We start from the raw sequence: 1,153,433 nt of genomic DNA, 5'->3' as shown, positions 1-1,153,433 counted from the left end.
TATTATAGCTCTTTTAAGAACTGATAGCACTGAACAAAGTCATAGCAATGAGAGAAAGATTGTGGATTAGGTAGGGAATCGGGACTTTTTCCACAATATTTAGGGTCTCACAGTCTGCCTTGTGGCATCCATATCAGCCACATTAATATGTTGCTAGTGGCTTTTTCAAATATTTAAAAGCAGTACTCTAGCATTTACTGCTGCCTGATACAGTAAAGCACCATTCCTGTTAACACAATATTTAGGGGTTCACAGCCTGGCTTTTGTCATCCATGAGATAGGACCATGCTTCACCAATAGGTGCTCTGGAGAAAATAGCATATAAGAGAGAAAGAACTCCGGCATACTATCCCAAACAAGAAAAATAGTCAAGAATATGTAATCAATTTGTATATTTAATTCAAAGAAAAAAACAGTCCAGACGAGTTAACGTTTTCGACCATATTTGGTCTTCCTCAGACAGGACTTATCTGTTTTGAACAGGAAAGCAAGATATAAGTTTAAGATTCCCTGAAAAATGTCATATACAATATCAACAAGGGAAAGGAAATCCATAGGGGTAGCACATAATGAAAATTAAGACTAGACAGCTGTCCATATATGGTGGCTACGTGGTCATAGATGAAAGTGACAGTCTTCAAGTTAAAGGGAACGGAAAATGCAGGTGGAGGTGAGATTAAAAATGAATTACCTTGGTAAATAGTATGACTACTTGGTATACGTATGGAGATGCAGCATTGAAAGAGGCATGAATCCTTGGTATGAGAGTCGATAAGGTGAGGCTCGGCTTGTATTAATTGGATGTAGTCATCCACAATGTAACATCATGCAAAAGGTTCAATGGACCATGTCCCAAGGTGGCCCAAAGTGACCGGCTTTATGAGCCCTACTATGAATAGACATAAATAATATAAATAATGCCATAAATTGATTACTTATAGTTAAAGTGATAAATCAAATATATACTTATATTTTGCCAGAGGGGACTCAATGGGGGAGGAGGGATAGGCAATGAAGGTCTAGTGGCCTCAAAAAGAATAGCCTCAAAGGCCTGGTAAGTCATTTAGACAATCTAATGTGAGACAAAAAGCAAGACTTTAATAAGACATAGCAAGAGGATCAAGGCAAAAATAAAAATGGCAACATACCAGTAGGGTTAATGGCTGGCTTCTGTAGGGCTAGTGTGAGTATAGCATAGGAATATGGTATAGTTATCAGCCTCAGAAAAACCTATGTGTGGATGGATATAATAGAAACTAAAGTTTGAAGTGGGTATTAGATTGCTCAGGCATATAATAGTTAAAGACACCGCATACCTGGGGCAAGGGTCTGCCTGGTGTGCATAAAGGATGTCATCCACGGGTATATGGCTGTATAAAACAAGGAGTGTACGTGAACCTTTTGCATGATGTTACATTGTGGATGACTACATCCAATTAATAGTAAGTGACCTTATTTGCTTTTTTATGGGCGGATATACATCCTTTGTTATGCAATGGTCATTGGGACTGATTATTATACTACTTTCCTTAAATACAGCAAGCCGAGCCTCACCTTATAGACTCTCATACCAAGGATTCATGCCTCTTTCAATGCTGCATCTCCATACGTATACCAAGTAGTCATACTATTTACCAAGGTAACTCATTTTTAATCTCACCTCCACCTGCATTTTCCGTTCCCTTTAACTTGAAGACTGTCACTTTCATCTATGACCACGTAGCCACCACATATGGACAGCTGTCTAGTCTTAATTTTCATTTTGTGATACCCCTATGGATTTCCTTTCCCTTGTTGATATTGTATATGACATTTTTCATGGAATCTTAAACTTATATCTTGCTTTCCTGTTCAAAACAGATAAGTCCTGTCTGAGGAAGACCAAATATGGTCGAAAACGTTAACTCGTATGGACTGTTTTTTTCTTTGAAATAAATATACAAATTGATTACATATTCTTGACTATTTTCCTTGTTTGGGGTAGTATGCCGGAGTTCTTTCTCTCTCATATGACTTTTGTCATCCGTCCACACCAGCCACATTAATGCGTTGCTAGTGGCCTTTGCAAATACAAAGCAGAACTCTGCCATTTAGTGCTGCCAGATACACTAAATGCACCTTTTATGTTTTCACTATATTTAGGTGTTCACAGCCTGACCTGTGCCATCCGGCCATATGAATACGTTGCTAGTGGCTTTTGCAAATAGGTATGAAGCAGTACACTAGCATTTACTGCTGCCTAATACAGTAAAGCACTGTTCGTGTTTCCACAATATTTAGGGGTTCACAGTCTGACTTGTGCTGTCCATCAACATCAGCCACGTTAATAAGTTGCTAGTGGTCTTTGCAAATACAAAGCGGGACTCTACCATTTTGTGCTGCCTGATACACTAAACGCACCTCTCCTAATACGCCTTGGAGGTGCAGACCTACCTGTCTGATACTGTGATATCAGAGCGTGTTTTCAGCAGGGCCAGAGGTGGCCCAGTAACATATGTTTGGGAGGGACTGCTTTTACTTATGCATTTGGGTGTTCCCTCCCTCATTGAGACTCAGATAGAGGAATACATATTCCATTGCAGTTTACAATGTGCCCATTGTAGCTTTGGGCTTTACTCTCCACCTCTTCCTCCTCCATGTCATTCTGTTGACCTCAATTCAAGTTTTCTGAGGCCCTTCATCAGTTGTCATCAACAGTAATTGTAAATTGCTATCGAATATGTAGCTCCCATCTCAGTCACAATGGGACAACTCATGACAAGGCTCTTCAATGACCAATGTTAGTTTGGTAGGAGTACTGTCCTGGTTTCTCCATTGCATAATGTGCAAAGTGTTTACAAAAATTAGCCCTATGGGCTGAGTCATGGTTTATCCAGGAAGGAAACGGTTTTATATGCAAAGGGGTGGATGTTAACAGCAGTAGACAAAATCAACATTTTGGGAGAATTTAGTTTGATTTGCTCTCATATGGAGGGATTAGAAACAGTGGAGGAATGCAGTCCTTTAATCCGTGTAAGTCTGTCTGCATTTTCTGTGGAGAGGCGTGAGTGCCAATCAGTGATGATTGCCCCAGCAGAACTGAAAACACCCTCTGACATAAACTAGCAGCCAGGCAGGCCAGCACCTCCAAGGTGTATAAGGAGAGGTCAGGCCTAGTGTTCAGCTTGGACACCCAAAAATTAATGGGACCTGAAGAGACAGAAATGGTGCAGATATGATCACTTAAGTATAGAGTTGAGCGCGGTTCGCGGTTCGAGATTCTCCAGTTCGCAGCTCCAGTGATTTTGGGGGCTGTTCTAGATAGAACTAGAACTCGAGCTTTTTGCTAAAGCTCAATAGTTCTAGATACGTTCGAGAACGGTTCTAGCAGCAAAAAGCAGGGCTTTTTACAGCTACAGTGTGCAGGAGCCATCACTGGCAGCCTGCCAGAAGCTGGTAACCAAGATAAACATCGGGTATCCAAGCAAAGCGCTTTGGTTAGTAACCCGATGTTTATCCTAGTTACGCGGCATGTACACATACATACACACACACACACACACACACACACACACACACACACACAAACACGTCCACAGCCATGCCGTCGACGACACTGACGTCCTCCTGGCACTCTGCACACATCGTCCCGCTAGGCTCCGCCCACCTTGCACTCTGCACACATTACCCCGCTAGGCTCCACCCACCTGTCACTCTGCACACATGGTCCCGCTCGGCTTACCTGCGGTGATGAAGTCCCGACCTCAGAGCTGTCACTGTCCTCCATGGCCGCCGCTTGTCACATCACCTTCTCTCGCTTCCGACCCGAGACTGACTAGCGGTGACGTCACGGGCCTCTCGCGATACTTGGCTGTGAAGGCGGCGGTCATTGAACTCAGTGACAGGTGCTGTCAGCAGTGCAGGAGATCAGCGCAGGTAATGTACCTCGCTGACAGCAGCACTTGTCATGCCCTGCAGTGACCTGGGCTGACCCATTGATGTTAGCTCAGGTCACTGCACTGCTCTCCCAGCCAATGGGGAACATCCTGCTCTTCATTGACTGGGACAGTGTGGATCGTCATGGCAACCCCTTGGATTACACCAGACCTGGATTTGTTTTTCTTTCTAATAAATTGGTTAAAGAGGGAATGTTTTGGGGAAGATTTTTTCAAATAAAAATGTGTTTGTCGTCTATTTTTTTTTATTACTGACTGGGTGGGTGATGTCGGGTATCTGATAGACGCCTGACCTCACCAACCCCAGGGCTTGATGCCAGGTGACATTACACATCTGGTATTAACCCCATATATTACCCCGTTTGCAACCGCACCAGGGCGCGGGATGAGCTGGGGCAAAGCACCAGGATTGGCACATCTAATGCATGCGCCACTTCTGGGGCGGCTGCGGCCTGCTATTTTTAGGCTGGGGAGAGTCCAATAACCATGGACCTCCCTAGTCTGAGAATATCAGACCCCAGCTATCTGCTTTACCTTGGCTGGTGATCCAATTTTGGGGGGACCCCTATGTGTTTTTTTTTTTTAATTATTTATTTAATTTAAAATAACAGCGTGGGGTGCCCTCAGTTTTGGATTACTAGCCAAGGTGAGGTTGCCAGCTGTGGTCTGCAGGCTGCAGCCGTTTGCTTTACCCTAGCTGGCTACAAAAATAGGGGGAACCCTTTGTCATTATTTTTTTTTTCATTTTTTTGGCTAAATACAAAGCTAAGCACCCCTTAGTGCCACATGAAAGGCACCAAAGGGTGCAAAATTACAAAATGCAGGAGAGTGGGACATGATGTGTCTTTCTGCCATTATAATGACAGAAAAGACTGATATGAAGTGCACAAGCACAAGAAAATCACCAGAGCGCTCTACGCTGTGAAAAGCAGTAGAAAATGGCACTGGAGTGAACATGTGACCGCCTCATGTAGGATGAAGCTATGGATCCTGGGTAAATTTATGCATTTACCCTCCTTCAGTTTTTTTGCAGTACACAAAAAAAACGGAAGGCACACGGATGACAACAGATGACATACGGACCGTCTACGGAACGGAAACGGATGCCACACGGATGCACCCGTGAAAAAAAACGGACTGTTTTTTGCAGACCGCAAAAATGGATCGGTCGTGTTAATGTAGCCTTATTCTGATCTGCCGTTTATAAACAGCAGGCAGAAATAAGTGAATAACGCCCCCCTGGGCTAGCTGAGACCCTGGAGATCATGATTCAGGACGTTTTTTCCGGTCCCCGCTCACGTGATCACAGGTATACACCGTACACCGATGATCACGTTACAGTAAATGACAGCGCCGGTAAAAAATTATTTATCTCCCATCTGGCATGAACAAACATGATAAATCTCCTACCCGGTCCCCCGGTGTCGCCAAAGTGCCCCCCCTGATGCCCTCCTAGAAATCCAAGATGGCCGCGCGCACAGCAGCGCGCCGGCCACATTCACCCTACTCCTCTGATTTCTGTCGCATGTGCCATGACACATGCAACAGAAAACTCCTCCCCAGGCCCTGCCAGGTCATCCCCTATAACCCCACCGGTGATCCCCGGTGTCCCACGGTACCTGTGCATCGTTAATCCCCCCACGGCCCTCTCCTTCACAATAGACGCTGCCGCATGCACAGAGCGGCTGTCAGCTCAGCTTCATGTGTTCAGACACAGTGAGTGGTGGTTATGCATCTGTAAGCTAAATGGGTGGCACGGTGGCTCAGTGGTTAGCACTGCAGTCTTGCAGCGCTGAGGTCCTGGGTTCAATTCCCACCAAGGACACCATCTGCAAGGAGTTTGTATGTTCTCCCCGTGTTTGCGTGGGTTTCCTCCGGGTACTCCGGTTTCCTCCCACACTCCAAAGACATACAGCGCTATGGAATTAATAATGTATATAAATGAATAAATTATTATTATTACTGCAATGTCCTGCTCATGAGGTAAGGAACATAATTGATCAGGAGAGCTATATACTACATTTCCAAATGGAGGGATTTGCTTTTATAGTTTCCCTGCTGAACGACTACCAAACATGAGAGTCCGTTATTCGCCACAATAAAACACATCTAAATAGCGAGCTCTGTTGTTAAGTATTCATTCAGCTGGATAACTGAACTTAAAGGGGTATTCCATCTCCAAGATCCTATCCCCAATATATAGTAGGTGGAATAGCAATAATATCAGCAAATACCAATATTTGGAAATGTAGAATAGTTCTCCTGATTAGACATGCCCTTACCTCATGAGCAGGGCATTGCAGCTTTGGTAGCAACCATTACGACATGGACTCTGCTGCTGTGGACCCGGGGAGAGTGAGTGCAGATTCATTGCACCCACACTCCTCACAAGAAGGGTCTGCACTCCTAGAAATGGGGGATACGTTCTCTGAGTGTCTCCCCCCCCGATATTCTAGATGGTCCAGAGTCGTCGTGGGACCCCTTTATTTTTTTTCTTACAATAAATTGGTGAAAGAGGAAATGTTTTGGGGACTGTTTTTTCAAATAAATTTCTTTTGTCGATTTTTTTTTTTTTTGTTAGTACTGACAGTTTATGATGTTGGGTATATAATAGACGCCATGACATCACAAACTGCTGGGCTTGATGTCAGGTGACCTTACAGCTAGTATCAACCCGATTTATTACCCCGTTTGCCACTGCACCAGGGCACGGGATGAGCTGGGGTGAAGCGCCAGGATTGGCGCATCTAGTGGATGCGCCACGTCTGTGGTGCCTGCGGCCTGCTATTTTTAGGCTGTGAAGGCCAAATAACTATGGACCTTCCCACCCTGAGAATACGAGACCACAGCTGTCCGCTTTACCTTGGCTGGTGATCCAATTTGGGGGGGACCCTACTTTTATTGTGTAATTATTAATATTTATAAAATAATTATAAAAAAGAGCCTGAGGGGACCTCCACATTGGATCCCCAACCACGGTAAAGCTGCCAGCTGTGGTTTTCAGGCTACAGCCGTCTGCTTTACCCTAGCTGGCTATCAAAAATGGGGGGACCCAACGTCATTTTTTTTTTACTATTTTGTTAAATAGAAAAAATTAATGGGCTTCCCTGTATTTTGATTGCCAACCAAGGTAACGGCAGGCAGACAGGGGTGGCAACCCATAGCTCTCTGCTTTATCTGCGCTGAGAATCAAAAATACCGCGGAGCGCTACGTCATTTTTTTTAAAGATTTATTTTTACAGCACTGTAATGTCCAGCAATCAAAATACAGGGAAGCCCATTTTGTTTTTAGTTATTTAAATAAATAATTAAAAAAAATATATATGGGCTCCCGCTGCATTTTTTGTATTGCTAGCTAAGGGTAATCCAAGCAGCTACTGGCTGCTAACCCCCACTGCTTGGTGTTACCTTCACTGGCAATGGAAAATCCAGGGAAGCATTTTTTATTTTTTTTGCAAAAAACTACAAAAAAAGGACGTGAGCTTCGCCATATTTTTGTATGCTAGCCAGGTATAGCAGGCAGGTGCTGGAAGAGTAGGATACAGCGCCAGAAGATGGCGCTTCTATGAAAGTGCCATTTTCTGAGGCGGCTGCAGACTGCAATTCGCAGCAGTGGGGCCCAGAAAGCTCAGGCCAACCTGTGCTGCGGATTCCAATCCCCAGCTGCCTAGTTGTACCTGGCTGGACACAAAAATGGGGCGAAGCCTACGTCATTTGTTTTCTAATTATTTCATGAAATTCATGAAATAATAAAAAAAGGGCTTCCCTTTATTTTTGGTTCCCAGCCGGGTACAAATAGGCAACTGGGGGTTGGGGTCAGCCGTACCTACCTGCTGTACCTGGCTAGCATACAAAAATATGGTGAAGCCCACGTCATTTTTTCAGGGGGCAAAAAACTTCTGCATACAGTCCTGGATGGAGTATGCTGAGCCTTGTAGTTCTGCAGCTGCTGTCTGTCTGTATGGAGAAGAGCAGACAGCAGCTGCAGAACTACAAGGCTCAGCATACTCCATCCAGGACTGAATTGTAATTGAGATTTTTTAAAATAAAAAATCCCCAATAAACCAGCGCTGATAAGAGGTTTTTTTATTAATATTTTATACTTTTTATTGCTATCCTTGTTTTAGACACAAATTTATTCAAAACAATTCACACAATAGAACAAGGAAAAAGAAAGAAGAATAATCCACATATGGTAGAAATAAAAATAAAAGTAAAAATAAAGAATAAGTAATTGATAGTGCAGCAAACAGATACCAGGTGTCTGGTTGCAGTACCCTGGCCGGTAGTAGAGCAATTATTAAATCTAGTATAGTATATTAAGTTTAAAAACGTGGGCACGTAGCTCGACTCGATGACATGAAAACTTAGGGAGGAATGGCCGAAATGGGCACTAATATGGCGCATCTTCTGAAGTGAAGATGAGCTTACTTAATGCATGTACACCAACTCATACTCCGGCTTACTGTTTTTTTTATTTTTTTAACTTCTCAAGTAGGTATGGCAAGACAGGGTATGTTTTGAGAAATTTCTGAACATTTAGCTTCATGGGTTACGCCCTTTGTAGGTGCAGCAGGGAGAGCCACTGATCGGTCTGTTCTTTTATATCTTGCCACAGGTCTGCTGCACTTTTGTGGTTTCAGACCTAAATAGATCAGCTTCAGCAGAGCGTGTTGCCGCACAGCTCCCTGCTTGGCAGTGATGGTGAGAGTAATTCAGCAGAGGATGAAGAGCAGGAGGCAAAGGAGGGGAGACAGGAAGTGGCATATGAGAAGGCGGAAACACTGGTAGTAGTTGGGCCCGCTGTTCTTGGTGTGTGTAGCATGTGTCATGTTCCAGTTTGTGACTTTGTCCCAGCCTCCACCTGGTTCACCCAGTTGGCCATGAGAGATATGTATCATCCCTGTCCACAATAACTTGTCTACATTTTTGTTTTGTTGTTAGGTGGACCTTCTCGGTTACGACATTTGTCAGAGCACGGTTGAGATTATTTAACACGTGCTTGTGTAACGCAGGGACAGCACAGGGGGAAAAACTGTGGCGGCTGGAAACACTATATCGTGGGGCAGCCGCAGCCAAGAGATCACGAAAACATTGTGTTCCCACAAGCCTAAACTGCAACATCTCCATGGCTAGCAATTTGGCAATGTGCGAGTTTAGGGTTTGTGCCTGTGGGTACGTGGCTGCGTATTTACGCTTCCTTTCCAAGATCTCAGGAACAGACAACTGGACGCTATGCTTGACAAGCAAGTGGATGTGGTTGATATTTGCTGTTTCTGTGTTATTGCTGCTTAGCAGATTGTGAAGGACGTAGCACAGGCAACATGACAGTGGTTTGACCCGCAGACACAAATTTGGTACCCTGGTGTTCTGACCACCTACTGTCTGTCTGCAGTTTCCAATTCCATGTCTGCTCTCTATTTGACAGTGAAAAGAGTCAGCCTGGCTTCACTAACACTATGACAGAGAGGTGCTCAGAAGGAAAATTGAAATCCAGTAGAAAAATCGAGCTTCAGCACATTCATGAAAGAAAATAATATGAAACAGAAATTCTCTGCAAGTGATTTTATTGCAAGGCAAAAAGGGTTTTCAAAAATAAACCGACATTAGAGCTTTTATCAAGGTAGTGCTAGCAAAGGGATATAAAGGCTATATGAATTAGAACGTGGTTGTTGAATTTGCCTAGCACTGCAATAGCACACATAAATGTAACCCCTGGACCCCTGCCACGCTAAGCGCGTACTGATGTCTCACATATAGTACTACTTGAGACGCCACCGGCGAATCACGTTTTTCTGCCATTACACCATTCCATTTTCCCGGCTGGGATTACCGCCAAGGCTAGCTTTGTATTCTGCCACAAAATATTGGCACCATCACTCCTTTTTACATTCCAATGGTTTTTCTCAAGCACAACACAATCTGATCTGAGTGTGGGGCCCTGATTTCCATTACATGGTTCATGAAAACCTGGATATTTCCTCATTTATTTGCTTTGCAACTACATATTTACCACTAGGATTTCCACTGGACCCCTGCCACACTAAGCGCGTACTGATGTCTCACATATAGTACTACTTGCGACGCCACCGGCGAAATACGTTCTGCTTCATATAGCATATGCTCTCTCCCTTTGCTAGCACTACCTTGATAAAAGCTCAATGAGCTGAAATGTCGGTTTATTTTTGAAAACCCTTTTTGCCTTGGAAAAAAATCACTTGCAGAGAATTTCTGTTTCATATTATTTTCTTTTATGAGTGTGCCGAAACTCGTTTTTTCTACTCTGTATTTGAAACTTAACTTGTCAAAACTGAACTTCTTCTATTCCCTCCACCGTGTAACCTCCCCTCTCTGTGTGTGGTACCACGATAATAACTCCTAGGCCGCAGGCTCGCTGTCTGGGGTTATTCTCAACACCGATCTCTCCTTCACCTCCTATATACAATCTCTTGATCGCTCCTGTCACTTTCACCTCAAGAACATCTCTAGAATCTGCCCCTTTCTTACCATGGAAACTACAAAATTCCTCACCGTGGCCCTGATCCACTCCCGCCTTGACTACTGCAATTCTTTATTAATTGGTTTCTCTGTTATGAATGGTGTTTCTGGTGACTTCATCTGGTTGTGAAGAGGTTAAGATTCTTCCCGAGGATGCTTTTGGGCTCCCTCTAGTGACAATGCTGGAAGTGTGTCAGGTTCTTTGCTTGTCACTAAGACAGGTGTGGGGCCTGGCTCTAATACCAGTGGGCCCATCATGTCCAGCCCTTGTGTATCTAGCTCCAGTTAACATGTCTTGAACACCTAGTGCTCTTGTCATGTCGGCCGTGTGCCTGTGATCCCCTGGATACTTTTTCAGTGTGCTCCAGCTTGTTATTTCCCTTGGAAATCTCCAGTGCTGTGTCTGCTTTTTTAGGTATAATTTTTGGGTTTTTTTTCCTAGTAATCTTGATCTTGCTTTTTGTGCCTGGGATAAGTACTTTGTCTTTTTTTCTGTGACTGAATGGTTTTCATGCATTTTTCTCTTGTGTGCAATGTTTATTTGATTCTATTCAAATTAGTTTTGAAATGCTATGGAAGCTGTTCATTCTCGGTGAAAAAACTCATAGGGAAGTTTTTTCTCTCTGTTTTAACATGGTTCTGCTTTTTCTTTTGCTCAGATATGCATTTATGTATCATTGTGCTCCCACAGATTATTATTGCTGAGAATCCAGTGAAGGTTTTTTTCCATCATTTTTGCATATTTACTTTTGTTGTACTTAATATTTCACTTCTATGTACTTCTCACTATTAGTCCTGCTGGACATGGAATAATTTTCTGCCTATGGAAGTTGCTACTAAGTCATTTTTTGCGACAACCTCTTTGGATGCTAATCCTGCATTGTGTCCTGCACAATAGTTCCTTAATGTAGTGAGTGGAGGATCGGTGGTCATAAGGGAATTTTGATCATCTGGAGTTGGTATATATTAGGGGTTTGCAGGAAGCACCCAGTGATCTATCCTATCCTTTGTGTCTTAGTTAGCAGGGCCTCTCTTTGCTCAAGTCTTTTCCTATCAACTGTATATTGCTTGCTTCTTATATCATCAATATATGATGGGGGCTTTATCTGTCTCTTTGGGACTGCTCTGAGGCAAGTTAGGATTCCTTTCTTCATCTTTGAGGTTAGCTAGTTTCTTAGGCATTGACAAGACATCTAGGTAGAGTAGACATGTTTCACCGCTATTTCTAGCTGTGTATATATAGTCAGGGGGTTGCTACCAGTTAGTTTCCAACTACTATTGTGCTCTAATTTTGGGGTTTACCTTTTTTTACTTCTGGACTCTTGGGTTGCCTCTATCCATGGATAGGGAAGGGGTTTACCCTTGAATGGGATCTTTACAGGAATGTCAGCGGTCTCCTGATCATAACATTTCCCCCAAACTAGACTCTCTCCTATACAGTCCATCCTTAATGCTGTAGCCAGGGGCACCTATCTGGCTAACCATTACTCGGATGCTTCTGTTCTGTGCCAGTCATTGAACTGGTTGCCCATATTTCACGGGATCCAATTCAAATTGCTTGTTCTCACCCACAAAGCTCTTCACACTTCGGCACCCCCTACATCTCCACCCTTATATCTGTATATCACCACAAAGCTCTCGACAGTGCGGTGCACAATACATCTCCACCCTCATCTCTATCACCTTACCCATTCTCTACTCTCCGCAAACAACTTTCGACTTTTATCCACACTAATCCAAACTTCCCACTTCCGGATCCAAGACTTCTCCCGAGCTGCACCAATCCTCTGGAATGCTCTGGCTCAAGAAACCAGGACGAACCACAACTTAATCAGCTTCAGACGCTCCCTAAAAACACATCTTTTTAGGGCGGCCTATCACACTCCCTAATCGAATTAAATTCACATAGTCCCTCCACGACTTTTCATAACATAACTCTCCATCAAATTCCACTGCACCCAAAAGCATCTCAAAGATTGGTTGACTGGTTCAGGCAGTCTTTATCTATCCTCCATTTCTTTGAGATGCTTGGATTATTTTTTGAAATGAGCAGTGCACCTGTACCTTGTCCGACCCACCTCATTGTAGATGTAAGCTCTCACGAGCAGGGTTGTCTTTTTTTGCTTTAATTATTGTATTTGCTATAACTGTTACTTGCTTGTATATGAGCCTCTGAATTGTAAAGCACTGCGGAATATGTTGGCGCTATAGAAATAAAGATTATTATTATTACTGGGGTGCTTGGCTGCCATGTGGTTCTGCATACTGGTGGTGCTCAGGCTGCCTTTGTCCTAACCTCTTCTCAACTTGGTATGGCAGATGCCACAGGCTACAATGGTTTCTCTAAAGGATTTTGAGGAAAAAAAACATCCAGACAACGGCTGATTGCCCCCTTGCTCTTACTAGGGCCACAGAGGGGGTGCCCTTTAGAACAGTTGACCCAGTTCTCACTCTGGGAAAACCACTACCCCTTGGTACCTGTGTTGGTGCTACATATCCATCTTCCTGTGTGATGGTGTGCTTGCTATACATTTCAACACTCCAGGTCAGATCACTGGACACACCATCGACCACCTCATCTTCCATTTTATCCTCCTTCCCAGTTCAGATTGTAGGCTGATCTGATTGCAACTGTGTCTCATCATCATCATCATCAGTCTCCATCTCTGGAGACAGTAAATCATGTTCCTTAAACTGGCTTTCTTCTGGCCGTAGGTCCTCAAATACTTGTGCATCAATGCACATCACCTCCTTACGTCCCTCTTCAATGCTGCACGGTGAGAGGCCAAAGCCAACCAAAGGATAGGTACAAATCAGATCCTCAGAGGGGCCAAGCTTTGGGTCATATGTCTCATGTGACTGATGATGGGGGGGGAGGAAGGAGGATCAGGTTGAGGATTGGATGGGCCAGCCTTCGGTGTATTTACAGTACACTGTGTGGTCATGGAAGATTTGTTGCTGCTTGAGAAATGTAAAGAGCTTGTTGTCTGCCATCCAAGACAGAATCTGCTCTCGCTATTCTGGCTTACACTCATATTTGCATTCCAGACTGGGAAATTTGAGGAGGAGGAGGGTAAAAACCCAATGCCACAATGGGGGCATTGTAAACTGCTATGGAATATGTATTCCATCATCTGAGTCTCAATGGGGGAGGGACTGCCAAATGTATAAGTAAGAGCAGACCCTCCCAAATATACAGTAAGTTACTGGGCCACTTCAGGGCCCTCACCAAACTAAGCTTTCCTGACACCTGCAGGCCCTCTGAAAACTTGAATTGAGGGCCGCAGAATGACATGGAGGATGAGGAGGAGGGTAAAGCCCAAGGCTACATTGGGCGCATTGTAAACTGCTATGGAACGTGTATTCCACTACGTGAGTCTCAATGAGGGAGGGACCACCCAAAATGTATGTTACAGGAACACTTGAGGCCCCTCAGGTGAAAGATCAACATCATACCAACGGGCACGTTCTAGCTGGCCTTGTAAAGTGCTGGGGAATAGGTAACTAGAAATTATGTATATCAAAAAAGTCTGTGGAGCCTCTGTTAGGAGTCTACTAGGCATTGCTCCCACCTAGCCAGAATCCTACTCCACACTGATGAGGGGCAATACCCTGAAACAGCTGTCTGTGGATGGATACCTGGCCTTGGTATTTCCCTTGTCATATCTTTAAACTTGTCAAAGAGTTGGATATTGACTAAAAGGGCCACTTAATATGGTGGTTATGGTGGTTTCCTAAAAAGAGCAACTCCTTGACTAGGTCCTTCCCGGAGGGATATCTGGCTAGTTTCTGTGTCGAGACTCCTAACAGAAGCTCCATGGAATCTTTTGATTTGCATATTTCCCAGGGGGCAATGCACCTAGGATTTCACTGTATTGAGCGCCCTTATTGGCTGCCAACAGTGTTTTCTCTGGCTGGTCTCCCCGAGATCAGTGATTGTTTTGTCTTGGTAGAAATTATGTATGACAGATGAACCTACAAAATGTATGTCAGGGCCCTCCAAACTGTAAAAGTAAAAAAAAAAAGTTCAAGCTCTTTGTGTGAACAAATGCTAAAATGGATATTTTTTTCTAGTTTATTTAGCCTTATATACAAGTGATTATGCAGGAAAAACTGTTTCTTAACCTTTTTGGCCTGTAAAATGCAATTTCGGTTAGGTTTGGTCGGTGTTCTTGTGCCTCTGTATAAGTGGCGTAATACTGTGACATGCTTATTCCAAGAAACCATATGTGAGTCAGAAATGCATGCAGCATATTCTCCAGACTCTCCCCATTCAGTTTCATCACTTTCCCATCCATTGCATCTTTTTCCTCAGACCCCAGACCTCTTTGTTGGGTCCAGCAGAAAATTACTCGCATTTTCCATTGACTTGCATTGTACTCGCCAATCAGAACGAATATGCGAGAATTAGCAAAGTACTTGTTATGAGTCTAGCAATTACTAATATTACAGTACTCGCTCATCTCTAGACATAAGCTATCGCAATGAGGCAGGTAAGTATAAGCAAGTTAAATGGAAGAAGTTGGTGCATGTTATTATGTTGCTGGGCTGCACCATAGAGGTCTTGAATCCAAAATTGGCTCTTTGGGCAAAAAGGGGCAATTCGCATGTCTCCATTCACTATTTGGGAATAGGGATTTACAGTATGAATTCTTTGAATGGATACAATATATGTGAATATCCATCAAGATATTCCGGAGCACTTCACTATTAAATGGAGATATGTACTGACGATAAAGACATTGCAAAGGAACACATATGTCAACAGTGAAAGGAGGAGTGAGGGTCCTGCTCCCAGACTTACAATCTCTAAGTGATATGTCACCACCGGAGTCCGCTCCATCGACTTCTGCTCTGATCGCCAGGCGATGCCGTGTTCCTGCCATGGATGGTGCTGGTGATGGGAGAGAAGTCGATGCCAGCGGCGCTCGTGGGCGCAGGCTCAGCTCATTCACTGGTCTGGGTTTCTTGGGGATCTGCATTGCCACTGGCTGACTGTAGGTGGCGGGTGTCTCCCAGCTGAGGTACCATCATTCAGCTACAGCCTATGGGAAGACACCACACCCTTTTTAATTCCCCTCCTGTCTGCTGACCACTGCCAGAGATAGTTCTGAAAATTCTGGCTCTTGTCTCGTCCTGTGATTTCGTGTGCTGATTACCGCTTGTTTCCTGACTACCCTCCTGCCTGCTGTTTTTGTACCTCACTGTCCGATCCGGTTTTGACCTCTGCTTTTTTCTGATTACGTCCTTGCCTGCTGATTCTGTCCCTGTTCTGCAATTCCTGGTTTGACCCTGCCTGATGACTACTCTCTCAGACTGCAGCCTTCCACAGGTAGTGATCTCCAGGGCCCTGTGTAATTCCCAATCCCTGTATAGGGGTTAAAGGGTTTCAGGGTTCTGGGGGTCCTGCTTGGTGAGTGACTTCCCTCTAGACTGTCCATTACAGCCTGTCTGAGTCTGTGGATCCAGGCAGGCGTTACACTAAGGAAATGCATGAGGGGGGACAGAAAAGGTAACAAGCTTGTCATGTGTTTTGACATCATATAAAAACCTATGGAGTAGGAATTATTCATGTCATCAAGGGTAGTGCAATCCAGAAAACTGTCACAGCGCAAGAGAAGTCTTGACAATTGAAGTGGGAGGTGTGGATCATAGAGCGTGTTACTCTTAGATCAGTTGTAGAATGAAGGGCACAGATAGGATAATAGAGAGAGATGATTTGGTAGATGTAGGGCGGTGCAGAACTGTGGAGAGCTTTGTGGATGAGAGAGAAGTTTATATTGTACCCTGTAGTGGATGGGTAACTAGTGCAATGACTGGCACAAGGTTGAGGTATCGGTGCGGTTGCTGAACAAGAATTCCTTCCTGGCTGCAGCACTCAGGACAGATTGGAGAAGATAAGCTTTTCTTAGAGAAAGATCATCAGTAGACAGTTGCAGTAGTTCAGGTGAGAGTGAGTAAGAGCGATATTAAGAGTTTTTGCAGTTTCAAAGGTGAGAAAAGGTTGGATTTCGGAAATGTTTTTCAGGTGCAGGTGACATGAGTTAGTGATTGGATATAGGGAATAAAGGAAAGTTCTCTTGGAAATGTAACCCCAAGACAGTGAGTGGACAGTGAGTGTGCTGCTTGGGAGTTATGGTTGAACCACTTAACGAAATTGCAATATCGGGTATAGACAGCTGAGTAAATGGGAAAAGCCTGAAAAGTTTAGTTTTACCAGGAAAATCATATTGTAGTGGAGATCCTGGCTAGGCTTTAAGTTTCAGTGAAGGGTTAGAAAGTGAGTTATGGACAAAATCATAGAATCATAGAATGTTAGGCGGGCTTTGCACGCTGCGACATCGGTAACAATGTGTTACCGATGCTGCAGCGATAGTCCCGCCCCCGTCGCACGTGCAATATCTAGTGAAAGCTGCTGTAGCGATTATTATCGCTACGGCAGCTTTACACGCACATACCTGCCGTGCGACGTCCCTCTGGCCGGCGACCCGCCTCCTTCCTTAGGGGGCGGGTCGTGCGGCGTCACAGTGACGTCACACGGCAGGCGGCCAATTGAAGTGGAGGGGCGGAGATGAGCAGGATGTAAACATCCCGCCCACCTCCGTCCTTCTCATTGCAGCCGGGAGGCACGAGGCAGGTAAGGTGAATTTCCTCGCTCCTGCGGCTTCACACACAGCGATGTGTGCGGCCGCAGGAACGATGAACTACATCGTACCTGTCGCTCCCCCGGCATTATGGAAATGTCGGAGGCTGCAGCGATGATACGATAACGACGCTTTTGCGCTCGTTCATCGTATCATCTAGGATTTACACACTACGACATCGCAAGTGACGCCGGATGTGCGTCACTTTCGATTTGACCCCACAGACATCGCACCTGCGATGTCGTAGTGTGCAAAGCCGCCCTTAGAGTTGGACGGGACCTCCATGGTTATCAGGTCCAACCCCCTGCTTAATGCAGGATTCATTAAATCATCTCAGACACATGTCTGTCCAGCCTGATCTGGGTCGTTTAATCCAAGCGGTATCAGGATATTGGATCCTCTCACACCAAAGCCCCTGCATCACTTACCTTGTTTTTTTCTGGAGCTCAAGGATAACCTCCCCAACTCTTTTTCAACAGACCCTAAACCTTTTTACCTTTAAGGAAAGCTGGTGTCTGTATTTGATGCTCTGGCTACATATGTCTGGTTCTGAGATCCAACATGTGGGTCTGATCATATTGATAGAGCAAAGAGATCTGAGTCTTGGCTTTTTCCTACCTCTTTACGATTTTGATCTCTCCTCTGTACACTTCTTTTTTGAGGCCTTAGGGCTCCTGTATGATTAACCCGACCGAGTAGCTTTCGCTGAAAATAATCTAATTGCACTGTGTCAGAGGCGACGTCCTGCCAAGGTTTATTCAATGAAGTTTCGGAATAGGGCCACATTCATGCAGTGGAATCACCAGGTCCTTCACTGTTGGTTTTGCTGCCGACTCTGTAATCAGGTTAAGGACATGTTGGTTCATTCCCCTTCTCTTCAAAATTTTGATTCTGCCAATCTATCCGGATAGGTGTTGCCACAAATGCAGACAGGTACACATGGATAATGCTTCATCTTCTCCTGAAACTTGTGCATTTGTTACTTGTACTGAGCAGCCCATGCTGATTGGGGGAACTTGCCCCATCAAATTCAAGGGATCAAACAAGACAAGTTGGTTTTTAGTAACCACTGTGGAAAGTCTGGATCTTCAGAGGTCTTCCTGTCCAAGCCAATTGCCACCAGAGAGATGGAAGTGTCTTTTGATACAGGTATTTCACTGAGAGTCTGCAAAACTACTGCTACGTTTGTTTATTCTGTTTGGCTTCATGCCGTTATTGATTGTAGTTCTGCAGAAAAATTAGTTGACGCCATGGTGGCAGAGGTTCTTGGTTTTTATTTGCTAAAATTGTATTTCAATACGGATCACTGCTATTGACGGTGACATCACTAAGAAGGTGGCCCTGCTTGTTGTAGCTTTACATTGTGAATCTTTGTCTTTCTTTGTCCTTGAAAACCTCTCGTCGGCGGTGCTTTGAAGCATGCTTTGGTTGCGTAAACATAACCCGGTCATAAACTGGAACAGTGTAATATTGTGTGCTGGAGCCCTGCATGAATGGAAAGATGTATGTCCTTATCTGAAAACCTGTCTAAAGCCATACCCAATTTTTTACCTTTTGTATTAAAAAATTTTGCTGCTGTATTTCCTGTGTCCAAATCTGAAGAAATACCCCACACAGTGATTATGAATGTCCTATAGGCCTGGTACCAAACTCCCACCTTTGGAATGATTAAATATATAATCTTACTGGTCCCTAACATGAGGCAAAGAATCAATATATAGTGGAATGTCTGCAAAAAGGATTTATCAGACTATCGATGTCACCAGTAGACCCCAATTAATAATTTGTTCATAAAAAAAATGGTGGTTTCAGGTCATGTATTGACTACCATAAGCTCAATGCAATTACTGTAAAGACTCGGAATCCTCTGCCACTCATCCCTGATCTCTATAACCAGCTTTTAGGAGCCCGTTAAAATAACAAACTTGATCTTAGGGATGAGTATGACCTGATCTGTATCAGAGAAGATGAGTGGAAGATGGCATTTAGAACACCGGAGGAGCACTAGGAGTGTCTGGTGATTACTTTTGGGCTCAGTAATGCACTGGTTGTCTTTCAAAATGTTGTTAATGACATATTCAGAAATATCAGTCGTGAGTATGTGGTCATGTCTGGTTAACATCTTGATTTAGTCACTGGATATTATTTGCACATCTGAGATGCACATACTGTGTACTTTAAGGACTCAAAGACAATTCCTTATTTGCAGAATTTGAAAAATGTGCTTTATATGTGGGGAATTAAATTGTCTAGGATATATTTTGTCTGCTAAAGTCTTCCGCATAAACCCCTCTAATGTTCCACCCAATACGGAGTTCGTGCAATCTAAGTCTCTAAAGCCTGCTTTACATGTTACGATTTAGCATACTATTTCGTATACGATCGTAACCGCCCCCATCGTATGTGCGGCATGTTCAATTTGTTGAACGTGTCGCACAAACCAGTAACCCCCCCCATCACACGTACTTACCCGTCCATACGACCTCGATGTGGGCGGCGAACATCCACTTCCTGGAGTGGGAGGGACGTTCGGCGTCACGCGGCAGCCGGCCAATGGAAGTGGAGGGGCTGAGATGGGCGGGACATAAACATCCCGCCCACCTCCTTCCTTCCGCATAGCCAGCGGGAGCCGTGGGATGCAGCTAAGATCTGTTCATCGTTTTCTTAGAGTTCCATGATTCTGTGCTTGAAGATCACCTTGAAATAAACAATCCCTCCAATTGGTAACTAGGAATTTTTGATGGCCAACCATAGTTAAAGAATTTAAGGAATATGTACTTCTTTGTCAAACTTGTGCCAAAGCCATGACATCTCGAACCCATACCTACAAATGTCTGCAACCCATACCAACCCCTAGGAGTCCTTGGACCCACCTCTCCTTGGACTTCTTTGTTGACCTCCACACTCATACAGAAAGACTTGCATCTGGGTGGTGGTTGACAATTTCAATAAATAGTGTCATTTTGTTTCTCTGTATGGATTGCATAACTTGCATATTCTCTCATCTCTTGGCATCACAGACTTGGACCTATCTTGGATCACTTCATATTTCAATGACAGGACATTCAGCATCTCCCAATGTCACACAATTTCTTCATCTTGCCCCTTATCTGGTAGTGTTCAAGAAGGTTCCATTCTTGGACTCCTCTTCTTTTCTAGCTACACATTTGGACTGGGAAAGATCATAGAGTCCCACGGCTTTCAGTATCACCTCTATGCTGATAATACACAGGTCTACCTCTCTGGACCGGATACCACCTCATTATTAACTAGAATCCCGCAATGTCTGTCTGCTATTTCATCATTTTTCTACACTCAATTTCTAAAACTTTATGTGGAAAAAACAGATTACATTATCTTTCCTCCTTATAACTCAACCCTTCCAACCGATCGATGCATCATAGTCAATGGCTGCTCACTCCACCCAGTCATGCAAGCTTACTTTCTAAGGGATTTGTTGACACGGCTATCTCATTTAAGGAAGATATCCAAGCCCTTTCTACTTTCTGCCGATTCCAACAAAAAAATATTTCCCGGATCCATAATAATATAAAAAAATGAATTACAGTAAACCAAAAATATTGATCTTGATTGGAACGAAGTGTTAATCCAGAAGGATAAAAAAAATCTGATAAATACAAAAACAAATTCCCACTTTTATCACCCAGTATAGCCGTCAATTCCAGGATATTGAAACATTTTTAACAAAAATATTGCAGTTCTTTATCAGGATAATATACTTGGTAGTGCTTTAGGTAAGGGACAAAGGATGGCTGCCTATAGAGGTAATAGCATTGGCAACATCCTTTCTCCTAGTCTTTTTGTGAAAGCAGGAGATCAGAAAAAACGTGGTTATCTACCACAGGTTTTTTCAATTGTGGTAGAAATTCCAGGTTTCTCCCTTGATACATTCTCATTGGCTGGCCATGCTTTTAAATGTATCCAAAAAGGAAAAGTCCACAGCACCCTGGTTAAAAAACTTAAGTGCCTGTGCAACAGCACAATCAGCACCTCAGGAGCGCACGTCCATGCTTGACAAAGACCAACAGGTCGAAACGTTGCTGTTACACAACTGATGGAATAAAGAAATTGTATGATTTTTCACCCGGAGGAGCATTGTCATCCTTATTATTGGCATGCTTTTAAATGTGTCTGTAGAGCTGTAATCTAGTATCTACGATTAATTGTGCAAAAGGCACCGGAAACGCGTCAGAGAAACGTCTTCCACAAGCCAAGAAGGTTGTTTTTAACCTTGTCTGAAAAAAAGGAATATATTTTTTGGTAGTTTGGTAGTATCCTCATAATTTTTCCTTTGGAAATATTTTTTCTACATTTTACTGCACAGGGCTGCAGCATATATAAGGACTACACTTTATATGCGGAGAAGGACTTCATATCCATTTGTGGTGAGTCTTATCTGCACTTTTGTCTCTTTTTTTCTGTTCATCTTAACAGTAATTTTCCACGATACAGCAGGGAGGAGCGAGCATCGCATTTCTAGAATTCCAATCACGGGAACGTTGCGTCATCAACGCAGAACATTAGCAGCAGTTCAAGTGCTAGAAGCAATTTCTGTGAAGTTTGGTACAATTTTTTTAAACCACTGCATGCACAAGCAGAACAGAGGAGAAGTCTGACACATAGTGAACGACCGGAGAGGATGGTGCAGGAGTATCTAGAGTAGAGAAAAGCAAAGATCGAAAAATGTTAAAATTGTATGATCTTTGGGTGGATTGGATCGGGATTCGACATCGAAACATTTACTGGAAAAGTTGGTGATCTTCCCAAGGATAAGTAAATGTTCAGATGACAAAAAACACCCTCTTCCTGCCTATCACAGCCATGTCAAGTATTGGAACGGATGTGATTGGCCATGTTAAATAAAAAAGGACGCAAAAGGGTTAAAGCAGTACATACCAAGTCTCCGCACTGCTGCAGTGCTACTTCCAGGTCTGCTAATTATCCCTCATCCATAATCAATACTTTCCCCATCCAACGGCATCTCTGATTGGCTGCTGTTGGACCACGCCCCCACCTTATGAGAAAGTGTCTGTGATTGGTTAAAATGACACATGCTGTATCCATATACTGGTGATAAGGCGGCTTTCACACTACATTTTTTTAACATGCGTCATCATGAACATTTTTTGCTGTAAAAGGGGATCCTGCTTTTACAGCAAAAAAATGCATGCAAACGCATGTGTTATTTTGCAGGATCCTGTCACTTTAAGTTTATGGGTGGGCATTGGAGTCGTGATCAGGAGTCAGTGGAACTGAACGTGATAGACTGGGAGCCGGCTTCGGAGGCTCATAACCAAGGTAAACATCGGGTAACTGGCTTGGATACCCGATGTTTACATTGGTTACGAACATCCGCAGGTGCTAGGAGCCGGGCTGCCTGCTCCCTGCACACGTAACCAACGTAAACATCGGGTAACTAAGAGAAGCGCTTTGCTTGGTTACCCGATATTTATCTTGGTTACGAGTGTCCACAGCTCTCAGGCAGGGGAGAGAGAGGCAGAGAGAGACAGAGATGGAGGGTGAGAGAGAAACTGATCACCCGAGGCTGGTTTCTGGGCATGCTCAGTAGAGCAAGCAGGATCCTGTCTATCAGCATGCCAGCGTTCACATGCGTTTGCGTGCAGTATAGTCAGGATCCAGCAATTTGCAGTATTTGGACGCAGCTCAAATACTATTTTCAGAAAATAAATACAAGATTCATTGCTTGGAAATTCAGAGACATGTTATCAGTAGTTTATAGGATAAAAGAACAATTTACACTTTACTCACAAATATAAAGAGAAAAATTAGAAAAACTGAAATTTTTGCAGTGGTCTCTTCATTTTTGCCATATATATATATATATATATATATATATATATAAATATATATATACACACACACAATATATATAGTTGTATAAAAAATGTAATTAAAAAAATGACGTAGCGCTCTGTTGTATTTTTGATTCTCAGCGCACATAAAGCAGACGGCTAGGGGCTGCCACCCCCATCTGCCTGGCGTTACCTTGGCTGGCAATTAACGTACAGGGAAGCCCCTTTTTTATTATTTTTTTAGTTATTTATAAAAATAATTTAAAAAAATGTGTGGGCTGCGGCTGCATTTTCTATTGCTAGCTAAGGGTAATCCAAACAGCTGCTGGCTGCTAACCCCCACTGCTTGATGTTACATTCACTGGCAATGGAAAATCCAGGGAACCCCTTTTTTAATTTTTTTGCCAAAAAGCTAAAAAATATTACGTGGTCTTCACCATATTTTTGTATGCTAGCCAGGTACAGCAGGCAGGTACAGGCTGCCCAAACCCCCAGCTGCCTATATGTAAACGGCTGGAAACCAAAAATATAGAGAAGTTCTTTTTTTAATTATGTTATGAAATAATTAAAAAAAAAACTATGTGGGCTTCGCCCAATTTTTGTGTCCAGCCAGGTACAACTAGGCATCTGGGGTCTGGAATCCGCAGCGAAGGGTGGCCCAAGATTTCTGGGCTTACCCCGCTGCGAATTGCAGTCCGCAGCCACCCCAGAAAATGGCGCTTTCATAGAAGCGCCATCTTCTGGTGCTGTATCCAACTCTACCAGTGGCCCTGGTGTCGGGTGGCATGCTGCGTAATAAGGGGTTAACACCAGTTGGTACAAAGCCTGAGATTCTTAATGTCAGGCCAAGTTTGACCCAGCCATTAAGAATCTCCAATAAAGGGTTAAAAAAAGACACCACACAGAGAAAAAATACTTTATTAAAAATACACAGACACATTTAGGGACTTCATGTTTATTACACGGCGCTCGCTGAGTATACCAAAAGTACTGAGTGCTCTGGCGAGGACCAAGTACCGGCGAGCATGCTGACACTACAGGACCTTGAATGACGTCATAGTCATGTGACCAGTCTGTAGCAAATGAGATCATACAACATTCACACGTGACTGGTTACATGCTATGACATCAGAGGTCCTTTGCTTACCGGACGGAACTGCGATGATTATACTTGAAAACAGAAGCGGCCGGAGACAGAGGACACGTCGCAGGACCTATGAGTATAAAGACAATGTTTATTATTGACAGTATTCTTTATTTTACAGCCCCCTGCTGCCTTTTACTCAGCCCCCAGACCAATTTGTAGGATTCAGCAGAAAATTAATCGCATTTCCCATTGACTTGCATTGGATTCGCTACTCATAACAAGTACCCGAGTATTACGACCTACTTGTTACAACTATAGCAAGTCCAAGCATTTCACTACTCGCTCATCCCTAACTATAAATAATAATTTTAAAAAATGGGTGTGCGGTGTGGGTCCCGAAAGCTGGGGACTGGTATTCTCAGGCTGGGGAGACCCATGGTTATTGGGAACCCCCCAGCCTAAAAGAAGCAGCCTGAGGCCATTCAGAATTTTCCCATCCATTAGATGCAACAATCCCAGCACTTTCCCCATCTCTTCCCAATTGCCCTGGTGTGGTGGCAATCAGGGTAATAAAGTATTAACAACAGCCCACAGCTGCCACTAAGCCCTAGATTAGGAATGAGAGGTATCTATGAGACCCCCAATTACTAATCTGTAAGTGAAAATAAATAAACACAAACACCAAAAAAATCCTTTATTTGAAATAAAGTAAAATAAAATAAAAAAACACCCTCCTTCCCCACTTTATTAACCTCTAAAATACTCATGTAGGTCCAACATAATCCAGACAAGGTCACTGAGTTCACTGAGGTCCCCTATGGTTAGGTTACCTGCGGTCATAGGTATAGAGCCATGGGAACGTTCAGCTATGACCCCATCTAGCCTGAGTTATGACACCGCTGATTCTGCAGCTCAGTCTCTGCCTGAAGCTCACAGCAGTCAGTCATGTTCCATGATCGTGCTGCACCTTCAGATTTAGCAGAGCTGGAAGCGTTGTGGGAGCTTGTGTGGATTACGTTGGACTTGGGTGTTTTGGGGGTTAACAAATTGGTGAAAGCGGGTGATTTTTATTTTTTTTTAAATAAAGGATTTTTCTGTGCATTTGTGTTTATTACTTTTTCCTTATAGGATTCATGGTGGAGGGTCTCATAGACCCTTAACCATCACTAATCCAAGGCTTAGTGCCAGCTGCGGGCTGCCATTAACTCCATATTACCCTGCTTGCCACTGTAGCAGGACAATCAGGAAGAGGCCGGAAAAGTGCTTGGATTGTCATTTATAATAAATGCAACAATCCTGGGTGGCTGCAGACTGTTTTTTTAGGCTGGAGGACCCAATTAAACTTGGAGGGAACCGCTTATCATTTTTTAAATTATTTATTTATTTAAATAGTTATAAAAAGCTGCATGTGGTTCCTCTTATTTTATACACAGCCACGATAAGCGCATGAAGTCATGGCTTTATCTGTGAAGGTATCAATACAGGGGTGACCCTACTCCAATATATATTTCTTTTTACAGTACAAAAGAAATGCAGACAGGTGACTTAATTAAGTCACTGAATTCATTGAAGTCATCTAACGTCAGGTGATGTGTGGTCACAGGGAAGCACCATTGGAACCTCCAGTGCAACAAACCTCATGTCACCGCTGATCATGCAGCTCTTTCTCTGCTTGAAGCTCACAGAGGTCGGTCATGTTATAAGATCACGAGCCAAACTTTCAGATGTAGCAGAGCTGGAAGCGGCAAGGAACCTCATAGTGTGAATTGCGTTGGACATGGGCATTTTGGATGTTAAAAAATTGATAAAAGAGGGGTGTTTTAAAAAAAATAAATAAATAAATAAAAATTATTTTTCTGTGTTTGTGTTTATTTCTTTTTACTTACAATATTAGCCATGGGGAGTTCTCAGAGACACACTACCCACCATAAATCCAGGGCTTAGTGGCAGCTTTGGGCTCCTATTATCCCCTTATCCCAATTGCCATAGCAAAAGGGTAACTGGAAACAGCTGGGTAAAGGGCTGGGATTGTTGAATTTAATTGATGCAACAAATCTGGGAGGCTGCAGGCTGCTATTTTTAGGTTGATGGGAGGCTAGTAAGCATGGGTCTCCCCAGCCTGAGAATAGCAGCCCCCAGCTGTTGAGCTTTATCTTGGCTTGGTATCAAATTTGGGGGTCACCGCAAGTCAGTTTTTTAAATTATTTATGTATATTTTTTTTTTGTAAAAAAGCTGCATGCGGTTTCTTTTATTTTGATACACAGCCACGATAAGCGCACGGCTGTGGGCTGCAGCCTATAACCATGACTTTATCTCCTCTTACATAGCTTCATTCACCAATTTGTTTACATAAGAAAAAAGGGAATGCTCTTGATGCCCCTTTGTCATGGTGCGCAAGATAATCAAGACGTTCACCACCCATAGTACTGCAACTAATCTCCTGAATGTGGATCACAGTGGAAAATTGACAAAACATTACAATGCAGGTTAGTCTGGATGGTGGATAAGCCACCTCAATCCTGTTCTAGAGATGTTCAAGCCATCCTGCAGACTCAGGGTGCATCAGTGTCAGCGCAAACTATCCGTCCACATCTGAATGACATGAAACGCTATGGAGGAGGCCTAGGTGGGCCCTAACTAGACAAAAAAAAGGCAAAATGTAGGTGAGTAACCAAAATCCTTCTGAGAAAGCTTCTTATGGACAGATGAGAACAAGATAGAGCTTTTTGGTAAAGCATATCATTCTACTGATTACTGAAAAATGAATGAGGCCTACAAAGTAAAGTACACAGCACCTGCAGTCACATACTGGGGAAGTCAGAGATGTTTCAGGATTGTTTTCTTTATGCAAAAAACTGTGAATAAAAAAAGCAATAGGTTTTTACTGAATTTACATAGATGAGATGACAAAAAGTGGTCGTTCGCCTTGTGTGGTTGTGCAACCCACAACCAGTAACTAAACGTGAACAGCCACTGCAGGATCCACACACCCAAGAGGGTGTAGAAGACGCACAGGAACCAGATAAAAATGTAGAGTGAAACCTGCGCTGTTCTTCATTAGGTAATCCACCAAAAATTGGGGTTGTTTTCTTCCCTCTGGCACTGAGGGTCTTGTCTGTGTGCAAGACATCATGAAATCTGAAGATTACCAAAGGATTTTGGGCAGGATTTTGGAGTGCTCAAGGTCAGAAAGCTGGGTACAGTCCTAGATGAGGGGTCTTCCGGCAGGAAAATGAGCCTAAACACTTCAAGAAGCCCCAAACATGGATGGAAATAAAGCGATGGAGAATTCTGAAGTGGCCGTAGTGAGTCTTGATCTAAACCCGATAGACACCTGTGGAGAGATATTAAAATTGCCAGTGGGAGAAGACGCCTTCAAATATGAGTCCTGAAGCAGGTTATAAGGGCTTGTCCACTTGCATACCGCTTCTGATGTGAGAGCATCGGAAGCGGTATGCTAATGACCATCTGCAGCGGGTGTCAGTCAAGGGTCATGCGACTGTGATGCGATCTTGTGATCGCGTCACAGGAGTGGAGAAGATGGAGGTAGCACTTTCTCCCCATCTCCTCCATTATCTGTGTCTGTGCGCACCGCACTCCAGTCACATAACATGCGAGTCCAGTGCGATATTACACACGCATGAGCCGAGGCTCAGTGCAAAACGCAGCATGCTGAGATTGCACTGAGAGCACGATTCATGCCATAGAAAATTAAGCAGAGGACACTGCACCATAGATTAATACTGGTACGAGTGCAATCCGATTTTTTTATCGGATCGCACTCGTACATGAAAATCCCAAGTGGACATTAGTCCTAAAGAAGAGTCCGAGATTCCAGGTGAGAGGAGTAAGAAGCTTGTGGACAAATATAGGAAGCAACTGATTGAAGTTATTTATTCCAAAGAGTGCAACCAAATATTAAGCTGAGGGTGCCAGCTATTTTGTCCTTGACATTTTTGGGGATTTATGTGAAATTATGTCCAATTTGCTTTTTTTTCCTCTGTTTTTTTTTGTTGTTACAAAAAAACACAGAAACGAAATAAACATGTATATACAGTGCCTTGCGAAAGTATTCAGCCCCTTGAATTTTTTAACCTTATCCCCCATTTCAGGCTTGAAATATAAAGATAAAAATGTTAATGTTCTGGTGACGAATCAACAACAAGTGGACACAATTGTGAAGTTGAACAAAATTCATTGATTATTTTAAACTTTTATAAAAATAAATAACTGAAATTTGTGGCGTGCAATATTATTCACCCCCTTTACTTTCAGTGCAGTAAACTCACTCCAGAAGTTGATTGAGGATCTCTGAATGATAAATATAAGCCCCCTGTGTGTAATCTAGTCTCGGTATATATGCCCCTGCTCTGTGATAGTCTCAGTGTTCTGTGTAAAGCACAGAGAGCATCATGAAGACCAAGGAACACAACAGGCAGGTCCGTGATACTGTTGTGGAGACGTTTAAAGCCAGATTTGGTTACAAAAAGATTTCCACAACTTTAAACATCCCAAGGAGCACTGTGCAACTGATCATATTGAAATGGAAGGAGTATCATACCCCTGCAAATCTACCAAGACCCGGCCGTCCATCCAAACTGTCCTCTCCACAAGAAAAAGACTGATCAGAGATGCAGCCAAGAGACTCATGATCCCTCTATATGAACTGCAGAGTTCTACAGCTGAGGAGGGAGAGTCTGTCCATAGGACAACAATCAGTCATATACTGCACAAATCTGGCCTTTATGGAAGAGAGGCAAGAAGAAAGCCATTTCTCAAAGATATCCATAAAAAGTGTCATTTAAAGTTTTCCACAAGCCACCTGGAGACACCAAACATGTGGAAGAAGGGGCTCTGCTCAGATGAAACCAAAATCAAACTATTTGGGCACAATACCAAACGATATGTTTGGTGTAAAAGCAACACAGCTCATCACCCTGAACACACCATCCCCACTGTCATACATGGTGGTGGCAGCATCATGGTTTTTAAAAGAGTAGGGAAACAATGACACATACCATCAGGTTCCATAAGAAATGTTCTTTATTTATTCCAAGGGTGCAGGTAAAAAGCAGGAGGAGAGCTGGGTGTGGATCCCCTCAGGACGGGACGATGGCCATTTCGTGCTGAACAGCATAATCGTTTGGCCCTGCTTTTCTTCAGCAGGGACAGGGAAGATGGTTAAAGATTAAAGATTTCCAAAACTTTAAACATCCCAAGAAGCACTGTGCAAGCGATCATATTGAAATGGAAGGAGCATCATACCACTGCAAATCTACCAAGACCCGGCCGTCCATCAAAACGTTCATCTCAAAAAAGGAGAAGACTGATCAGAGATGCAGCCAAGAGGCCCATGAGCACTCTGGATGAACTGCAGCTGAGGTGGGAGAGTATGTCCATCGGAGAACAATCAGTCATACACTGCACGAATCTGGCCTTTATGGAAGAGTGACAAGGAGAAAGACATTCTCAAAAAGATTCATTAAAAGTGCCATTTACAGTTTGCCATGTGTAAGAAGGTGCTCTGGTCAGATGAAACCAAAATCAAACTATTTGGGCACAATGCCAGACAATATTTTTGTCATAAAAGCAATACAGCTCATCCCCCTAAACACACCATCCCCACTGTCAAACATGGTGGTGGCAGCATTATGGTTTGGGCCTGCTTTTCTTCAGCAGGGACAGAAAAGATGGTTAAAATTGATGAGAAGATGAATGGAGCCAAATACAGGACTATTCTTGAAGAAAACCTGTTGGAGTCTGCAAAAGACCTGAGACGGGGATGGAGATTTGTCTTCCAATAAGACAATGATCTCAAACATGAAGTGTACCGCCCCAGGGCTATGGGGTACTCAGTCACGGGCAGTGTATTTACTGGGACAGTTCACTGGGTGGCCGTTGCCTGGTTCCATGACCCTGGGGGTCGCTTTAAAAGGGGGTTTATTTACAGAGGAAATGTAATAAAAGTTTTTGTCGTGACGCCACCTGTGGTGTGCGGCCAGGTAGGGGGCCGCCGCTACACCGCTACAGGGTTCTTCTTACCGATGGAGTCACTCCCCACAGGCGGAGTGGGTGCCCCGGATGGAAGACCAGCTGGCTGATAGTGGGCCGTGGGCACCAGAGCGTGGGACGGCATCGCTGGTAAATAATGGAAACGAGGCAAGAGCTTTGTTTCAGGTGTTTACTCACTGGTTAGGAGATTGCCCGAGAGTGTCCTGATTCACTGCTGGTAAGTCTCTGGCTATCCGGTGCAAGTTCCATGCGGTAACCGGGGTCAGTGTAAATGTCCTGTTTGTCCTCGCTATCAAGTGACTGGCAGAAGGAACCTGGGCCGAGCGACAACTCACAGGCCCCAGGCTCAACAATGGCAAGATAAGCTGTGTGTCCCACCAGCCCTGCTGCTCTCCTGAACCCAGTCTAGTCTCAGGGAACTTCCCTCCAGCAAAGCTCACTATGTGTCATGGCTACCTTGGCTACCTCCTCTTATACCCCACATAGCACCTGCCCCCAAGTGGTTGTCCTGGTGACCAGGAAGTCCGATACTGCTCGATGGTTAACTCTCCCTGTCCACCCCAGTCCACTCCCCCTGTGGGGAAAGCACCTAACTGCATGTGAAATGTTTCTGGTGTGAGCACCAGCAAACCACCTGTCACTTACCCCAGATAGATACTGCTCCTTAGCTCAATTATAGTACCCTGTAGTGGCCAGAGCCTCAGGGGCGCTACAAAAGCAAAATCAACAATAAAATGGTTCACAAATAAACGTATCCAGGTGTTAGAATGGCCAAGTCACAGTCCAGACCTGAACCCAATCGAGAATCTGTGGAAAGAGCTGAAAACTGCTTTTCACAAACGCCTCCATCCAACCTCACTCAGCTCCAGATGTTTACAAAGGAAAAAAGGGCGAGAATTTCAACCTCTCCATGTGCAAAACTGATAGACACATTCCCCAAGAGACTTGTGCTGTAATCGCAGCAAAAGGGGGCGCTACAAAGTATTAACTTAAAGGGGACAAAAAATATTGCACGCCCCAATTTTCAGTTTTTTATTTTTTACAAATTTAAAATAAGTAATAAATTTCATTCAACTTCACAATTGGGTCCCATTTGTTGGTGATTTTTCACCAGAACATTAAAATTTTCATCGTTATGTTTGAAGCCTGAAATGTAGGAAAACGTTGAAAAATTCAAGGGGGCCTAATACTTTCGCAAGGCACTGTAAGAAAACGTAACAATGCAATCATTTTCTGAGAGAGATATTTTATTTTCTGGAACAATTTCAAGGGTACCAACACTTTTCACCATGACATGACATGAATATATTTAAAATTAAAAAAATAACATATTTGTTATTGCTGCATTTGTAAAACTCTGATTTCTGAAAATATAAAAAAAAAAAATCTGATAAAAAAAACTATGTAATGAGAAAAATTAATGCCCAGAATTTCGGTAAACAACACCAAAAAAATGTAATAAGAGGCGATCAAAACACGATCTATCCCACTGTGATAACAATAAAAAAAAATCAGGGACCAAAAACAAGCCGTCATACAGCTGCATATCCCAGAAACTGAAAAATGTATGTCTTGGAATTATATTTTTTTTTCACCATTTAAGGCCTGTTTCACACATCAGTGAAAAACACAGACATTCTTCACTGATGTGTTAAACACGCATGTGTCCCTCCATGTGCCGTGATTCACCATACACGGGAGTTGTCCTTGTGGAATTCGTGCTCTGTGTTCTGTGATTGCACATGGACATAAAGAGCTCCTGCTCTTCGTGGTGCTGAAGAGCCCCATGGTGCAGCATTCTGCCACCATTCTCTCACCTCTGCATCTGCTTCCGGGTCCTCTGTGTCGTGTATTCACAAATGTGCACAACACTAATGAGCCGGCCAGGAAGCTGCAGAGAGCAGAGGCACAACACAGCGTCGCTGGGGAAGGTGAGTATGAAATGCTTTTTATTTTCAATGTCCATGTTTCTCTGCTACGTGTTTCAAGGATCACACCATAGTGATCAGTGATCACAGAAAAAAACGGACATGTCTCCATGCAGAGCACACGGACACGCATGACGCCGCATGGAGACATGGTCAGTGAAAAATGATTGATGTGTGAGCCGACCCATTGATTATATTGGGTATGCGTATGTCCGTGATTCTGGTACGTATAAAAGCTAGCACATACATACCAGAATCACTGACGTGTGAAACAGGCTTAAAAGAAACAAAACTAGAATATTTGTACGTCTGCAATTTTACTGACCTGAAAAATCATACCACCAGCTCAATTTTACCATAGAATGAATGCTATAAATAAAAAAAATAAAATTTCAAAATTGCACTATTTTCGCCATTTTGCCACACTTTACATTTTTTTCCTCCCTCTTTCCGCTAAATAACATGATAAAACTGATGATGTATTCAAAAGTCCAACTCGTCCTGAAAAAAGAAGCTTTCAGATGGTTATTTTGTAGAAAAAATAAAAATTAACGACTCTTGTTATAAAGAGAAGAAAAAAAATCAAAGCGCAAAATGGGAGATCGTGTGGTCGGAAGCAATCAAGTCCCAAAAATTTCAGATAAATCTGTTTTCCTGATGGAGTTTGTGCAAATCTGTCTAAATTGATTTTTGGTCAGAATATTTTGAATATTGAACTATTATAATAATATGCAGGGACTATAGAAATAATCAGACATAATTTACTATGACAATAAAAATTATTTGAAAGAAGAATTTACAAATTTCATTTTGAGGGGTTTTTTTAATTTAAAAACCCTAACAAAATCAAAGTTAAAATTCTGAGTATTTCTAGCCGAGCTTCCACTTACCAGGACTATTTGAGATGTTGACCCAGTTTCTAGCAATTTTCATACTTTATAGTGTTATAAATTGAGCCTAAAAGTGGATAAACACAAAAGGTGTAAGATTATGGTGGGACAGACACTGAACTAATGATTATCTGCTGAATGATAATTACCAACACGGCCACACACATATTAGCTCATTTTGGAGATTATAGTCACTCAAACTAGCAATTTGTGATGAAGGACACTGGGTGATGGATGAACAATCTTACTGGAAATGTCCTTACAATGATAGATCTTTCATGGACAAAAGATCTTTCACCCAACGATGAGACTAAAATATTCAAACAATCATAACTTTATTTCAGAATATGGTCAATTAAACTATTGTCATCCTTAAAGTTAATCCGGCAAACTCACAATCAACCATTTTGGTTGAAATCATCTATTTTTGTTGAAATGACCCATTTTGACTGAAATCACTAATTTTAGTTTTAATTATCTATTTTGTTTGAAATCACCCATTTTAGTTGAAATGACCAGTTTTTTTTTAGAAATCACCCACTTTGGTTGAAATCACCAATTTTTGGTAGAAATCACCCATTTTCCCACAACTCACCAATTTTAATGTGTAAGGTTATTTTACTTGTATCTTTCAGCATTTAGACACAACAGCTTTGTCATGGCTCTCCTGATCTCGGTGCTCCTCAAACTGTAGATGATGGGATTAAACAGTGGGGTCAATACCGTATTAAAGAATGATAAAGCCTTATTGAGATTTACATATGACTTTCCTGGAATCATATAGAGAATAATGAGTGTCCCGTAATATATTGAAACAACAGTCAGATGTGCGCTACAGGTAGAGAAGGCTTTCTGCTTACCCGTAGAGGAGGAAATCTGGAGAATAGCTCTCAAAATGCAGCTATAACTAGAGATGATGAAGATAATCTGAAAAAGCACAAAAGCAATGGTCACAATAGATGCTTCAATTTTCACAGCTATTGAGTCTGAGCAAGAAAGCGTAATGATAGGAGCAAGGTCACAGAAAAAATGGTCAATGACGTTCTTGTAACAAAACTTCAGCTGCAGCACACTCATGTCAATTATAGAAGCACAAAAACAGCCGGAAGCCCATGACCCGAGGGCCAAATAGTACGGGAGCCGACGGTTCATAATGGCAGTGTAATGCAGAGGGTTACAGATGGCTAAGTATCGATCGTAGGACATGACAGTCAGAAGACTACATTCAGTCACAGCTGAGGCCCCAAAGAAAAATAACTGTATGAGACAACCTCGGAAAGAAATATGGCTTCCATTCTTTATTATTACATGCATGGAATTAGGGGCAACGTTTGTGCTGATCAGCAAATCACATAACGAGAGTTGGCCAAGAAAAAAGTTCACGGGTGATTGGAGAGAGTGGTTGGTGGACACCAGAAGAAAAATCAACACATTTCCAATAACTGTACCCAGGTAAACCACAAAGACCAGCAACAGAAGGAGAGCGTGGTACTGGTGGAGATCATGGAAGCCCAACAGGAAGAAATCACTAATGATGGTTTTATTAAACATTCTGTAAGAGTTTGTTCTGAAAACTACAAAATCTTTTAGAAATTTGTTTTTAAAAAGTTGACAAAATGTCTCATACTATGATCAATTACCAGTTACTCTGAGTTCCACCATCAATTCTTTAAATTGTGTTACTTTGTCCTTATTCTGTGGAGAGAAGGGTTCTGTCTTTATTCATCGTCTGCTGATTTCATTGTCAAAGCCATATTTTACAGACAAACCTGAGACTGCAATACAGCGAGTTTATATAATCTGAACTCCATGGAGAGCCTCCAGTTCTGGGCATATAAAAAAACCTTAGGGGTTTTCAAAGTATTCCCTAGCTGCATTATTAATATCTCAGTCTTGAAGAAATAAGAATAATATTATCTGGAAAGTTAAGTTACGAGTTTGTACTAAACACAAACTTTACTAAAAAGTAAGTGTTTGAGTTTGGAGATCGGATGACCACTGAAGTGAGCAGGGCTGTGTTCGGGTACACTCGGAGCTCAGCCCAGTGTGAGCCACTTGCAGTGTTTAAACAGTGCGCACTAAAGGTAACAACTAGAGATGAGCGAACTGGTCCCGGTTCGGCTCGAGGTCGGTTCGCCGAACGGAGCTCCCGTTCGAGTTCGGCTCGTTGAACGTTCGACGAACCGAACTCGAACTGCATAGGAAACAATGGCAGGCAATCACAAACACAGAAAAACACCTAGAAAACACCCTCAAAGGTGTCCAAAAGGTGACAAACAACTCACAACACAACACAAACACATGGGAAAGTGACAAGGACATATACTCATGCGAAAACAAAACAGCTGGACAAGGAAAAAGAGGAGGACACACAGATATATGAGTATATGCAAGGAAACATCGATTCCATTATTGTGCAACTTGAGCCCTGCTCATTTTAGGCTTCCAATCTTGATAAATTGCCTGAGCTCGCCACCTACGCCTTGGGGATCTTGTCGTGTCCTGCAGCCAGCGTTCTCTCGGAACCTGTCTTCAGTGCTGCTGGGGGTCTGCTGGCAGATAAGCACATGTGTCTGTCCACTGACAATGTGGACATGGCTCTCAGAGGACTTTTCTTCCCCTGGGTCAGCCAGGGGAGGCGAAATGCACGTGTATTTTTGAGAGTGCTTCATGCAAAGCATCTTTTTCATTTTGAAAAGGGGGGTCAAGTGATGTCAGTCAAGTGCGGTGTGTGTGGCCCAATTAGTGGCAACGAGGGAGACTGTGGTTGGAGTCCCCTCGCTTTTGAAAAAAGAACCAAGATGAACAAGTCATGGCTCTCAGAGGACTTTTCTTCCCCTGGGTCATCCAGGGGACGGGAAAGGCACGCGTATTTTTGAGAGTGCTTCATGCCAAGCATCTTTTTCTTTTTCAAAAGGGGGGGTCAACTGATGCCAGTCAAGTGGGGTGTGTGTGGCCCAATTAGTGGCAACGAGGGAGACTGTGGTTGGAGTCCCCTCGCTGTGTTTCTAAAAGAACCAAGATGAACAAGTCATGGCTCTCAGAGGACTTTTCTTCCCCTGGGTCAGCCAGGGGACGGGAAAGGCACGCGTATTTTTGAGAGTGCTTCATGCCAAGCATCTTTTTCTTTTTCAAAAGGGAAGGTCAACTGATGCCAGTCAAGTGGGGTGTGTGTGGCCCAGTTAGTGGAAACGAGGGAGACTGTGGTTGGAGTTCCCTCGCTGTGTTTCTAAAAGAACCAAGATGAACAAGTCATGGCTCTCAGAGGACTTTTCTTCCCCTGGGTCATCCAGGGGACAGGAAAGGCACGCGTATTTTTGAGAGTGCTTCATGCCAAGCATCTTTTTCTTTTTCAAAAGGGGGGGTCAACTGATGCCAGTCAAGTGGGGTGTGTGTGGCCAAATTAGTGGCAACGAGGGAGACTGTGGTTGGAGTCCCCTCGCTGTGTTTCTAAAAGAACCAAGATGAACAAGTCATGGCTCTCAGAGGACTTTTCTTCCCCTGGGTCAGCCAGGGGACGGGAAAGGCACGCGTATTTTTGAGAGTGCTTCATGCCAAGCATCTTTTTCTTTTTCAAAAGGGAAGGTCAACTGATGCCAGTCAAGTGGGGTGTGTGTGGCCCAGTTAGTGGAAACGAGGGAGACTGTGGTTGGAGTCCCCTCGCTGTGTTTCTAAAAGAACCAAGATGAACAAGTCATGGCTCTCAGAGGACTTTTCTCCCCCTGGGTCATCCAGGGGACGGGAAAGGCACGCGTATTTTTGAGAGTGCTTCATGCCAAGCATCTTTTTCTTTTTAAAAAGGGGGGGTCAACTGATGCCAGTCAAGTGGGGTGTGTGTGGCCCAATTAGTGGCAACGAGGGAGACTGTGGTTGGAGTCCCCTCGCTGTGTTTCTAAAAGAACCAAGATGAACAAGTCATGGCTCTCAGAGGACTTTTATTCCCCTGGGTCAGCCAGGGGATGGGAAAGGCACGCGTATTTTTGAGAGTGCTTCATGCCAAGCATCTTTTTCTTTTTCAAAAGGGAAGGTCAACTGATGCCAGTCAAGTGGGGTGTGTGTGGCCAAATTAGTGGCAACGAGGGAGACTGTGGTTGGAGTCCCCTCGCTGTGTTTCTAAAGGAACCAAGATGAACAAGTCATGGCTCTCAGAGGACTTTTCTTCCCCTGGGTTAGCCAGGGGACGGGAAAGGCACGCGTATTTTTGAGAGTGCTTCATGCCAAGCATCTTTTTCTTTTTCAAAAGGGAAGGTCAACTGATGCCAGTCAAGTGGGGTGTGTGTGGCCCAGTTAGTGGAAACGAGGGAGACTGTGGTTGGAGTCCCCTCGCTGTGTTTCTAAAAGAACCAAGATGAACAAGTCATGGCTCTCAGAGGACTTTTCTTCCCCTGGGTCATCCAGGGGACGGGAAAGGCACGCGTATTTTTGAGAGTGCTTCATGCCAAGCATCTTTTTCTTTTTCAAAAGGGGGGGTCAACTGATGCCAGTCAAGTGGGGTGTGTGTGGCCCAATTAGCGGCAACGAGGGAGACTGTGGTTGGAGTCCCCTCGCTGTGTTTCTAAAAGAACCAAGATGAACAAGTCATGGCTCTCAGAGGACTTTTCTTCCCCTGGGTCAGCCAGGGGACGGGAAAGGCACGTGTATTTTTGAGAGTGCTTCATGCCAAGCATCTTTTTCTTTTTCAAAAGGGAAGGTCAACTGATGCCAGTCAAGTGGGGTGTGTGTGGCCCAATTAGTGGCAACGAGGGAGACTGTGGTTGGAGTCCCCTTACTGTGTTTTACATGCTTTTAGAAGGGCATGACATGGCTTAGAGGTTGACTTTCAGCATCTGGAAACTGTTGGCTACCAAAATGCTGCCTTTCCAACCTTTTTAACCGAGGATTTTCGAGACCTTATGCCCATCGCAGTGCCCCAAGAGCCGATGCCCAGGCGCCACTCCTTCTCCAACAAAGGCGTGCACGCGCTACACCAGCATGTTGCACTAAACATCACTGATTCCTTGAGAAACTCTGTGTGACAGGGTGCATTTCACCACAGATAATTGGCCCAGTAAGCATGGACAGGGGCGTTACATGTCGCTGACTGGGCAATGGGTTACTGTGGGGAGAGATGGAGAAGGGTCTGCTGTACAAGTCTTGCCGTCCCCACGAGTTGTGTCAATCCTTCTTCTGTATGTAGAAGTTAATACACTGCTTCTGCCTCTTCAACCTCGTGTGGGTCCTCCACCTTGGCGCAAACCCTGTGTGGTCAGGCCACCCTTCCTTGTAACTGCGCACAAGCACTACCACACACCTCCTTACTATGCTGGCAGCAGAGCTCAATGCCATCAGGCGGTCAAAGGTTTACTTTGAAATGTATGGGAAATGTGAGTCACACCGCTGAGAAGTTGTGGACGGTTAGCTCTGGAGACCGAGTTTCATCAATGGTTGTCTCCACTCAACCAGCAGCCAGGGAAGGCCGGGTGTGACAATGATGCAAACATGGGTGCGGCCCTTCGCTGTGACAATGTGACACACGTGCCTTGTGTGGTTCACGTGTTGAACCTGGTTGTCCAGCAATTTTTAAAGCACTATCCTGGCCCACATGGCCTTCTGCAGAGAGCACGGTGTAATGCCTTCCTTGATCCACACACTCAGATGGGCTGTAAATGATAGGCTAGAGCGAAGCCACTCACCAAGCAGGACCCCTAGAACCCTGAAACCCTTTAACCCCTATACAGGGATTAGGAATTGCACAGGGTCCAAGGTGATTAATACCTGTGGAAGGCTGCAGTTCCAGAGAATAGTAGTCAGGCAGGGTCAAAACATTAATTGAGGAACAGGAACAGAATGGGACGGCCAGGACTTAATCAGAAAACAAGCAGAGGTGAAATGCGGATCGGCCAACAAGGTACATAAACAGCAAGCAGGAAAAGTAGTCAGGTAACAAGCACACAAAATCATAAAACTGAACTGGGGGTAAAAGCAGAGCTATGTCTGGCAGTGGTCTGCAGACAGGATGGGCATAAAAAAGGGTGTGGTGTCTTCCCATTGGTTGTAGCTGAATGATGGTACTTCATCTGTGAGATACCCACCAGCTACATTCAGCCAGAGATTCTGCATCTGTCAAGGTAATGCAGCCCAGTGGGTGAGCATAACCTGCGTCCACCTGCGCCGCTGGCATCGACTCCTCTCCCATCATCAGCACTATGCATGAAAGGAACACGTTGTCACCTGGCGACCGGAGTACAAATTGACGGAGCGTACTCCGTTGGTGACTTAACAGCCGTGTGCGGCAATGATGCAAACCTGGCTGCGGGCCATCGTCAGGGCAATGTGACACACGTGCCTTGTATGGCTCACGTGTTGAACCTAATTCTCCAGCAATTTTTAAAACACCATCCCGGCCTACATGGCCTTGTGCAGCGGGCACGCTCGCTATGTGCTCACTTCCATCGTGCGCACACAGCAGCTCAACAACTTTCATCGCTCCGAAATTCTTAGGGTCTGGCAGTTAAACGCCGGAAATGCGATGTGCCCACATGCAGGAATTTGAATCTGCACATATTGCAGCATTTGTGGCAGCACCGCAGAGCCCTGCTGAAATACGTTATGACATATAGCCTGGGATAACTTGATCCAGAGGTGGTGCAGATCACGCTGCTGGAGTGGTGTCAGATCAAGGACCTATGCACCCTTCTACACAGTTTACAAATGTCGACGAAGATGTTTAGCACTGGCAATGTCATTCTCAGCGTGACAATTCTGGTCATCTACATGATGGAGCACACTGTAAGCATTATTCGGAGTCAGGTGTTGGGACAAGAGGAAGGGGAGGAAGTACAGGAGGAGTCATATGCGGAAGGGATAACAAGATCTACGAGGTCCAGATGGTCAGCGGCACCTATGCGGCATTCATGGTGAGGGAGAGGGATTAACAAGGGCGCATAGTATCAGCAAAAAGTGTTAAGGAAGGTGCAGGAGCCCATGAAGAAATGGAGGACGAACTTGCGATGGGCATGGAAGACTCAGCAGATGAGTGAGAGCTTGCTCACATTTCGGTTGTCTGAGGTTGTGGGGAGAGGGCAGAGGAAGGAGGCACGATTCTCACCTCTCTGCCACCAACACACCAAGGACTTGGTCCTCCTGGATGCACAAGACACATGAGCGCCTTCTTGCTGCACCACCTACAACATGACCCTCGGATTGTACGAATTCAAAGTAATGCTAACTACTGGGTTGCCACACTGTTAGATCCCCGGTACAAGACAAAATTTGGCGAAATAATTCCTGCCATAGAAATGGACGCACGTATACAGGAGTATCTGCAGAATGTGGTACGCAATCTTAGATCTGCTTTTCCACTAAACACCAGTGCTGCACAGAGTGAATCTCAACGCTTTGTCATGGATAGGAGGAAATGGTCTTTTACTTGTCCACATCGGAGGGACCGAGGGCTGGCTGCTGTGCTGAGATGCCGTTGAGTACGGTGTCCCTGCAGAGTTGCACTTTTGGTCATATACCAAAATGAGTTGAAAAAGGACAGATGCTGGTGGAAAGGGGAACAGGTGTGTTGGAAAGGGGAAAAAAGTTTTGGTCCGTGGATTTAGTGGTTAAGCAACAGTAACATTTGATGAAGAAACACCATCTGTTACAGTGGGACTGGCAGATTTGGATAAAGTGGTATATAATCTGTGACCGCTATATAACGAAAATTAATAAGAAAAGAAAGAGAAAGGTATATATCCCCATCAGCAGTCAGTGTCCACCGTGCTCCCAGTTGGAAAAGGAGAGGTTGGCAACTGGAAGGTTTGGTGGAGGATACAGAGCTGTGTGGCTATGAAACTAATAGTAGCCTGAACCGAGTTAGACGCCATTCGGATCTGGAGACTGGGAGCCCTGTTAGCGTCACAGGGTCCACATGCCCACCCAGCCCAGGAACTCCCTGTTAACATCACAGGGGCCATTGAGTACGCTGACCGTGTGCGTAGGGGCCACACCTGTGGACAGCAGGCGCATCAGCAGCAGCAGGCCTGTTAATGCCACTGGGCTGCACAAGCAGGACTGGTAGGACAGGAGCTGGTCTTAACCGTTCTGCGTTACCAACTGTGGTGGTGGCCTGCATCGACACCCTATCCCTGCCTACCTCTGGCCTAAAGCCGCAATGGGTTCAACACATGGAGGTGTGCTCTTTCGGAGCATAATAGAAGAATGCGCACCTCCTTGTTGGCTCCAGCCCCTTTTATAACCTGGGTCCGCCCCAAACCAGGGTGAACCACAATGCACCTCCTGGAGACAAAAGTAGAGTGACACGTCATGAGTGTGCAATGCAGGCAGAGGTGCTGCAAATATCTTTCCACTAGTTTGACTACACAAAAGTCCAATAGCCACGTTTAGGATGCCACTAGGTACACTGAGTGTTTGCTAGTATAATGGCTTAGTTATAATGAGTTGGAGTGTGCAATGCAGGCAGAGGTGCTGCAAATGTCTTTGCACTAGTGGGACTATACAGAAGTCCAATAGCCACGTTTAGGATGCCACTAGGTACACTGACTGTTTGCTAGTATAATGGCTTAGTTAAAAAGAGTTTGAGTGTGCAATGCAGGCAGACATGCTGCAAATATCTTTCCACTAGTGTGACTACACAAAAGTCCAATAGCCACGTTTAGGATGCCACTAGGTACACTGAGTGTTTGCTAGTATAATGGCTTAGTTATCATGAGTTGGAGTGTGCAGAGGACAGGAGGGTACAGTGCCAGGATTGTGGGGCTCTGGGTAGAGGAATGGAAGCCTGCCTTTCTATTCCCTCCTCATGGGGAAATGCAGCGACGAAATCCCTGACCTTGGCTACACAGACGCTGTGTCTGTTTTTTAGGACCTGTCACCTATGGCTCTGACCCTGCCGGTTTGAGCCCTTAAAAGGACTGCTATAAAGTGCTCTCCCTAAGCTGTCCAGCGCTGTGTATGGAGCGCATACAGCTGTATCGGCGATAGGACAAAGGACGGAGCTGCGACAGTGATGTCTGACACCAAAGACGCAGAAGAGATAATGGCGTCCGGACGGGCAGATACTCGTTTTTATAATGCAGGGACATGTGACATGGACATCCTATCACACATGCCGTTGCTTCTCTGGCTACAAGTCCACTTAGCTGTGTGTGTGTCTGGGATTGGCTGACATGCTGGCCCGCCCCACAAGATGCGCGCGCTTAGGGAAGGAAGACAAGGAAAAAAAAAAAAAAATGGTGATCGCCATTATACATACAGCAGTGATCTGAAGGCGCTGTTCACGCACACTATACACTGAAATTTCATAATAGTGTGAGTCACAGAGTGACTTACACTATTACAGCGGAAAGCCAGCTAGGAATTAGCTGTTTTTTTGCTGCTAGAACCGTTCTCGAACGTTTCTAGAGCTATCGAGCTTTTGCAAAAAGCTCGAGTTCTAGTTCGATCTAGAACAGGCCCCAAAATCACTCGAGCCTAGAACTGGAGAACCTCGAACCGCGAACCGCGCTCAACTCTAGTAACAACAGAATTATCAGATGTAGTGTGCACCAAAACAATAATGGAGCAATCCCGCTTATCTGCCCCCGGAAGTTGCATGGCTACATAGGTTGAAAAAACCTAGGTCCATTGAAGTAACTAGTGATGAGTGAATGCATTTGTCACTGTTCGCTATTCGCAGAATAGTGCGGTATTCGGGATACTCATTGTATAGCAAGTAATGGTGTATTTGCTTCACTATATTTGGATGTCCCGTCCAGCAGGTTTGGCACCTGATTTGCAGCAACTTCTCATGCTGGGCTTCTTAACCAATCACAGTAATGCCGCAGCCATCTTGATTGGGGCATAACTGTGATTGGTTGGCCACACAGTGTCATAGGGTCTATAAAAGCCCTTCTGCCGCCATTTTGCACACATTACATTGCCAGTGTCACTCTCCAAGTTCTTCATACTCACCAATCACCAGTGCGGTGCGGCTGTCACACTGCTCCCGCTGCCTCTCATTCTTCTTCCCTACCCGCTCATAAGGATCATACATATTCACTGCATCCTCTCATTTGGCTCATACATATTCACTGCTTCTCCTAACCACCGGCGTCTGTGATTGGTTGCAGTTAGACCCGCCCCCACACTGAATGACAGCTATCTGACTGCAACCAATCAAAGACACAGGTGGGCGGGTCTATATTGTACAGTAAAATAAATAAATAAATAATTAAAAAAACGGAATGCAATCTCCCCTAATTCTGACACCCAGCCAAGATAAAGCCTCACAGGTGAGGGTTGGTATTCTCAAGCTGGGCAGACCCACATTATTGGGAGCCCCCCAGCCTAAAAATGTCATCCAGCAGCCACCCAGAAATGCTGCATTCATTAGATTTGAAAGTCTTGGTACTTTAGGCAGCTCATACCGATTGCCCTGATGCGATGGCAATCGGGGAAATGAGAGGTTAATAACAGCGCACAGCTGTCATCAAGCCCAGAATTCTTGGTTAGAAGAGGTCTACAATGAGACCCCCATCACTAATAGAATTCTTGATTGGAAGGGGTCTACAATGAGACCACCATCACTAATCCTATAAGTTAAAAGAAATACACATACATCGAGAAAAATCCTTTGTTTGGAATTAAATATAAAACCACCCTCTTTCACCACTTTTATAACCCGAAAACACCCAAGTCTGACGTAATCCACATGAGGCCCTATGACGGTCCTGGCTCTGCTACATCCGAGCTTGAAGAGGCCAAAATCATGTCCGATGTCTCCAGACTCCGGGAAACACTGACAAGAAGGACCTGGCTGGCAGCAATGATGTCACTCAGTTCACTGTCACTGTTAAAGTGCAAGTGGGGAGCGGGACATTGACATGCACTTTAACAGTGACAGTGCCATCTGGCGAGTGCGGGCCAACCCGCACCTCAATACTGGTGCTGTCACTGTTAAAGTGCTAGTGGGGAGTGGGACATGACTTCACACTTTAACAGTGGCAGTGCCACACCTTACAAATATATATTTACTATAGACTCACATTAGGTACTATATAAAATCTTCATTACACAGTAGTCATTTATCTATAAGGGCTGAGGAACATGTAACAGTGCTGCCCCAGGGCTATGGGGTACTCGGTCCCGGGCCGTATATGTACGGGGATGCTGTATCACGGGTGTGCTATGGCCGTTGCTCAGTTCCATGACTCTGGGGGGTAGTTTTAAAAGGGATTTATTTACAGGGGAGTTGAAAGAGTTTATATCGTGACGCCACTTGCGGGTTGCGGCTAAGTAGTTGGAGCCAGCGCTGCACAGTTTATGGCCACTGGGGCTGGTGGAGATGGCAGCTGAGATGTTGGGCCCTCTGCAAGTAGGGCTGAGCCCCAGTGTGTAAAAGATAGGATGCGGCGTTGAAATAACGGAGACCATACGATGGGAATGCAGTGCAACTCTGACTTTACTCACAGCAGATGGTGTCACTGGACGGCTGGTTCAGACCCCTGGTCCCTGTACTCCCAGTGCTGGTGTGGTACCCTGATGGCTTCTTTCCCCTGCACTTCTTTGTTGTTTTATGGAACCCCATAGCTTGGAGCATCTGTGGGTCCTCTCCTGTTGGTCATCAGGCTCTGGTCCATACGGCGTGCAGTGTGAACCCTGTCGGGTCGGTGTTCTGTTCCGGTCCCTGGCTCAATCGTTACTGCTGGTGCCCCCGGATTCTTGGGTCAGTGAGGTCCATGAAGGTCCCCTCACTGTGCATGTATTTGTCAGGCAGCTTGAAGTGTTTATCTAACTTAGGGCCCTGTGCCCCGTCGGTGCCTTTGTTCTAGGGGTACCTTGTTGTACCCTCCCTGGCAACCACTCTCCTGTAGCAGTCAGGCTACCGTTACACAACCCAGTGCAGAAACACATCCGTCTCCTGAAGCTGTAACTACTGACCGAGCTGTCGTCCATCTCCTCACCACCAGGTTGTTGGCTAGTGGACTGGACTGGCTCCACCCCTAGGTGGCTATCCATTGGGTCCCCAAATAGTCAGTCATCCCTATCTGGGTGAGGGAACTGAGGATGTTATGTGTTTTGATTGGTACCGGCATTGAGCTTCCAGGTCCCTGGGGGTAGGCCAGGCATCAATAACCGGATGTGGTACCTAGTAATGCCCTGAATGGTTCAGGGGAGCTACATTCCCCCTTAGTTAAACACAACACGTCCACGGGATGCAAAGAAGTAACATAATTAATTTTGTTTTTAAACTTTAAAACTTTTAAACCATTAACATTCTTCTCACGCAGGGAAGGCATTGCTTTAACGTTGCCAAATTGTTGAGCACCCCTCACATCAACCACCACCCAAAGGTCCTGATCCCCAAAACCCCTAGGAGAGAGGTCACCAGTTTCCATGTCGACCGGGTCTCGGCCGACTCTCCCGCAGACCCTTCCTGCAAGCTTTTCCTTCTCCTGGTTGGTGGTGTCAATGGAAGTCAATGTGGAAAAGTTGTACCCTGGTTTTAGGCACAACTGGTGCAACTATTTACACTGCGAAAGTTTGAGTCATTCCCAGTCCAATGACCAGTGGTCTATTTTTATCAAAAACTATGCAATATTCAACATTTTTCACATTATTTAAACTTTATAACTCTATGTACCTAAGGACATTGTTTTACACATTTCCTGTAAACCTCTACTCTCTGTATCTAAGTGGGGGCTGACCAAAGTTGCTACGAGTGGATCTATGTAACCCTGGTGTTTCAGCTGCTCCTTCCTGTGTTCTAGGGTCTACTGCAAGTGTTTTGCTACTGGTTGTAGGTGAACGAGGCAATTGTCTGAGTTTTCTTAGTCTCACTGTTGAACTGGCTGACATACTGTTTGGAGGTTCCTCTGGAACTGGAACTGTTTCTACTTTGGGTTGTGGGAACTTGATTGCTGGCACGATTATCGCTCCATTGTACTGAGGCAAATTTTCGGGAAAGTCTCACAGTATGGTATGTAATACTCTCTCTTCTCAGCCACTTGAGTTGTACAGGGTTCTTTGTCTGAAGGTTTCAATGATTCTGGGCATTTCTTCAATTTAACCCTTGAAACAGTCGAAGTTTTCTCTTTATCCTTGCTGATTAAGCAGGTTTTCTGGTTGTCAAAATTAGAAGGTCGTACAGTATAGGGTTCTTTTTTCCATTGATCATCAAGTTTGTGAACTTTCCTTTTTCTCTTTAGGACTATTTCTCCAGGTGTCAAAGAAAGAGCGTGTGCTTTTTTGTTATAGTCATTCTCTTGTATTCCCAACTTTGGCTAAGACTTTGCTCAACTTGTTCCTGGAATCTTTTGTACTGTGTTTGATGATTAGAGTCCCAATCTTCATCTGGTGAATTGATTTCTTGGATCTCAACTTCCATTTCAAGATCTACTGGCAATCTTCCTGGTCTTGCATGTATCAGGTAGGCTGGTGTACATTTAGTGGAACTCACAGGGATGTTGTTGTACATGTCCACTAAGTCAGGTAGCTTTTCCAGGCACATGTTTCCTTCTTCTAGTGGCAGGGTTTTTAACAAGTTGATCACTAAGTGGTTCATTTTCTCGCACATTTTGTTTGTTTGTGCATGGTAGGCTGCAGTACGAATCTTTTTACAGCCGTACAGGGTACAGAATTCTCAGAATATTTCGGCTTCAAAAGCATGACCTTGATCCATCAATACCTGTTTTAGGTATCCATGAGGTCTACAAAAGTGAGCCTGAAAGGCTTATGCTGCAGTGCTTGCCGTTAAGTCCTTTTCAGGTACGACCACTGCGAATCTGGAATAGTGACTGTTATTATCTTTCCTCCTCAAAGCACAAGGACCACAGTTTCTGCACCATTCTTCTATAGTGGTTCTCATTCCAATCCAATAGAATTGATCACGCAGCAATGCTTCCAGCTTCTTCAACCCAAAATGTCATGCTCGATCATGGTACGCTTCCAAGACTAACTGGACATGGGCTTTTGGTATCACCACTTGACATACAGTTTTAGGAGTTTTAGGGTTAGTAAAGCTTCGGAACAATTTACCTCGATGGAGCCTACTTCTCTCTTTCCACAACCATTCGGCTTCTAATGGCGCTTCAGGACCTGGGTATGCATCTGTTTGAGCTATCAACTCCTTGATTAATCTCACCGCAGGGTCATTGTCTTGTGCTTCCTTCCAACCATGGTAAGGTAGCAAATCGAATGTGGTTTCTTGGCACATGCTGTGAGGTTGTTGATTGTGGAGGTCACTGGGATGGTGAAAGGCTGGCAACTCAATTTCCTCTAACTCATCTGCGTCTTCCCCTTCGTCTGACAGGTCAAGCATCCTGGATAGCGCATCCGGTACTTGTTGGTAAAGTCATAGTTTGCCAGTCGAGCCACCCAGCATTGTTCCAGTGCACCAAGCTTTGCTGTATCCAGATGAGTCAGGGGATTATTGTCCGTGAAGACAGTGAACTTCACAGCTGCAAGGTGGTGTTTAAATGTTTCTGTTACTGCCGAGACCAAGGACAGGACCTCCAGCTTGAAGGAGCTGTAGTTTTCGGGATTCCTTTAAGTAGGACGGAGCTTCCTGCTCACGTAGGCAATTACTTTTTCTTTTCCATTCTGCGCTTGAGACAGCACACCTCCCAATCCCACATTGCTGGCATCGGTATACAGCTCAAAGGGGAGGTGATAATCAGGATACGCCAGAATCTCATCTCCTGTCAGGGCCAACTTCATCTGTCTGAAGGAATTTTATTTTCCCTAACCACATTAAAATGGAGGACCAGAAGTCTTGCCCTTCTTGGCCTTCCTACCAGGAGTTCTTTCAAGGTTGCTGCCATTTTTGTGTAGCTCTTTATGAACCTCCGGTAGTATCCTACCAGGCCTAGGAACTGATGTATGTACCTCTTTAACGGTGGTCAGTCTTGGCCAACTCTTGATGGCTGTAATCTTTTCTGGGTCTGGTGCCACACCTTTTTTGCTGACCACATACCCGAGGTACTGGACCCTGGGTTTCAATAGATGACACTTGGACGGTTTCAACTTGATCCCGTACCCTGATATGGCTTTGAATACCTCAGCAAGATGTTCAAGATGTAACTCATAGGTTTTTGAGTATACGATCACATCATCCAGGTAGAGCAGTACAGTCTCAAAGTTGTGGTGTCCTAGACATCATTCCATTAGCCTCTGGAACGTTCCTGGCGCATTACACAGTGCAAACGACATGCTGTTGAATGCACATAGGTCCATTGGTCTGCAGTCTTCTCCCGATCCTCTTTGGCAGCAGAGACCTTCCAGTAGCCACTGGTGAGATTTAGGGTATTATTATTATTATTATTATTATGTATTATATAGCTCCATTCATTCCATGGTGCTTTACAAATGCAAAAGGGTATTCATAAAAACTAGTACAACAATCATTAACAGTACAAAATAGACTGGTACAGGAGGAGAGAAGGGATTGGCTGAATGGTGAAGCTGGGGAATAGCGAGGGGAGAGGTGGATTAAGCGGCCTGCAGAGTTCAGTATAGTTTGGAGTGGTGCAAGATTATTGGAAGGGAGGCCAGGGAGCAGGAGGTTGTGTGGCGCCCTGGCCTAGTCAGGTCGTCACAGATAACATACAAACACCCCACCCCCATTAGACAGGGACACCAGCCAAACACAAAACCCTTGTTGCCTCCCTCCAGGGTCTGATGTCCACACCAGGTGGGGCGGAGCTAAGCGGTTGGCTCCACCCACCGAGGAGTTCACAGGCCTGGAGGCGGGAAAAGTGTCAGTTAGAAGTGAGAGTTGAGAGTTTTGCAGTGAAGTGAGACGAGTAAGCACTTGGGTGTCTGAATTTGTGGCCCAGGCACTGACAGCAAGGTTGGCAGACGGTGGTGGCCGTCTGCAGGACTGGTGGAGCAACGCAGAACCGTAGGACCGGGTACAGGCGACGGCCCGCCGGTACCGACCGGGGAGCGAATTGAAGCCAGCACACACAGGCAAGGCCATCGGACCCCGACCAGGCTTGGAGCCGCCGACAATAGTCAGATCCGAATGTGACTGAAACCCCAGGGGTTTCACAACAGCAAAAGTCCCGATTGAAGGCAACTGCCCACACCGTGAGGGTATACAGCTACCGCCTAAGGCTAGAGACCCAAGGGCCAGCGCCTGCGGGCAAACGGGCTCCTCCGGTACCCATACACCGGGGAGCGGACTACCGTTGGGAATCCATAGTAGTCAGAAGAAGAACATCAAGGTGCAGGGAAAGACAGCCGCCATCACCTGTCCGGGGAGAGACACTGCAGCCGGCTGCGGGACCCGTCCATCCAGTCGTTTGGTTTACCAAGGACTTTGTACCTTTCTTGCTGAGTGAGTACACCCGTGCCATCCGGCACCACGCCGCGCTGCCCCTGCAACCCTGCACCTCACCGTCCCTGCCTCCCCGTCACATCACCGGGCCCCGGGACCACCGACCCCTATCCACGGAGGGGGAAAACAACATCCCAGCTGCTGCCTACCATCGCTCCCGAGATCCCCATCACCAGCAGCGGTGGTGCCCATCTTCACCACGACCCGTGGGTGGCATCACGGACTAAATCCCCCAAACCAACCACCCCTTTCACTCACGGGCAAGGAGCGCCGCTCGAGTCCCCGGATCCGGCCCACCGCTCGAGCCACCGAGCAGCCATCGCAGTAGCGCCGGACCCGAGCGTTAGCGAGCGCGCGGCGGCAGTGTCCTCCCCGCCCGCGACAACTTGGCGTCACGAACAGGATTGAACCCCTCTACTTACCAGTAGAAGTGCGCCTTGTGATCTCCGCCGGCGGTGTCCGGCTGAAAATTTTGAAGCGCCGCCATCTTGGCGCGAAAATCTCCCGCTCGAGCGTCTTATCCGAGCAGGAAAGGCGTGAAAGCGAAGCCCCGCCCCCAGCAAACGGAAGTGCTGAAGAGTACCAAGGGGGCGCGAGAGTATGTCTGCCTGATGTAGCCGAGGATATAAAAGCGGGGACGCCAGGACTCTGCAAAGCTAATCGGTTCCTGGAAGCAGCTTGCAACATGTCCGCACCATCTGAGAGGCCCGAGTCATTTCTTCACACTCACCTCACGTGACCAGTCTACATTCTAGCTATTTAAAAGTTATCATGCTTTTATGATAAAAAGTATTTTTAATATTGTACATGAATAAATATTGATTTTAGGAGTTTTCTTTGGTTTTCTGAAGGACAGAATAGGCCATCCTCCTACATACCGGTCACGCCAATTAGATGGGCCTTGTCGTCTTATTCCTGGGGATTGACCATGGCCCCAGGGATTGGTGGTTTAAAGGACACCGGCGTGCGAAGTGGCCAGCTTTGTGTCTACGGTTGCAGATGGGTTGCCCAAACAAGTTATAGAAATCGCTGCTCCTCCCTCTGGATGACGGAATCCTCCCTCCTCGCATCCATGGGATGTCCTCTGGGCAGTCGGCTAGCTAGATCTTCTCTGCCGGTTTGGCCTCGGGCTGGAGCTGCATCACTTTCAAGATCATAGCCATATCCTTGCTCAACTGCTGCACCTGGGAGCACAATCAACTAGAGCACCAGGGGGCACTGACTGGATTTTAGTCTCTATCAAAGTTAAGGAAGGGAGCTCCACTTGCAGAAGTGAAGTGCTAGCTTGCCATGATCGGGGGGCAGAGTCTGTGGTCTCAAAGGACTGCAGGGCTTTTATGGTCCAGTCTTTTATAACAACAAAGTCTACATTTGGGTGTTCCAAGGACCACAAGTGCAGGAACTGTTCAACCATCATCTTGTTCCCTTCTGGATCACCGATGGGGTCTACATGCTGCTTTCAATCTCAAGGCATAGTCTCTGATACAGTCCTGGGACCGCTGTTTACAGTTATAAAATACCATTCTTAGCTCTGCTTCTGTAGGGGTTTCAAAAACAATTTTGTGCTTTTCAAAGATGGTGTTCACTAAGCACCGAACGGCATATGACCAGGTCTCTACTTCCTGCTCCGCCGCACCCGTTAGCTGTCCAAGCACTACAGAGGCTCTTTTCCTGCCGGTCATCGCATACATGTCCAATACAGTACAGATTTTATTTTTAAATCCGAGTAAAGCGTCTGGTTTGCCGTCATAATGGGGCAGCCACGCCACTCCCGGGACGTATGGCAGGGGGATTGGCTTGATCGGTGCCACCACTTCGGCTCCAGGAGCGGCCACTTGTGCTACGTGATCAGATTCCACTGCATTCCCGTCACCTTGCACTACTGGAGCAGGCCCCACTGCACTTCTGTCGTCTGGCGCTTGCATCTTTCCCGTCCCCCTTGGTCATTCTCACCACTCTAAGGTAGACTGGAGCACTTCGGGAACTTCTAGGTCAGGGCACTCCCTCCTTCCGCCCGCGCTTGCAGGAGTTGTGGGCGGGATCCGTTTTTCGCACCTTTTTCACCACAGTGATGGTGCAGCCAGTTTTTCACAGATGATAAAATGGCAGTAGTTGCTCAAAAAATAGTCCGTAAGGCGCACGTCACCCGTGTTAACGGGTTAAGTCCATATCCTGTCCGAGACGTCAAGAAAAGCTATGCTGCCCCAGGGCTATGGGGTACTCGGTCCCAGGCCATATATGTACGGGAATGCAGTGTCACGGGTGTGCTATGGCCGTTACTCAGTTCCATGACTCTGAGGGTAGCTTTTAAAAGGGGTTTATTTACATGGGAGTTGAAAGAGTTTATATTGTGATGCCACTTGCGGGTTGCGGCTAAGTAGTTGGAGCCAACGCTACACAGTCTATGGCCACTGGGGCTGGTGGTGATGGCAGCTGAGATGTTGGGCCCTCCACAAGTAGGGCTGAGCTCCAGGGTGTAGATGATGGGGTGCGGCGTGGACAGAACGGAGACCACATGATGGGAATGCAATGCAACTCTGACTTTACTCACAGCAGATGGTGTCGCTGGATGGCTGGTTCAGACCCCTGGTCCCTGTAGTCCCAGTGCCGGTGTGGTACCTTTATGGCTTCTTTCCACTGTACCTCTCTGTCGTTTTGTGGAACCCCATAGCTTGGAGCATCTGGGGGTCCCCTCCTGTTGATCGTTAGGCTCTGGTCCGTACGGCGGGCAGTGTGAACCCTGTCGGGTGGTGTTCTGTTTCAGTCCCTGGCTCAATCGTTACTGCTGGTGCCCCCGGATTCTTGGGTCAGTGAGGTCCGTGAAGGTCCTCTCACTGTTCAGGTATTTGTCAGGCAGCTTGAAGCGTTCACCTAACCTAGGGACCTGTGCCTCGTCATTGCCTTGGTTCCAGTGGTACCTCATCGTGCCCTCCTTGCAACCACTCTCCTGTACCAGTCAGGCTACTGTTACACGACCCGGTGCAGAGACACGTCCGTCTCCTAAAGCTCTAACTACTGACTGACCTGTCATCCGTCTCCTCCCCACCGGGTTGTTGGCTAGTGGACTGGACTGGCTCCACCCCTAGGTGGCCATCCATTGGGTCCCCAACTAGTTAGTCATCCCTACCTGTGTGAGGGAACTGAGGATGTTATGTGTTTTGATTGGTACCGGCATTGAGCTTCCAGATCCCTGGGGTAGGCCCTGCATCAGTAACCGGATGCAGTACTTAGTAGTGTCCTGGAGGGTTTAGGGCCGTTACATAACTCTATCTATCACCATTGTGGATGTGATAGGTGATTGTGTGACGCCCTGACCTATCAAGTCATCACAGGGTATTGTGCAATCTGTCCTTCTGTGCAATATCCACCTCCTCCTTGGTTACATGTCCCCAACTTATGGTGTTGCCAATACCAGCCAATTAAAATCCTAGGAACACTCTGCACTACACCCACCAGACAGACCAGTGGACAGTTTGATTGGAATATGGTCGCCCACTTGGGGGGTTGGTAAGGGGAGGTCAGGAGTGTCAGGAGTAGGTCAGTGGAGCATAGGAAGTGAAGGAGAGAGGAGGTCAGGAGCTGGGTTCCTTGGAAGTAACTAGGTGGCAGATGGTGGTCTGGGTCTGGTAGGAGCTGGACCCCCGGTCGCAGGGGATCGTGATAAGGGGCACGGAACTGTCGAGGAGGACAGCCAGCGGCTTTGTACCATCACCGGGCTGGGACCAGGGCATGACGGGGTACGTGGACCCTAGTCAGGGAGAAGCTTCAAGCAACCTGACAATTCACCCGATGAGAACAAAGCCTTCAAGACCTGCTCTCCATCCGCTCCAGAATCTGGGTACTGTTTCCACAAAAACAGTTCAGAAAATCCCAAGCATGAACCCTGAGAGCAAGCTCCCACAGTTAGCCACACTAGGGAATGGGACCCGAATAGTATTACACTATAGGGGCCAACTAGTAAGAGAACGCAGTGCCAAGGAAAGGTCACGGATCATCAGGCAACACCAGTGAGAACGGGACCCAAACTAGCTCCACTCGGCGGCAGCGGTGTCCAGAACTTTGGTTTACCAAGTTGTCGGTGTCAGCTTTATGGCCTGATTGAGTACACTATTGACCCTTTCAACCCCAACGGCACTTCTCAACCCCATCACCGAGTCCCGGGGCATCCCCCCTACTCGTGGAGGGTCGCTACATCTGGCTGCCCCCGTCATCGCCCCCGGGGAGCCCCCAACGGAAGCAGTGGTACTCCACCTTACCACACACCATGGGTGGCGTCATGAACTTTCACTATACAATCCCCTGTAAATACCCCCAACATTTGAGTAGCCGCACGACCCCGGGTCCGGACGCCCGTCGAGCCACTGCGGATCCTGATCCGAGCAGCTGATGTGGGGGCGGCTCACCTCAAATTTCTGGCCTCACGAACAGGATACGAGCAGGACCCACTTACCTGGGTGATGTGCTCCCTGAAGACCAAAAACCGCGAGTCGAGATTCCGTTTTCCACCAATTCCGCCATCTTCCGCCATCTTTTGGCGTGAAAACATCATCTTCCCTGCGAAAGCGCACGAAGCCGAAGTCCCGTCTTTCGTCCTGAGTGTGAGGCCGGAACCGAAAGTTTAAAGAGGGCCACAGCATCGAAGAGAGTGCTGAGTGAATATCAAGGGGGCGTGACGGCATGTAACTACAGCGGAAGAGAAGCAGGGACTCCAGGACTCTGGCATAACGTTCCTGGACAGCGCAGAGGCAAGATGGCGGAGCGAAGCTGGACACCGGAACGTGCTGTTCCCGGGAACGCGACCTGGATCGAAGAAGAGACTGAGCAGCTGTGCAGGAGAATGCGGACGCAGTTCCTGTTTAAACTGGACCACTGGAGGGAAGAGATGAGAAGCCTGGCGATGGCGGTGCGAGCCCATGAGATTGAGATCCCATGTGAAGAGAGGATAAGCAGTTACCCAATCACTGATGATTGCACTAATCCGGCCGATGCGGCTGAAGGATCCGGACCATCCCCGCTCCTGGTGAGCACTCCGCCGCCGCCACAACCCTATCCTTGGCGGACGCCGAGCTGCCTACTTCTACCCCGGGTGCAGAACCTTCAGCTCCTATATACGAAGCTCCAGCTGCAGAAACCCTGCTTCCGTCCCTTGACCCAGTCACGACAGCGGTCACCCCGACACCAGCCAGACTAGACTCGGCCGCATTACCGACCCCGTCCTTAGAGGTGGAGCATCCGGACTCTGCAACCCCGGCTGCGGAGCAGTCGGTTTCTCTATTTACTATGACGGAGGTGGAGCCTGAAGAGCTGCCGGTTCCACCCTTTTGAGCTGCCGCAGATCCGGATCCTAACAGCCCGGCTGCTGACGTGGGGGTGGCACAATTGTGCTGTCACAGATGAAAGATAAAGGATATCTCATGTTATTTCCAATACTGGAGTGGTGAGAGGTTACTGCAGGGTCAAATTACTGACAGCCAATGATGTGCATAGGGCGGGGTTGAACAGTGAGGCCGGGAAGTGCCAGCTCTGACTGTGATCTTCAGCAATCAAGCACAGGAATAGAGATGAGCGAACCAGTCCCGGTTCGGCTCGAGGCCGGTTCGCCGAACGGAGGTCCCGTTCGAGTTCGTCTCGTCGAACGTTCGACGTACCGAACTCGAACTGCATAGGAAACAATGGCAGGCAATCACAAACACAGAAAAACACCCAGAAAACACCCTCAAAGGTGTCCAAAAGGTGACAAACAACTCAAACACATGGGAAAGTGACAAGTACATATACTCATGCGAAAACAAAAGAGCTGGACAAAGAAAAAGAGGAGACACAGATATAGGCATGGCACGCCCTTCTAAAGTCATGTAAAACACCGCAAGGTGACTCCAAGCGTAGTCTCCCTTTTTTCCAAAAATTGGGCCACACACACACCCACCCCTTCAGTGGCAGCAGTTGTGCCCCAGTTGTACACTTCACAGCTAGATTTGCATCAAGCACATTCAAAAATATGCCATAATTAACCGTCCCCAGGATGACACCAGGGTAGGTAGCAAAGTCTTTCCTGATCCCAGCTCTGTTCATCTTGGCTCCTTTTAAAAAACACAGCAAGCAAGGGTTACTCCAAGCGGAGTCTCCCTTTTTTCCAAAAATTGGGCCACACAGACACTAACCCCTTCAGTGGCAGCACTTGTGCCCCAGTTGTACACTTCAAAGCTAGATTTGCATCAAGCACATTCAAAAATACGCCATAATTAACCGTTCCCAGGATGACACCGGGGTAGGTAGCAAAGTCTTTCCTGATCCCAGCTCTGTTCATCTTGGCTTCTTTTAAAAACAATGTAAGCAAGGGTTACTCCAAGCAGAGTCTTCCTTTTTTTCCAAAAATTGGGCCACACAGACACTCACCCCTTCAGTGGCAGCACTTGGGCCCTAGTTGCAAACAGGATGTTTTGATTTGCATCAAGCACATTCAAAAATACGCCATAATTAACCGTCCCAGCATGACACCGGGGTAGGTAGATAAAGTCTTTGCTGAACCAAGACTTGTTCATCTTGGCTTCTTTTAAAAACAATGTAAGCAAGGGTTACTCCAAACGGAGTCTCCCTTTTTTCCAAAAATTGTGCCCCACACACACCCACCCATTCAGTGGCAGCACTTGTGCCCTAGTTGTACACTTCACAGCTAGATTTGCATCAAGCACATTCCAAATCCACAAGCATTTACTCTCCCCAGGATGACACAGGGGTTGTAAATTCCTTGTGGATCCATGACTTGTTCATTTTGATAAACGTCAGTCTGTCCACATTGTCACTGGACAGACGCGTGCGCTTATCTGTCAGCACACACCCAGCAGCACTGAAGACACGATCAGAGACAAAGCTGGCAGCTGGACACGACAAAATCTCCAAGACGTAAGTTGCGAGCTCTGGCCATTTTTCTAGGTTTGAAGCTTAAAAGGAGCAAGGCTCCAGTTGCACAGTCATGGCATCGATGTTCATTTGGAGATACTCCTGTATCATCCTCTCCAGCCGTTGACTATCTGTCAGACTTGTTGTCTCTGGTGGCCTTGAAAAGGAGGGTCTAAAAAAATTATGAAAAGATTCCATAAAATTGCTGTTACCAGCACCAGATACGGTGCTACTGGTACGTGTAGACTGTTGAAGATGACGAGACCGTCCCATGTTTGTCAAGTTACAACTGGGAGATTCACTCCCTGCACCTGCACGGTTGTTTGGTGGAAAAGCGGATCTAAGATCGAGTAACAGCTTCTGCTGATACTCCTGCATACGTGCGTCCCTTTCTATGGCTGGAATTATGTCACAAAATTTGGACTTGTACCGGGGATCTAATAGTGTGGCAAGCCAGTTGTCATCATCACTTCTAATTTTGACAATACGAGGGTCATGTTGGAGGTAGTGCAACAAGAAGGCACTCATGTGTCTTGCGCAGCCATGCAGACCAAGTCCACGCTGTGTTTGTGGCATAGAGATGCTAACCGTTCTTTCTTCCTCTGACATCTCCCCCCAACCTCTTTCAACTGAAATTTAGCCAAGGTCTCCCTCATCTGCTGAGTCTTCCATGTCCATGGACAGTTCGTCCTCCATTTCTTCATGTCCTCCTGCACCTTCCTCAACATCTCGCCTGCTACCATGCGCCCTTGTTGATCCCTGTCCCCCATGCTCCCATGCCTGCCGCGTTGGTGATGATGAACGTCTGGACCTTGGTGATGTTGTTGTGTCTTGCGCATATGAATCCTCCTGTAGTTCCTCCCCTTCCTGTTGTCCCACCCCCTGACTCCGAATAGTGTTTAGCGTGTGTTCCAGCATGTAAATGCCTGGAATCGTCATGCTGATAATGGCATTGTCAGCGCTAAACATATTCATCGCCATGTCGAAACTGTGCAGAAGGGTGCATAGGTCCTTGATCTGAGACCACTCCATCAGGGTGATCTGCCCCACCTCTGCATCTCGTTGGCCCAGGCTATACGTCATGACGTATTGCACCAGGGCACGGCGGTGCTGCCACAGTCGCTGTAACATGTGGAGAGTTGAATTCCAGCGTGTCGCCACATCGCATTTCAGGCGATGAACCGGCAGGCCGAAAGACTTCTGGAGCGATGCAAGTCGCTCAGCTGCGGCGCTTGAACGGCGGAAGTGAGCAGACAGTTTTAGTGACCTGTTCAGAAGGCCATCTAGGCCGGGATACTGTGTTAAAAATTGCTGCACGACAAGGTTCAACACGTGAGCCATACAAGGTACGTGTGTCACCTTGCCCAGGCAAAGGGCCGCACCCAGGTTTGCAGCATTGTCGCACACGGCCTTACCAGGCTGCAGGTTCAGTGGAGACAACCATTTATTAAACTCTGACCGCAGAGCTGACCACAACTCCTCAGCTGTGTGACTCTTATTCCCAAGACATGTCAAGCTAAAGACCGCCTGATGCCGTTGCGCTCTGCTGCCAGCATAGTAATGAGGGGTGCGTGATTCCTTCTGTGCAGTGAGAACGCTGGTGGCCTGACCAGGCAGGCTTGGGGCGGAGGTGGAGGACCCAGATGAGGTGGAGGATGCAGAAGCAGTGGCGGAACTTGGACAGACAGAGGATTGACACACAAGTCGTGGGGACAGCAAAACTTGTGCAGCAGACCCTTCACCATCTATCACCATAGTTACCCAGTGCCCAGTCAGCGACATGTAACGTCCCTGTCCATGCTTACTGGTCCAAGTATTGGTGGTGAAATGCACCCGTTCACACACAGAGTTTCTCAATGAAGCGGTGATGTTGTGTGCGACATGCTGGTGTAGCGCGGGCACGCCTTTCTTAGAGAAGTAGTGGCGACTAGGCATCTGGTACTGGGGCACAGCGACAGACATAAGGTCTCTAAAATCCTGTGTGTCCACTAGGCGGAAAGGCAGCATTTCGGTAGCCAAGAGCTTACAGAGGGATAGAGTCAACCTCTTAGCTTTGTCATGGGTCGCAGGAAGTGGCCTTTTATTTGACCACATCTGAGGGACAGAGATCTGGCTGCTGTGTGTAGACGGTGTTGAGTAGGGTGTCTCTGGAAAAATGCAGGTTTGTGAGGAAAGTGCAGGCGGAGACATGATGTTGCCTTCATCCAAAGTTGGTGCTATCGATGTCTGAGAGAGCTGTACACACTCACTTGTTTCCCCTTCCAAACCAACTGACGACCTACCAAGCAAACTGCCTGTTGCGGTTACAGTGGTGGAAGTTGTGGGTGGAAAAACAGGTGTGACAGCTGTCTCCACAGTCCTAGAAGATGACTAGCGCGCGGATGCACTGGAAGGGGCAGGCGGTGGATGGTTCGCTCCGCTAGGCCGCATTGCAGCACGGTAAGCTTCCCACCGGGCCATATGATATTTATTCATGTGACGATTCATGGAAGAAGTTGTCAAACTACTGAGGTTTTGACCTCTACTAAGAGAACCATGACAAATTTTACAGATCACATAATTTGGGCGATCTTTTGCTATGTCAAAAAAGGACCAGGCTAGGCAAGGCTTAGAGGCCATGCGACCTGTTGATCCACCCCGAATAATGCTCAGAGGCAGAGTGGTGGCTGAGGATGCAGTTGTAGACGTGCTACCAGTGCTCCGACTCTGTCCAGGAAGGCGCAAGGTAACGTCGTCGGTTGCATCCTCCTCCACCGCCTCTGTTGACCTCCTAGAGTGCCTGACTGGGGGTTGACAGTAGGTGGGATCTAGAACTTCATCATCAATTGTTGTGTTTGCACTCCCCTCCCCCTCAGACCGAGCCTCTTCTTGCCCTGACCGAATATTTAAGTTGTCATCCCAATCGGGTATCTGCGTCTCATCGTCATCAGTATGTTCCTCATTGTCTATAACCACAGGTGTTACAGTTTGTGACAAAGGGTCAACATTATGCTCAGAAACTTGGTCCTCACGGCCTGAATCAGAGTCACAAAGGTTCTGGGCATCACTGCAGACCATTTCCTGTTCTGTACTCACTGTAGCTTGGGAGCAGACCTCTGATTCCCAGGCTATAGTGTGACTGAACAGCTCTGCAGACTCAGCCATCTCAGTTCCACCATACTGTGCAGGGCTGATGGAGACTTCAGAGCTGGGAGAAAGCAAGTGTGATTGGGATGACAACTCAGAGGACTGGTGTTTTTTGGATGCGGTACTTGAAGTGGCTGAGAGGGCACTTGTTGGACCACTTGAGATCCATTCAAGCATTTTCCTTTTTTGCCCATCATCTACCTTTCTTCCTGTTGTTCGTGTCCGTAAAAAAGGGAGCACATCGGTTTGTCCACGGTAAGTAGTAGACATCTTACTTTTGCTGGTAGATGGTCTATCTTCAGCAGATGATAATGGAGCTTTGCCACCTTCCCCACGGACAAAACCTTTTTTGCCTTTTCCACCACGCCTCTTCCCCTTTCCACCAGCATCTGTCATTTTGCCACTCATGTTGATTGCGACAAGATTGTGGACTGAAAATGTGGTAGTAAAAATTGAGAGGTGGTGTAGATTGCAGTGGTGGTCTAGCTTTATTAACAGCAGAATAATAAAGAATAAATATCCCTGACAATGCAACTACGGCCCTTAAACTGGCAGCAAAAATTGCTAGTATAATGGCTTAGTTATAATGAGTTGGAGTGTGCAATGCAGGCAGACGCGCTCTGCAAATGTCTTTGCACTAGTGGGACTATAGCAAAGTCCAATAGCCACGTATAGGATGCCACTAGGTACACTGAGTGTTTGCTAGTATAATGGCTTAGTTATAATGAGTTGGAGTGTACAATGCAGGCAGAGGTGCTCTGCAAATGTCTTTGCACTAGTGGGACTAGACAACAGTCCAATAGCCACGTATAGGATGCCACTAGGTACACTGAGTGTTTGCTAGTATAATGGCTTAGTTATCATGAGTTGGAGTGTGCAATGCAGGCAGACGCGCTCTGCAAATGTCTTTGCACTAGTGGGACTATAGCAAAGTCCAATAGCCACGTATAGGATGCCACTAGGTACACTGAGTGTTAGCTAGTATAATGGCTTAGTTATAATGAGTTGGAGTGTGCAATGCAGGCAGAGGTGCTCTGCAAATGTCTTTCCACTAGTGTGACTAGACAACAGTACAATACCCACGTATAGGATGCCACTAGGTACACTGAGTGTTTGCTAGTATAATGGCTTAGTTATAATGAGTTGGAGTGTGCAATGCAGGCAGACGCGCTCTGCAAATGTCTTTGCACTAGTGGGACTATAGCAAAGTCCAATAGCCACGTATAGGATGCCACTAGGTACACTGAGTGTTAGCTAGTATAAAGGCTTAGTTATAATGAGTTGGAGTGTGCAATGCAGGCAGACGCGCTCTGCAAATGTCTTTGCACTAGTGTGACTATAGCAAAGTCCAATAGCCACGTTTAGGATGCCACTAGGTACACTGAGTGTTTGCTAGTATAATGGCTTAGTTATAATGAGTTGGAGTGTGCAATGCAGGCAGAGGTGCTGCAAATGTCTTTGCACTAGTGGGACTATAGCAAAGTCCAATAGCCACGTTTAGGATGCCACTAGGTACACTGAGTGTTTGCTAGTATAATGGCTTAGTTATCATGAGTTGGAGTGTGTAGAGGACAGGAGGGTACAGTGCCAGGATTGTGGGGCTCTGGGTAGAGGAATGGAAGCCTGCCTTTCTATTCCCTCCTAATAGGGAAATGCAGGGAGGAAATCCCTGACCTTGGCTACACAGACGCTGTCGCTGTTTTTTAGGACCTGTCACCTTAACTCTGACCCTGCCGGTTTGAGCCCTTAAAAGGACTGCTAGAAAGTGCTCTCCCTAAGCTGTCCAGCGCTGTGTATGGAGCGCATACAGCTGTATCAGCGATAGGACAAAGGACGGAGCTGCGACAGTGATGTCTGACACCAAGGACGCAGAAGGCAGATAATGGCGTCCTGGAGGAAAATGTCCGGTTTTATAATGCAGGGACATGTGACATGGACATCCTATCACACATGCCGTTGCTTCTCTGGCTAAAAGTCCACTTAGCTGTGTGTGTGTCTGGGATTGGCTGACATGCTGGCCCGCCCCACTACACGCGCGCGCTTAGGGAAGGAAGACAAGGAAAAAAAAAAAAAATGGCGATCGCCATTATAGAAACAGCAGTGATCTGAAGGCGCTGTTCCCGCACACTATACACTGAAATGTCATAATAGTGTGATTCACAGAGTGACTTACACTATTACAGCGGAAAGCCAGCTAGGAATTAGCTGTTTTTTTGCTGCTAGAACCGTTCTCGAACGTTTCTAGAACTATCGAGCTTTTGCAAAAAGCTCGAGTTCTAGTTCGATCTAGAACAGGCCCCAAAATCACTCGAGCCTAGAACTGGAGAACCTCGAACCACGCTCAACTCTACACAGGAAGCTGTCACGGTTGCTTGGGCTGCTGGTAAAAAAAGTGGGTGAAGAGAATAAAGTGATAATTCATGAGGAACAAAAGTTTGAAACAAGAAAACGGGTAGGGGTGTTTTAGATGACCATACAGCTTAGATTAGCTGAAAAAAATGTTATAGTTTATGGTCGGACAACTTCTTTAAGGGGTACTTTGCACGCTGCGACATCGCTAGCCGATTGTAGCAATGCCGAGCGCAATAGTCCCCGCCCCCGTCGCAGATGCGATCTCTTGTGATAGCTGCCGTAGCGAACATTATCGCTACGGCAGCTTCACATGCACTTACCTGCCCTGCGACGTCGCTCTGGCCGGCAACCCACCTCCTTCTTAAGGGGGCGGGTCATCCAGCGTCACAGCGATGTCACACGGCAAGCGGCCAATAGAAGTGTTACGAGGGGGACCCGGGGAAGCGTGCCAAGATGGGAAATGGACTGCTTCCGCCGGTCAAGGTCCACTATGCAGTGTAAGGGACCGCCGCTATGGTGGGTGAAGAGTGAGCGGGTTGCTGCTAGCGATCGTCTGGAATGCCACAGACGATCTTTGTACACCGATCTGCCCTAACCCGTGAGGGTTGTATGGCACAGATCTCACGGCTCGGTGTACCTGTTGCACGGGGAAGCACAGAGGTGCCCACGCACGTGTGCCAGTGGAAGTCACGAGAATATGGCACGAGGGTAGCACAGAGGTGCCCACGCACGTGTGCTTTCAATAACCAGGTGAGTTCAAAGGAGACTTGAGGAGCTCACCTGGGACAGGAACATGGCCTGTTGACGGGGGTACTGCCGGAGCAGCAAGGCAGGAACACGGCCTGCAAACGAGGTACTGCCGGAGCAGCAAGGGCCAAGCCCACAAGAGACAGTAATGCCTGAGCAGTGGCGTGGCAGCACGCTGCCAGACATCCAAACATAGAAGGACGGTCGCGCGCCGCCATGATGGCAGGGGGAGCTTTTAAGGAGGTGCAGCTCCACCCGAGGGCGGGCGCGAGGCGGAGATGACGGACTTGACCCAATCAGGGTCCACGACGTCCCAGCCTGGCCAGTCAGGATTCACCACGTCACCAGCCTTGTCATCAAGCCGTGTGACGTCAGTGAGCGAATCAGGACCCACCACGCATTGCACATGCTCACCCTCCTGCCTCTGGGAAATAGAGGCGGGATCCTCGGTCTCACAATGTGCAGAGATAACGGGAATCTCACTGCTTCCCTGAGCAGTAAACCTCTGCACATTGCGCAGCCTCGCAGACCTTCGGGGCCGCTGAGCAGGAGAGTCTGCGGCAGGCCAGGAATGGGAGACCGCTTCACTTCTTGCAACAGGAGAACCACTAGGTGTCACCCTTCTGCTGCCTCTCTGAGAAGGTACCTCCTGCACACTGCGCAGTCTGGCAGACCTTCGGCGCTGCTGAGCAGGAATGCTCGTGGCAGGCAAGGAATGGGAGACTGCCTCAGTCCTTGCCTCAGGAGAGCCACGAGATGTAACATTACCCCCCCGTCTAGGCCCCCCCCCGTCCGTGCTCGAAGGCCGCTATCAAACCCGGGGCGCGGATATGATCCTCCAACTCCCAGGATCTATGCTCTGGACCACGGCCGGCCCACTCCACGAGGTAGTACCTCTTGCCCTGTATGACTTTTGTCTCCACAAGTTTTGCCACCTCAGGGTCGTCGGACGGGGAGTCGGTTTGAGCCGGCAGGGACCCCGAGAATTTATTAAGTCGTACGGGTTTCAGGAGGGACACGTGAAAGGTGTTGGCTATAGCCCAGCGTGGAGGGAGCTGGAGTCGATATGCCACTGGGTTTACCTGCTGTAGTACTTTAAACGGACCCAGATACCTAGGGGCGAGTTTGGCTGCCTGTACCCGTAGGTTACCATTTTTAGAGGACAGCCATACTAGGTCACCAGGGGCGAAGGATGGTGCAGGGCGGCAGCGAACATCAGCCGTTGTCACCATCCGGTCTTTAGCCCTTTTAAGAGCCTCTTGGGTGACATCCCAGATCTCCCGGGCCTTGGTCGCCCAATCCTCCACTCTAGTATCGGGTGACGTAATGGGCATCGGAACCGGGATTCTGGGATGTTGTCCGTTATTGAGTAGGAACGGAGTCTGGCCAGAGGATTCATGGACCGAATTGTTAATGGCAAATTCGGCCCAAGGAAGGAGGTTAGCCCAGTTGTCGTGGTGCGCGGATATAAAATGGCGGAGGTAAGTTACAAAGGTCTGATTAGTCCTCTCCACTAGTCCATTGGTCTCGGGATGGTATGCGGAGGAGATGTTCAGCTCTATCTGCAGGAGCTTACAGAGCTCTCTCCAGAAGTGAGACGCGAACTGGGGACACCGGTCGCTCACCACCTTGTCAGGCATGCCATGCAACCTAAATACATGCCGAATGAACAAGGTGGCGAGAGCACGTGACGTCGGGAGTCGTGGGAGAGGCACCAAGTGGACCATTTTAGAGAAGTGGTCCGTGATGACCCATACGACCCTGTGCCCTGCTGACTTGGGCAGATCTCCCAGGAAGTCCATCCCTACCACTTCCCAGGGACGATCCGGCACTGGCAGTGGGTGAAGAAGACCTGCCGGTCTCTGCCGGGACGGCTTATTCCGAGCACACAACATACAGGTTCCCACATATTCCTGTATGTCCTGGGGTAGTCTCGGCCACCAATAATGCCTGGTCACCAGGTCTCTGGTCCTTTTGACCCCGAAGTGACCCCCGACCTTGGAGGCATGGGCCCACGATAGCACCTCGTTCCGTAGTTCAGGGGGAACGAGGGTTTTGCCAGGTGGCACCTGGTCCAAAGAAGTGGGAGTGACCATCCTCAAGCTGTCCGGGGGTAGTATAAGACGAGGCTCCTCCTCGTCGTTCTCCAACACAACCATACAACGTGACAAGGCATCGGCCCGTACGTTCTTCTCACCGGCCAGGTGGCGGATAATAAAGCGTAACCGGGAGAAGAATAAAGACCAACGGGCCTGCCTTGGGTTCAGGCGTTGTGCTGTCTGGAGGTATGTGAGGTTTTTGTGGTCAGAAAAAACCTCAAATGGATGCTTCGCACCCTCCAGGAGATGCCGCCATTCCTGGAATGCTAGTTTCATCGCCAGTAACTCCCTATCCCCTATGGAGTAGTTCCTCTCGGCCGGAGAAAAGGTCTTTGAGAAAAAGAAACACGGATGTTTCCTTCCTCGTTCGTTTTTCTGGTACAGGACTGCACCTGCACCGACCGAAGAGGCGTCTACCTCCAGTAGGAAGGGTTTGGAGATGTCTGGACGATGAAGGATGGGAGCTCTGGAGAAGTGAGTTTTGAGAGTGTGAAATGCCTCTACCGTTTCCCGTGTCCATGCTTTGGGATTAGCGCCCTTGCGGGTAAGGGCAATGATGGGTGCTGCCACCGTCGAGAAGTTGGGAATGAACTGGCGATAATAATTGATAAACCCCAAGAATCGCTGGATCGCCTTCAGCGAGCGGGGCTCAGGCCAGTTCATCACTGTCTCCAACTTCCCCGGATCCATTGCTAACCCCTGACTGGACACTATGTACCCCAGGAACGGCAAGGATTCCTGTTCAAAAATGCACTTTTCCAGCTTAGCATATAACGAATGGGTGCGGAGCCTCTTAAGTACTCGGATGACATCCCTCCGATGGGTGGTAAGATCGGGGGAGAAGATAAGAATGTCATCCAGGTATGCAACCACGGAAAGATACAAATCCCGGAAAATGTCATTCACAAAGTCTTGAAATACGGCGGGGGCATTGCAGAGTCCGAAGGGCATTACTAGATACTCGTAGTGACCGTCCCTGGTGTTAAAGGCGGTCTTCCACTCATCGCCCTTTCGGACTCGCACTAGATTATACGCCCCGCGTAGATCCAGCTTTGTGAAGACCTTTGCCCCGCGGAATCGATCAAATAGCTCAGTAATGAGGGGCAAAGGGTATTTGTTCTTGATTGTGATTGCATTTAATCCCCTGTAATCGATACAGGGGCGCAGATCCCCTTCCTTCTTCTGCACAAAAAAGAACCCTGCACCAGCCGGTGAAATAGACTTGCGAATGAACCCCTTCGCCAGGCTGTCCTGAATATATTTGGACATAGCCTCCGTCTCTGGAGCAGAGAGTGGATACACTCTGCCCCTGGGGGGCTCGGAGCCTGGCTTCAGGTCTATTCGGCAATCATATGGCCGGTGGGGAGGAAGAGTATCTGCGGCCCTTTTGGAAAAGACATCCCTGTAGGCCTCATAAGGTGTCGGTAAACCCGGCCCCTCAGTATTCCCTGAGGACCCAACCGACCTAATGGTAGCGGGTGGTTCGGTAGTCACGAGGTGCTCTCTACAGGATCCTGCCCAGGATGAGATCTCCCCTGTTGCCCAGTTGAGTATAGGAGCATGCTGTCTCAACAAGGGAAGACCCAGTAGGATCTCATCCGTCCCCCCTGGAAGCACCAGGAAGGACACCTGCTCATGGTGTCCCGGTGGTACATCCATCCTGAGAGGGATGGTGATCTGGGTGATAGGATCGAGTAGTATGGACCCGTCGACTACCCGGACCCTGAGTGGCTTGGGCAACAGAACCAGGGGAACTGAGTATCGGGTTGCCAGGGAGGTCGAGATGAAATTGCCTTCAGCGCCTGAGTCCAAGCAAGCCAGGGCAGAGAAGAGAGTAGTGCCGAACTGCAACTGGGTGCTGATAACCTAGAGAGAGAAGTAGCGTCTAGAGTCCCCCCTCTGATAGAAACTAGACGCTGTCTTTTCCCGACGGTTTGGGACATCGGGTAGCTATGTGTCCCCTCTGCCCACAGGAAAAGCAGATGACACAAGACCAAGAACCTGGGGCAGAGGAGACCACCTTGGACACCTCCATTGACTCCACGGAGTCGCCTACAGGACTGGCTGGGGAACGTGTCTGATGGAAGACGGGAGTCAGACGCTTTTTAGGCCGAGAAGACGTGGGTGCTGAAGAGACCTCGAGCCTTTGCTCCGCCTGGCGGATGTCTATGCGAGAGGCAACCTGAATCAAGGACTCTAAAGTGGCAGGCACCTCACGTGTGGCCAGTGCGTCTTTGACAAACCCTGCCAGGCCCTCCCAAAACACAGGGACAAGGACCTTATCCGGCCAGTCCAGCTCTGCGGCCAGTGTCCTAAAATGTACAGCAAAGTCCCCGACTGAAGCAGACCCTTGCCGAAGTCGTAGGAGGCGCAGCGCGGAATCGTGGGTGACTTGAGGCCCGAGGAACACCATTCTCATGGCCCCAAGATAAGCTGCTAAGTTATTCACCACACGATCTCCGCGCTCCCACAACGGCGTGGACCACTTCAGCGCTCTTCCTGTGAGCAGGGACTGGACGAAGGCTACCTTCGCCTTCTCGGTAGCGTAAAGAGTCGCGGACAGCTCTAAGTAGGTGGTAACCTGGTTTAAAAAACCACGGCACTCAGAGCTGTTGCCGCTAAAGCGCTCTGGAAGCGCAAGGCGAGGAGACCTTCCGCCCAATAGCACAGCCTGGGTAGCCGCCTGGGTGGCGACTGTCGTCAGAGTAGTCTTATCGGAGGAAGACTGCTCCACTGCTGCCAATCGTGACTCCAACTGCTGCACATAACACAGCAACTGCTGCTGCTCTTCAGCCATAGCCAGACCTTTGGCGCGACCGTAATGTTACGAGGGGGACCCGGGGAAGCGTGCCAAGATGGGAAATAGACTGCTTCCGCCGGTCAAGTTCCACTGTGCAGTGTAAGGGACCGCCGCTATGGTGGGTGAAGAGTGAGCGGGTTGCTGCTAGCGATCATCTGGAATGTCACAGACGATCTATGTACACCGATCTGCCCTAACCCGTGAGGGTTGTATGGCACAGATCTCACGGCTCGGTGTACCTGTTGCACGGGGAAGCACAGAGGTGCCCACGCACGTGTGCCAGTGGAAGTCACGAGAATATGGCACGAGGGTAGCACAGAGGTGCCCACGCACGTGTGCTTTCAATAACCAGGTGAGTCCAAAGGAGACTTGAGGAGCTCACCTGGGACAGGAACATGGCCTGTTGACGGGGGTACTGCCGGAGCAGCAAGGCAGGAACACGGCCTGCAAACGAGGTACTGCCGGAGCAGCAAGGGCCAAGCCCACAAGAGACAGTAATGCCTGAGCAGTGGCGTGGCAGCACACTGCCAGACATCCAAACATAGAAGGACGGTCGCGCGCCGCCATGATGGCAGGGGGAGCTTTTAAGGAGGTGCAGCTCCACCCGAGGGCGGGCGCGAGGCGGAGATGACGGACTTGACCCAATCAGGGTCCACGACGTCCCAGCCTGGCCAGTCAGGATTCACCACGTCACCAGCCTTGTCATCAAGCCGTGTGACGTCAGTGAGCGAATCAGGACCCACCACGCATTGCACATGCTCACCCTCCTGCCTCTGGGAAATAGAGGCGGGATCCTCGGTCTCACAATGTGCAGAGATAACGGGAATCTCACTGCTTCCCTGAGCAGTAAACCTCTGCACATTGCGCAGCCTCGCAGACCTTCGGGGCTGCTGAGCAGGAGAGTCTGCGGCAGGCCAGGAATGGGAGACCGCTTCACTCCTTGCAACAGGAGAACCACTAGGTGTCACCCTTCTGCTGCCTCTCTGAGAAGGTATCTCCTGCACACTGCGCAGTCTGGCAGACCTTCGGCACTGCTGAGCAGGAATGCTCGTGGCAGGCAAGGAATGGGAGACTGCCTCAGTCCTTGCCTCAGGAGAGCCACGAGATGTAACAAGAAGTGGAGGGGCGGAGATGAGCGGGGCGTAAACATCCCGCCCACCTGCTTCCTTCCTCATTGTAGGCGGGACGCAGGTAAGGAGATGTTCCTCGCTCCTGCGGCTTCATACACAGCGATGTGTGCTGCCACAGGAACGAGGAACAACATCGTACCTGTCGCTGCAGCGAAATTATGGAAATGACCGACACTACACAAATCACCGATTGACGACGCTTTTGCGATCATTTATCGGTGCATCTAGGCTTTACACGTTGCGACGTCGTTACTGGTGCTGGATGTGCGTCACTTTCGTACCCCTACGTCTTGGAGATGCAAGTGTGAAGTTTGGATCATAAAGCATCTTAATCTTAGATCACTTGCAGAACAGAGGGCACAGGTAGGGTTATAGAAAGAGAAAAGTAGGAAATGAAGGGCAGTGCAGAACTGTGGAGAGCTTTGTGGGTGAGAGAGATAAAGTTATACAGTATTCTGTAGTAGATGGTTAACTAGTGCAATGACTGGCACAAGGTGAAGGCATCAGTGTAGTGGCTGAACAAGAATGTCTTCCTGGCTGCAGCAGTTTGGACGGTTTGAGAAGAAAAAGTTTGGTTAGAGGGCGATCGATCAGTAGAGAGTTTGCAGTAGCCCAAGTGAGCATGAATAAGAGTGATAGTATGAGTTTTTGCAGTTTGAAAGGTGAGAAAAGGTTGGATTCTGGAAATGTTTTTAAGATGCAGGTGACATGAGTGAGGAACTGATTGTGTACCACCCTGCGGCCTCGGCTGCGACCGCCGAGCAGTTCGGGTCCGTGCTCGTACTGATGGCGGTGGATCGAGCCTCTCACGGACCCGGGGGTCACGCCGCTCTGAAAGGGGAGGCTGGCGCTGCACGCGGCGGATGCGGGGATGCTGGTGTTGGGGTGGTTTTCGTGATGCCACCCACGGGTTGTAGTGATATTAGACACCACCGCTGCGGTAAAGATGGTGGGGCTCCCGGGAGAGATGGCAGGGTGCAGCTTGGTTGTTAACCCCTCCGTGGGTAGGGGCGGTGTGTCCCAGGGCCCGGTAGCGGGGGAGCTGCGGTGCGGGGCGCCGTGCTGCAGTGCGGTGCGATGCTGTGGTACTCACAATTAAGTCACTCAGAGGCGCTGGTAAACCAAACAAGGTGGAAGACAGATGGCCCACGGCCGGCTGCAGCACTGGACGGTGTGATAGGGTCCTCCTTTCTCCTGCACCTAAGCTTGTGTGGACCACAGTGCCTAAGCACGGGTGGTCCGCTCCCCGGCGGGTATGTCGTGGGAGTTCCTTTGCCCGCAGGCGCTGGCCCTCGGGTCTATAGCCTCTGGCGGTGGCTGTTATCCAGTCAGTTTTGGGCTGTTGCCGTCAATCGGGACTTTGAGTGGGAAAGGACCCCGTGAGGTCCAGACCTCAATCAGTTAATTTGAGTAAATGGTGACCTACGGCCTAGTCAGGGTCTGAGTACCCTTCCTGGTGCTCCGGTAGACTGCTGGCTCCCCAGTTCGGGTCCGGTGGGCTCCAACCCAGCTCCGGTCCCTACAGTTCCACCGGTCGTGTTCCCGAGCTCCTGCAAGCGGCCCCTGCCGTCTGCCTGCCTGACTGTGTATCGGTCCTGGGCTCCGACCCAGGCCCCGAGCAGCGCTGTGTGTCACACGTCTGAACTCCTCCACTACCACTTACTAGCTCAAACTGAACTACTGTTTTTCCTGTCTCAGCCCAGCAGACTCCTCGGTGGGTGTGTCTTTCCGCCTGACTCCGCCCACCTGGCACATGTCTAGCACTGAGAGAGGCAATCAGGTCTTGATTGACGGGTGTTATCTTCCTAGTGTGTGGGGGTTGTGTGGTGTGTGTAATGACCTGTGACCCCTGGGCTCCAGGGAATCACAATTGGATATAGAGAATAAAAGAAAATTCTGTTTCAAGTATAACCCCAAGACAGTGAGTGTGTTGCTTGGGAATTATGGCTTAACCACTTAACAAAATTGCAATATCAGGCATAGGTAGCTTAGTACAAGGAAAAAACCTGAAAAGCTTAGTTTTATCTCGATAAATGTAATGTAGTGGGGATCCTGGCTAGGCTTATATCCCTGGTCATGGTAAAAGCTTCAGTAAAGAGTTAGACCATAATTTGTAGACAGAATCATAGAATGTTAGAGGTGGAAGGGACCTCCAGAGTAATTGTTTCCAACCCCCTGCTTTATGCAGGATTCTCTTAACCATCTCAGACAGATTTCTGTCCAGGCTGACCTGAGTCAGTTAGCCCAAGGTCTTGCAAAGCAGATTCAGCATCTTGAATCCACTCAGGTCTAAATCCCCTGTACCCCCAATCATTTTTCAAGTGACCATAACTTTTTCCTTTAAGGAAAGCTGTCACCTGTATTTGAGGCTCTGGCTACATACCTCTGGTTCTGAGATCCAGCTTGTGGGTCTCATCATATCACTACTGCAGGAAAACTCCTAGGCTTGGCCCTTTCCCTACCTCTGGATGATCCTGAATTCTCCTTTGTAGACTTGTTTTTTTTGAGACCCCAGGGATCCTGTATGATTAACCTAACTGAATAGCTTTTATGGAAAATAAACTAACTGCACTCAGTTAGCCAAAGGCAATGTCTTGCACTGGAATATTTGATCTTCCCCAGACTCACTCTGCTCCTCCCCACCCTCACTCTGCTCTTCCCCAACCTCACCCTGTTCCTCCTTAGCCTCACCCTGCTCCTCCCTAGCCTCACTCTGCTCCTCCCCAACCTCACCCTGCACTTCCCCAGCCTCATTCCGCTTCTCCCCAGTCTCAAGCTGATCTTCCCTAGCCTCACTCTTTTTCTCCTCAGCCTCACTCTGCTCCTCCCCAGCCTCATAATGCTCCTCTTTAGCTTCACACTGCCCTTCCCAGCCTCACTCTGCTCTCCTTCAGCTTCCCCTTGCTCTTCCACAGCCTCACCCTGCTCTTCCCCAGCCTTATCCTGTTTCTCCTTAGCCTTACTCTGCTCCTCCTCAGCCTCACTTTGCTCTTCCCCAGCCTCACAATGCTACTCTTCAGCCACGCTCTGCTCTTCCCTAGCTTCACTCTGCTCTTCTCCAGCCTCACTCTGCTCCTCTTCAGCCTCACTCTGCTCTTCCCCAGCCTCACTCTGCTCTTCCCCAGCCTCACGCTGCTCTTCCCCAGCCTCACGCTGCTCCTCCCCAGCCTCACCCTGCTGCTCGTCAGCTTCACACTGCTCCTCTCCAGCCTCACACTGCTCCTCTCCAGTCTCACCCTGCTCCTCCCTAGCCTCACCCTGCTCGTCCCCAGCCTCACCTCTGCGCCTCCCCAGCCTTATCCAGCTCTTCTTCAGCCTCACCCTTCTCATTCTCAGCCCAACCGTTTTTAGAGGATCTTCTTCCAACGGCTATGAAAATGCCAAAAGTCACAAATGTATCTTGTCTTAATGAATCGTAGCCCCTAGGTCCTAATTTTGCTAATGCTGAAGATTAGTTTGTCACAGACAGGAAAGCCATAAATAAATATTTTTTTTTATTTAAATATACATGACAATTCTTCTTAATCCAGAAAATTCAGATCAGCTACATGAATTCTTAAAATGTCCCTTTTTTTACACACTTCTTTCATGTCATATGACAGGGTTTCTGCAAACCATGTAATATGAAAAAATGACTAAAAGAACAAGGGATGTTTAGTTTGCAAAAAAGAAAGCTGAGAGGAGATTTAATAGCGGTCTACAAATATCTGAAAGGAAGTCAAAGGTAGAGGGAACAACCCTATTCTCATTAGCATAAAGTACAAGAGGCAATGGGATGAAACTAAAAGGAAGGAGATTCAGATTAGACATTAGGAAAAACTTTCTGACAGTGAGGGCAGAGAGTGGAACAGGCTACCACGGGAGGTAGTGAGGGTAGTCAGCTATTGGAACAGGTGGCCATGGGAGGCAATGAGGGCAGTCAGGGATTAGAACAGACTACCACGGGAGGTGGTGAGCTCTGCATCAATGGAAATCTTCAAGTGGAAACTGGATAAACATATAGCTGTGATGATTTAGGAAAGTCTGCACTCGCACGGGTTTGGACCTGATGGCCCTTGAGGTCCCTTCCAACTCTACCATTTTATGTTTCCTTGTTATAGTTAACCAATATTAGACCCATACACATCATCTGAATCCAGTGAACTATTTTTTGTTTTGCTTTTAGACCCCAGAACTAACAATCTTTTCTGGTTTTGGATAGTAGAGATGTTGATTTAAAAAAAAAAAATAAAAAAAAAAATTATATGGTGGAAACATTTAATTTTTTGAATAGCTGTTTCAATACTCCACTTTCTCATCTGTGCACCCCATAACAACACGGCATGTTTTTGTCACATTTATTTCCAGGCAGGAAACTACGTAATTTGCAACATAGCATTTTAGACTATAGGGGGATATAAACAAATGATCATTTTTCACTATCATGTGCACTTAACCTTGGTTTTCCTGGGATGGTTTGGAGCTGCTGGTGTTGAGAGGAGCCATTAGATCAAATACTTAATTTACCTCTGGACATAAAGGACTGTGAGAAGTGTGTTCAATGAAATTGTTTCTCTATACATAAGCCAGTCAGACTTCAGAGAACCCAAGATGGCCCAAGATGACATCATAGACCTGCCCATCAGCTTCATTGCAGAGAACATCATAAACGTGCCCATTAGCATCACCGCAGATATACTCAGATGCCATCATTATGACGCCCACTAATCAGCTCATGTACAAACATATTGTTCAACCCACTGACCAATGAACACATCCAGGCATGCCCACTGTAGAGCTGACCATACCCCTTTCCTAGGTTTTATAAGTCCTTGTACTTGGAATAAATCAGTCTGTTCTGGGCCAACCTCGATCGAGGAAAGATGAATATCCGACTGTGTGTGTCTGATGTCATTTTTTAAGCATGCACTTGATCCAACATTAATTAGAATCAGGCAGTAGGCAACGAGTGAACAATGGTTAAGTGTTCACCCTAACAAAATGGCGCCCAACGTGGGGCATCAAACATAGACGCCCAAAGACTCTTGGAATCGGCAATTAGAATGGCAGGATGAGCTACACACCTTGAGGCAGGAGTTTGATCACCTCCTAACCCAAAGCATGGTAAGTCTGCTGATTTTTATAATCTGTAGTCTTCCCTGTGTGATCTCGGGGTGTGTGGCACTGATTGCCTGACTGTGTCCGGTGTTCAGGGGCTCTGTAGCCGGCAGACGGGCCTTACGGCTGTTGGCCATATTGATTGCGGAAGAACTGTCACGTGTTTAGTTGCCTGCTGCCTGTTGTGTGCTGTCTAGAGGGGAGATTGACTGGTAGTTAGGAGAACAAGTGGGTTTTCGATCGGTGTTTGGAAACGTGGAGGACACTCCATGTGGTACAGTTTGTGGTTGTTGCCTGTGATATGTTTTATGGTTCTGGTGGAGATTTAAATAGAGTTTTGACTCAAGGCCTAGAGTGAATGACTTGGCTCGAGGTGTAGTAAATTCAGTTTTGGTTCAAGGCCTAGAGTGAGTGACTCAGCCTAGTAAATTGAGTTTTTGGCATGTGGTCTAGAGTGAATGACTTGACACGAGGCCTAGTAAATAGAGTTTTGGCTTCAGGCCTAGAGTGAGTGACTCAGCTCGAGGTACATTGAGTTTTGGCAGGAGGCCTGCTATTTTTGAAAAATATGAAGTGTTTTTGTGAACTGTGTGAAACAGAAATCAGATAGGGATGGATAGTAAAGCTGGGTTCACACTAAGCGACAGCGACAATGACGTCGCTGTTAGGTCACCATTTTCGGTCACGTAACAGCGACCTTGTAAGTCGCTGTTATGATCGCTGCTTAGCTGTCAAACACAGCAGAAGCAGCGATCATAACGTCGCTGTGCTACATGTGCAGAGAGCAGGGAGCCGCGCTTAGCGCTGGCTCCTTGCTCTCCTAGGTACAGTACACATCGGGTTAATTAACCCGATGTGTGCTGCAGCTACATGTCACAGTGCAGAGAGCAGGGAGCCGCGCGCACTGCTTAGCGCTGGCTCCTTGCTCTCCTTGCTACAGTATACATCGGGTTAATTACCCGATGCGTACTGCAGCCACATGTGCACAGAGCAGGAGCCGGTACTGGCAGCAAGAGCGGAGGCTGGTAACAAAGGTAAATATCGGGTAACCAGGGAAAGGTCTTCCCTTGGTTACCCGATGTTTACGCTGGTTACAGCTTACCGCAGCTGCCAGTGCCGGCTCCTGCTCGCTTCATTTCGTCGCTCTCTCGCTGTCACACACAGCGATGTGTGTGTCACAGCAGGAGAGTGACGACCAAAAAATGAAGCTGGACATTCAGCAACGACCGGCGACCTCACAGCAGGGGCCAGGTCGTTGCTGGATGTCACACACAGCGACGGGACGTCGCTGCAACGTCACAGAAAATGGTGACGTAGCAGCGACGTCGTTGTCGTTGTCGCTGTGTGTGACACCAGCTTTAGTGTGTGCTGCAAACTCTAGGTTTTCTTTAGTGTTTTCAGTTGTGAGTCATCTCCTATGTCTTTTTGTTTGTTGGTGTATTTTATCTTGGTCTGCATAGAAAAAGATAAATTGATGTAGTTGTGTCGTATTGGCACTAGGCCAAATTCAGATGGCAAATTAGACCCATGTACATCAGTTGAGACTCATGAAAAGTCATGTTAAACAATGTAATAAGCTTATGAAGTAATGTGGAATGGCACAAGGGGAGCGGTCACAGTGTGGAAGAAATTGTTTTGAAGGAAAAATGTGTTTTGGAAGACAATGGATTGTTATCTGCTGCTTGTGCATGGGGAACGGTTTCTAAAAGTTTATATAGTGTCTATATAGAGAGAATTGGGTAGAAGGAGAATGGAAAAAAAAGACAGAGTTTCGAGTTATGTATATTACAAATATGTACCTTGTGAGCGACCACCACCATATAATGGCAATGGTGTGGTGTGGGTCTTTTCTAGCTGTGACCGGAAAAATCCGGATGAGAGTGAACTTTGTTGTGGATGTGGAGACTCTAGGCCGCAATACTGTGATAAACCATGTGCTATTCCTGGTGGCAGCCATTTTAAATCAGATCTTAAAAGGGTGGCTGAGGCATGGTTAAGACAAAGAAAGGAAGTGAGTGGGGGATGTGTGAAGAAGACCATGTGCTGTGTTAATGTTTGAACAATAGACTGGGTGGACTACTACATATTTAGACATAAAAATAGGTGTTTTTATCAATAATTAGAGTAAGATCATGGACATATGTATATGTATATGTACAGACTACAGAAAATAGGGGAGAAAGAGTTTGAGCAGATGTGAGATGTGAGGTCAGTTTTCCTTTTTCCCTTGCCACATGCTCCTACAGATGCAAAATAGTGGATGAAGCACACGTTGATTGAGACAAAGACAGAGAGTAAGTGGGGGGATATGTAAGGTAACCAGTAGACCATAGTTTGTTTGAATGTCTGAACAATGGATTGGATGGTGTGCTACATAATTGGACAGAAAAATTAGTGTTTTTAACTGTAGTTGGACCACGATTGTGGATATGTGTATATCTGTGTATGTATAAATAAAGACTATAGAATATAGGGGGAGGATAGTTTGAGAAGTAAAATCAGTTTCTCCTTCCCCTCTCCCACATGCTTCAACCACCCTTAACCGGGCATTACATGCTGCGACATCGCTAGCGATGTCGCGAGCGATAGCACCCGCCCACATCGGTGGCGCATCACGGGGTGATCGCTGCTGTAGCAATCAATGTCACTACGGCAGCGTCACACGCATTTACCTTTTCACCGATGTTGCTGTGGCCGCCGAACAATCTCTCCTGTACGGGGGAGGTTCGTTCGGCATCACAGCGGCATCACTAAGCGGCTGCCCAATAGAAGCGGAGGGGCAGAGATGAGTGGCCGGGACATCCCGCCCACCTCCTTCCTTACTCATTGCCGGCGACTGCAGGTACAATGTTGTTCCTCGTTCCTGCGGTGTCACACATAGCGATGTTTGCTGCCTCAGAAACGACAAACAACTTGCGTTCCAAATGAGGAATGATTTTTTAAAAATGAACGACGTGTACACGATGAACGATTTGACACCTTTTTGCGATCGTTACTGATGTGCGTCACCAAAACCGTGACCCCGACGATATTTCGTTAGCGATATCGTTGTGTTTAAATGAGCCTTTAGAAAAAGAAACCATGTGCTTTTCTTGCAGTGGCCAATTTGTTAGTAAATCAGCTGCTGTGTGGAGCCATCTTTCTTTAACCCTCAGTGAAGTTGACAAAACGGCACCCACCGAATAACACATGAAGTGTTAGTAACAGTTTATAGTACTAAAAGATTGAATATTGAATGATTGTGTAGTTGGCTGTGGAAGACACTTAAGATGGATACAGTGTGCATGTTGGATAAAGGTGAAGTAGATGGAATGAGTATTTGCATTGTAAGTCTAAGGGATCAAAATATGTTAAAGTCCATAGCAATACTTAAAATAATAGATTAAAGAAAGCAATAAAAAAAAGGAGAAAGAGATAAGAAAAACCTTAAATAAATGTACCTTAAAAACAGATCTGATGGGAAAAAAAGATAAATAAATATTCCAGTTGTGAATGGGGAAAATGAGTGTGAGATGCATGGTCTTCCAAAGCTGTTGAAAATGGGAGAGGGGGAAGGTTTAAACTTCCAAAACTTGTAGAACAGGATTTTTGTCTCACCTTAAAGGGGGTTTACTGTAAAAGAGGAGCCCAAACATGGTAAAAAAAAAAAAGAAAACGACTTTTCTCTACATTTAAATAATTAATTGTAAATTATATTGGAAAAAGTAATAAAACATTTTTTTTATTTTACTAATTTTATCCTAAAAGAATAAAATTAATTGCGGACATGTTTGGATTTATTAATAGATACTGGAGCATAGAAGTCTGTTAGTCAGATAATTTTCTATGGCAAATCAGCACTTTATGGTGATTTTCTTGGAAAATTAATTTATATTTCATACATCTGTTCCCAGATGGCCAGTATTTAATTGTTCTAGATTCTTTTATCCCTTCATGGGTATAAAGAAGTTACAGCATACGGTATCACAAAGATGCCGACAATTCGCTGATAATGTCCTCAGTTTTGTAAATATGGACGTTTCTATATCCAGAGGTTGTGTGGCATTAGTTATGATAATAATCTTTATTAATAATCTAATGTATTAATAATTACAATAATTTGGTTTAAGGTATGTGGATGATTTATTGCATTCTGTGTTTAAGATATTTAATGTCTTGAATCATCTGTTTTCTTTTTATAGAAAGAAAGATTGTAATGCAGATTTCTGTGGTTCAAGCGAAGGTTGAAAAGTCATTGAAATGGTTTTCCATTATAAGGTTACACATAACACAATATTTATGATGTTCCTGATTAGGTACAATCTACACAATGTGACTTTTATGCCTAAATGTAGAACTCTGGTGCCAAACAGTTTTTGAATCTAATTATGTTTTGGATAAGGGGAGAAAGATGATGTGAAAAGTCACACATATTTTTAAATTATTAATTTGTTCATCGATTGAGTTTTTCTATGAAGTTGTCTTTATATTTATATCTGTAATGAAGGATACAGCAGACACACATACTGTATATCTCATGGTTGCTCTGATGTAACAAGAATTGACAGGTTTTGAACATGTCTCAGATGAGCCCATTGCTAATGCAGATTGATTTTTTCCATAGATGGATCCAGATACCAAGATGCTGGTTGATTCTACACTGGATATGCTGAGGTTACGCAAAATGAGGTAGTAGAAATCGAACCACTCGCTCCTCTCCCATCGGAATAGAAGAATGAAATGAAGATTTGTGATCGCTGTGGTTCATAGAGCAGAAAGGGGTAAGATAGTCAAATGTGGATATAGGTAGCAGATCTTTTCTAATGTGACGTGATAAACCTATAAAGACCGTAGAGTGGGTATGAGCCCAGGAGAAGGCTCTCCTGTTATCAAAGGAGCTGGTGACTGATGGAGCCGGAGGATATGCTCGCACAGGTGCATATAGCAAAGAAGCAGTGAACGGGCTTAGAGGTGAGAGTCTTTTGCCAATGCAGAACAGTACCATACCTTGGTGGCACCTGTCACTTCTGTGACATTTGTCACTCCTTGTGTTCTTAAATCCCTACAGCTGACTGAGGAAGGTCTGTGGATAAAAGGCAGTAAGCTTTCTCTGCCATGAGTTCTCTACTCAATAATGGCCCAGGTAACCAATGAACCCACGTGACAAAGACCGTTATCAGTGTGGTGGTGGACAAGATATGTGCGGCACCACTGCTCAATACCCAGGTGGTCAGAAACACCCAGTCCTGTAAGACCTGTCTTTAATACAAGGTAGAAAAAGACCTCATAAAAACACACCACTCTTCCGTTCTACTGCTCCGGTGATTGCAGACTAGTCATATAAACCTACAGGTGGCTAGTAAGAGATTGTGCATCATGTCTGAATTTCTTTTCAGGGTTGCTCTGAAACATATCCAGTATGGATAACATTACTGCTGAAAAACTTATGATGGTAGTGGTATGAAAAATTTGAGTTCCTAAAAGCGGAAAAAGTACATAGCAGAGATTATTATAGAGATCTTACAGTATCTGGGGATTAGCGGCTTTCCAAACTCCTCACCGTCCATAGAGCCTTGGAAATGTGGAAAGGCTGAATGGAACATCCAAATGTAACAATCCATAAGATAGTGGTGGACGCTGACAAATCATGTAACAAATGCTTGTTTTACTTTTTCTTAATAAGTAGATCCTTATATAAAATACTTTTAGTTTAGCACCTGGAGCTTGATTATATTTCCCATAGATGCAGTGTGATATCCTGACCAGTGATGTACTAGCCTTATACAACTGCCTATACAGTATGATAGACATGTGTATTCTCCAATTCCAGATAATAAATCAATGTCAGGAGCATGTGGTCTCAAGCCAGGAGACTGGGTGATCCTAAAAGACAAGTGAGAAACAGCCATGAGTCAAAATCAGATGGGTCAATCCAACTTTTCCCCGATCACAGGAACTTTCATGAAGCTTGAGGGAAAATCCATCTGAAGACAACAGCCACATTAAAGAGTCATCATACCAGCAGAATGAGGGTCAAACACACATAGTGTTGGATTATCTCACATAAAACCTTATGGAGAATTTCTGGATTGTGGATGATATATGGAAAATAACCATGATAAGGGAACAATCGGAACAGGAAGATTAAACAAATAAGGACTCATAGTAGGAAAAACATTATCTGACCTGAACCAACCAATTAGTTTAAGGGTTTAAGTAATTTTAAGAATAACACACACCTGTATGCAACTGGTATTGATCTATTTGATGAAGCTGTAAAAGTGCTACTCTATGTTACTGAAGGTAATCGGATCCATGTGTAAGGGAAAAAGCTGCCAAAGATCTCTGGTCATGGAATACAGAACTGAGACAGGAAGAGACTCATTAGTGCTTTGATACAATTATGTGTATTCAGGTAGGAAAGTCCCGATGACGTGGGTAGTGTGCTCCTGATATACCGAGAATTGGTCATGGAAGAAAGCAAAGGCTTTGCATTGTTTATCTTACGGAAAGCTTAAAAGGGTAGGAGATACACATTTGGGCTGATGTGTTAGAGGCCCACAGTAGGATAAGAAGGTTAATATAGTATTTAGGGGGACTGTTGAAGAGAGCCATTAGATCAAATACTCAATTAACCTATGGACATAGAGGTCTGTGAGAAGTGTGTTCAATGAAATCGATTCTCTATACATAAGCCAGTCACTCTTCAGAGAACCCAAGATGGCCCCCGATTACATCATACACCTGCCCATCAGCATCATCGCAGAGGATTTTATAGACCTGCCTACTACGAGGGAGACCCAAGGAAGCGTGCCAAGATGGGAAATGGACAGCTTCCGCCGGTCAAGGTCCACTGTGCGGTGTAAGGGACCGCTGCTATGGTCAGGAAAGAGTGAGCGGGTTGCTACTAGTGATCGTCTGGAATGTCACAGACGATCTATGTACACCGGTCCGCCGTAACCCGTGAGGGTTGTATGGCTCGGGGCTCCTCGATCGGTGTACGTGTTGCACGGGGATGCACAGAGGTGCCTACGCACGCGTGCCAGCGGGAGTCACAAGATATGGCACGAGGGTAGCACAGAGGTGCCCACGCACGTGTGCTTTCAATAACCAGGTGAGTCCGGTGGAGACTCGAGGAGCTCACCTGGGACAGGGACACGGCCTGTCGAAGGAGATACTGCCGGAGCAGCAAGGCAGGAACACGGCCTGTTGAAGGAGATACTGCCGGAGCAGCAAGGCAGGAACACGGCCTGCAAACCAGGTGCTGCCTAAGCAGCAAGGGCCAAGTCCACAAAAGACAATAATGCCTGAGCAGTGGCGTGGCAGCACGCTGCCAGACATCCAAACATAGAAGGATGGTCGCGCACCGCCATGATGGCAGGGGGAGCTTTTAAGGAGGTGTAGCTCCACCCAAGGGCGGGCGCGAGACGGGCGTGACCCAATCAGGGTTCGTGACGTCCTGGCCCAGCCAGTCAGGATTCAGCACATCACCAGCCTCGTCATGGGGCCGTGTGATATCAGTGAGCGAATCAGAAGACGTCACGTGGAGCACATGCTCATCCTCCTGCCTCTGGGTCATAAAGGCGGGATCCTCGGTTTCACAATGTGCAGAGACATGGGAAGTCTTGCTGCTTCCCTGAGCATCTATTCTTTGCACACTGCACAACCTCCCAGAGCCTCCGTGATGCTGAGCAGGAGAGCTCGTGGCAGGCAAGGGATGGGAGACCGCTCCATTCCTTGCAAGGGGAGAACCACTAGGTGTCACCCTTCTGCTGTGTCTCTGAGGAGGCAACTCCTGCAGACTGCGCAGTCTCCCAGACCTTTGGCGCTGCTGAGCAGGAGCGCTCATGGCAGACAAGGAATGGGGGACCACCTCATTCCTTGCAACAAGAGAGCCACGACGTGTAACATTACCCCCCCGTCTAGGGCCCCCCCCCGCCTGCGCTCGAAGGCTGCCACCAAACCCGGGGCGTGGACATGCTCCTCCAATTCCCAGGACCTATGCTCCGGGCCACGACCGACCCACTCCACGAGGAAGTATCTCTTGCCCTGTACAATTTTTGTTCTTACTAGCTTCGCTACTTCAGGGTCGTCGGACGAAAAGCCAACCTGGGACAGCAGAGACCCTGAGGTTTTAGGTCGTACGGGTTTCAGAAGAGATACATGAAAAGTATTAGAAATAGCCCAGCATGGAGGGAGCTGGAGTCGATATACCGCCAGGGTTACCCGCTCTATTACTGTAAACGGACCCAGGTACCTAGGAGCGAACTCGGCTGTCTGTACCGGAAGGTTAATATGTTTAGAAGACAGCCACACTAGGTCACCAGGTGCGAAAGATGGCACAGGATGTGGAAGACCCGCAGGCCTCCGCCTGAACGGTTTATTATACGCACACGACATACGGACTCCCATATTCTTCTGTACATCCTGGGCTACCGCCGGCCCCCAATAATGCCTGACCCCTAGGTCTCTGGTCCCGTCGACCCCGAAGTGGGCCCCAACTTTGGAGGCATGATCCCATGACAGCACACCGTTCCGTGATTCAGAGGAAGTGAGGGTCTTACCAGGTGGCACCTGGTCTTGGGAAGTGGAAATGACCCTCCTCATGCTGATTGAAGGTGAAACAAGACACTGACTTTCTTCCGAAGGTTTCAAACATCGGGTAGCTACATGTCCCTCCTGCCCACAGGCAAAGCAAATGGCCGACGGCCGAGAACCTGTGGTAGAGGAGACCACTTTGGAGACTTCCATTGGCTCCACAGAGTCATCAACAGAGCTGGCTGGGAGACCGGTCTGGTGGGGAAGGGGAGTCAGAGGCTCTATAGACCAGGTAGACGTGGGTGCCGAAGAGACCTCGAGCCTCCGCTCCGCGTGGCGGATGTCTATGCGAGAGGCAAGCCGAATCAAGGACTCTAAGGTGGTCGGCACGTCACGCGTGGCCAGTGCGTCTTTGACGAACCCTGCCAGACCCTCCCAGAACACAGGGACCAGGACTTTATCTGGCCAGTCCAGCTCTGCGGCGAGTGTCCTGAATTGTACTGCAAAGTCCCCGACTGAAGTGGACCTTTGCCGAAGGCGTAGGAGCCGCAGCGCGGAGTCGTGGGTGACTTGAGGCCCGAGGAACACCTTTCTCATGGCCTCAAGATAAACTGGAAGGTGATTCACCACCCGATCTCCGCGCTCCCACAACGGCGTGGACCATTTTAGCGCTTTCCCTGTGATCAGGGACTGGACGAAGGCTACCTTCGCCTTCTCAGTAGCGTAATCAGTTGCGGACAACTCCAAGTAGGTGGTAACCTGGTTTATGAAACCACGGCACTCAGAGCTGTCCCCGCTGAAGCGCTCTGGGAGTGCAAGGCGAGGCGACCTTCCGCACAATTCCACAGCCTGAGTAGCCGCCTGGGTGGCGACTGTTGCTAGAGCAGCCTTATCGGGGGAAGACCGCTCCACTGCTGCCAATCGTGACTCCAACTTCTGCACATAACGCAGCAACTGCTGCTGCTCTTCCGCCATAGCCAGACCTTTGGCGTGACCGTAATGTTACGAGGGAGACCCGGGGAAGCGTGCCAAGATGGGAAATGGACAGCTTCCGCTGGTCAAGGTCCACTGTGCGGTGTAAGGGACCGCTGCTATGGTCAGGAAAGAGTGAGCGGGTTGCTACTAGTGATCGTCTGGAATGTCACAGACGATCTATATACACCGGTCCGCCGTAACCCGTGAGGGTTGTATGGCTCGGGGCTTCTCGATCGGTATACGTGTTGCACGGGGACGCACAGAAGTGCCTACGCACGTGTGCCAGCGGGAGTCACAAGATATGGCACGAGGGTAGAACAGAGGTGCCCACGCACGTGTGCTTTCAATAACCAGGTGAGTCCGTTGAAGACTCGAGGAGCTCACCTGGGACAGGGACACGGCCTGTCGAAGGAGATACTGCCGGAGCAACAAGGCAGGAACACGGCCTGCTGAAGGAGTTACTGCCGGAGCAGCAAGGCAGGAACACGGCCTGCCGAAGGAGATACTGCCGGAGCAGCAAGGCAGGAACACGGCCTGCAAACCAGGTGCTGCCTAAGCAGCAAGGGCCAAGTCCACAAAAGACAATAATGCCTGAGCAGTGGCGTGGCAGCACGCTGCCAGACATCCAAACATAGAAGGACGGTCGCGCACCGCCATGATGGCAGGGGGAGCTTTTAAGGAGGTGTAGCTCCACCCAAGGGTGGGCGTGACCCAATCAGGGTTCGTGACGTCCTGGCCCAGCCAGTCAGGATTCAGCACATCACCAGCCTCGTCATGGGGCCGTGTGATATCAGTGAGCGAATCAGAAGACGTCACGTGGAGCACATGCTCATCCTCCTGCCTCTGGATCATAAAGGCGGGATCCTCGGTTTCACAATGTGCAGAGACATGGGAAGTCTTGCTGCTTCCCCGAGCATCTATTCTTTGCACACTGCGCAACCTCCCAGAGCCTCCATGATGCTGAGCAGGAGAGCTCGTGGCAGGCAAGGGATGGGAGACCACTCCATTCCTTGCAAGGGGAGAACCACTAGGTGTCACCCTTCTGCTGTGTCTCTGAGGAGGCAACTCCTGCAGACTGCGCAGTCTCCCAGACCTTTGGCGCTGTTGAGCAGGAGGGCTCGTGGCAGACAAGGAATGGGGGACCACCTCATTCCTTGCAACAAGAGAGCCATGACGTGTAACACCTGCCCATCAGCATCACTGAAGATCCACTTAGATGACATCATTATGACGCCCACCAATCAGCTCATGGACTAACACATTGTTCAACCCACTGACCAATGAACACATCGGGGCATGCCCACTGTAAAGCCGACCATGCCCCTTTCCTAGGTGTTATAAGTAGGGATGATCGAATACTTCAAATATTTGGCTATGCCTATATCCAACGAATAGGTCGCCGCTATTCGACTATTTGCGAATATTCGATGCGCAATGTAAGTCTATGGGAAACCCGAATAGTTGCCGAATAGCAACTATTCGGGCTTCCCATAGACTTACATTGCGCATCGAATATTCGCATAGCAGCGACCTATTCATCGAATATTCGCAAAGCCGAATATTGCCGAATATTTGTGATAATCGATCATCCCTAGAAATCCTTGCACTTGGAATAAATCAGTCTGTTCTGGGCCAACCTCGATCGAGGAAAGATGAATATCCGACTGTGTGTGTCTGGTGTCATTTTTCAAGCATGCACTCGATGCAACATTAATTAGAATCAGGCAGTAGACAATGAGTAAACCTTAGTTAAGTGTTCACCCTAACACTGGTACCCAGTGTCGGACTGGCTACCGGAGGAAACTCCAGTAAGGCCAGGCCTGGATTCAGGTACCTGCATTGCACTCTGGAGCTCTCACCTGAGCTCCAGAGTGCAAGTGCAGCCTAGACTGTACCGCAAGCGCTGAGTGATTGATTCCCCGGCACTTGCGGTTCAGTTAATAACATCTGTAGACAGGCCGGGCTGAAGTTCAGAGTTCAGTTAGAGCACCGGTGATATAGATCCTACACTCTACACTGACTGCTTGCATGGGGATTACGTGTAGCGGTGTGTTGCCATAATAAGGAATAGCAGCATATTGGACACGACGTCCAAACCACTGCGTTGTGTGGCACAAGCACAGTGGATGGCTTGATAGAAATTCCATGTCCTCCGTGCTTTTCTCCTCCAAAGCGTAAACTGACCAGCAGCGCAGCTTCCCTAGATGCAGCTTGTCAATTTATGCTGTGGAGACGCAAGTGTCCTCAACTGGGAAAACAGTCTCTGCTGCCTCATTAGTGAATAGATCCATCTTGGGTTTCACGTGAATCACGTATTTCGGAGATGTAGATGGAAACCCTGATGTAAGCGCTCAGCATAAAGCACAGGATGACTGTGAACTGATCCAAAATGTTCTTTTTCCCAAATTGTCACCAAGTAGCATTCAATTAACCCCAAAAAAACACAAATCCCCACTCAGATCCATCATCGACTAATGGAAATAAAGGGGGCTTACACGTTACTAGTAGCACAAAAGCTCTTGAAAAATACTATGGCTCCTCCTTCAAAAAAAGATTGGTAAAACCTGCGCTCCCAATCCAAATGCTCCCTTACCTATCTGAGCCCCACAATGTGACCATCTCACACTTGGCATCCACATGTTTGCCATTGTCATTGTTATAGTGAGGAGAGCACACTAAAATGTATGTGGTGAAGGTTTACACAAGCACGAGCTGGGCACAATGTATGGGCACTACAATGTACTGGGCACAACAAGGGCTTATTTGCAATTTTAATTCTGCAGCTTTCACTGTGTTTGACACAATGGGTGTTTTCCAGAGACTAAATAATCACTACACCCGAAGATGAATTCCCACAGGGGTGTAACTTCCAAAATTTTGTGATTTGTGAGGGATTTCTTCTGTTCAGGCACTTAGAGGCTCTGCAAGTCGAGTCTGCAAACTATTCTAGGAAAATCTCTGGGAAATTGTGTAACACATTATGGGGTCTTCTTTTACCTTTTCCCTTTGTGAAAATTGGAAATCTGGGGTTAAAACTAGAGATGAGCGAACCGGTCGCGGTTCGGCTAGTGCTTGGTTCGCCGAACGGAGGTCGCGTTCGAGTTCGGTTCGAAGAAGCACTCGAACCGCTTAGGAAATAATGGGAGGCAATCAGAAACACATAAAAACATCTAGAAAACACCCACAAAGGTGTCCAAAAGATGACAAACAACTCTCAACACAACACAAACACATGGGAAAGTGACAAGGACATATTCTCATGCGAAAACAAAACAGCATACGAGCACAAAGAGGACGAGATACAGATATAGGCATGGCATGCACTTCTAAAATCATGTAAAACACCGCAAGGTGACTCCAAGCAGAGTCTCCCTTTTTTCCAAAAATTGGGCCACACAGACACCCCTTCAGTGGCAGCACTTGTGCCCCAGTTGTACACTTCACAGGTAGATTGGCATCAAGCATATTCCAAAATACGCCATCCTTAACCGTCCCCAGGATGACACCGGGGTAGGTAGCAAAGTCTTTGCTGATCCCAGATCTGTTCATCTTGCATCATTGTTAGAAACACTGCAAGCAAGGGTTACTCCAAGCAGAGTCTCCCTTTTTTTCCAAAAATTGGGCCACACAGACACCCCATCAGTGGCAACAGTTGTGCCCCAATTGTACACTTCACAGGTAGATTTGCATCAAGCACATATAAAATCCACAAGCATTTACTCTCCCCAGGATGACACAGGGGTAGTAAATTCCTTGTGGATCCATGACTTGTTCATCTTGATGAACGTTAGTCTGTCCACATTGTCACTGGACAGACGCGTGCGCTTATCTGTCAGCACACACCCAGCAGCACTGAAGACACGTTCAGAGACAACGCTGGCAGCTGGACACAACAAGATCTCCAAGGCGTAAGTGGAGAGCTCTGGACATTTTTCAAGATTTGAAGCCCAAAATGAGCAAGGCTCCAGTTGCACAGTCATGGCATCGATGTTCATTTGGAGATACTCCTGTATCATCCTCTCCAGCCGTTGACTATGTGTCAGACTTGTTGTCTCTGGTGGCCTTGCAAAGGATGGTCTAAAAAAATTATGAAACGATTCAATAAAATTGCTGTTACCAGCACCAGATACGGTCCTACTGGTACGGGTAGACTGTTGAAGATGACGAGACCGTCCCATGTTTGTCAAGTTACAACTGGGAGATTCACTCCATCCACCATGGTTGTTTGGTGGAAAAGCCGAGCTAAGATCGAGTAACAGCTTCTGCTGATACTCCTGCATACGTGCGTCCCTTTCTATGGCTGGAATTATGTCACAAAATTTGGACTTGTACCGGGGATCTAATAGTGTGGCAAGCCAGTAGTCATCATCAGTTCTAATTTTGACAATATGAGTGTCATGTTTTAGTTAGTGCAGCAAGAAGGCGCTCATGTGTCTTGCGCAGCCATGCGGACCAAGTCCACGCTGTGTTTGTGGCATAGAGGTGCTTTCTTCCTCTGACATCTCCCCCCAACCTCTTTCAACAGAAATTTAACCAAGGTCTCCCTCATCCGCTGAGTCCTCCATTTCTTCATGTTCTCCTGCACCTTCCTCAAAATTTTGCCTGCTACCATGCGCCCTTGTTGATCCCTGTCCCCCATGGTCCCATGCCTGCCGTGTTGGTGATGATGAATGTCTGGACCTTGGTGATGTTGTGTCTTGCGCATGTGAATCCTCCTGTAGTTCCTCCCCTTCCTGTTGTCCCACCCCCTGACTCCGAATAGTGTTTAGCGTGTGCTCCAGCATGTAAATGACTGGAATTGTCATGCTGATAATGGCATTGTCAGCGCTAAACATATTCGTCGCCATGTCGAAACTGTGCAGAAGGGTGCATAGGTCCTTGATCTGAGACCACTACATCAGGGTGATCTGCCCCACCTCTGCATCTCGTTGGCCCAGGCTATATATCATGACGTATTGCACCAGGGCTCGGCGGTGCTGCCACAGTCGCTGTAAGATGTGGAGAGTCGATTTCCAGCGTGTCGGCACATCGCATTTCAGGCGATGAACCGGCAGGCCGAAAGACTTCTGTAGCGATGCAAGTTGCTCAGCTGCGGCAGTTGAACGGCAGAAGTGAGCAGACAGTTTTAGTGCCCTGTTCAGAAGGCCATCTAGGCCGGGATAGTGTGTTAAAAATTGCTGGAGAACAAGGTTCAACACATGAGCCATACAAGGTACGTGTGTCACCTTGCCTAGGCGAAGGGCCGCACCGAGGTTTACAGCATTGTCGCACACGGCCTTACTAGGCTGCAGATTGAGTGGAGACAACCATTTACCAAACTCAGTCTCCAGAACTGCCCACAACTCAGCCGCTGTGTGACTCTTATTTCCAAGACATTTCAAGATAAAGACCGCCTGATGCCGTAGCGCTCTGCTGCAAGCATAGTAATGAAGGGTGCGTGATTCCTTCTGTGCAGTTACAACGCTGGTGGCCTGACCAGGCAGGCTTGGGGCGGAGGTGGAGGACCCAGACGAGGTTGAGGAGACAGAAGCATTCATGGAACTAAGACAGAAAGAGGATTGACGCACAAGTCATGGGGACGGCAAGACTTGTTCAGCAGACCCTTCTCCATCTATCACCATAGTTGCCCAGTGCCCAGTCAGCGACATGTATCGTCCCTGTCCATGCTTACTGGTCCAAGTATCGGTGGTGAAATGCACCCGTTGACACACAGAGTTTCTCAAGGAAGCGGTGATATTGTGTGCGACTTGCTGGTGTAGTGCACGCACACCTTTCTTAGAGAAGTAGTGGCGACTGGGCATCTGGTACTGGGGCACAGCGACGGACATAAGGTCTCGAAAATCCTGTGTGTCCACCAGGCGGAAAGGCAGCATTTCGGTAGCCAAGAGCTTACAGAGGGATAAAGTCAACCTCTTAGGTTTGTCATGGGTCGCAGGAAATGGCCTTTTATTTGTCCACATCTGAGGGACAGAGATCTGGCTGCTGTGTGTAGACGGTGGTGAGTAGGGTGTCCCTGGAAAAATGCAGGTTTGCGAGGAAAGTGCAGGCGTAGATATGATGTTGCCTTCATCCAACGTTGGTGCTATCGATGTCTGAGAGAGCTGTACACACACACTTGTTTCCCCTTCCAAACCAACTGACGACCTACCAAGCAAACTGTCTGTTTCGGTTACAGTGGGGGAAGTTGTGCGTGGAAAACCAGGGGTGACAGCTGTCCCCACAGTCCTAGAAGATGAAGAGCGCGCGGATGCACTGGAAGGGGAAGGCGGTGGTTGGTCCGCTCGCTAGGCCGCATTGCAGCACGGTGAGCTTTCAACTGGGACATATGATATTTATTCATGTGACGATTCATGGAAGAAGTTGTCAAACTGCTGAGGTTTTGGCCTCTACTTACAGATTCCCAACAAATTTTACAGATCACATGATTTGGGCGATCCTTTGAAAGGTCAAAAAAGGACCAGGCTAGGCAAGGCTTAGAGGGCATGCGACCTGCTGAGCCCCCCTGACTAGTGCTCAGAGGCAGAGTGATGGTTGAGGATGCAGTTGTAGACGTGCTACCAGTGCTCCGACTCTGTCCAGGAAGGCGCAAGGTAACTTCATCGTCAGTTGTTCCCCCCTCCACCGCCTCTGTTGACCTCCTCGAGTGCCTGACTGTGGGTTGACAAGAGGTGGTATCTAGAACTTCCTCATCAAGCGTTGTGTTTGCACTCCCCTCACCCTCAGACCTAGCCTCTTCCTGCCCTGACCGAATATTTAAGTTGTCATCCCAATCTGGTATCTGCGTCTCATCGTCATCAATATGTTCCTCATTGTCTCTACCAACAGGTGTTACAGTTTGTGACAAAGGGTCAACATTATGCTCAGAAACTTGGTCCTCACGGCCTGAATCAGAGTCACAAAGGTTCTGGGCATCACTGCAGACCATTTCCTGGTCTGTACTCACTGTAGCTTGGGAGCATACCTCTGATTGCCAGGCTATAGTGTGACTGAACAGCTCGGCAGACTCAGCCATCTCTGATCCACCATACTGTGCAGGGCGGATGGAGACTTGAGAGCTGGGAGAAAGCAAATGTGATTGGGATGACAACTCAGAGGGCTGGGTTTTTTTGGATGCGGTAGTTGAGGTGGAGGAGAGGGCACTTGTTGGAGCACTTGAGAGCCATTCAAGCATGTGCTTTTTTTGTGCATCATCTACCTTTGTTCCAGTTGTTTTGTTCCGTAAAAAAGGGAGCACATCGGATTGTCCACGGAAAGTAGTAGACATCTTACTTTTGCTGGAAGATGGCCTATCTTCAGCAGATGTTAATGTAGATTTGCCACTTTCCCCACGGACACAAACTTTTTTTCCTTTTCCAAACGCCTGTTCCCCTTTCCACCAGCATCTGTCATTTTGCCACTCATTTTGATAGCAACAAGATTGTCCACTTAACATGTGGTAGTAAAAATTGAGAGGGGGTGTAAATTGCAGCGGTGGTCTAGCTTTATTGACAGCTGAAGAACCAACACTGACTATCCCTGACAATGCAACTATAGCCCTAAAACTAGCAGCACTGTTTGCTATAAAATTAGCGTAGCTAAATGTGCTGGAGGGTAGAAAGCAGAGGTGGTGGGACTTGCTTGGCACAAGTGGAACACTAAATTTGTATAGCAGACACTTTTTGGATGCCACTTATGTTCAGCACTGTTTGCTATAACAATAGTGTAGCAAAATGTGCTGGAGGGTAGAATGCAGAGGTGGTGGAACTTGCTTGGCACAAATGGGACACAAATGGAGTACAACAGCCACTTTTTGGATGCCACTAAATTTCTGCTGTGTTTGCGAGTATAATAGCTTAATAAAAGTGAGCAGGAGGGTGCAATGCACAGGTGCTGCAGATTGCTTGGCACAAGTGGCACAATAATGGAGTACAGCAGCCACTCTTTGGATGGCACTAACTGGCAGAACTCTTTTCAAGTAAAATGGCTTTGCAAAAATGTGCATGAGGGTACAGTGGCCGGGTTGTGGGTCAGTGTAGAGGAAAGGAAGCCTCACTTTCTATCCCTCCTAATGGTGAAATGCAGCAAGGAACTCCCTGACCTTCGGTACACAGACGCTGTTATACAGCGTTTCCACGGACCTGACTGTCACCTATGGCTCTGAGCCGGATGAAATAAGCCCTGAAAAGGGCTGAATTAAACTTCTATCCCTAATCTATAGAGCGCTGTGTGTAGAGCATACACAGCAGGATCGGCGCCAGGAGCTGCGTCAGCGGTGACTTACACCCAGACGCAGAAGGCAGATAATGGCGTCCAGACGGGAAAATGGCTGTATTTATAATGCAAGTACATGTGACATGGACAGCCTATGACACATGCCCTTGCTTGTCTGGCAAAAAGTCCACTTAGCTGTGTGTGTGTCTGGGATTGGCCATGCTGGCCCGCCCCACTACACGCGTGCTTAGGGAAGGAAGAAAAAAAAAAAATGACGATCGCCATTATCCCAGCAGCAGTGATCTAAACGCGCAGTCCCCGCACACTATACGCTGAAAATTGATAATAGTGTGAGTCACAGAGTGTGAGTCACTTACACTATTACAGCGGAAAGCCAGCTAGTAATTAGCTAGGCTTTCGGCTGATCGAACAGTTCTCGAGCGTAACTCGAGCTAACGAACTTTTAGCAAAAAGCTCGAGTTCTAGAATAACCCCCAAAATCACTCGAACCGCGAACTGGAGAACCACAAACCACGAACCGTGCTCAACTTTAGTTAAAACAACATTTTAGTGGTAAATATGTACCGTAATTATTTTTTGTTCACCGCCCAAACACAAATTTCAGGGCCCCATACTAACAAAATTTTCGGGCCCCCTTGAGACTTCACCCAGCTCTGCCTCCACCCCTAAAACCTTCCACAGTCTCACTGCCATTCTTGAATACACACACACACACACACACACACACACAGACACACACACACACACAGTCATGGCCTAAAATGTTAGCACCCTTGAAGTCATTCCAAAAAATGAAGTATCTCCCTCAGAAAATGAATAATACACCCCCTACACCACCCTTCTACATAATACACACTCTACACCCCCCCTCTACATAATATCTCACCCATACTACCCCTATGTATAATATCCTCCCACACATTGCCCCTTTGTATAATATACCCCTACGCAATGCCCTGCTGTATATCTATCCCACACACACTGCCCCTATGTATAATATCCCCCCACACACTGCCCCTATGTATAATATCCACCACACATACACATGGCTTGTCTATATATGCCCTACACAATCCCTCTCTGTATAATATTCTTCACACACTCTGCTCCTTTGTATAATACCTCACCACACACATACACAATGCCCCCTGTATAATATCCCACACACAAGCTGCCCATTTGTATAATATCCCACATACACACACTGTCTCTCTGTATAGCATCCCCCCACACACACTGACCCTCTGTGTAATACACACACTGCCCCTCTGTATAATACACACACACACTGCCCCTCTGTATAATACACACACACAGTCATGGACACAAATATTAGCATCCTTGAAACTATTCCGGAAAATGAAGTATTTCCATCAGAAAATTAATAATACTCTTCTCCATAATACAACCCCCCCTTATCTATAATATCCTCCCACACACATTGCCCCTATGAATAATATACCCCAACACAATGTTCCACTGTATATCTCTCCCACACACTGCCTCCCTGTATAATATCCTCCACACTGCTCCTATGTATATTATCAACCCACACACACTACCCCTCTCTATAATATCCCACACACACACTGCCCCTCTATATGATATCTCTCACATGCGCTGCCCCTCTGTATACTATCCACACACACTGCCCCTCTGTATAATACACCACACACACTACTCCTCTATATAGCATAACCCATGCACACTAACCCTTTGTGTAATATACACACAAACTGCCACTCCGTATATTATACACAAACACACTACCCATCTGTATAATATACACACACATACAGGAACATACACAGGCATATATTATATATACATATAGGCACTTATACTATTTATGTACAGAGATACATATACTATATACACACATCCTATATACATTCACATACACATATACTATATATACACAGCCATATGCACAATTCTATAAAGTACAAGCAACATAAGTATGTAAAAGCAAACAAACATATTCAACAAGTATATACTCATCTCTCTGTTTCTTCATAAGTTTGTAATGACTCGTGGAGTTATTACTGCACTTCCTTTCCTGCTGTGGATGTGCAGCCTCCATCTTCCCGTTGTCTCCTCAGCTCTGAGCCTCACTCCTGCAGGAATCAGCTCCTCCTTGGCTGCAGCTGCCATCCTCTCCTGAGTGATGAGTCTTGGCATCTTCTTCCCCATGCTGTCAGCCAGGGGATTGTACTGCAGAGCACTGAGCAGAGCTCAGAGCTGCAGAGTACTTTTCTTAAGAAGGGCCTCTTACTGGTTCCGGGACCCATCAGGCTCACCAGTTTCGTGGTGAGTCAGCCGGACCCTGTGTTCTATAGTATCCCTTTACTTGTGAGGGACCCCTTGCCCTCTGGGTCCCGCACCAGCTATATTTCCGAAACTGAGTCGCAGAGTGATGACCTCATCATACTGCTGCGCTCTAGGCCTGATGACGCGGCACTCTGTTCTGCTCCACTCACCTTGTCTGCAGCACGTGGCTAATTTGCATGCGATGCCTCTGAAGAGCGTTGCCTACAACATAGCAATGTGTTGTAGTGGCCAAAGCGACATTGCCGGGCCCCTCTGCTGTGGCTGTGACTGGGGCCCGAAGAGGCTTAACAAAGCTAAGTAATTACCCCAGGCCTGACCAGGCACCCCTCTTCACCAGGCCCCCCTACACCAATCATGGTTGAAATGCCCTGATGGTGGACCTGTCTCTAAGTCATTGCTGGCCCTATAGTGCTTTTTACCTGTCCCATACTAATTCTCTACAATGTGGCTTCTCGACAGCCACGAGAGCCGCATATCTCCTGGCTGCCTGCCCATTGAAATATATAGTGATAGCCTTTTCCTGCTCTATAAACAAAAGATTCATTTTTGTAAAGCTTGAACAAAAGCCTGTATAATTGAGTACTCGATTTGTGAAATTAGAACACCTGTTTTGGATCCTTAAAAAAAGGATAATTATTTCACTACTAGTTCAGTTTACTTTAAAGTGCGTCTGAGTCCCTCTGTGAATAAGGTTGCAACAAAATGCAATAAAGCAAATCCTTTAATGAAAATAGATGTGTAATACTCAGAGGTTTCTTTGGAGTGGATTAAACCCCTTTAAAGCTCTTTACTGCAAATACAGCTGTACTAATGGCCAAGTGACTTCCACCTGTCCGCCTAGAACAGTTGGTAACCAGCAGCAAATAACAGAGTAATATGCTACTTAAAGAAGTTGTCCAGTTACCAGAACTGATTTTTTTTTTTTTTATAAATCTTGCTAATATGTGGCTCTCTACACATCTATTATGTTTTTTCAGCAATATTACCTTTTATTGTGCTCTAGCAGCACATCCTCATTTCTGGCTCCAGCTCTGATGCGGTTAATCTCTCTTCTGACTTCCTGGGTTCAGTTCCTAAAACTCCCATAATTCTTTGTGGCTCTAGGGCTGTATCTAACACACCCACTCAGCTCTCCTCTCCACCCAAAGACTCTTCCCTGCCTCTTTCCAGTGTGGATGCACTGAAAGCAATCACAGCAGAGACAGCAGAAGCTCCCAGCTCTGCACAACCCAGGGAAGAAAGCGTCTATCTTCTGCTTGTTCTCATATAGTTCATAGTCTGTGTGTTTACATAAATTATGATTATTAGCCGGCGCAACATGTGAAAAAAAAAATCGGGGGAAAAAAAAAAAGGAAGGGGTCATGAGATTGCTTTTTTTACCTCTTGCCTAGTCTGTGTGTCGTACGTATTATCCGTGTGGCATGCATTTTGCAGGCTACTTTCACGTTGCCGTTTTTTGCCTGTCAGCAAACAACCGCAAACCGCATATGACCGGATCCCGTGGATTAAATGTGCAACGCATGCAACCGTTATTTTACCGGATCCTTCTGCAGCGTGAAACAGAATTTATCGGCCGGCGCTGGAGTCAGCTGACTCCTGATCTCACAGCCCGCACACGCTGCAATGGATGCAAGTTAACAGCAGTCACTGCCTGCTGTCGATCACATGTGACCGTGTGCGGGCTGTGTGTACAGGAGTTCAGCTGAGTTCAGATCAGCTGACTCCAGTGTCGGCCGATTAGGCTGGGGCCACACGGGGATTACTGCGATCCCCTCGCATGACACTCGGCTCACGCTGGCAGTACAGCAGAGCTGAGTGTCATGCGTGTGTCCCTGCGAGTGACGTCCGACTGTGTGAGCGGACCTCAGCTGTAGGGAGCGGTCCAGCTCTCAGGAGGGGCAAGCCAGCACTGCGGAGGGGCGGGTGGGCCGGCACTGAGGAGGGGTGGGAGGGATTTCTCTCCCTCTCTCCTACGTAGTCGGCTATTGCGATTCTCACTCTGCACTTGCGGTACACCGATGTACCGCAAGTGCAGTGCGATTTTTCTCTCATCCCATACACTTGAATGGGTAAAAGAGAAAGATTCTTGTATTACAATTGCAGCATGCTGTGATTGTTTTTTTCGGTTCGATTAGGGCTGGGAAAATAATTGCTCATGTGCGCTGATACACAGGCTAATATTGGTCCAAAAGGAATGCGATGTTTTATCGCACTCCACTCGCACCGTTTTTCTCGCCGTGTGGCTTAGGCCTTACTTGTTCTATGTCCCCCTGCATCCATCGCAGCGTGTGCGGGCTGCATCCATCGCAGCATGTGCGGGCTGGAGTTCAGCTGAGTTCAGATCAGCTGACTCCAGTGCTGGACTGAACTCAGGTGACCTCACAGCCCTCACACGCTGCGATGGATGCAGGGGGACACAGAACAAGTAATCGGCTGACACTGGAGTCATTTGATTACTTGTTCTGCTGGCACTGTGGTCAGGAGTAGGCATGAGTGAGCAGTAAAATGTACTGGTGCTCGATGGGCGAAGCCCATGTCGATTTTTTTTAAAAAATTAATTAAAATAAAAAACAAAAACATAAAAACAAAACAAAACAAACACATAACCCTAACCTAGGGTTAGGGGTAAAAAAAAAAGTGTTGGCTCCCGCAGCATTTTCTATTGCTAAGGGTAACCCAAGCAGTTGCTGGCTGCTAACCCTCGCTGCTTGGTGTTACCTTCACTGGCAATGGAAAATCCAGGGAAGCCTTTTTTTTTTATAAAGGTTTTTGCCTAAAAACTTTTTTAAGAAAATGATGTGGGCTTCACCATATTTTTTTTACGCTAGCGAGGTACAGCAGGCAGGTACGGGCTGCCCCCAACCCCCAGCTGCCTATTTGTACCCGGCTGGGAACCAAAAATATAGGGAAGCCCTTTTTTTTTAAATTATTTCATGAATTTCATGAAATAATTTAAAAAAAAAAAATTACGTGGGCTTCGCTCATTTTTTTGTGCCCAGCCAGGTACAAATAGGCAGCTGGGGATTGAAATCCGCAGCACAGGGTGGCCCAAGCTTTTTTAATTGCAGTCCACAGCCGCCCCAGAAAATGGCGCTTTCATAGAAGCGCCATCTTCTGGCACTGTATCCAACTCTTTCAGTGGCCCTGGTGGCATGTGGCTCGCGTGGTAATAAGGGGTTAATACCAGCTATGTTTTACCAGCTGGTATAAAGTCCGAGATTCTTAATGTCAGGCCAAGTTTGACCCGGCCATTAAGAATCTCCAATAAAAAGTTAAAAAAAAAAAAAAAAGACATCACACAGAGAAAAATACTTTATTAGAAATAAATGCACAGACACATTAGGGACTCCATGTTTATTACTCCCTCTCACCCCTCCACGATCGAGAGATTTCTGTACTGACCATGCCAGGAGAGAGAGAGAGAGAGAGAGAGAGAGGGGGAAAAGAGAGAAAGGGAGGGAAAAGAGAGAGGGAGGGAAAAGAGAGAGGGAGGGACAAGAGAGAGAGGGGGGAGAGAGAGAGGGAAAAGAAAGAGGGAGGGAAAAGAGAGAGAGGGGAGAGAGAGAGAGGGAAAAGAGGGGGGAGAGGGGGAAGAGAGGAGGGGGAGAAAAGAGGGGTGGGAGAAGAGGGTGGGGGGAGAGAAGAGAGGGGGGGAGAGGGAGGGGGAGATAAGAGAGGGGGGGAGAGAGGTGCTCTGTAACCAACTTGCTCCACTCTGTGACTTCTGCTGCATAGGACCCACTTTTTCCACTCTCACCTGCACAATAAGTCCCAGAGTGGAGCAAGATAGTGACATATAGCATCTGGTCACCTGCACAACAAGTCCCAGAGTGGAGCAAGATAGTGACAGATAGCACACTATGTGTCAGAGCAGAGCATGTCACCAACTGTCTCCACTCTGGGACTTGTTGTTCAGGTCACCGGATGCTACATTTCACTAACTGTCTCCACTCTGGGACTTGTTGTGCAGGTGAGAGTGGAGAAAGTTGGTACTATGCAGCAGAAGTCCCAGAGTGGAGCAAGCTAGTGACATGTATCATCCGGTCACCTGCACAACAAGTCCCAGAGTGGAGCAAGATAGTGACAGATAGCACACTATGTGTAAGAGCAGAGCATGTCACCAACTGTCTCCACTATGGGACTAGTTGTGCAGGTGACCGGATGCTACATGTCACTAACTGTCTCCACTCTGGGACTTGTTGTGCAGGTGACCGGGTGCTACATGTCACTAACTGTCTCCACTCTGGGACTTGTTGTGCAGATGACCAGATGCTACATGTCACTAACTGTTTCCACTCTGGGACTTGTTGTGCAGGTGACCGGAACCTACATGTCACTAACTGTTACCACTCTGGGACTTGTTGTGCAGGTGACCGGATGCTACATGTCACTAACTGTCTCCACTCTGGGACTTGTTGTGCAGGTGACAGAGTGGAGCAAATTGGTCCCATGCAGCTTCCTTTCACCTGTGCTGCTTGTAGGAGCACATGATCACACTGCTGACACAACAGGCTCTTCTGACAGCTGAGAAGTGCACAGCGGGCGGATAGTGTGATCACATACTTGCGTGACAGGGGGAATTTCAGCTGAAGAACACCCCCTGTACTCTACACTGGCGCCCTGTACCTCCCACATCTGACGGATGCTAAGCAGCGCGCTCTGTCTTCACCCCTCCACACTGGAGCCCTCCAGAACCTCCCCTCGATGCTGGGCTGTGATGTGCAGTAGTTGTCGCGGGCGGAGGAGGGGACGCCGCGCTCTCCCACTGCTTGGGTCCGGCTGCTGCTGCTGCTGCTCGGTGGTGGCTCGAGCGGTGGGCCAGATCCCGGGGACTCGAGCGGCGTTCGTCGCCCGTGAGTGAAAAGGGGATTGATTGTGGGGATTTATTGTCCGTGACGCCACCCACGGTTGTGGTGATTTTGGTGACACCACCGCTGCTCTAGATGGGGATCCCGGGAGCGATGACAGGGAGCAGCGTTGTTGGTAGTTCTCCCCTCCGTGGGTATGGGGTTGGTTGTCCCGGGGCCTGGTGATGGGGTAGGTAGGGATGGATGACAGGCGGGTTGTGGGGCCTGGTGAGGTGCAGGGTCGCGGGGGCAGCGCTGTGCCGCACGGCACGGTGGTACTCACTCAGCCAATGATGAACACGCAGTTCTCGGTAAAACACACGGCTGGATGGACGGGTCCCACAGACGGCTGCGGTTGTTTCTCCCAGCAGGTTGATGGTGACTGCCTTTTCCTGCACCTGTGTACTGTTTAGTTCCGATGGGTTCCCACCGGTAACCCGCTCCCCGACTTGGATATTGGCCGGAGGAGCCCCTTTTGCCCGCAGGCGCTGGCCCTGAGAAATGGTAGCTTTGGCGGTGCTGTGTTTCCCTTTGACGGTTGGACTGTTGCCTTCTTTCGGGACTTGGTTGCTGGGAAACCCAGGAGGTTCCCTTCGCTAACAGATTTGGCAAATTCACGGCGACTCCTTGCCTTGCCGAGGTCCGCAATCCCCTGCCAGATGGTGCTGACCTCTCTTCGTGTACCGGTCCGGTACCGCCGGGCCACCTCCCGTCCACGGCCCTTTTGGTAACTCCGACAGGCCACTCCTGCAGACGGTCACCACCGTCTGCCAACCTTGCTGATCCGTCCGGGCCACACACCCGGACCTACTTCAGGCTGCTCCACTACAACTTCACTTCCTTCCACTTTCACCTCCACTACTAAACTGCCTGCCTTTTCCCGCCTCCAGGACTGTGAACTCCTCGGCAGGCAGGGACAAACCGCCTGGCCCCGCCCCCTGGTGTGATCATCAGCCCCTGGAGGAAGGCAACAAGGATTTTAGTCTGACTTCGGTGTGCCTGACCGGGAGTGTGGGGTGTGTTGTGTTGTTCTCTGTGGCCCCTGGCTTGTCCAGGGTGCCACATTCCCCCTTAGTTAAATGCAGACCATCCGCGGGCTGCCCGTCCATCACCGGTTTTATTTTCACAACTGAAAAATATAAGAAAAACGGTAACACACACTACAAGTATAATAACATCTTCCCACATCGGGAGGTACTCTTACTTAAACGTTGCAAACGGTAACAGTTATGGCTTCCGCTCTCTCCCACCCAAGCAACCTGGCCCTGATGCTGCCTCTAGCAAACCGGCAGCACCCCTTGACCCCAGTCCTGCACAAGTTGCCCGAGCGGGTTCTGTCCTTTCCAGGGGACCCACGTCCATGGGGAACCCCTGGAATCCCCCAGAGGATCGCCACCGGTTCCGGTGGTGGCTGGGCCCCAGCCTGCTCCACTGTGGGCCCTTCCTCCAATCTGCCTCTCCGGAGGCGGCAATGGTGAAAGCGTAACATAACATTTTATTTACAAGCCACAAGTTTTTGGTTGCCCTGCTAGTTCTCGGGCTAGTTCGTAGTAGTTTCTACGCACAAAGAGGGGTCCCAACGGGGACAACGGTGCCGGCAACGACCGGTTTCAAATCAAGGTTGACAATCAGGTAACTCTTCGGTAAATCATTCCTTATCATTCTCAAAACTTCAAACAGTACTTTTAACACTGGTGGTCCCAACGGGGGACAACTTGCAACGGGACTCCGCTGCCGCTCCTTTTCACATAAATGCGGGCATGCACATCTGCATTTCCTGCTCAGGAGCCAGGCCCACCTGGGTGCCCTCGGCGCCGGCTATGACCGGCCTCTCATACTGCCGTGGGCCCCACCGATCAGTGGCCTGCTCTGGGTCGGCCTGCGTGGGGGACAGGCCCAGCCGGAGTCCCTCCGTGGCGGCTACGACCAACACCTTCAGCAAATAGGGACCCCGCTGTGACATGGTCTGCTCTGCTGCTTGGCAGCTACATTCCCGCCGTGCCTCAGCTGAGGCCGGAGGTCTGGGAGCGGTCAACGTGACTTGCGGTGCTAGCTTCTGAGCGAGGACCGCCTTCGTTGCGGCCGAGCGGACTGCCGGAGCCGTCGTCATCTCCGTCGCGGCCATGCTCGGGGCCGGAGGGGACGTTGTTCGCGGTGCTGGGGCGATGGTGACGGCAAGGCCGGAGGGCCCAGGAACTGGGTCCTTCCCCGTAGATGGTACGGGCTCCGCTGCCCCCGACTGAGGCAGCGGGTCGGTCGGGGCGTGGGCTGCGGACACAGGCGACGAGGGAGACGGTGTGGTGGACGGGAGCAGGCCGGGCCCCTCAGCCGCAGTGGCCGTTTTCTGTGGGACATAGGGGCGTGGGTCGCTTACCTGCTCCTCCAGGATTATCTCCACTTCGCGCGCCCATACAATTGCAGCCATGCCCTTCATCCCCGACGTCCACTTCGCCAGCATGAAGTGGATCTGGGCCTGGGTCTTCCGACACATCCTGCCGCGTTGGGGTCCAGGAATGGGTTTCTGCAGAGTCCTGGTGTCCCTGCACTCCACAGCTTCAGCTACATGCGGCCGGCCACCATTCTTCCCCCTTCGTTTCTTTTCGGCTCCTCCTCTACAGGGGCGGGGTTTTGGCCTTCGCGCCTCCACTGTTCGAGGAGACGCTCGAGCGGAAATTCTTCGCGCCCAAAATGGCGGCTTCTTGAAATTTTCGGCCGGACACCTCCGGCGGTCACAAGGCGCACCTTTACCGAACGGCAGAGCGGTAAGATCCTTTTCGTGATGCCAAGTTGTCGCGGGCGGAGGAGGGGACGCCGCGCTCTCCCACTGCTCGGGTCCGGCTGCTGCTGCTGCTGCTGCTCGGTGGTGGCTCTAGCGGTGGGCCGGATCCCGGGGACTCGAGCGGCGTTCGTCGCCCGTGAGTGAAAAGGGGATTGATTGTGGGGATTTATTGTCCGTGACGCTACCCACGGTTGTGGTGATTTTGGTGACACCACTGCTGCTCTAGACGGGGATCCCGGGAGCGATGACAGGGAGCAGCGTTGTTGGTAGTTCTCCCCTCCGTGGGTAGGGGGTTGGTTGTCCTGGGGCCCGGTGATGGGGTAGGTAGGGATGGATGACAGGCGGGTTGTGGGGCCTGGTGAGGTGCAGGGTCGCGGGGGCAGCGCTGTGCCGCACGGCACGGTGGTACTCACTCAGCCAATGATGAAGACGCAGTTCTCGGTAAAACACACGGCTGGATGGACGGGTCCCACAGACGGCTGCGGTTGTTTCTCCCGGCAGGTTGATGGTGACTGCCTTTCCTTGCACCTGTGTACTGTTTAGTTCCGATGGGTTCCCACCGGTAACCCGCTTCCCGACTTGAATATGGGCCGGAGGAGCCCCTTTTGCCCGCAGGTGCTGGTCCTGAGAAATAGTAGCTTTGGCGGTGCTGTGTTTCCCTTTCACGGTTCGACTGTTGCCTTCTTTCGGGACTTGGTTGCTGGGAAACCCAGGAGGTTCCCTTCGCTAACGGATTTTGCAAATTCACGGCGACTCCTAGCCTTGCCGGGGTCCGCAATCCCCTGCCAGATGGTGCTGACCTCTCTTCGTGTACCGGTCCGGTACCGCCGGGCCACCGCCCATCCACGGCCCTTTTGGTAACTCCGACAGGCCACTCCTGCAGACGGTCACCACCGTCTGCCAACCTTGCTGATCCGTCCGGGCCACACACCCGGACCTACTTCAGGCTGCTCCACTACAACTTCACTTCCTTCCACTTTCACCTCCACTACTAAACTGCCTGCCTTTTCCCACCTCCAGGACTGTGAACTCCTCGGCAGGCAGGGACAAACCGCCTGGCCCCGCCCCCTGGTGTGATCATCAGCCCCTGGAGGAAGGCAACAAGGATTTTAGTCTGACTTCGGTGTGCCTGACCGGGAGTGTGGGGTGTGTTGTGTTGTTCTCTGTGGCCCCTGGCTTGTCCAGGGCGCCACATAGTCACCGCCCACAGCCCTGTCAATCAATGTGAGTGGCGCCAGCATCCTCTGACGTAACCGTCAAGTCTGAGTGTCCGGAACTTGACGGGATGTAAGAGGATACTAGCGGCCGCAGCACCAGGGGGTCATGTGACTGACACTGAGTGGGCAGGATAGCGCCACTCAGTGCCCAAACTGCAAATAGAGGCCAATGCAGAAAACACCTATAATGGTAAATTACACTCATAGAGAAAATTTAAAAAATGAGTGAACCACCCCTTTAAAAACATACATGTAAAAACTATCACAAAATTATCCCTTTTTGGGGCACATGCCTGCCTTGTTGGTGTTTACACTCCCTGACAGAAGTCCTTTGGCTTAGCCATGTTATGTAAATAAAGGCTTATAACCTGACTTTAACCCCTTCATGACCAGTGACGGATCTATCCGTCATGGATCGTGTGAGGTTAATCCCCGCCCCCTGCCTTGGGCAGGTCGCGACGATCCGCGCACATATCAGCTGTTTTCAACAGCTGACATGTGTGCCTGCATGTTACGAGTGGAATCGCAATCCACCCATAACATTGAACCCCTTACATCTCGCTGCCAAAGTCTGGTAGCAAGATGTATATGCGCGCGGCCATTACTTTTACTTATCGCCGCCCCCACTGGAAGTCACATGCATGATCACATGACTTTCGGTGGTTGCCATGGTAGCACAGGGTCCTATGATGACGTCTGTAGGTAACATGAGTCACTTTCTGTTTCACTCGGCCCGGAGCTGAGTGAAGCAATAACTTAGCATATCTGCTGTTTACAGCTGTATAGCTGTGATCAGAAGATAGGCCAGAGCGATCGGATTATTGATCTATATAGCCCCCTAGGGGGACTAGTAAAATAAAGAAAAAAAAAAAAAAGTTTAAAAAATAAAAAAAAATAAAAAAACCTAAAAATTCAAATCACCCCCCTTTCGCCCCATTGAAAATTAAAGGATTAAAAAAATAACAAATATACACATATTTGGTATCACCGCATTCATAAATGCCCGATCTATCAAACTGCAAAATCAATTAATCTGATCAGTAAACGGCATAGCGGCAAAACAATTCCAACCGCCAAAATGTCATTTTTTAGTCGCCGCATGTTTTGCACAAAATGCAATAACAGGCGACCAAAATGTAATATCTGCGCAAAAATTGAACCATTAGAAACATCAGCTCAAGACACAAAAAATAAGCCATCACTGAGCTATAGATCCCGAAAAATGAGAACGCTACGGGTTTTGGAAAATGGCACAAAACGTGTGCCACTTTTATTAGACAAAATTGTTAGATACAACTAAACCTATACATGTTTGATGTCTGCAAACTCGCACCAACCTCAGGCATTCCAGTGACAAATCAGTTTTACCATATAGTGAACACGATGAATAAAATATCCCAATAACTATTGTGCAATCACACTTTTTTTGCAGTTTTTCCACACTTGGAATTTTTTTGCTGTTTTCCAGTACACTATATGGTAAAACCTATGGTTTCATTTAAAAGTACAACTTGTCCCGCAAAAAATCAAGCCCTCATATGGCAAGATTGACAGAAAAATAAAAAAGTTAAGTCTCTCGGAAGAATGGGAGCAAAAAAAAAACAACGCAAAAACAGAAAACGCTCTGGGGCTGAAGGGATTAAATTCATCCATTGGTTTTAGAAATTACTCTTTTGAAGGCTGAAACCCTCCCAAATTTGGACTAGTTTTTGAAAATAAAGTTGCTGCAAAGCTGAAATATTGATCCTTTAATCAACACAGAAAGGTCAGATTTTGGCCAGACAAAGGTTTTGTCGCCTTGTCAAATAATGCACCAAATTCTAGTTTACATCCTTACCTGTGCTCACTAAATGAATGGTTAATTAGTGGGTGTGTATAAAAAGAAACCCAGCACCCCAGACCTTCACTTTAACTGCAACTTGACCTCTGAGAACATGCCAAAAAATCCACCCTGCGACCAAAGCCTTGATTACTAAGAGGCTGAAATACAGATCCACTGCAGAGGTAGCTGGCAGCTTTATTGTGCCTCAGCATCAAGTACAAAAATGAGAAACAGTTTTGAAGAGACTGGACATGTTTTTGACAAGCCCAGGTCCGGCAGACCCCGCAAGACAACTGCTCAGGAGAAATGTTTGTTGGTTAGAAAATCCAAAGCCAGCCCCTCTTCTGCAGCAGAGCTCCAAAAGGCCTGGTCACCTCAAGTCCCTGTGTCAACTAGAACAGTTTGCAGGATTCTGTCTCGAAATGGCCTCCATGGTCGAATCAGTGCCCAGAAGCCAGCACTAAACAAAAGACAATTAAAAAAAAGTGTGTCATTTTCCAAGTCCCACAGCCTGCTAAACACACGGATGCTGGAAAAGTGGCAGAAGGTGGATTTCTCTGATGAATCTTTATGTTGAATTACACCACAGCCGCCACAAATACTGCAGGAGACCTACTGACTGGAGCCTGTATGGATCCAGAAAACAGTTACGTTTGGTGGTGGAAAGATCATGGTCTGGGATTACATTCAGTATGGGGGTGTGCAAAACATTTAGAAGGTGGAAGGCAATATTAATAGCCTAAAATATCAAGAAGCATTAGCTACCTCCTACATTTCCTATCATAAATGGGGTCAAATTCTGCAGCAGGATGGTGCTCCATCTCATACATCCATCTCTACAACAAAGCTCCTCCTGGCAAAGAAGATCAAGGTGCTCAAGGACTGGCCAGCCCAGTCACCAGACATGACCATCATTGAGCATGTTTGGGCTAGTATGAAAGAGGAGGCTTGGAAGACAAAACCAAATAATGTAGATGAACTCTGGGAGGCATGTAAGACTGCATTCTCTGCTATTCCTGATGAATTCATCAATAAATTGTATGAATCATTGTTGAACCGCATGGATGCAGTGCTTCAAGCTCATGGAAGTCACACAAAATATTAAATATGGCTCTAATAGCACCACAACTTCATTCACCAATGTTATGCAACATATCTTTGTATTAGAAGTTAATTATTTGTTTGAATTTCACATTATTTTCTGTGGGCGCCAAAACTTTTGTCTTGCCAAAATCTGACCTTTCTGCGTTCATTAAATGATCAATATTTCAGCTTTGCAGCAACTTTATTTTCATAACCTAAACCAAATTTGGGAGGGTTTCAGCTTTCAAAAGAGTAATTTATAAAACCAATGGATGAATTTAAAGTCAGGTTATAAGCTTTTATTTACATAACATGGATAAGCGACAGGAGTTCTGTCATGGAGTGTATACTCGGGCAGTGGAAACGGATGAAGCTGTGGCTTTTTCACTTTTTTTGGTACAAAAATTGCCACACTCACTAATGCAAGGACTGCAAGCATCACATCATTTTTCTACATTCTTTTAACATGCACTATCCCCAAGTTGCAGATTAAGTCCATGCATCCCGAGGCTCATATCTGCAGTAGGCTGGGCAGTTTCTATTTTTGACTGCTTAGCTTAATAATATAACTGTAACTACTACTATCCTCTTATATGACACTAAAAAGATGTGCAGTTTAGTATGTAGCTACATTATTGCCGCATAATGTAAAAGGAGGTCGTTTAGTACCTCTAGCAGCCAATGAAGATGACATATATGATGTAGAACATTGCTCATCAATGATGGAAAATGAAACTGCTAATGTTCTCATGTTATTATTGATCAACCATCTGCTAATCCAGATCTTGAACTCTTTGTAGATGACACCATATACCACCTGGATGGGCGATTCTGCACCAGGTATGCAACAGTATCAAAACATCAAGTATTCCGAGCTGAACCATTATTTCCTCATATGTCACCTCACGGTTAGTGGAATTTTCCTCTGTCCCATTCAGTGGACCTTACTTGATGCAACACCTCAATAATAATGGGCTTTTTAGTTTGTCTTTTATAGTCAGTTACTCACCAATCTTGTCATTCAGAGCTTTTCATGAACATAGAGATAGAAAATATCCCAAAGCATATTCTACCAAGCTTATGAGGACTGTAATGCTCTTCGACACTCCTGGAATGCCCAAAGGTAATTCCATAAATACTGCGCTAGGAGAGAGAACTGCTCATCCAAGATGTCCACAGCGATGGAATCGCACAGAAGTTGCCCCAACTCTGTATTTGCAACCAGTTAGTGGACAGATCTACCGTCTTACCAAGAAATACAGGGAAATTACAGAAGAGAGAAACTGAAATGTAAGGGCAAACCGGTCCATACCGCACTGCAGTGGGAAGATTGACTATAACCGGTATTTACCACAAGAACAGTAAAAACTGGGATTCATCCATTGAGATAATACCTCACCAATGTGCTACAGAGACCATTGAATGTGAACATTTGCCCACTCAAGTCAGTTACAATGATGAACTGCAGTCAGGTGGAGACCCCAGTGGGGACGACAAGCAACAGATAGTCTTCTGAGTGACAGTTTCAGACAGTTGGACAAAAAACTTTTGGTTATGCAATAATTGTTGCAACCGCTGTGTTGGTGGCCGGTCTCAGACCATCTTGAATGGGAAAATGCTGGTGTGGACATCCTGGGCTGGGGGGTTACATTTGGTCTGTGGTTATGAGGCCGATTGGATATTCTCCCGAATTCTCTGAAACGCCTTTGGTAGAGAAATGAACATTTAGTTCACGAGCAGCAGCTCTGGTGACATTTCTGTAGTCATCAGCCAACTGCACGCTCCATCCAAACCTGCGACATTGTGCTATGTGATAAAACTACACATTTTAGAGTGGCCTTTTATTGTGGCCAGTCTAAGGGGTACTTTGCACACTACGACATCGCAGGTGCGATGTCGGTGGGGTCATATCGAAAGTGACGCACTTCTTCCGTTGCTCTCGACATCGTAGTGTGTAAATCTTAGATGATACGATTAACGAGCGCAAAAGCATCGTAATCGTATCATCGGTGTAGCGTCGGCGAATTCCATAATTATGCTGACGCGACAGTCCAATGTTGTTCCTCGCTCCAGCGGCAGCACACATTGCTGTGTGTGAAGTCGCAGGAGCGAGGAACATTTCCTACCTGCGTCACCGCGGCTCCCGTCGACTATGCGGAAGGAAGGAGCTGGGTGGGATATTTACATCCAGCTCATCTCCACCCCTCCGCTCCTGTTGGCTGCCTGCCGTATGACATCGCAGTGACGCCGCACGACCTGCCCCCTTAATAAGGAGGCGGTTCGCCGGCCAGAGCGACGTCGCAGGGCAGGTAAGTGCATGTGAAGCTGCCGCAGCGATAATGTTCGCTACGGCAGCTATCACAAGGATATCGCAGCTGCGACAGGGGCGGGGACTATTGCGCTCGGCATCGCAGCATCGGCTTGCGATGTCGTAGCGTGCAAAGTACCCCTAAGACTCACCTGTGCAATAATCATGATGTCTAATCAGCATCTGGATATGCCACACCTGTGAGGTGGAGGATTATCCCCACAGAGCAGAAGCTGTCACTAATACAGATTTACACAAAGTTGTGAACAATATTAGAGAGAAAAAGAAAAGGCCTTTGGAGAACAAAATAAAAGTCATAGATCGCAGAGTTCAGCTCATGATAAATGGGAGCAAAAACAAAAGTGTTTTATTTGTACTTTGTTCAGGAGATATACAGGTATATGCCCCTTAAGGACTATGGATAAGCATGGATACTTTTTTGTGTATACCTTAAAAGAGGTGTGAATGTTGCCTAACGTTGATGATAGGCATTGGATAGAAGCAGGTTTATAGCTGGGCAGCCGCTGATTGAATGGTAATTTAGTGAACAATTCTTTACACACAGAGCTGTATATATTTTAGCCCATGTTCGTTGGCCACTGGTCAAGATGACCAATGACAATGGATGATGAAGAATAAACTTACTGGCACTATTCTCTGTAAGAAAGATCATTCTTGCAAAAAATACATATCATCCATAGAAATAATTTTTTTCTTTCTCACAGATTAAAACTTTCAATATCAACTTCAACTCAGAAGATGAAGAATGACAATTGTTGAGGTTAAGGAATCAGTTGTTCTTAAATGTCACCTGAGTCATGTTCTTTATGGTTGAGGTGTCCTTTTGCATCAACTTTCAAGAAATTTAGGAAAAACCTTCTCATCTCAACTCCAATTATCAGTCTAAAACATTCAAACAATGATAACTTCATTTCAGGATATGGTCAACTAAATGATGGTCATCCTTCAAGTCAACCCCACAAAGTCAAAACCACCAATTTTGGTTGAAATCACCCATTTTCCCACAACTCATCAAGATGAATGTGTAAGGCCATTTCACTTGTATCTTTTCGCATTTAGACACAACAGCTTTGTCATGGCTCTCCTGATCTCGGTGCTCCTCAAACTATAGATGATGGGATTGAAGAGTGGAGTCACCACCGTATTCAAGAAGGATAAAGCCTTATTGAGATTTATATAGTTCTCTCCTGGAATCATATAGAGAATAATGAGTGTCCCGTAATATATTGAAACAACAGTCAGATGAGCGCTACAAGTGGAGAAGGCTTTCTGCTTCCCCGTAGAGGAGGAAATCTGGAGAATAGCTCTCAAAATGCAACTATAACTCAAAATGATGAAGAAAATCTGAAAAATCCCGAAAGCAATGGTCACAATGGAAACTTCAATCCTCACAACTATTGAGTCTGAGCAAGAAAGTGCAATGAGAGGAGCAAGGTCACAGAAAAAATGGTCAATGACGTTCTTGTAACAAAAGTTCAGCTGAAGCACACTCACGTGGATTATGGAGGAGCAAAAACAGCCAGAAGCCCATGACCAAAGGGCCAAATAGTAAGGGAGCCGACGGTTCATAATGGCAGTGTAATGTAGAGGGTTACAGATGGCTAAGTATCGATCGTAGGACATGACGGTCAGAAGACTACATTCAATCACAGCTGAGGCCCCAAAGAAAAATAACTGTAGGACACAACCTCGGAAAGAAATATGGCTTCCATTCTTTAATATTACATGCATAGAATTAGGGGCAACGTTTGTGCTGATCAGCAAATCACATAACGAGAGTTGGCCAAGAAAAAAGTTCACGGGTGATTGGAGAGAGTGGTTGGTGGACACCAGAAGAAATATCAACACATTTCCAATAACTGTACCCAGGTAAACCACAAAGACCAGAAACAGAAGGAGAGCGTGGTACTGGTGGAGGTTCTGGAAGCCCATCAGGAAGAATTCACTAATGATGGTTTTATTAAACATTCTGTAAGAGTTTGTTCTAAAAACTACAAAAACATTTTAGAAATATTGTTTTAGAAAGTTGACTAAAATGTCTATAATCAATTACCTGTTACTCTTTGTCCCATCAGTTCTATTAAATTGTAATATTTTGTCCTTATTCAGCGCAGTAGAGAGAAGGGTCCTGTCTTTATTCATTATCTGCTGATTCCAATGTCAAAACCATATTGTATAGACAAACATGAGACTGTAATACAGCGAGTTTATATAATCTGAGCTCCACAGAGATACGCCATTCCGAGCCAGAAAACAGAACCTCAGGGGTTTTAGTAGTATTCCCTAACTGCATTAATTAATGTCTCAGTCTTGGAGAAATAAGGATCATTTTATCTTATCAATAAGATCTCATGTAATTGTTTATCAAAATATGTTCCTCTTGAATACTTAAGAAGATGAATGTTTCTAATAGTAAATAATAATAATAATAATAATAATAATAATAATAATAATAATAATAATAATAATAATGTTAATAATAATAATAATAATTTTAGTTATATAGCACCAACATATTCCAGAGCAGTTTACAGTTAAATGGAGATAAGTACAGACAATAAAGACATTGCATAAAATATATTTCAAATAGAAAAGGAAGAGTGAGGGTCCTGCTCCCAAACAATCTATAAGGAAATGCATTGGGTAGGGGCACAAAAATGGTAACAAGTGCTTGCCATGTATGGTCCAGCCATCATTACAAAAAATAGACTTTTTAAAATAAGCTATTGATTTGGGGAATGCAATTCAAATGCGCATAAACCATCATAATTGTCTGTAGTCAAATATCTGCATTCATAAATTGTCCACAGAGACCAAAATACTTTTTGATCAAATAGATCAAATAGGAAGAAGACTAATTTTATTGAGGAACTTTAAATATGTATAGCCAGTCTCTTGGATGCAGGGGTGGGATTCAAATTTTTAACGATAGGTTCTGTGTTTGTGTGTAGGGAAGCCCCACCCATTTTAAAAAACACACCCCGTTTAAGCCACACCCATTTCAAGCCACACCCATTATTCAAACATATATGAATAAGGGTGCAGTCTGACGGCTGTTGAAAATAGGGGCGACATTGGAATGCTTCATGTTCTGGCTGGCGACTCTCGACCCGCGTGTGAAAGCTGCATGCATTTCAACTGTAAAGCTGTTTAAGAAGTTAGCGCTGGTGGGTGTCACTGTCACAGCGCATCCCTGCTACGGCCAATAGCTCCTCTCAGTCCCCAATAAGTGTCAAGTTACCACCCGCGCTGCTCCTCACTGATCTCTGCCATCACAGCCGCGCTCATTGCAGGGATGAGTGAGTGAAGAGCAGGGCTGGCTCCACCTTTTTGTGGGCCCCGGGCAAAAGAGTTTCAGTGGGCCCCATGCACACGCAGACACGCACATACAGAGATACATACACATACAGGCATACGTACATATACATATTTAAAGAAAAATTCAGAAAAATACACATCTAAACAAACAAAACCATAAACAGTCATATACACTTACATACAAAGATATACACATAATACATACAAACACAGACACATTAGAGGTATTTTTAATGTGGGGAATCCAGCAGCAGCCTCACTCACCTCTCACGCTTGTCTCCTGTCCAGCTCCTTCCAAATGTGTGGCTGTGATGTGACAGCACTATGCAGTCCCCATGTATCAGCATTATGCAGCCTCCAAGTGCCAGCATTATGCAGCCTCCAAGTGCCAGCATTATGCAGCCTCCATGTGCCAGCATTATGTAGCCCTATAGTCGTCTGGCCAACGTGATTACATACTCACTTCCTCCCTGTTCCCCCTCTTCCGGTCTCCTCAGCTTGTCCACTGTTCTGCTGCCGCTCTGACAGCATAGGACATAAGCACGCACAGTAATGACGTCATCAGGCTCCTCTGTGCGACAAATGCTGCTGGAGAAATTAATGACCGAGGAAGCACGCCGTATCCTCTATCGTCATTGCTTTCAATTGCATCTGGGATGCTGATACAATTGAAAGTGCGGTCCTCAGTGGAGGGGGGGGTTGAAGAGCACAGACACTACAGAGCAGACTGTGCGTGGGCCACGGCATCAGCGAGAGAACTGGATCGCGGTTCTGTGATCTTCCTAGTTCGGGGAACTGGCTACTATTTTAACAACCGGTTCCACCAAACCAGCTGAATCCCACCCCTGCCTGGAGGTATTTTAAAGGGGCATATTCTTCTAATGTTAATCAAGCTGCAAGCAAGAACATATATATATATATATATATATATATATATATATATATCTGGATCCAGACGGATCCTGACGGATAAGCAAGTGGTAGCTAACCAACCAGATATCGTGACAGTAGGCAAGGGTCAGAAGACAGCAATGATAATAGATGTGGCAGTGCCTATTGACAGTAACACAGAAAGAAGGAATATGAGAAGCTGGAGAAATACCAGGGCCTTAAAGAACAACTGGAGAAGATGTGGAAGGTGAAGGTGATTCCAGTGGTGATAGAAGCACTTGCAGCAGTTACCCCTAAGTTGGAAAAATGGCTGCAATAGATTCCAGGAGCAACATCTGAACTCTCTGTACAGAAAAGCGCAGTGCTGGGAACAACTAAGATCCTGAGCAGAACCCTCAAACTCCCAGGCCTCTGGTAGAGAACCTGAGAAGGAGGAAGGACAAATAACCACCCACAGGGGATGAGAAGGTAATATATATATATATATATATATATATATATATATATATATATATATATATATATATATATATATATATATATATAAATATATATATATATATATATATATATATATATATATATATATATATATATATACAGTTAGGTCCAGAAATATTTGGACAGTGACACAAGTTTTGTTATTTTAGCTGTTTACAAAAACATGTTCAGAAATACAATTATATATATAATATGGGCTGAAAGTGCACACTCCCAGCTGCAATATGAGAGTTTTCACATCCAAATCGGAGAAAGGGTTTAGGAATCATAGCTTTGTAATGCATAGCCTCCTCTTTTTCAAGGGACCAAAAGTAATTGAACAAGGGACTCTAAGGGCTGCAATTAACTCTGAAGGCGTCTCCCTCGTTAACCTGTAATCAATGAAGTAGTTAAAAGGTCTGGGGTTGATTACAGGTGTGTGGTTTTGCATTTGGAAGCTGTTGCTGTGACCAGACAACATGCGGTCTAAGGAACTCTCAATTGAGGTGAAGCAGAACATCCTGAGGCTGAAAAAAAATAAAAAATCCATCAGAGAGATAGCAGACATGCTTGGAGTAGCAAAATCAACAGTCGGGTACATTCTGAGAAAAAAGGAATTGACTGGTGAGCTTGGGAACTCAAAAAGGCCTGGGCGTCCACGGATGACAACAGTGGTGGATGATCGCCGCATACTTTCTTTGGTGAAGAAGAACCCGTTCACAACATCAACTGAAGTCCAGAACACTCTCAGTGAAGTAGGTGTATCTGTCTCTAAGTCAACAGTAAAGAGAAGACTCCATGAAAGTAAATACAAAGGAATGCAAACCATTCATCAATTCCAAAAATAGACAGGCCAAAGTTAAATTTGCTGAAAAACACCTCATGAAGCCAGCTCAGTTCTGGAAAAGTATTCTATGGACAGATGAGACAAAGATCAACCTGTACCAGAATGATGGGAAGAAAAAAGTTTGGAGAAGAAAGGGAACAGCACATGATCCAAGGCACACCACATCCTCTGTAAAACATGGTGGAGGCAACGTGATGGCATGGGCATGCATGGCTTTCAATGGCACTGGGTCACTTGTGTTTATTGATGACATAACAGCAGACAAGAGTAGCCGGATGAATTCTGAAGTGTACCGGGATATACTTTCAGCCCAGATTCAGCCAAATGCCGCAAAGTCGATCAGACGGCGCTTCATAGTACAGATGGACAATGACCCCAAGCATACAGCCAAAGCTACCCAGGAGTTCATGAGTGCAAAAAAGTGGAACATTCTGCAATGGCCAAGTCAATCACCAGATCTTAACTCAATTGAGCATGTATTTCACTTGCTCAAATCCAGACTTAAGACGGAAAGACCCACAAACAAGCAAGACCTGAAGGCTGCGGCTGTAAAGGCCTGGCAAAGCATTAAGAAGGAGGAAACCCAGCGTTTGGTGATGTCCATGGGTTCCAGACTTAAGGCAGTGATTGCCTCCAAAGGATTCGCAACAAAATATTGAAAATAAAAATATTTTGTTTGGGTTTGGTTTATTTGTCCAATTACTTTTGACCTCCTAAAATGTGGAGTGTTTGTAAAGAAATGTGACAATTCCTACAATTTCTATCAGATATTTTTGTTCAAACCTTCAAATTAAACGTTAGAATCTGCACTTGAATTCTGTTGTAGAGGTTTCATTTCAAATCCAATGTGGTGGCATGCAGAGCCCAACTCGCCAAAATTGTGTCACTGTCCAAATATTTCTGGACCTAACTGTATATATATATATATATATATATATATATATATATATATATATATATATATATATATATGTAAATATTTCATCATTTTAAATTGAGCTGAATCAGCATGAATCACTAAATGTCAGTTACAGGGGGACTGGCAGATTAGGATAAGGTGGTATATATCCCAATCGGCAGTCGGGGTCCACCGTGCTCCCAGATGGTAAAGAAGCTGCTGACAACCAGTGAACCATGTTCATGCCACAAAGTCCACACAGCCAGACCAGTAACACCCCTGTTAACACCACAGGGGTCCTGAGCTACACTTTCCATGCACGTAAGTGGCACACCAATTGACAGGTGGCGCAGCAGCCACAGCCCAGTTAACCCTCGGATGGGATTAATGTGCCTGAAAGGCGCTTCTCTTTTACTTTCATTTCTCCCTCCTCACCAGATTTTCAGGAATTCCCCTCTCTCCAGGTCGTCTCCTGGTTCTAGCTGCTGTGTGAAACCTGATACCACAGTTGGTCTGCAGAGCTTTAGGAGGGCAGATATACCTGTGCTGGCTTCTCAGGCTCATTGTTCCCAAACACATCACACTTTATAAGGTTGCTCTTGCTCTTTGCTCCGCAAATGTGTTTTTTCTGGGAAAACTTCATTATCTAATTGTGAATAATTATGTGTGTAATATTATTTTAGGTGCCTTGAAATTATGTTTTTTTGCCAAATTCTTCTATTTTTAATAACCGTTAAGTGTTATAACTGGGGGTTATTTGGTGGGAGTTTTGAAATGTGTGTATTTCAGAGTTATTACTTTTATGTTGAGTAAATGGGTTTCTTTTGCACCTGATAATGTGTAGTCTCTTTTATTGCATCCCTATGAAGGTCTCTGATCACTTTTAGATCACTGAAATTGCAAAAATTAGATATTATAGGTTTTTGTCTAGCCTGCGCCTGACAGGCACAATATTCCCACTCATTATTAAAGATACTGTTCTCACCAGAGGGTTAACTCCACTGGGCTGCCTGTGCAGGCCTGGATGGTAGGAGGAAGCCCGGCGCTTGACCCTAATAGGCTGAGCCACGGGTGTCTTGGCAAGTCAAGCACCGGACCACTATCCCTGCCTACCGCTTTCAGACCTAAGGCTATGGCCGCAAGGAGCTTTACACATGGAGGTGTGCTATCATAGAGCATGCATGAAGACTGTGCACCTTCATGCTGTCTCCAGCCCCAATATCACCTAGGGTCTGCCCCAAATCCAGGGTAGACCACAATGGTGCCTCCAGGGCCAAATGCAGAGTGCTACATCATCAGTAACGTCACCTATCTGGAACTGCCACGTCACTGATGATACAATGGCAGCACCGCCCCAACACCTCACCAGTCATCGTCTGACAACCAATGGTGGGGTGCCAGGTCATAGGGGCGGGCCTCCGTGAGCCAGTCCAGAGTGGCCACATCATCAGGACACCTGATGCCCACTGGCCTATCATGACCTGCCACCTCACGGACATGCCCAGCGAAGTCCTTACCGGACTTAGCCTCCAATGCACTAAGTGCCTTAGCATGCTCAGTAGCCTGAACAACGGACTTAGCCTCGGAAATCAGACTATCAGCTTGAGCATGCTCAGTAGCCTGAACAACGGACTTGGCCTTGAAATCAGACTTGAGCATGCTCAGTAGGCACAACACAGGACTTAGACACAGATCGAAGTCCAAGTACCTGTGCAAAGTGGCTTTTCGCACTAAGTGTGGGAGCATGCTCAGTAGCCTGAACTGAGGACTTTTGAGTGCTGTTATTTTGGGAATCTTCATATTTTCTGTATCCACAACACTACATGAGCCTTCATCAGCCAGTATATGTCTAAGTGATGAATAAGAAGGACCAGATGAATAAGAAGGATCAGACTAAAAGCTGGAAAAGGGAAAAGTTAGATTAATGAAGTGATGAGATAATCCTGTTAAGCAGATGTGGTTTTAATTCATGTAAAAATTTGGGAGTTTGGTATTAATCAGATCATCAAGGGTAGTGCAATCCAGAAAACAGTTACAGTACAAGAGAGCAGTCTTGGAGATGTAAGTGGAAGATTTGGATCTTAGAAAGTGATGGGCAAACCCGGACTGTAAAAGTCTGGATTTGAGCCTTTTCAAAGGTACCCAGGTTTCAGACCAGGGCCCAGTATTCAAGGTATTTTATCTGGATACGGCGCTCAATAAATTTTTTAAAAAAAGGAAAAATAAGAAAATAAGAATGAGCGAGTGTGTCATACTTACCGAGGCTCTGTTCCAACTGTATACTGTTTCCTTGGCCTTTCCTTTACATTCTGAGCCTCTCTCTAGGCTCATCCACATGCAATGCTTTGCCCGCCCACCAGCCAGCTTGGCGTCTGTGATGGGCTGTAGTCAGATGTGCCCCCAGCCTTTGTGACAACGTTTAACTGCAACCAATCACAGGTGCTCTCTATGGGTCAGTATCGTGGTATAAAAATAAATTAAAATATTTGGCATAGGGTCCTCAGAATGGGAAGGTCTATGCTTATTAGACAGCCCCCTCCTTTAGGTGCGACAAGCCCAGCACTTTACCCAGCTCTTCTCGATTGCCCTGGTGAGGTGGCAATGGGGTAATAGCAGGGGTTAATAACAGCTCACAGCTGCCACCAAGTCCTAGATTAGTAATGGGAGGCATCTATGAGACACCCCCATTACTAATCTGTAAGTGAAAGTAAATAAACACAAACACCAAAGAACCCCCTATATTTTAAATAAAATACAACAAAACACCCTCTTTCACCACTTTATTAACCCCCAAAATGCCCCTACAGGTCCAATGTAATCCACATGAGGTGCCACAACAATTCCGTTCATCTACATCTGAATTACAGCGCACTATCATGTAATGTATCAGCAAGCTGTAACTGCAGGCAGAGAATGAGCTGCGATCAGTGGTGATGTCACTCAGGGTAGTTGTGGTCATAGCAGAAAGAGGACTGTGGGATCCTTTTTCCTGTGACCGCGGCTAACCTGAGTGACATCACCGCTGATCATGGCTCATTTGCTGCCAAGAGCTCACAGCAGGCAGTCATGTTCTATAATCGCGCGCTGTGACTCAGATGTAGAAGGAACCTCATGTGGATTATGTGGGACTGCAGGGATGTTTTGGGTGTTAATTAAGTGGTGAAAGAGAGTGATTTTTGTATTTTATTCCAAATAGAGGATTTTTTTGGTGTTTGTGTTTATTTACTTTCACTTACAGACTAATGATGGGGGGGGTCTCATAGACCCTCCCCATTACTAATTCAAGGTTTTTTTGCAGTTGTGGGCTGTTAATAACCCATTCTATTACCCCAATTGCCACCACACCAGGACAATCGGGAAGAGCCGGGCAAGCCGCAAAACTTGTCACATCTAATGCATGGAACAATCCCGGACAGCTACTGGCTGATATTTTTAGGCTAGAATCCAGCCTAATAACCGTAGGACTCACCAATCTGAGAATACCAGCCCCCAGCTGTCGGGCTTTATCTTGGCTGGGTATCAAAGTTGGGGGGGACTGCACATCGTTTTTTAAAAATATTTAATAAAATTTAAAAAAGCTGCGTGCGGTTCCTCTTATGTTCATACACAGACAAGATGAGTGCATGGCTGGGTATTGTGCCCTTTAATCATGGGCATTATCTGTGCTGGGTCTCATAATACGGGGGACCCTACGCCAATTTTTTTAAATTTATTTGTACTGTACGATATAGACGCACACAGCGCCTGTGACTGGAACCAGTCAGCTGACATGCTTCCACTCAGGGCTCCACCTCTAACTGTAACCAATCACATTCACCGGTGTGCAGGGCTTTCCCTGTGAATATTCAATGACGGTAAATTATCGGTGAATAATCAGCCTGGAAGCAGTGTAATACCATGACGGATGTTCGATAACTAAAGCACGGAAATTACTTTCCCCCCATCCCTTCTACCAACATTTATAATTACCGAATTCTGGTCCCCATAGACTTATAAGTGGTTGGAATTAGAGATGAGCGATGTTCAAGGTTCGAGGTTCGCCAATTTCATGTTCGAGTGATTTTGGGGAGTGCTCGAGATCGAACTCAAGCTTTTTGCAAAAGCTTGACAGCTTGAGTTACGTTCGAAAACGGTTGGATCACCAAAAGTAGGGCTTTTTACAGCTACAGTGTGCAGGGAGCCATCGCTGGCAGCCTGCAGTAAGCTGGTAACCAAGATAAATATCGGGTATCCAAGCAAAGCGCTTTGCTTGGTAACCCGATATTTACCCTGGTTACGTGTGCAGGGAGCCGACACTTCCCCGCTCGGCTCCGCCCCCTCCTGCACTCGGCATGTACACACACACACACTCACACTCACCTGTCCCCAGCCATGCAGTCCCCGGCACTGACGTCCTCAGCGCCACATGGCCCTGCGAGGCTCCACCCTCCTCGCACTCCACACACATGGGCCCGCTCGGCTCCACCCACCTCGCACTCCGCACACATTACTCCGCTTGGCTACACCCACCTTTCACTCCACTGCCCGCACACATTACCCTGCTTGGCTCCACTCACCTCGCAGTCCGCACACATTACCCCGCTTGGCTCCACCCACCTCGCACTCCGCACACATTACCCTGCTCGGCTTACCTGCGGTGATGAAGTCCCGCCCTCCCGACCTCAGCGCTGTCACTGTCCTCCATGGCCGCCGTTTGTCACATCTCCTCTCACTGCCGACCCGAGACTGTGACTAGCGGTGACGTCATGGGCTCCTGCGATACATGGCTGTGAAGGCGGCGATCATTGAAGTCAGTGACAGCTCTGCTATCAGCAGTGCAGAAGATCATCACCGCAGGTAATGTACCTCGCTCCTGACAGCAGCACTTGTCATGCCCTGCAGTGACCTGGGCTGACCTATTGATGTTAGCTCAAGTCACTGCATTGCTCTCCCAGCCAATGGGGAACATTATGTTCTTCATTGACTGGGACATTGACTATGGTATGGATCGTCATGGGAAGCCCTTGGATTACAGCAGACCTGGATTTGTTTTTCTTTCTAATAAATTGGTGAAAGAGGGAATGTTTTGGGGAGTGTTTTTTTCAAATAAAAATGTGTTTGTCGTCTATTTATTTTTTATTACTGACTGGGTTGGTGATGTCGGGTATCTGATAGATGCCTGACCTCATGAACCCCAGGGCTTGATGCCAGGTGACATTACACATCTGGTATTAACCCCATATATTACCCCGTTTGCCACCGCACCAAGGCACGGGATGAGCTGGGGTGAAGCACCAGGACTGGCGCATCTAATGGATGCGCCACTTCTGGGGGAGCTGCGGCCTGCTATATTTAGGCTGGGGAGAGTCCAATAACCATGGACCTCCCTAGTCTGAGAATATCAGACCCCAGCTGTCCGCTTTACATTGGCTGGTGATCCAATTTTGGGGGGACCCTCACGTGTTTTTTTTTAAAAATTATTTATTTAATTTAAAATAACAGCGTGGGGTGCCCTCAGTTTTGGATTACCAGCCAAGGTGAAGCTGCCAGCTGTGGTCTGCAGGCTGCAGCCATCTGCTTTACCTTAGCTGGCTATCAAAAATAGGGGGAACCTTACATCATTTTTTTTTTAAATGTATTTATTTTTTTGGCTAAATACAAGGCTAAGCACCCCTTAGTGCCACATGAGAGGCACCAAACCGTGCAAAATTACAAAATGCAGGAGAGTATGACATTATGTGTCTTTCTGCCATTATAATGACAGAAAAGACTGATATGAAGTGCACAAGCACAAGAAAATCACCAGAGCGCTCTACGCTGTGAAAAGCAGTAGAAAATGGCACTGGAATGAACATGTGACCGCCTCATGTAGGGTGAAGCTATGGATCCTGGGTAAATTTATGTATTTTCTCTCCTTCAGTTTTTTTGCAGTACACAAAAAAAACGGAAGGCACACGGATGACAAACAGATGACATACGGACCGTCTACGGAACAGAAACGGATGCCACACAGATGCACCCGTGAAAAAAACGGACCGTTTTTTGTGGACCGCATAAACGGATCCGTCGTGTGAATGTAGCTTTATTCTGATCTGCCGTTTATAAACAGCAGGCAGAAATAAGTGAATAGCGCCCCCCAGTGTCAGAAAATCTCCGGTGTTTCAGGGGGTAGCTGAGATCCCGGAGATCATGATTCAGGCCGGTTTTTCAGCTCCCTGCTCACATGATCACCTGTATACACCGTATACCGATGATCACGTTACAGTAAATGACAGCGCCGGTAAAAAATTATTTATCTCCCATCTGGCATAAAAAAAGATGTCAGATGAGAGATAAATCTCCTCCTCAATCCCTCCGGTCCCCTGGTGTCGCCAAAGTGCCCCCCCCGACCCCCTCCCCGTCCCAATCCAAGATGGCCGCGCACAGCAGCAGGCCAGCCGCATTCACCCTACTCCTCTGGTTTCTGTCGCATGTGCCATGACACATGCGACAGAAAACTCCTCCCCAGGCCCTGCCAGGTCACCCCCTATAATCCACCGGTGTTCTCCGGTGTCCCACGGTACCTGTGCAGCGTTGATCCCCCGCGGCCCCCTCCTTCACAATAGACGCTGCCGCATGCACAGAGCGGCTGTCAGCTCAGCTTTCTGTGTGCAGACACAGTGAGTGGTGGTAACCATGCATCTGTAAGCTACTGCAATGCCCTGCTCATGAGGTAAGGAACATTGTTGACCAGGAGAGCTATACTACATTTCCAAATGGAGGTATTTGATTTTATAGTTGCCCTGCTGAACGACTACCAAACATGAGAGTCCGTTATACGCCACAAGAAAACATGTCTAAATAGCGAGCTCTGTTGTTTAGTATTCATTCAGCTGGATAACTGGACTTAAAGGGGTATCCCATCTCCAAGATCCTATCCCAAATATATAGTAGGTGGAATAGCAATAGTATCAGCAAATACCAATATTTGGAAATGTAGAATAGTTCTCCTGTTTAGGCATGCCCTTACCTCATGAGCAGGGCATTGTAGCCTTGGTAGCAACAGTTACGACATGGACTCTGCTGCTATGGACCCTGGGAGAGTGGGTGCAGATTCATTGCACCCACACTCCTCACATGGAGGGTCTGCACTCCTAGAAAATGGGGGATACGTTCCCTGAGCATGTCCCCCCATATTCTAGAAGGTCCAGAGTCATCGTAGGACCCCCTTATTTTTTTTCCTTACAATAAATTGGTGAAAGAGGGAATGTTTTGGGGAGTGTTTTTTCAAATACATTTTTTTTTGTCTATGTTTTTGTTAGTACTGACAGTTTGTGATGTCGGGTATCTGATAGACGCCATGACATCACAAACTGCTGGGCTTGATGTCAGGTGACCTTACAGCTAGTATCAACCCCATTTATTACCCCGTTTGCCACTGCACCAGGGCACGGGATGAGCTGAGGTGAAGCCCCAGGATTGGCGCATCTAGTGGATGCACCACTTCTGGGGCACCTGTGGCCTGCTATTTTTACAAAAAAAAGACAGTTTGCGCTCTGATAATGCTAAAGTATGGAAACCATGAATGTGTGAACATGGACCTGCATTACTGCTAAGGAAAATCTAAGAAAAATGAGACATTTAGCATATAGAAATGGCCATTTGTATATCTGCCCAGTTGCCCCTTCACGGCATATCTCGTAACTGGGTATCTAACGCTATTCTGAAGCCTCTCTCTGGGTTAAAAACCTCCTGGGTATGGGCACGTAGGAACCTGTTATATAGAATGAGATTACCTGTGGGTACTGGGGGAGGGGTGCACGGTCAGAAGGTATGACCCTCTTGATATAGACAAAAAAGACTGCCTGCACTCAGCCTCATCAACCTGACGTGTGAACAGGCGCATAACTGAACATGACATAAAATACAAAAAAAAGACAGTTTGCGCTCTGATAATGCTAAAGTATGGAAACCATGAATGTGTGAACATGGACCTGCATTACTGCTAAAAAAAATCTAAGAAAATTGAGACATTTAGGTTGATGAGGCTGAGTGCAGGCAGTCTTTTTTGGCCTGCTATTTTTAGGCTGTGAAGGGCCAATAACGATGGACCTTCCCACCCTGAGAATACCAGACCACAGCTGTCCGCTTTACCTTGGCTGTTGATCCAATTTGGTGGGGGCCCTACTTTTTTTTGTAATAATTAATATTTATAAAATAATTATAAAACAAGAGCCTGGGGTGACCTCCACATTGGATCCCCAACCACGGTAAAGCTGCCAGCTGTGGTTTTCAGGCTACAGCCTTCTGCTTTACCCTAGCTGGCTATCAAAAATGGGGGGACCAACCGTCATTTTTTTTTTAACTATTTTTTTAAATAAAAAAAATTAATGGGCTTCCCTGTATTTTGATTGCCAGCCAAGGTAACGCCAGGCAGATGGTGGTGGCAACCCGTAGCTGTCTGCTTTATCTGCGCTGAGAATCAAAAATACCGCGGAGCGCTACGTCATTTTTTTTTAAAGATTTATTTTTACAGCACTGTGATGTCAGACAATCGAAATACAGGGAAGCCCATTTTGTTTTTAGTTATTTAAATAAATAATTAAAAAAAAAATATATATGGGCTCCCGCCGCATTTTTTGTGTTGCTAGCTAAGGGTAATCCAAGCAGCTACTGGCTGCTAACCCCCACTGCTTGATGTTACCTTCACTGGCAATGGAAAATCCAGGGAAGCATTTTTTATTTTGTTTTTTGCCAAAAGAACTACAAAAAAAATGACGTGTGCTTCGCCATATTTTTGTATGCTAGCCATAGTACAGCAGGCAGGTACGGCTGCCCCCAAGCCCCAGCTGCCTATTTGTACCCGTCTGGGAGCTAAAAATATAGGGAAACCCTTTTTCTAATTATTTCATGAATGTCATGGTTAGTCTGAGCTTTCTAGGCCCCCCTGCTGCAAAATGCATTCCGCAGCCGCCCCAGAAAATGGCGCTCTCATAGAAGCACCATCTTCTGGTGCTGTATCCAACTCTTCCGGCAGCCCTGAAGCCGGGTGGCTCGCTGGGTAATAATGAGTTAATACTAGCTTTGTTTTACTTGCTAGTATTAAGTCAGAGATTTTTAATGTCAGGTAAGTTTGACCCAGCCATTGAGAATATCCATTAAAGGGTTAAAAAAAAGACACCACACAGAGAAAAAATACTTTTATAGAAATAAATACACAGACACTGTTAGAGACTCCATGTGTATTACTCCCTCTTATCCCTCCACGATCCATGGTCTTGTCTTCTTTCTCCTTCCTCCCATGCAGCTCTGCTCCATCAGCAGCACTGCATGGGAGAAAGATGCTGCTGCTCCCCATGCAGGCTTTTCACTCCGTAAGTGATCAGTGCTGCTGGTTGTTAGCGGTAACGTCACCGCTGACAGACGGGTTACCATAGCAATGGTGCTCCAATCACAGGATTCCCGGTGCCGCTACGTGTTCTTAGCGGTGACGTCACCGCTAACAGGCGCGTTGCTGTGGCAATGGTGATCTCTGTTATTGACCGGCTGTGTCAGCCGTTCAATAATGGAACGGGGAAGCAGAACGGGGAGTAAACCGTGTGCCACAGTATGTCGCCGGTACACGGCGATACACAAACGTGCACCGTGTACCGGAGAGATGCAATGACAGGACCTAGCATGACGTCAAAGCCATGTGACCAGTCTGTAGCCAATGAGATAATAGACACGTGACTGGTCACATGCTATTTTGACGTTACGATAGGTCCTGTTATCACTGCTGGTTACCGGGAGGACGCAGCGATTACCGATGGAAAAGCGGCAGGAGACAGAGTGCAGGATGGATCGCGGGGACAGGTAAGTGTTATGGCAATAGTTATTAACTGTATGTGTACATTTATAATGTGTTTTTATGTGTTTATGATTGTCTCCCATTGTTTTCAATGGGGTTTGAGAGGTTCGTCGAACGGTTCGTCGAACGGGGTACCGTTCGACGAACCGAACTCGAACTCTAGGGGGGTGGCTCATCTCTAGTTGGAATCCAGACCGGAATTAGATTTGAAAATCCAGTTAACATGAACCCGCCAGTCCCACTTATCTGTGAGTCCGATTATCACTAATTATAGAGCATGTTAATCTTAGATTAGTTGCAGAATGGAGGGCACAGGTAGGGTGATAGACAGAGATGAGTAGGAGATGTAGGATGGTGCCGAACTGTGGATAGCTTTGTGAGTGAGAGAGATAAGTTTATAATGAACTCTATAGTGGATGTTTAACTAGTGCAATTGTGTTGCCCTGGCCTTTAAGGTCGTCACAGGGTATTATGCAATCTGCCCTTCTGCATGACATCCATCTCCTCCTTTGTTACGGGTCCCTGACCTTCGGTGTTGCTAAGAGCAAGCTAATCAAAATCCTAGGAACATTCTGCACCACAACCACCAGACACACCACTGGACAGCCTGAATGGAATAGGGCTGGCAACTAGGGGAGTGGTTAGGGTAGGTCAGGATTGTCAGGAGACAGAGTGGTAGAGTGGTGACTCTCGAGAGGAGAGGTCAGGAGCTGGGCTCCTCGTGTACTAGGTGGCAGACGTTGGTCTGGGCCTGGTAGCAGCTGGAACCCTGGTTGTAGGGGATCGTGACAGGGGGCACAGAACTGCTGAGGAGGGCAGCCGGCAGCCTTGTGCCATATCAAGGGCAGGAGCCAGGGCACGACGGGGTACGTGGAAGTTGCTTCAAGCGTCCTGGTAATTCACCAGACGAGGACGGAGCCTTCAAGATCCGTTCTCCATTCGCTCTAAAATCGGGGTACTAGCGCAACGAGGGGGATAGGACTTTCCCAATAAATAGTCCAGAAAATTCCAAGCGTGAACCCTGAGAGCAAGCTCACCCCGTTAGCCATATGGGTGAGCGGGACCCGATTAGTTCCACACTAAACGGGCCAACTAGAAGACAATGTGCCAAGGCAAAGGTCATGGACCAACAAGCAACACCAAAGGGCACGGGATGAAGGTGTGTTCCCTCCCTGCTGCAGCGGTGCTCAGAACTTTGGTTTAAAAGTTGTCGGTGTCAGCGTTATTGGACTGAGTGAGTACGCAGTGACCCTTACCTCACCTACGATACCCTCCACCAGTATCACCTAGCCCCGGGGCATCCCCCCTACCCACGGAGGGTCTAAACACCTAGCTTCCATCTCTTTGCCACCGGGTGCTCCCAACGGCAGCTGTGGTATCCCACCTTACCACACACCATGGGTGGCGTCACGAACTTTAACCGTACAGTCCCTTGTAAACATCCCCACTTTTTATTTCGAGTGGGCACATGACCCCCGGTCCAGAGAACCCCTCGAGCCACCGCAGATCCGGATCTGAGCAGTACCGGCTGCTGACACGGGGGCGGTACATCTCAAAAAATTGGCGTCACGAACAGGATACGAGCAGGACCCACTTACCTGGGTGACATGCGCCTTGAAGCCGAACACCGCGAGTCAAAATACCTTTTCTCGCCAATTCCGCCATTTTTCGCTATCTTTTCGCGCCAAAACGCCATCATCCCCGTGATAGCACGTGAAGCAGAAGCCTCGCCCTTCATCTTGCGTGTGAGGCCGGAACCGGAAGTTCTCAGAGGGCCACAGCGCACGAAAGAGTGCTGAGTGAAAACCGAGGGGGCGTGCCGGAATATAACTAAATTATAGCAGAAGTGAAGCAGGGACGCCAGGACTCTGCGATAACGTTCCTGGACCACGCAGAGGAAAGATGGCAGGTGAGACTAGTCACTGGAGCGTGCTGTTCCCGGGACCGCGACATGGATAGAAGAGGAGACGGAGCAGCTATGCAGGAGAATGCGGATGCAGTGCCTGTTTATACTGAACCACTGGACGGTTTAGATGAGGAGCCTGGCGATGGCAGTGCGAGCCCGTGAGATGGAAGTCCCACGAGAAGAGAGGGTAAGCTGTTTCCCAGTCCCTTTAGATTACCCTAATCCGGCCACTGCGGCTGAGGGATCCGGACCACCCCCGCTCGCGGTGAGCATACCACCGTCACACACCCCGTCCTCGGCAGATGCTGAGCTGCCACACCAACCCCAGCAGCGGAGCCTTCAGTGTCTTCAAAGAAAGCTCCAGCTACAGAAACCACAGTGCTGTTCTTCTTTCCTGCCATGACAGCGGTCATCTGGACCAAGGCCAGACCAGACCCGGCCATATCACTGGGCCCATCCTCAGAGGCGGAGCACCTGGACCCTGCAACCCCGGCTGCGGAGCAGTCAGTTCTTCTACATGCAGATGTGGAAGTGGGACCTACAAAACCACCGGTTCCACTGCAGCGCGGTATCCTGACAGTTGTTGGGGCCGCAAGAGTCCACCTAAAGCCAGAGCCAGCTAGGGAGCTGGGGCCGGACACTGACGCTCCCTACTGGGAACGATATAACAACAATTGCAAGCTGAAATTACCACACGAAACCGGCGACACACCACTGGACAGCCTGAATGAAATAGGGCTGGCCACTAAGGGGGTTGGTTATGGTAGGTCAGGAGTGTCAGGAGACAAAGTGGTAGAGTGGTGACTCTCGAGAGGAGAGGTCAGGAGCTGGGCTCCTCGTGTACTAGGTGGTAGACGTTGGTCTGGGCTTGATAGGAGCTGGAACCCTGGTCGCAGGGGATTGTGACAAGGAACTGCCGAGGAGGGCAGCCAGCGGCCTTGTGCCATCTCCGGGCAGGGGCCAGGGCACACCGGGGTACGTAGACCCTAGGCCGGGAAGTAGCTTCAAGCATCCTGGTAATTCACCCGACGAGGACTGAGCCTTCAAGATCCGTTCTCCCCCCGCTCCAAAATCGGGGTACTAGTGCAATGACTGGGATATGACTTTCCCACTACATGGTCCAGAAAATCCCAAGCATGAACACTGAGAGTAAGCTCACTACGTTAGCCATACGGGTGAGCGGCACTCGATTAGTTCCACACTAAAGTGGCCAACTAGAAGACAAGGTGCCAAGGCAAAGGTCACGGACTAACAAGCAACACCAAAGGGCATGGGATCCAGGCGTGCTCCCTCCCTGCTGCAGCGGTGCTCAGAACTTTGGTTTACAAGTTGTCGGTGTCAGCGTTATTGGACTGAGTGAATACGCAGTGACCCTTACCTCCACTACGGTACTCTCCGCCAGCATCACTGAGCCCCAGGGCATCCCCCCTATACACGGAGGCTCTAAACACCTGGCTGCCATCCCATCACCACCGGGTGCTCCCAGCGGCAGCGGTGGTATCCCACCTTACCACACACCATGGGTGGCATCACGAACTTTAACCGTACAGTCCCCTGTAAATACCCACCCTTTTTATTTCGAGTGGCCGCACACCCCCGGGTCCAGAGAACGCCTCGAGCCACCGCGGATCCAGATCCGAGCAGTACCGGCTGCTGACATGGGAGTGGTACACAATGACTGGCACAAGGTGGAGGCATCCATGTAGTGGTTGAACAAGAATTCCTTTCTGATTGCAGCACTCTGGACGGATTGGAGAAGAGAAGTTTTGGTCAGAGGGAGACCGATCAGCAGAGTTGTAGTAGTCTAAGTGAGCATGAATAAAAGCGATATTATGAGTTTTTCCAGTTTGAGAAAAGGTTGGATTCCAGAGATGTTTTTAAAATGCAGGTGACATGTGGTAGGAAGTGATTAGATATAAGTAATAAAAGAAAATTCTATTTCAAATTCTGTGTTATTAGTAACATCAACAACAGTAGCAACAGCAGCCACAACAAAAGTGTCACAGACTGCAATAACGCGAGATAAAAGGAGAACACTGAAAACTACACCATCGCCTAGTCTGTACAGTTTGCGACTGGGGTGGAAAAGTCATCCATGACTTGTTCATCTTGATGAAAGTTGGGTTGTCGACACTTTCAGGGGACATTCGAATGTGCTTATCTGTCAGGACAACACCAGCAGCACAGAAGACACAATCTGAGAGAACGCTGGCTGGAGGCATGACAAAACCTCCAAGCCTTGACTGGCGAGCTCAGGCCACTCTTCAATTTCTGAAGACTAAAATGCAAAAAGGTTGAAACCATTCTGATGGAATAGATATTGAGTTGTAGTTACTCAGGCATGATCCTCTCCAGTCATTCTCTTATGTGTCATTCTCTTTTGCTGATGCATGAGGATGGTCTAAAAAATGTATGACACAACTCACAGAAATGGCTTCTACCACTTAAACTGCTGCTAATGTTTCCGCAATGGTGACTAAACATTACCGGGGTTGTAAGTCTAGAACTGCGATGCACACTATGTACCTCACTGCTGTCTTGGGAAAACCCCTCTTAAGATTGTGTGCAAACTTGATTCGATACTCCAGTGTGCATGTGTCCATTTCCAGGGGATTGAGCTTCTGGCAAAATTTGCTCTTGTATCATGAATCTAATAGAGTGGCAACCCAGTAGTCAGCACTATTTGTAATCATAACAATATTGGCATCATGTTGCTGATCGTACAGCAAGAAGGTGCTCATGTGTCGGATGCTTCCATGAGGTCCAAATCCATGATGTGTTGGTGGCAGAGTACAACTCAGCTTACTTCCTTCAACACTCCCCACCATCTACGGAAAATAGAGAGGGAATCAATATATTCTTTATCTCCTGATTGTTACGTGCTCATCACCTCTTCCTCCTTGTCCTCCTCCATTTATTTCTCCCCTTCTGCATCTTCATTTCAAATTTGTCTGGTGCCAAGAGCCCCTCAATCACTGTACTCCACCATACCATGCCACTCAGCTGTGCAATTGTCGCGGGCGGAGGGGACGCGCTCGCCACGCTCGGGTCCGGGGCTTCTGCTGCTGCTGCTCGGTGGCTCGAGCTGTGGACCGGACATGGGGACTCGAGCAGCGCTCCTCACCCATGAGTGAAAAGGGGGTGGTTTGGTTAGGGAGATTGTTCGTGACTCCACCCATGGGTCGTGGTGATAATGGCACCACCGCTGCTGGTAACGGGGATCCCGGTAGAGATGGTAGGGTGCAGCTGAGATGTTGTCCCCTCCATGGGTAGGGGGTTTGGCATTCCCGGGGCCCAGTGGTGGTGACGGGGAGGCTGGATGGCTGGGGTGCAGGGACCGCGCGGCGCAGTGCCGGACGGCACTGGTGTACTCACTCAGACAATTACTGACAGAGTCTCTGGTAAACCAAAACAGCCGGATGGACCGGTCCCGCAGCCGGCTGCAGCGTTGTTGTTGTGCTCTCCCCAGACGGCTGATGGTGGCTGTCTTTCCCTGCACCTTTTAGAATGTTCTTGACTCCTGTGGTTGCCCACCGGTAGTCCGCTCCCCGTCGTATAGGTGCCGTAGGAGCCCGTTTGGCCCGCAGGCACTGGCCCTTGGATCTCTAGCCTGTGGCGGTGGCTGTATAGCCTCTCTGGGTGGACGGTTGCCTTCAATCGGGACTTGGTAGTTGGGAAACCCCTGGGGTTCAGGTCACATTCGGAGTTGACTATTGACGGCGGCTCCAAGCCTGGTCGGGGTCCAATGGCCCTGCCTTTGTGCTTAGCTTCACTCCGTTCCCCGGTCCAGTACCGGCGGGCCGACGCCCGACCCCGGTCCTTATGGCTCTGCGGAGTTCCACTAACTCCTGCAGACGGCCACCACCGTCTGCCAACCTTGCTGTCAGTGTCTGGGCTCCAACCCAGACACCCAAGTGTTCACTCCTCTCACTTTCACCTCCAAGACTGAACTGCACTTTTCCCGCCTCCAGGCCTGTGAACTCCTCGGTGGGTGGGGCCAACCGCCTGGCTCCACCCCACCTGGTGTGGACATCAGACCCTGGAGGGAGGCAACAAGGGTTTTGTGTTTGGCTGGTGTGACTGCCTAGGGTGGGGGTGTGTGTATTTCTATGTATGTGACTACCTGGCTAGTCCAGGGCGTCACATTCCCCCTTGGTAAAATGCAGACCGTCCGCGGGCTGCCCGTCCATCACCGGTTTTAAGTTTCAAAACTGTAAAAAGATAAATAACATGGTAAAGCGATAAAGCATAAAACATAAGCATATTTTTCAAATCTTCCCTGACGGGAGGTGCATTGCTTTAATGTTTCAAACATTTTTATTAAACGGACGGGTTCACGGTCATCCGCTCTCCCACCCAAATAACCTGATCCTTGATGGTGCCCCTAAGAAATGGGCAGCACCCCTTTACCCCAGTCCAGATCCAGGTTACGCGAGCGGGAACGGGTGCGGTGTCTCGCACCCGACTGTCACTTCAGGGAACCCCATGTCCAGGGGGACCCCTGAGCCCTGGAGGATGGCCACCGCTCCTGGTGGTGGCCGGGCCCCAGCCTCCTCTGCTGCGGGCCCTTCCTCCAATCTGCCTCTCCGGAGGCGGCATGGACGGAAAACGGCCCACTAAATTATTTATAGGCCCACAAGTTCGTGGGTGGCCTGCCAGTTCTCGGCTATGTCCATGAGCAGTTTCTCATGCATATGGTAAACACATAGGGTCCCTCTGGGGACAACTTGCCAGCAACGGCCGGAATAATCAAGTAGACAATCAGATGAATCTGCGGTTGGATTATTTTTCATTCATTCGGCTAAGGATCCCAAGAGGGACAACAGGGTGCAACGGCGGACCGCTGCCACTATTGCTCACTTCCGTACTCCTCACCCGGCTCCAGGTGAAGAAACATGGGTTCCAGCCCCTCCAGCGCATGGCAGGCGCAACGAGGAAGGGCTGCCCGGCATCCATTATTTCCGCTCCGAGGGATGTAAGTGGCCTCCATGTCATACAAGCCGAAGATTCCCTCCTCCTCTGAGACAGGCTCTGTGTCAGCCCCCGAGCCGCTGTCATCTGACTCCAGGGGGCTAATGACGGGACCCGGCAGGACAGCAATGGTTTCTAACTGAGCCCAGACTTGTGGTTCCTCAGTGGCAAGCGATCCGTCATCGGTCTGTGTACGGAGGCTCGCCATCGGTACTTCTAAGTCAACCGCTCCAGCTATTGGTTGGCTGGCGTCCTCTCGGGCCTCCAGGCCCTGGCGGGACAGCACGGACTCCGCCACCTCCATCGGTGACGGCGGCCTGAGCGGGGTGTACGGGCGGCCAGCACAGGCAATGGAGCGGGCCCTGCTGGGGCCAGGGATAGACCGAGTCCTTCAGCCGCAGTGGCCAGTCCTTCAGGGACACAAGAGCGTGGGTCACTCACCAGCTCCTTTAGTATGGCCTCTATTTCATGCACCCGCATGACTGCAGCCAGCTCCTCCATCTCAGTGGTCCAGCAATCCAGCAGGTCCCATACTTGGGCCCCGTTACAATAGCACAACAGCATCACTTGGGTTTTCAGCCACGGCGCCGTCCCGGGGGCAGGTTCCGGAGACTCAGGCCTCTCAGGTGGTGCGGACATGTTGCAAGCTGCTTTCAGGAACCGGGTATGTTGCAGAGTCCTGGCGTCCCCGCTTTTCATGCCCTCGGCTACATTAGACAGGCTTTCACCCGCCCCCCTTGGTTCTTTCTACCACATCCGCTTGCTTCGCTTTTGCGCCTTCCCTGCTCGGGGAAGACGCTCGAGCGGGAGATTTTCGCGCCAAAGATGGCGGCGCTTTCAATTTTTCAGCCGGATGCCGCCGGCGGGGACCACAAGGCGCACTTCTACTGGTAAGTAGATTGGTTCTATCCTGTTCGCAGATGCCGAGTTGTCGCGGGTGGAGGGGACGCGCTCGCCATGCTCGGGTCTGGGGCTTCTGCTGCTGCTGCTCGGTGGCTCAAGCGGTGGACCGGACCCGGGGACTCAAGCAGCGCTCCTCACCCGTGAGTGAAAGGGGGTGGTTTGGTTAGGGAGATTGTTTGTAACGCCACCCACGGGTCGTGGTGATAATGGCACCACCGCTGCTGGTAACAGGGATCCCGGGAGAGATGGTAGGGTGCAGCTGAGATGTTGTCGCCTCCGTGGGTAGGGGGTTTGGCGTTCCCGGGGCCCTGTTGTGGTGACGGGGAGGCTGGATGGCTGGGGTGCAGGGACTGTGCGGCGCGGTGCCGGACGGCACTGGTGTACTCACTCAGACAATCACTAACAGAGTCTCTGGTAAACCAAAACGGCCGGATGGATGGGTCCCACAGCCGGGTGCAGCGTTGTTGTTGTGCTCTGCCCGGACGGCTGATGGTGGCTGTCTTTCCCTGCACCTTTTAGAATGTTCTTGACGCCTGTGGTTGCCCACCGGTAGTCCGTTCACCAACATATAGGTGCCGTAGGAGCCCGTTTTGCCCGCAGGCGCTGGCCCTTGGATGTCTAGCCTGTGGCGGTGGCTGTATATCCTCTCTGGGTCGACGGTTGCCTTCAATCGGGACTTGGTAGTTGGGAAACCCCTGGGGTTCCTGTCACATTCGGATTTCACTATTGGCGGCGGCTCCAAGCCTGGTCGGGGTCCGATGGCCCTGCCTGTGTGCTTAGCTTCACTCCGTTCCCCGGTCCGGTACCGGCGGGCCGACTCCCGACCCCGGTGCTTACGGCTCTGCGGAGTTCCACTAACTCCTGCAGACGGCCACCACCGTCTGCCAACCTTGTTGTCAGTGTCTGGGCTCCAACCCAGACACCCAAGTGTTCACTTCTTTCACTGAACTGCACTTTTCCCGCCTCCAGGCCTGTGAACTCCTCGGTGGGTGGGACCAACCGCCTGGCTCCGCCCCACCTGGTGTGGACATCAGACCCTGGAGGGAGGCAACAAGGGTTTTGTGTTTGGCTGGTGTGACTGCCTAGGGTGGGTGTCTTGCTATGTATGTGACTACTTGGCTAGTCCAGGGCGTCACACAACCACAGTCTGGACCTTAAAGATATTGGTATTCCGCATCCTTGTCTGCTTCCTCTTTTCCTCTGGTACCACCAACTCTTCCTGCAGACTATTCAAAGGGTTTTTTGATGGCTGGAATAGTGATGTTGATAATGGCATAGTCAGCGCTAACCATCCTAGTAGCCATATTGAAACTGCAGAAGGGTGCAGAAATCCTTCATTTGTGCTTATTCTGTAGGTGTCATCTGCCTCATGACCTAACTGCATTCGCCCAGGCTATGCTGCATGACACACTGCACCAGAGCTCGTTGCTGCAACATGTGCAGAGTGGAATTCCACCATGTCACCACATCAAATATCAACCGGTTAATCAGTAGGCAAAAAAACCTTGTAGCGTTGCAATTCGATGAGCCGCGGGGTAGAAACTGCAGAAGTGTGCACTCTGCAACTGTGTTTTCTGTAGCAACGCATACAGTCCTTTATAGTGGCCTAAATTGTGGCCTAGAATCTGCTGTACAACCAGGTTTAGGATGTGAGCCATGCAAGGTATGTCTGTGAGGTTGCCCCTGCGTAGGGCTGCCACCAGATTCGCACCTATATAGCACATAGCCTTATCTGGCTCCAGGTTCAGTGGATCATCATTTCTGAAACTCGGTCCGGATAGCAGTCCACAACTCTATAGCTGTGTAACTGCGTTCTCCAATGCATTTTAATTTCAGCATTGCCTGATTGCAGTGAGCCCTGGCTGCCCAGTACGGAGGTGGGAGGATTCTCTCAGCACTGTTGGAATGCATGCCCCATTAAAGATGGGGTTGAGGGTGCAGGTGGAGGCCCTAGAGGAGGTCGAGGAGGTGTGAGAACACTTACTATGGTAATGGAGGAGACCAAAGCCACAGATGCAGTTGATGGAGTGGCCAGTGGTTGGCACGGCTGTTTATCAGCACAGTAACATTCCCAGAATAACACATGTTGCATGCAAATGTTCCAGTTAATGCGTGTAGCAGTCAAAATATTGAAATTTCTGCCTCTACTGGGCAGTTTTTTAAAAAGTTGGCAGATAACATAACTTGGGCCATCCTTTGCAGTCTCAGAAAAGGCCCAGGCTAGGTAACCATTGCCGCCCATGTAAACTACAGACCCGTGACCGCTGCCAGTCACACCCAGAATTGTGGTTGAGGATGCAGTGCTTGTCGTGGTTGTATCACTCCATGTCTGTCCATTATGCCCCAATGTAAACTCCTAGTCTTCCTCCTCCACCACCTCCTCTGCTGAGCTACTTAGCTGTGTGCCTCTAAGCTCACAATAAGTTGTATCTAGAACCTCATTGTCATCCTTTCCGTTATCCCACTCCTTGTCCTGGGAGTCACCCTCCTGCCTTGACAGCACAGTATAATACACGTGTGCTTCAGGTATTTTAGTCTCATCATGATCACCTCCAGCCCTGAGGGTTAAGTCGGGTGATTAAGGGTCTGGATTCTGCTCAGACCCTACTTTGTCCAACCCTACACCCAACTGACAAAGATTTATGACATCGGTGTAGATGCTTTCCTCCTCTTGAGTCCTTGAATCTTTGGAGCAGACCTCTGATGCCCATGGTATATAATGTGTAAACAACTTTGCAGACTTGTCCATCTGTGGTTCCCTGCAGTCTTTTGAGCGGTTTTAGAGTTGGGATGTGGGGGAAACACGTGTAATTGGGGTGCTACCTTTGTGGGCTGTACTGTGTGTGATGTTGAGGTGGAGGAAGAGGAGAAGAGGCCACTTGCAGTGCTTGCATTTCTATGTAGCACTTGATGTTTCTAGGCCTCATCTACAAGTCATACCGCTGTACAGCTGCCAAAGAAAAGGAGTCCAGTAGCCTGTCCATTCATAGAAGTTGTCATTTGTTTTTGGATAGGATGAGCTGGTCTTTGTCCAGTAGAGCTTTCAGTAAAATTAGCACCTACCCCATCTTCACCTTGAACACTAAGCTTATTCCCTCTTCCACCATAACCTAAGGATTTCCTACTCATGTTTGATAAACCCTTTCCTTTTTTTCACCCATATTTCACAACCCTAGACGCACACCTGCAAGTCAACTGTCACTATATCAGCAATCATTTATTTATTTGCTGAGTTTTTCAGGACCACAGAATTATCAATCACTATGTCCTGAAATGTCTATTGTAGCAGGCCACAGGACTACAGACTTATCTATCGAAATTTAGATGCTGAAATTTCAATTGCTGGCAGGAGCACAGATTTAGCAAACAGTATTTAGATGTTGAAATGTCTATTTGCAGCAGGGGTGCAGAGTTATGAATTTGTGTTTATCTTCAGTGATATATATTCGACAGCAGCACCCTCCCCAATCTGTAGCAGTCTTAAAATGGTGAAAACACCACATGTCTGATTTGTGATGTCTGCCTGGGACCACAGACTCAGGATGGACTAGAGGCCATCCGCCCACTAAGCAGGATACTGAGATGAACGATGTTCGAGGTTCGAGGTTCGCCAATTTCATGTTCGAGTGATTTTGGGGGTGCTTGAGATCTAACTCGAACTCAAGCTTTTTGCTAAAAGCTCGACAGCTTGAGTTACGTTTGAGAATGGTTCGATCACGAAAAGCAGGGCTTTTTACAGCTACAGGGAGGGAGTCATCGCTGGCAGCCTGCGGTAAGATGGTAACCAATGTAAATATCAGGTATCTAAGCAAAGCGCTTTGCTTGGTAACCCGATATTTACCCTGGTTACGTGTGCAGGGAGCCGACACTTCCCCGCTCGCCTCCGCCCCCTCCTGCACTCGGCATGTACACACACACTCTCACTCACCTGTCTGCAGCCATGCAGTTCCCGGCACTGACGTCCTCAGCGCCCCGCTAGGCTCCACTTACCTTGCACTCCGCCGCCTGCACACATGGCCCCGCTAGGCTCCACCCACCTTGCACTCCGCACACATTACCCCGCTTGGCTCCACCCACCTCACACTCCACACACATTACCCTGCTTGGCTCCACCCACCTCACACTCCGCACACATTACCCTGCTTGGCTCCACCCACCTCGCACTCCGCACACATTACCCCGCTTAGCTCCACCTACCTCACACTCTGCACACATTACCCCGCTTGGCTCCACCCACCTCGCACTCCGCACACATTACCCTGCTCGGCTTACCTGCGGTGATGAAGTCCCGCCCTCCCGACTTCAGCTCTGTCACTGTTCTCCATGGCCGCCGCTTGTCACATCTCCTACTCTCGCTGCCGACCTGAGACTGTGACTAGCGGTGACGTTACAGGCTCCCGCGATACATGATTGTGAAGGCGGCGGTCATTGAAGTCAGTGACAGCTCTGCTATCAGCACTGCAGGATATCGTCACCGCAGGTAATGTACCTCGCTCCTGACAGCAGCACTCGTCATGCCCTGCAGTGACCTGGGCTGACCTATTGATGTTAGCTCAGGTCACTGCATTGCTCTCCCAGCCAATATGGAACATTCTGTTCTTCATTGACTGGGACAGTGACTATGGTTGGATCGTTATGGGAACCCCTTGGATTACAGCAGACCTGGATTTGTTTTTCTTTCTAATAAATTGGTGAAAGAGGGAATGTGTTGGGCAGTGTTTTTTCAAATAAAAATGTGTTTGTCCTCTATTTTTTTTTATTACTGACTGGGTTGGTGATGTCGGGTATCTGATCTGATTTTTTAACTGCATGAGAGGACACACACAAGCTAGGGACCCCAACGTAGAGAAATACTTTGGCGTAGTGTTGGGGCTCTATTGCTTTGATCAATTCAATAGCTAAATTTCTCTTTATTCATATGTTCATGGCAGTAATGCAGGTTCCATTTTTCACATTTTCACTCTTACATATAGCTATTGGATTTTTCATGTCAGTATTCACACAGCAGTTTCTGCTATTACATGTATTCCCCTTGCATAGTCACTGGTGTGCATACCTTATCTCCATATAGTGATGTTGTTTTAGGTTTTTTGCACCCCGTTCAGACTTAGAATGGTGATCCAAAAGTTATTCCTTATTTGTTAGTAGTTTTTCGTTTGTGAACCCGGCCCCACCCACACCTGCCACATCATACGCACACATAGCCTGGGTCTCAGCTTCCCATACATGGTAAGATTTTTTAACTGCATGAGAGGACACACACAAGCTAGGGACCCCAACGTAGAGAAATACTTTGGCGCAGTGTTGGGGCTCTATTGCATTGATCAATTCGATAAATTTCTCTTGATTCATATGTTCATGGCAGTAATGCAGATTCCATTTTTCACATTTTCACTCTTACATATAGCTATTGGATTTTTCATGTCAGTATTCAAACAGCAGTTTCTGCTATTTCATGTATTCCCCTTACATAGTCACTGGTGTGCATACCTTATCTCCATATAGGGTATCTGATAGATGCCTGACCTCACGAACCCCAGGGCTTGATGCCAGGTGACATTACACATCTGGTATTAACTAGAGTTGAGCGCGGTTCGCGGTTCGAGGTTCTCCAGTTCTAGGCTCGAGTGATTTTGGGGCCTGTTCTAGATCGAACTAGAACTCGAGCTTTTTGCAAAAGCTCGATAGTTCTAGATACGTTCGATAATGGTTCTAGCAGCAAAAAAACAGCTAATTCCTAGCTGGCTTTCCGCTGTAATAGTGTAAGTCACTCTGTGACTCACACTATTATGAAATTTCAGTGTATAGTGTGCGTGAACAGCGCCTTCAGATCACTCCTGTTTGTAAAATGGCGATCGCCATTTTTTTTTTTTTTTCCCTTGTCTTCCTTCCCTAAGCGCGCGCGTGTAGTGGGGAGGGCCATTATGGCAGCCAATCCCAGACACACACACAACTAAGTGGAATTTTAGCCAGAGAAGCAACGGCATGTGTGATAGGATGTCCATGTCACATGTTCCTGCATTATAAAACCGGACATTTTCCTCCAGGACGCCATTATCTCTTCTGCGTCCTTGGTGTCAGACATCACTGGCGCAGCTCCGTCCTGAGTCCTATCGCCGATACTGCTGTATGCGCTCCATACACAGCGCTAGACAGCTTAGGGATAGCACTTTCCATCAGTCCTTTTAAGGGCTCGTACCGGCAGGGTCAGAGAGCCATAGGTGACAGGTCCTGAAAACAGAGACAGCGTCTGTGTAGCTAAGGTCAGGGATTTCGTCGCTGCATTTCCCCATTAGGAGGGATAGAAAGGCAGGCTTCCATTCCTCTACCCAGAGCCCCACAACCCTGGCACTGTACCCTCCTGTCCTCTGCACACTCCAACTCATTATAACTAAGCCATTATACTAGCAAACACTCAGTGTACCTAGTGGCATCCTAAACGTGGCTATTGGACTTTTGTCTAGTCCCACTAGTGCAAAGATATTTGCAGCACGTCTGCCTGCATTGCACACTCAAACTCATTATAACTAAGCCATTATACTAGCAAACACTCAGTGTACCTAGTGGCATCCTAAACGTGGCTATTGGACTTTTGTCTAGTCCCACTAGTGCAAAGACATTTGCAGCACGTCTGCCTGCATTGCACACTCAAACTCATTATAACTAAGCCATTATACTAGCAAACACTCAGTGTACCTAGTGGCATCCTAAACGTGGCTATTGGACTTTGCTATAGTCCCACTAGTGCAAAGATATTTGCAGCACCTCTGCCTGCATTGCACACTCCAACTCATTATAACTAAGCCATTATACTAGCAAACACTCAGTGTACCTAGTGGCATCCTAAACGTGGCTATTGGACTTTTGTCTAGTCACACTAGTGCAAAGACATTTGCAGCACGTCTGCCTGCATTGCACACTCAAACTCATTATAACTAAGCCATTATACTAGCAAACACTCAGTGTACCTAGTGGCATCCTAAACGTGGCTATTGGACTTTGCTATAGTCCCACTAGTGCAAAGATATTTGCAGCACCTCTGCCTGCATTGCACACTCCAACTCATTATAACTAAGCCATTATACTAGCAAACACTCAGTGTACCTAGTGGCATCCTAAACGTGGCTATTGGACTTTTGTCTAGTCACACTAGTGCAAAGATATTTGCAGCACCTCTGCCTGCATTGCACACTCAAACTCATTATAACTAAGCCATTATACTAGCAAACACTCAGTGTACCTAGTGGCATCCTAAACGTGGCTATTGGACTTTTGTCTAGTCCCACTAGTGCAAAGACATTTGCAGCACGTCTGCCTGCATTGCACACTCAAACTCATTATAACTAAGCCATTATACTAGCAAACACTCAGTGTACCTAGTGGCATCCTAAACGTGGCTATTGGACTTTGCTATAGTCCCACTAGTGCAAAGATATTTGCAGCACCTCTGCCTGCATTGCACACTCCAACTCATTATAACTAAGCCATTATACTAGCAAACACTCAGTGTACCTAGTGGCATCCTAAACGTGGCTATTGGACTTTTGTCTAGTCACACTAGTGCAAAGACATTTGCAGCACGTCTGCCTGCATTGCACACTCAAACTCATTATAACTAAGCCATTATACTAGCAAACACTCAGTGTACCTAGTGGCATCCTAAACGTGGCTATTGGACTTTTGTCTAGTCCCACTAGTGCAAAGACATTTGCAGCACGTCTGCCTGCATTGCACACTCAAACTCATTATAACTAAGCCATTATACTAGCAAACACTCAGTGTACCTAGTGGCATCCTAAACGTGGCTATTGGACTTTGCTATAGTCCCACTAGTGCAAAGATATTTGCAGCACCTCTACCTGCATTGCACACTCCAACTCATTATAACTAAGCCATTATACTAGCAAACACTCAGTGTACCTAGTGGCATCCTAAACGTGGCTATTGGACTTTTGTCTAGTCACACTAGTGCAAAGATATTTGCAGCACCTCTGCCTGCATTGCACACTCAAACTCATTGTTACTAAGCCATTATACTAGCAAACACTCAGTGTACCTAGTGGCATTCTAAACGTGGCTATTGGACTTTGCTATAGTCCCACTAGTGCAAAGATATTTGCAGCACCTCTGCCTGCATTGCACAGTCCCTGAAAATAAAGGTAGCGCATATGAGAAGCACCCGTGGGACAAAGTTTGTTACAGCGTATTAAAAACTGCTCACCTGATTGAGTTGTGCGCCCTCGCACAACCTCGGTGATATCATATAATTCCTCTGGAGGATGGTGGGTTATCTCGGCTGGTGTTATCCGATGTTAGGCTGAGTGAACCTGGGGAGATGACCGCTCCTGGTTCCTAGTTCCCCGACTCATAGGATCCTGGAACTAATTGCGGCCGTTTGTCTTCCCTCTAGGGTTATTTGGGAGGATTAAGATCCATTGTTTTCAGCAGCTCTGAGCCGGAATCCCTTAAGGGAGTGAAGGCATGTAGATAGATAAAACCGGTCCTTTGAGTGCTAATAGATCTATTATCTCAGGTTTTCTTTGTGAATAATTATGCTTTATTTGTGAGAATTAGATTAAAACAAATAAAGCTCTTGTTATCACAACGCGTTTCAGCAAGATAAACTTGCCATCATCAGGTGTCAATGGTGAAGCCTAGTCAGACCAACAGCCACTGCACCCCAACGCGTTTCGTAGTCCCTTGAAAAAGACTACGAAACGCGTTGGGGTGCGGTGGCTGTTGGTCTGACTAGGCTTCACCATGGGTAAGTAACCATGCTCCTTCTAATAATCGGCATGTTTATCTCCATTAGGATTGTAACACTAATTCTTACATGCCGTCATTGTGCCTCTATCCTTATCTCCCATGGTGATGGCTCAGACCTGATCAGCCTTTTGCTCTGAAACCTTTCTTCTATCTTCCTGTCTTTACTTATAACTTATAACTTTGGATTATTGTTCAAGTCTTTTTAAAAATTGGTCTTTTATACTTAATAAAATTTATATTGTTATACTTGAACTGTCCTTGTTTGAATTGATTTCTTTTCAAACCTATGATGTTGGTCATTTATTCCCTCTTAGTTCTCTCAGTGCTCAGGGAATTCCTTGCTGCATTTGATCATTAGGAGGGATAGAAAGTGAGGCTTCTTTTACTGTCCTGGTACCCACAGAACACGGCCCCTGTACCCACCTGTCCACTTTTGCCACGCTAATTAATTTGCACAAAGAGCTGACTCTTTTTCTGCCTTCCTAAAATTGTCTGGAATACTAAGTTAGTGTTCCTTTGCTGCCAAGCAAGGTACAACACATGTGCATTCTACACTCCTTTCCATTTCTGGAATGCAATTATTAACTGCAGGTAGTCCAGGCAATCTGTGACGAAGGTGCAGGCATGGATATAATGTAGCCTGCATCCAATGATGGTTCTCTCGATGTCTGACAGCTCAACAATACCTTCTGTTTCCACTTCCAAAACAAGTGATGACCTGCCAATCACACTCCCTGTTGCGGGTTAAGGAGTGGAAGTTCAGTGTGAAAAACCATGTGTGACTGCTGTCCCCACAGTCACAGAGGATGAAGAGCATGCAGATGCACTTGATGGGGCAGGCGGTGGTTGCACAGGCACGCTTGGCCGCATTGTAGCACAGTGAAATTCACATTGCGACTTATGCTTCATTTTAAGTCGTGTACAGGGTGGGCTCCCCAGTATGCAGCAAAACCAGGCAAAAGGAAAAGGACTCTAGTCAGTTGGGTTGATAAATGATTGTTTAACTTTACCAAAACAAACAATAAGAACCATGCATACAATTAAAATAATTGAACAATCTATTCTGTTGCCTACTACCTGCTAATCCCTCTGTGTAGCAGTAATTGTGTGTTTGTGCGTGTGTGTGTGTGTGTGTGTGTGTGTGTGTGCGAACACGACTTACCAGTGGCGCATCACAAGAGCTTACAAGTTATCTACCTAAACATAGACAAAACACATGACCCCCCCCTGAATACCCTTGTTAGCTGAAGCCTCACAGATAATGCAGATGATAACAGTGTGAATGCAAACCACACAGCTCTGCAACACAGTCATGGAAATCTTGAAAAGCAACAGTCAATGCAAACATGTGTTGCTGTCCCTCTATGATTTAAACTGTACGTGACAATTTGACAGTGCAGAGGCAGCAAGTCTTATTGTCTATATAGTCGGCCTACCCAGAACAGATATGTGTTTTGCTAATAAAACAAAGTGTTGCGTGCCCGCATTATTGTTTGGGCACAGCCTACCGTACCCGGGTACTGTGATGTCCAGTTGCCAGAAATACAGACTTTACGCTCCTCTCACGGTAAACAGTATAGACAGCACTGTAAGAATGTTGGTCTGTGGCACAGGATGCTGCTCACTGACGTTACAGTGCTCATCATCAAAGTACAACACAACTCCCCTCACAATTGAACGAAGTGTTTCCGCGGTGGCTCCTTGCTGTAACACACACCTTTAGCTTTTCCTTCTGTTCATAGACAGCATCTCCAAGTCCACACCCGAAGAGCAATTTCATATTGCTATAGTGACCAAACAAAGGCAGATCCAAAATAACAGCAGCCCCTTGTGTGTAGTCTGCAACAATGCATGCAATGAACGGCAAATAAGCATATTGCGTTGACAGTTGCTAAAGCTGAGCAATACACCTTCACGCTGTCAATTCATATCCATGTGATACTTCATGGAGGAAGTACTCAAAAGTGTGAGTTTTTGCCTTCTACTTACAGATTGTTGACAAATCTTACAGATTACATGACTTTGGTGATCCTTTGCGATGTCCAAAAATTCACAGGCTAGGAAAGGCTTACAGCCCATGCGACCTGCATAGCCAACACGACTCCTGCTCAGAGTCAAAGTTGTGGTACAGGATTCAGTTGTTGACGTGCTTCCAGTACTTTGTCTCTGGCCAGGAAGACGCAACGTAACCTCGTCGTCAGTAGCATCCTCCTCCACCTCCTCTGCTGACCTCATCGACTGGCTGACTTTGGTTTGACAGTAAGTGTTGTCTCCAACCTCATCAATAACCCTGTGTGTTTTCATTCCCCTCATCCTGAGTCCTCCGAGACAACCTCTTCCTGCCCTGACCGAATAGTAAAGTTGTCCTTCCAATCAGGTATCTGTGCTCCTCATCATGTTCCCCATTGTCTCCACCAGGAGGATTTAATTTTTGGAAATGAGGGTGTAGATTAGGCACAGCACCTTCTTCATCGGGGCCTGGATCCCAGTCACAAAGCTTCAGGCTATTTGCGCAGATCATTTCCCCTGTCTCATGGAACTCGCTACCTCAACACGTTAGATTATATGCTACACACGCAAGCTTCAAACTGAATCTGAAAACTCATCTGTTCAGAAATGACTATAACCTTCAATGACACCACCACCATACGTACTTGACGCTCAACCTAAACAACTCCTACTGTCTCCTCCCAAAAATCCTTTAGAATGTAATCCGGCAAGGGCAGGGCCCTCTTCCCTCTGTACCAGTCTGTCTATAGTTACTTGTATATGTATTCTGTATGTAACCCCCTTCTCATGTACAGCACCATGGAATCAATGGTGCTCTATAAATCAATAATAATAAAAATAATAATAACTTCCTTGTCTGTACTCATTGCAGCTTTGGAGCAGACCTCTGATTCCCAGGCTATAGTGCGACTGAACAGCTATGCAAACTCAACCATCTCTGTCACCCCATACTCAGCAGGGCTGGTGGAAACTTGAGAGCTGTTAGGAAGCAAGTGCGATTGGATTGACACCACAGAGGAATGGAGTATTTGGGATCTTGAAATTGGGGTGGAGGAGAGGCCACTTTATGGAGCAATTCAGATCCATTGAAGCAGCTGCTGATTTGGCCTCATCTACATTTGTTAGCGATGGTCGTGTCCATGAAAAAAAGGGATCATATCAGATTATCCATGGGAAGAAGTACACCTGTTCTTTTGGATGGTATTTGTTGTTACAAAACGGTGACGCCTTAAACGCAAGCAGCCTGCTGCGGTTTCAGTTGCGCCCAGGCATCAGCTGCCATTTAGGTTTGTGCCTCGGGTTGTCCAGCTGGCTGCTTTCTCCTCCACGTGTAAGTGTGGAGAGGCAGCTAGTGCGCATGTGTGTGCCGATTTACCCCAGCCGCAGCCTAACTCCAGTGTTTCGCCTAGTGAGTATGCTCAGCCTGACTGTGCCATTCCTGAGGCTAAGTCTTCATTTCGGGCTACAGCGCATGCTCCCACAATTAGTGCGAAAAGCCTCTTTGCACAGGTACTTACACTCCGTGCCGGGTCTAAGTCCTGTGTTGGGCATAGACACCATGCTACAGCTGATAGTCTTTTTTCAGAGACTGTATTTCATGCAACTGACCATGGTCAGGCACTTACTGCATCAGAAACTAGGTCCGGTAATGAACTCTTTGGCCCTGCCCCTGATGTGGGGGGCCCATTTAGACCACAGGGCATCAGGTGTCCTGACGATGTGGCCAGGCCACTCCCAAATGGCTTGCAGAGGCCCGCCCCTATGACTTGTCACCTCATTATTGATGGTCAGACGATGACTGGTGAGGTGTTTGGGTCATGACAGCCAGGAGGTCATCATTGAAGTTGCGATTCCAAATAGGACTCTAGTTATGCCACTCATGACGTATCACTCTGCTTTTGTCTCCAGGAGGTGCATTGTGGTCCACCCTTGTTTGTGGCGGACCAAGGTTATAAAAGGGGCTGGAGACAACAAGGAGGTGCGCAGTCTTCTATTATGCTCCGAAAGAGCACACCTCCATGTGTTGAACCCATTGCGGCTTTAGGCCAGAGGTAGGCAGGGATAGGGCGTCGATGCAGGCCGCCACCACAGTTGGTAACGCAGAACGGTTAAGACCAGCTCCTGTCCTACCAGTCCTGTTTGTGCAGCCCAGTGGCATTAACAGGCCTGCTGCTGCTGATGCGCCTGCTGTCCACAGGTGTGGCCCCAATGCACACGGTCAGCATCCTGAATGGCCCCTGTGATGTTAACAGGGAGTTCCTGGGCTGGGTGGGCGTGTGGACCCTGTTACGCTAACAGGGCTCCCAGTCTCAAGATCCGAGTGGCGTCTAACTTGGTTCAGGCTACTATTAGTTTCATAGCCACACAGCTCTGTATCCTCCACCGAACCTTCCAGTTGCCAACCTCTCCTTTTCCATCTGGGAGCACGGTGGACACGGACTGCTGATGGGGATATATACCTTTCTCTTTCTTTTCTTATTAATTTTCGTTATATAGCGGTAACATACTATATACCACCTTATCCAAATCTGCCAGTCCCACCGTAACAGATGGTGTTTCTTCATCAAATGTTACTTTTGCTTAACCACCAAACCCACGGACCAAAACTTTTTCCCCTTTCCAACACACCTGTTCCCCTTTCCACCAGCATCTGTCCTTTTTCAACTCATTTTGTATATGACCAAAAGTGCAACTCTGCAGGGACACCGTACTCAATGGCATCTCAGCACAACAACCAGCCCTCGGTCCCTCAGATGTGGACAAGTAAAAGACCATTTCCTCCTATCCATGACAAAGCGTTGAGATTCACTCTGTGCAGCACTGGTGTTTAGTGGAAAAGCAGATCGAAGATTGCGTAACACCTTCTGAAGATACTCCTGTACACGTGCGTCCCTTTATATGGCAGGAATTATTTCGCCAAATTTTGTCTTGTACCGGGGATCTAACAGTGTGGCAACCCAGTAGTTAGCATTACTTCGAATTCCTACAATCCGAGGGTCATGTTGTAGGTAGTGCAGCAAGAAGACACTTATGTGTCTTGTGCATCCAGGAGGACCAAGTCCTTGGTGTGTTGGTGGCAGAGAGGTGAGAATCGTGCCTCCTTCCTCTGCCCTCTCCCCCCAACCTCGCACAACCGAAATGTGAGCAAGCTCTCACTCATCTGCTGAGTCTTCCATGCCCATCGCAAGTTCGTCCTCCATTTCTTCATGGCTCCTGCACCTTCCTCAACAATTTTTGCTGATACTATGCGCCCTTGTTAATCCCTATCCCCCACCATAACTGCTGCCTAGGTGCCGCTTACCGTATGGACCTTGTAGATCTTATTATCCCTTCTGCATATGACTCCTCCTGTACTTCCTCACCTTCCTCTTGGACCAATACCTGACTCCGAATAATGCTTACAGTGTGCTCCATCATGTAGATGACCAGAATTGTCACGCTGAGAATGGCATTGCCAGTGCTAAACATCTTCGTCGACATTTGGAAACTTTGTAGAAGGGTGCATAGGTCCTTGATCTGACACCACTCCAGCAGCGTGATCTGCACCACCTCTGGATCAAGTTAGCTCAGGGTATACGTCATACCGTATTTCAGCAGGGCTCTGCTGTGCTGCCACACACGCTGCAACATGTGCAGATTCCAATTCCTGCGTGTCCGAACATCGCATTTCCGGCGTTTAACCGCCAGACCCTAAGACTTCCGGAGCGATGACAGTTGTTGTGCTGCTGGGTGCGAAGGATGAAAGTGAGCACACAGCAGCGTGCCCGCTGCACAAGGCCATGTAGGCCGGGATGGTATTTTAAAAATTGCTGGACAACCAGGTTCAACACGTGAGCCATACAAGGCACGTGTGTCACATTGCCCTGAAGAAGGGTCGCAGACTGGTTTGCATCATTGTCGCACCCGACCTTCCCTGACTGCTGGTTGACTGTAGACAACCATTGATGAAACTCGGTCTCACTCTCCAGAGCTAACCGTCCACAATTCCTCAGCGGTGTCTCACATTTCCCCTACATTTCAAAGTAAACATTTGACCGCCTGATGGCCTTGAGCTCTGCTGCCAGCATAGTAAGGAGGTGTGTGGGATTCCTTGGGCGCAGTTACAAGGAAGGGTGGCCTGACCACACAGGGTTTGGGCCGAGGCGGAGGACCCACACGAGGTTGAGGAGGCAGAAGCAATGGAGGAACTTGTACATACAGAGGAAGGATTGACACACAAGTCGTGGGGACGGCAAGACTTTTACAGCAAACCCTTCTCCATCTCTCACCATAGTTACCCAGTGCCCAGTCAGCAACATGTAACTCCCCTGTCCATGCTTACTGGTCCAAGTATCTGTGTTGAAATGCACCCTGTCACACACAGAGTTTCTCAAGGAATTGGTAAGGTTGTGTGCGACCTACTGTGGTAGCGCGGGCACGCCTTTCTTGGAGAAGGAGTGACGACTGGCCATCGGCTCTTGGGGCACTGCAATGGGCATAAGGTCTCGAAAATCCTCGGTCTCAAAAGGGTGTAAAGGCAGCCTTTCTGTTGCCAACAAGTTGCAGATGATGAAACTCAACCTCTTAGGCATGTCATGCCCTTCGAAAATCATGTAAAACATAGCGAGGGGACTCCAACCACAGTCTCCCTCGTTGCCACTAATTGGGCCACACACACCCCACTTGACTGGCATCAGTTGACCCCCCCTTTTGAAAAAGAAAAAGATGCTTTGCATGAAGCACTCTCAAAAATACGCGTGCCTTTCCCGTCCCCTGGCTGACCCAGGGGAAGAAAAGTCCTCTGAGAGCCATGACTTGTTCATCTTGGTTCTTTTAGAAACACAGCGAGGGGACTCCAACCACAGTCTCCCTCGTTGCCACTAATTGGGCCACACACACCCCACTTGACTGGCATCAGTAAACCCCCCCTTTTGAAAAAGAAAAAGATGCTTTGCATGAAGCACTCTCAAAAATACGCGTGCCTTTCCCGTCCCCTGGCTGACCCAGGGGAAGAAAAGTCCTCTGAGAGCCATGACTTGTTCATCTTGGTTCTTTTAGAAACACAGCGAGGGGACTCCAACCACAGTCTCCCTCGTTGCCACTAATTGGGCCACACACACCCCACTTGACTGGCATCAGTTGACCCCCCCTTTTGAAAAAGAAAAAGATGCTTTGCATGAAGCACTCTCAAAAATACGCGTGCCTTTCCCGTCCCCTGGATGACCCAGGGGAAGAAAAGTCCTCTGAGAGCCATGACTTGTTCATCTTGGTTCTTTTAGAAACACAGCGAGGGGACTCCAACCACAGTCTCTCTCGTTGCCACTAATTGGGCCACACACACCCCACTTGACTGGCATCAGTTGACCCCCCTTTTTAAAAAGAAAAAGATGCTTTGCATGAAGCACTCTCAAAAATGCGCGTGCCTTTCTCGTCCCCTGGCTGACCCAGGGGAAGAAAAGTCCTCTGAGAGCCATGACTTGTTCATCTTGCTTCTTTTCGGAAACAGCGAGGGGACTCCAACCACAGTCTCCCTCATTGCCACTAATTGGGCACACACACCCCACTTGACTGGCATCAGTTGACCCCCCTTTTGAAAAAGAAAAAGATGCTTTGCATGAAGCACTCTCAAAAATACGCGTGCCTTTCCCGTCCCCTGGCTGACCCAGGGGAAGAAAAGTCCTCTGAGAGCCATGACTTGTTCATCTTGGTTCTTTTAGAAACACAGCGAGGGGACTCCAACCACAGTCTCTCTCGTTGCCACTAATTGGGCCACACACACCCCACTTGACTGGCATCAGTTGACCCCCCTTTTCAAAAAGAAAAAGATGCTTTGCATGAAGCACTCTCAAAAATACGCGTGCCTTTCCCGTCCCCTGGCTGACCCAGGGGAAGAAAAGTCCTCTGAGAGCCATGACTTGTTCATCTTGGTTCTTTTAGAAATCCAGCGAGGGGACTCCAACCACAGTCTCCCTCGTTGCCACTAATTGGGCCACACACACCCCACTTGACTGGCATCAGTTGACCCCCCCTTTTGAAAAAGAAAAAGATGCTTTGCATGAAGCACTCTCAAAAATACGCGTGCCTTTCCCTTCCCCTGGCTGAGCCAGGGGAAGAAAAGTCCTCTGAGAGCCATGACTTGTTCATCTTGGTTCTTTTAGAAACACAGCGAGGGGACTCCAACCACAGTCTCCCTCGTTGCCACTAATTGGGCCACACACACCCCACTTGACTGGCATCAGTTGAGCCCCCTTTTGAAAAAGAAAAAGATGCTTTGCATGAAGCACTCTCAAAAATACGCGTGCCTTTCCCGTCCCCTGGCTGACCCAGGGGAAGAAAAGTCCTCTGAGAGCCATGACTTGTTCATCTTGGTTCTTTTAGAAACACAGCGAGGGGACTCCAACCACAGTCTCCCTCGTTGCCACTAATTGGGCCACACACACCCCACTTGACTGGCATCAGTTGACCCCCCCTTTTGAAAAAGAAAAAGATGCTTTGCATGAAGCACTCTCAAAAATACGCGTGCCTTTCCCATCCCCTGGATGACCCAGGGGAAGAAAAGTCCTCTGAGAGCCATGACTTGTTCATCTTGGTTCTTTTACAAACACAGCGAGGGGACTCCAACCACAGTCTCTCTCGTTGCCACTAATTGGGCCACACACACCCCACTTGACTGGCATCAGTTGACCCCCCTTTTTAAAAAGAAAAAGATGCTTTGCATGAAGCACTCTCAAAAATGCGCGTGCCTTTCTCGTCCCCTGGCTGACCCAGGGGAAGAAAAGTCCTCTGAGAGCCATGACTTGTTCATCTTGCTTCTTTTCGGAAACAGCGAGGGGACTCCAACCACAGTCTCCCTCATTGCCACTAATTGGGCACACACACCCCACTTGACTGGCATCAGTTGACCCCCCTTTTGAAAAAGAAAAAGATGCTTTGCATGAAGCACTCTCAAAAATACGCGTGCCTTTCCCGTCCCCTGGCTGACCCAGGGGAAGAAAAGTCCTCTGAGAGCCATGACTTGTTCATCTTGGTTCTTTTAGAAACACAGTGAGGGGACTCCAACCACAGTCTCTCTCGTTGCCACTAATTGGGCCACACACACCCCACTTGACTGGCATCAGTTGACCCCCCTTTTCAAAAAGAAAAAGATGCTTTGCATGAAGCACTCTCAAAAATACGCGTGCCTTTCCCGTCCCCTGGCTGACCCAGGGGAAGAAAAGTCCTCTGAGAGCCATGACTTGTTCATCTTGGTTCTTTTAGAAACCCAGCGAGGGGACTCCAACCACAGTCTCCCTCGTTGCCACTAATTGGGCCACACACACCCCACTTGACTGGCATCAGTTGACCCCCCCTTTTGAAAAAGAAAAAGATGCTTTGCATGAAGCACTCTCAAAAATACGCGTGCCTTTCCCTTCCCCTGGCTGACCCAGGGGAAGAAAAGTCCTCTGAGAGCCATGACTTGTTCATCTTGGTTCTTTTAGAAACACAGCGAGGGGACTCCAACCACAGTCTCCCTCGTTGCCACTAATTGGGCCACACACACCCCACTTGACTGGCATCAGTTGAGCCCCCTTTTGAAAAAGAAAAAGATGCTTTGCATGAAGCACTCTCAAAAATACGCGTGCCTTTCCCGTCCCCTGGCTGACCCAGGGGAAGAAAAGTCCTCTGAGAGCCATGACTTGTTCATCTTGGTTCTTTTAGAAACACAGCGAGGGGACTCCAACCACAGTCTCCCTCGTTGCCACTAATTGGGCCACACACACCCCACTTGACTGGCATCAGTTGACCCCCCCTTTTGAAAAAGAAAAAGATGCTTTGCATGAAGCACTCTCAAAAATACGCGTGCCTTTCCCGTCCCCTGGATGACCCAGGGGAAGAAAAGTCCTCTGAGAGCCATGACTTGTTCATCTTGGTTCTTTTAGAAACACAGCGAGGGGACTCCAACCACAGTCTCTCTCGTTGCCACTAATTGGGCCACACACACCCCACTTGACTGGCATCAGTTGACCCCCCTTTTTAAAAAGAAAAAGATGCTTTGCATGAAGCACTCTCAAAAATGCGCGTGCCTTTCCCGTCCCCTGGCTGACCCAGGGGAAGAAAAGTCCTCTGAGAGCCATGACTTGTTCATCTTGCTTCTTTTCGGAAACAGCGAGGGGACTCCAACCACAGTGTCCCTCATTGCCACTAATTGGGCACACACACCCCACTTGACTGGCATCAGTTGACCCCCCTTTTGAAAAAGAAAAAGATGCTTTGCATGAAGCACTCTCAAAAATACGCGTGCCTTTCCCGTCCCCTGGCTGACCCAGGGGAAGAAAAGTCCTCTGAGAGCCATGAATTGTTCATCTTGGTTCTTTTAGAAACACAGCGAGGGGACTCCAACCACAGTCTCTCTCGTTGCCACTAATTGGGCCACACACACCCCACTTGACTGGCATCAGTTGACCCCCCCTTTTCAAAAAGAAAAAGATGCTTTGCATGAAGCACTCTCAAAAATACGCGTGCCTTTCCCGTCCCCTGGCTGACCCAGGGGAAGAAAAGTCCTCTGAGAGCCATGACTTGTTCATCTTGGTTCTTTTAGAAACCCAGCGAGGGGACTCCAACCACAGTCTCCCTCGTTGCCAATAATTGGGCCACACACACCCCTCTTGACTGGCATCAGTTGACCCCCCCTTTTGAAAAAGAAAAAGATGCTTTGCATGAAGCACTCTCAAAAATACGCGTGCCTTTCCCGTCCCCTGGCTGACCCAGGGGAAGAAAAGTCCTCTGAGAGCCATGACTTGTTCATCTTGGTTCTTTTAGAAACACAGCGAGGGGACTCCAACCACAGTCTCCCTCGTTGCCACTAATTGGGCCACACACACCCCACTTGACTGGCATCAGTTGACCCCCCCTTTTGAAAAAGATGCTTGGCATGAAGCACTCTCAAAAATACGCGTGCCTTTCCCGTCCCCTGGATGACCCAGGGGAAGAAAAGTCCTCTGAGAGCCATGACTTGTTCATCTTGGTTCTTTTAGAAACACAGCGAGGGGACTCCAACCACAGTCTCTCTCGTTGCCACTAATTGGGCCACACACACCCCACTTGACTGGCATCAGTTGACCCCCCTTTTGAAAAAGAAAAAGATGCTTTGCATGAAGCACTCTCAAAAATACGCGTGCCTTTCCCGTCCCCTGGCTGACCCAGGAAAAGAAAAGTCCTCTGAGAGCCATGACTTGTTCATCTTGGTTCTTTTCGGAAACACAGCGAGGGGACTCCAACCACAGTCTCCCTAATTGCCACTAATTGGGCTACACACACCCCACTTTACTGGCATCAGTTGACCCCCCTTTTGAAAAAGAAAAAGATGCTTTGCATGAAGCACTCTCAAAAATACGCGTGCCTTTCCCGTCCCCTGGCTGACCCAGGGGAAGAAAAGTCCTCTGAGAGCCATGACTTGTTCATCTTGGTTCTTTTAGAAACACAGCGAGGGGACTCCAACCACAGTCTCTCTCGTTGCCACTAATTGGGCCACACACACCCCACTTGACTGGCATCAGTTGACCCCCCTTTTGAAAAAGAAAAAGATGCTTTGCATGAAGCACTCTCAAAAATACGCGTGCCTTTCCCGTCCCCTGGCTGACCCAGGGGAAGAAAAGTCCTCTGAGAGCCATGACTTGTTCATCTTGGTTCTTTTAGAAACCCAGCGAGGGGACTCCAACCACAGTCTCCCTCGTTGCCAATAATTGGGCCACACACACCCCACTTGACTGGCATCAGTTGACCCCCCCTTTTGAAAAAGAAAAAGATGCTTTGCATGAAGCACTCTCAAAAATACGCGTGCCTTTCCCGTCCCCTGGCTGACCCAGGGGAAGAAAAGTCCTCTGAGAGCCATGACTTGTTCATCTTGGTTCTTTTAGAAACACAGCGAGGGGACTCCAACCACAGTCTCCCTCGTTGCCACTAATTGGGCCACACACACCCCACTTGACTGGCATCAGTTGACCCCCCCTTTTGAAAAAGAAAAAGATGCTTGGCATGAAGCACTCTCAAAAATACGCGTGCCTTTCCCGTCCCCTGGATGACCCAGGGGAAGAAAAGTCCTCTGAGAGCCATGACTTGTTCATCTTGGTTCTTTTAGAAACACAGCGAGGGGACTCCAACCACAGTCTCCCTCGTTGCCACTAATTGGGCCACACACACCCCACTTGACTGGCATCAGTTGACCCCCCGTTTTGAAAAGAAAAAGATGCTTGGCATGAAGCACTCTCAAAAATACGCGTGCCTTTCCCATCCCCTGGCTGACCCAGGGGAAGAAAAGTCCTCTGAGAGCCATGACTTGTTCATCTTGGTTCTTTTCGGAAACACAGCGAGGGGACTCCAACCACAGTCTCCCTCATTGCCACTAATTGGGCCACACACACCCCACTTGACTGGCATCAGTTGACCCCCCTTTTGAAAAAGAAAAAGATGCTTTGCATGAAGCACTCTCAAAAATACGCGTGCCTTTCCCGTCCCCTGGCTGACCCAGGGGAAGAAAAGTCCTCTGAGAGCCATGACTTGTTCATCTTGGTTCTTTTAGAAACACAGCGAGGGGACTCCAACCACAGTCTCTCTCGTTGCCACTAATTGGGCCACACACACCCCACTTGACTGGCATCAGTGGACCCCCCTTTTGAAAAAGAAAAAGATGCTTTGCATGAAGCACTCTCAAAAATACGCGTGCCTTTCCCATCCCCTGGCTGACCCAGGGGAAGAAAAGTCCTCTGAGAGCCATGACTTGTTCATCTTGGTTCTTTTTGGAAACACAGCGAGGGGACTCCAACCACAGTCTCCCTTGTTGCCACTAATTGGGCCACACACACCCCACTTGACTGGCATCAGTTGACCCGCCCTTTTGAAAAAGAAAAAGATGCTTGGCATGAAGCACTCTCAAAAATACGCGTGCCTTTCCCGTCCCCTGGATGACCCAGGGGAAGAAAAGTCCTCTGAGAGCCATGACTTGTTCATCTTGGTTCTTTTAGAAACACAGCGAGGGGACTCCAACCACAGTCTCTCTCGTTGCCACTAATTGGGCCACACACACCCCACTTGACTGCCATCAGTTGACCCCCCTTTTGAAAAAGATAAAGATGCTTTGCATGAAGCACTCTCAAAAATACGCGTGCCTTTCGCCTTCCCTGCAGAAACTAAAAAGTGGGGAGACAAAGGGCGCAATAGGGTCTTACCCGATATAACAAGTGGTGATAGGAAAGGAACAGTAACACTCACCTGATAGGGTTGTGCCAGTCACAACTCCTTCAAAAGCATGTGAGTGTCCGTGTGATTCAAGCAGCGGCCCCGTATAACAATATAGAATGTTGATTATATATAGAGGGAACCACGGGTATATGCCGCGCTTAAAAACCACTGAAGTGGAAATGATGTGAAAATTTCTCTTTTATTTACAGCATTCCTACGCGTTTCAGAGACAAAGACCGTCTCCTTCTTCAGGGAAAAAAGATTTCTTTTTACCCTGAAGAAGGAGACGGTCTTTGTCTCTGAAACGCGTAGGAATGCTGTAAATAAAAGAGAAATTTTCACATCATTTCCACTTCAGTGGTTTTTAAGCACGGCATATACCCGTGGTTCCCTCTATATATAATCAACTTTCGCCTCCCCTGGCTGACCCAGGGGAAGAAAAGTCCTCTGAGAGCCATGTCCACATTGTCAGTGGACAGACACGTGTGCTTATCTGCCAGCAGACCCCCAGCAGCACTGAAGACAGGTTCCGAGAGAACGCTGGCTGCAGGACACGACAAGATTCCCAAGGCGTACGTGGCGAGCTCAGGCAATTTATCCAGATTGGAAGCCTAAAATGAGCAGGGCTCAAGTTGCACAATAATGGCATCGATGTTTCCTTGCATATACTCATATATCTGTGTGTTCTGTGTGTCCTCCTCTTTTTCCTTGTCCAGCTCTTTTGTTTTCACATGAGTATATGTCCTTGTCACTTTCCCATGTGTTTGTGTTGTGTTGTGAGTTGTTTGTCACCTTTTGGACACCTTTGAGGGTGTTTTCTAGGTGTTTTTATGTGTTTGTGAATGCCTGCCATTGTTTCCTATGCGGTTCGAGTTCGGTTCGTCGAACGTTCGACGAACCGAACTCGAACGGGACCTCCGTTCGGCGAACCGACCTCGAGCCGAACCGGGACCGGTTCGCTCATCTCTAGTATTAACCCCATATATTACCCCGTTTGCCACCGCACCAGGGCACGGGAAGAGCTGGGGTGAAGCACCAGGATTGGATCATCTAATGGATGCGCCACTTATGGCTGGTGATCCAATTTTGGGGGGACCGCCACGTGTTGTTGTTTTTTTTTTTAATTATTTATTTAATTTAAAATAACAGCGTGGGGTGCCCTCAGTTTTGGATTACCAGCCAAGGTGAAGCTGATGTGTCTTTCTGCCATTATAATGACAGAAAAGACTGATATGAAGTGCACAAGCACAAGAAAATCACCAGAGCGCTCTACGCTGTGAAAAGCAGTAGAAAATGGCACTGGAGTGAACATGTGACCGCCTCATGTAGGTTGAAGCTATGGATCCTGAGTAAATTTATGTATTTTCCTACCTTCAGTTTTTTTGCAGTATGAAAAAAAATGGAAGGCACACGGATGACAAACGGATGACGCTGATAGACGCTGCCACATGCACAGAGCGGCTGTCAGCTCAGCTTCCTGTGTTCAGACACAGTGAGTGGCGATAACCATGCATCTGTAATCTACTGCAATGCCCTGCTCATGAGGAAAGTGTCACGCTCCCCGGCTCCTCGGCCATGCTCCCCGGCTCCCCTGCCATGCTCCCCGGCTCCCCTGCCTTGCTCACCGGCTCCCCTGCCATGCGTCCCCCGCTCCACAGCCTCCATGCCCCATCACCTGCGGTCCCCAGGCAGCCCGGTCCCCGCTCCCGGCGCCCGGCGGCAACTCTGATCCAGCCCGGCACTCCTGCCTCCTGTGCACTGCTCCCTGCTCTGGCTTCTGTCACCCGGGCCTCGCGCATGCGCATTAGGGCGCGCGCGCGGTCATTGACCCTCTCTTAAAGGGCCAGTGTCCTCCAACAGGATATTGAAGTATCAGGTACAGGGTATATAGGGGGATCCTTTCCAAGTGGGCGGGGCCTGTTCTTCGTGTTTGCTAAGCTAGGAGTCAGGTCTCCTTGTGTCTTGTGCCATACTTACCTATCTCTCTCGTAGAGTCGCTCCTGCCACGCCAACCGGTCCTGACGATACCCGAACCCCGAACGGTGACTGTCTGCCATCCCCTCAGTTCCTACCATCTCCGATCCCTGCGGTGACCCACCTTCTCGCTCCGTTGGTTCCGGATTCTGCCTGACGTCATCTCGGCCTCCGAACCTGAGCTCCGTCACCCGGACTACCATCAGAGACCCCGTGGTCCCAGGGACTTCTTCACTCCACTCCTCTGCACGGACTGTCCTGCTACCTGTAGTGCTCCGGTGTTCAGCCCAGTGGATCCACCTCCTGGGTCTGCGCGTCCACCTGGTCCTAACAGTAAGAACAGGCCATGGATCCCGCCGAAGCACTAGCGGCCCAGCTGGGCACCTTGCAGCAAGAACTCGTACGACAGCGCGAGACCCAGTCCCGCATGCTGGCCTTCATGTCCTCGGTGGATACCCGCCTGAACACGCTGCAAACAACTGCCACGTCCCTGGCATCTCAGGCTTCTACTGCACAGTCCACGGCCACGGTTCCTGTGGTGGCTACCTCGGAAGCTTCTAAACTCCGCTTGGCCTCTCCACCCCGTTATGCCGGAGATCCCAAGACCTGCAGAGGATTCTTAAATCAGTGCTCCCTCCATTTCAAGCTGCTTCCGCACCTGTTTGCCTCCGACCAAGCCAAGGTGGCGTTTGTGATGTCCCATCTAGAGGGTGAGGCACTGGCCTGGATGAACCCCTTGTGGGAACAGGATGACCCTTTAACTACCAACATCCAGGACTTCCTGCAGGCGTTTAGAACCACCTTTGACGAACCCGGCCGTGCCGCCGCATCCGCCTCATCACTCCTCAGGCTACGTCAGGGAACCATGACGGTGGGGCAGTATGCCATCCGCTTCCGCACCTTGGCCTCAGAATTGGGGTGGAACAATGAAGCTCTCACCGCCGCCTTCTGGGAAGGACTCTCCGGTCGTATTAAGGACGAGCTGGCGGGCCGCGATGTTCCTTCCACACTGGATGCTCTAATATAACTAGCCACCCGCGTGGACCTCAGATTCCAGGAACGATCCAAAGAGGTATCCCGCGAGAGACGTCCAATACGGCATTCCTCTCCTCCGCAGAAGCCCGTCGTACCTCAGTCGGCATCGTCTGGCGTCTCTGTCCACGAACCCATGCAGATTGATCGTCTGAGGCAGTCCGACCAACGCCGAGCAGAACGGCTCGCTAAGGGTCTCTGCTTCTACTGCGGAGAGGGCACACACCTGCTACGTTCCTGTCCAGAGAGACCGGGAAACTCCAAAGCCTAGGGTTGGTAGGAGAGGCCACCCTAGGTGCTGGGACTCTCTCAGACCCGGTTACGTGGACTGTTCAACTGACAACAGGAGAGACGCGGTTCACGGCCGAGGCGTACCTCGATTCCGGGGCAGCAGGCAATTTCATCCAGCAGGCAACGGTGGACAAGTACCAGGTGCCTGTTACTCCACTCGACAAACCCCTCGTGATTGCCTCTGTGGATGGGAGACCCCTCTCTGACACCATCTCGTGGATCACCAAGTCGGTAGAATTACGTATCGGTGCCCTGCACACCGAGAACATCACTCTCTACGTCCTCCCACACATGTCTCATCAAATCCTGCTGGGACTCCCCTGGTTACGGACACACGAACCGTCAGTCAGCTGGCGTACTGGTGAAGTTACCCGATGGGGCTCCTCTTGCCACGAGAACTGCCTGAAGACCATACTGCCTATCCGACGACCTCCGGTTCCGGAGTCCCTACCAGGACTGCCCTCGGCCTATTGGTCCTTCGCGGACGTCTTTGATAAAAAGGAGTCAGAGGTACTGCCGCCACATCGTCCTTACGACTGTGCCATCGACCTACTCCCGGGAACTACACCACCTCGAGGACGGATATATCCTTTGTAGAGTTGAGCACGGTTCGAGGTTCGATGTTCTCCAGTTCTAGGCTCGAGTGATTTTGGGGCCTGTTCTAGATTGAACTAGAACTCGAGCTTTTTGCAAAAGCTCGATAGTTCTAGATACGTTCGAGAACGGTTCTAGCAGCAAAAAAACAGCTAATTCCTAGCTGGCTTTCCGCTGTAAAAGTGTAAGTCACTCTGTGACTCACACTATTATGAAATTTCAGTGTATAGTGTGCGGGAACAGCGCCTTCAGATCACTGCTGTTTGTATAATGGCGATCGCCTTTTTTTTTTTTTTTTTCTTGTCTTCCTTCCCTAAGCGCGCGCGTGTTGTGGGGAGGGCCAGCATGTCAGCCAATCCCAGACACACACACAGCTAAGTGGACTTTTAGCCAGAGAAGCAACGGCATGTGTGATAGGATGTCCATGTCACATGTCCATGCATTATAAAACCGGACATTTTCCTCCAGGACGCCATTATCTGCCTTCTGCGTCCTTGGTGTCAGACATCACTGGCGCAGCTCCGTCCTGAGTCCTATCGCTGATACAGCTGTATGCGCTCCATACACAGCGCTGGACAGCTTAGGGATAGAACTTTCTATCAGTCCTTTTAAGGGCTCGTACCGGCAGGGTCAGAGCCATAGGTGACAGGTCCTGAAAACAGAGACAGCGTCTGTGTAGCTAAGGTCAGGGATTTTGTCGCTGCATTTCCCCATTAGGAGGGAATAGAAAGGCAGGCTTCCATTCCTCTCCCCAGACCCACAACCCTGCCACTGTACCCTCCTGCCCTTTGCACACTCAAACTCATTGTTACTAAGCCATTATACTAGCAAACACTCAGTGTACCTAGTGGCATCCTAAACGTGGCTATTGGACTTTGCTATAGTCCCACTAGTGCAAAGATATTTGCAGCACCTCTGCCTGCATTGCACACTCCAACTCATTATAACTAAGCCATTATACTAGCAAACAGTCAGTGTACCTAGTGGCATCCTAAACGTGGCTATTGGACTTTGCTATAGTCCCACTAGTGCAAAGATATTTGCAGCACCTCTGCCTGCATTGCACACTCTAACTCATTATAACTAAGCCATTATACTAGCAAACACTCAGTGTACCTAGTGGCATCCTAAACGTGGCTATTGGACTTTGTCTAGTCACACTAGTGCAAAGATATTTGCAGCACCTCTACCTGCATTGCACACTCCAACTCATTATAACTAAGCCATTATACTAGCAAACACTCAGTGTACCTAGTGGCATCCTAAACGTGGCTATTGGACTTCTGTATAGTCCCACTAGTGCAAAGACATTTGCAGCACCTCTGCCTGCATTGCACACTCCAACTCATTATAGCTAAGCCATTATACTAGCAAACACTCAGTGTACCTAGTGGCATCCTAAACGTGGCTATTGGACTTTTGTCTAGTCACACTAGTGCAAAGATATTTGCAGCACCTCTACCTGCATTGCACACTCCAACTCATATAACTAAGCCATTATACTAGCAAACACTCAGTGTACCTAGTGGCGTCCTAAACGTGGCTATTGGACTTCTGTATAGTCCCACTAGTGCAAAGACATTTGCAGCACCTCTGCCTGCATTGCACACTCCAACTCATTATAACTAAGCCATTATACTAGCAAACACTCAGTGTACCTAGTGGCGTCCTAAACGTGGCTATTGGACTTCTGTATAGTCCCACTAGTGCAAAGACATTTGCAGCACGTCTGCCTGCATTGCACACTCCAACTCATTATAACTAAGCCATTATACTAGCAATTGATGCTGCCAGTTTAAGGGCCGTAGTTGCATTGTCAGGGATATTTATTCTTTATTATTCTGCTGTTAATAAAGCTAGACCACCGCTGCAATCTACACCACCTCTCAATTTTTACTACCACATTTTCAGTGCACAATCTTGTCGCAATCAACATGAGTGGCAAAATGACAGATGCTGGTGGAAAGAGGAAGAGGCGTGGTGGAAAAGGAAAAAAAGGGTTTGTCCGTGGGGAAGGTGGCAAAGCTCCATTATCATCTGCTGAAGATAGACCATCTACCAGCAAAAGTAAGATGTCTACTACTTACCGTGGACAATCCGATGTGCTCCCTTTTTTACGGACACGAACAACAGGAACAAAGATAGATGATGGCCAAAAAAGGAAAATGCTTGAATGGATCTCAAGTGGTCCAACAAGTGCCCTCTCAGCCACTTCAAGTACCGCATCCAAAAAACACCAGTCCTCTGAGTTGTCATCCCAATCAAACTTGATTTCTCCTAGCTCTGAAGTCTCCATCAGCCCTGCACAGTATGGTGGAACTGAGATGGCTGAGTCTGCAGAGCTGTTCAGTCACACTATAGCCTGGGAATCAGAGGTCTGCTCCCAAGCTACAGTGAGTACAGAACAGGAAATGGTCTGCAGTGATGCCCAGAACCTTTGTGACTCTGATTCAGGCCGTGAGGACCAAGTTTATGAGCATAATGTTGACCCTTTGTCACAAACTTTAACACCTGTGGTTATAGACAATGAGGAACATACTGATGAAGATGAGACGCAGATACCCGATTGGGATGACAACTTAAATATTCGAGTGAAAACTGTGGAAAAAGAAAGCGCAATAGGGTCTTACCCTAATATATATAGGGTGAGGCAAAGAGTAATACTACTCACCAATTCGGGTTGTGACAGTCACAACACCTATAGCAGCATGTAACACCAAGTCCCGGCAGCGGTCCCCATGAGGCAGATAACAGAGAGTAGTAGAGACGGGTTTCACAGCCACGCCAAAGGACTACTGGATTCTTTTCAGATTAATGTTTCTTTTATTTCATGCGCAGGTCAAGTCTACGCGTTTCAGGAGAACACAGCTCCCTTCTTCAGGACAAACCAGCAAAGAATCATCAAATCACCAAATCAAAAATTTTGATGATTCTTTGCTGGTTTGTCCTGAAGAAGGGAGCTGTGTTCTCCTGAAACGCGTAGACTTGACCTGTGCATGAAATAAAAGAAACATTAATCTGAAAAGAATCCAGTAGTCCTTTGGCGCGGCTGTGAAACCCGTCTCTACTACTCTCTGTTAACTTAAATATTCGGTCAGGGCAAGAAGAGGCTCGGTCTGAGGGGGAGGGGAGTGCAAACACAACAATTGATGATGAAGTTCTAGATCCCACCTACTGTCAACCCACAGTCAGGCACTCGAGGAGGTCAACAGAGGTGGTGGAGGAGGATGCAACTCATGACGAAGTTACCTTGCGCCTTCCTGGACACAGTCGGAGTACTGGTAGCACGTCTACAACTGCATCCTCAGCCACCACTCTGCCTCTGAGCATTATTCGGGGTGGATCAACAGGTCGCATGGCTCTAAGCCTTGTCTAGCCTGGTCCTTTTTTGACATAGAAAAAGATCGCCCAAATTATGTGATCTGTAAAATTTGTCATGGTTCTCTTAGTAGAGGTCAAAACCTCAGCAGTTTGACAACTTCTTCCATGAATCATCACATGAATAAATATCATATGTCCCGGTGGGAAGCTCACCGTGCTGCAATGCGGCCTAGCGGAGCGAACCATCCACCGCCTGCCCCTTCCAGTGCATCCGCGCGCTCGTCATCTTCTAGGACTGTGGGGACAGCTGTCACACCTGTTTTTCCACCCACAACTTCCACCACTGTAACCGCAACAGGCAGTTTGCTTGGTGGGTCGTCAGTTGGTTTGGAAGGGGAAACAAATGAGTGTGTACAGCTCTCTCAGACATCGATAGCACCAACATTGGATGAAGGCAACATTATGTCTCCGCCTGCACTTTCCTCACAAACCTGCATTTTTCCAGGGACACCCTACTCAACACCGTCTACACACAGCAGCCAGATCTCTGTCCCTCAGATGTGGTCAAATAAAAGGCCACTTCCTGCGACCCATGACAAAGCTAAGAGGTTGACTCTATCCCTCTGTAAGCTGTTGGCTACCGAAATGCTGCCTTTCCGCCTAGTGGACACACAGGATTTTAGAGACCTTATGTCTGTCGCTGTGCCCCAGTACCAGATGCCTAGTCGCCACTACTTCTCTAAGAAAGGTGTGCCCGCGCTACACCAGCATGTCGCACACAACATCACCGCTTCCTTGAGAAACTCTGTGTGTGAACGGGTGCATTTCACCACCGATACTTGGACCAGTAAGCATGGACAGGGACGTTACATGTCGCTGACTGGGCACTGGGTAACTATGGTGATAGATGGTGAAGGGTCTGCTGCACAAGTCTTGCCGTCCCCACGACTTGTGTGTCAATCCTCTGTCTGTCCAAGTTCCGCCAATGCTTCTGCATCCTCCACCTCATCTGGGTCCTCCACCTCCGCCCCAAGCCTGCCTGGTCAGGCCACCAGCGTTCTCACTGCGCAGAAGGAATCACGCACCCCTCATTACTATGCTGGCAGCAGAGCGCAACGGCATCAGGCGGTCTTTAGCTTGACATGTCTTGGGAATAAGAGTCACACAGCTGAGGAGTTGTGGTCAGCTCTGCGGTCCGAGTTTAATAAATGGTTGTCTCCGCTCAACCTGCAGCCTGGTAAGGCCGTGTGCGACAATGCTGCAAACCTGGGTGCGGCCCTTCGCCTGGGCAAGGTGTCACACGTGCCTTGTATGGCAAACGTGTTGAACCTTGTTGTCCAGCAATTTTTAACACACTATCCCGGCCTAGATGGCATTCTGAACAGGGCACGAAAACTGTCTGCTCACTTCCGCCGTTCAAGCGCCGCAGCTGAGCGACTTGCATCGCTCCAGAAGTCTTTCGGCCTGCCGGTTCATCGCCTGAAATGCGATGTGGCGACACGCTGGAATTCAACTCTCCACATGTTACAGCGACTGTGGCAGCACTGCCGAGCCCTGGTGCAATACATCATGACGTATAGCCTGGGCCAACGAGATGCAGAGGTGGGGCAGATCACCCTGATGGAGTGGTCTCAGATCAAGGACCTATGCACCCTTCTGCACAGTTTCGACATGGCGACGAATATGTTTAGCGCTGACAATGCCATTATCAGCATGACAATTCCAGTCATTTACATGCTGGAGCACACGCTAAACACTATTCGGAGTCAGGGGGTGGGACAACAGGAAGGGGAGGAACTACAGGAGGATTCATATGCGCAAGGGACAACAACATCACCAAGGTCCAGACGTTCATCATCACCAAGGCGCCAGGCATGGGACCATGGGGGACAGGGATCAACAAGGGCGCATGGTAGCAGGCGAAATGTTGAGGAAGGTGCAGGACAACATGAAGAAATGGAGGACGAACTGTCCATGGACATGGAAGACTCAGCGGATGAGGGAGACCTTGGTCAAATTTCTGTTGAAAGAGGTTGGGGGGAGATGTCAGAGGAAGAAAGAACGGTTAGCACCTCTATGCCACAAACACAGCGTGGACTTGGTCCGCATGGCTGCACAAGACACATGAGTGCCTTCTTGTTGCACTACCTCCAACATGACCCTCGTATTGTCAAAATTAGAAGTGATGATGACTACTGGATTGCCACACTATTAGATCCCCGGTACAAGTCCAAATTTTGTGACATAATTCCAGCCATAGAAAGGGACGGACGTATGCAGGAGTATCAGCAGAAGCTGTTACTCGATCTTAGCTTGGCTTTTCCACCAAACAACCGTGCAGGTGCAGGGAGTGATTCTCCCAGTTGTAACTTGCCAAACATGGGACGGTCTCGTCATCTTCAACAGTCTACCCATACCAGTAGCACCATATCTGGTGCTGGTAACAGCAATTTTATGGAATCTTTTCATAATTTTTTTAGACCCTCCTTTGCAAGGCCACCAGAGACAACAAGTCTGACACATAGTCAACGGCTGGAGAGGATGATACAGGAGTATCTCCAAATGAACATCGATGCCATGACTTTGCAAATGGAGCCTTGCTCATTTTGGGCTTCAAATCTAGAAAAATGGCCAGAGCTATCCAGTTACGCCTTGGAAATTTTGTCGTCGTGTCCAGCTGCCAGCGTTGTCTCTGAACGTGTCTTCAGTGCTGCTGGGTGTGTGCTGACAGATAAGCGCACGCGTCTTTCCAGTGACAATGTGGACAGACTGACGTTCATCAAAATGAACAAGTCATGGATCCAGAAGGAATTTACTACCCCTGTGTCATCCTGGGGAGAGTAAATGCTTGTGGATTTGGAATGTGCTTGATGCAAATCAAAACATCCTGTTTGCAACTAGGGCACAACTGCTGCCACTGAAGGGGTGGGTGTGTGTGGGGCCCAATTTTTGGAAAAAAGGGAGACTCCGCTTGGAGTAACCCTTGCTTGCTGTGTTTTTTAAAAGGAGCCAAGATGAACAGAGCTGGGATCAGGAAAGACTTTGCTACCTACCCTGGTGTCATCCTGGGGACGGTTAATTATGGTGTATTTTTGAATGTGCTTGATGCAAATCTAGCTGTGAAGTGTACAACTGGGGCACAACTGCTGCCACTGAAGGGGTGGGTGTGTGTGGGGCCCAATTTTTGGAAAAAAGGAGACTCCGCTTGGAGTAACCCTTGCTTGCTGTGTTTTTTAAAAGGAGCCAAGATGAACAGAGCTGGGATCAGGAAAGACTTTGCTACCTACCCTGGTGTCATCCTGGGGACGGTTAATTATGGCGTATTTTTGAATGTGCTTGATGCAAATCTAGCTGTGAAGTGTACAACTGGGGCACAACTGCTGCCACTGAAGGGGTGGGTGTGTGTGGGGCCCAATTTTTGGAAAAAAGGGAGACTCCGCTTGGAGTCACCTTGCGGTGTTTTACATGATTTTAGAAGGGCGTGCCATGCCTATATCTGTGTCTCCTCCTCTTTTTCCTTGTCCTGCTCTTTTGTTTTCACATGAGTATATGTCCTTGTCACTTTCCCATGTGTTTGTGTTGTGTTGTGAGTTGTTTGTCACCTTTTGGACACCTTTGAGGGTGTTTTCTAGGTGTTCTTATGTGTTTGTGAATGCCTGCCATTGTGTCCTATGCAGTTCGAGTTCGGTTCGTCGAACGTTCGACGAACCGAACTCGAACGGGACCTCCGTTCGGCGAACCGACCTCGAGCCGAACCGGGACCGGTTCGCTCATCTCTAATCCTTTGTCCCCTGCTGAAACAAGAGCCATGTCTGCCTACATCACTGAGAACCTGGCAAGGGGATTCATCCGGAGATCCTCCTCTCCTGCTGGAGCAGGCTTCTTCTTTGTTAAGAAGAAAGAGGGCGACCTGCGCCCATGCATTGACTACCGGGGATTGCACCAAATCACCGTGAAAAATAAATACCCCCTGCCGCTCATCCGTGAATTGTTTGATCGGCTTAGAGGAGCTCGTGTGTTTACCAAGTTGGATCTTCGGGGTGCCTACAACCTGGTCTGCATCCGCTCTGGGGACGAATGGAAGACCGCATTCATTACTCGTGATGGGCACAATGAATACTGTGTGATGCCCTTCGGCCTGTGTAACGCACCAGCAGTCTTTCAGGAATTGGTGAACGACGTGTTCCGGGACCTTCTCTACGTCTGTGTGGTGGTATATCTGGATGACATCCTGGTCTTCTCTCCGGACCTCCAGACCCACAGAGAGAACGTGCAGCTGGTACTACAAAGACTGAGAGAGAATTGTCAGTACGCCAAGTACGAGAAGTGTGTCTTCGAGCAGTCTTCTCTTCCCTTCCTGGGTTACGTAATCTCCGATACCGGTCTGCAGATGGACCCAAAGAAGGTATCTTCCATTCTCAACTGGCCCCCTCCTTCCGGACTGAAGGCAATCCAACGGTTTCTTGGATTTGCAAACTATTACCGTCAGTTTATCCCTCACTTCTCTGCCCTGACTGCGCCTCTCTCCGCCTTGACCAAAAAGGGGGCTAATCCGAAGGACTGGTCACCTGCGGCAAACGCCGCGTTTGGCTCCCTGAAACAGGCATTTGCTTCCTCTCCTGTGCTCCACCGTCCTGAGTTAAACCGACAGTTCACCTTGGAGGTGGATGCCTCCTCCTCGGGAGCCGGAGCAGTGCTCATGCAGAAGTCCTCCTCCGGGAAGATGGTTACTTGTGGTTTCTACTCCAAGAGCTTCTCCGCGCCTGAACGCAACTACACCATCGGTGACCGAGAGCTATTAGCAGTCAAACTGGCTCTGGAGGAGTGGCGCTACCTTCTGGAGGGAGCAGTGTACCCCGTGATCATTTACACGGACCACAAGAACCTGGAATACCTGCGGTCCGCTCAGCGACTGAACCCACACCAAGCCAGGTGGTCCTTGTTCTTTGCCAGGTTCGATTTTCAGCTCCATTTTCGGCCCGCGGACAAGAATGTGTCAGCAGATGCCTTGTCCAGGTCATTCATGCCCATGGAACAGGAGGAGGAGACGTCTCAGCCCATCATCTGCCCAAGTAAAATCGTTCCGGTGGCCCTTGTCACCCTGGCCCAGATACCGCCCGGGAAGACCTATGTCTCTGAAACTGACAGACAAAAAGTGTTGCACTGGGGCCATGCCTCGAAAATAGCCGGCTGTGCTGATCAGAAGAGAACATGGAGTACAATTGTACGTCACTACTGGTGGCCATCCCTTCGCACGGATGTCGCGTCTTTTGTCTCAGCCTGCTCCTCTTGTGCCAGGAACAAGACGCCCAAACACCTGCCATATGGTCGCCTTCTGCCTCTGCCTATTCCCTCCGTTCCATGGCAACACATTGCAATGGACTTTAGAACAGACTTGCCCTTGTCCGCCGGACACACAGTCATATGGGTCGTGGTGGATCGGTTCTCCAAAATGGCTCATTTCGTCCCTATGGCTGGACTTCCCTCTGCCCAGGAACTCGCTGACGCCTACATCCAGCACATCTTCCGGTTGCATGGCTTTCCATCACACATTGTGTCCGACAGAGGAACTCAGTTTACCTCCTGCTTCTGGAGGGCCCTCTGCAGACATCTGGGAGTGACTCTGGACTTTTCTTCAGCCTACCATCCTCAGTCGAATGGCCAAGTGGAACGAGTCAATCAGATCCTGACCTCCTTCTTACGTCACTATGTTAATACCCATCACGATGACTGGTCCACGCTTCTTCCTTGGGCTGAATTCTCCCATAACCACCACGTCAGTGAGTCCTCCTCCATGTCGTTTACGGACTTCAGCCTTCCGTCCCATTACCTGTATCCTCTTCCTCGGATGTCCCTGCTGCTGATGCTGTAGTCCCTGACTTTACAACAATTTGGGACTCTGTCAAGACGTCCCTTGGACGTGCTTCCCTACAGATGAAGAGACACGCAGACAAGAGGCGTCTGGATCCTCCGTGTTTCTCTCCAGGAGATCTGGTCTGGCTTGCTTCCAAGTACGTCCGATTGAAGCTACCATCATACAAGCTGGGTCCTCGCTACATCAGGCCGCTGAAGGTCATCAGCAAGATAAATGAGGTCTCCTACAAGCTGCAGCTCCCGGCCACGATGAGGATACCCAACTCCTTCCACATCTCCCTGCTCAAGCCGGTTGTCCTTGGTCCCTTCTCCGCTGCTGCCAGTTCTGCTCCTCCTCCTATTGCTGATGATGACATCTATGCGGTAAGGGATATCGTGGCCATGAAGACCGTGCGGGGCCGACAGTTCTTCCTGGTGGACTGGGCTGGGTATGGTCCTGAGGATAGGTCCTGGGAACCCCGGGAGAATGTGGGTACTCCCCTGATACGTGCCTTCCTGTCCCGGTTGCGGGGAGGGGGGCATGGGGGAGGGGGTACTGTCACGCTCCCCGGCTCCTCGGCCATGCTCCCCGGCTCCCCTGCCATGCTCCCCGGCTCCCCTGCCTTGCTCACCGGCTCCCCTGCCATGCGTCCCCCGCTCCACAGCCTCCATGCCCCATCACCTGCGGTCCCCAGGCAGCCCGGTCCCCGCTCCCGGCGCCCGGCGGCAACTCTGATCCAGCCCGGCACTCCTGCCTCCTGTGCACTGCTCCCTGCTCTGGCTTCTGTCACCCGGGCCTCGCGCATGCGCATTAGGGCACGCGCGCGGTCATTGACCCTCTCTTAAAGGGCCAGTGTCCTCCAACAGGATATTGAAGTATCAGGTACAGGGTATATAGGGGGATCCTTTCCAAGTGGGCGGGGCCTGTTCTTCGTGTTTGCTAAGCTAGGAGTCAGGTCTCCTTGTGTCTTGTGCCATACTTACCTATCTCTCTCGTAGAGTCGCTCCTGCCACGCCAACCGGTCCTGACGATACCCGAACCCCGAACGGTGACTGTCTGCCATCCCGTCAGTTCCTACCATCTCCGATCCCTGCGGTGACCCACCTTCTCGCTCCGTTGGTTCCGGATTCTGCCTGACGTCATCTCGGCCTCCGAACCTGAGCTCCGTCACCCGGACTACCATCAGAGACCCCGTGGTCCCAGGGGTCTTCACTCCACTCCTCTGCACGGACTGTCCTGCTACCTGTAGTGCTCCAGCTACCGGGCACCTTGCCCTCGGTGAGGTGTTCAGCCCAGTGGATCCACCTCCTGGGTCTGCCCGTCCACTTGGTCCTAACAGTAAGGAACATAGTTGACCAGGAGAGCTATACTACATTTCCAAATGGAGGGATTTGCTATTTCTGTTGCCCTGCTGAATGACTACCAAACATGAGAGTCCGTTATACGCCACAAGAAAACATGTCTAAATAGCGAGCTCTGTTGTTTAGTATTCATTCAGCTGGATAACTGGACTTAAAGGGGTATTCCATCTCCAAGATCCTATCCCCAATATATAGTAGGTGGAATAGCAATAATATCAGCAAATACCAATATTTGGAAATGTAGAATAGTTCTCCTGATTAGGCATGCCCTTACCTCATGAGCAGGGCATTGCAGCTTTGGTAGCAACAGTTACAACATGGACTCTGCTGCTGTGGACCCGGGGAGAGTGGGTGCAGATTCATTGCACCTACACTCCTCACATGGAGGGTCTCCACTCCTAGAAAATGGGGGATACGTTCCCTGAGCATGTCCCCCCATATTCTAGATAGTCCAGAGTCATTGTGGGACCCCTTATTTTTTTTCCTTACAATAAATTGGTGAAAGTGGGAATGTTTTGGGGAGTGTTTTTTCAAATACTTTTTTTTGTCTATTTTTTTTGTTAGCACTGACAGTTTGTGATGTCGGGTATCTGATAGACGCCATGACATCACAAACTGCTGGGCTTGATGTCAGGTGACCTTACAGCTAGTATAAACCCCATTTATTACTCCGTTTGCCACTGCACCAGGGCACGGGATGAGCTGGGGTGAAGCGCCAGGATTGGAGCATCTAGTGGATGCGCCACTTTTGGGGTGCCTGTGGCCTGCTATTTTTAGGCTGTGAAGTGCCAATAACTATGGACCTTCCCACCCTCAGAATACCAGACCACAGCTGTCCACTTTACCTTGGCTGGTGATCCAATTTGGGGGGACCCTACTTTTTTTTTGTAATTATTAATATTTATAAAATATTTATAAAATAAAGAGCCTGAGGTGACCTCCACATTGGATCCCCACCACGGTAAAGCTGCCAGCTGTGGTTTTCAGGCTACAGCCTTATGCTTTACCCTAGCTGGCTATCAAAAATGGGGGGACCCATTGTCCTTTTTTTTTTAACTATTTTTTTAAATAAAAAAAATTAATGGGCTTCCCTGTATTTTGATTACCAGCCAAGGTAACGCCATGCAGATGGGGGTGGCAACCCGTAGCTGTCTGCTTTATCTGCGCTGAGAATCAAAAATACCACTGAGCGCTACGTCATTTTTTTAAAGATTTATTTTTACAGCACTGTGATGTCAGGCAATCAAAATACAGGGAAGCCCTTTTTGTTTTTAGTTATTTAAATAAATAATTAAAAAAAATATATATGGGCTCCCGCTGCATTTTTTGTATTGCTAGCTAAGGGTAATCCAAGCAGCTACTGGCTGCTAACCTACACTGCTTGGTGTTACCTTCACTGCAATTGAAAATCCAGGGAAGCATTTTTTTTTTGCCAAAAAACTACAAAAAAAATTTACGTGAGCTTTGCCATATTTTTGTATGCTAGCCAGGTACTGCAGGCACCTACGGTCTGCCCCCAACCCCCAGCTCCCTATTTGTACCCAGCTGGGAACTACAAATATAAGGAAACCTATTTTTTTTTTTGTTATTTAAATAAATAATTAAAAAAAAAAATATGTGGGCTTTTTTTTATTAAGCATTTTTATATTTTTTGCCAAAAAACTACAAAAAAATGACGTGAGCTTCGCCATATTTTTGTATGCTAGCCAGGTACAGCAGGCAGGTACGGCTGCCCCCAACCCCCAGCTGCCTATTTGTACTTGGCTGGGAACGAAAAAAATATAGGGATCCCCTGTTTTAATTATTTCATGAATTTCATGAAATAATTTAAAAAAAAAATGACATGGGCTTCGCCCCATTTTTGTGTCCAGCCGGGTACAACTAGGCAGCTGGGGATTGGAACCGCAGCACAGGTTAGCCCGAGCTTTCTGTGCCCCTCTGCTGCGAATTGCAGTCCACAGCCGCCCCAGAAAATGGTGCTCTCACAGAAGCATCCAACACTATATGTCCAACACTTCCAGCTGCCCTGATGCCGGTGGCTCGCTGGGTAATAATGAGTTAATACTGGCTTTGTTTGACTAGCTAGTATTAAGCCAGAGATTCTCAATATCAGGCAAGTTTGACCCGGCCATTAAGATTCTCCAATAAAGGGTTAAAAAAAGACACCACACAGAGAAAAAATACTTTAATAGACAGAAATACACAGACACACTTAGAGACTCCATGTTTATTACTCCCTCTTATCCCTCCACGATCCATGGTCTTCTGTCTTCTTTCTCCTTCCTCCCATGCAGCTCTGCTCCATCAGCAGCACTGCATGGGAGAAAGACGCTGCTGCTCCCCATGCAGGCTTTTCACTCCATGAGTGATCAGTGCTGCTGGCTGTTAGCGATAACGTCACCGCTGACAGACGGGTTACCATAGCAATGGTGCTCCGATCACGTGATTCCCGTTGCCGCTGCGTGTTGCTAGCGGTGACGTCACCGCTAACAGGTGCATTGCTATGGCAACGGTGATCTCCGTTATTGACCGGCTGTGTCAGCCAGTCAATAACGGAACGGAGAAGCAGAACGGGGAGTCGACCGTGTGCCAGAGCATGTTGCCGGTACACAGCGATACACAAACGTGCACCGTGTACCGGAGAGATGCAATGACAGGACCTAGCATGACGTCAAAACCATGTGACCAGTCTGTAGCCAATGAGATAATAGACACGTGACTGGTCACATGCTATTTTGATGTCACGATAGGTCCTGTCATCACTTCTGGTTACCGGGAGGATGCAGTGATTATCCGATGGAAAAGCTGCGGGAGACAGAGTACAGGACGCATCGCGGGGACAGGTAAGTGTTATGGCAATGTTTATTAACTGTATGTGTATATTTATAATGTGTTTTTATGTGTTTGTGATTGCCTCCCATTGTTTTCAATGGGGTTCGAGAGGTTCGTCGAACGGCTCGTCGAACGGTTCGTCGAACGGGGTACTGTTCGGCGAACCCAACCAAACTCGAACTCTAGGGGGGTGGTTCATCTCTAATCCTGAGTACACCAAAACCCTTTAACCCCTGTACAGGGATCTGGAATTACAACAAGGTCCAGGAGATCGTTACTTATGGAAGGCTGCAAAGCAGAGAAGAGTAGTCGTCATGCAGGGTCAAAACCATGAGGTACAAAAAGGGACAGAATTGTCAGGCAAGAGCGTAGTCAGTAAATCAGGCTAATGTCAAACAGGAGATGGCAGCAAAGTACAAAACACGGCAGGCAGGAGAGTCATTAGTAAACAGGCAGAGGTCAAAAACACAGGGATGAAAGTTCAAGAGCAGGGTGTGGACCAGAGGCACAGCATTTAATTGCAAGACTATGTCTGGTGGCGACAAGCAGACACGAGGAGGAATAAAAGGGTGAGGTGCCTTCCCATTGGCCATGACTGAAAGAAGATAACTTCAGCTGGAAGGCACACACTCCAAGAGTCAGCCAGTGGTACTGCAGATCCCAGCAAAACCCAGCTTAGTGGATGGGTGGAGCCTGCGTTAACCATAGCCACTGGTACTGACTCCTCCCCTATCACCAGCACTGCCCACAACAAGAATACGGTGGCACCAGGTGATCAAAGCAGAAGTCGCAGTAGAAGACTGGTGGAGACGTGACATTACCCCCACTTCCACGAGGGGCCTCCGGACCCTCAATGCCTGGCTTGTTGGGGAATTGGAAGTGAAACTGCTTGATTAGGCTCTTAGCATGAACATCACTTGCTGGGACCCATTATCTCTCCTCTGGGCCATAACTCCTCCAATGTACAAGATATTGTACCGCCCCTCTAACAATACAAGAATAAAGGATTCTTTCTACTTCCTACTCAAAATTACCATTAGCTAAAACAGGGGGATAGAAAATAGATGCTACAAGGGTGGCCCATGCATTAGTAGAGATATTTAGCAGGGTGGGTTTCCCAAGGAGGATAGGTCGGATCAGGAAACACAATTCACAGGGAGTTATTGCTTGCTCTGTGGAGCTGGTCCGGGGTCTGGCCAGTGTTCACCTCCAAATACCACCAACAGATGAACAGAATCTGAAAGCAGTTCAACGGGACCCTAACAACTGTTAATTTGTGCTTACTTGGAGGCGGAGATGGGACTGGGAAGAAGCTCTGATAAAGTTCTTATTTCCTTACCATCAGGAGCTGCAGGCTTCTACCGGCTTTTCCCCGTTCAGACCCTAATATAGCGGGCATGCTTTGGGCCTGCTGGACTTGGTGCAAGAACACTGGAAAAAACGGTCAGATGCTGTGGGGTGCCAGTGCTCCACTATGTTAGGCTGTTGCGAGAGAGGATATAACACTTTTGGCAGCTTTCTTGGGTGCACATAGAATTACAAGGGGAAAACCTACTACGGAGTTCAACATAGGCCAGCAAGTGATGGTACTGATTCCCAACCACCATGATAAGTTGCAGCCCAACTGGGAGGGTCCCTACACCATAGTCAACAAGAAGGGTGCAGTAACCTATCAGGAAGCGTTCAACCCCCACCCCACCCAAACTAAGAGGATTCGTATTAACCAATTAAAAGTGTACCAGGCCAGAGATTCATGTGCGGAAGCAATAAGCTGTCTCCCTCAAGATGCTTCAGAACCCAGTCCCCTCCTGTGCTTGATACAGCACACTAAAGAGAAATGAGGGTTGGAGCAGGTCACCTTAGGGGATCACTTCTCCCAGGCCAATCCAGTCAACTACGAAGTTTGTTAGATCAGCATCATTGACTCTTCTTTAACCAGCCTAGCTTAACTACTCTGACTGACCATTTGATGGACACTGGGACTGTAAGGTGAATTGAACAGCCGCTGTACCAAATGGCACCCGATGTTCAGCAGATGATTTGGAAGGGAGTGGATGAAATGTTAAAAGTGGGAATGGTAGTCCTGTCATGCAGTCTTGGGCGGCCTACGCAATCTTTGTCAAAAAAGGACCAGAACATAAGGTGCTTTGTAGACTACCAGAGGCTGAATGAGTTAACTATCACCGATGCATACCCTATGCCCTGAATAGATGATTTGTTAGACGAGATCGGGGGAGTGACATTTGTGCCAAGCCTAGATCTCCTTAAAGGCTACTGGCAGTTCCCTTTGACATTGGGTGCCCAGGAGCATTCAGCCCTCCTCACCCCCATTAGTTTGTTCCAATTTATGGTTATGCCATTTGGAAAGAGAAATGTGCCAGATACCTTTCTCCCTGGCTTATCTGGATGATATTGCCATATTTGATTTATGGAAACACAAAAGTACCGTAATTAATTCGATCAAAAAACGGAGTGACGAGAAAAAAAAATCAAAACTCCAGAACTGAGGTTTTCATCTGCTGCAACAACACAAAAAAATCCATAAGAGATGATCAATGCATCATATCTATCCCACCGTAATATCAATAACAAATTCTGCTCTGGAAGCAAAAGCAATCTGTCATTCAGCTCCATATTCAGAAAACTGAAAACCTTATGCTGAAGTCTGATTTTTTTTTTTTCACCTTTTACAGTAAATGAAACAAAAAGTTTGCATGTTTGGTGCCTCCATAATTGTATTGACCTGGAGAATCATATTACCAGGTCATTTCTACTGTAAAAAAATCACAGCAAAGGACATAAATTCAGAAAAAATATAAAAAAAAACTCACCAGAAAAAGCCACCAGCCAGCATGGGTCAAATGACAGATGCACTTGCGGGATGTTTTAACCTACTCGTCACTGGGCCGGGGGTGCAGATCCTCTGTGTCGTTAGAGGGTGACTTGACCCGGTTCTGTTTCCCCGAGGCGTACAGGTAGGGAAGGATGGCGGTTGACGGGAGGCAGGAATGGAGGATGGGGTGGTAGTGACGGTTAGGAAAGTCTTTTAGGATAATCGTGATGCCACCTGTGGTACGCGGCCAGGTATGCGGCCGCCACTGCAGGGTCTTTCACCAGGGCAGATGCTGGGGTGCAGCTGGGATGGTGTCACTCCCCACAGGTGGAGCGGGATTATCCCAGGGAGGATGGTGGAGGATGGGGGTGGTGGTAGTCCCCGTTGTCACCGCAGCGCTGGGCGACGACATTGGCAAAGGAGAGGCAGAGACAGGGGCTGCGGTTCCAGGTCTTTTTACTCACAAGTAATTCAGGCGCTGCCCCAGAGACCGTTCTCTGCCATGATGGGCTCCAGCCGATCCCGGATCCATGAAAGGTCAAGTCTGGTGTGTATTTCAGCCTGAGAGCTCTTTCCTCTTTTGATGCGCTTAGTATCGAACCCCGGTGGCGTGAAACACCTGGGGATCCCGATGTCAGTAAGTGTCCTGTTCTGTATGCTGATAGCGCGGTTGTGTTATGGGGCTGGTCCTCAACTCCGGATCCTATATGCTATTTGGCTACAGAATCATGGAATTGGTCCGGTGACTGTTCTAGCCGTTAACTGTGACCCTTGCAGAGTTGGCAGACAACGTGAAGTATGCCTGCCCTAGGATTCTGTATCCTGACAGCGCTAGTCCTGTGGAAGCAGCTGTTCTGCTTCTCCCCAGGGACTGTGTTGAACGCCTTGGCCCACAGAGCCGCTCGCGGCACGTCCGCTCTGCTCTGTGTCTGAAGCTGTTCTCCTCCTGTGGTAGTTGTGTTGTGTGTTTCAAGCTGTTGCTCCCAGCCTCTGTCACCGGCTGGATCACTTCTCTCACCAGGTAATCCTGCTCTTCCCACTTTCTGCTCCTCACTCTCCCCTCGCAGTTGCTTCTCCCTGTCCCTGAGTCCCCAGTACAATGGATCTGAGGAGCCTCTGGTGTGGTGGCATCCTGTAAACCCACCGCTGTAGTGACCCCCTACTGTGATCCCACTCTGGCCCGGTCCACAATGGGGAGGGAAACCCAATGTTACTGTATGTTTTGTGTGAGTGGAAACCGGTACTGACCTTCCCTGGACCCAGGAGAAGTACTAAACCCTAATGGGGGTACAGTACCCTGTGGCGACTGAATCCTCAGGGGCGCCACACAGCCGGCCCCCTTTCATAAAGGTGGGAGGAAAACAGGTGCAGAATACTGATGAGACAACAACTGACAGTTTACCAACTCATGGAGGGGGTGGTTGCTGGTTTTAGATACGGACACTAATGAGGTTTACATAGGGCGCCAGTCACACAGGTATGTGCAATGCAGCCTATGGATGATGCCCATACTATTAGATCAGGTGGGCCTAGCACTATATAAGTGCATCAACAGAATGCAGCCGGGTCCTTTGGGCTGTCTGTCCTGTGGGGTGCACTTATTTAGTGCTGAACAGCACGCCTGATCTAATAGTGTGGGCATCATCAATAAGATGCAAGCCAAACAGTGTGCATTGCATGTACCTATGTGACTGGTGCCCTATGTAAACCTCATTAGTGAGCATGTCTTCTTTCATTTTTACTGTAAAATGAATGCTATAAATAAATAATAAAAAAAAACAGAAAAAAAAATATGAATTGCTCTTTTTTTTGCTATTTCGTTAAACTTGATATTTTTTTCCTGCTTTCCACCATATACATGATACAACTGATTATGCAATCCAAAACTGCAACTCATCCTAAAACAATGTAGCTCTCCCATGGGTATGTCACCGGAAAAAAAGTTATGGAGAAAAAAAGAAAAGAAAATTCAAAATTGCGAGGTCCGGTGCCATAAAGGCACAGTCCATGCGCATCCAGCCAATTTAATGTAAACCTGTTTTCCTGAGTGAGTTTCAGCACATCTGTAAACATTTATTTTTGGCAGATTATCATTACACTTAGGGGTACTTTGCATGTTGCGACATCGCTACTGCGATATCGTCGGAGTCAAATCGAAAGTGACGCACATCCGGCGCCGGTAACGACGTTGCAACGTGTAAAGCCTAGATGCACTGATAATCGATCGCTAAAGCGTCGTAAATCGGTAATCTGTGTAGCGTCGGTCATTTTCATAATGTCGCACCAATAGGAGATACGATGTTGTTCCTCGTTCCTGCGGTAGCACACATCGCTGTGTATGAAGCCGCAGGAGCAAGGAACATCTCCTTACCTGCGTCCACCGGCTATGCGGAAGGAAAGAGGTGGGCGGGATGTTTACGTCCCACTCATCTCCGCCCCTCCGCTTCTATTGGCCGCCTGCCGTGTGACATCGCTGTGATGCCACACGACCCGCCCCCTTAGGATTGAGGCGGGTCGCCAGCCAGAGAGACGTCGCAGGGCAGGTAAGTGCGTGTGAAGCTGCCGTAGCGATAATGTTCTCTACGGCAGCTATCACTATATATCGCATGTGCGGGGGCGCGGACTATCACGCTCGGCATCGCTAGCCGATGCTAGCGATGTCGCAACGTGCAAAGTACCCCTTACACTACCATAACAATATGCAGTGACTATAGAAATAAGAATCAGTAATAATTTACCATGCCAATAAAAATGATTTAAATGAGTATATACAAATTTCATTTTTAGTAGATTTAAAAAAAAAAAAAATAAATTAAAAAAAATGCAAAAGCAGACGTCAAATTGTTCAATATTTATAGCAGTGCTTCCATTTACCAGACATATTTCATGTGTTGATTCAGCTTTTATCATGTTTGATACCTTATGGTGTTGGAAATTATGCCTAAAATTGGCCAATCACATAGGGGTAAGACTATGGTATGACAGCCATTGCATGTATCTGATGAATGATAGTAACACCAACCCAGTCACACACATTTTAGCTCATTTTGTTGAGTTTCTTAAACTAACGATATATGAAGAAGGACACTAAGGGATGAATGACAATCTTACTGGAAATGTTTTTACAAAGATTGATCTTTCATGGACAAAAGACCTTTCACCAGACGATCAGACTAAAATATTCAAACAATCATAACCTCATTCCAGGATATGGTCAATTTAATTATCATCATCTTTAAAGATAACCCTACAAACTCGAAATCACCCATTTTGGTTGAAATCTCCCATTTTGGTTGAAATCTCCCATTTTCACAAAACTTATCAAGTTTAATGTGTAAGGCCATTTCACTTGTATCTTTCAGCATTTAGACACAACAGCTTTGTCATGGCTCTCCTGATCTCGGTGCTCCTCAAACTATAGATGATGGGATTGAAGAGTGGGGTCACCACCGTATTCAAGAAGGATAAAGCCTTATTGAGATTTACATATGACTTTCCTGGAATCATATAGAGAATAATGAGTGTCCCGTAATATATTGAAACAACAGTCAGATGTGCGCTACAGGTAGAGAAGGCTTTCTGCCTACCCAAAGAAGAGGAAATCTGGAGAATAGATCGCAAGATGCAGATGTAACTAACAATGATGAAGAAAAACTGAAAAAGCCCAAAAACTAAAGTCACAATGGAAACTTCAATCCTCACAACTGCTGGGTCTGAGCAGGAGAGCTCAATGATAGGACCAAGGTCACAGAAAAAATGGTCAATGACGTTCTTGTAGCAAAACTTCAGCTGAAGCACAATTAAGTCAGTAATGGAAGCACAAATACAACCGGATATCCATGACCAAAGGGCCAAATAGCAAGGAAGTCGGAAATTCATAGTAGATGTGTAATGTAGAGGGTTACAGATGGCTAAGTATCGATCGTAGGACATGACGGTCAGAAGACTACATTCAATCACAGCTGAGGCCCCAAAGAAAAATAACTGTATGAGACAACCCTGGAAAGAAATATGGCTTCCATTCTTTAATATTACATGCATTGAATTGGGGGCAACATTTGTGCTGATCAGCAAATCACATAACGAGAGTTGACCAAGAAAAAAGTTCACGGGTGATTGGAGAGAGTGGTTGGTGGACACCAGAAGAAATATCAACACATTTCCAATAACTGTACCCAGGTAAACCACAAGGACCAGCAACAGAAGGAGAGCGTGGTACTGGTGGAGATTCTGGAAGCCCATCAGGAAGAATTCACTCAAAAAGGTTTTATTGACCATTCTGTAAACATTTGTTCTTAAAACTGCAAAATAGTAATTTACTTTTAAAACGTTGGAGAGAATATTGCATAGTTTAACTATAGAATAATTTGTAGTCAGTATCAATTACCTGCTACTCCTTGGTCTGTTAGCGCCTTGGAATTTCATTCTTCTGGTAAATCTTCTTAATGAAGTGCGTTGGGAGGGGTCCGTTTTTAGTTAATCGCCCGCTGTATAATCTAATAGAGAAACACTTGATATTGCAGGAAAACTCAATTTATATACAAGCAGAATCAGGACTCCTTGGAGATTTGCCAATTACTTAAATATTAACTAGACCTTAGGGGACTTTATTACAGTATATGTGCATATTATTTTTGTAATTAATATTCCAGTCTTAAAAAAATACTAATATCACATGTACTGGGGTATTTCATAATGTAATTATTTACCCAAATTTAAAATTTAAAAATGCTATATTTCCCTTAAAGTGATTTTTTTTTATTAAATTTAATTTTCTTCCTAAATGCGAAGTTTAGCTACGTTCTACATAGCGAGTTTTTGTGAAAACGTTTTTACCAATTTGCTGCTGCAGAGTTTATTTGTAGATGTTGCTCCATCAAATCATTGCACAGCAAACATCCAGGTTCAGACAGAAGGGCTTCTGTGATTGGCTGCCCAAGTCACATGTCCATGTGCATATAAATCACTGACATGGTGCGTTGGCACAATTTTGTGAATGTCGAATGTTAGGAAAGGTGCTGCTCCTGGGGCTGCTAGACAGTGAGCTTAGTTAGGGGTTTAATGCTAGGCCGTTGAAATAGATAGGAGAGCGATAGTTTAGAATAGGGACGTGCAGTGTAGGGAGAGCTGTGTGCCACAAGTTGGCACATTTCATGATTGAAATACGGATTGGTATATGTAGTGCCTGATAAAGAGTTACCAGTAAAGTATGATAATAAGTATTGCTACATATTACTGCCTGCTCAAAAGTATGCAAACACAGTTATAGGTATAGTTAATTGTTAGTGCCTGGCCTAAATAGTAGCTAGGGAAATATTTAAAAAGTGGCTCTTGGCAATTTTATTTGCCTGGTCAAAATTCTGCAAACTTAGTTATAGGTATTGTTACTTGTTAATGCCTGGCACAAAAAAGTTACTAGGGAAGTATCTAAAAAGTGTTTTTTGGCAATTTTAATTGCCTGCCAAAAATTTCACAAGCAGTTATAGGTATTCTTACTTGTTAGTGCCTGGCTTTGAAAAGTTGCTAAAGAAGTATCTAAAAAGTGGTTCTTGGCAAATTTAATTGCCTGGTCAAAATTCTGTAAACTCAATTTTAGGTATTGTTGCTTGTTAGTGCTTAGCCTAAAAAAAGTGTTTCTTTGCAACTTTAATTGCATGCTCAAAATTATGCAGTGAAGTATATGTATTGTTATTGTTAGTGGTGACTGCTGAAAATTTACTATTGAACAAGCTAAAAAGGTCTTCTTGTCACTTCACTGTGCCTGCTCCATATTACGCAGTGAACCGTTTTAGTAGGTGGTGGTACTTAATATTGCCTTCACAATATTGCTAACTCACGCAGTAAATAAATAATTTATCCTTTCTGTCAGGTGTCTGACATGTGTGGGCGTAGGGCTGTGAAACATCTGATTGATAGGGGATTGTACATTAACCATCAGAGGTAAGTACTAATGAGGTTGTTGTGGAAGGGGAAATATGTGGGGTGTTGGAGTTGTATGTGTGGCAAGTTCTGTTAGTCAAAGGTCTAGTGAGCAAATGGCAGCTCATCCTTTCCCCTAGAAATTAGAACAACTTCTGTTACTGGACAGCCTAGTCCTCTAGATTTCAATGGCAGGTGCACATCGCTTCAACTTCAAAATGAGGCTGATAAACAGCAGTTGCTAGAGTGGATGGAAAGTGCTGCATCAAGTGGCCTCTCCTCTTCTTCCACCTCAACATCACACACATTTCATTCCCAGAGGTGCCACCTCAATTACACCTTTTTTCGCCCGTGTCACATATCTAGGATTTTGGTGTGTGTTGGTGTTGCTTGCACTGGTGTTCCAGGTTCCAGGGGGTAGGTCCTGCATCCTGGTGAGGATGCAGTTCCATGTAGTGCCCTGAATGTCTCAGGGGCGCTACAGATGCGCTGCTGCAAAAGGCATGGTAATTGTGTGCTTGCTTCCACCATTCGCACACATGGCTATTCAACTTGCAATGCTACAAATGTCTTTTTGCTTATTGGTTAACCAGTTGATATACAATGTGCCGACACAGTGGAATTCCACTCTACACATGATGCAATGACTGTGGCAGAAGTAGAATGTCCTGGTGCACTATACTTTAAGGCATAGCCGGGGACTATGCAGTACTAATATGGGGCAAATCTCAATTGATAACTCAGCACCCTCCTGTACAGTTTCAAATTGGCTAGAAAGATGGTTAGCGCTGAAGATACTATCATCAGCATCACTAATACGCTAATCTACCTGTTGGAGCACACTTTGAATAGTCTGCGGGAGGAGGTGGGGTTTCAGAGGAAGTGAAGGAAGCAGAGGAGGATGAGGAAGGGATACTATTTCCTGTAAGGTCTGGACATTCGTCGCATAGGCAAGTGTAATGGGAGGATGAAGTCCATCTGTTAGGGTGAGCTCATGGTAACAGACAAACAGGTAGTGAAGGTGCAGGAGCCGAGGAACAAAAGGAGGAGGAAGAGGTGATGGGCACAGAAAACTCAGGAGATAAAGAAGATTTTGATCCAGTCTCTTTTGTCCATGCTTGGTGGGAGGGGACAGAGGAGGCAAGTTTGAGTGTTACTCCACCACTACCACCAACACAACCTGGACTTTGACCTCATGGAATTGTCCAACATGAGAGCACGTTCTAGCTGCACTATCTGCAATATGATGTCCATATTGTTGGTATTAGAAATAGTGCTGACCACTGGGTTGCCACTGTGTTAGATCCACAGCACAAGAGTAAATTTAGCAAGATGCTTCCCCCCCATAAAGGAAGATATGGATCTTGGAGTATTGAAACAAGCTTGTAGACCATCTTAACAATAGTTTTCCACAAGACAGCAGAGAGGCACACCACGTGTATCGCAGTTCTAGAATTCCAATCACGGGAACGTTGCATTTTCAATGCAGAAACATTAGCAGCAGTAGCTGAAGTGGCAGAAGCAATTTCTGTGAGGGTTGGCGCACATTTTGAGACCATCGCTGAACCAGCAGAACAGAGTAGAAGTCTTAAACACAGTTAACGACTGGAGAGGATGGTGCTGGCGCATCTAGAGCTTAATATGGATGCCATTAGGGGGCAACTGGACCCTTTTGCATTTTGGTCTTCAAAAATGGAAGAGTGGCCTGAGCTTGCCAGTCAATCAAATAGGCACTCTCAAGGGTTAAATTTCATATAAAAAAACAAACAAAGATATTCCAAAGATATAAATATATAATTGTTATTTGTTAAAAAACATACACAATTTAAAAACATACATAAAAGACAAAGAGAGGGGAAACATGGTAAGAAATTATATGATGGGTGGCCAAAATGATGTATATATATATAGAGGTGGACTGGTCTACTGCATCAATTAGAACATGAAAGCAGGGAAATCTGAACTAGGCTCAATAAAAAGTTAATATAGTCATGAAAGACAGGTAAAAAACAATTCTTCTGACAAAATAATTTATTCAAGATCAGTATAAACATTTAACCCTGTAAAAATATATATATATATCTCAATAAATAATCCTGACCATAAGGGATATAGGAAAAGAGATCAAATAAAGATATAAAAAACAAAAAGGATTTATTTATTAATGCTGATCATGAATGAGTGCTGCCTATATATTCCATCCTGCCCCATGTGACATATAAGAACGGTAGTAAATAGATCGTGCAGGCAGACAAAAAAGTTTAACACAGACCACTTCATATAATTTATTCCAAAATAGTTTTTGAACATGTGACTTTTTGGCAACTAGGTGGCTTTCATCAGACAACTAGTATCATTAACTGGCCAGAGTGGAATGTCAAGCTAGCTGTATCCACCGCTATGCTGCATGGCAAGCATGATAGTGGTGGATACCGCTGCCTTGACATTCCCCTCTGGCCACTTAATGATACTAGTGTTCAACACTGTTCAAAATATTCAAAAACTATTTTGGAATAAATTATATGAAATTTAACCCCTGAGAGTGCCTTGTACCTATTTGATTGACTTACGGTTTGGAAACCAACAAGTGCACCTTGATATACCTCCACCATTTGGCTGTACCTTATCCTGTTACATGAGCTTGCCAGCAAAGCCTTGGACTTTTTGGCCTGCTCATCAGCCAGCATTCTCTTAGAATGTGTCTTCAGTGCAGCTGTCACTAAATAGATGGATTAGCACATCTGACTGTCCCCTGAAAGTGTAGGCGATTGGGTAGTGCTAGGTGTTATGATCCGGCGTCGCCATAGCCGCAAGCAGCCTGCTGCGGTTCCTGTTGCGCCCAGGCGCCGGCTGCCGTTTTTGGCCGTGCCTCGGGTCATCCAGTTGGCTGCTTCTTCCACCACGTCTGAGTGTGGAGAGGCGGTTAGTGCGCATTCGTGCGCCGATTTACCCCAGCCAGAGTCCAAGTCTGGTGTTTTGCCTAGTGAGCATGCTCAGCCTGATTGTGTCATTTCTGAGACTAAGTCCTCAGTTCAGGCTACTGAGCATGCTCTCACAATTAACCCTAACAGCCTGTTTGCACAGGCACTTGGACTTCGTGCTGTGTCTAAGTTCTGGGATGTGCCTACTGAGCATGCTCAGGCAGATAGTCTGATTTCTGAGTCTGTTATTCAGGCTACTGAGCATGCTCAGGCACTTAATGCATCAGAGGCTAGGTCCAGTAAGGCCCTCACTGAGCATGTCCGTGAGGTGGCAGGCCCTGATAGGGCAGAGGGTGTCAGGTGTCCTGATGACGTTGCCACTCTGGACTGGCTTGCAGAGGCCCGCCCCTATGATCTGGCACCTCACCATTGGTCGTCAGATGATGACTGGTGAAGTGTTTGGGGCGTGGCTGACATGAGGTCATCAATGACATGGCAGCTCCAGATAGGCCGCTGGTGATGTCGCTGATGATATGCACTCTGCTATTGGACCTTGGTGGTTCCACCATGGGTTTGGGATGGATCTAGGTTATAAAAGGGGCTGGAGACAACATGGAGGTGCGCAGTCTTCATTTAGAGTTCATGGTGGCATAAGCTTTGTTGGAAGTGGTAGGTAGTGCTAGGCGAACAGTGCCTGTCACGCCAAGATTCGTGTCTCAGCACATCAGGGTCAGGCGCCGTGCCTCCTTGCTGCCGTTCCAGTTGTGCTATAGCAGTCCAGTGGCGTTAACTGGACTGCAGCTGCTGTGTCACCTGTCCGTTTGCGCCTCCTACGCACACGGACAGCATACCTGTTGCGTTACTTGTCCGGTTGTGTTCTCTACGCACACGGACAGCATACCTGCTGCGTCACCTGTCCAAGAGTGCCCTCTACGCACACGGAAGGCATATTTCAGAACCCCTGTGGAGTTAACAGGGTGTTCCTGGATTGGGTGTGTGAACCCTATTTCTCTTCTCGGCTTCCCAGTCAAATGCTACTGGTGGCACTACCTGGTCTGACGTGTCCTTCACACACGTGGCCAGTCGAGTGGTGACCAGAAACGCTAATCAAAGGACTGCTCGGCCTGACGTGTCTTACACACGTGGCTGACAGGGTGCTGTTGCAGCGGTCTTCTCGGTCAACGCTGTTTACCATCCGGCCTGACATGGTCCCTACACACGTGGTCAGAGTAGTACCCGCTCCACCGAAACGCTAACTGGGTTGTCATCTGTTTTGACGTGTACCTACACACGTGACCGGTTACCAGGTCTCCTGGGTTATCTCTGAGTCATCAGCTCTATAGTCTTCGCCTAACCCACAGGGTGCCAGCAGCTCCATTGCCATCTGGAGCACGGTGGGCCCCGACTGGCGATTGGGACATATACCCCCTGGTCCTAATATGCCGGTCCCCCCAAAGGACCTCTGATGATTGTGTTCCACTTTCTTGTTGTTTTTTCTGCTTTAGTACTATGCATGATTCCTATTTTGTCTGTGTTGAGTTCTTGGTGGAATGTGATCATTCCCTGCTGGGAGTGTCTGTATATTTAGCTCCATGATTCTGCAAGGTATTGTGTTTGTCATGCTTGGTATTAATTCAGTCCCTCATCTGTTTTAGTGTTTTTGGATCCCAGTAAAATCAGAGTGCTGATACAGTGGGGGAGAGGTTGTGTGACCTCAGGATTTTTCTATATCAGATGTGCTGGTATATATTAGGAGTTTTAGGGCTGCAGACAGTTGCTCTTTTTTATCCTTTCCTATAAAGATAGTTTGGGAATCACATTTGCTTAAATCGGTCTTTCCTGGCTTTGTATTGTGTTTTTCTATATCACCGTAGCCCTTACATGTGGGGGGCTATTTATCTATCTTTGGGGACTGTGCCGAGGCAGATTATCTTTCTTAATCTCACAGATAGAGATATATTTTGTTCTCCGGCTTTGTCGAGGCGTCCAGGTCATCGTAAGCTCACCCCACGGCTACTTCTAGTTGTGTGTCAGGATTAGGTCTGCAGTCCGTTAAGTTTCCAGCAACTCTGTTACCTTTTTGGGATTCCGCATTTTTTTGATCTTCCTTGGTCCCTGAATCATAACACTGCTGCTTATTCTCAATATGTGCTGTATAGAGACCTGAGATCACGTCTGTGTGTGCTGTGTATAGGAGACATCATAGCAGTGTCACGGGGGGCTGTCTGATAATAAAACCTAAAGGAATATCAGACAGTCAGGGTCCACCGTGCAAAGACTCTGCTGAAGACTATGGCAGAGTGCAATACCTCTGTTAAACTCACAGAGGAATATAATTAGTAAATAAGGCAATTCCTCCCTTACTTGGAGGGTGTGTGGAATGGTCTCTGTTAATGATCACAGAGACAAAAGCAGTGAGTGTGAAATGGCACCTACCTAGGTCCGTTCCTCTAGTGGTGCCAGGAGACGGACAGCAGCGTAAGCCGCACAAAGCTCCTACCTGCGTTCGCTCCACTAGTGTGCGAGGACACGAACCACTAGATATGGCACCTGCCTAGGTCCGCTCCTCTAGTGGTGCAAAAGAGATGGACAGCAGCACAAGCCGCACAAAGCTCCTACCTCTGTTCGCTCCCCTAGTGTGCGAGGATACGAACAACTGCCAGACGCAGTATAAGGAACGTTACCCTAGCGGCAACATCCACCTACGAGTAGAATCACAAGGCCCAGCCGGACCATGTGCCTCAGGCACCTGCCTATGTCCGCTCCACTAAGAGGTAAGGATACGGACAGCAGCCGAAGCTGTAAGGTATAAGAACACTACCCTGCCGGTAGCGCTCACCTAACATTGACAGAGAGATGCCTAGAGGGACGTGCACAGAGCGTCTACTCTCATGCATGAACCAAGAGGACTGAGAGCCAGGCGGCGTGCATCAGGGTCTTATATAGACTCTGTGCCTCATCCAAGATGGAGGACACCAGAGCTAATCCGCTGCCAGAATGACAGCAATGACGTCACGCTGAGCTATCACCGAGCAAAGCGTCACAAGCACATGACCAGCGACCAATCGGCATAGAAGGTGTCAGAGACATGTGACCACGTGTCACAAGCACATGACCAGCGGCCAATCAGCTTAGAAGGTGTCAGAGACATGTGACCTCGTGTCAGTGATGATGTCACCCGCACATGTGCAATGGCTCCAAGATAGGACTTAGTCTCCAGCGCTTGCACATGTGCAGTAGCAAGAAATCCAAACATAGTCTCCAGAGCCACAGCAACCGTAACAAGCAGCTTGTCTCCACCCACTAGCTCAGAGACAGCTGACAAATAGTGATGGAGCCTACAGTGAGATTAACTGGGGAGAAATCATATAATGGCCAGAAATTAATCAATCTTTCCTTATGTATATACATATGACAGTTTATTCTGAAAAGTCACCTGAAATGATAGGTGCACCTTAACAGTGTATGCAAAATAACTGTATTCATTATTCTTAGTATTAGATATGATTATGATATAAGTATACAGCCATGTTTCACATGCAGGTTTCTTGGTGACCTGAGGGAACTTCAGAACCTGCTGTTATTATGGCTTCCTTATTATTATATTATGGACAATATAGTTGTAAGGGTCCCTCATAATGACAGTAGATTGATTCCATGATGGCAATAAAATAGGTTTCTCCAGAGAAACACTACAAGGCCCAGTAACTAAATCAGCTTTCTAAATGCCTCCTTGATGTCTTTATTTCTCAGACTGTATATGATTGGATTCAGCAATGGTGTCACCACAGTGTAGAATAGAGAGACAACCTTATTAATAGTCAATGAAACTCCTTTTGTGGGAATCATGTAAATAGTGATTAACGTCCCATAGAACAAGCAGACGACGGTCAAGTGAGAACTACAAGTAGAGAAAACTTTCTTCCTCTGTATATCGGATGAGAGGCTGAGGATGGTGTTGACGATGCATCCATAGGATGTTACGGTCATGACAGAGGGTAAAATCATAACTAACACACTCATATAAAAAACCTCCATCTCCACCGTCAATGTTTCTGAACACGAAAGTTGTATTATTGGGGCAAAATCACAAAAGAAATGGTCTATAATATTTGGTCCACAGAATTCCAGTCCAAAGAGGGATAATGTGGTCACAAGAATAAGTGAAGCCCCCAAAAACCAAGAAAGCAGAATCATTTTTAAAAACAAGGCAAAAGTCATGATTGTGGCATAGCGTAGAGGGTTACAGATAGCCAGATACCTGTCATAAGCCATTACTGCTAGTATAAGACACTCAATGGACTCGGAGAATCCAAAGATATAAAACTGGGTGATACAACTTGAGAAAGACATGATCAATCCATCGGAAGTTATACAGGCAAGAGTGTTAGGAACAATGTCTGTAGTGAGCAAAATATCAGATATGGACAGCTGTGTAAGGAAGAAGTACATCGGAGTGTGGAGGGTCCTGCTCATGGACACAAGGGCGATGATCAAGAGATTCCCACAAATTGTCACACAGTAAACCACAAGAAGCAGAATGAAGAGTGGGATCTTGAAATTCTGTATATTTGTGAATCCGAGAAGAAATATTTCTTTCACTGAGGTGTAGTTTCTTTCATCCATTGCCTGAAAAGAAATAAAACCAAAATGTGGAATAAAACTATACTCGTTACTCAACTCAATGACTCATTGACAGAGGCCTCTGTGTGACCGTGTCATGGATACTATGGGGCCGAATAGGACACAACTACACAGTCACTTTCATAGCCTGACCCGATATGTCTCCATAATATTAGAATAGGACCGAGATGAGAGTTACACCTTGATGTGGTATCGGGGCACACGTAAATTTGGCACCTTTATTTGCTAAGTAACTCAAATTTTTCCTTCACTGGTTTTCCTGACCGGATATGTGCAAGACCTAAAAAGACTAAATAATATCTTTTATAGATACATCTGAAAAATCTTGAATGACAGCAGTAGGATTGAGATCTGAGTATTGTGCTCTTAGCTGACCTCTGCTCCTGAACTGCCTATACAAGCCGCCTGTAATGGTCAAGAAATTCTTCTAGCTTAGCACTTAATACTCAAGAAATCCTTCTTATCCATATTGCTGATGCTCATTGTCATTGTGTGAACTATAATTCTGTGATGATGCAGAACTGATGGTCCCAGCACATGGAAAGGAAAGATCGACATATACTTTGTAGTTTAGACTTCAGAAGAGATGAGTGGATCAATTCACACAGGATTGAAGTTGAGTCAAACTTCTTGAAATTTGCAGTTTCATGAAAATTCAAATATTTTGAGATTACGTTCGCAATTCACCAAAAAATAAAAAAGAACTTGTCCAGCACCATTCTTACAATTCGAAAGCATGATAGGGCAGGCAAACATTACTGAATTGTCACATGTGCCTCCCATAATGTTCAGCAGCTACAACATCTTATGGATTCTCCTATACTGTACAGTGGTGGTCACTACTTAGACCATCACAGATCAGTGATTCCCATTGAATCATGGTTGTTACAGCAAAAACTTTTTACATCAACAGTAATTCCCTCTTTTTTGTAGAGTGTAATCTCTTATGGTAAATATGGTTCTCTGTCTCCTGCACATTGTAAGCTCTTATGGTCATCAGGTCCTGTTTCTTTCTCTCCAAAGTAGAATGTCAGCTGTTATGATCAGTGGGGTACTCTATTTCTTGTCGATTTTAAGCTCTTATGATCAGGGGGTCTTCTGTCTCTCTCTCTCCGGTAGAGTGTCTGCTCTTATGGTCAGTAAAGTCCTCTCTATCCTTTAAAGTGTAAGCTCTTAGGGTCGAGGGGGTCCTCTCTCACTCTCTCTCCAGTAGAGTGTAAGCTCTTATGGTCAGCAGGGTCTTATCTCTCCTTTAGAGTTTCAGCTCTTATGGTCAACAGGGTTTTTTCTCTCTCCTGTAGAGTGTCAGCTCTTATGGTCTGGTCAGCAGGGTCTTCTCTCTCCTCTAGAGTAGAAGCTCTTACAGTAAGCAGGATCCTCACTCTCCTGTAGAGTATAAGCTCTTATGGCCAGCAGGGTCCTCTCTCTCTCTCCTGTAGAGTGTAATCTCTTATGGTAATCAGAGTCCTCGCTCCCCTGTAGAGTGTCAGCTCTTATGGTCAGTGGGGTTTTCTCTCTCCTGTAGAGTGTAAGTTCTTATGATCAGTGGGGTCTTCTCTCTCTTCTCTTTGTTATGTGTATTTTACATGTGATTACAAGCTCTCCAGTATTGAAATTTGCAAAAATGTATACTCAGTGAATTCTATTTTGGAAGAAAATTTAGACTTCAAACCTTGGATCATCTTCCACTATCAAAAGTCTGTAAGACTCTACACTATTAGTATTTTAAATCTATTTTTTTTTCAAAAATAAGAAACTTTTCATAAAGTCTTAATAGAAAATTTCTTGACACTTGTGAAGACAGCTTAAGTGGCATTCCTAAAGCTGCAGACTACACAACATATTTCTAGTGGAGTAGGGTAGTGTGCAAGCTCCCGAGTCAAAGCAAGTTTTTTTTTTTCCCATAAAACCTGAAGTAACACATATTAAAACAAATAACACCTCTTTAGAAATTATTTATGCCCTCAGAGTCTACTTTCCAAATGTATAAATTCTTTCTTTGTCCGAGTTCCCACCAAAAAATAGTGAGCATGCTCATGTAATCCAAATGACTGAGTCCCCTTCTCTTCTGTGCACGGAGCGGACCAGCAGAGGCAGCACAAGGCAGCCATGTCATTACGGTACTGTGCCAGGATGCTAACGTCTTGTAGAACGTAGGATGGTGGGGTCTACGGCTCCCACATGTTAGTGTCATATTTATGCCTATACAGATCAATATAGAGCTTTCCGGGAGATCAGAGGCACTAAACTAGAAGTCTTGGTCATGTGCGCTAACATGGGCCTTAGGTGGTAACTTTGGCACTGATATGTTTATTTCTTTTTTTCTTTTAAATTTTGCATCCGGGAAAGGCCTCTTTCCATTTTCACACTCGACACTGACCTCTTATTTTTGTCGGCTCCGCTTGGTTGCTTAAATAAAGTAAAATGCAAGCAGTGGAAAGAGAAAAACACAGGACTTTACGAACGGACAACACGCAAGATGCATGGGAGCAAAAAGCACAAAAACATTGGGAAAAAAATATTGTAAAGAAATAAAGAGAAAAAATAACTGAACTGACTGCACAGGTGACCGTGACGTTCCGTTGTAAGGTCAGTCATCAAGAACATGAATAAATCAATATAAAACTGACCTGCTGATTTGTAGTTTTATACAATGGATAGAAATGGCATGTTGTCTCAGCATTTGGAAAGAAAGAACGTGAAGGGTTGAATCTGAACGTGCTTTATAGCCTACATGTAAGTGCCATAGGGAACAGCCTTAATGCTCCTGTGAATGGCAGAGATTACACTAAAGACATAAGAATAATTATTCTTATTACGAATTCTTTGAGATGCAGAAATAAATATTGCATTTCACAATTTTTTATTTTTTTTTAATATGCGAGTGGCTGCTGATAAGTCTTTGGCTTTGTGATTTTTTTTGTTTCTATGGTAACGAATATTACATCACATGAAAGTTTTATGTGTATAATATATGTTTTCAAAATTTTGTGTTTGTTGCTTATGGCAACAGTGTTCTACGCATGCAAGAATACAAAATGGCGGCGTCTAATGCGATATTCACAGCAACTGAGAGCAGAGGAGGGATAAAATTCTTGTTTCTACAAGGAAAGTCCATGGCGGATATTCATGGAGATATCTCGCAGGCATTGGAGGATCAATGTCCTTCAGATTACACACTTAAGAACTGGGTTGCCAATTTTACAAGAGGTCACTTCAGCACCAATGATGAGGAACACCGTGGACGAGCGAGAGTGGTTGTTGTTCTGGAGATCGTTGATGTTGTGCACAACCTCATACTGGAGAATCCACCAATTTCAGCCAAAGCAATAGCAGACATCATGGGGATTTCCCGGGAACGTGTTTGTGTTATTATATCCATGAACATTTGGACATGAGGAAGCGATCTGAAGTAGAATTATCACCACATAGTGAAAGACATTTCCTTTTGATAACCATTATTACATTTTGGATATTCTTGCTTTTTTCTAAAAATTACTTTTAAAAAAAAAACTACTTTATCCATTTAGTGGACTGGTCACACAAGCTGGGAGAGGGGACTCAATTCTCGTTTTCTTGTCTATCCCATGCAGGTTTCTCATCCAGTAATTGCTAGCCCTGTCTCTTGCTGTATCTTTTGTGTTTTTAATTTTGTAGTTCTCACAATTTTTGCATAATAAAATATAAAAAAAAAATTCTAGTACTTTCTTGGTTTTCGTTCTTCTTGTTCTCCCTGTATACAGCCTTGTATAGTGTACTCAGGACTTCTACTTTATTAGCGCTTGTAGCCACTTTTAAAAGGGTCACACAAAGAAAGGAAAAGTTCCCTCCTAACAGTAAGCCAATAGGAGCCTAATGCGGGCTTCACACGGTACGATCTACCGTGCGATTGCACGAGCGATCGTACCCGCCCCCGTCGTTTGTGCGTCACGGGCAATTAGTTGCCCGTGGCGCACAAAGTCGTTAACCCCCTGTCACACGTACTTACCTCCCGGGAGACGTCGCTGTGGGTGGCGAACATCCACTTCCTGAAGGGGGAGGGACATTCGGCGTCACAGCGTTGTCACACGGCAGCCGGCCAATAGAAGCGAAGGGAGGGAGATGAGCGGGACGTAAACATCCCGCCCACCTCCTTCCTTCTGCATTGCCGGCGGGACGCAGGTAGGCTGTGTTCGACGTTCCCGGGGTGTCACACGGAGCGACGTGTGCTGCCACGGGAACGATAAACAACCTGACGGGCGATTTTTTTGAAAGTGAGCGACGTGTCAACGATGAACGAGAAGGTGAGTATTTCTGCTCGTTCACCGCTTTCACACGCTACGATATATCAGACGATGCCGGATGTGCGTCACTACCGACGTGACCCTGACGACCTATCGCCCGATGCATTGTACCATGTGACGCCCGCATTAGGGGCATCAAGAGAGATGTGAAACTTCCTGGCACATCAAAGTTATTGAATCACCATGACATTGGAAGTTATATGAATGAGAAAAGACTGTCTGGAACACCAATGTGTGTGAACTAGGTGCTAGCTTAAAAAACACATAACAATAGTAAAATGAAAAAGCTGCACACTAAACACTATATTATAAGGAAATATTGGTAAAGCATTATTAGGTTACCGAATGTTAAGAGATTACCCTGTCGTGGTATTTGAGCACAATTGCATTGATTAATACATTTGCTAAATATCTCTTCTCAAATCTCAAATTCAGCATGAGCCTTGCCCATTGAGATTCAAGTTCAGATTCCCAAACACTTTTTTCAAAGTTGGTAAAATTCAGCCTTTGCTTGGTAACTGTTCACATTTACACTATTGCATAAACTATCCACTTCTGGCCCCATCACAGCCATGTCAAGTATTGGTATTGAGTCGCCCTCCACAGCGCTGCAGCGGCCGCCTCCGGGACACTGCAGGGATTTCTCCTTGGGGCCTCTCTGGCAACAGGTAGGTAGATTGTTTACTTCTGAGTCGTGAAGCCACTCTCAGAATTTGCGGTCAGAAGGATGGGTGACCGCCACTGCAGTTTAACGAGCGTCTGGGGCTGATGATGTCTGCAGTCTAGTGGTGTGCCCCCCCATCAAGAGTGAGGCTGTCCTAAGGTGCTCGGGTGTATGTGTGTAGAACAACAGGTCGCAGAATAACTCAAGCACAGTCCAAGGTGTCTTTCAATTTGTTTACTCACGTTCTAGTGTTTTTGTGAGGTAGCCCGGGTGATGCTGAGGTAGACCAGAGAGAATCAGATATTCTTTCAGACCGGTCTAGGGGTTACTGTCAACTTGCCTTCCTAGCCCTTCTTGTTTGGAATAACCCCTGACTTGAAGTACTGCAGGATTCATCCAGGGAAGTCGCAACTGCCTTTTCTCCCCTTTCTGGCCTGTTTGCCAGCAGCGTGAACCAAGGTAAGATGGCTCCAGGCTCGATCCCCCTTATGGGCCCTCTCGTTGCGGCTGAGGCTTGGACTCTGTTTGGATGGTGAGGCACATTCAGTACCATCACCAGCAAGTGTAGCAGCTCGAATAAATGGATTTCTCCTCTAGGGACCTGTTTCCCCATGCGGGCCTGGTCACTGGCAGCCCCCGTACTCGACCACCTCTTCTCTAGGTGTCTTTCAGACTGACTACTGGGTAGCCGTTCTCCCCCGCCGACAGCCACTACATGTGCAGGGTCTGACTAATGTCTCCACACGACTGTGTCCCTTTTTTACGACCACACACTGCGCTTGTTCACTTCAGACTGGCTCACTACTCCCTCCCCTCTGTGCTTGCCTCTGCCACCTAGCTTCCAGGCCCTCCCCTACACCCCCAGCTGAGATGTGGAGGAACGCCCCCTCTTGGGTCTGCTCAAGGGTCCCCACTAAAGGTGTTGGAGACCTGGCCATTATGTGTCTGTGCGTACACACCCTATTCCTGCCTTTAGGATTACCTGAAAGCACTGATCCAGCATGGGTGCAGTAGTCAGTGGTGCCTGACCAGGTCAGGGGCTCCACAGTATGGCTGTGATTGGTCAGAGAAATTACTGTAAAAAAGGAAGCAAAATGGTTAAAGCAGGACATACCATTCTCCTTGTGGCTGTAACCGTACTTCAGGGTCCGCCCATTATCACTCATGCATATTCACTGCTTCCACCACCCACTGTCTGAGACAGCATCTGTGATTGGCTGCAGTCAGACTGCCAGCATGCTAGCATTTCTGATTCTGATTGGTTGCCCTCACAGTAAATGTCTGTCTACCAAAGTGAAGTAAAAATAAATAAAATTATGGTGCTCAGTCCCCCATATATTTATACCCAGCCTAATCCTACAGCTACTGGCTGCAGCCCCCAGCTGTGCGAGTTATCTTGGCTTTGTAGCAAAATATGGGGGACCACATGCAGCTTTTTATATTATTTCAATAAATAGTTTTAAAAAAACAGCTTGCATTCACCTAGCTTTAATACTCAGCCAAAATAAAGCAGACAGCTGTAGGCTGGTATTCTCAGGCTAGAGAGGCCCATGGTTATTGGGCTTCCTCCAGCCTAAACATAATGTGATGCCCCAGGGGTGATGAACCTGTTCGGGGATGCCACAGGTTTTGTAAAGGCTTGCAACAGGTAATGTCAGTTATTTTAAATGTCGTGACGCCACTCACGGCTTGCAGTCAGGGATGTGGATGACCGGCGCTGCAGTTTTGCGAGCGTCTGGGGCTGATGATGTCTTCTGCCAGTTGATGTAGCCTCCCCTGAGTGAGGCAGGCCCCAGGGGCTTGAGTGAGCAGGGTAGCAGGGTCCCGGAATAACTCAGGCAGAGTCCAAAAGTCTTTTAACTGGTTTTTACTCACTTCAAGATGTTATGTTGAGCTGACCCGGGCGATGCTGCAATCAACCAGGTACAACCAGGTCTCCTTCAGACCAGTCTGAGGGTAACTGTTAGCTTGCCTTCCTAGCACTTCTATGTTCGGATACCCCCTGACTTGAAGTACCATGGGGGTCTATCCAGGGAGTTGCAACAGCCTTTTCTCCCCTGTGTTTGGCCCGTTTGCCGGCAGCGTGGACCAGGTGAGATGGCTTCGGGCCCTGTCTCCTTATGGGTCTCTGCGTTGCTGCTGAGGCTTGGACTCTGTGTGGTTGGTGAGGTACTTGTAGTTCCCCTCACCGGCCAGGTTTAGCAGATAATTAAACTGGAGTCTGCTCTAGGGACCTCTTCCTTGTACATGCCTAGTCACCAGGAGCACCTTCTATATTATATATAGTGTGAGAGAAATAGAACTAAGCAATAGCACAGGGGACAAGAACTAAGGAATAATAGTAAATCTCAGATTCAACATGAGCCAACAGTGTGGTACAGCTAAATAGGCGAACACAATTATGGGATGTATCAAGACGAGCATTAAATCTAGATCAAGAGAGGTAATCATTCCCCTATACTCTGCCCTGGTCAGACCCCACCTGGAATACTGTATACAGTTCTGGAATTCAAGAAAGACATCTGTTGTGAATACATTTTCCAGTTTGGGGCTCCCTCTAGTGGTCAATGCTGGTGGTGCAGTTGACTTGTGCAATGAGAGCCACACACCTGTGGAAGACTGGCAATCAGGCCTTTCAGATTGGGACTATCTAACTGAGTAGATTTCTCCTGTCACTTGCCGGTGCTCAATTGATTTCCTGTGTGTTAAGGACATTCTGTAACCAGCTCTGCTCACTTCCAGAACTCCTCTCAAGATAAGTTGGTCTTGGTACCTCTGCTTATTGTTTCCAGTTTCTTGTTGTTTTTTTCTGTTTTGATACTATTGCTTGATTTCTATTTGCCTGTGTGGAGTTCCTGGTGGAATTGGATCATTCCCTGCTGGGAGTGTCTGTATACCCAGCTCCATGATTCTGTAATGTATTGTGTTTTGTCATGATTGGTATTAAATTCAGTCCCTCATCTATATTAGTGTTTTTGGATCCCAGGAACATCAGAGTACTAATATAGTGGGGGAGAGGCCGCGTGGTCTCAGGGTTTTTCCATGTCAGGCATGCTGAGGTTTGTTAGGGTTTTTATGGATGCAGTCAGTACTCTTTCCTATCCTTTCCTATAAAGATAGTTTGGGCCTCATCTTTGCTGAATCTGTTTTCTAGCTTTGTATTGTGTTTTCCTATATCACCGTAGTCTTTACATGTGGGGGACTATCTATATCTTTGAGGATTGCTCCGAGGCAGATTAGCTTTTCAATATTTCTATCTGGAAGAATATTTAGTTCTCCGGCTGTGTCGAGACAACTAGATCATCGTAGGCTCGTCACACGGCTACGGTTGAGTGTCAGGATTAGGTCTACAGTCCGTTAAGGTTCCAGCCACCCTGGTTACTTTTTGAGTGTCCGCATTTTTTGATTCTCCTCGGTTCCTGAATCATAACAGACATCGATATATTGGAGCAAGTCCAGAGAAGAGCAGCTAAGATGGTAGAAGGTCTGCAAACTATGTCCTATGAAGAGCAGCTGTAAGAACTAGGAATCTTTAGTTTGCAAAAATATTTTTTATGGGGTCCATGTTTTTTTAATTTTGTGACCCCTGCATATTAAGGTATATTGGGGAATTCATGCCAACAATAGCGTTAGCTAAACTGATCCCTGTGCTGTTTTCTAGTTGATGGTGATTTATTGCTTGCTGTTTCTTGTGCTGTTATTTCCTCCCTGTTCTTTATTTCTTCCTTATCACATAATGTCAAATATTTCTATGTGCTAACTGTGTAATACAGTTTTTGGTTTTCCCTTTTGTCTATATCTGTGGGTTCAACCACTCCTTTCCCAGTCCTACCCTGGGTGAGGTACTGAGGGTATAAGATCAGGAATTACCAGGAGCAGGGCAAGGAGTGTGGCCCAGACATCTTCACCATTAGCGGTATTTATGGTTTTAGGGACATCTAAGGCCCCCTAGCTTGAGGGCAAGTTTAGGAGCCATGAACCCCTGTTATCCCCTCACACCCCATGACAACCTTTCTTTGGGGAAAATTTAAGCTGCTGTATTGCATTCTTCCTCTCCTCTATGACATGTTTGGTGCTTTGTGAAAGGCAATATCCTAAGAAGACTGCCATTTACTGACAAAACTGTAGTTTGTTCTTAGAGGTATTACATACCTGTACTGTCGGGAAACACAAAAGGAAGATATTTGACTCTGACATGAGATTCATTCAGTACAGCAAGCAATAAATTATCCACACACTATGAATAAAAGCAACACAATCTCCTAATATGGAGGAGTATATTTTTGCAAACTTGAGGATATTGTTGCAGTCCACATAGCACTATTCTATAGCCCCATTGGTTCAGAGAAAAAAACAGTTGAAATAATTTTGTGGTAATTAAAACAAATATGATACTTACATTTCCTCATTGGCTCTAATTTTCAAGATCCAGAGGAGGTTGTAATTTTTATAGCACCTTTCATACCGGTGTGGCGCCCCAGGACCTGGTCGCCACAACAGCATTGCCCTTCCAAAGGGTTAATGCTGAGCCTGGAGGTAATTGGGAGGTCCATTGGCCAGCAAGTTTAACATCCAATGCAGTTCTCCCTCCGGCCAGCAGGGGGAGCTCTGAACCTGGAATTCCAGGGAGCATTCCTCAAGTCTGACCTGAGGGAGGAAGTAGTAGTCAGTCTGTAGAGAGAAGTGATAGCGAGCAGACGCAGAGTGGGCTGTCCTGTGGATCTGGGGCCTAGAGCTGGAGCAGCTTGGCCCAGGGACGCAGGAGTAGCAGAGAGGCAGAGAAGAGACTCGGACATCGGAGTCTGTGGCCACCAGGGCTTAAAATATTCCCTGGTAGCCGAATCCGAAGGGCAGGAGAGCTGCAAGCACCTGACCCATAAACAGCCCGAAGGTACAGCTGCAGCATCAGGGCCCGGTGAGGACTCCAGTAGAGAAGCACCAGAGAGGGCCTGTGCAGCCTGCTACAGAGGGAAAGGAACGTACCACCGGTCCCAGCAGCAAGAGGGCCATTGCTAGATCCAGAGAGAAGGGTCCTATCATAGTAAAGAAAAGAACAGGAGTAGGCCTCATACTCAGCTGGCCAGAAAGATCACCCCAAGTACTTCCAGGCCGACCGGATCCCCTTCACCACCTGTGACGGTCTCCCAGGACTGGACTGTTCCTAAAGTAAAAGAGGAGAAGGTAAAGAGACTGTTGTTTGTGCCTGGTTCTTTCATTGCCTGTCGGCCCTGCACCGTGTTATCCACACAACACCATAGACTTTCACGAGCACTAACAGTGTCCCCGGGGCACCGCTCCACCTGTGGGGAGCAGTACCACCATTGCTGCCGTATCATCACCCCGGAGGCCTCCCACAGCAGCGGCGGCTTAATAGCCGCAAACCACAGGTGGCGTCACGAACCAAATACTGTAATTGCTCCCAAGTCACCAGCCATATTAAAACTGACACCCACCAGGGCCACGGAGTCGGGCCCCGCCACCACTGACAATCCCCGGACTAGTCCGGCCCGGCACCGGGTGTCCAATAGCCCTGGGGTGGGCGAGTCACCGGCTTATAGAAAATTTGTCTTTATTATATCATCATCATTATTGGATTGTTAGTAACTAGTCTATCACATCATCTATTTAGTCTATTGAGCCTTCAGTATTCTATTATCTTAGGGCGAACAATCAAAAACATCAACACAGCTTTAATGACGTAATCCTAATTACAGATGCATCACCTAATTTTATAAATGCTCTCTGTGTAAGGTATACAGTTTTGGGATTTCTTAGCTTAGTTTCTTAGCATATTGACATATTTCTATACTTTTTTCCGATATGTTTATTTCTTGCATTAACAAAGTAGATAGTTTTGCCCCACATTCGGAGAAGTCACTCTTTCATCACAAAGTCAAAACCTGAATACCAATATAAGGAAAGCCGACAACTCGTATTTTGGCTGCAGAATACGAGATCAGGACAAGAGTTTGGCTCCAGGCATAAGTTTCAAAAGATGTGAATCACATCTTACCCATTGGTTGCATGCGAAGAGGCAATCTATGGTATTTTTAGTCCCAATGATCTGGAGAGAGCCAACCAATCCAAACCTTCCATCTTTAATACACCCAATACCAGTTACAAAAGAACCACTGGTTACAAAACCTCCAGAAAAAAATTCAGTCAAGTGAGAAAAAGAGGTTTCTTGTAGTGATGAGCGAATATATTTGGCACTATTCGATACTCACTCGAATATCAAGGTATTCATGAGTTTTGAGTCTCCACCACAGCATGTTAGGCGCTTCATTTTCAGCTACTAAACATGCCGGGATTGCCTGTCAATCACAGTAATGCTGTGGCCATCTTTGCTACTGGCATTACTTCGATTAAAAGGAGCAGTAAAAAAAATTACTTCAGGTCATAAAAGTGTCTTTAATTGGCTCCTCTCAAACTAGCTGTCTGGGTAAGGAAGTGTAGTGCAAAAATAAATACATTATTGAAAAAAATGTCATAGGGTCCCCTTTATATTGATATCTAGTGCAGATAAAGCAAATGGCTACAGGCTGCAGCCCCCAGCTGTCCACGTTATCTTGGCTGTGTATGAAAATACAAGGGACCCGATGTGTTTTTTTTTAATTAATTTAAATTTTAATATTTTAATATTTTGATACCCAGCCAAAGTAAAGCAGACAGCTGGGGGCTGCTATTCTCATGCTGGATAGGCTCATTGTTATTGGGCCCATCCCAGGTTAAAAGTAGCAGCCCACAAAATTGTCACATTTATTAGATGCACTAATTACCCAGCGCAGATAAAGCAGAAAGCTACAGGTTGCAGGCCCAGCTGTGTGTAATATCTTGGATGTGTTTAAAAATACGAGGGACCAATGCTGATTTTTTAAATTATTTAAATAAATAATTTAAAAGATTGGCGTGCGGTGCCCCCCAATTTTAATACCCAGCCAAGATAACTCAGGAAGCTGGGGGCTTGTAATTTTATGCTGGAGAAAGACATGGTTATTGGGCCCTCCCCAGCTTAAAAATAGCAGCCCACAGCTGCCCTGGAATTGTCGCACCCAATTCTGGAGTTTTATCTGGGTCATCCTGATTTACCTGATACGGTGGCAATCGGGGTAATATAAGTGCTTAACGACAGTTGTGATTTGTCAAAAAATAAAAGCTACCATCAAGCCCTTCATTGGTAATAGAGAGGGGTCTATGAGAACTCCTCATTACCAACCATATAAGTAAAAAGAAAAAAAAACACAAACACAGAAACATCCTTTATTCTAAGTAAAAACAAATAAAACACACTCTCTTTCACCAAATTATTAACCCCCAAACCACCCCCGCATGTCCAACATAATCAACACAATATCTCACTATGATCTGGGCTCTGCTAAATTCAGAAGATGCAGTGATGGAAAACGCAACCGATGACTGCAGCTTCTGGGACACACTGAGAGAAGCAGGCTATCCGACTGTGAGAAGCAATGATGTCAGATCACTCCGAAATCTCACAGAATTGGAAGATGAGTCAGGAATGTCAAAGAACTGGAAGACGTCTCCAAGGAAAAGCAGTATATGCAAAATGAGCCAGGAATCTCACAGAACTGGAAGATGAACCAGGAATGTCAAAGAACTGGAAGACATCTCCAAGGAGGAGCAGTACATGCAAAACAAGCCAGGAATCTCACAGAATTGGAAGATGAGCCAGGAATCTCACAGAACTGGAAGACGTCTCCAAGGAGGAGCAGTACATGCAAAATGAGCCAGGAATCTCACAGAACTGGAAGATGAGCCAGGAATCTCACAGAACTGGAAGACATCTCCAGGGAGGAGCAGTGCATGCAAAATGAGCCAGGAAGCTCACAGAATTGGAAGATGAGCAAGGAATCTCACAGAACTGGAAGACGTCTCCAAGGAGGTGCAGTACATGCAAAAGGAGCCAGGAATCTCACAGAACTGGAAGATGAGCCAGGAATCTCAAAGAACTGGAAGACATCTCCAGGGAGGAGCAGTGCATGCAAAATGAGCCAGGGATCTCACAGAACTGGAAGATGAGCCAGGAATCTCACAGAACTGGAAGACATCTCCAGGGAGGAGCAGTGCATGCAAAATGAGCCAGGAAGCTCACAGAATTGGAAGATGAGCAAGGAATCTCACAGAACTGGAAGACGTCTCCAGGGAGGAGCAGTAAATGCAAAATGAGCCAGGAATCTCACAGAACTAGAAGATGAGCCAGGAATCTCACAGAACTGGAAGACATCTCCAGGGAGGAGCAGTGCATGCAAAATGAGCCAGGAATCTCACAGAACTGGAAGATGAGCCAGGAATCTCACAGAACTGGAAGACATCTCCAGGGAGGAGCAGTGCATGCAAAATGAGCCAGGAATCTCACAGAATTGGAAGATGAGCAAGGAATCTCACAGAACTGGAAGACGTCTCCAAGTAAGAATGGATGAAAATCCCTCGAACAAGAAATGAAAGACTCTTGGCAGCTGCAAAAATAATTTATAAGCGGTGATACTTGTCAAAGGGGGGAGCAACTAGGTTCTAACAATGCAGGGTGCCCAAAATTTTGCATCTGTCCATTTTAATATTTTTGTAAATTTTAAAAGGTAAAAGATGAAAACGTATATTTTTTGCCTCAAATATGAAGGAAATATCATCTTCAACTTCATGCCTTTTAGAGACCATTTCATCTTCAACTTGCTTAACTGTTCACAGTAACAGTAATTTTTACCAGGGGTGTCCAAACTTTTACATGCCTCGGTACATCACATGTCGGGGAAAGGTTAAAACGTTTACAAATATTAACAAAGACATGTGAGTGTCTAGAAGTCAGTGATAGGAACCAGGATTCACTTTGACATACCAGGATGAGTCACAAATAGGGATGATTGAATATCCCAAATACTCGGCAATATTCGGCTTCGCGAATATCTGATGAATAGTTCGCCGCTATGCGAATATTCGATGCGCAATGTAAGTCTATGGCAAGCCCGAATAGTTATTATTCGGCAACTATTTGGGTTTTCCATAGACTTACATTACGCATCGAATATTCGCAAATCGTCGAATAGTGGCGACCTATTTGGCGAATATGTGCGTTGCCGAAGTTTTGCGGTATTCGATCATCCCTAGTCACAAACTGTGCAGACCAAAAGGTCCGGTAATGATTTCTCTATCACAGTAGATTAGAAGAGTAATCCGATGACCCTCGGGGTCTGACCACAATGGGGAATGTAGTTTGCTTCTTTCTATGCATTTTGAACCATCATTTCTGGATTAATTAGGTATTGAGCTTGTATCGCTATTAAGAAGTCATCTTCAAGGCTTTTCCTGCCTATTTTAATTAATGATTACTATAATTCCATAAAGACCAGTTGTTTACACCTTTACATTTCCCAGTTGGGGTCTTTATTGGATTTCCCATGGTACCACTATGCTTGTGATATTACTGTACGTTCATCTATAAAGGTGATTCCACAAGAGACCCGTAATACATTTCACCAATAAAAAAGAAGAACATGAAAATCACATATTCGACTTGAGTAGGACGGAGTTTCTTCCGGGAAATTATTTGGTAACTTTTTTATGATTTAATATTTTAGATAAATATAGATTATTTCATTTTATTATTTTATTATTTTTTGCTGTTAGACTTTTGTTATTATGGTTACTTTTAGTTTATTTTAAGATAAAATTATATAATATATATTTATTCAGTTACGTGTTTTATCAAACCTACAAATTTACTTAATTTTGGGAGTTTAATATTATAAAATAGAGAAACATGTTCTAAAATTCAGGAAATTTTGCAAAGTGAAAAATAATAAAATTTTATTCATCTAATACCTGACAGAGATTGAATATATATATTTTTTTTAAATGTGGACTAGATATCGCAAACTGTCATTGTATACTGAATTTTATTTTAACAAATATACATTTTGCCTCCAAACAAATCACTAGAGAACTTGCCCGGCTCCATTTACCACTGAAGCAAAAGAAAGTGGGTTATCGGCATTTTGTGCTGCCATACAGGCCTCCCCATTGTGTCCTGCAGTTGTGACATCTAGCGGATTCTCATACCTTGTACAGTGGTGGTCAGTACCTGCGAAATCACAGATCAGTGGTTCCTAGTGGAGCACAGTTGAGAAACTGAGTATTTTCCTCACTTCTAGAGACTCAGGGTAAGTCTTTCTCATATGTAAAGTGTAAATGCTTACCAGGATCCTCTTTCTCGACTGTAGATTGCCAGCTCCTAAGGTCAGCAGTGTTGTTTCTCTCTCTCCTGTAAAGTGTAATCAGTTATAGATAGTGCGGTCTTCTCTCTCCTATAGAGTGTAAACTCTTACTGTCAGCAGGATTCTCTCTCTTTCCTATAACGTGTAAGTTTATAAAGTCAGTGGAGTCCTCTCTCTCCTGTAGAGTATAAGTTCTTATGGTGAATGGGATCCTCTCTATTTCTACTGTAGAGTGTAAGCTCCTATGGTCAGGGACGTCCTCTCTCTCTCCTGTAGAGTGTAAGGTCTTATCGTCAGCAGAATCCTCTCTCTCCCGTTGAGTGTAAGCTCTTATGGTCAGCAGGGTCTCCTTTCTCTCCTTTAGAGTATGAGCTCATATGGTCAGCGAAGTCCTCTCTCTCTCCTGTAGAGTGTAAGCTCTTATGGTCAGCGGGGTCCTCTCTCCTGTAGAGTGTAAGCTCTTATGGTCAGTGGGGTCTTCTCTCTTTCCAGTAGAGTGTAAGCTCTTATGGTCAATGGGGTCTCCTTTCTCTCCTTTAGAGTATGAGCTCTTATGATTAGTGGGGTCCTCTGTCTGCTGTAAGGTGAAAGCTTTTATGGTCAGCGGAGTCCTCTCTTTCTCCTGTAGAGTGTAAGCTCTTATTATCAGCAGGGTCCTCTACCTCTCCTGTAGAGTGTAAGCTCTTATGGTCAGAGGCGTCCTCTCTCTCTCCTGTAGAGTGTAAGCTCTTATCGTCAGCGGAGTCCTCTCTCTCTCCTGTAGAGTGTAAGCTCTTATGGTCAGCGGGGTCCTCTCCTGTAGAGTGTAAGCTCTTATGGTCAGCGGGGTCCTCTCTCTCCTGTAGAGTGTAAGCTCTTATGGTCAACGGGGTCTCCTTTCTCTCCTTTAGAGTATGAGCTCTTATGATCAGTGGGGTCCTCTGTCGAGTGTAAGCTCTTATGGTCAGCAGGATCCTCTCTTTCTCCTGTAGAGTGTAAGCTCTTATGATCAGCAGGATCCTCTCCCTCTCCTGTAAAGTGTAAGCTTTTATGGTCAGAGGTGTCCTCTCTCTCTCCTGTAGAGTGTAAGCTCATATGGTCAGCAGGGTCCTTTATCTGCTGTAGGGTGTAAGCTCTTATCATCATTGGGGATCCTATCTAGAGATGAACAAACCCGTGTAAGTTCGGGTTCAGCGGGTTCAGCCGACTTTTTGGTAAAGTTCTGTTCTGAACTTGACAGGAATCTCATTGGAAGTCACTGATTGCACAGTTTGGGTCTCCGTCCACATTCAACCAATTATAAACAGAGCCCTTCCGGGAGAGGGATTGCATTTTTTTTTCGTTCACACTACATCTGATAACGTTACCCCCCATTGCGAGCCATTCAAACACTGCATGTGGCTTGCACTAGGCTGAGCACCAAGCTCGTAGTCCTGAGCACTGAGTACAAGTACTTGAGCACAGCGCTGCTCTCTTGAGTGGTTTGCATACGCAAAGCACCCAAACTCTGAACTCAAACAATGATTTATTTTAAAAGCCTGTGTTCAGTATGAGCACCGAACTTTAAAGTTTGCGTCTGCTCATCTCCACCCCCTCTTTCTCTCTTCTCTCTCTCTCTCCTCTCTTCCCTCTCCTCTCTCTTCTCTCTCTCTTCTCTCTCTCTCCCTCTCTCTCTTTCTCTCTTTCTCTCTATCTCTCTCTCCTCTCTTCTCTCTCCTTTCTCTCTTCTCTCTCTTCTCTCTCTGTCTTCTCTCTTCTTTCTCTCTTCTCTCCTCTCTCTCTCTCTCTCTTTCTCTCTCTCTTTCTCTCTCTTTTCTCTCTCCTTTCTCTCTCTCTCTCTTCTCTCTCTCCCTCTCGCTCTCTCCTCCATCCCACACATTTTTCCAAGCATTTACAAAACATTCAGTCTTGAGATTAACACAAATGTATTTTCTAAATTCAAACTTGAGGAACAATTTGTAAAGTCAGAAAATGTAATTTCCAAAAGATCCACTCATCTCCATAAATAACTAATAGACAACACATGTAATTTTGGAATTTCATAGATATTGGGCCCTTGTGTCAAAAATTATATACACCTAAAGTAATGTGGGGGCAGAGGAGGGCGACCAAGAAAAATAAAACTAAGCTCATTAACAGCTTCACTCCTGAGAGATTTTACGTTTTCCATTTTTGTTTTTTGCCCCCCTTCTTCCGAGAGCCGTAACTTTTTTATTTTTCCATCAATCTTGCCATATAAGGCCTTATTTTTTTGCGATACTATTAAACGTTTTACCATATAGTGGACTGGAAAACGTCAAAAGAAATTCCAAGTATAGAAAAACTGCAAAAAAAAGTGCAATTGCACAACTGTTTTTGGGATATTTTATTTCCCGTGTTCACTATATGGTAAAACTGATGAGTCGGTGTGATTCCTCAGGTCAGTAAGACTTTTAAGACATCAAACATGTATAGAATAAATATAGAGAACTGAGTTTTATATGGCCAAGCATATCTCCAGAAGGAAAATTAATAACTAGTACACCCATATAGATAAACAGGTATTTATTACAAAATTCCACATACAAAGCAGGGGTACTGTTAATAAAAAAACAGGTTATCAAATATAAGAAGGTGAAGGGTTAAAGAACAATCAGAGATCACCCTTCCAAGGGCCCGGACAGCGTTAATCAAGTATTCTGCATAGGTGAATGTACCGCACACCCCAAAGGGAAAAGTCACATTGTATGGCCTACCAATTATGTCTAGAGGCACAGAGAAAAGCCCATGGGTTGTGCAGGGGTTAGAGCAACAGCTTACCCATATCAGGTTCCTATGCAGTAGCCGTGTCCAGGGTCCAGTAAAGAGGGGGAGAAACGACCCGACGCGTTTCGCTTAGTTGCTTCCTCGGGGGGCGGTGTGACCCTATCTGATGTATCCCATCTATTTATATTCATCATGATTATTTGCAGACCGTCGCCGTCTGATTGCCGCATGCGCCGTGACTGTGCCTGCCACGCGCGCGTCACTTCCGGGTCTCCCGGCGGAAGTGACGTTCACAAGGGGAACGTCACTTCCTGCCGATCGGAGCTCCTCAGTGCGCGCGCGCATGCAAGGCAGCACAGGGCATGCGAAGCGCGCGCGGCCATCTTGAGTAAGGGTAGGAGCCCTTTTATGAATACCGATGTTATTTGCCCGGAGTGGGGGGAGATATAGCGTCATCGTCAGGACGTATCAAGTCAGGGCGGCCACCCTTAGGATGCTGGTAACATCCCAGTATAAAAATCGGCACATGTCCAAAGTTACAGACGAAGGGGGGGGAGGAGAGATAAGTCACGTCACAGTCAGGTAAAAATAGGAGGGAGGATGCAAATATGTTAATCACAGTACCACCATGGTACCCGCAGTGGGAAGGAAGCTGGTAGGAATACTATATAAAAGAGAGGGAGAATCATCCGGATCAACCGCACATCCCGACCCATATAGAAAGTAACATATGGACATACACCTTGTCCACAATTAGAGCCGAGGCACGAGCACAAAATCTAGGGTATCATACCAAGTGGTCCGGGATCATGTGAATCACATGTAAATATAATAATCATTACTGATCCCAGGTCACAATGCACATCCACCCTCATGTGCCGGTACTGCAGCAGAAAAAACACACACATGGATCAGGGACATGAGAGCAGACCCGAAAGAGACCACCAAATCAATAGACATTCATAGAAAGAATATTTTATCGTCATACAAAAAAGGGGGTCAACTAGACCATACACTCCATGTGGTAAATATATCATACCGCATACTCCACACAATCAATAATTGACATAAAACATGACAGATATCTCCAATGTAATATCCACAGAACAAAAAATAATAAAGAGTTAGTTATTTGCTTATTAGTACTATCATTTTCAACAGATACAATTATGAATCACTGCAAATATACATATAAGATGGTCCAGGCATGGGTGTTCATTGCCAAAGGTGAGAATCCATGAACTTGGCCGCAGATGGTATGAAGAGGATGAAGCTTAATATCTCCACGTCATATGATCCAATGTGGCAGGGCAATCAGCGCATGTGGATACATGGGAAATAGTTTTATGGGTCACATCTCGGAAAAAAGAGAAAAAAGGAAAAAAGAAGGGAATTAAAATCACAATAAAATTAAAAACAGCGGGACACAGAAAAAGAGTGAACCGCCACCAGAGAGACCTGTTGCAATTCTACAAAAATGAGGAAAAACTCATTTTCTCATTCAAACCGGATGGTGATAGGGTGCCCAAACGCACTATCCAGCTACATTCCCGTTGGGACAACATCTTGGTGTAGTCACCGCCTCTGGTCCCCAGATGAACGACATCAATGCCCCTGACTCTGAACTCTTTGGGATTGCACCCATGTTCCAATTTATGGTGTCGGGGCAGAGTCTTCATCTGGGGATCCTCGAGACTGATGTCCACCGCAGCCAAGATGCCCCTCACATGCTCACGTGTACGGAACCTCAGTTCACGTGTGGTGAGACCCACATAGATCTTGCCGCAACCACATGTGGCATAATATATAACATTGCTTGTCCGGCAGGTAATATGATGTTGTATTGTAAATTCAGTATTGCCGTCGGCTGAAGAAAAAGAAAATGCCCTCACCATATTACGACAAGCAATGCAAGAGCCACATGGGAAGAATCCCTTCACAGGTTCCCCCCCACCAAAAATACGAGGTATACTGGCCACATAGTGGCTCTGAACCAACCTATCGCGCAAGTTGGGTGCACGTCTGGAAGTCACCAAGGGAGTAGGTGGTAAATAATCCCCAATGGATGGATCCATTTTCAGGACACCCCAATGACGTCTAAGTATTGTACACATCTCCTGCCAACGATCATTAAAAGTAGAGATGAAACGTACGGGCGGAAAAGACTCATCCCTTTGTTTAAGTTTAGGCACCAGAAGGTCGGTGCGTATTGCCTGTCGTGCACGTCCAAAACCACGGCGCACACTCCTCCCACTATAACCTCTAGATGTAAATCTCTCCCGGAGGTCCTGGGCCTGCTCCTTAAAAAGGGCATCAGTTGAGCAAACCCTTTTTGCCCTCAAATATTGCCCAACCGGGATTGCAGAGATCGTGGAGGGAGTGTGCGCCGAGGACGCATGCAGTAGGCTATTAACAGATGTTTCCTTACGACATATGGTTGTCTGGATCGAGCAGTCAGGATGCACCATGATACGAATATCCAAAAAATCTATAATTTGTTTATCACAATTATAAGTAAGTTTAATGTTAAAATCATTAGAATTCAAAGCATGAATAAATAATGAAAAATCAGAAAAAGTGCCCTTCCAAAAAATCAAAATATCATCAATATAACGGAGCCAGCACTGCGCCTGGGACACGGCGGACACGCCCTCGCCGAAAACCTCCCTCTCCCAATACCCCAGAAAGAGGTTTGCGTACGAGGGCGCGCACGCCGCGCCCATCGCAGTGCCCCGCTCCTGTAGAAAAAAACGATCTTTAAATAAAAAATAATTGTGAGTTAAAATAAATGAAAGTAACTCCAAAATTAGTTCGACCAATGGTGCATCCAGACTGCTCATCTCCAAAAAGAATCTCACCGCCCGCAGTCCATGTTCGTGTTTTATCGAGGAGTAGAGTGACTCCACGTCCACTGTGGCCAAAATGACGTCAGGGTCCACAAAGATCCCATCGATCTGCCGCAGGACGTCCATGGTGTCCCTGACATAGGAGGGCAAAGTCTGAACCAAGGGATGCAGGTAATATTCAATAAACCTGCAAACCGGCTCAGACAGCCCCCCAATGCCAGAGACAATGGGACGCCCCGGGGGGACCAGGGGGTCTTTGTGGACTTTGGGTAATAGATAGAAAGTAGGGATCTTGGGGTTCCTTACTAGTAGTCCATCCATGATTTTTTTGGGGATGATCCCCTTCTGAAAGGCCAGATCAACAATGACAAAAAGATCCGCCATGTAATTATTCGTTGGGTTGGAGGCTAAGGAGGAATAGGATGATCTATCCCTCAACTGCCTAAAGGCTTCCCGTTCGTACATCTTAACGGGCCAGAGCACCACATTCCCACCTTTATCTGCTGGTTTAATAACCACATCAGGCAGATTACTTAGTTCCTTAAGGGCTCTCCTCTGTGCAGCCGTCAGATTATCCTTCCCTCTACCACTACCATCCAGGCTTTTAAGCGCTACCTAGCTAAAGGACTCATTCCAAGAGGGCTGCGAGTCCAGGTGTTTCCCTCCTTCAGTGTGGAGGATGAGGACATTAAGGGGGAGTGGGAGGATCTGGCCACTAAATGTTCTAGGGGCTTCATGGGGCTGTTGATAAAAATGAATGATAGAACCCTATCTAAACTAGAGGGTGATATTGAGGATCTTAAAAAGGACCTCTCTGTGAAACTATCTGAGGACTCCCTTAAGAAATTAAACACTGATTTGGAGAAATCATTTACAAAATGGGAGAAGGATATAATTGAAGCTAAAACTAAAAAATACAAACGTGACATGGGAGATTATCGGAGTAACTTTGTATACAAATGGAAACACTCCCAAAAGAGGAGGAAACCCTCTCAATTCTCCAATCAAATTAGATCTTCTTCAGTGTCCTCTCTTTCATCAATGGATGAGGATGGATCTGACAAGAGAGGCTTTATGACCCCCTTTATGAGTAAATGGAATTCTAACAAAATGAAGCAATCTGTAGTGGCCGCTACAAAAAGAAAGATTACTCCTCCTGAACCCATTGATAAGAAGAGTAGGAACAAAACTAATAACTTGGAGGTAATTAATCTCTCAGGCATTACACTCACTGGGCCCCAAATTGAGGTTTTGGAATTGGGGCTGTCCTTTGTTCCTAACTGTTCCTTCAATTACTTTACAGCACTGAAGGATCTGAACCTATTTTCGCGCAAGTTGGTGTTACAAAAATTACACGCAAATAAGGATGTACAAGGAGCCAACAGTGATACAGTGGAGAGTGAGGCATTGGCCATCTTGGAGGAGTTGGATGATCCCTCCCCCTCTGTCAGTAAGGGCAGTTTCCCAAAATCCATCTACCCGAGGTCGACCACTTTTCCACCTTTTTCCCTGTGCCCAGCCGTTGAGATTTTCCACAAACTGGTGGCTAAGGATCTTAAAAGCCTGGATGGTAGTGGTAGAGGGAAGGATAATCTGACGGCTGGACAGAGGAGAGCCCTTAAGGAACTAAGTAATCTGCCTGATGTGGTTATTAAACCAGCAGATAAAGGTGGGAATGTGGTGCTCTGGCCCGTTAAGATGTACGAACGGGAAGCCTTTAGGCAGTTGAGGGATAGATCATCCTATTCCTCCTTAGCCTCCAACCCAACGAATAATTACATGGCGGATCTTTTTGTCATTGTTGATCTGGCCTTTCAGAAGGGGATCATCCCCAAAAAAATCATGGATGGACTACTAGTAAGGAACCCCAAGATCCCTACTTTCTATCTATTACCCAAAGTCCACAAAGACCCCCTGGTCCCCCCGGGGCGTCCCATTGTCTCTGGCATTGGGGGGCTGTCTGAGCCGGTTTGCAGGTTTATTGAATATTACCTGCATCCCTTGGTTCAGACTTTGCCCTCCTATGTCAGGGACACCATGGACGTCCTGCGGCAGATCGATGGGATCTTTGTGGACCCTGACGTCATTTTGGCCACAGTGGACGTGGAGTCACTCTACTCCTCGATAAAACACGAACATGGACTGCGGGCGGTGAGATTCTTTTTGGAGATGAGCAGTCTGGATGCACCATTGGTCGAACTAATTTTGGAGTTACTTTCATTTATTTTAACTCACAATTATTTTTTATTTAAAGATCGTTTTTTTCTACAGGAGCGGGGCACTGCGATGGGCGCGGCGTGCGCGCCCTCGTACGCAAACCTCTTTCTGGGGTATTGGGAGAGGGAGGTTTTCGGCGAGGGCGTGTCCGCCGTGTCCCAGGCGCAGTGCTGGCTCCGTTATATTGATGATATTTTGATTTTTTGGAAGGGCACTTTTTCTGATTTTTCATTATTTATTCATGCTTTGAATTCTAATGATTTTAACATTAAACTTACTTATAATTGTGATAAACAAATTATAGATTTTTTGGATATTCGTATCATGGTGCATCCTGACTGCTCGATCCAGACAACCATATGTCGTAAGGAAACATCTGTTAATAGCCTACTGCATGCGTCCTCGGCGCACACTCCCTCCACGATCTCTGCAATCCCGGTTGGGCAATATTTGAGGGCAAAAAGGGTTTGCTCAACTGATGCCCTTTTTAAGGAGCAGGCCCAGGACCTCCGGGAGAGATTTACATCTAGAGGTTATAGTGGGAGGAGTGTGCGCCGTGGTTTTGGACGTGCACGACAGGCAATACGCACCGACCTTCTGGTGCCTAAACTTAAACAAAGGGATGAGTCTTTTCCGCCCGTACGTTTCATCTCTACTTTTAATGATCGTTGGCAGGAGATGTGTACAATACTTAGACGTCATTGGGGTGTCCTGAAAATGGATCCATCCATTGGGGATTATTTACCACCTACTCCCTTGGTGACTTCCAGACGTGCACCCAACTTGCGCGATAGGTTGGTTCAGAGCCACTATGTGGCCAGTATACCTCGTATTTTTGGTGGGGGGGAACCTGTGAAGGGATTCTTCCCATGTGGCTCTTGCATTGCTTGTCGTAATATGGTGAGGGCATTTTCTTTTTCTTCAGCCGACGGCAATACTGAATTTACAATACAACATCATATTACCTGCCGGACAAGCAATGTTATATATTATGCCACATGTGGTTGCGGCAAGATCTATGTGGGTCTCACCACACGTGAACTGAGGTTCCGTACACGTGAGCATGTGAGGGGCATCTTGGCTGCGGTGGACATCAGTCTCGAGGATCCCCAGATGAAGACTCTGCCCCGACACCATAAATTGGAACATGGGTGCAATCCCAAAGAGTTCAGAGTCAGGGGCATTGATGTCGTTCATCTGGGGACCAGAGGCGGTGACTACACCAAGATGTTGTCCCAACGGGAATGTAGCTGGATAGTGCGTTTGGGCACCCTATCACCATCCGGTTTGAATGAGAAAATGAGTTTTTCCTCATTTTTGTAGAATTGCAACAGGTCTCTCTGGTGGCGGTTCACTCTTTTTCTGTGTCCCGCTGTTTTTAATTTTATTGTGATTTTAATTCCCTTCTTTTTTCCTTTTTTCTCTTTTTTCCGAGATGTGACCCATAAAACTATTTCCCATGTATCCACATGCGCTGATTGCCCTGCCACATTGGATCATATGACGTGGAGATATTAAGCTTCATCCTCTTCATACCATCTGCGGCCAAGTTCATGGATTCTCACCTTTGGCAATAAACACCCATGCCTGGACCATCTTATATGTATATTTGCAGTGATTCATAATTGTATCTGTTGAAAATGATAGTACTAATAAGCAAATAACTAACTCTTTATTATTTTTTGTTCTGTGGATATTACATTGGAGATATCTGTCATGTTTTATGTCAATTATTGATTGTGTGGAGTATGCGGTATGATATATTTACCACATGGAGTGTATGGTCTAGTTGACCCCCTTTTTTGTATGACGATAAAATATTCTTTCTATGAATGTCTATTGATTTGGTGGTCTCTTTCGGGTCTGCTCTCATGTCCCTGATCCATGTGTGTGTTTTTTCTGCTGCAGTACCGGCACATGAGGGTGGATGTGCATTGTGACCTGGGATCAGTAATGATTATTATATTTACATGTGATTCACATGATCCCGGACCACTTGGTATGATACCCTAGATTTTGTGCTCGTGCCTCGGCTCTAATTGTGGACAAGGTGTATGTCCATATGTTACTTTCTATATGGGTCGGGATGTGCGGTTGATCCGGATGATTCTCCCTCTCTTTTATATAGTATTCCTACCAGCTTCCTTCCCACTGCGGGTACCATGGTGGTACTGTGATTAACATATTTGCATCCTCCCTCCTATTTTTACCTGACTGTGACGTGACTTATCTCTCCTCCCCCCCCTTCGTCTGTAACTTTGGACATGTGCCGATTTTTATACTGGGATGTTACCAGCATCCTAAGGGTGGCCGCCCTGACTTGATACGTCCTGACGATGACGCTATATCTCCCCCCACTCCGGGCAAATAACATCGGTATTCATAAAAGGGCTCCTACCCTTACTCAAGATGGCCGCGCGCGCTTCGCATGCCCTGTGCTGCCTTGCATGCGTGCGCGCACTGAGGAGCTCCGATCGGCAGGAAGTGACGTTCCCCTTGTGAACGTCACTTCCGCCGGGAGACCCGGAAGTGACGCGCGCGTGGCAGGCACAGTCACGGCGCATGCGGCAATCAGACGGCGACGGTCTGCAAATAATCATGATGAATATAAATAGATGGGATACATCAGATAGGGTCACACCGCCCCCCGAGGAAGCAACTAAGCGAAACGCGTCGGGTCGTTTCTCCCCCTCTTTACTGGACCCTGGACACGGCTACTGCATAGGAACCTGATATGGGTAAGCTGTTGCTCTAACCCCTGCACAACCCATGGGCTTTTCTCTGTGCCTCTAGACATAATTGGTAGGCCATACAATGTGACTTTTCCCTTTGGGGTGTGCGGTACATTCACCTATGCAGAATACTTGATTAACGCTGTCCGGGCCCTTGGAAGGGTGATCTCTGATTGTTCTTTAACCCTTCACCTTCTTATATTTGATAACCTGTTTTTTTATTAACAGTACCCCTGCTTTGTATGTGGAATTTTGTAATAAATACCTGTTTATCTATATGGGTGTACTAGTTATTAATTTTCCTTCTGGAGATATGCTTGGCCATATAAAACTCAGTTCTCTATATTTATTCATTGCTATTTTGAGTGGCCCTTTATCTTGCATTGATTTTCCATCTGTCACCTTATCTTTTTGATCAAACATGTATAGGTTTACTCTTATCTAAGGGGTTAAAATAAATTCAGACATTTGGCACACTTTTTGTGCAATTTTCCGAAAACCGTAGAGTTTTCATTTTTTGGGATCTATGGCTCAGTGATGGATTATTTTTTGCGTCTTCAGCTGACATTTTTAATGGTACTATTTTTGCGCAAATGCTACATTTTGATCGCGTATAATTATTATGTTATTATTTGACCTTGCTTTAGATCTCTGACAAGTGCTTTATAGTTTACCACGACCGGCTTCACGGTTTTCTCAGGTCTGAATGTACATTACAGAAATTGTTATACTAAAATTAACAAGGTTTCATCGTCGTCGTAGATGAGGATTATTTATGAGAAGAACATTAAAGTATGGAATCCTCGACTTTAAAATATTCTGTAGTAGATTTGTTTAATAAAACTTTTCGGAAGAATAAACAATATTAGTAGTTATCGGCACTAGATTTCTGAAGCTAAAATGTTGATGATTGGATGAATCTGATTTGAAGTCAGGAAGAACTTTTTCTTCTGTTAGGCTTTTAACATTCACCTCATTGAAAGATTTTCCATCCTCTCGATTAACACTGCAGAATATTTATTTAATATGATGGAGCCCTGTATTTTTTTCAACCTTATCCGTTTTTTAAGATTGAAATTGATTAAATTTGTTTTTAAATTCCCTAAGTACATAAACACATTTACGAGAAAGAAAAATAAAAATAACCAAATAAAGTAAAATTTAATGTACTCTTTTTAATCTTTTTTTTCCATTTTAGCTAAATTAATATTTATGATATTTCTACAGGTCAAGTCTTTCACAGCCCAACAATTTGATAACATTACACTGTTTTACTAATATTAACTCATATGGAATATAAAAATTATTTAAAAAATAAAACGAGCTCAGTGACTGTAATATTTCTTTCCGGATTTCAAGACTTCCAAAATGTAAGTATTTACCTATTTCTTATCTTGCTGGTCATCTACTGTGTGACCGTATGTGGAAACCTCCTGATCATTCTGGTGGTGTCCTCCAGCCGATCGCTCCACTCTCCTATGTTCTTCTTCCTCACACAACTCTCCTTCTCAGATATTCTCCTCTCCACCACCATCGTACCCAACATGCTCCACATAATTTTGTATGAGGGAAGTTCTGTGTCTCTTGTCGGATGTTTGGCACAATATTACTTTTTTTCGATCTCAGAGATATTAGAAACCTTCATCTTGATCATGATGTCCTATGACCGGTATCAGGCCATCTGTCATCCTCTACATTACACCTCCGTCATGGACCTCACATTTTGTCTAAAGTCCTTTCTGCTGTCTTGGTTGATAACTTTGTTGGTGATTTTGGTGATCTCTATAACCATGAGTTATTTGTGGTTCTGTGGACCAAACATCATTGACCATTTCTTCTGTGATAGAGACCCGATTCTTGAACTTTCCTGCTCAGACACTTTTATAGTAAAGGCAGAAAGTATGTTCCTTATGGTGCCACTTGCAATCTGCCCATTTACTGTGATTATTGTCTTCTACATCTACATTATCTCCGCCATACTGAAGATCCCATCTACAACGGGGCGGAAGAAGACCTTCTCCACCTGCAGCTCACACCTGGCTGTGGTGGCCTTGCATTATGGATCCACAATTAGCATCTACTTTTTTCCAAACACGGTTAATGTAAAGAAAGTCGTGTCCCTGTTCTACACCGTGGTTACACCATTTCTTAATCCTATTATATATAGTTTAAATAATAGAGATATCACTCAGGCTTTCAAAAACTTCTTTACTAAAATGTCTACTGTATTTCTGGTAAGTTGTCTCTCTTTCTTGAATATGAAGTACAAATAATCTACTTTCTATGTTTTGGAAACTAAAAATATTTTCATTTTCCCATGAGTTAGGGTTTATTTTTAAGTTCAGGAATGGTAAGTGGGAAGATTGGTGAATTGAACAATTTGCATCAAAGGTATATTAAAAATTTCAAATTCCTTATGATTTACTTATGTATGTACTTATTTCAAAATTAAGCTTGAGTTTTAAACATGGGGGTCCTTATTAATGATGGGCGAGTAATATGATGCTCGAGTGTTCGATACTCGTAATGATAAGTGAACACTACCATGCTTGAGTGCTCTTTACTCAAGTTGAGCAGGTCAGACCCTTGGATGGGGTCAACTTGAGTAATGAGTATAATGGAAGTCAATGATTGGGCAGTCTGTCTCTTTCCCCACTTCCTTTTTTTATTTAGATATCAGTGTAGGGACCCACAAACAAGAGGACCCGTGAAGTGGGTTGTGGGCTACCGTATTTTGGCCATAATACCAACCAATACCTTATATATATTTTATATATGTTTTTTGCACATAACATTTTCTACAGGATGAAGCCAGACCCTTATTTATTGGCGTTCCCGTCCCTGTATGGTGCACTTGGATAGTACTGGCACAGCCCACCTGGTCAAATAGTATGGGCGTGACTAATAGGCTGCTAACCAGTTACTGTGCACCTACATGTGTGAACGACACCCTATACAAGCCACTTGTGGGCAATTTTGATCATGCAGCAATCGCCCCCTTCATGAATTTGAAGTGTGTGAGTGATTTGCTTTTCTTGCACCTGTGATGCCTCCACCTCTTTGGATGTTTGGCTGCATCCTTCTCACATACAGACAGCCATAAATAGAGCGTTTCCAGGGGAAGGGAAGGTTTTTTTCTATTTTTGGACACATTACATCGTATTTCTGGGTGTTATGGTGCTGCTCATCCAGGTAGTTTGCATTTTTGTTGATCAGGTTTTAAATGGATTCATCAGTCGATAAGATCTGTATTTCTTTCTGTGATTGATCTACAGGAAGTTACCAGTTTTTACACTTTTTTTTTGTTTAATCCTCGGTGTTTTTTTGTGAATTGATGCCATGATAGCTGACCCAAATTTTTATAGTTTTTGCTCTGGATAGCCCTCTGAATAATTTTACGTTTTGACCCTGGTTTAATCACTCCTGAAATGACCCAAACTACTCTTTTGACTACTTCATTTAGCAATCCATACAAAAATGATCTCTTTATTGAGAGCTGTGTGCAGGTTTGGGTTAATTCTCAGTAACTAAACATTATGGAACTTTATGGACAGGCAAGATATGTCTGGATGCATGCAGGCAGTAACATTAACTGCACTGTCAACAGTTAGTGATACACAAGAATCCTAGCCACTGCTCAGTACTCGATTGTGCAAGAGAGTGCTTGGGTATGGACGGTACTCGGCCAAGTTCCGCGGGTGCTCAGATGTGTTGTTTATGAAACATCGAACAAAAAGCACAGACTTGTTTGAGTGAATAATGGGAGCCGCCATCCCAGTGAGAGACACTTGCCGTCTCTGAATAGGTCACACTGAGGGTAAACAGAATGCTGTGTGTGGGTGGCGAGCCAAACTAGCCAATCATTTAGTTCCATTTTACTCGTTACTCGAGTTGAGCCCATCCGAGCATCTAACCAGCTTGACTCAAATAAAGTGTTCTTGAGCATTGTAGTGTTTCATCATCATTTCGAGTACTGAGCTCCAAACACTGTACTGATCGCCCATCATTAGCAACAGTGGTATGTTTGAGCTGGTGCAAACTGGCTATTATCGTATTTAGATGGCTCTCAGAGGAAGAGTTTGTCTCTGAGTCCTCATTGCTATTTCCGCCTCCTTAAGAATTGCAAAGTATGGATGTTTGCTGCAATGGGGTTTGAAAGCTTTTGAACCATTTAGATTTCTCCATATTTCTACACAGATTTGACTTAACACTACATCAGATTTCCCAAAATTACTAAAAGTAGAACAAGAGATTCAAATCAAATAAATAATTCAAAACCATTAGACTTGGTCATTTTTTTTTATAAGGGAAGTGGTTGAATGTCACATGTCTGTGAGAGGCACAATTATGGAAAATACGTGTAGTAGATATTCGAGTCTGGTATTTTTATTCATCGGGATGAAAATCAGGTGTGAATAGGCAAACTTTTTTATTTAAAAAAAATAAAAAATAGAGATCTATCTAAATCTGATCTTCACAATTAATGTTTGTGGAAGTATATCATAGCAAGAACAAAACGCATTTCTGAGGATCTCAGAAAAACGTGATGATTTTCATTAGTCTTGAAAAGATTACAGTAACCATCTCTAAAGAGTTAGGACTTCATTAATTTACAGACAAGCTGTGTACAAATGGAGGAAGCTAAAGACTCTTAAGCAAGAGCAGGACGTATATTAATCCGTGAGGTCACAAAGGAACTCAAGGTAACCTCTAAGCAACTAAAGGCCTCTCTCGCACTAGATAATGTTCATGTTCAGGAATCTAATATCAAGAAGACACTGAACAAAAAGGGTGTACATGGCAAAATTGCAGGGAGAAAGCCACTGCTTTTCAAAAATAATATTGCTGCCAATCTGCAGTTTGTTAGCAAACACCTATAATCCAGAACACTGTTTTAACAATATTTTGTGGATGAAATAGAGATTTTTGGTTTAAATGAGAAATGCAGTTTTTTAACAAAGAAAAACACTGCATTATGCATAAAAACTCAAACTATCTGTGGTACACATTGGTGGTAGTGTCACGGATTGGGCCCATTTTGCTGCAACGGGGCCAGGACAGCAGCTATCATTGCTGGAACAGTGAAATCCTAATTATACAAAGAAATTCTAAAGGAAAATATCAAGACGTCTCTTCCTGAGCTCAATCACGAGAAAATGTTTTTAATGAAGGAAGGCAATGACCCAAAGCACACAAGGTATACTACAAGAAAATGGTTAAAGTCACAAAATTAAAGTTTTGGAAGGGCCAAGTCAAAGTCCTGCTGAGTAGATTTAAGGAAATTTAGCAAATTCCTCCGTACAAAATCAGTCTGTTATTTTGGTTGTTTTCCGCCATGAACTGCTCTCCTCGGGTCCTTCCACAACATTTCTACTGGACTAAGGTCAGGACTTTGACTTGGCAATTCCAAAACGTTAGCTTTGTTCGTCTTTAACCATTCTTTTATAGAATGACTTGATGCTTTGGGTCGTTGTGTTGCTGTATGACCAGCATTGTCTAGAGATCCATCTGATAGACAGTTCTGATAATTTCATTTAGCATTTGCTAATAAAATTCAGATGTCATTGTCCCATAAACCACCCCCATGTTTCACAGATGAAATGAAGTAGGTGTACTGTAATGCAGTATTTTTCTTTCTTCACACATAATGTTTCACATTGAAAGCAAAAAACGTTATAAAGGATAGTCTCATCCACACATAAAACATTATTCTAATTGCCTCTTAGTGTAGGTGAAGAGCAGGGGACAGGGCTCCTAGACTAGACCTCAGGCTTGGTGACTCTAGCTATCGCTGATCCCATAGTTACCACTGATGGTGAGGATATCTAGGCCGCCTTCCTTACCCTGCTCCTGACCAGCCCTGATCTTATACCCCAACCCGTGGGGAGGGGGCTGAGGCTCAGAGTGATTAAGCCAACAGAAATCAACAAACAGGGAAAACCAAACCTCTATCTTATGGCACACACGCACGCAGAGGTATAAGACAAAAAGAGCTTAGAGGGAAAATAAGAGCAGGGAGGAAACAACAAGAGAATGAGAGAACTCCACAACATAACCGCGCACAAAGTAATACAATCACCAGAAAGACTGGGATATAACAGCACACAGCAAAAGCTATAGTCGGCATGGAAAGACAGGCTATACCAGGGGTCTCAAACTCAGCTGGGTGTATGGGCCGCATATAGAAAAAAAAATGCATTATTTGCAGGACAAAGTGAACATTTTTAATGAATCCATGTTTTTTTTTCTATACATCTTGGATCACTTTTGTAAACATTTTTCGCTTGTTTATTATAACAAACGTGCACTTTTTTTGTTAAGTTTATATACAGAAAAGCATTTTTAATGTAAATAAAAAAAGTCATGCTTTAGGATTTTTTTTTTTTTTTACATTTTATCACCTTCTTGTAATTGTTTTACAATTAGCAGCATCATATAGTAATCTTAGCCAAAATCTTGTAGTAATGTGCCCATCCGTGTGCCCTGTAGTAAGGTGCTCATCCTTGTGGTATTGTGCCCAGTAGTATAGTGCCCATCCTTGTGCCCTGTAGTATTGTGCCCAGTAATATTGTTCCAATCCTTGTAGTATTGTGCTAATCCTTGTAGTATTGTGCTCTGTAGTATTCTGCCAATTCCCGTAGTATTGTGGCCATCCCTGTAGTATTCAGCCTATCCCTGTAGTATTCAGCCCATCCCTGTAGTATTCTGGCCATCCCTGTAGTATTCTGGCCATCCCTGTAGTATTCTGCCCATCCCTGTAGTATTTTGCCCATCCCTGTAGTATTCTGCCCATCCCTGTAGTATTCTGCCCATCCCTGTAGTATTGTGGCCATCCCTGTAGTATTGTGGCCATCCCTGTAGTATTCTGCCCACCCTTGTAGTATTGTGGCAATCCCTGTAATATTCTGCCCATCCTTGTAGTATTGTGGCCATCCCTGTAGTATTGTGGCCATCCTTGTAGTATTCTGCCCATCCCTGTAGTATTGTGGCCATCTCTGTAGTATTGTGGCCATCCCTGTAGTATTCTGTCCATCCCTGTAGTATTCTGCCCATCCCTGTAGTATTCTGCCCATCCCTGTAGTATTGTGGCCATCCCAGTAGTATTCTGCCCACCCTTGTAGTATTGTGGCCATCCCTGTAGTATTCTGCCCATCCCTGTCGTATTGTGGCGATCCCTGTAGTATTCTGCCCACCCTTGTAGTATTTTTGCCATCCCTGTAATATTCTGCCCATCATTGTAGTATTGTGGCCATCCCTGTAGTATTGTGGCCATCCCTGTAGTATTCTGCCCATCCCTGTAGTATTCTGCCCATCCCTGTAGTATTCTGCCCACCCTTGTAGTATTGTGGCCATCCCTGTAGTATTCTGCCCACCCTTGTAGTATTGTGGCCATCCCTGTAGTATTCTGCCCACCCTTGTAGTTTTGTGGCCATCCCTGTAGCATTCTGCCCACCCTTGTAGTATTGTGGCCATCCCTGTAGTATTCTACCCACCCTTGTAGTATTGTGGCCATCCCTGTAGTATTCTGCCCACCCTTGTAGTATTGTGGCCATCCCTGTAGTATTCTGCCCATCCTTTAGTAATACGCAAACAAAAAAAAAATCTCCTCACCTTTCCTCCGTTCCCTGTGTGCCCACGATCAGTACTTGCAGAGTTTTGGATGCAGCATGCTTCAGCTGCGTCCAAAACCCTGCTATGTATGGTAAAAGCACAGTGGGCATGGGATTTCTAAAAATCCCATGCCCACTGTGCGTGTACGGCCCGCAGTGAAAACGGAACTGCGGTGTGGCTTCCAGAGGCCGCAGCATGTGAATTTATGCTGCGGCGTCTGAAGCGTCCTCCCTAGGCAGAGCACAGCGAGGAGACCGCAGCGGCCCGAACCCCTGATCGCAGGCACGGGCAGCTGCGGTCTCCTAAGGAGTAGACTTGCGGCCCCGCCGATCAGGACGCACTGTGTCCAGCACGCAGCGGGTCCTGAACTTGAGCACGTACCTTACCTGCTTGTCGCGGCCCGTGATGATCGCGGCTCTGTGCTGAGGGTTGACGCCGGCAGGAACTTCACTGCATTTGAATCCATTTGCGGTGCAGCACAGAGGAGCTGTGTCTGGACCAATGGCTGCTGCCTGCCAATCAGATGCAAGGAAGTGACGTCGCTGTATGACGTCACCTCCTTGCATCTGATTGGCAGACAGCAGCAGCAACTGGGATAGAACTGACAGCTCCTTGCGCGGCACCGCAGATGGATTCAAATGCAGTAAAGTTCCTGCCGGCGCCGACCCTCAGCATAGAGCTGCGATTTGTCACGGGGTCTGCGGGCCGCATGCGGCCCGCGGGCCGCGTGTTTGAGACCCCTGGGCTATACCATTTTAAAAAGGTGGGAAGAGATTGTGATAGATTTCCCTCAAATGATTCAAGAGATAACCAGCAGGCTAGCAGAAATTACGAACTGTTAGCCCGATCACTACACCGCTGGTCAACATCAAAGAGACATTAACCTTTTTTAATAATTCTTTTTTGGGGAGGAGGTGGGGAGAGTAATTCTTTGGGGAAGATAGTATTTGTTTTACATTTCTTTTTTTTGTGTGTCTATTTTTGAGGAGGGATTTTTTTTTAAAAAAATCACATTACTTTTTATTATTGATTTTTTTAATTTGGGCGATTTTTTTTTTCCCCTTTGTTTATGAATATAAGTGACATAACTGTCTTGAAGCTTTAACTCCAGGAAAAAAAAAGAAGGAACCAGCAGGGGAAGGAGCAAGAAGAGGAGGAAGTGGAGTAGGTTCAGGTGTATGTGGCGGCTTCGGTGGAAAAGAAGGCAGAGGAAAAGGAGGTGGCAGCAAATAATTTATTTATTGAGTTTTCAATGTGCATAAATTGTTGATACATTGCGGCCATGATGACCCTCCCTCTGGAGCTGTGGCCAATGCAACCACTGCATTGTTTAATTCCTCATTCTCCTACACCACCCAAGTCTTCTACCAAAGAGTTTAAGAGCAGCCTGCTGTCATTTACTCATGCCTGTGCTGAAGTTGGGGGTGCAGGTATTACTCTGACCTGATGAGAAGGAGGTGTAGGAAGCAGAGTAGTAGGAGGAAACAACACTGACTGACAAACATCCAGTGATAAGAGGTGATGGTAGGACACATGCTTGAACACCTGGTGCCCCACTATGTTTACCAAGAGTGCAGTTAAAGAGATATACTGTCCTTCCCATGTTTACTGGTCGAAGTATCCATAGTTACCTGGACCTTTCCATTTATCTCTGCTGAGTGTGTACCGCCCTGCGAGGGCTTGGCCGCTCCCTTCCCGGGCCGAGCCGCTCGAGGTCCGGGCTCGGGTTGTCGGTGGCTCGAGCGCCTCCGGACCGGGGACGACGTCGCTCTGTTAAGGGGAGGCAGTGGGGTGGTGGTGTGGGACGAGGTTCGCAGCCGGTGGCCGTATTGTCGTTGGACGGGTCATGACGCCACCCACGGGTCATGGTAACGGGATGCACCACTGCTGCGGCGAGAGTGAAGGGGGCTCCCAGGATCGATGTTGAGGGCGCAGCCTGGATGTTAGCCCCTCCGTGGGTAGGGGCGGTGTGTCCCAGGGCCCGGTGGGACGGGCGATGATGTTGGGGTGCAGGGTGCCGTGCTGCGGTGCGGTGTCATGCCCGGATGGCACTGGTGTACTCACTATTAATTCGCACTCGGAGTCACTGGTAAACCAAAGTTCGGGTATGGTCGGGTCCCACAGCCGGCTGCTTGTGTCCCTTGTGAGGCTGATTGTGGCCCCTTTCCCTTGCACCTTCTGTTTTGACTTTTGGCTCCCCTGCCTGGGCAGTGGTAGCCCGCTACCCGGCGTTTAGCTGCCCGAAGAACCCTCGGTTGCCGCAGGCGCTGGCCCATCAGATGTTTGGCCCTTGGCGGTGGCTCTAACCCGGTATCGGTGGGCTGTTGCCTTCTTTCAGGACTTTGGGTGAGGATGAACCCGTGAGGTCCAGACTGCAATCAGCGAATTTGCCTAAACTAGGTGGCTTCTAAGCTAGGACGGGGTCTGAGTATACGGTTACTGGTGCTCCGATTAGCTGTTGACTCCCCGGTTCAGGTCCAGCGGGCTCCAACCCTGGCCCGGTCCGTACGGTTCCGTGAGTCGCTATACCGGTACTCCAGCAGGCGGCCACCACCGTCTGCCTGCCTGACGTTACGGGAATCCCAGGCTCCAACCAGGGTCCCTGACAGTTTCTCTCCTTCCTCCTCCTGTCACTCTCCACACTTCATTCCTACTAACTACCAACTAACAACTAACCACTTTTTGTATTTCCTGCCTCAGGACAGTAGTCTCCTCGGTGGGCGTGCCTTTCCGTCTGACTCCGCCCACCTGGTGTGTCCTACTGGCCCTGAGGGAGGCATCAGGTCTCCCTCTCGGGTGACGGGTGTGTCCTCACAAGGGATGGGTGTGTGTGTGTGGTGTGGTGGGTGTTGTTACCTGTGACCTCTGGGGTCCAGGGCATCACAAGTGGACAGCAGATTTTTTCTGCCACATGTGTGAGCAGAGAAGGGTTAACACACCTGAAAAAATAGTGGCGACTGGGATCAACGTAGTGTGGTAAAGGCACAGACAACATTTGTTAGAAACTGTCCATCTCCACCAGCCTGAATAGCAGTATTTCAAAGGCAAGTATTTTAGAAAAGGCTGTCATTCAGGGCCAGGGCTTTTGAAAGGCTAATGGAGTATTTCCTCTTTCTATCAAGGGTTTGGGGGATGGAGGCTGCAAACGTCCATGGGACAGCGTGGATATAGTAGGTGATGTTGATGGTGCTGTTGCTGCCGCATCATGTGCTTACAGGGAGGAAGGCGGCCCTGGTGATCATGAATGCATGCAAGATGCAGACACCGCCACTGAAGAGGTCAACACCACAGAAGAATAGGGAACAAGGAGATGCTGGAGGTCTTTCTTGGTTTCTCAGGAAACTACTTCACTGTATCTCGTGCTTGGATGTCAGATGATGCATCAAGCAGGTGTTGCTCAGGTTGAGAAGATTTTTCCCTAACTTCAGGCAATGACAGCATATCTTGCAAACAACCACTTTCTTGTCATCAGCACATTTCCAGAAGAAATGCCATGCCAAGGATTTCTATTGAGCTGGCTTTGCTGGGAGGTTTTTACTGGCATCATGGTTGATAGAAGCTGACTTACTGGCTATGGGCTTTCCACAGGGCTTTTGCCCCATGCTACCTCTTTTGCTATGCTGCTGTTTTGTCTACCTAAACACCTTCTCTTCATTGGAACTCACTCTTATGGCATTCGCTCCAATTGGGGTAAAGCACTGGTGATCTGCAGACTGTGTCCACTAGCCCTCCCGATGACTCACCCTCCTAGACGAAGTGTCGCCTGAACGTGGGCACATAGCATAATAATGAGAAATTTGGCACTACAGCAACATTTTTGTGAAGTATATGGGAGTTCAAAATACTTACTATACCCTTAAATAAAATCTCTGAGTGGTCTAGTTTCCAAAATGGGGTCACTTGTGGGGGCTCTCTGCTGTTTAGGCATCATTGGGGCACTGCAAATGCAACATGGTGCCCACAATTTATGCCAGCTTTTCCAAAATTCAAATAGTGGTCCTTCCATTCCGAGCCTTCCCGTTTATCAAAACAGAGATTTCAGACCACATATGGGCTGTCGCTACACACATAAGAAATTGGATAACAAATTGCAGGATCCTTTTTGGTGTTCCTTCTTGAAAAAGTGAGAAATTTGGTGCAAAAGTAACGTTTGTTTTTTTTAAAAAAAAAAATGAAAATGTTCAATATGACGACCTAAGATTATCAAATTCTGTGAAGTATCTGTGGGTTCAAAATACTCACTATACCACTGGTAAAATCCATGACGGGGATAGATGTAGCGCCCCTGAAGCCATCAGGGAGCTTTAAGGTACTGCATCCCCACAAGGATGCAGGGCCTATCTCCAGGGACCCAGAAGACCAGTTCCGCTAACACCAAAACATTCTAGTTAATCCCTGTTTTCATCCCTAAATTCCCCAAAGACTGGTGACAGACTAGGGTTGGACCCAATGGATGGCCACCTAGGGGTGGAGCTGATCCATTCTACTAGACAACCAGGTGGGAGGGGGCAGACAGTGGAGAGACAGTTAGTCAGTGACAGTGAGAGTGAATGGAAGCACTGACAGGAGTGTGACAGTGACCTCAGGGCCCAGGTGTGTGGTTGCCGGTGGAGTACGGTGGAGTACTCCTGGAAACATGGCACCAACGGGGTACAGAAACCTAGGTCAGGCAAATGCTCCAGGCAGACCTGATAAAATCTGCACAGCTAGGGACCATCAAGGACCTCACTGACCTTGAAGACACCGGGACACCGTAGCAATGGGAAAACCGGGGACCCAGACCAGAGAAACTGACCCCACAGGGTTGACGCTACCGTCATAAAGACTACAGTTGAGAGACTACCAGGAGGGGACCCCAGATGCTCCAAGCCATGGGGACCAACCAACCAGAGACAGGTGCAGGGGAAAAAAGCCACCAGGTCACTACACCGGCACTGGGACTAAGAGGACCAGCGGTTAAGACCAGCCTTCCTTGGGTGACCAGTTTCTAATCTACTGTGAGTAAAGGAACCAGTTACACTGCAACCCCTTGTGTGGCCTACCTTCTTTCTACACCCATCAACATCACCCATCCTCTGGGGCCTGGCCCTGCTTCTGGAGGGACCAACATCCAGGCTGCCTTTATCACCAGACCCAGTAGCGAGAACTGTGGAGCGGCGGCTCCTCTAAATTGCCGCAACCCGCAAGTGACATCACGTTATAAACTTTCATCTAATCTCCCCTGTAAATATATCCCTTGTAAAAAAATTGTCCCCAGAGTCACGGAACCAGGCAACAGCCACCCAGTAACATCTCCTCAGCAGTACACCGCCGGGGACCGAGTACCCCATAGCCCTGGGCGACACATAGATTCCATAATGGGGTCATATGTATAGGAGCTCCACTGTTTAGGCACCTCAAGGGCTCTTCAAATGCGACATGGCATGCCCTAATGATTCCAGCCAATTTTACAGTCAAGTGGCAGTCCTTCCCTTTCGAGCACTGCTATGCACCCAAACAGTTGATTTCCATCACATATGAGTTATCAGAGCACTCAGAATAAATTCCACAACAAATTGTATAGTGCATTTTCTAGTTTTACACTTGTGAAAAAAAGTTTGCTGGTTGAAATAACAATTTTGTGGTAAAAATGTATTTTTTTATTTTCATGGCTCAACGTTATAAAATTCTGTTAAGCGCATTGGGGCTCAAGGTGCTCACCAAACATCTAGATAAATTCCTAAGTGGGTTTAGTTTCCAAAATGGGGTCACTTGTGGGGGGTTTCTTATGTTTAGGTATCTTGGGATCCTACAAATGCAACCTTGTAACCACAATCTTTTACACTGTGTGCAGAATTATTTGGCAAATGAGTATTTTGGCCACATGATACTTTTTATGCATGTTGTCCTACTCCAAGCTGTATAGGCATGAGGGCCAACTACCAATTAAGTAAATCAGGTGATGTGCACCTTTGTAATGAGGAGGGGTGCGGTGTAATGACATCAAAACCCTATATAAGGGGTGCATACTTATTAGGCAACTTCTTTTCCTTTGGCAAAATGGGTCAGAAGAGAGATTTGACGGGCTCTGAAAAGTCCACAATTGTGAGATGTCTTGCAGAGGGATGCAGCAGTCTTGAAATTGCCAAACTTTTGAAGCGTGATCACCGAACAATCAAGTGTTTCATGGTAAATAGTCAACAGGGTCGCACGAAGCGTGCGGGGCAAAAAAGGCACAAAACAACTGCCCATGAATTGAATAAAATACAGCGTGAAGCTGCCAAGATGCCATTTGCCACCAGTTTGGCCATATTTCAGAGCTGCAACGTTACTGGAGTATCAAAAAGCACAAGGTGTGCCACACTCAGGGACATGGCCAAGGTAAGAAAGGCTGAAAACCACCACCTTTGTACAAGAAACATAAGATAAAACTTCAAGACTGGGCCAAGAAATATCTTAAGACTGATTTTTCACAGGTTTTATGGACTGATGAAATGAGAGTGACTGTTGATGGGCAGATGGATGGTCCAGAGGCTGGATCAGTAAAGGGCAGAGAGCTCCACTATGACTCAGACACCAGCAAGGTGGAGGTGGGCACTGGTATGGACTGGGATCATCAAAGATGAACTTGTGGGACCTTTTCGGGTTGAGGATGGAGTGAAGTTCAACTCCCAGACCTACTGCCAGTTTCTGGAAGACAACTTCTTCAAGCAGTGGTACAGAAAGAAGTCAGTATCGTTCAAGAAAAACATAATTTTCATGCAGGACAATGCTCTATCACATGCATCCAACTACACCACATCGTGGCTGGCCAGTAAAGGTCTAAAAGATGAAAAAATAATTTCATTGCCCCCTTGTTTCCCTGATCTGAACCCCTTTGAGAACCTGTGGTCCCTCATAAAATGTGAGATCTACAGGGAGGGAAAACAGTCCACCTCTGGGAGCAGTGTCTGGAGGCTGTGGTGGCTGCTGCACGCAACGTGGATCGTAAACAGATCAAGCAATGACAGAATCTATGGATGGTCGGCTGCTGAGTGTCATCAGAAAGAAAGGTGGCTATATTGGTCACTAATTTTTGGGGTTTTGTTTTTGCATGTCAGAAATGTTTATTTCTATATGTTGTACAGTTATATTGGTTTACCTGGTGACAATAAACAAGTGAGATGGGAATAAATTTGGGTTTTATTAAGTTGCCTAATAATTCTGCACAGTAATAGTTACCTGCACAAACAGAATCCTCCTAAGATAGCCAAATCTAAAAAAAAAAACTCCAACTGCCAAAAATATTAAGCTTTGATATTTATGAGTCTTTTGGGTGATTGATAACATAGTTGTTGATCAATAATAAAAAAATCCTCTAAAATACAACTTGCCTAATAATTCTGCACACGGTGTACAGCCAAATTTTTATTCCAAATTCAAATATTGCTCCTTCCATTCTGAGCCCTGCCTTTTGTCCAAAAAGAAATTTCTGAGTACATGTGGGTTATCACTGCGCTCATAAGAAAGTGAGTAACAAACTGAAGGGTCCACTTATTGGTTTCGCTTCTTAGAAAAGTGAGAGATTTGGAGCTAAAGCAGCATTTTTGTTAAAAAAAAAATGAAAATGTTTAATATAACAGATTAAGGTTATCAAATTCTGTGAAGCACCTGTGGGTTCAAAATGACCACTATACCCCTAGATAAAATCCTTGTGTGGTCTAGTTTTCAAAATAGGGTCACTTGTGGGAGGTTTCTTCTGTTTAGGCACCTTAGGGGCCCTGCAAATGCAACATGGTGCCTACATTCTATTTCAGCTAAAATTGTGTTCCAAAATGTAAACATTGCTCCATATGTGGGGTTTCAGCGCTCAGAAATTAACTGGTCCATTTTGTTGCATTATTTCCAAATTTTCAATTTTTTCACAAGTAAAAGTGAAAATTATTGTGCTAAATTTACCTCTAACATGAAGTCCAATATGACAAGAAAAAAATATCTCAGAATCACTAAGATCTGTTGAAGCGTTCCAGAGTTATTACATAACGTGACAGAGGTCAGATTTCTAAAATTTGGTCTGGTCATTCCCCTATACTGTTTAAGTAGAAAAGAGTGATTTGGTTATTGGTCTTTGACATCCTCTAAGCTGCTGCTAGTTTGATTATGGACTCATTCTTACTCCCTGGTCCCCTTTTTTAATGAAAATCTGTCACCAGGTTTTTGCCACCTGAATTGGGAGCAGCAAATAAAGGAAAAGAGACCCTGGTTCCCGCCATGTGTCATTTACTGGGATGCGTAGTGTAGCTTTTATAAAATCAGTTTAATCAGCAGGAGATTATCATTAGAGGACTACTTGGTGTGCTGTCAGGTAGTCCAGCAGATGTATGAGTTGGTTATAACCATGATCTACTTTCAAATTTCTGCTATATCTCTAGCAAAGAAAACATTAATTGTATCAAAATAACAGCTAGCAGGCCAATAACTGATACAACACTGGAATCAGGGTCTCTGTCTCTACATTATACTTCTCTCAGATGGGGGAGCAAAAACCTGCTGACAGATTTCCCTTTAAATTGAGTTTGGTTACTATCAAGTATACTGCACAAGTTACATTTCACTTGAATGCAGGTTTTGTGGTCCTTGCACCATAAAGTAACTTTGTGTATGGTGACCACTTAAATATATTATGTGCCAGCCCCTATTGCTTTATGCATGCCTATGGGATTTACTATATGTATATTGTCATTGGTGTGGTTGAGTGCTGTGCAGGTCTATATAGTTTCACACCCACTTAGGGCAGCCAATATCTGTGCTGCTTTCCCACAGCGGGATGGACCTGGGGCATGTGCTTGCCAAATAGGGCACCTTTTCTGCTGAGTGGCAGGTCACATGATCGTCATGTGACTGCCTTACCATGACAGGGTGTATTGGGGGCATGAATCTTCTTTAGGAGACGCTCCTTCAGCTATGAAACGCTGCCAGATCACATGATTGTCACGTGATGGGATTTGGGGGCGTGTCATAGGCAGGAAGTAACTGTGTGTTCTAGTTCCTGATCTCTATAACTATGGCGTGAGTTCCAACATGGTTGCAGGCGTGCAATACCACCTGTTGGTGATTGATTGGATTATTGTGGGTGACCTGAAGAGGAGTAGGCTATGGGTAGATATCGCTGACTCAGGTGAGATTTTTGTCTATACTAGACCCCACCATTTAGTACCAGGCTTGTGATTAGCTTACTGGCTATTAGCCCATTGTAGTTTTGAGGTGCAGCTTCTCCCCTCATGATCAAGATTAGGAAAATGCGTCAGAAGGCTCGAGGGTGAGACGCAGGGTCAGTGGTAATGAGGGCTGCTGATCTTGGTACAGCACAGGTTGTAAATTACTGTTTTTTGTCTTCTGCACTGCCTGTAAAAAGCACCAGACTGAGGAACACTTAACTCTTGTCTTGGGATCTGGCAAGCACTACACTAGGTAAACCAAATGTGAAAGTCCAAAAATAGTGTCTGTGTGTGCCACCACTGCCTCTTCCTCCATGCTTCATGGTAGGCAATTTCCTGTCCATGACATAGTTGTAAAGGCCTCCCACTCAGCACCTGTTGGTGCATATTTTCAACCACAATCAGCAACTATTATCCATTTCCTTGTCCCAAGGCAGTATCCAGCTGTCTTTCTCCTTGGCCTTAGAACGCAAGCGTAAGTATGCATCCACCCACAGGCCCAAAAATTAAACGGTCACATTTCCAAACTGCTTGCCCTGGAAATGTTGCCATTTAGACTAGTGCACACTGAGGCTTTCTGCAACTTAATGATCTATTGGTGGTGGCTATGTCTCGGTACTCGGTCCTCAGCTACCACTATTTATTGCAGTGTACCATCCCCGCTGTACACAGAAAGTGTCCCATAACATCAATTGTGCTCTCATCAACGCAGTTACTTGGAAGGTCAACTTAAGCACCAACATATAGACAAGTGCTTGTGGCCAAGGATGCTATATTTCTCTGACAACATACTGTGTGAGCCTGGTGGAGGTCGGGACCATGTCAGAGCCTGGGATGGCACATGTATTTCCAATGCCTAGAACTGCGGACCCTAGTTTTATCAGGGTTTCCCTCCCCTTCTACATCAGTTCCTACACCTCCTTCTCCTCCTCATCCTCCATCTCTAACTTGTGGCCCATATCAGTCCTAAGCCGGAAGGACTGCAGCACTGCCTTGGTGAAGTGGTAACAGGCTCTGCTTTTTTTAGGTGACAAATAGCACACAGCCACAGAGTTGTTGAAAGGTCTACAAGAGCAGACAGCTCTGTGTTCCATTCAACTGATCCTCTAACTAGGCATGGTTATGTGTGATAATGGCTGTAAACTAGTAGTGGCTCTGAAGCTTGGCAAGGTGCCACACGTTCCATTCCTGGCCCGTGTGCTCAACTTAGTGGTTCGACGCTTTATGAAACCCTACCAGGATATACCTGAGCTACTTGTCAATGTACATCGCATGTGCGCTCATTTTTGCAAGTCACCAGCCTGGCAGTGCTGCAGTAGACCTTGCAAGTGCCAGTTCATCGACTTGTTTGTGAACTGTCCAAGCTCTGGAACTCAACATTGCATATTTTGGCAAGTTTTTGTGAGCAGCAGAGGACAGCAGTTGAGTACTAGCTATAACATGCCCGTCGGTACTCCGGTCAGCCTCTGCATATAAGAATTTACAAGTGACCATGGATGTCTGACATCTGTGCTGGTTTCCAAAAGTTTGATTACTCAACTAAGATGGTGAGCAGTGATGACACTATAATCAGCTGATACTTGCAAATCAAATCACAGATGGTTCAAATTTGCAAAGAAATGAGGATTTAAAAAAAAAAAATCTACTCAAATTCAAACCTCTGTAGATTTATCAGCTCTCCGTTATTCAGAAGGATTTGACCCTTTCAGGGCAATTGAATTCCTGGTAGCACTTTCAATTTGCAGAAAAATATTTCTCTACAAGTTTAATTTTTTGGCAAAATTTGGCAAAATTATAGCCCCCAATTCCAAAAGATTTGTTTATTACTAGGTGAAGTCATCAAGGATGTTCAGCAGAATGGAGAATAGGAGAAATGGAAAAAGTTGGAGGCAGAGAAAAAAGGCTATTTATGGAGAATAATTGGAGACATAGATAGTAGGTCAGAGAAACCGCGCATGAGCCAAACATACAATAATGGTGACCAAGAAGACTTACGAGCATCAAACATGTAAGAAATGTGTCTATTTTCTGCATCTTGGAAAACTGGTTGTGATTTAGTTGTTATTGGAGCATTATCTAATACAGATATAATTATGGAGATGTTTGCTTTTAATTGACAATTATTAGAATTCCTTAAACACTAATTATTTAAACCACTCAATATCCCATTAGGGCCATTATTGGATTCCCCATGATGATGCGACTTCGTTCTATCATTGTACGCTCATCTATAAAAGCGATGCCACATAATAACATGACAAGATGCCTGCCATACGACTCACAGAAGATAATATTATATTCATTGGATACATTTCTCTCCTGGAAAACTTTATAAAATCAATCTTTAGATTTTTTAAAAGATAACTTGCATTCAAGATTCTATCATTTTTATTTTCACATTTAGTCATGATCAATAAAGCAGTGGATCCTGATTTCCTATTTTACTTAATTTTCATTGCAGTTTAATTACATGTAATATAAGAAAAAATTCCAGGATTCACACATTTTGGGAGCATGAAATTAGTAATGATCTATTCATCTAGAATCTGATGGGATTTCTTTACTCGAGTAAACCTTTAACTGTAAGCCAATTACATTTACAATATATTTGTTACATATATTATTTTTGCAGAAATCACTGGTCAGACCACATATGGAATATTGTGTGTAAGTTTTACAACTGGGTGCATGGAATGACCAACAATAGATACTTGACTTATTCATTTGTTCTAATTGTTTGTTAGGGTGGATTGTCAATAGTACAAAAGTGGTCTCACACTCAGCTAACCTGTTTGATGAGGTTGGACTGATCTAGAAAGTGCAGGTCCTCTTTCTGTAACATGCAATAGACTTTACTTGTAATAGACTGGAGTCTGGTAGTACAACAAACAGTGGCTCAGTTCCATTTAAAATTGGATTGGGTTGCAAGATGAGGAAAAGATTTTAGGTAAAGTATGGAACTGTGTCTTGCAAACCATAAACTGGAACTCAATAGAATTGCTATGGGCAAATCAACAAAGAATTCACTTGACTTGGTGCTCAAATTGAGGAACATTTCACTGGTGACAAAGACATGGCCTGTACATAGTCTGGTCTCTCCTAGAACATAGTCTGGTCTCGGCTTGTACTTAGTTTGGTCTTTTTTGTAGTTATATAAGGATGAGAAAGCTGGACGATAAAGGAACAAGACAGAAGAAGAATCAAAGTTTTCAAAATGTATTGATGGAGAAGGATGTTATGAATACCATGGTATGTAAGAAGAACTATCAAATCCATTTTGGAACAAATCAAGCCAGACATATCATTCAAAGAAAAGATCACCAAGTGATGACTTGCCTAGTTCGAACACATCATATGAAGAGAGCAATCACTGGAGGAGGACATCATGGTCAGAAAAACAGAAGGATCAAAGTGAAGAGAAAGACCAGCAACCCATTGGCTTGATACTATCAAGAGAACCTGAGGAAAACCTTAGTGGATCTATCTAGGCTGCACAAGATCGACCTTCCTACAGAGCGCTCATCCATCAAGTCACCATGGCTCGAGATCAAGCAGAAGACCATTAAATAAAGGAATAAAAAATTCTAAGAGCTTTAACTTATTTAATTTTTCATCAATATAGTAATATGAGTGCTTGGGTTTTGCAGGATGAATTTTATGTTTTAATGATGTCATCCTTTTTTCATCTAATGTAAAGGAAAGCGGGAAACAAATTCCAAGTTCGGTGAAATCGCAAAAGAAGGCAATTCTGTAATTTGTTTTTATTTATAGCATTTATTTTACCGCAAATGTGAGCAGGTCTTATCATATGCCAGATCTGTGTGATAATGCAGATGCAAAATATGTAAAGTTTTTATTTTATTTCAATAGTAATAAAAAAATTCAGAAACATCTGATGACTGAATAATTCAGCCATCATCTGCCGGCAAAGATGCGAGTGCAGTGTGCGAGCCAGCATCAGAGGCAAATAGACGACATATGACAGACATATCTTGTCATTAAATTCAAAACACTTCCTATAGGATAAATAATCCAGCCGAAAAAATTACTTAAAAAAACCCTATTTTTGTTAGAGCATATTTTATTCTATTTTTTTTTTTATTAACAATTAGATTAAAAATACAATTAATATATAAAACTATGGAGCCTCTAATGCAAAAAACACGCAGAAAAAGGCTACCAGGATTTAAATGAGTTTTCAAATGACTATAATAATATGAGATTTTTGATTAATTAATATCTTGTCATTAGTCTTTAAGGGGTTAAAGCAGATTTTCATTTACCGTATCATAGATTGATATTCTCCACTGTAAAAACAGTGTGACACAATTTTGTTATGAGTCATTGAACAAGTTAAGTGGCTGCTTCTTAGCAAGATATTTTTTCTATTGTATTTATTAAGAAGAAATGCTTAGACAGGGGTATTATATATATTTTTACTCACATATTTGAAGTCAAGATTTTCCTTGAATAATAAAAGAGTTTTCCACTACTAATGTGACCCCCTTTCATTTGGCCTAACTATTCCTAACACTTTCCTAATATTCATCTGCTACGCACCCTGCTCCTGTAAGCTGATCTTTCTGTGGTGCGTATATCCATATCGGAAAAACTGAGCAGGGCACATCACTAATAGGGGCAGGGCCACCTCTTGGTGAGTGATGACTTGCATACCCAGATCTTACTATACTATCCTCTTAGCCTGATTTTCAGTGCTGAGCTTTCTTGTGACAAGCGCTGCAATGTGCAGATCGTGCAATGGGATATACTATCTAATAATCAATACATCACAACACTTTTCACATGAAAGCACTGCATGAAAGCAGGCTGAGAGTAGAGTGAAGTGTGATCTGGGCAAGCAAGCTGTCATTTACAGAGAGGCAGCCTTAGCTGCACCAGTGCCCTGCTCAGATTGTCTAATTCTGACCTCCAGACAGTAAGGATCAAAGCTAATACAACAGCATGAGACTATATGTGCTGCAGAGAGAAGAGCTGACCAGGGCGGGGTAGGTAGCAGAAGCATATTAGGAAAGTGTTAGTTAGGAATAGTTAGGACAAATGAAAATGTGTCACATTAGTAGTGGAAACCTCTTTAATCATTAGAATCTGCCTCATAGAGGTTTTTAAATCAATATTCTAGAATTATTTACATAGTTATATAGTTAAATAGGTTAAAAAAGGACTCTGGTCCATCTAGTTCAACGTCCTTCTCCTATTATATATTTTGTCACTACATAATTTATAACCGACAATTGTTGTTTACTTTGATACTTTCTTATTCAATCTTGTTATCTATGTAACTAATGTAATTCTATCAAACAGTTCATGGTTTTCTATTAATTTATTTTTTTCAAAATTCTTTCATTTCAGTATTAAAGTAAATTAAAAGATAAAGGAAATAAACAATTGTAATATATACTGTATGTTTATATCCTATTTATGTAGGTCAAATTCATCACAGCCCATCAAATTTGATTGAATTAAAAATGTGCAATTAGTTCATATGGAAGATGAATACTATAGGAAAAATATTACAAGCTCGGTGACTATAATATTTCTTTCTGGATTTCAAGAATTTCATAACCTAAGAATATTCCTATTTCTTATCTTGCTCACCATCTACTGTGTGACTGTATGTGGAAACGTCCTGATCATTCTGGTAGTATCCTCCAGCCGATCGCTCCACTCTCCCATGTTCTTCTTACTCACACAACTCTCCTTCTCAGATATTCTCCTCTCCACCACCATCGTACCCAACATGCTTCATATAATTCTATATGAGGGAAGTTCTGTGTCTCTTATTGGATGTTTGACTCAATATTTCTTTTTTTCTGCCTCTGGGATATTAGAAACCTTCATCTTGACGATGATGTCCTATGACCGGTATCAGGCCATCTGTCACCCTTTACATTACACCTCAGTCATTGACCTCACATTTTGTGTACGGTTCTTTTTCCTATCTTGGTTGATCATTTTGGTGGTAATATTCACTCTTTCACTAACCATGAGTTATTTATGGTTCTGTGGACCAAACGTTATTGACCATTTCTTCTGTGATAGGGACCCGATTCTTGAACTTTCCTGCTCAGATACTTTTATAATTGAGGCAGAAAGTATGTTCTTCATGATACCACTAGCAATCTGCCCATTCATTGTAATTATTGTCTCATACATCTACATTATTTCCACCATACTGAAGATTTCATCTACAACGGGCGGAAGAAGACCTTCTCCACCTGCAGCTCTCACCTGGATGTGGTGGCCATGCATTATGGATCTGCAATGAGCATCTACCTGTTTCCTAATTCGGTTATTGTAAAGAAAATTCTGTCACTATTGTATACAGTAGTGACACCATTTATTAATCCTATAATATACAGTCTCAGTAATAAAGATATCACTCAGGCTTATAGAAACATTTTGAGTAAAATGTCTACCACATTTCTAATGGGTTGGCCTCCGACTTTGAGTACAAGGTACTCATAACTTTCAAGAATAAACAATTGTGTTTTCCCGAGGCATTAAGATAGGAATTTAGCCTTCTAGCAATTAGTTTTTTCTTGTCATTTATTACAGTAGAATTTTATTAATTGTTAGTGAGAATCTGGTTTTGTGAACAATTTGTATTAAAGATGTCATAAAAGTGTCATATTTCCTATGGTCCACCAAGTGACCTAGTTTAAATTACACTTTGGTTTTTCACATCGGTCCTTATCCTTTTTTCACCTCATTCCCTACACTTATCCCTACACTTATGGAGCTGGAAGCTTATGGTTAAGGACCAAACCTGTAAATGGCAAAATCAAAACAAAAATGCCCTTTGCCAGGAATTCCAGGAGATCTGCTATGACAAAAGACCTCTGAGGAAATCCTCAATATTGAAAATCACTCCAATATCCACTGGCAAACCCCCTGGATGTTACAGGGGGCTGTCTGATAATAAAACCTAAAGGAGTATCAGACAGTCAGGGTCCACCGTGCAAAGACTCTGCTGCAGACTATGGCAGAGTGCAATACCTCTGTTAAACTCACAGAGGAATATAATTAGTAAATAAGGCAATTCCTTCCTTACTTGGAGGGTGTGTGGAATGGTCTCTGTTAATAATCACAGAGACAAAGGCAGTGAGTGTGAAATGGCACCTACCTAGGTCCGTTCCTCTAGTGGTGCCAGGAGACGGACAGCAGCGTAAGCCGCACAAAGTTCCTACCTGCGTTCGCTCCACTAGTGTGCGAGGACACGAACCACTAGATATGGCACCTGCCTAGGTCCGCTCTTCTAGTGGTGCAAAAGAGACGAACAGTAGCGTAAACCGCACAAAGCTCCTACCTGCGTTCGCTCCACTAGTGTGCAAGGACACGAACCACTAGATATGGCACCTGCCTAGGTCCGCTCTTCTAGTGGTGCAAAAGAGACAGACAGCAGCATAAGCCGCACAAAGCTCCTACCTCTGTTCGCTCCCCTAGTGTGCGAGGATACGAACAACTGCCAGACGCAGTATAAGGAACGTTACCCTAGCGGCAACGTCCACCTACGAGTAGAATCACAAGACCCAGCCGGACCATGTGCCTCAGGCACCTGCCTATGTCCGCTCCCCTAAGAGGTAAGGATATGGACTGCAGTCGAATCTGTAAGGTATAAGAACGCTACCCTGACAGTAGCGCTCACCTAGCATAGACAGAGAGATGCCTAGAAGAACGTGCACAGAGCGTCTACTCTCATGCATGAACCAAGAGGACTGAGCGCCGTGCGGCGTGCGTCAGGGTCTTATATAGACTCTGTGCCTCATCCAAGATGGAGGACACCAGAGCCAATCCGTTGCCAGAACGACAGGAATGACGTCACGCTGGCCTATCACTGAGCAAAGCGTCACAAGCACATGACCAGCGACCAATCGGCATAGAAGGTGTCAGAGACATGTGACCTCGTGTCAGCGATGATGTCACCCGCACATGTGCAATGGCTCCAAGATAGGACTTAGTCTCCAGCGCTTGCACATGTGCAGTAGCAAGAAATCTGGACATAGTCTCCAGTGCTCGCACATGTGCAGTAGCAAGAAATCTGGACATAGACTCCAGTGCCACAGCAACCGTAACAGTACCTCCCCCTCAAGGGCCCCCCTCCCAGCAACGCAGGTAATCGGCAACTAAGTCGGGAGCATGGACAGCCTCCTCAGGCTCCCAAGAGCGATGTTCCGGGCCGTAACCCTCCCAATCTATCAAGAAGAACCTGCACCCTCTAACCATCTTAGAACCAACTATGGCTCGTACCTCATAGCTAGAGCGAGAGGAATCAGAGGCAGGAGAGTGCACTTCATGAGCGTGAGGTAAAATAGCCGGCTTTAGCAGTGAGACATGGAATTTGTCATGGATCCTAAGATGCACGGGTAACTTCAATTGGTAGACTACAGGATTTACCTGTCGAAGAACCTCATAAGGACCCAGGAAGCGAGGAGCAAATTTGACAGAGCTCACTCTAAGTCTCACGTGTTTTGCAGAGAGCCACACAAAGTCCCCCGGAGAAAAGACAGGAGCCGGGCGACGAAACCGATCGGACACCGTCTTCATACGATCCTTAGCTGCTTGGATCGACTCTTGAGCCCAATCCAAAACCTCTCTGGCATTAGTTGCCCAGTCGGCCACAAGAGGAGGAAATGCAGCAGCGGGAAACGGTACCGGTACCCTAGGGTGTTGCCCATTATTGAGTACGAACGGTGTCTGCCCAGTGGCCTCAGCCAGCGAATTGTTAAGGGCAAATTCTGCCCAGGGTAGGAGGGAGGACCAGTTATCGTGGTTCTCAGCAACAAAGTGTCAAAGGTATATAATCATGGATTGATTGGTACGCTCAACCAAACCATTGGTCTCCGAATGGTATGCCGAAGAGAGATTCAACTCAATTTGCAGAAGGCTACAAAGATCTCGCCAGAAACGGGAAGCAAATTGCGGGCCTCTATCACAAATGATACGATCTGGCATCCCGTGAAGCCTAAAGACATGCTTGAGGAATAGTTTGGCTAGTACCCTGGAAGATGGGATTCTCGATAACGGTACGAGATGAACCATCCGGGAGAAATGGTCCGTAATGACCCACACAAATCTATGTCCCTATGAACACGGAAGATCACCCACAAAGTCCATGCCTACCACCTCCCATGGTCTATCTGGCACTGGTAAAGGATGCAAGAGCCCAGCCGGTCTCTGCCGTAATGGATGGTTGCGAGCACACGAGTAGCAGGAACCGACATATCTCTTGACGTGGCTGGCTAAGTGTGGCCACCAATACCACCTCTCCAGTAACTCTCGTGTCCGCCTAAAACCAAAATGCCCACCCACCTTTGAGGTGTGGGCCCACGACACTATATCATTCTGTCGATCAGGCGGAACAAAGGTCTTGCCCGGTGGGATTTGGTCTAACGTCACAGGGGAGAGCGTATGAAAAACCCTGGAGGGAAGGATAAGACGAGGTTCGTCAATCTCTTCATGGGTAGAAACCATAGAGCAAGACAGGGCGTCTGCCTTGTTATTCTTACTTCCAGACAGATAGTTGATGGAGAAGTGAAAGCGGGAGAAAAACAAGGACCAGCGGGCTTGGCGAGGATTCAAACGCTGAGCGGTTTGTAAGTACGTCAGATTCTTATGGTCTGTATAGACCTGGAAAGGATGTTTCGCTCCTTCCAGCAAGTGACGCCACTCCTCCAAGGCAAATCTCAGGGCGAGCAGTTCCCTATCCCCAATGGTATAGTTTCTTTCTGTCGGTGAAAAGGTTTTAGCAAAGAAGAAACACGGCCTTTTTCTATCTGCACTGTTCTTTTGATACAAGACCGCACCACCACCCACTGAAGAGGCATCAACCTCCAAGAGGAAGGGCTTATTCTCATCGGGTCTTTGAAGAATGGGAGCAGTTGAAAAGTGTCTTTTTACTGCCTCAAAAGCCTGAGATGTCTCAGTAGACCAGACTTTGGGATTAGCACCTTTCTTAGTCAAGGCCACCAAAGGGGCCCCCAAAGTAGAAAAATGGGGTATGAACTGCCTGTAATAATTTATGAATCCTAAGAAGCGTTGCACCGCCTTCAAGGAATGAGGTTCGGACCATTCCAGGACAGCAGAAAGCTTCGCAGGATCCATAGCCAGACCCTCTTGTGAGATAATGTAGCCCAAAAAAGGCAAGGATGACTGCTCGAATACACATTTTTCAAGTTTAGCAAACAATGAGTGCTCCCTTAAACGGGAAAGGACACGAACGACATCCTGACGATGAGTCTCCAGATCAGGAGAAAAAATCAGGATGTCGTCCAGATACACCACTACAGAGGATAACAGTAAATCCCTGAACACATCGTTTACGAAGTCCTGAAATACTGCGGGTGCATTACAAAAACCAAAAGGCATGACGAGGTATTCATAGCGACCGTCTCGGGTGCCTTAACGACCCATGACGTACTAGGTACGTCATGGATCATGTGCCGGTAAGCCCCGCCCCCTGCCGCCGGCAAGCGGCGGCGAGACGCGCACATATCAGCTGTTATCAACAGCTGATATTTGTGCCTGCTAGCCGCGGGTGGAATCGCTTCCACCCGCGGCCATTAACCCCTTACATTTCGCTGCCAAAGTCTTGGCAGCGATATGTATATGGGCGCCGCCATGACAGTGACTTACCCCGCCCCCACCGGAAGTCACGTGACATGATCACGTGACTTTCGGTGGTTGCCATGGTAGCACAGGGTCATGTGATGACGCCTGTAGCTAACATGAGTCACTTCCTCTCAATGCCGGAATACAGCCGGCATTGAAAGTGAAGCAGCAAATCTGCAGTTCTCAGCTCTGTAGCTGAGATCTGCAGATAGTGCAGAGCGATCTGATTGCTGATCGCAATAGCCCCCTAGGGGGACTAGTAAAATAAAAAAAAAAAATAAAAAAAAAAAGTTTTAAAAAATTAAAAAAAATAAAAAAACCTAAAAGTTCAAATCACCCCCCTTTCACCCCATTGAAAATTAAAGGGTTAAAAAAATAAAAAATACACACATATTTGGTATCGCCACGTTCAGAAATGCCCGATCTAACAAAATATAAAATCAATGAATCTGATCAGTAAACGGCGTAGCAGCAAAAAAATTCCAAACGCCAAAATTACGTTTTTTGGTCGCCGCAAATTTTGCACAAAATGCAATAACAGGCGATCAAAAGGTAGCATCTGTGCAAAAATGGTACCGTTAAGAACGTCAGGTCGAGACGCAAAAAATAAGCCATCACTGAGCCTCAGATCCTGAAAAATGAGAATGCTACAGGTTTTGGAAAATGGCGCAAAACGTGCGCCACGTTTTTTGGACAAGCTTGTGAATTTTTTTTAACCCCTTAGATACAAGTAAACCTATACATGTTTGGTGTCTACAAACTCGCACCGACCTGAGGCATCATACCCATACATCAGTTTTACCATATAGTGAACACGGTGAATAAAATATCCCAAAAACTATTGTACAATCCAACTTTTTTTGAAATTTTTCCGGACTTGGAATTTTTTTGCCGTTTTCGGGTACACTATATGGTAAAACTTATGGCTTCATTTAAAAGGACAACTCGTCCCGCAAAAAACAAGCCCTCATTTGGCAAGATTGATGGAAAAAAAAAAAGTTACGCCTCTCGGAAGAAGGGGAGCAAAAAACAAAAACGCAAAAACGGAAAGTGCCCGGGGGCTGAAGGGGTTAAAAGCGGTCTTCCATTCGTCACCCTCTCGAATTCGTACAAAGTTATACGCACCCCGAAGATCCAACTTCGTAAAAACTTGAGCTCCCCTCAGTCTGTCAAAGAGCTCCGAAATTAAAGGTAACGGGTATTTGTTCTTTATTGTGATTGCGTTGAGACCCCTGTAATCTATGCAGGGACGCAAATCACCCTCTTTCTTCCGAACAAAGAAAAACCCAGCTCCCGCGGGAGATACAGACTTACAAATGAACCCCTTCTCTAAACTCTCTCTTATATAGGTCGACATGACCTCCGACTCAGGTATCGACAAGGGGTAAACCCTGCCCTTAGGTGGAACCGAACCTGGGATAAGGTCTATGGCACAGTCATACGGCCTATGGGGTGGAAGAACCTCAGCACCCTGTTTGGAGAACACGTCAGCGAAATCCAAATAGGGTGTAGGTATGGGAGAGAGATCAGTTGATGCAACCGCAACGACCTTAGGTGGTAAGGGAAGACATCGGGACTGACATTTCGAACCCCAACTAATAATGCTGTCGGACTCCCAGTCAATGTGAGGAGCATGAGTCCGAAGCCATGGGAGACCCAGAAGGACGTCGTCTATACCCTCAGGCAAAACAATAAAAGAAATCTCCTCTATGTGACCCTGAGACAGGGAAAGGCGCAAGGGAACTGTCCTCAATGTAATGGAGTCAGACAACATAGTTCCATTAACAACACGGACAGGAATAGGCGCCTCTAACATGATAGAGGGAATATTGTGTCTCTTTACAAATCCTGAGGACACAAAAGTCCCGTCAGCTCCGGAATCCACAAAAGCCATAATAGGCCATGTATTCTCAGAGAATGAGAGCTAACCTGGGAAACTACACTTAGAGGGTGCAGAAGACATCTCTAGTAACCCCCCTCTAATGGTTACTAGGCCTGGGAGTTTCCATGACGGCTAGGACACTTGTTGGCATAGTGCCCAGCCTGACGACATACGTAACATATAGGAGGACCAGACTTGCGTAGTCTGGAGGACGTATGACCTAACTCCATAGGAGTGGGAGATGTTTCAGATGCTGAGGAAGATGGTAGTGGACCCTCAACAACTGGAATAGCCCGATGCTTAGGGCGTGAGGAAGAGACCTCGAGTCTACTTTCCCTATGGCGTATGTCGATCCTCGTTGCTACTGTGTAGAGATGAGCGAACCGGTCCCGGTTCGGCTCGAGGCCGGTTCGCCGAACGGAGGTCTCGTTCGAGTTCGGCTCGTCGAACGTTCGACGAACCGAACTCGAGCCAATAGGAAACAATGGCAGGCAATCACAAACACAGAAAAACACCTAGAAAACACCCTCAAAGGTGTCCAAAAGGTGACAAACAACTCACAACACATGGGAAAGTGACAAGGACATATACTCATGTGAAAACAAAAGAGCTGGACAAGGAAAAAGAGGAGGACACACAGATAGATGAGTATATGCAAGGAAACATCGATTCCATTATTGTGCAACTTGAGCCCTGCTCATTTTAGGCTTCCAATCTTGATAAATTGCCTGAGCTCGCCACGTACGCCTTGGGGATCTTGTCGTGTCCTGCAGCCAGCGTTCTCTCGGAACCTGTCTTCAGTGCTGCTGGGGGTCTGCTGACAGATAAGCACACATGTCTGTCCACTGACAATGTGGACATGGCTCTCAGAGGACTTTTCTTCCCCTGGGTCAGCCAGGGGACGGGAAAGGCACGCGTATTTTGGAGAGTGCTTCATGCAGAGCATCTTTTTCTTTTTCAAAAGGGGGGTCAACCGATGCCAGTCAAGTGGGGTGTGTGTGGCCCAGTTAGTGGCAACGAAGGAGACTGTGGTTGGAGTCCCCTCGCTGTGTTTCTAAAAGAACCAAGATGAACAAGTCATGGCTCTCAGAGGACTTTTCTTCCCCTGGGTCAGCCAGGGGACGGGAAAGGCACGCGTATTTTTGAGAGTGCTTCATGCAAAGCATCTTTTTCATTTTGAAAAGGGGCATCAACCGATGTCAGTCAAGTGGGGTGTGTGTGGCCCAATTAGTGTCAACGAGGGAGACTGTGGTTGGAGTCCCCTCGCTGTTTCTAAAAGAACCAAAATGAACAAGTCATGGCTCTCAGAGGACTTTTCTTCCCCTGGGTCAGCCAGGGGACGGGAAAGGCACGCGTATTTTTGAGAGTGCTTCATGCAAAGCATCTTTTTCTTTTTCAAAAGGGGGCTCAACCGATGCCAGTCAAGTGGGGTGTGTGTGGCCCAGTTAGTGTCAACGAGGGAGACTGTGGTTGGAGTCCCCTCGCTGTGTTTCTAAAAGAACCAAGATGAACAAGTCATGGCTCTCAGAGGACTTTTCTTCCCCTGGGTCAGCCAGGGGATGGGAAAGGCACGCGTATTTTTGAGAGTGCTTCATGCAAAGCATCTTTTTCATTTTGAAAAGGGGCATCAACCGATGTCAGTCAAGTGGGGTGTGTGTGGCCCAATTCGTGTCAACGAGGGAGACTGTGGTTGGAGTCCCCTCGCTGTGTTTCTAAAAGAACCAAGATGAACAAGTCATGGCTCTCAGAGGACTTTTCTTCCCCTGGGTCAGCCAGGGGACGGGAAAGGCACGCGTATTTTTGAGAGTGCTTCATGCAAAGCATCTTTTTCATTTTGAAAAGGGGCATCAACCGATGTCAGTCAAGTGGGGTGTGTGTGGCCCAATTAGTGTCAACGAGGGAGACTGAGGTTGGAGTCCCCTCGCTGTGTTTCTAAAAGAACCAAGATGAACAAGTCATGGCTCTCAGAGGACTTTTCTTCCCCTGGGTCAGCCAGGGGACGGGAAAGGCACGCGTATTTTTGAGAGTGCTTCATGCAAAGCATCTTTTTCATTTTGAAAAGGGGCATCAACCGATGTCAGTCAAGTGGGGTGTGTGTGGCCCAATTAGTGTCAACGAGGGAGACTGTGGTTGGAGTCCCCTCGCTGTTTCTAAAAGAACCAAAATGAACAAGTCATGGCTCTCAGAGGACTTTTCTTCCCCTGGGTCAGCCAGGGGACGGGAAAGGCACGCGTATTTTTGAGAGTGCTTCATGCAAAGCATCTTTTTCTTTTTCAAAAGGGGGCTCAACCGATGCCAGTCAAGTGGGGTGTGTGTGGCCCAGTTAGTGGCAACGAGGGAGACTGTGGTTGGAGTCCCCTCGCTGTGTTTCTAAAAGAACCAAGATGAACAAGTCATGGCTCTCAGAGGACATTTCTTCCCCTGGGTCAGCCAGGGGACGGGAAAGGCACGCGTATTTTTGAGAGTGCTTCATGCAAAGCATCTTTTTCATTTTGAAAAGGGGCATCAACCGATGTCAGTCAAGTGGGGTGTGTGTGGCCCAATTCGTGTCAACGAGGGAGACTGTGGTTGGAGTCCCCTCGCTGTGTTTCTAAAAGAACCAAGATGAACAAGTCATGGCTCTCAGAGGACTTTTCTTCCCCTGGGTCAGCCAGGGGACGGGAAAGGCACGCGTATTTTTGAGAGTGCTTCATGCAAAGCATCTTTTTCATTTTGAAAAGGGGCATCAACCGATGTCAGTCAAGTGGGGTGTGTGTGGCCCAATTAGTGTCAACGAGGGAGACTGTGGTTGGAGTCCCCTCGCTGTGTTTCTAAAAGAACCAAGATGAACAAGTCATGGCTCTCAGAGGACTTTTCTTCCCCTGGGTCAGCCAGGGGACGGGAAAGGCACGCGTATTTTGAGAGTGCTTCATGCAAAGCATCTTTTTCATTTTGAAAAGGGGCATCAACCGATGTCAGTCAAGTGGGGTGTGCGTGGCCCAGTTAGTGGAAACGAGGGAGACTGTGGTTGGAGTCCCCTCGCTGTGTTTCTAAAAGAACCAAGATGAACAAGTCATGGCTCTCAGAGGACTTTTCTTCCCCTGGGTCAGCCAGGGGACGGGAAAGGCACGCGTATTTTTGAGAGTGCTTCATGCAAAGCATCTTTTTCATTTTGAAAAGGGGCATCAACCGATGTCAGTCAAGTGGGGTGTGTGTGGCCCAATTAGTGGCAACGAGGGAGACTGTGGTTGGAGTCCCCTCGCTGTGTTTCTAAAAGAACCAAGATGAACAAGTCATGGCTTTCAGAGGACTTTTCTTCCCCTGGGTCAGCCAGGGGACGGGAAAGGCACGCGTATTTTTGAGAGTGCTTCATACAAAGCATCTTTTTCATTTTGAAAAGGGGCATCAACCGATGTCAGTCAAGTGGGGTGTGTGTGGCCCAATTAGTGGCAACGAGGGAGACTGTGGTTGGAGTCCCCTCGCTGTGTTTCTAAAAGAACCAAGATGAACAAGTCATGGCTTTCAGAGGACTTTTCTTCCCCTGGGTCAGCCAGGGGACGAGAAAGGCACGCGTATTTTTGAGAGTGCTTCATACAAAGCATCTTTTTCATTTTGAAAAGGGGCATCAACCGATGTCAGTCAAGTGGGGTGTGTGTGGCCCAATTAGTGTCAACGAGGGAGACTGTGGTTGGAGTCCCCTCGCTGTGTTTCTAAAAGAACCAAGATGAACAAGTCATGGCTCTCAGAGGACTTTTCTTCCCCTGGGTCAGCCAGGGGACGGGAAAGGCACGCGTATTTTTGAGAGTGCTTCATGCAAAGCATCTTTTTCATTTTGAAAAGGGGCATCAACCGATGTCAGTCAAGTGGGGTGTGTGTGGCCCAATTAGTGTCAACGAGGGAGACTGTGGTTGGAGTCCCCTCGCTGTGTTTCTAAAAGAACCAAGATGAACAAGTCATGGCTCTCAGAGGACTTTTCTTCCCCTGGGTCAGCCAGGGGACGGGAAAGGCACGCGTATTTTTGAGAGTGCTTCATGCAAAGCATCTTTTTCATCTTGAAAATTGGGTCAACTGGTACCAGTCAAGTGGGGTGTGCGTGGCCCAGTTAGTGGAAACGAGGGAGACTGTGGTTGGAGTCCCCTCGCTGTGTTTCTAAAAGAACCAAGATGAACAAGTCATGGCTCTCAGAGGACTTTTCTTCCCCTGGGTCAGCCAGGGGACGGGAAAGGCACGCGTATTTTTGAGAGTGCTTCATGCAAAGCATCTTTTTCATTTTGAAAAGGGGCATCAACCGATGTCAGTCAAGTGGGGTGTGTGTGGCCCAATTAGTGTCAACGAGGGAGACTGTGGTTGGAGTCCCCTCGCTGTGTTTCTAAAAGAACCAAGATGAACAAGTCATGGCTTTCAGAGGACTTTTCTTCCCCTGGGTCAGCCAGGGGACGGGAAAGGCACGCGTATTTTTGAGAGTGCTTCATGCAAAGCATCTTTTTCATTTTGAAAAGGGGCATCAACCGATGTCAGTCAAGTGGGGTGTGTGTGGCCCAATTAGTGTCAACGAGGGAGACTGTGGTTGGAGTCCCCTCGCTGTGTTTCTAAAAGAACCAAGATGAACAAGTCATGGCTCTCAGAGGACTTTTCTTCCCCTGGGTCAGCCAGGGGACGGGAAAGGCACGCGTATTTTTGAGAGTGCTTCATGCAAAGCATCTTTTTCATTTTGAAAAGGGGCATCAACCGATGTCAGTCAAGTGGGGTGTGTGTGGCCCAATTAGTGTCAACGAGGGAGACTGTGGTTGGAGTCCCCTCGCTGTGTTTCTAAAAGAACCAAGATGAACAAGTCATGGCTCTCAGAGGACTTTTCTTCCCCTGGGTCAGCCAGGGGACGGGAAAGGCACGCGTATTTTTGAGAGTGCTTCATGCAAAGCATCTTTTTCATTTTGAAAAGGGGCATCAACCGATGTCAGTCAAGTGGGGTGTGTGTGGCCCAATTAGTGTCAACGAGGGAGACTGTGGTTGGAGTCCCCTCGCTGTGTTTCTAAAAGAACCAAGATGAACAAGTCATGGCTCTCAGAGGACTTTTCTTCCCCTGGATCAGCCAGGGGACGGGAAAGGCACGCGTATTTTTGAGAGTGCTTCATGCAAAGCATCTTTTTCATCTTGAAAATTGGGTCAACTGGTGCCAGTCAAGTGGGGTGTGTGTGGCCCAGTTAGTGGAAACGAGGGAGACTGTGGTTGGAGTCCCCTCGCTGTGTTTCTAAAAGAACCAAGATGAACAAGTCATGGCTCTCAGAGGACTTTTCTTCCCCTGGGTCAGCCAGGGGACGGGAAAGGCACGCGTATTTTTGAGAGTGCTTCATGCAAAGCATCTTTTTCATTTTGAAAAGGGGCATAAACCGATGTCAGTCAAGTGGGGTGTGTGTGGCCCAATTAATGGCAACGAGGGAGACTGTGGTTGGAGTCCCCTCGCTGTGTTTCTAAAAGAACCAAGATGAACAAGTCATGGCTTTCAGAGGACTTTTCTTCCCCTGGGTCAGCCAGGGGACGGGAAAGGCACGCGTATTTTTGAGAGTGCTTCATGCAAAGCATCTTTTTCATTTTGAAAAGGGGCATCAACCGATGTCAGTCAAGTGGGGTGTGTGTGGCCCAATTAGTGTCAACGAGGGAGACTGTGGTTGGAGTCCCCTCGCTGTGTTTCTAAAAGAACCAAGATGAACAAGTCATGGCTCTCAGAGGACTTTTCTTCCCCTGGGTCAGCCAGGGGACGGGAAAGGCACGCGTATTTTTGAGAGTGCTTCATGCAAAGCATCTTTTTCATTTAGAAAAGGGGCATCAACCGATGTCAGTCAAGTGGGGTGTGTGTGGCCCAATTAGTGTCAACGAGGGAGACTGTGGTTGGAGTCCCCTCGCTGTGTTTCTAAAAGAACCAAGATGAACAAGTCATGGCTCTCAGAGGACTTTTCTTCCCCTGGGTCAGCCAGGGGACGGGAAAGGCACGCGTATTTTTGAGAGTGCTTCATGCAAAGCATCTTTTTCATTTTGAAAAGGGGCATCAACCGATGTCAGTCAAGTGGGGTGTGTGTGGCCCAATTAGTGTCAACGAGGGAGACTGTGGTTGGAGTCCCCTCGCTGTGTTTCTAAAAGAACCAAGATGAACAAGTCATGGCTCTCAGAGGACTTTTCTTCCCCTGGGTCAGCCAGGGGACAGGAAAGGCACGCGTATTTTTGAGAGTGCTTCATGCAAAGCATCTTTTTCATTTTGAAAAGGGGCATCAACCGATGTCAGTCAAGTGGGGTGTGTGGCCCAATTAGTGGCAACGAGGGAGACTGTGGTTGGAGTCCCCTCGCTGTGTTTCTAAAAGAACCAAGATGAACAAGTCATGGCTTTCAGAGGACTTTTCTTCCCCTGGGTCAGCCAGGGGACGGGAAAGGCACGCGTATTTTTGAGAGTGCTTCATGCAAAGCATCTTTTTCATTTTGAAAAGGGGCATCAACCGATGTCAGTCAAGTGGGGTGTGTGTGGCCCAATTAGTGTCAACGAGGGAGACTGTGGTTGGAGTCCCCTCGCTGTGTTTCTAAAAGAACCAAGATGAACAAGTCATGGCTCTCAGAGGACTTTTCTTCCCCTGGGTCAGCCAGGGGACGGGAAAGGCACGCGTATTTTTGAGAGTGCTTCATGCAAAGCATCTTTTTCATTTTGAAAAGGGGCATCAACCGATGTCAGTCAAGTGGGGTGTGTGTGGCCCAATTAGTGTCAACGAGGGAGACTGTGGTTGGAGTCCCCTCGCTGTGTTTCTAAAAGAACCAAGATGAACAAGTCATGGCTCTCAGAGGACTTTTCTTCCCCTGGATCAGCCAGGGGACGGGAAAGGCACGCGTATTTTTGAGAGTGCTTCATGCAAAGCATCTTTTTCATCTTGAAAATTGGGTCAACTGGTGCCAGTCAAGTGGGGTGTGTGTGGCCCAGTTAGTGGAAACGAGGGAGACTGTGGTTGGAGTCCCCTCGCTGTGTTTCTAAAAGAACCAAGATGAACAAGTCATGGCTCTCAGAGGACTTTTCTTCCCCTGGGTCAGCCAGGGGACGGGAAAGGCACGCGTATTTTTGAGAGTGCTTCATGCAAAGCATCTTTTTCATTTTGAAAAGGGGCATAAACCGATGTCAGTCAAGTGGGGTGTGTGTGGCCCAATTAATGGCAACGAGGGAGACTGTGGTTGGAGTCCCCTCGCTGTGTTTCTAAAAGAACCAAGATGAACAAGTCATGGCTTTCAGAGGACTTTTCTTCCCCTGGGTCAGCCAGGGGACGGGAAAGGCACGCGTATTTTTGAGAGTGCTTCATGCAAAGCATCTTTTTCATTTTGAAAAGGGGCATCAACCGATGTCAGTCAAGTGGGGTGTGTGTGGCCCAATTAGTGTCAACGAGGGAGACTGTGGTTGGAGTCCCCTCGCTGTGTTTCTAAAAGAACCAAGATGAACAAGTCATGGCTCTCAGAGGACTTTTCTTCCCCTGGGTCAGCCAGGGGACGGGAAAGGCACGCGTATTTTTGAGAGTGCTTCATGCAAAGCATCTTTTTCATTTAGAAAAGGGGCATCAACCGATGTCAGTCAAGTGGGGTGTGTGTGGCCCAATTAGTGTCAACGAGGGAGACTGTGGTTGGAGTCCCCTCGCTGTGTTTCTAAAAGAACCAAGATGAACAAGTCATGGCTCTCAGAGGACTTTTCTTCCCCTGGGTCAGCCAGGGGACGGGAAAGGCACGCGTATTTTTGAGAGTGCTTCATGCAAAGCATCTTTTTCATTTTGAAAAGGGGCATCAACCGATGTCAGTCAAGTGGGGTGTGTGTGGCCCAATTAGTGTCAACGAGGGAGACTGTGGTTGGAGTCCCCTCGCTGTGTTTCTAAAAGAACCAAGATGAACAAGTCATGGCTCTCAGAGGACTTTTCTTCCCCTGGGTCAGCCAGGGGACAGGAAAGGCACGCGTATTTTTGAGAGTGCTTCATGCAAAGCATCTTTTTCATTTTGAAAAGGGGCATCAACCGATGTCAGTCAAGTGGGGTGTGTGGCCCAATTAGTGGCAACGAGGGAGACTGTGGTTGGAGTCCCCTCGCTGTGTTTCTAAAAGAACCAAGATGAACAAGTCATGGCTTTCAGAGGACTTTTCTTCCCCTGGGTCAGCCAGGGGACGGGAAAGGCACGCGTATTTTTGAGAGTGCTTCATGCAAAGCATCTTTTTCATTTTGAAAAGGGGCATCAACCGATGTCAGTCAAGTGGGGTGTGTGTGGCCCAATTAGTGTCAACGAGGGAGACTGTGGTTGGAGTCCCCTCGCTGTGTTTCTAAAAGAACCAAGATGAACAAGTCATGGCTCTCAGAGGACTTTTCTTTCCCTGGGTCAGCCAGGGGACGGGAAAGGCACGCATATTTTTGAGCGTGCTTCATGCAAAGCATCTTTTTCATTTTGAAAAGGGGCATCAACCGATGTCAGTCAAGTGGGGTGTGTGTGGCCCAATTAGTGTCAACGAGGGAGACTGTGGTTGGAGTCCCCTCGCTGTGTTTCTAAAAGAACCAAGATGAACAAGTCATGGCTCTCAGAGGACTTTTCTTCCCCTGGATCAGCCAGGGGACGGGAAAGGCACGCGTATTTTTGAGAGTGCTTCATGCAAAGCATCTTTTTCATCTTGAAAATTGGGTCAACTGGTGCCAGTCAAGTGGGGTGTGTGTGGCCCAGTTAGTGGAAACGAGGGAGACTGTGGTTGCAGTCCCCTCGCTGTGTTTCTAAAAGAACCAAGATGAACAAGTCATGGCTCTCAGAGGACTTTTCTTCCCCTGGGTCAGCCAGGGGACGGGAAAGGCACGCGTATTTTTGAGAGTGCTTCATGCAAAGCATCTTTTTCATTTTGAAAAGGGGCATAAACCGATGTCAGTCAAGTGGGGTGTGTGTGGCCCAATTAATGGCAACGAGGGAGACTGTGGTTGGAGTCCCCTCGCTGTGTTTCTAAAAGAACCAAGATGAACAAGTCATGGCTTTCAGAGGACTTTTCTTCCCCTGGGTCAGCCAGGGGACGGGAAAGGCACGCGTATTTTTGAGAGTGCTTCATGCAAAGCATCTTTTTCATTTTGAAAAGGGGCATCAACCGATGTCAGTCAAGTGGGGTGTGTGTGGCCCAATTAGTGTCAACGAGGGAGACTGTGGTTGGAGTCCCCTCGCTGTGTTTCTAAAAGAACCAAGATGAACAAGTCATGGCTCTCAGAGGACTTTTCTTCCCCTGGGTCAGCCAGGGGACGGGAAAGGCACGCGTATTTTTGAGAGTGCTTCATGCAAAGCATCTTTTTCATTTTGAAAAGGGGCATCAACCGATGTCAGTCAAGTGGGGTGTGTGTGGCCCAATTAGTGTCAACGAGGGAGACTGTGGTTGGAGTCCCCTCGCTGTGTTTCTAAAAGAACCAAGATGAACAAGTCATGGCTCTCAGAGGACTTTTCTTCCCCTGGGTCAGCCAGGGGACGGGAAAGGCACGCGTATTTTTGAGAGTGCTTCATGCAAAGCATCTTTTTCATTTTGAAAAGGGGCATCAACCGATGTCAGTCAAGTGGGGTGTGTGTGGCCCAATTAGTGTCAACGAGGGAGACTGTGGTTGGAGTCCCCTCGCTGTGTTTCTAAAAGAACCAAGATGAACAAGTCATGGCTCTCAGAGGACTTTTCTTCCCCTGGGTCAGCCAGGGGACAGGAAAGGCACGTGTATTTTTGAGAGTGCTTCATGCAAAGCATCTTTTTCATTTTGAAAAGGGGCATCAACCGATGTCAGTCAAGTGGGGTGTGTGGCCCAATTAGTGGCAATGAGGGAGACTGTGGTTGGAGTCCCCTCGCTGTGTTTCTAAAAGAACCAAGATGAACAAGTCATGGCTTTCAGAGGACTTTTCTTCCCCTGGGTCAGCCAGGGGACGGGAAAGGCACGCGTATTTTTGAGAGTGCTTCATGCAAAGCATCTTTTTCATTTTGAAAAGGGGCATCAACCGATGTCAGTCAAGTGGGGTGTGTGTGGCCCAATTAGTGTCAACGAGGGAGACTGTGGTTGGAGTCCCCTCGCTGTGTTTCTAAAAGAACCAAGATGAACAAGTCATGGCTTTCAGAGGACTTTTCTTCCCCTGGGTCAGCCAGGGGACGGGAAAGGCACGCGTATTTTTGAGAGTGCTTCATGCAAAGCATCTTTTTCATTTTGAAAAGGGGCATCAACCGATGTCAGTCAAGTGGGGTGTGTGTGGCCCAATTAGTGTCAACGAAGGAGACTGTGGTTGGAGTCCCCTCGCTGTGTTTCTAAAAGAACCAAGATGAACAAGTCATGGCTTTCAGAGGACTTTTCTTCCCCTGGGTCAGCCAGGGGACGGGAAAGGCACGCGTATTTTTGAGAGTGCTTCATGCAAAGCATCTTTTTCTTTTTCAAAAGGGGGCTCAACCGATGCCAGTCAAGTGGGGTGTGTGTGGCCCAGTTAGTGGCAACGAGGGAGACTGTGGTTGGAGTCCCCTCACTGTGTTTCTAAAAGAACCAAGATAAACAAGTCATGGCTCTCAGAGGACTTTTCTACCCCTGGGTCAGCCAGGGGACGGGAAAGGCACGCGTATTTTTGAGAGTGCTTCATGCAAAGCATCTTTTTCATTTTGAAAAGGGGCATCAACCGATGTCAGTCAAGTGGGGTGTGTGTGGCCCAATTCGTGTCAACGAGGGAGACTGTGGTTGGAGTCCCCTCGCTGTGTTTCTAAAAGAACCAAGATGAACAAGTCATGGCTCTCAGAGGACTTTTCTTCCCCTGGGTCAGCCAGGGGACGGGAAAGGCACGCGTATTTTTGAGAGTGCTTCATGCAAAGCATCTTTTTCATTTTGAAAAGGGGCATCAACCGATGTCAGTCAAGTGGGGTGTGTGTGGCCCAATTAGTGTCAACGAGGGAGACTGTGGTTGGAGTCCCCTCGCTGTGTTTCTAAAAGAACGAAGATGAACAAGTCATGGCTCTCAGAGGACTTTTCTTCCCCTGGGTCAGCCAGGGGACAGGAAAGGCACGCGTATTTTTGAGAGTGCTTCATGCAAAGCATCTTTTTCATTTTGAAAAGGGGCATCAACCGATGTCAGTCAAGCGGGGTGTGCGTGGCCCAGTTAGTGGAAACGAGGGAGACTGTGGTTGGAGTCCCCTCGCTGTGTTTCTAAAAGAACCAAGATGAACAAGTCATGGCTCTCAGAGGACTTTTCTTCCCCTGGGTCAGCCAGGGGACGGGAAAGGCACGCGTATTTTTGAGAGTGCTTCATGCAAAGCATCTTTTTCATTTTGAAAAGGGGCATCAACCGATGTTAGTCAAGTGGGGTGTGTGTGGCCCAATTAGTGGCAACGAGGGAGACTGTGGTTGGAGTCCCCTCGCTGTGTTTCTAAAAGAACCAAGATGAACAAGTCATGGCTTTCAGAGGACTTTTCTTCCCCTGGGTCAGCCAGGGGACGGGAAAGGCACGCGTATTTTTGAGAGTGCTTCATACAAAGCATCTTTTTCATTTTGAAAAGGGGCATCAACCGATGTCAGTCAAGTGGGGTGTGTGTGGCCCAATTAGTGGCAACGAGGGAGACTGTGGTTGGAGTCCCCTCGCTGTGTTTCTAAAAGAACCAAGATGAACAAGTCATGGCTTTCAGAGGACTTTTCTTCCCCTGGGTCAGCCAGGGGACGGGAAAGGCACGCGTATTTTTGAGAGTGCTTCATGCAAAGCATCTTTTTCATTTTGAAAAGGGGCATCAACCGATGTCAGTCAAGTGGGGTGTGTGTGGCCCAATTAGTGTCAACGAGGGAGACTGTGGTTGGAGTCCCCTCGCTGTGTTTCTAAAAGAGCCAAGATGAACAAGTCATGGCTCTCAGAGGACTTTTCTTCCCCTGGGTCAGCCAGGGGACGGGAAAGGCACGCGTATTTTTGAGAGTGCTTCATGCAAAGCATCTTTTTCATTTTGAAAAGGGGCATCAACCGATGTCAGTCAAGTGGGGTGTGTGTGGCCCAATTAGTGTCAACGAGGGAGACTGTGGTTGGAGTCCCCTCGCTGTGTTTCTAAAAGAACCAAGATGAACAAGTCATGGCTCTCAGAGGACTTTTCTTCCCCTGGGTCAGCCAGGGGACGGGAAAGGCACGCGTATTTTTGAGAGTGCTTCATGCAAAGCATCTTTTTCATTTTGAAAAGGGGCATCAACCGATGTCAGTCAAGTGGGGTGTGTGTGGCCCAATTAGTGTCAACGAGGGAGACTGTGGTTGGAGTCCCCTCGCTGTGTTTCTAAAAGAACCAAGATGAACAAGTCATGGCTCTCAGAGGACTTTTCTTCCCCTTGGTCAGCCAGGGGACGGGAAAGGCACGCGTATTTTTGAGAGTGCTTCATGCAAAGCATCTTTTTCATCTTGAAAATTGGGTCAACTGGTGCCAGTCAAGTGGGGTGTGTGTGGCCCAGTTAGTGGAAACGAGGGAGACTGTGGTTGGAGTCCCCTCGCTGTGTTTCTAAAAGAACCAAGATGAACAAGTCATGGCTCTCAGAGGACTTTTCTTCCCCTGGGTCAGCCAGGGGACGGGAAAGGCACGCGTATTTTTGAGAGTGCTTCATGCAAAGCATCTTTTTCATTTTGAAAAGGGGCATAAACCGATGTCAGTCAAGTGGGGTGTGTGTGGCCCAATTAATGGCAACGAGGGAGACTGTGGTTGGAGTCCCCTCGCTGTGTTTCTAAAAGAACCAAGATGAACAAGTCATGGCTTTCAGAGGACTTTTCTTCCCCTGGGTCAGCCAGGGGACGGGAAAGGCACGCGTATTTTTGAGAGTGCTTCATGCAAAGCATCTTTTTCATTTTGAAAAGGGGCATCAACCGATGTCAGTCAAGTGGGGTGTGTGTGGCCCAATTAGTGTCAACGAGGGAGACTGTGGTTGGAGTCCCCTCGCTGTGTTTCTAAAAGAACCAAGATGAACAAGTCATGGCTCTCAGAGGACTTTTCTTCCCCTGGGTCAGCCAGGGGACGGGAAAGGCACGCGTATTTTTGAGAGTGCTTCATGCAAAGCATCTTTTTCATTTTGAAAAGGGGCATCAACCGATGTCAGTCAAGTGGGGTGTGTGTGGCCCAATTAGTGTCAACGAGGGAGACTGTGGTTGGAGTCCCCTCGCTGTGTTTCTAAAAGAACCAAGATGAACAAGTCATGGCTCTCAGAGGACTTTTCTTCCCCTGGGTCAGCCAGGGGACGGGAAAGGCACGCGTATTTTTGAGAGTGCTTCATGCAAAGCATCTTTTTCATTTTGAAAAGGGGCATCAACCGATGTCAGTCAAGTGGGGTGTGTGTGGCCCAATTAGTGTCAACGAGGGAGACTGTGGTTGGAGTCCCCTCGCTGTGTTTCTAAAAGAACCAAGATGAACAAGTCATGGCTCTCAGAGGACTTTTCTTCCCCTGGGTCAGCCAGGGGACAGGAAAGGCACGCGTATTTTTGAGAGTGCTTCATGCAAAGCATCTTTTTCATTTTGAAAAGGGGCATCAACCGATGTCAGTCAAGTGGGGTGTGTGGCCCAATTAGTGGCAACGAGGGAGACTGTGGTTGGAGTCCCCTCGCTGTGTTTCTAAAAGAACCAAGATGAACAAGTCATGGCTTTCAGAGGACTTTTCTTCCCCTGGGTCAGCCAGGGGACGGGAAAGGCACGCGTATTTTTGAGAGTGCTTCATGCAAAGCATCTTTTTCATTTTGAAAAGGGGCATCAACCGATGTCAGTCAAGTGGGGTGTGTGTGGCCCAATTAGTGTCAACGAGGGAGACTGTGGTTGGAGTCCCCTCGCTGTGTTTCTAAAAGAACCAAGATGAACAAGTCATGGCTTTCAGAGGACTTTTCTTCCCCTGGGTCAGCCAGGGGACGGGAAAGGCACGCGTATTTTTGAGAGTGCTTCATGCAAAGCATCTTTTTCATTTTGAAAAGGGGCCTCAACCGATGTTAGTCAAGTGGGGTGTGTGTGGCCCAATTAGTGTCAACGAGGGAGACTGTGGTTGGAGTCCCCTCGCTGTGTTTCTAAAAGAACCAAGATGAACAAGTCATGGCTCTCAGAGGACTTTTCTTCCCCTGGGTCAGCCAGGGGACGGGAAAGGCACGCGTATTTTTGAGAGTGCTTCATGCAAAGCATCTTTTTCATTTTGAAAAGGGGCATCAACCGATGTCAGTCAAGTGGGGTGTGTGTGGCCCAATTAGTGTCAACGAGGGAGACTGTGGTTGGAGTCTCCTCGCTGTGTTTCTAAAAGAACCAAGATGAACAAGTCATGGCTCTCAGAGGACTTTTCTTCCCCTGGGTCAGCCAGGGGACGGGAAAGGCACGCGTATTTTTGAGAGTGCTTCATGCAAAGCATCTTTTTCATTTTGAAAAGGGGCATCAACCGATGTCAGTCAAGTGGGGTGTGTGTGGCCCAATTAGTGTCAACGAGGGAGACTGTGGTTGGAGTCCCCTCGCTGTGTTTCTAAAAGAACCAAGATGAACAAGTCATGGCTTTCAGAGGACTTTTCTTCCCCTGGGTCAGCCAGGGGACGGGAAAGGCACGCGTATTTTTGAGAGTGCTTCATGCAAAGCATCTTTTTCTTTTTCAAAAGGGGGCTCAACCGATGCCAGTCAAGTGGGGTGTGTGTGGCCCAGTTAGTGCCAACGAGGGAGACTGTGGTTGGAGTCCCCTCGCTGTGTTTCTAAAAGAACCAAGATGAACAAGTCATGGCTCTCAGAGGACTTTTCTTCCCCTGGGTCAGCCAGGGGACGGGAAAGGCACGCGTATTTTTGAGAGTGCTTCATGCAAAGCATCTTTTTCATTTTGAAAAGGGGCATCAACCGATGTCAGTCAAGTGGGGTGTGTGTGGCCCAATTAGTGTCAACGAGGGAGACTGTGGTTGGAGTCCCCTCGCTGTGTTTCTAAAAGAACCAAGATGAACAAGTCATGGCTCTCAGAGGACTTTTCCTCCCCTGGGTCAGCCAGGGGACGGGAAAGGCACGCGTATTTTTGAGAGTGCTTCATGCAAAGCATCTTTTTCATTTTGAAAAGGGGCATCAACCGATGTCAGTCAAGTGGGGTGTGTGTGGCCCAATTAGTGTCAACGAGGGAGACTGTGGTTGGAGTCCCCTCGCTGTGTTTCTAAAAGAACGAAGATGAACAAGTCATGGCTCTCAGAGGACTTTTCTTCCCCTGGGTCAGCCAGGGGACAGGAAAGGCACGCGTATTTTTGAGAGTGCTTCATGCAAAGCATCTTTTTCATTTTGAAAAGGGGCATCAACCGATGTCAGTCAAGTGGGGTGTGCGTGGCCCAGTTAGTGGAAACGAGGGAGACTGTGGTTGGAGTCCCCTCGCTGTGTTTCTAAAAGAACCAAGATGAACAAGTCATGGCTCTCAGAGGACTTTTCTTCCCCTGGGTCAGCCAGGGGACGGGAAAGGCACGCGTATTTTTGAGAGTGCTTCATGCAAAGCATCTTTTTCATTTTGAAAAGGGGCATCAACCGATGTTAGTCAAGTGGGGTGTGTGTGGCCCAATTAGTGGCAACGAGGGAGACTGTGGTTGGAGTCCCCTCGCTGTGTTTCTAAAAGAACCAAGATGAACAAGTCATGGCTCTCAGAGGACTTTTCTTCCCCGGGGTCAGCCAGGGGACGGGAAAGGCACGCGTATTTTTGAGAGTGCTTCATACAAAGCATCTTTTTCATTTTGAAAAGGGGCATCAACCGATGTCAGTCAAGTGGGGTGTGTGTGGCCCAATTAGTGTCAACGAGGGAGACTGTGGTTGGAGTCCCCTCGCTGTGTTTCTAAAAGAACCAAGATGAACAAGTCATGGCTTTCAGAGGACTTTTCTTCCCCTGGGTCAGCCAGGGGACGGGAAAGGCACGCGTATTTTTGAGAGTGCTTCATACAAAGCATCTTTTTCATTTTGAAAAGGGGCATCAACCGATGTCAGTCAAGTGGGGTGTGTGTGGCCCAATTAGTGTCAACGAGGGAGACTGTGGTTGGAGTCCCCTCGCTGTGTTTCTAAAAGAACCAAGATGAACAAGTCATGGCTCTCAGAGGACTTTTCTTCCCCTGGGTCAGCCAGGGGACGGGAAAGGCACGCGTATTTTTGAGAGTGCTTCATGCAAAGCATCTTTTTCATTTTGAAAAGGGGCATCAACCGATGTCAGTCAAGTGGGGTGTGTGTGGCCCAATTAGTGTCAACGAGGGAGACTGTGGTTGGAGTCCCCTCGCTGTGTTTCTAAAAGAACCAAGATGAACAAGTCATGGCTCTCAGAGGACTTTTCTTTCCCTGGGTCAGCCAGGGGACGGGAAAGGCACGCGTATTTTTGAGAGTGCTTCATGCAAAGCGTCTTTTTCATCTTGAAAATTGGGTCAACTGGTACCAGTCAAGTGGGGTGTGCGTGGCCCAGTTAGTGGAAACGAGGGAGACTGTGGTTGGAGTCCCCTTGCTGTGTTTCTAAAAGAACCAAGATGAACAAGTCATGGCTCTCAGAGGACTTTTCTTCCCCTGGGTCAGCCAGGGGACGGGAAAGGCACGCGCATTTTTGAGAGTGCTTCATGCAAAGCATCTTTTTCATTTTGAAAAGGGGCATCAACCGATGTCAGTCAAGTGGGGTGTGTGTGGCCCAATTAGTGGCAACGAGGGAGACTGTGGTTGGAGTCCCCTCGCTGTGTTTCTAAAAGAACCAAGATGAACAAGTCATGGCTCTCAGAGGACTTTTCTTCCCCTGGGTCAGCCAGGGGACGGGAAAGGCACGCGTATTTTTGAGAGTGCTTCATGCAAAGCATCTTTTTCATTTTGAAAAGGGTCATCAACCGATGTGAGTCAAGTGGGGTGTGTGTGGCCCAATTAGTGTCAACGAGGGAGACTGTGGTTGGAGTCCCCTCACTGTGTTTCTAAAAGAACCAAGATGAACAAGTCATGGCTCTAAGAGGACTTTTCTTCCCCTGGGTCAGCCAGGGGACGGGAAAGGCACGCGTATTTTTGAGAGTGCTTCATGCAAAGCATCTTTTTCATTTTGAAAAGGGGCATCAACCGATGTCAGTCAAGTGGGGTGTGTGTGGCCCAATTAGTGTCAACGAGGGAGACTGTGGTTGGAGTCCCCTCGCTGTGTTTCTAAAAGAACCAAGATGAACAAGTCATGGCTCTCAGAGGACTTTTCTTCCCCTGGGTCAGCCAGGGGACGGGAAAGGCACGCGTATTTTTGAGAGTACTTCATGCAAAGCATCTTTTTCATTTTGAAAAGGGGCATCAACCGATGTCAGTCAAGTGGGGTGTGTGTGGCCCAATTAGTGTCAACGAGGGAGACTGTGGTTGGAGTCCCCTCGCTGTGTTTCTAAAAGAACCAAGATGAACAAGTCATGGCTCTCAGAGGACTTTTCTTCCCCTGGGTCAGCCAGGGGATGGGAAAGGCACGCGTATTTTTGAGAGTGCTTCATGCAAAGCATCTTTTTCATTTTGAAAAGGGGCATCAACCGATGTCAGTCAAGTGGGGTGTGTGTGGTCCAATTAGTGTCAACGAGGGAGACTGTGGTTGGAGTCCCCTCGCTGTGTTTCTAAAAGAACCAAGATGAACAAGTCATGGCTCTCAGAGGACTTTTCTTCCCCTGGGTCAGCCAGGGGACAGGAAAGGCACGCGTATTTTTGAGAGTGCTTCATGCAAAGCATCTTTTTCATTTTGAAAAGGGGCATCAACCGATGTCAGTCAAGTGGGGTGTGTGTGGCCAATTAGTGGCAACGAGGGAGACTGTGGTTGGAGTCCCCTCGCTGTGTTTCTAAAAGAACCAAGATGAACAAGTCATGGCTTTCAGAGGACTTTTCTTCCCCTGGGTCAGCCAGGGGACGGGAAAGGCACGCGTATTTTTGAGAGTGCTTCATGCAAAGCATCTTTTTCATTTTGAAAAGGGGCCTCAACCGATGTTAGTCAAGTGGGGTGTGTGTGGCCCAATTAGTGTCAACGAGGGAGACTGTGGTTGGAGTCCCCTCGCTGTGTTTCTAAAAGAACCAAGATGAACAAGTCATGGCTCTCAGAGGACTTTTCTTCCCCTGGGTCAGCCAGGGGACGGGAAAGGCACGCGTATTTTTGAGAGTGCTTCATGCAAAGCATCTTTTTCATTTTGAAAAGGGGCATCAACCGATGTCAGTCAAGTGGGGTGTGTGTGGCCCAATTAGTGTCAACGAGGGAGACTGTGGTTGGAGTCTCCTCGCTGTGTTTCTAAAAGAACCAAGATGAACAAGTCATGGCTCTCAGAGGACTTTTCTTCCCCTGGGTCAGCCAGGGGACGGGAAAGGCACGCGTATTTTTGAGAGTGCTTCATGCAAAGCATCTTTTTCATTTTGAAAAGGGGCATCAACCGATGTCAGTCAAGTGGGGTGTGTGTGGCCCAATTAGTGTCAACGAGGGAGACTGTGGTTGGAGTCCCCTCGCTGTGTTTCTAAAAGAACCAAGATGAACAAGTCATGGCTTTCAGAGGACTTTTCTTCCCCTGGGTCAGCCAGGGGACGGGAAAGGCACGCGTATTTTTGAGAGTGCTTCATGCAAAGCATCTTTTTCTTTTTCAAAAGGGGGCTCAACCGATGCCAGTCAAGTGGGGTGTGTGTGGCCCAGTTAGTGGCAACGAGGGAGATTGTGGTTGGAGTCCCCTCGCTGTGTTTCTAAAAGAACCAAGATGAACAAGTCATGGCTCTCAGAGGACTTTTCTTCCCCTGGGTCAGCCAGGGGACGGGAAAGGCACGCGTATTTTTGAGAGTGCTTCATGCAAAGCATCTTTTTCATTTTGAAAAGGGGCATCAACCGATGTCAGTCAAGTGGGGTGTGTGTGGCCCAATTAGTGTCAACGAGGGAGACTGTGGTTGGAGTCCCCTCGCTGTGTTTCTAAAAGAATGAAGATGAACAAGTCATGGCTCTCAGAGGACTTTTCTTCCCCTGGGTCAGCCAGGGGACAGGAAAGGCACGCGTATTTTTGAGAGTGCTTCATGCAAAGCATCTTTTTCATTTTGAAAAGGGGCATCAACCGATGTCAGTCAAGTGGGGTGTGCGTGGCCCAGTTAGTGGAAACGAGGGAGACTGTGGTTGGAGTCCCCTCGCTGTGTTTCTAAAAGAACCAAGATGAACAAGTCATGGCTCTCAGAGGACTTTTCTTCCCCTGGGTCAGCCAGGGGACGGGAAAGGCACGCGTATTTTTGAGAGTGCTTCATGCAAAGCATCTTTTTCATTTTGAAAAGGGGCATCAACCGATGTTAGTCAAGTGGGGTGTGTGTGGCCCAATTAGTGGCAACGAGGGAGACTGTGGTTGGAGTCCCCTCGCTGTGTTTCTAAAAGAACCAAGATGAACAAGTCATGGCTTTCAGAGGACTTTTCTTCCCCTGGGTCAGCCAGGGGACGGGAAAGGCACGCGTATTTTTGAGAGTGCTTCATACAAAGCATCTTTTTCATTTTGAAAAGGGGCATCAACCGATGTCAGTCAAGTGGGGTGTGTGTGGCCCAATTAGTGTCAACGAGGGAGACTGTGGTTGGAGTCCCCTCGCTGTGTTTCTAAAAGAACCAAGATGAACAAGTCATGGCTCTCAGAGGACTTTTCTTCCCCTGGGTCAGCCAGGGGACGGGAAAGGCACGCGTATTTTTGAGAGTGCTTCATGCAAAGCATCTTTTTCATTTTGAAAAGGGGCATCAACCGATGTCAGTCAAGTGGGGTGTGTGTGGCCCAATTAGTGTCAACGAGGGAGACTGTGGTTGGAGTCCCCTCGCTGTGTTTCTAAAAGAACCAAGATGAACAAGTCATGGCTCTCAGAGGACTTTTCTTCCCCTGGGTCAGCCAGGGGATGGGAAAGGCACGCGTATTTTTGAGAGTGCTTCATGCAAAGCATCTTTTTCATCTTGAAAATTGGGTCAACTGGTACCAGTCAAGTGGGGTGTGCGTGGCCCAGTTAGTGGAAACGAGGGAGACTGTGGTTGGAGTCCCCTTGCTGTGTTTCTAAAAGAACCAAGATGAACAAGTCATGGCTCTCAGAGGACTTTTCTTCCCCTGGGTCAGCCAGGGGACGGGAAAGGCACGCGCATTTTTGAGAGTGCTTCATGCAAAGCATCTTTTTCATTTTGAAAAGGGGCATCAACCGATGTCAGTCAAGTGGGGTGTGTGTGGCCCAATTAGTGGCAACGAGGGAGACTGTGGTTGGAGTCCCCTCGCTGTGTTTCTAAAAGAACCAAGATGAACAAGTCATGGCTCTCAGAGGACTTTTCTTCCCCTGGGTCAGCCAGGGGACGGGAAAGGCACGCGTATTTTTGAGAGTGCTTCATGCAAAGCATCTTTTTCATTTTGAAAAGGGGCATCAACCGATGTCAGTCAAGTGGGGTGTGTGTGGCCCAATTAGTGTCAACGAGGGAGACTGTGGTTGGAGTCCCCTCACTGTGTTTCTAAAAGAACCAAGATGAACAAGTCATGGCTCTCAGAGGACTTTTCTTCCCCTGGATCAGCCAGGGGACGGGAAAGGCACGCGTATTTTGGAGAGTGCTTCATGCAAAGCATCTTTTTCATCTTGAAAATTGGGTCAACTGGTGCCAGTCAAGTGGGGTGTGTGTGGCCCAGTTAGTGGAAACGAGGGAGACTGTGGTTGGAGTCCCCTCGCTGTGTTTCTAAAAGAACCAAGATGAACAAGTCATGGCTCTCAGAGGACTTTTCTTCCCCTGGGTCAGCCAGGGGACGGGAAAGGCACGCGCATTTTTGAGAGTGCTTCATGCAAAGCATCTTTTTCATTTTGAAAAGGGGCATCAACCGATGTCAGTCAAGTGGGGTGTGTGTGGCCCAATTAGTGGCAACGAGGGAGACTGTGGTTGGAGTCCCCTCGCTGTGTTTCTAAAAGAACCAAGATGAACAAGTCATGGCTTTCAGAGGACTTTTCTTTCCCTGGGTCAGCCAGGGGACGGGAAAGGCACGCGTATTTTTGAGAGTGCTTCATGCAAAGCATCTTTTTCATTTTGAAAAGGGGCATCAACCGATGTCAGTCAAGTGGGGTGTGTGTGGCCCAATTAGTGTCAACGAGGGAGACTGTGGTTGGAGTCCCCTCGCTGTGTTTCTAAAAGAACCAAGATGAACAAGTCATGGCTCTCAGAGGACTTTTCTTCCCCTGGGTCAGCCAGGGGACGGGAAAGGCACGCGTATTTTTGAGAGTACTTCATGCAAAGCATCTTTTTCATTTTGAAAAGGGGCATCAACCGATGTCAGTCAAGTGGGGTGTGTGTGGCCCAATTAGTGTCAACGAGGGAGACTGTGGTTGGAGTCCCCTCGCTGTGTTTCTAAAAGAACCAAGATGAACAAGTCATGGCTCTCAGAGGACTTTTCTTCCCCTGGGTCAGCCAGGGGTTGGGAAAGGCACGCGTATTTTTGAGAGTGCTTCATGCAAAGCATCTTTTTCATTTTGAAAAGGGGCATCAACCGATGTCAGTCAAGTGGGGTGTGTGTGGCCCAATTAGTGTCAACGAGGGAGACTGTGGTTGAAGTCCCCTCGCTGTGTTTCTAAAAGAACCAAGATGAACAAGTCATGGCTCTCAGAGGACTTTTCTTCCCCTGGGTCAGCCAGGGGACGGGAAAGGCACGCGTATTTTTGAGAGTGCTTCATGCAAAGCATCTTTTTCATTTTGAAAAGGGGCATCAACCGATGTCAGTCAAGTGGGGTGTGTGTGGCCCAATTAGTGTCAACGAGGGAGACTGTGGTTGGAGTCCCCTCGCTGTGTTTCTAAAAGAACCAAGATGAACAAGTCATGGCTCTCAGAGGACTTTTCTTCCCCTGGGTCAGCCAGGAGACGGGAAAGGCACGCGTATTTTTGAGAGTGCTTCATGCAAAGCATCTTTTTCATTTTGAAAAGGGGCATCAACCGATGTCAGTCAAGTGGGGTGTGTGTGGCCCAATTAGTGTCAACGAGGGAGACTGTGGTTGGAGTCCCCTCGCTGTGTTTCTAAAAGAACCAAGATGAACAAGTCATGGCTTTCAGAGGACTTTTCTTCCCCTGGGTCAGCCAGGGGACGGGAAAGGCACGCGTATTTTTGAGAGTGCTTCATGCAAAGCATCTTTTTCTTTTTCAAAAGGGGCATCAACCGATGTCAGTCAAGTGGGGTGTGTGTGGCCCAATTAGTGTCAACGAGGGAGACTGTGGTTGGAGTCCCCTCGCTGTGTTTCTAAAAGAACCAAGATGAACAAGTCATGGCTCTCAGAGGACTTTTCTTCCCCTGGGTCAGCCAGGGGACGGGAAAGGCACGCGTATTTTTGAGAGTGCTTCATGCAAAGCATCTTTTTCATTTTGAAAAGGGGCATCAACCGATGTCAGTCAAGTGGGGTGTGTGTGGCCCAATTAGTGTCAACGAGGGAGACTGTGGTTGGAGTCCCCTCGCTGTGTTTCTAAAAGAACCAAGATGAACAAGTCATGGCTTTCAGAGGACTTTTCTTCCCCTGGGTCAGCCAGGGGACGGGAAAGGCACGCGTATTTTTGAGAGTGCTTCATGCAAAGCATCTTTTTCTTTTTCAAAAGGGGCATCAACCGATGCCAGTCAAGTGGGGTGTGTGTGGCACAGTTAGTGGAAACGAGGGAGACTGTGGTTGGAGTCCCCTCGCTGTGTTTTACATGCTTTTAGAAGGGCATGACATGGCTTGGAGGTTGACTTTCAGCATCTGCAAACTGTTGGCTACCAAAATGCTGCCTTTCCAACACCTGTGGTTATAGACAATGAGGAACATACTGATGAAGATGAGATGCAGATACCCGATTGGGATCACAACTTAAATATTCGGTCAGGGCAAGAAGAGGCTCGTTCTGAGGGGGAGGGGAGTGCAAACACAACAATTGATGATGAAGTTCTAGATCCCACCTACTGTCAACCCACAGTCAGACACTCGAGGAGGTCAACAGAGGCGGTGGAGGAGGATGCAACCGACGACGAAGTTACCTTGCGCCTTCCTGGACAGAGTCGGAGCACTGGTAGCACGTCTACAACTGCATCCTCAGCCACCACTCTGCCTCTGAGCATTATTCGGGGTGGATCAACAGGTCACATGGCCTCTAAGCCTTGCCTAGCCTGGTCCTTTTTTGACATAGAAAAAGATCGCCCAAATTATGTGATCTGTAAAATTTGTCATGGTTCTCTTAGTAGAGGTCAAAACCTCAGCAGTATGACAACTTCTTCCATGAATCGTCACATGAATAAATATCATATGGCCCGGTGGGAAGCTCACCGTGCTGCAATGCGGCCTAGCGGAGCGAACCATCCACCGCCTGCCCCTTCCAGTGCATCCGCGCGCTCGTCATCTTCTAGGACTGTGGGGACAGCTGTCACACCTGTTTTTCCACCCACAACTTCCACCACTGTAACCGCAACAGGCAGTTTGCTTGGTAGGTCGTCAGTTTGTTTGGAAGGGGAAACAAGTGAGTGTGTACAGCTCTCTCAGACATCGATAGCACCAACGTTGGATGAAGGCAACATCATGTCTCCGCCTGCACTTTCCTCACAAACCTGCATTTTTCCAGGGACACCCTACTCAACACCGTCTACACACAGCAGCCAGATCTCTGTCCCTCAGATGTGGTCAAATAAAAGGCCACTTCCTGCGACCCATGACAAAGCGAAGAGGTTGACTCTATCCCTCTGTAAGCTGTTGGCTACCGAAATGCTGCCTTTCCGCCTAGTGGACACACAGGATTTTAGAGACCTTATGTCTGTCGCTGTGATCCAGTACAAGATGCCCAATCACCACTGTTTCTCCAAGAACAGCGTGCCCGCGCTACACCAGCATGTCGCACACAACATCACCACTTCCTTGAGAAACTCTGTGTGCGACAGGGTGCATTTCAACACAGATACTTGGACCAGTAAGCATAGACAGGGTCATGTCACTGACTGGGCACTGGCAAACTATGGTGAGAGATGGAGAAGGGTCTGCTGTCCAAGTCTTGCCGTCCCCACGAGTTGTTTCAATCCTTCTTCTGTATGTAGAAGTTAATACACTGCTTCTGCCTCTTCAACCTCGTGTGGATCCTCCACCTTGGCGCAAACCCTGTGTGGTCAGGCCACCCTTCCTTGTAACTGCGCACAAGGACTACCACACACCTCCTTACTATGCTGGCAGCAGAGCTCAATGCCATCAGGCGGTCAAAGTTTTACTTTGAAATGTATGGGAAATGTGAGTCACACCGCTGAGAAGTTGTGGACGGTTAGCTCTGGATACCGAGTTTCATCAATGGTTGTCTCCACTCAACCAGCAGCCAGGGAAGGCCGGGTGCGACAATGATGCAAACATGGGTGCGGCCCTTCGCTGTGACAATGTGACACACATGGCTTGTGTGGTTCACGTGTTGATCCTGGTTGTCCAGCAATTTTTAAAGCACTATCCTGGACCACATGGCCTTCTGCAGAGAGCACGGTGTAACGCCTTCCTTGATCCACACACTCAGATGGGCTGTTAATGATAGGCTAGAGGGAAGCCACTCACCAAGCAGGACCCCTAGAACCCTGAAACCCTTTAACCCCTATACAGGGATTAGGAATTGCACAGGGCCCAAGGTGATTAATACCTGTGGAAGGCTGCAGTTCCAGAGAATAGTAGTCAGGCAGGGTCAAAACATTAATTGAGGAACAGGAACAGAATGGGACGGCCAGGACTTAATCAGAAAACAAGCAGAGGTGAAATGCGGATCGGCCAACAAGGTACATAAACAGCAAGCAGGAAAAGTAGTCAGGTAACAAGCACACAAAATCATAAAACTGAACTGGGGGTAAAATTAACCAGAGGTTCATAGCTATGTCTGGCAGTGGTCTGCAGACAGGAGGGGCATAAAAAAGGGTGTGGTGTCTTCCCATTGGTTGTAGCTGAATGATGGTATTTCATCTGTGAGATACCCACCAGCTACATTCAGCCAGAGATTCTGCATCTGTCAAGGTAATGCAGCCCAGTGGGTGAGCATAACCTGCGTCCACCTGCGCCGCTGGCATCGACTCCTCTCCCATCATCAGCACTATTCATGAAAGGAACACGTTGTCACCTGGCGACCGGAGTACAAATTGCCGGAGCGGACTCCGTTGGTGACTTAACAGCCGTGTGCGGCAATGATGCAAACCTGGCTGCGGGCCATCGTCAGGGCAATGTGACACACGTGCCTTGTATGGCTCACGTGTTGAACCGAATTCTCCAGCAATTTTTAAAACACCATCCCGGCCTACATGGCCTTGTGCAGCGGGCACGCTCGCTATGTGCTCACTTCCATCGTGCGAACACAGCAGCTCAACAACTTTCATCACTCCGGAAGTCTTAGGGTCTGGCAGTTAAACGCCGGAAATGCGATGTTCCGACACGCAGGAATTGGAATCTGCACATGTTGGAGCGTGTGTGGCAGCACCGCAGAGCCCTGCTGAAATACGGTATGACATATAGCCTGGGATAACTTGATCAAGAGGTGGTGCAGATCACGCTGCTGGAGTGGTGTCAGATCAAGGACCTATGCACCCTGCTACACAGTTTACAAATGTCGACGAAGATGTTTAGCACTGGCAATGTCATTCTCAGCGTGACAATTCTGGTCATCTACATGATGGAGCACACTGTAATTATTATTCGGAGTCAGGTGTTGGGACAAGAGGAAGGGGAGGAAGTACAGGAGGAGTCATATGCGGAAGGGATAACAAGATCTACGAGGTCCAGATGGTCAGCGGCACCTATGCGGCATTCATGGTGAGGGAGAGGGATTAACAAGGGCGCATAGTATCAGCAAAAAGTGTTGATGAAAGTGCAGGAGCCCATGAAGAAATGGAGGACGAACTGGCGATGGGCATGGAAGACTCAGCAGATGAGTGAGAGCTTGCTCACATTTCGGTTGTGCGAGGTTGTGGGGAGAGGGCAGAGGAAGGAGGCACGATTCTCACCTCTCTGCCACCAACACACCAAGGACTTGGTCCTCCTGGATGCACAAGACACATGAGCGCCTTCTTGCTGCACTGCCTACAACATGACCCTCGGATTGTACGAATTCGAAGTAATCCTGACTACTGGGTTGCCACACTGTTAGATCCCCGGTACAAGACAAAATTTGGCGAAATAATTCCTGCCATAGAAATGGACGCACGTATACAGGAGTATCTGCAGAAGGTGGTACGCAATCTTAGATCTGCTTTTCCACTAAACACCAGTGCTGCACAGAGTGAATCTCAACGCTTTGTCATGGATAGGAGGAAATGGTCTTTTACTTGTCCACATCTGAGGGACCGAGGGCTGGCTGCTGTGCTGAGATGGCGTTGAGTACGGTGTCCCTGCAGAGTTGCACTTTTGGTCATATACCAAAATGAGTTGAAAAACGACAGATGCTGGTGGAAAGGGGAACAGGTGTGTTGGAAAGGGGAAAAAAGTTTTGGTCCTTGGATTTGGTGGTTAAGCAACTGTAACATTTGCTGAAGAAACACCATCTGTTACAGTGGGACTGGCAGATTTGGATAAGGTGGTATATACTATGTTACCGCTATATAACGAAAATTAATAAGAAAAGAAAGAGAAAGGTATATATCCCCATCAGCAGTCAGTGTCCACCGTGCTCCCAGATGGAAAAGGAGAGGTTGGCAACTTGAAGGTTTGGTGGAGGATACAGAGCTGTGTGGCTATGAAACTAATAGTAGCCTGAACCAAGTTAGACGCCACTCGGATCTGGAGACTGTGAGCCCTGTTAGCGTCACAGGGTCCACACGCCCACCCAGCCCAGGAACTCCCTGTTAACAACACAGGGGCCATTCAGTACGCTGACCGTGTGCGTAGGGGCCACACCTGTGGACAGCAGGCGCATCAGCAGCAGCAGGCCTGTTAATGTCACTGGGCTGCACAAGCAGGACTGGTAGGACAGGAGCTGGTCTTAACTGTTCTGCGTTACCAACTGTGGTGGCGTCCTGCATCAACGCCCTATCCCTGCCTACCTCTGGCCTAAAGCCGCAATGGGTTCAACACATGGAGGTGTGCTCTTTCGTAGCATAATAGAAGACTGCGCACCTCTTTGTTGGCTCCAGCCCCTTTTATAACCTGGGTCCGCCCCAAACCAGGGTGAACCACAATGCACCTCCTGGAGACAAAAGTAGAGTGACACGTCATGAGTGGCATAACTAGCGTCCTATTTGGAAACGCAACTTCAATGATGACCTCATGGCTGCCATGACCCAAACACCTCACCAGTCATCGTCTGAGCATCAATAATGCGGTGACAAGTCATAGGTGTGGGCCTCTGCAAGCCATTTGGGAGGACACCTGATGCCCTGTGGTCTATATGGGACCCCCACATCAGGGCCAGGGCCAAAGAGTTCATTACCGGACCTAGTCTCTGATGCAGGAAGTGCCTGAGCATGCTCAGTAGCATGAAATACAGTCTCTGAAAAAAGACTATCAGCTTTAGCATGGTGTCTATGCCCAAAACAGGACTTAGACCCGGCACGGAATGCAAGCACCTGTGCAAAGAGGCTTTTCACACTTAGTGTGGGAGCATGCGCTGTATCCCGAAATGAAAACTTAGCGTCAGGAATGGCACAGTCAGGCTGAGCATACTCACTAGGCGAAACACTGTAGTTAGGCTGCAGCTGGGGTACATCGGCACACGCATGCGCACTAGCTGCCTCTCCACACTTAGACGTGGAGGGGAAATTGCTCTTGGAGATGCTGTCTATGAACAGAAGGAAAAGCTAAAGGAAGCCTGACTTTCTATCCCTCCGAATTATGAAATGCAGCAATGAATTACATGAGTTTGCTATAACATTAGCGTAGCAAAATGTGCATGAGGGTGTCATGTAGAGGTGCTATAAATAGCTTGTCACCAGTGGGGCACTAATGGAATACAACAGCCAGTTCTATGATGCCACTAAATGGCAGTATTTTTTGCTATCATTATAGCTTATTAAAAACAGAGCAGGAGGGTGTCATGCAGAGGTGCTGCACATAGATTTGCAGTAGTGTGACTACACAAAAGTCCAATAGCCACGTTTAGGATGCCACTAGGTACACTGACTGTTTGCTAGTATAATGGCTTAGTTAAAAAGAGTTGGAGTGTGCAGTGCAGGCAGACGTGCTCTGCAAATGTCTTTGCACTAGTGGGACTATAGCAAAGTCCAATAGCCACGTTTAGGATGCCACTAGGTACATTGAGTGTTTGCTAGTATAATGGCTTAGTTTAAAAAAGTTGGAGTGTGCAATGCAGGCAGACGTGCTTCAAATATCTTTACAATAGTGTGACTAGACAAAAGTCCAATAGCCACGTTTAGGATGCCACTAGGTACACTGAGTGTTTGCTAGTATAATGGCTTAGTTATAATGAGTTGGAGTGTGCAACGCAGGCAGACGTGCTGCAAATGTCTTTACAATAGTGTGAATAGACAAAAGTACAATAGCCACGTTTAGGATGCCACTAGGTACACTGAGTGTTTGCTAGTATAATGGCTTAGTTTAAAAAAGTTGGAGTGTGCAATGCAGGCAGACGTGCTGCAAATATCTTTGCAATAGTGTGACTAGACAGAAGTACAATAGCCACGTTTAGGATGCCACTAGGTACACTGAGTGTTTGCTAGTATAATGGCTTAGTTTAAAAAAGTTGGAGTGTGCAATGCAGGCAGACGTGCTGCAAATATCTTTACAATAGTGTGAATAGACAAAAGTACAATAGCCACGTTTAGGATGCCACTAGGTACACTGAGTGTTTGCTAGTATAATGGCTTAGTTTAAAAAAGTTGGAGTGTGCAATGCAGGCAGACGTGCTCTGCAAATGTCTTTGCACTAGTGGGACTATAGCAAAGTCCAATAGCCACGTTTAGGATGCCACTAGGTACACTGAGTGTTTGCTAGTATAATGGCTTAGTTATAATGAGTTGGAGTGTGCAGAGGACAGGAGGGTACAGTGCCAGGATTGTGGGGCTCTGGGTAGAGGAATGGAAGCCTGCCTTTCTATTCCCTCCTAATGGTGAAATGCAGCGACGAAATCCCTGACCTTGGCTACACAGACGCTGTTGCTGTTTTCAGGACCTGTCACCTATGGCTCTGACCCTGCCGGTTTGAGCCCTTAAAAGGACTGCTAGAAAGTGCTCACCCTAAGCTGTCTAACGCTGTGTATGGAGCGCATACAGCTGTATCAGCGATAGGACTCAGGAGGACGGAGTGATGTCTGACACCAAGGACGCAGAAGAGATAATGGCGTCCTGGAGGAAAATGTCCGGTTTTATAATGCAGGGACATGTGACATGGACATCCTATCACACATGCCGTTGCTTCTCTGGCTAAAAGTCCACTTAGCTGTGTGTGTGTCTGGGTTTGGCTGACATGCTGGCCCGCCCCACTACACGTGCGCGCTTAGGGAAGGAAGACAAGAAAAAAAAAAAAAAATGGCGATTATAGAAACAGCAGTGATCTGAAGGCGCTGTTCCCGCACACTATACACTGAAATGTCATAATAGTGTGAGTCACAGAGTGACTTACACTATTACAGCAGAAACCAAGCTAGGATTTAGCTGGTTTTTTTTGCTAGAACCGTTCTCGAACATTTCTAGAACTATCGAGCTTTTGCAAAAAGCTCGAGTTCTAGTTCGATCTAGAACAGGCCCCAAAATCACTCGAGCCTAGAACTGGAGAACCTCGAACCACGAACCGCGCTCAACTCTACTACTGTGATCAAGTCTTCCAGAGAAGCAGGGACCTCACGAGTAGCAAGAGCATCCTTGACATAGCCAGCCAACCCTCTCCAGAAGATAGGAATCAACACCTTCTCTGGCCAATCTAGTTCTTCCACCAGAGTTCTAAAAGCAATGGCATAAGAACTAGGGGATAACGAACCCTGAGATAGATCTAAGAGTCTCAGGGCCGCATCATGGGTAACCTGCGGACCCATGAATACCACCTTAAGAGCATCAAAAAAGTCTTGATGTCTCAGAGTAACCACATCAGAGCGCTCCCATAGGGGAGTCGCCCATTCTAAGGCTTTGTCCTGAAGTAAGGAGATGATAAAGCCTACTCTGGACCTCTCCGTAGAGAAGCGAGAAGAGTTGACCTCTAGGTGTATCTGACACTGACTAATGAAACCACGACATGATCTGGCATCGCCAGAATATCTGTTTGGCAGAGCAAGTCGAGGATCATGTGCAGATGTCACCGTGGTCTGAGGTTTATCCTCTATACTCTTGAGCCACGACTCAAGTACTTGTATGTAATGGTGTAACTGCTGATATTCTGCCATAACTGCCAGACCCTTGGCTCAGTCCTAATGTTACAGGGGGCTGTCTGATAATAAAACCTAAAGGAGTATCAGACAGTCAGTGTCCACCGTGCAAAGACTCTGCGGCAGACTATGGCAGAGTGCAATACCTCTGTTAAACTCACAGAGGAATATAATTAGTAAATAAGGCAATTCCTCCCTTACTTGGAGGGTGTGTGGAATGGTCTCTGTTAATAATCACAGAGACAAAGGCAGTGAGTGTGTAATGGCACCTACCTAGGTCCGCTCTTCTAGTGGTGCAAAAGAGACGGACAGCAGCGTAAGCCGCACAAAGCTCCTACCTGCGTTCGCTCCACTAGTGTGCGAGGACATGAACCACTAGATATGGCACCTGCCTAGGTCCGCTCTTCTAGTGGTGCAAAAGAGACGGACAGCAGCATAAGCCGCACAAAGCTCCTACCTCTGTTCGCTCCCCTAGTGTGCGAGGATACGAACAACTGCCAGACGCAGTATAAGGAACGTTACCCTAGCGGCAACGTCCACCTACGAGTAGAATCACAAGGCCCAGCCAGACCATGTGCCTCAGGCACCTGCCTATGTCCGCTCCCCTAAGAGGTAATTATACGGACAGCAGCCGAAGCTGTAAGGTATAAGAACGCTACCCTGCCGGTAGCGCTCACCTAGCATAGACAGAGAGATGCCTAGAAAAACGTGCACAGAGCTTCTACTCTCATGCATGAACCAAGAGGACTGAGCGCCGTGCATGGAGAAGATTAAAGACAACCAGAGACTGAAGAAAGGCCATAACTGTCATATAGATGTCTTGTATTCTATTTTTATCATGATGCAATTGTTGCAATGTAGTTTTTCGCTTATGATTATGCATCAGTTTAGAGTTATTCAAATATATTAAACAGTATATTGAAGCTTAGATATTTATTTCAAGTTCTATTAAAAAAAATTGTAAATAATTTATTTATTACAAGGCTGCTGCATGGAGCAATAGGACAGCAAGGCAGTACCTGCAGAGGAAATGTAGAATTCTACCTTGACCATTCAGGTACATAAACTGCTTGAATAAGCCAGAAACTGGGGTAAAGAGGCTGGTTCTCTGCTCTGAGTTACAGATAAGGTTCTTTAATTCAACCATTATTTTATGATGTCATACATTTAAAGTTCATTTCTACAACATTGCCAAAAAAAATAAATTGCTAAACTACATTTTCTTAAAAACAGCATATATGGCAATAAATGTAGATACATAAATAATCTAGATATGATTGATTATTGGGCCCCCCCCAGCTTAAAAATGCAGCCTGCAGCCGCACCGGAAATGTTGCATCTAGTAGATGCAAAAATTCCGGATCATTACCAGGCTCATCCCAATTGTCTTGGTGCGGTGGCAATCGGGGTAATATAAGAGTGTAATGACAGCTGTGATTTGTAAAAAAAAAAAAAATCACATCTGCCACAAAACTCTGGATTAGTAATGGGGAGGGGTTTATGAGACTCCACCTCTACTTACCCTGTATATCAAAAGAAATAAACGCAAAACACAGAAAAAAATCCTTTATTTAAAGAAAACACTCTCTTTCTTCAATGTTTTAACACACAAAATATCCCAGGCCTGACATAATCCACACCATGATGTACAACGATGATCTCAGCTCTGCTATATACTGAAGTTGCAATGCAAGGGTACATTAGAGAACATGGCCCCCAGCTGTGGCTTCAAGTAGATAATGACTGAGCTTTAGCTGTGAGCAGTGACATCACTGAGTTTATCTATGGTCACAGCTGGAAGTTCCCACAGTACCCCACCTGTGACCAAAGGTGACCTCACCTCAGGTAAACTCATTGACTCAATGAAACCTGCATCTCCTGGCAGAAAACTGCATTTTTTTGCTAAGAGATGCAGATTTGGTGCTGGAATTTATACACCAAATTCCTGCACCAATACTGCATCTCCTGGCAAAAAAAAGTATCAAAATACAATGCACAAAAAAACATATTGTATGCATATTTGTATGCTGTCTCGGTACATGGCAAATGTACTTTCTTTCTTGCAGAAAACTGGTGCAGCTACTTCAGCACTAAATTTGCATTTCCTGGCAGGAAACCACACTGAAACAGTGGCAAAACTTTTTTTTTTGTGCTTTTTTGCTAGGAGATGCAGATTTAATGCCACTTTACACGCTGCTGTATCGGTACCGATATCGCTAGCGTGGGTACCCGCCCCCATCGGTTGTGCGACACAGGCAAATCACAACCCGTGGCGCACAACATCGCCCAGACCCGTCACACTACTTAACTGCCTAGTGACGTCTCTGTGACCGCCAAACCACCTCCTTTCTAAGGGGGCGGTCTGTGCGGCATCACAGCGACGTCACTTAGCGGTTGCCCAATAGAAGCGGAGGGGCAGAGATGAGCGGGCGGAACATCCCGCCCACCTCCTTCCTTCCTCATTGCGAGCGGGATAAAGGTATCTGAGGTTCCTCGTTCCTGCTGTGTCACACATAGCGATGTGTGCTGCCGCAGGAACGATGAACAACATAGTTACTGCAGCAGCAACGATAATTGAGATTAGGGGGGCATGTCACCGATGAGCGATTTTGAACGTTTTTGCGATGGTTCAAAATCGCTCATAGGTTTCAAACACAACGACATCGCTAATGCGGCTGGATGTGCGTCACAAAATCCGTGACCCAACGACATTGCATTAGCGATGTCGTAGCGTGTAAAGCGGCCTTTAGTGCTGAAATTTATACACCAAATTCTTACTTGAAGTCTGCATCTCCTGGCAAAAAAACACATCATAAACGCTTCAAAACGGCATTGTGTTTTGATGCATTTTTGTGACAGGAGCTGCAGTATTGATATAGGAATTTATTGTATAAATTTCAGCACCAAATCTGCATCTCTTGGCCAACAAATGTGTTTTTCTGCCAGTAGATGCAGAGACCATAGGTAAACTCAGTGACGTCAGTTTTTGCCTGGAGCCACAGACGGCGGTCATGTTATCCAATGAGCCCTTGTTCAATATGTATCAAAGACGAGATCATCATGTGATGTCATGGTGTAGATTTTGTCGGACCTGGGTGTTTTGGAGGTTAATTGGATTAAGAAAGCGTATTTCATTTTTTTTTTTTATTAAATAAAGGAATTTTCTCTATTTTTGCATTTATTTCTTTTGTTTTACAAGCTTAGCAATGGGGAGGGGTCTCATAGATCCCTCCCCATTACTAATCAATAGTTTATTGGCAGCTGGGAAATTTTACAAATCACAGCTGTCATTAACCCCTTATATTACCCCAATTTCCACCGCACCAGGACAATTAGAATGAGCCAGGTAAAGCATTGGAATTGTCACTTCTAATAAATGCGACAATTTCGGGGTGGCTGCGAGCTGCTATTTTTAGGCTGGGGGAGGCCCAATAACCATGAGCCTTTACAGCCTGAGAATACCAACCCCTGGTTGTCGGCTTTTTCTTGGCTTGGTATGAAAATTTGGGGGCCGAATGTCCTTTTTTTAAATTATTTATTTAAATTATTAAAAAAGCTGCATGAGATCCCTTAGATTTTTATACACAGCAAAGATAAGCACACACTGGGGGCTGCAGCCTGTAGCCATCAGCTTTATCTGCACTGGCTATCACGATATGTGTGACCCTACACCACTTTTTATATTTATTTATTTTTACTCCACTATAGGGACGCAGACAACTTTTGTGATTCCAAACAATCACAGACGCAGTCACAGAGAGTGGGAGCGCTGTCTGACTGCAACCACTCACAGGCACTATACTGATGGTGGGCAGGGAAAACATTGATTATGCATGAGAGCTAATGATCAGACATGAAAGCAGTGTTACAGCTGCAGGGAATGCCAGTAAGTATAACTGTACTGTTTCATTTTATATTTTTTTCTCTATATTTTTTTACAAATTTCTAGCATTATCCGGGTGGCCGAACCCAAACAGTAACACAGACTTTAATTAGAAATCTGTGTTCAGGGTCCGTTCACGGACACTAGATGCCGATATGGACCGCAAACTTTACCATTCAGATTTGCTCATCCCTATCAATGAGGACAAGCTCAGAATAATGTAGAAAAGAAAGAAAAGACCTAGAAGGGGGAACATTAAGTAACAAGGAAGTAAGTGTAAAGGCCACATCTCTCACTAAGCAACATCGCTAGCAACATCGCTGCTGAGGCATGACTTTTGTGACGTAGCAGCGATGTTGCTAGCGATGTTGCTGTGTGTGACATCCAGCAACAACCTTGCCCCTGCTTTGAGGTCGCTGGTTGTTGCTGAATGTCCTGGACCATTTTTTAGTTGTTGCTCTCCCGCTGTGAAGCACACATCGCTCTGTGTGTGACAGTGACAGAGCAACAACTAAATGTGCAGTGAGCAGGGAGACGACTTCTGCGGACACTGGCAACCAATGTAATTATTGGGTAACCAAGAAGCCCTTTCCTTGGCTACCCAATATTTACCTTCATTACCAGCATCCGCCACTCTTACGCTATCAGTGCCGGCTCCCTGCTCCCTGCACAGATAGCCAGACTACACATCGGGTAATTAACTCGATGTGTACTGTGGCTAGGAGTGCAGGGAGCCAGCGCTAAGCGGTGTGCACTGGTAACCAAGTTAAATATCGGGTTGGTTATCCGATATTTACCTTAGTTACTAAGCCCAGCATCGCTTCCACGCGTCGCTGCTGGCTGAGGGCTGGTCACTGGTTGCTGGTGAGATCTGCCTGTTTGACAGCTCACCAGCAACCCGTGTAGCGACGCTTCAGCGATCCCTGCCAGGTCAGGTTGCTGGTCGGATCGCTGGAGCATCGCTTAGTGGGATGGTACCTTAAGGGTCAGTGAGGAAAAATTTTGTGTAATGTGGAAAGCAGAGGAGAGGTCAAGAAGGAGTAGCATTGAGTAATGAAGAAGGCGAAGGAAGGGTCTAGACACAAAGCACAAAGTAATGTAGAAGGCAGAGGACCAGTCTGAAAGTAGGACCACAGAGTAATGTAGATGTCAGAGGACAAGACTAGATGGAGAAGCACACAAAAATGTAGAAGACAGAGGACCAGTCTAAAAGTAGTACCACACTGTTAGGTAATTTGGCTTTAGCAGTTAACAGATAATTAGTGACCTTGTTATGGCAGTTTCAGGAAAGCAGTGAGGTCAAAGGTTAATTTTAGATGGTCATGATTGATATTTGTTCAAGAAATTTAAAGGCAAAATAAAATTAAATATTAATCCAACAGAAAGAGGTTAGACTCATAGAATGGTAGAGTTGGAAGGGACCTCAAGGGCCATCGGGTCCAACCCCCTGCGATTGCAGATTTTCTTAAATCATCCCAGCTATATGTGTATCCAGCTTCTGCTTGAAGATTTCTATTGATGGAGAGCTCACCACCTCCCGTGGTAGCCTGTTCAATTCTCTGACTGCCCTCGCTGCCTCCCATGGTCACCTGTTCCACTCTCTGACTGCCCTCACTGTCAGAAAGTTTTTCCTAATGTCTAATCTGAATCTCCTTCCTTTTAGTTTCATCCCATTGCTTCCTGTACTTCCTTGTGCTAATGAGAATAGGGTAGTTCCCTCTGCACTGTGACTACTTTTCAGATATTTGTAGACCGCTATTAAGTCTCCTCTCAGCCTTCTCTTTTACAAATTAAACATCCCCAGTTCTTTTGTCCGTTCTTCATAGGCCATGGTTTGCAGACCTTCTACCATCTTGGTTGCTCTTCTCTGGCCTTGCTCCAATATATTGATGTCTTTCTTGAATTGGGGTCCAGAACTGTACACAGTATTCCAGGTGGGGTCTGACCAGGGCAGAGTATAGGGGAATAATGACCTCTCTTGATCTAGATTCAATGCTTGTCTTGATACATCCCAGAATTTTGTTGGTTGCTCTCAATGTGAGGGAAAAATGGCAAATCAATCCAAGGAGTGCAGATAGATTAAGTTGTACACCTGAAGTAGGCTAGATGCAGCTGAAATGCATAGTGTTTTCTAAATAAAAAATATATATTTTTTTACATAACTTTTAATCTATTAGCACTCATTTGCTGAATTTGCCTCTTTTCCTTATGTTGGGAGTGCTTTCTATCTGTTGTTTTGTTTTTTTTTCTTTCATTTTATCTTGCACTACTAGAACTCTCCATGAAGGATTTTTCCACAGTATACAGGTTGTCTGCACCTACTGGAATCCACTTTAGTTCATTTGGAGTTGTGTTTATGTGGCGCCCCTGAGGCTTCCGTCGCCACAGGAACATTGCACCACAGCCAGAGGTGTGATGTCCTTTCCTGGGTAAGGAAAGGCGTAAACGCCGGTCCACAGGCAAATCTGCACTACACCCATTGTTAGGTACACACAGGGACAAGGGACAGTGGCAGCTACCCTCCCATGCTGCATGCTGGGAGGGGCCGTAAGACCCATCCCTGCTTCCATAGGGTAGAGCTTAGCAACTGGGTGGGAGGAGCCAGCCGAGAGTAGAGTAGAAAGAGGAAGGTCAAGTGTAGTCAGAAGTCTGCGGGAGGCAGAGGAGGCAGATAGTCTGCAGAGTGAGTTGAAGTTGACGTGAGAGAGTTGGGAGCTGAAGTAAGGAGGAGAGCTGAGAGGAGTAAGAAGAGTAATGCTCTAGTCAGTCAGGAGCAAGAAGGAGAAAGTGACGCTTCCTGGTGAAGACCCTGGGGCCCGGCTAGGCCCAGGTGACACCAAGCAGAACAGAGGGGATTCCAGGGCCACAGACATCTTTCAGGCTAGTGGCCTGTTCCACAGAACAATCAGGTGCAGGGATCAAGCTGCACACAGGGGACAGTCCCTAGAAAGTGGAGGAAGAGAACTCAATTCCAAAGGTAAAAACCGAGGCCCAGGGTAGTTGCAAGCACCCCGGGCCACAGCCCACAGCAGAACCTCTGGAAAGGGGGTAGAACACCCAGTAGGAAAACCCCTGGCCCGGAAGCTATAGTGGAGGCCAAGCCAGGTTCATCCAGTAAAGACAAGGCTTAGAAGTCAGCTGAAGAAAGGAACACAATAGAGGGGTGCACCGGCTTTCGCCCCCAGATCTACCCAGGATTGGCGGAGGTCCCTGACAGTGGGTTCCAGCAGTCCAACGGCACCAGTGTACACCAGCCAGGAACTGTGAGTAAAGACCTTGAAACTGCACCCCCTGGTGTTGTCTCCGTTATTTCACTGCATAGACTTCTATCACTACATCGACACTTACAAGCACCAACTGTTGCCCCGGGGCACCGCTCCACCTGTGGGGAGCAGGACTATCCAAGCTGCCATTCCATCAGCCCCGGAGGCCCCATACAGCAGCGGCGGCTTAATAGCCACAAACCACAGGTGGCGTCACGAATATTAACTTTAATCACCCCCAACACTGAAGCCATATTAATTGACTCCCGCCAGGGTCATGGAGTTGGGCCCCGCCACCACTGACGACCCCCCGGACTAGTCCAGCCCGGCACCGGGTGTCCCATAGCCCTGGGGTGGGCGAGTCATTTACAGTACACCTTTGTCAGGTGTGAACTTTCTTTTCAAATGGTTTTGTATGCTTAAGCCCTTCTTGACCTTGCCATTTTCCAATTTTGCACTTTTATTTTTTCTTCTTCTACTTCCAAGAGCCATAATATAGCGCCCCTGAGACCATCAGGGTGCTACAAAGTACTGCATCTCCCACCAGGATGCAGGGCCTACCCCCTTAGGGACCCAGAACCCCTCTGCCCCGGTACCATCAAAAACACAGGTCATTCCAGTTTTCCCTCCCCAACATTCCCCCTGTCACGGGGTCCTTCTCCCATATCACACAATCAACAGAGCAAGGCTCCTAATATATGAACAGACATAGGATGATACACAATCCACAATATTCCACCCTCACAACCTCTCCCTCCTTCTGAATAAGTGAATATGCCATGAGGTCTACACAGACCTCTGGCCATCTCACTTAAGTCCATGTTGCTCAGCTGTGGATAGTCTATGGTTCTTCTTGCTGGGACAGTCTATCAGCAGTCTGGTGTTGGCTTCCACGCTTGTATTGGATGGAGAAGCTATAGGTAGTCCCTTGCACAGCGATAGGGTTGGAAGGACAAGCTTCCCTTTGTGTCCTCCTTCACTCAAACTGTGTTTCCTGCACTCACAAATCGGCATTGTAGATCTCCCACATCATTTCCAAGGAGAATATCTGCAGGCAGGCCGCTCATCACCCCAACCACACATTGCTTGACTCCAAAGCCAAAGTCCAGATTCACAGTCACCTTTGGGTTATTCCTTTTTTGTCCTCCAGCCAATTCAATAACAATCTCTGGTCCATGACGTATCGCCTCTCGCCGAACCACTCGGGGATCAGCTATTGTGAGAAATGCTCCGGACTCACAAAATCCAATGACTCTCTGTCCACCCAGCACAACCTCCTGTAAGTGCTTCCTTTGATGGTAGTTCGGCTGTAGAGAATGAACAGTTCGATTTGGTGCAAGGTCATTCCTCAATCGACCAGCAGGGGAAGTATTTTGCAAATGCCCAGGCTGCCCACATCAATAACATCTCCTCTGCATCGTGCTCCTTCCAGTGTGCATTCTGCAGAAGGCAGTAGGAAAACCTGGTGACAAAGGCCGGAGGCCATACACTCCAAACGGGGCATCTATGGTGCAGGGGTCAGCGGTACACTCCGGTAGAGGTGGTGGTAACTCTTCCTCAGGCGGGATGGAATGCACAAAATGCACCGGATGAGATAGAGGTGTGTGGGGGTCCCTCTGAATCCTTGCGGGACAACTGGATTGCAGGTGCCCATGTTGTCCACACCCATAACATCTCCTCTCTGTGATTCTCCCAGGGCGTAGTCAGAACTGTTGGGGCCCAGGATTGGGAGCCGTGGTTGTCATCGGCCTGCTGCTGGGTGAAGGGGCAGATGTAACTGGAGAGGGCAGGAGTGCAGGAGCAGGCTGTGGCTTATTGTCCAGAAGCGCCCTCCATCGAGGTCGGATAGTAAGGGCCTCATCTGCCAGTGCTGCCGCTCCATCCAAGGTGCACGGCATGCGTTCTCTGACCCATTCCTGTATTTATGAAGGACACTTGGAAAGAAATTGTTCTATAAGAAATACCTGTATAACATCTTCCACAGGGAAGGCGTCTTCTGCTTCCAGCCATCTCCGACATTGGTGAGACATCTCATGGGCATACATCCTAAACGATCCCCCCATGGTGCATGGGAGGTCTCGGAACTGTGCCCTATGTGAGTCTGGGGTGATAGCATGGTAATCCAGGATAGTCCGCTTTACAATGTTGTAATCCCGGTTCTGCTGTGAGTAGAGATGAGCGAACCGGTCGCGGTTCGGCTCGAGTTCGGTTCACCGAACGGGCGTCTCGTTTGAGTTCGGTTCGGCGAACATTCAACGAACCGAACTCGAACCGCATAGGAAACAATAGGAGGCAATCACAAACACATAAAAACACATTATAAATGTACACATACAGTTAATAAACATTGCCATAACACTTACCGGTCCCCGCGATCCCTCCTGCACTCTGTCTCCTGCCGCTATTCCATCCGATGATCGCTGAATCCTCCCGGTAACCAGCACTGCCAGCAGTGATGCAGGACCTATCGTGACGTGAAAAATAGCCATGTGACCAGTCACGTGCCTGTTTTCTCATTGGCTACAGACTGGTCACATGACTATGACGCGTCATGTAGGACCTGTCATTGCATCTCTCTGTTACACGGTGCACGTTTGTGTATCGCCGTATACCGGCGACATGCTCTAGCTCGACTCCCCGCTCTGCTTCCCCGTTCCCTTAAGGTACCGTCACACTAAGCGACACTCCAGCGATCCCACCAGCAACCTGACCTGGCAGGGATCGCTGGAGCGTCACTGCACGGGTTGCTGGTGAGCTGTCACACAGGCAGATCTCACCAGCAACCAGTTACCAGCCCCCAGCCAGCAGAACACGTGGAAGCGATGCTGCGCTTGGTAACTAAGGTAAATATCGGGTAACCAACCCGATATTTACCTTGGTTACCAGCGCACACCGCTTAGCGCTGGCTCCCTGCACTCCTAGTTACAGTACACAGCGGGTTAATTTAACCCGATGTGTAGTCTGGCTATGTGTGCAGGGGGCTGGCACTGGCAGCGTGAGAGTGGCGGATGCTGGTAACCACGGTAAATATCGGGTAACCAAGGAAAGGGCTTCTGGGTTACCCGATGTTTACCGTAGTTACCAGTGTCCGCAGAAGCCGGCTCCTGACCGGCTGACACAGCCGGTCAATCACGGAGATCACCGTTGCCATAGCAACGCGCTTGATAGCGGTGACGGGGACGTCCCGCTACCAGCACGCAGCGGCACCGGAATCACATGATCGGAGCAGCGACCCGTGCCACCGCTTACAGCCGGGAGCCTGTGGTCACTCTCACAAAGTGATTTCTGCACGGAGCACAGCGTCTTCCCCCATGCAGCTGTGCTGTCTGATGGAGCAGAGCTGCATGTGTTGAAGGGGAAAGAAGACAGAAGAGCAGGATCGTGGAGGGGTGACAGGGGGTAAAAAGGATGGAGTCTCTAATGTGTCTGTGTATTTATTTCTATTAAAGTATTTTTTCTCTGTGTGGTGTTTTTTTTAACCCTTTATTGGAGATTCTTATTGGCCGGGTCAAACGTGCCTGACATTAAGAATCTCTGGCTTAATACTGGCTAGTAAAACAAAGCCAGTATTAACTCATGATTACTCAACAAGCCACCCGGCTCCAGGGCTGTTGGAAGAGTTGGATACAGCGCCAGATGATGGCGCTTCTATGAGAGCGCCATTTTCTGGGGCGGCTGCGGACTGCAATTCACAGCAGAGGGGCCCAGAAACCTCGGGCTAACCTGTGCTGTGGATTCCAATGCCCAGCTGCCTAGTTGTACCCGGCTGGACACAAAAATGGGGCGAAGCCTACGTCGTTTTTTTTTTTTTTTTTTTTTAATTATTTCCTAAAATTCATGAATTAATTAAAAAAAGGGCTTCCCTATATTTTTAGTTCCCAACCGGGTACAAATAGGCAGCTGGGGGTTGGTGGCAGCCCGTACCTGCCTGCTGTACCTGGCTAGCATACAAAAATATGGCGAAGCACACGTCCTTTTTTTTGGAGTTTTTTGGCAAAAAAAATAAAAAATGCTTCCCTGGATTTTCCATTGCCAGTGAAGGTAACACCAAGCAGTGGGGGTTAGCAGCCAGTAGCTGCTTGGATTACCCTTAGCTAGCAATACAAAAAATGCAGCGGGAGCCCATATATATTTTTTTTAATTATTTATTTAAATAACTAAAAACAAAAAGGGCTTCCCTGTATTTTGATTGCCTGACATGACAGTACTGTAAAAATAAATCTTTATAAAAAATGACGTAGCACTCCGCGGTATTTTTGATTCTCAGCGCAGATAAAGCAGACAGCTACGGGTTGCCACCCCCATCTGCCTGGCGTTACCTTGGTTGGCAATCAAAATACAGGGAAGCCCATTAATTTTTTTTATTTAAAAAATAGTTAAAAAAAAAATGATGTTGGGTCCCCCCATTTTTGATAGCCAGCTAGGGTAAAGCAGACGGCTGTAGCCTGAAAACCACAGCTGGCAGCTTTACCGTGGTTGGGGATCCAATGTGGAGGTAACCCCAGGCTCTTTTTTTATAATTATTTTATAAATAATAATAATTACAAAAAAAAAGTAGGGTCCCCCCCAAATTGGATCACCAGCCAAGGTAAAGCGGACAGCTGTGGTCTGGTATTCTCAGGGTGGGAAGGTCCATAGTTATTGGGCCTTAACAGCCTAAAAGTAGCAGGCCGCAGGTGCCCCAGAAGTGGCACATGCACTAGATGCGCCACTCCTGGCGCTTCACCCCAGCTCATCCCGTGCCCTGGTGCAGTGGCAAACGGGGTAATAAATGGGGTTGATACTAGTTGTAAAGTCACCTGACATCAAGCCCAGCAGTTTGTGATGTCATGGCGTCTATTAGATACCCGACATCATAAACTGTCAGAACTAACAAAAAAAAATCGACAAAAAAATGTATTTGAAAGAAAACTCCCCAAAACATTCCCTCTTTCACAAATTTATTGTAAGGAAAAAACGTGAACGTATCCCCCATTTTCTAGGAGTGCAGACCCTCCATGTGAGGAGTGTGGGTGCAAACAATCTGCACCCACTCTCCCCGGGTCCACAGCAGCAGAGTCCATGTTGTAACAGTTGCTACCAAAGCTGCAATGCCCTGCTCATGAGGTAAGGGCATGCCTAATCAGGAGAACTATTCTACATTTCCAAATATTGGTATTTGCTGATATTATTGCTATTCCACCTACTATATATTGGGGATAGGATCTTGGAGATGGAATACCCCTTTAAGTCCAGTTATCCAGCTGAATGAATACTAAACAACAGAGCTCGCTATTTAGATGTGTTTTCTTGTGGTGTATAACGGACTCTCATGTTTGGTAGTCATTCAGCAGGGCAACTATAAAATCAAATGCCTCCATTTGGAAATGTAGTATATAGCTCTCCTGATCAACTATGTTCCTTACCTCATGAGCAGGGCATTGCAGTAATAATAATAATTTATTCATTTATTTAGCGCTATTAATTCCATAGCGCTTTGCATACATTGCGAACACTGTCCCCATTGGGGCTCACAATCTAAATTCCCTATCTGTATGTCTTTGGAGTGTGGGAGGAAACCCACGCAAACACGGGGAGAACATACAAACTCCTTGCAAATGGTGTGCTTGGTGGGAATTGAACCCAGGAGTTCAGCGCTGCAAGACTGCAGTGCTAACCACTGAGCCACCACAAGACTGCAGTGCTAACCACTGAGCCACCGTGCCGCCCATTTAGCTTACAGATGCATAACCACCACTCACTGTGTCTGAACACAGGAAGCTGAGCTGACAGCCTCTCTGTGCATGCGGCAGCGTCTATTGTGAAGGAGAGGGCCGCGGGGGATCAACGCTGCACAGGTACCGTGAGACACCGGGGAACACCGGTGGGGTTATAGGGGGTGACCTGGCAGGGCCTGGGGAGGAGTTTTCTGTCGCATGTGTCATGGCACATGCGACAGAAATCAGAGGAGTAGGGTGAATGCGGCCGGCGCGCTGCTGTGCGCGCGGCCATCTTGGATTTCTGGTAGGGCATCAGGGGGGGCACTTTGGCGACACCGGGGGACCGGAGGGGACCGGGGAGGAGATTTATCATGTTTGTTCATGCCAGATGGGACATAAATAATTTTTTACCGACACTGTCATTTACTGTAACGTGATCATCGGTGTACGGTGTATACCTGTGATCACGTGAGCGGGGACCGGAAAAACTGTCCTGAATCATGATCTCCAGGGTCTCAGCTACCCCTGAAACTCCGGAGATTTTCTGACGCTGGGGGGCGTTATTCACTTATTTCTGCCTGCTGTTTATAAACGGCAGATCAGAATAAGGCTACATTCACACGACCGATCCATTTTTGCAGTCTGCAAAAAACAGTCCGTTTTTTTTCACGGTTGCATCCGTGTGGCATCCGTTTCCATTCCGTAGACGGTCCGTATGTCATCTGTTTGTCATCCGTGTGCCTTCCGGTTTTTTTTGCCTACTGCAAAAAAACTGAAGGAGGGAAAATACATAAATTTACCCAGGATCCATAGCTTCAACCTACATGAGGCGGTCACATGTTCACTCCAGTGCCATTTCCTACTGCTTTTCACAGCGTAGAGCGCTCTGGTGATTTTCTTGTGCTTGTGCACTTCATATCAGTCTTTTCTGTCATTATAATGGCAGAAAGACACATAATGTCCCACTCTCCTGCATTTTGTAATTTTGCACCCTTTGGTGCCTTTCATGTGGCACTAAGGGGTGCTTAGCTTTGTATTTAGCCAAAAAAATGAAAAAAAAAAATGACATAGGGTTCACCCTATTTTTGTAGTAAGCTAGGGTAAAGCAGACGGCTGCAGCCTGCAGACCACAGCTGGCAACCTCACCTTGGCTGGTAATCCAAAACTGAGGGCACTCCACGCTGTTATTTTAAATTAAATAAATAATTAAAAAAAAAAACACGTAGGGGTCCCCCCAAAATTGGATCACCAGCCAAGGTAAAGCAGACAACTGGGGTCTGATATTCTCAGACTAGGGAGGTCCATGGTTGGACTCTCCCCAGCCTAAAAATAGCAGGCCGCAGCCGCCCCAGAAGTGGCGCATCCATTAGATGCGCCAATCCTGGTGCTTCGCCCCAGCTCATCCCGTGCCCTGGTGCGGTGGCAAACGGGGTAATATATAGGGTTAATACCAGATGTGTAATGTCACCTGGCACCAAGCCCTGGGGTTGGTGAGGTCAGGCGTCTATCAGATACCCGACATCACCAACCCAGTCAGTAATAAAAAAAAATAGACAACAAACACATTTTTATTTGAAAAAACACTCCCCAATACATTCCCTCTTTAACCAATTTATTAGAAAGAAAAACAAATCCAGGTCTGGTGTAATCCAAGGGGTTGCCATGACGATCCACACTGTCCCAGTCAATGAAGAGCAGGATGTTCCCCATTGGCTGGGAGAGCAGTGCAGTGACCTGAGCTAACATCAATGGGTCAGCCCAGGTCACTGCAGAGGATGACAAGTGCTGCTGTCAGCGAGGTACATTACCTGTGATGATCTCCTGCACACTGAGAGCACCTGTCACTGAGTTCAATGACCGCCGCCTTCACAGCCAAGTATCGCGAGAGGCCCGTGACGTCACCGCTAGTCAGTCTCGGGTCGGAAGCGAGAGAAGGTGATGTGACAAGCGGCGGCCATGGAGGACAGTGACAGCGCTGAGGTTGGGACTTCATCACCGCAGGTAAGCCAAGCGGGACCATGTGTGCAGAGTGCCAGGTGGACGGAGCCTAGCGGGGTAATGTGTGTAGAGTGCCAGGTGGGCAGAGCCTAGCGGGGTAATGTGTGCAGAGTGTCAGGTGGGTGGAGCTTAGCGGGACCATGTGTGCAGAGTGTCAGGTGGGCGGAGCCTAGCTAGACCATGTGTGCAGAATGTCAGGTGGGCGGAGCCTAGCGGGACCGTGTGTGCAGAGTGTCAGGTGGGCGGAGCCTAGCAGGACCATGTGTGCAGAGTGCCAGGTGGGTGGAGCCTAGCGGGGTAATGTGTGAAGAGTGCCAGGTGGGCGGAGCCTAGCAGTGCCATGTGTGCAGAGTGCCAGGTGGGCGGAGCCTAGCGGGGTAATGTGTGCAGAGTGCCAGGTGGGCGGAGCCTAGCAGTGCCATGTGTGCAGAGTGCCAGGTGGGCGGAGCCTAGCGGGACCATGTGTGCAGAGTGTCAGGTGGGCGGAGCCTAGCTAGACCATGTGTGCAGAATGTCAGGTGGGCGGAGCCTAGCGGGACCGTGTGTGCAGAGTGTCAGGTGGGCGGAGCCTAGCAGGACCATGTGTGCAGAGTGCCAGGTGGGTGGAGCCTAGCGGGGTAATGTGTGCAGAGTGCCAGGTGGGCGGAGTCTAGCAGTGCCATGTGTGCAGAGTGCCAGGTGGGCGGAGCCTAGCGGGGTAGTGGGTGCAGAGTGTCAGGTGGGTGGAGCCTAGTGGTACCATGTGTGCAGAGTGTCAGGTGGGCGGAGCCTAGCGGGACCATTTGTGCAGAGTGTCAGGTGAGCGGAGCCTAGCGGGGTAATGTGTGCAGAGTGCCAGGTGGGCGGAGCCTAGCAGTGCCATGTGTGCAGAGTGCCAGGTGGGCGGAGCCTACTGGGGTAATGTGTGTGTGTCGCCCTGGACAAGCCAGGGGCCACAGGTAACAACACAAACACCCCCACCCCCAGTATTTAACAGCAGACACCCCCAGTGAAACCTGATTCCTTCCCTCGGGTTCAGACAGACACACTAGGTGGGCGGAGTCAAGCAGATAGGCAAACCCACCAAAGAGTCTAGCTGGCCTGAGGCAGGAAGCAGGTTCAGACAAGTCTAGGAGAGGAAGAGAGAGGAGGTCTGTAGAGAGGCAGACGCAGACTGGGGCCTAGGTTGGAGCCTAGGGCCCCCGTGTAGAGAGTGAGGCAGACGGTAGTGGCCGTCTGCAGGGAGCCGGGCAGACAGTTGGTGGAACCGCAGGTAGCCGGGGCTGGGCGGTGGCCCACCGGTACTGAATCGGGGAGCCAGCTGAAAACCGGAGCGCAGGAGGAGCGTACGGAAGGTGCAGGAAAGGACTTACATTACCAACCTGGAGTCAGGGGAAAAACACCGCAGCCGCCTGTGGGACCCGTCCATCCAGCCGTTTGTTTCAGCAGAGACTCTGTGTGCATCATTGGGCTGATTGAGTACCACCGTGCCGTGCGGCACAGCGCTGCCCCCTGCGACCTTGCACCTCACCAGGCCCCGTAACCTGCCTGCCTTCCATCCCTACCCCATCACCGGGCCCCGGGACAACCAACCCCCTACCCACGGAGGGGAGAACTAACAACAAACCTGCTCCCTGTCACCGGTCCCGGGATCCCCATCCAGAGCAGCGGTGGTGTCACCATTATCACCACAGCCGTGGGTGGCACGGACAATAAATCACCACAATCAATCCAATCCCCACCCTTTTCACTCACGGGCGAGGAGTGCTGCTCAAGTCCCCGGGATCCGGCCCACCGCTCGAGCCACCACTGAGCAGCAGCAGCAGCGGCCGGACCCGAGCAGTGGGAGAGCGCAGCGTCCCCTCCTCCGCCCGTGACATGTGCAGAGTGCCAGGTGGGCGGAGCCTAGCGGGACCATGTGTGCAGAGTGTCAGGTGGGCAGAGCCTAGCGGGACCATGTGTGCAGAGTGTCAGGTGGGCGGAGCCTAGCGGGACCATGTGTGCAGAGCGTCAGGTGAGTGGAGCCTAGCGGGACCATGTGTGCAGAGTGCCAGGTGGGCGGACCCTAGCGGGGTAATGTGTGCAGAGTGCCAGGTGGGCGAAGCCTATCGGGACCATGTGTGCAGAGTGTCAGGTGGGCGGAGCCTAGCGGGACCATGTGTGCAGAGTGTCAGGTGGGCGGAGCATAGTGGGACCATGTGTGCAGAGTGCCAGGTGGGCGGAGCCTAGCGGGGTAATGTTTGCAGAGTGCCAGGTGGGCGGAGCCTAGCCGTGTCATGTGTGCAAAGTGCCAGGTAGGTGGAGCCTAGCGGGGTAATATGTGCAGAGTGCCAGGTGGGCGGAGCCTAGCAGTGCCATGTGTGCAGAGTGCCAGGTGGGCGGAGCCTAGCAGTGCCATGTGTGCAGAGTGGCAGGTGGGCGGAGCCCAGCGGGACCATGTGTGCAGAGTGTCAGGTGGGCGGAGCCTAGCGGGACCATGTGTGCAGAGTGCCAGGTGGGCGGAGCCATGTGTGCTGGCGGCGGAGTGCGAAGTGGGTGAAGCCTAGCGAGGTCATGTGGCGCTGAGGACGTCAGTGTCGTGGACTGCATGGCTGGGGACAGGTGAGTTTGAGTGTGTGTGTGTGTGTGTATGTATGTGTACATGCCGCGTGCAGGAGGGGGCGGAGCGAGCTGAGCGGGGAAGTGTCGGCTTCCTGCACACGTAACTAGGATAAATATCGGGTTACTAACCAAAGCGCTTTGCTTGGATACCCGATGTTTATCTTGGTTACCAGCTTCTGGCAGGCTGCCAGCGATGGCTCCTGCACACTGTAGCTGTAAAAAGCCCTGCTTTTTGCTGCTAGAACCGTTCTCGAACGTAACTAGAACTATCGAACTTCAGCAAAAAGCTCAAGTTCTAGTTCGATCTAGAACACCCCCCAAAATCACTCGAACTGCGAACTGGAGAACCTCGAACCGCGCTCAACTCTAGCTGTGAGTCAATGGTGTGATAAGCCTCTGCCAGGCTTCCGTTCAGGAGTCCCACCAACAATCGCATCCAGCCAGAGTGGGGAACCTCAATCATGACACACTGCTGCTCAAAGTCCTTGAAGAACCCTTCCACATCTCCAGAAGGCTCATCAAATGGCTTGAAGTCTGCCCGGGTGATCCATACAGGCTCCCGGATCACTGGGTTTATGCTCCAACTCACATTACTCCCTCTGTCGGACTCCATTGCTCCTTGTCTCCTCTTTGCTCGGTGAGCAGCCTGCTCCTTATATTACTGAGATACACCGGGGCCAAGAGCTGCCATCTCTTCGTCGAACCACACCACCCACTGGCTTTTGGGGCAGGGATTCCCGACCCCAGTGCTTATCCGTCAGACATCTGGGAGGAGGTGGACTGGCTCCCACCCACAAGTAGATCAATTAAGGCATTTTTACTCAGTCCCTGGTAGCTCAGGCCCAGATCTTTGGCTCTCTCCTTTAGACTGGAAGCAGTCCAGTTTCTGTACTCACTCTGTTGGTGGATCCCCATTAGGCTGCGCTCTGTTGAACCCCCTGCTGCCACCAGTTGTCATGGGGTCCTTCTCCCATATCACACAATCAACAGAGCAAGACTCCTAAAATATGAACAGACACAAGATGATGCACAATCCACAATATTCCGCTATCATACCCCCATATAATTGTTCTTAGCTAGGGTGGGACCATGGATGGCCGCCTAGAGATGGAGCCACTCCAGTCCAATAGTTGACCCGGATTAGGGGCAGACTGTGAAGAGTAGTCAGGGCACAGGCAGACAGTAGACAGAGAAGGAGAAGGAAGTCTGCGGTTAAAGGGAGCAGACGTAGAGAGTTGGAAGTTGACAGTGGAGGTGTAGAGGTGTGACTGAGCAACGTCCTGACTCGGGTTGATGGTGATTTGGTACCCAGGAGAGGTGGTTACCAGTGGAGTACATTGGAGTACTCCCGGAACTACGTACCGATGAGGTACAGGACCCTAGGACAGGAAAGAGCTTCAAGCTGACCTGTTAACACCTGCACAGCTAAGGGGACCATCAAGGACCTTGCTGACCCTAAAGAATCCAAAGACTCAGAAGCAAAGGGAGAACCAGGGACAGGACCAGAGACTTCAGCCCCAAAGGGTTCATGCTACCGTCAGACGGACAGAGGTGGACAAACCACACAATGAGGACCCCCAATGTTCTATACCACGGGGACTCACTTACCAGACTGGCACTGGGACAAAGGGGACCTGGAGGCGAAACGTTCGACGAAACAACTCGAACCCCATTAAAAACAATGGCAGGCAAACACAAACACATAAAAACACATTATACATGTACACATACAGTTAATAAACATTGCCATTACACTTACAGGTCCCAGCAACGAATCCTGCACTCAGTCTTCCGCCGCTTTTCCTTCTGATAATCGCTGCGTCCTTCTGGTAACCAGCACTGATGATAGGTCCTATCGTGACATCAAAATAGCATGTGACCAGTCACATGTCTATTATCTCATTGGCTACAGACTGGTCACATGGCTATGACTTCATGCTAGGTCCTGTCAGTGCATGTCTCCGGTACGCGGTGATCATTCCAGCATCTCCATGTACCGGCGAAATGCTCTGGCACATGGTCGGCGTTCCTGCATGTGGGCGCTCTTTACAGAGTCAGCCACATGCAGGGATTGGCTGCCAGCGCCGGTAAAAGCGGCCCCAGGAATCAGGTGATTAGAGATTGTCGTTGCTATAGTAACGGTGGCAGCGGTGACGTCACCGCTTACAGCCCGCAGACTCTGTTCACTCACTGGGTGATTAAACGGAGCAGCAGCGTTCTTCCTCCCATGCAGTGCTGTCTGATGTAGCAGAGCTGCATGGGTTGAAGGAGAAAGAAAACAGAAGACCAGGATCGTGGAGGGCTGACAGGGAGTAATAAACATAGAGTCTCTAAGTGTGTCTGTGTATTTATTTCTATTAAAGTATTTTTTCTCTGTGTGGTGTCTTTATTGTAACCCTTTATTGGAGATTCTTAATGGCCGGGTCAAGCTTTCCTGACATTAAGAATCTCTGGCTCAATACTAGCTAGTAAAACAAAGCTAGTTTTAACCCTTAATTACCCACCAAGCTACCCGGCTTCAGGGCTGTTGGAAGAGTTGGATACAGCGCCAGATGATGGCACTTCTATGAAAGCGCCATTTTCTGGGGTGGCTGTGGACTGCAATTTTCAGCAGAGGGGCCCAGAAAGCTCGGGCCAACCTGTGCTGCGGATTCCAATCCCAGCTGCCTAGTTGTACCTGGCTGGACACAAAAATGGGGCGAAGCCTATGTCTATTTTTTTTTTAATTACTTCATGAAATTCATGAAAAAAAATAAAAAAAGGGCTTCCCTATTTTTTTAGTTCCCAGCCGGGTACAAATAGGCAGCTGGGTGTTTAGGGCAGCCACACCTGCCTGCTGTACCTGGCTGGCATACAAAAATATGTCAAAGCCCATGTCATTTTTTGGGGGGGAAAAAACTCCTGCATACAGTCCTGGATGGAGTATGCTGAGCCTTGTAGTTCTGCAGCTGCTGTCTGCTCTCCTCCATACAGACAGCAGACAGCAGCTGCATAACTACAAGGCTCAGCGTACTCCATCCAGGACTGTATGCAGGAGTTTTTTGCCCCCCATAAAAATTACGTGGGCTTCGCCATGTTTTTGTATGCTAGCCAGGTACAGAAGGAAGCTACGGGCTGCCCCCAACCTTCAGCTGCCTATTTGTACCCAGCTGGGAACCAAAAATATAGGGAAGCCCTTTTTTTTAATTAGTTCATGAATTTCATGAAATAATTAAAAAAAAAATGACGTGGGCTTCTCCCAATTTTTGTGTCCAGCCAGGTACAACTAGGCAGCTGGGGATTGAAACCCGCACCTCAGGGTGCCCAAGCTTTCTGGGCACCCCTGCTCCGAATTGCAGTCCGCAGCCGCCCCAGAAAACAGCGCTTTCATAGAAGCGCCATTTTCTGCGCTGTATCCAACTCTTCCAGCTGCCCTGGTGACGGGTGGCTCGCTGGGTAATAATGGGGTTAAGGCTAGCTGTATATTATCAACTGGCCCTAAGCCCGAAATTCATGTTGTCATGCCAATATTAGATATGGCCACCATGAATTTCTAGTACAGATAAAAAAAACACAACATACAGGAAAATAATTTTATTAGAAATAAAACACAACACAATTAGTGACTCCATCTTTATTGAAATAAAGAACCCCCTCTGCAGTAATCCTGGGTTAAGGGTCCCGCGCCATCCAATCCGGATCCAATATCATCTGATCGGTTTGCTGGAAGGCAAAGCGATCAGATGATGTGTCAGGTTCCAGGACCTGAATCACATGACACAGCAGCTGATTGTATAAACGACTTTTATACAATCAGCTAATGCATCAGTGCAAAAAAAAACTAAACAAACTACTCATTTCTGTTCAGACTCCTGTCTGACAGCAGCAGCTGATAGTTTAGCCGGCCGGGCAGTAAAAAGCTGGCCTCACCGCTCGACTTTTAGTGTCAGCTGATTCCGTCAGATGACCGCATCAGCTGATCATTGCCAGGTCTGCGAGAGAGAAAAGAGAGAGAAAATAGAAGAGAGAGAGAGGGAAAGAAGAGAGAGAGAGAAGAGAGGAGAGAGAGAAGAGTAGAGAAGAGCGAGAATAAAAGAGAGTGAGCGGAGAGAGAGAGAAGAGAGGGAAGAGAGAGAAGAGGAAAGAAGAGAGAGAGAAGAGAGAGAGAGAAAAGAGCGAGGGAAGAGAGCGAGAGAATAGAGAGAGAAGAGAGAGGAGAGAGAGGAGAGAGCGGGAGAAAAAGAGAGAAAGAGAGAGAAAGAGAGAGAAAAAGAGAGAAAAAGAGAGAGAGAGAAAAAGTGAGAGAGAAAAAGAGAGAGAGAGAACAAGAGAGAGAACAAGAGAGAGAGAATAAGAGAGAGATAACAAGAGAAAGAGAAAAAGAGAGAGAAAGAGAACAAGAGAGAGAAAGAAAAGAGAGAAAGAAGAGAGAGGAAGAAATAGAGAAGAAGAGAGAAAGAGAGAAATAGAGAGAAAGAGAGAGAGAGAGAAAGAAAGAGACAGAGAACAAGAGAGAGAAAGAGAGAGAAGAGAGAGAGAGAGAGAGAGGAGAGAGCAATGCAGCCTCATTCCATGAACTGCTCCGATTTTAGAGGTGTGGCGCGCGGCTCACAGCTAATGTCCGTCTCCTCCCCTCAGTGCATAATTAAATTAAATTAAATTATAATTATAAATAAATAATAATAATTTAAAATTAAAAATAAATAAAATTCTTTACCAGGACGGCCAGGACTCGAACTCATGTACTAATGCTTCTTAGGCGAGAGCTCTATCCATTGAGCCACTGTCTTTAATGAGAAACATAGGCAGATTTGGTAATCTTGACGTCTGCATTGCAGACTAAAGTCTCCGGTGACTTCAGGTGCTACGTGGAGAGGACACAGAGCGCTCCCTGTCATCTTCATGTAGCAGAGCTGACAGTGTCGTGTGGATTATTTCGGACCTGGATTGTTGTTTGGGGATTAATAAAGAGGTAAATGAGGGTTTTTTTGTCTTTGATTTCCAAATAAAGGATTTTTCGCTGTGTGGGTTTTTTTACTTTCACTTACAGTTTAATCATGGAAGGTGTCTCGGGGAGACGCCTGCCATGATTAACTACATATTACCCCAATTGCCACCACACCAGGGCAATTCAGGATGAGCAAACTATTAGTCTGAGGGCAATTCGGGATGAGCTCCTTATTACCCTGAGGGCAATTCGGGATGAGCTGGGTAGAGTCCCGGGACTGCCGCATCTAATGGATGCGGCAATTCCGGGGGGCTGCCTGCTGATATTGTTAGGGTGGTGGGCTCCCAATAACGTGGCACTCCCCATCCTGACAATACCAGCCTCCAGCCGTGTGGCTTTATCCTGGCTGGTATCAAATTATGGGGGAACCGCAATCTTTTTTTTTAATTACTATTTATTTATTTATTTTACTGCACCCGCTGGCGGCTTTTAATGGTTGCAGTGAGACAGCTGTCACTCATCGTGGGGGTGTGTCTGACTGCAACCAATTATGGGCGCCGGTGGGCGGGGAAAGCATGGAATAACTGATTGGATAATGAAGCGGCAGCCATTATCAAAAGAGGAAAAGCCGCCACAGATTTGTGACAGCCGTGCAGCAAAGTGCCCGTGATGGGTGAGTAGGAAAGAGAGAGGGATTGTGCTGGGGATGCAGGACGCATGCAAACACGCAATGTGCGCACATACTTACTGTGAAAAGCCACGCTTTTGGTGATCAAACTATTCTCGAACGTAACTCGAACTGCCGAACTTTTAGCATATCGTTCGAGTTCATCGAACGACTCGAACACCGCCCCAAATCACTCGAACATGAAATTGGCAAACCGTTTGACTCGAATATCGCTCATCTCTATTCATTATTATAAGTTATTCGCAAAATAGTGTGGTATTTGTGCTATTTATTGTATAGCGAGTAATGGTGTATTCACCTCGATATATTCGGATGTCTCGCCCAGCCGTTTTGGCAGCTGATTTGCAGCCACTAAACATGCTGGGCTTCTTAAGCAATCACAGTATTGCCGCAGCTATCTTGGCTGTAGCATTACTGTGATTGGCTGGCCATCGCCATTTTGTGCACAGTACATTGCCAGCATGGCCATGGCCATGGCCATGGCCATCGCCAAGCAATTCATACTCTCCGATCACAGGCGTAAGGGGCTGTCACACTGCTCCCCCTGTCTTTCATTCTTCTTTCCTACTCGCTCATTAGCCTCATCACATATTCACTGCTTTCCCCGCACAACGGTGGCCGTGATTGGTTGCAGTCAGACCTGCCCCTGTGCTGAGTGACAGCTCTCTGACTGCAACCAATCACAGCCGCCAGTGAGCGGATGTATATAGTACAGTAAAAGAAATAAATAATTTAAAAAAACATTGTGCGGTCCCCCACAATTTTGATATCCAGCCAAGATAAAGCCTTACAGCTGAGGGCTGGTATTCTCAGGCTGAAGAGACCCACTTTTTTGGGAACCCCTCCAGCCTATAAATATCAACCAGCAGACGCCCGGAATTTCCGCATCCATTAGATGTGACAGTCCAAGAACTTTACCTGACTCATCCTGAATGCCCTGGCGTGGTGGGTAAAGAGGGAGTTAATGGCAGCCCATAGCAGCCACTATAGCAGCCACTAAGTCCTAAATTAATCACGGCAGGCATCGATGAGACACCCCCCGATGATTAATCTGTAAGTGAAAGTAAATTAATACAAACACCAAAAAAATCTTTTATTTGGAATAAAATACAAAGCCCCCCTCTTTCACGACTTTATTAACCTCAAAACACCCAAGTCTTAGTTAATCCACATGAGGTCCCATGACGGTCCTGGCTCTGCTATATCCAAGCCTGGAGAGGCCGAAAACATGTCCGATCTTTCCAGGCTCCAGGAAACACTGACAAAAAGGACCCGGCTGGAAGCAGTGATGTCACTCAGTTCATTGGCTGTCATATCCAGGTTCCCACAGTATGACCTCTGGTGACCTGAAGCACTCTGGCCTAGTCCCGAACCCTGCCAGTACTTTAATAGTGAGAGTGCCAGCATGGGGTGCGGGCTGCCCCGCACTCCCTGGATGGCATTTTCAGGGTTAAACTGCGGTGCTTATCCCCCTCCTCGCCAGCACTTCTACACTGACAATGTCATCCAGGGAGAGTAGTAATCATGGCCCACCATCTGCTGTGAGCTGGGTGTGTCTCAGCAGCTCCTCCTGGCAGAGCACACAGCTCTGAAAGGAGGAGCTACCGAGGTCAGTACATGCTGTGGCAAGTGGTGATAACAGCCTGCCAACTGCTGTGAGCCGGTGTGTCTCTGCAGCCCCTCCCAGCAGAGCACACAGCTCTACCAGGAGAAGCTGTTGAGGATTGAGGTCAGTAAATGCTGTGGCGAGCTGTGACCCGATCCTCACAGTATGGCATGTGTCGTGGCCGTGATGTCACGGGGATGTTCGTTCTGAGTGACATGTCAGCAGATTGCACCGCTCACTTTATTTGCGGCCTGAACCTCACAAAGGGCAGTCTTATTCTTTGGTGCTTTCTATGAGCATTAAATGTAGCAGTGCTGGAAGCATCAAGGCTGGAACCTCAAGTAGATTATGTCGGACCTGCAGGTGTGTATGGGGGGTTAATAAAGTGGTGAAAGAGGGTGCTTTTTGTATTTTATTCCAAATAAAGGATTTCTTGGTGTTTGTGTATATTTTCTTTCACTTACAGATTAATGAAGAGTGCTGTCTTAGAGAGACATGTCATAATTATTCTAGGACTTAGTGGCGGCTATGGGCTGCCATCAACTCCTTATTACCCCGATTGCCACCGCACCAGAATGCCACTATCTAGGTTAAAACCTCCATGTCTGGGCAGCTAGACTCCTAGTCAGTTTTTTGTATAAGATGGGAATAAAGCCAAACAAAAAAGTTTGAGATAAAGCTAAATATCTGGTCTTAGAGGACAACTGAAGGCAAGTACAATGTATCATTGTTGGTAAGAGGAATAGTCACAAGCCAAACACATAATAGTAATAATGAACTAGGAGACTTAGGTGCATACATCAGGCCAAATAATATAGTTTGTATGTTTTTGCACCTTAGACCTTTGTTTTTCACTTAGGTCATGTTAACAATCTCTATTTAAAAATTAATTATGGAGGCGTTTGCTGCTTAATTGTATTGCCAGTTACTGTAATTCCTTAACGACTAATTATTTACACAGATTTCCCAGATGGGTTCATTATTGGATTCCCCATGATGCTACTATGTAGTTGATTTACTGTTTGTTTATCTATAAAATGGATAATAGTTATATGATAACACCAACAAAGCCTAAAATACATCTCACCGAAAGAAATAACATTTTGCTCTATTTTGACTATATTTTTTTCCTGGAAGTTTTTTGGAAGAGTTTATTGATTAAACCTTTAGAATTTAAAACTTAGAATCTGCAATCAGCGATGATTTTCTTCAGGATTCACTCATGATCAGTGAACAAAGGACAAAGATTTCCTGAGTTTTATATTTCTAAACGGGTTTATCCACAAAAAGCAGAAAATCTTCCCATATTCACAACATTTTGCAAAGAGCACAAATTCTTTTATTTTATCCATGTAAAATCTGATGGCTTTTTATAACCTCTACTAAGCATTAAACTGTAAGTGAATTTTGATTTATAATATATGATTTACACCTACAGAGGGGAAAAGAAGGATTTGATTCAATGCCAATTTTGCACATTTCCCACCTACAAAGAATGGAGAGGTCTGTAATTTTTATCATAGGTAACTTCAACTGTGACAGACATAATAGATACATCCAGAAGATCCCATTGTATGGTTTTGGGGATGTCACTGGGCAACATTGAGTTTTAGCTCCCTCCAAAGATTTTCTATTGGGTTCAGGTCTGGAGGCTGTCTAGGCCTCTACAGGACCTTGAAATGCTTCTTACGGAGTCACTACTTAGTTGCCTTGGCCTTGTGTTTTGGGTCATTGTAATGTCCTTTTTGCAGAAAAGCACTATTAAAGTATGATGTTTCCATCCCTATGCTTCACAGTTGGGATAATGTTCTTGAGTTGTATTCATCCTTCTTCTTCCACCAAAAGTGGAGTTGATACCAAAATGTTCTTTTTTTTTCTCATCTGACCACATGATCTTCTCCCATGCCTCCTCTGGATCATACAGATGGTCATTGGTTAACTTCAAAGGGGCCTGGACATGAGCTAACATGAACAGGGGGACCTTGTGTGCCCTGTAGGATTTTAATCCATGATGGCGTAGTGTGTTACTAACTATAATATTTGAGATTGTGGTCCCAGCTCTCTTCAGGTGATTGACCAGGTTCTTCCATGTAGTTCTGGGCTGCTTTCTGACCTTGCTCATAATCATCCTTACGCCACAAGGCGAGATGTTCCACGGAGCCCCAAACTAAGTAAGATTGACAGTCATCTTGTTTTTTTTCCATCATCTAATAATTGAGGCAACAGTTGTTGCCTTCTCACCAAGCTAATTGACCATTGTCCTGTAGCTCACACAGCCTTGTGCAGGTCTACAGTTTTGTCTCTGGTGTCCTTAGACAGATATTTGGTCTTGGCCATGGTGGAGAGATTGGAGTTTAATTGATTGACTGTGTGGAGAGGTGTATTTTATACAGTTAATGAGCGCTAACAAGTGCAAGTAATGCTGGCAATGAGGGCCGAGTAGGAGGGCTTGTTAAAGCAAAACAACAGGTCTGTTAGTAGATGATCAAATACTTATTTCATGCAATAAATGCCAATTAATTACTTAAAAATCATAGCATGGGATTTTCTGGATTTAATTTTATTTTGTATTTTGTGGATTTTATTTTGGATTCTGTCTGCCACAGTTGAATTGTACCTACGAAAGCGATAGTGTATCCAATACTTATTTTCACCACTGTATTAAATATGCACACTTAGACAAATTGAAGTTCTATCGATTAAGTTTTTAACGTTCTGCATATGGAATGAGGTTGGACAAATTAACAAAATCCACAGCTGGCAGCTCCTTTTGCAATTGCCGGCCAAAGATGTTCTAGATGTGTGTGATGGGAAAAATATCTGCTGTGGATGCTGGAAGCTATGGTAGGACATTTCAGCCTAACGGGCTACTATTATTACCTTAAGCAATACACAGTCTGGCATAGACTGTTGAAAAATGGTTCTTGGTACACATTTTTGAAGCGCCCTTACCACTGGATCCACTAACAAATGAATGTAATGCCGGACTGTTTGCCTACCTAGATTGAAAATTAAAGAAGTCTGGCTATTGCACATTATATAACCCCACAACATAATACAGGTAGGGGTGCAGGTGTAACGTTCCCTTGTGAAGGACTTTTCATGGTGTTGCCCCCGTGGTCTAATCATATTAGAAAAATGGGACTTAGTGATCCCTTATGTACTACAAGTGAAATTATACATCACATATTTTCAGTTACAGGTGTTCCACTGATCTCATACCTCAGCTCTCAAAGGCTAATATGTTCAAAAGCTCCTAAGACACTTCCACATTTTCTCATGAAGGACTCTTCATGGTGTTGTCCACATAGTAAGAAAAAAAAGGGACAAATTGCTCAAGATAATAAACCTCCATAGCCTTTGACATTTGGGGCATGTGGTTTTCGGACACCTGTGCATGAGCATCTGTCTCATATCCTAATGTCGTGCAAACATCTTCCAATGTCTGTGTAGAAACTGTGAAATGTTTGAGGCTCGGTTTATGATGTCTAATTTCACTTGCCGTGCAGACTGGATAACTAACCAACAATCTTTAAATTTGACTTGAGGTTAACTAAAAAAAAGAGTCCTCCGTGAGGAAAAGTCACACAAGTTCTACTTCTGGTATTAAGATGTCGGGGGAAGTGGAGGCATAATGTATGGTAGTAGGACCACTATAATCTTCATTCTAGGTATACAGACGTTATATTGATTTGGTGATATTGCAATTTCTTCAAAGTGTGCCGGGAACCATTTTTTCACCAAGACAATACCTGGCTGCTTGATATTCATGGCACTGTCTATAGTTTGAATGACCTAAATGTCTACAATGATCACAGCATCTCCAGACTTTTCTCCATCTGGGACATAATTGATTGGCAATTATAAAGTGAGCTGCCAGCAGTGGATCTTGATGATTGACACTCCCAAATGCATTCAGTATGGCAGAACTTTCCTCAAATAACCATTAATAACCTAATTCTGAGTGAATCAAGATGTATTGAAAGTGTGGTTTCCAAGTTTTCTTCATTTGTACGTAAATACTATGTCTATTCATCCTGTTTTTCAGTTATAATGTGGCTTTTCAGGCTTAGTTTTGCATGGCAGGAACAGATAGGTATGGGAAGGTGGGCTGAGATATAGGAGCACAGCACCTGAAAAGTAGTTAGCAAAGAGAAACAATAAAAAAATAAAGTAGGCTCATGACTCCTCTTATGCATCCACAAGTACAGGGATCGAAAAACTCAGAAGTTTGTCGAAAACGTGGTGCCCTTTTTGCGCCAATTTCGTGACCTGTAGCTTTCTTATTTTTCGGGATATGGGGCTCAGTGATGGCTTATTTTTTGCATCTCAAGCTGACATTTTTAATGGTACCATTTTTGTTGAGATACTACATATATATCGCCTGTTATTGCATTTTGCACAAAATTTATGACAACCAAAAAATGTAATTTTGGCGTTTGGAATTTTTGATTTTTGAATTGATTTTATAATTTGATAGATTGAGAGTTTCTGAACACAAGAATACCAAATGTGTGTATATTTTTTATTTTTTTAACCCTGTAATTTTCAATGGGGCAAATAAAGAGTAATATGAAGGGTTTTTTTATTTTTTATTTTTTTAAAACTTTTTTTTATTTAATTATTTTACTAGTTTCCCTAGGATTGTAAGGACCAACAGTCTGATCACTCTTTTACTTCTCCTGATCAGAGAAGCATCGCTCTGATCAGGAGAACTACTCAGTTCTTGTTACAGCTGCTGCTCTTCCGGCTGTAACAGGAAATACATCATGATAGCAACAGGAGTCATCACAGGAACCACCTCTACCATGACAACCATCGGCTCCCCATCATCGTGTTACAGGGCCTCTAATGGCGGCGGCAAGGACAGGTGGGTTCCCAGCTACAGGCATATAAATCCCGCTGTCATATATTGACAGCACGATTTAAGGGCTTAACAGGCGTGGGTGGTTCATAGATCCACCTGAGCCTGTGAGGCACACATGTCTGCTGTACAAATCAGCAGACATGTGGGGAGACCTCCACCGGCTCACCGCAGCAGCTGGTGGTGATCATTCCTTTATGATTTAGGATGTACCGTCATGTCCTTGGTCATGAAGGGGTTAAGTACCTAGTGCCCTAAAATATTTGTTTTTATATGTACAGTATGTGAAAAGCTAGAAAAATGATAGATACAATCCTTCTTATTATTATTGGTACCCATGCAAATTAAGTACATGGGGAATATCTCCTCAAAAAAAAAGAATCAACTGAAACAGCTTTGTTGCATCGAGCACTCGTGTCAACTGCAAAGGAGCAAATGACAAACAACAATTTTAAACAAAAAACAATGAGAGAGAAAAATAGAAAAACCTAACGCTGCTGTGACGCTGGTATTGGCCTTTACATTAAATAAATATTCAAACATATTGAGCCTCGCTTGTGGTAAATCACAAATGAGAATAACTTGTCATAAATTGTCAGTGCCCATGGGACATGAATTTGCCAATGAATGATGACTTCAGAGTTTTATTGTTGTATTATTTTGGACCCCTAATTAAAAAGTCCTGAATATATAACTTTGGTACATTCCATTCCATTTATTTCTGAAGATTTTGTACAATCTATGAAAAAATTGAAGGAGTGCCAATAATGGTGAGCTGCACTATAAATGCTGGATATATAAAAAGATAGACAGAATTTATGGAATAGATAGAACACATAGAATAGATAGATGAATTGGTATAGTGTCACGGTTCCACCTCCCCGTCCACAGGGCTACAGGGCAGAGCCTTTTCCCAGGCCTCACTTCCGGAGCTTAAATGCTTTAAAAACTGACATCTCCAGTGAACCAGCGCCGGCTATAAGCTTAGCGCTGCTTTGCCTGTGATTCCTGTAAGTGTTATCCTGATCCATATGCTCCTGTGCCCCCGTGCCCTGTCTGTGTTCCATCCCCTAGTCGTCCCTCCATTCCTCTGTCACCTCTCCCACCTCCCCACTCGGTTGCTTCCTCTGGTACTAACCTCGGTCTGACTTCAACCCCACTTCTGCTCGTTCCTCCGGTCCTTCTTCTGCCCGTACTGTGCTTGACCCGGCGTGCCTGACCATTCCTCGCATGCCCCGCTGCTCGGCTCCCCAGCTGTGCTGTGAGGCAGTGTACAAGCACACACTGTGTATCCATTTCCTGGTTCTTGTTTGTCCATGTAATGTCTTCTGCTGCAGAGCTCCGGCTCCTCCTGATGGCAGCTTGACAGATAGATATATGGATAGAGAGATAGCTAGATACCTTGTACAACTACTTAGCAGAATTAATGACTATTTTTAGCAAAATAAATTATTTGGGGTCCCCCTTAATCATCAAAATGTAGTGATAGTGGAGAAGGATGATATCAATATCATCGATGGCAAGAAGAACAAACAAATCCATTTTGGAACAAATCAAACCAGACATGTCACTTGAAGCAAGAATTACCGAGCTATGACTTGCCTACTTTGGAATTACCATACGAAGAGAGCAATCACCAGAGAAGGACATCATGGTAGGATAAATACAAGGAACAAATCGAAGAGGAAGACCAGCAATCCAATGGCTTGATACTATAAAGATAACGGTGAATTGGACCCTAGTGGATCTATTTAGGCTGCACAAGATCAATCATCCTACAGAGTGCTTATCCATCAAGTTGGCATGGCTCGACTTCGAGCTGAAAGTCGTTAAATAGATGAATAAATATTTCCAATATCTGTAAGTTTTTTATTTTTCTGTTAATATAGCAATATGAGGACTTTTTTTTTTGCAGGATATATTCTACCATTTTCTGATGCCATCCCTTTTTTCATATGATGTAATGTAAAGAGGGAAAAAGTTCCAAGTGCGGTGAAATAGCACAAAAATCAATTCTGCAATAGTTTTTTTTATGATCTATTTATTTACAGAGTTTATTTCACCGTAATTGTGAGCTGGCCTTTTCATTTTCCAGGTCAGTGTGATTATGCAGATGCCAAATATGTAAAGTTTTTACTTTATTCAAATAGTAATACAAAATTCTGAAATATGTGATTGACTAATTGAGCCACCATCTCCTGACAAACATGTGGGTGCAGTGTGCGCGCCAGCATCAGAGGCAGAGACTACTTATGACAGACGTAGCTTGTCATTATTCTTTAAGGGGTTAAAAAATATTTCACTTTACATCATCACACATTGATATTCTCTACTGTAAAATCAGTGTGACACAATTTTGTTATAATTATATTTATAAAGATGAATTACTTTATCCATGGGTAATATTTTCACTCCAATATTTGGAGTCAGGAACATTTTTTTTTCTGTAATATTAAAGAAGTATTAATGTGACCCCCTTTCATTTGGCCTAACTATTCCTAACTAACACTTTCCTAACATACTTCTGTTACCTACCCTGCTCCTGTAAGCTGATCTTTCTGTGGTGCGTATATACGAATTGGAAAAACTGAACAGGGCACAACACTAGTGGGGGCAGGGCCACCTCTCTGTGAGTGACAGCTTGAATGCCAAGATCACACTTTACTCTCCTCTTAGCCTGCTTTTCAGTGCTGAGCTTTCCTATGACAAGCGCTGTGATGTGCAGATCGTGCAATGTGATATACTATTTAATAATCCATGCATCACAGTGTTTATCACATGAAAGCACTGCATGAAAGCAGGCTGAGAGGAGAATGACGCGTGATCTGGGCATGCGTGCCCAGACTACTGTCACTCACAGAGGGGCAGCCCTGCCTCCTCCAGTAATCTGCCCTGCTCAGTTTTTCCAATTCTGGTCTCCAGACATAAAGGATCAAAGCTAAAATAACAGCAAGAAAATATATGTGCTGCAGAGAGATGAGCTAACAGAAGAAGGGTAGGTAGAAGAGGTGTATTAGGAAAGTGTTAGTTAGGAATAGTAAGGACAAATGAACGGGGTCACATTAGTAGTGGAAACCTCTTTAATCATTAGAATCTGCTTCATAAATTAGGTTTTTTTCTTCCATGCTCTATAATTATTTGATATTTTATTATTAACCCCTTCAACCCCGGCCGATTTTCCATTTTCCCGTGTGTTTTTTTTGCCCCCCTTCTTCTGAGAGCCGCAATTTTCTATTTTTCCATCAATCTTGCCATATGTGGACTTGTTTTTTGCGGGATGAGTTGTACTTTGAAATCATGTGTTTTATCATACAATGTACTGGAAAATGGCAAGAAATTATGAGCTGATGTTTTAAATGGTACCAATCTTGCGCAAATGCTGAAAATTTTGATCGCCTGTAATTGCATTTTGTGAAAAATTTGTGGCGACCAAAAAAATGTTATTTTTGGTGTTTGCAATTTTTTTTGCCGCTACGCTACTTACTGATCAGATTAATTAATATTTTATTTTGATAGAGTCTGAACACTGCAACACTAAATATGTGTATATTTTTTTATTTTTTTAAATTTCAACCTTTTTTTAACTTTTCTTTATTTTACTGATCCCCTATGAGACTATAAAGATCAGCAGTCTGATCGCTTGTTCATTTCTGTAGATCACAGCTGCAGAGCTCTGATCTCCAGAAAAGCTGGTCTCCTTTAACAGACGACGCTATGCCATGATAACTACAAGAGTCATCACATGACCCTGTGCTACTATGGCAAGCAACTTCTCCCCGTGATCACGTCACAGGGTCTCCGATGGCAGTGGGTAAATGCACTTTACCTGCTGCAGCAATTTACATCGCGCTGTCACATCGCGCAATCTAAGGAGTTAATAGGTGCAGGTGGATTGCTGATCTACCCAAGCCTGGTAGCTGCACATGTCAGCTGTTCAAATCAGCTGATATGTGCAGGACTCACCACCGGCTCACCGCAGCAGCCGGTGGTGACTACCTTGGCATGAACTATGATGCACATAGTACGTCATGTGTCGTAAAGAGGTCAAATCTTGTTATCTATTTACCTATGTAATTTTATCATTTTCGTATTTGAGTAAATAAATCTTCAATACATATAACATAGAATAATATTAATAACTAGAAGGTGGCCCGATTCTAACGCATCGGGCATTCTAGAATTGATTGTATAGTTAATGTATGATTTTTGTTATATATATATAGAGGTTGTTGTGTGTAGTTGCTAAGTGTTTGTGTAGGGCGCTGTAAATGTTCTGGGTGTTTTCTGGATGTGGGAGTGTGTGAGAGCGGTGTTGTTTGTGTGTTGCGTTGTGTTTTGCGTTGTTTGTGGAGCTCTGTGTGTCTGCAGCGTTGTGTGTGTGTGGTGCTGTGTGTGTTGCGCGGTTTGTGTGGGTGTGGGGTGCGTGTGTGTGTTTTGGGGAAGGTATGTTTTGTGCAGTGTGTGTGTGTTGTGCGGTGTGTGTATATTTGTGTCTGCCGCGGTGTTTGTGGGTTGGGTGTTGTGTGTGTGCGGCGTTGTCTGTGTGTGGGTGTCTGTGTAAGACGGTGTTGGGGTTCCCAGTGTGTGTGTGGTGTGTTGTGCGGAGCGCGTGTGGCAGTGTGTGTGTGTTTTGGGGGGAGGTGTGCACCCCCATCGTGCTCCATCCCCCATGCTGCGCACCCCCATCGTGCTTCATCCCCCATGCTGCGCACCCCCATCGTGCTCCATCCCCCATGCTGCACACCCCCCATCGTGCTCTATCCTCCATGCTGCGCACCCCCTATCGTGCTCCATCCCCCATGCTGCACACCCCCCATCGTGCTTCATTCCTCATGCTTCGCACCCCCCATCGTGCGCCATCCCCCATGCTGCGCACCCCCTATCGTGCTCCATCCCCCATGCTGCACACCCCCCATCGTGCTCCATCCCCATGCTATAATAGTCTTCCTATTATACTCAGAGAGGAGTATAATAGGAGGACTATAATAGGAGGAGTAGTCCTGAGGAAAGAGGAGTATAATGGGAGTAGTACTCCTGGGGAAAGAGGAGTATAATGGGAGGAGTAGTCCTGGGGGGAGGTGTATAGGTGCCCAACGTGTGCCGGGGCGGGGCCGAGCGGGCTAATGTGTGGTGGGGCGGGGCCGAGCGGGCCACCGGGGGCGGGTCCAAGTGGGCCACCGGGGCGGGGCCAAGCGGGCCGCCGGGGACGGGGGCCGAGCGTGCCAATGTGTGCCGGGGTGGGGCAGAGTGGGCAAACGTGTGCCGGGGGCGGGGCCAGGCAGGCGAGGCATCAGCATATGCCGGCTCCCTGCACATGTGTACCGGGAGCCAGTGTACTCTGGTAACCATGATACACATCGGGTAACTAAGGGAAGCGCTTCCTATAGTTACCCGATGTGTATCATGGTTACCAGCATACACCGGCTCCGTCACGATCCCAGCATCGCAAGGTTGTGTCTGGGCTGGGTTGCCGGTGTGGACTCCTGGGAGTGCACTGCAGCAGTCACCTGGGAGTCGGGGCTTCGTTAGAATTCAGGGGAAGGGGCGTGGCCGAGCGGGCGATGCATGCGGAGGGCAGGGGTGAGCGGCCAATCCATGCGGGGGGCGGGGCCAGGCCGAGGCTAGCGGCCAATCCGTGGGGGGTGGCGGGGCCAGGCCGAGCCCAGCTGCCAATCCGACGGTTGTCACTGTAACGACACAATTTTGGAGCAAGACAGACAGACAGAATAAGGCAATTATATATATATATATAGATAATTTGAATAAACAGTTCATGGTTTTCTATTAATTTCATTTTTTTCCAAATTCTTTCATTTCAACATTAAAATAAATTAACAAATAAAATAAACAATTGTAATATATATGTTTATATGCTATTTATGTAGATCAAATCCACCAAAACCCATCAAATTGATTGAACTGAAAATGTGCAATTAGTTCATATGGAAGATGACAACTATATGAAAAATATTTCAAGCTCGGTGACTATAATATTTCTTTCTGGATTTAAAGAATTTCATAACCTAAAAATATTTATATTTCTTATCTTTCTGATCATCTACTGTGTGACCGTATGTGGAAACCTCCTGACCATTCTGGTGGTGTCCTCCAGCCGATCTCTCCACTCTCCCATGTTCTTCTTCCTCACACAACTCTCCTTCTCAGATATTCTCCTCTCCACCACCATCGTACCCAACATGCTCCACATAAGTTTGTATGAGGGAAGTTCTGTGTCTCTTATCGGATGTTTGACACAATTTTACTTTTTTTCAGCCTCTGGGATATTAGAAACTCTCATCTTGACTGTGATGTCCTATGACCGGTATCAGGCCATCTGTCACCCTCTACATTACACCTCAGTCATTGACCTCACATTTTGTGTACGGTTCTTTTTGGTATCTTGGATGATCATTTTGGTGGTAATATTTGTCCTTTCAGTAACTGTGAGTTATTTGTGGTTCTGTGGACCAAACGTCATTGACTATTTCTTCTGTGATAGAGACCCGATTCTTCAACTTTCTTGCTCAGATACTTTTATAATTGAGGCAGAAAGTATGTTCCTTATGGTGTCACTAGCAATCTGCCCATTTTCTGTGATTATTGTCTCATATATCTACATTATCTCAACCATACTAAAGATCCCTTCTACAACGGGGCGGAAGAAGACCTTCTCCACCTGCAGCTCTCACCTGTCTGTGGTGGCCATGTATTATGGATCTGCAATGAGCATCTACCTGTTTCCTAATTCAGTTAATATAAAAAAATATCTCTCCCTGTTGTACACTGTGGTTACACCAGTTCTTAATCCTATAATATACAGTCTCAGTAATAGAGATATCACTCAGGCTTATAAAAGCCTCACGAGTAAAATGTCTACCACATTTCTAATGGGTTGGCTTCCGTCGTTAAACGTAAAGTACAAATAACTAAGTAATAGACAGTTTTGATTTTCCAAGGCATTACAATGGGATTTTGACCCCCTAAGAAAATTAAGAAAAAATCTTATAATTTGTTACAGTAGAGTTTCTTAATTGTTAGTGAGAATCTCTGGTTTTGGGAACAATTTGTATTAAAGATGTAATAAAAGTGTCATGTTTTCTATGGTCCACCAGGTGACCTACTTTAAATTACACTTTGGTCTTAAATAACTGGTCGCCACATTCCCTACACTTATGGAGCTGAAAGGTTAAGGTTAAGGACCAAAACTGTAAAAGGCAAAATTAAAACAAAAATAACCTTTGCCGTGAATTCCAGGAGGTCTCCACCCCTTGGATTCAATGCTTTATAGTGATCGCTGCATCTAAGTGATGAACATTGACATTTTACTTCCATTTTAAACCTTACAACATGATTACTTGAGACTACTTTAATATAAGACAACCAGAGACTGAAGAAAGGCCATAACTGTCATGTAGATGTCTTGTATTCTATCTTCTCCTCCTAACCTAATCATTGCATGTTAGTTTTTTACTTAAAAAGGTTGTCCAGTTACCAAAACTGATTCTTTTTCTCATAAATCCTGCTAATATTTGCCTCTAAATACATACATTGTTTTTTTTTATCAATATTACCTTTTACCATTCTGTGGCTCCAATTCTGATGCGGTTAATCAACAACATTCTCTCTCCTAACTTCCTGGGTTAAATTATTACAATTTCCATGATGCTTTGCAGTTGCCTGTAAACTAGCACCTTTCACACACACACTCAGAACTCCACCGAAACCACTACCTGTCCTCTTTCCTGTATCTGCAACCTGCTATATCTTGTTACATAGTTACACAGGTTGACAAAAGACCTAGGTCCATGTAGTTCAACATTCTCCCACAAGCTGAAGCTTGACATTGAGTGCTGCTTCTCAGTTACTTGTACCCAGAATACCCAAGTCCTTCTCCTGTTCTGTAGTCCTGAGTTTACTTCCATTTAATATATATGCAGCTATAGGATTACTCTGTCCTAGGTGAATTACTTTACATGTATAAACAGTAAATCTCATTTGCCAAGTATCTGCCCATTCTGACATCTTACCCAGATCATTTTGTAATAATGTACTTCCAAGGTCAGTTTTTAATATCCTACATAGTTTGGTGTCATCAGCAAAGACTGACACTTTACTATCAATCCCATCCACAAAGTCATTAGCCTCTTAGCGATTTATGATGTACTGGGTACGTCATGGCTCACTGGTACTTAAGGACCCATGGCGTACTCAGTATGTCATAGTGAAATAGCGGTCCCAAAGCCCCGGCAGCTGTGATTGGTGTACAAAAACCGAAGATTCGGGAAAGAGGGGACCTCTGCCTAACCTCAGGAGGGGTGGTGTCTCCTCCCCGGACGTACGGAGGCTGTGATTGGCTGACGAACACCACTCAGCCAATCACAGCCACTATAAGGTTTCAGCCATTGAAAATGGTTAAAACATTGAAATCCAGCCATGATCAGTGCAGCTATAGCACTGATCATTGGCTAGAGCTGGGTGACCTCAATTTCACCCTCCCCCAGCTCTTATTGGAGAGACCAGCCTTGTGACAGATCTCTCCTATCACCATGGATCTAGGGCCGGTGACCTGTAGGTGACCGCTCTCCTCAGCTTAACTCCATCCGTGGAAGCTGAGGAGAGCGATCCCTGTGCGTGCCCCATCGGTAAGTTATTGCCACTGCCCCGATCCACTGCTGCCAACGATCAGCCGCTGCCGCAGCAGTCACTGGCCCGATCTGCTGCCACTGCCCCCGATCTGTCGCCGCCACTGCCCCGAATCTGCTGCCACTGGCCCTGATCCACCACCGCCCTCCTCCATCTGCTGCCCTCCTCCATCCACCACTACTCTCCCCATCAGCCTCTGCCCCCTACCCGATCTGCTGCCCACTCTCTCCCATCCTGTGCTGCCCCTTCTCACCCTCCCCGATCTATTGCCTCCTTCATCTTGGCTCACAAAAACATGCTGCCATACAGCTCCATCAATCAAAAATAAACAAGCTATAGATTTCAGAATACAGCAATGCAAATGCTTTTCTTTCCTATAAAATAGTTCTTCGGATGTAAAACCTTTAAAACAAAAAAAATGTACAATTGTGGTATTACTGTAATCATACTGAATAAAGCTGTATAATCGTTTTTAGGACACGATGAACTATTTCTAAAATTGCTGTTTTTTCATGATTCTGCCTCACAAAATTAGTAATAGAAAGCAAGAAAAAAATATGTGGCCTAAAATGGTACCAATAAAAACTCCAACTCATCCCGCAAAAAAACAAGCCCTCACATGATTCTGTCAGCAGAAAAATAAAAAAAAAATAGCCTTCTAAATTCAGTGATGCAAAAGCATGTACTTTATGAAAAAGCATTTTTAGTGTGATAGTCGCCAAACATAAAAAAATATAAACTTCACATCAAAGTTACATAGTTACTAAGGTTGAAAAAAGACCTAGGTCCATCTAGTTCAATCTTCCTCCACCAGTTCTACATTTAGTCACTAAGTCATTTATAACCAACAATGTTGTGTGTACTGAGGAAATCATCCAGCCCTGATATAAAGTTGTTATAGTATCTGTCATTACTACCTCTTGTGATCGGCATTCCACAGTCTGACTGCTCTAACTGTAAAGAACCCTTTCCTATTTAGCTGCCGGAATCGCTTTTCTTCCACTCGCAGAGAGTGCCCCCTGGTCCTTAGTATTGTCTTCAGAAGAAATAAGTCATGTGCCAGTCCTTTATATTGACCACACATGTATTTATACATATAAATGAGATCTCCTCTGAGACGTCTTTTTTCTAAGCTAAACATATCTAACTTTTTCAACCTGTCATCATACGGGCGACCTCCATTCCTCATCATATGGGAGGCCTCCATTCCTCATCATACGGGCGGCCTCCATTACTCATCATACAGGCGGCCTCCATTTCTCATCATATGGGAGGCCTCCATTCCTTGTAGTAGTCTAGTTGCCTGCCTTTGAACTGACTCTAACTTCTGAATGTCCTTTTTAAAATGTGGAGCCCAAAACTGGACCCCATATTCCAGATGTGGCCTTACAAGTGATTTATAGAGGGGTAACAATACTTTGGGATCACGGGATCTAATCTCTCTTTTTATACACCCTAGAATCTTGTTTGCTTTAGCAGCTGCTGCTTGACATTGATGCTGCTGCTCAGCTTATTTGTAATGAGAATACCCAAGTCCTTCTCCTGTTCTGTAGTCCCAACTTTACTTCCATTTAATGTATACGCAGCTATAGGATTACTCCGTCCTCGGTGCATTACTTTACATTCATCAACATTAAATCTCATTTGCCAAGTATCTGCCCATTCTGACATCTTATCCAGATCTTTTTGTAATATTATACTATCAAGTTCAGTTTTTAATATCCTACATAGTTTGGTGTCATCAGCAAAGACTGACACTGTACTATCAATCCCATCCACAAGGTCATTAATAAAGAGATTAAAAAGAATTGGTCCTAGCACAGATCCCTGCAGCCCCCACTGCTGACTATAGCCCATGTAGAGAATGTTCCATTTATGACTACTCTTTGTTTCCTATCATAGTATCATAGTTTTTAAGGTTGAAGGGAGACTCTAAGTCCATCTAGTTCAACCCGTAGCCTAACATGTTGATCCAGAGGAAGGCAAAAAAAAAACAAAACAAAAAACAAAAAAAAAACCCCAATGTGACAAACAAGTTCCAATGGGGGAAAAAAATGTCCTTCCTTCGTCCACATCCGGCAATCAGACTAGTTCCCTGGATCAATACCCTGTCATAAAATCTAATATACATAACTGGTAATATTAAATTTTTCAAGAAAGGCATCCAGGCTCTGCTTAAATGTTAGCAGTGAATCACTCATTACAACATCATGCGGCAGAGAGTTCCACAGTCTCACTGCTCGTACAGTAAAGAATCCTCGTCTGTGATTATGATTAAACCTTCTTTCCTCAAGACGTAGCGGATGCCCCCGTGTTCCAGTCGCAGGCCTAGGTGTAAAAAGATCTTTGGAAAGGTCTCTGTACTGTCCCCTCATATATTTATACATTGTGATTAGATCCCCCCTAAGCCTTCGTTTTTCCTGTCTTGGTATTGCAGCCCACCCATTCCTCTAATAATCTTGGTCGCTCTTCTCTGCACCCTCTCCAGTTCAGCTATGTCCTTCTTATATATCGGTGACCAGAATTGTACACAGTATATAAGTGCGGTCGCACTAGTGACTTGTACAGAGGTAGAACTATATTTTTTTCATGAACACTTATACCTCTTTTAATACATCCTATTATTTTATTAGCCCTGGCAGCAGTTGCCTGACACTGTCCACTAAAGTGAAGTTTACCATCCACCCATACACCCAAGTCTTTTTCTGTGTCTGTTTTACCCAGTGTTCTACAATTAAGTACATAATCATAAATGTTATTTCCTCTACCCAAGTGCATGACCTTACATTTATCTACATTAAACTTCAATTGCCACTTCTCAGCCCAATTCTCCAATTTACATAAATCTCCCTGTAATATAAAATTATCCTCCTCTGTATTGATTACCCTGCAGAGTTTAGTATCATCTGCAAATATTGAAATTCTACTCTGCATGCCCCCAACAAGGTCATTTATAAATATGTTGAAAAGAAGCTGGCCCAATACTGACCCCTGTGGTACCCCACTATGAACTGAGACCCAGTCCGAGTACGTACCATTAATAACCACCCTTTGTTTCCTATCACTGAGCCAGTTTTTAACCCAGTTACACATATTTTCCCCTATCCCCATTATTCTCATTTTATGTACCAACCTTTTGTGTGGCACCGTATCAAAAGCTTTTGAAAAGTCCATATACACAACATCCACTGCATTTCCCTGTTCCAGGCTTGAACTTACCTCTTCATAGAAGCTGATCAAATTAGTTTGACAGGATCGATCCCTCATAAACCCATGTTGATACTCTGTCATAAGGTTATTTTTCTTGAGATAATCCAGTATAGCATCTCTCAAGAACCCCTCAAGGATTTTACCAACCGTAGAGGTTAAACTTACCGGCCTATAATTTCCCGGCTCAGTTTTTGTCCCCTTTTTGAATATTGGCACCACATTTGCTATGCGCCAGTCCTGCGGTACCGACCCTGTTATTAGGGAATCTGTGAAGATTAAAAATAATGGTCTATCTATCACAGAACTCAATTCCTGTAGTACTCTGGGGTGTATGCATCCGGGCCCGGAGATTTGTCAATCTTAGTGATTTCGAGGCGGCGGCGTACTTCCTGCTGGGTTAAGCAGGTAATATTCAAGGGTGAATTTATGGCATCACTGATCATGTCATCTGCCATGGCATTTTCTTTTATAAAAACCGTAGAAAAAAATTCATTCAGCAGGTTGGCTTTACCCTCATCCCCTTCCACCATTTCACCAAGACTATTTTTAAGGGGGCCAACACTATCGCTTTTCAGTTTTTTACTGTTTATGTAGTTAAAGAATATTTTAGGATTATTTTTCCTATCTTTTAGCCAATTCCTTACCCAGTTGCATATAGTTTCCCCTAGTCCTTGCTTCTGGAGCTTTAGTATAAGGCTATTATGTGGTACAGTATCAAATGCCTTTGCAAAGTCCAAATAAATCACATCAGTTGCATTACCAATATCCAGGTTTGCACTTAACCCCTCATAGAACCCCAACAGATTGGTTAGACATGACTTATCTTTCATGAATCCATGCTGTCTGTCAGTTATTATATTATTTTCTGCAACATATTTTTGCATGTCATCCCTTAAAATGCCCTCAAAAACTTTGCATACTACTGATGTCAGGCTTACTGGACGGTAGTTGCCTGGATCTACCCTCTTACCTTTCTTAAATATTGGTACCACATCAGCAATCCTCCAATCCTGAAGCACGAACCCTGTTACAAGCGAGTCTAAAAAGATGAGATACAGCGGTCTGTCAATTACGGAGCTCAATTCCCTCAATATTCGTGGATGAATGCCATCTGGCCCTGGGGATTTGTCAATGTTTAATTTTCTCAGACATAGGCGTACTTCTTCTTGTGTTAAATTAATTATATCGGGTGGTGAACTTTGATTTTTCACTTGTTGAATAATGCCTGGTACAGTCAGTTCCTTGGTGAACACAGATGAGAAATGCCTATTTAATATCTCAGTCTTTTGTTTGTCCTCTAAAACTAACTTGTTATTATATTTTAAGGGGCCAATACTATCCTTTGTTTTCCTTTTGGCATTAATGTATTTATAAAAGATTTTGGGATTTATTTTAATGTCATTGGCGATTTTTGTTTCAGTAGCTAGTTTTGCTTGTTTGATTTCTTTTTTGCATTGCCTATTGATATCTTTATACTCCTGCAATGCTATTTCTGTATTCTCAGCCTTCAAGATTTTAAACGCCCTTTGTTTTTGTTTTATTATACTTTGTACAGTTTTATTTATCCATAGTGGTTTCTTTTTATTCCGGGACGTTTTATTACCAGAGGGTATAAGTTTATTACAGGATTCTAGCAGTAATAATAATAATAATTTATTCATTTATATAGCGCTATTAATTCCATAGCGCTTTACATACATCAGTATATCCTTAAACTTTCCCCATTTATGTTCAGTATCCCCAGTTACCATGACTTTGTCCCAATCTATACATTTAATCTCTTCCCTTAATTTGTTGAAATCAGCTTTTCCTAAAATTCCAGGTTTTAGAATTTCCCCTTTGAAATGTTCTATTGAATATTACGTTGAAGCTTACCATATTATGATCGCTGGTGCCCAAGTGCTCCCGGACCTGTAGATCTGAAATTGTATCCGGTCTATTTGACAGGTTCAAATCTAGCAAATTTTCTCCCCTCGTCGGTTCATCTACCATCGCTGTAATTGTACTGACAATAAATGCACCTAATCATTTATATCGCATGAGGAACGTAAATAAATACAGCCAATTCTTAAACCACTATTGATTTGTTCATGCTGCCTCTCAAATATTGCAGTATGGCGTGGCTCATATTTATCCTGCACTCTACGCTGAGCGATTACACCAGGCATTACGTGTAAAGGTGCGTGCCGACAATCAGGAACAGCAGTGTTTTCAGTGGGTCCAAAACACTGCGTTATACAATATGAGCACAGTAGAAGGGATTTATAGAAAGCTGTCGATTGTATTGAATTGATGATGCCCTACAACTTTGTAATTCACTTTTTTCCTCTATCTTGTTCCATTTTCAAGATAAAAATTCTAATTCCATTGTTTTCCACCAGGTGGTGCTATAGGTGATTTCATTGCGTAGCGCATGGATTACTTTACTATACCTAGACACCACGTCTATGCCTATAGCTGTCGCCGTTCTCAAGTTAATGGCGGTGGACAGGATATGGGTGGACACTGTATAAACTGCTTGAATAAGCCAGAAATGGGGGAGTACAGAGACTGATTGTCTATTCTTACAGATGGGGTGCTTTAATTGAACCATTCCTTTATGATATCATACATATGTATACTCGGCTTCAAAATACAACCTTTTAAAAAACAATTTAACAACATTGCTAAAGAAAAAAAAGAAAATACATTTCTAAAGTTCATTTTCTTAAACATAATACGTTTATATGCTATATGTGTCCTGGATTTGCTTTGTTTGAAAGCAGTATAATTAAGTGTAATTAGATATAATCAAATAATATTTCTTTTCTGTGGTTGATTTCAAGTATAGTTGTGTTGAGGGCGCATACTATCATTTTTACAGTATGTGGCGTAGGTAGCGCAAACCGCACTGCAGCTTGCAGGTTACTTGTTTTAGTGAGTGAGAAATGGCCCCCAGGCTCTTGATCTGGTGGTAAATCAAACGCAAACAATGTGAATCCGTCCATAAATTTTTCATGATCTATTGTCAGAGTGCTATCAGACTTTTTCTTTCTTGATATATGGGCACGAGCCAATTACTCTCTGATGGTTAAATCAACATTGGAATTCAGCTGGAATAAGCAAGTAGGAATTTGTTGGCCATCCAGGTATAGATCCACAGGATTCATGATTAGAGTTGAGCGATGTTCGGCTCGAACCGTTTGCCAATTTCAAATTCGAGTGATTTTGGTCGGAGTTCAAGTTGTTTGATGAACTCGAACGATTTGCTTCAAGTTCGGCAGTTCAAGTTACGTTCGATAACGGTTCAACCACAAAAAACGTGGCTTTTCAAAGTAAGGCTATGTGCGCACGTTGCGTATCTGCATGCGTCCTGCATCCCCAGCACATTCCCTCTCTCTTTTCTACTCACCGAGCACGGGCGCCTCACTGCACGGCTGTCACAAAGCTCCGGCGGCTTTTCCTCTTTTGAAAATGTCTGCCGCTTCATTATTCAATCTGGTATTCCCTGCTTTCCCCGTCCACCGGCGCCCATGATTGGCTGCAGTCAGACACGCTCCCACGATGAGTGACAGCAGTCTCATTGCAACCAATCACAGCCGCCGGCAGGCGGGTCTATATCGTACAGTAAAATAAATAAATAAACAATAATAAAAAAAAAAAATGTGGTTTCCGCCAATTTTGATACGAGCCAGGATAAAGCCATATGGCTGAAGGCTGGTATTGTCAGGATGGGGAGCGCCCCATTATGGGGAGCCCACCACCCTAACAATATCAGCCAGCAGCCGTCCGGAATTGCCGCATCAATTAGATGCGACAGTCCCAGGACTCTACCCCACTCATCCCGAATTGCCCTGGTGCGGTGGCAATCGAGGTAATAATGGGTTAATCATAGCAGGCGTCTCCCCGAGACACCTTAATGATTAACCTGTAAGTGAAAGTAAATAAACACACAATGAAAAATTCTTTATTTGGAATAAAAGACAAAAAAAACCCTCTTTCACCATTTTATTAAAATCCCCAAATACACCTCCAGGTCCGACGTAATCCACAGAGGTCCCACGACGCATCCAGCTCTGCTACATGAAGCTGACAAGAGCGGCAGTAGAACACGAGTGCTCTGTGTCACGTCCATGCAGCAACTGAAGTGAATTGCGCTGTCAGTGGGGACGTCACTGAGGTAATGCCTGCGTGGGCGGTGATGATTGGGGCGAAGGTGCCTACGTGTGTGTGGTGATAGATGATGTGGTAGTGCCGGTGTTTGCTCGCCCATCCGCCCACCATCCATCCATCCGTCCACCAATCCGTCCATTCATCCGCCCATCCGTCCATCCATCCGCCCATCCGTCCATCCACCCATCCGTCCGCCCATCCGCCCATCCATCCGCCCAACCGCCCATCCATCCATCCTTGCAGCTGAACAATCTGCTTCTGGATTCTCTACTTCAATATAGAGGTCAAGATTACCAAATCTTACTATGCTTTTCATTAGAGGCAGTGGCTCAATGGTTAGCGCTACTGCCTAAGGAGAATTAGTTCATGATTTCGAGTCCCGGCCGTCCCAGTAAAGAATTTAATTTATTTTAAATTATAATTATTATTTATTTATAGGTATAATTTAATTTAATTATGCACTGAGGGGAGAAACTGGACATCAGCTGTGAGCCGCGGGACACACCTCTAAAATCGGAGCAGTTCAGAATGAGGCTGCATTGCTCTTCTCTCTCCTCTCTCTTCTCTCTTTCTCTCTCTCTCTCTCCCTCTCTCTCCCCTCTCTCTTCTCTCTCTCTTTTCTCCTCTCTCTCTTCTCTCTCTCACTCTTCTCTTTCCTCTCTCTATCCTCTCTCTCTCACTTCTCTCCTCTTCTCTCTCTCTCTCACCCTCTCTCTTCTTTTTTCTCTCTCTTTTCTCTCTCTTTTCTCTCTCTCTCAGACCTGGTGATGATCAGCTGATGCGGTAACCAGACGGAATCAGCAGACACTATAAGTTGAGCGGTGAGGCCGGCTTTTTACGGCCGGCTAAACTATCAGCTGCTGCTGTCGGACAGGAGTCTGCGCAAGAATTGTGTAGTTTTGGGTTTTTTTGCAGTCATGCATCAGCTGATTGTATAAAAGCCATTTATACAATCAGCTGCTGTGTCACGTGATTCAGGCCCTTGAACCGATCAGATGATATTGGATCCGGATTGGACGGCGCGAGACCCTTGACCCAGGGGGGGTTCTTTATTTCAATAAAGATGGAGTCACTAATTGTGTTGTGTTTTTTTTATCTGAACTAAAAATTCATGGTGGCCATGTCTAATATTAGCGTGACACCATGAATTTCGGGCTTAAGGCCTGTTGATCATATACAGCTAGCCCTAACCTCATTATTACCCAGTGAGACACCCGTCACCAGTGGAACTAAAAGAGTTGGATACAGCGCTAGAAGATGTCTCTTCTATGAAAGCGCCATTTTCTAAGGTGGCTGTGGACTGCAATTCGCAGCAGGGGTGCCCAGAAAGCTTGGGCACCCTGCGCTGAAATTCCAATCCACAGCTGCCTAGTTGTACCTGGCTGGACACAAAAATTGGGTGAATCCAGCGTCATTTTTTTGTTTTAATTATTTCATGAAATTCATGCAATAAAAAAAAAAAGGGCTTCCCTATATTTTTGGTTCCCAGCCAGGTACAAATAGGCAGCTGGGGGTTGGGGGCAGCCCGTAGCTGCCTGCTGTACCTGGCTAGCATAGAAAAACATGGCGAAGCCCACATAATTTTTTTGGGGGGGCAAAAACCTCCTGCATACAGTCCTGAATGCAGAATGCTGAGCCTTCTAGTTCTGCAGCTGCTGTCTGCTGTCTGTATGGAGGAGAGCAGACAGCAGCTGCAGAACTACAGTACAAGGCTTAGTATCCTCCATCCAGGACTGTATGCTGGAGGGAGAGGCAGGGGGAGAAGAACTGCAAGGCTCAGAACACTTCATCCACTAGTGTATGCAGGAGAGCAGACAGCAGCTGCAGAACTACAAGGCTCAGCAAACCCCATCCAGGACTGTATGCTGGAGTTTTTTGCCCACCAAAAAATGACGTGGGCTTTGCCATACTTTTGCATGCTAGCCAGGTACATCAGGCAGGTACGGCTTCCCCCAACCCCCAGCTGCCTATTTGTACCTGGCTGGGAACTAAAACAATAGGGAAGCCCTTTTTGTAATTATTTCATGAATTTCATGAAATAATTAAAAAAAAAACGACATGGGCTTCGCCCCATTTTGTGTCCAGCCAGGTACAACTAGGCAGCTGGGGATTGGAATCCACAGGACAGGTTGGCCCGAGCTTTCTGGGCCCCTCTGCTGTGAATTGCAGTCCACAGCCACCCCAGAAAATGGAGCTTTCATAGAAGTGCCATCATCTGATGCTGTATCCAACTGTTCCAGCAGCCTTGTAGCCTGGTGGCTTGCTGGGTAATAATGGATTAATACTAGCTTTGTTTTACTAGCTAGTATTAAGCCAGAGATTCTTAATGTCAGGCAAGTTTGACCCGGCTATTAAGAATCTCCAATAAAGGGTTAAAAAAAAGACACACAGAGAAAAAATACTTTAATAGAAATACATACACAGACATACTTAGAGACTCCATGTTTATTACTCCCTCTCACCCTTTCACGATCCTGGTCTTCTGTCTTCTTTCTCCTTTAACCCATGCAGCTTTGCTACATCAGACAGCGCTGCATGGGAGGAAGACGCTGCTGCTCCCGTGCAGTCTAATCACTCAGTGAGTGAGCAGAGGCTGGTGGTTGTAAGCGGTGACGTCACCGCTGCCACCGTTGGTAAAGTAACTATACTATACGGGTTACTATAGCAGCGGTGCTTCGATCACCTGATTCCCGGGTGTCGCAATTTACCGGCTGTGACAGCCAGTCCTTGCATGTGGGCTGACTCTTTAAAGAGCGCCCACATGCAGGAACGAGGAAGCCGACCATGTGCCAGAGCATTTCGCCGGTACACAGAGATGCTGTAACGAGCGCCGCGTACCGGAGAGATGCACTGACAGGACCTAGCAAGACGTCTAGCCATGTGTCCAGTCTTTAGCCAATGAGATAATTGACACGTAACTGGTCACATGTTATGACGACGTCACGGAAGGTCCTATTATCAGTGCTGGTTACCAGGAGGACGCAGCATATATCGGAAGGAAAAGCGGCGGGAGACAGAGTGCAGGACACGTTGCGGGGACCTGTAAGTATAATGGCAATGTTTATTAACTGTATGTGTACATGTGTAATGTGTTTGCATGTGTTTGTGTTTGCCTGCCATTGTTTTCAATGGGGTTCGAAGGTGCTCATCGAACGTTCACCGAACTAAGCCGCCGTTCGACGAACTGAACAGAACTCGAACACTGGGGGGGTGGCTACATCTTTATTCACGATATAATGAGGAAAACACATTTGATTTTTATTGAATGAACCGCTAAAGACTTCATTATCTACGAAGCCCAATATAACAGCTTTTGGTATTTGCCCCAAGAGGAGGTGATTCACGTGCCAGCAGGAATACTGAATACTTTCATACATGCCCTGTCAATAGTGGATTTGGTTATCGCGGATAGTGGGGCCTGTCTTTGACCTATATGGACAGCTGGAGAAACTTCCCCTCTCTTTACATAGAGAGATGCATGTAAGATCTGCAGTTTAAACGGGTTCTGATCAGCTGACCTCAAACAGAAAGTGTCCCTATTTCTTGACAACTTGATCTTGAAGTCGAGGCCATTCAGTGTGAGCTTTGGCTGATTAAATACATCTCCAAAAATCGGGCCCTAGAGATCTAGTCTTAGGCCCCCTTCACACGTCTGTTTCCTCATGTGCCAGAGACAGGGGCACACATAGACCCATTAAAAACAATGGGTCTGCGCACACATACATGTTTTGCTATGGACCATGTGTACGTGTGGAACATACGTGTGCCCGTGTGCTCGACACGTAGACATGTCCATTTTTCTTCGGCATCACGGTTGTCACACAACCCGCATACGGACTGCACGGATATGATACATGTGAAACGCACCCGAGAAAACACACGTGTTTGTAAAAAAAAATTCTATACTCCCCTTCTCCAGCCCTGCTGTCTCTGTCACTGCTGTCACTTGCTTCTGACCCTGGCTCATTATGATCATTGAATATTCACTCCACTGCAGGCCGGAAGCAGCAGCAGCGGGGAGTCGGCAGGACCGGAGACAGAAGATCAGCACCACGGACAGCGATGCCAGGGACAGGTGAGTTGAAAGTTCTGGTTCTCCGTGTGTTATCACGGATAACACATGGAGAACACACGTTGTGCCTTAAAAATGGCACACGGAGGACAATACACAGCTTTGACACGTCCGTGAAAAACGTGCGTGATTTTCATGGACGTGTGAAGGGGGCCTTAGAGTGGTCAGTTATACAAGCTCTTTTGACAAATCCAGCAATTGGGCCATCCAAGACCCGATCAGTATGATACCAGCACTGTCATATATATATCTCTATATAAAAATATAGCGGTAAACTGCATTGATACACCCTATAGCTGTAGAGGTTATCTGGTTGTGAGATAAGGCGATCTCCCAGAGTGATGTTGACCTGCTTAAAAAGAGTTGCCAGAGGGTAGTTTATAATCGCCACACAAGCTGCGGCGAGTATAGCTGTATTATCTTGTTTGACAATTCAGTAATATATGTACAGTAGCGTGTTGTTCAGATCATAATAATATTCACTGCTTCCCGATATAAAAAATTCCAGGGGGGCATTGTCTGCAATAGGTTTATCTTCTACAAAGAGTGATTTCTCAATACTTGTTTGTGCTGGAGGGAGGTCAAAAATATCCAGTTCTGATTTTGCACACTCTACGAAAGCATCGTGTACGAAAGCCATTATAGCTGCTTAGAAGATGTCGTCCACAGACCGTCTTAATCTTGCTTCACGGTTTCATCTCTTAGTAGTATTTTTATTCATGAGCATTGGGGGCTGTGAATTGCACTCACATCTTTTTCTTTTTTGTTGTTTTTTAGAAACATAAACTATGCCGGAGACCTCCTGTGGGGGTGTGTTTATCCGATTCATTATGGCTGATGAGAGGGTTGTGACCACATCTTTAGCAATGTTTTTTGACAGCAGTCTTCACATGAGGGTTCACTATTTCTAGACCCTTTCTGAAAAGGGATACGGTTCTTCTAAAAAGACCTTTCCATTCTCGAATTTAACAGGGGTGCCCTGATTGGATAATACAGAGATTGTTACAGAATAAAAATGTTGTTTGCATAGAGGTACATAAACGGGTCTTGTGTACTAAACAGTAACAATTTCACTGCTCTTACCAGTTACCATAACAGTTCTAAGACGTTGCACATAGCTGTCCTCTATAACTTGGTGTTGGATTATATCTGTGTACACATTTAATTCGTTTGCCTCAGAAGTGTGTTATTTACAGAGGCTTCAATATAGGGTGGTAGGCCTAAAATACGTGACAGCTTCGGTCCTAGAGAAAATTGTATTGTCGGTGAATCCATCATGGTAGCACTTCTCTTCACCTCATGGTCTCAAAATTTAAACCCATCGGTTGCCACCTTCAAAACTTCAATACATCAATACGCTCATTGATGGCTCATAAGATCTCACTGAGGCTGATGTCGGCTTCTCCATATTAACTATAGGGGGCTTTACACGCAGCGACATCGCTAGGGATGTCGCTCGTGAAAGCACCCCCCCCACGTCGTTTGTGCGTCACAGGCAAATCACTGCCCGTGGCGCACAATATCGTTAGGACCTGTCACACGTACTTACCTGCCTAGTGACATCGCTGTGGCCAGTGAATCACCTCATTTCTAAGGGGGCGGTTTGTGCGGCGTCACAGCGACGTGACACGGCAGGTGGCCAATAGAAGCGGAGGGGCGGAGAGCAGCCGAAAGAAAGCGATGCCCACCTCGTTGTCAGAGGACGCAGGAATGCTGTTGTTCGTCGGTCCCGGGGTGTCACACGTAGTGATGTGTGCTGCCCCAGGAACGACCAACAATCTGCGTCCAAAAGCAGCAACGATATTTGGGATTAGAACGATGTGTCAACGATCAACGATAAGGTGAGTATTTTTGATCGTTAGCGGTCGTTCGTACGTGTCACACGCAATGACGTTGCTAACGAGGCCGGATGCGCGTTACGAATTCCGTGACCCCAACGACATCTCGTTAGCGATGTTTTTGCGTGTAACGGGGCCTTAAGTCTCTAATGTGTCTGTGTGTATGTATTATATGTATTTATGTATGTCAGTGTATATGTGTATAGATTTATGTCTCTTTATATGTATTTTTTTTTAATTTGTCTTTAAATATGTTTGTATACGTATGCCTGTATGTGTATGTATCTGTGTAGGTGCGTGTGCATAAGGCCTACAAAAACCTGCAGCCGACCCTGTTTATTCCCTTGCAAATTCCAGTAAGATGGGGATCAAGCCAAATGAAGAACATTTGAGATAAAGCTAAATATCTGGACTTAGAGGACAACTGAAGGCAAGTACAATGAATATTGTTGGTAAGAAGAATAGTCACAAGCAAATACATTGTAGTAATGAAAAAAGAGAGATCAGCTCACCCAGATCAATGGAGACTCCGATGAGAGACAGGTGCACGGTAATGCCGGCCCGGCCAGGGAACTCCAGGAAAAGAGAAAGAATCCAGCACTCGTGTCCAGGATATATATGTAAAACTTGATTTTTATTCAAAATTCCATAAAAAATAGATATAGATCATATCCAAAGGTATAAAAAATCCCCATGAGATATGAGATGAGATGACAAGGATTATGTGTTTCGAGCTACATGCTCATAATCTCAATCCATCCATCCATGGATTGAGATTAAGAGCATGTAGCTCGAAACGCGTAATCCTTGTCATCTCATCTCATATCTCATGGGGATTTTTTATACCTTTGGATATGATCTATATCTATTTTTTATGGAATTTTGAATAAAAATCAAGTTTTACATATATATCCTGGACACGAGTGCTGGATTCTTTCTCTTTTCCTATTGTAATAATGAACTAGGAGAGTTGGGTGCATAAATAATGCCAATTAACATAATTTGCATGTTTTTGCTCCTTAGACCATTGTTTTTTAACTTAGTCAGATCATGCTACCAACCTCTATTTAAGAATTAATTATGGAGGTGTTTACAGCTCAATTTTATTTCTAGTTACTTTAATTCCTTAAAGACTAATTATTTAAACAGATTTCCCAGATGGGTTCATTACTGGATTCCCCATGATGCCACCATGTAGTTGATTTAGTGTCCGTTTATCTATAAAATGGATAATAGTCATATGATAACCGCCTAAAATACATCTGATTGACAATGAAAACCACATTTGTCTATATTTTGGCTATATTTCTTTCCTGGGAATTTTTGGAAGAGTTTATTGAGTAAACCTTTAGAATTTTAAGCTGACTGCAATCAGCGATGATTTTTGTCAGGATTCACTCATGATCAGTAAACAAAGGACAAAGATTTCCTGATTTTTATATTTCTAAACGGGTTCATCCACACAAAGCAGAAAATCTTCCCATATTCACAACATTTTGCAAAGAGCACAAATTGTTTTTTCTTTCCATCTAAAACCTGATGGCTTTTTATAACCTCAACTAAGTATTAAACTGTAAGTGAATTGTGATTTATAATATATGATTTACACCTACAGTGGGGAAAAGAAGGATTTGATCCTCGGCCAGTTTTGCACATTTTCCACCTGCAAAGAATGAAGAGGTCTGCAATTTTTCTCATAGGTAACTTCAGCTGTGATGGACAGGATAAACAAAAAAACAAAAAATCCCATTGTACGATTTAAAAATAATTAATTTGCATTTTATTACATGAAATAAATATTTGAGACAATAGAAAAACAAAACTTAATATTTAGTACAAACCTTTGTTTGCAGTTACAGAGATCAGACATTTCCAGTAGATCTTGACCACGTTTACACACTCTGCAGCAGAGATTTTTGTCCATTCAGAGCTTTTCCAGATCTTTCAGGTCACTTCTCCATACAGATCTTCTCCAGGTCTTTCAGGTCACTCCTCTATACAGATACAGATCTTCTTTAGGTCTTTCAGGTCATTCCTTCATACAGATCTTCTCCAGTTCTTTCAGGTCACTCCTCCATATAGATCTTCTCCAGATCTTTCAGGTCACTCCTCCATACAGATCTTTCAGGTCACTCCTCCATTCAGATATTCTCCAGGTCTTTCAGGTCACTCCTCTATACAGATCTTCTTTAGGTCTTTCAGGTCATTCCTTCATACAGATCTTCTCCAGTTCTTTCAGGTCACTCCTCCATATAGATCTTCTCCAGATCTTTCATGTCACTCCTCCATACAGATCTTTCAGGTCACTCCTCCATTCAGATATTCTCCAGATCTTTCAGGTCACTCCTCTATACAGATTTTCTGTAGATCTTTTAGGTCTCAAGGTTGTCGCTGAAAACCTTTGATTTTCAGCTCCCTCCACAGATTTTCTATTGGGCTCAGGTCTGGCTACATCACTCCAGGACCTTGAAATGCTTCTTTTGGATCCACGCCTTAGTTGCCCCAGCTGTGTGTTTCGGGTCATTGTCATTCTGAAAGACCCAGCCATAATCCATCTTTAATGCTCTTAATGAGGGAAGGAGGTTGTTGGCCAAAATCATGCGATAAATGACCCCATCCATCCTCCCTTCAATATGGCATGGGCTTACATGAACAGGGGGACCTTGTGTGTCCTGCAGAATTTTAATCCATGACAGCATAGTGTGTTACTAACTATAATCTTAGAGATTGTGATCCCAGCTTTCTTCAGGTCATTGACCAGGTCCTTCCATGTAGTTCTTAGCTGATCACTGACCATTCACAGAATCATATTTACCTAACAAGGCAAGATAGAGCATGGAGCCTCAGAAAAAGGAAGATTGATAGTCATTTTGTGTTTTTTTTTTTCATTTTCTAATAATTGTGCCAACAGTTGTGGCCTTCTCACCAAGCTAATTGCCTATTGTCCTGTAGCCCCTCCCAGCTTGTGCAGGTCTACAGTTTTGTCTCTGGTGTCCTCAGACAGATCTCTGGTTTTGGCCATACAGGAGAAATTCGAGTGTGATTGATTGAGTGTGTGGACAGGTGTATTTTATACAAATAATGGGTTCAAACAGATGGAATTAATACAGGTAATGAGTGCAAAGTAGGAGCTTCATAAAAAAAAACAACATGTCTGGTTAGTAGATGACTAAATATTATTTCATTTAATAAAATGCTTTTAAATTATTTAAAAATCATACAATGCGATGTTCTGGATTTTTTTTTATTCTTTCACAGTTGAATTATACAAACGATAAAAATTACAGAACTCTCTTTTCTTTGTAGATGTGAAAACTTGCCAAATCAGCAGCGCATCAAATACTTATTTTCCACACTTAGATACATTGAAGTTCTATTTAGGTTATTAATGTTAATGCCATATCGATCAGGTTGGACAAATCATCAAAATCCACCGCTGGCGGCTCCCTTTTGCGATTGCTGGTGAAAGATGTTCTAGATGTGTGTGATGGGAAAAAAAAGTCTGGATATTGGAAGCTATGGTAGGATGTTTCAGACTAGCGGGCTGCTATTATTATCTTAAATAATATACATCCTAGCATAAGCTGTTGAAAAATGGTTCTTGGTACACATTTTTGAAGTCCCTTACTACTGGATCAACTAACAAATCAATGTAATGCCGGACGGTTTGCCTACCTAGATTGAAAGCTAAAGAAGTTTGGCTGTTTTACATTATATAACCCCACAACATAATACAGGTAGTGGTACAGGTGCGATGTTCCCTTGTGAAGAACTTTTCATGGTGTGGCCCACGCAATCTCATCATGTTAGAAAAATGGGACTTAGTGATCCTTTCTGTTCTACAAGGGAAATTGTACATCACATATTTCCAGTTACAGGTGTTCCACTGATCTCGTACCTCAACTCTCAAAAGCATATGTTCAAAAACTACTAAAAGACTTTCACATTCTCTCATGAAGGACTCTTCATGGCATTGTCCACATAGTCTCCAGGCCAATATATTTTTATATTTTAATTCAAGAAAAAAATTGGTCTAATTGCTCATGAAAATAAATTTACATTCCAACCTCTGATGTTATCTTGCTCGGCAGAATAATATCCTTTGACATTGGTGGCATGAGGTTTTTGGACACCTGTACATGAGCGTCTGTCTCATAGCCTAAAGTTATGCAAACACCTACTGATGTCTGTGTAGAAACTGTGTGATGTTTGAGGCTCGGTTTACGATGTCTAATTTCACTTGCAGTGCAGAATGGATCCCTAAACAACAATCTATAAATTTGACAAGACCTCATGATTAAAAAAAGAGTCCTCCAACTGGAAAAGTCACACAAGTTCTACTCCTGGTATTAAGATGTGGGGGGCATCATGTATGGTAGCAGGACCCCTCTAATCTTCATTCCAGGTACTCTGGCTATTCGATCTTACATTGATTTGCTAATATGGTAATTTCTTCAAAGTGTGCAAGGAACCATTTTTCACCAAAACAATACCAAGCGGCATGATATTCATTTTACTGTAAATAGTCTGAATGGCCTAAAGGCCCAGTCACACACAACAACTTACCAGCGATCCTTACAACGATACGACCTGATAAGGATCACTGGTAAGTCACTGGGAGGTCGCTGGTGAGATGTCACACAGTTAGACCTTACCAACGATGCAGTAACGATCAGCGACCTGTATATATCTCGGCGGGCGTTGAGACCGTGTTAGGAGGTCATTGGTAAGTGCCAAACACAGTGATGTATCCTGCTTAGCAGGACATCGCCTTTGAAGAAAATAGTCCGGACCATTCAGCAACGACTAGTGATCTCACAGCAGGGGCCTGATCGCTGGTAGGTGTCACACATAACGAGATCGCTGGTGAGATCGTTGCTGCGTCACAAACTGTGACTCAGCAACAATCTCGTTAGCGAGCTCGTTGTTTCTGACGGGGCCTTAAATGTCTACCATAGTCACAGCATCTCCAGACTTTTCTCCATCTCGGACATAATTGGTTGGCAATTATAAAGTGTGCTGCCAGCAGTGGATCTTGATGATTTACACTCCCAAATGCATTCACCATGGCAAAACTTCCCTCAAATAACTATTAATAACTTAATTCTGAATGAATCAAGATTGAAAGTGGTTTTATTTCAAGTTGTCCTCATTTGCATATAAGTAATATGTCTATTCATCCTGTTTTGTCAATTATTTTTTGGATTTTCAAGTTTGGTTTTGCAATTTTAAAGTTAGTAAGTGTTTATTACAAATGTCTACTGTTGACAACTACCCCTTTTCCCCGAAAATAAAACCTACCCCGAAAATAAACTTCAATAGAGTTTTGGGTCTATTTTAGAATGCTTAAAATATAAGCCCTACTCGACAAATAAGCTCTAGTTAAGGTTCCATAAGGAAGTGTCCAAGCAGATAAAAATTTAAAAAATACAGCAGAACTCTTCATCAAAGAAAGCAGACACCCCCAAAATAAAGCAGACACCCCCTAAAAAAATGCACTTTCCAGACCCCAAACAATTACAGTTGGCAAGTCACGATGGTGGATGGCCTCTCACACAGAGATCTGCGTTGCTGTCAGGTTCCTCTCTATTCCAGCAGCATTGCACTATATATCTCACACACAGATCGGGTACCAGTATCACTCCGCATGAGTGTCCAGTCCCCAGGGGGAGCCAATCACTGTGGAACGCAGGGGAACCTGATAGGAAAGCAGGTGTGTAAGTGAGAGCCCATTCATTTGTCAACTGTAATTGTTTGGAGCCTGATAAGTGTAATTCTTTTAGAATCTGTTTGGGCTTTTTGGGGTAAACTTAGCACTACGTAGAGAAGAATACATTTAAGCAGGTAAATATGGTCTGTAACCACCACTATAGAACTGGCTGTGCACCATGAGAATAGCGGATCAGAGAAGAAAGTGAGCATCTGAACCAAAAATAGGATTAACACAAAATGTTAATGTTCCAGAATGTTATCACATGATTATATTAGAATATATGTTATTTTTCTGTTCAAGAATAAATGTGGATTGTTGTTCATGGGAAAATATAAAACATCACCTGAAAATAAGTCCTAGCTCATATTTTGGAACAAAAAAAAAAGTAATATTAGACTCTGTCTTATTTTCGGGGACCCATGGTACCAACTCAACAACTGGGTTCTACTGTCAGTCATGGTGCAAGCCGCCGCACTGAGCAGGTCGCAGGGGTATTCAGCTTTTCATCCTTTCATTTCTTAATGCTGTGATGACTGATTTATTAATCAGGTTAAGAGGTCATATGATTTTAGGAAATAATTGATCGTTTCCTGTATTATACGTATGAAGATGAATTTTTAATGCTCACCGCTGCTGTTGAGATGTGATTGGGAGTTGACGTGGACCTATTGAACCCCTGGTGGGGACCCAGACTTAGCCATTAGTAGGAGGGGCTTAACTAAGCACCTACCATGAGGCAGACGCTAGGCACCTCTCCCAGGGCAGTGACCGGGATTATGGCAGCTGTCCCCGAGGACAGGAGACGGATTCAGGTATGGACTCAGGTGGAGGCAAGTACAGGCGTGATAGCTGAGGCAGACAGGAAAGTGGGTACAGACTGGTATGGTGGGCACAGTAGGGACAGATAGGTATGGGAAGGCGGACTCAGGTATAGGTAAAGAGTACAGGAGCACAGGACCTGATAAGTAGCAAGATACAATTAGAAAATAAAGTAGAATTACCACTCCTCTTATGGATCCACAGATACTGGGAGAGCTCGGAACATGTATTTTAAAGGATTTGAATAATATAATACATTTTTGGATATTACTATATACAAACTATTCACACAATGTGCTATTTCTCTTCATTGGAGAGTAGTCACCAGTAATCCTATAAGATACAGACTTGGTATATACTGTACCTCTTACTTTGTCCATAACTTGGATGTGATCCAATAAGACTATAGTCCATTATAACTACAGCCCATGTAGGTGCACAGGGCTAATGGACAACACCCATAGGTATACATAAACTAATAGGTTTCTCATGTGACACTGTAAATTGGCCAATATTCTGATCTTTGATAGGCATATTTATGGTATTATAGTGATGGCCCTTTGAATATATACTATATATATATATATATATATTTATATATATATATATATATAAATATATATATATATATATTGGCCATTAACAGTGCAACATTGGATTATGATATTAGTGTGTCACTAGTGCACATCTAGCCCATATTGCAGTGCTAGATGAGTGTATTAATTATATATCATGATTGTTGTTACTATAGACTATCTGTGATGCCGTTATATCTGTAAGGTGATTGCATTGCACCCTCTTGTGCCATATCATTGCTATCATTGCAGTCATACCAGGAACTCTTGTTTTGTGTTTATTGCTTTAATTCACGTGGTCTGTTCACCTTCTGATCAATAAATAAATACATGTTATCACTTGCAATCAGGACGCTTGGTCGTTTTGTCTCTATAATTTAATTTGTTTGTACAGCTATTTATCAGCATTAATGACTAGTTTTAAAAAAAAAAAAATGATGTGGGGGTCTCCTCCAATTTTCATAACCAGTACCGGTACAGCGGCAGCTTTAAGCTGCAACTCAGCTGTCTCTTGGCTGGTTTTTAAAACTAGAGAGGATCCCACACTGATTTTTTTTTAATTATTTGAACAAATAATAGAAAAAAGCATAGGGTCCCAGACATCTTGTGGCTGATATTTTTAGTGTGTGAAGGGACATTTTTTTGGCTCTTCCCAGCCAAAAAATTGCAGCCTGCAGTTGCCATAGAGGTGGCGCATTGATTAGATGCGCCAAATTTGGCGGTGTACTTGGCTCTTCTCATTGCTCTGGTGCGGAGGCAAATGGAGTAATATATGGGGTCGATGCCAGATGTGAATTGCCAACTGACAATAAGCTCTCGTATTAGTAATGAGTGGGCATCTCTCAGACTCCCCCATTACTAATCCAGAAGAAATTTAAAACATCTTTTTATTTGAACAAAGACTCTCAATTACAGCACTCGTTCATCTATTTATTTAAAAGGTATATAAAAATAAAGTCATTTGTAATCCATAGCAATGTAACACGATGATCCCCGAATCTAAAAGACATGAAAACAGATAATGACTAAAGAAATAAAAATGATAAATAATAAACCCTAAAATATCAGCCCCCAGTTGACCCTATGCCAATTTTTTTTTAATTATGTGTTCAAATAATTAAAAAAAACAGAGTGGGATCCCCTCTATTTTTCAAAACCTGCAAAGGGACAGCTGAAAGCTCACAAATGTCACACGTATGTCAAATGGACGTGTCACGTGGACATACGGACAGCACATGGATGACACACGGATGACACAAACGATCACACTGATGGCCATATGGATGGCCAAAACGGACCATGCAACAATGCTTTTTTAAACAGATGTCTGAAGGGGGCCTTAGACCATTTTTCTACAATATTGCTACAGAATCTTTTTTTTACTTGACTTTCAATGTTATCAATTGTGTAACAATGTCATTTAACCAATTTGAGTCTCTGAGTAAAACACAATAAATTCTAATATTAAATAAATAATAATATAATTATATAATAATATAAATAATAATAACTGCTAATAACTGCTAATAACTAATAATAATAATAATAATAATAATAATAAAAATAATAAGTGAGTAAATCCTTTATATTTATTCTGAATTATTGAATTTCCAAATTAAAATAAATGTACATCCTTTTTGTGCAGGTAAAATTCATCAAGGCCCATCAATTTGATTGAACTGAAAATGTGCAATTAGTTCATATGGAAGATGACATTTATCTGAAAAATACAACCAGCTCGGTGACTATAATATTTCTTTCTGGATTTCAAGAAGTTCATAACTTAAAAGCATTCCTATTCCTAATTTTGCTGGTCATCTACTGTGTGACCGTATGTGGAAACCTCCTGATCATTCTGGTGGTGTCCTCCAGCCGATCACTCCACTCTCCCATGTACTTGTTCCTCACACAACTCTCCTTCTCAGATATTCTCCTCTCTACCACGATCGTACCCAACATGCTCCACATAATTCTATATGAGGGAAGTTCTGTGTCTCTTATCGGATGTTTGACTCGATTTTACTTTTTTTCAATCTCTGGGATGTTAGAAACTCTCATCTTGACCGTGATGTCCTATGACCGGTATCAGGCCATCTGTCACCCTCTACATTACACCTCGGTCATGGACCTAACATTTTGTCTAAGGTCCATTTTGTTGTCTTGGTTGATAATTTTGGTGGTAATATTGGTGATTTCGGTCACCATGAGTTATTTGTGGTTCTGTGGACCAAACATCATTGACCATTTCTTCTGCGATAGGGACCCGATTCTTGAACTTTCCTGCTCAGATACCTTCATAGTAAAAGCAGAAAGTATGTTCTTTATGATACCACTAGCAATCTGCCCCTTTACTGTGATTATTGTCTCATACATCTACATTATCTCCACCATACTGAAGATTCCTTCTACAACGGGGCGGCAGAAGACCTTCTCCACCTGCAGCTCTCACCTGGCCGTTGTGTCTATCTATTATGGATCAACAATTACTATCTACTTATTTCCAAACACGGTTAATGTAAAAAAAATTCTCTCCCTGTTGTACACGGTAGTGACACCACTTCTTAATCCTATAATATACAGTCTAAGTAATAGAGATATCACTCAGGCTTTAATAAACCTCCTGAATAAAATCTCCACCACATTTCTGGTGGGTTGGCAGCTTCCTAAGTTGCCTGTAAGGTACAAATAATTCTAGATATGAAACAGTTTTGATTTTGCGGCAATTTCAGATATGTTTTTAGTTTTTCCTGTTTCTGAGTTTTAATTATTCTTTGTTGTTACACATACTGTAGCTTGATTTAACTCTTCATAGGAGGATATGTAACTTTTTAACAATTTGTATTGAAGATATATTAATGATGATAATATTAACAGTAATAATAATAATAATATTAAGAATTAGTGATGGTCGAAAAGTAAGATATTCGGGTTCAGATTATTTGTGTCGAAAATTTTGTAATATTTGTATATTCCTATCGAATAACGAACATAATGCAAGGAGATCTGGGAGGCTGTAAAAATGCTGCCATGGATGAAAAAGTGCTGAAACTGAATGGGAACAGCATGGGAAATATGTCTGGATGGATCTGTGACTGACAGCTATTTTCTGGAAATAATTTTATCAGAGCATTACTTCACCTTTATGGAGGGAAAATAAAAGCTTCAAAACCAAATCTACATTGCATTTCATAGGAAAAAATGTTCATAAACATTCATTCCTGAATAATGACTTGTATGTTAGGCAAAATAAAATAGAGACAAAAAACTCCTCTCCTTTAGCCTATGTGCTTTTAATCTTGAAAAAAAAGCTCGTGAGATATTAACTAGGGATGAGCGAGTATGCTCGCCGCTACTCTGTGCTTGCCAGAGCATCTCAGTGCTTGTTATACTTGGCGAGCTCCAAGTGAGATGAACCGGTGAGATGCTCAGGTAGATGCTCGGCTCCCACTCCCTTCATGTTTGCGCTGTTTACAGAGTCAGCCCACATGCAGGGATTGGCTGTCACACACTGTAATGGTACAGCCATGTTGGTTGTGGCATTACTGTGATTGTCTGGCTGCACAGCATCATCAGCTCTGTATGACTGGCTGATGGTGCTGTGCTCAGCAGTGTGATCCGAAGTCAGCTAGTGTAGGGGGAAAGGTACTGCTGAGCTGGGACAGATTTAGTGTGTGTCTTTGGTAGTGTAGGTACTAGGTAACATGACGTCACCGCTGCCACCGCTGCCATAGTAACCTACTGAGCGGGTTACTATAGCATCGGTGATCTCCGATCACCTGATTACTTGGGCCGCTATTCAGGAGCCATAGGAGTTAACTCCCTGTTCACCGGCGCCGCTATTCAGCGGCTCATGCAGGAGCCACTGAATAGCGGTGCCGGGAATCAACTGATCGGAGATCACCGTTGCTATAATAACCCGCTCGTTCAGTTACTATGGCAAGGGTGGCAGTGGTGATGTCATCGCCTACTAACCCGCAGTCTCTGCTCACTCATTGAGTGATTACACAGCACGGGGAGCAGAAGCGTTCCCTCCCATGTTTTATGATATAGTAGAGCTGCATGGGTTGAAGAAGACAGAAGACAAGGATCGTGGAGGGGTCAGAGGGAGTACTAAAGATGGAGTCCCCAAGTGTGTCTGTGTATTTATTTCTAATAAAGTATTTTTTTTCTATGTGGTGTCTTTTTTTAACTTTTTATTGGAGATTCTTAATGGCCAGGTAAAACTTGGCCTGACATTAAGAATCTCAGGCTTAATACCAGCTGGTAAACCAAAGCAGGTATTAACCCCTTACTACCCAGGGCCACTGGGAGAGTTAGGTACAGCGCCAGAAGCTGGCGCTTCTATGAATGCAACATTTTCTGGGGCAGCTGCAGACTGCAATTCGCAGTGGAGGGCCCAGAAAGCTTGGGCTACCCTGGCTGCGGCTTCCAATCCCCAGCTGCCTAATTGTACCTGGCTGGACACAAAAATTGGGTGAAGCCCACATCAATTTTTTTCTAATTATTTCATAAAATTCATGAAATAATTAAAAAAGGGCTTCCCTATATTTTTGTTTCCCCGCTGGGTACAAATAGGTAAGTAGGGGTTGGGGGCAGTCCGTACCTGTCTGCTGTACCTGCCTAGCATACAAAAATATGGCGAAGCCCACGTCTTTTTTTTTTTTTTTTAATTTTTTGGAAAAAAAAAACCTAAAAAAGGGCTTCCCTGGATTTTACATTGCCAGTGAAGGTAACACCAAACAGTGGGGGTTAGCTGCCAGTAGCTGCTTGGGTTACCCTTAGCTAGTAATGAAAAGTGCAGCAGGAGCCCACGCATTTTTATTTTTTTTTTGTGTTTGTTATGTGTTTGGGTTTTTTCTTTTATTTTTTAATGACTTTAAAAAAAAAAATTGACATGGGCTTTGCTGTTGTTTTGTATGTACCGGAAGGCAAAGCGATCAGATGTATAAGGTTCAAGGACCTGAATCACATGATATTTCAGCTGATTGTATAAACTGCTTTTAAACAATCAGTTGATGCACTAATAGAAAAACAAACTATACACCTCTGTGCAGACTCCCGTCTGATCGCTCCTAGACCCGCCGGTAATCAGCTGATGCGGTCACCTGACAACCTGACAGCATCAGCTGATCATTTAAACTGACTGGGCGGTAAAAAGCCCTATGTTCACTGCTGGACTTAAATGATCAGCTGATGCTCTCAGGTGACTGCATCAGCTGATCACCGGCAGGTCCCGGAGCAATCAGACATGTCCCGGGAGTCTGCAGACAAGGTGATATTATATTTTTTTCTACTTTTCACTTTCGATTTCGCTTAGCAGTGAATGTACAGGAGAGAGAAGCTGCCGCACATATGCTACTAAGCGAAAGTGCATGTCACACGGGAGGAGGAACACAGGATTCTTCCTCCCCCTAATACAAAGACAACATTGCTCACAGCAGTGACCTGGGACTCAGAAAAGCTTACAGGGGTCTTCGCCATGCTGCTCCCATGTCATTTGAACACTGTTCTCATACATTCGTGACATTTTTAGGCTTTCTGCAGACCGCTGGGGGTGCAGCAGGAAAAATGCTTGAGTTTCCCATAGGTTAACATTGGGCTCGTTGCTTGGGTCGAGCACCCGAGCATTTCAATATGCTTGATCCGAGCATCGAGCACCCGAATATTTTACTGCTCGCTCATCTCTAATATTAACATTTTACTTCTTTATCTGGTGTGTGACATGGTCAGACACCTCCTGTTTAATTTATAAATAGCTGTATTACTCCACTCTAGACTGGATTGTAATTAGGACTGTTTGGCTGTTTATTTCTCCAGCAGGTCTAAAAATGCAGCCAAAAATCTTTCCTTTCAATGACACAAGCTGCCCTAACAGTAACTCCACACACTGTGCACACAATGGCCTCTGCAGAACATTTTTTTTTTGGCCTTCTCCTCTACTATATCAAGTTATCTTGTGGCCCTCAGCCATAATTTTTTAAGAGCCCGCAGGAGCCCCTCATTCTTACATTTGGGAAGGCTCCCTCTCATACATTTGATAGGGCCACATGGTGGCTCGGTGATTATCACTGCAGTTGCTTTACACACTGTGCAAAAAATGGGGTTTTTGTATCCTATTATTTTTTGTTGGGGGGGAACTTCTCCTCCTCCTCCATCACCACCATATAGAAATAATAATCATGTGGCCCTCAACCATAATTTTTGGATGGCAATAAGGCATTCCTCTCTCATACATTTGGCAGGACACACAGGTGACCCTGGGAGGGCCTGGGAGAAATTTTGGAGGGCCCTCAGTCATACATAATTTAATTTTTATTTACATAGCTCCAAACATATTCCCCAGCTATGGCGAGCCCTTCTGTATTCAGGTCAAAATTTGGCATCAAAATTGATGAAATGGTGTCCGCATTCAAAACTGGCTGTCAAATTTTGAACCAACCTCAGGTGGTCCTCAATCATACAATAAGGAGGGTCCTCTCATACATTTGGTAGGGCAGCATGGTGACTAAGTCAATAGCACTAGAGATGAGCGAACCTTTTAAGGCTCGGTTTGCTGACCCCCCCCCCCCCGAACATATACTACATTTGCCAAATCATTCATTGAACCGAACCCGAACCTTTATCGAACCTTTCCGAACCCCAATGCATTCAATAGGAGTCCAAACTTAAGGCAGGGAAAACACCTTTAGGGGGATCGAAAAGTTTCCAAAACAGCAAAAATACGTTTTAAAGTGCAGCACCAATGTTTTTGCATAGCTATTAGCTTCCTAGACTATTGAAATAAGAAATATAGAGGTGGATGAGAGACAGGTGTGGGTCTGGTGCTCCCATACACCTGCCAGTTCAGACAAGAGACAACTTGGAGTCCCATCTTGGAGTCTCAACATTTGAAAACCTTTCAGGCAAACAGCAGTAGTGCAGCATCAATTGTCCTCCTCCCCATAGTGTCCTTGCACAGCAGGGAGATATGGTTCATGCAACACACAGGCTGTGGCCCGGCATTTTAATTTTAAACATGCAGACATGCTTGAGTGACCAGTCTACGTCACTTACTCCAAGAAGACTGGCACGACCCATAAGACAAAACTTTCAGACCCATTTTGTAGTCTCAAAATTCAAAATCCTTTCAGGCAGACAGCAGTAGAGTAGCATCAATTGACCCCCTCCCCATAGGGCCTTAAAAGAGCAGGGGGGTATTGTTCATGCTACACATAGGCTGTGGCCCGGCATTTTAAATTTAAGAATGAAGACATTACTGAGTGGCAGGTATAGGCCTTTTGCTCCCAGAAGACTGGCACAACCCACAAGACACAACTTTGAGACCCATCTTGGGAGTATCGACATTTAAAAACCTTTCAGACAGACATCAGTACCATAGCATCAATTGCCCCCCTCCCCCTAGTGTCTCAGATATGTGGCACACACCTTTCCCTACACTGCACGTACCTGTTCTAAACTATCGCTTTCCAATCTACCTCATCTACCTAGCATTAAACCCCAAGCTAAGCTCACTGTCTAGCAGCACTGGTGGGAGTACCAGCGGCAGCACCTTCCCTAACATTTCACACTCACAATGTGGTGCCAACAGAACATTGTCAGAAATTTATATGCAGAGGGACATGTGACTAAAGCCCGCTACACACGCTTCAATATATCTCACAATCTGTCGTTGGGGTCAAGTTGTAAGTGACGCACATCCGGCATCGTTTGTGAGGTATCTGCGTGTGACATCTACTTGCGATCAGGATTGAACGCAAAACCGTTGATCGCAAACACATCGTATCATTCTCTAGAATTGAGCGTTTTGTTGCACGAACCTAGTCAATTGTAACGTGTGACATCCCTCATACGATTTTGGTGTCTGATGCTATGTGCGCAGGTGTGCGCTCTGCACCGCAGCTTAAAAAAGGTCCGCTTCAGAGCGCAGCTGAAAAGCTGCGTTCTGAAGCGCCTCACAATGTCTGTCAGTCACTAATCTCTGTCAGTCGGTCACTATCTCTGTCCCTCACTTTCTGTCCATGTCAGTCTATCCCCCTCTCTCATATACTCACCGATCCCCGATCCCCGGCGCTGCACGGCGTTCACACTGCTCCGGCGGCTTTTACTGTTTTGAAAAAGCCGGCCGCCCATTAAACAATCTCGTATTCCCTGCTTAACCCGCCCACCGGCGCCTATGATTGGTTGCAGTGAGACACGCCCCCACGCTGAGTGACAGGTGTCACACTGCACCCAATCACAGCAGCCGGTGGGCGTGTCTATACTGTGTAGTGAAATAAATAATTAAATAATTAAAAAAAACGGCGTGCGGTTCCCCCCAATTTTAAAACCAGCCAGATAAAGCCATACGGCTGAAGGCTGGTATTCTCAGGATGGGGAGCTCCACGTTATGGGGAGCCCCCCAGCCTAACAATATCAGCCAACAGCCGCCCAGAATTGCCGCATACATTATATGCGACAGTTCTGGGACTGTACCCGGCTCTTCCCGATTTGCCCTGGTGCGTTGGCAAATCGGGGTAATAAGGAGTTATTGGAAGCCCATAGCTGCCAATAAGTCCTAGATTAATCATGTCAGGCGTCTATGAGACACCCTCCATGATTAATCTGTAAATTACAGTAAATAAACACACACACCCGAAAAAATCCTTTATTAGAAATAAAAACACAAACATATACCCTGGTTCACCACTTTAATCAGCCCCAAAAAGCCCTCCATGTCCGGCGGAATCCAGGATGCTCCAGCGTCGCTTCCAGCGCTGCTGCATGGAGGTGACCGGAGCTGCAGCAGACACAGCCGCTCCGGTCACCTCCACACAGCAAATGAAGACAGCCGCGCGATCAGCTGCTGTCACTGAGGTTACCCGCGGCCACTGGATCCAGCGGTGGCCGCGGGTAACCTCAGTGACAGCTCAGCTGATCGCGCTACTCACCGCCGCTCCTATCACCTCCACGCAGCAACTGAGGTGAGTAGCGCGATCAGCTGAGCTGTCACTGAGGTTACCCGCGGCCACCGCTGGATCCAGTGACAGCGGGTAACCTCAGTGACAGCAGCTGATCGCGCGGCTGTCTTCATTACCTGCGTGGAGGTGACCGGAGCGGCTGTGTCTGCTGCAGCTCCGGTCACCTCCATGCAGCAGCGCTGGAAGCGACGCTGGAGCATCCTGGATTCCGCCGGACATGGAGGGCTTTTTGGGGCTGATTAAAGTGGTGAACCAGGGTATATGTTTGTGTTCTTATTTCTAATAAAGGATTTTTCGGGTGTGTGTGTTTATTTACTGTAATTTACAGATTAATCATGGAGGGTGTCTCATAGACGCCTGACATGATTAATCTAGGACTTATTGGCAGCTATGGGCTGCCAATAACTCCTTATTACCCCGATTTGCCAACGCACCAGGGCAAATCGGGAAGAGCCGGGTACAGTCCCAGAACTGTCGCATATAATGTATGCGGCAATTCTGGGCGGCTGTTGGCTGATATTGTTAGGCTGGGAGGCTCCCCATAACGTGGAGCTCCCCATCCTGAGAATACCAGCCTTCAGCCGTATGGCTTTATCTGGCTGGTTTTAAAATTGGGGGGAACCGCACGCCGTTTTTTTTAATTATTTAATTATTTATTTCACTACACAGTATAGACCCGCCCACCGGCTGCTGTGATTGGGTGCAGTGTGACACCTGTCACTCATCGTGGGGGCGTGTCTCACTGTAACCAATCATAGGCGCCGGTGGGCGGGGAAAGCAGGGAATACGAAATTGTTTAATGGGCGGCCGGCTTTTTCAAAACAGTAAAAGCCGCCGGAGCAGTGTGAACGCCGTGCAGCGCCGGGGATCGGGGATCGTGAGTATGAGAGAGGGCTGCTAACTTCAGTAATTTAGGAGATTAGCGGTCACCGGTGAGTTCTTCACTGGTGACCGCTAATCAGGACGCAACACAGACAGAACCGCAGCATGACCGTGAAGTCGGGTGAAGTTCACCCGAGTTCATTCTGATCGTGCGGCTCTGTCTGTGGCTGCTGTCATCTGCCATTCAGATCTGCTACATGGCTGTCTGTGTCTGCTGTTAGCGGCCATGTAGCAGAGCTGAATGGCAGATGACATAGTAAAAACACATCCCTACACATTACACACGCTTGTCAAGTCAATAAATAAAAAAAAAAAAAGGTTCCCAATGCATACGTCACAGAACACATGATCTAAAGGATCGCACATAACATTGATCAATTTAACATAGACTACTAACGCTCGTGTGACAGCAAATGAATGACCAATGTGAAATCTCATAAGATCCCATATGCAACCTGGGCGTGTCACATCGCAAATGCGATTGTACAACTAATTGCAACGTGTAAAGTGGGCTTTAGGCAGCCAAAATTGGCAAACCTTTACCAAACAGATTTGCTCATCTCTAGTTAGCAGTCACTTGATATACTGCACATAAGATGGTATCTGTGGATCCGGTTGTGAATGTCATCCGAGTGGGTGCTGGTGTGGAGCTCCCTCTGGTGGCCAGAAATGGTAATGAAGCTAAGTCTTAATTTGTCACTCAAACAGGTGTTGGTATTAATTGGGAATCCTGGAAGTCCTATTGCTGACCAGCCTAGTGTATACAGAAGAGCAGTTTCTGCTTAGCTGCTGCCGGTGATGAATGTTTGCTTCTGCCTCTGACGATGATTTGGGGTTCGTCCTTCAGTTTCCTCTATTTATCCTGCGCCAGAACTCAATCCAGATAAGTCTGCAGCTTTTCTTTTCCTAATTGCTGGTTTTGCACTTAAAGGTGTTTGTGTTTTTTTGCGATTTTGTTCTGTGTTTGTTTTTTTGTATGTGAGGATCTGGCTCTCTGCCATTTTTGAGAGGGCAGTTCCGTCAGCAAGAAAGGGAGTTTCTACCTGTTTTGATTATTTGCACTTTTGAATATTATTTGTTCTGTGATTTTGTTTCTTCCCATTATAGCTGCAGTTCTAGAGTACCTGATATAGTGGGGGAAAGACCGTGTGGTTGAAGGGCCTTTTTTCTATCAGGAGTTTGGTATTTTTTGCAGGGTTTTTTGCTGGCCGCAATCAGTTATCTTTCCTGTCCTGTTGTATCTAGTAAGTCGGGTCTCACCTTTGCTAATCTATATTTTCTATCTGTGTACTGGGTTTTCTTACATCACCATCGTTACATGTTGGGGGCTTGCTATTCCTTTGGGGACTGCTCCGAGGCAAGTTAGGATTCCTCATTTCTATCTTTGAGGTGTAGCTAGTTTCTCCGGCAGCATTGAGGTGTCTAGGTGTGTTAGGAACATCCCACTGCTACTTCTAGTGTTGTCCAATAGATAGGAGATTGTCATCAGCTTAGTTTCCAACTACTCTTGTGGTTTTTGTTTTTTCCTGATTAATGGAATTTTTTGTGTTCGTCCACGGTTACCAGTTCATAACAGTATCACCGGCCACACAAAAAAAAGGTACTCAAAAGAAGGAATTTTTTTTATTCTGTATATTTTTCCTCCTATTCTTTGGGTTCTGTGGAAGATCTTTTTCTGGCATGGATATTAACCAGTTGTCTGATCGTGTTGAGCATCTTGCTTCTGAGGTTCAGGGTATATCGGCTTATCTTAGACAGACTTCTGTTGTAGAACCTAAAATTCCAGCTCCTGAATTGTTTTCGGGGAATAGGTCTAAATTCCTGAACTTTAAAAATAATAGTACATTGTTTTTTGCCCTAAGACCTAAGTCCTCAGAGAGTCCCGTGCAGCAGGTTAGGATTATCATCTCCTTGTTGCGCGGTGACCCTCAGGACTAGGCCTTTTCCTTGGTTCAAGTTGAACCGATTCTTGGTGATGTGGATTCCTTTTTTGAGGCCCTGGGATTGTTGTGTGACAAACCTAATGTTGTGGATCAGGCTGAGAAGGCCTTGATGTCATTGATCCAGGTTCAGGATACCGCTGACATTTTTTGCCAGAGATTCAGAAAGTGGGCGGTCCTTACCAAATGGAATTATGATGCTCCTGCGACACTTTTTTGGAAGGGTCTTGTGGATACTGTGAAAGATGTTATGGTGGGATTTCCTATCCCTTTGGATCTCGATGTGTCTATGACCTTAGCCATTCAAATTGATAGACATTTACGTGAGCGCAAAACGATACATGCAAATGTATTGCTTGCGGAACAGTCTTCAGAGTCTATGCAGTGTGATAGGGTTCTCTCTAATGCTGAGCGGCAGGATTTTAGATGGAGAAACAAATTGTGTTTCTATTGTGGAGATTCTTCTCACACTAGCTCTGTCTGCCCTAAACGAGAAAAGAGATTTGCTCATTCATTTACTGTGGGTACTGTGCAACCTAAATTTCTTTTGTCAGTCTTTTTAATTTGCTCGTTATCTCGTTTTCTGCTATGGCTTTTCTTAATTTAGGGGCCACAGTGAACTTAAGGGATTTTGGGTTTGCTAAAAGTTGTGGCTTTCCCATGGTTCCTTTGCAAACTCCTATTCCTTTAAGGGGCATTAATGCTACTTACTCCCTTAGCTGAGAATAAACCCCAATTTTGGACTCAGGTGACTATGAGGGTTGCACCAGCTCATCAGGAGGATTGTAAATTTTTGGTACTACACAACTTGCATGATATTTTGGTGCTGGGATTCCCTTGGCTGCAGACCCATAATCCAGTTCTAGATTGGAGATCCTTATCTGTTGTTAGTTGGGGTTGTCAATGTGTGCATAATGACCTTTCTGTGTTGTCTATTTCTGCTCAGACACATGATGTACCTGAATATTTGTCAGACTTCCTTGACGTGTTCAATGAGACTGGATCTGATTCCTTGCCTTCCATAGGGAGTGTGATTGTGCCATTAACTTAATGCCAGGTTGCAAATTTTCTAAGGAACGGATCAATTTGTCTGTGCCCAAACATGATGCTATGAGAACCTATATTAAGGAGTTATTGGAAAAAGGTCATATTAGACCGCCATCTTCACCCCTGGGTGCCATTTTTTTTTGTGTCCAAGAAGGATGGGTCGTTGAGACCTTGTATTGACTATTGCCTCCTTATAAAATCACTGTTAAATATAAGTATCCTTTTTCCCTGATGTCAGATCTGTTTTCCAGAGTTAAGGGGGCTAAATGGTTTATTACACTTGATCTTAAGGGGGCATACAGTCTCATTCGAATTAAGGAGCGTGATGAATGGAAGACTGCTGTTAATACACCTGAGGGGCATTTTGAGTACCTAGGGATGCCTTTTGGGCTCATTAATGCCCCCTCCATCTTCCAGTCATTCATAAATGATATTTTCTGGGAACTAATTGGTAAATTTCTGATCATCTATTTGGATGATATTTTGTTTTTTTCTGATGATTGGGACTCTCATTTTGAGCAAGTTTGGACTGTTTTTCAGGTACTTAAGAACAATTCATTGGACGTTAAGGGGTTAAAATGTCTCTTTGGCGTGCAGAAAATGTTCTTTATTGGGGTTTATTTTGTCCCCGTCTTCTATTGAAATGGATCCGGTCAAGGTTCAGGCCATTCATGACTGGGTTCAGCCAACCTCTTTGAAATCCCTTCAGAAATTTTTGGGTTTTGCAAATTTCTACCGTAAATTTACAGGCAATTTTTCTAGTATTGTTAAGCCTTTAACGGATTTGACCAAAAAGGAGCTGTTGTTAAGAATTGGACCCCAGAGGCCATTATGGCCTTCCAGGAGCTTAAAAAGAGGATCACTTCTGTCCCAGTCTTGAAGCAACCTGATGTTTCTCTTCCGTTTCAAGTGGAGATAGATGCATCAGAGATTGGAGCAGGTGCTGTTTTGACTCAAAGAGATCCTATAACTTCCAAACTAAAGCCTTGCGCCTTCTTCTCTCGGAAATTTTCTCCTTCTGAACGAAATTATGATGTGGGTAATCGGGAATTATTGGCAATGAAGTGGGCTTTTGAAGAATGCAGACATTGCTTGGAGGGGACGAGACATCAAATTGTGGTGCTCACTCATCATAAGAATCTGACCTATCTTGAATCTGCCAAGAGACTGAATCCCAAGCAGGCCAGGTGGGCTCTATTTTTTACGCGTTTTGATTTTGTGGTCTCTTTTCTACTGGGCACCAAGAATATTAAAGCAGATGCCCTCTCGAGAATTTTCTTTGCTGATTCTCTTGATGTTACTGAGCCATCTACCATCCTGAGTGAAGGTGTGGTCCTCTCTGCCATTTTGCCCGATTTAATGTTAGCACTTGAGAGGTTTCAGGGGGGCAAACCACACTGCACTTGCACTTGGCAAGGCTTTATGACCAACAGAGGAGAGCATTAGCTGAATTGCAGATACAGAATAATAATGATAATAATTTTTATTTATAGCGTCATATGGGCTGTCATAAAATGTTTGCATGGCCCATGAGTGCACGTGGCCTTCACTCATACACTTGGGAGGACCCTCATATGGGCCTCTACCAGAAATTTGGGATGGTCTTTTCTCACTCCTACATTTCGGAGGGCTCACAGGTGGTCCTCCACTAGAAATTTAAAAGGGCCGTTACTCATACATTTGGGAGTGCCCTCACTCCTATACATTTGGGAGGAATCCTTAACTTGAGTTTGTATACTGGATGTATTTAGTAAAGACTTGATTTTTTTATCATTATCCCTCCCAACACCCGGGCCAGTGTCAGTAAAATTGAGCTCAGAATCTACAGATTAATTTAGGATCTGTAAACAATAAATACAGTCTAAATTCCCCAATGTGTCATCCCTCTCTGTGTGTTGCATTCAGGGCCTGTTTGTTACAGCCGAGTTTAACTAGTGTCAGTAAAATGGATGAAAGAAGCAAGAGATTACTTTAGGCATACCTCCCAACTTTTAAAGAAGGAAAAGAGGGACAAAGTTTGCGGCGCGCGTAGCGCGCCGCGGCAAATTTTTAGGCCACGCCCCCTAACCACACCCATTTCACAGTCACGCCCATATCCACACCCATTCAGCACAAACACGCAGGCAGCCGGCGGGCCTCCAGCACGGACACGCAGGCAGCCGGCGGGCCTCCAGCACGGACACGCAAGCAGCCGGCGGGCCTCCAGCACGGACACGCAGGCAGCCGGCGGGCCTCCAGCACGGACACGCAGGCAGCCACAGTGAGGCGGCCGGTCGCCTTCACAGACAGGCGGCCGGCCGCCTTCACAGACAGGCGGCGGGCCGCCCGCACAGACAGGCGGCGGGGGGCGCCCGCACAGACAGGCGGCAGGGGGGCGCCCGCACAGACAGGCGGCAGGGGGGCGCCCGCACAGACAGGCGGCAGGGGGGCGCCCGCACAGACAGGCGGCAGGGGGGCGCCCGCACAGACAGGCGGCAGGGGGGCGCCCGCACAGACAGGCGGCAGGGGGGCGCCCGCACAGACAGGCGGCAGGGGGGCGCCCGCACAGACAGGCGGCAGGGGGGCGCCCGCACAGACAGGCGGCGGGGGGTGCCCGCACAGACAGGCGGCGGGGGGCGCCCGCACAGACAGGTGGCGGGGGGCGCCCGCACAGACAGGCGGCAGGGGGGCGCCCGCACAGACAGGCGGCAGGGGGGCGCCCGCACAGACAGGCGGCAGGGGGGCGCCCGCACAGACAGGCGGCAGGGGGGCGCCCGCACAGACAGGCGGCAGGGGGGCGCCCGCACAGACAGGCGGCAGGGGGGCGCCCGCACAGACAGGCGGCAGGGGGGCGCCCGCACAGACAGGCGGCAGGGGGGCGCCCGCACAGACAGGCGGCAGGGGGGCGCCCGCACAGACAGGCGGCAAGGGGGCGCCCGCACAGACAGGCGGCAGGGGGGCGCCCGCACAGACAGGCGGCAAGGGGGCGCCCGCACAGACAGGCGGCAGGGGGGCGCCCGCACAGACAGGCGGCGGGGGGTGCCCGCACAGACAGGCGGCGGGGGGCGCCCGCACAGACAGGTGGCGGGCCGACCGCACAGACAGGCGGCCGGCCGACCGCACAGACAGGCTCCGGCCGGGGGTGAGGGGGGAGGGAGGGAAATCAGCGCTGGGGAGATTAGTTTACTGTACCAGCAGCAGCACAGGCAGCGCTCCTCTCTATGCCACGTCTACTAGGATGGTAGGAGGGAAAAGCAGGGAGGCGGAGAGAGAGTGGGTGGGCGGAGCCCGGGAGCCGGCCGTCCCGCCCGTGGCAACGGGACAAACAACGTAAAGCGTGAAAGTCCCGCTGTATCCGGGACGGTTGGGAGGTATGCAGCATGTTAGAATGTGTACATAAGATCCCGCTGGTGGTGGCCGCAGCTTATAGGCCCCAAATCTGGTGACAGGTTCCCTTTAAAGTGAACCTGTCAGGTGCAATATGCAGTGAGAACCACGGGCAGTTCTGGGTGTATATTGCTAATCCCTGCCTAACCGTCCCTGTATACACTAGCATAGATAAAGAGATCAAGAACAAATATTTTTAAAGATCTTATATCTTATGCTAATGAGCGCGGGGACTAGTCACAAGGGCGTTACTTCACTTGGCTAGTCGGCTCGCATAGCATGTTAGCATGTTATTACGCCCCTGTGTGAGTACTAACACGCTATATGAGCCGACTAGCCAAGTGAAGTAACGCCCTTGGGACTAGTCCCCGCGCTAATTAGCATAAGATATAAGCTCTTTAAAAATACTTTTTCTATAGATGCCTTTATCTATGCTAGTGTATACAGGGACAGTTAGGGAGGGATTAGCAATATATACCCAGAACTGCTCCTGGCTCTGAGTGCAGATTGCACCTGATAGGTTCCCTTTAAAGGGAAACTGTCACCAGAAATTTAGCAAAAAAAATAAAAGATTCCCCTCTGCAGCTCCTGGGATGAATTCTGGAAAGGTTCCTGTTGTTATTGTGCCCCCTTTGAGACCTAAAATAATACTTTATGAAGTCTTACCTTTTTGTATGCAAATCTGTTTTTATGGTCACGGGGGCGGGCTGCCTGGCGTCCGTTATTCCCCCTCCTGCCGTTGTACGCCGTCCCCCATTGCTCATTTCCATACATGAGGACGCCTTCCTCATGTAACTGTCCTCCTGAAGTTTTGTGCATGCCCAGTGCCACTCTCGCGGGCGTAAGCACTGTGCAAAGTGTGAACGCTTTTGAGGTGATTGCGCAGGCGCGAGATTATGGGCGGCGCTGTGATTGTCATCAGCAGCGTCATCCAAGTACCCGCCCATAATCTCATGCCCGCGCTTCCCACTCTGCCTCCACCGTTATGCGCAAGCACTGTCCATATGAACCATGTTACCTATTACCATGGGCGCGAGATTATGGGCGGCGCTGTGATTGTCATCAGCAGCGTCATCCAAGTACCCGCCCATAATCTCGTGCCCGCGCTTCTCACTCTGCCTCCACCGTTATGCGCAAGCACTGGCCATATGAACCACGTTACCTATTACCGTGGGCGCGAGATTATGGGCGGCGCTGTGATTGTCATCAGCAAAGTCATCCAAGTACCCGCCCATAATCTCGTGCCCGCGCTTCTCACTCTGCCTCCACCGTTATGCGCAAGCACTGGCCATATGAACCACGTTACCTATTACCATGGGCGCGAGATTATGGGCGGCACTGTGATTGTCATCAGCAAAGTCATCCAAGTACCCACCCATAATCTCGTGCCCACGCTTCTCACTCTGCCTCCACCGTTATGCGCAAGCACTGGCCATATGAACCACGTTACCTATTACCATGGGCGCGAGATTATGGGCGGCGCTGTGATTGTCATCAGCAAAGTCACCCAAGTACCCGCCCATAATCTCGTGCAAGCAGTAATAGGTAACATGGTTCATATGGCCAGCACTTGCGCATAACGGTGGAGTCAGAGGGAAAAGTGTGGGCACGAGATTATGGGCGGGTACTTGGTTAACGCTGCTGATGACAATCACAGCGCCGCCCATAATCTCGTGCCTGCGCAATCACCTGAAAAAGCGTTCACATGCGCAAAACTTCGGGAGGACAGTTACATGAGGAAGGCGTCCTTGTGTATGTAAATGAGCAATGGGGGACTGCGTAAAGCGGCAGGAGGGGGAATAACGGACGCCAGACAGCCCGCCCCCGTGACCATAAAAACACATTTGCATACAAAAAGGTAAGACTTCATAAAGTATTTTTGTAGGTCTCAAAGGGGGCACAATAACAACAGGAACCTTTCTAGAAGCAGCCCAGGAGCTGCAGAGGGGAATCTTTTATTTTTATTGTGAAATTTCTGCTGACATGTTCCCTTTAACTGGTAGGGCAGCCAGGATAAAGCAGAGCTGAAGCTGTTGGGAAGCTAGGACCCAGCAGCTCTGCTCCACAGGCAGGAGACCACTGATCGGTAATAGAAGCCTGCAGATGTCACTCTGCATAGGTTATTGTCACTGCTATCTGCAGGAGAGAGAAGTGCTGATTGCACGGTCTCCTCAGCTTCCTGACTCCCCGCGTGTCTGCAGCAGTGAGAAGCCGCACACGGGGAGTCAGAGAACAGCTGCAGACAAACGCAGGCTCCGGGACTGGGGGGGGTCGGCTCTGCTGCAGGGGGGGGGGGTCGCTCTGCTGCAGGGGGGTCGCTCTGCTGCAGGGGGTGATTCATACCTCAGCAGCAGTCACAGGAGTAGGTGCGCGCTCGGCTCTGTAATGAATAGAAGGGAGAAACAGCGAGGCGGGGCTACAGTGGGTGGGTGGAGCCGGGACAAACAGCCTCACGGGCGGGACCCGGGATCAAAGGCTCAGAAGAGGGACTGTCCCGCTGTATCCGGGACGGTTGGGAGGTATGCTTTAGGGTCTGTAAAATTAATCTTCAACACCATGTTGTGCATTTGATGTGAGCTTTCTCCAGGATAGGAGCCTTAAGTGTTGGTTTGCTCTAAGCACAATCCCGGTGACTTCTGCCACACCCACAACCAGAGTGATCCACAGCTTCTCGAAAGAAAGAGTGTTTTCTTGGCTATGCTCCTGATGAGAACTAATCTGATTAATCCCCCTACTAGGAAAGAGTGTAAGAGACAGATAAAGGAAGATGGGGAAACCAAAACTCCGACACACTGCAAGCTCACAGGAACAAACAAAGAGAGACTCAGGAAAAAAGTAAGAGCAGGAAGGTAGCAATAAAAAGACAACAAGGATAAACTTCATAACCCCACACTGCAACAAAGTACTGCATATACATCAGATAGTCTTGATAACAACAACTCACCAGACCAGCTTAGATAAACTATAGCTAGCATAGAAAGAAAGATCTAACCAACATATATGGGAGGGAAGCAAATATGATTGGTTCTCCTACAACATGTGATCAAAGGAGATTAACAAGCATACCAGCAGATATTAACTCTTGCAAGCCTGCCTGGGAACTATCAATCTGTTGCTCGACACCTGAGGCAACCTGTGCTGATGACAGACATCAGAAATGTTATCAGCCACAGTGTAAGAATCTGGAGTTTATCTAAAAATAAGGAGCGCTAATAGTGTAGCACCAGATGGACAGTACAGTATATAGAGGATATACACTCACCTAGTATAGTTGTGAAAGTCACAACTACTGATAAGCATGAGATAATGGCGTCTGCTACAGCCCCACTTGGATTAGCGTTCAAAGAGAAGTGTGGAAGGGATTAACGCCGCGCATCAGCCAATATGAAATTGTAGAGTAGTTGATGAAAGATAACGTTCTTTTTATTTCATCAGTCTACGCGTTTCAAGGTCAAATACCTCTTCCTCAGGACCAGTACATCAACAAAGGCGTTTTGTTGATGTACTGGTCCTGAGGAAGAGGTCTTTGACCTCGAAACGCGTAGACTGATGAAATAAAAAGAAAGTTATCTTTCATCAACTACTCTACAGTTTCATATTGGCTGATGCGCGGCGTTAACCCTTTCCACACTTCTCTTTGAACGAGAATCTGGAGTTTGAAAGTTTGAACAGATTTCGCCACTATGACAGTTGGCGATGTTTTTAAAATATTCCATGTGACAATAAACCTCAGACTTTGACTTACATCCTTGCACATATCAAGAGAAAAGCAAAGGTAAGTATTAGTGATGAGCAAGCACCACTATGCATGGCTGCTTTGTACTTGTAACAAGCAGTTGGAGGTTCAGGCGGGCTCCACTCATGTACCTAGTATAATGGAAGTCAATGGGAAACTCAAGCATTTTTCTGGAAGATCATCCCTAGTAAGGAAAAATGTATTTCTAGGTTACTGCACTACACTGGATGTGATATGTACTAAACTAATTTAAAATTCTACAATAAGAAAAGAACCAGTCGGTCAGCTGAAGTTCCCCACCACAACCACCTCCGCATAACTCCTGTAAGGCAGAGTACTTAATTGTTCCTACTTAGCCAGTATTGTGGTTAATTCCCCGGCAAACTCTAGCAAGACGGGGATCAAGCCAAACGAAAAAGTTGTAGATGAAGCTAAATATCCAGTTTTGGAGGACGATTGCAGGCGGGTACCATGTATCATTGATGGTAAGTCACAATTCAAATACATAGTAATAATGAACAATGAGAGTGCATAAATCACGCCAAATAATATAATATAATTTGTACATTTTTTCACCTTTGGCCATTGTTTTTACATAGTCAGGTCATGTTAACAATCTCTATTTAAATTAAATAATTCTGAAGGTGTTTGCTGATTAATGTTATGACCGGTTATTGTAATTCTTTAAAGATTAATTATTTACACAGATTTCTCAGATGGGTTCACTCTTGCATTCCCCATGATGCCACCATGTAGACGATTTACTGTTTGTTTATAAAAGGGATCATAGTCATATGATGACAGAAAGCCTAAAATACACCTCACCAACAAAAACGTAACATTTGGCTATATTTTGGCTTTATTTCTTTCCTGGAATTTTTGGAAGAGTTTATTAATTAAACCTTTAGAATTTTACACTGAATCTGCAATCAGCGATGATTTTCTTCAGGATTTAGTCATGATCAGTGAACAACGGACAAAGATTTCCTGAGTTTTATATTTCTAAATGGGTTTATCCACAAAAAGCAGAAAATGTTCCCATATTCACAACATTTTGCAAAGAGCACAAATTCTTTTTTCTTTCCATCTAAAACCTGACGGCTTTTTCTAACCTCTACTAAGCATTAAACTGTAATGGAATTCTGAATTATAATACATGAGTTAGATATGTTAAGTATGAACACTTAGACACCTTGAAATTCTATTAATTAGATTATTAATGTTCTGCCATGTTTATTGAACTTGGAAAATCATCAAAATCCACTGCTGGCAGCTCCCTCTGCAATTGCCGGTCAATGATGTCCTAGATGTGCTTAATTGGTAGATAAGTCTTTGGATCCTGTGAACTTCAGTAGGACATTCAGCCATACAAGCTGATCCTATTAACATACAGTCTGGCAATGAGTGTTGAAAATAGGTTTTTGGGACACATTGGAGAAGTGACTTTACCTTTAGATCACCACCAAATCAATGTAACCCCGGACTGTGAGTGCACCTAGATGAAGACTAAAGGAGTTTGCCTGTTGTACATTATATAACCCACAACATAACACAGGTGTTAATACTGGTGTTATGATCCCTTATCAAGGACTTTTCATAGTGTTGTCCACATGGTCTCAACATATTATAAAAACGGTAGGTAGGGATCCATCGAATACATCCAGTTACAGGTGTTCTACTGAGCTTATACCTCAGCTCTCAATAGCTATTATGTTGAAAATATCCTAAGACACTTTCACATTCTCTCATGCACGACTCTTCATGGCATTGTCCACATAGCCTCCAGCCCAATGTCTTTTATGATTTCATCCAAGAAAAAATATGCGACTAATTTCTGATGAAGATAGAGCTCGATTTGAGCCTCCTTTCCCATCTTGCTCTGCACAGTATTAGCCTCTGACAATGGTGGCATGAGGTCAATGGATACCTGTACATGAGCGTCTGTCTCATAGCCTAATGTTGTGCAAACATCTTCTGATGGTTTGTGTAGAAACTGGGTGATGTCTGAGGCTCGGATTGAGATTTATAGTTTCCCTTGCAGTACAGAAGGGATCAGTTACTGACAGTCTTTAAATTTGACAAGATGCTTGGTTAACGCCAAAACAATCCTCCATGAGGGAATGTCACACCGTTTCCAGTCTTGGTATTATAGTATGAGTGGGCATAATGTATGGGAGAATGTCATGCGATGTTTGATTCCAAACTCATTAGGTTCCACGGCAGCAACAGGCTCTGTTCACACTGCAGAGTCTGATAAGCAACCTGATAACTCCTAGTTCTTCAGCCAGAACTGGGCGTTGGCTGTTTCATGTGCACTGTTCCTCAGTCATGCAGGAGTTAATTCTTGCTGAGCTTGGTAACTCAGCTAGGAGTTCAGGTTGCTAATTACTAATCTCAGCCTTTCTATATGAGATCCAGGAACCTGCTATTCAGTGATGATAATAGTTCAGCTTTGCTACAGGGAATACTGGTTCCATTATAGTGATCCAGAAACTGGTGATCTGTTGTGTGCTTCTGTGTGGTGTGGTAATATTCCTGCTGATAGGTTATTTTCTCCCTGTGTTTTATTTCCTCCTGGGTTCGTATTGTCTCACCCCTGTGTCTAATTTCAGTGTGCATGTGTTTTGTTTTTTCCTTGTCTGTGGTATTTGTGGGGTTTGCTTCTCTGGTCCTGGCCCTCTCCTGAGGTGGGGGAGAGAGATGTCAGTTCATGGTTTGGACAGGAGTTAGGGTCATGCTGGCAGTCCAGACAAAGCTACCATCAAACCTACCTCTGGGATAAGGGATAGCACATGGTCCCCAGTCTGAGGGTAAGTCTAGAGGTTCCTTCTCCAGTTACCCTTAGACTCCCGTAACAGAGCATGGCTCCTCTAATCATTCATTCCATGGACACTATCAGCTTGACATTACATTGATTTAGTGATATAGCAATTACTCCAAAGTGTGCCATGAACCATTTATTACCAAGGCCATGCCAGGCTATTTTTGGTTCGGGCGACAGTAAACAGTCTTCATGGACTAAATGTATACCATGGTCACAGCATCTCCAGACTTGTCTCCCATTGTGCACATCTGGGACACAATTGGTTGGCAATTACAAAGTACGCCAGTAGTAGATCTTGATGATATACATTTTCAAATGCATTTAGCATGGAAGAACATTCCTCAAATAATCATTAATAACTTAATTCTGAATGAATCTTGATGTTTGATAATGTTGTTTCCAAGTTTTCCTTATATGCAGATACATAATATGTCTATTCCTCCTATAGGTCCAATAATTCCATTTCTTTCCTTCTTTGGTTTTGCAATTTCAATGTTAAGAAGTTTATATTACAAATGTCTACTGTTATGAAAACCACCAGCTCAAAAACTGGGCTTCTACTGCAAGTCATGGTGCAAGCCACCCCAACTGAGAAGGTCCCAGGGATATTCAGTTCTTCATCCCTTCACTTCTTCATGCTGTGATGACTGATTTATTCAACAAGTTAAGAAGAGGTCGTATGATTTTATGGACTAATTGACGTTTTCCAGCATTAGACTCCTGAAGATGAATTTTTGGTCCAGGGATGTATTTTGCTTCACATACTTGGAGCTAAAAAAATTTTTTTTTGCTTGATAAGAAGAATTTTCATCTACCTCATAGAAGATGTTTCCGAATTATCGCTATAGAATATTTTGCTTGATTTGAGGCTTCAATCCTATTTACTGTCATTTTACCAATTTGAGTCTCTGAGGAAAAACAATTTAAACAATAATTATAATAAGTGAATACATTCTTCATGTGTTATTCTAAATTATTGCATTTACATATTAAAAGTACATTTATATCTCAATTATGTAGGTAAAATTAATCAGAACCCATCAATTTGATTGAATTGAAATTGTGCAATTAGTTCATATGGAAGATGAAAATTGTATGGAAAATATAACCAGCTCGGTGACTATAATATTTCTCTCCGGATTTCAGGAATTTCACAACTGAAGAATATTCTTATTTGTTGCTTTGCTGGTCATCTACTGTGTGACCGTATGTGCAATCATTCGGGTGGTGTCCTCCAGCCGATCGCTCCACTCTCCTATGTTCTTCTTCCTCACACAACTCTCCTTCTCAGATATTCTCCACTCCACCACCATCGTACCCAACATGCTCCATATAGTTTTGTATGAGGGAAGAGCTGTGTCTCTTAACGGATGTTTGGCACAATATTACTTTTTTTCGATCTCAGACATCTTGGAAACTCTCATCTTGACCGTTATCAGGCCATCTGTCACCCTCTACATTACACCTTGGTCATGGACCTCACATTTTGTCTAAGGTCCATTTTGCTGTTTTGGTTGATCATTTTGGTAGTAATATTGATCATTTCAGTGACGATGAGTTATTTGTGGTTCTGTGGACCAAACATCATTGACCATTTCTTCTGTGATAGGGACCCGATTCTTGAACTCTCCTGCTCAGATATCTCGATAATAAAAGAAGAAACTATGTTCTTTATGATACCACTAACAATCTGCCCATTTTCTGTGATTATTTTCTCCTACATCTACATTATCTCCACCATACTGAAGATTTCATCTACGATGGGGCGGCAGAAGACCTTCTCCACCTGCAGCTCTCACCTGGCCGTCGTGTCTACCTATTATTGATCAACAATTACTATCTACTTATTTCCCAACACAGTAAATGCAAAAAAAATTCTCTCTCTCTGTTGTACACGGTAGTGACACCACTTCTTAATCCTATAATATACAGTCTTAGTAATAGAGATCTCACTCAGGCTTTAATAAACCTCCTGAATAAAATCTCCAACCCATTTCTGGTGGGTTGGCAGCTTCCTAGTTGCCTGTAAGGTACAAATAATTCTAGATATGAAACAGTTTGGATTATTTCAGATATTTTTAGTTTTTTATGTTTCTGTGTTTTAGTTTGCTTTGTTATATGTAGCTTTATTAACTTTTCATAGGAGCATATGTGACTATATTTTACAATTTGTATTAAAGATATGGTAATAATAATAATAATAATAATAATAAAAAACAACAATATTATTAATGTAACATTGTATCTGGTTTATTAGGCTATTTTTATGTTATTTTAGTCTTTGGCCGAAAAAAAAATTGCAGCCTGCTGAGAGTGAATGTGTAAATCAGATGAGACCCACCTATTCAAGTCAATGGGTGTGAGAAAAAAATCAGACACCACACGGGCCATTCTAGTGTCATGCCTTTTTATGGTTAGATTATTATTTTGTAGTACAGAACACTGTAAAAGGTCCTGTAAATGATGTCAAGTGAATAATGGCTGCTGAGAAAAAAAAACGGATTGTACATGGACAGCACAAGGACAGCACAAAAAAAGCACATAGATGACAAGAGGGAAAAAAAATTGTACCACTTTTCTGGATGAGAATGAGACCAATTTTTTGTATTCTATTACTAGTGATTAGCGAGGTAGTGATGGGCGATCCCCCCCGATGGTCGGGATCGGGAGACTCGCCCGATCATTTTGTAAAGATCGAGATCGCGATTGAGATAACACGAACTTGTGTCCGATCAACAATCTTAGGCTTTACAGTTATGTGATTGGGCGGGGGGGGGGCTGTAAAATAAAGAATATCGTTAATAATAAATATTGTCATTATACTTAAAGGTCCCGCAGACTCTGTCTCCCTGCCGTTTCTGCTTCTGATCATTGCTGTGCCCCCGAGTTACAAGATCTTATGTGAAGTCATAGCCATGTGACCTTTCTGGTTTGAATGTTGTACAGACATTGGCTACAGACTGGTCACATGGCTATGACGTCATCGAAGGTCCTTAACTGAACTTTGACTGTCACTGTGCTAGTGTCACATTGGCATCACCCGGTAAGGCCGCACACTCTGCTGACAGAAGCGGTTGGCTGCAAGTCTTTCCATGCAGCTGAGGCGCTCGTGTCTGGAGACTGTCAGTCCGTGCAGGGTGATGCCCATGTGAGACTGCACGAGTCATGTGCAAGTGTCAGCCTTCTTCTCACTCTGTATAGACGCTGTCTGTGCACAGTGAGGAAGCAGAGCTAAAAATTCTCTCCCTGTGGATTGCGTGAGACTAAGGATTGTTTTTATAATTAAGGATGCAGTCTTTAAATTTTTTTTGTTTTATTTCTAATAATAAATGATAATAATAAAAAATTCTCTGTGTTGTGTTTTTTTCTACTGTTTACTAGAGATTCATGGTGGCCATGTTTAATTTGGCGTGACACGATTAATTTCGGGCTTAGTACCATTTGAGAATGCAAAGCTGGTATTGCCCCTATATTACCCAGCGAGCCACCCAGCACCTGGGCCGCTGGACGAGCTGGGTAAAACGCCTGGAATTGGTGCTAAAAAACAATGTGCCATTTCCAGGGGCTGCTGTGGGCTACTGAGAATCCCAGCCCCCAGCTTCCCTGGTTTTACCTGACTAGCGATCACAATAAGGTGGGAGTCCACACATTTTTTCTTAATAGTTTTTTTAAATAACTTAAGAAAAAATTAATGGGCTTCTCTGTATTTTGATTGCCAGCCAACGTAAAGCCAGCCATGCTTTATCTGCGCTGAGAATCAAAAATCAAAAATACCATGAAGTGCTACGTCATTTTTTTTTATTTTTTTTTTGTACAACTATATAGTATGTGTGTGTGTGTATATATATATATATATATATATATAGATAGATATATAGATATATATATATATATATATATATATACATCTCTGCTAAAAATTAAGAGACCACTGCAAAATTTGGTTGTCAAATTTAGAAGAAGGGAAAACATGTACAATAGGGCCTCAGAATACAATTTTTCCCATTAATAAAGAGTGGGACTCCTAAACCAGTAAGGTATATGCACTATGTGCAAGGGCTGCCAAAAATTAGAAAGAGTGACTCCAATACACCATGGAAGACACATAAAGGAGGTCCTCAGAAAACTATGAAGTGTCAGAAGATGTTTTTTGTCATCCGTCACCAACTGCCATGGCAGCGCCTCAGGTTCTTGCACACGTCCTGCAAACTTCACTGATGGTATTGAGTAGAGTTGAGCGCGGTTCGTGGTTCGAGGTTCTCCAGTTCGGGGCTCGAGTGATTTTGGGGGCTGTTCGAGATCGAACTAGAACTCGAGCTTTTTGCAAAAGCTCGATAGTTCTAGATACGTTCGAGAACGGTTCTAGCAGCAAAAAGCAGGGCTTTTTACAGCTAGAGTGTGCAGGAGCCATCGCTGGCAGCCTGCCAGAAGCTGGTAACCAAGATAAACATCGGGTATCCAAGCAAAACGCTTTGGTTAGTAACCCGATGTTTATCTTAGTTACGTGCAGGAAGCCCACACTTTCCCGCTCAGCTCGCTCCTCCCCCTCCTGCCCGCGGCATGTACACACACACACACACACACACACACACACAGACGGTCCCGCTCGGCTTACCTGCGGTCGGCCCGGGGGCAGCAGTCCTTGGCACTGGAAACTGTGCCTGCCGGCCCTTTAAGGCCACTGTGTTCTCCTGCATTGAGCATCATCTGTGGGCGGAGCTACCGCCCGGCGTCCTGCTTGGTCGCACAGATGAAGGAGTCACAGTGCCAGCCAGCGACCCCCAGCACATCGCTTCCCTCCGGCGCTGTGTGGGCCCCATCTGCACCGTGACCTGATCAGTATGTGGGACATCACTCCCTCCCCGCCCCTCCCTGTCCCCCCGTGCGTGTGTGGGCCCCGCAGAGCCGTGTGTTATGCCCCCGGAGCCGCGTGTGTGGGCCCCGCAGAGCAAGGTGTGTGTTTGTATGTATGCATGCAGCAGAGCAGTATGCGTGTCTATATGTATGTATGTATGCAGCAGAGCAGTATGCGTGTCTGTATGTATATATGCAGCAGAGCAGTATGCGTGTCTGTATGTATGTATATATGCAGCAGAGCAGTATGCGTGTCTATATGTATGTATATATGCAGCAGAGCAGTATGCGTGTCTGTATGTATGTATGCATGAAGCAGAGCAGTATGCGTGTCTATATGTATGTATATATGCAGCAGAGCAATATGCGTGTCTGTATGTATGTATATATGCAGCAGAGCAGTATGCGTGTCTATATGTATGTATATATGCAGCAGAGCAGTATGCGTGTCTGTATGTATGTATGTATATATGCAGCAGAGCAGTATGCGTGTCTGTATGTATGTATGTATGTATGCAGCAGAGCAGTATGCGTGTCTATATGTATGTATGTATGTATGCAGCAGAGCAGTATGCGTGTCTGTATGTATGTATGTATGCAGCAGAGCAGTATGCGTGTCTGTATGTATGTATGTATGCATGCAGCAGAGCAGTATGCGTGTCTGTATGTATGTATGTATATATGCAGCAGAGCAGAATGCGTGTCTGTATGTATGTATGTATGTATGCAGCAGAGCAGTATGCGTGTCTATATGTATGTATGTATGCAGCAGAGCAGTATGCGTGTCTATATGTATGTATGTATATATGCAGCAAAGCAGTATGCGTGTCTGTATGTATGTATGTATATATGCAGCAGAGCAGTATGCGTGTCTATATGTATGTATGTATGCAGCAGAGCAGTATGCGTGTCTATATGTATGTATGTATGCAGCAGAGCAGTATGCGTGTCTGTATGTATGCATGTATGTATGCAGCAGAGCAGTATGCGTGTCTATATGTATGTATGTATGCAGCAGAGCAGTATGCGTGTCTGTATGTATGTATGTATATATGCAGCAGAGCAGTATGCGTGTCTATATGTATGTATGCAGCAGAGCAGTATGCGTGTCTATATGTATGTATGTATGCAGCAGAGCAGTATGCGTGTCTGTATGTATGCATGTATGTATGCAGCAGAGCAGTATGTGTGTCTATATGTATGTATGTATGCAGCAGAGCAGTATGCGTGTCTGTATGTATGTATGTATATATGCAGCAGAGCAGTATGCGTGTCTATATGTATGTATGTATGCAGCAGAGCAGTATGCGTGTCTGTATGTATGTATATATGCAGCAGAGCAGTATGCGTGTCTGTATGTATGTATATATGCAGCAGAGCAGTATGCGTGTCTGTATGTATGTATATATGCAGCAGAGCAGTATGCGTGTCTGTATGTATGTATGTATATATGCAGCAGAGCAGTATGCGTGTCTGTATGTATGTATATATGCAGCAGAGTAGTATGCGTGTCTGTATGTATGTATATATGCAGCAGAGCAGTATGCGTGTCTGTATGTATGTATATATGCAGCAGAGCAGTATGCGTGTCTGTATGTATGTATATATGCAGCAGAGCAGTATGCGTGTCTATGTATGTATGTATATATGTAGCAAAGTAGTATGCATGTCTGTATGTATGCATGTATGTGTGCAGCAGAGCAGTATGCGTGTCTGTATGTATGTATATATATATATGCAGCAGAGCAGTATGCGTGTCTGTATGTATGTATATATATATGCAGCAGAGCAGTATACGTGTCTGTATGTATGTATATATGTAGCAGAGTAGTATGCGTGTCTGTCTGTATATATATATGCAGCAGAGCAATATGCGTGTCTGTCTGTATGTATGCATGTATGTATGCAGCAGAGCAGTATACGTGTCTGTATGTATGTATGTATATATGCAGCAGAGCAGTATGCGTGTCTGTATGTATGTATGTATATATGCAGCAGAGCAGTATGCGTGTCTGTATGTATGTATGTATATATGCAGCAGAGTAGTATGCGTGTCTGTATGTATGTATGTATGCAGCAGAGCAGTATGCGTGTCTGTATGTATGTATATATGCAGCAGAGCAGTATGCGTGTCTGTATGTATGTATGTATGCAGCAGAGCAGTATGCGTGTCTGTATGTATGTATATATGCAGCAGAGCAGTATGCGTGTCTGTATGTATGTATATATGCAGCAGAGCAGTATGCGTTTCTGTATGTATGTATATATGCAGCAGAGCAGTATGCGTGTCTATATGTATGTATATATGCAGCAGAGCAGTATGCGTGTCTGTATGTATGTATATATGCAGCAGAGCAGTATGCGTGTCTGTATGTATGTATATATGCAGCAGAGCAGTATGCGTGTCTGTATGTATGTATATATGCAGCAGAGCAGTATGCGTGTCTGTATGTATGTATATATGCAGCAGAGCAGTATGCGTGTCTGTATGTATGTATGTATATATGCAGCAGAGCAGTATGCGTGTCTGTATGTATGTATATATCCAGCAGAGCAGTATACGTGTCTGTATGTATGTATATATGCAGCAGAGCAGTATGCGTGTCTGTATGTATGTATATATGCAGCAGAGCAGTATGCGTGTCTATAAGTATGTATGTATATATGCAGCAGAGCAGTATGCGTGTCTGTATGTATGTATATATGCAGCAGAGCAGTATGCGTGTCTGTATGTATGTATGTATATATGTAGCAAAGTAGTATGCATGTCTGTATGTATGTATATATGCAGCAGAGCAGTATGCGTGTCTGTATGTATGTATATATGCAGCAGAGCAGTATGCGTGTCTGTATGTATGTATATATGTAGCAAAGTAGTATGCATGTCTGTATGTATGTATATATGCAGCAGAGCAGTATGTGTGTCTATATTTATGTATATATGCAGCAGAGCAGTATGCGTGTCTGTATGTATGTATATATGCAGCAGAGCAGTATGCGTGTCTGTATGTATGTATATATGCAGCAGAGCAGTATGCGTGTCTGTATGTATGTATATATGCAGCAGAGCAGTATGCGTGTCTGTATGTATGTATATATGCAGCAGAGCAGTATGCGTGTCTGTATGTATGTATGTATATATGCAGCAGAGCAGTATGCGTGTCTGTATGTATGTATATATGCAGCAGAGCAGTATACGTGTCTGTATGTATGTATATATGCAGCAGAGCAGTATGCGTGTCTGTATGTATGTATATATGCAGCAGAGCAGTATGCGTGTCTGTATGTATGTATATATGCAGCAGAGCAGTATGCGTGTCTGTATGTATGTATGTATATATGTAGCAAAGTAGTATGCATGTCTGTATGTATGTATATATGCAGCAGAGCAGTATGCGTGTCTGTATGTATGTATATATGCAGCAGAGCAGTATGCGTGTCTGTATGTATGTATATATGTAGCAAAGTAGTATGCATGTCTGTATGTATGTATATATATATATGCAGCAGAGCAAAATGCGTGTCTATATGTATGTATGTATGCAGCAGAGCAGTATACGTGTCTGTATGTATGTATATATGCAGCAGAGCAATATGCGTGTCTGTCTGTATGTATGTATATATGCAGCAGAGCAGTATGCGTGTCTGTATGTATGTATATATGCAGCAGAGCAGTATGCGTGTCTATATGTATGTATGTATGCAGCAGAGCAGTATACGTGTCTGTATGTATGTATGTTTATATGCAGCAGAGCAGTATGCGTGTCTGTATGTATGTATATATATATGCAGCAGAGCAATATGCGTGTCTGTCTGTATGTATGCATGTATATATGCAGCAGAGCAGTATACGTGTCTGTATGTATGTATGTATATATGCAGCAGAGCAGTATGCGTGTCTGTATGTATGTATATATGCAGCAGAGCAGTATGCGTGTATGTATGTATATATGCAGCAGAGCAGTGTGCGTGTCTGTATGTATGTATGTATGTATGCAGCAGAGCAATATGCGTGTCTGTCTGTATGCATGTATATATGCAGCAGAGCAGTATGCGTGTATGTATGTATATATGCAGCAGAGCAGTGTGTGTGTCTGTATGTATGTATGTATGTATGCAGCAGAGCAGTGTGCGTGTCTGTATGTATGTATGTATATATGCAGCAGAGCAGTATGCGTGTCTGTATGTATGTATGTATATATGCAGCAGAGCAGTATGCGTGTCTGTATGTATGTATGTATATATGCAGCAGAGCAGTATGCGTGTCTGTATGTATGTATATATGCAGCAGAGCAGTATGCGTTTCTGTATGTATGTATATATGCAGCAGAGCAGTATGCGTGTCTATATGTATGTATATATGCAGCAGAGCAGTATGCGTGTCTGTATGTATGTATATATGCAGCAGAGCAGTATGCGTGTCTGTATGTATGTATATATGCAGCAGAGCAGTATGCGTGTCTGTATGTATGTATATATGCAGCAGAGCAGTATGCGTGTCTGTATGTATGTATATATGCAGCAGAGCAGTATGCGTGTCTGTATGTATGTATGTATATATGCAGCAGAGCAGTATGCGTGTCTGTATGTATGTATATATCCAGCAGAGCAGTATACGTGTCTGTATGTATGTATATATGCAGCAGAGCAGTATGCGTGTCTGTATGTATGTATATATGCAGCAGAGCAGTATGCGTGTCTATAAGTATGTATGTATATATGCAGCAGAGCAGTATGCGTGTCTGTATGTATGTATATATGCAGCAGAGCAGTATGCGTGTCTGTATGTATGTATGTATATATGTAGCAAAGTAGTATGCATGTCTGTATGTATGTATATATGCAGCAGAGCAGTATGCGTGTCTGTATGTATGTATATATGCAGCAGAGCAGTATGCGTGTCTGTATGTATGTATATATGTAGCAAAGTAGTATGCATGTCTGTATGTATGTATATATGCAGCAGAGCAGTATGTGTGTCTATATTTATGTATATATGCAGCAGAGCAGTATGCGTGTCTGTATGTATGTATATATGCAGCAGAGCAGTATGCGTGTCTGTATGTATGTATATATGCAGCAGAGCAGTATGCGTGTCTGTATGTATGTATATATGCAGCAGAGCAGTATGCGTGTCTGTATGTATGTATATATGCAGCAGAGCAGTATGCGTGTCTGTATGTATGTATGTATATATGCAGCAGAGCAGTATGCGTGTCTGTATGTATGTATATATGCAGCAGAGCAGTATACGTGTCTGTATGTATGTATATATGCAGCAGAGCAGTATGCGTGTCTGTATGTATGTATATATGCAGCAGAGCAGTATGCGTGTCTGTATGTATGTATATATGCAGCAGAGCAGTATGCGTGTCTGTATGTATGTATGTATATATGTAGCAAAGTAGTATGCATGTCTGTATGTATGTATATATGCAGCAGAGCAGTATGCGTGTCTGTATGTATGTATATATGCAGCAGAGCAGTATGCGTGTCTGTATGTATGTATATATGTAGCAAAGTAGTATGCATCACTGTATGTATGTATATATATATGCAGCAGAGCAAAATGCGTGTCTATATGTATGTATGTATGCAGCAGAGCAGTATACGTGTCTGTATGTATGTATATATGCAGCAGAGCAATATGCGTGTCTGTCTGTATGTATGTATATATGCAGCAGAGCAGTATGCGTGTCTGTATGTATGTATGTATATATGCAGCAGAGCAGTATGCGTGTCTATATGTATGTATGTATGCAGCAGAGCAGTATACGTGTCTGTATGTATGTATGTATATATGCAGCAGAGCAGTATGCGTGTCTGTATGTATGTATATATATATGCAGCAGAGCAATATGCGTGTCTGTCTGTATGTATGCATGTATATATGCAGCAGAGCAGTATGCGTGTCTATATGTATGTATGTATGTATGCAGCAGAGCAGTATGCGTGTCTATATGTATGTATGTATGCAGCAGAGCAGTATGCGTGTCTGTATGTATGTATGTATGCATGCAGCAGAGCAGTATGCGTGTCTGTATGTATGTATGTATATATGCAGCAGAGCAGAATGCGTGTCTGTATGTATGTATGTATGTATGCAGCAGAGCAGTATGCGTGTCTATATGTATGTATGTATGCAGCAGAGCAGTATGCGTGTCTATATGTATGTATGTATATATGCAGCAAAGCAGTATGCGTGTCTGTATGTATGTATGTATATATGCAGCAGAGCAGTATGCGTGTCTATATGTATGTATGTATGCAGCAGAGCAGTATGCGTGTCTATATGTATGTATGTATGCAGCAGAGCAGTATGCGTGTCTGTATGTATGCATGTATGTATGCAGCAGAGCAGTATGCGTGTCTATATGTATGTATGTATGCAGCAGAGCAGTATGCGTGTCTGTATGTATGTATGTATATATGCAGCAGAGCAGTATGCGTGTCTATATGTATGTATGCAGCAGAGCAGTATGCGTGTCTATATGTATGTATGTATGCAGCAGAGCAGTATGCGTGTCTGTATGTATGCATGTATGTATGCAGCAGAGCAGTATGTGTGTCTATATGTATGTATGTATGCAGCAGAGCAGTATGCGTGTCTGTATGTATGTATGTATATATGCAGCAGAGCAGTATGCGTGTCTATATGTATGTATGTATGCAGCAGAGCAGTATGCGTGTCTGTATGTATGTATATATGCAGCAGAGCAGTATGCGTGTCTGTATGTATGTATATATGCAGCAGAGCAGTATGCGTGTCTGTATGTATGTATATATGCAGCAGAGCAGTATGCGTGTCTGTATGTATGTATGTATATATGCAGCAGAGCAGTATGCGTGTCTATATGTATGTATGTATGCAGCAGAGCAGTATGCGTGTCTGTATGTATGTATATATGCAGCAGAGTAGTATGCGTGTCTGTATGTATGTATATATGCAGCAGAGCAGTATGCGTGTCTGTATGTATGTATATATGCAGCAGAGCAGTATGCGTGTCTATGTATGTATGTATATATGTAGCAAAGTAGTATGCATGTCTGTATGTATGCATGTATGTGTGCAGCAGAGCAGTATGCGTGTCTTTATGTATGTATATATATATATGCAGCAGAGCAGTATGCGTGTCTGTATGTATGTATATATATATGCAGCAGAGCAGTATACGTGTCTGTATGTATGTATATATGTAGCAGAGTAGTATGCGTGTCTGTCTGTATATATATATGCAGCAGAGCAATATGCGTGTCTGTCTGTATGTATGCATGTATGTATGCAGCAGAGCAGTATACGTGTCTGTATGTATGTATGTATATATGCAGCAGAGCAGTATGCGTGTCTGTATGTATGTATGTATATATGCAGCAGAGCAGTATGCGTGTCTGTATGTATGTATATATGCAGCAGAGCAGTATGCGTTTCTGTATGTATGTATATATGCAGCAGAGCAGTATGCGTGTCTATATGTATGTATATATGCAGCAGAGCAGTATGCGTGTCTGTATGTATGTATATATGCAGCAGAGCAGTATGCGTGTCTGTATGTATGTATATATGCAGCAGAGCAGTATGCGTGTCTGTATGTATGTATATATGCAGCAGAGCAGTATGCGTGTCTGTATGTATGTATATATGCAGCAGAGCAGTATGCGTGTCTGTATGTATGTATGTATATATGCAGCAGAGCAGTATGCGTGTCTGTATGTATGTATATATCCAGCAGAGCAGTATACGTGTCTGTATGTATGTATATATGCAGCAGAGCAGTATGCGTGTCTGTATGTATGTATATATGCAGCAGAGCAGTATGCGTGTCTATAAGTATGTATGTATATATGCAGCAGAGCAGTATGCGTGTCTGTATGTATGTATATATGCAGCAGAGCAGTATGCGTGTCTGTATGTATGTATGTATATATGTAGCAAAGTAGTATGCATGTCTGTATGTATGTATATATGCAGCAGAGCAGTATGCGTGTCTGTATGTATGTATATATGCAGCAGAGCAGTATGCGTGTCTGTATGTATGTATATATGTAGCAAAGTAGTATGCATGTCTGTATGTATGTATATATGCAGCAGAGCAGTATGTGTGTCTATATTTATGTATATATGCAGCAGAGCAGTATGCGTGTCTGTATGTATGTATATATGCAGCAGAGCAGTATGCGTGTCTGTATGTATGTATATATGCAGCAGAGCAGTATGCGTGTCTGTATGTATGTATATATGCAGCAGAGCAGTATGCGTGTCTGTATGTATGTATATATGCAGCAGAGCAGTATGCGTGTCTGTATGTATGTATGTATATATGCAGCAGAGCAGTATGCGTGTCTGTATGTATGTATATATGCAGCAGAGCAGTATACGTGTCTGTATGTATGTATATATGCAGCAGAGCAGTATGCGTGTCTGTATGTATGTATATATGCAGCAGAGCAGTATGCGTGTCTGTATGTATGTATATATGCAGCAGAGCAGTATGCGTGTCTGTATGTATGTATGTATATATGTAGCAAAGTAGTATGCATGTCTGTATGTATGTATATATGCAGCAGAGCAGTATGCGTGTCTGTATGTATGTATATATGCAGCAGAGCAGTATGCGTGTCTGTATGTATGTATATATGTAGCAAAGTAGTATGCATGTCTGTATGTATGTATATATATATATGCAGCAGAGCAAAATGCGTGTCTATATGTATGTATGTATGCAGCAGAGCAGTATACGTGTCTGTATGTATGTATATATGCAGCAGAGCAATATGCGTGTCTGTCTGTATGTATGTATATATGCAGCAGAGCAGTATGCGTGTCTGTATGTATGTATGTATATATGCAGCAGAGCAGTATGCGTGTCTATATGTATGTATGTATGCAGCAGAGCAGTATACGTGTCTGTATGTATGTATGTATATATGCAGCAGAGCAGTATGCGTGTCTGTATGTATGTATATATATATGCAGCAGAGCAATATGCGTGTCTGTCTGTATGTATGCATGTATATATGCAGCAGAGCAGTATACGTGTCTGTATGTATGTATGTATATATGCAGCAGAGCAGTATGCGTGTCTGTATGTATGTATATATGCAGCAGAGCAGTATGCGTGTATGTATGTATATATGCAGCAGAGCAGTGTGCGTGTCTGTATGTATGTATGTATGTATGCAGCAGAGCAATATGCGTGTCTGTCTGTATGCATGTATATATGCAGCAGAGCAGTATGCGTGTATGTATGTATATATGCAGCAGAGCAGTGTGCGTGTCTGTATGTATGTATGTATGTATGCAGCAGAGCAGTGTGCGTGTCTGTATGTATGTATGTATATATGCAGCAGAGCAGTATGCGTGTCTGTATGTATGCATGTATATATGCAGCAGAGCAGTATGCGTGTCTGTATGTATGTATGTATGCAGCAGAGCAGTATATGTGTCTGTATGTATGTATGTATATATGCAGCAGAGCAGTATGCGTGTCTGTATGTATGCATGTATGTATGCAGCAGAGCAGTATATGTGTCTGTATGTATGTATATATGCAGCAGAGCAGTATGCATGTCTGTATGCATGTATATATGCAGCAGAGCAGTATGCATGTCTGTATGCATGTATATATATGCAGCAGAGCAGTATGCGTGTCTGTATGTATGCATGTATGCATGCAGCAGAGCAGTATGCGTGTCTGTATGTATGTATGTATATATGCAGCAGAGCAGTATGCGTGTCTGTATGTATGTATGTATGTATGCAGCAGAGCAGTATGCGTGTCTATATGTATGTATGTATGCAGCAGAGCAGTATGCGTGTCTATATGTATGTATGTATGCAGCAGAGCAGTATGCGTGTCTATATGTATGTATGTATATATGCAGCAGAGCAGTATGCGTGTCTATATGTATGTATATATATATGCAGCAGAGCAGTATGCGTGTCTATATCTATGTATGTATATATGCAGCAGAGCAGTATGCGTGTCTATATGTATGTATGTATGCAGCAGAGCAGTATGCGTGTCTATATGTATGTATGTATGCAGCAGAGCAGTATGCGTGTCTGTATGTATGTATATATGCAGCAGAGCAGTATGCGTGTCTATATGTATGTATGTATGCAGCAGAGCAGTATGCGTGTCTGTATGTATGTATGTATATATGCAGCAGAGCAGTATGCGTGTCTGTATGTATGCATGCAGCAGAGCAGTATGCGTGTCTGTATGTATGTATGTATATATGCAGCAGAGCAGTATGCGTGTCTGTATGTATGTATGTATGTATGCAGCAGAGCAGTATGCGTGTCTATATGTATGTATGTATGCAGCAGAGCAGTATGCGTGTCTGTATGTATGCATGTATGTATGCAGCAGAGCAGTATGCGTGTCTATATGTATGTATGTATGCAGCAGAGCAGTATGCGTGTCTGTATGTATGTATGTATGTATATATGCAGCAGAGCAGTATGCGTGTATGTATGTATATATGCAGCAGAGCAGTATGCGTGTCTGTATGTATGCATGTATGTATGCAGCAAAGCAGTATGTGTGTCTATATGTATGTATGTATGCAGGAGAGCAGTATGCGTGTCTGTATGTATGTATGTATATATGCAGCAGAGCAGTATGCGTGTCTGTATGTATGTATATATGCAGCAGAGCAGTATGCGTGTCTGTATGTATGTATATATGCAGCAGAGCAGTATGCGTGTCTGTATGTATGTATATATGCAGCAGAGCAGTATGCGTGTCTGTATGTATGTATATATGCAGCAGAGCTGTATGCGTGTCTGTATGTATGTATGTATATATGCAGCAGAGCAGTATGCGTGTCTGTATGTATGTATATATGCAGCAGAGTAGTATGCGTGTCTGTATGTATGTATGTATATATGCAGCAGAGCAGTATGCGTGTCTGTATGTATGTATATATGCAGCAGAGCAGTATGCGTGTCTGTCTGTATGTATGTATGCATGTATGTATGCAGCAGAGCAGTATGCGTGTCTGTATGTATGTATGCAGCAGAGCAGTGTGTGTGTGTGTCTGTATGTATGTATGCAGCAGAGCAGTATGTGTGTCTGTCTGTATGTATGTATGCAGCAGAGCAGTGTGTGTGTGTGTCTGTATGTATGCAGCAGAGCAGTATGTGTGTCTGTCTATATGTATGTATGTAGCAGAGCAGTGTGTGTGTGTCTGTCTATATGTATGTATGCATGCAGAGCAGTATGTGTGTGTCTGTATGTATGTATGCAGCATAGCAGTGTGTGTCTCTGTATGTATGCATGTATGATGTGTATCTATGTATGTCAGTGTATATGACTGTATAGATTTGTCTGTTTATATGTATTTTTGTGAGTTTGTCTTTAAATATGTATATGTACGTGTATATATCTGTGTATGTGTGTGTGTCTGCGTGTGTATGGGACCCACTGAGACTCTTCCGCCCGGGGCCCACAAAAACCTGGAGCCGGCTCTGCCTGCGGTGATGAAGTCCCGCCATCCCGACCTCAGCGCTGTCACTGTCCTCCATGGTCGCCGCTTGTCACATCACCTTCTCTCGCTTCCGACCCGAGACTGACTAGCGGTGACGTCACGGGCCTCTCGCGATTCTTGGCTGTGAAGGCGGCGGTCATTGAACTTAGTGACAGGGGCTGTCAGCAGTGCTGGAGATCAGCGCAGGTAATGTACCTCGCTGACAGCAGCACTTGTCATGCCCTGCAGTGACCTGGGCTGACCCATTGATGTTAGCTCAGGTCACTGCACTGCTCTCCCAGCCAATGGGGAACATTCTGCTCTTCATTGACTGGGACAGTGTGGATCGTCATGGCAACCCCTTGGATTACACCAGACCTGGTTTTCTTTTTCTTTCTAATAAATTGGTTAAAGAGGGAATGTTTTGGGGAGTGTTTTTTCAAATAAAAATGTGTTTGTTGTCTATTTTTTTTATTACTGACTGGGTTGGTGATGTCGGGTATCTGATAGACGCCTGACCTCACCAACCCCAGGGCTTGATGCCAGGTGACATTACACACCTGGTATTAACCCCATATATTACCCCGTTTGCCACCGCACCAGGGGCGCGGGATGAGCTGGGGCGAAGCACCAGGATTGGCGCATCTAATGGATGCGCCACTTCTGGGGCGGCTGCGGCCTGCTATTTTTAGGCTGGGGAGAGTCCAATAACCATAGACCTCCCTAGTCTGAGAATATCAGGCCCCAGCTGTCTGCTTTACCTTGGCTGGTGATCCAATTTTGGGGGACCCCTACGTGTTTTTTTTTTTAATTATTTATTTAATTTAAAATAACAGCGTGGGGTGCCCTCAGTTTTGGATTACCAGCCAAGGTGAGGTTGCCAGCTGTGGTCTGCAGGCTGCAGCCGTCTGCTTTACCCTAGCTGGCTACAAAACTAGGGGGAACCCTACGTCATTTTTTTTTCATTTTTTTGGCTAAATACAAAGCTAAGCACCCCTTAGTGCCACATGAAAGGCACCAAAGGGTGCTCCACTTTTTCTCCACTTTTTCTCCATTTTTTTCTCCACTTTTTCTCCACTTTTTCTACATTTTTTTTCTCCATTTTTTCTCCATTTTTTCTCCACTTTTTCTTCACTTTTTCTCCACTTTTTATCCATATTTTCTCCACTTTTTCTCCACTTTTTCTCCACTTTTTATCCATTTTTTTCTCCATTTTTTCTCCACTTTTTCTCCATTTTTACTCCACTTTTTCTCCACTTTTTCTCCATTTTTTTCTCTACTTTTTCTTCACTTTTTCTCCACTTTTTCTCCATTTTTTCTCCACTTTTTCTCCACTTTTTCTCCATTTTTTTCTCCACATTTTCTCCACATTTTCTCCACTTTTTCTCCACTTTTTCTCCACTTTTTCTCCACTTTTTCTCCATTTTTTTCTCCACTTTTTCTCCACTTTTTCTCCACTTTTTCTCCATTTTTTTCTCCACTTTTTCTCCACTTTTTCTCCATTTTTTTCTCCACTTTTTCTCCACTTTTTCTTTGTTCTTTTTCTATGGTCGGTCTACCCATTAGCTCTGCCATGCATACTGTAGCTCTACACCTACTGCACATGTTACTTCATGATTGACATCTCTTTCGTACCAGAGCTGTCTAAGCCTACTCTGACCCCATATTTGTCATTACTATATTGTCCTTGTACTGTATTATGACATTTGTATCATGTGTTTCATTTCTTGCTGTGTTGCAATTTTTTTGCTGCATCCCAATTGTACCTCTACATTGTTCGAGTTTATGTTATTGTTCTCTCACTCTTATGTGATACTGATTATTGTCATTTTTCATGATTACATGCAGATAAGTCCAATCTGACGAAGGCTGAGGCTGAAACGTCATTTGTAACTTGTTTTGGACAAAAACATATATGCTTATGAAAAATTTTTTTTTCTTAATACGGACCAATAAAGAGTGATTTTGCATTACTATCCGTTGTGACTTACTGACTTAGTCTGGGAGATTTAGAGTGCCGAGGTTACTCACTAATTTTATCTATTATTACCTCTGAGCACCTATATACCAGTGAGCAGAGCTTCCTCTACAGTAGTTCTCCTGATTAGGCATGCCCTTACCTCATGAGCAGGGCATTGCAGCTTTGGTAGCAACCATTACGACATGGACTCTGCTGCTGTGGACCCAGGGAGAGTGAGTGCAGATTCATTGCACCCACACTCCTCACATGAAGGGTCCGCACTCCTAGAAAATGGGGGATACGTTCCCTGAGTGTCTCCCCCCCATATTCTAGACGGTCCAGAGTCGTCGTGGGACCCCTTTATTTTTTTTTCTTACAATAAATTGGTGAAAGAGGAAATGTTTTGGGGACTGTTTTTTCAAATAAATTTCTTTTGTCGATTTTTTTTTTTTTTTGTTAGTACTGACAGTTTATGATGTTGGGTATCTAATAGATGCCATGACATCACAAACTGCTGGGCTTGATCTCAGGTGACTTTACAGCTAGTATCAACCCGATTTATTACCCCGTTTGCCACTGCACCAGGGCACGGGATGAGCTGGGGTGAAGCGCCAGGATTGGCGCATCTAGTGGATGCGCCACGTCTGGGGTGCCTGCGGCCTGCTATTTTTAGGCTGTGAAGGCCCAATAACTATGGACCTTCCCACCCTGAGAATACCAGACCACAGCTGTCCGCTTTACCTTGGCTGGTGATCCAATTTGGGGGGGACCCTACTTTTATTGTGTAATTATTAATATTTATAAAATAATTATAAAAAAGAGCCTGAGGGGACCTCCACATTGGATCTCCAACCACGGTAAAGCTGCCAGCTGTGGTTTTCAGGCTACAGCCGTCTGCTTTACCCTAGCTGGCTATCAAAAATGGGGGGACCCAACGTCATTTTTTTTTTTAACCATTTTTTAAATAGAAAAAATTAATGGGCTTCCCTGTATTTTGATTGCCAACCAAGGTAACGGCAGGCAGATGGGGGTGGCAACCCATAGCTGTCTGCTTTATCTGCGCTGAGAATCAAAAATACCGCGGAGCGCTACGTCATTTTTTTAAAGATTTATTTTTACAGCACTGTGATGTCTAGCAATCAAAATACAGGGAAGCCCATTTTATTTTTAGTTATTTAAATAAATAATTAAAAAAAATATATATGGGCTCCCGCTGCATTTTTTGTATTGCTAGCTAAGGGTAATCCAAGCAGCTACTGGCGGCTAACCCCCACTGCTTGGTGTTACCTTCACTGGCAATGGAAAATCCAGGGAAGCATTTTTTATTTTTTTTGCCAAAAAACTACAAAAAAAGGACGTGAGCTTCGCCATATTTTTGTATGCTAGCCAGGTACAGCAGGCAGCCACGGGCTGCCTCCAACCCCCAGTTGCCTATTTGTACCCGGCTGGGAACCAAAAATATAGGGAAGCCCGTTTTTTTTTAATTATTTCACTTATTTCATGAAATAATTAAAAAACAAATGACGTGGGCTTCGCCCCATTTTTATGTCCAGCCGGGTACAACTAGGCAGCTGGGGATTGGAATCCGCAGCACAGGTTAGCCCGAGGTTTCTGGGCCCCTCTACTGCGGATTTCAGTCCGCAGCCGCCCCAGAAAATGGCGCTCTCATAGAAGCGCCATCATCTGGCGCTGTATCCAATTCTTCCAACAGCCCTGGAGCCGGGTGGCTTGTTGGGTAATTATGAGTTAATACTGGCTTTGTTTTACTAGCCAGTATTAAGCCAGAGATTCTTAATGTCAGGCACGTTTGACCCGGCCATTAAGAATCTCCAATAAAGGGTTAAAAAAAACACCACACAGAGAAAAAATACTTCAATAGAAATAAATACACAGACACATTAGAGACTCCATCTTTATTACCCCCTGTCAGCCCTCCACGATCCTGCTCTTCTGTCTTCTTTCTTTCTAGTGTAGTAGTAGTGACGATTGTAGTGAGGATGAGATTCACCAGCTCATCACTTGGGGCTGGGGAACCTCCATCCTCACTACAATCCTCACTAGTGTAGTAGTAGTGACGATTGTAGTGAGGATGAGATTCACCAGCTCATCACTTGGGGCTGGGGAACCTCCATCCTCACTACAATGCTCACTACAATCCTCACTAGTGTAGTAGTAGTGACGATTGTAGTGAGGATAAGGTTCACCAGCTCATCACTTGGGGCTGGGGAACCTCCATCCTCACTACAATGCTCACTACAATCCTCACTAGTGTAGTAGTAGTGACGATTGTAGTGAGGATAAGGTTCACCAGCTCATCACTTGGGGCTGGGGAACCTCCATCCTCACTACAATGCTCACTACAATCGTGCAGCCTTCACTCCGTGAGTGATCAGTGCTGGCTGTCAGCGGTAACAGCGGTAACGCTGACAGACGCGTTACCATAGCAACGGTGCTCTCGGAGCCGCGGTTAGCGGTGACATCACCGCTAACTGCGTTGCTATGGCAACGGTGATCTCCGTTAATGACTGGCTGTGACAGCCGGTCCCTAACGGAACGGGGAGTCGACCATGTGCTAGAGCATGTCGCCGGTACACAGCGATACACATATGTGCACCGTGTACCGGAGAGATGCACTCGCAGGTCCTACATGACGTGTCATAGTCATGTGACCAGTCTGTAGCCAATGAGATAATAGCCACGTGACTGGTCACATGGCTATTCTGACGTCACGACAGGTCCTGCATCTCTGCTGGCAGTGCCGGTCACGGGAGGATTCAGCGATCATCGGATGGAATAGCGGCAGGAGACAGAGTGCAGAAGGGATCGCGAGGACCGGTAAGTGTTATGGCAATGTTTATTAACTGTTTGTGTACATTTATCATGCATTTTTATGTGTTTGTGATTGCCTCCCATTCTAGCCTATACGTTCGAGTTCAGTTCGTCGAACGTTCGACGAACCGAACTCGAACGGGACCCCCGTTCGGCGATCCGACCTCGAGCCGAACCGGGACCGGTTCGCTCATCTCTAGTATTGAGCAGTGCAGGAAGACACAAGCGTCAACACAAAGGCTAGTTTCTCTTCTATGGGTTAGCAAAAGTTATTACTTTGCTGGTCTTCGATGTTTAACTCTTTTACATGCTGTAATGCACTGAAGATGGCATGTTCCCTGAGTTTTTCCAGCAAGATGGTGCACCATCACATTATGGGTGTCAGGTCCAAGCATGAACATGAACAGTGTCCTGGAACGTGAATTGGTCATCGTGGGCCAGTTGAATGGCCACCAAGGTCTCCCGATCTGACCCCGTTAGACTTTTATCTTTGGGGTCATCTGAGGGCAATTGTCTATGCTGGGAAGATACAAGATGTGCAGTATCTAAAACAATGGATACTGGAAGCCTGTGCTGGCATTTCTTCTGCGGTGTTGCTATCAGTGTGTCAAGAGTGGGAGAAGAGGTTTGCATTGACAATCCAACACAATGGGCAGCACTTTGAACACATTTTATAAGTAGTCATAAAAGTGTAAATAACTAATGAATGAATAAAGTTACATTAAAACTAAGCACACCATTGTTTTTCTTGTGAAATTCTCAGTAAGTTTGATGTGTTACATGACCCTCTTCCCATTGGAAAAAATAAAGTTGGATCCAAAATGGCCAACTTCAAAATGGCCGCCATGGTCACCATCCATCTTGAAAAGTTTCCCCCCTCCCATATACTAATGAGCCACAAACAGGAAGTTGATATCACCAACCATTCCCATTTTGTTTTGGTGTATCCATATAATTGGCCCACCCTGTAAATGCTGCTGCAGCACTGCCAGACAAGCAGCCACATCTGTCTTGCAGAAATGGGCATACACACGGCGTACCTTCATGTGTAGCTCAGGTAAATCTGGAGAGTTTTTCTGAACTCATTGAACCACTAAGTTTAGCCCTTGATCCAGGCATGGTATGTGTGTGAATTTGCCAAGCATTAGATCCGCCATCAGGTTACAGCCATTATCACACATGACCTTGCTTGTTTGTAGGCTCAGCGGCCAGTGCCACATATGTCTGGTTTCTGAGAGCTTTCGTTAACTCTGTGATCTGCTGTTTATCACTTAAAGAAATTCTATTCAGCAGAGCCTGTTGCTGCTTCACAGAGGCAATGCTGCAGTGCTACCAGCTTCTGACTGATATGGATGATAATTTAGAGATGGAGGATGAGGAGGAGGAAGGGGGCAAGAACTGGTACAGGATGTTGGGGAAACCCTGCTGGTTATATGGCTTGCAATTATAGGTATCAGTAGCAAGTGTGCCGCCCTATGGTGCGACTTTATTGTAGCCACCACCACAGGGTTCACCCAGTGTGCCATCAGGGAAAAGTTTCATCCATGGCTATATGCACTTGTCCATGTGTCGGTGATTAAGTGGACCTTCCCAGTAACTGCATTGGTGATATAGGACTTGTGTTTGTGTAAAGTGGGTATGGCACTAAAGGAGAAATATTGGCCTTAGAACTTGCAGTGTGTGTGCTCTGGGGAGCAGTTGCCTACTTTCTACCTTCTTCCAGATGCCCCAATGGTTTCCAAGTGGACCGGTGATACTTTCTGTTAGTGCCTGTTGTGGTCCTGCAGATCCTTCCCAATCTCTGTTGCTGTACTCACTCTGCATGGCACCTTCCCAAATTGGATCAGTGATTTTATTGTCCAAAACTATGTCTTCCACTTCTGCACTCTGGTCCTCTTCCTGACTTATTGACATAACATCACTTGTTGGCAAATGTGTCTCACCATGATCTAGCTCTTAAAACACTAATTGCTGTTCCCCACGATTGTCTTCTTCTGACTGTGGCTGCTCAAATATTTGGGCATCATTACACATCATTTCTTCATATCTCCCTTGAAATGTGCAGTGCGAAAGGCCAGAAACAATACATGGAAATGTAAAGAGCTTCTTGGAGTGTTGGAGTACTTGTCTTCTGGTACTCATCATGGTTTGAAAAACAACGATTTGGGAGATAATTTTGTGTTTCAGACTCTTTACAAGTGAATCTGAACCGTGTGGAAGACAGGAAAAGAAAGCAAGTCGGAGTCATATTCCAATTTTTTGAATATAAAATGTATAATTTTTATTATTAAATATTCATAAAATATACACAAAGCATTGTTACAGGGGGAGATAAAGTGCAGAAGAAAGGATGGCAATTACCGCGGAAATAGGAAAAGTCTGCGAGCACAATTCCAATATAATAGCGTTCACCCTGTAGAGGCGCTAAGCAAACTGGAACAATTGTATTTCAATATTATTGTATTCAAGGGAGGCCTCACATTAGTACCTGACAATTGCAGAGTATATATCTTTATAAAGGCTCTCGCTCCCACACACATGGACATAAGCACAAACACTTTTATGTTAGATAACACGGTCAACCAATGGAGATGTTCAGCAGGCTGAAACAAGTATTTTTAATTATAGTTGTGCTATGCCACGGATGTCGGGGGAGACCTTGTATCAGTACCTAGCATAATACAGAATATATGACTTTATAAAGGCTCTCCCTCCCACACACATGGACATAAGCACAGACACTTCTGTGGTAGATGACACGGTTAACCACTGGGGGCAGGCTACATGCGGTAATAAGCGACGGTACAAAGGTCAATTGTGCTCACCCATAATGATTGTTCCGGCTGGTAAGCACTGTCTGGGGGCTCATGACAGTGTTACATTTAGGGTATGTGCGCACTAGGCGTTTTTTTCACGCTGCATTTTTATGTGCGTTTTTGTCTCAAAAAACGCACCCGCGGCTAAAAAAACGCGACAAAAACGCATGCGTTTTTACCGCGATTTGGTGCGTTTTTTGCTGCGTTTTTGCTCACTGCGTTTTTAATCAGTGCAAAATGCCATTAAAGATTGTTGATGAAAAAAAAAAAGGTCTGATGTCATTTCCTTCTTCAAAATGTTCATTGTATGCAGGAGAGCAGACAGCTGCAGAACTAGTGTATGCAGGAGAGCAGACAGCAGCTGCAGAACTACAAGGCTCAGCATCCTCCATCCAGGACTGTATGCAGGAGTTTTTTCCCAAAAAGAAAAGAAAAATGACATGGGCTTCGCTATATTTTTGTATGCTAGCCAGGTACAGCAGGCAGATACAGGCTGCCCCCAATCCCCAGCTGCCTATTTGTACCCGGCTGGGAATCAAAAATATAGGGAAGCCCTTTTTTTTTTTATTTCATGAATTTCAAGAAATAATTAAAAAAAAAAATGACATAGGCTTCGCCCAATTTTTGAGTCCAGCCAGGTACAAATAGGCAGCTGGGGATTGGAATCCGCAGTGCAGAGTGCCCATGCTTTCTGGGCACCCCCGCTGCGAATTGCAGTCCGCAGCCGCCCCAGAAAATGGCGCTTTTATAGAAGCGCCATCTTCTGGCGCTGTATCCAACTCTTCCAGCTGCCCTGGTGACTGTGGCTCGCTGGGTAATAATGGAGTTAGGGCTAGCTGTATATTATCAGCTGGCCCTAAGCCCGAAATTCATGGTGTCACGCCAATATTAGACATGGCCACCATGAATTTCTAGTAATGATAAAAAAAAACACAACACACAGAAAAATATTTTTATTAGAAATAAAACACAACACAATTAGTGTCTCCATCTTTATTGAAATAAAGAACCCCCCTCCGCAGTAATCCTGGGTCAACGGTCCCACGCCGTCCAATCCGGATCCAATATCATCTGATCGGTTTGCTGGAAGGCAAAGCGATCAGATGATGTGTCAGGTTCTAGGGGCTGAAGCACATCACAGAGCAGCTGATTGTATAAAAGCCAATTATACAATCAGCTGAAGCATCAGTGCAAAAAAAAATAAAAAATAAATAAATACTCACGTCTGTGCTGATTACCGGCAGCTCCTGGAGCGATCGGATGAGAGTCTGATCCTGTCCCATCACTGCAGGAGCTGCCGGTAATCAGCTGATGAAGTCTCCTGACGGCAGGATCAGCTGATAGCCGGCCGGGCGTGAAAAAGCCGGTGACACCGCGAGAATTACGATCAGATGATGCGTCAGGTGACTGCATCAGGTGATCCGCCGCCAGGTCCTGCAAGCTTCGTACGTGCCCCGGGGAGACTGCACACAGCCAAAGCGGCGGTACCGGGACAGGAGCTGGGAATGGGCATGGCACCGGGACCCTGCAGACAGGTGAGTATATATGACATTTTTTTCTTCTACTGTTCACTTTTGTTTTCGCCGCTGCCTCCACCTCCCGCCCAGACATGGCACCGCACGGAGCTGACATGGTACCGGGCGGGTTGTGGATGCAGCGGTGACGGTACCGGGAGGATTCCTGCTTCTGTGTTTACCAACAGAAGGAATCCTCTTCCTGTACACGTCACTTTACTGCCCACCCCTTGCGTTTATAGCTGCATTTTTAGACATAGAAACGCAGCTATATGCGTTTTTCATTGGGTTGTTGAACATCTCATTGAACTCAATGGGTGAAAAACGCAGTGAAAAACGCAGAAATAATTGACATGCTGCATTTTTGTGGTCACCACAAAAACGCAGCTACAAAAAAACGCTGTGTGCGGACAGCACTTCTGAAAACCCATAGACATTGCTGGGGAAGCAATGTCACTGCGTTTTCAGCACAAAAACGCGGTAAAAAACGCCGCTAAAAACGCAGCAAAAATGCCTAGTCCGCACAAGGCCTTAGGCTGATGTTTTTTGCTTTTTTTTGTGGAAATTTCGGAAATTTGGTGAAGTTTAGAAAATTTTGCAATTTTCAAACTTTTAAATTTTTTGCCCATAAATCCGAGAGATATGTCACACAAAATAATTACTAAATAACACAAAATAATTGCTAAATAATAAATAATTTCCCACGTGCCTACTTTACACCAGCACAATTTTCAAAAGTTTTTTTTTTCTGTTAGGAAGTTACAAGGGTCAAAGTTCATCAGCAATTTCTAATTTTTCCAGCAAAATTTACAAAACTTTTTTTTTTTTGTGACCACATCACATTTGAAGTGACTTTGAGAGGCCTAGGTGACAGAAAATACCAAAAAGTGACACCATTATAAAAACTGCACCCCTAGCACTGCTCAAAACTACATCCAAGAAGTTTATTAACCCTTTAGGTGCTTTACAGGAACCAAAACAATGTGGAAGGAAACAATGAAAATGATATTTTTTTACACAAAAATATTAATTTAGCCATATAATTTTGCAATTTAACAAGGGTATCATAAAAAATTGCAGCATAAAATTTATTGTGCAATTTCTCCTGAGTACAGTGATACCTTATATGTGGTGGAAATCCATTGTTTGGGCGCACGGCAGGGCTCAGAAGAGAAGGAGCACCATTCGAATTTTTTAAAGCAAAATTAGCTGGAATCATTATCGGATGCTATATTGCGTTTGGAGAGCCTCTGAGGTGCCTAACAGTGGAAATCTCCCACCAGTAACCCCAATTTGGAATCTAGACCCCCCCAAGGAACCTACGTAGATGTGTACTCAGCACTTTGAACCCCCAGGTGCTTCAGTGAATTTCATAATGTTGCACCGTGAAAAAAATGACCACAAAAATGTTCTCTAAAGGCTACTTTACACACTGCGATATCGGTCCCGATATCGCTAGTGTGGGTACCCGCCCCCATCTGTTGCGCGACACGGGCAAATCGCTGCCCGTGTCTCACAACAGCCGTCACACATACTTACCTGTCCGGCGACGTCGCTGTGACGGGCGAACCGCCTCCTTTCTAAGGGGGCGGTCCGTGCGGCGTCACAGCGACGTCACTGAAGCGTCACTGAACCGCCGCCCAATAGCAGCGGAGCGGCGGAGATGAGCGGGACGTAACATCCCGCCCACCTCCTTCCTTCCTCATAGCGGCCGGGAGGCAGGTAGCAAGAGCTTCCTCGCTCCTGCGGCGTCACACGCAGCGATGTGTGCTGCCGCAGGAACGAGGAACAACTTCGTTACTGCTGCTGTAACGATAATTGAGACTGGACCCCCGTGTCGCCGATTAGCGATTTTGCATGTTTTTGCAACGATGCAAAATCGCTTATCGGTGTCACATGCAACGGCATCGCTAATGCGGCCGGATGTGCGTCACAAAATCCGTGACCCCAACGACTCCGCATTAGCGATGTCGCAGCGTGTAAAGCCCGCTTTAGTCTCTATTTTTTCATTTTCACAAGACAACAGGATAAAATGGACCTCAAAATGTGTTGGGAAATTTCTCCTGAGTATTTTGATACCCCATATATGGGGGGAAACCACTGTTTAGGCACATGGAGAGAGGGGAGCCAGCACGATCTGAAAATGGCATGCATCATATAAAAAGTGCAAATTCACAGATTTATTCCAACTGTACTGTAATATAAATGAGATTTTTAGCAAATAATTGATCAATTCTTTGAGCCACCCCTGCCAACGTCACGGCAAATCTCAATAGGGGGGTCCTACTCTACATTCTGTATTTCATGTGCCATGCGGCCTCCTAGATAAAGTTAAAAGCAGAACCATAATGGAGCACACATACCTGTAACCTGTATATATAACCGCTTCTATGTTGCAAAAGAGGCAATTGTGGATAGAGGCCAGCCCAGGTCCCAGCATGTGGAGCAAGCTCTGCACATACCAGGACTATATCAGAACTGACCCTCTCAGTGCCAGACAGCAACCATTGATAAAGGCGGACCAGATCCAAGATGGTGCTTAATTAGCATTGCCTGTGGAAAGGGGTGAGGTAACTGAATCTGAACAGCTACCAACAGGAGGAATACATTGCAAACCAAGATCAGGCGTGCATGGCATGGTGGTGACCGGCCACCAGAATTTGTAGCATAACTACGACCAAACAGAGAGAGAGGGGAGCCAGCACGATCTGAAATTGGCATGCATTATATAAAAAGTGAAAATTCACAGATTTATTCCAACTGTACTATAATAAAAAAAAATGAGATTTTTAGCAAATAATTGATCAATACCTGTATATATAACCGCTTCTATGTTGCAAAAGAGGCGATTAATTAGCAATGCCCCTTCTTGGATCTAGTCGGCCTTTATCAATGGTTGCTGTCTGGCACTGGGAGGGTCAGTTCTGATATAGTCCTGGTATGTGTAGAGCTTGCTCCACATGCTGGGACCTGGGCTGGTCTCTATCCACAATTGCCTCTTTTGCAACATGGAAGCGGCTATATACAGGTTACAGGTATGTGTGCTCCATTATGGTTCTGCTTTTAACTTTATCTAGGAGGCCGCATGGCACATGAAATACAGAATATAGAGTAGGACCCCCCTATTGAGATTTGCCGTGACGTTGGCAGGGGTGGCTCAAAAAATTGATCAATTATTTGCTAAAAATCTCATTTTTTTTTTATTATAGTACAGTTGGAATAAATCTGTGAATTTTCACTTTTTATATGATGCATGCCAATTTCAGATCGTGCTGGCTCCTTTTTCTCTGTTTAGGCACATGGCAGGGCTCAGAAGACAAAAAAAACACCAATTGAATTTTCAAATGCAAAATTGGAATCATGAACAGACGCCACGTTGCATTTGTAGAGCCCTGATCTGTCTAAACAGTGGAAACCCCCCCATATGTGACCCCCCAGGGAAAAAGGGTGTGTGGGGTGTGTGTAAAAAAACAAAAAACCCTAAAATTTGTGTGTGTGTTTCTGTAAATCTATTTTCTTTGAATAGAAAAATCCTAGAAAGAAAAAGAGAAAATTGAAAAGAGATTAAAATTTAGTAACACAAAGAAACATGCTACATGGATGTCCGTAAAAAACAAAAAAAAAGTCATGTCTAAAATTGAGCACGGATGCAGATTTGTGATGTGCATCACGGATCAGCGCTCAGCGGCTTGCAGGACACACGGACAGGTGGGGTGCAAAAAGCGACGGGGGATGACGGACAAAAAAGTTTCCTGCCCATAATTGTGCATGGATGCCGATCTGTGATGTGCATCACGGATCAGCGGCTGCAGGATGTATGGACAGATAGGGTGCAGAAAAGGATGGGGGATTACACAAAAAAAATGATTCTCACAGGACCAGGAAAATCAGTGACCAAAGGAACTCTGCAGCAGGCAGCTAGATAGAGGCACTCACAGGCAGGTGAGTTCAGACGGATGAAGACCTCAGACGACCTGGCAGGAGGATCCAGAAAGCAGCTGCAGCAGGAAATTGGACGTCAGAGGGGGAAAGGAGAAGTTGAGGGGAGGGGGAATGGAGGTGCGGGGGACAAAAGAGGAAATGGTGGGAGGGGCGGGGACAGGAGAAGCCATGGGAAGGGGAGGAGGGGGATACTGAGAGATCAGAGGAGGGACAGTACTTGCGGCAGTGGCAGAGATCGGGCAATTAAGCAGTGACACCAGTGTCAAATCACATGTCCCAGCAGAGTCCCACCCCAAACTGGCTGGGTGAGGGCTCTCCAGGCCAAAACAAGCCTTGGTAGAGACGTCATCGCCAGGTCAGCCTGCCCCCCTGCATGCTGATTGGAGCAATTGTGCATCAAAGCACAATTGCTCCAATCAGTGCAGCAGGGGGGGGGAGGGGGCACTGTGTTTGCTGGCCTCCAGCCAATGATTGGTGCTCCTGAAGCACCGACCATAGCAGGATCGCACTATTTTAAGCAATTATTTTGCGTGAAATAGTGCAATTGTTGTGATTGGCAATTCAGATTTGAACAGCCAATCCCAATGATCATACATGGGGGATTGCAATGCCACCCCTCCAAGCCAAGCAAAGGTCTCCTGCTGTAAGAAAAGGCAGGGGGCATCATTTGAAAGCCGTTGCTATAGACATGGCAATCAAATGAATTTTAGACAGTAAAGTTACGTCCCTAGTCGTTAAGTCACGTAAAAATAGGACGCAACTTTACTACCCGCGGTCATGAAGGGTGTCACGGGGTCCTTCTCCCATATCACACAATCCCATATCACACAATCAACAGAGCGAGAGATGGCTGTAAAATCCAAAGAGCATTTATTTCAAGCAAATCAAATGGTCCATAAAATAATCCACAAAACAGAGGGTAAAATTAGTCCAGTAACACAAATATAGTCCGGTAACCGATAAATATCCAGGTCTCTCTCAGAAGCCAGTTTCTCCCAGAGGTTCAATCTTCCTGCTTCACTCTTGAAGTTCTCAAACAGACTGCCCAATTCTTCAGGTAAGCAGAGAGTTTAGGTGGATCTCACGCCCCCCTCCCCCGACTTAGGAACAAAAGCCTGGCAGGGGAGGAATTAAACCTGCAAATGGGACAATGTACACACAAGGGACACAGAATGGACAGTGAACCACGCCCAAACATCAACCCACACAAAATGGTACACAAGCCACAATATTGTGTTGGGACAAGTTCACAATGTGTGATCCTGCTCTAGATCTTAAGTGGGCAAATATTAGTAAGAATAATTAAGCATAGTCAAACATTTCTTCATAAATACATCAAATAATAATGTTCTTATACATTTGTAATTATAATTGATTAGACGTTTTATCATATTATTATTGAAGTAGTTGTAAATTGATGTGAATTTCAATTTTTATAAGTTTTATTTTAATCAATATTTATACAGGTTGTAATGTTAAAAAAAAATTAGATAAATATTGTTACTTTAATTCTTACATAGTCCGCAAAATATTTTTTAATTAAGGATGCTACTTGCTAGATTTAATTAACATTGCGATTAACATATAAAAAAAAGAGATCAGATAGAACTATTCCTAGAACTAAAAAGTTTGCTAATTTTCATATCTCTTTCTTTTCCTAAATAAATCTTTTCTTTCCGCAAATCAACAGATATTTCATCACCGCAGACTGGATCTCTTTGTTTCTTAGACTGTATATCATGGGGTTTAGAAGGGGGGTAACCACAATGTAAAGAAGAGAAAACAACTTATTTATAGTCATTGAGCGTCCTCTGTAGGGGACCATGTAGATGACGAGCATGGAGCCGTAATACGTAGAAACAACCACCAAGTGAGAGCTACAAGTGGAGAAAGTTTTTTGCCGACCCGATGTGGAAGAAATTCCAAAAATGGTGATAAAAATATAAACATAAGTGATAATAACAAACAAAAATGGCAAAATAATTATTGGAAAACAAAGAAAAATCATTTCAATGTCAAGAACAGTTGTATCTGAGCAAGAAAGATCTAAAATAGGGGCATAGTCACAGAAGAAATGGTTAATCACATTCGACCCACAGAAGTCTAAACCACATACAAGAACAAGTGATATAAGCACTAACGTGAAGCTGAGTATCCAGGAGGAGACGATCAGGCCGTATCTCAGCTTCCGATTCATCATTGACATATAATGTAGAGGTTTACAGATGGCCAAGTACCGGTCATACGACATGGCCGTGAGCAAGAAACACTCCGCACTGACTGTTCCTCCATACAAAAAAAATTGGGTTAAACACTCAACATAAGGTATAAGACTCCCATCCCTTATAATTACATCCAGCATTTTAGGAACCACGCTGGTTACAAGGATTATATCTGACAGTGACAAATGTCCGAGGAAGAAGTACATGGGAGAATGCAGACGTTGGCTGGTGGACACCAGGAAAATGATGAAGAGGTTTTCACACATGGTCACACAATACGTGAGAAGAACAATGGAGAAGAAAGGCAACTTGTAATCATCCAGCTCCGGGAATCCCAGTATAAGAAACTCAATAACGGTGGTAGCGTTAACTGCATGAACTTGCATAATTAATTATTATTTGGAATCACCTTTCAGTGTTTTCATCATATCAAAGCAATAATGAATGTGTTCCTTGCTCCCATTAAAGCAGAAACAGTCGTCACAATCCCAACTGTCACAATCTAAAACACAGTAATAAAAAAACCATGATGTTTAGCATATCCTAGTGATTGGGAGGGAAAAATGTCTGTGTGGTCTATGGTGTAAAGGGTGCTTTACACGCTCCGACATCGCTAGCAATGGCTAGCAATTTCGAGCGCGATAGCACCCTCCCCCGTCGTTCGTGCGACATTTGGTGATCGGTGCCGTAGCAAACATTATCGCTACGGCAGCGTCACACGCACATACCTTCTCAGTGACGTCGCTGTGACCACTGAACAGTCCCTCCTTCAAGGGGTAGGTGCGTTCGTTGTCATAGCGATGTCACAGCGGTGTCACTGAGTGGCCGCCCAATAGCAGAGGAGGGGCGGACATGAGCGGCCGAAACATGCCACCCACCTCATTCCTTCCTCATTGCCGGTGGACGCAGGTAAGGAGATGTTCATTGTTCCTGCAGTGTCACACATAGCGATGAACGACGAACAACCAGTGGCATGCACCACCAATGATATTATGAAAAGGAGCGCCGTGTCAACGATCAACGATTTTTGACTATTTTGCAATCGTTGATCGTTGCTCCTTGCTGTCACATGCTGCGATGTCGCTAACGGCGCCGGATGTGTGTCACTAACAACGTGACACCAACGATATATCGTTAGCGATGTCACAGCGTGTAAAGCACCCTTAAGGGGAAAACTTTTCTCCTTGAAGAGACTGACAAACCAAACTCCTGCCAGTGAGGAGTCATATAGCTGCAATGCTCCTCTGGGAAATATGAAAATTGTCTCCTCAGGGAGGAAGGAGACAAACTTTAGCGCCACCTATTGGAAGTAGCAATCCTAAAAGTCAACATTAACTCTTTATTGAGCCTTGTCATATGACTTAAGCCTGCTTTACACCTTACAATTAAGCATACGATATCGTATGCGATCGTACCCGCCCCCATCGTATGTGCGACACGGTCAATTTGTTGAATGTGTCGCACAATCCAATTAACCCCCAGTCACACGTACTTACCCGTCCATATGACCTCGATGTGGGCGGCGGACATCCACTTCCTGGAGTGGGAGGGACGTTCGGCGTCACATCGACGTCACACTGCAGCCGGCCAATTTGTTGCCCGTGTCGCACAATGTCGTTAACCCCCGTCACTCGTACTTACCTCCCGAATGACCTCGCTGTGGGCGGTGAACATCCACTTCCTGAAGGGGGAGGGATGTTCGGCGTCACAGCGACGTCACACAGAGGCCGGCCAATAGTAGCTGAGGGGCAGGGATGAGTGGGACGTAACATCCCGCCCACCTCCTTCCTTCAGCATTGCTGGCGGGATGTAGTTAAGCTGTGTTCATCGTTCCCGGGGTGTCACACGGAGCGATGTGTGCTGCCCCGGAAACGCTGAACAACCGGACCATAGAAGGACGTTCAATTTTTAGAAAATGAGTGTAGTGTCAACAAGCAACGATAAGGTGAGTATTTTTGCTCATTTACCGTCGCTCGTAGCTGTCACACGCTACGATATATCAAACGGTGCCGGATGTGTGTCACTTACGACGTGACCCTGACGACTTATTGTAAGATATATCGTAGCATGTAAAGCGGCCTTAAGTCATATGACAAGGCTTGTTAAATGGTCACTTTTGACTTTAAGATTGCTACTTCCAATAGGTGGCGCTAGAGTTCGTCTCCTTCCTCCCTGAAGAGACAATTTGTCTGGTCTGTGGTGTTAACTGGAAATAATTTACTAGTCACATCAGATTACTAAAAAGAATAGACAAAGTTCATCATTTTCATCTCAATCAGATCTTCTGCCATTGGATTTCCACCATGAAAACTATCAGGAATGGATAATCATAGAAGTTGTTGGTATAAGCTCCAGGCACAGATTCCTTATATTTTGAGAGATGAAAATCTTCTATTAAATAAAGAAAGTTAATTTTAAATTTAATTTTATTAAGAGATCTTGGAATAATTTTCACAATTAAATTAAAAACATTACAGCATGTGATCACAGCTTATTCTTTCTGTGACGTAAAACATTTCCCTTCCTGGTTTAAAAAAAATGTTTTACTGCAATGAAAGAATAATTTGCAATCCAGTGCCATAATGTTTGTATATTTTTAAATTCCCCCTTTGCCCAGAGAATATGGTGTGATCAGACCGTGCCCCTGCATGGTCAGACACGGCCATTACACAGTATATGGCAGGGACACATGTATAAGATTATCTCAGTGCAGGAATATTTTAATGTTCAATTGTATAAATATGTAATATTTAATATGTAAACATATTAAAATATCAATACAAAAATTCTAAAAAAAATTTAAAATATATATTTAACACAAAAGCATTTTGCAAGCCTTAATTTTCTGATGATAGTTTATTTCTAAGCAGCATTCTTGCCATGTGCAAGATACATTTGTGGCGCCCTGGACTAGCCAGGTCATCACAAATAACACACAAACACCTCCACCCCCATTAGACAGGGACATCAGCCAAACACAAAAACCTTGTTGCCTCCCTCCAGTGTCTTATGTCCACACCAGGTGGGGCGGAGCCAAGTGGTTGACCCCACCCACCAAGGCGTTCACAGGCCTGGAGAAGGGAAAAGTGACAGCTAGAGGTTGGAGGATGAAGTGAGAGGAGCAAGCACTTGGGTGTCTGGGTTTGTGGCCCAGGCACTGACAGCAAGGTTGGCAGATGGTGGTGGCCGTCTGCAGGAGTGGTGGAGCAACGCGGAACCGTAGGACCGGGGTCGGGCGTTGGCCCGCCGTTACCGACTGGGGAGCGAAGTGAAGCCAGCACACACAGGCAGGGCCATCGGACCCCGACCAGGCTTGGAGCCGCCGACAATAGTCAAATCCGAATGTGACTGGAACCCCAGGGTTTTTCTAACAGCAAAAGTTCCGATTGAAGGCAACCGCCCACACCGTGAGGGTATACAGCTATCGCCTAAGGCTAGAGACCCAAGGGCCAGCGCCTGCGGGCAAACGAGCTCCTCCGGTACCCATACACCGGGGAGCGGACTACCGTTGGAGATCCATAGTAGTCAAACGAGAACATCAAGGTGCAGGGAAAGACAGCCACCATCACCTGTCCGGGGAGAGACACGGCAGCTGGCTGCGCGACCCGTCCATCTAGCCGTTTGGTTTACCCAGGACTTTGTACATTTCTTACTGAGTGAGTACACCTGTGCCATCCGGCACTGCGCCGTGCTGTCCCTGCAACCCTGCACCTCACCAACCCTGCCTCCCCGTCACATCACCGGGCCCCGGGACCACCGACCCCTACCCACGGAGGGGGAAAACAACATCCCAGCTGCTCCCTACCATCGCTCCCGGGATCCCCATCACCAGCAGCGGTGGTGCCCATATTCACCACGACCCGTGGGTGGCGTCACGGACTAAATCCCCCAAACCAACCACCCTTTTCACTCACGGGCGAGGAGCGCTGCTCGAGTCCACAGATCCGGCCCACCGCTCGAGCCACCGAGCAGCAGCAGCTCATTTTCCCCCTCCGTGGTTAGGGGTTGGTGGTCCCGGGGCCCGGTGAGGTGACGGGGAGGCAGGGTTGGCAAGGTGCAGGGTCGCCTGGACTGTGCAGCGCGGTGCCGGATGGCACGGTTGTACTCACTCAGCCACAAATGTACGCAAAGTCTCTGGTAAACCAAACGGCTGGATGGACGGGTCCCGCAGCCGGCTGCTGTGGCTTCTCCCGGATGGTTGGTGGTGGCTGCCTTTCCCTGCACCTTTGTGTATGTTCGGTCCCAATGGCTTCCCAATGGTAACCCGCTCCTCAGCGTGTATATGTGCCGGAGGAGCCCTTTTGCTCGCAGGCTCTGGCCCTTGGAACTCTAGCTGTGGTGGTTGCTGTATTTCCTTCTTCTGGTCGGACGGTTACCTTCTATCGGGTCTTGGATGTTAGAAAACCCCTTGGGTTCCGGTCACTAACAGATTTGACCTCTTAACGGCGACTCCAAGCCTGGTCGGGGTCCGCAGGCCCTGCCGGTGTGTGCTGGCTTCACTTCGCTCCCCGCTTCGGTACCGGCGGGCCACCGCCCGACCCCGGTCCTACGGTTCTGCGTTGATCTGCCTCTCCTGCAGATGGCCACCACCATCTGCCAACCTTGCTCTTAGTGCCTGGGCCACACACCCGGACACCGTCAGTTTACTCCTCCACTACTACTTCACTCCTTTCACTTGCACTTCCCTAACTGATCTGACTTCCTTTTCCCGCCTCCAGGACTTTGAACTCCTCAGTGGGTGGGGCCAACCGCCTGGCTCCACCCCACCTGGTGTGGACATCAGCCCCTGGAGGGAGGCAACAAGGATTTTGTGTCTGGCTGATGTGCCTGTTTTGGGGTGGGGGTGTGTGTTGTAGTACCTGTGACGACCTGGCTAGTCCAGGGCGCCACATGACCTCATGAGATATCCCATAGCACAACTGACATCACAGGAATCACAGGAATCACAGCTTGTGGCTCAACTGCATGTTTGGAAGTTGCTGGTTTGATTCTTGGGGGATGAAGATAAAGAATGTTTTTATGATTCTATGAAAAAAAGATGATTATTTGCAAAAAAGAAGGCTGAAAGGAGAACTAATAGCGGTCTACAAATATCTGAAAGAAAGTCACAGTGCAGAGGGAACCACCCTGTTCTCATTAGCAAAAGTATGTACAAGAAGCAATGGGATGATACTAAAAGGGAGGCGATTCAGATTAGACATTAGGAAAACCTTTCAGGCTGTGAGGGCAGTCAGGGAGTGGAACAGGCGATAACGGGAGGTAGTGAAGGCAGTCAGAGAGTGGAACAGGCTACCACGGGAGGCAGTGAGAGCAGTCACAGAGTAAAACAAGCTACTGCGAGAGGTAGTGAGGGCAGTCAGAGAGTGGAACAGGTAACCATGGGAGGTAGTGAGGGCAGTCAGAGAGTGGAAAAGGCTACCATGGGAGGCAGTGAGGGCAGTCAGAGAGTGGAACAGGCAACCACGGGAGGTAGTGAGGGCAGTCAGAGAGTGGAACAGGTGGCCGCGGGAGGTAGTGAGGGCAGTCAGAGAGTGGAACAGGCTACAACGGGAGGTAGTGAGGGCAGTCAGAGAGTGGAACAGGCAACCACGGGAGGTAGTGAGGGCAGTCAGAGAGTGGAAAAGGCTACCATGGGAGGCAGTGAGGGCAGTCAGAGAGTGGAACAGGCAACCACGGGAGGTAGTGAGGGCAGTCAGAGAGTGGAACAGGCAACCATGGGAGGTAGTGAGGGCAGTCAGAGAGTGGAAAAGGCTACCATGGGAGGCAGTGAGGGCAGTCAGAGAGTGGAACAGGCAACCACGGGAGGTAGTGAGGGCAGTCAGAGAGTGGAACAGGTGGCCGCGGGAGGTAGTGAGGGCAGTCAGAGAGTGGAACAAGCTACAACGGGAGGAAGTGAGGGCCGTCAGAGAGTGGAACAGGCTACAACGGGAGGTAGTGAGGGCAGTCAGAGAGTGGAACAGGCTACAACGGGAGGTAGTGAGAGCAGTCAGAGAGTGGAATAGGCTACAATGGGAGGTAGTGAGAGCAGTCAGAGAGTGGAACAGGCAACCATGGGAGGTAGTGAGGGCAGTCAGAGAGTGGAAAAGGCTACCATGGGAGGCAGTGAGGGCAGTCAGAGAGTGGAACAGGCAACCACGGGAGGTAGTGAGGGCAGTCAGAGAGTGGAACAGGTGGCCGCGGGAGGTAGTGAGGGCAGTCAGAGAGTGGAACAGGCTACAACGGGAGGTAGTGAGGGCAGTCAGAGAGTGGAACAGGCAACCACGGGAGGTAGTGTGGGCCGTCAGAGAGTGGAACAGGCTACAACGGGAGGTAGTGAGGGCAGTCAGAGAGTGGAACAGGCTACAACGGGAGGTAGTGAGGGCAGTCAGAGAGTGGAATAGGCTACAATGGGAGGTAGTGAGGGCAGTCAGAGAGTGGAACAGGCTTCAACGGGAGGTAGTGAGGGCAGTCAGAGATTGGAACAAGCTACAGCGAGAGGTAGTGAGGGCAGTCAGAGATTGGAACAAGCTACAGCGAGAGGTAGTGAGGGCAGTCAGAGAATGGAATAGGAGACCACGGAAGGTGGTGAGGGCAGTCAGAGAGTGGAACAGGCAAACACGGGAGGTAGTGAGGGCAGTCAGAGAGTGGAACAAGCTACAACGGGAGGTAGTGAGGGCAGTCAGAGAGTGGAACAGGCTACAACGGGAGGTAGTGAGGGCAGTCAGAGAGTGGAACAGGCTACAACGGGAGGTAGTGAGGGCAGTCAGAGAGTGGAATAGGCTACAATAGGAGGTAGTGAGGGCAGTCAGAGAGTGGAACAGGCTTCAACGGGAGGTAGTGAGGGCAGTCAGAGATTGGAACAAGCTACAGCGAGAGGTAGTGAGGGCAGTCAGAGATTGGAACAAGCTACAGCGAGAGGTAGTGAGGGCAGTCAGAGAATGGAATAGGAGACCACGGAAGGTGGTGAGGGCAGTCAGAGAGTGGAACAGGCAACCACGGGAGGTAGTGAGGGCAGTCAGAGAGTGGAACAAGCTACAACGGGAGGTAGTGAGGGCAGTCAGAGAGTGGAACAGGCTACAACGGGAGGTAGTGAGGGCAGTCAGAGAGTGGAATAGGCTACAATGGGAGGTAGTGAGGGCAGTCAGAGAGTGGAACAGGCTTCAACGGGAGGTAGTGAGGGCAGTCAGAGATTGGAACAAGCTACAGCGAGAGGTAGTGAGGGCAGTCAGAAATTGGAACAAGCTACAGCGAGAGGTAGTGAGGGCAGTCAGAGAATGGAATAGGAGACCACGGAAGGTGGTGAGGGCAGTCAGAGAGTGGAACAGGCAACCACGGGAGGTAGTGAGGGCAGTCAGAGAGTGGAACAAGCTACAACGGGAGGAAGTGAGGGCCGTCAGAGAGTGGAACAAGCTACAACGGGAGGTAGTGAGGGCAGTCAGAGAGTGGAACAGGCTACAACGGGAGGTAGTGAGGGCAGTCAGAGAATGGAATAGGCCACCACGGGAGGTAGTGAGGGCGGTCAGAGAATGGAATAGGCGACCACGGGAGGTAGTGAGGGCGGTCAGAGAATGGAATAGGCGACCACGGGAGGTGGTGAGCTCTCCATCAATGGAAATCTTAAAGCGGAAGCTGGATAAACATATAGCTGGGATGATTTAGTTAAACCTGCACTCGCAGGGGGTTGGACCTGATGGCCCTAGAGGTCCTTTCCACCTTTATCATTCTATGATTCTATGAATAATAGAACATATTTTAGACAGTAGTTGACTCAGAGGGAAGTTTTCAGTCTTGTAACTGTTCTGGTTCATTATTTTGATGCGTTTAAGTGGTGATTATTTGTCAAACAAGAGCTTTTGGGCAGGAAGGGCTCAAAATGTTGAATTTCTTTTTTATTTTTTTATTAACAGATAGTTGGTGAACTAAATGTGTAGAACTTTGGTCAATGCGGATGGCCTCAGATGTGCAGACTGCACACAAAACTAATCTTTTATGTATAAAGGAGGCAGCGCCCATTCCTCATAGTCACAGATATAACGTGAGATATTATAAGGTCTTGTTACAAAAATCCATTATGTGATGACATATATCACTTCTACGTCTCATGAGTTTTGTTCTCACCTTCTTGTGTAATCTGGAAATAGTAATTTCTCAGTCTCCAGCCTTCATTACTGACGTGGATAATCCAAGCCTCTTAGTAAATTTCACCTGTAAAGATATAATCTCAGAAGGTGACATTGATGTATTTGGTCACGGATCCCTTACCCTTATCATCCTTCTTTACGATACGTTCACCCCCGATCACTACAGAACTATTATGTATGCACCAGAGAAGGTGCTATTTTATAGAGCTGGCACAATGGGAAAGGGGCCCTTGGGAGTCATTTACTCGTTCATTCGTTAATTAGTTACCATCAGGTCAATTTTTATTATTTTCATAATTTGTAATTGTCAAAGTAATTGGATGATGAGAATTTATTCCACCCGGTACCTAAAAATCATCCATGGACCAAATGTATAGCTCATTTCTAAATTAAATCTGAGTTATTTTGCAAATCTTTGTTTTTATTGATTATAATTTATTATTTTGTTTTATAACCATTCATTAATTTCCAGTTTGGTTGACTGCTAATCGAATCCATTGACTTTTCCCACTATGATCTTCACTATGCTCTCATATCACAATATTAGGAAATGTATTTTCTCTTGGTATTTTTTAAGATATCCCCCTACTTTCAGCCATAAAGTGTATATCACATTGATACTTGCTTTTTGGAACAAATTGTGGATTTTAAAAAACTAAAAAAAAAATTCTAATTCTTAGGCGCAGCCAGACTTTTACAGCTGTACAATAAAGAAAATATCAACCGGAGCTTTCTAACCTGTAAAGCGGCTGTGAACAGCTGGCAGACATTGGGGTTTTGCAATTGCCTCAAACAATTGTTTGACTTTGATCTTTTACACTCATAAAACACTTCTTCATAGCGGTGGGATACATGGATTAGGGAGTAAAACTGTTGTTTCTTCCTTCATAAAATCAAATACTTTTTAATAAGCAAACTAAAAACCAGCAGCTGTAATCTCAGCCACATTACAGTAACTACCTGCACATTCTGTCTGGTCTTCCTATTATGGAAATTGAATTCATTTTTATGGTTGTTACTCACCTTGTCCAGCTCAATTGTGGGGTTCACCATCTTCATTTTGCTTCAATTAGCTCCCTCTCCTCTTCTGCTGCCTTCCTCCACTCTTCTGCTGCCTCCCTCTGCTCTTCTGCCGCCTCCCTCCACTCTTCTGCCACCTTCCTCCGCTGTTCTGCCGCCTCCCTCCGCTCTTCTGCCGCCTCCCTCCGCTCTTCTGCCGCCTCCCTCTGCTTTTCTGCCAGCTCCCTCTACTCTTCTTCCGGCTCCCTCTGCTCTTTTGCCAGTTCCCTCTGCTCTTTGGTTGGCTCTCTGCTGGCTCCATCTGCTCTTCTGCTGGCTCCCTATGCTCTTCTAATGGCTCTCTCTGCTCTTCGGCCAGCTCTCTCTGCTCTTCTGCTGCCTCCCTCTGCTCTTCTGCTGCCTCCCTCCACTCTTCTGCCAGTTCCCTTTGCTATTCTGCTGGCTCCCTCTGATCTTCTACTGGCTGTGTCTGCTCTTCAGTTGGCTCCCTGTGCTGTTCTGCTGGCTCAGTATGCTCTTCTGCTGGCTCCCTCTGCTCTTCTTCTGCCTCCCTTCACTCTTCTGCCAGTTCCCTTTGCTCTTCTTCTGGCTCCCTCTGATCTTCTACTGGCTGTGTCTGCTCTTCAGTTTGCTCCCTGTGCTGTTCTGCTGGCTCAGTATGTTCTTCTGATGGCTCCCTCTGCTCTTCTGCTGCCTCCTTTCGCTCTTCTACCAGTTCCCTTTGCTCTTCTGCTGGCTCCCTCTGATCTTCTACTCACTGTGTCTGCTCTTCAGTTTGCTCCCTGTGCTGTTCTGCCGGCTAAGTATGCTCTTCTGCTGGCTCCCTCTGCTCTTCTGCTGCCTCCCTTCGCTCTTCTACCAGTTCCCTTTGCTCTTCCGGCGGCTCCCTCTGCTCTTCTGCTGCCTCCCTTCGCTCTTCTACCAGTTCCCTTTGCTCTTCCGGCGGCTCCCTCTGCTCTTCTACCAGCTTCCTTTGTTCTTTAGTTGGTTCCCACTACTCCTCTGTCAGCTCCCACTGCTCTTTATTTTGCTCCCTCTGCTCTTATACCAGGTCACTGGACTCTACCACACTATTTACACATTCTGCATCAGACTTTAACCTATTTTTCTTTACCTCATTGCTGACTAGTCTGGTGTGCTGCTTCACTCTACTTCATAAGTCTCTCTATGCTAATTTTTTATTTTCCTAGTGAACTTCTGATTTTCTCCCCCTCAGTGTCCATAGTTTCTATTGTTATATCTGGTTGCACTGCTGCACATGCTGTAGTGCAATCATTTACTACTTGGAATTGCTCAACCTGACAAAAAACGTTAAAGACAGAGCTCCCCAGGTGAAAAACAACATTAACCCCTTCACGACCGGCCAATTTTTCACTTTCTGTTTTTTATTTCGCCATTCTTTTTCTGAGAGACGTAACTTTTTTATTTTTCAGTCAATATGGTCATCTGTGGGCTCATTTTGTGCGGAACGAGCTGTACTTTTAAATGAAACCATAGGTTTTACCATATAGTGTACTGGAAAATGGCAAAAAAATTCCAAATGCAGAAAAATTGCAAAAAAAGTGCGATAGCACTATTGTTTTTGAGATATTTTATTCACTGTGTTCACTATATGGTACAACTGATGTGTGGGTGTGATGCCTCAGGTCAGTGCGAGTTCGTAGACACCAAACATGTATAGGTTTACTTTTATATAAGGGGTTAAATAAAAATCGGAAGTTTGTCCGAAAAAAGTGGCGCACGTTTTACACCATATTCCGTGGCCCGTAGCGTTCTCATTTTTTGGGATCTATGGCTGTGATGGCTTATTTTTTGCATCTTGAGCAGTCGTTTTTAACAGTATTATATTTGCGTAGATGCTACTTTTTGATCGCCTCTTATTGCATTTTGCGCTAAAAATGTGGCGACAAAAATCCGTCGTTTTGGCGTTTGGAATTTTTTTGCCGCTACGCCGTATACTGATCAGATTAATTGATTTTATATTTAGAAAGATCGGGCATTTCTGAACGCGGCGATACCAAATGTGTGTATATTTTTTTATTTTTTTAACCCTTTAATTTTCAATGGGGCGAATGGGGGGTGATTTGAACTTTTAGGTTTATTTGTTTTTTTTTAATTTTTTTAAAACTTGTTTTTTAACTTTTTTTTTTTATTTTACTAGTCCCCCTAGGGGGCTATTGCGACCAGCATTCCGATCGCTCTGCACTATCTGCTGATCACAGCTACATAGCTCACTTTCTTTTTTACTGGGCCGCAGGCACAGCGAAAGTGAAAGCAATTCATGTGTAGTACAGGAGTCATCACATGACCCTGTGCTACCATGACAACTACCGGAAGTCACGTGATCGCGTCACGTGACTTCCGGTATCGGGCTGCAGGTAAAAGTTTACCACGATTGCGCTTATAATGGCGCTGTCACATATTGACAGCGCCATTTAAGGGGTTAAACGGCATGAGCAGATAACAATTCTGCTCGTGCCTAGCAGGCACACATCTCAGCTGTGAAAATCAGCTGAGATGTGCGCCGATCACAGCATGCTGCCGCCGGCAGACCGCGGGCAGTAACGTTATGACCGCTAGGACGTAATTTTACTGCCCGCGGTCGTTAAGGGGTTAATATTAAAAGAGTAAAAAAATAATACAAATCTACAGTTGTGGAGGTTAGCAATCATGACTGCAGCATCAAGAAAACGTTTTCATTTTCCATTTCCAACACTAAATATTTGATGGGACTTACAGAATTGGTCAAATTATATTTTTTCCATTTATTTGTGAAAATATCGACAATTTGGTGAAAATTTTTCTAATTTTGTTATTTTCAAAATTTCATTTGTTATTCCTTGAAACCAGAGAGTTATGTCATACAAAATAAATCCAAGCAAAGGAAGAAAGGTGGCATCTCACCATGAGGTTTTTCAGCTTTATTCAAAGCATGTGAATTACAGCAGGTGGAGCAGGGCTCCTGAGTACTAGGTGGCAGACGTTGGTCTTGGCCTGGTAGGAGCTGGAACCCCGGTCGAAGGGGTTAGTGTCAGGGGGCACGGACAGCCAAGGAGGGAAGCCGGCAGCTTTGAGCTATCACCGGGCAGGGGCCAGGACACGATGGGGTACGTGGACCCTAGGCCGGGAAGTAGCTTCACGCGTTCCGGTAATTTACCCGACGGGGGTGAAGACTTCAAGATTCATCCCCAACCCGCTCTAAAATCGGGGTACTAGCGCACCTATGGGATAGGACTTTCCCAATACAGTCCAAAGAAATCTCACGCGTGAACCCTGAGAGTAAGCTCACTCCGTTAGGCATACGGATGAGCAGGACCCGAGGAGTTTTATACCCAAGGGTCCAAACAAAGATAAAGGTCCCAAGGACAGGGCCACAGGCTAACAGCAACACCAAGGGCACGGACCCAAGTGTGCTCCCTACAAGCTGCAGTGGTGCTCAGAATTCTGGTTTACAAGCTGTCGGTGTTGTTATTCCTGAACTGAGTGAGTACACTGAAAACCCCTGTTCCTATCTCCCACGGCACCCAAACGCCAACCATCCAACGGGCCCCGGGACACAAACCCCCTACCCACGGAGGGGTTAAACATCAGGCTGCCAAACCACCGTCACCGGGTTCCCCAACGGCAGCGGTAATCCCTCACATTACCATGCACCGTGGGTGGCGTCACGAACTTCCTATCTCCCTTGTACATATCCCCCCTCTTCTTTTAATTTGAGTGTCCGCACGGACCCCCCGGATCTGGAGACCCCTCGAGCCACCGCGGCTCCGGATCCGAGCGGCTCAGCCGCTGACATGGGGGCGGTACATGTGCCTTGTCCGGACCTGTGTGTGGATGATCTGATGTGGTTGTCAACAAGAAACATTAAGTTTAAGGTGCCTTCACTTAAATTAGGACCTCAGTATATTGGTCCATTCTGGATCACTGCTATCATTAATCCCCTGGTTTCCACCTGGTGTCACCCGCATCCTCCCAGATTCATAATGTTTTTCATAAATCCAGGTTAAATAAATTTGTGGGTTTGTGAGCCCCTCTTTCCTTACCTTCCCTCCATTTCTAGTTGGAGGGTCATTGGACTTTCAGGCATCTAAGATCATTGATTCTCGTTTTGTTTGCCGTTCATTACAGTACTTGGTTCACTGGCACGGTTATAGTCCTGAGGAGAAGACTTTGGTACCAGCCTTAGATATCCATGTGGAACATCTGGTAAGGTAATGTCATTGTCTTTATCCAGAGAGGCCAGCTCTTGAGGGTCCAGGTGCCCCTCTTAGCAGAAGGGGTACTGTCACACACAGTTTTGCACAAACTTTGCCGACTGCCATGGGTGAAAAAAAGACTGATCCAAGTTCACTCTTTCTCCACCAATTCTACATTGTGTTATTCTGGATTATTTATACAAAAAGACAGACAACACTCCCTGACATGCAGTGTGAAAAGGTGCCGAACTGAACATGACATATAATGACAAAAAAGACAGTTGCACTCTAAAATGCTAAAGCATGCAAACCATGAATGTAAGAACATATACATGCATTACTGCTAAAGAAAATCTAAGAAAAAAGTGAGATATTTAGTATACAAAAATGACCATTTCTATATTTGCCCAGTAGCCACTTCAAGGCAATTTCATATTACTGGATACCTACACAGAGGAGCTTCAGTTCAGTGTAGGCACCCAGTAATATGAGATTGCCTTGACGTGGCTACTGGGCAAATATAGAAATGGTTAATTTTGTATACTAAATATCTAATTATTTTCTTAGATGTCCTTAAGAAGTAATGCCTGTCTCTATTCTTACATTCATGGTTTGCATACTTTAGCATTTCAGAGTGCAAATGTCTTTTTTCTGTCTCTGGATTAAGTACAATTAGAGATAAGTGGACCTGTTGAAGCTCGGGTTTGCCAGGTTCAGCCACACTTTAGATAAAGTTCTGTTCAAGACCCGAACTGGACGTGAACTTGACCCCAGAGGCTGAACCCCATTGCAAGTCCCTGATTGAGCAATTCTTGTCTACACCAATATACAGCCAGCCATAAAATTACCATTTCCGTGGGAGGGAGAGTTTTTATTTTTTTGTACACACTACATCTGAAAATGCTCTTGTTATTCCCAGCGCGAGCGTTTCAGAAACTGCAAGAGGCTCAAACAGGGCCGAGCGCGGAGTGTACTTGAGCACACTGTTGTTGGTTTGCATAAGTAAAGCACTCGAACTCCAAACTCAAAATCTGATTTTTTTGTGAAGTCCATGCTTGAAACGAACCCCAAATTTTACAGTTCGAGTTCACTCCTCTCTATCTAAAATCATTAAGGCCGTTTTTTTCTGAGAAAAGCATCTGGCCCTTTTGTAAGTGCAGATATAATATTTTGTGTTAGGACGTTACAGCCTAATAACGCTAAAGCGGGATTTACACGTTGCGACATCGGCAATGAGATATCGTCAGGGTCACGTAGTTAGTGACGTACATCCGGTGCCGTTACCGACATCGTAGCGTGTAACGCAAATGAGGGACGATTAACGATAACAAAAACGTCAAAAATCGTTGCTCGTTGTCACATCGCTCATTTCCTTAATATCGCTGCTGCGACAGGTACGATGTTGTTTGTCGTTCCTGTGGCAGCATACATCACTATGTGTGACACCGCAGGAGCGACAAACATCTCCTTACCTGCCTCCACCGGAAAAGGAGGAAGGAAGGAGGTGGGCGGCATGTTCCGGCCGCTCATCTCCGCCCCTCGTTTTCTATTGGGCGGCGGTTCAGTGACGCTACTGTGACGTCGCTGTGATGCTGAACGAACCGCCCCTTAGAAAGGAAGCGGATCGCTGGTCATAGCGACGTCGCAGAGCAGGTAAGTGAATGTGACGCTGCCGTAGCGATAATGTTCGCTACGGCAGCGATCACCACATATCGGCCATACGACGGGGGCGGGTGCTATCGCGCTCGGCATCGCTAGCATCGGCTAGCGATGTCGCAGCGTGTAAAGCACACTTAACTGTAAAGAACCCTTTCCTGTACTGCAGACATTCCTTAGAATTTTCCATATATCTTAAGAAAATGCGTTAAAGCCACACACACATTATAAAGTCACACAGAAATTATACCTATAGATGTAAAGGACATTGAATGTGACAAATGACACTTACTCTTGCTATTGGGTTCCCTCAGAGTATCAAAAACTTTTGAAGTTCCCAAAAGTTGGATATCTTATTATAGACTTTTCTTCAAGTAATGCTAAAAGAAATGCTTCTGTCTGCATTAGCGGTTTTATAATGAGATGACTGATCTAGTGTTATCATCATTTTTAGTAGTTGAGGGGGCAGGATGCTTTCAAAAACGTAAAGGCGGGAAGTCTATCTGTGTTCTCATCCCATTTTAGTATACATTAGTATAGAATGGCTGCTTACTTCAGAGCCCCAGTAAATGGGGTATTTGCTCTGGGAGGGCTGTTCACTATAATGATTAGAGTTGAGCGCGGTTCGTGGTTCGAGGTTCTCCAGTCCTAGGCTCGAGTGATTTTGGGGCCTGTTCTAGATCGAACTAGAACTCGAGCTTTTTGCAAAAGCTCGATAGTTCTAGAAACGTTCGAGAACGGTTCTAGCAGCAAAAAAACAGCTAAATCCTAGCTGGATTTCCGCTGTAATAGTGTAAGTCACTCTGTGACTCACACTATTATGAAATTTCAGTGTATAGTGTGCGTGAACAGCGCCTTCAGATCACTGCTGTTTGTATAATGGTATAATTTTTTTTTTTTTTCTTGTCTTCCTTCCCTAAGCGCGCGCGTCTTGTAAGGCGGGCCAGCATGTCAGCCAATCCCAGACACACACACAGCTAAGTGGACTTTGAGCCAGAGAAGCAACGGCATGTGTGATAGGATCTGCATGTCACATGTCCCTGCATTATAAAACCGGACATTTTCTTCACGGACGCCATTATCTGCCTTCTGCGTCTTTGGTGTCAGACATCACTGTCGCAGCTCCGTCCTCCTGAGTCCTATCGCCGATACAGCTGTATGCGATGCATACACAGCGTTAGACAGCATAGGGAGAGCACTTTATAGCAGTCCTTTTAAGGGCTCAAATCGGCAGGGTCAGAGTTAAGGTGACAGGTCCTGAAAACAGCGCCAGCGTCTGTGCAAACAAGGTCAGGGATTTCCTCCCTGCATTTCACCATTAGGAGGGAATAGAAAGGCAGGCTTCCATTCCTCTACCCAGAGCACCACAATCCTGGCACTGTACCCTCCTGTCCTCTGCACACTCCAACTCATTATAACTAAGCCATTATACTAGCAAACACTCAGTGTACCTAGTGGCATCCTATACGTGGCTATTGGACTTTGCTATAGTCCCACTAGTGCAAAGACATTTGCAGCACCTCTGCCTGCATTGCACACTCAAACTCATAACTAAGCCATTATACTAGCAAACACTCAGTGTACCTAGTGGCATCCTAAACGTGGCTATTGGACTTTGCTATAGTCACACTAGTGCCAAGACATTTGCAGAGTGCATCTGCCTGCGTTGCACACTCCAACTAATTATAACTAAGCCATTATACTAGCAAACACTCAGTGTACCTAGTGGCATCCTATACGTGGCTATTGGACTTTGCTATAGTCCCACTAGTGCCAAGACATTTGCAGAGCGCATCTGCCTGCGTTGCACACTCCAACTAATTATAACTAAGCCATTATACTAGCAAACACTCAGTGTACCTAGTGGCATCCTATACGTGGCTATTGGACTTTGCTATAGTCCCACTAGTGCCAAGACATTTGCAGAGCGCATCTGCCTGCGTTGCACACTCCAACTCATTATAACTAAGCCATTATACTAGCAAACACTCAGTGTACCTAGTGGCATCCTATACGTGGCTATTGGACTTTGCTATAGTCCCACTAGTGCCAAGACATTTGCAGAGCGCATCTGCCTGCGTTGCACACTCCAACTCATTATAACTAAGCCATTAAACTAGCAAACACTCAGTGTACCTAGTGGCATCCTATACGTGGCTATTGGACTTTGCTATAGTCCCACTAGTGCCAAGACATTTGCAGAGCGCATCTGCCTGCGTTGCACACTCCAACTAATTATAACTAAGCCATTATACTAGCAAACACTCAGTGTACCTAGTGGCATCCTATACGTGGCTATTGAACTTTGCTATAGTCCCACTAGTGCCAAGACATTTGCAGAGCGCATCTGCCTGCGTTGCACACTCCAACTCATTATAACTAAGTTGCATTGTCAGGGATATTTATTCTTTATTATTCTGCTGTTAATAAAGCTAGACCACCACTGCAATCTTCACCACCTCTCAATTTTTACTACCACATTTTCAGTCCACAATCTTGTCGCAATCAACATGAGTGGCAGAATGACAGATGCTGGTGGAAAGGGGAAGAGGCGTGGTGGAAAAGGCAAAAAAGGTTTTGTCCGTGGGGAAGGTGGCAAAGCTCCATTATCATCTGCTGAAGATAGACCATCCACCAGCAAAAGTAAGATGTCTACTACTTACCGTGGACAATCCGATGTGCTCCCTTTTTTACGGACACGAACAACAGGAACAAAGGTAGATGATGGGCAAAAAAGGAAAATGCTTGAATGGATCTCAAGTGGTCCAACAAGTGCCCTCTCAGCCACTTCAAGTACCGCATCCAAAAAACACCAGTCCTCTGAGTTGTCATCCCAATCACACTTGATTTCTCCCAGCTCTGAAGTCTCCATCAGCCCTGCACAGTATGGTGGAACTGAGATGGCTGAGTCTGCAGAGCTGTTCAGTCACACTATACCCTTGGAATCAGAGGTCTGCTCCCAAGCTACAGTGAGTACAGAACAGGAAATGGTCTGCAGTGATGCCCAGAACCTTTGTGACTCTGATTCAGGCCGTGAGGACCAAGTTTCTGAGCATAATGTTGACCCTTTGTCACAAACTGTAACACCTGTGGTTATAGACAATGAGGAACATACTGATGAAGATGAGACGCAGATACCAAATTGGGATGACAACTTAAATATTCGGTCAGGGCAAGAAGAGGCTCGGTCTGAGGGGGAGGGGAGTGCAAACACAACAATTGATGATGACGTTCTAGATCCCACCTACTGTCAACCCCCAGTCAGGCACTCGAGGAGGTCAACAGAGGCGGTGGAGGAGGATGCAACCGACGACGAAGTTACCTTGCGCCTTCCTGGACAGAGTCGGAGCACTGGTAGCACGTCTACAACTGCATCCTCAGCCACCACTCTGCCTATGAGCATTATTCGGGGTGGATCAACAGGTCGCATGGCCTCTAAGCCTTGCCTAGCCTGGTCCTTTTTTGACATAGAAAAAGATCGCCCAAATCATGTGATATGTAACATTTGTCATGATTCTCTTAGTAGAGGTCAAAACCTCAGCAGTTTGACAACTTCTTCCATGAATCGTCACATGAATAAATATCATAGGTCCCGGTGGGAAGCTCACCGTGCTGCAATGCGGCCTAGCGGAGCGAACCATCCACCGCCCGCCCCTTCCAGTGCATCCGCGCGCTCTTCATCTTCTAGGACTGTGGGGACAACTGTCACACCTGTTTTTCCACGCAAAACTTCCACCACTGTAACCGCAACAGGCAGTTTGCTTGTAAGGTCGTCAGTTGGTTTGGAAGGGGAAACAAGTGAGTGTGTACAGCTCTCTCAGACATCGATAGCACCAACGTTGGATGAAGGCAACATCATGTCTCCGCCTGCACTTTCCTCACAAACCTGCATTTTTCCAGGGACACCCTACTCAACACCGTCTACACACAGCAGCCAGATCTCTGTCCCTCAGATGTGGTCAAATAAAAGGCCACTTCCTGCGACCCATGACAAAGCTAAGAGGTTGACTCTATCCCTCTGTAAGCTGTTGGCTACCGAAATGCTGCCTTTCCGCCTAGTGGACACACAGGATTTTAGAGACCTTATGTCTGTCGCTGTGCCCCAGTACCAGATGCCTAGTCGCCACTACTTCTCTAAGAAAGGTGTGCCCACGCTACACCAGCATGTCGCACACAACATCACCGCTTCCTTGAGAAACTCTGTGTGTGAACGGGTGCATTTCACCACCGATACTTGGACCAGTAAGCATGGACAGGGACATTACATGTCGCTGACTGGGCACTGGGTAACTATGGTGATAGATGGTGAAGGGTCTGCTGCACAAGTCTTGCCGTCCCCACGACTTGTGTGTCAATCCTCTGTCTGTCCAAGTTCCGCCACAGCTTCTGCATCCTCCACCTCATCTGGGTCCTCCACCTCCGCCCCAAGCCTGCCTGGTCAGGCCACCAGCGTTCTCACTGCGCAGAAGGAATCACGCACCCCTCATTACTATGCTGGCAGCAGAGCGCAACGGCATCAGGCGGTCTTTAGCTTGACATGTCTTGGGAATAAGAGTCACACAGCTGAGGAGTTGTGGTCAGCTCTGCGGTCCGAGTTTAATAAATGGTTGTCTCCACTCAACCTGCAGCCTGGTAAGGCCGTGTGTGACAATGCTGCAAACCTGGGTGCGGCACTTCGCCTGGGCAAGGTGACACACGTACCTTGTATGGCTCACGTGTTGAACCTTGTCGTCCAGCAATTTTTAACACACTATCCCGGCCTAGATGGCCTTCTGAACAGGGCACGAAAACTGTCAGCTCACTTCCGCCGTTCAAGCGCCGCAGCAGAGCGACTTGCATCGCTCCAGAAGTCTTTCGGCCTGCCGGTTCATCGCCTGAAATGCGATGTGGCGACACGCTGTAATTCAACTCTCCACATGTTACAGCGACTGTGGCAGCACCGCAGAGCCCTGGTGCAATACGTCATGACGTATAGCCTGGGCCAATGAGATGCAGAGGTAAGGCAGATCACCCTGATGGAGTGGTCTCAGATCAAGGACCTATGCACCCTTCTGCACAGTTTCGACATGGCGACGAATATGTTTAGCGCTGACAATGCCATTATCAGCATGACGATTCCAGTCATTTACATGCTGGAGCACACGCTAAACACTATTCGGAGTCAGGGGGTGGGACAACATGAAGGGGAGGAACTACAGGAGGATTCATATGCGCAAGGGACAACAACATCACCAAGGTCCAGACGTTCATCATCACCAACGCAGCAGGCATGGGACCATGGGGGACAGGGATCGACAAGGGCGCATAGTAGCAGGCGAAATGTTGAGCAAGGTGCAGGAGAACATGAAGAAATGGAGGACGAACTGTCCATGGACATGGAAGACTCAGCGGATGAGGGAGACCTTGGTCAAATTTCAGTTGAAAGAGGTTGGGGGGAGATGTCAGAGGAAGAAAGAACGGGTAGCACCTCTATGCCACAAACACAGCGTGGACTTGGTCCGCATGGCTGCGCAAGACACATGAGTGCCTTTTTGTTGCACTACCTCCAACATGACAGTCGTATTGTCAAAATTAGAAGTGATGATGACTACTGGATTGCCACACTATTAGATCCCCGGTACAAGTCCAAATTTTGTGACATAATTCCAGCCATAGAAAGAGACGCACGTATGCAGGAGTATCAGCAGAAGCTGTTACTTGATCTTAGCTCGGCTTTTCCACCAAACAACCGTGCAGGTGCAGGGAGGGAATCTCCCAGTTGTAACTTGACAAACATGGGACGGTCTCGTCATCTTCAACAGTCTACCCGTACCAGTAGGACCGTATCTGGTGCCGGTAACAGCAATTTTATGGAATCTTTTCATAATTTTTTTAGACCCTCTTTTGCAAGGCCACCAGAGACAACAAGTCTGACACATACTCAACGGCTGGAGAGGATAATACAGGAGTATCTCCAAATGAACATCGATGCCATGACTGTGCAACTGGAGCCTTGCTCCTTTTATGCTTCAAACCTAGAAAAATGGCCAGAGCTCGCAACTTACGCCTTGGAGATTTTGTCGTGTCCAGCTGCCAGCGTTGTCTCTGAACGTGTATTCAGTGCTGCTGGGTGTGTGCTGACAGATAAGCGCACGCGTCTGTCCAGTGACAATGTGGACAGACTGACGTTCATCAAAATGAACAAGTCATGGATCCAGAAGGAATTTACTACCCCTGTGTCATCCTGGGGAGAGTAAATGCTTGTTGATTTTGAATGTGCTTGATGCAAATCAAAACATCCTGTTTGCAACTAGGGCACAAGTCCTGCCACTGATGGGGTGGGTGTCTGTGTGGGGCCCAATTTTTGGAAAAAAGGGAGGCTCCGCTTGGAGTAACCCTTGCTTGCTGTGTTTTTAAAAGAAGCCAAGATGAACAGAGCTGGGATCAGGAAAGACTTTGCTACCTACCCTGGTGTCATCCTGGGGACGGATAAGAATGGCGTATTTTTGAATGTGCTTGATGCAAATGTAGCTGTGAAGTGTACAACTGGGGCACAACTGCTGCCACTGAAGGGGTGGGTGTGTGTGGGGCCCAATTTTTGGAAAAAAGGGAGACTCCGCTTGGAGTAACCCTTGCTTACATTGTTTTTAAAAGAAGCCAAGATGAACAAGTCATGGGTCAGCAAAGACTTTATCTACCTACCCCGGTGTCATCCTGGGGACGGATAAGAATGGCGTATTTTTGAATGTGCTTGATGCAAATCAAAACATCCTGTTTGCAACTAGGGCACAAGTGCTGCCACTGATGGGGTGGGTGTCTGTGTGGCCCAATTTTTGGAAAAAAGGGAGGCTCCGCTTGGAGTAACCCTTGCTTGCTGTGTTTTTAAAAGAAGCCAAGATGAACAGAGCTGGGATCAGGAAAGACTTTGCTACCTACCCCGGTGTCATCCTGGGGACGGATAAGAATGGCTTATTTTTGAATGTGCTTGATGCAAATCTAGCTGTGAATTGTACAACTGGGGCCCAACTGCTGCCACTGAATGGGTGGGTGTGTGTGGGGCCCAATTTTTGGAAAAAAAGGGAGACTACGCTTGGAGTCACCTTGCGGTGTTTTACATGATTTTAGAATGGCGTGCCATGCATATATCTGTGTGTCCTCCTCTTTTTCCTTGTCCAGCTGTTTTGTTTTCGCATGAGTATATGTCCTTGTCACTTTCCCATGTGTTTGAGTTGTTTGTCACCTTTTGGACACCTTTGAGGGTGTTTTCTAGGTGTTTTACTGTGTTTGTGATTGCCTGCCATTGTTTCCTATTGGCTCGAGTTCGGTTCGTCGAACGTTCGACGAGCCGAACTCGAACGGGACCTCCGTTCGGCGAACCGACCTCGAGCCGAACCGGGACCGGTTCGCTCATCTCTAATAATGATACAAACGGAGTCACTGTTTCCGCTAATGTAGGGATTCCCCCCTGTGGCTCGAGGACCCATGATACTTGGCTCGGAGCTATCTTACAGATTAGTGCTTAAGCACCATGTCTTGCAAACGTCTATGAAGACCACGTCTGCCAATGGTGACTTTTGTGAGTAGCCTGAAACAGAAGACCAGATCTGAATGGGGGAAAGTTAGGAACCCCTGGATCTTGATATACTGCCTCGGTGAGATTTCTGCTTAAAAGCTTTGACTGTCAGTGTACTAGTGACGGGGTCTCAATGTGTCACTACTGTGAGAGGGTTGAATATGTCTTGTAACCCTCTTTAAGAGCTGAATATGGAACTCAAGGTCAGAAAGGTCGGGCACCTCTGCTCTAATGCATCATTTTCATCTGTATACAACTTTTGCAGGAGGACAGGATGAAACAGTCGACAACATCTTCCCACCTCATTTAGGCTTATAAGGCAAAAAATGATGTACGAGAGAGCATACAATGACTCCATCTTTTCGTTATAGTAAACAGCCCCATTAGCACGTATGCCCATATCTCATTTTGTTGGGTCTCAGATGGAAGTCCCAATGGAGCCACTGAATGTAGGGCCAGATGTGACATTCAAAATGCAGCAATTATTTTAAAAGGCAATAATCGGAGAAAGAAGTGTCTTTTGCTGTGTTGCTGCGGATGCCGTCGGCACTCAGCAGAATGATGAATGTCTTTGCTGTGTCGGGATAGACCTAAACACCACCCTATACCTGGAACCCTTCCCGGGGCTAGATCCATCCTGCGACATGGACCATGCTATGGACTTAACCAGTTTAGTGGAGCTTCCTGCGCCCTCTTCATTTGTTGGTGGATCTCACCCTGGATTGTGCGGCCCACCATTTACCCACTAGCCTTCTGCAGTTACCTGCTGGTTTACCCCACTAGTCTCCAGCGGTACATATGTGGTCACAGTAAGTTTATACCGCTATCTGTAAATGGTGTGCGCTTCACCTATTGTAGATTTACCTCCTGGCTGAGTAGATCTTTTAACCCTGTATGGTACAATATTCAGACCAGAGTCGTCATAATTTAGTTTTTGGGATTTATGCATACCCTGATGTATACAACATCCGTAGACTGATAAGCGCAGCAGCATTTATATATTTTTTCTTATTTTTTAATACATCTTTGGCACTTTGACAGGAGTGGTCCATGCTGCTATTCACTTCAGTCTCTGGATACACTGGTTTTTTTTTTACATTTGGGCACGGACACTGTTTTCCCAGTTCAATATTTTTTAAGACCAGTAACGTTCTCATTTTACAGGATCTGGGGCTATGTGATAGCTACATTTTTGACATTCTGAGAGGACATTTTTAATTATATGATTCTTGGGTAGATGCGATGTTCGGATCGAGACTAAAGCGGGCTTTACACGCTATGAGATTGCTACAGCGATCTCGTTGGGGTCACGGATTTTGTGACGCACATCCGGCCGCCGTAGCGATCTCCTGTGTGACTCCTAGGAGCAATTTTGGATTGTTGCAAAAATTTCCAAAATCGCTCCTCGTTGACATGGGAGTCCATTCCCAAATATCGCTGCTGTCGCATTGGCGAAGTTGATCCTCGCTACGTGTGACGCCGCGGGAACGAGGAACCTCTCCTTACCTGCCACACGCCAGAAATGAGGAAGGAAGGAGGTGGGCGGGATGTTCGTCCCGCTCATCTCCGCCCCTTTGCTTTGATTGGCCGGCCGCTTAGTGACGTTGCGGTGACGTCGCTGTGATGCCGAACATCACTCCCCCTTGAGGGAGGGATTATTCAGCAGTCACAGCAACGTCGCCGACCAGGTAAGTGCGTGTGACGCTGCCATAGCGATAATGTTCGCTGCGGCAGCGATCACCAAATATCGGCATAACAATAGGGGCGGGTGCTATCACGCTCGCCATCGCTAGCAGCGGTTAGCGATGTCGCAGTGTGTAAAGCACGCTTTACTGTTTTTTAAGCTGTCAAAAAAAAATCATAATTCTGGAATTTTGATTTTTTTTTCATTACGCCCTTTACCTATTTAGATTATTTTATTTTATATTTTGATAGCTCTGGCATTTCTGATGTGGCAATACCAAATATGTGTATTTTTTATTTTATTGCACTGTTTTATTTTGAATAGGGCAAGAGAAAGATGATTTAAACTTTTGAGTTTTTTTATTTCATATTTTTAAAAACGTTTTTACACTTTTTATTGTTTTTACTTGTCCCCTTAAGGAGCTTAAACCTGAAGTACTCTCATCACTTCTGCTGCACAGAGCAGGGTTTTATCATCAGCATTAGCGTCCGCACCAGCATCAGCATCAGTGTCAGCATCACAGCACCAGCCACTGCCTCAGCATCAACCTCAGCATCAGCATCAGCACCAACCACAGCCACAGCCTCAGCCACAGCCTCAGTGTCAGCGTCAGCATCAGCACCAGCCTCAGCCTCAGCATCAGCATCAGTGTCACTACCAGCCACAGCCTCAGCATCAGTGTCACCACCAGCCACAGCATCAGCATCAGTGTCAGCATCACAGCACCAACCACTGCCTCAGCATCAACCTCAGCATCAGCATCAGCACCAACCACAGCCACAGCCTCAGCCACAGCCTCAGCATCAGCATCAGCATCAGCACCAGCCTCAGCCTCAGCATCAGTGTCACCACCAGCCACAGCCTCAGCATCAGTGTCTGCATCAGCACCAGCCTCAGCCTCAGCATCAGCGTCAGCACCAACCACAGCCACAGCCTCAGCCACAGCCTCAGCATCAGCATCAGCATTAGCACCAGCCTCAGCCTCAGCATCAGCATCAGCACCAGCCAAAGCCTCAGCATCAACCTCAGCATCAGCATCAGTGTCACCACCAGCCACAGCCTCAGCTTCAGTGTCTGGATCAGTGTCAGCACCAGCCTCAGCATCAACATCAGCACCAGCATCAGCATCCGCATCAGCATCACAGCACCAGCCACAGACTCCGCTTCAGACTCAGTATCAGCACCAGCCACAGCCTCAGCATCAGACTCAGCACCAGCCACAGCCTCAGCATCAGACTCAGCACCAGCCACAGCCTCAGCATCAGACTCAGCACCAGCCACAGCCTCAGCATCAGCGTCAGCAAAAAAAAAACCCTAAGTAAGACCCGAAATATATAGAGCAGAGGCTCTTACTCAAAAACTTGGAAAAAACCTACACGGTGGAATGAGTTTAAGGAGCCAAGAATTTCTACAATAAAATAGAAATCTTTATTACAATATTATTAAAAACAGGAATTTAAAAAGAAGGGTACACTGACAGAGGATCGAGGTTGTCAAAAATGTAGAAAATACAGATACAATTTGTCACGCTCTCCGGGTCCCCTGCTCTGCTCCCCGGCTCACCTGCCACGCTCCCCGGCTTCCCTGCTTCTCTCCCCGGTCTCCAGCCTCCATTGCCTGCGGTCTCCAGGCGGCCCGGTCCCCGCTCCCGGCGCCCGTCGGCTACTCAGCCCCAGCCCGGCTCTCCTGCTTCCTGCTTACCGCTCCCTGCCCTGGCTTCTGGCACCCGGGCCTCGCGCATGCGCATTAGGGCGCGCGCGCGGTCATTGACCCTTTCTTAAAGGGCCAGCGTCCACTGACAGGAAATTGAACACACAGGTACAGGGTATAAAGGGGTTTAGTGTCCAAGTGGGCGGGGCCTGTTCTTCGTGTTTCCTAAGCTAGGAGTCAGGTCTCCTTGTGTCTCTGTGCCATACTTACCTATCTCTCTTCTAGAGCCGCTCCTCCCTCGCCATCCGGTCCTGCCAATTCCCGAACGCTGACTATCTGCCATCCCGTCAGTCCGTTCCATCTCTGATCCCTGTGGTGACCCGTCCTCTCGCTCCATCGGTTCCGGACTCTGCCTGACAACATCTCGGCCTCCGAACCTGAGCTCCGTCACCCGGACTACCATCAGTGACTCCGTGGTCCCAGGGACTTCTCCATTCCACTCTTGTGCACGGACTGTCCTGCTACCCGTAGTGCTCCGGCTACCGGACCCCTTGCCTTCATCAAGGAGTTCGGCCCAGTGGATCCACCTCCTGGGTCTGCCCGTCCACCTGGCCCTAACAGTAAGAACAGGCCATGGATCCCGCCCAAGCACTAGCGGCCTTGCAGGAGGAACTCACACGCCAGCGTGAGACCCAGACCCGCATGCTGAACTTCATGACTTCAGTGGACGCCCGCCTGAACACGCTGCAAGCGTCAGTCACATCTTCGGCATCTCGAGCTTCCACTGGACAATCCACGGCCACAGCTCCCGTGGCAGCCTCCTCGGATGCTTCCAGGCTTCGTCTGGCCCCACCACCCCGGTACGCCGGAGATCCCAAGACCTGCAGGGGATTCATAAACCAATGCTCCCTCCATTTCAAGCAGCTGCCGCACTTGTTTGCCTCCGACCAAGCCAAGGTCGCGTTCATGATGTCCCATCTAGAGGGTGAGGCGCTGGCCTGGATGAACCCCTTGTGGGAGAAGGAGGATCCGGTGACCACCAACATCCAGGAGTTCCTGCAGGCATTCCGTGGCACCTTTGACGAGCCCGGACGCGCCTCCGCGTCTGCCTCATCTCTCCTCCGGCTACGTCAGGGGACTCTGACGGTGGGTCAATATGCCATCCGTTTTCGCACCTTGGCTTCGGAACTCGGGTGGAACAATGAGGCTCTAACCGCCGCCTTCTGGGAAGGTCTCTCGGGTCGAATTAAAGATGAGCTGGCTGGTCGTGACGTGCCGTCCACCCTGGATGCCCTGATTGCCCTAGCGACTCGAGTGGATCTTCGTTTTCAGGAACGATCCAAAGAGGTGTCCCGTGAGAGACGTCCGATACGGCATTCCTCTCCTCCGCAGAAGCCCGCCGTACTTCAGTCAACGTCATCTGGTGTCTCCGTCCACGAGCCCATGCAGATCGACCGTTTGCGGCAGTCTGAACAACGCCGAGCAGAACGGCTCGCCAAGGGCCTCTGCTTCTACTGCGGAGAGGGCACACACCTTCTACGCTCCTGTCCAGAGAGGCCGGGAAACTCCAAAGCCTAGGGTTGGTAGGAGAGGCCACCCTAGGTGCTGGGACTCTCTCAGATCCGGTTACGTGGACAGTTCAAGTGACAATGGGAGAGACGCGGTTCACGGCCGAGGCATACCTTGATTCCGGGGTAGCAGGCAATTTCATCCAGCAGGCCACGGTGGACAAGTACCAGGTGCCTGTTACTCCACTCGACAAACCCCTAGTGATTGCCTCGGTGGATGGGAGACCCCTCTCTGATACCATCTCGTGGATCACCAAGCCGGTGGAACTACGTATCGGTGCCCTGCACACCGAGAACATCGCTCTCTACGTCCTACCACACATGTCTCATCAAATCCTGCTGGGACTCCCCTGGTTACGGACACAGGAACCCTCAGTCAGCTGGGGTACTGGTGAAATCACCCGATGGGGCTCCTCTTGCCACGAGAACTGTCTGAAGACTATTCAACCCATCCGACGACCTCCGGTTCCAGAGTCCCTACCGGGACTGCCCTCGGCCTATTGGTCCTTTGCGGACGTCTTTGACAAAAAGGAGTCAGAGGTACTGCCGCCACATCGTCCTTACGATTGTGCCATCGACCTGCTCCTGGGAACTACACCACCTCGAGGACGGATATATCCGCTGTCTCCTGCCGAAACAAGGGCCATGTCTACCTACATCACGGAGAACCTGGCAAGGGGATTCATTCGGAGATCCTCCTCTCCTGCTGGAGCAGGCTTCTTCTTCGTTAAGAAGAAAGAGGGCGACCTACGCCCATGCATTGACTACCGGGGATTGAACCAAATCACCGTGAAAAATAAATATCCCCTGCCGCTCATCCCCGAATTGTTTGATCGGCTTAGAGGAGCTCGTGTGTTTACCAAGTTGGATCTTCGGGGTGCCTACAACTTGGTCCGCATCCGCTCTGGGGACGAATGGAAGACCGCGTTCAATACCCGTGATGGGCACTATGAATACTGTGTGATGCCCTTTGGCCTGTGTAACGCACCAGCAGTCTTTCAGGAATTGGTGAACGACGTGTTCCGGGACCTTCTCTACATCTGTGTGGTGGTGTATCTTGATGACATCCTGGTCTTTTCTCCGGACCTCCAGACCCACAGAGAGAACGTGCAGCTGGTACTACAACGACTGAGGGACAATCGTCTGTACGCCAAGTACGAGAAGTGTGTCTTCGAGCAGTCTTCTCTTCCCTTCCTGGGTTACGTAATCTCCGATACCGGACTGCAGATGGATCTGAAGAAGGTCTCTTCCATTCTCAACTGGCCCCCTCCTTCTGGTCTGAAGGCAATCCAACGCTTTCTGGGATTCGCAAACTATTACCGCCAGTTCATCCCTCACTTCTCGGCTCTGACTGCTCCTCTCTCCGCCTTGACCAAGAAGGGGGCTAATCCAAAGGACTGGTCACCTGCGGCCGATGCCGCATTTGGCTCTCTGAAGCGGGCATTTGCCTCCTCCCCTGTGCTCCACCGTCCGGAGTTAAACCGACAGTTCACCTTGGAGGTGGATGCCTCCTCCTCAGGAGCCGGAGCAGTGCTCATGCAGAAGTCCTCCTCCGGAAAGATGGTGACTTGCGGTTTCTTCTCCAAGAGCTTCTCAGCGCCTGAACGCAACTACACCATTGGTGACCGAGAGCTATTGGCAGTCAAACTGGCTCTGGAGTAATGGCGCTACCTTCTAGAGGGAGCAGTGTACCCCGTGATCATTTACACGGACCACAAGAACCTGGAATACCTGCAGTCCGCTCAGCGACTGAACCCACGGCAAGCCAGGTGGTCCTTGTTCTTTGCCAGGTTCGATTTCCAGCTCCATTTCCGACCTGCGGACAAGAATGTACGCGCAGATGCCTTGTCCAGGTCATTCCTGCCCATGGAAAAGGAGGAGGAGACATCCCAGCCCATCATCTGCCCTAGTAAAATCATTCCGGTGGCCCCTGTCACCCTGGCCCAGATACCGCCCGGAAAGACCTATGTCTCTGAGACTGACAGGCAAAAAGTGTTGCACTGGGGCCATGCCTCGAAAACAGCCGGCCATGCTGGTCAGAAGAGAACATGGAGTACGATTGTCCGTCATTACTGGTGGCCATCCCTTCGCACGGACGTCGCTTCTTTTGTCTCAGCCTGCTCCTCTTGTGCCAGGAACAAGACGCCTAAACATCTGCCATATGGCCGTCTTCTGCCTCTGCCTATACCCTCAGTTCCGTGGCAACACATTGCGATGGACTCTATTACGGACTTGCCCCTGTCCTCCGGACACACAGTCATATGGGTCGTGGTGGATCGGTTCTCCAAAATGGCTCATTTCGTCCCTATGGCTGGACTGCCCTCTGCCCAGGAACTCGCTGACGCCTACATACAGCACATCTTCCGGTTGCATGGCTTTCCATCACACATTGTGTCCGACAGAGGAACCCAGTTCACCTCCCGCTTCTGGAGGGCTCTCTGCAAACATCTGGGAGTGACTCTGGACTTTTCTTCAGCCTACCATCCTCAGTCGAATGGCCAAGTGGAACGAGTCAATCAGATCTTGACCTCCTTCTTACGTCACTACGTCAACGCCCATCATGACGACTGGTCCACGCTTCTTCCTTGGGCTGAATTCTCCCATAACCACCACGTCAGTGAGTCCTCCTCCAGCTCTCCCTTCCATGTCGTTTACGGACTTCAGCCTTCCGTCCCATTACCTGTATCCTCTTCCTCGGATGTCCCTGCTGCTGATGCTGTAGCCCGTGACTTTGCAACAATTTGGGACTCTGTCAAGGCGTCCCTTGGACGTGCTTCCCTGCGGATGAAGAGACACGCAGACAAGAGGCGTCTGGACCCTCCGTGTTTCTCTCCAGGAGATCTCGTCTGGCTTGCTTCCAAGTACGTCCGATTGAAGCTACCATCCTACAAGCTGGGTCCTCGCTACATCGGGCCGTTTAAAGTCCTCAGCAAGATCAATGAGGTCTCCTACAAACTGCAGCTCCCGGCCACGATGAGGATACCCAACTCCTTCCACGTCTCCCTGCTCAAGCCGGTTGTCCTTGGTCCCTTCTCCGCTGCTGCCAGTTCGGCTCCTCCTCCTATTGCCGATGATGACATCTATGCGGTAAGGGATATCGTGGCCATGAAAACCGTACGGGGCCGACAGTTCTTCCTGGTGGACTGGGCAGGGTATGGCCCTGAGGATAGGTCCTGGGAGCCCCGGGAGAATGTGGGTACTCCTCTGATCCGTGCCTTCCTGTCCCGGTTGCGGGGAGGGGGGCGTGGGGGGGGTACTGTCACGCTCTCCGGGTCCCCTGCTCTGCTCCCCGGCTCACCTGCCACGCTCCCCGGCTTCCCTGCTTCTCTCCCCGGTCTCCAGCCTCCATTGCCTGCGGTCTCCAGGCGGCCCGGTCCCCGCTCCCGGCGCCCGTCGGCTACTCAGCCCCAGCCCGGCTCTCCTGCTTCCTGCTTACCGCTCCCTGCCCTGGCTTCTGGCACCCGGGCCTCGCGCATGCGCATTAGGGCGCGCGCGCGGTCATTGACCCTTTCTTAAAGGGCCAGCGTCCACTGACAGGAAATTGAACACACAGGTACAGGGTATAAAGGGGTTTAGTGTCCAAGTGGGCGGGGCCTGTTCTTCGTGTTTCCTAAGCTAGGAGTCAGGTCTCCTTGTGTCTCTGTGCCATACTTACCTATCTCTCTTCTAGAGCCGCTCCTGCCTTGCCATCCGGTCCTGCCAATTCCCGAACGCTGACTATCTGCCATCCCGTCAGTCCGTTCCATCTCTGATCCCTGTGGTGACCCGTCCTCTCGCTCCATCGGTTCCGGACTCTGCCTGACAACATCTCGGCCTCCGAACCTGAGCTCCGTCACCCGGACTACCATCAGTGACTCCGTGGTCCCAGGGACTTCTCCATTCCACTCTTGTGCACGGACTGTCCTGCTACCCGTAGTGCTCCGGCTACCGGACCCCTTGCCTTCATCAAGGAGTTCGGCCCAGTGGATCCACCTCCTGGGTCTGCCCGTCCACCTGGCCCTAACACAATTGTATAGACAAGTAATATCAGAGCACACAGAAAATAATAGAATGTGAAATAAATCTATCTCTGGGAGGGAAAGGTGAATGTTCAAGAAAAAAAAACACAAAAGTGCTGAAAAACAAATAAACAAGCAGAATACTGCTGAACATACACTGATGTACAAAATAGACCCTTCTTAAACAGATTAAATAACACCAAAAGAGAAGGAGGTTTATTTCAAAGGAGACCGAAAGGTCTATGCTGGTGTGAATTTCCACAGGGATGATAACGGTGATCCTGGGAGAAAAAGGTAAGATGACTGGAATAAGAACAAACAGGACTTAGAAAAAAAAAAATTCAATCAAAGACAGAGATTGGCAGTTAAAAGGGTTAATGTATAAAGTCCCTGCTGCCACACAAAAAACTTTTGACAATACATATACACTCACCAAATTTGGTAAATTGTGGGGCCAGCAGAACAGTTACAAAGGAAATTGTTTCCAAAAAAAAAAGACAAGGAGAAAGCAATGAGCATAAAGGGTAACACCAAGAAGGTGAACCAAGTTGAAATCCAGCTATAGAAAGACAACCAGGATAATACCTACGGAAATGCGTTTGATCGAATAAAAGACAACCAGGAAGCAAAAGAAGTACCCCTACGCGCGTTTCGTGTCTAACGTCTTTTGGCTTCCTGGTTGTCTTTTTTTTATTCGAGCACACGCATTTCCGTAGGTATTATCCTGGTTGTCTTTCTATAGCTGGATTTCAACTTGGTTCACCTTCTTGGTGTTACCCTTTATGCTCATTGCTTTCTCCTTGTCTTTCTTTTTTGGAAACAATTTCCTTTGTAACTGTTCTGCTGGCCCCACAATTTACCAAATTTGGTGAGTGTATATGTATTGTCAAAAGTTTTTTGTGTGGCAGCAGGGACTTTATACATTAACCCTTTTAACTGCCAATCTCTGTCTTTGATTGAAATTTTTTTTTTCTAAGTCCTGTTTGTTCTTATTCCAGTCATCTTACCTTTTTCTCCCAGGATCACCGTTATTATCCCTGTGGAAATTCACACCAGCATAGACCTTTCGGTCTCCTTTGAAATAAACCTCCTTCTCTTTTGGTATTATTTAATCTCTTTAAGGAGGGTCTATTTTGTACATCAGTGTATGTTCAGCAGTATTCTGCTTGTTTATTTGTTTTCCAGCACTTTTGTGCGTTTTTTTTCTTGAACATTCACCTTTCCCTCCCAGAGATAGATTTATTTCACATTCTATTATTTTCTGTGTGCTCTGATATTACTTGTCTATACAATTGTATCTGTGTTTTCTACATTTTTGACAACATCGATCCTCTGTCAGTGTACCCTTCTTTTTAAATTCCTGTTTTTATCAACCTCAGCATCAGCATCAGCGTCAGCACCAGCCACCGCCTCAGCATCAGTGTCAGCATCAGCATCAGCACCAGCCTCAGCCTCACCATCAGTGTCAGCATCAGCGTGAGCACCAGCCTCAGCATCGGCGTCAGCACCAGCCTCAGCCTCAGCATCAGCGTCAGCACCAGCATCAGCGTCAGCATCAGCATCGCAGCACCAGCCACAGCCTCAGCATCAGACTCAGCATCAGCATCTGTGTCAGCACCAGCCTCAGCCTCAGCATCAGCGTCAGCACCAACCACAGCCTCAGCATCAGCATCAGCACCAGCCACAGCATCAGCATCAGCGTCAGCCTCAGCCTCAGCGTCAGCGTCAGCACCAGCCTCAGCATCAGCATCAGCACCAGCATCAGCGTCAGCATCAGCATTAGCATCACAGCACAAGCTACAGCCTCAGCATCAGACTCAGAATCAGCATCAGAGTCAGTACCAGCCACAGCCTCAGCATCAATGTCAGCATCAGCATCAGCATCAGCATCAGCATCAGCCATGTGTCTTATTTCACACACATATATAGCTTGGTCCCTTGCTTCCCATACAGAGCAAGTTTTTAACTGCAGGTGAGGTTACACATAGGTTAGGGACCCCAAAAATAGAGATTACCTTGGCGTTTGGTTTTGGGGCTCCTTTGCATTGATCAATACAATGGCTAAATATCTCTCATTCCTATTTTTCATAGCAGTTATGCAGATACCATTTTCACATTTTTCACTTATTTCACATAGTCCATTGTATTTTTCAGTCTAGTATTCCTATAGCAGTTATGCTTTTCATTATTCCCCTATACATTGTGACTGGTGTGCAACTCTTTATCCTATTGTTTAGTTGTATATTTTTGAGTCTTGCACCCTTTTCACACCATTGGTGTTCCAGACATTCATTCTTTAGTTAGTATGCACTTTTTGTCTGAGAACCCTGCCCCACCCATAGCCATGTGTCTTATTTTACACACATATATAGCTTGGTCCCTTGCTTCCCATACAGAGCAAGTTTTTAACTGCAGGTGAGGTTACATATAGGTTAGGGACCCCAAAAATAGAGATTACCTTGGCGTTTGGTTTTGGGGCTCCTTTGCATTGATCAATACAATGGCTAAATATCTCTCATTCCTATTTTTCATAGCAGTTATGCAGATACCATTTTCACATTTTTCACTTATTTCACATAGTCCATTGTATTTTTCAGTCTAGTATTCCTATAGCAGTTATGCTTTTCATTATTCCCCTATACATTGTGACTGGTGTGCAACTCTTTATCCTATTGTTTAGTTGTATATTTTTGAGTCTTGCACCCTGTTCACACCATTGGTGTTCCAGACATTCATTCTTTAGTTAGCATCAGCATCAGCGTCACCACCAGCCACAGCATCAGCATCAGTGTCAGCATCAGCGTCAACACCAGCCTCAGCCTCACCATCAGCGTTAGCATCAGCGTCAGCACCAGCCTCAGCATCGGCGTCAGCACCAGCCTCAGCCTCAGCATCAGTGTCAGCACCAGCATCAGCGTCAGCATCAGCATCACAGCACCAGCCACAGCCTCAGCATCAGACTCAGCATCAGCACCAGCCACAGCCTCAGCATCAACCTCAGCATCAGCATCTGTGTCAGCACCAGCCACAGCCTCAGCATCAGTGTCAGCATCAGTGTCAGCACCAGCCTCTGCCTCAGCCTCAGCATCAGCGTCAACACCAATCACAGCCTCAACATCAGCGTCAGCACCAGCCACAGCATCAGCATCAGCGTCAGCCTCAGCCTCAGCGTCAGTGTCAGCATCAGCCTCAGCATCAGACTCAGAATCAGCATCAGCACCAGCCACAGCCTCAGCATCAACCTCAGCATCAGTGTCAGAATCAGCCACAGCCTCAGCATCAGTGTCAGCGTCAACACCAGCCTCAGCCTCAGCCTCAGCATCAGCGTCAGTGTCAGCACCAGCCACAGCCTAAGCATCAGCATTAGCGTCAGTGTCAGCACCAGCCTCAGCCTCAGCATCAGCGTCAGTGTCAGCACCAGCCACAGCCTCAGCATCAGCGTCAGCACCAGCCTCAGCCTCAACCTCAGCATCAGCGTCAGCATCAGCGTCAGCATCAGCGTCAGCACCAGCCACAACATCAGCGTCAGCATCAGCACCAGCCTCAGCCTCAGCCTCAGCATCAGCCACAGCCTCAGCATCAGCGTCAGCATTAGCATCAGCGTCAGCATCAACATCAGCTTCAGCATCAGCCTCAGCATTAGGCTCAGCATCATCCTCAGCATCGTCAGCACCAGCATCGGCATTAGTGTCAGCAACAGCCTCAGCATTAGTGTCAGTCAGTATCAGCATAAGTGTTAGCACTGCTCTGCACAGCAGAAACATCACTACATCATGACAGTGACAGGTGTCATCAGCTGACCCTCATCTTTCATGACAACTCATCTGCACCCCAAGAACACATCACGGGGCAAGTGATTGGGGTGGGAAATGACACATGTCAACGTGCATTAAATCTCACTGTCAGAGATTCATAGTCGGATTCAAGTGGTTAACAGGAGTGGTTAAATCTGCTCTCACCTGTTAGCTGCAAATGTTGGCTGATGAGCTGACGTCAGAGAAATATACAGGCATGCTTCATGAGCAAACATTAACCCCTTTACCCTGAGTGATTTTCCGTTTTTCCGTTTGTTTGTTTTTTTGTGTTAATCTTGCCATTTAAGGGCTTATTTTTTGTGGGACAAGTGGTACTTTTAAATAAAACCATGAGTTTTACAATACACTGTACTGGAAAATGGCAAACAAAAATTCCAAGTGCTGAAAAAGTGCAAAAAAAATTACAATTGCACAATTGTTTTTGGGGTATTTTATTCATCGTGTTCACTGTATGGTAACACTAATGTGTCAGTGTGATGACCTAGGTCGGTACGAGTTCGTAGACACCAAACATGTATAGGTTTACTTTTAGCTAAGGGGGTTAAAAAAAATCAGAAGTTTGTCCAAAAAAAGTAGCGGATCTGACTCGCCCGCCCCAGGGCCTTAGGTGACTCGGTGTCGGGCCGGACTAGTCCAGGGTAGTCAGTGGTGGCGGGGCCCGACTCCGTGACCCTGGCGGAGTCAATTAATGTGGCAGATGGGGGAGATAATGATGGGAGTTATAGTTTATTGAAATTCGTGACGCCACCTGTGGAATTGTGCGGCTATGGAGCCGCAGCTGCTGGAAGGGACCTCCGGGGCTAATGTTATGGCAGCTGAGGTGTTTCTTACATAGTTACATAGTTACTTAGGTTGAAAAAAGACCTAGGTCCATCTAGTTCACTCTTCCTCCACCAGTTCTACATTTAGTCACTAAGTCATTTATAACCAACAATGTTTTGTACTGAGGAAATCATCCAGCCCTTTTTTAAAAGCTGTTATAGTATCTGCCATTACTACCTCTTGTGGTAGTGTATTCCACAGTCTGACCGCTCTAACTGTAAAGAACCCTTTCCTATTTAGCTGTCGGAATCGCTTTTCTTCCACTCGCAGTGAGTGCCCCCTGGTCCTTAGTACTGTCTTTGGAAGGAATAAGTCATGTGCCAGTCCTTTATATTGACCACACATGTATTTATACATATAAATGAGATCTCCTCTGAGACGTCTTTTTTCTAAGCTAAACATATCTAACTTTTTCAACCTGTCATCATATGGGAGGCCTTCCATTCCTTGTAATAGTCTAGTTGCCGCCTTTGAACTGACTCTAACTTCTGAATGTCCTTTTTAAAATGTGGAGCCCAAAACTGGATCCCGTATTCCAGATGTGGCCTTACAAGTGATTTATAGAGGGGTAACAATACGTTGGGATCACGGGATCTAATCTCTCTTTTTATACACCCTAGAATCTTGTTGGCTTTAGCAGCTGCTGCCTGACATTGAGAGCTGCTGCTCAGCTTATTTGTAATGAGAATACCCAAGCCCTTCTCCTGTTCTGTAGTCCCGAGTTTACTTCCATTTAATGTATACGCAGCTATAGGATTACTCCGTCCTAGGTGCATTACTTTACATTTATCAACATTAAATCTCATTTGCCAAGTATCTGCCCATTCTGACATCTTATCCAGATCTTTTTGTAATATTATACTATCAAGGTCAGTTTTTAATATCCTACATAGTTTGGTGTCATCGGCAAAGACTGACACTTTACTATCAATCCCATCCACAAGGTCATTAATAAAGAGAGTAAAAAGAATCGGTCCAAGTACAGATCCCTGCGGCCCCCCACTGCTCCCAGTACAGATCCTTGCGGCCCCCACTGCTCCCAGCACAGATCCCTGCGGCCCCCACTGCTCCCAGTACAGATCCCTGCGGCCCCCACTGCTCCCAGTACAGATCCCTGCGGCCCCCACTGTTCCCAGTACAGATCCCTGCGGCACCCGACTGCTGACTATGGCCCATTTAGAGAATGTACCATTTATGACTACTCTGTGTTTCCTATCTTTTAGCCAATTCCTTACCCAGTTGCATATTGTGTCCCCTAGTCCTTGCTTCTGGAGCTTTAGTATAAGGCTATTATGTGGTACAGTATAAAATGCCTTTGCAAAGTCCAAATAAATCCCATCAGCTGCATTACCAATATCCAGGTTTGCACTTACCCCCTCATAGAACCCCAACAGATTGGTTAGACACGACTTATCTTTCATGAATCCATGCTGTTTGTCAGTTATCATATTATTTTCTGCAATATATTTTTTCATGTCATCCTTTAAAATGCCCTCAAAAACTTTGCATACTACTGATGTCAGGCTTACTGGACGGTAGTTGCCTGGATCTACCCTCTTACCTTTCTTAAATATCGGTACCACATCAGCAATCCTCCAATCCTGAGGCACCAACCCTGTTACAAGCGAGTCTAAAAAGATGAGATACACAGGTGCTCCCCACAGGTGGAGCGGGTACCCCGAGGCAACCTTTGTAAAAGTCTATGGTGTTTGTAGATGAGTTGCAGGGCCGACATGGCAGTGGAAAGGAACAGACAAAGACAATGATTTATTTTACCTTCTCCTTTACTTGTCCTCAGTCGGTGACCTCCAGGGAGTCTGTTACAGTTGGTAGCGGTGATCCGGTAGCCTGGAAGCAGTCAGTGAACTCTCACTGGCCAGGTAAGTAATGAGGCCTGCTCCCTACATTCTGTCTAGGTGGGCAGGGTCTCGCTGCTTCAGCAATGCTGAGACCTGTTCTGTTGCTCTCTGAGGTAATTTATTACCTCCCCCGTATGGCGGGCTGCATGGACTGTCACAGGTGACGCTCTTCCTATCCTGGCTCCAAGTCCTGGCTCCACAGCTGCGCCTCCGGGTGTGGGATGGACGGAGACCTGCAGTCCTCTTGTCCTCTGGATATGACCACCGGTACTCGAGTGGCCCCGAACTCCGGTATTCGGTTTTTCAGCAAAGACGTCGGGGTGGGCTGGCTGCGCTCCACTCCCCAATGTTCTTCTTCTCTTTGCCTTGCTGTGGACTGTGTTTTTCCTGGGCTCCCAGCTCACACACCACACTACTAGAGTTCCTTCCTCATTGAACTCTCCTCACAGACTGACTGACTCCTCCCCCAGGTCAGAGCTTAGGTACTCTCCCTGGAACTCCAGGTTCAGAGCTCTCTCTGCTGGCCCAGGGGAGAAACTGTGTTGGATGATGGTACTTACTGGTCAATGGACTTCCCCAACTACCCCCAGGCTCAGCATTAACCCTTTTGAGGAGGGCAACACTGCTGTGGCAACCAGACCGCTGGGGCGCCACAGATCCACCCATGCCTGACAGCTGCATATATCAGCTGTTCAAATCAGCTGAAATGTTCAGGACTCACCGCCAGCTCACCGCAGCAGCCAGCAGTGATTATAATGACATTAGCCATTACTGTACGTATCCAGTACTTCCAGTGTCTTAAAGAGGTTAAAAGGAAAGACACGAACTTCAATGTACCAGTATATCTAAGGTAGTGAAAGTGTTAAAGGCTTCCACCCATGTCGGACATTTCCACTCATCCAGGTTCCATACCTATATTGGGTTTTAGGGTCCCTGAGTGGCTGCAGCATTGAAATTGAGAATTAATAGCAAAGAATTCCAACACTCACTTTTCAGGAGGTAAAGAGCAGGTAAAAACACTTGTTAGCATTTACCTTAAGGTTAGAATCACATCAGCATAGAAACAAAATCAGTAGTTTTTTCTCCAGAAAGGTTGGATGATTTTTTTTCTGCATTTTTATACGCATGCCGTCCACGTGCAAAGCATTTTTTCAGCAGCTTTAATTACACTATGTAACATGATTTTTGTTCCCCGGGAATAAATGTAATTTCTTAATTGGTTATATCATAAATACATGGAAAAATGTATTAGCCTGCAAAAACTTTGATTTTGTGGTCAGGGCATCAAAAATTTTCTTCGGAGTGCGCTGATGCCCCACTTGTGGTCAGAAACCTCTGTTTGGACAAATAGGAGGACTAGGAACAGAAGACGCAATATTTGAATTTTGGAACACAAATGTGTCTGAAGTAGATTGCGGGCACCATGTTGCATTTGCCGGACCCTGACGTAACTAGACAGCAGAATTTGATAATATTAGGCCATCATATTTAAAATTTTAATTTTTTGTGACAAAAATATTGCTTTAGCGCCAAATTTCTCCATTTTTAAAGTGATAACGCCAAAAGTGGAACCCGGGGTTTGTTACCCACTTTCTTATCAGTGTGGTGATGCCCCATATGTAGTCAGAAACCTCTGTTTGGACAAATGAGAAGGCTCAGAACGGAAGGAGAAATATTTGAAATTTGGAAATCAAAATTGGCTGAAAAAGATTTCCGGTACCATATTGTTACCATGTTGTAGGGCCCCTAAGCTACCTAAACAACAGAAAACCCCTTTAAGTGACCCCATTTTGGCAACTGGACCCCTCAAGGAATTTATCTAGATGTTGGCTGAGAGCTTTGAACCCCCGGGGAATTTACAGAATTTTATAACGTTGAACCATGAAAATAAAAAATAAATTTTTTTACCACAAAATTCTTACTTCAACCAGGTAGCTTTTTTTCTACAAGGGTAACAGGAAAAAATGCACCATACAATTTATTGTGCAATTTCTCCTCAGTACCTCAAATGTGGTGGAAATCAAGTATTTGGGTGCACGGCATGGCTCGGAAGGCAAGGAGCACCAAATGAATTTTGGAAAAGATGTAATAAATAAATTGCAGGCACTATGTCGCATTTGCAGGGCTCCTCGGGTACCTTTACAGCAGAAATCCCCACAAGTGACCCAATTTTGGAAAGTAGACCCCTCAAGGATTTTATTTGGTGGTGTAGATCACATTTTTAATCCACAGGTACTTCACTAAAATATTTTTGTAGCACCAAATTTCTCACTTTTAGGCTATGTGCCCATGATCCGGGTTCAGGCAGCTGTGGACTTCAGCTCTATTCTCTTTAAGGAGAATACTCTCGTCTCCACAGCATAAATTGACATGCTCAAGAAGCCACTTCGCAGGTCAGTTTATACTGTGGAGAAAAGAAGCACAGTGGGCAGGATATTTCTAAAAATTCTTCCACTGTACTTGTACTGCAGAAAACAAAATGATGGATGCAGCAATAACACTCTGCGTCCAAAATGCTGCAAACCCTGATTGTAAGCAGACAGCCTTAAAAGCTAGGATGGATGGATGGATCGAGAGATGTCAAACATATACAGTATATAATGTCCCACCTCTCTAGATACCTAAGCTGGCAGTCTTTAGTGACTTTCATGTGGCACTAAAGGGTGTTTAGACTTGTATTTAGCAAAAAAAAAATTAACAAAACAACGTTGGGTCCCCCCATTTTTGATAGCCAGCTAGGGTAAAGCAGACGCCTGCAGCCTTCAAACCACAGCTTACAGCTTTACCTTGGCAGGTGATTCAAAACGGATGGCACTCCAGTCTGTTTTTTTTTAATTATTTAGAAATAAATAATAAAAAAAAAACATGAGGTCCCCCAAATTGGATTACCAGCCAAGGTAAAGTGGACAGCTGTCGTCTGGCATTCTCAGGGTAGGAAGAGACATGGTTATTTTGCTCTTCCCAGCCTAAGAATAGCAGGCCGCAGCCATCCCAAAAGTGGCGCATCCATTAGACGTGCCAATCCTGGCACTTCGTCCTGGCTCATGCAGTTGCCCTGGTGTGGTGGCAAATGGGGTAATATATGGGGTTGATATCAGCTGTTATGTCACCTGGCATCAAGTACAGCAATTAGTGATATCATATCATCAGTCAGATCCCTGAGATTACTAACTATCGCTAATAAAAAATAAAGACAAAGCAAAATTTTATTTGAAAAAACACTCCCCAACACAATCCATATTTCACCAATTTGAAAATAAAAACAAAAAAGCCAGTCTGTATTAATCCATTTTGGAGCTTCCTCAACGATTCTGGACCGTCCACAATATTGGGGCATGTGTGGCACCCCTGATCTGGTCAGGCACCACTGAGTACTGCACCCATGCTGGGACAGTGCTTCCAGGTAATTCCAAAGGCCAAAAAGAGGTATGTACGCACAGACACATAGCAACCAGGTCTCCCACACTATTAGACGGGACTCTTGGGCAGTCCCTAAAGGGGTCTGGCCTTCAATTCTTGTCAAGGGGTGTAGTGGAGGGGCTGGAAGCTAAGCTGCAGAGGCTGTCAGGAAAGAAGTGGAGCGAGCCAGTCTGGAAGCAGTGAGCGGCGGCTGCTAGGAGATGCAGACGCGCGCACAAGCTAGTCAGACCCTGCACGTGAAGGAGCCATTAGCGGGGGAGAACGGTTACCAGGCAGTTAGTCAGAAAGACACCTAGAGAGAGGCAGTCGAGTACGGGGACTGCTGGTGACTAGGCACGCACTGGGAACAGGTCCCTAGAGTAGACGTCCATTTATTGATCTGCTAAACCTGCCCGTGAGGGGACTAGAGATATCTCACCAACCATACAGAGTCCGAGCCTCAGCAGTAGCGCAGGGACCTTTAAGGGAACAGAGCTTGACGCCATCTCACCTGGTCCATGCTGCCGGCAAACGGGCCAAAAAGGGAGAAAAGGCAGTAGCGACTCCCTGGATAGACCCCACGGTAGTTCAAGTCAGGGGTTATCCGAACAAAGAAGTTCTAGGAAGGTGAGCTAATGGTTACCCCAGATCGGCCTGAAGGAGTTCCTATTTCCACCTGGTTTGTCTCAGCATCGCCTTGGTTACCTCACGATAACAGCAAAAGTGAGTAAAAACAAGTTGAAAGACTTTCTGGACTGAGCCTGAGTTATTCTGAGACCTGTTGTTCTACACACCCGAGCCCCTGGGGCCAGCCTCACTCACGGGAGGCCACACCATCCGACTACAGACTCCATCAGCCCCACACGCTCGTTAAAATTGCAGTGGCGGTCACCCATATCCCTGACCGCAAACCGTGAGTAGCGTCACGTATACATACAAAACCGACATACCTGTTGCCAGAAATACCAAAAGAAGACCCTGTGGCTTCCCTGAAGGTGGAATGATGTCCCTGGGATGATTACTACAGGTGGGCTTCCCACATGCTCAACGAATGCTTCCCCCATTTTCTGAAAGTGCAGCACTGCATGTGAGCAGTGTGGATGCAGTGACCTGAGAATACTTTATTTACACTGCCCCGGTCCAACCGAGGGCAGAGTGACCTGCAGTAAGCTCAGTGTATCTGCTTGCAAGGAGCTGGCTGACAGCTGCTGTCATCGGATTCAACCACATCTTTTCAGAAGGAGGAGGAGGGATCTCAGGGGTTCATTGCTGCAAAAAGAAATAGGGAGCGAAGTGGGTGATGATGGGTGACGTTTGGGGACAGAGGGTGACTTGGCTGGACCTGGGGATGAGTTTTATGTCGCATGTGACATGACAACGCATAACATTATTATTGCGACAGAAATCAGAAGAGAAGGATGAATGCAGCATGTGCACCGCAATCTTAGATCATCGGGAGGGGGAAGGGGATGGTAACCAGGTGTGGGGGAGCACTTTGGCCACATCGTGGGACCAGGGGAGGAGATTTATCTCCTATCTAACATGTTTGATCATGGCAGGTGGGAGAGATATCATTTTTTACCGGCGCTGTCATTTACTGTAACGTGACAATCTTGATATGGTGTATACCAATGATCACATGACCAGGGACCAAAAAAATCACCCCAAATCATGATATCCAGGGTCTCAGCTACCCCGCAGTAGCTGAAAGCGTAGACATTTTCCGACTATTAACTTTTTTCTTCCCACCGTTTATAAACGCCTGATCAGAATAAGTACCCTTTTCTGCCGCCGTTTATTTCCGTAAGTCTATCATTTTGGGGTGAAGAAAAACTACAAATGTTTGGGTTTAGGTTCATAAGAAAAAGAAAATACAATATATTTCAAACCGTTAGCATATTTCAATCAAAATACCAATAGAAAGAGGAAAAGGGACCTAGAAATGATTACTTTTGCGAGAATATCAAGAGTATGTCAGTTCACGTTCACGCATTGATCCCCCATGTAGTCCCAATCATGTTTGAATTGCAGTTTCACAAGTAGCAACATTCAGAATGCAGGATATCTTGCTGAAAGCGCTCTCCTTGCTCCTCTGAAGAGGCTCCTATGTTGTGTTTGAGTCTATCAAGATAGGCATCAAGGATATAGACTTTTAGAGACCTCGTGCAGCACATATCGATAAAGGTTTTCACCAGATTCTCAACCGATGCAACTGTGTCAGGCGGGGGCACGCAGACCACGGCAGGGGAGGCTACTCGAGGTGCTCGGATCTGGGATCGTGGCTGTGGCTCGAGGGGCAGCCGGTTTGGGGTTCGCGCAGCAGTCCGACGCCCACAACTGTAATAAAGGGGGGTATTTACAGGGGAAAAGTTTGTCAGTGATGCCACCCATGGGTTGTGGTGATTTGTTGGTAACACCGCCGCTGCCTTTGTGTGGGTCGCCCGGGGCTGATGGAGTGGGGCAGCAGGATGGTATCCCCTCCACGGGTAGGGGAGGTGTAGTCCCAGTGCCCAGGTGCAGGTGGTGTGCACTGCTGGGGTGCCGTCTGTAGGTTAGACCAGATGACACCGGTGTACTCACTGTTTAGAAATAAACCACACAAGTCCAGGTAGTAAACAAAGTGCCGGATACCGGTAGCCTCCGGAGGGGTGTGCTCGAGTCCCACACACCGGTTGACAGGACAGGGGCCCTTCCTCCTGCACTTCTGTATTTTGTCTCCTGTGTTGACTAGTCCACATGAAACAGGGTAAGTCTGCTCCTGGTGTCTTTGCTGTGGGAGCTGTGGCCCGCGAGATCTGACCCTTGGGATTTTTGCAGGCACTTGCAGACACCCTATCCCCTGTGCTGGGCTTCCATCTCGCTCTCTGGGCTTACTGGTGGGACAAGATATGGAATCTTGTCCCCTGCTGGTTAATTGACAAGGGGCTTGAAGCTGTCCTCGCCCTAGGGTCCAGGCACCCCGACTGTGCACGGCCTCCGGACCAGATTCCCGCTGTCGGCACCGGTGGGCTCCAACCCTGCCCCGGTCCACTTAAGGTCTCCCGTGACCGGATCTCCGTCGCCTATGGCCCTGCTCTGCCATCTGCCACCTAGTCAGTAGTCTGGTATTCCAGGGGCTCCGACCCCTGACCACCCCGTCACTTCACTCCTCTCACTTCTACTGTCAGCACTGAACTCCTTCACTGTCTGACTCAGACTGAGATTCCACACTAACTGACTTATTCCCTCCCCTGTCACCTCAGAACCCCTAGGTGGGCGTCACCATCTGCCTGGTCCTGCCCAGTGGTGTGTCCCTGTTGGCCTTGGGGGGGTGTCTAGGGTTTTATGGCTGGTGTTGGTACCTGTGTGGGATGTGTTGGTGGGCAAGGAAGAGAGAGTCCTGCATCAGTAGGACGGATGCAGTCTCCAGTGACAACCTGGTTTTGCCAGAGCGTCACACAACATACTGTAGTTTTCAGCTTTATGACTTCAAAGGAAGCCTATAACAACATAAAACTGATCCATGCTTATTTGCCTTTTTTATTTTATGATGTTGAGTAACTCTTGACACTTTATAACTTGATTTGAGGGCCAGCGTATACTTTTGCTTTGAATGCTTTGGGAAGAAATCTTGTAGATACTTGAACGCCCCCGATTCCTAGTCCAAAACTGTGACTAATTGTTTCATTAGGCCTAGTCTGATGTGCAAAGGTGGCATTAGCGCTTTCCATTGTCTACAAGTGGCTCCCATTTAAGGTTTCTCACAGGAAACGCTGTACATTCAGGCCAATGTTGTCTATGGTAGTGTGCTGTAGTGTCCCTGCAATCCCAAACACAAAGAAAGCATGCAAACGTAGTATACACTACTAGAAGACCCATTCAGAATGCAAGCGTTTCAAAATCTCCAAATACATCCCATCCATATTCCTCTTATTTGGATGCATTTAAAAATCTCTTCACATTTTCATAGTCTTCTTCAAGCTTTGCTGAATGGGCAAAGGGAAGAGAAGGAGACTTATTACCATTATGGAGTAATGCTTTGAACCTTGTAAAGTCTGGAATCCTGAAGTCCTGGACATCGTTCATACTCTGGTTACCATGAAAGGAGAAAACCAATCTTATCAGACTAATGAAACAGACAGTGATGTGCGGTTCACATGAACAATGACATTAGAATATAGTGAGTTTATTATTGGATGAAATAAGTGTTATAAAATCAATGTGACAGTCACAAAAAGCAAAGTTTCGGGGTTACATCGACTTTTTCGAACATAAGTAATCCACAATTAAACACCTTAAACTGAGGAACACATTTTTTTGTGTAATTTACAGGAGTTTCCTATGCCACAGAATTGCAATGTATCCATAAAAATCAAATACTGTACTATGACATCCAATTTTTTTTGCACTCAAAGAAATATATCAAACGCAATTTTTAATTTTTTTTTATCATTCTGCATTGCTATGAGGGAAAAAAAACATTCAACGGCAGTGCTTCATTAAAAACCATTGGTTTGAGTGCTATGGAATAAACAATCGGATAAAACCCGTCTGATTTATACTGTGGTGTGAGCGAGCGCTAACTCCTACCGAGCAGAATGAGGAAAGTGAAATACCTGTGTGATCACAATTCAAGAAAACACCCCAATTCAAGAAAGACATCAATATATTGGAGCAAGTACAGACAAGAGCAACCAAGATTGTAGAAAGTCTGCAAACCATGGCCTATGAAGACCGGCTAAAAGAACTAGGAAAGTTTAGTTTGAAAAAGAGAAGGCTGAGAGGAGACTTAATAGTGGTCTACAAATATCTAAAAGGTAGACACAGTGCAGAGGGAACTACTCAATTCTCATTAGCACAAGGAAGTACAAGAAGTAATGGGATGAAACTAAAAGGAAGAAGATTCAGATCAGACATTAGGAAAAACTTTCTGATAGTGATGGCAGTCAAAGAGTGGAACAGGCGACCACGGGAGGTAGTAAAGGCAGTCAGAGAGTGGAACAGGTGGCGACGGAAGGTGGTGAGCTCTCCATCCATTAGGAAAACGTGCACTTGCAGGGGGTTGAACCCAATGTCCCTTGAGGTCCCTTCCAACTCTACCATTGTATCATTATATGATCACTTCCCTGCTGTGTAAATGTAAATATAATGTATCTTTTAAAGATGCATTAGAGAAGGGCTGGGTCACTGGCGAAGCCAGAGTACCCTGTGTGTCACACATAACTAGTATCATATCAACACCCAGGAATGAACCATTAAAATGTAACCTTCATTTTAAATTTTATTTAAAAAATCAATTGTACAAATGAAAAAATCATGTTATTTATGCACATTAGACAAGGTAGAAAGACCAAAATATCTAATTATTTGAAGGTCCAAAGATATTTTGCTTATGAGCCTTTTAAATTCCTGCTTAATATCGCTATTACGTAGACTATATATCATAGGGTTGAGAAGTGGAGTTACAGCTGTGTAAAATAGGGAGAGGAATTTCTTCACATTTTCCGAATTTGGAAATACATAGATACAAATAATGGTTCCGTAATATAAAGACACCACAGTCAGGTGGGAGCTGCAGGTGGAGAAGGTCTTCTGCCGTCCAGTCACAGATGGGATCTTCAGTATGGCGGAGATAATATATGCATAAGAAACCATAATCACAGTAAAAGGGCACAGTGCAAAGGGTGCTGCTAATATCATGGTTTCTATTTTCATGAGGAATGTGTCTGAGCAGGAAAGTTCAAGGATTGGATACAAATCACAGAAGAAGTGGTCAATGATGTTCGGTCCACAGAACTGTAACTGATTCATTGGCACAGAAAGACTTAATACACCAACAAACATCATCACCCAACAGAAAACAACAGCTTTTTTACAAAATGTGAAAGTCATGATCGACGTGTAGTGTAGAGGGTGACAGATGGCCTGATACCGGTCATAGGACATCACGGCCAGGAGAAGACATTCCAAGGCTTCAGATGCGACATAGAGATAAAACTGTATCAAACAGCCAATAAAAGACACAGACGTTCCCTCATACAGCACAGTGTGGAGCATGTTGGGAGCAATAAGGGAAGTGAGTAGAATATCTGAGAAGGAGAGTTGTGTCAGGAAGAAGTACATGGGAGAGTGGAGCAATCGGCTGGAGGACACCACCAGAATGATCAGGAGGTTTCCACATACGGTCACACAGTAGATGATAAGCAGGAGAAGAAGGAAGCAAATCCTAAAATTTTGTAAATTCTGAAATCCTAAGAGAATGATTTTAGTTATCGTACTGGAATTGCTGAAATGCATATTAAGGAATACAGCCTAATCTCTGAAATCTAAGAGAAAAACAAGTAAATTATGGAAATTCTCCCCGTCTTCTTCTAGAGTGAAAGAGGTGATCGGGACAAGATGGACTTTCATTTCCCATATTACAAATTGTAATTTATAAATTAGAAATATAAAAATTGTATATGAATATTGTTCTGCTTACCTTTCTAAAAACAAGTTAATGGTCTGAGTAAATATATTATAATTTTCGTTTTTAACTCAAATCATTGACTTTTTTGCTCTGTTTGAGAGGTTGTGACCAACTCCTTTTCTTAGTAATAGATGCCATGGTTAGAGGATAACTTTCTTCTGGAAATCTCACATTGGTATATATGGTATAGGATTAGGAAGAGTTTTTAACTTTGTGAGAAAACTGCAAAGATTAAGAAATTATTTCAAAGTGAAAAGTTGTTATGTTTCCCCAAGTCTCTGTGTGGGGAGGGTTCGGATGGGCTTTGGATGGTATTCGTTGTAATGTAATACATTATTTATATTTTTTTTTGCAAAATAGAAAAAAAGAAAATACAAAACAATCAGAAAACAGTGTAGTAAAGTCTTAAGAAAAGAAATTATAATGTGTTCCTTAAACGTTTAGAGATAATTGCCATAAATCTCCGGGGTACATTGAATAGGAAATGCACATGGATATACTGTATATTGCTTAGTAAAAAAGGAAGATGATGAGCTGAAGATCTTGAGTCTTCTGGTGTCACAGAGTTAGTTCATTCTTGTCTGAGAATATAACAGACACAAGATTATTACTGGGAATCCTTTATATAGAGGAAACATTACAAGAATAGTGCAAGAAAGCCTCGGAGATTTCACTAATGGTCTCTGGTGGCAAAAGTCACATCACTAAACTTCAGAAGAAAAAGTAAAAAAATAAAGTTTCTTTTTGTTCTTTGTTACAACACTAACCTTAGCCTTTATGGATCTCTGAATATAAAAATAACGATAAATTTGGAAAAATGTTCAAGAAATGTCACAAGACTATTTTACCTTATGACCCCCTCATACACTCTCCCTGCTTTATTCTAACCACAGCATTGATATATTAATCACATTATCATGTATGAAGTAATAGTTCCACATGTATTGAACAGGCTTAGGACCTGCATGTGCACATACTGTCTGTGTTATACAGCCGGCATCTGCTGGTAATAGCATCAATTACAAATAACTCCAATCATTGCTTTTTAACAATATACATGTGAGTCTTTGAAAGAGGCATTTAAATAGATTTATAACCAATCCACTTTTACGGACTTCATTGTAACATTTTGCCTCCCCCAGAGATGCAAGTCTGGAATGCCTCCATCAGTACCTTCAGAGTTCTACTATAAATCCCAGCCTGGGCTGAACTTAGAAGATTTACTGTTATTTTGTTCTGAAAAGGATTAAGGACTCTTTCTTTTTTGGCTAAGATTACTCATAGCCTTAATCACAGCTGCGGCATCTTGCCATCAAGCCCTTCTGCTTTGTCTACCCACTCCTGGATTTACTTCATGCCAGTGATAGAATCTCTATACTGACCACTTTGAAGGAGCCTGTGTCTATAATAGCTGGTGTTGTTTCAGTTGCAGCTGTAAAGGTACCTGCAGAATGAACCTAGCAGTGTTATTTGTCGTGTCTTTCCCCACCCCGTTTGACTTAGTTTGATTATGTTGTTTTATTGTAGCATTGGAACTAATGTCTCGCTGGCTTACACATTCATTAGGGTAAGTTCAGGGTCAGTGAGGGCCTAGACATGTAATAGCATATGGGGTGAAGGACCCATCTAATGACATTAGGGAGCTCAGGGAGCAGTGACAGGTGAGTGTGAGGGGGTGACTAGGGATGGGCGAGCATGCTCGCCAGTACTTGGTGCTCACCCGAGCATCTCAGTACTCGAGATACTCGGCGAGCTCCAATTACCAGCAAGATGCTCATGCACATGCTCGGCTGCCCTTCCCTGCATAATGGTTCTCTTTACAGAGTCAGCCCACATGCAGGGATTGGCTGCCACACACTGTAATGCCACAGCCATGTTGGTTGTGGCATTACAGTGATTGGCTGGCTGCACAGCATCATCAGGTCTGCATAAGGATATACATGGTGATATGTCGCAGACATTGGGGGATCGATGCCCTTCATATTCCACAGTTAAGATCTGGGTTGCCAAATTTAAAATGGGCCACTTTAGCACGACTGATAAGTAACGTCCTAGACGACCAAGAGTGGTTGTTGTTCCAGAGATCGTCAATGCTGTGCACAACCTCATGCTGGAGAATCCATGAATTTCATCTAAAGCAATAGCAGACATCATGGGGATTTCCTGTGAATGTGTTTGTGTCATTATCCATGAACATTTGGACATGAGGCAGCAATCTGCAAAGTGGATCCAAAATGATTGACAACAGATCAGAGAAGCAGCGAGTGAAAACGTCCTTGTTCATTTGTCAGCATTTACGGACTGATAAAAACCTCCTGGATCGACTGGTCACTATGGATTAGACCTGGATTTATTTGTATGACCCTGAAAACAAGGAGCAGTCAAAAGAGTGGAGGCACAGTGGTGGGTCTCCTCATCCACAGAAATTCAGGGTGCAAAAATCAGCCACTAATTTCATGGCGTCTGTGTTCTGGGATAAGGAAGACGTACTGCCAGTGGACTACCTTCAAAAGGGTTCCACCATTAATGTGAACCAACTGAAGGCAGCTCCAAAGGAATCTTGTTCCTACAAGACAACGCCTCCGCTCACACTGCACAAGCGACCACAGCAAAACTGCCAGAGCTGGGCTTCAAGCTGGTGACCACCCACCTTATTCACCAGATCTAGCTCCCTCCAACAATCATCTATTTCCAAACCTAAAGAAACCCCTTAAGGGTACCAAATTTTCCACAATTTCTGATGCCATGGCTACCAAGGATGCCTGGTTTGAGGCACAACCGAAATCCTTCTTATCCTAGGCTTACAGAACCTTGAATACCATCGTAAAAAGTTTTGACATCAGTGGAGAGTATGTGGAATAAATGTAAAGTTTCATCATCCTATCTCATTTTTTTCTAGGTAGAGCCATAGACTTATCAGCAGCCCCTCGTAGACAAGGTAGAAAGAACAAAAAAAATCAAATTATTTGAAGATCCAAAGACATTTTTTTATGAGCCTTTTAAATTTCTGCTTAATATCTCTATTACGTAGACTATATATCATAGGGTTGAGGAGTGGAGTTACAGTTGTGTAAAACAGGGAGAGAATTTTCTTCACATTCTCAGAATTCGGAAATAAATAGATACAAATAATGGATCCGTAATATAAAGATACCACAGTCAGGTGGGAGCTGCAGGTGGAGAAGGTCTTCTGCCGGCCGATTACAGATGGGATCTTAAGTATACCGGAGATAATATATGCATAAGAAACCATAATCACAGTAAAAGGGCACAGTGCAAAGGGTGTTGCCAATATCATGTCTTCTATTTTCATGATGAATGTGTCTGAGCAGGAAAGCTCAAGGATTGGATCGAAATCACAGAAGAAGTGGTCAATGATATTCGGTCCACAGAACTGTAATTGATTCATTAGCAGTGAAAGATTCAATACACCACCAAACATCATCACCCAACACAAGAGAACAGCTTTTTTACAAAATGTGAAAGTCATGATCGACGTGTAGTGTAGAGGGTGACAGATGGCCTGATACCGGTCATAGGACATCACGGCCAGGAGAAGACATTCCAAGGCTTCAGATGCGACATAGAGATAAAACTGTATCAAACAGCCAATAAAAGACACAGAAGTTCCCTCATACAGCACAACGTGGAGCATGTTGGGAGCAATAATGGAAGTGAGTAGAAAATCTGAGAAGGAGAGTAGTGTGAGAAAGAAGTACATGGGAGAGTGGAGCAATCGGCTGGAGGACACCACCACAATGATCAGGAGGTTTCCACAAACGGTCACACAGTACATGATAAGCAGGAGAAGAAGGAAGCAAATCTTAAAATTTTGTAAATTCTGAAATCCTAAGAGAATGATTTTAGTTATCGTGCTGGAATTGCTGAAATACATTTTTAGGAATACAGCCTAATCTCTGAAATCTACGAGAAAAAACAATTAAATTATGAAATTCTCCCCGTCTTCTTCTAGAGTGAAAGAGAGGGGATCGGGACAAGATGGACTTTCATTTCCCATATTACAAATTGTAATTTATAAATTAGAAATATAGAAATTGTATATGAATATTGTTCTGCTTACCTTTTTAAAAACAAGTTAATGTTTGAGTAAAAATATTCTACTTTTCCTTTTTTAACTCAAATCACTAACTTGTTTTGCTCTGTTTGGAGGATTTTGTGATAGCTTAGTAATTTCATCTGTTCGAGAGGTTGTGACCAACTCTTTCTCTTAACAATAGAAGCTATAGTTAGAGGATAACTTTCTTCTGGAAATCTCACATTGGTATATATGGTTCAATATAGATGACAGAGAAAAGCGGGTTTATGCCGCGCTAAAAACCACTAATGCTGGTGTATTTAAAAATGTCTTTCTTTTATTTTACAGTCCGACGCGTTTCAGAGACATTGCCTGTCTTCTTCTTCAGGGAAAAAGAAATTATACAGACACTACTAAACTGAACACTTTTAAAGGAGTCCATACTGCCACGTTTACGGCTATGACCTCATCCACCCCCTAGAAGTCAGGGTGGTGACCCATACACACGTGGAGAGGTGCAACGTCATAGAAGAAAAAAAAAGGGAAAAAAAGAGGAGGAAAGCTTTACATTACATGTCATGATACAAACAATAAAGGAATATATAATCTCCAAAATAAAGTTTTGTGTCTTAGATCTCCAGAAAAAAAATGTTTGAAAGGAAGGAGAAAAATGTCGGTTTAAAAATATATAAACGTAATAAAAGGAAAAAACTGGACTAGTTCTGCGTGAACCCGTGTACTTTGGCCTGGGGAATCGAGGTGCGACCTTAAACATTACACTTTCATTGTATTTTCAATCTTTAACGTGTCACAAGATGAATATGAGATGTTGCTGCAAGCTCAAAAATTGACTACTATGTGAAGGTGAAAGAATAGGAAGACTTTTCAGTCGCCTATGAATGTGTTTGCAGACATACATTAGAAGTGAAAAAATCAAAAAACCCGTTTAATGCCTAATTTGTGCAAAGAAGATACATTTTAGGATGATTCCATTAAAACAGAAGGAGGGGGCTTGAGAAACATTATAAGGGATCATAGTGAAATGCCACTGTAAGTGGGATGAAGACTAGGTGCAGGGAAAAAATTCATAGAAAGCAGAAACTGATGTAGGAGTTAGCGGAGGACAAAGAGAGGGAGAGCGCATGCGTGGGAAGAGACGGAGCGAGTTTCAGAACAGCCGGAGGTGAATAGTGTTCAGAACCGTGGAAAAAAAGGTTACTGCACCTGCGCGCGGAGAAAGTACAGCATAGTGAGGGTAATGAGAGGTCAGGACCGTGGGAACAAAGCGGGATGCGCTTGCGCAAAGTGATATAAAGGGAAAAAAACTACGTGTGCATAGATAAGTGAGGTGCAAAGCAAAACATCAGTCAAGGGAAAAAAAAACAAGAAACCGGGGCAGCAATATAATAAGAGTTCAAGCTGTATGAGAATAGTGCAGGGGGTGCCTGCATGAAAAAGCCTAAAAAAGACCTATTTATATTTTTATTTCTATTAGTGACCTGGCCGAATATGGGGCTTGTATGGGAAACTGGACAACATGTAGGGGAAGAAAATGGGAAAAGGATTAGGAGGGGGAAAAAATGGGGGGGGGATGTAAATACGCTAGAGTGGTATTAAGAATATAAATATGTAGAGACAATTTAGTATAAAAACGTATAGGGCATATAGATGCGCTGGAGTCTTGATTAGTTATTCTTGGTGAAGGAATGCTCAACCATTATTTATTATAGCATTGCGTATAGGGTTATCCTATCTTCTAGGCCCTGGACAAATGCCTTATTTTTTAGTATGTTAGTGCTCTTCTCATTCCACATCTCTTTTGCAGCACTTGGTAGAATGGCGTTACTGTTTTGGGATCCATAGTACTTTCTATGCAGTTGGTCCATGTTTGAGGCCCAGACCCCTCTAATTGCAATTTGGTGTTAGTGGTTGCTTTGTCTACAACACTGTCGTTGGACATGCACCACCACCATTAACTATGGTGGTTACCCTGTCTATAATACAGACAATAGGCATGCCCCCCTTTGGTAATCATCTATTCCTTATCTGTAATGGGTTGTAAGGTTACTTTGGTCCGCAACATCCTTTGTGGTTTACAGTGGTTGTCCTGTTTATAATACCATCCCTGGGCATGCACCGCCTTAGTAATCGTGAATTACAGTGGCTGTACTGTCTGTAATATTGTTGCTAGGCATGCACCGCGTTAGTAACCGTCATTTATTTATCCTGACAGGGTCTGTAGGGCTTAGGTGGTTCCTGTTCATTATATTGTTACCAGACAGGAACTTAACCTAATACATTATGGCTGGTTGACTCTGTTTACAATATGTTGCTGGACAGATTCTGCCTCATAACCGCCCATCATCCATTCGGGTAAGGTTGTTCTTGTCTGTAATATTGTCGCCGGACAAGAACTGCCGTTAGTGAAGGTCACCTATTTTCTATTACCTGGTTCTTACCTTCTATCTGGATCAGTTAAGGATATTGTTGTGGGATGTGTTTTCATCCTATACTTGCCATATATCTCCCTGTAACTCTCTGTATAATCCTATCAGGTCTGCTCTTTAGGTATGTGTCTGTTATGTTACGCTTTATTGCTTATAATTATCACATTCCATGGGTCTGTCTTTTATGTCATCACATTATTTGGCAAATCACCTCTACAATAGAAATAATGGGATCTCCTCTGCGGCTCTGCGTTTGGGAGATAGTGTTACCTTCACTATTTTCTATGTATACACTAAGAGTCTTTGGTTGCTGTATCACGCAGGTGCACAACTTTATTTACATGCTGCCATATAAACTGGTGCCTATGACACGCCCAGCCCCAGTGCCTTAGGCGATACTCGGAACCGGGCCGGACTAGTCCGGGGATGTCAGCGGTGGTGGGACCCGGCTCCATGACCCTGGCAGTGTCTTTTCTAATAAAGGTAATGATGATGGGAGTTATATTTATAATTAAATAAAGTTTGGGACGCCACCTGTGGTTTTGCGGCTATGTGGGTCGCTGCTGCACTGCATTTTCCCCGGGGCAGCTGGTAATGGCACAGCTGGTGTGTTTTGGCTCCCCATAGGTTGAGCGGGACCCCATTTGTGACCAAATCCCTCCACCGTGAGATGTTGCTTGTGGAACAAGACCATAGGGGGTGTCTGGCGCCCTTCCCCTAAGTCTCTGGGATTCTCCCTTCAGCGTCATCTGGGTCGAGCAGGATCCCAGAGTCTTCACGTATAACCGGTCTCTTCACAACTCTCTAACCCTCTCTGTCACTATCACTATTAACTGTCTTTTTCCTGACTCTGACTGGAATCAACTCGAGCTGACTGGAACTAACTGGACCTACATGCCTTCTTCTTGCATCTCCCCTCCTGCCAGGCTCCACCCCCTTCCCAACAGTGCACGGGGCTTAAGTGCCATAATCAGAATACCGGTCGACGAGCATTAATGGGACCTGCCCCGGCCCTGATCTAATGTGTGAGCTAACAATTGCTTGTCTGCAGGTTTTTGGTACGTGAAAAGGTAAATGGCCCCTTTCTTACCCAGGATGGGGCACCACACCTCTAGCTGAGGTGCAGTACCTCTGTGGTGACAGTAGCCTCAGAGGCACCACATCTACATTGGTGTGCTTGCAGCTATAGTGATAAGGCGCATGTGTAAAACAGGGCCACCAGCATTTCCGCCCTTAATCCTGGACTTAGTTGATTACACCGGCGCACCCGTTCTTCCCGCTCTGCTGGATGCCGTACGTCCACCGGCTGATTATTTTTGGTAATGTCATCATCTATTTATATTGTATCTGTATTCCAATCACTCACCTGGTACTGACGAAGCCGTAGTTAGCGGCGACATGCGTCGAGCTGTCTCTGTCCCTTCTTATCAAGCCCCGGGCCACTGAGTATTGCATGCTTTACAGGCGCAACTATCTGCCCATCACTTAAGCACTTGACTTTATTTTTGCCATGTGTCTCAATGCTGTATCTCTTGCATAGAGTTTTTACATATAGGGTGCTCTTGGATGCGTATTCTGACTGACTGTGTCAGACTACTTTCTGCCATGGATTTTACCCCTTCATGCCACTGATGTCTGCATATACTGATTTCTGTACCACACTCATCGTGTTCTGATTGTTTGGATAGACGCCTCTGGTTGGGAGTTCCCTTCTCAGGTTGTCTACTTGCATAGTTGGGGCTACCTGACTTTAATTAATATTAGCACCCTCATACCTTTACAGTGGGGCTTGCATGGCGTTATTCTGTTCTTTCTGGGACCGTTTATTTTTCTACTATTGCTATAGTTGTTGGATATCCACTGCATTGTGTGTTTCCTATGGGTCAGCTGTTTGTGATGTTTTTGTTTTTCGGATGTGCACATGTCCTTGAGTGTTTTTTATATAATAAAGAGTTATTATCATCTATACCGGTGTGCACAAATCTTTTTGCAGAGCTCTTTTTTTTTGGTTGCTTGTACATTTTTTGTACAATTGTGGCAACCTTTTAAATTTATTTGCTTTATTGGCAAAATGTGCACCCTGTTTTCTATTTATAAATCACACCTAGTGGCCACATGTTTGGCAATACTGCAGTGAGGAAGCCCACTTAATTTACAGGATGCAGGTCTCCAGAAACACGAGCTGGGCACAATGTATGGGCCCTATAATGGCGTATTTGCAATTTTCACTCAGCAATATCCATTGCTGCTTGTTTCTGGAAAACACCCATAGAGGTAAACTTTTCACTCTACCTGTGAGTATTTTCCCAGAAGGATGTAATTTCCAAAATGTTTTCACTTGAGGAAGTTTCTAATCTTCTGACAATTAATTAGGCACTTAGGGGTTCTGTACATGGAGTCTTCAAACTATTCTAGAAAATCTGTGCTCCAAGCAAATAACGCTTCTTCAGTCCTCAGTCTCACCTTGTGGCTAAGCAGTACTGTATAACCACACGTGGAGTATTGCTACATCTACCAGATATTGTATAACAAATGTGTATGCTATTTTTACCCATTTCCTCATGTAAAAATATAAAATCTGGAGCTACGGCAACATTTTTGTGGTAAAAATGTATTTATGTTTTCTTAACCATCCAGCAGTCAAAAATTCTGAGAAACTTCTGGGGTGTTAATAATCACATGCTCCTATATAAATTCAATGAGAGGTGTAGTTTGTACAATGGGGTCACTTATGGGGGTGATTGCTGTTCTTTCTCCTCAGGAGCTCTGCCAATGTGAAAGGGCACCTAGAAACCATAAAAGCAAAATCTAAGCTATATTATGGTGCTCCTTCTCTTCTGAGCTTACACTGTGCCTGAAAAGTAGTAGCTAGTTACATGTAAAGTATTGTGGAACTCAATAGATATTACACCAAAAAACTAGGTGCTAACATTTTAGCATAAAAATAATTATTCTTTCTTTACCTCCCAATGGTATAATATTCTGTAAAGCACATGTGGTGTCAACATGTTCCCTGCACCCCCAGATAAATTAATTGAGGGTTGTAGTTTGCAAAATAGGGTAATTTAGGGGGCTCTGCTTTTGTGGCATGTCATGGCCTTTGCCAATATGATATGGTACCCTTAAACAATTCCAGCAATATCTGCACTCCAATACTGCGCTTCTTCCCTTCTGAATTTACCCTGTGTCTCAAAAGTAGTTTTTGACCGCATATTAGCATACTCGGGAAAACCTGCTTAACAAATTATACCATTCATCTTCTCATATTACTGCTATTGAAACATAAAAATTGGAGTCAAAGAAGCATTTTATTGGAAAAAAAATTAGATTTTTTCATTTACTTAACCCAATGTTATACAATTCTGTGAATCGCCAGTGGGATAGAAAGGTTCTCTACACCCTTACTTGAATCCTTGAGAAGAGTAGTTTTCAAAATGTGGTTAATTCTAGGGGATTTCCACTGTTTAGGCAAATCAGGGGCACTACAAATGGCATAAGGTGTCCTCTATCTGTGCAAGCCATTTTTGTGCTCCAAAGGTAAAATGATTGATTTTCCCTTCCACGCCCTGTGTGTGCCCAAATAGTAGTTTTACATCATATACAACACATATGCAATATAAGTGTTTCTGAGAAGACATTGCACTGAATGGTCCATTTTCCCCTGTTACCCCTGTGAAAATAAAAAATGTGATGCTAAAGCAACCTGGAAAAATGTCTTTTATTATTTCCGTGGCTCAATTTTATAAAATGCTGTGCAAGGTTCTCACCACACACCTAAATACATTTTTGGAGCTTTGTCGTTTCCTAAATGGGATCACTTGTGGGGGTTTGCACTGTTTAGACAAATCAGGAACTCTGCTAAAATGACATGCATCCACTATCTATTTCAGGCAATTTTGTGCTTAAAAAGTCAAATAGCTCTCTTCCCCTGGCAAGCCAAGCCATGCCCCCATATAGGGAATCTTTTTAACCAGGAAAAATCAAAAACTAAGAAGAGAGAGTGAAAATAGGGTTTTACCAGATAAGGTAAGTGTTACGAACCGGCGCCGCCATAGCCGCAAGCAGCCTGCTGCGGTTCCTGTTGCGCCCAGGCACCGGCTGCCGTTCTTGGCCGTGCCTCGGGTCGTCCAGTTGGCTGTTCCTTCCACCACGTTTAAGTGTGGAGAGGCGGCTAGTGCGCATGCGTGCGCCGATTTACCCCAGCCAGAGTTTAAGCCCAGTGTTTTGCCTAGTGAGCATGCTCAGCCTGATTGTGTTATGTCTGAGACTAAGTCCTCAGTTCAGGCTACTGAGCATGCTCCCACAATTAACCCTAAAAGCCTCTTTGCACAGGTACTTGGACTTCGTGCTGTGTCTAAGTTCTGGGATGTGCCTACTGAGCATGCTCAAACTGATAGTCTGCTTTCTGAGCCTGTTGCTCAGGCTACTGGGCATGCTCAGGCACTTAGTGCACCAGAGGCTAGGTCCGGTAAGGACCTCACTGAGCATGTCCGTGAGGTGGCAGGCCCTGATAGGACAGAGGGTGTCAGGTGTCCTGATGACGTGGCAACTCCGGACTGGCTCGCAGAGGCCCGCCCCTATGATCTGGCACCGCAGTATTGGTCGTCAGACGATGACTGGTGAAGTGTTTGGGGCGTGGCTGCCATGAGGTCATCAATGACGTGGCGGTTCCGATAGGTCGCATGTGACGACACTGATGACATGGCACTCTGCTATTGGACCTTGGTGGTTCCACCCTGGGTTTGGGGCGGACCCAGGTTATAAAAGGGGCTGGAGACAACATGGAGGTGCGCAGTCTTCACTTTTGCTCAGTCAGAGCACACCTCCATGTTAGAGCCTCATTGCGGCATAAGCCTATGTTGGGACGCGGTAGGTAGGGTTAGGCGAACGGAGCCTGTCACGCCAAGATTCGTGGCTCGGCACATCAGGGTCAGGTGCTGTGCTTCCCTCCTGCTGTTCCAGTCTTGCTATAGCAGCCCAGTGGCGTTAACTGGGCTGTGGCTGCTGTGCTTTTTGTCCGATTGTGCCCCCTACGCACACGAACAACGCACCTGCTGCGCCACCTGTCCGATTGTGCCTCCTACACACATGGACAACGCACCTGCTGCGCCACCTGTCCGATTGTGCCACCTACGCACACGGACAACGCACCTGCTGCTCCACCTGTCCGGTTGTGCCCCCTACGCGCACGGACAGCGTACCCCAGGACCCCTGTGGAGTTAACAGGGTGTTCCTTATCCTCCTCGGCTTCCCGGTCAACACTACTGGTGTACCCATCTGGCCTGACGTGTCCTACACTCACGTGGCCAGGCGAGAGGTGGCCATAAACGCTAATCAGAGGACCGCTCAGCCTGACGTGTCCTACACACGTGGCCGACAGGGCACTTTGTGGCGGTCTTCCGGTCAACGCTACCTGGTTACCACCCGACCTGATGTGTTTCCTGCATACGTGGTTGGTGTAGCGCTAGGTGCACCAAAACGCTAATCGGGTTGTCGTCCCGTCTGACGTGTCCCAACACACGTGACCGGTTCCCAGAGTTCCTGGGTTATCTCAGAGCCATCCAGCTCTATAGTCTCCGCCTAACCCTCAGGTGCCAGCAGCTCCTTTGTCATCTGGAGCACGGTGGGCCCCGACTGGCGATTAGGATATATACCCCCTGGTCCTAATCTGCCGGTCCCCCCATAACAGTAAGACTGCGCCAGGGTCTGGCTGGCATGGCGGAGATGGAGCAGCTACGTCAGTTCATGCTGCAGCTTGATGCCAGAGTGAGGGCTCTGGAGAACTCTGCTCTTGATGCTGATATGGATGATGTGGTGGCTCAAGCGGCTGCAATGGTGTCAGTCACCAAGCCTACTCCAACCCTCCCTCACCTCTCGCTGCCCAACAAGTTTACGGGGAACAGCAAGACATGTAGGGGATTTGTGAACCAGTGCACAGTCCATCTAGAGCTGTTGGCTGCACGGTTTCCTACAGAGAGGTTGAAGGTGGGGTTTATCATCTCCTTGCTCTCTGATAGAGCACTGGAGTGGGCTACACCATTGTGGGAGAGGAATGACCCCGTAGTACAGGACTCTAAGGAGTTTTTGGAATCCTTGCGACAAGTGTTCCTGGGGCCTCAGGTCACTCACGACTCGGCCCTAGAGCTACTGACTTTGGAGCAGGGGCGTACCTCCTCAAGTCAATATGCTGTGAGTTTCAGGACACTTGCTGCAGAATTGGGGTGGTCAGAGAGGACTCTCATTCCACTGTTCTGGAGGGGATTAGCCTCGCACGTGAAGGACGCATTAGCGTCGCGTGAGGTACCAACTACCCTTGAGGGCCTCATGACTCTGGCTACCCGCATTGACCTGCGGACCTCCGAACATCAGCTGGAGCGCAGGTCAGAGGGTCGTTCAGCCACTGTAGTGGTCTCTCCTACTGCACCTCCCTTAGAGGACATCTCTGTCCCTATGGACATCGCTAGGGTTGGTGTTGCTAGGTCTTCGAGTCGCAAGGGCATTTCCTGTTTCGCTTGTGGGCAGTATGGTCATTATGCCAACCGTTGCCCAAAGCGTCAGGGTAAGCGACCGCGATTGGTGACCATAGCTGAAGGTAGACTGGACTCTGCGTCATCCATTAGGGTGACGTTTCCCGCGTCCATTTCCTTTAAGGGGTCAACATAGTCCTCCAGCTCCTTTGTCATCTGGAGCACGGTGGGCCCCGACTGGCGATTAGGATATATACCCCCTGGTCCTAATCTGCCGGTCCCCCCGTAACAGTAAGGTTATGAAAGAAATAACACTCACCCTGCTGGGCTGTGAAAGTCACAACCCGTATGAAGGCTTGAAATAGGTAGCGGTTGCTACAGCCCCACGTGAGTTAATATTCGGTGCTGGATAGAAAAAAGCAGGGTTAATGCCGCGCTACTGCCAATAATGGAAAATTGTTGATAAATAATATATTCTTTTATTCAATAGGACTGAAACAAAAGAATATATTATTTATCAACACTTTTCCATTATTGGCGGTAGCGCGACGTTTACCCCGCTTCTTTCTATCTATCACCGAATAATCAGGAAAAATTGCACAAATAATTGTTTAGTCTTTTTTATTTTGGTACTTTTGCGAAAATGCTAAATTTGGGTCCAAAACAATAATTATGTTTGAAAAAGTAAAGTTTAATTTCTTACTTCCACACCTACAAGTTTAATAAACCCTGAATGGAGTTTTGAGGAACTTAAGGGGTTTTGTTTTCAAAATGTTGTCACTTTTGCATATTTCTTTGTCACCGAGGCCTTTCAAAGTCACTTCATATGTGATGTGGTTCCTAAAAATTTGGTTTTGAAAATTTTGTTGTAAAAATGATAAATCGTTGATAAACCTTTAGCCTTTCTAGATTATTAACAAAAATTACAATATATTTAAAAAATGATGCTGATGTAAAGTAGACATGTGGCAAATGTTATTTATTAGGAAATGTGTGTAATATAACTATGTATGAAATACTAAGCCCTCTGGCTGGGCTCTGGATATGGGGAGATAGAAGGGAGAGTGCGGGCGCAGATCTCAGTGAGGATGTTAGAGTTCAATTTCACACATATAAAAATATATTGCTCACCTTTCTCAGGTCTTTATAGGGCTTATAAAAAGACTTCAGTAGTTCTTGTGTAAATCTGGTCTGCAGCTTTGCCACGGAGTATCAGACATCACACAGGGCGGGTCTGTCAAGAGCAATCAGTTACATAGAGAAAACCCAATTTGTTGCCCGGTGCTCACAGAATTATTTCAAAATCCTTATTCTTTCAGAATTTTTATTGATTTCAAAGATATAAAACAATATCCGTCTGTTTGTCCACATCAAATCACAACCCCTTTTAGGCTACTGTAACGTTCAGTCCAGAGGTGGATCCACGGGACCGTGCACCGGACTCCCCCAGAGAAACAACCAGGAGCGAACCTCTATACAGGGACTGTCTGGCTGCCTTCCCAGAGTTCCTAGATGCACAGCAGCCGGGACACAAATGAGTTCGGGTTTGGTGTCCTGCAGATGTCCGTACGGGATATGGCGACTAGTCCAATGGTAGCCGTGGGCAGGACGGATGACAGGAACCGGGTATGGGTGCCGAGTGGAAACAGCAGACGGAGTCCAATCAAGCAAGGAGTGCAGGCTTGATGTGGCCAGATGGAATCCAGAACTACTGACGGATACGGGCTGGCGGAGGATGACGGGATCCACAGCTAATGGTCACACTCGGGTCGGCAGTCGGACACTGTGGGCAGAGACAGGGTTAAACTGGATACTAAGCACAGAGGGACCTGAACATCTAGTGCAAGAGACAGACTACAAGAACACATTGAACAGGCACCGCCCACAAGAAAAAGGAAGTCTTATATACCCTGTACCTGTAATCAGCCATATCCTGTTTCAGTGACGCTGACCCTTTAAGAAGAGGTGAGTGAGCGCGCCCACGCCCTAGTGCGCATGCGCGAGGCCCGAGTGCCAGAGATCAGCACAGGATGCAGCGGAGATAGCGGAGGAGATGCAGGGAGGCTGGAAGCTGAGTCCCGGACCGCAGCGGGATGCCGGGGCCGACAGGCGGGGAGCACGGAGGCCGCACAGGAGGGAAAGCGGGGGGAAGCAGCCGCAACCAGGGTGCCCGGGGACCGGATCGGTGAGTGACGGGCGGCGCCGGGATCCCGGGAGCATGACAGCTACAATATCAAACAAGTAACAAGTAGCCTTCCTCAGGTACATTACAAGCATAACTGGGAAGTTTTTAAAGACAAAAGGTTTGTTTACTCAAGTTTCTTTCTTAATTGATTAATTAATTGAGTAAACACACCCAGGATTTGATTGGTATCTCACATTCAAGGGTGGATTCTTCCACATTCTCCATATAAAAAATTGTCACTTTCTTATAAATATTCTATATTGTTACTATATTAAAATGAGGGTCATTATAAATTTCCTAGTGACCATTAACACACTTAACAAATTATTAAAATTCCTATGATTTCTTAAAATATCATAAAAAAGGGTATTAGTAACACAAAAAATGTGGAATAAAAACTTAGTTATATTATCCCAAAATGTGTTCATCTGTCGAAGTGCGGGATCGAACCAGGCCTCAAATCTGCTTCTCTAGGAGCCGCTTGCTACAATGTGTACTATTGGAGTTGTTGATTATAAACAAGCAGTTACAGGACAATAAACTAGTACAGAGGAACCTCGGGTAATGAGTAACCCAGTTAGCGATTATTTCGCGTAACAAGCAAAGCTTGCTGTAAATTTGTGACTCCATTTACAAGCAAGCTTTGCTGTACGAGCAAAATACTCACCGCAAACACTTCTGGTTCCGTAGATCCAACGTGCTCTAACCCGCTCATGCAGTCTGCACAAACACACAGAAGCATCACAAAAAACACACACACAAACACGCACGCACACATTATGCTCACCTTACCTTCCGTTACATCGCCGGCCTCATGGTTCTTGTAGTTCGCCGCTACAGGATGTGAATCGGGTAACCATCACGATGAGGGAGGAACTTCCGCTGCCAGCCACTACTCAAAGGCAGTGCGCTGGCCAATCAAAAGCAAGCAGCTCCTGGCCTTGACGTCAGCGCTCTGCCAGCGGAAGTTCCTCCCTCGCCGCAATGGTTACCCGATTCACATCCTGTACCGGCAAACTGCAAGATCCAGGAGGCCGGCGATGGAACGGAAGGTAAGGTGAGCATAATATGTGTGTGCGTGTTTGTATGTGTTTGTGTATGTGTGGAATGGCACAATAGGGGACTAGGATGGGACATTTAACAAGTTATGGAACGAATTGTCAGCATTGCAATGATTTCCTATGGGAAACCTTGCTTTGCTGAATGAGTAACTTGGATAACAAGCGCACTCCCATAATGGATTGTTCTCGTAAACCAAGGTTCCACTGTATTTCCTAAGAAAATCTCAACTGAACTAGTGAAAGCTCCCATGAAATGGACATTCTAAATGTTTTCTAATTTATTATTTAAGCCTTCTGGATGTAAACAATGAAGTTTGTACATCCAGAATGCTTCTTTACTATTAAGAAATTGTACCCTATTTGGTGCAGTAACTGGGATATGCCCCACTGGGGTCAGGTGGATATAATTTTTTTCCCATGGTTAAAGAGATGGTGGCGTGATAGGCTTTGTGTAAGTAGCTCGCTCTTTGGATTATACCTGTGTCCATTTAGATAACAATCAAATCCTGGGTGTGTTTACTCAATTAATAAATAAATTAAGAAAGAAACTTGAGTAAACAAACCTTTTGTCTATAAAAACTTCCCAGTTATGCTTGTAATGTTACCTGAGGAAGGCTGCTTGTTTGATATTGTAGCCGAAACGCGTTGTGATTTGATGTGGACCAACAGATGGATATTGTTTTATACCTTTGAATTCAATAAAAATTCTGAAAGAATACAAGGAAAAAAAAAATGCACGGTTTCGCTGCGCTGCTCAGAAAGGTAGTGATAAGGTTATTTGGGATGTAGATTTATTAATTATTTACATGCCACTACGCGTTTCGGGGGTACAACCTCCCCCTTCCTCAGGTAGCAGTAAAATGCAGGAAAATCAAATCTTAAATACACAAACTGGATGAAGAGAAAAAAAAAAAAAAGAGAATCCTTATTCCCTTAATCAGATTGAATCCCCATCGGGGTGGGATCATTCAGACAATTAGTTGATTAGGAAGGCTCTCCCCTAGAAGATACCGATCGTTTGCATTCATAAAAAAACAATTGTATATACGGGTTTACAAAAAACACCAATACATAATGAAATAAAATGTGCATTAAAAACATTGATAATAGACAATAAATGTGTATTTTGCCTCCATTTGGTGCAATGCATGTGTAATGCCATATTGGCAATATGGAGAGTGACTAAAAAACAGGAAGGTTACTGTTAGTTAAAAAAGCGATGATATAAAATCAATATAGAGACCCAACTGATTTTCCATGTGAATTTTCATAAAAAAGACTGTTTTGGATACAAAATTCTTTCGGAAAGATTAAAAAGCTATATAGGTAAAAATAAATTGGAAAGGAACTTTTGATAAAAATGTTGTTCCCCATCGGAGACTAAATTAAATTATTTGACTGGAGCTGACATACCAATATACGTTAAAAGAAGGGTAAATTCATATGGAGAAAATTATATGGAGAAAATTATAATTAGTTAGTATAAGAATATAAAAGGGGGAAAATGGAGGATTGGAAAAGGAAGGAAAGATGAATCCAAAAGAGGGAAAGAAAAAAAAAAAAAATATGAAACCAAATGAGGGGAAGAAAAAAAAAAAAAAGGAGGAAAATGAAACCAAAATAGGGAAAAAAAAATGATAAAAAAATGATATCAAAAGAGAGACAAAAAAAAAATATATAAAATTAATATGAAACCAAAAGAGGGAAGAGGTCCAAGAGAGTGAAAAAAAAAAGAGGAAAATGAAAACAAATTGAAACCAAAATAGGGGAAAAAAAGGGGAAAAAAGAGGAAAATGAAACCAAAATAGGGAAAAGAAAAAAAAAAGAGGTATAATAAATAGTTCATTCCCTATGCAACAATGTGGGGATTGGGTGGTTAAATATTGAATTAATGATTTTCAAATATGAGTTTTCAAATTAAGGTTTTTTCTGTAATGGTATTCTGATCCCTCTTATTTAGACCTATTTTACTCGCTCCGTCATTATATTTAGACCTTCAGGATGTAGGGTGGCTAGTTGAAATATCCAAAAGGATTCCCGCTCCACTAGCTTCCAGTATCTGTCCATATTATCTGTCATGATTTCTTCAATGATTACTGTTTTAAAGGTGTCACTGTCCTTATTGTGTTCACACAAAAAATGTTTTGATAGACTGTGTGTAAGTAGACCATGGTGGATGTTGTATCTGTGACCATTTAGCCTGTTGTGTAACATTTGTGTTGTACGACCTACGTATTGTAGGCCGCAGGGACATTCCAACAGATAGATCACATAGGAGGTGGTACAGGTAAGGTGTTGCTTTATAGAAAATTCTTCCCCCGTGATGTTGGACTTGAATAAATGTGTACCTTGTTTCAGTGTTTTACAACATAGGCACCTTGGTTGGCCACAGCGGAAATTCCCTACTGGTTTTTTGATGTCTGACTCCTTCAGGGACACGGTAGATTTCTCATTAAATATTTTACTAGGGGCAATCATGCTTTTTAAATTTCTGTTTCTACGGAACACTACCTTCGGTTTATTGGGTAGGATCCCCGAGAGAATTTTGCCATTTTTCAGGATATACCAATATCTGCTTACCAGCTCCTTTACCTTTCTGTATGAATCAGTGTAAGTGGTTACCAGGCAGCTCTTGTAACCAGTGTTTGCCCTACTCTCCTCCAGGCCCCTTTCCTCAATCTTGGACAGGCACTTGTCCTGATCCAATTTCGAACTTTTCTGAAAGGCATCAGCCAATATTTTACTAGGATAGCCTTTGCTCCTAAATCTGGTCCGTAATATTTTGGCTTCGGCTCTAAAGGATTCCACATTCGTACAGTTCTTCCTAATACGCCAGTATTGGCTGTACGGAATATTCCTGATCCAGGTGAGAAGGTGACTGCTGGAAAACTCTAGATAACTGTTGACATCCACCTTTTTAAAGAAAGTTGAAGTTTCAATGGTGGATGTTTCATTGAATTGGATATTTAGATCCAAGAATTGGATAGAGTCTCAGGAGATGGTGGCTGTAAAACTTAGTCCCCACTCATTCTGGTTTAGTGAGTTGATGAAGGTTACCGCACTCTCCTCGGACCCTGACCAAATAAAAAACAGGTCATCTATGAACCTGCGATAGAAGGTTATGTTCCCCATGGCTAGAGGGGACCGTGTGATGTGGAGGGACTCGAAACACCCCATGTATAAATTAGCATAACTCGGGGCGAATCTCGTCCCCATCGTACAGCCCCTCAACTGACGGTAAATATTGCCCTCAAAAGTGAAAATGTTATGGTTTAGTATGAACTCAATAGATTGTAGGATGAACTCCCTCTGTGGAGATGGGAGGGTGTTATCCGCAGCCAAATTGGAGTCCACACTCTTCAACCCAAGCCCATGGTCTATATTTGAATATAGTGCGGATACATCTAGGGTGAAGAACAGGCAGTTGGGAGTTGCGGGGAGTGTTTTAAGAAGGCTGATTAAATGAGAAGAGTCCCTAAGATGGGAGTCTAGTCGGCCCACATATTTTTGTAAAAATAAATCAATGTAATGTGATAAGTTTGCCGTGATGGAGTTGATTCCAGATATTATTGGTCTGCCCGGTGGGTTGGTTAGGGACTTGTGAATTTTTGGGAGAAAATAATAATGAGGTAAGGAGTAGTGTTTGATCTCTAAATATTGCTTCTCTCTCTTGTTTAGGATCCTCTCCTCACTTGCCTTTTTAATCAGGATTTTATAATGACGAAAATACTCACAAGATGGATCTTTTTCTAGGGCTTCATAATATTTACTGTCCTCCAGCTGTTTTGTCCCTTCCTTAATGTACCAGTCTCTATCCATCAACACCACCCCACCCCCTTTGTCTGCACTCTTTATGACCAAATTATGGTTATTTTTGAGGGAATTTATAGCCATCCTTTCCTCCCCTGATAGGTTGTCTCGTTTGTAATGGCAGCGGAATTCTCTGATGTCTTTGAGTAATAGCTGATGGAACGTTTCTATATTGTTACCCCTGTGATGGTGAGGATAGAAGTTCCTGTTCCCTTTGACCTGTACATGTACATATGTGTCCAATATTTCACCATCAGTGTTTTTCTTAGTTGGGCCCTTCTGTTTGGATTGAATCATAAAGTGTCTCTGTAGAGTGAGTTTTCGCACAAACTCATTTATATCCAGAAAAAGGCGAAATGTATTGGTGTTGCTGGATGGACAAAATGATAGTCCTCTTTTCAATAATGTGATTTCCCCTTGATTTAACTGGTAATTGGAAAGGTTGAAAATCCCTTTGTCCTGTTGATCTATATGGGTTGGGTTGCTGGCTTTTTCATTGGGGTTGGATTTATCCCTAATTCCACTCCCACCTCCCCCTCGGCAGCCTCTTCTCTTGTTTTTCTTTTTATTCGAACTTTTGATGGTATTGATTGAAAAAACTCAGTAATCTTTTTATCGGTGGCCCCCTGGGAGGTGATGGACACATTGAGGTTCTGTTTAGTAATTTGTTCCCCTGGGTTAATTTGGGTTATTCCTATGGTGCTGTGGTTTGGTTCTCTCTGCACCCGAATAGGATCCTCTAAGGATAGGGAGGGTATAACGCTATTGGTAGAGATTTGATTTCTCTGGGAATTTGAGGAATCAGAACTGGTTAGTTCTTGGGTACCATGAACGGTTAAGATGGAGGAATTCATTAGATCCACAATTTCGGGGTCAATTCCCGCCTCATCCGTTTCTGATGTATCTGGTAGTTCCTTCGCTATGTTACTGTAAGTGGGTCTCATAGGTACATTATGGTTCCTCAAATTATTATTAGTGGTTTTGTGTTTGTTGGAATTTAAGAACACTCTGGTTAATACAGATGTGTTCTCCTCGCCCCCATCGATCGGTAGGTGGGCCATGGTTAACCCAGATGCCCTGGGCAACACAGTGTCCTGGGAGACCCTGGGGGTTCGGACCCTATTTGGTGTGACGTTAGTTTCTGAGTTATTGTAGTTTCGAAAATTAAACCTTGGTGGGTGACGAGGACCACTGTGTCTCGAGTGATTATTAAAATTATTAGAATTACTAAAATTACCCCTCCTTGTGCCCACCTGTGGAACCCAGGGAATTTTGTTTTGGGGTGGATCATTGGGGACCTTGACCCCCTGTCCCACCTTAGGATTAGTTTTGATGTACTTTCTACTGTGGTCCCAGGGAGGTGCCTGAGGGGATTAATAGTCCTGCCTATCCCTACTTAAGCCCGCTACACACGCTTCAATATATCTCACAATCCGTCGTTGGGGTCAAGTTGTAAGTGACGCACATCCGGCATCGTTTGTGAGGTATCTGCGTGTGACATCTACTTGCGATCAGGATTGAACGCAAAACCGTTGATCGCAAACACATCGTATCATTCTCTAGAATTGAGCGTTTTGTTGCACGAACCTAGTCAATTGTAACGTGTGACATCCCTCATACGATTTTGGTGTCTGATGCAATGTGCACAGGTGTGCGCTCTGCACCGCAGCTTAAAAAAGGTCCGCTTCAGAGCGCAGCTGAAAAGCTGCGTTCTGAAGCGCCTCACAATGTCTGTCAGTCACTAATCTCTGTCAGTCGGTCACTATCTCTGTCCCTCACTCTCTGTCCATGTCAGTCTATCCTCCTCTCTCATATACTCACCGATCCCCGATCCCCGGCGCTGCACGGCGTTCACACTGCTCCGGCGGCTTTTACTGTTTTGAAAAAGCCGGCCGCCCATTAAACAATCTCGTATTCCCTGCTTTACCCGCCCACCGGCGCCTATGATTGGTTACAGTGAGACACGCCCCCACTCTGAGTGACAGGTGTCACACTGCACCCAATCACAGCAGCCGGTGGGCGGGTCTATACTGTGTAGTGAAATAAATAATTAAATAATTAATTAAAACGGCGTGCGGTTCCCCCCAATTTTAAAACCAGCCAGATAAAGCCATACGGCTGAAGGCTGGTATTCTCAGGATGGGGAGCTCCACGTTATGGGGAGCCCCCCAGCCTAACAATCTCAGCCAACAGCCGCCCAGAATTGCCGCATACATTATATGCGACAGTTCTGGGACTGTACCCGGCTCTTCCCGATTTGCCCTGGTGCGTTGGCAAATCGGGGTAATAAGGAGTTATTGGCAGCCCATAGCTGCCAATAAGTCCTAGATTAATCATGTTAAGCATCTATGAGACACCCTCCATGATTAATCTGTAAATTACAGTAAATAAACACACACGCCCGAAAAAATCCTTTATTAGAAATAAAAAACACAAACATATACCCTGGTTCACCACTTTAATCAGCCCCAAAAAGCCCTCCTTGTCCGGCGTAATCCAGGATGCTCCAGCGTCGCTTCCAGCGCTGCTGCATGGAGGTGACCGGAGCTGCAGCAGACACAGCCGCTCCGGTCACCTCCACACAGCAAATGAAGACAGCCGCGCGATCAGCTGAGCTGTCACTGAGGTTACCCGCTGTCACTGGATCCAGCGGTGGCCGCGGGTAACCTCAGTGACAGCAGCTGATCGCGCGGCTGTCTTCATTACCTGCGTGGAGGTGACCGGAGCGGCTGTGTCTTCTGCAGCTCCTGTCACCTCCATGCAGCAGAGCTGGAAGCGACGCTGGAGCATCCTGGATTACGCCGGACAAGGAGGGCTTTTTGGGGCTGATTAAAGTGGTGAACCAGGGTATATGTTTGTGTTTTTATTTCTGATAAAGGATTTTTTCGGGTGTGTGTGTTTATTTACTGTAATTTACAGATTAATCATGGAGGGTGTCTCATAGACGCTTAACATGATTAATCTAGGACTTATTGGCAGCTATGGGCTGCCAATAACTCCTTATTACCCCGATTTGCCAACGCACCAGGGCAAATCGGGAAGAGCCGGGTACAGTCCCAGAACTGTCGCATATAATGGAGACCCTTTGCTGCTCCTCCAAAAATTTGGATACCCAGATCCTCAGGCAGAGCCCGTAACTGAAATAAAAAAAGAGAGAGAGGGCGCTCCTGTGTGAGATCTTAATGTACCGAGGTATGTACAATGTGAGGTGCACACTCACCTGATAGTGTTGTACGTCAGGTACAACACTGATAGTGGTATTGAAGGGGGATCGCAAGTTCACTGCTCCTTGTCAGCAGGGATCCAGTCCTCCTGACTCCGCAGGACTCTGCTCACACGATCGGGGTTTCCACGTGCAGTGTGCAGCCGCCGGACCGGCGTCTGATAGCAGCTCCTCCTCCGGGTCGGATGGTCCCGTGATCACAGATGCAGTGATTCCCCAGCCCCTGGTGTTAGATTCAAACGGATAGTACGATCCTGGTTCTGGCTGCAGCAGCCCCGTGAGCTCCCATAGGGAGATAAAGATGCAAGGAAAAAAAAAAAAATGCACGGTTTCGCTGCGCTGCTCAGAAAGGTAGTGATAAGGTTATTTGGGATGTAGATTTATTAATTATTTACATGCCACTACGCGTTTCGGGGGTACAACCTCCCCCTTCCTCAGGTAGCAGTAAAATGCAGGAAAATCAAATCTTAAATACACAAACTGGATGAAGAGAAAAAAAAAAAAAAAAAAAGAGAATCCTTATTCCCTTAATCAGATTGAATCCCCATCGGGGTGGGATCATTCAGACAATTAGTTGATTAGGAAGGCTCTCCCCTAGAAGATACCGATCTTTTGCATTCATAAAAAAACAATGGTATATACGGGTTTACAAAAAACACCAATACATAATGAAATAAAATGTGCATTAAAAACATTGATAATAGACAATAAATGTGTATTTTGCCTCCTTTGGTGCAATGCATGTGTGATGCCATATTGGCAATATGGGGAGTGACTAAAAAACAGGAAGGTTACTGTTAGTTAAAAAAGCGATGATATAAAATCAATATAGAGACCCAACTGATTTTCCATGTGAATTTTCATAAAAAAGACTTTTGGATAAAAAATTCTTTCGGAAAGATTAAAAAGCTATATATGTAAAAATAAATTGGAAAGGAACTTTTGATAAAAATGTTGTTCCCCATCGGAGACTAAATTAAATTATTTGACTGGAGCTGACATACCAATATACGTTAAAAGAAGGGTAAATTCATATGGAGAAAATTATATGGAGAAAATTATAATTAGTTAGTATAAGAATATAAAAGGGGGAAAATGGAGGATTGGAAAAGGAAGGAAAGATGAATCCAAAAGAGGGAAAGAGAAAAAAAAAAAATATGAAACCAAAAGAGGGGAAGAAAAAAAAAAAAAAAAAGGAGGAAAATGAAACCAAAATAGGGAAAAAAAAAAAAACTGAGAAAAAATGATAAAAAAAATGATATCAAAAGAGAGACAAAAAAAAAATATAAAAAATTAATATGAAACCAAAAGAGGGAAGAAAAAAAAAAAAAAAAAAAAGAGAAAAGAGGTCCAAGAGAGAGAAAAAGAAAAAAAAAGAGGAAAATGAAACCAAAATAGGGAAAAAAAAAAAAAAAAAAAGAGGTATAATAAATAGTTCATTCCCTATGCAACAATGTGGGGATTGGGTGGTTAAATATTGAATTAATGATTTTCAAATATGAGTTTTCAAATTAAGGTTTTTTCTGTAATGGTATTCTGATCCCTCTTATTTAGACCTATTTTACTCGCTCCGTCATTATATTTAGACCTTCAGGATGTAGGGTGGCTAGTTTAAATATCCAAAAGGATTCCCGCTCCACTAGCTTCCAGTATCTGTCCATATTATCTGTCATGATTTCTTCAATGATTACTGTTTTAAAGGTGTCACTGTCCTTATTGTGTTCACACAAAAAATGTTTTGATAGACTGTGTGTAAGTAGACCATGGTGGATGTTGTATCTGTGACCATTTAGCCTGTTGTGTAACATTTGTTTTGTACGACCTACGTATTGTAGGCCGCAGGGACATTCCAACAGATAGATCACATAGGAGGTGGTACAGGTAAGGTGTTGCTTTATAGAAAATTCTTCCCCCGTGATGTTGGACTTGAATAAATGTGTACCTTGTTTCAGTGTTTTACAACATAGGCACCTTGGTTGGCCACAGCGGAAATTCCCTACTGGATTTTTGATGTCTGACTCCTTCAGGGACACGGTAGATTTCTCATTAAATATTTTACTAGGGGGAATCATGCTTTTTAAATTTCTGTTTCTACGGAACACTACCTTCGGTTTATTGGGTAGGATCCCCGAGAGAATTTTGTCATTTTTCAGGATATACCAATATCTGCTTACCAGCTCCTTTACCTTTCTGTATGAATCAGTGTAAGTGGTTACCAGGCAGCTCTTGTAACCAGTGTTTGCCCTACTCTCCTCCAGGCCCCTTTCCTCAATCTTGGACAGGCACTTGTCCTGATCCAATTTCGAACTTTTCTGAAAGGCATCAGCCAATATTTTACTAGGATAGCCTTTGCTCCTAAATCTGGTCCGTAATATTTTGGCTTCGGCTCTAAAGGATTCCACACTCGTACAGTTCTTCCTAATACGCCAGTATTGGCCGTACGGAATATTCCTGATCCAGGTGGGAAGGTGACTGCTGGAAAACTCTAGATAACTGTTGACATCCACCTTTTTAAAGAAAGTTGAAGTTTCAATGGTGGATGTTTCATTGAATTGGATATTTAGATCCAAGAATTGGATAGAGTCTCGGGAGATGGTGGCTGTAAAACTTAGTCCCCACTCATTCTGGTTTAGTGAGTTGATGAAGGTTACCGCACTCTCGGAGCGAGCGAGTAAAATAGGTCTAAATAAGAGGGATCAGAATACCATTACAGAAAAAACCTTAATTTGAAAACTCATATTTGAAAATCATTAATTCAATATTTAACCACCCAATCCCCACATTGTTGCATAGGGAATGAACTATTTATTATACCTCTTTTTTTTTTTTTTCCCTATTTTGGTTTCATTTTCCTCTTTTTTCCCCTTTTTTTTCCCTATTTTGATTTCAATTTGTTTTCATTTTACTCTTTTTTTTTTTCTCTCTCTCTTGGACCTCTTTTCTCTTTTTTTTTTTTTCTTTCTTTTCCCCTCTTTTGTTTTTTTTTTTTTTTCTTCCCTCTTTTGGTTTCATATTAATTTTATATATTTTTTTTTTGTCTCTCTTTTGATATCATTTTTTTTATCATTTTTTCTCAATTTCTTTTTTTTTTTTTCCCTATTTTGGTTTCATTTTCCTCCTTTTTTTTTTTTTTTTTTTTTTCTTCCCCTCTTTTGGATTCATCTTTCCTTCCTTTTCCAATCCTCCATTTTCCCCCTTTTATATTCTTATACTAACTAATTATAATTTTCTCCAAATATTTTTCTCCATATGAATTTACCCTATTTTTAACGTATATTGGTATGTCAGCTCCAGTCAAATAATTTAATTTAGTCTCCGATGGGGAACAACATTTTTATCAAAAGTTCCTTTCCAATTTATTTTTACCTATATAGCTTCTTAATCTTTCCGAAAGAATTTTTTATCCAAAAGTCTTTTTTATGAAAATTCACATGGAAAATCAGTTGGGTCTCTATATTGATTTTATATCATCGCTTTTTTAACTAACAGAAACCTTCCTGTTTTTTAGTCACTCCCCATATTGCCAATATGGCATCACACATGCATTGCACCAAATGGAGGCAAAATACACATTTATTGTCTATTATCAATGTTTTTAATGCACATTTTATTTCATTATGTATTGGTGTTTTTTGTAAACCCGTATATACCATTGTTTTTTTATGAATGCAAAAGATCGGTATCTTCTAGGGGAGAGCCTTCCTAATCAACTAATTGTCTGAATGATCCCACCCCGATGGGGATTCAATCTGATTAAGGGAATAAGGATTCTCTTTTTTTTTTTTTTTTTTTTCTCTTCATCCAGTTTGTGTATTTAAGATTTGATTTTCCTGCATTTTACTGCTACCTGAGGAAGGGGGAGGTTGTACCCCCGAAACGCGTAGTGGCATGTAAATAATTAATAAATCTACATCCCAAATAACCTTATCACTACCTTTCTGAGCAGCGCAGCGAAACCGTGAATTTTTTTTTTTCCTTGCATCTTTATCTCCCTATGGGAGCTCACGGGGCTGCTGCAGCCAGAACCAGGATCGTACTATCCGTTTGAATCTAACACCAGGGGCTGGGGAATCACCGCATCTGTGATCACGGGACCATCCGACCCGGAGGAGGAGCTGCTATCAGACGCCGGTCTGGCGGCTGCACACTGCACGTGGAAACCCCGATCGTGTGAGCAGAGTCCTGCGGAGTCAGGAGGACAGGATCCCTGCTGACAAGGAGTGGTGAACTTGCGATCCCCCTTCAATACCACTATCAGTGTTGTACCTGACGTACAACACTATCAGGTGAGTGTGCACCTCACATTGTACATACCTCGGTACATTAAGATCCCACACAGGAGCGCCCTCTCTCTCTTTTTTAAATTCTGAAAGAATAAGAATTTTGAAATAATTCTGGGAGCGCCGGCCAACAAACTGGGATTTTTCTATGGAACTGATGTAATATGATTTAAGGGCATAAAAATTAAAATCTGAAAAATTTCAATATGTTCACATTTTTGTCAAATGTTTGATATTTTCATGAATAAACGCAAATTATATCAATGAAAATTTATCAATATAATGAAGTACAACATGACAAGAGAAAAACAGTATCAGAAATAATGGGATTTGTTGAAGCGTTCCAGCGTTATTACCAAATAAACTGACATTGGTTAGAAATAGAAATTTGGCCTGGCCAGGAAGATGACAATAAACTTGGGGTGTACGAGTTAACAAAATTATGTTTGCTAGTGTGGCATACTGAAAAACAGCCCCACACCATGATGTTCCCACCTAGAAACTTCACTGGTGGTATGGTGTTAAAGGTCTCTAAACATGTTGTGTAATACGACATCCAAATACCGGTAGACTATATTCTCCCAGTATTAAACACACACTTGTCTAAAAGTTGTTGAGCAAATTTTAAACACTCTTGAACTTGATTTTTGTTCAGCAACGGAGTCTCACCTGGTGAGCGTGCATAAAGGCGGTGGAGGAGGAGTGCATAAAGGCGGTGGAGGAGGAGTGCATAAAGGCGGTGGAGGGGAAGTGCAGTCTGTGGAGCATTACTTGTTTTCTTTTAAACAAATGTACCTTCTGTTTCCAGGTCTTTCTGAAGTTCTCCATAGAAGGGTTCTCGGCACTTGGACAACTCTTCTGATAATTTCTTTTACTCTTCTGTCTGATATTGTGGGGAGCACCTGGTTATGGTGGGGTTTTGGTGAAACTATGCTCTTTCCACTTTCAATAACAATGCTCACTGGAGCCTTCAGTAGTTCACAAATTCTTCCATAACCAATGCCGTCAGTATGTTTTGCACAATATGGTTGTGAAAGTCTTGACACAGCTCATTGGTTTTACCCATCATAATATGTTTCTTGTGTGGCATCTTGGTAATGAGACATCTTTTTATCGGCCATCAGTTGAAACGGCTGATATTATTTTTCACTAAGTGGCAGGATTGCTTTCTAATTGCGGATACATTTCAGCTGGTGTCAGGACTTTCCGTGGCTTTTTACACCTCTTCCTTTTCTGCATTTGTTGAATACTTTTTCCCTGTGTCATTTTTCATTATTACACATCACTGCATTTATGGACATCTATGGTTTGATTTCTTCGTTTGTGTGGATTAAATGGGTTCTTACCAACATCTGGTGAGAATTTTAGGTCAATGGAAGCACCTTTAGAAATATGTTTACTTAAAAAAATGATGACGTGTTCAATACTTATTGTATATAAATTGCAAAACAAAAACATTTCCTGATTAAATAATATTTTCCGTATATATTGCATTCTGCTGTCTACATGATAACTATTGTAATAGGCCAATAAATCAACCTATCTAAAGTGTGCAAGACATTTTTCCTTCAGCTTATTAAATTCCTGCTTAATATCTCTGTTACGTAGACTATATATTATAGGGTTGAGGAGTGGAGTTACAGCCGTGTAAAACAGGGAGAGGATTTTCTTCACTTTTTTCGTATTTGGAAATAAATAGATACAAATAATGGATCCATAATATAAAGACACCACAGCCAGGTGGGAGCTGCAGGTGGAGAAGGTCTTCTGCCGCCCAGTCACAGATGGGATCTTCATAATGGTGATGATAATGTACAGATATGAGACCACAATCACAAGGAATGGACAGACTACTGTTGGTGCAGCCAGTATCATGTCTTCTATTTTTATAAGAAATGTGTCCGTGCAGGAAAGTTCCAGAATGGGGTCTAAATCACAGAAGAAATGGTCAACGATGTTTGGTCCACAGAACTGTAATTGGCTGATTTTTACTGTTAAATGCAATGTGACAGCAAACATCATCACCCAACAAAGGAGAGTGGCTTTTATACAAAATGTGAGAGTCATGACTGAGGTGTAGTGTAGCGGGTGACAGATGGCCTGATACCGGTCATAGGACATGACGCTCAGGAAAAAACATTCTAAAGATTCCGATGCTGAAAAAAAGTAAAATTGTATTAAACATCTGATAAAAGACACGGAACTTCCCTCATACAGCACAATGTGGAGTGTGTTGGGTACGATGGTGGTGGAGAGGAGAATATCTGAGAAGGAGAGTTGTGTGAGGAAGAAGTACATGGGAGAGTGGAGCGATCGGCTGGAGGACACCACCAGAATGATCAGGAGGTTTCCACATACGGTCACACAGTAGATGACAAGTAGCGGAAGAAAGAAACCCATTTTAAAACTTTGTAAATTTCGAAATCCCAAAAGCAGAAATTCAGTCACCACGTTGGAATGATTGTATTGCATCTTCAGCAGGATGAATTTCTCCGAAAGACAGAGTTACTTTGTTCCTCACCTTGATTTAGCTTCTTCTTGAAAGAGGAATTTCTATAATCAAGTTATTTGGATGATGGAAATCAGCTGTACAAAACAATATAAAATTATGGAAATAATTACTTAAACCTTTAAAGAGAGAAATATAACTAATAATTATTATTTTGTATCTAAACTGTCACACAGGACATTGCATGTTAATGTAGTATATACATCACCTCAGTCCTAAGCCGGTGGAATCACCACTCGTGGTGGATCACATAAATAAAGCCTAATGCCCTGAGAGTCACAAATAGAATTAATATTAAAAAGATTACGATAGAAAACTGAATTCACAGAGTGCAGATGAGATAAGAAGCTGAAGGTAATCATGATATTTCTGAGTCTAACAGCGTCATTTCTTCTTGTCTGGGAAAGAATCTAAAATATGGCATCTCTTATATAGACGAAATATTATAAGCGTGCCAGAATAAAAGCCAGGGAGAATTCTCTAATACTCCCTGGAGAGAACAGTCTTTAGACATTTCAGAATATGAAAGTAAAAAAGAAAAAACAAATGTTTATGGATATTTTCTACAGTCACAGTAAAAAATGGTTTTAAACTTAAATAATAAGGATAAGACCCTTAGAAAATAATAGAAAAACCTCTACCAACAAACACACAGACAAAAAAAGTGTTTTTTTCAATATTAAAGGGAAACTTTCAGCAGGTGTTTGAATCATAGAATCATAGAATATTAGAGTTGGAATGGGACTCCTGGGTCATCTGGTCCAACCCCCTGCTCAAAGCAGGATTCACTAAATCATCCCAGACAGATGTCCGTCCAACCTCTTTTTAAAGACTTCCATTGAAGGAGAACTCACAACCTCCCGTGGCAGCCTGTTCCACTCATTGATCACTCTCACTGTCAAAAAGTTTTTTTTTCTAATATCTAATCTGTGTCTCCTCCCCATCAGTTTCATCATATTGCTTTTAGTCTTTCCTTGTGAAAATGAGAATAAAACTGAACCCTCTACAGTGTGACAGCCTTTAAAATATATGTAGACAGCTATTAAGTCTCCTCTCAGTCTTCTCTTTTGCAAGCTAAACAATCCTAAATCCTGTAACCGTTCCTCATAGGACATGGTTTGTAGACCAGTCACCATTCTGATCACTCTTCTCTGAACTTGCTCCAGTTTGTTGATGTCTTTTTAAAATGTGGTGCCCAGAACTGGACACAATATTCCAGATGAGGTCTGACCGGAGAGGAGTAAGGGGGGATAATGACTTCACGTGATCTAGACTGTATGCGTCTGTTAATACATCCAAGAATGGTGTTTGCCTTTTTTGCTGCTGCGTCACACTGTTGACTCCTGTGCAGTCTTTTATCTATTAGTATACCTAAGTCTTTTTCACACATGCTGTTGGATAGCTCTATTCCTCCCATGCTGTATATGCTCTTTTCATTATTCTTGCCAAGATGTATGACTTTGCATTTCTCCCTGTTAATAAACATTCTATTAGTTGCTGCCCATTGTTCCAGCTTGTTTAGATCTTGTTGAATCCTCTCTCTTCTCTAGTATTAGCTACTCCTCCTAGCTTTGTGTCATCAGCAAATTTAATCAGTTTATCCTTAATACCTTCATCTAAATCATTGATAAAGATGTTGAACAACACTGGGCCCAGGACAGAGCCCTGTGGTACCCCACTTGAAACAGTCTTCCAACTGGATGTGCAGCCATTTATGACCCCTCTTTGACTCCGATCACTAAGCCAGTTATGAATCCATCTAACAGTTGCCTTCTCCATTCCACACTTGGTCATTTTTTCCATAACGATTGTATGAGATACTTTGTCAAATACTTTGCTGAAGTCAAGATATACTATATCTACTGCATTTCTCTGATCCACCCAGTCAGTGATTCTGTCATAGAAGGAAATTAAGTTAGTCTGACATGACTTATTAGTTACAAACCCATGCTGGCTCTGGTTAATCACTTCATTCTCATCCAGGTGCTTGCATAAATGTTGTTTAATAATTTGTTCCAAGATCTTTCCTGGTGTGGAAGTCAGGTTCACAGGCCTGTAGTTCCCTGGGTCCACCGTCTTCCTTTTTTTGAAGATAGGGACAACATTTGCTCTTCTCCAGTCTTCTGGAACTTCTCCTGTTCTCCAAGAATTTTCAAAAATTATGAAGAGTGGTTCTAATATTTCTTCTGCTAATTCCTTCAGTGCTCTGGAGTGTAATTCATCTGGTCCTGGGGATTTGAATTCATTAATGTTAGCTGAGTATTCCCTCACTATCTCTTTGTTTATTGATGGCCTGGATTTTTCTAATCCTACAATAGAATAGTGAATAGAATAGTAAAGATCAGTTGATTTTACTATTACTTTTTCAGAGAAAACAGATGCAAAAAAACTATTTAAAAGTTCGGCCTTCTCAACATCATTTTTTACAACTTCACCATTTTCATCCTGTAAAATTCCTATAACATCTTTGACTTTTCTTTTATTTTTGACATAACTCCAAAATCCTTTTTTATTGCTTTTGACATCTCTTGCAAGTCTTATTTCATTATCAGCTTTGGCTAATCTGATGCGTGCCCTGCAGGTTTTGCAGACGGTGTTAAACTGGTGTCACACATAACGACGACGACAACGACGTCGCTGCAACGTCACCATATTCTGTGACGTTGCAGTGACCTCAACAGCGACGTCACTGTGTGTGACACATAACAACGATCAGACCCCTGCTGCGAAATCGCTGCTCGCTCCTGAATGCTCCAGGTCATTTTTTGATCGCTGCTATCCCGCTGCGCCATGCTGATAAGCTGATAATCCTTGTGTTTGACACCGCAGCAGGGACGCTACGCTACGTCTGAAACCACACAATGACCGTCGACGTCGCTTGATCGCTGCTCCGTCGCTGCTTTTTATAACATGTTTGACAGCTTACTAACGATCATCTATGGTCGCTGCTACGTCACAGAATATGGTGACGTTGCAGCGACGTCGTTGTCGTCGTCGTTATGTGTGACACCAGCTTTATATTCTTCTTTAGATATGCCTCCCTCTTTCCATTTAATGAACATTTCTTTTTTCCTTTTTAGCATGTGTATAAGTTCTGTGTTCATCCAACCTGATTTCCTTAAATGTTTTTTATTCTTCCCTCTGTTAGCTATGCTTTTGCTATGCAATCTGAAGACAACATGCTGTAGGGGTTAACACACAGATTTTAGCCATGCTTCTTTTATCAAGGGCCCTGGTGTTGTTCCAATCCAATGTTCATTTTAGAACCAGGAGATTATCATTGCCCTGGCTACTTAGCTTGCATTTCTTAGTCCTGCTGTAATTAGCAGCTCATTGTCTATAGACATTGTATACAGAGCCTGATGTGGGCGGGGGCGTCTCTCTCAGCTCTCCTGCATGGCTAAATCAAAAAAACTTTGATTGTGTCAGAATGGCTGCACCCAGTAATGTAAGTGTCACGTCGCTGGTTTCAGAGACTCTTTGACTGCATTTTGCCGCTCTCAGATGAAGTAGAAAAGCTTTTAAAACTTTCATTAATGGCAGAGAGGTATTAAAGGGGTATTCTCAAGTTATTATACTGCTTAAACTAAACAAGAAAAATAAGTAAGTTTGCAATTGAATTTGCTATCTGTTGTCATTCTCCTGCAATGAGAGGTGTAATCTTTCTCAGTGTATGGCTGGTTTACATAGAGCTTGGCCATTTGTGACTGACGAGACCCTGGCCAGGAGTACGTAATATTTAGATTCCAAGAACGTGGTTTCAAGATAGGATTCTCCTGTCTTGGCTGTCAAGTATATGTTTTATATACCTCCATCCACATTCCAATTAGACATATCCAGATTTGCCTAATTCACATATTTTGTGAGGCCTCACACATCAAGTCATCACATGACCGTATGCATATGTATCGCTTACTTCCAGTCACATGCACACCAGCCCTGAGCATCAACATCAGAGAATCCTTACATTGTGTGAACTGTGTGACGTGAGGATTCACAAGTCTACAGCCAGAAATAACGACTGCTGAATTCTCCACCGAAAGTTAAGCAACATTTTTTAACGAAGGTATCGATAGCGTTTCCTGTAATCCAAATGAGCATTGAGTATTAGGGATATTGGATTTCATGGATGAAATCTGAAAAATCTTGACAGGAAAAACAGAGAACAGAGAAACAAAGAAAAAAGAAAGCCTTGTGACAGCAGGAGCTTATGGGTGTTAAAATATGAGCAGAATATTGCAGATATTTATGGAGAATGAAATGTTTGTACACCATTGCATGACATGGCTGGTAATTTCAAATGTGTAGCACCCCTGAATATATCAGGGTGCTACAGGGAACTGCATTCTTTTCCCCAGGGTGCAGGACCTACCCCCTCAGGGTTCCAAGTTCCCAGAAACCGGTGTCACCTCCATCAGCATCACAAACCCCAACCAACACCTCACGTCATGACCTGTCAGATACACCAGTGGGTTGATCTAGCTGGAACAGGACCACCCACCTAGGGGTCAGGCAGACTGGTAGGAGGGACAAAGTGAGTTGAGAGAGAGCCCTCAAAGTGAGAGGAGCTGGGGAGTTATCTCCTGGGGAGCTAGAAGGACCGATGTTGGGTCACAGACAGTGGTCCAGGACCAGAGGAGTCTGTGACCGGTTTCAGGGACATCGGTCTGGGGAGTGACAGACGCGGTCTGGGAGGGACTGCAGGCACCAGAGAGGGACCCACAGAGCTGACTGGTACTGAGTACAATGGGCTACAGGACTCTAGGTCAGGAGCCAATTCAACATCCTGACAATTAACCCGCAGAGCAAGGGGACCGTCAGGGACCTTCACAGAGCTCAGAGACTGAGGGAATAAGCACAACGCAGGGTACAGGGTTTACCAGAAAAAGCAACCCACTGAAGTCCCAAGTGCCAGCCCTTAGGAGCAGACTTCAGTTAAAAACTGAATAACTGGACCTTAAAGCATCAAGCTATAAGGACCCACACGGACACAAAACTGTGCACGGAGGCAGGCTCCAGATCACTAAGTGAAACCGTTGGGACCAGGTACTTGGATGGGCTCACCGCAGCGGCAGCAACACTCAGAGACTTTGGTTTACCTCCAGCGTGTGTGTCTCCTTTATGAACCTAATCCAGCACCTCGAATATCCACAGTAAGTACCCTGGTCCCCTGCACCCTGCTCTCCCAAATAACTACCCACACCATGACCCCAGGGCCTTCCCTACCTGCGGAGGGACTGACATCTGGCTTCTTAACCCCATCTGCCCTGGTACTCCTTACAGAAGCGGTGGTACTCCCATTACCACAACCCGCAGGTGGCGTCACGAACTTATCCCCTTTAAATACCCCCTTTATATGGATCAAAGTGTCTGCCAAGCCGGGTCTGGATCCCCCTCGAGCCACGATCCCGGATCTGAGCAGCCCGACTAACACCGAGGTGGCACACTTTGAATCTTGCCTGGCGTCACAAACAGGATAAGGACTGGACCTATTAACTTCGGTGACATATGCCTTACAGAACTGTTCTAAACTGTGCTGTGACTTTCCATTTGAGTTGCCGCCATTTTTGCCCGCCATTTTTGGCGCTTAAAAACAACAACTGCACCATCATCCCTGCAAAAGGGCGCAAAACTGGAGCTCCGCCCCTTGGGAGTAACAGGATGTGAGGGCGGAGATTGGCGGAGGGACACCAAGACTCTGCCCAAAAGTTCCTGGAACAGAGAGCCACAGTATGTCGATGCCAGGAGACTTGTCACCTGAGCGCTCTGCTCCCGGAACGGCTACCTGGATCGAGGAGGAGACAGATCGGCTCTGCAGGAGGATGCGTACGCAGTTCCTATTCATGTTGGATGACTGGAGGATCAAGATGAGGAGTGTGGCCGTGGTGGTGCGGGCCCGTGAAGTGGAAGACCTGCATGTGGAGCGGGTAAGCAGAAACCCAGTTCCGGTTTATCCAGAAATGCTTCAATTGCTTTTTATCACAGCATTTAGAGAATGAAACAGCCAGGGATGGTGCATGGACCATCCCTTGTTGTGATATCCAGAGCTCAGCTATAGCTTATGCCAGGAGAGATCGTGTATACATAGATCTTGTGCCTTCATGATCACCATAAGTTTCCATCATAGGTCATGAACCCATATGAAAAACATGACATATATTTTCATCAAAGGCCATGAAATGGTTAAAAAAGTACATTAAACTACACATGGCAGGCACATAGATATGAATGATATATATCCCCTTTACAGCCTAGGATGTTTATATACATCCTAGGTCGGCAGTCTTTGATGTTGGCTTAAGGGAGGAGCCTACATCTATCCCCATATATGTCAGCTGATCTGATCAGCTGATCTATGCAGCTAACAGGCGTGGGTGGATCAGAGATCGGAGATCCACCCATGCCTGTTAAACCCTTGGATTTTTTTGTCAATCTCTGACAGCACCCTCTGCCTCACTCCAGCAGGGATTGGACTGTTTCCCTCAGACATCGGCAGCCCCATGATGTGATCACGGGGCACCAATGGGTGTTTATGACAGCGCGGAGTCAGATGACGACCTCAATTGCTGTAATAACTCACTTACTGTGAATGCTGGCAGAGCATCGGCACTCACAATAGATCAGCATTTTTGCTGGTCAGAGGGATGCTGAAGCATCACTCTGATCAGCAGAAGTAATCAGACAGTCATAAATCCCCTTAGGGGGATTCATAAAATCTATTAAAACTGTAAAGAAAAAGTTTTAAAAAATGTGAAAAAATATTAAAAAAAAAATTCGAATCATCCCGTTTTTGCCCCACTGAAATTAAACAATAATAAAAAAAATACACATATTTGGTATTGCCAAGTTCACAAATGTCCGATCTATCAAAATATAAAATTAATTAATCTTATCGGTAAAGGGTGTAGTGAGAAAAAATCAAAAGGCCATTTTTTTTGGTCATCACAACACTGCATTAAAATGCAATAACAGGCAAAAAAACATTGCATCTACTGAGGAATCACACTGCCAGGTCAGTTTTACCATATAGTGAACATTTTTAGCGTTTTTTAAACAATATTGAGGCAGAATGAATGGTGTCATTCAAAAGGACAACTCATCCTACAAAAAAATTAAGCCCACATATGGCACCCAGTGTTTTAACCATTTACCAACACAGTAAATTGAAGGATAAGAGAAGGAAAAAGGGACTAAACCTATGGAGTCCCTGAGAAGCCCTGGAGAACTTGTTCATACCTGACAACAGAGGGTTTGATGCCATAACTTTTTGGGCGCCAAAGTTCCACATCGACTGACCCTCTCTCTGCAGGATAAACGAAAAAGCTGTGGACAAACAAGCGCCAATAGGGTCTTACCCCAAAGAGTGTAGGGTGGGGAGGGGGGAGTAATGCTACTCACCAGATGTGGATGTGAGAGTCACAACCACTATAATAGCATGTACAATCGATCCACGGCTGCAGCCACCCAGTGGCAGAAAACAGAGAACAATAGAGAAGGGTGTTTAAATGCCGCGCCAACAGATCACTCGTTCAGATAGTCAGACCAATGTCACTTTATTTTCATCCAGGTCTACACGTTTTAGGAGCACCTGCTCCCTTCCTCAGGACCGTCAGGTTACAAATAACATCAAATCTCAATTTGATGTTATTTGTAACCTGACGGTCCTGAGGAAGGGAGCAGGTGCTCCTGAAACGCGTAGACCTGGATGAAAATAAAGTGACATTGGTCTGACTATCTGAACGAGTGATCTGTTGGCGCGGCATTTAAACACCCTTCTCTATTGTTCTCTGTCCTCTCTCTGCAGGAGAAAGAGAGTGTCAGCCAACATGGAAAGGGGACGCCCAAAAATGTATGGCGTCACACCTTCCGTTGTCAGGTAGGAACAAGTTCTTCAGGGCTTCTTAGGCAATCCATAGGGTTAGTCCCTTTTCCCTGCAATTTACTGTGTTGGTAAATGATCAAAATACTAGGTGCTATATCATTTTAATGTACACTGATAAAGATAATCGGTTTTATTCAGTTTTTGAGGTTTTCGCGAATCACATTTATTACTCAGACCGCTTAAATTATTATTTGGAAGTTTTTAAAGCCCTCATATGGCTATAATAATGGAAAAATAAAAAAGTTATGGCTCTTAGAAGAAGGGGAGGAAAAAAGAAAACAAAAAATAGAAAATCGGAGGGTGAATGGGACATACTTAGTGCCTTCTGTGTGCAGTTTTCTGTACTTGTCACTAAATAAAAAAATGGGGAAAAATGATGTGGGGTCCAGCATTTTTTCCCAACCAGCCGAGGTAAAGTAGACAGCTGTGGGCTGATATTATCAGGCTGGGAAGGTCCATGGATATTTTCTCCATTTCAGTCTAAAAAAAGCTAGCGGGCAGCTGCTCCAGAATTTGTGCAGCACATTGGCTGCACCAATTTTGGCACTTTCTCAGACTGTTAATGATTATCTTAATGCCCCGTTACACGCAACGAAATCGCTAACGAGATGCCGTTGGGGTCACGGAATTTGTGATGCACATCCTACCTTGTTAGCGACGTCGTTGCGTGTGACACCTACGAGCGTCTCCGAACGATTGCAAAAGTAGCAAAATCATTGATCGTTGACACATTGTTCATTTTCAAAATATTGTTCGTCGTTTAGAAGGCAGCAGACATATTGCTACATTTGACAACCTGCCAATGACGAACAACATTGTTAGTGCATCCGTCATCAGTAGAGTTGAGCGCGGTTCGCGGTTCGAGGTTCGCCAGTTCACGGTTCAAGTGATTTTGGGGGCTGTTCTAGATCGAACTGGAACTCGAGCTTTTTGCTAAAGCTCGATAGTTCTAGTTACGTTCGAGAACGGTTCTAGCAGCAAAAAGCCAAGCTAATTCCTAGCTGGCTTTCCGCTGTAATAGTTTAATCACTCTGTGTCTCACACTATTATGAAATTTCAGCGTATAGTGTGCGGGAACAGCGCATTCAGATCACTGCTGCTGCGATCGCCATTTTTTTTTTTTCTGATCTTCCTTCCCTCCCTAAGCGCGCGTGTAGTGGGGCGGGCCAGCATGTCAGCCAATCCTAGACACACACACAGCTAAGTGGACTTTTGCCAGACAAGCAAGGGCATGTGTCATAGGCTGTCCATGTCACATGCCCTTACATTATAAAAACGGCCATTTTCCCGTCTGGACACCATTATCTGCCTTCTGCATCTGGGTGTCAGTCACCGCTGGTGCAGCTCCTGTCTCTGATACTGCTGTGTACGCTCTACACACAGCGCTATATAGAATAGGGATAGAAGTTTCTATCAGTCCTTGTAAAGGCTAATTCCAGCAGGCTCAGAGCCATAGGTGACAGTCAGGTCCGTGGAAAGAGGTTTTAACAGCTACAGATAAGAGCATCTGTGTAGCTAAGGTCAGGGAGTTCCTTGCTGCATTTCCCCATTAAGAGGGATATAAAGTGAGGCTTCCTTCCCTGTCCACTGACCCACAACCGGCCACTGTACCCTCCTGCCCTTTGCACACTCAAGCTCATTGTTACTAAGCCATTATACTAGCAAACACTGAGGAAAGTTAGTGGCATCCTAAAAGTGGCAGTTGGACTTCCATTAGTGTCCCACTGGTGCAAATCTATTTCCAGCACCTCTGCATTGCACACTCAAGCTCATTGTTACTAAGCCATTATACTAGCAAACACTGAGGAAATTTAGTGGCATCCTAAAAGTGGCAGTTGGACTTCCATTAGTGTCCCACTGGTGCAAATCTATTTCCAGCACCTCTGCATTGCACACTCAAGCTCACTTTTACTAAGCTATTATACTAGCAAACTGTGCTGCCATTTTAAGGGCCAGAGTTTCATTGTCCGGGATAGTTATTGTTGTTTATTCTGCTGTCAGTAAAGGTAGACCACCGCTGCAATCTACACCACCTCTCAATTTTTACTACCACATTTTAAGTGGACATTCTTGTCGCTAGCAAAATGAGTGGCAAAATGACAGATGCTGGTGGAAAGGGGAACAAATGTGTTGTTAAAGGAAAAAAATGAGTTTCTGTCCGTGGGGAAGGTGGCAAAGCGCCATTACCATCTGCTGAAGATAGACCATCTTCCAGCAAAAGTAAGATGTCTACTACTTTTCGTGGACAATCGGATGTGCTCCCTTTTTTACGAACACGAACAACTGGAACAAAGGTAGATGTTGCCCAAAAAAAGAAAATGCTTGAATGGATCTCAAGTGGTCCAACAAGTGCCCTCTCCTCCACCTCAACTACCGCATCCAAAAAACACTAGTCCTCTGAGTTGTCATCCCAATCACACTTGCTTTCTCCCAGCTCTCAAGTCTCAATCCGCCCTGCACAGTATGGTGGAGCAGAGATGGCTGAGTCTGCAGAGCTGTTCAGTCACACTATAGCATGGGAATCAGAGGTCTGCTCCCAAGCTACAGTGAGTACAGACCAGAAAATGGTCTGCAGTGATGCCCAGAACCTTTGTAACTCAGATTCAGGCCGTGAGGAACAACTTTCTGAGCATAATGTTGACCGTTGTTCACCAACTGTAACACCTGTTGTTATAGACAATTAGGAACATATTGATGACGATGAGACGCAGATACCAGATTGGGATGACAACCTAAATATTCGGCCAGGGCAGGAAGAGGCTCGGTCTGAGGGTGAGGGGAGTGCAAACACAACAATTGATGAGGAAGTTCTAGATCCCACCTACTGTCAACCCATAGTCAGGCACTCAAGGAGGTCAACAGAGGCAATGGAGGAGGATGCAACTGATGACGAAGTTACCTCGCACCTTCCTGGACAGAGGAGGAGTACTGGTAGCACGTCTACAACTGCATCCTCAGCCACCACTCTGCCTCTGAGCACTAGTCGGGGTAGATCAGCAGGTCGCATGCCCTCTAAGCCTTTCCTAGCCTGGTCCTTTTTGACCTTGCAAAGGATCGCCCAAATCATGTGATCTGTAAAATTTGTTGGGAATCTGTTAGTAGAGGTTTTTTCCTCAGCAGTTTGACAACTTCTTCCATGAATCGTCACATGAATAAATATCATATGTCCCAGTGAGAAGCTCACCGTGCTCGAATGTGGCCTAGCGGAGCGGACCATCCACCGCCTGCCCTTTCCAGTGCATCCACGTCCTCTTCATCTTCTAGGACTGTGGGGACAGCTGTCACACCTGGTTTTCCACGCACAACTTCCACCACTGTAACCGCAACAGGCATTTTGCTTCGTAGGTCGTCAGTTGGTTTGGAAGGGGAAACAAGTACGTGTGTACAGCTCTCTCAGCATCAATAGCACCAACGTTGGATGAAGGCAACATCATGTCTCCGCCTGCACTTTCCTCACAAACCTGCATTTTTCCAGGGACACCATACTCACCACCATCTCCACAATGCAGCCAGATCTCTGTCCCTCAGAAGTGGACAAATAAAAGGCCATTTCCTGCGACTCATGACAAAGCTAAGAGGTTGACTTTATCCCTCTGTGAGCTCTTGGCTACCGAAATGCTGCCTTTCCGCCTGGTGGACACACAGGATTTTAGAGACCTTATGTCTGTCGCTGTGCCCCAGTACCAGATGCCCAGTCGCCACTACTTCTCTAAGAAAGGTGTGCCTGCGCTACACCAGCATATCGCACACAATATCACCGCTTCCTTGAGAAACTCTGTGTGTGAACGTGTGCATTTCACCACAGATACTTGGACCAGTAAGCATGGACAGGGATTATACATGTCGCTGACTGGGCACTGGGTAACTATGGTGATAGATGGTGAAGGGTCTGCTGCACAAGTCTTGCCGTCCCCACGACTTGTGTGTCAATCCTCTGTCTGTCCAAGTTCCTCCACTGCTTCTGCCTCTTCAACCTCGTCTGGGTCCTCCACCTCCGTCCCAAGCCTGCCTGGTCAGGCCACCAGCGTTGCAACTGCGCAGAAGGAATCACGCACACCTCATTACTATGCTGGCAGCAGAGCGCAACGGCATCAGGTGGTCTTTGTCTTGAAATGTCTTGGAACTAAGAGTCAGACAGCGACTGAGTTGTGGGCAGCTCTGGAGACTGAGTTTGGTAAATGGTTGTCTCCACTCAACCTGCAGCCTGGTAAAGCCGTGTGCGACAATGCTGTAAACCTGGGTGCGGCCCTTCCCCTGGGCAAGGTGACACACGTACCTTGTATGGCTCATGTGTTGAACCTTGTTGTCCAGCAATTTTTAACACACTATCCCGGCCTAGATGGCCTTCTGACCAGGGCACAAAAACTGTCTGCTCACTTCCGCCGTTCAACCGCCGCAGCTGAGCGACTTGCATCGCTCCAGAAGTCTTTCGGCCTGCCGGTTCATCGCCTTAAATGCGATGTGGCGATACGCTGGAATTCGACTCTCTACATGTTACAGTGACTGTGGCCGCACCTCCGAGAACTGGTGCAATACGTCATGATGTATAGCCTGGGCCAACGAGATGCAGAGGTGGGGCAGATCACCCTGATGGAGTGGTCTCAGATCAAGGACCTATGCACCCTTCTGCACAGTTTCGACATGGCGACGAATATGTTTAGCACTGACAATGCCATTATCAGCATGACAATTCCAGTCATTTACATGCTGGAGCACACACTAAACACTATACGGAGTCAGGGGGTGGGACAACAGGAAGGGGAGGAACTACAGGAGGATTCATATGCGCAAGGGACAACAACATCACCAAGGTCCAGACGTTCATCATCACCAACGCGGCAGGCATGGGTCCATGGGGGACAGGGATCAACAAGGGCGCATGGTAGCAGGCAAAATGTTGAGGAAGGTGTAGGAGAACATGAAGAACTGGAGGACGAACTGTCCATGGACATGGAAGACTCAGCGGATGAGGGAGACCTTGGTCAAATTTCAGTTGAAAGAGATTGGGGGGAGATGTCAGAGGAAGAAAGAACGGTTAGCACCTCTATGCCACCAACACAGTGTGGACTTGGTCCGCATGGCTGCGCCAGACACATGAGTGCCTTCTTGCTGCACTACCTCCAACATGACCCTCGTATTGTCAATATTAGAAGTGATGATGAGTACTGGCTTGCCACACTATTAGATCCCCGGTACAAGTCCAAATGTTGTGACATAATTTCAGCCATAGAAAGGGACGCACATATGCAGGAGTATCAGTAAAAGCTGTTACTCGATCTTAACTCAGCTTTTCCACAAAACACGCGTGGTGCAGGGAGTGAATCTGCCAGTTGTAACTCGACAAACATGGGACGGTCTCGTCATCTTCAACAGTCTAACTGTACCAGCAGCACCGTATCTGGTGCTGGTAACAGCAATTTTATTGAATCTTTTCATAATTTTTTTAGACCATCCTTTGCAAGGCCACCAGAGACAACAAGTCTGACACATAGTCAACGGCTGGAGAGGATGATACAGGAATGTCTCCAAATGAACATCGATGCCATGACTTTGCAACTGGAGCCTTGCTCATTTTGGGCTTCAAATCTTGAAAAATGGCCAGAGCTCTACACTTACGCCTTGGAGATTTTGTCGTGTCCAGCTGCCAGCGTTGTCTCTAAACGTGTCTTCAGTGCTGCTGGGTGTGTGCTGACAGATAAGCGCACACGTCTGTCCAGTGACAATGTGGACAGACTAACGCTCATCAAAATGAACAAATCATGGATCCACAAGGAATTTACTACCCCTGTGTCATCCTGGGGAGAGTAAATGCTTGTGGATTTGGAATGTTGTTGATGCAAATCTACCTGTGAAGTGTACAACTAGGGCACAAGTGCTGCCACTGATGGGGTGTCTGTGTGGCCCAATTTTTGGAAAAAAGAGAGACTCCGCTTGGAGTAACCCTTGCTTGCTGTGTTTTTAAAAAGGAGCCAAGATGAACAAGTCATGGTTCAGCAAAGACTTTGCTACCTACCCCGGGGTCATCCTGGGAAGGGTTAAGGATGGCGTAATTTTGAATGTTGTTGATGCAAATCTACCTGTGAAGTGTACAACTAGGGCACAAGTGCTGCCACTGATGGGGTGGGTGTCTGTGTGGCCCAATTTTTGGAAAAAAGGGAGACTCCGCTTGGAGTAACCCTTGCTTGCAGTGTTTCTAAAAATGATCCAAGATGAACAGATCTGGGATCAGCAAAGACTTTGCTATCCACCCCGGTGCCATCCTGGGGATAGGGTATTTTTGAATGTGCTTGATTCAACTCTACCTGTCCAGTTTGCAACTGGGGCACAAGTGCTGCTACTGAAGTGGTGTCTGTGGGGCCCAATTTTTGGAAAAAAGGGAGACTCTGCTTGGAGTCTCCTTGCGGTATTATACATGATTTTAGAAGCGCGTGCCATGCCTATATCTGTGTCTCCTCCTCTTATTCCTTTTCTAGCTCCTTTGTTTTCGCATGAGTATATGTCCTTGTCACTTTCCCATGTGTTTGTGTTGTGTTGTGAGTTGTTTGTCACCTTTTGGACACCTTTGAGGGTGTTTTCTAGGTGTTTTTATGTGTTTGTGATTGCCTCACATTGTTTCGTATGCGGTTCGAGTGGTTTGCCGAACCGGTTCGCCAAACCAAACTCGAACGAGACCTCCGTTCGGCAAACCGAACTCGAGCCGAACCGCGTCCGGTTCGCTCATCTCTAGTCATCAGTGACGTGGGCGTGTCGTTACGAGCAATGCTCCACGCCTCCTCTGCTCTGATTGGTGTCACGCCAGGGTGTATGCTATGGACAATTATACGCCTCTGACGTTGCTGGAATCGTTGGGAGGAATGCTGCGTGACAGTGTCCACAAGACTGCCTTGGTCAAACAATATATCGCTGAACGATGTAGCGTCATTTATGAGATGTGTACGTGTGACCGCTACAAAACGACCTATGAGTGATCTCGGCAAATCGTAACAACGATCTGGGGGTGTCGCATTGCTAACGAGATCGCTACTGATATCATTGCATGTAAAGCGGCCTTTAGGATAGAGAAAACAGTGGTAATATTTATTGTGGTTGTTGTTAGCTGTATAATGTCAGCTGGCATCAAGCCCACGAGTTAGTAAGGGAGAAGTATCTATCAGAAAGAGACGGGAAAAGCACCAGAATTAGCACATCTAATGTTATACGCCAATTTTGAAGCAGCTGCAGTATTGTATTTTCAGGCTAGCAAAGGCCAAATAACCTTGGCTCTTCCCAGCCTGATAATATCAGTCCCCAGCTGTCTGCTGTACTCTGGCCAGTTATCAAAAATAGTGGAGACCCCTCGTTAATTTTTTAAATGATTTATTTAGTTAATTCCTAGCAGCAACCTGGGATTCAGATGTATCCGGGCATCTTCTCCATGCTGTTCCCATTCAATTTGAGCATTGTCTCCATCTATTTCAGTGATTTTCCTGCCCTCAGCCCTCCAGTTAGGATTCTTTGTAAAAATGTTTAGGCTTCCCATTAATTTCAATTATGTCTGTTGCTTGAGTTGTGCCCATCTGAGTGTCCAACCTGCTCGATTTGAGTACCAAGCACTCGAGCATTGTAGTGCCCTCTCATCAATTATGATAACCATGAAATTTTTGGTATTTCAGGAGACCATCATCCACCCGTCATCAAGACAGTGAAGTATTTTGCAAAGAAACCTCTTGATAGATTTATAATAATAATAATAATAATAATAATAATAATAATAATATTTGTATTTATGTAACTGATAGGGAACCCTACTTCAACAACAACTTTTTTTCTTCATTTTTATCTTATTTTTAATTTTAACCACTTTTTTTTGTACTTTCCTTCTTCCAAGTGTTTGATTTTTTTTCTACCATCAACAGCACAGTGACATGTGGAAACCATAAATAAAAATTCCAGGGTTATTATTTTTTATTTGCATTACATTCTGTATATATAATGACTAAAGTTAAATACATTTCTTAATATGTTCATAAAGAGCAAAACCTTCAGTGACCCTTTTAACCTTGGATCCTCTGGAATGTGTCCCTTGGATGTATGCTGAACCCTTGGATTTCCCTTGGATGTATGCTTCTGAACCTTGGATCCTCTGGAATGTGTCCCTTGGATGTATGCTGCTACCCACAGCTATCTGGATATGTTAAAAAGAGGAGGACTGGAGCAAAAATGCTGAATCAATGTCAAAAGTTTTATTATAGAGAAATTCAAAGTGCAAAGTGATCACTCCTCACTTTCCCCCATGATGAAGCGGCAATCGATGTGCTGATAGCCGCAAAACGCGCGTCGGGCCCCCTGCCACCGGACACAGGTAATATGCTCCCCTCCACGAGCAATTATGCCCAGCTCATTTCCAATACCTGACCTTACCTTATACGCTTCCATGCCTCCCTGGACATATCCATCTGTCTCCTTTATGAATTAGTACACTTACTGTTTTAACCAGTGTCAGCTGCTTAACAGACATTTTCCTGCCACCATTTTTTGGCCAAAACTTCAGTGCTTTTACTAACATCTTGCACTTGGTTGGAGGTTGTTTACCCCTTTCCCCTACAGGGTTCACTCTCTCCTAGGGACAACCACCCCTTGATTTTGACCCACATCCTACTTAGGTTTACTGGTCATAGGGTCCGTTGTCTCTTACCTGAATCACACTATCTGCATTTTAACTATAAACCCTGCTCTCTCCCTCCTCCCTTTTACTGGCCACTACTGACAATACCGTCTCCACTGTTTACAGTGGTTTATCTTTCTGGGATAGCAACTTTACACAGGTGTACCCCTTACACATCTAGTCTTTATTGCCCAGGGCATCAACCCGCATTACTTAATTCATCCACTTTCTATTTACCATTGTATGTCAGGTACTCAGGAGCCTTTACTATTGGATCATTTTTGCCTGTTTGTCTGTACCCGGCTACTGTTTTTGTCTATACAATCTGTCCCCCATCATCTTTTTTCCATGTATAATTACAAATGTGATTTATTGTATGGCACTTTGCACTTTGAATTTCTCTATAAAAAACTTTTGACATTGATTCAGCATATTTGCTGCAGTCCTCCTCTTTTTATCATGTTCTCCGAGCTGCTGTGAACCCGTTGTGGCCTGTCCACCGGGTTTCTTTTCCTGTAGTTTATATTTCCAATGGAATGTAGAATTCTCAGCTATCTGAATATACAGTATATCTGTGATCACCTTTGTAACCTAGGACTGGTATTATATGCACCTACTGTCAGGCGGCCACTACCTGTCTGGGAATTGGTACAGCTATGTCTGGAGATGAACACTGTATGCAATCTATTACGGACAGGCTTGGTGCAACAAACATTGACAAGGATTTGATTGATGTCTCAAAGTCTGTTCCTAAACGTGTTGTTTATACAAGGGGCCGGCTTCTGGAGCTGCGCAGGCTAATATCTTCTCCTGCAGTGGGTAGACCACGTGTCCCATGTGAGATAAGGAGACCTTTCAGAGGTTGCAGAGCGGGCAAAAAACTTAAGGCAAGGTGAAGACGGTTTAAACCTGTGGTCCCGTCCATCATCATGGGGAATGTTCAATCACTGGGAAATAAGTCTGATGAACTGCTGGCATTAATTCGGACCCAGAGGGAGTACAAGGAATGCAGTTTGATGTGTTTTACTGAAACTTGGTTACATGGAGAGATCCCTGACTCAAGTGTTTCAGTACCAGGATTTCACATGGTCCGGGCTGATAGAGACATTATGAAGAGTGGCAAAAAAAAGGGTGGAGGAGTTATACTCTACATAAACAATGGATGGTGCAATCAGGGGCATGTGACAGTAAGGGAGCGCCATTGTTGTCCGAACATTGAACTGCTAGCCGTTGGCCTCAGACCTTACTATATTCCTAGAGAATTCTCACTGGTAACTGCAATAGTGTTGTACATACCACCATCAGCAAACCATGAGGCTGCAGGAGAAGAGCTGTCAGGAGTCATTGCTCGGCTCCAGATGAAACACCCCAACTCGCTTACTGTAATCTCTGGGGATTTTAATCGGGCTAAAATTTCAACTGCTTTACCTAAATTCTATCAATTTGTTAAATGTACAACACCTGACAAAATAACTTTGGATTTACTTTATGCTAATGTCAAGAATGCTTATTCATGGTCTGCCCTGCCCCCCTTGGGGAAATCCGATCCCAATCTTATACTATTGTCACCAGTTTACCAACCTGTTGTTTGTAAACAGCTGCTACAATTAAAACAATTAGAATGTGGAATCCAACAAATGAACAGTTTTTACAGGATTGCTTTCATCTTACAGACTGGGATGTGTTGCTTGGGACAATGGACGAGTATACAAATGTTAATGAAGTGGTTGGTAGAGAGACTGACTACATTAACTTCTGCACTGATATGTTGGTGCCTGTTAAAAAGATTAGGTGTTTTGCAAATAACAAGCCATGGATAACAAAAGATTTGAAGCATTTGCTCAACATGAAAAAAAGGCATTTAAATTAGGTGACAAAGAGGAAATTAAAATGATACAGCATGACTTGAAGTATAAAATAAAGGAGGTCCAGGAAGTCTTCAGAATTAAACTTGAAACTAAACTGTCCCACAATAATTCCAGGGAGGTTTGGTCAGGAATGAAATTACTGACTGGGCTTAACGTGAGGTCTGAGCATGGGGGAGGGGAACTGGACAAAGCTAATAAGATGAATGAGTATTTCAATAGATTTAGCAATACATGTGTAACACCAACTGACAGAGGATGTGATTCTGGCGCAAATTCTGCAACATTGATATTGGAGGATGAGCAGACTAATTTCAGAGTCTCTGAAAATGATGTGAGGAGGCAGTTTAAGTCACTTAACATTGGTAAAGCTGCAGGGCCAGATGGACTCAGTCCACGTGTCCTTAAAGTGTGTGCAGACCAGCTGTGTACGGTCTTTACACACCTATTTAATGGAAGTCTACAAATACAGAGGGTACCAGTGTTATGGAAAACCTCCTGTCTGGTTCCGGTACCCAAGACTACTTCTCCTGCAACCCTAAATGACTATCGTCCTGTAGCCTTAACATCTCATGCTATGAAGGCCTTGGAAAGATTAGTGCTTGCTCACTTGAGTCCGAGGGTGAGGGCTTTCATTGATCCCCTACAGTTTGCTTACCGGCATAGATTGGGGGTGGACGATGCTATTCTTTCTCTGTTACATACTGTACATTCATTTTTGGAGAAGGACGGAACCACTGTGCGAGCGATGTTCTTCGATTTCTCGAGTGCATTTAACACCCTGCAGCCACTTTTACTACACAAAAAGATGACTGATATGAAGGTGGAGGAAGGGATGAGAAATTGGATAACTGACTACCTATCAGATCGGCCCCAGTTTGTACAGATGGGAGCAGTTGTGTCTAGCAGATTATTGAGCAGTGTAGGTGCCCCTCAGGGAACGGTGCTAGCGTCCTTTCTATTCACACTGTATACATCAGACTTTCAGTATAAATCTGATTTTTGCCACCTTCAAAAATTCTCAGATGACTCCGTGGTGGTCGGATGTATTAGGGTGGACCAGAGGGATGAGGAATATAGAAGGGTGGTGTCGAATTTTGTGGATTGGTGCCATGGTAACTATCTACAACTAAATGTTAAGAAACCTAAGGAGTTGTTGGCCAACTATAGCAGGAGAAAGATGGAATGTACCGATCACTATTGCTGGTCAGGAGGGGAGCAGGGGGAGAGTTACAAATATTTGGGGGTCCACCTGGATAGCAAACTGGACTAGAGATGCTACTCAGAGAGGGTTTACAAGAAGGGGATGAGCAGATTGTATTTCCTAAGGAAACTGAGGTCTTTTAATGTGTGCAGCAAAATGTTAGAAATGTTCTACCGGCCTGTAGTGGCGAGTGCCATCTTTTTTGCACTCATATGCTGGGGCAGTAGTATGCGGGTCTCTGATGCTAATAAGCTGAATAAGCTTATCAAGAAGGCAAGCTCCGCTGGTGGCTGCAATCTGGACTCTTTTGAGGAGGTCGTGGAGAGAAGAACTCTGGAAAAGTGTATGGCGATTATGAATAATAATGCACATCCATTATATGAGCTGTTCATGAGACAGAAGAGACCTTCAGTAACCGGCGAATCCTTCTGAGGTGTAAGAAGGAGAAATATCGGAAATCATTTGTGCCAACTGCTATGGGAATGTACAACAATAACATTAGTGTTACATCTTCAAGGTGAATGTCTACTTTATTTCTACTTTCAGTTCACCCGCTGTGTATGACCTAATCTAATGTATAATGTTCTTCTGTCACCTCTACTGTCTTGTCAATTAGTAATTCATGTTATTATTTAAGTTGTGCTGCTGTGATACCATAATTTCCCAATCAATAAAGTGTATCGTATCGTATCATATCGTAACCTAATTAAAGGCTGCCTGTCATGCAATGAAAAAGAGAAAAGCCTCAATATGTGTAATAATAATAATAATAATAATAATAATAATAATGTTAACAACTTTCCTATCTTAGGTATAAAGGGAAAACAATAGTATTTGGCTTCTTAAAAAAATTGTTTCAATAAGTCAAAGGTAGCATGGCTAATTCATGCATACAAGAACAGTCAGGGAGAGTGAAAGCTAAGAATAAATGTAACCAAAATAATTCCCCTATTTCTGTTATCCATTAATGGTTCAGGTGAGAGAGGTCAATACTTAGTTACAAGAATCAAGAAAACATTGGAAAAACCTTGTTTGATAGACCTGCCTCCGGATGGCTACCCAAAGAGGACAAGCGCTTAAACCATGCCTTAGAAAGATCCTTAAAAGGTAACCTACCGGCAGGATTTTCCTATATATACTGCAGGCAGTACCATACTTGGGCTAGGATGGTAAATCACACCTTCAATTTCCAGATTGGATGTTTAATTGCAGAAAATATTGTCCCAAAAGGACCAGAAATGAATGCTTTCCCCTATTCTTTATTTAAATTTCATGCCAATGCAAATGTTGGCAGTCATGCATATTGCTATTGTGATCTCTTCATTAACACCTTCACACTAGGTGATTTTCCCATTTTTCATTTTTTTGCTCCACTTCTTTTGAGAGCCGTAACTTTTTTTTATCTTTCTGTAAATCTTGCCATATGAAGGCTTATTTTTTGCGAGTAAAGTAGTATTTTTGAATGAAACCATTTGTTTTACCATATAGTGTACTGAAAGACTGAAAAGAAAAATTGCAAGTGCTGTGAAATTGCAAAAAAAGTGCAATTGCACAATTGTTTTGAGGTAATTTATTCATCCTGTTCACGATATGGTAAACTGACATGTCAGTGTGATACTTCAGGATGGTACAAGTTTGTAGACACCAAATATATATAGGTTTACTTTTACCTAAGGGGTTAACAAAAAATCAGAAGTTTATCCAAAAAAAGAGTTGCGCTTTTGGTGTGATTTTTTACAACCCGTAGTGATCTCATTTTTCAGGGGCTCAGTGATGGCTTATTTTTTGCATCTCAAGCTGATGTTTTTGATGGTACCATTTTTTTCAGATATACTTTTCTGATTGTCTGATATTGCATTTTAATTCAATGTTGCAGTGAATGAAAAAACATAATTTTGGAGTTTGACATTTTTTGGGCGCTACGTCGTGTACCAATCAGATTTATTGATTTTACATTTTGATAGACTAGGCGTTACTGAATGTGAAGATACCAAATGTGTGCATATTTTTTTAATTTTTTTATTATTTAATGTTTTTGTATGCTAGCGAGGTACAGCAGGCAGCTATGGGCTGCCCCCAACCCCCAGCTACCTAGTTATACCTGGCTGGGAACCAAAAATATAGGGAAGCCCTTTTTTTTTATTTATTTCATGAATTTCATGAAATAATTAAAAAAAGAAATGACATGGGCTTCACCTAATTTTTGTGTCAAGCCAGGTACAACTAGGCAGCTGGGGAATGGAATCCGCAGCTCAGGGTGCCCAAGCTTTCTGGGCACCCCTGCTGTGAATTGCAATCCGCAGCCACCCCAGAAAATGGTGCTTTCATAGAGGCGCCATCTTCTGGCGCTGTATCCAACTCCTCCAGCTGCCCTGGTGAGGGGGGGCTCGCTGGGTAATAATGGGGTTAGGGCTAGCTGTATATTATCAATTGGCCCTAAGCCCGAAATTCACGGTGTCATTCCAATATTAGACATGGCCACCATGAATTTCTAGTACAGATAAAAAAAACACAACACACAGAAAAATATTTTTATTAGAAATAAAACACAACACAATTATTGACTCCATCTTTATTGAAATAAAGAACCCCCCTCCACAGTAATCCTTGGTCAAGGGTCCAGCGCCGTCCAATCCGGATCCAATATCATCTGATCGGTTTGCTGGAAGGCAAAGCGATCAGATTATGTGTCAGGTTCAAGGGCCTGAATCACATGACACAGCAGCTGATTGTATAAATGGCTTTTATACAATCAGCTGATGCATCAGTACAAAAAAACAAACAAACTACACACTTCTGTGCAGACTCCTGTCCGACAGCAGCAGCTGAAAGTTTAGCCGTCCAGGCGGTAAAAAGCCGGCCTCACCGCTCGACTTATAGTGTCAGCTGATCCCGTCAGGTGACCGCATCAGCTGATCATCGCCAGGTCTGAGAGAGAGAGAGAGAAAAGCGAGAGAGAAGAGAGAGGAGAGAGAAAAGAGAGAGAAAAGAGAGAGAGAGAAGAGAGAGAGAAGAGAGAGAGAGAAGAGAGAGAAAAGAGAGGAGAGAGAGAAGAGAGAGGGAGGGAGGAGAGAGAAGAAAGAGAGAAGAGGAGAGAAGAGGAGAGAAGAGAGAAAGAGAGAGATATGAGAGAGGAGAGAGAGAGAGAAGAGAGAGGAGAGAGAAGAGAGAGAGAGAAGAGAGGGAGGAGAGTCAAGAGAGAGAAGAGAGAGCGGAGAGAGCAATGCAGCCTCATTCCGTGAACTGCTCTGATTTTAGAGGTTTGTCCGGTGATTCACAGCTCATGTCTGGCTCCTCCCCTCAGTGCATATTTAAATTAAATTATAATTACAAATAATAATTATAATTTAAAAATAAAAATAAATTAAATTCTTTACTGGGATGGCCAGGACTCGAACTCATGAACTAGTTCTCCTTAGGCTGTAGCTCAACCCATTGAGCCACTGTCTTTAATAAAATGAATTGGAAGATTTGGTATTCTTGACCTCTGTATTTCAGTAGAGAATCCAGACGTGTATTATTCAGCTACAAAGAGGAGAGAGAGAGGGAAAGAGAAAGAGAGAGAAAAAGAGAGAGAGAGAAAAAGAGAGAGAAAAAGAGAGAGAAAGAGAGAGAGGGAGAAAGAGAGACAAAGAGAGAGAGAGAGAGAAAGAGAGAGAGAGAGAAAAAGAGAGAAAAAGACAGAAAAAGACAGAGAAAGAGAGAGAGAGAGGGAGAGAGAAAGAGAGAAAAAGAGAGAAAAAGAGAAAAAGAGAGAGAGAGAAAAAGAGAGAGAGAAGAGAGAGAAGAGAAAAGAGAGAGAGAAGAGAGAGTGAAGAGAGAAAGGAGAGAGCAATACAGCCTCATTCCGTGAACTGCTCCGATTTTAGAGATGTGTCCCGCGGCTCAAAGCTGATGTCCGGCTCCTCCCCTGATTGTATAGTTAAAATAAGTTATAATTATAAATAAATAATAATTATAAATGAATTAAATTCTTTACCGGGACAGCTGGGACTTGAACTCGTGAACTAATTCTCCTTAGGCAGTATGTCTACCCATTGAGCCACTGCCTCTAATAAAAAGCATAGGAAGATTTGGTAATCTTGACCTCTGTATTGCAGTAGAGAATCCAGAAGTGGATTATTCAGCTACATAGAGTAGAGAGCAATGTTAGTTGCTGCGTGGAGCTGACACAGAGCGCTCGTGTTCTACGGCGCTCCCTGTCAGCTTCATGTAGCAGAGCTAAAAGCAACGTGTGGAATACTTCGGACCTGGATTGTTGTTTGGGGATTAATAAAGAGGTAAATTAGGTTTTTTTCTGTCTTTTATTCCAAATAAAGGATTTTTCGTTGTGTATGTTTATTTACTTTCACTTACACGTTAATCATGGAAGGTATCTCGGGGAGACTCCTGTCATGATTAACCTAACCTTACTACCCCAATTGCCACTGCACCAGGGCAATTCGGGATGATCCGGGTAGAGTCCAGGGACTGTCGCATTTAATAGATGCGGCAATTACGTGTGGCTGCTGGCTTATACTGTTAGGGTGGTTGGCTCCCCATAACGTGGCGCTCTCCATCCTGACAATACCTGCCTCCAGCTGTGTGGCTTTATCTTGGCTGACATCAAAATTGGGGGGAACCGCAGGTTTTTTTTATTATTTATTTATTTATTTTACTGCACGATATACACCCGCCCGGCGGAGGCTGTGATTGGATGTAGTGAAGCAGCTGTCACTCAGCGTGGGGACGTGTCTGACTGCAACCAATCATGGGCGCCAATAGGCGGGGAAAGCACGGAATAACTAATTGAATAATGAAGTGACAGCCATTTTCAAAAGAGTAAAAGACGCCGGAGCTTTGTGACAGCCGTGAAAGCACCGCGCCCGTGATCGGTGAATAGGAAAGAGGGAGGGATTGTGCCGGGGATGCAGGACGCATGCAAATACAGAACGTGTGCACATAGCCTTACTGTGAAAAGCCACGCTTTTGGAGATCGAACCGTTATCGAACAGTAACTTGAACGGCTGAACTTGAAGCAAATCATTCGAGTTCATCGAAAAACTCGAACACCGCCCAAAATCACTCAAATTTGAAATTGGCGAATGGTTCAAATCGAACATCGCTCATCTCTAGTCCTGAATCGAGGGTCCTGCGATGTCCAATCCGGATCCAATATCATCTGATTGGTTTGCTGAAACCAAGAACCTGAATCACATGACACATCAGCTGATTGTATAAAAGCCATTTATACAATCAGCTGATGCATCAGTAGAAAAAAAAAAACTACACGCTTCTGTGCAGACTCCCATCCGATCACTGGAGGACCCGACGGTAATCAGCTGATGTGGTCACCTGAAAGCATCAGCTGATAGTTTAAGCCAGCCGGGCGGTAAAAAGCAACCCTCACCGCTGGACTTATACGATCAGCTGATGTCGTCAGGTGACCGCATTAGCTGATCACCGCCAGGTCCATCAGAAGTGTCCCGGAAGTCTGCAGACAGGTGAATATGATATTTTTTTTTCTACTGTTCACATTTGATTTCACAGCTGCTTCCACCTCCTGTCTGGACATGGCGCCGGACGGGAGGTGGAATCAGGGGTGGCGGTACTGGGAGGATCCACTCTTCTGTGTTTACCAACACAAGGAATCCTTTTCCTGTACACGTGATTGTACTACCCAACCCTTGCATTTATAGCTGCGTTTATAGTCATAGAAATGCATACGGTAAGTTCACACACTGCAGTTTTTTTGATGCTGCGTTTTTGTGCGTTTTTTCCCACAAAAACGCACAAAAATGCAGCATCTTAAAAAACGCATCAAAGAATGCGGTTTTATGCATGTTTGGCTGCGTTTTGCTGCGTTTTTGCTCACTGCGTTTTTATGCATTTTTAAAGACGGTTGAAAAAAAAAAAGTCTGATGTCATTTCCTTCTTTAATATGTTCTTCATTCTCCACTAGTGTATGCAGGAGAGCAGACAGCTGAAGAACAAGGCTCAGCATGCTCCATCCAGGAATGTATGCTGGAGGCAGAGGCAGGGAGAGCAGACCTACAAGGCTCAGCATACTTCATCCACTAGTGTATGGAGGAGAGCAGACAGCAGCTGCAGAACTACAAGGCTCAGCATCCTCCATCCAGGACTGTATGCTGGAGGGAGAGGCAGGAGTAGCAGAACCGCAAGGCTCAGCATACTCCATCCACTAGTGTATGCAGGAGAGCAGACAGCAGCTGCAGAACTACAAGGCTCAGCATGCTGCATCCAGGACTGTATGCTGGAGGGAGAGACAGGGGGAGCAGAACTACAAGGCTCAGCATGCTCCATTCACTAGTGTATGCAGGAGAGCAGACAGAAGCTGCAGGAGTTTTTTGCCACCCAAAAAAAATACTTGGGCTTCGTCTTTTTTTTGTATGCTAGCCAGGTACAGCAGGCAGCTATGGGCTTCCCCCAACCCCCAGCTGCCTATTTGTACCCAGCTGGGAACCAAAATATAGGGAAGCCTTCTGGGTACCCCCGCTGCGAATTGCAGTCCGCAGCCACCCCAGAAAATGGCGGTTTCATAGAAGCGCCATCTTCTGGCTCTATATCCAACTTTTCCAGCTGCCCTGGTGACGGGTGGCTCACTTGGTAATTATGGGGTTAGGGCTAGCTGTATATTATAAGCTGGCCCTAAGCCCAAAATTCATGGTGTCACGCCCATATTCAACATGGCCACCATGAATTTCTAGTACAGATAAAAAAAAACACAACACACAGAAAAATATTTTTATTAGAAATAAAACACAACACAATTAGTGACTCCATCTTTATTGAAATAAAGAACTCCCCTCCGCAGTAATCCTGGGTCAAGGGTCCCGCACCGTCCAATCCAGATCCAATATCATTTGATCGGGTTGCTGGAAGGCATACCGATCAGATGATATGTCAGGTTTAAGGGCCTGAATCACATGACACATCAGCTGATTGTATAAATGGCTTTTATACAATCAGCTGATGCATCAGTACAAAAAAACAAACAAACTACACACTTCTGTGCAGACTCCTGTCCGACAGCAGCAGCTGAAAGTTTAAGCCGTCCGGGCGGTAAAAAGCCAGCCTCACCGCTGCACTTATACTGTCAGCTGATTCCTTCAGGTGACCGCATCAGCTGATCATTGCCAGGTCCTGCAGCCATCGGACGTGTCCAGGGAGTCTGCACACAGCCGGAGCAGGGTGTGGTGGTACTGGGAAGAGGAGCTGGGAGTGGACATGTCGGGAGTCTGCAGACAGGTGAATATGATATATTTTTTTTTCTACTGTTCACTTTTGATTTCGCAGCTGCTTCCACCTCCTGTCCGGACATGGTGCTGCATGGGAGCGAACATGGCGCCGGATGGGAGGTGGAAGCAGGGGTGGCGGTACCGGGAGGATTCACACTTCTGTGTTTATCAACAGAAGGAATCCTCTTCCTGTACATGTGATTGTACTACCCACCCATCGCGTTTATAGCTGTATTTATAGTCATAGAAATGCTTAGGGTCCCGTCACTCATAGCGACGCACCAACGATCCGACGAGTGATGCGACCTGGCAGGGATCATTGGTGCATCGCTACATGGTCGCTGGTGAGCTCTAAATAAGGCAGATCACCATAGCGATCAGCGACCAGTGTAACGACGCTGTGCTTGGTAACCAGGATACACATCGGGTTACTAAGCATACGCTTTGCTTGGATACCTGATATTTACCCTGGTTACCAGCGTAGGCTGCTCCCAGGCTGCCAGCACTGGTTCCCTGCAAACGTAGCCAGGGTACACCTCAAGTTACTAAGCAAAGCGCTTTGCTTGGATACCCGATATGTACCCTGGCTACCAGCTTACCGCAGGCTGCCAGCGCTGGCTCCCTGCACATGTAGCTGTAAAAAGCTACAGTTCGCTTTTGGTGATCGAACCATTATCGAACATAACCTTGAACTCTCGAACGTTAATCAAATTGTCTGAGTTCATCGAACGACTTGGACATCGCCAAAAACAACTTGAATTTGAAATTGGCGAACGGTTCGATTCGAACAACGCTCATCTCTAATAGAAACAACTATAAGTAGCAGGGGCAGGTGAAAAAAAATAAATTCAAGTACACGCATGTGTTGACTCCAGCCCAAATTTAATAAAGACATCACAATCGCAATGCGCATGCGCGGCCAACATCAGTAATGGCATGAAATTTAAATAAGGAAAAGAGGGCAAGCCAGGAGGTCAAAGGAGGAGGAATTTACACAGAGGACCCACAAAGTCCCGCACCACTGTAAACCTCAATCACAGAATTCACTAATTTCTGGACCTTTGAGAAAGTTATTTTCTACAATCAAAGATCCAATGTGGAAACTGATGGTATGACTGGATTACCTATCCTAGCGCAGGTAAGGGAGGTGTACTGCCCCCTGTGTCTGCGGCTGAGCCACTCGGATCCAGACCCGCGGTGGCTTTAGGGGTCTCCGGACCCGGGAGGGGGGTCGTGCGGACACTCGAAGTGAATAGGGGGGAATTGTGTACCGGGTAGTTGGAAGTTTGTGATGCCACCCACGGTGCGTGGTAAGATGGAGTACCACCGGTGCTGTTGGGAGTGCCTGGTGGCGGTGGTATGGCAGCAAGGTGTTTAACCCCTCCATGGGTAGGGGGTTGTGCCCTGGGGCTCGGTGATGGCAGTAAAGGGGTGCCGTTAGGAGAGGAAAGGGTTTCTGCGTACTCACTCAGTCCAAGAATACTGACAGCGACAGCTTGTAAACCAGATTTCTGAGCACCACTGCAGCAAGGAGGGAGCACGCTTGGATCCGTGCCCTTGGTGTTGCTTGTTAGCCTGTGATCTTTTCCTTGGCACTTTCTTCACTGTTTGGACCCTGTAGTGTGGAACTAGTCGGGTTCCGCTCACCCATATGGCTAACGGAGTGAGCTTGCTTTCAGGGTTCACGCTTGGGATTTGATGAACTGTGTTTTTGGGAAAGTCCTATCCCCTCGTTGCACTAGTACCCCGATTTTGGAGTGGGTGAGGGATGAATCTTGAAGACTTCACCCCGTCGGGTAAATTACCAGGATCCATGAAGCTACTTCCTGGCCTAGGGTTTACGTATCCCGTCGTGCCCTGGCCCCTGCCCGGAGATGGCTCAAGGTCGCCGGTTGCCCTCCTCGGCAGGTCCGTGCCCCTTGACATGATCCCCTGCGACCAGGGTTCCAGTTCCTACCAGGCCCAGACCAACGTCTGCCACCTAGTATTCTACAAGGAGCCCAGCTCCTGACCTCTTTTCTCTTCTCCTTTTTAACACTTCTCCTTACTAACACTTCTGACTTTCCCCTACCAACCCCCCAAGTGGGTGGCCCTATTCCCTTCAGGCCCCCCAATGGTGTGTCTGGCGGCTGTGGTGCAAGTGTTCCTAGGGTTTTGATTGGCTTTGATCTTAGCAACACCAAAGAACAGGGATCCGTAACCAAGGAGGATGTGGCTACTGTGCAGAAGGGCAGGTTTCACAATACCCTGTGACGATAGGCCAGGGCGTCACACACTGCCTGTACTTTATACAGGAAAATCCTGCTGGTTGGTTCCCTTTAAAATTAAAGTGCGGTACTTTCTATCTTTGACTTAGGGTTTAATAAACATCTAATTTTGATAACCAGAAAGAAGGGGCTGTTTAAACATAGATGATGTTAAATATTAGAGATGACACATTGTCTGACAATCGTATTTGCCAGCTTTAATTAATCTTTTTTAAAGATTTGATTCAAAGATTTGATTTCAAATTCTCCAATTGCCCTTAAAAGACAAAACATTCTGCACTCCTCTAGGACTGCACGGAGCTCCATTTAAGCTCTTTAATGTGAACACAGGCTTAGTAATATTATATTGAACTCCACATTTATGGCTACAAGAAAACAAATGGTAATTGCTCTTCACAAGTGTTTTGTCACACAATAACTGTACAGTATATTCAATTTTTTGGGGGGCTTTTGCTCCATAAATTTACTCTTAAGCAATAGCATCCTCTACTTATCCAGATTCACCCTAAAATGGCTGTTGCATTCACAGCCATGGTTGTAATACAGACAATGATAGTCCAATAATTAGCTTTGCAATATAGCATGTGATGCATAAGCTATAATTCATTCTAGAAGGTCATAGGCAGCTGCGCTTACACGAAGCCTCCTCCTCCTGATGCCATTTTCTGCACTGCGCAAAAAGGCAGCAAATATTTTGGAAAGTTGGATTGCAAATTGTTTTAATTCACTGTATCTAGTGAATTTTCTAACATTTAACTTGAATTCAATTAGCAAAGAATCAATTTGCTCATCTCTGCTGTAGAATGTATCCCTTGGTTGCTAATCTAATTATCTGCTGTACTTGATGGGCATTTAAGACAAAGCAAAAAATCATCACATTTTAAGAGCATTTGATATTTTGCTCTTGAGCTTTTGAAATTCCTGCTTAATATCTCTATTACTTAGACTGTAGATCATAGGATTGAGAAGGGGAGTTATAACAGTGTAGAGCATAGATAGAATCTTCTTAATATTTTCCGCATTTGGAAATAAATAGATACTGAGAAGTGACCCATAATATAAAGACACCACCGCCAGGTGAGAGCTGCAGGTGGAGAAGGTCTTCTGCCGTCCGGTCACAGATGGGATCTTCAGTATGGTGGTGATAATATAAGCATAAGAAACCATAATCACGGTAAAGGGACACAGTGCAAAGGGTACGGCCAATATCATGTCTTCTACTTTCATGAGAAATGTGTCTGAGCAGGAAAGTTCAAGGATTGGATCTAAATCACAGAAGAAGTGGTCAATGATGTTTCGTCCGCAGAACCACAAATAACTCATGGTTATGGAAAGAGCCAAAATAACAACAAATATCATCACCCAACACAAGAGAACGGCTTTTATACAAAATGAGAAAGTCATGACTGAGGTGTAGTGTAGAGGGTGACAGATGGCCTGATACCGGTCATAGGACATGACGGCCAGGAGAAGACATTCTAATGTTTCTGAGGCTGAAAAAAAAAAAATTGTATCAAACATCCAATAAAAGATACAGAACTTCCCTCATACAATACAATGTGGAGCATGTTGGGTACGATGGTGGTAGTGAGTAAAATGTCCATAGAAGAGAGTTGCGTGAGGAAGAAGTACATGGGAGAGTAGAGCGATCGGCTGGAGGACACCACCAGAATGATCAGGAGGTTTCCACATATAGTCACAAAAAAGATGATCAACAGGAGAAGAAAAAAAGAAATTCTAAAACTTTGTAAATTCTGAAATCCTAACAGCACAATTTCAGTTACTGTGTTGGAATAGTTGAACGGCATATTCTGGGGGAGGAATATTGTAATAGAAGATAAACATTAAACCCAGGAAATGTTACGAATAATTTGTTTAATTTGGATAATAGGATTCTTTCTGGAACTGAAATACAAAAGTACAATATAGGATTAGTAAACTAAAATAGAAATGTTTCAAATATGTCTAAAGAAAAAAACTGAATTATAAAAATGTTATTCTGCCTACCTTTCTAGGGAAAATATTAAAATTTTGTATAATAAAATAAATATATAAATGTGCAAAATATCTTAACTGCAAATATATGAAAGTGAATTTGACAAAGTTTAAGTATAATATTTCACACTGCAATCATTAAAAACCCTAATAATTATAATGAATTCTGTAATGCTGAAGAAAAAAGATTTTTTTTCAACTAGAGATTCTTCAAAGTTTTGGAAAATAATTCAATGGCCGATTAGTAAATGTCTCTTATGCGAGAAATATATATGCATTCACGGTACATAGTCAAGAGGAAGATTAAGACCAGAGGATTTTGATTCTTCTTTGTGTAACAAAGCAAAATAATGTCTTCTTGACTGAAAATGCACCAGACATAAGATTATTATTGGGCCTCCGTTTTATAGAGAAAATCTTACGAAGACGCCGTAACCAAAGCCGCGGAGATTTCACTAATGGTCTCTGGTGGGAACAGTCAGATTTATTATAACATTGATTTCAAAGATTAATAAAACTAAAATAGAGTTAGTAAATGTTTCCAGATATTTTACCTTAAGAATAGTAAAATGCCTCACACACTTTTATTGTAATTCTATTGTATTATTAACCCCTTTACAACAGCTGTCGGATTAAAACGGTGGTAGTAAAGAGTACTTATTCTGATCCTCCATTTTACAACGGCAGAAAAAAAGTGAATAGTGCCTCCTAGCATCAGGAAATCTCCGGGGTTTCAGCTATTGGGGGTACTTGAGATCCTGGAGATCGTGATTCCGGCCGTTTTATTCTGGTCCCCGGTCACTTGATCATCGGTATACGCCATATAAAGATGATCACGTTACAGTATATGGCGACACCAGTAAAAAATGATTTATCGCCCACCTGGCATGATCAAACATGTCAGATAAGAGATAAATCTTCTCCCCGGGTCCCTTCTGGTCCCTCGGTGTCGCCAAAGATCCCCCCCTCCAACCAGTTATCGATCTTCCAAGATTTCAGCCGCACTAGTGGCACGTCGGGGGCATTCATCCTCCTCTTCTGATTTCTGTTGTAACAGAAAACTCTTCCCAGGTCCAGCCAGGTCACCCCCTATAACCATGCCGGTATTCCTTGGTGTCCCCATTACCTGATGCAGTGTTGATCCCAGCAATCCCTCCCCCTCCTTCTCAAAAGATGTTGGCCGCATGTGCAGGCAGCAGCTGTAAATTGGCTTCTTGCATTCAGTGATGCTAAGCTTAATGCAGCTCACACTGCCATGCTGTGGACCCAGGGATAGCATCCCCACATCTCACATGGAGAGTCTGAACGTCCAGAAAATGGGGGATATGTTCCGTGAACGTGTCCCCCATATTCTGGAAGGTCCAGAATCATTATGGGACCTCCAAAGTTGATTACTGTGGACCGGATTTTTTTTTCTTTTCAATAAAATTGGTGAAAGATGGAATGTATTTGGGCGTGTTTTTTTCAAATAATTTTTTTTTTGTCATATATTTTTTGTTACTGACAGTTAGTGAATTCGGGGATCTGATAGACACCGTGATATCACTAACTGCTGGGCTTGACACCAGGTGACATTGGTATCAACCCCTTATAGTACCCTGTTTGCCACAGCACTAGGGCAACGGGTTAAGCTGGGGAGAAGCACCAGAGTTGGCACATCTAATGGATGTGCTGATTCTGGTGCAGTTGTGGCCTGCTATTTTTAGACTAGGAAGGGCCAAATAACCATCGCCCTTCCCACCCTATAAATACCAGACCACAGCTGTCTGTTTTACCTTGGCTGGTAATCCAATTTGAGAGGGGGGGGCTACTTTTTTTAATTAGTTATTTATTTATAAATAATTAAAAAAAAAAACAGCAAGTGGTGCCTTCCATTTTGGATTAACAGCAAAGCTGCCAGATGTGGTCTGCAGGCTGCAGCCATCTGCTTTACACTAGCTGGCTATCAAAAATGGGGGGACCCAACGTCTTTTTTTTAATTATTTATTTATTTTTTGGCTAAATACAATTCTAAGCACCCTTTAGGGACACATAAAAGTCACCAAAGGGTGCCAGCTTATAATATGCAGGGGTTGGACATTATATATGTGTTTGACATCCATCCATCCATCCTAACTTCTTAGGCTATGTGCCCACGATCAGCGTTTGCAGTGTTTTGGACGCAGAGTGTTTTCACTGCGTCCATATTGCTGTGTTGTGCAGTACAAGTGTATGGCGCCCCTGAGGCTTCAGTTGCTAAAGGGCATTGCTTTTCATTCAAAGTGCGATGCTTGGACTCGGGTGATTAAGGAGTTAATCGCTGGTGTTGTTTTCTTACTTATAAAACATCTAGCTATGACTCACCACTTACACAGGAAGCTAGACAGTCTGAGGAATTTCAGGTTACCTGGGCAACAGCCACTAAGTCATACCAAGGGTGGGGGCACAGAGTGAAGTGAGAAACACACAAACTGAATCTAGTCAGAAAGGTCTGAGACTCTGTACAACACAGTCGCTGGAGAGAGTGCTGCTTGAGAGCTTGTCCTGCTAGAACCAGCCAGACTGGAAGAGGACGAGAGGCAGCCGGTGGAGATAGTGAGACAGAGGAAAGAACTTGGTAGCTGAGATCAAGCCTAACTGTTCCTACAGTGCCAGCGCAGTCAGGGTGCAGAGCCCTCGGTTGGGGAAACCTTCATGGACTTTAACACATCTGCATTGAATGGGGATTTCATGTCCCATCGCCTACTACCCACTTTCCCGGAGCACAGCGACATATAGGATTCAGGGTCGGGTTTACAGCCAGGCCCCAAGGTGAGGACCCACATCACCTGCACATGGGACGGGACACTTACCACCGACAGCAGGGTCCCTAAATTGCTTCAGGCTACGGGGAAGCATGTGTCAGTGCAAAGAGGAAGGTCTCACACATTTCCACAGACACTGGTGATTGCATCCAATTAATCTGGAACCGGCTGGAGACCATCTATAGCGGCGGAAAGCGGCACCTCCGAGGAGCTTTAAGAGCTGTGAATAAAAATAAATTTGAACCGTAGCAACTGTGTTTTCCTTGTCATTGCCGGTGCCACCGCCCTGTGCTTCGGCACCATCAGCTGTCCCCATCGCCCTCATCCTTCCTGGGGCTCGCTCCACCTGTGGGGAGTTTGACTATGTGAGCTGTGTTAACATCAGCACCGGAGGAGAGCAACATCTCGCAGTGGTGGTTAATCCCTGGCTGCACACCACGGGTTGCGCTGCAAAGCATCCCCCATTCCCATCCAACACTGCTCCTGGGAGAGTAAAAATCGCAGGAAGGGTCAGCGGCAGAGGAGGCGGAGACCCCAGTCACCACTGCAACAGGTGACACACTTCCCAGGGACCCTTCACACCCTCCTTCCATCCCCCTTTACATCTTGCACCTGCTTGTCTGTCTTTTACATGTAGCCGACGGGGCCATGGAGCCAGGTCAGGCGAGTCACAGCAACCTTACAAAACCACTGGCCAGGTGACAAGTAACCCCATAGGCCCCGTGGTGCACTACAAGTAAAGTGGAAGGATATTTAGAACTCTCCTGCCCATGGTGTTTCTTTTCTCTGCAGCATAAACTGACCTGAGATGCAACATGTCAATTTATGCTGTGGAGATGAGAGTGTTCTCAATGGTGAAGAATAGAGCTAAAGTTCAACTGCGTTCTCCTGTGGACAATACTCGCATCTCTATAGGAGGGCTGACACTGTGTACTAGACGTGGTGTAGCCAGATCGTGGGCACATAGCCTAACAGTGACAAATTTGGTGTTACTGCAACATTTTTATGAAGTACCTGTAGATTCAAAATGCTCACTATACCCCTGAATAAAGTCACTGAGGGGTTTAGTTTCCAAAATGGGATTATTTGTGGGGGTTTCTGCTGTATCGGTTCCCTAGGGGCTCTGCAAACGTGACATGGTGCCCGCAATTTGTCAACTTTTCCAAAATTCAAATTGTGCTCCTGCCATTCTGAGCCCTACCTTTTGTTCAGTGGCTTTTGGCCACATTTTGGGTAGCCCTGTGCACATAAGAAATTGGATAAACTGTGGGGTCCGCTTTTTGATGTTTCCTCTTTAAAAAGTGAGAAATTTGGTGCTAAAGCAACATTTTTGTGAAAAAAAGGAAAATTTTCAATATGACGGCCTAATGTTATCAAATTCTGTAAAGTATCTCTGAGTTCAAGTTCATAATGCTCACTGTACCCCTAGATAATATCCTTGAGGGGTCTAGTTTCCAAAATGGGGTCACTTATGAGAGGTCTCTGCTGTTTATGTATCTTAGGAGCCCTGCAAATGCAACACGGTGCCCGCAATCTATTTCATATAAATTTGTGTTGCAAAATTCAAATATTGCTCCTTCTGTTCCGAGCCCTCCCATTTGTGCAACAGCGCGTTCAGAAGAATTTGGGTAACACATTTTGTTTTCCATTTTGTTGTGTTATTTCTTATAAAAGTGAATAAATACATTGGAGCTAGAGCAGCATTTTTAGGTAAAATTATATATATTTTTTTCTTTTTTTTTTCCACATTGCCTTAAGGCCATGTCACACTAAGCAACATCGCTGCTGAGGCATGACTTTGTGACGTACCAGCGATGTTGCTAGTGATGTCGCTGTGTGTGACATCCAGCAACAACCTGGCCCCTGCTGTGAGGTCGTTGGTTGTTGCTGAATGTCCTGGGCCATTATTTAGTTGTTGCTGTCCTGCTGTGAAGCACAGATCGCTGTGTGTGACAGCGAGACAGCAACAACTAAATGTGCAGGCAGCAGGAGCCGGCTTCTGCGGACGCTGGTAACCAATGTAAATATCGGGTAACCAAGAAGCCCTTACCTTGGTTACCCGATATTTACCTTCGTTACCAGTGTCCACCGCTCTCACACTGTCAGTGCCGGCTCCCTGTTCCCTGCATACGTAGCTGGAGTACACATCGGGTAATTAAGCCGATGTGTACTCTGGCTAGGAGTGCAGGGAGCCAGCGCTAAGCGGTGTGCGCTGGTAACCAAGGTAAATATTGGGTTGGTTACCCGATATTTTTTCTTAGTTACCAAGCGGAGCATGCTTCCACGCGTTGCTGCTGGCTGGGGGCTGGTCACTGGTTGCTGGTGAGATCTGCCTGTTTGACAGCTCACCAGCAACCCGTGTAGCAACGCTCCAGCGATCCCTGCCAGGTCAGGTTGCTGGTGGGATCGCTGGAGCATCGCTTAGTGTGATGGTACCTTTAGGCCCTGGGAAGCATCTGAAGGGTTAATAAACTTCTTGGATGTGGTTTGGAGTATTTTGAAGAGTGCAGTTTTTAGAATTGTGTCATTTTTGGTTATTTTCTGACACCTAGGCCTCTCAAAGTCACTTTAACACTAAAAGTCCCAGAAATTTCGAGCTCCCCCCTTAAGTCCGGAAAGAGGGTCAAATGACATACAATAAACTGAATAGAACTAACTAGAAACTAAATGGCTAAACTCAATGGAAAACAACAATCTCCTGTGGTGCGACAGTAATAGCCTTAATTACAGAACAAAAGTCAGTGATTATCGGATGTTAGGTAAAATCCTTCAGGTCATTCGACCTGTCTCTGGGTTCCAAAGGTAAAAATGTTAAATAACCCCTCTCTGGGACTTCTAGTGTTAAATGTGATGTGGTCCCTAAGAAAATGATTTTGTAAATTTTGTTGAAAAAATGGGAAATTGTTGATGAACTTTGACCCCTTCTAACTTCCTGATCTCAATAAATTTAGTTTCAAAAATTGCTCTGATGTAAAGTAGAGATGTGGAAATCTAATTTATTAACAATTTTATGTGACAGAACGCTCTGATTTAAAAATTAAAATTTGAAAATTGCAAAATTTTAAAAATTTTCATCAAATATCTGATTTTAGTAAAAGAAAATAATATCTTCCTCAATTTATAACTATCCTGAACTGCAATATGTCACAAAAAGACAAAGTCACAATCACCAGGACCGGGGTCACTCATTAACTTCATGCATATACATTGTTTCACCTGCCCATTGTCAGTTCCGTCGTCTGTGATTGGTTGCAGTCAGACCGTGCCTCCACCTTGTGTGACAGTGTGTCTGACTGCTTGTAATTATGCACGCTGTGCATTTGTCCCTATATTGGATATTGGTGTAAAAATAAACAAATACAGTAAATAAAAATATTGGTGTAGTGTTCCCTCATGTTATAATGCCTAGCACAAATAAAGCATACGGCTAAAGGCTGCAGCCCCCAGCAGTGTGCTTATCTTGGCTTTGGATCAAAATAACGTGAGGGGAGGTCACTGAGTTAATGAGGTCACCTGATCTCAACCAATCACAGACGCATGAACTGCAAGTGGGTGGGGGAAGAAGTGCCCATGCTTGAGGTTAATGAGCTGCTCTGAAAGTAGTGTTACAGCCGCGTTGAGACTGGTAATGCTTCATCATATCCCAGTGATTCTGAGAATGCTTTTTTCAAAACATGTTGTACTTTATGATAGTAGTAAATTTTGGTCAATATTATTTGTGTATATTTATAAAAAATGCCTATGTGAGAGTCAATATCCAAAAGAGAAAGCATTTGAAAACTGCACCCCTCAAGTTCTTAAAAATACATTTAGAAAGCAGAACTGGAAAACAAAAAATAGCAAATACGATCTTACCCAAGTGGGACGAGGATAGGTCACAGATACTGCTCACCTTAAATCACATAAAAGTTTACTTGGATTGTCCCTTCATACATGGCAGTGGGCCGGTAACCCTTTCATTACCATTTTATATTTAAAAATAGAAGTTTCTTAATCCTTTAAATGCATCACAGGAAAAAAGAAAGGAAGAAGGGGAAAAAAAAATCTTTTTTTCCCATAAAAATGTTGCTTTAGCCCCAAATTTTGCATATTTAAATTGGTCATTTGTAGTGATGGGTGAACCAGGACTAATGATCTGGGTCCAGCAACTCAGGTGATTAAAAAAATAAATAAAGGGAAATTAAAGAAAAAAAGGGGAAAGTGGACACGTTCTACTTTCAGAGTCTCTCTCGCGGCTGTATACTGCTTCCAGGCCGCTCAAGCTACTTCTGGGGTCACTCATTAACCTCATGCATATGTGTACCGCCCTGAGAGGGGCCCGGCTGCTTCCTCTGCTTGCTTAGGCCAAGCCGCTCGAGGTCCGGGCTCGGGTTCTCGGTGGCACGAGCGCCTCCGGACCGGGAACCACGTTGCTCTTGTTAAGGGGAGGCGGTAGAGGGGTGGTGGTTGTGTAACAGGTCGTGACGCCACCCACGAGTCGTGGTGACGGGGGATGCACCATCGCTGTGGCTGAAGTGATGGCGGGCTCATCCGGGATCAGTGTTGCGGCCGCAGCTGAGATGTTAGCCCCTCCGTGGGTAGGGGCGGTGTGTCCCGGGGCCCGGTGGGGGACTGTAAGGGCTAATGTTGTCGTCGGGGTGCAGGGCGCTGTGCCGCGGTGTGGCGTCATGCCCGGATGGCACTGGTGTACTCACGATTGATTGACGCTCAGAGTCACTGGTAAACCAAAGTTCGGAAGTTGTCGGTCCCCGCGGCCGGCTGCTGATGTCCCCTGTGGGGTTGATGGTGGCCCCTTTTCCCATGCACCTCTGGATGTTTGTGTTTTGGTCCCCCCTGCCTAAGCAGTGATAGCCCGCTCCCCGGCGTTGAGCTGCCGGAGGAGCCCTCGGTTGCCCGCAGGCGCTGGCCCGTCGGGTGTTTGGCCCTTGGCGGTGGCGCTCACCCGGTCTTGGTGGGCTTTTGCCTTCTTTCGGGACTTTGGGTGTGGATGAACCCATGAAGTCTGGTTAGCAATCAGTCAATTTGCCTATACTCAGTGGCTTCTAAGCTAGGACGGGGTCTGAGTACCCTTCTGTTGGTGCTCCGGTACACAGTTGACTCCCCGGTTCGGGACCGGTAGGCTCCAACCCACTCCCGGTCCGTACGGTTCCGCCGGTTGCTGTACCGGCACTTCTGCAGACGGCCACCACCGTCTGCCTGCCTGACGTTTACAAGGGGGCCCAGGCTCCTACCCGGGTCCCTGACAGCTGCTCCACTATCACTCACTATCAACTCAAAACTTCTCTGTTTGAACTTTCTGCCCCAGGACAGTAGTCTCCTTGGTGGGCATGCCTTTAAACCTTACTCCGCGCACCTGGTGTGCTCTACTAGTCCTGAGGGAGGCATCAGGTCTCCCTTTCGGGTGACATGTGTGTGACCTCACAGGGGATGGGGGGTGAGTGTGTATGTGGCTGATGCAATTACCTGTGACCCCTGGGGTCTAGGGCGTCAGATATGCAGTGCTTTCCTTGTTCATTGAGAGTCAAGGAGTCTGTGATTGGTTGCATTCAGACATGCCCCAACCCTTTGTGACAGTGTGTCTGACTCCTTTCAATCAAAGAGGCTGTCTGTGTGTCTATATTGTTGTATAAATAAATGATCAAAAAAATTGACTAAAGGCCGCTTTACATGCTATGACATCGCAATAGCTATTGCTAGCGATGTCTAGCGCGAAAGCATTCGCCCCCATCGTACATGCGATATCGTGTGATCGCTGCCGTAGCGAACATTATCGCTACGGCAGCGTCACACGCACATACCTGCTCTGCAACGTTGCTGTGACCGGCGAACCGCCTCCTTTCTAAGAGGCCAGTTCGTTCAGCGTCATAGCGACGTCACAGCAGCTTCACCGAACCGCAGCCCAATAGAAGCGGAGGGGCGGAGATTAGCGGGACGTAACATCCTGCCCACCTCCTTCCTTCCTCATTGTGGCCAGACGCAGGTAAGGTGAGGTTCCTTGTTCCTGCGGTGTCACACATAGCGATGTGTGCTGCCGCAGGAGTGACGAACTACTTCGTACACCGAGCAGCAGCAATATTCGAGAATAGGGGGGCATGTCACCGATGAGCGATTTTGACCATTTTTGAGACAATGCAAAATCGCTCATAGGTGTCACACGCAACGACATCGCTAAAGTGGCCGGATGTGCGTCACAAATTCCGTGACCCCAACGAGATCGCTTGAGCGATGTCGCAGCGTGTAAAGCGGCCTTTAGGCCCCCATATTATGATACCCAGCACAAATTATGCATATAGCTATAGACTTCAGCCCCCAGCTTTGTGCTTATCTTGGCTGTGTATTAAGATAAGAGGGACAGCTTTTGACTTTTTAAAATTATTTAAATAAATCATTTTTAAAAACGGTGTGCGGTCCCCTCAATTTTGATACCCATCCATGATAAAACCAACAGCTGTGGGCTGGTATTCTTAGGCTAGGGAGGCTCATGCTTATTGGACATTACTAAGCCTAAAACTAACAGAATGCAGCTGCCCAGGATTGTTGCATCCATTAGATGTGATAATCCTGAAACTTTACCCATCTTATCCATATTGCCCTGGTGCGGTGGCAATTAGAGTAATAAGGGGTTTATAACAGCTCACAGTTGCCACTAACCCCTAAATTAGAAATCGGAGGTGTATATGAGACCCATTGTTAATCTGTAAGTGAAAATAAACGCAAAAAACAAAAAAATCATTCATTTGAAATAAAATACAAAAAACACAAGTCACTGAGTTCACATACCTGCAGCTCCTTGTTGAAAACCACAATTTGTTGTTAGGAGATGCAGATTTGGTGCTGAAATTTCTACATCTTATTCCTGCACCCAATCTACACCTCCTGGCAAAAAAACAAACAAGTGAAAACACCATGTGGTTTTGATGTGATAGTGATGGGATTTTTTTTGTCAGGCAACGTAGACTGGATACAGGAATGTGAAAAAATTTCAATTTCAAATCTGCATCTCTTGGCCAAAAATACACAAAAACAGTTTTGAAGCTGTTCCGGTGAATTTCTTGCCAGGTGGTGCAAATTTGGAGCTCAAACCTGGTGCAGACATTTCCAACCCAAATTTGTACCTCCTGGCAGAAAACCGCACCGAAATAGCGTGAAAACTGATTTTTGCTAAGAAATGCAAATTTGGTGCCAACATTTTTACATCATATTCCTGCACCCAATCTCCACCTCGTCACAAAAAATTGCATCAAAACCACATGCATTATGACGTGGCATTGATATGATTTTTGACAGAAGGTGTAGATTGAGTGCAGGAATATGGTGTAAAAATTTCACCACCAAATCTGTATCTCTTGGCAAAAAACATGGTTTTCTGCTAGGAGATGCAGGTCTGTGAACTCAGTAATCTCACTGAGATCACTGAATTTAATGAGGTTATCTGAGGTCAGGATGCCTGCGGTCACAGGTAGAGGACCGTGGGAACCTCTAGCTGTAACTGCAAATAAACTGAGTGACATCAGTGCTTATCACTGTGGTCAGTATATTTCTGAAGCCTACAGCGGGCGGACATGTTCTGTGTCCAAGCACTGCCACTTCGGTAATTTAGCAGTGCTGGAATTGTCATGGGACATTGTGTGGATTACATTGCACTTGAATATTTTGGGGGATAATGAACGGGTTAGAGAGGGTTTTTTATATGTTATATCAAATAAAGGATTTTTCCGGTGTTAGTGTTTATTTGTTTACTTACAGTTTAGTAACAAAAAGCTGGATGATTTACGCAGTATACACAACATTGTCAGTTATACATGATTTAGTGTCAAAATATTTAATTGGTGGAGGAAAGTTGAACTAGATTGAACTAGGTCTTTTTTCAACCTATGTAACTATGGGTACTTTTCCACTTGCATACAGTTTCAGATGCAAGAGCATTGGAAGCGTTATGCTAATGAACCTCTGCTGCGTGCGTCAACCGGAGGTCATGCGACTGTGATGTGATCTTGCGATCATGTCACAGATGCAGAGAAGAGGGAGAGAGAGCACTTTCTCCCCATCTCCTCCGCTGTCTGTCTCTGCGTGCAATGCACTGCAGTCACATAACATGCGAGTGCGGTGCAATGTTTCACACACTCCCATAGACTTGTATGAGGGTGCGTGAACTGAGGCTTGCTGCCAAACACAGCATGCTGCGATTGCACTGAGAGCATTATTTGTAATGAAGAAAAATAATCAAGAGAAAACTGCCTCATTGATTAACACTTGTGCGAGTAAAAACTGATGTTTTATCGGATCGCACTCGCACATAAAAATCGCAAGTGGAACACTACCCTATGGGGGAGTGTTGAACTTAAGGGATGCGACAATCCTGGGCAGCTGAAGGCTGCTTTTTTTAAGCTGGGGGGCCCAATAACCACGGGCCTCCCCAACCTGAAAATACTGGCCCCCAGCTGTCAGCTTTATCATGGCTGGGTATCCAAATTGGAGGGCCTGCATGCTGTTTTTTCAATTATTTATTTAAATAATTAAAAAAGCTACATGCGGTTCCACAAGGCCAAGATAAACACATGGCATTGGGCTGCAGCCTGTAGCAGTATTCTTTATTAGTGCTGGATATCATAATATGGGGGGACCCTATGCCAATTTTATATATTTTACACCACTGTAGGGGGACACACAGGTGGGAGCGCATCTGACTACAACAAATCAGAGATGCAGAGACTGTCAGTGGGTGGAAAAAGTAATGAATGTGCAAGAAGAATTTTGAGTAGCCCAAGAAGTTGCTTTACAGCCGGATTGGAGACTGTTAAGTGTAATGCACCTTCTTCAATCTCCCTATCCCTGCTATTCCCAATTTAAAACAACAGATTCTGGTCCCCTTAGATTTATTTGGGGGCCGGCATCCAGCCAGGTATCCGGGATCAATTTTGGGCTTAAATCTGTTTGTTTGTTTACATCTGGTTAGACCTGCTGATCCCGGCTATCTGAGAGTCCACCCATCACTAGTCATAGGAAAAAATTGACAACCTAGTTTCTTGTGCAATTTCTCCTCAGTACACCAATAACCCATACAGTGAAATGTAAAAAATGTGTGCGCCCCAGGTAAAAATTACTATTATTGTGAACAGTTCAGCAAATTGAAGATGATGTAATCTCGAAAAGTCATAAAGTTAAAGATAATACCTATCCTTTGTATTTTAGGCCAATATATATATATATATATATATACAGTCATATGAAAAAGTTTGGGCACCCCTATTAATGTTAACCTTTTTTCTTTATAACATTTTGGGTTTTTGCAACAGCTATTTCAGTTTCATATATCTAATAACTGATGGACTGAGTAATATTTCTGGATTGAAATGAGGTTTATTGTACTAATAGAAAATGTGCAATCCGCATTTAAACAAAATTTGACCGGTGCAAAAGTATGGGCACCCTTATCAATTTCTTGATTTGAACACTCCTAACTACTTTTTACTGACTTACTAAAGCACTAAATTGGTTTTGTAACCTCATTGAGCGTTGAACTTCATAGGCAGGTGTATCCAATCATGAGAAAAGGTATTTAAGGTGGCCACTTGCAAGTTGTTCTCCTATTTGAATCTCCTATGAAGAGTGGCATCATGGGCTCCTCTAAACAACTCTCAAATGATCTGAAAACAAAAATTATTCAACATAGTTGTTCAGGGGAAGGTACAAAAAGTTGTCTCAGAGATTTAAACTGTCAGTTTCCACTGTGAGGAAAATAGTAAGGAAATGGAAGAACACAGGTACAGTTCTTGTTAAGCCCAGAAGTGGCAGGCCAAGAAAAATATCAGAAAGGCAGAGGAGAAGAATGGTGAGAACAGTCAAGGACAATCCACAGACCACCTCCAAAGACCTGCAGCATCATCTTGATGCAGATGGTGTCACTGTGCATCGGTCAACAATACAGCGCACGTTGCACAAGGAGAAGCTGTATGGGAGAGTGATGCGAAAGAAGCCATTTCTTCAAGCACGCCACAAACAGTCGCCTAAGGTATGCAAAAGCACATTTGGACAAGCCAGTTACATTTTGGAAGAAGTTCCTGTGGACTGATGAAACAAAGATTGAGTTGTTTGGTCATACATAAAGGCGTTATGCATGGAGGCAAAAAAACACGGCATTCCAAGAAAAGCACTTGCTGCCCAGAGTAAAATTTGGTGGAGGTTCCATCATGCTTTGGGGCTGTGTGGCCAATGCCGGCACCGGGAATGTTGTTAAAGTTGAGGGTCGCATGGATTCAACTCAGTATCAGCAGATTCTTGACAATAATGTGCAAGAATCAGTGAAAAAGTTGAAGTTACGCAGGGGATGGATATTTCAGCAAGGCAATGATCCAAAACACCGCTCCAAATCTACTCAGGCATTCATGCAGAGGAACAATTACAATGTTCTGGAATGGCCATCCCAGTCCCCAGACCTGAATATCATTGAAAATCTGTGGGATGATTTGAAGCGTGCTGTCCTGCTCGGCGACCATCAAACTTAACTGAACTGGAATTGTTTTGTAAACAGGAATGGTCAAATATGCCTTCATCCAGGATCCAGGAACTCATTAAGAGCTACAGGAAGCGACTAGAGGCTGTGATTACTGCAAAAGGAGGATCTACAAAATATTAATGTCACTTTTATGTTGAGGTGCCCATACTTTTGCACCGGTCAAATTTTGTTTAAATGCGGATTGCACATTTTCTGTTTGTACAATAAACCTCATTTCAATCCAGAAATATTACTCAGTCCATCAGTTATTAGATATATGACACTGAAATAGCAAAAACCCAAATAGTTATAAAGAAAAAAGGTTAACATTAATAGGGGTGCCCAAACTTTTCATATGACTGTGTATATATATATTTTATATATATATATATATATATATATATATATATATATATATATATATATATATATATATACACATACATATACACACACACCTTTATTGTATCTTACATTTTTAACTTAACAAAAAAAGGAAAATGGGCTGATGTAAAAGTTAGTAGCACCGCCTTTGGGAAGTATCCCAGCTTGTAAACGCTTTTAGTAGCAGCCAACAGTCTTTGAATTGTTGCTTAAAGGATTTTCATCCACTCTTCAGTTTAAAAGTCTTTTAGTTCTGTGAAATTCCTGGCTCATCTTGCATAAATTGCTCTTTTGAGGTCTAGCCATCGATTCAATGATGATCAGATCAGAGGACTTTCAGGGCCATTGTAACTTTTTGACTTTTGAAACTCAAAATCAGATGGCATAGATAGCGGACACCATGTTGTGTTTGTGTGCCGCCCCCACATCAGCAGCTGAGCTGCTCGGATCCGCAGTAGGTCGAGGGGCACCCAGACCCAGGGGTCGTGCGGCCACTCAAATAAAGTGGGGGGTTATTTACAGGGGATTGTGTTTAGAGTTCGTGACGCCACCCGTTGTGTGCAGTAATGTGGAGTAACACTGCTGCAGCTGGGAGTACCTGGGGCGATGGCATGAGTAGCTAGGCATTTTAACCCCTCCACAGGTAGGAGGGAAGCCCCAGGACTCGGTTGGTAAACCAAAGTTATGGACACCGCTGCCGCTGAGGTGAGCTAGTTTGGGTCCCATCCCCACTGGTATTGCCTGGTGATCCATGACCTTCCTCCTGGCACTAAGTTCACTTGTCAGTTGGTCCCGGTAGTGTAGAACTAGTCAGGTCCCGCTCCCCAGTGTGGCTAACTGAGGGAGCTTGCTCTCAGGGTTCACACTTGGGATTTCCTGGACAGTTTTAGTCAAAAGTCATATCCCCCTCGTTGCGCTAGTACCTCAATTTTGGAGCGGGTGGAGAGCGGATCTTGAAAGCTCCGTTCTCGTCGGGTAAATTGTCAGGTTGCCTGAAGCTACTCCTGCCCTGGTCACCCTGGTCCCAGCCCGGGGATGGTACAAAGCTGCCGGCTGTCCTCCTCGACAGTTCCGTGCCCCTTGTCGTGATCTTCTGCGACCGGGGGTCCATCTCCTACTAGGCCCAGACCAACGTCTGCCACCTAGTTGCTTCCAAGGTGCCCGTTTCCTGACCTCCTCTCTCCTTATCTGACTCTCTCACTGACTGACTCTTGACACTCCTGACCTCCCCTTACCAACCCCCAAGTGGGCGACCCTATTCCACTCAGGCTGTCCACTGGTGTGTCTGGTGGGTGTGGTACAGAGTGTTCCTAGAATTTTAATTAGCTGATTTTGGCAACACCATTAGTTAGGGACCCGTAACCAAAAAGGAGTTTGATATTGCACAGGAGGGCAGATTGCACAATACGCTGTGACGACCTGATAGGCCAGGGCATCACATTTGCACAGTCCCAGATGTGCCTTCACAGTGGAAACCCCAAGAGACATCCTTTTTAAACTGCCAAGTACTTTATCTAGATGTTCTTTGAAGACCTTGAATCCCCAGGTGCTTTTCAGTATTTTTTAACATTCTTCCTTGAAAATAAAAAATCATATTTTTCCCCCAAAAATTTTGTTTTAACCCTATTCTTTTTTTATTTTCATGAGAGTGAAAGTAAAACATGAAGGATACAATTTGTTCTATAAGTTTTCTTAAATATTCCAATATCTCAATGTGGTGGAAAACTACTGTTTGGACGCACGGCAGGGCTCAGAAAGGAAGGAGAATCATTTGATTTTTGGATTACAGAATTGGCTGAAATAGATATTGGACACCATGTTGTGTTTGCAGGGTCCCTGATGTGCCTAAATGGTGAAAATTCCCCACAAGTGACAACATTTTTGAAACTAAACCTGTAAAGCAATGTATCCAGTTGTTTGGTCTGCACTTTGAACCCACAGGTGCTTCCAAGAAATTTAGAATGTTGAGAATGAAAGAGGAAAAATACATTTTCTGCTAAAAGAGATTGCTTTAGCCACAGTTTTGCTTTTTTTTTTTTTTTACAAAGGTAACAGGAAAAAATCCACCACACAATAGAATGTGCAATTTTCTTGATTTCTTCTGACACCTCGTATTTGGTGGAAAAATCGTAATTTGGGCACAAGGCAGGACTTGAAAGGGAAGGAACACCATTTGACTTTTGGAGTGTAAACTTCGGTTGAATAGAAAGTGAATGACATGTCGCTTTTGCAGAACCACTGAAGTGCTTAAACATTATAAAAACACCACAAATTAGTCCATTTTGGAAACTACAACTCCTGAGAATTTTATCTAGTGGAGGATGAGCATCTTAAACGCAAAGGTGCTTAACAGAATTTTAAAATATTGGACCATAGAAATGAAAAATTATTTTTTTCCCCAAAAAATGTAGATTTACAACAAATTTTTCATTTTTACAACCGTAACAAGAGAAAATGTACCACATACGTTGTTTTACAATTTCTCCTGAGTAAAGTGATACCTTATATGTGGATAAAAACTATTTGGGTACACGGCAGGGCTCAGAAGGGAAGTAGGCCTATTTAATTTTTGGAGCGCAAATTTTCTGAAAAAGATTGTGAACACTGTGTTGTACTTGGAGAACTGTCAAGGTTGTAAAACAGCAGAAACCTCCCCAAAGGTGACACCATTTTGAAAACGACACCCCTCAAGGAATTTATCTGGTGTGTGGTGAGATTTTTTAACCCATTGGTGCCTCACAATTTTACAATATGAAAATTAAATATTACTTTTCTTCCAGCAAAAGTGATGCTGAAGGCCAAAATTTTAAATTTTGCTGAAGCATAGCAGAAGAAAAAGGACCACAAAATTCGTTACACAATTATTTCTGAGCACAGCAAAACCTATATGTGATTGGAAACTACTACTTTTCAAACACAGTGAAAGCTCAAAAGCAAGAATATCCATAAAAATAGATTTATATCATAATCAGAAAAGAATATATAAAGGAAATACCAATATGTTTTAATTGGCACATATCCACTATTTAAGAATTTAAATAAAAGGAGAAACATGTGGACAAAGGTGCATATAAAGTTTAAAACATGAGTTTTATTAGATGTTAAAAATATACATACAAAAAAAAATGAAACAAAAAACAGAAGGACAATAGAAATGCCATGGACTGGTGGAATATAATACTAGGATCACAATATACAGTCATATGAAAAAGTTTGGGCACCCCTATTAATGTTAACCTTTTTTCTTTATAACAATTTGGGTTTTTGCTATTTCAGTTTCATATATCTAATTACTGATGGACTGAGGAATATTTCTGGATTGAAATGAGGTTATTGTACTAACAGAAAATGTGCAACCGCATTTAAACAAAATTTGACCGGTGCAAAAGAATGGGCACCTCAACATAAAAGTGACATTAATATTTTGTAGATCCTCCTTTTGCAAACATAACAGCCTCTAGTCGCTTCCTGTAGCTTTGAGGCCCGCAACACACATCCGTTGAAAACGTGCGTGTTTGGTCAGTTTCCGTACATACCGGAGATACGGCCAAACGTGCACATATGTTAATGTATGATGAAACTCACACAAGCGTTTTTTTAGTTTGTCCGAGTGATCGTGTGCGTTCCACGTATTTGCCTCCGTTTGGCATGGAAGCATGTTCGTTTTTGAGACGGAGCACGCACACACGGACATAATGTTAGCCTATGGGAGTCCCAATAAAACGTTCCTTGCACGGATGTGTGTTTATGTTGTCCGTGAGAAATGTTCTTGTGTGATGCAAAATGTCGTTACTACTAGAGATGAGCGAACCGGTCCCGGTTCGGCTCGAGGTCGGCTCGCCGAACGGAGGTCCCGTTCGAGTTCGGTTCGTCGAACGTTCGACGAACCGAACTCGAACTGCATAGGAAAAAATGGCAGGCAATCACAAACACATAAAAACACCTAGAAAACACCCTCAAAGGTGTCCAAAAGGTGACAAACAACTCAAACACATGGGAAAGTGACAAGGACATATACTCATGCGAAAACAAAACAGCTGGACAAGGAAAAAGAGGAGGACACACAGATATATGAGTATATGCAAGGAAACATTGATTCCATTATTGTGCAACTTGAGCCCTGCTCATTTTAGGCTTCCAATCTGGATAAATTGCCTGAGCTCGCCACGTACGCCTTGGGGTTCTTGTCGTGTCCTGCAGCCAGCGTTCTCTCGGAACCTGTCTACAGTGCTGCTGGGGGTCTGCTGGCAGATAAGCACACGTGTCTGTCCACTGACAATGTGGACATGGCTCTCAGAGGACTTTTCTTCCCCTGGGTCAGCCAGGGGACGGGAAAGGCACGCGTATTTTTAGAGTGCTTCATGCAAAGCATCTGTTTCTTATTCAAAAGGGGGGTCAACCCATGCCAGTCAAGTGGGGTGTGTGTGGCCCAGTTAGTGGAAACGAGGAAGACTGTGGTTGGAGTCCCCTCGCTGTGTTTCTAAAAGAACCAAGATGAACAAGTCATGGCTCTCAGAGGACTTTTCTTCCCCTGGGTCAGCCAGGGGACGGGAAAGGCACGCGAATTTTTGAGAGAGCTTCATGCAAAGCATCTGTTTCTTATTCAAAAGGGGGGTCAACCCATGCCAGTCAAGTGGGGTGTGTGTGGCCCAGTTAGTGGCAACGAGGGAGACTGTGGTTGGAGTCCCCTCGCTGTGTTTCTAAAAGAACCAAGATGAACAAGTCATGGCTCTCAGAGGACTTTTCTTCCCCTGGGTCAGCCAGGGGACGGCAAAGGCACGCGTATTTTTGAGAGTGCTTCATGCAAAGCATCTGTTTCTTATTCAAAAGGGGGGTCAACCCATGCCAGTCAAGTGGGGTGTGTGTGGCCCAGTTAGTGGCAACGAGGGAGACTGTGGTTGGAGTCCCCTCGCTGTGTTTCTAAAAGAACCAAGATGAACAAGTCATGGCTCTCAGAGGACTTTTCTTTTCCTGGGTCAGCCAGGGGACGGCAAAGGCACGCGTATTTTTGAGAGTGCTTCATGCAAAACATCTTTTTCTTTTTCAAAAGGGGGCTCAACCGATGCCAGTCAAGTGGGGTGTGTGTGGCCCAGTGAGTGACAACGAGGGAGACTGTGGTTGGAGTCCCCTCGCTGTGTTTCTAAAAGAACTAAGATGAACAAGTCATGGCTCTCAGAGGACTTTTCTTCCCCTGGGTCAGCCAGGGGACGGGAAAGGCACGCATATTTTTGAGAGTGCTTCATGCAAAGCATCTGTTTCTTATTCAAAAGGGGGGTCAACCCATGCCAGTCAAGTGGGGTGTGTGTGGCCCAGTTAGTGGCAACGAGGGAGACTTTGGTTGGCGTCCCCTCGCTGTGTTTTACATGCTTTTAGAAGGGCATGACATGGCTTAGAGGTTGACTTTCAGCATCTGGAAAATGTTGGCTACCAAAATGCTGCCTTTCCAACCTTTTTAACCGAGGATTTACGAGACCTTATGCCCATCGCAGTGCCCCAAGAGCCGATGCCCAGGCGCCACTCCTGCTCCAACAAAGGCGTGCACGCGCTACACCAGCATGTCGCACTAAACATCACTGATTCCTTGAGAAACTCTGTGTGACAGGGTGCATTTCACCACAGATAATTGGCCCAGTAAGCATGGACAGGGGCGTTACATGTCGCTGACTGGGCAATGGGTTACTGTGGGGAGAGATGGAGAAGGGTCTGCTGTACAAGTCTTGCCATCCCCACGAGTTGTTTCAATCCTTCTTCTGTATGTAGAAGTTAATACACTGCTTCTGCCTCTTCAACCTCGTGTGGGTCCTCCACCTTGGCGCAAACCCTGTGTGGTCAGGCCACCCTTCCTTGTAACTGCGCACAAGGAATACCACACACCTCCTTACTATGCTGGCAGCAGAGCTCAATGCCATCAGGCGGTCAAAGGTTTACTTTGAAATGTATGGGAAATGTGAGTCACACCGCTGAGAAGTTGTGGACGGTTAGCTCTGGAGACCGAGTTTCATCAATGGTTGTCTCCACTCAACCAGCAGCCAGGGAAGGCCGGGTGCGACAATTATGCAAACATGGGTGCGGCCCTTCGCTGTGACAATGTGACACACGTGCCTTGTGTGGTTCACGTGTTGAACCTGGTTGTCCAGCAATTTTTAAAGCACTATCCTGGCCCACATGGCCTTCTGCAGAGAGCACGGTGTAACGCCTTCCTTGATCCACACACTCAGATGGGCTGTAAATGTTAGGCTAGAGGGAAGCCACTCACCAAGCAGGACCCCTAGAACCCTGAAACCCTTTAACCCCTATACAGGGATTAGGAATTACACAGGGCCCAAGGTGATTAATACCTGTGGAAGGCTGCAGTTCCAGAGAATAGTAGTCAGGCAGGGTCAAAACATTAATTGAGGAACAGGAACAGAATGGGACGGCCAGGACTTAATCAGAAAACAAGCAGAGGTGAAATGCGGATCGGCCAACAAGGTACATAAACAGCAAGCAGGAAACGTAGTCAGGTAACAAGCACACAAAATCATAAAACTGAACTGGGGGTAAAAGTAACTAGAGGTTCATAGCTATGTCTGGCAGTGGTCTGCAGACAGGATGGGCATAAAAAAGGGTGTGGTGTCTTCCCATTGGTTGTAGCTGAATGATGGTATTTCATCTGTGAGATACCCACCAGCTACATTCAGCCAGAGATTCTGCATCTGTCAAGGTAATGCAGCCCAGTGGGTGAGCATAACCTGCGTCCACCTGCGCCGCTGGCATCGACTCCTCTCCCATCATCAGCACTATGCATGAAAGGAACACGTTGTCACCTGGCGACCGGAGTACAAATTGACTGAGCGTACTCCGTTGGTGACTTAACAGCCGTGTGCGGCAATGATGCAAACCTGGCTGTGGGCCATCGTCAGGGCAATGTGACACACGTGCCTTGTATGGCTCACGTGTTGAACCGAATTCTCCAGCAATTTTTAAAACACCATCCCGGCCTACATGGCCTTGTGCAGCCGGCACGCTCGCTATGTGCTCACTTCCATCGTGCGTACACAGCAGCTCAACAACTTTCGTCGCTACAGAAGTCTTTAGGTCTGATGGTTAAACGCCTGAAATGCGATGTGCCCACACGCAGGAATTTGAATCTGCACATGTTGCAGCGTTTGTGGCAGCACCGCCGAACCCTGCTGCAATACGTTATGACATATAGCCTGGGATAACTTGATCCAGAGGTGGTGCAGATCACGCTGCTGGAGTGGTGTCAGATCAAGGACATATGCACCCTTCTACACAGTTTACAAATGTCGACGAATATGTTTAACACTGGCAATGTCATTCTCAGCGTGACAATTCTGGTCATCTACAGGATGGAGCACACTGTAATTATTATTCGGAGTCAGGTGTTGGGACAAGAGGAAGGGGAGGAAGTACAGGAGGAGTCATATGCGGAAGGGATAACAAGATCTACGAGGTCCAGATGGACAGCGGCACCTAGGCGGCAGTCATGGTGAGGGAGAGGGATTAACAAGGGCGCATAGTATCAGCAAAAAGTGTTGAGGAAGGTGCAGGAGCCCATGAAGAAATGGAGGACGAACTGGCGATGGGCATGGAAGACTCAGCAGATGAGTGACAGCTTGCTCACATTTCGGTTGTGCGAGGTTGGGGAGAGAGGGCAGAGGAAGGAGGCACGATTCTCACCTCTCTGCCATCAACACACCAAGGACTTGGTCCTCCTGGATGCACAAGACACATGAGCGCCTTCTTGCTGCACTACCTACAACATGACCCTCGGATTGTACGAATTCAAAGTAATCCTGAATACTGGGTTGCCACACTGTTAGATCCCCGGGACATGACAAAATTTGGCGAAATAATTCCTGCCATAGAAAGGGACGCACGTGTACAGGAGTATCTTCAGAAGGTGGTACGCAATCTTAGATCTGCTTTTCCACTAAACACCAGTGCTGCACAGAGTGAATCTCAACGCTTTGTCATGGATAGGAGGAAATGGTCTTTTACTTGTCCACATCTGAGGGACCGAGGGATGGCTGCTGTGCTGAGATGGCGTTGAGTACGGTGTCCCTGCAGAGTTGCACTTTTGGTCATATACAAAATGAGTTGAAAAAGGACAGATGCGGGTGAAAAGGGGAACAGGTGTGTTGGAAAGGGGAAAAAAGTTTTGGTCCGTGGGTTTGGTGGTTAAGCAAAAGTAACATTTGATGAAGAAACACCATCTGTTACGGTGGGACTGGCAGATTTGGATAAGGTGGTATATACTATGTTACCGCTATATAACGAAAACTAATAAGAAAAGAAAGATAAAGGTATATATCCCCATCAGCAGTCAGTGTCCACCGTGCTCCCAGATGGAAAAGGAGAGGTTGGCAACTGGAAGGTTAGGTGGAGGATACAGATCTGTGTGGCTATGAAACTAATAGTAGCCTGAACCAAGTTAGACGCCACTCGGATCTTCAGACTGGGAGCCCTGTTAGCGTCACAGGGTCCACATGCCCACCCAGCCCAGGAACTCCCTGTTAACATCACAGGGGCCATTCAGTATGCTGACCGTGTGCATTGGGGCCACACCTGTGAACAGCAGGCGCATCAGCAGCAGCAGGCCTGTTAATGCCACTGGGCTGCACAAGCAGGACTTGTAGGACAGGAGCTGGTCTTAACCGTTCTGCGTTACCAACTGTGGTGGCGGCCTGCATCAACGCCCTATCCCTGCCTACCTCTGGCCTAAAGCCACAATGGGTTCAACACATGGAGGTGTGCTCTTTCGGAGCATAATAGAAGACTGCGCACCTCCTTGTTGTCTCCAGCACCTTCTATAACCTGGGTCCGCCCCAAACCAGGGTGAACCACAATGCACCTCCTGGAGACAAAAGCAGAGAGACACGTCATGAGTGGCATAACTAGCGTCCTATTTGGAAACGCAACTTCAATGATGACCTCATGGCTGCCACGACACAAACACCTCACCAGTCAACGTCTGACCATCAATAATGAGGTGACAAGTCATAGGGGCGGGCCTCTGCAAGCCATTTGGGAGTGGCCTGGCCACATCGTCAGGACACCTGATGCCCTGTGGTCTATATAGGCCCCCCCACATCAGGGGCAGGGCCAAAGAGTTCATTACCGGACCTAGTCTCTGATGCAGTAAGTGCCTGAGCATGGTCAGTTGCATGAAATAGAGTCTCTGAAAAAAGACTATCAGCTTTAGCATGGTGTCTAGGCACAAAACAGGACTTAGACCCGGCACGGAATGCAAGTACCTGTGCAAAGAGGCTTTTCACACTAAGTGTGGGAGCATGCGCTGTATCCCGAAATGAAGACTTAGCGTCAGGAATGGCACAGTCAGGCTGAGCATACTCACTAGGCGAAACACTGTAGTTAGACTGCAGGTGGGGTAAATCGGCACACGCATGCGCACTAGCTGCCTCGCCACACTTAAACGTGGAGGAGAAATTGCTCTTCGGGTGTGGACTTGGAGATGCTGTCTATGAACAGAAGGAAAAGCTAAAGAAAGCCTCACTTTATATCCCTCCGAATTATCAAATGCAGCAATGAATTCCCTGAGTTTGCTATAACATTAGCGTAGCAAAATGTGCATGAGGGTGTGATGTAGAGGTGCTAGAAATAGCTTGTCACCAGTGGGGCACTAATGGAATACAACAGCCAGTTCTATGATGCCACTAAATGGCAGTATTTTTTGCTATCATTATAGTTTATTAAAAACAGAGCAGGAGGGTGTCATGCAGAGGTGCTGCACATAGATTTGCACCAGTGGGGCATTAATGGAGTACAACAGCCACTTCTTGTATGACACTAAGTTTAGTCAATTTTTGGTATTATAATGTATTAGTAACAATGAGTTTGAGTGTGCAATGCAGGCAGACGTGCTGCAAATATCTTTCCACTAGTGTGACTAGACAAAAGTCCAATAGCCACGTTTAGGATGCCACTAGGTACACTGACTGTTTGCTAGTATAATGGCTTAGTTAAAAAGAGTTTGAGTGTGCAATGCAGGCAGACGTGCTGCAAATATCTTTGCACTAGTGTGACTAGACAAAAGTACAATAGCCACGTTTAGGATGCCACTAGGTACACTGACTGTTTGCTAGTATAATGGCTTAGTTAAAAAAAGTTTGAGTGTGCAATGCAGGCAGACGTGCTGCAAATATCTTTGCACTAGTGTGACTAGACAAAAGTACAATAGCCACGTTTAGGATGCCACTAGGTACACTGACTGTTTGCTAGTATAATGGATTAGTTAAAAAGAGTTTGAGTGTGCAATGCAGGCAGACGTGCTGCAAATGTCTTTGCACTAGTGTGACTAGACAAAAGTACAATAGCCACGTTTAGAATGCCACTAGGTACACTGACTGTTTGCTAGTATAATGGCTTAGTTAAAAAGAGTTGGAGTGTGCAATGCAGGCAGACGTGCTGCAAATATCTTTGCACTAATGTGACTAGACAAAAGTACAATAGCCACGTTTAGGATGCCACTAGGTACACTGACTGTTTGCTAGTATAATGGCTTAGTTAAAAAGAGTTTGAGTGTGCAATGCAGCAGACGTGCTGCAAATATCTTTGCACTAGTGTGACTACACAAAAGTACAATAGCCACGTTTAGGATGCCACTAGGTACACTGACTGTTTGCTAGTATAATGACTTAGTTAAAAAGAGTTGGAGTGTGCAATGCAGGCAGACGTGCTGCAAATATCTTTGCACTACTGGGACTATAGCAAAGTCCAATAGCCACGTTTAGGATGCCACTAGGTACACTGACTGTTTGCTAGTAGAATGGCTTAGTTAAAAAGAGTTGGAGGTGTGCAATGCAGGCAGACGTGCTGCAAATATCTTTGCACTAGTGTGACTAGACAAAAGTCCAATAGCCACGTTTAGGATGCCACTAGGTACACTGACTGTTTGCTAGTATAATGGCTTAGTTAAAAAGAGTTTGAGTGTGCAATGCAGGCATACGTGCTGCAAATATCTTTACAATAGTGTGACTAGACAAAAGTACAATAGCCACGTTTAGGATGCCACTAGGTACACTGAGTGTTTGCTAGTATAATGGCTTAGTTAAAAAAAGTTTGAGTGTGCAATGCAGGTAGAGGTGCTGCAAATGTCTTTGCACTAGTGTGACTAGACAAAAGTCCAATAGCCACGTACAGGATGCCACTAGGTACACTGACTGTTTTCTAGTATAATGGCTTAGTTAAAAAGAGTTTGAGTGTGCAATGCAGGCAGACGTGCTGCAAATGTCTTTGCACTAGTGTGACTAGACAAAAGTCCAATAGCCACGTTTAGGATGCCACTAGGTACACTGACTGTTTGCTAGTATAATGGCTTAGTTAAAAAGACTTTGAGTGTGCAATGCAGGCATACGTGCTGCAAATATCTTTACAATAGTGTGACTAGACAAAAGTACAATAGCCACGTTTAGGATGCCACTAGGTACACTGACTGTTTGCTAGTATAATGGCTTAGTTAAAAAAAGTTTGAGTGTGCAATGCAGGTAGAGGTGCTGCAAATGTCTTTGCACTAGTGTGACTAGACAAAAGTCCAATAGCCACGTACAGGATGCCACTAGGTACACTGACTGTTTTCTAGTATAATGGCTTAGTTAAAAAGAGTTTGAGTGTGCAATGCAGGCAGACGTGCTGCAAATGTCTTTGCACTAGTGTGACTAGACAAAAGTACAATAGCCACGTTTAGGATGCCACTAGGTACACTGACTGTTTGCCAGTATAATGGCTTAGTTAAAAAGAGTTTGAGTGTGCAATGCAGGCAGACGTGCTGCAAATATCTTTGCACTAGTGTGACTAGACAAAAGTCCAATAGCCACGTTTAGGATGCCACTAGGTACACTGACTGTTTGCTAGTATAATGGCTTAGTTAAAAAGAGTTTGAGTGTGCAATGCAGGCAGACGTGCTGCAAATATCTTTGCACTAGTGTGACTAGACAAAAGTACAATAGCCACGTTTAGGATGCCACTAGGTACACTGACTGTTTGCTAGTATAATGGCTTAGTTAAAAAAAGTTTGAGTGTGCAATGCAGGCAGACGTGCTGCAAATATCTTTGCACTAGTGTGACTAGACAAAAGTACAATAGCCACGTTTAGGATGCCACTAGGTACACTGACTGTTTGCTAGTATAATGGCTTAGTTAAAAAGAGTTGGAGTGTGCAATGCAGGTAGAGGTGCTGCAAATGTCTTTGCACTAGTGTGACTAGACAAAAGTCCAATAGCCACGTTTAGGATGCCACTAGGTACACTGACTGTTTGCTAGTATAATGGCTTAGTTAAAAAGAGTTTGAGTGTGCAATGCAGGTAGAGGTGCTGCAAATGTCTTTGCACTAGTGGGGCTATAGCAAAGTCCAATAGCCACGTTTAGGATGCCACTAGGTACACTGACTGTTTGCTAGTATAATGGATTAGTTAAAAAGAGTTTGAGTGTGCAATGCAGGCAGACGTGCTGCAAATGTCTTTGCACTAGTGTGACTAGACAAAAGTACAATAGCCACGTTTAGGATGCCACTAGGTACACTGACTGTTTGCTAGTATAATGGCTTAGTTAAAAAGAGTTGGAGTGTGCAATGCAGGCAGACGTGCTGCAAATATCTTTGCACTAATGTGACTAGACAAAAGTACAATAGCCACGTTTAGGATGCCACTAGGTACACTGACTGTTTGCTAGTATAATGGCTTAGTTAAAAAGAGTTTGAGTGTGCAATGCAGCAGACGTGCTGCAAATATCTTTGCACTAGTGTGACTACACAAAAGTACAATAGCCACGTTTAGGATGCCACTAGGTACACTGACTGTTTGCTAGTATAATGACTTAGTTAAAAAGAGTTGGAGTGTGCAATGCAGGCAGACGTGCTGCAAATATCTTTGCACTACTGGGACTATAGCAAAGTCCAATAGCCACGTTTAGGATGCCACTAGGTACACTGACTGTTTGCTAGTAGAATGGCTTAGTTAAAAAGAGTTGGAGGTGTGCAATGCAGGCAGACGTGCTGCAAATATCTTTGCACTAGTGTGACTAGACAAAAGTCCAATAGCCACGTTTAGGATGCCACTAGGTACACTGACTGTTTGCTAGTATAATGGCTTAGTTAAAAAGAGTTTGAGTGTGCAATGCAGGCATACGTGCTGCAAATATCTTTACAATAGTGTGACTAGACAAAAGTACAATAGCCACGTTTAGGATGCCACTAGGTACACTGAGTGTTTGCTAGTATAATGGCTTAGTTAAAAAAAGTTTGAGTGTGCAATGCAGGTAGAGGTGCTGCAAATGTCTTTGCACTAGTGTGACTAGACAAAAGTCCAATAGCCACGTACAGGATGCCACTAGGTACACTGACTGTTTTCTAGTATAATGGCTTAGTTAAAAAGAGTTTGAGTGTGCAATGCAGGCAGACGTGCTGCAAATGTCTTTGCACTAGTGTGACTAGACAAAAGTCCAATAGCCACGTTTAGGATGCCACTAGGTACACTGACTGTTTGCTAGTATAATGGCTTAGTTAAAAAGAGTTTGAGTGTGCAATGCAGGCATACGTGCTGCAAATATCTTTACAATAGTGTGACTAGACAAAAGTACAATAGCCACGTTTAGGATGCCACTAGGTACACTGACTGTTTGCTAGTATAATGGCTTAGTTAAAAAAAGTTTGAGTGTGCAATGCAGGTAGAGGTGCTGCAAATGTCTTTGCACTAGTGTGACTAGACAAAAGTCCAATAGCCACGTACAGGATGCCACTAGGTACACTGACTGTTTTCTAGTATAATGGCTTAGTTAAAAAGAGTTTGAGTGTGCAATGCAGGCAGACGTGCTGCAAATGTCTTTGCACTAGTGTGACTAGACAAAAGTACAATAGCCACGTTTAGGATGCCACTAGGTACACTGACTGTTTGCCAGTATAATGGCTTAGTTAAAAAGAGTTTGAGTGTGCAATGCAGGCAGACGTGCTGCAAATATCTTTGCACTAGTGTTACTAGACAAAAGTCCAATAGCCACGTTTAGGATGCCACTAGGTACACTGACTGTTCGCTAGTATAATGGCTTAGTTAAAAAGAGTTGGAGTGTGCAATGCAGGCAGACGTGCTGCAAATATCTTTGCACTACTGGGACTATAGCAAAGTCCAATAGCCACGTTTAGGATGCCACTAGGTACACTGACTGTTTGCTAGTATAATGGCTTAGTTAAAAAGAGTTTGAGTGTGCAATGCAGGCAGACGTGCTGCAAATATCTTTGCACTAGTGTGACTAGACAAAAGTACAATAGCCACGTTTAGGATGCCACTAGGTACACTGACTGTTTGCCAGTATAATGGCTTAGTTAAAAAGAGTTTGAGTGTGCAATGCAGGCAGACGTGCTGCAAATATCTTTGCACTAGTGTGACTAGACAAAAGTCCAATAGCCACGTTTAGGATGCCACTAGGTACACTGACTGTTTGCTAGTAAAATGGCTTAGTTAAAAAGAGTTTGAGTGTGCAATGCAGGTAGAGGTGCTGCAAATGTCTTTGCACTAGTGGGACTATAGCAAAGTCCAATAGCCACGTTTAGGAGGCCACTAGGTATACTGACTGTTTGCTAGTATAATGGCTTAGTTAAAAAGAGTTTGAGTGTGCAATGCAGGCAGACGTGCTGCAAATGTCTTTGCACTAGTGTGACTAGACAAAAGTACAATAGCCACGTTTAGGATGCCACTAGGTACACTGACTGTTTGCTAGTATAATGGCTTAGTTAAAAAGAGTTTGAGTGTGCAATGCAGGCAGACGTGCTGCAAATATCTTTGCACTAGTGTGACTAGACAAAAGTACAATAGCCACGTTTAGGATGCCACTAGGTACACTGACTGTTTGCTAGTATAATGGCTTAGTTAAAAAGAGTTTGAGTGTGCAATGCAGGCAGACGTGCTGCAAATATCTTTGCACTAGTGTGACTAGACAAAAGTACAATAGCCACGTTTAGGATGCCACTAGGTACACTGACTGTTTGCTAGTATAATGGCTTAGTTAAAAAGAGTTGGAGTGTGCAATGCAGGTAGAGGTGCTGCAAATGTCTTTGCACTACTGGGACTATAGGAAAGTCCAATAGCCACGTTTAGGATGCCACTAGGTACACTGACTGTTTGCTAGTATAATGGCTTAGTTAAAAAGAGTTTGAGTGTGCAATGCAGGTAAAGGTGCTGCAAATGTCTTTGCACTAGTGGGACTATAGCAAAGTCCAATAGCCACGTTTAGGATGCCACTAGCTACACTGACTGTTTGCTAGTATAATGGCTTAGTTAAAAAGAGTTTGAGTGTGCAATGCAGGCAGACGTGCTGCAAATGTCTTTGCACTAGTGGGACTATAGCAAAGTCCAATAGCCACGTTTAGGATGCCACTAGCTACACTGACTGTTTGCTAGTATAATGGCTTAGTTAAAAAGAGTTGGAGTGTGCAATGCAGGCAGACGTGCTGCAAATGTCTTTGCACTAGTGTGACTAGACAAAAGTACAATAGCCACGTTTAGGATGCCACTAGGTACACTGACTGTTTGTTAGTATAATGGCTTAGTTATAATGAGTTGGAGTGTGTAGAGGACAGGAGGGTACAGTGCCAGGATTGTGGGTCTGGGTAGAGGAATGGAAGCCTGCCTTTCTATTCCCTCTTAATGGGGAAATGCAGCGACGAAATCCCTGACCTTTGCTACACAGACGCTGTCGCTGTTTTCAGTACCTGTCACCTTAACTCTGACCCTGCCCGTACGAGCCCTTAAAAGGACTAATAGATAGTGCTATCCCTATGCTGTCCAGCGTATCCAATATCGGCGATAGGACTCAGGACGGAGCTGCGCCAGTGATGTCTGACACCAAGGACGCAGAAGAGATAATGGCGTGCTGGAGGAAAATGTCCGGTTTTATAATGCAGGGACATGTGACATGGACATCCTATCACACATGCCGTTGCTTCTCTGGCTAAAAGTCCAATTAGCTGTGTGTGTGTCTGGGATTGGCTGACATGCTGGCCCGCCCCACAAGACGCGCGCGCTTAGGGAAGGAAGACAAGGAAAAAAAAAAAAAATGGCGCCATTATACAAACAGGAGTGATCTGAAGGCGCTGTTCACGCACACTATACACTGAAATGTCATAATAGTGTGAGTCACAGAGTGACTTACACTATTACAGCGGAAAGCCAGCTAGGAATTAGCTGTTTTTTTGCTGCTAGAACCGTTCTCGAACGTTTCTAGAACTATCGAGCTTTTGCAAAAAGCTCGAGTTCTAGTTCGATCTAGAACAGGCCCCAAAATCACTCGAGCCTAGAACTGGAGAACCACGAACCACGAACCGCGCTCAACTCTAGTTACTACATGTCGGAAGACATAGTAGCGGGATGAGAATGAACTCGGGTGAACTTCACCCGACTTCATTGTCATGCCACGGCTCGGTCTGTGTGCCATGTACTGATTAGCGGTCACCTGTGAAGAATTCCCTGGTGCGTTGGCAAATCGGGGTAATAAGGAGTTATTGGCAGCCCATAGCTGCCAATAAGTCCTAGATTAATCATGTCAGGCGTCATGTCACGAAAAAATCCTTTATTTATTTTTTATTTCTAATAAATGATTTTTTCAGTTGTGTGTGTTTATTTACTGTAATTTACAGATTAATCATGGAAGGAATCTCGGGGAGACGCCTGACATGATTAATCTAGGACTTATTGGCAGCTATGGGCTGCCAATAACTCCTTATTACCCCGATTTGCCAACGCACCAGGGCAAATCGGGAAGAGCCGGGTACAGTCCCAGAACTGTCGCATATAATGTATGCGGCAATTCTGGGCATCTGATGGCTGATATTGTTAGGCTGGGGGGCTCCCCATAACGTGGAGCTCCCCATCCTGAGAATACCAGCCTGCAGCCGTATGGCTTTATTTGGCTGGAATTAAAATAGGGGGGGACCGCACTCCGGATTTTTTAATTATTTATTTATTTATTTCACTGCACAGTATAGACACGCCCACTGGCTGCTGTGATTGGGTGCAGTGACACAGCTATCACTCAGCGTGTGGGCGTGTCTCACTGCAACCAATCATATTTGCCGGTAGGCGGTGAAAGCAGTGAATACCAGATTGTTTAATGAGCGGCCGGCTTTTTCAAAAGAGGAAAAGCCGCCGGAGCAGTGTGAACGCCGTGCAGCGCCGGGGATCGGGGATCGGTGAGTATGAGAGAGGGGGGAACACTTCAGTTACTCGGTGGATTAGCGGTCACCGGTGAATCCTTCACAGGTGATCGCTAATCAGTACATGGCACACAGACAGAGCCGCGGCATGACAATGAAGTCGGGTGAAGTTCACCCGAGTTCATTCTCAGCGCGTGGCTCTGTCTGCTGTCAGCCGGCATGTATCAACGACATTTAACATCACACACGGACATTTCACACGGACAACACACACACACACGTCAGTTAAGTTTCACACGCACACACGGCCATTCCACACGCACACGTGGTTACAATACGCCGGACACACAGCCACCACACGTGCGTTATTTACGGACCAAAAAATGGATTACGGACGTGAAAAATGGCCCGTATCACACGTGCGCTGTTTTCAAGGATGTGTGGTTTAGGCCTTAATGAGTTCCTGGATCCTGGATTCCAGTTCAGTTAAGTTTGATGTTAGCCGAGCAGGACAGCCGCTTCACATCATCCCACAGATGTTCAATGATATTCAGGTCTGGGGACTGGGATGGCCATTCCAGAACATTGTCATTGTTCCTCTGCATGAATGCCTGAGTAGATTTGGAGCGGTGTTTTGGATCATTGTCTTGCTGAAATATCCATCTCCTGCGTAACTTCAACTTTGTCACTGATTCGTGCACATTATTGTCAAGAATCTGCTGATACTGAGTTGAATCCATGCAACCCTCAACTTTAACAAGATTCCCAGTGCCGGAATTGGCCACACAGCCCCAAAGCATGATGGAACCTCCACCAAATTTTACTGTGGGCAGCAAGTGCTTTTCTTGGAATGCCGTGTTTTTTTGCCTCCATGCATAATGCCTTTTTGTATGACCAAACAACTCAATATTTGTTTCATCAGTCCACAGGACCTTCTTCCAAAATGTAACTGGCTTGTCCAAATGTGCTTTTGCATACCTCAGGCGACTGTTTGTGGCGTGCTTGCAGAAATGGCATCTTTCGCATCACTCTCCCATATAGCTTCTCCTTGTACAACGTGCGCTGTATTGTTGACCGATGCACATTGACACCATCTTCATCAAGATGATGCTGCAGGTCTTTGGAGGTGGTCTGTGGATAGTCCTTGACTGTTCTCACCATTCTTCTCCTCTGCCTTTCTGATATTTTTCTTGGCCTGCCACTTCTGGGCTTAACAAGAACTGTACCTGTGTTCTTCCATTTCCTTACTATTTTCCTCACAGTGGAAACTGAAAGTTTAAATCTCTGAGACAACTTTTTGCATCCTTCCTCTGAACAACTATGTTGAATAATTTTTGTTTTCAGATCATTTGAGAGTTGTTTTGAGGAGCCCATGATGCCACTCTTCATAGGAGATTCAAATAGGAGAACAACTTGCAAGTGGCCACCTTAAATACCTTTTCTCATGATTGGATACACCTGCCTATGAAGTTCAAAGCACAATGATGTTACAAAACCAATTTAGTGCTTTAGTAAGTCAGTAAAAAGTAGTTAGGAGTGTTCAAATCAAGAAATTGATAAGGGTGCCCATACTTTTGCATCGGTCAAATTTTGTTTAAATGCGGATTGCACATTTTCTATTAGTACAATAAACCTCATTTCAATCCAGAAATATTACTCAGTCCATCAGTTATTAGATATATGAAACTGAAATAGCTGTTGCAAAAACCCAAATTGTTATAAAGAAAAAAAGTTAACATTAATAAGGGTGCACAAACTTCATATGACTGTAGATAGTTATATGATGAAAAAAAATCACAATATGAATACAGAAAAGGCAATTATTGCTGTATCTCATGTAAAACCCCAATGTGAACATCAAAAGATCTCCAAAAGGTGATATGGGCATGTGACGTAAGAGAAGAATAAAATCGGGGGGGTTAGACTACAAACAAACTGGTGGGGTTCTTTAACTGGACTCAAAATCTAATAGCAGTAAAACAGCAGTGGATCCAGTGTGACAATCATTGCAGGTAAAGAATCAGTGCTATCCAGATCATGCAATATAATATTACCTTAAAGGACTAGTGAAGAGTGCAGGTGACCCCACCTGGATACCCCAACGCGCGTTTCGCAGAAGCCATACCTGTTATTATCCGGAACCATGGAATATCACATTAGATCATTGGCAAAAAGGTGACAAGAGCATTGGCAACTAATCTGGCTGCCATGCCCTTACTAACCATCAACACTACAAGTAGCTGAGGGGTGAACTAACATCCTATGCACCGCAAACCCAGCCGTAGAACTAGCTATCCAAAAGGAAGGAAGGATTAATAACTCTCTGCCTCAGAAATAGACCACAAAAAGTATAGCATGCCCCCCACATTCAAAGACTACCGTGATATAGGAAAATACAATACACAGATGGATCATAGGATTAACAAAGGTGAGGCCCCACTAACTAAATAGGAAAGGATAGGAAAGAGGTTGATAGTGGCCAGAGAAAAACCCTACAAAAAACCCAAATACCTGATAGTACAAAAAGGTCCTCAGATCGCACGATCTGAACTCCGTCTTATATCAGGCGCTCTTTTCAAACCAATGAACAGAAAACAGGAACAATTACAAATTCAAGAAGCAACAAACACATGGAGTTATAGGAGCAAAACTCCAAACATAGCTGCAGGGAGCTTCCCAGCTAAGCAACTGAGAGGCAAGATTTTTGCATGCAAATAAACTGACAATAACCACAATAATTGACAACTCAGATAAGAACAAAAGAACAAAAACAACATAAGAAAGAATCAAGCGTGGGGGGCGTGACCGGATGCTGAACTGAACAGACGTCTGAGACTTGTGCTCCCTGACCACCAACCTTTAAAGCGGCTCAAAGCAAGGCAATCTGACTGGAGGAGGCTGTAAATCACAGATAAGTGCAGCTGAAGTGCAGGGGAACAGATCGGTATAGACATGGTGCGGGGGAGGAAGAAGGGGCAGAAGCCAGGCAAAGTTTCTGTCTTTGAAGTTGCTGGTAATACAATCCAAGATGGCCCCCGTTGTTTGCCTCATGGAGGAGATAGCAGCACTGATAATAGTGATGGTGCCCTTCAGCGTCCAGGACTGAGGAGTGGGTCACAGCGTGATTCTCACACTCTTAATGGAGCCCCTTTATCATTAAACACACAGTGTTATCAGTCAGCCCTGCAGTCTCTGACCTTCTCTCCTGCAGGAGGTGTTAGCAGCCTGCAGATTCACAGCCACCAAGCACAGCCCTGGTTAACCCTTCATGCTCCCCTAACAAAAGCTACAACTCAGCCCCTGTCACTGAGGATATACTGAGGTCTGTGATGTCAGAGCTGAAGCAAGCCATCCACGCAGATATAACCTCAGTAGTTACCATGCTTAATAAGGAAATCACACAGATTGGTGACAGAAACTCACATATAGAGGGGAAACTAAAGGAGTACACCACAGCGCACAATCAGCTAATAGATGCGCATAATGAGGCGGACGATGAGATTACAGCCCTAAAACTGAAAATCGCGGATCTCGAAGACCGATCCAGACGCAATAACTTACGTTTCAGAGGGATTCCTGAGAACGTGCCCGCGGACGCACTGACAGAGTTCTTAACGGACTTTTTTACAGCACTAGTGCCGTCAGTAGAGCAGAGGGATCTACTGATTGATAGGGCGCACCGGATCCCCAAACCCAAATCCGTTCCCAGCTCCGCACCACGGGACGTGATCGCCAGACTGCACTTCTATCATTTTAAAGAGGCAGTAACCAAGGCGGCGGCAGCAAACAAGCAAGAACGTCCAGAAAGATTCCAGAACATCCTGGTGTTCACCGACCTGTCTGCGGACACTCTGAATAGAAGGCGGGAATTCTCATCCACAACCAAGATCCTGCACGACAATAACATCACCTACAAATGGGGATACCCGGTAAAGCTCATCGTGATGAAAAATGGAGTCACACACGTCCTTGTGTCCCCCAGAGAGGCTATGACCCTGCTCCAAGACTGGTCCCTAACATCTGTGGACGAAGATACCAGCTCCCCGCTAAAGAAGAGACCCCCGATGCTGAACAAGGAATGGTCCTGAACAGGGACACCTTCATCCCATTCTCTATTTTGATGCCACTTTCCTTTTTGATGCCACTCTTTGATTTGATTGGCAGGTTGGAGGGGCACGAGAATAACGTTTAGTTTTTTTTCTCGTTTTATTCTCACCCCCCATTGATACTGGATAGGGACGAATATCCAGTTGGTTCACGTAGAACCGGATTCTGAATTGTAACCTGTTGTAAGTACTGTTTGCACCCTAACCCTTTGCTTCCCTTACCATTACCTTGTACTTGGTGACATATTGATTTCTGTTTTTTCTTCTTTTATTACTATATCTGATGGTATTTAAAATTTCAACTATTAATGTGAAAGGTTTGAACAGCCCCTTTAAGAGATCATTATTGTGGAAAGAGGCCCAGACGCTTAAAGCGGACATATTATGTGTCCAAGAGACTCATCTAAACAGCGAGGACGCACATAGACTAAAACACCAGCATTACCCCCACATCTATGCCTCACACGCAGTGAAAAAGAAAAGAGGCGTAACGATTGCGATAAAGAACACTACAGCTCATTGATAAAATCCTAGATGACGAGGGCAGATATGTGATACTTATATGCAATATCAATAATAAGACATACACAATCACATCTATATACGCACCTAATTCAGGACAAATCACCTTTATTAGAGAACTTATGACCAAATTATCCAAAATAAAACAAGGATTGCTACTAATCTGCGGAGACTTCAATATCGTCCCGATCCCCAATATAGACAAATCCTGGTGCTCCAAGAAAACATCCCAGTCCCATGCGCTGTCCCAATGCCTCCTGTCAGAAGAATTGTACGACACGTGGAGGGTCCTTCACGCCTCCGAACGGGACTACACATTTTACTCACATCCACATAAAATATACTCCAGAATTGACCTAATAGTGGTGTATAAGTGGCTCCTGCAAAATATACAATCGGCCCAAATAGGGAACATAACCTGGTCGGACCATGCCCCTATGTCATGCCAAATAAGAGAGACATATAATAACCCAACATATTCCCCATGGAGAATTAATAACCACTTAATATCCTCAGATAGTATCAAATCCCAAATCAAAGACCTGTTACAGGAATATTTTGATATTAATAGCACCCCAGACATGTCCCCGACCACAGTGTGGTGCGCCCACAAGGCGTACATAAGAGGACGGCTAATACAGATAACAGCACAACACAAAAAGCTAAGAATGCGACAGATAGAGGAACTTCACAAAAGTATAGCATCATTAGAGGATGCCCATAAAAACAGCCCCTCACCCGCTATATACAAAGACCTACAAAAGTAGGTCCTCCTCACTCTACAACCTCAAAGAAGACAACCTCACCCCACAACCCAGCGCTGAACTCATTAATAACTTCCTAAATAGAATATCACTACCCAAAATCCCAGAGGACAAACTGACGGCAATAAACCAACCCATAAGCCAAATAGAAATCCAACAAGCCATCCAAACATCTAAGAATAACAAATCCCCAGGACCGGAAGGGATAACTAACGAATACTTCAAGACATTTCATCAAATATTGTCACAACACCTATTACTAGTCTTCCAGAATATATTTGAAACAGGCCAAATACGAGATGAGATGCTCCAGGCGACCATAGTCCCCCTCCCCAAACCAGGTAAAACCCCCGACCAAACCAATAGCTTCAGGCCGATATCCCTACTGAATACCGACCTCAAGCTATACTCCAAAATCCTGGCAGGTCGGATCTCCGTGTAATGCCCTCCCTGGTGCACAGAGAACAGATTGGGTTTATTAAATCCAGACAGACGCTGGATGGCACCAGACGGATGATTGACCTCATCAGTGTGGCGGGGAGAGGCCGGACGCCTGCTCTGCTCCTAGCACTGGACGCGGAGAAGGCCTTCGATCGGGTGCATTGGGGCTATCTATTTGAGGTTTTATCCAGATTCGGATTTACTGGCAGCATTTTTAATGCAATTACTTTATTATACTGTCATCCATCAGCGTCAGTTTTTGTCTCTGGAATGATGTCGGACAAGTTCCCTGTCACAAATGGGACGAGACAAGGGTGTCCGCTATCGGCCCTCATATTCGCCTTGGCGATTGAACCTTTAGCGGAAAAAATCCGATCTCACCCAGTAATATCAGGAATCCAGGTGGACCGGACAGAACACAAAATAGGTCTGTTTGCGGACGACATCATTCTAGCGATAACAAACCCCACAGAGTCATTACCGGCAGCAATGCAAATCATTGATCTGTTCTCTAGAATCTCATATTATAAACTAAACACGTCCAAATGTCAGGTATTAAACCTAACCCCATCCACAACGTACCCCAAAAAATTCCAGAACAAGTACCCCTTCAATTGGAATAACGATAGTATTGAGTATCTAGGTATCCGGCTAACACTCTCGGCAGATAAAATGCTCTCTCTGAATTATGAGTCCCTGAGGAGGAAAATCCAAGCTGACATATTAAGAATGAAGAGACACGAGCTATCGTGGATGGGCAGGATTGCATCAGTGAAGATGTTCATTCTCCCGCAGATATTGTATCTGTTCCGCAATCTCCCCATCATATTCCCAATGAAAATACTAAAAGAGATACAAGCCATCCTCTCCAAACATATATGGCAGGGATAACAGCCCCGAGTCCAGGCGGACACACTTTACACCCCTATGAGTAAGGGGGGCCTGGGATACCCCTCAGTGGTCCGCTACTACAGAGCCGCATTATTCGAGCAGCTACGCTTCATGTGGAACGATGAGGATGACCGGCACTGGATAGCCATTGAGAAATATCTGATTGGAGCCTCCAGTGTCTCCGCCTTCTTCCATGCACACCACACTTTAATCCCTGGTAGGAATTGTAACATATCCCCAACCATAGACGCGACCCTGGAGCTATGGAAGATGTTAACTAATAAATTAGGCCTTATACAAATCGCACTCCTTAAGGCCCCCATAGAGACACTGGAGCATTGTATCCCTGACCTAAAGCTTAAAAACTGGAAACTATGCCAAATCACATGTATTGGGAATCTGTATGATGGGGAGGAACTAATCCCCTTCTCATCATTGCGAGATACATTCAATGTACCACAAAGGGACTTCTACAAATATCTGCAGATCCGACACTTCCTCTATGGAAGGAAGGAGCAGATGACTGCACCGCCATCTAAGCTGTACTCTATGCTACTGACCCCCACCACACAGAGGAAAGCATTGTCTATAAGCTATGATTGTATGCTAGAGAACACCCTGCCCTCGCTAACCACATACCTGCAAAAATGGGAAAGAGACTTACACTGTACCTTCACACCGGATCAATGGCGAGCATCCTTCCTAATTATTGGAAGCCAATCTAAATGCACTAACCACATAGAAAACGCAAGGAAACTATTATATAGGTGGTATCTCACCCCCTATAGACTATCTAAGATGTTCCACAATTCCCCGGACACGTGCTGGAGATGTGGAGACCCCGGCGCAGACATGTTACACATATGGTGGAAATGTAGTAATGTCAGACGTCTGTGGGAAGCAATAAATCATTTAATATTTCAGATTTGTGGTGTAGGAATAACGCTGTCCGCACAGCAGGCGCTGCTCGCCATCGATCTGGACTCACTCCCCTATGAGATCCGCACAGTGATTGTACTTATCATTGTGGCCACAAGACTCAAAATCGCAAGTTACTGGAAAACCCCCCAATGCCCCGCACTAACCGAAGTCATCTCACTGATCAATGAGAACTGCCTATCCAAGAAGATACTCGCTTCATCCAACAATAACATAGCGCTATTCTATAAGAAATGGAACTACTGGTTATCCTTCCAATTAAATACTGTTATCAAATGAATCTACAGATGTATATATGAAGAATGTGACCCGGAAATTGATGTGATATCACCATTCCCCCATCCCCTTCTCCCCCCCCCCTCCCTTGTTTAATACCCATATTATTGTGATTTTTGTTGATAACGGGATGACAATATGATGTATGATGTAACATCTGACATTAATTACTAATAAAAAGTTATGGTTTAAAAAAAAAAAAAAAAAGAAAGAATCAAGCACTTAAGGCTGCTTTACATGGTACGACCGATTGTCAATCGATCGTACCCGCCCCCGTCCTTTTTGCGTCACGGGCAAATCGCTGCCCGTGTCGCACAAAGTCAGTAACCCCCGTCACACATACTTACCTCTCGTGCGACCACGCTGTGGGCGGCGAACGTCCACTTCCTGGAGTGGGAGGGACGTTCGGCGTCATAGCGACGTAACACGGCCGCCGGCCAATAGAAGCGGAGGGGCGGAGATGAGCAGGATGTAAACATCCCGCCCGCCTCCTTCCTTCCACATAGAGCTGGCGGCGGCCGCGGGAGGCAGGTGAGCTGCTCATCGTTCCCGGGGTGTCACACGGAGCGGCGTGTGCTACCATGGAAACGATGATCAACTAAATTAAACGATATTATGGAACCTAGCGAGCAGTACACGACTCACGATTTGTGAGCGATACTGCGTCGCTAGGAGGTGTCACACAGGCCGGCATCGCCAGCGATGCCGGATGTGCGTCACAAAAACCGTGACCCCGACGATCTATCGCACAATAGATTGTCTGGTGTAAAGCAGCCTTTATCTGGGGTAGATGTGGTCAGAAGCAAGATGAAAAGGCTGGTAAGCTACAGGACAATGATAACCGGCTCAGACTGACAGGAGGCCAAGGTTTAAATAGGCAGAGAGTTAGCAATGGAAACGCCCATTGCTCCAGCACACCTGGTCTCTGTGCAAACCATTCCTGGCCACAAGAGGGAGCCTCACAGCAGCAAAAGCAAAACTGACATTCCCAACACCTACCATTGAACAAATTCATAGGTTGTGAGGACACAACCCCCACCAGATCAGCACACAGTAATTGAGTAATACTTGTTTCCTCACAGATGAGACCCTATTTGTACTTGTGTTTTCTTTAGTGTCTTCCCTTATACTTCCCTTTATCTGATGATAAACTCGAGTGGGGACATGATTTTTGTGGGTTTAATACAAGCTTTTATTAATGGCTTTAAGGGTACATAACATTTTGGATCAGTTCACATTTATCCTGTACTCTCTGCTGAGTACATACATTAGGGTTTCTGCCTAAATCTACAAAATACTAAAACTCACAAAAAATTTATTTACTAATGAGGCCAATGAGATACTCTAGACTCTGTGTGGCTTCTGTTCTGCACTATCTGGATTTTAAAATGTACACAAAAGACGTGGTTGACCACACTTTTATGCATGGGCACTGCCAGATCATAGGCTACAGAAAGCTCAAAGTATTTCTATCTGCATCATCATCATTATATGGAATCAGGGGTTCTATCTGAATCATGTATTTCGGAGGTCACATGTAAACCCCAATATAAGCACTCAACATAAAGCGCAGGATAAATGTGAGCTGAGCCTTACTGCTATACTGTATATTGAAGGCAGAATAAACATTTTTTTGCTACGCCATACACTCTGGTATAAGTGAAAAGATGGCTTTAGTCTACCGGTAAGTGTGATTACAGTGATACGAGACTTAAAACTTTTTTTACAATTAGCTACTATCTTGGAATGAGTGAACCCGAACTGTAAAGTTCGAGGTTCATACCAAACACCAGGTGTCTAAGTTTTGGACCCAAACACAACCTTTTACATGTACGTCAGGTTCCTGTTCAAGTTTGTCTTCTGAATAAAGCTTGTTGAAATACGGAAGAGCAGCCAATCAGCAAGCTTTATTAGTGTGGCTACATTCAGCTCCATCACAGCCATGTCAAATATGACATAGCTGGGGTTTACCAGTGAACCACTTGAAGAAAAATAATAATAATAAAAAATAGCATTGGTTACTGTCCTATTTGATGTGGGTAAAACAAACAACTATGGGCTACAACCCCCAGTGGTCTGCTTTATCATGGCTGGTTATAAAAATAGAGGGGATCCCATGACGTTTTTTTAAATATTTAAATAAATAACTTTAAAAAAAAGTGTGGATTTCCCCTACTTTTAATTATCAGACACAATAAAGCGGACAGCTCGGGCCTATGGGGTTGCGTGACATGGTGGTGCAGCAGTCTTACAGACCTGCAGGGAGTTCACCAGTGGTCATAGTTGGTACCATGGGAGCCCCAGCTGTGAACTTCAGTGACCTGACTGACGTCACTGCTTTTCACAGTTGGAGACTCCCCTGCTGACCTCAGTATGTCCCAGAGGCTGCCGTGACTAGACATGTTTTCTGTCACTGCAGCCTCTGCATGTAGCAGAGTGGAGGATCATTGTGGGATGTTATTGTTGATTACATCGGACCCAAAGAGGATGTTTTCGGGCTTAATCTATGTGTGAAAGAAGGTGTATTTGTGTTTATTTCTATTGACTTAACGGGTTATTAATGGGGGTGTCACATAGATGCATCTCCATTACTTACCAAGGGTTTGAAGGCAACTATGATTTTTAATAAATCACAGCTATCATCAACCCAATATATTACCCCAACTGCGACTGTGCCAGGGCAATCTAGAAGAGATGGTTAAAGCGCCATAATTGGCACATCTAATGGATACACCAATTCTGGGGTGGCTGCAGGCTGCTATTTTTAGGCTTGAAGGGACCAAAATTCCATTACTCTTCAAACCCTGATAATAACAACCGCTATGAAACATTCTTTCCTGTATAATGGCTTCTATATAAGGCAAAATTAAAAATAGAAAAAATATGCCTCCTCAACTAACCAACTCAATGATATGTCTGCCCCTGGGTAAGAAGTTAAAAAAACACATTTTGCCTCGCTGCTCAATTCTCCTTTCACCCCCGCTGCTCCTGACTGCTGTCTGATTCTCTATGCCTTTATTGCTCTGATTCTAAGGCTTAGTGTTGACTCTAGACCAGTACTTTTGGAGTTTACTTTGCATACTATGTGGCCTACTGATCGAGAGAAGACCTGGCCAAAAGTGAACACTGGGCAGGATGTGCGGCGCAGCTTAGAGTTGGACAGTGGGCATTGGAGCAATGGGTTGTGTTGTAAATATGTTTTCCAGTTCAGAGCTCTCTCTTGTGGTCAGTGCTGGCAGTGCAGTTGATGTGTGGAATGGAAGCGACACACCTGCAGAGGACTGGCAATCAGGGTCTGACTGGGCTATTTAACTTAGTAGCTTTCTCTTGTTCCTTGCCAGTGGTCAAATTCTCCTGTGAGTCCAGGACATTCTGCAACCAGCTCTGCTCACTTCCAGAACTTCCCTCAGATAAGTGGTCTTGTACCTTTGTTATTTGTTTACCATCTTTTGTTGTTGTTCTGCTTTGATACTATGCATGATTCCTATTTTGCCTGTGTGGAGTTCATGGTGGAATGGGATCATTCCCTGCTGGGAGTGTCTGTATACTTAGCTCTAAGATTCTGCAAGATTTGTGTTTTGTCATGCTTGGTATTATTCAGTTACTCATCTGTATTAGTGTTTTTTGGATCCCAGTAACATCTGAGTGCTGGTAGAATGGGAGAGAGGTTTAGTAACCTCAGGATTTTTCCATATCAGTAGTGCTGGTATTTATTAGGGTTTTTACATCTGCAGACAGTTGTTCTTTCCTATCCTTTTCTATAAAGATAGTTTGGGCCTCACCTTTGCTGAAATCGGTCCTTTCTGGCTTTGTATTGTGTTCTTCTATATCACCGTAGTCTTTACATGTGGGGGGCTATCTATTTATCATGGGAACTACTCCGAGGCAGATTAGTTTTCTTATATTTCTATCTGTGAGATTATTTAGTTATCCGGCTTTGTCGAGGTGACCAGGTCATCGTAGGCACACCCCACGGCTACTGTTAGTTGTGTGTTAGGTCTGCAGTCCGTTAAGTTTCCAACCACTCTGTTACCTTTTGGTATTCCCCATTATTTAACCCCATAGCGACGGCCTAACATCTCAAGACGTCGGAAAAACAGGGTACTTATTCTGTTCCGACATCTTGAGACGTCAGGCCGGAAAAAGCTTGTAGCGCCCCCCAGTGACGAAAAATCTCGGGGGTTTCAGCTACCGGAGGTAGCTGAGACCCCCAAGATTATGAATCGGGGTGTTTTTTTTGGACCCCGATAATGTGATCGCCGATATACACCGTATACCGCCGGTCACATTAAAAAAAAAAAAAATGGCAAATAATACTGATTTCTTTCTCATCTGACATGATCAAACATGTCAGATGATAAAGAAATATAAGCCCCTAGTGCCCCCCAAAGCCCCCGGTACCGGAGAAATCAACCCCCACCCCCCCACCCCCACCGGACATCCAAAATGGCGCCGACGCGCGGCGAAAACTGCCGCCGCCGGCTCTGCATTCATTTCCCTCTGATCTGAAATGATCAAACATTTCAGATCGGAGGGAAATGTCCTCCCCCTGATCCCTCCTCCGGTACACCGGAGATCTCTGGTCCCCCGGAGCACCCTCCGGTTCTCCAGAGCCGCCCCCCCCCCTCCCCTCCGGAGCATGCAAGATGGCGCCGACGCGCGCTGAAAACTGCTGCTGCCGCTGCCAGTGCATTCATTTCCCTCTGATCTGAAATGATCAAACATTTCAGATCGGAGGGAAATGTCCTACCCCTGACCCCTCCTCCGGTCCACCGGAGCCCTCTAGTTTACCCGAGCCCCCTACGGTTCTCTAGAGCGCTCCCCCTCCCCCCCCTCCGGAGCATGCAAGATTGCGGCGCACAGCGCGTGGCCGCATTCATCCTGCTCTTTCTGCCGCATGTGACACGTCACATGCGGCAGAAAGTTGTCCCCAGGTCCCGCCGTCACCCCCCCAGCCCCCGGTTTTATGTTACCTGGCTGCTGGTGATCCGTCCCCGCGATCACGCCGCCTCCTTCTTGAAAGCTGGCGGCGCATGCGCAGACAGCGGCTGTCAGCTGGAACCCTGCAAGCAGGGACGCTGACATCGCTGCTGCACTGTGGACCGGGGGAGGGTGAGTGCAGTGATCTGCAGCCACACTCCTCACATGGAGAGGCTGCTGTTCCAGAATATGGGGGGTACGTTCTGTGAGCGTGCCCCTCATATTCTGGAATGAGGTTACTGCAGGTCACTCTGCCCTAAGTTGGACCTGGGCAGTGTGAGTGCAGTATTCTCAGATTACTGCACCCACACTGCTCATGGAGAGCTTGCGCTTCCAGAAAATGGAGGATACGTTCCCTGAACGTGCCCCCCATATTCTAGAAGGTCCAGAGTCACCGAGGGACCTCCAAAATGGATTACAGCGACCAAAATTTATTTATTTTCAATAAATTGGTGAAAGAGGAATGTTTCGGGGAGTTTTTTTTTCAAATAAATTTTTTTTTTTGTCTTTATTTATTTCTATTACTTGACTGGGTTAGTGATGTCGGGTATCTGTTTAGATGCCGTGACATCACTAACCCCAGGGCTTGATGCCAGGTGACATTACAGCTGGTATCAACCCCGTATATTACCCCGTTTGCCACCGCACCAGGGCGCGGGATGAGCTGGAGCGAAGCGCCAGGATTGGCGCATCTAATGGAGGGCTAAATGCAAGGCAAATGTAATTTTGGGGGGCTAAATGCAAGGCTAGGCACCCTTTAGTGCCACATGAAAGGCACTAAAGGGCGCCAGCTTAGAATATGCAGGGGGGTGGGACGTTATATATGTTTGACATCTATCCATTCATCCATTGTAGCATTTTAGGCTGTGTGCCCACAATCAGGGTTTGCAGCGTTTTGGGTGCAGAGTGGTTTTCCCTGCATCCATAGCGCTGCATTGTGCAGTAGAAGCACAGTGGAAGGATTTTTAGAAATCTCATGCCCACTGGGCTTCTTTTCTCCGCAGCATAAACCGACCTGTGGTGCAGCTTCCCGAGCCTCAGCATGTCAATTTATGCTGCGGAGACAAGAGTGTTCTCTGCAGGTAGCCTAGAGCTCCACAGCAGCCTGAACCCAAATCGTGGGCATGGGCAGCTGCGTTCTCCCGTGGACAACACTCACATCTCTGCAGGAAGGTTGACACTCTGTACTAGACGCCGTGTCGCTGGATCATGGCCACATAGCCTAAAAGTGAGAAATTTGTTGCTGCAGCAACATTTTTGTGAAGTACCTGTGGATTCAAAATGCTTACTATACTCCTGAATAAAATCCAGTTTCCAAAATGGGGTCACTTGTGGGGGGTTTCTGCTGTATAGGTACCCAAGGGGCCCTGCTAATGTGACATGGTGCCCGCAATTTATTTCAACTTTTCCAGAATTCAAATGGTGCTCCTTCCATTCCAAGCCCTCCCATTTATCCAAACAGAGGTTTTTGGCCACATGTGGGGTATCCCTGTGCTCATACGACATTGGATAACAAGCTGTGGGGTCCACGGTTTGTTGTTGCCTCTTGAAAAAGTAAGAAATATGATGCTAAAGCAACATTTTTGTGAAAAAAATGAAAATTTTCAATATGGCAACCTAAGCTTATCAAATTCTGTGAAGTACTCTTGGATTCAAACTGCTCACTATACACCTAGATAAAAGCCTTGAGGTGTCTTGTTTCCAGAATGGAGTCACTTGTGGGGGACCGCCACTGTTTAGGCACCTTAGGGGCTTTCCAAATGCAACATAGCGTCCGCCAATGATTCCAGCCAATTGTGCAGTCAAATGGCGCTCCTTCCCTCCCGGGCCCTGCTGTGCACCCAAACAGTTGATTTTCATCACACATAAGGTATCAGCATACTCAGGAGAAATTGCACAATAAATTTTATGCTGAATTTTTTCCTTTTACACTTGTGAAAAAAAAACCTACCTGGTTGAAGTAACAATTTTGTGGTAAAAATGTATTATTTTATTTTCACAGCTCAACATTATAAACTTCTGTGAAGCACCTGAGGGTTCAGAGTACTCACCAAAGATCTAGATAAATTCCTTCAGGGGTCTATTTTCCAAAATGGGGCCACTTGTGGGGGATCTCCACTGTTTAGGCACCTCAGGGGCTCTCCTAATGCAACATAGCGTACGCTATTGATGCCAGCCAATTTTGCAGTCAAATGGCACACCTTCCCTTCCGAGCCCTGTCATGCGCCCAAACAGTTGATTTCCACCACATGTAAGGTATCGCCAAACTCAGGTGAAATTGCACAATAAATTTCATGGTGATTTTTTTCCTGTTACCCTTGTGAAAAAAAAAGCTACCTGGTTGAAATAACAATTTTGTGGTAAAATTTTATTTTTTTATTTTCATGGCTCAACGTTATAAATTCTGTGAAGCACCTGGGGGTTCAGGGTACTCACCAAACATCTAGATAAATTCCTTGAGGGGCCTAGTTTCCAAAATGGGGTCACTTGTGCGGGGTTTCTGCTGTTTAGGTACCTTAGGGGACCTCCAAATGTGACATGGTGCCCGCAATCTTTTTCAGCCAAATTTCCTTTCCAAAATTCAAATATTGCTCCTTTCGTTCCAAGCCCTCCCATTTGTCCAAACAAAGGTTTCAGACCACATGTGAGGTATCACCGCGCTCATAAAAAAGTGGTTAACAAACCTTGAGGTCAAATTTTTGGAATTACCTCTTGAAAAAGTGAGAAAATTGATGCTAATGCAACATTTTTGAGAAAATTTATTAAAATTTTCAATATGACAACGTAACGTTAACAAAATCTGTGAAGTACCTGTGGATCTAAAATGCTCACTATACCCCTAGATAGAAGCCTTGAGGGGTCTAGTTTCCAAAATGGTGTCACTTGTGAGGGGTTTCTTCTGTTTAGGTACCTTAGCGGACCTGTAAATGCAACAAGGTGCCCGCAATCTATTTCAGCCAAATTTGCTTTCCAAAATTCAAATATTGCTCCTTCTGTTCCGAGCCCTCCCATTTGTCCAAACAGAGGTTTCTGACCACGTGTGGGGTGTCGGCGCGCTCATAAGAAAGTGGGGAACAAGTTTTGGGGTCCATTTTGTTGTGTTATTTCCTCTAAAAGTGAATAAATTTGGGTTAGAGCAACATTTTTAGGTAAAATTTAATTTTTGCTTTTTTTCATTCCACACTGCTTTTGTTCATGTGAAGCACCTGAAGGGTTTATAAACTTCTTAAATGTGGTTTTGAGTACTTTGGGGGGTGCAGTTTTTAGAATGGTGTCACTTTTGGGTATTTTCTATCATCTAGGCCTCTCAAAGTCACTTCAAATGTGATGTGGTCCCTAAAAAAATGGTTTTGTAAATTTTGATGTAAAAATGAGAAATCGCTGATAAACTTTGAACCCCTCTAACTTCCTAACAAAAAAAAATTTTGTTTCCAAAATTGTGCTGATGTAAAGTAGACATGTGGGAAATGTTATTTATTAACTATTTTGTGTCACAGAAATCTCTGGTTTAATGGTATAAAAATTCAAAAGTTGAAAATTGCTAAATTTTTAAAATTTTTGCCAAAATTCAATTTTTTTCATAAATAAACGCAAAAAATATTGTCCTAAATTTGGTACTAACATGAAGTCCAATATGTGACGAAAAAACAATCTCAAAAGTACCAGGATCCGTTGAAGCGTTCCAGAGTTTTAACCTCATGAAGTGACACTGGTTAGAATTGCAAAATTTGGTCTGGTCATTAAGGTGAAAATTAGCTCCGTCACTAAGGGGTTAATCCTTCCCGGTCCCTGAATCATAACAGTGTTGGCTAGAAAGGCGAGCAGCGAGGTGAGTATGACTAGTTGTTATTTTTCACATTTTACTTTTATTATGCTTTGGAGACTGCATAGATGTCAGAGTATATCAAGGTACTTTCAATTTGCGGAGAATAAATTATCTACAAAATGATTTTCTTATGAAAATCAGCGTCAATAAGCGAGTTAGAATTTTGCAGGATCTGCTCAACTCTAATCAATAACATCGTTATGCATGTTGTTTGGAGAATTCCCACTGTTGACCTTAGTTTGGTTTCCTTGGGAAGGGGGGATCTATCTAAACTCTGATTTAGACAACAGTTTCAAAAGCTTTGAATTCACCCCCAAAAAATGACCTATTTTCCTGTGCCCTACATTGTTTAAGTCAATTAAAGGATGTATTAATTAGATTACATTATTTTTAGAACCTTACACTCTCCTACTTGAACTTTGAGGTTTAAAGCTTTAACCACAGAGGAACGCTTTAAAATGTTTCAATCTACTTTTCTGTCTAAAGACATATTGATCAGCCATATAGGCCATCTAGGCCAGAGCAGCAGTAGAAAACTTTATTCTACATCTGCAGTATTATTTATTGTAATGCTCATCAATCTACTAGAATCAAACCAAAAATATGTTTTAAAGTTACTAACTGTCATTTTTGAATCTTCCTTAGATTCCTCTCTGCAGATTACTCCATGGATATAATTGATTGTCCTATTAACGTGTCTATAATTCATTCTTACCAACCATTTGTGCTTGAAATTGTTTAAGTGTAATGCTGAGTGTAAGAGGACAACTGACGAGCGAAGCAACACAAAGGGAACACCGGGGAATATGTACAATGGAAGGCTTTGGTGATAGGGAGAGGGAAGTGGGGTCACCTATTAATACTCACCTGAGTCTGATCACTGTCCTATCTAACATCCCTTAATGGGTCTGTCCCCCCCTGCATCATCAAGTGCCGAGGCCCGTTTTCACCCTGAACTCACCTTGATTAGTGTGAAAGCCAGTGACACACTAGTCTTACTACTGCAAAAAACAACAACATGAGGATACTAAGACAAATGGGTGGGGAAAGACACAACAAAAAGCACTCCACAATTTCTCCACCAGAAAACTTCTCAGATGCAAACAGCAATTAAAACCTCAGCTTCTCCAGAGACAGGCACCTTCAAAGTGGTAAGCATAGGAAAACTATAATTGGCATGGAGTTAAGCCAGGAGTGGGTAAATATAGTGGAAGAAAGTGGTGATGAGATGCTTCACCTATGATTAAGGCTATGAATCTCAGCCAGAAGGGAAATGGTCCTTAATCCCCTCAGCATTAAATGAAAGTAAATCCACTCAACATAACAGTTAAATGGAATCAAATTAAGCATTGACATCTATTGAAGCAAAATCCTTCACAGGTGACTGTGACACACTTGTGACATTATGATTCTAAATAGTTTTCTAAAAAGTCACAACAAATTTATTTTTTTCCTTTTCATAAAGATATTGACAATGTAACAATAATTGCCATAATTGCATTCCTGAATTATGAGGATTATTATCATGACTTTAGTTTCTTGACCGCTTTTTTGATGTCTTTATTTCGTAAACAGTAAATTATAGGATTTGCTAAAGGTGTCAGCACAGTGTAGATAATGGAAAGGATTTTACGTATAACAATAGAATTTCCTTTTTCTGGGATCAAATATATAGAAAATAGTGTCCCATAAAATAGGGACACCACAGCCAGGTGGGAACCACAGGTGGAGAAGGCTTTTTTTCTTCCAGTGATGGATTGGATAACGAGGATTGTGCGGACGATATAAATATAAGAGATTACCACTATAAAAAATGGGCACACGATGAGAGAGAAGCCAATGAACAGAGATAATAGCTTAATTTTTAGAATATTTGAACATGATAACTTTAAGACAGGATCAAAGTCACAAAAGAAGTGATCAATAACATTTGACCGACAAAAATGAAGTTGGGACAAATTTACAGTTTGGAATGATGTAACAGTGACGCTTAACAGCCAAGATGTTAGAATATATTTCCAGCAAAGATTAGAATTCATTATTGAATGATAGTGTAAAGGGTGACATATGGCCAGATACCGGTCATAGGACATCACTGTTAAGAAAAGGCATTCAGAACATTCAGAGGACAAAAAGCAAACTAATTGTGTGATACATCCAACAAGATTGAGGTCCCATCCCTCAGGACCATGAGAAGCATGTTCGGGACAATATCCGAGGTGATGATGATGTCCGATGTGGTAAGTTGTGTCAGGAAGAAGTACATTGGGCAGTGGAGGTTCCTGCTGTAGGACACCAGAGAAATGACTATAAAGTTCCCACAGATTGTTGTGATGTACATTAAGAGAAGAAAGAAAAAAAATACAATTCTGAAATTATGGATTCCTGGAAATCCAAGGAGGATGATTGTGGTCACATTATTCTCCATTTCCGATAAGAATGAGATACTACTAGAAAAGAAAGGGAAGCTGTAAGAAAAGGCTGCTTTACATGCAGCAACATTGCTAGCAATAATACCCGCCCCATCGTTTGTGCGTCATGAGCAAATCGCTGCCTGTGGCGAACAATATCGCCGGTACGCGTCACATGAACTTACCTTCCTACCGATGTCGCTGTGGCCGGCGAACAATCTCTTTTTTTAAGTGGGAGGTTCGTGCGGCATCAACGTGACATCACATAGCAGGCCACCCATAGACGCGAAGGGGCGGAGAGCAGCCAAATAAACGTCACTCCTAGAGTTGAGCGCGGTTCGCGGTTCGCAGTTCTCCAGTTCGCGGTTCGAGTGATATTGGGGGCTGTTCTAGATCGAACTAGAACTCGAGCTTTTTGCTAAAGTTCGATAGTTCTAGTTACGTTCGAGAACGGTTCTAGCAGCAAAAAGCAGGGCTTTTTACAGCTACAGTGTGCAGGAGCCATCGCTGGCAGCCTGCCAGAAGCTGGTAACCAAGATAAACGTCGGGTATCCAACCAAAGCGCTTTGGTTAGTAACCCGATATTTATCCTAGTTACGTGTGCAGGAAGCCGACACTTCCCCGCTCAGCTCGCTCCGCCCCCTCCTGCACGCGGCATGTACACATACATACACACACACACACTCACACTCACCTGTCCCCAGCCATGCAGTCCACGACACTGACGTCCTCAGCGCCACATGACCCCGCTAGGCTCCACCCACTTCGCACTCCGCCGCCAGCACACATGGCTCCGCCCACCTGGAACTCTGCACACATGGTCCCGCTAGGCACCGCCCACCTGACACTCTGCACACATGGTCCCGCTAGACTCCGCCCACCTGGCACTCTGCACACATTACCTCGCTAGGCTCCACCCACCTGGCACTCTGCACACATTACCCCACTAGGCTCCACCCACCTGGCACTCTGCACACATGGTCCCGCTCGGCTTACCTGTAGTGATGAAGGCCCGACCTCAGCGCTGTCACTGTCCTCCATGGCCGCCGCTTGTCACATCACCTTCTCTCGCTTCCGATCCGAGACTGACTAGCTGTGACGTCACGGGCCGCTCGCGATACTTGGCTGTGAAGATGATTGAAGTCAGTGTGCAGGAGATCATCACAGGTAATGTACCTCGCTGACAGCAGCACTTGTCATCCCCTGCAGTGACCTGGGCTGACCCATTGATGTTAGCTCAGGTCACTGCACTGCTCTCCCAGCCAATGGGGAACATCCTGCTCTTCATTGACTGGGACTGTGTGGATCGTCTCTTGGGAACCCCTTGGATTACACCAGACCTGGATTTGTTTTTCTTTCTAGTAAATTGGTGAAAGAGGGAATGTATTGGGCAGTGTTTTTTCAAATAAAAATGTATTTGTCATCTATTTTTTTTTATTACTGACTGGGTTGGTGATGTCGGGTACCTGATAGACGCCTGACCTCACCAACCCCAGGGCTTGATGCCAGGTGACATTACACATCTGGTATTAACCCCATATATTACCCCGTTTGCCACCGCACCAGGGCACGGGATGAGCTGGGGCGAAGCACCAGGATTGGCGCATCTAATGGATGCGAAACATCTGGGGCGGCTGCGGCCTGCTATTTTTAGGCTGGGGAGAGTCCAATAACCATGTACCTCCCTAGTCTGAGAAAATCAGACCCCAGCTGTCTGCTTTACCTTGGCTGGTGATCCAATTTTGGGGGGACCCCTACGTGTTTTTTTTTTTTAATTATTTATTTAATTTAAAATAACAGCGTGGGGTGCCCTCAGTTTTGGACTACCAGCCAAGGTTTCAAAGTTTCATAGTTTCATAGTTTTTAAGGTTGAAGGGAGACTCTAAGTCTATCTAGTTCAACCTGTAGCCTAACATGTTGATCCAGAGGAAGGCAAAAAAACCCCAATGTGTCAAATAAGCTCCAATGGGGAAAAAAATTCCTTCCTGACTCCACATACGGCAATCAGACTAGTTCCCTGGATCAACACCCTGTCATAAAATCTAATATACATAACTGGTAATATTAAATTTTTCAAGAAAGGCATCCAGGCTCTGCTTAATGTTAGTAGTGAATCACATCATGCGGCAGAGAGCTCCATAGTCTCACTGCTCGTACAGTAAAGAATCCTCATCTGTGATTATGATTAAACATTCTTTCCTCAAGACTTAGCGGATGCCCCCTGTTCCAGTCGCAGGCCTAGGTGTAAAGAGATCTTTGGAAAGGTCTCTGTACTGTCCCCTCATATATTTATACATTGTGATTAGATCCCCCTAAGCCTTTGTTTTTCCTAACTAACTAACCCCAAGTTTAATAACCTGTCTTGGTATTGCAGCCCCCCCCATTCCTCTAATAATCTTGGTCTCTCTTCTATCTACCTGTAAGATTATGCTATTTTTAACCTATACTTTTGCTATCAAGAAAAGCATCCATTCCTCTCTTAAATTCATTCAGTGAGTTGGCCATCACCACTTCCTCAGGAAGAGAGTTCCAGAGCCTCACTGCTCTTACCGTGAAGAACCCTCTTCTATGCTGATGTAGGAATTTTCTTTCCTCCAATCGAAAAGAATGCCCCCTTGTTCTTGTCATAGTCCTTGGTACAAACAGATCATGGGAGAGATCTCTATATGGCCCTCTGATATATTTGTACATATTTATTAGGTCTCTCCTAAGTCTTCTCTTTTCTAGAGTAAATAGACCTAATTTTGATAACCTTTCCGTGTATTGTAATGCACCCATTCCATTTATTATTTTAGTAGCCCGCCTCTGAACCCTTTCAAGTTCAGTAATGTCTTTCTTCAGCACCGGCGCCCAAAATTGCACACAATACTCCAAGTGTGGTCTGACGAGTGATTTGTACAGAGGGAGAACGATGTTTTCATCTCGTGCCCCCAGACCTCTTCTAATGCATCCCATCACCCTATTTGCTTTGGTGGCTGCTGCCTGACACTGGGCACTCCAATTTAGATTCTTATTCACTAAGATGCCTAAGTCTTTTTCCATGTCTGATTTCCCCAGCAGTTTCCCATTTAGTAAGTAATCGTAGCATCTGTTTCTCCTTCCCATGTGCATAACCTTACACTTATCTGTGTTAAACCTCATTTGCCATTTTTCAGCCCAATTCTCCAATTTACTCAAATCCATCTGTAGTTGCAAACTGTCCTCCTTTGTGTTAACTACCTTACATAGTTTTGTATCATCTGCAAATACTGATATTTTACTCTGTAAACCATCCACCAGATCATTAATAAATATATTAAATAGTAGGGGGCCCAATACAGACCCATGTGGCACCCCACTAGTAACCCTGGCCCAATCTGAGTATGCGCCATTAATAACCACTCTTTGTTTTCTACCACTAAGCCAGCTACCTACCCATCTACACACATTTTCCCCGAGCCCAAGCTTTCTCATTTTACTTAGCAGTCTTTTATGTGGGACAGTGTCAAATGCTTTACCGAAGTGGAGATAAATGACATCCAATGCTTCTCCTCGGTCCATGTGAGAGCTTACATCCTCATAGAAGCTGATCAGGTTAGTTTGACAGGAGCGATCCTTCATAAATCCATGTTGATATGGAGTTAAACAGTTATTAACATTGAGACATTCCATAATAGTATCCCTTAAAAACCCTTCAAACATTTTACCCACAACAGATGTTAAGCTTACCGGCCTATAGTTTCCAGGTTCCCTTTTGCACCCTTTTTTGAATATTGGTACCACATTTGCTAGCCGCCAATCCAGTGGAACAGACCCAGTTTCTATAGAGTCTTTAAATAAAAGGAACAGAGGCCTGTCTATCACATTACTTAACTCCCTTAATACCCGAGGGTGAATGCCATCAGGGCCTGGTGATTTGTCAATTTTAATGTTACTAAGTCGGTTCTGCACTTCTTCCTGGGTTAGGCAGGTCATACTTAATGGGGCATTTACATGATCACTCTGCATTTCCCCTGGCATATGCTTTTCCTGTGTGAACACAGTTGAGAAAAAAGTATTTAAAACATTTGCTTTTCCCACATCACTTTCTATGATTTTACCCTCATTATTCTTTAAAGGGCCAACACCATCAATTTTAATCTTTTTTCTGTTTATATAATTAAAGAATAGTTTGGGATTTCTTTTGCTTTCCTTAGCAATGAGTCTCTCAGTTTCTACTTTTGCTAAATATATTTGTTTTTTACACATTTTATTTTTTTCTCTATATATTTTTAATGCTTCCTCGCTGCCTTCTTGTTTTAGCTTTTTAAATGCCTTTTTCTTATTATTCATTGCCCCTTTTACATCCTTATTTAGCCACATTGGTTTTCTCCTGTTCCTCGCCCTCTTATTTCCGTATGGTATGGCTTGCTCGCAGTGGGTGTTTAATACCGATTTAAAAATTTCCCACTTATTTTCTGTGCTCCCATTTTTGAGGACATTGTCCCAATCAATTTGGCGAAGGTCTTCTCTAAGCTGATCAAACTTTGCTTTGCTGAAATTCAGCATTTTTGTAACCCCCCTCCAAGGCACCTTACTGAAGGACAAGTGGAATTGTATTATATTGTGGTCACTATTCCCTAGGTGAGGCTGCCAGCTGTGGTCTGCAGGCTGCAGCCGTCTGCTTTACCCTAGCTGGCTACAAAAATAGAGGGAACCCTACGTCATTTTTTTTTTAATTTTTTTGGCTAAATACAAAGCTAAGCACCCCTTAATGCCACATGAAAGGCACCAAAGGGTGCAAAATTACAAAATGCAGGAGAGTGGGACATTATGTGTCTTTCTGCCATTATAATGACAGAAAAGACTGATATGAAGTGCACAAGCAAAAGAAAATCACCAGAGCGCTCTACGCTGTGAAAAGCAGTAGAAAATGGCACTGGAGTGAACATGTGACCGCCTCATGTAGGATGAAGCTATGGATCCTGGGTAAATTTATGTATTTTCCCTCCTTTAATTTTATTTGCAGTACGCAAAAAAACCGGAAGGCACACGGATGACAAACAGATGACATACGGACCGTCTACGGAACGGAAACGGATGCCACACGGATGCACCCGTGAAAAAAAACGGACTGTTTTTTGCAGACCGCAAAAATGGATTGGTCATGTTAATGTAGCCTTATTCTGATCTGCCGTTTATAAACAGCAGGCAGAAATAAGTGAATAACGCCCCCCAGCGTCAGAAAATCTCCGGGGTTTCAGGCGTAGCTGAGACCCTGGAGATCCTGATTCAGGACGGTTTTTCCGGTCCCCGCTCACGTGATCACAGGTATACACCGTACACCGATGATCACGTTACAGTAAATGACAGCGCCGGTAAAAAATTATTTATCTCCCATCTGGCATGAACAAACATGATAAATCTCCTCCCCGGTCCCCTCCGGTCCCCCGGTGTCGCCAAAGTGCCCCCCCTGATGCCCTCCCAGAAATCCAAGATGACCGCGCACACAGCAGCACGCCGGCCGCATTCACCCTACTCCTCTGATTTCTGTCGCATGTGCCATGACACATGCGACAGAAAACTCCTCCCCAGGCCCTGCCAGGTCACCCCCTATAACCCCACCGGTGTTCCCCGGTGTCCCACAGTACCTGTGCAGCGTTGATCCCCCACGGCCCTCTCCTTCACAATAGACGCTGCCGCATGCACAGAGCGGCTGTCAGCTCAGCTTCCTGTGTTCAGACACAGTGTGTGGTGGTTATGCATCTGTAAGCTAAATGGGTGGCACGGTGGCTCAGTGGTTAGCACTGCAGTCTTGCAGCGCTGAAGTCCAAGGACACCATCTGCAAGGAGTTTGTATGTTCTCCCCGTGTTTGCGTGGGTTTCCTCCGGGTACTCTGGTTTCCTCCCACACTCCAAAGATATACAGATAGGGAATTTAGATTGTGAGCCCCAATGGGGACAGTGTTCCCAATGTATGCAAAGCGCTATAGAATTAATAGCACTGAATAAATTATTATTATTACTGCAATGCCCTGCTCATGAGGTAAGGAAAATAGTTGATCAGGAGAGCTATACTACATTTCCAAATGGAGGTATTTGATTTTATAGTTGCCCTGCTGAATGACTACCAAACATGAGAGTCCGTTATATGCCACAAAAAAATACATCTAAATAGCAAACTCTGTTGTTTAGTATTCATTCAGCTGGATAACTTGTCTTAAAGGGGTATTCCATCTCCAAGATCCTATCCCCAATATACAGTAGGTGGAATAGCAATAATATCAGCAAATAGCAAGATTTGGAAATGTAGAATAGTTCTCCTGATTAGGCATGCCCTTACCTCATGATGAGCAGAGCATTGCAGCTTTGGTAGCAACCGTTACGACATGGACTCTGCTCTTGTGGACCCGGGGAGAGTGAGTGCAGATTCATTGCACCCACACTCCACACATGGAAGGTCTGCACTCCTAGAAAATGGGGGATACGTTCCCTGAGTGTCTCCCCCCATATTCTAGACAGTCCAGAGTCGTCGTGAGACCCCCTTATTTTTCTTACAATAAATTGGTGAAAGAGGGAATGTTTTGGGGAGTTTTTTTTCAAATAATTTTTTTTTGTCGATTTTTTTTGTTAGTACTGACAGTTTGTGATGTCAGGTATCTGACAGACGCCATGACATCACAAACTGCTGGGCTTGATGTCAGGTGACTTTACAGCTAGTATCAACCCCATTTATTACCCCGTATGCCACTGCACCAGGGCACGGGATGAGCTGTGGTGAAGCGCCAGGATTGGCGCATCTAGTGGATGCGCCACGTCTAAGGTGCCTGCGGCCTGCTATTTTTAGGCTGTGAAGGCCCAATAACTATGGACCTTCCCACCCTGAGAATACCGGACCACAGCTGTCCGCTTTACCTTGGCTGATGATCCAATTTGGGGGGAACCCTACTTTTTTTGTAATTATTAATATTTATAAAATAATTATAAAAAAAAGAGCCTGGGGTGACCTCCATATTGGATCCCCAACCACGGTAAAGCTGCCAGCTGTAGTTTTCAGGCTACAGCCGTCTGCTTTACCCTAGCTGGCTATCAAAAATGGGGGGACCAAACATCATTTTTTTTAAACTATTTTTTAAATAGAAAAAATTAATGGGCTTCCCTGTATTTTGATTGCCAGCCAAGGTAACGCCAGGCAGATGGGGTTGGCAACCCATAGCTGTCTGCTTTATCTGCACTGAGAATCAAAAATACCGCGGAGCGCTACGTTATTTTTTTTAAAGATTTATTTTTACTGCACTGTCATGTCAGGCAATCAAAATACAGGGAAGCCCTTTTTGTTTTTAGTTATTTAAATAAATAATGAAAAAATATATATATGGGCTCCCGCTGAATTTTTTGTATTGCTAGCTAAGGGTAATCCAAGCAGCTACTGGCTGCTAACCCCCACTGCTTGGTGTTACCTTCACTGGCAATGGAAAATCCAGGGAAGCATTTTTTATTTTTTTTGCCAAAAAACTACAAAAAAAATGACGGGCGCTTCGCCATATTTTTGTATGCTATCCAGGTACAGCAGGCAGGTACGGCTGCCCCCAACCCCCGGCTGCCTATTTGTACCCGACTGGGAACTAAAAATATAGGGAAGCCCTTTTTTTACTTAATTCATGAATTTTAGGAAATAATTAAAAAAAAACAAAAAAAACCGACGTAGGCTTCGCTCCATTTTTGTGTCCAGCCGGGTACAACTAGGCAGCTGGGGATTGGAATCCACAGCACAGGTTAGCCCGAGCTTTCTGGGCCCCTCTGCTGCAGATTGCAGTCCGCAGCCGCCCCAGAAAATGGCGCTCTCATAGAAGCGCCATCATCTGGCGCTGTATCCAACTCTTCCAACAGCCCTGAAGCCGGGTGGCTTGTTGTGTAATCATGAGTTAATACTGGCTTTGTTTTACTAGCCAGTATTAAGTCAGAGATTCTTAATGTCAGGCAAGTTTGACCCGGCCAATAAGAATCTCCAATAAAGGGTTAAAAAAAAACACCACACAGAAAAAAAATACTTTAATAGAAATAAATACACAGACACATTAGACACTCCATCTTTATTACCCCCTGTCACCTCTCCACGATCCTGCTCTTCTGTCTTCTTTCCCCTTCAACACATGCAGCTCTACTACATCAGACAGCACAGCTGCATGGGGGAAGACGCTGTGCTCCGTGCAGAAATCACTCTATGAGAGTGACCACAGGCTCCCGGTGGCACGGGTTGCCATAGCAACGCTGCTCCGATCACGTGATTCCGGTGCCGCTGCATGCTGGTAGCGGGATGTCCCCGTCACCGCTACCAAGCGCGTTGCTATGGCAACGGTGATCTCCGTGATTGACCGGCTGTGTCAGCCGGTCAGGAGCCGGCTTCTGCGGACGCTGGTAACTACAGTAAACATTGGGTAACCAAGAAGCCCTTTCCTTGGTTACCCGATGTTTACCGTAGTTACCAGCGTCCGCCGCTCTTACGCTGCCAGTGCCAGCCCCCTGCACACATAGCCAGACTACACATCGGGTTAAATTAACCCGATGTGTACTCTGGCTAGGAGTGCAGGGGAGCTAGCGCTAAGCGGTGTGCGCTGGTAACCAAGGTAAATATCGGGTTGGTTACCCGATATTTACCTTAGTTACCAGGTGCAGCATTGCTTCCACGCGTGCTGCTGGCTGGGGTCTGTGGTCACTGGTTGCTGGTGAGATCTGCCTGTGTGACAGCTCACCAGCAACCCGTGTAGTGATGCTCCAGCGATCCCTGCCAGGTCAGGTTGCTGGTGGGATCGCTGGAGCGTCACTTAGTGTGACGGTACCTTAAGGGAACGGGGAAGCAGAGCGGGGAGTCGACCGTGTGCTAGAGCATGTCGCCGGTACACGGCGATACACAAACATGCACCGTGTAACAGAGAGATGCAATGACAGGTCCTACATAACGCGCCATAGTCATGTGACCAGTCTGTAGGCAATGAGATAACAGACACGTGACTGGTCACATGGCTATTTTGACGTCACGATAGGTCCTGCATCACTGCTGGCAGTGCTGGTCACCGGGAGGATTCAGCGATCATCGGATGGAATAGCGGCAGGAGACAGAGTGCAGGAGGGATCGCGGGGACCTGTAAGTGTTATGGCAATGTTTATTAACTGTATGTCTACATTTATAATGTGTTTTTATGTGTTTGTGATTGCCTGCCATTGTTTCCTATGCGGTTCGAGTTCGGTGCGTCGAACGTTCGCCGAACCGAACTCAAGCCGAACCACGGCCGGTTCGCTCATCTCTAGTCACTCCCTCCTCGTTGCCGGAGGACGCAGGTATGGCATTGTTCGTCGTTCCTGGGTTGTCACACGTAGCGATGTGTGCTGCCTCAGGAACGACGAACAACCTGCGTCACAAACGAGCAACGATATTTTGAAAATGAACGACGTGTCAACAATCAACGATTTGGTGAGTATTTGGGATCATTAGCAGTCGCTCATAACTGTCACACACAATGACGTCGCTAACGAGGCCGGATGTGCGTCACGAATTCCGTGACCCCAGCGACATCTCGTTAGCGATGTCGTTGCATGTAACGGGGCCTTAAGGTGAATGAAAAATAAAATATTTTGCAGGATTCTTGTGGATTTTTCAATGTTTACTCTTCACTTACAAAAACCCTTCCTTCACCAGAACAATGTATATTACAGTGATACAACCTGACTACTAGAGAGGAGCAAAATGTACAAGTGGAATTTTACAAAAAATCTGCATCCACTTATTTTGTGAGGAGCAGAGAGTCCAGAGATGTGAACAGCACTGATAGGCAAGTAGTCCAACGCTTGATGCATGTTACTCGAAAATATCACAGTGAGTACCCGAGCACCCCGATGTATCGAGCCGTGGCGAGCATGCATGCACATCATTAGTGAGCGATAATATGAGTATATGATTTTTTTATATTTTTTTACTTATTATAGTGATGAGCGAGTACTACCATGCTCGGGGACTCGGTACTCGTAATGAGCAGTTGGACATTCGGATGGGTGCAACTCATGTATAAAATATAATGGAGGTCAATGGGGAACTCAAGCATTTTTCTGGAAGATCTTTGAAAAATTCTGAAATTTCCCACTCACTTCCATTATTCTTGGTACAGGAGTCAAGCCGCTCCGAGCATTAAACTGCTCATTACAAGTACCAAGCACTCAAGCATGGCAGTGCTCACTCATCACTAGTTATGAGTACCGAGCACTAAAGCATGCCAGTGCTAACTTATCACTAGTTACGAATAAAGAGCACTCAAGCATGGTAGTGCTCATTCATCACTAGTTATAAGTACAGAGCACCGGAGCATGGTAGTGCCTGCTCATCACTAGTTACCAGTACAGAGCACCCGAGCATGGTAGTGCTCATTCATCACTAGTTATAAGTACAGAGCACCCGAGCATGGTAGTGCCCACTCATCACTAGTTACCAGTACTGAGCACCCGAGCATGGTAGTGCCCGTTCATCACTAGTTACCAGTACTGAGCACCTGAGCATGGTAGTGCCCGCTCATCACTAGTTACCAGTACTGAGCACCCGAGCATGGTAGTGCCCGCTCATCACTAGTTACCAGTACTGAGCACCCGAGCATGGTAGTGCTCATTCATCACTAGTTATAAGTACAGAGCACCCGAGCATGGTAGTGCCTGCTCATCACTAGTTACGGGTACTGAGCACCTGAGCATGGTAGTGCCCGCTCATCACTAGTTACCAGTACTGAGCACCTGAGCATGGTAGTGCCCGCTCATCACTAGTAACCAGTACTGAGCACCTGAGCATGGTAGTGCCCGCTCATCACTAGTTACCAGTACTGAGCACCCGAGCATGGTAGTGCCCGCTCATCACTAGTTACGAGTACTAAGCACCTGAGCATGGTAGTGCCCGCTCATCACTAGTTATGAGTACCAAGCTCCCGAGCATAGTAGTGCCTACTCATCACTAGTTACGATTATCGAGCACCATGGTAGTGCCCGCTCATCACTAGTTACAAGTACCAAGCACCTGAGCAAGGTAGTGCCTGTTCATCACTAGTTACCAGTACTGAGCACCCGAGCATGGTAGTGCCCGCTCATCACTAGTTACCAGTACTGAGCACCCGAGCATGGTAGTGCCCGCTCATCACTAGTTACCAGTACTGAGCACTCGAGCATGGTAGTGCCCACTCATCACTAGTTACCAGTACTGAGCACCCGAGCATGGTAGTGCCCGCTCATCACTAGTTACCAGTACTGAGCACCCGAGCATGGTAGTGCCCGCTCATCACTAGTTACCAGTACTGAGCACTCGAGCATGGTAGTGCCCGCTCATCACTAGTTACCAGTACTGAGCACCCGAGCATGGTAGTGCCCGCTCATCACTAGTTACCAGTACTGAGCACTCGAGCATGGTAGTGCCCGCTCATCACTAGTTACCAGTACTGAGCACTCGAGCATGGTAGTGCCCGCTCATCACTAGTTACCAGTACTGAGCACCTGAGCATGGTAGTGCGCGCTCATCACTAGTTACCAGTACTGAGCACCCGAGCATGGTAGTGCCCGCTCATCACTAGTTACCAGTACTGAGCACCTGAGCATGGTAGTGCCCACTCATCACTAGTTACCAGTACTGAGCACCCGAGCATGGTAGTGCCCGCTCATCACTAGTTACCAGTACTGAGCACCTGAGCATGGTAGTGCCCGCTCATCACTAGTTACCAGTACAGAGCACCTGAGCATGGTAGTGCCCGCTCATCACTAGTTACCAGTACTGAGCACCCGAGCATGGTAGTGCCCGCTCATCACTAGTTACCAGTATTGAGCACCTGAGCATGGTAGTGCCCGCTCATCACTAGTTACCAGTACTGAGCACCCGAGCATGGTAGTGCCCGCTCATCACTAGTTACCAGTACTGAGCACTCGAGCATGGTAGTGCCCGCTCATTACTAGTTACCAGTACTGAACACCTGAGCATGGTAGTGTCCGCTCATCACTAGTTACCAGTACTGAGCACCCGAGCATGGTAGTGCCCGCTCATCACTAATTACCAGTACAGAGCACCCGAGCATGGTAGTGCCCGCTCATCACTAGTTACCAGTACTGAGCACCTGAGCATGGTAGTGCCCACTCATCACTAGTTACCAGTACAGAGCACCCGAGCATGGTAGTGCCCGCTCATCACTAATTACCAGTACAGAGCACCCGAGCATGGTAGTGCCCGCTCATCACTAATTACCAGTACTGAGCACCCGAGCATGGTAGTGCCCGCTCATCACTAGTTACCAGTACTGAGCACCTGAGCATTCCTGGTTATTACATTTCTTATGCTTCGAGGTCTGTTTATACCCCAAGCATAAAAAGAGATCTGTTTCTGAAGAATAACATCTCTGAAAATAAAAATTACAGAGAAAATCTATGAAAATTGGAAACTTTGAATAATGCTTTATTTGCTCAACTCTATTGTCTACCACCTAGTCATATAGCTCCAAAAGTTGGAATATTCTTCAAATACGTATTTGTTCTTATCCCGGGAGCCTTAGAACATTCAGTCTGCAATGCTTCCCTATGACCTCACAATCCCTCTTTATTAAGTCTGAAATTTATGGAAATTGGTGGTGATTGGTAACCTTCATAGTATGCAAAATAAATCACTTATCCCCAAACTGTATTGTCAATAATTTTTGAGAATTGAGTATTTTTCACAGTAAACACAATATACTCTTAGGTCTTTTTCCAGAATTTTAATTTCTGAAAAAAAAAATTACAAGATCTCAATGAGTATACTAAGGTTAAAGATTACAAATGTTCCTCTCAAATCTGCTGTAATTAACAAAAAATGAAGGATACGATATGCCCGTCAAAGAAAACCTGGATGTGAGACTTTTACTACAGTGAACACTCTGCGTTCGGCACTGTAGATGAAGAGGTGTCATGGCTGGCAATAGTTTTAGGATGATTGGGATTTTTGGCGCCGTCTTGTCAAAGAAAATTTGTGTCTGCTCTTTAATAGCTCGGAAAGAGAAATCAGCCATGTTTGACCACTCTGGCTACAGGCTCGCACAATTGGTCAGCATCTACTCTGTGGATGCAACCCAAAAGACAATGTTTTAAGTTGAGATCCCTGTCTAGGTGATGGCCGCGATTCTTTTAGGACCTGATAAACTAAAGTTTTAGCATCTTAAGAATCAATTTTGTATTGTCGCCTTCTGAAAGACTTTATAATGACAGCTTAGACAGTGTGTCCACCCATATCCTGTCCACCACCATTAACTTGAGAACGGCGGCAGCTATAGGCATAGAAGTGGTGTCTAGGTATAGTAAAGTAACCATGCGCTACGCAATAAAACCACCTATAGCGCCACCTGGGGGAAAACATCGGAGTTAGCATTTTTATCTCGAAAACAGAACAAGATAGAGAAAAAACGTGAATTAGAAAGTTGCAGGGCATCATCAATTCAATACGAATCAACACCTTGCATACAGAAATGCTATGATATGAAACCCATGACCTCCCCAACACACTGAATGCTGGAAACGCATATGTCGCTCATTTAACTTTGATGCTCAAGGTGGCCACCGTCAGCTGCAATGCACATCTGGCCTCTGCACAGCATACTGTATCTGGCTGCAATGCACATCTGCACAGCATACTGTATCTTGCTGCAATGCACATCTGCACTCTGCACAGCATACTGTATCTTGCTGCAATGCACATCTGGCCTCTGCACAGCATACTGTATCTGGCTGCAATGCACATCTGGGCTCTGCACAGCATACTGTATCTGGCTGCAATGCACATCTGGCCTCTGCACAGCATACTGTATCTTGCTACAATGCACATCTGGCCTCTGCACAGCATACTGTATCTGGCTGCAATGCACATCTGGGCTCTGCACAGCATACTGTATCTGGCTGCAATGCACATCTGGGCTCTGCACAGCATACTGTATCTTGCTACAATGCACATCTGGCCTCTGCACAGCATGCTGTATCTTGCTGCAATGCACATCTGGCTCTGCACAGCATACTGTATCTTGCTGCAATGTACATCTGGCCTCTGCACAGCATACTGTATCTTGCTGTAATGCACATCTGGCCTCTGCACAGCATACTGTATCTTGCTACAATGCACATCTGGCCTCTGCACAGCATACTGTATCTTGCTGCAATGCACATCTGGCCTCTGCACAGCATACTGTATCTTGCTACAATGCACATCTGGCCTCTGCACAGCATACTGTATCTTGCTGCAATGCACATCTGGACTCTGCACAGCATACTGTATCTTGCTGCACTGCACATCTGGCCTCTGCACAGCATACTGTATCTGGCTGCAATGCACATCTGGCCTCTGCACAGCATACTGTATCTTGCTGCAATGCACATCTGGCCTCTGCACAGCATACTGTATCTTGCTGCACTGCACATCTGGCCTCTGCACAGCATACTGTATCTGGCTGCAATGCACATCTGGCCTCTGCACAGCATACTGTATCTTGCTGCAATGCACATCTGGCCTCTGCACAGCATACTGTATCTTGCTACAATGCACATCTGGCCTCTGCACAGCATACTGTATCTTGCTGCAATGCACATCTGGACTCTGCACAGCATACTGTATCTTGCTGCAATGCACATCTGGCCTCTGCACAGCATACTGTATCTTGCTGCACTGCACATCTGGCCTCTGCACAGCATACTGTATCTGGCTGCAATGCACATCTGGCCTCTGCACAGCATACTGTATCTTGCTACAATGCACATCTCGCCTCTGCACAGCATACTGTATCTTGCTGCAATGCACATCTGGTCTCTGCACAGCATACTGTATCTTGCTGCAATGCACATCTGGACTCTGCACAGCATACTGTATCTTGCTGCAATGCACATCTGGCCTCTGCACAGCATACTGTATCTTGCTGCAATGCACATCTGGCTCTGCACAGCATACTGTATCCGGCTGCAATGCACATCTGGCCTCTGCACAGCATACTGTATCCTGCTGCAATGCACATCTGGCCTCTGCACAGCATACTGTATCCTGCTGCAATGCACATCTGGCCTCTGCACAGCATACTGTATCCTGCTGCAATGCACATCTGGACTCTGCACAGCATACTGTATCTTGCTGCAATGCACATCTGGACTCTGCACAGCATACTGTATCTGGCTGCAATGCACATCTGGCCTCTGCACAGCATACTGTATCTTGCTGCAATGCATATCTGGCTCTGCACAGCATACTGTATCCTGCTGCAATGCACATCTGGCCTCTGCACAGCATACTGTATCCTGCTGCAATGCACATCTGGACTCTGCACAGCATACTGTATCTGGCTGCAATGCACATCTGGCCTCTGCACAGCATACTGTATCCTGCTGCAATGCACATCTGGCCTCTGCACAGCATACTGTATCCTGCTGCAATGCACATCTGGCCTCTGCACAGCATACTGTGTCTTGCTGCAATGCACATCTGGACTCTGCACAGCATACTGTATCTTGCTGCAATGCACATCTGGCCTCTGCACAGCATACTGTATCTTGCTGCAATGCACATCTGGCCTCTGCACAGCATACTGTATCTGGCTGCAATGTACATCTGGGCTCTGCACAGCATACTGTATCTGGCTGCAATGCACATCTGGCCTCTGCACAGCATACTGTATCTTGCTGCAATGCACATCTGGGCTCTGCACAGCATACTGTATCTGGCTGCAATGCACATCTGGCCTCTGCACAGCATACTGTATCTGGCTGCAATGCACATCTGGCCTCTGCACAGCATACTGTATCTTGCTGCAATGCACATCTGGGCTCTGCACAGCATACTGTATCTGGCTGCAATGCACATCTGGACTCTGCACAGCATACTGTATCTTGCTGCAATGCACATCTGGCCTCTGCACAGCATACTGTATCTGGCTGCAATGCACATCTGGCCTCTGCACAGCATACTGTATCTTGCTGCAATGCACATCTGGCCTCTGCACAGCATACTGTATCTTGCTGCAATGCACATCTGGCCTCTGCACAGCATACTGTATCTGGCTGCAATGTACATCTGGGCTCTGCACAGCATACTGTATCTTGCTGCAATGCACATCTGGCCTCTGCACAGCATACTGTATCCTGCTGCAATGCACATCTGGCCTCTGCACAGCATACTGTATCCTGCTGCAATGCACATCTGGCCTCTGCACAGCATACTGTATCTGGCTGCAATGCACATCTGGCCTCTGCACAGCATACTGTATCTTGCTGCAATGCACATCTGGGCTCTGCACAGCATACTGTATCTGGCTGCAATGCACATCTGGCCTCTGCACAGCATACTGTATCTGGCTGCAATGCACATCTGGCCTCTGCACAGCATACTGTATCTTGCTGCAATGCACATCTGGGCTCTGCACAGCATACTGTATCTGGCTGCAATGCACATCTGGACTCTGCACAGCATACTGTATCTTGCTGCAATGCACATCTGGCCTCTGCACAGCATACTGTATCTGGCTGCAATGCACATCTGGCCTCTGCACAGCATACTGTATCTTGCTGCAATGCACATCTGGCCTCTGCACAGCATACTGTATCTGGCTGCAATGTACATCTGGGCTCTGCACAGCATACTGTATCTGGCTGCAATGCACATCTGGCCTCTGCACAGCATACTGTATCTTGCTGCAATGCACATCTGGGCTCTGCACAGCATACTGTATCTGGCTGCAATGCACATCTGGCCTCTGCACAGCATACTGTATCTGGCTGCAATGCACATCTGGCCTCTGCACAGCATACTGTATCTTGCTGCAATGCACATCTGGGCTCTGCACAGCATACTGTATCTGGCTGCAATGCACATCTGGACTCTGCACAGCATACTGTATCTTGCTGCAATGCACATCTGGCCTCTGCACAGCATACTGTATCTGGCTGCAATGCACATCTGGCCTCTGCACAGCATACTGTATCTTGCTGCAATGCACATCTGGCCTCTGCACAGCATACTGTATCCTGCTGCAATGCACATCTGGCCTCTGCACAGCATACTGTATCTGGCTGCAATGCACATCTGGCCTCTGGACAGCATACTGTATCTTGCTGCAATGCACATCTGGCCTCTGCACAGCATACTGTATCCTGCTGCAATGCACATCTGGCCTCTGCACAGCATACTGTATCCTGCTGCAATGCACATCTGGCCTCTGCACAGCATACTGTATCTGGCTGCAATGCACATCTGGCCTCTGCACAGCATACTGTATCCTGCTGCAATGCACATCTGGCCTCTGCACAGCATACTGTATCTTGCTGCAATGCACATCTGGCCTCTGCACAGCATACTGTATCTGGCTGCAATGCACATCTGGCCTCTGCACAGCATACTGTATCTTGCTGCAATGCACATCTGGACTCTGCACAGCATACTGTATCTGGCTGCAATGCACATCTGGCCTCTGCACAGCATACTGTATCTGGCTGCAATGCACATCTGGCCTCTGCACAGCATACTGTATCTTGCGGCACGCTGTGTAATATGGTAGGTGACACGTTTGCACAAGCATCTGTGATACGTGGTGGTAGGTCCTGCAATGTTGGTGGAGGGGTCGCAAACACCTGCTGTTTGATGTGACCTCACAGAAAGAAGTCCAATGGGGTCAGGTCAGGTGAGCGGAGGCCACTCCACACAGCTCCATACCCAATGACTTGTAGGAAGGTCTCCATGAGGTGTCGCTTCACGTCCGCAGCCTTGTGAGGTTTACACCTTCTAATCATAGCATTTCTGTGCAAGGTGTCGATTTGTATTGAATTGTTGATGTCCTACAATTTTTTATATCACTTTTTTTCTCTATCTCATTCTGTTTTCGAGATAAAAATGCTAACTCCGTTGTTTTCCACCAGGTGGTGCTATAGGTGGTTTCATTGCTTAGCGCATGGCTACTTTACTATACCTAGACACCACTTCTATGCCTATAGCTGCCGGTGTTCTCAAGTTTATGGCGGTGGACAGGATATGGGTGGACACACTGTATATAGGTGCGGTGTATACAGGATATGGGTGGACACACTGTATATAGGTGCGGTGTATACAGGATATGGGTGGACACACTGTATATAGGTGTGGTGTATACAGGATATGGGGGGGACACACTGTATATAGGTGTGGTGTATACAGGATATGGGTGGACATACTGTATATAGGTGTGGTGTATACAGGATATGGGTGGACACGCTGTATATAGGTGCGTTGTATACAGGATATGGGTGGACACACTGTATAGAGGTGCGGTGTATACAGGATATGGGTGGACACACTGTATATAGGTGCGGTGTATACAGGATATGGGTGGACACACTGTATATAGGTGTGGTGTATACAGGATATGGGTGGACATACTGTATATAGGTGTGGTGTATACAGGATATGGGTGGACATACTGTATATAGGTGTGGTGTATACAGGATATGGGTGGACATACTGTATATAGGTGCGTTGTATACAGGATATGGGTGGACACACTGTATAGAGGTGCGGTGTATACAGGATATGGGTGGACACACTGTATATAGGTGCGGTGTATACAGGATATGGGTGGACACACTGTATAGAGGTGCGGTGTATACAGGATATGGGTGGACACATTGTATATAGGTGCAGTGTATACAGGATATGGGTGGACACACTGTATATAGGTGCGGTGTATACAGGATATGGGTAGACACGCTGTATATAGGTGCGGTGTATACAGAATATGGGTGGACACACTGTATAGAGGTGCGGTGTATACAGGATATGGGTGGACACATTGTATATAGGTGCAGTGTATACAGGATATGGGTGGAGACACTGTATAGAGGGGCGGTGTATACAGGATATGGGTGGACACATTGTATATAGGTGCGGTGTATACAGGATATGGGTGGACGCACTGTATATAGGTGCGGTGTATACAGGAGATGGGTGGACACACTGTATATAGGTGCGGTGTATACAGGATATGGGTGGACACACTGTATAGAGGGGCGGTGTATACAGGATATGGGTGGACACATTGTATATAGGTGTGGTGTATACAGGATATGGGTGGACACACTGTATATAGGTGCAGTGTATACAGGATATGGGTGTACACACTGTATATAGGTGCGGTGTATACAGGAGATGGGTGGACACACTGTATAGAGGTGCGGTGTATACAGGATATGGGTGGACACACTGTATATAGGTGCGGTGTATACAGGATATGGGTGGTCACGCTGTATATAGGTGCGGTGTATACAGGATATGGGTGGAGACACTGTATAGAGGGGCGGTGTATACAGGATATGGGTGGAGACACTGTATAGAGGGGCGGTGTATACAGGATATGGGTGGGCACACTGTATATAGGTGCGGTGTATACAGGGTATGGGTGGACACACTGTATATAGGTGCGGTGTATACAGGATATGGGTGGAGACACTGTATAGAGGGGCGGTGTATACAGGATATGGGTGGAGACACTGTATAGAGGGGCGGTGTATACAGGATATGGGTGGACACACTGTATATAGGTGCGGTGTATACAGGATATAGGTGGACACACTGTATATAGGTGCGGTGTATACAGGATATGGGTGGACACGCTGTATATAGGTGCGGTGTATACAGGATATGGGTGGACACACTGTATATAGGTGCGGTGTATACAGGATATGGGTGGACACGCTGTATATAGGTGCGGTGTATACAGGATATGGGTGGACACGCTGTATATAGGTGCGGTGTATACAGGATATGGGTGGACACACTGTATATAGGTGCGGTGTATACAGGATATGGGTGGACACGCTGTATATAGGTGCGGTGTATACAGGATATGGGTGGACACGCTGTATATAGGTGCGGTGTATACAGGATACGGGTGGACACACTGTATAGAGGTGCGGTGTATACAGGATATGGGTGGACACACTGTATATAGGTGCGGTGTATACAGGATATGGGTGGACACACTGTATAGAGGTGCGGTGTATACAGGATATGGGTGGACACACTGTATATAGGTGCGGTGTATACAGGATATGGGTGGACACACTGTATAGTCAATGGTGGCTGATGGCAAATGCGAGACCTTTTGTTCGGTGAATGTGAACCTTGTAAAAAAAGCTAATGACCCTGAAAATCTCATTTTACAGCTTACTAAGGAAAAGATAGGGATAATTATTGATCAACTTACAGTCTAGATTGAATGGAGACATAGAGATATCTGTCTGTTCATCCATAAACCACTCGAGCATCTCTTAGATGAAAAATTTATCAGAGGTAATATCTGCTGGATTCTGTATCTGTGAAATAAGAATAGAGTATTAGGCTGTATGCACTCGTTGTGTTTTTGCTGCATTTTTTCTTCCAGATTTTCACTAATGTGCAAGGCAATCCTTAGGGGTACTTTGCACGTTGCGACATTGCTACTGCGATATCGTCGGGTCAAATCGAAAGTGACGCACATCCGGCGCTGGTAACGACGTTGCAACGTGTAAAGCCTAGAAGCACCGATAAACGATCGCAAAAGCACCGAAAATCGGTGATCTGTGTAGCGTCGGTCATTTCCATAATTTTGCTGTAGTGACAGGTATGATGTTGTTCCTCGTTCCTGTGGCAGCACACATCGCTGTGTATAAAGCTGCAGGAGCGAGGAACATCCCCTTATCTGCGTCCCGCCTGCAATGAGGAAGGAAGGAGGTGGGCGGGATGTTTACATCCCGCTCATCTCCGCCCCTCTGCTTCTATTGGCTGCCTGCTGGCAAGACAGGTACTGGTAGTGGGGGACTCAATTATTAGGGGGACAGATAGGGCAATCTGTCACAAAGACAGGGATCGCCGAACAGTGTGTTGTCTTCCTGGCGCTCGAGTTCGGCACATCGCTGATCGGGTTGACAGATTACTGGGAGGGGCTGGGGAGGACCCAGCGGTCATTGTACACATTGGCACAAATGACAAAGTTAGAGGTAGGTGGAAGGTCCTTAAAGATGATTTCAGGGAATTAGGTTGTAAGCTTAAAGCATGGACCTCAAAGGTGGTATTTTCGGAAATACTACCTGTTCCACGAGCCACACCAGAGAGGCAAAGAGAGATCAGGGAGGTTAACAGGTGGCTCAGGAATTGGTGTAGGAAAGAGGGTTTTGGATTCCTGGAGAATTGGGCCGACTTTTCAGTTGGCTACAGATTCTATGCTAGGGATGGGCTGCATCTTAATGGGGAGGGTGCAGCTCTGCTGGGGCAGAAAATGGCTAGAAGGTTGGAGGAGTGTTTAAACTAGGAATGGGGGGCGAGGGTATTCACTTTATAGAAGGGGAATGTAGTGCAGATAGTGACCAGGGCACAAGTAATGAAATTGGGGGTGGTACGGGGGGAAGGGTTAGGACAGTTAATACAGTAAGCAGGAATACAGGTACAGAGTCATACGTAACGTGCATGTACACTAATGCCCGAAGCCTCACAAATAAGGTGGAGGAATTAGAATTAATATTGTTGGAAGAAAATTATGATATAGTGGGGATATCAGAGACATGGCTGGATGAGAGCTATGACTGGGCTGTTAATTTACAGGGTTATAGCCTATTCAGGAATGACCGTACAAATAAGCGAGGGGGAGGGGTGTGTCTATATGTAAAATCATCCTTAAAACCCATCCTGCGTGACAACATATGTGAGGGTACTGAGAATGTAGAGTCCCTATGGGTGGAGATAAGGGGGGGGGGATGAATAATAAAATACTGATAGGGGTGTGTTATAAGGCGCCGAATATTATGGAAGAGGTAGAGAATCTCCTCATAAAGCAAATTGATAAAGCAGCGAGTCTTGGAGAGGTAATTATTATGGGGGACTTTAACTAGCCTGATATACATTGGGGGACAGAAACTTGCAGTTCCAGCAAAGGAAATAGATTTTTGATAACAATGAAAGATAATTACCTTTCACAAATGGTACAGGACCCCACAAGAGGGGGAGCACTACTAGACCTTGTACTAACCAATAGGCCAGACCGCATATCAAATATACAAGTTGGGGGTTACTTGGGGAATAGTGATCACAAAATAATAAGTTTTCATGTATTCTTTAGTAAGATGTCTAGTAGAGGGGCTACAAGGACACTAAACTTCAGGAAAGCAAATTTTAAACGGTTGAGAGATGATCTTAGTGCAATAAACTGGGATGATGTACTAAGTAATAAAAGTACCCAAAGCAAATGGGAGACTTTTATGAGCATCCTGAATAGGGCTTGTGCAGAAAATATACCCTATGGGAACAAACATGCTAGAAATAGGAGGAAACCCCTATGGCTAAATAGAGCTGTAAGGGAAGCAATAAAAGAAAAACAGAAAGCCTTAAAAGAATTAAAGAGGGTAGGTAGTGATGAGGCATTATATAATTATAGAAAATTAAATAAAATATGTAAAAAGCAAATTAAGTTAGCTAAGTTTGAGACAGAGAGACTCATTGCGAGAGAAAGTAAAAATAATCCTAAAATATTCTTTAACTACATAAACAGTAAAAAACTGAAAAGCGATAGTGTTGGCCCCCTTAAAAATAGTCTTGGTGAAATGGTGGAAGGGGATGAGGGTAAAGCCAACCTGCTGAATGACTTTTTTTCTACGGTTTTTATACAAGAAAATGCCATGGCAGATGACATGACCAGTGATACCATAAATTCACCCTTGAATATTACCTGCTTAACCCAGCAGGAAGTACGCCGCCGCCTCGAAATCACTAAGGTTGACAAATCTCCGGGCCCGGATGGCTACACCCCAGAGTACTACAGGAATTGAGTTCTGTGATAGATAGACCATTATTTTTAATCTTCTCAGATTCCTTAATAACAGGGTCGGTACCGCAGGACTGGCGCATGCAAATGTGGTGCCAATATTCAAAAAGGGGACAAAAACTGAGCCGGGAAATTATAGGCCGGTAAGTTTAACCTCTACGGTTGGTAAAATCCTTGAGGGTTTCTTGAGAGATGCTATACTGGAGTATCTCAAGAAAAATAACCTTATGACAGAGTATCAACATGGGTTTATGAGGGATCGATCCTGTCACACTGATCAGCTTCTATGAAGAGGTAAGTTCAAGTCTGGACCAGGGAAATGCAGTGGATGTTGTGTATATGGACTTTTCAAAAGCTTTTGATACGGTGCCACACAAAAGGTTGGTACATAAAATGAGAATAATGGGGATAGGGGAAAATATGTGTAACTGGGTTAAAAACTGGCTCAGTGATAGGAAACAAAGGGTGGTTATTAATGGTACGTACTCGGACTGGGTCTCAGTTCATAGTGGGGTACCACAGGGGTCAGTATTGGGCCCGCTTCTTTTCAACATATTTATAAATGACCTTGTTGGGGGCATGCGGAGTAGAATTTCAATATTTGCAGATGATACTAAACTCTGCAGGGTAATCAATACAGAGAAGGATAATTTTATATTACAGGGAGATTTATGTAAATTGGAGGATTGGGCTGAGAAGTGGCAATTGAAGTGTAATGTAGATAGATGTAAGGTCATGCACTTGGCTAGAGGAAATAACATTTATGATTATGTACTTAATTGTAGAACACTGGGTAAAACAGACACAGAAAAAGACTTGGGTGTATGGGGGGATGGTAAACTTCACTTTAGTGGCCAGTGTCAGGCAACTGCTGCCAGGGCTAATAAAATAATGGGATGTATTAAAAGAGGTATAAGTGTTCATGAAAAAAATATAGTTCTACCTCTGTACAAGTCACTAGTGCGACCGCACTTATATACTGTGTACAATTCTGCTCACCGATATATAAGAAGGACATAGCTGAACTGGAGAGGGTGCAGAGAAGAGCGACCAAGATTATTAGAGGAATGGATGGGCTGCAATACCAAGACAGGAAAAGCGAAGGCTTAGGGGGGATCTAATCACAATGTATAAATATATGAGGGGACAGTACAGAGACCTTTCCAAAGATCTCTTTACACCTAGGCCTGCGACTGGAACACGGGGGCATCCACTACGTCTTGAGGAAAGAAGATTTAATCATAATCACAGACGAGGATTCTTTACTGTACGAGCAGTGAGACTATGGAACTCTCTGCCGCATGATGTTGTAATGAGTGATTCACTACTAACATTTAAGCAGAGCCTGGACGCCTTTCTTGAAAAATGTAATATTACCAGTTATGTATATTAGATTTTATGACAGGGTATTGATCCAGGGAATAGTCTGATTGCCGGATGTGGAGTCAGGAAGGACATTTTTTCCCCATTGGAATTTGTTTGCCACATTGGGGCGTTTTTTTTGCCTTCCTCTGGATCAACATGTTAGGCTACGGGTTGAACTAGATGGACTTAGAGTCTCCCTTCAACCTTAAAAACTATGATACTATGAAACTATGATACTATGCTGTGTGACATCGCTATGATGCCGCACGACCCGCCCCCTTAAGAAGGAGGCAAGTCACAGGCCAGAGCAACCTCGCAGGGCAGGTAAGTCCATGTGAAGCTGCCGTAGCGATAATATTCGCTACGGCAGCTATCACAAGAGATCACAACTGTGACGGGGCGGGGACTATCGCGCTCGGCATCGCTACAATCGGCTAGCGATGTCACAGCGTGCAAAGTACCCCTTGCAATATAGTACAAAAATGTATAAGAATTCTGAAGCACCGTGCACACGTTCAGGATTTTTACCTTGCAGATTTGGTTGCAGAAAAAAATCTGTAGCATGTCAATTCTTTCTCCATTTTTGGCTGCATTTTGACCGTTGAAAGCAATGAAAGGATAAAGCCTAAAAAATGAATAAAAAAAATAATTGCAGCAAAAAAAAACCTGGCAAATCGCTGCAAAAATGTGCGTTTTTGCTCCAGCGTTTTTCCTGCTAGAAAATGCAGATTTGGTGCAGAAATTTCTGCAACGAAGTCTGCAATGTGTGCATTGCCTTAGAGCCTAAGAACAGATCTTCCTGATTTAAGGCATATATTATATGTTATATCTATTTGTTCTAGGATCGCAATAATAATCAATGTGATATTTTTCTCCTAAAATACAGAGGTGCTAGAAAGTTTGTAAACCTTTCAGAATTTCCCATACTTCTGCTCATAAAGTTAACCTTAAGCTAAATCGCATGTTCAATAAAGCCCTAAAGCTGAATAAAAGTATTAAATTATAGAAATGAATTACAAATTTTTGATTTTGTCATATTTTTAAATGAAGATAATAATCCAATTTAAGATTCTGTAAATAGTAAAGGTTTGTGAACCATTAGGATTACCAGATTACTTAAAGGTAAAATTAAAGTCTGGTGTTTCCAATTAATATGATGAAAATCAGATGTGAGTGGACGACCAGTGTTATATACAGAACAGGGATCTATGAGAGTCTGATCATTATCACTTTTGTTGATGTGTATCATGGCCCAAGCGAGGAAACAAGATGAGGACCTTAGAAGAAGAATTATTGGAGTCTGGGCTAGAAAAGGTTACAAAACCTTCTCTAATAATTGTGGACTCCAAAATCCACAATCAGACAGATCATGTGCAAAGAGTGGAAATTCAAGATCATTATTATTCTCAACCAACAAAGAAAACTTCAGTAGCAAGGTGCATAATCCTCGGGCAGCCCGGTGGCTCAATAATGTCATGCTAGGTATGGGGGAAGTATCATGCGTATGGTGACAGAGAAGGGAAGGGAAATCCTGTGTGTAGTGAAGAGGGAGATGATGACACCTGACCAAACTTTCTGCTGGCTCCCCTGACCACCCTAGAAAGGTTCTGCCCCTATGCACCGAGCCGGATACCTGATCTTGCAAACCCTGAACAACTTAGGCGGACTTTACACGCTGCAACATCGCTAGCATTGGCTAGCGATGTCGAAAGCAATAGCACCCGCCCCCGGCATACATACGATATCTGGTGATAGCTGCCATAACAAACATTATCGCTATGGCAGCTTCACACTCACATACCTTGTCGGCGACGTCGCGGAGACTGCCGAACAATCCCTCCCGCAAGGGGGAGGAACGTTCGACGTCACCGCAACGTCAATAAGCGGCCGGCCAATAGAAGCGGTAGGGTGGAGATGAGCGGGACATAACATCCCGCCCACCTCCTTCGTTCCGCATTGCCGGCAGGACGCAGGTAAGGAGATGTTTGTCGTTCCTGCGGTGTCACACACAGTGGTGTGTGGTGCTGCAGGAACGACAAACAACATTGTACCGGCAGCAGTAACGATATTATGGAATGGAGCGACGTGTCACCGATCACCGATTTTTGATGTTTTTGAGATCGGTAATCGTCGCTCCTAGGGTTTACACGGTGCGCTGCCAGATGTGCGTCACTAACGACGTGACCATGACGATATATCGTTACCGATGTTGCAACATTTTAAGCCTGCCTTAGGCTACTTTCACATTTCCATTGTTTCAAATGAGAGAGAGAGAGAGAATTATTTTACACCAGAAAGGAATTTACACATTTGAGCATGCTCGGTTGCTAAAAGACCAATACTTCATCAAAATCCGTCATTTGACAGATTCCGACGGATCCAGCGTCCATAGGCTTCCATTACAACACACAACGGATGCCAACGGATCCATCGCTGTCCGTTTTTTGGACGCACCATCCATCCGATGGTCAGTCAATCCACGATTGATCAGTCATGCAACGGATGCAACGCAAGGCCATCAGTCGCATTCCATCGTTAATATAAGTCTATGGGGAAAAAACTGAATCCTGCAAAAAATTTTGCAGGATACCATATTTTCTCAAGGAAATGGATTGTGACTGATGGAAAAAGACTGAAGTGTGAAAGTTAGGAAGACTCAGGGAGAGATGCAGCAATGAACCACAAAGTTTCTTCAGATGGATGCAAGCTGACTGCTTGCATCCAGGGCCTGTGTAGGTTTCTAAGTCTACCACCAGCAAAAAGCAAGGGAAAATAGAGTATTTAAAGACACATGGGAAGTGCCAATGAATAATAGATGAAATGTGAGGAAATCCACAAGGTCCTAAAGAGAAAAGGGATAAACCCCAAGCAGTGAAAAAAGGGATAGTCAGGGAGCAGCTTGTGTAGCCAAACATTGCAAACTTTTACAGCTGGACACTATAGAACTGTATGTCAAGCGGGACACACCTGTGACAAGTAATCAGCGCTGGGGTTCTGGGCTCAAATCCCACCAAGGACAACATCTGCAAGAAGTTTGTGTGTTCTCCCTGTGTTTTTTTGGCTTTCCTCTGGGTTCTCCTTTTTTTTCTCACACTCTAAAGAAATGCTGATGGGGAATTTTGATTTTGATCCCCAAAGGGGACAATGATGATACTGTATGTATAGCCCTGCAGAATATGATGGCGGTATATCGGCAAAGTATCATAATAATAATAAAAAAAATAATAAGGCACAAAATCGCAAATAACCCAAGGTTATCTCTCAGCAACTAAAGGCCTCTTTGTAGAGATGATCAAACATGCCAATAGATTAATTTGAAAAATCTCGTATACTTTACAAAGGCATTCAATTCTAAGTTATTCAATGCAAATTGAATACTCCTTATTATGCTCTTGGGGTTTTGTTTTAGTCAAAGCATAAAAAACTTAACACTCAAAACAAAGGTTCACACACTTTTGTCAGACATTTGGTACTGAGTCTTTTTACTAACATTTTTGAAGGAAAATTTTGATTTTTTTTTTGTCTACATTTAGGGATTGTGTAAAAATCTGATCTAGTTTTAGGAAATATTTATGCAGAAATATAGAAAGCCCTGAGGGATTCACAAACATTTTAGCACCACTGGATTTATCTAAAGGTATTTCCTAAATAAGGGAAATGTTTCCTCTAACGTCTTCAGCTAATATTATGGTGAGACGTGATCCAAGGGTCAACAACTGCAAATACTGCCTGATAGTATACTCAGCCACTGTGGATTTTAATGACTGAATTTAACAAAAATAGGTTTCAACCCCCAGAAAAAAAAGAAATACCTTATTTTTAATTCCATTTTCAATAGCAATAAAAATCACAAAACTTAATGTCAGATTTATTCCAAGAGACACCAATGCCTGTCGTCTCCAGGAGCTGAGCCCTGAGGAGCAATTATGATATAATTACCTGTCAGGTTGAATTTATATAATACAGAGATAGAAAACCTGCATTGAAGGAAACACCGCGATTTAAAGTGCTCATCCCCACGTACTGGAAAAAATGCATGCACAATCGAGGACGCGTTGGGAATCAGTCATCCTTTACACTTACGAGAACGAGAAAATGGATCTGTAATTGGTGAAGTGATGGAAGCAGAATGGCCGATGTTCTGGCTTTTATCAGCTGCTCGGTAATTCCCTGAACATCTCCATCCCCTGTGGATCCTGTTAATGAGTTGTGAGCTCCTGAGACCCATGGGATACATGTCAATTCAACAATTATTTGGAACAATGATCCATTAATAAATTGCCTCTTCATGTACTATATCTTTGGTTAAGTGAATATATTAGTAGGAATGAAATGTGGTGTTACGTCATTGTATAAAAAGTTCCTGCAGCTAGGGGAGCGTGGGTGGTGTTAGATCATGTACATGATATGACCCACTACCAGGGTTATTATGATAGGGTTGTCAGGCCATAGATATCACAGATATCATGGCGAGTGTGTTTTGAATGAAATTTGGAAGATAATAGGTTGCTGATTGGAAAATGATCAAAAGTCTCAATCTCACATTATGAAACAGTTGAGAACGTTTTTCAGATTCCAGGTCAAAGAGTTTCAAGAGAAACCAATAAATTAATAATGACAAAAACTACTGTTTCAAATTTAGCAGGGAATTTGAGTCACGTAACATTATTCAATGGGAATTGATAGTTCATTATTACGCGCCTAATGGTGGGGTGTAAAAAGAAAATGTAATACCTCAGTGCTCACCTGTCCCACAACCACCGTCTGATCTTCTGATCCAGACTTATTTTCGCCATCACCCAACGTCCTTTTTAAACATCTTTACTACCTGTCATCGATTCTACCGGTGAATAGGCCTTTAACATCATGACTCATGCTGGGACTGCATGACATCACTTAAAAATGTCACCAAAGGCCACATCAACACTCGGAAACACTGTAAAAGTGGAACTGTTACTGCGCTGCTTGAGATACGACACACATACAAAAGTATAATGCAAGGTGGTTTAATTCAGCGCATTTCGAAGTGTACCCCACTGATCATACTGGTGGATTTCCTGATGAAGAAGTGTGGTTACAATTTGAACCGTGTTGAAGTAAACCTCTCCTGGATGTGTGTCGTATCTCCGGCAGCACAGTAACAGTTCCACTTTTACAGTGTACTTTCTTAGCATGTGGGCTCTGCAGCAGCTGGTTACAGGCTTTACTTCTGGTTGTTTGATACACAACCCAATAAGGTGAGCACATTTCTTTATTACTTTCATTACATGTTAGTGAATAAGACCCTACTGCGCTCTTTTCACGCCAGCTTTTTACAAAGGCCACATCAAGGCTGAGACCTCAGAGACCCTTTTGGCACTAAAAGCTAAGTAAGAATCGCCAAAGAGGAGAAAAGAAGAGACCAGGTCGAACAGACCATTCGATGGTAGATGCCGGTGATGGCAAGACAAATGAGCACATTCTTAGCCACTGAAGCAAAACACATATGTCGCGGGCGGAGGAGGGGACGCTGCGCTCTCCCACTGCTCGGGTCCGGCTGCTGCTGCTGCTCGGTGGTGGCTCGAGCGGTGGGCCGGATCCCGGGGACTCGAGCGGCGTTCCTCGTCCGTGAGGGAAAAGGGTGGGGATTTGATTGTGGGGATTTGGTTATTGTCCACGACGCCACCCACGGTTGTGGTGAGATTGGTGACACCACCGCTGCTCTGGACGGGGAAACCCGGGAGCGATGACAGGGAGCAGCCAGGATGTTAGTTCTCCCCTCCGTGGGTAGGGGGTTGGTTGTCCCGGGGCCCGGTGATGGGGTAGGGATGGATGGCAGGCGGGTTACGGGGCCTGGTGAGGTGCAGGGTCGCGGGAGCAGCGCTGTGCCACACGGCACGGTGGTACTCACTCAGCCAATGATGAGGACACAGTTCTCGGTAAAACACACGGCTGGATGGACGGGTCCCACAGACGGCTGCGGTGTTGTTTCTCCCGGCAGGTTGATGGTGACTGCCTTTCCCTCCACCTATGTACGGTAGATGGTTCCAATGGGTTCCCACCAGTAACCCGCTCCCCAGCTTGGATATGGGCTGGAGGAGCCCCTTTTGCCCGCAGGCGCTGGCCCTGGGAACTTTAGCCTTGGCGGTGACTGTGTTTCCCTCTCTCGGTTGGACGGTTGCCTTCTGTCGGGACTTGGCTGCTGGGAAACCCAGGAGGTTCCCTTCGCTAATGGATTTGGCAAATTCACGGCGACTCCTAGCCTTGACGGGGTCCGTAAGCCCCTGCCAGATGGTGCTGACTTCTCTTTGTGTACCGGTCCGATACCGTCGGGCCACCGCCCGTCCACGGTCCTTACGGTAATCTCGGATAGGCCACTCCTGCAGACGGTCACCACCGTCTGCCAACCTTGCTGATCCGTCCGGGCCACACACCCGGACCAACTTCAGGCTGCTTAACTGCCACTTCACTTCCTCCCACTTTCACTTCAAAACCTAATCTTAACTCTGCTCCGCACTCAAGCTCTGCCTGAGCTAAAACTGACTACAGTTTCCTGCCTCCAGGACTGTGAACTCCTCGGTGGGCGGGACCAACCGCCTGGCTCCACCCCCTGGTGTGATCATCAGCCCCTGGAGGAAGGCAACAAGGGTTTTGTGTCTGACTTAGGTATTATAATTATAGATAATAGGAATGAATAGCATTAAGCTGGAGTATGATGCCAAGTCTCATTTAACAATAAGACATATGTTGAGATTAGAGACAGAATAAATCAGACTTTGGATATACAAATAGCATATTCTAAGAAAAGTACGTACGTGCAAGAGAATAACAATTCTAGGGAACCAAGTTATCACCATAGCAAATAGTAAATGTGGAATAGAACATCAATTACTCATACTTAGTTATATAACTGTTCAGACAAAACTTATATAAGCAGACAAAATGGTGAACAGGACAAAATGGCTTCTCTAACAGTGCCTGACCGGGAGTGTGGGGTGTGTTGGTGTTGTTCTCTTTGGCCCCTGGCTTGTCCAGGGCGCCACACATACATATGGTAAAAAATAGGAATAACGTTTGGAACACCATTCTAAGTCTGAACTGGGTGCAAAAACCTAAAAAAACATCACTATGGGGAGATAAGGTATGCACACCAGTGACTATGGAAGGGGAATACATGAAATAGCAGAAACTGCTGTGTGAATACTGACTTGAAAAATCCAATAGCTATATGCAAGAGTGAATATGTGAAAAATGGAATCTGCATTACTGCCATGAACATATGAATCAAGAGAAATTTAGCTACTGAATTGATCAATGCAATAGACCCCAACACTACGCCAAAGTATTTCTCTACGTTGGGCTCCCTAGCTTGTGTGTGTCCTCTCATGCAGTTAAAAAACCTACCGTGTATGGGAAGCTGAGACCCAGGCTATTTATGCGTATGATATGGATTGGCAATAGGTGTGGTTGGGGAGGGTTCACAAACGAAAAAATACATACATATGGTGACATTTATTTTTTGAGACAATAGAAACGTTCCTCGCCATACAGATATATCCGGTGTAGTGATGATAGCTGTGCTCCTCAAATATTGTACCGCACTGAGGTAACCTATGGTGTAAAGGTACAGCAGCAGTTATGTTGGTGTCTGCTAAATCTGTGTTTCTTCAAGCAGGTTATACCAGATCAGGGAATGCAATCCACGGTGAAGTATAGCATACCCTTTGGAGCTGGTCCAGGGTCTGATCAGTGTTTATCCCAAAGGCAACAGAAAATCTACTATGATAGGTGTACCCAGCCTCGGGAATTCAATGTGGGCCATCAAGTGATGGTACTTATTCACATCCTCGATGACAAGTTGCAGGGTCCCCACACCATAGTAGGCAAAAAGGGGAGGAAGTCATCTCATTAGGTTGCATTCGACCCCAACACACCCAAACTAAAAGGATTCACATTAAATAAAGACAAGCATACTAGGCCAGAGATACATTTGCAGTAGCTATATTCTGTCTCCTTACAGATGCCTCAGAACCCAATCCTCTTTAGGACCTGTTACCGCACACCAAAAAAAAAGAAGGGATGAGCAAGCTGTAGAGACATGTGTACCGCCCCCATGCCAGCGGCCGAGCCGCTCGGATCCGGAACCGCGGTGGCTCGAGGGGTCTCCAGACCCAGGGGTTGGTGCGGTCACTTGAGTTTGAAAAGGGGAGTTAGAAGTTTGTGACGTCACCCACGGTGCGTGGTAAGGTGGGATACCACCGCTGCTGTTAGGGAAAGGGGGAGCCCGGTGGCGATGGTGTGGCAGCAAGGTGTTTAACCCCTCCATGGGTATGGGGTTTGTGCCCCGGGGGCCAGTGTTGGTAGTGGCGGTGTGGGGTGCCGTTGGGAAGGAAGGGGTTTCTGCGTACTCACTCAGTCCAAGAATACTGACACCCACAGCTTGTAAACCAGAATTCTGAGCACCGCTGCAGCCAGGAGGGAGCATGCTTGGGTCTGTGTCCTTGGTGTTGCTTGTTAGCCTGTGACCTTTTCCATGGCACCTTGTTCACTGTTTGGACCCTTTAGTGTGGAACTAGTCGGGTCCCGCTCACCCGTATGGCTAATGGAGTGAGCTTGCTCTCAGGGTTCATGCTTGGGATTTGGTGGACTGTGTCAGGGACAGTCCTATCCTATCAGTGCGCTAGTACCCCGATTTTGGAGCGGGTGAGGGATGAATCTTGAAGGCTTCACCCCCGTCGGGTAAATTACCAGGATGCTTGAAGCTACTTCCCGGCCTAGGGCCTGCATACCCCGTCGTGCCCTGGCCCCTGCCCGGAGATAGCTCAAGGCCACCGGCTGCCCTCCTCGGCAATCTGTGCCCCTTGACACGATCCCCTGTGACTGGGGTTCCATCTCCTACCAGGCCAAGACCAACGTCTGCCACCTAGTACTCAAGGAGCCCTGCTCCAGCCTGGTGACCTCTCCCTCTCAGAGAGTCACCACTCTACCTCCTACTCCTTCCACTCCTTTCTCCATTTTCCTTTCACTTTTGCACCTTCCCCCACCAACCCCCCAAGTGGGCGTCCCTATTCCCTTCAGGCCCCCCATGGTGTGTCTGGTGGGTATGATGTAAAGTGTTTATAGGGTTTTGGCTGGCTAAGCTCTTAGCAACACCAAAAGACCAGGACCCGTAACCAAGTAGGATTGGATACTGTGCAGAAGGGAAGATTGCACAATACCCTGTGACGACCTGATAGGCCAGGGCATCACACACGAGGGTCATTATGTGTTCTTGTCCACTGGTTTAGCTGTCTTGAGAAAGTTTTCATGGACCAGGGCTCATCCCACTGAATGCTAACACTTCTTTTCTGTGGGCAAAACACTACTCAGACAACACAGGGTGAGTGAACCACACATTGGTAAGACATTATTAGTTAGTCTGTGGCCCTGTCCCTGGCACCTTCTTCTCTGCTGGACCCGTGGGTATAAAACTCTTTGGGTCCCACTCACCCGTGTGGCTAATGGAGTGAGCTTGCTCTCAGGGTTCACGTGTAGGATTTCTTTGGACTGTAGTGGGAAAGTCCTATCCTATCGGTGCGCTAGTACCCTGATTTTGGAGCGGGTTGGGGATGACACTTGAAGTCTTCACCCCCGTCGGGTAAATTACCGGAATGCGTGAAGCTACTTTCCGGGCTGGCTTCCACGTACCCCGTCGTGCCCTGGACCCTGCCCGGTGATAGCTCAAGGCCGCCGGCTGCCCTCCTCGGCAGTCCGTGCCCCTTGACACTGCCCCTGTGACCGGGTTCCAGCTCCTACCGGGCACAGACCAACGTCTGCCACCTAGTATACAGGAGCTCTCCTCCGTGGCCTCTCCTCACGAGATACACCTCACCTCCTCTCTCCTCTCTCTAAACTCCACTCTCTACTGTCACTGTCCTCACTTCCTCCTCACGAACCCCCCATGTGGGCGGCCCTATTCCCTTCAGGCCCCCCAATGGTGTGTCTGGTAGGTAAAAGTGGGAAGTGTTCCTAGGATTTCGATTGGCTAAGCTGTTAGCAACACCAAAGGACCAGGATCCGTAACCAAGGAGGGTGGATACTGTGCAGAAGGGCAGATTGCACAATACCCTGTGATGACCTGATAGGCCAGGGCGTCACATTTGTAAACCATTCAGGAAGGGAAGTTCCAATTGGAGATGGCTGAGGTTCAGTATGTAGGACATAGAGTAGGAGGTGGTAGGATAAAGCCTGAGCCAACCAAAGTGGAATCAATAACTAAGTGGCTCGGCTCTGCAACCAAAAGCAAATTCAAGCATTCTTTAGTACCACAGGATATTACTGAAGAATAATCCAGGGGTACAGTACTACAGCTAAGCCCTTAACTGACCTAACGACAAAAACATTTTGGAGGCAGGTAGAATGAACTGACCTTTGTGAACAGACTTTTGTGTAGCTCAAGAAAGCCCTGGAGAGGACCCTGTTCTGCCTGGGGCCGATTACACCAAGAGATTCCTGGTGCAGACTGATGCATCAGACAGTGGGTTGGGCACTGTCCATAATCAGATGAATGGCAAACGGCAGGAATATCCAGTGGTGTACCATTCAAGGAAACAGGTAGATAGAGAGAAACAGTGCGTCACCATAGAATAGGAATGCTTGACCATTGTCTGGGCACTAAACAAAAAGGTTACTGTATGTGTATGGGAGGGAAGTCACCATAAAACCTGACCCCAATCCATTGTCCAGCAAACAGCCTGTTCCCTTCTATTCTCCATACAGCCTGCATCCCTCTATCTGACACAGCCTGCACCCTTATGCACAACATAGCATGCACCCCTCTATTCCACATTGCCTGCACCCCTCTATCCCACATTGCCTGCACCCCTCTATCCCACACAGCCTGCACCCTTCTATCATACACAGCCTGTCCTCCTCTATCGCACACAGCCTGCATACCTCAATTTCCCAAACAACTTGTGCCCCTCTATCTTACACAGACTATGCTCCTCTATTGCCCAAAACCTTTGCCCTACTATGCCACACACAGCCTGTGCCCCTTGATCCCCTACAGCCTGTGCTCCTCTACTGCTCACAGTCTTCACCCCTCTATCTCTCACAGCCTGCACCCCTCTATACCACACACAGCCTGCACCTCTCTATCCCCCATACAGCCTGCACCCTTCTATTCGACACACAGCTTGCACCCCTCTATTCCACACACAGCTTGCACCTCTCTATCCCCCGTACAGCCTGTACTTTTCTATCCCACACACAGCTTGCACCCCTCTATTCCACACACAGCCTGCACCCCTCTATCCCCTGTACAGCCTGTACTCCTCTATCCCACACACAGCCTATGTCGCTATAGCCACCATAGCCTGAACCCCTCTATCCCACTTAACCTGCACCCTTCTATTCCTCACAGCCTGCACTCCTTTATCACCCACACCATGCACCCCCATATACCACACAGCCTGCCTCCCTATATACCACATAGACTGTGCCTCCATATACCACAGTTTGTACCCCTCTATCCCACACAGCCTGCATCACTCCATCCCAAACAGCCTGCAGCCATCTATACCACACAGCCAGCACCCCTGTATACCAAATAGTCTGTGCCCCTCCACAGCCTGCACTTCTCTATCCCCAAAGCCTGCACCCCCATATTCCACACAGCCTGCCCTCCCATATATCACAGAGACTGCACCCCTCTCTCCCCCACACAACCTGTACTTCTCTATATATCACAGCCCCATCTATACAACACAGCTTACACCAATCTATCCCACAATTCCTGCACTCCTCTGTACCAAACACAGCATATACCCCTTTATCCCACACAACCTGCACCCCTCTATGTTACACAGCCTGCACCTCCATATTCCACACAGCCTGTACCCCATATTTACCACAGAGACTGCACCCCTCTATCCCACATAGCCTGCAACCCTATATTGCCCACAGCCTGGGCCCCATACAGTATATAGCACAGAGACTGCACCCCTCTATCTTACACATCCTGCACCTCTCTATTCCACACAGCCTGCACCTCTCTATCACGCAGTCTGTACCACTCTATACAACACTGCCTGGCCTTCTCTATCCCACAAAGCCTACACCCCTCTATCAAACACAGCCAGCACCACTCTATCTCAAACAGCCTGCGTCTCTCTATACCGCACAGCCTGTGTCCTTCTATCCTACACAGCCTAGTATATATGGAGTGCAGGCTGTGCGCCCTTCTTTCCCACACAGCCTGCACCCCATATATACCACAGAGACTGTACCCCTCTATCCCACACAGACTGCACCCCTCTATACCACATAGCCTGCAGATCTCTATTGCACAGACCCTGATCCTTTCTATCCCTCAAGGCATGCATTCCTCTGTACCAAACACAGCATACACAACTTTATTGCACAAAACCTGCCGCACCCCCTATTCCACCCCATATATACCACAGAGACTGCAGCACTCAATCCCACACAGCCTGCACAGCTCTTTCCCATGCAGCCTACACTCCTCTATCCCACACACAGTTTGTACCCCTCTATACCAAACTTACTATATACCTCTACAGTTAGGTCCAGAAATATTTGGCCAGTGACACAATTTTGGCGAGTTGGGCTCTGCATGCCACCACATTGGATTTGAAATGAAACCTCTACAACAGAATTCAAGTGCAGATTGTAACGTTTAATTTGAAGGTTTGAACAAAAATATCTGATAGAAATTGTAGGAATTGTCACATTTCTTTACAAACACTCCACATTTTAGGAGGTCAAAAGTAATTGGACAAATAAACCAAACCCAAACAAAATATTTTTATTTTCAATATTTTGTTGCGAATCCTTTGGAGGCAATCACTGCCTTAAGTCTGGAACCCATGGACATCACCAAACGCTGGGTTTCCTCCTTCTTAGTGCTTTGCCAGGCCTTTACAGCCGCAGCCTTCAGGTCTTGCTTGTTTGTGGGTCTTTCCGTCTTAAGTCTGGATTTGAGCAAGTGAAATGCATGCTCAATTGGGATAAGATCTGGTGATTGACTTGGCCATTGCAGAATGTTCCACTTTTTTGCACTCATGAACTCCTGGGTAGCTTTGGCTGTATGCTTGGGGTCATTGTCCATCTGCACTATGAAGCGCCGTCCGATCACCTTTGTGGCATTTGGCTGAATCTGGGCTGAAAGTATATCCCGGTACACTTCAGAATTCATCCGGCTACTCTTGTCTGCTGTTATGTCATCAATAAACACAAGTGACCCAGTGCCATTGAAAGCCATGCATGCCCATGCCATCACGTTGCCTCCACCATGTTTTACAGAGGATGTGGTGTGCCTTAGATCATGTGCCGTTCCCTTTCTTCTCCAAACTTTTTTCTTCCCATCATTCTGGTACAGGTTGATCTTTGTCTCATCTGTCCATAGAATACTTTTCCAGAACTGAGCTGGCTTCATGAGGTGTTTTTCAGCAAATGTAACTCTGGCCTGTCTATTTTTGGAATTGATGAATGGTTTGCATCTAGATGTGAACCCTTTGTATTTACTTTCATGGAGTCTTCTCTTTACTGGTGACTTAGAGACAGATACACCTACTTCACTGAGAGTGTTCTGGACTTCAGTTGATGTTGTGAACGGGTTCTTCTTCACCAAAGAAAGTATGCGGCGATCATCCACCACTGTTGTCATCCGTGGACGCCCAGGCCTTTTTGAGTTCCCAAGCTCACCAGTCAATTCCTTTTTTCTCAGAATGTACCCGACTGTTGATTTTGCTACTCGAAGCATGTCTGCTATCTCTCTGATGGATTTTTTCTATTTTTTCAGCCTCAGGATGTTCTGCTTCACCTCAATTGAGAGTTCCTTAGACCGCATGTTGTCTGGTCACAGCAACAGCTTCCAAATGCAAAACCACACACCTGTAATCAACCCCAGACCTTTTAACTACTTCATTGATTACAGGTTAACGAGGGAGACGCCTTCAGAGTTAATTGCAGCCCTTAGAGTCCCTTGTCCAATTACTTTTGGTCCCTTGAAAAAGAGGAGGCTATGCATTACAGAGCTATGATTCCTAAACCCTTTCTCCGATTTGGATGTGAAAACTCTCATATTGCAGCTCGGAGTGTGCACTTTCAGCCCATATTATATATATAATTGTATTTCTGAACATGTTTTTGTAAACAGCTAAAATAACAAAACTTGTGTCACTGTCCAAATATTTCTGGACCTAACTGTATATCACACAGCCTGCACCCCTCTATCCCACACAGCCTGCATCCCTCTATTCCACACAGCCTGCACCCCTCTATCCCACACAGCCTGCATCCCTCTATTCCACACAGCCTGCACCCATCTATTCTACAGAGCCTGCATTCCTCTATCTCACATAGCTTGCACCCCTTTATACCACACACCCTGCACTCCTCTATCCCGCACAGACTGCACCTCTCTATCCCACACAGCCTGCACCACTCTACACCACACAACATGCACCATTCTATCCCACACAGCCTGCACCCATCTACAGTACATAGCCTTCACCCCTCTACATTATAAAGCCTGCACCTCTCTCTACCAAACATCCTGCAGCTTTCTATCCCACAGATCCTACACCAAGGGTAAACTCCACAACCACACACAACAGGTTTCACACCAGGTAGTCTGGATCACCACACAACCCCATGCCAACTAATATAAACTTTAGCTGGCATAGGTGGCAGGCTCTAGCCAGCATATATATGAGGGGAGATGCTGTGATTGGCTCCCCCAAAACCGGTGAATAAAGGAGATAATCAAGCAGACTAGCAAACATTAGTTCTTGCTAGCCTGACGATGAACTACTTCTCTGCAGGTCAACACCTTAGTCTGCCTACGTATATCACAGACCTCAGAGAAGTTATCAGGTGGAGTGACAGAATCTGTAGTTTGAAGGAAACATGACACCACCATAAAAGTCGGCAAAGTTTGGAAAATCTCCATTTGCCCTCCATGTGTCGCGGGCGGGGAGGGGATGCTGCGCTCACCACGCTCGGGTCCGGCGGTGCTGCTACTGCTGCTCGGTGGCTCGAGCGGTGGGCCGGATCCAGGGACTCGAGCGGTGCTCCTCGCCCGTGAGTGAAAGGGGAATAGTTTTTGGGGTTTGGGAAATCGGTCCGTGACGCCACCCACGGTTTGGGGTGAGGTTGGGGACACCACCGCTGCTCTGGACGGGGATCCTGGGAGCGATGACAGGGAGCAGCCGAGATGTTTCTCTCCACTACGTGGGTAGGGGGTTTTGGTGGTCCCGGGGCCCGGTGATGGTGACTGTATGGTGGATGGCAGGGTTTGGCGAGGTGCAGGGTCGCGGGGGGCAGCGCAGTGCCAGATGGCACGGTGGTACTCACTCAGCCAATAACGTAGACGGAGTCTCTGGTAAAACAAACGGCAGGATGGACAGGTCCCACAGCCGTCTGCGGTGGTCACTCTCGGTAAGTTGGCGGTGACTGTCTCTCCCTGCACCTGTGATGTGTTTTCGGCTCCGATGGCTTCCCACCGGTAACCCGCTCCCCAGCGGTGTATTTGCCAGAGGAGCCCTTTTTGCCCGCAGGCTCTGGCCCTGGGAACTCTAGCTGTGGCGGTAGCTGTATTTCCCTTCACGGTTGAGCGGTTTCCTTCAGTCGGGTCTTTGCTGCTGGGAAACCCCGGAGGTTCCCGTTGCTGACGGATTTGACTGGTTTAACGGCGACTCCAAGCCTGGTCGCGGTCCGTAGGCCCTGCCGAATGGTGCTGGCTTCTCTTCGCTCCCCGGTTCGGTACCGGCGGGCCACCGCCCATCCCTGGTCCTTACGGTTATGCGTCAATCGGCCTCTCTTGCAGACGGTCACCACCGTCTGCCAACCTTGCTCTTGGGTGCCCGGGCCACGTACCCGGACACGGTCAGTCTGATTTTGCTCCTCAACTACCACTTCACTCAACTCCAACTTCTTTCTGACCTCCTTTTCCCGCCTCCAGGACTGTGAACTCCTCAGTGGGTGGGGTCAACCACCTGGCTCCACCCCACCTGGTGTGGACATCAGCCCCTGGAGGGAGGCAACAAGGATTTGCGTGTGTGACTGATGTGCCTAACCGGGGTGTGGGGTGTGTTGTTGCAGTACCTGTGACGTCCTGGCTTGTCCAGGGCGCCACATTCCCCCTTGGTTAAACGCAGACCGTCCACGGGCTGCCTGTCCATCAACGGTTTTATTTTGTAACTGTAGAAAAAGGGGAAAAACATATAAAACATTTAAACATAAGCATATCATAAATCTTCCCTTACGGGAGGCACTTTCTTAAACGTTGCTAACGGTAGTCAATTGTATTAACGGTAACGGCTTACGCTCTCCCCCCACCCAAACAAACTGGCCCTGATGCTGCCCGTAAGATGTGGGCAGCACCCCTTGCCCCAGTCCATCACCAGGCTGCCTGAGCGGGTACGGTCCCTTTTAGGGGACCCACGTCCATGGGGGACCCCTGACCCCCGGAGGATGGCCACCGGTCCAGGTGGTGACCGGACCCCAGACTACTCTGCTGCGGGCCCTTCCTCCAATCTGCCTCTCCGGAGGCGGTCACGGAATAAAGCAAATATATTTACATGCCACAAGTTTGTGGTTGCCCTGCAAGTTCTCGGGCGTGTCCGTAAGCAGTTTCTTACGCAAACGGTGCAGAAAGTCCCTACGGGGACTAGTTGCCGGCAACGGCCGGTTCAATCAAGGTTGCAAATCAGATAAACTTCGGTTGATTACTTTTCTTATCATTCGGTTACTTATTCATTTACTCACTTAACAATGGTACTGGTGGTCCCAACGGGGACAACTTGCAGTGGAGGACCGCTGCCTCACTTCAGGTCCACCCCACAGACCGGGGGAGGGGGCTGAGCTGGTGCTTGGGGCCCCTGGCCTCCTCTCAGCCTAGCGTCCAGGGCAAGCCAGCCCCTCTCCCCACAGTGCCGGGTATATGTGACGAGGTCACCGGGGAGCAGGTTGTGGCCCGGGTGGTCCTCCCGCAGGTGGGCATTCACATCCCTTCGGGCCACAAAAACTTCGGCCTCCAGGCCCGGCTAAAAGATGAATCCGTATCCCCTACGGACATCGAATCTCCTCACTTGCCCCTCATATCTTGGGCTACGTACCCGGAAAGAGGCTCTGCGGAGGCTCTCCTTCTCCTGGATGGTGCGGGCTACCAGCTCCGCTTTCCTCTTCTCCCTCTCCGCAATCTCTCGGCCCAGCGGGGTCGGCTCCCTGTCCCAGTAAGGGCCTGCTGCGGGCCCCTGCGCGCAGGTCAGGCCCCGCAAGACTTCCTTTACGCTGCCAATTACTGGCGTTCTGGGTGGAAGGTCCCGCGGTGTCATGGCCTGGGGTGCTGCCTCACAGCGACGACCTGGCGCAGCCTCAGCCGAGGCATGGGGGATGGGTACAGGGGTCCTCTCCCGCTTGACCTCCGCCTCTTCCTGCACGGGACGGGCTGCCAGAGTCGGTATGGGACCAGGCACGGTCACTACATGTGCCTCCGGTATATCTCCGCTGACGGGCTCGGTCTTCGGCAGCTTCCAGGGAAGCGGTTCAGGGCGGCCACAGGCTTCGGCTGCAGGTCGGTCCGCTTGGACGGATAGGCAGGGTACCGCTACCGGTTGCGGTGGTAGCGGGCCTAGTGGCAGGGCAGCAGCAGCCAACACAGGCAGCGGGGGAGGCAGCAGGGCGAGCGGGCGTAGACCGGGCCCCTCAGCCGCGACGACCGACCCGATAGGGATACAGGGGCGTTGGTCGCTTACCCGCTCTTCCAAAACTTCCTCCTCCTCGCGTCTCCGTATGGCCGCCACCACATCCGCCATGTCGGCCTCCCACTCCTCCAAGAGGAGCTGCATGCGGATCTGCAGACGGCTACTCAGCTGGACGTTCCGGACCTCCACCAACGCCGCGGTGCCGGGCGCGGGTTCTACGGTGTTGCTGGTCGGACATTGCATCTCGGCAGCGGCGCTTTCCAGGAACCAAGTATCGCCGCAGAGTCCTGGCGTCTCTGCTTTTATAGCCGTGGTTCACATGTGGCCGGACGCCATCCGTGCCCCCTTGGTTTCTTTCCGGCACCTCCTCTTCAGGGGCGGAGCTTCGACTTTCGCGCCTCCACTGCTTGGGAAGACGCTCGAGCGAGGAACTTTTCGCGCCCAAGATGGCGGCTTCTGAAAATTTTCGGCCGAACACCTCCGGCGGGACACAAGGCGCACTTCCACCAGACGGTAGAACGGTAAGATCCTGTTCGTGACGCCAAGTTGTCGTGGGCGGGGGGTGGACACTGCGCTCACCACGCTCGGGTCCGGCGCTGCTGCTCGGTGGCTCGAGCGGTGGGCCGGATCTGGGGACTTGAGCAGCGCTCCTCGCCCGTGAGTAAAAGGGGAATAGTTTTTGGGGTTTGGGAAGTCGGTCCGTGACGCCACCCACGGTTTGTGGTGAGGTTGGGGACACCACCGCTGCTCTGGACGGGGATCCCGGGAGCGATGACAGGGAGCAGCCGAGATGTTTCTCTCCCCTCCATGGGCAGGGGGTTTTGGTGGTCCCGGGGCCCGGTGATGGTGACTGAAAGGTGGATGGCAGGGTTTGGCGAGGTGCAGGGTCACGGGGGGTAGCACAGTGCCAGACGGCACGGTGGTACTCACTCAGCCAATAACGTAGACGGAGTCTCTGGTAAAACAAATGGCTGGATAGACGGGTCCCGCAGCCAGCTGCGGTGGTCACTCCCGGTAGGTTGGCGGTGACTGTCTCTCCCTGCACCTGTGATGTGTTTTCAGCTGCGATGGCTTCCCACCAGTAACCCGCTCCCCAGCGGTGTATATGCCAGAGGAGCCCCTTTTTGCCCGCAGGCTCTGGCCCTGGGAACTCTAGCTGTGGCGGTAGCTGTATTTCCCTTCACGGTTGAGCAGTTGCCTTCAGTCGGGTCTTTGCTGCTGGGAAACTCCGGAGGTTCCCGTCGCTGACGGATTTGACCGGTTTAACGGCGACTCCAAGCCTGGTCGGGGTCCGTAGGCCCTGCCGAATGGTGCTGGCTTCGCTCCCCGGTTCAGTACCGGCGGGCCACCGCCCGTCCCCGGTCCTTACGGTTATGCGTCAATCGGCCTCTCCTGCAGACGGTCAACACCATCTGCCAACCTTGCTCTTGGGTGCCCGGGCCACATACCCGGACACGGTCAGTCTGCTTTTGCTCCTCAACTACCACTTCACTCAACTCCAACTTCTTTCTGACCTCCTTTTCCTGCCTCCAGGACTGTGAACTCCTCAGTGGGTGGGGCCAACCACCTGGCTCCACCCCACCTGGTGTGGACATCAGCCCCTGGAGGGAGGCAACAAGGATTTGCGTGTGTGACTGATGTGACTAACCGGAGTGTGGGGTGTGTTGTTGCAGTACCTGTGACGTCCTGGCTTGTCCAGGGCGCCACACATGCATTATATTGTACAGTCATTAGGGTCATTGCAATTACAATATTGCAAAAAAAAAGCCCTTATGCAAATATGTTGATGTGTATAAATGTAAGAGAAAATGAGTGCTGTGACTCACCAAATGTTGACAGACCTACTGATCTGAAATTAATGGCCTGTTTAAATCTAATTTGCCACTGAAAATAGAAACAATTGACTTTTCTCATTGATTTCCCCTTAGACATGTCAGCACCATGAACTCTTCAGAGGATGAAGATCCTCAGGGGTTTATCCAGCAGCTTATAAGAAGCAGAACATCAGCTGTTGTGTCTAATCCGGCTTCGCTTTATCATCTCCAGCTCATTATTTATTCACATGGGAACTGGTTAGAATAAAAACTGCTTTTTCCTTATATTACCGGTGTCAGTTGATGTCTCTGCTTGGATTGTGGTGCACATTTATGACCGGTCTAGGATGGTTTGGCTGAGGTTTCTTCTTTTGGAGAGTATTTCACACAATGTTAAAGCCTTGCACCAGATCAGTGTCATATGTGGTGGTGCTGTCCTACGGAGGACTCTGTGACTAAAGTGTACGGAGGTCACTTTTAATGACCCGCGTTGAAAAAAATTGCAGAAATCGAGAATATTGAGATTAGTATATGGATCTGTGAAAAAAATTTGTATACATTTTCTAATTGTGAAATGTAACCAATAGAAAATGGTGACAAGTAAATAGTAATTAGATTTAATTTTAAAAAAGAATTGTGTCTCCTCTTCAAAACAAATCCATCACCTCCTCCAGACTCAGTCTTCATAACCTAAGGGTGGAAGACATCTTTAGAGTCTGACAGCGGGAGAAGAAACTTTCCTCTACTTCATCACCCCAACATCGAATGTTGGAGAATGGACAGGAGGAGGTGTCCTAGAAGAAACATAGCAAATATATATTTAGGGTATGAATATGAAATATGCCTGAAATATGAGGAAATGCTTAAAAAAAATACTCAAAAAATGCTCGAGGGACCATTCTTATTCATTTCTTTTGTAAATCCACTTTGTCATTCGTATGTTCAGTCTTCTGACCATTTTTTTTCTCTTTTAGGTTTTCATACCCACCTGGAGGGGAAGAACAAAAACTGTATGTCCCTTGTGTGAAGGGTCTCCTGATAAAAAATGCTTCCAACTAAGAAACTAGGAGAGTTGAGATAAATAATTCTTAACTTTATGAATTACTTTAAAACTTTGGATAGGACAATTTTGGAAATTTTATTAATTTAAATATAGCAATATAGCAAAATGGTAGTCAGTGGGCCTTCATTTTGCTGCATTCTGAGATTCAGGAAGAGGTCTCCTTGGTTCTCTCCATACTTGTTCTGCTTCAGCTCGATCCTCCAAGAACATCAATTTTAGCCTTCTTCTCCATCCAGGGTCCTCTCTTCTGAGGAGTAGACTTAACAATGAAAGCATGAAATGGCTCCTCTTTCACAGATGGTTTCTGCTGGGTAAAAAAACATAATAATTGAGGAACTTTTACCCTTAAAACGTTAAAAAAAAAATCTGTTCTAAGCTTTTAGGTTTTTCTGACTGTGGTTGATTACATTTCAATATATGTCTATAGAAATGCAATATTTCATTGTCCTTTGAAAATCGGCTTTAAATAAGAAATGGAAAGGAACAATGTTACCACAATCCTTCTTCTTGGATTTCCCGGTCTTCATAATATTAGGATTCTGGTATTTCTGATTATATTGATTATTTACCTTACAACAATTTGTGGGAACCTCTTGGTTATCACTCTGGTGTCCTACAGCAGGAACCTCCACTGCCCCATGTACTTCTTCCTGACACAACTCACCATATCAGACCTCATGATCAGCTCAGATATTGCTCTGACCATGCTTCCTATGATCCTGCACAATGGCTCCTTCATAACAATTTCACAATGTATGACTCAGTTGTATTTCTTTGGGTCTTCTGAAGCTTCAGAATGTCTTCTGTTGACTGTAATGTCTTACGATAGATATCTGGCCATATGTCATCCTCTCCATTATGGTTCTATAATGAGTCCTATGCTTTGCCTGAAATTAATCATCATATCCTGGATAGTTAGTTTTTCTGTAGCTTTAATCATAACAGGTAATGTGTCCCAGCTTCAGTTCTGCCGTTCGGAGGTCATCGATCACTTCTTTTGTGATTTAGATCCTGTAATGAGAATATCTTGCTCAAATATATTGAAGGCTAAGTTTTTGTCAACCGTTCTGAGCTTTCCGATAATAACTTGTCCATTCCTAATAGTGGTGATCTCTTATGTGCATATTGTCCGCACAATCCTCAAGATTCAGTCCATAAGCCATAAGAAAAAAGCCTTCTCCACCTGCGGTTCCCATCTGACAGTAGTGTCCATATTTTATGGCACCCTGGTCACTATTTATTTAATACCTGAAAGTGAAAAATCTGTTGATTTACACAAAATACTGTCTCTTGCATACACTGTGATTACTCCATTAACCAACCCTGTGATATACTGCTTAAGAAACAAAGACATCAAGAATGCCTGCAAAAATATCCTTTGAAAAAGAGTCTTCTAGTTTGGTTTCCAAGATGCCGCCACCATCATCATGCGTAGGCCTGAAGAAGCTGATTCATCATCAATGCTTGTAGGACTCATCATACAAATATGGACAATGCTTGGAAATGGTACCACATTATGCACATTCATTTTGCTGAAAACATTTATCACTCCAATAGATGATGTATAAGATGTAGGTTACTTATTTGCAGGTCAGGTTAGTAGTAAAGAAATGGAAGTAACCAAACTGCAAGGAGCTTATTGTGTAGTGTAGACTCAACTTGGTATGTTGTGTTAATGTATATAAATTGCCTCTTCACAGAGGAAGAGGGCTTAAATTTTGGTGCTACCTGTGGAGACATGAGGATCAGGGTATGCTCTGGTATGCTGGCTTGGCTGTCTTCATAAATACTGCACAGATCGGGGCTCATCCCACTATACACTCATTCTCCTTCCCTGTGGGCAAAGGACTACTCTGACAAAACAGGGTGAGGGAACCACAGATTGGACTTTATTGGTCACCAACAGGCAAAAAATATCATATTGGTCCCAGCAAAATACAAGAAGCTAAAAGTAACAGAGTCTCACCCTTTTGCTGGCCCACCAAGGATTAGAATCTTTGTGATTTAGGAGCTTTCAGGGCTAAATATCCCAACCAGCAGCACCCCTATTTAAGTGGGCACCCACTGAGAGGAGATAGCAGTAATCTTTGGAAAATTTGTAGCCAGGCAACCAAATTTTGCTAACCCGGGTTCTCATGTGGATTTGTGGCCTCAGCGCTGAGCAGTGAAGCATTTCTGTAACCCTTCAGCTGTATCCATGCATCCTAGGCTGAGATCCAGTAGAATTAATTTTTAATCAGTTCTGTGATCCTCCATCTGGAACCATAACTCATAGACTGAAATCCTGTACAATATCAGAAGTGAAGCAGTTCTTTGATCCTCCAGCTGGAACCATAGCTCCTAAGCTCAGGAAACATAGAATTTTCCACTGGTGACAGAAGAAAGACTCTTTTATGCCATTCAGTTCTTAATTCAAGGGTAATGGGTCTTGCATAATTGGTTGGAGATGACTGCTTTCTAATTGCTTTCTAGTTCTATCCAACTGCAAAATTTTCCTTTGAATTATGTAGTCAAAGGGTCTGAGGCAATAGACATTTAGCAGACAATACGCATTTAATGGACAATAGGGCACTGATCAGTCTGACATGACACTATTGCTAATTTCTATACATTTGGCCTAATTAAGACCAGTTCACCCTCCACACAAGTGGTGAGTAGAGATGAGCGAACCGGTCGCGGTTCGGCTCGAGTTTGGTTCACCTAACAGAGGTCGCATTCAAGTTCGGTTCGGCGAACCGGTTCGGTGAACCACTCGAACCCCATAGGAAACAATGGGAGGCAATCACAAACCCATAAAAACACCTAGAAAACACCCTCAAAGGTGTCCAAAAGATGACAAACAACTCACAACACAACACAAACACATGGGAAAGTGACAAGAACAAATTCTCATGCGAAAAAAAAACAGCGTTACCAGGAAAAAGAGGACGAGACACAGATATAAGCATGGCATGTCCTTCTAAAATCATGTAAAACACCGCAAGGTGACTCCAAGCGGAGTCTCCCTTTTTTCCAAAAGTTGGGCCACACAGACACCCCTTCAGTGGCAGCACCTGTGCCCCAGTCGTACACTTCACAGGTAGATTTGCATCAAGCACATTCAAAAATACACAATCCTTAACCGTCCCCAGGATGACACTGGGGTAGGTAGCAAAGTCTTTGCTGAACCATGACTTGTTCATCTTGGCTCCTTTTTAAAAACACAGCAGGGGTTACTCCAAGCGGAGTCTCCCTTTTTTCCAAAAATTGGGCCACACAGACACCCACCCCTTCAGTGGCAGCACTTGTGCCCCAGTTGTACACATGACAGGTAGATTTGCATCAAGCACATTCAAAGTACACAAGCATTTACTCTCCCCAGGATGACACAGGGGTAGTAAATTCCTTGCGGATCCATGACTTGTTCATTTTGATGAACGTTAGTCTGTCCACATTGTCACTGGACCGACGCGTGCGCTTGTCTGTCAGCACACACCCAGCAGCACTGAAGACACGTTCAGAGACAACGCTGGCAGCTGGACACGACAAGATCTCCAAGGCGTAAGTGGAGAGCTCTGGCCATTTTTCAAGATTTGAAGCCCAAAATGAGCAAGGCTCCATTTGCAAAGTCATGGCATCGATGTTCATTTGGAGATACTCCTGTATCATCCTCTCCAGCCGTTGACTATGTGTCAGACTTGCTGTCTCTGGTGGCCTTGCAAAGGAGGGTCTAAAAAAATTATGAAACGATTCAATAAAATTGCTGTTACCAGCACCAGATACGGTGCTGCTGGTACGGTTAGACTGTTGAAGATGACGAGACCGTCCCATGTTTGTCAAATAACGACTGGGAGATTCACTCCATGCTCCACGGTTGTTTGGTGGAAAAGCCAAGCTAAGATTGAGTAACAGCTTCTGCTGATACTCCTGCATACGTGCGTCCCTTTCTATGGCTGGAATTATGTCACAAAATTTGGGCTTGTACCGGGGATCTAATAGTGTGGCAAGCCAGTAGTCATCATCACTTCTAATTTTGACAATACGAGGGTCATGTTGGAGGTAGTGCAGCAAGAAGGCTCTCATGTGTCTTGCGCAGCCATGCGGACCAGGTCCACGCTGTGTTTGTAGAGATAAAAATATAGCGCATATGAGAAGCACCCGTGGAGTGATTTCTGTATATTTATATTATAGAATTGCTCACCTGGTTAGGTTGTGCGCCCTCGCACAACCCCGGTGTTAGATGTATAATTCCTCTGGGGGATGAGGGACTCTCTCAGCTGGCGTTATCCGTTGTTTTGCTGCGTGGATCCAGGTTTGTTGCCGCTGCTGGCTTCAGATTGACCGACTTTTTGAATCCTGGAGCTCTGTGCGGACCTGTGTCCTCCCGCTGTTAGTTCAAATAATCTGATGGATTCTATTACTCACAGCAGCTCTACCCGGATTCCGTTATGGAAGTAGGCATATAGAAAAAAGATTCTGGTCTTTGTGAGCGCTAGTAATAGATCTTTGGTCTTTGATCTTTTAAGAAATTTGGCTTTATTATTAATAACATAAAGCTCTTGTATTAACACAACGCGTTTTAGCAAGATACACTTGCCATCCTCAGGTGTAACAAGAGCACTTCACACACATTAAATTTATATACGCTGTGTTTGTGCCATAGAGGTGCTAACCGTTCTTTCTTCCTCTGACATCTCCCCCCAACCTCTTTCAACTGAAATTTGACCAAGGTCTCCCTCATCTGCTGAGTATTCCATGTCCATGGACAGTTCGTCCTCCATTTCTTCATGTTCTCCTGCACCTTCATCAACATTTCGCCTGCTACCATGTGCCCTTGTTGATCCCTGTCCCCCATGGTCCCATGCCTGCCGCCTTGGTGATGATGAATGTCTGGACCTTGGTGATGTTGTTGTCGTTTGTTCATATGAATCCTCCTGTAGTTCCTCCCCTTCCTGTTATCCCACCCCCTGACTCCGAATAGTGTTTAGCATGTGCTCCAGCATGTAAATGACTGGAATTGTCATGCTGATAATGGCATTGTCAGTGCTAAACATATTCGTCGCCATGTCGAAACTGTGCAGAAGGGTTTAATAGGTCCTTGATCTGAGACCCCTCCATCATGGTGATCTGCCCCACCACTGCATCTCGTTGGCCCAGGCCATACATCATGACGTATTGCACCAGTGCTCTGCGGTGCTGCCACAGTCGCTGTAACATGTGGAGAGTCGAATTCCAGCGTGTCGGCACATCGCATTTCAGGCGATGAACCGACAGGCCAAAAGACTTCTGGAGCGATGCAAGTCGCTCAGCAGCGGTGGTTGAACGGCGGAAGTGAGCAGACAGTTTTCGTGCCCTGGTCAGAAGGCCATCTAGGCCGGGATAGTGTGTTAAAAATTGCTGGACAACAAGGTTCAACACGTGAGCCATACAAGGCACGTGTGTCACCTTGCCCAGGCGAAGGGCCGCACCCAGGTTTGCAGCATTGTCGCACACGGCCTTACCAGGCTGCAGGTTGAGTGGAGACAACCATTTACGAAACTCAGTCTCCAGAGCTGCCCACAATTCAGCCGCTGTGTGACTCTTATTTCCAAGACATTTCAAGATAAAGACCGCCTGATGCCATTGCGCTCTGCTGCCTGCATAGTAATGAGGGTTGCGTGTTTCCTTCTGCGCAGTTAGAACGCTGGTGGCCTGACCAGGCAGGCTTGGGGCGGAGGTGGAGGACCCAGACGAGGTTGAGGAGGCAGAAGCAGTGGAGGAACTTGGATAGACAGAGGATTGACAAACAGGTCGTGGGGACAGCAAGACTTGTTCAGCAGACCCTTCACCATCTATCACCATAGTTACCCAGTGCTCAGTCAGCGACATGTAACATCCCTGTCCATGCTTACTGGTCCAAGTATCTGTGGTGAAATGCACCCGTTCACACACAGAGGTTCTCAAGGAAGCGGTGATGTTGTGTGCGACATGCTGGTGTAGCGCGGGCACATCTTTCTTAGAGAAGTAGTGGCGACTGGGCATCTGGTACTGGGTCATAGTGACAGACATAAGGTCTCTAAAATCCTGTGTGTCCACCAGGCAGAAAGGCAGCATTTCGATAGCCAAGAGCTTACAGAGGGATAAAGTCAACCTCTTAGCTTTGTCATGGGTCGCAGGAAATGGCCTTTTATTTGTCCACATCTGAGGGACAGAGATCTGGCTGCTGTGTGTAGACGGTGGTGAGTAGGGTGTCCCTGTAAAAATGCAGGTTTGTGAGGAAAGTGCAGGCGTAGACATGATGTTGCCTTCATCCAACGTTGGTGCAATCAATGTCTGAGAGACCTGTACACCTGAACTTGTTTCCCCTTCCAAACCAACTGACAACCTACCAAGCAAACTGCCTGTTGCGGTTACAGTGTTGGAAGGTGTGCGTGGAAAACAAGGTGTGACAGCTGTCCCCACAGTCCTAAAAGATGAAGAGCGCGCAGAAGGGGCAGGCGGTGGATGGTTCGCTCTGCTAGGCCGCATTGCAGCACGGTGAGCTTCCCACTGGGACATATGATATTTATTCATGTGACGATTCATGGAAGAAGTTTTCAAACTCCTGAGCTTTTGCCCTCTACTAACAGAATCACGACAAATTTTACATATCACATGATTTGGGCGATCTTTTTCTATGTCAAAAAAGGTCCAGGCTAGGCAAGGCTTAGAGAGCATGCGACCTGCTGAGCCCCCCCGACTAGTGCTCAGAGGCAGAGTGGTGGCTGAGGATGCAGTTGTGGATGTGCTACCAGTACTCCGAATCTGTCCAGGAAGGCGCAAGGTAACTTCCTCGTCAGTAGCATCCTCCTCCACCGCCTCTGTTGACCTCCTCAAGTGCCTGACTGTGGGTTGACAGTAGGTGGGATCTAGAACTTCCTCATCAAGCGTTGTGTTTGCACTCCTCTCACCCTCAGACCGAGCCTCTTCCTGACGTGAACCAATATTACAATATAAGTTGTCATCCCAATCTGGTATCTGCGCCTCATCGTCATCAGTATGTTCCTTATTGTCTATAACAACAGGTGTTACAGTTTGTGAATAAGGGTCAACATTATGATCAGAAACTTGGTGCTCACGGCCTGAATCTGAGTCACAAAGGTTCTGGGCATCACTGCAGACCATTTCCTGGTCTGTACTCACTGTAGCTTGGGAGCAGACCTCTGATTCCCAGGCTATAGTGTGACTGAACAGCTCTTCAGACTCAGCCATCTCTGTTCAACCATACTTTGCAGGGCGGATGGAGACTTCAGAGCTGGGAGGAAGCAAGTGTGATTGGGATGACAACTCAGAGGACTGGTGTTTTTTGGATGCGGTAGTTGAGGTGGCGGTGAGGGCATTTGTTGGACCACTTGAGATCCATTCAAGCATTTTCCTTTTTTGGCCATCATCTACCTTTGTTCCAGTTGTTCGTGTCCGTAAAAAAGGGAGCACATCGGATTGTCCATGGTAAGTAGTAGACATCTTACTTTTGCTGGAAGATGGTCTATCTTCAGCAGATGTTAATGGAGCTTTGCCACCTTCCCCACGGACAAACCCTTTTTTTCCTTTTCCGTCAAGCCTCTTCCCCTTTCCCCCAGCATCTGTCCTTTTGTCATTCATTTTGATTGCGACAAGATTGTGCACTTAAAATGTGGTAGTGAAAATTGAGAGGTGGTGTAGATTGCAGCGGTGGTCTTGCTTTATTAATAGCAGAATAAACAACAATAACTATCCCTGAGAATGCAACTACGGCCCTTAAACTGGCAGCATAGTTTGCTATTCGAATGACTTAGTAACAATGAGTTTGAGTTTGCAATGCAGAGGTGCTGCAAATAGATTTGCACTAGTGGGACACTAATGGAAGTCGAACAGCCACTTTTAGGATGCCACTAAGTTTATTCAGTGTTTGCTAGTATAATGGCTTAGTAACAATGAGTTTGAGTGTGGAATGCAGAGGTGCTGCAAATAGATTTGCACTAGTGGGACACTAATGAAAGTCCAACAGCCACTTTTAGGATGCCACTAAGTTTACTCAGTGTTTGTTAGTATAATGGCTTAGTAACAATGAGTTTGAGTGTGCAATGCAGAGGTGCTGCAAATAGATTTTCACTAGTGGGACACTAATGGAAGTCCAACAGCCACTTTTAGGATGCCACCAATATTACTCAGTATTTGCTAGTATAATGGCTTAGTAACAATGAGCTTGAGTGTGCAAAGGGCAGGAGGGTACAGTGGCAGGGTTGTGGGTCTGTGTACAGGAAAGGAAGCCTCACTTTCTATCCCTCCTAATGGTGAAATGCAGCAAGGAACTCCCTGACCTTAGCTACACAGACGCTCTTATTTGTAGCTGTTAAAATCTGTTTCCACAGACCTGACTGTCACCTATGGCTCTGAGCCTGCTGTTATTAGCCCTTGCAAGGGCTAAAAGAAACTTCTATCCCTATTTTGTATAGCGCTGTGTGTTGAGCGTACACAGCAGTATCGGAGACAGGAGCTACGCCAGCGGTGACTGACACCCAGACGCAGAAGGCAGATAATGGCGTCCGGACGGGCAGATACCCGTTTTTATAATGCAGGGACATGTGACATGGACATCCTATCATACATGCCGTTGCTTCTCTGGCTAAAAGTCCACTTAGCTGTGTGTGTGTCTGGGATTGGCTGACATGCTGGCCCGCCCCACTACACGCGCGCGCTTAGGGAAGGAAGACAAGGAAAAAAAAAAAAAAATGGCGATCGCCATTATCCCAGCAGCAGTGATCTGAATGCGCTGTTCCCGCACACTATACGCTGAAATGTCATAATAGTGTGAGTCACAGCTTGGCTTTTTGCTGCTAGAACCATTCTGGAACGTAACTAGAACTATCGAGCTTTAGCAAAAAGCTCGAGTTCTAGTTCGATCTAGAACAGCCCCCAAAATCACTCGAACCGTGAACTGGAGAACCACGAACCACGAACCGTGCTCAACTCTAATCTTAAGATGAATGGCATCATTAGGGTATATTAAGGAGAATGGCAGCGTGGGGGGTATATTAAGAAAAGTGGCAGCATGTGGGAGTATATAAAGGGGAGTGGCAACATGATGGTAGATTAAGGAGAGTGTCAGTGTGACGCCCTGGCAAAACCAGGTAGTCACAAAAGGTGTACATCCTCCTTGCTTCCATCAAAAACCCACACTCAGGTACAATGCACAGCCATTAAACCCTAGCCACCAACTCATGATAATAGGGACACAGCAGTGTGCGGGATCAGGCGGATGAGAACTCCCACCTAGGGGTCCTGAGGTGTCAGGGGCGGGAAGTCAGTCAGTCAGTGACAAGAGAGCAGTTTGGACAGTTGAAGTGAGAGGAACAAAGTGTGCAGTGGAGTCAGGGTAGGAGCCCTTCACTACCTGGCTAGGTGGCAGACAGTGAACAGGGCCACAGGCGACGGAGATCCGGTCGCGGGAAACTTTAAGTGGACCGGGGCAGGGTTGTAGCCCGCCGGTGCCGACAGCAGGAATCCGGTCCAGGGGCCGTGCACATTCGGGGTGCCTGGACCCTAGGACAAGGAAGGTTGCAAGCCCCTTTCTTAATTGACCAGCTGGGGACAAGGTTTCAGGCCTTGTTCCACAGAAGCCCAGAGAGCGAAACGGAAGCCCAACTCGGGGGATAGGGTGTCCGTCAGAACCCACTGAGATCCCAAGGGTCAGATTTTGCGGGCCACTACTCCCAAATACACACAGAACCAGGAGTGGACTTCTCCGTTCCATGCGAAGTCATCCAAAAGGAAAGACAAACACAGCATGCAGGAGGAAGGGACACCTGTTCAATAACCCAAGTGTGGGACCCGAATGCACCCTCCAACGGCAGCCAGTCACCGGAAACTTGGTTTACTACTGGATTTGTGTGAAATTACTGAACTGCGAGTGCACCATTGACCCCCGGTCCAACCCGGTGCTGCACAACTCCATCAGCCCCGAGCGTCCCATCAGCAGGTAGCGGTGGTGTCACCATCCCTAACCGCAACCCACGGGTGGCGTCACAGACACAACACTTCCCCTGTAAATATACCCTTTCCTACAGTTGTGAGGACGGGCGGCCATGCGAACCCGGGTCCGGTCACTACTCGAGCTGTAGCAGTGAACCCGGATCCCAGCAGGCCCCCAAGGGAAGCGGCAGCGGCCCCCGCCCATAACAACCCGAACCTGGCGTCACAAACAGGATTCCTACCCCATCTGTCGATGACGTGCGCCTTGCTTTAAATTCTGTGAACTGTAGGAAACTTTTGAACTGCCGCCATCTTGCCCGCTATCTTTGGTGCCAAAACAACAGCGCCGTCATCTTCTTCCCCAAAAAAGGCCGCAAAGTTGAAGCCCCGCCCCCTGGGAACATGGGCGGAAACTGGTGACTCCCAAAAGCAGGAAGTTGCAAAGGACAGTGGGTCCCGCAAGACTACTGTCGAAAAACCAAGGGGGAAAGAGGAAGAATGTCGGAACCCAATGGCGATGGTGGAGCGGTAGCTCCCGTAGCGGTGCAGGATGATGGAGACGCGGCAGGCCCTGCTCCGGTCGCAAGAGTAGTGGAGCCTGCGGTCCTGGCGGTTACACAAGTTATGCCAATTACCTTACTTTACGTGCCCGGTGCTGCCTGGCTGCTCCAGTACGATGGCCGACCCAATGCCCTCCAGGTATTTAAGAAAAAGATATGTACTGTCCTTGATATGTACGCAATGACAAGCAAGCAGTGGGCATCGGTGGTGCTCGGACAACTGACCGGCGCCGCCGAGCAGGAGGTAGAAACCTGGACTGATGAAGATCGGGCCTCAGTAGCCGCCATTTTTGACAAGCTGCAAGTAGCCTTCGAGACCCGCACAGAGGCGGAATTAAGGATGCAGTTTTACAACTGCCTGCAGCGTCCACAGGACAGTATCAGAGACTATGCCCTGAGGCTACAGACCGCCTTGCGCACTCTGAGGCAGGTAGATTCTATCAATGAGCCGGAGAGAAATAAAATGCTGGTGGAGCAGTTCCTGCAAGGGCTGGGGTCAGCGGAGGACCGTAAGCAGCTGCGTTTGTGGGCCCTGGAGCATCTGGACTAAAGTCCACTTTACACACAACGACATCACTAATGAGATGTCGTTGGGGGTCACGGAAATCGTGATGCACATCCGGCCTCATTAGCAACGTCGTTGCGTGTGACACGGATGAGCGATTGCTAACCAGCAAAAATACTCACCTTATCGTTGCTCATTGACACGCTGTCCAGTTCCCATCGTTATCGTTGCTGTTTCAGGATGCAGGCTGTTCTTCGTTCCTGCGGCAGCACACATCTCTATGTGTGACACCGCAGGAGCGACGAACCTCACCTTACCTGCAGCCGCCGGCAATGAGGAAGGAAGGAGGTGGGCGTCCCGCTCATCTCCGCCCCTCCGCTTCGATTGGGCGGCCGCTTGGTGAAGTCGCTGTGATGCCGAACGAACCGCCCCCTTAGAAAGGAGGTGGATCGCCAGTCACAGCAACGTCGCTAGGCAGGTAAGTAGTGTGACGGGGGCTAGCGATGTTGTGCGCCACGGGCAGCGATTTGCCTGTGACGCACAACCGATGGGGGTGGTTAAGCACGCTAGAGATCTCGCTAGCAAGATCGCACCGTGTAAAGCTGCATTTAGACTTTGTGGTCCTAGAAGATAAAGCCTCAAGGCTTTACAAACTCTGGAAGCTAATGACTCTGTACTACAGTCCTGGCCAGCTGATACTTCCCACTTGGTGGTGAAGCCTTCACTATTAGCCCTGCCAGCACCAGCAGTCTTAACAACACCCCCTGGAGTTCTCGGTGACCTGTCATCCCAAGTTCAACAGCTGAGCAAGGACGTCACCAGGATCCTCGAGGCCATGCAGCTCCAGCCAAAGACCAAGGCGGCGGGGAAGATCCAGCTCGCCAATACCCCTGAGGACATCCCCTGGATGCAGAGAAAGAGCAACAACTGGTATGGACAGCCTATCTTTTACAGATCCAACAAGACTGGCCACTACTCCCGCCGGTGTCCTTTAACCTTTGTCAGGCTGCATAGTTTTGCCAAAATTTCTCGACCCCTTATCTTGGAAGGGGGTGGAGATATTTTATATAAATTTGGCCAATATATTCTGGACCAAAACTGCTGAGATCTCACAAAATTTCAGCCCTCTACAGCTTTTCGGAAAAAAAAATTATTGCAATTTAAAAAGGGAATAGTTACAATTGTTACGAAGGTTAAACAAGCAACCCCTGAGGCCAAGGGCCAATTCTCAGGAATAGATCCACAAGGCCCAGCTGATTGGCGGGAGCGGTATGTCGGAGGCCACCCCATCATCTCCCTTACTGTAGACGAGATCCCGACGCTTGCGCTCCTGGACACTGGCTCGCAGGTAACGAATATACCCTGTGTATTGTATAAGCGTTACTGGTCTGATGATGATCTCACCCCACCAGATTCTGGCCTTACTATTATTGTGGTCAATGGACTTCCAATGACCCAAGTGGGGTTTAAGGAGGTGACTCTTAAGGTGGGGCAAGTGGTGTTAGAGCATCAAGGACTTATAGTGGTGCAGAATGACCCTAGTGACCGTAAACCGAATATGGTCCTAGGGACTAATGTGATTAAAAAGTGAATGGGGGAAGTATAACTTTTATTGCAACAGCTGTCTGCCATGGCAGGAGTGGACTGGCAGAGGGCTCTGCAATGTCAAAGCCGGGCCCTCCTGCAGCAGCAACAGGTGAATCTATCGGGTGGAGAGATTGGTGGTGTGCGAGTGATGGATGTAGCACCTCTTGTAGTGCCTCCGTGAAGTGAGATGATGATCTGGTGTAGGGCAGCAGTAGGTACCCGTGGACAGGATTATCAGGCAGTGGTGGAGCCCCTGCCTTCAGAGCACTGGCCCACAGTTTTGGCAGCCAGAGGAGTAATTAATGTCCGAAAGGTGAGAGTGCGCATGAGAGTGATGAATTGTGGAGAGGAAGAGGTTAAGCTACCCAGATATGCCACCATTGCTAAACTATTCAAAGTAGATGCACATGCCATCCAAGCCGCTGCATCCCCAATCACTGCACCCCAATTAGCCAGTGACAGTTCATCAAATCAGTCGGAGGAGTCGTGTCGAGACCTACATGTAGGTACTGACTCCACACCTTCGCATCACAAGGAGGGGGTCTAAAGGGTAGTGCAGGAGTACGAGCAGGTCTTCAGTAAACACACGTTAGACTTTGGGAGAATCAAAGGGGTCCAACACTACATCCCCACAGGTACACATCCACCTATCAAGGAGAGGTATAGGCCGATACCACCTGCACATTACCAGTGTGCCAAAGATATGTGTGATGCCCTAGCGCCGCCAGGTGGTAACAGAAGAACATTACACCCCACATAACACCATCCCACACAAAGTAACATCAGCAACAAAATCCTAGCCACCCTCCTCAGGGTAAGAAGGACACACCAGTGGGCAGGACCAGGAGGATTAAGAGCACCCACCTATGGGTCTTGAGGATCCGGGGGCGGGAACCAATGAGTTGGAGTTGAGTTCAGGTTGAGTTGGCAGAAAGTGTCAGAGAAGTGAAGAGAGGAGAATTGAAGCCTGAAGTCAAGCTGAGCCTAGTGAAGGGTAGCCAGGGTAGTGGTCCTGGTCTACTGGCTAGGTGGCAAGCCGTGAACCATGTCCAAAAGGCGACGGGAGTCCGGTCGCGGGAAATCCAAAGTGGACCAGGGCAGCGTTGGAGCCCGCCGGTACCGACAGCGGAGATCCGGTCCGAAAACCGTGCACAGGCGGGGTACCTGGACCCTAGTTAGAAGACAGTTGCAGGCCCCTTCTCTAATTCTTCAGGCCCGGAGAAAGGTTCCAAACATTGCTCCAGAAGTGTTAGCCCAGATAGAGCGGAAAAACAGCCCACCGTGGGGGATAGGGTATCCGCAAACACCAACTGAGATCCCAAGGGTCAGTTTTCGCGGGCACGTCTCCCAACCAGAAAATACCGGGAGCCGACTTCCCTGTTCCATACAGAGTTGTCCAGAAGTGAGAAAGGAATAGAGTGCCGGAGGAAGGGACATCGGTACATCAGCCGGGTGTGGGACCCGAGTACACACGGACGCGGCAGCCGGCCATTGACACCTTGGTTTACCAACAAACTTGTGTGTAATTATTCCACAGTGAGTACACCAACATTCGCCACCTCCGGCCTACATCACTCACCGTGTCCTGGACACTGAGCCTCGGGGCATCCAACCCTACCCACGGAGGGGTTAACATCCAGCTGCCATCCTATCGCCCTGGGTGCCCCACAACGGCAGCGGTGGTATTACACCTTACCACACACTGTGGGTGGTGTCACAAAATATCCACAGCAATCCCCGTACATATATGCCTCCCTATTATTTGAGTGTCCGCGCGACCCCTGGGTCCAGAGATCCCTCGAGCCACTGCGGATCTGGATCCGAGCAGCCCGGCTGCTGCTGAAGTGGGGGCGGCACACCTCAAAACCTGGCGTCACGAACATGATTGTAACCCATCCACCTACCTGGTGGAAGTGTGCCTTGTTTTGGACTGTAAACGGTGCTGCGTTTGAAAATTTTTCGACAGCCGCCATTTTATCGCCATTTTTGGGCACGAAAAACAACAAGCCCGATGTCTTCATCCCCGGAAAAGGGGCGCAAAGTTAAAGCCCTGCCCCCTGGGAACGCGAGCGGAAGTTGGTGAGTTCCCAGACAGAAAATGAAAATGACAATGGGTCCCGAGATACTGCTGTCGAAAAACCAAGGGGGAGGACAGAAAAAGCGGCATGTGACACAAGGAGATAAAAGGTAGGGACACCAAGACTTTGCCAAATCCTGTTCCTAGAAAAGCAAGCGGCAGGATGTCTCAGGGTTCCGACAAACAGCAAGTGGAGAGGCCCATTCCCGGGACCGCCGACTGGATTGAAGCACAGACGGAAAGGATGTGTCGGAGGATCCAGGCCCATGCGCATTTTCTCATGATGCAGTGGACGACCGAGATGAAGGGACTGGCTGCAGCGGTCCAGCGCGCGAGTTGGAGATGGCCTCGGAGAAGCGGGTAAGCGGTGACCCACGCCCCTATGTTCCTCAGGAACTGGCCGTACAGGCTGAGGGGCCCGGTCTGCACCCGGCCGCCATGTCACCTCCCTCGCCGCCACCCGTGTCCGCGGCCAGTACCCCGATTGGCTCACTACCCTAAGCAACGGCAGCGGAACCCGTCATATTTACCGGGGAGACCACAGCCAGGGGGATCTCAGGCCCCAGTCCGGAAGACATCCCCTCCGCCCCCAAGCCAGGCCGCAGCATCAGAGACGTCACCCTCGGCTTCGGCAGCCCGCCCGGCTGCGACGAAGATGACGACAGCCCCGGCAGTCCACCCGGCCGCGATGGATATAACGACGGCCCCGGCAGTCGGCCCAGCCGCACCAGAGGCGGTGCCCACCCAGAAGCCACCCGCGGCAGCCACGCAAGTTGCTACCTAGTGCCCGGTCCTGGCTGTGGAGCAGCCGGGATGTACCTGCAGGGCAGCAGAGAAGGCCAGCGAAGCATGGGGACCTCAGCAGAGTGAGAGGCTGGTTGTAGCCGGCACCGAGGGCAACCATGTGGGCCAAGTCCCTGAGCAGGAGGAAGAGCATGGAACCCTTGCCCTGTACTGGGAGCGACAAAGGAGACAATTAAAGCAGGAGATTGCCACCCGGGAAAGCGGAAAGCCGAGGTGCTGCCACGCACCTTTCAAGAGAAAGATAATCTCCGGCAGGCTACTCTCCGGGGGAGGGGCCCGACCCACCGAGGGCAAGTACGCCACTTCAACCCCCAAAAGGGATGGCGGTTTATCTATGAGCTGGGCCTGGATTCCGAGAGCTTCGTGTCCTGGAGGGATGTGGCCCCTCATCTGCCCATAGGTCACCCGGACTGTGAGTTGGAGCCCGGGGACCTGGTGAGTTACACTCTCCATTGTGGAGAAAGGGGGTGGTTCGCCCTGGATGTTAAGAAGTGGGAGGTGGTCAATGGGCAGCCATGTTCTCAGCACCCCTCACAGCCCCCTGTTACCAAGTAAGCAGCAGATGGTAGCGGTTCCCGGCTACCTGTTCAATTGTTCAGCTTAACCCTGTTTTCCTAGTTAAATATGGACCAAGACTTTAGGACTGGTGAGGTCACCCCAAAAACTTTCTTGAGTCCTGAACATAACCCTCACTCAATTTCTTGTTTATCATTCACCTGCACGGCCTCTGGAGAGGCAGATTGGAGGAAAGGCCTGTAATGGAGTAGACCAAGGCCCAGCCACTAGTAAAACCGGTGGCTAACCTCCAGGCCAAGGGTCCCCGGACTATGGGCCCTTGTGATGGACTGCCGGGTAAGGAAGTTTTTACCCGGACCGTGTAGGCCTTACCCGGAACTCCTCTGGACTGGAAAAGGGGTGCCCACCATTCTTAGCGCTGGCACCAAGGAACCAGGTTGTTTGGGTGTCGGGTGAGGAAGAAGGGAGTGTTGTTTTTTCCATGTTTTTGCAACGTTAAAAGAAATGTGCCTCCCATAAAGGGAAGAAATGTTTAAAATGTTTTTCTAATTTTCCCGTTCTTTCAGAAAAATAAACGTCAGTGGTTGGACAGCCCGTGGACGGGCTGTATTCAACCAAGGGGGAATGTGACGCCCAGGTGCCACCAGGTGATCACAGAAGAACATTACACCCCACATAACACCATCCCACACAAGGTAACGCGGATTGGGAGTGCCCACCTAGGGGTCTTGAGGATCCGGGGGCGGAAACCAGGGAGTTGGAGTTGAGTTCAGATTGAGTTGCCAGAAAGTGTCAGAGAAGTGAAGACAGGAGAAGTCAAGCTGAGCCTAGTGAAGGGTAGCCAGGGTAGTGGCCCTGGTCTACTAGCTAGGTGGCAAGCCGTGAACCATGTCCAAAGGTGACGGGAGTCCAGTCGCTGGAAATCCAAAGTGGACTGGGGCAGGGTTGGAGCCCGTCGGTACCGACAGCGGAGATCCGGTTCGAAAACCATGCATAGGCGGGGTAACTGGACCCTAGTTAGAAGATGGTTGCAAGCCCCTTGCTCCAAAAGTGTTAGCCCAGATACAGCGAAACAGCAGCCCACTGCAGGGGATAGGGTATTCGCAAACACCCACTGAGATCCCAAGGGTCAGTTTTCGTGGGCACGTCTCCCAACCAGAAAATACCGGGAGCAGACTTCCCCATTCCATACGGAGTTGTCCATAATTAGGAAAGTAACAGGGTGCTGGAGGAAGGGACATCGGTACATCAGCCGGGTGTGGAACCCGAGTACACCCGGACGCGGCATCCGGCCTCTGACACCTTGGTTTACCAACAGACTTGTGTGTAATTATTCCACAGTGAGTACACCAACATTCCCCGGTCCGGCCCGCTGCGCCACCTCCGGCCTATATCACTCACCGTGTCCTGGACACTGAGCCTCGGGGCATCCACCTCTACCCATGGAGGGGTTAAAATCCAGCTGCCATGCCGGGGCGCTCCAGGTGCCCCAGAATGGCAACGGTGGTATTACACCTTATCACACACCGTGGGTGGCGTCACGAAATATCCACAGCAATCTCCGTACATATACACCTCCCTTTTAGAGATGAGCGATGCTCAATTCGAACCGTTCGCCAATTTCAAATTTGAGTGATTTTGGGGGGTGTTCGAGTCGTTCGACGAACTCGAACGATTTGCTTCAAGTTCGGCAGTTCGAGTTACCATTCGATAACGGATCGATCACCAAAAGCTAAGCTTTTCACAGTAAGGCTATGTGTGCACGTTAGAAAACCACATAAACTGTACCTCTAAAAATAATATCTTTATTAATAGTATTGATTTAAAATATAGGCTTCGGCAGCCCCTGTTGCTCCGTTCTAACAAAATATCAAGTTTATAGACCGGATTATTTATCCGGCGAAGAACCTACATCTAACGCTATTGTGTATTACATGTAGTTTGTCTTAACACACTTTACACCTGGTTTTTGGTGGTGGACACAAGCCAGTAGAAAATAGGGATAGTGAGGGCCAGCCATCTGGAGCGGGGGGGGGGTCCTTAACATTATGACACCCTCCGCTGATAGGAAGGGTCATCTAAGAATCTAGATTAGTTTCTACAAAACCCGATACCTATCACTGATCTATTACTCATTCCCTCACGCCTTTCTATTTTTCAACTAAGCTTTCACTCACTTTGTATTTGTTTATTGTTGTCTGAAAGACATATGGTGTCTATATTTTAAATCAATACTATTAATAAAGATATTATTTTTAGAGGTACAGTTTATGTGGTTTTCTGGTTAATCTACCTCGATTATTATTAGCTGTGGTTTACGTATGTGCGCACGTTGCATGCGTCCTGTGTCCTCAGCACAATCCCTCTTACTTTTTTACTCAACGATCCCTAGAGGGGCGCTGCACGGCTGTCACAAAGCTCCGGCAGCTTTTGCTCTTTTGAAAATACCGGCCGCTAATTATTCAATCTGGTATTCCCTGCTTTCCCCGCCCACCAGCGCCCATGATTGGTTGCAGTCAGACATGCCCCCAAGCTGAGTGACAGCTGTCTCACTGCAACCAATCACAGCCGCCGGTGGGAGGGTCTATATCGTGTAGTAAAATAAATAAATAAATAGTAAAAAAAAACAAAACCTGCGTTTCCCCCCAATTTTGATGCCATCCAAGATAAAGCCACACGACTGGAGGCTGGTATTGTCAGGATGGGGAGCACCACGTTTTGGGGAGCCCACCACCCTAACAATATCAGCCAGCAGCCGCCCGGAATTGCATCCATGCGAGCAGTTTGGACAGTTGAAGTGAGAGGAGCGAAGTGTGCAGTGGAGTCAGCGTAGGAGACATTCACTACCTGGCTAGGTGGCAGACAGTGAACAGGGCCACAGGCAATGGAGATCCGGTCGCGGGAAACCTTAAGTGGACCGGGGCAGGGTTGTAGACCGCCGGTGCTGACAGCGGGAATCCGGTCTGAAGACCGTGCCACAGTCGGGGTGCCTGGACCCTAGGATGAGGAAGGTTGCAAGCTCCCTTGTTAATTGACCAGCCGGGGACAAGGTTTCAGGCCTTGTTCCACAGAAGCCCAGAGAGCGAAACGGAAGCCCAACACGGGGGATGGGGTGTCCGTCAGAACCCACTGAGATCCCAAGGGTCAGATTTCGTGGGCCACAGCTCCCAAATACACACAGAACTAGGAGTGGACTTCTCTGTTCCATGCGAAGTCGTCCAAAAGGAAAGACAAACACAGCATGCAGGAGGAAGGGACACCTGTTCACTAACCTGGGTGTGGGACCCGAATGCACCCTCCAATGGCAGCTGGTCACTGAAAACTTGGTTTACTACTGGATTTGTGTGAAATTACTGAACTGTGAGTACACCATTGACCCCCGATCCAACTCTGCGCGCCATCTCCAGCAGCCATCACTCCCGTGTTCTGACCTCGGGCCCCGGGACTACACCTCCCCTACCCGTGGAGGGGATTCCATCTTGCTGTCCTGCTCCATCAGCCCCGGGCGCCCCATCACCAGGCAGCAACGGTGTCACCATCCCTCACCGCAACCCACGGGTGGCGTCACAGACACAACACTTCCCCTGTAAATATCCCCTTTCCGACTGTTGTAGGGACGGGCGGCCGTGCGAGCCCGGGTCAGGTCACCACTAGTGATGAGCGAGTATGCTTGTTACTACTCGGTACTCGCACGAGTATCACTGTACTCGGGCAACTCGGCGGGTACCGAGTAATTTCGCAATACTCGTGCTGTACTCGTGGTCTTCATCCCTGCATGTTGGCGCTCTTTAGAGAGCCAGCCCTCATGCAGGGATTGGCTGGCAGACCACTGCAATGCCACAGCCCTGTTAGTTGTGGAATTGCAGTGATTGGCCGGCCCGCACAGCGTGACCGAGCCTTTATACCGGCGGGCGCACTGTGCTCTGCACACAGCCATCTCATATTCCCTGCTTTCCCCACCCACAGGCGCCTATGATTGGTTGCAGTGAGACACGCCCCCACGCTGAGTGACAGGTGTCTCACTGCACCCAATCACAGCAGCCGGTGGGCGTGTCTATACTGTGCAGTAAAATAAATAAATAATTAAAAATACCGGCGTGCGGTCCCCCCAATTTTAATACCAGCCAGATAAAGCCATACAGCTGAAGGCTGGTATTCTCAGGATGGGGAGCCCCACGTTATGGGGAGCCCCTCAGCCTAACAATATCAGTCAGCAGCCGCCCAGATTTGCCGCATACATTAGATGCGACAGTTCTGGGACTGTACCCGGCTCTTCCCGATTTACCCTAGTGCGTTGGCAAATCGGGGTAATAAGGAGTTAATGGCAGCCCATAGCTGCCACTAAATCCTAGATTAATCATGTCAGGCGTCTCCCCAAGATTCCTTCCATGATTAATCTGTAAATTACAGTTAAAAAACACACACACCCGAAAAATCCTTTATTAGAAATAAAAAACAATAACAAAGTCCCTCATCACCAATTTATTAACCCCGACAAACTCTCCATGTCCGGCGTAATCCACGGACCTCCAGCGTCGCGTCCAGCTCTGCTGCATGCAGGTGACAGGAGCTGCAGAATACACCGCCGCTCCTGTCAGCTTCACACAGCAACTGAGGTGAGTAGCGCGATCAGCTGCTGTCAGTCAGGTAACTCACGGCCACCGCTGGATCCAGCGGTGGCCGCGATTAACCTCAGTGACAGCTCAGCTGATCGCGCTACTCACCGCCGCACCGGTCAGCTCCATGCAGCAACTGAGGTGAGTAGCGCGATCAGCTGCGGTCAGTCAGGTAACTCACGGCCACCGCTGGATCCAGCGGTGGCCGCGATTAACCTCAGAGACAGCTCAGCTGATCGCGCTACTCACTGCCGCACCGGTCAGCTCCATGCAGCAACTGAGGTGAGTAACGCGATCAGCTGCTGTCAGTCAGGTAACTCACGGCCACCGCTGGATCCAGCGGTGGCCGCGATTAACCTCAGTGACAGCTCAGCTGATCGCTATACTCACCTCAGTTGCTGTATGGAGCTGACCGGTGCGGCGGTCAGTAGTGCGATCATTTGAGCTGGCACTGAGGTTACCCGCGGCCACCGCTGCATCCACCACTGGATCCAGGTAACCTCAGTGACAGCTCAGCTGATCGCTATACTCACCTCAGTTGCTGCGTGGAGCTGACCGGTGCGGCGGTGAGTAGCGCGATCAGCTGAGCTGTCACTGAAGTTACCCGCGGCCACCGCTGCATCCACCGCTGGATCCAGGTAACCTCAGTGACAGCAGCTGATCGCGCGGCTGTCTTCAGTTGCTGTGTGAAGCTGACAAGAGCGGCGGTGTATTCTGCAGCTCCTGTCACCTGCATGCAGCACAGCTGGATGCGACGCTGGAGGACTGTGGATTACGCCGGACATGGAGGGTTTGTTGGGGTTAATAAATTGGTGATGAGGGACTTTGTTAGTGTTTTTTATTTCTAATAAAGGTTTTTTCGGGTGTGTGTGTTTTTTAACTGTAATTTACAGATTGATCATGGAAGGAATCTCGGGGAGACGCCTGACATGATTAATCTAGGATTTAGTGGCAGCTATGGGCTGCCATTAACTCCTTATTACCCCGATTTGCCAACGCACTAGGGTAAATCGGGAAGAGCCGGGTACAGTCCCAGAACTGTCGCATATAATGTATGCGGCAATTCTGGGCGGCTGCTGACTGATATTGTTAGGCTGGGGAGCTCCCCATAACGTGGAGCTCCCCATCCTGAGAATACCAGCCTTCAGTCGTATGGCTTTATCTGGCTGGTATTAAAATTGGGGGGACCGCACGCCGTTTTTTTTAATTATTTATTTATTTATTTCACTGCACAGTATACACACGCCCACCGGCTGCTGTGATTGGGTGCAGTGAGACACCTGTCACTCAGCGTGGGGGCGTGTCTCACTGCAACCAATCATAGGCGCCGAAAAGCAGGAAAGCAGGGAATACGAGATTGTTTAATGAGCGGCCGGCTTTTTCAAAAGAGGAAAAGCCGCCGGAGTTTAGTGAACAGCTGTGCAGCGCCGCGGCAGTGATCGGGGAACGATAAGTAAGAGAGAGGGGGGAGACTGACCGACAGACTGTGAGAGGGGGACAGACAAGACAGAGAGAGACAGACAGAGCGAGACCGACCGACGGGAGATAGAATGAAAAAAAATGACCGACATCGCTAGTAAAAAGCACAAAACGTGCGTTTTGGACATCGGAGTGCCACACGTTTTACGTAAAATCTTTCATGTATTAATCTCAAAAAGTAACATACACCAGCTCTATCTCACTATTGGGTATGTGCCCTTAACATTTCCGCCATGAAAATTCATTTTGGTGTCATTTTGGAAGGTTTTCTGGTGAGTCCGTAAAAATGGTGTAAAACTCGGACAAAATTGTTCACAGCTGTGACTTTTGAGTGATAAATGCTTCAAGGGGTCTTCCCCATGCTGTTGCCATGTCATTTGAGCACTCTTCTGAGACTTTTGTGACATTTTTAGGGTTTCTACATGCTGCCGGGGGTCATTTCAGAAAAATACTCGAGTCTCCCATAGGATAACATTGGGCTCGGTGCTCGGGCCGAGTACACGAGTATCTTGGGATGCTCGGCCCGAGCCTCGAGCACCCGAGCTTTTTGGTACTCGCTCATCACTAGTCACCACTCAAGCCACAGCAGTGAACCCAGAATCAAGCAGGCCCCCGAGAGAAGCGGCAGCGGCCCCCGCCCGCAACATCAGCATGGGGGGGTATATTGAGGAGAGTGCTAGTGTGGCAGATATATTAAGGAGAGTGGCAGTGGGGGGTACATTAAGGATAGTGGTAGCGTAGGGGTATATTAAGGAAAGATGCAGCAGGGGGGGTATATTAAGGAGAGTGGCAGTGTGGGAGGTATATTAAGGAGAGTTCCAGTGTGGCAGATATATTAAGGAGAGTGACAGTGTGAGGGTATATTAAGGATAGTGGCAGCATAGGGGTATATTAAGGAGAGATGCAGCATGGGGGATATATTAAGGAGAGTGGCAGCATGAGGGTATATTAAGGAGAGTGGCAGCATAGGGGGTACATTAAGGAGAGTGGCAGCAAAGTGGGTATATTAAGGAGAGTGGCTGCTTGGGGGTATATTAAGGAGGGTAGCAGCATGGGGGTATATTACGGTGAGTGGAAGCTTAGGGGGGTATATTAAAGAGATTGCCAGTGTGGCAGGTATATTAAGGAGAGTGTCAGCATTGGGGATATATTAAGGAGTAGTAGCATGGGGGTATATTAAGGAGAGTGGCTGTGTGGGCAGTATATTAAGGAGAGTGGCAGCATGGGGGTATATTAAGGAGAGTGGCAGCATGGGGGTGTATTATGAAGAGGGGCAGCATGCGGAGATAATTTGGATAAGGGCAGTGTGTATATGGGTAGAGATATTTTGTGAAGGAAGTACAGCAATTATTTATTCAGGGTTGCAGCATGGGAAATATTCATATTAATGGGTCAGAATAATGATACTTTTATTTTTAAAGGCACTGTGTCAGGAAGTGCTGCTGAAAAGGAAAGAGCGAGGTCTTCAGAGACGAGCTGAGGGTATCAAATCTCCCAATGGCGTCTGTACTACATGAATATAAAAGGAACAGGAACGACTCTGATCAGAGACTGTCATCTATCATAGTATCATAGTGTGGAGACACGGGGCTCAGTGGGTGCTCTCGTCCACTAAAACCCGCCGCCTTTAGAAAGACAGCGTGGCTCAGGGCTCATCCCACCTGAACGCCGGCCTCCTTAACCGTGGGCGTAACACTACTCAGACAACACAGGGTGAGGGAACCACAATAATTAGACTTTATTGGATCCCCAAAATATTAACGGCACATAGCACATAACCAGCAAAACACACAAATGTAACAGGCAACAGAGTCTCACCCTTCCGCTGGCTCACCAGGGATTTAGAATGTCCATGGCTCAGAGCTTCCAGGGCCGCTTACTCCAATCCAGCAGCACCCCGCTTTCGGCGGGCACCCACCGAGAAAGGAATAGCACCAGATTTAGAAAGCTGTGTGAGGTTTGTAAAGTCTGTAGCCAGATGACCGGATTGTGCCAACCTGAGTGTCCTCCTTAGGTAGTCCTGATATGATGTTACAATCCTGGCAGCCGGAGTCGAAATTCCTACACTGTGGATATGGTCTCCAACCGGAACCGGAGTCCCTAGATTGAAGCCATAAGATATCCTGATCCTCTAGTCAGCTCCAAAGAGCTTAGACTGGATCCATCAGCATCCATCAACCACCTGGTGGCTTAAAGAAGTCCCTTTTATAGCCACAGCCTTCCACTTAGATACACTGCGTCCTCATCGATTGGTTGGACAAGAGCGCCTCTCCCATTGGATGAATCTCAAGCTGCATGGACAATGTTCATCCAAATGATGTCTACAGAAAGACTGAAGATATCTACATGGAGTCTGCAAGTCACAGACTCAACAATGGCTACTAAGGTAATCACATTAGCAATACACAACTACAATACAATGGTTACTGGAAAAGTCTGGAGAACAATATGTCTGGCTTTCAGTGGCCAACACAATTACATTGAGTCAACAAGAGTCTTGTAAAAACAATGAGGGACTTCTCCCCCGTCTATAGACAATCTATCATGCTGTCTGGCTGAATTTTAAAAAACTTTAACCCATGAGAGTCCATGTCGTCACACATAGTATCATAGTTTTTAAGGTTGAAGGGAGACTCTAAGGGGCACTTTGCACACTACGACATCGCAAGCCGATGCTGTGATGCCGAGTGCGATAGTCCCCGCCCCCGTCGAAGCTGCGATATCAAGGTGATAGCTGCCGTAGCGAACATTATCGCTACGGCAGCTTCACATGCACTCACCTGCCTTGCGACATCGCTCTGGCCGGCGAACCGCCTCCTTAATAAGGGGGCTGGTCCTGCAGCATCATAGCGACGACACATGGCAGGCGGCCAATAGAAGTGGAGGGGTGGAGATAAGCGGGACGTAAACATCCCGCCCACCTCCTTCATTCCGCATAGCCGGCGTGAGCCGCAGGTAGATGTTCCTCGCTCCTGCGACTTCACACACAGCGATATGTGCTGCCGCAGGAACGAGGAACAACATCGTAACATCGGTCTTTCCCAATTCATGGAAATGACCGACGCTACACCGATGATACGATTACGACGCTTCTGCGCTCGTTAATCATATCATAAAGGATTTACACACTACAATATCGCCTGTGATGCCGGATGTGCGTCACTTTCAATTTGACCCCACCGACATCGCAACTGCGATGTCGTAGTGTGCAAAGTGCCCCTAAGTCCATCTAGTTCAACCCGTAGCTTAACATGTTGATGTGGCGCCCCAGGACCTGGTCGCCACAACAGCATTGCTCCTCCAAAGGGTTAATGCTGAGCCTGGAGGTAATTGGGGAAATCATTGGCCAGTAGGTACCAACATCCAACGCAGTTTCTCCGTCAGGCCAGCAGAGGGAGCTCTGAACCTGGAGTTCCAGGGAGCATTCCTCAAGCCTGACCTGAGGGAGGACTTAGTGTTCAGTCTGTGAGGAGAGTCCAGAGAGTGAAGACGCAGAGTAGTGCTGTCCTGTGGACTGGGGCCTGGAGCTGGAATAGCTTGGCCCAGTGAAGCAGGATTGGCAGAAAGGCGCAGAGGAGAACTAGACATCGGAGTCTGTGGCCGCCAGGGCCTAAAATCCTACCTGGTAGCTGAATCCGAAGGGCAGGAGGACTGCAAGTCTCCTGGACCCAAAACGAACCTAAGGTGCAGCTGCATTACCAGGGCCCGGTGCGGACCCCGGAGGGGAAGCATCAGAGAGGGTCTGCGCAACCTATCCTAAGAAAAAGGGATGAACCACCGGTCCCAGCAGGAAGAGGGACGTTGCTACATCCAGAGTGCAGGGTCCTGTAAAAACAAAGGAAGAACAGGGAGTAGGCCTCATACTCAGCTGGCCAAAAAGATACCTCAGTTACTTCCAGGCCGGCCGGAGCCCTCTACCACCTGTATCGGTCTCCCAGGACTAACCGTTTGCACAGTAAAAGAGGAGAAGGTAAAGAGACTGTTGTTTGTGTCCGGTCCTTTCACCGCCTTGTCGGCCCTGCACTACACCGCAACTACATCGACACTTACAAGCACCAACAGTTGCCCCGGGGCACCGCTCCACCTGTGGGGAGCAGAACCATCCAAGCTGCCATTACATCAGCCCTGGAGGCCCTATGCAGCAGTGGCGGCTTAATAGCCGCAAACCACAGGTGGCGTCACGAATATAAACTTTAGCAATCACCCCCAACACTGAAGACATATTAATTGACTCCCGCCAGGGTCACGGAGTCGGGCCCAGCCACCACTGACGACCCCCGGACTAGTCCGGCCCGGCACCGGGTGTCCCATAGCCTTGGGGTGGGTGAGTCAACTTTGGCGTCACGAACAGGATAACGTGCCCGGCCCCCACCGGGTACTGTGCGCCTGAAGGACTGTGTTTAAGGACTGCTTTACTGTGAAAAACAGCCACAGCTTGCAAAGTGCGGGAAGAAGGGGGGCGTGCCCAAAAAAGAGCGCGAAGGAAGCGCGCCATCAGAGCGGAGGGTGGTTAACCCCGCGCTACCCAGAAGAGATTTGAAAAAGAGAGTGGAGCCTGGTAAGGTCTACTAAGGGGGAAGAAAGATGTCCAACGCCGAGCAAGGGCAGGTGCGTGCTGTAGCCCAAGACGTCGCGGCACCGGCTGATGCACTACCAGTCGTCGTCGCCCCAGCCTAGCTGCAGCGCCCGTAATGGCGCTCACCATGCCATACCTTCCGGGAGCGGACTAGCTACCGCAGTATTCCGGGGAGTCACATACCCTGAGCGATTTCAGAGAAAGGCTGCACAGCTTGTTTAGAGTGTATGCTTTGACTGAGAGCCAGAAGGTGGGCATATTAATGGGGCAGCTAGCTGGCGCGGCCCAGCGTGAAGTGAAGTCCTGGCCTGGCACAGATAAAGGGACAGCAACCCAGATACTGGCTAAGTTAAAGAGTACTTTTGACACCCGCACCGCAGCAGAAATAAAAATGAGATTCTTTGGGTGCAAATAACGGGCCACAGACAGCATAAGGGACTATGCCTTAAACTTGCAGGAGGCCCTGAAAGCAATTAAACAGGTGGACCCAGAGAGTGTACGTGAAGAAGACAAACTCCTAACTGAGCAGTTCATAGAGGGGCTCCTGTCAGACGCCCACAGGACACAGCTGCGTATCATGGTCCTGCAGAACCCTGCTCTGGAATTTGCAAAGTTTAAGGACCAGGCCATCCGGGTACTGAGAGAATCTACACCGAATGACACAGTACCCCTTCGGCCTCTTGCTATCACATACCCAGAGGTGGTGCCTGCAACACGAGCCGCTGCAGGGGCTGAGGCGCAGACCATGGATAGAGATCCCGCTGCGGAGCTGAGACAACAGGTCCAAGAACTGACAAAGACTGTGGCTGCCCTTGCAAAGACCGTGCAGTCTCTACAAATGACCCCACCGCCGATGAGAATCGAGTTGGCCTCCAGTCCAGATGACGTCCCGTGGATGCGACAAAGGAGGATTCCGCCGACCAGAGGAAAAGATACAGACCGGTATGATTCTGCTGGACAACCGATCTGCCGCCGCTGCAGCCAGGCGGGCCACTTAGCAAGGCACTGTCCTTTAAATGGGCCGAACCTGGGGCCAGGAGCCAACCCCCAGGTGTAAGGAAGCCCGGCTCAACTCCCAGTCGCAGCAAGTATGTGGGAGGACGACCGCTCCTTCCTATTGTGCTGGATGGGATCCCTCTGAATGCCCTCCTGGATACGGGGTCCCAGGTAACAACCATCCCTTATAAACTGTACAAAAGATATTGGGCTGATTCAGACATTGACCATGGCCCAGATGATGATTTAACAATTGTGGCCAGTAATGGTCAGCCCTTGCCTCAAATTAGGTATAAGGAAGTAACCATTAAAGTGGGGCGGGTAGAATTGCCATGTCAGGGGATGATAATTGTAGATATTGATCGCAAGGAATCTAACCCACTGCTAACCATTGGTACAAATGTGATGGAAAATTGTCTTGCCGAAGTGATAATTTTGTTGCAACAGGCGTCTGAAACTGCCAGCTCCGGGCAGCAGCGTGCCCTACAGAGGGAGATCAGAGCCCTGATGAGGAGGCAGCAGGTAGAGCTGGCCGGAGGAGAAATTGGCAGTGTGAGGATAAGTGACCCCCTCCCCATTGCAATACCCCCAAGAAGTGAAATGTTGATATGGTGTCAGGCAGCAATAGGCCTCAAGGGTCAAGACTACCAGGCCCTGGTGGAACCTGTGTATTCAGAAAGTAGGCCTGGAGTCCTGATAGCCAGAGGGGTAGCAGACGTCCGCAAGGGGAGAGTGCCCGTCCGCGTCCTGAATTGTGGGGAGGAGGTAGCCAAATTGCCCCGGTACGCCACTGTAGCAAAACTGTACACTGTCAGTAACAATACCATCAAAGCAGTGGAACCCTTGATCCCGTCCGACCAGGCGGAAGACAATGGCTCCAAGGGACAGCTAGAGGACTGGTGCCAAAAATTGCATGTGGGCACCGACACCACCCCCTCACACCAAAAGCATGGGGTTTACCGGGTGGTACAGGAATACGAGCGGGTCTTCAGCAAACACCCCCTAGATTTTGGGCAGGTAAAAGGGGTTAAACATCAAATCCCCACTGGTGACCATCATCCCATTAAAGAGAGATACCGCCCTGTACCCCCAGCACAGTATCAGCGTGCCAAAGAAATGTTATGGGAAATGAAGGAGGCTGGGGTTATCAGAGATAGTTGTAGCCCCTGGGCAGCTCCACTAGTGCTCGTAAAGAAAAAAGATGGTACAATGAGAATGTGTGTAGATTACAGGCAAATTAACCGCATTACACATAAAGATGCTTATCCACTACCCAAAATAGAAGAATCATTAGCAGCTTTGAAATCAGCTAACTATTTCTCCACCTTGGATCTCACCAGTGGGTATTGGCAGGTTCCTGTGGCAGAGGCGGACAAGGAGAAGACTGCATTCACGACACCAATGGGCCTCTGCGAGTTCAACTGTATGCCATTCAGGCTCTGCAACGCCCCAGGGACATTCCAAAGGTTGATGGAGTTCTGCTTGGGCTTGAAACCGTGCTATTGTACCTGGATGATGTCATAGTCTACTCCAAGACTTATGAAGACCACCTGAGGCACTTAGCAGAAGTGTTCGAGTCCTTGTCAGAGCATGGCCTGAAGATAAAGCCGTCCAAATGTCACCTCTTGAAACCAAAAGGTACAGTACCTGGGTCATGTGGTCAGCGCAGAAGGTGTGGCACTTGATCCGGAGAAAGTCACCGTAATCAAGGACTGGCCAAGACCCACCACGGTAAAAGAGGTGCGGCAGTTCCTTGGGCTGGTGGGCTACTACCGAAGGTTCATAGATGGTTTCACAAAGATAGCAGCGCCTCTTCAAGATCTCCTGGTGGGCCAGCCAAAGAAGGCTAAGAAGCAAAGCCCTCCATTTGAATGGAACAGCCAAATAGAAACATCTTTTGTCCGGCTGAAAATGGCTCTCACTGGAGAAGAAATTCTGGCCTACCCTGACTACAGCCAGCCGTTTGTACTGTACACAGACGCCAGCAATGTGGGATTGGGAGCAGTTCTGTCCCAGGTGCAGGGAGGCAGAGAGAAGGTGATAGCTTACGCCAGTGGGAAGCTTCGTCCCACAGAAAGGAATCCAGAAAACTACAGTTTCTTCAAGCTGAAGTTCCTCGCGATTGTCTGGGCAGTGACTGACCGCTTCAAGCACTATCTGGCATCGGCCAAGTTTACCATCTTCACGGACAACAATCCGTTGACTCACCTGGCAACAGCTAAGCTAGGTGCACTAGAACAGCGATGGATGGCTCGACTGTCCAACTTTGACTTTACCATCAAGTACCGGGCTGGCAAGAAGAATAACAATGCTGATGCGCTGTCCAGAATGCCTCACTTACCCGAGTCTGGAGAAGACCTGGATGAACTGGAAGAGATAGAGATACCAGCTTTCCATGGACAAGGTGTCTCCCAGTGTGAGCATGCTGTAAGAAGAAAGCGCTCGAGTCAGCAAGAGGTTTCTATCAACCCATTACTCCACCATAAATGGGAAGAAACCCAGGACAGTGACCCGGCCGTCCAATTAGTTAAAGAAAAGCTGGCACAAGCCGAAACCAATCTTGGTCCCGATGCTCCACAAGAAGCTCAACAGCTGTGGGAAAACTGTTTCTCTACAAAGGCAAGCTCTGCAAGAGATATGTCAACTGGCGAACGAATGAACTCGTCTGGCAGATAGTGGTCCCACAGAGGGATGCTCCAATGGTCCTAGCAGCTTACCATGACAGAGCAGGACACTTCGGGTGGAAGAAGTTGGAGGTCCTACTCCGAGATTGGTTCTACTGGGTGCACATGAGAAAGGCAGTCGAGAAGTGGTGCAGAGACTGTGGTCCATGTAACCTGAGGCGGAAGGATGATACCAGCCAGAGGTCTCCCCTACAGCCAATTGTCACGAAGCAGCCCCTAGAGTTGGTGGCCCTGGACCACGTGAAACTAACACCAAGCCGGTCAGGCTATGTCTACGCCCTTACCCTAGTGGACCATTACTCTCGTTTCCTGGTAGTAGTGCCTGTGAAAGACCAAACAGCCAGAACAGCAGCTCGAGCATTTCAAGCATACTTATGTCGACCTCACGGTTATCCTGAAAGGGTACTGACTGATCAAGGTCCTGCATTCGAGGCTGAAGTGTTCCAAGAGTTCTGTAACATGTACGGCTGTAAGAAAATAAGAACAACACCGTACCACCCCCAAACCAATGGATTGTGCGAGAAAATGAACCATGTGGTTATTGATTTGCTCAAGACTCTACCTCTGGAAGAAAGAAACCAATGGCCAGAGAAGTTACCAGATCTAGTGGACTTGTACAATAATATCCCAGTAAATTCGACCAACTGCAGCCCTGCTTACCTGATGAGAGCAAGACCTGGCAAGTTACCTGAAGACTTGGAGATGTGAACTGTGTCACCTGAAGTGGTTCAAGAGATAGAAGATTGGGATACAGAGCGACAACAACAGTACCGCAAAGTTCAGGAATGCGTGGAAAAGAACCTATCCCAAGCCAGAATGAGACAAGAAAAGAACTACAATCAAACAGCCCCAGCAACTCCCTTAGCACCTGGAGAACAGGTCCTCAAGAAAAAGCGGAGGGCGCATAAATTAGATGACCAGTGGGAGAATGAACCCTACACCATTATTCCCTCCAACTTTGACAATAGTAAGGTATGCCTCATAAGCAAAGATGAAGGCAAGACCTATCAAGCAGTTTCTAGAGACCGCCTGAAAGTGTGCCCTGAACGGTGCAAAATCCAAAAGGAAGTAGAAGTACAAGAAAGTCCCCAAATTCAAGAAAAAGAGGAAGAGATGATCCAAACAATCCTTGGAAAATTCCCTAAAACATGGACCCAAATAAATAATGCTATAGTGGTACCAGTATTGACATTCCCGTAAATGGTTGAACCAGCAGCAGAAGAGGTCCTGGATCCACCTGAAGACAAGTCGGTCCCAACAATAGATGTCCCGCCAGCAGTGGAACAGGAGAATCAACCCCCTGCCAGTGGTGAACCTGTCATACCCTTGGCGAATCTAAGACTCCGTAGGCAACCATCACGCATACCTATCAGGGTTAGGCCTACCAGTAGCACTGAAGTAGCAGACACTCCAAGTAGTCAGGGACAAACACCAGAGCTACGCAGGTCCCAACGCAGCACTCGGGGACAGCCCCCTCCAAGGTAAAGAACATAGAAAATAGAATACCTAACAGCGTGTATATAGTTATTTAAAATGTCTCGTATAAAATGCTTTTTATTTCAGGTGAATAAGTAAATGGACAATTGGGCCACTGGACTATGGGCGGCCAACACTTTAATTGTTTATAGTTACACCAGTGTGCTCAACACCCCAGAAGAAAAACCCGTCCGGCGTGCATAGAGTGGGGTCATCAATGCTCTGACGCACGCCCAGAGCCTACGTTGGGGGTTTTATCGCGGCGGGTCCCCCATGGAGCAGTGTATTGGACACCCGGCAGGGAGCCACACTAGGCTCATTATAGTTGTTATTTAAGTTGTAACGTTTAAGAAAATGTGCCTCCCACCATGGGATGAAATGTTCAAATATTCTTGTTTTTTTTTTGTTTCCTCAGTCCGGGAGTACTGGTTTTAACTAAGGGGGAGTGTGGCGCCCCAGGACCTGGTCGCCACAACAGCATTGCCCCTCCAAAGGGTTAATGCTGAGCCTGGAGGTAATTAGGGAAATCATTGGCCAGTAGGTACCAACATCCAACGTAGTTTCTCCGTCAGGCCAGCAGAGGGAGCTCTGAACCTGGAGTTCCAGGGAGCATTTCTCGAGCCTGACCTGAGGGAGGACTTAGTGTGCGGTCTGTGAGGAGAGTCCAGAGAGTGAAGACGCAGAGTAGTGCTGTCCTGTGGACTGGGGCCTGGAGCTGGAATAGCTTGGCCCAGTGAGGCAGGATTGGCAGAGAGGCGCAGAGGAGAACTAGACATCGGAGTCTGTGGCCGCCAGGGCCTAAAATCCTACCTGGTAGCCGAATCCGAAGGGCAGGAGGACTGCAAGTCTCCTGGCCCCAAAACGAACCTAAGGTGCAGCTGCATCACCAGGGCCCGGTGCGGACCCCGGAGGGGAAGCATCAGAGAGGGTTTGCACAGCCTATCCTAAGAAAAAGGGACAAACCACCGGTCCCAGCAGGAAGAGGGACGTTGCTACATCCAGAGTGCAGGGTCCTGTAAAAACAAAGGAAGAACAGGGAGTAGGCCTCATATTCAGCTGGCCAAAAAGATACCTCAGTTACTTCCAGGCCGGCCGGAGCCCTCTACCACCTGTAACGGTCTCCCAGGACTAACCATTTACCCAGTAAAAGAGGAGAAGGTAAAGAGACTGTTGTTTGTGTCCGGTCCTTTCACCGCCCTGTCGGCCCTGCACTACACCGCAACTACATCGACACTTACAAGCACCAACAGTTGCCCCGGGGCACCGATCCACCTGTGGGGAGCAGGACCATCCAAGCTGCCATTACATAAGCCCCGGAGGCCCCATGCAGCAGCGGCGGCTTAATAGCCGCAAACCACAGGTGGCGTCACGAATATAAACTATAACAATCACCCCCAACACCGAAGACATATTAATTGACTCCCGCCAGGGTCACGGAGTCGGGTCCAGCCACCACTGACGACCCCCGGACTAGTCCGGCCCGGCACCGGGTGTCCCATAGCCCTGGGGTGGGCGAGTCATTGATCCAGAGGAAGGCAAAAAAAAAACAAAAAAACAATGTGGCACACAAGCTCAAATGGGGAAAAAAATTCCTTCCTTCGTCCACATACGGCAATCAGACTAGTTCCATGGATCAACACCCTGTCATAAAATCTAATATACATAACTGGTAATATTACATTTTTCAAGAAAGGCGTCCAGGCTCTGCTTAAATGTTAGTAGTGAATCACTCATTACAACATCATGCGGCAGAGAGTTCCATAGTCTCACTGCTCGTACAGTAAAGAATCCTCGTCTGTGATTATGATCAAACCTTCTTTCCTCAAGACGTAAGGTCTCTGTACTGTCCCCTCATATATTTATACATTGTGATTAGATCCCCCCTAAGCCTTCGTTTAATAACCTGTCTTGGTAGTGCAGCCCCCCCATTCCTCTAATAATCTTGGTGGCTCTTCTCTGCACCCTCTCCAGTTCAGCTATGTCCTTCTTATATATCGGTGACCAGAATTGTACACAGTATTCTACGTGCGGTCGCACTAGTGACTTGTACAGAGGTAGAACTATATTTTTTTCATGAACACTTATACCTCTTTTAATACATCCCATTATTTTATTAGCCCTGGCAGCAGCTGCCTGACACTGGCCACTAAAGTGAAGTTTACCATCCACCCATACACCCAAGTCTTTTTCTGTGCCTGTTTTACCCAGTGTTCTACAATTAAGTACAGAATTATACATTTTATTTCCTCTACCCAAGTGCATAACCTTACATTTATCTACATTAAACTTCAATTGCCGCTTCTCAGCCCAATCCTCCAATTTACATAAATTTCCCTGTAATATAAAATTATCCTCCTCTGTATTGATTACCCTGCAGAGTTTAGTATCATCTGCAAATATTGAAATTCTACTCCGCATGCCCCCAACAAGATTATTAATAAATATGTTGAAATGAAGCGGGCCCAATACTGACCCCTGTGGTACCCCACTATGACCTGAGACCCAGTCCGAGTACGTACCATTAATAACCACCAATATCTGTAAGATACCTCGATGTAAATATTTATTTGTGATGCTGCCTGTGTGTTATCAGTGCTGTGGTCCTTGTATGGTCCGCAGTTCGATAATTATTGATAACAACAACTCTCAGCATCTCCTTACATTATTAAGGTCAAATTGAAAGTCGTAGGTTAATACAATCCAATTGTACATGGGGCTAAGCATTGTTCATGTACTGACGTTAGTTTTGACGCTGCAGTCATGTGCTGATGGTGGGTTTGGTGCTGCATTCTTGTGCTGATGATGATTGTGGTGCTGCATTTGTGTGCTGATGGGGGTTCTGATGCTACATTTATGTGCTAATGGGGGTTCTGGTGCTACATTCATGTGCTGATGGGAGTTCTGGTGCTACATTCATGTGCATCTGGTGTCCTGATACTACATTCATGTGCTGATGAGTGTTCTAATACTACATTCTTGTGCTGATGGGGGATCTGGTGCTACATTCATGTGCTGATGGTGGTTCTGATGCTACATTCAGGTGTCGGGGGTGGTTTTGGTGCGGCATTCATGTGCTGATGGAGGTTCTGGTGCAGCATTCATGTGCTGATGGTGGTTCTGGTGCGGCATTTATTTGCTGATGGTGGTTTTGGTGCGGCATTCATGTGCTGATGGTGGTTCCGGTGCAGCATTCATGTGCTGATGGAGGTTCTGGTGCAGCATTCATGTGCTGATGGTGGTTCTGGTGCGGCATTTATTTGCTGATGGTGGTTTTGGTGCAGCATTCATGTGCTGATGGTGGTTCCGGTGCAGCATTCATGTGCTGATGGAGGTTCTGGTGCAGCATTCATGTGCTGATGGTGGTTCTGGTGCGACATTCATGTGCTGATGTTTGTTCTGAAGTTACATTGATGTGCTGGTTGGGGTTCCGATGCAGCATTCATGTGCTGATGGGGGTTCTGGTGCGGCATTTATTTGCTGATGGTGGTTCTGGTGCAGCATTCAAGTGCTGATGGTGGTTCTGGTGCGGCATTCATGTGCTGATGGTGGTTCTCAAGTTACATTCATGTGCTGGTTGGGGTTTCGATGCGGCATTCATGTGCTGATGGGGGTTCTGGTGCGGCATTTATTTGCTGATGGGGGTTCTGGTGCAGCATTCAAGTGCTGAAGGTGGCTCTGGTGTGCCATTCATGTGCTGATGGGGGTTCTGAACTTGACAATCCAAAGCAAGTTTCATGGCTATGTTAAAGGCAAGCTTAAAAATAATCAAACGTTTGTTTTGAGATTATGAGGAGAATTTCTCAAGATTTTACTCAGTTTCTGCTCCAAAAAAAGTGTAAGGGTAAGTCCGCACAGTGCGTTTTTCGTGGCAGTTTTGCGCGTTTTTCAGGTGCGTTTTTACTCAGAAAACTGCATGACTTTGCTTCCCCAGCAAAGTCTATGAGTTTTCATTTTTGCTGTCTGCACACAGCGTTTTTTTAGCTGCGTTTTTGTGGTGCCCACAATTGTAAGTGCAATTATTTTTGTGTTTTTCACTGCGTTTTCCACCCATTGAGTTCAATGAGATGTTCAAAAATGCAATGAAAACAGCAAATTGCAAATATAGCTGCGTTTTAGTGCATTTCTATGACTAAAATCGCAGCTATAAACGCAAGGGGTGGGTAGTAAAGGGACATGTACAGGAAGAGGATTCCTTCTGTCAGTAAATACAGAAGCGTGAATCCTCCTGGTACCGTCACCACCGCTTCCACCTCCAGTCCTGTGCATGTATGCTGCCGTGCGGCGCCATGTCTGGGCGGGAGGTGGAGGCAGCTGCGAAAACAAAAGTGAACAGTAGAAAAAAAAATGTCATACTCACCTGTCTGCAGACTCACAGTGCCATGCCCGCTCCAAGCTCCTCTCCTGGTACTGCCGCTCCGGCTGTGTGCAGACGGCCCGGACAGCTCCGATAGCTGCAGGACCTGGCGATAGATCACCTGATGCAGTCACCTGACGCATCAGCTGATCGTAAGTCTCGCGGTGACGCCGGCGCCCAGCCGGCTTAATCTGTCAGCGGATGCCGTCAGGAGACTTCATCACTGATTACCGGCAGCTCCTACAGAGATCGGACGGGATCAGACTCCGCTCCAGGAGCTGCCGGTAATCAGCACATAAGTGAGTATTGTTTTTTTTTTTGTTTTTTTTTGCACTGATGCATCAGCTGATTGTATAAACAGCTTTTATACAATCAGCTGATGTGTAATGTGATTCACATCCTAGAACCTAACACATCATCTGATCGCTTTGCCTTCCAGTAAACCGATCAGATGATATTGGATCCGGATTGGACGACGCGGGACCCTTGACCCAGGATTACTGCGGAGGGGGTTCTTCATTTCAATAAAGATGGAGTCACTAATTGTGTTGTGTTTTATTTCTAATAAAAATATTTTTCTGTGTGTTGTGTTTTTTTTTATCTTTACTAGAAATTCATGGTGGCCATGTCTAATATTGGCATGACACCATGAATTTCGGGCTTAGGGCCAGCTGATAATATACAGCTAGCCCTAACCCCATTATTACCCAGCGAGCCACCCGGCATCAGGGCCACTGGAAGAGTTGGATACAGCGGCAGAAGATGGCGCTTCTATGAAAGCGCCATTTTCTGGGGTGGCTGCGGACTGCAATTTGCAGCAGGGGTACCCAGAAAGCTTGGGCACCCTGCTCTGCGGATTCCAATCCCCAGCTTCCTAGTTGTATTTGGCTGGACTCAAAAATTGGGCAAAGCCTACGTCTTTTTCTTTTTTAATTATTTCATGAAATTCATAGTTTCATAGTTTTTAAGGTTGAAGGGAGACTCTAAGTCCATCTAGTTCAACCCGTAGCCTAACATGTTGATCCAGAGGAAGGCAAAAAAACCCCAATGTGTCAAATAAGCTCCAATGGGGAAAAAAATTCCTTCCTGACTCCACATACGGCAATCAGACTAGTTCCCTGGATCAATACCCTGTCATAAAATCTAATATACATAACTGGTAATATTATATTTTTCAAGAAAGGCGTCCAGGCTCTGATTAAATGTTAGTAGTGAATCACTCATTACAACACCATGTGGCAGAGAGTTCCATAGTCTCACTGCTCGTACAGTAAAGAATCCTTGTCTGTGGTTATGATTAAACCTTCTTTCCTCGAGACGTAGCGGATGCTCCCGTGTTCCAGTCGCAGGTGTAAAGAGATCTTTGGAAAGGTCTCTGTACTGTCCCCTCATATGTTTATACATTGTGATTAGATCCCCCCTAAGCCTTTGTTTTTCCAAACTAAATAACCCCAAGTTTAATAACCTGTCTTAGTGTTGCAGCCCACCCATTCCTCTAATAATCTAGGTCGCTCTTCTATCTACCTGTAAGATTATGCTATTTATAACCTTCTATACTTTTGCTATCAAGAAAAGCCTCCATTCCTCTCATACATTCATTCAGTGAGTTGGCCATCACCACTTCCTCAGGAAGAGAGTTCCAGAGCCTCACTGCTCTTACCGTGAAGAACCCTCTTCTATGCTGATGTAGGAATTTTCTTTCCTCCAAATCGAAGAGAATGCCCCCTTGTTCTTGTCATAGTCCTTGGTACAAACAGATCATGGGAGAGATCTCTATATGGCCCTCTGATATATTTGTACATATTTATTAGGTCTCCCCTAAGTCTTCTCTTTTCTAGAGTAAATAGACCTAATTTTGATAACCTTTCTGTGTATTGTAATGCACCCACTCCATTTATTATTTTAGTAGCCCGCCTCTGAACCCTTTCAAGTTCAGTAATGTCTTCCTTGAGCACCGGTGCCCAAAATTGCACACAATACTCCAAGTGTGGTCTGACGAGTGATTTGTACAGAGGGAGAACGATGTTTTCATCTCGTGCCCCCAGACCTCTTCTAATGCATCCTATCACCCTATTTGCTTTGGTGGCTGCTGCCTGACACTGGGCACTCCAATTTAGATTCTTATTCACTAAGATGCCTAAGTCTTTTTCCATGTCTGATTTCCCCAGCGGTTTCCCATTTAGTAAGTAATCGTAGCATCTGTTTCTCCTTCCCATGTGCATAACCTTACACTTATCTGTGTTACACCTCATTTGCCATTTTTCAGCCCAATTCTCCAATTTACTCAACTCCATCTGTAGTTGCAAACTGTCCTCCTTTGTGTTAACTACCTTACATAGTTTTGTATCATCTGCAAATACTGATATTTTACTCTGTAAACCATCCACCAGATCATTAATAAATATATTAAATAGTAGGGCGCCCAATACAGACCCCTGTAGCACCCCACTAGTGACCCTGGCCCAATCTGAGTATGTGCCATTAATAACCACTCTTTGTTTTCTACCACTAAGCCAGCTACCTACCCATCTACACACATTTTCCCCGAGCCCAAGCTTTCTCATTTTACTTAGCAGTCTTTTATGTGGGACAGTGTCAAATGCTTTACCGAAGTGGAGATAAATGACATCCAATGATTCTCCTCGGTCCATGTGAGAGCTTACATCCTCATAGAAGCTGATCAGGTTAGTGTGACAGGAGCGATCCTTCATAAATCCATGTTGATATGGAGTTAAACAATTATTAACATTGAGATATCCCATAATGGCATCCCTTAAAAACCCCTCAAACATTTTACCCACAACAGATGTTAAGCTTACCGGCCTATAGTTTCCAGGTTCCCTTTTACACCCTTTTTTGAATATTGGTACCACATTTGCTAGCCGCCAATCCAGTGGAACAGACCCGGTTTCTATAGAGTCTTTAAATATAAGGAATAGAGGCCTGTCTATCACATTACTTAACTCCCTTAATACCCGAGGGTGAATGCCATCAGGGCCTGGTGAATTAATGAAATAAAAAATGAAAAAAAGGGCTTCCCTATATTTTTGGTTCCCAGCCGGGTACAAATAGGCAGCTGGGGGTTGGGGGCAGCCCGTACCTGCCTGCTGTACCTGGCTAGCATACAAAAATATGGCGAAGCCCACATCATTTTTTTTGTTTGGGGGGGCAAAGAAATCCTGCATACAGTCCTGGAAGGAGGATGCTGAGCCTTGTAGTTCGACAGCTGCTGTCTGCTCTCCTGCATACACTATTGGATGGAGGATGCTGAGCCATGTAGTTCTGCAGCTGCTGTATGCTATCCTGCCTACACTAGTGAATAGAGGATGCTGAGCCTTGTAGTTCTGCAGCTGCTGGCTGCTCTCCTGCATTCACTAGTGGATGGAGTATGCTGAGCCTTAAAGTTTTGCTCCCCGTGCCTCTCCCCCAGCATACAGTCCTGGATGGAGCATGCTGAGCCTTGTAGTTCTGCAGCTGTCTGCTCTCCTGCATACACTAGTGGAGAATGAAGAACATATGGAAGAAGGAAATGACATCAGACCTTTTTTTTTTTCCCAACAATGTTCACTGATAAAAAAAACGCAGAAAAACGCAGTAAGCAAAAACGCAGCAAAACGCAGCCAAAACGCACCAAAACGCGTCATGCATTTTTTCACGCGTTTTTTTTAAAGACGCTGCGTTTCTGTGCGTTTTTAGCGCTAAAAAACGCACAAAAACACAGCGTCAAAAAAACGCAGTGTGTGCACATATGTTAAATTAGGCTATGTTTACACATTTTTTTAAGCAGAATATCTCCAAATCCTCCTCCAATATTTGGTTCTAGTGATATATCCATGTGAGTACCCCTTACATGACGCTGACTGTTCACATTCTCTTGATGTCTGATGCCTCTTTTTGTTATAAAAAATACAAACTGCTCTTGCTTCTGGTGTCTATAAATGTCTGCATCTGTGACATCACATGTGTAAAGCGCTATGGAATTAATAGCGCTATATAAATGAATAAAATTATTATTATTAATTATTATTATCACATCAGCAGCGCTGCAGCCAATCAGTTAGCTGCTGAGCTTCTTGATTGGTTGTAGCATTGTCATTGTGATGTGACATCAGCGCTGGAGACAATAGCAGACATGGCGAGAGTGAATAAAATAAACAGACAATGAAGGGAATGGGTTTCTAAAGCTGGAAAACCTAAGGGTATGTGCAGACAAGGGTTTTTAAACCCAAGCAACACCGCCGAGTTTCTAAAGCAGAAGATGCTGAAATCCGTGGCATTTTTTTTTCCTGACCCATCTTCTGTGTAGTTTTAAGGCCGCTTTACACGCTGCGATATCGCTAGCGTGGGTACCCGACCCCATCGTTTGTGCGTCAAGGGCAAATCGCTGCCCGTGGCGCACAACATCGCCCAGACCCATCACACTAATTACCTGCCTAGCGACGTTGCTGTGACCGGCGATCCGCCTTTTTTCTAAGGGGACGGTTCGTGCGGCGTCACAGCGACGTCACTAAGCGGCCGCCCAATCAAAGCGGAGAGGCGGAGATTAGCGGGATGTAACATCCCGCCCACCTCCTTCCTTCCGCATTGTGGGCGGCGGCAGGTAAGGTGAGGTTCCTCATTCCTGCGGCGTCACACGGAGCGATGTGTGCTGCTGCAGAAACGACGAACTACATCGTACACGCAGCAGCAACAATATTCGAGAATGAACCCCCATGTCACCGATGAGCGATATTGAACGTTTTTGCGACGATTCAAAATCACTCATAGGTGTCACACGCAACGACTTCGCTAATGCAGCCGGATGTGCGTCACAAATTCCGTGACCCCAACGACATCTCATTAGCGATGTCGTAGCGTGTAAAGCGGCCTTTACAGTCATTTCCTGGATATTTTTTGACCGTCTTTGGATTTTCTTTTCTTTTCTTTCAGTGTTTCCCATTGTTTTTGTCACATATTTTTTACTGCGCTTTTAAGAAAAAGCGATGGTACACAACAAAAGCCGTCTGGGCATCTCCCGAGCCTTCCCATTGTAAAGTACAGAGCCTCTTCTGACTGGAAAAACCAGAAGAATGGGGCGAACACTTCTTTTAACCACTTGGTGGTTTTAGGAACCTGAAGTGGTTAAAAAAATGATCAGAAGTCTGAACCTGTGCACAGCGAGTAGAAGCAGATGGTCATTCATTTGTATATTTTTCATAGTGGTTTCCATGGTGGGATCTGCCTCCAAAAATTTTATTGCACCTTCCCTAAGTGGTATGTGTCCAAAATTAGCACCAGTGAAATATTATTATTATTTATTTATAGAGCACCATTGATTCCATGGTGCTGTGTACATGACAAGGGGGTTACATACAGAATACATATACAAAAAAAATATAAGTTCCTAATCACCTATCTGTAGAATAGGTGATCAATATTAGTCCAAGGGGATCTGATTTTGCATGCCTGCCATCAGCTACAGTGAATACCGACACAGATCAAAAAAGACAACCGTACATAGCACCAACATAAATGAGTACATATATCACAATTAAATAATAGAGAGGTGTATGGGATGTAAGGATATAGAACGCCCTACGAAAAAATACATGAGAGACACAGAATTGTAGAAAAAATTCTATGAAAACCGATGAGGTCAAAAAACTATTGGTTAAAAAAGAGACCAGCACAAAGGCAGTATAAACCAGAAGAAGAGGCCTGGACCTGGAGGACTTGCCCGCACTTGTGATGCCCTGGGGTTGGGTGTCTCTTCTTAGCAGGTGACTAATCCTTTCACCACTTAAACTATTTGTTTTACAAATGGTTGCCGCTTGGAGTGTGTGCAACATGTGCTAAGGCCACCGGTGCTTTATGTGCTTATTCCCTTTCGCACACTGTTGTTTGCACATACCGCACATGGTGTCCTCTCCTTTTGATTACATTTTACTTTACACTAGGCTGACAGTTACATTCATGCCTCATCACTAGAGATGAGCGAACCAGTCGTGGTTCGGCTCGAGTTTGGTTCGTCGAACGGAGGTCCCGTTCGAGTTCAGTTCGTCGAACATTCGACGAACCGAACTCGAACCGCATAGGAAACAATGGCAGGCAACCACAAACACATAAAAACACCTAGAAAACACCCTCAAAGGTGTCCAAAAGGTGACAAACAACTCACAACACAACATAAACACATGGGAAAGTGACAAGGACATATACTCATGCGAAAACAAAACAGCTGGACAAGGAAAAAGAGGAGGACACACAGATATATGAGTATATGCAAGGAAACGTCGATGCCATTACTGTGCAACTTGAGCCCTGCTCATTTTAAGCTTCCCATCTGGATAAATTGCCTGAGCTCACCACGTATGCCTTGGGGATCTTGTCGTGTCCTGCAGCCAGCGTTCTCTCGGAACCTGTCTTCAGTGCTGCTGGGGGTCTGCTGGCAGATAAGCACACGCGTCTGTCCACTGACAATGTGGACATGGCTCTCAGAGGACTTTTCTTCCCCTGGCTCAGCCAGGGGAGGCGAAAGGCACGCGTATTTTTGAGAGTGCTTCATGCAAAGCATCTTTTTCTTTTTCAAAAGGGGGGTCAACTGATGCCAGTCAAGTGGGGTGTGTGTGGCCCAATTAGTGGCAACGAAGGAGACTGTGGTGGGAGTCCCCTCGCTGTGTTTCTAAAAGAACCAAGATGAACAAGTCATGGCTCTCAGAGGACTTTTCTTCCCCTGGGTCATCCAGGGGACGGGAAAGGCACGCGTATTTTTGAGAGTGCTTCACGCAAAGCATCTTTTTCTTTTTCAAAAGGGGGGTCAACTGATGCCAGTCAAGTGGGGTGTGTGTGGCCCAATTAGTGGCAACGAGGGAGACTGTGGTTGGAGTCCCCTCGCTGTGTTTCTAAAAGAACCAAGATGAACAAGTCATGGCTCTCAGAGGACTTTTCTTCCCCTGGGTCATCCAGGGGACGGGAAAGGCACGTGTATTTTTGAGAGTGCTTCATGCAAAGCATCTTTTTCTTTTTCAAAAGGGGGGTCAACTGATGCCAGTCAAGTGGGGTGTGTGTGGCCCAGTTAGTGGAAACGAGGGAGACTGTGGTTGGAGTCCCCTCGCTGTGTTTGTAAAAGAACCAAGATGAACAAGTCATGGCTCTCAGAGGACTTCTCTTCCCCTGGGTCATCCAGGGGAGGTGAAAGGCACGCGTATTTTTGAGAGTGCTTCATGCAAAGCATCTTTTTCTTTTTCAAAAGGGGAGTCAACTGATGCCAGTCAAGTGGGGTGTGTGTGGCCCAATTAGTGGCAACGAGGGAGACTGTAGTGGGAGTCCCCTCGCTGTGTTTGTAAAAGAACCAAGATGAACAAGTCTTGGCTCTCAGAGGACTTCTCTTCCCCTGGGTCATCCAGGGGAGGTGAAAGGCATGCGTATTTTTGAGAGTGCTTCATGCAAAGCATCTTTCTCTTTTTCACAAGGGGGTCAACTGATGCCAGTCAAGTGGGGTGTGTGTGGCCCAATTAGTGGCAACGAGGGAGACTGTGGTCGGAGTCCCCTCGCTGTGTTTTACATGCTTTTCGAAGGGCATGACATGCCTAAGAGGTTGAGTTTCAGCATCTGCAACTTGTTGGCTACAGAAAGGCTGCCTTACACCCTTTTGAGACCGAGGATATTCGAGACCTTATGCCCATTGCAGTGCCCCAAGAGCCGATGGCCAGTCGTCACTCCTTCTCCAAGAAAGGCGTGCCCGCGCTACCACAGCAGGTTGCACACATCATCATCCTTGAGAAACTCTGTGTGTGACAGGGTGCATTTCACCATAGATACTTGGACCAGTAAGCATGGACAGGGGAGTTACATGTTGCTGACTGGGCACTGGGTAACTATGGTGAGAGATGGAGAAGGGTCTGCTGTACAAGTCTTTCCGTCCCCACGAGTTGTGTACTTTAATCCTTCCTCTGTATGTACAAGTTCCTCCACTGCTTCTGCCTCATCAACCTCGTGTTGTTCCTGCACCTCAGCCCAAACCCTGTGTGGTCAGGCCACCCTTCCTTGTAACTGCGCCCAAGGAATCCCACACACCTCCTTACTATGCTGGCAGGAGAGCTCAAGGCCATCAGGCGGTCAAATGTTTACTTTGAAATGTAGGGGAAATGTGAGACACCGCTGAGGAATTGTGGACGGTTAGCTCTGGAGAGTGAGACCGAGTTTCATCAATGCTTGTCTCCACTCAACCAGCAGCCAGGGAATGCCGGGTGCGACAATGATGCTAAACAGTCTGCGGTCCTTCTTTAGGGCTATGTGACACACGTGCCTTGTATGGCTCACGTGTTGAATCCGAATCTCCAGCAATTTTTAAAACACTATCCCGGCCTACATGTCCTTCTATCGAGGGCACGGTGTAACGCCTGCCTGGATTTAAACACTCAGACGGGCTGTAAAGGATAGGCTAGAGGGAACCCACTCACCAAGCTGGACCCCCAGAAACCTGAAACCCTTTAATCCCTATACAGTGATGTTGAATGACACAGGGCCCAAGTTGATCAATACCTGTGGAAGGCTGCAGTTCCAGAGAATAGTAGTCATGCAGGGTCAAAACATTAATTGAGGAACAGGAACAGAATGGGACGGCCAGGACTTAATCAGAAAACAAGCAGAGGTGAAATGCGGATCGGCCAACGAGGTACATAAACAGCAAGCAGGAAAAGTAGTCAGGTAACAAGCACACAAACTCATAAAACTGAACTGGGGGTAACAGTAACCAGAGGTCATAGCTTTGTCTGGCAGTGGTCTGCAGACAGGAGGGGCCTAAAAAAGGGTGTGGTGTCTTCCCATTGGTTGTAGCTGAATGATGGTACTTCATCTGTGAGATACCCACCACCTACATTCAGCCTGTGGTTCTGTATCTGTCATGATAACGCAACCCAGTGGGTGACCATAACCTGCGTCCACCTGCGCCGCTGGCATCGACTCCTTTCCCATCATCAGCACTATGCACGAAAGGAACATGGTGTCACCTGGCGACCGGAGTACATTGATTGAGTGGACTATGGTGGTGACTCAGCCGTGTGCGGCAATGATGCAAACCTGTCTGCGGCCCTTCGTCAGGGCAATGTGACACACGGGCCTTGTATGGCTCACGTGTTGAATCTGATTCTCCAGCAATTTTTAAAATACCATCCCGGCCTACATGGCCTTGTGCAGCGGGCACCCTGCTATGTGCTCACTTTCATCCTTCGCACCCAGCAGCTCAACAACTTTCATCGCTCCTGAAGTCTTAGGGTCTGGCGGTTAAACGCCGGAAATGCGATGTTCCGACACGCAGGAATTGGAATCTGCACATGTTGCAGGTCTGTGGCAGCACCGCAGAGCCCTGCTGAAATATGGTATGACGTATACCCTGGGCTAACTTGATCCAGAGGTGGTGCAGATCACGCTGCTGGAGTGGTGTCAGATCAAGGACCTATGCACCCTTCTACACAGTTTACAAATGTCGACGAAGATATTTAGCACTGGCGATGCCATTCTCAGCGTGACAATTCTGGTCATCTACATGATGGAGCACACTGTAATTATTATTCGGAGTCAGGTGTTGGGACAAGAGGAAGGGGAGGAAGTACAGGAGGAGTCATATGCGGAAGGGATAACAAGATCTACGAGGTCCAGATGGTCAGAGGCACCTAGGCGGCAGTCATGGTGAGGGAGAGGGATTAACAAGGGCGCATAGTATCAGCAAAAAGTGTTGAGGAAGGTGCGGGAGCCCATGAAGAAATGATGGATGAATTTGCGATGGGCATGGAAGACTCAGCAGATGAGAGAGCTTGCTCACATTTCGGTTGTGCGAGGTTAGGGGGAGAGGGCAGAGGAAGGAGGCACGATTCTCACCTCCCTGCCACCAACACACCAAGGACTTGGTCCTCCTGGATGCACAAGACACATGAGCGGCTTCTTGCTGCACTACCTACAACATGACCCTCGGATTGTACGAATTCGAAGTAATGCAAACTACTGGGTTGCCACACTGTTAGATCCCCGGTACAAGACAAAATTTGGCGAAATAATTCCTGCCATAGAAAGGGACGCACGTATACAGGAGTATCTGCAGAATGTGGTACGCAATCTTAGATCTGCTTTTCCACTAAACACCAGTGCTGCACAGAGTGAATCTCAACGCTTTGTCATGGATAGGAGGAAATGGTCTTTTACTTGTCCACATCGGAGGGACCGAGGGCTGGCTGCTGTGCTGAGATGGCGTTGAGTACGGTGTCCCTGCAGAGTTGCACTTTTGGTCATATACCAAAATGAGTTGAAAAAGGACAGATGCTGGTGGAAAGGGGAACAGGCGTGTTGGAAAGGGGAAAAAAGTTTTTGTCCGTGGATTTGGTGGTTAAGCAAAAGTAACATTTAATGAAGAAACACCATCTGTTATGGTGGGACTGGCAGATTTGGAGAAGGTGGTATATACTATGTTACCGCTATATAACGAAAATTAATAAGAAAAGAAAGAGAAAGGTATATAACCCCATCAGCAGTCAATGTCCACCGTGCTCCCAGATGGAAAAGGAGAGGATGGCAACTGGAAGGTTAGGTGGAGGATACAGAGCTGTGTGGCTATGAAACTAATAGTAGCCTGAACCAAGTTAGACGCCACTCGGATCTGGAGACTGGGAGCCCTGTTAGCGTCACAGGGTCCACATGCCCACCCAGCCCAGGAACTCCCTGTTAACATCACAGGGGCCATTGAGTACGCTGACCGTGTGCATTGGGGCCACACCTGTGGACAGCAGGCGCATCAGCAGCAGCAGGCTTTTTAATGCCACTGGGCTGCACAAGCAGGACTGGTAGGACAGGAGCTGGTCTTAACCGATCTGCGTTACCAACTGTGGTGGCGGCCTGCATCGACGCCCTATCCTTGCCTACCTCTGGCCTAAAGCCGCAATGGGTTCAACACATGGAGGTGTGCTCTTTCGGAGCATAATAGAAGACTGTGCACCTCCTTGTTGGCTCCAGCCCGTTTTATAACCTGGGTCCGCCCCAAACCAGGGTGGACCACAATGCACCTCCTGGACACAAAAGCAGAGTGACACGTCATGAGTGGCATAACTAGCGTCCTATTTGGAACCGCAACTTCAATAATGACCTCATGGCTGCCACGACACAAACACCTCACCAGTCATCGTCTGACCATCAATAATGAGGTGACAAGTCATAGGGGCGGGCCTCTGCAAGCCATTTGGGAGCGGCCTGGCCACATCGTCAGGACACCTGATGCCCTGTGGTCTATATGGGCCCCCCACATCAGGGGCAGGGCCAAAGAGTTCATTACCGGACCTAGTCTCTGATGCAGTAAGGGTCTGAGCATGCTCAGTAGCATGAAATACAGTCTCTGAAAAAAGACTATCAGCTTTAGCATGGTGTCTAGGCACAAAACAGGACTTAGACCCGGCACGGAATGCAAGTACCTGTGCAAAGAGGCTTTTCACACTTAGTGTGGGAGCATGCGCTGTATCCCGAAATGAAGACTTAGCCTCAGGAATGGCACAGTCAGGCTGAGCATACTCACTAGAAACACTGTAATTATGCTGCAGCTGGGGTACATCGGCACACGCATGCGCACTAGCTGCCTCTCCACACTTACACGTGGAGGAGAAATTGCTCTTCGGGTGTGGACTTGGAGATGCTGTCTATGAACAGAAGGAAAAGCTAAAGGAAGCCTCACTTTATATCCCTCCGAATTATCAAATGCAGCAATGAATTCCCTGAGTTTGCTATAAAATTAGCAAAATGTGCATGAGGGTGTCATGCAGAGGTGCTGCACATAAAAGTGGCTGTTGGACTTCCATTAGTGTCCCACTGGTGCAAATCTATGATGCTACTAAGTTCACTGAGTGTTTGCTAGTATAATGGCTTAGTAACAATGAGTTTGAGTGTGCAATGCAGGCAGACGTGCTGCAAATATCTGTGCACTTGTGGGACAATACAGAAGTCCAACAGCCACGTTTATGATGCCACTAAGTTCCCTCAGTGTGTGCTAGTATAATGGCTTAGTAACAATGAGCTGGAGTGTGCAAAGGGCAGGAGGGTACAGTGGCAGGGTTTTGGGTCTCTGGGTAGAGGAAAGGAAGCCTGCTTTTCTATCCCTTCTAATGGGGAAATGCAGCGAAGAAATCCCTGACCTTAGCTACACAGACGCTGTCATCTTGTGTAGCTGTTAAACTCTGTTTTCAGGACCTGTCACTTATGGCTTTGACCCTGCCGGTATTAGCCCTTAAAAGGACTGATAGAAACTTCTATCCCTATTCTGTACAGCGCTGTGTATGGAGCGTACACAGCAGTATCGGAGACAGGAGCTGCGCCAGTGATGTCTGACACCAAGGACGCAGAAGGCAGATAATGGCGTGCTGGAGGAAAATGTCCGTTTTTATAATGCAGGGACATGTGACATGGACATCCTATCACACATGCCGTTGCTTCTCTGGCTAAAAGTCCACTTAGCTGTGTGTGTGTCTGGGATTGGCTGACATGCTGGCCCTCCCCACTACACGTGCGCGCTTAGGGAAGGAAGACAAGGAAAAAAAAAAATTCATACAGCAGTGATCTGAATGCGCTGTTCCCGCACACTATACGCTGAAATGTCATAATAGTGTGAGTCACAGAGTGACTTACACTATTACAGTGGAAAGCCAGCTAGGAATTAGCTGGTCTTTTTGCTGCTAGAACCGTTCTCGAACGTATCTAGAACTATCGAGCTTTAACAAAAAGCTCGAGTTCTAGTTCGATCTAGAACAGCCCCCAAAATCACTCGAGCCGCGAACTGGAGAACCTCGAACCGCGAACCGCGCTCAACTCTTCTCATCACCTGTTCCCCAGTCCTGCATTTTCCACTTGTAATAACATGTGATATACACACATTATACGGCAGAACTGTGTCTTTTCTCCTGGTCATATATTTTCATTAAACCGTGTGCAGAATTATTAGGCAAGTTGTATTTTAGAGGATTTTTTTATTATTGATCAACAACTATGTTCTCAATCACCCAAAAGACTCATAAATTTCAAAGCTTAATATTTTTGGCAGTTGGAGGGGTTCTTTAGATTTGGCTATCTTAGGAGGATATCTGTTTGTGCAGGTAACTATTACTGTGCAGAATTATTAGGCAACGTAATAAAAGCCAAATGTATTCCCATCTCACTTGTTTATCTTCACCAGGTAAACCAATATAACTGCACAAAATTTAGAAATAAACATTTCTGACATGAAATAACAAAACCCAAAAAAATGAGTGCCCAATAAAGCCCCCTTTCTTTCTGATGACACTCCGCAGCCTACCATCCATAGATTCTGTCATTGCTTCATCTGTTTACGATCCACATTGCGTGCAGCAGCCACCACAGCCTCCAGACACTGCTCCCAGAGGTGGACTGTTTTCCCTCCCTGTAGATCTCACATTTTATGAGGGACCACATGTTCTCTATGGGGTTTAGATCAGGTGAACAAGGGGGTCATGTCATTATTTGTCCATCTTTTAGACCTTTACTGGCCAGCCACACTGTGGAGTAGTTGGATGCATGTGATGGAGCATGTTTTTCTTTAACGATACCGACTTCTACCTGTACCACTGCTTGAAGAAGTTGTCTTCCAAAAACTGGCAGTAGGTCTGGGAGTTGAGCTTCACTCCATCCTCAACCCGAAAAGGTCCCACAAGTCCATCTTTCATGATACCAGCCCATACCAGTGCCCACCTCCACCTTGCTGGCGTCTGAGTCGGAGTGGAGCTCTCTGCCCTTTACTGATCCAGCCTCTGGTCCATCCATCTGCCCATCAAGAGTCCCTCTCATTTCATCAGTCCATAAAACCTTTGAAAAATCAGTCTTAAGATATTTTTTGGCCCAGTCTTGACGTTTTATCTTATGTTCCTGTACCGCCCCCGTAGCAGCGACTGAGCCACTCAGATCCGGAGCCGTGGTGGCTCGAGGGGTCTCTGGACCCAGGGATTCCACGCCGTCACTTGAATTAAAAGGAGTGGAAGAGTATGTACACGGGATTAGGAATTAGGGATTCGTGACGCCACCCACGATGCGTGGTAAATTGAGGTACCACCACTGCTGTTGGGGACGCCCGGTTGTGGTGGTATGGCAGCTAGGTGTTTTAACCCCTCCGTGGGTAGGGGTTTTTTTGCCCCGGGAGCCCAGTGATGGTGGAGTAGGGGTGCCTTTGGGGATTAGGAGAAGGGTGCTCAGTGTACTCATGAAGTGGCCGCGGGTAAGACCGCGGCTGAGTTCCCATAATCTGCGCCAACAAAATCCCCACGCTCAGATTTTATGCAAGGGTACATTTCTTTACTGGTAAACATTTCAATGACACACGCAGCTGGCTTAGCAGCACACATAACCAGAGTTTGCTATCCGAGTCTCTAACTTCGGACACACGGCACAGAACACAAAAAAACCCAGCAATGATAAACAAGAATTCTGTCCCTGACTTGCCCTATGGGTTACATTACCAGTCCAAAACACAAGGAGGGAGGGCTCCCACGTAGCAGGCCTGGACTCCGGGTAAACGGCGGCGACTCCAAGGAGCAGAGATGGGGAAATCTTCAGCCCTCTCGTCAGAGGACTAGCTTACAGTCTCTTGGAATGGAGGAAGGAGACGGTCCGGAGGTCCCTTGAATCCAGTATCACATCTGCAGCAGTTCTGGCAATCCCTCACACGTCAGCGATGAGGGCAGTCCGAGGCAGGTCTGCTCTGATACAGCTCCAGTGGCTCAGTGAGCTTTTTCCCGCACTTTTTTCCTGTACAACCAGTGTTTGAGGGAGGGGATCAGATTTTACAGTGTCCGCCCCTCGAGCAATTTCAGCACTTGTCCACAAGGTGGCAGCACCATCCTGTGTAATGTCAGTCTCCATGTCCTTTTCAGTCAAAAAACAGTCAGAGCTGTTCGCCTCATTACATATCCCCCCACTGAAAGGTTTGCAGTCCCTGTCAACATTCACAGGTTCCAGAGCAGCAAGGACTGAGGCTGTGGCAGGGGGAGGCTGAGAAGCGGGCCATACATACTGGTCCCTATAAGACTGCCCAGGAGGAACCCCGGCAGTGGTGTGGGTAGTACGCCGCAGAGGTTGATTTCCCTCCACTCTATCACCGGTTACACTCTCTACCTCCGTCAGTTCCCTAGAGGGAGGGCCAGTCTGCGCAGGCGGGTAACCAGTCCCGGAGTCAACAAGGTCACTATGTTGAGTAATGTCAATGGTGTCAGTCCTGTCAGCAGTGTCGTCCTCACCGGGTACTGTGGTCAGGGAGTCAGGCTGGGATCGGCAGGGGCGCAACATATTCCCTTGCAAGGTGCGAGAGTTGCTGCTATCTTCGCCCCGGACTCTGTACACATGACCATCGGGGTAGGGGCGCTCAACTACCCGATAGACTTCAGCTTCCCACTTAGCTCGGAGTTTTCCTTGAGGCTTCTTAATACGAACCAGGACTAGCTGTCCTACTTCTAAGGGTTCTTCCTGTATGGGGAGAGGGTCAGCATGTCTCTGGCCCCGGATTTGTTGGTCTACCAGTCGGTATACAGTTTCCATCTTCTGACGATGAGTGTGTAGCCAGGATGGATAGGTACTGCCGGTATTTTTTTCAGGACTGGTCAGGTTTAGGTTATGGACGCCTTTTCCTGGGCGGCCAAAGAGAAGGGTGTGTGGGGTAAAACCCGTCACGGAGTGGACTTGATTGTTGTAGGCCCACACTAGATCCGGAAGGAATTGGGGCCATTGGTCTTTCTTGTCATCGGCTAAGGTGCGGATCAACTGGAGTAGAGTCCGGTTAAAGCGCTCACACGCACCATTCCCCTGTGGGTGGTAAGGGGTGGTTCTGGACTTCTGGATCCCATACATCCGATGCAGCTCCTCGATAATTTGACCTTCAAAACAAGCCCCCTGATCAGAGTGCAACCTCTCCGGACACCCATAGACCTGGATGAACTGTCGACAGATGGCCCGCGCAGCTGACTCGGCAGTCTGATCTTTGGTAGCAACAGCAACTGCGAATTTTGTGAAATGGTCTACCATAACCAGACAGTATTGGTAGCCACCACTCGCCGTCCCAATCGACAGGTAGTCCACCATCAACAGCTCAAGGGGCCGGGATGTCTCAACTGTTTGGACAGGTGCACACTGCTCAGCGGACTTGTAAAGCTCACAGGTGCGACAGGCTTGGCAGACATCTTCAACCAGCTTGCGGAGTCCCGGACAGTAGATGGACTGTTGGACCCACCAGAAGGTCTTGTCTATTCCAAAGTGGCCGTTCCTCTTGTGTGCTTCTCCCACCATCTCACGGGCCATTTGGGCCGGCACTACAACCTGTAGACACTCCTCCAGCATGTGGGATAGGAAGATCCTCCGGTATAGCACTCCTTCTCTCAGAATCAGATGATCCCATTGGCTGAGCAGGGTCAGGGTACTGGTGGACAGTCGTGACCGTGTGTCAGAGGACGGCTTCTGCTGCTGCTTCACCCATTGTTTGAGTAGGGCACATTCAGCATTCTGGTCCTGGATTCTGCACCATTCCTGTGGGGACAGTGGGGACCCTACTGGAGTGCCAGCCTCATCCACAGCATACTGGCGGCAATCCATCATCTGCCGGGCTAATCTTGTGAAGTCAGGCATCTCGTCTCCTTCCAGCTCTTCGTCCCGGTCCTTAGTGGGCGAGGGGGATGTCCTTCTGGACAGGCTGTCCGCATTCTGATTTTCAGCCCCAGCTCTATATTTAATCTTGTAGTTAAACTTGGAGAGCCGAGCCATCCATCGCTGCTCCATAGCCCCAAGTTTTGCATTTTCTAAGTGGGACAACGGGTTGTTGTCCGTCAGGACTAGTACTTCTGCCCCCATCAGATATCCAGCAAATTTCTCAGTCATTGCCCACATCAAGGCCAACAGCTCCAGCTGGAATGAACTGTAATTGGTGGGATTCTTTTCACCTTCATGTAGGGACCTACTGGCATAGGCTACAACACGTTCCTTGCCTTCTTGTACCTGTGAGAGTACTGCCCCCAGACCCTGTAGGCTGGCGTCAGTATGTAATTGAAAGGGCAGGGTGTAATCTGCATATGCCAGGATGGGGGACGACGTCAAGGCACCCTTTAGAGCTTGGAAAGACTCTTCTTGGGTAGGCCCCCAATTGATGCGGCGTACTCTGGGACTGTTGGTAGTCCCTCGAAGCAGGTCATGCAGTGGTGCGGCAAGCCGGGCGAAGTTCTTGACGAACCGACGGTAGTAGCCTGCCAGTCCCAGGAAAGCCCGGACCTCCTTGACAGTTGTGGGCTGTGGCCAGTCCCGTACAGCGGCTATTTTCTCCGGCGATGGTTGTACACCTTCGGCCGAGATCCTGTGGCCCAGGTAATCGATCTCCTGCTGTAGAAGGTGGCACTTGCTGGGTTTCAACTTCAGGCCATGTTCCCTTAGCCTCTGGAATACGCGGCCCAGCTTCTGTAGATGTTCTTCGAACGTGGTTGAATAGACCACAATGTCATCAAGGTAGATGAGGGTGAAGTCGAAATTGAAGTCTCCCAGGCAGCGCTCCATCAGCCTCTGGAAAGTTCCTGGCGCATTGTTCAGGCCGAAGGGCATCCTGTCAAACTCGTACAGACCCATGGGTAGGATGAAAGCGGTCTTTTCTCTGTCCTTTTCGCTCATGGGTACCTGCCAATAGCCGCTGGCCAGATCCAGGGAGGAAAAATACTTGGCTTTCTTCAGAGCCGTCAGGGATTCTTCGATCCTCGGCAAAGGGTATGAGTCCCGGGTGGTGCAAGCATTCAGGCGGCGGTAGTCCACACAGAACCTCAGGGATCAGTCTTTCTTTTTAACTATTACCACCGGTGCAGCCCAGGGGCTCTGGCTCTCTCGTACCACTCCGGCATGGAGCATGGAATTCAGGAGGCTTTTCACTTCTTGGTATTGCTGGGGTGGTATCTGCCGGTATCTCTCACGGATAGGAGAAGCGTTACCCGTAGGGATCTCGTGTTGGATACTGGTGGTGCATCCAAAGTCGGTGTCATGCCGGGCAAAGGACGCCTTGTGTTCCTGTAGTAGTTTTTCCACCCGTGACACTTCCTGTTTAGAGTATTGGGATGTATCCAGCTGACACTTCTCTAGCAGCTCCTTTCCAGCTTCAGTGTCATCTGTGGCGGTAGCCATGGCAGAAACAGTCACTGTCCAGTCTCCCTCTGTCGATGGGGCAAACTGGAAGGGGCCCCTGGGATTCACCTCTGTAGGTAGGGCGTAGACTCTGGCGAGCTGTGTCCCCGCTTCTAGGTCGACGCCTACACTAGCCGTATTGCTCAGACAGACAGGGATCCTTCCCCTCCTCATGACAGCCAGACTGCGAGCGACTAATGGGTTCAATTTTCCCTCCCTCGGGGTTTGCGGCTCAATCAGTACCTCCACGCCTTCAAGCGGTCTTGTGGTGCTAAGGGGTAGCAAGATAATTGTCTCCTTTTCAGCCGGTAAGGTGATCCTAGTGTGGCGAGGCACGGTGATAGTGGCTATGGGCCGTTGTTCCTCTGCCATTTGCTGTAGGCTTCAGGCCCGAACCACTCTTTGGAATGCTCGGCGGGTGGCCCCGTGTGTGGTAACTTCCTGCCAGTACTTGGGTCCCCGCTTGGTAAACAATACCAGGTCCAGGTCTTTCAGGATGTTCATCCCAATAATCATGAGCGTGTCCGAACCAAAGCCTTCTTTGACCACGATTATCCCCCTCTTCCCGAGGTCCTGTCCACACATTTCGGTGCTCATCCAAGCTACTCCCGTTACTGGAATGGGTAGATTATTGGCCGCTTTGATCTTGATGACGGTATTCGGGTCATAAGCAGCCCGTGGTTGTAGATATTTCTCGTAAAACTGTTCTGAGATGGTGGACACCTGGGATCCAGTATCCATTAGTCCTTGCACGGCAACTCCCTCTAGCATTACTTTCAGTGTAGGGCTGTTTGATGCAAGCTTGCTCCTTTGTTGGCTCCTTTTCTCCGTGGTCTTCCCGGTCGAGTGAGCCTCCTCAGCCGGGGTGTCTAGTTTAAAGGTGCCCGCTGTTGAGAGGCACGGCTTGGCGGTTCTAGTGAATAGGCCTGGGGTTCCATCCGCTGTTTCGAGTGAAACTCCGCTTGCTGGGGTGTTTGAGAGTCCATTCGATGGAACGGCTGCGGGTCGGGTTGTAAGAAGTTCTGGGGGCAACCGTTTGCTCTGTGACGGGGGTCACCACATGTCCAGCACTTCTCCATAGGCCGGCTAGGTTGCCGTCTCACTTGCCTATCCGCCTGTTGGTCTAATGTGAGCTGCAGCACCTGCTTCTGTAAATCCGCCACCATCTGCTTCAGTTCCTCTGTGTCGCTGTTCGGAGTATTTGTACTGTACATGGATCTGCAAGTAGCGGTATAAGTCTCTGTTCCCGTAACAGGTCCTCTAGAACTTTCTATGGCTTCTTGTTTAACCTCAGCAAATGTAAGGGCTGGATTTATCCGGAGTAAGTCCTGCAATGAGCGGTTGAGATACGGATCTCTCAGTCCTATTACGAATTGGCCCCTCAGCACCAGGTCGCGGGAGGCTGTACCAGCTAGATTTTCTCCATTTTTGCAGGCTTGTTCCAGCAGTACTTGGAGGGCGTTCGCATATCGAGGAATGTCCTCCCACTCGAGCTGTGTACGCTGGAAGAACATGTAGCGCAGTGTTCCCAGGTATCTGGTCGGACCATAGGTGTTCTCTAGCACCCGCACCAAGTCATCTAATGTACGCTGGCCCCTCACCGTCTCCAGTCTGACCGTCGTCCATGCTTCCCCCTCTAATGTCAGCATAGCCATTTCCGCTAAGGTCTTAGGGTCAGCATTATACATTTGCCCCACTATCCTAAGTTGTAACGCCCATTCAGGTACAGGGTAATTCCGTCCATTAAACTTTCTCACTTGATTTACAATAGACGCTGGAGGAGCTGTCTGACTATAAGCTACCACCGGGAGAGGATTTTGCTGGTCACAGATCCTGCCGACTACGCCAGATGAAGTGGCCGCGGGTAAGACCGCGGCTGAGTTCCCATAATCTGCGCCAACAAAATCCCCACGCTCAGATTTTATGCAAGGTAAACATTTCAATGACACACGCAGCTGGCTTAGCAGCACACATAACCAGAGTTTGCTATCCGAGTCTCTAACTTCGGACACACGGCACAGAACACAAAAAAACCCAGCAATGATAAACAAGAATTTTGTCCCTGACTTGCCCTATGGGTTACATTACCAGTCCAAAACACAAGGAGGGAGGGCTCCCACGTAACAGGCCTGGACTCCGGGTAAACGGCAGCGACTCCAAGGAGCAGAGATGGGGAAATCTTCAGCCCTCTCGCCAGAGGACTAGCATACAGTCTTGGAATGGAGGAAGGAGACGGTCCGGAGGTCCCTTGAATCCAGTATCACATCTGCAGCAGTTCTGGCAATCCCTCACACGTCAGCAATGAGGGCAGTCCGAGGCAGGTCTGCTCTGATACAGCTCCAGTGGCTCAGTGAGCTTTTTCCCGCACTTTTTTCCTGTACAACCAGTGTTTGAGGGAGGGGATCACATTTTACAGTGTCCGCCCCTCGAGCAATTTCAGCACTTGTCCACAAGGTGGCAGCACCATCCTGTGTAATGTCAATCTCCATGTCCTTTTCAGTCAAAAAAAAGTCAGAGCTGTTCGCCTCATTACACTCACTCAGTCCAGAAATAATCACACCGACAGCTTGTAAACCAAAATTCCGAGCACCACTGCAGCTGGGAGGGAGCACGCTTGGGTCTGTGCCCCTTGGTGTTGAGGTTAGTCTGTTGCCTTCTCCTTGGCACCTTTGTTTTCCTCGTTTGGACCCTCAAGCCTAAAACTTTTCGGGTCCCGCTCACCCGTATGGCTAACGGAATGAGCTTGCTCTCAGGGTTCACGCGTAGGATTTCTTTGGGCTGTAAGGGGAAAGTCCTATCCGATCGGTGTGCTAATACCTCGATTTTGGAGCGGGTTGGGTATGACTCCTGAAGTCTTCTCCCCCGTCGGGTAGATTGCCGGGACGTGTGGAGCTACTTCCCAGCCTAGAGTCCACGTACCCCGTCGTGCCCTGGCCCCTGCCCGATGATAGCTCAGGGCCACCGGCCGCCCTCCTCGGCAGTCCGTGCCCCCTGACACTATCCCCTGCGACCGGGGATCCAGCTCCTACCAGGCCCAGACCAACATCTGCCACCTAGTACTCAGGAGCCCTGCTCCTCCGGTGACCTCTCCTCCCAAGAGTCACTTCTCTCTCCTCTGCTCACTCCAGTCAACTCTGCTCAACTGACACCTTTTCCACTTTCCCCTACGAACCTCACATATGAGCGGCCCTATTCCCTTCAGACCCCCCAATGGTGTGTCTGGTGGGTACAGTGTAAAGTTTTCCTAGGGTTTTGATTGGCTTTAGCTGTTTGCAACACCAAAGGACCAGGACCCGTAACCAAGGAGGAGTGGATACTGTGCTGGAGGGCAGATTTCAAATACCCTGTGACGACCTGATAGGCCAGGGTATCACATTTTTTGTGCAAAGGTGGTGGTTTTTCAGCCTTCCTTACCTTGGTAATGTCCCTGAGTATGGCACACTTTGTGCTTTTTGATACTCCAGTAATGTTGTCGCTCTTAAATATGGCCAAACTGGTGGCAAATGGCATCTTGGCAGCTTCACGCTTGATTTTCCTCAATTCATGGGCAGTTATTTTGTGCTTTTCTTGCCCAACACGCTTCTTGCGACCCTGTTGGCTATTTGCTATGAAACTCTTGATTGTTCGGTGATCATGCTTCAAAAGTTTGGCAATTTCAAGACTGCTGCATCCCTCTGCAAGACAGCTCCCAATTTTGGACTTTTCAGAGCTCGTCCAATCTCTCTTCTGACCCATTTTGCCAAAAGAAAGGAAGTTGCCTAATAATTAAGCACACCTTATATAGGGTGTTGATGCCATTACACCGCACCCCTCCTCATTACAGAGAGGCACATCACCTGATTTACTTAATTGGTAGTTGGCTCTCAGCCTATACAGCTTGGAGTAGGACGACATGTATAAAAAGTATCATGTGATAACAATACTCATTTGCCTAATAATTCTGCACACAGTGTATTTACCAACCAAATTGTCACAATTTCTGCTATTTATTGTTCCTGGACTGTTTACCATATGTACGGAGTCTTTGCCTTCATGTTTTGCATTACATGTGATGCCCTCCTTGTTACGGTTGCTGTGGCACTGGAGACTATGTTCGGATTTCTTGCTACTGCACATGTGCAAGCGCTGGAGACTAAGTCCTATCTTGGAGCCATTGCACATGTGCGGGTGACATCATCGCTGACACGAGGTCACATGTCTCTGACACCTTCTAAGCTGATTGGCAGCTGGCCATGTGCTTGTGACATGTGGTCACATGTCTCTGACACCTTCTATGCTGATTGGTCGCTGGTCATGTGCTTGTGACCCTTTGCTCGGTGATAGGCCAGCGTGACGTCATTGCTGTCATTCTGGCAGCGGATTGACTCTGGTGTCCTCCATCTTGGATGAGGCACAAAGTCTATATAAGACCCTGAAGCAAGCCGCCCGGCGCTCAGTCCTCTTAGTTCATGCATGAGAGTAGATGCTCTGTGCACGTCCCTCTAGGTATCTCTTTGTCTATGCTAGACAAGCGCTACCAGCAGGGTAGCGTTCTTATACCTTACAGCTTCGGCTGCAATCCGTATCCTTACATCTTAGTGGAGCAGACATAGGCAGGTGCCTGAGGCACATGGTCCGGCTGGGCCTTGTGATTCTACTCGTAGGTGGACATTGCCGCTAGGGTAACGTTCCTTATACTGCGTCTGGCAGTTGTTCGTATCCTCGCACACTAGGGGAGTGAACATAGGTAGGAGCTTTGTGCGGCTTGTGCTGCTGTCCGTCTCTTTTGCACCACTAGTGGAGCGGACCCAGGCAGGTGCCATATCTAGTGGTTCGTGTCCTCGCACACTAGTGGAGCGAACGCAGGTAGGAGCTTTGTGCGGCTTACGCTGCTGTCCGTCTCCTGGCACCGCTAGAGGAACGGACCTAGGTAGGTGCCATTTCACACTCACTGCTTTTGTCTCTGTGACCATTAACAGAGACCATACCACACACCCTCCAAGTAAGGGAGGAATTGCTTTATTTCCTAATTATATTCCTCTGTGAGTTTAACAGAGGTATTGCACTCTGCACTTGTGCTATTACTATTTACAGTGGCACACTTATATACCCCTTATCCTCTGCCATAGTCTGCAGCAGAGTCTTTGCACGGTGGACCCTGACTGTCTGATATTCCTTTGGGTTTTATTATCAGACAGCCCCCCGTAACATTAGGACTGAGCCAAGGGTCTGGCAGTTATGGCAGAATATCAGCAGTTACACCGTTACATACAAGTACTTGAGTCGCGGCTCAAGACTATTGAGGATAAACCTCAGACCATGGTGACATCTGCACATGATCCTCGACTTGCTCTGCCAAACAGGTATTCTGGCGATGCCAGATCATGTTGTGGTTTCATTAGTCAGTGTCAGATACACCTAGAGGTCAACTCTTCTCGCTTCTCTACGGAGAGGTCTAGAGTAGGCTTTTCCTTACTTCAGGACAAAGCCTTAGAATTGGCGACTCCCCTATGGGAGCGCTCTGATGTGGTTACTCTGAGACATCAAGACTTTCTTGAAGCTCTTAAAGCGGTATTCATGAGTCCGCAGGTTACCCATGATGCGGCCCTGAGACTGTTAGATCTATCTCAGGGTTCGTTATCCACTAGTTCTTATGCAATTGCTTTTAGAACTCTGGTGGCAGAATTAGATTGGCCAGAGAAGGTGTTGATTCCTATCTTCTGGAGAGGGTTGGCAGGCTATGTCAAGGATGCTCTTGCTACTCGTGAGGTCCCTGCTTCTCTGGAGGACTTGATCACAGTAGCAACGAGGATCGACGTACGCCATAGGGAACATAGACTCGAGGTCTCTTCCTCACGCCCTAAGCATCGGGCTATTCCAGTTGTTGAGGGTCAACTACCATCCTCCTCAGCATCTGAACCATCTCCCACTCCTATGGAGTTAGGTCATACGTCCTCAGACTACGCAAGTCTGGTCCTCCTATATGTTACGTATGTCGTCAGGCTGGGCACTATGATAACAAGTGTCCTAACCGTCAGGGAAACTCCCAGGCCTAGTAACCATTAGAGGGGGGTTACTAGAGACGTCTTCTGCACCCTCTAAGTGTAGTATCCCAGGTCAGCTCTCATTCTCTGGGAATACATGGCCTATTATGGCTTTTGTGGATTCCGGAGCTGACGAGACTTTTGTGTCGTCAGGATTTGTAAAGAGACACAATATTCCCTCTATCATGTTAGAGGCGCCTATTCCTGTCCGTGTTGTTAATGGGACTATGTTGTCTGACTCCATTACATTGAGGACAGTTCCCTTGCGCCTTTCCCTGCCTCAGGGTCACATAGAGGAGATTTCTTTTCTTGTTTTGCCTGAGGGTATAGACGACGTCCTTCTGGGTCTCCCATGGCTTCGGACTCATGCTCCTCACATTGACTGGGAGTCCGACAGCATTATTAGTTGGGGTTCGAAATGTCAATCCCGATGTCTTCCCTTACCAACTAAGGTTGTTGCGGTTGCATCAACTGATCTCTCTCCCATACCTACACCCTATTTAGATTTCGCTGACGTGTTCTCCAAACAGGGTGCTGAGGTTCTTCCACCTCATAGGCCGTATGACTGTGCCATAGACCTTATCCCAGGTTCGGTTCCACCTAAGGGCAGGGTTTACCCCCTGTCAATACCTGAGTCGGAGGCCATGTCAACCTATATAAGAGAGAGTTTAGATAAGGGGTTCATTCGTAAGTCTGTCTCTCCCGCGGAAGCTGGGTTTTTCTTTGTTCGGAAGAAAGAGGGTGATTTGCGTCCCTGCATAGATTACAAGGGTCTCAACGCAATCACAATAAAGAACAAATACCCGTTACCTTTAATTTCAGAGCTCTTTCAAAGACTGAGGGGAGCTCAGGTTTTTACAAAGTTGGATCTGCGGGGTGCGTATAACTTGGTACGAATTCGAGAGGGTGACGAATGGAAGACCGCTTTTAACACCCGAGACGGTCACTATGAATACCTAGTCATGCCTTTTGGTTTATGTAATGCACCCGCAGTATTTCAGGACTTCGTAAACGATGTGTTCAGGGATTTACTGTTATCCTCCGTCGTGGTGTATCTGGACGACATCCTGATTTTTTCTCCTGATCTGGAGACTCATCGTCAGGATGTCGTTCGTGTCCTTTCCCGTTTAAGGGAGCACTCATTGTTTGCTAAACTCGAAAAGTGTGTATTCGAGCAGTCATCCTTGCCTTTTTTGGGTTACATTATCTCACAAGAGGGTCTGGCTATGGATCCTGCGAAGCTCTCTGCTGTCCTGGAATGGTCCGAACCTCATTCCTTGAAGACGGTGCAACGCTTCTTAGGATTCATAAATTATTACCGGCAGTTCATACCCCATTTCTCCACTTTGGTGGCCCCTTTGGTGGCCTTGACTAAGAAAGGTGCTAATCCAAAAGTCTGGTCTTCTGAGACATCCCAGGCTTTTGAGGCAGTAAAAAGACACTTTTCAACTGCTCCCGTTCTTCAAAGACCCGATGAGAATAAGCCCTTCCTCTTGGAGGTTGATGCCTCTTCAGTGGGTGCTGGTGCGGTCTTGTGTCAAAAGAACGGTGTAGGCAGAAAAAGGCCGTGTTTCTTCTTTGCTAAAACTTTTTCACCGGCAGAGAGAAACTATACCATTGGGGATAGGTAACTGCTCGCCTTCAGATTAGCCTTGGAGGAGTGGCGTCACTTGCTAGAAGGAGCGAAACATCCTTTCCAGGTCTATACAGACCATAAGTATCTGACGTACTTACAAACCGCTCAGCGTCTGAATCCTCGCCAAGCCCGCTGGTCCTTGTTTTTCTCCCGCTTTCACTTCTCCATCAACTATCTGTCTGGGAGTAAGAATAACAAGGCAGACACCCTGTCTCGCTCTATGGTTTCTACCCAGGAAGAGATTGACGAACCTCGTCTTATCCTTCCCTTCAGGGTTTTTCATACGCTCTCCCCTGTGACGTTAGACCAAATCCCACCCGGCAAGACCTTTGTTCCGCCGGATCGACAGAATGATATACTGTCGTGGGCCCACACCTCAAAGGTGGGTGGGCATTTTGGTATTAGACGGACACGAGAGTTACTCGAGAGGTGGTATTGGTGGCCACACTTAGCCAGCCACGTCAAGAGATATGTCGGTTCCTGCTACTCGTGTGCTCGCAACCGTCTGTTACGGCAGAGACCGGCTGGGCTCTTGCATCCTTTACCAGTGCCAGATAGACCATGGGAGGTGGTAGGCATGGACTTTGTGGGTGATCTTCCGTGTTCACAGGGACATAGATTTGTGTGGGTCATTACGGACCATTTCTCCCGGATGGTTCATCTCGTACCGTTATCGAGAATCCCATCTTCCAGGGTACTAGCCAAACTATTCCTCAAGCATGTCTTTAGGCTTCACGGGATGCCAGATCGTATCATTTGTGATAGAGGTCCGCAATTTCCTTCCCGTTTCTGGCAAGATCTTTGTAGCCTTCTGCAAATTGAGTTGAATCTCTCTTCGGCATACCATCCGAGACCAATGGTTTGGTTGAGCGTACCAATCAATCCATGATTATATAACTTCGACACTTTGTTGCTGAGAACCACGATAACTGGTCCTCCCTCCTACCCTGGGCAGAATTTGCCCTTAACAATTCGCTGGCTGAGGCTACTGGGCAGACACCGTTCGTACTCAATAATGGGCAACACCCTAGGGTACCGGTACCGCTTCCCGCTGCTGCACCTTCTCCTCTTGTGGCCGACTGGGCAACTAATGCCAGAGAGGTTTGGGATGGGACTCAAGAGTCGATCCAAGCAGCTAAGGACCGTATGAAGAAAGTGTCCGATCGGTTTCGTTGCCCGGCTCCTGTCTTTTCTCCGGGGGACTTTGTGTGGCTCTCTGCAAAACACGTGAAACTTAGAGTGAGGTCTGTCAAATTTGCTCCTCGCTTCCTGGGTCCTTATGAGGTTCTTCGACAGGTAAATCCTGTAGTCTACCAATTGAAGTTACCCGTCCATCTTAGGATCCATGACAAATTCCATGTCTCACTGCTAAAGCCGGCTATTTTACCTCACGCTCGTGAAGTGCACTCTCCTGACTCTGATTCCTCTTGCTCTAGCTATGAGGTACGAGCCATAGTTGGTTCTAAGATGGTTAGAGGACGCAGGTTCTTCTTGATAGAGTGGGAGGACTATGGCCCGGAACATCGCTCTTGGGAGCCTGAGGACGCTGTCCATGCTCCCGACTTAGTTGCCGATTATCTGCGTCACCGGGAGGGGGGCCCATGAGGGGGAGGTACTGTTACGGTTGCTGTGGCACTGGAGACTATGTTCGGATTTCTTGCTACTGCACATGTGCAAGCGCTGGAGACTAAGTCCTATCTTGGAGCCATTGCACATGTGCGAGTGACATCATCGCTGACACGAGGTCACATGTCTCTGACACCTTCTAAGCTGATTGGCCGCTGGCCATGTGCTTGTGACACGTGGTCACATGTCTCTGACACCTTCTATGCCGATTGGTCGCTGGTCATGTGCTTGTGACGCCTTGCTCGGTGATAGGCCAGCGTGACGTCATTCCTGTCGTTCTGGCAGCGGATTGACTCTTGTGTCCTCCATCTTGGATGAGGCACAAAGTCTATATAAGACCCTGACGCACCCCACCCGGCGCTCAGTCCTCTTGGTTCATGCATGAGAGTAGACGCTCTGTGCACGTCCCTCTAGGCATCTCTCTGTCTATGCTAGGTGAGCGCTACCGGCAGGGTAGCATTCTTATACCTTACAGCTTCGGCTGCGGTCCGTATCCTTACATATTAGTGGAGCGGACATAGGCAGGTGCCTGAGGCACATGGTTCTATTCGTAGGTGGACGTTGCCGCTAGGGTAACGTTCCTTATACTGCGTCTGGCAGTTGTTCGTATCCTCGCACACTAGGGGAGCGAACATAGGTAGGAGCTTTGTGCGGCTTATGCTGCTGTCCGTCTCTTTTGCACCACTAGAAGAGCGGACCTAGGCAGGTGCCATATCTAGTGGTTCGTGTCCTCGCACACTAGTGGAGTGAACGCAGGTAGGAGCTTTGTGCGGCTTACGCTGCTGTCCGTCTCCTGGCACCGCTAGAGGAACGGACCTAGGTAGGTGCCATTTCACATTCACTGCTTTTGTCTCTGTGACCATTAACAGAGACCATTCCACACACCCTCCAAGTAAGGAAGGAATTGCTTTATTTCCTAATTATATTCCTCTGTGAGTTTAACAGCGGTATTGCACTCTGCACTTGTGCTATTACTATTTACAGTGGCACACTTATATACCCCTTATCCTCTGCCATAGTCTGCAGCAGAGTCTTTGCACGGTGGACCCTGACTGTCTGATATTCCTTTGGGTTTTATTATCAGACAGCCCCCCGTAACACTTCTCTTCTGGTTTATACTGCCTTTGTGGTGGTCTCTTTTTTAACCAATAATTTGTTTTTTGATCTCATCGGTTTTCGTAGAATTTTTTTTTTTATCTCCCATCAGCTACAGTGCCTTGTGAAAGTATTCATCCCCCTTAATTTTTTCAATCTTTTCCCACATCTCAAGATTCAAACATAAAGATAAAATGTTAATGTTATGGGGAAGAATCAACAACAAGTGGACACAATTGTGAAGATGAATGAAACTTATTGCTTATTTTAAACTTTTGTAAAGAATAATAAACTGAAAATTGGGTCGTGCAATATTATTATTATAATGCACCTGCTCTGTGATCGTCTCAGTGTTCTGTTTAAAGCGCAGATACTGTGTTTTTCCAAAAATAAGACACTGTCATTGCCCCCAAAAAAGCGCTTGGGCTTATTTTTGTAGGTCTTATTCTTGGAGAGACACGGCTTGGGGTAAGTTTACCCCACCAAAAAAACAGAACCCCCCCCCCCCCCCTTCCCAGGAGACTCATACTTACCAGACCTCGGTGAGCTGAGTGATTCCGAAGTCCTCCCTGTGATCTCCGCCATCCGCTGCCAGCAAGTATGCTGAATGCTGCCTCCTGCTGCTGGATGGACACACACAAACTGATAACACAGACACTCATACACACATCAGATATCACACACACACACACACTCCATCCAGCGGTACAGAGTGCGTCCGTTAGGTTATACCTGTCAGGAGCACGTACATTCTGGTGACACGCCCGCCCCAGGGCCGGGGGCACTCGGACCCGGGCCAGCCTAGTCCGGGGATGTCAGTGGCGGCGGGGGTCCGGCTCCGTGACCCTGGCGGTGTCTTTAAATAATAAAGGGAGAGCAATGATGGGATAAGTAATATTCGTGACGCCACCTGAGGTTTTTGCAGTTTTGAGGCCGCCGCTGCTGGGCGGCACTCCCGATGCTGGTGTTGTGGCAGCTGAGGTGTTTCTTTCTCCCCACAGGTGGAGTGGTACCCCGGGGCGACTGTTATTAAAGTCTATGGTGGATGTTGATAGGGCACAGTAAAAAGCAGACGACAAGAGGCTTTAAAGTCAAGATGTTTTACTCACAGTTGGTTCCAATACTGCAGCTGACCGGTTACCCCGTGGTGTGCAAGGATTCACTGTCGTGGGCCTCCGCCGATCCCGAATAGTTCAAGGGTCAGTACCGGTGCACCCCTAAATGTGTCCTTCCTGGCCGTCTCTTAGCGCTGATGTCGCGGGCGGAGGAGGGGAGGCTGCGCTCACCCACTGCTCGGGTCCGGCTGCTGCTCGGTGGTGGCTCGAGCGGTGGGCCGGATCCAGGGGACTCGAGCGGCATTCCTCGCCCGTGAGTGAAAGGGGGTGGTTTGGTTTGGTTTGGGGAAATTGTCCGTGACGCCACCCACGGTTGTGGTGAGGTTGTGACACCACCGCTGCTCTGGACGGGGGATCCCGGGAGCGGTGGCAGGGAGCAACTTGGATGTTGGTTCTCCCCTCCGTGGGTAGGGGGGGTTGGTTGTCCTGGGGCCCGGTGAGGGAGGTAGGGAATGGATGACAGGCGGGTTACGGGGCCTGGTGAGGTGCAGGGTCGCGGGGGGCAGCGCGGTGCCGCACGGCACGGTGGTACTCACTCAGCCAGTAATTCACACGGAGTCTCTGGTCAAACAAACGGCTGGATGGACGGGTCCCACAGACGCCTGCGGTGTTTCTCCTCCCGACAGGTTGATGGTGACTGCCTTTCCCTGCACCTGTGTTGTGTTTATAGTTCCAATGGCTTCCCACCCGTAACCCGCTCCCCAGCTTGTGATGGATGCTGAGGGAGCCCCTTTTGTCTGCAGGCTCTGGCCCTGGGAACTGTAGCCTTGGCGGTGACTGTGTTTCCCTCTACGGTGTGAGCTGTCGCCTTTAATCAGGTCTTGACTGCTCGGAAACCCCGGAGGTTCCCTTCGCTAACGGATTTGACCAGTTTAACGGCAACTCCTAGCCTGGTCGGGGTCCGTAAGCCCTGCTGGAAGGTGCTGGCTTCTCTTTGCTCTCCGATCCGGTGCCGTCAGGCCACCGCCCGTCCACGGTCCTTACGGTTCGCTCCAATCAGCCTCTCCTGCAGACGGTCACCACCGTCTGCCAACCTTGCTGTTCCGTCCGGGCCACACACCCGGACGCCTGCAGTCTCCTCTGCTGCCACTTCACTTCACTTCACTACTCCTCAAACTCCAAACTCTATCTGAAACTCTTTTCCCGCCTCCAGGACTGTGAACTCCTCTGTGGGCGGGACCAACCGCCTGGCCCACCCCCTGGTGTGGACATCAGCCCCTGGAGGAAGGCAACAAGGATTTTGTGTTTGACTTCGGTGTGTCTAGCCGGGGTGTGGGGTGTGTTGGTGTAGTTCTGTGACGACCTGGCTTGCCCAGGGTGCCACACTGACCTTTGATAAACTGCCCTGCGCCTCCACCATCGACCCCTGTCCTAAGGGTGGCTGACCGTGGTCCTTTTGAAGCCTCCCTCGCAGAGGATGGGTGGCATGTTGTGGCCTCGGGTGCCTACAGCAATCACCCAGGCTGTCGGATTGCTAAATGTCTTCCTTCTTGAAGCCTAGGGACCGTCCCCGTTGTTTCAGCCAGATTCCTCCACCAAGGTGTTTTTGGTGGAACAAGCCCACGTAGGCCTCTCGCATATCCGTGGCACTCTGGAACCCCTTTTTTCGGTGTCACCTGGGTCTAGCCGGACCCCAGGGTCTTCACCATGAACCACAGCTACTTACTCCTTCTGTCTCCACTCCTGACTGACTGGACTTCCTGTCAATTGTCAATTCTCTCTGACTGAAAAATCACTCTGACCAGATCTGGCTGGTTCTAACCGGTTCTCCAACTCCCTCACTACTCCACTGACTCCTCCCACACTCCCTATGCCAGGCTCCACCCCTTCAGGACAGTGAATGGGACTTAAGGCTCCATAACCAGGTATACTGGTCGCTGCTTCTCAGCATTAATGGGGTACCTGCCTTAAACCGTGACCCAGTGTGTGCCCTAACAATTGGTGTGTGCAGGTTGTCTGTGAACTGGTAGATAACCCCCTTTCTTACCCAGGATGGGATATCACACCTCAAGCTGAGGTGCAGTACCTCTGTGGGGACAGAAGCCTCAGGGGCGCCACACTAGCATCTTCCCTCGACCGCAAGGACGGGAAGAAGTCACGTGTCCCTTGCGCTCCACCACACGGCTTCTCAGAATCGGTATCACTGGATCTGGTGAGTGTGTGTGAGCGATCTGAAGGGCGATTGTGTGTGGGTTGTGATGTGTGATTGTGTGTGGGTTATGTGTGCGAGGGTGCGATTGTGACGCCCTGGGCAAGCCAGGGGTCACAGGTCACAACACCACCACACCCCACACTCCAGGTAGGCACATCACAGCTAAACTACAAATCCTTGTTGCCTTCCTCCAGAGGCTGATGATTCACACCAGGGGGTGGGCCAGGCGGTTGGCTCCGCCCACCAAGGAGATCACAGCTCTGGAGGCGGGAAGGACCAGGCAGATAGAGTCAGGGAGGAGGAAGTGGAAGGAGTGAAGGAGTAAACAAGTAGTGAAAGTAGAAAAGTGGAAAGGAAGAAAAGCCTGAAGGGTCCAGCTTTGTGTAGGGCCAGATCAGCAAGGTCAGCGACGGCGGTGACTGTCTGGAGTGGGACCGTTTGGAAGTTCCTGGAAGGACCCCGTCGGCTGTGTGCCCGGTGGTCTGGAGCAGTGTTCCGAAGGACAGTCAGCACCAGGGCAGGGGCCTCTCGGACCCCGGCAAGGCTAGGAGTCGCCAAATTTGCCGAATCCGTCAGTGAAGGGGACGTAGATCCCCCAGCAACCAAGTCCCGATTGAAGGCAACAGCCCAACCTGAAGCAGAGAGACGCCGCCACCGCCAAGGCACCAGTTTCTCAGGGCCAGCGCCTGCAGGCAAAGTGTAGAGCTCCTCCGGCCCAGATTGTAGTCGGGGAGCGGGTAACCGGAGGGAATCCACCGCTACCACAAGTCAACCATAGGTGCAAGGAAGAGGGACATCACCGTCACCTACCGGGAGTGCAGGTGCAGCCATCTGTGGGACCGTCCTACCAGCCGTGTGGTTTACCGTACAAACTGTGTCCGTGTCTCAGGCTGAGTGAGTACCACAGTGCCGCAAGGCACAGCGCTGCCCCCGCGTCCCTGCGCCCACCAGGCCCCGCACCTCACAAACCATCACCGGGCCCCGGGATCACCAACCCCTGCCCACGGAGGGGCAACACAACACCTGGCTGCTCCGCATCACCATCCCCGGGATCCCCGCATTGAGCAGCGGTGGTGAAATCACCACAACCGTGGGTGGCGTCACGAACTATAACAATCCCCGCACCCAACAGACCCCTTTCACTCACGGGCGAGGAGTGCCGCTCGAGAAACCCCCGGGATCCGGCCTACGGCTCGAGCCACCACTGAGCAGCGATGGCCGCCGGACCCGAGCAGAAGGGGTGAGCGCGGTGTGCTGACACCCTCCTCCCCGCCCGCGACACGATCACTACAGGTCCTGCTGCTCAGCATCTGGTCAGTGTGATTGCGGGGTGCCCGCTGTCTATAATGAAGTCTCATGCACTATCTGTAACCTTTTTTATCTACCCGGACACTTCATTATTGAACCGCGACTACGGTTTATACTTAAGCCTTGCTCCGAAAATGCTTAAAATCCCGGATATTGCTTATTTTTGGGGGGAGGGCTTATTTTAGGAAAAACATGGTAGGATCATGAAGACCAAGGAACACAACAGGCAGGTCTGTGATACTGTTTGTTGTGGAGAAGTTTAAAGTCGGATTTGGTTACAAAAAGATTTCCAAAACCTTAAACATCCCAAGAAGCCCTGTGCAAGCGATCATACTGAAATGGATGGAGTATCATACCACTGCAAATCTACCAAGACCCGGCCGTCCATCCAAACTGTCATCTCACACAAGGAGAAGACTGAGCAGAGATGCAGCCAAGAGGCCCATGATCCCTCTGGATGAACTGCAGAGATCTACAGCTGAGGTGGGAGAGTCTGTCCATAGCACAACAATCAGTCTACACTGCACAAATCTGGCCTTTATGGGAGAGTGGCAAGAAGAAAGCCATTTCTCAAAGATATCTACAAAAAGTGTTGTTTAACACTAGAACTACTGAGGTAGTCATTTTGACTACTTTGCACTATGTATTTCTATATAGGTGTCACAAGTCCAGTAGTTCTAGTGTTAAAGTTTGCCACAAGCCGCCTGGAGACACCAAACATGTGGAAGAAGATGCTTTGCTCAGATGAAACCAAAGTCAAACTATTCAAGCACAATGCCAAACAATATGTGCCCAACACAGCTCATCACCCTGAACACACCATCCCCACTGTCAAACATGGTGGTGGCAGCATCATGGTTTGGGCCTGCTTTTCGTCAGCAGGGACAGGGAAGATGGTAAAATTGATGGGAAGATGGATGGAGCCAAATGCAGGATCATTCTTGAAGAAAACCTGTTGGAGTCTGCAAAAGACCTGAGACTGGGACGGAGATTTGTCTTCCAACAAGACAATGATCCCAAACATAAAGCAAAATCTACAATGGAATGGTTCACAAATAACCGTATCCAGGTGTTAGAATGGCCAAGTCACAGCCCAGACCTGAACCCAATCGAGAATCTGTGGAAGGAGCTGACAACTGCTGTTCACAAACGCCTCCAACCAACCTCACTCAGCTCCAGCTGTTTACACAGGAAGAATGGGCGAGAATTTCAGCCTCTCCATGTGCAAAAAACAACTTTAAAGATTTTCCGGACTGAGCCTGAGTTATTCTGGAACCTGTTGTTCTACACCCCCAAGCCCCTGGGGCCAGCCTCACTCACGGGAGGACTTACCATCAGACTGCAGACACTATCAGCCCCAGGCGTTCGTTAAACCTGCAGTGGCGGTCACCCATATCCCTGACCGCAAACCGTGAGTGGCGTCACAACTCAAAAAAAGTAACCTGACATACCTGTTGCCAGACGTACCAAAGTGAAGACCCTGTGGCGTCCCGGAACGTAGATTGGCGGCCCGGAGGCGACTGCTGCAGGTGGGCGACACACTTGCACAGTGCCTCCATGACAGTGACTTGCACAGTGCCTCCATGACAATGACCTGCACAGTGCCCCCATAATAACAGCGATATCCACAGTGCCCCCATAATAACAGCGATATCCACAGTGCCCCCATAATAACAGCGATATCCACAGTGCCCCCATAATAACAGCGATATCCACAGTGCCCCCATAATAACAGCGATATCCACAGTGCCCCCATAATAACAGCGATATCCACAGTGCCCCCATAATAACAGCGATATCCACAGTGCCCCCATAATAACAGCAATATCCACAGTGCCTCCATAGTAACAGCGATATCCACAGTGCCCCCATAATAACAGTGATAGCCACAGTGCCCCCATAATAACAGCGATATCCACAGTGCCCCCATAATAACAGTGATAGCCACAGTGCCCCCATAATAACAGCGACATCCACAGTGCCCCCATAATAACAGTGATATCCACAGTGCCCCATAATAACAGCGATATCCACAGTGCCCCATAATAACAGTGATATCCACAGTGCCCCCATAATAACAGCGATATCCTCAGCGCCCCCCTAATAACAGCGATATCCTCAGCGCCCCCATAATAACAGCGATATCCACAGTGCCCCCATAATAACAGTGATATCCACAGTGCCCCATAATAACAGCGATATCCACAGTGCCCCATAATAACAGCGATATCCACAGTGCCCCATAATAACAGCGATATCCACAGTGCCCCCATAATAACATTGACATCCACAGTGCCCCCATAATAACAGCGATATCCACAGTGCCCCCATAATAACAGTGATATCCACAGTGCCCCCATAATAACAGCTATATCCACAGTGCCCCCATAATAACAGCGATATCCACAGTGCCCCCATAATAACAGCGATATCCACAGTGCCCCCATAATAACAGCGATATCCACAGTGCCTCCATAATAACAGCGATATCCACAGTGCCTCCATAATAACAGTGATATCCACAGTGCCTCCATAATAACAGTGATCCACAATGCCCCCATAATAACAGCAATATCCACAGTGCCCCCATAATAACAGCGACATCCACAGTGCCCCCATAATAACAGTGATATCCACAGTGCCCCCATAATAACAGTGATATCCACAGTGCCCCCATAATAACAGCGATATCCACAGTGCCCCCATAATAACAGTGATATCCACAGTGCCCCATAATAACAGTGATATCCACAGTGCCCCATAATAACAGCGATATCCACAGTGCCCTCATAATAACAGTGATATCCACAGTGCCCCATAATAACAGCGATATCCACAGTGCCCCCATAATAACAGCAACATCCACAGTGCCCCCATAATAACAGTGATATCCACAGTGCCACCATAATAACAGCGATATCCACAGTGCCCCCATAATAACAGCGATATCCACAGTGTCCCCATAATAACAGTGATATCCACAGTGCTCCATAATAACAGCGACATCCACAGTGCCCCCATAATAACAGTGATATCCACAGTGCTCCATAATAACAGCGAGATCCACAGTGCCCCCATAATAACAGCAATATCCACAGTGCCCCCATAATAACAGCGACATCCACAGTGCCCCCATAATAACAGTGATATCCACAGTGACCCCATAATAACAGCGATATCCACAGTGCCCCCATAATAACAGTGATATCCACAGTGCCCCCATAATAACAGCGATATTCACAGTGCCCCCATAATAACAGCGACATCCACAGCGCCCCCATAATAACAGCGACATCCACAGTGCCCCCATAATAACAGTGATATCCACAGTGACCCCATAATAACAGCGATATCCACAGTGCCTCCATAATAACAGTGATATCCACAGTGACCCCATAATAACAGCGATATCCACAGTGCCCCCATAATAACAGCGATATCCACAGTGCCCCCATAATAACAGCAATATCCACAGTGCCCCCATAATAACAGCGACATTCACAGTGCCCCCATAATAACAGCGATATCCACAGTGCCCCCATAATAACAGCGATATCCACAGTGCCCCCATAATAACAGCGATATCCACAGTGCCCCCATAATAACAGCGATATCCACAGTGCCCCCATAATAACAGCGATATCCACAGTGCCCCCATAATAACAGCGATATCCACAGTGCCCCCATAATAACAGTGATATCCACAGTGCCCCCATAATAACAGTGATATCCACAGTGCCCCCATAATAACAGTGATACCCACAGTGCCCCCATAATAACAGTGATATCCACAGTGCCCCCATAATAACAGTGATATCCACAGTGCCCCCATAATAACAGTGATATCCACAGTGCCCCCATAATAACAGTGATATCCACAGTGCCCCCATAATAACAGTGATACCCACAGTGCCCCCATAATAACAGTGATATCCACAGTGCCCCCATAATAATAGCGACACCCACAGTGCCTCCATAATAACAGCGATATCCACAGTGCCCCCATAATAACAGTGATATCCACAGTGCCCCATAATAACAGCGATATCCACAGTGCCCCATAATAACAGCGATATCCACAGTGCCCCCATAATAACAGTGATATCCACAGTGCCCCCATAATAACAGCGACATCCACAGTGCCCCCATAATAACAGCAATATCCACAGTGCCCCCATAATAACAGCGACATTCACAGTGCCCCCATAATAACAGCGATATCCACAGTGCCCCCATAATAACAGCGACATTCACAGTGCCCCCATAATAACAGCGATATCCACAGTGCCCCCATAATAACAGCGATATCCACAGTGCCCCCATAATAACAGCGATATCCACAGTGCCCCCATAATAACAGCGATATCCACAGTGCCCCCATAATAACAGTGATATCCACAGTGCCCCCATAATAACAGTGATATCCACAGTGCCCCCATAATAACAGTGATACCCACAGTGCCCCCATAATAACAGTGATATCCACAGTGCCCCCATAATAACAGTGATATCCACAGTGCCCCCATAATAACAGTGATATCCACAGTGCCCCCATAATAACAGTGATATCCACAGTGCCCCCATAATAACAGTGATACCCACAGTGCCCCCATAATAACAGTGATATCCACAGTGCCCCCATAATAATAGCGACACCCACAGTGCCTCCATAATAACAGCGATATCCACAGTGCCCCCATAATAACAGTGATATCCACAGTGCCCCATAATAACAGCGATATCCACAGTGCCCCATAATAACAGCGATATCCACAGTGCCCCCATAATAACAGCGATATCCACAGTGCCCCCATAATAACAGCGATATCCACAGTGCCCCCATAATAACAGCGATATCCACAGTGCCCCCATAATAACAGCGATATCCACAGTGCCCTCATAATAACAGTGATATCCACAGTGCCCCCATAATAACAGTGATATCCACAGTGCCCCCATAATAACAGCGATATCCACAGTGCCCCCATAATAACAGCGATATCCACAGTGCCCCCATAATAACAGCGATATCCACAGTGCCCCCATAATAACAGCGATATCCTCAGCGCCCCCATAATAACAGCGATATCCACAGTGCCCCCATAATAACAGCGATATCCACAGTGCCCCCATAATAACAGCGATATCCTCAGCGCCCCCATAATAACAGCGATATCCACAGTGCCCCCATAATAACAGCGATATCCACAGTGCCCCCATAATAACAGCGATATCCACAGTGCCCCCATAATAACAGCGATATCCACAGTGCCCCCATAATAACAGAGATATCCACAGTGCCCCCATAATAACAGCGATATCCTCAGCGCCCCCATAATAACAGCGATATCCACAGTGCCCCCATAATAACAGCGATATCCACAGTGCCCCCATAATAACAGCGATATCCACAGTGCCCCCATAATAACAGCGATATCCTCAGCGCCCCCCTAATAACAGCGATATCCTCAGCGCCCCCATAATAAGGCTATGTTCGCACGTTGCGTTTTTTACCGCGTTTCTGCAGCGTTTTTGGCTGCAGCGTTTTTGCGCTAAAACGCATGCATTTTTGATTTCCAGCAAAGTCTATGGGAAAAGCAGAAATCCTGTCTCCACTTTGCTTTTTGTTCAGCAGCGTTTAATTTGCATATTTGTGGTCAAAAACCATGCTGAAAAAGAAGCAGCATGTCAGTTGTTTTTGCCATTTCTGCAGCGTTTCCTTAACATTGGAGTCAATGAGAAATGTCAAAAAGCAACCAAAATCACAATTCCTGCGTTTTTCATGCTTTTTACCTGCTTTTCCACTGCGTTTTTGGCTCCAAAAACGCATGCTTTTCTGGCATAAAATTAATGGGTTCTAATGTTCCTTTACACACACAATAACCGAAAATTTAAATGCTAAAAAATAATAAACTTTAGCTATTTTTCTGTTAAAATGTGCATAACCACTATTATTACATTTAAATTGATAATTTCCCATTTAATTTTATTAAAAGTTAATTTTATAATTTTTTTCTCTTTTTTCAATCTTTTTGACTATTTCAACTTTATTTCTCAGTGTCTTGATCTCAAAAACGCATCTGCAGAAACGCAGGTGAAAACGCAGGTAAAAAGCGCTAAAAACGCACTAAAAACGCGGTAAAAACGCATGCGTTTTTAGCGCTAAAAAATTGTCAAAAGCCATTTGGTCAAAAACCAAGGGAAGGAAAACATGCAGAATAAACTGCAGGTACACCGACGCAACGTGCGCACATAGCCTCACAGTGATTTCTTGTTGTCCTTTGTATATGAGTCTTTCAGATGTGAGGATAATTGAAGTTTTGCGCACCAGCACTACTATGAGGGGGGTTGGAGGGGTGTGACGGGACAGGGGGGCTGAAGAGGAGTGGGGTTTTACTTGGAACAGACTCCTCACAAATGGACCCAGGTGAGTTTGATTACCAATATATCAAAATGACTGACTCGCACATTCAACAAGTGTGAATAGGTGTCAGCTGAGAACACATTATAACTACAAAACACATACAGCTGCACTATAAAATGCTAACAATGTATAAGGGAACTCTGGCATTGCATAACTGCTATAGGAATATATGACTAGTGATGAGCGAGTATGCTTGTTACTACTCGGTACTCGCACAAGTATCACTGTACTCGGGCTACTCGGCGGGGACCGAGTAATCTCGCGATACTCGTGCTGTACTCGTGGTCTTCATTTCTGCATGTTGGCGCTCTTTTGAGAGCCAGCCCTCATGCAGGGATTGGCTGGCAGACCACTGCAATGCCACAGCCCTGTTAGTTGTGGAATTGCAGTGATTGGCCAGCCTGCACAGCGTGACCGAGCCTTTATACCGGCCGGCGCGCTGTGCTCTGCTCACAGCTATCCAGACAGTCAGTGCAGGGAGAGTGTCGCTGATTCAGGGAAAGCTTTGCGGCCCTTTATAGTTAGTTCCGGAGCAGGGCTGCAAACAGTGTGACCAAAAGTCCTTCTCAGGACTATTCTAGTTGTATACAGGCAGGCAGGGTATAGCCAGGTCGGAGTACAGTAGCAGAGTCCTTCTCAGGACTATTGTTGCTATATACAGGCAGGGTATAGCCAGGTCTGAATACAGGCTAGTGACCAGAAGAGTCCTTGTCAGGACTATTGTACCAGTATACAGGCAGGCAGGCAGGCAGGCAGGGTATATAGCCATTCCTAGTGGTGACCGTATACCAGCCTTCATCATATCTGGGGCTGGTGTACACAGTCTAAAACAGTCCAGATAGTGTCTGACTTGTCTGTAATTGTCACTCCCCAAAAAAACCTGTTAGGTTCTTAGTGCGTCCGTGCTTGCATTTAAAAACCGCACGTGTGTGCCTGTCGGTGGCAGCGTACAGGTGCACGATTTGCACAAACTTTGATATAACGCCCAAGTCTAGTGAATACACGTCAGCACAGCATTGCAAAATGCGCAAGGGCGTTGGCAAGGAACAAGGAAGTGGACGTGATGGTGGTGCAGGCAGAGGCCGAGGTCGTGGGCAAGCTCTAATTTCGCCAGAACAAAGGGCCACATCTAGTCGCTCGCACGTCCTGTCCCAAATTCTTGGGGACCGCAGCAGTACACCGCTCTTGAACCAAGACCAGTGTCAACAGGTTGTTAGTTGGATAGCAGATAATGCTTCCAGTCAGATTGGCACCACCACAAACACTCTGTCTTCCACACGGTCAAGTGTCAGTAGCCGTGATACTGCACCGCACATTTCTGAACCTGATCCTCCTTCCTACCACCAGGCTGAGTACACGTCCTCCTCGGACATTAATGATCCCACACTTGGACACTCGGAAGAGCTGTTCACGTTTCCATTCACACATTCTGGCCTCTCGCCAGCTCATATTGAAGTCGGTCATGAGGAGATCGTATGTACAGATGCCCAAATATTTGAGCAGCCACGTTCTCACGAAGTTGGCAACGTGTCTCAACAAGTGGTGGACGATGATGAGACACAATTGTCAGGAAGTCAGGAGGAGGAGCAGGGTGCGGAAGAGGAAGACGACGTGGTGGATGATCCAGTAACTGACCCAACCTGGCAGGAGGATATGCAGAGCGAGGACAGCAGTGCACAGGGGGAGGGAGGCGTAGCATCCCAACAGGCAGTAAGAAGCAGGGTGGTGGCCCCAGGCAGAAGTCAGGCAACCGTTCCCCGGAACAACACGATGACACAAGGTGCCTGTACAAATGTTAGGTCTTCCCGAGTCTGGCAGTTTTTTAAGTTGGCTCCAGATGATTCTAAAAAGGCCATTTGCAACACCTGCCGTGCCAGCATCAGCAGGGGTACCAAAACTAGCAGCCTGACCACCACCAGCATGATCAGGCACATGTCAGCCAAGCACCCGACTTTGTGGGAAGTACAACAGAGTCGAGGAGCAGTGCTTGCTGATGTCACTGCTACGTCTTCGCTGGTTGTGCATGCGAGCCAATCCCCTGTCCATGCTGCCTGCGAACAAGCCTCCTCCACTCCTGCACCTGCAGTTGCCTACGCAGAAAGAACACCATCATCAAGCACGTCCTTGTCCCAGCGCAGCGTTCAGTTATCCATTCAGCAAACCTTTGAACGCAGGCGCAAATACACTGCCAACACCCCACATGCCACAGTTCTAAATGCTAACATTTCGCGACTGCTTGCGCTGGAAATGTTGCCTTTTAGGCTGGTGGAGACAGAAGCATTCCGCGACCTGATGGCGGCAGCTGTCCCACGTTACTCGGTCCCCAGCCGCCACTATTTCTCCCAGTGTGCCGTCCCCGCGTTGCATAACCACGTGTCACAAAACATCACACGTGCCCTGAACAACGCTGTTTCACCCAAAGTCCACCTAACCACAGACACGTGGACAAGTGCTTGTGGGCAAGGCCGCTACATCTCGTTGACGGCACACTGGGTTAATATTGTGGAAGCTGGGACCCAGTCTGAGCGAGGGACGGAACACGTCCTTCCCACACCAAGGTTTGCAGGCCCTACCTCAGTCAGTGTTTCACCCACACTCTACAGCTCCGGAATGTCATGCTCTTCAGCCTCCTCCTCCTGCGCATCCTCATCCACTGTACCTTCCACACCAGTCCCAAGCTGGAAGCACTGCAGCACTGCCTCGACGAAGCGGCAACAGGCTGTGCTGAAGCTAATCTGCATAGGTGACAAACCCCACAATGCAGAAGAGCTGTGGACAGCTCTGAAACAGCAGGCAGATCACTGGCTCACACCTCTGAACCTAAAGCCAGGAAAGGTCGTGTGTGACAATGGCCAGAACCTGGTGGCGGCTTTGAGGCGAGGCCAGCTGACACATGTTCCATGCGTGGCCCATGTGCTCAACCTCGTGGTTCAGCGGTTTCTAAAGTCATACCCAGAGCTGTCTGATCTGCTGGTAAAAGTTCGCCGCCTGTCTGCACATTTTCGAAAGTCACCTACTGCTTCAGCCGGCCTTGCCGGCTTTCAGCGCAGTTTGCATCTTCCGGCTCACAGAGTGGTGTGTGATGTCCCCACGCGTTGGAATTCAACTCTGCACATGTTGGTCAGGATATGTGAGCAGAAGAGGGCAGTTGTTGAGTACCTGCATCACCTAAGCCGTCGGGAAATGGGTCAAACTCCACACATAACACCTGAGGAGTGGAGATGGATGTCAGACCTATGTACCATCCTCCAAAACTTTGAGGACTCCACCAAGATGGTGAGTGGTGATGACGCCATTATTAGCGTCACCATACCGCTACTCTGCCTTCTAAAACGGTCTCTGCTGAAAAACAAACATGATGCATTGCAGGCGGAGCGCGATGAGTTGCAGCAAGAAACAGTAGTGGGTGTGGGTGATAACACACAGCCCAGCCTCGTCTCATCACAACGTGCAGTGGAGGACTATGACGAGGAGGAGGATGAAGACATGGAGCAAATCTCCGGCCAAATTGAGGATATGACATGCACACCAGTCATATCCTCGGTTCAGCGTGGCTGGCCAGAGGACAGGGTAGATGAGGAGGAGGAGGAGGAGGAGGAGGAGGACAGCATGTTCAGTCATCTTGTTGGTCAGGCTACTGAAGTCCTGGCTGTTAAGAGTCTGGCGCACATGGCTGACTTTATGGTAAGCTGCCTGTCTCGTGACCCTCGCGTTAAGAACATCTTGGCCGACAATCATTACTGGTTGGTAACACTGTTAGACCCACGCTACAAGGAGAACTTTTTGTCTCTTATTCCCGTGGAGGAGAGGTCAACCAAAATGCAGCAGTTCCGGAAGGCCATAGTCACGGAAGTAGGCAAAGCATTCCCCTCACAAAACGCTAGCGGCATAGGTCAGGAATCAGTGGACAACCGAGGCGTACAGCCGAGAGAGGCACAAGTCCAATCCGCCAGAGGTAGGGGAACAGTCTTTAAGATGTGGGACAGTTTTCTCAGCCCCTCACGTACCACAGCCCCTGAGGTGCGGGGTAGTGCCACAAGAAATCCTAAGTTTGCCCAGATGCTGAAGGAGTACCTTGCAGATCGAACAACTGTACTCCGACATTCCTCTGTGCCTTACAATTATTGGGTTTCCAAGCTGGACACGTGGCATGAATTGGCTCTCTACGCCTTGGAAGTCCTGGCCTGCCCTGCCGCTAGCGTTTTGTCAGAGCGTGTTTTTAGTGCCGCAGGTGGAATCATTACAGATAAACGCACCCGCCTGTCAACTGAAAATGCTGACAGGCTGACTCTGATCAAGATGAACAAGGGTTGGATTGGGCCAGACTTCACCACACCACCAGCAAATGAGAGCGGAATTTAAAGTTTGCCATGTACCTCCACTCACCCATGGGTACACACTTCTGGACTTTGGATAATCGCTGGACTGCTCCTCCTTCTCCTCATGCGCCACCATGATGACCGTTACAAATTGCAATACTTAGGCCTTTGTTTCAGGTATACCCCCAGTGGTAAATTTTTTCGCCCATTCTTTGCAGAATGGACATTACAACGACAGGAGACCCTCTCCTTTGCAATGGGAACAATGTTTTGAGGCCCTCATGCACGTCTCTACCCAGGGACAACGTGGAGCCTCCCAATTTTTGGCTGCCCTGCCTAAGGGCTATACTATAATACACCCAGTTCCTGACAATGGACAATTAATGTTTTGAGGCCCTCATGCACGTCTCTACCCAGGGACAACGTGGAGCCTCCCAATTTTTGGCTGCCCTGCCTAAGGGCTATACTATAATACACCCAGTTCCTGACAATGGACACTTAATGTTTTGAGGCCCTCATGCACGTCTCTACCCAGGGACAACGTGGAGCCTCCCAATTTTTGGCTGCCCTGCCAAAGGGCTATACTACAATAGACCCACTTCCTTCCAATGGGCAATTCAGGTTTACAGGCCCTCATGCACGTCTCTATCATGGGACAACGTGGAGCCTCCCAATTTTTGGCTGCCCTGCCAAAGGGCTATACTACAATAGACCCACTTCCTTACAATGGGCACTTCAGGTTTCCAGGCCCTCATGCACGTCTCTATCCAGGGACAACGTGGAGCCTCCCAATTTTTGGCTGCCCTGCCTAAGGGCTATACTATAATACACCCACTTCCTGACAATGGACACTTAATGTTTTGAGGCCCTCATGCACGTCTCTACCCAGGGACAACGTGGAGCCTCCCAATTTTTGGCTGCCCTGCCTAAGGGCTATACTATAATACACCCAGTTCCTGACAATGGACACTTAATGTTTTGAGGCCCTCATGCACGTCTCTACCCAGGGACAACGTGGAGCCTCCCAATTTTTGGCTGCCCTGCCTAAGGGCTATACTATAATACACCCAGTTCCTGACAATGGACACTTAATGTTTTGAGGCCCTCATGCACGTCTCTACCCAGGGACAACGTGGAGCCTCCCAATTTTTGGCTGCCCTGCCTAAGGGCTATACTATAATACACCCAGTTCCTTACAATGGGCACTTCAAGTTTACAGGCCCTCATGCACGTCTCTACCCAGGGACAACGTGGAGCCTCCCAATTTTTGGCTGCCCTGCCAAAGGGCTATACTATAATACACCCACTTCCTTACAATGGGCACTTCAAGTTTACAGGCCCTCATGCACGTCTCTATCCAGGGACAATGTGGAGCCTCTCAATTTTTGGCTGCCCTGCCAAAGGGCTATACTATAATACACCCACTTCCTTACAATGGGCACTTCAAGTTTACAGGCCCTCATGCACGTCTCTATCCAGGGACAATGTGGAGCCTCTCAATTTTTGCCTGCCCTGCCAAAGGGCTATACTACCATAGACCCACTTCCTTACAATGGGCACTTCAGGTTTACAGGCCATCATGCACGTCTCTATCCAGGGACAACGTGGAGCCTCTCAATTCTTGGCTGCCCTGCCTAAGGGCTATACTAAAATAGACCCACTTCCTTACAATGGGCACTTCAAGTTTACAGGCCATCATGCACGTCTCTATCCAGGGACAACGTGGAGCCTCCCAATTTTTGGCTGCCCTGCCAAAGGGCTATACTACAATAGACCCACTTCCTTACAATGGGCACTTCAGGTTTACAGGCCCTCATGCACGTCTCTACCCAGGGACAAGGTGGAGCCTCCCAATTTTTGGCTGCCCTGCCAAAGGGCTATACTGAAATAGACCCACTTCCTTCCAATGGGCACTTCAGGTTTACAGGCCCTCATGCACGTCTGTATGCAGGGGCATTGGTGAACCTCACAATTTTGGACTGCCCTGGCAAAGGAAAATACTACAAAGACTCACTTCCTCAAAATGGGCACATTAGACTCAGAGGCCTTTATGTACGTCTCTTCTCAGGGACATCGGAGTGCCACACAATGTTTTCACGTAAAATCTTTCATGTATTAATCTCAAAAAGTAACATACACCAGCTCTATCTCACTATTGGGTATGTGCCCTTAACATTTCCGCCATGAAAAATCATTTTGGGGTCATTTTGGAAGGTTTTCTGGTGAGTCCGTAAAAATGGCGTGAAACGCGGACAAAATTGTTCACAGCTGTGACTTTTGAGTGATAAATGCTTCAAGGGGTCTTCCCCATGCTGTTGCCATGTCATTTGAGCACTCTTCTGAGACTTTTGTGACATTTTTAGGGTTTCTCCATGCTGCCGGGGGGTCATTTCACAAAAATACTCGGGTCTCCCATAGGATAACATTGGGCTCGTTGCTCGGCCCGAGTACACGAGTATCTTGGGATGCTCGGCCCGAGCCTCGAGCACCCGAGCTTTTTAGTACTCGCTCATCACTATATATGACAAAAGACATACTTAGCTTATGTATTGGCCAATGCATGTGAGACCGGTCACCATCGGCAAGCTGATCTCAATATACCGGGACCCTTAGTCGGGCTTTGCACGTTGCGACATCGCAAGCTGATGCTGCGATGTCGCACGCAATAGTCCCCGCCCCTGTCGCAGGTACGATAACTTGTGATAGCTGGCATAGCGATAATTATCGCTACGCCAGCTTCACATGCATTCACCTGCCCTGCGACCGTCGCTCTGGCTGGCGACCCGCCTCCTTCCTAAGGGGGCGGGTTGTGCGGCGTCACAGCGACGTCACACGGCAGGCGGCCAATGGCGGCGGAGGGGCGGAGATGAACAGGATGTAAACATCTCGCCACCTCCTTCCTTCCGTATAGCCGCTGGCGGCAGGTAAGGAGATGTTCCTCGCTCCTGCGGCTTCACACAGTGATGTGTGCTGCCGCAGGAACGAGGAACTACATCATACCTGTCGCGGCACCGGCATTATGGAAATGTCGGAGCCTGCACCGATGATACGATAACGACGCTTTTGCGCTCGTTCATCGTATCATCTAGGATTTGCACACTACGACATCGCAAGTGACGCCGGATGTGCGTCACTTTCGATTTGGACCCACCGACATCGCACCTGCGATGTCGTAGTGTGCAAAGCCGCCCCAAGTCTAATGCCTCTATCTGGGTTATAAAACCTACATGTCTGGGCAGAAAGAATCCAGCAATAAAGGGAGGGTCCCAGTATATGAGATTACTGTGCCATTGGATTCCAGGCTCACATGCATTGGCCAATACATAAGCTAAGTATTTCTTTTTTTCATATATTCCTATAGCAGTAATGCAATGCCAGAGTCCCCTTATTCATTGTGAGCATTCTAGAGTGCAGCTATATATGTTTTGGATTTTGATTACCAAGAGACTGCAGGAGGGTTCAGCTCCTTTATTTAAATCTTTATTTTTTATATAGCGCTAACATATTCCGCAGCGCTTTACATACATCAGAAAAACTGTCCCCATTGGGGCTCACAATCTAAATTCCCTATCTGTATGTATTTGGAGTGTGGGAGGAAACCCACGCAAACACGAGGAGAACATACAAACGCCTTGCAGGTGTTGTCCTTGGTGGAATTCAAACCCAGGACCCCAGTGCTGCAAGGCTGTAGTGCTAACCACTGAGCCACCGTGCCGCCTGCTCCTATTTTTATTCTCAGGTGATAGTTGGAGCGCTTGTGGAGGTAAGTTTTTTAGTCCCATTTTCTTGTGTTGTTGCTGTGCAGCATCCTTTGCTGCTTTGTGTGCAGGGAGAAGTGGCCTCGAGACACAAGAGTGGTACCTGTGTCGCGGGCGGCGGGGCGCTGCGCTCGCTAACGCTTGGGTCCGGCGCTGCTGCTCGGTAGCTCGAGCGGTGGTCCGGATCCGGGGACACGAGCGGCGCTCCTCGCCCGTGAGTGAAAGGAGGGGGGGAAGTCGTTTGGTTTGGGGATTTGGTCCGTGACGCCACCCACGGGTTGTGGTGAGGTTGGGCACCACCGCTGTTGGTGACGGGGGTCCCAGGAGCGATAGTAGAGAGCAGCTGGGATGTTGTGTTCCCCCCTCTGTGGGTAGGGGTTGGTGGTCCCGGGGCCTGGTGAGGTGACGGGGAGGCAGGGTTGGCAAGGTGCAGGGTCGCCTGGACTGTGCAGCGCGGTGCCGGAAGGCACGGTTGTACTCACTCAGCCACAAATGTACGCAAAGTCTCTGGTAAACCAAACGGCTGGATGGACGGGTCCCGCAGCCGGCTGCTGTGGCTTCTCCTGGACGGTTGGTGGTGGCTGCCTTTCCCTGCACCTATGTGTAAGTTCGGCTACGATGGCTTCCCACCGGTAACCCGCTCCCCAGCATATATATGTGCCGGAGGAGCCCTTTTGCCTGCAGGCTCTGGCCCTCGGAACTCTAGCTGTGGCGGTAGCTGTATTTCCTTTTACTGGTCGGACGGTTGCCTTCTATCGGGTCTTGGCTGCTAGGAAACTCCTGGGGTTCCGGTCACTGACGGATTTGACCTTTAACAGCGACTCCAAGCCTGGTCGGGGTCCGCAGACCCTGCCTGTGTGTGCTGGCTTCACTTCGCTCCCCGGTTCGGTACCGGCGGGCCGCCGCCCGACCTCGGTCCTACGGTTCCGCGTTGATTCGCCTCTCCTTCAGACGGCCACCACCGTCTGCCAACCTTGATTTTAGTGCCCGGGCCACACACCCGGACACCGTCAGTTTACTCCTCCACTACTCTTCAGTCCTCACACTTACACTTCCCTAACTGATCTGACTTCCTTTTCCTGACTCCAGGACTGTGAACTCCTCAGTGGGTGGGGCCAACCGCCTGGCTCCACCCCACCTGGTGTGGACATCAGCCCCTCGAGGGAGGCAACAAGGATTTTGTGTCTGGCTGATGTGCCTGTCTCGGGGTTGGGGGTATGTTCTGCAGTACCTGTGATGACCTGGCTAGTCCAGGGTGTAACACCTGCAGGGTAGAATAGTCTGGAGCCTTGGGGGCTTTGCTCACATTGGGGAATGGCCTTGAGCTGTGAGGGCTGTACATGCAGGGCAGAGGGGATGTACCTGCAGGATGGAGTGGCCTGGAGCCACGGGGGCTGTGCCTGAAGAGTGCAGTGGAATGGAGCCGTGGGGGCTGTACCTGCAGAGTGCAGTGGCCTAAAGCCGTGGGGGCTGTGCCTACAGGGCGGAGTGGCCTGGAGCTGTGGGGGCTGTGCCTGCAGGATGGAGTGGCCTGGAGCCGTGGGGGCTGTACCTGCAGAGTGCAGTGGCCTAAAGCCGTGGGGGCTGTGCCTACAGGGCGGAGTGGCCTGGAGCTGTGGGGGCTGTACCTGCAGGATGGAGTGGCCTGGAGCTGTGGGGGCTGTGCCTGCAGAGTGCAGTGGCCTGGAGCCGTGGGGGCTGTACCTGCAGGGCAGAGTGGCCTTGAGCTGTGAGGGCTGTACCTGCAGGGCAGAGTGGCCTGGAGCCACGGGGGCTGTACCTGCAGGATGGAGTGGCCTGGAGCTGTGGGGGCTGTGCCTGCAGGATGGAGTGGCCTGGAGCTGTGGGGGCTGTGCCTGCAGAGTGCAGTGGCCTGAAGCTGTGGGGGCTGTACCTGCAGGGCGGAGTGGCCTTGAGCTGTGGGGCTGTGTCTGCAGGGCGGAGTGGCCTGGATCCACGGGGGCTGTACCTGCAGGATGGAGTGGCCTGGAGCTCTGGGGGCTGTACCTGCAGGGCGGAGTGGTCTGGAGCCGTGGAGGCTGTGCCTGCAGGATGGAGTGGCCTGGAGTTGTGGGGGTTGTGCCTGCAGGGCAGAGTGGCCTGGAGCTGTGGGGGCTGTGCCTGCAGGGCAGAGTGGCCTTGAGCTGTGGGGGCTGTGCCTGCAGGGCAGAGTGGCATGGAGCCGCGGGGGCTGTGCCTGCAGAGTGCAGTGGCCAGGAGCCATGGGGGCTGTGCCTGCAGGGAAGAGTGGCCTGTAGCCGCGGGGGCTGTGCCTGCAGGATGCAGTGGCCTGGAGCAGTGGGAGCTACAGGGTGCCGGAGAGCTCCCCCTACTGGTGCACTCTGGCACTGGTCGCCACACCTTTTAGGTTATAAAATTGGTTTCCACTGAGAGGTTCGTTGTGACCTGACTGTGTGCTGAGCCTAATGTTCAATTTTCTAAATTTTCTCCTTCAGGCATTAGATCAATGTACAATTTTTGGATTTGTGATTCATGTGTTTTACTACAGTCTTAGTCTAGTATGGGGGAAAATGTGTGAGGTGGGAGAACAGTGCCTCCATGACAGGGACTTGCACAGTGCCTCCATGACAGGGACTTGCACAGTGCCTCCATGACAGGGACCTGCACAGTGCCTCCATGACAGTCACTTGTGTGGCGCTCCTGACCTGGTCAGGCGCCACTGGGTACTACACCCATGCTGGGACAGAGCTGCCAGCTAAATTCCAAAGGCCAGAATGGGATGTGTACGCACAGACACATAGCAACCAGGTCTCCAACACCATTAGATGGGACCCTTGGGCAGTCCCCAAAAGGGGGCTGGCTTACAATTCTTGTCAAGGGGTGTAGTGGAGGGCCTAGAAGCTAGGTTGCAGAGGCAGTCACGGAAAGTAGGATGAGTGAGCCAGTCTGCTAGTGAAGCGCTGTGGTTGCTAGGAGTTAATAGCTTTTGCAGCATGTAGTTTGAGCCTCACGACTCATCCTGTCTCCTTAATGAGCAGGTGGCTACACACACGGGCAGGTCCCCATGACAACCCAAGGGGAGGGGTGCCTCAATGAGTAAGTTCAGTGCAGAACAGACAGAAGTTTTTAGTCAGAACGACAGAGAGAGAGTGAGAAGAAGGCACGCAGTGAACACTAGTGAGACCCTGCACATGTAGTAGCTGTTGGCGGCGGAGAACGGCTACCTGTGAGTCAGCCTGAAAGACACCTGCAGAGAGTTGACCGAGTATGGGGACTGCTGGTAGCTAGGCACGCATGGGGAAACAGGTCCTTAGAGTAGCTTCAAGTTTAACTAGCTGCTAAATCTGCCAGTGAGGGTACTGGAAATACCTCACCAACCACACAGAGTCCGAGCCTCAGCAGCAACGAGGAGGCCCATAAGGAGACAGTGCAAGAAGCCATCTCACCAAGGTTCATGCTGCCGGCAAACTGGCCAAAAAGGGGAGAAAAGGCAGTAGCGACTTCCCTGGCTAGACCACACGGTACTTCAAGTCAGGGGTTAAATGAAACAAGAAGTGCTAGGAAGGCGAGTTGACAGTTATCCTCAGATCGACCTGAAGGAGTTCCTGGTTCCACCTGGTTATCTCAGCATCACCCAGGTTACCTCACAATAACACCAAACGTGAGTGAAAACAACTTTAAAGACTTTCCAGACTGAGCCTGAGTTATTCTGGAACCTGTTGTTCTACGCCCCCAAGCCCCTGGGGCCAGCCTCACTAACGGGAGGACTTACCATCAGACTGCAGACACCATCAGCCCCAGGCGCTCGTTAAACCTGCAGTGGGGGTCACCCATATCCCTGACAGCAAACCGTGAGTGGCGTCACAACTCAGATACAAGTAACCTGACATACCTGTTGCCAGACGTACCAAAGTGAAGACCCTGTGGTGTCCAAGAAGGTGGAGTGGCGGCCCGGAGGCGACTGCTGCAGGTGGGCGACACACTTGTGTAACGGGGTGCAAGGTGTGCCTCGGGGGTTGTAGTCGTGGCCCCTTTAGGTGACGGGCTAACCTCCGGCCCCGCCGTCACTATTGGGACAGGGGATTGTTTTGTGGGGCAGAGTGTGGATGAAGGGAGCACGCTGACAGACGCAGGAAGATTCTGCAGGCGGTCATCAGTTGAACCAAACGGCATTTTATTGCACATAGTTTCACAACAGGCTCAATGCACGAATCTTGTAACACTCAATCACAATTCCTGCCGGGGAAAAACTGTTCCTGTCTTCTCTTCTCAGGGGACCTTGCCCAGCTACTCTAGTTTTCTTCACCTGGGCTCCCGCTCCGGCTACCGCAGATTTGACCCACACAACTCTGTTTCACCGTTTAAGACACTTTCTTTCTCCTTTCTTTTGCTAGCTGCCACCATAGCTCCCACACTCTGCCCCCGTTGCTCCTTCTCCCCCGTCTCGGAATCAACTAACTCACTAACCTCTCACCCTCCCCCCTAAGCTGCCGGCTCCTCCTCTCTCCTGCACTGTTTCTATGGGGACAGCCGTCCCACCCGGGCTCTAGGGGGGGGAAACCCATAAACACAGTAAAACACAATTAAAATTTTTTAACAACCCCAGCGTGGGGTGTCTTCAGGGGGGAAAACTGCGCCTCCTTGTAAGGGATCCGTCCACCCCTTACACTTGCACAGTGCTTCCATGACAATGACCTGCACAGTGCCACCATGACAGTGACTTGCACAGTGCCCCTATAACATTGACCTGCACAGTGCCTCAATGACAATGACCTTCACAGTGCCTCCACGACAGTGACATGCACAGTGCCCCCATAACATTGACATGCACAGTGCCTCAATGACAATGACCTGCACAGTGCCTCCATGACAGGGACTTGCACAGTGCCCCCATAACATTGACCTGCACAGTGTCTCAATGACAATGACCTGCCCAGTGCCTCCATGACAGTGACTTGTACAGTGCCCCCATAACATTGACCTGCACAGTGCCCCCATAACATTGACTTGCACAGTGGCCCCATAACATTGACCTGCACAGTGCCCCCATAACATTGACCTGCACAGTGCCCCATAACATTAACCCGCACAGTGCCCCCATAACATTGATCTGCATAGTGCCCCCATAACATTGACCTGCATAGTGCCCCCATAACATTGACCTGCACAGTGCCTCCATAACATTGACCTGCACAGTGCCTCCATAACAGGGACATACTGTATATTATCTCTTCTCCGCATTCCTACTGGTTCAACCATGCCTCCGCTAATGATTAGCAGCTCTCTGTCGACATACATTGTACACAAATAGCTGCTGGTCAGTGCTGTGGGCACGACTCCATATTATAAGCTCTCTAAATCTGCAGCAGAGAAAACGGTTCAGGGAATTGTAAAGGAGGTTCTGCGCGGCGTGGGCCTGAGTGGCTTCATAATACTGAATCCACTTTCATGACTTTGGACTAAATGGGCCGGGTCTTGCATTTGATCCATCACGGTTTGGCGTGGATCTGTAATTTTTCGGGTCAGGCCATCTGTCACTTAAGTCAGAGGCCAAAGGTTCAAAAAGGCTACTGGCACTGACTTGGTACAAGCCACTGAGTCTCCAGATTCCAGAGGAACCGCAGCCTTCACCATGGATTGCTTCCACGGAAGAGCTGCCATGTGAACCAAAGGCAGGAAGGGTCTCTATGCAGGGTCCAAGCCAAGAGGTTACATCTGGAACAGAATCGTAAAACAATAGGATGGTCAAAATTCAGAAATCATGACATATTGACATCATTGACCAAAAATGTCTAATCCTAGAAAATTCCCTTTTGATGGCTCTCCACTTCTTGTTTATGAAGGGTGAACTTTAGGGTGCGTAGAGGACATCTGCAAGCAGTAGTAATGGATCAGGAGCCCAACTGCCCCCCTACAATGGACGTGTAAGGTGGAGGACTGAAGGTGCGGTCCTCCTTGAAGACACCAACCGCACTGGTGTATTGTAGTGCGAGTCATGTGTCAATGTAAATAATGTAATGTTTCGATGTGTAAGATAAGATGAGATATAAGAAATGTTATATAGGAATACGTCATAAGATGTAATGTATAATGTAGGATGGAGCAGAGTTGTGTACAATGTACTATCACGTCAGAGCGTACACAACGGTGATAATGGGAATGGTACAAAAGAAAGGCCCTGACGATAGGCAGAGAGGAGAGGTTACATGTCCTGCAACTCAACTGAGTCTATACCCTACACCCCCTAACATCCCTATGCAAGTGCTTACCCCATCGTTGTCACGTGCCTAGGCCCTTGCTTGCCTTGAACTCTCACCCTGGCTAGTGAGAAGGCTCGCAAGAACACTAGTCTAACCACTGCAATAATACAACAAAATGTAAGGGAAAAAGGCGGAGGGAAAATAGACACAACAGGAAAACACTCCAAGATAATCTAATGCAGCTAAATGCCACAGCTGCAATATTCAAATTGTCTCTCCAGGAAAGGAGACAAACTCTAGCGCAGCGCCACCTGTTGGAAGTAGCGATCCTAAAAATCAAATGTGGATTTTTAACAATTCTTTGCATATGACCAAGGATATATAAGCCAGATCAGAATCCCAATCTAGGAGGCCGCATGGCACATGAAATACAGAATGTAGAGTAGGACCCCCCTATTGAGATTTGCCGTGACGTTGGCAGGGGTGGCTCAAAAAATTGATCAATTATTTGCTAAAAATCTCATTTTTTTATTATAGTACAGTTGGAATAAATTTGTGAATTTTCACTTTTTATATGATGCATGCCAATTTCAGATCGTGCTGGTTCCCTTTTTTTCTCTGTTTTGACCGTAGTTATGCTACAAATCTGGTGTCTGACCAACACCATACCATGCACGCCTGATTTTGGCTTGCAATATATTCCTCCTGTTGGTAGCTGTTCAGACTCAGTTACCTCACCCCTTTCCACAGGCAATGCTAATTAAGCACCATTCTTGGATCTGGTCCGCCTTTATCAATGGTTGCTTTTTGACACTGGGAGGATCAGTTCTGATATAGTCCTGGTATGTGTAGGGCTTGCTCCACATGCTGGGACCTGGGCTGGTCTCTATCCACAAGTGCCTTTTTGCAACATGGAAGCGGCTATATACAGGTTGCAGGTATGTGTGCTCCATTATGGTTCTGCTTTTAACTTTATCTAGGAGGCCGCATGGCACATGAAATACAGAATATAGAGTAGGACCCCCCTATTGAGATTTGCCGTGACGTTGGCAGGGGTGGCTCAAAAAATTGATCAATTATTTGCTAAAAATCTCATTTTTTTATTATAGTACAGTTGGAATAAATTTGTGAATTTTCACTTTTTATATGATGCATGCCAATTTCAGATCGTGCTGGTTCCCTTTTTTTCTCAGAATCCCAATTTGCAGACACACAGCTGCAATAGTCACAACTCCTCAGCTTCTTCTAGAGACAGGATCCTTCCAAAGGGGTCAATATAGAAATAAGAATCCATCTGTGTCAAAAAAATATGACCAGAGCACTAATGCCTCCATATCTCTCCTCTGAGGCAAAAAGACATACGCAAAGTCCCCTAATTGCAATAAAGTAACTGATAAAGAATAAAAATTTGCACTGATACGGCTAATACCCAGAATGAAGCACTTATATCACAATGATCCACCAAAAACTTCATTTGCATCACTATATTAGACCCGCAACACACATCCGTTTAATTTGTACGTGTGCGGTACGTATTTGCACGTACCGGAGACACGTACACACGGAGACCCATGTTATTGAATGGTAGATTGCACACACACGTAAAATCACAAGGAACGTGTGTCCGTGTGATAAGTACGTGTGTGCACTTTTCTACACGGACGACATGTCAGTTTTTGCCCGGCAGCACGCAGGCACGGACCCGCTTTAGTCTATGGGTCCGTGCCTGCACGTACCGCACACGGAGTATGTCCATGTTCAGCACATTTCGTGCGTGTGCGTTTTTACACTAGCGATCTTATTTTTTTTTTTTTTTAAATTAAATTCAGTATACTTACTTTTTTTCTGCTGTTCTCAGTCATACTTACATTGGCACTCGTTTTTTTTCTTTCCCCGCCTCATACCGCTCCCCGATCACCAGCGCGGCGAGGAACAGCTGTGCAGAGAATACGCGGCACAATTACTTTGAATATGCCGGCCGCTCATTAATTATTCTCATATTCCCTGCTTTCCCCACCCACAGACGCCTGTCATTGGTTGCAGTCAGACACGCCCCCCACGCTGAGTGACAGGTGTCTCACTGCACCCAATCACAGCAGCCGGTGGGCGTGTCTATACTGTGCAGTAAAATAAATAAATAAATAATTTAAAAAAACGATGTGCGGACCCCCCCCATTTTAATACCAGCCAGATAAAGCCATACGGCTGAAGGCTGGTATTCTCAGGATGGGGAGCTCCACGTTATGGGGAGTCCCCCAGTCTAACAATATCAGTCAGCAGCCGCCCAGAATTGCCGCATACATTATATGCGACAGATCTGGGACTGTACCCGGCTCTTCCCGATTTGCCCTGGTGCGTTGGCAAATCGGCGTAATAAGGAGTTATTGGCAGCCCATAGCTGCCAATAAGTCCTAGATTAATCATGTCAGGCGTCTCCCCGAGATACCTTCCATGATTAATCTTGTAAATTACAGTAAATAAACACACACACCCGAACAATCCTTTATTAGAAAAAAAAACACTAACAAATTGCCTTGTTCACCTATTTAATAAGCCCGAAAAAGCCCTCCATGTCCGGCGTCATCCAGGATTGTCCAGCGTCACTTCCAGCTCTGCTGCATGAAGGTGACCGGACCTGCAGAAGACACCGCCACTCCTGTCAGCTCCACGCAGCTAATAAAGGGAATAGCGCGATCAGCTGTATTCAGCGGTGGCCGCGAGTAACCTCAGTGACAGCTCAGCTGATCGCGCTACTCACCTCAGTTGCTGCGTGGAGGTGACAGGAGCGGCTGTGTCTTCTGCAGCTCCGGTCACCTTCATGCAGCAGAGCTGGAAGCGACGGTGGACCATCCTGGATGACGCCGGACATGGAGGGCTTTTTCAAATTGTTGGTGAACAATACAATTTGTTAGTGTTTTTTTTTTCTAATAAAGGATTTTTTCGGGTGTGTGTGTTTATTTACTGTAATTTACAGATTAATCATGGGAGGTATCTTGGGGAGACGCCTGACATGATTAATCTAGGACTTATTGGCAGCTATGGGCTGCCATTAACTCCTTATTACCCCGATTTGCCAAAGCACCAGGGCAAATCGGGAAGAGCCGGGTACAGTCCCAGAACTGTCGCATATAATGGATGCGGCAATTCTGGGCGGCTGCTGACTGATATTGTTAGGCTGGGGGGCTCCCCATAACGTGGAGCTCCCCATCCTGAGAATACCAGCCTTCAGCCGTATGGCTTTATCTGGTTGGTATTAAAATTGCACGCCTTTTTTTTTTAATTATTTATTTATTTATTTTACTGCACAGTATAGACACGCCCACCGGCTGCTGTGATTGGGTGCAGTGAGACAGCTGTCACTCAGCGTGGGGGGCGTGTCTGACTGCAACCAATCACAGGCGTGTGTGGGTGGGGAAAGCAGGGAATACGAGATTGATTAATGAGCGGCCGGCATATTCAAAGTAATTGTTGCCGCGTATTCTCTACACAGCTGTTCCTCGCCGCGCTGGTGATCGGGGAGCGGTAAGTATGAGAGAGGGCTGCTCACTTCAGTCACTCGGGGGATTAGCGGTCACTGGTGAATCCTTCACAGGTGACCGCTAATCAGTACGCGGCACACAGACAGAGCCGCGGCATAACAATGAAGTCGGGTGAAGTTCACCCGAGTTCATTCTCATCGCGCAACTCTGTCTGCTGTCAGCCGACATTTATCAACGACATTGTGCAACACAAACGGACATTCCACACGGACATTCCACGTACACATACACGGGCATTTTACACACAAACACAGACATTTTACACGTACACACGGCTCGCATACGCCATCACACGGATGCCATACGTACCGGAGAAACGCCCCAAAAAAACGGAACACGGACCCGAAAAACGGACTGTGTCACACGGACGTTTTTTATGCGGAAGTGTGTTTTAGGCCTTACACAGAACTTGTTCATTAATTGCAGGAGCCTCAGGATACCGAGCAATGCTTGCCTACTTGAGTTTTCTGTGGTATAACTTTGGCTGGTAGAGACATGATCATCAACTATCTGCACCGGCACCAGCATCCTGCTCACGCGGTACTGTGGCGCCCTGGACTAGCCAGGTTGTCACAGGTACTGCAACAACACACCCCACACCCCGAGATAGGCACAGAAACCAGACACCAAATCCTTGTTGCCTCCCTCCAGGGGCTGATGTCCACACCAGGTGGGGTGGAGCCAGGCGGTTGGCCCCACCCACTGAGGAGTTCACAGTCCTGGAGGCGGGAAAGGAAGTCAGAGTAGTTCACGGAGTGGAAGGGAAAGGAGTAAAGTGGTAGTAGAGGAGCAGACTGACCGTGTCCGGGTACGTGGCCCGGGCACCAAGAGCAAGGTTGGCAGACGGTGGTGACTGTCTGCAGGAGAGGCAGATCAACGCGGAACCGTAGGACCGGGTACGGGCGGTGGCCCACTGGTACCGAACTGGGGAGCGAAGAGAAGCCAGCACAAACTGGCAGGGCCTGCGGACCCCGACCAGGCTTGGAGTCACTGTTAAACAGGTCAAATCCGTTAGTGACCGAAACCCCAGGGGTTTCCAAACAGCCAAGACCCGATTGAAGGCAACAGTCCAAACAACAAAAGGGAAATACAGCTACCGCCACAGCTAGAATTCTCAGGGCCAGAGCCTGCGGGCAAAAGGGCTCCTCCGGCCCATATACAAGCTGGGGAGCGGGTTACCGGTGGGAAGCCATCGGGACCGAAGTTACACCAAAGGTGCAGGGAAAGGCAGCCACCACCAACCGTCCGGGAGAAACCACAGCAGCCGGCTGCGGGACCCGTCCATCCAGCCGTTTGTTTTACCAGAGACTCTGCATCCGTTCTTGGCTGAGTGAGTACCACCGTGCCATCCGGCACCGTGCTGCCCCCGCGACCCTGCACCTCACCAACCGTGCCTCCCCGCCTCACCTCACCGGGCCCCGGGACAACCAACCCCTACCCACGGAGGGGGAAACAACATCCCAGCTGCTCCCTGCCATCGCTCCCGGGATCCCCGTCACCAGCAGCGGTGGTGCCACAACCTCACCACTAACCGTGGGTGGCGTCACAAACTCAATCCCCAAACCAAACCATGCCCTTTCACTCATGGGCGAGGAGCGCTGCTCGAGTCCCCGGATCTGGCCCACCGCTCGAGCCACCAAGCAGCAGCAGCGCCGGACCCGAGCGTGGTGAGCGCAGCGCCCTCCCCGCCCGCGACAGTACCTTGTGGCGTCTTAGCGCCATTCCTGCGCCATTGTATGCACAGGCAGTGTAAGCTTGTTGGCGTACACTCACGTGAATATCACAAGCAAATGATTGGCACCGGCCCGGGCATCACTCCAAGTGTCAACAACGAATAAATCTATTTCAATACTAGTTATGCCGGGAATAGAAGGTATTGTCTTCACCCCGGGCTTCCTGCTGCAGAGAGTGTGATTGTGAGGGAAGGAGCCGGACGTCACGCACTGAATACAGGTATATCACCAGGAGACAAGTGCTGTCATTTTAAAACCTAAATTCTGTCTGAAACCCCTTGTGGCACGCTGCCGTGTGACGGGGCCAAATATTTTAATGTTTTGAGGTTATAATTTGATTTGCTGAGTAATATAGGGATGAAAATGACGTTTTTTGCAGATCATTGGGATTCTATCGCTCCATAGTGTATTATCCTTATTAGCACAAACTGATGTATAATCACTAATGAGATGTAAGTCTGACATCAGGGTGTGCAAGGGTTAACAAGGCATTGTAAGCGATGACATGCAGATATTTATTACAGAGAATGGTGTAATACCTGATGACCAGCATGGATTCACGAAAGAGGCAAGTGCATATCATAAAAAAAGTTACTTCAGTAACTCAATACAAAAAGGGAAACACATACTCTAATATATATATATATATTAGGTATAGATCACTCTGTGTGTAATGACTCTATATGATATATAGGAATAGATCACTCTGTGTGTAATGACTCTATATGATATATAGGAATAGATCCCTCTGTGTGTAATGACTCTATATAATATATAGGAATAGATCCCTCTGTGTGTAATGACTCTATATAATATATAGAAATAGATCTCTCTGTGTGTAATGACTCTATATAATATATAGGAATAGATCGCTCTGTGTGTAATGACTCTATATAATATATAGGAATAGATCCCTCTGTGTGTAATGACTCTATAAAATATATAGGAATAGATCCCTCTGTGTGTAATGACTCTATATAATATATAGGAATAGATCGCTCTGTGTGTAATGACTCTATATAATATATAGGAATAGATCCCTCTGTGTGTAATGACTCTATATAATATACAGAAATAGATCTCTCTGTGTGTAATGACTCTATATGATATATAGGAATAGATCTCTCTGTGTGTAATGACTATATAATATATAGGAATAGATCCCTCTGTGTGTACTGACTATATAATATATAGGAATAGATCCCTCTGTTTGTAATGACTCCATATAATATATAGGAATAGATCACTCTGTGTGTAATGACTCTATATACTATATAGGAATAGATCCCTCTGTGTGTAATGACTCTATATAATATATAGAAATAGATCTCTCTGTGTGTAATGACTCTATATAATATATAGGAATAGATCGCTCTGTGTGTAATGACTCTATATAATATATAGGAATAGATCCCTCTGTGTGTAATGACTCTATATAATATATAGAAATAGATCTCTCTGTGTGTAATGACTCTATATGATATATAGGAATAGATCTCTCTGTGTGTAATGACTATATAATATATAGGAATAGATCCCTCTGTGTGTAATGACTCTATCTAATATATAGGAATAGATCGCTCTGTGTGTAATGACTCTATATAATATATAGGAATAGATCCCTCTGTGTGTAATGACTCTATATGCTATATAGAAATACAGTTAGGTCCAGAAATCTTTGGCCAGTGACACAATGTTCGCGAGTTGGGCTCTGCATGCCACCACATTGGATTTGAAATGAAACCTCTACAACAGAATTGAAGTGCAGATTGTAACGTTTAATTTGAAGGTTTGAACAAAAATATCTGATAGAAATTGTAGGAATTGTCACATTTCTTTACAAACACTCCACATTTTAGGAGGTCAAAAGTAATTGGACAAATAAACCAAACCCAAACAAAATATTTTTATTTTCAATATTTTGTTGCGAATCCTTTGGAGGCAATCACTGCCTTAAGTCTGGAACCCATGGACATCACCAAACGCTGGGTTTCCTCCTTCTTAATGCTTTGCCAGGCCTTTACAGCCGCAGCCTTCAGGTCTTGCTTGTTTGTGGGTCTTTCCGTCTTAAGTCTGGATTTGAGCAAGTGAAATGCATGCTCAATTGGGTTAAGATCTGGTGATTGACTTGGCCATTGCAGAATGTTCCACTTTTTTGCACTCATGAATGCCTGGGTAGCTTTGGCTGTATGCTTGGGGTCATTGTCCATCTGTACTATGAAGCGCCGTCCGATCAACTTTGCGGCATTTGGCTGAATCTGGGCTGAAAGTATATCCCGGTACACTTCAGAATTCATCCGGCTACTCTTGTCTGCTGTTATGTCATCAATAAACACAAGTGACCCAGTGCCATTGAAAGCCATGCATGCCCATGCCATCACGTTGCCTCCACCATGTTTTACAGAGGATGTGGTGTGCCTTGGATCATGTGCCGTTCCCTTTCTTCTCCAAACTTTTTTCTTCCCATCATTCTGGTACAGGTTGATCTTGGTCTCATCTGTCCATAGAATACTTTTCCAGAACTGAGCTGGCTTCATGAGGTGTTTTTCAGCAAATGTAACTCTGGCCTGTCTATTTTTGCAATTGATGAATGGTTTGCATCTAGATGTGAACCCTTTGTATTTACTTTCATGGAGTCTTCTCTTTACTGTTGACTTAGAGACAGATACACCTACTTCACTGAGAGTGTTCTGGACTTCAGTTGATGTTGTGAACGGGTTCTTCTTCACCAAAGAAAGTATGCGGCGATCATCCACCACTGTTGTCATCCGTGGACGCCCAGGCCTTTTTGAGTTCCCAAGCTCACCAGTCAATTCCTTTTTTCTCAGAATGTACCCGACTGTTGATTTTGCTACTCCAAGCATGTCTGCTATCTCTCTGATGGATTTTTTTCTTTTTTTTTCAGCCTCAGGATGTTCTGCTTCACCTCAATTGAGAGTTCCTTAGACCGCATGTTGTCTGGTCACAGCAACAGCTTCCAAATGCAAAACCACACACCTGTAATCAACCCCAGACCTTTTAACTACTTCATTGATTACAGGTTAACGAGGGAGACGCCTTCAGAGTTAATTGCAGCCCTTAGAGTCCCTTGTCCAATTACTTTTGGTCCCTTGAAAAAGAGGAGGCTATGCATTACAGAGCTATGATTCCTAAACCCTTTCTCCGATTTGGATGTGAAAACTCTCATATTGCAGCTGGGAGTGTGCACTTTCAGCCCATATTATATATAGAATTGTATTTCTGAACATGTTTTTGTAAACAGCTAAAATAACAAAACTTGTGTCACTGTCCAAATATTTCTGGACCTAACTGTAGATCCTTCTGTGTGTAATGACTCTATATAATATATAGGAATAGATCCCTCTGTGTGTATTGACTCAATATAATATATAGGAATAGATCCCTCTGTGTGTAATGACTCTATATAATAAATAGAAATAGATCCTTCTGTGTGTAATGACTCTATATAATATATAGGAATAGATCCCTCTGTGTGTAATGACTCAATATATTATGTAGGAATAGATCCTTCTGTGTGTAATGACTCTATATAATATATAGGAATAGATCCCTCTGTGTGTATTGACTCTATATAATATATAGGAATAGATCCCTCTGTGTGTAATGACTCTATATAATAAATAGAAATAGATCCTTCTGTGTGTAATGACTCTATATAATATATAGGAATAGATCCCTCTGTGTGTAATGACTCAATATATTATGTAGGAATAGATCCTTCTGTGTGTAATGACTCAATATATTATGTAGGAATAGATCCTTCTGTGTGTAATGACTCTATATAATATATAGAAATAATGCCTCTGTGTGTAATGACTCCATATTATATGAAGGTATAGATCCCTCTGTGTGTAATGACTCTAGGTAATATATGTGTGTTCACATTTTGTATTAAATAACTGAAAAAAATAAGTTTTAGAAAATATTCTAATTTATAGAGAAGCACTTGTAAGTCATGTCTAACCAACCTGTTGGGGTTCTATGAGGGGGTAAGTGCAAACCTGGATATTGGTAATGCCGCTGATGTGATTTATTTGGACTTTGCAAAGGCATTTGATACTGTACCACACAATAGCCTTATATTGAAGCTTTAGAAGCATGGACTAGGGGAAACTATGTGCAACTGGGTAAGGAATTGGCTAAAAGATAGGAAACAAAGAGTAGTCATAAATGGTACAATCTCTAAATGGGCTATAGTCAGCAGTGGGGACCGCAGGGATCTGTACTGGGAGCAGTGGGGACCGCAGAGATCTGTGCTGGGAGCAGTGGGGACCGCAGGGATCTGTGCTGGGAGCAGTGGGGACCACAGGGATCTGTACTGGGAGCAGTGGTGGCTGCAGGGATCTGTACTGGGAGCAGTGGGGGCCGCAGGGATCTGTACTGGGAGCAGTGGGGTGCCGCAGGGATCTGTACTGGGAGCAGTGGGGTGCCGCAGGGATCTGTACTGGGAGCAGTGGGGTGCCGCAGGGATCTGTACTGGGAGCAGTGGGGGCCGCAGGGATCTGTACTGGGAGCAGTGGGGGCTGCAGGGATCTGTACTGGGAGCAGTGGGGACCGCAGGGATCCGTACTGGGAGCAGTGGGGGCCGCAGGGATCTGTACTGGGAGCAGTGGGGGCCACAGGGATCTGTACTGGGAACAGTGGGGGCCGCAGGGATCTGTACTGGGAGCAGTGGGGGCCGCAGGGATCTGCACTGGGAGCAGTGGGGACCGCAGGGATCTGTACTGGGAGCAGTGGGGACCGCAGGGATCTGTACTGGGAGCAGTGGGGGCCGCAGGGATCTGTACTGGGAGCAGTGGGGGCCGCAGGGATCTGTACTGGGAGCAGTGGGGACCGCAGAGATCTGTGCTGGGAGCAGTGGGGACCACAGGGATCTGTACTGGGAGCAGTGGGGGCTGCAGGGATCTGTGCTAGGACCGATTCTTTTTAATCTCTTTATTAATGACCTTGTGGATGGGATTGATAGTAAAGTGTCAGTCTTTGCTGATGACACCAAACTATGTAGGATATTAAAAACTGACCTGGATAGTACAATATTACAAAAATATCTGGATAAGATGTCAGAATGGGCAGATACTTGGAAAATGAGATTTAATGTTGATAAATGTAAAGTAATGCACCTAGGACGGAGTAATCCTATAGCTGCGTATACATTAAATGGAAGTAAACTCGGGACTACAGAACAGGAGAAGGACTTGGGTATTCTCATTACAAATAAGCTGAGCAGCAGCACTCAATGTCAAGCAGCAGCTGCTAAAGCCAACAAGAGTCTAGGGTGTATAAAAAGAGAGATTAGATCCCGTGACCCCAACGTATTGTTACCCCTCTATAAATCACTTGTAAGGCCACATCTGGAATATGGGATCCAGTTTTGGGCTCCAATTTTTTAAAAGGATATTAAGAAGATAGATTCAGTTCAAAGGCGGGCAACTAGACTATTACAAGGAATCGAGGCCTCCCATATGATGAGAGGAGGAAAGCCGTCTCAGAGGAGATCTCATTTATATGTATAAATATATGTGTGGTCAATATAAAGGACTGGCACATGACTTATTTCTTCCAAAGACAATACTAAGGACCAGGGGGCACTCACTGCGAGTGGAAGAAAAGCGATTCCGGCAGCTAAATAGGAAGGGTTCTTTACAGTTAGAGCAGTCAGACTGTGTAATGCGACCACAAGAGGTAGTAATGGCAGATACTATAACAGCTTTATATCAGGGCGGATGATTTCCTCAGTACACAACATTTTCGGTTATAAATGATTTAGTGACAAAATATATAATTGGTAGAGAGAGGTTGAACTAGATGGGCCTAGGTTATTTTTCAGCTATGTAATTATATAATCTATAACCGGCATCAGATGACATAAGATAGGAAACATAAAGTTTCATAGTGAAGGCGAGTGGTTACAAAAGAGCTGCACCTGAGATTAAGGGGTACTTTGCACACTACGAGATCGCAAGCCGATGCTGCGATGCCGAGCGCGATAGTACCCGCCCCCATCGCAGCTGCGATATCTTATAATAGCTGCCGTAGCGAACATTATCGCTACGGCAGCTTCACATGCACTCACCTGCCCTGCGACGTCGCTCTGGCCGGCGAATCGCCTCCTTATTAAGGGGGCGGGTCGTACGGCGTCATAGCGACGTCACACGGCAGGTGTCCAATAGAAGCGGAGGGGCGGAGATGAGCGAGACGTAAACATTCCGCCCACCTCCTTCCTTCCGCATAGCCGGCATGAGCCGCAGGATGCAGGTAGGAGATGTTCCTTGCTCCTGCGGCTTCACACACAGCGAACAACATCGTAATATCGGTATTTCCCAATTCATGGAAATGCCGGACCCTACACCGATGATACAATAACGACTATTGACTGCGACGCCGGATGTGCGTCACTTTCGATTTGACCCCACCGACATCGCAGCTGCGATGTCGTAGTGTGCAAAGTGCCCCTTAGGCTACAAAGAACAGCCAGATAACAAAGAGTCCTTAAGTACTACAACATTAAAATAAAGTAGAATTCCATAGCCTTTCCTCAGGACCATAACCCCTCCAGTGTACCAAATATTGGAGAGAATGTCAAACTAAATTAGAATCAACAATTCTTGCAACCTGAAACTCAAGATTGAACAATATTTGTAGGTGGTGGTAATGGTGTTGGCACAACCGGCTCCATCTTTTTGTGGGCCCTGGGCGAAAAAGTCTCAGTGGGCCCCATGCACAAGTAGACACACACATATACAGATACAGTGCCTACAAGTAGTATTCAACCCCCTGCAGATTTAGCAGGTTTGATAAGATGCAAATAAGTTAGAGCCTGCAAACTTCAAACAAGAGCAGGATTTATTAACAGATGCATAAATCTTACAAACCAACAAGTTATGTTGCTCAGTTAAATTTTAATACATTTTCAACATAAAAGTGTGGGTCAATTATTATTCAACCCCTAGGTTTAATATTTTGTGGAATAACCCTTGTTTGCAATTACAGCTAATAATCGTCTTTTATAAGACCTGATCAGGCCGGCACAGGTCTCTGGAGTTATCTTGGCCCACTCCTCCATGCAGATCTTCTCCAAGTTATCTAGGTTCTTTGGGTGTCTCATGTGGACTTTAATCTTTAGCTCCTTCCACAAGTTTTCAATTGGGTTAAGGTCAGGAGACTGACTAGGCCACTGCAACACCTTGATTTTTTCCCTCTTGAACCAGGCCTTGGTTTTCTTGGCTGTGTGCTTTGGGTTGTTGTCTTGTTGGAAGATGAAATGATGACCGATCTTAAGATCCTTGATGGAGGAGCGGAGGTTCTTGGCCAAAATCTCCAGGTAGGCCGTGCTATCCATCTTCCCATGGATGCGGACCAGATGGCCAGGCCCCTTGGCTGAGAAACAGCCCCACAGCATGATGCTGCCACCACCATGCTTGACTGTAGGGATAGTATTCTTGGGGTCGTATGCAGTGCCATCCAGTCTCCAAACGTCACGTGTGTGGTTGGCACCAAAGATCTCGATCTTGGTCTCATCAGACCAGAGAACCTTGAACCAGTCTGTCTCAGAGTCCTCCAAGTGATCATGAGCAAACTGTAGACGAGCCTTGACATGACGCTTTGAAAGTAAAGGTACCTTACGGGCTCGTCTGGAACGGAGACCATTGCGCTGGAGTACGTTACTTATGGTATTGACTGAAACCAATGTCCCCACTGCCATGAGATCTTCCCGGAGCTCCTTCCTTGTTGTCCTTGGGTTAGCCTTGACTCTTTGGACAAGCCTGGCCTCGGCACGGGTGGAAACTTTCAAAGGCTGTTCAGGCTGTGGAAGGTTAACAGTTGTTCCATAAGCCTTCCACTTCTGGATGATGCTCCCAACAGTGGAGACAGGTAGGCCCAACTCCTTGGAAAGGGTTTTGTACCCCTTGCCAGCCTTGTGACCCTCCACGATCTTGTCTCTGATGGTCTTGGAATGCTCCTTTGTCTTTCCCATGTTGACCATGTATGAGTGCTGTTCACGAGTTTGGGGAGGGTCTTAATTAGTCAGAAAAGGCTGGAAAAATAGATAATTAATCCAAACATGTGAAGCTCATTGTTCTTTGTGCCTGAAATACTTCTTAATACTTTAGGGGAACCAAACAGAATTCTGGTGGTTTGAGGGGTTGAATAATAAATGACCCTCTGAATAAACTTTTCACAATTTAAAAAAAAAAAAAAAAAAAAGAAATAACATTCTTTTTTGCTGCATTTCACACTTCCAGGCTGATCTACAGTCCAAATGTCACAATGCCAAGTTAATTCCGAATGTGTAAACCTGCTAAATCTGCAGGGGGTTGAATACTACTTGTAGGCACTGTGCATACACAAACAGTCGCCACCGTGTACTGCACCTTATTTAAGGTGCAGTATTCGTTCCGAGGAAGGAGAATGTTACTCACCGGTGTGCATCACATTTAATTCAACACACAGTTTAATTCTCAGCCACTGAGACTGGGTTAGAGCAGGGTCATGTGGATGGTTACCATGGGAACAGGACGTTTCACTCTCTGGTCAGCACTTGGGAGGTGGAGCAGACACTGGGGGTTAAGGTGACTCACACACACTCAGACAGAAGAAGGACAGACAAGGAAGATGTGAGATGCAGGAGTTACAGGGTCACTGCGGGGAGTGCTTCTTAGCTCCCTCGGTACCGGCGCAGATGGGGTTCGAGTTCTAGGTTAGGGGAGACTTTTTGTACCCCTAACAAATCTGCAGGGAAAAGGGATTTCACATCCTTTTGCCCACTTTAGTGCCCAGGGCACAGCAGAAGATAGTGCCAGGAGTTGTGATTATGATCCATCCCATCACGGACTCGTGCTGCCTGCTATATGGGATGGGAACTAAACCCAAGACAGGAGTTTCTTAAGGACTGCAGGTCATAGGGACTCATCTTACACAGCAAAGAAAGGAAGGGCTCACAGTCCACAACACCGGCGGTGACCTCCGAACTATCCAGAATCGACTGGAGCCAATAATAGTGGAAACCGGCACTCCAAGGGTGACTACATCACAGTGAGTAAAGAACTTTGACCGCAGCCTTTGTGTCATCCCCATCTTTGTCGTCGCCCATGCTCCGGCGCCATCAGCCACTACCACCACCATAATCCTCCCTGGGTCCTAGCTCTACCTGTGGAGAGCTGCAACATCCAAGCTGCATTACCATCCGCCCCAGAAGAGAGAGACCTTCCGCAGCGGGGGCTACCATTATAGCCGCATACCACAGGTGGTGTCACGAGACTACTCCCAACAGCCCCAATCACTTTCATCTTTTATTGACACCAACGGGGTCACGGAACTCGGCAGGCCGCTGTGATATCCCAAATCAACCCGGTGGCGAGTGGACCAGAGACCCCGTAGGCGCGTCAATTTTGGCGTCATGAACAGGATTTTGTGCCTGCACCAATAAGTACTGTGCGCCTTCAAGAACTGTGTAAATTGTTGCTTCTAAAAACGACAGTCGCCATTAAGTGCGCAGCGCAGGAAAAGAAGGGGCGTGCCATCATCGGCGGAACCCAGCCAAGTGCACGAAAGAGAACCTCACTTTCTCAGCAGCTAGGAGCTAACCTCAGAGTCCCCAAGAGAAACTAGGGAACAAGGACATGTTGTATCAGGATGAAAAAGTCGCTGCGCAGGAGACGGACTGAGTGCGAGTCATGGCAAGCAACAACCTGGAACCCGGGGTGGAAGCAATATGCTGCCCTGGCTGTCCAGCTACAACACCGATAACGTTGCCCGCACTAATACTGGAGGGCACAGCAAAGACTGCGTCCTGCAACCAGGAGACACAGACTCATGTTCTCAGTTACAGCATGCCCGGGCATGTGGACTGCCTTGAGCTGGGAAACAAAACAATCACTGATGTCGGGGAGACCAGCCAGAGAAAACACTGCCGGCAGCCAGCAAAGGCGCTCAATACAGTGAAATCCTAGGTGCTTTCCCCCCTGGGAAGTAAGCTTTAAACTCGTCAAAGAGCTGGATATTGACAAAAAGGGACACTTAATAATCAATTGGTGGTTATGGTGGTCTCCTAAAAAGAGCCACTCCTTGGCTAGGTCCTTCCAGGAGGGATTTCTGGCTATTTTCCATGTTGAGACTCCTAACAGAGGCTCCACGGGTCCTTTTGATTTGAGCTGGGAAGCAGCAGATCTGGTGCCCGGCTGCATAAAGATTAAGCAACATAAAGTATCTGAAAGTGTAAATAGTTGATCGGCTTAACAGCATTTATTGAAAGTACTGATAGTTGTTTTTGTCTGTGCCTAATAATGGACATCTGGGCCACTGGACTATGTGTGGCAAAGACTACCTTGTAGAAAGTTAGCACCCGTTGTGCTCCAGCAACTGGACCACAGGATTATGTGTGGTCGGTCTCTGTGGCCTGGAGCCGCACAGTGACTCTCTTCCTTGATGTTGATATATAGCGCCTGGGCCACTGGACTGAGTGGTCAGAACTTTGCCTTGTAAATAGTTAGCACCTGTTGTGCTCCCTACCAGCATTAACGTGACCACAGGACCTCCAAACCTGTCGTACGTGTACAAACAACAAAGTGACTCGCCCACCCCAGGGCTATGGGACACCCGGTGCCGGGCCGGACTAGTCCGGTGGTAGTCAGTGGTGGCTGGGCCCGGCTCCGTGGCCCTGGTGGGTGTCAGTAGAATATGTGGCTTGATGAATAAAGTTTGTGTTCGTGAAGCCACCTGTGGTCTGCGGCTATTAAGCCGCCGCTGCTGTGTGAGACCTCCGGGGTGATGTTATGGCAGCAATGGTGGTACTGCTCCCCACAGGTGGAGCGGAGCCCCGGGGACACTGTTAGTGCTCGTGAAAGTCTATGGGGTTGTGTGGCTAACACGGTGCAGGGCCGACAGGCAATGAAAGAACCAGGCACAAACAACAGTCTCTTTACCTTTTCCTCTTTTACTTTGGGAACAGTCCAGTCCTGGGAGACCGTTACAGGTGGTGATGGGGATCCGGTCGGCCTGGAGGTACTTGGGGTGATCTTTCTGGCCAGCTGAGTATGAGGCCTACTCCTGTGCTTTTCTTTGTTATGATAGGACCCTGCTTCTCTGAATCCAGCAATGGCCCTCTTTGCTGCTGGGACTGATGGTATGTCCCTTTCCCTCTGTAGCAGGCTGCGCAGGCCCTCTCTGGTGCTTCTCTGCTGGAGTCCACACCGGGCCCTGATGCTGCAGCTGTACCTTTGGGATGTTTATGGGCCAGGTGCTTGCAGCTCTCCTGCCCTTCGGATTCGGCTACCAGGGAGTATTTTAAGCCCTGGTGGCCACAGACTCCGATGTCCGAGTCTCTCCGCTACTCCTGCTTCCCTGGGCCAAGCTACTCTAGCTCTAGGCCCCAGATCTACAGGACAGCACACTCGGGCGTCTGCTTCCTTCCACTTCTCCCTACAGACTGAACACTACTTCCTCCCGCAGGTCAGACTTGAGGAAAGCTCCCTGGAATTCCAGGTTCAGAGCTCCCCCTGCTGGCCGGAGGGAGAACTGCGGTGGATGTTAAACTTGCTGGCCAATGGACCTCCCCATTACCTCCAGGCTCAGCATTAACCCTTTGGGAGGGCAATGCTGTTGTGGCGACCAGGTCCTGGGGCGCCACACTCCCCCTTAGTTAAATTCAGTACTCCCGGACTGTGGAAAACAAAACAAGACATACATGTTACAACCTTAAACAACTTTAAGAGTCCAGTGTGGCTCCCAGCCGGGTGTCCATTACACTGCTCCATGGGGGACCCGCCGCGATAAAACCCCCAACGTAGGCTCTGGGCGTGCGTCAGAGCATTGATGACCCCACTCTATGCACGCCGGACGGGTTTTTCTTCAGGGGTGCTGAGCACACTGATGCTAACTATATACAATTAAAGTGTTGGCCACTCATAGTCCAGTGACCCATTTGTCCATTTACTTAGTCATAAGAAAAACATTTCATACACAACATTACAGACATTTCACATAACTATTTACATTCTAATAAGTACTCTCTCTTTTTACTCTCTATACCTTGGAGGGGGCTGTCCCCGAGTGCTGCGTTGAGACCTGCATAGCTCTGGTGTTTGTCCCTGACTACTTGGTGTGTCTTCTACCTCAGCACTACAGGTAGGCCTATCCCTGATAGGTATGCGTGATGATTGCCCACGTGGTCTGAGAGTCGCCAAGGGCATGACAGGTTCACCACTGACAGGGGGTTGATTCTCCTGTTCCACTGCTGGCGTGTCATCTCGTGTTGGAGCGGACGGTTCTTTAGGTGGAGCTGGAACCTCTTCTGTTTCTGGCTCGACCAACTGCGGGAACGTCAACACTGGTACCACTATGGCATTGTTTATTCGGGTCCAAGTTTTGGGGAATTTTCCAAGGATTGTTTGGATCATCTCTCCCTCTTTTTCTGGACTTTGGGGACTTTCTTGTACTTCTTCTACTTCTTTTTGGGTCCTGCACCATTCGGGGCACGCTTTCAGGCGGTCTCGAGAAACTGCTTGATAGGTCTTGCCTTCATCTTTGCTTATGAGGCATACCTTACTATTGTCAAAGTTGGAGGGGATAATAGTGTAGGGTTCATTCTCCCACTGATCATCTAATTTATGCGCCCTCCGCTTTTTCTTGAGGACCTGTTCTCCAGGTGCTAAGGGAGTTGCTGGAGCTGTTTGATTGTAATGCTGCTCTTGTCTCATTCTTGCTTGAGACAGGCTCCTTTCTACGCATTCCTGGACCTTGCGGTACTGCTGTTGTCGCTCTGTATCCCAATCTTCTATCTCCTGAACCGCTTCAGGTAACACAGTCCCCATCTCAAAGTCTACAGGTAACTTGCCAGGTCTTGCTCGCATCAGGTAAGCAGGGCTGCAGTTGGTCGAATTTACCGGGATATGGTTGTACAGGTCTACCAGATCTGGTAACTTCTCTGGCCATTGGTTTCTTTCTTCCAGAGGTAGAGTCTTGAGCATATCAATAACCACATGGTTCATCTTCTCGCACAATCCATTAGTTTGGGGGTGGTACGGTGGGGTTCTGATTTTCTTACAACCGTACATGTTACAGAACTCTTGGAACACTTCTACCTCGAATGCAGGACCTTGATCAGTCAGTACCCTTTCAGGGTAACCGTGAGGTCGACAAAAGTATGCCTGAAATGCTCTAGCTGCTGTTCTGGCTGTCTGGTCCTTCACGGGCACTACTACCAGGAAACGAGAGTAATGGTCCACAATGGTGAGGGCGTACACATAGCCTGACCGGCTTGGTGTTAACTTCACGTGGTCCAGGGCCACCAACTCCAGGGGCTGCTTCGTGACAATTGGCTGTAGGGGAGACCTCTGGCTGGCATCATTTTTCCGCCTCAGGTTACATGGACCACAGTCTCGGCACCACTTCTCAACGGTCTTTCTCATGTGCACCCAGTAGAACCGATCACGGAGTAGGGTCTCCAACTTCTTCCACCCGAAGTGTCCTGCGTTATCATGATAAGCTGCTAGGACCATTGGAGCATCCCTCTGTGGGACCACTATCTGCCAGACGAGTTCATTCGTTCACCAGTTGACATATCTCTTGCAGAGCTTGCCTTGGTATGTGAACAGTCGTCCCCTCTCCTTCCACAGTTGCTGGGCTTCTTCTGGAGCATCTGGGCCAAGATGGGTCTCAGCATGTGCTAGCTTTTCTTTGACCAATCGCACGGCCGGGTCACCGTTCTGTGTCTCTTCCCAATTATGGTGGAGTAATGGGTTGACCGAGACCTCGTGCTGGCTCGAGCGCTTCACTCCTACAGCATGCTCACACTGGGAAACACCATGGTGATGGAAAGCTGGTAACTCTATCTCTTCGAGTTCATCCAGGTTTTCTCCAGACTCGGGTAAGTGAGGCATTCTGGACAGCGCATCAGCATTGTTATTCTTCTTGCCAGCCCGATACTTGATGGTAAAGTCAAAGTTAGACAGCCGGGCCATCCATCGCTGTTCCAACGCACCTAACTTGGCTGTTGCCAGATGTGTCAACGGATTGTTGTCCGTGAAGATGGTGAACTTGGCCGATGCCAGATAGTGCTTGAAGCGTTCAGTCACTGCCCAAACAATAGCGAGGAACTCCAGCTTGAAGGAACTGTAGTTTTCTGGATTCCTTTCTGTGGGCCGAAGCTTCCTACTGGCGTACGCTATCACCCTCTCTCTGCCTCCCTGCACCTGGGACAGAACTGCTCCCAGTCCCACGTTGCTGGCATCTGTATACAGTACAAACGGCTGGCTGTAGTCAGGGTAGGCCAGAATGTCTTCTCCCGTGAGAGCCCCTTTCAGCCGGACAAAGGATGTTTCTAGTTGGCTGCTCCATTCAAATGGAGGGCTCTGCTTCTTAGCCTGCTTTAGCTGGCCCACCAGGAGATCTTGAAGGGGCGCTGCTATCTTGGTGAAACCATCAATGAACCTTCGGTAGTAGCCCACCAGCCCAAGGAACTGCCGCACCTCCTTTACCGTGGTGGGTCTTGGCCAGTCCTTGATTACGGTGACTTTCTCCGGATCAGGTGCCACACCTTCTGCGCTGACCACATGACCCAGGTACTGTACCTTTGGCTTCAAGAGGTGACATTTGGACGGCTTTATCTTCAGGCCATATTTCGACAAGGACTCAAACACTTCTGCTAAGAGCCTCAGGTGGTCTTCATAAGTCTTGGAGTAGACTATGACGTCATCCAGGTACAACAGCACGGTTTCAAAGTTGTGGTGGCCCAAGCAGCACTCCATCAGCCTTTGGAATGTCCCTGGGGCGTTGCAGAGCCCGAATGGCATACAGTTGAACTCACAGAGGCCCATTGGTGTCGTGAATGCAGTCTTTTCCTTGTCCGCCTCTGCCACGGGAACCTGCCAATACCCACTGGTGAGATCCAAGGTGGAGAAATAGTTAGCTGACTTTAAGGCTGTTAGTGACTCCTCTATTCTGGGCAGTGGATAAGCATCTTTATGTGTAATGCGGTTAATTTGCCTGTAATCTACACACATTCTCATTGTACCATCTTTTTTCTTTACGAGCACTAGTGGAGCTGCCCAGGGGCTACAACTATCTCTGATAACCCCAGCCTCCTTCATTTCCCGTAACATTTCTTTGGCACGCTGATACTGTGCGGGGGGTACAGGGCGGTATCTCTCTTTAATGGGATGATGATCACCCGTGGGGATTTGATGTTTAACCAATTTCACCTGCCCAAAATCTAGGGGGTGTTTGCTGAAGACCCGCTCGTACTCCTGTACCACCCGGTAAACCCCATGCTTTTGGTGTGAGGGGGTGGAGTCGGTGCACACATGTAATTTTTGGCACCAGTCTTCCAGCTGCCCCTTGGAGCCATTGTCTTCCGCCTGGTCGGACGGGATCAAGGGTTCCACTGCTTTGATGGTATTGTTGCTGACAGTGTACAGTTTTGCTACAGTGGCGTACCGGGGCAATTTGGCTTCCTCCTCCCCACAATTCAGGACACGGACGGGCCCTCTCCCCTTGCGGACGTCTGCTACCCCTCTGGCTATCAGGACTCCAGGCCTACTGTCTGAATACACCGGTTCTACCAAGGCATGGTAATCCTGACCCCTGAGGCCTATTGCTGCCCGACACTATATCAACATTTCACTTCTTGGGGGTATTGCAATGGGGAGGGGGTACACTTACCCTCACACTGCCAATTTCTCCTCCGGCCAGCTCTACCTGCTGCCTCCTCATCAGGGCTCTGATCTCCCTCTGTAGGGCACGCTGCTGCCCGGAGCTGGCGGTTTCAGACGCCTGTTGCAACAAAATTATCACTTCGGCAATACAATTTTCTATCACATTTGTACCAATGGTTAGCAGTGGTTCAGATTCTTTGCGATCAATATCTACAATTATCATCCCCTGACATGGCAATTCTACCCGCCCCACTTTAATGGTTACTTCTTTATACCCAATTTGAGGTAAGGGCTGACCATTACTGGCCACAATTGTTAAATCATCATCTGGGCCATGGTCAATGTCTGAATCAGCCCAATATCTTTTGTACAGTTTATAAGGGATGGTTGTTACCTGGGACCCCGTATCCAGGAGGGCATTCAAAGGGATCCCATCCAGCACAATAGGAAGGACCGGTCGTCCTCCCACATATTTTCTGCGGCTGGGGTTTGAGCCGGGCTTCCTTACACCTGGGGGTTGGCTCCTGGCCCCAGGCTCGGCCCATTTAAAGGACAGTGTCGTGCAATGTGGCCCGCCTGGCTGCAGCGGCGGCAGATCGGTTGTCCCGTTGAATCATACCGGTCTGTGTTTTTGCCTCGGGTCGGCGGAATCCTCCTCTGTCGCATCCATGGGACGTCATCTGGGCTGGAGGCCAACTCGATTCTTGCAGGCGATGGGGTCACTTGTAGAGACTGCACGGTCTTGGCAAGGGCAGCTACAGTCTTGGTCAGCTCCCGGACCTGCTGTCTGAGCTCTGCAGCGGGATCTTTATCCAGGGACTGCGCCTCGGCCCCTGCAGCGGCTCGTGTTGCAGGCACCCCCCGGGGTACGTGATAGCAAGAGGCCGGAGGGGTACTGGGTCATTCGGTGTAGATTCTCTCAGTACCCGGATGGCCTGGTCCTTAAACTTTGCAAAGTCCAGAGCAGGGTTCTGCAGGACCATGATACGCAGCTGGGTCCTGTGGGCATCTGACAGGAGCCCCTCTATGAACTGCTCAGTTAGGAGTTTGTGTTCTTCACGTACACTCTCTGGGTCCACCTGTTTAACTGCTTTCAGGGCCTCCTGCAAGTTTAAGGCATAGTCCCTTATGCTGTCTGTAGCCCGTTGTTTGCACCCAAAGAATCTCATCTTTATTTCTGCTGCGGTGCGGGTGTCAAAAGTACTCTTTAGCTTGGCCAGTATCTGGGTTGCTGTCCCTTTATCTGTATCAGGCCAGGACTTCACTTCACGCTGGGCCGCGCCGGCTAGCTGCCCCATTAATATGCCCACCTTCTGGCTCTCAGTCAGAGGATACACCCGGAACAAGCTGTGTAGACTTTCTCTGAAGTCGCTCAAGGTATGGGACTCCCCGGAGTACTGCGGCAGCCATTCCGCTCCCGGGATGTACGGCATTGTGATCGGCATGACCGGCGCTACAGCGGGGGCTGGGGCGACGGCGACTGGGATTGCTTCGGCTGGCGCCGCGGCATCTCGGGCTATGGCAGCCACCTGCCCTCTCTCCGAGTCGGACATCTTCCTCCCCCTTAGTGAACCTTACCAGGCTCCGTTCACTTTTCAAATTCCCTTCTGGGTCGCGCGGGGTTAACAGCGCTCTGCTCTGATGGCGCGCTCCCTTCGCGCTCTTTGTCAGGCACGCCCCCCTTCTTCCTGCGCTCAGCGAGGCTAATGGCGGCGGCAGTTTGCAAACAGTAACACAGTCTTTTAAGCACAGTTTCTGCAGGCGCACAGTACCCGGTGGGACCGGGCACGAAATCCTGTTCGTGACGCCAAAAGTTGACTCGCTCACCCCAGGGCTATGGGACACCCGGTGCCGGGCCGGACTAGTCCGGTGGTAGTCAGTGGTGGCTGGGCCCGGCTCCGTGGCCCTGGTGGGTGTCAGTAGAATATGTGGCTTGATGAATAAAGTTTGTGTTCGTGACGCCACCTGTGGTCTGCGGCTATTAAGCCGCCGCTGCTGTGTGAGGCCTCCGGGGTGATATTATGGCAGCAATGGTGGTACTGCTCCCCACAGGTGGAGCAGAGCCCCGGGGACACTGTTAGTGCTCGTGAAAGTCTATGGGGTTGTGTGGCTAACACGGTGCAGGGCCGACAGGCAATGAAAGAACCAGGCACAAACAACAGTCTCTTTACCTTTTCCTCTTTTACTTTGGGAACAGTCCAGTCCTGGGAGACCGTTACAGGTGGTGATGGGGATCCGGTCGGCCTGGAGGTACTTGGGGTGATCTTTCTGGCCAGCTGAGTATGAGGCCTACTCCTGTGCTTTTCTTTGTTATGATAGGACCCTGCTTCTCTGAATCCAGCAATGGCCCTCTTTGCTGCTGGGACTGATGGTACGTCCCTTTCCCTCTGTAGCAGGCTGCGCAGGCCCTCTCTGGTGCTTCTCTGCTGGAGTCCACACCGGGCCCTGATGCTGCAGCTGTACCTTTGGGATGTTTATGGGCCAGGTGCTTGCAGCTCTCCTGCCCTTCGGATTCGGCTACCAGGGAGTATTTTAAGCCCTGGTGGCCACAGACTCCGATGTCCGAGTCTCTCCGCTGCCTCTCTGCTACTCCTGCTTCCCTGGGCCAAGCTACTCTAGCTCTAGGCCCCAGATCTACAGGACAGCACACTCGGGCGTCTGCTTCCTTCCACTTCTCCCTACAGACTGAACACTACTTCCTCCCGCAGGTCAGACTTGATGAAAGCTCCCTGGAATTCCAGGTTCAGAGCTCCCCCTGCTGGCCGGAGGGAGAACTGCGGTGGATGTTAAACTTGCTGGCCAATGGACCTCCCCATTACCTCCAGGCTCAGCATTAACCCTTTGGGAGGGCAATGCTGTTGTGGCGACCAGGTCCTGGGGCGCCACAAAAGCATGGTCAGAAATGTTCTGCTGCATGCCCAGAATCTATGTTGGGGGTGGCAGATCCCTCGTACTGTTGATATGTTGCACATAACGGGAGCGGTGCAAAGGACTCTGACACCAGGGACTCCAAAAAAATGTGCTAATGCTGTAACGGTAATATTGCAAAGTTTTATATGTGTTAACGCTATAATGTCTGTACTGTAAAATTTTACATGTTGTTGATATATATATTTTTATATATGCCAAGGACTTTATATGTTGTGATGGGACGTATGTAGATGTTTGCAACATTTGAATTGATACTGCCTCCCATAAAGGGATGAGAAGTAATTGTTCTGCATAACCAAAAATGTTGCAGTAGACCATTGTATGTTTTCTTGGAGCCCGCGGAAGTGTTGGGATTTGCTGTGGGAATATGTGGCACCCTTGAGGCTTCAGTCACCACAAGGTACTGCACATCATTTAAGGTGCAGTATTCATTCAGAGTAAGGAGGAGGTTAATCACCGGTGTGCATCACATTTCATTTAACACACAGTTTAGTTGCCAGCCACTGAGACTGGATTAGAGTAGAGTCATGTGGATGGATACCAATGGGACTTTCTCCTCTCTGGTCAGCACCTGGGAGGTGGAGCAGACACTGGGGAGTAAGGTGACACACACACACTTAAACAGAACAAGGACAGACAGCAAACATGTGAGACACAGGAGTTACATGGTTGCTGAGGGGAGAGCTTCTTAGCTCCCTCGGGACCGGCGCAGACTGGGTGCGGAGCCCTAGGTTAGGGGGAACTTTATGTACTCCTAAAAAATCCACAAGGAGAGGGAATTTCACATCCCTTTGCCCACCTTAGTGCCCGGGGAACAGCAGAATATAGAGCCAGGAGTTTCTGAAGGACTACAGGTCACAGGGACTCATCTTACACAGCGCAGAAAGGAAGGGCTCACAGTCCAAAACACCGACGGTGACCTCCGAACTATCCGGGATCGACTGGAGCCCATCATGGTGGAAACCGGCACTCCAAGGGTGACCAGATCGCAGTGAGTAAAGAACTTTGATCGTAAGCCTTTGTTTCATCCCCATCATTGCCGTCACAGTCACCCTCCCTTCACGCCATCAACCACTACCACTACCATCATCCTCCCTGGGGCCTAGCTCTACCTGTAGAGAGCTGCAACATCCAAGCTGCTTTACCATCTCCCCTAGAAGATAGAGACCTTCCGCAGCGCCGGCTCCCATTATAGCTGCATTCCACAGGTGGCATCATGAGACTGCTCCCAACATCCCCAATCCCTTTCAGCTTTTACTGACACCGACGGGGTCACAGAACCGGGCAAAGCTGCTGTGACATCCTAAACCGACTGTAATACCTGATTGGAGCCACAGACTCAGACTAGCTGTAAGGGGAGTCTAGAGAAAAGCCGCTTACAAAGCAGGACCCCAAGAATTCTGCAACCCTTTAACCCCTTGTGAGACTTATGTGGGATTAGTGGATGAGGGCAGGTATATCTCACCCCGGTATCGGTCCTATGTGACTTAGCCTGGTCAGGATCACCTGGCTGCTAATGGATTAATGGGAGGTGGAGGACTGATGAAAAAGGAGTCTGAGAAGTTGGGGGAGGGTCTCCATCTGGGCAACACAGTAAGCCTGTCTGTGTAGGAGACACTTGTGAGGAGCAGTGCTTGATGTCTGTATGGTTTAGCTGGAAGGAAGAAGCCCTCCAGTTTGTAGTTAGGATATCACCGTGTATAGTTAGCGCCGGACAGGCAAGGATTTATTTTGTTGGTGTTTTTCTTTTGTTTATGCTTCACTGCAATAAACCTGACCAAGCGTCAGTTACACCTTGAATTCGGCTGTCTGCCTGAAGTGAATACGTGCACTTTGAAACCAGCAAAGGCAATCCCCGAGCGTGTTATCACACCCTATACAGGGATTTGGAATTACACAAAGCCCCAGAGATCACTACCTGTGGTAGGCTGTAGTTCGTGGTCATCAGGCAGGGTCAAAAACCAGGAGATGCTAAACAGGAACAGAATCGGCAGGCAAGGGAGTAGTGAGGAGACAAAGCAGAGGTCAAATCCGGAAGTGGCAGCAAGGTACAAAAACGACAGGCAGGAGGGTAGTCAAACAACAAGCAAAGATCAGCGCACAGGAATCAAAATACAAACAGCACATGAACCAGGAGTACAGAACTATCTCTGGCAGTGGTCATGTGACAGGAGGGGGAATAAGAAAGGTGTGGTGTCTTTCCATTGGCTGCAGGTGAATGTTGGCAACTTCAGCTGGAAGACACACGCCACCTACAGTCAGCCAGTGGTACTGCAGGTTCCAGGGAAACCCAGTCTAGTGGATGAGCGGAGCCTGTACTCCACAGAGCCACGGGCACCGACTCCTTTGCCATAACCAGCACTATCCGTGCTGGGAACATGGTGTCGTCTGGTGATCGGAGCAGAAGTCGCAGGAGCGGACTCCAGTGGGGACGTAACAGTACCCCACCCCCTCCACGAGGGGCCACTGGACCCTCAAAACCCGGTTTGCCAGGGATATGGAGGGGAAATTGCCTGACGAGACCTTTAGCGTGGACCTCACTTGCTGGGACCCATGATCGCTCCTCAGGGCCATAACCCTTACGGGAGTCAAGGATTCTGTGTACTTCATACTCCACGTTACCCTTGACCAAAACAGGAGGAGGGGGGGGGCCTGACTGAGTGAATGTGAACATGATACAACTTGAGGAGGGATTTGTGGAATACGTTCGATATTTTGAAGGACTGAGGGAGGTTCAGGCGGAAAGCTGTGGTATTGATGACCTCAACTATCTCGTATGGTTCAATAAATCTATGACCCAGCTTAGCAGAAGGGACCTTGAGTTTAATATGACGGGTGGACAACCATACCTTATCCCCAACTCCAAGGCTAGGGCCCTTGCAACGCCTCTTATTAGCAGCGATTGCTTGACCACCCCGTGCCCTCTTCAAGTTCTCTTTCACCTCAGACCAGATAGCCTTCAGTTTGTTCACAGTACTGCCAGCCTCAGGAGCTTCCACCATAGCGGAAAAAAAGGACCCAAAATGTGGATGCAACCCTAAATTGCAGAAAAAAGGGGTAGTCTTGATAGACTCCTGATACTGGTTATTAATGGCAAACTCAGCTAGTGGTAGATATTCCACCCAGTCAGACTGACGGTCAGACACATAACACCTGAGATATTGTTCAAGGGTTTGATTCGAACACTCAGTCTGACCATTGGTCTCTGGGTGGTAGGCAGATGAAAAAAGATAGCTCTATATTGATCTTTTTACAAAACGCCCTCCAGAATTTCGAGACGAACTGTGTTCCTTTGTCAGAAACAATATTTTCCGGAACCCCATGTAACCGCACAATATGCCTAATGAACAACCTGCTAAGCGTTTCAGAATTAGGTAAACTGGACAATGGAACAAAATGACACTGTTTACTGAATCTATCCACTACTATCCAGATACAAGTTTTCTCTTCTGAGGGTGGAAGGTCAGTGATGAAGTCCATGGAGCGGTGGGTCCAAGGACTTTTTGGAATAGGTAGGGACTGGAGAAATCCAGCGGGACGGGTACGGGGTGTCTTGGCTCGAGCACAAGTTTCACAAGCCAGTACGTATTCCTTACAGTCCTTTGCTATAGTTGGCCACCAAAAGCTCCTAGTTACAAGTCGGAGGGTATTGCCTATACCAGGGTGACCTGTAAGGACAGAATTATGGGACTACTGAAGCACCCATAGACGAAGTAGGGGAGCGACAAACAGTTTACGGTCAGGAGTGGTTTCAGGGGCCTGGTCTTGGGCATCACGGATTTGTTCTATCAAATCTATGGATACCGATGATACAACAATGCCCTTAGATAAAATAGGGACTGGTTTGATGTTTTCTGACTGAGAGGGACAGAAGCTACAGGAAAGTGCATCAGCTCATGTGTTCTTGGTACCGGACCGAAACGTTACCACAAAATCAAATCTGGAGAAGAACAATGCCCACCTAGCTTGCCTAGCATTGAGTCTCTTAGCAGATTTCAGATAAGTGAGGTTCTTATGGTCTGTGATGACTGGGAGCTTATGTTTGGCGCCCTCGAGGAAGTGGCGCCATTCCTCGAAGGCCCATTTAATGGCCAACAGCTCATGATTAGTAATATCATAGTTTCTCTCGGTGGGAGAAAATTTGCGGGAAAAGAAGGCACAAGGACAAAAATTGAGTGAGAGACGGAGTACCTTGTGATAGCACCACTCCCTCTCCGACCTCAGATGCATCGACTTCTACTATAAACGGACGCATAAGGTCAGGCTGAACCAGAATAGGGTCTGAGGAAAAACAGTGTTTTAATTTAGAGAAGGCATGGATCGCCTCTGGCTTCCAATTAACCACATCAGCCCCCTTTTTAGTCAAATCAGTGAGGGGTTTGGCAATCTTGGAAAAATCCCTAATAAATTTGCGATAATAATTTGCAAACCCAAGGAAACGCTGCAAGGCTTTCAGAGACTTGGGTTGCACCCACTCCTTAATCGGTTCAAGCTCAGAGGGATCCATGCGGAAGCCTTCTGCAGACAAAATATAACCCAGGAAATTAACCTCATCAACAAAAAAAAACAAATTTTTCATACTTAGCAAATAGTGAGTTCTCCCTGAGTCTCTGGAGTACAGTGCGGACATGTTTGACATGTGACTTAGCATCAGGAGAATAAATCAGGATGTCATCCAGATAGACCAACACATATTGACCACAAATATCTCTGAAAACGTCATTAACAAAGTTCTGAAAGACAGCCGGCACATTACTTAACCCAAAGGCATTACCAGGTACTCATAGTGTCTCTCTGGAATGTTAAATGCCGTTTTGCACTAATCTCCTTCTCTGATGCGGATTAGGTTATATGCACCCCTGAAATCCAGCTTCGTGAAGTACCGGGCTCCTGTGAGCTGGTTAAATTGATTGGGGATGAGTGGGAGAGGGTGCTGATTCTTTACAGTAATAGCATTAAGTTCACGGTAGTCAATACAAGGTCTGAGGCCACTATCTTTTTTTTCCACAAAAAAGAATCCAGCGCCAACTGGTGACCTGGATGGTCTGATAAACCCTCTCTGCAGACTGTCTGCTATATAATCTTTCATGGCTTGACGCTCCGGACCAGAAAGATTATACATTTTACCCTTGGGGAGTCGGGAATTGGGGACCAAATCTATGGGGCAGTCATAATCTCTGTGCGGAGATAATTTTTCAGATTTAGATACAGAGAACACATCAGCAAATTCCCTGAATGCATAAGGTATGAAGATAGGTTCAGCTCTAGTCAGGTTCACAGATAAAGACATGCACGTCTCCTGACACTCAGGGCTCCAGCGCACAATCTCACCCTGGTGCCAGTCTATGACCGGGTTATGTTTACGCAGCCATGGCATGCCCAATACCACTGCTGACATCAGATTCTCAAGAACAAAAAATGACACAGATTCTACATGCAAAGCACCAACAAGCATGGAGATCTCTGGGGTTACAAAGTTAACCACACCCTGAGTGAGAGGGGTATTATCAATTGCATAGATTTTAATGGGAGCATTCAATCTTAGCAAAGGCAAACCCAGCTCTTTTGCAACAATAGTCTCTAAAAAAATTAGCAGCAGAGCCACAATCAATAAAGGCATGCAGCCATGCAGATTTTCCCTGGTGAGACAATGAGACAGGTATCATTAACCTCATAGGGTCTGCAGGAAGTACCTGGGCGCCTGAGTGAGAATACTGGGGCTCACTGAGGCACTGTTGCTGCTCCTTTGGAAGCAATTGCCTCGGAGATCCAGGCTCTCCATGACGTGATCTTCTCCCTTGAAGTTTACGGGACTCTGTACATGCTGAGGTAGGTGCTGCAGGGGCTTGAACCTGAGCAGACTTGGGCTCTTGCCCTTGCTGTGCAAGTGCCTGAACAAGGCCAGACAGTGTGTGCACCTGGTTTAACACAATATGGAAAGAATCCATTTTTTTTTTTGTGTATGTGTTAGATGGGCCAGAGATAATGTAACGCCTGCCTGGATCCACAGACTTAGACGTGCTGTAATGGACAGGCTAGAGGCAAGCCACTCGCCAAGCAGGACCCCCAGAACCCTAAAACACTTTAACCTCTATACAGGTATTTGGAATTACACAGGGCCCTGGAGATCACTACCTGTGGAAGGCAGCAGTCTGAGAGAGTAGTCGTCAGGCAGGGTCAAACCAGGAATTGCGGAACAGGGACAGAATCGGCAGGCAAAAACGTAATCAGAAACAAGCAGAGGTAAAAACCGGAACGAGCAGCGAGGTACAAAAACAGCAGGCAGGAGACTTAGTCAGGAAACAAGCGGTAAGCAGCACACGAAATCACAGGACGAAACAGGAGTCAGAATTCTCAGAACTATCTCTGGCAGAGGTCAGCAGACAGGAGGGGAATTAAAAAGGGTGTGGTGTCTTCCCACAGGCTGTAGCTGAATGATGGTACCTCAGCTGGGAGACACCCGCCACTTACAGTCAGCCAGTGGCACTGCAGATCCCCAGGAAACCAAGACCAGTGGATGAACGGAGCTTTCGCCCACCGGCGCCGCTGGCATCGACTCCTCTCCCATCACCAGCACCATCCACGGCAGGGACACGGCGTCACCTGGCGATCAGAGCAGAAGTCAATAGAGCGGACTCCGGTGGTGACGTAACAATGTCTTTTCAGCATTCAAAGGAAGGTTAGTGATAAAGTCGAGAGATACATGAGTTCACGGTCTGTTAGGTGTAGTCAAGAGTAAAAGAGACTTGGACGAACGAGTATGGGGGTCTCAGAACTTGCACATTCTAGGTAGACACAAAATCCACTATGTCCTTATGCAACCAAGGCCACCAAAACCTAAGAGAAAGGAGGTCAAAGGTTGTTTTACTAATTGGGTGTCCAAATAGGACCGAGTTATGATGTTCCTCTAAAATATTAAGGTGCAATTATAAGGGTGCAAACAATATCTGAGTGGCAAAAAGCAGGGGATACATTCAGCACTCTGCAGCTCAGACCATTCAGCAGAGATGAAGTAGAGACAGAGTCATCTGAGCTTCTTCCCCAGGAAAACGCAGGGAGAAAGCGTCAGCTTTGACATTTTTAACCCTAGGACGAAAAGTTACCACAAAGTTAAAAGTGGTAAAAACTAGCAAATTCAAGCTACAGAATATTTTTATGATCAGTAATTAGAAATGAGTGAACCTCCCGCATTTTGATTTGCCGAACTGAGCCAAGCCCAGGGTGCGCTCGCGAACCTTTATCAAACTGAACTTCGAACCTTTATCAAACCTTTCCGAACAACATTTGATTCTATGGGAGGCCAAACAAACATATGGCACAGAAAACACCACTTTTATTGGAGGGGTCAAAAAGCTTCAAAAACAGCAAAAATGGGTTTTACAATCCAGCACCACTGTTTTGGCATAGCCAATAACTTCCTATACTATTGACAGAAGAAATATAGAGGAGGATGAGAGACAGTTATATGGCTGGTGCTCCCATACCCTTTCCAGTACAGACAAGACACAACCTATGTTGTAGTCTAGACATGAAAAATCCTTCCAGAGACACAGTGTTACAATAACATCAATTCACTCCCACTACATGCTACAGTCACCGGTCTAGCCCTCTTGGTTACAGAATACTTGCACTACCCACCAGACATAAGTCACCCATTTTGTAGTGTGGACCTAAAAACAGGGACACAGTGGTATAATACCAATAAATTGCTCCGCTCCCCATCGGGCTTGAAAACACCAGGGAGTTACTGTCCATGCCAGAAAGGCTGTGGGCCGGCATTTTAATTTGAAAAAGTGATCACATACTGACTGTGGCTTCTGCAGCAGTACATCTAGCACATAATTCTATTCTAGAAATCGCTGTACAACCAGGTTGATCCATGCAGTGAATATGTGACGTTGCCCACACGTTGTGTCACTCGGCCGTAGTGCCACCACAAGGTTTTTAGTCTGATCGCACTTGCCCTTCCCTAGCTCCTGGTTCAGTGGAGTCAGCCATTTATCCAACTCACTCAATAAAGTACCGATAGAGGAGCAGCTGGATATACCACTATTGTATCCTCTATAATTGTTACTTGTTTGTAATGTTTATGTATATGATATGTATATGTATATGAGCCTCCTGAATTGTAAAGCACTGCGGAATATGTTGACGCTATAGAAATAAAGATTATTACTATTATTACTATTACCAGATGGCATATTCATTCTATAGCAGATGTGGAAAGGGAGGAGAAGGCTATGGAAAATGAACACTGGCAGTAACCTCTCCACAACATTTGGAGGCACATTTTGTAGTCTCTGCCTTTATAAACATTCCAGAAGTATCAATTACCTTCTCCCTATAGGGAATTGCCCCCTCCCCAAAGGGCTTTCAAACAGCAGGGAGTTACGGTCCACCAAACACATAGGCCATCGGCCCGTATTTTTGGGGGGGTAAAATCAATAGAGCGGAACCTCGGTCGACGAGTAACCCAGTTAGGCTAGGTTCACACTTCCGTCGATTTGTATCAGTCACAATCCGCGGCTCTGGTAAACAACAGAATCCGTTTGGCGGATTCCGTTGTTTCCCATAGACTTGTATGAGCGGTGGATTGCGACTGATGCCCTTTGCGTTGCATCCTCCGCCTGACTGATTAGTCGTGGAACGACTGACCGTCGAGGAGCAGGTACGCAGCCTGTAAGGTTTTTTGAGCAGCGCAATCCATGTTTTCACTGCGCATGCTCATCGGCGGCCGAACGATCAGCTGTTCTCTCAGCCTCCAGCTTTTGAGAGTGATTAGCTGATCGTTCACAATAGGAATCCGCTTTCTCATCCAATAGTTGTCATCCATTGTACAACGCATCAGTCACAAGCGTCAAGCAACGCATGTGACTGATGTAAAACAACGGAAATGTGAACCTAGCCTTAGCGAGTATTTCGCTTAATGAGCAAATATTGCTGTAAATTTGTGCTTTGCCATACGAGCAAAATACTCACAGCACACACTTCCGGTTCCATATATCCACTGCGCTCTAACCCGCTCTTGCAGTCCGCACAAACACACACAAACACACACAAGCACGTATGCACGCACACACACATATATTATGCTCTACCTTACCTTCCGCTCCATCGCCGGCCTCCCGTTTCTTGTAGTTCGCCGCTACAGGATGTGTTCCGGTAACCATCGCGACGAGGGAGGAACTTCCGCTGTCAGCCGCTACTCAAAGGTAGCAGAAGTTCCGCCCTCGTCGTGATGGTTACCAATACACATCCTATACCGGTGAACTGCAAGAGCCAGGAGGCCAGAGATGGAACGGAAGGTAAGGTGAGCATAATGTGTGTGTGTTTGTGTGTGTTTGTGCATGTTTCTACGTGTCTGTACATATATAGAATGGCACAATAGGGGACCAGGATGGGATATTTAACAAGTTGTGGAAGGAATTGTCTGCTTTGCAATAATTTCCTATGGGAAATCTTGCTTTTCTAGACGAGTAACTTGGTTAATAAGCACACTCCCAGAACGGATTGTTGTCGTAAAGCAAGGTTCCACTGTATGTATTAGTGGGCCTGTGGCAGACCTGAACACTGGCAGTATCTTCTCCACAACATTAGGAGACCCATTTTCTAGTGCCTGCCTTTAAAAACAACAGTCCAGTACCATCAATTGCCCCCTTCCTATGGGGAATTGCCCCCTCCCGCAGGGCTCTTAAACAGCAGCGAGTACGGTCCACAAGACACATAGATTGTGGGCCATTTTTTTTTTTTTAAGTTTTTAAATTAAGACATGCATTAGTGGACCACTGGTACACCAGAACCCAGGGAGCAATCTCTCCCTAATATTTGGAGACCCATTTTCTGGTCCCTGCCTTTTCAAACAGCAGTACAGTGACATCAATTGTCCCTGCCCCAAAGGGCTATAAAACAGCAGGGAGTTAGTCCTTGAGCCATGTAAGCTCTGACCCATTTTTTTCAAATCAAGACATGCATCGGTGGACCTGTGGCAGGCCTGAACACTGGTAGGAACCTCTACCCAACTATCGGAGACACATTTTTTTGCTCATGCCTACCCAAACAGCAGTACACTAACATCAATTGCCCCAGCCCAATACTGAATTGCCCCCTCCCCATAGGAAATTGCTCACTCCCAAAAAGCTTTAAAACAGCAGTAAGTTACATTTCACAAACCACATAGGCTGTGGGCCAATTTTTTTTTTTTAATTTAAGACATGCATTAATGGGCCTGTGGCAGTCCAAAACACTGGCAGTAACCTCTCCACAATATTTGGAGACTCATCTTTTTAGTCTCTGCATACTCAAATAAAAAGTTGTTTAATTTCAACTGCCCCCTATCCATAGGGAATTGCCCCAACGCATAGGGCTCTGAAACCGCAGGGAGTTATGGTCCTCCTAACAGGCTGTGGGCCATATTTTGCTTTTTTTATTAAGATATGCATTAGTGGGCCTGTGGCAGGCATGAACATGGCACTTACTGTGCAGGTCTTTGTCAGGTCGCCTGAAGCTGTCGCCTGACCTAGGGCCCTGTGCCCCATCAGTGCTCTGGTTCCAGAGGTACCTGGCTGTACCGTCCCTGCCAAACAAACACTCTCCTTTGCCAACTAGGTCACTATTACATGACCCCATCTGGACACATGTTCATCCCCTTCAACTGTCCCTATGGGACTCTCTTCCTGTCTGTCTAAGTCTGTCTGTTTTGAGCCCTCCCACTGGACTGTGTAGTGGACTGGACTGGCTCCACCTCTGAGTTGCCATCCATTGGGTCCCTGACTAGTCAGTCATCCCTAATGGGGAGTGGGAAATTGGGGATCTTATGTGTGTAGGAGGTACTGGCACTGGTCTTCCAGGTCCCTGTGGCTAGGCCCCGCATCGTTGTCAGGATTCAGTACCTACTAGTGCCCTGATGGGTTCAAGACCGCTACACAACCCTCACCCATGAATACCAGACCTGGCCACATTACATTTGGTGTAGTCGGCAGGATGTGGTCATCATTCAAGAAAGCAGGGAGAATGACCTCTGAACTTCTGGAGATTCAACCTGAAGATGTTTGGAATTTACAAGAAGAAATCATCGATTTATATTTTGGAACGTTTCATTGTTATGAATATTAGTGAAGATGGTGTTTCTGGTTTTAGGTCAGGTAAAAGTGGTCAAAATTGAAGATTCTTTTGACAGTGTAGCAAGTACAGATGGCGAAGAGGGTCCAGCTAGTGAAGATAGCATAGACATTCAGTCGATTCATGTCGAAGACATCTGTGGATATGAAGAGAGGGCATCTGTTGATGGATTTACTGAATAATTAGAGACTATAACCAGTGAAGACTTTGGGAAGAGCGAAGAGGAGTCATCAACCTTCAACATCACTGAGTGTGGAGCGATGACAAGTAAAGACTATGAAGTGATTTAGACAGAGGAAGGCTTTCTCTCTCAAGAAGGAACAAGTAAAGAGGTTTGTGTACACTTTGAAGAGTTTAAAGGGAGCCTGTCAGGTGCAATCTGCCCCCCCGGACCACGAGCAGTTCTGGGGGCATATTGCTAATCCCTGCCTAACTGTCCCCAGATAAAGGGATCTATAGAAAAAGTATTTCTAAAGATCTTTTATCTTATGCTAATGATGGGGACTAGTCCCAAGGGTGTTATATCCACCTACTAGTTCACTCTATTAGTATGGTAGCATGCCCACAGAAGTGTACTAACATGCTATTCAATTCAGCATCACTAGCGGTACCGGGCGTACTTGTATTCGCTGTGACTGCACTTCTGGTCATGCACAGTATGAAGCCGGGTGTACACGTCCCGGCTTCAGAGAGGTCTACTGTGCATGACCGGAAGTGCCCAGCATTCAGAAGCTCAGTCACAGCGAATACAGGTACGCATGGCACTGCTGGTGATGCTGAATTGAATAGCATGTTAGTACATTCCTGTGGGTGTGCTAACATGCTAATAGAGCAAACTAGTCGGGGGATATAACACCCTTGAGACTAGTCCCTGTGCTCATTAGCATAAGATAAAAGATCTTTAGAAATACTTTTTCTAAAGATCTCTTATCTATGCTAGTGTATACAGGGACAGTTAGGCAGGGATTAGCAAATATGCACAAAGAACTGCTCGTGGTTCTGGGTGCGTATTGTACCCAACAGGTTCCCTTTAAAGCCACCATTACCGAAGTTTCATTAATTGACGTCCATCAAGATTGTAAGGCTGGTGGAGGTGAAGAATTAGTGTCTGATGAAGACCTGAAACTCAAAGACCTCTATAAAGAGTTTATAGATAAAGAAGAGGTCGGGATGCCAGAGAAGAAAATAATTGTTGATAGACATGTAGAGTGTTATTGAATGTATGACGTGGGTTTCGGCTTTACAGGTGACTGCATGGTTGAGGACAATCATGATTAAAGTGGGGGTGAGTGTATGAGGGTGTCCAGTGCCCTGCTGCACCTGGTGGTGAGGTGATAACTGTGCTTCCTTTCTCTGACATCTCCCCCCAACCTCAAACACCCGAAATTTAACATAGGTCTCCCTCATCTGCTGAGTCTTCCATGCCCATTGCCAGTTCGTCCTCCATTTCTTCCTGGGCTCCTGCACCTTCCTCAACAGTTTGGCTGCTACCATGCGCCCTTGTTAATCCCTCTCCCCCACCGTCCCTTGCCTGCTGCCTTGGTGATGCTGAAAGTCTGGACCTTGTAGATCTTGCCATCCCATCCACATATGAATCCTCCTGTACTTCCTCCCCTTCCTCTTGTCCGACCACCTGCCTTCGAATACTGTTTAGCGTGTACTCCAGCTTGTAAATGACTGGAATTGTCATGCTGATAATGGCATTGTCAGCGCTAAACATATTCGTTGCCATGTCAAAACTGTGCAGAAGGGTGCATAGGTCCTTGATCTGAGACCACTCCATCAGCGTGATCTGCCCCACCTCTGCATTTTGTTGGCCCAGGCTATACATCATAACGTATTGCACCAGGGCTCGGCGGTGCTGCCACAGTCGCTGTAACATGTGGAGAGTCGAAATCCAGCGTGTCGACACATCAGATTTCAGGCGGTGAACCGGCAGGCCGAAAGACTTCTTGGGCGATGCCAGTTGTTCAGCTGCGCCGTTTGAATGGCGGAATTAAGCAGAGAGTGACTGTGCCCTGTACAGAAGCCCATCTAGGCCGGGATAATGGGTTAAAAATTGCTGGACAACAAGGTTCAACACGTCAGCCATACAAGGCACGTGTGTCACTTTGCCCTGGTGAAGGGCAGCACCAAGGTTTGCAGCATTGTCACACATGGCCTTCCCTGGCTGCAGGTTGAGTGGAGACAACCATTTACTAAACTCATTCTCCAAAGCTGACAACAACTCCTCATCTGTGTGACTCTTATTTCCCAGACGTTTCAAGGTAAAGACCGCCTGATGCCATTGAGCTCTGCTGCCAGCATAGTAAGGAGGTGTGCATGATTCCCTGTGCGCAGTTACAACGATGGTGGCCTGACCAGGCAGGCTTTGGGCAGAGGTGGAGGACCCAGACGAGGTTGAGGAGGCAGAAGCAGTGGAGGAACTTCAACATACAGAGGATTGACGCACAAGTCGTGGGGATGGCAAGACTTGTACAGCAGACCCTTCTCCATCTCTCACCATAGTTACCCAGTGCCCAGTCAGCAACATGTGACATCCCTGTCCATGATTACTGGTCCAAGTATCGGTGGTGACATGCACCCTGTCACACACTGAGTTTCTCAAGGAAGCGGTGATGTTGTGTGCGACATGCTGGTGTAGCACAGGCACACCTTTCTTGGAGAAGTAGTGGCGACTGGGCATCTGGTACTGGGGCACAGCGACGGACATAAGGTCTCGAAAATCCTCTGTGTCCACCACTCGGAAAGGCAGCATTTCTGTAGCCAACATCTTGCAGAGGGTGAAAGTCAACCTCTTAGCTTTGTCATGGCTGGGAGGAAATGGTCTTTTATTTGTCCACATGTGAGGGACCGAGATTTGGCTGCTGTGCGGAGACGGCGTTGAATAGGGTGTTCCTGGAAAACTGCTAGTCTGTGAGGAAAGTGCAGGCTGAGACATGATATTGCCGTCATCAAAAGTTGGTGCTCTCGATGTCTGAGAGAGCTCTACACCAGCACCTGTTTTTTCTCCCAAAACAATTGACGACCTGCCTGTTGCGGTTAAAGAGGTGGAAGGTCTGCGTCGCAAAGCATGTGTGACAGCTGTCCCCACAGTTAAAGAGGATGAAGAGTGCGTGGATGCACTTGAAGGGTCAGACGGTGGTTGGCCCTCTCCGCTAGGCTGCAATTGTAGCACAGTGAGCTTCCCACTGGGACCTATGCTTGTTATTCATGTGACGGTTCATGGACGAAGTAGTCAAACTAGTGAGTTTTTGGCCTCTTCTTATAGATTGGCGACAAATTTACAGATGATATGAGTTGGGAGATCCTTTGCAATGTCAGAGGACCAGGCTAGGCAAGTATTGGAGCCCATGCGGCCTGCAGAGCCACCACGACTTGGGCTCAGAGGCAGAGTTGTGGCTGAGGATGCAGTTGTTGATGTGCTTCCAGTACTCCGACTCTATCCAGTAAGGTGCAAGGTAACCTCGTCATCAGTCCCATCCTCCTCCACCGCCTCTGCTGACCTCCTTGAGTGCCTGACTGTAGGTTGACAGTAAGTGGGATCTACAACCTCATCATCAACCTGTGTGTTTGCACTCCCCTCGTCCTCAGACCTATCCTCTTCCTGCCATGACTGAATAGTTAAGTTGTCATTCCAATCAGGCATCTGGGTCTCATCATCATCAGTATGTTCCTCATTGTCTCCACCAAGAGGTGTTACAGTTTGGGAATGAGGGTCTACATTATGCTCAGAAACTTGGTCATCAGGGCCTGAATCTGACTCACAAAGTTTTTGGGCATCACTGCAGACCATTTCCTTGCCTAGACTCACTGTAGCTTTGGAGCAGACGTCTGATTCCCAGGCTATAGTGTGACTGAACAGCTCTGCAGACTCACCCATCTCTGTTACACCATACTCTGCAGGGCGGGTGGAGACTTGAGAGATGGGAGAAAGCAAGTGCGATTTGGGTGACAACTCAGAGGACTGTTGTTTTTTGTATGTTGAGGTGGAGGAGAGGCCACTTGTTGGAGCACTTGAGATCCATTCAAGCATGTTCTTTTTTTTGTGCATCATCTACCTTTTGTTAGAGTTGTTCGGTTCCGTAAAAAAGGGATCACATCAGCTTGTCCATGGAAAGTAGTAGACATCTTACTTTTGCTGGAAGATGGCCTTTCTTCAGCAGTTGTTACTGTAGCTTTACCACCTTCCCCATGGACACAAACTTTTTTTCCCTTTCCAACACAACTGTTCCCCTTTCCACCAGCATATGGCCTTTTTCCACACATTTTGTTTGTGACCAAATTGGACACTTAAAATGTTGTAGCAAAAGTATAGAGGTGGTGTAGATTGCATAGTTGGTCTAGCTTTATTGACAGCTGAAGAACCAACACTGACTATCCCAGACAATTTTACTCATGCCCCTAAAATGTCAGCACTGTTTGCAATTAAAATTGCGTAGCAAAAATGGACATGTGTGTAGAATGCACAGGTGCTGTACCTTGCTTGTCAGCAAAGGAAGCCTCACTTTCTATCCCTGCCAATGAAACAATGCCCCAAGGAATTGCCTGAGCTGATGTAGCCAGACGCTGTTATATAAAGCCCTGCACAGCATTGGCACAGACCTGCCTAGCAACAATGGCTATGAACGGCTGTAATGTAGCCCTGAAAAAGGGCTGAAATTACAAGTAGTCCCTAATTCCTAAAGCGCTATGTAGATTGCACTGTATGTCTATAGCGCACACAGCAGCAGCAGCGGGAGCGGTGACTGTCACCCACCCGCAGCAGACAGATAATGGCGGCGATGGGGAAAATGGCCGGGTCTTATAGGGCAATGACATGTTACATGCACAGCCTATGACATATGCCCTTGCTTGTCTGTCAAAAATCCACTTTGCTGTGTTTGTGTCTGTGATTGGCTGACAGCCTGGCCCGTCACACTGTACGCGCGGTTAGGAAAAAAATAAATGGCGATTGACATTCTTTCAGCACTCAGCAACACTGATCTAAACCCCGTCCCCCCCTGCACACTATACGCTGAATTTTGATAATATCATGATTCACAGTGACTCACACTATTACAGTGAAAAGCCAGCTAGTAACTAGCTACGCTTTTGGTGATCAAACCGTTATCAAACATAACTTGAACAGCCGAACTTGAAGCAAAACGTTCGAGTTCGTCGAACACCGCCCAAAATCACTCAAAGTTGAAATTGGCGAACCGTTCGACTCGAACATCGCTCAGCTCTAATCATGAACCAGTCCAATCCTTGACAGGTTTGTTGATCTCTAATCAAGATGAACAAGTAATGGATCTCCAATGACTTTTCTACCCCAGTCACAGACTAGGCGATGGAGTAGTTTTCAATTTTTTGCATTAAACTTGGATTATTACCCACTGACAATTTTATCGTGGTCAATGTGGTTGCTGTTGCTACTGCTGTTACTTAATATTCCTCCTGTTCCTCCTCCTTTTGCTTCTTCATGAGTCACAACGATCAACCCTGTCTGGTACATGACGTATGCCTCACTTTCTGTGCAGAGACACTATGGATACTTTGGGGCAATTGATGCCACTGTCCTGGTGTCAGCCTCTAATTTTGGAAATATGGCATCTCAAAGATGGGTCTCCAATTTGTATCTTGTCTGTAGTGGCAGAGCTCTAAATGTTTCAGGCCTACTCCTGTCACTCATTCAACAATTTTTCTGTTAATAGCCTAGGAAGTTAACGGCTATGCTTCCACTGTAAAGTGGTTTGAGCTGTTTTGGCAGCTTTTGGGTCCCCATAAAGGTGTTGTCTATGTCTTTGCTTTAGCCCTCCATTGAATTCAATGGGTTTTGATATGATTGTTGAATGGTTTGATAAACAGGTGAAGTAGGCAAATATGAACCGAACCAAACATTGGGAGGTTTGCTCATCTCTAGTCCCCATAGACTTAGGCGTTGCACGCTGCGACATCGGTAACAATGTGTTACCGACACTGCAGCAATAGTCCCCGCCCCTGTTGAGGTGCGATATCTTGTGATTGCTGCCGTAGCGAATATTATCGCTACGGCAGCTTCACATGCACTTACCTGCCCTGCAGCGTCACTCTGACTGGCGACCCGCCTCCTTCCTAAGGGGGCGGGTCGTGCGGCGTCACAGTGACGTCAAACGGCAGGCGGCCAATAGAAGCGGAGGGGCGGAGATGAGAGGGACGTAAACACCCCACCCACCTCAGTCCTTCCGCATTGCAGCCGGGACGCAAGTAAGGTGATGTTCCTCGCTTCTATGGCTTCACACACAGCGATGTGCGCTGCCGCATGAACGAGGAACAACATCGTACCGTCGTGGTTGCAAAATTAATGGAAACGTCGGACCCTACAACGATCATACGATAACGACGCTTTTGCACTCGTTAATCGTATGTAAAAGGATTTGCACACTACGATATCGACAGTGACGCCGGATGTGCGTCACTTTCAATTTGACCCCACCGACATCGCACCTGCGATGTCGTAGTGTGCAAAGCCCGCCTTACAGTACATGGGGATCGGTATCTGGGCAGATATTTCGCCATCCCAAACATCACCCATCATTAGTCATGATTTCCTACTTTACAGCTCCTATTAGTAAGAAGTCACCCATTTTCTGTGTTTAAGGCCTGTTTCACACGTCAGTGTCCGTGTGAAAAACTGACATGTAAAAAACACATGTCCTTCTATGTGCCATGATTTACGGCACACATGGGTTATCCATGTGCTATCCGTGATCCATGTCCGTCATTCGTGATAGCACATGGACATATACTCACCTGTCCCCGCTCCTGCTGTCCGTGGTTCTTAACTCTTCAACTGCTTTGTTTACGGCCGCCGCTGACCCCCGCTGTACCTACTTCCGGGTCGGCTGGGCGTGCATAAATGAATATGCATGAGAATAAGCAGCCGGGCTGGAAGGAGAAGGCAGCAGCGGCCGGTGACAGTGTCGCTGGAGAAGGTGAGTATAAAAAGCTTTTCATTTTCAATGTCCATTTTTTTCTGGTCTATGTATCACAGATCACAACATAATGTGGTCCAAGGGACATCAGTGATGCCAGAAAAAAAAAGGATATGTCTCCGTATTGAGCACATGGACACGGTCAGAAAAAAATCACTGATGTGTGCGCAGACCCATTTATTATAATGGGTCTGCGTATGTCCATGATTCTGGTACGTATAAAAAAAAAAGCACAAATGTACCAGAATCACTGACGTGTGAAAGAGGCCTAACAGTGTGAACTGAAAAATAAATAAATACAAATTGTGCATAAAATTAACAAAAGCAGCAAAACCATAGTCTCCCATGCTGCAATAAAAAGGCCGCTTTACACACTACGACATCGCTAATGGGATGTCGTTGGGGTCACAGAATTGGTGACGCACATCCGGCCGCATTAGCGATGTCGTTGCGTGTGACACCTATGAGCGATTTTGAATCGTCGCAAATATCGCTGCTGCAGCGTGTACGATGTAGTTCGTCGCTCCTGTGGCAGCACACATCGCTCCGTGTGACACCGCAGGAACGAGGAACCTCACCTTACCTGCCGCCGCCCGCAATGCAGAAGGAAGGAGGTGGGCAGGATGTTACGTCTCGCTCATCTCCGCCCCTCCGCTTTGATTGGGCGGCCGCTTAGTGTCGTCGCTGTGACGCTGCACGTACCGTCCCCTTAGAAAGGAGGCGGATCGCCGGTCACAGCCATGTCGCAGGGCAGGTAAGTAGTGTGACGAGTCTGGGCGATGTGCGCCACGGGCAGCGATTTGCCCGTGTCACACAACCGATGGGGGCGGGTACCCACGCTAGCTATATCGGTACCGATATTGCAGCGTGTAAAGTGGCCTTTAGTCTCACATGCTGCAATAAAAAGTCTTTCAAAGAAACCAGCAGATCAACAGCGATAACAACGACTGATACAGAATTGTGAAGGATTTTTTTCCTGAAAATATAAATGGGAGCAATGAGAATCCCGGTGAAGGCAGAGAAGGTGCGGGGAGTTTCCGCCTCCCCGTCTGATCATCTCTTTATTATTTTGCACCTTTGTCATTTGCTGTATTTCTTCCTTTGTTTCCTGTTTGCTTTACTAGACTATTATGACTTTCCTTCTCTTTACACAAAGTGCAGCGACTGCGGCAGGACTCGTGGGAACCATGAAGAAGGGGCTGCTCTTCCTCGCTGCCGTCTGCTTATGTTCCTTCACAGGGGTAAGTGGCTATATACGGTACTTTTGTCAGACATTGCTTGTAGCATCCATTACTTTATGCTGGAGAGTTCTGTTAACTTTTTTCCCATCTGGTTTTATTGAAAACAAACAGGAATGTAGTGGAATATTTGCCAGTCAGTAGATTGTTTGTTTTGCCAGATGAATAATTGCTTTAATTCAATTTAACATATCATGTAATGAAAAACAAGAAATTCAACCTCAATTGAAAAAATATATATATTTCTCTTTATTGAGACCCAGAATTTGTTAATTGATGCACCGAGTTGTCGAATGTCGGGAAACACGCTTGGTCCTTCATGACACATTTACTACAGGTGCTGCCGCCTCAGTTGCTTTTTGTAGACAATTTGTTGAAAAGACAAAGTGAAGGTGAGACTGAGCATGGCGATATTTGAGAGCAAGGCCGCACATCTATTGAACATATCAGCCCAGTAAAGCCTCCCTTCACTGGATGTGCTGCCTCTCCATGTTTGTAGGTTGCCATCATGAAGCATGGGACTTGCTAGGACAACCACTGGGGTGGGTGTCGCGGGCGGGGAGGGGGCCGTCACTGCTGCGCTCTCGCTGGCACTCGGGTCCGGCACTGCTGCAGCCTGCTGCTCGCTGCTCAGTGGCTCGAGCGGTGGGCAGGATCCGGGGACTCGAGCGGCGCTCCTCGCCCGTGAGTGAAAAGGGGGTAGTTTTTTGGGATTGGCGGAGTCGGTTCGTGACACCACCCACGGTTTGTGGTGAGGTTGGGACACCACCGCTGCTCTGGACGGGGATCCTGGGAGCGATGACAGGGAGCAGCCGAGATGTTTCTCTTACCTCCGTGGGTGGGGGGTGTTTTGGGTGGTCCCGGGGCCCGGTGAGGGTAACTGGATAGAGGATGGCCAGGTTTGGTGAGGTGCAGGGTCGCGGGGGCAGCGTGGTGCCCGACGGCACTGTGGTACTCACTCAGCCAGTAATGTACATGGAGTCTCTGGTAAAACAAATGGCTGGATGGAAGGGTTCCGCAGACGGCTGCGGTGATCACTCCCGGTAGGTTGGCGGTGACTGCCTTTCCCTGCACCTGTAGTGTGTTTTCGGCCCCGATGGCTTCCCACCGGTAACCCGCTCCCCAGCATGGATAGATGCCGAGGGAGCCCCTTTTGCCCGCAGGATCTGGCCCTGGAAACTGTAGCCTTGGCGGTGACTGTGTTTCCCTTCACGGTTGAGCGGTTGCCTTCAATTGGGTCTTTGCTGCTGGGAAACCCCGGAGGTTCCCGTCGCTAACGGATTTGACCGGTTTTACGGCGACTCCAAGCCTGGTCGGGGTCCGTAGGCCCTGCCGAATGGTGCTGGCTTCTCTTTGCTCCCCGGTTTGGTCCCGGCGGGCCACCGCCCGTCCCCGGTCCTACGGTTCCGCGTCGATCAGCCCCTTCTGCAGACGGTCACCACCGTCTGCCAACCTTGCTGTATGTGCTAATGTGCCGGGCCACGTACCCGGACACGGTCAGACTGCTCATCCACTACTACTTTCTTACTCCTTAACTGCACTCCACTGCTCTGAACTACTGTCCTTTCCCGACTCCAGGACTGTGTATTCCTCGGTGGGTGGGCCTGGCTCCACCCCACCTGATGTGGACATCAGCCCCTGGAGGGAGGCAACAAGGATTTGTGTGTTGTTGCAGTACCTGTGACGTCCTGGCTTGGCCAGGGCGCCACATTGGCACCACATGGGGTAAAAAGTAGGCGCATCCATCTCACTAGAGCGGACTTACACGGGCACACCTTGGGATAACATCTCGCACAGACAACAGGAGTTGAGTGTTTCTCTTTCTTTGTGGAACCCAGGTTCCGGATAGCAAATGAGGGACACTTCACTAGAAACACTTCAAGGGGCACCAGCGCTGCAGCACCAATAGGGACTGCCACCACCCCCTTCCGTCCTCCATCACCCTCCCCTGGGTAACCCCAGTCTGCCTGTGAGAAGCGACACCATCCTGGCTGCGACTTTCACCATCAGTCCAGAAGAGCAGCACCTGCAGCGGCGGCCCATCTCTGGCCGCAGACCACAGGTGGTGTCACAATCCTAAAAAAACTTTCCTCACCATCAACCCCCATCCTCCACCGCCTTTGTCCTCTGTCCTCCGCCTTCCCTCCTTCCTGTACGCCTCGGGGTCATGAAACTGGGCCAGACCAGCCCGTGACTATACAAAGGATCTGCACTCCCGCCCAGCGACAAGTCGGGTTAACCTCCTCGACCCCAGGGTCTTACACTATCAATTACAGACCTTTGTCTCTCCTGGTAAGTCAATTAAATTGGGCAATACAGCAACAAGCACAGTCTGCCACACCGGTGCAATCTGTTCCAGTCACTGGATCACCCAAACTGCCCCTCCCAGAAAGATTTTCAGGGGAGGTCAGGCAATTTGTTACTTTTAGGGAATCATATAAAGTGTACATCCATCTGCATCCGCACTACTCTAGTAGTGAGGCACATCGGTGGATGCGTTTTTCTCAGCACTCAGGCTCATCCATGATAATCCATACTAAATCTCTCTATCTGAGTCTAAAATGTGTTCAATGCAACAGGGAAATCAGCCGGTAGATGACTATTGCGCCAAATTATGTTGCTGGTCCATGGACACTCAATGCGCTCAAAAGTCAGTTTTTCCAGGGTGTATCTAAGATGGTAAAATAAGCATTGCTAATGTATGAAACTCCTCCTTCTCTTGAGCGTGCCATGTCTCTAGTGATACAAATTGATTACCATTTCTGGCAGAGGTTTCATGAAACCTAGACTCTCTGGGAAGGGGTTACTGTGCTGACATTACTTTCAGATGCCTCATCCGAGCCCATGCAGCTTGGAGGGACATCCCATGGGGGGAGAAACTCCTCTACTTCTAAAAGGGGAGGAGTCTTTTTTCTGTTGCAAAAAGTGACACTTTGTCAGTTCTTGCCCTTCCCTGCCAAGGAAAAACGGCAGTCAGAAAATTTTTAGACAAAGGAGGGTTGGGGGATTTCAACCAGGCTCTATGTATTTCCATCTTGTATGGTATCTCAATGTTTAATACCCGATTGGATTAAGGTTTAGGGTCTAGATGTCCCTATTATGGTCTTTCTGGATAGTGGTTCTGGGGTAAACATAATTGATGAACAGTTTACTCGTTCTTCTGTGTTAGGCCAGAGTCACACTTGTGAGTTCCTCGCGTGTAACTCGCGCAAGTCTCTCATTGAATCACCCGGCACGGACTCACTCTCCAGACAGGAGCATCTCAGCTGCATAGACATACATGCAACCGACCTGCTCCTGTCAGGAGAGTGCGAGTCCGTGCCGGGTGATTCAATGAGAGACTCGCGTGAGTTACACGCGAGGCACTCGCAAGTGTGACTCTCGCCTTAGAGGTGAAAGAGTTATCTAATCTGATATTAATTTCTTCCATTGACTCGTCACCTCTTTCTCAGGGGGTTCTTTTCAGTGTGTACAGGGGCTACAACTTGCTTTAGGGGTACTCCATTCAGAGCTCATATTTAGTTATGTGCTTAAGGGCCTTCCTGCACAAATTGTATTAGTTTTCCCTGGTTTGCATTACAACGCAACTATTTGGGATTCCCATAGACTTACATTGCGCATTGAATATTCACAAATAGTCAAATAGCGGCGACTTATTCGTTGGATATTCGCAAAGCCGAATATTGCCGAATATTTGTGATGTTCGATCATCCCTATTAATGATGTGTTGTGATTGCCTACCTTGATTACATTCTAATATATTCACAGGATTTTGGGTCTCATTTGGAACAAGAGTTGCAAATCCTCATAGTGAATAAATTGGACGCTAAGCTACAAAAATGTATGTTTGCTGTTCAAGAACTTCCATTTTTGGGTTGCATTACTTTAACTGCAGGTTTTCGGATGGATCCCACTAAATTACAGGCTGTTTTAAAATGGAACCTCAAATTTCTGGAATGTTTTTAGATTTTGGAAAATATTACAAGAAGTTTATTAAGTAGATAAGCTAGAACCGATTGAGGATGTGAGAGGTCACAACCACCACAGATAGCATGAGATAATGGCAGCTGCTGCGGCCCCACGTGTTTCAGACTTCAAAGTGGAGAGGGAGAAGGGGTTAAACCCGCACAATCCGCCAGTAATCCAAAAGGAGATGTTGATAAATTAAACAATCTTTTATTCCATGTGTCTACGCGTTTCAAGGTCTGAGACCTCTTCTTCAGGACCAGTAAATCAACACTGCATGTACAGAGAGATGAACCCTTTTATACATATGGTATCCACAAAGTACTGCCTCCCGGCACTTTGAAAAAAGTCAGTCCTCTCATTTCTTATTTCTTTTTTCTTGATTTTTCATCCAATTATTGTTTATTTTTCATGTAAACTATTATGATGACCAGTCTATGAACATTTAACAGAGTATTGTTATGTCTGCAGAAGGTGCTGCATCATGCATGCAGAGGTCTTTTTTTTTTTCTGACTTTTTTCAAAGTGCCGAGAGGCGGTTCTTTGTGGATACCATATGTATAAAAGGGTTCATCTCTCTGTACATGCAGTGTTGATTTACTGGTCCTGAAGAAGAGGTCTTAGACCTTGAAGCGCGTAGACCCATGGAATAAAAGATTGTTTAATTTATCAACATCTCCTTCTGGATTACTGGCAGATTGCACGGGTTTAACCCCTTTTCCCTCTCCACTTTGAAGTCAAGAAGTTTATTAAGAATTTCTCAGCTCTAGTAAAACCACTTACTGACAAGACTAAGAAGGGTGCAAACTTCTGTACTGAGGGTGATTTTTTTTTTTATACTTTTGACTCTCTTAAGAAGTCCTACTCATCAGCATCCATATTGATACAGCCTGATGTGTCTCAACTAGAGTTGAGCGCGGTTCGTGGTTCGTGGTTCTCCAGTTCTAGGCTCGAGTGATTTTGGGGCCTGTTCTAGATCGAACTAGAACTCGAGCTTTTTGCAAAAGCTCGATAGTTCTAGAAACGTTCGAGAACGGTTCTAGCAGCAAAAAAACAGCTAATTCCTAGCTGGCTTTCCGCTGTAATAGTGTAAGTCACTCTGTGACTCACACTATTATGACATTTCAGTGTATAGTGTGCGTGAACAGCGCCTTCAGATCACTCCTGTTTGTATAATGGCGATCGCCATTTTTTTTTTTTTCCTTGTCTTCCTTCCCTAAGCGCGCGCGTCTTGTGGGGCGGGCCAGCATGTCAGCCAATCCCAGACACACACACAGCTAAGTGGACTTTTAGCCAAAGAAGCAACTGCATGTGTGATAGGATGTCCATGTCACATGTCCCTGCATTATAAAACCGGACATTTTCCTCCAGCACGCCATTATCTCTTCTGCGTCCTTGGTGTCAGACATCACTGGCGCAGCTCCGTCCTGAGTCCTATCGCCGATACTGCTGTATGCGCTCCATACACAGCGCTGGACAGCTTAGGGAGAGCACTTTCTAGCAGTCCTTTTAAGGGCTCAAACCGGCAGGGTCAGAGCCATAGGTAACAGGTCCTGAAAACAGCGACAGCGTCTGTGTAGCCAAGGTCAGGGATTTCGTCGCTGCATTTCACCATTAGGAGGGAATAGAAAGGCAGGCTTCCATTCCTCTACCCAGAGCCCCACAATCCTGGCACTGTACCCTCCTGTCCTCTGCACACTCCAACTCATTATAACTAAGCCATTATACAAGCAAACACTCAGTGTACCTAGTGGCATCCTAAACGTGGCTATTGGACTTTGCTATAGTCCCACTAGTGCAAAGACATTTGCAGCACCTCTGCCTGCATTGCACACTCCAACTCATTATAACTAAGCCATTATACTAGCAAACACTCAGTGTACCTAGTGGCATCCTAAACGTGGCTATTGTACTTTTGTCTAGTCCCACTAGTGCAAAGATATTTGCAGCACCTCTGCCTGCATTGTACACTCCAACTCATTATAACTAAGCCATTATACTAGCAAACACTCAGTGTACCTAGTGGCATCCTAAACGTGGCTATTGTACTTTGCTATAGTCCCACTAGTGCAAAGACATTTGCAGCACCTCTGCCTGCATTGCACACTCCAACTCATTATAACTAAGCCATTATACTAGCAAACAGTCAGTGTACCTAGTGGCATCCTAAACGTGGCTATTGGACTTTGCTATAGTCCCACTAGTGCAAATACATTTGCGTCACCTCTGCCTGCATTGCACACTCCAACTCATTATAACTAAGCCATTATACTAGCAAACACTCAGTGTACCTAGTGGCATCCTAAACGTGGCTATTGGACTTTGCTATAGTCCCACTAGTGCAAAGACATTTGCAGCACGTCTGCCTGCATTGCACACTCCAACTCATTATAACTAAGCCATTATACTAGCAAACACTCAGTGTACTTAGTGGCATCCTAAACGTGGCTATTGGACTTTGCTATAGTCCCACTAGTGCAAAGACATTTGCAGCACCTCTGCCTGCATTGCACACTCCAACTCATTATAACTAAGCCATTATACTAGCAAACACTCAGTGTACCTAGTGGCATCCTAAACGTGGCTATTGGACTTTGCTATAGTCCCACTAGTGCAAAGACATTTGCAGCACGTCTGCCTGCATTGCACACTCCAACTCATTATAACTAAGCCATTATACTATCAATTTATGCTGCCAGTTTACGGGCCGTAGTTGCATTGTCAGGGATATTTATTCTTTATTATTCTGCTGTTAATAAAGCTAGACCACCGCTGCAATCTACACCACCTCTCAATTTTTACTACCACATTTTCAGTGCACAATCTTGTCGCAATCAACATGAGTGGCAAAATGACAGATGCTGGTGGAAAGGGGAAGAGGCGTGGCGGAAAAGGCAAAAAAGGTTTTGTCCGTGGGGAAGGTGGCAAAGCTCCATTATCATCTGCTGAAGATAGACCATCTACCAGCAAAAGTAAGATGTCTACTACTTACCGTGGACAATCCGATGTGCTCCCTTTTTTACGGACACGAACAACCGGAACAAAGATAGATGATGGCCAAAAAAGGAAAATGCTTGAATGGATCTCAAGTGGTCCAACAAGTGCCCTCTCAGCCACTTCAAGTACCGCATCCAAAAAACACCAGTCCTCTGAGTTGTCATCCCAATCAAACTTGCTTTCTCCCAGCTCTGAAGTCTCCATCCGCCCTGCACAGTATGGTGGAACTGAGATGGCTGAGTCTGCAGAGCTGTTCAGTCACACTATAGCCTGGGAATCAGAGGTCTGCTCCCAAGCTACAGTGAGTACAGAACAGGAAATGGTCTGCAGTGATGCTCAGAACCTTTGTGACTCTGATTCAGGCCGTGAGGACCAAGTTTCTGAGCATAATGTTGACCCTTTGTCACAAACTGTAACACCTGTGGTTATAGACAATGAGGAACATACTGATGAAGATGAGACTCAGATACCCGATTGGGATGACAACTTAAATATTCGGTCAGGGCAAGAAGAGGCTCGGTCTGAGGGGGAGGGTAGTGCAAACACAACAATTGATGATGAAGTTCTAGATCCCACCTACTGTCAACCCACAGTCAGGCACTCAAGGAGGTCAACAGAGGTGGTGGAGGAGGATGCAACTGATGACGAAGTTACCTTGCGCCTTCCTGGACACAGTCGGAGTACTGGTAGCACGTCTACAACTGCATCCTCAGCCACCACTCTGCCTCTGAGCATTATTCGGGGTGGATCAACAGGTCGCATGGCCTCTAAGCCTTGCCTAGCCTGGTCCTTTTTTGACATAGAAAAAGATCGCCCAAATTATGTGATCTGTAAAATTTGTCATGGTTCTCTTAGTAGAGGTCAAAACCTCAGCAGTTTGACAACTTCTTCCATGAATCGTCACATGAATAAATATCATATGGCCCGGTGGGAAGCTCACCGTGCTGCAATGCGGCCTAGCGGAGCGAACCATCCACCGCCTGCCCCTTCCAGTGCATCCGCGCGCTCTTCATCTTCTAGGACTGTGGGGACAGCTGTCACACCTGGTTTTCCACGCACAACTTCCACCACTATAACCGCGTCAGGCACTTTGCTTGGTAGGTCGTCAGTTGGTTTGGAAGGGGAAACAAGTGAGTGTGTACAGCTCTCTCAGACATCGATAGCACCAACGTTGGATGAAGGCAACATCATGTCTCCGCCTGCACTTTCCTCACAAACCTGCATTTTTCCAGGGACACCCTACTCAACACCGCCTACACACAGCAGCCAGATCTCTGTCCCTCAGATGTGGTCAAATAAAAGGCCATTTCCTGCAACCCATGACAAAGCTAAGAGGTTGACTCTATCCCTCTGTAAGCTCTTGGCTACCGAAATGCTGCCTTTCCGCCTAGTGGATACACAGGATTTTAGAGACCTTATGTCTGTCGCTGTGCCCCAGTACCAGATGCCTAGTCGTCACTACTTCTCTAAGAAAGGTGTGCCCGCGCTACACCAGCATGTCGCACACAACATCACCGCTTCCTTGAGAAACTCTGTGTGTGAACGGGTGCATTTCACCACCGATACTTGGACCAGTAAGCATGGACAGGGACGTTACATGTCGCTGACTGGGCACTGGGTAACTATGGTGATAGATGGTGAAGGGTCTGCTGCACAAGTCTTGCCGTCCCCACGACTTGTGTGTCAATCCTCTGTCTGTCCAAGTTCCGCCACTGCTTCTGCCTCCTCCACCTCATCTGCGTCCTCCACCTCCGCCCCAAGCCTGCCTGGTCAGGCCACCAGCGTTCTCACTGCGCAGAAGGAATCACGCACCCCTCATTACTATGCTGGCAGCAGAGCGCAACGGCATCAGGCGGTCTTTAGCTTGACATGTCTTGGGAATAAGAGTCACACAGCTGAGGAGTTGTGGTCAGCTCTGCGGTCCGAGTTTAATAAATGGTTGTCTCCGCTCAACCTGCAGCCTGGTAAGGCCGTGTGCAACAATGCTGCAGACCTGGGTGCGGCCCTTCGCCTGGGCAAGGTGACACACGTACCTTGTATGGCTCACGTGTTGAACCTTGTCGTCCAGCAATTTTTAACACACTATCCCGGCCTAGATGGCCTTCTGAACAGGGCACGAAAACTGTCTGCTCACTTCCGCCGTTCAAGCACCGCAGCTGAGCGACTTGCATCGCTCCAGAAGTCTTTTGGCCTGCCGGTTCATCGCCTGAAATGCGATGTGGCGACACGCTGGAATTCAACTCTCCACATGTTACAGCGACTGTGGCAGCACCGCCGAGCCCTGGTGCAATAAGTCATGACGTATAGCCTGGGCCAACGAGATGCAGAGGTGGGGCAGATCACCCTGATGGAGTGGTCTCAGATCAAGGACCTATGCACCCTTCTGCCCAGTTTCGACATGGCGACGAATATGTTTAGCGCTGACAATGCCATTATCAGCATGACGATTCCAGTCATTTACATGCTGGAGCACACGCTAAACACTATTCGGAGTCAGGGGGTGGGACAACAGGAAAGGGAGGAACTACAGGAGGATTCATATGCGCAAGGGACAACAACATCACCAAGGTCCAGACGTTCATCATCACCAACGCAGCAGGCATGGGACCATGGGGGACAGGGATCAACAAGGGCGCATAGTAGCAGGCGAAATGTTGAGGAAGGTGCAGGAGAACATGAAGAAATGGAGGACGAACTGTCCATGGACATGGAAGACTCAGCAGATGAGGGAGACCTTGGTCAAATTTCAGTTGAAAGAGGTTGGGGGGAGATGTCAGAGGAAGAAAGGACGGGTAGCACCTCTATGCCACAAACACAGCGTGGACTTGGTCCGCATGGCTGCGCAAGACACATGAGTGCCTTTTTGTTGCACTACCTCCAACATGACACTCGTATTGTCAAAATTAGAAGTGATGATGACTACTGGATTGCCACACTATTAGATCCCCGGTACAAGTCCAAATTTTGTGACATAATTCCAGCCATAGAAAGGGACGCACGTATGCAGGAGTATCAGCAGAAGCTGTTACTCGTCTTAGCTCGGCTTTTCCACCAAACAACCATGCAGGTGCAGGGAGGGAATCTCCCAGTTGTAACTTGACAAACATGGGACGGTCTCGTCATCTTCAACAGTCTACCCGTACCAGTAGGAACGTATCTGGTGCTGGTAACAGCAATTTTATGGAATCTTTTCATAATTTTTTTAGACCCTCTTTTGCAAGGCCACCAGAGACAACAAGTCTGACACATAGTCAACGGCTGGAGAGGATGATACAGGAGTATCTCCAAATGAACATCGATGCCATGCCTTTGCAAATGGAGCCTTGCTCCTTTTGGGCTTCAAATCTAGAAAAATGGCCAGAGCTCTCCAGTTACGCCTTGGAGATTTTGTCGTGTCCAGCTGCCAGCGTTGTCTCTGAACGTGTCTTCAGTGCTGCTGGGTGTGTGCTGACAGATAAGCGCACGCGTCTGTCCAGTGACAATGTGGACAGACTGACGTTCATCAAAATGAACAAGTCATGGATCCACAAGGAATTTACTACCCCTGTGTCATCCTGGGGAGAGTAAATGCTTGTGGATTTGGAATGTGCTTGATGCAAATCAAAACATCCTGTTTGCAACTAGGGCACAAGTGCTGCCACTGAATGGGTGGGTGTGTGTGGGGCCCAATTTTTGGAAAAAAGGGAGACTCCGCTTGGAGTAACCCTTGCTTGCTGTGTTTTTAAAAGAAGCCAAGATGAACAGAGCTGGGATCAGGAAAGACTTTGCTACCTACCCTGGTGTCATCCTGGGGACAGATAAGAATGGCGTATTTTTGAATGTGCTTGATGCAAATCTAGCTGTGAATTGTACAACTAGGGCACAACTGCTGCCACTGAATGGGTGGGTGTGTGTGGGGCCCAATTTTTGGAAAAAAGGGAGACTCCGCTTGGAGTAACCCTTGCTGTGTTTTTAAAAGAAGCCAAGATGAACAGAGCTGGGATCAGGAAAGACTTTGCTACCTACCCTGGTGTCATCCTGGGGACGGTTAATTATGGCGTATTTTTGAATGTGCTTGATGCAAATCTAGCTGTGAAGTGTACAACTAGGGCACAAGTGCTGCCACTGAATGGGTGGGTGTGTGTGGGGCCCAATTTTTGGAAATAAAGGGAGACTCCGCTTGGAGTCACCTTGCGGTGTTTTACATGATTTTAGAAGGGCGTGCCATGCCTATATCTGTGTGTCCTCCTCTTTTTCCTTGTCCAGCTCTTTTGTTTTCGCATGAGTATATGTCCTTGTTACTTTCCCATGTGTTTGTGTTGTGTTGTGAGTTGTTTGTCACCTTTTGGACACCTTTGAGGGTGTTTTCTAGGTGTTTTTATGTGTTTGTGATTGCCTGCCATTGTTTCCTATGCAGTTCGAGTTCGGTTCGTCGAACGTTGGACGAGCCGAACTCGAACGGGACCTCCATTCGGCGAACCGACCTCGAGCCGAACCGGGACCGTTTCGCTCATCTCTAGTCTCAACCTTTTATAGTGGAGGTTGATGCGCCAAAAGTGGGGGTGGGAGCTGTACTGTCTCAAGATCCGTCTCTTGGTAAACTGCATCCATGCACCTTCTTTTCTAAGAAATTATCTTCGTAAGAACATATTTATGATATTGATAATAGGGAATTATTGACAAGTTAGCATTTGAGGAATGACAACATTTCCAATAGGGCGCTATTCATCCTGTTACAGTAATTACAGAACATAACAACCTTTTTTACCTTGAGTCAGTTAAGCATCTTACAACAAGATGGTCATTATTTTGTAATGGTAACCTGGTAATAAAAACATTAAAGCTGATTTTTTGGCCAGGAGTTTTCCAATGGGAAACCCTGTGAGGAACCTGTCCCCATTCTTCAGAAGGGAGTAGTTGTGACGGCACTCAGTACTGATCTGGTCAGAGATAGTTAAAGCTCAAGGTAATGCACTGTCTGGAGTTCCAGTGAACAAGTCATTTGTGCCACTGAATCGTTGTCTTAAGGTTCTCAGAAAGCATCATGATTCTGTCCTGGCTGGTCACCCTTGAGTTAAAGGTACACTGAATCTTTTATTGTATTGCATTTGATGGCTTGGGAAATGGAGTGATGCAGTGTCTTATGTGTCTGCTTGTGCCACCTGTGCATGCTCAAAGGCATCTCACTCTTGTCCTTTGGGATGTTTGCAGCATTTCAGTGTTTATAGTCAACCTTGGACAGATATTTCCATGGACTTTATTATGGATTTACCTTCCTCGGTTGGCAATTTTGGTGGTGGTGGATTTCTAAGATATCACGTGGTATGTAATGATGGTATGTGATGATGAAACATGGGTGCTGAGGCTGTCCCTCAGAGTCGAGACCCTGTGCTGTACCTTATATCGAAGGTAGTCTTAATGGTAGCAAGAAAAAACACTGCACACTTTTTTAAAGAAAATTGCGTAAGACAAAAAAGTTTATCTTTGCAAAATTAGGTGAGTTTTATTTCATATGGCGTCAGAAAAAAATATTTTTGTGGTGTGACATTTCAGCCACTTGTGGCCTTTCTCAAACATAGTCGCTCCACAAGAGTCTTTCTCAGTATGGACACAGAAGTAAAGAAAGGAATGGAGTCCCACCAAGTAAGTAGTATATAGAAATGCTGATAATGGAGTCTGAATGATAGTCACGTGAGGTTAGTAAATATTGGTGGAGTGGGGTATCTCCATCTGTATGTCGCCTTCCCAGGTTGTGGCTGTCTGACAGACAGCCACAACCTGGGAAGGCGGCATATGAAATAAAACTCACCTAATTTTGCAAAGCAAAACTTTTTTGTCTTACGCAATTTTTTTTAAAAAAGTGTGCAGTGTTTTTACTAGTATATGGTTTCCAGACCACGGTCCCCTCACTGGCACCTTTAAAAACCTAGCTGAGTGCATACCAAAAATCTATACCTATTTTAATGGTAGCCAGGTCCGAGCCCCAATGGAACCCTGACTCCTGTCCGAAACCTGATTTAACTCCCCCTTTTCCACACCCTTAGGTCACGCTGAAAATACAACAAAACCACACAGAAATGACACAGACAAGGGAGAACAAAAAGTCATACGCACCGCACTAGATGCATCTCCAAGTCGTATCTTGTCTGTAGTGGCAGGGTTCTCAGACCAACAGGCCTACACCTGTTACTCATCCATCCACCCACTTCTTGATTTGAAAGCTGTAAATGCTGGGCCAGGCCCTGAGGGGTTCATTGCCCATTCCTGACTGCTGTGCAAATACACTATGGGTACTGTGGGACAATTGTTGCCACTGTCCTGGTGTCTGCTTCTAATTTTTGGAAATGTGGAAACTCAAATATGGGTCTCCAAGTTGTATCTTATCTGTAGTGGCAGGTTTGGCACAGCAACAGGCCTACTTTTTTCTCTCCATACCCGCCTGTACCAGCCATTCTGCCTGCATCAGCCATCCTGGTTGCACGTACCTGGACCAAAGACTGTACCTGTCTGTACCCAAGCCCATCACTTCCTTGAGAGTGGCACTTCACGTCCTTTGGCAGTCAAGCCCACTCTCACCATCTGAGGCTCTGGCAAGTATTTGTTGAGCACTTAGTGAAGACTTCCCCATGTTACAGTAAGCCTGAGTCCCTGTGGTACAGTGGGTCTGTGACACCCCTGGACTATTAGGTCGTCACAGGGTACTGCACACTCTATCCTTCATGCAGTATTCCACCTCACTCTTGGTTATGGGTCACTAACTAATGGTGTTGCCTGCGAAGACAAGATGTCGGATGAGCGTGTCTGCTCAGCTGAGGATACCACTTCTGAGACAGCTGCCTGGGACGGAATGCGGAGGACTGCCTTGGTGGTGCAAGCCTGTGAGATTGCAGTACCACGCGAGGAGCGGATAAGCAGCTACCCAGCCCCAGTTGAGCTGGCCTATATGGCTGCGGGGTCCAGTCTGCCCCCGCCTGCCGCGAGCACTCAGCCGCCGTCACCTTTGCCCTCTACCACAGCTGATTATGGGGCACTACCCGCAACACCAGCAGCGGATCCCTCGACTCCTGATGGAGATCACCAGGCCATGACTCCTGATCAGATTGTCCCGGTTGCCGTGGAATCAGAACCGGAGGAGATGGAAGAAGGCGATTCAGGTTCCAGCACTCCGGAGGCTGCCTGGGTATCACGATTTGGAGGAAACGGCTATAGAATGGCTCTGTCGTCATGGGCAGTGCGTGAATTGGAAATGATTGAGGTGGAAATGGAGTCCACTTCAGATGAAGAGAGCCCAGTTAATACGATTGATGTAGTGATGCCTATATGCCGACGCTGTGGTTTACCAGGGCACTTTGCAAGAGTGTGTCCAGGAGGTGCTCGACGTTAAAAGGACCGGAACCTGCAAGTTCTAAAAGTTGTGTGTGGAGTGTCACCTTTGTTGAACGTTCTCCAGTGTTCTAAATGGAGGAGGCTGTCGGTGATCGGCTGAAAGGTCCCTGATGGAAGGTGACAGGCAAGTTATGCTGCAATTAGACTGTGCCATCCTTGTTGAACCTTTTTTCACCCTTTGTTACAGGAAAAAGACTGCCAGGGCCTTGGAAGGTGCAGTGCTAGTAGATGGCACCAGGAGGCCCCTGGTGGGGGTTGGTGCAATGGGCACAGCTACCAGGTTGCTCAGGACTGTTACCAGAGTTGTCTTTTCAAACACCCGGGACCTTAACCTGGTCACGGACCCACAAGTAGGAATGCAGCGGGTCAGGTTGTTTGGGTGGCGGGTTGATGGCTTCCGGGACGTTGCGACTGGACTGTTGCAGGAAGAGGCTGCAACGGAGCGGGTTGAGCCTCTGCTACTAGCATAACCAATTGCGTTCCATGGTTAAAGGATGAACTCTACAAAAGTTAAAGTAAGGTTTAAGAAATGTGCCTCTCTAATGTGGGATTAAACCTGTAAATAAAATGTTCTTTTCTATTTCTCAGTTATAAAAATAAACCTCTGATGTCCTGTAGCTCTAGGATGAGCTACGTTTAACCAAGGGGGAATATGATACCCCTGGACTATCAGGTCGTCACAGGTTACTGCACACTCTATCCTTCATGCAATATTCCACCTCCCTCTTGGTTCTGGGGCCCTAACTAATGGTGTTGCCTCCAACAGCAAATCAAAATCCTAGATACACCGTGCACCACACCCACCAGACACACCAGTGGACGGCTTGAGTGGAATAGAGTCGCCCACCTGGGGGGTCAGAAAGGGAGGTCAGGAGTGTAGTTAGTGAAAGTTAAGTAGAGAGAGAGAGAGGAGGGCGGGAGCGGTGGCTCCAGAAACAAGCTGTCTAGGTTGCAGATGGTGGTCTGGGCCTAGAGGAGTCGAAACCCCAGTCGCAGGTCATTGTGGCAAGGTGCCTGGACCTGTCGAGGAGGACAGCTGGCAGCCTAGCACTGTCACCCGTCTGGGACCGAAGGCACAACAGGGTACGTGGACCCTAGGTCGGGGAGTAGCTTCAGGCAACCCAATAATTCGCCCGAGGGGAACGGAGCCTTCAAGATCGATTCCCAACCGCTCCAGAATCGAGGCATTAGCGCAACGAGGGGGATAGGACTTTCCATCCAAAACAGTCCAGAAAATCCCAAGCGTGAGCCCTGAGAGCAATCTCCCACACTTAGTGTGATGCCCTGGCAAAACCAGGTAGTCACACAGATAGGCCCCCGCATAACACCTTCCCTCAAAGGGTTACACAAAAGCCAACTTGAAATCCTAGTCACCCCCCCAGAGTAGGACAGACACATCAGTGGGCGGGACCAAAGCGGATGGAGAACGCCCACCTAGGGGTCTAGAGAACCTGGGGTTGGAAAAACAGAGAGAAGTGAATTAGTAGTGGAGGAGAGAGGAGCTAGTGAGTTGAGTGGAGGAGGAGTGAAGGAGTCCAGTGGCAGTGACAGGCTGTCACAAGGAAGAGTTATGCCGGCGTCATACGGTATGATATATCGGGCGATATGTCGTCGGGGTCACGTCATTAGTAACGCACATCCGGCATTGTTCGAGATATCGTACCGCATGACACCTCCGAACGACTGTGAACCAGGAAAAATACTCACCTTATCATTGCTCGTTGTCACATCGTTCATTTTCAAAATGTCGGTCCTCCTTCTGTGCTCCGGTTGTTCATCGTTCCCAAGGCAGCACACATCGCTCCGTGTGACACCTCGGGAATGATGAACTGCAGCTTACCTGCGTCCCGCCGGCAATGCGGAAGGAAGGAGGTGGGCAGGATGTTACGTCCCGCTCATCTCCGCCCCTCCGTTTCTATTGTTCAGCTGCTGTGTGACGTCGCTGTGACGCCGAACGTCCCTCCCCCTTAAGAAAGAGGATGTTCGCCACCCACAGCGACCGGGAGGTAAGTATGTGTGAAGGGGGGGTTAACGATTTTGTGCCCCACGGGGAACTAATTGCCCGTGACGCACAAACAATGAGGGCGGGTACAATCGCTCGTGCAATCGCACGATAGATCGTCCCGTGTGATACCGGCCTTAGAGTGAGTGACGCCTGGGTTGGAGCCCAGCGTACTGGCTAGGTGGCAGACGGTGGTCTGTGTCTGTCTGGAGATGGGTAGACGGCTGAGGAGATCAAAGGTGGACCGGGGCAGGGTTGGAGCCCGCCGGTACCGACACAGGAGAACCGAACCGGAAACCATGCGGAGAGGGGGAACCCGGGCCCTGAAACGATGACCTGGAACAGCCAGCCACGCTAATTCACCAGTTGAGGACAGGGTTATAGGTCCTGTCCCACCCAAAGTCCCTAAAGAAGACAACCACCCACAGAGAGGGATAGGGCATCCGCAACAGCCTGAGAGATCCCACGAGTCAGCGTCTGAGGGCAAGGCTCCCACCTATAGTTCTGGGAGCGGACTTCCGTGTTCCAAGCCAGGCAGTCCTGGTAGAACTGCAAACAGTGCAGAGGAAAGTGACACAAACCATCACCCTGGGTGAGGGACAAGAATACACCTGGACACAGCGGCCGGCCACTGACACTTTAGTTTACTCACTGTTTGAATAATTTCACACGAGTCCAATTGGTAAACCCCCCCCTTGTCCGTCCAGGCGCGCCGACCCCTGCAGTCACCATCCCAAGCACAGAGACCCGGGACCCTGGGGCATCCATCCCTACCCACAGAGGGGTTAACAACTTGCTGTCCGACCATCTCCCCCGGGTGTTCCCTAACAGCGGTGGTGTCACATCTCACCATACACAGTGGGTGGTGTCACGATAACATAGACTCAAATCCCCATAAACATACGTCCCCTTTTATTCGGAGTGTCCGCGAGACCCCCGGGTCCGGAGACCACTCGAGCCACACACAGATCCGAGCAGCCCGGCTGCTGGCACAGGGGTGGCATACCTCGAAACTTGGCGTCACGAACAGGATACTTACCCCATCCGTGACTTGGATGACGTGCGCCTTGTTCCAGACAGTCAGCGGTGGTCCGTTGAAGAAATTTTGAAAATCCGCCATTTTGCCGCCATTTTTGGGCACAAAAAAAAACAACCCAGCGTCTTCTTCCCCAGAAAAGAGCACAAAGATGAAGCCCCGTCCCTTGGGAGCGGCGGGCGAAAGTTTGCTGACCCAAGACCGGAAGAGAAAGAGAGACCGGTGTGGCGCGCTGAAGAAAGGCTGTTTAAAAACCAAGGGGGAGGAGAGGACGGAGCGGCATGTAACCAGAACTGTAAAGTGCAGGGACGCCAGGACTCTGCAAAATCCCGTTCCTGGACAAGCAAGCGGCAGGATGTCTCAGGGGTCCGACAACCACCAAGTGGAGAGGCCCGTTCCTGGGACCGCCGACTGGCTTGAAGCGCAGACAAAGAGGATGTGTCAGAGGATTTAGGCGCAGGCGCAGTTTCTTGTGACGCGGTGGACCACTGAAATGAAGGGCCTGGCTGCAGCTGTCCGGGCGTGTGAATTGGAGATGGCCTCGGAGGAGCGGGTAAGTGGTGACCCATGCCCCTATGTTCACCAGGAACCGGCCATACCGGCTGAGGGGCCCGGCCTGCACCCATCCGCCACGTCACTTCCTTTGCCACCCGTGTTCGCGGCCAGTACCCCGATTGGTCCGCTACCCCAAATAACGGCAGCGGGACTCGTCATGTCTACTGAGGAGGCCCCAGCCAGTGGGACCTCGGGCCCTGCCTGCAACACTGATCCGGCACCCATCTCGGCCCCAAGCCAGGCCGCAACCCTGACGACATCCCATCTGGCCCCAAACCAGACTGCAGCCAGACTGCAGCCCCGATGACGTCATCCCTGGCCCCGGCGGTCTGCCCAGTCGCATCAGAGATGAATTCCCCTCTGAAACAAATTCTCTTTTTGTCTTTTTTTTACTTTAATCTATATCGCCCCCATATGGTCAGTCGGTGTTGTTATCACTATAGATTTTTTAACATGCCATTTTCTTTTTCTTTTAGAAATTGTGATACACGGTGGATGCAGCGGTGGCCGCGGGTAAACTCAGTGACAGCTCAGCTGATCGCCGGCTGTCTTCATTAGCTGCGTGCAGGTGACAGGAGCGGCTGTGTCTGCTGCAGCTCCGGTCACCTCCATGCAGCAGCGCTGGATGCGACGCTGGATCATCCTGGATTACGCCGGACAAGGAGGGCTTTGTTGTGGGTAATAAATTGGTAATGAGGGAATGTGTTTGTGTTTTTTATTTCTAATACAGGATTTTTTCGTGTGTGTGTGTGTTTATTTACTGTAATTTACAGATTAATCATGGAGGGTGTCTCATAGACGCCTGACATGATTAATCTAGGACTTATTGGCAGCTATGGGCTGCCATTAACTCCTTATTACCCCGATTTGCCAACGCACCAGGGCAAATCGGGAAGAGCCGGGTACAGTCCCAGAACTGTCGCATATAATGTATGCGGCAATTCTGGGCGGCTGTTGGCTGATATTGTTAGGGTGGGGGGCTCCCCATAACGTGGAGCTCCCCATCCTGAGAATACCAGCCTTCAGCCGTATGGCTTTATCTGGCTGGTTTTAAAATTGGGGGGGACCGCACGCCGTTTTTTTTAATTATTTAATTATTTATTTCACTACACAGTATAGACACGCCCACCGGCTGCTGTGATTGGGTGCAGTGTGACAGCTGTCACTCAGCGTGGGGGGCGTGTCTCACTGTAACCAATCATAGGCGCCGGTGGGCGGGGTAAGCAGGGAATACGAGATTGTTTAATGGGCGGCCGGCTTTTTCAAAACAGTAAAAGCCGCCAGAGCAGTGTGAACGCCGTGCAGCGCCGGGGATCGGGGATTGGTGAGTATATGAGAGAGGGGGATAGACTGACATGGAGAGAGAGAGAGGGACAGAGATAGTGACGGACTGACAGAGATTAGTGAATGACAGACATTGTGAGGCGCTTCAGAATGCAGCTTTTCAGCTGCGCTCTGAAGCAGACCTTTTTTAAGCTGCGGTGCAGAGCGCACACCTGCGCACATAGCATCAGACACCAAAATCGTATGAGGGATGTCACACGTTACAATTCACTAGTTTCGTACTACCAAACGTCCAATGTATGAGGAATAAACGACGTGTACGCGATCACCGTATTTTCGTTCAATATCGATCGCATGTAGGTTTCACACGCAAATACGTCACGAACGATGCAGGATGTGCGTCACTTACAACTTGACCCCGACGACGGATTGAAAGATCTATTGAAGTGTGTAAAGCAGGCTTTAAGCCCGCTACACACGCTTCAATATATCTCACAATCCGTCGTTGGGGTCAAGTTGTAAGTGACGCACCTCCGGCATCGTTTGTGAGGTATCTGCGTGTGACAGCTACATGCGATCAGGATTGAACGCAAAACCGTTGATCGCAAACACATCGTATCATTCTCTAGAATTGAGCGTTTTGTTGCACGAACCTAGTCAATTGTAACGTGTGACATCCCTCATACGATTTTGATGTCTGATGTTATGTGCGCAGGTGTGCGCTCTGCACCGCAGCTTAAAAAAGGTCCGCTTCAGAGCACAGCTGAAAAGCTGCGTTCTGAAGCGCCTCACAATGTCTGTCATGCACTAATCTCTGTCAGTCCGTCACTATCTCTGTCCCTCACTCTCTGTCCATGTCAGTCTATCCCCCTCTCTCATATACTCACCGATCCCCGGCGCTGCACAGCATTCACACTGCTCCGGCGGCTTTTACTGTTTTGAAAAAGCCGGCCGCCCATTAAACAATTTCGTATTCCCTGCTTTCCCCGCCCACCAGCGCCTATGATTGGTTACAGTGAGACACGCCCCCACTCTGAGTGACAGGTGTCACACTGCACCCAATCACAGCAGCCGGTGGGCGTGTCTATACTGTGTAGTGAAATAAATAATTAAATAATTAAAAAAAACGGCGTGCGGTTCCCCCCATTTTTAAAACCAGCCAGATAAAGCCATACGGCTGAAGGCTGGTATTCTCAGGATGGGGAGCTCCACGTTATGGGGAGCCCCCCACCCTAACAATATCAGCCAACAGCCGCCCAGAATTGCCGCATACATTATATGCGACAGTTCTGGGACTGTACCCGGCTCTTCCCGATTTGCCCTGGTGCGTTGGCAAATCGGGGTAATAAGGAGTTATTGGCAGCCCATAGCTGCCAATAAGTCCTAGATTAATCATGTCAGGCGTCTATGAGACACCTTCCATGATTAATCTGTAAGTTACAGTAAATAAACACACACACCCGAAAAAATCCTTTATTATAAATAAAAAACACACACATATACCCTGGTTCACCACTTTAATCAGCCCCAAAAAGCCCTCCTTGTCCGGCGTAATCCAGGATGATCCAGCGTCGCATCCAGCGCTGCTGCATGGAGGTGACCGGAGCCGCAGCAGACACAGCCGCTCCGGTCACCTCCACACAGCAAATGAACACAGCCGCGCGATCAGCTGCTGTCACTGAGGTTACCCGCGGCCACCGCTGCATCCACCGGTGGCCGCGGGTAACCTCAGTGACAGCAGCTGATCGCGCGGCTGTCTTCATTTGCTGTGTGGAGGTGACCGGAGCGGCTGTGTCTGCTGCGGCTCCGGTCACCTCCATGCAGCTGTGGTGGAAGCGACGCTGGATCATCCTGGATTACGCCGGACAAGGAGGGCTTTTTGGGGCTGATTAAAGTGGTGAACCAGGGTATATGTGTGTGTTTTTATTTCTAATAAAGGATTTTTTCGGGTGTGTGTGTGTTTATTTACTGTAATTTACAGATTAATCATGGAGGGTGTCTCATAGACGCCTGACATGATTAATCTAGGACTTATTGGCAGCTATGGGCTGCCAATAACTCCTTATTACCCCGATTTGCCAACGCACCAGGGCAAATCGGGAAGAGCCGGGTACAGTCCCAGAACTGTCGCATATAATGTATGCGGCAATTCTGGGCGGCTGTTGGCTGATATTGTTAGGGTGGGGGGCTCCCCATAACGTGGAGCTCCCCATCCTGAGAATACCAGCCTTCAGCCGTATGGCTTTATCTGGCTGGTTTTAAAAATGGGGGGAACCGCACGCCGTTTTTTTTAATTATTTAATTATTTATTTCACTACACAGTATAGAGACGCCCACCGGCTGCTGTGATTGGGTGCAGTGTGACACCTGTCACTCAGAGTGGGGGCGTGTCTCACTGTAACCAATCATAGGCGCTGGTGGGCGGGGAAAGCAGGGAATACGAAATTGTTTAATGGGCGGCCGGCTTTTTCAAAACAGTAAAAGCCGCCGGAGCAGTGAGAAAGCCGTGCAGCGCCGGGGATCGGGGATTGGTGAGTATGAGAGAGGGCTGCTAACTTCAGTTACTCAGGAGATTAGCGGTCACCGGTGAGTCTTCACTGGTGACCGCTAATCAGGACGCGACACAGACAGAGCCGCAGCATCACAATGAAGTCGGGTGAAGTTCACCCGAGTTCATTCTGACAGTGCGGCTCTGTCTGTGTCTGCTGTCATCTGCCATTCAGCTCTGCGACATGGCTGTCTGTGTCTGCAGTTAGCGGCCATGTAGCAGAGCTGAATGGCAGATGACATAGTAAAAACGCATCCCTACACATTACACACGCTTGGCAAGTCAATAAATAAAAAAAAAAAAAGGTTCCCAATGCATACGTCACAGAACACATGATCTAAAGGATCGCACATAACATTGATCAATTTAACATAGACTACTAACGCTCGTGTGACAGCAAATGAACGACCAACGTGAAATCTCATAGATCCCGTATGCAACCTGGGCGTGTCACATCGCAAATGCGATTGTACAACTAATTGCAACGTGTAAAGTGGGCTTTAGGTGCAATCTTATTACAATGTATAAATATATGAGTGGACAATACAGAGATTTCTCCAATGATCTTTTTATACCTAGGCCTGCAACAAGGACAAGGCAGAATTCATTACATCTAGAGGAAAGAAGTTTCATTACAGAACATTTTTTTTACAGTATTGGAGATTGGGAGGTTATCCCACCACTGCCACCAATTTTCATGACAATTACACTGTGACGCCCCTGGACTAGTCAGGGCGTCACAGGGTACTGCACGCTCTTTACCTCTTTAGTGCAGGACTCAACCCCCCATGGTCTGGGTTCCCAATCTATAGTACTGCCTCCATCCGCATCCAAATCCCAACCACACCTCACACCACACCCTGTCAGGCACACCAGTGGGCTGCTGAGCTAGAATAGGACCGCCCACCTAGAGGTCAGGCAGACTGGTGGGAGGGAAGTAGAACAGAGCAGTGATAGCCCTCGATTAGTGAGGAGCTGGGGAGTGTGTGGCTCCCTGGATGCTAGAGGTTGGGTTGCAGATGGTGGTCTGGGCCCGGAGGAGTCAGAGACCTGGTCACAGGGGATTGAGGCTGGGTGCCTAGACGTGGTCTTGGAGGACAGTCAGCAGCCCGAGTCTAATCACTGGTCCGGAACAAAAAGCACGGTGGGGTACTGAACGCTAGGTTGGGGAGTAGCTTCAGGCAACCCTGCAATTAACCTGAGGAAAATAGTGACTTTATGGACTCACAAAGCTCAGAGATCAGGTGCACTAGCGCAACGAAGGGGATAGGGCTTTCCAACCCATGCAGCCCACAGAAATCCCAAGCGTGAGCCCTTGAGAGTACAGCTCCATTACCAACAGTAGGGAGCGGGGCCCAGACAGCTTTATGCCAATGGGCCACCAGAACACTTCTATTTTGTGCACGGAGGCAGGCTGCAGACCACCCAGCAGTATTATAGGGGACGGATACTCGGACGAGCTCCTCCAAGAGGGCAGCGGCACCCAGAGATTTGGTTTACTTCGTTGTCAGAGTCTGCTTTTCATCACCGATGCTGCCTGAGTGAGTACATGGTCCTCCCCAGCTTTCCACTAGCCCTGCGCTCCCCTGCACCAGTGTCCCAAGCATCAAGAGCCCCAGGGTCTCCCCCCTACCCATGGAGGGAAACGTCATCTGGCTGCCCCACTCCATCTCCCCGGGTACTCCCATCGGCAGCAGCGGTACTCCCCTTACCGCGAACCACGGGTGGCGTCACAAACTATCTCTCCCCTTTAAATAGCCCCCTTTTCATTTGAGAGTGGCCGCGAGCCCCCGGGTCCGGAGACCCTCAAGCCACAGCAGCAAGCCCCCGGATCCGAGTGGTTCGACCGCTGCAGGGGCGGCACAACACAATGGATGGAGCAATGGATTCTAATGCTACAAGGGAGGGAGGTCATTGGGAGTGTTCACAGTGAAAGTTTAGATTACATGCACCAGGCTCCACCCTTAACCAAAGAACCACCACCAATCATTTCTTACAGGTCAATTAGACATACGAGGCTTCATGTTTTTACACTAAAGGGTGCTTTACACGCTGCGACATCGCTAACGATATATCCGCGGGGTCATGGTGTTTGTGACGCACATCCGGCGTCGTTAGCGACATCGCAGCGTGTGACAGCTAGGAGCAACGATCAATGATCGCAACAACGGCAAAAATCGTGGATCGTTAACACGTCACTCCTTTCCCATTTATCTTTGGTGGTGCATGCTGCTGGTTGTTCGTCGTTCCTGCGGCACCACACATCGCTATGTGTGACACCGCAGGAACGACAAACATCTCCTACCTGCGTCCACCGGCAATGAGGAAGGAAGAAGGTGGGCGGCATGTTCCAGCCACTCATCTCTGCCCCTCTGCTTCTATTGGGCGGCCGCTTAGTGACGCCGCTGTGACGCCGAACGAGCCTCCCTCTTAGAAAGAAGGCGGTTCGCCAGTAACAGCGACGTTGCTAAGCAGGTAAGTACATGTGACGGGCCTAACGAGGTTGTGCGCCACGGGCAGCGATTTGCCAGTGTTACACAACCGACGGGGGCGGGTGCTTTCACCAGCGACATCGCTAGCGATGTTGCAGCGTGTAAAGCAGCCTTTTGAGGAGAGGAACTATTACATTTTATTTTTTTAATCAAATAATTAGACAGCGCCTATACAAATATACAAGAGATGTTACACAGTAGACAATACAACATAGTATGTACAATCACATGATATAGGAATAAATAAAGGAACGTTAAAAGACCTGTCGTAGTGTCGCGGGCGGAGGAGGCGACGCCGCGCCCTCCCACTGCTCGGGTCTGGCTGCTGCGGCCTGCTGCTGCCGCTGCTCGGTGGCTCGAGCGATGGGCCGGATCCCGGGGACTCAAGCGGCGCTCCTCGCCCGTGAGTGAAAGGGAATTGGGATTTGGGATTGTTTATTGTCCGTGACGCCACCCACGGTTGTGATGATTGTATGGACACCACCGCTGATCTGTATGGGGATCCCGGGAGCGGTGACAGGGAGCAGCAAAGTTGTTAGTTCTCCCCTCTGTGGATAGGGGGTGGTGGTGCCGGGGCCCAGTGATGAGGTGGGTGATGAGGGATGGCGGGGCCAGTGCAGGGCTTGATGGGGTGCAGGGACGCGGGGGCAGCGCTGTGCCTTGCGGCACTGTGGTACTCACTCAGCCTGAGACAGAGACACAGTTCTCGTTAAAACACACGGCCGAAAAGACGGTACCCACGGACGGCTGCACTTGCTTTTCCCCAGTAGTTGACGGTGATGGTCCCTTTTCCTGCACCTAAGATGATGATGGTTGCGATGGGTTCCCACCGGTAACCCGCTCCCCGACTTGGTTATGGGCCGGAGGAGCCCTACTTTGCCCGCAGGCGCTGGCCCTGAGAAACTGGTGCCCTGGGGGTGGCGGTGTCTCTCTGTTACGGTTGGACTATTACCTTCAATCGGGACTTGGTTGTTGGGAGACCAAGAGGTCCCCTTCACTGACGGATTTGGCAAATTCACGGCGACTCCTAGCCTTGCCGGGATCCGAAAGGCCCCTGCGCTTGTGCTGACTGCTCTTCGTATACTGCTCCAGACCGCCGGGCCACCACCCGTCCACGGTCCTTCTAGCAACCTCCAAGCACTCACCCCTGCGGACTATCACCGCCGTCTGCTGACCTTGCTGTCACAGTCCGGGGCACACACCCGGACCAACTTCAGGCTTTACTACTGTCACTTTTCTGTCACTTCAGCTTTTCTCTTTAGCTCCACTACTGCTTCCTTCTACTTCACTCCCCTAACTCTAACTCTGTTCTGCCTGGTTCTTCCCGCCTCCAGGGCTGTAAACTCCTCGGTGGGCGGAGCCTGTCCCACCCCCTGGTGTGAACATCAGTCCCTGGAGGAAGGCAACAAGGATTTTTGGTTGCCTAGGTGTTCCTAACTGGGGTGTAGGGTGTGGTGGTGTTGTGACCTGTGACCCCTGGCTTGCCCAGGGCGTCACAGTAGAAATGGTGCAGATCTTGTGAATGGTAGCACTCCGATCTGAAAATGGTACAGTCCTTATAGCGAGCTGTATCTCCCAGTACTGAACAACGGTTCTCCCCGCTCCAAACTATGTCCCCTACAGAACGAAAGAGGGGATTGTCAGCTCTTCTTCCCATGGCCCTGATTCACAACTCCTGGTGAAGCCATGCTCCTATGCACAATACGAGGAGGACATTTACAATAAAAGCACTGAGGCTATCAAACTTTACCACAGGATGTTTAATGGTTGATTCACTGCAACAATTTATTGGACGCCTTCCATGAAAAATATCATAATTCAAGTTATGGGCAGAAAATTGTGAGATTGGGCGTTATTCCAGGGAACTCGCCTCATTGTTGTATGTGGAGTCGGGGGATATTTTCCTCTAATACAGGGCAATTAGTATCTGCCTCATGCGGTTTTTGCCCTCTTTCGGGTCAGCATATCCTGGTATAATTTAATCTTCGTGGATTCATGTCTACCTTCAACTTTATCAACTCTGAACCTATGAAACAACAACCTGCGCACAATATCAATGTGTTCTGTACATATCACCAACTGGACAGCTGTGACTACAAAGACCTGCAAAGGGAAATATCTCCATGTATGTTAACAGTTTGTTTGTAAATATTGGTTTAAACCACATTAGTTTCCCCCAAAATCATAAAGGACACATCGTAAAAACACTGCAGAAGGAGACAGTACAGATGAGCAGTATTTGTCAAACTGGAATATTAAAAAACTTGTGCAAAAATCTAGGAGGGATTTTTGTTTTTAATTTTTTTGAAGGGAAAGGTGATATTTTCGTTTTAAAATTCTCCCACGCTTATAAAAAATGAGGCCGTTACATAGGTGCTCTGAAGTATTTTTGCAGAAACAGACAGATTTTACACTTTCTTTTTTGTTTGTTTCTTTTCTGCTTGTTTTTAAAATGTTTTCTTTTAAATTTTAACTATTCCCTCATTGAACCGAAATGCAACTTTAGTTACTTAAAGGTAGGAAGACAAACAAAAATATATGAAAAGGCTGCACGATCTGTTACACCAGGGTGTGGAGGGTAATGCTAACCAAGAAAACTGCCACAAAACCAAAGAAACAGCTACAGAAACTAGAAATAAAAATAGTCATTGTGAACAAGACAAAGCCCTCTCCACCTGGAGTAGAAGATCTGTCGGCTGTTTTGTGAGTGAACGTGATCTATGGATCTGTATACAGCTACAGTGACTACAAGTAGTATTCAACCCCCTGCAGATTTAGCAGGTTTACACATTCGGAATAACTTGGCATTGTGACATTTGGACTGTAGATCAGCCTGGAAGTGTGAAATGCAGCAAAAAAGAATGTTATTTTTTCATTTTTCTTTTTTTTTAAAATTGTGAAAAGTTTATTCAGAGGGTCATTTATTATTCAACCCCTCAAACCACCAGAATTCTGTTTGGTTCCCCTAAAGTATTAAGAAGTATTTCAGGCACAAAGAACAATGAGCTTCACATGTTTGGATTAATTTTCTCTTTTTCCAGCCTTTTCTGACTAATTAAGACCCTCCCCAAACTTGTAAACAGCACTCATACATGGTCAACAAGGGAAAGACAAAGGAGCATTCCAAGGCCATCAGAGACAAGATTGTGGAGGGTCACAAGGCTGGCAAGGGGTACAAAACCCTTTCCAAGGAGTTGGGCCTACCTGTCTCCACTGTTGGGAGCATCATCCGGAAGTGGAAGGCTTATGGAACTACTGTTAGCCTTCCACAGCCTGGACAGCCTTTGAAAGTTTCCTCCCATGCCGAGGCCAGGCTTGTCCAAAGAGTCAAGGCTAACCCAAGGACAACAAGGAAGGAGCTCCGGGAAGATCTCATGGCAGTGGGGACATTGGTTTCAGTCAATACCATAAGTAACGTACTCCACCGCAATGGTCTCCGTTCCAGACGAGCCCGTAAGGTACCTTTACTTTCAAAGCGTCATGTCAAGGCTCGTCTACAGTTTGCTCATGATCACTTGGAGGACTCTGAGACAGACTGGTTCAAGGTTCTCTGGTCTGATGAGACCAAGATCGAGATCTTTGGTGCTAACCACACACGTGATGTTTGGAGACTGGATGGCACTGCATACGACCCCAAGAATACCATCCCTACAGTCAAGCATGGTGGTGGCAGCATCATGCTGTGGGGCTGTTTCTCAGCCAAGGGGCCTGGCCATCTGGTCCGCATCCTTGGGAAGATGGATAGCACGGCCTACCTGGAGATTTTGGCCAAGAACCTCCGTCCTCCATCAAGGATCTTAAGGTGGGTCGTCATTTCATCTTCCAACAAGACAACGACCCAAAGCACACAGCCAAGTAAACCAAGGCCTGGTTCAAGAGGGAAAAAATCAAGGTGTTGCAGTGGCTTAGTCAGTCTCCTGACCTTAACCCAATTGAAAACTTGTGGAAGGAGCTCAAGATTAAAGTCCACATGAGACACCCAAAGAACCTAGATAACTTGGAGAAGATCTGCATGGAGGAGTGGGCCAAGATAACTCCAGAGACCTGTGCCGGCCTGATCAGGTCTTATAAAAGACGATTATTAGCTGTAATTGCAAACAAGGGTTATTCCACAAAATATTAAACCTAGGGGTTGAATAATAATTGACCCACACTTTTATGTTGAAAATTTATTAAAATTTAACTGAGCAACATAACTTGTTGGTTTGTAAGATTTATGCATCTGTTAATAAATCCTGCTCTTGTTTGAAGTTTGCAGGCTCTAACTTATTTGCATCTTATCAAACCTGCTAAATTTTCCGGTGGTTGAAGACTACTTGTAGGCACTGTATATACACAGAATAAGGGATGCAAATGTGATGCCCTGGTGCCACCAGGTGGTCACAGAAGTACATAACACCCTACATAACATCTTCCCACACCAGGTCCCATCAGCCACAAAATCCTAGCCACCCCCCTCAGGGTAAGAAGGACACACCAGCGGGCAGGACCAGTCGGATTGGGAGCGCCCACCTAGGGGTCTTGAGGATCTGGCGGCGGGAACAAGTTAGTCAAAAGAGTCAAGAGAGTGGAAAGTCAGAAGTTGGAGGTGGAAGTGTGGAGTTGAAGTCTGTGATAGTGACAGACTATCAAGAGAACGCTGAGCCTAGTGAAGGGTAGACAGGGTAGTGGCCCTAGTTTACTGGCTAGGTGGCAAGCAGTGGACCGTGTCCAAAGGCAATGGGAGTCCGGTCGTGGGAGATCCAAAGTGGACCGGGGCAGGGTTGGAGCCTGCCGGTACCGACAGCAGAGATCCAGTCCGGAAACCGTTCACAGGCGGGGTACCTGGACCCTTGTTAGAAGACGGTTGCAAGCCCCTTCTCTAATTCACCAGGTTGCAGGCCTTGCTCCAGAAGTGTTAGCCCAGATAGAGCGAAACGGCAGCCCACTGCGGGGGATAGGGTATCCGAAATCACCCACTGAGATCCCAAGGGTCAGTTTTCGCGGGCACATCTCCCAACCAGAAGATACCAGGAGTGGACTTCCCTGTTCCAGACAGAGTTGTCTAAAAGTGAGGAAAATTACAGAGTGCCGGAGGAAGGGACATTGGTACACCAGCCAGGTGTGGGACCCGAGTACACCTGAACGCGGCAGCCGGCCACTGACACCTTGGTTTACCAACAGACTTGTGTGCAATTATTCAACAGTGAGTACACCAATGCTACCCAGCCCGGCGGGCCGCCTCCGGCCCACATCGCTCCCCGTATCCCGGACACTGAGCCCCGGAGCATCCATCCCCACCCACGGAGGGGTTATCATCCAGCTGCTATTCCATCGCACCGGGTGCTCCCCAACAGCAGCGGTGGTACTACATCTCACCACGCACCATGGGTGGCGTCACAAAGTACTTACAGCAATCCCCGTACATATACGTCCCTTTTTATTTGAGGGTCCGGAAAATCCCTCGAGCCACTGCGGATCCGGATCCGAGCAGCCCGACTGCTGACGTGGGGGCGGCACACAAACAAGTCATCGTTTTTGCATGTAGTGTTTCCCCTGGAATTGCTCTATTTATGATCATATCTGGGCAGAGAGCTGAACTGCCCAATTAGACACTTCCATTATATTCGTTACTCAAGTTGAGCCCATCCGAGCGTCTGACCTGAATCATGGCGTGGCCAGGGGCATACATAGAAGTCATGGGGCCCCATAGCAGAGTTTTTAATTAGGCCCTCCTCTCCAAAAAAAAATAAAAATATAAATAGTAATACTGGACTGGGTCACAGAAGAGCATGTTTCACAATTCACAAAGTAGTTTTCCTCCTATTGAAGCCCCTAAATTCCCCTTTCATTGCAACTATATAGTATGATGCAACAAAAGTGCCCCCCAAACACTGTATGATCTCCCAGAGTGAAATACTCCACAGTACCCTCCAGACATACAGTATGATGACCCTACTGTACCCCCTTTCAACTACCAGAGCAAAGTATGGTGACCCAGCACAGTAAAGCCCCCCACACAGGCTTCCATGCAGTGTAATGACTCCACACAAGCATCCATGTAGTATTATGAGCTTATATACAGTATAATCGCCCCTAGTACGTATACCTCAAAATATTATAATGGCCCCCACACAGCCCTCTGCACAGTATGATAGACCGCACGCACACCTTCAAACTGAATGCATGCTTGAATACAGTATGTTGGCCTTCAAACAACTCTAGATAAACTGTAAAGGCTCCCTTATGGCCCTCCAAATATTATAATGGCCCCACAAAGCCTTCCATATAGTATATTGTGCCTCACATAGTCCTCCATAAAGTAGAATGGGTCCAGAGTCCTCCATATAATAAAATTGGCCCCATATAGACCTCCATATAGTATAATGTTCCCCCATAGAGCTCCATAAAGTATAATGGGCCCTACATAGTCTTCCATATTGTCTAATGCACCCATAGTCCTCCATATATTAAAATGCACCATCCATAGTTCTTCATTTTGTATAGTGCACCGCATAGTCCTTCATGTCTTATAATGCACACCCCGTAGTCCTCCATATAAAATAGTGCACCCCAATATTGCTCTATTTAATATAATACACCACTATATTGCACCATATAATGAAATGAAGCCCCATATTCCTCCATATAGTATTATGCAGCCCCAATATTTCTCCATATACTGTTATGCAACCTCCTTATTTCTCCATATAGTAATATGCAGTCTGCATATAGTATTATACAGCCCTCATAGTCCTCCATATAGTGTTATATGGCAGTTATATTTCTCCATATAATATTATGCACAGCTTTTATTCCTCCATATGGTATTATGCAGCCCCATATTTCTCCATATAGTATTATGCAGCCCCGATATTCCTCCATATAGTATTATGCTGCTCCCATATTCCCCCTTAAAGTATTATGCAGCCCCCATATTGTAATATGCAGACCCCATATTTTCCTATATAATATAATGCAGCCACCTTATTTGTCACGCTAGTTACGGGAAAGTACCAAGCAAATGGCAAAAGGTAAGGGCCCTGTGTCTAGGGAAGGGGGAGATGGTGACTACTGACCAAACTTACTACTGGGCCCTGGGTTGTTCCCTCACCACCCTAGATAGGATCCGCACCTATGCGCCAAGCAGGATACCCTAGACTGACTCTTTATCTGGGTCGCAGGTAGGGAGCAGACAGGGTGAACTCTTCATCAATACCACTGAGTGCGAAAGGACACAGAGATATCAAACAAGAAAAAGAAATAACAACTTATCTCCAGATGTCTCAGGAAGAGGAACTGCAAAGAACAACCAGGTTACACCAGAAGAATGCGAGCCAACTGCTCACAGTGAAGACTTGTAAAGTGTAGAAGACTGAGTATAGGAAAATGAGGGTATATCTAGACACCAATGAAAGTGCTAATGAAAAGCAGGTGAAAATATGAGAAACTCTGCAGGGTCCTAAAAGGAAAGGGATGAAAATAAAGCAGAAGAGATGCATAGGATACCAAATATATCAAACAGTAATTAAAGTCAGAGAGCAGTTTGCACAGCCAAATTCTGTGACCTTCTGTTGCTAGACACCACATAACTCTCTGTCACCATGTTCTTCCTCCAACGTGCTGTACTTAATCCTGTGCACTATATGTCATATTGGGGATCTCTATGTTAGAGAAACTAGACAGAGACTGACAGCAAAGATGAGATCACACCGTCACACAATTACAGACAAAAAAACCCATTTACCTGTGGACAAAAATTTCTGTGCTTCAGGACACAACATAAACCACATGAAAGTTCACATATTAAAAGGCAACTTCAGATCACACAGAGCCATCGCAGGGTCTGGGAATACAAGTTTCTTAGCATATTTATCTCTGTTCACACAGGACTCATCCTGTCAGGAGGACTTATAACACACTAAAAAAACTGAGGAGTCTGCTTCAGAGACTGAGGGCACCAGACCTCTGATCCTACATGAATATTGGGACAATAAAACTTTCACACCACTAATCAAAGCTAATCAAGGTTTCACTTTCTAAGCTCAGTGTTTGTTTATTTAAATGTACTTTTATTATACCACCTCTGCTCTGTTTGTGTATATATTTGTGTTTCTTCAGATTTTTTACATACCATGCCCGATGAAGGGACCTGAGATGTCTCAAAAGCTTGTTCTGTAACATCATTTTATTTTATATTACTTTGGCATTAAAAGTTATCACAACTACAAACTTATAATTTTGTTTCTCTCTCTGAGAGCAATCAATCATTTGTCTGTCACCATGACACATCTGTGACAATATTCCCCAATATAGTATTATGCAGCCCCCATATTCCCCCATAGTATTATGCAGCCCCCTATTTTATTATGCAGCCCCATATATTGTATTAAGCAACCCATATAATCTCTCATATAGTGTTATGCAGCCCCCATATAGTATTATTCAGCCCCATATAGTATTATGCAGCCCCCTTATAGTATCATGCAGTCCAATATAGTATTATGCAGCTCCCATATAGTATTACGCAGCCACAAGATTCCCGCTTATAGTATTATGCAGCTTGCATATCGTATTATGCAGCCTCCATATTTCCAATATAGCATTATTCGGCCCCCATATAGTATTATACAGTTCTCGTATAGTAGTATGCAGCCCCCATAATGTAATTGTATTATGCAACTCTAATATCGTCTAATGCACCCCCATAGTCCTCTAGCCCCTATGTACTCACTGATTAAATACATAAATAAATACTCACCTCTACACAGTTCCCTAGCTGCTCTGGTCTCTGCAGTGACGAGTGTCCTGTACTCTGTACATCTCAGCACAGCAGCATGCAGCAGTGACATCATCGCACTCTGCTGTGCTGAAATGTCAGGGCGCAGACACAGCAGGAGAATCATGACAGAGGGAGCGCCCTGCCTCCTCTCTCATCATTGCTTCCAACTTTATCAATATCTGGGATGCCGATACAATTAAAATTGTGATACTGGGAAGAAGGGGGCCTGGTGTTCGCCCCATAGTAACAGTGGTATGTGGTCTGCCACCATTGACGGTACGCCACTGTGTGTGTAGCTGTACATTTTGGTGCACCTTCTCACTTTCTTGTTTTCCATAGATCTTCAGCCTCCTTTGGTTAAATGAAAACTGAGCTGTTAAATAAAGAAGAGGTGATGGGTGTAGATGAGAAGGAAAACAGGTGTGGAAGGTGCACTGAAATGTTTAGCCACACCATGATGTACCAAGCTCCTGAACATGTGGTAACAGCTCGTGGTAACGATCATGGTCGTGGAGTGTAAATATAAGAATTAAGAGAGGTATTCAAAAGTAAAATGTGCATGTAACATTTCCTTAAAAGATAAAAAGCAAAAACAAAAAAGTCTAGTGGTGTTTAGAGATGAGCGAACCGGCCGTGGTTCGGCTCGAGTTCGGTTCGCCGAACGGAGGTCTCGTTCGAGTTCGGTTCGGCAAACATTCAACGAACCAAACTCGAACCGCATAGGCAACAATAGGAGGCAATCACAAACACATAATAAATGTACACATACAGTTAATAAACATTGCCATAACACTTACCGGTCCCCGCGATCCCTCCTGCACTCTAACTCCTGCCGCTATTCCATCCGATGATCGCTGAATCCTCCCGGTAACCAGCACTGCCAGCAGTGATGCAGGACCTATCGTGACGTGAAAAATAGCCATGTGACTAGTCACGTGCCTGTTATCTCATTGGCTACAGACTGGTCACATGACTATGACGCGTCATGTAGGACCTGTCATTGCATCTCTCTGTTACATGGTGCACGTTTGTGTATCGCCGTGTACTGGCGACATGCTCTTGCACACGGTCGACTCCCTGCTCTGCTTCCCCGTTCCCTTAAGGTACCGTCACACTAAGCGACGCTCCAGCGATCCCACCAGCAACCTGACCTGGCAGGGATCGCTGGAGCGTCGCTACACGGGTTGCTGGTGAGCTGTCACACAGGCAGATCTCACCAGCAACCAGTGACCACAGCTCCCAGCCAGCAGCACGCGTGGAAGCGATGCTGCGCTTGGTAACTAAGGTAAATATCGGGTAACCAACCCGATATTTACCTTGGTTACCAGCGCACAACGCTTAGCGCTGGCTCCCTGCACTCCTAGCCAGAGTACACATCGGGTTAATTTAACCCGATGTGTAATCTGGCTATGTGTGCAGGGGGCTGGCACTGGCAGCGTGAGAGCTGCGGACGCTGGTAACTACGGTAAACATCGGGTAACCAAGGAAAGGGCTTCTGGGTTATCCGATGTTTACCGTAGTTACCAGCGTCCGCAGAAGCCGGCTCCTGACCGGCTGACACAGCCGATCAATCACGGAGATCACTATTGCCATAGCAACGCGCTTGGTAGCGGTGACGGGGACGTCCCGCTACCAGCACGCAGCGGCACCGGAATCACATGATCGGAGCAGCGTTGCTATGGCAACCCGTGCCACCGCTTACAGCCGGGAGCCTGTGGTCACTCTCACAGAGTGATTTCTGCACGGAGCACAGCGTCCTTTCTCCCATGCAGCTGTGCTGTCTGATGGAGCAGACAGAGCTGCATGTGTTGAAGGGGAAAGAAGACAGAAGAGCAGGATCGTGGAGGGGTGACAAGGGGTAATAAAGATGGAGTCTCTAATGTGTCTGTGTATTTATTTCTATTAAAGTATTTTTTTTCTGTGTGGTGTATTTTTTTAACCCTTTATTGGAGATTCTTAATGGCCGGGTCAAACGTGCCTGACATTAAGAATCTCTGGCTTAATACTGGCTAGTAAAACAAAGCTAGTATTAACTCATGATTACCCAACAAGCCACCCGGCTCCAGGGCTGTTGGAAGAGTTGGATACAGCGCCAGATGATGGCGCTTCTATGAGAGCGCCATTTTCTGGGGCGGCTGCGGACTGCAATTCGCAGTAGAGGGGCCCAGAAACCTCGGGCTAACCTGTGCTGTGGATTCCAATCCCCAGCTGCCTAGTTGTACCCGGCTGGACACAAAAATGGGGCGAAGCCCACGTCGTTTTTTGTTTTTTTTTAATTATTTCATAAAATTCATGAATTAATTAAAAAAAGGGCTTCCCTATATTTTTAGTTCCCAGCCGGGTACAAATAGGCAGCTGGGGGTTACGGGCAGCCCGTACCTGCCTACTGTACCTGGCTAGCATACAAAAATATGGCGAAGCCCACGTCATTTTTTTTGTAATTTTTTGGCAAAAAAAATAAAAAATGATTCCCTGGATTTTCCATTGCCAGTGAAGGTAACACCAAGCAGTGGGGGTTAGCAGCCAGTAGCTGCTTGGATTACCCTTAGCTAGCAATAAAAAAAAATGCAGCGGGAGCCCATATATATTTTTTTTTAAATTATTTATTTAAATAACTAAAAACAAAAAGGGCTTCCCTGTATTTTGATTGTCTGACATGACAGTGCTGTAAAAATAAATCTTTAAAAAAAATGACGTAGCGCTCCGCGGTATTTTTAAATTCTCAGTGCAGATAAAGCAGACAGCTATGGGTTGCCACCCCCATCTGCCTGGCGTTACCTTGGCTGGCAATCAAAATACAGGGAAGCCCATTAATTTTTTCTATTTAAAAAATAGTTAAAAAAAAATGATGTTGGATCCCCCCATTTTCAATAGCCAGCTAGAGTAAAGCAGACAGCTATAGCCTGAAAATCACAGCTGGCAGCTTTACCGTGGTTGGGGATCCAATGTGGAGGTCACCCCAGGCTCTTTTTTTATAATTATTTGATAAATAATAATAATTACAAAAAAAAAGTAGGGTCCCCCAAATTGGATCACCAGCCAAGGTAAAGCGGACAGCTGTGGTCTGGTATTCTCAGGGTGGGAAGGTCCATAGTTTTTGGGCCTTCACAGCCTAAAAATAGCAGGCCGCAGGCACCCCAGACGTGGCGCATCCACTAGATGCGCCAATCCTGGCGCTTCACCCCAGCTCATCCCGTGCCCTGGTGCAGTGGCAAACAGGGTAATAAATGGGGTTGATAATAGTTGTAAAGTCACCTGACATCAAGCCCAGCAGTTTGTGATGTCATGGCATCTGTCAGATACCTGACATCACAAACTGTTAGTACTAACAAAAAAAATTGACAAAAAAAATTTATTTGAAAGAAAACTCCCCAAAACATTCCCTCTTTCACCAATTTATTGTAAGGAAAAAACGGGAACGTATCCCCCATTTTCTAGGAGTGCAGACCCTCCATGTGAGGAGTGTGGGTGCAATGAATCTGCACCCACTCTCCCCGGGTCCACAGCAGCAGAGTCCATGTCGTAACGGTCGCTACCAAAGCTGCAGTGCCCTGCTCATGAGGTAAGGGCATGCCTAATCAGGAGAACTATTCTACATTTCCAAATCTTGGTATTTGCTGATATTATTGCTATTCCACCTACTATATATTGGGGATAGGATCTTGAAGATGGAATACCCCTTTAAGTCCAGTTATCCAGCTGAATGAATACTAAACAACAGAGCTCGCTATTTAGATGTGTTTTCTTGTGGCGTATAACGGACTCTCATGTTTGGTAGTCGTTCAGCAGGGCAACTATAAAATCAAATGCCTCCATTTGGAAATGTAGTATATAGCTCTCCTGATCAACTATGTTCCTTACCTAATGAGCAGGGCATTGCAGTAATAATAATAAATTATTCATTTATTTAGCGCTATTAATTCCATAGCGCTTTGCATACATTGGGAACACTGTCCCCATTGGGGCTCACAATCTAAATTCCCTATCTGTATGTCTTTGGAGTGTGGGAGGAAACCCACGCAAACACGGGAAGAACATACAAACTCCTTTCAGATGGTGTCCTTGGTGGGAATTGAACCTAAGACCTCAGCGCTGCAAGACTGCAGTGCTAACCACTGAGCCACCACAATACTGAAGTGCTAACCACTGAGCCACCGTGCCGCCCATTTAGCTTACAGATGCATAACCACTACTCACTGTGTCTGAACACAGGAAGCTGAGCTGACAGCCGCTCTGTGCATGCGGCAGTGTCTATTGTGAAGGAGAGGGCCGCGGGGAATCAACGCTGCACAGGTACCGTGGGACACCGGGGAACACCGGTGGGGCTATAGGGGGTGACCTGGCAGGGCCTGGGGAGGAGTTTTCTGTCGCATGTGTCATGGCACATGCGACAGAAATTAGAGGAGTAGGGTGAATGCGGCCGGCACGCTGCTGTGCGCGCGGCCATCTTGGTTTTCTGGGAGGGCATCAGGGGGGGCACTTTGGCGACACCGGGGGACCGGAGGGGACCGGGTAGGAGATTTATCATGTTTGTTCATACCAGATGGGAGATAAATAATTTTTTACCGACACTGTCATTTACTGTAACGTGATCATCGGTGTACGGTGTATACCTGTGATCACGTGAGCGGGGACCGGAAAAACCGTCCTGAATCATGATCTCCAGGGTCTCAGCTAGCCCTGAAACCCCGGAGATTTTCTGACGCCGGGGGGCGCTATTCACTTATTTCTGCCTGCTGTTTATAAACGGAAGATCAGAATAAGGCTATGTGAGCACGTTGCGTAAATACATGCAGTTACGCTGCGCTTTGTAGCGCCGCGTAACTGCATGCGTCCTGCGTCCCCTGCACAGTCTATGGAGATTGTGCAGGGGCCGTGCGCACGTGGCGTCTTAGAGCACAGCGCTTCGGCTGCTGCCCGAAGCGCTGCGTTCTAAGAAGTGAAATGTCACTTCTTCCGTGCGCTTTGCCGGCAGCTCCTGCTCTGTCTATGGCAGGAGCTGCAGGCAGAGCGCATGGAATCGGCTTTTTTTTTTTTCTCTACGGACATTTTCTTCAGCGATTTGAAGCGCACGTGTGCTCTTCAGATCGCTGCAGAAATTTCTGCAGGGCTAGTACGCAACGTGCGCACATAGCCTTAGGCTACATTAACACGACCGATCCATTTTGCGGTCTGCAAAAAACAGTCCGGTTTCTTTCACGGGTGCATCCGTGTGGCATCCGTTTCCGTTCCGTAGACGGTCCGTATGTCATCTGTTTGTCATCCGTGTGCCTTCTGTTTTTTTTGCGTACTGCAAAAAAAATGAAGGAGGGAAAATACATAAATTTACCCAGGATCCATAGCTTCATCCTACATGAGGCGGTCACATGTTCACTCCAGTGCCATTTTCTACTGCTTTTCACAGCATAGAGCGCTCTGGTGATTTTCTTGTGCTTGTGCACTTCATATCAGTCTTTTCTGTCATTATAATGGCAGAAAGACACATAATGTCCCACTCTCCTGCATTTTGTAATTTTACACTCTTTGGTGCCTTTCATGTGGCACTAAGGGGTGCTTAGCTTTGTATTTAGCCAAAAAAATGAAAAAAAAAAAATGACGTAGGGTTCCCCCTATTTTTGTAGCCAGCTAGGGTAAAGCAGACGGCTGCAGCCTGCAGACCACAGCTGGCAGCTTCACCTTGGCTGGTAATCCAAAACTGAGGCACCCCACGCTGTTATTTTAAATTAAATAAATAATTTAAAAAAAAAAAACACGTAGGGGTCCCCCCAAAATTGGATCACCAGCCAAGGTAAAGCAGACAGCTGGGGTCTGATATTCTCAGACTAGGGAGGTCCATGGTTATTGAACTCTCCCCAGCCTAAAAATAGCAGGCCGCAGCCGCCCCAGAAGTGGCGCATCCATTAGATGCGCCAATCCTGGTGCTTCGCCCTAGCTCATCCCGTGCCCTGGTGCGGTGGCAAACGGGGTAATATATGGGGTTAATACCAGATGTGTAATGTCACCTGGCACCAAGCCCTGGGGTTGGTGAGGTCAGGCGTCTATCAGATACCCGACATCACCAACCCAGTCAGTAATAAAAAAAATAGACGACAAAGACATTTTTATTTGAAAAAACACTCCCCAACACATTCCCTCTTTCACCAATTTATTAGAAAGAAAAACAAATCCAGGTCTGGTGTAATCCAAGGGTTTGCCATGACGATCCACACTGTCCCAGGCAATGAAGAGCAGGATGTTCCCCATTGGCTGGGAGAGCAGTGCAGTGACCTGAGCTAACATCAATGGGTCAGCCTAGGTCACTGCAGGGGATGACAAGTGCTGCTGTCAGCGAGGTACATTACCTGCGCTGATCTCCTGCACACTGACTTCAATCATCTTCACAGCCAAGTTTCGCGAGCGGCCCGTGACGTCACCGCTAGTCAGTCTCGGGTCGGAAGCGAGAAAAGGTGATGTGACAAGCGGCGGCCATGGAGGACAGTGACAGCGCTGAGGTCGGGACTTCATCACCGCAGGTAAGCCGAGCGGGACCATGTGTGCAGAGTGCCAGGTGGGCGGAGCCTAGCGGGGCAATGTGTGCAGAGTGCCAGGTGGGCGGAGCCTAGTGGGACCATGTGTGAAGAGTGACAGGTGGGCGGAGCCTAACGGGGTAATGCGTGCAGAGTGTCAGGTGGGTGGAGCCTAGCGGGATGATGTGTGCAGAGTGCCTGGTGGGCGAAGCCTAGCGGAACCATGTGTGCAGAGTGCCAGGTGGGCGGTGCCTAGTGGGGTAATGTGTGCAGAGTGTCAGGTGGGTGGAGCCTAGCGGGGTAATGTGTGCAGAGTGCCAGGTGGGCGGAGCCTAGCGGGGCAATGTGTGCAGAGTGCCAGGTGGGCGGAGCCTAGCGGGGCAATGTGTGAAGAGTGCCAGGTGGGCAGAGCCTAGCGGGACGATGTGTGCAGAGTGCCAGGTGGGCGGAGCCTAACGGGACCATGTGTGCAGAGTGACAGGTGGGCGGAGCCTAGCGGGGCAAGGTGTGCAGAGTGCCAGGTGGGCGGAGCCTAGCGGGGTAATGTGTGCAGAGTGCCAGGTGGGCGGAGCCTAGCGGGACCATGTGTGCAGAGTGCCAGGTGGGCGGAGCCTAGGAGGACCATGTGTGCAGAGTGCCAGGTGGGTGGAGCCTAGCGGGGTAATGTGTGCAGAGTGCCAGGTGGGCGGAGCCTAGCGGGACGATGTGTGCAGAGTGACAGGTGGGCGGAGTCTAGCGGGACCATGTGTGTAGAGTGACAGGTGGGCGGAGCCTAGCGGGGTAATGTGTGCAGAGTGCCAGGTGGGTGGAGCCTAGCGGGACCATGTGTGCAGAGTGCCAGGTGGGCGGAGCCTAGCGGGACCATGTGTGCAGAGTGCCAGGTGGGCGGAGCCTAGCGGGGTAATGTGTGCAGAGTGCCAGGTGGGCGGAGCCTAGCGGGGCAATGTGTGCAGAGTGCCAGGTGGGCGGAGCCTAGTGGGGCAATGTGTGCAGAGTGCCAGGTGGGCGGAGCCTAGCGGGACCATGTGTGCAGAGTGACAGGTGGGCGGAGTCATGTGTGCTGGCGGTGGAGTGCGAAGTGGGTGGAGCCTAGCGGGGTCATGTGGCGCTGAGGACGTCAGTGTCATGGACTGTTTGGCTGGGGACAGGTGAGTGTGAGTGTGTGTGTGTGTGTGTGTGTGTGTGTGTGTGTGTACAAGCCGCGTGCAGGAGGGGGCGGAGCGAGCTGAGCGGGGAAGTGTCGGCTTCCTGCACACGTAACTAGGATAAACATCGGGTTACTAACCAAAGCGCTTTGGTTGGATACCCGATGTTTATCTTGGTTACCAGCTTCTGGCAGGCTGCCAGCGATGGCTCCTGCACACTGTAGCTGTAAAAAGCCCTGCTTTTTGCTCCTATAACCGTTCTTGAACGTAACTAGAACTATCGAACTTTAGCAAAAAGCTCGAGTTCTAGTTCGATCTAGAACAGCCCCCAAAATCACTCGAGCCTAGAACTGGAGAACCGTGAACCGCGAACCGCGCTCAACTCTAGTGGTGTTACACAATAGTAATGCATATTCTCTGCATGAATGCAGTAAATTGGCAGCCAGCCACTCACCTGCCACACCACTCCTTCGGCTACAACCCAGTTCTTTGTGTTGCTTCTTTTCCTCTTCTTCGTGACGAGCATCCTCTTTGGTATTTTTATTCTTAATTTAATATTATTATATTTTATTATTTATATTTATTTTATTTAATCATGAGTTGCCAAATTACAATCTTTTCTAGTTTCCGGCACTAGATAGTTTAGTAATCTTGAAATATTATTGCATTAAGGTGGTAATTCTGTCATGCTGGAATCTATTTGCCGCTAATAAACAACCAAGACTGGCGAAAACTGTAACCAATGCAGATCTAGTTTTTAGTTCTATAACTGAGCTGTTCTAGAATTAAACTGCATTTGTTTTATAATTTAACTGTTTTAGAACTAAACTGAATTATAAAACTTTGGTCTACCATGCTTATGGCCTCCTTCACACATCTGTGCAAACACAAATGTTTTGTATGGTCAGTGGTGTAGGTGCTTATATGTATGCATGTGCATGTATGCATGTGTGCATGTGTGCTTGTGTGCATGTGTGCATGTGTGCTTGTGTGCATGTGTGCTTGTGTGCATGTGTGCATGTATGCATGTGCATGTATGCATGTGCATATGTGCATGTATGCATGTGCATATATGCATGTATGCATGTGCTTGTCTGCATGTATGCATTTGTGCTTGTGTGCATGTGTGCTTGTGCATGTGTGCATGTGTGCATGTATGCATGTGTGCTGCCTCTGTGCTATCCATGTAACATCTGGACAGCACACGGACAGCAGGAGCTTGTATACTTACCTGTCTCCCACACTGCTGTTACTTCTGGGTCCACAGTGAGTGCAGTGAATATGAAATAAGCCCGTAAGCAATAGCAAAGGCAGAGACAGGAAAGTATAACAATTCTTTATTTTTATGTCACCTGTGTTTTCTCTGGTACATATCACACTGATATCACATCAATGTGTGGCCCATGTGACATTCGTGCTGCCAGCAGAAAACGGACATATGTCTGTGTGAAAACATGAATATGTGACCAAACCTATTCATTTTAATGGGTCGATGTGTGTCCGTGTCTCCGGTACGTGTGAAAATGAACATCACATGTACCACACTGGACCAGTAAGAAATGGTACACTGATCAAGGTAGAAGATATGACTGACTTTATTGTGGAAGTTAAGATACATTTACATGACCCCACCACCGTGCGGAGCTGCCGCCCCACCACCGTGCGGAGCTGCCGCCCCACCACCGTGCGGAGCTGCCGCCCCACCACCGTGCGGAGCTGGCGCCCAACCTACACCCCACCTACTGACTCATCCCCAAAATCCTATAGAATGTAAGCCCACAAGGGCAGGGTCCTCTTCCCTCTGTACCAGTCTGTCTATAGTTACTTGTGTATGTATTCTGTATGTAACCCCCTTCTCATGTACAGCACCATGGAATCAATGCTGCTCTATAAATAAATAATAATAATTTAAAGAAATCAGTTGACTAGGAGCCAAGAATACGTAACACTTCTCCTGGGTAAACCGTAAAAGAGCTTATTTTGCGATATATGTATACTGTATAGTGTTTCCTCATTTATAATAAGCTAAGTCAGCATGATTCACTTATCACATGAAAGTCCCAGAATGTCTGGTGAATCCTATGATGTCTGCTGAATATAGGTGTGGTACCTATTTCAATCGCCATCTTAAAGTACTGTTTTTTGGATATCTTCATATAACTCATAATACTCATAATAGTTCATAATCATGTCCATAGCAGTAGTGCTTTGTAAACTCCCCTCTAGTTCCTAAGGAGGAACGTGATACAACCTGACGGCCTTTTAGGCTGTCACGCCTGGGTTGTGGGTTTCTAGTTGTGGGGTTTGGTATATTCCTCTCTATGTGTGGCGCCCTGGCAGGGGCGTACATAGAAATCATGGGGCCCCATAGCAAAAATCTGAATGGGCCCCCCCACCACTAAAAAAAAAACAAACAAAATATTATCATAATAATCATTATATGTTACTGGGGGCTGGCACGCGATACTGGGGGCGGCTTATAGTCAGAAATAACCCATACTACTACATAGTGTTACTGAACAACACCCACCATATAAAGGCCAATAATACATTGCAAAATAATGCCACCACACCATGACCAAATATCATCACATAGAGTCTGAATATAACCACCGCCCTGTTACTGAGCAAAGTCCACTGCACCAAGACCAGTGGGTTCACACCTCAAATCCCCCAAAGAATCTGCAATATGTGAACTTGGCCTAAAGTAGCGATGTCCTTCTTCGTGCCCCTCACCACACACAATATACATTTTCACATCTGTCTCCCCTATTTAATGGTAACAATTATGACCCTCTTTATAGCCTTTGGATCTATAGTAAAACTCTGCAAAGTACAGGGATAACACACACACACACACACAGAGTGATGGCACAGCGGCAACACACACACACACACAGATGGCACGGCACAGGCAGAACACACACAGTGATGGCACAGCAGCCCAGGGGCAACACACAGCAATGGCACAGCACAGGGGCAACACACACACACACACATTGATGGCACAGCACAGGTGCAACACACACACAGTGATAGCACAGTAGCACAGGGGCAACACACACACAGTGATGGCACAGCATGGGGCAACACACACAGTGATGGCACAGCACAAGGGCAACACACACACAGTATTGGCACAGGGGCAACACCCACACACACAGTGATGGCACAGCACAGGGCAGTTTTTCTGTAGTGTTACAGGCAGACATTTGTACATTATAATACTCACCTGCTCCTGTGCTGTGAGAGATGATGATAGTGGCCTCTCTGCTGCACTTACTGTGAGTCTTCCTGGCTGCTCCTCCTGTCCTCTGCTTTTTCTTTCTATTCCTTCTGTTCTCTACTTCTCACTGTTTTTTCTGCTCTCTGTTTGCTTTTCTCACTTTTCTGTGGTCTCTACTCCTTCTTCACTCCTGCACGGTTTTCCTTTTCATCATTTCATTCTCCCGCAGCTGTACTGAACAAGCCCCTGCCCCTCTCCTGATTGGCTGTTCTCCTCCTGGCATCTCTCACTAGAAGAAGCTGCTGCCTGGCCACTCCCTCCTCTTCTGCACAGTGTGCAGTGTGGGCGAGTCTGCATTGGCCAGTCTGCAGCTATACAAACAGTGTCGGCTCCCAGTGGCGTTAATCAGCTGCTTGGTGACGGCCCCAGGGGCATTATGCATGAAAGTGAAAACACACACACCACGGGCAGCCACCTCCGGGCCCCTCCAGCCAGGGCTGCCACCAGGAATTTTAGGGCCCCATACTGCCAAAATGTTTGGGCCCCTTTCATACTCCACCACAGCTCCGCCTCTACTCCTCAAACCTTCGTCAATAGAAAAAAGTTGTTTCCAGCATCACGTCCAAGAAATATGGTATAAAATTGTTTTTTAACCTTAAGGTTAAAATCAACACTAGGCCGGATGGACGTCCACGAAGTATAAAACAATATCTGATGTGTTTCACATCTAAAAGAGGTTCTTAGTAAAGGCCCTGTCACACACAGAGATAAATCTGTGGCAGATCTGTGGCAGATCTGTGGCAGATCTGTGGCAGATCTGTGGCAGATCTGTGGCAGATCTGTGGCAGATCTGTGGCAGCAGTGAAATTGTGGACAATCAGTGTCAGGTTTGTGGCTGTGTACAAATGGAACAATATGTCCATGATTTCACTGCAACCACAGATCTGCCAAAGATTTATCTGTGTGTGTAAAGTGGCCTTTAGACATATCCAGCTAGATCTGCACAAGTTATGCAATAAAATTGTTTTTTAACCTCATTTCTTGCACGTGCTGCTGGAAACAACTTTCTTCTATTGCCGGACTTTGCCTGAGCTGCCCTCCCTGCACCATCCTCCAGAGAAAGGACCCAGGTGATGCATTTACAGGGTGAGACAAATAGCTGGATCAGTGTTGGGGCAAGAAAAGTAAATGTAAACCTAAAACTTAACTTTTACTGTAATAACATATAAAAATGAACTTCCGTTCATAGACGTGAGTTAAAAACAGGGTGACATTAATCCAATCACTCATATAGACACCCTATGGGTCCAAAGATATCAAAGGAGACCCAAATAGTAAACGCTATCTTAGCTTGCTTGAAGTGAATGGACGGCCGTACCACCTCAACCACTGTATCAGGCTAAGATAGAAGCATCATGTACACACAACACAGTTTGTTATATTCTGAACCCCCAACCTTAGGGGAAAAAAATTCATGTGTGTGTATCACAAAAGGATACTCATAAAAGGAGAACCATACCAAACAGTAGTCCCTATAATTGGGAATGGTCTTACCACATCCCGAGATACACGGCGGGCATAATATATAGAGTACCGGCTCCGTAGGGGGGGCTGTCACTCAGCGCTTTAAATCCCAAAACGGCCGGTTATACCATATCAGGCATATAACAGTAGGCTCCCACTCCCAACGTTTCAATATGGATCATCAGGGGAGTCCAAGTGGGATATCAGTAGCGGACGTCACTATGTCATGGCTAGTTTGAATGAGGCTGGAGATACGCCAGTGAGCGTGAGTCGGGCACCTGTGGACGGTAATGACATAGTGACGTCCGCTACTGATATCCCACTTGGACTCCCCTGATGATCCATATTGAAACGTTGGGAGTGGGAGCCTACTGTTATATGCCTGATATGGTATATCCGGCCGTTTTGGGATTTAAAGCGCTGAGTGACAGCCCCCCCTACGGAGCCGGTACTCTATATATTATGCCCGCCGTGTATCTCGGGATGTGGTAAGACCATTCCCAATTATAGGGACTACTGTTTGGTATGGTTCTCCTTTTATGAGTATCCTTTTGTGATACACACACATGAATTTTTTTCCCCTAAGGTTGGGGGTTCAGAATATAACAAACTGTGTTGTGTGTACATGATGCTTCTATCTTAGCCTGATACAGTGGTTGAGGTGGTACGGCCGTCCATTCACTTCAAGCAAGCTAAGATAGCGTTTACTATTTGGGTCTCCTTTGATATCTTTGGACCCATAGGGTGTCTATATGAGTGATTGGATTAATGTCACCCTGTTTTTAACTCACGTCTATGAACGGAAGTTCATTTTTATATGTTATTACAGTAAAAGTTAAGTTTTAGGTTTACATTTACTTTTCTTGCCCCAACACTGATCCAGCTATTTGTCTGATCTTCCTGTGGATCCTCCGTATTGTATATTGCTATATTATTTACAGGGTGAGCCAAGATCCTCCTTTACATACTTACCTCCAACCTTCCACAGTCCACCATCAATGGAAAATCTCCAATTCTGCAGACAGTACTCACTAATCACACAATAACCGCTAGCCGTCATTTTGACAGCCCGAAAAAAGCTGCAGCGTTTTTTGGGTCATTAAAATGACCAGCCCCAGACAGAATTGTCCGCCCAAATGCGTATATCTAATATATAAAGCTGTGTGTGTGTGTATATCTATCTATATATATATATATATATATATATATATATACTGTGTGTGTGTCCACTATAGGACTTCGCATCATCTAATTTACAATCACGATATTTTGTACAGACAGCCCATGTGACTCAGGGAACGTCATAGACTATTTTTTGAGGGGAAAATTTAACCCCGCACTTTACAGTTATTCATCAAAAAAATTCCTTACATTAAAGTCAATGGATCTGGTAGGTGAGGTCATTAATAGCAGCTGTGATAGGCAATGAAGGACATTCTTAGTGTAACAAGCTTGTGTGTAAGGTAATATGATATCGGTGGAGAGACAGAGAGAGACAGAAAGAGAGAGAGAGACAGAGAGACTGAAAGAGACAGACAAGGAAAGAGACAGACAGACAAGGAAAGAGACAGACAGGCAGGGAAAGAGACAGACTGGCAGGGAAAGAGACAGACAAGGAATGAGAGACAGACAGGGAAAGAGACAGACAGACAGGGAAAGAGACAGACAGGCAGGGAAAGAGACAGACTGGCAGGGAAAGAGACAGACAAGGAATGGGAGACAGACAGGGAAAGAGACAGACAGACAGGGAAGGAGAGAGAGAGGGGCAGGGAATCAGAGACAGAGACAGACAGATAGGGAATAAGAGACAGAGACAGACAGATAGGGAATGAGAGACAGAGACAGACAGGGAATGAGAGAGAGACAGACAGATAGGGAATGAGAGAGAGAGGCAGGGAATGAGAGACAGAGACAGACAGATAGGGAATGAGAGACAGACAGACAGGGAATGAGAGACAGACAGATAGGGAATGAGAGACAGACAGATAGGGAATGAGAGACAGACAGATAGGGAATGAGAGACAGAGACAGACAGATAGGGAATGAGAGACAGAGACAGACAGACAGGGAATGAGAGACAGACAGATAGGGAATGAGAGACAGACAGATAGGGAATGAGAGACAGACAGATAGGGAATGAGAGACAGACAGATAGGGAATGAGAGACAGAGACAGACAGTTAGGGAATGAGAGACAGAGACAGACAGATAGGGAATGAGAGACAGAGACAGACAGATAAGGAATGAGAGACAGACAGATAGGGAATGAGAGACAGAGACAGACAGATAGGGAATGAGAGACAGAGACAGACAGATAGGGAATGAGAGACAGACAGATAGGGAATGAGAGACAGAGACAGACAGATAGGGAATGAGAAACAGACAGATAGGGGATGAGAGACAGAGACAGACAGATAGGGAATGAGAGACAGAGACAGACAGATAGGGAATGAGAGAGACAGACAGATAGGGAATGAGAGACAGAGACAGACAGATAGGGAATGAGAGACAGAGACAGACAGATAGGGAATGAGAAACATAGACAGACAGATAGGGAATGAGAGACAGAGACAGACAGATAGGGAATGAGAGACAGACAGATAGGGAATGAGAGACAGACAGATAGGGAATGAGAGACAGACAGATAGGGAATGAGAGACAGAGACAGACAGATAGGGAATGAGAGACAGAGACAGACAGATAGGGAATGAGAGACAGACAGATAGGGAATGAGAGACAGACAGACAGATAAGGAATGAGAGACAGACAGATAAGGAATGAGAGACAGACAGATAGGGAATGAGAGACAGACAGATAGGGAATGAGAGACAGACAGATAGGGAATGAGAGACAGACAGATAGGGAATGAGAGACAGACAGATAGGGAATGAGAGACAGACAGATAGGGAATGAGAGACAGAGACAGACAGTTAGGGAATGAGAGACAGAGACAGACAGATAGGGAATGAGAGACAGAGACAGACAGATAAGGAATGAGAGACAGACAGATAGGGAATGAGAGACAGAGACAGACAGATAGTGAATAAGAGACAGAGACAGACAGACAGGGAATGAGAAACAGACAGATAGGGGATGAGAGACAGAGACAGACAGATAGGGAATGAGAGACAGAGACAGACAGATAGGGAATGAGAGAGACAGACAGATAGGGAATGAGAGACAGAGACAGACAGATAGGGAATGAGAGACAGAGACAGACAGATAGGGAATGAGAAACATAGACAGACAGATAGGGAATGAGAGACAGAGACAGACAGATAGGGAATGAGAGACAGACAGATAGGGAATGAGAGACAGACAGATAGGGAATGAGAGACAGACAGATAGGGAATGAGAGACAGAGACAGACAGATAGGGAATGAGAGACAGAGACAGACAGATAGGGAATGAGAGACAGACAGATAGGGAATGAGAGACAGACAGACAGATAAGGAATGAGAGACAGACAGATAAGGAATGAGAGACAGACAGATAGGGAATGAGAGACAGACAGATAGGGAACGAGAGACAGACAGATAGGGAATGAGAGACAGACAGATAGGGAATGAGAGACAGACAGATAGGGAATGAGAGACAGACAGATAGGGAATGAGAGACAGACAGATAGGGAATGAGAGACAGACAGATAGGGAATGAGAGACAGAGACAGACAGATAGGGAATGAGAGACAGAGACAGACAGATAGGGAATGAGAAACAGACAGATAGGGGATGAGAGACAGAGACAGACAGATAGGGAATGAGAGACAGAGACAGACAGATAGGGAATGAGAAACAGACAGATAGGGGATGAGAGACAGAGACAGACAGATAGGGAATGAGAGACAGAGACAGACAGATAGGGAATGAGAGACAGACAGATAGGGAATGAGAGACAGACAGACAGATAAGGAATGAGAGACAGACAGATAAGGAATGAGAGACAGACAGATAGGGAATGAGAGACAGACAGATAGGGAATGAGAGACAGACAGATAGGGAATGAGAGACAGACAGATAGGGAATGAGAGACAGACAGATAGGGAATGAGAGACAGACAGATAGGGAATGAGAGACAGAGACAGACAGATAGGGAATGAGAGACAGACAGGGAATGAGAGACAGAAACAGACAGATAGGGAATGAGAGACAGACAGACAGGGAATGAGAGACAGAGACAGACAGATAGGGAATGAGAGACAGAGACAGACAGATAGGGAATGAGAGACAGAGACAGACAGATAGGGAATGAGAGACAGAGACAGACAGATAGGGATTGAGAGACAGACAGATAGGGAATGAGAGCCAGAGACAGACAGATAGGGAATGAGAGACAGACAGATAGGGAATGAGAGACAGAGACAGACAGATAAGGAATGAGAGACAGAGACAGACAGATAGGGAATGAGAGACAGACAGATAGGGAAAGAGAGACAGAGACAGACAGATAGGGAATAAGAGACAGAGACAGACAGATAGGGAATGAAAGACAGAGACAGACAGATAGGGAATGAGAGACAGAGACAGACAGATAGGGAATGAAAGACAGAGACAGACAGATAGGGAATGAGAGACAGAGACAGATAGGGAATGAGAGACAGACAGATAGGGAATGAGAGACAGAGACAGACAGATAGGGAATGAGAGACAGACAGGGAATGAGAGACAGAGACAGACAGATAGGGAATGAGAGACAGACAGACAGGGAATGAGAGACAGAGACAGACAGATAGGGAATGAGAGACAGAGACAGACAGATAGGGAATGAGAGACAGAAACAGACAGATAGGGAATGAGAGACAGAGACAGACAGATAGGGAATGAGAGACAGACAGATAGGGAATGAGAGACAGAGACAGACAGATAGGGAATGACAGACAGACAGACAGATAGGGAATGAGAGACAGACAGATAGGGAATGAGAGACAGACAGATAAGGAATGAGAGACAGACAGATAGGGAATGAGAGACAGAGACAGACAGATAGGGAATGAGAGACAGACAGATAGGGAATGAGAGACAGACAGAAAGGGAATGAGAAACAGACAGATAGGGAATGAGAGACAGAGACAGACAGATAGGGAATGAGAGACAGACAGATAGGGAGTGAAAGAGAGAGACAGACAGATAGGGAATGAGAGAAAGACAGACAGATAGGGAATGAGAAACAGACAGATAGGGAATGAGAGACAGACAGATAGGGAATGAGAGACAGAGACAGACAGATAGGGAATGAGAGACAGACAGATAGGGAATGAGAGACAGACAGATAGGGAATGAGAGACAGACAGATAGGGAATGAGAGACAGACAGATAGGGAATGAGAGACAGAGACAGACAGATAGGGAATGAGAGACAGACAGATAGGGAATGAGAGACAGACAGGGAATGAGAGACAGACAGACAGGGAATGAGAGACAGAGACAGACAGATAGGGAATGAGAGACAGAGACAGACAGATAGGGAATGAGAGACAGACAGATAGGGAATGAGAGACAGACAGATAGGGAATGAGAGACAGAGACAGACAGATAGGGAATGGAGACAGAGACAGACAGATAGGGAATGAGAGACAGAGACAGACAAATAGGGAATGAGAGACAGACAGATAGGGAATGAGAGACAGACAGATAGAGAATGAGAGACAGACAGATAGGGAATGAGAGACAGAGACAGACAGATAGGGAATGAGAGACAGAGACAGACAGATAGGGAATGAGAGACAGACAGATAGGGAATGAGAGACAGACAGATAGGGAATGAGAGAGAGAGACAGACAGATAGGGAATGAGAGACAGACAGACAGATAAGGAATGAGAGACAGACAGATAAGGAATGAGAGACAGACAGATAGGGAATGAGAGACAGACAGATAGGGAATGAGAGACAGACAGATAGGGAATGAGAGACAGACAGATAGGGAATGAGAGACAGACAGATAGGGAATGAGAGACAGACAGATAGGGAATGAGAGACAGAGACAGACAGATAGGGAATGAGAGACAGACAGGGAATGAGAGACAGACAGATAGGGAATGAGAGACAGACAGATAGGGAATGAGAGACAGACAGATAGGGAATGAGAGACAGACAGATAGGGAATGAGAGACAGAGACAGACAGTTAGGGAATGAGAGACAGAGACAGACAGATAGGGAATGAGAGACAGAGACAGACAGATAAGGAATGAGAGACAGACAGATAGGGAATGAGAGACAGAGACAGACAGATAGGGAATGAGAGACAGAGACAGACAGATAGGGAATGAGAGACAGACAGATAGGGAATGAGAGACAGAGACAGACAGATAGGGAATGAGAAACAGACAGATAGGGGATGAGAGACAGAGACAGACAGATAGGGAATGAGAGACAGAGACAGACAGATAGGGAATGAGAGAGACAGACAGATAGGGAATGAGAGACAGAGACAGACAGATAGGGAATGAGAGACAGAGACAGACAGATAGGGAATGAGAAACATAGACAGACAGATAGGGAATGAGAGACAGAGACAGACAGATAGGGAATGAGAGACAGACAGATAGGGAATGAGAGACAGACAGATAGGGAATGAGAGACAGACAGATAGGGAATGAGAGACAGAGACAGACAGATAGGGAATGAGAGACAGAGACAGACAGATAGGGAATGAGAGACAGACAGATAGGGAATGAGAGACAGACAGACAGATAAGGAATGAGAGACAGACAGATAAGGAATGAGAGACAGACAGATAGGGAATGAGAGACAGACAGATAGGGAATGAGAGACAGACAGATAGGGAATGAGAGACAGACAGATAGGGAATGAGAGACAGACAGATAGGGAATGAGAGACAGACAGATAGGGAATGAGAGACAGAGACAGACAGTTAGGGAATGAGAGACAGAGACAGACAGATAGGGAATGAGAGACAGAGACAGACAGATAAGGAATGAGAGACAGACAGATAGGGAATGAGAGACAGAGACAGACAGATAGTGAATAAGAGACAGAGACAGACAGACAGGGAATGAGAAACAGACAGATAGGGGATGAGAGACAGAGACAGACAGATAGGGAATGAGAGACAGAGACAGACAGATAGGGAATGAGAGAGACAGACAGATAGGGAATGAGAGACAGAGACAGACAGATAGGGAATGAGAGACAGAGACAGACAGATAGGGAATGAGAAACATAGACAGACAGATAGGGAATGAGAGACAGAGACAGACAGATAGGGAATGAGAGACAGACAGATAGGGAATGAGAGACAGACAGATAGGGAATGAGAGACAGACAGATAGGGAATGAGAGACAGAGACAGACAGATAGGGAATGAGAGACAGAGACAGACAGATAGGGAATGAGAGACAGACAGATAGGGAATGAGAGACAGACAGACAGATAAGGAATGAGAGACAGACAGATAAGGAATGAGAGACAGACAGATAGGGAATGAGAGACAGACAGATAGGGAATGAGAGACAGACAGATAGGGAATGAGAGACAGACAGATAGGGAATGAGAGACAGACAGATAGGGAATGAGAGACAGACAGATAGGGAATGAGAGACAGACAGATAGGGAATGAGAGACAGACAGATAGGGAATGAGAGACAGAGACAGACAGATAGGGAATGAGAGACAGAGACAGACAGATAGGGAATGAGAAACAGACAGATAGGGGATGAGAGACAGAGACAGACAGATAGGGAATGAGAGACAGAGACAGACAGATAGGGAATGAGAAACAGACAGATAGGGATGAGAGACAGAGACAGACAGATAGGGAATGAGAGACAGAGACAGACAGATAGGGAATGAGAGACAGACAGATAGGGAATGAGAGACAGACAGACAGATAAGGAATGAGAGACAGACAGATAAGGAATGAGAGACAGACAGATAGGGAATGAGAGACAGACAGATAGGGAATGAGAGACAGACAGATAGGGAATGAGAGACAGACAGATAGGGAATGAGAGACAGACAGATAGGGAATGAGAGACAGACAGATAGGGAATGAGAGACAGAGACAGACAGATAGGGAATGAGAGACAGACAGGGAATGAGAGACAGAAACAGACAGATAGGGAATGAGAGACAGACAGACAGGGAATGAGAGACAGAGACAGACAGATAGGGAATGAGAGACAGAGACAGACAGATAGGGAATGAGAGACAGAGACAGACAGATAGGGAATGAGAGACAGAGACAGACAGATAGGGATTGAGAGACAGACAGATAGGGAATGAGAGCCAGAGACAGACAGATAGGGAATGAGAGACAGACAGATAGGGAATGAGAGACAGAGACAGACAGATAAGGAATGAGAGACAGAGACAGACAGATAGGGAATGAGAGACAGACAGATAGGGAAAGAGAGACAGAGACAGACAGATAGGGAATAAGAGACAGAGACAGACAGATAGGGAATGAAAGACAGAGACAGACAGATAGGGAATGAGAGACAGAGACAGACAGATAGGGAATGAAAGACAGAGACAGACAGATAGGGAATGAGAGACAGAGACAGATAGGGAATGAGAGACAGACAGATAGGGAATGAGAGACAGAGACAGACAGATAGGGAATGAGAGACAGACAGGGAATGAGAGACAGAGACAGACAGATAGGGAATGAGAGACAGACAGACAGGGAATGAGAGACAGAGACAGACAGATAGGGAATGAGAGACAGAGACAGACAGATAGGGAATGAGAGACAGAAACAGACAGATAGGGAATGAGAGACAGAGACAGACAGATAGGGAATGAGAGACAGACAGATAGGGAATGAGAGACAGAGACAGACAGATAGGGAATGACAGACAGACAGACAGATAGGGAATGAGAGACAGACAGATAGGGAATGAGAGACAGACAGATAAGGAATGAGAGACAGACAGATAGGGAATGAGAGACAGAGACAGACAGATAGGGAATGAGAGACAGACAGATAGGGAATGAGAGACAGACAGAAAGGGAATGAGAAACAGACAGATAGGGAATGAGAGACAGAGACAGACAGATAGGGAATGAGAGACAGACAGATAGGGAGTGAAAGAGAGAGACAGACAGATAGGGAATGAGAGAAAGACAGACAGATAGGGAATGAGAAACAGACAGATAGGGAATGAGAGACAGACAGATAGGGAATGAGAGACAGAGACAGACAGATAGGGAATGAGAGACAGACAGATAGGGAATGAGAGACAGACAGATAGGGAATGAGAGACAGACAGATAGGGAATGAGAGACAGACAGATAGGGAATGAGAGACAGAGACAGACAGATAGGGAATGAGAGACAGACAGATAGGGAATGAGAGACAGACAGGGAATGAGAGACAGACAGACAGGGAATGAGAGACAGAGACAGACAGATAGGGAATGAGAGACAGAGACAGACAGATAGGGAATGAGAGACAGACAGATAGGGAATGAGAGACAGACAGATAGGGAATGAGAGACAGAGACAGACAGATAGGGAATGGAGACAGAGACAGACAGATAGGGAATGAGAGACAGAGACAGACAAATAGGGAATGAGAGACAGACAGATAGGGAATGAGAGACAGACAGATAGAGAATGAGAGACAGACAGATAGGGAATGAGAGACAGAGACAGACAGATAGGGAATGAGAGACAGAGACAGACAGATAGGGAATGAGAGACAGACAGATAGGGAATGAGAGACAGACAGATAGGGAATGAGAGAGAGAGACAGACAGATAGGGAATGAGAGACAGACAGACAGATAAGGAATGAGAGACAGACAGATAAGGAATGAGAGACAGACAGATAGGGAATGAGAGACAGACAGATAGGGAATGAGAGACAGACAGATAGGGAATGAGAGACAGACAGATAGGGAATGAGAGACAGACAGATAGGGAATGAGAGACAGACAGATAGGGAATGAGAGACAGAGACAGACAGATAGGGAATGAGAGACAGACAGGGAATGAGAGACAGAAACAGACAGATAGGGAATGAGAGACAGACAGACAGGGAATGAGAGACAGAGACAGACAGATAGGGAATGAGAGACAGAGACAGACAGATAGGGAATGAGAGACAGAGACAGACAGATAGGGAATGAGAGACAGAGACAGACAGATAGGGAATGAGAGACAGACAGATAGGGAATGAGAGACAGAGACAGACAGATAAGGAATGAGAGACAGAGACAGACAGATAGGGAATGAGAGACAGACAGATAGGGAATGAGAGACAGAGACAGACAGATAGGGAATGAGAGACAGAGACAGACAGATAGGGAATGAAAGACATAGACAGACAGATAGGGAATGAGAGACAGAGACAGACAGATAGGGAATGAGAAACATAGACAGACAGATAGGGAATGAGAGACAGAGACAGACAGATAGGGAATGAGAGACAGACAGATAGGGAATGAGAGACAGACAGATAGGGAATGAGAGACAGACAGATAGGGAATGAGAGACAGAGACAGACAGATAGGGAATGAGAGACAGAGACAGACAGATAGGGAATGAGAGACAGATAGATAGGGAATGAGAGACAGACAGATAGGGAATGAGAGACAGACAGATAGGGAATGAGAGAGACAGACAGATAGGGAATGAGAGACAGAGACAGACAGATAGGGAATGAGAGACAGAGACAGACAGATAGGGAATGAGAAACATAGACAGACAGATAGGGAATGAGAGACAGAGACAGACAGATAGGGAATGAGAGACAGACAGATAGGGAATGAGAGACAGACAGATAGGGAATGAGAGACAGACAGATAGGGAATGAGAGACAGAGACAGACAGATAGGGAATGAGAGACAGAGACAGACAGATAGGGAATGAGAGACAGACAGATAGGGAATGAGAGACAGACAGATAGGGAATGAGAGAGAGAGACAGACAGATAGGGAATGAGAGACAGACAGACAGATAAGGAATGAGAGACAGACAGATAAGGAATGAGAGACAGACAGATAGGGAATGAGAGACAGACAGATAGGGAATGAGAGACAGACAGATAGGGAATGAGAGACAGACAGATAGGGAATGAGAGACAGACAGATAGGGAATGAGAGACAGACAGATAGGGAATGAGAGACAGACAGGGAATGAGAGACAGAAACAGACAGATAGGGAATGAGAGACAGACAGACAGGGAATGAGAGACAGAGACAGACAGATAGGGAATGAGAGACAGAGACAGACAGATAGGGAATGAGAGACAGAGACAGACAGATAGGGAATGAGAGACAGACAGATAGGGAATGAGAGACAGAGACAGACAGATAAGGAATGAGAGACAGAGACAGACAGATAGGGAATGAGAGACAGACAGATAGGGAATGAGAGACAGAGACAGACAGATAGGGAATGAGAGACAGAGACAGACAGATAGGGAATGAAAGACAGAGACAGACAGATAGGGAATGAGAGACAGAGACAGACAGATAGGGAATGAAAGACAGAGACAGACAGATAGGGAATGAGAGACAGAGACAGATAGGGAATGAGAGACAGACAGATAGGGAATGAGAGACAGAGACAGACAGATAGGGAATGAGAGACAGACAGGGAATGAGAGACAGAGACAGACAGATAGGGAATGAGAGACAGACAGACAGGGAATGAGAGACAGAGACAGACAGATAGGGAATGAGAGACAGAGACAGACAGATAGGGAATGAGAGACAGAGACAGACAGATAGGGAATGAGAGACAGACAGATAGGGAATGAGAGACAGAGACAGACAGATAGGGAATGAGAGACAGACAGACAGATAGGGAATGAGAGACAGACAGATAGGGAATGAGAGACAGACAGATAAGGAATGAGAGACAGACAGATAGGGAATGAGAGACAGAGACAGACAGATAGGGAATGAGAGACAGACAGATAGGGAATGAGAGACAGACAGAAAGGGAATGAGAAACAGACAGATAGGGAATGAGAGACAGAGACAGACAGATAGGGAATGAGAGACAGACAGATAGGGAGTGAAAGAGAGAGACAGACAGATAGGGAATGAGAGAAAGACAGACAGATAGGGAATGAGAAACAGACAGATAGGGAATGAGAGACAGACAGATAGGGAATGAAAGACAGAGACAGACAGATAGGGAATGAGAGACAGACAGATAGGGAATGAGAGACAGACAGATAGGGAATGAGAGACAGAGACAGACAGATAGGGAATGAGAGACAGACAGATAGGGAATGAGAGACAGACAGGGAATGAGAGACAGACAGACAGGGAATGAGAGACAGAGACAGACAGATAGGGAATGAGAGACAGAGACAGACAGATAGGGAATGAGAGACAGACAGATAGGGAATGAGAGACAGACAGATAGGGAATGAGAGACAGAGACAGACAGATAGGGAATGAGGGACAGGCAGGGAATGAGAGACAGAGACAGACAGATAGGGAATGAGAGACAGAGACAGACAGATAGGGAATGAGAGACAGAGACAGACAAATAGGGAATGAGAGACAGAGACAGACAGATAGGGAATGAGAGACAGACAGATAGGGAATGAGAGACAGAGACAGACAGATAGGGAATGAGAGACAGACAGATAGGGAATGAGAGACAGAGACAGACAGATAGGGAATGAGAGACAGACAGATAGGGAATGAGAGACAGACAGATAGGGAATGAGAGACAGAGACAGACAGATAGGGAATGAGAGACAGGCAGGGAATGAGAGACAGAGACAGACAGATAGGGAATGAGAGACAGACAGACAGGGAATGAGAGACAGAGACAGACAAATAGGGAATGAGAGACAGAGACAGACAGATAGGGAATGAGAGACAGAGACAGACAGATAGGGAATGAGAGACAGAGACAGACAGATAGGGAATGAGAGACAGACAGATAGGGAATGAGAGACAGAGACAGACAGATAGGGAATGAGAGACAGAGACAGACAAATAGGGAATGAGAGACAGAGACAGACAGATAGGGAATGAGAGACAGACAGATAGGGAATGAGAGACAGAGACAGACAGATAGGGAATGAGAGACAGAGACAGACAGATAGGGAATGAGAGACAGAGACAGACAGATAGGGAATGAGAGACAGACAGATAGGGAATGAGAGACAGAGACAGACAGATAGGGAATGAGAGACAGACAGACAGATGGGGAATGAGAGACAGACAGATAGGGAATGAGAGACAGACAGATAGGGAATGAGAGACAGAGACAGACAGATAGGGAATGAGAGACAGACAGATAGGGAGTGAGAGACAGACAGATAGGGAATGAGAGACAGACAGATAGGGAATGAGAGACAGACAGACAGATAGAGAATGTTAGACAGACAGATAGGGAATGAGAGACAGACAGTTAGGGAATGAGAGACAGAGACAGACAGATAGGGAATGAGAGACAGACAGATAGGGAATGAGAGACAGAGACAGACAGATAGGGAATGAGAGACAGAGACAGACAGATAGGGAATGAGAGACAGAGACAGACAGATAGGGAATGAGAGACAGACAGATAGGGAATGAGAGACAGAGACAGACAGATAGGGAATGAGAGACAGAGACAGACAGATAGGGAATGAGAGACAGAGACAGACAGATAGGGAATGAGAGACAGAGACAGACAGATAGGGAATGAGAGACAGAGACAGACAGATGGGGAATGAGAGACAGAGACAGACAGATAGGGAATGAGAGACAGACAGATAGAGACAGAGACAGACAGATAGGGAATGAGAGACAGACAGACAGATGGGGAATGAGAGACAGACAGATAGGGAATGAGAGACAGACAGATAGGGAATGAGAGACAGAGACAGACAGATAGGGAATGAGAGACAGACAGATAGGGAGTGAGAGACAGAAAGACAGATAGGGAATGAGAGACAGACAGATAGGGAATGAGAGACAGACAGACAGATAGAGAATGAGAGACAGACAGATAGGGAATGAGAGACAGACAGATAGGGAATGAGAGACAGAGACAGACAGATAGGGAATGAGAGACAGACAGATAGGGAATGAGAGACAGAGACAGACAGATAGGGAATGAGAGACAGAGATAGACAGATAGGGAATGAGAGACAGAGACAGACAGATAGGGAATGAGAGACAGACAGATAGGGAATGAGAGACAGAGACAGACAGATAGAGAATGAGAGACAGACAGGGAATGAGAGACAGAGACAGACAGATAGGGAATGAGAGACAGACAGACAGGGAATGAGAGACAGTGACAGACAGATAGGGAATGAGAGACAGAGACAGACAGATAGGGAATGAGAGACAGAGACAGACAGATAGGGAATGAGAGACAGAGACAGACAGATAGGGAATGAGAGACAGACAGATAGGGAATGAGAGACAGAGACAGACAGATAGGGAATGAGAGACAGACAGACAGATAGGGAATGAGAGACAGACAGATAGGGAATGAGAGACAGACAGATAGGGAATGAGAGAAAGAGACAGACAGATAGGGAATGAGAGACAGACAGATAGGGAGTGAGAGAGAGAGACAGACAGATAGGGAATGAGAGACAGACAGATAGGGAATGAGAGACAGACAGATAGGGAATGAGAGACAGAGACAGACAGATAGGGAATGAGAGACAGACAGACAGATAGGGAATGAGAGACAGAGACAGACAGATAGGGAATAAGAGACAGAGACAGACAGATAGGGAATGAGAGACAGACAGACAGATAGGGAATGAGAGACAGACAGACAGATAGGGAATGAGAGACAGACAGATAGGGAATGAGAGACAGAGACAGACAGATAGGGAATGAGAGACAGAGACAGACAGATAGGGAATGAGAGACAGAGACAGACAGATAGGGAATGAGAGACAGAGACAGACAGATAGGGAATGAGAGACAGAGACAGACAGATAGGGAATGAGAGACAGACAGATAGGGAATGAGAGACAGACAGATAGGTAATGAGAGACAGAGACAGACAGATAGGGAATGAGATACAGACAGATAGGGAGTGAGAGACAGAGACAGACAGATAGGGAATGAGAGACAGACAGATAGGGAATGAGAGACAGACAGATAGGGAAAGAGAGACAGACAGATAGGGAATGAGAGACAGAGACAGACAGATAGGGAATGAGAGACAGACAGATAGGGAATGATAGACAGAGACAGACAGATCGGGAATGAGAGACAGACAGATAGGGAATGAGAGACAGAGACAGACAGATAGGGAATGAGAGACAGACAGGCAGATAGGGAATGAGAGACAGACAGATAGGGAATGAGACAGAGACAGACAGATAGGGAATGAGAGACAGAGACAGACAGATAGGGAATGAGAGACAGACAGATAGGGAATGAGAGACAGAGACAGACAGATAGGGAATGAGAGACAGAGACAGACAGATAGGGAATGAGAGACAGACAGAAAGGGAATGAGAGACAGACAGATAGGGAATGAGAGACAGACAGATAGGGAATGAGAGACAGACAGATAGGGAATGAGAGACAGACAGATAGGGAATGAGAGACAGACAGATAGGGAATGAGAGACAGACAGATAGGGAATGAGAGACAGAGACAGACAGATAGGGAATGAGAGACAGAGACAGACAGATAGGGAATGAGAGACAGACAGATAGGGAATGAGAGACAGACAGATAGGGAATGAGAGACAGAGACAGACAGATAGGGAATGAGAGACAGGCAGGGAATGAGAGACAGAGACAGACAGATAGGGAATGAGAGACAGACAGACAGGGAATGAGAGACAGAGACAGACAGATAGGGAATGAGAGACAGAGACAGACAGATAGGGAATGAGAGACAGAGACAGACAGATAGGGAATGAGAGACAGAGACAGACAGATAGGGAATGAAAGACAGACAGATAGGGAATGAGAGACAGAGACAGACAGATAGGGAATGAGAGACAGACAGACAGATGGGGAATGAGAGACAGACAGATAGGGAATGAGAGACAGACAGATAGGGAATGAGAGACAGAGACAGACAGATAGGGAATGAGAGACAGACAGATAGGGAGTGAGAGACAGACAGATAGGGAATGAGAGACAGACAGATAGGGAATGAGAGACAGACAGACAGATAGAGAATGAGAGACAGACAGATAGGGAATGAGAGACAGACTGATAGGGAATGAGAGACAGAGACAGACAGATAGGGAATGAGAGACAGACAGATAGGGAATGAGAGACAGAGACAGACAGATAGGGAATGAGAGACAGAGACAGACAGATAGGGAATGAGAGACAGAAACAGACAGATAGGGAATGAGTGACAGACAGATAGGGAATGAGAGACAGAGACAGACAGATAGGGAATGAGAGATAGAGACAGACAGATAGGGAATGAGAGACAGGCAGGGAATGAGAGACAGAGACAGACAGATAGGGAATGAGAGACAGACAGACAGGGAATGAGAGACAGAGACAGACAGATAGGGAATGAGAGACAGAGACAGACAGATAGGGAATGAGAGACAGAGACAGACAGATAGGGAATGAGAGACAGAGACAGACAGATAGGGAATGAAAGACAGACAGATAGGGAATGAGAGACAGAGACAGACAGATAGGGAATGAGAGACAGACAGACAGATGGGGAATGAGAGACAGACAGATAGGGAATGAGAGACAGACAGATAGGGAATGAGAGACAGAGACAGACAGATAGGGAATGAGAGACAGACAGATAGGGAGTGAGAGACAGACAGATAGGGAATGAGAGACAGACAGATAGGGAATGAGAGACAGACAGACAGATAGAGAATGAGAGACAGACAGATAGGGAATGAGAGACAGACTGATAGGGAATGAGAGACAGAGACAGACAGATAGGGAATGAGAGACAGACAGATAGGGAATGAGAGACAGAGACAGACAGATAGGGAATGAGAGACAGAGACAGACAGATAGGGAATGAGAGACAGAAACAGACAGATAGGGAATGAGTGACAGACAGATAGGGAATGAGAGACAGAGACAGACAGATAGGGAATGAGAGATAGAGACAGACAGATAGGGAATGAGAGACAGAGACAGACAGATAGGGAATGAGAGACAGAGACAGACAGATAGGGAATGAGAGACAGAGACAGACAGATAGGGAATGAGAGACAGACAGATAGGGAATTAGAGACAGACAGATAGGGAATGAGAGACAGAGACAGACAGATAGGGAATGAGAGACAGGCAGGGAATGAGAGACAGAGACAGACAGATAGGGAATGAGAGACAGACAGACAGGGAATGAGAGACAGAGACAGACAGATAGGGAATGAGAGACAGAGACAGACAGATAGGGAATGAGAGACAGAGACAGACAGATAGGGAATGAGAGACAGAGACAGACAGATAGGGAATGAGAGACAGACAGATAGGGAATGAGAGACAGAGACAGACAGATAGGGAATGAGAGACAGACAGACAGATAGGAAATGAGAGACAGACAGATAGGGAATGAGATACAGACAGATAGGGAATGAGAGACAGAGACAGACAGATAGGGAATGAGAGACAGACAGATAGGGAGTGAGAGAGAGAGACAGACAGATAGGGAATGAGAGACAGACAGAGAGGGAATGAGAGACAGACAGATAGGGAATGAGAGACAGAGACAGACAGATAGGGAATGAGAGACAGACAGACAGATAGGGAATGAGAGACAGAGACAGACAGATAGGGAAAAAGAGACAGAGACAGACAGATAGGGAATAAGAGACAGACAGACAGATAGGGAATGAGAGAGAGAGACAGACAGATAGGGAATGAGAGACAGACAGACAGATAGGGAATGAGAGACAGACAGATAGGGAATGAGAGACAGAGACAGACAGATAGGGAATGAGAGACAGAGACAGACAGTTAGGGAATGAGAGACAGAGACAGACAGATAGGGAATGAGAGACAGACAGATAGGGAATGAGAGACAGACAGATAGGGAATGAGAGACAGAGACAGACAGATAGGGAATGAGATACAGACAGATAGGGAGTGAGAGACAGAGACAGACAGATAGGGAATGAGAGACAGACAGATAGGGAATGAGAGACAGACAGATAGGTAATGAGAGACAGAGACAGACAGATAGGGAATGAGATACAGACAGATAGGGAGTGAGAGACAGAGACAGACAGATAGGGAATGAGAGACAGACAGATAGGGAATGAGAGACAGACAGATAGGGAAAGAGAGACAGACAGATAGGGAATGAGAGACAGAGACAGACAGATAGGGAATGAGAGACAGACAGATAGGGAATGATAGACAGAGACAGACAGATCGGGAATGAGAGACAGACAGATAGGGAATGAGAGACAGAGACAGACAGATAGGGAATGAGAGACAGACAGGCAGATAGGGAATGAGAGACAGACAGATAGGGAATGAGACAGAGACAGACAGATAGGGAATGAGAGACAGAGACAGACAGATAGGGAATGAGAGACAGACAGATAGGGAATGAGAGACAGAGACAGACAGATAGGGAATGAGAGACAGAGACAGACAGATAGGGAATGAGAGACAGACAGAAAGGGAATGAGAGACAGACAGATAGGGAATGAGAGACAGACAGATAGGGAATGAGAGACAGACAGATAGGGAATGAGAGACAGACAGATAGGGAATGAGAGACAGACAGATAGGGAATGAGAGACAGACAGATAGGGAATGAGAGACAGAGACAGACAGATAGGGAATGAGAGACAGAGACAGACAGATAGGGAATGAGAGACAGACAGATAGGGAATGAGAGACAGACAGATAGGGAATGAGAGACAGAGACAGACAGATAGGGAATGAGAGACAGGCAGGGAATGAGAGACAGAGACAGACAGATAGGGAATGAGAGACAGACAGACAGGGAATGAGAGACAGAGACAGACAGATAGGGAATGAGAGACAGAGACAGACAGATAGGGAATGAGAGACAGAGACAGACAGATAGGGAATGAGAGACAGACAGATAGGGAATGAGAGACAGACAGACAGATAGAGAATGAGAGACAGACAGATAGGGAATGAGAGACAGACTGATAGGGAATGAGAGACAGAGACAGACAGATAGGGAATGAGAGACAGACAGATAGGGAATGAGAGACAGAGACAGACAGATAGGGAATGAGAGACAGAGACAGACAGATAGGGAATGAGAGACAGAAACAGACAGATAGGGAATGAGTGACAGACAGATAGGGAATGAGAGACAGAGACAGACAGATAGGGAATGAGAGATAGAGACAGACAGATAGGGAATGAGAGACAGAGACAGACAGATAGGGAATGAGAGACAGAGACAGACAGATAGGGAATGAGAGACAGAGACAGACAGATAGGGAATGAGAGACAGACAGATAGGGAATTAGAGACAGACAGATAGGGAATGAGAGACAGAGACAGACAGATAGGGAATGAGAGACAGGCAGGGAATGAGAGACAGAGACAGACAGATAGGGAATGAGAGACAGACAGACAGGGAATGAGAGACAGAGACAGACAGATAGGGAATGAGAGACAGAGACAGACAGATAGGGAATGAGAGACAGAGACAGACAGATAGGGAATGAGAGACAGAGACAGACAGATAGGGAATGAGAGACAGACAGATAGGGAATGAGAGACAGAGACAGACAGATAGGGAATGAGAGACAGACAGACAGATAGGAAATGAGAGACAGACAGATAGGGAATGAGATACAGACAGATAGGGAATGAGAGACAGAGACAGACAGATAGGGAATGAGAGACAGACAGATAGGGAGTGAGAGAGAGAGACAGACAGATAGGGAATGAGAGACAGACAGAGAGGGAATGAGAGACAGACAGATAGGGAATGAGAGACAGAGACAGACAGATAGGGAATGAGAGACAGACAGACAGATAGGGAATGAGAGACAGAGACAGACAGATAGGGAAAAAGAGACAGAGACAGACAGATAGGGAATAAGAGACAGACAGACAGATAGGGAATGAGAGAGAGAGACAGACAGATAGGGAATGAGAGACAGACAGACAGATAGGGAATGAGAGACAGACAGATAGGGAATGAGAGACAGAGACAGACAGATAGGGAATGAGAGACAGAGACAGACAGTTAGGGAATGAGAGACAGAGACAGACAGATAGGGAATGAGAGACAGACAGATAGGGAATGAGAGACAGACAGATAGGGAATGAGAGACAGAGACAGACAGATAGGGAATGAGATACAGACAGATAGGGAGTGAGAGACAGAGACAGACAGATAGGGAATGAGAGACAGACAGATAGGGAATGAGAGACAGACAGATAGGTAATGAGAGACAGAGACAGACAGATAGGGAATGAGATACAGACAGATAGGGAGTGAGAGACAGAGACAGACAGATAGGGAATGAGAGACAGACAGATAGGGAATGAGAGACAGACAGATAGGGAAAGAGAGACAGACAGATAGGGAATGAGAGACAGAGACAGACAGATAGGGAATGAGAGACAGACAGATAGGGAATGATAGACAGAGACAGACAGATCGGGAATGAGAGACAGACAGATAGGGAATGAGAGACAGAGACAGACAGATAGGGAATGAGAGACAGACAGGCAGATAGGGAATGAGAGACAGACAGATAGGGAATGAGACAGAGACAGACAGATAGGGAATGAGAGACAGAGACAGACAGATAGGGAATGAGAGACAGACAGATAGGGAATGAGAGACAGAGACAGACAGATAGGGAATGAGAGACAGAGACAGACAGATAGGGAATGAGAGACAGACAGAAAGGGAATGAGAGACAGACAGATAGGGAATGAGAGACAGACAGATAGGGAATGAGAGACAGACAGATAGGGAATGAGAGACAGACAGATAGGGAATGAGAGACAGACAGATAGGGAATGAGAGACAGACAGATAGGGAATGAGAGACAGAGACAGACAGATAGGGAATGAGAGACAGAGACAGACAGATAGGGAATGAGAGACAGACAGATAGGGAATGAGAGACAGACAGATAGGGAATGAGAGACAGAGACAGACAGATAGGGAATGAGAGACAGGCAGGGAATGAGAGACAGAGACAGACAGATAGGGAATGAGAGACAGACAGACAGGGAATGAGAGACAGAGACAGACAGATAGGGAATGAGAGACAGAGACAGACAGATAGGGAATGAGAGACAGAGACAGACAGATAGGGAATGAGAGACAGAGACAGACAGATAGGGAATGAAAGACAGACAGATAGGGAATGAGAGACAGAGACAGACAGATAGGGAATGAGAGACAGACAGACAGATGGGGAATGAGAGACAGACAGATAGGGAATGAGAGACAGACAGATAGGGAATGAGAGACAGAGACAGACAGATAGGGAATGAGAGACAGACAGATAGGGAGTGAGAGACAGACAGATAGGGAATGAGAGACAGACAGATAGGGAATGAGAGACAGACAGACAGATAGAGAATGAGAGACAGACAGATAGGGAATGAGAGACAGACTGATAGGGAATGAGAGACAGAGACAGACAGATAGGGAATGAGAGACAGACAGATAGGGAATGAGAGACAGAGACAGACAGATAGGGAATGAGAGACAGAGACAGACAGATAGGGAATGAGAGACAGAAACAGACAGATAGGGAATGAGTGACAGACAGATAGGGAATGAGAGACAGAGACAGACAGATAGGGAATGAGAGATAGAGACAGACAGATAGGGAATGAGAGACAGGCAGGGAATGAGAGACAGAGACAGACAGATAGGGAATGAGAGACAGACAGACAGGGAATGAGAGACAGAGACAGACAGATAGGGAATGAGAGACAGAGACAGACAGATAGGGAATGAGAGACAGAGACAGACAGATAGGGAATGAGAGACAGAGACAGACAGATAGGGAATGAAAGACAGACAGATAGGGAATGAGAGACAGAGACAGACAGATAGGGAATGAGAGACAGACAGACAGATGGGGAATGAGAGACAGACAGATAGGGAATGAGAGACAGACAGATAGGGAATGAGAGACAGAGACAGACAGATAGGGAATGAGAGACAGACAGATAGGGAGTGAGAGACAGACAGATAGGGAATGAGAGACAGACAGATAGGGAATGAGAGACAGACAGACAGATAGAGAATGAGAGACAGACAGATAGGGAATGAGAGACAGACTGATAGGGAATGAGAGACAGAGACAGACAGATAGGGAATGAGAGACAGACAGATAGGGAATGAGAGACAGAGACAGACAGATAGGGAATGAGAGACAGAGACAGACAGATAGGGAATGAGAGACAGAAACAGACAGATAGGGAATGAGTGACAGACAGATAGGGAATGAGAGACAGAGACAGACAGATAGGGAATGAGAGATAGAGACAGACAGATAGGGAATGAGAGACAGAGACAGACAGATAGGGAATGAGAGACAGAGACAGACAGATAGGGAATGAGAGACAGAGACAGACAGATAGGGAATGAGAGACAGACAGATAGGGAATTAGAGACAGACAGATAGGGAATGAGAGACAGAGACAGACAGATAGGGAATGAGAGACAGGCAGGGAATGAGAGACAGAGACAGACAGATAGGGAATGAGAGACAGACAGACAGGGAATGAGAGACAGAGACAGACAGATAGGGAATGAGAGACAGAGACAGACAGATAGGGAATGAGAGACAGAGACAGACAGATAGGGAATGAGAGACAGAGACAGACAGATAGGGAATGAGAGACAGACAGATAGGGAATGAGAGACAGAGACAGACAGATAGGGAATGAGAGACAGACAGACAGATAGGAAATGAGAGACAGACAGATAGGGAATGAGATACAGACAGATAGGGAATGAGAGACAGAGACAGACAGATAGGGAATGAGAGACAGACAGATAGGGAGTGAGAGAGAGAGACAGACAGATAGGGAATGAGAGACAGACAGAGAGGGAATGAGAGACAGACAGATAGGGAATGAGAGACAGAGACAGACAGATAGGGAATGAGAGACAGACAGACAGATAGGGAATGAGAGACAGAGACAGACAGATAGGGAAAAAGAGACAGAGACAGACAGATAGGGAATAAGAGACAGACAGACAGATAGGGAATGAGAGAGAGAGACAGACAGATAGGGAATGAGAGACAGACAGACAGATAGGGAATGAGAGACAGACAGATAGGGAATGAGAGACAGAGACAGACAGATAGGGAATGAGAGACAGAGACAGACAGTTAGGGAATGAGAGACAGAGACAGACAGATAGGGAATGAGAGACAGACAGATAGGGAATGAGAGACAGACAGATAGGTAATGAGAGACAGAGACAGACAGATAGGGAATGAGATACAGACAGATAGGGAGTGAGAGACAGAGACAGACAGATAGGGAATGAGAGACAGACAGATAGGGAATGAGAGACAGACAGATAGGGAAAGAGAGACAGACAGATAGGGAATGAGAGACAGAGACAGACAGATAGGGAATGAGAGACAGACAGATAGGGAATGATAGACAGAGACAGACAGATCGGGAATGAGAGACAGACAGATAGGGAATGAGAGACAGAGACAGACAGATAGGGAATGAGAGACAGACAGGCAGATAGGGAATGAGAGACAGACAGATAGGGAATGAGACAGAGACAGACAGATAGGGAATGAGAGACAGAGACAGACAGATAGGGAATGAGAGACAGACAGATAGGGAATGAGAGACAGAGACAGACAGATAGGGAATGAGAGACAGAGACAGACAGATAGGGAATGAGAGACAGACAGAAAGGGAATGAGAGACAGACAGATAGGGAATGAGAGACAGACAGATAGGGAATGAGAGACAGACAGATAGGGAATGAGAGACAGACAGATAGGGAATGAGAGACAGACAGATAGGGAATGAGAGACAGACAGATAGGGAATGAGAGACAGAGACAGACAGATAGGGAATGAGAGACAGAGACAGACAGATAGGGAATGAGAGACAGACAGATAGGGAATGAGAGACAGACAGATAGGGAATGAGAGACAGAGACAGACAGATAGGGAATGAGAGACAGGCAGGGAATGAGAGACAGAGACAGACAGATAGGGAATGAGAGACAGACAGACAGGGAATGAGAGACAGAGACAGACAGATAGGGAATGAGAGACAGAGACAGACAGATAGGGAATGAGAGACAGAGACAGACAGATAGGGAATGAGAGACAGAGACAGACAGATAGGGAATGAAAGACAGACAGATAGGGAATGAGAGACAGAGACAGACAGATAGGGAATGAGAGACAGACAGACAGATGGGGAATGAGAGACAGACAGATAGGGAATGAGAGACAGACAGATAGGGAATGAGAGACAGAGACAGACAGATAGGGAATGAGAGACAGACAGATAGGGAGTGAGAGACAGACAGATAGGGAATGAGAGACAGACAGATAGGGAATGAGAGACAGACAGACAGATAGAGAATGAGAGACAGACAGATAGGGAATGAGAGACAGACTGATAGGGAATGAGAGACAGAGACAGACAGATAGGGAATGAGAGACAGACAGATAGGGAATGAGAGACAGAGACAGACAGATAGGGAATGAGAGACAGAGACAGACAGATAGGGAATGAGAGACAGAAACAGACAGATAGGGAATGAGTGACAGACAGATAGGGAATGAGAGACAGAGACAGACAGATAGGGAATGAGAGATAGAGACAGACAGATAGGGAATGAGAGACAGGCAGGGAATGAGAGACAGAGACAGACAGATAGGGAATGAGAGACAGACAGACAGGGAATGAGAGACAGAGACAGACAGATAGGGAATGAGAGACAGAGACAGACAGATAGGGAATGAGAGACAGAGACAGACAGATAGGGAATGAGAGACAGAGACAGACAGATAGGGAATGAAAGACAGACAGATAGGGAATGAGAGACAGAGACAGACAGATAGGGAATGAGAGACAGACAGACAGATGGGGAATGAGAGACAGACAGATAGGGAATGAGAGACAGACAGATAGGGAATGAGAGACAGAGACAGACAGATAGGGAATGAGAGACAGACAGATAGGGAGTGAGAGACAGACAGATAGGGAATGAGAGACAGACAGATAGGGAATGAGAGACAGACAGACAGATAGAGAATGAGAGACAGACAGATAGGGAATGAGAGACAGACTGATAGGGAATGAGAGACAGAGACAGACAGATAGGGAATGAGAGACAGACAGATAGGGAATGAGAGACAGAGACAGACAGATAGGGAATGAGAGACAGAGACAGACAGATAGGGAATGAGAGACAGAAACAGACAGATAGGGAATGAGTGACAGACAGATAGGGAATGAGAGACAGAGACAGACAGATAGGGAATGAGAGATAGAGACAGACAGATAGGGAATGAGAGACAGAGACAGACAGATAGGGAATGAGAGACAGAGACAGACAGATAGGGAATGAGAGACAGAGACAGACAGATAGGGAATGAGAGACAGACAGATAGGGAATTAGAGACAGACAGATAGGGAATGAGAGACAGAGACAGACAGATAGGGAATGAGAGACAGGCAGGGAATGAGAGACAGAGACAGACAGATAGGGAATGAGAGACAGACAGACAGGGAATGAGAGACAGAGACAGACAGATAGGGAATGAGAGACAGAGACAGACAGATAGGGAATGAGAGACAGAGACAGACAGATAGGGAATGAGAGACAGAGACAGACAGATAGGGAATGAGAGACAGACAGATAGGGAATGAGAGACAGAGACAGACAGATAGGGAATGAGAGACAGACAGACAGATAGGAAATGAGAGACAGACAGATAGGGAATGAGATACAGACAGATAGGGAATGAGAGACAGAGACAGACAGATAGGGAATGAGAGACAGACAGATAGGGAGTGAGAGAGAGAGACAGACAGATAGGGAATGAGAGACAGACAGAGAGGGAATGAGAGACAGACAGATAGGGAATGAGAGACAGAGACAGACAGATAGGGAATGAGAGACAGACAGACAGATAGGGAATGAGAGACAGAGACAGACAGATAGGGAAAAAGAGACAGAGACAGACAGATAGGGAATAAGAGACAGACAGACAGATAGGGAATGAGAGAGAGAGACAGACAGATAGGGAATGAGAGACAGACAGACAGATAGGGAATGAGAGACAGACAGATAGGGAATGAGAGACAGAGACAGACAGATAGGGAATGAGAGACAGAGACAGACAGTTAGGGAATGAGAGACAGAGACAGACAGATAGGGAATGAGAGACAGACAGATAGGGAATGAGAGACAGACAGATAGGGAATGAGAGACAGAGACAGACAGATAGGGAATGAGATACAGACAGATAGGGAGTGAGAGATAGAGACAGACAGATAGGGAATGAGAGACAGACAGATAGGGAATGAGAGACAGACAGATAGGGAATGAGAGACAGACAGATAGGGAATGAGAGACAGAGACAGACAGATAGGGAATGAGAGACAGACAGATAGGGAATGATAGACAGAGACAGACAGATCGGGAATGAGAGACAGACAGATAGGGAATGAGAGACAGAGACAGACAGATAGGGAATGAGAGACAGAGACAGGCAGATAGGGAATGAGAGACAGACAGATAGGGAATGAGACAGAGACAGACAGATAGGGAATGAGAGACAGAGACAGACAGATAGGGAATGAGAGACAGACAGATAGGGAATGAGAGACAGAGACAGACAGATAGGGAATGAGTGACAGACAGATAGGGAATGAGAGACAGAGACAGACAGATAGGGAATGAGAGACAGAGACAGACAGATAGGGAATGAGAGACAGACAGATAGGGAATGAGAGACAGACAGATAGGGAATGAGAGACAGAGACAGACAGATAGGGAATGAGAGACAGAGACAGACAGCTAGGGAATGAGAGACAGAGACAGACAGATAGGGAATGAGAGACAGAGACAGACAGATAGGGAATGAGAGACAGACAGAAAGGGAATGAGAGACAGACAGATAGGGAATGAGAGACAGACAGATAGGGAATGAGAGACAAACAGATAGGAAATGAGAGACAGACAGATAGGGAATGAGAGACAGACAGATAGGGAATGAGAGACAGAGACAGACAGATAGGGAATGAGAAACAGACAGATAGGGAATGAGAGACAGACAGGGAATGAGAGACAGAGACAGACAGATAGGGAATGAGAGACAGAGACAGACAGATAGGGAATGAGAGACAGAGACAGACAGATAGGGAATGAGAGACAGAGACAGACAGATAGGGAATTAGAGACAGACAGATAGGGAATGAGAGACAGACAGATAGGGAATGAGAGACAGAGACAGACAGATAGGGAATGAGAGACAGGCAGGGAATGAGAGACAGAGACAGACAGATAGGGAATGAGAGACAGACACAGACAGATAGGGAATGAGAGACAGAGACAGACAGATAGGGAATGAGAGACAGACAGATAGGGAATGAGAGACAGAGACAGACAGATAGGGAATGAGAGACAGACAGACAGATGGGGAATGAGAGACAGACATATAGGGAATGAGAGACAGACAGATAGGGACTGAGAGACAGAGACAGACAGATAGGGAATGAGAGACAGACAGATATGGGGTGAGAGACAGACAGACAGATAGGGAATGAGAGACAGACAGATAGGGAATGAGAGACAGACAGACAGATAGAGAATGAGAGACAGACAGATAGGGAATGAGAGACAGACAGATAGGGAATGAGAGACAGAGACAGACAGATAGGGAATGAGAGACAGAGACAGACAGATAGGGAATGAGAGACAGACAGGCAGATAGGGAATGAGAGACAGACAGATAGGGAATGAGACAGAGACAGACAGATAGGGAATGAGAGACAGAGACAGACAGATAGGGAATGAGAGACAGACAGATAGGGAATGAGAGACAGAGACAGACAGATAGGGAATGAGTGACAGACAGATAGGGAATGAGAGACAGAGACAGACAGATAGGGAATGAGAGACAGAGACAGACAGATAGGGAATGAGAGACAGACAGATAGAGAATGAGAGACAGACAGATAGGGAATGAGAGACAGAGACAGACAGATAGGGAATGAGAGACAGAGACAGACAGATAGGGAATGAGAGACAGAGACAGACAGATAGGGAATGAGAGACAGACAGAAAGGGAATGAGAGACAGACAGATAGGGAATGAGAGACAGACAGATAGGGAATGAGAGACAGACAGATAGGGAATGAGAGACAGACAGATAGGGAATGAGAGACAGACAGATAGGGAATGAGAGACAGACAGATAGGGAATGAGAGACAGATAGGGAATGAGAGACAGAGACAGGCAGATAGGGAACGAGAGACAGAGACAGACAGATAGGGAATGAGAGACAGAGACAGACAGATAGGGAATGAGAGACAGACAGATAGGGAATGAGAGACAGACAGATAGGGAATGAGAGACAGAGACAGACAGATAGGGAATGAGAGACAGGCAGGGAATGAGAGACAGAGACAGACAGATAGGGAATGAGAGACAGACAGACAGGGAATGAGAGACAGAGACAGACAGATAGGGAATGAGAGATAGAGACAGACAGATAGGGAATGAGAGACAGACAGATAGGGAATGAGAGACAGAGACAGACAGATAGGGAATGAGAGACAGAGACAGACAGATAGGGAATGAGAGACAGACAGATAGGGAATGAGAGACAGAGACAGACAGATAGGGAATGAGAGACAGACAGACAGATGGGGAATGAGAGACAGACAGATAGGGAATGAGAGACAGACAGATAGGGAATGAGAGACAGAGACAGACAGATAGGGAATGAGAGACAGACAGATAGGGAGTGAGAGACAGACAGATAGGGAATGAGAGACAGACAGATAGGGAATGAGAGACAGACAGATAGGGAATGAGAGACAGACAGACAGATAGAGAATGAGAGACAGAGAGATAGGGAATGAGAGACAGACTGATAGGGAATGAGAGACAGAGACAGACAGATAGGGAATGAGAGACAGACAGATAGGGAATGAGAGACAGAGACAGACAGATAGGGAATGAGAGACAGAGACAGACAGATAGGGAATGAGAGACAGAAACAGACAGATAGGGAATGAGTGACAGACAGATAGGGAATGAGAGACAGACAGATAGGGAATTAGAGACAGACAGATAGGGAATGAGAGACAGACAGATAGGGAATGAGAGACAGACAGATAGGGAATGAGAGACAGAGACAGACAGATAGGGAATGAGAGACAGAGACAGACAGATAGGGAATGAGAGACAGAAACAGACAGATAGGGAATGAGTGACAGACAGATAGGGAATGAGAGAGTGAGACAGACAGATAGGGAATGAGAGATAGAGACAGACAGATAGGGAATGAGAGACAGAGACAGACAGATAGGGAATGAGAGACAGAGACAGACAGATAGGGAATGAGAGACAGAGACAGACAGATAGGGAATGAGAGACAGAGACAGACAGATAGGGAATGAGAGACAGAGACAGACAGATAGGGAATGAGAGACAGACAGATAGGGAATTAGAGACAGACAGATAGGGAATTAGAGACAGACAGATAGGGAATGAGAGACAGAGACAGACAGATAGGGAATGAGAGACAGGCAGGGAATGAGAGACAGAGACAGACAGATAGGGAATGAGAGACAGACAGACAGGGAATGAGAGACAGAGACAGACAGATAGGGAATGAGAGACAGAGACAGACAGATAGGGAATGAGAGACAGACATGCAGATAGGGAATGAGAGACAGACAGATAGGGAATGAGACAGAGACAGACAGATAGGGAATGAGAGACAGAGACAGACAGATAGGGAATGAGAGACAGACAGATAGGGAATGAGAGACAGAGACAGACAGATAGGGAATGAGTGACAGACAGATAGGGAATGAGAGACAGAGACAGACAGATAGGGAATGAGAGACAGAGACAGACAGATAGGGAATGAGAGACAGAGACAGACAGATAGGGAATGAGAGACAGACAGATAGGGAATGAGAGACAGACAGATAGGGAATGGGAGACAGAGACAGACAGATAGGGAATGAGAGACAGACAGACAGATAGGAAATGAGAGACAGACAGATAGGGAATGAGATACAGACAGATAGGGAATGAGAGACAGAGACAGACAGATAGGGAATGAGAGACAGACAGATAGGGAGTGAGAGAGAGAGACAGACAGATAGGGAATGAGAGACAGACAGATAGGGAATGAGAGACAGACAGATAGGGAATGAGAGACAGAGACAGACAGATAGGGAATGAGAGACAGACAGACAGATAGGGAATGAGAGACAGAGACAGACAGATAGGGAAAAAGAGACAGAGACAGACAGATAGGGAATGAGAGACAGACAGACAGATAGGGAATGAGAGAGAGAGACAGACAGATAGGGAATGAGAGACAGACAGACAGATACGGAATGAGAGACAGACAGATAGGGAATGAGAGACAGAGACAGACAGATAGGGAATGAGAGACAGACAGATAGGGAATGAGAGACAGACAGATAGGGAATGAGAGACAGAGACAGACAGATAGGGAATGAGAGACAGACAGACAGATAGGAAATGAGAGACAGACAGATAGGGAATGAGAGACAGAGACAGACAGATAGGGAATGAGATACAGACAGATAGGGAGTGAGAGACAGAGACAGACAGATAGGGAATGAGAGACAGACAGATAGGGAATGAGAGACAGACAGATAGGGAATGAGAGACAGACAGATAGGGAATGAGAGACAGACAGATAGGGAATGAGAGACAGAGACAGACAGATAGGGAATGAGAGACAGACAGATAGGGAATGATAGACAGAGACAGACAGATCGGGAATGAGAGACAGACAGATAGGGAATGAGAGACAGAGACAGACAGATAGGGAATGAGAGACAGAGACAGGCAGATAGGGAATGAGAGACAGACAGATAGGGAATGAGAGATAGAGACAGACAGATAGGGAATGAGAGACAGGCAGGGAATGAGAGACAGAGACAGACAGATAGGGAATGAGAGACAGACAGACAGGGAATGAGAGACAGAGACAGACAGATAGGGAATGAGAGACAGAGACAGACAGATAGGGAATGAGAGACAGAGACAGACAGATAGGGAATGAGAGACAGAGACAGACAGATAGGGAATGAAAGACAGACAGATAGGGAATGAGAGACAGAGACAGACAGATAGGGAATGAGAGACAGACAGACAGATGGGGAATGAGAGACAGACAGATAGGGAATGAGAGACAGACAGATAGGGAATGAGAGACAGAGACAGACAGATAGGGAATGAGAGACAGACAGATAGGGAGTGAGAGACAGACAGATAGGGAATGAGAGACAGACAGATAGGGAATGAGAGACAGACAGACAGATAGAGAATGAGAGACAGACAGATAGGGAATGAGAGACAGACTGATAGGGAATGAGAGACAGAGACAGACAGATAGGGAATGAGAGACAGACAGATAGGGAATGAGAGACAGAGACAGACAGATAGGGAATGAGAGACAGAGACAGACAGATAGGGAATGAGAGACAGAAACAGACAGATAGGGAATGAGTGACAGACAGATAGGGAATGAGAGACAGAGACAGACAGATAGGGAATGAGAGATAGAGACAGACAGATAGGGAATGAGAGACAGAGACAGACAGATAGGGAATGAGAGACAGAGACAGACAGATAGGGAATGAGAGACAGAGACAGACAGATAGGGAATGAGAGACAGACAGATAGGGAATTAGAGACAGACAGATAGGGAATGAGAGACAGAGACAGACAGATAGGGAATGAGAGACAGGCAGGGAATGAGAGACAGAGACAGACAGATAGGGAATGAGAGACAGACAGACAGGGAATGAGAGACAGAGACAGACAGATAGGGAATGAGAGACAGAGACAGACAGATAGGGAATGAGAGACAGAGACAGACAGATAGGGAATGAGAGACAGAGACAGACAGATAGGGAATGAGAGACAGACAGATAGGGAATGAGAGACAGAGACAGACAGATAGGGAATGAGAGACAGACAGACAGATAGGAAATGAGAGACAGACAGATAGGGAATGAGATACAGACAGATAGGGAATGAGAGACAGAGACAGACAGATAGGGAATGAGAGACAGACAGATAGGGAGTGAGAGAGAGAGACAGACAGATAGGGAATGAGAGACAGACAGAGAGGGAATGAGAGACAGACAGATAGGGAATGAGAGACAGAGACAGACAGATAGGGAATGAGAGACAGACAGACAGATAGGGAATGAGAGACAGAGACAGACAGATAGGGAAAAAGAGACAGAGACAGACAGATAGGGAATAAGAGACAGACAGACAGATAGGGAATGAGAGAGAGAGACAGACAGATAGGGAATGAGAGACAGACAGACAGATAGGGAATGAGAGACAGACAGATAGGGAATGAGAGACAGAGACAGACAGATAGGGAATGAGAGACAGAGACAGACAGTTAGGGAATGAGAGACAGAGACAGACAGATAGGGAATGAGAGACAGACAGATAGGGAATGAGAGACAGACAGATAGGGAATGAGAGACAGAGACAGACAGATAGGGAATGAGATACAGACAGATAGGGAGTGAGAGACAGAGACAGACAGATAGGGAATGAGAGACAGACAGATAGGGAATGAGAGACAGACAGATAGGTAATGAGAGACAGAGACAGACAGATAGGGAATGAGATACAGACAGATAGGGAGTGAGAGACAGAGACAGACAGATAGGGAATGAGAGACAGACAGATAGGGAATGAGAGACAGACAGATAGGGAAAGAGAGACAGACAGATAGGGAATGAGAGACAGAGACAGACAGATAGGGAATGAGAGACAGACAGATAGGGAATGATAGACAGAGACAGACAGATCGGGAATGAGAGACAGACAGATAGGGAATGAGAGACAGAGACAGACAGATAGGGAATGAGAGACAGACAGGCAGATAGGGAATGAGAGACAGACAGATAGGGAATGAGACAGAGACAGACAGATAGGGAATGAGAGACAGAGACAGACAGATAGGGAATGAGAGACAGAAACAGACAGATAGGGAATGAGTGACAGACAGATAGGGAATGAGAGACAGACAGATAGGGAATTAGAGACAGACAGATAGGGAATGAGAGACAGACAGATAGGGAATGAGAGACAGAGACAGACAGATAGGGAATGAGAGACAGAGACAGACAGATAGGGAATGAGAGACAGAAACAGACAGATAGGGAATGAGTGACAGACAGATAGGGAATGAGAGACAGACAGATAGGGAATTAGAGACAGACAGATAGGGAATGAGAGACAGACAGATAGGGAATGAGAGACAGACAGATAGGGAATGAGAGACAGAGACAGACAGATAGGGAATGAGAGACAGAGACAGACAGATAGGGAATGAGAGACAGAAACAGACAGATAGGGAATGAGTGACAGACAGATAGGGAATGAGAGAGTGAGACAGACAGATAGGGAATGAGAGATAGAGACAGACAGATAGGGAATGAGAGACAGAGACAGACAGATAGGGAATGAGAGACAGAGACAGACAGATAGGGAATGAGAGACAGAGACAGACAGATAGGGAATGAGAGACAGAGACAGACAGATAGGGAATGAGAGACAGAGACAGACAGATAGGGAATGAGAGACAGACAGATAGGGAATTAGAGACAGACAGATAGGGAATTAGAGACAGACAGATAGGGAATGAGAGACAGAGACAGACAGATAGGGAATGAGAGACAGGCAGGGAATGAGAGACAGAGACAGACAGATAGGGAATGAGAGACAGACAGACAGGGAATGAGAGACAGAGACAGACAGATAGGGAATGAGAGACAGAGACAGACAGATAGGGAATGAGAGACAGACATGCAGATAGGGAATGAGAGACAGACAGATAGGGAATGAGACAGAGACAGACAGATAGGGAATGAGAGACAGAGACAGACAGATAGGGAATGAGAGACAGACAGATAGGGAATGAGAGACAGAGACAGACAGATAGGGAATGAGTGACAGACAGATAGGGAATGAGAGACAGAGACAGACAGATAGGGAATGAGAGACAGAGACAGACAGATAGGGAATGAGAGACAGAGACAGACAGATAGGGAATGAGAGACAGACAGATAGGGAATGAGAGACAGACAGATAGGGAATGGGAGACAGAGACAGACAGATAGGGAATGAGAGACAGACAGACAGATAGGAAATGAGAGACAGACAGATAGGGAATGAGATACAGACAGATAGGGAATGAGAGACAGAGACAGACAGATAGGGAATGAGAGACAGACAGATAGGGAGTGAGAGAGAGAGACAGACAGATAGGGAATGAGAGACAGACAGATAGGGAATGAGAGACAGACAGATAGGGAATGAGAGACAGAGACAGACAGATAGGGAATGAGAGACAGACAGACAGATAGGGAATGAGAGACAGAGACAGACAGATAGGGAAAAAGAGACAGAGACAGACAGATAGGGAATGAGAGACAGACAGACAGATAGGGAATGAGAGAGAGAGACAGACAGATAGGGAATGAGAGACAGACAGACAGATACGGAATGAGAGACAGACAGATAGGGAATGAGAGACAGAGACAGACAGATAGGGAATGAGAGACAGACAGATAGGGAATGAGAGACAGACAGATAGGGAATGAGAGACAGAGACAGACAGATAGGGAATGAGAGACAGACAGACAGATAGGAAATGAGAGACAGACAGATAGGGAATGAGAGACAGAGACAGACAGATAGGGAATGAGATACAGACAGATAGGGAGTGAGAGACAGAGACAGACAGATAGGGAATGAGAGACAGACAGATAGGGAATGAGAGACAGACAGATAGGGAATGAGAGACAGACAGATAGGGAATGAGAGACAGACAGATAGGGAATGAGAGACAGAGACAGACAGATAGGGAATGAGAGACAGACAGATAGGGAATGATAGACAGAGACAGACAGATCGGGAATGAGAGACAGACAGATAGGGAATGAGAGACAGAGACAGACAGATAGGGAATGAGAGACAGAGACAGGCAGATAGGGAATGAGAGACAGACAGATAGGGAATGAGAGATAGAGACAGACAGATAGGGAATGAGAGACAGGCAGGGAATGAGAGACAGAGACAGACAGATAGGGAATGAGAGACAGACAGACAGGGAATGAGAGACAGAGACAGACAGATAGGGAATGAGAGACAGAGACAGACAGATAGGGAATGAGAGACAGAGACAGACAGATAGGGAATGAGAGACAGAGACAGACAGATAGGGAATGAAAGACAGACAGATAGGGAATGAGAGACAGAGACAGACAGATAGGGAATGAGAGACAGACAGACAGATGGGGAATGAGAGACAGACAGATAGGGAATGAGAGACAGACAGATAGGGAATGAGAGACAGAGACAGACAGATAGGGAATGAGAGACAGACAGATAGGGAGTGAGAGACAGACAGATAGGGAATGAGAGACAGACAGATAGGGAATGAGAGACAGACAGACAGATAGAGAATGAGAGACAGACAGATAGGGAATGAGAGACAGACTGATAGGGAATGAGAGACAGAGACAGACAGATAGGGAATGAGAGACAGACAGATAGGGAATGAGAGACAGAGACAGACAGATAGGGAATGAGAGACAGAGACAGACAGATAGGGAATGAGAGACAGAAACAGACAGATAGGGAATGAGTGACAGACAGATAGGGAATGAGAGACAGAGACAGACAGATAGGGAATGAGAGATAGAGACAGACAGATAGGGAATGAGAGACAGAGACAGACAGATAGGGAATGAGAGACAGAGACAGACAGATAGGGAATGAGAGACAGAGACAGACAGATAGGGAATGAGAGACAGACAGATAGGGAATTAGAGACAGACAGATAGGGAATGAGAGACAGAGACAGACAGATAGGGAATGAGAGACAGGCAGGGAATGAGAGACAGAGACAGACAGATAGGGAATGAGAGACAGACAGACAGGGAATGAGAGACAGAGACAGACAGATAGGGAATGAGAGACAGAGACAGACAGATAGGGAATGAGAGACAGAGACAGACAGATAGGGAATGAGAGACAGAGACAGACAGATAGGGAATGAGAGACAGACAGATAGGGAATGAGAGACAGAGACAGACAGATAGGGAATGAGAGACAGACAGACAGATAGGAAATGAGAGACAGACAGATAGGGAATGAGATACAGACAGATAGGGAATGAGAGACAGAGACAGACAGATAGGGAATGAGAGACAGACAGATAGGGAGTGAGAGAGAGAGACAGACAGATAGGGAATGAGAGACAGACAGAGAGGGAATGAGAGACAGACAGATAGGGAATGAGAGACAGAGACAGACAGATAGGGAATGAGAGACAGACAGACAGATAGGGAATGAGAGACAGAGACAGACAGATAGGGAAAAAGAGACAGAGACAGACAGATAGGGAATAAGAGACAGACAGACAGATAGGGAATGAGAGAGAGAGACAGACAGATAGGGAATGAGAGACAGACAGACAGATAGGGAATGAGAGACAGACAGATAGGGAATGAGAGACAGAGACAGACAGATAGGGAATGAGAGACAGAGACAGACAGTTAGGGAATGAGAGACAGACAGATAGGGAATGAGAGACAGACAGATAGGGAATGAGAGACAGACAGATAGGGAATGAGAGACAGACAGATAGGGAATGAGAGACAGAGACAGACAGATAGGGAATGAGATACAGACAGATAGGGAGTGAGAGACAGAGACAGACAGATAGGGAATGAGAGACAGACAGATAGGGAATGAGAGACAGACAGATAGGTAATGAGAGACAGAGACAGACAGATAGGGAATGAGATACAGACAGATAGGGAGTGAGAGACAGAGACAGACAGATAGGGAATGAGAGACAGACAGATAGGGAATGAGAGACAGACAGATAGGGAAAGAGAGACAGACAGATAGGGAATGAGAGACAGAGACAGACAGATAGGGAATGAGAGACAGACAGATAGGGAATGATAGACAGAGACAGACAGATCGGGAATGAGAGACAGACAGATAGGGAATGAGAGACAGAGACAGACAGATAGGGAATGAGAGACAGACAGGCAGATAGGGAATGAGAGACAGACAGATAGGGAATGAGACAGAGACAGACAGATAGGGAATGAGAGACAGAGACAGACAGATAGGGAATGAGAGACAGACAGATAGGGAATGAGAGACAGAGACAGACAGATAGGGAATGAGAGACAGAGACAGACAGATAGGGAATGAGAGACAGACAGAAAGGGAATGAGAGACAGACAGATAGGGAATGAGAGACAGACAGATAGGGAATGAGAGACAGACAGATAGGGAATGAGAGACAGACAGATAGGGAATGAGAGACAGACAGATAGGGAATGAGAGACAGACAGATAGGGAATGAGAGACAGAGACAGACAGATAGGGAATGAGAGACAGACAGATAGGGAATGAGAGACAGACAGATAGGGAATGAGAGACAGAGACAGACAGATAGGGAATGAGAGACAGGCAGGGAATGAGAGACAGAGACAGACAGATAGGGAATGAGAGACAGACAGACAGGGAATGAGAGACAGAGACAGACAGATAGGGAATGAGAGACAGAGACAGACAGATAGGGAATGAGAGACAGAGACAGACAGATAGGGAATGAGAGACAGAGACAGACAGATAGGGAATGAAAGACAGACAGATAGGGAATGAGAGACAGAGACAGACAGATAGGGAATGAGAGACAGACAGACAGATGGGGAATGAGAGACAGACAGATAGGGAATGAGAGACAGACAGATAGGGAATGAGAGACAGAGACAGACAGATAGGGAATGAGAGACAGACAGATAGGGAGTGAGAGACAGACAGATAGGGAATGAGAGACAGACAGATAGGGAATGAGAGACAGACAGACAGATAGAGAATGAGAGACAGACAGATAGGGAATGAGAGACAGACTGATAGGGAATGAGAGACAGAGACAGACAGATAGGGAATGAGAGACAGACAGATAGGGAATGAGAGACAGAGACAGACAGATAGGGAATGAGAGACAGAGACAGACAGATAGGGAATGAGAGACAGAAACAGACAGATAGGGAATGAGTGACAGACAGATAGGGAATGAGAGACAGAGACAGACAGATAGGGAATGAGAGATAGAGACAGACAGATAGGGAATGAGAGACAGGCAGGGAATGAGAGACAGAGACAGACAGATAGGGAATGAGAGACAGACTGATAGGGAATGAGAGACAGAGACAGACAGATAGGGAATGAGAGACAGATAGATAGGGAATGAGAGACAGAGACAGACAGATAGGGAATGAGAGACAGAGACAGACAGATAGGGAATGAGAGACAGAAACAGACAGATAGGGAATGAGTGACAGACAGATAGGGAATGAGAGACAGAGACAGACAGATAGGGAATGAGAGATAGAGACAGACAGATAGGGAATGAGAGACAGAGACAGACAGATAGGGAATGAGAGACAGAGACAGACAGATAGGGAATGAGAGACAGAGACAGACAGATAGGGAATGAGAGACAGACAGATAGGGAATTAGAGACAGACAGATAGGGAATGAGAGACAGAGACAGACAGATAGGGAATGAGAGACAGGCAGGGAATGAGAGACAGAGACAGACAGATAGGGAATGAGAGACAGACAGACAGGGAATGAGAGACAGAGACAGACAGATAGGGAATGAGAGACAGAGACAGACAGATAGGGAATGAGAGACAGAGACAGACAGATAGGGAATGAGAGACAGAGACAGACAGATAGGGAATGAGAGACAGACAGATAGGGAATGAGAGACAGAGACAGACAGATAGGGAATGAGAGACAGACAGACAGATAGGAAATGAGAGACAGACAGATAGGGAATGAGATACAGACAGATAGGGAATGAGAGACAGAGACAGACAGATAGGGAATGAGAGACAGACAGATAGGGAGTGAGAGAGAGAGACAGACAGATAGGGAATGAGAGACAGACAGAGAGGGAATGAGAGACAGACAGATAGGGAATGAGAGACAGAGACAGACAGATAGGGAATGAGAGACAGACAGACAGATAGGGAATGAGAGACAGAGACAGACAGATAGGGAAAAAGAGACAGAGACAGACAGATAGGGAATAAGAGACAGACAGACAGATAGGGAATGAGAGAGAGAGACAGACAGATAGGGAATGAGAGACAGACAGACAGATAGGGAATGAGAGACAGACAGATAGGGAATGAGAGACAGAGACAGACAGATAGGGAATGAGAGACAGAGACAGACAGTTAGGGAATGAGAGACAGAGACAGACAGATAGGGAATGAGAGACAGACAGATAGGGAATGAGAGACAGACAGATAGGGAATGAGAGACAGAGACAGACAGATAGGGAATGAGATACAGACAGATAGGGAGTGAGAGATAGAGACAGACAGATAGGGAATGAGAGACAGACAGATAGGGAATGAGAGACAGACAGATAGGGAATGAGAGACAGACAGATAGGGAATGAGAGACAGAGACAGACAGATAGGGAATGAGAGACAGACAGATAGGGAATGATAGACAGAGACAGACAGATCGGGAATGAGAGACAGACAGATAGGGAATGAGAGACAGAGACAGACAGATAGGGAATGAGAGACAGAGACAGGCAGATAGGGAATGAGAGACAGACAGATAGGGAATGAGACAGAGACAGACAGATAGGGAATGAGAGACAGAGACAGACAGATAGGGAATGAGAGACAGACAGATAGGGAATGAGAGACAGAGACAGACAGATAGGGAATGAGTGACAGACAGATAGGGAATGAGAGACAGAGACAGACAGATAGGGAATGAGAGACAGAGACAGACAGATAGGGAATGAGAGACAGACAGATAGGGAATGAGAGACAGACAGATAGGGAATGAGAGACAGAGACAGACAGATAGGGAATGAGAGACAGAGACAGACATCTAGGGAATGAGAGACAGAGACAGACAGATAGGGAATGAGAGACAGAGACAGACAGATAGGGAATGAGAGACAGACAGAAAGGGAATGAGAGACAGACAGATAGGGAATGAGAGACAGACAGATAGGGAATGAGAGACAAACAGATAGGAAATGAGAGACAGACAGATAGGGAATGAGAGACAGACAGATAGGGAATGAGAGACAGAGACAGACAGATAGGGAATGAGAAACAGACAGATAGGGAATGAGAGACAGACAGGGAATGAGAGACAGAGACAGACAGATAGGGAATGAGAGACAGAGACAGACAGATAGGGAATGAGAGACAGAGACAGACAGATAGGGAATGAGAGACAGAGACAGACAGATAGGGAATTAGAGACAGACAGATAGGGAATGAGAGACAGACAGATAGGGAATGAGAGACAGAGACAGACAGATAGGGAATGAGAGACAGGCAGGGAATGAGAGACAGAGACAGACAGATAGGGAATGAGAGACAGACACAGACAGATAGGGAATGAGAGACAGAGACAGACAGATAGGGAATGAGAGACAGACAGATAGGGAATGAGAGACAGAGACAGACAGATAGGGAATGAGAGACAGACAGACAGATGGGGAATGAGAGACAGACATATAGGGAATGAGAGACAGACAGATAGGGACTGAGAGACAGAGACAGACAGATAGGGAATGAGAGACAGACAGATATGGGGTGAGAGACAGACAGACAGATAGGGAATGAGAGACAGACAGATAGGGAATGAGAGACAGACAGACAGATAGAGAATGAGAGACAGACAGATAGGGAATGAGAGACAGACAGATAGGGAATGAGAGACAGAGACAGACAGATAGGGAATGAGAGACAGAGACAGACAGATAGGGAATGAGAGACAGACAGGCAGATAGGGAATGAGAGACAGACAGATAGGGAATGAGACAGAGACAGACAGATAGGGAATGAGAGACAGAGACAGACAGATAGGGAATGAGAGACAGACAGATAGGGAATGAGAGACAGAGACAGACAGATAGGGAATGAGTGACAGACAGATAGGGAATGAGAGACAGAGACAGACAGATAGGGAATGAGAGACAGAGACAGACAGATAGGGAATGAGAGACAGACAGATAGAGAATGAGAGACAGACAGATAGGGAATGAGAGACAGAGACAGACAGATAGGGAATGAGAGACAGAGACAGACAGATAGGGAATGAGAGACAGAGACAGACAGATAGGGAATGAGAGACAGAGACAGACAGATAGGGAATGAGAGACAGACAGAAAGGGAATGAGAGACAGACAGATAGGGAATGAGAGACAGACAGATAGGGAATGAGAGACAGACAGATAGGGAATGAGAGACAGACAGATAGGGAATGAGAGACAGACAGATAGGGAATGAGAGACAGACAGATAGGGAATGAGAGACAGACAGGGAATGAGAGACAGAGACAGACAGATAGGGAATGAGAGACAGAGACAGGCAGATAGGGAATGAGAGACAGAGACAGACAGATAGGGAATGAGAGACAGAGACAGACAGATAGGGAATGAGAGACAGACAGATAGGGAATGAGAGACAGACAGATAGGGAATGAGAGACAGAGACAGACAGATAGGGAATGAGAGACAGGCAGGGAATGAGAGACAGAGACAGACAGATAGGGAATGAGAGACAGACAGACAGGGAATGAGAGACAGAGACAGACAGATAGGGAATGAGAGATAGAGACAGACAGATAGGGAATGAGAGACAGACAGATAGGGAATGAGAGACAGAGACAGACAGATAGGGAATGAGAGACAGAGACAGACAGATAGGGAATGAGAGACAGACAGATAGGGAATGAGAGACAGAGACAGACAGATAGGGAATGAGAGACAGACAGACAGATGGGGAATGAGAGACAGACAGATAGGGAATGAGAGACAGACAGATAGGGAATGAGAGACAGAGACAGACAGATAGGGAATGAGAGACAGACAGATAGGGAGTGAGAGACAGACAGATAGGGAATGAGAGACAGACAGATAGGGAATGAGAGACAGACAGATAGGGAATGAGAGACAGACAGACAGATAGAGAATGAGAGACAGAGAGATAGGGAATGAGAGACAGACTGATAGGGAATGAGAGACAGAGACAGACAGATAGGGAATGAGAGACAGACAGATAGGGAATGAGAGACAGAGACAGACAGATAGGGAATGAGAGACAGAGACAGACAGATAGGGAATGAGAGACAGAAACAGACAGATAGGGAATGAGTGACAGACAGATAGGGAATGAGAGACAGACAGATAGGGAATTAGAGACAGACAGATAGGGAATGAGAGACAGACAGATAGGGAATGAGAGACAGACAGATAGGGAATGAGAGACAGAGACAGACAGATAGGGAATGAGAGACAGAGACAGACAGATAGGGAATGAGAGACAGAAACAGACAGATAGGGAATGAGTGACAGACAGATAGGGAATGAGAGAGTGAGACAGACAGATAGGGAATGAGAGATAGAGACAGACAGATAGGGAATGAGAGACAGAGACAGACAGATAGGGAATGAGAGACAGAGACAGACAGATAGGGAATGAGAGACAGAGACAGACAGATAGGGAATGAGAGACAGAGACAGACAGATAGGGAATGAGAGACAGAGACAGACAGATAGGGAATGAGAGACAGACAGATAGGGAATTAGAGACAGACAGATAGGGAATTAGAGACAGACAGATAGGGAATGAGAGACAGAGACAGACAGATAGGGAATGAGAGACAGGCAGGGAATGAGAGACAGAGACAGACAGATAGGGAATGAGAGACAGACAGACAGGGAATGAGAGACAGAGACAGACAGATAGGGAATGAGAGACAGAGACAGACAGATAGGGAATGAGAGACAGACATGCAGATAGGGAATGAGAGACAGACAGATAGGGAATGAGACAGAGACAGACAGATAGGGAATGAGAGACAGAGACAGACAGATAGGGAATGAGAGACAGACAGATAGGGAATGAGAGACAGAGACAGACAGATAGGGAATGAGTGACAGACAGATAGGGAATGAGAGACAGAGACAGACAGATAGGGAATGAGAGACAGAGACAGACAGATAGGGAATGAGAGACAGAGACAGACAGATAGGGAATGAGAGACAGACAGATAGGGAATGAGAGACAGACAGATAGGGAATGGGAGACAGAGACAGACAGATAGGGAATGAGAGACAGACAGACAGATAGGAAATGAGAGACAGACAGATAGGGAATGAGATACAGACAGATAGGGAATGAGAGACAGAGACAGACAGATAGGGAATGAGAGACAGACAGATAGGGAGTGAGAGAGAGAGACAGACAGATAGGGAATGAGAGACAGACAGATAGGGAATGAGAGACAGACAGATAGGGAATGAGAGACAGAGACAGACAGATAGGGAATGAGAGACAGACAGACAGATAGGGAATGAGAGACAGAGACAGACAGATAGGGAAAAAGAGACAGAGACAGACAGATAGGGAATGAGAGACAGACAGACAGATAGGGAATGAGAGAGAGAGACAGACAGATAGGGAATGAGAGACAGACAGACAGATACGGAATGAGAGACAGACAGATAGGGAATGAGAGACAGAGACAGACAGATAGGGAATGAGAGACAGACAGATAGGGAATGAGAGACAGACAGATAGGGAATGAGAGACAGAGACAGACAGATAGGGAATGAGAGACAGACAGACACAGATAGGGAATGAGAGACAGACAGACAGATAGGAAATGAGAGACAGACAGATAGGGAATGAGAGACAGAGACAGACAGATAGGGAATGAGATACAGACAGATAGGGAGTGAGAGACAGAGACAGACAGATAGGGAATGAGAGACAGACAGATAGGGAATGAGAGACAGACAGATAGGGAATGAGAGACAGACAGATAGGGAATGAGAGACAGACAGATAGGGAATGAGAGACAGAGACAGACAGATAGGGAATGAGAGACAGACAGATAGGGAATGATAGACAGAGACAGACAGATCGGGAATGAGAGACAGACAGATAGGGAATGAGAGACAGAGACAGACAGATAGGGAATGAGAGACAGAGACAGGCAGATAGGGAATGAGAGACAGACAGATAGGGAATGAGACAGAGACAGACAGATAGGGAATGAGAGACAGAGACAGACAGATAGGGAATGAGAGACAGACAGATAGGGAATGAGAGACAGACAGATAGGGAATGAGAGACAGAGACAGACAGATAGGGAATGAGTGACAGACAGATAGGGAATGAGAGACAGAGACAGACAGATAGGGAATGAGAGACAGACAGATAGGGAATGAGAGACAGACAGATAGGGAATGAGAGACAGACAGATAGGGAATGAGAGACAGAGACAGACAGATAGGGAATGAGAGACAGAGACAGACAGATAGGGAATGAGAGACAGAGACAGACAGATAGGGAATGAGAGACAGAGACAGACAGATAGGGAATGAGAGACAGACAGAAAGGGAATGAGAGACAGACAGATAGGGAATGAGAGACAGACAGATAGGAAATGAGAGACAGACAGATAGGGAATGAGAGACAGACAGATAGGGAATGAGAGACAGACAGATAGGGAATGAGAGACAGAGACAGACAGATAGGGAATGAGAAACAGACAGATAGGGAATGAGAGACAGACAGGGAATGAGAGACAGAGACAGACAGATAGGGAATGAGAGACAGAGACAGACAGATAGGGAATGAGAGACAGAGACAGACAGATAGGGAATGAGAGACAGAGACAGACAGATAGGGAATTAGAGACAGACAGATAGGGAATTAGAGACAGACAGATAGGGAATGAGAGACAGACAGATAGGGAATGAGAGACAGAGACAGACAGATAGGGAATGAGAGACAGGCAGGGAATGAGAGACAGAGACAGACAGATAGGGAATGAGAGACAGACAGGGAATGAGAGACAGAGACAGACAGATAGGGAATGAGAGACAGAGACAGACAGATAGGGAATGAGAGACAGACACAGACAGATAGGGAATGAGAGACAGAGACAGACAGATAGGGAATGAGAGACAGACAGATAGGGAATGAGAGACAGAGACAGACAGATAGGGAATGAGAGACAGACAGACAGATGGGGAATGAGAGACAGACATATAGGGAATGAGAGACAGACAGATAGGGACTGAGAGACAGAGACAGACAGATAGGGAATGAGAGACAGACAGATAGGGGGTGAGAGACAGACAGACAGATAGGGAATGAGAGACAGACAGATAGGGAATGAGAGACAGACAGACAGATACAGAATGAGAGACAGACAGATAGGGAATGAGAGACAGAGACAGACAGATAGGGAATGAGAGACAGACAGATAGGGATTGAGAGACAGAGACAGACAGATAGGGAATGAGAGACAGAGACAGACAGATAGGGAATGAGAGACAGAGACAGACAGATAGGGAATGAGAGACAGACAGATAGGGAATGAGAGACAGAGACAGACAGATAGGGAATGAGAGACAGACAGACAGGGAATGAGAGACAGAGACAGACAGATAGGGAATGAGAGACAGAGACAGACAGATAGGGAATGAGAGACAGAGACAGACAGATAGGGAATGAGAGACAGAGACAGACAGATAGGGAATGAGAGACAGAGACAGACAGATAGGGAATGAGAGACAGACAGATAGGGAATGAGAGACAGAGACAGACAGATAGGGAATGAGAGACAGACAGACAGATAGGGAATGAGAGACAGACAGATAGGGAATGAGAGACAGACAGATAGGGAATGAGAGACAGAGACAGACAGATAGGGAGTGAGAGAGAGAGACAGACAGATAGGGAATGAGAGACAGACAGACAGATAGTGAATGAGAGACAGAGACAGACAGATAGGGAATGAGAGACAGACAGATAGGGAATGAGAGACAGAGACAGACAGATAGAGAATGAGAGACAGACAGATAGGGAATGAGAGACAGACAGATAGGGAATGAGAGACAGACAGATAGGGAATGAGAGACAGACAGATAGGGAATGAGAGACAGAGACAGACAGATAGGGAATGAGAGACAGACAGACAGATAGGGAATGAGAGACAGACAGATAGGGAATGAGAGACAGAGACAGACAGATAGGGAATGAGAGACAGAGACAGACAGATAGGGAATGAGAGACAGAGACAGACAGATAGGGAATGAGAGACAGACAGATAGGGAATGAGAGACAGAGACAGACAGATAGGGAATGAGAGACAGACAGATAGGGAATGAGAGACAGACAGATAGGGAATGAGAGACAGACAGATAGGGAATGAGAGACAGACAGATAGGGAATGAGAGACAGAGACAGACAGATAGGGAATGAGAGACAGACAGATAGGGAATGAGAGACAGAGACAGACAGATAGGGAATGAGAGACAGACAGATAGGGAATGAGAGACAGACAGATAGGGAATGAGAGACAGACAGATAGGGAATGAGAGACAGAGACAGACAGATAAGGAATGAGAGACAGACAGATAGGGAATGATAGACAGAGACAGACAGATCGGGAATGAGAGACAGACAGATAGGGAATGAGAGACAGAGACAGACAGATAGGGAATGAGAGACAGACAGATACGGAATGAGAGACAGACAGATAGGGAATGAGACAGAGACAGACAGATAGGGATTGAGAGACAGAGACAGACAGATAGGGAATGAGAGACAGACAGATAGGGAATGAGAGACAGAGACAGACAGATAGGGAATGAGTGACAGACAGATAGGGAATGAGAGACAGAGACAGACAGATAGGGAATGAGAGACAGAGACAGACAGATAGGGAATGAGAGACAGACAGATAGGGATTGAGAGACAGAGACAGACAGATAGGGAATGAGAGACAGAGACAGACAGATAGGGAATGAGAGACAGAGACAGACAGATAGGGAATGAGAGACAGACAGATAGGGAATGAGAGACAGAGACAGACAGATAGGGAATGAGAGACAGACAGGGAATGAGAGACAGAGACAGACAGAAAGGGAATGAGAGACAGACAGACAGGGAATGAGAGACAGAGACAGACAGATAGGGAATGAGAGACAGAGACAGACAGATAGGGAATGAGAGACAGAGACAGACAGATAGGGAATGAGAGACAGACAGATAGGGAATGAGAGACAGAGACAGACAGATAGGGAATGAGAGACAGACAGACAGATAGGGAATGAGAGACAGACAGATAGGGAATGAGAGACAGACAGATAGGGAATGAGAGACAGAGACAGACAGATAGGGAATGAGAGACAGACAGATAGGGAGTGAGAGAGAGAGACAGACAGATAGGGAATGAGAGACAGACAGACAGATAGGGAATGAGAGACAGAGACAGACAGATGGGGAATGAGAGACAGACAGATAGGGAATGAGAGACAGGGACAGACAGAGAATGAGAGACAGACAGATAGGGAATGAGAGACAGACAGATAGGGAATGAGAGACAGACAGATAGGGAATGAGAGACAGACAGATAGGGAATGAGAGACAGAGACAGACAGATAGGGAATGAGAGACAGACAGACAGATAGGGAATGAGAGACAGACAGATAGGGAATGAGAGACAGACAGACAGATAGGGAATGAGAGACAGAGACAGACAGATAGGGAATGAGAGACAGAGACAGACAGATAGGGAATGAGAGACAGACAGATAGGGAATGAGAGACAGAGACAGACAGATAGGGAATGAGAGACAGACAGATAGGGAATGAGAGACAGACAGATAGGGAATGAGAGACAGACAGATAGGAAATGAGAGACAGAGACAGACAGATAGGGAATGAGAGACAGACAGATAGGGAATGATAGACAGAGACAGACAGATCGGGAATGAGAGACAGACAGATAGGGAATGAGAGACAGAGACAGACAGATAGGGAATGAGAGACAGAGACAGACAGATAGGGAATGAGAGACAGACAGATAGGGAATGAGACAGAGACAGACAGATAGGGAATGAGAGACAGAGACAGACAGATAGGGAATGAGAGACAGACAGATAGGGAATGAGAGACAGAGACAGACAGATAGGGAATGAGAGACAGAGACAGACAGATAGGGAATGAGAGACAGACAGATAGGGAATGAGAGACAGACAGATAGGGAATGAGAGACAGAGACAGACAGATAGGGAATGAGAGACAGAGACAGACAGATAGGGAATGAGAGACAGAAACAGACAGATAGGGAATGAGAGACAGAGACAGACAGATAGGGAATGAGAGACAGACAGAAAGGGAATGAGAGACAGACAGATAGGGAATGAGAGACAGACAGATAGGGAATGAGAGACAGACAGATAGGGAATGAGAGACAGACAGATAGGAAATGACAGACAGACAGATAGGGAATGAGAGACAGACAGATAGGGAATGAGAGAGAGAGACAGACAGATAGGGAATGAGAGACAGACAGATAGGGAATGAGAGACAGACAGATAGGGAATGAGAGACAGACAGACAGATAGGGAATGAGAGACAGACAGATAGGGAATGAGAGACAGACAGATAGGGAATGAGAGACAGACAGATAGGGAATGAGAGACAGAGACAGACAGATAGAGAATGAGAGACAGACAGATAGGGAATAAGAGACAGAGACAGACAGATAGAGAATGAGAGACAGAGACAGACAGATAGGGAATGAGAGACAGAGACAGACAGATAGGAAATGAGAGACAGACAGGGAATGAGAGACAGAGACAGACAGATAGGGAATGAGAGACAGACAGACAGGGAATGAGAGACAGAGACAGACAGATAGGGAATGAGAGACAGAGACAGACAGATAGGGAATGAGAGACAGAGACAGACAGATAGGGAATGAGAGACAGACAGATAGGGAATTAGCGACAGAGACAGACAGATAGGGAATGAGAGACAGACAGGGAATGAGAGACAGAGACAGACAGATAGGGAATGAGAGACAGAGACAGACAGATAGGGAATGAGAGACAGAGACAGAGAGATAGGGAATGAGAGACAGAGACAGACAGATAGGGAATGAGAGACAGACAGATAGGGAATTAGAGATAGAGACAGACAGATAGGGAATGAGAGACAGACAGGGAATGAGAGACAGAGACAGACAGATAGGGAATGAGAGACAGACAGACAGGGAATGAGAGACAGAGACAGACAGATAGGGAATGAGAGACAGAGACAGACAGATAGGGAATGAGAGACAGACAGATAGGGAATGAGAGACAGAGACAGACAGATAGGGAATGAGAGACAGACAGACAGATGGGGAATGAGAGACAGACAGATAGGGAATGAGAGACAGACAGATAGGGAATGAGAGACAGAGACAGACAGATAGGGTATGAGAGACAGACAGATAGGGAATGAGAGACAGACAGACAGATAGGGAATGAGAGACAGACAGATAGGGAATGAGAGACAGACAGATAGGGAATGAGAGACAGAGACAGACAGATAGGGAATGAGAGACAGACAGATAGGGAATGAGAGACAGACAGACAGATAGGGAATGAGAGACAGACAGACAGATAGGGAATGGGAGACAGACAGATAGGGAATGAGAGACAGACAGATAGGGAATGAGAGACAGACAGATAGGGAATGAGAGACAGAGACAGACAGATAGAGAATGAGAGACAGACAGATAGGGAATGAGAGACAGAGACAGACAGATAGAGAATGAGAGACAGAGACAAACAGATAGAAAATGAGAGACAGAGACAGACAGATAGGGAATGAGAGACAGACAGATAGGGAATGAGAGACAGAGACAGACAGATACAGAATGAGAGACAGAGACAAACAGATAGAGAATGAGAGACAGACAGATAGGGAATGAGAGACAGACAGATAGGGAATGAGAGACAGACAGATAGGGAATGAGAGACAGAGACAGACAGATAGGGAATGAAAGACAGAGACAGACAGATAGGGAATGAGAGACAGACAGATAGGGAATGAGAGACAGAGACAGACAGATAGGGAATGAGAGACAGACAGATAGGGAATGAGAGACAGACAGATAGGGAATGAGAGACAGACAGATAGGGAATGAGAGACAGACAGATAGGGAATGAGAGACAGACAGATAGGGAAATGAGAGACAGAGACAGACAGATAGGGAATGAGAGACAGACAGATAGGGAATGATAGACAGACAGATAGGGATTGAGAGACAGAGACAGACAGATAGGGAATGAGAGACAGACAGATAGGGAATGAGAGACAGACAGACAGATAGGGAATGAGCGACAGACAGACAGATAGGGAATGAGAGACAGACAGATAGGGAATGAGAGACAGACAGATAGGGAATGAGAGACAGAGACAGACAGATAGAGAATGAGAGACAGAGACAAACAGATAGAGAATGAGAGACAGAGACAGACAGATAGGGAATGAGAGACAGACAGATAGGGAATGAGAGACAGAGACAGAGAGATAGAGAATGAGAGACAGAGACAGACAGATAGAGAATGAGAGACAGAGACAGACAGATAGAGAATGAGAGACAGACAGATAGGGAATGAGAGACAGACAGATAGGGAATGAGAGACAGACAGATAGGGAATGAGAGACAGAGACAGACAGATAGGGAATGAGAGACAGAGACAGACAGATAGGGAATGAGAGACAGACAGATAGGGAATGAGAGACAGACAGATAGGGAATGAGAGACAGACAGATAGGGAATGAGAGACAGAGACAGACAGATAGGGAATGAGAGACAGACAGATAGGGAATGAGAGACAGAGACAGACAGATAGGGAATGAGAGACAGAGACAGACAGATAGGGAATGAGAGACAGACAGATAGGGAATGAGAGACAGACAGATAGGGAATGAGAGACAGAGACAGACAGATAGGGAATGAGAGACAGACAGATACGGAATGAGAGACAGACAGACAGGGAATGAGAGACGGAGACAGACAGATAGGGAATGAGAGACAGAGACAGACAGATAGGGAATGAGAGACAGAGACAGACAGATAGGGAATGAGAGACAGAGACAGACAGATAGGGAATGAGAGACAGAGACAGACAGATAGGGAATGAGAGACAGACAGACAGATGGGGAATGAGAGACAGACAGATAGGGAATGAGAGACAGACAGATAGGGAATGAGAGACAGAGACAGACAGATAGGGTATGAGAGACAGACAGATAGGGAGTGAGAGACAGACAGACAGATAGGGAATGAGAGACAGACAGATAGGGAATTAGAGACAGACAGACAGATAGGGAATGAGAGACAGACAGATAGGGAATGAGAGACAGACAGATAGGGAATGAGAGACAGAGACAGACAGATAGAGAATGAGAGACAGACAGATAGGGAATGAGAGACAGAGACAGACAGATAGAGAATGAGAGACAGAGACAAATAGATAGAGAATGAGAGACAGAGACAGACAGATAGGGAATGAGAGACAGACAGACAGATAGGGAATGAGAGACAGACAGACAGATAGGGAATGAGAGACAGACAGATAGGGAATGAGAGACAGAGACAGACAGATAGAGAATGAGAGACAGACAGATAGGGAATGAGAGACAGAGACAGACAGATAGAGAATGAGAGACAGAGACAAATAGATAGAGAATGAGAGACAGAGACAGACAGATAGGGAATGAGAGACAGACAGATAGGGAATGAGAGACAGAGACATACAGATAGAGAATGAGAGACAGAGACAAACAGATAGAGAATGAGAGACAGACAGATAGGGAATGAGAGACAGACAGATAGGGAATGAGAGACAGACAGATAGGGAATGAGAGACAGAGACAGACAGATAGGGAATGAGAGACAGAGACAGACAGATAGGGAATGAGAGACAGACAGATAGGGAATGAGAGACAGAGACAGACAGATAGGGAATGGGAGACAGACAGATAGGGAATGAGAGACAGACAGATAGGGAATGAGAGACAGACAGATAGGGAATGAGAGACAGACTGATAGGGAATGAGAGACAGAGACAGACAGATAGGGAATGAGAGACAGACAGATAGGGAATGAGAGACAGACAGACAGATAGGGAATGAGAGACAGACAGATAGGGAATGAGAGACAGACAGATAGGGAATGAGAGACAGACAGATAGGGAATGAGAGACAGACAGATAGGGAATGAGAGACAGACAGATAGGGAATGAGAGACAGACAGATAGGGAATGAGAGACAGACAGATAGGGAATGAGAGACAGAGACAGACAGAGAATGAGAGACAGACAGATAGGGAATGAGAGACAGAGACAGACAGATAGAGAATGAGAGACAGAGACAAACAGATAGAGAATGAGAGACAGAGACAGACAGATAGGGAATGAGAGACAGACAGATAGGGAATGAGAGACAGAGACAGACAGATAGAGAATGAGAGACAGAGACAGACAGATAGAGAATGAGAGACAGAGACAGACAGATAGAGAATGAGAGACAGACAGATAGGGAATGAGAGACAGACAGATAGGGAATGAGAGAAAGACAGATAGGGAATGAGAGACAGAGACAGACAGATAGGGAATGAGAGACAGAGACAGACAGATAGGGAATGAGAGACAGACAGATAGGGAATGAGAGACAGAGACAGACAGATAGGGAATGAGAGACAGACAGATAGGGAATGAGAGACAGACAGATAGGGAATGAGAGACAGACAGATAGGGAATGAGAGACAGACAGATAGGGAATGAGAGACAGAGACAGACAGATAGGGAATGAGAGACAGAGACAGACAGATAGGGAATGAGAGACAGACAGATAGGGAATGAGAGACAGAGACAGACAGATAGGGAATGAGAGACAGAGACAGACAGATAGGGAATGAGAGACAGAAAGATAGGGAATGAGAGACAGACAGATAGGGAATGAGAGACAGACAGATAGGGAATGAGAGAGACAGACAGATAGGGAATGAGAGACAGAGACAGACAGATAGGGAATGAGAGACAGACAGATAGGGAATGAGAGACAGACAGATAGGGAATGAGAGAGACAGAGATAGGGAATGAGAGACAGAGACAGACAGATAGGGAATGAGAGAGACAGACAGATAGGGAATGAGAGACAGACAGATAGGGAATGAGAGACAGACAGACAGATAGGGAATGAGAGACAGACAGATAGGGAATGAGAGACAGACAGACAGATAGGGAATGGGAGACAGAGACAGACAGATAGGGAATGAGAGACAGACAGATAGGGAATGAGAGACATAAGTAAAAGTGACAAAGACCTTGCATCACCTCTTGTAGGTGCTCAGGAGAAAATTAGACTAGCATTGGAGGTTAACTCCGGCACACTACCACTTCCCATATGCCCAAAACAAAAAGAGGAATACAGTTGTTGGATGTCAAAAATCCTTTTTCTCTTATTTTATTTAGTGCCAAAAGTGAAAAAGTGCTGTACAATTGTCCGCCAGGAATCTTTCGGCTAGCAAGCCTTCATCAGGTCGGACAGGCTGAATATATTATTTACAAGTGAGAAAACAAAACAAAAGAACAAAGATAAATTAATGACATTGGATAGGTATGTTCATCTGGGTACAATAGGCAAAATTTAGGAACAACAGGGAGGGTCATGGGTGATGACATAAACATAGGAGCAAGGGTACATTATACAGATATTGTAACATTGAAACACTGTGTACTTTAAATATATGGGACCTCATAGTTGTGGTGGTAATACTACAAGGTAGCAGGGTGGAGGTGAGACACAAGTATTTGTGGAGTGACCGCACAGAGTGCATGGTAAGGACGCTCACCTTGGTTTGTAATGAGATGGTAACGTAATATAAATGCAAAGTAGTTGCAAGAATTTAGAGCCCTCCGTTTGGAGATAGCTGAGGGAGAGAAGAAAAGGGGGTAAGGGAAATTGTATTGGCAGAAGAAAAGAGCACAGAGGAGAAAAGCAAAATTAGTGATCACTACAACATACCCTGCGCCAGAAGTCAGTAAAAGCCCCGGGAGATGTATGGTATGTTGGATCCTAAGAGGTTGTTGGATTAGGACGAGGGAGATTTGGAACAGAGAGCATTAAGTGTATCTATAAAAATAAGATGAAACACGGAATGATCAATTTAGGCTAGGGAGTGTTCCTGCCTTGGTAGGTGTGTCTATTTAGGAGGTAGAATGATGGTTACCTTGTTGGTCGGCTCTATCCCTTAGGTCTCTTGGTATATTAGGCCAAAATGGCGACCATATGTGTCCCAGGCGAATGGCAGTTCTTGCAGTGGAATGTTAATATCTATGGTTCCAATAAGATACCGGATTAACAGTACTACCGTAGCCATATAAAAAAAGGGAGTATGGTGAAATGCAATATTACCTATTGGCTCTGGTAGTATAGCCTGGAGAGGGATCGCTGCGGCTAAAAGTATATCTGGCAATGACTCTTGTAGAGTAAAGTAAACGTCCCAGATTCAAGTGTAAACATCAGGATGATATGTCTGATCGGGAATCTGTGGCCCCAAAAGGATAACATGAGAACAGTGTTACCAACAATAGGGGGTGAAAAATTTTTTTATGACAGAAAGGGATTTACAGGGAATTACCTAGTAATTTGTTAGGTGGAGTACTTTGGTAGAAGTTACCTAGAAAGGGGGATGCTCCTGTAATGAGGAGTCAAAGTCCAGGGTTCATCCTGGTGTTCAGGTTGTTGAGATTAACTGCCGCTTATAGCTGTATGGAGAGGATTTGGAGAGGGATTAAATGAAAATAGAGAAAAAGAAATATGAGGAAGAAAAGGGAGAAAAGGTTACCTAGTGACTCTGAGGAAATGGCATGGAGGGAGGTCCGTTGGCCCAGGAAAGAGTCAAATCTAGTTAGCCAGGAAGAGAGGAGAAATAGTAAAATAAAGGATAATACATTGGTGGTGTAGGTATGATAATGTCTGAGTGAGCCACCTTACCACGCGCCAGTGGTGCCGCAGAGCTGGATCGCACGTCCTGTGGAGTGAGAGGAGTGCAGGAAAGGCGTCTATTTGACCACGAGCGTGCTGTGACGTAACTTCCGGTTTTCGTGCAGAATGGTGTATGCTGGGAACCGGCGTCCTGCGCATGCGCAGGAGAATTCCGATGGTGGAGGTGGTGAATGCGTCACTGTCGCTCCGTGGAACGCGGAAGTGGAGCCTTGGAACGCACATGTGACAGGCATGTAATAATGGGGGCGTGACAGTGGGTCACAAGACCGTGTATCCGGACCTGGTTTACATATTTCGGTGCAGGAGTGAGTGACATGCTGGTTTATCACTGTCACGCAGTGGTATTAGTTCTGTGAAACAGAAAGAAGGAATTAGAATACAATGTGGTACAACAATCACATATTCACATATTTAATCACATATTTAATATCATATTCACTGTGGTAAATAGAGTGGGATAATAGTGAGAGCACAGTTGATACATAGAATATCCCATCATAGGGAAAGCAGTAATCGATGATTCCTGGCGGACAATTGTACAGCACTTTTTCACTTTTGGCACTAAATAAAATAAGAGAAAAAGGATTTTTGACATCCAACAACTGTATTCCTCTTTTTGTTTTGGGCATATGGGAAGTGGTAGTGTGCCGGAGTTAACCTCCAATGCTAGGGAATGAGAGACAGACAGATAGGGAATGAGAGACAGACAGATAGGGAATGAGAGACAGACAGATAGGGAATGAGAGAGACAGACAGATAGGGAATGAGAGACAGAGACAGACAGATAGGGAATGAGAGACAGACAGATAGTGAATGAGAGACAAACAGATAGGGAATGAGAGACAGACAGACAGATAGGGAATGAGAGACAGACAGATAGGGAATGAGAGACAGAGACAGACAGATAGGGAATGAGAGACAGAGACAGACAGATAGGGAATGAGAGACAGACAGAAAGGGAATGAGAGACAGACAGATAGGGAATGAGAGACAGACAGATAGGGAATGAGAGACAGACAGATAGGGAATGAGAGACAGACAGATAGGGAATGAGAGACAGACAGATAGGGAATGAGAGACAGACAGATAGGGAATGAGAGACAGAGACAGACAGATAGGGAATGAGAGACAGAGACAGGCAGATAGGGAATGAGAGACAGAGACAGACAGATAGGGAATGAGAGACAGAGACAGACAGATAGGGAATGAGAGACAGACAGATAGGGAATGAGAGACAGACAGATAGGGAATGAGAGACAGAGACAGACAGATAGGGAATGAGAGACAGGCAGGGAATGAGAGACAGAGACAGACAGATAGGGAATGAGAGACAGACAGACAGGGAATGAGAGACAGAGACAGACAGATAGGGAATGAGAGACAGAGACAGACAGATAGGGAATGAGAGACAGAGACAGACAGATAGGGAATGAGAGACAGAGACAGACAGATAGGGAATGAAAGACAGACAGATAGGGAATGAGAGACAGAGACAGACAGATAGGGAATGAGAGACAGACAGACAGATGGGGAATGAGAGACAGACAGATAGGGAATGAGAGACAGACAGATAGGGAATGAGAGACAGAGACAGACAGATAGGGAATGAGAGACAGACAGATAGGGAGTGAGAGACAGACAGATAGGGAATGAGAGACAGACAGATAGGGAATGAGAGACAGACAGACAGATAGAGAATGAGAGACAGACAGATAGGGAATGAGAGACAGACTGATAGGGAATGAGAGACAGAGACAGACAGATAGGGAATGAGAGACAGACAGATAGGGAATGAGAGACAGAGACAGACAGATAGGGAATGAGAGACAGAGACAGACAGATAGGGAATGAGAGACAGAAACAGACAGATAGGGAATGAGTGACAGACAGATAGGGATTGAGAGACAGAGACAGACAGATAGGGAATGAGAGATAGAGACAGACAGATAGGGAATGAGAGACAGACAGATAGGGAATGAGAGACAGACAGATAGGTAATGAGAGACAGAGACAGACAGATAGGGAATGAGATACAGACAGATAGGGAGTGAGAGACAGAGACAGACAGATAGGGAATGAGAGACAGACAGATAGGGAATGAGAGACAGACAGATAGGGAATGAGAGACAGACAGATAGGGAAAGAGAGACAGACAGATAGGGAATGAGAGACAGAGACAGACAGATAGGGAATGAGAGACAGACAGATAGGGAATGATAGACAGAGACAGACAGATCGGGAATGAGAGACAGACAGATAGGGAATGAGAGACAGAGACAGACAGATAGGGAATGAGAGACAGACAGGCAGATAGGGAATGAGAGACAGACAGATAGGGAATGAGACAGAGACAGACAGATAGGGAATGAGAGACAGAGACAGACAGATAGGGAATGAGAGACAGACAGATAGGGAATGAGAGACAGAGACAGACAGATAGGGAATGAGAGACAGAGACAGACAGATAGGGAATGAGAGACAGACAGAAAGGGAATGAGAGACAGACAGATAGGGAATGAGAGACAGACAGATAGGGAATGAGAGACAGACAGATAGGGAATGAGAGACAGACAGATAGGGAATGAGAGACAGACAGATAGGGAATGAGAGACAGAGACAGACAGATAGGGAATGAGAGACAGAGACAGGCAGATAGGGAATGAGAGACAGAGACAGACAGATAGGGAATGAGAGACAGAGACAGACAGATAGGGAATGAGAGACAGACAGATAGGGAATGAGAGACAGACAGATAGGGAATGAGAGACAGAGACAGACAGATAGGGAATGAGAGACAGGCAGGGAATGAGAGACAGAGACAGACAGATAGGGAATGAGAGACAGACAGACAGGGAATGAGAGACAGAGACAGACAGATAGGGAATGAGAGACAGAGACAGACAGATAGGGAATGAGAGACAGAGACAGACAGATAGGGAATGAGAGACAGAGACAGACAGATAGGGAATGAAAGACAGACAGATAGGGAATGAGAGACAGAGACAGACAGATAGGGAATGAGAGACAGACAGACAGATGGGGAATGAGAGACAGACAGATAGGGAATGAGAGACAGACAGATAGGGAATGAGAGACAGAGACAGACAGATAGGGAATGAGAGACAGACAGATAGGGAGTGAGAGACAGACAGATAGGGAATGAGAGACAGACAGATAGGGAATGAGAGACAGACAGACAGATAGAGAATGAGAGACAGACAGATAGGGAATGAGAGACAGACTGATAGGGAATGAGAGACAGAGACAGACAGATAGGGAATGAGAGACAGACAGATAGGGAATGAGAGACAGAGACAGACAGATAGGGAATGAGAGACAGAGACAGACAGATAGGGAATGAGAGACAGAAACAGACAGATAGGGAATGAGTGACAGACAGATAGGGAATGAGAGACAGAGACAGACAGATAGGGAATGAGAGATAGAGACAGACAGATAGGGAATGAGAGACAGACAGATAGGGAATGAGAGACAGACAGATAGGGAATGAGAGACAGAGACAGACAGATAGGGAATGAGAGACAGAGACAGACAGATAGGGAATGAGAGACAGAGACAGACAGATAGGGAATGAGAGACAGAGACAGACAGATAGGGAATGAGAGACAGAGACAGACAGATAGGGAATGAGAGACAGAGACAGACAGATAGGGAATGAGAGACAGAGACAGACAGATAGGGAATGAGAGACAGACAGATAGGGAATTAGAGACAGACAGATAGGGAATGAGAGACAGAGACAGACAGATAGGGAATGAGAGACAGGCAGGGAATGAGAGACAGAGACAGACAGATAGGGAATGAGAGACAGACAGACAGGGAATGAGAGACAGAGACAGACAGATAGGGAATGAGAGACAGAGACAGACAGATAGGGAATGAGAGACAGAGACAGACAGATAGGGAATGAGAGACAGAGACAGACAGATAGGGAATGAGAGACAGACAGATAGGGAATGAGAGACAGAGACAGACAGATAGGGAATGAGAGACAGACAGACAGATAGGAAATGAGAGACAGACAGATAGGGAATGAGATACAGACAGATAGGGAATGAGAGACAGAGACAGACAGATAGGGAATGAGAGACAGACAGATAGGGAGTGAGAGAGAGAGAGACAGACAGATAGGGAATGAGAGACAGACAGATAGGGAATGAGAGACAGACAGATAGGGAATGAGAGACAGAGACAGACAGATAGGGAATGAGAGACAGACAGACAGATAGGGAATGAGAGACAGAGACAGACAGATAGGGAAAAAGAGACAGAGACAGACAGATAGGGAATAAGAGACAGACAGACAGATAAGGAATGAGAGAGAGAGACAGACAGATAGGGAATGAGAGACAGACAGACAGATAGGGAATGAGAGACAGACAGATAGGGAATGAGAGACAGAGACAGACAGATAGGGAATGAGAGACAGAGACAGACAGTTAGGGAATGAGAGACAGAGACAGACAGATAGGGAATGAGAGACAGACAGATAGGGAATGAGAGACAGACAGATAGGGAATGAGAGACAGAGACAGACAGATAGGGAATGAGATACAGACAGATAGGGAGTGAGAGACAGAGACAGACAGATAGGGAATGAGAGACAGACAGATAGGGAATGAGAGACAGACAGATAGGGAATGAGAGACAGACAGATAGGGAATGAGAGACAGACAGATAGGGAATGATAGACAGAGACAGACAGATCGGGAATGAGAGACAGACAGATAGGGAATGAGAGACAGAGACAGACAGATAGGGAATGAGAGACAGAGACAGGCAGATAGGGAATGAGAGACAGACAGATAGGGAATGAGACAGAGACAGACAGATAGGGAATGAGAGACAGAGACAGACAGATAGGGAATGAGAGACAGACAGATAGGGAATGAGAGACAGAGACAGACAGATAGGGAATGAGTGACAGACAGATAGGGAATGAGAGACAGAGACAGACAGATAGGGAATGAGAGACAGAGACAGACAGATAGGGAATGAGAGACAGACAGATAGGGAATGAGACACAGACAGATAGGGAATGAGAGACAGAGACAGACAGATAGGGAATGAAAGACAGAGACAGACAGCTAGGGAATGAGAGACAGAGACAGACAGATAGGGAATGAGAGACAGAGACAGACAGATAGGGAATGAGAGACAGACAGAAAGGGAATGAGAGACAGACAGATAGGGAATGAGAGACAGACAGATAGGGAATGAGAGACAAACAGATAGGAAATGAGAGACAGACAGATAGGGAATGAGAGACAGACAGATAGGGAATGAGAGACAGAGACAGACAGATAGGGAATGAGAAACAGACAGATAGGGAATGAGAGACAGACAGGGAATGAGAGACAGAGACAGACAGATAGGGAATGAGAGACAGACAGACAGATGGGGAATGAGAGACAGACAGATAGGGAATGAGAGACAGACAGATAGGGAATGAGAGACAGACAGATAGGGAATGAGAGACAGACAGATAGGGAATGAGAGACAGACAGATAGGGAATGAGAGACAGACAGATAGGGAATGAGAGACAGACAGACAGATAGGGAATGAGAGACAGACAGATAGGCAATGAGAGACAGACAGATAGGGAATGAGAGACAGAGACAGACAGATAGGGAATGAGAGACAGACAGATAGGGAATGAGAGACAGACAGACAGATAGGGAATGAGAGACAGACAGATAGGGAATGAGAGACAGACAGATAGGGAATGAGAGACAGACAGATAGGGAATGAGAGACAGACAGATAGGGAATGAGAGACAGAGACAGACAGATAGGGAATGAGAGACAGACAGACAGATAGGGAATGAGAGACAGACAGACAGATAGGGAATGAGAGACAGACAGATAGGGAATGAGAGACAGAGACAGACAGATAGGGAATGAGAGACAGAGACAGACAGATAGGGAATGAGAGACAGAGACAGACAGATAGGGAATGAGAGACAGAGACAGACAGATAGGGAATGAGAGACAGAGACAGACAGATAGGGAATGAGAGACAGACAGATAGGGAATGAGAGACAGACAGATAGGTAATGAGAGACAGAGACAGACAGATAGGGAATGAGATACAGACAGATAGGGAGTGAGAGACAGAGACAGACAGATAGGGAATGAGAGACAGACAGATAGGGAATGAGAGACAGACAGATAGGGAATGAGAGACAGACAGATAGGGAAAGAGAGACAGACAGATAGGGAATGAGAGACAGAGACAGACAGATAGGGAATGAGAGACAGACAGATAGGGAATGATAGACAGAGACAGACAGATCGGGAATGAGAGACAGACAGATAGGGAATGAGAGACAGAGACAGACAGATAGGGAATGAGAGACAGACAGGCAGATAGGGAATGAGAGACAGACAGATAGGGAATGAGACAGAGACAGACAGATAGGGAATGAGAGACAGAGACAGACAGATAGGGAATGAGAGACAGACAGATAGGGAATGAGAGACAGAGACAGACAGATAGGGAATGAGAGACAGAGACAGACAGATAGGGAATGAGAGACAGACAGAAAGGGAATGAGAGACAGACAGATAGGGAATGAGAGACAGACAGATAGGGAATGAGAGACAGACAGATAGGGAATGAGAGACAGATAGATAGGGAATGAGAGACAGACAGATAGGGAATGAGAGACAGACAGATAGGGAATGAGAGACAGAGACAGGCAGATAGGGAATGAGAGACAGAGACAGACAGATAGGGAATGAGAGACAGAGACAGACAGATAGGGAATGAGAGACAGACAGATAGGGAATGAGAGACAGACAGATAGGGAATGAGAGACAGAGACAGACAGATAGGGAATGAGAGACAGGCAGGGAATGAGAGACAGAGACAGACAGATAGGGAATGAGAGACAGACAGACAGGGAATGAGAGACAGAGACAGACAGATAGGGAATGAGAGACAGAGACAGACAGATAGGGAATGAGAGACAGAGACAGACAGATAGGGAATGAGAGACAGAGACAGACAGATAGGGAATGAAAGACAGACATATAGGGAATGAGAGACAGAGACAGACAGATAGGGAATGAGAGACAGACAGACAGATGGGGAATGAGAGACAGACAGATAGGGAATGAGAGACAGACAGATAGGGAATGAGAGACAGAGACAGACAGATAGGGAATGAGAGACAGACAGATAGGGAGTGAGAGACAGACAGATAGGGAATGAGAGACAGACAGATAGGGAATGAGAGACAGACAGACAGATAGAGAATGAGAGACAGACTGATAGGGAATGAGAGACAGACTGATAGGGAATGAGAGACAGAGACAGACAGATAGGGAATGAGAGACAGACAGATAGGGAATGAGAGACAGAGACAGACAGATAGGGAATGAGAGACAGAGACAGACAGATAGGGAATGAGAGACAGAAACAGACAGATAGGGAATGAGTGACAGACAGATAGGGAATGAGAGACAGAGACAGACAGATAGGGAATGAGAGATAGAGACAGACAGATAGGGAATGAGAGACAGACAGATAGGGAATGAGAGACAGACAGATAGGGAATGAGAGACAGAGACAGACAGATAGGGAATGAGAGACAGAGACAGACAGATAGGGAATGAGAGACAGAGACAGACAGATAGGGAATGAGAGACAGAGACAGACAGATAGGGAATGAGAGACAGAGACAGACAGATAGGGAATGAGAGACAGAGACAGACAGATAGGGAATGAGAGACAGAGACAGACAGATAGGGAATGAGAGACAGACAGATAGGGAATTAGAGACAGACAGATAGGGAATGAGAGACAGAGACAGACAGATAGGGAATGAGAGACAGGCAGGGAATGAGAGACAGAGACAGACAGATAGGGAATGAGAGACAGACAGACAGGGAATGAGAGACAGAGACAGACAGATAGGGAATGAGAGACAGAGACAGACAGATAGGGAATGAGAGACAGAGACAGACAGATAGGGAATGAGAGACAGACAGATAGGGAATGAGAGACAGAGACAGACAGATAGGGAATGAGAGACAGACAGACAGATAGGAAATGAGAGACAGACAGATAGGGAATGAGATACAGACAGATAGGGAATGAGAGACAGAGACAGACAGATAGGGAATGAGAGACAGACAGATAGGGAGTGAGAGAGAGAGACAGACAGATAGGGAATGAGAGACAGACAGATAGGGAATGAGAGACAGACAGATAGGGAATGAGAGACTGAGACAGACAGATAGGGAATGAGAGACAGACAGACAGATAGGGAATGAGAGACAGAGACAGACAGATAGGGAAAAAGAGACAGAGACAGACAGATAGGGAATGAGAGACAGAGACAGACAGATAGGGAATGAGAGACAGAGACAGACAGATAGGGAATGAGAGACAGAGACAGACAGATAGGGAATGAGAGACAGAGACAGACAGATAGGGAATGAGAGACAGAGACAGACAGATAGGGAATGAGAGACAGACAGATAGGGAATTAGAGACAGACAGATAGGGAATGAGAGACAGAGACAGACAGATAGGGAATGAGAGACAGGCAGGGAATGAGAGACAGAGACAGACAGATAGGGAATGAGAGACAGACAGACAGGGAATGAGAGACAGAGACAGACAGATAGGGAATGAGAGACAGAGACAGACAGATAGGGAATGAGAGACAGAGACAGACAGATAGGGAATGAGAGACAGACAGATAGGGAATGAGAGACAGAGACAGACAGATAGGGAATGAGAGACAGACAGACAGATAGGAAATGAGAGACAGACAGATAGGGAATGAGATACAGACAGATAGGGAATGAGAGACAGAGACAGACAGATAGGGAATGAGAGACAGACAGATAGGGAGTGAGAGAGAGAGACAGACAGATAGGGAATGAGAGACAGACAGATAGGGAATGAGAGACAGACAGATAGGGAATGAGAGACTGAGACAGACAGATAGGGAATGAGAGACAGACAGACAGATAGGGAATGAGAGACAGAGACAGACAGATAGGGAAAAAGAGACAGAGACAGACAGATAGGGAATAAGAGACAGACAGACAGATAGGGAATGAGAGAGAGAGACAGACAGATAGGGAATGAGAGACAGACAGACAGATAGGGAATGAGAGACAGACAGATAGGGAATGAGAGACAGAGACAGACAGATAGGGAATGAGAGACAGAGACAGACAGTTAGGGAATGAGAGACAGAGACAGACAGATAGGGAATGAGAGACAGACAGATAGGGAATGAGAGACAGACAGATAGGGAAGGAGAGACAGAGACAGACAGATAGGGAATGAGATACAGACAGATAGGGAGTGAGAGACAGAGACAGACAGATAGGGAATGAGAGACAGACAGATAGGGAATGAGAGACAGACAGATAGGGAATGAGAGACAGACAGATAGGGAATGAGAGACAGAGACAGACAGATAGGGAATGAGAGACAGACAGATAGGGAATGATAGACAGAGACAGACAGATCGGGAATGAGAGACAGACAGATAGGGAATGAGAGACAGAGACAGACAGATAGGGAATGAGAGACAGAGACAGGCAGATAGGGAATGAGAGACAGACAGATAGGGAATGAGACAGAGACAGACAGATAGGGAATGAGAGACAGAGACAGACAGATAGGGAATGAGAGACAGACAGATAGGGAATGAGAGACAGAGACAGACAGATAGGGAATGAGTGACAGACAGATAGGGAATGAGAGACAGAGACAGACAGATAGGGAATGAGAGACAGAGACAGACAGATAGGGAATGAGAGACAGACAGATAGGGAATGAGAGACAGACAGATAGGGAATGAGAGACAGAGACAGACAGATAGGGAATGAGAGACAGAGACAGACAGCTAGGGAATGAGAGACAGAGACAGACAGATAGGGAATGAGAGACAGAGACAGACAGATAGGGAATGAGAGACAGACAGAAAGGGAATGAGAGACAGACAGATAGGGAATGAGAGACAGACAGATAGGGAATGAGAGACAAACAGATAGGAAATGAGAGACAGACAGATAGGGAATGAGAGACAGACAGATAGGGAATGAGAGACAGAGACAGACAGATAGGGAATGAGAGACAGACAGGGAATGAGAGACAGAGACAGACAGATAGGGAATGAGAGACAGAGACAGACAGATAGGGAATGAGAGACAGAGACAGACAGATAGGGAATGAGAGACAGAGACAGACAGATAGGGAATTAGAGACAGACAGATAGGGAATGAGAGACAGACAGATAGGGAATGAGAGACAGAGACAGACAGATAGGGAATGAGAGACAGGCAGGGAATGAGAGACAGAGACAGACAGATAGGGAATGAGAGACAGACACAGACAGATAGGGAATGAGAGACAGAGACAGACAGATAGGGAATGAGAGACAGACAGATAGGGAATGAGAGACAGAGACAGACAGATAGGGAATGAGAGACAGACAGACAGATGGGGAATGAGAGACAGACATATAGGGAATGAGAGACAGACAGATAGGGACTGAGAGACAGAGACAGACAGATAGGGAATGAGAGACAGACAGATAGGGGGTGAGAGACAGACAGACAGATAGGGAATGAGAGACAGACAGATAGGGAATGAGAGACAGACAGACAGATAGAGAATGAGAGACAGACAGATAGGGAATGAGAGACAGACAGATAGGGAATGAGAGACAGAGACAGACAGATAGGGAATGAGAGACAGAGACAGACAGATAGGGAATGAGAGACAGACAGGCAGATAGGGAATGAGAGACAGACAGATAGGGAATGAGACAGAGACAGACAGATAGGGAATGAGAGACAGAGACAGACAGATAGGGAATGAGAGACAGACAGATAGGGAATGAGAGACAGAGACAGACAGATAGGGTATAAGTGACAGATAGATAGGGAATGAGAGACAGAGACAGACAGATAGGGAATGAGAGACAGACAGATAGAGAATGAGAGACAGACAGATAGGGAATGAGAGACAGAGACAGACAGATAGGGAATGAGAGACAGAGACAGACAGATAGGGAATGAGAGACAGAGACAGACAGATAGGGAATGAGAGACAGAGACAGACAGATAGGGAATGAGAGACAGACAGAAAGGGAATGAGAGACAGACAGATAGGGAATGAGAGACAGACAGATAGGGAATGAGAGACAGACAGATAGGGAATGAGAGACAGACAGATAGGGAATGAGACAGACAGATAGGGAATGAGAGACAGACAGATAGGGAATGAGAGACAGACAGGGAATGAGAGACAGAGACAGACAGATAGGGAATGAGAGACAGAGACAGGCAGATAGGGAATGAGAGACAGAGACAGACAGATAGGGAATGAGAGACAGAGACAGACAGATAGGGAATGAGAGACAGACAGATAGGGAATGAGAGACAGACAGATAGGGAATGAGAGACAGAGACAGACAGATAGGGAATGAGAGACAGGCAGGGAATGAGAGACAGAGACAGACAGATAGGGAATGAGAGACAGACAGACAGGGAATGAGAGACAGAGACAGACAGATAGGGAATGAGAGATAGAGACAGACAGATAGGGAATGAGAGACAGACAGATAGGGAATGAGAGACAGAGACAGACAGATAGGGAATGAGAGACAGAGACAGACAGATAGGGAATGAGAGAAAGAGACAGACAGATAGGGAATGAAAGACAGACAGATAGGGAATGAGAGACAGAGACAGACAGATAGGGAATGAGAGACAGACAGACAGATGGGGAATGAGAGACAGAGACAGACAGATAGGGAATGAGAGACAGAGACAGACAGATAGGGAATGAGTGACAGACAGATAGGGAATGAGAGACAGACAGATAGGGAATTAGAGACAGACAGATAGGGAATGAGAGACAGACAGATAGGGAATGAGAGACAGACAGATAGGGAATGAGAGACAGAGACAGACAGATAGGGAATGAGAGACAGAGACAGACAGATAGGGAATGAGAGACAGAAACAGACAGATAGGGAATGAGTGACAGACAGATAGGGAATGAGAGACAGAGACAGACAGATAGGGAATGAGAGACAGAGACAGACAGATAGGGAATGAGAGACAGAGACAGACAGATAGGGAATGAGAGACAGAGACAGACAGATAGGGAATGAGAGACAGAGACAGACAGATAGGGAATGAGAGACAGAGACAGACAGATAGGGAATGAGAGACAGAGACAGACAGATAGGGAATGAGAGACAGACAGATAGGGAATTAGAGACAGACAGATAGGGAATTAGAGACAGACAGATAGGGAATGAGAGACAGAGACAGACAGATAGGGAATGAGAGACAGGCAGGGAATGAGAGACAGAGACAGACAGATAGGGAATGAGAGACAGACAGACAGGGAATGAGAGACAGAGACAGACAGATAGGGAATGAGAGGCAGAGACAGACAGATAGGGAATGAGAGACAGACAGGCAGATAGGGAATGAGAGACAGACAGATAGGGAATGAGACAGAGACAGACAGATAGGGAATGAGAGACAGAGACAGACAGATAGGGAATGAGAGACAGACAGATAGGGAATGAGAGACAGAGACAGACAGATAGGGAATGAGTGACAGACAGATAGGGAATGAGAGACAGAGACAGACAGATAGGGAATGAGAGACAGAGACAGACAGATAGGGAATGAGAGACAGAGACAGACAGATAGGGAATGAGAGACAGACAGATAGGGAATGAGAGACAGACAGATAGGGAATGAGAGACAGAGACAGACAGATAGGGAATGAGAGACAGACAGACAGATAGGAAATGAGAGAGAGACAGATAGGGAATGAGATACAGACAGATAGGGAATGAGAGACAGAGACAGACAGATAGGGAATGAGAGACAGACAGATAGGGAGTGAGAGAGAGAGACAGACAGATAGGGAATGAGAGACAGACAGATAGGGAATGAGAGACAGACAGATAGGGAATGAGAGACAGAGACAGACAGATAGGGAATGAGAGACAGACAGACAGATAGGGAATGAGAGACAGAGACAGACAGATAGGGAAAAAGATACAGAGACAGACAGATAGGGAATGAGAGACAGACAGACAGATAGGGAATGAGAGAGAGAGACAGACAGATAGGGAATGAGAGACAGACAGACAGATACGGAATGAGAGACAGACAGATAGGGAATGAGAGACAGAGACAGACAGATAGGGAATGAGAGACAGACAGATAGGGAATGAGAGACAGACAGATAGGGAATGAGAGACAGAGACAGACAGATAGGGAATGAGAGACAGACAGACAGATAGGAAATGAGAGACAGACAGATAGGGAATGAGAGACAGAGACAGACAGATAGGGAATGAGATACAGACAGATAGGGAGTGAGAGACAGAGACAGACAGATAGGGAATGAGAGACAGACAGATAGGGAATGAGAGACAGACAGATAGGGAATGAGAGACAGACAGATAGGGAATGAGAGACAGACAGATAGGGAATGAGAGACAGAGACAGACAGATAGGGAATGAGAGACAGACAGATAGGGAATGATAGACAGAGACAGACAGATCGGGAATGAGAGACAGACAGATAGGGAATGAGAGACAGAGACAGACAGATAGGGAATGAGAGACAGAGACAGGCAGATAGGGAATGAGAGACAGACAGATAGGGAATGAGACAGAGACAGACAGATAGGGAATGAGAGACAGAGACAGACAGATAGGGAATGAGTGACAGACAGATAGGGAATGAGAGACAGAGACAGACAGATAGGGAATGAGAGACAGACAGATAGGGAATGAGAGACAGACAGATAGGGAATGAGAGACAGACAGATAGGGAATGAGAGACAGAGACAGACAGATAGGGAATGAGAGACAGAGACAGACAGATAGGGAATGAGAGACAGAGACAGACAGATAGGGAATGAGTGACAGACAGATAGGGAATGAGAGACAGAGACAGACAGATAGGGAATGAGAGACAGACAGATAGGGAATGAGAGACAGAGACAGACAGATAGGGAATGAGAGACAGACAGACAGATAGGAAATGAGAGACAGACAGATAGGGAATGAGAGACAGAGACAGACAGATAGGGAATGAGATACAGACAGATAGGGAGTGAGAGACAGAGACAGACAGATAGGGAATGAGACAGAGACAGACAGATAGGGAATGAGAGACAGAGACAGACAGATAGGGAATGAGTGACAGACAGATAGGGAATGAGAGACAGAGACAGACAGATAGGGAATGAGAGACAGACAGATAGGGAATGAGAGACAGACAGATAGGGAATGAGAGACAGACAGATAGGGAATGAGAGACAGAGACAGACAGATAGGGAATGAGAGACAGAGACAGACAGATAGGGAATGAGAGACAGAGACAGACAGATAGGGAATGAGAGACAGAGACAGACAGATAGGGAATGAGAGACAGACAGAAAGGGAATGAGAGACAGACAGATAGGGAATGAGAGACAGACAGATAGGGAATGAGAGACAGACAGATAGGAAATGAGAGACAGACAGATAGGGAATGAGAGACAGACAGATAGGGAATGAGAGACAGACAGATAGGGAATGAGAGACAGAGACAGACAGATAGGGAATGAGAAACAGACAGATAGGGAATGAGAGACAGACAGGGAATGAGAGACAGAGACAGACAGATAGGGAATGAGAGACAGAGACAGACAGATAGGGAATGAGAGACAGAGACAGACAGATAGGGAATGAGAGACAGAGACAGACAGATAGGGAATTAGAGACAGACAGATAGGGAATGAGAGACAGACAGATAGGGAATGAGAGACAGAGACAGACAGATAGGGAATGAGAGACAGGCAGGGAATGAGAGACAGAGACAGACAGATAGGGAATGAGAGACAGACAGGGAATGAGAGACAGAGACAGACAGATAGGGAATGAGAGACAGAGACAGACAGATAGGGAATGAGAGACAGACACAGACAGATAGGGAATGAGAGACAGAGACAGACAGATAGGGAATGAGAGACAGACAGATAGGGAATGAGAGACAGAGACAGACAGATAGGGAATGAGAGACAGACAGACAGATGGGGAATGAGAGACAGACATATAGGGAATGAGAGACAGACAGATAGGGACTGAGAGACAGAGACAGACAGATAGGGAATGAGAGACAGACAGATAGGGGGTGAGAGACAGACAGACAGATAGGGAATGAGAGACAGACAGATAGGGAATGAGAGACAGACAGACAGATAGAGAATGAGAGACAGACAGATAGGGAATGAGAGACAGACAGATAGGGAATGAGAGACAGAGACAGACAGATAGGGAATGAGAGACAGACAGATAGGGATTGAGAGACAGAGACAGACAGATAGGGAATGAGAGACAGAGACAGACAGATAGGGAATGAGAGACAGAGACAGACAGATAGGGAATGAGAGACAGACAGATAGGGAATGAGAGACAGAGACAGACAGATAGGGAATGAGAGACAGACAGACAGGGAATGAGAGACAGAGACAGACAGATAGGGAATGAGAGACAGAGACAGACAGATAGGGAATGAGAGACAGAGACAGACAGATAGGGAATGAGAGACAGAGACAGACAGATAGGGAATGAGAGACAGACAGATAGGGAATGAGAGACAGAGACAGACAGATAGGGAATGAGAGACAGACAGACAGATAGGGAATGAGAGACAGACAGATAGGGAATGAGAGACAGACAGATAGGGAATGAGAGACAGAGACAGACAGATAGGGAGTGAGAGAGAGAGACAGACAGATAGGGAATGAGAGACAGACAGACAGATAGGGAATGAGAGACAGAGACAGACAGATAGGGAATGAGAGACAGACAGATAGGGAATGAGAGACAGAGACAGACAGATAGAGAATGAGAGACAGACAGATAGGGAATGAGAGACAGACAGATAGGGAATGAGAGACAGACAGATAGGGAATGAGAGACAGACAGATAAGGAATGAGAGACAGAGACAGACAGATAGGGAATGAGAGACAGACAGACAGATAGGGAATGAGAGACAGACAGATAGGGAATGAGAGACAGAGACAGACAGATAGGGAATGAGAGACAGAGACAGACAGATAGGGAATGAGAGACAGAGACAGACAGATAGGGAATGAGAGACAGACAGATAGGGAATGAGAGACAGAGACAGACAGATAGGGAATGAGAGACAGACAGATAGGGAATGAGAGACAGAGACAGACAGATAGGGAATGAGAGACAGACAGATAGGGAATGAGAGACAGACAGATAGGGAATGAGAGACAGACAGATAGGGAATGAGAGACAGAGACAGACAGATAAGGAATGAGAGACAGACAGATAGGGAATGATAGACAGAGACAGACAGATCGGGAATGAGAGACAGACAGATAGGGAATGAGAGACAGAGACAGACAGATAGGGAATGAGAGACAGACAGATAGGGAATGAGAGACAGACAGATAGGAAATGAGATAGAGACAGACAGATAGGGATTGAGAGACAGAGACAGACAGATAGGGAATGAGAGACAGACAGATAGGGAATGAGAGACAGAGACAGACAGATAGGGAATGAGTGACAGACAGATAGGGAATGAGAGACAGAGACAGACAGATAGGGAATGAGAGACAGAGACAGACAGATAGGGAATGAGAGACAGACAGATAGGGATTGAGAGACAGAGACAGACAGATAGGGAATGAGAGACAGAGACAGACAGATAGGGAATGAGAGACAGAGACAGACAGATAGGGAATGAGAGACAGACAGATAGGGAATGAGAGACAGAGACAGACAGATAGGGAATGAGAGACAGACAGGGAATGAGAGACAGAGACAGACAGATAGGGAATGAGAGACAGACAGACAGGGAATGAGAGACAGAGACAGACAGATAGGGAATGAGAGACAGAGACAGACAGATAGGGAATGAGAGACAGAGACAGACAGATAGGGAATGAGAGACAGAGACAGACAGATAGGGAATGAGAGACAGACAGATAGGGAATGAGAGACAGAGACAGACAGATAGGGAATGAGAGACAGACAGACAGATAGGGAATGAGAGACAGACAGATAGGGAATGAGAGACAGACAGATAGGGAATGAGAGACAGAGACAGACAGATAGGGAATGAGAGACAGACAGATAGGGAGTGAGAGAGAGAGACAGACAGATAGGGAATGAGAGACAGACAGACAGATAGGGAATGAGAGACAGAGACAGACAGATAGGGAATGAGAGACAGACAGATAGGGAATGAGAGACAGACAGATAAGGAATGAGAGACAGACAGATAGGGAATGAGAGACAGACAGATAGGGAATGAGAGACAGAGACAGACAGATAGGGAATGAGAGACAGACAGACAGATAGGGAATGAGAGACAGACAGATAGGGAATGAGAGACAGACAGACAGATAGGGAATGAGAGACAGAGACAGACAGATAGGGAATGAGAGACAGAGACAGACAGATAGGGAATGAGAGACAGACAGATAGGGAATGAGAGACAGAGACAGACAGATAGGGAATGAGAGACAGACAGATAGGGAATGAGAGACAGACAGATAGGGAATGAGAGACAGACAGATAGGAAATGAGAGACAGACAGATAGGGAATGAGAGACAGACAGATAGGGAATGAGAGACAGAGACAGACAGATAGGGAATGAGAGACAGACAGATAGGGAATGATAGACAGAGACAGACAGATCGGGAATGAGAGACAGACAGATAGGGAATGAGAGACAGAGACAGACAGATAGGGAATGAGAGACAGAGACAGACAGATAGGGAATGAGAGACAGACAGATAGGGAATGAGACAGAGACAGACAGATAGGGAATGAGAGACAGAGACAGACAGATAGGGAATGAGAGACAGACAGATAGGGAATGAGAGACAGAGACAGACAGATAGGGAATGAGAGACAGAGACAGACAGATAGGGAATGAGAGACAGACAGATAGGGAATGAGAGACAGACAGATAGGGAATGAGAGACAGAGACAGACAGATAGGGAATGAGAGACAGAGACAGACAGATAGGGAATGAGAGACAGAAAAAGACAGATAGGGAATGAGAGACAGACAGAAAGGGAATGAGAGACAGACAGATAGGGAATGAGAGACAGACAGATAGGGAATGAGAGACAGACAGATAGGGAATGAGAGACAGACAGATAGGGAATGAGAGACAGACAGATAGGGAATGACAGACAGACAGATAGGGAATGAGAGACAGACAGATAGGGAATGAGAGAGAGAGACAGACAGATAGGGAATGAGAGACAGACAGATAGGGAATGAGAGACAGACAGATAGGGAATGAGAGACAGACAGACAGATAGGGAATGAGAGACAGACAGATAGGGAATGAGAGACAGACAGATAGGGAATGAGAGACAGACAGATAGGGAATGAGAGACAGAGACAGACAGATAGAGAATGAGAGACAGACAGATAGGGAATAAGAGACAGAGACAGACAGATAGAGAATGAGAGACAGAGACAGACAGATAGGGAATGAGAGACAGAGACAGACAGATAGGAAATGAGAGACAGACAGGGAATGAGAGACAGAGACAGACAGATAGGGAATGAGAGACAGACAGACAGGGAATGAGAGACAGAGACAGACAGATAGGGAATGAGAGACAGAGACAGACAGATAGGGAATGAGAGACAGACAGATAGGGAATGAGAGACAGACAGATAGGGAATTAGCGACAGAGACAGACAGATAGGGAATGAGAGACAGACAGGGAATGAGAGACAGAGACAGACAGATAGGGAATGAGAGACAGAGACAGACAGATAGGGAATGAGAGACAGAGACAGAGAGATAGGGAATGAGAGACAGAGACAGACAGATAGGGAATGAGAGACAGACAGATAGGGAATTAGAGATAGAGACAGACAGATAGGGAATGAGAGACAGACAGGGAATGAGAGACAGAGACAGACAGATAGGGAATGAGAGACAGACAGACAGGGAATGAGAGACAGAGACAGACAGATAGGGAATGAGAGACAGAGACAGACAGATAGGGAATGAGAGACAGACAGATAGGGAATGAGAGACAGAGACAGACAGATAGGGAATGAGAGACAGACAGACAGATGGGGAATGAGAGACAGAGACAGACAGATAGGGAATGGAGACAGAGACAGACAGATAGGGAATGAGAAACAGAGACAGACAGATAGGGAATGAGAGACAGACAGATAGGGAATGAGAGACAGACAGATAGGGAATGAGAGACAGAGACAGACAGATAGGGAATGAGAGACAGACAGACAGATAGGAAATGAGAGACAGACAGATAGGGAATGAGATACAGACAGATAGGGAATGAGAGACAGAGACAGACAGATAGGGAATGAGAGACAGACAGATAGGGAGTGAGAAAGAGAGACAGACAGATAGGGAATGAGAGACAGACAGATAGGGAATGAGAGACAGACAGATAGGGAATGAGAGACAGAGACAGACAGATAGGGAATGAGAGACAGACAGACAGATAGGGAATGAGAGACAGAGACAGACAGATAGGGAAAAAGAGACAGAGACAGACAGATAGGGAATGAGAGACAGACAGACAGATAGGGAATGAGAGAGAGAGACAGACAGATAGGGAATGAGAGACAGACAGACAGATACGGAATGAGAGACAGACAGATAGGGAATGAGAGACAGAGACAGACAGATAGGGAATGAGAGACAGACAGATAGGGAATGAGAGACAGACAGATAGGGAATGAGAGACAGAGACAGACAGATAGGGAATGAGAGACAGACAGACAGATAGGAAATGAGAGACAGACAGATAGGGAATGAGAGACAGAGACAGACAGATAGGGAATGAGATACAGACAGATAGGGAGTGAGAGACAGAGACAGACAGATAGGGAATGAGAGACAGACAGATAGGGAATGAGAGACAGACAGATAGGGAATGAGAGACAGACAGATAGGGAATGAGAGACAGACAGATAGGGAATGAGAGACAGAGACAGACAGATAGGGAATGAGAGACAGACAGATAGGGAATGATAGACAGAGACAGACAGATCGGGAATGAGAGACAGACAGATAGGGAATGAGAGACAGAGACAGACAGATAGGGAATGAGAGACAGAGACAGGCAGATAGGGAATGAGAGACAGACAGATAGGGAATGAGACAGAGACAGACAGATAGGGAATGAGAGACAGAGACAGACAGATAGGGAATGAGAGACAGACAGATAGGGAATGAGAGACAGAGACAGACAGATAGGGAATGAGTGACAGACAGATAGGGAATGAGAGACAGAGACAGACAGATAGGGAATGAGAGACAGACAGATAGGGAATGAGAGACAGACAGATAGGGAATGAGAGACAGACAGATAGGGAATGAGAGACAGAGACAGACAGATAGGGAATGAGAGACAGAGACAGACAGATAGGGAATGAGAGACAGAGACAGACAGATAGGGAATGAGAGACAGAGACAGACAGATAGGGAATGAGAGACAGACAGAAAGGGAATGAGAGACAGACAGATAGGGAATGAGAGACAGACAGATAGGGAATGAGAGACAGACAGATAGGAAATGAGAGACAGACAGATAGGGAATGAGAGACAGACAGATAGGGAATGAGAGACAGACAGATAGGGAATGAGAGACAGAGACAGACAGATAGGGAATGAGAAACAGACAGATAGGGAATGAGAGACAGACAGGGAATGAGAGACAGAGACAGACAGATAGGGAATGAGAGACAGAGACAGACAGATAGGGAATGAGAGACAGAGACAGACAGATAGGGAATGAGAGACAGAGACAGACAGATAGGGAATTAGAGACAGACAGATAGGGAATGAGAGACAGACAGATAGGGAATGAGAGACAGAGACAGACAGATAGGGAATGAGAGACAGGCAGGGAATGAGAGACAGAGACAGACAGATAGGGAATGAGAGACAGACAGGGAATGAGAGACAGAGACAGACAGATAGGGAATGAGAGACAGAGACAGACAGATAGGGAATGAGAGACAGACACAGACAGATAGGGAATGAGAGACAGAGACAGACAGATAGGGAATGAGAGACAGACAGATAGGGAATGAGAGACAGAGACAGACAGATAGGGAATGAGAGACAGACAGACAGATGGGGAATGAGAGACAGACATATAGGGAATGAGAGACAGACAGATAGGGACTGAGAGACAGAGACAGACAGATAGGGAATGAGAGACAGACAGATAGGGGGTGAGAGACAGACAGACAGATAGGGAATGAGAGACAGACAGATAGGGAATGAGAGACAGACAGACAGATAGAGAATGAGAGACAGACAGATAGGGAATGAGAGACAGACAGATAGGGAATGAGAGACAGAGACAGACAGATAGGGAATGAGAGACAGACAGATAGGGATTGAGAGACAGAGACAGACAGATAGGGAATGAGAGACAGAGACAGACAGATAGGGAATGAGAGACAGACAGATAGGGAATGAGAGACAGAGACAGACAGATAGGGAATGAGAGACAGACAGACAGGGAATGAGAGACAGAGACAGACAGATAGGGAATGAGAGACAGAGACAGACAGATAGGGAATGAGAGACAGAGACAGACAGATAGGGAATGAGAGACAGAGACAGACAGATAGGGAATGAGAGACAGACAGATAGGGAATGAGAGACAGAGACAGACAGATAGGGAATGAGAGACAGACAGACAGATAGGGAATGAGAGACAGACAGATAGGGAATGAGAGACAGACAGATAGGGAATGAGAGACAGAGACAGACAGATAGGGAGTGAGAGAGACAGACAGATAGGGAATGAGAGACAGACAGACAGATAGGGAATGAGAGACAGAGACAGACAGATAGGGAATGAGAGACAGACAGATAGGGAATGAGAGACAGAGACAGACAGATAGAGAATGAGAGACAGACAGATAGGGAATGAGAGACAGACAGATAGGGAATGAGAGACAGACAGATAGGGAATGAGAGACAGACAGATAAGGAATGAGAGACAGAGACAGACAGATAGGGAATGAGAGACAGACAGACAGATAGGGAATGAGAGACAGACAGATAGGGAATGAGAGACAGAGACAGACAGATAGGGAATGAGAGACAGAGACAGACAGATAGGGAATGAGAGACAGAGACAGACAGATAGGGAATGAGAGACAGACAGATAGGGAATGAGAGACAGAGACAGACAGATAGGGAATGAGAGACAGACAGATAGGGAATGAGAGACAGAGACAGACAGATAGGGAATGAGAGACAGACAGATAGGGAATGAGAGACAGACAGATAGGGAATGAGAGACAGACAGATAGGGAATGAGAGACAGAGACAGACAGATAAGGAATGAGAGACAGACAGATAGGGAATGATAGACAGAGACAGACAGATCGGGAATGAGAGACAGACAGATAGGGAATGAGAGACAGAGACAGACAGATAGGGAATGAGAGACAGACAGATAGGGAATGAGAGACAGACAGATAGGAAATGAGACAGAGACAGACAGATAGGGATTGAGAGACAGAGACAGACAGATAGGGAATGAGAGACAGACAGATAGGGAATGAGAGACAGAGACAGACAGATAGGGAATGAGTGACAGACAGATAGGGAATGAGAGACAGAGACAGACAGATAGGGAATGAGAGACAGACAGATAGGGATTGAGAGACAGAGACAGACAGATAGGGAATGAGAGACAGAGACAGACAGATAGGGAATGAGAGACAGAGACAGACAGATAGGGAATGAGAGACAGACAGATAGGGAATGAGAGACAGAGACAGACAGATAGGGAATGAGAGACAGACAGGGAATGAGAGACAGAGACAGACAGATAGGGAATGAGAGACAGACAGACAGGGAATGAGAGACAGAGACAGACAGATAGGGAATGAGAGACAGAGACAGACAGATAGGGAATGAGAGACAGAGACAGACAGATAGGGAATGAGAGACAGAGACAGACAGATAGGGAATGAGAGACAGACAGATAGGGAATGAGAGACAGAGACAGACAGATAGGGAATGAGAGACAGACAGACAGATAGGGAATGAGAGACAGACAGATAGGGAATGAGAGACAGACAGATAGGGAATGAGAGACAGAGACAGACAGATAGGGAATGAGAGACAAACAGATAGGGAGTTAGAGAGAGAGACAGACAGATAGGGAATGAGAGACAGACAGACAGATAGGGAATGAGAGACAGAGACAGACAGATAGGGAATGAGAGACAGACAGATAGGGAATGAGAGACAGGGACAGACAGAGAATGAGAGACAGACAGATAGGGAATGAGAGACAGACAGATAGGGAATGAGAGACAGACAGATAGGGAATGAGAGACAGACAGATAGGGAATGAGAGACAGAGACAGACAGATAGGGAATGAGAGACAGACAGACAGATAGGGAATGAGAGACAGACAGATAGGGAATGAGAGACAGACAGACAGATAGGGAATGAGAGACAGAGACAGACAGATAGGGAATGAGAGACAGAGACAGACAGATAGGGAATGAGAGACAGACAGATAGGGAATGAGAGACAGAGACAGACAGATAGGGAATGAGAGACAGACAGATAGGGAATGAGAGACAGACAGATAGGGAATGAGAGACAGACAGATAGGAAATGAGAGACAGAGACAGACAGATAGGGAATGAGAGACAGACAGATAGGGAATGATAGACAGAGACAGACAGATCGGGAATGAGAGACAGACAGATAGGGAATGAGAGAGACAGACAGATAGGGAATGAGAGACAGAGACAGGCAGATAGGGAATGAGAGACAGAGACAGACAGATAGGGAATGAGAGACAGAGACAGACAGATAGGGAATGAGAGACAGACAGATAGGGAATGAGACAGAGACAGACAGATAGGGAATGAGAGACAGAGACAGACAGATAGGGAATGAGAGACAGACAGATAGGGAATGAGAGACAGAGACAGACAGATAGGGAATGAGAGACAGAGACAGACAGATAGGGAATGAGAGACAGACAGATAGGGAATGAGAGACAGACAGATAGGGAATGAGAGACAGAGACAGACAGATAGGGAATGAGAGACAGAGACAGACAGATAGGGAATGAGAGACAGACAGAAAGGGAATGAGAGACAGACAGATAGGGAATGAGAGACAGACAGATAGGGAATGAGAGACAGACAGATAGGGAATGAGAGACAGACAGATAGGGAATGACAGACAGACAGATAGGGAATGAGAGACAGACAGATAGGGAATGAGAGAGAGAGACAGACAGATAGGGAATGAGAGACAGACAGATAGGGAATGAGAGACAGACAGATAGGGAATGAGAGACAGACAGACAGATAGGGAATGAGAGACAGACAGATAGGGAATGAGAGACAGACAGATAGGGAATGAGAGACAGAGACAGACAGATAGAGAATGAGAGACAGACAGATAGGGAATATGAGACAGAGACAGACAGATAGAGAATGAGAGACAGAGACAGACAGATAGGGAATGAGAGACAGAGACAGACAGATAGGAAATGAGAGACAGACAGGGAATGAGAGACAGAGACAGACAGATAGGGAATGAGAGACAGACAGACAGGGAATGAGAGACAGAGACAGACAGATAGGGAATGAGAGACAGAGACAGACAGATAGGGAATGAGAGACAGAGACAGACAGATAGGGAATGAGAGACAGACAGATAGGGAATTAGTGACAGAGACAGACAGATAGGGAATGAGAGACAGACAGGGAATGAGAGACAGAGACAGACAGATAGGGAATGAGAGACAGAGACAGACAGATAGGGAATGAGAGACAGAGACAGAGAGATAGGGAATGAGAGACAGAGACAGACAGATAGGGAATGAGAGACAGACAGATAGGGAATTAGAGATAGAGACAGACAGATAGGGAATGAGAGACAGACAGGGAATGAGAGACAGAGACAGACAGATAGAAAATGAGAGACAGACAGACAGGGAATGAGAGACAGAGACAGACAGATAGGGAATGAGAGACAGAGACAGACAGATAGGGAATGAGAGACAGACAGATAGGGAATGAGAGACAGAGACAGACAGATAGGGAATGAGAGACAGACAGACAGATGGGGAATGAGAGACAGACAGATAGGGAATGAGAGACAGACAGATAGGGAATGAGAGACAGAGACACTGGACACTGAAGGAGCAGGACACTGTAAGATGAGCTCCTGATTCAACCAGAGTTTATACCTTATAATGAGCAGATTGGAGGACATAATACGGAAATCTACAGATATGACGGAGTACTAAGCACACTGGACAAACTTTTTAAGGACTTTAAGCAATGACAAGAAAAATCACAAGAAAAATTAATACACAGATGGAAAAGGAGGACAAGATTGCCTAGTGGAAACCCAGCAAACAGACCACCATCAAACCCTACCAGCACAGCGCATCCCCAAGGTAAGGGCTCCATGCCAATACACTGCTAAAATAAGAATTGATCGTATATAACGCATTAGAAAATATAAAAGAAAGCCCTTTAAAATGAAACAACACGGGGATAGCACTGTAGTCAATGCAGGAGACCTGGAGAAGGCAACTGGAGCTAGCAGGGGGTCTGACACATTAGAGATAACCTTCCCTGAGAATGCCAAATCCAAGGAAGCTAGAAAAGCCATAAAACTGGACTCTATGAAGAAAAACCCAGAGACACTACTAATAGACTTGAATGAACAGGGGGAAAAAACAAATCTGTTATTCTACTCAGGGCACCATGAAGCCTGGGACCAGACTCTCAGCAAACATTACAAGAACATCAAAAAACGGGGCATTAGCAGGGGCAAACAAATTAGAGTACAGGATGAGGAGGACCCTGAGACCTTTAATCTCTCCATAAATATGTATAGAAATGGAACTATCATGGTCCAAGGAACGGAACAAAAAATGGAGGAATTTCGTCAACAATTCCTGCACATTAAAAAGCAAGTGAAAACCCTAATGAAGGAAGGAAGCATATCCACAAGTGACCAGACAATCTCCAGCCACCCCCCAGCCCCATCTACATCCCAATCATCACAACCCCCCAGGGATATACTCAGAGACTGCTTGTCCCAATTAGAATGCGAGTTTATTCAATTCAAAGAAGAATTTCAAAGAAGCCAAGGTGAGAAAAATGCAAATGACCAACTGAGGGGGGAAATATCAAGTGTGAAAACAGACCTGTGGGAATTGCAAAGGTCACTTCAAAGGCTGCAGGAAGAAAATGCATACCTCAAAGAAGAAATAACCCAGCTAAAATCCTCAATCCTACAACAAAAAACAGAGAGGGCACCTCAAAGTATAAGCACTCCCCCAAAACAAATGCCTGCACCAACTGCCCTGGTGCCAGATATATCACAGACCTGCGACAACCTCAGCCAGACGGACTCTACACATAACTCCAGCAATATCAATACAGCCCCACAAGCACAGCATATCAGGGTGTCCAACACCCCTGGACCCAACAACACGAAGGAAACCCCTACCATCAACCCCAGCAATGAAAATGTGTGGCGCCCCTGACCTGGTCAGGCACCACTGAGTACTGCACCCATGCTGGGGACAGTACAATACAGGTAATCCAGATGGCTGACTGGGGTGTGGAACACAGGCGCATAGTGATCAGGTCTCACACATGTACCTTTGAGAGGACCCCTGGGGATCCCAGGAGGGGGCAAGCCTTCACCTTCACTGGAATAGTGGAGGGGGTAGAGCCTCCATCTCCTCTCAAGGGGTGTGGTGGAGAGTCTGGTTGCTAGGTGGCGTAGGCAAGAACAGGAGAGGAGGAGCAGTGAGTCAGTTAGAGCAGAACTCCATAGGGCTCAGTGAGGAGCAGACCTGTGGGGCTGATGCTGTCTAACAGCGCCCGCGCAGTGGCTACAGACGGGGGAGAACGGTCAACTAGGAGTGCTGCCTGAAAGCCAGCTTCAGCTAGAGAGTGCAACGGAGTGGGAAGTAAGGAGACTGCTAGAGAGCACCAGGCCCAACCGGGCGGCAGATCCCGAAGCGAGGATAGATTCACCTTTCCCTGCTAAACCTGCCGGTGTGGGGCTCTTACAGCCCACACCACAACACTACAAAAGCCGCAGCCACGTAACCGCAAGTTAGGGCCCATAGGTCATAGGAGGCAAGAAGCTGGAGTGGCCTGGTCCGGGGAACAAGCAAACGGCAAACAACAAGGGGAGAGAGGCTTGGAGCATCTTCCCTGGGTGACCCCCATAGGGACTCAAAGTCGGGGTTACCCCAAACCACCAAGGGCTAAGGAAGGCGAGTCAGTAGTCACCCTCATAAAGTCAGCCTGAAGGATACCTGGTTCCACCTGGTTCGTCCCAGCTACGCCCGGGTTACTCACCCTGCCACCTGAAGTGAGTAAAAACCCTGAAAGACATCCTGCCTGTGTGGTCATTCTGCGACTTGTGGTACTACGCACCTACACAGGGCCCTGGGGCTTGCCTCACTCTCAGGAGGCTATTCCAACTAACTGCACACACCATCAGCCCCAGGCGACCCTCAACCTGCAGTGGCGGTCCCTACTGGCCGCAATACTGAGAGTGGCGTCACGATCAAAACAGAAGATTCCCTACCAGTGACGGAGATCCAGACTGACCGTGGAGTCCCTGAAGGTAATGCACCGACACTGCATCAACACCTGCGGGGCTTCACATCTGGCGTCACGAACAGGATAAGGACTAGACCTGTTCAGACAGGTGACCATGTGCCTGGGCGGTCCGCTTGAAAAATTGGAAGCGCCGCCATATTGCCACCATGAAAAGCGCGCTGAAAAACAACAGCAGCCCGCGCTGGAAGAAGTTACCGCCCACGAAGAGGTGTGGCTACCCAGAGATCCCCTGCAGAGTTCTGACCTTGCCAGCTATGAGAGTGGAAGCGTCGAGAAACGGCGGAGCAGAAAGGGAGCCACAAGCCTGCTGCTGGGAGAGGAGCTGCTGAAAGAGGCAGAGCAGAAACTGGACAGCTTGCTACAGGAGGCAGCGACGAGTCCACTGCTGGGAGATCGTGCAGAAGACGGCGCAGAAGAAATGGCGTCTGACCGCAGGAACCCAGAACCAGGCTCCGCTGCCTGGTGGTATCGGGAACTGGCCCAGTTCTGTGACCGACTGGAGACCCGGGTCATAGAGCAGATCAGAGAAGAACGCACGGAGCTCCTGGAGATGGCTGCGGCGGTACGGACCTACGAGGAGGGAGCCGCGCGACGCCTGCCAGACCGAGCGGCGACGACTCAGACCCCGATGTTGCCACCGATGGGTGAGTCCAGAGATGCCCCGGCCAGCGCGAGTGCCCCAACCCCAGCTGCCACGTCCGCGGTCCCAGAAGAGGCGCCCGGCGCGGCGACGCGGGACCAGGCCGCAGCCACGCTAGAAGCGGCCCGCCAAATCCAGGCTGCTGCAGCCATGCCCCGCCTGTCCCGCAGGGCTCCGACCACCACGGCAGTGCTCATCCGTGCTGCAGGTGTGACGCTGACCCAGGCTGCCACCCTGCTGAACCCGGTCCGCCAAGACCCCAACGCAGCAGCGACGCTCGTCCGCGCCGCAAGTGATATGCTGAACCAGGCCGCAGCCCCGCCGGGTGCGGCCCGCCAAGCCCCGATCATTGCAGCGACGTCCAGCCCAGCCTGCACAGAGCCCCCTGCAACAGCGACACTGATCCAGGCCGCCGCCATGCCAGGCGCGGCCCGCCAAGACCAGGCCGCCGCCATGCCAGGCGCGGCCCGCCAAGACCAGGCCGCCGCCATGCCAGGCGCGGCCCGCCAAGAAGAGAAGACTACCTCATCATTTTCCCCGGCCTGCAAGGCCAGAGCAGACACCGCTCCCCAGTCCAGAGAGGTCCCTGCTAGGAAATCCCTGATAGGTGAAGACTCCGCATACTGGCAGCTGAAGGCTGACCTGGAGGCCAAGTTCCCACAGGAGATGGTGGACAGATACATGCTCCCTCCGCACACCCCTAAGGCAATCCCTGCAGCCGCGCCAGAGAGTCCACCGCCTGGGCCAGCTGAAGAAAGCCCATCCCCAGCACTGCCACCAAAGGAGTGCCAAGAAGAACTAAGGGGGAGAGGAGGCCAGGAAGCAGAAGGGCTGACTCCAACGCCAACCGCAGCAGACCCCTACCCAGAGCCGGAGATGCTGCCCTATTCTCGCTGGGATGAGGAAGACCTAACCCCATCTGCTGACGAAGATCAACCCAAAGACCTCACCTGGGAGCCCACAGGCATGAACCCAGCCCGCAAGACACGGCGCAGCAGAGCAAAGCATCCTCCAACACCACAGTCTCCAGAGCAGAGAGAGGTCACAGCCAGAGACCTGGAGGAGAAAAGGTGCCTAAGAAGGTCTGAAGCCCAGTCCAGAGGACCCCTTTACAGAGGAATAGTAGAGGACTTCAACTTGAAAAGCGGATACGGCTTTATTGTAGTAAAAGGAATAAAAGAGGGCATATTTGTGAATCGGAGAGATGTTCAAGCCCACCTGCCCAGAGGACACCCTGGCAGAAATTTGAAAATTGGAGAAGTAGTACAGTTCACCATGCATGAAGGCGAAAGAGGATTGTATGCGCTTGATGTAGCACCATGTCCCAGACAAGAAAGACAAGAAAGACAAGAAAGACAAGAAAGCAAAGACAGAGATAAAGAACCAGCTGTAGAAACAGATGAAGATCTAGAAAGGAAAGACAAAGATCCTACAGATGAAACAACCACAGACGACGACGGAGAGCAAGAAAGTCACAGGTGCCGGTGCCCTACATGCCCACGCCCTGGTGAAATGGAGGAGTAAAGTAAAGAAAGAAGTTAAAAAGTTAAAGTTTTGACCAGATTTGAAGTTTTGCAACGTTCTCAAGTTCAAGAAATGCGCCCACAAAAACTATTGTGAAAAAAACCATAAACCTTAAGGCTATGAACTTGCTATAGCCACAAACTCTCGCAGTGTAAATAGTTACACCAGTGGCACCACCACCAGGGCCAGCCTGTTTAGGGGCTTGGCTCGTCTGCAACCAGGGGGGCCCGTCCGTAGAAAAGGGCCTTGGCTCACCTGCGACCAGAGAGCACGCCTGTTTATGGGGCCTTGGCTCACCACCACAAAGAGGGTACCTGGTCAGCACCAACTGTGGAGGCCGCCTCTGCATCCTGCCAGAAGAGGCTGAAGGCGCGGATCCACCAGGCCAGGTATACCCTGAAACCACCAGCCCATGAAAGCCGCCTCTACATCCTGCCAGAAGTGGCTGAAGCCGCGGCCAACTTGAGAGGGTTTTGGGTGGGTTAACGGACTTGTGGGTGGAGGGTGGTGATGTCTGATACCTGGTGCTTTTAAATGTTTTACCATGTTTTAATGTTTTATGCATTTTAAAATGTTGTCTTGCAGCCCGAGGACGTGCTGGTGATAACTAAGGGGGAATGTGGCGCCCCTGACCTGGTCAGGCACCACTGAGTACTGCACCCATGCTGGGGACAGTACAATACAGGTAATCCAGAAGGCTGACTGGGGTGTGGAACACAGGCGCATAGTGATCAGGTCTCACACATGTACCTTTGAGAGGACCCCTGGGGATCCCAGGAGGGGGCAAGCCTTCACCTTCACTGGAATAGTGGAGGGGGTAGAGCCTCCATCTCCTCTCAAGGGGTGTGGTGGAGAGTCTGGTTGCTAGGTGGCGTAGGCAAGAACAGGAGAGGAGGAGCAGTGAGTCAGTTAGAGCAGAACTCCATAGGGCTCAGTGAGGAGCAGACCTGTGGGGCTGATGCTGTCTAACAGCGCCCGCGCAGTGGCTACAGACGGGGGAGAACGGTCAACTAGGAGTGCTGCCTGAAAGCCAGCTTCAGCTAGAGAGTGCAACGGAGTGGGAAGTAAGGAGACTGCTAGAGAGCACCAGGCCCAACCGGGCGGCAGATCCCGAAGCGAGGATAGATTCACCTTTCCCTGCTAAACCTGCCGGTGTGGGGCTCTTACAGCCCACACCACAACACTACAAAAGCCGCAGCCACGTAACCGCAAGTTAGGGCCCATAGGTCATAGGAGGCAAGAAGCTGGAGTGGCCTGGTCCGGGGAACAAGCAAACGGCAAACAACAAGGGGAGAGAGGCTTGGAGCATCTTCCCTGGGTGACCCCCATAGGGACTCAAAGTCGGGGTTACCCCAAACCACCAAGGGCTAAGGAAGGCGAGTCAGTAGTCACCCTCATAAAGTCAGCCTGAAGGATACCTGGTTCCACCTGGTTCGTCCCAGCTACGCCCGGGTTACTCACCCTGCCACCTGAAGTGAGTAAAAACCCTGAAAGACATCCTGCCTGTGTGGTCATTCTGCGACTTGTGGTACTACGCACCTACACAGGGCCCTGGGGCTTGCCTCACTCTCAGGAGGCTATTCCAACTAACTGCACACACCATCAGCCCCAGGCGACCCTCAACCTGCAGTGGCGGTCCCTACTGGCCGCAATACTGAGAGTGGCGTCACGATCAAAACAGAAGATTCCCTACCAGTGACGGAGATCCAGACTGACCGTGGAGTCCCTGAAGGTAATGCACCGACACTGCATCAACACCTGCGGGGCTTCACAAATGCATCATCACAACAAACAAAGGCAACCAACACTCAGAGACCCAACACACAGAAACCAAATGGCCCAAATAAAACACTGGATCCTGATATAGTCCTAATAATAGACTCAAATGGGAAATACCTGGACACTCAGAGACTGTTTCCGACGGCTCGGGTTACAAAAATTCACTGCTCAACGATCCCACAAGCAGAGGAGGTGATCAGTAACCCATATTTCACCGAGCCCACACACCTCATACTACACACCGGCACAAACGATATCCACCAAAAGACAGTCACAAAGGACCTATCAAAACTCGCACTAGCAGCCCAGCAAAAATTCCCCAGAACCAAAATAATCCTGTCTGCCCTGCTTCCAAGGAAAGATGTACACCAACAAATAACCCAGCAAATCAACTCAGAGCTGGCCGCCAGTATTACCTCAGCACCAAACATACAGCTGGCAAGACACCCCGAAATAACGCTCCATCACCTCTATGACGACAAACACCTCAATAAACAAGGAGTCAGCCATCTAGCAAGAGAGCTAAAGGACATGGTTCTAAACAGACCTCCAAGACCACAAGCAAGACACCCACCAAACAGATGGCAGCCCACAGAGACCCCCGGAGAGAGCCCACAGAGATGGCAGAAATACTCAAGACCACATGCCCCAAAATGGCAATACAAAGCAACAGAGGGCAGCAACATGGCAGAAATAAGGACATTGCTCAACACATTGTGCAGCAAACTCTTAGGACACTACTAAAATATGCCACCCAAACCCACCACTAAATCCGGTTATGTCCTATGAAAATCTATCCTTCCTCATTATAAGGTATATCAACTAAATATGACATCCTTAGTTATCAGCAGCTGGAACATTCAAGGATTGAATGCCTCAGCTTTCGGGTCCAAGACAAATGACCCAGACTTCAAACAAAGGCTAAAGAACATTGACATCCAGATCCTCCTGGAGACATGGGCCCGGGCAGAGGAGGAATCTCTCGCACCCATGGGATACAAGGAATTTTCTGTCTCCGCCCAGAAAAACAAGAACACCAAACATGGCCGCTGCTCAGGGGGCATACTAATATGGTACAAGGAGGAGATCCAAGAACATATCAAGGCAATAAAAAGAGGAGAAAGCCATATCTGGATGCAGATAAGCAGCTCCATCCTCACCTCTCAGCAGGACATCTACCTCTGCGCAGCCTACATCCCTCCATCAGAATCCCCATACTATAAGCCGGACATCTACGAGGAACTTCAGAGGGAGGCTGCCCAATTCCAGTCCAAAGGTAAGGTGCTCATCTGTGGAGACCTGAACGCCAGGACAGGTACAGAGAAGGACTACCTGTCACCTGACGGAAACACATACGTCCTGGGAGATGAGCCCTTCTACAGAGACTCAGTACAGACAACAAGAAACAGCTATGACAGAGTGGTGAATAAAAGCGGCAGAAAACTGCTGAACCTGTGCCGGAGCTTGGGGCTGCATATACTGAACGGGCGCACCAGGGGGGACTCATTAGGGAGATTTACACTAAACTCCCACACGGGCAGTAGTGTAGTGGATTATGCCATAACAGACATGGACCCAGCAAACATGAATGCCTTCATAGTCACCCCCGACACCCACATGTCAGACCACAACCAGACACTGCTGTACCTGAGATCCACGGACAAGTCACCCACACAAAAGCCCCACTTGAGCGGTCTCCACAATTTGCCACCATCCTTCAAGTGGTCCAAACAGTTAGCCATTGAATACACCAACACGACCAACAGAACAGAGATTAAAGAGCTGCTTGTAAACTTTCACACAAAATCCTATACATCAAACCAGCAAGGGGTCAACCTGGCAGTAAACGACTTTAATAACATCCTATATACCATGGCAGAGCTAGCAGGCCTCAGAAGGACCAACTCCAAGAGACCTACAAATAAACAAGGCCAAAAATGGTTTGATAAAGAATGCAAGACACTGCGCAACTCCCTAAGAATAGCCTCAAATCAAAAACACAGAGACCCGGACAACAAGGAGCTAAGAGTGGTCCATGACACCCTACAGAGGCAATACAAGCGAACCCTCAAGGAGAAAAAACAAAAGCACATCTCCCACAAACTGCAGCAGCTCGAAGACTCCCTCCAGGACAACTCATTCTGGGAGACATGGAGCCATATCGGTACAAGTCCCAAGCAAAGAACCCTCCACATTCAAAATGGCAACATCTGGCACAGCTACTTCAAGGGCCTCTACAAGAATATCCCAGAAGACGACCTAACCCCAGAACAAGAGCATCTAATGACTAAACTGAGGGACATGGAGGAGACAATCAAGGACTTTCAAAATCCTCTGGACATACCAATCAGTGTGCTGGAAATAAAAGACAGAATCAAACTGCTAAAATGTAAGAAGGCCGCGGGCAGTGACGGCATCCTGCCAGAGATGATCAAATACAGTTCCCCAGATATACATGCAGCACTGGCAAAACTATTCACCCACGTCCTGAGTTCCGGCTACTTCCCTCAAAGCTGGAATCAAGGTCTCATAACGCCCATCTACAAGAATGGAGACCGGTATGACCCAGCAAACTACAGAGGGATCTGTGTCAACAGCATTCTGGGAAAACTGTTTAACAGCATCATTAATAAAAGGATTATCGCCTTCCTCACCCAGGGTGACGTCCTCAGCAGAAGCCAAGCTGGGTTCATGCCAAACCACCGCACCACGGACCACATTTACACCCTGCAAAGCCTCATCAAGACCCACGTCCACGACAAAAAACAGGGGAAAATATTTGCATGTTTCGTGGACTTCAAAAAGGCCTTTGACTCAGTGTGGCACCCAGGCCTGTTCCTGAAACTCCTGGAGAGCGGAATAGGTGGCAGGACCTACGACGTGATCAAGAGCTCATACACTGAGAACCGGTGCAGCGTGAAGGTGAACGGAAAGAGGACGGCTTTCTTCCGACAGGGCCGTGGGGTCAGACAGGGCTGCAGCCTGAGTCCAACTCTATTCAACATCTATATAAATGGACTAGCAACAGCTCTAGAGTCCTCCCCCACTCCAGGCCTCAGTCTGCATGACCGAGAGGTGAAGTTCCTGCTGTACGCAGATGACCTCCTGCTACTCTCCCCAACTGAAAGAGGCCTCCAAGATAGCCTGGCAGTACTGGAAACATTCAGCACCACATGGGCGCTTCCCATCAACCAAAAGAAGACCAAAGTCATGGTGTTTCAGAAGAGGAACCAGAACAAAATAAACACTCCCTCCTTCACATTAAATGGCTCCACGCTGGAGAACACCAGCAGCTACACCTACCTCGGTCTGGAGCTAAGCAATAACGGGAGCCTCAAGCAAGCAGCAGAAGCCCTGAAAGGAAAAGCATGCAGAACCTTCTATGCCATCAGAAGACAACTGTACCACCTCAAACCACCTGTGAGAGTCTGGCTCAAGATATTTGACAGCGTCATCACCCCTATACTGCTATATGGCAGCGAGGTATGGGGCCCAGTGACCTACCCAGACCACACAAAGTGGGATTCCAGCCCTACCGAAGTCTTCCACATGGAGTTCTGTAAATATCTCCTCCAAGTCCATCGCAGCACCTCAAACATAGCCTGTAGGGCAGAGCTGGGCCGATTCCCCTTATGGTTCACTATACACAAGAGGGCGCTATCACACCAGGCACACATACAGAACAGCAACCCCAGCTCCTACCATCATAAAGCCCTGCTGAGCCGGAGCCCAGAGCAAGCCAAGAACTGCGGCAGCCAAAGTCAGCAACACACCCTGACAAAAGCCCAAATAAAAGAGATCTCTGAGAGCTGCAAGATGCAATACATAGAGGACTGGAAGAGTGAATTAGAGAACTCCCAGAAACTCAACATCTACCGGTCACTGCGGAGGGACTACACTCTGGCCCCATATCTGGAAAGGCTACGCCACCCCAAAGACAGGCAGACTCTGAGTCTGTACAGACTGAGTGCCCACAGCCTAGAGGTGGAAACAGGGCGGCACCGACAGACATACAAGCCGCGAGAGAACAGACTGTGCCAGCACTGCCAGCAGGGGGCTCTGGAGGACGAGACGCATTTCCTACTGCACTGTGACAAATACTCAGCAGTGAGGGGCTCCCACTTCCAGAAATTTACCACCCATAGCCCGGGCTTTCCATCCATGGATGAGGACATGAAACTCCGCTTCCTACTGGGGGAAGAGGAATCAATGGTGGAGATCGCCGCCCAATATGTCACCACATGTCATAAGCTGAGGGGAACCTAAGACCCCTAAATGGACTGTCAGAGCCCAAATTGTGCCCCCCAACTCCCCATAACCCTGATCCCCTCCCACCACACTTACTGTATTTCTCCTGCTTTGGCAACACTAATTGTATTTTGGTCCTGCCAATAAAGCATATTTGAATTTGAATTTGAATTTGAATTTGACAGACAGATAGGGTATGAGAGACAGACAGATAGGGAGTGAGAGACAGACAGACAGATAGGGAATGAGAGACAGACAGATAGGGAATGAGAGACAGACAGACAGATAGGGAATGAGAGACAGACAGATAGGGAATGAGAGACAGACAGATAGGGAATGAGAGACAGACAGATAGGGAATGAGAGACAGAGACAGACAGATAGAGAATGAGAGACAGACAGATAGGGAATGAGAGACAGAGACAGACAGATAGAGAATGAGAGACAGAGACAAACAGATAGAAAATGAGAGACAGAGACAGACAGATAGGGAATGAGAGACAGACAGATAGGGAATGAGAGACAGAGACAGACAGATAGAGAATGAGAGACAGAGACAAACAGATAGAGAATGAGAGACAGACAGATAGGGAATGAGAGACAGACAGATAGGGAGTGAGAGACAGACAGACAGATAGGGAATGAGAGACAGACAGATAGGGAATGAGAGACAGACAGACAGATAGGGAATGAGAGACAGACAGACAGATAGGGAATGAGAGACAGAGACAGACAGATAGGGAATGAGAGACAGACAGATAGGGAATGAGAGACAGACAGATAGGGAATGAGAGACAGAGACAGACAGATAGAGAATGAGAGACAGACAGATAGGGAATGAGAGACAGAGACAGACAGATAGAGAATGAGAGACAGAGACAAACAGATAGAAAATGAGAGACAGAGACAGACAGATAGGGAATGAGAGACAGACAGATAGGGAATGAGAGACAGAGACAGACAGATAGAGAATGAGAGACAGAGACAAACAGATAGAGAATGAGAGACAGACAGATAGGGAATGAGAGACAGACAGATAGGGAATGAGAGACAGACAGATAGGGAATGAGAGACAGAGACAGACAGATAGGGAATGAGAGACAGACAGATAGGGAATGAGAGACAGACAGATAGGGAATGAGAGACAGACAGATAGGGAATGAGAGACAGACAGATAGGGAATGAGAGACAGAGACAGACAGATAGGGAATGAGAGACAGACAGATAGGGAATGAGAGACAGACAGACAGATAGGGAATGAGCGCCAGACAGACAGATAGGGAATGAGAGACAGACAGATAGGGAATGAGAGACAGACAGATAGGGAATGAGAGACAGAGACAGACAGATAGAGAATGAGAGACAGACAGATAGGGAATGAGAGACAGAGACAGACAGATAGCGAATGAGAGACAGAGACAAACAGATAGGGAATGAGAGACAGAGACAGACAGATAGAGAATGAGAGACAGACAGATAGGGAATGAGAGACAGACAGATAGGAAATGAGAGACAGAGACAGACAGATAGGGAATGAGAGACAGACAGATAGGGAATGATAGACAGAGACAGACAGATCGGGAATGAGAGACAGACAGATAGGGAATGAGAGACAGAGACAGACAGATAGGGAATGAGAGACAGAGACAGACAGATAGGGAATGAGAGACAGACAGATAGGGAATGAGACAGAGACAGACAGATAGGGAATGAGAGACAGAGACAGACAGATAGGGAATAAGAGACAGACAGATAGGGAATGAGAGACAGAGACAGACAGATAAGGAATGAGAGACAGAGACAGACAGATAGGGAATGAGAGACAGACAGATAGGGAATGAGAGACAGACAGATAGGGAATGAGAGACAGAGACAGACAGATAGGGAATGAGAGACAGAGACAGACAGATAGGGAATGAGAGACAGAAACAGACAGATAGGGAATGAGAGACAGAGACAGATAGGGAATGAGAGACAGACAGAAAGGGAATGAGAGACAGACAGATAGGGAATGAGAGACAGACAGATAGGGAATGAGAGACAGACAGATAGGGAATGAGAGACAGACAGATAGGGAATGACAGACAGACAGATAGGGAATGAGAGACAGACAGATAGGGAATGAGAGACAGAGACAGACAGATAGGGAATGAGAGACAGACAGATAGGGAATGAGAGACAGACAGACAGATAGGGAATGAGAGACAGACAGATAGGGAATGAGAGACAGACAGATAGGGAATGAGAGACAGAGACAGACAGATAGAGAATGAGAGACAGACAGATAGGGAATAAGAGACAGAGACAGACAGATAGAGAATGAGAGACAGAGACAGACAGATAGGGAATGAGAGACAGAGACAGACAGATAGGAAATGAGAGACAGACAGGGAATGAGAGACAGAGACAGACAGATAGGGAATGAGAGACAGACAGACAGGGAATGAGAGACAGAGACAGACAGATAGGGAATGAGAAACAGAGACAGACAGATAGGGAATGAGAGACAGAGACAGACAGATAGGGAATGAGAGACAGACAGATAGGGAATTAGCGACAGAGACAGACAGATAGGGAATGAGAGACAGACAGGGAATGAGAGACAGAGACAGACAGATAGGGAATGAGAGACAGAGACAGACAGATAGGGAATGAGAGACAGAGACAGAGAGATAGGGAATGAGAGACAGAGACAGACAGATAGGGAATGAGAGACAGACAGATAGGGAATTAGAGATAGAGACAGACAGATAGGGAATGAGAGACAGACAGGGAATGAGAGACAGAGACAGACAGATAGGGAATGAGAGACAGACAGACAGGGAATGAGAGACAGAGACAGACAGATAGGGAATGAGAGACAGAGACAGACAGATAGGGAATGAGAGACAGACAGATAGGGAATGAGAGACAGAGACAGACAGATATGGAATGACAGACAGACAGACAGATGGGGAATGAGAGACAGACAGATAGGGAATGAGAGACAGACAGATAGGGAATGAGAGACAGAGACAGACAGATATGGTATGAGAGACAGACAGATAGGGAGTGAGAGACAGACAGACAGATAGGGAATGAGAGACAGACAGATAGGGAATGAGAGACAGACAGACAGATAGGGAATAAGAGACAGACAGATAGGGAATGAGAGACAGACAGATAGGGAATGAGAGACAGAGACAGACAGATAGGGAATGAGAGACAGACAGATAGGGAATGAGAGACAGACAGACAGATAGGGAATGAGAGACAGACAGACAGATAGGGAATGAGAGACAGACAGATAGGGAATGAGAGACAGACAGATAGGGAATGAGAGACAGACAGATAGGGAATGAGAGACAGAGACAGACAGATAGAGAATGAGAGACAGACAGATAGGGAATGAGAGACAGAGACAGACAGATAGAGAATGAGAGACAGAGACAAACAGATAGAAAATGAGAGACAGAGACAGACAGATAGGGAATGAGAGACAGACAGATAGGGAATGAGAGACAGAGACAGGCAGATAGAGAATGAGAGACAGAGACAAACAGATAGAGAATGAGAGACAGACAGATAGGGAATGAGAGACAGACAGATAGGGAATGAGAGACAGACAGATAGGGAATGAGAGACAGAGACAGACAGATAGGGAATGAGAGACAGAGACAGACAGATAGGGAATGAGAGACAGACAGATAGGGAATGAGAGACAGAGACAGACAGATAGGGAATGAGAGACAGACAGATAGGGAATGAGAGACAGACAGATAGGGAATGAGAGACAGACAGATATGGAATGAGAGACAGACAGATAGGGAATGAGAGACAGAGACAGACAGATAGGGAATGAGAGACAGACAGATAGGGAATGAGAGACAGACAGATAGGGAATGAGAGACAGAGACAGACAGATAGGGAATGAGAGACAGACAGATAGGGAATGAGAGACAAACAGACAGATAGGGAATGAGCGACAGACAGATAGGGAATGAGAGACAGACAGATAGGGAATGAGAGACAGACAGATAGGGAATGAGAGACAGACAGATAGGGAATGAGAGACAGACAGACAGATAGGGAATGAGAGACAGACAGATAGGGAATGAGAGACAGACAGATAGGGAATGAGAGACAGACAGATAGGGAATGAGAGACAGAGACAGACAGATAGAGAATGAGAGACAGACAGATAGGGAATGAGAGACAGAGACAGACAGATAGAGAATGAGAGACAGAGACAAACAGATAGAAAATGAGAGACAGAGACAGACAGATAGGGAATGAGAGACAGACAGATAGGGAATGAGAGACAGAGACAGACAGATAGAGAATGAGAGACAGAGACAAACAGATAGAGAATGAGAGACAGACAGATAGGGAATGAGAGACAGACAGATAGGGAGTGAGAGACAGACAGACAGATAGGGAATGAGAGACAGACAGATAGGGAATGAGAGACAGACAGACAGATAGGGAATGAGAGACAGACAGACAGATAGGGAATGAGAGACAGAGACAGACAGATAGGGAATGAGAGACAGACAGATAGGGAATGAGAGACAGACAGATAGGGAATGAGAGACAGAGACAGACAGATAGAGAATGAGAGACAGACAGATAGGGAATGAGAGACAGAGACAGACAGATAGAGAATGAGAGACAGAGACAAACAGATAGAAAATGAGAGACAGAGACAGACAGATAGGGAATGAGAGACAGACAGATAGGGAATGAGAGACAGAGACAGACAGATAGAGAATGAGAGACAGAGACAAACAGATAGAGAATGAGAGACAGACAGATAGGGAATGAGAGACAGACAGATAGGGAATGAGAGACAGACAGATAGGGAATGAGAGACAGAGACAGACAGATAGGGAATGAGAGACAGACAGATAGGGAATGAGAGACAGACAGATAGGGAATGAGAGACAGACAGATAGGGAATGAGAGACAGACAGATAGGGAATGAGAGACAGAGACAGACAGATAGGGAATGAGAGACAGACAGATAGGGAATGAGAGACAGACAGACAGATAGGGAATGAGCGCCAGACAGACAGATAGGGAATGAGAGACAGACAGATAGGGAATGAGAGACAGACAGATAGGGAATGAGAGACAGAGACAGACAGATAGAGAATGAGAGACAGACAGATAGGGAATGAGAGACAGAGACAGACAGATAGCGAATGAGAGACAGAGACAAACAGATAGGGAATGAGAGACAGAGACAGACAGATAGAGAATGAGAGACAGACAGATAGGGAATGAGAGACAGACAGATAGGAAATGAGAGACAGAGACAGACAGATAGGGAATGAGAGACAGACAGATAGGGAATGATAGACAGAGACAGACAGATCGGGAATGAGAGACAGACAGATAGGGAATGAGAGACAGAGACAGACAGATAGGGAATGAGAGACAGAGACAGACAGATAGGGAATGAGAGACAGACAGATAGGGAATGAGACAGAGACAGACAGATAGGGAATGAGAGACAGAGACAGACAGATAGGGAATAAGAGACAGACAGATAGGGAATGAGAGACAGAGACAGACAGATAAGGAATGAGAGACAGAGACAGACAGATAGGGAATGAGAGACAGACAGATAGGGAATGAGAGACAGACAGATAGGGAATGAGAGACAGAGACAGACAGATAGGGAATGAGAGACAGAGACAGACAGATAGGGAATGAGAGACAGAAACAGACAGATAGGGAATGAGAGACAGAGACAGATAGGGAATGAGAGACAGACAGAAAGGGAATGAGAGACAGACAGATAGGGAATGAGAGACAGACAGATAGGGAATGAGAGACAGACAGATAGGGAATGAGAGACAGACAGATAGGGAATGACAGACAGACAGATAGGGAATGAGAGACAGACAGATAGGGAATGAGAGACAGAGACAGACAGATAGGGAATGAGAGACAGACAGATAGGGAATGAGAGACAGACAGACAGATAGGGAATGAGAGACAGACAGATAGGGAATGAGAGACAGACAGATAGGGAATGAGAGACAGAGACAGACAGATAGAGAATGAGAGACAGACAGATAGGGAATAAGAGACAGAGACAGACAGATAGAGAATGAGAGACAGAGACAGACAGATAGGGAATGAGAGACAGAGACAGACAGATAGGAAATGAGAGACAGACAGGGAATGAGAGACAGAGACAGACAGATAGGGAATGAGAGACAGACAGACAGGGAATGAGAGACAGAGACAGACAGATAGGGAATGAGAAACAGAGACAGACAGATAGGGAATGAGAGACAGAGACAGACAGATAGGGAATGAGAGACAGACAGATAGGGAATTAGCGACAGAGACAGACAGATAGGGAATGAGAGACAGACAGGGAATGAGAGACAGAGACAGACAGATAGGGAATGAGAGACAGAGACAGACAGATAGGGAATGAGAGACAGAGACAGAGAGATAGGGAATGAGAGACAGAGACAGACAGATAGGGAATGAGAGACAGACAGATAGGGAATTAGAGATAGAGACAGACAGATAGGGAATGAGAGACAGACAGGGAATGAGAGACAGAGACAGACAGATAGGGAATGAGAGACAGACAGACAGGGAATGAGAGACAGAGACAGACAGATAGGGAATGAGAGACAGAGACAGACAGATAGGGAATGAGAGACAGACAGATAGGGAATGAGAGACAGAGACAGACAGATATGGAATGACAGACAGACAGACAGATGGGGAATGAGAGACAGACAGATAGGGAATGAGAGACAGACAGATAGGGAATGAGAGACAGAGACAGACAGATATGGTATGAGAGACAGACAGATAGGGAGTGAGAGACAGACAGACAGATAGGGAATGAGAGACAGACAGATAGGGAATGAGAGACAGACAGACAGATAGGGAATAAGAGACAGACAGATAGGGAATGAGAGACAGACAGATAGGGAATGAGAGACAGAGACAGACAGATAGGGAATGAGAGACAGACAGATAGGGAATGAGAGACAGACAGACAGATAGGGAATGAGAGACAGACAGACAGATAGGGAATGAGAGACAGACAGATAGGGAATGAGAGACAGACAGATAGGGAATGAGAGACAGACAGATAGGGAATGAGAGACAGAGACAGACAGATAGAGAATGAGAGACAGACAGATAGGGAATGAGAGACAGAGACAGACAGATAGAGAATGAGAGACAGAGACAAACAGATAGAAAATGAGAGACAGAGACAGACAGATAGGGAATGAGAGACAGACAGATAGGGAATGAGAGACAGAGACAGGCAGATAGAGAATGAGAGACAGAGACAAACAGATAGAGAATGAGAGACAGACAGATAGGGAATGAGAGACAGACAGATAGGGAATGAGAGACAGACAGATAGGGAATGAGAGACAGAGACAGACAGATAGGGAATGAGAGACAGAGACAGACAGATAGGGAATGAGAGACAGACAGATAGGGAATGAGAGACAGAGACAGACAGATAGGGAATGAGAGACAGACAGATAGGGAATGAGAGACAGACAGATAGGGAATGAGAGACAGACAGACAGATAGGGAATGAGAGACAGACAGATAGGGAATGAGAGACAGACAGATAGGGAATGAGAGACAGACAGATAGGGAATGAGAGACAGAGACAGACAGATAGAGAATGAGAGACAGACAGATAGGGAATGAGAGACAGAGACAGACAGATAGAGAATGAGAGACAGAGACAAACAGATAGAAAATGAGAGACAGAGACAGACAGATAGGGAATGAGAGACAGACAGATAGGGAATGAGAGACAGAGACAGACAGATAGAGAATGAGAGACAGAGACAAACAGATAGAGAATGAGAGACAGACAGATAGGGAATGAGAGACAGACAGATAGGGAGTGAGAGACAGACAGACAGATAGGGAATGAGAGACAGACAGATAGGGAATGAGAGACAGACAGACAGATAGGGAATGAGAGACAGACAGACAGATAGGGAATGAGAGACAGAGACAGACAGATAGGGAATGAGAGACAGACAGATAGGGAATGAGAGACAGACAGATAGGGAATGAGAGACAGAGACAGACAGATAGAGAATGAGAGACAGACAGATAGGGAATGAGAGACAGAGACAGACAGATAGAGAATGAGAGACAGAGACAAACAGATAGAAAATGAGAGACAGAGACAGACAGATAGGGAATGAGAGACAGACAGATAGGGAATGAGAGACAGAGACAGACAGATAGAGAATGAGAGACAGAGACAAACAGATAGAGAATGAGAGACAGACAGATAGGGAATGAGAGACAGACAGATAGGGAATGAGAGACAGACAGATAGGGAATGAGAGACAGAGACAGACAGATAGGGAATGAGAGACAGACAGATAGGGAATGAGAGACAGACAGATAGGGAATGAGAGACAGACAGATAGGGAATGAGAGACAGACAGATAGGGAATGAGAGACAGAGACAGACAGATAGGGAATGAGAGACAGACAGATAGGGAATGAGAGACAGACAGACAGATAGGGAATGAGCGCCAGACAGACAGATAGGGAATGAGAGACAGACAGATAGGGAATGAGAGACAGACAGATAGGGAATGAGAGACAGAGACAGACAGATAGAGAATGAGAGACAGACAGATAGGGAATGAGAGACAGAGACAGACAGATAGCGAATGAGAGACAGAGACAAACAGATAGGGAATGAGAGACAGAGACAGACAGATAGAGAATGAGAGACAGACAGATAGGGAATGAGAGACAGACAGATAGGAAATGAGAGACAGAGACAGACAGATAGGGAATGAGAGACAGACAGATAGGGAATGATAGACAGAGACAGACAGATCGGGAATGAGAGACAGACAGATAGGGAATGAGAGACAGAGACAGACAGATAGGGAATGAGAGACAGAGACAGACAGATAGGGAATGAGAGACAGACAGATAGGGAATGAGACAGAGACAGACAGATAGGGAATGAGAGACAGAGACAGACAGATAGGGAATAAGAGACAGACAGATAGGGAATGAGAGACAGAGACAGACAGATAAGGAATGAGAGACAGAGACAGACAGATAGGGAATGAGAGACAGACAGATAGGGAATGAGAGACAGACAGATAGGGAATGAGAGACAGAGACAGACAGATAGGGAATGAGAGACAGAGACAGACAGATAGGGAATGAGAGACAGAAACAGACAGATAGGGAATGAGAGACAGAGACAGATAGGGAATGAGAGACAGACAGAAAGGGAATGAGAGACAGACAGATAGGGAATGAGAGACAGACAGATAGGGAATGAGAGACAGACAGATAGGGAATGAGAGACAGACAGATAGGGAATGACAGACAGACAGATAGGGAATGAGAGACAGACAGATAGGGAATGAGAGACAGAGACAGACAGATAGGGAATGAGAGACAGACAGATAGGGAATGAGAGACAGACAGACAGATAGGGAATGAGAGACAGACAGATAGGGAATGAGAGACAGACAGATAGGGAATGAGAGACAGAGACAGACAGATAGAGAATGAGAGACAGACAGATAGGGAATAAGAGACAGAGACAGACAGATAGAGAATGAGAGACAGAGACAGACAGATAGGGAATGAGAGACAGAGACAGACAGATAGGAAATGAGAGACAGACAGGGAATGAGAGACAGAGACAGACAGATAGGGAATGAGAGACAGACAGACAGGGAATGAGAGACAGAGACAGACAGATAGGGAATGAGAAACAGAGACAGACAGATAGGGAATGAGAGACAGAGACAGACAGATAGGGAATGAGAGACAGACAGATAGGGAATTAGCGACAGAGACAGACAGATAGGGAATGAGAGACAGACAGGGAATGAGAGACAGAGACAGACAGATAGGGAATGAGAGACAGAGACAGACAGATAGGGAATGAGAGACAGAGACAGAGAGATAGGGAATGAGAGACAGAGACAGACAGATAGGGAATGAGAGACAGACAGATAGGGAATTAGAGATAGAGACAGACAGATAGGGAATGAGAGACAGACAGGGAATGAGAGACAGAGACAGACAGATAGGGAATGAGAGACAGAGACAGACAGATAGGGAATGAGAGACAGACAGATAGGGAATGAGAGACAGAGACAGACAGATATGGAATGACAGACAGACAGACAGATGGGGAATGAGAGACAGACAGATAGGGAATGAGAGACAGAGACAGACAGATATGGTATGAGAGACAGACAGATAGGGAGTGAGAGACAGACAGACAGATAGGGAATGAGAGACAGACAGATAGGGAATGAGAGACAGACAGACAGATAGGGAATAAGAGACAGACAGATAGGGAATGAGAGACAGACAGATAGGGAATGAGAGACAGAGACAGACAGATAGGGAATGAGAGACAGACAGATAGGGAATGAGAGACAGACAGACAGATAGGGAATGAGAGACAGACAGACAGATAGGGAATGAGAGACAGACAGATAGGGAATGAGAGACAGACAGATAGGGAATGAGAGACAGACAGATAGGGAATGAGAGACAGAGACAGACAGATAGAGAATGAGAGACAGACAGATAGGGAATGAGAGACAGAGACAGACAGATAGAGAATGAGAGACAGAGACAAACAGATAGAAAATGAGAGACAGAGACAGACAGATAGGGAATGAGAGACAGACAGATAGGGAATGAGAGACAGAGACAGGCAGATAGAGAATGAGAGACAGAGACAAACAGATAGAGAATGAGAGACAGACAGATAGGGAATGAGAGACAGACAGATAGGGAATGAGAGACAGACAGATAGGGAATGAGAGACAGAGACAGACAGATAGGGAATGAGAGACAGAGACAGACAGATAGGGAATGAGAGACAGACAGATAGGGAATGAGAGACAGAGACAGACAGATAGGGAATGAGAGACAGACAGATAGGGAATGAGAGACAGACAGATAGGGAATGAGAGACAGACAGATATGGAATGAGAGACAGACAGATAGGGAATGAGAGACAGAGACAGACAGATAGGGAATGAGAGACAGACAGATAGGGAATGAGAGACAGACAGATAGGGAATGAGAGACAGAGACAGACAGATAGGGAATGAGAGACAGACAGATAGGGAATGAGAGACAAACAGACAGATAGGGAATGAGCGACAGACAGATAGGGAATGAGAGACAGACAGATAGGGAATGAGAGACAGACAGATAGGGAATGAGAGACAGAGACAGACAGATAGAGAATGAGAGACAGACAGATAGGGAATGAGAGACAGAGACAGACAGATAGAGAATGAGAGACAGAGACAAACAGATAGAGAATGAGAGACAGAGACAGACAGATAGGGAATGAGAGACAGACAGATAGGGAATGAGAGACAGACAGATAGGGAATGAGAGACAGACAGATAGGGAATGAGAGACAGAGACAGACAGATAGGGAATGAGAGACAGAGACAGACAGATAGGGAATGAGAGACAGACAGATAGGGAATGAGAGACAGAGACAGACAGATGGGAATGAGAGACAGACAGATAGGGAATGAGAGACAGACAGATAGGGAATGAGAGACAGAGACAGACAGATAGGGAATGAGAGACAGACAGATAGGGAATTAGCGACAGAGACAGACAGATAGGGAATGAGAGACAGACAGGGAATGGGAGACAGAGACAGACAGATAGGGAATGAGAGACAGAGACAGACAGATAGGGAATGAGAGACAGAGACAGAGAGATAGGGAATGAGAGACAGAGACAGACAGATAGGGAATGAGAGACAGACAGATAGGGAATTAGAGATAGAGACAGACAGATAGGGAATGAGAGACAGACAGGGAATGAGAGACAGAGACAGACAGATAGGGAATGAGAGACAGACAGACAGGGAATGAGAGACAGAGACAGACAGATAGGGAATGAGAGACAGAGACAGACAGATAGGGAATGAGAGACAGACAGATAGGGAATGAGAGACAGAGACAGACAGATATGGAATGACAGACAGACAGACAGATGGGGAATGAGAGACAGACAGATAGGGAATGAGAGACAGACAGATAGGGAATGAGAGACAGAGACAGACAGATATGGTATGAGAGACAGACAGATAGGGAGTGAGAGACAGACAGACAGATAGGGAATGAGAGACAGACAGATAGGGAATGAGAGACAGACAGACAGATAGGGAATGAGAGACAGACAGATAGGGAATGAGAGACAGACAGATAGGGAATGAGAGACAGAGACAGACAGATAGGGAATGAGAGACAGACAGATAGGGAATGAGAGACAGACAGACAGATAGGGAATGAGAGACAGACAGATAGGGAATGAGAGACAGACAGATAGGGAATGAGAGACAGACAGATAGGGAATGAGAGACAGAGACAGACAGATAGAGAATGAGAGACAGACAGATAGGGAATGAGAGACAGAGACAGACAGATAGAGAATGAGAGACAGAGACAAACAGATAGAAAATGAGAGACAGAGACAGACAGATAGGGAATGAGAGACAGACAGATAGGGAATGAGAGACAGAGACAGACAGATAGAGAATGAGAGACAGAGACAAACAGATAGAGAATGAGAGACAGACAGATAGGGAATGAGAGACAGACAGATAGGGAATGAGAGACAGACAGATAGGGAATGAGAGACAGAGACAGACAGATAGGGAATGAGAGACAGAGACAGACAGATAGGGAATGAGAGACAGACAGATAGGGAATGAGAGACAGAGACAGACAGATAGGGAATGAGAGACAGACAGATAGGGAATGAGAGACAGACAGATAGGGAATGAGAGACAGACAGATATGGAATGAGAGACAGACAGATAGGGAATGAGAGACAGAGACAGACAGATAGGGAATGAGAGACAGACAGATAGGGAATGAGAGACAGACAGATAGGGAATGAGAGACAGAGACAGACAGATAGGGAATGAGAGACAGACAGATAGGGAATGAGAGACAGACAGACAGATAGGGAATGAGCGACAGACAGACAGATAGGGAATGAGAGACAGACAGATAGGGAATGAGAGACAGACAGATAGGGAATGAGAGACAGAGACAGACAGATAGAGAATGAGAGACAGACAGATAGGGAATGAGAGACAGTGACAGACAGATAGAGAATGAGAGACAGAGACAAACAGATAGAGAATGAGAGACAGAGACAGACAGATAGGGAATGAGAGACAGACAGATAGGGAATGAGAGACAGACAGATAGGGAATGAGAGACAGACAGATAGGGAATGAGAGACAGAGACAGACAGATAGGGAATGAGAGACAGAGACAGACAGATAGGGAATGAGAGACAGACAGATAGGGAATGAGAGACAGAGACAGACAGATGGGAATGAGAGACAGACAGATAGGGAATGAGAGACAGACAGATAGGGAATGAGAGACAGACAGATAGGGAATGAGAGACAGAGACAAACAGATAGGGAATGAGAGACAGACAGATAGGGAATGAGAGACAGAGACAGACAGATAGGGAATGAGAGACAGAGACAGACAGATAGGGAATGAGAGACAGACAGATAGGGAATGAGAGACAGACAGATAGGGAATGAGAGACAGAGACAGACAGATAGGGAATGAGAGACAGAGACAGACAGATAGGGAATGAGAGACAGACAGACAGGGAATGAGAGACGGAGACAGACAGATAGGGAATGAGAGACAGAGACAGACAGATAGGGAATGAGAGACAGAGACAGACAGATAGGGAATGAGAGACAGACAGACAGATGGGGAATGAGAAACAGACAGATAGGGAATGAGAGACAGACAGATAGGGAATGAGAGACAGAGACAGACAGATAGGGTATGAGAGACAGACAGATAGGGAGTGAGAGACAGACAGACAGATAGGGAATGAGAGACAGACAGATAGGGAATTAGAGACAGACAGACAGATAGGGAATGAGAGACAGACAGATAGGGAATGAGAGACAGACAGATAGGGAATGAGAGACAGAGACAGACAGATAGAGAATGAGAGACAGACAGATAGGGAATGAGAGACAGAGACAGAGAGAGAATGAGAGACAGAGACAGACAGATAGAGAATGAGAGACAGAGACAAACAGATAGAGAATGAGAGACAGACACAGACAGATAGGGAATGAGAGACAGACAGATAGGGAATGAGAGACAGAGACAGAGAGATAGAGAATGAGAGACAGAGACAGACAGATAGAGAATGAGAGACAGAGACAGACAGATAGAGAATGAGAGACAGACAGATAGGGAATGAGAGACAGACAGATAGGGAATGAGAGACAGAGACAGACAGATAGGGAATGAGAGACAGAGACAGACAGATAGGGAATGAGAGACAGACAGATAGAGAATGAGAGACAGAGACAGACAGATAGGGAATGAGAGACAGACAGATAGGGAATGAGAGACAGACAGATAGGGAATGAGAGACAGACAGATAGGGAATGAGAGACAGACAGATAGGGAATGAGAGACAGACAGATAGGGAATGAGAGACAGACAGATAGGGAATGAGAGACAGAGACAGACAGATAGGGAATGAGAGACAGACAGATAGGGAATGAGAGACAGAGACAGACAGATAGGGAATGAGAGACAGAGACAGACAGATAGGGAATGAGAGACAGACAGATAGGGAATGAGAGACAGACAGATAGGGAATGAGAGACAGAGACAGACAGACAGGGAATGAGAGACGGAGACAGACAGATAGGGAATGAGAGACAGAGACAGACAGATAGGGAATGAGAGACAGTGACATACAGATAGGGAATGAGAGAAAAACAGACAGATGGGGAATGAGAGACAGACAGATAGGGAATGAGAGACAGACAGATAGGGAATGAGAGACAGAGACAGACAGATAGGGTATGAGAGACAGACAGATAGGGAGTGAGAGACAGACAGACAGATAGGGAATGAGAGACAGACAGATAGGGAATTAGAGACAGACAGACAGATAGGGAATGAGAGACAGACTGATAGGGAATGAGAGACAGACAGATAGGGAATGAGAGACAGAGACAGACAGATAGAGAATAAGAGACAGACAGATAGGGAATGAGAGACAGAGACAGACAGATAGAGAATGAGAGACAGAGACAAATAGATAGAGAATGAGAGACAGAGACAGACAGATAGGGAATGAGAGACAGACAGACAGATAGGGAATAAGAGACAGACAGATAGGGAATGAGAGACAGACAGATAGGGAATGAGAGACAGACAGATAGGGAATGAGAGACAGAGACAGACAGATAGAGAATGAGAGACAGACAGATAGGGAATGAGAGACAGAGACAGACAGATAGAGAATGAGAGACAGAGACAAATAGATAGAGAATGAGAGACAGAGACAGACAGATAGGGAATGAGAGATAGACAGATAGGGAATGAGAGACAGAGACATACAGATAGAGAATGAGAGACAGAGACAAACAGATAGAGAATGAGAGACAGACAGATAGGGAATGAGAGACAGACAGATAGGGGGAATGAGAGACAGACAGATAGGAAATGAGAGACAGAGACAGACAGATAGGGAATGAGAGACAGAGACAGACAGATAGGGAATGAGAGACAGACAGATAGGGAATGAGAGACAGAGACAGAGAGATAGAGAATGAGAGACAGAGACAGACAGATAGAGAATGAGAGACAGAGACAGACAGATAGAGAATGAGAGACAAACAGATAGGGAATGAGAGACAGACAGATAGGGAATGAGAGACAGAGACAGACAGATAGGGAATGAGAGACAGAGACAGACAGATAGGGAATGAGAGACAGACAGATAGGGAATGAGAGACAGAGACAGACAGATAGGGAATGAGAGACAGACAGATAGGGAATGAGAGACAGACAGATAGGGAATGAGAGACAGACAGATAGGGAATGAGAGACAGACAGATAGGGAATGAGAGACAGAGACAGACAGATAGGGAATGAGAGACAGACAGATAGGGAATGAGAGACAGAGACAGACAGATAGGGAATGAGAGACAGAGACAGACAGATAGGGAATGAGAGACAGACAGATAGGGAATGAGAGACAGACAGATAGGGAATGAGAGACAGAGACAGACAGATAGGGAATGAGAGACAGAGACAGACAGATAGGGAATGAGAGACAGACAGACAGGGAATGAGAGACGGAGACAGACAGATAGGGAATGAGAGACAGAGACAGACAGATAGGGAATGAGAGACAGAGACAGACAGATAGGGAATGAGAGACAGACAGACAGATGGGGAATGAGAGACAGACAGATAGGGAATGAGAGACAGACAGATAGGGAATGAGAAACAGAGACAGACAGATAGCGTATGAGAGACAGACAGATAGGGAGTGAGAGACAGACAGACAGATAGGGAATGAGAGACAGACAGATAGGGAATTAGAGACAGACAGACAGATAGGGAATGAGAGACAGACAGATAGGGAATGAGAGACAGACAGATAGGGAATGAGAGACAGAGACAGACAGATAGAGAATGAGAGACAGAGAGATAGGGAATGAGAGACAGAGACAGACAGATAGAGAATGAGAGACAGAGACAAATAGATAGAGAATGAGAGACAGAGACAGACAGATAGGGAATGAGAGACAGACAGATAGGGAATGAGAGACAGAGACATACAGATAGAGAATGAGAGACAGAGACAAACAGATAGAGAATGAGAGACAGACAGATAGGGAATGAGAGACAGACAGATAGGGAATGAGAGACAGACAGATAGGGAATGAGAGACAGACAGATAGGGAATGAGAGACAGAGACAGACAGATAGGGAATGAGAGACAGACAGATAGGGAATGAGAGACAGACAGATAGGGAATGAGAGACAGACAGATAGGGAATGAGAGAGACAGACAGATAGGGAATGAGAGACAGAGACAGACAGATAGGGAATGAGAGACAGACAGATAGGGAATGAGAGACAGACAGATTGGGAATGAGAGACAGACAGATAGGGAATGAGAGAGACAGAGATAGGGAATGAGAGACAGAGACAGACAGATAGGGAATGAGAGAGACAGACAGATAGGGAATGAGAGACAGACAGATAGGGAATGAGAGACAGACAGACAGATAGGGAATGAGAGACAGACAGATAGGGAATGAGAGACAGACAGACAGATAGGGAATGGGAGACATGGACAGACAGATAGGGAATGAGAGACAGACAGATAGGGAATGAGAGACAGACAGATAGGGAATGAGAGACAGACAGATAGGGAATGAGAGACAGACAGATAGGGAATGAGAGAGACAGACAGATAGGGAATGAGAGACAGAGACAGACAGATAGGGAATGAGAGAGACAGACAGATAGTGAATGAGAGACAGACAGCTAGGGAATGAGAGACAGACAGACGGATAGGGAATGAGAGACAGACAGATAGGGAATGAGAGACAGACAGATAGATAGGGAATGAGAGACAGACAGACAGATAGGGAATGAGAGACAGACAGATAGGGAATGAGAGACAGACAGATAGGGAATGAGAGACAGACAGATAGGAAATGAGAGACAGACAGATAGGGAATGAGAGACAGACAGATAGGGAATGAGAGACAGAGACAGACAGATAGAGAATGAGAGACAGACAGATAGGGAATGAGAGACATAGACAGACAGATAGAGAATGAGAGACAGAGACAGACAGATAGGGAATGAGAGACAGACAGATAGGGAATGAGAGACAGACAGATAGGGAATGAGAGACAGACAGATAGGGAATGAGAGACAGAGACAGACAGATAGGGAATGAGAGACAGAGACAGACAGATAGGGAATGAGAGACAGACAGATAGGGAATGAGAGACAGAGACAGACAGATAGGGAATGAGAGACAGACAGATAGGGAAAGAGAGACAGACAGATAGGGAATGAGAGACAGACAGATAGGGAATGAGAGACAGAGACAGACAGATAGGGAATGAGAGACAGACAGATAGGGAATGAGAGACAGAGACAGACAGATAGGGAATGAGAGACAGACAGATAGGGAATGAGAGACAGACAGACAGATAGGGAATGAGAGACAGACAGATAGGGAATGAGAGAAAGAGACAGACAGATAGGGAATGAGAGACAGACAGATAGGGAATGAGAGACAGACAGACAGATAGGGAATGAGAGACAGACAGACAGATAGGGAATGAGAGACAGACAGATAGGGAATGAGAGGCAGACAGATAGGGAATGAGAGACAGAGACAGACAGATAGAGAATGAGAGACAGACAGATAGGGAATGAGAGACAGAGACAGACAGAGAATGAGAGACAGAGACAAACAGATAGAGAATGAGAGACAGAGACAGACAGATAGGGAATGAGAGACAGACAGATAGGGAATGATTGACAGAGACAGACAGATAGAGAATGAGAGACAGAGACAGACAGATAGAGAATGAGAGACAGACAGATAGGGAATGAGAGACAGACAGATAGGGAATGAGAGACAGACAGATAGGGAATGAGAGACAGAGACAGACAGATAGGGAATGAGAGACAGAGACAGACAGATAGGGAATGAGAGACAGACAGATAGGGAATGAGAGACAGAGACAGACAGATAGGGAATGAGAGACAGATAGGGAATGAGAGACAGAGACAGACAGATAGGGAATGAGAGACAGACAGATAGGGAATGAGAGACAGAGACAGACAGATAGGGAATGAGAGACAGACAGATAGGGAATGAGAGACAGACAGATAGGGAATGAGAGACAGACAGATAGGGAATGAGAGACAGAGACAGACAGATAGGGAATGAGAGACAGAGACAGACAGATAGGGAATGAGAGACAGAGACAGACAGATAGGGAATGAGAGACAGACAGATAGGGAATGAGAGACAGAGACAGACAGATAGGGAATGAGAGACAGAGACAGACAGATAGAGAATGAGAGACAGACAGATAGGGAATGAGAGACAGAGACAGACAGATAGAGAATGAGAGACAGAGACAAACAGATAGAGAATGAGAGACAGAGACAGACAGATAGGGAATGAGAGACAGAGACAGACAGATAGGGAATGAGAGACAGAGACAGACAGATAGGGAATGAGAGACAGACAGATAGGGAATGAGAGACAGAGACAGACAGATAGGGAATGAGAGACAGAGACAGACAGATAGAGAATGAGAGACAGACAGATAGGGAATGAGAGACAGAGACAGACAGATAGAGAATGAGAGACAGAGACAAACAGATAGAGAATGAGAGACAGACAGATAGGGAATGAGAGAGAGAGACAGACAGATAGAGAATGAGAGACAGAGACAAACAGATAGAGAATGAGAGACAGAGACAGACAGATAGGGAATGAGAGACAGACAGATAGGGAATGATTGACAGAGACAGACAGATAGAGAATGAGAGACAGAGACAGACAGATAGAGAATGAGAGACAGACAGATAGGGAATGAGAGACAGACAGATAGGGAATGAGAGACAGACAGATAGGGATTGAGAGACAGAGACAGACAGATAGGGAATGAGAGACAGACAGATAGGGAATGAGAGACAGACAGATAGGGAATGAGAGACATAGACAGACAGATAGGGAATGAGAGACAGATAGGGAATGAGAGACAGAGACAGAAAGATAGGGAATGAGAGACAGACAGATAGGGAATGAGAGACAGAGACAGACAGATAGGGAATGAGAGACAGACAGATAGGGAATGAGAGACAGACAGATAGGGAATGAGAGACAGACAGATAGGGAATGAGAGACAGAGACAGACAGATAGGGAATGAGAGACAGAGACAGACAGATATGGAATGAGAGACAGAGACAGACAGATAGGGAATGAGAGACAGACAGATAGGGAATGAGAGACAGAGACAGACAGATAGGGAATGAGAGACAGAGACAGACAGATAGGGAATGAGAGACAGAGACAGACAGATAGGGAATGAGAGACAGACAGATAGGGAATGAGAGACAGAGACAGACAGATAGGGAATGAGAGACAGAGACAGACAGATAGGGAATGAGAGACAGAGACAGACAGATAGGGAATGAGAGACAGAGACAGACAGATAGGGAATGAGAGACAGAGACAGACAGATAGGGAATGAGAGACAGACAGATAGGGAATGAGAGACAGAGACAGACAGATAGGGAATGAGAGACAGAGACAGACAGATAGGGAATGAGAGACAGACAGATAGGGAATGAGAGACAGACAGATAGGGAATGAGAGAGACAGAGATAGGGAATGAGAGACAGAGACAGACAGATAGGGAATGAGAGAGACAGACAGATAGGGAATGAGAGACAGACAGATAGGGAATGAGAGACAGACAGACAGATAGGGAATGAGAGACAGACAGATAGGGAATGAGAGACAGACAGACAGATAGGGAATGGGAGACAGAGACAGACAGATAGGGAATGAGAGACAGACAGATAGGGAATGAGAGACAGACAGATAGGGAATGAGAGACAGACAGATAGGGAATGAGAGACAGACAGATAGGGAATGAGAGAGACAGACAGATAGGGAATGAGAGACAGAGACAGACAGATAGGGAATGAGAGAGACAGACAGATAGTGAATGAGAGACAGACAGATAGGGAATGAGAGACAGACAGACAGATAGGGAATGAGAGACAGACAGATAGGGAATGAGAGACAGACAGATAGATAGGGAATGAGAGACAGACAGACAGATAGGGAATGAGAGACAGACAGATAGGGAATGAGAGACAGACAGATAGGGAATGAGAGAGACAGACAGATAGGGAATGAGAGACAGAGACAGACAGATAGGGAATGAGAGACAGACAGATAGGGAATGAGAGACAGACAGATAGGGAATGAGAGAGACAGAGATAGGGAATGAGAGACAGAGACAGACAGATAGGGAATGAGAGAGACAGACAGATAGGGAATGAGAGACAGACAGATAGGGAATGAGAGACAGACAGACAGATAGGGAATGAGAGACAGACAGATAGGGAATGAGAGACAGACAGACAGATAGGGAATGGGAGACAGACAGATAGGGAATGAGAGACAGACAGACAGATAGGGAATGGGAGACAGAGACAGACAGATAGGGAATGAGAGACAGACAGATAGGGAATGAGAGACAGACAGATAGGGAATGAGAGACAGACAGATAGGGAATGAGAGACAGACAGATAGGGAATGAGAGAGACAGACAGATAGGGAATGAGAGACAGAGACAGACAGATAGGGAATGAGAGAGACAGACAGATAGTGAATGAGAGACAGACAGATAGGGAATGAGAGACAGACAGACAGATAGGGAATGAGAGACAGACAGATAGGGAATGAGAGACAGACAGATAGATAGGGAATGAGAGACAGACAGACAGATAGGGAATGAGAGACAGACAGATAGGGAATGAGAGACAGACAGATAGGGAATGAGAGACAGACAGATAGGGAATGAGAGACAGACAGATAGGGAATGAGAGACAGACAGATAGGGAATGAGAGACAGACAGATAGGGAATGAGAGACAGAGACAGACAGATAGAGAATGAGAGACAGACAGATAGGGAATGAGAGACAGAGACAGACAGATAGAGAATGAGAGACAGAGACAAACAGATAGAGAATGAGAGACAGAGACAGACAGATAGGGAATGAGAGACAGACAGATAGGGAATGAGAGACAGAGACAGACAGATAGAGAATGAGAGACAGAGACAAACAGATAGAGAATGAGAGACAGAGACAGACAGATAGGGAATGAGAGACAGACAGATAGGGAATGAGAGACAGAGACAGACAGATAGAGAATGAGAGACAGAGACAAACAGATAGAGAATGAGAGACAGACAGATAGGGAATGAGAGACAGACAGATAGGGAATGAGAGACAGACAGATAGGGAATGAGAGACAGAGATAGACAGATAGGGAATGAGAGACAGAGACAGACAGATAGGGAATGAGAGACAGACAGATAGGGAATGAGAGACAGAGACAGACAGATAGGGAATGAGAGACAGACAGATAGGGAATGAGAGACAGACAGATAGGGAATGAGAGACAGACAGATAGGGAATGAGAGACAGAGACAGACAGATAGGGAATGAGAGACAGACAGATAGGGAATGAGAGACAGAGACAGACAGATAGGGAATGAGAGACAGACAGATAGGGAATGAGAGACAGACAGACAGATAGGGAATGAGAGACAGACAGACAGATAGGGAATGAGAGACAGAGACAGACAGATAGGGAATGAGAGACAGACAGATAGGGAATGAGAGACAGACAGACAGATAGGGAATGAGAGACAGACAGACAGATAGGGAATGAGAGACAGACAGATAGGGAATGAGAGACAGACAGATAGGGAATGAGAGACAGAGACAGACAGATAGAGAATGAGAGACAGACAGATAGGGAATGAGAGACAGAGACAGACAGATAGTGAATGAGAGACAGAGACAAACAGATAGAGAATGAGAGACAGACAGATAGGGAATGAGAGACAGACAGATAGGGAATGATTGACAGAGACAGACAGATAGAGAATGAGAGACAGAGACAGACAGATAGAGAATGAGAGACAGACAGATAGGGAATGAGAGACAGACAGATAGGGAATGAGAGACAGACAGATAGGGAATGAGAGACAGAGACAGACAGATAGGGAATGAGAGACAGAGACAGACAGATAGGGAATGAGAGACAGACAGATAGGGAATGAGAGACAGAGACAGACAGATAGGGAATGAGAGACAGACAGATAGGGAATGAGAGACAGACAGATAGGGAATGAGAGACAGACAGATAGGGAATGAGAGACAGAGACAGACAGATAGGGAATGAGAGACAGACAGATAGGGAATGAGAGACAGAGACAGACAGATAGGGAATGAGAGACAGACAGATAGGGAATGAGAGACAGACAGACAGATAGTGAATGAGAGACAGACAGATAGGGAATGAGAGACAGAGACAGACAGATAGGGAATGAGAGACAGACAGATAGGGAATGAGAGACAGACAGACAGATAGGGAATGAGAGACAGACAGACAGATAGGGAATGAGAGACAGACAGATAGGGAATGAGAGACAGACAGATAGGGAATGAGAGACAGAGACAGACAGATAGAGAATGAGAGACAGACAGATAGGGAATGAGAGACAGAGACAGACAGATAGAGAATGAGAGACAGAGACAAACAGATAGAGAATGAGAGACAGAGACAGACAGATAGGGAATGAGAGACAGACAGATAGGGAATGATTGACAGAGACAGACAGATAGAGAATGAGAGACAGAGACAGACAGATAGAGAATGAGAGACAGACAGATAGGGAATGAGAGACAGACAGATAGGGAATGAGAGACAGACAGATAGGGAATGAGAGACAGAGACAGACAGATAGGGAATGAGAGACAGAGACAGACAGATAGGGAATGAGAGACAGACAGATAGGGAATGAGAGACAGAGACAGACAGATAGGGAATGAGAGACAGAGACAGACAGATAGGGAATGAGAGACAGACAGATAGGGAATGAGAGACAGAGACAGACAGATAGGGAATGAGAGACAGACAGATAGGGAATGAGAGACAGACAGATAGGGAATGAGAGACAGAGACAGACAGATAGGGAATGAGAGACAGAGACAGACAGATAGGGAATGAGAGACAGAGACAGACAGATAGGGAATGAGAGACAGACAGATAGGGAATGAGAGACAGAGACAGACAGATAGGGAATGAGAGACAGAGACAGACAGATAGAGAATGAGAGACAGACAGATAGGGAATGAGAGACAGAGACAGACAGATAGAGAATGAGAGACAGAGACAAACAGATAGAGAATGAGAGACAGAGACAGACAGATAGGGAATGAGAGACAGAGACAGACAGATAGGGAATGAGAGACAGAGACAGACAGATAGGGAATGAGAGACAGACAGATAGAGAATGAGAGACAGACAGATAGGGAATGAGAGACAGAGACAGACAGATAGAGAATGAGAGACAGAGACAAACAGATAGAGAATGAGAGACAGACAGATAGGGAATGAGAGACAGAGACAGACAGATAGAGAATGAGAGACAGAGACAAACAGATAGAGAATGAGAGACAGACAGATAGGGAATGAGAGACAGACAGATAGATAGGGAATGAGAGACAGACAGACAGATAGGGAATGAGAGACAGACAGATAGGGAATGAGAGACAGACAGATAGGGAATGAGAGACAGACAGATAGGAAATGAGAGACAGACAGATAGGGAATGAGAGACAGACAGATAGGGAATGAGAGACAGAGACAGACAGATAGAGAATGAGAGACAGACAGATAGGGAATGAGAGACATAGACAGACAGATAGAGAATGAGAGACAGAGACAAACAGATAGAGAATGAGAGACAGAGACAGACAGATAGGGAATGAGAGACAGACAGATAGGGAATGAGAGACAGACAGATAGGGAATGAGAGACAGACAGATAGGGAATGAGAGACAGAGACAGACAGATAGGGAATGAGAGACAGAGACAGACAGATAGGGAATGAGAGACAGACAGATAGGGAATGAGAGACAGAGACAGACAGATAGGGAATGAGAGACAGACAGATAGGGAAAGAGAGACAGACAGATAGGGAATGAGAGACAGACAGATAGGGAATGAGAGACAGAGACAGACAGATAGGGAATGAGAGACAGACAGATAGGGAATGAGAGACAGAGACAGACAGATAGGGAATGAGAGACAGACAGATAGGGAATGAGAGACAGACAGACAGATAGGGAATGAGAGACAGACAGATAGGGAATGAGAGACAGAGACAGACAGATAGGGAATGAGAGACAGACAGATAGGGAATGAGAGACAGACAGACAGATAGGGAATGAGAGACAGACAGACAGATAGGGAATGAGAGACAGACAGATAGGGAATGAGAGGCAGACAGATAGGGAATGAGAGACAGAGACAGACAGATAGAGAATGAGAGACAGACAGATAGGGAATGAGAGACAGAGACAGACAGAGAATGAGAGACAGAGACAAACAGATAGAGAATGAGAGACAGAGACAGACAGATAGGGAATGAGAGACAGACAGATAGGGAATGATTGACAGAGACAGACAGATAGAGAATGAGAGACAGAGACAGACAGATAGAGAATGAGAGACAGACAGATAGGGAATGAGAGACAGACAGATAGGGAATGAGAGACAGACAGATAGGGAATGAGAGACAGAGACAGACAGATAGGGAATGAGAGACAGAGACAGACAGATAGGGAATGAGAGACAGACAGATAGGGAATGAGAGACAGAGACAGACAGATAGGGAATGAGAGACAGATAGGGAATGAGAGACAGAGACAGACAGATAGGGAATGAGAGACAGACAGATAGGGAATGAGAGACAGAGACAGACAGATAGGGAATGAGAGACAGACAGATAGGGAATGAGAGACAGACAGATAGGGAATGAGAGACAGACAGATAGGGAATGAGAGACAGAGACAGACAGATAGGGAATGAGAGACAGAGACAGACAGATAGGGAATGAGAGACAGAGACAGACAGATAGGGAATGAGAGACAGACAGATAGGGAATGAGAGACAGAGACAGACAGATAGGGAATGAGAGACAGAGACAGACAGATAGAGAATGAGAGACAGACAGATAGGGAATGAGAGACAGAGACAGACAGATAGAGAATGAGAGACAGAGACAAACAGATAGAGAATGAGAGACAGAGACAGACAGATAGGGAATGAGAGACAGAGACAGACAGATAGGGAATGAGAGACAGAGACAGACAGATAGGGAATGAGAGACAGACAGATAGGGAATGAGAGACAGAGACAGACAGATAGGGAATGAGAGACAGAGACAGACAGATAGAGAATGAGAGACAGACAGATAGGGAATGAGAGACAGAGACAGACAGATAGAGAATGAGAGACAGAGACAAACAGATAGAGAATGAGAGACAGACAGATAGGGAATGAGAGAGAGAGACAGACAGATAGAGAATGAGAGACAGAGACAAACAGATAGAGAATGAGAGACAGAGACAGACAGATAGGGAATGAGAGACAGACAGATAGGGAATGATTGACAGAGACAGACAGATAGAGAATGAGAGACAGAGACAGACAGATAGAGAATGAGAGACAGACAGATAGGGAATGAGAGACAGACAGATAGGGAATGAGAGACAGACAGATAGGGATTGAGAGACAGAGACAGACAGATAGGGAATGAGAGACAGACAGATAGGGAATGAGAGACAGACAGATAGGGAATGAGAGACATAGACAGACAGATAGGGAATGAGAGACAGATAGGGAATGAGAGACAGAGACAGAAAGATAGGGAATGAGAGACAGACAGATAGGGAATGAGAGACAGAGACAGACAGATAGGGAATGAGAGACAGACAGATAGGGAATGAGAGACAGACAGATAGGGAATGAGAGACAGACAGATAGGGAATGAGAGACAGAGACAGACAGATAGGGAATGAGAGACAGAGACAGACAGATATGGAATGAGAGACAGAGACAGACAGATAGGGAATGAGAGACAGACAGATAGGGAATGAGAGACAGAGACAGACAGATAGGGAATGAGAGACAGAGACAGACAGATAGGGAATGAGAGACAGAGACAGACAGATAGGGAATGAGAGACAGACAGATAGGGAATGAGAGACAGAGACAGACAGATAGGGAATGAGAGACAGAGACAGACAGATAGGGAATGAGAGACAGAGACAGACAGATAGGGAATGAGAGACAGAGACAGACAGATAGGGAATGAGAGACAGAGACAGACAGATAGGGAATGAGAGACAGACAGATAGGGAATGAGAGACAGAGACAGACAGATAGGGAATGAGAGACAGAGACAGACAGATAGGGAATGAGAGACAGATAGGGAATGAGAGACAGACAGATAGGGAATGAGAGACAGACAGATAGGGAATGAGAGAGACAGACAGATAGGGAATGAGAGACAGAGACAGACAGATAGGGAATGAGAGACAGACAGATAGGGAATGAGAGACAGACAGATAGGGAATGAGAGAGACAGAGATAGGGAATGAGAGACAGAGACAGAAAGATAGGGAATGAGAGAGACAGACAGATAGGGAATGAGAGACAGACAGATAGGGAATGAGAGACAGACAGACAGATAGGGAATGAGAGACAGACAGATAGGGAATGAGAGACAGACAGACAGATAGGGAATGGGAGACAGAGACAGACAGATAGGGAATGAGAGACAGACAGATAGGGAATGAGAGACAGACAGATAGGGAATGAGAGACAGACAGATAGGGAATGAGAGACAGACAGATAGGGAATGAGAGACAGACAGATAGGGAATGAGAGAGACAGACAGATAGGGAATGAGAGACAGAGACAGACAGATAGGGAATGAGAGAGACAGACAGATAGTGAATGAGAGACAGACAGATAGGGAATGAGAGACAGACAGACAGATAGGGAATGAGAGACAGACAGATAGGGAATGAGAGACAGACAGATAGATAGGGAATGAGAGACAGACAGACAGATAGGGAATGAGAGACAGACAGATAGGGAATGAGAGACAGACAGATAGGGAATGAGAGACAGACAGATAGGGAATGAGAGACAGAGATAGACAGATAGGGAATGAGAGACAGAGACAGACAGATAGGGAATGAGAGACAGACAGATAGGGAATGAGAGACAGAGACAGACAGATAGGGAATGAGAGACAGACAGATAGGGAATGAGAGACAGACAGATAGGGAATGAGAGACAGACAGATAGGGAATGAGAGACAGAGACAGACAGATAGGGAATGAGAGACAGACAGATAGGGAATGAGAGACAGAGACAGACAGATAGGGAATGAGAGACAGACAGATAGGGAATGAGAGACAGACAGACAGATAGGGAATGAGAGACAGACAGATAGGGAATGAGAGACAGAGACAGACAGATAGGGAATGAGAGACAGACAGATAGGGAATGAGAGACAGACAGACAGATAGGGAATGAGAGACAGACAGACAGATAGGGAATGAGAGACAGACAGATAGGGAATGAGAGACAGACAGATAGGGAATGAGAGACAGAGACAGACAGATAGGGAATGAGAGACAGACAGATAGGGAATGATTGACAGAGACAGACAGATAGAGAATGAGAGACAGAGACAGACAGATAGAGAATGAGAGACAGACAGATAGGGAATGAGAGACAGACAGATAGGGAATGAGAGACAGACAGATAGGGATTGAGAGACAGAGACAGACAGATAGGGAATGAGAGACAGACAGATAGGGAATGAGAGACAGACAGATAGGGAATGAGAGACATAGACAGACAGATAGGGAATGAGAGACAGATAGGGAATGAGAGACAGAGACAGAAAGATAGGGAATGAGAGACAGACAGATAGGGAATGAGAGACAGAGACAGACAGATAGGGAATGAGAGACAGACAGATAGGGAATGAGAGACAGACAGATAGGGAATGAGAGACAGACAGATAGGGAATGAGAGACAGAGACAGACAGATAGGGAATGAGAGACAGAGACAGACAGATATGGAATGAGAGACAGAGACAGACAGATAGGGAATGAGAGACAGACAGATAGGGAATGAGAGACAGAGACAGACAGATAGGGAATGAGAGACAGAGACAGACAGATAGGGAATGAGAGACAGAGACAGACAGATAGGGAATGAGAGACAGACAGATAGGGAATGAGAGACAGAGACAGACAGATAGGGAATGAGAGACAGAGACAGACAGATAGGGAATGAGAGACAGAGACAGACAGATAGGGAATGAGAGACAGAGACAGACAGATAGGGAATGAGAGACAGAGACAGACAGATAGGGAATGAGAGACAGACAGATAGGGAATGAGAGACAGAGACAGACAGATAGGGAATGAGAGACAGAGACAGACAGATAGGGAATGAGAGACAGATAGGGAATGAGAGACAGACAGATAGGGAATGAGAGACAGACAGATAGGGAATGAGAGAGACAGACAGATAGGGAATGAGAGACAGAGACAGACAGATAGGGAATGAGAGACAGACAGATAGGGAATGAGAGACAGACAGATAGGGAATGAGAGAGACAGAGATAGGGAATGAGAGACAGAGACAGAAAGATAGGGAATGAGAGAGACAGACAGATAGGGAATGAGAGACAGACAGATAGGGAATGAGAGACAGACAGACAGATAGGGAATGAGAGACAGACAGATAGGGAATGAGAGACAGACAGACAGATAGGGAATGGGAGACAGAGACAGACAGATAGGGAATGAGAGACAGACAGATAGGGAATGAGAGACAGACAGATAGGGAATGAGAGACAGACAGATAGGGAATGAGAGACAGACAGATAGGGAATGAGAGAGACAGACAGATAGGGAATGAGAGACAGAGACAGACAGATAGGGAATGAGAGAGACAGACAGATAGTGAATGAGAGACAGACAGATAGGGAATGAGAGACAGACAGACAGATAGGGAATGAGAGACAGACAGATAGGGAATGAGAGACAGACAGATAGATAGGGAATGAGAGACAGACAGACAGATAGGGAATGAGAGACAGACAGATAGGGAATGAGAGACAGACAGATAGGGAATGAGAGACAGACAGATAGGGAATGAGAGACAGACAGATAGGGAATGAGAGACAGACAGATAGGGAATGAGAGACAGACAGATAGGGAATGAGAGACAGAGACAGACAGATAGAGAATGAGAGACAGACAGATAGGGAATGAGAGACAGAGACAGACAGATAGAGAATGAGAGACAGAGACAAACAGATAGAGAATGAGAGACAGAGACAGACAGATAGGGAATGAGAGACAGACAGATAGGGAGGGAATGAGAGACAGAGACAGACAGATAGAGAATGAGAGACAGAGACAAACAGATAGGAGAATGAGAGACAGAGACAGACAGATAGGGAATGAGAGACAGACAGATAGGGAATGAGAGACAGAGACAGACAGATAGAGAATGAGAGACAGAGACAAACAGATAGAGAATGAGAGACAGACAGATAGGGAATGAGAGACAGACAGATAGGGAATGAGAGACAGACAGATAGGGAATGAGAGATAGAGATAGACAGATAGGGAATGAGAGACAGAGACAGACAGATAGGGAATGAGAGACAGACAGATAGGGAATGAGAGACAGAGACAGACAGATAGGGAATGAGAGACAGACAGATAGGGAATGAGAGACAGACAGATAGGGAATGAGAGACAGACAGATAGGGAATGAGAGACAGAGACAGACAGATAGGGAATGAGAGACAGACAGATAGGGAATGAGAGACAGAGACAGACAGATAGGGAATGAGAGACAGACAGATAGGGAATGAGAGACAGACAGACAGATAGGGAATGAGAGACAGACAGATAGGGAATGAGAGACAGAGACAGACAGATAGGGAATGAGAGACAGACAGATAGGGAATGAGAGACAGACAGACAGATAGGGAATGAGAGACAGACAGACAGATAGGGAATGAGAGACAGACAGATAGGGAATGAGAGACAGACAGATAGGGAATGAGAGACAGAGACAGACAGATAGGAATGAGAGACAGACAGATAGGGAATGAGAGACAGAGACAGACAGATAGTGAATGAGAGACAGAGACAAACAGATAGAGAATGAGAGACAGACAGATAGGGAATGAGAGACAGACAGATAGGGAATGATTGACAGAGACAGACAGATAGAGAATGAGAGACAGAGACAGACAGATAGAGAATGAGAGACAGACAGATAGGGAATGAGAGACAGACAGATAGGGAATGAGAGACAGACAGATAGGGAATGAGAGACAGAGACAGACAGATAGGGAATGAGAGACAGAGACAGACAGATAGGGAATGAGAGACAGACAGATAGGGAATGAGAGACAGAGACAGACAGATAGGGAATGAGAGACAGACAGATAGGGAATGAGAGACAGGACAGATAGGGAAATGAGAGACAGACAGATAGGGAATGAGAGACAGAGACAGACAGATAGGGAATGAGAGACAGACAGATAGGGAATGAGAGACAGAGACAGACAGATAGGGAATGAGAGACAGACAGATAGGGAATGAGAGACAGACAGACAGATAGTGAATGAGAGACAGACAGATAGGGAATGAGAGACAGAGACAGACAGATAGGGAATGAGAGACAGACAGATAGGGAATGAGAGACAGACAGACAGATAGGGGAATGAGAGACAGACAGATAGGGAATGAGAGACAGACAGATAGGGAATGAGAGAGACAGAGACAGACACAGATAGGACAGATAGGGAATGAGAGACAGAGACAGACAGATAGAGAATGAGAGACAGAGACAAACAGATAGAGAATGAGAGACAGAGACAGACAGATAGGGAATGAGAGACAGACAGATAGGGAATGAGAGACAGAGACAGACAGATAGGGAATGAGAGACAGACAGATAGGGAATGAGAGACAGACAGATAGGGAATGAGAGACAGAGACAGACAGATAGGGAATGAGAGACAGAGACAGACAGATAGGGAATGAGAGACAGACAGATAGGGAATGAGAGACAGACAGATAGGGAATGAGAGACAGAGACAGACAGATAGGGAATGAGAGACAGAGACAGATAGGGAATGAGAGACAGACAGATAGGGAATGAGAGACAGAGACAGACAGATAGGGAATGAGAGACAGACAGATAGGGAATGAGAGACAGAGACAGACAGATAGGGAATGAGAGACAGAGACAGACAGATAGGGAATGAGAGACAGACAGATAGGGAATGAGAGACAGAGACAGACAGATAGGAATGAGAGACAGAGACAGACAGATAGGAATGAGAGACAGAGACAGATAGGGAATGAGAGACAGACAGATAGGGAATGAGAGACAGAGACAGACAGATAGGGAATGAGAGACAGAGACAGACAGATAGGAATGAGAGACAGAGACAGACAGATAGGGAATGAGAGACAGACAGATAGGGAATGAGAGACAGAGACAGACAGATAGGGAATGAGAGACAGACAGATAGGGAATGAGAGACAGACAGATAGGGAATGAGAGACAGACAGATAGGGAATGAGAGACAGAGACAGACAGATAGGGAATGAGAGACAGAGACAGACAGATAGGGAATGAGAGACAGACAGATAGGGAATGAGAGAGACAGACAGATAGGGAATGAGAGACAGAGACAGACAGATAGAGAATGAGAGACAGAGACAGACAGATAGGGAATGAGAGACAGAGACAGACAGATAGGGAATGAGAGACAGACAGACAGATAGGGAATGAGAGACAGAAGAAGAGACAGATAGGGAATGAGAGACAGAGACAGACGATAGGGAATGAGAGACAGAGACAGACAGATAGGGAATGAGAGACAGACAGATAGGGAATGAGACAGAGACAGACAGATAGGGAATGAGAGACAGAGACAGACAGATAGGAATGAGAGACAGACAGATAGGGAATGAGAGACAGACAGATAGGGAATGAGAGACAGAGACAGACAGATAGAGAATGAGAGACAGACAGATAGGATGAGACAGACAGATAGGGAATGAGAGACAGACAGATAGGGAATGAGAGACAGAGACAGACAGATAGGGAATGAGAGACAGAGACAGACAGATAGGGAATGAGAGACAGACAGATAGGGAATGAGAGACAGAGACAGACAGATAGGGAATGAGAGACAGATAGGGAATGAGAGACAGACAGATAGGGAATGAGAGACAGAGACAGACAGATAGGGAATGAGAGACAGACAGATAGGGAATGAGAGACAGAGACAGACAGATAGGGAATGAGAGACAGACAGATAGGGAATGAGAGACAGACAGATAGGGAATGAGAGACAGACAGATAGGGAATGAGAGACAGAGACAGACAGATAGGAATGAGAGACAGACAGATAGGGAATGAGAGACAGAGACAGACAGATAGGGAATGAGAGACAGAGACAGACAGATAGGGAATGAGAGACAGACAGATAGGGAATGAGAGACAGGACAGACAGATAGGGAATGAGAGACAGAGACAGACAGATAGGGAATGAGAGACAGACAGATAGGGAATGAGAGACAGACAGATAGGGAATGAGAGACAGACAGATAGGGAATGAGAGACAGAGACAGACAGATAGAGGAGATAGATGAGAGACAGACAGATAGGGAATGAGAGACAGAGACAGACAGATAGGGAATGAGAGACAGACAGATAGGGAATGAGAGACGAGACAGACAGATAGGGAATGAGAGACAGAGACAGACAGATAGGGAATGAGAGACAGACAGATAGGGAATGAGAGACAGAGACAGACAGATAGGGAATGAGAGACAGACAGACAGATAGGGAATGAGAGACAGACAGACAGATAGGGAATGAGAGACAGAGACAGACAGATAGGGAATGAGAGACAGAGACAGACAGATAGGGAATGAGAGACAGACAGATAGGGAATGAGAGACAGAGACAGACAGAGAATCAGACAGACAGATAGGGAATGAGAGACAGAGACAGACAGATAGGGAATGAGAGACAGAGACAGACAGAGAATCAGACAGCAGATAGGGAATGAGAGACAGACAGATAGGGAATGAGAGACAGAGACAGACAGATAGGGAATGAGAGACAGACAGATAGGGAATGAGAGACAGAGACAGACAGATAGGGAATGAGAGACAGAGACAGACAGATAGGGAATGAGAGACAGACAGATAGGGAATGAGAGACAGAGACAGACAGATAGGGAATGAGAGACAGAGACAGACAGATAGGGAATGAGAGACAGACAGACAGATAGGGAATGAGAGAGACAGACAGATAGGGAATGAGAGACAGAGACAGACAGATAGGGAATGAGAGACAGACAGATAGGGAATGAGAGACAGAGACAGACAGAGAGACAGACAGACAGATAGGGAATGAGAGACAGAGACAGACAGATAGGGAATGAGAGACAGACAGACAGAGAATGAGAGACAGACAGATAGGGAATGAGAGACAGAGACAGACAGATAGGGAATGAGAGACAGACAGATAGGGAATGAGAGACAGAGACAGACAGATAGGGAATGAGAGACAGAGACAGACAGATAGGGAATGAGAGACAGACAGATAGGGAATGAGAGACAGACAGATAGGGAATGAGAGACAGACAGATAGGGAATGAGAGACAGAGACAGACAGATAGGGAATGAGAGACAGACAGATAGGGAATGAGAGACAGAGACAGACAGATAGGGAATGAGAGACAGACAGATAGGGAATGAGAGACAGACAGACAGATAGGGAATGAGAGACAGACAGATAGGGAATGAGAGACAGAGACAGACAGATAGGGAATGAGAGACAGACAGATAGGGAATGAGAGACAGACAGACAGATAGGGAATGAGAGACAGACAGACAGATAGGGAATGAGAGACAGACAGATAGGGAATGAGAGACAGACAGATAGGGAATGAGAGACAGAGACAGACAGATAGAGAATGAGAGACAGACAGATAGGGAATGAGAGACAGAGACAGACAGATAGTGAATGAGAGACAGAGACAACAGATAGAGAATGAGAGACAGACAGATAGGGAATGAGAGACAGACAGATAGGGAATGATGACAGAGACAGACAGATAGAGAATGAGAGACAGAGACAGACAGATAGAGAATGAGAGACAGACAGATAGGGAATGAGAGACAGACAGATAGGGAATGAGAGACAGACAGATAGGGAATGAGAGACAGAGACAGACAGATAGGGAATGAGAGACAGAGACAGACAGATAGGGAATGAGAGACAGACAGATAGGGAATGAGAGACAGAGACAGACAGATAGGAATGAGAGACAGACAGATAGGAATGAGAGACAGACAGATAGGGAATGAGAGACAGACAGATAGGGAATGAGAGACAGAGACAGACAGATAGGGAATGAGAGACAGACAGATAGGGAATGAGAGACAGAGACAGACAGATAGGGAATGAGAGACAGACAGATAGGGAATGAGAGACAGACAGACAGATAGTGAATGAGAGACAGACAGATAGGGAATGAGAGACAGAGACAGACAGATAGGGAATGAGAGACAGACAGATAGGGAATGAGAGACAGACAGACAGATAGGGAATGAGAGACAGACAGATAGGGAATGAGAGACAGACAGATAGGGAATGAGAGACAGAGACAGACAGATAGGGAATGAGAGACAGACAGATAGGGAAGATGAGAGACAGAGACAGACAGATAGAGAATGAGAGACAGAGACAAACAGATAGAGAATGAGAGACAGAGACAGACAGATAGGGAATGAGAGACAGACAGATAGGGAATGATTGACAGAGACAGACAGATAGAGAATGAGAGACAGAGACAGACAGATAGAGAATGAGAGACAGACAGATAGGGAATGAGAGACAGACAGATAGGGAATGAGAGAGACAGACAGATAGGGAATGAGAGACAGAGACAGACAGATAGGGAATGAGAGAGACAGACAGATAGTGAATGAGAGACAGACAGATAGGGAATGAGAGACAGACAGACAGATAGGGAATGAGAGACAGACAGATAGGGAATGAGAGACAGACAGATAGATAGGGAATGAGAGACAGACAGACAGATAGGGAATGAGAGACAGACAGATAGGGAATGAGAGACAGACAGATAGGGAATGAGAGACAGACAGATAGGGAATGAGAGACAGACAGATAGGGAATGAGAGACAGACAGATAGGGAATGAGAGACAGACAGATAGGGAATGAGAGACAGAGACAGACAGATAGAGAATGAGAGACAGACAGATAGGGAATGAGAGACAGAGACAGACAGATAGAGAATGAGAGACAGAGACAAACAGATAGAGAATGAGAGACAGAGACAGACAGATAGGGAATGAGAGACAGACAGATAGGGAATGAGAGACAGAGACAGACAGATAGAGAATGAGAGACAGAGACAAACAGATAGAGAATGAGAGACAGAGACAGACAGATAGGGAATGAGAGACAGACAGATAGGGAATGAGAGACAGAGACAGACAGATAGAGAATGAGAGACAGAGACAAACAGATAGAGAATGAGAGACAGACAGATAGGGAATGAGAGACAGACAGATAGGGAATGAGAGACAGACAGATAGGGAATGAGAGACAGAGATAGACAGATAGGGAATGAGAGACAGAGACAGACAGATAGGGAATGAGAGACAGACAGATAGGGAATGAGAGACAGAGACAGACAGATAGGGAATGAGAGACAGACAGATAGGGAATGAGAGACAGACAGATAGGGAATGAGAGACAGACAGATAGGGAATGAGAGACAGAGACAGACAGATAGGGAATGAGAGACAGACAGATAGGGAATGAGAGACAGAGACAGACAGATAGGGAATGAGAGACAGACAGATAGGGAATGAGAGACAGACAGACAGATAGGGAATGAGAGACAGACAGATAGGGAATGAGAGACAGAGACAGACAGATAGGGAATGAGAGACAGACAGATAGGGAATGAGAGACAGACAGACAGATAGGGAATGAGAGACAGACAGACAGATAGGGAATGAGAGACAGACAGATAGGGAATGAGAGACAGACAGATAGGGAATGAGAGACAGACAGATAGGGAATGAGAGACAGAGACAGACAGATAGAGAATGAGAGACAGACAGATAGGGAATGAGAGACAGAGACAGACAGATAGTGAATGAGAGACAGAGACAAACAGATAGAGAATGAGAGACAGACAGATAGGGAATGAGAGACAGACAGATAGGGAATGATTGACAGAGACAGACAGATAGAGAATGAGAGACAGAGACAGACAGATAAAGAATGAGAGACAGACAGATAGGGAATGAGAGACAGACAGATAGGGAATGAGAGACAGACAGATAGGGAATGAGAGACAGAGACAGACAGATAGGGAATGAGAGACAGAGACAGACAGATAGGGAATGAGAGACAGACAGATAGGGAATGAGAGACAGAGACAGACAGATAGGGAATGAGAGACAGACAGATAGGGAATGAGAGACAGACAGATAGGAAATGAGAGACAGACAGATAGGGAATGAGAGACAGAGACAGACAGATAGGGAATGAGAGACAGACAGATAGGGAATGAGAGACAGAGACAGACAGATAGGGAATGAGAGACAGACAGATAGGGAATGAGAGACAGACAGACAGATAGTGAATGAGAGACAGACAGATAGGGAATGAGAGACAGAGACAGACAGATAGGGAATGAGAGACAGACAGATAGGGAATGAGAGACAGACAGACAGATAGGGAATGAGAGACAGACAGATAGGGAATGAGAGACAGACAGATAGGGAATGAGAGACAGAGACAGACAGATAGAGAATGAGAGACAGACAGATAGGGAATGAGAGACAGAGACAGACAGATAGAGAATGAGAGACAGAGACAAACAGATAGAGAATGAGAGACAGAGACAGACAGATAGGGAATGAGAGACAGACAGATAGGGAATGAGAGACAGAGACAGACAGATAGGGAATGAGAGACAGACAGATAGGGAATGAGAGACAGACAGATAGGGAATGAGAGACAGAGACAGACAGATAGGGAATGAGAGACAGAGACAGACAGATAGGGAATGAGAGACAGACAGATAGGGAATGAGAGACAGACAGATAGGGAATGAGAGACAGAGACAGACAGATAGGGAATGAGAGACAGAGACAGACAGATAGAGAATGAGAGACAGACAGATAGGGAATGAGAGACAGAGACAGACAGATAGAGAATGAGAGACAGAGACAAACAGATAGAGAATGAGAGACAGAGACAGACAGATAGGGAATGAGAGACAGAGACAGACAGATAGGGAATGAGAGACAGAGACAGACAGATAGGGAATGAGAGACAGACAGATAGAGAATGAGAGACAGACAGATAGGGAATGAGAGACAGAGACAGACAGATAGAGAATGAGAGACAGAGACAAACAGATAGAGAATGAGAGACAGACAGATAGGGAATGAGAGACAGAGACAGACAGATAGAGAATGAGAGACAGAGACAAACAGATAGAGAATGAGAGACAGACAGATAGGGAATGAGAGACAGACAGATAGGGAATGATTGACAGAGACAGACAGATAGAGAATGAGAGACAGACAGATAGGGAATGAGAGACAGACAGATAGGGAATGAGAGACAGACAGATAGGGAATGAGAGACAGAGACAGACAGATAGGGAATGAGAGACAGAGACAGACAGATAGGGAATGAGAGACAGACAGATAGGGAATGAGAGACAGAGACAGACAGATAGGGAATGAGAGACAGATAGGGAATGAGAGACAGACAGATAGGGAATGAGAGACAGAGACAGACAGATAGGGAATGAGAGACAGACAGATAGGGAATGAGAGACAGAGACAGACAGATAGGGAATGAGAGACAGACAGATAGGGAATGAGAGACAGACAGATAGGGAATGAGAGACAGACAGATAGGGAATGAGAGACAGAGACAGACAGATAGGGAATGAGAGACAGACAGATAGGGAATGAGAGACAGAGACAGACAGATAGGGAATGAGAGACAGAGACAGACAGATAGGGAATGAGAGACAGACAGATAGGGAATGAGAGACAGAGACAGACAGATAGGGAATGAGAGACAGAGACAGACAGATAGGGAACGAGAGACAGAAAGATAGGGAATGAGAGACAGAGACAGATAGGGAATGAGAGACAGACAGATAGGGAATGAGAGACAGAGACAGACAGAGACATCCAGACAGGCAGATAGGGAATGAGAGACAGACAGATAGGGAATGAGAGACAGAGACAGACAGATAGGGAATGAGAGACAGACAGATAGGGAATGAGAGACAGAGACAGAAAGATAGGGAATGAGAGACAGAGACAGACAGATAGGGAATGAGAGACAGACAGATAGGGAATGAGAGACAGAGACAGACAGATAGGGAATGAGAGACAGAGACAGACAGATAGGGAATGAGAGACAGAGACAGACAGATAGGGAATGAGAGACAGAGACAGACAGATAGGGAATGAGAGACAGAGACAGACAGATAGGGAATGAGAGACAGACAGATAGGGAATGAGAGACAGAGACAGACAGAGACATCCAGACAGACAGATAGGGAATGAGAGACAGAGACAGACAGATAGGGAATGAGAGACAGAGACAGACAGAGACATCCAGACAGGCAGATAGGGAATGAGAGACAGACAGATAGGGAATGAGAGACAGAGACAGACAGATAGGGAATGAGAGACAGACAGATAGGGAATGAGAGACAGAGACAGAAAGATAGGGAATGAGAGACAGAGACAGACAGATAGGGAATGAGAGACAGACAGATAGGGAATGAGAGACAGAGACAGACAGATAGGGAATGAGAGACAGAGACAGACAGATAGGGAATGAGAGACAGAGACAGACAGATAGGGAGTGAGAGACAGAGACAGACAGATAGGGAATGAGAGACAGAGACAGACAGATAGGGAATGAGAGACAGACAGATAGGGAATGAGAGACAGAGACAGACAGAGACATCCAGACAGACAGATAGGGAATGAGAGACAGAGACAGACAGATAGGGAATGAGAGACAGAGACAGACAGAGACATCCAGACAGACAGATAGGGAATGAGAGACAGAGACAGACAGATAGGGAATGAGAGACAGACAGATAGGGAATGAGAGACAGAGACAGACAGATAGGGAATGAGAGACAGAGACAGACAGATAGGGAATGAGAGACAGACAGATAGGGAATGAGAGACAGACAGATAGGGAATGAGAGACAGACAGATAGGGAATGAGAGACAGAGACAGACAGATAGGGAATGAGAGACAGACAGATAGGGAATGAGAGACAGAGACAGACAGATAGGGAATGAGAGACAGACAGATAGGGAATGAGAGACAGACAGACAGATAGGGAATGAGAGACAGACAGATAGGGAATGAGAGACAGAGACAGACAGATAGGGAATGAGAGACAGACAGATAGGGAATGAGAGACAGACAGACAGATAGGGAATGAGAGACAGACAGACAGATAGGGAATGAGAGACAGACAGATAGGGAATGAGAGACAGACAGATAGGGAATGAGAGACAGAGACAGACAGATAGAGAATGAGAGACAGACAGATAGGGAATGAGAGACAGAGACAGACAGATAGTGAATGAGAGACAGAGACAAACAGATAGAGAATGAGAGACAGACAGATAGGGAATGAGAGACAGACAGATAGGGAATGATTGACAGAGACAGACAGATAGAGAATGAGAGACAGAGACAGACAGATAGAGAATGAGAGACAGACAGATAGGGAATGAGAGACAGACAGATAGGGAATGAGAGACAGACAGATAGGGAATGAGAGACAGAGACAGACAGATAGGGAATGAGAGACAGAGACAGACAGATAGGGAATGAGAGACAGACAGATAGGGAATGAGAGACAGAGACAGACAGATAGGGAATGAGAGACAGACAGATAGGGAATGAGAGACAGACAGATAGGGAATGAGAGACAGACAGATAGGGAATGAGAGACAGAGACAGACAGATAGGGAATGAGAGACAGACAGATAGGGAATGAGAGACAGAGACAGACAGATAGGGAATGAGAGACAGACAGATAGGGAATGAGAGACAGACAGACAGATAGTGAATGAGAGACAGACAGATAGGGAATGAGAGACAGAGACAGACAGATAGGGAATGAGAGACAGACAGATAGGGAATGAGAGACAGACAGACAGATAGGGAATGAGAGACAGACAGATAGGGAATGAGAGACAGACAGATAGGGAATGAGAGACAGAGACAGACAGATAGAGAATGAGAGACAGACAGATAGGGAATGAGAGACAGAGACAGACAGATAGAGAATGAGAGACAGAGACAAACAGATAGAGAATGAGAGACAGAGACAGACAGATAGGGAATGAGAGACAGACAGATAGGGAATGATTGACAGAGACAGACAGATAGAGAATGAGAGACAGAGACAGACAGATAGAGAATGAGAGACAGACAGATAGGGAATGAGAGACAGACAGATAGGGAATGAGAGACAGACAGATAGGGAATGAGAGACAGAGACAGACAGATAGGGAATGAGAGACAGAGACAGACAGATAGGGAATGAGAGACAGACAGATAGGGAATGAGAGACAGAGACAGACAGATAGGGAATGAGAGACAGAGACAGACAGATAGGGAATGAGAGACAGACAGATAGGGAATGAGAGACAGAGACAGACAGATAGGGAATGAGTGACAGACAGATAGGGAATGAGAGACAGACAGATAGGGAATGAGAGACAGAGACAGACAGATAGGGAATGAGAGACAGAGACAGACAGATAGGGAATGAGAGACAGACAGATAGGGAATGAGAGACAGACAGATAGGGAATGAGAGACAGAGACAGACAGATAGGGAATGAGAGACAGAGACAGACAGATAGAGAATGAGAGACAGACAGATAGGGAATGAGAGACAGAGACAGACAGATAGAGAATGAGAGACAGAGACAAACAGATAGAGAATGAGAGACAGAGACAGACAGATAGGGAATGAGAGACAGAGACAGACAGATAGGGAATGAGAGACAGAGACAGACAGATAGGGAATGAGAGACAGACAGATAGAGAATGAGAGACAGACAGATAGGGAATGAGAGACAGAGACAGACAGATAGAGAATGAGAGACAGAGACAAACAGATAGAGAATGAGAGACAGACAGATAGGGAATGAGAGACAGAGACAGACAGATAGAGAATGAGAGACAGAGACAAACAGATAGAGAATGAGAGACAGACAGATAGGGAATGAGAGACAGACAGATAGGGAATGATTGACAGAGACAGACAGATAGAGAATGAGAGACAGACAGATAGGGAATGAGAGACAGACAGATAGGGAATGAGAGACAGACAGATAGGGAATGAGAGACAGAGACAGACAGATAGGGAATGAGAGACAGAGACAGACAGATAGGGAATGAGAGACAGACAGATAGGGAATGAGAGACAGAGACAGACAGATAGGGAATGAGAGACAGATAGGGAATGAGAGACAGACAGATAGGGAATGAGAGACAGAGACAGACAGATAGGGAATGAGAGACAGACAGATAGGGAATGAGAGACAGAGACAGACAGATAGGGAATGAGAGACAGACAGATAGGGAATGAGAGACAGACAGATAGGGAATGAGAGACAGACAGATAGGGAATGAGAGACAGAGACAGACAGATAGGGAATGAGAGACAGACAGATAGGGAATGAGAGACAGAGACAGACAGATAGGGAATGAGAGACAGAGACAGACAGATAGGGAATGAGAGACAGACAGATAGGGAATGAGAGACAGAGACAGACAGATAGGGAATGAGAGACAGAGACAGACAGATAGGGAACGAGAGACAGAAAGATAGGGAATGAGAGACAGAGACAGATAGGGAATGAGAGACAGACAGATAGGGAATGAGAGACAGAGACAGACAGAGACATCCAGACAGGCAGATAGGGAATGAGAGACAGACAGATAGGGAATGAGAGACAGAGACAGACAGATAGGGAATGAGAGACAGACAGATAGGGAATGAGAGACAGAGACAGAAAGATAGGGAATGAGAGACAGAGACAGACAGATAGGGAATGAGAGACAGACAGATAGGGAATGAGAGACAGAGACAGACAGATAGGGAATGAGAGACAGAGACAGACAGATAGGGAATGAGAGACAGAGACAGACAGATAGGGAATGAGAGACAGAGACAGACAGATAGGGAATGAGAGACAGAGACAGACAGATAGGGAATGAGAGACAGACAGATAGGGAATGAGAGACAGAGACAGACAGAGACATCCAGACAGACAGATAGGGAATGAGAGACAGAGACAGACAGATAGGGAATGAGAGACAGAGACAGACAGAGACATCCAGACAGGCAGATAGGGAATGAGAGACAGACAGATAGGGAATGAGAGACAGAGACAGACAGATAGGGAATGAGAGACAGACAGATAGGGAATGAGAGACAGAGACAGAAAGATAGGGAATGAGAGACAGAGACAGACAGATAGGGAATGAGAGACAGACAGATAGGGAATGAGAGACAGAGACAGACAGATAGGGAATGAGAGACAGAGACAGACAGATAGGGAATGAGAGACAGAGACAGACAGATAGGGAGTGAGAGACAGAGACAGACAGATAGGGAATGAGAGACAGAGACAGACAGATAGGGAATGAGAGACAGACAGATAGGGAATGAGAGACAGAGACAGACAGAGACATCCAGACAGACAGATAGGGAATGAGAGACAGAGACAGACAGATAGGGAATGAGAGACAGAGACAGACAGAGACATCCAGACAGACAGATAGGGAATGAGAGACAGAGACAGACAGATAGGGAATGAGAGACAGACAGATAGGGAATGAGAGACAGAGACAGACAGATAGGGAATGAGAGACAGAGACAGACAGATAGGGAATGAGAGACAGAGACAGACAGAGACATCCAGACAGACAGATAGGGAATGAGAGACAGAGACAGACAGATAGGGAATGAGAGACAGAGACAGACAGAGACATCCAGACAGGCAGATAGGGAATGAGAGACAGACAGATAGGGAATGAGAGACAGAGACAGACAGATAGGGAATGAGAGACAGACAGATAGGGAATGAGAGACAGAGACAGAAAGATAGGGAATGAGAGACAGAGACAGACAGATAGGGAATGAGAGACAGACAGATAGGGAATGAGAGACAGACAGATAGGGAATGAGAGACAGACAGATAGGGAATGAGAGATAGAGACAGACAGATAGGGAATGAGAGACAGAGACAGACAGATAGGGAATGAGAGACAGAGACAGACAGATAGGGAATGAGAGACAGAGACAGACAGATAGGGAGTGAGAGACAGAGACAGACAGATAGGGAATGAGAGACAGAGACAGACAGATAGGGAATGAGAGACAGACAGATAGGGAATGAGAGACAGAGACAGACAGAGACATCCAGACAGACAGATAGGGAATGAGAGACAGAGACAGACAGATAGGGAATGAGAGACAGAGACAGACAGAGACATCCAGACAGACAGATAGGGAATGAGAGACAGAGACAGACAGATAGGGAATGAGAGACAGACAGATAGGGAATGAGAGACAGAGACAGACAGATAGGGAATGAGAGACAGAGACAGACAGATAGGGAATGAGAGACAGAGACAGACAGATAGGGAATGAGAGACAGACAGATAGGGAATGAGAGACAGAGACAGACAGAGACATCCAGACAGGCAGACTACATGCACAGTTAAACACACTTTACATTACCTCATCTTGCAGTTTCTGATCAGTGAAGAGCAGGAGAGAAACCACCGGGACTTGCACGATGGCTGCTGCAGCTGAACAGCAGAACCTAGATGTTCGCTGGTCATGTGATCAGGCACATGATCAGTGAGATGACAGGTCCTTCACCGCAGCCTCCATAGTACATTTCCTGTCCTGCACCGATCACATACATCAGTGCAGAGTAGGAGAGAGGGCAGCTCTCTATGAGCGACTCGGGCCCTCTCATTACCCTGATGTTGGCCCCGCCCCCTGGGGCCCGGTGAGCTGGGGGGTGAAGGGAAGGAGCCTTTGCTGTCCGCTGTGGGCCCCCCCTCCTGCCTCCAGCTCACGGGCCCCGTAGCAGTGGCGTGGTCTGCCTCTATGGACGGTACGCCACTGCGCCCTGGACTAGCCAGGTCGTCACAGGTAAGACACACACACACCCCCACCCCCCAGACAGTAACATTAGTAACACAAAAATCCTTGTTGCCTCCCTCCAGGGTCTGATGTCCACACCAGGTGGGGCGGGGCCAGGCGGTTGGCCCCGCCCACTGAGGAGTTCACAGGCCTGGAGGCAGGAAAAGGTAGTGAGTTGAGTTTAGGAGGTGAAAGTGGAGAGAACTGCAAGTGTTGGGGTGTGTGGCCCAGGCACTGACAGTAAGGTTGGCAGATGGTGGTGGCCGTCTGCAGGAGTGGTGGATCAACACAGAACCGTAGAACCGGGGTCGAGCGGAGGCCCGCCGGTACCAAACCGGGAAGCGAATGAAGCTAGCACACACAGACAGGGCCTTCGGACCCCGACCAGGCTTGGAGCCGCCGACAAAGGTCAAATCCGATAGTGACCAGAACCCCAGGGGTTTCCTAACAACCAAAGACCCGTTAGAAGGCAACCGTCCGCACCGTGAGGATATACAGCTACCGCTACAAGCTAGAGATCCAAGGGCCAGCGCCTGCGGGCAAAACGGGCTCCTCCGGTATCCATGCACCGGGGAGTGGGCTACCGTTGGGAAGCCATCGGAGTCAAATCAGTACACAAAGGTGCAGGGTGTTAGGGCCAGGTGGACGGGCAGACCTAGGAGGTGGATCCACTGGGCTGAACACCTCACCGAAGGTAAGGTGCCCGGTAGCCGGAGCACTACAGGTAGCAGGACAGTCCGTTCAGAGGAGTGGAGTGTAGAAGTCCCTGGGACCACGGAGTCACTGAAGGTAGTCCAGGTGACGGAGCTCAGGTTCGGAGGCCGAGATGACGTCAGGCAGAGTCCGGAACCGACGGAGCGAGAAGACGGGTCACCACAGGGATCGGAGATGGTATGAACTGAGGGGATGGCAGACCGTCACCGTTCGGGGTTCGGGTATCGTCAGGACCGGTTGGCGAGGCAGGAGCGGCTCTAGGAGAGAGATAGGTAAGTATACCACAAAATACAAGGAGACCTGACTCCTAGCTTAGCAAAACACGAAGAACAGGCCCCGCCCACTTGGAAAGGAACCCCCTATATACCCTGCACCTGAATCTTCAATATCCTGTTGGAGGACGCTGGCCCTTTAAGAGAGGGTCAATGACCGCGCGCGCGCCCTAATGCGCATGCGCGAGGCCCGGGTGCCAGAAGCCAGAGCAGGGAGCGGTGCACAGGAGGCAGGAGCGCTCAGCATCGCAGATGGGCGCCGGGACCGAGGATCGGGTTGCCTGGAGGACGCAGGTGAGTATGCATGGAGGCCGTGGAGCGTGGCAGGGGAGCCGGGGAGCGTGACACAGGGAAAGACAGCCGCCATCACCTGTCCGGGGAGAGACACTGCAGCCGGCTGCGGGACCCGTCCATCCAGCTGTTGGGTTTACCAGAGACTTTGTGACTTTCTATCTGAGTGAGTACAATAGTGCCATCCGGCACCGCGCCTCACTGTCCCTGCAACCCTGCACCTCCCCAACCCTGCCTCCCCGTTACACCACCGGGCCCCAGAACCACCAACCCCTACCCACGGATGGGGAAAACAACATCCCAGCTGCTCCCTACCATCGCTCCCGGGATCCCCGTCACCAGCAGCGGTGGTGCCCATCTTCACCACAACCCGTGGGTGGCGTCACGGACTAAATCCCCAAACAAACAATCCCCTTTTCTCTCACGGGCGAGGAGCGCCGCTTGAGTCCCCGACTCCGGCCCACCGTTCGAGCCACCGAGGAGCAGCAGCAGCGCCCCGCCGCCCACGACATATGCAGGAGCCATTAGGAGGCAGGTGTTGCAGTGAGGTTTAGCATCCTCTTTACCCATGTAGGATGACATATGTGCATTATATTAAGCTGCCGAAGAGTGAAGACCAGGGTCATAGGAAAGATATGACCAAGCTGAGGACTAGCGGAGGATTAGCCAGAGCTCTGCAATGCTAGAACACATGAGGGCTGAAGTGAGTATAATGAGGTTTTGTTGTGTATTTTTTCTACTGTTTTGTCTAAACAAATTGACAGCCATTGAGTTGCAATTTTGGTTCCTTTATGGAAGTTGATTGATAGGAAATTAGAGTTCTGGTGAGAACACCTACAGTATTTTCCCAAAGGAAAGCTGCCACTTTATCTCATCATGGTTGGAGATTGATAGTATCTTCCTCCAATCTGAACCTGCAGACAGGACACTCTCAAACAAGCCTAAGGAGAGAGATGGCTACTAACTGATAAATCATTAGACGTTGGACAGTGATGAGAAAGTTATATCTCCAGTGATTTGTCAACCTCTTAATTTCACTTTGTTGTCTCTTTCCCAGTTTATTTTCAGATTACTATGGACACAATTTTCTTCACAAGCTCACACTTACTTAATGGCCTCAATATCTAGAACATCCCCAAGGAAAACCCAACTGGATGAGGAACTTCACACTCTTTTGAAGCTGACGGAATGGCCTCTACCCCCGGACAATACTACTTTGGAATTCTCCACCCACCCAAAAATGTCCACTTTTTCCTCACTCCATCCCCGCTCTACCTATCTTGTGGGAGAAAAGATAGAGGTATTTATCATAACCAAAGACCATAAAGGTCGGGAAAAGAGCTATGGGGGCGATTTTTTCCATTCAAAACTTCATTCCCCCAGCCTTAAAGCTGGAGTGAGTGGATCCGTGACAGACCACCACAATGGCTCCTACACAGCTTCCTTCATTCTTCAGTGGCCTGGTGAGACCATGGTCTCCATAAAGCTCATGTATTCCAGTGAAGCCATTGCAATTCTACATGAAAAAAGAAAGACACGACCAGATCAGGTAAAGTTATGTAGGCAACGAATTAAACCCATTTGTTTGTGGCCATCTAGTTAATATGCCGATTTTCCAAAAATACTCAGCAATAGAAATTTAAAAATAAAGAATTGCTTTTTATTATTAATTGATATTACTCCCATAATATGGCCATATATAAGGATATTGCAATTGCAGTGGATCAGCGGATCCATGGAGACTTTTGGAACAGAGTAGTGGCCATGAGTGGAGCAGTGCATTCAAAAGAAATGAAAGGGTTGTCAAGGAACCACGTGCAGGTCAGTGTGTGTGGTTGTCTACCACCCACAGGGCAGGGCTTAAATACTCGTTGCCGGGCCGGTGATGTCATGTCTGGGATGGCATGGGTGGCCCTGCCCGGCTTCGTGTCCTCGAGGTGTACAATAAAAGGGGTAGGATGGATGGGTGGTGGAGAGGATGAGGGTAGTAGTGGATGAGGGTGAGGAGGATTGTCTCGTGACTCCACCTCCGGTATGCTGCCAGGGAAATAGCTGCTGCTGCTGTCGCTGTCCTCCAGGGCAGATGGTAGTACCAGCAAAGATGGTTCTGCTCCCCACAGGTGAGGATGATGAGGGGAGTAGTGGCCATCAGGGCTGAGGCATGGGGTGGCGGCGCTGGCAATCAAAAGTCTGACACAGTCTCTGCAGTTCCAGGTGTTTTACTCACAGTTCTTTAGAATGCCCGGAAGATATTGATCACCACCGTGATGGGCCCCAGTCGATCCCGGATCCTTTGGAAGTCAGACCCGGTACGGTGAACTATGGGCCATTCCTGCTTGTGAATTTAGATATGAATCCCCGTGTCCTGAAGCTACTTGGAGACCCCGGTTCTTGACTTCTTGTCTCCCGTCCCATAAGCAGGTGCCGCGGGTCCGTGGTGGGGCCGGACATGGATCACGACTCCAGATCCTGTGTAGCACTGTGCTCTGGGAAACTTGGTGGCTAGAGGGGCCTACAATCCCCCTGTCCTGGAGATTCTGGTGATCCAATTTAAAGTATGTTTCACCCTAGGGCTCTGCACCCTGTGCTGCGCTGGTCCCAAGGGAACAATGAAGCTCTCCCTTAGGCGACCGTCTTGACTCCCGTGTCCCACCAGAGCCACCGGTAAACCCGTCTGCTGCCTTCCTCTCCTGCTGGAGAACTCCATAACTCTAGTGTTGGCTCCTCACTCCCCCTAGTGGCTGCTTCTCCCTCAGGTCCCTTTCACTAGTGGGTGGTTGCCCCTCATGTTTGGTGACTGCCTTAAAACCCGACCCTAGTCCAGTCCCCATTGAGGAGGGCAACCTGGTTGTGTGTCTGAGTTTGTGTGTGTGGAACCGGTACCAACCTCCTCTGGATCCAGGAAAGTACCACACCTTAAGTGAGGTGCAGTACCCTGTGGCGACTAAAGCCTCAGGGGCGCCACAGTTGCATCAAAGGAGGTGGTGGCTCAAAAGAAGGGTGAACATCCCAAGTTCAAAACAGCAGCTGTGTTGGGGATGATGTACTATAACAGGGAACAACCGTATTTTTCTATGCACATTCAGCCTGTATTTTCATAGCAGAGAGGAGCACCAAGAGTGTTCCATGCAGGTGAATGGAGAATGTGTGACTGGGTTATTAGACTTGGAGAGCATGATGTCCTTGGTAATGTCCACAATCAATATTGATTTAATTCCAGGAGAGACAATAAAAATCAGCGGTGGTTATGGGGACAGTAAAGAATATTTGATGGCTGGAGTGTTCATTATGACAGTAACGGGTAAGGTGTACCATGACATGGATGTAGTACCAGACTAACTACATCGTATTATAATAGACCAAGACTGTGAAGTATTTTTGTACTTGTGTGAGATGGGGAATGTGTCTGGTTACTCAGGTAATATCCGGAACAGCCGTAAGGAAGCTTCACTAAAGCAGGAGGCTGAAGGTGTTACTGTGGCGCCCTGGACAAGCCAGGACGTCACAGGTACTGCAACAACACACCCCACACCCCGGATAGGCACATCAGCCGCACACACAAATCCTTGTTGCCTCCCTCCAGGGGCTGATGTCCACACCAGGTGGGGTGGAGCCAGGCGGTTAGCCCCACCCATTGCGGAGTTCACAGTCCTGGAGGCGGGAAAAGGAAGTCAGTCAGTCAGTTAGGGTTAGAGTGAAGGAGTAAGTGGCTAGTGAGGAGCAGTCTGACTGTGTCCGGGTACGTGGCCCGGGCACATACAGCAAGGTTGGCAGACGGTGGTGGCCGTCTGCAGGAGAGGCCGATCGACTCGGAACCGTAGGACCGGGGTCGGGTGGTGGCCCGCCGGTACCGAACCGGGGAACGAAGAGAAGCCAGTGTCGCGGGTGGAGGAGGGGACGCTGCGCTCTCCCACGGCTCGGGTCCGGCTGCTGCTGCTCGGTGGTGGCTCGAGTGGTGGGCCGGATCCCGGGAACTCGAGCGGCGTTCCTCGCCCGTGAGTGAAAGGGGGGGGGGGATTGATTGTGGGGATTTGATATTGTCCGTGACGCCACCCACGGTTGTGGTGAGATTGGTGACACCACCGCTGCTCTGGACGGGGATCCCGGGAGCGATGACAGGGAGCAGCCTGGATGTTAGTTCTCCCCTCCGTGGGTTGGGGGGTTGGTTGTCCCGGGGCCCGAAGAGGGGGTAGGGATGGATAGCAGGCGGAGTACGGGGCCTGGTGAGGTTCAGGGTCGCGGGGGCAGCGCTGTGCCGCACGGCACGGTCGTACTCACTCAGCCAATGATGAACACAGAGTCTCCAGGAAAACAAACGGCTGGATGGACGGGTCCCACAGACGGCTGCAGTGTTTCTCCTCCCGGCAGGTTGATGGTGACTGCCTTTCCCTGCACCTGTGTAGTGTGTACGGTTCCAATGGGTTCCCACCGGTAACCCGCTCCCCAGGTTAGATATGTGCTTAAGGAGCCCCTTTTGCCCGCAGGCTCTGGCCCTAGGAACTTTAGCCTTGGCGGTGACTGTGTTTCCCTCTAACGGTTGGATTGTTGCCTTCTGTCGGGACTTGGCTGCTGGGAAACCCAGGAGGTTCCCTTCGCTAATGGATTTGACAAATTGCACGGCGACTCCTAGCCTTTTCGGGGTCCGTAAGCCCCTGCCGGATGGTGATGGCTTTTCTTTGCGTACTGGTCCGGTACCGCCGGGCCACCGCCCGTCCATGGTCCTTACGGCTTGCTCAAATAGGCCTCTCCTGCAGACAGTCACCATCTTCTGCCAACCTTGCTGTTCCGTCCGGGCCACACACCCGGACCACTTTCTGTCTGCTCCTCTACCACTTTCCTTCCACTTCAAACTCTAAAACCGAACTCTTTCTTTTCCCGCCTCCAGGACTTTGAACTCCTCGGTGGGCGGGACCAACCGCCTGGCCCACCCCCTGGTGTGAACATCAGCCCCTGGAGGGAGGCAACAAGGATTTTGTTTGACTTAGGTGTGCCTGACCGGGGTGTGGGGTGTGTTGGTTTAGTTCCTGTGACGTCCTGGCTTGCCCAGGGCGCCACATTCCCCCTTAGTAAAATGCAGACCGTCCGCGGGCTGCCTGTCCATCACAGGCTTTATTTTCACAACTGAAAAGAGATAAACGGTAAAACACATAATACAAGTATTTTAACTCTTCCCACATCGGGAGGCAATTTTCTTAAACGTTGCTAACGGTAACGACTTCCGCTCTCTCCCACCCAAGCAACCTGGCCCTGATGCTGCCCCTAAGCAAATGGGCAGCAACCCTTGACCCCCGTCCAGCACAAGTTACCCGAGTGGGTTCTGTCCTTTTCAGGGGACCCATGTCCATGGGGAGCCCCTGAAACCCCCGGAGGATCGCCAGCGGTTGCGGTAGTGGCGGGCCTGGGCCATCTCTTTCCTCCAGGCCCATCGTCCAAATCAGCCTCTCCGGAGGCGGTAACGGTAAAGCCATAAAAACATATTTATTTACACACCACAAGTTTGTGGTTGCTCTGCCAGTTCTCGGGCTTGTCCGTAGTAGTTTCTACGCATAACTTGTAAACAGTCCCCACGGGGACAACAGTTGCCGGCAACGACCGGTTCTAATCAGGGTTGAAAATCAGGTAACATCTCGGTTAATTCTTTTCTTATCATTCTTTAAAACTTTCAAAACGGTACTTTGGTGGTTCCAACGGGGACAACTTGCAGCGGAGCTCCGCTGCCATCACTGCTCGCTTTCATCATCCTCAGCCGGTCCCGGGTGGAGAAACACGGGGATCAGCCCCTCCAGCGCATAGCAGGTACGACGGGGAAGGGCCGCACGGTACCCATTATTTCCACTCCGGGGGATATAAGTGGCCTCCATGTCACACAGGGCCACAACCCCTTCGTCTTCCTCGGAAACAGGCTCTGTGTCCGGTCCGGAGTCGCTTTCATCTGTCCCTGCGCCAGGCGGGTCGCCGCCAGCTGCCACAGCCTCCGGGCTCGCCACTCTCTCGGCCCATGCCATGAAGGGGTGTACGCCAGATGGACCAGGCGCCGCGCGGTGCACGGGCAGGGAAGACGGGGGCAGCATGGGGGCCAGGGGTAGACCGGGTCCCTCAGCCGCAACGGCCGGTCCCTCGGGGACACAGGGGCGTGGGTCACTCACCAGCTCCTCCATCATTGCTTCCATTCCATACACCCGGGCGACTGCAGCTACCTCCTCCACCTCCGCGGTCCACTGTTCCATCAGTATGCATATCTGACTTCGGTAGTGTCGGCAGATCCCTGCCGTTCGGGCCCTCAGCCACGCCGCTGTTCCGGGCACCGGCTCGGTAGCCTCCGCATAGCTGGGTGGGGCAGACATCCTTTGCCGGGCTCAGCAGATCGCGGGGTCCCGGCGTCCCTGCTTCCACAGCCGCGAGCTACATGCGGCCAGACGCCATCAGTCCCCCTTAGTCTCTTTCCGGCTCCTCCTTTACAGGGGCGGGGTTTAGGCCTTCATGCCTCCACAGCTCGAGGAGACGCTCGAGCGGGAATTTTTCGCGCCCAAGATGGCGGCTTCTCAAATTTTTCGGCCGGACACCTCCGGCGGTCACAAGGCGCACCTCTACCAGACAGCACAGTGGTAAGATCCTGTTTGTGATGCCAAGTTGTCGCGGGCGGAGGAGGGGACGCTGCGCTCTCCCACAGCTCGGGTCCAGCTGCTGCTGCTGCTCGGTGGTGGCTCGAGCGGTGGGCCGGATCCCGGGGACTCAAGCGGCGTTCCTCGCCCGTGAGTGAAAAGGTGGGGGGGAATTGATTGTGGGGATTTGATATTGTCCGTGACGCCACCCACGGTTGTGGTGATATTGGTGACACCACCGCTGTTCTGGACGGGGATCCCGGGAGCGTTGACAGGGAGCAGCCTGGATGTTAGTTCTCCCCTCCGTGGGTAGGGGGGTTGGTTGTCCCGGGGCCTGATGAGGAGGTAGGGATGGATGGCAGGCGGAGTACAGGGCCTGGTGAGGTGCAGGGTCGCGGGGGCAGTGCTGTGCCACACGGCACGGTGGTACTCACTCAGCCAATGATGAACACAGAGTCTCCGGTAAAACAAACGGCTGGATGGAGGGGTCCCGCAGACGGCTGCGGTGTTTCTCCTCCCGGCAGGTTGATGGTGACTGCCTTTCCCTGCACCTGTGTAGTGTGTACGGTTCCAATGGGTTCCCACCGGTATCCCGCTCCCCAGCTTGGATATGTGCTGAAGGAGCCCCTTTTGCCCGCAGGCTCTGGCCCTGGGAACTTTAGCCTTGGCGGTGACTGTGTTTCCCTCTAACGGTTGGACTGTTGCCTTCTTTCGGGACTTGGCTGCTGGAAAACCCAGGAGGGTCCCTTCGCTAACGGATTTGACAAATTTCACGGCGACTCCTAGCCTTGTCGGGGTCCGTAAGCCCCTGCCGGATGGTGCTGGCTTTTCTTTGCGTACCGGTCCGGTACCGCCGGGCCACCGCCCGTCCACGGTCCTTACGGCTAGCTCAAATAGGCCTCTCCTGCAGACGGTCACCACCGTCTGCCAACCTTGCTGTTCCGTCCGGGCCACACACCCGGACCACTTTCTGTCTGCTCCTCTACCACTTTCCTTCCACTTCAAACTCTAAAACCGAACTCTTTCTTTTCCCGCCTCCAGGACTGTGAACTCCTCGGTGGGCGGGACCAACCGCCTGGCCCACCCCCTGGTGTGAACATCAGCCCCTGGAGGGAGGCAACAAGGATTTTGTTTGACTTAGGTGTGCCTGACCGGGGTGTGGGGTGTGTTGGTGTAGTTCCTGTGACGTCCTGGCTTGCCCAGGGCGCCACACCAGCACCATTCGGCAGGGCCTACGGACCCTGACCAGGCTTGGAGTCACCGTTAAACCGGTCAAATCCGTTAGCGACGAGAACCTCCGGGGTTTCCCAGCAGCAAAGACCCGATTGAAGGCAACCGTCCAAACCGAGAAGGGAAATACAGTCACCGCCAAGGTTACAATTCCCAGGGTCAGAGCCTGCGGGCAAAAGGGGCTCCCTCGGCATCTATCCAAGCTGGGGAGCGGGTTACCGGTGGCAAGCCATCAGGGCCGAAAACACACCACAGGTGCAGGGAAAGGCAGCCACCACCACCCGTCCGGGAGTGACCACCGCAGCCGGCTGCGGAACCCGTCCATCCAGCCGTTTGTTTTACCGGAGACTCTGTATTCGTCATTGGCTGAGTGAGTACCACCGTGCCATCTGGCACCGCGCTGCCCCCGCGACCCTGCATCTCGCCAACACTGCCTCCCCCGTCATACCACACCGGGTCCCTGGACAACCAACCCCTACCCACCGAGGGGGAAAACAACATCCAAGCTGCTCCCCGCCATCGCTCCCGGGATTCCCGTCACTAGCAGCGGTGGTGTCCAACCTCACCACAAACCGTGGGTGGCGTCACGGACCATACCCTCCAACCCAAAACTACCCCCTTTCACTCACGGGCAAGGAGCGCCGCTCGAGTCCCCGGATCCGGCCCACCGCTCGAGCCATCAAGCAGCGGCGAGCAAGCAGCAGCCCAGAGCCGGACCCGAGTGTGGTGAGCGCAGCGCCCTCCCCGCCCGAGACATTACTTGTGGTATGATGGTGTGTAATAAGGAAGAGATAGCGTGTACTAAGGTTGACAATCCTGAGATAGGGGTCACTGAAGAGAATAATGGGACTCCTCATGGTCAGTTGAACTAATAAAAAGGTAAACAATGATGAAACCATTAAAAATGGGGTAGCTCCAGAAAAGAGAGCCAATACCTGGCTAAGTGGGGACATGTTGGTCCTGGATAGCAGGGTGAATGACAATGACTGCAATGTAAACTGTGACTCTAGTAAAGTGACAAGAAAGTGCAGTAAGGAAGGTAAATCTGACAAGAAAAATGGTGAAGACTCCAAACAACATGAGACTGAGGAGTTGGAGTGCGAGAGTACCTCTGAAGTTCCTGCAAACCCTAGAGAAAATTGAAGGTAAAGGCTTCAGTCTGGTTTTAAGTGCATGTTGAATGTGCCCATAGAAAGGAGCCTTTGCCATTGAGGCGGTATATGAAAAATGTAAGGAAGCCATAGAAGCATGTAAAGTGTATCTTTCCCCAGGGGCAAATCAATTGGTGGTCTGCAAATGAGCCAGAGAAGCGGGTGGCCATTCTAAGTGACATGCACCTACGATGTGTGTGTACAAGGCGGATGATCATGCTATGGTATGAAGAAGTCACCAGACACTTAAAGAGTACAAAGCAGTTGACCGCAGCTATTCAGGAAGTGTTAGTAGTGATAAGAGATTTAATGCCGGCAGCCATTTGGAAATTTCTACTAACCTTCGGGGACTGCACAAAATTATCAATTTTTCAATGATCCTGCTATATTTGGTAAATCAATTAATTAACTCACCCCTAATATGGCGGCTGTAGCGGCTTCTCTTTGGTGCGGCTGTGATGTTTGTTGATACTAATCATGTTTCTTCTCACAGCTGCTTTTTCAGATTTGTCTCCGGCTGGAGCACAGTCAACTCTTTGTGATAATAAGATTGGTAAATCATATCCATCACATAACAGACGCTGTATATACATCACAGGAGACGCTGGAAGTACATATATCACATAGGAGACACTGGGACTGCTGTATATACATCACAGGAGAGGCTGAAGGCACATTCATCACTGGAGGGGCTGGGGGCATATACATCACATAGGAGACGCTGGTACTGCTGTATATACATCACAGGTGACACTGGGGGCACATACATCACACAAGGGGCTGGGTACATGTAAATGACCCAGCCCCTCCTGTGATGTATATTCACCAAGCATCTCCAATCTGATGTATATGCCCCCAACATCTCCAATGTGATGTGTACGTCACAGGAAACACTGGTGGCATACACATCACAGAAGACACAAGGGGCATACACATGACAGGAGATGCTGGGGGCATACACATCACTAGAGGGGCTGGGGCACAGACACCACAAGGGGGGCTGGGGCACAGACACCACAAGCGGGGCTAGGGCACAGACACCTCAGGAGTGGCTGGGGCACAGTCACATTGTAAGAGGGGCTGGGACACAGACACCACAAGGGGGGCTGGGACACAGACACCACAAGGCAGGCTGGGGCACAGACACCACAAGAGGGGCTTGGGACATACACATTACAAGAGGGGCAGGGGCACATACACATTACAAGAGGGGCAGGGGAACATACACATTACAAGAGGGGCTGACGCGCAGACATCACTGGGGGAGCGCAGACATCACTGGGGGAGCGCAGACATCACTGGGGGAGAACAGACATCACTGGGGAAGAGCAGACATCACTGGGGGAGTGCAGACATCACTGGGGGAGCACAGACATCACTGGGGGGTGCACTGACATCACTGAGGGGTGCACAGACATCACTGGGTGGTGCGCAGACATCAACAGACATCACTGGAGGGAGCACAGATATCACACTGGGGGGAGGCACAGACATCACGGGGGGGCTGCACACAAGACTGGAGGATGGGTTGCACACAGGACTGGGGATGGGCTGCACACACGAATGGGGGATGGGCTGCACACACGACTGGGGGTTTGACTGCACATAGGGCTAGGGGATGGGCTTCACACAGGACTGGGTAATGGGCTGCACACAGGACTGGGGGGGCTGCACACAGGACTGGGGGGCTTCACACAGGACTGAGGGAGCCCTGACATCACTGAAGGAGGGATGACGACGTAAACCTGGGGTGATACACAGCATTGGGAGGCACACAGCGCAAAGGGTTTCACACAACTTGGGGGAGGGTATACAGAACTGGGATGGAGGGGCACAGAGCACTGGATGGGGCACACAGCAGCAGAGGGTGGGCGCTGGACACACAATAGCATCGGACTCACAACACCGGAGTGCAGGCGGGAGAAGGCGGGCACAGAGCGCCGGAGAGCAGGGGGTGGGCACACAACACTGGAAGCTGTTAGGTTGCTGTGGGTCGGAAGCGCAGAGCGCTAAACCCGCCCACAAAGTAAGTCCTAATCACGTTGGCACTGGCCGGCAGGAGAACACATTTATGCACACAAGCAGCAATCTGTGGATTTAAAAGGCCAGCGGCCTGCAAGACCGCGGTGACGGCACGAGTACTGTCGCCCCCAGGAAACTGCCCGGGGGGGCGCATGAAAGCTCATGGCAGGCTGCATGTGGCCCGTGGGACAGATGTTCCCCACCCCTTTTCTAGAATGTCCCTTCGCATACCAAGAAGAAGTGAAACAGTTAAATCTGGAAGGATGAAAGATTAATGAACAACATAGTCAAATTGGTAGAAGGTGACAACCGTGTTTGGGCCGGGGCCCAGAGAATGAGAAGAGTGATATATTTGATGAAGGTGTTGCCTCATCTGTCAGGGTAAGGAGGTCCTACAGTAAAAGGAAACAAAGCCATAGTAGATCTTCAAGAAGAGGATGCGAATGATATAGAAATGGCAACTCCTCTGTGCGCATGATGCTAAACCACCCAGACAGTAGCCCTAATAGTGTCCATGATGACCCCGAGTCAGACCAGACAGTAGATTCAAGCAGAAGAGAGTCTCGCTGCCACACTAATGATAGGAGATGTCACTGTGGAGGAGGTCTGACAAAGGAGCTTACATAATAGCTGCCAAGACTGAGTCTGGGGGGCATCGCTTAACAGAAAGAGTTTAAAAGGAATCTGTCAGCAGGTTTTTGCTATGTAATCTGGAGACAACATGCTGAAAGGTTTAACATACAAATTGCAGTCATGTGTCTTGTATCACAGAGTGTGTTTTTTCTGTTTACCTTTAATGTCAGTTTAAACTTCAGTAGCTTTATCATTAGAGCTCAGGTCCGACTCTGAACCTCTCTGTCATTTGCCACTTCTGTCTATAGATATGTACACAGAGAGCCTGGTGGGGGTGGGGGCAGATTTTTAAGCTCCGCTACATCCTAAAACTAAAATCTGTGATTGTGTCAGAACGGCTGCACCCAGTAATCTAAGTGATATATCATTGGAATCAGGATGTCTTTTCCTACATTATTCTGCTCTCAGATAAGATAGCAAATGTCTGCTGACAGATTCCCTTCAATTACAGTGACAGACTGTGTTTTAGGAGATGAAGTTCAAAGTCAGAGAAAGACTCTACTTTTTGGTAAAGAGAGGTGCCAAACTTTAGGCAGAGGAAGGAAGTATGTAACAAGACAGACAGTGTGTATCACAAAAGTGGTGTAAATCTGGATGTCTGTTCTGGTACTTGTAGTGCCATAAGTCTTACAAGGGCATGTCAGGGCCAGGTTGTATGGATAGCCGGAGAAATGGGCCTGGCTATCCATATACCTCCGCCCATGGGTGTGTATCACCTGTTAAGATGGATAGCATTTATTTGGCAAGTGGTCAGTGTGAGGGCTGCTAGGCCTTCAAGAAGGAAACTCATGCAGAGGTGTGTGAGCTGACCGTACTCAGCTGGTAAGAGTCAAGGTGAAGGGACTGTGACGTCTCCAGCAAGGAGTACTCGGTGAGAAGACAGGATTCACTCACCCTGACCAGGAGTATGGAAAGAGGTTTAAAACCTCTCTGATAGATATTTCTAAAGAGGTATGTGTTTACTAGAGTTGAGCGCGGTTCGCGGTTCGAGGTTCTCCAGTTCGCGGCTCGAGTGATTTTGGGGGCTGTTCTAGATCGAACTAGAACTCGAGCTTTTTGCTAAAGCTCGATAGTTCTAGATACGTTCGAGAACGGTTCTAGCAGCAAAAAGACAAGCTAATTACCAGCTTGCTTTCCGCTGTAATAGTGTAAGTCACTCTGTGACTCACACTATTTATATTATGAAATTTCAGTGTATAGTGTGCGGGAACAGCGCATTCAGATCACTGCTGTATGGATAATGGCGATCGCCATTTTTTTTTTTTTTCCTTGTCTTCTTTCCCTAAGCGCGCGCGTGTAGTGGGGCGGGCCAGCATGTCAGCCAATCCCAGACACACACACAGCTAAGTGGACTTTTAGCCAGAGAAGCAACGGCATGTGTGATAGGATGTCCATGTCACATGTCCCTGCATTATAAAAACGAGTATCTGCCCATCCGGACGCCATTATCTCTTCTGCGTCTTGGTGTCAGTCACCGCTGGCGCAGCTCCTGTCTCCGATACTGCTGTGTACGCTCTATACACAGCGCTATACAGAATAGGGATAGAAGTTTCTATTAGTCCTTGTAAGGGCTCGTACCGGCAGGGTCAGAGCCATAGGTGACAGGTCCTGAAAACAGAGTTTAACAGCTACACAAGATGACAGCGTCTGTGTAGCTAAGGTCAGGGATTTCCTCACTGCATTTCCCCATTAGGAGGGATAGAAAGGCAGGCTTCCTTTCCTCTACCCAGACCCACAACCCTGCCACTGTACCCTCCTGCCCTTTGCACACTCAAACTCATTGTTACTAAGCCATTATACTAGCAAACACTGAGTAAACTTAGTGGCATCCTAAAAGTGGCTGTTGGACTTCCATTAGTATCCCACTGGTGCAAAGCTATTTCTAGCACCTCTGCATTGCACACTCAAACTCATTGTTACTAAGCCATTATACTAGCAAACACTGAGGAAACTTAGTGGCATCCTAAAAGTGGCTGTTGGACTTCCATTATTGTCCCACTGGTGCAAAGCTATTTCTAGCACCTCTGCATGACACCCTCCTGCTCTGTTTTTAATAAGCTATAATAATAGCAAAAAATGCTGCCATTTAGTGGCATACAAGAAGTGGCTGTTGTACTCCATTAGTGTCCCACTGGTGCCAAGCTATTTCTAGCACCTCTGCATTACACCCTCATGCACATTTTGCTACGCTAATTTTATAGCAAACTCAGGGAATTCTTTGATCATTCCGAGGGATAGAAAGTGAGGCTTCCTTTACTGTCCTGGTACCCACAGAACATGGCCACTGTACCCACCTGTCCACTTTTGCCACGCTATTTAATTTGCCCAAAGAGCTGACTTTTTTTCTGCCTTCCTAAAATTGTCTGTAATACTAAGTTAGTGTTCCTTTGCTGCCAAGCAAGGTACAACACATGTGCATTCTACACTCCTTTCCATTTCTGGAATGCAATTATTAACTGCAGGTAGTCCAGGCAATCTGTGACGAAGGTGCAGGCGTGGATATAATGTAGCCTGCATCCAATGTTGGTTTTCTTGATGTCTGACAGCTCAACAATACCTTCTGTTTCCACTAACAAAACAAGTGATGACCTGCCAATCACACTCCCTGTTGCGTGTAAAGGGGTGGAAGTTCAGTGTGAAAAACCATGTGAGACTGCTGTCCCCACAGTCACAGAGGATGAAAAGCACGCAGATGCACTTGAAGGGGCAGGCGGTGGTTGCACAGGCATGCTAGGCCTCATTGTAGCACAGTGAAATTCACATTGCGACTTATGCTTCATTTTAAGTCGTGTACAGGGTGGGCTCCCCAGTATGCAGCAAAACCAGGCAACAGGAAAAGGACTCTAGGCAGTTGGGTTGATAAATGATTGTTTAACTTTACCAAAACAAACAATAAGAACCATGCATACAATTTAAATAATTGAACAATCTATTCTATTGCCTACTACCTGCTAATCCCTCTGCATAGCAGTAATTGTGTGTTTGTGCGTGTGTGTGTGTGTGTGTGTGTGTGTGTGTGTGTGTGTGTGTGTGTGTGTGTGTGTGTGCGAACACGACTTACCAGTGGCGCATCACAAGAGCTTCCCAGTTATCTACTTAAACATAGACAAAACACATTACCCCCCTGAATACCCTTGTTAGCTGAAGCCTCACAGATAATGCAGATGATAACAGTGTGAATGCAAACCACACAGCTCTGCAGCACAGTCATGGAAATCTTGAAAATCAACAGCCAATGCAAACATGTGTCGCTGTCACTCTATGATTTAAACTGTACGTGACAATTTGACAGTGCAGAGAAAATTCATCAACAAAGTAAAAAACATGAACAAAATAGAATGAAAGGGGATATACCATGAAAATTCTTTCCATCCATAAGCTCACTTCTTACACATCCGGTTTTAATAGTATGTGTGTATACATGTGAATGTGTGTGTGTCTATGTGTGTGTGTATGTGAATGTATGCATACATATATGTACGTGTATGTATCTTATATTTTATATTTTTCTACATTTTTGTATATATAATATATATTCAATTTTCATTATTATAATATTTTCATTATTATTTTTTCACATGTATTTATTATTATGCACTGATATTTAAATGTAATGTGTTTTCTCTGATATATTGCCCTCCCTTTAAAGTGCTTGATTCCACCCGTTTAACAACCTCCTGTAATTGATATTTGTTTGTATTTATGGTTGTCCTGGTGATATCTGGCTCTCTGTCTCCCTCCCTCTGGAGGGACGCAGTGAATCATTGGTCACCATTACAATCCGCAGTGTGCGCTGAGTCTTGTTACTCACACACCGGTTGCCATGACAACGCGTCCTGACACTCGCCTCCCTCCCCTCTCCTTTGAGAGCGGGGGGAAGTGACGTTGGACGCCGCGTCATGCACTTCCGGTTTGGGGTCACGGACGCCAGCGCTATTTTCACTGCATGGTGAGTACTATAAAAACCCTGTACCCACACCCTATGCTCACCCTCACGAAGAAGCCCCTGGCGAAACGCGCGTTAGGGTATTTATTTTCTCCATCTTCAAGCTCCATGCACTTTATTTTGGCTGCCTGACACTGGGTCGTATGGCTGCCTGTGTATCCTCTGGCCTCCTTATTCCTTTATGGATGCATCCTTGAACCTTGGGCTAATGCAATAAGATCTGTGTTTGTGGCTGCTATAACCGTGTTTTTCGGTGCTTTGGGTCAGTGCAATAGTTATTGTGCACTTCCTGGCCTCTACACATTTTTGTGGCAGCATATTTGTACATCGGGCTTATGCAATACTATTTGTCTTGCTGCTGCTATAACATCTTGTTTTGGTGCTCTGGGTCAGTGCAATAATTTCCGTGTATTCCCTGGCCCCTTATTTATTTATTTTTTTATTTTTTTTTTTTTTTTGGCTACATATGTGAACACTGGGCTAATACAACATTAATTGTCCTGCTGCTGCTATAAAACATTGTTTTTCGGTGCTTTTGGGTCAGTGCAATAATCACTGTGTAATTCTTGGCCTTTTTACGCTTATAGTGTCAGCACTTATGGAATCCCGGGCTAACGCAATATTATTTGTTCTGTTGCTGCTATAACTGCTGATTTTTCGGTGCTTTGGGTCAGTGCAATAATTACCACTTTTTTGCTGCTATTTCATCTTTGGGTTGGTGCAATATATATATTGGCAGTGCCATTTATACTTTTTCAGTGTGTTATTTGTATCACAACCCAATTAGTGTATACCATCCACCTTTTGTTTTACACAGGTGAAATTGTACTATACATCTGATTCATTGCCGTATTTATTGACTGAAGAGGAGAGCTGTATTTATATTCTACATTGAAGACCCCTATTGGTCAAAAAATATATAGATATTTATTTATTTATCATGTTCTGGAGATACAATTGTGTTTTTAGGTAGCTTATGGATGGAAAGAATTTTCATGGTATATCCCCTTTCATTCTATTTTGTTCATGTTTTTTACTTTGTTGATGAATTTTTTCAATAAAAATATATTATTTGATTCTAGTTTTTGTTATCTACTCTGTTCTTTATAGGTTATTGTTCTTACTTCAGAGTCAGTTAAATATATGATTTGGCCATTTATTGGTTTCTCTTTTGACAGTGCAGAGGCAGCAAGTCTTATTGTCTATAAATAGTCGGCCTACCCAGAACAGATATGTGTTTTGCTAATAAAACAAAGTGTTGCGTGCCCGCATTATTGTCTGGGCACAGCCTACCGTACCCGGGTACTGTGATGTCCAGTTGCCAGAAATACAGACTTTACGCTCCTCTCACGGTAAGCAGTATAGACAGCACTGTAAGAATGTTGGTCTGTGGCACAGGATGCTGCTCACTGGCGTTACGGTACTATTCACCAAACTCCAAAATGACTCCCCTCACAATTGAACGAACTGTTTCCGCGGTGGCTCCTTTCTGTAACACACACCTTTAGCTTTTCCTTCTGTTCATAGACAGCATCTCCAAGTCCACACCCGAAGAGCAATTTCTCCTCCACGTCTAAGTGTGGAGAGGCAGCTAGTGCGCATGTGTGACGCCCTGGGGTCACAGGTCATCACACCACCACACCCTACATCCCAGTTAGGAACATCAAAGCTACCAAAATCCTTGTTGCCTTCCTCCAGGGGCTGATGTTCACACCAGTGGGTGGGCCAGGCGGTTGGCTCCGCCCACCGAGGAGTACACAGCCCTGGAGGCGGGAGAACCAGGCAGATTAGCTCAGGAGGAGCTTGAGTGAGGAGCTAAGTGAAGGAATAAACAGCTAAGTGAAAGTGAAGTAGTAGTGGAGCAAAGAAGAAAAGGAACAAAAGGGAGCGTAGAAAGGCCTGAAGTGAGTCCAGCTAAGTGCAGGACAGGTCAGCAAGGTCAGCAACAGCGGTGATCGTCTGGAGGGGGACTGCTCGGAGGTTGCTGGAAGGACCGCGGTCGAGTAGTGGCCCGGCGGTCTGGAGTAGTATACGAAGGACAGTCATCACCAGGGCAGGGGCCTCTCGGACCCCGGCAAGGCTAGGAGTCGCCATAATTTGCCGAATCCGTCAGTGAAGGGGACGTCGATCCCCCAACAACCAAGTCCCGATTGAAGACAACCGTCCAACCATTAGTGAGGAACACCGCCACCGCCAGGGCACCAGCTCCTCAGGGCCAGCGTCTGCGGGCAAAGTAGGGCTCCACCGGCCCATATCCAAGCCGGGGAGCGGATTACCGGTGGGAACCCATCGCTACCAACTTAGAAACATCAGGTGCAGGTCAGAGGGACATCACCGTTACCTGCTGGGAGAGCAAGTGCAGCCGTCCGTGGGAACCGTCTTTCCAGCCGTGTGGTTTACCGTAAAACTGTGTCAACGTCTCAGGCTGAGTGAGTACCACAGTGCCGCAAGGCACAGCGCTGCCCCCGCGTCCCTGCGCCCACCAGGCCCTGCACCCTTCCACCCCATCACCGGGCCCCGGGATCACCAACCCCTACCCACGGAGGGGCAACACAACACCTGGCTGCTCCGCATCACCACTCCCGGGATCCCCGTATTGAGCAGCGGTGGTGCTACAAATCACCACAACCGTGGGTGGCGTCACGGACAATCTCCCCAACAAAATACCCCTCTCACTCACGGGCGAGGAGTGCCGCTCGAGAACCCCCGAGATCCGGCCCATCGCTCGAGCCACCACTGAGCAGCAGCAGCCGGACCCGAGCAGAGGGGTGAGCGCGGTGCCGGCACCCTCCTCCCCGCCCGCGACAACTTGGCGTCACGAACAGGATCCTACCGCTCTGCCGTTGGGTAGAGGTGCGCCTTGTAACCGCCGGAGGTATCCGGCTGAAAATTTCTAGAAGTCGCCATCTTTGGCGCGAAAAGTTCCCGCTCGAGCGTCTTCTCGAGTAGCAGAGGCGCGAAGGCCAAAACTCCGCCCCAATAGAGGAGTGGCCGGAAAGAAGCTAAGGGGGACAGAAACAAGATGTCTGCGCCCGACGGAGCCGCTGGAGGAGCGGTGGTCGCAGCCGCAGTGGCACCCGCGGATGGGAATGGGCCTGCCCAGGTCCCGGCCGCACTGGCGGGAGGTGCCGCGGCCCCCGCGCTCGCTCAGGTCATGCCGTTCTCCTTGCCCTATGCGCCCGGAGCTGCCTGGCTACCGCAGTATGACGGGAAACCGGATGCCTTACAGGCCTTGCAGAAAAAGCTTAACCCGTTGCTAGAGCTGTACCCCCTGACTGATAAGCAACGTGCAGCGATAGTGCTGGGCCAGTTAACCGGTGCGGCTGAGCAGGAAGCGGAGACCTGGGCCAAGGGGGACCGGCTCTCTGTAGCCACCATCTTTGAGAAGCTACAGACTGCCTTCGAGACCCTGACTGAAACTGAGCTGAGGATGCAGTTTTACCAGTGCCGGCAACGGGCTGTGGATAGCATTCGAGACTATGCTTTACGTCTGCAAACCGCCCTCCGCACGCTGAAACGGGTGAATCCTATTAATGAGGCGGATAGCAACAAGATGTTAGTAGAGCAATTTGCGCAGGGGATGAGGTCCCCTGAGGATCGTAAACAACTCCGGCTGTGGGCCCTGGAACACCCTTATGTGGACTTTGCTGTGTTAAAGGAACGGGCCATTAAAGCACTACAGCCCCCAGCCTCAGAAGCCCTGGAGCCAGCCCCGTGGCCCATCGAGACAGCTCCCGTGGTTGTGGCCCCGGCTCTACCAACCTCCCCAACGCCTGCAGCCCCAAGCAGCACTATGGAAGAACTGGCAGCCCAGGTCCGTCGCATGGACGGAGACCTCACCAAGATTCTTGCTGCACTCCAACCGTTTACCAGATCTCAGCCTTCAACACCGATACAGCTTGCCGACAGCCCTGAAGATGTCCCCTGGATGCAGCGGATAAGTAATAACAATCCGCGGAGAAAGCCTCCCATCTGCTACAAGTGCCGTAAGCCTGGGCACTACATCAGAGAGTGCCCGTTAAACGAGCAACCCCTGGGGCCCCAGCCAATCCTCAGGAGTAGAACCCCGTGGCCCCCCGGACTGGCGAGACCGATATATCGGGGCCCGACCCATCATTCCCGTGGTTGTGGACGGCATACCGGTGATGGCTCTCTTGGACACTGGATCCCGGATAGACGAGCTGGCACCCCCAGATACTAGTATAACGCTAATTGCTGCCAATGGACTCCCATTGACCCAAGTGGGGTATAAACAGGTGGCTATGACGGTAGGGCAAGCTGAACTGCAACACCAGGGTATGATTGTGATCATGAATGAACCCAGTGATCATAACCCGAAGATAGTGCTAGGAACCAATGTGCACTGTATGGGTGATGTGTTGGCCCTACTGCAGCAGCTGGCCGCCACGGCAGCGGGGAGCCGACAGAGAGCTGTGCAGCGAGAGATCCGAGCCTTGATGTACCGCCAGCATGTAAACTCAACGGGAGGAGAGATTGGTGGGGTGAGAGTGATGGATGTGGCCCCGTTGCTTGTGCCCCCTAGGAGTGAGATGATGATCTGGTGTAGAGCAGCGGTAGGGCCTCAGGGGCGTGACTACCCTGCCATGATGGAGCCCATACCCTCTGAGCACTGGCCCACGGTAAGGGCCGCCTGAGGGGTGGTGGACGTGAAGAAGGGGAGAGTGCCCGTGAGGGTGTTGAACTGTGGGGAGGAAGAAGTCAGGCTTCCCCGGTATGCCACCATTGCCAAGCTACTCACCCTAGATCCCCACACCAGCCAGGAAGCCAGTCCCTCCGTCTCCCCACCTACTACCAGCACTTCCCCGTTGCAAGGGGAGGTAGGTGAGTGGCACCAGCAGCTACACGTGGGCACTGATGATACCCCTACACATCACAAAGCAGGGGTATACAGGGTGGTGCGGGAGTACGAACAGGTTTTCAGCAAACACCCACTAGACTTCGGGCAGATCAAGGGGGTTCAACACCATATCCCCACCGGGGAACATCCCCCTATCAAAGAGAGGTACAGGCCTATTCCCCCTGCACATTATCAGTGTGCCAAAGATATGTTGAAGAATATGAAGGAGGCAGGGGTTATTCGGGACAGCTGTAGTCCCTGGGCCGCTCCGTTGGTACTGGTCAAGAAGAAGGATGGTACCATGCGGATGTGTGTGGACTACCGGAAGATTAATCAGATAACCCATAAAGATGCCTACCCACTGCCCCGGATTGAAGAGTCTTTGGCCGCGCTGAGAACTGCAAATTACTTCTCTACCCTTGACCTCACCAGTGGGTACTGGCAAGTGGCCGTGGCCCCGGATGATCGGGAGAAAACCGCCTTCACCACCCCGATGGGGCTCTGTGAGTTTAATAGTATGCCGTTCGGGCTGTGCAATGCCCCTGGAACCTTCCAACGGCTGATGGAGTGCTGTCTGGGACACCTAAACTTTGAGACCGTCCTATTGTACTTGGATGATGTGATTGTTTACTCCCAGACGTATGAAGCCCATCTGGAGCACCTGGCCGAAGTGTTTGCGTCCCTTGCCAAATACGGGATGAAGTTGAAGCCCTCTAAGTGCCACCTGTTGAAACCCAGAGTGCAGTACCTGGGGCACGTGGTGAGTGCAGAAGGTGTTGCCCCTGACCCTGAGAAGATCACTGCCATCCAGGGCTGGCCAAGGCCAACCACAGTGAGGGAAGTAAGGCAGTTTCTGGGTCTGGTGGGGTACTACCGGCGCTTTATCAAAGGGTACACGAAGATGGCTGCCCCCATGCAAGATCTCCTCGTGGGACAGACCAAAGGTGGTAGACCCATCGGAGCCCCACTGGTGTGGGAAGACAAGCATGAGGAATCCTTCTGCCAGCTGAAAGCGGCCTTGACCGGAGAAGAGGTCCTGGCGTATCCCGACTATGGCTGCCCGTTCATCCTCTACACAGACGCCAGCAATGTGGGGCTAGGAGCAGTCCTGTCCCAGGTCCAGGATGGGAAAGAGAAAGTGATTGCTTATGCCAGCCGGAAGCTTCGGCCAACGGAAAGGAATCCGGAGAATTACAGCTCCTTCAAGCTCGAGCTTCTTGCATTGGTATGGGCTATCACGGAGAGATTCTGTCACTACTTGGCCGCAGCAAAATTTACCGCTTTTACGGACAACAATCCGTTGACTCACCTGGATACGGCCAAGTTGGGCGCGTTGGAGCAGCGGTGGGTGGCCCGGCTAGCCAACTATGACTTCACCATCAAGTACCGTGCTGGTCGTGTCAACATTAATGCTGATGCACTCTCCCGAATGCCCCATTTGTCAGAAGAAGGGTGCGAGGATGATGACCTCGAGGAGATCGAGTTGCCTGCATTTCACCGGCCCTCAACCGAGAGGATAAGGTACACCAACAACGGGTGGACTTGGACCCGCGGCCCAGTCAAGAGTGGCAGGAAGCTCAAAACCAGGCGCCGGCTGTCCGCCTCGTCAAGACCCTGGTGGAACAAGGCGCTGTTGTGATAGACCCTGCCACCCCGGCTGAAGCCCAGCGCTTGTGGAAAGAGCGGAAGCGGCTGTATCTACATCAAGGGAAGCTGTACCGTGAGCTGATCAACCCGAAGACTCACGAGAAGATCTGCCAGTTGGTCATTCCCCAAGCTGATGTGCCTACTGTTCTGCGGGCATACCATGTTGGTGCCGGGCACTTCGGGTGGAAAAAGCTGGAGATGCTGTTGAGAGAGCGGTTCTAGTGGAGTGGGATGCGGGAGTCGGTGGAAGCCTGGTGCCGGGAGTGTGGCCCTTGCACGCTGAGGAGGAAGGATGAGACCAGCCAGAGGACACCCCTGCACCCAATCGTCACCCATCAGCCGCTGGAACTGGTCGCCCTAGACCATGTCAAGCTCACCCCCAGCCGAAGTGGGTACGCCTATGCGTTGACCATCGTAGACCACTATTCAAGATTCATGGTGGTTGTCCCTGTCAAGGACCTGACTGGTCGAACTGCTGCTCGAGCGTTCCAGGCTTATTTCTGCCGGCCACATGGATATCCAGAAAAAGTGCTTACTGACCAAGGCCCGGTCTTTGAAGCGGAGGTGTTCCACGAGTTTTGCCAGTTGTATGGCTGTAAGAAGATCCGGACCACCCCTTACCATGCCCAGACCAACGGCATGTGTGAGAAGATGAACCACTTGGTCCTGGGACTCCTCAAGACGTTACCGCTGGAAGAGCGGAGCCTGTGGCCGGAGAAGCTACCCGACTTGGTCGACATGTACAACAATATCCCGTCCAGTTCTACAAAGTGCACCCCAGCATATCTGATGAGGAAAAAACAAAAAGCAGCACCAAATGTGCACTACAGCACTAAACATTCCAAACTGTACTTATTTTAAAAATTTTGAGATTTTTGGCAAAAAATTGCAATTTCTTGAGCTGCTTCGCCACGTCACGGCAAATCTCATTTGAAGCAGTCCTACACTAAAATATTTTTATAAAATGTGCCATACGGCCTCACATATGAATAGTAGAACTGCTCTTAGCAGCACTCACCTGGTCTATTTCAATCCCGTACCCATGACTGAGTCATGGCTGTGGGCGGGACAGGTCCAAGCAAATGCTGCATGAAGTAAATAGCCTGTGGACAAAGCCTGATGACTTAATGTGAACAGTCACCAACCGCCAAAATCTAGACAGATGGAATACATCCCAAATTGGGGTGCAAAGCAAGGTGGAGGTCAACCACCGACCAATTCAATGAAGAAAAAACAAAAAGCAGCACCAAATGTGCACTACAGCACTAAACATTCCAAACTGTACTTATTTTAAAAATTTTGAGATTTTTGGCAAAAAATTGCAATTTCTTGAGCTGCTTCGCCACGTCACGGCAAATCTCATTTGAAGCAGTCCTACACTAAAATATTTTTATAAAATGTGCCATACGGCCTCACATATGAATAGTAGAACTGCTCTTAGCAGCACTCACCTGGTCTATTTCAATCCCGTACCCATGACTGAGTCATGGCTGTGGGCGGGACAGGTCCAAGCAAATGCTGCATGAAGTAAATAGCCTGTGGACAAAGCCTGATGACTTAATGTGAACAGTCACCAACCACCAAAATCTAGACAGATGGAATACATCCCAAATTGGGGTGCAAAGCAAGGTGGAGGTCAACCACCGACCAATTCAATGAAGAAAAAACAAAAAGCAGCACCAAATGTGCACTACAGCACTAAACATTCCAAACTGTACTTATTTTAAAAATTTTGAGATTTTTGGCAAAAAATTGCAATTTCTTGAGCTGCTTCGCCACGTCACGGCAAATCTCATTTGAAGCAGTCCTACACTAAAATATTTTTATAAAATGTGCCATACGGCCTCACATATGAATAGTAGAACTGCTCTTAGCAGCACTCACCTGGTCTATTTCAATCCCGTACCCATGACTGAGTCATGGCTGTGGGCGGGACAGGTCCAAGCAAATGCTGCATGAAGTAAATAGCCTGTGGACAAAGCCTGATGACTTAATGTGAACAGTCACCAACCGCCAAAATCTAGACAGATGGAATACATCCCAAATTGGGGTGCAAAGCAAGGTGGAGGTCAACCACCGACCAATTCAATGAAGAAAAAACAAAAAGCAGCACCAAATGTGCACTACAGCACTAAACATTCCAAACTGTACTTATTTTAAAAATTTTGAGATTTTTGGCAAAAAATTGCAATTTCTTGAGCTGCTTCGCCACGTCACGGCAAATCTCATTTGCAGCAGTCCTACACTAAAATATTTTTATAAAATGTGCCATACGGCCTCACATATGAATAGTAGAACTGCTCTTAGCAGCACTCACCTGGTCTATTTCAATCCCGTACCCATGACTGAGTCATGGCTGTGGGCGGGACAGGTCCAAGCAAATGCTGCATGAAGTAAATAGCCTGTGGACAAAGCCTGATGACTTAATGTGAACAGTCACCAACCGCCAAAATCTAGACAGATGGAATACATCCCAAATTGGGGTGCAATTTCTGATGAGGGCTCGCCCCGGCCGCCTGCAGGTGGACCTGGAAATGGGGTTGGAGGCCCCGGAAGCCCTTCCTTCCACAGCTGAATGGGAAACTCGGCAGAGGGCACAATACCGGCAGATTCAAGAGTATGTCGAGAAGAACTTGAGTCGGAGTCGGGAACTGCAGGAGCAGCGCTTTAATCAGAAGGCATCTGCTGGCCCTTTCCAGCCCGGGGATGTTGTCCTGAAGCGGAAGAGGAAAACCCACAAGCTGGATGACCAATGGGAGCAGAACCCGTACGTCATACAGCCCACCGGATGGGAAGATGGGAAGGCCTACCAAATTAGCCGTGACCAAGGAGGCACTTTGGCCACAGTTTCCCGGGACCATTTGAAAAGGTGCCCACCAGCATTGAGGGAGATGGCTGAAGTACCAGTTCCTCCACCAGTGGAGAAGGCAGAAGAGGTGATCCACACTGTGATGGGTGACTTCCCAGCAAACTGGCCTACGCAGAATGGCGCGGTGATTCTTCCAGTGATACTGTTCCCACAACCTGTGGATGAAGAAGTGGTGGAAGCGGTCAACCGTGAACCAGAACCAGTGCCAGTACCCAGGGATGAACCTGTACCCAGCTCTCCTATGCCTCCACCTGCCCCACACGATAGAAGGGAGGAGGAACCGGTTGTTCCCTCTGCCCCACTGCATAGCCCCACTGACACCGGCCGCCGAAGGTCCACCCGTCCCAACCTAGGTAGACCCCCACTTAGGTACAGGGAGACTGTCCTTTAAAGAGGGGGTCAGGAAGTCTGTGTGAGTTCATGTTTAAAAATGTTGAAAAGTGTTTGAAAGTTTGCAAAAATGATGATACCGAGTACTTCACCTGATTTACTGTGATTGAACCGGCCGGAGCCGGCACCGTTGTCCCCGTGGGGACCGTTTAAAAAGTTAGCATGGGAACTATCCATGGACAAGCCCGTGAACTTGCAGGGCAACCACAAACGTTAAGTGGCTTGTAAATATGTTGTTTTACCGTACAGTTGCCGCCTCCGGAGAGGCAGGTTGGAGGGAGGGCCCTCAGCAGAGCAGGCTGGGGCCCAGCCACCAAAGGAACCGGTGGCTACCCTCTGGAGGGGAAGGACAGATCCCGCTCGGGTAACTGGTGCTGGACTGTGGGTCAAGGGGTGCTGCCTGGGTTTTAGGGGCAGCATCAGGGCCAGGTTGCTTGGGTGGGAGAGAGCGGAAACCGGACCCGTAAAACTGTTTAGTAACATTTAAGAAATGTGCCTCCCGTTGTGGGATGATGTTATGAATCATATGTTATCTTTTTACATTTTACAGAAAAATAAAACCGGTGTTGGACGGGCAGCCCGCGGACGGTCTGCATTTTGCTAAGGGGGAATGTGACGCCCTGGGCAAGCCAGGGGTCACAGGTCATCACATCACCACACCCTACATCCCAGTTAGGAACATCAAAGCTACCAAAATCCTTGTTGCCTTCCTCCAGGGGCTGATGTTCACACCAGTGGGTGGGCCAGGCGGTTGGCTCCGCCCACTGAGGAGTACACAGCCCTGGAGGCGGGAGAACCAGGCAGATTAGCTCAGGGGGAGCTTGAGTGAGGAGCTAAGTGAAGGAGTAAACAGCTAAGTGAAAGTGAAGTAGTAGTGGAGCAAAGAAGAAAAGGAACAAAAGGGAGCATAGAAAGGCCTGAAGTGAGTCCAGCTAAGTGCAGGACAGGTCAGCAAGGTCAGCAACAGCGGTGATCGTCTGGAGGGGGACTGCTCGGAGGTTGCTGGAAGGACCGCGGTCGAGTAGTGGCCCGGCGGTCTGGAGCAGTATACGAAGGACAGTCAGCACCAGGGCAGGGGCCTCTCGGACCCCGGCAAGGCTAGGAGTCGCCATAATTTGCCGAATCCATCAGTGAAGGGGACGCCGATCCCCCAACAACCAAGTCCCGATTGAAGACAACCGTCCAACCATTAGTGAGGAACACCGCCACCGCCAGGGCACCAGCTCCTCAGGGCCAGCAACTGCGGGCAAAGTAGGGCTCCACCGGCCCATATCCAAGCCGGGGAGCGGGTTACCGGTGGGAACCCATCGCTACCAACCAAACATCAGGTGCAGGTCAGAGGGACATCACCGTTACCTGCTGGGAGAGCAAGTGCAGCCGTCCGTGGGAACCGTCTTTCCAGCCGTGTGGTTTACCGTAAAACTGTGTCAACGTCTCAGGCTGAGTGAGTACCACAGTGCCGCAAGGCACAGCGCTGCCCCCGCGTCCCTGCGCCCACCAGGCCCTGCACCTTCCACCCCATCACCGGGCCCTGGGATCACCAACCCCTACCCACGGAGGGGCAACACAACACCTGGCTGCTCCGCATCACCACTCCCGGGATCCCCGTATTGAGCAGCGGTGGTGCTACAAATCACCACAACCGTGGGTGGCGTCACGGACAATCTCCCCAACAAAATACCCCTTTCACTCACGGGCGAGGAGTGCCGCTCGAGAACCCTCGGGATCCGGCCCACCGCTTGAGCCACCACTGAGCAGCAGCAGCCGGACCCGAGCAGAGGGGTGAGCGCGGTGCCGGCACCCTCCTCCCCGCCCGCAACACATGAGTGTGCCGATTTACCCCAGCCGCAGCCTAACTACAGTGTTTCGCCTTGTGAGTATGCTCAGCCTGACTGTGCCATTCCTGAGGCTAAGTCTTCATTTCGGGATACAGCGCATGCTCCCACACTTAGTGCGAAAAGCCTTTTTGCACAGGTACTTGCACTCCGTGCCGGGTCTAAGTCCTGTGTTGTGCCAAGACACCATGCGAAAGCTGATAGTCTTTTTTCAGAGACTGTATTTCATGCTACTGAGGATGCTCAGGCACTTACTGCATCAGAGACTAGGTCCGGTAATGAACTCTTTGGCCCTGCCCCTGATGTGGGGGGCCCATATACACCACAGGGCATCAGGTGTCCCGACGATGTGGCCAGTCCACTCCCAAATGGCTTGCAGAGGCCCGCCCCTATGACTTGTCTCCGCATTATTGATGGTCAGACGATGACTGGTGAGGTGTTTGTGTTGTGGCAGCCATGAGGTCATTATTGAAGTTTCGGTTCCAAATAGGACGCTAGTTATGCCACTCATGACGTGTCACTCTGCTTTTGTCTCCAGGAGGTGCATTGTAGTCCACCCTGGTTTGGGGCGGACCCAGGTTATAAAACGGGCTGGAGCCAACAAGGAGGTGCGCAGTCTTCTATTATGCTCCGAAAGAGCACACCTCCATGTGTTGAACCCATTGCGGCTTTAGGCCAGAGGTAGGCAGGGATAGGGTGGTGGATGCAGGCCGCCACCACAGTTGGTAACGCAGAACGGTTAAGACCAGCTCCTGTCCTACAAGTCCTGCTTGTGCAGCCCAGTGGCATTAACAGGCCTGCTGCTGCTGATGCACCTGCTGTCCACAGGTGTGGCCCCAATGCACACGGTCAGCGTACTGAATGGCCCCTGTGATGTTAACAGGGAGTTCCTGGGCTGGGTGGGCATGTGGACCCTGTGACGCTAACAGGGCTCCCAGTCTCAAGATCCGAGTGGCGTCTAACTTGGTTCAGGCTACTATTAGTTTCATAGCCACACAGCTCTGTATCCTCCACCGAACCTTCCAGTTGCCAACCTCTCCTTTTCCATCTGGGAGCACGGTGGACACTGACTGCTGATGGGGATATATACCTTTCTCTTTCTTTTCTTATTAATTTTCGTTATATAGCGGTAACATAGTATATACCACCTTATCCAAATCTGCCAGTCCCACCGTAACAGATGGTGTTTCTTCAGCAAATGTTACTTTTGCTTAACCACCAAACCCACGGACAAAAACCTTTTCCCCTTTCCAACACACCTGTTCCCCTTTCCACCAGCATCTGTCCTTTTTCAACTCATTTTGTATATGACCAAAAGTGCAACTCTGCAGGGACACCGTACTCAATGCCATCTCAGCACAGCAGCCAGCCCTCGGTCCCTCAGATGTGGACAAGTAAAAGACCATTTCCTCCTATCCATGACAAAGCGTTGAGATTCACTCTGTGCAGCACTGGTGTTTACTGGAAAAGCAGATCTAAGATTGCGTACCACCTTCTGCAGATACTCCTGTATACGTGCGTCCCTTTCTATGGCAGGAATTATTTCGCCAAATTTTGTCTTGTACCGGGGATCTAACAGTGTGGCAACCCAGTAGTTAGCATTACTTCGAATTCGTACAATCCGAGGGTCATGTTGTAGGTAGTGCAGCAAGAAGGCGCTCATGTGTCTTGTGCATCCAGGAGGACCAAGTCCTTGGTGTGTTGGTGGCAGAGAGGTGAGAATCGTGCCTCCTTCCTCTGCCCTCTCCCCCCAACCTCGCACAACCGAATTGTGAGCAAGCTCTCACTCATCAGCTGAGTCTTCCATGCCCATCGCCAGTTCGTCCTCCATTTCTTCATGGGCTCCTGCACCTTCCTCAACACTTTTTTCTGATACTATGTGCCCTTGTTAATCCCTCTCCCCCACCATGACTGCCTCCTAGGTGCCGCTGACCATCTGGACCTCGTAGATCTTGTTATCCCTTCCGCATATGACTCCTCCTGTACTTCCTCCCCTTCCTCTTGTCCCAACACCTGACTCCGAATAATGCTTACAGTGTGCTCCATCATGTAGATGACCAGAATTGTCACGCTGAGAATGGCATTGCCAGTGTTAAACATCTGCGTCGACATTTGTAAACTGTGTAGAACGGTGCATTTGTCCTTGATCTGACACCACTCCAGCAGCGTGATCTGCACCACCTCTGGATCAAGTTAGCCCAGGGTATACGTCATACCGTATTTCAGCAGGGCTCTGCGGTGCTGCCACAGATGCTGCAACATGTGCAGATTCAAATTCCTGCATGTGGGCACATCGCATTTCATGCGTTTAACCGCCAGACCTTAAGACTTCAGGAGTGATGAAAGTTGTTTAGCTGCTGTGTGCGAACGATGGAAGTGAGCACATAGTGAGCGTACCCGCTGCACAAGGCCATGTAGGCCGGGATGGTGTTTTAAAAATTGCTGGAGAATTAGATTCAACACGTGAGCCACACAAGGCACGTGTGTCACATTGTCACGGCGAAGGGCCGCACCCATGTTTGCATCATTGTCACACCTGGCCTTCCCTGGCTGCTGGTTGAGTGGAGACAACCATTGATGAAACTTGGTCTCCAGAGCTAACCGTCCACAACTTCTCAGCGGTGTGACTCACATTTCCCATACATTTCAAAGTAAACCTTTGACCGCCTGATGGCATTGAGCTCTGCTGCCAGCATAGTAAGGAGGTGTGTGGTTTTCCTTGTGCGCAGTTACAAGGAAGGGTGGCCTGACCACACAGGGTTTGGGCCGAGGTGAAGGACCCACACGAGGTTGAGGAGGCAGAAGCAGTGTATTAACTTATACATACAGAGGAATGATACAACTCGTGGGGACAGCAAGACTTGTAAAGCAGACCCTTCTCCATCTCTCCCCATAGTAACCCATTGCCCAGTCAGCGACATGTAACGCCCCTGTCCATGCTTACTGGGCCAAGTATCTGTGGTGAAATGCACCCTGTCACACAGTTTCTCAAAGAAGCGGTGATGTTTGGTGCGACATGCTGGTGTAGCGCGTGCACGCCTTTGTTGGAGAAAGAGTGGCGCCTGGGCATCGGCTCTTGGGGCACTGCGATGGGCATAAGGTCTCGAAAATCCTCGGTTAAAAAGGTTGGAAAGGAAGCATTTTGGTAGCCAACAGTTTGCAGATGCTGAAAGTCAAGCTCTAAGCCATGTCATGCCCTTCTAAAAGCATGTAAAACACAGCAAGGGGACTCCAACCACAGTGTCCCTCATTTCCACTAATTGGGCCACACACACCCCACTTGACTGGCATCAGTTGACCCCCATTTTCAAGATGAAAAAGATGCATTACATGAAGCACTCTCAAAAATACGCGTGTCTTTCACCTCCCCTGGCTGACCCAGGGGAAGAAAAGTCCTCTGAGAGCCATGACTTGTTCATCTTGGTTCTTTGAGAAGCACAGCGAGGGGACTCCAACCACAGTCTCCCTCGTTTCCACTAATTGGGCCACACACACCCCACTTGACTAGCATCAGTTGACCCCCATTTTCAAGATGAAAAAAGATGCTTTGCATGAAGCACTCTCAAAAGTACGCGTGCCTTTCACCTCCACTGGCTGAGCCAGGGGAAGAAAAGTCCTCTGAGAGCCATGACTTGTTCATCTTGGTGAACGTTGGTCTCTCCACATTGTCAGTGGACAGATGCATGTGCTTAGCTGTCAGCACACCCCCAGCAGCACTGAGGACACGTTCCGAGAAAACGCTGGCTGCGGGACACAACAAGATCCCCAAGGTGTACGTGGTGAGCTCAGGCAATTTATCCAGATTGGAAGCCACAAATGAGCAGGGCTCAAGTTGCACAGTAATGGCATCGACGTTCCCTTGCATATACTCATATCTGTGTCTCCTCCTCTTTTTCCTTGTCCTGCTCTTTTGTTTTCGCATGGGTATATGTCCTTGTCACTTTCCCATGTGTTTGTGTTGTGAGTTGTTTGTCACCTTTTGGACACCTTTGAGGGTGTTTTCTAGGTGTTTTTATGTGTTTGTGATTGCCTGCTATTGTTTCCTATGCGGTTCGAGTTCGGTTCATCGAACGTTCGCCGAACTCGAACGAGACGTCTGTTCGGCGAACCGAACTCGAGCCGAACCGCGATCGGTTCGCTCATCTCTAGTGTTTACTGACTGGAGTCAGTTCAGTAGCGGTCAAACCGCTACTGATATGGACTTCAAATACGTCAGTGTGCTATATTATTGGAGAAGTGTATCTGAACCTATGCAGGTGTGACTTGAGTGTAACGGACCAGAAGTCCCTATGTGTTATGTTGTGAAAAGTAGTTTATATGTACAGTATGTGTAACAAACCGTTTGGAGTTTTTAATGAACTGTGTTCCTACATGTACCTTGCATCGCAAGTCAAGTTCCCATGGTTCCCTTTTACACAGTATGACTTTCCGTATCCTCCCTATACACATTCTGATGCCTCATAGTCCCTTTATACACTGTTACACTCACCGAGGAGCGGTGAGCGTCCGGAGGTGGACCCACTGGACCGTGCACCGGACTCCCCTGAGAAGGCAACCAGCAGCGAACCCCTATACAGGGACTGTGCGGCGCCTCCCCAGAAGGCCTAAATGCATGGTAGCCAGGAACCGATAGTAGGAGTCTCTGTATGGCCAGGTGTAGCAAGGTTGTGGCGTCCACAGCCGGCGGAACACGGAAACGGCACCGGAGATGCTCACAGCAGGTGACGTCCACAGCAGGTACGGTACAGATAATGTCCACGGCAGGTAGGGCACGGTGACGTCCACTGTCGGTATGAGCGGTGGCGTCCACAGCCGGAATGGTACGGATGGCACTACGGTGAGACAAAGGATTAGAACCAGGTATAAATGCACAGAAAACAGATAACAGCACAAAGGTGTCTGGACACTGGCAAGGCTCTAATGGAAGCGTTGCTCGGGCGCCTGCTGCCGGGGGAGGTAAACTTAAATACCTATTAGGCAACAGGTGACCTCTGAGGTCACTTCCAGAAAATGGGGCATGCCACTTTAAGAAAGGGGGCGTGGCCTCGCGCGCAGCCTAGAGTCACTTACAGCAATTCTGTGTGAGGAGGAGACTGCAGCAGGCCTAGGAGTGGGAGCAGCGTCTGCAGAGCCATGGGGCCGGTAAGAGGAAGGCCTTCGCTGCCTGGGAGTGGGGGCAGGAGTGCACGTGGGAGCCATGCTGGGACTGGGCAGAGCAGATGTGAGGGAGAGCTCCCCCCCCAGGGTCTGGTGGGACCAGGCGTTACATACACTTTTTAGCTCCCCATCTTTACCCTATACAAAGTATGATGCTGTGACGCTAGGTTCGGGGAAGTACCAAGCGAATGGCAAAAGGGAAGGTGTGATGGTGTGATATTGTGGGTTGTGTATCATTTTTTGTAGGTTCGTATTTTAGGTGTGTTCCTCTGTCCATTCTGTGTATTATTTGTCCTGTCTGCTGGTTAATAACCCCCTGCAGTGCGTCAGTCCCTAGGTATGGGGGAGGGGCCTGGAATCCACCCAAACTCTCTGCTTACCTGAGGGATTATTCTGTCTGTCAAAGAAGGAGAAGAGAGAAGCGGGAAGATTTATCCTCTGAGGTAGAAGCTGAGGCTCCACAGAGAAATTTTTCGTTTACTGGACTGTATCCATGGTCCTGTACTATTTTACCCTCTGTATGGTGGATTATTTTATGGATCTTCTTCTGGATTACATGGAATAAAGGATCTTTGGATTGTTCTCCCATCTCTCTCTCTGTTGATTGTGTGATATGGGAGAAGGACCCTGTGACAGTAGGGAAGGGAAACCCTGTGTCTCGGGAAAGGGAAGATGATGATCCCCTGACAAAACCTACTGCTTGTCCTTGGGGTCTCTCACAGCCCTAAATAGATTCCTCACCTATGCGATTAGCCGGATACCTGACCCTACGTATCCCAAGTGCTGGGTCATAAATAGTGAACGGATGGGATGAGCTCTTCATCAATAGCACTAAATACTAAAGAATTCACAAGGAGGACACATAATAATAATAATAATAATAATCTTTATTTCTATAGCGCCAACATATTCCGTAGCGCTTTACAATTCAGGAGGATCATATACAAACAAGTAACAGTTATAGAAATACAATATTTAGAGGGAAGAAAATACAACCCTGCTTGTGAGAGCTTACAATCTACAATGAGATGGGGGGAGAGGCAAGGTTCAAGTGCTTATTTACAATGACAATCCAACCATCTCACGGAAATGGGGCTGGATAATGGTTTCCTGGACCAGTGGGCCCGAGCCTTGAGATGCCTTTGGGTGCCATGGAGTTTGATGTGGAGTTATGTTGTGAGAGGTTGTAGAGGGACTATGTGAATCGAATCTGATTAGGGAGTGTGATAGGCCGCCCTAAAAAGATGCGTCTTTAGGGTGCGTCTGAAGCTGAGTAAGTTGTGATTTGTCCTAACTTCTTGGGGTAGAGCGTTCCAGAGGGTTGGTGCAGCTCGGAAGAAGTCTTGGATCCGGGAGTGGGAGGTTCGAATTAGTGTGGATGTTAGTCGAAAGTCGCTTGCAGAGCGTAGAGAATGGGTGGGATGATAGACAGAGAGAAGGTTGGAGATGTAGGGGGGTGCTGCACTGTGGAGAGCTTTGTGGGTGAGAACAAGCAGTTTGAATTGGATCCTATGATATATGGGCAGCCAGTGCAATGACTGGCACAGAGCAGAGGCATCCGAGTAGCGGTTAGCCAGATAGGTGACCCTGGCTGCTGCATTAAGGATTGACTGTAGAGGAGAGAGTCTAGTTAGGGGGAGACCAATTAATAGAGAGTTACAGTAGTCAAGGCGAGAGTGGATCAGGGCCACGGTGAGGGTTTTTGTCGTTTCCATAGTGAGAAAGGGGCGGATTCTAGAGATGTTCTTGAGGTGCAAGCGGCAGGTGCGGGCAAGAGATTGTATGTGGGAGGTGAAGGAGAGATCAGTGTCAAGTATAACCCCCAGGCAGCGGGCTTGCGGCATAGGACTTATCGTTGTGCCACACACAGAGAGGGAGATGTCAGGTTGAGGAAAGTTGGAAGATGGAGGGAAAAGAAGAAGTTCAGTTTTGGAAAGGTTAAGTTTCAGATAGAGAGCAGACATGACATTGCAAACTGCAGTCAGGCAGTCACTGGTGTTCTGTAGTACAGCGGGGGTGAGCTCAGGGGAGGAGGTGTATAGCTGTGTGTCGTCAGCATAAAGATGGTACTGAAAGCCAAATCTGCTGATGGTCTGACCAATTGGGGCAGTGTAGAGGGAGAAAAGAACAGGGCCAAGGACTGAACCTTGAGGGACCCCAACAGTGAGAGGAAGAGGAGAAGATATGGAGCCAGAAAATGATACACTGAATGAGCGGCCAGAAAGATAGGATGAGAACCAGGAGAGCACAGTGTCCTTTAGGCCGATAGAATGGAGCATAGAGAGAAGGAGATGGTGGTCAACAGTGTCAAAGGCAGCAGAAAGGTCAAGAAGAATAAGCAGAGAGTGGTCACCGTTACGTTTTGCTGTCAATAGGTCATTGGTCACTTTGACAAGGGCAGTTTCTGTTGAGTGTAAAGGGCGGAAGCCAGACTGTAAAGGATCTAGAAGAGAGTGAGTGGAGAGGTAGCGGGTGAGACGAGAGTAGACCAGGCGCTCCAAGAGTTTGGAGATGAAGGGGAGATTAGAGACTGGTCTGTAGTTGCTTGTGCAGGACGGATCAAGAGAAGGTTTTTTTAATAATGGAGTAATGATAGAGTGTTTGAGGGAGGAGGGGAAGATACCAGAAGAGAGAGAGAGATTGAAGATTTTAGTTAGGTGAGTGGCGACAACCGGAGAGAGGGACTGGAGTAGAGGTGTGGGGAAGGGATCAGTAGGGCAAGTTGTAGGACGAGAGGAGGATAGGAGCCTGGAGACTTCCTCCTCTGTGACTGGGTCAAATGTGGAGAGTGAGCTGGATGGGATATGGGGAGGGATGGGATTCACAACGCTTGGTGGCTGGGAGCTGATCTCTTGGCGGATGTTTTTTATTTTCTCTGTGAAATGCGAGGCCAGGTTATCAGCATGAAGGGCTGTGACAGGGGTCTGTACTTTGGGACTGAGGAGGGAGTGAAAGCTGTCAAAGAGTTTTTTTGGATTGTTGGCAAGTGAGGAAATAAGGGTGGTGAAGTAGGTCTGTTTGGCGAGGTGAAGGGAATAGTTATAGGTCCTTAACATGAACTTGTAGTGGATGACGTTTTCTGGTGTACGGGTTTTCCTCCATAGGCGTTCGGCGCTCCTGGAGCATCGCTGAAGAAGTAGAGTTTGGGATGTGAGCCAGGGCTGTTTTACTCTGTGTTTGGTCTTTCTGAGGGTGAGGGGCGCTACTTGGTCTAGCGTAGTCCTGAGTGTGTCATTGTAGTGCTTTACAGCCAGATCAGGACAGGAAAGTGAGGATATAGGGGACAGTGATGCGTGTAAAGAGTCTGAAAGTGTCTGAGAATCGATGGCCTGTAGGTTTCTGAATGTGTGATTGGTGGGAGTGTGCTGGGGCGGACGAGGGTTTGTGAGCTTGAAGGAGAGGATGTTGTGGTCAGAGAGGGGAAGAGGTGAGTTGTCAAAGTCAGAGATTGAGCAGAGGCGGATAAAGACCAGGTCAAGGGTGTTACCATCTTCATGTGTCTCAGAGGATGAGAGCTGTGAGAGGCCAAGGGAGGTGGTGAGAGATAGAAGCTGGGATGCAGAAGGGGAGGAGGGGCTGTTCATGGGGATGTTAAAGTCTCCTAGGATGAGGGTTGGTAACTCTGAGGACATGAAGTGTGGCAGCCAGGCTGAAAAGTGGTCAAGGAACTGGGTGGGTGAGCCTAGTGGACGGTATATGACAGCTACTCTGAGGGAGAGGGGATGGAAGAGCCTGATGGTGTGGACCTCAAAGGATGGGAATGAGAGTGACGGAGCTGGGGGGATGACCTGGAAAGTGCATTGTGGGGACAGGAGTAAGCCGACTCCACCACCATGTCTGTTTCCAGGTCTTGGTGAATGGGAAAAGTGTAAACCACCATGAGAGATGGCAGCAGGGGAAGTAGTATCAGAATCCTGAATCCAGGTTTCAGTTAGGCCTAGTAAGTTAAGAGAGTTATTGAGAAAGAGGTTGTGGATGTAAGGAAGCTTGGTACATACAGACCGTGGATTCCAGAGAGCACAATTAAAAGAGGGAAGTGAGGGTGTACAGGGAATGTTAATAATATTATCAGGGTTTCTATGGGAGGTGGGGGAGGGGGTAAAGTTAGCCTGGGGTGGGCCGGGATTAGGAGAGATATCACCTGAAAGAAGTAGGAGTAGAAGGAGAAAGGTCAGATGGTTTTTGGACTTGTGGCATGGCTTTTTTTGGAAGTCCCTGGAGCTTGATTGAATCAGATTATTAAGATAGGTGAAAAGAGCCTGGGAGCTGTACATAGGAGAGGGGAGGAGAGAGGGGCTAATGTGGATGAGTGGTGATGGAGGGGGGACAGGGCGGTGAAAGTGAACAGAAAAAGCACATAGGATGATAGAGAGTGAAATAATAGTCAAGGTTAAAACAGATGGTGTCAAAGAGTAATTTACCTGCAGACTCCTGCCCTGACTAACTGCCATTGAGGTAACTGCCCAGCACTTCGCAATGATGGCATGCATGCAACACCCCGCATGCATGCACCCCTTAAGAAAGACACAAATATATAGGGCTGACTAGAGGGGTAGGTGAGTGGGATTATGGGAGCTCAGCTTGTTAAGGGAAATCAACAAATGCTGATCACACCAGGGGATGATTAAGGAATCAAAGGGAACAGGACATTTGACACCCACCCGGACTCCAGTCTACACAGCTTTACACCATCCACCATCAGATAACATTTACTAAGAGGAATATACAGTCATACATCAGTGAGTATTACATAGATTATGAAAATGACATAGCATACATCACAGGAAGCAGAGTTATATACCAGAACACATATTCAGCCAATGCAGTGGGGAACAGACAATTCACTTGACAGGAAGCAGAGTTAGATACCTGTGTGAAGAGAGAGAGAAGACGGAAGTTATTCCACTGCCATAGGGCTAAAATGCATGAAGTACTTATCCACAGACGAATTAGGTTCAGCAAAGTTTTCAGCAACGATACCACAGAGGCATACAAGCCACATGTTTGTGTGATGCCCTGGACTAGCCAGTTAGTCACAGGTAGGCCCCTGCACAAACACCCATCCACTAAAAAGGTGTCATCAGCCGCCCTTAAAACCCTAGTCACCTCCCTCAGGGTTTGGTGTTCACACCAGGGGGCGTGGCCAGGCGGTTGGACACACCCACCAAGGAGTTCACAGTCCCTGAGGCAGGAAAAAACAAGTTAGATAAGTTAGGGAGTTGAGGAGTGAAGGTCAAGTGCAGAGGCAGACCTGTGCCCAGGTCTTCCATAAGTCTAACACCAGGTGTCTGGGTTGGAGCCCAGTCACCTCTGGCTAGGAGGCATACGGTGGCCTCAGCCTGCAGGAGCCGGGAAGACGGCCAGGTGGAACCGTAAGGGACTGAGACAGGGTATTGGCCTGCCGGGACCGAACTGGGGAACCGACCAGAAACTGGAGCACAAGTGGGGGTACTCAGACCCTGAAACGCAGTCCTGAAACTACCGGACCCAGTTCATTAACTGATTGAGGTCTGGACTCTAGGTCCTTTCCCACCCAAGTCCCGAAAGAAAACAAAAGCCCACCAAGGGAGATAAACGCCACCGCCCAGGCTTAGAGATCCCACGGGCCAGCGTCTGCGGGCAAATCGGCTCTCCCAACACACAACATCGGGGAGCAGGACTTCCGTTGCTGAAGCACGGGTGTCCAACTACTAAGAAGGTGCAGGAGAAAGGTGGAGACCACCAACCCGACTGGGGGACCAGACGCAGCCGGCTGTGGGCACTGACCACCATCTTTTTGGTTTACCAGAGACTCAGTGCATCTTTAATAGTGAGTACTACTGTGCCCTCGGGCCGCGCACCGCCAAGCACCAACACATCACACCAAACGGGTCCCGGGGCCATCACCCCTGCCCATGGAGGGGTTAACATTAAAGCTGCACAACATCTCCCCCGTGGTGCCTAGTAAACAGCAGCGGTGGTGCCCACATTCACCACAACCTATGGGTGGTGTCACGAACTCTAATCTAATACCATGGCCTCGGCCGTAACCCTAAGCCCCCTTCAAACCGCCAGCCACTTTTAGAGCGAAGTGAGCCCCGGTCCGGAGGCGCTCGAGACTTTGCAACCAAGTCTTGAGTGAACTGAAAAATATAATCAGCATGAGTCCATGGAAGGAATGGGTATTTTAGCATCAAGATAATACTGATGATCAGGAGCTGGGTGGAAGGCAAGCTCCTGCTGGAACCAAAAGGGGAGGGATGAATCCAGCAGGAAAGCTATAAGTACCAATGAATACTGACCATAGGAACAATGGAAAGACAGGGAGCATTCTGTGCAGCCAAATGCTGTGACCTTCTATGGCCTGAAACAACATGACTGTCTGTGACCCATGATACACCCGTGATAAATGTCCCATAGTCCCCTAATATACAATAAAACTCCCCAATTCCTCCCTATACACTATATTATGTCTCATAGTCCCCTTACATACAGTGTGACTTCCTATTAGAGTTGAGCGCGGTTCGCGGTTCGAGGTTCTCCAGTTCGCGGCTCGAGTGATTTTGGGGGCTGTTCTAGATCGAACTAGAACTTGAGCTTTTTCCTAAAGCTCGATAGTTCTAGTTACGTTCGAGAACAGTTCTAGCAGCAAAAAGACAAGCTAATTCCTAGCTGGCTTTCCGCTGTAATAGTGTAAGTCACTCTGTGACTCACACTATTATGAAATTTTAGCATATAGTGTGCGGGCACTACGCATTCAGATCACTGCTGTTTGGATAATGGCGATCGCCATTTTTTTTTTTTTTTCCTTGTCTTCCTTCCCTAAGCGCGCGCGTGTAGTGGGGCGGGCCAGCATGTCAGCCAATCCCAGACACACACACAGCTAAGTGGACTTTTAGCTAGAGAAGCAACGGCATGTGTGATAGGATGTCCATGTCACATGTCCCTGCATTATAAAAACGAGTATCTGCCCATCAGGAGGCCATTATCTGCCTTCTGCGTCTTGGTGTCAGTCACCGCTGGCGCAGCTACTGTCTCCGATACTGCTGTGTACGCTCTATACACAGCGCTATACAGAATAGGGATAGAAGTTTCTATTAGTCCTTGTAAGGGCTCGTACCGGCAGGGTCAGAGCCATAGGTGACAGGTCCTGAAAACAGAGTTTAACAGCTACACAAGATGACAGCATCTGAGTAGCTAAGGTCAGGGATTTCCTCACTGCATTTCCCCATTAGAAGGGATAGAAAGGCAGGCTTCCTTTCCTCTACCCAGACCCACAACCCTGCCACTGTACCCTCCTGCCCTTTGCACACTCAAACTCATTGTTACTAAGCCATTATACTAGCAAACACTGAGGAAACTTAGTGGCATCCTAAAAGTGGCTGTTGGACTTCCATTAGTGTCCCACTGGTGCAAATCTATGTGCAGCACCACTGCATTGCACACTCAAACTCATTGTTACTAAGCCATTATACTAGCAAACACTGAGTAAACTTAGTGGCATCCTAAACGTGGCTGTTGGACTTCCATTATTGTCCCACTGGTGCAAACCTATGTGCAGCACCTCTGCATTGCACACTCAAACTCATTGTTACTAAGCCATTATAATAGCAAAAACTGCTGCAACTTAGTGGCATACAAAAAGTGGCTGTTGTACCCCATTTGTGCCCCACAGGTGCCAAGCTATTTACAGCACCTCTGCATGACACCCTTCTGCTCTGTTTTTAAAAGCTATAATAATAGCAAAAAATGCTGCAACTTAGTGGCATACAAAAAGTGGCTGTTGTACTCCATTAGTGTCCCACTGGTCCAAAGCTATTTACAGCACCTCTGCATTGCACCCTCCTGCTCTGTTTTTAATAAGCTATAATAATAGCAAAAAATGCTGCCATTCAGTGGCATACAAAAAGTGGCTGTTGTACTCCATTTGTGTCCCACAGGTGCCAAGCTATTTCCAGTAACTCTGTATTACACCCTCATGCTCATTTAGCTACTCTATTTTTATAGCAAATTGATGGAATTCCTTGCTGCATTTCATCATTAGGAGGAATAGAAAGTGAGGCTTCTCTTACTGTCCTGGTACACACAGAACACGGCCACTGTACCCACCTGCCCACTTTTGCCACGCTATTTTATTTGCCCAAAGAGCTGACTCTTTTTCTACCATCCTAAAATTGTCTGAAATACTAAGTTAGTGTTCCTTTGCTGCCAAGCAAGGTACAACACATGTGCATTCTACACTCCTTTCCATTTCTGGAATGCAATTATTAACTGCAGGTAGTCCAGCCAATCTGTGACGAAGGTGCAGGCGTGGATATAATGTTTCCTTCATCCAATGGTGGTTCTCTCGATATCTGACAGCTCAACAATACCTTCTGTTTCCACTTCCAAAACAAGTGATGACCTGCCAATCACACTCACGCTTACAGGTAACGGGGTGGAAGTTCAGTGTGAAAAAGCATGTGTGACTGCTGTCCCCACAGTCACAGAGGATGAAGAGCACGCAGATGCACGTGATGGGGCAGGCGGTGGTTGCACAGCCCCGCTAGGCCGCATTGTAGCACAGTGAAATTCTCATTGCGACTTATGCTTCATTTTAAGTCTTGTATTTGGTGGGATCCACAGTATGCAGAAAAACTACTCAATATGAAAAGCACTGTTTGCAGTTGGGTTCATAAATGATTGTTTAACTTTCTGAAAACAAACAATAAGAACCATGCATTAAATTGAAATAATAGAACAATCTATTCAGTTTCCTACTGCTTGGTAAGCCCTCTGCGTAGCAGCAGTAATTGTGTGTTTGTGTGTGTGTGCGTGTGTGTGCGCGCGAAGACAACTTACTAGTGGCGCATCACAAGAGCTTCCCAGTTATCTACCTAAACATAGACAAAACACATCACCCCCCTGAATACCCTTGTTAGCTGAAGCCTCACAGATAAGGCAGATGATAACAGTGTGAATGCAAACCACACAGCTCTGCAACACAGTCATGCAAATCTTATAAAGCAACATTCAATGCAAACATGTGTCGCTGTCCCTCTATGATTTAAACTGTACGTGACAATTTGACAGTGCAGAGGCAGCAAGTCTTATTGTCTATATAGTCGTCCTACCCAGAACAGATATGTGTTTTCATAATAAAACATAGTGTTGCGTGCACGCATTACTGTCTGGGCACAGCCTACCGTACCCGGGTACTGTGATGTCCAGTTGCCATAAATACAGACTTTACACTCCTATCATGGTTAACAGTGTAGACAGCACCGGAAGAATGTTGGTCTGTGGCACAGGATGCTGCTCACTGGCGTTACGGTACTCCTCACCAAACTCCACAATGACTCCCCTCACAATTGAACGAAGTGTTTCCGCAGTTGCTCCTTCCTGTGTGCCGATTTACCCCAGCCGCAGCCTAACTCCAGTATTTCGCCAACTGAGCATGCTCTGCCTGACTGTGTCATTCCTGAGGCAAAGTCTTAATTTTGGGCTACAGCGCATGCTCATTTGGACTGTGCCTGAGTCATTCTGCGACCTGCGGCTCAACACACTTACACAGGGCCCTGGTGCTTGACTCACTCTCGGGAGGCCACTAACACTAACTGCACCCAACATCAGCCCCAGGTGTCCCCTTACACTGCAGTGGCGGTCCCCACTGACCGCAATACTGAGAGTGGCATCACGAAAATACATATAAAGAAGCAACCTAAGTGTGACCAGACTCTTCCTCCACGAGGAGTCCCTGAAGGTAATGCACCAACACAACACCTGTGGGGCTTCACACTGACTGAGAAAAGCCTCTTTGCACAGGTACTTGCACTCCGTGCCAGGTCTAAGTCCTGCGTTGTGCCTAGACAGCATGCTGAAGCGGATAGTCTTTTTTTCAGAAACTGTATTTCATGCTACTGAGCATGCTCAGGCACTTACTGAATCAGAGGCTAGGTCGGGTAATGAACTCTTTGGCCCTGCCCCTGATGTGGGGGGCCCATATAGACCACAGGGAATCAGGTCTCCTGACAATTTGGCCAGGCTACTCCCAACAGGCTTGCAGAGTCCCGCCCCTATGACTTGTCACCTCATTGTTGTTGGTCAGACGATGACTGTTAAGGTGTTTTGGTTGTGGCAGCCATGAGGTCTTCATTCAAGTGGCGGTTCAAAAGAGGACGCTAGTTATGCCACTCATGACGTGTCACTCTGCTTTTATCTCTAGGAGTTGCATTGTGGTCCACCCTGGTTTGGGACGGACCCAGGTTATAAAAGGGGCTGGAGCCAAGAAGAAGGTGCCCAGTCTTCTATTATGCTCCGAAAGAGCACACCTCCATGTGTTGAACTCATTGCGGCTTTAGGGCAGAGGTAGGCAGGGATAGGTCATCGATGCAGGCCGCCACCACAGTTGGTAACGCAGAACGTTTAAGAACAGCTCCTGTCCTACCAGTCCTGCTAGTGCAGCCCAGTGGCATAAACAGGCCTGCTGCTGCTGATGCACCTCCTGTCCACAGGTGTGTCCCCTACGCACACGGACTGCGTAACCAATGGCCCCTGTGTTGTTAACAGGGAGTTCTGGGGCTGGGTGGTCGTGTGGACCCTGTCACGCTAACAGGGCTCCCAGTCTCCAGATCCGAGTGGCGTCTAACTCGATTCAGGCTACTATTTGTTTGAGAGTCAACCTGCTCTGTATCCTCCACCAAACCTTCCAGTTGCCAACCTCTCCTTTTCCATCTGTGAGCACAGTGGACACCGAATGGCGATTGGGATATCTACCTTTCTCTTTCTTTTCTTCTTAATATTTTTCATATAGCGGTAACATAGTACGTACCACCCTATCCAAATCTGCCAGTCCCACCGTAACAGATGGTGTTTCTTCAGCAAATGTTAATGTTGCTTAACCACCAAACCCACGGACACAAACGTTTTTACCCTTTCCAACACACCTGTTCCCCTTTCCACCAGCATCTGTCCTTTTTCAACTCAGTTTGTATATGACCAAAAGTGCAACTCTGCAGGGACACCGTAGTCAATGCCATCTCAGCACAGCAGCCAGCCCTCGGTCCCTCAGATGTGGACAAGTAACACCATTTCCTCCTATCGATGAAAAAGCATTGAGATTCACTCTGTGCACCACTGGTGTTTAGTGGAAAGCAGATGTAAGATTGCGTACCACCTTTTGCTGATACTCTTGCATACGTGCGTCCATTTCTATGGCAGCAGTTATTTCACAAAATTTTGTGTTGTACCGGGGATCTAACAGTGTGGCAACCCAGTAGTCAGCATGACTTGTAATTCGTACAATCCGAGGGTCATGTTGTAGGTAGTGCAGCAAGAAGGCACTCATGTGTCTTGAGCATCCAGGAGGACAAAGTCCTTGGTGTGTTGGTGGCGGAGAGGTGAGAATCGTGCCTCCTTCCTCTGCCCTCTCCCCACAACCTCGCACAACCAAAATGTGAGCAAGCTCTCACTAATCTGCTGAGTCTTCCATGCCCATCGCCAGTTCATCCTCCATTTTCTTCCTGGGCTCCTGCACCTTCCTCAACTGTTTTGTTGATACTATGCTCCCTTGATAATCCCTCTCCCTCACCATGACTGCCGCCAAGGTGCCGCTGAACGTCTGGACCTTGTAGATCTTGTTATCCCTTCCACATATGACTCCTCCAGTACTTCCTCCCTTCCTCTTGGACCAACACCTGACTCCGAATAATACTTACAGTGTGTTCCATCATGTAGATGACCAAAATTGTCACGCTGAGAATGGCATCGCCAGTGTTAAACATCTGCGTCGACATTTGTAAACTGTGTAGAGGTGCATTTGTCCTTGATCTGACACCACTCCAGCAGCGTGATCTGCACCACCTCTGGATCAAGTTATCCCAGGCTATATGTCATAACGTATTGCAGCAGGGTTCGGCGGTGCTGCCACAGACGCTGCAACATGTGCAGATTCCAATTCCTGCGTGTCGGAACATCGCATTTCTGACGTTTAACCGCCAGACCTTAAGACTTCAGGAGTAATGAAAGTTGTTGAGCTACTCGGTGCGAACGATGGAAGTGAGCATATAGCAGCGTGCCCGCTGCACAAGGCCATGTAGGCCGGGATGGTGTTTTAAAAATTGCTGGAGAAGCAGATTCAACACGTGAGCCATACAAGTCACGTGTGTCACATGGGCCTGACGAAGGCAAGCTGCCATGTTTGCATCATTGCCGCACACGGCTGTTAAGTCACCACCGTAGTCCACTCAATCAATTTGTACTCCTGTCGCAAGGTGACAACGTGTTCCTTTCGTGCATAGTGCTGATGATGGGAGAGGAGTTGACGCCAGCGGCGCAGGTGGACACAGGTTATGCTCACCCACTAGGCTGCGTTACCTTGACAGATGCAGAACCACAGGCTGAATGTAGGTGGTGGGTATCTCACAGATGAAGTACCATCATTCAGCTACAACCAATGGGAAGACACCACACCCTTTCTTAGGCCCCTCCTGTCTGAAGACCACTGTCAGACAAAGCTATGAACCTCTGGTTACTGTTACCCCAGTTTAGTTTTATGAGTTTGTGTGCTTGTTACCTGACTACGTTTCCTGCTTGCTGTTTAGGTACCTCGTTGACCGATTTGCATTTCACCTCTGCTTGTTTTCTGATTAAGTCCTGTCCCTCCCATTCTGTTCCTCTTCCTCAATTAATGTTTTGACCCTGCATGACTACTATTCTCTGGAACTGCAGCCTTCCACAGGTATTGATCAACTTGGGCCCTGTGTCATTCAACATCACTGTATAGGGATTAAAGGGTTTCAGGGTTCTGGGGGTCCAGCTTGGTGAGTGGGTTCCCTCTAGCCTATCCTTTACAGCCCGTCTGAGTGTGTCGATCCAGGCAGGCATTACACTGTGCCCTCGACAGAAGGACATGTAGGCCGGGATAGTGTTTTAAAAATTGTTGGAGATTCGGATTCAACACGTGAGCCATACAAGGCACGTGTGTCACATTGCCCTGAAGAAGGGCCGCAGACTGTTTAGCATCATTATCGCACCCGGCATTCCCTGGCTGCTGGTTGAGTGGAGACAACCATTGATGAAACTCGGTCTCACTCTACAGAGCACAATTCCTCAGCGGTGTCTCACATTTCCCCTCCATTTCAAAGTAAACATTTGACCGCCTGATGGCCTTGAGCTCTGCTGCCAGCATAGTATTGAGGTGTGTGGGATTCCTTGGGCGCAGTTACAAGGAAGGGTGGCCTGACCACACAGGGTTTGGGCTGAGGTGCAGGAACAACATGAGGTTGATGAGGCAGAAGCAGTGGAGGAACTTGTACATACAGAGTAAAGATTGAAACACACAACTCGTGGGGACAGAAAGACTTGTACAGCAGACACTTCTCCATCTATCACCATAGTTACCCAGTGCCCAGTCAGCGACATGTAACGCCCCTGTCCATGCTTACTGTTCCAAGTATCTGTGGTGAAATGCACCCTGTCACACACAGAGTTTCTGAAAGAAGCGGTGATATTTGGTGCAACATGCTGGTGTAGCGCGGGCACGCCTTTGTTGGAGAAGGAGTGGCGCTTGGGCATCGGCTCTTGGGGCACTGCGATGGGCATAAGGTCTCAAAAATCCTCGGTTAAAAAGGTTGGAAAGGCAGAATTTTGGTAGCCAACAATTTGCAGATGCAGAAAGTCAACCTCTAAGCCATGTCATGCCCTTCTAAAAGCATGTAAAACACAGCAAGGGGACTCCAACCACAGTCTCCCTCGTTTCCAAAAATTGGTCCACACACACCCCACTTAACTGGTATCAATTGACCCCCATTTTCAAGCTTACAAAGATGCTTTGCATGAAGCACTATAAAAAATATGCGTGCCTTTGGCCTCCCCTGGTTGACCCAGGGGAAGAAAAGTCCTCTGAGAGCCATGACTTGTTCATCTTGGTTCTGTTTTCAAAAGCGAGGGGACTCCAACCACAGTCTCCCTCGTTTCCACTAATTAAGCCACACACACCCTACTTGACTGGCATCAGTTGACCCCCCTTTTGAAAAAGAAAAAGATGCTTTGCATGAAGCACTCTCAAAAATACGCGTGCCTTTCACCTCCCCTGGATGACCCAGGGGAAGAAAAGTCCTCTGAGAGCCATGACTTGTTCATCTTGGTTCTTTTAGAAACACAGCGAGGGGACTCCAACCACAGTCTCCCTCGTTTCCTCTAATTGGGCCACACACACCCCACTTGACTGGCATCAGTTGATCCCCCTTTTCAAAATGAAACAGATGCTTTGCATGAAGCACTCTCAAAAATACACGTGCCTTTCCCGTCCCCTGGCTGACCCAGGGGAAGAAAAGTCCTCTGAGAGCCATGACTTGTTCATCTTGGTTCTTTTTTCAAAAGCGAGGGGACTCCAACCACAGTCTCCCTCGTTTCCACTAATTGGGCCACACACACCCCACTTGACTGGCATCAGTTGACCCCCCTTTTGAAAAAGAAAAAGATGCTTTGCATGAAGCACTCTCAAAAATACGCGTGCCTTTCGCCTCCCCTGGCTGACCCAGGGGAAGAAAAGTCCTCTGAGAGCCATGTCCACATTGTCAGTGGACAGACACGTGTGCTTATCTGCCAGCAGACCCCCAGCAGCACTGAAGACAGGTTCCGAGAGAACGCTGGCTGCAGGACATGACAAGATCCCCAAGGCGTACGTGGCAAGCTCAGGCAATTTATCCAGATTGGAAGCCTAAAATGAGCAGGGCTCAAGTTGCACAGTAATGGCATCGATGTTTCCTTGCATATACTCATATATCTGTGTCTCCTCCTCTTTTTCCTTGTCCAGCTCTTTTGTTTTCGCATGAGTATATGTCCGTGTCACTTTCTCATGTGTTTGTGTTGTGTTGTGAGTTGTTTGTCACCTTTTGGACACCTTTGAGGGTGTTTTCTAGGTGTTTTTATGTGTTTGTGATTGCCTCCTATTGTTTCTTATGCGGTTCGAGTTCGGTTCGTCGAACGTTCGCCGAACCGAACTTGAACGAGACGCCCGTTCGGCGAACCGAACTCGAGCCGAACCGGGACCGGTTCGCTTATCTCTACTTCCTATATCCTTGCTATACACAATATGATGCCCTATAGTTCTCTTTTACAGAGTATGACTCCAATATCCACCCTATAAACAATACATTGCCCCATAGTCCCCTTAAGCAGAGTATGACTTCTTATATTCTCCCTACACATAATATAATGCCCCAAAGGTCCCTTATATATTCTATAACTTTACATATCCTTCTTATACACAGTATTAATGCCCCATAATCCCCTTACAAAGAGTATGACTCCACATATCCTCCCTATGCACAAAATGAAGCCCTACGGTCCACCTTTACACAGCGTGACTCCTGATATCCTCCCTATACAAAATATGATGCCCCATAGTCCCCTTTACATAGTATGACTCCCCATAGCCTCCATCTATATATATAATTGCCTTATTCTGTCTGTCTGTCTATCTGTCTGTCTGTCTGTCTGTCTTGCTCCAAAATTGTGTCCTTACGGTGACACAAAGCTGATTGGCCGCTGGGCTCGCCATGGCCCCGCCCCCCCACACGGATTGGCCTCTCACCCCGGCCCGGCCACGCCCCGCCCTCCTCACGCAATGCACGCTCGCTCTGGCCCCGCCCCCCGCACGCATTCCCCGAACCGACACTGAGCCACGACTCCCAGGTGAGTACTGTACCCCCGGGAGCCCACATCAGCGTACGCCGCCAACCCAGCCGACACATACCCTCGCATTGCTGGGGTTGCCGCCATATGCTGGTGTGGGCTCCCATGTGAGCGGGGGACGGGATACGCTGGTAACCATGATAGCATAGTTACCAGCGCATCAAGGTCCTGCAGCGGCGGAACATACACACGCACACACATAACAACACACACACATCAGATCACACTCACTCTCACACACACATCGCATCCACACACTCACAACATCCTGGGATATCGCTTGCTTCTCGGCGGCGATACTGTGCAGTGACCTTCCAGGACCTGCCGGAGGATCACATGGCCAGAAGCATGTGGTATCTCTGGATGTTGTGAGTGTGAGCGCGTATGTGCGATATCTTCAGTGTGTGTGTGAGTGTATGCGATCGGATGTGTGTGAGTGTGTTCTGATGTGTGAGTGTGTGTGTGTGAGTGTATGCGATCGGATCTGTGAGTGTCGGCAGAGGAGCACGGCGTTCTGGGGGAGGCTGGGAGGAGAGAGGCTGATCCTGGGGAAGGCTGGGATGGGGAGGCTGATGCTGGGGGAGGCTGGGAGGAGAGAGGCTGATGCTGGGGTAGGCTGATGCTGGGGTAGGCTGATGCTGGGGGAGGCTGGGAGGGTGTAGGCTGATGCTGGGGTAGGCTGATGCTGGGGGAGGCTGAGAGGAGAGAGGCTGATGCTGGGGGAGGCTGGGAGGAGAGAGGCTGATGCTGGGGGAGGCTGGGAGGGGGAGGCTGATGCTGGGGGAGGCTGGGAGGAGGGAGGCTGGGAGGGGGGAGGCTGAGAGAAGAGAGGCTGATGCTGGGGGAGGCTGAGGCTGGGAGGAGAGAGGCTGATGCTGGAAGGAGAGAGGCTGATGCTGGGAGGAGAGAGGCTGATGCTGGGAGGAGAGAGGCTGATGCTGGGGGCAGAGAGGCTGATGCTGGTGCAGCATGGGGGATGGAGCACGATGGGGAGTGCGCAGCATGGGGGATGGAGCACGTTTGGGAGTGCGCAGTATGGCGGATGGAGCACGTTTGGGAGTGCGCAGCATGGCGGATGGACCACGTTTGGGAGTGCGCAGCATGGCGGATGGAGCACGTTTGGGAGTGCGCAGCATGGCGGATGGAGCACGTTTGGGAGTGCGCAGCATGGCGGATGGAGCACGTTTGGGAGTGCGCAGCATGGCGGATGGACAACGTTTGGGAGTGCGCAGCATGGCGGATGGAGCACGTTTGGGAGTGCGCAGCATGGCGGATGGAGCACGTTTGGGAGTGCGCAGCATGGCAGATGGAGCACGATGGGGGGGCGCAGCATGGGGGATGGAGCACGATGGGAGGTGCACACCTCCCCCCAACACACACACACACACACCACACACACACTGGGAACCACAAACACCGCCCTACACAGACACCCACACACAGACAACGCTGCACACACACAACACCCAACACACAAACACCGCGGCACACATAAATATACGCACATACCACGCAACACACACACATTGCACAAAACATACCTCCCCCCAAAACACACCACACCCACACAAACCGCACAACACACACACACACAACGCTCCACAAACAACGCAACACACGCAACACACATACAGCAACGCTCTCACCCCCCGCCACACCCAGACAACACCCAGAACATGTACAGCCCCTACACAAACACTTGGTAACTACAGACAACATCTATATATATATATATATATATATATATATATATATATATATATATATATAAAACAAAAATCATACATTAACTACACAATACGTAAATTCTAGAATACCCGATGCGTAGAATCGGGCCACCTTCTAGTATACATATAATGATGGCCTTTTTAGAGGACCCTTATGTACAGTATGATGCCAGCATAGCCCCTCCCCATTTTTCTATATACACAGAATGGTGGTAAATATGGATCAAATAGATTTGCGTTAGGCTAAGTTCACATTTCCGTTGTTTTGTATCAGTCACATGCGTCGCTTGACGCATGTGACTGATGCGCTGTTCAACACTGTACAATGGATGACAAAGAACAGAATTCTTTGTCGGATTCCATTGTGTGCGGGGGGGCGGAGTTCGGGGGGGGCGAGCGGGGCCGTGGCACTGAGGGCGTCAGTGCCGCAGGGACTGCAGGACAGGTGAGTGTGTGTGTGTGTGTGTGTGTGTGTGTATACACATGCTGAATGCGGGAGGGGGTGGAGCCGAGCGGGGGCGGGGCCAGGCACTGAGGATGTCAGTGACAATGCTGCGGTCTGCATGGCTGGGGACAGGTGAGTGTATGTGTGAGTGAGTGTGTGTGTTTGTGTGTGTGCATGTATGTATGTATGTATGTATGTGTGTGCACATGCGGAGTGTGGGAGGGGGCGGAGCCGAGCGGGGGGCAGGGCCAGACGAGGGTGTCAGTGGCAGTGCTTGTCTGCATGGCTGGGGACAGGTGAGTGTGTGTGTGTGTGTGTGTGTGTGTATACACATGCTGAATGCGGGAGGGGGTGGAGCCGAGCGGGGGGCGGGGCCAGGGGCTGAGGATGTCAGTGACAGTGCTGCGGTCTGCATGGCTGGGGACAGGTGAGTGTATGTGTGAGTGAGTGTGTGTGTGTGTGTGTGCATGTATGCATGTATGTATGTATGTGTGTGCACATGCGGAGTGTGGGAGGGGGCGGAGCCGAGCGGGGGGCAGGGCCAGACGAGGGTGTCAGTGGCAGTGCTTGTCTGCATGGCTGGGGACAGGTGTGTGTGTGTGTGTGTGTGTGTGTGTACACACATCTGCGGGAGGGGGCGGGGCCGAGCGGGGAAGTGTCGGCCTCCCTGCACACGTAACTAGACTAAATATCGGGTAGCAAAGCACCCGATGTTTACCTTGGTTACCCGATATTTACCTTGGTTACGGGCCTACACCGCTTAGCACTGGCTCCTTGCACCGTAACCAGGGTAAATATCGGGTAACCAACCAAAGCTGGTGACGTGTGCAGGGAGCCAGAGAGCATGCGCAGCGAAATCCGACGGATCTCGCTGCTCAAAAAACGTTACATGCTGCGTTCCTCCCGCCCGGCGGTCAGTCGTTCCACGACTGATCAGTCGGGCGGAGGGTGCAACGCAGCATCATCAGTCACAATCCGCTGCTCATACAAGTCTATGGGAGCAACGGAATCCGCTAAACGGATTCCGTTGTTTACAAGAGCAGCGGATTGTGACTGATACATTTTAGCGGAAATGTGAACTTAGCCTTATTTTGGACGCAGTGGTGCAGATCACACAGGAGACATGGCAGGGATAGATTGATACAGAGGTGTGATGATGATGATGATGATGTTGATGATTTTCTTTTCTTGTTTTTTCGCTATAGATTGTAATGTTATCTCCATGTTATGTTCTGCTGTTCTGTGACCTTTTATTACAGCTGTATTTCCATGGCTTTTTTGTAAAAAATGGAACAGAAGAAGTTGTGGAATGTAACGTGTTTCTTCCTGATCAAGACGTTTGTGAATATTATGATGAACACACTGAAGAAAAATGGGTGTGCCAGCGACCAAAAACACTGCCATGTGATGCGTATCGGGACCACTCACCGGGAAGAAAACGGGATGTGTATAGTAAAGAAGAGAAAGAGTTCTTCAAAGGGTAAAAATTCATTATTATCTACCAGACTCATCATTTATGTCATTTACCATCTCATGATAGTAAATTCTTCATTACCAGCTGATTTCCATTGTGTTCCCCAGTAAGGGCAGGTTCACACATAGGTGTGATTTTTCTGATTAGACTTTGATCATAGTGGGGTCAGATTTTCTTGACCATGGAGAGAGAAAAAAAAGTTTTTCCACTTCCTCCATTTTGGCATATATTTTAAAATCGGATCGTATTCGGATGTCATCAGAGTGCAGTACGATTTTTTTTCACAGACTAACAGACTTGCATCTGGCATTTGGATGGAAATTTAACATTTGTCCAAATTTTCCATGAACCACTTGGTCTGAGGAAAAACATCAGACATGTTCACAACCCCCAAAGAGAAAAAAAATTCTGTACAGCAACAGCCAAGTCATTTAAAAAATAAAATTCTTTATTAGAAAATTCTTAAAAATAACAAATACAGATGTTATAAACAGTGGTCAGCATGTGGCGCCAACAGACCAAAACACGAGAACTGCAACATAAGATAATAATTGGTGTAGGATCCCAACCAAAAATTATAAATTTGAAATAAACACAAAATAAGCAGCAGTGAGAGCACTGGCATGGTCCCTACATGCACGTTTTGGTATACGCCTTCTTCCGGGGAATACCGAAACGTGCATGAAGGGACGGTGGTGGCGCTCTCACCAACACGAGGTATTCACTGCTGTTTATTTTGTGCTTATTTCAAATGTACAATTTTTTGTTGGGATCCTCCTTACTCCGCTCTGACAGTGATGGCAGGCTTTGTACTGCTCTGACTCATAAGCGGGCTTTACACGCTACGACATATCTTACGATGTGTCGTTGGGGTCACGTCGTAAGTGACGCACATCCGGCATCGTATGCCATATCATAGCATGTGACAGTTACGAGCGACTGTGAACGAGCAAAAATACTCACCTTGTCTTTGCTCGTTGACACGTCGCTCATTTTCTAAAAATTAAACGTCTGGGTTGTTCATTGTTCCTGAGGCAGCACACATCGATCCGTGTGACACCCCGGGAACGATGAACGAACTGCAGCTTACCTGCGTCCTGCCGGCTATGCGGAAGGAAGGAGGTGGGCGGGATGTTACGTCTTCTCATCTCCGCCCCTCCGCTTCTATTGGGCAGCCACTGTGTGACGTCGCTGCAACGCCGAACGTCCCTCCCCCTTCAGGATTAGGATGTTCACCGCCCACAGCGAGGTCGCCCGGGAGGTAAGTGCGTGTGATGGGGGGTTACGACTTTGTGCGACACGGACAACAAATTGCCCGTGCTGCACAAACGATGGGGGCGTGTGCGATCGCTCATGCAATCGCACAACTGATCGATGCATGTAAAGCAGCCTTTAGACCATTTTGGTTTTCATATTTCTACATTGTCACTGTCAGAGGTCCTTTTGGATTGATGAGAATCCCTACACCAATTATCTTATGTTGCAGTTCTCGCGTTTTGGTCTGTTGGCGCCACCTGCTGACCACTTTTTATAACATCTGTATTTGCAATATTTATGAATTTTCTAATAAAGAATTGTATTTTTAAATGACTTGGCTGTTGCTGTACGGAATTGTTTTCTCTTTGGATCTTGATTTCTGTATTAGCCTTTATCCATGACTTTGGGCACACATTTACATGCCTTTGATTTGAAATGTGCTTTTTATTTGCTTTCTGCTTACTATGTTCACAACCACATAGAATATCACAGGTACAAGTGTTGCCATGAAAACCATGGACAGCACTCAGAAATGAAAATCCGTCGTGTGAACGAGCCCTAAAGTGGGCTTTACACGCTACGACATCGCTAATGCGGAGTCGTTGGGGTCACGGAATTTGTGACGCACATCCGGCCGCATTAGCGATGCCGTTGCGTGTGACACCGATAAGCGATTTTGCATCGTTGCAAAAACGTGCAAAATCGCTAATCGGCGACACGGGGGTCCATTCTCAAATCTCGTTACTGCAGCAGTAACGAGGTTGTTCCTCGTTCCTGCGGCAGCACACATCGCTGCGTGTGACGCCGCAGGAACGAGGAAGCTCCCCTTACCTGCCTCCCGGCTGCTATGCGGAAGGAAGGAGGTGGGCGGGATGTTACGTCCCGCTCATCTCCGCCTCTCCGCTGCTATTGGGCGGCGGTTCAGTGACGTTTCAGTGACGTCGCTGTGACGCCGCACGGACCGCCCCCTTAGAAAGGAGGCGGTTCGCCGGTCACAGCGACGTCGCTGGACAGGTAAGTATGTGTGACGGCTGTGGGTGATGTTGTGCGGCACGGGCAGCGATATGCCCGTGTCGCGCAACAGATGGGGGCGGGTACCCACACTAGCGATATCGGGACCGATATCGCAGCGTGTAAAGTAGCCTTAAGTGTGCTCCGATTTTCAAGGACTGACGGAATGGAGGAGATGATAAAAACATCTGAGAAAAGCTGCTGACATTTTAATATATTTGTGATCAGAAGACTCAGTCCGTTTTTCTAAGATGTGGAGGAATCATTCTTGTAAATCAACACTAAGGTCACGCTCACATAGTTAAAATTGGACGAGTGCTATCTAATATTGTAACTGATAGCACTTACACAGACAAATATTATCTCATGGGGCGGTGCTGATGCAGAATGCTGCGATATCACTCTGACATTGGATGCCACCAACCCAGTCAATCTATGGGACTGCATTCAGCTGACATCCGAGTGCAGCCCGATTTCCACATACTCAGAATGAAGATGTAGAAATGTTGTTCTCCATCTTCTCCTCAGAGTGTTCTCCGATCCCATTATGCTTAAACTCTGACCAAACGCAAAGCAGACCTTGAGTGGAGCCTCGTTAGCAAAATCGATTTTATTTTCTTGGATGAGAGAATTTATGGTGAGGTTTCGAAATGAATTTAGGACTACCAAAAATCTGTGACCTTTACACAACATTCTTCATTACTGGGCAATAGTTTAATGCAGGTCTTCACGGTTTTAAAAAAATATCTGCCCACAGCCTGTTGTTCATGGACCATAACTCCCTAATGTTAATAAAGCCCTATGGGGAGAGTGCAATTGATAGTACTGTACTGAGGTTTTTGAAGGCAGAGAGTAGAAAATATGTCTCTAAATGTTGTATAGAGGTTATTGCCAGTGTTCTTGGAAAGAGAGGACTACACCTGCCACTTCCCCACTAATAGATATCTTGATTTAAAAAAAACAAAAAACAAAAAAAACCAAAACAATACCAGCCCACAGTCTGTGTTGCATGGACCTTAACTCCCTGGTGTTTTAAGGCCCTATGGGGAGGGGGCAAATGATGTTACTATACTGCTCTGCTGTGTGCCTGAAAGGTTTGTGAATCTTGAGGCTCCAGAGCTGGTCTAAGGGGTACTTTGCACGCTGCGATATCGCTAGCCGATATTAGCGATGCCGAGCGCGATAGTACCCACCCCCGTCGCACATGAGATATCTTGTGATAGCTGCCGTAGTGAACATTATCGCTATGGCAGCTTCACACGCACTTACCTGCCCTGCGACATCGCTCTGGCCGGCGACCCGCTTCCTTCCTAAGGGGGGCGGGTCGTGCAGCATCACAGCGACGTCACACGGCAGGTGGCCAATAGAAGCGGAGGGGCGGAGATGAGCGGGACGTAAACATCCCGCCCACCTCCTTCCTTCCGCATTGGCGGTGGAGGCAGGTAGGAGATGTTCCTCACTCCTGCGGCTTCACACACAGCGATGTATGCTGCCGCAGGAACGAGGAATAACATCGTATCTCCTATTGGTGCGACATTATGGAAATGTCCGACACTACACAGATCAACGATTTACGACGCTTTTGCGATCGTTTATCGGCGCATCTAGGCTTTACACGTTGTGACGTCGTTACCGGCGCCGGATGTGCGTCACTTTCAATTTGACCCCGACGATACCGCAGTAGCGATGTCGCAATGTGCAAAGTACCCCTAAAAGTTGGATTTTGTTTGGAGTGGCATGTGTATAGGAGCTCCGGCCCTACACCTGTCTCTCATCCACCTCAATATTTCCTTCCTTATCTGCCAACATTGTGAAAAATTACTCAGTCGAGGCTAAAAACAAAGAAATGTGACTACTACATGCATGAATCGTCACATGTGCAAACAACATGCAATACTGTGGTAATTTCTACCATCCCTACCCAACCAGCGACCACCAAATCAACCGCATCTTCTGCTTCCTTCTCCTGTGATCAACACCTCATGAGCTGAGTAGTTGGGTGCCCCACTCAAAGTTTTAATTAATGAGGTTTCAACAAGAATTTAAGACTACCAAAAATCTGTAGTCTTTACACAGCATTCTTCATCACTGGACAATAGTGTAATGCAGGTCTTCACTGTTTAAAAAAAAATAGCGGCCCACAGCCTGTGTGTTGCATGGACCATAACTCCCTGGTGTTTTAGGGCTCTATGGGGAGGGGACAATTAATGCTACTGTACTGAGGTTTTTGAAGGCAGAGAGTAAAAGATATGTCTCCAAATGTTGTGTAGAGGTTACTGCCAGTGTTCTTGAAAACAGAGGCCTACGCCTGCCACTAATGCATGTCTTCATTAAAAAAAAAAAAATAGCGGTCCACAGCCTGTGTGCTGCATGGACCGTACCTCCCTGCTCTTTTAAAGTCCTATGGGGAGGGGGACAATTTGTGTTACTTTATTGCTGTGTCCCTGGAAGGATTTTAATGTTCAGACTACAAAATACAGCCTGCTACCAGCATAGTCGCGTCACCTTTCCTGTCACAATCTACTATTAATAAAGAGAAAGTTGCATTGTGACAGGTTTTTTCTTAAGAAGATGGGGGGGATTAGCTACATGTTACACTACATACCGAACTAACCAGTATGACAACATTATGATGTGTGACAATAAGGCTGATGCTGCCTACCCATCCAAGTTATTGAAAATGCTAACTCTTTGTGTGGCGCCCCTGAGGCTCCAGTCACCATAGAGTATTGCACATTATTTTACGTGCGATATTCGCCTCGGGTATGGAGGGGGTTAATCACCGGTGTTCCACATTCACGCTCTACATACAGCTCAGGAGCCTTCTCTCTGAGGAGCTGGACTAGGGTAGGCAGGGGGTTGGCCAGCATGAAGCATGGGAATTCCCCGGTCACTAGGATAGCCTCCTGGGGGAAGGATTCCACTTGGGGTAGAAGTAGGCACAAACACACACAATCACTAGACAGTCCACCCGGAACATCAGTTCTGGGACACAACACCACTTTCTTCTCTTCTCTTCACAGGACGTGTGGCTTGGAGTGGAGCGCTCAGCCCAGGTGCGACTCAGCTGGTAGGGCAACTCTGAAAAAGGACTTTCACATTCTTTCAAACACCGGTGACTTCTCCTAACTTATCCAGGGCCGACTGGGCCCATCACAGGGGGTGACCGTTTCTACCTGGGCGAGCAGCACACAGAGTGAGTAAAGACACGTGGAACCGCAGCGACCAACTCGGACTCTTATTACCGGCGCCCGTGCATCGGCGCTAAAGGCCATCGCCATCACTTCTCCCCTCATCATCCTCCTCGGGGCATGCTCTACCTGTGGGGAGCATTACCACCTCTGGCTGTGTGGCGCCCTGGACAAGCCAGGGGCCACAGGTAACAACACAAACACACCCCACACTCCCGGTCAGGCACACCGAAGTCAGACAAAAACCCTTGTTGCCTTCCTCCAGGGGCTGATGTTCACACCAGGGGGTGGGCCAGGCGGTTGGTCCCACCCACCGAGGAGTTCACAGTTCTGGAGGCAGGAGAAGGTTCAGTTAAGCTCGGGCAGGGCTAGAGTGAAGTGGTAGTTGAGCAGACTGAAGTTGGTCCGGGTGTGTGGCCCGGACGGATCAGCAAGGTTGGCAGACGGTGGTGACCGTCTGCAGGAGAGGCCTATCGGAGTTAACCATAAGGACCGTGGATGGGCGGTGGCCCGGCGGTACCGGACCGGTACGCAAAGAGAAGCCAGCACCAACCGTCAGGGGCTTGCGGACCCTGGCAAGGCTAGGAGTCGCCGTGAATTTGCTAAATCCGTTAGCGAAGGGAACCTCCTGGGTTTCCCAGCAGCCAAGTCCCGACAGTAGGCAACAGTCCAACCGTTAGAGGGAAACACCATCACCGCCAAGGCAAAAGTTCCCAGGGCCAGCGCCTGCGGGCAGAAAGGGGCTCCTTCAGCAACCTCCAAGCTGGGGAGTGGGTTACCGGTGGGAACTCATCGGAACTGATCACACTAAACAGGTGCAGGGAAAGGCAGTCACCATCAACCTGCCGGGAGGAGAAACACCGCAGCCACCTGTGGGACCCGTCCATCCAGCCGTCTGTTTTACCGGAGACTTTTGTGTACATCATTGACTGAGTGAGTACCACCGTGCCGTGCGGCACAGCGCTGCCCCCGCGACCCTGCACCTTACCAGGCCCTGTAACCCGCCTGCCATCCATTCCTACCTACGCCATCACCGGGCCCTGGGACAACCAACCCCCTACCCACGGAGGGGAGAACTAACATCCAGGCTTCTCCCTGTCACCACTCCTGGGATCCCCGTCCAGAGCAGCGATGGTGTCACCAATCTCACCACAGCCGTGGGTGGCGTCACGGACAATATAAAATCCCCACAAACATTCCCCCCTTTTCACTCACGGGCGAGGAACGCCGCTCGAGTCCCCGGGATCCGGCCCACCGCTCGAGCCACCACCGAGCAGTAGCAGCAACAGCAGCTGGACCCGAGCAGTGGGAGAGCGCAGCATCCCCTCCTCCGCCTGCGACAACTTGGCGTCACGAACAGGATCCTACCGCTCTGCCGTTCGGCAGAGGTGCGCCTTGTGACCGCCGGAGGTGTCCGGCCGAAAATTTCGAGAAGCCGCCATTTTGGGCGCGAAGAATTCCCGCTCGAGCGTCTCCTTGAGCAGTGGAGGCGCGAAAGCCTAGACCCCGCCCCTGTAGAGGAGGAGCCGAAAAGAGACAAAGGGGGCACGAATGGCGGCCGGCCGCATGTAGCTGAAGCTGTGGAGTGCAGGGACGCCAGGACTCTGCAGAAACCCGTTCCTGGACCCCAATGCGGCAGGATGTGTCGGAAGACCCAGGCCCAGGTCCACTTCATGCTGGCAAAGTGGACGTCGGGATGAAGGGCCTGGCTGCAGTTGTATGGGCGTGCGAAGTGGAGATAATCCTGGAGGAGCGGATAAGCAACCCACGCACCTATGTCCCACAGGGAACGGCCACTGCGGCTGAGGGGCCCGGAATGCTCCCTGCTCCCGTCCACCACACCGTCTCCCTCGTCGCCCGTGTCCGCAGCCAACGCCCCGACCGACCCGCTGCCTCAGTCTGGGGCAGCGGAGCCCGTGCCATCTACGGGGGAGGACCCAGTTACTGGGCCCTTCGGCCTTGCCGTCACCATCGCCCCAGCACCGCGAACAACGTCCCCTCCGGCCCCGAGCATGGCCGCGACAGAGATGACGACGGCTCCGGCAGTCCGCCCGGCCGCAACGAAGGTGGTCCTCGCCCAGAAGCTAGCACCGCAAGTCACATTGACCGCTCCCAGACCTCCTGCCTAGGCTGAGGCACGGCGGGGATATAGCTGCCAAGCGGCAGAGCGGGCCACGTCACAGCGGGGTCCCTCATTGCTGAAGGTGTCGGTCGTAGCCGCCACGGAGGGACTACGGCTGGGCCCGTCCCCCACGCAGGCTGACTCAGAGCAGGCCACTGATCGGTGGGGCCCACGGCAGTATGAGAGGCCGGTCGTAGCCGGCGCCGAGGGCACCCAGGTGGGCCTGGCTCCTGAGCAGGAGTTGCGGATATGCATGCCCGCATTGATGTGAAAAGGAGCAGCAGCGGAGTCCCGTTGCAAGTTGTCCCCGTTGAGACCACCAAAGTACCGTTTGAAAGTGTTAACAAATGATAAGTGAATGATTACCGAAGTTTACCTGATTTTCAGCACTGATTGGAACCGGTCGTTGCCAGCAGCTGTTGTCCCCGTTGGGACCCCCTTACAAACCACCGCGTAGAGACTACTACGGACAAGCCCGAGAACTGGCAGGGCAACCACAAACCAGTGGCATGTAAATATGTTTCTTGTTTTATGGCTTACCGTACCGCCTCCGGAGAGGCAGATTGGAGGAAGGGCCCACAGCAGAGGAGGCTGGGGCCCAGCCACTACCATAACCGGTGGCGATCCTCCGGGGGATTTCAGGGGTTCCCCATGGACGTGGGTCCCCTGAAAAGGACAGAACCCGCTCGGGTAACTTGTGCTGGACTGGGGTCAAGGGGTGTTGCCCATTTGCTTAGGGGCAGCATCAGGGCCAGGTTGCTTCGGTGGGAGAGAGCGGAAGCCATTACCGTTAGCAACGTTTAAGTACATATACCTCCCAATGTGGGAAGATGTTATTATACTTGTAATATGTTTGCCGTTTTTTATCTTTTTCAGTTCATGAAAAATAAAACCGGTGATGGACGGGCAGCCCTCGGACGGTCTGCATTTTACTAAGGGGGAATGTGGCGCCCTGGACAAGCCAGGGGCCACAGGTAACAACACCAACACACCCCACACTCCCGGTCAGGCACACCGAAGTCAGACATAAACCCTTGTTGCCTTCCTCCAGGGGCTGATGTTCACACCAGGGGGTGGGCCAGGTGGTTGGTCCCGCCCACCGAGGAGTTCACAGTCCTGGAGGTAGGAGAAGGTTCAGTTAAGCTCGGGCAGGGCTAGAGTGAAGTGCTAGTTGAGCAGACTGAAGTTGGTCCGGGTATGTGGCCCGGACGGATCAGCAAGGTTGGCAGACGGTGGTGACCGTCTGCAGGAGAGGCCTATCGGAGCTAACCATAAGGACTGTGGACGGGCGGTGGCCCGGCGGTATCGGACCGGTACGCATAGAGAAGCCAGCACCAACTGACAGGGGCTTGCGGACCCCGGCAAGGCTAGGAATCACCGTGAATATGCTAAATCCGTTAGCGAAGGGAACCTCCTGGGTTTCCCAGCAGCCAAGTCCCGACAGAAGGCAACAGTCCAACCGTTAGAGGGAAACACCGTCACCGCCAAGGCAAAAGTTCCCAGGGCCAGAGCCGGCGGGCAGAAAGGGGCTCCTTCAGCAACCTCCAAGCTGGGGAGTGGGTTACCGGTGGGAACCCATCGGAACTGATCACACTAAACAGGTGCAGGGAAAGGCAGTCACCATCAACCTGCCGGGAGGGACCCGTCCATCCAGCCGTCTGTTTTACCGGAGACTTTTGTGTACATCATTGACTGAGTGAGTACCACCGTGCCGTGCGGCACAGCGCTGCCCCCACGACCCTGCACCTCACCAGGCCCCGTAACCCGCCTGCCATCCATTCCTACCTACCCCATCACCGGGCCCCGGGACAACCAACCCCCTACCCACGGAGGGGAGAACTAACATCCAGTCTGCTCCCTGTCACCGCTCCCGGGATCCCCGTCTAGAGCAGCGGTGGTGTCACCAATCTCACCACAGCCGTGGGTGGCGTCACGGACAATATCAAATCCCCACAAACATTCCCCCCTTTTCACTCACGGGCGAGGAACGCCGCTCGAGTCCCAGGAATCCGGCCCACCGCTCGAGCCACCACCGAGCAGTAGCAGCAGCAGCAGCCGGACTCGAGCAGTGGGAGAGCGCAGCGTCCCCTCCTCCGCCTGCGACAGCTGCAACTACCATCCGCCCCGGAGGACAGCGACAGCAGCGGCAGCTAAACCCTGGCCGCATACCACAGGTGGCATCACGACAATCATCACCCCTCTTTATTGGTGTACACCTCTGGGCATGAAGCTTGGCAGGCCAGCGCGACATCCCAGATCATCACACCAGTACGGTGATGAGTAACTCAGGTACGAGATTCCCCGTGCCTGACAACCCCTGTCCCCTGGGTGCTACATTTGTATGTTATAAATGCTGCTCCAGTGTCTGCAGTCTAATCCAGGCTTAAGGCCAGTGCACACATTGCAGATTTGTCGTGCTTTTTTTTTCTGTGCAAATCTGTCTCAATTTCCTGATGCCAGGAAAGTGCATGAGAATCCTGCAGTATTCTGTACACGTTGCTCATTTTCTCCTTGCAGATTTTATTGCAGATATAACTCTGTAGCACGTCAATTCTTTCTGCATTGTTTGCTGCAGATTTCACTCATACTAAGGCCGGAGTCACACTTGCGAGTGCCTCGCTTGTGTGGTGCCCTGGACAAGCCAGGGGCCACAGGTAACAACACACACCCCCACCCCCAGCAGTTTCACAGCAGACATCCCCAGTGAAACTTGATTCCTTTCCTCGGGCTCAGACTGACACACCAGGTGGGCGGAGTCAGGAGATGGAGACGACCACCCAGGAGTTTGGCTGGCCTGAGGCAGAAAACAAGCCCAGTCAAGTCCTAGGAGAGGAAGAGAGAGGAGGTCTGCAGAGAGGCAGACGCAGACTGGGGCCTAGGATTGGAGCCTAGGGCCCTCGTGCAGCAGAGAGTCAGGCAGACGGTAGTGGCCGTCTGCAGGGAGCCAGGGAGACAGTTGGTGGAACCGTAGGTAGCCGGGGCTGGGCGGTGGCCCACCGGTACTGGAAGCCGGAACGCAGGAGGAGTGTGCACGGAGGTGAAAGAAAGGACTTATACCACCAAACTGGGTCAGGGGAGAAACAACAACCGCAGCCGTCTGTGGGCACCCGTCCATCCAGCCGAGTGTTTTACCAAGGACTGTGTCGTGATTACTGGCTGAGTGAGTACCCTGTGCTGTGTGGCACAGCGCTGCTCCTGCGACCCTGCACCTCACCAGGCCCCGTAACCCGCCTGCTACCCATCCACCTACCTCACCGGGCCCCGGGACAACCAAACCCCTACCCACGGAGGGGAGAACTAACATCTAGCTGCTCCATACCATCACTCCCGGGATCCCCGTCCAGAGCAGCGGTGGTGTCACAACCTCATCACAACCGTGGGTGGCGTCACGGACAATCTTGCTTACCAAATCCCCTTTTACTGTGGAGCCTGGGATCACAGACCGGGTCACGCCACCATGATAACCACAGAAGGGACCCCGTGGCCCGGATCTGAGTACCCCTGGTCCCCGGGCGACACACTTGTATCTCGCGCAAGTCTCTCATTGAATCATCCGCCACGGCCACACACTCTCCGGACAGGAGCATCTTAGCTGCATAAAGATGCATGCAACCGACCCACTCCTGTCTGGAGAGTGTGCGGCCGTGCCTGGTGATTCAATGAGAGACTCGCGCGAGTTAAATGTGAGGCACTCGCAAGTGTGACTCCGGCCTAATGAGTAGGAAAACTCTGCACCAAAAACTCACATAAAAAAATGTACCAAAATGTGGCAAAAACACGGGTTTTTGCCCCATGTGTTCTTCCTACCAAGACATGCAGAAATGGTGCAGAAATTTCTGCTCCAAATACTTAATGTGTGCACATACCCTTATTGAATCGGCCTCTATTTGTGTCAACAATGTGTCATTTTGAATTTGGCCATTAAAGACTGCGTAGTAACTATATTAATTACAGATGAACCATTTCCTGAAATTCATTGAAATTCATAATTTAATGCAAATTTGAATATTCTGAGACTTGATTAGAAATTTACAAAAAAAAAATCAGCTGAAACCATTTCCTACATGGCAGGAGTATACATAGAAATCATTGGGCCCCATAGCAGAATTTGTAATTGCGCAAACACCCAAAAAATAAATAAATAAAATTATACTATTATTGGAATGGGTCACAGAAGAGCATATTTCACAACTTTGCAGTCCTAACAAACTAATTTTCCCTCTCTTGAAGCCCCTACTGTAGATTTCCCTTCATTGCAGCTATAAACTATGATGGCAACAAAAGTGCCCCCAAAACACTATATTCAGCCCCAATAATTCCCCATATAGTAGTATTCAGCTCCCATATAGTATTATGCAGCCCCATATTTGTCCATATAGTATTATGCTGCCCCTATATTCCTCCATATAGTATTATGTAGCCCCATATTCACCCATATACATTATTATGCAGCCCCATATAGTATTATACAGCCCCCCATATTCTTGTATATAGCATTATGTAGCCCAATATTCCTCCATATAGCATTCTGCCGCCCCATTAATCCCCCATATGCAGCCCCCATATAGTATTATGGAGCCCCATATAGTATTATGCAGCCCCTATATTCCTATATGTAATCTTATGTAGCCCCCATATTCCTCCATATAGTATTATGCAGCCCCATATTCCTCCATATAGTATTATGCAGCCCCTAAATTCCTCCATATAGTATTATGTAGCTCCATATTCCCCCATATAGTATTATGTAAACACCATATAGTATTATGAAACCCTCATAGTCCCCCATAGAGTATTATGCAGCCCCTATATGCCTCGATATAGTATTATGCAGCCCCATGTTATTTAATGCACCCCCATAGTCCTCTAGCCAACTTGTACTCATTGATTAAAAAGATAAATATATAGTCACCTATCCTTGGTTCACCGCTGTGCTGAAATGTCAATGCAGAGACACAGTGAATGATGACAGGGAGTACTCCAATCCCTTTATCATCATTGCTTTCATCAACTGTGTCAGAATTTGCAAAGTCTATATAAGTGAAAGTGCAATGATGGGCGTAGGTCCTGCAGGTGAGGGGAGGGGGGGCCATACCAGTGCTGGCAATAGTCCCCCTGACTCACTGGCCCTACCTATATCTGCAGTGTAGTCTGCCTCTATTGGTGGTACAGCACGGTATACCGCTAAAGCTTAAGAGAGTGTACTAGTGTTATCAAAGATCAATGGTTCCAAGTGTAGAGCAGTTTGTATGGTGGAATCAATATCCATAGAATATTATCTCCTAACACCAGCAGTGTCCTTTCTAGTTTGAAGTGTGTTAGCTCTTATGATCAGCGTGGTCATCTCTCTTTCCTGTAAAGTGAAAGCTGTTATGGTCAGCAGGGTCCTCTCATTACTGTAGAGTGTAAGCTCTTATGGTTATCAGGATACACTCTCTCAACTGTGAAGTGTAAGCTCTTATGGTCAGTAGGGTCCTCTCTCTCCTGTACAGTGTAAGCTCTTATGGTTGTCAGGTTCCTGTCTCTCCTGAAGAGTGTAAGCTCTTATGGTCAGTTGGGTCCTTTCTAGAGTTGGGCGATATTCAAGTCGAACGGTTCGACCATATTTCAAATTCGAGTGATTTTGGGCGGTGTTTGAGTTGTTCGACGAACTCGAACAATTTGCTTAAAGTTCAGCAGTTCGAGTTACCGTTCGAAAACGGTTCGATTACCAAAAGTGAGGCTATGTGCGCACGTTGCGTATCTGCATGCGTCCTGCGTCCCCAGCACAATCCCTCTCTCTTTTCTACTCACCGATCACAGGCACGGTGCTGCATGGCTGTTACAAAGCTCCGGCGGCTTTTCCTCTTTTGAAAATGGCTGTCGCTTCATTATTCAATCAGGTATTCTGTGCTTTCCCCGCCCACTGGCGCCCATGATTGGTTGCAGTCAGACACGACCCCACGATGAGTGACAGCTGTCTCACTGCAACCAATCACAGCCGCTGGCAGGCGGGTCTATATCGTGCAGTAAAATAAATAAACAAATAAATAATTTAAAAAAACATGCGATCCCCCCAATTTTGATACCAGCCAGGATAAAACCACACGGCTGGAGGCTGGTATTGTCAGGATGGGGAGCACCACATCATGGGGAGCTCACCACCCTAACAATATCACCCAGCAGCTGCCCGGAATTGCCGCATCCATTAGATGTGACAGTCCCAGGACTCTACCCAGCTCATCCCAAATTGCCCTGGTGCGGTGACAATCGGGGTAATAACCAGGTTAATCTTGACAAGTGTCTCCCTGAGATACCTTCCATGATTAATCTGTAAGTGAAAGTAAATAAACACACACAACGAAAAATCCCTTATTTTGAATAAAAGACAAAAAAACACCCTCTTTCACCATTTTATTAAAATCCCCAAATACCCCTCCAAGTCCGTCGTAATCCACAGAGGTCCCACAACGCATCCAGCTCTGCTACATGAAGCTGACAAGAGCGGCAGTAGAACACGAGCGCTCTGTGTCAGATACACGGAGCAATTGAGTGAGCCGCGCTGTTAGCGGAGACTTCACCCAACTAATGCCTGCATGTGCGGTGATGATGGGGGTTGTAGTGCCTGCATGTGTGTGAGGATGGGGGTTGTAGTGCCTGCGTGTGAAATGATGATGGGGGTTGTAGTGCCTGCATGTGTGTGAGGATGGGGGTTGTAGTGCCTGTGTGTGTGTGTGAGGATGGGGGATTTAGTGCCAGCGTGTGCAGTGATGATGGGGGTTGTAGTGCCTGCGTGTGTGTGAGGATGGGGGTTGTAGTGCCTGCGTGTGCGGTGATGATCCGGGTTGTAGTGACTGCATATGTGTGAGGATGGGGGTTGTAGTGCCTGCATGTGCGGTGATGATGGGGGTTGTAGTGCCTGCGTGTGTGCGGTGATGAGTGCGGTACTGCCGGTGTTTGCCCGCCCATGTCTGTCCGTCTGCCCATCCATCTGTACATCCGCCCATCCGCCCATCCATCCATCCGCCCATCCGCCCATCCGCCCATCCGCCCATCCGCCCATCCGCCCATCCGCCCATCCGCCCATCCGCCCATCCGCCCATCCATCCATCCATCCATCCATCCATCCACCCATTCATCCATCCTTGCAGCTGAACAATCTGTATCTAGATTCTCTACTGCAATATAGAGGTCAAGATTACCAAATCTTCCTATGCTTTTCATGAGAGGCAGTAGCTCAATGGATAGAGCTCTCGCCTAAGGAGAGTTAGTTCACAAGTTCTAGTCCCGGCTGTCCCGGTAAATAATTTAATTTATTTTTTATTTTAAATTATAATTATTATTTATTTATAATTTAATTTATTTATGCACTGAGGGGATGAGCCAAACATCAGCTGTGAGTCGCAGGACACATCTCTAAAAACAGAGCAGTTCACAGAATGAGGCTGCATTGCTCTCTCCTCTCTTCTCTCTCCCTCTCCCCCTCTCCCTCTCTCTCTCTCTCTATTTCTCTCCCTCTCTCTCTCTCTCTTTTTCTCTCTCTCTTTTTCTCTCTTTTTCTCTCTCTCTTTTTCTGTCTCTCTTTTTCTCTTTTTCCTCTCTCTCTCTCTTTCTCTCTCTCTCTCCTCTCTCTCTTTTCTCTCTCTCTCTCTTCTCTCTCTCTCCCTCTCTCTCTTTTTTTTCTCTCTCTTTTTCTCTCTTTTTCTCAGTCTCTTTTTTCCCTTTTTCCTTCTCTCTCTCTCTCTCCTCTCTCCTCTATCTCTCTTCTCTCTCTCTCTCTCTTCTCTCTCTCTTCTCTCTCTCTCCCTCTATCTTCTCTCTCCTCTCTCTCTCCTCTCTCTCTCTTCTCTCTCTCTCTCAGACCTGGCGATGATCAGCTGATGCGGTCACCTAACGAAATCAGCTGACACTATAAGTCGAGCGGTGAGAAGGAGAAACCCAGCATCCAAGTCCAGAGATATGTAAAAATTTCCGTTTATTGAAAAATCTTTAAAATTCAGCAGGTTCTACATAATAAAAGCCATATGGTAGTGAAACATAGTACGCATTTCGAGTGTCTCACACTCTTAGTACGAATCCATACCAATACAAACAAAAGTGAGGTTTAAAAAGAAGTCTGCAGGATATGACATTATAGCCAGAACACAGCTTGAGACTAAATACATAGTGATTTTTGTATACAGAGCAGTTCATGTGCAAAAATACTTAGAGCATTATTTAATAAATATTTTTTAATTCATCCCTTAAATTCATCCCTATTCCCTAGTGGTGATCTAGTCCCCATAACAAATATCCATTTGGATTCCTTTTTATGTAAAATTTTAATAATATCACCACCTCTGTTGGACATTGAAACTTTCTCTATAGCGTTAACCCTTAAGTTATCAGCATTGCCTCCATGGACCGTGATAAAGTGCAGAGACGCACTTGAAGAGTTTCTGCTACTCTTGTTGTTAATGTCATAAATGTGTTCTGAAATTCTGCGTCTCAGAGTGCGACTCGTGCTACCCACATATTGAACATCACACATAGTGCATGTGATAACATAAATAACATGACTTGTTGAACAATTAATAAAAGTATTAATATTATATTCTTTTCCTGTGACACAGGAAGAACATTTTTTTGTTTTCAACATGAATTTGCAGAGACCACATAATTTTTGACCACTTTTATGAGAGCCTATTGTGGAAAGCCAATTTTTAGAACTATCTGAATCTTTACTGCGGCAGGTGTGATCACTGGGGGAAATAAAAGAACCAATGGTGCGGTTCGGTCTAGACACAAATCTAACTGCATCCTTCAGTATAGATTTAAGAACATCATCCGTATAAAGGATGGGCAAAAATGTTTTTATAATGGTAGTAATCGGGCAGGTACGGCTGCCGACAACTCCACACTGAATTTTGTAGAAAAGTCAGGTGGACAGATCTCCAGCTTTTTACCGCCCGGCCGGCTAAACTATCAGCTGATGCTGTCGGAAAGAAGTCTGCACAGAAGTGTGCAGTTTTGTTTTGGTTTTTTTTGCACTGATGCATCAGCTGATTGTATAAACGGCTTTTATACAATCAGCTGCTGTGTCATGTGATTCAGGATCTTGAACCTGTCACATCATCTGATTGCTTTGCCTTCCAGCAAACCGTTCAGATGATATTGGATCCGGATTGGACGGCGCAAAACCCTTGACCCAGGATTACTGCGGAGGGGGGTTCTTTATTTCAATAAAGATGGAGTCACTAATTGTGTTGTGTTTTATTTCTAATAAAAATATTTTTCTGTGTATTGTGTTTTTTTTATCTGTACTAGAAATTCATGGTGGCCATGTCTAATATTGGTATGACACCATGAATTTCGGGCTTAGGGCCAGTTGATAATATACAGCTAGCCCTAACCCCATTATTACCCAGTGAGCCACCAGTCACCAGGGCAGCTGGAAGAGTTGGTTACAGCACCAGAAGATGGCGCTTCTATGAAAGCGCCATTTTCTGGGGCGGCTGCAAACTGCAATTCGCAGCAGGGGTGCCCAGAAAGCTTGAGCACCCTGCGCTGTGGATTTCTCCTATGTAGTGTATGCTCATATAATCAGATGTATCCTCGTTCTCCTGTAGAGTTTAAGCTCTTATGGTCAGCAGGGTGATCTCTCTCTCTTTCCTGTAGAATGTAAGCTTTTATGATTAGGATGGTCCTTCTCCCGTGCAGAGTGTAAGCTTTTCTGGTGAGCAGGGTCCGCTCTCTTCCCTGTAGAGTGTAAGCTCTTATGGTCAGCCGGTTCCTGTCTCCCATGTAGGGTGAAGCTTTTCTTGTGAGCGGGGTTCAATATCTCTCCTGTAGAATGTAAGCTGTTATGATCAAAGGGATCATCTCTCTCTTCTGTAAATTGTAAGCTTTTCTGGTCAGCAGGGCTCTCTCTCTCCGGTGGAGTGTAAGCTTTTCTGGTGAATTGGGTCCTCACTTTCTCCAGTAGAGTTTAACGTCTTATGGTCAGTGAGCTCCTCTGTCTCCTGCAGAATGTAAGTTTTTTTGGTTAGCGTAGTTCTGTCTCCTGTAGAATATAAGCTGTTGTGGTCAATAAAGTCCTCTCTCTTTCCTGTAAAGTGTATGCTCTTATGGTCAGCAGGATCCCTTTTCTTTCCTGTAGAGTACAAGCTCTAATGGTCACTGAGGTGGTCTTTGTCTCTTATAAAGTGTAACTGTGGAGGTCGTCTGAGCTATAGCTTGTTTGTTCAAACTTAATAAGAATATCTGTGTATATAAATAATCAAAATGTAGATGTAGTTGCATAATTATCTGTCTGTCTATATAGCCATCGCATAGACCCATAATATAATTTAAAGTTGTATAGTCATGAAAGGGTTACCAAGAATGAGAACAGATGTACAACCGATGAAAGTTTTTTAATGATGAGTAAAAGTCTTATCAGTAGCTTTATACAGAAAGAATGTGCAAGGAACAAACAATGTGCTGTAAGAAATTAAGGAGTGGAAAACTCAGGTGGAGGACTGCAGCGGGCCACGGGTCACCTGAGTGATGGCACCACTGATAGCGCGGTTCACTTCAGACACTCAGGGGATTTGTGGTCACTGGTGAGTCTTTCACCTGTGATCGCAAATCAGGACGCGGCACACACACAGAGCCGCGTGATGACAATAAAGTGAAGTTCATTCTGATTGCGCAGAACACCAGGGTACCAAATTTGTGTCTGTGGGTCAACACACTGCCATGTTGCCTGTGCTACGTCTTTCACAATCTGCTGTCAAGGAAGCAGGCACTCATATATCGAGCCCACAAGGTGCAAATGCACAGACACAGCAAACATCAACCACTTCCTTGTCCAAGCGAAGCATCCAGTTGTCCATGCCTGAGATCTTGGAAAGGAAGAATAATTACCCAGTCACGCACCCACAGGCATAAATCCTAAACTCGCACATTGAAAAATTGTTAGCCATGGAGATGTTACCGTTTAGGCTTGTGGGGTGTTTCTGTGATCTATTGGCTGCGGCTGTCCCACGATTCAGTGTTCGCAGCTGACACTATTTTGCCCGTTGTTCCATCGCCAGGTTACACAAGCACGTTAAACAATCTCAACTGTGCTCTGACCTACGCCGTAACCAGGAAGGTCCACCTAACAACAGACACGTGGATAAGTTGTTGTGGACAGGAACGATACATATCTGTCACGTCACACTGGGTGAACCTGGTGGAGGCTGGGGCAAAGTCGCAAACTGTAACATCACACATCCTACCCACGCCAAGGATAGCGGGCCCAACTTCTACCAGCGTTTCCGCCTCATCATATGCCACTTCTTGCCTCTACTTGTCCTTCTCTTGCTCCTCATCCTCTGCTTACTTACCCTCCCCATCACTGCCAATCTGGGAGCTGTGCAGCAGTGAATCGGCAAAGCGGCAACACGCTCTGCTAAAGGCCCCGTCACACACAGCAACATCGCTAGCAACATCGCTGGTAACGAACAACTTTTGTGACGTTGCTAGCGATGTTGCTGTGTGTGACATCCAGCAACAACCTGGCCCCTGCTGTGAGGTTGTTGGTTGTTGCTGAATGTCCTGGGCCATTTTTTAGTTGTTGCTGTCCTGCTGTGAAGCACAGATCGCTGTGTGTGACAGCGAGACAGCAACAACTAATGTGCAGGCAGCAGGAGCCGGCTTCTGCAGAGGCTGGTAACCAATGTAAACATCGGGTAACCAAGAAGCCCTGTCCTTGGTTACCCGATATTTACCTTCGATACCAGCCTCCTCCACTCTCACTGTCAGTGCCGGCTCCTGCTCTGTGCACATGTAGCTGCAGCACACATCGGGTTAATTAACCCGATGTGTGCTGTAACTAGGAGAGCAAGGAGCCAGCGCTAAGCATTGTGCGCTGCTCCCTGCTCTGTGCACATTTAGCTGCAGCACACATCGGGTTAATTAACCCGATGTGTGCTGTAACTAGGAGAGCAAGGAGCCAGCGCTAAGCATTGTGCGCTGCTCCCTGCTCTGTGCACATTTAGCTGCAGCACACATCGGGTTAATTAACCCGATGTGTGCTGTAACTAGGAGAGTAAGGAGCCAGCGCTAAGCATTGTGCGCTGCTCCCTGCTCTGTGCACATTTAGCTGCAGCACACATCGGGTTAATTAACCCGATGTGTGCTGTAACTAGGAGAGCAAGGAGCCAGCGCTAAGCGGTGTGCGCTGCTCCCTGCTCTGTGCACATTTAGCTGCAGCACACATCGGGTAATTAACCCGATGTGTGCTGTAACTAGGAGAGCAAGGAGCCAGCGCTCAGTGTGCGCTGCTCCCTGTTCTCTGCAAGTGTAGCTCCGTGCGGTGGTAACCAAGGTAAATATCGGGTTGGTTACCCGATATTTACCTTAGTTACCAAGCGCAGCATCTTCCACGCTGCGCTGGGGGCTGGTCACTGGTTGCTGGTGAGCTCACCAGCAACTCGTGTAGCCACGCTCCAGCGATCCCTGCCAGGTCAGGTTGCTGGTGGGATCGCTGGAGCGTCGCAGTGTGACATCTCACCAGCAACCTCCTAGCAACTTACCAGCGATCCCTATCGTTGTTGGGATCGCTGGTAAGTTGCTTAGTGTGACTGGACCTTTAGGCTGATCTGTTTAGGTCACAAACCACATACTACAGCTGAGCTGTAGCAAGGTGTAAAAGTGCAGATTGATCAGTGGCTCTCCCCGCTGCAAGGTCAACCTGGTCTGGTGGTTTACAACAATGGGTTTAACCTGGTGGCGGCTTTAAAGGTTGGCAAGCTGGTACATGTGCCATGCATGGCTCACATGCTGAAGCTAGTTGTTCAGACATTTATGAAAACATACCCTGACTTGTCATACTTACTTGAGAAGGTGCACCATATTAATGCTCATTTCCACCATTCCTCTACCACTTTTGCTGGTCTTACAGTGCTGCAAAAATGCTTTAATTTGTCAAGTCACTGACTCATGTGTGACCTGCCCACGCAGTGGATCTTTACATTCTATATGTTGGTGACAATTACTGAGCAGCAGAGGGCAGTAGCTGCATACCAGATTCAACATGCCCATCAGACTGAGAGTCAGCCACCCCACATAAAAACTGTTGAATGGGTGTGGATTGCTGACATTTGGGAGGTTCTTGAGAACTTTGAGTACTGCACCAAGCTCGTGAGCGGTGATCAGGCTATTATCAGCTTAACCTTTCCACTGCTGTGTCTGTTGAAGCAATCGCTGCACAATCTCAAAGAGGAAGCTTTGAGTGCCCAGCATGTGGCTATGGAGCCAGATTTCCCAATAGGTGATACCACCCAACCCAGACAATAATCTGAGGCAACATTGAGTGATGATTTGGAGGATGAGGAGGAAGAAGACTTGTTTTATGTGCTACCCAGGGGAGTCCCAGTGCTACCCAGGGGACTCTCAACCCCAGCTTCATGTATATCCATGCATTTAAGGCGCTCATGTCTGAAACCTGTGCGCTGTGCTGGGGGGTACTGATGCGAAACTTGCAGGAGTCATATGCCAGTGGAATAATACCCTCAATGTCAGCCTGATTCTCGCTCTGTATAGACACTTGTCTGCACAGAACGATGAAGCAGAGCTGACATGGCTCTCCCTGTGGACTACATCGGACTAAAGGGTACTTTGCACACTGCGACATCGCTAGCGATGTGAAATTCTAGATCGCATGTGCGATCTTTCGAGATCGCACATGCGTAAAATGACCTATGTGCGATCTCGAAAGATCGCTAGCGATGTCGCAGTGTGTAAAGTACCCTTTAGGAGTTCTTTATAATAAAGATGGAGTCTCTAAATGTTTTTTTGTTTTATTTCTTAGAAAAAATTTTTATATGTGTTGTGATTTTTTTTTTTTATTGTTTACTAGAAATTCATGGCCATCAGGGCCACTGGATGAGCCGGGTAAAGCTTCTGGATCTGGCACTAAGAAACAATGCTCCATTTCCATGGTCAGCTGCGGGCTGCAGAGAGTCCCAGCTCCCAGCTGCCTGGTTATACCTGACTGGCGATCAAAGCACAGCAGGAGCCCATGCATTATTTTTTTAAATAATTAAAAAAAAAAATTAAAGGGTTTTCCTGTATTTTGATTACCAGCTAATTTAAAGCTAGGCTGATGGGGGTGGCAGTTCGCAGCCATATGCTTTATCTGTGCTGAGAATCAAAAATACTGCGGAGCACTGTCATTTTTTTAATGATTTTTTTTTTTCACAGTACTGTGATGTCAAGCAATCACAGACCCAGCACAGAGAATGGGCGTCTGTGATTGCCTGTTGGAGTAACCTGAATGCAGCTCATACATTCATATATGGCAGAAACTGCACACAGCCATAAAGCATAGGTACATGCTAGAATTTACGGGCTCCTAACAGGTATGATGTAACTTACCATGTGATGTGGCATGTGGCAATAAAAGACGCCCATTCTCTGTGCCGGGTCTGTGATTGCCTGACATCACAGTACTGTAAAATAAATAAATCATTAAAAAAAATGACGTAGTGCCCCACAACATTTTTGATTCTCAGCACCGATAAAGCAGACGGCTATGGGCTGCCACCCACATCTGCCTGGCTTTACCTTGGATGCCAATCAAAATACAGGGAAGCCCATTAATTTTTTAAAATTATTTAAAAAATAATTTAAAAAAAAAAATGCGTGGGATCCCGCTGTATTTTGATCACCAGTTAGGTAAAACCTGGCTGCTGTTGGTGGGATTCTCTGCAGCCGACTCTGGAAATGGTGCATTGTTGCTTAGCGCCATTTCCCGGCACTTTTCTTGGTTCATCCAGCAGCCCTGATGGTGGTGTTACGCTGGGTAATAAAGGAGTTAATACCAGCTTTGTAATCTCAGCTGGTACTAAGCCCGAAATTCATATTGTCACACCAAATTAGATATGGCCACCATGAATTTCTAGTAAACAGTAAAAAAACATAACACAGAAAAAAAAATTATTAGAAATAAAAGAAAAAAAATGAAACACTCCATCTTTATTATGGAAAAATCCATATTCTGACGTAGTCCACAGGTTAAGCAATCTTAACTGTGCTTCATCGCTCTGTGCAGACAAGCATCTATACAGAGCGAGAAGCTTGGAGAGCAATGTCAGCTCTGCTTCAGCACTCTGTATAGACAGTGTCTATACAGAGCAAGAGGCAGGCTGACAGTGAGGGTATGATTCCACTTGTGTACAACTCCTGCGAGTCTCACAAGGTATCACCCAGCACGGTGCACCCTCTCCTGACAGGAGCACCTCAGCTGCATGCAAATTCATGCAGCCAACCCGCTCTTGTCAGCAGAGTGTGCACCGTGACGTGATGCGATGCGAGACTCGCACAGTGACAGTCAAAGTTCAATCAAGTCCATGGCTGATTGACTCGGGTGAACACTGACATCATCGCGAACACGGCCGAAAACGGCCGAAGACTGCTGAGTAACGAGCGGTGCAGTGAATACCGCCAGAAATTAATGATCGGATGCGGAAGCAGAAGTAGCCAGGAGACAGAGTCTGCAGGACGCGTCGCGGGAGCGGTAAGTATAATCATAATGTTTTTTAATAATGTGATTTTTTTTTTACAGCCCCTGGACTGGACCCAAACTGTAATACGAGCTTCCAAGAAAGCTTTTGTTCGGGATCGTGTGCACGAACACTATATGTTCTGTACGGACCCCGAACTTTACAGTTCGGGTTCGCCCATCACTACTCAGCAGGTCACACACATTTCTTCAGGGCAATTGAAGGCTTTCCCATACTGCAATTTACAACTTATCAATTTGCTGCAAACTAAAATATGGGGAAAAATTAATTGAGCCCAGGAGGTTCAGTATAAAATATTAAATCATCTTTAATTTGGAGTAAATGGACTCACAACCCTGTTTTCTTCGTATTTTCCTTATCATATTATTATATTGTCATTTTTACTTTTTTTTTGTCTTTTAAAAAGGGCTCTAATTGATCAAGAACTTTCCACAAGTATGAAGCCCTTCAGTGTCCTTCCTCAAAAAAATCTCACAAAAGGTAAATAATCTGTCTGTCTGTCTATCTATCATCTATCCATTATCAATTTATGTAAAAGAAAATAAACACCAGTTGACATAGGTGATAACATAGGGGTCAGCCTCAAGAACCCAATCAATAATCATATCTTTCAAGAAATAGGAGCAGTACTTTCAGGTGTTTAACGCCTTAAGGCTATGTCCGCACGTTGCGTCGGAGTACCTGCAGTTTATTCTGCATGTTTTCCTTCCCTTGGTTTTTGACCAAATGGCTTTTGACCATTTTTTAGCGCTAAAAACGCATGCGTTTTTACCGCGTTTTTAGTGCGTTTTTAGCGCTTTTTACCTGCGTTTTCACCTGCGTTTCTGCAGATGCGTTTTTGAGATCAAGACACTGAGAAATAAAGTTGAATTAGTCAAAAAGAATGAAAAAAGAGAAAAAAAGTATAAAATTAACTTTTAATAAAATTATATGGGAAATTATCAATTTTAATGTAATAATAATAGTTATGCACATTTTAACAGAAAAATAGCTAAAGTTTATTATTTTTTTACATTTAAATTTTCGGTTATTGTGTGTGTGTAAAGGAACATTAGAACCCATTAATATTTGGCCAGAAAAGCATGCGTTTTTGGAGCCAAAAACGCAGTGGAAAAGCAGGTAAAAAGCATGAAAAACGCAGGAATTGTGATTTTGGTTGCTTTTTGCCATTTCTTATTGACTCCAATGTTAAGGAAACGCTGCAGAAATGGCAAAAACAACTGACATGCTGCTTCTTTTTCAGCATGGTTTTTGACCCAAAATATGCAAATTAAACGCTGCAGAAAAAAAAGCAAAGTGCAGACAGGATTTCTGCTTTTCCCATAGACTTTGCTGGAAATCAAAAACGCATGCGTTTTAGCGCAAAAACGCTGCAGCCAAAAACGCTGCAGAAACGCGGTAAAAAACGCAACGTGCGAACATAGCCTAATTGTAATTATATCCATAGCACGTTATGAGCCGGTGTCCGTTCCAGCATCATGACGTGCTATAGGCATCATGTAATTGACCTAAGAATACACAATATGAAGGTAAAAAAGTGTATTTCAGCTCACCACTATAGGATTGAATCCCAGGAGGAGAATCCGGACGGTGCTCGCAGGACTAGGAAGGCTGTGAGTGATCAATCATGGGTGAGTCCACAGCACAAAGACATCCATGGGACTTGATAAGGACGGATAAAAACTGCAAATTAAGTCCATAAGTTTAAAAGGGTAAAAATTAATTCCTCCGATTAACGCGTTTCAGGTACGATCGTCCTTAGTCATGATCATTTACTAAGTACGATCGCGTCTGAAACACGTTGATTGGAGGAATTCATTTTTACCCTTTTAAACTTATGGAATAAATTTGAAGTTTTTATCCTTCCTTCTCAAGTCCCATGGATGTTTTTGTGCTGCGGACACAGCCATGATTAAGAATACACAGTGACAGCTCCATGCTGCCAGTGGTCACTGACAGCTGATCGGACCCTTTTCAGCGGTCTCCACTCTCTGATCACTCGTCAGTAAATATGAGTGACTGATCACAGCATGTGATCATCAGGAGGTGCTAAAATATTGGTACTTCCCGCATGATCACCGCAGAAGTTTAGCTTCACTGACATTTGAGCTCCGTCACACACAGTCACAACCAGCAAGCATGCCACCACTGGCTGATTGAGGCATTTAGAAGCTTGTGGAAGGAAGCAACTTCCTCTCCCAACTCCGTTGGCACACCTGGTTAGAAATCACGGGAAACTAATGGTTCCAAGGAAAAGACTGATGGCACATCCTACCTTTCTAATGTGAAGAGGAGCAAACTGAATATGAAACAAATTAACAAAAAGTAGACAGTTGTACTCTGTAGTGCTAAGATATGTAGAACAATAAATATGGGAATATAGACATGCATTACTGCTATGAAAGATCATGAAAAAATTGAGATATTCAGCACACAAAATTGGCCAGATTTTATGTGAGCCCAACAGCCAGCAGCAAGGTGACCTCATTTCTGTTGGATCCCTATCAAACTAATGCCTCTGTTTGGGTTAAAAATAACTACAATTTATGGGTGGACAGAAACCTGCAAATGGAGAATTAAAATCGCCTGGGACTGAAGAGCAGGAGCTAAATCAGAAGGCATAACTCTGTAATCTAAGAAAGGACTGATGGCACTTCCTATCTTTCTAATGTGAACAGGTGCAAACTAAACATGAAATATAGTAACTAAAAGAGACAGTTGCACTCTATGGAGCTAAGATATGTGGAAACTAATGGTGGTCATGGCACCTGGAGGACAAAAATGATATCCTGATGTGCCTGGTATGGAGGCCTGTTAAGACCGCTTTACACACAGCAACATCGCTATCACTGTCGCTGCCGATCGCACAAGCCCCCGTCGTTTGTCCGTCACGGGCAAATCGCTGTCCGTGGAGCACAAAATCGCCAGTACCCGTTACTCGAACTTACCTTCCTAGCGACGTCGTTGTGGCCGGCGAACAGCATCTTTTCTAAGGGGGAGGTTTGTGCAGTGTCACAGCGACATCACATAGCGGGCGATCAATAGAAGCGGAGGGGCGGAGAGCAGCCGAATTAACGACACGCCCAGCTCGTTGCCGGAGGACGCAGGTAAGCTGTTGTTCATCATCCCCGGCAATGTGTGCTGCCTCAGGAACGAGGAACAACCTGCATCCAAAATCAGCAATGATATTTGGGAAAGGAACGACGTGTCAACAATCAATGATTTGGTAAGTATTTTGCATCGTTAGCTGTCGCTCTACGTTTCACACGCAACGACGACACTAACGAGGCCAGATGTGCGTCACGAATTCCGTGACCCCAACGACATCTCATAAGTGATATTGTTGCGTGTAAAGCCTGTGACGGGGGTGTACAAGAGAGCAAAGGATGGACGAGGCCGAGGGATGATCCAACAGGTTTATTCACAAGAACACTGGAACAGCACACGATAAGTCCACGTAAAACAGATTCGGGGGCCCTTCCAGACAATCCTCGGACCGGATAACAAAGCAATCGTCCTTACAGTAGTCCAAAGAGTTCCACACAATCCCACGGGCCGCCACACAGGCCTAGCTCCGTCCGTGTCCACAGCCACCCAGGCTGGGGCTCCTGCTCTCTTCAAGTTTCAGCTCACTCTGAAGTTACAAAAAGGGAAATGCATTGTCTGTGCTGCTTGACCAGCCCACCATGTTTGTTCAGGGGGTAGGGGTCACACATCCTATCATCAATGGTTTGGTCCATCACAGGGCTCTGATATGTCTGCCAGCCACAGTAGATGAAGGGATCCCCTGCTGTAAAGAACAATGACTATTCCTTCACTGGCCAATGCAATTACAGATTAGATACACAACTCTGGAAAGAAGAGGACAGGCTATTTACATAATCACATTAGATGCCAAGACTACAATTGTATGAGAGAGACACATTGAGACCAGTAGCTCCCCCAAGAAAATACATGAATTACAACTAATACAACCAGGGAAATATACATATCATGACATAGTATCACAGCATATACAGTGAGAGGGTAAATTACATCTTCACAATCCCTCCCCCTCCCAACTTGTGTACGTACTAGGGACCTCTACAGGTCACTGGTTAAGTACACACAGGCAGAGCGTTACTTACATGTGGCTTCATGCAGCCACAAATTGGCATCGTAGCTCTCCCACATCATTGCCCAGGAGAACAGCTGCAGGCAGACCACCCATCACCCCAACCACACATCGCCTGACCCCAAAACCAAAGTTCAGATCCACAGTGGCTATGGGAATAGTCCTCCATTGTCCACCAGCCAGTTCAATAACAATCCCAGGTCCTCTATGGATTGCCTCATGCCGAACCACTCAGGGATCAGCTATTGTGAGGAAAGCACCCGAGTCACAAAATCCAACAAGTCTCTGTCCATCCAGCACAACCTCCTGCAAGTGCTTACCTCGATGAGCAGAAGTCGTCATAACTGCGGGTCGCACCCCGTAAACTCCTGGTGGTGCAACATGGGGGGCTGAGTCACTAGGCCAGTCCTCACATAACGGTGCCACATCTTCCTCCATGGCACTGGGCTGTAAATAATTAACAATCCGATTGGGTGCAGGATCAGTCCTCATTTGAACAGCTGGGCAGGAGACTTGCCGATGCCCTGGCTGTCCACATTGATAGCATCTGAGCTGGGTCTCCCTCCATCCAAGGCGTCCTCTTGGGTAAGGGGTAGGGGAACTTGGAGGCCGGCTCCCACCTGAAGGTGCTGTAGGGGTTTGAGGATGATTCCTCCATGGCCTGGCTGGGCATGAGGCCTGCAAATGCCCGGGATGCCTACAAACATAACACCTGCGCTCTGTTACTTCCTCTCCCTGGCGTATTCCAGAAAGTGCAGTAGAAGCAACTGGAGGCACATTAACACGGGTATCAACATGTGGTGGCTTAGAGGAACGGGGAACAATGGGGACAGAATAACTGGGGGCATCCGGTGTTGTGGAGCTGTTAGGCGTCTCTCCATCCTCCAACAGAACCCTCCACTGAGGCTTGATGGTGAGAGCCTCATCAGCGAGAGCAGCAGCTTCCTCCACTGTCGCTGGTTTTCTCTCACGCACCCATTCCCGGATCTCAGCGGGGCACTGGGCAAAGAATTGTTCTTTTAGGATGACCTGCAGGAAGGTCTCCCAAGATAAGGCCTCCTCTGCCTCCAGCCAGCGATTACATATTTGTTTGAGTCTATGAGCATATATCTTAAAAGACACTTCCCCATCACAGGCTAAAGCACGGAACTGAGTCCTGTAAGTGTCTGGGGTCACAGCATAATGTTCTAGAATAGTCTGTTTAATATCCGCATACTCACAGTTCCACCGAGGGTCCATAGCTCTATAGGCTTCAGCAGCTCCCCCCTCTAGGAGCCCAACCAGATGCCGGACACGCTCCCTGTCCGGGACTTCCATTAATCGACACTGATGCTCAAAGTCCTGGAAGAAGCCCTCAATGTCGCCTGCAGCCTCATTAAACGGCTTAAAGTCTTTGCGGAACACCCTGGGAAGTTCCCTCATGATGGGTGCTGGGGTTACAGTCTGTCTGGAACCTCTCGCGGCTTCCACAGCGAGCTCCTTATCCAGCAGTGCCATCTCCTCCATCCTGCGCTCCTTCTCTTTAGCTCCACGCATGGCCTCCCTCTTATCTTCTATGGTGGCCTCATCTCCAAGCAGTGCCATCTCCTCCTTGTACCACACAACCCATTGACTTTTTTGGGTATTCACCTCCGGCTGCCGTCTTTCTTCCGTTTGCTGTGAGGATCCTTCCTCCACGTCATTTTGCAAGCAGACTCCTTCTAGCGCCTCAATCAGCTGCTCCTTGGAGAGTCCTTTGAAACGAACTCCTACTTCACGGGCCTTTGATTGCAGGCTCCCCAAAGTCCAGGTCTTGTACTCTGCAGTGCTGGTTCCTGATGTTGAGCCATTGTCCTCCATTCCTTCTGCTCTGATCCCACCGCTGCCAACCAGTTTGTGACGGGGGTGTACAAGAGAGCAAAGGATGGACGAGGCCGAGGGACAATCCAACAGGTTTATTCACAAGAACACTGGAACAGCACACGATAAGTCCACGTAAAACAGATTTGGGGGCCCTTCCCGACAATCCTCGGACCGGATAACAAAGCAATCGTCCTTACAGTAGTCCAAAGAGTTCCACACAATCCCACGGGCCGCCACACAGGCCTAGCTCCGTCCGTGTCCACAGCCACCCAGGCTGGGGCTCCTGCTCTCTTCAAGTTTCAGCTCACTCTGAAGTTACAAAAAGGGAAATGCATTGTCTGGGCTGCTTGACCAGCCCACCATGTTTGTTCAGGGGGTAGGGGTCACACATCCTATCATCAATAGTTTGGTCCATCACAGGGCTCCAATATGTCTGCCAGCCACAGTAGATGAAGGGATCCCCTGCTGTAAAGAACAATGACTATTCCTTCACTGGCCAATGCAATTACAGATTAGATACACAACTCTGGAAAGAAGAGGACAGGCTATTTACATAATCACATTAGATGCCAAGACTGCAATTGTATGAGAGAGACACATTGAGACCAGAAGCTCCCCCAAGGAAATACATGAATTACAACTAATACAACCAGGGAAATATGCATATCATGACATAGTATCACAGCATATACAGTGAGAGGGTAAATTACATCTTCACAAAGCCCTTTAGACTCAGCCATATACAGGGTCTAACAGGTGTTCTGTCAGAGTAATCTGACAGGTCTCGTGTATTGCAGTACATGAGACCAGTGATCAGAAGAATAAAAGTTAAAAAGTGTCATAGATAGACTAAATAAAAAAAGTCAACGAAAAATGTTAAAATTATTACCTCCCCTAAAAAAAGAATAAAAAATGACACCAGTAAAAATATTCATTTAAAGTTATAAATAAACTAATAAAGTACACATATTTGACACAATATATTAAACTGTCACGCTATTTAACATGCAGTAAACAAAAGAAAAAAGATGATGGAAAATGTTGCAAAAACCTATGAATTTGTTATGAAAACTCTGAAATAAAAGTGGTCTAAAATGCAATCAAAAAGACGAACATAAATAACAATGCAATAACTGTAAACGTCATCTTGTCCCACAAAAAAACAGCCTATACAGTTCCATCAGTAAAAAATGTATAGCATTTGGAGCATTGTAATGCAAAAGCAATACTTTTACTGTCAAATAGTTTTTATTGTGTAAAGTGGTAAAGCATAAAAAATGTATAAACGTGGTATCATTGTAATCGTACTGTCCCGAAGAATAAAGCTGTCTTAACACTTTTAACAAAAAGTACACGGTATAAAAATCCCCCTTAAAAAAACATTTCTGGATTGAAGGTCTTTGCTCATTCTGCATCCTAAAAATCAGAATAGAAAAAAATAAAAAAATATGTGGCCCGAAAATGCTACCGAAAAACCTGTCAACTCATCCCGCAAAAAACAAGCCCTCAAATGACTGTTGGCAGATATATATACTGGCGTATAAGATAGATAGATATATATATACTGGCGTATAAGACGACTTTTACCCCCTTAAAATAATGGCTACAGTGGGGGGTCGTCTTATACGCCGGATATACGGGGGGGGGGTGTGTGTGTATATATATATGTACACTGCAGCGTCCAGGGGAGGTGGGGGCAGCAGCTCTGGAGCACAGGGGAACGCAGCCTTTGATCTCCTGCACCCGCTCATATAATATGCACAGCCGCTGTCCATCTCCAATGGTGCTGAAATCGCACGCAGTGAGGGGCTGGTGAGCGGTGCATATTATATGAGCCTGCGTCCCAGTGTGATCGCACATGCCCCCCCTGTGTTAGATTTGGCCCCCAGGCTGCTGCGCTTACCCCTGCAGCGTTTCTCCCCGTGTCCCTGCTTCCACTGTGATCAGGCAGAGAGCTCAGCCTGCTGTGCCGATCACATGACCGCACTGACAACCAGAAAGTGGAAGAACAGAAGCACGGAGCCAGACAGGAGGGAGCTCAGCGCTGGAGGAGGTAAGGAAAGAGGGTTTTATTTTACTATGGGCAGCAGCCTAGGGGCCATATCTGACACAGGGGGACTTGTGCGATCTATAGGGGTCATGGGCAGCACTATGGGGGCCATATCTGACACAGGGGGACTTGTGCGATCTATATAAGGACCATGGGCAGCACTATGGGGGCGATATCTAACACAGGGGGACTTGTGCAATCTATAGGGGCCATGGGCAGCACTATGGGGGCGATATCTAACACAGGGGGACTTGTGCAATCTATAGGGGCCATGGGCAGCACTATGGGGGCCATATCTGACACAGGGGGACTTGTGCGATCTATATAGGGGCCATGGGCAGCACTATGGGGGCGATATCTGACACAGGGGGACTTGTGCGATCTATAGGGACCATGGGCAGCACTATGGGGGCGATATCTGACACAGGGGGACTTGTGCGATCTATATAGGGACCATGGGCAGCACTATGGGGGCGATATCTAACACAGGGGGACTTGTGCAATCTATAGGGGCCATGGGCAGCACTATGGGGGCCATATCTGGCACAGGGGGACTTGTGCGATCTATATAGGGGCCATGGGCAGCACTATGGGGGCGATATCTAACACAGGGGGACTTGTGCGATCTATATAGGGGCCATGGGCAGCACTATGGGGGCGATATCTAACACAGGGGGACTTGTGCGATCTATAGGGGCCATGGGCAGCACTATGGGGGCGATATCTAACACAGGGGGACTTGTGCGATCTATAGGGGCCATGGGCAGCACTATGGGGGCCATATCTGACACAGGGGGACTTGTGAGATCTATATAGGGGCCATGGGCAGCACTATGGGGGCGATATCTAACACAGGGGGACTTGTGCGATCTATATAGGGGCCATGGGCAGCACTATGGGGGCGATATCTAACACAGGGGGACTTGTGCGATCTATAGGGGCCATGGGCAGCACTATGAGGGCCATATCTGACACAGGGGGACTTGTGAGATCTATATAGGGGCCATGGGCAGCACTATGGGGGCGATATCTAACACAGGGGGACTTGTGCGATATATAGGGGCCATGGGCAGCACTATGGGGGCAATATCTAACACAGGGGGACTTGTGCGATCTATATAGGGACCATGGGCAGCACTATGGGGGAGATATCTAACACAGGGGGACTTGTGCGATCTATATAGGGGCCATGGGCAGCATTATGGGGGTGATATCTAACACAGGGGGACTTGTGCGATCTATAGGGACCATGGGCAGCACTATGGGGGCGATATCTGACACAGGGGGACTTGTGCGATCTATATAGGGGCCATGGGTAGCACTATGGGGGCGATATGTAACACAGGGGGACTTGTGCGATCTATAGGGACCATGGGCAGCACTATGGGGGAGATATCTAACACAGGGGGACTTGTGCGATCTATATAGGAGCCATGGGCCGCACTATGGGGGCGATATCTAACACAGGGGGACTTGTGCGATCTATAGGGACCATGGGCAGCACTATGGGGGCGATATCTAACACAGGGGGACTTGTGCGATCTATATAGGAGCCATGGGCAGCACTATGGGGGCGATATCTAACACAGGGGGACTTGTGCGATCTATATAGGAGCCATGGGCAGCACTAAGGGGGCGATATGTAACACAGGGGGACTTGTGCGATCTATAGGGACCATGGGCAGCACTATGGGGGAGATATCTAACACAGGGGGACTTGTGCGATCTATATAGGAGCCATGGGCAGCACTATGGGGGCGATATCTAACACAGGGGGACTTGTGCGATCTATAGGGGCCATGGGCAGCAGCATGGGGGCGTTATCTAACACGGGAACGTGTGCAATCCATAGGGGACCATAGGCAGCACAGGGGAACGTGTGCCATCACAAGGGGGCTATATTCAATATAAGGGGGCCATATCCAGATTAAGGGGACTAATTTTAGGATGGGGGGCTATGAGGGACATATACCCTATATGATTTGTTAGAGGGACACTGGCATTATAAGATGGACCCCATTTAACATTAAAAAAAAAAAATTCTCTTTTCCTTCACCAAATTTGGGGGTGCGTCTTATAATCAGGTGCGTCTTATAAAGCGAAAAATACGGTATATATCATACAGCAGGGGTCGGGAACCTATGGCTCGCGAGCCAGATATGGCTCTTTTGATGGCCGTATCTGGCTCGCAGACAGGGCTCCTACCTGTCTATGGGCAAATGCCGGGGCCCTGGAGAGCCGGGGGGGCCCACTCGGCCTCGTCAGTTCTCCTGTCCCTTGGCCGGGGCCCACTCGCCTTTATAGTTCTGCTGCCCCCGGCCGAGTTCCGGGGACCGCAGTCCTCGGCAGCAATCTGCGGCGCCGTCACTTTAAGGCGCGCAGACATCCTGTTTTGAATTTCATCTGTGGGCGGAGCTACCGCCTTCTCAGTCCCACAGATGAAGGAGGCGAGCTTCTGTCCGGCGCTGTGTGGGCCCCCTCTCCACCGTGACCTAATCGGGTAAATGCCCTCCCCGCCTCCCCATTATGGGCCCCGGTGAGCTGCTTCTAACCCCCCAGATGTATGCCCTGCCAATCCCCCCCCCGCCGATGCCGCGGGTGCTGTACCCGCCGAGCCGCGGGTGCAGGCCCCACAGAGCAGCAGAGTTGTGTGTATTTGTCTGTATGTAGCAGAGTTGTATGTGTTTGTCTGTATGTAGCAGAGTTGTATGTGTTTGTCTGTATGTAGCAGAGTTGTATGTGTTTGTCTGTATGTAGCAGAGTTGTGTGTTTGTCTGTATGTAGCAGAGTTGTATGTGTTTGTCTGTATGTAGCAGAGTTGTATGTGTTTGTCTGTATGTAGCAGAGTTGTATGTGTTTGTCTGTATGTAGCAGAGTTGTATGTGTTTGTCTGTATGTAGCAGAGTTGTGTGTGTGTGTTTGTCTGTATGTAGCAGAGTTGTGTGTGTTTGTCTGTATGTAGCAGAGTTGTGTGTGTTTGTCTGTATGTAGCAGAGTTGTGTGTGTTTTTCTGTATGTAGCAGAGTTGTATGTGTTTGTCTGTATGTAGCAGAGTTGTATGTGTTTGTCTGTATGTAGCAGAGTTGTGTGTGTGTGTTTGTCTGTATGTAGCAGAGTTGTGTGTGTTTGTCTGTATGTAGCAGAGTTGTGTGTGTTTGTTTGTAGCAGAGTTGTGTGTGTTTGTCTGTTTGTAGCAGAGTTGTGTGTGTCTGTTTGTAGCAGAGTGTAGTACCATTGTTTCAGTCCAGTTGTGGCTTTATACAGCAGGGAGGAGCATTCCTTGCTGTACTAAGTGAACATTGGAGCGATTGATCTGTCAATGGCCCTTTAAAAACATATTGTACGGCTCTCGCGGAATTAAAATTAACATGTTGCAATCAAAGCAGACTTTTTTTTCATTTGGGAGCGGGGTAGTCTTATACAGTGAGTATATCCCAAATTCTATATTTTTAGGGCAGAAGTTGGGGGTCGTCTTATACGCCCAGTCGTCTTATACGCCGGCATATACGGTATACAAAAATGATAGCTCTAAAAATATGATAATACAAAAAGGGTTTTTTTGTAAAAATAAAAAAGTGTTCTTTAGTGTGTGATAGAAGCCAAACATAAAAAACAATCTAAAGCTGGTATCTCTAGAATAACCCTGACACAAAGAATAAAGCTAATGACTTAAACCGCAAGGTAATTATTTATTTAGTCTCCCTCCCAAAGTTTGCAGTAAGGTTCGTCTCACATTTACCCTCTGCTCTATACTGAGCGCTTACATCAGGGTGTCCATGTAAATCTCTGAAATACGTGATTCAGACAGACCCCAGACAGAAGATTATAATGATGCAGATGGAAGCACTGTGGACAGTGATGGGGGAACCGAACTGTAAAGTTCGGGGTCTGTACCAGACACATAGTGTTTGTGCACACGATCCCGAACACGAGCTTTCCTGGGAAACTTGTGTTATACTTCAGGTGCAGTTCAGGTCCAGGGGCTGTAAAAAAGGAGCACATTATTAAAAACAATATGATTATACTTACAGGTCCCACGACGCGTCCTTTAGGCTCTGTCTCCCGGCCACTTCTGCTTCTGTATACGATCATTGCTGTACCCATTAAAACGTCAAAGACCACAACACCACAATAAGAAACGGTAAATGCAGGGTGTATAATAACAAATACTTGGCGGGAGAAGGGAGTAAATTGACCCTATATAAATTGACACATTTCCTCCCAAAGATGCCAGGGGTTCATCAGGGAACAGACCCACGGGGTAAACCGCCAATGCAGGCGCCTCCCTAGGGTACCAGAACGATGGTGCATAAGGGTGATACCTCATGCACCATTATTCTGGTACCCTAAGAAACGTGTCGGGACTTTGTCTTCGGACATCCTCAGATAAGTGTTTTTGATGTCTCCATCTTAGCCTGATGAAGTTGTTTATTTAATTGTTTGATGTTAGTTTTGGCCTTTGCAGGGCTTTATAGGGTCATTCAGGGTCTCCCGTCGGTGAATGGGGGCGCCACTTTCTAGGGCGTCATACCCTTCATTGCTAGGTAGCGAGAGTCTGAGTAGGGCTTTATAGGGTAAATTTACACCCTTCTCTTGTCTAGCATTTGTTATTATACATCCTGCATTTACTGTGTTTGTTTGTTATTGTGGTTTTTTGGTCTTTGACCTTTTTGATGGTATTATTAAAAGTTATTTTTTAACGGGGATAAATCTATGTTTTTTCTGACTACTACCCCTACCTTATTGGCTGCGGCCTGGTTTACTTACAGAAGGTATGATACTTACTGGTCAAATGGCTATGACATCATGAAAGGTATTGTTAACTTCCGGCAGATATTCATTGCACTGCTCATCACTCGGCAATCTTTGGCTCTTTTTGGCCATGTTCGCAATAATGTCAGGGTTCACCCATGTCCATAGCTCATGGACTCGATTGAACTTTGACAGTCACTGTGCGTGTATTGCAACGCATCACCTAGCACGGCGCATACTCTTCCGACAGGAGCGGGTCAGCTGCATGTATTTCCATGCAGCTGAGGCGCTCCTGGTAGGAGAGTGTCAGGCCGTGCAGGGTGATGCAATGCGACACTCATAGGTGTCATATGCAAGTGGGATCATACCTTCAGTATCAGCCTGCTTCTCTCTCTGTAGAGACACTTGTCTTCACAGAGCGATGAAGCAGAGCTGACATTGCTCTACCTGCTTCTCGCTCTGTATCGACACTTGTCTGTACAGAGTGATGAAGCAGAGCTGACATTGATCTTCCTGCCTGCTTGTTGCTCTGCAGAAACACTTGTCTGTACAGAGTGATGTAGCAGAGCTGACATTGCTCTCCTTGCTTCTCACTCTGTATCAACACTTGTCTGTACAGAGTGATGAAGCAGAGCTGACATGGCTCTCTCTGCTTCTCGCTCTGTATCAACACTTGTCTGTACAGAGTGATGAAGCAGAGATGACATTGCTCTCCCTGCTTCTCGCTCTGTAGAGACACTTGTCTGTACAGAGTGATGAAGTAGAGCTGACATGGCTCTCTCTGCTTCTCGCTCTGTATAGACATTTGTCTGTACAGAGAGATGAAGCAGAACTGACATTGCTCTACCTCTGGAATACGTGGGACTACAATTTTTTTATAATAAATCTGGAGTCTCTAAATGTTTTTTTTTTATGTCTAATAAAAAAAAATATTTGTTGTGTTTTTATCTTTACTGTTTACTAGAAATTCATGGTGGCCATGTCTAATTTGGCGTGACACCATGAATTTCGGGCTTAGAACCAGCTGAGAATACAAAGCTGGTATTAACCCCTTTATTACCAAGCGTGCCACTGCCATCAGGGCCGCTGGATGAGCCTGATAAAGCACCTGAAAATGGTGCTAAGAAATAATACGCCATTTTGAGAGGCGGCGGTGGGCTGTGGTTTTTAGCATGGGGGGCCCATAACGCTTGGACCTTACCATGCTGACAATCCCAGCTACCAGCTGCCTGGCTTTTCCTGACTTGCAGTCAAAAAATGGCAGAAGCTCACACATTTTTCTTTTTATTTATGTATTTATTTTTTTTAAATAATTAAAAAAATTAATGGGATTCCTGTATTTTGATTGCCAGCCAAGGTAAAACCAGGCAGATGGGAGTGGCAGCCCATAGTCATCCGCTTTATCTGCGCTGAGAATCAAAAATGTATGAGGGACCCAACATCACTGACGCTGTCACGCAGAATGGGAGTCTGTGATTGGCTGTTGGAGTAGCAGGAGAGCATCTTCAGCTCTGCTACATCTGACTTACAGGATCTTCCATGACATCAAAGCCATGTTACCAGTCTGGTGGGAATGTTGTTACCTTGTGGGTTAAAGGACCTTCCATGATGTCAAAGCCATGTAACCAGTCTGTAAGCCAATGTCTGTACATTCACACCAGACTGGTCACAGGGCTATGACGTTATGGAAGGTCCTGTAAGCCAGTGGGGTTTACCCGGGGGTACAGCAATGATCGCATCTGAAAGAAGAAGTGGCCGAGAAACAGAGTCTGCAGCACGCTTCGCGGGAGCTGAAAGTATAATGACAATGTTTATTATTAACTATATTCTTTATTTTATAGCCTCCCCCGCCTCATCACATAACTGTAAAGTCCAAGTTCAGTGTTAACATGCAAGTTCGCGTTAACTCAGAACCCGAACTTGAACTTAACAAAATGTTCAGGCGAGGATCCCAAACACGAATATAGGGGGGTTCGCCCATCGCTGACTGTGGACTCTTTTTGGCCTATGATCCGACTGTTCCAATATCAAGTCAAAAAAACTCACCAAAAACAGCCATTAGCCAACAGGTCAAGCAGAAAATGCACTAGCAGGATGCAGCTGGCTTCCATAAAGGAGGGGGCAAAACAGGTGCAGAATACCGATGAGACAACCACTCAGCCTACAATATCATGGAGGGGGTGGTTGCTGGCATTAAACATGCACACTAATGAGGTTTGCATAGGGCACCAATCACACAGCTATGTAAAATGCACAGTGTCTGTCTTACAGCCAATTGATGATGCCCATACAATTAGATCAGGCAGGCTTCCCAGCACTATATAAGGGCATGTTTAATACCAGCAGCCACCCCCTCCATGATATTGTAGGCTGAGAGTGGTTGGCTTATCGGTATTCTGCATCTATGTTGCCCCCACCTTTATCATAGAGGGCCGGCTGGATTCAGCTGTTCCCTTAAAAAGTGCAGTAAACCACTTCTTTTGTAGTGTTGAGCCACCCCTCTAGTGTTCGAGTTTGGTTCGGTTCGTGGAAAGGTGGGTGTGTTCGGCGAACGTTCGACGAACATTCGACGAACACCTTCGAACCCCATTGAAAACAAAGGCAGGCAAACAAAAGCACATACAAACACATTATACATGTACACATACAATTAATAAACATTGCCATTACACTTACAGGTCCCCGCCATTTCTCCTTCCGATCATCACTGCATCCTCCCGGTAATCAGCACTGATGAGAAGACCTTCCGTGATGTCGTCATAGCATGTGACCAGTCACGTGTGTATTATCTCATTGGCTACAGACTGGTCACATGGCTAGACGTCATGCTAGGTCCTGTCAGTGCATCTCTCCGGTATGCGGTGATCGTTGCTGCTGGGTATGTGCTGACAGATAAGCGCACGCGTCTGTCCAGTAGAGTTGAGCGCGGTTCGCGGTTCGAGGTTCTCCAGTTCACGGCTCGAGTGATTTTGGGGCTGTTCTAGATCGAACTAGAACTCGAGCTTTTTGCTAAAGCTCGATAGTTCTAGATATGTTCGAGAACGGTTCTAGCAGCAAAAAGACAAGCTAATTCCTAGATGGCTTTCCGCTGTAATAGTGTAAGTGACTCTGTGACTCACACTATTATGAAATTTCAGCGTATAGTGTGCGGGAACAGCGCATTCAGATCACTGCTGTATGGATAATGGCGATCGCCATTTTTTTTTTTCCTTGTCTTCCTTCCCTAAGTGCGCGCGTGTAGTGGGGCGGGCCAGCATGTCAGCCAATCCCAGACACACACACAGCTAAGTGGACTTTTAGCCAGAGAAGCAACGGCATGTGTGATAGGATGTCCATGTCACATGTCCCTGCATTATAAAAATGAGTATCTGCCCATCCGGACGCCATTATCTCTTCTGCGTCTGGGTGTCAGTCACCGCTGGCGTAGCTCCTGTCTCCGATACTGCTGTGTACGCTCTATACACAGCGCTATACAGAATAGGGATAGAAGTTTCTTTCAGCCCTTCTAAGGGCTAATACCGGCAGGATCAGAGCCATAGGTGACAGTCAGGGCAGTGAAAACAGATTTTAACAGCTACACAAGATGACAGCGTCTGTTTAGCTAAGGTCAGGGATTTCGTCGCTGCATTTCCCCATTAGGAGGGATAGAAATGGAGGCTTCCTTTCCTCTACCCAGAGACCCACAACCCTGCCACTGTACCCTCCTGCCCTTTGCACACTCAAGCTCATTGCTACTAAGCCATTATACTAGCAAACACTGAGTAAACTTAGTGGCATCCTAAACGTGGCTGTTGGACTTCTGTATTGTCCCACTAGTGCAAAGATATTTGCATCACGTCTGCCTGCATTGCACACTCAAATTCATTGTTACTAAGCCATTATACTAGCAAACACTGAGGAAACTTAGTGGCATCCTAAACGTGGCTGTTGGACTTTTGTATTGTCCCACTAGTGCAAAGATATGTGCAGCACGTCTGCTTGCATTGCACACTCAAACTCATTGTTACTAAGCCTTTATACTAGCAAACACTGAGGAAACTTAGTGGCATCCTAAACAAGGCTGTTGGACTTCTGTATTGTCCCACTAGTGCAAAGATATTTGCAGCACCTCTGCCTGCATTGCACACTCAAACTCATTGTTACTAAGCCATTATACTAGCAAACACTGCTGCCAGTTTAAGGGTCGTAGTTGCATTATCAGGGATATTTATTCTTTATTATTCTGCTGTTAATAAAGCTAGACCACCGCTGCAATCTACACCACCTCTCAATTTTTACTACCACATTTTAAGTGCACAATTTTGTCGCAATCAAAATGAGTGGCAAAATGACAGATGCTGGTGGAAAGGGGAAGAGGCGTGTTGGAAAAGGAAAAAAAGGGTTTGTCCGTGGGGAAGGTGGCAAAGCTCCATTAACATCTGCTGAAGATAGACCATCTTCCAGCAAAAGTAAGATGTCTACTACTTACCGTGGACAATCCGATGTGCTTCCTTTTTTTTGGACACGAACAACTGGAACAAAGGTAGATGATGGCCAAAAAAGTAAAATGCTTGAATGGATCTCAAGTGGTCCAACAAGTGCCCTCTCCGCCACCTCAACTACCGCATCCAAAAAACACCAGTCCTCTGAGTTGTCAGCCCAATCACACTTGCATTCTCACAGCTCTGAAGTCTCCATCCGCCCTGCACAGTATGGTGGAACTGAGATGGCTGAGTCTGCAGAGCTGTTCAGTCACACTATAGCCTGGGAATCAGAGGTCTTCTCCCAAGCTACAGTGAGTACAGACCAGGAAATGGTCTGCAGTGATGCCCAGAACCTTTGTGACTCAGATTCAGGCCGTGAGGACCAAGTTTCTGAGCATAATGTTGACCCTTTTTCACAAACTGTAACACCTGTTGTTACAGACAACGAGGAACATACTGATGACGATGAGACGCAGATACCAAATTGGGATGACAACTTAAATATTCAGTCAGGGAAAGAAGAGGCTCGGTCTGAGGGTGAGGGGAGTGCAAACACAACAATTGATGAGGAAGTTCCAGATTCCACCTACTGTCAACCCACAGTCAGGCACTCGAGTAGGTCAAAAGAGGCGGTGGAGGAGGATGCAACCGACGACGAAGTTACCTTGCGCCTTTCTGGACAGAGTAGGAGTACTGGTAGCACGTCTACAACTGCATCCTCTGCCACCACTCTGCCTCTGAGCACTAGTCGGGGTGGATCAGCAGGTCACATGCCCTCTAAGCCTTGCCTAGCCTTGTCCTTTTTTGACATAGCAAAAGATCACCCAAATTATGTGATCTGTAAAATTTGTCATGATTCTGTTAGTAGAGGGCAAAACCTCAGCAGTTTGACAACTTCTTCCATGAATCGTCACATGAATAAATATCATATGTCCCAGTGGGAAGCTCACCGTGCTTCAATGCGGCCTAGCGGAGCAAACCATCCACCGCCTGCACCTTCCAGTGCATCCGCGCGCTCTTCATCTTCTAGGACTGTGGGGACAGCTGTCACACCTGGTTTTCCACCACTGTAACCGCAACAGGCAGTTTGCTTGGTAGGTCGTCAGTTGGTTTGGAAGGGGAAACAAGTACGTGTGTACAGCTCTCTCAGACATCGATAGCACCAACGTTGGATGAAGGCAACATCATGTCTACGCCTGCACTTTCCTCACAAAGCTGCATTTTTCCAGGGAAACCCTACTCAACACCGTCTACACACAGCAGCCAGATCTCTGTCCCTTAGATGTGGACAAATAAAAGGTAATTTCCTGCGACCCATGACAAAACTAAGAGGTTGACTTTATCCTTCTGTAAGCTCTTGGCTACCGAAATGCTGCCTTTCCGCCTGGTGGACACACAGGATTTTAGAGACCTTATGTCTGTCGATGTGCCCCAGTACCAGATGCCCAGTCGCCACTACTTCTCTAATAAAGGTGTGCCCGCGCTACACCAGCATGTCGCACACAACATCACCGCTTCCTTGAGAAACTCTGTGTGTGAACGGGTGCATTTCACCACCGATACTTGGACCAGTAAGCATTGTCAGGGACGTTACATGTCGCTGACTGGGCACTGGGTAACTATGGTGATAGTTGGTGAAGGGTCTGCTGCACAAGTCTTGCCGTCCCCACGACTTGTGTGTCAATCCTCTGTCTATCCAAGTTCTGCCACTGCTTCTGCCTCCTCCACCTCATCTGAGTCCTCCACCTCCGCCCCAAGCCTGCCTGGTCAGGCCACCAGCGTTCGCACTGCGCAGAAGGAATCACGCACCCCTCATTACTATGCTGGCAGCAGAGCGCAACGGCATCAGGTGGTCTTTAGCTTGACATGTCTTGGAAATAGGAGTCACACAGCGGATGAGTTGTGGGCAGCTCTGGAGACTGAGTTTAATAAATGGTTGTCTCCACTCAACCTGCAGCCTGGTAAGGCCGTGTGCGACAATGCTGCAAACCTGGGTGCGGCCCTTCACCTGGGCAAGGTGACACATGTGCCTTGTATGGCTCACGTGTTGAACCTTGTTGTCCAGCAATTTTTAACACACTATCCCGGCCTAGATGGCCTTCTGACCAGGGCACGAAAACTGTCTGCTCACTTCCGCCGTTCAACCGCCGCAGCTGAGCGACTTGCATCGCTCCAGAAGTCTTTCGGCCTGCCGGTTCATCGCCTGAAATGCGATGTGCCGACACACTGGAATTCGACTCTCCACATGTTACAGCGACTGTGGCAGCACCTCCGAGCCCTGGTGCAATACGTCATGACGTATAGCCTGGGCCAACGAGATGCAGAGGTCGGGCAGATCACCCTGATGGAGTGGTCTCAGATCAAGGACCTATGCACCCTTCTGCACAGTTTCGACATGGCGACGAATATGTTTAGTGCTGACAATGCCATTATCAGCATGACAATTCCAGTCATTTACATGCTGGAGCACACGCTAAACACTATTCGGAGTCAGGGGGTGGGACAACAGGAAGGGGAGGAACTACAGGAGGATTCATATGAGCAAGACACAACAACATCACCAAGGTCCAGCTGTTTATCATCACCAACGCGGCAGGCATGGGACCATGGGGGACAGGGATCAACAAGGGTGCATGGTAGCAAGCAAAATGTTGAGGAAGGTGCAGGAGAACATGAAGAAATGGAGGACGAACTGTCCATGGTCATGGAAGACTCAGAGGATGAGGGAGACCTTGGTCAAATTTCAGTTGAAAGAAGTTGGGGGGAGATGTCAGAGGAAGAAAGAACGGGTAGCACCTCTATGCCACAAACACAGCGTGGACTTGGTCCGCATGGCTGCGCAAGACACATGATTGCCTTCTTGCTGCACTACCTCCAACATGACCCTCGTATTGTCAAAATTAGAAGTGATGATGACTACTGGCTTGCCACACTATTAGATCCCCGGTACAAGTCCAAATTTTGTGACATAATTCCAGCCATAGAAAGGGACGCACGTATGCAGGAGTATCAGCAGAAGCAGTTACTCGATTTTAGCTTGGCTTTTCCACCAAACAACCGTGCAGGTGCAGGGAGTGATTCTCCCAGTTGTAACTTGACAAATATGGGACGGTCTCGTCATCTTCAACAGTCTACCCGTACCAGTAGCACCGTATCTGGTGCTGGTAACAGCAATTTTATGGAATCTTTTCATAATTTTTTTAGACCATCCTTTGCAAGGCCACCAGAGACAACAAATACACCATTAATTGAATAAGATCCATATTATCATAAATTTCAATATCTTTAAACCATGATCCCAAAATTTACATTGAAGCCTACAAATGATCACTGGTTATCAATCAACCCAAAAAATTAACAATCCACATGGACACGTCTTTTTTATGAAAAAATTGTAAACAAATCTTTATTAACAATATTAGTATTTTGTGAGGGCACACAATATAGACAGACAGTGTTATTAAAAACATGTGCAAACCACCATATTAAAAACTAACAGGGCAGTGTGGTCAGTCAAATAATATCATCCACATGAAATATAGTACAGCGGTCACGATTGTATGTCACAGGCTCAATCTCAGAAGGGATAATAGTCATAAAATTACAGCACCAGTATAGCAGCTTGAAGTAGTCATACCCACAACAGGTACAATAGATATGAAGACTTCATTCCAAAATTCATGAGTGTCATATACAGATTAGTCCTGACAGCCAGCAAGATAGTGCAATTTATTGGCATGAAGTTTTGTAGATACACATAAAGGGGGTCAATATTTAGCCTCCCTGTTGTAATTAATTTAGACAAAATAATCAGCCAAAATTGCAAACAGAGTTGCAGGCAGTCATGAACTAGACATGATTGTAAGTGTTACATCTAAAAAAGCACATCTTTACAGCCAGCAAGAGTACAGCAGAACAGATATAAATAATTCAGCCAAATACATGCATCTATATAAGTAACCAAGACTGTAATAAATTTAGCAGACAGTCAGGTATAAACGATTGCATGTCAGAATTGTAGATAGCAGCATAAACCATGAAGACAAGTCTGACACATAGTCAACGGCTGGAGAGGATGATACAGGAGTATCTCCAAATGAACATCGATGCCATGACTTTGCAAATGGAGCCTTGCTCATTTTGGGCTTCAAATCTTGAAAAATGGCCAGAGCTCTCCAGTTACGCCTTGGAGATTTTGTCGTGTCCAGCTGCCAGCGTTGTCTCTGAACGTGTCTTCAGTGCTGCTGGGTGTGTGCTGACAGATAAACGCACGCGTCTGTCCAGTGACAATGTGGACAGACTAACGTTCATCAAAATGAACAAGTCATGGATCCACAAGGAATTTACTACCCCTGTGTCATCCTGGGGAGAGTAAATGCTTGTGGATTTGGAATGTGCTTGATGCAAATCAAAACATCCTGTTTGCAACTAGGGCACAACTGCTGCCACTGAATGGGTGGGTGTGTGTGGGGCCCAATTTTTGGAAAAAAGGGAGACTCCGCTTGGAGTAACCCTTGCTTACATTGTTTTTAAAAATGATCCAAGATGAACAGAGCTGGGATCAGGAAAGACTTTGCTACCTACCCCGGTGTCATCCTGGGGACGGTTAATTATGGCGTATTTTTGAATGTGCTTGATGCAAATCTACCTGTGAAGTGTACAACTGGGGCACAACTGCTGCCACTGAAGGGGTGGGTGTGTGTGTGGCCCAATTTTTGGAAAAAAGGGAGACTACGCTTGGAGTCACCTTGCGGTGTTTTACATGATTTTAGAAGGGCGTGCCATGCCTATATCTTTGTCTTCTCCTCTTTTTCCTTGTCCAGCTCTTTTGTTTTCGAATGAGTATATGTCCTTGTCACTTTCCCATGTGTTTGTGTTGTGTTGTGAGTTGTTTGTCACCTTTTGGACACCTTTGAGGGTGTTTTCTAGGTGTTTTTATGTGTTTGTGATTGCCTGCCATTGTTTCCTATGCTGTTCGAGTTCGATTCGTCGAACGTTTGCCGAACTGAACTCGAACGAGACCTCCGTTCGACGAACCGAACTCGAGCCGAACCACGACCGGTTCGCTCATCTCTACTGTCCAGTGACAATGTGGACAGACTAACGTTCATCAAGATGCACAAGTCATGGATCAGCAAGAACTTTGCTACCCCTGTGTCATCCTGGGGAGAGTAAATGCTTGTGGATTATTAATTGTGCTTGATGCAAATCTACTTGTCAAGTTTGCAACTGGGGCACAAGTGATGCCACTGAAGTGGTGTCTGTGAGGCCCAAGTTGTGGAAAAAAGGGAGACTCTGCTTGGAGTCCCATTTCTGTGTTTTTAAAAATAAGCTAAGATGAACAAGTCATGGATCAGCAAGGACTTTGCTACCTACCCCAGTGTCATCCTGGGGACAGTTAAGGCCGGCGTATTTTTAAATGTGCTTGATGCTAATCAACATGTGAAGTTTGCAAATTGGGCACAAGTGCTGCCACTGAAGGGGTGTCTGTGTGGCCGAATTTTTGGAAAAAAAGGGAGACTCTGCTTGGAGTAACCCTTGCTTGCTGTGTTTTTAAAAATGAGCCAAGATGAACAAGTCATGGTTCAGCAAAGACTTTGCTACCTACCCCGGTGTCAGCCTGGGGACAGTTAAGGCTGGCGTATTTTTGAATGTGCTTGATGCAAATCTACCTGTCAAGTTTGCAAATGGGGCAAAAGTGATGACACTGAAGGGGTGTCTGTGGGGCCCAATTATTGGAAAAAAGGGAGACTCTCCTTGTAGTCCGCTTGCTGTGTTTTACATGATTTTAGAAGGGCGTGCCATGCCTATATCTGTGTCTCCTCCTCCTTTTCCTTGTCCAGCTGTTTTGTTTTCGCATGAGTATATGTCCTTGTCACTTTCCCATGTGTTTGTGTTGTGTTGTGAGTTGTTTGTCACCTTTTGGACACCTTTGAAGGTGTTTTCTATGTGTTTTTATGTGTTTGTGTTTGCCTGCCATTTTTTTAAATGGGGTTCGAGAGGTTCGTCAAATGGTTCATCGAACATCCGCCGAACCAGCCCTCCGCTTGACGAACCGAACCAAACTCCAGCCTTCAGAGGTTCGCTCATCTCTAGTTACGATCACCATGACCGCGACGATATATCGTTAGTGATATCGTTGTGTGTAAAATACCCTTAAGGCTGTATCCTTAATGGTTTAAGCAGCTAAATCTTTGCATGGATTGAAAATTGGGGCTTTATTCGGAACATGGCTTTTACAGCATACCCTGCATTTTTATCTATTTATTGAAGTTGAAGTATTAAGTGCATACACTATCAGTTTTCTAATAATAATATTATAATTATTATTTTAATAATAATTATTATTATTATTATTATTATTATTATTATTATTATTATTATTATTTAATGACTACTTTTTTCCCATGTTTGCAGTTACAAAACCTTGCACATCCAAACTTAAAAATCCAAATCCATCAGGATTCTATTATCAGGACGTCTGGAACTCCCTTGTTTGTTCTAATCAACATTTCAACGATGCCAACAAGGTGGCACAATGTCTATCTGGAAAAATGGTCTACATGTTTGGAGACTCCACACTCCGAGGCTGGTGGGAATATCTGGTGGCGTTTGTACCAAGTAAGTAGCTAATGTCTATGTTTTTATAGTTTTCACACATTCAATTGTGGCAATAAAACGGCTAGATGGCTAGATATGTGTCAGACCATCCAGCTTAGTTTAAAACTAAATACTGAGAACAACTCTTTAAATTCCATTGTTATCAATAAGAACCATCTACCCTGTTGGTGTCTGTCACATGAGGGATATACTGTAGCTCTGTTACCATTTTTGCTCTTTTTATAGAGAAGGGAAATAGATTGTAACATAAAAATGTGGGTCAGTAAGTGATCTTGACCTCTGGCCTGACTGTCTCCAAAAAGACTGCATGGACATTGCTTTCCCGTGGGCAAAACACTACTCAGACAACACAGGGTGAGTGGACCAAACATTGGCAATACTTGATTGGTTCACCAACAAGCAAAAACATATTGTACTTCCCATGCAAAAACACAAGCTTGTATAAGCAACACAGCCTCACCCTTCCGATGACCCCCCCAGGGATTAAAATCTTTGTGATTTCGGGGTTTCAAAGGTCAATTATCCTAGCCAGCCGCACCCCCGCTTTTGGCAGGCACACACTGAGAAGAGATATCGGCAAGCTTAGGAAGCTAAGCTGACTGAGAACAGCAAGATATGCAGTCAATCACCAAAATGTCCCAAAATGGGTTCTCCAGGAAAATTTGTGGGAGTAAAGCAGTTCTGTGAACTTTCAGCTGGAGTAATAGATTTTAGCCTTAAATCCTGTAAAATATCCAAAGTGAGGTATTTTTGTGATTCCCTAGCTGGAACCAAAGTACATCAACAGAGGGAATTTAGAATAACCCTCTGGTCACATATCAAGGCCCTTTTCTACCCCTCAGTTCTCAATTGAGGGTATTGGGTATTACAGAACTAGTTAGAGATGGCTGCTCTCTCATCAATCACCAGTTTAATCCGACTGCAAAATTTTCCACCGAACTATGTAGTCAGAAGGGCTGAGGGAATACAAATATACAAAAAAGAGTAGGACTCCAATCAGTCTGGGAAGAGACAATAATTAACTTCTCTCAGTTTTACAAATAAAAGGACCCATATGTCTGGCCTAAATAAAAACAGGTCACACCCACAGAAGCGGCCAAACGCTGAGCCGTCACAGTGGATTTAGCTCAAGGTGTAAATTTGCCAACATACATTGTTGAAAATAAGTGTTTGATACTCTGCCGATTTTGCAAGTTTTCCCACCTACAAAGAATGGAGATGTCTGTAATTTTTATTGTAGGTAACTTCAACTGTGACAGACAGAATAAACAAATCCAGAAAATCCCATTGTATGATTTTTACATAAATAATTTGCATGAAATAAGTATTTCATAAAATAAAAAACATAACTTACTATTTTTTTTATAGAAACCTTTGCTTTCAAATACAGAGGTCAGATGTTTTCTGTAGTTCTTGACCTGGTTTGCACATACTGCAGCAGGGATTTCGGTGACTCCTCCATACAGATCTCTCAGGTCCATCCTCTATACAGATCTCTCAGGTCACTACTCCATACAGATCTTCCCCAGATCTTTCAGGTTTCATGGCTGTCTCTAGGGCGACATTGAGTTTCAGTTCCCTCCAAAGATTTTCTATTGAGTTCAGTTCTGGAGACTGGCTACACCACTCCAGGAACTTGAAATGCTTCTTACGGAGCCACTTCTTCATTGCCTGTGTGTTTCCAATCATTGCAATGCTTGAAGAGGCAACCACGAACCATCTTCAATGTCCTTACTAAAAGAAGGAGGTTATTGGCCAAAATCTCGCTATCCATACCCAAAAGTATGCTTTCACCCCATGCTTCACAGTTAGGATGGTGGTTTTGGGGGTTGTATTCACCTTTCTTCTTTCCAACACAGAGAGCGGAGTTGATACAAAAAAGTTCTATTTTGGTCAGATCTGACCTCACAGCCTTCTCCATACCTCCTCGTTATTATCCAGATAGTCACTTGCAAACTTCAATACAGCAAAAGCAATTACCCAATGTTTAAGAAGGTTGGTAGCTAGGTGATGTTAAAATATAACCTTTAATGTAATGATTAAAAGCAGGGGATGTGGGGCAAACAAAGATATAAAACATATAAAGCCTTAAAAAAAGGGTCAGAATACCAATGTCAGTGTGGATAGTGAAATCCACTAACTCTGATAAAATGGATGCCTCTATATGAATTTGGGTCAATGTAATAAACCCCACCTATTATAAGGTATGTGAAGGTAGAGATGGAACAATCTCACCGGTATGAAGTCCTGGTCCGGTGTAGATATTCATAAGAGGATGCTGGATCTCCAAGGGGAGCTAATATGTATAGCTACACCATACCCCTTAATTGCTGACCCGCAAGTGGCGTGCTCAAGAGTCTCCCTACGCGTTTCGTTTACAGACTCATCAGGGGAGCTTCATCTAGAACAGAGCACAGAGCACAAGAGGAAAAATTCCTCCTGAACAGAGATAGACACCAGGTGTAGCTATACATATTAGCTCCCCCTTGGAGATCCAGCATCCTCTTATGAATATCTACACTGGACCAGGACTGTGGCTCGGAAAGCTGCGCCGCAGGTCAGTTTCCGCTGTGGAGAAAAGAAGCACAGTGGGTGTTATTTCTCTAAATCCAATACAATGTGCTTCTACTGTACAACACAGAGTTTTGGATTCAGCAAAAACGTAATGTGTCCAAATGTTCCCATTTCTAATTGTGGGCACGCACTCTTAAAGGAAAAAATAGCAATTCTATGTGCGCCAGAGTTCTTGCTGGTTGGTCGGATGATCAAATACTTATGTCATACTATACAATGCATATAATTGATTAAAAAAATCATACAATGTGATTTTCTGGATTTTTGGGGGAAATTCTGTCTGTCACAGTTAAAGTGTACTTAGGATAAAAATTACAGATCTCTCCATTCTTTGTAGGTGGGAAAACATGCAAAATCAGCAATGTATCAAATACTTTTTTCCCCACTGTATATGTGGTTCAAAATGTATCACATAACTGAATAGCTGATTATTCTTCATTTTGCATCTAAAAAAATCTAAATTAAGTTATTACCATATTATTCGGACTATAAGATGCACTTTTTTCCTACAAATTTTGGAGGAAAGTGGGGGGGGTGTGTCTTATAGTCTGAAGATATGATATTGTACCTGGTGGTGGTGGAGGAATTAATGAACCTAAAGAGTACTTTACACACTGCGATATCGGTACTGATATCGCTAGCGAGGGTAACCACCCCCGTCGGTGGTGCGACATGGGCAAATCGCTGCCCGTGCCGCACGACATCGCTAACACAGGTCACACGGACTTACCTTCCCTGCGACATCGCTCTGGCTGGCAAACTGCCTCCATTCTAAGGGGGACGGTTCGTACGATGTCACAGCGACGTCACATGGCACCCGTCCAATAGAAGCAGAGGGGTGGAGATGAGCTGCCGGAACATCCCGCCCACCTCCTTCCTTCCTCATTGCCAGTGGACGGAGGTAAGGAGTTGATCGTCGCTCCTGCGGTGTCACACACAGCGATGTGTGATGCCGCAGGAACAAGGAATAACCTCGATACATACGAGACAACGATTTTTGGTAAATGAATGACCTCTCATATACCAATGATTTTTGTCTCTTTTGCGATCGTTTAACGTCGCTCCTGCCTGTCACACGTGGCGATGACGCTAATGGCGCCGGATGTGCATCACAAACACAGTGACCCCGACGATATATCGTTAGTGATGTCGCAGCGTGTAAATGGCCTTTAAGGCTGCTAACCTGTTCGGGTTGTGCATGCCCGCGCACACACAAACACACACACATGAAAAAGCACACACACAATCACACTACAGATTGCATCCACACACTCACCACATCCAGCGATATCGCTTGCTTCACGGCGGCGTAAGGACCTGTGACGCTGGTTGCTGCATTGACCTTCCAGGAACTCTCCTGCATCACATTGCCGGAAGCACGTGGTATCAATTGGATGATGGATTGAGTGCGTGCGTGCACGATTTCGTCACTGCGTTCTGATGTGTGAGTGCGTTCTGATGTGTGAGTGCATTCTGATGTGTGAGTGCGTTCTGATGTGTGAGTGCGTTCTGATGTGTGAGTGCGTTCTGATGTGTGAGTGCGTTCTGATGTGTGAGTGCATTCTGATGTGTGAGTGCGTTCTGATGTGTGAGTGCGTTCTGATGTGTGAGTGCATTCTGATGTGTGAGTGCATTCTGATGTGTGAGTTGATCTGTGAGTGTGTGTTCTGATGTACATGTGTCGGCCAAACGCAGTGGAGTATGGCGTGCAACACACCTCCATGGAGTGCACACCAGAAATCACAGGGAGATCTGGGAGCCACACAGATGCTCGGAGCTGGTATGTATGATGATCCTGGGAAGGGGGGGGGGCTGCTTTTTGCCTCAATTTTTTTTTCTTATTTTACACTTTTAAAACCTGGGTGCGTATTATGGTCAAGTACGTCTTATAGTCTGAAAAATACGGTAGGTACCCCAAAAAAGTATTACAAGACTCCAACTCATTCTACAAGAAATAAGTCCTCAAATAGCTCTGTCTGCCAAAATATATAAAGTTACAGCTTCCAGAATATGGCAACAAAAACATACATTTTTTTTAAATAAAAAAGCATATTTACTCTGTGAAATAAGAAAAACTTAAAAACCCAATATAAATCTGGTATTGTTACTTGAGATGAGCGAACCGGTCGCGGTTCGGCTCAAGTTTGGTTCGCCGAACGGGCATCTCGTTCGAGTTCGGTTCGCCGAACTTTCGACAAACCGAACTCGAACCGCATAGGAAACAATGGCAGGCAATCACAAACACATAAAAAACCTAGAAAACACCCTCAAAGGTGTCCAAAAGGTGACAAACAACTCACAACACAACACAAACACATGGGAAAGTGACAAGGACATATACTCATGCGAAAACAAAACAGCTGGACAAGGAAAAAGAGGGGGAGACACAGATATAGGCATGGAACGCCCTTCTAAAGTCATGTAAAACACCGCAAGGTGACTCCAAGCGGAGTCTCCCTTTTTTACAAAAATTGGGCCACACACACACCCACCCCTTCAGTGGCAGCACTTGTGCCCCAGTTGTACACTTCACAGGTAGATTTGAATCAAGCACATTCAAAAATACGCAATACTTAACCGTCCACAGGATGACACCGGGGTAGGTAGCAAAGTCTTTGCTGAACCATGACTTGTTCATCTTGGCTCCTTTTAAAAAACACAGCAAGCAAGCGTTACTCCAAGTGGAGTCTCCCTTTTTTCCAAAAATGGGTCCCCACACACACCCACCCCTTCAGTGGCAGCACTTGTGCCCCAGTTGTACACTTCACAGCTAGATTTGCATCAAGCACATTTGACTCGCCCACCCCAGGGCTATGGGATACCCGTTGCCGGGCCGGACTAGTCCGGGGGTCGTCAGTGGTGGCGGGGCCCGACTCCGTGGCCCTGGTGGGTGTCAATTAATTATGATTTATTATTAGTTAATAATTATTAATTATTAATAATTATGGCTGGTGAATAAAGTTTATGGTTGTCGTGACGCCACCTGTGGTTTGCGGCTATTAAGCCGCTGCTGCTGGATGGGGCCTCCGGGGCTAATGGTATGGCAGCTTGGATGGTCCTGCTCCCCACAGGTGGAGCGGTACCCCGGGCAACAGTTGGTGCTCGTGAGAGTCTATGGTGTGATGTTGTGTGAATAATACGGTGCAGGGCCGACAGGCAGTGAAAGAAACAGGCACAAACAGTAGTCTCTTTACCTTCTCCTCTTTTACTTGGCAAACGGTTAGTCCTGGGAGACCGTTACAGGTGGTAGAGGGCTCCGGCCGGCCTGGAAGTAACTGAGGTATCTTTTTGGCCAGATGAGTATGAGGCCTACTCCTGTTCTTTCCTTACTGTTATAGGACCCTGCTCTCTGGATTGGCAATGGCCCTCTTGCTGCTGGGACCTGTGGTTCGTCCCTTTTTCTGTGTGGTAGGCTGCGCAGGCCCTCTCTGGTGCTTCTCTGCTGGAGTCCACACCGGGCCCTGGTGATGCAGCTGTACCTTCAGATTGCTTCTGGGCCAGGGGGCTTCTGCCCTCCGGATTCGGCTACCAGGGAAGGATTTTACACCCTGGCAACCACAGACTCTGATGTCCGAGTGTCTTCTGTGCCTCTCTGCTCTTCCTGCTTCACTGGGCCAAGCTACTCCAGCTCCAGGCCCCAGTCCGCAGGACAGCACTACTCTGCGTCTGCTTTCTCTGCTTTCTCTCTACAGACTGAACACTAACTCCTCCCTCAGGTCAGACTTAAGGAATGCTCCCTGGAACTCCAGGTTCAGAGCTCCCCCTGCTGGCCTGAGGGAGAAACTGCGTTGAATGTTAAACTTACTGGCCAATAGACCTCCCAATTACCTCCAGGCTCAGCATTAACCCTTTGGAGGGGCAATGCTGTTGTGGCGACCAGGTGCTGGGGCACCACACTCACCCTTAGTTAAACTCAGTTCTCCCGGACTGAAGAAAACAAAACAAGACTAAACATGTTACAACCTTAAACAACTAAACAGTCCAGTGTGGCTCCCTGCCGGGTGTCCATTATACTGCTCCATGGGGGACCCGCCGCAATAAAACCCCCAACGTAGGCTCTGGGCGTGCGTCAGAGCATTGATGACCCCACTCTATGCACGCCGGACGGGTTTTTCTTCAGGGGTGTTAAGCACACTGGTGCTAACTATGTACAATTAGAGTCTTGGCCACCCATAGTCCAGTGGCCCAATTGTCCATTTACTCAATCATTTAAATAAAAAAAAAACATTTTATACACATTACAGACATTTTAAATAACTATTTACCTTCTAATAGGTACTCTTTCTTTTTACTCTCTATACCTTGGAGGGGGCCGTCCCCGAGTGCTACTGTCACGCTCCCCGGCTCCCCGGCCTCGCTCTCCGGCTCCCCTGCCTCACTTCCCGGCTCCCCTGCCATGCTCCCCGGCTCCCCTGCCTCGCTTCCCGGCTCCTCTGCCAGGCGTCCCCCGCTCCACAGCCTCCATGCCCCATCACCTGCGGTCCCCAGGCAGCCTGGTCCCCGCTCCCGGCGCCCGTCGGCAACCCTGCTCCAGCCCAGCTCTCCTGCCTCCTGTTCACCGCTCCCTGCTCTGGCTTCTGGCACCCGGGCCTCGCGCATGCGCATTAGGGCGCGCGCGCGGTCATTGACCCTCTCTTAAAGGGCCAGTGTCCTCCTACAGGATATTGAAGAATCAGGTACAGGGTATATAGGGAGATCCTTTCCAAGTGGGCGGGGCCTGTTCTTCGTGTTTTGCTAAGCTAGGAGTCAGGTCTCCTTGTGTTTTGTGGTATACTTACCTATCTCTCTCCTAGAGCCGCTCCTGCCTCGCCAACCGGTTCTGACGATACCCGAACCCCGAACGGTGACGGTCTGCCATCCCGTCAAGTTCATACCATCTCCGATCCCTGTGGTGACCCGTCTTCTCGCTCCGTCGGTTCCGGACTCTGCCTGACGTCATCTCGGCCTCCGAACCTGAGCTCCGTCACCCGGACTACCTTCAGTGACTCCGTGGTCCCAGGGACTTCTACACTCCTCTGAACGGACTGTCCTGCTACCTGTAGTGCTCCGGCTACCGGGCACCTTGCCCTCGGTGAGGTGTTCAGCCCAGTGGATCCACCTCCTGGGTCTGCCCGTCCACCTGGCCCTAACAGCTACGTTGGGACCTGCGTAGCTCTGGTGTTTGTCCCTGACTATTTGGAGCGTCTGCTACCTCAGCACTACAGGTAGGCCTAACCCTGAGAGGTATGCGTGATTATTGCCTACGTGGTCTGAGAGTCGCCAAGGGTACGACAGGTTCACCACTGACAGGGGGTTGATTCTCCTGTTCCACTGCTGGCGTGTCATCTTGTGTTGGGGCGGACAGTTCCTTAGGTGGATCTGGAACCTCTTCTGTCTCTGGCTCGACCAACTGCGGGAACGTCAAGACTGGTACCACTATGGCATTATTTATTCGGGTCCAAGTTTTGGGGAATTTTCCAAGGATTGTTTGTATCATCTCTTCCTCTTTTTCTTGAATTTGGGGACTTTCTTGTACTTCTTCTACTTCTTTTTGGATTTTGCACCGCTCAGGGCACGCTTTCAGGTGGTCTCTAGAAACTGTTTGATAGGTCTTGCCTTCATCTTTGCTTATGAGGCATACCTTACTATTGTCAAAGTCCCACTGATCATCTAATTTATGCGCCCTCCGCTTTTTCTTGAGGACCTGTTTTCCAGGTGCTAAGGGAGTTGCTGGGGCTGTTTGATTGTAGTTCTGCTCTTGTCTCGTTCTTGCTTGGGACAGGCTCTTTTCTACGCATTCCTGAACTCTGCGGTACTGCTGTTGTCGCTCTGTATCCCAATCTTCTATCTCTTGAACCACTTCAGGTGACACAGTTCCCATCTCAAAGTCTACAGGTAACTTGCCAGGTCTTGCTCGCATCAAGTAAGCAGGGCTGCAGTTGGTCGAGTTTACTGGGATATGGTTATACAGGTCTACCAGATCTGGTAACTTCTCTGGCCATTGGTTCCTTTCTTCCAGAGGTAGAGTCTTGAGCATATCAATAACCCCATGGTTCATCTTCTCGCACAATGCATTGGTTTGGGGGTGGTACGGTGTTGTTCTGATTTTCTTATAGCCGTACATGTTACAGAACTCTTGGAACACTTCTGCCTCGAATGCAGGACCTTGATCAGTCAGTACCCTTTCCGGATAACCGTGAGGTCGACAAAAGTATGCCTGAAATGCTCTAGCTGCTGTTCTGGCTGTCTGGTCTTTCACAGGCACTACTACCAGGAAACGAGAGTAATGGTCCACAATGGTGAGGGCGTACACATAGCCTGACCGGCTTGGTGTTAACTTCACGTGGTCCAGGGCCACCAACTCCAGGGGCTGCTTCGTGACAATTGGCTGTAGGGGAGACCTCCTGCTGGCATCATCCTTCCGCCTCAGGTTACACGGACCACAGTCTCGGCACCACTTCTCGACTGTCTTTCTCATGTGCACCCAGTAGAACCGATCGTGGAGTAGGGTATCCAAATTCTTCCACCCGAAGTGTCCTGCTTTATCATGGTAAGCTGCTAGGACCATTGGAGCATCCCTCTGTGGGACCACTATCTGCCAGACGAGTTCATTCGTTTGCCAGTTGACATATCTCTTGCAGAGCTTGCCTTGGTAGGTGAACAGTCGTCCCCTCTCCTTCCACAGCTGCTGGGCTTCTTGTGGAGCGTTTGGACCGGGATGGGTCTCAGCTTGTGCTAGCTTTTATTTGACCAATCGCACGGCCGGGTCACCATTCTGTGTCTCTTCCCAATTATGGTGGAGTAATGGGTTGACCGAGACCTCGTGCTGGCTCGAGCGCTTCTCTCCTACAGCATGCTCACACTGGGAAACACCTTGGTGATGGAAAGCCGGTAACTCTATCTCTTTGAGTTTATCCAGGTCTTCTCCAGACTCAGGTAAGTGAGGCATTCTGGACAGCGCATCAGCATTGTTATTCTTCTTGCCAGTCCGGTACTTGATGGTAAAGTCAAAGTTAGACAGCCGGGCCATCCATCGCTGCTCCAACGCACCTAGCTTGGCTGTTGCCAGATGTGTCAACAGGTTGTTGTCCGGGAAGATGGTGAACTTGGTCGACGCCAGATAGTGACTCGCCCACCCCAGGGCTATGGGACACCCGGTGCTGGGCCGGACTAGTCCGGGGGTCGTCAGTGGTGGCGGGGCCCGACTCCGTGACCCTGGTGGGTGCCAATTAAAGTGTATATTTGTCGTGACGCCACCTGTGGTTTGCGGCTATTAAGCCGCCGCTGCTGTGTGAGGCCTCCGGGGTGATGATATGGCAGCAATGGTGGTACTGCTCCCCACAGGTGGAGCCGTGCCCCGGGGACACTGTTGGTGCTTATTAGTGTCTATGGTGCCTAGTAAGGGAGTCGACACCAGAGGGTGCTGTTTCAAGGTCTTTATTCACAGTTCTTGGTTATGGCCGACAGGAGCCTTTAGACTGCTGGGACCACCGTCAGGGACCTCCGCTGATCCCGGGTAGATCTGGGGATAAATGCCAGTACACCCCTCTAATTGTGTCCTTTCTCAGCTGACTTCACTAGCCTTGCCCTTTTTGGCTGAACCTGGCTCGGCCTCCACCGCAGCCTCCGGGCTGGGAGCTCGCCTGTCGGTTATTCGCCCCTTTTCCAGAGATTCTTGCTGTGGGCTTTGGTCCGGGGAGCATGCAGCTTTCCCTGGACCTCGGTCTTTTAACCTTTGGAGATGACTTCTCCTCCTCCAGTGACTAGGGACTGTCCCCTGATGCAGCTTGATCCCTCCACCGATGTTCCTGTGGAACAGGCCACCAGCTCTGAAGCTATCTGTGGCCCTGGAATCCCTTCGTTCCCTGCTTGGTGTCACCTGGACCCTCTGAGTCCTTCACCAGGAAGCGTCACTTTCTTCTTTCTTTAGCTCCTGCCTGACTAGAGCTATTTTTCTACTCTCTGTTTCTCTGTTGCTTTCTTTCTCTGTCGCGGACACTCTGAATTCACAGAGCTCCTTTCTCTTTCACAGCTACATGCTGTCTCCTCACTCTCTCACTCTCTGAGGTAAACTGAAACTTCTCTCTTGACCTTCCTTTCTCTATCTGCTCTCGGGTGGCTCCTCCCACCTCCCCAGTTGCTAAGTTACCACCCTATGGGAGCAGGGATGGGTCTTACGGCCCCTCCCAGCATGCAGCATGGGAGGGTTGCTGCCACTGTCCCTGGTCCCTGTGTGTGCCTAACAATGGGTGTAGTGTAGTTTTACCTGTGAACTGGCATGTACCCCTTTCCTTACCCAGGATGGGACATCACACCTCTGACTGGGGTGCAATGTCTCTGTGGCGACGGAAGCCTCAGGGGCGCCACACTAGTGCTTGAAGCGTTCAGTCACTGCCCAAACAATAGCGAGGAACTCCAGCTTGAAGGAACTGTAGTTTTCTGGATTCCTTTCTGTGGGACGAAGCTTCCTACTGGCGTAAGCTATCACCTTCTCTCTGCCTCCCTGCACCTGGGACAGAACTGCTCCCAGTCCCACGTTGCTGGCGTCTGTGTACAGTACAAACGGCTGGCTGTAGTCAGGGTAGGCCAGAATTTCTTCTCCCGTGAGAGCCCCTTTCAGCTGGACAAAAGATGTTTCTATTTGGCTGTCCCATTCAAATTGAGGGCTTTGCTTCTTAGCCTTCTTTGGCTGGCCTACCAGGAGATCTTGAAGAGGCGCTGCTATCTTGGTGAAACCATCAATGAACCTTCGGTAGTAGCCCACCAGCCCAAGAAACTGCCGCACCTCCTTTACCGTGGTGGGTCTTGGCCAGTCCTTGATTACGGTGACTTTCTCCGGATCAGATGCCACACCTTCTGCACTGACCACATGACCCAGGTACTGTATCTTTGGCTTCAAGAGGTGACATTTGGATGGCTTTATCTTCAGGCCATACTCCGACAAGGACTCAAACACTTCTGCTAAGTGCCTCAGGTGGTCTTCGTAGGTCTTGGAATAGACAATAACGTCATCCAGGTACAATAGCACGGTTTGAAAGTTGTGATGGCCCAAGCAGCACTCCATCAACCTTTGGAATGTCCCTGGGGCGTTGCAGAGCCCGAATGGCATACATTAAACTCGCAGAGTCCCATTGGTGTCGTGAATGCAGTCTTCTCCTTGTCCGCCTCTGCCACGGGAACCTGCCAATACCCACTGGTGAGATCCAAGGTGGAGAAATAATTAGCTGATTTTAAGGCTGTTAGTGACTCTTCTATTCTTGGTAGTGGATAAGCATCTTTATGTGTAATGCGGTTAATTTGTCTGTAATCTACGCACATTCTCATTGTACCATATTTTTTCTTTACGAGCACTAGTGGAGCTGCCCAAGGGCTACAGCTATCTCTGATAACCCCAGCCTCCTTCATTTCCCGTAACATTTCTTTGGCACGCTGATACTGTGCTGGGGGTACAGGGCGGTATCTCTCTTTAATGGGATGATGATCACCCGTGGGGATTTGATGTTTAACCCCTTTTACCTGCCCAAAATCTTAGGGGGTGTTTGCTGAAGACCCGCTCGTACTCCTGTACCACCCGGTAAACCCCATGCCTTTGGTGTGAGGGGGTGAAGTCGGTGCCCACATGTAATTGTTGGCACCAGTCTTCCGGCTGTCCCTTGGAGCCATTGTCTTCCGCCTGGTCGGACGGGATCAAGGGTTCCACTGCTTTGATGGTATTGTTACTGACAGTGTACAGTTTTGCTACAGTGGCGTACCGGGGCAATTTGGCTTCCTCCTCCCCACAATTCAGGACGCGGACGGGCACTCTTCCCTTGCGGACGTCTGCCACCCCTCTGGCTATCAGGACTCCAGGCCTACTGTCTGAATACACAGGTTCCACCAGGGCCTGGTAATCTTGACCCTTGAGGCCTATTGCTGCCCGACACCATATCAACATTTCACTTTTTGGGGGTATTGCAATGGGGAGAGGGTCACTTACCCTTACACTGCCAATTTCTCCTCCGGCCAGCTCTACCTGCTGCCTCCTCATCAGGGCTCTGATCTCCCTCTGTAGGGCACGCTGCTGCCCGGAGCTGGCACCTTCAGACGCCTGCTGCAACAAAATTATCACTTCGGCAAGACAATTTTCCATCACATTTGTACCAATGGTTAGCAGTGGGTTAGATTCTTTGCGATCAATATCTACAATTATCATCCCCTGACATGGCAATGCTACCCGTCCCACTTTAATGGTTACTTCCTTTGACCCAATTTGAGGCAAGGGCTGACCATTACTGGCCACAATTGTTAAATCATCATCTGGGCCATGGTCAATGTCTGAATCAGCCCAATATTTTTTGTACAATTTATAAGGGATGGTTGTTACCTGGGACCCCGTATCCAGGAGGGCATTCAAAAGGATCCCATCCAGCACAATAGGAAGGACCGGTCGTCCTCCCACATACTTGCTGTGGCTGGGGGTTGAGCCGGGCTTCCTTACACCTGGGGGTTGGCTCCTGGCCCCAGGCTCGGCCCATTTAAAGGACAGTGCCTTGCAATGTGGCCCGCCTGTCTGCAGCGGCGGCAGATCGGTTGTCCAGTTGAATCATACCGGTCTGTGTCTTTTCCTCGGGTCGGCGGAATCCTCCTCTGTCGCATCCATGGGACGTCATCTGGGCTGGAGGCCAACTCGATTCTTACAGGCGATGGGGTCACTTGTAGAGACTGCACGGTCTTGGCAAGGGCAGCTACAGTCTTGGTCAGCTCCTGGACCTGCTGTCTGAGCTCTGCAGTGGGATCTTTATCCAGGGACTGCGCCTCAGCCCCCCGCAGCGGCTCGTGTTGCAGGCACCACCCCGGGGTACGTGATAGCAAGAGGCCGGAGGGGTACTGGGTCATTCGGTGTAGATTCTCTCAGTACCTGGATGGCCTGGTCCTTAAACTTTGCAAAGTCCAGAGCAGGGTTCTGCAGGACCATGATACGCAGCTGGGTCCTGTGGGCGTCTGACAGGAGCCCCTCTATGAACTGCTCAGTTAGGAGTTTGTATTCTTCACGTACACTCTCTGGGTCCACCTGTTTAATTGCTTTCAGGGCCTCCTGCAAGTTTAAGGCATAGTCCCGTATGCTGTCTGTGGCCCGTTGTTTGCACCCAAGGAATCTCATTTTTATTTCTGCTGCGGTGCGGGTGTCAAAAGTACTCTTTAACTTGGCCAGTATCTGGGTTGCTGTCCCTTTATCTGTATCAGGCCAGGACTTCACTTCACGCTGGGCCGTGCCGGCTAGCTGCCCCATTAATATGCCCACCTTCTGGCTCTCAGTCAGCGGATACACTCTAAACAAGCTGTGCAGCCTTTCTCTGAAGTCGCTCAGGGTATGTGACTCCCCGGAGTACTGCGGTAGCCATTCTGCTCCCGGGATGTACAGCATTGTGATCGGCCTTACCGGCGCTACAGCGAGGGCTGGGGCAACGGCGACTGGGATTGCTTCGGCTGGTGCTGCGGCATCTCGGGCTATGGCAGCCACCTGCTCTCCCTCTGAGTCGGACATCTTCCTCCCCCTTAGTGAACCTTACCAGGCTCCGTTCACTTTTCAAATTCCCTTCTGGGTCGCGCGGGGTTAACGGCGCTCTGCTCTGATGGCGCGCTCCCTTCGCGCTCTTTTTCGGGCACGCCCCCCTTCTTCCTGCGCTCAGCGAGGCTAATGGCGGCGGCAGTTTTCAAACAGTAACACAGTCTTTTAAGCACAGTTTCTGCAGGCGCACAGTACCCGGTGGGACCGGGCACGAAATCCTGTTCGTGACGCCAAAATTTGACTCGCCCACCCCAGGGCTATGGGACACCCGGTGCCGGGCCGGACTAGTCCGGGGGTCGTCAGTGGTGGCGGGGCCCGACTCCGTGGCCCTGGTGGGTGTCAATTAAATATGGCTGGTGAATAAAGTTTATATTTGACGTGACGCCACCTGTGGTTTGCGGCTATTAAGCCGCCGCCGCTGTATGGGGCCTCCGGGGCTAATGGAGCGGTACCCGGGCAACAGTTGGTGCTCGTGAGAGTCTATGGTGTGATGTTGTGTGAATAATACGGTGCAGGGCCGACAGGCAGTGAAAGAAACAGGCACAAACAGTAGTCTCTTTACCTTCTCCTCTTTTACTTGGCAAACGGTTAGTCCTGGGAGACCGTTACAGGTGGTAGAAGGCTCTGGCCGGCCTGGAAGTAACTGAGGTATCTTTTTGGCCAGATGAGTATGAGACCTACTCCTGTTCTTTCCTTACTGTTATAGGACCCTGCTCTCTGTATTGGCAATGGCCCTCTTGCTGCTGGGACCGGTGGTTCGTCCCTTTTTCTGTGTGGTAGGCTGCGCAGGCCCTCTCTGGTGCTTCTCTGCTGGAGTCCACACCGGGCCCTGGTGATGCAGCTGTACCTTCAGATTGCTGATGGGCCAGGGGGCTTGCAGCTCTCCTGCCCTCCGGATTCGGCTACCAGGGAAGGATTTTACACCCTGGCAACCACAGACTCTGATGTCTGAGTCTCTTCTGTGCCTCTCTGCTCCTCCTGCTTCACTGGGCCAAGCTACTCCAGCTCCAGGCCCCAGTCCGCAGGACAGCACTACTCTGCGTCTGCTTTCTCTCTACAGACTGACCACTAACTCCTCCCTCAGGTCAGACTTAAGGAATGCTCCCTGGAACTCCAGGTTCAGAGCTCCCCCTGCTGGCCTGAGGGAGAAACTGCGTTGGATGTTAAACTTACTGGCCAATAGACCTCCCAATTACCTCAAGGCTCAGCATTAACCCTAGAGTTTGTCTCCTTTCCTGGAGAGACAATTTGAATATTTCCCAGAGGGGCGTGGCAGCTAAAAGTCTCCTTACTGGCAGCCAGACTGGCTTGCAAAGTCTCCTTAAGGAGAATTGTGTTCCCCCATGGTCCCCACAAAGCTTCTCATGAGCCAGATCAGACACCCCATAGTTTGCACTGACAAGCACCCCGAAACACCGTGTCTGAAAATTGGGATTCTGATCTGGCTTATATATCCTAGTTCATATGCAAAGGATTGTTAAAAATCCACATTTGACTTTTAGGATCGCTACTTCCAATAGGTGGCGCTGCGCTAGAGTTTGTCTTCTTTCCTGGAGAGACAATTTGGTAATTTTAAGAGTTCATGATACCTTGTACATAGTAAAGGCCCCCAGTGATATAGGCAACAAAACAACCTCAAAACATCTCTGAGCCTCCAACCTATGTTACTGTAGGTATTGTGTTCTTTTCTTTGAAGACCTCATTCTGTTTTCAGTAAACAGTAAAATGTGCTCTACTAGCAAAAGCTCTATTTTAGGCTCATCTGTCCACAAGATGCTTTACCATAGGTATTTTGGCTCACGTACATGTTGACAAAATGTAGTCTAGCTTTTTCTGTCTGTGTTAGCTGAGGGGTCCTCCTGTGTTTCCTCAATAGTGTTTAATTTCATTCAGATGTGGAGAAATATTTCTGACACTGATGCACCCTGAGAATAAATTGGCAATTTCGGGCAGGACCACAGAAGTAGAAATCACTGTGTAGAGATCAGGGTGTACTTTTAGGTTCAATAGCAAGTCTGCCAAGCAGAAAGGTAATGCCCAATAGTCCAAAATTAATCAATATAAATAGCAGGGACTAAAACATAACTTTTAATCTAGTAATTCAATAAAATTAGTAATATTAAAGTGCTTGTGCATAGATAGTGCAACGAACAAAAAGCCACATGGTAACAAAAAGGTTTGATCTCACCCACGCTTCATCCATGGACTGGACTTATACACTGGTCCTTAGAGACAGGGTCAATGGTCGGAAGAGTAGGGTAGACAAGTATGATGAGAAACCCCTGTCGTGCCCCGTGAATAAGTTTCCGCCCTGACAAGGGCAGCACCCAAATAAGATGTCTGCCCCGCAACCAAAAAGGTGTAAATCCTCCCGACGCGTTTCCCTCTCAATACCGAGAGTTCCTCAGGGGAGACGGAGGAAAAAATATATATTAGATGATCAACCTGCAGTGGCAGGAATCAGCACAGGCAGATAACCCATATGTACTGGGCAAATGGTGGCGTATCATAATTAGATGTATCTGTAAAAAAATAAATAAAAGGGGAAAGAAATACCACTTTGCAAAGCACGAAAACAGTGGCATAAGAACGTTAGTAAAACTAGTCAGATACTGCATCTAATGTTAAACATTGTCTTTCACGGGTAGGGAGCGATCCGTATTGAGTCCTTTGAAAAAGTTCTGGTAAACCGACAATTGCCAACATAGTCGATTTTCAAGGTCATCTGGTTTATTTCACCACACACCAACTGACCCTGCCATTTTGTTTAGTTTGCTCATCATGGGAGTAAAGCGGGCTTTACACGCTACGATATCCCTAGCAATTGCTAGCGATATCGAGCGTGTAAGTACCCGCCCCCATTGCACATGCGATATCATATGATCTCTGCCGCAGCGAACATTATCGCTACGACAGCATCACACGCACTTACCTGGTCGGCGGCGTCGCCGTGACTGCCAAACAATCCCTCCCTCAAGGGGGATGGACATTCAGCGTCACCGCAACGTCAATGCGACGTCACTAAGCGGCCGGCCAATCAAAGCGGAGGGGCGGAGATGAGCGTGAAGAAACATCCCGCACACCTCCTTCCTTCCGCATTGCGGCCGGCGGCAGGTAAGGAGACGTTCCTCACTCCTGCGGTGTCACACACAGCGATGTGTGCTGCCGCATGAGCAACGAACAACATGGATAAACAACTCTTACCGATTTTTGGGTTTGGGACGACCTCTCCATTGTGAACGATTCTCACCATTTTTGAAGTCGCTTAAGGTCGCTGGTCAGTGTCACACGCTGCGATATCGTTAATGACGCCGGATGTGCATCACTAACAACGTGACCCCGACGATAAAACATTAACGATATCGTAGCGTGTAAAGCCCCCTGTAGTCTATCTTGTTAATATGAAACTCTGTATTCCACTTTGGAGATAAGGCCACTAAGTGGCAGCATATCTTGACATAGAAGTCCCCCTCTGACTGTATCTCTTCTATTTTTCAAGTCAGACAGCATTTACAAGTGCAGATGGCCTGTCCATGCATCAGGGTTTTATCTTCTTGCCTCACCACCGCTTCCTCCTCTGACACAACCCCACAGGCATTCAGGGGTCTTAGTAGATGAAATGCTTACTAGGGTACGAGGGTTGTCTGCTTAGTCCCCTCAGGCAAATTCCTTAAAGTTATCTGCAGCAGAGGTTTTTTTTTATCTTCTCATGTTCCCAGAGTATAAGCTTAATATTTAAAATATTGTAGAGAACTGTCCTTTAAAACACTCTCCATGGCCACCTCAGACCTTTTGTATTTCCTCTGTTGTTTGTAGAGCTTATACTTTGGGTTCTGTATATTTTTAAGTACAGTAGATATGCAGGACAGTATAGCCAATGGTGTGCTGGGCAGAGCAGCGTGTGGCCAGTGTCTAGGAAGCCGAGAGCGCATGTTTACTGTATGTGTACCCCCCCGCGCTCGGCTGCAGCCGAGCCGCTCGGATCCGGGCTCGTGTGTTGGTGGCTCGAGCGCCTCTGGACCGGGGGTCACGTCGCTCTTGTAAAGGAGCTGGCGTGTTGAGTTGGGGGTGTTTGGATTTAGGTTGAAAGTTTGTGACGCCACTCATGGGTTGTGGTGAATGTAGCACCACCGCTGCCGGTTATCGGGCACCCCAGGGGAGATGTTGGTGGCAGCTTGAGATGTTAACCCCTCCGTGGGCAGGGGATGGTGGCCCCGGGACTCGGTTGGTGTGATGCAGTGTCGGTGCGCGGCCCGAGGGCCCAGCAGTACTCACTCGGATTAACACACAGGAGTCCCTGGTAAACCAAACGGTGGATAGTCGGTGCCCGCAGCTGGTCGCTTCGGTCCCCAAAAGGTTGGTGGTGTCCGTCTTCTCCTGCACCTTTTTGTACGTTTTGGACAGCTGCACTTCAGCTCCGGGAGTCCCGCTCCCCGGCGTTTGCGTCGGGAGAGCCCTTTGCCCACAGGCGCTGGCCCGGTGGATCTTTGGTCCTTGGTGGTGGCCGTTATCCAGAGTCGGTGAACTCTTGCCTTCTTTTGGGACTTTGTGTGGGAAAGGACCTAAAGTCCAGACCTCAATCAGTTAAATAACGGGGTCCGGTAGATTCGGGACCACGTTTCAGGGTCTGAGTACCCCCAACTTGTGCTCCGGTGTACAGCTGGTTCCCCGGTTCGGTACCGGCGGGCCACTACCCTGCCCCGGCTACCTACGATTCCACCAGGACTGTCTTCCCGACTCCTGCAGACGGCCACCACCGTCTGCCTCCTGGTCACAGTGCCCGGGCTCCTAACCAGGGCACAGTCAGATGCTACTCCACTTAGCTCCTCTCACAACTACTTCTCAAACTAATCTGCTCTCCTCCTCTCCTCAGACTTATCTGAACTTCAACTTCCTGCCTCTGGGCATGTGAACTCCTGGGGGGGGGGCGTGTGACCGCCAGGCTCCGCCCCCATGGTGTGGACATCAAACCCAGAGGGAGGTAACCAGGGTTTACTTGGGTGGCTGCTGAAACCTTATTTTGGGGATGGGTGTAGTGAATGAGGCTGTGACTACCTGGCTAGTCCAGGGCATCACACATGGGGGAAGGATGGGAAGGATGGTAAGCAACCACAGGGCCAACGCTCCTAACATCTGTCATCCAGATTTGATAGGACCCAACCCATATGTCCCAAGCACGGTACCTTGATTACCTGTCTGGAATCCATTCAGGGGCCATTTAGAGAAGATGCGGGAATTGGAAACACAGCGGCAGAAATGTGGAAGCTCTAGAACTTCATGGTGTCCACTTTGCACTGCAGATTCATGGCGCAGGAGATGGGTAACCAAAGTATTTGTCAATAGACTCTGTAGTGCACATGCGAGACTGACAGGGAGAAGGAAATACGAGGGAATTAGTCACCTCACGTCTTCCCTGGCACTAGGATAAGGATTCAAGATGTCTGCTGCTGTCTCCATGACTTGTAACAGGATGGTCTGGTAGTTTTAACTCCACAATGTTGCTCTTTGTCCTCTTTGCTTATATGACTTCTCACTGAGGGGAAGGCTATGTAACATGGGCAAACTGGCAGGACTTTATTTAGGATGACGGGAATTCGGCAGTAGCAAGTCTGCTCAGTGCTTGAGAATAACCCTGCCCCCACCCCCTGGAACACGTGCGTTTCAGTGAGCATCACACTATTGAAACAGAGTCTTTTACCCATAATTTTGAAATGGTAGCAAACATTTTGTCTTGCCAATTTGGGGGTTTTGTGTGAAATTATGCCCAAATTGCTTTTTTGATAGATTATTAAAATAATTGTGAAAAATGTAAAACCTTTTTAACACATGTACACTTTCGGAGGTAGACAGATGTACTTCAATTTTGGTAATGGTAAGAATTTTCTTTTGTTTTATTTAAAAAAAAAAAAATCTTTCACAAAAAGAAATGCAAAGAGATATTGCTTTTCGCAAGTACTTCTCCCAAAACAGGGTGCAAATTTTAGTAGACAGACTAGCCTTGGTTTTAGTACTTTTTCTCAGGAGCAAAACTAAGTTGCCCTCATTTGTTAAAGTATGTTGAGCATTAAAAACGAATGTTGCATTAAGATTCTATAATGAAGTTTATCACAGATCAATCATTTCTCAGCCACACAGACTCTGCAGGTTCAGCACTTCCCTATCACTTGAATCTGTGTAATATTATTCACAGACTGAGACAACAAATCTCATATTCTCTGTTGTTCTCTGCTGCAGTGATTGGCCACACTTGTTACCGTATTTTTCGGACTATAAGACGCACCTGACCATAAGACGCACCCTGGTTTTAGAGGAGGAAAATAGGAAAATAAAATTTTAACCAAAAAATATGGTCATGACACATTGTTATGGGGCGAGGATCTGCTGCTGACACTGTTATGGGGGTAATGTCCCCAAATTCTCTACTAAGGTACCCCAATCTGATAAGGATCCTCCTGCCTTGTATATGATCCTGCTCATATACCCCCCATCCTGCTAATAATATACCCCCCAACCATCCTGCTCATGATATACCCCCATCCATCCTGATCATGATATGCCCCCATCCATCCTGCTCATGATATGCCCCCATCCATCCTTCTCATGATATATCCCCCATCCATCCTGCTCAAAATATGCCCCCATCCATCCTGCTAATGATATGCCCCCATCCATCCTGCTCATGATATGCCCCCATCCATCCTGCTCATGAAATGCCCCCATCCATCCTTCTCATGATATATCCCCCATCCATCCTGCTCATGATATGCCCCCATCCATCCTGCTAATGATATGCCCCCATCCATCCTGCTCATGATATGCCCCCATCCATCCTGCTCATGAAATGCCCCCATCCATCCTGCTCATGATATGCCCCCATCCATCCTGCTCATGAAATGCCCCCATCCATCCTGCTCATGATATGCCCCCATCCATCCTGCTCATGAAATGCCCCCATCCATCCTGCTCATGAAATGCCCCCATCCATCCTGCTCATGAAATGCCCCCATCCATCCTGCTCATGATATACACCCCATCCATCCTGCTCATGATATGCCCCCATCCATCCTGCTCATGAAATGCCCCCATCCATCCTGCTCATGATATGCCCCCATCCATCCTGCTCATGAAATGCCCCCATCCATCCTGCTCATGATATACACCCCATCCATCTTGCTCATGATATGCCCCCATCCATCCTGCTCATGAAATGCCCCCATCCATCCTGCTCATGATATACACCCCATCCATCCTGCTCATGATATGCCCCCATCCATCCTGCTCATGATATGCCCCCATCCATCCTGCTCATGATATGCCCCCATCCATCCTGCTCAAGATATGCCCCCATCCATCCTGCTCATGAAATGCCCCCATCCATCCTGCTCATGAAATGCCCCCATCCATCCTGCTCATGAAATGCCCCCATCCATCCTGCTCATGATATGCCCCCATCCATCCTGCTCATGAAATGCCCCCATCCATCCTGCTCATGATATGCCCCCATCCATCCTGCTCATGATATGCCCCCATCCATCCTGCTCATGATATACCCCCATCCATCCTGCTCATGATATGCCCCCATCCATCCTGCTCATGATATGCCCCCATCCATCCTGCTCATGATATGCCCCCATCCATCCTGCTCATGATATACCCCCATCCATCCTGCTCATGAAATGCCCCCATCCATCCTGCTCATGAAATGCCCCCATCCATCCTGCTCATGAAATGCCCCCATCCATCCTGCTCATGATATGCCCCCATCCATCCTGCTCATGAAATGCCTCCATCCATCCTGCTCATGATATGCCCCCATCCATCCTGCTCATGATATGCCCCCATCCATCCTGCTCATGATATGCCCTCATCCATCCTGCTCATGATATGCCCCCATCCATCCTGCTCATGATATACCCCCATCCATCCTGCTCATGAAATGCCCCCATCCATCCTGCTCATGATATACCCCCATCCATCCTGCTCATGAAATGCCCCCATCCATCCTGCTCATGAAATGCCCCCATCCATCCTGCTCATGAAATGCCCCCATCCATCCTGCTCATGATATGCCCCCATCCATCCTGCTCATGAAATGCCTCCATCCATCCTGCTCATGATATGCCCCCATCCATCCTGCTCATGATATGCCCCCATCCATCCTGCTCATGATATGCCCTCATCCATCCTGCTCATGATATGCCCCCATCCATCCTGCTCATGATATACCCCCATCCATCCTGCTCATGAAATGCCCCCATCCATCCTGCTCATGAAATGCCCCCATCCATCCTGCTCATGATATGCCCCCATCCATCCTGCTCATGATATACCCCCATCCATCCTGCTCATGATATGCCCTCATCCATCCTGCTCATGATATGCCCCCATCCATCCTGCTCATGATATACCCCCATCCATCCTGCTCATGATATGCCCTCATCCATCCTGCTCATGATATGCCCCCATCCATCCTGCTCATGATATGCCCCCATCCATCCTGCTCATGATATGCCCCCATCCATCCTGCTCATGAAATGCCTCCATCCATCCTGCTCATGATATGCCCCCATCCATCCTGCTCATGATATGCCCCCATCCATCCTGCTCATGATATACCCCCATCCATCCTGCTCATGATATGCCCTCATCCATCCTGCTCATGATATGCCCCCATCCATCCTGCTCATGATATGCCCCCATCCATCCTGCTCATGATATGCCCTCATCCATCCTGCTCATGATATGCCCCCATCCATCCTGCTCATGATATAGCGCGGTTCTAGGTTCGAGGTTCTCCAGTTCTAGGCTCAAGTGATTTTGGGGCCTGTTCTAGATCGAACTAGAACTCGAGCTTTTTGCAAAAGCTCGATAGTTCTAGAAACGTTCGATAATGGTTGTAGCAGCAAAAAACCCAGCTAATTCCTAGCTGGCTTTCCGCTGTAATAGTGTAAGTCACTCTGTGACTCACACTATTATCACATTTCAGTGTATAGTGTGCGGGAAAAGCGCATTCAGATCACTGCTGTTTGTATAATGGCGATCGCCATTTTTTTTTTTTTCCTTGTCTTCCTTCCCTAAGCGCGCGCGTCTTGTGGGGCGGGCCAGCATGTCAGCCAATCCCAGACACACACACAGCTAAGTGGACTTTTAGCCAGAGAAGCAACGGCATGTGTGATAGGATGTCCATGTCACATGTCCCTGCATTATAAAAACGAGTATCTGCCCGTCCGGACGCCATTTATCTCTTCTGCGTCTTTGGTGTCAGACATCACTGGCGCAGCTCCGTCCTTTGTCCTATCGCCGATACAGCTGTATGCGCTCCATACACAGCGCTAGACAGCTTAGGGTGAGCACTTTCTATCAGTCCTTTTAAGGGCTCGTACCGGCAGGGTCAGAGCCATAGGTGACAGGTCCTGAAAACAGCGACAGCGTCTGTGTAGCTAAGGTCAGGGATTTCGTCGCTGCATTTCCCCATTAGGAGGGAATAGAAAGGCAGGCTTCCATTCCTCTACCCAGAGCCCCACAACCCTGCCACTGTACCCTCCTGTCCTCTGCACACTCCAACTCATTATTAGAGATGAGCGAACCGGTCGCGGTTCGGCTCGAGGTTGGTTCGCCGAACGGACCTCCCGTTCGAGTTCGGTTCGTCGAACGTTCGACGAACCGAACTCGAACTGCATAGGAAACAATGGCAGGCAATCACAAACACAGAAAAACACCTAGAAAACACCCTCAAAGGTGTCCTAAAGGTGACAAACAACTCAAACACATTGGAAAGTGACAAGGACATATACTCATGCGAAAACAAAACAGCTGGACAAGGAAAAAGAGGAGGACACACAGATATAGGCATGGCACGCCCTTCTAAAATCATGTAAAACACCGCAAGGTGACTCCAAGCGGAGTCTCCCTTTTTTCCAAAAATTGGGCCACACACACACCCACCCCTTCAGTGGCAGCAGTTGTGCCCCAGTTGTACACTTCACAGCTAGATTTGCATCAAGAACATTCAAAAATACGCCATAATTAACCGTCCCCAGGATGACACCAGGGTAGGTAGCTAAGTCTTTCCTGATCCCAGCTCTGTGCAGCTTGGATCATTTATAAAAAACACAGCAATCAAGGGTTACTCCAAGCGGAGTCTCCCTTTTTTCCAAAAATTGGGCCCCACACACACCCACCCCTTCAGTGGCAGCAGTTGTGCCCTAGTTGTACACTTCACAGCTACATTTGCATCAAGCACATTCAAAAATACGCCATTCTTATAGATCCCCAGGATGACACCGGGGTAGGTAGCAAAGTCTTTGCTGACCCATGACTTGTTCATCTTGGCTTCTTTTAAAAACAATGTAAGCAAGGGTTACTCAAAGCGGAGTCTCCCTTTTTTCCAAAAATTGGGCCCCACACACACCCACCCCTTCAGTGGCAGCAGTTGTGCCCTAGTTGTACACTTCACAGCTACATTTGCATCAAGCACATTCCAAAATACGCCATTCTTATCCGTCCCCAGGATGACACCGGGGTAGGTAGCAAAGTCTTTCCTGATCCCAGCTCTGTTCATCTTGGCTTCTTTTAAAAACACATCAAGCAAGGGTTACTCCAAGCGGAGTCTCCCTTTTTTTCCAAAAATTGGGCCCCACACACCCACCCATTCAGTGGCAGCAGTTGTGCCCCAGTTGTACACTTCACAGCTAGATTTGCATCAAGCACATTCAAAAATACGTCATTCTTATCCGTCCCCAGGATGACACCGGGGTAGGTAGCAAAGTCTTTCCTGATCCCAGCTCTGTTCATCTTGGCTTCTTTTAAAAACACATCAAGCAAGGGTTACTCCAAGCGGAGTCTCCCTTTTTTCCAAAAATTGGGCCCCACACACACCCACCCCTTCAGTGGCAGCAGTTGTGCCCTAGTTGTACACTTCACAGCTACATTTGCATCAAGCACATTCAAAAATACGCCATTCTTATCCATCCCCAGGATGACACCGGGGTAGGTAGCAAAGTCTTTGCTGACCCATGACTTGTTCATCTTGGCTTCTTTTAAAAACAATGTAAGCAAGGGTTACTCCAAGCGGAGTCTCCCTTTTTTCCAAAAATTGGGCCCCACACACACCCACCCCTTCAGTGGCAGCACTTGTGCCCTAGTTGTACACTTCACAGCTACATTTGCATCAAGCACATTCAAAAATACGCCATTCTTATCCGTCCCCAGGATGACACCGGGGTAGGTAGCAAAGTCTTTCCTGATCCCAGCTCTGTTCATCTTGGCTTCTTTTAAAAACACAGCAAGCAAGGGTTACTCCAAGCGGAGTCTCCCTTTTTTTCCAAAAATTGGGCCCCACACACCCACCCATTCAGTGGCAGCAGTTGTGCCCCAGTTGTACACTTCACAGCTAGATTTGCATCAAGCACATTCAAAAATACGCCATTCTTATCCGTCCCCAGGATGACACCGGGGTAGGTAGCAAAGTCTTTTCTGATCCCAGCTCTGTTCATCTTGGCTTCTTTTAAAAACACAGCAAGCAAGGGTTACTCCAAGCGGAGTCTCCCTTTTTTTCCAAAAATTGGGCCCCACACACCCACCCATTCAGTGGCAGCACTTGTGCCCTAGTTGCAAACAGGATGTTTTGATTTGCATCAAGCACATTCCAAATCCACAAGCATTTACTCTCCCCAGGATGACACAGGGGTAGTAAATTCCTTGTGGATCCATGACTTGTTCATTTTGATGAACGTCAGTCTGTCCACATTGTCACTGGACAGACGCGTGCGCTTATCTGTCAGCACACACCCAGCAGCACTGAATAAACGTTCAGAGACAACGCTGGCAGCTGGACACGACAAAATCTCCAAGGCGTAAGTTGCGAGCTCTGGCCATTTTTCTAGGTTTGAAGCCCAAAAGGAGCAAGGCTCCAGTTGCACAGTCATGGCATCGATGTTCATTTGGAGATACTCCTGTATCATCCTCTCCAGCCGTTGACTATGTGTCAGACTTGTTGTCTCTGGTGGCCTTGCAAAAGAGGGTCTAAAAAAATTATGAAAAGATTCCATAAAATTGCTGTTACCGGCACCAGATACGGTCCTACTGGTACGGGTAGACTGTTGAAGATGACGAGACCGTTCCATGTTTGTCAAGTTACAACTGGGAGATTCACTCCCTGCACCTGCACGGTTGTTTGGTGGAAAAGCCGAGCTAAGATCTAGTAACAGCTTCTGCTGATACTCCTGCATACGTGCGTCCCTTTCTATGGCTGGAATTATGTCACAAAATTTGGACTTGTACCGGGGATCTAATAGTGTGGCAATCCAGTAGTCATCATCACTTCTAATTTTGACAATACGACTGTCATGTTGGAGGTAGTGCAACAAAAAGGCACTCATGTGTCTTGCGCAGCCATGCGGACCAAGTCCACGCTGTGTTTGTGGCATAGAGGTGCTACCCGTTCTTTCTTCCTCTGACATCTGACCCCAACCTCTTTCAACTGAAATTTGACCAAGGTCTCCCTCATCCGCTGAGTCTTCCATGTCCATGGACAGTTCGTCCTCCATTTCTTCATGTTCTCCTGCACCTTGCTCAACATTTCGCCTGCTACTATGCGCCCTTGTCGATCCCTGTCCCCCTTGGTCCCATGCCTGCTGCGTTGGTGATGATGAACGTCTGGACCTTGGTGATGTTGTTGTCCCTTGCGCATATGAATCCTCCTGTAGTTCCTCCCCTTCATGTTGTCCCACCCCCTGACTCCGAATAGTGTTTAGCGTGTGCTCCAGCATGTAAATGACTGGAATCGTCATGCTGATAATGGCATTGTCAGCGCTAAACATATTCGTCGCCATGTCGAAACTGTGCAGAAGGGTGCATAGGTCCTTGATCTGAGACCACTCCATCAGGGTGATCTGCCCCACCTCTGCATCTCGTTGGCCCAGGCTATACGTCATGACGTATTGCACCAGGGCTCTGCGGTGCTGCCACAGTCGCTGTAACATGTGGAGAGTTGAATTCCAGCGTGTCGCCACATCGCATTTTAGGCGATGAACCGGCAGGCCGAAAGACTTCTGGAGCGATGCAAGTCGCTCAGCTGCGGCGCTTGAACGGCGGAAGTGAGCAGACAGTTTTCGTGCCCTGTTCAGAAGGCCATCTAGGCCGGGATAGTGTGTTAAAAATTGCTGCACGACAAGGTTCAACACGTGAGCCATACAAGGTACGTGTGTCACCTTGCCCAGGCGAAGGGCCGCACCCAGGTTTGCAGCATTGTCGCACACGGCCTTACCAGGCTGCAGGTTGAGTGGAGACAACCATTTATTAAACTCGGACCGCAGAGCTGACCACAACTCCTCAGCTGTGTGACTCTTATTACCAAGACATGTCAAGCTAAAGACCGCCTGATGCCGTTGCGCTCTGCTGCCAGCATAGTAATGAGGGGTGCGTGATTCCTTCTGCGCAGTGAGAACGCTGGTGGCCTGACCAGGCAGGCTTGGGGCGGAGGTGGAGGACCCAGATGAGGTGGAGGATGCAGAAGCAGTGGCGGAACTTGGACAGACAGAGGATTGACACACAAGTCGTGGGGACGGCAAGACTTGTGCAGCAGACCCTTCACCATCTATCACCATAGTTACCCAGTGCCCAGTCAGCGACATGTAACGTCCCTGTCCATGCTTACTGGTCCAAGTATCGGTGGTGAAATGCACCCGTTCACACACAGAGTTTCTCAAGGAAGCGGTGATGTTGTGTGCGACATGCTGGTGTAGCGCGGGCACACCTTTCTTAGAGAAGTAGTGGCGACTAGGCATCTGGTACTGGGGCACAGCGACAGACATAAGGTCTCTAAAATCCTGTGTGTCCACTAGGCGGAAAGGCAGCATTTCGGTAGCCAACAGCTTACAGAGGGATAGAGTCAACCTCTTAGCTTTGTCATGGGTCGGAGGAAGTGGCCTTTTATTTGACCACATCTGAGGGACAGAGATCTGGCTGCTGTGTGTAGACGGTGTTGAGTAGGGTGTCCCTGGAAAAATGCAGGTTTGTGAGGAAAGTGCAGGCGGAGACATGATGTTGCCTTCATCCAACGTTGGTGCTATCGATGTCTGAGAGAGCTGTACACACTCACTTGTTTCCCCTTCCAAACCAACTGACGACCTACCAAGCAAACTGCCTGTTGCGGTTACAGTGGTGGAAGTTTTGCGTGGAAAAACAGGTGTGACAGCTGTCCCCACAGTCCTAGAAGATGAAGAGCGCGCGGATGCACTGGAAGGGGCGGGCGGTGGATGGTTCGCTCCGCTAGGCCGCATTGCAGCACGGTGAGCTTCCCACCGGGACTTATGATATTTAGTCATGTGACGATTCATGGAAGAAGTTGTCAAACTGCTGAGGTTTTGACCTCTACTAACAGAATCATGACAAATGTTACATATCACATGAGTTGGGCGATCTTTTTCGATGTGAAAAAAGGACCAGGCTAGGCAAGGCTTAGAGGCCATGCGACCTGTTGATCCACCCCGAATAATGCTCATAGGCAGAGTGGTGGCTGAGGATGCAGTTGTAGACGTGCTACCAGTGCTCCGACTCTGTCCAGGAAGGCGCAAGGTAACTTCGTCGTCGGTTGCATCCTCCTCCACCGCCTCTGTTGACCTCCTCGAGTGACTGACTGGGGGTTGACAGTAGGTGGGATCTAGAACGTCATCATCAATTGTTGTGTTTGCACTCCCCTCCCCCTCAGACCGAGCCTCTTCTTGCCCTGACCGAATATTTAAGTTGTCATCCCAATCGGGTATCTGTGTCTCATCTTCATCAGTATGTTCCTCATTGTCTATAACCACAGGTGTTACAGTTTGTGACAAAGGGTCAACATTATGCTCAGAAACTTGGTCCTCACGGCCTGAATCAGAGTCACAAAGGTTCTGGGCATCACTGCAGACCATTTCCTGTTCTGTACTCACTGTAGCTTGGGAGCAGACCTCTGATTCCCAGGCTATAGTGTGACTGAACAGCTCTGCAGACTCAGACATCTCAGTTCCACCATACTGTGCAGGGCTGATGGAGACTTCAGAGCTGGGAGAAATCAAGTGTGATTGGGATGACAACTCAGAGGACTGGTGTTTTTTGGATGCGGTACTTGAAGTGGCTGAGAGGGCACTTGTTGGACCACTTGAGATCCATTCAAGCATTTTCCTTTTTTGCCCATCATCTACCTTTGTTCCTCTTGTTCGTGTCCGTAAAAAAGGGAGCACATCGGATTGTCCACAATAAGTAGTAGACATCTTACTTTTGCTAGTAGATGGTCTATCTGCAGCAGATGATAATGGAGCTTTGCCACCTTCCCCACTGACAAAACCTTTTTTTCCTTTTCCACCACGCGTCTTCCCCTTTCCACCAGCATCTGTCATTTTGCCACTCATGTTGATTGCGACAAGATTGTGGACTGAAAATGTGGTAGTAAAAATTGAGAGGTGGTGAAGATTGCAGTGGTGGTCTAGCTTTATTAACAGCAGAATAATAAAGAATAAATATCCCTGACAATGTAACTTAGTTATAATTAGTTGGAGTGTGCAACGCAGGCAGACGTGCTGCAAATGTCTTGGCACTAGTGGGACTAAAGCAAAGTCCAATAGCCACGTATAGGATGCCACTAGGTACACTGAGTGTTTGCTAGTATAATGGCTTAGTTATAATTAGTTGGAGTGTGCAACGCAGGCAGATGCGCTCTGCAAATGTCTTGGCACTAGTGGGACTATAGCAAAGTCCAATAGCCACGTATAGGATGCCACTAGGTACACTGAGTGTGTGCTAGTATAATGGCTTAGTTATAATTAGTTGGAGTGTGCAACGCAGGCAGATGCGCTCTGCAAATGTCTTGGCACTAGTGGGACTATAGCAAAGTCCAATAGCCACGTATAGGATGCCACTAGGTACACTAAGTGTTTGCTAGTATAATGGCTTAGTTATAATTAGTTGGAGTGTGCAACGCAGGCAGATGCGCTCTGCAAATGTCTTGGCACTAGTGGGACTATAGCAAAGTCCAATAGCCACGTATAGGATGCCGCTAGGTACACTAAGTGTTTGCTAGTATAATGGCTTAGTTATAATTAGTTGGAGTGTGCAACGCAGGCAGATGCGCTCTGCAAATGTCTTGGCACTAGTGGGACTATAGCAAAGTCCAATAGCCACGTATAGGATGCCACTAGGTACACTGAGTGTGTGCTAGTATAATGGCTTAGTTATAATTAGTTGGAGTGTGCAACGCAGGCAGATGCGCTCTGCAAATGTCTTGGCACTAGTGGGACTATAGCAAAGTCCAATAGCCACGTATAGGATGCCACTAGGTACACTAAGTGTTTGCTAGTATAATGGCTTAGTTATAATTAGTTGGAGTGTGCAACGCAGGCAGATGCGCTCTGCAAATGTCTTGGCACTAGTGGGACTATAGCAAAGTCCAATAGCCACGTATAGGATGCCACTAGGTACACTGAGTGTGTGCTAGTATAATGGCTTAGTTATAATTAGTTGGAGTGTGCAACGCAGGCAGATGCGCTCTGCAAATGTCTTGGCACTAGTGGGACTATAGCAAAGTCCAATAGCCACGTATAGGATGCCACTAGGTACACTGAGTGTGTGCTAGTATAATGGCTTAGTTATTAGTTGGAGTGTGCAACGCAGGCAGATGCGCTCTGCAAATGTCTTGGCACTAGTGGGACTATAGCAAAGTCCAATAGCCACGTATAGGATGCCACTAGGTACACTAAGTGTTTGCTAGTATAATGGCTTAGTTATAATTAGTTGGAGTGTGCAACGCAGGCAGATGCGCTCTGCAAATGTCTTGGCACTAGTGGGACTATAGCAAAGTCCAATAGCCACGTATAGGATGCCACTAGGTACACTAAGTGTTTGCTAGTATAATGGCTTAGTTATAATTAGTTGGAGTGTGCAACGCAGGCAGATGCGCTCTGCAAATGTCTTGGCACTAGTGGGACTATAGCAAAGTCCAATAGCCACGTATAGGATGCCACTAGGTACACTGAGTGTGTGCTAGTATAATGGCTTAGTTATAATTAGTTGGAGTGTGCAACGCAGGCAGATGCGCTCTGCAAATGTCTTGGCACTAGTGGGACTATAGCAAAGTCCAATAGCCACGTATAGGATGCCACTAGGTACACTAAGTGTTTGCTAGTATAATGGCTTAGTTATAATTAGTTGGAGTGTGCAACGCAGGCAGATGCGCTCTGCAAATGTCTTGGCACTAGTGGGACTATAGCAAAGTCCAATAGCCACGTATAGGATGCCACTAGGTACACTGAGTGTGTGCTAGTATAATGGCTTAGTTATAGATAGTTGGAGTGTGCAACGCAGGCAGATGCGCTCTGCAAATGTCTTGGCACTAGTGGGACTATAGCAAAGTCCAATAGCCACGTATAGGATGCCACTAGGTACACTAAGTGTTTGCTAGTATAATGGCTTAGTTATAATTAGTTGGAGTGTGCAACGCAGGCAGATGCGCTCTGCAAATGTCTTGGCACTAGTGGGACTATAGCAAAGTCCAATAGCCACGTATAGGATGCCACTAGGTACACTGAGTGTGTGCTAGTATAATGGCTTAGTTATAATTAGTTGGAGTGTGCAACGCAGGCAGATGCGCTCTGCAAATGTCTTGGCACTAGTGGGACTATAGCAAAGTCCAATAGCCACGTATAGGATGCCACTAGGTACACTAAGTGTTTGCTAGTATAATGGCTTAGTTATAATTAGTTGGAGTGTGCAACGCAGGCAGATGCGCTCTGCAAATGTCTTGGCACTAGTGGGACTATAGCAAAGTCCAATAGCCACGTTTAGGATGCCACTAGGTACACTGAGTGTGTGTTAGTATAATGGCTTAGTTATAATTAGTTGGAGTGTGCAACGCAGGCAGATGCGCTCTGCAAATGTCTTGGCACTAGTGGGACTATAGCAAAGTCCAATAGCCACGTATAGGATGCCACTAGGTACACTAAGTGTTTGCTAGTATAATGGCTTAGTTATAATTAGTTGGAGTGTGCAACGCAGGCAGATGCGCTCTGCAAATGTCTTGGCACTAGTGGGACTATAGCAAAGTCCAATAGCCACGTATAGGATGCCACTAGGTACACTGAGTGTTTGCTAGTATAATGGCTTAGTTATAATTAGTTGGAGTGTGCAACGCAGGCAGATGCGCTCTGCAAATGTCTTGGCACTAGTGGGACTATAGCAAAGTCCAATAGCCACGTTTAGGATGCCACTAGGTACACTGAGTGTTTGCTAGTATAATGGCTTAGTTATGAGTTGGAGTGTGCAGAGGACAAGAGGGTACAGTGCCAGGATTGTGGTGCTCTGGGTAGAGGAATGGAAGCCTGCCTTTCTATTCCCTCCTAATGGTGAAATGCAGGGAGGAAATCCCTGACCTGGGCTACACAGACGCTGTCTCTGTTTTCAGGACCTGTCACCTTAACTCTGACCCTGCCGGTTTGAGCCCTTAAAAGGACTGCTATAAAGTGCTCTCCCTAAGCTGTCTAACGCTGTGTATGCAGCGCATACAGCTGTATCGGCTATAGGACTCAGGAAGACGGAGCTGCGACAGTGATGTCTGACACCAAAGACGCAGAAGGCAGATAATGGCGTCCTGGAGGAAAATGTCCGGTTTTATAATGCAGGGACATGTGACATGCAGATCCTATCACACATGCCGTTGCTTCTCTGCCTCAAAGTCCACTTAGCTGTGTGTGTGTCTGGGATTGGCTGACATGCTGGCCCGCCCCACAAGACGCGCGCGCTTAGGGAAGGAAGACAAGAAAAAAAAAAAAAAATGGCGATCGCCATTATAGAAACAGCAGTGATCTGAAGGCGCTGTTCCCGCACACTATACACTGAAATGTGATAATAGTTTGATTCACAGAGTGACTTACACTATTACAGCAGAAACCAAGCTAGGATTTAGCTGTTTTTTTGCTGCTAGAACCGTTCTCGAACGTTTCTAGAACTATCGAGCTTTTGCAAAAAGCTCGAGTTCTAGTTCGATCTAGAACATGCCCCAAAATCACTCGAGCCTAGAACTGGAGAACCACGAACCACGAACCGCGCTCAACTCTACTCATTATAACTAAGCCATTATACTAGCAAACAGTCAGCGTACCTAGTGGCATCCTAAACGTGGCTATTGGACTTTGCTATAGTCCCACTAGTGCAAAGACATTTGCAGCACGTCTGCCTGCATTGCACACTCCAACTCATTATAACTAAGCCATTATACTAGCAAACACTCAGTGTACCTAGTGGCATCCTATACGTGGCTATTGGACTTTTGTCTATTCACACTAGTGCAAAGACATTTGCAGAGCGCATCTGCCTGCATTGCACACTCCAACTCATTATAACTAAGCCATTATACTAGCAAACACTCAGTGAACCTAGTGGCATCCTAAACGTGGCTATTGGACTTCTGTATATGAAGAAAGGAAGAAATTCCAGCAACTTCAGGAGAAAGTAGAATTTTCTTAAAAAACAGTTTCTTTATTGGTAATAAAAATATTAATATTCCATCCAAGCAAGACAAAAAATGGAGAGGCAAGACAGAGGAGCTGTTTCCTACGTGTTTCAACCTGAATAGGTCTTAATCATGGAATGCGCAGAGGAAATCTCTAAAACAGTATTTAAAGTCTGTGCACAACAAGAACAGGTTGAATTGATTGGATGTGTTACCACCCAGCCCATTTAATGTGGAGAGCACAGAGAAGAGAAAAAAAAAAGGGAAAGAATAGAAACTGAGACACTGCACCAAAAAATCAGCACAACAACAGAAAGTAAAGGAAAAAACACCAAAAAATATATATATACATAAACTGATTAAAAACAGAAGCAACCAGAGAGATCACATGATAAGAAATATATATATGCCCGGTATAATCAATAGAGAAGGGGCTCTTTAGAGACAAGAAAGATTTTTTTCTCCTGACAGGGACAAAAAAAGGAAGGAAAAAAAAAAACAAAAACATTTGTTAATGTCCAAATTGCTATATAGTGAAAATTTAAATTCAAATGCTAAAGGAATAACCTTAAAACATCAAATATCCAATAATTACTACAGTATAATATGATATAGTTATTGGTACTAAAAAAGGTATGTCCTATAAAGAACAAATAATTCAGGAATTCAAGTATACTGCATAACCAGATCTCTCCTCATATTCAGACCATGCGGCATTCTCTTGCCCAATTTAAAGATCCAGAAAGATTCTCTATTAAGAATCTTTCTTCTAAGATCCCCACCCCTTTTAGGTCTGGAAACTTTTTCAATGCCTGTGAAAACAAGATTGTCAAGACGTCTATTGTGAACAGAGGCAAAGTGTCTAGAAACAGCAGACACATTTACCGCAGATGTATTTAATGTGTCTGACATGTGTCTGCGTATTCTTTGTTTGAGGGGACAACTCGTGCAGCCAACATATTGAACGTGACAGGAAATACACTCAATCAAATAAACCACATTTGGGGTATTGCAGTTTATAAAGCTGTTAATGTTATAGGAAAGTCCTGTATAATTAGAAGTAAATGATTTGCATTTTTTTGCATGTTTGCATGAGATGCAAAAATTGTGCCCACAGCCAAAAAAACCTGTACAGGATAACCAATTTTTAGAGATGGCATTGTCCATTTTGCTTACAACCAAACTGGGGGATAGAATATTGGCAAGATTAGGGGCTCTTTGGACTTCTGTATAGTCCCATTAGTGCACAGATATTTGCAGCACGTCTGCCTGCATTGCACACTCCAGCTCATTATAACTCAGCCATTATACTAGCAATTTATGCTGCCAGTTTAAGGGCCGTAGTTGCATTGTCAGGGATATTTATTCTTTATTATTCTGCTGTTAATAAAGCTAGACCACCGCTGTAATCTACACCACCTCTCAATATTTACTACCACATTTTCAGTGCACAATCTTGTTGCAATCAACATGAATGGCAAAATGACAGATGCTGGTGGAAAGGGGAAGAGGCGTGCTGGAAAAGGAAAAAAAGGGTTTGTCCGTGGGGAAGGTGGCAAAGCTCCATTATCATCTGCTGAAGATAGACCATCTTCCAGCAAAAGTAAGATGTCTACTACTTACCATGGACAATCCGATGTGCTCCCTTTTTTACGGACACGAACAACAGGAACAAAGCTAGATGATGGCCAAAAAAGCAAAATGCTTGAATGGATCTCAAGTGGTCCAACAAGTGCCCTCTCAGCCACTTCAAGTACCGCATCCAAAAAACACCAGTCCTCTGAGTTGTCATCCCAATCAAACTTGCTTTCTCCCAACTCTGAAGTCTCCATCAGCCCTGCACAGTATGGTGGAACTGAGATGGCTGAGTCTGCAGAGCTGTTCAGTCACACTATAGCCTGGGAATCAGAGGTCTGTTCCCAAGCTACAGTGAGTACAGACCAGGAAATGGTCTGCAGTGATGCCCAGAACCTTTGTGACTCTGATTCAGGCCGTGAGGACCAAGTTTCTGAGCATAATGTTGACCCTTTGTCACAAACTGTAACAACTGTGGTTATAGACAATGAGGAACATGCTGATGAAGATGAGACGCAGATACCCGATTGGGATGACAACTTAAATATTCGGTCAGGGCAAGAAGAGGCTCGGTCTGAGGGGGAGGGGAGTGCAAACACAACAATTGATGATGAAGTTCTAGATCCCACCTACTGTCAACCCACAGTCAGGCACTCGAGGAGGTCAACAGAGGTGGTGGAGGAGGATGCAACCGACGACGAAGTTACCTTGCGCCTTCCTGGACAGAGTCGGAGCACTGGTAGCACGTCTACAACTGCATCATTAGCCACCACTCTGCCTCTGAGCACTAGTCGGGGTGGATCAACAGGTCGCATGCCCTCTAAGCCTTGCCTAGCCTGGTCCTTTTTTGACATAGCAAAAGATCGCCCAAATTATGTGATCTGTAAAATTTTTCATGGTTCTATTAGTAGAGGTCAAAACCTCAGCAGTTTGACAACTTCTTCCATGAATCGTCACATGAATAAATATCATATGTCCCGGTGGGAAGCTCACCTTGCTGCAATGCGGCCTAGCGGAGCGAACCATCCACCGCCTGCCCCTTCCAGTGCATCCGCGCGCTCTTCGTCTTCTAGGACTGTGGGGACAGCTGTCACACCTGTTTTTCCACGCACAACTTCCACCACTGTAACCGCAACAGGCACTTTGCTTGGTAGGTCGTCAGTTGGTTTTGAAGGGGAAACAAGTGAGTGTGTACAGCTCTCTCAGACATCGATAGCACCAACGTTGGATGAAGGCAACATCATGTCTCCGCCTGCACTTTCCTCACAAACCTGCATTTTTCCAGGGACACCCTACTCAACACCGTCTACACACAGCAGCCAGATCTCTGTCCCTCAGATGTGGTCAAATAAAAGGCCACTTCCTGCGACCCATGACAAAGCTAAGAGGTTGACTCTATCCCTCTGTAAGCTCTTGGCTACCGAAATACTGCCTTTCCGCCTGGTGGACATACAGGATTTTAGAGACCTTATGTCTGTCGCTGTGCCCCAGTACCAGATGCCTAGTCGCCACTTCTTCTCTAAGAAAGGTGTGCCCGCGCTACACCAGCATGTCGCACACAACATCACCGCTTCCTTGAGAAACTCTGTGTGTGAACGGGTGCATTTCACCACCAATACTTGGACCAGTAAGCATGGACAGGGACGTTACATGTCGCTCACTGGGCACTGGGTAACAATGGTGATAGATGGTGAAGGGTCTGCTGCACAAGTCTTGCCGTCCCCACGACTTGTGTGTCAATCCTCTGTCTGTCCAAGTTCCGCCACTGCTTCTGCCTCCTCCACCTCATCTGGGTCCTCCACCTCCGCCCCAAGCCTGCCTGGTCAGGCCACCAGCGTTCTCACTGCGCAGAAGGAATCACGCACGCCTCATTACTATGCTGGCAGCAGAGCGCAACGGCATCAGGCGGTCTTTAGCTTGACATGTCTTGGGAATAGGAGTCACACAGCTGAGGAGTTGTGGTCAGCTCTGCGGTCCGAGTTTAATAAATGGTTGTCTCCGCTCAACCTGCAGCCTGGTAAGGCCGTGTGCGACAATGCTGCAAACCTGGGTGCGGCCCTTCGCCTGGGCAAGGTGACACACGTGCCTTGTATGGCTCACGTGTTGAACCTTGTTGTCCAGCAATTTTTAACACACTATCCCGGCCTAGATGGCCTTCTGATCAGGGCACGAAAACTGTCTGCTTACTTCCGCCGTTCAAGCGCCGCAGCTGAGCGACTTGCATCGCTCCAGAAGTCTTTCGGCCTGCCGGTTCATCGCCTGAAATGCGATGTGGCGACACGCTGGAATTCAACTCTCCACATGTTACAGCGACTGTGGCAGCACCGCAGAGCCCTGGTGCAATACGTCATGACGTATAGCCTGGGCCAACGAGATGCAGAGGTGGGGCAGATCACCCTGATGGAGTGGTCTCAGATCAAGGACCTATGCACCCTTCTGCACAGTTTCGACATGGCGACGAATATGTTTAGCGCTGACAATGCCATTATCAGCATGACAATTCCAGTCATTTACATGCTGGAGCACACGCTAAACACTATTCGGAGTCAGGTGGCGGGACAACAGGAAGGGGAGGAACTACAGGAGGATTCATATGCGCAAGGGACAACAACATCACCAAGGTCCAGACGTTCATCATCACCAACGCGGCAGGCATGGGAACATGGGGGACAGGGATCAACAAGGGCGCATGGTAGCAGGCTAAATGTTGAGGAAGGTGCAGGACAACATGAAGAAATGGAGGACGAACTGTCCATGGACATGGAAGTCTCAGCGGATGAGGGAGACCTTGGTCAAATTTCTGTTGAAAGAGGTTGGGGGGAGATGTCAGAGGAAGAAAGAACGGTTAGCACCTCTATGCCACAAACACAGCGTGGATTTGGTCCGTATGGCTGCGCAAGACACATGAGTGCCTTCTTGTTGCACTACCTCCAACATGACCCTCGTATTGTCAAAATTAGAAGTGATGATGACTACTGGCTTGCCACACTATTGGATCCCCAGTACAAGTCCAAATTTTGTGACATAATTCCAGCCATAGAAAGGGACGCACGTATGCAGGAGTATCAGCAGAAGCTGTTACTCGATCTTAGCTCGGCTTTTCCACCAAACAACCGTGCAGGTGCAGGGAGTGAATCTCCCAGTTGTAACTTGACAAACATGGGACGGTCTCATCATCTTCAACAGTCTACCCGTACCAGTAGCACCGTAACTGGTGCTGGTAACAGCAATTTTATGGAATCTTTTCATAATTTTTTTAGACCCTCCTTTGCAAGGCCACCAGAGACAACAAGTCTGACACATAGTCAACGGCTGGAGAGGATGATACAGGAGTATCTCCAAATGAACATCGATGCCATGACTTTGCAAATGGAGCCTTGCTCATTTTGGGCTTCAAATCTCGAAAAATGGCCAGAGCTCTCCAGTTACGCCTTGGAGATTTTGTCGTGTCCAGCTGCCAGCGTTGTCTCTGAACGTGTCTTCAGTGCTGCTGGGTGTGTGCTGACAGATAAGCGCACGCATCTGTCCAGTGACAATGTGGACAGACTAACATTCATCAAAATGAACAAGTCATGGATCCAGAAGGAATTTACTACCCCTGTGTCATCCTGGGGAGAGTAAATGCTTGTGGATTTGGAATGTGCTTGATGCAAACCAAAACATCCTATTTGCAACTATGGCACAAGTGCTGCCACTGAAAGGGGTGGGTGTGTGTGGGGCCCAATTTTTGGAAAAAAGGGAGACTCCGCTTGGAGTAACCCTTGCTTGCTGTGTTTTTAAAAATGATCCTAGATGAACAGAGCTGGGATCAGGAAAGACTTTGCTACCTACCCCGGTGTCATCCTGGGGACGGTTCAGAATGGCGTATTTTTGAATGTGCTTGATGCAAATCTAGCTGTGAAGTGTACAACTGGGGCACAACTGCTGCTACTGAAGGGGTGGGTGTGTGTGGGGCCCAATATTTGGAAAAAAGGGAGACTCCGCTTGGAGTAACCCTTGCTTGCTGTGTTTTCTAAAAGGAGCCAAGATGAACAGAGCTGGGATCAGGAAAGACTTTGCTACCTACCCCGGTGTCATCCTGGGGACGGTTAATTATGGCGTATTTTTGAATGTGCTTGATGCAAATCTAGCTGTGAATTGTACAACTGGGGCACAACTGCTGCCACTGAAGGGGTGGGTGTGTGTGGGGCCCAATATTTGGAAAAAAGGGAGACTCCGCTTGGAGTAACCCTTGCTTGCTGTGTTTTCTAAAAGGAGCCAAGATGAACAGAGCTGGGATCAGGAAAGACTTTGCTACCTACCCCGGTGTCATCCTGGGGACGGTTAATTATGGCGTATTTTTGAATGTGCTTGATGCAAATCTAGCTGTGAAGTGTGCAACTGGGGCACAAGTGCTGCCACTGAAGGGGTGTCTGTGTGGCCCAATTTTTGGAAAAAAGGGAGACTCCGCTTGGAGTCACCTTGCGGTGTTTTACATGATTTTAGAAGGGCCTGCCATGCCTATATCTGTGTCTCGTCCTCTTTTTCCTTGTCCAGCTCTTTTGTTTTCGCATGAGTATATGTCCTTGTCACTTTCCCATGTGTTTGTGTTGTGTTGTGAGTTTTTTGTCAGCTTTTGGACACCTTTGAGGGTGTTTTCTAGGTGTTTTTCTGTGTTTGTGATTGCCTGCCATTGTTTCCTATGCAGTTCGAGTTCGGTTCGTCGAACGTTCGACGAACCGAACTCGAACGGGAGCTCCGTTCGGCGAACCGACCTCGAGCCGAACCGGGACCGGTTTGCTCATCTCTACTCATGATATACCCCCATCCATCCTGCTCATGATATGCCCCCATCCATCCTGCTCATGATATACCCCCATCCATCCTGCTCATGATATGCCCCCATCCATCCTGCTCATGATATGCCCCCATCCATCCTGCTCATGAAATGCCTCCATCCATCCTGCTTATGATATACCCCCATCCATCCTGCTCATGATATGCCCCTATCCATCCTGCTCATGATATGTCCCCATCCATCCTGCTCATGATATGCCCCCATCCATCCTGCTCATGATATGCCCCCATCCATCCTGCTCATGAAATGCCCCCATCCATCCTGCTCATGATATGCCCCCATCCATCCTGCTCATGAAATGCCCCCATCCATCCTGCTCATGATATGCCCCCATCCATCCTGCTCATGAAATGCCCCCATCCATCCTGCTCATGAAATGCCCCCATCCATCCTGCTCATGAAATGCCCCCATCCATCCTGCTCATGAAATGCCCCCATCCATCCTGCTCATGAAATACCCCCATCCATCCTGCTCATGAAATGCCCCCATCCATCCTGCTCATGATATGCCCCCATCCATCCTGCTCAAGATATGCCCCCATCCATCCTGCTCATTTAATGCCCCCATCCATCCTGCTCATGATATACCCCCATCCATCCTGCTCATGATATGCCCCCATCCATCCTGCTCATTTAATGCCCCCATCCATCCTGCTCATGATATACCCCCATCCATCCTGCTCATGATATGCCCCCATCCATCCTGCTCATGATATACCCCCATCCATCCTGCTAATGAAATGCCCCCATCCATCCTGCTCATGATATGCCCCCATCCATCCTGCTCATGATATGTCCCCATCCATCCTGCTCATGAAATGCCCCCATCCATCCTGCTCATGATATGCCCCCATCCATCCTGCTCATGAAATACCCCCATCCATCCTGCTCATGATATGCCCCTATCCATCCTGCTCATGAAATGCCCCCATCCATCCTGCTCATGATATGCCCCCATCCATCCTGCTCATGATATACCCCCATCCATCCTGCTCATGATATGCCCTCATCCATCCTGCTCATGATATGCCCCCATCCATCCTGCTCATGATATACCCCCATCCATCCTGCTCATGATATGCCCTCATCCATCCTGCTCATGATATGCCCCCATCCATCCTGCTCATGATATGCCCCCATCCATCCTGCTCATGATATGCCCCCATCCATCCTGCTCATGAAATGCCTCCATCCATCCTGCTCATGATATGCCCCCATCCATCCTGCTCATGATATGCCCCCATCCATCCTGCTCATGATATACCCCCATCCATCCTGCTCATGATATGCCCTCATCCATCCTGCTCATGATATGCCCCCATCCATCCTGCTCATGATATGCCCCCATCCATCCTGCTCATGATATGCCCTCATCCATCCTGCTCATGATATGCCCCCATCCATCCTGCTCATGATATAGCGCGGTTCTAGGTTCGAGGTTCTCCAGTTCTAGGCTCAAGTGATTTTGGGGCCTGTTCTAGATCGAACTAGAACTCGAGCTTTTTGCAAAAGCTCGATAGTTCTAGAAACGTTCGATAATGGTTGTAGCAGCAAAAAACCCAGCTAATTCCTAGCTGGCTTTCCGCTGTAATAGTGTAAGTCACTCTGTGACTCACACTATTATGAAATTTCAGTGTATAGTGTGCGGGAAAAGCGCATTCAGATCACTGCTGTTTGTATAATGGCGATCGCCATTTTTTTTTTTTTCCTTGTCTTCCTTCCCTAAGCGCGCGCGTCTTGTGGGGCGGGCCAGCATGTCAGCCAATCCCAGACACACACACAGCTAAGTGGACTTTTAGCCAGAGAAGCAACGGCATGTGTGATAGGATGTCCATGTCACATGTCCCTGCATTATAAAAACGAGTATCTGCCCGTCCGGACGCCATTTATCTCTTCTGCGTCTTTGGTGTCAGACATCACTGGCGCAGCTCCGTCCTTTGTCCTATCGCCGATACAGCTGTATGCGCTCCATACACAGCGCTAGACAGCTTAGGGTGAGCACTTTCTATCAGTCCTTTTAAGGGCTCGTACCGGCAGGGTCAGAGCCATAGGTGACAGGTCCTGAAAACAGCGACAGCGTCTGTGTAGCTAAGGTCAGGGATTTCGTCGCTGCATTTCCCCATTAGGAGGGAATAGAAAGGCAGGCTTCCATTCCTCTACCCAGAGCCCCACAACCCTGCCACTGTACCCTCCTGTCCTCTGCACACTCCAACTCATTATTAGAGATGAGCGAACCGGTCGCGGTTCGGCTCGAGGTTGGTTCGCCGAACGGACCTCCCGTTCGAGTTCGGTTCGTCGAACGTTCGACGAACCGAACTCGAACTGCATAGGAAACAATGGCAGGCAATCACAAACACAGAAAAACACCTAGAAAACACCCTCAAAGGTGTCCTAAAGGTGACAAACAACTCAAACACATTGGAAAGTGACAAGGACATATACTCATGCGAAAACAAAACAGCTGGACAAGGAAAAAGAGGAGGACACACAGATATAGGCATGGCACGCCCTTCTAAAATCATGTAAAACACCGCAAGGTGACTCCAAGCGGAGTCTCCCTTTTTTCCAAAAATTGGGCCACACACACACCCACCCCTTCAGTGGCAGCAGTTGTGCCCCAGTTGTACACTTCACAGCTAGATTTGCATCAAGAACATTCAAAAATACGCCATAATTAACCGTCCCCAGGATGACACCAGGGTAGGTAGCTAAGTCTTTCCTGATCCCAGCTCTGTGCAGCTTGGATCATTTATAAAAAACACAGCAATCAAGGGTTACTCCAAGCGGAGTCTCCCTTTTTTCCAAAAATTGGGCCCCACACACACCCACCCCTTCAGTGGCAGCAGTTGTGCCCTAGTTGTACACTTCACAGCTACATTTGCATCAAGCACATTCAAAAATACGCCATTCTTATAGATCCCCAGGATGACACCGGGGTAGGTAGCAAAGTCTTTGCTGACCCATGACTTGTTCATCTTGGCTTCTTTTAAAAACAATGTAAGCAAGGGTTACTCAAAGCGGAGTCTCCCTTTTTTCCAAAAATTGGGCCCCACACACACCCACCCCTTCAGTGGCAGCAGTTGTGCCCTAGTTGTACACTTCACAGCTACATTTGCATCAAGCACATTCCAAAATACGCCATTCTTATCCGTCCCCAGGATGACACCGGGGTAGGTAGCAAAGTCTTTCCTGATCCCAGCTCTGTTCATCTTGGCTTCTTTTAAAAACACATCAAGCAAGGGTTACTCCAAGCGGAGTCTCCCTTTTTTTCCAAAAATTGGGCCCCACACACCCACCCATTCAGTGGCAGCAGTTGTGCCCCAGTTGTACACTTCACAGCTAGATTTGCATCAAGCACATTCAAAAATACGTCATTCTTATCCGTCCCCAGGATGACACCGGGGTAGGTAGCAAAGTCTTTCCTGATCCCAGCTCTGTTCATCTTGGCTTCTTTTAAAAACACATCAAGCAAGGGTTACTCCAAGCGGAGTCTCCCTTTTTTCCAAAAATTGGGCCCCACACACACCCACCCCTTCAGTGGCAGCAGTTGTGCCCTAGTTGTACACTTCACAGCTACATTTGCATCAAGCACATTCAAAAATACGCCATTCTTATCCATCCCCAGGATGACACCGGGGTAGGTAGCAAAGTCTTTGCTGACCCATGACTTGTTCATCTTGGCTTCTTTTAAAAACAATGTAAGCAAGGGTTACTCCAAGCGGAGTCTCCCTTTTTTCCAAAAATTGGGCCCCACACACACCCACCCCTTCAGTGGCAGCACTTGTGCCCTAGTTGTACACTTCACAGCTACATTTGCATCAAGCACATTCAAAAATACGCCATTCTTATCCGTCCCCAGGATGACACCGGGGTAGGTAGCAAAGTCTTTCCTGATCCCAGCTCTGTTCATCTTGGCTTCTTTTAAAAACACAGCAAGCAAGGGTTACTCCAAGCGGAGTCTCCCTTTTTTTCCAAAAATTGGGCCCCACACACCCACCCATTCAGTGGCAGCAGTTGTGCCCCAGTTGTACACTTCACAGCTAGATTTGCATCAAGCACATTCAAAAATACGCCATTCTTATCCGTCCCCAGGATGACACCGGGGTAGGTAGCAAAGTCTTTCCTGATCCCAGCTCTGTTCATCTTGGCTTCTTTTAAAAACACATCAAGCAAGGGTTACTCCAAGCGGAGTCTCCCTTTTTTCCAAAAATTGGGCCCCACACACACCCACCCCTTCAGTGGCAGCAGTTGTGCCCTAGTTGTACACTTCACAGCTACATTTGCATCAAGCACATTCAAAAATACGCCATTCTTATCCGTCCCCAGGATGACACCGGGGTAGGTAGCAAAGTCTTTTCTGATCCCAGCTCTGTTCATCTTGGCTTCTTTTAAAAACACAGCAAGCAAGGGTTACTCCAAGCGGAGTCTCCCTTTTTTTCCAAAAATTGGGCCCCACACACCCACCCATTCAGTGGCAGCACTTGTGCCCTAGTTGCAAACAGGATGTTTTGATTTGCATCAAGCACATTCCAAATCCACAAGCATTTACTCTCCCCAGGATGACACAGGGGTAGTAAATTCCTTGTGGATCCATGACTTGTTCATTTTGATGAACGTCAGTCTGTCCACATTGTCACTGGACAGACGCGTGCGCTTATCTGTCAGCACACACCCAGCAGCACTGAATAAACGTTCAGAGACAACGCTGGCAGCTGGACACGACAAAATCTCCAAGGCGTAAGTTGCGAGCTCTGGCCATTTTTCTAGGTTTGAAGCCCAAAAGGAGCAAGGCTCCAGTTGCACAGTCATGGCATCGATGTTCATTTGGAGATACTCCTGTATCATCCTCTCCAGCCGTTGACTATGTGTCAGACTTGTTGTCTCTGGTGGCCTTGCAAAAGAGGGTCTAAAAAAATTATGAAAAGATTCCATAAAATTGCTGTTACCGGCACCAGATACGGTCCTACTGGTACGGGTAGACTGTTGAAGATGACGAGACCGTTCCATGTTTGTCAAGTTACAACTGGGAGATTCACTCCCTGCACCTGCACGGTTGTTTGGTGGAAAAGCCGAGCTAAGATCTAGTAACAGCTTCTGCTGATACTCCTGCATACGTGCGTCCCTTTCTATGGCTGGAATTATGTCACAAAATTTGGACTTGTACCGGGGATCTAATAGTGTGGCAATCCAGTAGTCATCATCACTTCTAATTTTGACAATACGACTGTCATGTTGGAGGTAGTGCAACAAAAAGGCACTCATGTGTCTTGCGCAGCCATGCGGACCAAGTCCACGCTGTGTTTGTGGCATAGAGGTGCTACCCGTTCTTTCTTCCTCTGACATCTGACCCCAACCTCTTTCAACTGAAATTTGACCAAGGTCTCCCTCATCCGCTGAGTCTTCCATGTCCATGGACAGTTCGTCCTCCATTTCTTCATGTTCTCCTGCACCTTGCTCAACATTTCGCCTGCTACTATGCGCCCTTGTCGATCCCTGTCCCCCTTGGTCCCATGCCTGCTGCGTTGGTGATGATGAACGTCTGGACCTTGGTGATGTTGTTGTCCCTTGCGCATATGAATCCTCCTGTAGTTCCTCCCCTTCATGTTGTCCCACCCCCTGACTCCGAATAGTGTTTAGCGTGTGCTCCAGCATGTAAATGACTGGAATCGTCATGCTGATAATGGCATTGTCAGCGCTAAACATATTCGTCGCCATGTCGAAACTGTGCAGAAGGGTGCATAGGTCCTTGATCTGAGACCACTCCATCAGGGTGATCTGCCCCACCTCTGCATCTCGTTGGCCCAGGCTATACGTCATGACGTATTGCACCAGGGCTCTGCGGTGCTGCCACAGTCGCTGTAACATGTGGAGAGTTGAATTCCAGCGTGTCGCCACATCGCATTTTAGGCGATGAACCGGCAGGCCGAAAGACTTCTGGAGCGATGCAAGTCGCTCAGCTGCGGCGCTTGAACGGCGGAAGTGAGCAGACAGTTTTCGTGCCCTGTTCAGAAGGCCATCTAGGCCGGGATAGTGTGTTAAAAATTGCTGCACGACAAGGTTCAACACGTGAGCCATACAAGGTACGTGTGTCACCTTGCCCAGGCGAAGGGCCGCACCCAGGTTTGCAGCATTGTCGCACACGGCCTTACCAGGCTGCAGGTTGAGTGGAGACAACCATTTATTAAACTCGGACCGCAGAGCTGACCACAACTCCTCAGCTGTGTGACTCTTATTACCAAGACATGTCAAGCTAAAGACCGCCTGATGCCGTTGCGCTCTGCTGCCAGCATAGTAATGAGGGGTGCGTGATTCCTTCTGCGCAGTGAGAACGCTGGTGGCCTGACCAGGCAGGCTTGGGGCGGAGGTGGAGGACCCAGATGAGGTGGAGGATGCAGAAGCAGTGGCGGAACTTGGACAGACAGAGGATTGACACACAAGTCGTGGGGACGGCAAGACTTGTGCAGCAGACCCTTCACCATCTATCACCATAGTTACCCAGTGCCCAGTCAGCGACATGTAACGTCCCTGTCCATGCTTACTGGTCCAAGTATCGGTGGTGAAATGCACCCGTTCACACACAGAGTTTCTCAAGGAAGCGGTGATGTTGTGTGCGACATGCTGGTGTAGCGCGGGCACACCTTTCTTAGAGAAGTAGTGGCGACTAGGCATCTGGTACTGGGGCACAGCGACAGACATAAGGTCTCTAAAATCCTGTGTGTCCACTAGGCGGAAAGGCAGCATTTCGGTAGCCAACAGCTTACAGAGGGATAGAGTCAACCTCTTAGCTTTGTCATGGGTCGGAGGAAGTGGCCTTTTATTTGACCACATCTGAGGGACAGAGATCTGGCTGCTGTGTGTAGACGGTGTTGAGTAGGGTGTCCCTGGAAAAATGCAGGTTTGTGAGGAAAGTGCAGGCGGAGACATGATGTTGCCTTCATCCAACGTTGGTGCTATCGATGTCTGAGAGAGCTGTACACACTCACTTGTTTCCCCTTCCAAACCAACTGACGACCTACCAAGCAAACTGCCTGTTGCGGTTACAGTGGTGGAAGTTTTGCGTGGAAAAACAGGTGTGACAGCTGTCCCCACAGTCCTAGAAGATGAAGAGCGCGCGGATGCACTGGAAGGGGCGGGCGGTGGATGGTTCGCTCCGCTAGGCCGCATTGCAGCACGGTGAGCTTCCCACCGGGACTTATGATATTTAGTCATGTGACGATTCATGGAAGAAGTTGTCAAACTGCTGAGGTTTTGACCTCTACTAACAGAATCATGACAAATGTTACATATCACATGAGTTGGGCGATCTTTTTCGATGTGAAAAAAGGACCAGGCTAGGCAAGGCTTAGAGGCCATGCGACCTGTTGATCCACCCCGAATAATGCTCATAGGCAGAGTGGTGGCTGAGGATGCAGTTGTAGACGTGCTACCAGTGCTCCGACTCTGTCCAGGAAGGCGCAAGGTAACTTCGTCGTCGGTTGCATCCTCCTCCACCGCCTCTGTTGACCTCCTCGAGTTACTGACTGGGGGTTGACAGTAGGTGGGATCTAGAACGTCATCATCAATTGTTGTGTTTGCACTCCCCTCCCCCTCAGACCGAGCCTCTTCTTGCCCTGACCGAATATTTAAGTTGTCATCCCAATCGGGTATCTGTGTCTCATCTTCATCAGTATGTTCCTCATTGTCTATAACCACAGGTGTTACAGTTTGTGACAAAGGGTCAACATTATGCTCAGAAACTTGGTCCTCACGGCCTGAATCAGAGTCACAAAGGTTCTGGGCATCACTGCAGACCATTTCCTGTTCTGTACTCACTGTAGCTTGGGAGCAGACCTCTGATTCCCAGGCTATAGTGTGACTGAACAGCTCTGCAGACTCAGACATCTCAGTTCCACCATACTGTGCAGGGCTGATGGAGACTTCAGAGCTGGGAGAAATCAAGTGTGATTGGGATGACAACTCAGAGGACTGGTGTTTTTTGGATGCGGTACTTGAAGTGGCTGAGAGGGCACTTGTTGGACCACTTGAGATCCATTCAAGCATTTTCCTTTTTTGCCCATCATCTACCTTTGTTCCTCTTGTTCGTGTCCGTAAAAAAGGGAGCACATCGGATTGTCCACAATAAGTAGTAGACATCTTACTTTTGCTAGTAGATGGTCTATCTGCAGCAGATGATAATGGAGCTTTGCCACCTTCCCCACTGACAAAACCTTTTTTTCCTTTTCCACCACGCGTCTTCCCCTTTCCACCAGCATCTGTCATTTTGCCACTCATGTTGATTGCGACAAGATTGTGGACTGAAAATGTGGTAGTAAAAATTGAGAGGTGGTGAAGATTGCAGTGGTGGTCTAGCTTTATTAACAGCAGAATAATAAAGAATAAATATCCCTGACAATGTAACTTAGTTATAATTAGTTGGAGTGTGCAACGCAGGCAGACGTGCTGCAAATGTCTTGGCACTAGTGGGACTAAAGCAAAGTCCAATAGCCACGTATAGGATGCCACTAGGTACACTGAGTGTTTGCTAGTATAATGGCTTAGTTATAATTAGTTGGAGTGTGCAACGCAGGCAGATGCGCTCTGCAAATGTCTTGGCACTAGTGGGACTATAGCAAAGTCCAATAGCCACGTATAGGATGCCACTAGGTACACTGAGTGTGTGCTAGTATAATGGCTTAGTTATAATTAGTTGGAGTGTGCAACGCAGGCAGATGCGCTCTGCAAATGTCTTGGCACTAGTGGGACTATAGCAAAGTCCAATAGCCACGTATAGGATGCCACTAGGTACACTAAGTGTTTGCTAGTATAATGGCTTAGTTATAATTAGTTGGAGTGTGCAACGCAGGCAGATGCGCTCTGCAAATGTCTTGGCACTAGTGGGACTATAGCAAAGTCCAATAGCCACGTATAGGATGCCGCTAGGTACACTAAGTGTTTGCTAGTATAATGGCTTAGTTATAATTAGTTGGAGTGTGCAACGCAGGCAGATGCGCTCTGCAAATGTCTTGGCACTAGTGGGACTATAGCAAAGTCCAATAGCCACGTATAGGATGCCACTAGGTACACTGAGTGTGTGTTAGTATAATGGCTTAGTTATAATTAGTTGGAGTGTGCAACGCAGGCAGATGCGCTCTGCAAATGTCTTGGCACTAGTGGGACTATAGCAAAGTCCAATAGCCACGTATAGGATGCCACTAGGTACACTAAGTGTTTGCTAGTATAATGGCTTAGTTATAATTAGTTGGAGTGTGCAACGCAGGCAGATGCGCTCTGCAAATGTCTTGGCACTAGTGGGACTATAGCAAAGTCCAATAGCCACGTATAGGATGCCACTAGGTACACTGAGTGTGTGCTAGTATAATGGCTTAGTTATAATTAGTTGGAGTGTGCAACGCAGGCAGATGCGCTCTGCAAATGTCTTGGCACTAGTGGGACTATAGCAAAGTCCAATAGCCACGTATAGGATGCCACTAGGTACACTGAGTGTGTGCTAGTATAATGGCTTAGTTATTAGTTGGAGTGTGCAACGCAGGCAGATGCGCTCTGCAAATGTCTTGGCACTAGTGGGACTATAGCAAAGTCCAATAGCCACGTATAGGATGCCACTAGGTACACTAAGTGTTTGCTAGTATAATGGCTTAGTTATAATTAGTTGGAGTGTGCAACGCAGGCAGATGCGCTCTGCAAATGTCTTGGCACTAGTGGGACTATAGCAAAGTCCAATAGCCACGTATAGGATGCCACTAGGTACACTAAGTGTTTGCTAGTATAATGGCTTAGTTATAATTAGTTGGAGTGTGCAACGCAGGCAGATGCGCTCTGCAAATGTCTTGGCACTAGTGGGACTATAGCAAAGTCCAATAGCCACGTATAGGATGCCACTAGGTACACTGAGTGTGTGCTAGTATAATGGCTTAGTTATAATTAGTTGGAGTGTGCAACGCAGGCAGATGCGCTCTGCAAATGTCTTGGCACTAGTGGGACTATAGCAAAGTCCAATAGCCACGTATAGGATGCCACTAGGTACACTAAGTGTTTGCTAGTATAATGGCTTAGTTATAATTAGTTGGAGTGTGCAACGCAGGCAGATGCGCTCTGCAAATGTCTTGGCACTAGTGGGACTATAGCAAAGTCCAATAGCCACGTATAGGATGCCACTAGGTACACTGAGTGTGTGCTAGTATAATGGCTTAGTTATAGATAGTTGGAGTGTGCAACGCAGGCAGATGCGCTCTGCAAATGTCTTGGCACTAGTGGGACTATAGCAAAGTCCAATAGCCACGTATAGGATGCCACTAGGTACACTAAGTGTTTGCTAGTATAATGGCTTAGTTATAATTAGTTGGAGTGTGCAACGCAGGCAGATGCGCTCTGCAAATGTCTTGGCACTAGTGGGACTATAGCAAAGTCCAATAGCCACGTATAGGATGCCACTAGGTACACTGAGTGTGTGCTAGTATAATGGCTTAGTTATAATTAGTTGGAGTGTGCAACGCAGGCAGATGCGCTCTGCAAATGTCTTGGCACTAGTGGGACTATAGCAAAGTCCAATAGCCACGTATAGGATGCCACTAGGTACACTAAGTGTTTGCTAGTATAATGGCTTAGTTATAATTAGTTGGAGTGTGCAACGCAGGCAGATGCGCTCTGCAAATGTCTTGGCACTAGTGGGACTATAGCAAAGTCCAATAGCCACGTTTAGGATGCCACTAGGTACACTGAGTGTGTGTTAGTATAATGGCTTAGTTATAATTAGTTGGAGTGTGCAACGCAGGCAGATGCGCTCTGCAAATGTCTTGGCACTAGTGGGACTATAGCAAAGTCCAATAGCCACGTATAGGATGCCACTAGGTACACTAAGTGTTTGCTAGTATAATGGCTTAGTTATAATTAGTTGGAGTGTGCAACGCAGGCAGATGCGCTCTGCAAATGTCTTGGCACTAGTGGGACTATAGCAAAGTCCAATAGCCACGTATAGGATGCCACTAGGTACACTGAGTGTTTGCTAGTATAATGGCTTAGTTATAATTAGTTGGAGTGTGCAACGCAGGCAGATGCGCTCTGCAAATGTCTTGGCACTAGTGGGACTATAGCAAAGTCCAATAGCCACGTATAGGATGCCACTAGGTACACTGAGTGTGTGCTAGTATAATGGCTTAGTTATAATTAGTTGGAGTGTGCAACGCAGGCAGATGCGCTCTGCAAATGTCTTGGCACTAGTGGGACTATAGCAAAGTCCAATAGCCACGTATAGGATGCCACTAGGTACACTGAGTGTTTGCTAGTATAATGGCTTAGTTATAATGAGTTGGAGTGTGCAATGCAGGCAGACGCGCTCTGCAAATGTCTTTGCACTAGTGGGACTATAGCAAAGTCCAATAGCCACGTATAGGATGCCACTAGGTACACTGAGTGTTTGCTAGTATAATGGCTTAGTTATAATGAGTTGGAGTGTGCAATGCAGGCAGATGCGCTCTGCAAATGTCTTGGCACTAGTGGGACTATAGCAAAGTCCAATAGCCACAGATAGGATGCCACTAGGTACACTGAGTGTTTGCTAGTATAATGGCTTAGTTATGAGTTGGAGTGTGCAGAGGACAAGAGGGTACAGTGCCAGGATTGTGGGTATGGGTAAAGGAATGGAAGCCTGCCTTTCTATTCCCTCCTAATGGTGAAATGCAGGGAGGAAATCCCTGACCTGGGCTACACAGACGCTGTCTCTGTTTTCAGGACCTGTCACCTTAACTCTGACCCTGCCGGTTTGAGCCCTTAAAAGGACTGCTATAAAGTGCTCTCCCTAAGCTGTCTAACGCTGTGTATGCAGCGCATACAGCTGTATCGGCTATAGGACTCAGGAAGACGGAGCTGCGACAGTGATGTCTGACACCAAAGACGCAGAAGGCAGATAATGGCGTCCGTGAAGAAAATGTCCGGTTTTATAATGCAGGGACATGTGACATGCAGATCCTATCACACATGCCGTTGCTTCTCTGGCTCAAAGTCCACTTAGCTGTGTGTGTGTCTGTGATTGGCTGACATGCTGGCCCGCCCCACAAGACGCGCGCGCTTAGGGAAGGAAGACAAGAAAAAAAAAAAAAAATGGCGATCGCCATTATAGAAACAGCAGTGATCTGAAGGCGCTGTTCCCGCACACTATACACTGAAATGTGATAATAGTTTGATTCACAGAGTGACTTACACTATTACAGCAGAAACCAAGCTAGGATTTAGCTGTTTTTTTGCTGCTAGAACCGTTCTCGAACGTTTCTAGAACTATCGAGCTTTTGCAAAAAGCTCGAGTTCTAGTTCGATCTAGAACATGCCCCAAAATCACTCGAGCCTAGAACTGGAGAACCACGAACCACGAACCGCGCTCAACTCTACTCATTATAACTAAGCCATTATACTAGCAAACAGTCAGCGTACCTAGTGGCATCCTAAACGTGGCTATTGGACTTTGCTATAGTCCCACTAGTGCAAAGACATTTGCAGCACGTCTGCCTGCATTGCACACTCCAACTCATTATAACTAAGCCATTATACTAGCAAACACTCAGTGTACCTAGTGGCATCCTATACGTGGCTATTGGACTTTTGTCTATTCACACTAGTGCAAAGACATTTGCAGAGCGCATCTGCCTGCATTGCACACTCCAACTCATTATAACTAAGCCATTATACTAGCAAACACTCAGTGAACCTAGTGGCATCCTAAACGTGGCTATTGGACTTCTGTATATGAAGAAAGGAAGAAATTCCAGCAACTTCAGGAGAAAGTAGAATTTTCTTAAAAAACAGTTTCTTTATTGGTAATAAAAATATTAATATTCCATCCAAGCAAGACAAAAAATGGAGAGGCAAGACAGAGGAGCTGTTTCCTACGTGTTTCAACCTGAATAGGTCTTAATCATGGAATGCGCAGAGGAAATCTCTAAAACAGTATTTAAAGTCTGTGCACAACAAGAACAGGTTGAATTGATTGGATGTGTTACCACCCAGCCCATTTAATGTGGAGAGCACAGAGAAGAGAAAAAAAAAGGGAAAGAATAGAAACTGAGACACTGCACCAAAAAATCAGCACAACAACAGAAAGTAAAGGAAAAAACACCAAAAAATATATATATACATAAACTGATTAAAAACAGAAGCAACCAGAGAGATCACATGATAAGAAATATATATATGCCCGGTATAATCAATAGAGAAGGGGCTCTTTAGAGACAAGAAAGATTTTTTTCTCCTGACAGGGACAAAAAAAGGAAGGAAAAAAAAAAACAAAAACATTTGTTAATGTCCAAATTGCTATATAGTGAAAATTTAAATTCAAATGCTAAAGGAATAACCTTAAAACATCAAATATCCAATAATTACTACACTATAATATGATATAGTTATTGGTACTAAAAAAGGTATGTCCTATAAAGAACAAATAATTCAGGAATTCAAGTATACTGCATAACCAGATCTCTCCTCATATTCAGACCATGCGGCATTCTCTTGCCCAATTTAAAGATCCAGAAAGATTCTCTATTAAGAATCTTTCTTCTAAGATCCCCACCCCTTTTAGGTCTGGAAACTTTTTCAATGCCTGTGAAAACAAGATTGTCAAGACGTCTATTGTGAACAGAGGCAAAGTGTCTAGAAACAGCAGACACATTTACCGCAGATGTATTTAATGTGTCTGACATGTGTCTGCGTATTCTTTGTTTGAGGGGACAACTCGTGCAGCCAACATATTGAACGTGACAGGAAATACACTCAATCAAATAAACCACATTTGGGGTATTGCAGTTTATAAAGCTGTTAATGTTATAGGAAAGTCCTGTATAATTAGAAGTAAATGATTTGCATTTTTTTGCATGTTTGCATGAGATGCAAAAATTGTGCCCACAGCCAAAAAAACCTGTACAGGATAACCAATTTTTAGAGATGGCATTGTCCATTTTGCTTACAACCAAACTGGGGGATAGAATATTGGCAAGATTAGGGGCTCTTTGGACTTCTGTATAGTCCCATTAGTGCACAGATATTTGCAGCACGTCTGCCTGCATTGCACACTCCAGCTCATTATAACTCAGCCATTATACTAGCAATTTATGCTGCCAGTTTAAGGGCCGTAGTTGCATTGTCAGGGATATTTATTCTTTATTATTCTGCTGTTAATAAAGCTAGACCACCGCTGTAATCTACACCACCTCTCAATATTTACTACCACATTTTCAGTGCACAATCTTGTTGCAATCAACATGAATGGCAAAATGACAGATGCTGGTGGAAAGGGGAAGAGGCGTGCTGGAAAAGGAAAAAAAGGGTTTGTCCGTGGGGAAGGTGGCAAAGCTCCATTATCATCTGCTGAAGATAGAACATCTTCCAGCAAAAGTAAGATGTCTACTACTTACCATGGACAATCCGATGTGCTCCCTTTTTTACGGACACGAACAACAGGAACAAAGCTAGATGATGGCCAAAAAAGCAAAATGCTTGAATGGATCTCAAGTGGTCCAACAAGTGCCCTCTCAGCCACTTCAAGTACCGCATCCAAAAAACACCAGTCCTCTGAGTTGTCATCCCAATCAAACTTGCTTTCTCCCAACTCTGAAGTCTCCATCAGCCCTGCACAGTATGGTGGAACTGAGATGGCTGAGTCTGCAGAGCTGTTCAGTCACACTATAGCCTGGGAATCAGAGGTCTGTTCCCAAGCTACAGTGAGTACAGACCAGGAAATGGTCTGCAGTGATGCCCAGAACCTTTGTGACTCTGATTCAGGCCGTGAGGACCAAGTTTCTGAGCATAATGTTGACCCTTTGTCACAAACTGTAACAACTGTGGTTATAGACAATGAGGAACATGCTGATGAAGATGAGACGCAGATACCCGATTGGGATGACAACTTAAATATTCGGTCAGGGCAAGAAGAGGCTCGGTCTGAGGGGGAGGGGAGTGCAAACACAACAATTGATGATGAAGTTCTAGATCCCACCTACTGTCAACCCACAGTCAGGCACTCGAGGAGGTCAACAGAGGTGGTGGAGGAGGATGCAACCGACGACGAAGTTACCTTGCGCCTTCCTGGACAGAGTCGGAGCACTGGTAGCACGTCTACAACTGCATCATTAGCCACCACTCTGCCTCTGAGCACTAGTCGGGGTGGATCAACAGGTCGCATGCCCTCTAAGCCTTGCCTAGCCTGGTCCTTTTTTGACATAGCAAAAGATCGCCCAAATTATGTGATCTGTAAAATTTTTCATGGTTCTATTAGTAGAGGTCAAAACCTCAGCAGTTTGACAACTTCTTCCATGAATCGTCACATGAATAAATATCATATGTCCCGGTGGGAAGCTCACCTTGCTGCAATGCGGCCTAGCGGAGCGAACCATCCACCGCCTGCCCCTTCCAGTGCATCCGCGCGCTCTTCGTCTTCTAGGACTGTGGGGACAGCTGTCACACCTGTTTTTCCACGCACAACTTCCACCACTGTAACCGCAACAGGCACTTTGCTTGGTAGGTCGTCAGTTGGTTTTGAAGGGGAAACAAGTGAGTGTGTACAGCTCTCTCAGACATCGATAGCACCAACGTTGGATGAAGGCAACATCATGTCTCCGCCTGCACTTTCCTCACAAACCTGCATTTTTCCAGGGACACCCTACTCAACACCGTCTACACACAGCAGCCAGATCTCTGTCCCTCAGATGTGGTCAAATAAAAGGCCACTTCCTGCGACCCATGACAAAGCTAAGAGGTTGACTCTATCCCTCTGTAAGCTCTTGGCTACCGAAATACTGCCTTTCCGCCTGGTGGACATACAGGATTTTAGAGACCTTATGTCTGTCGCTGTGCCCCAGTACCAGATGCCTAGTCGCCACTTCTTCTCTAAGAAAGGTGTGCCCGCGCTACACCAGCATGTCGCACACAACATCACCGCTTCCTTGAGAAACTCTGTGTGTGAACGGGTGCATTTCACCACCAATACTTGGACCAGTAAGCATGGACAGGGACGTTACATGTCGCTCACTGGGCACTGGGTAACAATGGTGATAGATGGTGAAGGGTCTGCTGCACAAGTCTTGCCGTCCCCACGACTTGTGTGTCAATCCTCTGTCTGTCCAAGTTCCGCCACTGCTTCTGCCTCCTCCACCTCATCTGGGTCCTCCACCTCCGCCCCAAGCCTGCCTGGTCAGGCCACCAGCGTTCTCACTGCGCAGAAGGAATCACGCACGCCTCATTACTATGCTGGCAGCAGAGCGCAACGGCATCAGGCGGTCTTTAGCTTGACATGTCTTGGGAATAGGAGTCACACAGCTGAGGAGTTGTGGTCAGCTCTGCGGTCCGAGTTTAATAAATGGTTGTCTCCGCTCAACCTGCAGCCTGGTAAGGCCGTGTGCGACAATGCTGCAAACCTGGGTGCGGCCCTTCGCCTGGGCAAGGTGACACACGTGCCTTGTATGGCTCACGTGTTGAACCTTGTTGTCCAGCAATTTTTAACACACTATCCCGGCCTAGATGGCCTTCTGATCAGGGCACGAAAACTGTCTGCTTACTTCCGCCGTTCAAGCGCCGCAGCTGAGCGACTTGCATCGCTCCAGAAGTCTTTCGGCCTGCCGGTTCATCGCCTGAAATGCGATGTGGCGACACGCTGGAATTCAACTCTCCACATGTTACAGCGACTGTGGCAGCACCGCAGAGCCCTGGTGCAATACGTCATGACGTATAGCCTGGGCCAACGAGATGCAGAGGTGGGGCAGATCACCCTGATGGAGTGGTCTCAGATCAAGGACCTATGCACCCTTCTGCACAGTTTCGACATGGCGACGAATATGTTTAGCGCTGACAATGCCATTATCAGCATGACAATTCCAGTCATTTACATGCTGGAGCACACGCTAAACACTATTCGGAGTCAGGTGGCGGGACAACAGGAAGGGGAGGAACTACAGGAGGATTCATATGCGCAAGGGACAACAACATCACCAAGGTCCAGACGTTCATCATCACCAACGCGGCAGGCATGGGAACATGGGGGACAGGGATCAACAAGGGCGCATGGTAGCAGGCTAAATGTTGAGGAAGGTGCAGGACAACATGAAGAAATGGAGGACGAACTGTCCATGGACATGGAAGTCTCAGCGGATGAGGGAGACCTTGGTCAAATTTCTGTTGAAAGAGGTTGGGGGGAGATGTCAGAGGAAGAAAGAACGGTTAGCACCTCTATGCCACAAACACAGCGTGGATTTGGTCCGTATGGCTGCGCAAGACACATGAGTGCCTTCTTGTTGCACTACCTCCAACATGACCCTCGTATTGTCAAAATTAGAAGTGATGATGACTACTGGCTTGCCACACTATTGGATCCCCAGTACAAGTCCAAATTTTGTGACATAATTCCAGCCATAGAAAGGGACGCACGTATGCAGGAGTATCAGCAGAAGCTGTTACTCGATCTTAGCTCGGCTTTTCCACCAAACAACCGTGCAGGTGCAGGGAGTGAATCTCCCAGTTGTAACTTGACAAACATGGGACGGTCTCATCATCTTCAACAGTCTACCCGTACCAGTAGCACCGTAACTGGTGCTGGTAACAGCAATTTTATGGAATCTTTTCATAATTTTTTTAGACCCTCCTTTGCAAGGCCACCAGAGACAACAAGTCTGACACATAGTCAACGGCTGGAGAGGATGATACAGGAGTATCTCCAAATGAACATCGATGCCATGACTTTGCAAATGGAGCCTTGCTCATTTTGGGCTTCAAATCTCGAAAAATGGCCAGAGCTCTCCAGTTACGCCTTGGAGATTTTGTCGTGTCCAGCTGCCAGCGTTGTCTCTGAACGTGTCTTCAGTGCTGCTGGGTGTGTGCTGACAGATAAGTGCACGCATCTGTCCAGTGACAATGTGGACAGACTAACATTCATCAAAATGAACAAGTCATGGATCCAGAAGGAATTTACTACCCCTGTGTCATCCTGGGGAGAGTAAATGCTTGTGGATTTGGAATGTGCTTGATGCAAACCAAAACATCCTATTTGCAACTATGGCACAAGTGCTGCCACTGAAAGGGGTGGGTGTGTGTGGGGCCCAATTTTTGGAAAAAAGGGAGACTCCGCTTGGAGTAACCCTTGCTTGCTGTGTTTTTAAAAATGATCCTAGATGAACAGAACTGGGATCAGGAAAGACTTTGCTACCTACCCCGGTGTCATCCTGGGGACGGTTCAGAATGGCGTATTTTTGAATGTGCTTGATGCAAATCTAGCTGTGAAGTGTACAACTGGGGCACAACTGCTGCTACTGAAGGGGTGGGTGTGTGTGGGGCCCAATATTTGGAAAAAAGGGAGACTCCGCTTGGAGTAACCCTTGCTTGCTGTGTTTTCTAAAAGGAGCCAAGATGAACAGAGCTGGGATCAGGAAAGACTTTGCTACCTACCCCGGTGTCATCCTGGGGACGGTTAATTATGGCGTATTTTTGAATGTGCTTGATGCAAATCTAGCTGTGAATTGTACAACTGGGGCACAACTGCTGCCACTGAAGGGGTGGGTGTGTGTGGGGCCCAATATTTGGAAAAAAGGGAGACTCCGCTTGGAGTAACCCTTGCTTGCTGTGTTTTCTAAAAGGAGCCAAGATGAACAGAGCTGGGATCAGGAAAGACTTTGCTACCTACCCCGGTGTCATCCTGGGGACGGTTAATTATGGCGTATTTTTGAATGTGCTTGATGCAAATCTAGCTGTGAAGTGTGCAACTGGGGCACAAGTGCTGCCACTGAAGGGGTGTCTGTGTGGCCCAATTTTTGGAAAAAAGGGAGACTCCGCTTGGAGTCACCTTGCGGTGTTTTACATGATTTTAGAAGGGCCTGCCATGCCTATATCTGTGTCTCGTCCTCTTTTTCCTTGTCCAGCTCTTTTGTTTTCGCATGAGTATATGTCCTTGTCACTTTCCCATGTGTTTGTGTTGTGTTGTGAGTTTTTTGTCAGCTTTTGGACACCTTTGAGGGTGTTTTCTAGGTGTTTTTCTGTGTTTGTGATTGCCTGCCATTGTTTCCTATGCAGTTCGAGTTCGGTTCGTCGAACGTTCGACGAACCGAACTCGAACGGGAGCTCCGTTCGGCGAACCGACCTCGAGCCGAACCGGGACCGGTTTGCTCATCTCTACTCATGATATACCCCCATCCATCCTGCTCATGATATGCCCCCATCCATCCTGCTCATGATATACCCCCATCCATCCTGCTCATGATATGCCCCCATCCATCCTGCTCATGATATACCCCCATCCTGGTAAATGGCGTGTATCCTGTGGCACAGGAAAAAAAAAATAAACGTTTATACTTACCCTTCCTCACTCCCTGAAGCACCGATCTCTGTCTCAGCTGCAGCGCCGCTGTGTGGAGCCGTCACCGTTGTCTGCAGCATCGCGTCTTCCTGTCTGTGCCGGCGGTAAGCTGATCGATTCTGGTGGATACTAGCGGCGCGCACAGCGATGACGTCATCTCGGTGCGCGCCGCTAGTGTCTAGACCAGCTGACCGCCGGCACAGACAGGAATACGCGATGCTGCAGGGGGGCGGCTCCACACACGGTGACGGGTGAGTACACTGATTCACTGCACCCCGCGCTGATAATGATGCACGAGGGGCAGTGAATACAGCCGCACATGATCACTCCAGGCTGTAGTTGCCAGGGGTGATCACGGCCGGCTGCTAATTCTGCACGCACCCCCCAGCCCATCACCCCGCCCACCTGTCAGCGCCGGTTTCGCTGAGAGATGATGGGCGGGAGGATGGGCGTGTATATGTAATGAGCGGGCCCACGTGGTCACGGCAGGCTGTTACAACCTGTTTGTGCCCCGATGACCCGCTCCACCGCGGCACCCTCATTCCCCGCAGCCTTATAGTCAGACCATAAGACGCACCCCCCACTTTCCCCCAACATTTGGGGGGAAAAAAGTGCGTCTTATGGTCCGAAAAATACGGTATATTTTTTTCCTTTTTTCTCCCTATATCTAATGATGAGATCTGACCTCAATCCCTATACTTTAAAACTTTAAGGTGGCCGCTTCATTCCCCACCTCTTCTTTTTTAGTGGCTGTGATAGTCCTTCTGTCATGGTTTCCACATGGCTAGGGGGTGGATCCATCTCCCAGACCACTTCAGAGCTGGGATGCTTTAATTATAGTGATGAGCGAGTACTAAAAAGCTCGGGTGCTCGAGGTTCGGGCCGAGCATCCCAAGATACTCGTGTACTCGGCCCGAGCACCGAGCCCAATGTTATCCTATGGGAGACCCGAGTATTTTTGTGAAATGACCACCGGCAGCATGTAGAAACCCTAAAAATGTCACAAAAGTCTCAGAAAAGTGCTCAAATGACATGGCAACAGCATGGGGAAGACCCCTTGAAGCATTTATCACTCAAAAGTCACAGCTGTGAACAATTTTGTCCGCGTTTTACGCCATTTTTACGGACTCACCAGAAAACCTTCCAAAATGACACCAAAATGAATTTTCATGGCGGAAATGTTAAGGGCACATACCCAATAGTGAGATAGAGCTAATGTATGTTACTTTTTGAGATCAATACATGAAAGATTTTACGTAAAACATTGTGTGGCACTCCGATGTCCAAAACGCACGTTTTGTGCTTTTTACTAGCGATGTCGGTCATTTTTTTTTTTGCATTCTATTTCCCGTCGGTCGGTCTCGCTCTGTCTGTCTCTCTCTGTCTTGTCTGTCCCCCTCTCACAGTCTGTCGGTCATTCTCCCCCCCTCTCTCTTACTTACCGTTCCCCGATCACTGCTGCGGCGCTGCACGGCTGTTCACTAAATTCCGGCGGCTTTTCCTCTTTAGAAAAAGCCGGCCGCTCATTAAACAATCTCGTAATCCCTGTTTTCCTGCTTTTCGGCGCCTATGATTGGTTGCAGTGAGACACGCCCCCCACGCTGAGTGACAGGTGTCTCACTGCACCCAAACACAGCAGCCGGTGTGTGTGTGTGTGTGTGTATACTGTGCAGTGAAATAAATAATTAAATAATTAAAAAAAACGGCGTGCGGTCCCCCCAATTTTAATACCAGCCAGATAAAGCCATACGGCTGAAGGCTGGTATTCTCAGGATGGGGAGCTCCACATTATGGGGAGCCCCCCACCCTAACAATATCAGTCAGCAGCCGCCCAGAATTGCCGCATACATTATATGCGACAGTTCTGGGACTGTACCCGGCTCTTCCCGATTTACCCTAGTGCGTTGGCAAATCGGGGTAATAAGGAGTTAATGGCAGCCCATAGCTGCCACTAAATCCTAGATTAATCATGTCAGGCGTCTCCCCGAGATTCCTTCCATGATTAATCTGTAAATTACAGTTAAAAAACACACACACCCGAAAAATCCTTTATTAGAAATAAAAAACACTAACAAAGTCCCTCATCACCAATTTATTAACCCCGACAAACCCTCCTTGTCCGGCGTACTCCACAGTCCTCCAGCGTCGCGTCCAGCTCTGCTACATTGAGGTGACAGGAGCTGCAGAATACACCGCCGCTCCTGTCAGCTTCACACAGCAACTGAGGTGAGTATAGCGATCAGCTGAGCTGTCACTGAGGTTACCTGGATGCAGCGGTGGATGCAGCGGTGGCCGCGGGTAACCTCAGTGACAGCTCAGCTGATCGCGCTACTCACCGCCGCTCCGGTCACCTCCACGCAGCTAATGAGGTGAGTATAGCGATCAGCTGAGCTGTCACTGAGGTTACCCGCGGCCACCGCTGCATCCACCGCTGCATCCAGGTAACCTCAGTGACAGCTCAGCTGATCGCTATACTCACCTCATTAGCTGCGTGGAGGTGACCGGAGCGGCGGTGTATTCTGCAGCTCCTGTCACCTCAATGTAGCAGAGCTGGACGCGACGCTGGAGGACCGTCGATTACGCCGGACAAGGAAGGTTTGTCGGGGTTAATAAATTGGTAATGAGGGACTTTGTTAGTGTTTTTTATTTCTAATAAAGGATTTTTCGGGTGTGTGTGTTTTTTAACTGTAATTTACAGATTAATCATGGAAGGAATCTCGGGGAGACGCCTGACATGATTAATCTAGGATTTAGTGGCAGCTATGGGCTGCCATTAACTCCTTATTACCCCGATTTGCCAACGCACTAGGGTAAATCGGGAAGAGCCGGGTACAGTCCCAGATCTGTCGCATATAATGTATGCGGCAATTCTGGGCGGCTGCTGACTGATATTGTTAGGGTGGGGGGCTCCCCATAACGTGGAGCCCCCCCATCCTGAGAATACCAGCCTTCAGCCGTATGGCTTTATCTGGCTGGTATTAAAATTGGGGGGACCGCACGCCGGTTTTTTTAATTATTTATTTATTTTACTGCACAGTATAGACACGCCCACCGGCTGCTGTGATTGGGTGCAGTGAGACACCTGTCACTCAGCGTGGGGGCGTGTCTCACTGCAACCAATCATAGGCGCCTGTGGGCGGGGATAGCAGGGAATATGAGATGGCTGTGTGCAGAGCACAGCGCACCCGCCGGTATAAAGGCTCGGTCACGCTGTGCAGGCCGGCCAATCACTGCAATTCCACAACTAACAGGGCTGTGGCATTGCAGTGGTCTGCCAGCCAATCCCTGCATGAGGGCTGGCTCTCAAAAGAGCGCCAACATGCAGGGATGAAGACCACGAGTACAGCACGAGTATCGCGAGATTACTCGGTACCCGCCGAGTAGCCCGAGTACAGTGATACTCGTGCGAGTACCGAGCAGTAACAAGCATACTCGCTCATCACTATTTAAATACTGTCATCTCCGTTGTACCAACGCCGGCTATAATCTTAGTGCTGCTTTGCATGTGAGTGCTGGTTCCTGTAAGTGTGATCCGGATTCGTTCCCTCTCTGTGCCCTAATCTTCTGTCTGTGTTCTGTCCCCTAGTTGTTCTGCCATTCCTTTGTCCCACCTCCTTCCTTCCAACAATAGCCCCGGTTGTTCCCATCTCTCCTACCTCCCCACTCGGTTGTTTCCTCTGATACTGACCTCGGCTTGATCTCGACTCCTCCTCTGCTAGTTCCTCCAGTCTTCCTGCTGCCCGTACTGTGTATGACCCGGACCCGTCTGACCGTCCCTCGCATGCCCCAAAGCTTCATCTGTCCGGCTGATGCTGGCAGACACTGCATTAGCACACACTGGGAGTTCCCCTCCTTGCTCATTTAGCTCCGTATAGTGTCTTTCCCTTCAGGACTCCAGCTCCCCCTGCTGGCAGCCTGACACCTTCCTTTACCATTGTAACATGCCCTTTAGTGGCTTGATAATTGCTGAATTAATATAAAACTATATTTGAAGCTATGCAAATTAGCTGATGACTAGGGCGGGGGCATTCATTACCTTGGGTTAAGTCTCTCTTTAGGTATGTAAGCATGCTCCTTTGGGCATAAGTGACACTATTTCCAAGAGTAATGTCACTGCCATCTCTTTCCGGATTTCGCAGCTAGCCAAAACCTATGTTATAGCTGTTTCCCTGGAAAAGTACAGAGCGCTAAAGAAGCGGAAGGCATACAACCAATTGTATTTCACATTCCCAGGGAGGGAGAACATCGTGCCCACATAAATTAATCAAAAACTATGCTGCAAAGTGTGAGCGCAGCTTCACAGTTATTTTTCTATTATGTTAGCATTTGATAAGCCACATAAAGGGGCTTCTTAAAATATGTATGTGGAAAGAATAATGAACACACTATGCGGGTGCTTAGGGGGCTGGGTCAGCTGTTCCCTTTACAATGTCATCAATGCATCTTTCATGAATTACAGTTTAGATATAGCAATTTAATATTATTTTATTAATTAGAGCAATTCCGTCTGGAATCGAAGCTCCGCCATGTTTTTATGAGTAGATTCTGGTCCTCACACTTAGTGAAGAGATGTATAAGTCCATTGTTACTTTTTAATAAGTGGAACTGAACATCACTGATACTTGACCTTTATCACCTGTTCATGTAAGCTATCTGTCCCTTAGTGGGCTGCTTGCTCACCTTATCCCCTCCCCCATGGCTGACTGACGGCTTTATGCCTATGCACAGGAATTCCATCGTTCTATAAGAGTTTTCTATTAGAGATTGTAAAACCCTTCCTAATTTGTCATTTTTGTCAAAGTTTTCTTAAAAGTATGGCAAAGCCTTCATTTGCCCGAAAAACCTTGTGTCACATTCTGAGGGCTCCTCAGATTTTATTTCAAGGTCTTTATCTCAAACACAATCTTATTAATGTTCAGGTGACCTCAATATACAGGGCTGTGGGTAAATGGATATACTGTATGTATCACTGCTCTCCTGTCACACACTTTCTGTATTGTATATTCAGTGTTTAATGGTTTCCTATCCCTGTCTATATTGCCAAGTTGTGAGCTCTGATGTCCTCTCAATATCCACATTTACTAAAAAGTGACAGCTGCGTTCCCTGCCTCGGCTTTAATACATATTATCATAGTCCTTTCTGATTGGTTGCTCTATACCATGTAATCTTATTGGTGCAAGGTATTATGGGGGGAGTTATGTGAGCCTTCTCTGGCCGGTGCAATACTCTGCTTTGTGAAATATATCTGTGGACATGTTTTTTACAATTACACTCAAATTATATTGCAAATTTTTCAAATTCACTGGATCCTGCAAATTTACTAAAGTAACAAACTCAGTTCATGAAAAATTGAATTGCCCATCTCTATTCTATAATAAATAACAGACTTTTGGGCCACTGAAGTTTTTGAATGGTGAGAGAATGGTCCTGTTTGTCAATATTAAACACAGTCTTGCTTCGTTAATTATTAATGACTGATTTCTCTTTGTTAAATATGATTATCTACAGCTCTCAAGCAAATAGACCTCCATGTGCCGTCCCACTCCGGTCCATTATTGGCGACAGATGCAGAGTATAAGTATTTATTGCACTTCAGAGCTCATCAGAAGCCTCTGCGTATGCAGCGTATTGGAATCAAAGAGCTACACTACATCGCTACGGAGCTGGATGGACTTGGCGCTCGGGAAGGAATGGTGATCGTCTTGACTTGCTGGGCTCATTTTTCCACTTATCCATTAGGAGTGTACATTCACCGCCTGTGGCACATTCGTAAGGCTGTATCTAGACTTTTGGAACGTAGCCCTGACACAAAGATTCTGATTAAATCGGCCAACACTGGATATAATTTTGCAATGGTTAATGACTGGTTGTCCTATCAGTTGGACACAGTGATGAGAGCCATGTTTTCCGAGCTGCAAGTGACCATATTGGATGTTTGGCAGATGACGTCATGCCACCGAGAACCAGAGAATGTTCACCCAGCATTTATCATTGTCAAAAATGAGGTGGACCTGATGTTGTCCTTTATTTGTCCTCAGTAATGTAGAGCATACAAGAGTAAATTACATCAAGTTATATGCCCAGCTGCTCCCCTGACCTGTTGGATTGATATAAAAATTAACAAAATGTATAATTTCTCCTCATACAGGTAGTAAATGAATGATCGCTAGTTTTGAAAGATTTTGAGATCTTGAATACAATCTAAAAACAGACTAAGCTGCTGAAAAGATTTCACTGTTAAATAATTAGAATAATAAGTTTGTTATTAAGCTTTGGTGGAAATTCAGAACTGTTAATTATGCATGAACTCCAAGAAAAAGTCATTGTCACAAACCACCGGGGGGTCACTCAGAAATCCCCCGCGCTGGCTACCAGTACGTCACAATCGGGGGGTAACAAGTGGGGGTCACCCCTCCTTTATACCTCCCGACCGACAGACAGAGCACGTGACGCGCTCTCTAGCGCCCCTCTTATTGTCAGGCCAATTATGGAATTGCCCGACCATAAGCAAGGAGGCCGCTATACTACTTATGCCGATTATTGAAGGGTCCCCGGTGAGAGTAAGGTATATATTCCCCCGACCTCCGCGGGCGGAATATATAAAATCTCCCCGAATCTCACTGGCCTCCCCACAATAATCCTTGGCACAATTCGCTGCCACCAACCGATTTACGGTAACTATTAGCCGAACACACAGACGTGGGATTCAAGATCGAGATAACAGAACAGCCCAAGATTAATTATATAATTTAATCAGCCTAAAGCACACTAGAAACTACAATATATACAATAGGGAATCTACAGAATATACATATGTCAGAGTACAGTTACAATCAAAGCATGGGTTACAAACAGGCATACACAGTTCCAGCAGTTACCTTGTTGCGTCTGGCCACAGGGGGGCGCTGTACCCAGGTTTCTAGGATCCTTCCCACAGATGTTTCCTACACGTGCCCCCAGCGAGAAGAACCCTGGAAAATGGCCGAAGTAGGGTTATCAACCTGGGCAGATCCAGGTCCCCTCCTACCTTAGTGACCTCACAGGGAAGCACTGCTCCACCCCTGGCTTGAGTTATGGACAATCCACAACATGGAATATGGCCATAACTTTGCCTGGGAGCGTCGTAGGCGGACGCCAATGCTCTCATTGTGACAGTTATGAATTTAGCTACAGAACGAGGGGACTCATGACCTGTCTGCCAGTTCCCCATTGGCTGATATCACGCCTGGGGCATTTCCCAATGTCCTGCTCCCATAAAAAGGGTGTGCCGGCATCGTCCGCATGCAGAGACACCATTTTTATGGTTGCCATATTTATCGGAAATATGGCTTGCGAGATATGAACCATTTTTTACTGGAGTCGTTCTGTCTAGCTAGTTCCATAGCCTTGCTAATGAGATACAACTCTTGTTACAGGGTGACGGCAGGGAGTCATCCTGTGTCCATTGTTCCCACACCACCTCATTTCCATATCACAGGACATGGCCATGGAGGTGTAAGTGGAACACTGAGGACAAGAAGGGAGGGGGCACTGCCAGGGAGTGATGAGGGATTATGACTGGAGTCATAATTCATCTTCATATCCCGGGATTTGCCTCACACCTCCCCCCTTTTGAGGGCGCTAGGGGGCAGCACACTCCGGTGTTCCCCCGTGCGCCCGTCCGCGACCTCTCCTTGTCGGGACAGCCCGTCTGCGTTACCGTGGTCACGGCCCCTTTTGTGGCGAATGGTGAAGTTGTATTGCTGGAGCGCAAGGCTCCATCGCAACAATCGCCCATTCGTCCCAGAGACGGTGTGCAACCAGCTGAGGGGATTGTGGTCCGTCTCCACGATGAAGTGGCGCCCGTATAGATAGGGTTGCAGACGCTGCAGGGCCCACACTATGGCCAGGCACTCCTTCTCCATCGTGGAATAGGCAACTTCCCTTGGTAACAGCTTCCTGCTCAGGTACAAGACTGGGTGCTCTTGGCTCGCAGAGTCCACCTGGCTGAGCACCGCACCGAGGCCGAAGTCACTGGCGTCGGTCTGTACTACAAACGGCCGCGTGAAGTCGGCTGCCTGTAGCACGGGCGGGCTGGACAGGGCGTCCTTTAGGGCCCGGAAGGCTGTCTCGCAGTCCATTGTCCAATCGACTGCAGAGGGCAGCTTCTTCTTGGTGAGGTCCGTCAAGGGCTTTGCCAGGCTACTATAGCATGGAACAAACCTCCTATAGTACCCAGCGGTCCCCAAGAAGGACATCACCTGCTTCTTGGTCCTGGGGGTGGGCCAGGATGCGATGGCCTCCACTTTCTCAGGCTCGGGCTTCAGTGTTCTCCCGCCTACCCGGTGACCGAGGTACTGGACCTCGCTCATGGCCAGCTGACACTTTCCCGGCTTGATGGTCAAACCTGCCCGGTGGATCCGCCTGAGCACCTGTGCTAGATGCTCTAGGTGGTCCTCCCAGGTGGGACTGAAGACGGCAATGTCATCTAGGTACGCGGCCGCGTACCCTTCAAGTCCCTTGAGCAGGGTGTTGACCATCCGCTGGAAAGTGGCAGGGGCATTCCTCATCCCGAATGGCATCACCGTGGACTCGTATAGTCCAAATGGGGTAATAAAGGCAGAGCGTTCCCTGGCCTTGCGAGTCAGGGGGATCTGCCAATATCCCCGGCTCAGATCCATGATGGTCAGGTACTGAGCCCCGGCCAACTGATCGAGCAGGTCATCGATGCGTGGCATTGGGTACGCATCGGCGACCGTGACCGCATTGAGCCCCCTGTAGTCCACGCAGAACCGAGTGGTTCGGTCCTTCTTAGGGACGAGGACTACAGGCGAGGCCCAAGCGCTGTTGGATGCCTGGATCACCCCCAGCTTCAGCATCTCGTCAATCTCCTGGCGCATGTGTTGCTGCACCTCCAGGGAGACCCGATATGCTGAACGCCGGATCGGGGGATGATCCCCAGTGTCCACGTGATGGACAGCCAAGTCAGTCCTTCCGGGCTGGTTGGTAAACAACCCCCGGAAGGGGAGGAGGGTGGCCCACAGCTGGGACCGTTGGTCCTCCAAGAGCTGGTGGCCAACCTCCACATCCTCAATGGATCCGCCTGCCCTAACCTGGGCTAGCATATCCAAGAGGGTTTCCGCTTCTCCCTCCTCGGGCAGGTTGCACACGGGGAGCGCACATGCCTCCCGCTCATGATGTGCCTTCATCATGTTCACATGGAAGGGCTTCCGCCTTCCACGGGCAGGGTCCAGGGTGACCAGGTACGTCACAGGGTTGAGCTGCTGGTACACGAGGTATGGGCCTTCCCAGGCTGCCTGAAGCTTGTCCTGTGGTACGGGGACCAGTACCCACACCTTTTGACCCACTTGGTAGGTCCTCTCACAAGCGTTCTGGTCGTACCAACGCTTCTGATCGGCCTGGGCTTGAGCCATATTGTCGTGTACCAGTTGCGTCAAGGCCTGCATTTTGTCCCGGAAGCGCATGACATACTCGATAACCGACACTCCAGGGGTGGCCAAATCCCCTTCCCAAGCCTCTTTCACCAGAGCCAGGGGGCCCCGCACACGTCGCCCGTACAGGAGCTCAAACGGTGAGAATCCTGTTGAGGCCTGTGGAACCTCCCGGTAAGCAAATAACAGGTGTGGGAGATACCGCTCCCAGTCACGCCCATGGGAGTCGACCAACATCTTAAGCATCTGCTTTAAGGTGCCATTGAACCGCTCGCACAGGCCATTAGTCTGTGGATGGTACGGGCTGGCCACCAGATGTCGCACCTGGACTTGCTTACAGAGGGCCTCCATCAGCTGGGACATGAATTGGGTCCCCCGGTCAGTGAGCATTTCCTGGGGAAAACCCACTCGGGAGAAAATCTCCAGCAATGCGGTGGCCACCTTGTCAGCCCGAATGGACGACAAGGCCACTGCTTCTGGGTACCGGGTGGCATAGTCCACTACCGTCAGTAGGAAGCGTTTCCCGGAGCTGCTGGGGATGGCCAGCGGGCCGACCAGATCCACAGCCACCCTCCTGAAAGGCTCATCGATGATTGGCAGAGATACTAGTGGGGCTTTGGGGCGTGGCCCCGCCTTCCCCACTCTCTGACAGGTTTCACACGAACGGCAGTAGGCAGCCACATCGGCCCCCATTTTTGGCCAGTAGAAATGCTGGTTTAACCTGGCCTTGGTCTTAGCGATCCCTAGGTGTCCGGCCATCGGAATCTCATGTGCGATCCGCAACAACTCCGTCCGGAACGGATAGGGTACCACCAACTGTCGGTCCCTGGGCCACGCCTCCGGTGAACCCTGCTGGACCGTGGCCCGGTACAGCCGTCCTTGGTCCCAGACCACTCGCTCCGGGTCCGAGTCCGAGGGAGGCTGTGCCGCCTGCTCCTTAAGAGCTTTCAGGCTGTCGTCAGCTTCTAACGCTGCCTGAAACCCCTGACTAGATGTGGCCAGAATCGACGAGACTGTCACATCTTCAGTCAGTACCCCGGGACCTGTGTCCTGGCCTCCACCTGACTCGGCTGCCACTTGGTCAGAAGGGGAAGAGCTATCGGACCTCCGGGAGGCCCCTTGGCTTCCAGCACTCCCACTGCGGGTGACAGCGGCCACAGCCGCTGCGACCGTGGGTCGTGCCTGCTCCTCCTCCGTTCCTGACCAAGTCGCCGGTTCAGGCAGACCGACCTGGCTTCCTGACACCCCGGTTGTGGGGGAACCATGCACCGAGATCTTACCTGGGAGCACTTCCGCTCCTGGACCGGCCCCAATCTCACCTGCCTGTTCCCCTCCTGCAGCAACAGAACCCCGCTGTGAAATCTCTGGGGACCCCACATTTGCTGTGGTAGCCCCCACCCCACACACTGGTCCTCCCCCTGCAGCACCCTGCTCTCTGCTTATCCCTGCAGAGGGCAACAGACCCCAGCTCACAGGCTGGTTACTTGTAGAGGCATTGTCACACCTTTCTCTGACCCCCTCCCCTCCTGTCACAGCTGCAGCTGCGTGTGTGTCTATGGTGTCTGTGCAAGCCGAAATATCAGAGTTCACTCCCTCCTCCCTTACATCATTCATAGATAACACATTAACATTGTCAGGAGTCATGTCAGTACTGGCTGAAGGTTCAGCCCTTGGTTGGGGCCCGAACTGGGAGGTTATCTGCCCCAAATCTGTCCCAAGTAGCACGTTTGCAGGGATCCGATCAGTCACCCCCACCTCCCTCACCCCTCGCCCTGCGCCCCAGTCCACATAAATGTCAGCAACAGGCAGCGCCGGGTCAGTGCCTCCAATCCCGGAGACAGCGAGGGTTTTTCCAGGGATCAAGTCTTGGGGGGACACCATCTCAGGCCGCACCAGAGTCACCTCCGAGGCGCTGTCTCGCAGTCCTATGGTCACAGACCGGCCGACGGTGACAGGTTGGAAGCTGTCCAGGGACCTACCACCACCCCCACCCACACAATACACCTTGGGCGGCCCTTGGGACGGGGACGGAGCCGGGGCCTTGGGACGCTGAGGGCACATGGCCTTGAAGTGTCCAGGTAGGTTGCACTGGTGGCACCGTCTTGGTTCTGCCACGGGCCTGGAGAGGGGAGTTGAGGGGGACACCCCCTGCAGTCTAGGGGCAGGTGGGGCAGTCGCAGAATTCATCTTACCCCCTCTCCAGGTGCTGCTGGTGGCCGCTCTCCTGGCCTCAGGGGCCCGGTTGTTGGTGTAGTCATCGGCAAGGGCAGCTGTAGCCGTGGACCCCTTTGGCTTCTGGTCTCGGATGAACTGGCGGAGATCCTCAGGGCAGTTCCACAAGAGTTGCTCCGTGATGAACAAGTCCAGGATCTCCGGTCCGGTGGAAAGCTGCAGGCCTTGGGTCCAGTGGTCGGCAGCTCGGGCAAGTGCCCGCCGGTGGTCAGCCCAGGAGTCCTTTGGTCCCTTCTGTAGGCTCCGGAACTTCTTGCGGTAGGACTCTGGAGTGAGGTTGTACTGTTGGATCAGGGCCCGCTTGATGGTGTCGTAGCCCTGATCTGCCTCAGCAGGCAAGTCCCCAAGGATATCCAGGGCCTTACCCCTTAAACGGGGGGTCAGGTATTTGGCCCACTGGTCCTTGTCCAGATGGTGCTGCAAGCAAGTCCGTTCAAAAGCAGTCAAGAAAGAGTCCAAGTCTCCATCCTTCTCCAGCACTGGGAAGTCCTCAACACGGACCTTTGGAAGTTTGGTGTCTCGAAGGTCACATGTGGCTGATGAGGGCCGGAGCTGAGCTAGCTGCAGCTGGTAGTCACGGTCTGCCTGTCGCTCTCGCTCTTCACGCGCTGCCTGCCGCTCTCGCTCCGCAGCCTCACGCTCTGCGTGCCGCTCCGCAGCCTCAGCGTCACGCACTGCCTGCCGCTCTGCCCTGCGCTCTGCCAGGAGTTCCTTGTAGCCCTTCTGGTCTCCAGCCTGGAGAAGGGCCATAGCCATTTGAAGAAGGCTATCCGAGCCTCCCAGGCTCGGTGGAATGGCACGTGGTGATCTGCGGCCCGCTGCGGAGCCTGGTGCTTCACTGTCCATTGCAGAGCGGAGGGCTGGCATCTGGCTCGTTGAGGACCCTTGGGTGAGCTGCTCCTCATCTTGTCCATAATTGCTAGGTTGTGCAATGTCCTCTGCAGAGCTGTTTTCTGGCGTCGAGCTCCTGGAGGACTCGTGGGCAACCTCCTCATTACTGTCCACAGCACCGTCCTCCCTCTCTTCGGCTCCTGCCTTAGCATTGGCCAGTTGCATAGCTCTGCTCCTGGTGCCATCAGCCATTCTTGCAGACTTTTGGTCACTGACACAGAACTGACACCTGATGCCTCCACACACCTTACAGTATCTGCACTCTGACACTCTAGTGTTGAGCTAGTCTGAAGACCCCAGCAGCCACAGCTGCTGCAGGCAGTCTTTAGTGTCTGGGAGTATGGGTCTCACACTCACACACACTATTATCTCGATCCCACCGCTTGCCACCAATATGTCACAAACCACCGGGGGGTCACTCAGAAATCCCCCGCGCTGGCTACCAGTACGTCACAATCGGGGGGTAACAAGTGGGGGTCACCCCTCCTTTATACCTCCCGACCGACAGACAGAGCACGTGACGCGCTCTCTAGCGCCCCTCTTATAGTCAGGCCAATTATGGAATTGCCCGACCATAAGCAAGGAGGCCGCTATACTACTTATGCCGATTATTGAAGGGTCCCCGGTGAGAGTAAGGTATATATTCCCCCGACCTCCGCGGGCGGAATATATAAAATCTCCCCGAATCTCACTGGCCTCCCCACAATAATCCTTGGCACAATTCGCTGCCACCAACCGATTTACGGTAACTATTAGCCGAACACACAGACGTGGGATTCATGATCGAGATAACAGAACAGCCCAAGATTAATTATATAATTTAATCAGCCTAAAGCACACTAGAACTACAATATATACAATAGGGAATCTACAGAATATACATATGTCAGAGTACAGTTACAATCAAAGCATGGGTTACAAACAGGCATACACAGTTCCAGCAGTTACCTTGTTGCGTCTGGCCACAGGGGGGCGCTGTACCCAGGTTTCTAGGATCCTTCCCACAGATGTTTCCTACACGTGCCCCCAGCGAGAAGAACCCTGGAAAATGGCCGAAGTAGGGTTATCAACCTGGGCAGATCCAGGTCCCCTCCTACCTTAGTGACCTCACAGGGAAGCACTGCTCCACCCCTGGCTTGAGTTATGGACAATCCACAACATGGAATATGGCCATAACTTTGCCTGGGAGCGTCGTAGGCGGACGCCAATGCTCTCATTGTAACAGTTATGAATTTAGCTACAGAACGAGGGGACTCATGACCTGTCTGCCAGTTCCCCATTGGCTGATATCACGCCTGGGGCATTTCCCAATGTCCTGCTCCCATAAAAAGGGTGTGCCGGCATCGTCCGCATGCAGAGACACCATTTTTATGGTTGCCATATTTATCGGAAATATGGCTTGCGAGATATGAACCATTTTTTACTGGAGTCGTTCTGTCTAGCTAGTTCCATAGCCTTGCTAATGAGATACAACTCTTGTTACAGGGTGACGGCAGGGAGTCATCCTGTGTCCATTGTTCCCACACCACCTCATTTCCATATCACAGGACATGGCCATGGAGGTGTAAGTGGAACACTGAGGACAAGAAGGGAGGGGGCACTGCCAGGGAGTGATGAGGGATTATGACTGGAGTCATAATTCATCTTCATATCCCGGGATTTGCCTCACAGTCATGTTACGGCTCAGTCCCATTTTCTTCCTAAAGCAGTGACGAGCAATCATTCAAAGCACAGCCATTTCATGCAACCGAGCAATCATACAAAGCACAGCCATTTCATGCAACCCCAGTCCATGGTCTATGAGCTGTCCCAGGCCGAAGGTGTAGATGGAGAACAGCAATGGTCCAAGAACTGAACCTTGGGGGACACCGACAAATAGAGGGCAAGATGAGGAAGTGGTGTGAGAATGGGGGATGCTGAAAGTTCAGTCAGTTAGGTATGAGGAGATCCAAGATAGGGCCAAGTCTGTGATGCCCGGAGATGAGAGAACCTGAAGTAGAAGGGAATGTTCTACTGTGTCAAAGGCAGAGGACAGGTCCAGGAGGAGGAGGAGGACAGAATAGTGTCACTTGGCTTTGGTGGTTAGTAGCTCATTGGTGACTTTATTTAGGACAGTTTCAGTGGAATGATGCGGTTGGAAGCCAGATAGTAGCCAGTCAAAGAAGGAGCAGAAAGAGTGATGGGAGGACATTTCAAGATGGACATGTTATTGCAGTAGTTTTGAGGCATAGGGGAGAAGTCATATGAGGCGATATTTTGATATAGAGGAAGGATCGAGAAAGGGTTCATTGAGGATGGGCATGATGGAGGCATGTTTAAAGCATGAAGGGAATACACCATTTGTTAGTGATAAGTTAAAGAGATGGGTTAGCGTTGGGATGAAGACTGTGGTGAGATTAGGGATGAGGTGGGATGGGAGTGGGTCAAGTGCACAGATGGTGAGATGTGATCTTGAGTGTAGAGAAGGAAGATGATCTTCTGTCATGGTTGAGAAACTGGATTTTGAGGAAGAGGGCTGAGTAGTTGTGAGAAGGGGCTGTAGGGATTTTGGGCTAGAGCTTGCTCTGATGTTGTCAATCTTCTGCTTGAAGAAAGAGGCAAAGTCTTCAGTTGAGATGGGAGTAGAGGGAGGTGGCACCATGGGATGGAGGAGAGAGTTGAAAGTGTTGAATAGCTGTTTAGAGTTGTGAAATAGGGAGGATGTGAGGGATGAGACGTAGGTTTGTTTTTTCAGCAGTGAATGAGACCTTTTCCATCTGCGCTCAGCAATCCTGGAAGCCTGTCTCAGTCCTTTAGTCTGGCTCATGTGTCTAGGTTGCCTGTTTATGGTGCGGGTTTTGGTATGCATGGGGGTTGATGATTTAAGAGCTGCAGAGATTGTGGTGTATATAAAGTGGCAGCAGCATCTGCATCATGTAAAGAAGCAATGTCTGCAAGAGGGAGAAGGGCTAAGAAAGTGAATGTAGATCAAGGTGTTTGAGATTTCTGCATGGGTCTAAAAGTTTGTGGAGGGGGGGTTGTGTACTTGGAGAAGAAAAGAAAGAGAATGTGAGTAGCTTGTGGTAAGACAGTGGGAGTGGTGAATTTGAGAGGTTGGATAGGGAACCGAGGCGAGTGAAGATGTGGTCAAGCATGTGGTTGTCTTTGTGAGTAGCTGCAGAAGACAATTGAGTCAGGCCAAAAAAGGAAGTGAGTGTTAGAAGTTTAGAGACAGATGAGTGGAAGGTGTCAATAGGGATGTTAAAGTCACCAATGATGATGGTGGGGATATCGGTGGAAAGGAAATGTAGTAGCCAGGTGGTGAAGTGATCGAAAAAGGTGGTGGCCAGCACAGGCATGCAGTAAATGACAGCCAGTTGGAGGGGGACTAAATGCGGATAGAGTACACCTCCAAAGAAGGGAGAGTAACAGAGGATGGCAGTGGAATTGGGGTGAAGGAGCATTTGTCGGACATGAGCAAACCAACTTCTCCACCATGTTTGTTACTAGGTGTGGGGGGTGTGAGACAGATGGAAACAACAATAGGAAAGTGCAGCAGAAGAAGGGGGGAGCAAGGAGAAGCAGTGTCAGAGGAGGTGAGCCAGGTTTCTGTGATGCCGATAAAGGAGAGTTTATTAGTGATGAAAAGATCATGAATGTAGGAGAATTTATGGTAAAGAGAGCGAGAGTTCCATAAAGCTCCTGTTAGAGGGACTGGGGGAGTGGGGGCTGGGTGAATGGGTTTGAGGTTAGAAGGGTTTTGAATATTTGTCATAAAACGTGGATGGGAGTTAGAAGTGACTGTCTGGATGTGGTGAGGAGGGCCAGGATTGGGGTAGATATTGCAGAAATGAGGAGAAACAGTGAGAGTGTTAGTAGATGTGAGCAGGAATGATCAGGAGGTAGTCGTGTGTTTGGGGACACAGGGTGTTATGTGGAGGAACAGATCTGAGGAGGAGGTCAGATGGGTGGGGAGGATGGAGGGAGAGATGACCAGGTCAGGCCATTACAGGGTGTAGGGATCAGAGGGGTAAATAGAAAGTGAAGTATTGTAGGAGTGAAAGTGAGGAGAAACACAAACATTTTTTAAAGTGACTATGTATTCAGTTACCTTCCGATCTCTTCCGGCCCAATTCTGGCCTAATTCAATATAACACACTTATAGCTGCACACTTGGAAGATGCACATGCCGAAAATGTCTCAGCCGACAATATGGGCCAAATATATAGTGTGAGGAGTGCACTCAGGTGGATCACAGAGGGGAGGGCTGATACTCATCCAGATTACTTACATAAAAGCTGAGCCCAGATGTAGGAAGCATAGGCACAGATAACAAGGGGTCATAAAGAGAAGTGAGAGGGGGGGCATTGAGTGGTCAGTTACAGACATACCAGATGCAGACAAAGGCACCATACACAAGGGAAGTCAGATCATAGGAAAAAGGAGTAGCTGTCAGACATATCTGTGAAAAGAGCAGACACGATGATTAGATGATGGAGAGCAGAGATGGTGAATAAATAAGTTCATAATATTGAATTCTGGCCTAATTCATTATAACACTTATAGCAGCACATTTAGGGATGCACACGCCGACATCCGACAAGGATGAGACACACGTACGCACAGATGACACACGGATTACACACACATGGATGACACATACACACACACATGGATAACAAACACGCATACACAGATGGACAAAATGGACCAAGCAACTTGTGTATTTTTTTAATAGACATGCGAAGGGGGCCTTATGGGTAGGCCCAACTAAACATGCCACAGGTTGCGTGAGACCTCCTGGACTGATACAATCCGCAGAAAGGGGTAAGATGATGGTGGTCATTTCAGATGGTTTCGCACAAATTTAATTGCGATTAGTTCCACTGCACCAGGTTTGGTAAAATCCTAATAATGCGACACAATTTGCTTTGTAATACATTAACTTGTGCGTGCTCCCTGATCTATCTGGGCCTCACTTCACAAGAGCTACGCATGCGGGTTAGGGAGCACGTTAGGGACATCATTGGAGCAAGGTCGATAGAGGATGTCACTCTGCTCAAGACCCTCCCCCAACACTTTAGGCTTCACCATCAGAATGACCCCAGGTCACTCCAGGTCAGGGGTTTTGATGTAATCCAGAGTGGAATATAAGGTGGGAAAGTATGCAAGACCATCGCCCAGCGAGAATCTAAATGGATAGTTCTCCTGAATACTCTTGTCTAGAGATGAGCGATGTTCAATTCGAACCGTTCGCCAATTTCAAATTCGAATGTTTTTTGGCGATGTTCGTTCGAGTTCGTCGAACAACTCAATTTGCTTCATGTTTGACCGTTCGAGTTACCGTTCGATAACGGTTCGATCACCAAAAGTGTAGCTAGTTACTAGCTGGCTTTTCACTGTAATACTGTCAGTCACTGTTACTAATGATATTATCAAAATTCAGTGTATAATGTGTGGGGGGACGGTGTTAGATCAGTGCTGCTGCTGAGTGCTGAAAGAATGGCGATCGCAATTTATTTTTCCCTAACCGCGCGTACAGCCCGCCAGGCTTTCAGCCAATCACACACACAGCAAAGTGGATTTTTCCCAAACAAGCAAGTGCATGTGTCATTGGCTGTGCATGTCACATGTCTTTGCCCTATAAGACCAGCCCATTTTCCCCATCGCCGAAATTATCTCTCTGCTGCAGGTGTGGGACAGTCACCGCTCCCGCTGCTGCTGCTGCTGTGTGCGCTAAACACTTATACAGTGCAATCTACACATCGGTTTAGGGAATAGAGACTACTTGTACTTTTAGCCCTTTTCAGGGCTACATTACAGCAGTTCATAGCCATTTTTGCTAAGCATGTCTGTGCCAGCGCTGTGCAAGGGTTTATCACAGTGTCTACCTAAATCAACTCAGGCAGTTCCTTGGGGCATAGTTTCATTGCCTGGGATAGTAAGTGAGGGTTCCTCTGCTGACAAGAAAGCTAGACCACCTCAGCATTGTACCCCACCTCTCCATTATTGCTATGGAATTTTAGGTGCAAAAAGTGCAGGCAGTTTTAGGGGCATAGTTTCATTGTCTGGGATACAAGGACGGTGGAGGAAAGAAAAGGCACATAGGGTCTTAACTGATAAAAACAGTGAAAGGATTAATAGGGTGCACTCACCTATAAATGTTGTGAGAAGTCACAACACCTATTAAAGCATAAATGCTGGAGGAGACAGCTGCAGACCCATAAAAATGGATGCAGAGACTTCTATAGGAAATCGGGGATCATCGCCGCACTAGTCACCATTTAATCCAAAGAATTATTATTCCAAGTCATTTATTTGGGAACATTAACAAAGTCTACGCGTTTCAGGGGTCTCTGCCCCCTTCCTCAGGACAGTGCAAAAATAATGACACAGGAGATATTACAGGCAAACAAATGCATGGAGATAAATACCTTTAGGTTGTACACAAGGAATAATGGAAAAATTCACGGTATCGCTGCGCTGCTCAGAGAGGGTAGTGATGAAGTTATTGGGATATAGATTTATTAGATATTTACATGCCACTATGCGTTTCGGTAGTTTTTACTTTCTTGGATCGTATGTACCATCAGCGGTCCGGTACCGCGATGGGTTCAAAAGTCGCACCTACCTATGCCAATCTTTTTATGCAAGTAAAATATATCTTTGTACCGTATGGGTATTTTTGAACTCATTCACATGTACAATTCCTGCTTTTCACAAGATATTATATTATATAAAAGATATATTGATGATCCTATAATTATCTGGGACGATAAGGATAACACGGCATCTTCCTTTTTAAAAACCCTTAATGACAATAGATGGGGACTTTCTTCCACCCCACTAGTAAGTAGAACGAGCATTGATTTTTTGGATCTGACAATATTTCATGCCAATAAAAGGATTTTTACAAAGAACGATTGTAATGGGTTTATAGAATATTCTAGCAACCATTATAACAAATGGCTCATGAATATCCCTAAAAATCAGTATAAGAGGATTCAAAAGAACTGCACACGTAATGAGGATTTTAAAATACATGCGGATCTACTAAAGACAAAATTCTTGGAGAAAAAATATCCTACAGGGCTGGTCAATAAAGCTTACAAGAAATTTAGAACAAATTAATCTAATACAATCAAGTACTATTAAATCCGCTATTCTAGAGAAAACATCGAGTTTTTCCTCGAATTTATTACTACCTTCAGCACGGATAACTTGGTGATAAAAAAGATCCTGAATAAACACTGGCATATCCTACAGGGAGACCCAGTTCTAAATAAAATTATACCACCAAATCCGGGGATTACATACCGCAGGGCACAAACTGTAAAAAATATATTAGCTCCTAGTAGGTTGAGACCATCAGAAAAAATCAAAAAGTGTATTCTACAAACACAAACAGGCTCCTTCAGATGTTGTGCAAACAATTGCCTATGCTGTAGAACTATACAACATAGGCGCTACTATTTTTCTACTTCTACTGGTACGGAAACATTTCCTATCAAACAAAGATTAACATGCCAGTCTGATTATATAGTCTATTTAATAGAGTGTGACTGTGGTTTGCTGTACATAGGGTGAACTACTCAGCCTCTACATAACCGTTTGAACTCCTACAGGCACAATATTAAAACCGGTTATTTATTACATGGATTATCCAGGCATTGTGCTTTGGTCCATAATAAACAAATTTCACTTAAATTACTCCCATAGAGCAGATACCTTCAGGCACACCGAACCGCCTGGATATTTTGAGTAAAAAAGAGACCTATTGGATTTATAAGTTGAACACCTTAAAACCAGTAGGTCTCAATGAGCTTACGGATCTCTTTTATTAAATTACCATACATACATATTTTAATTATTGTTCTATGAATCATCTATTCAATTAATTCTGGGTCCTGTGAAATATCTTATCTATTTCTCGTTTTAAAATATAAATATATATATATATATATAATAGTTTTCATGTATTCTTTCGTAAGATGTCTAGTAGAGGGGCTACAAGGACACTAAACTTCAGGAAAGCAAATTTTAAACGGTTGAGAGATGATCTTAGTGCAATAAACTGGGATGATGTACTAAGTAATAAAAGTACACAAAGCAAATGGGAGACTTTTATGAGCATCCTGAATAGGGCTTGTGCAGAAAATATACCCTATGGGAACAAACATGCTAGAAATAGGAGGAAACCCCTATGGCTAAATAGAGCTGTAAGGGAAGCAATAAAAGAAAAACAGAAAGCCTTAAAAGAATTAAAGAGGGTAGGTAGTGATGAGGCATTATATAATTATAGAAAATTAAATAAAATATGTAAAAAGCAAATTAAGTTAGCTAAGTTTGAGACAGAGAGACTCATTGCGAGAGAAAGTAAAAATAATCCTAAAATATTCTTTAACTACATAAACAGTAAAAAACTGAAAAGCGATAGTGTTGGCCCCCTTAAAAATAGTCTTGGTGAAATGGTGGAAGGGGATGAGGGTAAAGCCAACCTGCTGAATGACTTTTTTTCTACGGTTTTTATACAAGAAAATGCCATGGCAGATGACATGACCAGTGATACCATAAATTCACCCTTGAATATTACCTGCTTAACCCAGCAGGAAGTACGCCGCCTCGAAATCACTAAGGTTGACAAATCTCCGGGCCCGGATGGCATACACCCCAGAGTACTACAGGAATTGAGTTCTGTGATAGATAGACCATTATTTTTAATCTTCTCAGATTCCTTAATAACAGGGTCGGTACCGCAGGACTGGCGCATAGCAAATGTGGTGCCAATAATCAAAAAGGGGACAAAAACTGAGCCGGGAAATTATAGGCCGGTAAGTTTAACCTCTACGGTGGGTAAAATCCTTGAGGGTTTCTTGAGAGATGCTATACTGGAGTATCTCAAGAAAAATAACTTTATGACAGAGTATCAACATGGGTTTATGAGGGATCGATCCTGTCAAACTAATTTGATCAGCTTCTCTGAAGAGGTAAGTTCAAGCCTGGACCAGGGAAATGCAGTGGATGTTGTGTATATGGACTTTTCAAAAGCTTTTGATACGGTGCCACACAAAAGGTTGGTACATAAAATGAGAATAATGGGGATAGGGGAAAATATGTGTAACTGGGTTAAAAACTGGCTCAGTGATAGGAAACAAAGGGTGGTTATTAATGGTACGTACTCGGACTGGGTCTCAGTTCATAGTGGGGTACCACAGGGGTCAGTATTGGGCCCGCTTCTTTTCAACATATTTATAAATGACCTTGTTGGGGGCATGCGGAGTAGAATTTCAATATTTGCAGATGATACTAAACTCTGCAGAGTAATCAATACAGAGGAGGATAATTTAATATTACAGGGAGATTTATGTAAATTGGAGGATTGGGCTGAGAAGTGGCAATTGAAGTTTAATGTAGATAAATGTAAGGTCATGCACTTGGGTAGAGGAAATAACATTTATGATTATGTACTTAATTGTAGAACACTGGGTAAAACAGACACAGAAAAAGACTTGGGTGTATGGGTGGATGGTAAACTTCACTTTAGTGGACAGTGTCAGGCAGCTGCTGCCAGGGCTAATAAAATAATGGGATGTATTAAAAGAGGTATAAGTGTTCATGAAAAAAATATAGTTCTACCTCTGTACAAGTCACTAGTGCGACCGCACTTATATACTGTGTACAATTCTGGTCACCGATATATAAGAAGGACATAGCTGAACTGGAGAGGGTGCAGAGAAGAGCCACCAAGATTATTAGAGGAATGGGTGGGCTGCAATACCAAGACAGGTTATTAAACTTGGGGTTATTTAGTTTGGAAAAACGAAGGCTTAGGGGGGATCTAATCACAATGTATAAATATATGAGGGGACAGTACAGAGACCTTTCCAAAGATCTTTTTACACCTAGGCCTGCGACTGGAACACGGGGGCATCCGCTACGTCTTGAGGAAAGAAGGTTTAAGCATAATCACAGACGAGGATTCTTTACTGTACGAGCAGTGAGACTATGGAACTCTCTGCCGCATGATGTTGTAATGAGTGATTCACTACTAACATTTAAGCAGAGCCTGGACGCCTTTCTTGAAAAATTTAATATTACCAGTTATGTATATTAGATTTTATGACAGGGTATTGATCCAGGGAACTAGTCTGATTGCCGGATGTGGAGTCAGGAAGGAAATTTTTTCCCCATTGGAACATGTTTGCCACATTGGGTTTTTTTTGCCTTCCTCTGGATCAACATGTTAGGCTACGGGTTGAACTAGATGGACTTAGAGTCTCCCTTCAACCTTAAAAACTATGATACTATGATACTATGATACTATGATATTTTTTCTGTGTATTTTATCCTTTTTATTCTATGCGTTTTTTATATAATACACAAACAATTCAATTTTAGAATTAATTTAACTAAAAAAATAATTTTTTATTGATATATGATACCATTTTTATTCCTGGGTAATGTATTTATACTTTTATTAATCATTTACTATTTATATCCTATATATCAACTAATACAGGTATATGCATATAATTTTTACCTTTCCTTTACACAAACATATTTGTTTTGTAGCAAATTTTTTCCCATTCTTTTCCTTCTTTTTGTGTCCTCCTTTGGTCTCCAGCTCTGTCCTGATGAGATGACATCTGGCCGAATTCTAGGATTCTTGCCCTGGAGGAGCCCAGCGTATATACACATCAGGCTTTTCTCCCACGGCAGCTGAACCGTGTTAAACTTTTGACAGTTAGATTATATATATATCCCTTTTTTTCCCTGCATATCGTTGCAGGAGGCTATAAACATGAATCACTCCTTTTTCACACCTACATATTCCCCCGCCTGCAGCTGTGAACTCTGTGTAATACAATTGGACATGTGGATAAATCCTTCATCCTAAAATCCACTGGTCCCAATGTTACAAGGGGTTCGAATCCAAATGGAATCTCTTGTTGAATACATATACAGTGGAATGACAATCAATCTTATATACAAAAGAATCTCTTTTACACAATTCTATATATTTTTTATTTATAAAAATATACATAGAAAGTGATATTTTTTTACAATTTCTTCCATAATGGATTATCACCCATATATAGGTAATGAGATGTATTGAATTTGTGCATTATACATTCTATGACGTTGCTTTTATTTTCCATATCTTGTTCCCGACGATTTTTTTCAAACTGGTGGGCTGTCATATGACGTGTACAACCTAATTGTCTGGGATAGTCAGTGAGGGTTCCTCTGCTGACAAGAAAGCTAGACCACCTCTGCATTGTACACCACCTCTCCATTTCTGCTAGGCAATTTTAGGTGCAACAAACAGTGTCCAATTTGTTCACAAACAAAATGAGTGGCAAAGGACAGATGCTAGTGGAAAGGGGAACAGGTGTGTTGGAAAGGGAGCAAAAGTTTTTGTTCGTGGGGTAGGTGGCAAAGCAACAGTAACATCTGCTGAAGAAAGACCATCTTCCAGCAAAAGTAAGATGTCTACTACTTTCCGTGGAAAATCTGATGTGATCCCTTTGTTACGGAAACGATCATTACTACCAAAGGTAGATGAGGCACAAAAACAGCAGATGCTTGAATGGATCTCAAGTGCTCCATCAAGTGGCCTTACCTCCACCTCTACTTCAACATCCCAAAGACTCCAGTCCTCTGAGTTGTCACCCCAATCGCACTTGCTTTCTACCAGCTCTCAAGTCTCCACCGCCCTCCAGAGTATGGGGTAACAGCGATTGTTGAGTCTGCAGAGCTGTTCAGTCACACTATAGCCTGGGAATCAGAGGTCTGCTCCAAAGCTGCAGTGAGTCCAGACAAGGAAATTATCTGCAGTGATGCCCAGAAGCCTTGTGAGTCAGAGTCAGGCCCAGATGAAGAAGGTTCTGAGCATAATGTAGACCCTCATTCCCAAAATATAACTCTTCTTGGTGGTGACAATGAGGAACATGCTGATGACGATGAGACTCAGATACCTGATGGAATGACAACTTAACTATTTGGTCAGGGCAGAAAGAGGTTGGCTCTGAGGACGAGGGGAGTGGAAACACACAGGGTGATGATGAGGTTGTAGATCCCACTTACTGTCAACCCACAGTCAGGCACGTGATGAGGTCAGCAGAGGCAGTGGAGGACGAGGTTAGCTTGTGCCTTCCTGGACACAGACAGAGTACTGGAATTACGTCAACAACTGCATCCTCAGTCACAACTCTGCCTCTGAGCACAAGTTGGGGTGGCTCTGCAGGTCGCATGGGCTCTAAGCCTTGATTAGCCCGGTCCTATTTTGACATCACAAACATCTCCCAACTCATGTCATCTGTAAGATTTGTCGCCAATCTCTAAGTAGAGGCCAAAACTTCAATAGTTTGACTACTTCGTCCATAAACCATCACATGGATATGAAGCATAAGTCGCAGTGGGAAGCTCACTGTGCCACAATGCGGCCTGGCAGAGCGGGCCAACCACTGTCTGCCCCCTCAAGTGCATCCACGCGCTCTTCATCCTCTATGACTATGGGGATATCAGTCACACATGCTTTTTGGACGCAGACCTTCCATCTCTTTAACCGCAACAGGCAGTGTGATTGGAAGGTTGTCAGTTGTTTTGGAAGTGGAAACAGCTGCTGGTGTTGAGCTCTCTCAGACATCAAGAGCACCACCTTTGGATGAAGGCAACATTATGTCTCCTCCTGCACTTTCCTCACAGACCAGCAGTTTTCCAGGGACAACCTACTCAACGCCGTCTCAGCACAGCAGCCAGCCCTTGGTCCCTCAGATGTGGACAAGTAAAAGACCATTTCCTCCTAGCCATAACAAAGCTAAGAGATTGACTTTCACCATCTGCAAGCTGTTGGCTACAGAAATGCTGCCTTTCCACATGGTGGACACAAAGGATTTTCGAGACCTTATGTCCATCGCAGTGCCCCAGTACCACATGCCCAGTCGCCACTACTTCTCCAAGAAAGGTGTGCCTGCACTACACCAGCATGTCGCACACAACATCACCGCTTCCTTGAGAAACTCTGTGTGTGACAGGGTGCATTTCCATTTCACCACCGATACTTGGACCAGTAAGCATGGACAGGGGCGTTACATGTCGCTGACTGGGCACTGGGTAATTATGGTGAGAGATGGAGAAGGGTCTGCTGTACAAGTCTTGCCATCCCCACGAGTTGTGCGTCAATCCTCTGTATGAAGACGTTCCTCAACTGCTTCTGCCTCTTCCACCTTGTCTGGGTTCTCCACCTCCGCCCAAAGCCTGTCTGGTCGTGCCACCCGCGTTGTAACTGCACACAAAGAATCCTGCACACCTTCTTACTATGCTGGCAGCAGAGCTCAACGGCATCAGGCGGTCTTTAAGTTGAAATTTCTGGGAAATGTGAGTCACACAGCTGACCAGTTGTGGTCATCTCTGGAGACAGAGTTTCATCAATGATTGTCTCCACTCAACCTGCAGCCTGGTAAGGCCATGTGCGACAATGCTGCAAACCTGGGTGCGGCCCTTCGCCAGAGCAAGGTGACAGACGTGCCTTGTATGGCTCACGTGTTGAACCTTGTTATCCAGAAATTTTTAACCCACTATCCCGGCCTAGATGGGCTTCTGCACAGGGCACGGTCACTCTCTGCTCATTTCCACCGTTCAACCGCCGCAGCTGAGCGACTTGCATCGCTCCAGAAGTCTTTCGGCCTGCTGGTTCATCGCCTGAAATGCGATGTGTCGACACGCTGGAATTCGACTCTCCACATGTTGCAGCGACTGTGGCAACACTGCAGAGCCCTGGTGCAATACGTTATGATGTATAGCCTGGGCCAACGAGATGCAGAGGTGGGGCAGATCACGCTGCTGGAGTGGTCTCAGATCAAGAACCTATGCACCCTTCTGCACAGTTTCGACATGGCGACGAAGATGTTTAGCGCTCACAATGCCATTATCAGCATGACAATTCCAGTCATTTACATGCTGGAGCACACGCTAAACACTATTCGGAGAAAGGGGGGGGTGCAAGAGGAAGGGGAGGAACTACAGGAGGATTCATATGCGCAAGGGACAACAACATCACCAAGGTCTAGACCAAGGCGGCAGGCGTGGGACGATGGGGGAGAGGGATTAACAAGGGCGCATGGTAGCAGCCAAAATGTTGAGGAAGGTGCAGGAGCCCAGGAAGAAATGGAGGACAAACTGGTGATCGGCATGGAAGACTCAGCAGTAGTGTTGAGCCACCCCCTAGTGTTCGAGTTCAGTTCGGTTCATCGAACGGCGGTTCAGTTCGGGGAACGTTCAACGAACACCTTCGAACCCCATTGAAAACAATGGGAGGCAAACACAAACACATACAAACACATAGAAAACACCTTCCAAGGTGTCCAAAAGGTGACAAACAGCTCACAAGAAACCACAAACACATGGAAAGTGACAAGTACATATACTCATGTGAAAACAAAAGAGGGTACGAGTAAAAGGAGGAGGAGACACAGATATAGGCATGGCACGCCCTTCCAAAATCATGTAAAACACCGCAAGCGGACTCCAACCAGAGTCTCCCCTTTTTTCCAAAAATTGGGCCACAGATACTACTTAAGTGGCATCACTTGTCCCACAGTTGCAAACTTGACATGTTGATTTGCATGAAGCACAATCCAAATCCACAAGCCTTTACTCTCCCCAGGATGACACAGGGGTAGAAAGGTCCTTGTTGATCCATGACTTGTTCATCTTGGAACATTTTTAAAAACACAAAAAGGGGACTCCAATCAGAGTCTCCCTTTTTTCCAAAATTTGGGCCACAGACACCACTTCAGTGGCAGCACTTGTGCCCCAGTTGTTTGTGGTGTCTTCTGAGCTGTTTGTCACCTTTTGGACACCTTAGAAGGTGTTTTCTATGTGTTTGCATGTGTTTGTGTTTGCCTGCCTTTGTTTTCAATGGGGTTTGAAGGTGTTTGTCGAACGTTCGTCGAACACACCCGCCATTCAGTGAACCGAACCGAACCCGAACACTAGGGGGGTGGCTCATCTCTACTCTCGCTGAAATGAGGTTGTAAGTTATGCCCCATTTTTATGACTTCTTCTCCAGTCTTTCCTCCTTATATTATTTTGGCCTGCTTCCACCTTATTGATTATAAAAGACTCTTTGTTTGATACTGTTGCCTCTGTGACATTTAGAACTGTCAATTTTAGTTATATTTACACACATATATACAGTCAGTTCTGGGTGCATTTGTGTATTTATTCTCATTTTTATCCTGCACAATTGTCCGACAAGGACTTTTTATCTTTTGTAATATACTTTGTTGTAGGTTTTCTATTGCACTAATATTTGTATTTTTATTTTCCTCTTCTCTCTTTCTTTATAATTCTATACATACAGGCATTTCCGCGTTCATTATCTTCCCAATTGTTGATATACTACTCTAGACTTCAGCCTCTTTATTGGATTCCATACTCCACTCCGCACCATTTGCATCACTACTATCATTTATTATGTACCAGTTGATTGTATTTATATTGGCTATGTATCAATGTATATATTTGCCTATGCTTATACTGGTGGTATTAAGTGTGGGAGGCAAAGGAATTCCTATTTATATTCCCTTATGCAGTTCTAGTATATGTCTATTGCACTCGGCCTTCTACTTGTCAGGTTTGAAGAGATCTGTGATTGTAGTGGTGTGCACGCGCGGGCCTGCCGATAGCTGAGCATTGGGGGATCGCCATATGTGCATGCTCGGGAACCATGGTGATGCGTCCCTGTCTCCCGGGCGTGCGCCGCCCCTGGCGGCTTGGGGTCCATCCCCTACCTCTCGCTCCTCTGCGACCTGCGCGTGCGACATTACGTCTACAATCTAATCATGATTTTTTACACCTGTGCTGACCCTATATGAACAGCACTGATTCTACATCCTTCACACTGCCCCTGGAAAAAGCGACAAGCGAAACGATCGTTGGGGATCTCCCCCTCCCATCCACTGTGACTACTGCTCATTTCAGGTATATACCATCTAGTTTATTTATTTATTTTTTCCTAAGTACATGCAGTTTGACTACAGTAAGGAGGGGAAAGGGTAAAAAAGTCCTTTTTCCCTATTCCATGATATGGGCACATTGTAAACTATTGCAGTGACCTTCCTGCTTTGTCTATTTAGTTTATCTATGCCAGAGACTTGGTAATGCTATATTTGAGTTGTCTGTTGTCATGCTTTTTATAGTTGTCTGCTGGCTTCTGTAATGCCGTTGTTATGTACACAATACACAGATACCTATTTGGCATGATAGTAGATTTTTCAGCTTTTGTACATACATCGTGTGCAGAATTATTAGGCAAGTTGTATTTTAGAGGATTTTTTTATTATTGATCAACAACTATGTTCTCAATCAACCCAAAAGACTAATAAATATCAAAGCTTAATATTTTTGGCAGTTGGAGTGGGGTTTTTTAGATTTGGCTATCTTTGGAGGATCTGTTTGTGCAGGTAACTATTACTTTGCAGAATTATTAGGCAACTTAATAAAAACCAAATTTATTCCCATCTCACTTGTTTATTTTCAGCAGGTAAACCAATATAACTGCACAAAATATAGAAATAAACATTTCTGACATGCAAAAACAAAACCTCAAAACATTAGTGACCAATATAGCCCCCTTTCTTTCTGGTGAAACTCAGCAGCCGGCCATCCATAGACTCTGTCATTGCTTGATCTGTTTACGATCCACATTGCGTGCAGCAGCCACCACAGCCTCCAGACACTGTTCCCAGAGGTGTACTGTTTTCCCTCCCTGTAGATCTCACATTGTATGAGGGACCACAGGCTCTCTATGGGGTTCAGATCAGGTGAACAAGGGGGCCATGTCATTATTTTTCATCTTTTAGACCTTTACTGACCAGCCACACTGTGGAGTAGTTGGATGCATGTGATGGAGCATTGTCCTGCATGAAAATCATGTTTTTCTTGAACGATAGCGACTTCTTCCTGTACCACTGCTTGAAGAAGTTGTTTTCCAGAAACTGGCAGTAGGTCTGGGAGTTGAGCTTCACTCCATCCTCAACCTGAAAAGGTCCCACAAGTTCATCTTTGCTGATCCCAGCCCATACCAGTCCCCACCTCCACCTTGCTGGCGTCTGAGTCGGAGTGGAGCTCTCTACCCTTTACTGATCCAGCCTCTGGCCCATGCATCTGCCCCATCAAGAGTCACTCTCATTTCATCATCCATAAAACCTTTGAAAAATCAGTCATGATATTTCTTGGCCCAGTCTTGACGTTTTATCTTCTGTTTCTTGGTCAGAGGTGGTGGTTTTCAGCCTTCCTTACCTTGGCCATGTCCCTGAGTATGGCACATCTTGTGCTTTTTGATACTCCAGTAACGTTGCAGCTCTGAAATATGGCCAACCTGGTGGCAAATAGCATCTTGGCAGCTTCACGCTCGATTTTCCTCAATTCATGGGCAGTTATTTTGCGCTTTTTTTGCCCAACACGCTTCTTTCGACCCTGTTGACTATTTGCCATGAAACGCTTGATTATTCGGTGATCACACTTCAAAAGTTTGGCAATTTCAAGACTGCTGCATCCCTCTGCAAGACATCACTGTTACGTCACCGCCATAATCTGCTCCAGCGACTTCTGCTCCGATCGCCAGGCGACGCCGTGTTCCTGCCGTGGATTGTGCTGGTGATAGGGGAGGAGTCGATGCCAGCAGCACTGGTGGGCGCAGGCTCCGATAATCCACTGGGCTGGGTTATCTTGGGATCTGCAGTACCACTGACTGACTGTAGGTGGCGGGTGTCTCCCAGCTGAAGTACCATCATTCAGCTACAGCTAATGGGAAGACACCACACCCTTCTTATTCCCCTCCTGTCTGCTGACCTCTGCCAGAGATAGTTCTGATTCTGGCTCATGTGCTGTTTGTTTTGTGATTCCTGTGCGCTGACTTGCTTGTTGTTTACTATCCTTCTGCCTGCTGTTTTGTACCTCGCTGCCCGACCCGGATCTGACCACTGCTACGTTTTCTGTTTTCGCCTTTGCCTGCCGATTCTGTCCCTGTTCTGCTGTTCCTGGTTTGACCCTGCCTGACGACTACTCTCATCGGACTGCAGCCTTCCACGGGTAGAGATCTCCAGGGCCCTGTGTAATTCCAAATCCCTGTATAAGGGTTAAAGGGTTTCAGGGTTCTGGGGTCCTGCTTGGTGAGGGGCTTCCCTCTAGTCTGTCCATTACATCCTACCTGAGTCTGTTGATCCAGGCAGGTGTTACATTCACCGCCGGAGTCTGCTCCAGCGACTTCTGCTCCGATCACCAGGCGATGCCGTGTTCCTGCCATGGATGGTGCTGGTGATGGGAGAGGAGTCGATGCCAGCAGCACCGGTGGGCGCAGGCTCCGATCATCCACTGGGCTGGGTTATCTTGGGATCTGCAGTACCGCTGGCTGACTGTAGGTGGCAGGTGTCTCCCAGCTGATGTACCATCATTCAGCTACAGCTAATGGGAAGACACCACACCCTTCTTATTACTCCTCCTGTCTGCCGACCTCTGCCAGAGATAGTTCTGATTCTGGCTCATGTGCTGTTTGTTTTGTGATTCCTGTGCGCTGACTTGCTTGTTGTTGACTACCCTTCTGCCTGCTGTTTTGTACCTCCCTGCCTGACCCGGATCTGACCACTGCTACGTTTTCTGTTTACGCTTTTGCCTGCCGATTCTGTCCCTGTTCTGCTGTTCCTGGTTTGACCCTGCCTGACGACTACTCTCATCGGACTGCAGCCTTCCACTGGTAGAGATCTCCAGGGCCCTGTGTAATTCCAAATCCCTGTATAGGGGTTAAAGGGTTTCAGGGTTCTGGGGTCCTGCTTGGTGAGGGCCTTCCCTCTAGTCTGTCCATTACATCCTACCTGAGTCTGTTGATCCAGGCAGGTGTTACATTATCTCTGGCCCCCTGAACAAAAAAAAAAAATGGATTCTCTCCATGCTGTGCTGAATCAGGTGCACACCCTTTCTGGCCTGGTACATGGACTTACACAGCAAGTGCAGGATCTCAGGTCTGCTCAGGTTCAAGTCCCTACAGCACCGACCTCTGCATGTCCAGAGTCCCGTCAACTGCAAGGGAACAGATCACGTTGTGGAGCCGGTCATAGACTGGCGCCAGGGTGCGATTGTGCGCTGGAGCCTTGAGTGTCAGGAGACGTGTATGTCGTTATCTGTTAACCTGACTAGAGCTGAACCTGTCCTTATGCATTCAGGGATTTTGCTGATGTGTTTTCTGTAACTGAATCTGAAAAATTACCTCCGCACAGAGAATATGACTGCCCCATAGATTTGGTCCCCAATTCCCGACTCCCCAAGAGTAAAATGTATAATCTTTCTGGTCCAGAGCATCAGGCCATGAAAGATTATATAACAGACAGTCTGCAGAGAGGGTTTATCAGACCATCCAGGTCACCAGTCGGCGCTGGATTCTTTTTCGTTGATAAGAAAGATGGTGGCCTCAGACCTTGTATTGACTACTGTGAACTGAATGCTATTACTGTAAAGAATCAGTACCCTCTGCCACTCATCCCCGATCTGTTTAACCAGCTCATAGGAGCCCGGTGGTTCACCAAGCTGGATCTCAGGGGAGCATATAACCTAATCCGCATCAGAGAAGGGGATGAGTGGAAAACGGCATTTAACATTCCAGAGGGACACTATGGGGCACTTTGCACACTGCGACATCGCAGGTGCGATGTCGGTGGGGTCAAATTGAAAATGACGCACTTCCGGCATCGCATGCGACATCGCAGTGTGTAAAGGCTGGATGATACGATTAACGAGCGCAAAAGCGTCGTAATCGTATCATCGGTGCAGCGTCGGCGTAATCCATGATTACGCTGACGTGACGGTCCGATGTTGTTCCTCGCTCCTGCGGCTGCACACATCGCTGTGTGTGAAGTCGCAGGAGCGAGGAACGTCTCCTACCGGCCTCACTGCGGCTTCCGTAGGAAATGCGGAAGGAAGGAGGTGGGCAGGATGTTTACATCCTGCTCATCTCCACCCCTCCGCTCTGATTGGCCGCCTGCCGTGTGATGTCGCAGTGACGCCGCACGACCCGCCCCCTTAACAAGGAGGCGGGTCGCCGGCCACAGGGACGTCGCACGGCAGGTGAGTGTGTGTGTGAAGCTGGCGTAGCGATAACTTTCGCTATGCCAGCTATCACCACATATCGCTGCTGCGACGGTGGCGGGCACTATCGCACTCGGCATCGCAGCATCGGCCTGCGATGTCGTAGTGTGCAAAGTGCCCCTATGAGTATCTGGTAATGCCTTTTGGATTGAGTAATGCGCCGGCGGTGTTTCAGAACTTTGTAAATGACATTTTCAGAGATATTTGTGGTCAATATGTGGTGGTCTATCTGGATGACATCCTGATTTATTCTCCTGATGCTACGTCACATGTCCAACATGTACGCACTGTACTCCAGAGACTCAGGGAGAACTCCCTATTTGCTAAATATGAGAAATGTGTTTTTTTTGAGGCAGAGGTTAATTTCCTGGGTTATATATTGTCTGCAGAAGGCTTCCGCATGGATCCCTCTAAGCTTCAACCGATTAAGGAGTGGGTACAACCCAAGTCTCTGAAAGCCTTGCAGCGTTTCCTTGGGTTTGCTAATTATTACCGCAAATTTATTAGAGATTTTTCCAAAATTGCCAAACCCCTCACTGATTTGACTAAAAAGGGGGCTGATATGGTTAATTGGAAGCCAGAGGCGATCCATGCCTTCTCAAAATTAAAAGAATGTTTCTCCTCAGAACCGATTCTGGTTTAGCCTGACCTTATGCGTCCGTTTATTGTGGAAATCGATGCATCCGAGGTTGGAGTGGGAGCGGTGGTATCACAAGGTACTCCGTCTCTCACTCAGCTTTGTCCTTGTGCCTTCTTTTCCCGCAAGTTTTCTCCCACAGAGAGAAACTATGATATTGGTAATCGTGAGCTGTTTGCAATTAAATGGGCCTTCGAGGAATGGCACCACTTCCTTGAAGGCGCCAAACATAAGGTCACAGTCATTACAGACCATAAGAACCTCACTTATCTGGAATCTGCTAAGAGACTCAATCCTAGGCAAGCTAGGTGGGCATTGTTCTTCTCCAGATTTGATTTTGTAGTAACATTCCGGCCCGGTACCAGGAACACCAAAGCTGATGCACTTTCCCGTAGCTTCTGTCCCTCTCAGTCTGAAAACTCTGAACCAGTGTATATTTTAGCTAAAGGCATTATTATGTCATCCGTTTCCTTAGATTTGATAGAAGAGGTCCATAATACCCAAGACCAAGCTCCTGAAACCGCTCCTGTCCATAAACTGTTTGTCGCCCCTTCACTTCGCCTACGGGTACTTCAGGAATCCCACAAGTCTGTGCTGGCAGGTCACCCTGATATCGGCAATACTCTCCGACTAGTAACCAGGCATTTTTGGTGGCCAACCATAGGGAAAGATTGCAAGGAATTTATACTGGCTTGTGAAACTTGTGCTCGAGCCAAGGCACCTCGTACCTGCCCTGCCGGATTTCTCCAGTCCCTACCTACCCCAGTAAGCCCTTGGACACATCTCTCCATGGACTTCATCACTGACCTTCCACCCTCAGAAGGGAAGACCTGTATCTGGGTAGTAGTGGATTTATTCAGCAAACATTGTCATTTTGTTCCTCTGTCCAGATTACCCAATTCTGAAACTCTTAGCAAGTTGTTTATTAGGCATATTGTGCGGTTACGCGGGGTTCCGGAAAAAGAGAATTTTGTTTACTTACCGTAAATTCTTTTTCTTATAGTTCCGTATTGGGAGACCCAGACATTGGGTGTATAGCTTCTGCCTCCGGAGGACACACAAAGTACTACACTCAAAAGTGTAGCTCCTCCCTCTGAGCTTATACACCCCCTGGAGAACCAGATCTAAACAGTTTAGTGCAAAAGCTGAAGGAGAATAGCCACCCACAAGTAAAAACAGAGCCAGAACCGGAACAACCGGAGTCTCTGTCTACGACAACAGCCGGTGATAACACGCGGAACAAGAAACTGCCAACAGGCAAAAGGGAGTGAGCTGGGTCTCCCAATACGGAACTATAAGAAAAAGAATTTACGGTAAGTAAACAAAATTCTCTTTTTCTTTATCGTTCCTATGGGAGACACAGACATTGGGACGTCTCAAAGCAGTCCATGGGTGGGAATAAACAGAAAAACTGAGAAGTAGGCAGAGCCTAACTTCACAAGTGGGCGACAGCCGCCTGAAGGATGCGTCTGCCCAAGCTCGCATCTGCCGAAGCATGAGCATGCACTTGGTAGTGCTTTGAAAAGGTATGCAGGCTAGTCCAAGTGGCAGCCTGACAGACTTGCTGAGCCGTAGCCTGGTGCCTGAAAGCCCAAGAGGCACCGACAGCTCTGGTCGAGTGTGCCTTGATCCCCGGCGGGGGAGGCACCTGAGAACACAGGTAGGCCTCCGAAATGGTGGACCTGATCCAACGGGCTAAGGTCGGCTTAGAAGCAGAGAGGCCCTTATGCCGACCTGTGGTTAGCACAAAAAGAGAGGTGCACCGCCTAATAGCAGCGGTGCGAGACACATAGATCCGGAGCGCCCGCACCAGATCCAGAGTATGCAACGCTTTACAAAGCGATGAACAGGAGCCGGACAAAAGGAAGGAAGGGTAATGTCTTGGTTAAGGTGGAAAGGAGAAACCACCTTAGGGAGAAAGTCCGGAGTCGGACGGAGAACCACCTTGTCTTGATGAAAAACCAAAAAAGGTGACTCCGAAGAGAGCACAGCTAAATCAGAGACTCTCCTGAGGGAAGTTATGGCTACTAGAAAGACCACTTTCTGTGAAAGACGAAACAAAGAAACCTCCCTGAGAGGTTCAAAGGGGGGTTTCTGCAAAGCCGTGAGAACCAAATTGAGGTCCCAGGGATCCAAGGGCCGCCGGTAAGGCAGAATGATGTGAGACGCACCTTGCATGAAGGTGTGGACCTGAGCCAGCCGGGCGATACGCCGCTGGAACAGCACTGACAGAGCCGAGACTTGTCCCTTGAGAGAGTTGAGGGACAATCCCAGCTGCAGACCGGACTGTAGAAAAGACAGAAGGGTCGGCAAGGAAAAAGGCCAAGGAGAATGGCCGGAAGAGCGACACCAGGACAGGAAAATCTTCCAAGTCCTGTGATAGATCGTGGCAGAGGAAGACTTACGGGCCCGAGTCATAGTGGAGATGACTTCAGGAGGGATACCAGAAGCCGTCAAGATCCAGGACTCAAGAGCCACGCTGTCAATCTGAGAGCCGCAGAATTCTGGCGGAAAAACGGACCTTGTGAGGGAAGGTCTGGACGGTCCGGAAGATGCCACGGCACCTCTACGGACAGACGGAGCAGGTCTGGGTACCAAGCTCGCCTGGGCCAGTCTGGAGCAATGAGTATGACCCGACGGCCCTCCATTCTGATCTTGCGCAGAACTCTGGGCAAGAGAGCTAGAGGGGGAATCACGTAGGACAGACGAAACTGGGACCAGTCTTGAACCAGAGCGTCCGCGGCGAAGGCCTGAGGATCGTGGGAGCGAGCCACGTAAACCGGAACCTTGTTGTTGTGACGGGATGCCATTAGGTCCACATCCGGAGTGCCCCATTTGCGGCAGATTGACTGAAACACTGCCGGATGCAGGGACCACTCGCCACTGTCCACGGTTTGACGGCTGAGATAATCTGCTTTCCAGTTTTCCACGCCTGGGATGTGGACTGCGGATATGGTGGATTTGGAGTCCTCCGTCCATTGAAGGATGCGTTGTACCTCCAACATTGCTAGGCGGCTGCGTGTCCCGCCTTGGTGATTGATGTAGGCAACTGCTGTCGCGTTGTCTGACTGGACTCGGATGTGCTTGCCCGCCAACAGGTGGTGAAAGGCTAGGAGAGCTAGAAGCACAGCTCTGGTTTCCAGCACATTGATCGAGAGGGCTGACTCGGACGGAGTCCAAGTGCCCTGCGCTCGGTGGTGGAGACATACCGCTCCCCAGCCAGACAGACTGGCATCCATGGTGAGAATCATGCAGGACGGGGTCAGGAAGGAGCGCCCCTGAGACAGAGAGAGGGGCCGAAGCCACCACTGAAGAGAGCTCCTGGTCTGTGGCGACAGAGCCACTAACCTGTGCAAGGAGGAAGGCCGCTTGTCCCAACAGTGGAGAATGTCCAGCTGCAGTGACCGCAGATGAAACTGGGCAAAGGGAACAGCCTCTATTGACGCCACCATCTGACCCAGCACCTGCATCTGGTGCCTGATGGAATAATGGCGGGGCCTCAGCAGAGCGCGGACCGCCAGTTGGAGGGACTGCTGTTTGACTAAGGGCAACTTCACAAGTGCCGGCAGAGTCTCGAACTGCATCCCTAGGTATGTGAGACTCTGGGTCGGAGTCAGAAAGGATTTGGGAAGATTGACAATCCACCCGAATTGGGCTAGAGTGGCAAGAGTGAGCGAGACACTCCGCTGACAGTCTGCGCTGGATGAAGCCTTGATTAGAAGGTCGTCCAGGTAAGGAATCACTACCAACCCCTGTAGGTGCAGAACCGCAACTACTGCTGCCATGACCTTGGTGAATACTCGAGGGGCCGTGGCTAACCCGAAGGGGAGAGCCACGAATTGGAAATGTTCCTCTCCGATTGCAAAACGTAGCCAACGCTGGTGTGAAACTGCAATTGGCACATGCAGATAGGCATCTCTGATGTCGATGGATGCCAGGAAATCCCCTTGGGTCATTGAGGCAATGACTTACCGCAGAGACTCCATGCGAAAATGCCGCACCTGAACATGCTTGTTGAGAAGCTTGAGATCCAGGATGGGCCGGAAGCAACCGTCTTTTTTGGGGACTAGGAAGAGATTTGAGTAGAAACCTCTGAACCGTTCCCAGGCGGGAACCGGTACAATTACTCCGTTGGCCTGCAAGGATGCCACGGCCTGAGAGAAGGCGGCGGCCTTGGAGCAGGGGGGAGTTGACAGAAAAAATCTGTTTGGCGGGCTGGAAGAGAATTCTATCCTGTAGCCATGGGAGATGATATCCCGCACCCACTGATCGGAGATGTGTTGAAACCACACGTCGCCAAAGTGGGAGAGCCTGCCACCGACTAAGGACGTTGCTGGCGCGGACAGACAGTCAAGAGGAGGCTGCCTTAGTGGCAGCAGCACCTGTGGTCTTCTGTGGACGCGCTTTTGTGCGCCAGCTGGATTTTTGGTCCTTGGCAGTGTTAGTGGACGAGGCCGAGGGCTTAGAGGACGACCAGTTGGAGGAACGAAAGGAACGAAACCTCGACTGATTCCTACCCTGGACAGGTTTCTTGGTTTTGGTTTGTGGCATGGAAGTACTCTTCCCGCCAGTAGCTTCCTTGATAATTTCATCCAGCTGTTCTCCGAACAGCCGGGACCCAGCAAAAGGGAGCCCCGCAAGGTACTTCTTAGAAGAAGCATCTGCCTTCCACTCTCGAAGCCACAAGATCCTGCGGATAGCGAGGGAATTAGCCGAAGCCACCGCAGTGCGGTGAGAAGCCTCCAGCATAGCAGACATGGCATAGGATGAAAAAGCCGAAGCTTGGGAAGTTAAGCCAACCATCTCAGGCATAGATTCCTTAGTGAGGGAATGCATCTCCTCTAGGGAAGCAGAGATGGCTTTGAGAGCCCACACTGCTGCAAAAGTCGGGGCGAACGAGGCCCCTGCCGCCTTATATACGGATTTGGCCAGAAGGTCAACCTGGTGGTCAGTGGAATCCTTAAGCGAGGTGCCATCAGCCACTGATACAACGGTACGGGCTGAGAGTCTAGACACCGGGGGGGTCTACCTTTGGCGAATGAGCCAACTCCTTGACCACCTCAGGTGGAAAGGGAAAACGGTCATCAGAACCACGCTTAGGGAAGCGTTTGTCAGGGCAGGCCCTGGGCTTGGTCACAGCGGCCTGAAAACTGGATTGGTTAAAGAACACACTCTTTGTCCTCTTAGTCGAGGTAAACTGGTGCTTTTCTGACAGAGAGGGTTGCTCCTCTGATACTGGCGGATTGAGATCCAGTACAGAATTAATGGACGCAATCAAATCACTAACATCTGAGTCACTTTCGGACAGACCAATGGGGCACATGGAGGCAGTCTCCGAGCCCCCAGTAAAGGCATCCTCCTCATCCTGCGAGTCAGCTTCTGAAACCGAGCCGCGGGACGAAGGAGAGGGAGCCCTGCGTCTCTTTTTAGAAGGACGGGGCCTGGGACCAGATGATGAATCCTCTGTGAGCTCCGGTCCTGAGAGAGACCTAGCAGCAGAGGCACCCTGTGAAGGGGGCTGATGCATGCTCAGCAAAGTCCTGGACAGCTGTCCCATGGAGTCAGCAAAAGACTGGGAGATAGACCTGGTTAAGGATTCTACCCAAGCCGGGGGTTCAGCCACAGGAGCCGGAGCAGCCTGAGAGACCCCTGGGGGTGCGATTTTAGGCTGAGGCAATGTCAGGTTAGAGCAGGCATCACAATGTGGATAGGTGCTCGGTTCCGGCAGTAGGAGCCTACATGCAGTGCATATTGAAAACAGCTTTGGAGCCTTGCTCCTCGTGTGTGACATGCTGCTGGAGTGAGGGCTCTGCCAGAATGACCCCCAGAGAGTATATACAGAAGGTCCACAACCAGAGGTTGTGGCTTACCAGACCGCTGGAGCGGTTTGTGTGCCCTCCAGATCCCGAAGCCCGGACTCCCAAGCACCTCAGCATGGATGCTGCAGACCAGTGGTGATCGCAGGGAAAAACGCTGAGAAAATGGCCACCGGAGTGAAGAGAGGGGGCGGGACTCACTCTGAGAGCGGGATCTGGAGGGCCAAAGAGATTCACAGGGGAGGAGACATGTACTCAGTGAGGAGTGTCTCTCCCCTTTGTAGAACGGCCGCTGGGCGGAGCCGCGCTGTCCCTCTGCATGAATGAATGCGAGGGCAGTGAAACCGAAAGTAGGCCTCCGGCGAAGCCGGGGCCTAAATTTGAGCGGTGCGGCCGACGCGCAGGCACCATCGGCGCGGTTCTCAGGCGACAGCCAGAGAACCCGTCGGAAATGTCAAAAAAATCACTCAGCACACTCTCCCACAACAATAAAGTACAAGGAACCCCCATATATAACCGTCTCAGGTACTTAGCTTGCTGAGACGCAGGGTTCCAAGACCCTGAGGGATGAGTGCTCTGGTCCAGCAGGGTCCTGAAGGGCTGCGGATGGAGACCGGTCTCATGCCAAGCATGGAGAACCGTGCTGGCTCCCACTTCAAGCCAGAGCCCCGGAGGGATGGTGAAGGAGCACGGCATGTAAGGTTCCAGCCTGGGAATCAACCTTAACAGCACCGCCGACACAGTGGGGTGAGAAGGGACATGCCGGGGGTCCAGGCTTGGACCCACTTTTCTTCAAACTCTTTCCAAAAATGAAAAATCAGATGAGAATGCATGTGTGGATGTATGACCTCCTGAACACAAAGCGATAAACTGGTTAGATCTGGTTCTCCAGGGGGTGTATAAGCTCAGAGGGAGGAGCTACACTTTTGAGTGTAGTACTTTGTGTGTCCTCCGGAGGCAGAAGCTATACACCCATGGTCTGGGTCTCCCATAGGAACGATAAAGAAAATATTGTTTCTGACCGAGGAACACAGTTCGTCTCGAAACTCTGGAGGGCATTTTGTAAGAAGATCAATATAAAGCTATCTTTTTCTTCTGCCTACCACCCAGAGACCAATGGTCAGACCGAACGTTCCAATCAAACCCTTGAACAATATCTCCGGTGTTATGTGTCTGACCGTCAGTCTGACTGGGTGGAATATCTGCCGCTAGCTGAGTACGCCATCAATAATGAGTATCAGGAATCCATCAAGACTACCCCCTTTTTCTGCAATTTAGGGTTGCATCCCCGTTTTGGTTCTTTTTCTTCCGCTGTGGTGGATACTCCTGAGGCTGAATTAACTGTGGACAAATTGAAGGTTTCTGGTCTGAGGTGAAAGAGAACCTGAAGAAGGCAAAGGTTGGTCATGCCTCCTCTGCTAATAAGAGAGAGCCTTGGAGTTGGGGACAAGGTATGGTTGTCTACACGGAATATCAAACTCAAGGTCTCTTCTGCTAAGCTGGGTCCAAGATTTATTGGACCTTACGAGATAATCGAGGTAATTAATCCCACAGCTTTCCGTCTGCAACTCCCCCCGTCCTTTAAGATATCGAATGTGTTCCATAAGTCCCTCCTCAAGTTATATCGTGTCCCCATTCACCCAGTCAGGACCCCCCTCATCCTGTTTTGGTTGAAGGTAACTTGGAGTACGAGGTACAGAGAATACTTGATTCCCATGTTGTCTGAGGGGCGGTACAGTATTTGGTGCATTGGAAGGGTTACGGCCCTGAGGAGAGGTCATGGGTCCCTGCAAGCGATATTCATGCTAAGGGTCTGATTCGGCGGTTTCACCTCCAATTTCCTGGGAAGCCGGGTTTTGAGGGTCTGGAGGCCCCTCGTGAAGGGGGGGTACTGTTACATCACTGCTGGAGTCTGCTCCAGCGACTTCTGCTCCGATCGCCAGGCGATGCCATGTTCCTGCCATGGATGGTGCTGGTGATGGGAGAGGAGTCGATGCCAGCAGCACCGGTGGGCGCAGGTTCCGATCATCCACTGGGCTGAGTTATCTTGGGATCTGCAGTACCGCTGGCTGACTGTAGGTGGCGGGTGTCTCCCAGCTGAAGTACCATCATTCAGCTACAGCCAATGGGAAGACACCACACCCTTCTTATTCCCCCTCCTGTCTGCTGACCTCTGCCAGAGATAGTTCTGATTCTGGCTCATGTGCTGTTTGTTTTGTGATTCCTGTGCGCTGACTTGCTTGTTCTTGACTATCCTTCTGCCTGCTGTTTTGTACCTCGCTGCCCGACCCGGATCTGACCACTGCTACTTTTTCTGTTTACACTTTTGCCTGCCGATTCTCTCCCTGTTCTGCTGTTCCTGGTTTGACCCTGCCTGACGACTACTCTCATCGGACTGCAGCCTTCCATGGGTAGAGATCTCCAGATCTCCAGGGCCCTGTGTAATTTCATATCCCTGTATAGGGGTTAAAGGGTTTCAGGGTTCTGGGGTCCTGCTTGATGAGGGGCTTCCCTCTAGTCTGTCCATTACATCCTACCTGAGTCTGTTGATCCAGGCAGGTGTTACAATTGCACAATTCTGGACTTTTCAGAGCCCGTCAAATCTCTCTTCTGACCCATTTTGCCAAAGGAAAGGAAGTTGCCTAATAATTAAGCACCCCTTATATAGGGTGTTGATGTCATTACACCGCACCCCTCCTCATTACAGAGAGGCACATCACCTGATTTACTTAATTGGTAGTTGGCTCTCAGCCTATACAGCTTGGAGTAGGACAACAGGTATATACAGTAAGTTACCGTGTGATCAAAATACTCATCTGCCTAATAATTCTAGACACGGTGTATGCAGTATTTTTAAGGTCTTAGTCATTTTTTGTAGTTTTGTGATTACAGACAGCCATATGTGACCTGCATCCAGTCTCTGTCAATTTTTTGACTCCCTTTGCATTGTTGCCCATAATTTGGAGTTCTATGATATTATCTCTATAGTGAAAGGCATATGTCACTAACTATTGACAATTATTATCACATATTTTCCGGTTTTCAAAAAAATCCTCGTTTACCCAGTGGTCACACCGGCTGGAAGGTGTCACGCTCCCCAGCTCCCGTGCCACGCTCCCCGGCTCCCCTGCCACCCTCCCCGGCTCCCTTGCCACGCTCCCCGGCTCCCTTGCCACGCTCCCCGGCTCCCCTGCCACGCTCCCCGGTTCCCTTGCCACGCTCCCTGGCTCCCCTGCCACGCTCCCCGGCTCCCCTGCCACGCTCCCCGGCTCCTCTGCCAGGCATCCCCCGCTCCACAGCCTCCATGCCCCATCACCTGCGGTCCCCAGGCAGCCCGGTCCCCGCTCCCGGCGCCCGTCGGTAACTCTGCTCCAGCCCGGCACTCCTGCCTCCTGTGCCCCGCTCCCTGGTCTGGCTTCTGGCACCCGGGCCTCGCGCATGCGCATTAGGGTGCGCGCGCGGTCATTGACCCTCTCTTAAAGGGCCAGTGTCCTCCAACAGGATATTGAAGAATCAGGTACAGGGTATATAGGGGGATCCTTTCCAAGTGGGCGGGGCCTGTTCTTCGTGTTTTGCTAAGCTAGGAGTCAGGTCTCCTTGTGTCTTGTGGTATACTTACCTATCTCTCTCATAGAGCCGCTCCTGCCTCGCCAACCGGTCCTGACGATACCCGAACCCTGAACGGTGACTGTCTGTCATCCCGTCAGTTCCTACCATCTCTGATCCCTGTGGTGACCCACCTTCTGGCTCCGTTGGTTCCGGACTCTGCCTGACGTCATCTCGGCCTCCGAACCTGAGCTCTGTCACCCGGACTACCTTCAGAGACCCCGTGGTCCCAGGGACTTCTTCACTGCACTCCTCTGAACGGACTGTCCTGCTACCCGTAGTGCTCCGGCTACCGGGCACCTTGCCCTCGGTGAGGTGCTCAGCCCAGTGGATCCACCTCCTGGGCCTACCCGTCCTCCTGGTCCTAACAGAAGGGGGGCTCAATCTTGTTCCTGTGTCTAATTGGTGCAGGTTCTCATGAAATATTTGCTAGTCCTATCTCTCACCTGATTTTTGTGTAATATTTTTGTAGTATTTACAATATTTGTATAATAAAATGTATAAAAATAATTGTTATTACTTCTTTGGTTTCTGTTCTTCTTGTCCTCCCTTGTTATAATGCTTTTTGAAGAGCATACCCGTCCAGGAGCCACTATGTAGCGGTACCCTGGAGTGTTTCTTCACTAATATGGCACTATTTCCGTTTTGATTGTGATGGTGAGGGCGCGGTCCTGTCCTCTGCACAGTGTGAAATTTGTGCTTATTACTTTATGACTGTTATTGTTCTTTAATGCTGAAGCTTTTCCATATTTTCTTATAATTATTTACCTTTATGCTACAATAATCGGCTCATTCATCTTCCTGGTGACATCTTCATTGTTCGGGAATGTCATCTGCGAGGTTGTGGGGCAGGACGTCTCGGCACATGGCCGGCGTGTTCTCCAGGGCAAAACACTTGAGCCAAACCGTAGGCAGCAGAGTAACAGTCAGACGTAAGGAGATTTTTTTTAGAAATTTTTCAGAGATAATCTAATTGGACGATTCGTCTGGTCTGACCCCCACCACCCCGCCCTGGCCGCCTTCCCCCAGCGCCGCAGTGATTGACAGATGTCTCCCACGGTGACAGCCGCAGTGATTGACAGATGTCTCCCACGGTGACAGCCGCAGTGATTGACAGATGTCTCCCACGGTGACAGCCGCAGTGATTGACAGATGTCTCCCACGGTGACAGCCGCAGTGATTGACAGATGTCTCCCACGGTGACAGCCGCAGTGATTGACAGATGTCTCCCACGGTGACAGCCGCAGTGATTGACAGATGTCTCCCACGGTGACAACCGCAGTGATTGACAGATGTCTCCCACAGTGACAGCCGCAGTGATTGACACATGTCTCCCACGGTGACAGCCGCAGTGATTGACAGATGTCTCCCACGGTGACAGCCGCAGTGATTGACAGATGTCTCCCACGGTGACAGGCGTCAGACGATCTTCTCATTACATTTTCTCTGAAGCATTTCAAAGAAAAAGGATCTACAATACCTGACCGCAAAAAACGAGTCCAGGGACGATCGATCCAGAGACGGAGACTTAGAAAGAGATTTACCAAGCGCCGTATGGTCAAGAAAGTCACAAAAATAGCCGCAAGCAACAATAACAAATACAGAATAATGGCAGTTATTTTCTTCTCATTTGTGCCTTCATTTTGTGCCTTAAACCCCAAAAATGTGATCATTGTCCAGGAATAGATGGAAAAATATTCAAAAGTTAGAGGCTCCGGAAACCGAGGCTCTGATGGGAATGGTCCAGCGTATACAGGTCTCTTCATCAGGAAGAACGTAATATACTGTATTGTACACAACCGTGCACAGGATAATGCCGTAATAAGAGAAGCAGAGCCGGAAACATGGGAACAGGAGACACAAAGATGGCAGCAGAGATCAGGAGCCTAGAAGTGTCCCCCGACCGAGGAGCGGCCAAACAGCGATGCCCCCTCAATGCCACATGTGTCTAACTGTTCTGCTTCATAGAAGAGATATCCACAGTGCCCCCATAATAACAGCGACATCCACAGTGCCCCCATAATAACAGCGATATCCACAGTGCCCCCATAATAACAGCGACATCCACAGTGCCCCCATAATAACAGCGATATCCACAGTGCCCCCATAATAACAGCGATATCCACAGTGCCCACATAATAACAGCGATATCCACAGTGCACCCATAATAACAGCGATATCCACAGTGCCCCCATAATAACAGCAATATCCACAGTGCCCCCATAATAACAGCGACATCCACAGTGCCCCCATAATAACAGCGATATCCACAGTGCCCCCATAATAACAGCGATATCCACAGTGCACCCATAATAACAGCGATATCCACAGTGCCCCCATAATAACAGCGATATCCACAGTGCCCCCATAATAACAGCGACATCCACAGTGCCCCATAATAACAGCGATATCCACAGTGCCCCCATAATAACAGCGATATCCACAGTGCCCCCATAATAACAGCGATATCCACAGTGCCTCCATAATAACAGTGATATCCACAGTGCCCCATAATAACAGCGATATCCACAGTGCCCCCATAATAACAGCGATATCCACAGTGCCCCCATAATAACAGCGATATCCACAGTGCCCCCATAATAACAGCGATATCCACAGTGCCCCCATAATAACAGCGATATCCACAGTGCCTCCATAATAACAGTGATATCCACAGTGCCCCATAATAACAGCGATATCCACAGTGCCCCCATAATAACAGTGATATCCACAGTGCCCCCATAATAACAGCGATATCCACAGTGCCACCATAATAACAGCGATATCCACAGTGCCCCCATAATAACAGCGATATCCACAGTGCCCCCATAATAACAGCGATATCCACAGTGCCCCCATAATAACAGCGATATCCACAGTGCCCCCATAATAACAGCGATATCCACAGTGCACCCATAATAACAGCGATATCCACAGTGCCCCCATAATAACAGCGATATCCACAGTGCCCCCATAATAACAGCGATATCCACAGTGCCCTCATAATAACAGTGATATCCACAGTGCCCCCATAATAACAGCGATATCCACAGTGCCCTCATAATAACAGTGATATCCACAGTGCCCCCATAATAACAGTGATATTCACAGTGCACCCATAATAACAGCGATATCCACAGTGCCCCCATAATAACAGTGATATCCACAGTGCCCCCATAATAACAGCAATATCCACAGTGTCCCCATAATAACAGCGATATCCACAGTGCCCCCATAATAACAGCGATATCCACAGTGTCTCCATAATAACAGTGATATCCACAGTGCACCCATAATAACAGTAATATCCACAGTGCCCCCATAATAACAGTGATATCCACAGTGCCCCCATAATAACAGCAATATCCACAGTGTCCCCATAATAACAGCGATATCCACAGTGCCCCCATAATAACAGCGATATCCACAGTGCCCCCATAATAACAGTGATATCCACAGTGCACCCATAATAACAGTAATATCCACAGTGCCCCCATAATAACAGTGATATCCACAGTGCCCCCATAATAACAGCGACATCCACAATGCCCCCATAATAACAGCGACATCCACAGTGCCCCATAATAACAGTGATATCCACAGTGCCCCCATAATAACAGCGATATCCACAGTGCCCCCATAATAACAGCGATATCCACAGTGCCCCCATAATAACAGCGATATCCACAGTGCCCCCATAATAACAGCGATATCCACAGTGCCCCCATAATAACAGCGATATCCACAGTGCCCCCATAATAACAGTGATATCCACAGTGCCCCCATAATAACAGTGACATCCACAGTGCCCCCATAATAACAGCGATATCCACAGTGCCCCCATAATACCAGCGACATCCACAGTGCCCCCATAAAAACAGCAACATCCACAGTGCCCCCATAATAACAGTGATATCCACAGGGCCCCCATAATAACAGCGACATCCACAGTGCCCCCATAATAACAGCGACATCCACAGTGCCCCCATAATAACAGCGATATCCACAGTGCCCCCATAATAACAACGATATCCACAGTGCCCCCATAATAACAGCGATATCCACAGTGCCCCCATAATAACAGCGATATCCACAGTGCCCCCATAATAACAGCGACATCCACAGTGCCCCCAAAATAACAGTGATATCCACAGTGCCCCCATAATAACAGCGACATCCACAGTGCCCCCATAATAACAGTGACATCCACAGTGCCCCCATAATAACAGCGATATTCACAGTGCCCCCATAATAACAGCGATATCCACAGTGCCCCCATAATAACAGCGATATCCACAGTGCCCCCATAATAACAGCGACATCCACAGTGCCCCATAATAACAGCAATATCCACAGTGCCCCCATAATAACAGCGATATCCACAGTGCCCCCATAATAACAGCGATATCCACAGTGCCCCCATAATAACAGCGACATCCACAGTGCCCCCATAATAACAGCAACATCCACAGTGCCCCCATAATAACAGCGACATCCACAGTGCCCCCATAATAACAGCGATATCCACAGTGCCCCCATAATAACAGCGATATCCACAGTGCCCCCATAATAACAGTGATATCCACAGTGACCTCATAATAACAGCGAGATCCACAGTGCCCCCATAATAACAGCGATATCCACAGTGTCCCCATAATAACAGTGATATCCACAGTGTCCCCATAATAACAGCGAGATCCACAGTGCCCCCATAATAACAGCGATATCCACAGTGTCCCCATAATAACAGTGATATCCACAGTGCCCCCATAATAACAGCGATATCCACAGTGCCCCCATAATAACAGCTATATCCACAGTGCCCCCATAATAACAGCGATATCCACAGTGCCCCATAATAACAGTGATATCCACAGTGCCCCCATAATAACAGCGACATCCACAGTGCCCCCATAATAACAGCGACATCCACAGTGCCCCCATAATAACAGTGATATCCACAGTGCCCCCATAATAACAGCAATATCCATAATGCCCCCATAATAACAGTGATATCCACAGTGCCCCCATAATAACAGCGACATCCACAGTGTCCCCATAATAACAGTGATATCCACAGTGCCCCCATAATAACAGTGATATCCACAGTGCCCCCATAATAACAGTGATATCCACAGTGTCCCCATAATAACAGTGATATCCACAGTGTCCCCATAATAACAGTGATATCCACAGTGTCCCCATAATAACAGTGATATCCACAGTGCCCCCATAATAACAGTGATATCCACAGTGTCCCCATAATAACAGTGATATCCACAGTGCCCCCATAATAAAAGTGATATCCACAGTACCCCCATAATAACAGTGATATCCACAGTGCCCCCATAATAACAGCGATATCCACAGTGTCCCCATAATAACAGTGATATCCACAGTGCCCCCATAATAACAGCGATATCCACAGTGCCCCCATAATAACAGCGATATCCACAGTCCCCTATAATAACAGTGATATCCACAGTGCTCCATAATAACAGCGATATCCACAGTGCCCCCATAATAACAGTGATATCCACAGTGCCCCCATAATAACAGTGATATCCACAGTGCCTCCATAATAACAACGATATCCACAGTGCCCCATAATAACAGCAATATCCACAGTGCCCCCATAATAACAGCGATATCCACAGTGCCCCCATAATAACAGTGATATCCACAGTGCCCCCATAATAACAGCGATATCCACAGTGCCCCCATAATAACAGCAATATCCACAGTGCCCCATAATAACAGCAACACCCACAGTGCCCCCATAATAACAGTGATATCCACAGTGCCCCCATAATAACAGCGATATCCACAGTGCCCCCATAATAACAGCGACACCCACAGTGCCCCCATAATAACAGCAACACCCACAGTGCCCCCATAATAACAGCAACACCCACAGTGCCCCCATAATAACAGCAACACCCACAGTGCCCCCATAATAACAGCGATATCCACAGTGCCCCCATAATAACAGTGATATCCACAGTGCCCCCATAATAACAGCGATATCCACAGTGCCCCCATAATAACAGCGATATCCACAGTGCCCCCATAATAACAGTGATATCCACAGTGCCCCCATAATAACAGCGATATCCACAGTGCCCCCATAATAACAGCGATATCCACAGTGCCCCCATAATAACAGCGACATCCACAGTGCCCCATAATAACAGCAATATCCACAGTGCCCCCATAATAACAGCGACATCCACAGTGCCCCCATAATAACAGCGACATCCACAGTGCCCCCATAATAACAGCGACATCCACAGTGCCCCCATAATAACAGCGATATCCACAGTGCCCCCATAATAACAGCGATATCCACAGTGCCCCCATAATAACAGTGATATCCACAGTGACCCCATAATAACAGCGAGATCCACAGTGCCCCCATAATAACAGCGATATCCACAGTGCCCCCATAATAACAGCGATATCCACAGTGTCCCCATAATAACAGTGATATCCACAGTGTCCCCATAATAACAGCGAGATCCACAGTGCCCCCATAATAACAGCGATATCCACAGTGTCCCCATAATAACAGTGATATCCACAGTGCCCCCATAATAACAGCGATATCCACAGTGCCCCATAATAACAGCTATATCCACAGTGCCCCCATAATAACAGCGATATCCACAGTGCCCCATAATAACAGTGATATCCACAGTGCCCCCATAATAACAGCGACATCCACAGTGCCCCCATAATAACAGCGACATCCACAGTGCCCCCATATTAACAGTGATATCCACAGTGCCCCCATAATAACAGCAATATCCATAATGCCCCCATAATAACAGTGATATCCACAGTGCCCCCATAATAACAGCGACATCCACAGTGTCCCCATAATAACAGTGATATCCACAGTGCCCCCATAATAACAGTGATATCCACAGTGCCCCCATAATAACAGTGATATCCACAGTGTCCCCATAATAACAGTGATATCCACAGTGTCCCCATAATAACAGTGATATCCACAGTGTCCCCATAATAACAGTGATATCCACAGTGCCCCCATAATAACAGTGATATCCACAGTGTCCCCATAATAACAGTGATATCCACAGTGCCCCCATAATAACAGTGATATCCACAGTACCCCCATAATAACAGTGATATCCACAGTGCCCCCATAATAACAGCGATATCCACAGTGTCCCCATATTAACAGTGATATCCACAGTGCCCCCATAATAACAGCGATATCCACAGTGCCCCCATAATAACAGCGATATCCACAGTGCCCCCATAATAACAGCGATATCCACAGTCCCCTATAATAACAGTGATATCCACAGTGCTCCATAATAACAGCGATATCCACAGTGCCCCCATAATAACAGTGATATCCACAGTGCCCCCATAATAACAGTGATATCCACAGTGCCTCCATAATAACAACGATATCCACAGTGCCCCATAATAACAGCAATATCCACAGTGCCCCCATAATAACAGCGATATCCACAGTGCCCCCATAATAACAGTGATATCCACAGTGCCCCCATAATAACAGCGATATCCACAGTGCCCCCATAATAACAGCAATATCCACAGTGCCCCATAATAACAGCAACACCCACAGTGCCCCCATAATAACAGTGATATCCACAGTGCCCCCATAATAACAGCGATATCCACAGTGCCCCCATAATAACAGCGACACCCACAGTGCCCCCATAATAACAGCAACACCCACAGTGCCCCCATAATAACAGCAACACCCACAGTGCCCCCATAATAACAGCAACACCCACAGTGCCCCCATAATAACAGCGATATCCACAGTGCCCCCATAATAACAGCGATATCCACAGTGCCCCCATAATAACAGTGATATCCACAGTGCCCCCATAATAACAGCGATATCCACAGTGCCCCATAATAACAGCGACATCCACAGTGCCCCCATAATAACAGCGACACCCACAGTGCCCCCATAATAACAGCAACACCCACAGTGCCCCCATAATAACAGCGATATCCACAGTGCCACCATAATAACAGCGATATCCACAGTGCCCCCATAATAACAGCGATATCCACAGTGCCCCCATAATAACAGCGATATCCACAGTGCCCCATAATAACAGCGACACCCACAGTGCCCCCATAATAACAGCAACACCCACAGTGCCCCCATAATAACAGCGACATCCACAGTGCCCCCATAATAACAGCGATATCCACAGTGCCACCATAATAACAGCGATATCCACAGTGCCCCCATAATAACAGCGATATCCACAGTGCCCCCATAATAACAGCGATATCCACAGTGCCCCCATAATAACAGCGATATCCACAGTGTCCCCATAATAACAGTGATATCCACAGTGCCCCCATAATAACAGCGATATCCACAGTGCCCCCATAATAACAGCGATATCCACAGTGCCCCCATAATAACAGCGACATCCACAGTGCCCCCATAATAACAGCAACATCCACAGTGCCCCCATAATAACAGCGACATCCACAGTGCCCCCATAATAACAGCGATATCCACAGTGCCCCCATAATAACAGCGATATCCACAGTGCCCCCATAATAACAGTGATATCCACAGTGACCTCATAATAACAGCGAGATCCACAGTGCCCCCATAATAACAGCGATATCCACAGTGTCCCCATAATAACAGTGATATCCACAGTGTCCCCATAATAACAGCGAGATCCACAGTGCCCCCATAATAACAGCGATATCCACAGTGTCCCCATAATAACAGTGATATCCACAGTGCCCCCATAATAACAGCGATATCCACAGTGCCCCCATAATAACAGCTATATCCACAGTGCCCCCATAATAACAGCGATATCCACAGTGCCCCATAATAACAGTGATATCCACAGTGCCCCCATAATAACAGCGACATCCACAGTGCCCCCATAATAACAGCGACATCCACAGTGCCCCCATAATAACAGTGATATCCACAGTGCCCCCATAATAACAGCAATATCCATAATGCCCCCATAATAACAGTGATATCCACAGTGCCCCCATAATAACAGCGACATCCACAGTGTCCCCATAATAACAGTGATATCCACAGTGCCCCCATAATAACAGTGATATCCACAGTGCCCCCATAATAACAGTGATATCCACAGTGTCCCCATAATAACAGTGATATCCACAGTGTCCCCATAATAACAGTGATATCCACAGTGTCCCCATAATAACAGTGATATCCACAGTGCCCCCATAATAACAGTGATATCCACAGTGTCCCCATAATAACAGTGATATCCACAGTGCCCCCATAATAAAAGTGATATCCACAGTACCCCCATAATAACAGTGATATCCACAGTGCCCCCATAATAACAGCGATATCCACAGTGTCCCCATAATAACAGTGATATCCACAGTGCCCCCATAATAACAGCGATATCCACAGTGCCCCCATAATAACAGCGATATCCACAGTCCCCTATAATAACAGTGATATCCACAGTGCTCCATAATAACAGCGATATCCACAGTGCCCCCATAATAACAGTGATATCCACAGTGCCCCCATAATAACAGTGATATCCACAGTGCCTCCATAATAACAACGATATCCACAGTGCCCCATAATAACAGCAATATCCACAGTGCCCCCATAATAACAGCGATATCCACAGTGCCCCCATAATAACAGTGATATCCACAGTGCCCCCATAATAACAGCGATATCCACAGTGCCCCCATAATAACAGCAATATCCACAGTGCCCCATAATAACAGCAACACCCACAGTGCCCCCATAATAACAGTGATATCCACAGTGCCCCCATAATAACAGCGATATCCACAGTGCCCCCATAATAACAGCGACACCCACAGTGCCCCCATAATAACAGCAACACCCACAGTGCCCCCATAATAACAGCAACACCCACAGTGCCCCCATAATAACAGCAACACCCACAGTGCCCCCATAATAACAGCGATATCCACAGTGCCCCCATAATAACAGTGATATCCACAGTGCCCCCATAATAACAGCGATATCCACAGTGCCCCCATAATAACAGCGATATCCACAGTGCCCCCATAATAACAGTGATATCCACAGTGCCCCCATAATAACAGCGATATCCACAGTGCCCCCATAATAACAGCGATATCCACAGTGCCCCCATAATAACAGCGACATCCACAGTGCCCCATAATAACAGCAATATCCACAGTGCCCCCATAATAACAGCGACATCCACAGTGCCCCCATAATAACAGCGACATCCACAGTGCCCCCATAATAACAGCGACATCCACAGTGCCCCCATAATAACAGCGATATCCACAGTGCCCCCATAATAACAGCGATATCCACAGTGCCCCCATAATAACAGTGATATCCACAGTGACCCCATAATAACAGCGAGATCCACAGTGCCCCCATAATAACAGCGATATCCACAGTGCCCCCATAATAACAGCGATATCCACAGTGTCCCCATAATAACAGTGATATCCACAGTGTCCCCATAATAACAGCGAGATCCACAGTGCCCCCATAATAACAGCGATATCCACAGTGTCCCCATAATAACAGTGATATCCACAGTGCCCCCATAATAACAGCGATATCCACAGTGCCCCCATAATAACAGCTATATCCACAGTGCCCCCATAATAACAGCGATATCCACAGTGCCCCATAATAACAGTGATATCCACAGTGCCCCCATAATAACAGCGACATCCACAGTGCCCCCATAATAACAGCGACATCCACAGTGCCCCCATATTAACAGTGATATCCACAGTGCCCCCATAATAACAGCAATATCCATAATGCCCCCATAATAACAGTGATATCCACAGTGCCCCCATAATAACAGCGACATCCACAGTGTCCCCATAATAACAGTGATATCCACAGTGCCCCCATAATAACAGTGATATCCACAGTGCCCCCATAATAACAGTGATATCCACAGTGTCCCCATAATAACAGTGATATCCACAGTGTCCCCATAATAACAGTGATATCCACAGTGTCCCCATAATAACAGTGATATCCACAGTGCCCCCATAATAACAGTGATATCCACAGTGTCCCCATAATAACAGTGATATCCACAGTGCCCCCATAATAACAGTGATATCCACAGTACCCCCATAATAACAGTGATATCCACAGTGCCCCCATAATAACAGCGATATCCACAGTGTCCCCATATTAACAGTGATATCCACAGTGCCCCCATAATAACAGCGATATCCACAGTGCCCCCATAATAACAGCGATATCCACAGTGCCCCCATAATAACAGCGATATCCACAGTCCCCTATAATAACAGTGATATCCACAGTGCTCCATAATAACAGCGATATCCACAGTGCCCCCATAATAACAGTGATATCCACAGTGCCCCCATAATAACAGTGATATCCACAGTGCCTCCATAATAACAACGATATCCACAGTGCCCCATAATAACAGCAATATCCACAGTGCCCCCATAATAACAGCGATATCCACAGTGCCCCCATAATAACAGTGATATCCACAGTGCCCCCATAATAACAGCGATATCCACAGTGCCCCCATAATAACAGCAATATCCACAGTGCCCCATAATAACAGCAACACCCACAGTGCCCCCATAATAACAGTGATATCCACAGTGCCCCCATAATAACAGCGATATCCACAGTGCCCCCATAATAACAGCGACACCCACAGTGCCCCCATAATAACAGCAACACCCACAGTGCCCCCATAATAACAGCAACACCCACAGTGCCCCCATAATAACAGCAACACCCACAGTGCCCCCATAATAACAGCGATATCCACAGTGCCCCCATAATAACAGCGATATCCACAGTGCCCCCATAATAACAGTGATATCCACAGTGCCCCCATAATAACAGCGATATCCACAGTGCCCCATAATAACAGCGACATCCACAGTGCCCCCATAATAACAGCGACACCCACAGTGCCCCCATAATAACAGCAACACCCACAGTGCCCCCATAATAACAGTGACATCCACAGTGCCCCCACAATAACAGCAACATCCACAGTGCCCCCATAATAACAGCAACACCCACAGTGCCCCCATAATAACAGTGACATCCACAGTGCCCCCACAATAACAGCAACATCCACAGTGCCCCCATAATAACAGCGACATCCACAGTGCCCCCATAATAACAGCGATATCCACAGTGCCACCATAATAACAGCGATATCCACAGTGCCCCCATAATAACAGCGATATCCACAGTGCCCCCATAATAACAGTGATATCCACAGTGCCCCCATAATAACAGCGGTATCCACAGTGCCCCCATAATAACAGTGATATCCACAGTGCCTCCATAATAACAACGATATCCACAGTGCCCCCATAATAACAGCGATATCCACAGTGCCCCCATAATAACAGCGATATCCACAGTGCCCCCATAATAACAGTGATATCCACAGTGCCCCCATAATAACAGCGACATCCACAGTGCCCCCATAATAACAGCGATATCCACAGTGCCCCCATAATAACAGCAACACCCACAGTGCCCCCATAATAACAGCAATATCCACAGTGCCCCCATAATAACAGTGATATCCACAGTGCCCCCATAATAACAGCGGTATCCACAGTGCCCCCATAATAACAGCGATATCCACAGTGCCCCGTAATAACAGCGATATCCACAGTGCCCCGTAATAACAGCGATATCCACAGTGCCCCCATAATAACAGCGATATCCACAGTGCCCCCATAATAACAGCGATATCCACAGTGCCCCCATAATAACAGCGATATCCACAGTGCCCCCATAATAACAGCGATATCCACAGTGCCCCCATAATAACAGTGATATCCACAGTGCCCCCATAATAACAGCGATATCCACAGTGCCCTAATAATAACAGTGATATCCACAGTGCCCCCATAATAACAGCGATATCCACAGTGCCCCCATAATAACAGCGATATCCACAGTGCCCCGTAATAACAGCGACATCCACAGTGCCCCGTAATAACAGCGATATCCACAGTGCCCCCATAATAACAGCGATATCCACAGTGCCCCCATAATAACAGCGATATCCACAGTGCCCCCATAATAACAGCGATATCCACAGTGCCCCCATAATAACAGCGATATCCACAGTGCCCCCATAATAACAGCGATATCCACAGTGCCCCCATAATAACAGCGATATCCACAGTGCCCCCATAATAACAGTGATATCCACAGTGACCCCATAATAACAGCGATATCCACAGTGCCCCCATAATAACAGCGATATCCACAGTGCCCCCATAATAACAGCGATATCCGCAGTGCCCCCATAATAACAGCGATATCCACAGTGCCCCCATAATAACAGCGATATCCACAGTGCCCCCATAATAACAGCGATATCCACAGTGCCCCCATAATAACAGCGATATCCACAGTTTCCCCACAATAACAGCAACATCCACAGTGCCCCCATAATAACAGCAACACCCACAGTGCCCCCATAATAACAGCGATATCCACAGTGCCCCCATAATAACAGCAACACCCACAGTGCCCCCATAATAACAGCAACACCCACAGTGCCCCCATAATAACAGTGACATCCACAGTGCCCCCATAATAACAGCGACATCCACAGTGCCCCCATAATAACAGCAACATCCACAGTGCCCCCATAATAACAGTGATATCCACAGTGCCCCCATAATAACAGTGATATCCACAGTGCCTCCATAATAACAGCGACATCCACAGTGCCCCCATAATAACAGTGATATCCACAGTGCCCCTATAATAACAGCGATATCCACAGTGCCCCCATAATAACAGCGGTATCCACAGTACCTCCATAATAACAGCGATATCCACAGTGCCCCCATAATAACAGCGATATCCACAGTGCCCCCATAATAACAGCGATATCCACAGTGCCCCCATAATAACAGCGATATCCACAGTGCCCCCATAATAACAGCGATATCCACAGTGCCCCCATAATAACAGCGATATCCACAGTGCCCCATAATAACAGCGATATCCACAGTGCCCCCATAATAACAGCGACATCCACAGTGCCCTCATAATAACAGCGATATCCACAGTGCCCCATAATAACAGCGATATCCACAGTGCCCCCATAATAACAGCGATATCCACAGTGCCCTCATAATAACAGCGATATCCACAGTGCCCCCATAATAACAGCGATATCCACAGTGCCCCCATAATAACAGCGATATCCACAGTGCCCCCATAATAACAGCAATATCCACAGTGCCCCCATAATAACAGCGATATCCACAGTGCCCCCATAATAACAGCGATATCCACAGTGCCCCAATAATAACAGTGATATCCACAGTGCCCCCATAATAACAGTGATATCCACAGTGCCCCCATAATAACAGCGATATCCACAGTGCCCCCATAATAACAGCGATATCCACAGTGCCCCCATAATAACAGTGATATCCACAGTGCCCCCATAATAACAGCGATATCCACAGTGCCCCCATAATAACAGCAACATCCACAGTGCCCCCATAATAACAGCGATATCCACAGTGCCCCCATAATAACAGCAACATCCACAGTGCCCCCATAATAACAGTGATATCCACAGTGCCCCATAATAACAGCGATATCCACAGTGTCTCCATAATAACAGCGACATCCACAGTGCCCCCATAATAACAGTGATATCCACAGTGCCCCTATAATAACAGCAACACCCACAGTGCCCCCATAATAACAGCGATATCCACAGTGCCCCCATAATAACAGCGATATCCACAGTGCCCCATAATAACAGCAATATCCACAGTGCCCCCATAATAACAGCGATATCCACAGTGCCCCCATAATAACAGCAATATCCACAGTGCCCCCATAATAACAGCGATATCCACAGTGCCCCCATAATAACAGCGATATCCACAGTGCCCCAATAATAACAGTGATATCCACAGTGCCCCCATAATAACAGTGATATCCACAGTGCCCCCATAATAACAGCGATATCCACAGTGCCCCCATAATAACAGCGATATCCACAGTGCCCCCATAATAACAGTGATATCCACAGTGCCCCCATAATAACAGCGATATCCACAGTGCCCCCATAATAACAGCAACATCCACAGTGCCCCCATAATAACAGCGATATCCACAGTGCCCCCATAATAACAGCAACATCCACAGTGCCCCCATAATAACAGTGATATCCACAGTGCCCCATAATAACAGCGATATCCACAGTGTCTCCATAATAACAGCGACATCCACAGTGCCCCCATAATAACAGTGATATCCACAGTGCCCCTATAATAACAGCAACACCCAAAGTGCCCCCATAATAACAGCGATATCCACAGTGCCCCCATAATAACAGTGATATCCACAGTGCCCCATAATAACAGCGATATCCACAGTGTCTCCATAATAACAGCGACATCCACAGTGCCCCCATAATAACAGTGATATCCACAGTGCCCCATAATAACAGTGACATCCACAGTGCCCCCACAATAACAGCAACATCCACAGTGCCCCCATAATAACAGCAACACCCACAGTGCCCCCATAATAACAGTGACATCCACAGTGCCCCCACAATAACAGCAACATCCACAGTGCCCCCATAATAACAGCGACATCCACAGTGCCCCCATAATAACAGCGATATCCACAGTGCCCCCATAATAACAGCAACACCCACAGTGCCCCCATAATAACAGCGATATCCACAGTGCCCCCATAATAACAGTGATATCCACAGTGCCCCCATAATAACAGCGGTATCCACAGTGCCCCCATAATAACAGCGATATCCACAGTGCCCCGTAATAACAGCGATATCCACAGTGCCCCGTAATAACAGCGATATCCACAGTGCCCCCATAATAACAGCGATATCCACAGTGCCCCCATAATAACAGCGATATCCACAGTGCCCCCATAATAACAGCGATATCCACAGTGCCCCCATAATAACAGCGATATCCACAGTGCCCCCATAATAACAGCGATATCCACAGTGCCCCCATAATAACAGCGATATCCACAGTGCCCCCATAATAACAGCGATATCCACAGTGCCCCCATAATAACAGTGATATCCACAGTGCCCCCATAATAACAGCGATATCCACAGTGCCCTAATAATAACAGTGATATCCACAGTGCCCCCATAATAACAGCGATATCCACAGTGCCCCCATAATAACAGCGATATCCACAGTGCCCCGTAATAACAGCGACATCCACAGTGCCCCCATAATAACAGCGATATCCACAGTGTCCCCATAATAACAGCGATATCCACAGTGCCCCCATAATAACAGCGATATCCACAGTGCCCCCATAATAACAGCGATATCCACAGTGCCCCCATAATAACAGCGATATCCACAGTGCCCCCATAATAACAGCGATATCCACAGTGCCCCCATAATAACAGCGATATCCACAGTGCCCCCATAATAACAGCGATATCCACAGTGCCCCCATAATAACAGTGATATCCACAGTGACCCCATAATAACAGCGATATCCACAGTGCCCCCATAATAACAGCGATATCCACAGTGCCCCCATAATAACAGCGATATCCACAGTGCCCCCATAATAACAGCGATATCCACAGTGCCCCCATAATAACAGCGATATCCACAGTGCCCCCATAATAACAGCGATATCCACAGTGCCCCCATAATAACAGCGATATCCACAGTGCCCCCACAATAACAGCAACATCCACAGTGCCCCCATAATAACAGCAACACCCACAGTGCCCCCATAATAACAGCGATATCCACAGTGCCCCCATAATAACAGCAACACCCACAGTGCCCCCATAATAACAGCAACACCCACAGTGCCCCCATAATAACAGTGACATCCACAGTGCCCCCATAATAACAGCGACATCCACAGTGCCCCCATAATAACAGCAACATCCACAGTGCCCCCATAATAACAGTGATATCCACAGTGCCCCCATAATAACAGTGATATCCACAGTGCCTCCATAATAACAGCGACATCCACAGTGCCCCCATAATAACAGTGATATCCACAGTGCCCCCATAATAACAGCGATATCCACAGTGCCCCATAATAACAGCGATATCCACAGTGCCCCCATAATAACAGCGACATCCACAGTGCCCTCATAATAACAGCGATATCCACAGTGCCCCATAATAACAGCGATATCCACAGTGCCCCCATAATAACAGCGATATCCACAGTGCCCTCATAATAACAGCGATATCCACAGTGCCCCCATAATAACAGCGATATCCACAGTGCCCCCATAATAACAGCGATATCCACAGTGCCCCCATAATAACAGCAATATCCACAGTGCCCCCATAATAACAGCGATATCCACAGTGCCCCCATAATAACAGCGATATCCACAGTGCCCCAATAATAACAGTGATATCCACAGTGCCCCCATAATAACAGTGATATCCACAGTGCCCCCATAATAACAGCGATATCCACAGTGCCCCCATAATAACAGCGATATCCACAGTGCCCCCATAATAACAGTGATATTCACAGTGCCCCCATAATAACAGCGATATCCACAGTGCCCCCATAATAACAGCAACATCCACAGTGCCCCCATAATAACAGCGATATCCACAGTGCCCCCATAATAACAGCAACATCCACAGTGCCCCCATAATAACAGTGATATCCACAGTGCCCCATAATAACAGCGATATCCACAGTGTCTCCATAATAACAGCGACATCCACAGTGCCCCCATAATAACAGTGATATCCACAGTGCCCCTATAATAACAGCAACACCCACAGTGCCCCCATAATAACAGTGATATCCACAGTGCCCCATAATAACAGCGATATCCACAGTGTCTCCATAATAACAGCGACATCCACAGTGCCCCCATAATAACAGCGATATCCACAGTGCCCCCATAATAACAGTGATATCCACAGTGCCCCCATAATAACAGCGATATCCACAGTGCCCCCATAATAACAGCATCATCCACAGTGCCCCGTAATAACAGCGATATCCACAGTGCCCCCATAATAACAGTGATATCCACAGTGCCCCCATAATAACAGCGATATCCACAGTGCCCCCCATAATAACAGCGATATCCACAGTGCCCCCATAATAACAGTGATATCCACAGTGCCCCCATAATAACAGCGATATCCACAGTGTCCCCATAATAACAGTGATATCCACAGTGCCCCCATAATAACAGCGATATCCACAGTGCCCCTATAATAACAGCAACACCCACAGTGCCCCCATAATAACAGCGATATCCACAGTGTCCCCATAATAACAGTGATATCCACAGTGCCCCCATAATAACAGCGATATCCACAGTGCCCCTATAATAACAGCAACACCCACAGTGCCCCCATAATAACAGCGATATCCACAGTGCCCCCATAATAACAGTGATATCCACAGTGCCCTCATAATAACAGTGATATCCACAGTGCCCCATAATAACACTGATATCCACAGTGCCCCTATAATAACAGCAATATCCACAGTGCCCCCATAATAACAGCGATATCCACAGTGCCCCCATAATAACAGTGATATCCACAGTGCCCCCATAATAACAGCGATATCCACAGTGCCCCTATAATAACAGCGATATCCACAGTGCCCCCATAATAACAGTGACATCCACAGTGCCCCCATAATAACAGTGATATCCACAGTGCCCCCATAATAACAGCGATATCCACAGTGCCCCTATAATAACAGTGATATCCACAGTGCCCCTATAATAACAGCAACACCCACAGTGCCCCCATAATAACAGCAATATCCACAGTGCCCCCATAATAACAGTGATATCCACAGTGCCCCTATAATAACAGCAATATCCACAGTGCCCCCATAATAACAGCGATATCCACAGTGCCCCCATAATAACAGCGATATCCACAGTGCCCCCATAATAACAGCGATATCCACAGTGCCCCCATAATAACAGCGATATCCACAGTGCCCCGTAATAACAGCGACATCCACAGTGCCCCCATAATAACAGCGATATCCACAGTGCCCCCATAATAACAGCGATATCCACAGTGCCCCCATAATAACAGCGATATCCACAGTGCCCCCATAATAACAGCGATATCCACAGTGCCCCCATAATAACAGCGATATCCACAGTGCCCCCATAATAACAGCGATATCCACAGTGCCCCCATAATAACAGCGATATCCACAGTGCCCCCACAATAACAGCAACATCCACAGTGCCCCCATAATAACAGCAACACCCACAGTGCCCCCATAATAACAGCGATATCCACAGTGCCCCCATAATAACAGCGATATCCACAGTGCCCCCATAATAACAGCAACACCCACAGTGCCCCCATAATAACAGCAACACCCACAGTGCCCCCATAATAACAGTGACATCCACAGTGCCCCCATAATAACAGCGACATCCACAGTGCCCCCATAATAACAGCAACATCCACAGTGCCCCCATAATAACAGTGATATCCACAGTGCCCCCATAATAACAGTGATATCCACAGTGCCTCCATAATAACAGCGACATCCACAGTGCCCCATAATAACAGCGATATCCACAGTTCCCCCATAATAACAGCGACATCCACAGTGCCCTCATAATAACAGCGATATCCACAGTGCCCCATAATAACAGCGATATCCACAGTGCCCCCATAATAACAGCGATATCCACAGTGCCCTCATAATAACAGCGATATCCACAGTGCCCCCATAATAACAGCGATATCCACAGTGCCCCCATAATAACAGCGATATCCACAGTGCCCTCATAATAACAGCGATATCCACAGTGCCCCCATAATAACAGCGATATCCACAGTGCCCCCATAATAACAGCGATATCCACAGTGCCCCCATAATAACAGCAATATCCACAGTGCCCCCATAATAACAGCGATATCCACAGTGCCCCCATAATAACAACGATATCCACAGTGCCCCAATAATAACAGTGATATCCACAGTGCCCCCATAATAACAGTGATATCCACAGTGCCCCCATAATAACAGCGATATCCACAGTGCCCCCATAATAACAGCGATATCCACAGTGCCCCCATAATAACAGTGATATCCACAGTGCCCCCATAATAACAGCGATATCCACAGTGCCCCCATAATAACAGCAACATCCACAGTGCCCCCATAATAACAGCGATATCCACAGTGCCCCCATAATAACAGCAACATCCACAGTGCCCCCATAATAACAGTGATATCCACAGTGCCCCCATAATAACAGCGATATCCACAGTGCCCCCATAATAACAGCGATATCCACAGTGTCTCCATAATAACAGCGACATCCACAGTGCCCCCATAATAACAGTGATATCCACAGTGCCCCTATAATAACAGCAACACCCACAGTGCCCCCATAATAACAGTGATATCCACAGTGCCCCATAATAACAGCGATATCCACAGTGTCTCCATAATAACAGCGACATCCACAGTGCCCCCATAATAACAGTGATATCCACAGTGCCCCTATAATAACAGCAACACCCACAGTGCCCCCATAATAACAGTGACATCCACAGTGCCCCATAATAACAGCGATATCCACAGTGTCTCCATAATAACAGCGACATCCACAGTGCCCCCATAATAACAGCGATATCCACAGTGCCCCCATAATAACAGTGATATCCACAGTGCCCCCATAATAACAGCAATATCCACAGTGTCCCCATAATAACAGTGATATCCACAGTGCCCCCATAATAACAGCGATATCCACAGTGCCCCTATAATAACAGCAACACCCACAGTGCCCCCATAATAACAGCGATATCCACAGTGCCCCCATAATAACAGTGATATCCACAGTGCCCCATAATAACACTGATATCCACAGTGCCCCTATAATAACAGCAATATCCACAGTGCCCCCATAATAACAGCGATATCCACAGTGCCCCCATAATAACAGTGATATCCACAGTGCCCCCATAATAACAGCGATATCCACAGTGCCCCTATAATAACAGCGATATCCACAGTGCCCCCATAATAACAGTGATATCCACAGTGCCCCCATAATAACAGCGATATCCACAGTGCCCCCATAATAACAGCGATATCCACAGTGCCCCCATAATAACAGCGATATCCACAGTGCCCCCATAATAACAGTGACATCCACAGTGCCCCCATAATAACAGTGATATCCACAGTGCCCCCATAATAACAGCGATATCCACAGTGCCCCTATAATAACAGTGATATCCACAGTGCCCCTATAATAACAGCAACACCCACAGTGCCCCCATAATAACAGCAATATCCACAGTGCCCCCATAATAACAGTGATATCCACAGTGCCCCTATAATAACAGCAATATCCACAGTGCCCCCATAATAACAGCGATATCCACAGTGCCCCCATAATAACAGCGATATCCACAGTGCCCCGTAATAACAGCGACATCCACAGTGCCCCCAAAATAACAGCGATATCCACAGTGCCCCCATAATAACAGCGATATCCACAGTGCCCCCATAATAACAGCGATATCCACAGTGCCCCCATAATAACAGCGATATCCACAGTGCCCCCATAATAACAGCGATATCCACAGTGCCCCCATAATATCAGCGATATCCACAGTGCCCCCATAATAACAGTGATATCCACAGTGCCCCCATAATAACAGCGATATCCACAGTGCCCCCATAATAACAGCGATATCCACAGTGCCCCCATAATAACAGCGATATCCACAGTGCCCCCATAATAACAGCGATATCCACAGTGCCCCCATAATAACAGCGATATCCACAGTGCCCCCATAATAACAGCGATATCCACAGTGCCCCCACAATAACAGCAACATCCACAGTGCCCCCATAATAACAGCAACACCCACAGTGCCCCCATAATAACAGCGATATCCACAGTGCCCCCATAATAACAGCAACACCCACAGTGCCCCCATAATAACAGCAACACCCACAGTGCCCCCATAATAACAGTGACATCCACAGTGCCCCCATAATAACAGCGACATCCACAGTGCCCCCATAATAACAGCAACATCCACAGTGCCCCCATAATAACAGCGATATCCACAGTGCCCCAATAATAACAGTGATATCCACAGTGCCCCCATAATAACAGTGATATCCACAGTGCCCCTATAATAACAGCGATATCCACAGTGCCTCCATAATAACAGCGATATCCACAGTGCCCCTATAATAACAGCAACACCCACAGTGCCCCCATAATAACAGCGATATCCACAGTGCCCCTATAATAACAGCAACACCCACAGTGCCCCCATAATAACAGCGATATCCACAGTGCCCCCATAATAACAGTGATATCCACAGTGCCCTCATAATAACAGTGATATCCACAGTGCCCCCATAATAACAGCAACACCCACAGTGCCCCCATAATAACAGCGATATCCACAGTGCCCCCATAATAACAGCGACACCCACAGTGCCCCCATAATAACACTGATATCCACAGTGCCCCTATAATAACAGCAACACCCACAGTGCCCCCATAATAACAGCAACACCCACAGTGCCCCCATAATAACAGTGACATCCACAGTGCCCCCATAATAACAGCGACATCCACAGTGCCCCCATAATAACAGCGATATCCACAGTGCCCCCATAATAACACTGATATCCACAGTGCCCCTATAATAACAGCAACACCCACAGTGCCCCCATAATAACAGCAACACCCACAGTGCCCCCATAATAACAGTGACATCCACAGTGCCCCCATAATAACAGCGACATCCACAGTGCCCCCATAATAACAGCAACATCCACAGTGCCCCCATAATAACAGCGATATCCACAGTGCCCCAATAATAACAGTGATATCCACAGTGCCCCCATAATAACAGTGATATCCACAGTGCCCCTATAATAACAGTGATATCCACAGTGCCTCCATAATAACAGCGATATCCACAGTGCCCCTATAATAACAGCAACACCCACAGTGCCCCCATAATAACAGTGATATCCACAGTGCCCCCATAATAACAGCGATATACACAGTGCCCCCATAATAACAGCGATATCCACAGTGCCCCTATAATAACAGCAACACCCACAGTGCCCCCATAATAACAGCGATATCCACAGTGCCCCCATAATAACAGTGATATCCACAGTGCCCTCATAATAACAGTGATATCCACAGTGCCCCCATAATAACAGCGATATCCACAGTGCCCCCATAATAACACTGATATCCACAGTGCCCCTATAATAACAGCAATATCCACAGTGCCCCCATAATAACAGCGATATCCACAGTGCCCCCATAATAACAGCGATATCCACAGTGCCCCTATAATAACAGCGATATCCACAGTGCCCCCATAATAACAGCGATATCCACAGTGCCTCCATAATAACAGTGACATCCACAGTGCCCCCATAATAACAGCGATATCCACAGTGCCCCCATAATAACAGTGATATCCACAGTGTCCCCATAATAACAGTGACATCCACAGTGCCCCCATAATAACAGCGATATCCACAGTGCCCCCATAATAACAGCGATATCCACAGTGCCCCTATAATAACAGCAACACCCACAGTGCCCCCATAATAACAGCAATATTCACAGTGCCCCCATAATAACAGTGATATCCACAGTGCCCCTATAATAACAGCAATATCCACAGTGCCCCCATAATAACAGCGACATCCACAGCGCCCCCATAATAACAGTGACATCCACAGTGCCCTCATAATAACAGTGATATCCACAGTGCCCCCATAATAACAGTGATATCCACAGTGCCCCCATAATAACAGCAACATCCACAGTGCCCCCATAATAACAACGATATCCACAGTGCCCCTATAATAACAACGATATCCACAGTGCCCCTATAATAACAGTGACATCCACAGTGCCCTCATAATAACAGTGACATCCACAGTGCCCCATAATAACAGCGATATCCACAGTGCCCCCATAATAACAGCGATATCCACAGTGCCCCCATAATAACAGCGATATCCACAGTGCCCCCATAATAACAGTGATATCCACAGTGTCCCCATAATAACAGTGATATCCACAGTGCCCCCATAATAACAGCGACATCCACAGTGCCCCCATAATAACAGTGATATCCACAGTGTCCCCATAATAACAGCGATATCCACAGTGCCCCCATAATAACAGTGATATCCACAGTGTCCCCATAATAACAGCGATATCCACAGTGCCCCCATAATAACAGTGATATCCACAGTGCCTCCATAACTACAGTGATATCCACAGTGTCCCCATAATAACAGTGATATCCACAGTGCCCCCATAATAACAGCGATATCCACAGTGCCCCCATAATAACAGCGATATCCACAGTGCCCTCATAATAACAGTGATATCCACAGTGCCCCCATAATAACAGCGATATCCACAGTGCCCCCATAATAACAGTGATATCCACAGTGCCCTCATAATAACAGTGATATCCACAGTGCCCCCATAATAACACTGATATCCACAGCGCCCCCATAATAACAGTGACATCCACAGTGCCCCCATAATAACAGCGATATCCACAGTGCCCCCATAATAACAGCGATATCCACAGTGCCCCCATAATAACAGCGATATCCACAGTGCCCCCATAATAACAGTGACATCCACAGTGCCCCCATAATAACAGCAACACCCACAGTGCCCCCATAATAACAGTGATATCCACAGTGCCTCCATAATAACAGCAACACCCACAGTGCCCCCATAATAACAGTGATATCCACAGTGCCTCCATAATAACAGCAACACCCACAGTGTCCCCATAATAACAGTGATATCCACAGTGCCCCCATAATAACAGTGATATCCACAGTGCCCCCATAATAACAGCGATATCCACAGTGCCCCCATAATAACAGCGATATCCACAGTGCCCCTATAATAACAGCGATATCCACAGTGCCCCTATAATAACAGCAACACCCACAGTGCCCCCATAATAACAGCGATATCCACAGTGCCCCCATAATAACAGCAATATCCACAGTGCCCCCATAATAACAGTGATATCCACAGTGCCCCTATAATAACAGCAATATCCACAGTGCCCCCATAATAACAGTGATATCCACAGTGCCCCCATAATAACAGCAATATCCACAGTGCCCCCATAATAACAGCAATATCCACAGTGCCCCCATAATAACAGTGATATCCACAGTGCCACTATAATAACAGCAATATCCACAGTGCCCCCATAATAACAGTGATATCCACAGTGCCCCCATAATAACAGCAATATCCACAGTGCCCCCATAATAACAGTGATATCCACAGTGCCCCTATAATAACAGCAATATCCACAGTGCCCCCATAATAACAGTGATATCCACAGTGCCCCTATAATATTAGCGATATCCACAGTGCCCCCATAATAACAGCGATATCCACAGTGCCCCCATAATAACAGCGACATCCACAGTGCCCCCATAATAACAGCGATATCCACAGTGCCCTAATAATAACAGCAACACCCACAGTGCCCCCATAATAACAGCGATATCCACAGTGCCCCCATAATAACAGCGACATCCACAGCGCCCCCATAATAACAGCGATATCCACAGTGCCCCTATAATAACAGCAATATCCACAGTGACCCCATAATAACAGCGATATCCACAGTGCCCCCATAATAACAGCGACATCCACAGTGCCCCCATAATAACAGCGACATCCACAGTGCCCCCATAATAACAGTGATATCCACAGTGCCCCCATAATAACAGCAATATCCACAGTGCCCCCATAATAACAGCGATATCCACAGTGTCTCCATAATAACAGCGACATCCACAGTGCCCCCATAATAACAGCGATATCCACAGTGTCTCCATAATAACAGCGATATCCACAGTGCCCCCATAATAACAGCGATATCCACAGTGCCCCCATAATAACAGCGACATCCACAGTGCCCCCATAATAACAACGATATCCACAGTGCCCCTATAATAACAACGATATCCACAGTGCCCCTATAATAACAGTGACATCCACAGTGCCCCATAATAACAGTGATATCCACAGTGCCTCCATAATAACAGTGATATCCACAGTGTCCCCATAATAACAGCGATATCCACAGTGCCCCCATAATAACAGCGATATCCACAGTGCCCCCATAATAACAGTGATATCCACAGTGCCCCCATAATAACAGTGATATCCACAGTGCCCCCATAATAACAGCGATATCCACAGTGCCCCCATAATAACAGCGATATCCACAGTGCCCTCATAATAACAGTGATATCCACAGTGCCCCCATAATAACAGCGATATCCACAGTGCCCCCATAATAACAGTGATATCCACAGTGCCCTCATAATAACAGTGATATCCACAGTGCCCCCATAATAACACTGATATCCACAGCGCCCCCATAATAACAGTGACATCCACAGTGCCCCCATAATAACAGCGATATCCACAGTGCCCCCATAATAACAGCGATATCCACAGTGCCCCCATAATAACAGCGATATCCACAGTGCCCCCATAATAACAGTGACATCCACAGTGCCCCCATAATAACAGCAACACCCACAGTGCCCCCATAATAACAGTGATATCCACAGTGCCCCCATAATAACAGCGATATCCACAGTGCCCCTATAATAACAGCAACACCCACAGTGCCCCCATAATAACAGCGACATCCACAGTGCCCCCATAATAACAGCAATATCCACAGTGCCCCCATAATAACAGTGATATCCACAGTGCCCCTATAATAACAGCAATATCCACAGTGCCCCCATAATAACAGTGATATCCACAGTGCCCCATAATAACAGCGATATCCACAGTGCCCCCATAATAACAGCGATATCCACAGTGCCCCCATAATAACAGTGATATCCACAGTGCCCCCATAATAACAGTGATATCCACAGTGCCCCATAATAACAGCGATATCCACAGTGCCCCCATAATAACAGCGACATCCACAGTGCCCCCATAATAACAGCAATATCCACAGTGCCCCCATAATAACAGTGATATCCACAGTGCCCCTATAATAACAGCGATATCCACAGTGCCCCTATAATAACAGCAACACCCACAGTGCCCCCATAATAACAGCGATATCCACAGTGCCCCCATAATAACAGCAATATCCACAGTGCCCCCATAATAACAGTGATATCCACAGTGCCCCTATAATAACAGCAATATCCACAGTGCCCCCATAATAACAGTGATATCCACAGTGCCCCTATAATATTAGCGATATCCACAGTGCCCCCATAATAACAGCGATATCCACAGTGCCCCCATAATAACAGCGACATCCACAGTGCCCCCATAATAACAGCGATATCCACAGTGCCCTAATAATAACAGCAACACCCACAGTGCCCCCATAATAACAGCGATATCCACAGTGCCTCCATAATAACAGCAACACCCACAGTGCCCCCATAATAACAGTGATATCCACAGTGCCCCCATAATAACAGCGATATCCACAGTGCCCCTATAATAACAGCAACACCCACAGTGCCCCCATAATAACAGCGACATCCACAGTGCCCCCATAATAACAGCAATATCCACAGTGCCCCCATAATAACAGTGATATCCACAGTGCCCCTATAATAACAGCAATATCCACAGTGCCCCCATAATAACAGTGATATCCACAGTGCCCCCATAATAACAGCGATATCCTCAGCGCCCCCATAATAACAGTGATATCCACAGTGCCCCCATAATAACAGCGATATCCACAGTGCCCCTATAATAACAGCAACACCCACAGTGCCCCCATAATAACAGCGATATCCACAGTGCCCCCATAATAACAGCAATATCCACAGTGCCCCCATAATAACAGTGATATCCACAGTGCCCCTATAATAACAGCAATATCCACAGTGCCCCCATAATAACAGTGATATCCACAGTGCCCCTATAATATTAGCGATATCCACAGTGCCCCCATAATAACAGCGATATCCACAGTGCCCCCATAATAACAGCGACATCCACAGTGCCCCCATAATAACAGCGATATCCACAGTGCCCTAATAATAACAGCAACACCCACAGTGCCCCCATAATAACAGCGATATCCACAGTGCCCCCATAATAACAGCGACATCCACAGCGCCCCCATAATAACAGCGATATCCACAGTGCCCCTATAATAACAGCAATTTCCACAGTGACCCCATAATAACAGCGATATCCACAGTGCCCCCATAATAACAGCGACATCCACAGTGCCCCCATAATAACAGCGACATCCACAGTGCCCCCATAATAACAGTGATATCCACAGTGCCCCCATAATAACAGCAATATCCACAGTGCCCCCATAATAACAGCGATATCCACAGTGTCTCCATAATAACAGCGACATCCACAGTGCCCCCATAATAACAGCGATATCCACAGTGTCTCCATAATAACAGCGATATCCACAGTGCCCCCATAATAACAGCGATATCCACAGTGCCCCCATAATAACAGCGACATCCACAGTGCCCCCATAATAACAGCGACATCCACAGTGCCCCCATAATAACAGCGATATCCACAGTGCCCCCATAATAACAGCGATATCCACAGTGCCCCCATAATAACAGTGGTATCCACAGTGCCCCTATAATAACAGCGATATCCACAGTGCCTCCATAATAACAGCGATATCCACAGTGCCCCCATAATAACAGCGATATCCACAGTGCCCCCATAATAACAGTGATATCCACAGTGCCCTCATAATAACAGCGATATCCACAGTGCCCCCATAATAACAGTGATATCCACAGTGCCCCATAATAACACTGATATCCACAGTGCCCCTATAATAACAGTGATATCCACAGTGCCCCCATAATAACAGTGATATCCACAGTGCCCCCATAATAACAGTGATATCCACAGTGCCCCTATAATAACAGCAATATCCACAGTGCCCCCATAATAACAGTGATATCCACAGTGCCCCTATAATAACAGCGATATCCACAGTGCCCCTATAATAACAGCAACACCCACAGTGCCCCCATAATAACAGCGATATCCACAGTGCCCCCATAATAACAGCAATATCCACAGTGCCCCCATAATAACAGTGATATCCACAGTGCCCCTATAATAACAGCAATATCCACAGTGCCCCCATAATAACAGTGATATCCACAGTGCCCCTATAATATTAGCGATATCCACAGTGCCCCCATAATAACAGCGATATCCACAGTGCCCCCATAATAACAGCGACATCCACAGTGCCCCCATAATAACAGCGATATCCACAGTGCCCTAATAATAACAGCAACACCCACAGTGCCCCCATAATAACAGCGATATCCACAGTGCCCCCATAATAACAGCGACATCCACAGCGCCCCCATAATAACAGCGATATCCACAGTGCCCCTATAATAACAGCAATATCCACAGTGACCCCATAATAACAGCGATATCCACAGTGCCCCCATAATAACAGCGACATCCACAGTGCCCCCATAATAACAGCGACATCCACAGTGCCCCCATAATAACAGTGATATCCACAGTGCCCCCATAATAACAGCAATATCCACAGTGCCCCCATAATAACAGCGATATCCACAGTGTCTCCATAATAACAGCGACATCCACAGTGCCCCCATAATAACAGCGATATCCACAGTGTCTCCATAATAACAGCGATATCCACAGTGCCCCCATAATAACAGCGATATCCACAGTGCCCCCATAATAACAGCGACATCCACAGTGCCCCCATAATAACAGCGACATCCACAGTGCCCCCATAATAACAGCGATATCCACAGTGCCCCCATAATAACAGCGATATCCACAGTGCCCCCATAATAACAGTGATATCCACAGTGCCCCTATAATAACAGCGATATCCACAGTGCCTCCATAATAACAGCGATATCCACAGTGCCCCCATAATAACAGCGATATCCACAGTGCCCCCATAATAACAGCGACATCCACAGTGCCCCCATAATAACAGCGACATCCACAGTGCCCCCATAATAACAGCGATATCCACAGTGCCCCCATAATAACAGCGATATCCACAGTGCCCCCATAATAACAGTGGTATCCACAGTGCCCCTATAATAACAGCGATATCCACAGTGCCTCCATAATAACAGCGATATCCACAGTGCCTCCATAATAACAGCGATATCCACAGTGCCCCCATAATAACAGTGATATCCACAGTGCCCCATAATAACACTGATATCCACAGTGCCCCTATAATAACAGTGATATCCACAGTGCCCCCATAATAACAGTGATATCCACAGTGCCCCCATAATAACAGTGATATCCACAGTGCCCCTATAATAACAGCAATATCCACAGTGCCCCCATAATAACAGTGATATCCACAGTGCCCCTATAATAACAGCGATATCCACAGTGCCCCTATAATAACAGCAACACCCACAGTGCCCCCATAATAACAGCGATATCCACAGTGCCCCCATAATAACAGCAATATCCACAGTGCCCCCATAATAACAGTGATATCCACAGTGCCCCTATAATAACAGCAATATCCACAGTGCCCCCATAATAACAGTGATATCCACAGTGCCCCTATAATATTAGCGATATCCACAGTGCCCCCATAATAACAGCGATATCCACAGTGCCCCCATAATAACAGCGACATCCACAGTGCCCCCATAATAACAGCGATATCCACAGTGCCCTAATAATAACAGCAACACCCACAGTGCCCCCATAATAACAGCGATATCCACAGTGCCCCCATAATAACAGCGACATCCACAGCGCCCCCATAATAACAGCGATATCCACAGTGCCCCTATAATAACAGCAATATCCACAGTGACCCCATAATAACAGCGATATCCACAGTGCCCCCATAATAACAGCGACATCCACAGTGCCCCCATAATAACAGCGACATCCACAGTGCCCCCATAATAACAGTGATATCCACAGTGCCCCCATAATAACAGCAATATCCACAGTGCCCCCATAATAACAGCGATATCCACAGTGTCTCCATAATAACAGCGACATCCACAGTGCCCCCATAATAACAGCGATATCCACAGTGTCTCCATAATAACAGCGATATCCACAGTGCCCCCATAATAACAGCGATATCCACAGTGCCCCCATAATAACAGCGACATCCACAGTGCCCCCATAATAACAGCGACATCCACAGTGCCCCCATAATAACAGCGATATCCACAGTGCCCCCATAATAACAGCGATATCCACAGTGCCCCCATAATAACAGTGATATCCACAGTGCCCCTATAATAACAGCGATATCCACAGTGCCTCCATAATAACAGCGATATCCACAGTGCCCCCATAATAACAGCGATATCCACAGTGCCCCCATAATAACAGTGATATCCACAGTGCCCCATAATAACACTGATATCCACAGTGCCCCTATAATAACAGTGATATCCACAGTGCCCCCATAATAACAGCGATATCCACAGTGCCCCCATAATAACAGCGATATCCACAGTGCCCCCCATAATAACAGTGATATCCACACTGCCCCCATAATAACAGCGAGATCCACAGTGCCCCCATAATAACAGTGATATCCACAGTGGAGGGGTGCAAGTGTGCCACCCCCGTGTCAGCAGCTGGGCTGCTAGGGTCCAGATCCGCAGTGGCTCGAGGGGCGTCCGGACCCGGGGGTCCTGCGGCCACTCAAATGAAGGGGGTATTTTCAGGGGATTGTGTTTAGAGTTCGTGACGCCACCCGTGGTATGTGGTAATTAGGAGTACCACCACTGCAGTTGGGAGTTCCTGGGGGCGATGGAGTCAGGCAGCCAGGTGTTAGACCCCTCCACGGGTAGGGCGGATGCCCCGGGGCTCGGTGATGGTGGTTGGGGAGTGCCGTGGGGAACACTTTCATACTCACACAGTCCAAAAAACTGACACCGACAACTGGATAAACCCCAGTTCTGGACACCGCTGCCGCTAAGGGGAACTAGTTTGGGTCCCGTCCCCGATGGTGTTGCCTTATGATCTGTGACCTTTTCCCTGGCACTTAGTTCACTTCTTGGTTTGCCCTGGTAGCATGAAACTAGTCGGGTCCCGCTCCCCAGTGTGGCTAACCGTGGGAGCTTGCTCTCAGGGTTCATGCTTGGGATTTTCTGGACCGTTTTAGTGGAAAGTCCTATCCCCCTCGTTGCGCTAGTTCCCCCGATTTTGGAGAGTGCGGAGTACGGATCTTGAAGGCTCCGTCCTTGTTGGGTCAATTGTCAGGTTGCCTGAAGCTACTCCCTAACCTAGGGTCCATGTACCGTGTCATGCCCTGGTCCCAGCCCGATGATGGCAGAAGGGCGCCGGCTGTCATCCTCGACAGTTCAGTGCCCCTTGTCACGATCCCCTGTGATTGGGGGTCCAGCTAGTTGCTTCCAAGGAGCCCGGCTCCTGACCTCCTTGCTTCACTCTCTCCTTCAACCTCCTACTTCAACTGTCTACTTCAACTCACTGACACTCCTGACCTTCCCAACCAACTCCCCAAGTGGGCGACCCTATTCCACTCAGGCCGTCCACTGGTGTGTCTGGTGGGTGTGGTGCAGAGTGTTCCTAGGATTTTCATTGGCTGATGTATGCAACACTGTGTAGTTGGGGACCCGTAACCAAGGAGGAGGTAGATATTGCACAGAAGGGCAGATTGCACAATACCCTGTGATGACCTAATAGTCCACGGCGTCACACAAGAGTGTTGAAAGGGAGGCCAGAGAGCAGGAGGTTGCAGTAGTCGAGGCGGGAGATGATGAGGGCATGTACTAATGTTTTTGCTTATTCTTGGTTAAGGAAATCACGGATCCGGGAGATATTTTTGAGTTGTAGTCGGCATGAGGTGAAGAGGGCTTGGATGTGTGGCTTGAAGGATAGAGCAGAGTCGAGGGTTACTCCAAGGCAACGAGCTTGTGAGACTGGGGAGAGTGAGCAACCATCAACTTTGATGGATAGGCTTAATGGAGGAGTTGAATGAGGAGGAGGAAAGACAATGAATTCTGTTTTATCGATGTTAAGCTTTAGGAATCGCGCAGAGAAGAAGGATGAAATAGCAGACAGACATTGTGGGAATTTTATTAGTAAGGAGATCATGTCAGATCCAGAGAGGTAGATCAGAGTATCATCAGCGTAGAGATGATACTGAAAGCCGTGGGACTCTATGAGCTGTCCCAGGCTGAAGGTGTAGATAGAGAACAGCAGGGGTCCAAGAACTTAACCTTTGAGGACACCAACGGATAGCAGGTGAGATGAGGAGGTGGTGTGAGAATGGGGGACGCTGAAAGTTCGGTCGGTTAGCTATGAGGAGATCCAAGATAGGGCCAAGTCTGTGATGCCCAGAGATGAGAGAATCTGTAGTAGGAGGGAATGGTCTACTGTGTCGAAGGCAGAGGACAGGTCCAGAAGGAGGAGGACAGAGTAGTGTCGCTTGGCTTTGGCAGTTTGTAGGTCATTACTGACTTTAGTTACTGCAGTTTCAGTAGAGTGATGCGGTCAGAAGCCAGATTGTAGCTGGTCAAAGAGGGAGCAGGAGGAGAGGTGTGAGGACAATTCAAGATGGACATGCTGTTCCAGTAGTTTTGAGGCATAGGGGAGAAGGGATATGGGGTGGTAGCTAAACACAGGATGGGCCAAGAGAGGGCTTTTTAAGCATGGGTAATTTGAATAGAATTTGAATAGAGGGCCACTGGAGCCGGTGGTGTTGGTGAAGGAGGAGGAGGAGGGGAAGGACAACACCCAAATGGCCACATTGGCAATAGCACTGTAAAGTGTTATGGAGTACGTATTCCAACTTTCACACTAATGATTAGAGATGAGCGAACTGGTCCCGGTTCGGCTCGAGGTCGGTTCGCCGAACGGAGGTCCCGTTCGAGTTCGGCTCGTCGAACGTTCGACGAACCGAACTCGAACTGCATAGGAAACAATGGCAGGCAATCACAAACACAGAAAAACACCTAGAAAACACCCTCAAAGGTGTCCAAAAGGTGACAAACAACTCACAACACATGGGAAAGTGACAAGGACATATACTCATGCGAAAACAAAACAGCTGGACAAGGAAAAAGAGGAGGACACACAGATATAGGCATGGCACGCCCTTCTAAAATCATGTAAAACACCGCAAGGTGACTCCAAGCGGAGTCTCCCTTTTTTCCAAAAATTGGGCCACACAGACACCCACCCCTTCAGTGGCAGCACTTGTGCCCCAGTTGTACACTTCACAGCTAGATTTGCATCAAGCACATTCAAAAATACGCCATACTTAACCGTCCCAAGGATGACACCGGGGTAGGTAGCAAAGTCTTTCCTGATCCCAGCTCTGTTCATCTTGGCTTCTTTTAAAAACAATGTAAGCAAGGGTTACTCCAAGCGGAGTCTCCCTTTTTTCCAAAAATTGGGCCACACAGACACCCACCCATTCAGTGGCAGCACTTGTGCCCTAGTTGCAAACAGGATGTTTTGATTTGCATCAAGCACATTCCAAATCCACAAGCATTTACTCTCCCCAGGATGACACAGGGGTAGTAAATTCCTTCTGGATCCATGACTTGTTTATTTTGATGAACGTTAGGCTGTCCACATTGTCACTGGACAGACGCGTGCGCTTATCTGTCAGCACACACCCAGCAGCACTGAAGACACGTTCAGAGACAACGCTGACAGCTGGACACGACAAAATCTCCAAGGCGTAAGTTGCGAGCTCTGGCTATTTTTCTAGGTTTGAAGCCCAAAAGGAGCAAGGCTCCAGTTGCACAGTCATGGCATCGATGTTCATTTGGAGATACTCCTGTATCATCCTCTCCAGCCGTTGACTATGGGTCAGACTTGTTGTCTCTGGTGGCCTTGCAAAAGAGGGTCTAAAAAAATTATGAAAAGATTCCATAAAATTGCTGTTACCAGCACCAGATACGGTCCTACTGGTACGGGTAGACTGTTGAAGATGACGAGACCGTCCCATGTTTGTCAAGTTACAACTGGGAGATTCACTCCCTGCACCTGCACGGTTGTTTGGTGGAAAAGCCGAGCTAAGATCGAGTAACAGCTTCTGCTGATACTCCTGCATACGTGCGTCCCTTTCTATGGCTGGAATTATGTCACAAAATTTGGACTTGTACCGGGGATCTATAAGTGTGGCAATCCAGTAGTCATCATCACTTCTAATTTTGACAATACGACTGTCATGTTGGAGGTAGTGCAACAAAAAGGCACTCATGTGTCTTGCGCAGCCATGCGGACCAAGTCCACGCTGTGTTTGTGGCATAGAGGTGCTAACCGTTCTTTCTTCCTCTGACATCTCCCCCCAACCTCTTTCAACTGAAATTTGACCAAGGTCTCCCTCATCTGCTGAGTCTTCCATGTCCATGGACAGTTCGTCCTCCATTTCTTCATGTTCTCCTGCACCTTCCTCAACATTTCGCCTGCTACCATGCGCCCTTGTTGATCCCTGTCCCCCATGCTCCCATGCCTGGCGCCTTGGTGATGATGAACATCTGGACCTTGGTGATGTTGGTATCCCTCGCACATATGAATCCTCCTGTAGTTCCTCCCCTTCCTGTTGTCCCACCCCCTGACTCCGAATAGTGTTTAGCATGTGCTCCAGCATGTAAATGACTGGAATCGTCATGCTGATAATGGCATTGTCAGCGCTAAACATATTCGTCGCCATGTCGAAACTGTGCAGAAGGGTGCATAGGTCCTTGATCTGAGACCACTCCATCAGGGTGATCTGCCCCACCTCTGCATCTCGTTGGCCCAGGCTATACGTCATGACGTATTGCACCAGGGCTCTGCGGTGCTGCCACAGTCGCTGTAACATGTGGAGAGTTGAATTCCAGCGTGTCGCCACATCGCATTTCAGGCGATGAACCGGCAGGCCGAAAGACTTCTGGAGCGATGCAAGTCGCTCAGCTGCGGCGCTTGAACGGCGGAAGTGAGCAGACAGTTTTCGTGCCCTGTTCAGAAGGCCATCTAGGCCGGGATAGTGTGTTAAAAATTGCTGGACGACAAAGTTCAACACGTGAGCCATACAAGGTACGTGTGTCACCTTGCCCAGGCGAAGGGCCGCACCCAGGTTTGCAGCATTGTCGCACACGGCCTTACCAGGCTGCAGGTTGAGTGGAGACAACCATTTATTAAACTCGGACCGCAGAGCTGACCACAACTCCTCAGCTGTGTGACTCTTATTCCCAAGACATGTCAAGCTAAAGACCGCCTGATGCCGTTGCGCTCTGCTGCCAGCATAGTAATGAGGGGTGCGTGATTCCTTCTGCGCAGTGAGAACGCTGGTGGCCTGACCAGGCAGGCTTGGGGCGGAGGTGGAGGACCCAGATGAGGTGGAGGATGCAGAAGCAGTGGCGGAACTTGGACAGACAGAGGATTGACACACAAGTCGTGGGGACGGCAAGACTTGTGCAGCAGACCCTTCACCATCTATCACCATAGTTACCCAGTGCCCAGTGAGCGACATGTAACGTCCCTGTCCATGCTTACTGGTCCAAGTATCGGTGGTGAAATGCACCCGTTCACACACAGAGTTTCTCAATGAAGCGGTGATGTTGTGTGCGACATGCTGGTGTAGCGCGGGCACACCTTTCTTAGAAAAGTAGTGGCGACTAGGCATCTGGTACTGGGGCACAGCGACAGACATAAGGTCTCTAAAATCCTGTGTGTCCACTAGGCGGAAAGGCAGCATTTCTGTAGCCAACAGCTTACAGAGGGATAGAGTCAACCTCTTAGCTTTGTCATGGGTCGCAGGAAATGGCCTTTTATTTGTCCACATCTGAGGGACAGAGATCTGGCTGCTGTGTGTAGTAGACGGTGTTGAGTAGGGTGTCCCTGGAAAAATGCAGGTTTGTGAGGAAAGTGCAGGCGGAGACATGATGTTGCCTTCATCCAAAGTTGGTGCTATCGATGTCTGAGAGAGCTGTACACACTCACTTGTTTCCCCTTCCAAAACAACTGCCGACCTACCAAGCAAACTGCCTGTTGCGGTTACAGTGGTGGAAGTTGTGGGTGGAAAAACAGGTGTGACAGCTGTCCCCACAGTCCTAGAAGATGAAGAGCGCGCGGATGCACTGGAAGGGGCAGGCAGTGGATGGTTCGCTCCGCTAGGCCGCATTGCAGCACGGTGAGCTTCCCACAGGGACCTATGATATTTATTCATGTGACGATTCATGGAAGAAGTTGTCAAACTGCTGAGGTTTTGACCTCTACTAAGAGAATCATGACAAAGTTTACAGATCACATAATTTGCGCGATCTTTTTCTATGTCAAAAAAGGACCAGGCTAGGCAAGGCTTAGAGGCCATGCGACCTGTTGATCCACCCCGAATAATGCTCAGAGGCAGAGTGGTGGCTGAGGATGCAGTTGTAGACGTGCTACCAGTAATCCGACTCTGTCCAGGAAGGCGCAAGGTAACTTCGTCGTCGGTTGCATCCTCCTCCACCGCCTCTGTTGACCTCCTCGAGTGCCTGACTGGGGGTTGACAGTAGGTGGGATCTAGAACTTCATCATCAATTGTTGTGTTTGCACTCCCCTCCCCCTCAGACCGAGCCTCTTCTTGCCCTGACCGAATATTTAAGTTGTCATCCCAATCGGGTATCTGCGTCTCATCTTCATCAGTATGTTCCTCATTGTCTATAACCACAGGTGTTACAGTTTGTGACAAAGGGTCAACATTATGCTCAGAAACTTGGTCCTCACGGCCTGAATCAGAGTCACAAAGGTTCTGGGCATCACTGCAGACCATTTCCTGTTCTGTACTCACTGTAGCTTGGGAGCAGACCTCTGATTCCCAGGCTATAGTGTGACTGAACAGCTCTGCAGACTCAGCCATCTCAGTTCCACCATACTGTGCAGGGCTGATGGAGACTTCAGAGCTGGGAGAAAGCAAGTGTGATTGGGATGACAACTCAGAGGACTGGTGTTTTTTGGATGCGGTACTTGAAGTGGCTGAGAGGGCACTAGTTGGACCACTTGAGATCCATTCAAGCATTTTCCTTTTTTGCCCATCATCTACCTTTCTTTCTGTTGTTCGTGTCCGTAAAAAAGGGAGCACATCGGATTGTCCACGGTAAGTAGTAGACATCTTACTTTTGCTGGTAGATGGTCTATCTTCAGCAGATGATAATGGAGCTTTGCCACCTTCCCCACAGACAAAACCTTTTTTGCCTTTTCCACCACGCCTCTTCCCCTTTCCACCAGCATCTGTCATTTTGCCACTCATGTTGATTGCGAAGGGATTGTGGACTGAAAATGTGGTAGTAAAAATTGAGAGGTGGTGTAGATTGCAGCGGTGGTCTAGCTTTATTAACAGCAGAATAATAAAGAATAATTATCCCTGACAATGCAACTACGGCCCTTAAACTGGCAGCAAAAATTGCTAGTATAATGGCTTAGTTATAATGAGTTGGAGTGTGCAATGCAGGCAGAGGTGCTGCAAATGTCTTTGCACTAGTGTGACTATAGCAAAGTCCAATAGCCACAGATAGGATGCCACTAGGTACACTGAGTGTTTGCTAGTATAATGGCTTAGTTATGAGTTGGAGTGTGCAATGCAGGCAGACGCGCTCTGCAAATGTCTTTGCACTAGTGGGACTATAGCAAAGTCCAATAGCCACAGATAGGATGCCACTAGGTACACTGAGTGTTTGCTAGTATAATGGCTTAGTTATAATGAGTTGGAGTGTGCAATGCAGGCAGACGCGCTCTGCAAATGTCTTGGCACTAGTGGGACTATAGCATAGTCCAATAGCCGTGTTTAGGATGCCACTAGGTACACTGAGTGTTTGCTAGTATAATGGCTTAGTTATAATGAGTTGGGGTGTGCAATGCAGGCAGACGCGCTCTGCAAATGTCTTGGCACTAGTGGGACTATAGCAAAGTCCAATAGCCACGTATAGGATGCCACTAGGTACACTGAGTGTGTGCTAGTATAATGGCTTAGTTATCATGAGTTGGAGTGTGCAATGCAGGCAGATGCGCTCTGCAAATGTCTTGGCACTAGTGGGACTATAGCAAAGTCCAATAGCCACGTTTAGGATGCCACTAGGTACACTGAGTGTTTGCTAGTATAATGGCTTAGTTATAATGAGTTGGAGTGTGCAATGCAGGCAGACGTGCTCTGCAAATGTCTTTGCACTAGTGGGACTATAGCAAAGTCCAATAGCCGTGTTTAGGATGCCACTAGGTACACTGAGTGTTTGCTAGTATAATGGCTTAGTTATATGAGTTGGAGTGTGCAGAGGACAAGAGGGTACAGTGGCAGGATTGTGGTGCTCTGGGTAGAGGAATGGAAGCCTGCCTTTCTATCCCTCCTAATAGGGAAATGCAGGGAGGAAATCCCTGACCTTGGCTACACAGACGCTGTTGCTGTTTGCAGGACCTGTCACCTATGGCTCTCTGACCCTGCCGGTTTGAGCCCTTAAAAGGACTGCTATAAAGTGCTCTCCCTAAGCTGTCCAGCGCTGTGTATGGAGCGCATACAGCTGTATCGGCGATAGGACTCAGGAGGACGGAGCTGCGACAGTGATGTCTGACACCAAAGACGCAGAAGGCAGATAATGGCGTGCTGGAGGAAAATGTCCGGTTTTATAATGCAGGGACATGTGACATGCAGATCCTATCACACATGCCGTTGCTTCTCTGGTAAAAGTCCACTTAGCTGTGTGTGTCTGGGATTGGCTGACATGCTGGCCCGCCCCACAAGACGCGCGCGCTTAGGGAAGGAAGACAAGAAAAAAAAAAAAAAAAATGGCGATCGCCATTATAGAAACAGCAGTGATCTGAAGGCGCTGTTCCCGCACACTATACACTGAAATGTGATAATAGTTTGATTCACAGAGTGACTTACACTATTACAGCAGAAACCAAGCTAGGAATTAGCTGTTTTTTTGCTGCTAGAACCGTTCTCGAACGTTTCTAGAACTATCGAGCTTTTGCAAAAAGCTCGAGTTCTAGTTCGATCTAGAACAGGCCCCAAAATCACTCGAGCCGCGAACTGGAGAACCACGAACCACGAACCGCGCTCAACTCTACTAATGATACAGGACGCAGAAAATTATAAATGACTGCTATCCCTCCCCAATGTATGTTATAAGTACCACCTGACAGCCCTAAGAAGTCTGAGATTTGAGGACAGCCAGTGGCTCTTCCTACATTTGAGTAGAGGATCACTGGAGCCGGTGGTGCTGGTGGAGGAGGAGGAGGGCAAGGCCAACATCCCAATGGGCACATTAAAGCTGACCTTTTAAAGTGCTGTCAAATCTGTCCCAAATAGGAGGTGTGAGACAAAGACCAATATCATGTATAAGTTACAGCCCTTTCTAATCGAACAAGAAGGAAAAATGTAAAAGACGAAACGTGTGAACATATGCTAAATTCGTTTATTTGGAGGTCGGGGCTTGATTTTATTACAGTGATTAGGCACTAAAAACTGTTTCTTAGCAATTTCCCCTCTTTTGTTTTGGTTTGAGAGCTGTTCTGGTGACTACGTAAACGCCGCGTGCTGCTCTGACCACGTTATTCAAAGACACCAGAAATGTAATGAGGCCCCTTCTACAGGCTGTGCCCATACTGTGCAGCCTTTTCCCATCCATTTCACCCTTTTCCTAACCACTGCTCGCCGTTAGGTCCAACGTGAAATTATTCGGGTTTCCCATAGACTTACATTGCGCATCAAATATTCACGAATAGTTAAATAGTGGCAACCTATTCGTCGGATATTCGCGAAATCGAATATTTTGGTATTCAATCATCCCTAATGATCATCAACTATCTGCATCGGCATCAGGCCTCCTGCTCACCCAGTACCTTGCGGCGTCTTAGCGCCATTCCTGCACTATTCTATGCACAGGCAGTGTAAGCTTGTTGGCGTACACTCACATGAATATCCCAAGTTTACGATTGGCACCGGCCCGGGCATCGCTCCAAGTGTCAACCACACATAAATCTATTTCAGCCCTCGTTACGCCGGGAATAGAAGGTATTGTCTTCACCCCGGGCTTCCTGCTGCAGAGAGTGTGATTGTGAGGGAAGGAGCCGGACGTCACGCACTGAATACAGGTAATATCACCAGGAGACAAGTGCTGTCATTTTAAAATCAAAATTCTGCATGAAAAACCACTTGTGGCAAGCTGCTGTGTGATGGGTTAAACATTTTAATGTTTTAATGTTGCAAATTGATTTTCTGAGTAATACAGGGATGAAAATGAAGATTTTTGTGGATTATTGTGATTTTTATCGCTCCATAGTGAATTATCCTTAATAGCGTAAATTGATTTTTATTCTTTATTGAGATGTAAGCCTGACATCAGGGGTGTGCAAGGGTTTTAGGGCATTTTAAGAGATGACATGCAACAATATATTAGAAAGAATATCAATGACTGACAGACAGCATGGCTTCATGAAAAAAAGTCATGTCTGACCAATATGTTGAGTTTCTATGAGGGAGTAAGTGCAAACCTGGATATTGGTAATGCAGCTGATGTGATTTATTTGGACTTTGCAAAGGCATTTGATACTGTACCACATAATAGCCTTATACTAAAGCTCCAGAAGCAAGGACTAGGGGACACAATATGCAACTGGGTAAGGAATTGGCTAAAAGATAGGAAACAAAGAGTAGTCATAAATGGAACATTCTCTAAATGGGCTATAGTCAGCAGTGGGGTGCCGCAGGGATCTGTACTGGGAGCAGTGGGGGCCGCAGGGATCTGTACTGGGAGCAGTGGGGGCCGCAGAGATCTGTGCTAGGACCGAATATTTTTAATCTCTTTATTAATAGCCTTGCAGATGGGATTGATAGTAAAGTGTCAGTCTTTGCTGACGACATCAAACTATGTAGGATATTAAAAACTGACAATGTTAAAAAATGATCTAGACAAGATGTTAAAATGGGCAGACACTGGACAGAGGAAACGTAATGTTGATAAATGTAAAGTAATATACCTAGGACGGAGTAATCCTATAGCTGCGTATACATTAAATGGAAGTAAACTCAGGACTACAGAACAGGAGAAGGACTTGGGGATTCTCATTACAAATAAGCTGAGCAGCAGCACTCAATGTCAAGCAGCAGCTGCTAAAGCAAACAAGATTTTAGGGTGTATAAAAAGAGAGATTAGGTCCCGTGATCCCAAAGTATTGTTACCCCTCTATAAATCACTTGTAAGGCCACATCTGGAATACGGGATCCAGTTTTGGACTCCACATTTTAAAAAGGACATTCAGAAGTTAGAGTCAGTTCAAAGGCGGGCAACTAGACTACTACAAGGAATGGAGGCCGCCCGTATGATGAGAGGAGGAGAAAAGACGTCTCAGAGAGATCTCATTTATATGTATAAATACATGTGTGGTCAATATAAAGGACTGGCACATGACTTATTCCTTCCAAAGACAGTACTAAGGACCAGGGGGCACTCACTGCGAGTGCAAGAAAGGTGATTCCGGCGTCTAAATAAGAAAGGGTTCTTTACAGTTATAAGAGTGGTCAGATTTTGGAATGCCGACCACAAGAGGTAGTAATGGCAGATACTATAACAGCTTTTATATCAGGGCTGGATGATTTTTTCAGTGCAGAACATTGTTGGTTATAAATTACTTAGGGACAAAATGTAGAACTGGTGGAGGAAGAGTGAACTGGATGGATCTAGGGCTTTTTTCAACTTATGTAACTTTGTAATCTATAACCGGCATCAGATGGTAAAAGATGTGATATTTTATGGTGAAGGGGAGTGGTTCCAAAAGAGCTGCACCTGAAATTACTACAAAAACCAGCCAGATAGTAAAGAGTCCTTAAGCACTACAACATTAACCCCTTTCTGACCAAGGACGTACCGGTACATCTTATTTTTGGGTCACTTAACGACCAGGGACATATTGGTGCGTACTAGCAATCGCAGGGACAGAGGTGGCTGTGCACCCGCGATCGCTTGGCTTACCAGACAGCCGAGCCCCTGCTCTCACAGCCAGAAATAGTGCCTGCACTGTCCCTGGCTGTTTAAGCCCCTAATTGCTGCAATCAATACCAATCACAGCACTTATGAGATTGGGAGAGGAATAGTGTAGTGCCATGAGGCTTACAGGAAAGTGCATTGAAGAGTGGCAGGGAGAATAGAGGTTGTATTTGGAGGTTAGGAAAGTCTATTAGGATCGTGACACAACCTGTGGAATGCGGCTTGGGATGAGGGCCGCTGCTGAAGGGTCTTTCACCGGGGCAGATGTTGGGTGCAGCCGGGATGGTGTCGCTCCCCACAGGAAGAACAGGATTACCCTGGGAAGCATGGCGGGGGGTAGTGTTAGTAGTCCCTTTGGCGCCGCAGTGCTGGGCAATGATGCCGGTAAAGTAAAGGCAGAGACAGGTGCTGCGGTTCCAGGTCTTTTTACTTACAGGTAGTTCAGGCGCTGCCCCAAAGCACCGATCTCTGCCACGATGGGCTTTAGTCGATCCCGAATCCATGAAAGGTCAAGTCCGGTGTGTGTTTCACCCTGTGAGCCCTTTCATCCTTTGATGCGCTAAGTATTGGACCCCCGTGGAGTGAAGCACTTGAGGGTCCGGGTGTCAGTAAAGTGTCCCGTTCTGTATGCTGATAGCGCTGTTCCATTATGGGGCCAGTCCTAAACCCTGGATTTTATATGCTAACTGCTGCGGACTTGGTGGGACAGGTCCGGTGACTGTTCTAGCCGTTCCCCACGAACCTTGCAGAGTTGGTAGACAACACAAAGTATATCTGCCCTAGGATTCTGTATCCCGACAGCGCCGAACCTGTTTAAGCAGCCACCTTCTTCTCCCCAGCGACCGCGTTGAACGCCCTGGCCCACAGAGCTGTTCGTGGTACATTCCCTCTGCTCTGTGTCTGAAGCTGTTCTCCCTGTTGTAGTTGTGTTGTGTGTCCTGAGCTGCTGCCCCCAGCCGCTGCCACCGGCTGGTTAACTGCTCTCACTAGGTCAACCCGCTCTTCCTACTATGTGCTCCTGACTCCCCCTGGTGGTTGCTTCTCCCTGACCCGGAGTCCCCAGTTTCAGTGGATCGGGGAGCCCCTGGTGCAGTGGAGTCTTGTGAACCCACCGCTGTAGTGACCCTCTACTGTGATCCAACCCTGGCCCAGTCCTCATTGTAAAGGGCAAACCACTGACTGTATGTTTGTGTGAGTGAAAACTGGCATCAACCTTCCCTGGACCCGGAATAAGTACTACATGCTAATGGAGGTGCAGTACCCTGTGGAGACTGAAGCCTCAGGGGCGCAACAATAGCACTCCCTCTCCCCCCTTAATTGCAAGGGCCCCATCATTGTGATGGTGACCCAAGGTCGTCATGACAACCTCCAGGTCACCTGATGCTTATTGGCCCTACAGTCTTAAAATAGCAGACGCCCAGGATTGTCGAATCCATTAGACATGACAAGCCTGGAACTTTACCCGGCTATCCCTGATTACCCTGGTGCCATGACAAACATGGATTACTTCAGACCTGGGTCTCTTGGGGGTTAACAAATTGGTGAAAGAGAGTGGATCTTTTGTATTTTATGTCAAATAAAGGATTTTTTCAGTGTTTGTGCTTATTTCTTTTCACTTACTGATAGTAATGGCAGGGTTTCATAGATGCCTCCCATTAAACATCTAGGGCTTAGTGGCATCTGTGAGCTGATATTAATCCCTTATTACCCTGATTGTGACCGAACCAAGGCAATCGGGAAGAGCCGGGTAAAGCTGCAGGACTGCTGCATCTAATGGATGCAGCAATCCTGGATGGCTGAAGGCTGCTCTTTTTAAGCTAGGGGAGGCTCAATAAGCATAGGTCTCCCCAGCCTGAGAATACCAGCCACCAGCTATCGGCTTTATCTTGGGTATCAGAATTGGGGGGACTCGCACCCTGTTTTTTAAAAAATTATTAACTTCATTCATTTAAAAAAATCTGCATAAAGTTCCTCTTATTTTGTTACACAGCCAAGATAAGCGCATGGTTGAGAGCTGAAGCCTGTATCCGTGGCTTTATCTGTATTGGTATCAAGACAGGGGGCACCATAAACCAATATATTTATGTATTTAATAATTTATTTATTTATTTATCCCCAATTTAAGGACACAGACAGAGTTTGTGCTTCAAACCAGTCATAAACGCTGCCTTAGTGAGTGGGGGGGGTCTAATGAGAGCCAATTAGAGATGCCGGTGAAAGGGTTTAAAAAGCATTGAATATGTATGAGGGATAATTATCAGCTGGAAGTAGCACTCGGTAATTATGTACTGCTTTAAAACTTTTTATTTTCTTTCTTTTTCAGCCCCCTACACCATTTTACAACACATTACTTTTGCCTCCCCCTGAATTTAATAGATTTGGCTAGGATTGACAATCGAATTGGCTAGGATTGGTGGTCCTGAACTGATCCGATCCTTGGCATGATCGCTCATCTCTAATCAAGATGAACAAGTCATAGCTCTCCAATGACTTTTCTTCCCCAGTCATAAGCTATGCAAACTAGGCGATGGTGTAGGTTTCATTGCGCTGCATCAACCTCACGTTAGTGCAGTCTGACCCATTGTTGTGGTTTCTTTGTCTGCTATTGCTACTGCTGCTGACATTACTAACAAGTGCCTTCATGGCATTAAAATCAAACAGTTTTTCCACTATTGTGACTTTTACAATTTGCTTTTTTACATGTATGAAGCACCTAATATTCCTATTATTCTTCCTTATTTTGCTTCCTCCTGAATCACAGCTATCAGGCCTGTCTTTCGCATGGCCCATGCCTGGCTGCTGTGCAAAGACACTATGGGTACTCTTAGGCAATTGTTGCTACTATTCTGCTGTCGGTCTCTTATTTTTGGAAATGTGGAAACTCCGAGATGAGTTGCCAATTTGTATCTTGTCTGTAGTAGTAGGGTTCTCCGAGCAACAGGCCTACTCCTGTCACTGATTCAATATTTCTTATGTTAGTAGCCTAGGATGTTAATGGTTGTGCTTCCACTGTAAAATTCTTTGAGCTGTTTTGGCAGGTTTTTGGCCCCCATAAAGGTGTTTCTATGCCTTTGTTTTTGGAAGTCACTGAATTCAATGGTTTTTCATATTTTTGTCGAACCATTTGGCGAACACAGGTGAAGTCAGTGAACACGAACCAAACCGAATCTCGGGAGTTTCCCTCATCTCAAATCCCCATGGACTTATTTGGAGTTTAGTGTGTTGGCAAATATTTGGGATTAATGTCTGGTCCTAAACGTTGTTTTTTTTTTAAAATCTGGATAGACTCACCTATCTCGAACATTGCGAGTTCATCTGTGGCGCCCTGGACTAGCCAGGTCGTCACAGGTACTGCAACACACACACCCCCACCCCGAGACAAGCACAGCAGCCGCACACAAAATCCTTGTTGCCTCCCTCCAGAGGCTGATGTCCATACCAGGTGGGGTGGAGCCAGGCAGTTGGCCCCACTCACTGAGGAGTTCACAGTCCTGGAGGCAGAAAAAGGAAGGGAGTTGAGAGATCAGTTGGAGACAGTGGTAGTGGAGGAGCAGAGACTGACCATGTCCGGGTGCGTGGCCCGAGCACATACAGCAAGGTTAGCAGACGGTGGTGGCCGTCACGGACTCAAATCCCCAAACCAACCTACCCCCTTTCAATCACGGGCGAGGAGCGCCGCTCGAGTTCCCGGACCCGGCCCACCGCTCGAGGCACCGAGCAGCAGCAGCAGCAGCCGGACCCAAGCGCCAGCGCAGTCGAGCAGCGCACCCCCCGCCCGCGACAACTTGGCATCACGAACAGGATCTTACCGTTCTGCCGGCTGGTAGAAGTGCACCTTGTGTTCTCCGCCAGCGGTGTCTGGCCGAAAAATTTCAGAATCCGCCATCTTGCACGCAAAGATTTTCCCGCTCGAGCGTCTTCTCGAGCAGTGGAGGCGCGAAAGCCGAAGCCCCGCCCCTGAAGAGGAGGTGTGGAGAAAAGACCAAGGGGAGCAGGATGGCGTCCGGCCGCATGTGAACACCGGCTATAAGAGCAGGGATGCCAGGACTCTGCCGCCATTTGGTTCCTGGAAGCTACTGCTGCCAGTATGCACCATCCGTCCAACAGCACCGCAGTGCCCGCGCCTGGCACCGCAGCGTGGGTGGAGGTCCGGACCGTTCAATTGAGCAGCCGTCTGCAGGTCCGAACGCAGCTCCTCCTGGAGGAGTGGGAGGTCAGCATGGCGGACGTGGTGGCGGCTATACGGAGATGCGAGGTGGAGGAAGATTTGGGGGAATGGGTAAGCGACCCACGTCCCTGTGTTCCTGAGGGATCGGGTGTTCCTGAGGGATCGGACGCTGCGGCTGAGGGGCCCGGTCTGCGCCCGCTCACCCTGCTGCCTCCCCCGCTATCCGTGTTAGTCGCTACCACCCCGCTACTAGGCCTGCTACCTGCACAACCGGTAGCGGAACCCTGCCCGTCCGCGCCAGCGGACCCGCCTGCAGCAGAAGTCCGCAGACAACCTGAACCGCTTCCCTGGAAGCTCCCGAGGGTGGCGCCCGTCTGCAAAGACGCACCAGCGGCACCGGAAGTGGTCGCACCCAGTACCGTCTCAGCTCCGGTGATCCGTTCCGTCCAGGAGGAGGCGGAGGTCGAGCGGGAGAGGACCCCTGTACCCATCCCCCACGCCTCTGCTGAGGCTGCGCCGGGTCGTCGCTGTGAGGCAGCACCCCAGGCCATGACACCGCAGGACCGCGCGCAGGGGCGAGCAGCTGCCCCTTACTGGGACAGGGAACCGACCCCGCTGGGCTAAGAAATTGCGGAGAGGGAAAGGCGGAGGGCTGAGCTGATAGCTTGCACCATAAAAGAGAAGGAAAGCTTCCGCAGAGCCACCTTCCGGGTACGGGGCCCGATATACAAGGGCCAAGTGAGAAGATTCGACCCCCGCCGGGGGTATGGATTTATTTACGAGCCAGGCCTGGAATCCGAGGTGTGTGTGGCCCGCCGGGATGTTAATGCCCATCTGCCAGAGTGCCACCCAGGCCGTAACCTGCTCCCGGGTGACCTGGTGACATACACGCGACACTGTGGGGGAGGGGCTGGTTTGCCCTGGATGCCAAGCTAAGAGGAGGCCAGGAGGCTCAAGAACCAGCCCAGTCCCCTCCCCCGGCCTGCGGTGTGGATCTGAAATAAGGCAGCGGTCCCTCCATTGCACCGTTGTTCCCCCGTTGGGACCATCAG

General features: G+C 47.0%; 10 protein-coding genes, 1 long non-coding RNA gene and 4 pseudogenes across 20 annotated transcripts; 6 read left to right on the top strand and 9 right to left on the bottom strand.

Moving 5' to 3' along the window:
- Positions 1 to 176,928: 176,928 nt before the first annotated feature.
- Positions 176,929 to 177,861, bottom strand: LOC142303024 (olfactory receptor 6F1-like). The gene has a single exon (XM_075344124.1). It carries the CDS (start codon positions 177,859 to 177,861, stop codon positions 176,929 to 176,931), a length of 933 nt encoding a protein of 310 aa, XP_075200239.1.
- Positions 177,862 to 186,131: 8,270 nt separating this feature from the next.
- On the bottom strand, positions 186,132 to 187,049 carry LOC142302173 (olfactory receptor 11L1-like). Its single transcript, XM_075343256.1, has one exon. The coding sequence runs from the start codon at positions 187,047 to 187,049 to the stop codon at positions 186,132 to 186,134; it is 918 nt and encodes a 305-aa protein (XP_075199371.1).
- A 27,002-nt stretch (positions 187,050 to 214,051) lies between these two features.
- LOC142303023 (olfactory receptor 11L1-like) lies at positions 214,052 to 234,925 on the top strand. Its single transcript, XM_075344123.1, has 4 exons — positions 214,052 to 214,996; positions 215,089 to 215,153; positions 232,699 to 232,798; positions 234,920 to 234,925. Exons 1-4 carry the CDS (start codon positions 214,052 to 214,054, stop codon positions 234,923 to 234,925), a joined length of 1,116 nt encoding a protein of 371 aa, XP_075200238.1.
- A 127-nt stretch (positions 234,926 to 235,052) lies between these two features.
- On the top strand, positions 235,053 to 236,035 carry LOC142303022 (olfactory receptor 11L1-like; annotated as a pseudogene).
- A 71,663-nt stretch (positions 236,036 to 307,698) lies between these two features.
- On the top strand, positions 307,699 to 308,682 carry LOC142303021 (olfactory receptor 11L1-like). The gene has a single exon (XM_075344122.1). The coding sequence runs from the start codon at positions 307,699 to 307,701 to the stop codon at positions 308,680 to 308,682; it is 984 nt and encodes a 327-aa protein (XP_075200237.1).
- Positions 308,683 to 332,480: 23,798 nt separating this feature from the next.
- LOC142303020 (olfactory receptor 11L1-like) lies at positions 332,481 to 333,467 on the top strand. Its single transcript, XM_075344121.1, has one exon. The coding sequence runs from the start codon at positions 332,481 to 332,483 to the stop codon at positions 333,465 to 333,467; it is 987 nt and encodes a 328-aa protein (XP_075200236.1).
- Positions 333,468 to 333,682: 215 nt separating this feature from the next.
- LOC142303019 (olfactory receptor 11L1-like) lies at positions 333,683 to 355,559 on the top strand (annotated as a pseudogene).
- A 28,885-nt stretch (positions 355,560 to 384,444) lies between these two features.
- On the bottom strand, positions 384,445 to 386,211 carry LOC142302172 (olfactory receptor 11A1-like). Its single transcript, XM_075343255.1, has one exon. The coding sequence runs from the start codon at positions 385,523 to 385,525 to the stop codon at positions 384,575 to 384,577; it is 951 nt and encodes a 316-aa protein (XP_075199370.1). The 5' UTR covers positions 385,526 to 386,211; the 3' UTR covers positions 384,445 to 384,574.
- A 7,037-nt stretch (positions 386,212 to 393,248) lies between these two features.
- Positions 393,249 to 903,305, bottom strand: LOC142304402 (uncharacterized). 10 transcript variants are annotated; one of them, XR_012753088.1, is made up of 9 exons: positions 902,785 to 903,305; positions 858,394 to 858,434; positions 821,777 to 822,720; positions 821,592 to 821,695; positions 821,387 to 821,494; positions 821,214 to 821,291; positions 564,226 to 564,334; positions 462,957 to 463,021; positions 447,235 to 447,659 (listed from the first exon to the last, which is right to left on the bottom strand). It is a non-coding gene; the product is annotated as an uncharacterized LOC142304402 (long non-coding RNA). The 10 variants fall into 10 exon arrangements; XR_012753091.1 differs by lacking the exons at positions 447,235 to 447,659; positions 462,957 to 463,021 and adding an exon at positions 393,249 to 393,323 and having other exon boundaries at positions 902,785 to 903,304; XR_012753086.1 differs by lacking the exon at positions 462,957 to 463,021 and having other exon boundaries at positions 902,785 to 903,304.
- LOC142304401 (olfactory receptor 11L1-like) lies at positions 430,917 to 432,925 on the bottom strand. Its single transcript, XM_075346730.1, has one exon. The coding sequence runs from the start codon at positions 432,752 to 432,754 to the stop codon at positions 431,777 to 431,779; it is 978 nt and encodes a 325-aa protein (XP_075202845.1). The 5' UTR covers positions 432,755 to 432,925; the 3' UTR covers positions 430,917 to 431,776.
- Positions 435,889 to 436,821, bottom strand: LOC142301227 (olfactory receptor 11L1-like). Its single transcript, XM_075342250.1, has one exon. It carries the CDS (start codon positions 436,819 to 436,821, stop codon positions 435,889 to 435,891), a length of 933 nt encoding a protein of 310 aa, XP_075198365.1.
- On the bottom strand, positions 461,975 to 462,920 carry LOC142301225 (olfactory receptor 11L1-like). Its single transcript, XM_075342247.1, has one exon. It carries the CDS (start codon positions 462,905 to 462,907, stop codon positions 461,975 to 461,977), a length of 933 nt encoding a protein of 310 aa, XP_075198362.1. The 5' UTR covers positions 462,908 to 462,920.
- LOC142301222 (olfactory receptor 11L1-like) lies at positions 492,918 to 493,852 on the bottom strand (annotated as a pseudogene).
- On the bottom strand, positions 543,134 to 544,049 carry LOC142301219 (olfactory receptor 1468-like; annotated as a pseudogene).
- Positions 903,306 to 905,538: 2,233 nt separating the features above from the next.
- LOC142302171 (NXPE family member 3-like) lies at positions 905,539 to 1,068,420 on the top strand. The gene is made up of 5 exons (XM_075343254.1): positions 905,539 to 906,024; positions 955,904 to 956,124; positions 979,618 to 979,691; positions 1,002,850 to 1,003,053; positions 1,067,874 to 1,068,420. Exons 1-5 carry the CDS (start codon positions 905,587 to 905,589, stop codon positions 1,068,404 to 1,068,406), a joined length of 1,470 nt encoding a protein of 489 aa, XP_075199369.1. The 5' UTR covers positions 905,539 to 905,586; the 3' UTR covers positions 1,068,407 to 1,068,420.
- The last annotated feature ends 85,013 nt before the right edge of the window (positions 1,068,421 to 1,153,433 follow it).

The sequence above is a fragment of the Anomaloglossus baeobatrachus genome, chromosome 4 (assembly GCF_048569485.1).
Source record: "Anomaloglossus baeobatrachus isolate aAnoBae1 chromosome 4, aAnoBae1.hap1, whole genome shotgun sequence".
Taxonomy (NCBI): Eukaryota; Metazoa; Chordata; class Amphibia; order Anura; family Aromobatidae; genus Anomaloglossus; species Anomaloglossus baeobatrachus.
This window is presented reverse-complemented; position numbering and strand designations above follow the sequence as displayed.

Coding starts and splice junctions, on each gene's coding strand:
- LOC142303024 (XM_075344124.1), bottom strand. CDS start 177,861: ATGGTCAATAAAACCTTTTTGAGTGAATTCTTCCTGATGGGCTTCCAG.
- LOC142301225 (XM_075342247.1), bottom strand. CDS start 462,907: ATGCAATACAATCATTCCAACGTGGTGACTGAATTTCTGCTTTTGGGA.
- LOC142301227 (XM_075342250.1), bottom strand. CDS start 436,821: ATGTATTTCAGCAATTCCAGCACGATAACTAAAATCATTCTCTTAGGA.
- LOC142304401 (XM_075346730.1), bottom strand. CDS start 432,754: ATGCATTTCAGCAATTCCAGTACGATAACTAAAATCATTCTCTTAGGA.
- LOC142302173 (XM_075343256.1), bottom strand. CDS start 187,049: ATGGATGAAAGAAACTACACCTCAGTGAAAGAAATATTTCTTCTCGGA.
- LOC142302172 (XM_075343255.1), bottom strand. CDS start 385,525: ATGCAAGTTCATGCAGTTAACGCTACCACCGTTATTGAGTTTCTTATA.
- LOC142303021 (XM_075344122.1), top strand. CDS start 307,699: ATGGAAGATGACAACTATATGAAAAATATTTCAAGCTCGGTGACTATA.
- LOC142302171 (XM_075343254.1), top strand. CDS start 905,587: ATGGCCTCAATATCTAGAACATCCCCAAGGAAAACCCAACTGGATGAG. Junction 979,692..1,002,849: donor TCAAAAAAATCTCACAAAAG/GTAAATAATCTG, acceptor CCATGTTTGCAG/TTACAAAACCTTGCACATCC. Junction 1,003,054..1,067,873: donor TCTGGTGGCGTTTGTACCAA/GTAAGTAGCTAA, acceptor GATTATCTACAG/CTCTCAAGCAAATAGACCTC.
- LOC142303023 (XM_075344123.1), top strand. CDS start 214,052: ATGGAATATAAAAATTATTTAAAAAATAAAACGAGCTCAGTGACTGTA. Junction 214,997..215,088: donor AAATGTCTACTGTATTTCTG/GTAAGTTGTCTC, acceptor CCCATGAGTTAG/GGTTTATTTTTAAGTTCAGG. Junction 215,154..232,698: donor TTGAACAATTTGCATCAAAG/GTATATTAAAAA, acceptor TCTTTTTTGTAG/TTATATAAGGATGAGAAAGC.
- LOC142303020 (XM_075344121.1), top strand. CDS start 332,481: ATGGAAGATGACATTTATCTGAAAAATACAACCAGCTCGGTGACTATA.